The sequence below is a fragment of the Aethina tumida genome, chromosome 2 (assembly GCF_024364675.1).
Source record: "Aethina tumida isolate Nest 87 chromosome 2, icAetTumi1.1, whole genome shotgun sequence".
NCBI classification, from domain to species: domain Eukaryota; kingdom Metazoa; phylum Arthropoda; class Insecta; order Coleoptera; family Nitidulidae; genus Aethina; species Aethina tumida.
Genome location: NC_065436.1, coordinates 30,575,441 through 31,588,946, shown reverse-complemented (window position 1 = coordinate 31,588,946; position 1,013,506 = coordinate 30,575,441). Strand labels below are relative to the sequence as shown.

Genomic DNA, 1,013,506 nt, shown 5'->3' with positions numbered 1-1,013,506 from the left:
AAAGAGGCATATTCTGTTCATGTAATGCTCGTCCACACGTCACATAATTGACACTGCAGAAGTGAAATGAACTAGGGTACGAAAATCTGATTAACCCACCATACTCACCAAACCTTTCTCCAATTAATTATCACTAAAACAATTTTTTACACGAGAAATGGCTTAAAAATCAAAATCAAACAAAACACCTTTAAAGACTTCATCGCTTCCAGAATTATTTCTTGTTGGCAAAAATATATATCAGAATAAGAAGCAACTGGATTCTTATTCTGGTTAATAAAGTTTAGTTTAAGTTTAGATTTGTGCATTTTATTTTTAAAGTTGAAAAACCCAATAACTTTCTTGACAACCTAATATATTTCTGGTGGCGCAGCCACTTAATTCGACAGCGAAATCTGTGAAGCAATTACCGAAAACGATTACCGCAAAAAAACCGTTGCTAAATGGCTGTTGAACCACATCTGGCAATGCAATGTTCGGATTGAATATTAAAATCTACAATTGGAATTAAAATTCCAAGGTCCGATAGATGTTTATCGTGCACGTTATTAATGTGGCTTTACCAAATGCGTTGACTCTTCTGACCATTTTTTTTCCTCTGTGCTGGTTGTGAAATTAATCTTGTTGGTTTTGTGGATATACATCTGAGTCATGTATTGAAAAGTTGAACTTGTCCCTCCGATCGAGATACACCCGAAATGTATCAGGTTAATTAAATCTTCCATTGGCGGTCGAAGACTTTTCAGTTGCACAATTTTAGTATTTATAATAAATGCGAAATAAGTAATTTAATCTAATAATTTGAGCGCCATATGTTCGCCTAGAAATTAAATAACCATGGGAATTGAGTTAAACAACAAAAAATTCTCGAATAACTCCGTTGTAGCATCTAGAAAAAAAATTATTTTAAAAATAAATCGCAGTTTGGAACAGTCATTAATTTTATTCAAGGTAAAATGATACGACACAATCTGTGGAGCAATTGGACAATCAAAATTCTTAGTGTCAAATGTGCGGCTACTAATAACCAATTATAAAAACGAAATAAACATTTTCGTTGGTAAAATTACAAGTTGAATAAAGACAGAAATTAATGGTGAAGCCATAACAATGGTTATTTGATATTCCTCGCATCGAGATAGGGAAAATAATTTAACAAATGTGACAAGTCCTCTTATCTCAGATCGAGGGATTAATATTCCGCCCAAATAAAAATAATATTTATATTTACTTTTCTTTGAATTTTATAACTGGACAAGGCTCACGAAAGGCCGACGAGAACTCAACACCAACCTCCAAGAAATTACCTTAAAATAAAATCAATTTGACTGTGTACATTTAATATAAACATGTAATAAAATCATAACGAATAAATACGTAGGAAACTTATTTAATTTACTGGTTAATTACTTGAAATATTGGTTTGTAAATATGTTGGGTTGTTAGGCCTTAAATGTTTGTACAGAGGCCTCGTGGTAAGCAGGTAACTAAATGAACGAGATGACGCGATAACAATGGTCGAATCCCTCAATCTCAAACAGTGACAGTCAAAATATAATGATGGGCCCACGTACACGGTTATCGTCATATTTCATATTGTTTGGCAGCGCGTCTGCTTCCCTCTTAACTGATTCTGACGACCTGCAAGTGGACCTTCGTTATTTTCCTTTTTACTTGCTCTTAAACGCGTCATTCCTAAGCTTTGTCACATGGTGTTTCACGGATTTGAGTTGTTTGGACAGATTGTTTATTTTTTTCGTGTTAGTAGTTGGCAGACAAAATATTTTTTATTAGTTTATTGAATAGACTGTTTAGTCTAGAATTCGTAACAATAAATATAAAATACAGAAAAAAGTTACAAAATATGTCACTTAAATTACTTGAAAAATAAAATACTGCTAAAATACTAAATTGTTGTAGAAATATTCTAATAATATAAAAAAATAATAATACAAATTTGTATCTAACTGTTACATCTGCAATTAGATAATTTGAAAATATTTTTAAAAATTCTAGTAATGTAAAACACTAATAATACAAATTTGAAATTAATTCTTCTCCTAATTTAAGATAGAATTTACGAAAATAAATCGCATAAAATTTATATAAACAATTTTACATAAATATTAAAAAAATTGTGTGAAACATATGTATTTTAATTTTCAAATTAACTTTATGTAAAATTAAAAAATATGCGTTATTTTCCAAATTAATCTTATCAAAATTTTATTTTGTTTAGTAATTAGATTTTTTTAAAATATTCTAAAAATAACACAAATTTAAAATTAATTTTTATTGTATGCAATTGTATTTATAGACATAGAATTTACAAAAATAAATCGTTGGAAATGTATATAAACAATTTTACACAAATTCCAAAAAAAATATCTAGCATATTCAAATTATTATATAAAATTAAAATTCTGTATAAAATACATAAAATTAATTAAAAATGTACCTTAAAATTAACTACCAAATTATTTTTACAAAATTTTAATTTTATTAATTTGCAGTTTTGCAGTAATTTTTAAAATATATCTAAATATTCTAAATAATTAATAACACAGGTTTAAAAATAATTTTTCTAATAACATGTGATAGGAAAAAATGGAAGAATTTATGAAAATAAATCGTTGAAATATATGTTAATCTTCAAATTAATATTATATAAGACTAAAAAATAAAATATTCAATAAAATAACTAGTATAGAATTTTTATAAAAATTAAAATAGGAAATTTAAAAATAATTACTTTAATTAATTAATATCCCCCAAATTAATTTTATCAAAATTATATTTTGTTTATTAATTTGCAATAAGAAAATTATTAAAAATACATCTAATTATTCTAATAATGTAAAAAATTAATAATATAAATTTAAAATATAAAGAAATATCTTCTTAGGACATATGATGGAAATTAATTTTATCAACAAATTATGTAAAATTAAAAATTAAATACTCAATAAAATACCTAAAATTGTGTAGAATTTATCGTAAAAATTAATAGAACAGGAAATTAAATAAAAATTAAAATATATTTGTTAAAATCAACTTTCAAATTAATTTCAAATCAAAATTTTATATTATAAATAATTTTTACATAAAATTCAAATATTTGTTAAAATCAAATTTCAAATTAATTTCGAATCAAAATTTTATATTATCAATAATTTTTACATAAAATTTTATGTAAAATATTTAAATCAACAAATTAATATCATAAAAAATTAACAAAATAAACTATTCAATAAAATACCAAAAATTGTGTAGAATTTATAATAAAAATTAAATGAACAGGACATTCAACAAATTAATATTATGTAAAATTAATATATTTGTTAATATGGACTTAAAAAGTAATTTCAAATCAAAGTTTTATTTTATTTAACAATTTGCATATTTTAAAAATATATCCAAATATTTAAACATAAAAAATTAAAATTATAAATTTCAAATTTATTTTTCTCATAAGACATGATGGGAATTAAAATATTTATGAAAATTTAGTCGGTGATAATTTTTATAAAAAATTTCACATAAATATTAAAAAAAAATTGTATGTAAATTCAAATTAATATTATGTGTAAAATTAAAATATTCAATAAAATATGTAAAATTATGTAAAATTTATAATAGAAATTAAAGGAATAGGGAATATAATAATAATTAAAAAAAAATACGTTAAAATTAACTTCCAAATCATTTCTATCAAAATTTTCTTTTCTTTATTAATTTGCAGTAAGAAAATTTGTAAAAATGTGTCTAAATATTCTGATAATATAAAAAAATAATATAATAAATTTTAAATTTATTCTTCTCATAATGACGGAAATTACCGAATTGAGAATTTATATGAACAATTTTACAGAAGTATTAAAACATTTGTACAAAACATTTTAATACTCAAATTAATATTATGTAAAATTAAAAATATTAAATACTCAATTTAAAATACTTAAAATGGTGTAGAATTTATAATAATGAACTGGAAATTATAAAATAATTGAAAAAAGAAAATTTCCAAAAATTACAAATATATATTATATATTAATTTGCATTATGAAAATTACATGTACAGATTTCAAGAATTAATATACAATAATTAATAATACATTTTAAAATTAATTCCTTCTTATGGAGTTATAGAATTTGTGATAACATATATTAATAATGTTTATGTAAGATCTAAATTAATTTTCGCTTCAATGTTTTAAAATTCTGTTACAAACTCGACAACTTGCGATATGAAAATTCTGAAACACTTTCACAAATGCAGTAAACATGCTTATCATTAATATGTATATCTAAGATAAATTTCGAAATGTTTATTTTCATTACTGTAAATTAATTTTAAAATCTTCATTTTATGTTTATCCAGCAAAAAACAGCAAAGATAAATATCCATTAGGTGTTTTCTGTAATCCGTCTTTCTCATAGTCATCTTGTGCCGTGGGCCATGAATAATTCATTGGCAATTACTTATTAAAATAAATGTCATTTACTATTAAGGACGCAATAAAACCGTAATAAAAATGCACTTCCATAATGAACGACGTCGGAAAACAAATAGCGAAACAAAACGACGGGGGAACTGCCGGAGGGCGCTGGAATCTCAACTACGTGTCGGCCGACTAGTAAAAATCATTTTACGGCCAATGTTTCGGTTTTTTTGTTTTTGGACTCGTCCGTTCGTCTCTACGATCCCAACGAGCAACAAATGTTAATTGAATATTACTTATTGTTTGGTCTAGGCGGCCGCATTTCAGGCACTTAATTAGTGTTTGATAACGATGTCCTTTTCAACGTCGCACTTCCCCAACATAAATTTTTAATGAACACTCCTTTGAACGAAAAAAATGAAAAAGAACGACCCGTTCGAGAAGCGTCCGCAAAACAAGGCATAAAGCCCCGAGTCGAAATTAAGGGAATGATAAATATTTCGTCTCGCCAGAAGCTGAGCGCTGCTTACTTAGCATTCTAGGCATGCCTGCCACCATGTTTAGGTAATTTTATATTGTAATTAATTTTATACTCTGTTTGTGTATGCTGCAGAGTAAATCAGTGTCTGCGTATCGGGTTTCTACACACATTTCAGTTGTCCGATGCGTTCATAAGACAACACCTCCGTTTTACCGGTTTTTCGTGGGAGATTTTTGTTTTTGTTTTCGTATAAAATGTTTGCATTTCGGTTTGATGGGCACAGATTTTATATCCACTTACGGCCGAATATTAATTTATTACGTTACATTTCGTATTTTATGTAACAATGTAATTTGTTTGAATGGATTAAATGTTTATCGATGCACTTACGAGATGGACTTTCTAATGGTGATGATTATTAATGACAACTTAAGTACATATTAATGGCTAATTTTTCAAAATTAATCTTCTTATATGTTTGTTTTAATACCATTTTAATTTTTCAAGCGGTAAAAATAACCTTTTATAATACTTTACATATGTAGTTGTTTTATTGGATTTAACATAAGAGGATAACATTCCATTTTAATATTTTTATGTATAATAAAAAAAAAATCTATTATAAAAGTCTTTAAAAATAATTAAAAAACCGTTATAAATATTAATTTTATTAGTTACTTGTATGTTTATTAATAATACTGTTGTTTATTTATATTTGTTTTTTAGATTCATTATAAGCACAATGTTAACTAACCTATTTTAGTAAATTACTTTATAAAATAAATGACTTTATGTATATATTCAATTAACACAAATTTGTATGAAAGTTAATTTCTAAAATTAACCACATCGTTTCATTGGTAATAGTTTTAGTTGACTTATTAATATATTTATACAAAATCCTTTTTTTTTGTATTTTGGAATAACAATAAGTAATTATTACAGTTTAACTTTATAATATTTATTTTCTTATATTATTATCATTATAACTAAAGTAATTTTGCTGACAAAAATCAATTTTCTATAAATTAAATTAAATTTCTGTTGTTACTTGTATAAAAGTAATATATTAATAATATCCAATTTAATACTGACCAAATTAAACATTTATTTATAATAAATAAATGGACAAAAATATTTTAATAACTAATAATAAATAAATATAAACAAAGAACAGGAAAATTAAATAAAATAATTTATTAAAATACATTTTATTTATTAATTGGCAATAAGAAAATTTATAAAAATATATCTAAATATTCTAAATAAATTTCTAATATTATACAAAATTAATAAAATAAAGTTAAAATTAATTCTTGTAACATATGATAAAGGTTGTAAAATTTAAGAAATCGTTGAAAATGTATACAAAAAATTGCGTAAATATTAAAAAAAAATTGAAAATCTTTAAATTAAAATTATGTAAAATTGAGAAATAAAATACTTTGGACAAATAATTTTAATAATAAATAAATATATAAATATTTATGAAGGCTTAAAACTAGTTACCGGATGTAAATGACAATTTATCATGCTGAAAATCTAGCCTGTCCAATATATCCTGAAATAATCTATTGATGTAATCTTGGTATACCCAGAATTTTCAAAAAGGTTCTTAAAGTATGTATTATTTATTATCTAAAGTTCTTTGTATATTAAAGTTATCAATTTTACATAAAATATCCAGTTATTTGATATAGAATTATTTAATTTGTTTCTACTAGAAAGGGGAATATTTTCTAAATTATCCTTTAATGTAATCATGTCCGTGTTCTTATCAAAATTTCTTTAAATATTAAATGTAGAATATAAATGTTAGTTATTATAGAATTTAAAATTGTATAGAACATAAAATTTTGGGTCATTTAGCCATTTATCATTCATTAGAAAAAGTAACGGATACATTATTATTGTAATCGATGAATGAATAATGAATTTTAGTACTTGGGTACAGACGAATAATTATAAATATTTATTTTATGCAATATATTTAATAAAGAAATTAGCGACTCTATTTTACACTCGATTACGAAGAAAATTTGTGACAATGTACTTTTTAAATCATTTTTTATTTAAATAAACATATAAAAAATGCAATTTGAATACTAAAGTTAAAAATTTTCTATGTATAATAATTTTTAAATTATACAGTTAGTGTGCAAATTTATAAACGTAAGGAAGTAAAATATTTATGAAATAAAAAATTCAATTTGTATAAAATTTTTATAACTTATTTTAATTAAATATATCTATTTGTTTGTAAAAATTATATTTTATATTTATTTTAATAATAATATCAAGTTTTAAAATTTATGTTTGTGACATATTATATAAATATGACAATTTTTGTCATAAATTTCAACAAAAGACAATGGAATATTTGATTTCACTAAAAAAACTTTTGATAGTCATTAAAGAAATTAAATTTGTGACATATTTTTAGTTTTAAAAGATTTTTTATATATTTTTAATCAATTTTAATACATTCAACTTGGTAGCCTTTATAGAAATTTATATTAATTTTAATGAGAATATGAATTTTGATAATTTAAGTTTGTAACAATTTTTAATTTTAAAATATTTTTTATATATTTTTTGTCATCAATTACAATGCAGAAAACATATTTTATGAAAAACAATTGAATATTTGATATCACACAAAAATTGATAGCTATTAAAAAAAGTATATTATATATTTATTATAATTTTATAATAAATGTGATAATTTAAATATTTTTAATTTTACAATTTTTTTCTCATGAATCTTAATGCAAAATAATTTTTTTTTTCGCACAAAACTTGTTAAATAAAATTAAAAATTACGAAAATTTATTTAATATCATACGTATATATTTATAACCAAAATTAAATGGACAGAGAATTATAATTATTAAAAAATATACACTATAATCAATATTATATTTAAAAAAATCAATTATAGTTTAAAATTAAAAAGATTTTATATATAATTATCACCTAATTATTTTTATTATAATTTATTTTAATATCAATATCAGTCTTTAAATTTGTGCCCTATTTAGTTTTAAAAGATATATTTTTTCTTTGTAGATTTCAAAGTAAGATTTATTTTCAGACTTATTTCAGTATTTGTTTAAAATTTAAAAATAAAATTTATTTCTCAAGGTTAAATAAATTTAATATTACAAGATTTTATTTTAATTAACGTATGTCATCAATTCTTTACAATTAGAAAAATGTTAAACTTTCTCTCATTTAAGTTGAACTAAAAATTTTACTTTCTTAAATACTTTTCAGGCGACGTATCGTTGCGTGTCTCCCCAAACCGTTGATAACCGCAAATACTTATCTGCAAAATTTCAATATTTCCCCAGATAATTGAAAAATCCATTTAGCCCCCTCTGCAGAATGACCATCAGGTAACACGAAAATCTCATTAAAACCCATAACAAACGCGTTTACCTAGAAAAAGGCGAGCAAGTGCAGCGACACCCGACCATAAATTAATCCGGCAAAAGTGTCACCAAAAATGCCAAAAAGCCAAATTCGAAACCTAGAATAGCTTAAACTACCTGCCCGCCTCCTCGCCGCACCGCATCGCCGGCTCCCCCTGCCGTCCGCACTACAAACCGTACGCCACGCTCACCGAACCGTCAGTTCGTAACGAGACTCCGTGCGAGTGTGTTGCCCGAACTCGCCGACCGTCCGCGACCAACAACAAACATTATTTTTTCACATTTCAGTGCAGTGTTTTGCGACGAGTTCGTTCAGTTTAGTTGTGCGATTGGGTCCTTTACAGTTTGATCCATGTACGTGTGCCACATAACCAAGGATTACTGCGCCAGTGTGTAACCGTGATTCAGAAAAGGTAAATTTTCGTTCGGGATATTTGTAACAAGTATGCGTTATTTTTAAACGCGCGCGTAATTACGTCCATCGCCTCGAACAATTAATAAAAACACACTTAAAAACGGGGCCGTGTTGTTGTCAGTTCGGACTGGCGAAGTGGGCTTTTAAAAATACACGACATCAAAAGGAATCGGACAGTTTTTTGTGTTTTTATTGTCGACTGACGAAACGGCGACATGGTACCGATAATTCCTCGGTTTTAAATGTAATGTAAACAAGGCGATCTTTTCAGTGGGTGGGTTTTACATCAAACTGGGCTTAATGGCATTATTTTTGGACGATTCGTTGTTCCGATGTGTTACGAAAATTATTTAACGTTTTTGAGTCTGGATAGGACAGAAATGGAGCCAAGGCAAAAGAATTTAATTAAACCAGGATAGGAAGACTAGTAAAACATTTAAAATACGTACTTGAGTTTTTACATTATTATTAATTTTATTACTGTCAAAGTTGTCTTCAAATTTACAAGTTAGGACTAATTAATTCATCAAATTTTTTATGTAATTGATTGATTATTTATATTTTACACAATTTTGTATTTAGTAAAGAAAATGCCTCTGTACTGTAAACATCTTCACAGAAAAAATGACATTTGATAATTTAAACTTAAATTTATTAATATAGTAAATTTAATTTCTGATTTTAGCAGTAATACAGTAATAATTTTGCTATTTACAGTATAAACACATGTTTTAAATCATTATCATAGAAAGAAACACATAAAAATAACAAATTTTTACATTTTCGCAGTAAGAAATACATAAAAATAATAAAATTTTATGTTGTCACTGCAATTTATTATTATCAAAGTTACTGTGTAATAATTTCTTCAATGTGGTGCATGAATCAAAAATAATTATAATGTGTTCTCAAAAATAAATCATAAAATTTAAATTGTGATAACCATATCTCAGTAAAAAATATTTAATTTTGCCATTATCCCGTTTTAATCATGCATATTTTTTTAGGTTTCAATTTTACTACATTTATTCGTCATAATGGATAATTTGTGATTTTGGAAGTAATATACAATTTTGTAAATAATTTATTAAAGCAATTTCTCTCTAATTCTGTTATTTATAATATAAAAATATCATGTAAATAACAAAATTACTGCACTTTATTATTATCAAAGTTACGGTGTAATAAATTCTTCAATATTGTCTCAGTATAAAATATTATTTTTGCCATTATCTTGTTATAATTTTATTATATTTTTATTTACCACATTTATTCGTCATAATGCATCATTTATGATTTTATCAGTAATACACACTTTTATAAATAATTTATCACGGAAAATTCTCTCTACTTTTGCTATTTGTGCTATGAAATCATGTGTCAAACTGTATTCATAGAAGAAATCACATAAAAGTAACAAAATTTTAAATTTCTATTACATTTTATGATTAATAAAGTTACTGTGTAATAAAATCTTTAGCATTATACTTGAGTGAAAAAACAACTATAATATATTCTCAGTGATAAATAACAAAATTTAAATTGTGATAGCAATGACCCAGTAAAAATATTTAATATTTCTATTATTCAGTTTTAATTATGTATCTTTTCGTTTCAGTTTTACCACATTTATCAGTAATATACAATTTTATAAATGTTTATTAAGGAAATTTCTCTTTAATTGTACCATTTTATACCATAAAAACATGTTTTAAAGCGTATTCATAGAAGAAAAAACAGTAAAGTAACAAAATTTTACATTTCTATTACATTTTATTATTATTAGTTACTGTGTTACTTGATTCAAAAAATAACTATAATAATATACTCAGAATTAAATAACAAAATGTTAATTTTGTCCGGATTGTCGCAATAAAAAGTAATTAATACTGCCTATTACCTTTTAATTTTACCACATTTATTTGTTAAAATGGATCATTTGTAATTTAATCTGTAATAGACAATTTTATAAATAATTTATTAATGGAATTTATCTCTAATCATGTCATACTATAAAAACACGTTTTAAAGCGTACTCATGAAAGGAAAAACATAAAAATAATAAAATTTTGTATTACTACCACATTTTATTATTATTAAAGTTACTGTGAGATAAATATTATGTTTTCAAAAATAAATCATAGTGGTTTTTCGATAAATATTTAATATTGCAATTATAAAGTGTTAATTATTTATTTTTCAGGTTTTAGTATTATCGTATTTTTTCGTCACAAAGTACAATTTATTTTTTTATCAAGATTGCACATTTTTGTAAAGAATTTATTAAAGAAATGTGTCTCTAATTTTTGTATTTATTAATATTAACAAAATATACTGTTATTACGTTTACTATTTTATAATATAAATTTTTCAATATTACACTTGAATCAATAAACAACAGTAACACATTATCAAAAATAAATAATAAAATTTAAATGGGTATTTATACTAAAAAAAAGTTTTAAATTATTACTGGTAGATTCGATAATATGAAGTTAATATTAACAAAACTTATTATTACGCATGAATCAATAAACAAAAATAGTATGTTATCAAAAATAATTCATAAAATTTACATTGTGATAGCAGTCAGTCAGTCCAGTAAAAAATATTTATTACTGCGATTATGGTGCGTTAATTATGTATCATTTATTCGTCACAATTGGTCACTTATAATTTTAAAAGTACTACTAATTTATTCGATAAATTTTTATTTAATTCTGCCATTTCAAAGAAAGAAGAACATTTGATAATTTAAACTTGAAAATAGCATAATTAATTAATTAATTTTTAAATATTATCGTAAAATTTAAATTGCGATAGCTGTGGTTATATTTAATTATTTGATGTTTTATCAAATTTATTCGTCACAATATATAATTTTCTCTTTTAATAGACAAGAAAAATGTATTTGATTATTTTAGTTATTATATAAAGAATATCAAAATTATTGACGTTTGGACCGCCCAAATCGCAACAAAACAATAAAATCGACCTGTCAAATTCCAACGCGTACCGAATCGAATCCGTGCATCGAAGCAGTTCCGTACCAACGCCGCCGCATCTTCCTTCTAAACGTTTGCCGAACCCGTACACGGAGATAATCCATTAGATTATTAGACGGTTCAAAGTTCGACCCCGTACGGATTTATGTAAGAATCGCCACCGCCGTTTGTTGCGTGGACTGCGAAAATATACCTGGGTTCGGAAAGGTGCACTTGCCGATTGATTCGTTAATTAAGTGGACGGGTGATTGATGGGGATACGAACGGTGCAGTTTTGGGTGGTCGTAAATCGGAACGTCGCGTTTTTATCCGGCGAGTATGCGATGTTAACGATGATTGTTGCACGTTCGCGACATTGGTTTTTTTTTAATGGGCTTTTGTAACTGTTCACTTTACCTGCGTTCGGTAATAAATTGTTGAATATTGGTGTGGTTGTTATTATGTGCGGAATCGTAACTGGACCATTAAAATTTATGATTATTCTGCAGGTATTTGCTTGTATTTATCTTCTGCCAAGAAATTTGCCTTCCTGTAAAACGGCCGTATACTTTATAACGGTGCCATAAAGGATATTTTATAGATATCTAGAATGCAATTCAAAAGAAAGTTACTTTATGACAAACTTGGACAAGTTTTACCTATAATCCGGGGATGGAATAACATTTTATACATGCAATAAAATGCATGAACGGCAAAGATTTTTATGGCACCGACTCAACTTCAAATCGATTTGACAAAAAAACTTTTATTGCCTGGCTGTAATTTGTGATCATTGGAGTTGCTTGGGTGCACTCGAATTATTTCGTTTATTGATGGAATTGTGCCTTTGACCGGTCGAAATTTTTGAGGTCAATTGTCGGATATTTGACCTCAAGGACGTCAAATTAATGATGTATCGAAGAAAATTTTTACTGCTACTTCACAAATATTCAATGACCATCAGAAAATATATACAATGGTGGCCATAATTATAGTAACTTATTAAAAATATGAGCTTGAATTGGAAGTATCTATAATGTTTATTGTTGTGTCAACTAATCAATTTAATTCAATACAAACCAACATTTTTTCATATATATTTTTTTCAGAATATTCTATATTCTAAAGAATGTTTTGATTGGTTAATAAAATGAAGATTTCTTAGAGAAAAATTAATTGTAAATTTGAAAAATGCTGATTTTTGCGGTTTTTGCTTGAAATTTTTATGAAAAAATATATACTCTAAGCCTATTTTTTTATCAGAAATACAAAATAGCACAAATTGTCAATAACGTAATTTTTAATAATTTTTTGAAAATTTAACAATTTTTGTATCATAAAAAATCAAAATTCTGTTTTTAGGTGTGTTGATGAACTTGTTTTGGTCAATTGAAAAAAATCAAATTTGTTTTAAAGAAGTTCATCAAAAATAGAATACTTTCAAAAAGAAAAAGAAAAAAAAAAAAAAAGAAATGGAAACCATAAAACATATTTAAAGTGTTAATGTTAAATTAAATATCACAGATTTAATCATTAAAAATCCTTTTCAAAATTAAAGTTGCTATATTTATGTTCAGCAACATTTTACAGAATAAGACTATAGTAGTTTTTAAGATACTATGTGAAACAACAACAGTAAATTAAAATTATTTCAATAGTTCATATTAATTAAAAAAGATATGGCTAAAATATTTAACATTTTAAAAAGTTGATGTAATAATGACCATTTTACCAAGTAGATCTAAATAACTTGAGAAGTTTTAATATTTCTAATAATTGAAGAAATCTAGGAATTTGATGAAAATTGTTCATTGATCTTGTAAGGAAGGACATATTTGAACAGGAAACAACGAGTTTTCTGGCCCAACAAGAGTCGTCTTATACTTGAGACTTCCTCCTTAAATACCAGTTGTGCAGTTACATCGAATTGGTTCATTTGTTGACCGAGAGCCGATAATTCAGCGGCGGGATCCATTAAGAGTTTCATTGAAAACCAAAAACGCACATAAAGTCAGCGGTCGGCCGCTAGAAATTTATATATAAGGCCGTTATCGGATGTTGACTGTATGTGGTCCGCGACAAAAAAACCTGTACGGTGGACGGGATCAACGATAAATCTCTCCGCTCGAGTCGGATCGTCTCAGAAATGGCAAGGAATTACGGAACGGAGCTCCGCTAATAGAGAGGACACTGCGTTATGAATTATAGATGGTTCGTCCCAGTTGACGCATCTATTAGTGGCACTCGCCGATCTAAAAGGGGGCTAGAAATTTTCTTCGGTTGCCTCGGATAATTTTCCATTAGCTATCCCATTGACCGTGGATTTGCCAAAAGGAAAAAAAAACACAGGGAACATGTGGATTGAAGTATAGAAATCAGTGGGTGTGATTCATTGCTCTGGACCTAATAAATCATCGTCAGTGATACGATAAAAAACAGAGACGGAGAGAGAAATATCATTAAGCGAACGAGAGCCGACAAAGTTATCAGTGGCCGTGCATCATACGCAATTCGTGAGGCACAAGAACAGAAACCGGGCGGTTGGTTGGTAAAGAGAAGGAACGACCGACCATTTGAACCTGACCTTAAGGCACCGATAGACTAAGGGCATAATACGTTTGGTCCACTTTGCGCCGTTGGAAAGTTGGCGCAACAATTACGAGCCGTAATTTACAACGTAAAGGTGATTTATTTTAAACAAATGCGCAAACGGGATTAAAACAGACGTTAGATGTGACCATTTTCGGACGGGACTACTTTCTATCATTGTTCTTTACACACTCGATTGCACTGGTGGAATTGAGATGTTGCTGGCACGAGAAGATCAAGAAAGTTTCGTAACGGAACATCTGTTCGAAAATATCACAATCTTGGCTAGGATTTTTTGAGTTTTCGTGCAAAATTACGTTATCAGACAAGATTGACAATGCTCGTGAATGATTGATGGGCAGTTACATATCTGATAGATGTTTACTGATGGAGATAGTGAGGAAAACAAACGTATTTGCTTTCGAGTAGAAGCTAGATTTGTTTGCGGGACCCGATAACTTTTCCCGCATGTCCTTTTTATCACCAGTTCCATAATTCATGTTCTTAAAACAAGACAGGGACTCCCACTCCCATTTCCCATCGTCGTTCGCCGAGAGAGTTGATTATGAATACAATTTATTTATGATTTAGTGAGCAACTGCCGTGTTGCATATACATGGCCGTGCAATGCGGCACACATCCATAATGCAATATCGATAAATGGGTGTGGAATATTTATCTTCTTGCACATCGTTTAAATATATTAACCAGTGCTACAAGGTGTCCGTACATCATGCTGGGCAGATAATTCACGCAAAACGGACCGTGTCAAAACCGCTAAAACGAGTTGTCCGGCCAGTAATTTACTGTTTTGAGTGGTGCACGTCCCAACCATTTAATTGCGTGTGTGAGTGTCTGTCCATTTGATACGCCTAGTGCAAATTCACTTAACCGATTGGTGAATCACTGTCTCAAATTTCATTATCTGCAATTCAGTTTTGGTCTGGTATCAAAAATTGGAAGTTGAGGTGAATTTTTGTTTATTTGATTCTCCTTCATTGACTCCTTATTCCCAAAAATACAATGGTCTAAAGTATTAAAGTAGTAAAAATTGAAATACCGCAATAGTTCTTCCTCGATTTCCGTGAACTTTGATGTTGTAGACTTTAATTTTTAAAATTGGTTTTGCTACTGCAAAACTAGAGAAAATTTTGATGTGAATCACAAATTGGAAGTGAAAATTATGGTTTCCTTAGGTGTCTTTTTTCAAAAAATGAATGAACTGCAATAGTTCCTCATAGATTTCCATGAAATTTGATGTTACAGAATTTAATTCTTAAAATTGGGTTTGCTTCTGCAAAACTAGAGCAAATGTTGATGTGAGTCACAAATTGGAAGTAGAATTTTTGTTTTCTCTTTTCGCCACATTTAAATAAATTGAATAAACATTGACTAATTCCTGAAGTTTAACAAACTATTGCAAATATTGATTGATCGATTGAAGAAATGGAAGAAAATCAGCAATTCCTGAATGGTTCTCTAGTAGCTACTGCAAGTTTCATGTTGAAACAGTCCCGACATTGTTTTAATACAGTGCACCGAGCTGATATATCCGAATCCAAATAAACCGGTCCAATGAAAAATTGATGGGCGCAGATCTTTTATTTATACTGACAGACCATATACGTAGACGCTAAATAAATAATTAACTTGTCTGCAGCGTGGTTTATGAGGCCCGGATCTAATTTTAGAGCGTGTTAGAATTCACTCGGTTATGCCTCGTTTGTAATAAAAACGTTTCGTTTTTTTTTTTCACTCAGTTTGGCACAACCGAATTGTTTTATCGGTTTCGTCGATTGGGCATGATGGCACATCTGTTAGTTTGTGCACGGCCAATCCAATTTTTGGCAAATAACCGCGAACAGTCAGTCATGCAACACTGTTTGCTTTGATACGGCTGCGAGCGAGATAATTAAAACGCAATCTGTTCCCGTTAATTGGTGGGGGTCAAAAAACCTCTTGTCATCCCCAATATGGTCGATAACCAAATGGAATATTTAAGTTGTTGGGTGTGAAAACAAGAAACCAATCGTCTTTTAATGTTTATACAAATGGAGACACCGCATTGTCCTCTGTTATCTTAATTACCATGGTCTGGCGTCCATTCGATACTGGGGCCATATTAACATTAACTCATGAACGTTTTAAACGCATGCATCTGGATTTTAACTGGCGGCAGATCCGGATGTGTAACGTTAATCAACGTATTTAATTGCAAAACGAATGTCATCCTCACAGACAATACTCGTACATGATTGATCGATCATTACACTTGATTATTGAACCGCAAAAAAATCCTATCGATAAGTGAAACCGGTGTTCTATCCTCATCGACGTGTAGTGGTTGGAGTATGCATAATTCAAGATGGTAATTCCAGGTCAGCGATGTTGATAAGTCATCGATCACTTTGACGCCGTCTATTGAATACAAATATGCTAATGTTTTCGGGAAGATCGTCCGTGATTCGGTTAACGACATGCTAATGTCGAAATTCTCGGGTTTTGAGTGATTTATTTATAGTTTCCGGCTCGGTACTACACACTACGGCATTATAAATGGCAGCTCGTTCTTTTTTACTGCAGTGGCAAAGTTCAAGCTTGTTTGTACTTCCTTGAATGTTCCTGTAAAACACTAACAACCAGTTGTTTTTGAATTAAAACGCCCAAACTTAATAATAAATATGGACCAAACGCATAAATCTTGGTTGATGAAAGCGCTAATTGAAATAAAATAGGATCATTTAATGAAAACTGTGTTTTGATTGTTAATTAAGTCTGCCTGATTTGAATGGGTAAATTATACGGCCGGTGGACATGTATGGAGAGACTTGTTGTTTGGTACGCTTGCTTAATATTATACAGTTATATGCACAAGGCGCCAGCCAACATAATTATATTCAGTTAATATAATGGACGTGATTAGAATAAAAAAAAGTAGGCATAAACGCGATGGAAATAAAGAAATCAGTGGCCTTTTTTCCCTTCAACGCCATCCTTTTACGCCAAAAAGGTAAACAGTCAGTTGGGAGTTAACATGTGTTGGGCCCTAAGTGGTTATCACGTCAACTAGATGTTTACCTGTGTACGTTCCACCGGTTGTGTGAGGTCCGTAATTATGTTATTATCTTCAAAACCACGGCGTTCAACACAAGAAGTCGAATAACTGGACTCGGCTTCTAAATCATTACCATACGCTGTGCGGTGGAATTTCTCATCGTTCCATTGAATAAAACCTTATTAAACCGCCGAGATGGATTTAACGAATTGCGTAACTTGATTTCTCGATTTTCGTTCGACCGATGGAATTAAACCCGGTAAATTAAATGTCCATCACTCTCTCGGATAATGAGCAACTGCATCCGATACACAACGCATTGACATATCGATTTCGTGTGGCACAAAAGGGCAAACAATTTTATTCAACCGAAATGCTCGGTGTTCTGGGAAGCCGCACTTTTATATTTCATGTGGCTTGTTAAAAATTATTTATGGGACAAACGCGGCACTCACCGAAAGTCCTCATATAAAATTAAGCAATTCTGACGAACCAGTTTTTTTTACTTAGTTTTATAGTGTTGATGTTATCGTTTTTATTTCTGAGATAAGACAGATCGTACATGATTTATGTTCACTAATTATTTCTGTTTTATTGTTTCAGGTTCGTACCTACTGTTTTTTTGTGCCTTGTTTTCGTAAGTAACAATGTTCAATCTGCATAAATTGGCGTGGTTGTTAAATTTAATGTGAACCAAGGTCGGTTTAAATGGAAACGTTGTATTATGCCGATTAATTCGAGTATTGACATAAAATTGTCCGGCTTTTTGCGATTGCTCGTAAATAATCAATTAATCAAGCGGCGTTCAGTAATTAAATTCGCCATTATTTTCCGATTGCTTTATTTTCATAACTGTTAATGTATTAGTGAAAATGTTAATAAAATGCACTGATACAATTAATTCTAACTGTACGTAAAAATTGGCGGTTTGGATACGTTTTGTATCGTGTTAAATTTAATTTTCATTAGAGGTTTTCAGTGGCAATTACAATTTATTAATAATTTAACGTTTATATTACTTTATGGCTTCAAATTAAATTGATTTGAGATACCGATTTGTGGTATTTGAACGTGATTAAAATATTATACTTAATAATTCTTCGTTTCAATTTAATTATAATTTAATACTACATTTATATTCAAGGCTTGGTATTAAAATGATTACATATACTCAATTGTGTTTGTACGTGTTTAAGAATATTTATAATTAAATTCACTTAAGAATTCTTCGTTTTTTCAACTTACTAAATTATAATTTAATATCATATCTATATTCTTAGCATCACATTAAAATAATTACAGGTACCCAATTGTATTTGTACGTGTTTAAAAATATTTCTAAATAACTTCTCTTTGGAACTCTTCATATGTTTAACTACACTAAATTATAATTTAACATTACATTTATATCCATGGGTTTGTGTTTAAATGATTACAGGTACTGAATTGTGTCTGTGTGTGTTTAAAAATATTTCTAAATAAATTTACTTAACAATTTTTCGCGTCTTTATCTTACTAAATTGTAATTTAACATTAGATTTATATTCATAGCTTCGAATTAAAATGATAACATATGCTTAATTCAAGTACCCAATTGTGTCTGTATATGTTTAAAAATATTTTTAAATAAATTCACTTAGCAATCCTTCGTTTATTCAGCTTACTAATTAATTTAACATTACATTTATATTCATGGTTTCGTATTAAAATGATTACAGGTACTCGCTTGTGTTTGAACATGTTTAAAAATATTTCTAATTAAATTCACTTAACAATTCTTCGATTCTTGCTTAAATCATGGTGCGTGAGAGAGAGACCTTTTTCTTTTCTGGTGTTCCTTTCTGCCGCATGCGGTCGAACCTGCCTTCTCTTATTCAAATTAAATTTCTCGTTCTTTATACCGTCCGCCACACATGGTCCAGCTAACGATGTGTCAGGTCCACGTCAAATATCAAGTGGATGATGCGGCAAGACCTTCTTCTTTTAGCGGCGTGTTGTGAGTACAACCTGTTGTACGAATCAAAACACAATGCCCACTCACGTTCGGGAATTCGTGTCGAACGTTTTTCGAAGCAGACACTCTTCGTTTCGGGTACGTCATCGTCGGACGAGGAATTAAACATGCCGGTAAATGAATGCATAAATCTTCGTCATCTCCGATCGTGTGTGCAATAAAGTATCGTAGCGGGGCGCGACTGGTTTTTCTGTTTACATTTACATACATTTAATGTTGCGGGTCTGGATTAAGTTGATTGATGGAGATTGAATCGCACTCGATGCTGTAATTAATCGGTCACTTAAAAGGCCCCCAATACACGGTCGTAAATCATCAGTTTACCTTTTACTTCGAGTCCGGTAAAGAGATCGTTGGCTGCGCTGGACCGGGGGACAGTGTGCAGTTGTCGCGGCCGGAGTTTATGGTCGCCGATGGTAGACAGATAGTGCGGGGCCCGGTCGCGCAGCACGACTCCGGAGACAATATTGGTACACGTCGGAGACATTCCATTCCGTTTGGGTCCGTCTCCCTCTCTGTTTCTCTTTCTTCGATAATATATTAATAGACCGGGCACCGTGTAAAACGATACCCGTGAACTGTCAACCGTTCCTTATCGTCTTCTCCTACACGACACGACATCGATCCCATCTGGTAAATATTTGAAAAAATGTCGCCCGTCGAAACTGCACGATGGTATAAAGTAAAAGTGCACAACATGACCGAATCAAGGTCATGAATTCCCTCTTTTATCTAATTACTAAATCAAAAGTTGCATGACCTTTAATAGTATACAGGATTTTAGAACAATCCCTTTGTTGAGTTGAGATGTTCGTATTTACGTTGGAAAGTTCACATTGATTATAATTTGTTGATACAACACAAACTAAATTACAAGAAGCAGTCAAAACAACTCAATTTGTCAAAATTAGATTATAATAAAAATGAAAAAATATTAAGATCTTGTAACAGCTGTGTATTTGTTTAAAATTTATCTACATGTATGGAATAATTACAAACAAGGAATTATTTTCAAAATATTTGAAATACTTCATAATATAATATTATGGTCATTTTATCATCATGTGTAAATTAATAATAAATAAGGAATTATAATAAATTTCAAAATAGAGTAAATTAAACTTAGAATTAGAATAGTGTAAATTAAACTTCAATAATTAATTTTATGGTAATTTTCATTAATTAATTTCCAAAATCATAACACAAATTTAATATGATAAATATGTACATGTTACAAATAAGATAATAATAATTTTCAAAATATTTGAAATTCAGTAAATGTTTAGTAAAACCGATAATGTATAATACTGATATAATTCCAGTAAATAATATTATGGGAATTTAGTGAAAACTTGTGTATCTATGGTAAACAAAACAAACTACGATAAACCTAACGAGCACAAATATGTCACACATCCATAAAGCAGTGAAACTTAGGTGATAATTTCTACATTGTGGCACAAATACAGCCAATTGACCTGTTTACTCCAGAAATGACGTTGTTCAAACCAAAAACGACTGGGTAATCCAAAACAAACAGCGAACAGCCTCCCGAGTTACAAATGTTTGGCCGTGTTCAAGTTACACAAGAGCCAATATTTGATTTGTTAATTAGCGACTGGTTAAATATTAGGCGCTAATTATTTTGTGTGCCCCATTAATTCGAGCCGTTCTTTTTCATTTCAATTTAGTTCTAGTTACAAGAAAAAAATAGTGGTTTTAAAAATAAACGCCCGGGTATATTTGAAGGCAGTAAATTTTAGGTAATTTATCGCGTGTCTAGGTTCGGGTGTTTTATCGCCTTCGGGACGCACATTTTTTTCTTTTGGGGGGAACACTATAAAATTATTAAATTTTCGATAAACTACCCGTGACAGTTTCTTTGAACGGCGGTTTATTTTATTGGGTCGGCCATAAAATCTGGGGCCTTTTAGCCATATTTAAGTGGGTGCCTTTGAGACACCTAGAATTTCAAAACATCTGTTGACAGTGCACTTCTTTCATTAGCGACGGAGTTTTTATCGTGTTAATATGCGTTTTTATGGGCCGATAAACTGCGTGGTAAGATTTTAATCGTGGCCACGGAAAGTTCCTGGGCAGGTGCCTCCAGCTTCGGACGCATCGAAACGTTGGGAGTGTGTAATTTTGTTGTGGAACGGCTGCCGTATCATTTACAGGTTGCTCGTGGCAGGTAAACTAATATAGGGAGGCATAAAATGTCGGTAAATTATATGGGCTAACTGATTCCGAACGTTATGGGCACGGATTGAATAATTACGCCGATGTCCGCCACCTGGGACCGAAACGACTGCAAATCTCCCGTTTGATGAGGAATTTTATGTGTACAGGGCTTTAATCGATCGAATTCGGAATCTTTGCGCAACGCTCCGCGTATTTTGTATTAAGTTTCCGGCGGTTGGGTTATTTTAGTTTCGACTAAATTCCAACTTGAAATAGTATTACGGTTTTCGGGGAGTTTTAACGCCAATTATAAGTTTCCCAGATTCTCGACTCGGAACTATTCAAATTAAAACCATTAGTTGTACAGTTTTATGAATAAAACATTTTTTACTGAGCACCTGGCATTAAAACTATTCAATGCACACGTCCGATACTTGCACAACGTTCGAGTCAATTAGATAAAAATCATTGCACATAAATCCGCCAATAACCTTGTTTCAGCACATTAGCATGTTTCGATATGATTTTTTCCTTGCTAAGCAAAAACAATGCAATCGATCGACCGAACGGTGCCATTCACTGTCGCTAATGTCGGGTCACCTTAATGTGTCGAAGACTGATCTGAGACACGCCACACCCACTCACAGACACACACACACACGTTTAGACGGTATAGTTTACCGTGCAGCTTCGGTTGTGGTCCACCGTATCTGTCATCTGGTTGTGTGTTACCGGCTACAAAAAAAAAAGTAAAAACCGCCCACGATTTCTGCCCGGCGAGTCGGCTACCCTCCAGAGAAACGAGACACGACCGAGGCTCACATAAAAATTCCCTTGCGAACAATGCGTGCAACTGTGCTGAAAACAAACAAACGGTTGATTTTAAGTAAATGTAGTTTCTGTGTTTTTCGATTAATAACTTTGGTTAATGTAGTTTGTTTGGGCGCAGTAACCGCCGGGTGTTCAAGCAAATAATCGGTACTGATATTTTTCTTAAATTATGGTTTAGTAGTTGTTTTCAATTTACCACAAATATTTCTTGGAAACTTGCTTCTACATAAATATTTTTGTGGTTAATGTAATCTACGAAAACAACGAGCAGCTGTTCAATCAGTATGTAAAAGTGAAAAAGGTGGTTTTACAGAATCATTAACATGTTGCATATTTTATTACATCCGTACAAATTACCAGTTGATTACTTTGTATAGTTTTCGGGTGGTACCTTTAGTTTCCAGTTTTTTAATTATTTTTTAACACTTTCACACATGTTTCTTTATTAAAATTCTTTTAGAATTTTATATTTTTCTGTTATTATTTATTTTCGATTTGTTTAACATAATGTCACTATTTACGTTTTCAGGAAATCACACATTTAATTTATGTAAATTTGTCTAGAAATTTTTAATTTTTCTATTAATATTAGGTACCTAACTGTTATTTAAAGAATACTAAACTTACATTACTCAGGAAATAACTTCTCATTTCTCTGATTATATAATTATAATAAATAATTAAGTGAATAATTTAACAAGATTATTAATATTTATAATAATTATCTGTTGATAACTTGATGCTTTTTTAAGAATTCCTTATTTATCCAGTCTCTGTTAACTTCTGTTAACGTTTCACAAATATTTAATTCCTCATTTTCTTTCATAACGTAATTTACCAGTATTCAGAGACTCACATAAACCACATTTTTCTGTTTCCTTGATAGTACAGACAGAGAAGGAAAAAAATGGTATTACGAAATTATTAAAATTATTGAGTATATATTTTAGTTTTTTAGTTTTCAGGGATCCCACATTCTTATTTACAATTGTTTACTTATTTTTTGATAAAATTAATTTATAAAATGAATTACCTGATTATTATTTTATAAAATTTAATTGTTTTTAATTGATTTTTTAAATTATCTTATATTTTCTCGGTGAATCAAAATAAAAAAAATCTACATGGTCCACTTTATCATGTAAATTAATCCATAAAATTTAATTTTTCGTACATTATAAATCAGTTATTTAAAGGAATACCTTTCAATTTCAATTTCCTCCAAAATAATTCTCTTGAATATATATTTTATATTATTTAATTTAGTCCTGCTCCGTTGAAGAAAATACCTTTTCCCGTCTTGCACTCACAAAAATAGAATTGTCCATCCGTCTCGACGGCATAATTAAAAACAAAGGAACTAAAATTGATGTACCTTCACGTGTGTTGTGAAGGTGGGCCGTTTCGAAGCACCCGCTGCGTTGGAAAAGGCTCACCGTGGGACACGACAGACAGCATGGAGTTTGTATATTAACGTGACAATGACAGATATGCAATCGTACATCCGCCCGATTGCCATGTTTTATTTCTTGGCCGTTTAATGGGTGTTTATGCGGGCGATAAATGTCCGATACCTTGGTTCGATATTAGCGCGAATATGGATCGTTGGCACATAATTAAACAACAAATAGATGCGGCCGTGTAAACACGGCTGAGTGAACGTCTATTTTGGACGGCGCGATCCGTGCCCGTTTAGTCTGGACGAAAAAGAAGGAAGCTGCGACGTACAACACAACAAATCGAAATATTTACTGCCAAAGGAAATGATTATTTGTGTGTGCGTGCGTTGTTGGTGTTTGGCTACACATGTTTAATAGGGTTGGGATCTGTTTTGTATATTTTAAAACTCTCTAATGACCTGACATTTGGTTTTGTGGCTGGATTATTTATTCAATCATACAGTTAACATTGTCATTAATGTTTTTATTCGTTGCCGGACGAAAATAGATGGGGGAATTTACGACTGTTTTATGATTCTCCCAGTTTTGCTTTATGATTTGGTTTTATGACTTGCGATTGAAATCCCTTCCTGTTACAACCTTAAATTTTCCATTAAATATTACAAAGCTGGGCTTGTGTAAATACAAGTTGACGGTGTCAATCATCATTATCACATCGGGACCAATTCATAAATGTATCGGTTCCCAGTAAATTAAAATTGAATGCCGGCAAATTGTCGGTAAGTGCCTGAGCAAATTTATCACCTGTATACTAAAACATTGAAACAACATCGATTCCCACCGACTACCAGGAACAGTTAAAAAATGCTCGAAACTGTGTGGTTTTTCAATGAATATTGTCAGAATCGTTTATGAGATGATTAATGGACTACAAGACCGGAATATTTGCAACATTATAACATACAGGTTCTGTAGCTCATAAATTACTCAACTCATTTGAATATACAACACTCATTATGTTTTATGCCACAATAAGTTATTAGTTTAGCCAGCTCTTGGAATTTTTGACGACGTCCTTAAATTTTTATTTATTCGAATGGTTATAGCCACATTTTTATGGGTTATACATATTAAAAATCGTCGTATGAATAGTTATCGTGCGGCCTCCAGAACGGGGCATGTTTCAAGTGTCGACGGACACGCAAATACAAAATTTATGCCTTTGTTACACCTCCAGAATCAATTTTAATGCTCGCGATATCGCTTAATTAACCGCGAAATGGAATGTCACAAGAACCGGCAATTAAGAAATTATCCTATTATAAATAATAAATACCGGAGCGTATATAAATATAATGCATTTCAGTTTGTCTTTGCCTTGTAGCTAATCAACAAACTCCGGTTCGCAACCGGTCATAATGTGATAATTTATACGGCACGTAATTGAAAACCGGTCGAAAATGTTTTACGGATTGCGGACGAAAACTTTCGCTTTTTTGAACGCGTATTAATCACGGCATCTCGGTGGTTTATGGGGAATTCCCTGCTCCCCTAACTGGGTCACAACCCCCCGATCAATTTTTGTTGTGTCCGCCGGTTTTCTGTGACGTTTTTCCTAATTAATTCCCGGGAATGGTTTATTCGCTGCCTTGGTTAATTTAATTAACCTTGCGTTATAGTTATCTTGTGTCCAGCATCTTAGAGACTGCAGGAGTTTAGCGCTGCTTGTTAATGAATTCTCATATCTGATTGCACCAACTAGTCTTAAACACATGCAAAAAAGCGGGACATTCAGTTCATTACCGAGACAATCTGGTTTTATTGGTTGCTTGGAAAATGGTTTTATTTAAATGTCGGATCAATCGCACCGTAATTATCGTCGACGATTCCCTCCCTCGTGCTGAAATTATGCGACTGTCATTTTAACATACACATACAAGAACATAAAATATAGTTTTGCAGGTTTTTATGAGCCCACAAATCTTGCCAGCATGATTATAATACCCCGGAGGATAATGCCTTATACATATTGAATAAATATTTATTTAAATTAGACACAGAGCACACAAGAAAAGAACCAGCGTAGACCTTGAGCCCGGATTTACATGAGAGCAAGAGGCGAGAGCCTAAACCCGGTAGGACAGACAGAGACACCGACGAAAGGTGAGAGACACAATAGGAGAGCTGGTGCACCGACTTCGTGGAAGAGCTCGCGAGTGTTGTGCTGTCTTCGTCGTTTTTTTTTTCCTACCGCAGTCTCCCCATGTTTATACAACACCTAAGTCCAATTAAGATATTGAATTAGATAAGAGGGAACTAACTAGTACAACAATATTTTTTCGATGTCAGTAACGAGCGTCGTCGTCTTTTTAATATGAACGTGGCAGTTTACAGCAATTAAACGAGAATGGGTTTGTTTAGTATGAACTGTTATCTCTTCGGGGTTATTTATTTAAATTAGACGGGCTATCGCCACGACTCGTTTTATTCTATTAATTAAAATAAGCTCGCATTCTTGGGAGTTGTACGGTTTTAATTATTTTATTTTCGACAACTCTAATCAGGTCCTGTTTCTGTCAACTGGGTGTTATTGATGGGCGGAATGTAGCTACATTCTTGGAAAACAGAATAATTAATTAATCACAATTAATTAAACGGCGATAAACGAGTTATGCATGTTTTGATCGCACCAATGTCTTATTGCATCTGCACTGATTATAGTCATTGTTTGTTTGCGGATGTAGACCTCATTATCGCACCTAAATGTAAAATCAATACGACGGGAGAAGTGAATGAACATGAACAGCAGATAATACAACACATTGGCGTACGATTAAAATCACATTTTACGGTAAGATTTGGTTGGCCAGCCTCAATTACCCTCATTAGAGTCAAATCGACCGTGGTTTTGTCCCACAACACCGACATATTCCTCGGTCTTGCCACAAAGCCTTGCAACAATGGCTGTTTATAAAACTGAACGATTTTAATGTACACTTATTTAAACATGAAAGAAGAGCTGCGTCATCCTATTTGATTTTAAACGAGGCGCTTTCAACATCTCGCTTAAATAATAGTTGTTCAGAAGAATTTCTTCTGGAAGCAACAATTACCTGTGCTAACGACCAGACGCAATTGAGTAATTTCAGCAACGCAACGACTTTCAGCCGGTAATTTTCAATCTTGACTTATTGTGTTTCACAATATTTATACCTCGTCGCTTTGTGCCATTAAATAAAAACTCAAACGGGATTTAAATCTCGTAATTTATTAAAAATATATTTTAGTTACGGGGCAACGAATGAATATTATTTGACTGGTGCTGTAAAACAGGATTTAATCGCGCATGAAAGGCGGTAAAATTGTTTAAAGCAACGCTACAAAAGGTCACCTCATTAGTGTCTTTTTAGCGCTTTCATTCAATTCATTTGAAACTTTATTCTTTTTCCGTACCACTCTTTTCCACATTAACAAATGAAAGGCTTTGATGTTGATGGCATATACTGTTTGTCCTTTAAATTTCAATTCGTTGCATGCCGGCACAGTTTTGTAAACTTACAGTAAATGAGTCTGCCGGCTCAAAAGGATGTAATTTATAGTATTTGCCCCCCCGCTTTTTCAAATGGGCACTGGGTCGTAATAAATTTCTACCGAAGTAACACGTTTATTGCTGCTTTTACCGCGTTTTTATTTAAATAACTCATTAAATAACGAACCAAAAAGGAACAAACATGAGAGCTACCATTCTTAAATACATATTACGTATTTTCTGAGCATTAGTCCAAAATTATTACACGTACAAAACTGTGAACAAATAAAAATTAGGCTCCCGCCTTGAGTATTTACGGCGACACTACCGAAACTTCTTTTTTTGGCTGCCCATCTAAAATGGGAAATTGAAGCCATCACCAGTTACTCCCAATATTTCCATATTGCTGTCTGGGTAATTCCAGCCTGGAACATGGACAACTTGAGAACAGATATGCTTGCCCGATTTAGTGGCTCACTTGATCTTAGGAACGAGCTTCTGGCCGGATTCATATCATTTTTAAGTATCAGGAACATGATCAAAAAACAAGGTGACGGTGTCGGCACCAAGGCTGACAAATTGGAAAAGCTCAAGATCAGAATCGGCATCTTCAGTGTTCTCTACACTGTCCCTGCTACTCTCAACCATTAAGTCACGTATAACAGGTGACCGAAGTGGCCCATCCCCAGGAAGGCTTAAGACCTTGTTGAGCAGCTATGGCATCATTTGAGTGACCGCCATCTGGAGATCCTGCCATTATGATAAGGACACCTACAGATTCTTTTAATCACGTATAAAAGATGGCAAAAGTGTTTAAAAGTCAGCTCATTCTGTCTTAGCACTTTCATTCAATTCATTTGAAACTCCACAATGCAAATGAAAAGCTTTGATGTTGACAGCATATACTGTTTGTTCTTTAAATTTTAATTCGTTGCATGTCGGCATAGTTTTGTAAACTTACCATACAGTAAGTCTACCGGTTCAAAAGGATGAAATTTATAGTATTTGCCCCCCGGTTTTCCAAATGGGCACTGGGTCGTAATAAATATCTACCGAAGTAACACGTTTATTGCTCCGTTTCCCATATTTTTATTTAAATAACTCATTAAATAACAGCCCCGGAACATACGGCAACAAAAAGGAACATCCATGAGAACTACCATTCTTAAATACATATTACTTATTTACTGAACATTCAAACAAAACTATTACACGTACAAAACTGTGAACAAATAAAAATTGGGCTCCCGCCTTGAATGATTTACTGTGCCCAACTATTTCGGCGACACCCTCGAAATTTCGGTGCATGAGAAGTGTCCCAACTGTTCGCTTATCGTGGGGCGTCGGAGCAAACGAGTTCCTCGCACATATGCTAAATATCCGCACTGCCGTCCGTGAGTATTGGGTTACATTTTAAGAATCGAAGCAAAAACCGTGCACTAATTGCGATGGGGGAGCGGGCGACGGAGACGCACGCGTGACGTCAGCGCTTTGATCTATTAGCGGACCCCAGTATCGGGGCGGATGTCAATTAGGTTGAAATTTATTCGGGGGGAATATCGGGATTCGCCCGTGTTACTCATTTTTCCAATCGCACCGCGCACCCTGCTCCGAAACCTGCGACAACAAGGTTCATAATTCGTTTATTCACGCACAATGTCCTTAGAAAAACAAACAATGTCTAGGCAACAATTGACCTAGGCCGTAAAATCATTGTCACGAAACACCTCCATTATTGAAATTCGGACAAAGGAAAACAGGAAACCGTTTTGTGCGTGCCCAAAAACGGTTTTGCACCACCGTGCGGTCGGCACATCTCAAAGTGCATTGAAATGCAGTTACGGCGTGTCGCAGTGTGTTCAGTTTTCTGGGGTCGTCTGAAGAATCTCGTAATTCTCCGGCTGGGGTTGATGTATAGTGGGACCGTACGTGATTTGACAGTTTGCCCGTGGGGTAGGCGAATTTCTCCCCCGACTACACACATTTCGCACGTCCTCTAAAAGGTTTTAATGACTCATTAAACAATTTCATGGCGGTTTATTTTTATAACCGAAACATTAAATTACTAAACACACATCAGGCACACGTCTCACACACACAGAAATTTTGCAGTAGTTACAACATATTCTTCCTCCAATTATACTTTATAATCAAAACTGGTAACGGGGAGCATGCAATGCGAAGCAGGAACTTCACCGTTTCTAAACTGTCCAAAGGAGTCACGTACATCGTTAAATACGTGTCTTGTATGTCACGTGTGCACGTATTACCTCTGTTCACTCTCCCATAGTCATAGTCGACGAACGGATACAACAACTATTCTAAATATAATTTCGTCGAACGAATTTTAACACCCGGTCCAATTGATGATGAAGATTGACTGTTTAAATTGTTCCCTATTTGTACTAATGACTTGTTTTTGTTACAGGTTACCACTGCTCGAATGAGAACGTCGCCATCGATCTGTACGATGATGTCTTGACGAAGGACGAAGGAGTTGATCAATTCTCGAGTTCAACAAAAATATTGAATGTGTGACCAGTGTGCATAAAAAACTGACAATATGAAAACCACGGGACCCGCTCTCCTGGTTGTTCTAAGTGCGTTTTTGAGCGTGTGCTCGTCCGCGGGCGTGATATCGCACGACACCTTCGAACCCGAAGCAAAATGCGAAGAAATCACCATACCCATGTGCCTGAACATCGGCTACAACCAGACCCGCATGCCCAACGAGCTGAACCACGAATCGCAAGAGGAGGCCGGCCTGGAAGTCCACCAGTTCTGGCCCCTCGTCGAGATAAACTGCTCTAAAGATTTGAAATTTTTCCTGTGTTCAATGTACGCCCCCATCTGTCTGGCCGACTACACGAAACCGCTGCCGCCGTGTCGAGACCTATGTAGGAGAGCGAGAGAAGGCTGCGAGCCCATAATGACCCAGTACGGCTTCAAGTGGCCCGATCGCATGGAGTGCGACCAATTTCCGATACAGGGCGCCTCCCCAGAAGCCCTGTGCATGGACCAGAACCCCAGCACAAGTTCAGCCACGCAAAAGCCGCCAGTCGCTCCGAAGAAATCGCCCAGACCGTGCAAGCCCGGTTCAAAAAACTGCACAAGTCCCCACGGAGACGGAAGAAAGGGCGGAAGAGAGTGCAAGTGCCAATGCAGTCCGCCCCTGATCTCCTTGGGGAGAGGAAGCAGCGGCACCATGATGGGCGGAATGTCACCGATGGCGAACAGAAGCGTGGCCGGCGTCGCAAACTGTGCGTACCCTTGCAAGGAGAAGTTCTTCAACGCGGACGAGAAGGAGTTCGCGGCGGTGTGGATCACCCTGTGGTCGGGCCTATGCGCGGCTTCAACTTTAATGACACTCACCACCTTCTTCATCGAAACAGAACGTTTCAAATATCCTGAGAGGCCGATCGTCTTCCTCTCGGCCTGCTACTTTTTTGTGTCGGTTGGATATTTGTTCAGGGTGATTCTTGGACACGAGGAAATTGCTTGTGAGGGCGAAATGATACGTTACTCGTCGTCTGGGTTCCAGTGGTGCATGGTGGTGTTTCTGCTCGTATACTTCTTTGGAATGGCCTCGTCAATTTGGTGGGTCGTCCTTTCATTGACGTGGTTTTTGGCAGCCGGTCTAAAATGGGGAAATGAAGCCATCACCAGTTACTCACAGTATTTCCATATTGCTGCTTGGGTGATTCCGGCCTTGAAGACTCTGGCTGTGGTATTATCGGGGGCAGTTGATGGTGATCCAGTCTCCGGCATCTGCTACGTGGGCAACATGAACATGGACAACTTGAGAACGTATGTGCTTGCGCCATTGGTGGCCTACTTGATCCTAGGAACAAGCTTCCTTCTGGCTGGATTCGTATCATTGTTCAGAATCAGGAACGTAATCAAGAAACAAGGAGGTGCTGGTGCCGGAACCAAGGCTGACAAACTAGAAAAACTCATGATCAGAATCGGCATCTTTAGTGTTCTCTACACTGTTCCTGCTACCATCGTCATCGGCTGTCACGTATACGAGAACTCGTTCCACGAGGAGTGGCTAAAATCCCTGGCTTGCTCTTGCCACAACCCCAGCATGTCGCCTAAAAGCAGACCATTGTACTCTGTCTTGATGCTCAAATACTTCATGGCCTTGGCCGTGGGAATCACTTCCGGCGTCTGGATTTGGTCCGGCAAAACTTTGGACTCGTGGCGTCGACTCTGGGGCCGGTTGTTCCACCGTCAAGACTTCTCTGGAGCAAACGCAGTCCTAATTAAAAACCGACCGGGAAAACCACCGCCACCCCAATACTTGGTATCCGTGCCTCCGGGCAGCGCTTCGCTTCTCGGACCTACCGGCAGCGTGGCATCGGCCAGCCAACACCACTTGCACCACCACGTACTTAAACAACCTCCATTAAGTCACGTATGACAGGCGGCCGAAGGGGCCACTCCCGTCGTAGTAGCCCATCCCCAGCAAGGTTCAGGACCCTCGTTGAGCAACTATGGCCCCATTTGAGTGACCGCCGTCTGGGGACCCTGTCATCACCAGGTCACCGCTCTCTAGTCGACTATAAAACGCAGGAAACAGTGCCATATGATAAGGACACTCTCAGATTCCTTTTATTTTTTATTATTGTTGTTTTTTGATTGTTTCGTCCCCCATCGTATCCCCCACCCCCACACACCTCCTAGTTTTGATAGCTCTCCTTGTACAGACGGAACTATGTTAGTTAGTAAACCTCTTTGTGTATTTATTTATTATTGTTCGAAACAAGTGTATAAAATGTGATTGTTGGACTGATTTTTTACATACTCATGTGGAAAAAACAAATTTTTATGAGGACTATGGACAAAAGCTATTTAAATCGACTATTCTGACAACTTTTTGTTACAAAATTTGTTCACGAACCACTGACTAAAAACATTTTAAATGGGACTACGTGCGAGTCTTGCATTTGAAAATGTTTTACGGCACGAACTCTGGAGGTATTATCCATGGTCCTTGGATTCATGTATATGCGGTCCGGACTCAAAATTAAGGACCGGACGTTGAAAGATGACGAGCACTTCTTGTCCGTATTGTATTAACAAGTATAATATTGTACAGTACTAAAATGAGATGCAGTTTTCAGTTACAAAATGACGACTGACAGTAATGGATTTAAAATAAATGTCTATTTCGATCCTCTAAGGTCTTATGTAAACAATGGATCAGGCCGCACGTCTCCGTGTGATATATTGAGGTAAAAAACAGACGGAATTATTCGGCCGAGATTCCTTCTCATTTGTTACGTTGTCACGATGCCTTAAAATGCCGTTTAAAATTTAACGCAAGGCGGACGGTGTGTTTGTCATATTACAAAGTGAGAAAAAAATACGTAATTAAATATAATTATTAATGTAAAAATGTATTTCTAGTACGGTTGCGTTGCAAAGTAGCATGCGAAGAAGCGAGGAGAAATTATCCATTATAGATTACAAAAAATAGTAACGTTTATATAAAATGCCATAATTCGTGCCATACAGGAGTGGTTAGTAGGGACCATCGTATGAAAATTACATATGTTCTTTGCCTGGGACTTTGCACAGTTTGCATGATGTGTGATCCTTGTAAAATAATATATTCTTGTAGTTTTCGATTAGTAATTAGGTTTTTATATAAATCTATTGACTCTCAATAATCTTTTTTGTACTTATATCTGTCTATTTAATCGAAGTTTTTGTATATAAATAAAACTGCAGCCACATTGAGATCAAATCAAGATCAAAATATAATGTCTGCTCGTAAGTGTAATATGTACTACTAATTGATTATGGACATTAATCCTTATGGGTTAAACTGAAATAAGTGATGATTTGTATCCAGATTATAGCTTTATTAAATATAATATAGTGTAGAACATATCAGATTTTATAAAGAAAAAAACTAATATATTCGCACACAAACACAATTTCAACTCCTCACATAATTATTGTAATTAGTTTTAATAACAATTTTGTCAGGAGTTGTGTACTTTTTTTTGTTAACTTTCGGTTTTGTTGGATATATTTTGTCACAAATTATGTTTTTAAACTAATGTGAATATTTCGTTGAATGAAATAAAAACTGAACGACTGAGCACAATTATTTTGTATATTTTTTCTATAAATTGTACAGCATATTATTTGTAATTGCGTGTATAGTAGTCCATAGTTATTGTAATTGTCTGTATGCTTCAAAATGTATACGATTTTGATTATATTTTATTGTTTAAATTAATTTGTATTTTATTTTCTCCCATTTCCCAAATGTACGGAAAACTATAGTGTATTCACGTAAGTAAACAATAGTCATACGCTACCCATATTATTTAAGATGAAATGAAATCAATAATCATTGATATTATTTATCGTAATTTTAAATAAATAATAATTTAAATAAATGTAACCGGAATAGCACGATACTCTTTATATCTGAAAGCTACACATTGGCATAATTTAAGTAGATGTCAACACGAGCCAACTCTTCTGAACTGACCAATAAGAAACTTGTTGACCATTAGTTACCTGAGGTCAAGTGCCAAGCTAAATTTGTTTATGTTACTTCGTACTTAGTTTGAATTGAGTATAGTTCCACGAACTTACTGATAATTTCTTGAGTATAATTGAAAAGATTTAATAGACTTAAAACACCTGGACAGGGCAAATGGTCAAAACTACCTGAAAAGTTTCTCTTTTCCCTTTGTCAATCTGTCAACCCTACCATCAATACAAAGTTGAACAGGTAAGTAAATTTTTTATCAATACAACTAAAGAAAATGCAAAATTAGTTACGGTCATTTCGGCTTCCTTAAACAATTAAAACCGTTTGACAAAGTCGTCTTTCAAAATTTTAATGTCAATTACCGTAACATAAATGGATGAGAATGATCCAATTGCAGTACGATTAAACACCCTAAAGGAACTAATTAAAAAAGAACTAGAAGCAGCTGCTATAAAAACCGCAGATAAACCGTCCACTTCAAAGGAGTCTCCTGAGACCAAAAAGGAACTTACCGCCGAATCTTCCGCTTCAGATTCCAAATTCAAAAGATGGAAGCTCAAAAGAGGAGGCACATCTCAGGAATAATGCTAATAAATTAGAAAAAACAGGCAACGTACGACAGTTGTTGTCACTTTGACATTTATTATCTAAATTTAAAATGTGATGGGTTAAGTTTAAAATGGAAGAAGAACCCTCGGGATATTCCAATGTGTTGGATGAATTAATCGACGTTATTTCCAATGAACTCCAAAAGACTCCATCTCAAAGTTTTCCCATTGAAGGACAGTCAAAAGTACCATCTAAAACTTCTGTTGCAAGTAACTCCAAAAGCGAGGCCAATGAAGACCAAGAAGAAAGATCAAACATAATCAGACAGTTTGAAATAAAACCTCCCGATGAAACTAAACCAGGAATTACGTATGTCGTAATAATAACAAACTCAAATAGCAATTCAAGCATGGCCTTTACCGACAGTAGCGTTTCTTCTGATCTTTCTTCTGAATAATAAATGTTTTAACAGTTGCTTGTCATTTATTACATTGTTAATTAAGAATAGATGTGGAACGAAACATTACTTAATTGAATACGTGACCAATCGAAAAGGAAGTTCACTTAAAATGACGCGTTGAATTTTAAAGTGATGTATCAATTGTAATCGGTTTTCGCACGACCAACCCTTCCCAAATTTCGCCTCCATCCGCCAATTTAGCGTGAAGTGCCCTAAGCGTTTCCTGCAAATAATAATGTCTCCATTAACACCATATCAAAGTGTTATTCAATATGAGTTGCGACACTTGAGATGGTTCCTCCTTAGTTCCAGTTTAATAAAACTGCCATGACTCATCCACGAGTACGAACGGATGCCATCAAACAGTACAAATCAGACCAACCGTTTCCATTAAACGAAATTCGTTACATTGCACCTATTTATAGAAATTTTATTGGTTTTACTGGGAAACACGAACGTCGAAGAATTGTAAAATAATCGGCCGCGTACACGTGTTTGCCCGAAGTAAAATTTTAAGTGAGCACCAGAAAACCAATAAAATCCATAATGAATCGATCGATGTGCATGTGCGAAAAAACAGTGGAATGGGACAATGCGTGTGCCCGGCCTTTAGTCACGTAATATATGGACTGCGGTCTGTTGTGAACCTATTAAAGTTTTGTAATGTAAATTATGGCGGATGGAGTTGGAAATGGTAAAAGTATGGTGCAGTGACCAGTTCTTGGAGAAACACTAACTCGAACTCGACAATTTTGTATGTTTTTTTTTTTTCTGTTACATTAAGTCCAGAATATATAATTCAACCATTGATATTTGTTAAAAATGAAAATGAAATTATAATATATTTAAGTTTTCTAATGTAAATGTGACAAAAGAAGTTGGAAATGGCAAAAATATAGAGAAACATTTGGACTAACTTTGGTTTTGTTTTTTAGTGTTACTTTAATTTTAAGGATTAAAGTAAAATTCAACCAGTGACATTTGTGAAAAAATGAAAATATGATAATATTCTGAGTTTTGTATTGCAAATTGTGGCAGTTGGAGTTTGAAATTATAAATGTACAAGTGACCAGTTCTTAGAAAAACACCAAAACGAATTCAGCAACTTTGTGTGTTTTTTCTGTTACATTAATAAAAAAGATTATATGAAATTCAATCAGTGATATTTGTTGAAAAAAAATGGAGAAAAATTTCTCAAGTTTTTTTTTTTCTTCTACGTTAGGTCCAAAGATTATAATTAAAGTTCAACAATTTATATTTGTTAAAAATATGGAAATATAATACATTTAAGTTTTAAAATCTAAATATGGCGTTGAAGTTAGAAATGGAAAAATTTGAAAAAAACATTTGGACTAACTCTAGTTTTATTTTTTCAATTACATTAATTTCAGAGATTATAGTATAATTCAACCAGTAATATTCGTGTAAAATATGAAAACATGATGGAAATAAGTTGTACAAAGTTTTATTTATAATGGAAATAATGGCAGTTGGAATTTATAAAAAGTAAATTAAAAAAGCAGTGATCTGTTCATAGAGAAACACAAACACGAACTTAACAATTTTGTATGTTTTTTTCTGTTGCTTTAAGTCTAAACGTTATACTGAAATTTAGCCATTATTTTCTGTTAAAAATATGTATGTAAATATTTTTTAATGTAAATATGGAAGATAAAGTTAGAAATGGAATATATATGAAGAAACATTTAATTTAATTCAAGTTTTGTATGTTCTTTTCTTCTACGTTAGGTCCAAACATTATAATTAAAATTTAATAATTGATTTTTGTTAACAATATGGAAATATGGTACGTAACTATGGTAGTAAGTAAGTTTTGTAATATAAATGTGGCAGATAAATTTGAAAATACAAAATACTTTGACTAATTCAACAGTTTTATAGGTTTGTGTTTTCCTGTTACGATAAGTTCAGATATTATATTATAACATGTGGCATTTTATTAAAAATATAAAAATATGATATACTAAATTTTATAATGTAAATGTGACGAAAGAAGTTGTCGTTAGAAATTGAACAAGTAGGGTGCAGTGTTCAATACTTGAAGAAACAATAAAATGAACTTAACAATGTTATATAAAGTACAAAGTACTTCAAGGTAAGAGAAGGTAAGTTATTAGCCAATATTATTTTGACTATTAATGTACAAAAATATTATAACAACATTACCGTGAATATAAAGAAAAGCCAGCCAATTTAAACATTTACCATATGCACAAGATATGATCAATTTGCTTAAGCAAACGACAAGCGAAGTTCTTGATTGACCGTCAATAAAACCACAACGTTGTGTGCCATTGTGGTGTTTGAATTGATAATGAACACCGATTACCATAATGGTCATTGAAATGGACACTTGAATAAAATTCGAGTGCATTCATTATCGCGGTTCTACAAATCATTTGATCATCGCCCACAAAATGTTTATATTATTATATTCTAATGCAAATTATTTTAACGTGAACATAAAAATAAATCGTGTGTCCATAAAAGTATTAATTTATTTATCTGTTTTGATGTGTTTTGAGTACGTTAAGATGTCGAACGTCTGTAAATATATTTAGTCACTAAAATCAGAGGTTATCAATTAATTTCACAGAATTAACACTTATCGCTGGTTAATTATAATTTCTTGTAAATTATTACATGTTTATGTTATAAATTAACTACATTTCACCATGCTTTCGAATATAATACGATAAGGACAATGGGTCTTTGTTGACGACCCTTTTGTTATCACTGATAATTTTGCTTCACTCATGTGGCAACAAATAGGATACGGTTTGAACATCATAATCAGTTTGCAATTTTTCGAACTTTTTTCACAAAATTTCGGCTTTTCCGTAAACAAATTGAATATCAGCGTTTTGTCAACGGCAAATTTTAATTAAATCACGTATTAAAATAGCGAAAAAAGTACATATTTTCCAACCAGCTACTCGAAACAATTTTGAAATATTTCAAAGTGCCAATTCAACTATAACATCCGCAATTAGGCCGTTAAACCTTTGTGCACAGAAATTGCATATAAATCAATTTTACGCGGAACTGTAATTATGTTTGCAGAAGAGGAATTAAATCGGATTACAATTTCCGTTCCTTCCCGCATTTGTTTGTTTAATGCGCCGCTTCGATTTGATTCTTCTTAACTGAAACGTCGAGGGCGTCTCAAAATAATTCCGCCATATTTTGTGCACACGTTATCTGATCGTGTACCAGATTGACCCGACTGTCTAGATCCCGGCTGAAATTTATTCCAGTTTATACATCATGTTATCCCCGAGGGTTATTAATCTGCGTCGAGGAACGGGGTAGGATCCGTATCGGTAGCGGGAATCCAATTCAAAACAGATCATCCATCGACAGTGTTGGGGTATATCCATCAACATTCGCCGAGTGCGACCCCGCTGATAATGTTTCCCTGCGGTTGACTTCCGCCATTACGATATTAGATTCCTTCATAATTCTATAAAATGGCCCAGAAACCGACAATGGACCGGCCGTTTTTGCCGTTCGATCGCGCCACCGAAATGACCGGCATCGCAGAAAAATCAGATCACGTTTTTGGGTCGAGTCGGGAATTCTTTTGAAATTGCTTTTTAGTGATTTTTCTAACCGATTCAACACGCATTAATTCCTAGAGTATCTTTCATTGATTTCTATCAGTTAGTTGTGTAGAAATTGTTTTGTACAATCGTGTATCATAAATAGATATTGAAGATTTTATCATCAGACACAGTCAATTAGACTATATTCGTTTAATTAATTAAAAAGTACTTGCAAAAGTGAAATGAAAATACTAGTCATGGGTATTATCGTTTACAATCTATAGATAGATATATTTGATAATTGCCAACCATCAGAATTATTCAATACCTGTAACATAACTACTTCTTTTTATTACTATCGTGACTATTTTTTTTATTACTAATTGTGACTACGAAATTTTGAATTTAATTTAAATATAACTGTTCGAGGGAATTTATTTAACAGTTGAAGTACACTATTGCTCATATGTACATCAACAAACTAAAAAAACAATCACAAAATAACGATTCTTTTTAATTTAAATTAATTTTATAATTATTAAGTGTCTAAACATTTCGTACCTCCCTTTATATACGAATATCTTTATTTTCATAGTTTTTATATAACTTTTTATTTTGAACAGGGTTCATAAGTGAAGTAACCAAACTGTATATTCAATGCAGTGATTTTAAAATTTATTTCTGTGTCGGACGTCATTCCTTAAAGCTAAAAATGCCTAAAGGTGTGTATTTATTGATACAAATTAAACAACAAATTGTATAGAAGATTTAAATTTAAACAAATCAATCATATCGAGGACAACTTTCAATTTTAACAGTAGGAATACGCAGGAAGGAGTTCCCAAATGAGGTAGGAAACGGTTGTGGACAGGAAAATAAAAATGCCCCTTTATCACGGGTATATACCAAAAAATAAATGAAGTCAATGTATCGGTGAATACCAGAAAAAGAAGACTAAAAGAAGTTGGTTAATGAATTAATGAAAGTTATAATTCCAAGTATACTAGACCTCTTGTGAAACATGGTGGAGGAGGAGTTATGGTTTAGGGATGTTTTTCTGGTTTTGCCATGGACTCGCTGGTTAAGATAGACGGGATAATGAATCATTTTGTTTATCTTGACGTTTTTGAGAATCATCTATTTGCCGAAAAATATGAATTTAAAGAAAACCTTCCAGCACAATGACGATCCGAAACACGTCTAAAGTTAGTTAAAGAATGGCTCGCTTCTCAAGGAGTACATGTCTTGGCCAGGACAAAGTCCACAGATCAATCCAATTGAAAACCTTTGGGATGAAATTGGTCGGAAAATTCATGCAAAAGTTCAATCAAAATCAATCAAAAAAGTTGTTTAGGTGTTGTTAAAGGATGGATATGTTGCTAGATACTAAATAAAGGAAAGCTAAATGTACGGAAGGTTGTTTAATTTTATAGTTGCTCTACTTTTGACCCTAATTTTTTTTTTCAAATATTAATAAATACCTAATTAAACCCACTAATAAACAATTATATTACCTTATTGTTGTTATCAAACATATTTCATAACTGACAATAATGTGAATATTTAAACGTACACTTTTATTAAGGCAAAGAAAATTTCTAAAGGTGCTCTACATATGAGCGATAGTTTATTTATGAAAATTTCCTAATTATTCGATAGTAACAATTAATTAATAATATTAATTTAATATTGTTGTTTTATATACTATTATAAAAAGTATTATATTCGTATTTTATAAAATGTTAGATATATTTTTTGTATAGAGCTGCACATAAATATAGCAACTTTATTTTTGAAAAGGATTTTTATTGATTAAATCTGTGTTTACAATTTATCATTAACACTTTGTATAAATATGCTTTTTATTTACGTCACATAGACTTGACCTTCTTACGACAAATCTATATTTCTTCACGCTTCTTGAACTGTTGTGATTTCATTTAAATTTGTGACTGAGATTTGAGATTTTTATATCGAATTATATACGTAATCCCCCATGTTTTCTTTAAGATTAATGTGTAATTCCTTTAATCTATGGAAGCAAGTTATTGTTTAATGTATCCATGTATATAAATCAGTCTATACCAGAAGAATTGAAGCATACCCATAGCATAATCGAACCAACACCATGTTTATGGTTATAACACACTTTTTGTGTATTGTTTTTATAAATTAAATTTAATCTCGTCACCATAATTGGTCCAGCAAATGTAATTCTAAGCAAGCCAAAATTGGGAATTCATATTTTTAGTAGTAACAACAGTTTTTCTTGTAAGTTTTGGGACACGATCTAGTAACTGTCTTCTTACACTCCTTGAACTAATTTCAGTCCTATTAATTTCAGTTTCTCAGTTTCTCAAACTCAAATTTCACCGTAGCTACCACTTGGACAGGTTCTCTAAATTTATTAATAATACAGGAAATGAGTGATTTATTTTGCCATAAACTTCATCTCTTCTTCTTTTCTCTTGGTTTTGATAATGCTAAATTATAGTTTTTCTTACTGTTTCACTTCGACCAATGATTAAATAATTATAATAAACAAAATACTGCCAGTAAATAATAGATTTAAATCCACAGAAAGTAATAAAAGGTCACAAACTAAAAAGTTACTATATTTTTGTCAATTAAAATATAAAAAGGTACCCAATATTTTAAAGAATAAAATTAGATTGTTGAATAGTAGACACAACAATAATAGGAAAAACAATTAAAAGAATTGGATGCTATCAATTCAAGTAGTACAGCTTATATTTTTAATATATTTATATATATATATCGAATTACTTTGGAGTTTGCACCTTTTCGAATTATTCGATAGTAACTGAAATAGTATTTAATTTGTTGAATACTACTAAACTGAAATAAAATTAACATAAATATATAGATACTATCGAACAGTTCGTTTGATAATTTCATAATTTCATAATCAACGAATAAAACTTTATTTGAATATTAAAAATATTTTTTTACAAATAATTTCATTGGATAGTTTGGTGAATTTATGTATTAATTATTCACTATTTCATACGATTAGTTGAATATATTTCAATCAATGCAATTATCTAAGTATTATTTAATTAATAGTTTATGATATAAACAAATTGTTTAATTTTAACCAATAAATTTATGAAAAGTCATATATATTGAAATTAATTAAATTATTCAAATAAAATGTTGATAGTTGGCTGTATCCATTTAGGAATTATTTGACAGTTCCATAATAAAAAAGAGCCACAGTTTTGGTTTTATATTTGGTGGATGCGCAAGTTTGAATGCGTACCTATAAATTGAAGAAATCCTTTCAGACAGCCACTTCGTTTCGTGTTTACAAGTTCATAAAGCACTCGCTCTTGATTGTGAATATACGATCCTGGCCATAAACTACTTCCACCGTAACAAATGGCCTGTAATGGTTCATCGTGCGTCCCCCCAAAAAACACGATTTACAAAGATACCAGCGCATTGCATGCACCCATATATCAATTGTGCGGCCAGTTTTATGTCTTAACTTATGATAATTTATACCCTGATCCTATGTTAACCCGAGGATCTAGGTACATAAGTTATTCCAGTTTGTGCCAATACACTAATCCTAAACACATAGATCACGTTCGAAGACAAAGACAAAGTTGGCAATAATATTGATTGGTCGGGCCTGGCCGTTTGGGAGGTTGGTAATATGTTAATTCCGGCGTCAAGTGACGCAATGATAAGTTTCGCAGTTATGACGCGTCATCAATCATCCGCTCTAATTACAACCTGTCGCAACGTTCATCAGAGACATGCAATTAAGGCTCGGGTGCAATGCCTCCCACAGTTTCGCGTTTGTCCGTTCACGCTTACCCTTGTAAAACCTCCTATCAATTTTCCCGTTTCCGATACGCCGCCTCGACGAAGAATATTAATGAAAATTGTTTAAAATTTTTGTGTCCCGAAGGCGAAACCGTACAAGTTTAATTAATGAGTTGTTGAAGTTGGCACGTCGAGATTTGGACCCTTGTGCGAATATGCCCGTGCCGGTCAGTCAAGTTTGAAAAGTCGTCGTGGGGCTTCCCAACTTCGCACCCTTTGGCGGGTTCGCACGCAACGCTTCCTACCCCGTAATCCGATACGCCTTCGCCGCCCTCCGAATGAAAATTCGTGCGGAAAACTTGTCTTGCCCAGTTTTATCGGGGCCGTACCTTCAAAGCAACATATTGTTCACTGTCTGGTTCTCTGGTCTGGTTTTAATTAAGATATCGTCGCGATAAACTGCGCAGACTGCTACGTGCGAAATTTCGTTGTAAATAATAAATTTACAAGACTTCAAAGATGTATAAGAATCGTTTTCAGCTGTCCGGGATTATTGCAGTCGGTTGATCAGTGTGAATGGTAAAGGGTGAACGAAATGTCAAACAGATACACAATGCATTCAATTCACCGGTAATAAAGTGAGATTAAACCGACCTTTGTCTGTGCCATGTGAACAGGCCACGACGCTACAAATATTCAATTCCTACGAGTGAAACTCTCTAGGTATTTACTAGATATTTCTGAAGAGAACTTTATGACATAGAAAGGGTGTGGCACAATTTTGATTGATTAACGAATGTTGTGTGAGCACTAGAGCCGCCGTTTCTTTTATCGGTTCATTTTCTTTATAGAAAATGAAATTTTGTTTTATTTTATTAAAGTATAATGGCTTAGAAGGTATTTTGTGAGGTAATTTTATTATAATTTCTATTGAATCGAAAATGATGATTGTGTACCACTTCAATAAAGGAACTCAAACATGACATGACAGATTTTTTAATCAAGCTGTATATAATCAACTATAAAAATTATTTTTGTCAAAAATAACCTTGGTTAATAAAGATGTTCAATTAAATTAATCACTTTGTTAAAGTTGCCTTTCTTAGTAGTTTAAGTTGGTGTCCAATAAAAATAAATCCGAATGAGTGTCTAATATAAAAATAGTAATGAAAAATTATGATAACACCCCGTCATGTTAATTTGGGTCGATATTAAGCCGGCTGTCTTAATTTATAAACCGTAGATCAGTCGGTGGATTGAATTTCCAAAAGGGTTCCCACTGGTAATATCCGCACATGATGGATGTATGAAAATGCAGGATATACGAGACGGGCTGTTACAGTTTTAGCATTACACATTTGACATCTGGTTAGTAAAATTCGAATTTTAATAGGTGTTGTGTGACTGGCAACCAAAGTAGTGGCAGATGATTCCTTATCAAAATATTAAGCAATTATTGCGTCTTAATTTACATTTTACAAATGATTAAAAATTTATTACAATTTAACATAATATAATGTAATTGTAAGACAAAAACTAAGAACATTAATAGGATGTTAACACAATACAAGGTGACAGACCTAACTTATTTATTAGAAGTTTATGGAAAATGGAAAAAAATATTGATTTTAAATTTTTATAGCAACTATAACTTGACTTAAATTACTAAATTACTTTTTTAATTTGTTTTAAACAAACTTTCGTTAAAATGAAATTAACTTCGTTATTTTCAATGACACACTCCGTATATTTTTGGATTTTTAAATTGTTATGTAATTGTAAACAAAAGCATCAAGAAATTTGATTAATTAATCAATTATTTAATATATTTTTAACAAGATTTACGTATTCATTTAATTTATTCATTAGAAATTAATGAAAAAATAAAAATTTATTTTTATAACTATATATACTTTATACTAATTTGTTTTGAACAAATTTGGTTTTCTGGTTTCACTAAAAGTGACATCAATTTTATTATTAATAAATCATATTTTACATTTTACAAATGGCATAATGTGATTGTGAAAAAAGTTTATGGAAGATCGAAAAATTATTGATTTTAAATTTTTAAAACATTTATAACTTTACTTAAACTAATTTTTATTTAAACAAAATTTCGTAAAAGTGATCATCAACTTCGCTGTTTTCAATGGTACACCTCGTACATTTTTGGATTTTTAAATTCTACATGTAATTGTAGATAAAAGGGCTATACCATGTTCTATATATAAACTCAATAATTTTTACGTTATTAATTTTTTTTCCAAAAATTTTAACAGATTAATATTCTAATTAAATTGTTTGATGGTGGAAAGTTAATTTTTAGCACAATAATTCAAAAAATATTAAGTTTAGATTTAAATTGTTAAAATAAAAAATATACAACATGTTTCATTAAAAATAACAAATTTAATGTCACTAGCAGCGAAACCGGAAATGAAATTTTGTTGAAAATAAATTAAAAAACTAATTTAAATCAATTATATAATAATAATAATATATAATTACTAAAAATTTAGAACCAATCTCTTGTTGCAATTGTAAAGTTGGCTTTGTTTCAAATGTGATGGGTACATGTATAACTGTCAACTTTGACGGTTATTTAATAGTTATATTGTTAGAACGCACAAATAAGAGACTAATCTAAATTAATGAATAAGTATCAATTAAGACAAAAACTTTGACAGTTGAACCTTGAGTTTGAAAACGGAGCATTCTTTGTCAATAAGCAACTCTTCTGCAATTAAAACCTTTTGTGAAAGGAATAGGCCCTTTCAAAGTGACATGTGTGTATCCAAACACACTGTATTTACATATATACGTTAGGTGTACGTTCAGATTCTAAACAATATCGATTGGAGGACCCAAAGTCAATTAAATTGGCGAAGTAACTTCGTTACTGTCATTTTCCAGACTCCTATGTAGCCACCCTTTCATCCACTTTATTGCCGGAGCACTCCCTTTATTGGTTCCGCCACATGAAAGCAAAATATCCATTTTACACTTTGGCAAAGTGCCACCTGGAAACCTAAAAAAATGTTACTGACCTCTGGTTTTATATAATATTCGATTTAAAGTAGTAAATATACAAAACATATTTTTATATTAATAAATTATTTTATTGAATCAAAATTGCAATGGTTTGTTTGATTTAGTTATTAGACTGATAAAACTGAGCTGTGTAAATATGTTAGTAATATATGTTTACAATTAACGTAAACATGTTGAAACTTTCCAGGACTAATTAATCTTTGATTTTATTATCACCTTATCGTAATACCTTGCTACTACATTGATTTTTTTTATCATAACTCCGACACAAAGTAGTACTTATTTGTTCTATGGCTCTGACATCATGTAAAACATAGTTCTAAAGACCCGCCTTTGATAATTTTTGATAGACATTGATACATATCTTATTAAATTAATTAAAAATAGCATCAAGAAATTTGATTAATTAATCAATTTTTATTTAACGTATTTTTAGCAAGATTCAAAAATGACTCATCTAATTTATTCGTTAGAAATTAATGGAAAATGGAAAATGGATTGATTTTGAAATTGTTATAGTCGTTATAACTGGCCTTGAACTACTTTATTCCAATTTGTTTTGAAGAAAATTACTTTTTTGGTTTCACCAGAAACAACATCAACTTATTTTCAATGGAATCTATTGGGTTTAAGTATAGGATATAGAATAGTCATTTTATTTACAATTATATGTAGAATTTAAAAATTCAGAAATATACAGGGGACTTTAAATTTGTTATTTTCAACAAAACACTATATATTTTTTGTATTTTTAAATTCTATATGTAATGCAAAAAAATGGCTATACTCCTATAACTAATATCAACAGTTTTTGAGTTATTATGCTAAAAATTAACGTTTTAGCATCAAAATTGGACGCTTTATAGACAATTTAATTATAATATCAATCTGTCAAACTTTTAGGAACAAAATTACTCAAAAACTAGTGAGTTTAGGTTTAGAATGTAGTATAGCTATTTTATTTACAATTATATGATTAAAATTAACGATCCAGCATCAAAATTGGGGGCTTCACAGACAATCTAGTTAGAATATCAATGTCAAAATTTTAGAAAAATAATTAATAAATAGAATATAGTATGGCCATTTTATTTACAATTATATGTAGAATTTAAAAAACTTAAAAATATACGGCATGTTTCATTGACAATAATAATGTTGATACATTTCCGACGAAACTATAAATGAAATTTTGTTCAAAATAATTTAGAAAAGTAGTCCAAGTAAAGTTATAAATGTTCAATCAATGGTTTTTTCCATTCTCCGAAAACTAATGAATAATTTAGGTGAGGCACCCTGTAGAACGGTCCTACGTTTGTAAAAAAATATTTTTTTAACCATAACCGGTTACGACAATGATTATAGTTATGAAATAAGGATTACGAGTGCAAATAGGATTAGCCGAGCCGTATTGTTATGCAGATCAAAAGGACCGCGGTTCTGTGTGTAATTATGAAAGCCTCCCCTGAAACACATTACGAAATTGATTCAGTTGCTTGCTGATTATGAGATATTAGTTATTAGATTAAATTTTCAATTTAAAACACCCCAACAAACTGTGCAAACAGTTCCGCATCAATTTTTAAAATGAATACACACATTGATCATTACGGAGAGAAGAGAATCACCACCGAATGACTGTTGCTAGTTTTTCCTATTGCAGGACAAAATTGAGCGAAATAATTGATTTCCGAAGCCATAATCACACCTCATTGAACTCCCCATTATGGGCTTCACTTTTATTGAGACATACTATAGTACAATATGGTATGGTACAATTGTACATTGTATGAGTCCAGCATCTGTCAATTTTCATTAACTACCGGACGAATACATATCCTCGAATGCGTTTCCAATTACGCACAGTGGACACGACGAAAACAAATCGATAATCAAATTCACTTACGTCGGGAAAAGTTTCCCTTTTAATAAAAACATCGGCAAAAACGAAAGGAAAGCAGATGACAATTTCCGAACACGTATTTGATTGTTATTCAAACCACTTATCCACGGGGACTTACAATTATAGTGGTGGTGCGTTAACATTAAAAGATATGTCAACCCCCTGTATTTAATGTGGGACACGAATTTGAGCGCGGGGGGCTACCCCCTTTCAATCGGCTCTTGTTCGTGCTCTCTTTATCCAGGCGGCAGCTGCTGTAACAATTAGCACGCGACAGGAACCTCACTTGCGTATTTTTATTATGTCGACCACTTATTATCTTTTGTGTTAGAGCGCGGGGGGACAATGTGCACAATTAAAATTATATGTGCGGCCGAACAATTTGCGGCACTCCTTGGAAATCGTGGAAAAATTGATTATTGATGTGCGATGTGATTTTGTAATGCCAGGTCTACCTACACTACCTATTTCGATATCATCGTGAACAAACAATATAGTTCTCTTGTGGCCGGCAATCACAGATGTTTACTTACATTTTTTCAACGTGTTCGATAAAGTTTACAAAGTTATCTTTTAATATACGACTGTTATTCCATTGAGAATTGTCAACAAATCAAATAACACACGATGATGGATCGTTCATCGCACAATAATACTCATTGTTTATCTTATGTAGTGTATTCAGAAGTACAGAAGCTGGATAAATATTTGTCAACATGTAAATTGGCCTTGTGCGTTAATCACGGTGTCACCGTGCAAATTTATTCGCCCCATTGAGACATAAAAACGTAATTTTTACCAATAATGAATAAAAAAATAAAAACAACATTCCACTGATAATAAAAAGAGACCAAAAAAGTTAATGAAGTCCCAACCAGGGAATTAAACAAAGAGTGTAATATGACAAACATTTTCGGTATTTCGTGTTCGTGTCCGAAGAATGTAATATACCAGGATGGTCAACATTAATGTTCTCATCAATTTAATTACTTTCAGAGTGCCAATATCGAATGCGGACATGTTTGGTTTGCAACACGAGAATATTTAGTTTACATCGAGGTCTGTGGCAATACATGGAGCACTCGATAAATTTTTATACGAGATTGGGTCTCGAGTTTCGTTGCCGTTATAATAAATTGTTGTTAGGAATATTACGTTCAGACACATCTCACGAAGAGTTATGGCTTCTTGAATTTCACATGATAAATGAGACTTGAGTTATATCGAGAAATCATGCGAAATTACCTTGATTTATATAAATTGGTTTGGTAAACTTGATTAAGGTGAAACGTCGTATAAGAAATATACTTATCACAACTAGGTTGTGATGAAAAAAATTTTTTGAGTTGTTTTAATTTCCTGGTAGAAAAACTCTTAAGTAAATTTTCATCGAAACTAAGGAATTCGATTAGGCGTCTAGCAGTAGCAAATTGGTGTAATTAGCTGTAGCGGGGATCGCTTATGAACCCAAATGAGAGACATTCAAGACTTCGTCGGAAGTAAGGAAGTTTCGTAAATTGCGTTAGGGCAACTTTTGACACCGGAAAACAAATTGCCGTGTAGTTTGGCTTGCTTTCCCGACCTGACGATTGGGAAAACTGCAAGACACACCGATATTCGAAGTATCCATGCTATTCCAAATTTGTTTCCGAGGGAGAAGGCAGAAGGTCAAACGTCGTTTTACCTTCTACTCCTGATTTATTCAAATGGTAGCAAAAAATAAGAATAAAATCAATATATACCAAATTAATGAAAAATAGAATGTTGTATTCCCAACAAATGTATGCCGATATCTGCATTCCCTCAGGATAGAGCCGCTGCTATTCCTGTTATCTTGCATATTCTTTGTAGAATGTGAAAATATCATACGTGGAGTTTATAGTCAAACAATTTCACACAAACATTAAGTGCACAAAACCATTACATGTATAACTGGAACAAGTAAAATATAAATTAATCTTCACAGAGAATCTTATGGAGTGATCTGTAAACAAACAAAATGTAATGCAGTCAGATAGTAAATATGAATTTGATTGATTGATACTAAATAAATACTTTTGGCGCGTCTCACAGTGCGTCACACATTAATAGAAACCGTTTTCGTGTTTGCATGAAATGGTAAAAAAATCGTGGAAATCCTGAAGCGGGCGTTATCGGCACGTTCCGCTTTGGTATCCGACTATTCTGTTTGTTCCGGGATAAAACGATCACGAACAAATGGTTGTGATTAGCTTAAATAATACGGGCCTAGACAGACATTCCGTGATTTCACATATACTATTGTACGTTTCGTTTGAAAACGTTTTTAGATAACACTTCTTCACAATCACTTCAAATAAGTGAACACATTGATGTGTTTGTATGATACAATCGTTGTGTGAAATGACATAAACGGTGGGTGTGTTAGATGATGTTCAAATTGAACAAACACCTTAGGTTAAATAAAATCATTTGAAAAACAAGTAACAGTAAATGTACAGTGATGACCAGAGAAATACCACACATTACTATTTAATGTTATTTAGGAAATGCACACCTTTAATTAAATGTAATCAAGGTTAGGTTAGTTTAATATATTTTATACTTTAAATAAAATAATTAAACTATATTTTTTCTAAATCAAATCAAAATATTTTCTTCTTAAACTAAATCTTATATAAAATAAATGTGTAACGTGACTGCTCACAAAAATGGAATGGATACATTTAAAAAATATACAATACTATATTGAATTGGATACCGGTATCTATAATATTTATTGTTTTTTTTTGTTATTATTGTGTCTACTATACAATTGGTCAACGTAACTTTATCCTTTAAAAAATTGAGTACTTTTTTGTTTTTCAATAAAAAATTAGAGACACTTCATTTTATTGCCTTTCTTTGCCCTCCGTGAATTTAAATAGATTTTTTACTAGAAGTCTTTTGCTTATATAATTATTTAATCATTGGTCGAAGTGAAACTGTGACAAACATTATAATTCAGTGTTACCGAGACTAACAAAAACAATCGTTTCCTTTAATATTAATAATTTTAGAAAAACTGGCCAAGTGGTAGCAACGAAAAAATTTGTTTGAGTTAAAAAAATCAATGCCTGGATAATTCGAATATCAAAAATACGATCCAACCTTATCGTCAAAAAGCCTTCCTGGAGGAAATGTGAGTTACTGATATTAGTTCAAAAACTGTGACAAGATGGTTAATAGACTCCAGTCCTACAAGAAAAAACCTGGTAAAAGTTCAATTTTGATTTGCTTTTTTTTAATGATGAGTCTAAATTTAATTTATAAGAAAATAATGGTTCTGTTTATGTTAAACCTTCCCACATGGACAAAATTACACAACAAATTTGTCATATACACAGTGAGGTATGATGGCGGTTCTAAAAATGATGTTCAAAATAGTGATTTATCTTGCTCGTTCCAATATTTAGACATCAACCCTATAGAAACCTTGAAGTATCACGTTTATAACCAAATTCGACATATTTTACAAATTTAAATGAACTCATCAAAGCAAATGAAGAAGCTTAAAGGAATATATATTCGGAAAATGGCCCAAGAGACAAAATTATAAAATAAAAAAGATATTATACAAAGTGTTAATGACTTTCTAAATTGAAAATTTAATTTTAAATTTGTGCTACTTCTCTGGCCAATGTAATTATCTTATCAACATTATGTGTCATTATGTCTTTAATTTATGTTGTATTTTGATTTAATAAATCTTAACATGAGTATTAAAGATAAATACAAACTAATAATTTTCAATATTCGCTTGGTTATTTATTGTTCATAAAAAATAAACTAAGCAATAGTGATACCAAGACATTGCATTCAAGGAACTAAAGGTTATCTACTGCCACAATAATGCAAGATTTATTAAGTTTTTTATTATTGAAACTATTCCATTGATAATTAAAAACGATGTGCAGAGTTTACTGATATGGTAAATTTAATATAAAAAATATTATCAGTGTTTTATGACACATATAATACTAACAAAACAATCTCAATTTTTTCCTTCACACAAACATAAGAAATTTATTGGAAAGCCGTATATTTTATATTAAATGGTTACCTTATTATAGGCAACCAGAAGACGCATAAATTATTGTTTCAAACACAGAATATTGGCAGCACTGTTTAGTTTGTTTAGCGGCTTTGGCGTTGTTGAGTGCGTTGCTAAAACGCAATTTACACCTCTTATTTAAACATTTCCGGCACGCCAGTTACGTAGTTTACTTTATAAACGTGCAAGATACAAATTTTACTTCTATAGAGAAGTAAAAATCAAAGTAAGCATCGAATACGTCGTAATAACGTTTAACCTAACCTCAACTTTACCGCCTTTCAGATGGATATCCGACCAAACAACACGATCTACATCAACAATCTCAACGAAAAAGTGAAAAAGGAGGAGCTGAAGAAGTCCCTCTATGCAATCTTTTCACAGTTCGGCCAAATTCTCGATATTGTTGCGCTGAAAACGTTGAAAATGAGGGGGCAAGCCTTCGTCATATTCAAGGAGATTCAGAGTTCGACCAACGCTTTGAGATCGATGCAAGGTTTTCCGTTCTATGATAAACCGATGGTAAGATTACTAACGTTAATAAACCGCATAAGTTTAATAAAAAAAATCTTGTGCATTGCACCAGGCACATATATAACATGTCCGTTTGCAGAGAATCCAATATGCAAAACAGGATTCAGATGTAATTTCCAAGATGAAGGGTACATTCCAAGAGCGACCTAAAAAGATTAGGCCTCCGCCTTCGAAGGACGACGATGCACCCAAAAAGAAAAAGAAGAACAAGGACCCCAACAGAATTCCTGGTGGCAACAATGCTGAGCAACCACCCAACCAAATTTTGTTCCTTACTAACTTACCTGATGAGACTAGTGAAATGATGTTGTCCATGTTGTTCAACCAGTAAGTTTCAAACAAATAATTGAATTTGGATGGATTTTAAATTGTTGATTTTAGGTTCCCTGGTTTCAAAGAAGTTCGTTTGGTTCCTAACAGGCATGATATTGCTTTTGTAGAGTTTGAGAATGAAACGCAGTCTGCTGTTGCAAAGGAATCTTTGCAAGGATTTAAAATTACACCAACTCATGCCATGAAAGTATCATTTGCTAAGAAGTAATTTAAATTTAGTTTTAATTTTGTATTAAAAGTATGGACTATGTATTATAAAGGAATAATAATAAAATGTGTTTTATTATATACCTGATTGATAATTTAAGTTGCATTCAAATATTTTAAATAATTTTTTAAAATTGTATCTGTAGTTTAAAATTAACACAACAGGTGGTGTCCTTTGCCGTAAAGTTCTCTAGACATTCATAGCACCAACATTTGTAGTAAAAACAATAGATGGCACTTAGTCACCCAAATATTTTGAAAATTGTTGTCAAAGAACTGTCATTCCATCTGTCATTACTTTATATTGATGTGTTAACAAAAATAAATTGGAAAAATGGATATTTCAGCTATTGAAGACGAGCTCGTCGACGAAGATAATCAAGAAATGTTTATCAATTTCCCTCCTGAAGTTCAAAAAGCTATAGAAGAGGTATAACTATCCACATAACAAAAATCCTTTACCAAATAAATTATTTTAGGTATTACCAAGTAAAGATCCATTAGACGAGCCCGATTTCAATAGTATAGATTATATCAATTCGCTCTTTCCCACTGAGCAATCTTTGTCTAACATTGATGAAGTGGTAGTCCGAATGGAAAATAAAATTAGTGGAATTGACACAGAGATCAGCACTGTAGTTAGAGGACAAATAGATGCCAGCAAAGACGGCCGTCAAGCCCTTGATGAAGCGCAAAGAGTAATCAAACAATTATTTGTTCATATTAAAGAAATCAAAGAACGTGCTGAGAAGTCAGAAGAAATGGTAATACAATCCAATTGCATATTTTAAAACAATAAATTCATAGTTCTTTATAGGTTAGAGAGATAACAAGGGATATAAAACAACTAGACTGTGCAAAAAGAAACCTCACACTGGCAATAACCACATTGAACCACCTGCACATGTTGGTGGGTGGGGTGGACACACTCAAAAACTTGACTCAAAAAAGACTGTATGGAGAGATTGCGTTACCACTGCAGGCCATAAGTGAAGTAATGACCCACTTTGAGAACTACTCAGACATTCCACAAATCAAAAGTCTAAGTGATCAAGTCAAGTCCATACATGTGGAGCTGGCACAACAAATTACCCATGACTTCAAAGAAGCTTTTTCCAATAACAAACAGATCATTCCAAATAAACAGTTGGGCCAAGCTTGCCTGGTTGTTTCCATTTTAGAACCCAAGGTCAAAAGAGATTTACTGAAGTGGTTTGTCAATTTGCAGTTGCAGGAATACAACCATCTGTTCCAAGAGACTGAAGACACAGCCTGGTTGGATAAAATTGATAAGAGGTATGCCTGGATCAAAAGGCATCTCCTGGAGTTTGAGGATAGATTAGGTAAGAAAAACAGAATAAAACAAAATAAAATAACTAAATAACAAAATTTATTTAAGGTACCATGTTTCCACAGAACTGGGAGGTGTCAGAGAGAATAGCTGTACAGTTCTGCCATAACACCAGAGAAGAACTGGCTAAATTGATGGCAAAAAGAAAGAATGAAATTGATGTTAAATTATTGTTGTTTGCCATACAAAAAACGGCGGCCTTTGAAAACCTTTTAGCCAGAAGATTTACAGGTGTGACAATAACTGAAGGTCAAGAAAGTAAGCCCAAAATTGAAAGTAGTAAAGAACTGACTAATGCTAGTATTAATGATATTGAAGACACGCCATTTCATAATATTATAGGACAATGTTTTATACCTCATTTAGATATTTATATTGAAAGTGTGGATAGGAATCTAGCAGATCTAATAGAAAGGTAATAATTAAAACATTAGTAAACAAAATGGAAAAATATTTTTGAATTGGTTTAGGTTTGTTCTGGATGAGAAGCAGTCACAACCCACAGAGGCAACAGACACCCAAGCAGCCATTTTACCAAGCTGTCCAGACTTATTTGTTTTTTATAAGAAGAGTATGATTCAATGCACTCAATTTGACAGAGGCCAATCAATTCTAAACCTCACAAAGACATTCCAGAAGTACTTACACGAGTATTCCGACAAGTTATTGTTGAATAATTTGCCGAAAATCGAATCGCAAACTTTAGGAAGTAGCGTTCAAAATTTAACCAGAGATTTCCAAAAGATTTCAACCTCTGGCTTGATACAAAACTTCTCATCTCTGTTAAAAGAAGGGGAAATTATAAGGTTTACCAAGGATGAACAGGCAAGGGTGTGTTGCATTTTAACCACTGCTGAGTATTGTTTGGAGACTACTCAACAGCTTGGAGAGAAACTGAAGGAAAAAATCGAACCCTCATTAGCTGATCAGGTTGATTTGTCAAAAGAACAGGACAATTTCCACAAGTATATTTTAGTGTATTACTTTCAAATCTGATTAATAAATATGTTTTCTTTCAGAGTTATTTCAAATTGTATTCAAATATTAGTTCAAGATCTGGAGAATGCCTGTGAACCAGCTCTTACAGCAATGAGCAAGGTAACAAGGCATTATAAAACAATAACAATTAACATTAAAATGTTTTGCATTACAGATACAATGGCAAAATGTGGACACAGTAGGTGATCAAAGTCCTTACATAACAGCAATAACAGGTCACCTAAAAAGCACAGTCCCAACAATCAGGGACAACTTGGCACATTCGCGCAAGTATTTCACTCAGTTTTGCGTAAAATTCGTAAATTCATTCATACCTAAATTCATACAAAGCATCTATAAATGCAAACCAATTAACACAGAAGGTGCGGAACAGTTGTTGCTGGACACGCACATGCTTAAAACTGTTTTGTTGAATTTACCTTCGATAGCATCGTCGATTAATAGACAGGCGCCAGCCACTTACACGAAAGTCGTCACCAAAGGCATGACCAAGGCTGAAATGATCTTGAAAGTGGTGATGACGCCGATTTCGCCTCCGTCCTCGTTTGTGGATCAGTATAAAAAACTTTTACCGGACTGCCAAGTCACCGAATTTACTAAAATACTGGAGATGAAGAGCGTCAAAAGGCAGGAGCAGGCCGCACTTTTGGATATTTTTAAGTCGTTTCAGAATCGAACGTAAATTATTAACTAACAAATATTTATTGTTTCTACTTAATTTTTATATTCTTGAATTAGTTTAAAAGTAAAATATTTAATTATTTTATTGATTGTTGAAGGTTGTGATCGTTTTCGATTATTGATGGAATTATTCACTTAACCGATTTGTGCAATTTTTTCATATTTAATGACAAGTTCGTATTTATTATTACATGGTTTATTAAATGCATATTTATTATCTATTGTTTTATTTTATTAAATCGAAACAACAATGAGACAAAATTTTTACTACACTTCGAATTTATTAAAACAACATATTTACAAAAATATATACAAAACAAAATTGCTAGACATTAGAAGCTGCACCTTACACAACACCTTTTCTTCACCTTTCTTCTGGGCAGAAGTCTACCAAGAGGTTTATGCCTAAGAATAGAATAATTTACTTTAACAACGTGAATTACGTTAAAAAATGTTAGTTTCCAAAAACAGAGTTGTTAAAGTATAACCCAATTTTAGAATATATAAAATAGTCCAATTTCTATAAAATATTACAAAATTTAATAAATTGATTTTTACTACAAACAGTCTTAGAAAAATTAATAAATAAAACAGTATTTAAATTGATACTATTTTCACAAATAGAACTTGGTTGACCTAAGGGAATTGACTGATTAAATATTGAAATACTGCTATTTAAATCACATGGCGCTATTATTTATGTAAATTGTGGGTGCACAGCTCATGGACAAAAACCAAATAAACTTTTGGTTCTAATACTTCCCAAGTTGATTCCTATTTCATGAAAAACTCTGAACTTTTATTAATTATTTTTAAAAATTAACCGTGTGTATTAAACATATTAATACTAAATTCATGAAACAAGAAACAAATTAATAACTACTTGAAATTAAAAATTAAGCCATCTAAATAATACAATAAAAGATTGAACATTTGTCCACGAGCCACGCTGTGTACGGTCGAGACCGGTCACTCGAGACAGCCCCGTCGGATGCACGGACAGCCCACCATCTCCAGGCACCGTCTGAGCCGCGCTCTGTATTAATCGTCGTCTATAACGAACCCTGTGCGCGCCTGCTGCGCATGTTGGTTTCTCTGCAGGATGTTCAGGCACTGCGTCAGGCAATGCAACGTGGCAGCTGAGGTGGCCTTTAGCAAAAGCAAATTCTGGTCGAGGTAGTACTTGTTGCCTGACGAGTCGATCGAACGGCACAGCGCCAGATCGCTCTGCTCCGCCTGCTGAAGCTGCGCCCTAGCACAACCCAGTGCGTCCATCACGGCCAGATGCTCGCGAGGCGGGAGCGGAGGGCTATTGGCACTTATTGTCTGCAAAAAAATGTTTTGTTAAATATAATATTTAAGACGTATTAAGATAATAACTGGGGTATTGAGATTTGGATATTTATTTTTCCAATTGATAAGATAACTCGACCGAAGTCGACCTTAAACCAAAACAGAAAACGCCAAATATAAAATCAAGCACCTTGTGATAAAATACCTTGGTATGTGACTCGGCAACTGCCCTCAAACCATTGACCCACTCCTGCCTGGCCCTAGCATCAGCAGCCCTCAGCTTCAGCATGTGCCCCAGCGCACAATTCACGGTGAAGGTCTTCGAGTCCTCCTCGCTGGGACATATCACGGCGCCGGCCAGATGCACTGAACCCCTCGGCACGTTGCCCTCCGGTTTCTCACCCTCACCGCATAGATAGTAGTGGAGCAGCCCCGCATTTCCGTCCACTCTGAAGTAACGATACTGCCAGCCTTTCATGACATTGGTGTACTTGTACAGTTGTCCAGCGATTTGCCTCTGTTTCGTGTGCAAATCCATCACCGACTGCAATAATACAATGCTAAGCAAATAGAGATGATCGTGTGGTTTGTTTACATAAAGGCGTTGCCAGTGATGTGATAATTGTGTGAGCGATTACTGAGCGATTTGGGATGTGTTAGGCGTGAATCAATTTACGAAAACGTTACCGATTTTCGTATTTCTAACCTCAACAAGCTTATTGTGAGTCATTGACTGTCAAAGTACACTTGAACTTGTCAAATATTTTTGTTGACCTGCTTGACAACCAATCAAAATTGTACTAAAGCACACCTTGGCCTACATACTTACGATGTTGCAATAAATGCAGTTGCATAGTTTTAAATATAATAAAACTTTGTATGTTTGTTTATTTATTAATTTAATATAAATTTTAAATATGGGGATAAATAAGTTTCATTATAATCTGTTATTTGGGTTGCATATCTTTAGTGTCCATGTGTAAATTTCTATAATCGATATATATAATTTTTGTATGTATTGGATAGATGGCATATAAATACTTTTAAGCGAATTAAAAATTTTTCTTTGAGTATTGTACTTCCCCTACATTACTCTTTGATCATTTATATTCAATATTTTATTATTTTATAAATTTCATAAATGATTTTTATATCATTAATAGATTTTAACAAATATTTCTTTAGAATTAAATAAATGTTTCAAAATATTATAATTTTATAATTTCAGAATTATTGTAAATATGCATTACGATAAAATAAATATCTTAAATGAGTATATATAAATCGATGCACAATGTATGGTGATAATTATGTAAATTTTATTTTTAAATTATGCAGATTTTTGTTAAACCCTCTTGTAGGCAATAAAATCACTTACTAGAAACTGAGACTATTTATTTACATGAAAAATAATAGACCAGCAGTAAATTATCAGCTTTCTCTAGGCGTTTGGACCACCTAATACGTTGCCGAATTTAGATGACAGATATTCATATTAATAAAAAATGTGGTAGTACCTTGGGGCAACACAACACAAGAAATCGCCTATTGACCGGTCATAAACTAGAAGATGGTGTGTATCCCGACACGTTTGTTATAAATTATGACACTAAGAGGTTCATATACTTCAACCGTTAATAAAAAATCAAATTTTATGGCGTTTTCGAAGAAATGCATTTTTATACTCCTCTGTATGAACTTTTCAAGTTACAGGAATCGACATTAATTACGTAAAATGATGTAATGAGATTGAAAAATGTTAGGAGTTCTATAACTCACACGCACTCCGTGTCCCAGGTGGTACCATTTCCAGTGATTTACCGCACATTCGAAAACTAGTAAAAGTACACGTGCGGGCATCATACGTGCTCGGAACGTTCCGGGCCGTATATTACCGATTGGACATATAGGAGTGTCGATATTTAAAAAGCACATAACTCAAAAATCCACCTTCGGGCACCACGAAACGGTCCCTTTCCGGATTAATGGAACGTTTCGCTCGACGTAATGGAGTTAAATTGATTCTCAGTTTGAAACGTGTTAATGGCCGGTGATGCTAGATCAACATAAATAACATTCACGACAAGTGTTTCATTATTACGGTTGTTATATTTGCATATTGTTTTAAACGTTTAAAGTGGCCAATTTGCGAAATTATCAAAGTAAAACACAATTTGTGATGGTAAAAAGGTGCATTGCACAACCATAATTAAGTAAATTGTGAAAAATCCCGTTCCAGGCGTAGTACCATCGACGTACCGGCCAAACCCACCTAATCACAACGCAATCATCCTCATCGAAATCGCATCACCTCGACAACAAACCAACATTGCACAACAGTCCTTCGAATCCTGCACCTGCCGCTGTACCACAAGTGCAACAGGTGACCACACCCATCCCGCCTCCAATAGGCCAAACGCTGTGGCGGTACCGCCCGGACCAATCGTCTGGATGGCGGGGCGTCGCTCGAACTGCTGGCAGCGGTACCATCGGCTGTCGAGTAGCGCCGCGCGGCGGTACACGCGGGCATCTTCTTCAGAGCGACGGCACAGGTGCAAGGATGCTGATCAGTGTTAACCTGTGCGCTCGGCCGCGATGACTCCGGTGTGGCTTGGGTGCTGCGTTCGTGGAATATGACGAGGCGCGCGGTCCAGCGTCGAGACACCGCCGGTTGAACTGTTGTGGTTGTTGTTCGAAAGATTTTGAGATAATTTTTTAATTGAATTGTCCCGCCCGATTTGTACTTGAGGGTTGCTTTTTATATTTATTTTACTTCTTACTGGTTGGTTTTTCGGGACGAGAGGCAATTCTATGGATTATGACGCCGTGGCCAGTAATGTCATTGTAGGTAAAATGTTTTGTTTATGTGTGGTGAGAATGTGACAATAAAAATGTCTTAAATCATTTTTTTATTGCTGATGCCTGTTTTAATGCTTCACTCAAGAATAGTACTCAATTTTTAATATAAATCTTTTTTTGATATTTTAATTATTATTAATTATTAATTAATATTAATATTTAATATTTATGGAATTTGACTGATTTGGAGATAATTGACTTTCATGTAAATATGTGTATGTAATTCTGTATGTAGTTTTATCAACGGCACATCTTTGTAAAGATATTTAAAATTTTAATATTCTGGAGATGACAACAGTCGATTAGGCGACGAACCTGTTTTTGTTTTGAAGTGTTATAAACATGACAAAACTGTATATTATGTATGATTTAATAAAATAATATTAAAATTTATACAAATTCTGAATCATTTTTTAATATAATTAATTTATTGATTTTTCTAATTAGACATATACTGACAGAAACTTTCATTCATATCATACTATATAGCCTTGTCTAAATATGAGGTTATTAATAAAATACTTAAATAAATTAATCGAAGGTTTATTTGTTAAAAAAATATTATTTATTATTAAAAAAATAATAATAAAATTATTCGCCAGATGACAATAAAATTAATCATGTTTGAAATTGATTTTCATAGAACCACAATGTCGGAACCAATTGTTTAAAATTAAGTCTTTGTCAGTGGTTCAATTTTGAATGATTCACGTCACGTACTTGTTAATTTAAATTATTAATACCGATGTGATTTATACACCTACAATACTTGTATATTAAATTAATTTAACACATGTTAAAAATACAGTTGTAAATTTTACTATAATTAATTTTTTAATTACAATTACAAAAACCTTTTCGCATAAAAAACATAAACAAATAAAACATAAATTGTGAAGGTTGGCACAAGCTTTAAGGACGAACCGAATTATTTTTATGGCATAGTTAAATATCAAATTTACTATTTCGAATTAGAATAGTGTGGAGACACCGATTTCACATGACCATGTTTTATGTGCATTTCTGATGGCAAATTTATTGTCATTGTGAACTCATTTCGGTGCATTATTTTTGTTTTACGACGTGATATTAAAATGCTTGTTTTTATACTCCTAGCTGTATTAATATCTGATAAATGTCAGGCGTATTGGAATATAATAAATATGTATCATTAATAATTCGCATAAAAAACAATAAATATAGATGTTCTCATAAATAAATCTTTTTTATAAATAATCTGTAACAAACATTTAATTTTAATACACAACAAACGCCATAAATGTTATATTAAATAAGGTTTATATAGTTAATATAGTTTAAAATCACACGATTTATTGCCAAGTTTACGAGATGTCCATTAAATTTTATTTAATATTTTTCTGGAATAATAAACCTGTTGCTAAACTATCTAAATATGTTCTGGTATAAAATATTTATGATTTTTATTGACAATTACCTACAATATAAAAATAATAATTAATATTTTTATATTTTATGCACATAATTGTTGAAATAATTATTTCCATCTATAATAAATATCAAAAGTATAATTTTTAAATTTATTGTTATTAGTTTTTATGCGTTAATAATTAATAGGAATAGGAATAAAAATGGCGAAAACGAATTAAAAGGTGGGAGGCATAAAATTAAATAAAAGTGAATGTTCCATACATTCGTTTAATATTTAATAATTAATAATTTATGAATATAAATTTAATAAATGTTGTAAATAATTTTAAAAAATTGTAAATTATGTATCTATGCAAAGCAGATGCAGGAATGCATAATTTAAATTAGTTTTAACGTCCGATTAAAAAGTTGGCAGATTTTATCAGTTCAATGCCAATACGAATGTGGCAACAATATCTAATTATGAAACCGGCCAATGAGAAGAAAATACGAGATGAATAAATAATTCATTTGTTATTGCACATAAAAGAATCAGAACAAATCGTTTTAAAAGTATTAGCATAAAGCTACCCATAGTAAGCAGTAATGGTTTCACAGTAAACACGAATTTATTAATTTCCCAATGATACACGGGCGAACATAAAACGACGACACACGGCCGTTATTTATTTGCCGCATTGAAAACGCGGAACTCGGTCCCTTGTTTGCCATTATGGGATTTTTAAATGCGACTTAAAAATCCGTGATTTTATGGTAATTACATCCACGGTGGAATAAACACTGTTAAGACATTTATAATCGATGCCCGTTCGCATGAAATACGGCCAGGTGGACGTTTAATGCCGACGAGAATTACCATTAATTTCTTTTCTAATGCTCATCGACACTAAACTTGCACACGCATCCAGTTTATTTATATTCGGCTTAAACAATATTAATATCGAGGCGTTTCAATGATGCGAAATGGGGGAGGAGAGGACGAAAATTTGTCCCCTTTCGGGTCCGAACGGACAATTACGTGCGTCGTAAATTATCTTAAATTACGTCCAACAATATTTTATTGTCAATTACATTGCAATATTACAACCGAATGAGTACAAGTTAATGGCCAATAAAATTAAACAACGTCGACCCACGAAATATTCTAGCAGCCAACTTACAAATTAATTTGAAAAAGAACCGACTGAAACTGACTGGTTTTATAATTAGGGAATTAATCAACGCAGACGATGACACGGATTATTATCTGAATGATTTGATTTGTATGGGCCGGGAAAAATGGAATATAATGGGAATTAATTAATTGTTCGGCGGAACGAATTCTAATTGCAGGTTTTGGTGGGAATTTTCACAGTTTTTTTTAATTTAACAATTTGGTGATATTGTTGAACTTTGATAAGCAGAATAATGACTATTTAGGAAAGAAGTTCTAATTATTAAGACTTAATGTTGTCAAATGAACTGAAAAATAAATTTGAATTTAAATGCCATATGGTGAATATAGTGGGCCATCTCAGAAACCATAAATCGAATAATTGTTGAAAAATAAATTTTTATAAAAATGACTGAAAAAACTTGGTTTCTAATATAGTCGCCAGGGGGCTCAAAATTACTAATTTAAGAGAGTAATGAATTTTTCTTTCTAATTTACTAATTAAATGTAATTTTAAGACATGTGATCTTGGAAACATTTGCCATATTTTTATAATATTTTTATTGTATCTCTTAAAACAAAGTGATAGTTAAACGTTAAATATTAGAAAAGATGAAACTCAATATCTCACTATGACTGAACTGAAGGTTTTAGTGAGAATTTTCACAATTTTTTTTGCTGTAACTATTTGGTAACACTGTTGGTGTTGATGTGAAGTGATAAGTCGAATAATAAAGTGCCGGAAAAACAGTTCTACTTATTAAGATTTCCAGTTATCAAATAAACTAAAAAATAACTTTGAATGTACCAAATGATGAAGATGTTGGGTCATCTTAGGAATCACAAATTGAATAATTGTATAAACAAATATTATTAAATAAAATGCCTCCGAAAAAACTTTGCTTCTAAGATGGTCACTAGAGGGCTTAAAACTATTGATTTAAGACATCTGATTATTTATTTTGAGAACATTTGGCATATTTTTTTTATGTTCCTTTTTACTGAATCTCTTCAAATAAAGTGTTGGTAACACGTTAAATAATGGAAAAGATAAAACTCAATATGGCTGAACGGAAGAATGTGAACATTTTCAGTTTTTTTTTTTAATTTAAATATTTGATAATATTGTTGAAGTTGATGTGAAGTGATGACTCGAATAATGTTTTGTCAAAAAACAATGAACTAAAAAATAATTTTGAATGTAAGTGAAAATTTTTTGGAGATGATGGATCATCTCAGAAATCACAAATTAAATAGTTATAGAAACAAATATAAAATAAATTATATTCAAAAAAAAAATTTGTTTCCAAGATGGTCGCTAGGGGGCTAAACTACTGATTTTTCTCTCTAATTTTCCAACTAAATGTTATTTTAAAACATCTGATTATTTATCTTTATCTATTATTGAATTTAGTGCCAAAATCAAAACAATTATCAAAACATTCGAGTTATCGAATATGGACTGTATTTGCGGCGCATACGCCATAAACTTAAAAACCAGTTGTACTTACCTCACTCATAATTGAAAATTGACTCTTCAAAGTACACCTAAAATAAAATGTGTGATGTATTAATTGTCAAACGTCGACAGCAACAAAATACAATAATTTACTGTCATTAATTATTCTGCCAATCGTTTATTTTCATAAAATTTTGGTGGTAACATTTGAATAAATTCGGTAATAAAATGTCGGCGTCCAAAGACGACACTTTCATCGTCTAGAAAGCAATAAAAGTGCGGCCGGATCCGTATCGGTAAAAGTGCGGTGGATCCGCGGATCGCACCGGTCGCACTTGGCGAACCGTACGGCCGGGGCCATTTCACATGTAGTCGCCTCCGGAGTGATGCGTTCCATCCGTTTTCAGTCACACATGCCGCCGCTGCCGCTGCTGCTTCTATTTACGTCGACCGGTGTCTGAAACGGCCTATTGATTATGCTACTAATACGTCTTAAAAAGTTTGCATATATGGCCGCGGAATTCATTATTATGCGCAATGGTTCGCATTATTCACTTCCAATCATAGGTAAAATGGCTGTGTGTCAGTTTTCGAAATGGTCGCGGATCAAGGGACGGCGCCTTAAACAAACGAAAATTCGCTCACAGCACTGGTTTTAATTAGACGATCGCATAGTTGAGCGTGTCGAACGGATAAATCGCTCTTTTAGAAATCATCCTCATCGTCGGCTGTCTGGCAAAATTGATGAGTTCTTCGGCCCCGCTGCAACAGTGAAAACGAATTATATCACTGCGATTTAATTAACACATAAACTACTTAGTTAACAAATTATTTTTTTATACAAATTTTGACAAAACATTGAGGATTTGCTTTCACAATTATGCTGAAATTTGGTAGAAATATTTTCAAAATTTTAGTGTCTTTGAATATTACATTTTATGAGTAAAAATATGACAAAAAAATTATGGCAGGTTGAAATTCTTAATTGTATATATATTTTTTTAATTTAATAACTAGAAATTAATACTAATTAGTTGTAATTTTGAAATAATGTTACAAAAAATTAATTTCAATTTTCGATGTTCTTATGGAATTAATTCAATTATAACAGTTTTTTTTTAGATTTTACTGAATATTAAAAGTTGAAGATGAAAATCTCTATAAATGAATATTACATTTTATTACAATTAAATAATTGTTACTTTTCACAAAATATTAGAAAAAATTATAAATGACATGAAATATTCTAAAGAATGAATTATTTTCTTCAATTGGATATTTAGAAACTAATAGTTCAATTAATTTTTCAAATAATTGTTAATTGTGAAAAAATTTTGTGAAAAAATTAATTGAAATTTCCTATTATATATAAATTATGATTTTATTGGAAAGACTTACTTTTCCATAATTGTATACAATTGTTTTTATTGGTAACTAAATAATTGTTAATTTTGCTGAAATGATGATTTTCAATTTATTTAAATTTTCCATTGTATGAATATATAACTTAACTGGAAATTTGGAAATATAGTATTTCAAAATTATAATTTACTGCATAAGTAGGAACCTATTTTTTCTATAATTGAATACAATTGTATTTATTAGTGTCTAAATCATTTGTTAATTTTAGTGAAATTTAGTATTTCAAATTAATTAACTTTTCTATTGAATAAATATGTTTTCCTCAACTGGAAATTTCGAAACCAATATTTCCATTAATTCTTTAAATAATTGTTTTTTCTGAAAAAATATGAAAAATTATCTGAAATTTTTTAGTTTCAAAATTATACCTTTACTGAAAAAGTTAAAAAATCATTTTTCCAAAATTGAATAGAATTATTTTTATAGGTGTCTAAATCATTTATTAATTTTGGTAAAGTATTACAAATTTTTTAAATGTATATGTTATTGTATGAATACATTTTCCTCAATTGTAAATTTAGAAACTAATATTTCCATTAATTTTTTAAATAATTAATTTTGAAAAAATATTATGAAAAAATTAACTCAAATTTTTTATTTTCAAAATTCTACTGAAAAATTTTTCCACAATTAAATACAATTATTTTTATATGAGTCTAAATCATTTGTCAATTTTGGTATTCCAAATTATTTAAATTTTCCATTATATGAAAATATTTTCCTCAAGTGGAAATTTGGAAACTAATATTTCCATTAATTCTTTAAATAATTGTTAATTATGACAAAATATTTTGAAAAAATTAATAGAAATTTTCTATTTTCAAAATTATACTTTTACTGAAAAAGTTGGAAAATCATTTTTTCACAATTGAATACAATTATTTTTGTAGCTATCTAAATCATTTGTTAATTTTGGTAAAATATTACAAAGCATTCCAAATTATTTAAATTTTCTGTTGTTTGAATATTTTTTTCCTCAATTGGAAATTTGGAAACTAACATTTCCATTAATTCTTTAAATAATTTTGAAAAAATATTATGAAAAATTTGACAGAAATTTTCTATTTTCAAAATTATAATTTTTCTGAAATATATTATTTCACAATTGATTACAATTATTTTTATAGGTATCTAAATCATTTGTTAATTTGGATAAAATATTTCAAAGTATTCCAAATTATTTAAATTTTCTATTGTGTGATGTATTTTATCAATTGGAAATTTGGAATACTTCCACTAATTCATTAAATAATTGTTAATTCTAAAAAAATAACTGAAATTTCTAATTTCAAAAAATTTTAAAGGAAGTAAGTTATTTAATTAATTGATTAATATTTCTATTTCCATCACATGGACATTTAAAAATTAGTATTTTTATTAATTTTTTAAATAAATTTAATTTATTTTTGAAAAAGTATTATGAAAGAATTAATTTAATTTTTCAATTTTCAATTATAATTTTACAACTGAATATGAATGTTTTTATTAGTGTGTAAGAAATTGTTGATTTGATAAAACATTACAAAAAAAATTAATAATTTTTCATTGTTTGTGTATATTAATGATAAATTTAGTAAAATACAATAGTTGAAATTTGAACACATTTATTTTTATTAGTGTACATTAATTTCTTATTAATTTTTCTTTTATAAAAAAGTTTAATAATTATTGTTTTTGAGAAATTTGTTTAAATGATTTTAACAATTAAATTGTCAACACCAATTACCTAATTAATATAAGAATAATTTAAATTAAACTATTGAATTTTAAATTAAATTGTCAACACCAATTTTTACTATATAAGTAATTATTTTGTTACTTATTGTTCTAATTGCTAAAACTTGTAAAAAACACAAGTTTTTTATATAAGGGCATGTTCGTTGAATAAAGCTCTAGTAAGTCTTGAACATAGCATAATATTTTCACGGTCGGTATAGCGTTCCTAGTTGATCGTCGTTCATAGGTTCTTCCCCATCCGTCATGTCCGTCCGTCTATCTATCCGTCTTCGTGGGAATACATTGACCCGCGACGTTTTTATTCGGTACTGCCGACGCTGCGCTGTACCGTACGGCACACTCACTCCGCACATACACAAATTGCACACATAACATATTTCCATTTGAATGTAACGTGCAAAACGGGCCACAAATAACGCCGGACACGTTCGCCGCTTAGATAGGACTCATTACACGGAACTTTAAGTCGCTGCCACGGCCGCTGTGGAAACGATGCTCCGCCGATGATAAGATAAGCGACGGTGTTAATTGGAAATATTTTACTAATAAATCTTTTCGACCGGTCATCGCGCAGAAATCACCGCTTTATTATGCCGAGCCATATCGCGGCTTTATCGGGCCTAATTAAAATTGCGGGGACCGCTTTTTACGCATCAATCTTAAATTAAATGGCATTATTTTGTTCACAATGTTGCTCGTGCTACTTAAACGGGGATTTGCAAGTGCTTAGTTAGGATTTAGTGCGTTTACGTTTAATTAGATTATATCAGTGTTAATCTTGGAGGCACTAAACAGCTGATTTATGGCAGTTTCTGAGCGGTTATTTTTTATCTAAATTTTTTTATTTTTATATGGTACGTTCAATTTGTGAAATTGTTCTTAGCAGTGATTGATTAATTTTTTTACTTGTCTGAGAATCTGACAAAACTAGAATTTAAATTTAATAAAAGAAACAAAAGGCCAATTGTTTTAATGTTTAATATTAATAAATCTAATTGAATATTTATAAAAACGTAGTAATGTCTATTCTGAATAATAATAACAACAATTCTCTTTATTTAATTTAATGATTTTTTTGCAGTAATTGATTATTTTTTTATTTGTGTGAGAATCTTACAAAAGCAAAATTTAAATTTAATGAAAGAAAGAACAATTTTTTAATGTTAATATTAATAATTCTGATTGAATATTTATAAAATGAAGTAGTAATTATAAAACCATAATTTAAATTTATTAAAATAAAAGAAGAAAAAGTCATTATTTTTTAATTTATATATGTTGTGAATAATAATAACAACAATTGTTTTTATTTAATATAATGATTATTTTGCCTCTTTTATATGAAATCTTTTATTTAGTGTGATTAATTTTTTTACTTGTCTGAGTATTTAAATTTAATGTAAGAAACAAAAGGACAATAAACTATAAAAAGTAGTAATGTCTATTCTGAATAATAATTACATCAATTATCTTTATAATGATTTCTAATGATTTTTTATTTAATATGACGATTTTTTTATCCAATTTTTTTATTCAGTGTGGTATGTCCAATTTTAGGAATTGTTCTTAAAGACAGCTAATTTATTGTAACTGGGAAATTTTTCTACCTTTTATTTGTTTTATTCAGTATGGTGGGCATACCATACTGAATAAATTTCTAAAATTGTCCTAAAAAAAGCTAATTTATAGGAGTTACTGAGTAATTTTTCTACTTGTCTGAGAATCTTACAAAACCAGAATTTTAATGTAATAAAATAAAGGAAAGTAGAATATTTTTAATGTTTAATATTAATAAATTTGATTGCATATTTATCAAAAAAGTGGTAGTACCTATTTTGAATAATAAACACCTATTGTCTTTATTAAATTTATTTATTGTTTTATTAATTATTAGTATGGGATGTGAAAGTAAAGAGTAAGTAAGAGTACATTTTATTCTTTAATAATTTTATTTAACCTGATTGGATATTTATAAAAAAATCTATTATGAAATTATAATAATAATAAAAATTCATATTTTAATAATTTTACAGAAATAAGAAAACTGTATTTTTATATGACTGAATACAATATATTTTAAATTAAATCTTTCTAAAAAATTGATTTTCTTTTACTTTTATTCAGAAAATTTCATCTAAAAATATTGAAAAATCATTTTCTACAACTAAATAATTAACAACTTGTATATATAGTTACAAATTTTTACACAAAATTAATTCCATGGACAAATATATTTATTTTTTTACAGATCCTTATTTTGTTATATTTTATGAAATCTTTCAAAAAAATACCAAAATATTTATATTTTATAAGAAATTGTAATTTTAAGTATGTATTTTATCTCAGTTATTTTAATTATTAATTAATTATACTAAATATCTTAATAGCTAGAAATTAATTAGATACTTATTGATTGATGATTTTTAATAAAATATATCGTAAAAATATGAAATACTCTCATATTTCACTCTGATATTTACCAACTAAATGAGTTTAAGTAAACGGCACTGAAGTATGGCAAATCGAAAAACAAATCGTCTACAAAATCTGAATGAATCGTGATTTTTACGATCGATCAGGCGTAGAATAACAGTACCGGTAGTGTCTGTGTGTGTGTGTGTGTGTGTTATCACGGCCCCGACAATAAATTTTAATGCCCCCTATATAAAAACGAGTCTTATTTCCCCGTTTCGTTCGCAATTTATCTAGTTTCTATTACCATATCGGTGACCGCCTTGTATCGTTAATAAAACGGCTACACGTCTTCCCGGCGTACATTTGTTAAACGAAAAAAAAAAAATGTTTCAACTTCTTCAGTCCGTCCGGCTTGATTAATAATGGGGCTCGCGTTCACCAATAATAAAACGTTTGTACCGATCATTTTTGCTAGTAGTGGCTTGCGAAATTATTCAAATTTATTTGTGCAATTAGACGTGTTTGATTATATAATTGAATGCTGAAATCTGAGTACTTAATAGAAGTGTAGTCTTGAATAAGCAGATGATAAATTAAAACAAGGATGCGCATAATGAAACACAAGATTCCTTTAATAAGGCTTTATAAATCTGTGTCTATCGCATAATTTATCTAACTGATTATGTTGACAATGGAGAGATTTAATCTGTTAAGCGATCGTGCTTAAAGCCTTTATTTAAATGATTTTATTCACACATTTTTAGCTGCTGCCTTTAACTGTATATGGTATTTATATTTATTTTTTTATTGAGGTGTGGCATGACTTATAGTTAATCTTTGTTCAAATCGAATTTCTCTAAACGTTTCCTAATTATGGATCGTCCATATTTCACACGTCCGTGTTGGCTGGTTAATAAATCTTTGTGGAGTGGAGGAAAGTGCATTCTTTCGCGTTATGTTATTTTTTTAAACAATTATGGCCTTGTCAAGTTGTCACGTGATTGTGGTGGTATTGTCATTCAAATTTTGGCCACAATTAGTCACGACACAATGTGCCCGGGACTTTCTTCACATACTAAAATAAGGATTGCCTTATTTCGTTTATTGTGTGCGTATGGAAATCTCAATTTACATAAAGAGATTAAACCACAATCGGAATCCGTTATGATTATTAGTCAACGCATGTATGAGACACCAGATTTTTGGAACTGATATCGAAGATTAATACACCTCAAAAAATTAGACCAGTAGTTCACCCAAATTTGCCTACTAGTGGTACCGAGAAAAACCTTGTTTGTCCACACATTAGTGAGTGAACAATTTTAAGAAAACGGCCTTCGAACGTTTAGACTCCGCATAATAATTAAATTTGTGGCTAAGTATTTGTATCTTCAATCAAATACGGATCACGTAGTCACAAGGCCGGCGAATTAGAGCGGTCTATTTTCGAACTGGATCACTGTAATAAGTGCAGCAATTTCTTTTAGCACCTTTACCGTGAATTAGCACCTACACGACCGGATCATCCGTCAATAATGGCTAATTAACGTCGTTTAAACGCGGAGGTCATCGCGAAAACCTTGCCCAATTACAGGGCGAAAATCACGTTGCACGACGCACATGCCACGTAAATTGACGAGGGGGTAAAAATGTCGGGTCAATGTATTCCCACGAGTTGTGTGTCCCGAGTCCGGGCGAGGCGAGTGAGCTATGACAATGCCCGGACCGCCGCTCAATGGTAATCGATGACTGTGCGTGAACGCTTTCATACGGCGACACTTAATTAAAACGCGATCGATCCGTGGATCTAGATGAATGGACCAGTTTTCACAGATTAACGCGCACCGTTCGAATCCCATTCGGGCGGGTTTTCACGGTCGGAAACTGTCGTTTCCCCGCACAAATGGGGAAAGAACGTCGCATTGTACGCGGGTACTGTAGAAAAAAATGCAGTCCACGTTGGAACGGTCACCGGTTTATTGTGTAGATATCGGATTCCGATCGAGTCGATTCTTAAATCTGCTACAATTGTCCGAGCACGGCCAGATAAATAACGTATCTGGAAGTCGAATCTTGCCCACGTATTTACCAGTCACCAGAACGATAGACATATCTCTGCGGGTATGTGCGAGCAATGCGCAATGCCAGGACGAACGCACATATACGTACTGAAACCCAGACCCGCAGTTATGCCAGGAATGAATCATAATGCCTACTGGATTTGAGCAAATTACTGGGGAACGTCACATCACCGATGGCTATAAATATGTCCCAGTGATAGGTGTATTTATGACTGGATGAAAGTGTTATGGCATTTGTTAAGAGGAAAATGAGGCTCTTTCACACTTTCTGTATGGGGTTTACTGATGTCATTCTGTCAAGATTAAGATGACAGTTACAAACGTGGTTTATGCTACTGGAATGGTTATATACACGTAACAACATACTATGTTCTCTAATGATTTCCTTTTAGTTGCTCTGGAAAGATATCAAAAATGGATTTATCCTATTTTTATTGAATTACATTTAAGAAATCATTTAAAGCAAAATATATACATAAATAAATATAATTTTAAAAGAAATTAAGTAAAATAAAAATTATTTATTGATTATTTAATTAATTGGTTAATATTTTAATAAACACATAGTTAAAATTTTTAAAATTATAAATTTTAAATTACCTTACCAAATTATCCAATAACTTAATACAACATAACTTAATATAACTTAACTTATCATACTCTGACTTAACTTAAGCTTATTTAATTGCACTACACATAAAATAATATAACCTAAACTACAAAAGGAGTTTTAAAATAATTTTTAATATTCAAATTAAAATAATTTTTATAAAAATCAGTTACTTTGAAAACAATATATATTTTTCTAGTTTTTTTTTTTTATTTAATTTTGTTGTCCTGGTTAAAGATCTAATAAATGTTATACATTTAAACTTGCAAATTAAATTTGAATTTAATAACTTAACCCAATATAACCTAATCTATTTAAGTTAACGAACTCACCAAAAAGATTTTCGATATTTCTAATGTTTTCTTCCTGTTGCTATTAAAAAATGACAAATTAATGTATTCATTATTTTTCTGTAGGTCTCATTCTTATTTATACTGACTAGAGTAAAATTATTTTATAAAAAAATAAATATAACCTAGAAAAAATTTAAGATAAAAAAATTAATTAATTGGTTGTGTTTAATTTTTAAGATTTCAAATACAAATTACCTAACCTTAGAATAATTTAACTTAATCATCTTAACTTAATCTAATGTAATTTGGCTTAACATAAATTTACATAATTTAGCTGAAACTAAAATAGTATAATAATTTTTGTTACATAAATTTAAGATGTATTTTTTTTATTGAATTGATTTTTTAAATAAAAACCCTCTATCTAAGTATAATAAGTGACAAAAAAATTAATATGTTTGGATTATTTTTATTAAGTTCGAATTATCTTCCAAAAATTGAAGATAATAAAAATTAGTTGTTTAATTTTTATTTAATTTGTTTAGGTTTTAATAAACACTTTCAATTTAAGTAGAACTTTAAACTTAAATTGCTAAATTTATAATAATCCAACCCAACATAACCTAATACAATTTGACTTAACCTAACACGACTTGGACTTAACCTAAGCTTACTTAATCTAAAATAATCTAACTCAACTCACACAAATAATTTTTTGAAGGGATTAAGTAACAAATCCTGGTATAAAAATATTTTTTAACATTTATTTAGTTGGTTCAAATATTAATAAATAATCAAATTAAAAAGTTTATATTGAATAGGATATTTTTTAAATAAAAAACTTCCACTAATATTATAACAATCCAACTCAACATAATCTAATACAATTTGACTTAACCTAACATAACATTGGTTTAACTTATGATTATTTAACCTAAAATAGTGTAACTTAACTCACACAGATAATTTTAAAATAATTATAGATATTTCTATTAATTTTTTTGAACAGATTAAATAATATACCCTGTAATAAAAATATGTTTAACATTTATTTAGATGATTCAAATATTAACAAATTATCAAATTAAAATAGTTAATACTGAATATTATAGATTATAGGATATTTTTTAAATAAAAACCTTCTACATAAAATTCTCTAAAATTAGTCGAAACTAAAATAATGTACAAAAGAAAATTTAAAACAAAAGAAAATTTAAAATAATGTTATAAATTCAAATTTAAAGGATTTTTATTGAATACGTTTACAAATCTGTTCTTGTAGAGTTTCAATTATTTTCCTTGTAATATTTTTTTCTTATTTACTCCGAAAAAATAAGTGACAAAAAAGATGATTTGTCTAAATTATTTTTAATGTCTTTTCTTACTGCACAATTCAATTAAAATCATAATGTAAAAATTTAAGAATTTGTTCTTGAATGTATATTTAATATGTTTAGGTTTTAATAAATGTTTGGCAAAAGTATTTAAAAATTATTACCTAACCTTATAATAATTTAACATAACATATCCTAATACAATTTGACTTAAACTTACATGACCTTGATTTGAGAAATTCTTACTTAATCTAAAATAATTTATAATAATTTAATTTAAAAATTTTTTCAATAATTTTAGATATTTGAAATTTTTAATTAATTTTAAAAAATTTGGTTAACAATTTTAATATCACACTTAAACAAACAGTAATAGTAATAAAAAATTTTAGTTTATTTTATATTAATTTTCTTAAATTAATAAAGCCCCCTACAAAAAAAAATAAATTTATGAAAGGTTTTAAAAAACATGAGAAGAAAGTTTATTTTAATTTCTCTTCTTTTCAATACATTTAGTATATTACTAAATAAGAAACGGTGTACATTAAAACAATTTTTTAATAAACCTAGTCTATAAAAAATTATTTGTTAATTATGAAGTCCGTGACTTCACCTAACCTTATAATAATCCAACACAACATAACCTAATACAATTTGACTTAAACTTACATAACCTTGATTTGAGGAACTCTTACTTAATCTAAAATAATTTATAATAATTTAATTTAAGAAATTTTAAAATAATTTTAGATATTAGAATTTTTTAATTAATTTTAAAAAAATTGGTTAACAATATTAATGTCACACTTAAATAAACAGTAATAGTAATAAAAAATATTAGTTCATTATATGTTAATTTACTTAAATTAATAAAGCCCCCTACCAAAAAAAAAAAAAACAAATTTATGAAAAGTTTTAAAAAACATGAGAAGAAATTTTAATTTCTCTTCTTGTCAATACATCCAGTATATTATTAAATGAGAATCGGTGTACATTAAAACAATTTTATAATAAACCTAATCTATAGAAAATTATTTGTTCATTATTAAGTCCGTCACTTCACCTAACCTTATAATAATTTAATACAACATAACCTAATACAATTTGACTTAAACTTACATAACCTTGATTTGAGAAAATCTTACTTAATCTGAAATAATTTATGAACATTTAATTTAAGAAATTTTAAAATAATTTTAGATATTAGAATTTTTTAATTAATTTTAAAAAAATTGGTTAACAATATTAATGTCACACTTAAATAAACAGTAATAGTAATAAAAAATATTAGTTCATTATATGTTAATTTACTTAAATTAATAAAGCCCCCTACCAAAAAAAAAAAAAAAAAACAAATTTATGAAAAGTTTTAAAAAAACATGAGAAGAAAGTTTATTTTAATTTCTCTTCTTGTCAATACATCCAGTATATTATTAAATGAGAATCGGTGTACATTAAAACACTTTTATAATAAACCTAATCTATAGAAAATTATTTGTTCATTATTAAGTCCGTCACTTCACCTAACCTTATAATAATTTAATACAACATAACCTAATACAATTTGACTTAAACTTACATAACCTTGATTTGAGAAAATCTTACTTAATCTGAAATAATTTATGAAAATTTAATTTAAGAAATTTTAAAATAATTTTAGATATTAGAATTTTTTAATTAATTTTAAAAAATTTGGTTAACAATTTTAATAACACACTTAAATAAACAGTAATACTAATAAAAAATATTAGTTCATTATATATTAATTTACTTAAATTAATAGAGCCCCTACCTAAAAAAACACAAATTTATGAAAAATTTTAAAAAACATGAGAAGAAAGTTTATTTTAATTTCTCTTCTTGTCAATACCTTCCGTATATTACTAAATAAGAAACGGTGTACATTAAAACAATTTTATAATAAACCTAATCTATAAAAAATTATTTGTTAATTATTAAGTCTGTGATTTCTTTATTAAATGATTAGTAAATACATTTAAAACTACAAATAAACATCCTTATTCAATTATTTAACTTTTGTAGAACTTAACCTAAAGTAGTATTAAAAAATCCTTAAATATTGGTAATACCTGCATAAAACATATTTTTGATGTAACAATACTCCAGATACAAGCCCAACAAAATCAAAGCAAACAGAATATGACATACGGATAGCAAATAAATGCGGTAACATTTTATCAGGATTATTTTCAGTCGGACAAACAAGTGCCGTAATTGGGCATCGGTAAATCAGTGTGACTGAACGGTGAACGTGTCTCGCAAAAAACCATCTAAATCCGCAATTTATTAGGGTGAAACCAGATAGATGTTGTGTGTCTGCGCGAAGTTGAAATAAATTCGCGCAATTACGGGCATATATCAGTGGGAATTGCGCGATTTGTCCCAATCCGCGCGACGTTGTGACGTTTCGTTAAAACGCTCAGCTATGGCCTTATAATATTACCGGGGCGTTTAGTGTGTTTGCGATAAATTTATTCGCGTATTCGCTTTTGCGTCTGACGAGTCGTCCGCTTGCTTGCCAATTTTTTTCCGGTTACACACGGCGATTTATCAAAACGCGTTCCCCCCTCGAAGCGATTCGTACGTAATAAGAAAATTATTACTTAATATCGTTTAATTTATGTCCGCAATATTTTAATGGGGTTTATGGAGTTATTTATGCGGCATTTTAAGCGAATAAACGTGCAATTTGCTCGCGCATTAGGAAGGTGTATTATTTAATTGAATTTATTTCGCGCCCGTCGACGCCATTTCAAATGCCGCTGACAGGAGTGGACGACATGTGTAAACTGTGCGATTTAATTACGCGAATGTTTTTTAATTGACTTAAATTGAACGGAACGGGCAGTTAGCGGAAAATTCATGCCTACATAATCGGTAACTGCATAACCGCCGTCCATGTAGGTGGTTTCTATAGTTTCGTCGGTCTAAATTGAATTATGACATGCCTGCTGTTTGTATGTTTTACTAAAATTACTTAACACCTTAATAACGAATATAACGTTATTTGGTCTGTTAGTTGTTTTACTTCCTGTTTTATTTTTGTGTACGTTGCCCTGATATTCCCGTGATGTATAACACGATACTCCTACGACCTACGATTAACAGAACGTAAAAAGAAATTTTACGAGTTTTTGTTAGGTGAAAAAGTTAAGTTCTGGGACAACAAATAGTTTTAATTGCATCGTTTTGGGCAATGATATTTTTCAGTAACATTTGATAATTTAATCGTTATTTTCGAGTGTTTGTTTACTGAACAACTAAAGAGAGTCAAACTCCATTATCGTCATTTAATATTTTTACTATTTCATTTGAAAAATCTCTTATTAAACGTTCAAGAAGACTTATTTTGATAAGGTCTCACTCTCAACAAACGTTAAATTTTGGTTTCAATAATCCAAGTCAGGGATTTTGGTCTTTCCAACGCAGAAGGTTTCGGAAATCCAAATATTTTCGAAGATGAGAAATTATAGCCTTTTTAGGACAAAAACTGAGCTTAAATGTCTCATTATGGTTTATGACACTCATTATGGGTTATGATATTTATTCCCAAAAACCACAATTCGCCTTTGTTTTGTTGTATTCGACTGTTTATTTAACTATGGAAATGAAGAGAAGCATTATTGGTTATTAAATTTCTCAACAAACATTGAAAGAGGTTTATGATGATAAGGCCTCACCCTAAGTAAACGTTAAATTTTGGTTTCAATAGCCCAAGATAGGAATTTTGGTCTTTCCGATACAGAAGGTTCAGGAAAACCAACATCTTTGAGGATGAGAAATTAGAGTCTTTTTTGAATAAAAATGAAAAACTAAACAAACGTTAAATTTTTATTTCAATAGTTCAGTAATTTTGTTCTTTCTCGATAAAGGGAAATACAAAATCTGAGGAACTATAGACTTCATTGAATGGAAGCTCTGCTTAAATACTCAAAAGAATTGTTTTGGCTACTAAACAGTTTTGTTTAAGTTTGGTTTGAATGCGAAGCTTTCTGATTTAACTTCCAACAAAAGCTAGAGCAGAAAAATGCTTTGTCAATTGAGTATCAAGAGGAATAAGGAAGGTTAAAATAAATTTAGGACGAGTTTTGTCTCTAAAAGGTAGTAAAAACTTATAACTTCTGAAGACAAGTACTTAATTAATGTATATAATAATTTAATAACAGGAGTATATGCATTATTTAAACCAGAAAGTAATCAGAACTTAGATTAACACCTAATATACAGTGTGTCAGAGTAATAACGTTTCAAGAGGTAAAATGGGCATTAATTTGTTGAATTTTGGAATAATTTTTGAAGGTCTTGAGGAGTCTTGCCTAATAAAAAGCTAACGTATATCAAAAAGTTAATTGATACAGCCCAATTTATAAGCAAAAATATTGTTTTATTGAACAAGATATAAAAACATTTTCTACTTTATTTAAATAATAATTAAATTATTTTATTATTGATCTATTTTTTATCTGTTTATTTTATTCGGTACACATCATTATTTAAATTTAATCCTTTAATAATTTAAGAGTAATAGCTGCTTCAGCATTATGCCCCAGTCACTCCATAGACATCACCAGGTTTAAATTTTGAAATTTGAAAGGACAAAAAATATATCAATAATAAAATTATAAAAATAAAAATTTTATTTTTTGTAGTTAATACCACAATACAAACAAGTAAAAAATAAACAAGTTAAAAAACGAATATATGGTTTTTCTTATAAAACTGTCTGTTTACGACCAAATTGATTTTAATATACGTTAGTATATACAAATTAATCTCCCAAAGTTTACTTCAAAATTCACACTGTATATGAAAATGAACCTATCATTTATATAGGGTATTTTTTGTTAAGATGTTGGAGATATTGGGAATTAAAATTAAATGATAAAATATCAGATCACCTGAAAAACTTCAACAAAGCTGTCAGTCATCTTAACAACAGAAAACAACAATGACTTGCCTGTCTAAAATAATTATTAATAGTACAAGACAAATAAAATCCCAACTTTTTATATCACATAGTCGAAAAGGGCCAACAAGAAAGAATATAATTACAAAGGTAAATGCACAATTTTCAAATTTACAATTTTTGAACCTGGACTAACTTGTGTATGGAATTAACAAAATATTAATAGTTAGTTTAAGTTAATCATAAAAATAAAATTCAACGAGACTGTATTAACGGAAATGAAAGAACTAAATTTTATTATCAATATTTTCAAAAACGTAGATAGGTTTTGAAAATGTGTAATTATTTTTTATTTATTTTTTGTGTAAAACATGTTACATATTAATTAAAATTATACAGGGAATTTCAAAATTGATTTCACAAAATTAACCACATAATCTTAACCTCAAAATAGGCCCATTCGACCTATATGCTTCCTAAGGATCTTCCAGTTTCTGTAATGCTCTTAGTAACTGATCTCACAAAATTCTAAATCAATTTTAATCTTTTAATATTTGTGTACAGGGTGTTTGAATTAAACATATTTTTTATTACAATATTTGATCTCCTACAATTTATAAGGTGAAACTTCAACAAAGAGACCATTTTTAGGCAAAAACTTTTAAAATGTCATATTGTCATGTCAAAGTTAAAATAAATTTACATGTAAAATAATGTAATACAATTTTTAAATCATTTCAAACCTATTTTGTTAGATTTAAAAAGTTATGTAACTGTACAAAATTTCTTTGTTATACCTTCATTACTTTCCGAGATATATCATGACAACTAGTAACCGACCTTAGAAGGCCTGTATCTCTCTTAGGAAGCATATTGGTATATAAGTAAATTGGCCTATTTTGAAGTCAAAAATATTTGGTTACTTTTTGTGCACTTAATTTAGGCATAGCTCTGATAAACGTACATAGATGATTTGTATTGCAAATTTAAGACCGCATTCAGCAACTATTGACGAATGATACAAAAAAACAAAAAATGAAAAAAAAAACACCTTCAATTTATTCATTCAAATTTATTTTGAGAAATACGCTATTATTTAATAGATTAACAAGTTTGATGTCCAAAAAATACATCTCGATATAAAGTTCGAGATAATTATTCGATAATTTGATATTTTTAATAAAAATCATATATCTACGTCGACTGTTCCCAATTTCCAAAACATATTCTACAGTTACAAATGCAACATTTATATTCAAATATTTGACAAAAATCCGATAAAATGTGAGATAAATTAAACCGAAATGTTACAGTCACAAATTTGTGCATTTCGTATTTTAAATTCGATAAAATCAAAACATAAAAGAGCGGTATTACGAAAGGAAACTTTATGGTGTTAAAATTCTTCGATTATAATAAACCTTCTTAACGATTTTATCTAATAAAATATTAAAAATTTTTGTTGCAGATGAACCAACTGTGCAAGGTCTGCGGCGAGCCGGCTGCGGGCTTCCATTTCGGAGCGTTCACATGCGAAGGATGCAAGGTACGGATAATTTGATTAGCTATTACTTTATTAAAGGAACAAAACTTAAAAAATTATTTTAACTTAACTCATTAAACGTCAGGAGTCAGTGGCCCGTTCGGTGTTTTTATGTTCGTCGTTTGATTTGAATAAATCGGTCATAACTTGCGACCGGCGTAGCAATATAAGTTTTATGTTATATTTATTTATGTGACATTTTCCGAAATTCGTTTAATCTACATTTCTAATCCGATATATCACCGAATTAATATGCCGGCCCGTAAAACCTTCGTTTCGTATTTAAAATAGATTATACGGTGTCGATACATATTCGAATAAATTTAGATCAAGATTCGCTTGTAAGGATGACCATAAAATGAATATTTATACACAATAAATTCGTTTTTTTATTGTCCATTATGCGCGGTTTTTGTTGGGTGACATTTCTGATTTCATTCATCATCGCCGTGATATAGTTCCACACGTCCAGCGTTTCAGGTGGACGGTGAATCAAAAGTTAACGGAATAAATTTGAATATTTACGTAAAGGTTACATGTGTTACAATCAAAACGAATTTATTTCCTGATACACACTTAAAAATCATTTTACAGTTATTCACAGTTATTGATTCGTGGAAAATTTTACTCGACGTCGCTAAAAGCCATGCTAAAATTAAAAAAAAAATGAGATGCAACTTGTCCACGTTAATCACCATTAAGCAAATGCAAATTTGTATCGTGTCATTTAAAACAAATGTTCCAGTTACGATCGGTTTCCTTTTTAAACGCCAAAGACTAATGGACCAATAAAAAAGCAATTTTTGTTAATGCATCCACTTTGCTACGCCATACATCAATTCACATTTCGAAAATGACTTCTCACACTAGACAATTTAATATTTATGCTAAACCGTTCGGTTTATAAGATCGCATGCATCAAGTTGATAGAAGTACACACGTATATGGTACGTAACAGCAATATAATTATCTCCCATGGTCTCGTAAACCATATCTCCAACGCGATGAGTTGGTGCTTGCACGTGCTCTCGAAAGATAGCGTAAATTATTTATGTATATTGGTTCGTGGCCGTTTTTAGTGGCTTGTAGGTGGATGCATTGATTTCGCATACGTAATTTAAGACGCGAATATTGAAATACGGAGGATGTGCTGCGAAATAATAAAGAAAAAAACAAACATATCGAACAACTGTTATTTGAATTATGACCTATTGATTTTGTATGATTTAAGAGAGTTTGAGCGAAATAAACAATAGCAATCCTGTTGAATTTCTTATAAGATACGGACTCTTTTAAACCATTCTTAATTGTTTTGTCGTATTTCTTGTAAGATATGTAGATTTGAAATATAATTTTTATTGGCCTGTTTTTAAAATTGATACTATTTTACCCAATTTAAAATGATTTTTTTTCATATTATTCATAAGATATGGATGTTTAGGTAAACAATAATATTTCTACATATTTGTCCTTGATATGGACTCTTTTAAATAATTTTTTATTGTTTTTGACATATTTTTTTAAGATATGTAGATTTGAAGTGAATTGGAATAATTAATAACATTTTTACTGGTTTGTTTTTGCAATGGACAGTTTTTAAACATTTTAATATGTTTTTTCTGTTCCTATTATTCATAAGACATGGAAGTTTGGGATAAAACGAAGTAAACAATAATATTTCTACACACTTGTCCTTGGTATGGACTCTTTTAAACTATTTTTAATTGTTTTTGTCATAATTTTTGTAAGATATGTAGACTTGAAGTAAATTGGAATAATTAAAAACATTTTTACTGCTTTGTTTTTAAAATTGACATTTTTAACTATTTTAAAAAGTTTTCTTGTTCTATTTCTCATAAAACATAGAAATTTGGGATAAAACGATGTAAACAATAATATTTCTACATACTTGTTCTTGGAATAGACTCTTTTAAACTATTTTTAATTGATTTTGTCATAATTTTTGTAAGATATGTAGATTTTAAGTAAACTGGGAAAGTTAATAACATTTTTACTGTCTTGTTTTTAAAATTGACATTTTTAACTATTTTAAAATGTTTTCTTGTTCTGTTTCTCATAAAACATGGAAATTTGGGAAAAAACGAAGTAAACAACAATATTTCCACTTACTTGTCCTTAGTATGAACTTGTTTAAACAATTTTTATTTTTTTGTCATAATTTTTATAAGACATAGAAGTTTGATTGAAACGAAGTGACAAAAATATTTCTATACACTTGTCCTTGGTATGTAAACCATTTTTAAATTACTGTTATATTTCTTGTAAGATATGCAGATTTGAGCTAAACTAAAATAATGAATAACATTACTAACGACTTGTTTTTAAAATTAACTCTTACACCATATTTAACATTTGTACTGATTTGTTTTGGAAATTCACCTAACAATTTTTAAATATTTTTTTGTCATGTTTCTTATAAGGCATGTAGATTTAACTCTTTAGAAACAATGTCTTGTAAATTATCATTAGTAAATAAAATTGGTTGAATCTTTGGTAATCTGGCCCCCGTGACATAATATTTTTGAAACCATATCCCGATTCGGTAATAATAATCCTCTTAGACATCAAAATTTCACATTGTATTCATATCGATGCCATTTACATACGTGCCAGATGTAAGCAGGATTTTATTAGATATGTAAATTGACCGAATACAGATCAAAAGTTTTACTGGGAACTATTTTGCAATAGATCCATATCCTAATTAGGAAAGTTTTTATGTTCATTTAAACTATTTCGGTATGTAAATGGTCGCGATGGCACCGGTAAGTTATGGAGGTGTCGTTTTTGAAATTCGAATAAAATTATGTTAGATCCATATCACTCGAACAGGCAGCCGCAAATTTTGAATAAATTAATACAAATCGTTATCATTATCTTTAATAATTGGTTTGATGTATACACTCGTAAAATCGGTATCAAAATTCTCCGTTTAATTTGTGGATGATAATGATGGATCGGATTAGTCGGTCACAACCGATCTCCGGACTTTTTGAAATACTAATTTATTGTCGGTGTAAACAGGAGGAATTTTAAGAATTGGAAAAAAATACACACGTGTTGATTAACATATATGAATGAAATACGAAACGTGAAGAATTTCTACGCATTTATATTATTAGACTTTTTAATTATCTTATCATGTTTGGCGACGAATTCCTGCGGACCACATGAAAAATCACGATTACCACTTAATGGTAACCCATTTGTTGGGGAACGTTCGTTTACGAACAGCTGAGGAACGTGATATGTTTAAAATTTTTGTCTTTTGGTCGATGACTGTTAACCGTAATAATACATATTACTGTTAATGATATAATTGATCGATAACGACTTCGCATATTAAATTGTGGCGTTTACGATAATAACAATAATTATCGGAGCTGCGTTTATGTGTTTTTACGTTTTGACGGAATTACTCTACGACCGAAGGTTATTTTCTTAAATTATTCTTTTTTACGTGTTCAGTGGACAACCGTTTGTTTATTTACGTTCTATTTAAAGTAAATTACAGGCTTAAAAGTAGTACCCCGAAATCTGATTTACTTTATTACTTTAATGGTACCAAAAATTGATCGAAAACAATTTTAATTTAAACACTAAAAAGTACCCAAGAGATAGTTTTTCGTTGTGTGAATGAATGGTTAGAAATTAATTGTATAAACACGGGTTCATTAAATCGGATTTAATTCCACCGCATTGCAATAATCCCGCTGGCGTTTCTTGGCAAACAACGAAACAAATCGAGCATGTTGAAGTCAACTCAAATACTGAATAAGGCATTGGGTTCTCCGATCTAAGATATACATTCATCTTGGCTACCGATCGGGGCATTCAATAAACAGCTATCTGCGGTTAGTATCTATAAAAGTCAATATTAATTACGTTTAACACACTGATCGATATATTTGTCATGCCGATCAAAATCAATCAGCATGTTAATAACTCGCTATCGATTACGGCGATCGGCTACTAATCTGATTCGACGAAACGGCTCGTTAGCTTATTAATTACTGTGTTTATGCTGGATTATGATCTTTGTGGCTCGAGAACCGGACGCTTTTTTTGTACCGAGTCGATGTCTATCGTCGATACACATGTTACACACCGTTCAATTAATGTCAATTATGTTATTTCGTTTAATTTTAACGCGGTTGAGTCGTTTTCGTTTGTTGTGTGGTAATTTTTTTTTATACATAAACCAGGCGCAGTTGCTGTTAAATAGATAGAGAGGGAATATCAAGCTCCTTCGTATTAATTTAATTAGCGTTGAGTAAATGGTGGAGAGCAAAGTTGAAAGACATGAAATCATAATAATCCGGATTCATTTGATCTGGTCTCGTATAAACGGGCAACTCGCGCATATCACCGTCATTATCATAAGTAAATTGTGCGGGACCAATTTATTTGCATGTGGAAAAACGCGCCAGCAATATCGTAAATAACCGGTGTAAAGTACATAATAAACAGTGATATTGATCGTGCACTCTTACTTTTCCTAATTTAAATCAACGATCTACATGTAGTTTGATTTAAGTGGTCTCCACTCCCATAGAGTGCCTACGATCCTCTTTGCAGCGACATATCATACATAACTATTGTGCACTGTGGGAAAAATTATTATGGTTTAGGATATCAAATATTTGTATTATATTCCATATTTTTTTAATAAAGAAGTTGAATTCATTATGGGTATTGAGTAAAAGCAACTATAATTTTAAAGAATGAAATTCAAAATTGTCCAGTATATATAAATTTTCTTAAATTTTACATTTTTAAAATTATAAAAAAAGTAATAACTAATTACTTAAAAACTAAAATAATTAAAAATTTAAAAAATGAAATTTGAATATGTCCAATATATTAAATGAAGGGCTAAAATTTATAATCGATTTAAATTTTCCAAAAATTCAGATTTTTCAAAATTATGCAAACATTAAAAATTAATTAGTTTAAAACTAAAAATAAACTGAATTAATTTTAAGAAAAAAATTCAGAAATGTTCAAAATATTGGACGAAAAGCTAAAGTTAAAACATGTAATATTTAAATTTTCTTAAGATTCAGATTTTTAAAATTATAAAAAAATTAATAATTAATTAATTAAAAACTGAAAATGAACTAAAGTAACTAAAAATTTAAATAGTTCAGAAATGTCCAATAGATTTAGATATTTCGAAATTATAAACAAAAATTAATTAGTTAAAAAAATAAATAGAATTTGAATTAATTGGAAATTCGAAGAATTCGAAAAGTTAAATAATATATTTTTTATTTAAATTGTCTTAAGATTCAAATTTTTAAAATTAAAAAAAGAATAATTAATTAATTAAACTAAATATAAACTACAATAACCAATAAAAGAAATGTCCAATATATACAAAGTAATTAAAAATTTGAGAATAGAGTTCTGAAATGTAAAAAATATATCAAACGAAGAGCTAAAGTTTTAGTCGACTTAAATTTTCCTAAGATTTAGATATTTCGAAGTTATACAAAAAATAAAAATTAATTAGTTAAAATTATAAAAAAGGTTAATTAATTAAAAACTAAAAATAAACTAAAATAATTAAAAAATAATATTCAGAAATATCCAATATATTAAAGGAAGAGCTGAAGTTTAATCGATTTAAAATTTCCTAATATATAAATGTATATATTACAGATTAAAAATTAATTAGTCAAAAAATATAACGAATCTGAATTAATTAGAAATTCGAAGAAAAAAATATTCAGGAATATCTAATAAATTGGACGAAAAGTTGAATAAAATATTTCTTATTTAAATTTTCTTAAAATTATAAAAATAATGAATAATTAATTAATTAAACTAAATATAAACTAAAACATTAAAGAATGAAATTCAGAAATGTTCAATAGATTAAAGGAAGAGGTGAAATTTTAATTGATTCAAATTTTCCTAAGATATAAATGTTTCAAAATTATATAAAAATTAATTAGTCAAAAAATAAATTGGAAATTCGAAGAAAAAAATTCAGAAATGTCCAAAATGGACGAAAATCTAAAGTTAAAATATATAATATTTAAATTTTCTTAAGATTTAAATTTTTAAAATTATACAAAAAATAAAAATTAAATTAAGTCAAAAAATAAAGAGAATCTGAATTAATTAGAAATTCAAAGAAAAAAAATTAGAAAGATTCAATATATTGAACCAAAAATTCATGTTAATATATATATATATATATATATATATATATATATATATATATATTTGAATTTTCTTAAGATTCAGGTTTTTTAAAATTATAAATATTGAGTAATGTCCAACATATTAAATAAAAAGCTAAAGTTTAATTGATTTAAGTTTTCTTAAGATTTAGTTTTCTTTAATTATGCAAATGTTATTAACTAAAATATCTGAAATAACTATAAATTCAAAGAAAGAAATTCGAAAATGTCTAATATATTAGACGAAAAACTTGAAATTAAATCTAATCCATACATCCTAAATATTTGAACTATACGAATATTAAAAGTTAATTATTTATGAAGTTGTTTTTTGCCGTAACATCAGTTTTACCAACGGTGCGAGCGCCTAAGCTGAGCAACTAAATCTAAGAGATCGTCGACTAATACACAGGTACACCCACAGTGTGGTGGTATGGCACACAAGAAAGCCTGAGAAATGGGTTACCAGATCATCTCAAACGTTTTAAAAAACATTCCGAGATTGATGCCGCCTCACTTCGAACGTCCCAAACGCCACGGAAAAACCGAGCAAAATCTCGAATTTATAATTACAGCCGAATTAGTCGAGAACCTGTTCTGGTGTTCGTATTAATTTTCTGAAGCACAATGAAGACGATTCGTCCGACGTTACGAAACGGTTTGCATAACCGATAAGAAATTGTTGGTAATTCGTCGGCTTGTTGTTCGGTACTTTTCAACCGACAATTTTTTTTTATGATTAATCACGTCGATGATTTGTGAATTCGAATTCCACACGGTTTGAATAATGTCCAGTGTGTGTCTAACATTAGTAAATGCAGAATTTGAAAGGTCACGATTGCTGCATCGAAAAATTAACACGTGTGTTACCATTAATAATAATAATATGAAAAAAATCTAAGACACTTTCTACACACCTTTTCTCTCATCGGTTTAACCGATGCTCTGAATTAGCACTTAACTAATGTTACAGAACGAAACGGGTTTGTTGTTGATACATATTAACACTTAATTTTATCAATTATTATGTTAATGGCCTGTCATTTCATAAGATCCAATCAGTTTTTGTGTGGTGGGTCATACGGTGGAACAGATTTATTTCTGTTTACAATAAAAGTTATGACTTTATGACAGGATCTTATGCATAAAGGGCTGAATTAATCAGAAATCGCTGACGTTATCAGATCTCCTTCATATCTGTGTTAATGTCTTGTGAAATTTGTTTAATTTGATGGATTGTGTTGTTAAAGATTTAACACTTTTTTATTATGGAAATTACCTGTCATTTTGATATACTGAAAAACAAACAAATTTAGTTTCATGTTAATTTATTAATGTTATTTAATCGGGAACGCACAAATTTATTCAGAAATGTGCGTTCTGGTGTTCCAATTTATTATTAACTTGATGATAATCTAGAATAGGTTCTTTTGAAAAACTCTTTGACAGGATTTTGGAAGGCAACGATTAATATCACATCATATTAGTCACTCTAACTGTTCATGTAAAAAAAGGTATAGATCAAAGGTCTCTGTTTCTTTTGATGCTAATTTTAGTGACTTCGTTAAGCCAAATTGAAGTTATATCATCTTCCCCTGTTAAGATGAAAATCATTCAGACATATCGAGGAGTTAAGTAACTTATGGCTTCTCTGTCTGAAGGATATGTTTGCGAGACTTGAAAGAGTTGAGGACGTTCTGATTTATACGACAGTTAATGCTCAAATTACAATTGGATTCATTTTTATGTTCATTAGTAATAATCCTTTCAAATTCTTCAGTAATGCTGAAATGCATTTCAATAATATAATTATAAATGCACTCTGGTATGTCCTGGAGGAAGAGAAAGGGAATGAATAATGACGTGTATCATCGGTCCAGAAACCTAGTGTAGATTTGGGTATTAAAATGAATTCAAGGAAGTTATGTACCCTCATTTTTACACTCTTTATTTCTAGACTTTTCATCTATTGATAAGTCTGTTGAGGTTGCAATATCTACAGTTCTTCTTTGTGAATCAGGAGTAATGTAAAGGATTGTATTCAATCGTGTTGGTGCATGAGCATGGCCACTAATCAACATCTTCTAGCTAAACTTACCATCGATGTGGCACCTTAAAAAAAATAATAATTGATTTTTTAATGTCATTGGTGATCGATTGGTAGTTCCTCAAAAATGACCGACGACCTCCACCATTTGTCCACTCTTCATTCTTACTTGTTTATTCATTTGATAAGTGGAATTTTGTTCTGACAAGTAATATCAATCAATCTTTTAATTATTTATTTATTTATAGTTTAACAATAAGTGTATTTTATATATTTAGAACACAAGATTGTACTTAAGTAACATTTTTTAAATAGTAACTAATTAAAATGAACCTATAAAATCTAATAATTAGACAAAGTACCCACTTAAGAATAACCTCCAACATACGCTGCCGTTGCGCCATTATGTTTTATTGCTTTGTATCACGCGTCTCCAACTAACAAACAAAAAAAACAGTTTAATTAATTTAATTGAATTAATTTCAGTTGGAATAATGAAATAAATTAAAACGAACCTACGAATGAGCGGCCTGTTATGGGCCCTCAAAGGACGGCCCACGATGTAAACCGTTCACGTAGTGGACATAAAGAGGTTTTTCAGTTATTTTTTCCGTACGGCCTGTCGACATTGATTTCATTATGGCAATTATTCAAATATTTCCATTAAACCCAATTATAATTAAAGTTTTTCACATTTCACGTTGTGTACCTACCCGTGGCTTGTTGCTCGTTAAAAGTGTAAAGGAAAGAGGTTGGCAGGAAACCGGTCCTGATAAAATAAAACGGTCTCGTGCCGAGACTATATCGGCTCAAACTACTCTTATCTACTATTTTGTACAAACGAGATTAAAAAAACTTGTAACATTAACTTTAAATTGACTAAAAGTATCGGTGTTTCAATCTTTAATGTCACATAAATTAGGCAGGAGAATGTTTATTGATTAAAATCGAGGTGAGAAATATTCCTTTCGTCGTATATTTTTTTTAATCAAAATTATATATGGACGGGTCTTTCTAATTTATATGCCACACTGCAATGGGATTAAAATTACATTCCTAAATTTTCATTATTACTTAAAAACAGTTAGGCCGTAGCAGCTCAATACCGGTGAATCATAACTTATCCTTATGGTTTCCAATAAAAATAAACATAAGTGACCTTTCACATAATTGCATGTCCATGCAAACTGTCTACCTACATATGTTATACATTGTTTGATCTATTTTTCAAAGCTTTAATAGGTACGTCAAGTTAGAATGTACGCTTGCACAATACTGATTCTGTTATGTGCATATATTACTGCCATAATACATACCGGATTTTCTATCACGGAAGAATTTAAAAGTCCAACAGTTTAATAAAAAAACAATAAATTGTTTGAAGATTTCTTAATGTCAATTTTTATATTATAACTTGTGACAGTTTATCTGTGATTTATTAAGCTAAAAATAGATAAAATACTATAATGATTATGAGGAAATATTGGAGTAGAATATTAAATAGGCCATAATTTAAAGCTGTAAAATAAAAGAATAAATTATTAACATGGCTGATAAGAAATTTAAATTTAGATGTATATATTTTATTTATAAATATTAATTTTGACACAGTTTTTAAATCCCATTAAATATACAATTCAGATTTATTGATTCAAATTTATGTTAAATATAAATAACTAAAGCTCAGTTTGAAACAGTAAAATGAAATAAATCCATTATTTTACTTATTAGATATATTTATAGGAAATTTAGGACTCCCAATTTTTTAGAAAGCAGAGACCTATGATTTTATATTTATTGCAAACAATTTTATAATTAATAAAATCACAATCAAAAGTAACATTGATGATGGATAACGTTGAGATTGGTAAAACTGGAAGTACAGTACTCAAGCTTTTAACTTAAGAAAGATTTTGAAGACGTTTGATCAAGAGAAGTCCAATCGATGATTGCAACTGTCTACTCTTCAACTTCTTGATGGAAACAAAAAATAATGTGTCGCAGTTAAAGTGTCAAAATGTTAAATGGGAAGTTCTAACTCATCCTCGATATAGTCCAGATATTTCGCTATGCGGCTATTTTCTTATTTTTGCCACATTCCTATTTTTTATGTAATAAACTGTTTACTTCTGAAGAGAAGGTCAATCTTTTCTTCAGTTCCAAGAAGATAAACCAGAGGAGGTAATGAAGTTGTTGAAGATGGACAACGTTAAGGTCTTAATCAAAGGTCTACTATTCAAAGACGAGCTTCTTTAGTCGATAGAAATGACGATCTACTCCTTCAAGGCAACAAAAAATCATATGTTGCAATTAATGTCTCAAAGGAACTTTCAAGATGTTAAATAGGAAGTACTACCTCACCCGCTATATAGTTCACATATTTGACTATATCATTATTATATATTTTTGCTACTTTCCAATATCCGTAACAAATGGTTTACTTCTGAAGTGGAGGTCAATCTTTTCTTCAGTTTTAAGAAGATAAACCCGAAGAGGTAATGAAGTTATTGAAGATGTACAACATCAAAGTCATTCTGAAACCTGTACCAACAATGGACAATATAAAAGATGATCGTTTCTTTAATAACAGTAAAGACAAATCATTCTTCAGTTTTAAGAAGAAGTGATAAGGTCATGTTTTTTAAAGTTAAGCATTAAAAACATAAACTATTTTTTCCCGTGCTCAATATAAACTTAAGAACTAATGAGATACTTGATAAGAATTAAAATACTTCAAATATTCATAGCATAATTAAGATATTTTTATCAATGTTTTGTAATTAATAAATACGGTTGAAATTTATAATTAATTCTCTGATAAGCATTAAAATATTACTAAAACATTTCCAACTATTCCTAAAGCAACTTATAATGAAAACAAACAACCACAACATAATCTTTTTTATTGTCAATGGTTAAACCCGATTCAATAAATTCCATATAGAGGCAATAAAACACTGTCCCACAAATAATTCACACGAAATACCAAAAATACCACAATAATAAAACGTTAAAATTCCCATGTTATCCATGTCTCCTTCATTAGTTCAAATATAAATCATTTTAATAGATTAATATAATTAAACCAGCACCATAGTAATTAATTACAAAATCAGACTCACACAAGGTGGATCCTTTGCATTCGACAACATTTTCTCCTTAACTGTTCCAGGTTTGAATCTCTCGGTCCCGTTAATCGGGCGATAACGAACATTTCGTTATAATATACAACCATAAAACAACCATAAATTCGATCGGACCACGTAAACCAGTTCTGTCTAAAAACGGACTCATCGATATATCACACGGATTATGCACGTCGCATTTGAATAAAACAAGATGCGGCCATCGTAAAATGGAACGGAGGGGACATCGAAAAAACAGGAACGCCGTTTAATGCCTCCTTTCACTGATAAACCGACTTTTTTCGCAACGGCAAAAACACATCTAACCTAACAGTGTATTTCGGCCAATTTGTTTTGCTTAGACCACCCATACGGTTCCGATTTTGGGTACCCCGTTTTTTTCCTCGTCGAAATTGTGGTACTATTCGGGCGCCGGCTTAATCCCCGCTTAATAAATGTCCGGTACGATTTTTAGCGGCGTCCGGACTTAAATCATTTTCAGCGTGGAATAATGGCCGAAGCAATAAACCCCGGTAACCGGATACCAATGGTAACAATATACTGCGCAAGGAACGTTTAATTTGTCATAGATGCCACGGTATCATGTTTATGGCCACCCATGAATTAAAATCGGTCATAAACATTTTTAATGATAAACATAAAAACACCTATTTATGTAATCGCTGGAATTTTATTGTGTCTCAGATGTTACAGTTTTAAATAATGCACGTGCTTTCGTAATTTTATTCCGGTCGATAAATGTCAATTTTTATGGTTGATGACGACGAATATTGGTTTATGGTCAAAGAATGCGAACATAAAACGGTGTTATTTGATAGGCTTGCGACACGTGTGTGTTTTTATTGCCGTTTTAGGTGACCGGATCGATTTTGATAACATCTGATCCAGATCAACTCGATAATTAATTGTCGCCTCTTTTGCAACGGACAACAACAAAAAAGTAATTCCATCGTTCACCAGTTCGAGGTTGACGCAACCGTAGAAAAATACGTTTGAGGACATGATGTCGACGAGAGAGAATAGAGATGAGTAATGGCAATAAAACCAAGGCAAATTTTTACCCGACCTCAACAGGATCATGTTGTTTGATGTAATAAGTAATTATTCAATATATATTATCTGTTTGTATGCAAATTTCGCCTGGGTTGCACAACATTCGCAATTAAATATATTACGTTCGTGGCTTGTGCTTTTGCTTTCATGGATTGTCTTGTCTGTTCAAGTGTACTTTATTTAAATGCCGACCCATCTCGTCGACGGGGAAGACGTTATGAAATGAATAATATATATTAATTAAGCCGTTTTTTCGCTGGTCGCGAATAATTGTTATTGTTGTTATTAACCGTACCATCAAACATAGACATACACAATCAATGCAATTAATACAAGGAAGATGGGCAACAGTCTACTCTTCAAAGACGAACATCTTTAGTCAATAGGAATAATGATCTGCTTAAACAACAAAGGGTTGGAGCTTGTAAATCTGTAGGTACAGTAACATACTATACTCCCCAGTTTTTAACTTTCAGAAAGACGGGTTTCTTTAGCCAATACTGATTCTTCACAGTAAAAAGACTTAAAAGAAGTTTCAAAAAGTCCGGATATTGGATTATGTGATTTTTTATTTTTTCCTTTCCAATTTTTTACATAATAAACGATTTACTTCTGAAGGGGATGTCAATCTTTTCTTCAGTTCCAAGGAGAAGGAGAAAAAGGAGAATCAAAAGTGGCAATGAATGCATTGAAGACGACAACGTTAGAATTTTGAAACATGTACATTTTGATTACCTACTAAGGAGTCAAATTATGAACGTAACTACCTACTATTCAAAGACGAGCTTCTTTAGTCACTAGAAATGACGATTTATTCCTTGAAGGCAACAAAAAATCATATGTTGCAATTAAAGTTTCAAAAGAAGCTTCAAGATGTTAAATACCTCGCCAAATATCTTTCATAATAAGTGATGCTTCTAAAGTGGAGGACAATCTTTTCTTTATATCCAATAAGAAGAAGAATTAAAAAAAGCAATCAATGCATTGAAAGTGGATAATGTCAAGGTCGTTCTGAAACCTATGTCAAGGGTTGAAAGTGGTAAAACTGGAAGAACTGTACTCAACGACTTAGCCTAAGAAATATTTTGATGGCTCTATGTTGAAGTGCTCTACTTCTTGTAAGTTTTTTGAAAAACAGGAATACAAGTTTCTTTAGCCGATACATGATCTGCTCTTCAAGTCAGCAATTTCACATATCACAGTAAAATCTCAAAGGGAACATAAAAGTTCTTGTTTATCTACCGTAGTCTATATACTTATTTTTGTCACTTTAAATGATTTACTTTTGAAGAAGTTTACCATTTCTTCAGTTTCATTAAAAAGTGATGAAATGATGTTATTTTAAAGTTAATCATTAAAAACATAAATTATTTTTTCCAGTACTCAATATAATATGGTAAGAATTAATGAGGTATTTGATGAGAATTAAAATACTTCAAATATTCATATTTATTTTTGTCACTTTAAACGATTTACTTTTGAAGTAGTTAACCATTTCTTCAGTTTCAATAAGAAGTGATGAAATGATGTTATTTTAAAGTTAATCATTAAAAACATAAATTATTTTTTCCGGTGCTCAATATAATATGGTAAGAATTAATGAGGTGTTTGATGAGAATTAAAATACTTCAAATATTTATAACATAACTAAGATATTTTTTATCTAAGTTTTATACATAATAAATAAGGTTGAAATTTATAATTAAATCCCTGTCAAGTACTAAAATATTACTAAAATATTTGCAACTATTCCTAAAGCATCTTCATTCTCATCAACCATATAATCCAGATATTTATTTTTGTCACTTTTGAAAATCTTACGAATAAAACCATTTATTTCTGAAGTCATCCTTTTCTTCAGTTTCAAGAAGAAGTGATCAGATGATGTGATTGATAAAGTGCAACATTAAAGATATAAATTATTTTTTCAGGTATCCAATGCACTTCTATGAGAATTAATAAATTACTTGACAGAAAAAATACTCCAATTATTCATCTCTTCGACAGAGAAAACGTTATGAAATGAATAATACATATAATTAAGCCGTTTTTTCACTGGTCGCGAATAATTGTTATTGTTGTTATTAACGGTACCATCGGACATAAACATTCCCGTCGGAAATTGATGGTGGTACAATTATCGCTGGCAGGAAAATGACACTGTTCGTTCCAATTGATCCTTTAAGACAATGATAGTAAAGAACTAGTCTTGTAACTCGATTAGCAACAGCATTCGCTATGTTTTGCGCTAACGTGCTCTAATTGTAACGATTAAAGCCCAACCAACGGTCTCGGCAAAAAAAACTCGTACAGTGCGCTCATGGAATGAGGTAGTTAATTTTGAGACGCGTGAAATATCTCATTTTTGTAAGCAGATTAAAATAATCGATACGTTGATGGAACATTAGCAAAACCCATCTGAAGACGGATGCATGGTCAGTAGAACTGACACGGTTAAATCCCGATTGGTCATGTCTGTTTACCTTATTATTATGCTTGCTGTGAAAACAGTTCCTTAATTTAACGCAAACTCAATTTGACATGAACATTTTTAATAATAAATGCGTAGTTTTTAGATTTTAGACGAGGTGCTGTAAGTTCTAGCGACTTCCGACACAACGAAACCGTTAAATTTCATTAATTTGCGGTGATTAGGCGTTGCTAATTATATTTGGATAGAGAACAGGCTAATTGCTAGATTTGTTAATGGGCAAAAAATTAATTAATCAAGTGTCTGAATGGATATACATTTACTTTGCTCGATTAATGATACAGTTCATCAATATTGTAATCGAATAAGACCAAGACCGTCTAGGAAATTAGAAAGTTATTTTATTGGACTACACTTTGAAAATGGTGATTTTCTCGATTAAATGTCAGGCACAGAACAATTGCATTTATGTTTATTTTTATACAATTTGTAGTTAGTTATTAATTCAATTTGTAGTTGAACAAAAATCTTAACTTATGGCTTATTCCAAACTTATAATTAAATTTGTCAATGTTGGTATTAAAATAAATTACTAATGGATGATTAAAAAACATAATCATCCTAAAAATTGACTCATTTTGGGAAGTTTCTACTAAAAATCATGAGTATTTTTTGAGATTTCTCTGTTTTCTTTTGTATTCTTCTGTCATTTATTGATCTGTGTTTAATTTAAATTATAAAAAACTTAACTTTTACAGAATTTTTTAATATAAAATTTAAATAAATAAATAGATATTAATAATGTTTATATAAATAAACTTTATTAATATCTATTTATAAATTAAATTTAAAAAGTTAGTTATGTATTTATATACAGTTATGTACGTAACTAACTTTTTAAAATATCTTTATCTATATATCTACATATTTGGCTTATTCTTATTTCTGAAAATGTATATAAAATTCACCTATTTTTTTGGTAAAAATTAAAATTAGTTGAGTGTATATGGATTAAAACAGGCAAATACCCGATATTTACCCAAACTTATTTTATATACTCAAAAAAGTGTGGATTGGGTATTAAACTAAAACAGTAAAACATTGGATAGCTAAAATTTAAGCGTTTATTCTAGGATTCTCTCGTTTTCTTCAGTCATATTGATCTTTGTCTTACTCTAAATTTTATTTACCAGACATATTGTCATTATTACTTATATGAGTGATGGCAGTGCAATAGAGTCAATAAGTCTCCCACCATGGGACACACTTCTACTGTCTCTGTCCTGGATGATGTCTCTCTCTAAATTCAGACGGGTTAAATGCTTTTCCTACTGTATATCTACTGTGTGGATGGATTAAAAGTGGCAAATTACCGGTATTTACTCAAACTCAAAAAGTGTTGATTGGGTACTAACATAAAATAATAAATAAAATACTTTTTGGGTAAATATTACTGAAAACCAAGTATTTGTTTTGGGATTCCCCTTTTTTAACAGGAACATTACATAACAGTAGGTGGTTATTTTAAATATTCATTGTTTTCAGTTATTTTAATATTTATATTATAATAACATTATTAATTAGTTAATTAAAGTTAATTTTTAGACAGTTAAACAACAGGAGAAAAGATAGGATTTAAATAATTTTAATAAATAATTCATTATAGATAGATATAAATACATAATTGGCTCTTTAACATATCTACTCGTCATCATATTCTGCTAATAGTGGAGTATTTTACTAGGTACATTGTCATCGCTGTTTGTGACATTGATAAGATAAGAATAGATGGTTGTTTTAAATATTCATAAGAACCAATTATTTTTTATAATACATTTTAAAATATCTACATCATATTTCTAGCGTACTATTAATTGTTTGATAATTTTTTATAATCCCATCACTAATTTAAGTAATTAATTGTAGATGTATATAAAATGTTTTCAATTTCTCTTCATCTTCAGTATTCTGGTAAATTCCCAACCTTTTCTTTGCCATGTACATGGTACGTATGTATGTACCTGGGATATTTTAGAATTGCCAAAAACGTAAACTCCAAACACGCGTACAAAAATAAGAGTCAATTAGGGACAATGCCGTTTTGTGTGGACCGGACATTTTTCGCATCCTTCAGCCGTTGCGACCGAGCAAACGACCGGCACCTGCTGTACGACCTTATACCGCGACACAATGGTCGGACAAAATTAAAACTATTTGAACGCGAAACTATAACAGCGGCCGTTGTGCGCGGACGCGCCGTCATATGGTTAATGAAATAAAATTTTTACGCGTCCCGTGAAATTATAAAGACACCTGTTCATCAACAACAATGCGCGTTCGCAATACGTATAATTAGCGTCTGAGCTTTTGTCTTATAAATCGGCTCCCATTTAGCCGTACCCGATACACACACCGGAATAATAACCAGACACACAAAAACGACAAGTGGTCATTATTAAATTATTAGTGGATCGCATTGTCTTCATTTATGCACTTCGGGTTTTGCTGTTGGGGATCGACGTCGTGTAATGTTAAGTGTTTTCGCGTCGTAGGGAAAAAACGTCGTTAGTTGCGATCTTCTGTATGGAATAATGGCATAATTAAACGAGATGGAAATGGATGTGGTTAACGTGGATGTTGCGAAATTGCTTGTTATTAGTTACAGATGGTTGCAAACTACAATTTATGCCCGTACATATGTTTATCCGTAATATGATTTAGGAGGCATCAAAAGAAATGTTTCAAATTTCGTTACATAAATCGATAAGTGCATTTAAAAGTAGGATACACTAATCTCAGCTTAAACAAAACTTTATTAATGGAAATTTGAGTCGAATCATTTTGATTTTTAATGCATTTCTTGTATAGGAAATTGTCGAAATATTTGAAAAAGTGTCAATCAGTTGGCGAAAAGTTTGGTGAGTATGGCGGACTTCTGTAGTTGTGCGACGTGATGGAGAGCATCATTATAAAGAAGAATTGGCCCATTTCTGTTGACCAGTGACGGGTACAATACGCTGCAATTCCTGCTGCGTTTCGTCGATTTGTTGACAGTCCTTCACCACCGTAATTATTTCACTAGGATTCAAGAAACTGTACTGAATTACATCAGCAGCAGGCCATCAAACAATAACCATAACCTTCGTTTGTTGCAATTTTGTTTTTGGAAAGTGTTGGAAAACCTGGTAGCAGTCCAACTATTGTGCTGAACGTCGCCGATTATCGTTTAGTATCCACTTTTCATTATAAGTCACAATCTGATCGAGGAACAGCTCGTTCATGTTAAGTAAAAGAAGACTAGAGAACACTTCTTAACGGAGGTTTTGGTGATTTTCGCTTAATTTCAGAGAATTTCCAGTCTATTTTAAGTGATTAAAAATGGAGTTTACTTTACGTCTAATTCAGCTGCAAGCTCTCGAGCAGTGAAATGAGAATTGGTTTAAACTACACCCTCAACGTTGTCGTTGTCAACGTTAAATGGCCGGCCAAATGATCACAGTCATCATCTTTAAAGCTTTCTTCAGCCTTGCTTGAAGAGTAGGAAAAAAATTGTACGAATTTGCTTATTATCCATATATTATTCAAAAACCCTAAATAAATGCCCAAATGATTTCAAATAAAAACGAGTCCACACGTTTAGATAGAGCGAAACCCATTAAAAATTTGACCCGATATTCACCATTAAGAAACCAAATGACAAAAAACGTAATAACTTTCTTGACAACTTAACATTATCGGTGCGGCATTTTAGATAGTGGTAGACTGAAAGCGTAGCTGTTATCAATTTATTGCGCAATGTTTAATATGTAAGCCGGCCTAGTGCTAAAACTAGCACTTTATGACACCATGGGAACCGCAGTAAAAGTTATCCGGCCGTTGCCGTTCGACTTTTACTTCGATTTACTTTTCTCCCCCTTTCGCAGCGGCTCGGAGTCATCGCGAATAAATAAAATTTAATAAACGGCGTACGCGTCGACTTTTATTGCCGGAACAATTGCCTTTAATTACTGTCGGAAAAAGTTATATCGGGGCTGCCGAGGGGGGAAAAATGCGAGTTCGTTCGCTTTCTGCGACAAGATTCTTGCGGCGGATCAGACACAGCTCGTACACACATTGCGTTTTCCTTTTCGAGAAATTTATTATGCATTTAGTCGTGATTAATGCACCTTTTAGCATTTTTTTATAGCGCACAGTGTGTGAGTGAAATGCTGAAAATACGGTGACTTCTTTACGTGACAGCTCCATAAATCCGAAAGTGATGCGTTTAGGGCTAGATAACCAATTTATTCGGTTGATTTAGATGTGATTCGATGCACCGGAAATTACATCTGATTAACCGGCGTTGATTGACAAGAACGAATCCGGATTATAAAGGAAGAAAAAAACAGTTTGTGTAATGTTTTAAAATAGCCATCTAACGTGTACAGTTACGGAACGTAAAAATCGCGATGTATTAATGAGAAAAACGTCTAATTAGCAGTTTATGGCACGACATAAAATGTCACAAAATTTATGCCAGCCATACATTAAAACCGTCTAAAACTACCTGTAATATCGCATCTGGCGAAACGCTAAATAACAGATATAATAAAAGATTAATATGAATCCATAATTAGCCGGTTTAGTTTTTATACATAAAACCGTGTGAATAGAAAGTACTTGTAACCGACGGTGTTAAAGTAAGTGTGTATTCGCTTCGTGTATGTTCCTGTGTAAATGTTAATTTGTCGTCTTGCTTGTAATTTATTTTATAATGTGACACGTACACCGTTCAATATTTACAAACCGAGATACCGGCTTTTATTGCAAACGCACAACGGCCGTAAACTTTTATTATTACTATTATTAAAGTGGTATTTATTGTAATCAATGACACAATGTTTATTGAACAACAGCGGCCAAGTGTATATCTAATTTTAATAGGCAATTCACTTTGGAAAAATCGAGTTAAATTCACGGTACTGCTTTCAGTATCGCAGTCGTAGAATATTTTATAAAATGAATGAAGCTATTATGTGGGTTGTTTATGGGATAGGTTATCTTGTCCTGGCCATAATTTCAAATGTATGGGTTCAAGAGTACCAATAAACACTACAAATTATAAAAAATATATAAAAATAAACTAATTCCTGATGCAAAAGTAGATATATAAAGTGCTAATAAAATGATTGTAGCTTCAATAGCAGAAGAGTTAGAGGCCGTTAATGTTGATCAATGCGTCTTTGAACAATGTCCAGTGGGTAATGGTAACTATGGACTTTGTTTATAAATGTGTGATTTCTTGAATTTATTTCTATCAAGGTACTTGTCAACAGTTAATAGTCAGTACAAAATTCCAACAATAAAATCTTAAATAATAGACAATGGTGAAGAGTATGTTGACAATTGTAAATTCACCCCAAAAATTTTCACATTTGAAAACGAAGCTTACTTTACCATTGCTCAATGCATATTACCCAAATTGGTACTGAAGCTAAAAAGCTTCAAATTGAACCATACATATCCAAACACCTTGTATTTCCATATACGTTAGGTGTGTATATTCAGATTCTAAACAATATCAATTGGGCCACATGTTTTTTTAAGCTAATTAATCTTTGATTTTACTAAATATGTTGGCAGTTGAACATTAATCACAAAAAATTTCACATTTGAAAACAAAGTCTACTTTAGCATTGCCCTCAGGACAATGTTCAAAGACGCATTTCTATTTGTCAACTTAAATTGCCTCTAGCTATTGAAACTACAAAACTTTCATTAACCCTACGCGTTTTTAGAAGTAAAAAAATTCAGATTATTGAATCAAATATTTGCAATTTTATGTGGTCAATATTTAAATTTATTTTACTTATTTCATATTTAACATACATAAAAATAAATAACATTCCTTTTTTGTTAAATTTTTATTTCCAAAAAAGGCATTTAGAATTTTAGGTTCATTCCAAATTTATCTAATCTATAAAATCTATAAAATCTATAAAATCTATAAAATCTATAAAATCTATAAAATCTATAAAATCTATAAAATCTATAAAATCTATAAAATCTATAAAATCTATAAAATCTATAAAATCTATAAAATCTATAAAATCTATAAAATCTATAAAATCTATAAAATCTATAAAATCTATAAAATCTATAAAATCTATAAAATCTATAAAATCTATAAAATCTATAAAATCTATAAAATCTATAAAATCTATAAAATCTATAAAATCTATAAAATCTATAAAATCTATAAAATCTATCAAATCTATCAAATCTATAAAATCTATAAAATCTATAAAATCTATAAAATCTATAAAATCTATAAAATCTATAAAATTTATAAAATCTATAAAATCTATAAAATCTATAAAATCTATAAAATCTATAAAATCTATAAAATCTATAAAATCTATAAAATCTATAAAATCTATAAAATCTATAAAATCTATAAAATCTATAAAATCTATAAAATCTATAAAATCTATAAAATCTATAAAATCTATAAAATCATGCCTTAGTTATTTAACCATTTGCTCAAGAATTTGGACCAGATGTCTTTCTTGAAGATGACAATGCCCAACCTCGTACGAGACATAAATTTGACAGAATGTAAATCTATCTTTGAAGACTGTTCTACCTATGTGCTCAATTGTATTACAGTCAGGTGAATGCGGGGGGCACTATATCCGAATAATGTCCTGATTTTGCACTCTACACCACCATCCTCAGAACTTGGAGAAGCTTATGATGCAAGCCATGGATGAACCAGCCATGGAAAAATGTAGCTGTTAATGTACTGTTTTTTTAAATTAAATTATATTTGTTTTATTATAATAAATTCCCAAGTAATTTGGTGATATTATATTTTTTACTGATTTAAAAGTTTTATTGTTGGCGCTATCGTTTAATTTAGGAGGATATTACACTGTTCATTAAAATTAAATTTGATAATATAATTGTTGCTATTTATATCCTGATATTTGGAAGTAGTGCATAATAATTAAAGGTCTAAACACATAAAATTAACTTAACCTACTTATCTAAATATAACTTTCAAAAATAAAATTTTTGAAAGCCACAAACACACACTTGTCACTCTTTCTTCATCAAATAACTCATATAAATTGACAGGCGATACTAATTAGAATTAACAGTACATCGTGTACATGATTTTTCCTTGCATAATTCGTGTGAAAAGGTTCCACTCATGTCGAGATTGTCTTTGTGCCGATCGATTGTATCCATTACTGCCACAATAAAACACATGACGAACGAAAGAGAAATTTATCACAATGAGTAAATTAACGTGACAACGAATAATCAATTGGCGGAGATGTGCGGAGCCTTTCGTCGTGGAAAGTTCAATGGGAATCAAATCTAATTAACGCGTTTGATCAATTGCGATATTATTGTTCGTCGGCACAAATCATCGTCGGTTACGTTTTTATCGGACCTGGTTAAACCATAAATATCTATATTAACGGGCTGTTTATCATGGTTATGTTATGAGTTATGGTCAATTTATCAAAAGTCGATAAATCAAACTTTAATATTGAACAGTTGGGGAAAAAATTGCACATGCCTTGGACCTCGATATTATAACCCAAAATCAGATGTCGTTTTAATGATCCATAAATATTTATTTAAAGCCCGCATCTCGCATATGCTACAGATGATGGGTAACTTGCAGTTAATTAAGTGAGTCAGCTAATTATTAGCCAGTAGCCATTAAGTAGGTAATTAATTAATTTAACTGCCTGATTTTATTGCAAAAATAACTACAATATATAACTGAAGCGAACTGGGCCGTATATCACTGGGTAATGTGTTTTTTTTCCGAAACTGTAGATGCTAAATTTATGGCTGAATAAAATGTGGCCTTAACAAATTGCAACTATTTACAGCTAAACGAAACTTGCCGTAAAAATCCATTAAACGGTTGAAAATTGGCTTTTAATAACGTCATTAATAGGCGTAAAAATGATGACAACTGACACACTAATTTGACTTTGTGTATTAACAATATCCGATGAGAAAGGTTGTCTTTGTAAAACGGTTAAATTAAGCGTCGATAATTTGAAACTTGCATAAGTTAAATATGATTGACCAATTAGATTAATAAGTTGATTTAAATTAATTTGCAGGCGCCCAATGGTCATCTGTTCCAATAATTTAATTCAGCAATAATTGATCTCCAAAGATCATGAATATTCATTACGCCATATGCGACGAACGAGATATTCATAATTGGCGTTTTTTACATTTTTTTATTAAACCGCCATTAATGACAATAATTTAGAGTAATCAGTTCAGATTTATTAAATGACCTGAAGAAAATTAACGAAGCAACTCAAAATTATTTAATGGATGGTTCGAATATTTTCATATTTAAATTCCCAAGGTGCCGCATATATGTTGGTTCTTTTCCATCAGTTAAAAAATTAAAATAAAGTAATAAATGAAGGATCAATTAACTGTCCATTTTTTGGCTTTCAATCAAACCACTCGGTCTTGCAAAAAAGTGATGAGTCGCCATTCATCAATTTTTGCAATTCTAAAATACATAAGTTACAAAACAAAAGCTCTTTATAAAGCACAAATCATCACGACGGTGAAAAAAGTGGTAATCACGAAAACGAAACGGTTACCCATTAATAACCCCATTCGTCTTCGAACCCAATAAACGATCGCACACGTTTCTCGCACAATGCGCCAACTCCACAAAGACAAATTATATTAATGTCATGTTCATTGAATTCGCGGTCAGGTATGCAAATGCGAGCGATTCATCAATGCTGAGCTGGGATGGGAGGAGGCTGCTGGCGCAGCTTCGCACGTATTTACTTCCAATACGTGGCGCAAAACGGTTCTGCATCATCATTTGTAACAATGTTTTTAATGTTGAAGGCGCGCTTATAACATCCGGAAATCGTGGATCGTTTTAATATCAACAATTCGGTTTTTTTTTGCATGCGGCCACGGTATTTATTAAACGCGAACACTGAGATCGTGATATACATATGTATGCGGATGGTCGAGGATATATGGGAGCTGGTTTTATGATCTATTGCCGGGGAAGAAGTGAAACAATTCTGAATAGAGGTGGAATCGTTCGTGATTGCTGGCCAATTACGTGGTAAACAAAAAGTTTCTTTGGATTGCTGAGTCTCTTGATGCTGGAATGAATTCATCACGCTTCCAGTAGACATAAAATGTTTCTGGTTTTCTTTTTGAGCTCCCATTTTAAACCAGGAAATGAATCAAAAAAAGAATATAAAATTTCAAACTGGAGATAAGGTAATATAATGAAATGAAGTATCTTTATCCACCTACTTTTTTCTTCAACTTTACTTTCAGTTGGAGAAGTCATGTGAACGAAATATTTAACACTATTTTTTACTGTTAATTCCTCTGTCAGATTGTTAATTTAACCTTTTTCCTTATTTTTAACTACAGTTGTGTTCTCAAATTGTGGATGCAATTCCTTGATTTTCTTAATGTACAATTTACCTTTGTCTGCTGACATGTTACCCATAATGCAAAGCTGTCTGTCCTTTATTTTCTTTTAGATTTATATCCACTCCAATGGACAATAACAGTTCCAAAACTGTTGCATTACCACTGTTTATTGACCACTGAAGAAGTGACAACTTTTTCCATTCAATTTGCTAATATACTCATTGCTGAGTGTCTTAAGATATGCTCTTGTCTACTTAATGTTCCCTTTTTCAGTGTTGTCTTTAAAGGTATTTTATAAAGTGGTCACCCTTACCCAAGTTTCCTTGTTTTCAATTGCAGTTGTGTTCTCAAATTGTGGATTCAGTTCCTTGATTTTTCTAATGTACATTTTTTTTAACTTCGTCTGCTGGCATGCCACCCATAATGTCAGGATGCCTGGTCATTTTTTGTTTCAGATTTATATCCACATCATCGAACAATAACAGTTCCAAAATTGATGCTTTACCAATGAAGTGACAACCGTCTTCATCCAATTTGCTAATGTGCCCAATACTGAGTGCCTTAAGATATACTCTTGTTTAGTCAATGTTGCCTTCTTCAGTGTTGTCTTTAAAGGTTCCTTGATTTTCTTAATGTACAAATTTTTATCTTCGTCTGTTGACATGTTACCCATAATGCAAGACTGTCTGTCCCTTATTCCCACAGTCTGTTGACCAATGAAGAAGTGACAACCTTTTCCATCCAATTTGCTAATATGCTCATTGCTGAGTGTCTTAAGATATGCTCTTGTTAATGTTGCCTTTTTCAGTGTTCTCTTTAAAGGTTTTTTATAAAGTAGTCACCCTTACCCAAGTTTCCTTGTTTTTAACTATTTAACAACAGTTGTGTTCTCAAATTGTGGATTCAGTTCCTTGATTTTCCTAATGTACATTTTTTTAACTTCGTCTGCTAGTATGCCACCCATAATGTCAGGATGTCTGGTTATTTTTTTTTCAGATTTATATCCATATCATTGAACAATAACAGTTCCAAAACTGATGCTTTACCAATGAAGTGACAACCTTCTTTATCCAATTTGCTAATGTGCCCAATAATGAGTACCTTAAGATATGCTCTTGTCTAGTCAATGTTGGCTTCTTCAGTGTAGTCTTTAAAGGTTCCTTGATTTTCTAAATGTATAATTTTTTATCTTTGTCTGTTGACATCTAACCCATAATGCAAGGCTGTCTGTCCCTTATTCCCACTGTCTGTTGACCACTGAAGAGGTGATAACCTTTTTCATCCAATTTGCTAATATACTCATTGCTGAGTGTCTTAAGATATGCTATTGTCTAGTCAATGTTGGCTTTTTCAATGTTGTCTTTAAACGTTTTTTATAAAGTAGTCACTCTTATCCAAGTTTCCTTGTTTTTAACTATTTAACTACAGTTGTGTTCTCAAATTGTGGATTCAGTTCCTTGATTTTTCTAATGTACATTTTTTTTAAATTCGTCTGCTGGCATGCCTCCCATAATGTCAGGATGTCTGGTCATTTTTTTCTTTCAAATTTGTATCCACATCATTGAACAATAACAGTTCCAAAACTGATGCTTTACCAATAAAGTGACAACTTTCTTCATCCAATTTGCTAATGTGCCCAATACTGAGTGCCTTAAGATATACTCTTGTTTAGTCAATGTTGCCTTCTTCAGTGTTGTCTTTAAAGGTTCCTTGATTTTCTTAATGTACAATTTTTTATCTTCGTCTGTTGACATCTTATCCATAATGCAAGGCTGTCTGTCCTTTATTGTTTCAGATTTACATCCACTCTAGTGGACAATTAACAGTTCCAAAACTGTTGCATTACTACTGCCTTCTGACCAATGAAGAAGTGGCAAACCTTCATCCAATTTGTTAATATGCTCAAATCTTAGTTCTCAAGATATCAAGTAGTCTTCTTTAATGTGGCCTGTGACGTTTCCAAAGTGTTGTTTTCAAAGTTTTTTTAGAAATGTGGACACTTTTACTCACCTCCTTGTTTTAAACTGTGTTAAGATGTGTCTTCAAAACGTGGATCCTTCCTAACGCACATTTTTTTAATTTCTTCTGTCACCCAGGCTATTTTTGGATTTTGACGTGTTGCATTTGCCCTCTGAGACTTGCTTGTAAAAACCATAGGGTGTTAATAAAGTAGTGCCCATTATTGAAACAAAGGTTTTAAGATATCGACACATTATTGAAAGTGGACAGGGACATTCGTGCAGAAAGTTGTGCGCCGAAGACCGGAAGCCACATTAGATCGTACCGTCGTGTAAAAGTTTGCTAAACCGTCACCGGGCGTGTACGGTCGTGTTTTCGAGAGCGTTGTTCGCCGGAATAGTTGGGTCGGGTAAGTGCACAGAACACAAACACGACAAATGTATGATGTATCCGCGGCCGTTTCAGCTTCACGACCGTTCGACAGCCGAGTCCTTGCACTTGCACATTTCGGAACGGTCGATCGTGAATTTATTACACATGCAACGCCGGACCATTAATCATGCACGTTGTAACGGTCCCCCGTGTAATTTATGTTAGCGGGCATTAGGGCCTATTCGCTCCAACAATCACACACAATGTTACATCTGGTTTTAACAAATATAGATTAATGATTTATTAATCCACGTAATATCGAAAGGTTAAAGTGTAATCGCATTTCATTGACTCCGCGTTCAGGCGCGAGGGCATTTCACATGGTACTCCGGGATGGAATTCCGCTTGCTCGCTCTCAGCTAGCGCCTTTTCACACTGCTATTGCATCTTAATTATATTAAATCGTGATCCACACATACATTTCTTTGCCGTCCTACTCACCCATCTGCGCTTATCAAAGCGATCATGACGGTTTCGGATTATTAGAAGGAAACGGTTAAATTGGACAACGTAGGTGATGTTGTGGGGCATAAATCCGTGCAAAGAATCGACGCAACAATGCGAAAAGCCAATAAATACAAGCAGGCAAGAAGCAATTGAATAGTGTTCACGCAGTGTAACAAACGATTTCATAATCGGCCGGGTATGTGTGTGTGCGTCTCTAAATGCGATTCCCCGTTGCCTTTTTTGTTTTTCTTGACAAATTGCGGTCGGTTATCCTTCCCTGTGCGGTACGAGCGAACGACTGCACACTGCCTATATTTATACAATGCCCATATCCACCGAGATGCACCAGCACCAACAGCCACTTGCCAACGGCTTTCACTGGACATAAAGGACTAATTAAATTAACATTCCTGGAAAGTTTACAAGCTTATTAGGGAGCCTTTTTTCACGGTTTTATGTTAAATTCATTAATTGGATTGTCAAGTCAGGAAGAAATATGTTTTTCTCTCTATTTATAGTGTGTGTTTGTTCCAAACAAAAAGGCTGGCGCCAAATACTTGTTTTTATTGGAGTTGTGACTAACATTTTGAATGACATTGCCATAGTCAATATTAACACTTGTCCCGATTTATTGTCTTTAACCATTTATAAATATCATTAGAATGCACCTTTGTTAAGGTTTAATAGTTACTTAGGATATGTCTTTAAATCAGAAATCATGTCCATTATTTTCGTAATAAAGTAAGAGTGTAACAATTTTTAGATTAGGCTACAGATGGAAGTCAAATGTTTTTTACAATATTTGATTTGTAGTCTTTCTCTTCCGAATAATAAAGCTGGCATCAAAAACTTGTTTTCTTGAAGTTATGACAAACATGTTGAATTACTTTGCCACAACCAACACTTGTTCCAATTTATTTTCTTCAACTATTCACAAATATCAAGAGAATGTAGTAGATTTGTTAAGATTTAATAATTATTTAGTTAACATAGAATATTTTAATCTTACTATGAGAAATTATGTTCATTATCCTTTTATAAATTCAAAAAGTAAAAGTGAACAAATACCAAACTGGGCTATAGAAAGTATATAAATAAATTTTTATAAATATATATATATATATATATATATATATATATATATATATATAGTGTTCCCCTTCCAAATAAAAAAGTTGGAACCAAAAACTTTGTTGTCACAAACATTTTGCACGATTTTGTCATAACCACTACACTTGTTCCGATTTATTGACTTTAACTATTCACAAATATCAAAAGAATGTAGTAGCTATTAGCTATAGCTATTATCGCTTTATAACTTCAAAAAGTTAAAGTATAACAACGTCTAAACTGGGCTATAGAAAATATATAATGTTTAAAAAAATCATTTGTAGTGTTCTCCTTTCAAACAAAAAAACTGGAACAAAAACTTGTTTTTCCAGAAGTTGTGACAAATATTTTGAGTAATTTTGCCATAACCAAATCTACACTTGTTCCAATTTATTGTCTTTAACTATTCACAAATATCAAAAGAATGTGCTTTGTTAAGTTATTTAGTTAGAATATTTCTGATCGTACTTTCAGAAATTAGGTCCATTATCGTTTTATAATTCAAAATGTGTCAAACTTCCAAATAGGACTATGGAAAATATATAAATAAATTTTAACAAACAATATTTATAGTGTTCTTCTTCAAAACAAAAAAGGTGGAACCAAAAATTTATATTTCTTGGAGGTCCAATTTATTGTCTCCAACTATTCACATATATCAAGAGAATATAACTTTGTTAAGATTTAATAGTTATTTAGTTAGAATATCTCAGATCTTACTATCAGAAATTACGTTCATTATCGATTTCTTCAACTTTTTTTCTTGGAGTTGCAACAAATATTTTGAACGACTTTGCCATAACCAATATCTACACTTGTTCCAATTTATTGTCTTTAACTATTCACAAATATCAAAAGAATGTGCTTTGTTAAGTTATTTAGTTAGAATATTTCTGATCGTACTTTCAGAAATTAGGTCCATTATCGTTTTATAACTTCATAATGTGTCAAACTTCCAAATAGGACTATGGAAAATATATAAATAAATTTCATCAAACAATATTTATAGTATTCTTCTTCAAAACAAAAAAGGTGAAACCAAAAATTTATTTTTCTTGGAGATCCAATTTATTGTCTCCAACTATTCACATATATCAAGAGAATATAACTTTGTTAAGATTTAATAGTTATTTAGTTAGAATATCTCAGATCTTACTATCAAAAATTAGGTTCATTATCGATTTCTTCAACTTCAAAATGTAAAAGTGTACAAATTTCTATAAAAAATCATTTATAGTGTTACCCTCCCAGGCAAAAAAGCTGTAACCAAAAGCTTGTTTTTCGTGGAGTTGCAACAAACATTTTGAACGACTTTGCCATAACCAATATCTACAGTTGTTCCAATTTATTGTCTTTAACTATTCACAAATATCAAAAGAATGTGCTTTGTTAAGTTATTTAGTTAGAATATTTCTGATCGTACTTTCAGAAATTAGGTCCCTTATCGTTTTATAACTTCAAAATGTGTCAAACTTCCAAATAGGACTATGGAAAATATATAAATAAATTTCGACAAACAATATTTATAGTGTTCTTCTTCAAAACAAAAAAGATGGAACCAAAAATATATTTTTCTTGGAGGTCCAATTTATTGTCTCCAACTATTCACATATATCAAGAGAATATAACTTTGTTAAGATTTAATAGTTATTTAGTTAGAATATCTCAGATCTTACAATCAGAAATTAGATTCATTATTGATTTCCTCAACTTCAAAAAGTGATAGTGTACAAATTTCTATAAAAAATAATTTATAGTGTTACCCTTCCAGACAAAAAAGCTGGAACCAAAAGCTTGTTTTTCTTGGAATTGAAACAAACAAGCTTTTGAACGACTTTGCCATAACCGATATCTACACTTGTTCCAATTTGTAGTCTTTAACTATTCATAAATACATAAGAACTTTGTGAAGGTTTAATAGTTACTTAAATGAATATGTTTTAAAATCAGAAATATTGTCCATTAATGTTCTGTAACATCATAAAGTAAAACTTTTAGGCTATAGATAATACCAAAATTGATATAATGTTAATTAAACCACTTGTTCTGCCTTGATACTTAATTAAAAAAAGTGATGTTATTAAATTAAATGTGAATGGCTGGAAGAAATGTGGCCATTATCGAAAATCCACATCCAGTATGGACATAAATTATGACGGTTGAGGTCGAGCCGTTCGTTTTTAGTAGATGTTGGCTGGAACATTTAATGTCGCTTGTAGCTTACCGTGAACGCTATGAATGTCGGCTCGACCGGTGAATTGTGTCCGTAGATAATTGTTGTAGTTGGACGGGAACGCAGGCAAAACTCAGATTATCTTAATATACTAAGCTTTTAGCTTTCAATGTTATGATTCATAAAGCGAATGCACAACCATTGTACAACGCTGAACGTCCCGGCTTTATTCCTGCGCTACGTATGTATGTACAACCGTCATTTTCTCTGAAATTATTATCATACGATTTACATTTCCATTTATTAATGATGTTTATTCTTGTGGGTGGTTTCATTCTTGTATAATGGCCGCAGACCGATAAATTATTATTTTGCCAAGCGACCGTTTAAGCTATTAATTTATGGAAATTATACCGTGATTAATTAACATTTTCTATTACTGTCCAATACCATTAATTAAGTTACATCACGAAAAATATCTTTGTTAGAAATTGAGACGTCGCACATGCTTTCCTATAAATAAATTATGAACTTGAATTATTGCATTTTTAATTGCGACGACCCCAGGCTTCCTGGTTTTACACCAAAAAAAAAAACTTAGTGGGTCGTGTGTAATACACGGCGAATCTATGGTAAAATTGTATAAAACAACGTTGAAAAACCGCTGACAAACAAAGTAATTGAGCTCTCGATTCCACAACAGCGGAATAGCACAGAAACTAATCACAATTACCATTTCTTGTAGCACCATTGGACTCGGGATGAAAGCCAGCCGACACTCGAGATAAATAAGCTTTTATTTTAGATATTACACCGAAACAAACTCAATTAGTAATTAATACGGTTAGCTCCGAGCTAAACGAGAATAAGGTCGAATGTGATCACGATCATGGTAATTTTAGGGGAATGTTCAACAATATGAGAACATTAACACTCACTAATTATCTTTTGAATGCTGCGTTTTTATTTTATTAATAATTTGATTGTACCAGGGAAAATGAATAAATCACATATGACGTAGTCAAATAAATTAATGAAGTTCGAATAAATATGTAAATTAAGATATTTACAGTTATTGCAGCAACAAAAATTTATATTCATAATGTCAGTAAATCAATAAAATATTAATATAGTTATATATTAGTCTCTGATTCGAATTCTTTGATGTAAAATTTTATAATTCAAAAGAATTTCCTAGATTAAAATAAAATATTGCCCATTTAGAAATATTTCAGCGACAGCAGTTAAATTAGTCAAAATTTTTACATAAACATTCACCGCCACATTATTTAATCACGACTACCGTAAATCACCAATAGGAAGACACTAAATCAAAAAATACCACCAAAAATATTTCCCATTAAAACACATCAGTAACATCCATAACGTTTCTGAGAAAATGATGTATTATAATTACAAGCGCCACGTAAATTAATGCCATCTCATATTTAACAGTTGTTTACATGTTCCGAGATAAGATAGCGTTATATTTTTTTTGTATTTCGTAATTGTGACCCACAATCCTGTCAATCAACGTGCCCATTCGACGGCTGGAAGGTCACAGGGCACCTCCTTAGCCAACTTCCCCTATTTAATAACTGTTATTATAAAATAATTTTCAATATATTAAATTAATTTATCAAAGTCCATAATTGCATTGCTGTCATAAATCCGGTACTGTGCAACCGATGCTGCGCGTGAAAGGCACAAAACGCAAGGAACAAACATTGAAACGGGTTTTGAAATATGTAAATCGGAATATGCTGATGAATTACACGGTAGTATTGAAATTTGATTTAATATGTGCTGAACTTGTATATTAATTTTTAATGGTGTTATTTATTACTTGATTATGCGCACAATAAAACCAATCGGGTGGAATATTGATCGGCTAGTTATAATCCGTTAGAAAGGATGTCTATTGTGGCATAAATCAATTTTTTTTTCTTATTAAATTAGGAAATGTGTTGGAAGAAGCGTTGATTTTGTACTTTCACAAAATAAATACGAAATTATCGTGCCAATTAATTGAACTACCAAACAATATTATTACCTTATATGGTGGCAGATAATTTGTATTAAAAAAATTGGTTACATATGTATCTATAATGTTATTAAAATTTATTATATCTATAATATCTAAAAATTTTTAAAATTTTACTCCATAAATTCAATAAAAATTCTACAAGTAATTCTATCAATTTTATAAATAATTTTATAAGTTTAATAAATAATTATGTAAATTCTACGTTCTTCCACAAAGTTTTTAAAATCTATTATATCTATAAAATCTGTAAATATCGAAAACTCCATAAATTCTATAAATTCTATAAATTCTATAAATTCTATAAATTCTATAAATTCTATAAATTCTATAAATTCTATAAATTCTCTAAATTCTATAAATTCTATAAATTCTATAAATTCTATAAATTCTATAAATTCTATAAATTCTATAAATTTTATAAATTCTATAAATTCTATAAATTCTATAAATTCTATAAATTCTATAAATTCTATAAATTCTATAAATTCTATAAATTCTATAAATTCTATAAATTCTATAAATTCTATAAATTCTATAAATTCTATAAATTCTATAAATTCTATAAATTCTATAAATTCTATAAATTCTATAAATTCTATAAATTCTATAAATTCTATAAATTCTATAAATTCTATAAATTCTATAAATTCTATAAATTCTATAAATTCTATAAATTCTATAAATTCTATAAATTCTATAAATTCTATAAATTCTATAAATTCTATAAATTCTATAAATTCTATAAATTCTATAAATTCTATAAATTCTATAAATTCTATAAATTCTATAAATTCTATAAATTCTATAAATTCTATAAATTCTATAAATTCTATAAATTCTATAAATTCTATAAATTCTATAAATTCTATAAATTCTATAAATTCTATAAATTCTATAAATTCTATAAATTCTATAAATTCTATAAATTCTATAAATTCTATAAATTCTATAAATTCTATAAATTCTATAAATTCTATAAATTCTATAAATTCTATAAATTCTATAAATTCTATAAATTCTATAAATTCTATAAATTCTATAAATTCTATAAATTCTATAAATTCTATAAATTCTATAAATTATATAAATTCTATAAATTCTATAAATTCTACAAATTCTATTAATTCTATTAATTCTATAAATTCTATAAATTCTATAAATTCTATAAATTCTATAAATTCTATAAATTCTATAAATTCTATAAATTCTATAAATTCTATAAATTCTATAAATTCTATAAATTCTATAAATTCTATAAATTCTATAAATTCTATAAATTCTATAAATTCTATAAATTCTATAAGTTCTATAAATTCAATAAATTCAATAAATTCAATAAATTCTATAAATTTTATAAATTTTAACAGTTCTATAAATTTTAAAAAGAATTCGATAAGTTCTGAAAACAGTTATATAAATTTTATAAATAATTCTATAAATTCTATAAATAATTATATAAATTTTATAATTAAATAGAAATCTATGAAATCTATGAAATCTATGAAATCTATGAAATCTATGAAATCTATGAAATCTATGAAATCTATGAAATCTATGAAATCTATGAAATCTATGAAATCTATGAAATCTATGAAATCTATGAAATCTATGAAATCTATGAAATCTATGAAATATATGAAATCTATGAAATCTATGAAATCTATGAAATCTATGAAATCTATGAAATCTATGAAATCTATGAAATCTATGAAATCTATGAAATCTACGAAATCTATGAAATGTATGAAAACTATGAATTATCAATGGAAAAAATTGATTTTGTCGTAAATGGGATAATCAAAGAAGTCAAATACATTAGATGATTCAAGTGGTTATGTTAATTACCAATAAAAATATTGTCTTAACTGTTGGATTAATTACAGACAAAATGGATACAATGCATCTACCGTACGGCGAGTTGTGAGCGTCATGTTTTCTTTCTCCGCGGTTCGCCGTTAGAAAATGATTAATGACTCGTTGGAATTAAGCATTTAATTTTTAATTTACTTTTGTTTCACCACTAATAGATATATTTTGTGAAACCTCTCCACTGGTAAGCCACAATAATTACAGGTTCGGTGCGTGTTTTCTAATAGGTCGCATTTAGTTTTAATGTTTTAATTAGTGTGTACACATTGGACCGATAATTACTGGAATTTTCGGCGATGTAACGCTCAAAAGGTTACGGATTAATTGCGTGAGAGTGTATCATTACACCATATAAGAGATGGAGTATCAACAAGTCATTAGATACTGACAATGAGTCCACTCGTGTGTTTTAGGCTAATTATAATTGAATTAGAGTGTTGGTAAATTGCACGTGAACCAGGGCCAAAATTCCTTACGTCATCGGTCCCGAACTTTTAACATGCAATTATTTTAAAATAATTATCAAAATTTGTCCTCCTCGAAAAAAATAAGACCGTTTAACACGAAGATTGTGTCATGTTTTAGTGAACCCAATTTTTACAGAGAAACAGACATTTTCACGCAAATAAAGTGGATTTGTTCACCACACTTAGAATTTCACGCCTGGTTTAAACACCATCTCTAAAAGTTTATAGGTTTACATTCGTTTGCACTGATCCATCATTTTTAATCAACATTCTTTATCCGGTTAATTAAAAATTGCCCACGTTTTCCCCACAACAACGCCATAACACGTTTTTAGCTATGCGAATTATGAATTTAAGCGTCACAAAGAGCAGCTAATTGAATTTCTACATCATTAAATAAACATAATGAATATAGGTGTTTGATTTTTGCGTGTCAGAACACCCAGGAAAGTTTATTAATTACCATAACAAAATTAATTGCGTACAGACTTTTGCATAAGTAAGCAATCGACTCGTTTATGAGTATTTTACGTATTGTAGATGTATGAGGGTGATAGTTCGTGAAACTGGATACGTGGAAGAAAGTGGATTTAAATAAACGTATTAGATGTGCGGCCTTTGACCCGTCATTGAAATTAAACACGCCAAATTCAATTGGCATTCAAATGGTTCTTATCGAGATTTACATAAACTCATATCTGATTAGCGAATAGTGAAAACATAATTTTATTTAATTTTTATTGGTTTTGTTAATAAAATAAAGTATCTACTTCATAAGGATGTTGGTTTGAAACTGGTTTAAATGAATTTACAAATCTGGTGAATGCGCCAATCTACTTGATTTTGAAAAATTAACAATTGTTTAAAATCTATAAAAATTAAGGATATTAGTTATATTGAAGATAAATACATAAAAACGTTTTTATAACTTATGTTGAAAATTATATTAAATAGTTAAATATTAAAAAAAAATATATTGTAAAAATTTGATGGTCAAGTCAAATGACAAAATTCATAAAATTATAATTTTAATCTGTTTATAAAATTTTTGAACTTTGTAAAATAGTTGAAACTAGTTGAAATAAAAAATGCAAAATATTTAAAACATTTAAATGTTCTATAAAATGTATAAAATCTATAAAATAGATAAAATAGATAAAATCTATAAAATCTATAAAATCTATAAAATCTATAAAATCTATAAAATCTATAAAATCTATAAAATCTATAAAATCTATAAAATCTATAAAATCTATAAAATCTATAAAATCTATAAAATCTATAAAATCTATAAAATCTATAAAATCTATAAAATCTATAAAATCTATAAAATCTATAAAATCTATAAAATCTATAAAATCTATAAAATCTATAAAATCTATAAAATCTATAAAATCTATAAAATCTATAAAATCTATAAAATCTATAAAATCTATAAAATCTATAAAATCTATAAAATCTATAAAATCTATAAAATCTATAAAATCTATAAAATCTATAAAATCTATAAAATCTATAAAATCTATAAAATCTATAAAATCTATAAAATCTATAAAATCTATAAAATCTATAAAATCTATAAAATCTATAAAATCTATAAAATCTATAAAATCTATAAAATCTATAAAATCTATAAAATCTATAAAATCTATAAAATCTATAAAATCTATAAAATCTATAAAATCTATAAAATCTATAAAATCTATAAAATCTATAAAATCTATAAAATCTATAAAATCTATAAAATCTCTAAAATCTCTAAAATCTATAAAATCTATAAAATCTATAAAATCTATAAAATCTATAAAATCTATAAAATCTATAAAATCTATAAAATCTATAAAATCTATAAAATCTATAAAATCTATAAAATCTATAAAATCTATAAAATCTATAAAATCTATAAAATCTATAAAATCTATAAAATCTATAAAATCTATAAAATCTATAAAATCTATAAAATCTATAAAATCATCTATAAAATCTATAAAATCTATAAAATCTATAAAATCTATAAAATCTATAAAATCTATAAAATCTATAAAATGTATAAAATCTATAAAATAGATAAAATCTATAAAATCTATATTATAGATAATCTCATCTATAAACCTATGGAATCTATAAGATCATATATAAAAACAATGAACTCTGTGTAATCTATAAAATCTACAATATATAAAAAATATATGGAATCTGTAATTTTGTTTAGAAAATGTATAATGTTAATAAAATTCTTATCGCAAAGAGCTTGAGCCGAAGAATTATTCAGTTTTTGTTGCATAGCATGAAGAACACTATGGTCATAAAAATGTCAATTTCGTAATGCAATTCTTGACCAGTATTTCCGGTATTTGTTTATCTTCTTTTATGCGTCTCATTGGACCAAATAAAACTGTATAAGCCCCAGTCATAACAAAATAAAATGGCAAAACGACAGTGGAGAGAAAAAAGCCTCGATAGAAATAGCGTATTTTATGGACAGGAATCCCTGTTAGAGGACCTGTGCGAGCTGCGCGGTTCGATAGCGGTACCGTACGGTTCGGTTTGGTTCCCACGACCCCGACAGAGATGCCACCATACGGCGTCCAGCGGTTCTGACAAGGCTCTCCGCTCTCCATCCACCACACACTTTCATTTCCATCTGATCGATAATCACTCAACTGTTTCTGTGTATGTGTGTGTGTGTGTCTATTAACATATTATGTACGCGTCGACACATTTGTGGCCACCATCCTCATTTTCCACGACAATGTGCATCAGCACAAATTAATATAATAATGATTGTGCACAATTTTAAGACGACCAGACGAAAGCACGAGGAGGAAGAGGCTGAGGATTGACGATTCGGCTTAATTTCCCCGTTAGGATTGTGCAAGCGGTTTGAAAAACGGCCGCATTTCCATCCGAGTGCCGGCGAGATCGGTGCTGAGATATTTTGCGAACATTTGTAATCGTGACAGCGGACAACATTGTTTTCAAAGCCGGGATTTGTATCTGCATAAATTTAAATCGAATTGATTAAGCAAGTGCGAAAAAGAACACTACCAACTATGTATGTATAATTAAATTTCCAACGTGGCAATTAATACGTGAGGAGTGGTCATAAATTAATAAGAATTAAATTTACTTATTGCCGTATACTTAACGTAATCGTTTAATTATTGTAATGTTTTAATTGCCGGTACATGTTGTTGGAACGTTTTAATGGTCATCATTACGTTCTACAAAGTTTCAGATCATATTACCGATCACATGGGACGTTTTTCACGGCGAAACCGCGATAAATTTTCAATCGCTCGCGGATACCGCTGATAAAAGACCGGCGAACTGGCTTTCTTAAATAAAAACATCGATCGGAGATCATCAGCAATTACAACGAAATAGGATACGTGTGGGCATTTAAGGTGATTTAATAACCATGTTAAAATATGTAAATGTACTAAACGTGTGGCTGATTTATCTATATCTGGGGATGTAGTCGGTGCTTTATGTCGAAATTATACGTCCTATCCGAAATTTGAATAATCATGTAATTAAGAATTAAACCAAATCGATATTTGGCTCCTACCCAGACACCATTTTTATCTGAAATGTTAAGATAAGCAAGCGTCCAGGACAATTCGAACCATTAACCTGATTTGACCGAAATTATTGACCAAGGGATTAGAAACTTTAATTATCTTAATGATGCTGGTGTCCATTTAAATGTTTCAACCATAAAATAGATAAGGATTCGTTTTAATTGGCTGAAATTTTATACCATTACGATTATGCACTGCTAATTTTATCTTGGCCAAATGCCAGACTGATCGCATTAATTTAAATCCCGTCTACTGTTCGTCTAAAAAAATAACACGTCCAGTTCCAAATCGAAAGTACCGAGGTACATATAAAAAAACTGAATTGCGAATTAAATTATTAATAAGAGAACACATAGAAAACACGTTTCAAAAACAAGTTTAGAATGTCGTACATCTATTTACCATTTGTTAAAGTGAAACATCCTTGTTTGCGCTTTTGTGTCAATCTTCTTTGAAATACTAATTGGATGTAATATATTTTATTACGTCACATCAAGACTAATGTTTCCGTTTCATCTTTTTCCATGCGGCGAATCAATTTTCGATTTTTGCTGCTCCATTATAAATTCATTACTGGACCAATTTCAATTAAATTTTAATTTGATTTTTTTATTAATTCGTTTTCTGGCCGACATTTAAGTGAGCACATTGTGATTGTGTAAATAAGTTTGCCTTTTTTTCATTATTTGCGTTTCACTGTACGGATAATTAGATTTATATCATTAGAAGAATAATGTGTAGGAGATTATTTGTTAAATTTTTTTTTCGAGAAATGTTGCTATATTGGATGGAGAAAGCTTGATAATTTGATATTCTTTATTTGTGGCTATTATGGGTTTTTTGTTGTTTTCAATTAGCGTCAAGTAAAACATGTGAATTAAATTAATCTTCTCTAAGAAAGTCCTCTCTTATGTAATTTTTTAAATATATAAATTGTCAACATGTTTTATTTATTTAATGATAGTTTTTATGTTTGACAATTATATATGATATTTGTATATTAGAATGGTATTTTTTAAAATGTCACAATTATTTAAGTCAATAAAATAATTATTGTTTCTTATTTTGTCAGAAACTATGTAAATTAAACTATTTGGCGAAGAAGACTTTCTATTTCAGGTTTTGTTCTCAAATGACTGCTGATATCTACACATAATTAAAAATTCTCATTTTAAATCTAATGGTTTTAATATATGTGAAAATTTATTCAATTTAAAAATATTCTATATTAAAAACATTAATATGAAAAATAATTATTTTTTTTTTGTTAAGACATATTCTCTATTTTGGGTTTTAATTTTAACTGTCTTTTCTTATATAAAGATATGAATTTACGTCTAATTCTATTAAAAATTTTTATGTTTTAAATATTTTTTTAATATCTGTGAAATTTTGTTCAATTATAAAAAATATACATGTTAAAAAAATTAGAATAATAAAAAATATTTAAATTTTTTGTTGAATATTCTGTTCTTTAGGTTTTATTCTTAACTGACTGTTAATGTCACTTTATGAAAAAAAATCTGAATTTACATCTAATTGTTTTAAAAATTTTCATATTTTAAATATTATTTTAATATCTGTGAAAGTTTGTTCAATTATAAAAAATATACAAGCTAAAAACATAAAATAATGAAACATATTAATTTTTTGGTTGAAAAATATTCCCTATTTTAGGTTTTGCTTTTAACTATCTGTGTCTTTTAAGAAAAACATATGAATTTACATCTAATTATTTTAAAAATGTTCATATTTAAAATATTATTTTAATATCTGTGAAATTTTGTTCAATTAAAAAATATATAGATGTTAAAAACATATAAAATAATGAAAAATAATTAAATTTTTTGTTGAAAAATATTCTCTTCTTTAGGTTTTACTCTTAACTGACCGTTGATGTCACCTTATGAGAAAAATATTCTAAATTTATATATAACTGTTTTAAAAATTTTCATTTTTTAAATATTATTTTTATATCTACGAAATTTTGTTAAATTATAAAAAATATACATGCTAAAAACATATAAAATAATGAAAAATATTAATTTTTTTGTTGAAAAATATTTCCTATTTTAGGTTTACTTTTAACTATCTGTTTCTTATAAGAAAAAAAATGAATTTACATCTAATAATTTTAAAAATTTTCATATTTTAAATATTATTTTAATATCTGTAAAATTTTGTTCAATAATAAAAAATATACATACAGAATAATGAAAAATAATTAAATTTTTTCTTAAAAAATATTCTTTTCTTTAGGTTTTACTCTTAACTGACTATTGATATCACCTTATGAGAAAAAAATTCTGAATTTAAATTTAATTGTTTTAAAAATTTTCATGTTTTAAATATTATTTTAATATCTGTGAAATTTTGTTCAATTATAAAAATATACATACTGAATAATGAAAAATAATTAAATTTTTTCTTAAAAAATATTCTCTTCTTTAGGTTTTACTCTCAACTGACCATTGATGTCACCTTATGAGAAAAAAAATTGTTTTAAAAATTTTCATGTTTTAAATATTATTTTAATATCTGTGAGAATTTGTTCAATTATAAAAAATATACATATAGAATAATGAAAAATAATTAAATTTTTTCTTAAAAAATGTTCTCTAATTTTAGATTTTACTCTTAACTGTATGTTGATGTCTCCTTATAAGAAAACACTTCTGAATTTACATCTAGTTGTTTTAAAATTTTCATTTTTTTTAATATTATTTTACTCTCTAAAAAATTTTGTCAAAATATAAAAAAATTTACATATTAAAAACATATTAAAGAATATTTAATACGTTACTCCAGCTAGTTTACTTTTCTTTTTTAAATTTATCCTATTTCAATATTTGAGAAATATGTCCAATCATAAATTTATTTTATAAAAATGATTATTAAAGTCATACAATAACTCTAATTAATAAAAACAAAGTGGCTGACAAAAGGGTAGATCGTAATTGTGGCAATTATGATTGATTCAGGAAAATTACCAAGACAAAACAAAGAGATTGTTTATTTTCTTCATGGCAACGTCTTTTAAATATTCAACGAGTGTTTATTTTTTAATGGCGCGCCACAGCATTATTCAATCAATTTACAAAGACCCCAATAAAAAATATCGTTAGCGTGTAAGATAGCCGCACATAAAAAATTGTTATTAACCAGACTCAATATAAAGGTTTCTCTAATGACGTGAAGATTTTATCGCTCCTGTTCACTATTATACGCGCTATTTACATTTGCCTGAATGGTACCACTTTTTATTCGAGCACAATTACCGAACCGACTCCGCGGATTTAATAAACATTTTCTTTATTATTTTTACTGCGGAGTGGCGTCTTTAAATATACACTTTAAAGGTATGACAAGGAGAGGTATAAATACAGTCCCTCATTAAAACTAAGTACAAGGATATTATTTCTTAATGAGGTGGAACGCCGCAAACAATGACAACTTGATATTCCTCGTGCTTTATGCTCGACAATTTCCATTAACATATTAATGCCGTACCGCGATATGTTTTGTGGGTGTTACGATTAGAATTAATTGATTATTTTCATTTTAATGCGAACACGACACAACTGACAGGTGACATTCTCTCAAGGAACCGATGATTCACCAATTAAGACGCGTTCACCATCAAATCAAACAAATTAACCAAAACAGGGGGGGTAATATTCAACACGAAAATGAGCTAATTGCTGGTTTTTTCGTTCGTGCCATATAGGTCCCGTAATTAATAAAAAATCGCTTAATTTTTGGCACGCAATCCCATTTTCTCCGCCTTGATGGCATGAGATATGTTAAAAGTGCTGGTTTCACCGCGGTCGCCAATTACGTGCGTTTAATTTAATGGGAATTTTCGCAGTCCGAAATTAATAAAATATGTGGAAGCACGGAGGTCTTATTTCGGTGGAAAGGGCACCCAGACACGCGAACACCAAGTATAATTCAACCATTTTATTGGAGCATTGGGTTACGGGCAATTAAAAGTGACACTTCTTAACTACAAGGCCAATTTACAAAGTTGGACTAAGATTAATGTTGCAAAACATTACCACCATGTAATTTTCCAGATAAGAAATCTTCCTTTGATAAATCGAGTACCGTTTAAAAAATATTGGTCATAAAATAGATTTATACATTCTAATTTAAATCCACTCGAGTTTGCCATCAAAAACATATTACATTATTTTTTTGTTGTAACTGTTGAAGACATTAATTATCTAAATTCACCACAAACACATGTTAATGATCAAGTAACGCTCCAATTTGACAGCTTCCAATCTCTAAAGACATAAAATTTGCTTAGTAAAGGCATTAAGTGGGTATTTTATTTTAATGTTGTAATTTTACTAAATTACAGCCAATTTATATAAATCTCCTCTTATTATACATCTGTCACCTTGAAATCAGACCCAAATGATCCAAAACACCACACATGCAGATTGTCCATAAATCGCAGTAATTATAAAATCAAATGAGATTTTTTCAACAGAAAACGTTTAAAATGTAAATAATTATGAAAAGGAATTTGTGATAAATAAATACATAAAAAGCAATTAACTGGATTCTCCTAATGAATAAAATAGCCATTTATATTCAATTTGCATATTGGCTCAGTACTTAATCACAAATATGTAAATTCTATACTAATAATGTGTCGTCTGGTACCGCCTAAGGGATGTCACTTTTCTATGTAAGCTTGTTGCCCCGTCCACTAATACGTGTTTATCACCCACACCTTGCGCAAAGCTCCAGGAGATAACGATATTTATTACTACATGTCCGTCATCCAAATATTCCAAATTGATTCGAGAGAGTCTGTGATTGCCCAATGATGTCACCACCCACAAATAAAATAGGTCCAGTTTCATGTTTTTGTTTTCTATTCAATATTCATCAATATTGATTACTCATCAATATCCAACAAAATTCTTGCTATCCATGTTTTCACCAAGATCAACACTAAAATTTTGGTTTAATCATCTATCATAACCTCATAATTTCCAATATTTTGAGATTGGCCAATTTAACATCAAACTGCTTTGCCTAATTACTACATGTGCCTCATCTATATATTTCAAATTGATTCGAGAGATGATTGCCCAATGCCCAATCACCCATAAGTAATTTAGATTCAATTTTATATTTTGTTTTTTACTTGATGATTACCCTTCAATATATAACAAGATTCTTTCACCAAAACCAACATTGAAATATTTTGTGAACTTCGAATATTCTGTGATTGGCCAATTTGATATCCAACTGCTTTGCGTAATTACCATTAATTCGCCAACAATTCACATGATTGTCCGAACTTATTCATGTGTCAATTCGAAGAACCGTCATCGGATTATACATGGTTTACGCCTGTCAAACGTCCGTAATAACGGCTAATTATTTAGGCATTATTACGGATGAATATCAACGAGATGATAGCTCTACTTTCTCTATTTTTAACCTGTCAGCTCGTAAGTCTAATGATCCACCGCCCATTCAAATAAAATTGACTTTGACAACGGGTAATTAATACACGTTGCGTTCGTGTGTTCGCATGGCTTTTTTTTGACCATCATCGACAATGGCTCGCACGCTTCCACCAGCCCATCATCATATTTACGTCAAACCCTACTTTCCCACTTAAAATTTATCTCAAATGGAAAATACGAATAGTTTATTTAAAACAGACGATACGATCAAAAACATTTCCGAGCTAACGGTACACCGGTACAATGTGAGATGACAAACAGCCATAACCTCCATTTTCCGGGCCCACGTACTGAAAACACACCTTCCGCCATGAGCACGGACGTACGGACACTGATTGACGAAAGAAATAATCGGCGATGTTAACAAGCCCGAATGGCGCGAACACAAACGGCGAAGACTCCAACGTTCGATATCTCGCGCAAAAATGCAAATATCTCAAATGAGTCGACCCGAGAGATTGACCTCTGGGTTCCTCTAAGATCGTCCACCTGTCTTCTATGCTATATATGAACGCACAGTTGCAACAACATGAACAAAATTATCCACTTTGTTTCTAAATATTTTACTCGTTTTTCCTTCTGTATAATTTATTTGGAAACTGTTAGGAGAAGGCTTGTTGGAGATTGGAGGAAGGAAGAGTTAATGTTCGTATTGATGGCTTAAGTATGTTAAATTCGATGTTATTCCACGGTGCGGTGAATGGATGCTTGTGTGAGTGTGCTATTGAGATGCGCTCGGAAATGCCATTAGACGAGAACGAAATCTGGGTTATGCACAGAAACGGACTAATGCGTTTGTTTCGTGAACTATGAGATATACCGGTTTTCGAGAGATGTGTTTATACGAAATTGCCACATAAATTGAATTAAATAACTTTATAGCTTGCCACGATTACACGGAATGAGCTCGGTGAATTGCTGATCTACGATTGTGTGTGGGGAATCAGTAATTTTTATCTGTAATTATTCTTGAGAAACGTTATTAGCTTTGGTCGCAACCCAAGGCACACTTTCCCAATTAAAAATCCAATCTAATAACGTACAAAACGGATGCAATACCAATAGCTTTTTATTTTTGTTGCAGTCATTCTTCGGCCGGACCTACAACAACATCAGCTCGATCTCCGAGTGCAAGAACAACGGAGAATGCGTCATAAACAAGAAGAACAGAACGGCATGCAAAGCCTGCCGCCTCCGCAAGTGCCTGCTGGTCGGCATGTCCAAGAGCGGTTCGCGCTACGGTCGCAGATCGAACTGGTTCAAAATCCACTGCCTCCTCCAGGAGCAGCAGCAACAGGCTGGCGCCAATCTGGCCGCCGCCGCCAATCTACTCCGACCCCATCCCTATCTCAGCCCCCTGTTCAGGAACCCGCCGCCCATAACGCCGGCCCGCGACACCAGAAGCTCCGAGTCGGACAGCGGAGCATCGTCCGCCGATCCGGAGGACGACGTCAGATCGACCAGCGCCTTGAGTTACGTAAAGCCGTCGCAGTCCCCGGCAAGTGATCGTGACTATTTTTCCGCGAGTTCATTCAAAAAACTGCCGTCGTCGCCGGCCAGCGACACCGAATGCATCGCCAGAAGGAAGGCGTCGTCGCTCAACCATGCGGCTTCCGTGTCGCCGGCATCGCTGCCCTCCGTGTCTCCTAGCAGTGTAGTTCCTAAGTGGTTCCCTCCTCTACAAGGCATCGGCGACCCGTCGGCCTGGAGGGATGTATGGCTGAAGGGGGCGCCCACGATAGCCGCACCGGCGCCCGACCAGGACCAGCCGATCGATCTGTCGGTCAGGCCGCAGACCAGTGCGTGTCCGAAGGACGAGTCCGAAAGTGACCAAGAACTGAGCATAGACGTGGGGGTGGAGGAGCCTGTTAAAACTCTGCCTCTCGACTTGACTCTGGACAGACAGACGGCCGATGTTACTAACGGATAAAATTGTAGTTCATTTTAGTAGTACTGCGGAGTTGGTGCGTTGTTGGATACAGTAGTTGCTCAATGGGGAGGTTTCTGTTGATAATCTGTGTGTTTGTGTGGAAATTTTTGAAGGAATGGACTATTTTGCTTTGTATCCAGCGGCCTTGAAAATTTTGCACAGCAATACTTATTTCTGTACTGAATAAAACTGGATAAACTTTAAAATTATAAATTCTAAAATTTTTGTTATGAAATATTTTATAATTGTAAATGTACATAAGTAAAAAACTAAAAAAAAAAACAACTGTAAATATTTATTTTGTCCAGTAATTCGACGTACAAGTAGTTACGAATTAATACAAAAGGGCCAGTTTATAACAATAATTTATTGATAATTGCAATTTTATTTAAATTAGAACCATTAAAACCATATTGACCCAAGATTTTAGCACGTTAATTAGCACGCAAGGAAAATACGTCTATTATCAGATGAGTTATAAATAATAAAACGTGGAATTTGATCTACCGCCAGTGCCATTTAATTAAAATATCTTTTAAACATTCCTAATAAATTAAAAATCAAGTAATTAATGTTACACAAGAGATTTACTCCAGTTTATCACTAAGAGGATTTAAAACAATGTTTGTTAATTGAAGAAATTCTCTTGCGTTCTCAAATTTCATTAACCATTAAATATTATATTGTAGTAAGACAAAGTTCCAGTAAAACCATGGTCAGTATAACTATCGATGTAAATTCGAAACAATTAGAAATGTAAGTACCTGAAACTGAAGGTTGTAAATCGAAATTTATATCTGAATATAGCAAACGCGAGATATTATTGTGAATAATAATTTTATTTATTGATGTATTTATATGTTAAAGGTCAGTTATGGGTTAGATATGCATTGCATATATTTTCTGTACATTCTATTTATGTTATAGTTAAAATGTATAAATGCCAGAATATTTTTTATATAAAACAATTGTGTATCAAATGTATGCGGCCAGTAATGAAGTGCCTTATGTTATATATTTTATATTGTGCTTTAAATAAAAAAATGTTTTGTTTTTATCCTGGTCGTTTTATTTATTGTGTTTGATGCGAGGCGGTCGGATGGACGTTGTCAAAAATACGTGAGACCTAGGCCGGGTTGGGGATCGCGTGAGACGTTGTGGAGATGTGTTCGCGATACGCGGTACATGTGAGCATGGAGGGCGTGGGCGTGCGACAACTGTACCGCCGCCTCGGAACCGAGAACCACCCAAGGCGCACCGGACACGCAATCGCGCCGCGATGAACATAAACAAACACTACACAGCCACCACCGATGATTCCCTTTTTTTATGCACTTCATTTTTCACACACCATATTTATAAGCCTCGATTTTGAACCCAAAGGAAAAAGTTTAGAAGTTTTCACCACTTTGACGATAATTTTTATAGATGGAAGTGGTACTTACTCAATTGTACGTTCAATAAATAAACATATCCAATTAAGGAAAGAAGCGCCATAAATTAGCGAACAATAAAGGAAGAATCTTCTTGATTTTGTTGTTCCAGAAAAGATTAAATTTACCTTCGAGATTTATTATTAAAAATTAAATGCAAAACTTTGACTTTTTTAGATTTTTAATGTAGTTCCCATACATAAAGAAGCAAATGATATATTAAAAGGTTCAAGGTTTTTTCTTTTAATTTTAACCTTTTACCCACTAGATTCATGACTAAAAATTAAATCTAAAATCTTCATTTTACTGATGGAGATTTTTTGAAGTAGTGCCTAGACATAAAGAGACTATGAAATCGATAATATTGAACACAAATTAAAGTAACTTTTATGATGTAGAAAAAAAATCACGTTGACGAATTGTACTTTTTATAGATAGATCGGAGGGTACTCAATTGTGTGTACAATAAATAAAATTATCTAATTAAGGAAAGAAGTACCTTAAAATGGTGAACAATAAATTTCCTAAAAACACTAAAATTCTTCGCCACAATTACTTCACTATGACAAATTTTTCATACTCTCGACTTGAACCCAAAGGAAAAATCTTCTTCAATTTATTGATACATTAATTTTAACCTTTTACCTTCTAGATTTATTATTAAAAATTAAATGGAAAACTTTCACTTTTTTTAGATTCTTTGAAGTGGTACCCATACATAAAGAGGCAAATGAATGAGATAAAAAGGTTCCAGGTTTTTTCTTCTCTTAATTTTAATCTTTTACCCACTAAATTTATAATTAAAAATTAAATCTAAAGTATTCATTTTACTAATGAAGATTTGTTGATGTAGTCCCCAGACATAAAGAGGCAGATGGTCCTGTGAAATTCATAATATTGAACACAAATTAAAGTAACTTTTATAATGTATAAAAAAAATCACTTTGACGAACTGCAATTTGTATAGATAAATGGAAATGGTACTCAATTGTGTGTACAATAAATAAAAATATCTAATTAAGGAAAGAAGCACCTTAAAATGGTGAACAATAAATTTTCTAAAAACACTAAAATTCCTTACCACAATTACTTCAGTTTTCACTATTACAAATTTTTCATACTCCTCGACTTGAATCCAAAAGAAAATTCTATTTCACTTTATTGTTACAGAAAAGGTTAATTTTATCTTTTACCTTCTAGATTTATTATTAAAAATTAAATGGAAAACCTTCACTTTTTTAGATTTTTTGAAGAGGTACCTATACAAAAGGGGGCAAGTGATTGAAATAAGAAAGTTCAAAGTTTTTTCTTTTCTTAATTTTAACCTTTTATCCACTTGATTTATAATTAAAAATTAAATATAAAATCTTCATTTTACTGATGGAGATTTTTCGATGTAGCACCCAGTCAAAAAGAGGCAAATGATCCTGTGAAATCCATAATATTGAACACTAATTAAAGTAACTTTTATAATGTAGAAAAAAAATCACCTTGACGAACTGTAATTTGTATAAATAAATAGAAGTGGTACTCATTTGTGTGTACAATAAATAAAAATATCTAATTAAGGAAAGAAGTACCATAAATTGGTGAATAAAAAATTTCATAATTTAGAATTTTTAAAGCTGTAACCAGACATAAAAGGGAAAATAAAGGAAATAAAAGGGTTCAAAGTTTCTTCTCTTAATTTTAACCTTTTACCCACTAAATTTATAATTAACAATTAAATCTAAAATCTTCATCTTATTGATAGAGAGTAGTACTCTGATATAAAAGGATACATGATCCGGTGAAGTCCACAATATTGAACACAAATTAAACTTTTATAACGTAAAAGTAAAAAATCATTTTGAAGAACCATATTTTTTATAGACAGATGGAAGTGGTACTCAATTGTGTGCACAATAAATAAAAATATCCTATTAAGGAAAGAAGCGCCATAAACTGTTGAACAATAAATTTCCTAAAAACACTAAAAATCTTCGCCACAATTACTTTAATCTTCACAATGACCATTAAAAAAAGCACCGCCAATAAAATAACGACACAATTAATACCGATTAATAAAAAGCGAATGTCTCTGTTAATTTGTCTCGTGAGTTATTATCGGGGAAAACGCTGCCTGTCAGAGTATAAAAACGGAGAGTGCATTGAGAGAAACTGGTACTCTTTTTGCCGGTTATAATGAGAGCGGTGAGCCCTACCACATAACATATATATATATATTTCTTGGTTTAGAGGATGCCGCTACAACTGGATTTCTGTGTGTGTGTGCACCGCATTCGCTCTAATATATTACCGCATTCATAAACCAATAAGAGATAATTATTCGGACGTATTTTATACCGGTGACAAGTTTTATTGAGATTTTGAATTGAATTTTATTCCGCCGTCGTATCGGGTGGGATTTATAACGATTTTTAGAAAGCGCACTGCATAAAAAATACAACGCAAGAGATAATATCTGATTTACATATGGTAAATTGAATCGACCGATTGTGATTTTAATTTAACTCGGGTTATGTCAGGTGTCCTTAAATATCAGGAATAATTCGTCTAGTTTATGTATTTGCAAATCGAAATGTTAATGTATTCGAGCGTTATTAATAATCTTATGTAAAAGCCGAAATATTTAATTAAATAATACTTATCGCTTATTTAATAGCCGTATAAATTTTATTAATTGTACAATAAAAACACAGTTGATTTAGGCTGTTCAATAATTTATGTCGTCGTACTTTCTATTCAAACGTTTATTGTTCAATACTTGGATGGTGATCAATAAATTATAGGTTTAGCATTAAATTATTTAAAATTATCTATTTCTGACGTACGGTACTCCTTTGTGAAACTCTACCGTATTGGATTGACCCGAGGTTTGTCTTTTGGTTTTGGTGACGAAACAAGGCTAGGCCACCTGATCAAATTAATTGATCTGGTCGTTGTAATTTCGTGTGTTGTGTAATTTACCGGGTGGTCCAAAAACTGACGTTCTGACAATGTAAATCAGAATTTAATGGGCTCCTTCAAGCGTCCATAATATATTACAGCGGATTTAAAAAGTGAAGCATGAAGTGACAATTCTGTTATTAATTACAAGGTACATAACCCAGTTTACAATGCATGCATAAAACATCGAGCTACGAGATTATTATCGCATGCAGATAATCGCATAATCTTGATAAACTGTTTTTAGAAACGCATGAACAATAACGTAAATATTACACTACCGTCATTCGTAAACGTTAAAGTTCACCGCGATCCTTTGTCGTTCGTAATTGTCACGCATAGAGGACGGAAAATTGCGTGAAAATCTCCCATTGAAACTACTTAGTCCCTAGTGCCTTATTCATGCCAGTCCGGCATCCTCCTCATCGGCCGATGCTAATTAAAACCTGCAAAACACCCGGCATCCGCCGTGAAACATGCAAACCCCGTCGTTTTTTTCCCTATTCGCCCGTCGCCGTCTCGCTCTACGTTGGAATTCAACGGTGCCATAGCGTCGAATTCCGTCTTTGATCTATTGGCAGGATTTCCCCCGATGAAACGAGAAAAATAAGGTGGAACGGGTAAGGTAGTGGATGGGACACGGACGATTTGGGACAAAAACGGAGTAACATGGATGTTTGGCACTAGACCACCTCCGTGATCCGACAAGCTAACTGACGTTAATGTCCCCAGATGCCTTTCTGTAGACCCGGCACGTCAGAAATCTGCTTACACATGAGTCCGACCACGTGCTATGAATTATTTAATTGGTCGCATGACAATTCCACTCGGCTCCACGCCACACTTCACTTAACTCTATTTTTATTCTTCTAAAATGCTACAAACAGTGCTCATCCTTACGATGAGTTTGGGTTATAAGTTAAAATCAAAAAATTAGTAGTACCAGGTGGACATTATGACATTAATTGTTTGTTAAGTATCTTAAGTCATCTTCGTGTATGTTATGTCGCATTCTTTGCTGGAGACGGTTAAGCACTTACTAAACAAGAAAATTGGTACCTCCTCACAACTTTGTCTTTAAATGTGAGTGTTTGCAGTGCCAAGCAATGGAAGAATAAAGGAAGAAAATCGGTGGAGTTCGCCAGCTCCGTCGAAGCACCAGTAAAGCAAATGCTGAAAAAAATTCCCAGCAGAAAAAGCCTGACATCATATTATTATGTACCGGACCTTTTTATCGTAAATATATTCCCCGGTAGCTGTTAGTAACTATGTCCGTTTCGTTACGTTCTAATGGTGCAGATAGAAAATGCATTGTACGGGACGTTTCTTCGGCGAAATGAAGAAATGCGTGAATGGGAAGATTATAGGAAATATACGACCGATGACCATAACGTATATCTATATCCCAGTTGGATAATAAACAACTCCGGGTTTTCAATGGTCGAATGAATATTTAAGCAACGTTCATTTAGTTTATTAATTTAAATTGGACGAGCGCGCACGTCATAACGAGTGCGGATTGGTTTGTATCAAATAAAAATATGTTAATTTGGGGTTATTAATAATTTTTTTGTTTTAACGAGCTACTGATTATAAATTATTGTCGTTTTTTTTCTAAACACGCAAGGTTAATAGTACTACATTGTCGATTATGTGCGTTATTAATCTACAGATTTATAGACTATTTTTATAATCTAGTTAATATGAATTTTTTAGCAATAAATTTTAATTATTACCTACTAATTATTGTGACAAACATATTAAACTTTAAACACTGCGTAACATTAAAGATGTTAATTGTATTTATTTTATGTATATTTTTGAAGAATTTTGATTTTATGACTTCATTTAAAAATTTGTAATATGTTTTAGAAGTCATTTTTTAAAAATATTTTTGTTATTCCAAAATATATTTTTATTTAATTAATATTTATGTAATTATTTATTTAAATTGATTCGACCTTTACAAATGTTATAATAAAATATATGTTTTATTAAGCTTTAATCTTTTAATTACTCACTGTAACTGTAACGTTTCTAATATTTGTTTTATATCGTTTTTACTGAATTATAATTATAAAATTTTGAATATATTTATTTTTTACAATTTTTTAAATAATTTTTATTTTGTGAATTTATCTAAAAACTTGCAATTTTCTGTCAATATTATAAGTTTTATTGAAAAATAATATTTTAATTACTTACTGTAATAGTTTTTATATTTAGGAGTTAGTTGTGTGTTTCAAATCAAATGATTTTTGTTTTTTATATAATTATAGATTTATTTATTTTTTTTACATTTTTGAACAATTCTATATTTTTTGAATTTATGTAAAAATCGACAATTTCCTTTAGGAGTTTTTTTTTTAAATTTTATTCTTATACTGAAATATATTTATAGTTCAATATATGATTATATATGATGATAAATGATTATTTGAGTAGACTATATTTTTTTTACATTTTTGATGTATTTTAATTTTGTGAATTTATCTAAAAATTGACAATATTCTTTTACATTTTTGATGAATTTTAATTTGACGAATTTATGTAAAAATTAACAATTTCCTTTAGAAGTTAATTTTTAAAATTCTTTTGTGATCCTGAAATATATTTATATTTAATCAATATACACCATATATTTAAATGATTGTTTGAATAGACTTTAGTTACTATTTGTTTTGATTTTTTTTAGAAGTTTTTTAAATTCTTTTCTTGTTCTAAAATACATTCATATTTAATTAATTATTGTTTTAAAAAACTTTGTTTTTTTATATTTTTTATTAATTTTATTTTTTGAATTTACGTAGAAATTGACAATTTCATTTATGAGTTAATTTTTAAAATTATTTCGTTCCTTCTGAAATATATTTAAATGATTATATGAATAGACTTTATTTACTTTTTTACATTTTTGATGATGATTTTGTGAAATTATCTAAAAATTGACAATTTCTTTTAGAAATTAATTTTTAAAATTTTTTATATTTTATCAATATGAATTTAAATGATCAATTGAATAAACTTGATATTTAGAGATGTTTTCATCAAATACAGCAACCTTTTAAATATTAAGGAGTAGTTCATAAATATGCCTATTGTTTTTAATTAATTATAATTATTGATGTTAAATATATTTATTTTTTACATTTTTGAGGAATTTTCATTTTGTTAATTAACTTTTTTAAACACTTTCTTTCGTATCCGTAAATAAATTAGATTTATTTATATTGATTTTATTGCTACAGAAAATTTAATGAAATCATAGTTTTATTGAAATGTAATGTTTTAATTTTCTTTAGGTGTTATTTAAGTAATTCATAATTCCTTTTGTTTTATGTTAATATTTATGTTTTTAATTTTCTGGAGTTACTGTAGTATTATTACTATTAAATCCATTTATTATTTAATTAGGACTTTTAATTTTATGGATAAACCGAAAAATCTCCAATCTTCCTTAGTAGTTATTTTTCAAGATATATTTGTTATATTAAAATATATCTGTTTTGAATCAATATTTATTCAGCTCATAATTTAAATTTTGATGAATGTCACGGTATTTAATATTTACGTAATTCACAACATACGCATTTAGTGAAGTTTCAGAGCAGACAATAAAAGTAACAAAATGTACTTAATTACTTCGATATTAAATGATGCTACGAAATTACGGCTAATTTTCAGTTAAATTAAACCATAATATAATGAGTGAATAAATTTATTTATGCAGTGGTTTTCCGCGATGTTTTATTGAAATCGTAGGCAGATTGAAAGAATGAGAAGAAGCGTCGTGGCACATTATCCGTAATAAATTCAATGCCCCTTTAACTGTACACGCACGTTATTGAAGCGGTCAATGGTATTGAAGCTGGTTTATTTATTATCGTCATGCAATTATTTTCACGTCATTCACCGTAGAAATTTTGCATAAATCTCTATGTGAACTTGTGCAATTCAACGCCGCGCGGAGCCCATTTAGAAGCAGCAGCGAAAAATCTAAATTTCAAAGAGAAACCTCCTTATCGACTTGGTCGCATCCTATAAAACTGCATAGTATTTAAACAACAAGTCTATAGCAGGTACTTATTTATTGGTAGTGATTTTCTTGACAGCGACTGATAGATAAGAGATATCTGAGAGTGCGGCATCGGCCAAAGGAGGCCGGAGAGACAGGCGAACGTTCACCGACGACGCTCCGTGTGCTGTTGGCGGGTTCTCCTGTCCGCTGCCCCTGCGTCGTCCTACCACCGGACGCTTCCTGCTAACCGGGAGCACCGACAACTTAGCAGGAACACGGGCATTGTGATCAACGTGATTTGCCGCCGTTTCGATACACTTTACGCGGTGCCGCCGTTTCACGCACGTCTCGTTTGCATTCCGAGCGGATCTGGGTGCCTTCGGTATTCCTTCAACACAACGGCGGACGGGTCCGCTCAATTTTAATTGTGCCGTCGAGGTTTTCTTGGCTTAACAACCAAAAAGTTGGTGGAGTGTAAATTATAATTTGCCCAAGGATGGAGCTTATTTTATTGTCGTTCTTTCACTTTTGGTGGTTTCACCATCGCAACTGAATTCAATGAATTATTAATTGCAATAAGACGGTAAAAAATGTCGCATCCACATTTAATGGCATCTGTCGTATGTGTCGACTTTTTTGCACGTGTTTCTCGAAACCATTCAGGTACGACACAGAAAAGAACAAGCACTTTTATTAGTTGACAGTGGCTTTAAATCCAGACAAAAGTCGTATTCTTTGAATACTAATCGATTTTTTAAGTGCGCTTTTTTCCAAAGTCGAATTCCTGTAATGGAGAGCAGTGCTGTACGCGTTCATTGAGAGTCATTTGCAACCTCTCCTATATATCACTTGACTAGTTTTAATGGTAATGTAATTGATTTCAGCTATAAATGCACCATAAACAATCGATCTGACCATAAAAAATGAAGCAATTAATTATAATTGAAATGATCATTCAAATTTTTACAGGCGCAGAAAGTGACTTTCATAAGACACTTTTGCATCACCATCCGCGGTTCCCTCCATTTTCCAATAATCAGTAAATCAGTCACGTACACTAATTGCGATTTAACATAAATAAAGTTATTAGTGATTTCATTAAAAATATCTGCTCCATTCCATTTATTAATGATAGTGTTTGATTTAAGCACTGTATGAAAAAAAGGCAAACGCCATGACTTGGAGTAATGTGCTTCGCCACGAATAATAATTAAGGAAGAACTGTTGAATAATTTAATGAATATCTGTGGATGTGGCAACATAATTACCACACCAACCTGAATTATATACGAAGTAATGTAATGTACAAGAGTATAAATAATTTCTGTTTCACATTAGAACGTTGTTATTTTCTAAAGCTAATGATAAATTTCTATAAAAGATGGATCTTTTGATTACCGTATGTCACTTACTTTTAATCCGTACAAACCCATCTGATAAATTATAGCATGAGCATAATATGTATTTGGTAATATGGAATTATGTGAATCTAATTTATTTCGATATGTGGCAACTACAGAAATTTATTTGCCGATAATTAATGTTATTCACATACACATTTTAATAAATTTGTATAAACCAGATATTTAACATACTTTCTTGGTCAGAACATAATAATTATTAATGCCCAAAAAATTTATATGAATCTACGATAATCATTTTTCACCAAATTCCGCCCACGCTCACGGACGATGGCCGAATAGAGATAACAAGGTACAGGAAATAATCAAGTGTGGCAATCGAAATTATGTCTGAATTTAAATAATCGATCGTAATCAACAAGCAGATGACCATAGAAGAGCCATTGCAATAAATAAAATGTCACCTCTTAAATTTCATGAAAAAAAATTCAGTAAATGTCACGGGCTCAGAGATACGTAGGACTAAACGACTGATCTAAATTCAATCCATAACATTATAATGGAAAGCGGACGACGATGATGGTAATAAATTTGCGAAGATTGTTGTGCAACAATCGACGACCGGCATGATTAAATACTTCAGGAAATTGTTATTAACATAAACATTAAGTCATTGATATATATCACATTAATGGTGTGCACTATGCTACAAAAAAATGTGTTCTCAATCAAAGTCAAACAAAAAATCGTTACAGGAAGATATCATTTAGTTTAATATTGGTTTTCTTATGATAAAAACCAGTTGCTCAATTTGTTTTTGTCTGGGTGGTATTTTTATTGACAAACTTGGACATGGACTGAGTTACTGCGAATATTGTATATATTCAATATAGTCAGTATATTGACAAACTTCACTATATTCACTATCCTCACTGTCTTCTCAATTTCAATTTGTTAAAATGGTAATTTTAAATAATTAAGTACAATTCACTTCAAGAATGTAACAAGTCAGAAATTAGGAGGAAACTAATTCTTTGTAGAACGATTTTTTAATTTGTATTTTTCAACTGGTTATAATGATAATATTAGATAATAAGGAAAAGTTAACTTCAAAATTCCGACAAGACAAAAACTAGGAAGAAGCTATTTATTTGTAGAACGATTTTTTAATTTATATTCTTCGATTGATTACAATAATGATAAAAATAGAAATTAACAACAATCCTCTTTAAGAATTTAGCAAACAAAAAACTAAAAAAAAGCTACTTCTCTGTATAACATATTTTTAATTTGTATTCTTTGACTTATTACAATGATAACTATAGATAATTAAGTACAATTAACTACAATTAACTTTAAGAATGTACTAAGCCAACTACTTATCTGCACAAAAAATTTTTAATTTGTATCCATCGACTTATTACAATGATATTTTTAAATAATAAGTATATATAATTCACTTCAAGAATGTAGGAAGCCAAAAACTAGGAAGATGTTTCTCTGTAAAATCACTTTTTAATTTGTATTCTTTGATTGATTACAATGATGTATTTTCACTATATTCACTATCTTCTCTAAATTCACTAATATCACTATATTCACTATATTCACTATATTCACTATATTCACTATATTCACTATATTCACTATATTCACTATATTCACTATTTTCACTATATTCACTATATTCACTATATTCACTGTATTCACTGTATTCACTGTATTCACTATATTCACTATATTCACTATATTCACTATATTCACTATATTCACTATATTCACTATATTCACTATATTCACTATATTCACTATATTCACTAAATTCACTATATTTACTACAGTCACTATCTTCATTATCTTCACTATATTCACTATCTTCACTACATTCACTATCTTCTGTATATTCTGTAATTCTGTTCGAGATATTGCTTGGACGGAAAGCAACTTTGTATATTTAGAGGCAGTCTCACATATACAATTTTTAAACTGCCTTTGAATTGAGTAAATAATGGTATTGTGTTTTTCGCTAATGTGCAACAAATTGATTGACTGGTGGCGGTTTTCTTGTGTTCCATACCTTTCATTCAAATGCACCTGGTAGCAGCATCTAACTGTTAATCGCACCAAGTAAAAATCGTGGCACCCGTCACAAAGGCCGCTAAGCGAAAATCATTTAAATTAATTGTAGTTACGAGCACAATCGGACGCTAAAATTAATTTTAATTAGCTCGCCCAACAAAACGGGCATTGTGCAAAATAAAATATAAACTCTTAGTTAGAAATAAATTTGCCACGGACAAAAAGTCAATTGTGGGACAGGATGAGAATAATATATTGACATTAATTACTGTGGCGATTTCCGTATCGGGCCATTATATCATGTACTGCTGGCAGGAACGGTGTCCGTAATAAATATCGTGGCATGTGCCCGTGTGCACCGAACACAATTGTGTGGCTGCGTTTAGTTTTCTTGGTGTTCCGTTCGGTTTGTCTGCAATTAAAAATCGCCCCAGTAATTTAAGTGTCACGAGCGCATTGTGACTCTACGGCCAGCCTGAAATGCTGCGGTAATTTAACTGTAGCACATCTTCGATGTTACCATTTGCGGGTTTGACTTTCTAAAGGTAATTACCGACCACCGGATTTCTATACGTTTGAAACTGATGCGACGATTCGATCAATTGTGAGATTCTATATAAGATTCAATGGGGGAAAAAAGTTAATCACGTCCGTGATCAAACGTTGACAAAAAACTTCCTTTCTAGTTACTTTGATTAACGGCCAAAACCAAATTTGCCAGTTAAAAACTAAATTGTGTATATTAATAATGGGCAACAAGGTACTTGAAAGAATGAGAACCGTGTTATTGAAAAGAATCGAACACGATGACAGGCGTTAAACCTCTTATCTGACAATATCGTACACGATTGTACTCCAGCAACAATATAATTCAGCGTTTTTTTACGCAATAACGTAATTAAGTGTGAACAATCACTATTTGCTTTTGTTATTAGCACTTTCCAAATAATGTGATATGATCTGGAAATAAATAAAGCTTATTTATAATTTAAATCGACGGCCACGCCTCCAGTCACGATCAACATATAAACCGAACAACATCTAATTAATCATAAGCGAACAGAAAAAAAAAGTTCGAAGATAGCAAATATATTTAGATTAATCGGTAATTAATTAACTAGGAAACAGTCGAATAAAGTGTTTCAAGTGTGAGAACTGAAAACGGAGGAAGAAATACCAAGGCTGGTGCCGTGGTAATGGGGCAGCTGCAATTAGAGTTGTGAATGTCATTCGGCATAGAGCTGATCCAAATCGTGACCACGGCCAGGAACAAAATGTTAACTTGGGAAATCGTTAATGACAATCGACCACTTATGCACCGTACAATTGTGTTTCTTGGGCACTCACGTGAAATGCTACACGCGTCAAAAATACCACCACTAAACGTCTTTCACCTTAAGTATGTAATAAGCCGAAAACTAGGAAGAAGCTATTTCTTTGTGGAACGATTTTTTATTTGTATTCTTCGGTTGATTACAATAATAATAATAATAGATATTAACTACAATTCCCTTCAAGAATGTAGCAAGCAAAAAACCAGAAAGCTGCTTCTCTGTATAACACATTTTTAATTTGCATTCTTCAACTTGTTACAATGATAATTTTAGATAATTAAGTACAATTTACTTCAAGAATGTAAACAAGTCAAAAATTATGAAAAAACTATTTCTTTGTAGAATGATTTTTTAATTTGTATTTTTCAACTGGTTACAATGATATTAGATAATTGAGTAAAGTTCACTTTAAGAATGCGGCAAGATAAAAACTAGGAAGAAGTTATATCTTTGTAGAACGATTTTTTAATTTATATTCTTCGATTCAACAATTCTCTTCAAGAATGTAACAAGCAAAAAACTAGAAAGATGCTACTTCTCTGTACAACACATTTTTAATTTGTATTCGTCTACTTATTACAATGATAACTTTAGATAATTAAGTACAATTAACTTTAAAAATGTAGCAAGCCAACTACTTATCTGCACAAAAATCTTTTAATTTGTATTCTTCGACTTATTACAATGATAATTTTAGATAATTAAGTATATGTAATTCACTTCAAGAATGATGGAAGAAGTTGTTTCTCTATAGAACCACTTTTTAATTTGTATTCTTTGATTGATTACAATGATGTACTTTCATTATATTCACTATCTTTTCCAAATTCACTATATTCACTATATTCACTATACTCACTATATTCACAACATTCACTATTTTCACTATATTCACTATATTCAATTTAATCACTATATTCACTATATTCACTATATTCACTATATTCACTATATTCACTATATTCACTATATTCACTATACTCACTATATTCATTATTTCCTTGTACAACATTTTTTTAATTTGTATTCTTCTACTGATTACATTAATTTTAGATAATTAAGTAGAGTTCACTTCAAGAATGTATCAAGTTAAGAACTAGGAAGAAGCTAATTTTTGGTAGAACGATTTTTTAATTTGAATTTTTCGATTGATTATAATGATAATATTAGATAATTAAGTACAATACATTTCAAGAATGTAGCAAGCTAAATATTAGAAAGAAGATCTTCGACTCAATGATAATTTTAGATAACTCACTGATTGTAATGATAATATGAGGCTAGTTGTTACCTTAAGAGTGTAGTCAAACTGGGAACTAGCTACTTCTCTGTACAATTATATTTTAATATGTATTCTTCAAAGATAATTTTGAATAATTAAATATAACTGTAAATTTTGCATAACAGTCCGGTTGACAGTAATAAGAAACTAGTTGGTAACAATATATCACCACCAACATAGATGATAATTTATTGTCGACAATAATTATGGTTCAATGGGAGTATTGCCTTCGCTGAAAATTAAATTAAAAAACAAACCGCCTCCGCGAATCACCAAAAACCCCATAAAAGTTAAACGCCACTAAACACCTCATTAATTCATTGCCAACGATTTTTATTAATTGCTGCAGTTCTTTTTTTGTTTTTTTCCAAAAAACCATAAAACAACAAATCAATTAATTAAATCGAAAATTGATTGCACTGCATCGCCGGCGATGGCGTTTTTTTCTGCATTTTTGTGCATTGTAATTCGTACATTAACATTTCGAGAACCTCCCAATTAATGTAACCGAAATCTCAATTCCGTCCCACGTAAGATATGTCACCGTCATAATTAGTCGCACATAAAAAACACGACGATTTCAAGCTCCGGGCCGTCGTTTAAAAATCGAAAGCAGCTGATAAATGTGCAAATTTATTTAATGCAAATTCATGTAAATGCACGTATTAATTAGTACACGTCATGGATTTATCTTATTGGTCCGTTGAAGTAGTTAATTAAACAAATTGAGTTAATGCGATAATGTGACCGGTAAAAATGGTTTGCGTTCCTCGGTTTCCTGATGTCCGTTTCGATGTTGGACACTATTTGCATTTCGTTCTGCAATTTCTAGAACCGTGTTGTTACTTTTTTGGTGCGATTTTTTTTATGTAATTTAAAGCTATTAGGAACATTCTAATTTAATTATTAGTTACCATTATCTTACTTCATATCGATACAAATGAAAAAAGTGCTGACATTGCCGGTGACGACAAGTTTTATTATTCTAACGAACCCAATCCACTTGATTCAAAGATTGTTGAAGCGAACCTTGATGTCAGCCTTGGATTATGTAACGCGTATTATGCACCCTGCACTTAAGTACCAATATCAGTTACACCGAAACAATAAAACAACAAAAACTGGGCCTATTCAAGCCCCCCCAAACGAGCAACGAAATAAAGACAAAGTCAATTGCTTCTGGTCCAGTTTAGCCGCTCTCTTCCTGCCTACTCGCAGCCATTGTGGATGGCAGTACAATTGTAAATTGGATTTTTTCTACATCGTAAAAATTATCGCCTTGACCGATATGGATTATATAACGACCGTACTTTTACTCTTATTCACGATTTTCGTGGTGGAATCCTGACAGCCTGTTATTTTTAACCTTACTTTTTATGGCTCGACGTGCGCTACGATTTGATAATGGACAATTTGCATTGCCGACATTAAATTAATTGTTCAGCAGTGTACCTTTAAATGTTAAGCAATTCTTTTTAACATCCATACTTTGTATCGACGTTTTTAAATAGCACCGTTAATGTGTTCATGCAACCATTTTTTGTCGCACCACGACGGTAAAGTTCATTACGAATTAATTCATGTGAGATGCGTGAACGTTTTTCAATTAAAAAAAAAATGTACGCAATTAATATTTATGAAGCCACTAAATTCAAATCATATAATACTTAGTTGCATGGGAATATTTAATGCGGCGATAAATTAAAAAGGTCCTGTGCCCGGTTAATTATCGGCCACGGGAAAAATCATTTCATGTCTCTAATCAAGGTAAATCGCGGTCTTTTTGTGCGTATTGAATATCCCCGAGACATTTTTTTTGCGTTTGAACGCAACTCGTCAATTATTTATCGACCGCCGACATGCACCTCAATATTTCATCCGCCTTCCAATAAAGTTGTCGCCTTGGAAATTTACTTGTGCAATTTCGATCGTCGATCGGCCGCACTTAATTATAAAATAATCTGGTGCAATTATTGCAGAACATCTGGGCCGGCGTAAATCATCGAAACAAACGCCTCATCAGTATTTAAGTTTTGAGATGGCCCGAAGCCAAATCAATATTTCAACGCTTGTATTTGGCAACATTAAGAACCTGATCGACCGATAAATCAATCATGTCGCCGCGAATTTTTGTGCCCGGTCCGCCAAACAAATTTGTCCACTCGAGTGCTTCAACCAGCTGGTGTCTGAAGAGTTTGTCAAGATGTCGAGTCGCTGGTACTTGCTGGTGCACATTTAAGAGTACCACAACTTGACAATCATCTAAAATGATCAAAAAACAAAAACATATGTAAGAGAAGAAGAAAAATGACGTTTCAGGTGTTGCTGGCTCATCACGATCGGACACTTTGCCTGTTGACTGTGGGCGATAATCTAATGTGAAGCAGAAAACGGAACGGACTAAATGGTGAGGGCCACGGGCAATACGTCAATTTGTCAAACGGAATTATGAATGTTGCTAATCAGACGCTTCATTAATTTCAAGCGTCCACACGGACACCACGTTCTCATGGACCTTTGCCACGAGCTTCGCGCCTCCATTTCACGCCTTTCTTTTCTTTTTGGTGTCAGGTGAGAGAAAAAAAAAATGGTCACTACAAACGAAATTTTCCGTTTGACTCTTTCGGGGAGTAATTAAGATTTATTTACTCCGTCCAGGATGCTTAACGGTTTTATCCGTGCATAACAAAAACATCGTTCAATAAATAGCTACGCATGTATGGTATAATAAAAGGATGTTTATAACGCACCGAAGGTGTTATGTCTTATTATAAATATTGCTTTATCGTCGTTAACCAAGCATGGCATTTTAGTTGCTGAGTATTTAATTTTTTCTAATGCTCCGAAAGTAATTAAGTGTTAAACGTTATTTTAATAAAATAGGTAATCCATCATATTGTTCAATAAATTCGAAAGCTTGTAAAAAATTGACCGCCAGCTCGATGCAACCGTATATGGCAAGGCATTTACGCGTAAATTTTACAAATGCTTTTCATATTTACACAGCACTTAGTATGGTAACATAATTAATAGCAAATGTGTATATAAAATACGTCTTCATTTGTAATAAATAATGACCAATTCCTAAGCTGTCAGTAAACGTCACCATTAAACCAATCAATCAATCAAAAACCAACACCGAAGAATTTCTACATTTACAGATTTATTAAAATTTGTGGCCGCCCACCATCTTTTTCGACGTTATGAAGATGTAACGAATTTTTTTAACCGAATATTTATTCATGTTTGTATTACCATTAAATTTGAATTACCATGCAAGCATCATTCCAGGTTGTTGCTTTCAATGAGATACAGATTACCAGCTGTTCATGTTGCTGCTTTCTGTTGCTGGCTAATTAAACAACACATTTTTGATTTTTTATATGTGCAACAATATGACTTCTTTCAGTGAAATGATAATTCTGTTCATGCAAGATGTTTTATTTTTCATTAAAATATTTGTGATTTAAATATATTTCAACAATAATTCACCACAAGAATGTAGCAAGCCAAAAAGTTGGAATAAACTATTTCTCTGTACGACTTTTTAATTTGTATTTTTCGATTGATTACTATGATAATAATAGATAATTAACTATATTAATATTATACAATATATAACTATATAATAACTATATTAAAACATATTTTGTATGACTTCTATGAAAAGTATCTATATTATTAGTTTTAATTTTGATTTGAAGAATTCCCTGAATGAAATTGCAGGAGCTTTCACGAAACAGAACGAGTAATAGTTATAAAGCAGTTAACTAGTCTCCACCGACAGAAAATCAACCAGTATCCAACACCAGAGAGCTACCAGAGGTATAAGAGAAAAATTTAAACCCAAGTCCATTACATCTCATAAGTGCCATCAATAATTAGGTTAAATATGAAGAGATGATTCTAGATTTTACTAACACATACATACGAAATTAATTATAAAAATAAAAGACTTGACATTTACTATTTTCTATATCTCACTATCTCATTAAATTTCAACAATTATTTTTTGTTTTATAGAAATATATTAATAAAAAAAATGTTCACAATAATAGGAGATATTCTAGATTAAAAAATACTTTAAAAATATATAAAAAATTAGTAGTTATACTTATATTTTGATAATTAAAGTAATTATATTATTCTTATTCTAGAAAATAAGTATAAAAAAACAAATATTAACAGTAAAACAAAATATTCTAGATTTTGCTGGTATAAAAATATGAAAAAATATATATACGTACGTATAAATATATGAATTTTGGGTACACAGTATCTACTCTAAATATTTTTTGGTAATTAGAAAAAATGTTTCATTGTAGAAAAATTCAAATTAAAATAAAAAATATGATTCGCATTAAAATAAAAAATACAAGGTGAAAATATAATTTGGTTAATGAAAAAAATATATTTTTTTTGTTAGTAAAAAAATACATATATACATACAAAATTTAAAAGTTAAAAAATATTCAAAAAGAAAAGATAAAATTATGAATTTTGTTAGTTACCAATAGAACTGTATTATTTCTATTTTAGTAGAATCTGAATTAAAATAAAATATATGCAGTAAATAATATCATATTAAAAGAAATTATAAGACAAAAAATAATTTGGTTGATGTAAAAAATGTATAAGTCATGTGAATTGTTAAAATAATATTAATTTACTATTATTGTTTTATGCTATTTTCTAAAATCTACTATATTTTTACTCTATTAAATGTTACATATATTTATATTATATTTTTCTGAATTGAGCTGATCATAAATATAGCAACTTTAATTTTAAAAGGAATTTTAATGATTAAATGTGTTATTTAATTTAACATTAAATCTTGGTGTGATATCCTTTTTGTTTTATAGTTGCCTATCTCCGTGACATAAACTCAACCATTTTCCAAATATACAAGTCTATATTCCATCAAGCTTCTTGAGTGACTGGGACGAGTTCATTAAAATTTGTAAAATTTTTTAGTCGATTTTGGTTGTAAACGTGTTTTCTATAGGGTTGATGTCAGGAAATTAGGACGGACAAGATGAAGCATCGATGGTTCAGTCTTTTAACCAATCCGTCACAATTTTGGAGTTCACATTTTTAGTAGAAACCGGGATTTTTCTTGTAGATCTGAGGACAAACGAACTACCATTCACTAACCATCTTCTGACAGTTCTTGACCTAACTTAACCTAAATTTTAGTTGAGGATAAGATTGAATTGTTTTTTGACATTCGAATTATTCAGTTATTGATCTTTTCAAGTTTTTTCGTAGCAACCACTTGGCCAGTTTCTTTAAATTTAAATAATATGGGAAATTAATTTTTCTCTTACTTTGATCAATGATTAAATAATTATAATAAGCATAATATCGCTAGTAAATAATCGATTTAAATCCGCTGTAATAAAGGGCTATATAGTAAAAATTTGCTTAATTTTGTCCATTGAAAAATTAAAAAAGTACACAATTTTTTAAAAAATAAAATTATATTGACCAGTTGCAAGACACAGCAATAACAGAAAAAATATTAAACTTTATAGGTACTGGCATCCAATTCAAGTAGTAGAGCTTATATTATTAATATATTGTAATAAATTTCTATAATGTATACTTAAGAAAAATATTACAAGTATGTAAGTGAATTAAAATCTTGATTATACAGTTGTAATATGCAGGAGAAGAAGTTTATTACTACGACCAATAATATAGCTGTAATGCTGATCAATACAACCATAAACTAAACGGGCATAATTTCGCAAATTGTCTAAATTACCTTATATTAATATATTAATGTGGCCATAATAATAGTTATTAAGATTCCAACTTATTTGTATTTATATTAATAAATGTCTAATTAGCGTGATTTATCTGATGTATGTTAAATATAATGTTTCCTTTAACAACTAATTTAGAATAATAAATTTCTCTTGCATAAATTTGACTCGCGACAGTTCTAGTTTTAAAACTATTCATGTCGGTTATATAAAAAAATAACAAGTATGTTTAGGACAATTAAGAATAAAACAAATTACTTTGCAAGTCTCGTAATATTTTTGCAAAAGAGTAAGTGGTTCCGCTTGGATTCCAACCGGGGACGTGCTGTGTGTAAAACAGACGTGACACCACGAAACTCACTGATGATACAATTTTTGATAGTTAGCATTAGAATCTAGTTTGATATCATTTAAATTTTATGAGAATATTATAAAAATGTGATTCCATCAGTGATGAAATAAAGGGTTCTGTGGATAAAGCTATTTAATCCAGTTTACTGAAGGTTCTGATTGGATGTTATTTAAATTTTAAAGAAAATACCATAAAAATATGGTTCCGCCCGGGATCGAACCGGGGACCTTCTGCGTGTAAAGCAGACGTGATAACCGCTACACTACGGAACCTATTAATAATATTATTTTGTGTAAATCGCGTCCGGTTCTAACTAGATTTTTTTTAAATTTTAACAACAATACCATAAAAATGTGGTTCCGCCCGGGATCGAACCGGGGACCTTCTGCGTGTGAAGCAGACGTGATAACCGCTACACTACGGAACCCTTTAATAATATTAGTTTGTGCAAGTCACTTCCGGGTCAAGTTGAATTTTATTTAAATTTTAAAAATAATACCCTAAAAATATGGTTCCGCCCGGGATCGAACCGGGGGCCTTCTGCGTGTAAAGCAGACGTGATAACCGCTACACTACGGAACCACCTGTTGAAAAAACCGAACGTAAATTCGGAACAACATTTAATCGACCCAGAATTGAACCAGCGAAAGTGCTTTTACTCCAGTTAACCGCCCAAAAACCCAATCAACCGACCGCACCCACTCATTAACCTTCGAACGGTTCCAACTTGTATCTAGGCCGGCGGATTCGTAAAATTCCCTCTTCCGCACGCCGTCTTGCGGCCGGAGCGGCGCCGTAAAATTTGAGTTATTCCCGTTTAAGGCGTGCGGTTCGCGGTCATTCCGCACATTCGTCTTGTCTCCGTGCATAAATAAAGGGTAACCGCCTGCAAAAAGATTCAAAACAATCTGGCTCAGTTATAACGGACGATTTCGAAAATGTTTCGTTGTTATCCGAGGCCGGGGCGTGCATACCTCAATGTTCGATGTTTATTAAAATTCCGGCAAATTCGTTCGTTATCCGGGGGATTTATTGCGGGGCCCGCGGTCCGGCTGGAAATTCGTGCAATCCGATGGGTTTTCAATCTTGATTGAGAAGTGGCGGTTTTTTTCGCGGGCACGACTAATTAAAAATAAATGCAATGTACATGTTAACTACACCGGTCGCGGCGGGAAAAGCAGCAGTTCTTGCACGGCCACTTGAATATTGTTAACAGTTTAAAGCATAATGAGCTTTTTTCGCGTTGACTGTTGTTTGGTCGTGTGTTGCAGGTATCCTTTTGTACAACCATATGTTAAACACTGTGGTTTCCTGCAAAATAAAAGTCGCAGTTTACAGTTCGCAGAAAACATTAATTAAACGAACACTATTTGTTAAGCCAACCGAAGAGGCGATTTCATATTGTTTTTTTTTTCAATCGTGCATACGTAATAACAGCCTTGATGTTACATATTATTTTATTGATCGCCGATTATGCTGCAGGAATCGGTCCATTGTCAGACTTAAATTGCAAGCTACCGCAAAAACTTCAATAATCAATTAGTCGATCTTCCACAACTAATATTATGCAACACATTAAAATAATAACTGTTATTATCTTGTTGTTTCCTTGAATTAGCCACTAAAAATTAAATAATACCGATGTACACACAAAAGCAATTAACACCAACTAATTGTGAATACATCGGCTTCACAACGTTCAAAATGGTTCCGTCAAAAATGATGAATTGCCTGATAATGAGTGGTTTTTGTTTAAAACAAACGTTTACCAAAACACAACCATATTTGCATTTTAGATTATTATATACGTCGACCGTCTGAAATGTTCTATTAATTAGTTGATGGATGATATTCATTAGGAATATTGATCACAACAGGTGTTCCGATCTTTCGAGATGAATCCGAGAAAAATTTTCATAAACTCGGTTATTGTACAATGCTATGGGAAGATTGCACATTCAATATTGCCGTGGTGATTAATTATTCTTTTACAAACGTTTGATCTATATCAATTACAAGGAATTATTCAAATTATCCGATCGGTTTTGTAATATATCCTTTGGCATTGTTCATTTTTCATTTTCTAAGCTAATTAAGTTATAAAATCCAAATTGACGTCTGGTAAAAATGTAATTAGTGTATGCAAACGTTTTGTGTACGAAACTAATGACCTTTGGTGGGCGTAACGTCGATGGTATGTTAACCGAATTGGACCATAACATGTAGTTTTGGTTAATTATTGGAAGTTAATCCAATGTCGTACGTTAAAAATTAATTAATTTAAAAAAAATACATTTTTTACACTAGTGATTGGATTAGTTAATTAAGGAATAATTTAGTCGGTTTTTAAATAACCTGAGTAATTAAGTTATGTGATACGACCACTGACTAAAGAATTACCCCTCAATTGACACAAAATAGTGGATACAAAGTAACTTAAATAAACAGTAGTTATTTGGTCAACGTATAGTATCCAATTGATTTAGTCAGTTGATTGCTTATTCAAATCGACTAAGAAATAAATAATTTGTCAGTTTTTAAAATAATATGAGTATTGGTTTATGTGATGCAACCAGTGACTAACGACTAGTTCAATCAATTGGCAGAAATCAGTCGATTAAAAATAACTTAAATGAATATTAGTTGTTTTGATCAATGTCTAGTACCCAATTGATTCAGTCACTTGATTAGTCAGTTATTCAAATCAGTAGTTGATAATGATGGAACTAGTTGACTAAGAAATAACCAATTAGTCGGTTTTTAAATAACCTTAGTATAAGGTTATGTGATTGACTAACGACTAAGCACTCAACTGACAGAAATCAGTTAATGAAAATTAACTTATATAAACATTTGTCGTTTTGATCAATGTGTAATATTCAATTGATTTCAGTCAGTTGATTAGTAAGTTATTCAAATTAGTCATTAATAGTGACGCAATTAGTCGATTAAGAAATAAATATGACTAACGACTAGTTCACTCAATTGACTGAAATCTGTCGATGAAAAATAACTTAAACGTTAGTTGTTTTGATCAATGTCTAGTTTTCAATTGATTCAGTAAGTTATTCAAATCAGTAGTTAATAATGATGAGACTAGTTGACTAAGAAATAACCAATTAGTCGGATTTAAAATAACTTGAATAATTGTGTTATGTGATAATACTAATGACAAAACGACAAACCACTCTAATATTTCAAATTAGTCGATATAAAACAACTTAAATAAACATTAGTCGTTTTGATCAATGTCTATTTTTCAATTGATTCCAGTCAGTTATTAGTCGATTTTTAAATTAACTTGAGTAATTGGGTTATGTGATGCGACTGACGTCTAACTACTCAATTGATAAAAATCAATCGATGAAAGGTAACTTAAATAAACCTTATTGGTTTTGATCAGTGTCTAGTATCCATATTAGTACTCATATTCAAATAAGTAGTTTGTGGAATCGTCAGAAATTGAAAAAGTTGGTTATTCCCAACTGTTGTTATCACACTTTCCATTTTCTAAAAAAACTAGGATAAAACAGTACATAAAAATATAAATCTCTCCACAAATAATAACTGTCGCATTCAATTTAAAATAAAAAAACGTTAAATATTTGATATTCCGTAAAAATATTCAAATTTAATCCAATAATTTCCATAATTTAATAATACAATTGCTTAATGGTAACAGAACGGAAACAATTTATATATTTTATTGATATAAATGCCAGAAACAATTTTATCATTGTCACGTAAACTATTAATTCAGGTTTAGCACGAGGACAATAAATATTGAAAAATAAATTTATATACGTCAAATTTCTACTAAGGTCACACTATGATGCTACGAAAAAAAAACAGTTAACAGGTGAATATTTTAATATTACAGTTTTCTCAAAACATCTCAAATAAATCATAAGTTTCGTTGGCAAAAAAAAACTACAAACAAAACAAGTGTGTATCATCTGCCCACGTAAACTTGAGAGGACCCGAATAAAAATACGGTGACGTCTACGTCCATGGCCGAAGGAATTTGTAAAAAATTAATTTAAATTACGTGAATAGACAGGATACAGCAAGGTCTGAACACAATAGAATAGCGATGGGTTTGAAATGTAATTGGAGCATGAAGATGTCGCTTGTGTTTTTTATTTCTGCGTTGCACAATCGACCAGTAATTGATATAATTATTCATGACCATCCAACCCATTTTGTACGACTGCATGGGCAGGCACATTTCAAAGGTCTCGAGCCGTAATTTTTGTTGTACGCGCACATTTTTTTGAACTCGATTCGAAATATGATGGCAATAAACGTTGTGGTGCGACTAGAAAAACTATTATGCGGAGAAAACGGCTCAATTTAAATAAAGCTGCCGATATTTTGTTCGCCAGTATCAACCTCACTTGTACAGTTGTTGCTTCTTATCGGATTGTGTTTAAGTAATACGTTTTCTGTAATAGTCCGGTGGTGTTCTCCTGTGGTAATGGTAACTACTGTTCGAAAATATGGACCCGTTTGTCGCCGATATTGCCTCTCAGACCAGATTTTAAGTGGCATTAACTTTTAGTAAACATATCGTTAAGAGGACCGTCTCTTTATGGCTGTTGGTTCAATGAAACACTTCCAGTGCCGGTACCAACATTAAGATTATCTTATTTAGTGTGTGGAAAACTATTTACATGGTGGTAGTACGATTAATAGATTTTTATTCTATACAGAGAATGAACTGTACAAGTCAGAAAGCTTAATTATCTTATTCAATCGGGTGCGTTCTAAAAACACATCGTAAACCGCAAATTGTCTAATTTCGGTAATTAACTCACAAATTTACTAATTATGAAAGTAATTATATGTTGACTTCTTAATGATAATGCATGTGCTTTTTTATTGCCCGACAAAAATGTATTAGTCTTATGTAAGACGTAATTTACAGCGTGCCACAGCATCGTTCTTATTATATTTAATTTAGTTTAATGTAGACTCTACGTCAAAAATATGGCTAATTATGCATGGATTAAGTGGTTTTTTGAGCGTGCATAAAAATGCAAAAGAAGCAATTATACCAAAGGGGAAACTTGTGTAATTATTCACCTACTTTTTATGAATTTTTTCGGAGAGATGTGCACCGTTTTTTTTTTCTTCCGCATGAAGGTCAAAAATGAAGATGAACAGTCATGCCGGTTTTATTTTGATGTGAATTCTCTAGAACTACAAAATTTATTTATATTTCCGCTGTTGTACAAGTCAGTACTACAAAGCATAAATTGGAATTTCAACATTATTATTTACAGCAATAAACTACTTATTTTCTAAGCTGCTGTCTAAAGAAATGAAGACTTTTCAAATAAAACATTTTTTGATTGTACCACCTTTAAAGATTTCCCGTAAAAATTTAATGTCGTTTGATCAATTGAAAGAATAGTTGTCTAAAGTTTGTTTGTTTTATAGGTACCGAAAGGACCAAACACTAAATTTATTTATATGCTGCTGTTGTACCAAAAAGTACTACAAAGTATAAAATGGAATTAAAAATTCCTATTTCTAGCAATACACTTTTTTATTTCCTAATATACTAAGTGCTTTCCTAAGAAATGAAATAAAACATTTTTTGATTGTACCACCTATATATGATTATTTTGTTGAAATGGTTCTTTACAGTTTTCCAGAAAAAAATTAATGGCATTTGATCAATTGAAAGCGAAGTTATTTGTTTTATGGGTATCAAAATGATTAAAGTACTAAATTTGTTTATTTAAACTTTCCTAATTAGAGCTATGAACTTTTTTATTTCCTAAGATACTTTGAAATCAACATTTTTTGATTGTACCACCTATATACGATAATTATTTTGAAATGTTTAAGTTTGTTTATTTTATAGGTACCGCAAACTTTAAAACTATTAAATTTATTTATATTTCAGCTGTTGTAGAATTAAGTAGTACAAAGTGTAAAATGGAATGAAAAATTCCTATTTCCCGCAATGAACTTTTTTAATTTCCTTAGAGACTAGACGGTTTCTAAAGAACCTATACATGATTATTACGTTGAAAAGGTACATCATCTAATATTCTTCAGTAAAAATTAGTCCTCACACATAATATGAAAGAGAATTCTATACTTTTTTGGTCTCCTTAATGATTTTCTTTGAATATTGAATTCTTGTACCGATTAAACAAACACACTCTGCTTTCAGCGAACCAAATGTTTTTACATAATATAGCAAAAAGTGGTACCATTTCACAACACGTCCTATTTTGAAGGTCCTGTTTACTTTGAAACGTGAATTATCAGAAGTGACCCAAAAATTAAAACAGTTAGGTTAAAATTTTTCGAACCGTTGTCTTAATAACCTCACAAATCGACGATTATTGGTGGGTCGGTCGCCTGCTATCTTGAACGGTGTTGCAGCTATTTGTTTTTATCATGTTCAGTGCGTGTTTTATATTTTTATTATTATAATTTATGCTAAAACACATACAAAATACACACAATGTCCCCAATAAAAAATGTGATTTACGATCGCGAGTGGGTGGGACCGGTGACTTTCGTCGTGACAGTACGCAACGAAACAAAACTAGTCCGCATTTAAGTACGTAATTGCCGTTGAGTTACTTACGGTTAACTGTGTGAAGGATGGGGATTTATGTAATTGATTTTTAATTTGATTTATTGACGATTAAAGCTCACTTAGCATTTAAATAATCGTGAGGAAAGTGTATTGGGACGATCTTGAACGGGTTTCGTAAAATTCCGCTGGCACATAAAAAAATTAAAATAAAACTGAATCTTGAATGAAAACCCAAGTGAACTGATGTTAAACTGTTCATTAAACGTTATGAACATTACAAATTTTCATTTAAGATGTAATAGTCGGGCCGTAATTGGTAATTAACTTTTCCCGTTTTTTCCAATACCGACCTGCCGGACAACTTAATAAAAACTACGCACTTACTAATTCAAAATAATTGAAAACAAACAAAAACAATGTAGTCTACATCTTAATAGCTTAGAAAATGAACGTGAGAAGTTGCTCTTAACCGTCGTGAGTTAATATATGGGTAATCTAGGATTGTTTTATTTATTTATGATTTATGGTGATTTGGTGCTATATTCTTAGGGAATTTTAATACACATTACGCAAAAACTTAGCTCATCATCATCCGTTCTGCATACCTGACACGTTATTAACGATTTAATCTATGACATAGGCAAAAAGACAAACGTTCTTACATTTTTACTTGGAGATCGAATTTAGTAAAAAATTTTTTGTAGAGCACAAACGTAGTTTGATTTTCAATAATAGTCATTCATGACGATCATGTCTGGGTAATTTTTGGTCATTTTTGTACCTACAAAACAAACGAACTTTGGATACAAAAATTCTACGCTCAAGATCTGTAAATAATGTACTATTTCAACATAATAATCATATATAGGTAGTATCGCCAGAAAATTCTAAAAGTCTTCATTACTTAGGAACACACCTTGTATCTATACATATAAATAAAATTTGAGTGTCTGTTTGTAATATTTAAATAACCGTTTTTTACTACATGCATATGAATATAAATACGGTACATACACCAAAATAACATTTTTTACAATTTTTGTCTGTCTGTCTGTTTGTTTCGGCTAATCTCTGAAATGGCTGAACCGATTTTGACGGGACTTTTAATGACAGGTAGCTGATGTAATAAGGAGTAACTTAGACTACTTTTATTTTAGAAAAATTTTTTTATTTTAAAAAAATAATGTTGCAATGTCCAAGTACTGTCCAGTACCACGCGCAGCTCACGCGCATGTTACCACTGGGCCGTCACGTCGGGCGCCTCCCGGACGAAGTTGCGAATACACCTGGTTAATCATAAAATTGATTTAACTTAAAAAGAATTGTTCTTTTAATAAAATGGTTATGTCTTTTAGTTATTTCTTACGTTTTTAGTAATTTGTTGGGAAACTAGGAAAAATTAGAATTAATGATTTTTCAAGAAATTAATATTAGTAAAAAAATAAAAATCCATAGTTATTAAAGTGAAACTATGTATTTAATCAGTATGAATTTAATCGTATGGATTTTACCTATAGATTTTAATTCTATGGAAATTGATCGTATGGATTTTGATCATATGGAATTTGATCGTATGGAAAATGATCATATGGATTTTGATCGTACGGATTTTCATCGGATGGAAAATGATCGTACGGATTTTAATCGTATGGAATTTGATCGTATGGTATTAGGCCACTTTACGTTTTTAGTAATTTCTCACGTTTTTAATGAATTTTTGAGATTTTAGTAGTTTTTTACGTTTTTAGTAAACTTTTACGTTTTTCGTATCATCGTTATATTTATATATATTTCTTTAAAACTACTACTCGTAATTGTAGCAATTAATGCACCCAAGATATTAGTATTTACTACTCATACGGGAAATTTTCTTCGAAACTAAATTGTTCGAGAGGACCGAAATTTCTTTCAATCTTGCTTTCACAATTCAGAAATTTAGTTCACAATAATTTTCACATGAAATTTTTATAATTAAAAATTATTTGGTTGTAGAAATGTATTAAACGGCTTGTTACAAATAAAAATCTGAAAATAGCAATATTTTAAAATCATTTTATGCTTTGTAGTACTGATTAGTACCACAGCAGGAATATAAATAATATATATGTAGTTATGGAGAATTTGTACCAAAACAAAACCAACGAAAGAAAGAAAATGCTGCAGATCTCTTCGGAATAATTCATAAGTCTGAAGTGACACTATGTTTGTTTAATAGGTACAAAAGTGTCCAAAAATTGTGATTGTTAGTTATTTTTTAACAAATATACTATAAATTTTACCGAGTTACCAAAAAGTACTTTAGAATCCAACAAGATTAAGATTAAAGAAACAAAATGTATCCTTTATAATACCGTATAAAATAAATACCATTGGAATCGTAAAAACAAATTAACATCACCAGTTATTTTGAAGGAAGTTAGTTTTCTTCCCCTTTAATTTCCTTAATGATATTTATTATATGAAGAATTCTTATCAATTTTTAATCATTTCTACCTACAAATGAAACAAATTTAGACACAATAAATCCTTTTTCAGTTGACCAAATATTATGAAATTTTTATTAAAGATCAGTAGAGGATAAATTTCAATAAAATAATCATATATAGATGGTACCATCCGAAAGTCCTTTATTCCAAACATGGAAATATAAATTTGTAGTACGACCGCAGGGATTTAAATAAATTTAGTAGCTTGGTCAAACAAACATTCTTTAGACAATAACTTCTCTTTCAATTGACCAACTTAAACCCAATAATGACTCTTCATTTTTAGTTTTTACCTTCATACGGAATAAAAAAGCATATTTCTATGTAAAAATTCACAAAAAGTAAGTGAACAATTAATTATACAACATGGTTTAATTGCTTCTTTTTCATTATTACGCACTTTAAAAAAAACACTTAATCCATGTTGAATTTTGAGCAGTTGTTAGTTATTTTGGAACCCATAAACAAAAAAAAAATTAGTCACTAAATTTTTACTGGAAAACTGTATAGAATGTACCATTTGAACATAATAATTATATAAGGGAGTACCATAGGAAAAAGTCTTATTACACAATCCTTCATTTCTTAGAAAATCAAAAAGTTTATTACTGAAAATAATAATGCCTTAGAGCGGAGATGTGAATAAAATTAGTAGAGAAGTAAAAAATGGTTTTAATCTTCTTCGTGTCTTTCATTTCAAAGAATTTGTTATAACAGCCACAATAACTTGGAGGTCGAATTTAGTAAAAATCCTACGTGGGGGTTTTGCAGTGCTTTAATCGCATTTATCGTATGATTTACAATAATGGTCATTAATGACCGATTTTGCCAAGTATGAATCTAAACTGCTGAGCTATCGTGACATTTGTGTGCCTTATTATTTATTACCTATTTCTTTACGACTGTGTTATTGAGAATACATAACTCTCTGGGTATTGTTCGCATTTTTCAACATGATCCATTTCTATTCGTCGTTGTGACGTCTCAAAGGTCACTGAAAAACTGCACAAACGCTTTTCAACATGCAACATGATTTTGAGGTGAAGGACGTGCTTGCGTACCCCAACAAAAAGTAATAGATAGACAATAAACAAATATTTATAGCTTCCAATTAAGATGGACGCATCTCGACATAAAAGCATCGGATGGAAAGTTGAAATCGAAGGCAGTCAGAGTCAGTCGGTCATGATGAAGATTTATTTCCCGCTCGCAAATCATACTGCACAGTAGTAAATTATCGTGGTTGGAGAGCAGTGAGCAGAATGGGCAGGAGAGACGTATATAATTTAATAAATGTTAAAATAATAGTGTAATATCTCAGGCACATAAATTGTCCGGTGTGACGCACACTTAATAATCCATCTAATTGGAAATGGCTACTGCAATGTGCGAACGCGCTACACAACGCCCGGGGTGATTCGATAATAGATTATTCTCTGGCACGGAATCGACCACATGGATTTCCAATACGGGGGCCATGCCGAAACAACTAAAAACCCCTCTAAACTCTAAAATAAATTAAAAACAAGTTTCTAGGTATCAAAAATTTATTTAATTACGGATCAGGTACAACGCATTTCATCATTTATATTTTTCCGCTGGTGTCCCTGTTCCTGTACGGGATGCCCTGACGTTTCATCTCCCGCACTATGGAGTTGGGTAGTGCGCCGGACACCGAAATGGCGTACATGCCGGGAACGAAGGTGGCGACCCTCTGCCACTTGGCCACCCAGCTACCCTCGGGGTTCATGCAGGCGATCATGCCGTCGAAGTTTTTGCTCGTACAGTCCATGACGTTGTCCGAGTTGTGTTTCATGCGAAGAAAGTCGCAGTTGTCGCAGCCGTCGTTCTCGAACTGGTCGAAAGACTTGATCAGAGAACAACCCAAACAAGCACGGAGACCGCGCAGGTCCTTCGGGATGTTTTGATAACTCATGTTGGTTTTATTCGGCGCACGACACTAACGAAGCAGCAGATGGTTGGTTACTGAGGGTAAAGTTGTTCGGCATGCATTTATTTGGTGGGGTGGCTTGGCGTCAGGTAGGGAGATTTTGACCTACACCTAATTTTAGGGTACCGACTCGGTACTAATCCATATTTGATTTAATTAATCTATTCCGCTAATGTATTTTTATTCCGATATGTTTCGATATTATTTTTATATGCTTTTAAAAAATTAAAATCATTTGATTCTGAATGTTAAGAAGAATTATTAAATATTTCGTATATTCTTTTTATTGTAGATTACTTTTAAAATGTTAAAAAATATTAATTAATTAATAAATTAATAAATAAATAAAATATTTAATAAAAATTTCTTATTTTTTTGACAAATTTTACTTTTTGACTAGACATTTTTATGTTAATAGTTAGTTAAATAATTATACATGAATGCATTAGAAACAGGAAAAACATAGTGTTAAAATAGAATATCAGAATGGAAGAAAGCAATAACCACTAAAAACGATCATTTTTTGTCAACGTTCTAGAAATAAATTCTTGTCTTAAAAGTAAAATGAAACATACATGAAACTATACAAAAGTTTAATTTTAATATACACCACTTCTTTAAAATTCGACGTATTACCTAAAAAATTAAAGAATAACAAAAATAATTAATATCTGGAGAATTTGCTTTTACATATTGAAGTAAATTTTTATGTAAAAAATATCCTATTTAACATATTGATGCTTCCTTTGAGTCTCCTACATTTTACAAAAAAATTCGTTCCACGAGAGAAAAATTTTGAGTACTTGGAACTGTAGAAAGGATCAGTGTCAACACTAATTTCTTTTTAGACTAAAGTAAATTTTTATGTAAAAATTAAACAATGGCAAAAATAAAAATAATATTTGAACTATATGGTGTATAAAGGAGTATATCCTGTTTAACATATTGAAGCTTCCTTTGAGCCTCTAACATTCTCGAAATGAATTCGTTCCACGAGAGAAAAATTTTGAGTACTTGGAACTGTAGAAAAGATCAATCTCAACACTAATATCTTTTAAGAATAGAGTAAATTTTTATGTAAAAATTAAACAATTATAAAAATAAATAATATTTGAACCATATGGTGTATAAAAGAGTACATCCTAATTAACATATTAAAGCTTCCTTTGAGTCTCTAACGTTCTATAATAGTATTTTACACTACAAGGGAAGAAAGTTTGAGATTCCTGCCCTGCGTGCCATCTATCTTTTAAGAATAGAGTAAATTTTTATGTAAAAATTAAACAATTATAAAAATAAATAATATTTGAACCATATGGTGTATAAAAGAGTACATCCTAATTAACATATTAAAGCTTCCTTTGAGTCTCTAACGTTCTATAAATAAATTAGTGCCACGAAAGAAAATTTTTGAGTACTTGGAGCTGTAGAATAGATCAATCTCAACACTAAACTCTCTTTAGAATAAAGAAAATTTTCATGTAAAAATTAAACAATGACAAAAATAAATAATATCTGAACTATATAGCCGATGAAAAAGTACATCCCATGCGTTGAAAGAAAAATATTGGGTTCTTGGAACTGAATAAAAAATAGATCTTAACATTGGAATTCATTGGAATTAAGAACTTTGAAGTTTCCTTTGAGTCTACAATGCAATATGTGGTCTTATATTGTCATGAAGTAACAGAACATCATTTCTATTGACTGAAGGAGTTTTTCATGAACATGAAAATTTTGTGAGCTTTGCTAGCATTCCTCAAAATATTTCTTGGGTTAAGACTGAAATATATCGTTAGATGGGCGGGACTTTGAAATCAAGAAACTTTTATAACATAATTCACTGATCATTTTTTCCGCAAGCTTTCACAATTTTGAGTTCATAAAGCAAATGTAATGCAGAAAAAAGGCATAGTCAGTTCAAATTTAAATTTCAATAATATTAATCATTTAAACTGACATTCAAATTTATTCAAATAAATCCTGAAATAAAATTGTAAATTACTTTTTCCGGTACCTAATCCAATATTTATGCAAATAACTTTGCGAATTCACTTTCAAAAAAATATATACATCAAAACGTAAGCAAATATATGTATCTAATTTCAATTCCTTTATTCCCAGACCGCGAATAACAAACGACCACAATAAATTTGCATCCAGGAAACGCACAATTATCAGCAAGCATCGGACAAATTAATTGGCGAGTGGCCGATCGATCGCGGATCGTCAATAAATCGTCCGGTAGCAGAATAGAGAAGATGGAGACGGGCATGGAAAAGGTAGACCCAGCCGATGCGAAGAAGAGAAGTGAAGAAACGCTTGGTACGGAGGAAGAACGGCCACGACGGACACATTGAATGCAGATTTATATCCCGGGGGCGCAGCGCCGACCAAAGGCACAAACCATAACTGTTATATTTTGCTTCTGTGTTTGTTCAATGAATATTTAAGCGGAACGGGTTTTTAACCAAAACCGATATTAATGCTTTATATCCGTATGAGTGTGCAAGTCCGATTTATTGCGGTTAGACCGGGCAGATTTATACCGGCAATTGTGAACAGTAATAGGAGACTCCTTGTATGATAATATTATTATTGTTGCTCTCGGTGCTGTTGTTTATCCCCGGTGATTTATTGCGCATGCCAATGTACGGCGCATCTATCGGGAATTGTTCGTCATAAATTTTGAATAGAATTCACCGAGATAAAACTACCATGCATTCTTTCCCCGCTTATTTGTGGTTTAATTTAAATGGCGTCAGCTACTTTTCTTATAATTCGACGTCCACAATTAGTTTGATGAATGAACATTTAAATTAATTGGTAATTCTTTCTACAGAAAATTCAGGACATTTAAATTAAATTTATCTATGTAGATAGAAAAATTGGTATCCAAGTGATCAAACTGTAGACAATTATACATTTTTTAATTTAATTAACTTGAATTCTTCTTAGAATTGTCACAATTATACTGACCCAATGTTGTCTAATCTATTATATATACATCATTCAATCTATAGTTTACGTCGTTGTGTTGTTCTACACATGAATTAAATAAATATATAAAATATAAATAGTAGTTGTTTATTGATATTACACAGGTACATTGTAATAAATTATTCCTTTCCTGAAGTTCTTTGTCTATTGTACTCTTCCATCTCAGCATCCAAATCTTCCTCAGTAACAGCCTTATTTTTCCTAACTTCATTTTTGGAAACATTGACTCTCCTTTTTTCAAAAGACTGCTCCTTTTCCTTATTGTTTCCCCAGTTTCTGAGGAATCTGGGTGCGTTATCGTTCCTCTCCCCAACCAACTCAAGCCTCATGGGTCGTCCATCCAATAGAACGCCATTGTATTGTCTTACTGCTCTGGTAGCTGCGTCTCTGTTGAAAAATACTACTTCTCCAGTACCCACTGACTTTCCGTTTTGGTTATAATGAATGGTCCAACGTTTTATATCTCCAAACTCAATAAATAGTTCTTGCAGATCCACATTGGTCACACCGGGATGTAGATTCGACACTAACATCTTGAAGCCGTCTGAGTTTCTTTGGAAAACGTTCGGTCTTTGGATCCGGTTGTTGGAAGCTTCAGGAAAACTTTTTTTCTGATGAGTGCGTCTGTTATAAGCTCCATTCTCAGATGTGGTGCTTAGCGATTTTGTTTCGAAATTGTTACGTGGTCTACTGTTTTGTTTGTACGGGTGACTCCTCCTCTGCTTGCGGTTTATGTTGCGATTCTCGCATAATGGTTTGCCTGACTTAATGATTTCGTCCAAAGACATGTTTATCTTGTTATCTGCCATTTTATTGATTTGTGGAGATTGTTGGAATTAGAGAATATAAATTATGATATTATATAATATCAATTTATGTTGTATGTTTTGAAATGGTACAAACTGAGAAGAAATATTTCGTATACATATAGTGTGTATTAGGTAAATTATATGACCTGTATATTAAGTACCTGCGAATATTATTAGGTAAGTAAAATTATACAACTATTAAACGAAAGTATAACACCATATCTATTAATCCCAACCACAGTAAATTAGTTGGAAAGATTAGTTTTATTGTCCCCTATCAATTACCATCAATACATCAATCTGCGTCATAAAATGATGAGGATACCGCTAACTTTCTTCGGCAAATTTAAATTAATATCGTCGTTTCGTAATTTTTTTTCTGTTTCACACAGTGTTTTATAATACAGTGTAATTTAACCGTACTCCAGTTTATGATATTGTCTTCGACTAAACTACTTGAAAGCATAATTGAGGATACTTTAAAGGAAACCAGTTATTATTGTCTAGCAAAAACACATATTAGATCACGAACAACGCGAACCTTCACGTGAGATTCACACGTTTTAATATGCCACAACTACGTCAAAAAAGTGGAAGATCAAAGATTTAAATGTAATCAACGGGTTAAATGTATGACCATGCGTGAACGAGAGTAGTACATATATGTGCACATAAATACATTTTAAATAACAGGAAACAATATACCGTTACTAGTTTCAAAAACGACGGGAAAATTGCCCCATCGTAATGTTCATAACGTGAAATTCGGTGTGAAAATTTCACTCTCTAATGTACTCTTAATCCTAAACGTATCGATCATTCCCCAATTGTTGTTGGTTAACTCAATTTTCATTATATTATTCACAAAAAACTTTGTTGACTATTGTTACAGTAACTTTTAAAATGTTAAATATTTTAGCCGTAACTCTTTTATTTCATGTCAACTGTTGAAATAATATTAATTTATTGTTATAGAAACATTGTATCTTTTATGATTTATATTTTTGGTCCATCTTCATGGCATAGACTATACCACTTTTTCAATTATACAAGAAGGCCATATTCCTGCAAGCTTAGTGAATTTAGTTTATTTGTCTAGATTTTAGACTATTTTTTTTTAACTTGCGACACTTAAAATTGGTTCCTTTGCTCTCCAAAGATGAGCTCTTAATTTTAATAGAAAGGTCTTCCTCATCTAAGTTTTCCATTTTTCCTTTAGTCCCATATAGCCAAATCCGTATCTCCCCATTACTTAATCGTACAGAAAATTTCTATTTACATTTCTTATAGAAATTGAATGTTCTACAATAATGGTATACTACAATTTTTTCATAACTTTTACCGTTCAAAAGATACAGGAGGTCAAAGTTTAAAGCATTTAACTAAAGTTTCTTTCTGACTTCTACATTTTATAACTCGTAGATAAGTAAATATTTAAGTAAATGCATAATTTTTGTAGGAAATTAGACGCTGTACACAAATTTTGAAAATATTCATAAAAATTTGAATTTAATTTGACAGTTGTTGTGTCTTCTTATGTTTAATTACAACCAAATAATTAATGTGTAATATGAACAAAGAAATAAGTATGCATTGGGATTCGAATCTTCTAAATAGTTAGATTAACCACAAAACACCTTTTTTGTAGAGTATTAGAAGTAAAAAAGAATTGTTAAATTCTTCAAACATTTACCACCGTTATCTTCTAAAAAGTAAGAGTTATAAAAAAATTAGATACCTTTTTCGCAGAGCATTCAATTTCCTACAGGAATAGAAAGTTTCTGAACGATAAAAAAAATGACGATATATGGATTTTGCCATATGGAACTAAAGTAAAAATGGAAAAAGAATTGTTAAATTCTTCAAATTTTGACCTCCGAAACGGTAGGATTCCTTTTTTGTAGAGCATTCAATTTCCTACAGGAACTTCAACTTAAGAAAAAATGAAAATCTAAAATGAGGAGGACTTTCTGATTAAAAATAAAAACTCATATTTGGAGAACATTTTTTAAAGGTGCCTAAAAATCAATTTTTTAGTCGAAAGATCAATCGATTCGCCTTCGCTAAACGAATTGTAGCATCCTATAGCATAATTGAACCACTAACAGGTTCCACTGGGGGTAACAAACATATTGTGTTGTTTTGTTCCCTATAGCATAAATTAGCTCATTAAGAATTACTCGTGCCCTTTGTTCTGTCCAGTGTAATGTCAGTTAAAATTGACATTTATAATAAAAACAAAGGTTTTTCTTGTAGGTCTAGGATCAAACCCGCTAATCATCTTCTCACAGTTTTTGAATTAATTTCAGTTCCAATACCCTTGGAGTTGGCTTTAATTTCATTTTAAGACAAGATTGTATTATTTTATGACATTCGAATTATCCAGTTATTGATTTTCTTTCAAGTTTTTTAAACTCTAATATTTTTTTTAGTTTTTCTTTTATCAATGATTAAATAATTATAATAAGCAAAAGACCCCTAGTAAATAATTGATTTAAACTCACGAAGATCAGTAGAAGGCCATAAAGTAAAGTAAAGCAAAAAATTATGATTTTTAAGAGCAAAATTTTATTGACCAGTCGTATAGTAGACAGAATATTCATTATTTCCCATATTTGGGATAAAAAACCGTCTATGATTAAGATTTCACAAGGAAATTGTGGTTTAAAAAAAATACAAATGAAGATATGGCGCGCACGAAGTGGTAGGATTCCGTGTTAAATATCCCGGTGAATAATACGTTTTTGCGGAGGTGGACGATCTCACGAAACAATATCGCGATCTCGATCGTACCGTACGTATCACTTTGAACATCAATGATGACCGAGATCAAAGCATCGACCAGTGCATCTCGGTCTACAATATTACCGGCGCCGACATTGTTATTATTCCCACTCGGGGAAAATGCCCGATTATTACTTTTTTTTACAGACCTCCCTCGTGGGCGAACCGCCGTTAAAATCGTGCGAAAAAAATATCGACTTTGATTCGCTAAATTCACCGGCGACGGAACGACGCGGTAAAATCGCAAAATGGAAATGTTGCGTCAGGATATTTACATTTATAATTACCAACCAGATATAATATTCTAATAAATCTGTTAATGAAATGTGAAACATCGGACTTTCATTCCTGTTTCAAAGATATGCGAGGCATGTTGTCATTATTAAATACTAGAAAAAAATAATAATAAGAAACAGCAGCGTTTGTCATCGGCAATAAATAACATTACTATAAAACATATTGTCTCAAGATAAATATAAATAAGACACAACCGGTTAGATCAAAAGGAAACGCGTACGGATTTTTTTGTTAGTAATTTATAAACTGCTCTAACCTAGAAAGTCCGTCCGCATGAAAAACATCTTCGAGCATGTCATGCTCCTTTATAAAAGGGTCATTAAAAATCGAATACCTCCAGTCATAATACACCCGTAACGTTTGAATGAAATAATCGTTAATCTGTCAAATCTCCGGCAGTTTTACCATGTAGAAATGCCCGTATTTTTCTTGTCGCGCGCCCAACATAGACAATCGTGTAATTTGTATGTGTAACACTGTGACGGTACAGCGGCAGTTAATCTATTTTCTGCATTTCGCCGGTCGAAAGAAACTATTTCACACTCGCCTAGAGAATTGATACAGCTGTAGCTGGATGCTCATTCCGAGAATAGCGATACGTGTCCGCAATGTGCTATGTTCAGATCGATGCTCGTGCAAAACATGAGCCAAATATTACCATTCTTGGTCAATCGAACGCAGGATATGACCGTTTCCATTTCCTCGACGGAACAATTTCCTAAAATCGTCGGTTTGTCGTGCTGAATTCTTTCTTTGCACAACAATAACATGCAAACGCACTTTGCATTGTTATATGGAGAAGAAGAATGTATCCAGATAACTCAGGCTACTTAAATATGTAGATAAAGAAGAGAAAAATAATAATTAGTACCCATTCAAAGAATTGGTTGGTTTAATTAAATGGCATCGTTGTATCTTGCAGCTTTTTCCCGTCTATTCGTACCTGCCTTCTTAAAGGTGTGACGTCGTTGTGTTGTTCTACACACGAATTAAATAAATTATATAAATGGTAGTTGTTTATTGATTATACACAGCTACATTGTAATAACTATTCCTTTCCTGATAAAGTTCTTTGCCTATTGTACTCTTCCATCTCAGCATCCAAATCTTCCTCAGTAACAGCCTTATTTTTCCTAACTTCATTTTTGGGACCATTGACTCTCCTTTTTTCAAAAGATTGCTCCTTTTCCTTATTGTTTCCCCAGTTTCTGAGAAATCTGGGTGCGTTATCATTCCTCTCCCCAACCAACTCAAGCCTCATGGGTCGTCCATCCAAAGGAACGCCATTGTATTGTCTCACAGCTCTGGTAGCTGCGTCTCTGTTGAAAAATACTACTTCTCCAGTACCCACGGACTTTCCGTTTTGGTTATAATGAATGGACCAACGTTTTAAATCTCCAAACTCAATAAACAGTTCTTGCAGATCCATATTGGTCACACTGGGATGTAGATTCGACACTAACATCTTGAAGCCGTCTGAGTTTCTTTGGAAAACGTTCGGTCTTTGTATCCGGTTAGAAGTTTCAGGAAAACTCTTTCTCTGATGGATGCGTCTGTTATAACCTCCATTCTCAGATGTGGTGCTTTGCGGTTTTGTTTGAAAATTGTTTCGGGATCTATTGTTTTGTTTGTACGGGTGACTCCTCCTCTGGTTGCGGTTTCTGTTGCGATTCTCGGCTAATGGCTTGCTTGACTTAATAATTTCGTCCAAAGACATGTTTATCTTGTTATCTGCCATTTTATTGATATGTGGAAGTTGTTGATATTGGGGAATTTAAATGATGATATTTGTTATCAGTTTTGATATGTTTTGGTACGAATTAAGAAATATTTCGTGTACATATATTACGTCTAGGTAAATAATATGAACCTAGTAAGTACCTGGACGATTATTTGATAAGTAAAATTATACAATTATTAAACAATAATCATTAACATTATCTATTAATCGCAACCACAGTAAATTAATTTAAGTAACCTATGCATTCTTATTTGTGGTTTAATTTAAATGGAATCATTCGATTTTTTTTATAATTGGCGTCATTATCTTTGTTTGCTTTAACTCTTTGTTGTAATGTTTACTTCTAAATTATTCTCAGTGACGATTTTGATTTTGACTTTATCATTCAAACGGAGGATATTACAGTTTCAATTTCTTCAAAAGTTTCCTAAAATCTGTAATTTATTCTGCTGAATCTTTTTTTACACAACATTAACCTTCCAACGTACCTTGTATTGACTATTACTTAAATCTTAAATTGAACGACTGTCTTCAGACTCACTTAAATTTCAGCAAGCAGTCATAAAAAATAAATAATAAATGCCTTCTTTGAGAAACAGTGATTTAAATCATTTATTATCAAACTGTAAACTTTTCCCAAGCTCACATTTTGAAATTTCAACGGATAGTGCCTATTCGAAGAAACAGAGATTTGAATCATTTATTTCTTAAACGCAAGGCTACAATAGTTCCTTTTCCTTCCAAATTAGTTGTTTAATTTAAATGGCATCATTACAATTCTTCTTAAACTTGACCGACATTTGACTCCAACTCTCCAGACTATTTAAAAATTTTTCTAAAATCTATAATTTATTGTGTTGAATTCTTTACACACAATAATTTGCCACGTGTTGAGTATGAGTTAAATTGGAAGAATGTCGTCAGGCTTCCTCTTCAATTTCAACAAGAAATTACGAAAAAAATAATAAATAATGCGTGCCTATTCAAAGAAGCAGTGATTTAAACTGTTTATTTATCAAACTGTAGCCTGCTTCTCACACTGTTTAAGGTTGCATACAAATATGGGTGTAAAATTAATTTAAAAATCACGACAAGCGTAAAAGGAAACCGCTACCAGTGAATTACAGATTGATATATTCATTTGTTGTGTTAAAGGAAGAAGGATTTATAAAATCAAAGTTGAATACAATTTGAAACGAGTTTGGTTCGGTGCTACTGTAATTTGTGTGATGGATTAATGATCACTCCCGATACGTTTATGCGCGTCTATTGTTCGCCTTTTGCCGTACTTACATCGCATGCTCTTTGTAAATTTGACACCTCTACGTCACCGCGTCGAACATGGTGAACAAAATGGAGATGTCTTTGGACGATATCATCCGATATTCGAAGAAACCGGGCTCGGGCGGCAAGTATTACAGGAGCCTCAAGCCCCAATATGCCAGACGGCCGGGTAAGAGAGATCCGTCGTTTTCCTTTCCGTACAAGTCACGTCAGGGAAAAGTCACAAAGGCGCCCTACTCAAACGTGCAAAATTTCGACAAGAAATACCAGATTCCCGGATGGAAAACCGCCTCATTAAACGTGGCTCCGGTTGGGGGTGAGGCTAAAATATCCATTTCCAACCTTCACCACGCCGTCAGCGATTTGGATATGAAGGAGTTGTTCACCGAGTTCGGGGACTTGAAGAGTTGGGCCGTGCACTACGATCAGTTCGGTAAGTCCCTTGGAACGGCGGAGGTTATTTTTTACAACAAGGATGAAGCTACCAAGGCCATGAAACATTACAACGGAGTACCACTGGACGGACGTCCGATGAAAATTGAAATGATTTCCGTGGACGTGTCCAAAAGAGACGGTAAACCCAAAGTTCAGGAAAATTCCAACAGCGAGTGGAGAAATTTGCCACCGGAACCCTGGAGGGGCCAACGTAGAATTGGGGGTAGAAAGCGAATTTCCGTGGAGGATTTGGATGCCGAAATGGATGCTTATAATAACCTCAGGAAGAGTAAATTAACATAATATGTAAATTTATCTTCTTATTATGTTTAATAAACTGAATTACTGAAAACAAATGTCTTTAATTTAAATAATCCTTTATTAATTATACGATTAATTAAGGTAAGTACAAGTTTTATTCTGTCAAATTGTTAAATGTCAAATAAATCCATTTTTATATACATACCGCAAAAATTATTTACGTGAAAGTCAGTTATACAATTCTTAGAAGTAAAGCAAACACATGTGCGTTATTTATGATGTAGAAATAAAGTTTTTTTCATAAGAAAATTAAAACAAATTGCATTGTGCAAATAACAAATCTTCCTTGAACAATTACATCAAATGTTACCGATAAACCGATCGATCAATTGTCTGCGATTTATAAAACCAGTATCGGTTGGCAGCGACAATAAAATATTTGTTTCCTGCTTGCGTTGCGTCGCAATGATTCTGTGTTATGCGTACGTCAACGATCCGTCAATTTGTGGTCGGATATTTGTCAGAACTAAACGCACAGTGACATGAAGCCTCGTCAAACCGAAAATATGTTAATGCCGTCCGACATATATGCCAATAATGCCAGTAATATGCAGAATGCATATCATATAGTTATTATAACGAACCCATCCATTTCACAAGTACCAACCCAACAGACATGTAGAATGAATATGAAGCAGCAGTACAGCAATATTTAAACGTATCATCTCGATTTGGACAATGTCGTTAAACACACGATAATCTTGATAGCGGTCGTTTGTGAACAAACGGCCGATAAAACGACTAACCCAGATTAAATTTAGATAGGAAGCACGAAAAATCTGCATGCTTCAGTTTCCCACGCAAGTGTACCATTCTCTTACGTGGAACGATGGTAAGATATTTATTTTCGACATTTCTGCAAAATTCACTTCACATATTAAAATTGTGTGGTATATGTTGTTAGTGAAGTAAAATCCTGTAATATTTCTACAGAAACTCTGTTATTTAACAAAGTATTATTTATTATAAAATCTAAGAGTAAATAAAAAAATAGTAAATTAAGATATTATATGTCAGTAGTATATATTTTAATATAATTATTAAAGAAGTGACCAAAATAGGATCCCTGTGGTACCTCAGAAGAGACCAAGTAGAATTCTGATTCCAATATAACTGACACATTTTTCTAGCTCGCTTAAAACTCTCACTGTTGAGAACTATTGAAAAACAATTTGAACAATTGAATACAAATTCCAATTGATTGTCTCTTGAAATTCCACAATTCTTTCAACTTTATTTCTCTTCTTTTCTTCCTTTCTTCGACCAATGCTAGTTTGATAGATTTCTTAGAATTTATTAGTTACTTAAAAGTAAAAGTCTCGGAATTAATTTGAGTCGTAGGGATTAGTCAAATTTTATATGTCCAAATAAATTTAGGGATTAAATATAATAGTAATACCAGTAGTAATTTTGTAATTGCTATCTCACTTTCTTCTTAAAACCTTTTGTGTTATTTCCTGTTATTTAAATTTTATTTTGGGAAAGGTAATGTTATGATCCATTCAGTTGCTGCTTCATTTTAATAAGTTATTAGGTTTTGCTACAATTAAGTTAATTGTTACTTTTTTAATTAATTATGAAAAATAGTTTAGTATGTTTTTTATTTTACTTTAATTGATTTTTCAGCTTAGGATTGCGTCAAACTTTTATAAGGAAATTTGTTTGGATTGATAATAATAATTTAATTAAATAAAACATTTATTTATCCAACATTCTTATTACTGAACAAAAACTTAATATAAAGAAAATAGATATAAATTATATAAATTGTAAACGTACAAATGAATTGAAAATCAGTAATTACTCCAACAAACAAAACAAGAAAACAATTACTTATCAGTGAAAGAACAAATTTTATTAAAATTTTTACACCCTTAGCTTATGCCTACTATTGTAACGAGGAGCTGAAAAATTAATCAGTTAAGGCACTACCACCACCACCACCACAAAAATTCTACTACAGCAACTACTACACAAATTTAAATTATTTCTTGCACATCAGTGTTTCAGTATCTCAATTTGTAGTTGTAGATCTTCAGAGACAGAATTGACTGAAGAAAAAATCTTGAAATAATCAATATTTATATTAAAGAAAAGTATCCTTGTGCCACTTCCGAATGTGTCAATTAAAATTTCGACTTAAATTTAATGTAACTAATCTGTTGTTTTCATTCACTGGAAATGGAATTTCGGGTACTTTGGACATTATTAATATTATTACTAGATAGTTTCAAGGCAGGTGGTGTTCCCATGTTCCTTTTTATATTCATTCCGACTCCTTAATTTGCACCATATTCTTTCTAAGTTCCGTATTTTAGACATTATTTACTACAATAGAGGTTGGTTCCACAACATTATTCATAAGAATATATTTGATACTTACTAAAGATGTCGGAATCATTTTGATTAGTTACGATTGGTTAAATTTTGTAATTTACTAATTCTCATCTCAGTGTTTTCTCAAAACCTTTTGTGCCACGTTGGTTAGTTCACAATGAAATGACAGATTATATAAATATGTACGCGCACAGCGTCTTACGCGCTTGTGCAAAATGTAACAAGCGTTTGGTGTAAAAACTTATTTGCACCACATTTACAAACTTGTTTAGTTTTATAATATTTATTAGAAATAATAGAAAAACCATTATAAATTAATTGCTCCTGAGAAGAAGTAATCTAATTTCAACCTCATTTATATTTCTGGAATGAAGTCTTTTCATTTTTTCTTCTACTAATTTTAGGAATCCAGGAGAGGCTCCTGCAAAATTGGTGCACGTGGCATCAGATGGTTTGATCTAAAAATATCAAAACCATGGGAGGTGCGACAATTGTGGACGCCATGATGTATTCTGAAGTAAGTATCACTCTTTTTACTCGTTTTTATTTATAAGAATTAATCTGGGGCTTACTAATAACGTCGCAATTAATTTAATTAGATCCGGTTAGTTAAATTTTATAATTTCCTTGCTTCCATCTTAGTTTCCTCTCAAAACCTTTGGTGCCACTTGGTTTAACTCACAAAAAAATGACAGATTAAATATTTTGTTCTACATTTATATGACAAACTTTTTTAATAACAATTAAAAGAATCGTGATTTGAACATCATCGAGTTTCAGAAGATAACATAATTTTTGTACCACCTTCTTGTTATATTAAGTTCAATACTTTGAGTGTCTGTCAAATCCAAAAATCTTTTTTAGAACAATCAATTATTTCGCAAAGTCCAACGAATAAAACGAAATTTCTAGAACATCAATTGTTCAAGTTGTCAGTCAGATGTCAAAGTGACACGAACCAAATCGGTCCTCTGAAGATACTAGCCACTCGTGCTAGCGAAACGTTGGAAATAATTCCAACAAACGTCGACCAATAGACCCGAACAATTATAGACATAAATTTTTCTGTTTTCAATTTTCCAAAAAGTAGTTTTTTAGTGTATAACAGTTTTGTTACAAAAAAATGTTACTAAATATTTTTTTTATATTAGAAGCCATATTTTTCCATCCATCTATTATCACAATTAAATTGTGCCAAAAGCTGTTTCCTTAGTTTTTTAAACATATAATTAAAATATTTATGAACCAATGCTCGGCGTCCTGACAATTTATAAACTGACCTTGAAACATTTGCCTAACACTTGATTTACTTTTTATGTGTTTGTAAATTACAATTACTTTAGTAGAAGAAGATATACGTGGATTTTTACTTTCATTCAGATTGATGCCCGTTTTATCATATATTTATTACATTTTTAGTCTAGGTCTGTGCAATATAAATTTTATAGTTACATCGTAAATTAAATTGATTAAATAATTAAATTAATTAAATATATTTAAAATTTGTTATAGTTAATTCATGAATATAAAAGACATTAAATTAAATAATTGTTTTGAATTGACTAGGTTTCGTTGCAATTACATGTTTAATAAAATTCATCCCAGAAGATGTTAAATAGAATTTCTAACAATTATTGTTGTTGACTAGTGAAGTAATATTTATTTGAAAATTATATTATAATTTACACTATAATTATTTAAAAAATAGTACATTAAAATTAATTTTAGGCAATATTATAAAATAATCAAATTATTCTCCAATGGAATTTAAATTAAATTGCTCTTGGAGTAGAAGCTCCAGGATTTTAATTTTTCAACTTCACAGAACTTTTCTCATTTTTTCTTCCATTAATTTCAGGAATCCATTGAAGCATCCGGCTTTAATCGAGATAATAGAATTATCAGAATTGTGATCATCAAGGTTCGCATCCGTAGAATCATCAGAATCTGAACTAGAACTAGAATAGGCGCTGGGAATTCTGCTTGTTTAGCTCCTGCGTTCGAACCCGGTTGTGTGAGCTTCACCTGTGTCACTCCTATGATTCGAGTTGACTATTAGCCCTTGCGACATTAATGCGGTTGGCTGTACTTCGCACTCTAAAGGAGGTGCTAACATATCTCTGGTATGCATGATACATCATGAAAAAAATACGTTATTGTGGACTTTTAGAAATCTTGCCATAAATAATATTTGCTTACCCAAGGGTCTTCTGATATTTTTATTATTATTTTTATCATCGTCGATCAAAATGGGTCGAACGTATGGTGCTTCGATCGATTTTATCCTACGTGGTTTATTTGTAAAATAAAGTTACAGAAGCATATTGGTTGTAGTCTGTAGTGAAAACGTGGGGCACGTCATCTGATAATCTATCCCTAATACAAGGATGTGTTTAATATTCATTGCGAATGGTACGTTCGCAGTATTTACACCAAAATTTGTTTTCCGACATTTTGTACATTGCTAGGGTGGTCTTTTTTTATATACTTCTAATATTATTATAATTATTTGATCATTATCGATCAGAAGGTCGAACGTATGGTGCTTCAGAAGAATTTAAGCTGAATCCTGATCCAGCAGATAATCCCACCTTATGTGATTTATCAGTAAAAAATATAAATAGTTACTTATTGATATATGATAAAAATGTATATTATGCTTACAAGTCACAGAGACATATTGGTTTTCATCAATTGGGAACACATATGGAAAGTTATTTAGTAAACTATTCCTAATGAAAGGATGCTTTTTATATTCTTCTAACATTATTGTGATGATTTAGATCATCATTATAAATTGTATGAGAAAAATGCATATTATGCTTACAAGTCACAGAGACATATTGGTTTTCATCAATTGTAAACATATATGGAAAGTTTTTTAGTAATCTATTCCTAATGAGGGATGGTTTTTATATTCTTCTTATAACATTATTATCATGATTTAAATCATCATCGATCAAAATAGGTATATATGATGGTTCGGAGAACTTTAAGCTGTATCCTGATCCAGTAAATAATATCCGTCTTAGTAAATTATCAACAAAAATTATAAATTGTTGACAAAAATGTATACTATGCTTACAAGTAACAGATATAAATAAAATAAAATGTTCTTCGAAAAGTTGCTTTACTTTTTTCCACCTAATTTCTTTTGTCACGGCTTTATTTGTACATAATTTGTAAGTATATTAGAACAATCTCTGAAGACCAATTTTGATGGGGTCTATTGTAAAAGTTATTGTTATATTTATTAGAAATAATAGAAAAACTATCATAAATTGTACAATAATTTAGAATAAATAATACATATAATATAGATTAGATATTGGGATTCATTCGAATTAATTTTAGATAATATTGTAAAATATATCCAAAGGCAATCTAAATTAATTGGGGAAGAAGCTTCATTAATTTAATTATCGATCAATGTTAGAAATCCATTTACAACACCCCACTATAATCGCTATGCTGCCTTTACATTTTTACCATTATTATTTTTATTCAAATTGATGTTCATTTCATTGCTGCATTTTTCTCTTTTTTCTGTTTTTAATCTAGGCCTGCATAATATAAATGTCATAGTTACATCATAAATCAAATTTCTGGTTTTATTAACCTGTAAGTATAAAACAAATTAAGTTAAAATAAGGTGCTCATCGTATTTATTTCTGTAAACAGAGTTCTTCTAATGTTACAGAATTGTAAAGAAATTCTATAATATTATATAATGAAAGGATGGTCATCATTAATATATTGATTAACCAAAATTCGACCCTTGAGACACCCCAAGAGGGGTGTAAGTAGAATGTAACTTTTTCTAGCTCACTAATATATGTAGCGAACAATCATTTTAGGATCAAATGAAAAACTCCTTTATTTAGTTTTGCAATTTATTGGAAATGTATAATATATTTATATTCATTAATTCATTCATTTTTATTTGGATTCTGGAGAAGAAGCTTCATCATCATAATTTCATATTTGTAGGTACTTGTCTAGAATATTGGGTGAGGTTCATGAAGAAGATGTTTAGTTTGTGTCTGTTGAATCAGTATCATATCCATCGGACTCCGATGAATCGACTCGATGTGGTTGTTGTACAGCCCTCGCGATATTGATACGGTTCGCCGTACGTGGCACCCTTGACTTGAAAAATTGTTCAAACCCTGGAGGAGGTGCTATACTTGAGGTACGCGCGATATATCCTAAAAAATACCCTACTGTAGACATTTAAAACTCTTGCCATAACTATATTTACTTACCCCAGGGTCTTGGGAAATTTTTATCGTTATTTATATCATCTTCTATTAAAATCGGTCGAACGTATGGTGGTGATTCGATCGATTTTATGCTAGCCGGTTTATCTATAAAAATAATTGCAAAATGTTAGTTAAATGATAAATATGTATATATTTTACTTACAAGTCACCGAAACATATTGATGTTCATCTATTGTGAATACATATGGTAAGTTGTCAAACAATCTATTTCTAATACAAGGATGTTTTTTATAGTCATTTCGAATGGAACGTTCACAATATCTACACAAAAATCTTATTTCCGATACTTTTGACATTGCCAGATAGTAACAAAACAGGTGATATTCTCAACAGATTTGGTGCAATTACGAAGTTGGCTGATTCTCTGTTCGCTGCGAAGTTTTGTTTGATTTTCTAGGTAATAGTTTACCTGTTACTCAATAAGGAGTATTTCAATATTAAGTTCCCAAATATATCTAGGTAGTGAGATATTCGTGCTTAATACTTTGTGTCAATTTTATAACTTCCTAAATGTTATGTGCCTTGAAATCCGTTACAATTTCATCTTCTTTATTAATATTATTCGAATTAATCATAAATAATTATTGTCTCTTGTTAGTTTATTTGTCTACATTGTTACTGTCAAATTGCATATAGATAAAAAGTTGTTTAAGCCTGACAAAAATTAATATAAGTCGTGTCTGATACTTTTACCTTAAGTCTCTGCAATTAAACATTTTAGTTTAAGAAACATGTTAGATCCTCGCCTCGAGCGACATCAGTGTTATTTTTTTGTGAGAAACCTATTTGTAACACTTATATTAAGTAATAGGTTTTAATTTATCATCTTTTATATGCAATGTTCCAAATGAAACTGTTCATTTAACATCATTTAATCCGACCGAGTATCAAACTATAATTACTAAGACGACGTATTTTTCTAACACAGCCGTTCCTTCTTCGCCATTAATAGCATTATAATTATTTTTTAATTTGCGTGTCAAGGAAAATTTCTGGTGCAAAAATAACGTGTTACCAGTGTGCGAAGTGAAGAAAGTTCACTCAGAAAATAAGATCGATGCCACTGAAATTAATCCAGTTTCAGCGTTGTGGCAAAGAAGCGGCCGCTCGTAAATATCATGCAACGGCCTGGGCAAAAAAATCAATATTTATGTCGCTTATTGTATATAAAGATTATTGCCACAATTACCGGCCATCAGATCATTCGTTAATTGTAAATAATTGGCCGTTGAGCCATTGAAACAACTTTATTCAGTTGCGGTAATTAATATATTTCGAGTGGTTTATGCGGTCTAAATTGACGTTGTAAAACGTTTATTTATTGTCTGGGGTTCGCGAAGAACTGGTGCAATAACATAATTCAGCACTTTCTCGCGGCCATCATCAACAAATTGATCCACTGTTTCCCATCTTCGAACGGTCCATACTTTGACTTATCTATCGATGGAACCAATTTGGCACGAAAGAATTATTCTGTTAATTTTTTATCTTCTTTCAGCAGCAGTTTCATCAGCAAATTGACCCATTGCTTTCCGTGTTCGAACGGTCCATCCTTCGACTCGTCTATCGACACAACGAACCAATCTGGCACGAACGACTTATTCGGTCTATTTTTTCCGCCGTCTTTCAGCGGCAGTTTCGCAAATTTCCGTTTCAGATTAATTTCAGATAAGGAGCGGTCTGGTAAAAAAGGGGCACTAATTTATGTGCATGAATCGGTAACCGACAATGTGAGGTAAGTAAAAACAACCAGCGGCACGTTGCCGCAACTGAAATGAGCCTTGTGCACGTGCACATCATCTAGTACAACTTGTTTTTTCATCAGCCAACCGCTTTCTGTGACACATTAAAATCTGTGTTTGTGCAACTGAAACTGAAAAAGACCGAAAACGTATGAATTGATGATAATTAGTGGTGGCGAACCTGTTGTGGATCATTTTGAAGACTGACAAATCCTGCTTACTCATTGTCGGACTTAATAAATTGCAATGATAAATCCTTATATTAATATCGCATATAATTGTGCCTTTCACAAGGATTTGTTGTAGTAGTTTATTGCAAAAGATGGATCATTTGAACGCCGGTAGCGAAATAAAGCAATAACATTGATCTATCTGCATTGTGGTTGCGGCACAATCTAAATAATTATATCAATTAATGCGAATACGCCGAGAAAACGTTATTAACATGCTCGTAAATCAGGAAAGAGCGTTATTAAATATAATAATAAAATATAACAAATTTGTATTCCGTACGTGGATATTATATGACCTCTATTAATAATATGTGTGTATGGAAATGAAAACAATTGCAAAATATGGACCGTACTTCGAAAATTTATCAATAATATCAATTATTCATTTTTACATGTTAATTATTATCAACTCAATTAAAAATTATAATGTCAATATTTGAAAATTCAAAAGAATGACCTTTAAACGTCAAATAATTTGAAAATATTTGACAATATTTTAAATATTTTTTAGTAAACTTATGTTAGACTAATTTTCATTATTAACAAAGTAGCAAAGGAAAGAAATACAAATAATTAATTTGGGAAATACCCCAAATAAACTAAAAATGATTCGATGAAGAAGTACGGATCTGCGTCAAGGCTCTTCTTCAACTAACCATAAATTCTATAAATACACTTGCTTTCATTTGCAACAATTTATTACATTAATACTTGACATATTGTGCAAAATATTATGCAAAATGAATTTTTATTAATGCGTCTTTAAAATCATAATCATAAACTGTTGGAATACATAATGAGGTGTAAAACTGCAGTAACTACATTATAATTTCTGTTTGTGCCAACGTACATTACGCTGTCAATTATTTTTGTCCCTTTGTTTATTAATAGCTCCCCACCAGTAATATTGTCATAGTTTTTATTGGACGAGTCTCAGTCCAGGAGATTGTGGACCATAGCAAAAATAAAGGCCAAGGATCGATGTACGATATTTATAACCAACTAAATAATTTTTTTTTGGCTTATATAAATCCAAAGCTTTTTTAGAGCATTCAAATATTTCTCAAATATTTTTCCATATATATATTTCTGTAGGCAACGCACAATTTTCTAAAAAATAGCCTTTAGTACTTTGACTATTTGTGTACTTCCATCCATTATTATCGTTATTGGATTAGGGTTAAATCCTTAGTTTTATAATAATTTATTTAAAATATTTATTAGCCAATATTCGGTGTCCTGACAATTTATAAATAGACCTTATAAACATTATAATAATAATATTTTTAAAATGTGTCGACTTAATTACATTAAAAGAAAAATTTCAACCAAGAAAAATGTGCTTAAAAGTTGATTGGCAAGAACTTGTTGATGATTCTCAGTTCATATAATAGCAAAGACAATTAGAAGAAGATTTACAACAATATCTTTTTTATTTTATTCAAATGTCCATTTCATCGCTGCATATGTAGCTATGCATTTTTTGTCTAAATTTCTGTAATTTAATTTATATATATATATAAGGCATTAAATTAAAATAAGTATCTAAACATATTTGTTGGAGAAGTTCTAATTTCAACATCATGTCTATTTCAGTAAGGCAATCTTCTCGTCTTTTTGGATTAGAAATCCATTTACATCATTCTGCTGTAATCCCGATGTTGTCTCAATATTTACACTTCTACCAGAATTAGAATAAATATTGTGAAGAAATCCATTTATATGTTAGTTTATAATGGATTGTAAATAATTAATGATTGGAAGTAAAAGATAGATCCAATACATGACCACTCCAAGTAAAATTTCGACTTTAATATAACTGATTTTTTTTCAATTCGCTAATATGTAGTGTACCATCCTTATTGGGGACAATTGAAAAACTCTGTTATTTATTATAATGTATATAATTTATAAAAATAGTAATTAATTAATTTGTTCCTGGAGAAAAAGCTCCATGATTTTAATTTCAATTTCATATCTATTTCTGTCTTCTCACCTTTCTTTCAACTAATTTCAGGAATTCATTTTCAGCGTCCACCTGTAATCGCAAAGCTGCCTCAACAACACTACCAGAATTAGAAGTATTAGTAGAAGAATCATTTTCTGTTGCTGCTGATTCAACATATTCAGATGTTATTGTTGAATAGAATGAGTAACAGATGAGATTTGGTTCGTATTTGTAGAATCAACTACAAAAACATCGGACTTAGAACCAGAACTTGGCGCTTGAAATGTTGACTCAACATAATTAGAAGTTTTATTGGAATTTTCTGAATTGTGATGTCATCATTCATCAACAAAATCATCTTCTGTTGCATCTGAATCAACAGATTCATTTGCGTTGTTAATTTTTATTAGTGAGATTTTAAAATCACAATTAAACTGAGGAAATACGTAGTGAGGAGTAAAACTGCAGTAACTACATTATAATTTTTGTTCGTATTTTTGTCCCTTTATTTATTAATAACCTCCGCTAGTTATATCATATTTTTAATGGCCTACTTACAGACCAGAAGTCTGTGGAACATCGCAAAAAAAGGCCAAGGAACGACGTTAAAAACAAACCATAAGTCTCCGCGTTCGTTATTGAGTCTGTCCAGCGGCCAGTCGTAAAATTCAATTATACCCATCGATTAGCATTTTTACGCCGTTGCTCGATATTCGTCCAACAACAGTATGCGGCCGCTTTTGACTCGCCGCACCAAGGATATGATCTACGGCTCTCTGTATTCCCATCAGGGATGTCCGACCGAATATAGAGAGAGAAGCGGCACCGGCAACAACTCCGAACTAGATGATAGGAAACGACAAACGGTTGGACCGCTCTGAATGGAAATACCGCTTTTGCTTTTGCACCGTCTTTTCCTCTCTACGTACATCGCCACACGGTGTTGCATAATCCGACACCGGGATTTGAATTGGCTTCGAGGAAAATCGTACAGCGCACCACTTCCTTATCAAAACGGCGTTATTGCTCCTGGTCACTTGGTTTATTGCGCATTGTCTCCATTTATCACCATTTTACTGTTCGTGCGACGGGCATTAAGCTTTTTCGAGCCCGGCACGTTCCTGATGGCCGTTTTTTGAACTTCCTCTCTTTGATCTCATTTCGTTGGACGGCGATGAAAGAATTATAAGAGGAAACTATATACTATTTTCTATATATATACATTAATAAAAATAAGAACATTACTATTGTTTGCCTTACCTTTATTAATATCTTTAACTTTACTCCTAAATAGTAGTCCTCATTGGCAAAATAGTCAGAGTTTGACACGTTCTTTCCTTTGATATTATTTTATTTCATGAAGAAAATATATAGAACAAAAGTATTTATATTACCTTTATTAAACTTCTTTATTTTGATTTATTTTATTTGATGAAGATCAGAGATTAATAGAAAAAAATATATAATACCTTTAAATATTCTTAAACAATGAAAGAATGTTTCTATGTCTATATTTTACCTTATTATAATATTTTAAAGTACTACTCAGGAGTGGTTCTCCTCATTATCAAAATAGTAACCTGGCACGTTTTCAAATCAATTTATTAACCTTCTTTCCTTTGATATTAATTTATTTCATGAAGATAGAAGAACATTTACTATTATTATCTCAACATTATACAATCTGAGACTTTAAGTCAATTTATTGCACTCCTTTTTCTAATATTAATTTCATGATACATAATAACACATCGTTCAATAAGTCCCGAGACAAACACTAAAATCATTTTTATTCATCAATATAATCTCCTTTTAGAGGGATGCAATCGTTCCTACGTATCTATACCATGTTTATAAAAGGATTTATCCTATGCTTCAAAATAGGATTCAGTTTCGGCAATGACCTCCTCATTCGAGCCAATTATTTTTTCCTGGAGCATTTTTTTGAAATCAGCAAAGAGCCAGTAGTCGCTGGGGACTGAATCTGGCGAATACGGGGGGTGGGGATTAAAATCAAAGCCCAACTCTTTCAATTTTGCCTTTGTTTTCATGGACTTGTGGCTTGCTATTTTGTTCCACTGAAAGCAATCGCGGCACCCACTTGGAAAAAACCTTTTTCATGCTCAATTTTTCAGGAAGGATTGGAAATACGCTTCCAGATGATAATCTGTGTCATTTCTGCAATCTCACGGACCTTCACTTGCGATTTTTCATTATGATTTTTAACATTTCACTCACATTTTCCGGTGTAACTGCTTCCAATGGCCTACCCGAACGTTCCGCATTGTTTGTGTCTGTACGAGCACGTTTAAACTCAGCATACCACCGACAAATCGTTGGTTTGGATGGAGAGGAGAAACTCACTTTTCTCCATTTTTCAAACAAATTACAAAATGACTTTACTCTAACCTCGATAACTCTGCTGTTTGTGGCCGATCGACATGAAATTTTTACACGTTTCACGTAAAGGTTCGTACTCTAGGAAAACGTGGCCAGTTTGGTACTACTAGAACCATTTCTGGGTTAGTCTCGGGACATATTGAACGATGTATATATATATATATATATATATATATATATATATATATATATAAATAGTGACATATAATAGAAGAAAAACATTTATCATTGTTTATGTTTGAATTTGTTCTAGATTAATTTTGGTAATTTTAAATAAATTTGTTTATTTTTTGCTTTTATTTTTTTTTGGTTGTATCCCGTTATTGGATGACATTGAAAAAAATCATTATTTGCCATTTTAAACGAGTGAATAAAAAAAGTCGTTCGAATGCGAAAGATTAGTGTTTCTAAATCCATATTTTTTTATTTGATTGCAGCTAAGTACAACTGGGTACGAATGTGTTGACCATGTACGTAATAAATCGATCATTTGTAATCGCGTAATCCCCAATGATTTTTTCAAACATAGTGACGAGGTTTAACGTAAATTTCAATGCGATTGTATTAGCGTTTTGAACGGAGCAAACCTACCGCAATAATATTAAATGTGAGCGACTTTTATCGATTAACATTTACCGTATACGGACTGCGTGTAATCTCATTAAGCGAATTACCTCTGAATAAAGTGCACACATTCGGCTATGTAACACATCTGCTAAAAACTCGTTTGCATACGCGAAGATCCGCTGATCCACCGTCCAAGGTTGCTCATCCACCGTCTCATCTCGATTTAATATGCTGGACAGAAACCGTAATATAATTTATATAGAGCTTCTCCGGCAAACCTTGACATTTCTAAATGGCAATTAATACTGGAAGAATGTTGGGAAATATATTAAAAAATTGTGCCGGCAAACGAGCAAGAAATGAATGGCCAGCACGTGGATTGTAACTCATCGCCGTCGGACTGTTTTTTTTAATGAATCGAGAGAATGTGTCGCATTATGCAAAACTGGTCCGATGATATCATTCGCGGGACCGTGATTAACGGCTGGGACTGTAAACAAATCGAGGACCTTCGAAATGGGACGAGCGAATTTTGAGGTACAATTAAAAACGTACGGACAACGAATAAGTAAACGATAATGAGAAGCAGCGTGCGGAGAAGAGAAAAGAGCCGGCTGAATGCACGAAGTCTTTGCGAGGTGGTTCTGGCGTGGTGACGGTTGTCGGTATTCAGTGTTCTGCCGTATTTGGACGCCGGACTCGGTTTCATTGGCAATGGGTTGTTTTTGTCACATAATCTCAGTTCTTGACAAATACTTAAATCCCTATTGGATTTACCTTAGACATGTTTTATTTAATTAATGAGGTATCGGCTTCTATTTACCGACGTCACGTATATTCATTGATATTTAAATGACCGTGGCTGCGTTTCAACTGAAACTGAAACACGCTCCATGCACCGCTGTCGTCTGATCGCTGACTCCTGTACGGGCTTAAGATGCTGACTGCGCGTCGGAGTCGGTGCCAGGAATTTCGCACCGGGCTCTAACCACACTGGTTTACAGCCATTTTGCCTTTCATATCTCAGTCACACATAATTTTTTTTATAGAATTTTTGAATGTTTATTTTTATTTTTCGGGGTTGCTCCGACATTTTTGAGTGTAATTCGACATCCAAATGTCCGATTTGTATAAACAAGCATTCAAATTAGAGATAAATGAACATTCTACAACTTTTATTTATATTGTTTTGAGATTGGTCGAGTAGTTCAAATGTCAGTGGTTTTAATAACTTGATGAAGTTGGTGGTCGGTATAAGACCCAATATCTACTATACTAATTAAACTAGGAAATTTCGTATGGTAAAAGATAAAATAGGATCAGGACAGTTTTATAATGTCTACCGGTAGGTGGACAAGAAGCTAGTTATTAAAAAGGTGACGGCGTGCATCGAAGAAGAAATATTGAATGAAATCGGTATAATGAAGAAGCTGCGACATCGGAACATTATCTTTGGATAATGTTAAATAGTGACCAAGTACATGGAGTATGGAGATTTAAAACAATACTTACGAAGTAGTTTTTGCCCAAAAATTTGTTTTATATATGTTTTCAAATTGCCGACGGAATGGACTATTTATCCTCGAGGAATATTGTACACAGAGACTTGGCAGCACGTAATCTTTTAGTCGATGAGGATCTTGTTATTAAAAATAGTGATTTTGGACTATCTAGACATCAATTTCGATTATTTTTTCGATTTTGTTTTAATGAATGTTTGGCATTTTCAGAAAAATCACAACGTTCAATTAGTAGCAAAATGGAAGGCATTCAAAGCTTTGGACGACGACGAAATCACATGCAAATGTGTGGTCATTTTCACAAAAGGAATTGGTCCTTATCCTAAATACCACGATCTTTATCAATTAAACAAAAAATAGGTTTCGATTATCGAATGGAATAATCTGACGAAATGCCGAAAATATTTATAAGAAATGCTAACTTTATTGGAATAAACATCCAGTGGAGAGGCCTACGTTTGGAAGTTGTTTTTCGAAGACTACAATTGTTGTGACCGACACTCAGTGAGTATTTGTGATACATAAAGAGGCAAAGAGACCTTGGTGTGGTCCTGGGGCTCAGTACTACTCCACAAACCAGTGGCAGTGGAAAGCTAACAGATCCAACTGCAATTCCAATCCATATTCCCAGGAAGATCTCCGATCTTCCTCGATTGGTCTTGTTCCTTCCGGACCCAGTTGACAGGGAGCTGGCATCTTTGCGTCTTCTGGTTCAGTTAACTCATGTATGCCTCGCATATGGGTTTAGTCACACTTAAAATTTTGGAAACATTTTCGAAAAATGTTATATTCACTATATTCACTATATTTGATATATTCACCATATTCTCCATATTCTCCATATTCACTATATTCACTATATTCACTATATTCGCTATATTCGCTATATTCGCTATATTCGCTATATTCGCTATATTCGCTATATTCACTATATTCACTATATTCACTATATTCGCTATATTCGCTATATTCGCTATATTCGCTATATTCATTGCATGAAAATAGATTAAAAAAATATAAATATTTTAAAAATAGTTAATTTAAATTGCTTAAATAAAAGGAAGAAAAACATAAAAATACCTAAATTTTTATAACTTGGCTGATTGAACATGAAAATGACACTTAAAATTATTTATATTGAAAATATTTTTGAAAAATAAATTTTTATTTTTAATTTCTTGATCTTAAGATTTAATTGGCTGATTTGGCTAAACAAGCATTCAAATTAAATATAAATAAACATTTTACTTTTACATTTATTATAATAATAATATTTAATAAAATTATAAGGTTGATTTTTCAGGTAAAAATTGATACTTAAAATTCACATATCTTACTGGGAGTAATAGAAATAGCAAACTTAAGTACACTTCAAATGCGTTACTTGCAGATGACATGTTTAGAAAAAAAAAATTAAAAATAAATTTGATTTGTTTAAATAAAAGGAAGAAAACATAAAAGATTTAATTTTGGTATACCATTGTAAAATTAATATCTTCGCAATTTGTAGTTCAATATTCATTTACAGTAGCAAATTTTTTTCGTAAATGTGTCCTATTCACGTAAAAAATCAAAGCGGACTTAATCTTAAGGTTTCTATTAATTTTAGGAGGATGATAAGAATTGTTAGCGATCAAATTTTGCCCGAAAACTGATTTCATCAGTTTATAAAAGTCGCTGGGTCTGAATTGCTGAATAACACAACCATATAAATAAAAGTTGTAGAATGTATTTTTTTTTAATTTAAGTGCTTGATTAGTTAAATCGGTCAATTAGATCTCAAGTTATACTCAGGAGTGTTGAGGTAACTCCGAAATTTAAAAAAAAAAATGACAAATTATGTATTTTACAGTGATAAAGCTTGACTTTTTTCTCCCTTTCATTGAAACAATTGAACTTAGATTTTGAAATTGGTATAATAAAATAGTAATATAAAAAATTCTGGCTCCCTTTTTGTCTATTATTGCTCCCTCAATCAGTTTCATGTATGAGATACCAAATGTAGTCTCTCATCATGGTTGTATCTCGTCACTTACGTCGCTCAATTTTTAGTGTTATTTATTCAGTTTAATTTATTATTATTAAATTAATTAATTATACTCAATTTGGTAAATGTTAAAACATATAAGGGATTCTTCACAGAAGTTATAATTTGGAGCTGAAACTCAACGTATTTTTATTTGCGAAGCTGGTTTCGTTGGTAAATTACACGAGTTTCGTATGCACCGGTCACTTATTATCGACGTGATCTACAGCGATGCAAGTTCGCCTTCTAACATTATATACGCTCACTCAAACCCAAAGTGAAATAATGTAAACTTTATCTGGCGAGGAATTTCAAATTAAAAACCCTCATAGCTCTGTAATTTACAAGGAACTCGTAACCGGACACCGCGTGAATAAAACACACGTAGATGTGTGTAGATCCTGCGCAGATATTTAAACTAATGAGACTACACGTAATTATTTTTCTGGCGTACTGCCAGGCCTATGAAAGTGGAAATTTATGTACGAAAATGATGGTTTCATTGTTTATATACATATACGTATACATTTGCATAATTTTATTCAACGCTCTTGGAAAAAAACCCGCGGACGAACCTCAATTCCAACGTTTGTTAGTTAACGGACGAGAAATCGGTTTTGTGCAACGCTGAAAGCGAGAGTCGATAAAAATGTTTTGAAGTAATGTATCCGAGAGTTTTTAATTCGAAACGGATCGTGTATGTACGGAATAATTCACGGATTAGTCACTGGAACTATTCCAATTAAAATATTATCACGTTTAAAAAATTAAATGCACATTCACAAATCGACTGACTTTTCATTGTTCATCGCAACGCTGAGATCACGTTGCCGAGATACTTTCGCACATTTACATGTGAAACTTGTTATTACTTTTTTTTAATACTGGGTACTCAATTCTACTTATTGAAAGTAATGGTTTATAGATTGGAAAAAAATATCTGCTTTTTATCTTACACACTTAGGCACGCTAAACCTTAAACGTTTTTGGAATTGGTCCCAGATTTTGTAAGATATTCCGTAAAATGATTTCTAAGATGTTTTTACGTTTATAATTTCTTGTGGTGTAATCTTATAGTCTTAAATAAGAATATGTTATAATAATGTAAGACAAAAACTATTTCCAAAGAAGCCCTCAAGAGTGGGTTCAAATTAATATTAAAAAGTGTTCATAAACACTCACTCAATCATGTTTTCCATTGAGATTGTCAAAAAACCCTACAAGAACATGTTAGTTTTAAAAATCTTTGGACCAACGTGGAAGGCGAAAAGGCGAAAAGATGAGATCATCAGATGAGTCGTTCCAAATTAATATGGTTTTTGGAGATAACAGATAAGGTACAATAAAATATATAATCCTTTGGTTATTTATATATTATATTTCTTTTTTTTTGGCAAGTAATTATTGAACATATCAAAATTTTAATTCAGTGATATTTGAACCACCGTAAATGTCGAGATTAATAAGCCATGAGGAACATTAGAGTTTTCACAGTTTTTGTAATCTCAATTAGCAATTAGTTTTATAGTGGTGTTAATTTATATTCTTAAAAAAGAACCTATTAATTTGAAACCAAGGACTATTTTTGGAACATTACTTCTTCCACTGTTCTTATAAAGTTTTTTCCAACTAAAATGTTCTTGTGGTACATTTTATAGTCTTAAATAAGGACATATATGTAAGTTTTTTAGAAGATACTAGTTTTACAAATAACGTAGAAGACAAAAACTATTTTCCAATGAGTACGTCAAGAGTGGTTTCAAATTAATATTAACTAGTGTTCATAAACACTTATATTACAGAATGTTCTTCGTTGATGTTCTTAAAAAGTACCACAAGAACAGTTAGTTTTAAAAATCTTTGGACCAACGTTTCTACGTCTTCTGGCGCAGAGATAAGATAACCAGATGAGTCATTCCAAATTAATATGGTTTTTGGAGATAACAGACAAGATACAATTAAATGCTATATCTTTTTGTTCTTAATATATTTTTGGCAAGTTATTATTGAATAATCAATATCAAAATATTGATGTTATTTTAAACAATTGTAATTATCGTGGTTTATAATCCATGAGTTTTCACAGTTTTTGTAATCTCAATTTGCAATTAGTTTTATTGTAGCGCTAATTCATAATCTTAAAAGAAAACCTGTTAATTTGAGGTCAGTAAGAATTAGTGGGACCGGAAAGTAATGTAATAAGTCTTTATTTTTAATAAATAATCACCCTTTTTATCAACAACCTTTTTCCCATCTAGTGAACTAATTTTCAATCTTGGATCGATAAAAATCAATTGGTTTTTGAGTAAAGTATCATCATAATTTTTAATTTTTTCGCCACTAAGAAAATGTTGTAAGGAACGGAATAAATGGAAATCCCAGGGTGCAATTTTTCCAGTGTTCTTGCACAGACTAGTCTTACATTGTCGTGCTGCAGAATGACGCCTTTTCTGTTGACAATCGCCGGATATTTTTCGAGTAAAGATTGCTTCACTCGATCTGATTGTTCACAATTAAAGCCTTCATAAACAACTTGGTCAGGATTCAGCACTACAAAATGAACAATTCTGTGAATAGTCCATCAAACACGCAGCCGATACGGCTTCGCAGTATTTCGTAGTGATTCATTTGAAAAGAGTTGATGCTTTTGGGTTTTGGATTAATATATGGGACCCATTTTTCGTCTCCAATGATCAAATGATCAAAAAACGGTTATATATGGCGCTGTTGAAGCAATAGGTTGTATGTGATGTATCGGTTGGTTTTGTTCTCTTCGGAAATATTATAACGTTATGGCTTGGGATTCCTTTTCTTAGCATGGTATGGGACTATTACAGAAAAATATTGATAACATGGACCATTTCATGTGCAGAGATATCATGAGAGATATAATAAAATCAGTTGTCAACCATAATTGACCTGTTTAATGAATTTTTATCGTTGTTAATGATATGAAGCATGCGTCCAGTTGTTCCAAATTGGTTAAAAAATAATCCTGATGAAGTTCTTGATTGGCCACCATAAAGTCCGGATCTAAATCCAATTGAAAACACAAAAAACCATCAAATTCAAACGAACGTTGCCCATATCTTGCGGAAACTATGCCTCACCCGTTTACTGGCGGTTATAACGAATAAAGGATACCCAACAAAATATTAACAATTAAAATTGTATAATAAATATTTTTAAAATGTGTTATTTTTGTGGTCAGCCACATTTTGTCTAAGTTTTAATTTCAGCAGAAATTATTCGATTTAGATATAAAATAATTGTAGAAATAATAAAGTGTAATTACTACTGACTATTAATTAATATTGAATAGTAATTTCTCTGACTATCATAAATTCATCATTTACAGAATGGTGCTAGAGTTTTGAAACTTCACGTCATTTACCACAGAGATTAAAGTAAACCAGAAACCAGGCAAACCTACAATTGTGAAATAGTTGTGCAAATGCGTAAGACCCCATAAATTGCACCTGCAACATCTCGTATACACATGTACCGGAATTAATAGAGCTGTATCTTAACGCATTAAAATAACATCATAATATTGAAGTTAACGTTTGCCGGTAATGGAAAACATTATTTACTTGTCCACTTATTAAAACTATTTGCTGAATATAACGCAAGAAACAATATAAATACCCTAATAAGATTTTATTTTATGGCGTATTGCAACTTGCGTGTTAATAGATATTAAACAAAACACATTACTAGTTATGGGAAGCCGCTTTAAACTTGCCGTTGCATCTTTATTTCTTTGATGTAGTGAGATAATTATTCTGAATGGATGTGTGTGCGCGCTTTTTTTTCTTTTCATCCAGCTCCCGCAACCGATATCTCTAAATAGTTTCGCTTACGTAACTCGCGGCGAATAACAATATCTCCTGAAAATATAATAACTCGCCGGTCATATTCATAAGGAAGGCATTAATTGGACATTGTTTCCTAGGACTGGATGAAGAAAAATACTATTTTACGTTTTACGAGTGCAGTAAAAACCGAATCGTTTGTAATTGCCGGTGGAAGGTGCTTATTTCGAATAATAAAATAAGTATTACCGACGCACAAATAATGTCTAATTTCTCCTTTACTGTCTATTGTTGCGAACTACACGAAATTGCCAAGCGGTTTCAATTATACGAATACGTGTTAGAAACCCGTGCTTTGTCATTACCGAATAAGGATGCCAGTGGCGTAGTTGGGATATTGAGGAAAAAAATACTAACTGGAACTTTGAATACCGGTTGCACCTTTTTCAGTCGGAACATGCGATTACAGTATTTATTTAAATGATTACTTTAGACAAAGCGAAAAACAATATTTATCTTCAGTTTTACTTGGAAGTGCTTACATTCTTCACTTATTGGCGGAATACATAAAATCATTCGAAAAGGATTTTACAGTTATGGAGATCCATCAACTTTTTGTCATAGGGAAATGTGGTTAAAATGTAGTAAAAATCTCCAAGAGATATTATATATGAACTCTTGGTATAGAGTGTTACAAATTGGTTGTCTAATTATAGAATATCCAAACCAGATAAAGAAAAATTGACTTAACTATCAAGAGGTCAACGTAAGAAAAAGGAATATGATAGACTTTGAAAAAATGTAATAACTTGTTTAGTTAAAATACTTACCCAAGAAAATACTTTAAAATTTCAAAATAATAATGTACAAATATTTAATTATAAATAGAAACCGTAATTTATTTTTTTAAAATGTACAAAATATATTATATTATATATATAATAATTCTATAAAACTTAATTGTCTTAATTTTATACGGAACTACTAATGAAATTTCAAAACAGTCTTAATTTGGCACAATAGTGACTAGGAAGTTTTACGACTAACTTAATCTTATACGGAACCTCTTCAAAAGATTGTAAACTATCTTAATTTATTATAAAATTGGTTGAAAAACTTCACAACTTATAATTCTTTATTTAATTTTATACAGAAATACTAATGAAATTTCAAAACAGTTTTAATTCGGTACAATACTGGCTAGGAAGTTTTACAACTAACTTATTCTATTCAAAAGTTTGTTAACTATCTTAATTTAATATAAAATTGGTTGAAAAGTTTTACAACTTATAATTCTATTAAAATTTGGATTAAAAGCTTTATAACTGTCTTAATTTTAATCAGAACTACTCATTAAGTTTCAAAACTTAATTTGGTACAATATTCACTAGAAAGTTTTACTTTACAACTTCTTCAAAAGTTTCTAAACGGTCTTAATTTGGTATAAAACTGGCTAAAAAGCTTCACAGCTCATAATTTTATAGATATCTAGATTAGAAGCTTTATTACTGTTTTAATTTTGTACAAAACTATTTATGAAGTTTCAAAACAGTCTTAATTTGGTTCAATATTGGCTAGAAAGTTTTACAACTCTCTTAATCTTATATAGAAACTCTTAAAAAGTTTCTAACTGTTTAGTAGTTCAGTAGTAAGCTTTTCAGTCAGTTTTATTCCAAATTAAAACAGTTTAGAAACTTTTTAAGAGTTTCTATATAAGATTAAGAGAGTTGTAAAACGTTCTAGTCAATATTGTACCAAATTAAGACTGTTTTGAAACTTCATAAATAGTTTTGTACAAAATTAAAACAGTAATAAAGCTTCTAATCTAGATATCTGAAAAAATTATGAGCTGTGAAGCTTTTCAGCTAGTTTTTTTCCAAATTAAGACCGTTTAGAAACTTCTGGAGAAGTTGTGTAAATGTTTAAGATAGTTGTAAAACTTCCTAGCGAGTATTGTATCAAATTGAGTAGTAGTTCTGTATAAAATTAAGATAGTTATAAAGGCTCCAATACAGATTTTTATAGAATTATGAGTTGTGAAGCTTTTAATCCAATTTTATACCAAATAAATACCAATAAAGCAATTTAGAATTTTTTTAAAGAGATTCTTCATATGATTAAGATAGTTGTGAAACTTCGTATCCCGTATTGTACCAAATTGAATTAGTTGTTAAAGTTACTAGTCAGTTTGGTACCAAATTAAGACAGTTCTTGTACTTGAAAAGTAGTATAAGTGATACAATTGTTTAATTCTGTATAATATTTAGTTAGTAAAAAATATTTTTTCGAGTTTGAAACCATGGTATAAAATGTCAACATTCAGATAGTGACCTAACGCATAAGCTCTTAGAATTAGTTTAATTTTCAGTGCTAGTAAGAGGTAAGTACAAGTTCAAGCTTGCTTTTTACAGTATATTCATTAACAACACCAGTCATTTATACACTTTTAATTATACTTCAACAAACACTAAATTGATTGTGAAAACGAATGAGTTAAGTCTAACAAATAATCAACAGCAGGGATTTTTAGTTTCGCATATATCTTCTTCCACGATTTCAAAACCTAATTAATTTCCTTTTTCGCAATGCTGTATCTAGAATAAATAAGTGATGAATAAAGTCAACAGCGGTTGTCGTAAATTGCGGTTTTGCCCTGGAAAACACATTATGATACTTTTGCGATGAAATGAATCAATTACCTTCAGTATTACCAAACTGGCCGATTCTCAATAAAATTAATATTTATTCCTTGTAGTCTCACATAATGGTACGATCAATTTAAATCCATCGGTTCGTTCACAATCGGTTTCTCAACTTCATATTCATACAAGTGCAACATTATAACCATATAAAACTCGATTTGCGGCTTGATAAGGAAATTATTCCTTTCTACTTTTAATTGCGCTTTTTCCACGCGAATAAACTTAAATAAGCACATTAATAAACTATGGTCAATTTACAAACAATGATAGGAATCACTGCTGGCAATCGATCAGTCCACAAACAATCACACAATCACTCCACTTGCTATTTATCGCTTTTATTGGGTTTCGATTTAAATTCGTCGTCGCCCTAACGGTACCACCAACAGGTTACTCGAATAGAGGCATCAATTTAATGTGCTCCATCAAAAAATGTCTTCGACACTTAAACCATATTAGTCGAAATTGTTATGGTCGCATAATTCGTTTTTGCACGCACCAACTAGGAAATAGAGGATTCGAATTTGTCCCGGACAATTTAACGATTTCACGACATCCATAATCATCACCTGTAAGTGACATTCCCATCCAAAATAATCGTTAATTCGTAATAAAGTTCGCGTCCAATAACACCTAAACGGGTCTGGTCGTTTTTTTGCCCCCCCTAATAACAATCGTGCGTTATGGACAAGCGACAAGTGAACAGCTCGAAAGTTTATAAACAAAACTTTCCGCGTCCACTTCCTGGTCGCTAAACTACTCTTAACACCTGTTTCGTAATCCGTATTAGTACCATCGTCTTTTTCACTCGGCAAAAATGACACGAGATGATCTAGTTCAGGCTACCAATAATGGCTTTAGTGTAAATTGTTGCACACTTCGGCATTCGCGATAGCGTCGTAAATGGTTTTTTTCGCGATTGCATCTCATACCGATCGGTATTAAATTCTATGAGCTCGGTTTATGCGTTCCGAGAACGCTTCTGCAGGCCTGGCTCGCAATTAGCCACTGCCCGGTTTTTTTTTAGCGGGTTTTCAGCGGCTTTCATCCAACTGTTTTATTATGTAATCCAATTAATTATTTTAAATATCAATATCGGCGTTTGTACGGGTTTAATAACACGTTTCCTTGCTTTTGTGCCAGGTTGAAAAAGTTTTGGTACTACGAACAGTTCTTGTGGAGCACTTGAGGACACTTTCGACATTCGTTCGCTCTTTAGAAACAAGACGTTCGCCGGAGATAGACTCGGAGTGTTACATAACAACACTGTTAAGGCCGTCGGTGTTCCTTTACAGGTGGATACCGTCGTGGACCACACATCGTACCGATCACAAGACCATCGTACGAAAGCAGACATGACCAAATATTTAACTGCCCCAGAATGTCGACAAAAACGGTCGTTGAAGACATGTACCGATTCTAAATTTCTATTTAAGTGTGATTTACGCAGAACCTGGACCTTTGCTTGTAAACTGAATTTGTAAGGTCGGTACGATTTGAAATCGTTCACCGAATGTTCGTTTTGGGTTTATTTACATCTGCGGTTCACCAAAGTTTCTGGAAGATATTATTTATTCTTGGTTCATGATTTATTTGTATAAATTTTTATATTATATTTTAACTGGTTTGTATTAAGTTGTATGTAAATAACTTTTTTTGTATTGTATGGATATCACATTCTTCAAACATTAAAACTAAAATAAACACAGTCAAGTGAAAAGGGAATACCTAAATATTTTTAAATAATTGTAATAAAGCCTAAAAAACTAATGTGAATTAATAAAAACAAGTGTTTAAATATTTATTATAATTATTTTTTTTTAATAAAAAACTAATATCCAGTTTATATTATTATTCTATAAAAGGTGCATATATTTTTGTGAATTGAGCCGGACATAAATATAGCAACTAATTTTGAAAACAATTTTTTTATTGGTTAAATCTCTGTTATTTAATTTTACAGTAACATTTTCTACTATATTCTTTTTTTTTTTGGTTTAGAATACACCATTTTTGAAATATATCACCAGTTTACATTCTCTCAAACTTCTTAAATTGCTGTGATGAGTTCATTTAAATTTGTAAGATTTGTGAGTCGTAATTTTTACATTTTTAGTAAAAACGAGGGATTTTCTTATAGATCTGGGGCCAAACGAATTTCTTTCCGCAGTTTTTTTAATTTTAGCAAGTCCTATTTGCTTCAGGCTTTAATTTCAGTTAACGTTCGAATTATCCAGTTATTGATTTCGTAGGTACCACTTGGCCACTTTGTTTTTTAATAATATCACAAAGTAAAAAATTGCCATAATCGAGAGTCTTCAGACCAAAGACCACAGATGTCCTTCGTCTTCATGACAATGCAAGCTACCTCATCCACTATATAGTCCAGATATTTCTCCATTCCTCATTTATTTAAGAATTTAACGGTTTTATTTTGAAGATCTCAAAACTGAGGTTGATTTTTTCTACAGCTCCAGTATTCATGGGATGTGGAAGGTTGAATATAATGACTGTAAATGAATATAAAAAATATAACAATTTTAATTTTTAATCGCATTTTTCACACTATCAGTTAATTATGTGTGCTTTTTTAGATAACACCTTATCGCGAGACCAGTGTAAAATGATTAAATATTCTCAACTTGGATGTTATCGTTACACAAGCTATTGAAAACTAATATGTTTATATGCAATGGGAAATTGTTGTTGTAAGTTTTATATTTGTTTAGATTACATAAACACACACTATCACCTACCATGTTTTAGCAAAACCGCCAGAAAGTATACACAAAAATAAAACATATTTGTCTAGATACAAGATTAAATTAAATAAAACAGCATCCACAAAAATTGAACACGAGGAGTAAGGTAATAAAAACATTGAGTCACAATTATATTACATGACAAATAATTTTAGATGGTACCACGGAAATATATCCAGAAAAACCGCCTTAAATCTACTGAAAAACGAGGAAATTGGTACGTTTCTAGTACGAAAATCAAAAGGGGCGTATATTATTACGTTCAAGGGTACTGACCGTTACATAAACATCAAAATTGGTTTAAACGAAAACGGCCTGTATTTCTTAGAGCCAGACGTGTGTTTTAAAACCATCGGGGAGGTTGTGGAACATTACAAGGACAAAATTGGCTTGGAGCATCCGTACTTAAATTCAAACGATTCACAGAGCATGGCTTCGTTACATTATCTGGACGACGAAGGCAAAATGCACGTCATAAAGAGGAAATTTGATGTTAATGACGCTCATTTAGGACATGTTGAATTGAATTATACTAAAAATGCTTAATATACCGTGTATATTATCAAATAAATATTTTAGTCTAGAGCTTAGTAAATATTTTATTAAAGATTACAACAAACAATTTTTTTATCAATTACAATATAATATATATTTTAGTTTGTGATTTTTTATAAATGTCGGACAAAAGAGCAGAAATGCGATAAGATAACATTTATACTATTCCCGGCTTTGTCAGTTCACTGTGCGATTCTGATACGTTTACATCCGTTCGCCATCATGGGGAACTGTTTCAGTTATGATAGTATTAATATCAAAGCAATGGGTAAGTTGTTACATCTTAATCTTAAAGAAAAAAATACTAATATTCAGTTGTTATACCGTTAAGTCAGCAGACAACAACAATTTGGCGAATTTACGAAAACGTTTTAAACACTTTAAATTTGTGTTTAGTATTTTTTTAAATATTCCCTTTTATAATTTTCCTTAAACCTTCATTTGGCAAAGTATAACAGTAAAAACACTTTTCATTCGATATCACTACTTTCCTTATGTTATCTATTATTCCGGAAGTTCCTTAGATTAATATTAACATTTTGTAACCTCTATTTTAAGGGACAAAAATGATTGCCAAAAGTGGTTTCAACCGTCCAGACTGTATAACTATTAATAAAAACGACGTGTTGGAAATAATTGAGGGGGGTGAGACCGACGAATTTTTGCTGGTTAAGAATAATACGACGGGAGAAAAGGGCTACGCCCCCAGACTTCTACTGGTTTACGAAATGAGTCTCGAAAGTGAAGAGTAATAGATTTCACTTCAGTCGCTTGTTGTGGTTAATCAATATTTTTTAGCTGGTATTACGGAGCAATTTCGAGGGCCGAGGTGACATCACAATATTTAACCGAATCTGTGAAGGATGGCACATTTTTAATAAGGAAAACCAATAAAAATTATCCTTATGCGTTATCGGTGAAAACAACGATAGATGGGCAATGTGTAGTTAAACATTATAGAATTTTTAATAACGAGAACCATGAGTTTTATATTTCGCCGGAGGCACCTTTCACCACTTTGGCGGATTTAGTAGAAAAATACACATGTAAGTATGGCAAAACTTTAAGATATCAATATCAAATATTTATAAACATTGTGTACTTACAGATAACGATTATAATATTTGTTGCAAGCTGACGGAGCCCTGTCACAAAGCAATGAGACCCAATGTATATTCCTTAAGTCCTCTATACTCATTAAACTGGGAAATTCCTCGTGCTGAAGTGGAGATTGGCGATAAAATAGGGTCAGGACAGTTTTCCAATGTATACACCGGAACGTGGAAGGACAAGAAAGTAGCTATTAAAAAAGTGACAGCTTGCACCGAAGAAGAAATATTAAACGAAATCGGAATAATGAAGAAGCTGCGACATCGGAACATAGCGGTTATCTTTGGATATTGTCAGACGGAGCCCAAACTAATAGTGACCGAGTACATGGAGTACGGTGATTTAAAACAATACTTACAGAAAACGCAGTTGTTGCTCAAAGATTTGATTTATATATGTTTTCAAATTGCCGACGGAATGGACTATTTGTCCTCGAGGAATATTGTACACAGAGACTTGGCAGCACGTAATCTTTTAGTCGGTGAGGATCTTGTTATTAAAATTAGTGATTTTGGACTATCTAGGCAACAGAATGAACGGGGAGTTTATATTATTGTAAGATCATTTTCGATTATTTTTATAGTTTTGTTTTAATGAATGTTTGGCTTTTACAGAAGAATCAAAACGTCAAATTAGCAGCCAAATGGATGGCACCCGAAGCTTTGGACGACGACGAAATCACGTCTAAATCGGATGTGTGGTCATATGGAATAGTGTTAGTAGAAGTTTTTACAAAAGGAGTTGATCCTTACCCTAAATACCACGATCTTTATCAATTAAAGAAAAAAATAGATTTCGGTTATCGAATGGAAAGACCTGACGAAATGCCTAAAAATATTTACAAAAAATGCCTGCTTTGTTGGAATACAGACCCATTGGAGAGGCCTACGTTTGCAAGTTTAAAGTCCTTTTTCGAAGACTACAATTGCTAAGACGTAACTGACATTCAGTGAGTATTGTGATACATAAAGTGACATTCTTTTGTTAGTGGTAGAAGTGAATAAGACTTGTTTACAGCCATTTTGCCTTTCATATCCCACTAAGATTGCCCTATACATTTTGGCTCATTGAACATAAAAAACACACTTATTTATTATCCATCGGGCAGTACCGCTCCACAAGCCAGTGGTGGCGGGAAGCCAACGGATCAACTGCAAGCCCGTCTGCAAGCTTGTTCTTCCGGGAACCAGTTGACAGGGGGCTGGCATCTTTGTCAGTCCCGTCTTCTGGTTCAACTTCACCTGTATATGTATATATACGCCCTTTTCCCCATATGTGCTTGCACATATGGTTCCCGATTGGTCATGATCTCGGGATCGGCACCCTTACACTTTCCCCTCTCTGTCCCAAAAAAAAAAACTTATTTATTTTGGAAATATTTTTGAAAAAATGAATTTATATTCTTAATTTTTGGAGTAGATTTTGGACATTTTTGAGTAGATCTTGAGATTTAATTTAAGAGTTATGTTAAGTCCACTTCAAATACGTTACTTGTAAATGACATATTTAAAAAATAAATCACTGAATATGAAAAATAAATTTCAACTGTTTAAATGAAAGGAATAAAACATAAAAATGTCTGAATTTTGGTACACCACTCTAAACTTTATAACTTCACAATTTATAGTGTGATTTTCGTAAATATGTCATATTCACGTAAAAAATTCAAAACTGACTTAATTTTGTGCTTTTTATTACTTTCAACACGATGATAAGAAATTTCGGCATAAATTTTGACTGAAAACCGACTTCTTCAATTTATTGAAGTCGCTTGAGTCTGAACTGTTTGTGCAATAACAAAACTATATAAATAAAAGTTGTAGAATGATCTTTAATTTGAGGTTTTGGTTAATCAAGTCGGTTAATTAGATCTTGAGTTATACTATATATAGGAGTGTTAAAGCAACTCCGAAATTGACAAAAATTAATTGTTGGAAAAGTGTAATTTAAAAAATCAGAAAAAGATATAAAAGACAGTAATTTTTCCCAATTTGAAAACTAATGTAATCTTTGATGTATATATGTAATTAAACTTATTTTAACATATATTGTTTGATTTTCACCCCACATCAATAATGAATAACAAGTCAGTACCTCTGTAGGTTATTTGAGATAATTTCGTAAAAGAACCGTGTCATTAAAATATTTTTCGTGGCCGATAAAAGGCGATATCCATAAGTCGCGTCCGTATCAGTATCGGGCATTCATCCGGACATCAAGATAATCGTGCGGCAACCGGGCTCCGTAACAAGGGAAAAAACCTTCTGAGATAGTGGAAGCAGCACGGCTGCCAACAGACTGTTATCTAAACCGCGAGAAATTTTTTACTAGTGCACACCTAGACGGTCCATGAGGTAATGAGTCAATTACGGAATCCCATCAGATAAGAGAATGCGCCCCACAACACCACTTTATAATTACCGGGCGCTCTACTGTTTACCATGTACTGTTTGTTGTTTGTTGGCTCTCTGTGCCCTGATACCCATATCCAAGCACAATTTACATAAACACGATCCACCAGATTCGCTATCGCTGCACACAACGCTCCATGTATGTCTCTATTACCGATACACTTCGTTAAACATTACTTTGCACCAGATAGCTGCGTCGTGATACACTTTTTTCCGCCGCCGTGTCGCTTTATCTCCGACGGCAACATCAATTTCTCATCGCGGAAACATTATTCCGGCGCAAACGAGACGATTAAATATTAAAATTTAAAAAGTATAAATTCAATATTCCAGGAAACCGGTCAAAAATCCGGACAATAAAATACACGTTGCGAAACTGGATGCACTCGAATCGGCGGCGGTTCCGAGAAAACGACAAAGAATAAGTCGGTCCGAACGGTCGAGATGGAACGCGAAAAATTAACGGAATGTATTACATTTTAGTTTATAATCCAAATGTTGATCTGAGTCGGGACCGGGCTTATTTACGGCCCAGGTAAATAACGTACAATATCGGAGCGAACGTCCCCGTTGCATTCTCGATAAATTATCGCGGATGTTCCAAATGTTTCGCGTCGGATTGCTTAACTGTTTCAGATTTCGCATCGCTGTACGGCAGGACGACAATTTTATCGTCGACGTTTTTAAGAAAATTTTACTAAACACAATTAATACGAGATTAACATTTGTTTATTAAATTTAAGTGAATCTTTTAATTTTAATCTAAATTAAATTAATTAATGTAATATTAGAATGTCACCCAGAAGACATTCAGATAATTTCATAAATTTTGGTATGCCTCTTAAAATAAGAAATGATTAAAATCGGAGAAGGTATTGTCGGTGTTTGTTATTTTTTCTACATATCTTTAAGGTATTCTCAAACAAGCGTGTACTTAATTTCATTTAGTAAGTTATACTAAACGTTTAACCAGTCTAGAGTACGAAGAAGAAATAATTTTGGCCAATTAAGCGAGTTCTGATAGAGGTAGGATAGTGAACAGAAATATATTGTAAAACCATGTTGGCAGTTATGGAGTGAAAAGGGCAGAAGTGGTAGGGCAAGTGGTTTCGGAAAACCCAGAGTTACTCTAGAGCCACAATACCGCCGTCTGAGATCATTGGCCCTAAGGGAGTTCAACGCGGATAATTGCTGATGAATTTTTTGCCGATGAAGGTAGGTTGTTACTCGATCTGGGTATGAGATCTTTTGGCCTACGGATTTATCGCCCTTTTTTCGACTTATTTCTACCATCAAATCATAGGCGACAACGTAGTGACTGATTTATGGAACGTCAACAGTGGATGAGGTGGTTAGTGAGTGGTTGTGGTTAGTGATGAATCATGCTTTTACTTGACCACCCAAATCTTCAGGCTTTTCCTTAAATAAACATGTGTAGGATATAATGGGGCGACGCTTAAGGAATTTACAGTACCCTCCACGGTTTCTTAATAGACTAAGACATCAAATCCAGTTCGTGTGGTATGAGATACCACAAGAAAATATCTATAATCTGATTACATCTCATTAGAAGAAGAGGTCCGACCCGTTACAAGCTTCTGACAATTTATGCTTTAAGATTTTTGTTTAATTTTTAATCAATTATTCTTCTGTAATAGGTTAATACTTTTCTAAAAAAATAGAATAAAACAAAGATATCTATGTGTTGTGTCTTTTTACACAATATATTTTCGTTACTTAGATTCTTAATGATTCAATATTCATTCACCGGTATGAATAAGTTTGTTTCTCGTTGACAAAAATGTACCGACTCCATTGGTCATTATTAGTTTTGAGTTGTGTTCATTTTATTTTTGAGGTTGACAAACGCAGCAACTTTCTTGGCAAAGTTTATCAGAAAGTGAGTTATTTACCTGCGCATCCACCAAATTAATTAAAAAAAAATTAAAATGACACCTTTATGAATATAAATTCTTGAAGGCATAAAATTTGATAAAACCTACATGAAAAAATTAAAAAATATACTTTATTTGTAACTAAATATAGAAGTAAATAAGTATTAGTGTAAGAAAAAATTAATAAAAAAAATTAAATTGACTAAACAGAATCAACCCTCGCATTCGCCATTTTTCCAAAACTTTTCTCCATTGATTTGTTGTCCATAGAGGTGAAGACAAAGACGTGAATAACACTGAAGATGAGGAAGACGCATCATTCCTATAATAAAGCAATAATTTGAATGCTAATAACTTACAGTACTTCGGTATAATTGACCAGTTGGAATCTGCAATGAACAGATAGTCGGACCTTCTGGTCTATAACTCTATCAGTGCGATAACAAATAGGCATAAATCTCGGTATCGTAAAATCCGTTGCAAATTTCCCCGATACCGCGAACCGTGCACCTTCCACATGTAAATATTAAGCAGAATTACAAAGTAAAGAGTCGCCGTTGTTTTATGGACAAAAAGCGGCAAAGATATTTGTAGAACAAGCGGATTCGTTTTTACGAAACGCCAGCCAGTACTAAAAGTGAAATATGATCAATTTCCCGTGGTCGTATGTGTGTTTTACCGGTTTCGTGCGTTTGTGTGTGCGCGGGAGATGCACCGAATGGTACATCTTTACGCGCGTTGACTTTCTAATGTGGAAATTTATAAGTCTTTTAGCTGCGACGCGACGTAGTGTGCGCTACGCATATTTTAAATTCCTGCTTTGATCGGCAAACACCAATAAACTTTCTATACATGTATTGAAGATTCTTTCTTCGACTTCTTATTGTGCCACATTAAATCCTAATGAATGTTTTTGGGACAATCAGACAAGTTCTTATATGGGGGGCTGCCAGCGATCCGCACTCGGGTTATAGATTGCCGTTTTAGACGTCCTCCGCTTTTTTTTTATTCGACACAAACACATTCGTTATTTAAACTCATTATTAATCACGGCTTTTACTTACCGACAACTGAGTACCAGTTGTACTTAGAAATTTTACAAACACAATTTTTAATTTGGAGTGAAAAAAACTCGCCTGTTGCTGTTTATTTTGTTCTAAATTTTTCTGAATAAAACTAAAAATTAATATAAAAATAATAAAATAAAATAAAATAGAATAAAATAGAAAAAAAAATAAATAAATAAATAAAATGAGACATAAGAATGGTAGAGAAATGCTTTCTTTAACTTCAAATACAGAAAGCACCCTTAATATGGATAATATTAAAACAAAGACCAAATTATTTTTTTTTGTCTAATATTATCTATTATTTTATTTTAATTTATATACTTTAATTTGTATAATTTTTTATTTAATTTAAGTAGTATAAAATAAAATATTATATTATAAATATAAGCTAGAAAAAAAAATAAAATAAAATATAATAAGAGAAAATAAAATAAAATAAGACAATATAACACAAATAATATATTATAAATTAAAAAAAAAAATGAAGAAAAAATAGAATGAAATAAAATCAAATAAGATAAAACTAAATAAAAGTAAAATATTATAGAATAATATGCAGTTCATTGTAGATATATTATTGTATTTTATTTTTGTTTAAGTTATATAAAATAAGAAAAACAAAGTAAAAATAAAACAATATAAAAATATAATTCAGTGAAATTTCAAATAAAATAAAATTAATTTTAAACACAATAAAATAAAATATATTAAGAGAAGTATAAGATAAAATAAAAAATAAGATAAAATACAAAATGTTAAATAATATAGATAAGATAAAAGAATATAAAATTAAATTAAATTAAATACAATAGAATAAATTATATTAAAGTAAGTTAAAATAAAATGTAATAATATAAAATAAAATATTAAAGTACAATTCACTGACAATAAAATAAAATTAAAGTAATTTGAATAAATATAATACAATAAAATAAAATAAATAAATCTTGAGAGTATAGTAAAATAAAAATTAAATTAAAGTAATAAACATAAATTAATAAAGAAAAATAAATTGAAAAAGATAAAATAAATTAAAAACAAAAAATATTTAATAAAAAATAAAATTAAATTGAATAAAAATATAAAATAAAATATATAAATAAATGAAAATTTAAAATAAAAATAATTCAATGGAAATAAAATAACAATAAAATTAACTTGATGTTAATAATGTAATAAAAAACAAAATAATTTAAAATATAATACAATAAAATAGAATAAATATAGAAATAAAAAAAGAAGTTCTTTTTTAATTCTAAATACAGGCGCCAGTGCGAATATGGATGATCAATTTTAAAATAATTTTTAATATAAGTAAAAATAAAATAATATAAAAATATAATTCAGTAAGAATGCAAATAAAATAAAATTAATTTTAAATACAATAAAATAAAATATATTAAGAGAATATAAAATAAAATAGAACAAAATAAATTAGAATAAGATAAAATAAAAAATTATAAATAGAATAAGATAAGATAAAATAATATAAAATAAAATACAATTAAAATTAAATTTAATAAAATTAAATAGAATATAATAAAATAATTTAAAGTAAGTTAAAATAAATTGTAATAATATAAAATAAGTAAAATAAGTAGAATAACATAGGATAAAATAAAATGAAGTAAGAAAAAACGAAATAAATGTAAATTAATATGAAATAAAATACGAGTACAATTCACTGACAATAAAATAAAAATAAAGTAATTTGAATAAATATAATACAATAAAATAAAATAAGTAAATCTAGTATAGTAAAATAAATATTAAATTAAATTAAATAAATAAATAAATAAAGTAAATATATAAATAAATGAAAATTTAAAATAAAAAATAATTCAATGAAAATAAAATAACGATAAAATTAACTTAATGTTAATAATGTAAAATAATTTAAAATAAAATATAATACAATAAAATGGAATAAATATAAAAATATCAAAGAAGTTCTTTTTTAATTCTAAATGCAGTCGCCAGTGCGAAGATGGATGATTAATTTTAAAATAATTTTTAATATACATATTTTTTTGAATATTTTATACATTTACCTTTGGACGTATAAAGAAAAAGATCACTTTAAAAATAAATAAAAAGTGTCAAATACCATTAGACAGTTAAACGTATCGAAAGCGTCCTTTTAGTGCGTCCAGAACTTAATGTCCGATATAAAGAATACGAGCATTACACAATTAAATTTATAGTCCACACATTATGGATAAAAGCACTTACGAATTATTTATGCCCCGACATTACCTGATGCGTTCCAACATTAAAAAAAGCAACGTGTAAGCCACGGGCAGTAAAATTTAATGCTTCAAATTTATTGCATAGCACCTAATAAAGTACGCCCCGGCGACGGGCCACATTAAAGGTCATGGTCTATATTTCGATTCTGGAACACGAAACAAGAAATTGCCGGTCCTCATCAGCAACGGCGGAGCGTATGCGTGTCCTGTGTATGTGTGTGTATCTGAATTCGTCCCGACAAAGTCTGATTCGTTACACTTTTCGTCGGTCCAATGCCGAAATGCATCGCGTATTGATTGCCTCGGGCCACGAACGTGAATTCTGTTGCTTCATTTTTTTTTCTGTGTGGTTATTAGGTGAAATATAACACCCGAAATCGATTAGAAATGAACGGAATGTGACAGGGCAATAATCTTGATTTATAAATGTAATGGATAAATTTCGTTCTATTGTGAAATAATGATTTTTATTAAAACATCACGTTTATACGCGAGATTAGAAACAAGACATTGGGCATATGGAACATGTTTTGTTGTAGTGAAAGTTGTAATTTTAACTTTTGACTCTGAATACTTGGCCTGGAAAAATATTTTTTTTTTTAATAATTTAATAATTTATCCAGTTTTTTAAAAATTTATAAGTAATAAACATATTTTCTTTTCAATTTTCTAACAGAATTTTTAAAAATTTTTATAATATATAATTTAATAATTTTTAATAGATAAAATTTAAAAATTAATAATTAAATAAAAAAATATTTTTTTATATTTTCATTATTTCAAAAATATTTTTTAAATTTATGTAATCTTTAACAATTATTTTTTAAGCTTTAGTAATATTTAATTTATTTATTTTATTTTATTTATTACTTCACGATTTCTCGATTTAATTATTGATTATTTCATATATTTTACCTTTTTTTATTTTCATTGTCCAACAAAATTTTAAAAAATTCTTTTTTTTTTATTTTTCACACATTTTACACAAAATATAATTGAATACAATAATATAAAATATATTGATATAATTTTAATATAATAAGTTTAAAAATAATAATTAAGATATTTCTTATTTTTGAGATATTTAAAATATTTTAAAAATTTACTTAATTCTTTAACATGTTTTTTATTTTAGTAGTATTAAATTTATTTTTAATTATTTTGATTACCTTACGATTTCTTGACTTGAATTTTCTGATTATTTCATATTTTTTTCCTTTTGCTATTTACATTTTCCAACTAAATTAAAAAAATCTTATTTCATTTTCACAAAAAAAAATATTATATATATTTTAATAATTTTTAAAAGAATATTTTTTAAAAATAATAATTATATAAAAAAATATTTTTTATTTTTGAGATATTTATTATTTCAAAAATATTTAAAAAATTTAAACTATATATTTTTTTAAATTTTATTAATATTTATTATATTTTTAATTATTTTACTTTTTCTTAAGACAAATTAAGAATTATATGATTATCTCATATTTTTATTTTTCTTTTTTTCATTTTCCAACAATTTTTTTTTTAATCTTTTTCACACGTTTTACATAAAAAATTTAAAATTTATATTTCAATAATTTGTAAAAAATTAATTTTAAAAAATAACAATTATATAAAAAGATATTTCTTATTTTCGAGATATTTTTTATTTCAAAAATATTTTTAAAATTTACATAATTCTTTAACATTTTTATTTTATTTTAGTAGTACTTAATTTATTTTTAATTATTTTTATTACAAATTTCTCAATTTAATTAACAATATTGTGATTAACACATATTTTTTACCTCTTCTTATTTTCATTTTCCTACAAAAATTAAAAATATTTTTCTTCTTTTCTACATAAAAAATTTAATTAGAATTTTATTTTTATCATTTTTAATAAATATTGTACAAACATATTTTCTTATTTTCGAGATATTCATAATTTTAAAAATATTTTTTATTATTATACAATTTTAGTGATTTTTTACAAATTTATTTTATTTGCATTTTTTTATTTATTTCATGAATTTTAGAAAGACAATTTTGTATGTTAGAACATTTTTTATTTTTTATTTTATTAGAATAATAAAAATATTATTTTATCATTTTTTGAAAATACAATTTTTTATACAATTATTTAATTATATGTTAATAATATTATACTCATTTTATTAGACTTAAATATTAAGTAAAGCTACTTTATTTTTTTACCTTCTCATTTATTAGAAATTATATGTCAAAAATTAAATATATATTTTTATACAGTTTTATTTTGTGCCTTAAAACTATTTATCAAATTTTTATTATTTAAATATATTTTGAGAATTTTAGTAATATTTTTCAATTTTTTTTTTATTTATTTTCACAAATTTTTATAGTAACAATTCATATAATAATATTGAAAAAAATCATTAATAAAAAATAATGATAATTATCAAAATTTTTATTAATTTATTACATTATTTATAAAAATTGTTAATTATAAAGAATAAAAGAATATTCATATTTTTATTTTTTTACAATGTTAGATACAAGAAACATTTTCTAAGTTTGTTAAATTTTTAATTTTCGTTCAATGAATTTTAAATATATACATTTTTTATAATATTTTTAATGAGTATGAGTATAAAACAAGAATATTGATTGTTAGTAAATTCAAGCTTACGAATATATTAAAATACAGAAACATGTCCTCGGTGGTACGAATTTATTAGTCCAACAGCGGGTATGATGCATGTTATGAGAAGAACCGTGCGTCCCCGCGGTGTTATTGGTACAAACAAAAACCATAACTGTAACGTTTTATGGATTTCCTGTTGAGCTGTCCAGTTCGATATTTTCATGTACGATTAGGCGAACATGAACTTCTACGATAATCCAAAGCCGATCCAGTTCGTCGATAACCATGAACAATGTTTGTCACTGGTCATTTCTAACTTTATGCATTGCACACGGTTATTTTATTATATGTGGATTTCTTTGGCGAGCTTTTAACGGCACGGTATGGCAGTGAAAGTCAATTTCAGCCAGTGCTTTATCGGTATGATTTATCGATATTCATGCGAGATGCACCTGAGGTACATTATGCGAGTAAATTGGCGGTACTTTAACCGGGAGCTGGCTCAACTCCATATTGTCACTTGGCAAATAGAAATCGACAATGGTACATAACAAATAATCGCTTTGGGCTAACTCTGCATCACTGTACCATTAGCGACTCGTAACAATTATATTTTATTATATTATCCTTTGTATAATAAATAAGTACTGTCGTTTAGTGACGTCTTCATTTCCTTGTTTTGTAATTCGGCCATTTTAACTCTTTAACAATATCCTGGAGCCCATTTACGAACAGATTCTAGTGGCACCTGAAGCAAATTTAATAATATTTTTATGAAATAATACAACTAAAAATCCGGTGAAATCATTCTTTCACTCAGTGATATGTCCAGAGGTCACACAAAAACACGTTGTCCGGCTACTTTACAGCGACATGCGTTTTACTTAGTCACATCCTTTTCACGTTCAAATATTGACTCAGTAAATGAATGTGAACTGATTTAGTGAGAGACTCATATAACGGGCGATAATTTTAGCCGTAATTTAAATAAATATTTGCCTCCGGAGTAATATAACCATAACAAAAACTCAAGTGCCCTCGAACGCTCCGAGTTGACAGTTAATTGAAATGAAAATGGTATTCGGTATTTGCTCATCAATTAGCGGGGCGATTTAAAGTAGTTTGTGGGCTAAATTATATTCGGTAACGTTCCGGTCATCGTCTAGTTTCAATATATGGACCTTCGTATTCGCGGAGCTAAATAAATGTTGAGTCGGCTGTGACGATTAAGCTAATAAAGGTGAAGAGTTCCAGTGGAGAGCTGGTACATGCATTAACAAAGGTGTGGATTCGAGTAGTCGAGTTTGGCCGCCTTTCTTTTCAAAACCACTTGTCCCAAAATTTAATTTGTTTTTTATTGCTGTGTTTGACTAGCTTTTTCATATTTCAATAGAATTGTCGCAGAGAATTTGCCTTAGTATCAACAGACTGATATAAATTTAAAACAGGTAAGATGCAGTAAGATGGAAAGAAGTTTGAATATAAAAAATATAACTATATAAAAAATCACAGAGAAACATAAATTGTATAAAAGGAACACCTAAAACGTGTCTGACAGCAAACACGAGATTGGCAACAAGGCCTTATTTAAAACTGAAGATATACAAATAAAATTTTCTGACATATATTAAAAAAAATATTCTTTTAGATTTGAAAATTAACATCCTAATGGTATTATTTATCGTAATTTTAAATAATTATAATAATAATTTAAATTTAAAAAATTTCGTAACCGGAATGACACGTTATGCCTGAAAGATACTCTGAAAAAAATTAAGTATGAAGTAGCTATAAACACGGGGCAATCCTTCTGCACTGGCCAATAGGAAATATGTTATTTACGATCACGTGTTTATTTATGTTTATTTAGTTAAATTTGTATGTTACTCCGAATTTAGTTTGAATGGAGTATAGATTTGGGAGCAGTTAGAACACGTTCAATAATTAAAAATATCTAAATAAAGTTTCTTCATATATAAATTTCAAAAATTGTTTTGAATTGGGGTTGAATTACGTATGCATTATTCTAAAATACATGCCTACAATTCAATGTAACAAAGTAATGTAAATTTTTATAGCTACATAAGTTCTGGGGGTTCTGCTTTTTTTCACCCCCTTATTTACGCCACGAAATACTTTTTTAAAACTATTAAGTATTCTCTCAATTTGGAAGAAAAAAGATACTCTTGATTAATTTTGGATAACACAAGAGTTTTTGAGATATTTCAATTAGAATGTTTGAAGAAAATTAAAATAAATATTAAATCTGTAATATCTCAAAAACGGCTGTAATAACCAAAATTCAAGAGCATCTTTGTTCTTCTAAATTATGCAAAGAATATAAAAAGTTTAATAGTTTTAAAAAATCTTCAGTTGCGTAGAAAATAGGTCGAGAAAAAGAGGAAAATTGCCCAGCAATTATTTTACTGTATTATTATGAATAAAGTTTACTATATTGAATTATTGGTATCTATTTTAAGATAATTCATACGAATTTAAACACTACTGCATCAAAAATTACGGAAATTTAAAAAATATATATATTTTTTATATATAATAGAATATCTATATATACTCCATTCAAACTAGATAAAAATTTTGGTCCCCTTTTTTAGAAATACCGTGTTTACTTTGTTCGTTGTTCATTTCAATAATTAAAATTTTGTAATAAAATAATTCTGCTAACTAAAATCTCTAATAGATACTTTTTAGATTTTTATGAGCAGTGCTATCAAAAAAATAGATTTACATCAGGATACAAATGAAAGTAGAAGTTTGTTCAGCAGAAAATAATTAATACAAATTGAGTAACAGAAAATAGGGTTATTTAGGGAGGCTGAAGTGGGCCGCGCCTAGATCATTTGTCGCTACCACACTTTAGAAATCGTTTCTAATTCGATTGTGCAAGGCACTGTAAAATATGTCCGTATGAAATTCAAGAGAATTGTACAATAAGTTTTATTTGCACAATTACACCTGTGCACGTACATTTTATTATCTTAATTAAAATTTCCAATGTGATATGAAGTCATACGTTTGGTTTTTCATCAGGTATATAACAAAAGTTTAATTATTTACCATTTATGCACAGCAAATTTATTATGTCTTCTTTATGATTTCCATTAGTTGGACTTCCTTATTGCACACGAATAAAAGCGCGGCGTATTGGGAATCGCAGCGGCCGAAAGGTCAGGGCGAACAATAAAATCGAACATTTTTACATGTGATTATTACCTAATAACACCGCATAAATATAGTATTTACTTAATAACCTTGTTCGTCGATGTTTTTATTCTGCACAACGTACACATCACCGCGAGATTATCGTCTGTCGGTGAGCGCTACGTGTTCACGTTTCTATCTCCATATCGGCCAAAGCGTGATATCTATAACACAACCCAAATAATTGCCGTAATAGCTCTCATTCTCCACTCGCCACTTTGCGTCTGCCTTTTTGTACCCGGTCCGTGTGAACAAATGCGAAATCGCCACGAAATATTAAGTTGTTAAGAAAATTATTTGTGTTATCCAATCTTAAAAATAAAATGCACGAAACTCAGCTTAAGTTAAACTTTATTCATAGAAATAAGAACAATTATGTAAGCTTATTTATTTAGGCGGTATAGAACTCCGGAGTTCTGGAAGTGACAATGTTATTGAAGGAGTTTTAGATGTCATTTTGATTTTTAAAGCATTTCTCATGTAGGAAGTTGTCGGAATGTTTGAAAAAGTGATAATCAATAGGCGAAAGGTTTGGTGAGTATGGTGGATGAAGCAGGCTTTCGTGCACCAGTTCGTTCAACTTCTACAGTGTCAGTTGTGCGACATGTAGGCGAGCATTATTATTCTGAAGAATTTGCCCTTTTCTATTGACCAATGCCGGGCACATACTCAGTTCAATTGGTCATTGTCAACATCAGATAGTCGGCCGCTGTGCTCACCATCGTCAAGGCTCTCGTCCCTGCCGCGTAATTTTTGGAACCACCATCGTGCTGTACGTTTGTTAGTGGTTCCTGAGCCAAATGTTAATATCGCGAGTAGATTCTGTCCCTTTTTGGCCTTGCTTGAAAGGGAACAAGATTTTCTTTCTTATCTATACTTTAATTCAAAACCTTAAATACATGGTCAAATATTAACAAATAAAAATGAGCTTACAGGTTTAGACAGAGCAAAACAAGTGCTGCAAACTGTATATCATCTCATATCAACGTTTTAAAAATAATTCTCTTAACAATCTAATAGGCACTGAAAACATCAAATTGACCCATTACAAAAGTCGGTTACAGTCGTCAACTTGATAAAACCGATGTCTGTTCATCGCCAATGATGGACGCGGAACGGAGATCTGATAAGACGATAAAAAATGCGTTTCGTGTTTGTCCCGGATATCTAATTTATCCGATTGTCTTCTAAACCGCTGGCGAAGAACCGAAGAACGGCCTGAACACAACCGCTAATGTTCGCCGCAATCCGTGAACGGGTCCAGTGTCATCTATTTCACTGTCGAAATTAGTCAGTGTCAGGCTTGTTGCATTAGCACCTCGGTTATGTTTTATTTAAGGCACGCGTGGGCTTGTTCGGAACGAATTACAATTATGTTATCACTAGTCACACTAATTGCCATCGTTGTTTTTTGGCCAGCATTCAAAAAGTGCTCAATGAAAAATGGTATATTATTTTTCAATAACCCAGCAGGAATGTTTTCAAAGCACTTCATTTGATCCATAGTAAGATTGCACCGGCAATATTCCGCGGAGGTTCATATGTAGACCTGCGGGGTCTTATCTGATCGAAAATAACCAATAATTAAGTGCAACTAAGTTGTAACTAGTGAATAACAGCTACATAAATATCGTGCTTATTAAATTAAATATAATACTGCATCATTATATTGTGGAAATTTTATGTGCAGTGCCCGTGTATTACTCGCCCACGCCACGCATAGCATCGTGGAAATAGCATTTGAAAAACCGTTTGATGGGCCAGATAAAATGTTTACCGTGCAATAAACTAACTAACAACTCGTCCCATGAGCTTGATATTAATTGAATTGCATTTCTTCTGATTATGGACACACATCGTTGCAGGAACTCTACGTCTTTCATCTTATCAATATTCTGCGTTGGTGTGTGAATTACTATTATGCCAATTGTCAATCTCCGGCCGGTTTTCTTTTCAAATTCCACCAGGTACTTATTTAAATTTCAATGGCGAATCTTCATTAGCTCTTCCACCATAGATTCATTATTGTAATTCAGTAATAATAATGCAAATCAAAAGAGAAACACTTGAAAAACAATAATATCAAAAAATTCAAAATCACAGAATCCAACAGCAGCATATATACATATATACTAGAGTGGGCCACAAAAAAATACAACATACAAACTTCTGATACTGAAAAATTGGTTCTTAAAAGATGAGATCTTAATTTAAATAGGAAGATTTCTATTTTTTCATTTCTTGTGGCAAAATGCATATCTCCCCATTACTTGATGGTACAGAAATTTTTTTTTTTAAATTTCTTGTAGACAATTGAATGCTCTACAAAAAAGGTATCTTACATTTTTTCATAACACTCACTGTTTAGAAGATATCGGAGGTCAAAATTTGATGAATTTAACAGAAATTTCTTTTTTACTTCTATTTTATAAAAAGATCTTTTGTGACTAATCGATTACCATTTAGAAGATATTTGCATTCGAATCCCAATGCGTACTGATATTAATAGTTTTTTGAGTATTTTAAATTTATCTATTTAAATGATGAATGATGAAAATATTCATAAAAATTTAAATTTATTTAGACAGAATATCAGTTACGTTTTGTTTCGGAATATATTTCTTTCTAATCATTTTTTTAATTTTTTTTTCCACAAAATTTATATTTTAATATTTTTTGTTTGGAGGAATTTGACAATTTAGTTTAAAATGTTGGTGATTCTATTGTTCATAACTTGTTAGACTGGCGCCATCTGTGTTTTTATTTTTGATTTCTGTTTCCTCATATTTCTCTCTCTTTCTTAAAATATATATCTAATGATATTTATTGTATAAAAAATTTAATTTTTCTGAAATACATAATGAATTATCTTAGAATTCATGACTTAAATGGGTAAATTTCAAATATTAAAAAACTATATAAAATCAGTACTCATTGGGATTCGAATGCAAATATCTTCGTAATGGTTGAAGTAATCGAGAGACCTTTTTGTAGAACCTTTAATTTCCTACAAAAATATATGTTGCGAATTTTATAATATTTATTTGTCACGAGATATAAAATTTATTATTATTACCTCCAATATCTTCTAAACAAAGTGTTTAAAATTGTAAGATACCTTTTTTGAAGAGCATTTAATTTCCTACAAGAAATAGAACAGAAGAAAAAATGGAAAACTGAGATGAGGAAGACTTTTTCATTAAAATTAAGAGCTCATATTTGGAGAGCATTACAAAAGGAAATAAATGATTATTTATCTATAATCAACCTATGTCACAGATTCATCTACATTGAATTACCTAACTCAAAACAAAAATAAATATAATTAATTTAAACAAAACTTCATAAGGAATAAAACTAATTAATTTAAACAAAAGTCATTTAAAATACAATTAAAAAGCAAACACTTACAATTAATTAATGAATTTGCTAAACAGTTCGTTCTAGAGCTGTGACAGTAAAATATTCTATGAGATCCTAAAGCTGCTTAAGAAGCATAAAAATTTAACACTTCCAACACAGGACAATCAATTTGATAAATGTCAAATAAATATATATGTTACACTTGTGAAGAAACGTATACTCAAATTCATTTAGAAGAACTTGGTAGTTATTGCTCTGGATTGGATATTTCTTATGCTTACGAAAATACAAATACTTCAGAAATCGTGTCTGATTTCAATTCTATGACTATGAAGCATATACAGTGGAGACCAAACAACAGTACAGTATTTCAATTTGGAGTGGACAAAGTTAGTAAAAAGTAAACATGTTAGTTCTAAGTCATCAAAAGATTTAGTATTTCTAATTACAAATACAAGAGTCTTTATTGAACTCAAAATACATAAAAAATGACAATTTTAGATTAAAAAGTACACAATTAGTTGTGAATTAAATGAATAATTAAATAAAATTGGTGTTGATTTTTTAATGTAACTTGTTCCTTGTCATTTAAAAACATATATAAACATAAAAAAATACTTGTCTGAAAAAAATCAATATGGGACAACAATCTTGCCAGTTAGATATTTTATCATATAATTCTTAAGTCTTAAATTTGAACCTTGCAGCACACCTGATGGAGGAGTAACTGACTGGACAAGTACGAAGCAAAAAGACTTCTGAGATCATCGGAGAAGCCAAAATGATCAAGTTTGTTAATACAATCGAATGAAGCGAGTACTAAATTAACGGTGTTTGGGAGTGACCCCAGATAAATCATAATAGTGGTACGCGGTCTCGTTTCGGTGTATATTTTGTCACGGCTCCGAGTGTGGCTGAAGTAGCACCGTCGCAGGATTCCCACGATCGGATGCGAGCGTCCCACAGGGCGACACGGCACACACACAAGTTAGGCAGGCCACATATACGCGCGCTATGGGCACGGTGCCCGTACCGTACACTTTCACCCGTTTGACCCGGTCCCAGACACTCCCACTTCACTTATGTGTGGCACCTGCACAAGCACGACGACATTTATCAAAAATCACAACCGAACATTTCTTCTATACATCAAATTGTATGGTTACTGATTCGTACGGTACTACTAGGCCGACGTAAAAGTTGCGGCAAAAAAAAAGAGACTTCAGACATTTATTGCGAATATATAATTCAGATGGTGCTGGCAAGTAGAGTGCTAGCTTAGATTACAAAGTAAACCTGTACAGGTGAAAGGTCGTAAGATGGAGTCTCTCGAAGGTTAGCGGCACCTTTAATCTTATCTACATTAAGGTTTTTATCTCCGTTCCTCACTTTACTTCTTCACGTTTATTATTTCAGTTTAGTTTCAGACCGTGTTCCATTGTCACAATTATATTAGCGTTCTCTATGGTCGTTAAGCACTAATTGTGTTGCTTCACATTTTATGCATAACTTAACGTGCCGACAATGTTTCCTCTTGCACAGCTTTCAATAAATGGAACAACAAAAAGACAGTTCTGTTAATGCTACAAGTGTAGAACAGATAAACGTGAAAAGGGAATGAAATATATCGGGCAATGGACAAGATCGAGCAGCCACTATCACGACGTTGACTCTCGAACATCACGATTAGGCTTTTTATTATTTTAACATATGTCATGAACCATTTTTACATCATGCAGAACATGCGGTTTTACTTATAAGCTACACCAATAAACATCGTGCTACCGCATGATTTTCTCCGGTCATACTACCGGTCTTGCCACCCGTATGACCCAGCCGCTTTTTCGACAAATTAATCCAATCTAAAACGTAAATAACACATTTTTCACAAATTGGAAATCGTGCACGACTACCGGAGTTGCCCTGGATTAGGTCGGTGAATGTAATAACAGACCGGAGCGGAATTTTTTGATTAATGTCGGTTCACTGCTACCGGATCATTATAGGCTTGATTACGAGAAATTATTTGCGATTAGCCGAAGATTATTTGCATAAAATCAATGCTCGTGAAATAATAATTCTGCGCAATAAATCCTTTCGGCCGGCAATATCTCGGGAGATTGGCTACGCCACTCCACGACTGCCGGCAATCATCCAGATTAAATTACTCCACATTCCACCCACGTTAAAATATTTCAATAAATATTGAAAGCGCTCGATTAATTGTTATTGGATACCATATGGCATTGGATATTACGTGTAAAAAAACGGAAAGATCAGTTGATCGTATATCAAATCGTTAGTTACAATGATGTGCGTTGCAGTCTACATTTCGAGTAATTTATTCCATGTCACAACCAGTATCTCACACTATGTGAACGATATCCCATTTATCATAGCCAGGCAATCACTCAAGTTTCACAGTCCATCACTTTTCATACCGGCTACATAAATCACCAACCACGGGGAACAAATTGTCATTATCATAGGCTTGTTTTTTTCGGTACCAAAAGGTTAAGCGTAAGCTCAATAATAACGTGATCAAAACATTCTATTATAACAGGTTGAACATGTTTTTGATGAAATTGCCAATAACGCCAATAACCACGGCGTCTAATAGTTTCAGAGAAAGTTGTTAATTACACTTTCTTACTGTAACAGGAATCCCAAATCTAACAGTCGCACAATGGTTCATCCGTTTGTTGAAAGCAAAAAACTAATAATAAACAATGACCGTACCTATATCCGTACATCGTGTATCAATCACAAACAATCAGCGATTCGTTATTAAAATAATGAATATTTTTGAGCCCACCTAGGAGATGGATACATCGGATTATGCATTGTCATAGTGATCGTGCATTGTTTTCGCACATGCTTCATTTCCCCGGTCTTTCACACGCTCCATCATCGCTCGGCAAGTGTAAATATAGGAGGGTCTACTTCAGACAGCTCAATGATGCACTTCACGATGCCACTCTCCGGTCCTCCTTTTCGATTTTTGTCTATTCGTGGTCCGTGACCTTCGAGGACCTTGTTACACTTTAATTTCGTGTGGTGTCCCATTCTAGGAACGTTGACGTTTAGATGATTGCACTCGAGTGAATAGTCTTTTAAACTTCCTCTTCTTGAATGTACCGGAGTTGAATTTGATTGTTTTGGCTGGGCCCCGTTTAATCCACTTAACCGATTATCTAAAATGCGAGCCCACGTACAATAAAAATCAGATTAACGTAGACAATGGCGAAAGAAATGGTCCCAACAATGGAGTCATAATCTAATTTATTTAAAGCAGCATTGCCGAATAGGAAAGTGTCGTAGTGAGAGAGCATTGTCTCCCTAATCTCCTCAATAACCGCGGCATGAATAAAACATCTGTAAAATCGTAACATGGCAATAAATTTATCTCGGACACGATCGGCACATCTCTGAAATCTAATCGGTATTGTTTTCTCACACCTTCCAACAACTGTATCACCTACAGGTGTGACTCACGATGGGATTGCCGGCAGAGGGCGCCGCCTGTCCCGCTCATTATACTTACATTATATTTAAATTAAATTAGACATGATTTATTCCCAGACAAAACATTTACGTGGGTTAACCGTGGTAACTGGCTATTGTAACCGATATACCGGGATACTAGTAGGCCAGATAATTGTACCTCGATTAATTATGTGAGCGGGACTCGTGAAAAATGCCAGGATTGCACTACTGTGATGACTAATACGCCGCGCAATTCGTCATACGATGAAACAACAGCGGTTTCCTCACCATCAATTCAAGGAGAGATTAAAGGAACTCTTCTCCTGTCGTTAGTTTTGGTTCCAAGTTAAAATGAGTCTAAATATGATGATTTAACTCAATCCCTGATATTTAAGCTGAATTTAGTTAATATTATATATTGGATTTAAATTTGGCCAGGTTATGATGACTTGATTTAATTGATCATGGTCAAATACAGACTCTCAAATTTCCTTAGTTAAGTTTAATTAAATTTAGTCAAAAGATATTACATTTAAGTGGGGCTGGTCTAAAACACTTTAATCCAACTCATCATAGTTCACTTCTTAATGCAGACTTTCAAACTCTCTTAACAAGCTTCTGAAGAAAACAATCAATTTAAGTGAAATTTGGTTAACATATATTTGATTTAAAATGTGTCAAGTTTTAACGATTTAATTTAATTAAAGTCAAATACTTGATACAGACTCTCAAATTCTGTTAAGAATCTTCAGAATAATCAAGAAATTTAATTAAATTTAGTATATATTAGACTTAAGTGGGTCTGGACTAAAACACTTTAATCCAATTGATCACAGTCCATTTCTTAATACAGATTGTTAAATTACCTCAACAAGGTTCTGGGGATAACAATTTATTTAAGCCAAATTTGGTTAACATATATTTGATTTGAATTCTCTTACGAATCTTATAAAGAAAACAATAAGTTTAATTAAATTTAGTCAAAAGATATTAGATTTAAGGGGGACGGGACTAAAACATTTTGATTCAACTGTTTATAGTCCATTTCTTAATATAGACTGTCAAATTCTCTTAACAAGTTTCTCTATAAAATAATCAATTTAAGTGAAATTTGGTTAACATATATTTGATTAAAAATATGTCAAGTTTTAACGATTTAATTTAATTAAAGTCAAATAGTTGATAAAGATTCTCAAATTTCCTTAGGAATTTTCAGAATAAAACATGAAGCTTAATTAGATTTAGTCAAAATATATTAGACTTAAATGGGACTGGACTAAAATACTTTAAACCAACTTTAAACCATTTATTTCTTAATACAGACTGTCAAATTCTCTTAATAAGCTTCTGTAGAAAAGAATCAATTTAAACAAATTTGGTTAATGATATTTGATTTAAACTGTGACAGGGAATAACGATTTAATTTAATTAATCAAAATCAAATATTTGAGACGAACTCCCAATTGATATTAGATATAAATAAGTGGAACTGAACTAAAACACTTGAATACAACCGTTCATAGTCCACTTCTTAATACAGTTTATCAAATTCTCTTAACAAGCTTCTGGAGAAAACAATTTATTTAAGCAAAATTTGGTTAACATATTTGGTTTAAATTGTGTCATTATACGATTTAATTTAATTGATCGTAGTCAAATACTTGATACAAACTTTGAAATTCTTTTAGGAATCTTCTGAAGAAAACAATAAGTTTAACTAAATTTAGTCAAAAGATATTAGATTTAAGTGGGAATGGACTAAAATACTTTAATCCAACTGATTATAGTCCATTTCTTAATACAGACTGACCAATTTTCTTAACAAACTTCTGTAGAAAACAATCAATTTAAGCAAAATTTGGTTAACATATATTGATTTAAATTGTGTCAGGTTTTAACGATACAGACTCTCAAATTCTTTTAACAATTTTCATAATAAAACATTAATTAAATTTTGTCAAAAGATACTAGACTTAAGTGGGACTGGACTAAAACACTTTAATCCAACTGATCATTTCTTAATACAGACTGTCTTAACAAGCTTCTGGAGAAAACAATTCAATTGGGGCCAGATTAGGATGATTTGATAACAGATCGTAGTCACACCCGTAAAGCAGATAACATATTTTCAGAAAAAGTACATTACAATTTTATTCTACTATACTTTCTAAAGGATGCCACCTACAATAATTAGCATAATTTATTAAAAATGTGACATTCTATCCATAATAAGAAAAATATTAACAAAGTAATTTAAAAAAAATCTAAGACGATTGAGAAACGGGTCCGTAGAACCAGCGCTACACGTTATTGATTACGGCGGGCAATAAATTTAGTTACTTTCGTAAACTAATTTAAATAACAAAACGATTTCGTTCCCGTAATAACATGTGTAAATGACATGCATCTCTCTTTACATGGATAATTTAAATAAATATCGTATAAAACAATCTCGTAACAGAATTATACAAGGGAATAATGTGGCGTTCCACATCCAGCCTATATATCAACCCAGATTTCTCTAAGTTTTTCAAAGTTTTTGCATTAATTTTAATCGTTTTACAAACAGATCGTTGCGTTTCAACGAACTGTAACCAAGACGGGAGTTTTATGTGAGGCAAGAACTTGATACGGAGATATAAGTTAGTCATGAAGGAGGAAACGGGCGAAAGGAAAATCGCATGCCTGTGGCATCTAGAGTCTAGGTGGTTTACAGCCGTCCAATATAGTTTATTTCTGTTAATAGGAAGAAGCAAACGGGCAGGCAGCAGCCAGTATTGCTTAGTGAACAAAGTATTTCTTTATCAGTAGTCGTTGTGTGTGTGTGTGTTGCATTCGCCATCAGTTAGAAATGAGATATATTCCATTGCGTTTCCGCAATCTTCTTGATATTTATCAAGCCAAACAAACTGCGTACGCTCATGTAGATTGCTGTTGTCCGTGTACCGTCTTAAATTGTCAATAAAGAAAATCTTTTTAATCTCGTGCCCGTTACATTCTGCGAGTTGGCCTGCCGCGACCATCGAATAGCGATGGGTAACTATATCTTTATTTATAACTCACGAAGCGGGAATCTAACAATCTGATTGCGGAATATCTTAAGTAATATACAGAGCGTTCGGTCCTTTGCATTGACAACCCGATTCTATCGGGTCTTCCCTCTGATTATTCCTTTAAGTATTAAGGTTTGTTAGGTCATGGACCAAATGCATCGTTGTTATTACTTGTTGTTGTTACGTTGTTATTACTGTACCATCACCTCACATGAATACGTTAAAAATTTGACTGAATACTCATCACTTAGAGACCAAATAAATTCAATAACATTCTTGACAATCTAATAATTAATTTAACTAAAATAAAACACGTGTGGACAATTTGGGGGGCACGCCACTGTATATGGTTTACCTGTCCTCGAGCGAGGAGGAATCCAAGGTCGACAGAAGATGAAATATTGTTAATTTGTAGTAATTATTTTTGGATTTATGTCACAGGTATTTGGACCAACCACTCCGGATGATATACGGACCTGGACAGTGGACGGACACTAACATAAAACGAAAATTCATATGGCTCACGCAGCAGGAAGCCGAAAAACTGGAGACGCAGCGAGTAGTTGTGCAGTAGGTGATTTCTGAAAGTTCGCCGTCGGATCCACATTTTATAATTGGGTCTGGTTTTATGGATAATATTACGTGTCTCACGGATAAGACACACAAACTAAATAATAAAAAAAACAACAAACTATCGGAACGATTAAGCAAGGAGACATCGGTCTGGCCCAATAAAGTTCAGCGGATTGATTTTTGCGAAACCGAAAGAAATGCAGTACCATCGGCACATTAGAAATTCTAGCGAAAAACACCGAGTTATTTGGTGCTAAATAACTTTTTATTAAACGCGGTTCGAGACGTACTGCCTGGTTTATGGTTTCAACATGCCCGTCGTTTGAACAAGACTCTTTAATTGTATGTTTTATTTATTTGTGCTTAGAAAACGTGTGTGGTCCGTGCATGCCGACGTCTCAAATAAAAAATTACGACACCTAATATAATTCTGCGAGACGTTTTTGCCCGTTCTGCCGGCCGGGAATTTTAATTGGGGACAAATTTGATTTAATCTAATTCCACAAATTGGATAAATACTACTAAGACGTCAAGAAAGTTATTGCGTTCTTCAACGTTACAAATAAAATGAGCAAATCTCAGCTTAAGGAAAGCATTATTAATCAAAATAAAAACTATTTGAGTAGTTATACAGGTGGAATAGAAGGTTCTGAAAACGGCGAAGTTGTTGAAGAAATTTCAGGCATCATTTTAATTTTTAAAAGTAGGAAATGTTTGAAAATGTGATAATCAGTTGGCGAAAGTTCTGGTGAGTATGGCGTACTTTCGTACCCCAATTCGTTCAACTTCTGTAGTGTCAGTTGACGTGTGGGCGTGCATTGTCATGATGAAGAATATGCCCCTTTTTGTTGACCATTGCTGGGCACAAATGCTGAAATTTCTATTGCTTTTAGTCGACTTGTTGACAGTAATTCACCGCAATTGTTTCACCAGGATTCAGGAAGTTTTAATGGATCACACAGTTAGCAGACCATAACCTTTTTTTGGTGCAATTTTGTTTTTGAAAAGTGCTTGGAGCCTGGTTACAGCCTGGTTAACATCGACGATTGTTGTATAGTATCCACTTTTCATCACCAGTCACATCTAGTCACGATGGGTAAAAGAAAACTAAATAAGACTTCATAACGGCGACCATTTATTGAGCCTTTTGTCATTCCAATCTGATATACGTGGTTGCAAATAGTAATATATATTATGTCTACTTTAGAAGCAAGCTCTCGAATAGTGAACCATGAATTGGTTTCAAATAAGATCCTCAATTAGTCGTTATAAGCATCAGATAGCCGGTCGATACACTCATCATCTTCAAGGCTCTCGATCCCCCTAAAGAATCTAAAAAATCCAAAGAAATAATCTAAAGAATCTAAAGAATCTAAAGAATCTAAAGAATCTAAAGAGTCTAAAGAATCTAAAGAATCTAAAGAATCTAAAGAATCTAAAGAATCTAAAGAATCTAAAGAATCTAAAGAATCTAAAGAATCTAAAGAATCTAAAGAATCTAAAGAATCTAAAGAATCTAAAGAATCTAAAGAATCTAAAGAATCTAAAGAATCTAAAGAATCTAAAGAATCTAAAGAATCTAAAGAATCTAAAGAATCTAAAGAATCTAAAGAATCTAAAGAATCTAAAGAATCTAAAGAATCTAAAGAATCTAAAGAATCTAAAGAATCTAAAGAATCTAAAGAATCTAAAGAATCTAAAGAATCTAAAGAATCTAAAAAATCTAAAGAATCTAAAGAATCTAAAGAATCTAAAGAATCTAAAGAATCTAAAGAATCTAAAAAATCTAAAAAATCTAAAGAATCTAAAGAATCTAAAGAATCTAAAAAATCTAAAGAATCTAAAGAATTTAAAGAATCTAAAGAATCTAAAGAATCTAAAGAATCTAAAGAATCTAAAGAATCTAAAGAATCTAGAGAATCAAGAGAATCTAAAGAAGACCATTATCTTGTACTTCGTTAGTGGTTCCTGGACCAAACTCATCAAGCTCATTCGGTCGTAATCTTGCTTGAAGTGAAACAAGAAAACCCTAGGAATTTGTTTGTTATCCATATTTTATTTAAAGCTCTGACTAAATGTCCACGGTTAGATAGAGTGAAAGACGTACTTTAATCACCTCACATCACCATATTAGAAATTTGACCGAATCCATCACTAAAAAAGTTAATGATAAAAAATACAACAACGTTGTTGATAATCTAATACTGTGAACGTAGTAAACGTTATTGTGTCGCTAATAACCGGTATAACCGTAATGGAGGTACGAAACTTGGAGAAATCCATGAGGATAAATCAGGATTGCAGAACGAGCGCGAAGGCGTCTTTGTTAAGTTAAAGGTGGAACGTAAACCATGTTCGTTTGAATAAATTAAAAAATAAAATACTTAATAGCCGACATATCGAAGACTATAATCAAACACAGAACCTCATTTGTAAAACAGCAGTTTTGAATCGCAATTTTTCATGTATTTCCAATTGTGACAACAAACATAATCGATCCATAAATTAACGGTGATATATGTCCCAGTCAATAAAATCGCAATAAAATGAAACTTTCTAGTTCGTGTGGAATCCATAGTAAATTTAACAGATACCGATATTTTATCAATTAATATTGGGTGCGGTAAAGGTTGGAGGTCATTATAGGCTTAGATACATCTTCACTATAAATTTCAATAACTGTATTCATTAGCGTTCCATAAAATTTTATTTGTGCGGAAGAATAATTATCGGGAACATCGCTTTATAAATATTAATTTGAATTTTTTCTGTGACCTCCACGTTTTATGCCGTCCCAAGCGGTACGTGCGCACACGATTATTCTTTCATGAATTACAAATAACCGCTTTTAATTGAAGATCGCACCAAAATGAATAAAATTGCGTTGCTCAAAACGGACTAGGGGAAGGTTACACCGTTACCATCGTTAACCCTCACAGATTAATTAGTCCATGGCTAGTTTATTCATTTGAAGTAATTAAAAGAAGTTCATTAGTATTAATTAGACTGATTTACTATGTGTGGTAAGGGTATAAAATACTCATTCAACATGGTTCAATATTAACTAACTTAGTGTTTACTCAATAAGTGTATATTTTTAGGTAGATTTTTTAAGAGTGATCAACAAGATTGACCGTCAATTCTTAACAAATTGAACTTCTATTATCTTTTTATTCAAGTGAGTGAGAACAATATGTCAACAACAATGAATTTAAGTCAAAATAGTATTTGGCATTCTCCGGAGTGCCACAAGGTACCAATTTTGAATCACTTATTATCACTATTTACATTTAGTATTTTATCTACTTAATGGAATATATAGTGATGGTCAAAGAAATTTGACAATTTGTAAGACATTTCATAAAGGATGGAAGTCAAATTTTTCTCAATCAATATATAAAAAATATATATATTTCAATATTTTATATATTTTGTTGTTATTGTTTCTGTCTCATACATCTTAAAAAAGACGGAGATATTACTTAAGCCTGACTTAACAAGACAAACATATTTCAATTATTCAAATATAATTAAATTTTGTGGCAATATTTAATAATAATTAATAGTAAAAATTTGTTTTTAATAGAATTTATAATATTTTTATTCATTTCCAGTGGGAACTGATAATCCAGAGATAATTTAGAAAATAATTAACAAGAAAACTCAAGGTACAAATGTTGCTGACATCTCTAAAAATTTAAAATGCTCAGGAAGAATGGATTACAATATTATTAACAAATAAGAAATAACACACTCATTTGAAAATACAATAAGAAAGAAGAAGCACTGAAGTTTGCCCAAAAATGTATTAATTATCCTCCAGAATTTTGGTGAAAGGTACTTTAGAGTGATGACTCCAAAAACGTTATGGGTAAATTATTGATAAAATGGACCGTTTCATGTATATAAATATCATGAGAGATGTAATGGAACCATTTTCAACGATAATTTATCAATTTCATGGATTTTTTAATATCCGAAGCACGTGTCCAGGATGATTTTGTATAAAATAATCGATTGGCCAGCGAAAAATTCTGACCTAAATCCAATTGAAAACATATGGAAAGAGATGGAGTCCCGATTAAAACACCAAAAAAGAGTCGTGGAAATTAATTTTAAACGACTATTACCAATATCTTGTTGAATCAATGCCTCGATGTTTATAGGTGGCTATAACAAACAAGGGGTACCCAATAAAATATTAACAATTTTTTTGTATATGTATAAATTATACAACAAATATATATTTTTTAAATGTGTGCTATTTATGTAAGTAACTACATTCAGTATTTATTTTGATTAAGATTTAATTTATATTGATTTGAGCAGAAAATGATGTATAGAAAGAATATAGTGTAATTATTTTAAATAAAATATAAAATATTTTGATTGCATTTAATTAGTGTCGATTAGAATATGATCTATTGGCAAATAAATGTTTATTATTATTTATTATTATTATTATAAAACGTGCTTCAAGCAGATACATTAATTTACTTCTTTTAAAAACATATAAATTTATTTCCATATTTATGTTATTAAAATCACTTAGTTATGTCATCATCTCAGTTGTGTGTTTTCACTGATTTTATTAACATTTAGATCCTTGTCAATAGATAACATGGTTTTTCTCTTAAAAGACTGTAAGAAGTATTTTTACGATTTCCGTGGGGTGACAGCACGTTTTTGACAAGTCGTCCCATAAGGAATTTCAGACACTAAAAAATGGAAATTTATTGGTACGTATTTTATGACGGACACTCTTAGAAATACATTTTAAATTAATAGGATTTTATAATCGTCATAAAATTTTAATTTTCCTATAAATCACAGAAACCGAGCCATATTTAATGCTATCTTCCCATCATATTTGGACGACCGTAATTCAGAGAAACTTTACTGCCGCTTTTTATGTAACAAAATTGATAATAAAACAACGGGGCACCTCAAATATGTAACATTCACTGATGGAAACACCGCTACGTCAAGTTTTCAATTCTGCTTTTTTTTTCGTTATTTTACAATTACCACGCCTCGCCGACGAATCCGCAAGTTGTCCAAATATGACACGTTTTATATCCGGAGATAAAACGGTCTGTAACTGTTTTCCTGGATGGCAGGGCAATAAATCTGCCCCCGGTCGGTTTGGAATGTTTTAATCGAATGATTGTATGCATTTCAAGCGCAAAAAGTGAAACAGCGATCTTAATTACTCTAGAGACGGACGAGAAGAAAACAATTACCGCAATCGGTCGAAATAGCGAAATAATTGGTCGATAAATATGCAAACGAAATGTTCTAATTAGGCAAATCTGAGCAAGGGATTTACCACAAATAATTGCCGCAACCTCAATTAAAATAATTTAAATTGTGGATCGGTCCTGTGGGAAATTATTTCGCCGAGAGGTACAGGCCTCGGATGTGTGTTTGTTGGTGAAGACGACACGTTAAATATATTGCAGATTTCATTCTAATACAATTAAAATTCCAGCTAGTTTTAAATAGAAAGCTGGGATGTTTGGGAGATATACAATTATTGCAGTAATAACTTATGATAGCACTCGATGAGAGAACGGAGGAGACGTGTTTTATTCGCTAAATGATATACGATACGCGGGAAACCTAAGGAGAATGTTCAGTGGTACGAAAACATTTATTAGTGCATTGTTCTCTAATCCAATATTAAATCCATTTAGTTTCACCAAGCCATAAATCATTTTAATATGGAAATTTGTTTGATTGGAAAAATCAAAATACTTTCTTTTTCAATTTTGCCAACTCATATTTGCAAAGATAAATACAATTACCATTATATGAATTACTGATAATTATGACTGTATTATATATTTTTTTTGAGATAGTCGAAATATTAAACCAATAAAAGATATAATATCAATATAAGTCAAATATAAACATGGAGAACGATCAAACATATTTAACAAGACATAAAGACTATTTCATGGAACTAAAACATTAATTAGCTCTTTGTTCCTTAATTCAGTATTAAATACAATTGGTTTCACCAAACCATTATTCATTTTAATATGGAAATTTGTATGACTGAAAAAATGAAAATCCTTTTTTTAGTTTTACCATGTAACCTTTCTAAAATTACACATGATTTACTGATAATTCTGAAATGAACAGTTTTCTTAACACCAAATCAAATATATATTTTTTAAGGAAAAAAAGTAAACCAATAAAAGACATGTCATTAACAACTGAATATCAATATATATGTCAAAGAAAAACATGGAGAACGACCAAACCTGAAGAATGTTTCATGGAACGAAAACATTAATTAACATACGTTAGTGCGTTGTTTGGTTTCACCAAACCAAATTTAATTTTAATATAAAAATATGTTTGATTGAAGAAATATAAATCCTTTTTCTGGTTTTCGAAGTAACCTTTATAAAGATAAATATATTTTTCCATAATTTATTGAGAATTCTAATATGAACTATTTTCTTGGTAATAAATAAAGAATATATTTTTAAGATGGTCAAAAGAGACAACCAATAAAAGACATGACATTAACAAGTCAACATCAATATTTATGTCAAAGAAAAACATGGAGTACGATCAAACATATTTAATAAAACTTGAAGAATGTCTTATGGAATGAAAATATTAATTAGGGCATTGAACAGTTTTTTTAACACCAAATCAAATATATATTTTTTAAGGATAAAAAAGTAAACCAAGAAAAGACATGTCATTAACAACTAAATATCAATATTTATGTCAAAGAAAAACATGGAGAACGACCAAATCTGATGAATGTTTTATGGGCCGAAAACATTACTATATGTTAGTGCGTTGTTTAGTTTCATCAAACCAAAATTAATTTTAATATAAAAATGTGTTAAATTGAAGAAATATAAATTCTTTTTTTGGTTTTCTAAGCAACCTTTCTAAAAATAAATATCTTTTTTCCATAATTTACTGAGAATTCTAATATGAACAATTTTCTTGGAAGTAAATCAAGAATTTATTTTTAAGAGAGTCAAAAGAGACAACCAATAAAAGATATGACATTAACAAGTCAACATCAATATTTATGTTAAAGAAAAACATGGAGAATGATCAATCATATTTAATAAAACTTGAAGAATGTTTCATGGAACGAAAACATTAATTGGTGCATTGAACAGTTTTCTTAACACCAAATCAAATATATATTTTAAGGAGAAAAAAGTAAACCAATAAAAGATATGTCATTAACAACTGAATATCAATATTTATGTCAAAGAAAAGCATGGAGAACGACCAAACCTGAAGAATGTTTCATGGAACGAAAACATTAATTAACATATGTTAGTGCATTGTTTGGTTTCACCAAACCAAAATTAATTTTAATATAAAAATGTGTTGGATTGAAGAAATATAGACCTTTCTAAAGATAAATATTTTTTTCCATAATATATTGAGAATTCTAATATGAACAATTTTCTTGGTACTAAATCAAGAATATATTTTTTAAGATGGTCAAAAGAGACAACTAATAACATGTCATTAACAAGTCAACATCAATATTTATGTCAAAGAAAAACGTGGAGAAAGATCAAACATATTTAATAATGGAACGAAAACATTAATTAGTGCATTTTGCCCTAATCCAATATTAAATCCAATTGTTGAAAACAAACCATAATTTTGATATGAAAATTTATTTGATTGAAGAAATAGAAATCCTTGTTTTGGTTTTAACGTTCTAAAAATGAATATTTTTTTCCATGATAATTCTAACATTATTTTAGGATGGACAAAAGAGTCAACCAATAAAAGACATGTCATTAACAAGTTAATATCAATATTTATGTCAAAGAACAACATGAAAAAGGGTCAAACATATTTATCAAAACTTGAAGAATATTTCATGGAACGAAAACATAATTAGCGTATTGTTCCCTCATCCAATTGGTTTCAGCAAACCATAATTAATTTTAATATGAAAATATGTTGAACTGAAAAATTGAAATTTTTTAAATTTTGCCAAGCAACCTCTCTAAAGATAAATTTTATTTGACATAATTTATTGATATTTCTAAATTGAACAGTTTTCTTGGTACTTTTTATTTATTTTTTAAGATGGACAAAAGAGTAAATCAAAAAAAGATTTTATTGACAATTAAATATCAATATTTAAGTCAAGGAGAAGAATCAAATATATTTAGCAAAACTTGAAACTCGTTCCATGGAACAAAAACATAATTAGTGCATTGTTTTTTAATCCACATTTTAAACACTTTGATATTAGCAACTCATAAATTATTTTAATATGCAAATTTATCTGATTAAAAAATAGAAAAATCTTTCTTTTTCAATTTTGCCAGCCAACCTTTTGTAAACTATAAATATTTATCTTCATATGAATTGCCAGAACGGGCTGTTTTCTTGGTACAACCACAAACATTTTATTTTTTCATGTACATAAAAGATGGGCAAAGGAGTAAACCAGTAAAAAACAAGTAATTCATCGCCATTAACAGTCGAATATCAATATTTAAGCCGAAGATAAACATGGACAACGACCAAACATGTTTAGCGAGGCTGCATAAAAGATTAATAATCATTATTATGTCAAAGTTGCGGCCGTATATGCTGGTGGTCAGTAAATTTACTAGTCTATGGGCTTTTCGTAACTGTTGTTATAATATATATCGGCTGGACGGTTATGGAAAACACAATAATGTACGCGCACCAGTTGCTCGTTTTTGGACCGCTCCGGAACGACTCTTAACACGACACAGGTGTTCGTTGTTGCGGCCGCATCTCCTCTTATTTGCCTATACGTGGGAATTGCTGAATTAGCATCGCAAATCGGCCGTCATTACTCCTGCCACTTCCCAGTTGCGAATTTCCATCCACAGATCTAATTTATTGTAATTTTATTTCTATTCAATTGCACGCCATTTGTTCGTCCCAATAACGTTGTCGCGCTTACGTTTCTTAAGCCATCAATCTGTCTTTCAACGATGCTTAATGTGTGATTAATTTGGTTACTTATGACTGTATCAAAATGGGCTTCAAATGTGTTAAATTTAATAAAGAAAACTTCTCGTATCTCTGAACTCATGAATCCATCTTCCAACTAAGGTTGAGGTGATTGAACTGAAACAATTTTGTTAGTCCTTTTAGAAGACGAGTTAGAGATTTTTCAGGATTAGATCAAAATTTTACAATAGAATTGCAAATTGTTTCAAACCAAAGTTCTTATCTATTAAAAATATTAATAGAAGCCAGAACTAGTTCAATCTACAATGAACTAAGTTGACCATTAATCCATCTTTCATCCATGCCAAATGGAAGATCAATTTGGTTACTTTTAACTTTGGCAAATAAAAGAAAAATGTTAAATTTGATAACTAATCATCTTTTTCAGCTGATCAAGTAATCTCCTTATGAAGGTTGTGGGGAAATTAATTTCTTTCCTTCCTTCTTTAGTTTTCTGAAACAATTTTGTTAGACTTACTATTTCCAGTAAGATTTTCCATAATAATTTAGTGTATTTTTTAAAAAATAAGTTGTTTCAAACAAAGTATTCTTGAACATTCTTCAACTTGGACCAACAATTCCTTGTTTCACCAATCAATCGTTCAACGATGCCTAATGTTTGATTAATTCAGTTACCTTCTCCACTACTTTTGATTATATTGAAAAATTTTGTTAATATTTTAAGAAGAAGTTTGGAGAGAGATTTGACATCACAATTTAGTCCCAATGTTCTAAAAGAATTGCAATTTGTTTCAAACCAAGGTTTTTATCTAATACAAATTGACTGAAGCCGGAATTAGCAAAAATATCTGATCATTCTCCAATGTAATGTGGTGGGGGTATTAATTCATATCACATCGATGCTTAATGTGAGATGAATTTGTTTACTAGACTTGATTAAAATCAATAACTTTTCATTTTATTTGATTCGTCAATTCATCTTCTAACAAAGGTTATGATGAAATTATTTTCTTCATCTTATTTGATTATCTGAAATAATCCTGTTAGACCTTCAAGTAGATGTTTCGAGTAAGATTTACCATAATAATTTGATACAAATTTTCCAAAAGGATTAAAATTATTTAATGCAATTCTTCAATTTGATCTTAATGATGCTTAATGTGTCATCAGTTACTTTTATTATCAGCAAACTGGACTTCAAAAATGTTAATATTAATAAGAAAACACTTAACTCGTCAAACCATATATCAATGAATCTTTTGGTGAAATCAATTTCTTGCCATTTACTTTGGTTATCTGAAACAGTTTTGTTACACCTTTAAGAAGTTGTTTCTCGCCACATTTTCCATAGTAATTTAGTCCAAATATTCCAAACGAATCGCAAATCGTTTCAAACCGTGACAACTAACTAATAAAAATTGTTTATAGCAAGAAGAAGAACTATTTAAAATATCTGAACATCCTGCAATTTGGTCTAACAGTTCCTCCGTCATAAAACAACTAGAAACAATGTAACGCCGCGGTGGTATATCAACTAACCTGTTAATTTTTCATAATTTACCTCAAAAATAGTAGTTACCAAGAATTTATGCCAGCCAATTATCCTTACCGTTGTTCTATGTGCAAATTTCATGGTCTTGACGTTTTGCGTACCGTACGAGCGAAACCATGTAGGTATTATAACAACGTGCAAATTGATTTATCAGCTGAAAAGAAAGCCCTGACTCGAGGCATTCCATATATTTCCTTCTCGGATGTTTTCCCATAACGTTCGGATTGCGCGAGTTTTTGTCTTCATTTGCATCACTTTAATTTAAATGCAAATACCTGGTGCTCATTTACAAGCGCAAAAATGACACTGAGCACCTCATGCTAATATGTCAATTATAAATACTTTACGGTGGGTCCTTAGCATTTATGCACATTTCAAAGGTACATCCCTGTTTATGGTTTCACCTATTCATTGTTCCAGGAAAATGCATAAGTAGGTGCTAACGGTACCACCATAAATTTCAACGATGACTTTCGGAACAAGGAATTATTTTTTGTAAAGACTTAAGTGGGGATTTTCGAAGGAGTAAAAAATGGTGATAATCAATTAGAGCGATTAGTACTACATAATATGATTTATGCGGTTAATCTCGTTCGAGCAGCGATTATAGACATGTCGTGCGTATAAAATGTTTAAGTAGGTGATGAATTTGTAGACTTGTGTTAATAATAAAGCATCGGACGGTTTCCCACAGGCATAAATCACGAAAAAAGAAACCCACTTAGTAAAATACCTCTGTGCGTGTACATAGTAAAACCAAATAATTATGGAAATGTGAGCGAATAAATCAAGCTAATCTAATGATTGATCACAGTTATATCAGTTGTACGTGGGCGCTAAATGTATTTTCATCTTTGCCAAGTTTTTTTTTATATATTCCCGTGGCGGGACACAGAGGAGAGACACAGAATAACGGAATTAGAGAGGTGTACAGTGTGAATCTGACTCGAGGCAATTAGTCAGAAACATAAACGTGACACTATGAACTCCGACACACACACACTCTGTGGCCCGGTTGGAAAAAAATTGATATAAATTGCTTTATATGCGGCAAAGACGTTATGGTGTTAGTTATCTCGTTGAGTCGATATTTTTGCTCGCATAGAAGTACATTAACGTGTTTTCGTCCAATGTAAAAATCACCAACATGTGTGAGAGGTGTGATCTTTATGCTCTTTGGATAACTATGATTAATACCGGGATAGCAGATAACGCAGTTTAGTGAAATATGTAGGTGTCAACTTAACGCGTTTCTTTTACCGGGGAAATGAATGGAGCGGGCTCACATCGTTTGTACCGCTCCTCTCACGATTTTGATTAAATAATTCTCTTAATCTGTCACCTGACTAATGCCTACATTGTAATTTCAATTGATGGAAACGTTTATGCCACAAGCGATTCTACTTATTCAATGCCAACAATGTTGGACTTTGCTTTTTAACGTCGACCAAAAAACATTTCGCAGTATGACGTACCACAAGTACTGAATGCGATCATTCGTCACATCAATTTCATCTCGTCACTCTCTTACTTTAATTGTTTTCCCTATTAAAGTCTCCAATACTTGCATTAAATTTAAAAAATTAATTGATCGTACTTGACCCGTTTAAGTAATTACACATAATGACACACGAAATATCCGGAATCATAAATATAAACAGCCACTTAATTTTTTTAAAGCGAGCCTCTTACAGACATAATTAAACCATAAAATTCAAACACCTTATTAAGGTGATATCTCCAATCTTCACAGTTCTGATTTATTTTCGCGGATCGTGTAAAATATCGAATCGGATATCTTACATAAATTTTACACTACAGGGATGAACTTGTAAAAATCTTTAATATTATGTTACTTTTAATTATTATTTTTTTCAAATAATTACTATATATTCTACAAGTAAGTCTAAAGTAAAAATTTTGGAATAGGCCATTTTCTGGTGGTACCACCAGTGGAGCTTTTGATGTGGCTATGTTTGTATCATTTGTTCAGAACTAATTAAAAGTTGGTCACAATTCAACCTGTAAAAGAGGTAGAAAAAAATAAAAGTTTTACCATATTGAGCTAAAACTCAAAAAATCTTTGAGATTCAAAAGTGAATACAATGTTGAGTAAAAAGGACTTGGCATGTAGTATTACCCATATATAACTATCACGTAAAAGTGGTACTTCCATTATCAATTTCTAGTCAAGATTTTCATGACATTTGGTTTGTTGATCACAATCTTTTCGAGAGATAGAAAAGAAAGGGCTTCCTTTGCAATATTGTGACTGGATGCGAAATGTGAGACCCAAAATATCTCTTTTGAGATTCAAAAGTGAAGACACAGTTGAGAACTTTTGGTATAGGGTACCACCCATATGTGACTATTACACACACTCCCATTAACTATTTCCAGTCAGAATTTAGTTTTCTTCTGAAGTAGCCCATTGATCTAAAAATGACGAAAAGTTGGTTTCAATTTAATCTTTTGAAGAGAGAAGATACTGTTAAGTAAAAAGGACTTTTGGAATAGGATACCACCCATATATAACTATCACATAAAATAGTATTCTAATTATCGATTTTTAGTCAAAACCATAATTTTACAAAGAAAATTTTCTTTTTTCAGTACTCCATTCCCAAAGATCCCAATATCAAGAAATGGTTTCAACGCCAAATTGCATGTGGGTGGTACCAAGAAATACCCTACTCCAGAAACAATATTTGAAGCCCAAATGAATATTGTTTTAAGAGGACAATTCTGTTATACTGATGCACCAGTCCGTCTCTGCGCTCTCATTGTACTCCTTAATAAAAATCGTTCCAGAAGTACGCATTAAGCTCGAAAAAATAAATCAGCAAAACGGCCGATACATATGTTATTAACATGTAATAACTCTTGTGCAAAACTGCACTAACAACTTACCGAGCTCCAATTAAGAAATAAATTAGGACCGATCGTATTTATCACACGCATACGATTAAAAAAAATATCCAGCTCGGAAATTGGACCGAGTCGCAGATAAATTACGCGCCCGAATTCGTTATTATACTTTCAAGAGATGATTGAGATCGTCGGGGCTTGTCGCGCATTTCTCAAGTTGCATCATGTTCATTTTTTACGAGTTGTTTACACTCCCGAACGAAATTTCGTTTATTGTTTTTCTGCTTATTTGGCCGAGACTAGATTTTTTATTATCCCCGATCCCACAATCCCACGTAACGCCAGTAATTAGCTTACACACAAACCTTCCAGTTGGTACCAATTAGTGTTTAAATTTCACCTAGCACAAGACATCGTTGTGGAACGGAGCGCGGAAGAACAACGGACAATCGAACGAAAACGAAGATCATGAATAGGGAAGAACCGATAAATATTTGGAACGTGTGCATTGTTAGTAGATGAGATGGGGAACGAATGGGTCACGGGTCGCGAGAACTCAGTGACCTGAAGCAAACACCATCAACACCTTCTTCCAGTCCCATACATAACACACCGTCCGCATTATGCGCTCCGTTCTGTTTTACATCTGCATCTATCATACAAATGAAGACGCCAACAATGTTGTTCCACCAGGGAAGGACAGGAGACGGACGGGAACGGGGCAATCTTAACTTAAAATATCACTAGCAAGACAAACTACAAATTGCCATTACCATTTCCACCCGTGTTTGTCAGTTTTTGTTAATAAAAACAATAGACAAGGGTCATGGGCGGTACTAATTAATTCAATAACAAAATTAATCTTTAGAATTACCCTTCATAAATCGGGTACTTTTGTTTGGTTTTTAAGTTTCTTCTTTGCTCCTGGTAACAGGCAACTAATGCTACACACCTGTTTATTCTTTGCCTATACACCTGTGGCATCCACTGGTTATTCCCGGAGAGATATTACAGCAATTAATTTATTAGAACGAAAATTATCAAATGCTAATAAATAAAAACTAATTTGTGAAGGTTGTTTAATGCCGGACCATTACCTTCAATTATTCTCATTTCTTTCCGAGTCGAATAAACGGTCTTTTGTAGTCTTTGAGGTCAAATGTCAATATTGTCTAACAGTTTTGTAACTTGTTACAATACACGTACAAATATTTTACGTGTCGGCCGTTTTTTATGTTAATTAGATGGACACACTTAACCTTTTTAAATTATGAATAAATTACTTCTTCCAATTGTACTAAATTAAACACAAATTGTTATTATATTATAAATTAGTGGTTTTAATTCAGTAGGTAATTGTGTTTCTTTCATAAAGTGTAATATATCAGTAATTACTCAACAATTATCGTACATTGCACATTTCCATATAAGCTGCAAGAAGCACTTAAACAATTTGAATATCCATAAAGGTCATACTTCTTATATGCAGTCCATCGTCATCATTTCTATTATTTCAATATATTGCGACTTCGACGTATAAATTAATCTCCATTGATTTATTGCATATTTCATCATAAACTATAACTAAAATGTTTTGTAATAACAACTGTCAAAAATATAATGTATATTTTGGTATTACATGTGGTTTTTATTAAATTTAAAAGTTTCCAAAATTAATAAAATTATTCCTTAATTAATTTCGTGGTTGTTAATAGTTTTCAGAGTATAAAAAATTGTGTAGTTTTCCATATATCAGCACTTAAAATGTGATATTTCATAACAAATACTTGTAAAGGTGGTACTGTTGTATGGCAACAGTCTTGTGACCCAGAACTGCATCGCTAAATGGGTATTATCATTAATACTTCAAGTCGTGGCCAATAAATCAGTTATAGGAAATTGTTAAGAATAATAAAAGACGCCATTATTGCTTGTTAATAGACTATAATGAAATTGTCGTGTTAACTACTCGCAATACAGTACTAATCACGTGGCAATATTGTTGAAGAGCCATGGGAACTGCCGAATCGCCACATAATTTTCAAAAGCCATCAGTTATAATTGCGAAAATGTTAATGTGCAAAAATTGATTACCACTGCATAAGTTAAAGTAGTCGACATCATCCCTTTAATGGAGTTCCGATCGCCTGCATGTTTATCGATTTAATTAAATTAATTGAATTTGTAAATGGTTTGCGAAAGCCGTTACGTACTAAGTACATTGTTAAAAGTTTAGGTCGACATTGCGTAATAAACACCATATTAGTAACGTACAATTTCAAAATTTTAACCTTTTACAAATTAGCCGTCCTTTGTGGAATCCATCGGACTAATAAAAATCCACATCTAACCCAAATTAAAACCCATTGTCATCACATTTGAACAACACAACATTAACGAATGGTCGTTAATTGAAAGAAAACCGATAAGCCGTACGAACAATTGATTAATCGCATTTAATAACACGGCATTAAACATAAATTAAAACGAAAAGTGAGTTACGAAAGCCATCCTTCAATCGAGTCTGTTTTATATGGTCAATGCGCACAAATACAAACAATTTAAAGTAATAATTACGTTCGACCATAAATTTTTATACTGAAGGCATCCCATCCCGAGTGCGTATGCTGTGTGGTCCACCGTTTCAGTCCGGAGTTGGATCTAAGCAAACAGTAGTAATCTCGTAGAATTATGTGGTTTCCTTCTGGCCGCTTTTTCTTTCGTTCACTTCCTTTGCCGGCGTCCGCACGACGGTCTCGTTACCTGCCATTATGCGACGGGAATTGGGGTGGGACGATTTTGTGGTTCGCCGTAACGTATCTAATGTTGGGATTGATGTCACGATTGGGAGGATACATAAAATCTTTATGGCAAAAATGAGAAGTCGAAAGATCCAAAAAAGCTGAATGTGTGCAATAAGGTTCGCGGTTGCAACATCTGTAATTAATGGAATTGTTAATTGAAATCTGCTATAAAGAGCCATAAATAAAATTAGTGTTAGGTACCTGGTAGTTATTAATAAATCACATTCGATTGGATTTTTACGTCTTTCCTTTTAAATAAAACTTCTGTTAAGGTTAAATTATATTTATATAGAGGCGAAATGAAATGGGAAACTATAGTTAATGTTTAGGTGTCATAAAACAAATAAGTAAAAGCGTTGCCAATTTACACAAAAACCGGTGCGAAATTTTATGACCAATTCAGAGAAAATCAAATCCGAACTTTCATGAAAGTCCATGAAATCCACACATGCCGTAATAAAAACTCTAATGGACAGAATTATTGGTTACATTTATGAGCCATGTTTCTAATGTTCCGTACCATTTTTGCATAACACCTCCCCCCTCATAACCATTTAAAAAACTAGTGTCAATGCAAATACGCTTATGTAATATTAGACCATCAAATGACTAACACATTAATAAAACAATTATGCTAATTTCATATTATAATTGTTATTCTTGGGCATAAATTATGTAACATCAATTAATAGCTGTAAAATTTATTATTAAGTAAACTAGTTGCTCAATAAATAAATCAGTTAATGCGCTAGGACGTAACGATTGCACATTGCTATTTGCGCAGGCTTATGGCTGTTGGAAATAAAAACGAGTGTTGGCTACGATATTACCATGTGGGTGGTGGGTCGTCAGGACTATTTCCAATATCGATTATTATCATTGATATCCAAGAGGCATCGGATGCTAAAACGTCCGAACGATCGGCCACGACAGCCTCAATCATCCATCAAATGACTCCGAAGGGTTAAACGTTCAAGGTTCAAAGTTCCCTATAATTTTTATTGTATTGTCGTTTTTTGTTTTATAACATTTTTTATTAAATATTTAAAAGGAATAATTTTGTTTCTTCTTCTAATTTTTGTACATCACATAACTTGCTTCTAAGTAATTGTAACGTTAGAATTTATCTCTTTTAAGTAATAAGATCTTTATAAAAAAAATTAATGATATATAAATGTAATGTTCATAACCATTCCAAAATGGCATTTCAATCATTTTTCTGACTATAATATAAAATAAGAAGACCAAGAATCAGCTAAAAGACATATGGGTACAAACTTGGATTTTGATGTCACATGATTTTACATATTTAACAAAATTAATTAGCAATTTGGTTGAACACAATTTGAAACCCTTTAACACCATGAGTTTTCTGTGATTTGAACCATATTAAATTCTTTACGATGAGTATACTAAGTACCGAAGGGGATATCTCAAATAAAAAAGGTATTGTATTAAAAAAATAACATGTTCCAGGCACAACTAAAATATGTATTTGTAGGAATTTTGAAAACCATAGGAAGATGATAAGACAAAAATTTTTCTATATTTTTTAATAAAAATTTATAAGGAAAGATTGAGCTTCTTCTTCTAATTTTTATAATAAACATTCACATCATTTACTTCCAAGTAATTGTAACGTAAGGATTTAATCACACTTCAGTAATAAGATCGGCCACGATAGCCTCAATCATCCATCAAATGATTCCGAAGGGTTAAGTGTCCAAGGTATTGTATTGTTTTTGTTTTAGAATATTTCTTATTAAATAATTAAAAGGAATAATTTTACTTTTTCTTTTAATTTTTATACTTCTAAACAATCACATCACTCGCTTCTAATTATTTGCAACGTAAGAATTTATCTCCCTTCAGTAATCAGATTTCTACAAAAAAATGACTGTAGAAGATCCGATACCTGGTACTAATTCTTATTATTTAAATAGTAAATAAACTGTAATGTCATAACCATTGCAAAATCACATTTCAGTCATCACATTTCTCAAACCATGATATAAACTAAGAAGACCAAGAATCAGCTAAAATACATACGAGTATGGGTACAAATTTGGATTATGATGTGACTTTAATGTTCTATAATATTTTTATGATTTTACATATTTAACAAAACTGATTGGCAATTTGGTGGAAGACAATTTGAAACCATATTAAATTCTTTACAATGAGTGTACTGAATACCGAAGGAGAAATCTCAAACAAAAAAGGTAGTATTGTATTAAAAATAATATGTGCCAGGCACAACTAAAACGTGTATTCGTAGGAATTTTGAAAATCATAGAATGATTATTATTTATATATTTTTAAAAATAATTAAATTCCTCATCTAACTTCTCCGAAAGTTTAAACGTTCAAGTTTCTCGTAATTTTTATTTTGTCGTTAATTTTTGTTATACAGCAACAACAACAGCAACAAGTAGATTATTGTAAAGGGTGTAAATTGCATCGGTATCTCGAAACAAGATCACAGTACCGGTGCGACCATCAATCAGGCACCGATATGATTTAGTGTCGTGTCGTTTAAGAGTCACATTTGCAAATTGGCCGTGCGCATTTAAATACCGGTGACACGGGATCGCTTTGTAAATCCAGCCTAATACTTTTATCGGCAGACCAATATATCAGGCGTGGTGCGGTCGCAGGAAACTCGCAGCCTAACCGAGCTTTAGTGTAACATGTTGGTATTATCATGTTCGGTGTCCGCAGTGTCCTCCAGCGGGATAAGTGGGTGTAAAATAATATCCCGGTATGCTGTCATGTCCTCCACCACGAACAATCTGATAGATGGCTATTTAGGTGCTCGGTCGTGATTTAGATTTCGCACCCATCACAACCATACTATATATACACTGTATTCTTTCACAAAGGGAACGTTGTCCTGCAAAACACCTTGTTGTGGAAGAACTAGCGGAAAGGTTAATGGATACCTGCCAAGGCGCTGGACAAGAACGGTTCATTGGCATGGGTAAAAATTGGAAATTGAGGATGAAGGCCAAAGCTTCGTTCAAATAGTATTTCACCAGGTCAGATAAACATAATTTATTGTAGTTTTTATGAGAAAACTTTTACCACAACACAAACCAATCATCGAAAAATACACACCTTAATCAGACATCGGAGATGGAACGATTAAATCAACAGCATAATCAGAAAGCACGCGTCACAAAAAACCAATGTAAATCATCGATTCCACTGGCTGTTATAAAATTAATTAAAATCGAGGCGGGCAATTAATAAACATAGCTGTTCTTAATTATTTAGTACCGTTGTCGTGCCTAGTGCCCGATTCCGAACCGCCGGGGCACACAGGAATAATCATGTTTATCGTGTAGGGGCGGGCCAATCGACATTGGGCGGATTTCACTAATTTATTGTCTTAATCTTGATTAATAAATTTACTGACACGCAATCAGATGCTCGCGATATTGTTGCGGGCGGTGGGGCGAAATCAGATGCAGTTCCTATTAATTTTTACTTCTCGGAGCACACTTAGATGTGGTTCATGCGTAATTGATTAGCCGGAAAAACTGAACAATGAGCTCATTAACTAAACTGACAAAATTCACAAGCTCTTTTTTCTACTAAGCACTAGTGGCGAAGGAATGTTAACAACCCCCGTAGCGGGCTGAAAGTCGACCGGTTCGTACGTACGGGAATGGGTTAATCAGACGAGATGTTTCAATTAAGCGGTTCCGTGGAATGTGTAATGAATGGATCGTTATGAATTTGTGATAAATTGAGCTGACGATCCAAATTAGGCCGCCGGTAATTCGATATGAAACGGAGTAGCAGAAAAGTGCGCTCGTATTCCGGTCCGTTTGGTATTGTTTGCCATATACAGGCAGGATTCATCATCAGGCTCTCGGACGGTGCGACCAACGCACCAAGGGCAACTTTCTACGAAAATGGCCTCCCATTGCTCTTCAAAGTATAAATTCCATAATTAGCGTCTAACAGGTCCCATATTTTACCAAAAACAAAGCATTCTGATAAGATTTTACTTCGGTACCACCTCTTACCTATCATTTAGTCCAGTTTTCAATAAATATATTTTTTTATAAATAATTGTTAGCTGAGTATAACAAGAAGAGAATAAATTAAAAACAAGCTATTTATAATTTCCTTATTATTTTAATTTTATCGATGAACTTCTGGTGTTGGGCATCCCAACGTGCGGTCGAGGATGTCGTGCGCTACTGGGTGGCATCCTCCGTAATAACACCAAATTATCTTCTCTAATATCGACCATTCGTACTAATAACCCTGGCTAAATGGAACGAATTATCGAGCAACTTTACTAGTTTGGCTTCCCTGTCATTTCGCCGAGCTGTCCATCTCCATTTCAGGGATTAATGGAGTTAATAAGGGGCAAATGCGCATCTCGTAATGGTTCGATCGGATGTTATGAAACAGGTGGTCGGTGGTCTTTTCTTTCACCACCCCAACATCACGAACGATTCTTTAATTATGTTGTTCAATCCATGTGATTGGATAATTTTTATACTTTAGAGAAAGATTGTTTGGAAATTACCAAAATAAAAAAATGGGACATATGTCGTGATGACTTTTTTTGGAAACCACAGGAGGATGGTAAAACAACAGTTATCTATATTTATTATTAAAGTTTATAAGAGAAGTTTTTGGTTCTTCTAATAACTGTAAGAAATTAATCTCTTCTGAGTAATAAGATCTTAAAAAAATAACTTTGTAACAATGTAAATTTTTTAAAGGTTCAATCAATATGACATCAGATTATCAACAAGTTTTGTCAAAAGTTATACTATGATCATAATCCAAATTCCTACCCAAACATCTTTTGGTGGAGTCTGAACTATATCCTTTTCAATACGTTACTACTTTTTTGTTTGGGTATTTCTTCTCGTCAACATAAAAAAAATTATGTTTCTCGTCCCAGAGGTCACAATAAATGTTTTGAGACATAAGTTAAAATTTGTTTTCCACCTGATTATCAACCAGTTTTATTCAAATATCATACACATTTTTCAGAACCTTAAGTTGTCATACAAATTTCCATCCATATATCTTTTAATACATTACAGCTTTTTTGTTTGTGATTTCTTCTTTCGTACTCAGTACACCTCAACTTAAATTAATTAATATGATTCACAGAAGTCACAGAAGAAAATATATTTCAAGATATAATGTTGAAGAATTACAAATTCTCTTATATTAGATTACCAACCAGTTTTGTTAAATGTTATATCATAAAAATTTTAGGGAACCTTAAATTATCATCATAATCCAAATTAATAACCATACATTTTTTTGTTGTCCTGGTCTGTATTATTTTAAATACGTTATTGCTTTTTTATTTAAGATTTTGTACTTTATGTACTTTTTTATTAAAGTCTAGGAAATATTTTCTTCTTCTTCCCATTTTTATACTTCTAAACATTTACGTCTTTTGCTTCTCAGTAACTGTATCATAAGAGTTTAATTCCCCTCAGTAATAAGATCTTTACAAAAAAAAAAAATACTTTGTAACAATGTAGACTTTTTAAAGGTTCGATCAATGTTAGGCATCAGATTATCAACAAGTTTTGTCGAAAGTTATACCATGAATATTTTACAAAACCTTAAAGTGTTATCATAATCCAAATTCTTACCCAAACATCTTTTGATGGAGTCTGAACTATATCTTTTCCAATAAACTACTTTTTGTATGGGTATTTCTTTTCGTCAACGTAAAAAAAATTATATTTCACGTCCCAGAGAACACAAGAGATGTTTTGAGACATGAGTTAAAATTTCTTTTCCACCAGATTATCAACCAGTTTTGTCAAATATCATACACATTTTTTAGAACCTTAAGGGTCATCATAATCCAAATTTCTATACATACATTTTTTGGTGGAGTCAGAATTATATTCTTTTCAGTATATTACAGCTTTTTTGTTTGGGATTTCTTCTTTTGTACACAGTCACAGAAGCTACAAAATATATTTCAAGATATGATGTTGAAGAATTACAAATTGTTTTCCATCAGATTACCAACCAATTTTGTTAAATATTATATAATAAAAATTTTAGGGAACCTTAAATTGTCATCATAATCCAAATTAATAACCATACATTTTTTGATTATCCTGGATTATATTATTTTCAATACGTTATTGCTTTTTTGTTTAAGATTACGTACTTTATCTACTTTTTTATTAAAGAGTAGGAAATATTTTGCTTCTTCTTCCCATTTTTATACTTCTAAACATTTATATCTTTTTCTTCTAAGTAACTGTATCGTAAGAGTTTAATCTCTCCTCAGTAATAAGACCTTTACAAAAAAAAAATACTTTGTAACAATGTAGACACTTTTAATGGCTCGAACAATATGTACAACATCCGTGTTATGATTCGATACGTTGGACTGCGTCCGAGATGATCAAGACAGCCCCCGGGGGGTAGAGATTTCCGCGTGCCCGGAATGAAGGCATTCAGTATTGATCATCGTTAAATTTAACCCGAGACCTCGTCGGGATCGGCGCGAGAACAATATCTCACTTATACGTATGCCCCGTCCACCACGAACCGTCCGTTCGTCCGTCTCGCCATTCTTCACAGCCTCGCACTCCATCACCTGGGCCGCCGCGTTTGTCTTGCTGCTTTTCTAATGTTGGGTGATTTATCATTTTTACAGGTTTCGACTTTTGCCACGATGGGTGACTAATTTTATGGAATAATGAGTTGGCTTATTAAGGAGTCCTTTCATCGCGTAGCCTTTCGAATAAATCTCGCACCTGATGTTTTCGAAATTAGGAGGGAAACAAAAATATGTGGGGCATATCGAGAAAACGCGTTCGACCCACTTTCGATTAACGAGTACGGTCCGATCGCTGAATCCCGAGTGCACAATTAGGCAAGACCGTACGGAAACAAGGCGGTTTAATTGAATTTAATCGATCCATAACAAATGAGAAAAATAATTGCCGTTGACGTTTTATCGATGTCGTGCATAAGCCGATTTTAATTGAGCGACGTCGACCCGATATTTATGGCCTGAAAATCGCGATTTATTGCAATCGAAAAGTCGCTCGCATTTTTCGTCCGATATGTATATCAGTTGGATGCACACTGGGACGTTTATATGGGTCCGTGCGCTTCCCATGACCCCATCACTCAATCAGATAATCGAATTTGAGGCAGAAACAAGCCGTATATTTATAAGACAATGCCACCCGGCGGTCGTGACTGAAACGTATCAAACATCTACGGGATGACACGCTGAATCCTGCTAGATGTGTAACAATCCACTTACCGTGCCAATAATGCCGTTGCGGATTTTTCAACGGGTCATACCGACTTGCTGGTCTGTTTTTTAATTCGGTACACGCCCAGTACACACGTTTAGCGGGGCCCGAGATAATGGATACATGGGGAATGTGGGGTGCAGCGATAACTGAAAGTTTCGGGTCATTCGAAGGGAAAACGTGGACGTCGGAATGCGGACTTATCATTATAAATAATAAATAAACTATAATGTTTCATAACCATTGCGAAACAACCTATCAATCACCATGTTTCTTTAATTGTTGTATAAAATAAGAAGACCCAAACTCAGTTAAAAAATATATGGGTGGAAAATTAGATTGTGATAACATTTTCAATTTTTGTAAAATTTATATGACAACTCTGTGATAATATAGTGCAAAACAAATTTTAACTTTACTCCTCTAGGACGTGAAACATATTAAAATCTTTACGTTGAAGAGAAGAAATTCCAAACAAAAAAACAGTAATGTATTGAAAAAACTCAACCAAATGAGATATGGGTAGGAATTTAGATTATGATGACAATTTAAGGTTCCCTAAAATCTTTTTGATATAATATTTAACAAAACAGGTTGATAATCTGATGGAAGACAATCTGTAACTTTTTAACGTCATTTTAAGATATGATGTCAATTTACATTGACGTGTACTGAGTACGAGAAAAGATATCATAAACGAAAAAGCTGTAATGTATTGAAAAGGATACAGTAAAGAATACAGCGTATAATCCACCAAAAGATGTATGAATGAGAATTTGGATTATGACCTGAAGAACCTTAAGGTTCTGTAAATTTGAATGATACAATATTTGACAAGACTGGTTGATAATCTGGTCGAAAACAATGTTTAACTCAAGTCTTAATGAAATGGCACTTTAAGGTTCTGAAAAATGTATATGTCTTCTGTGATTTGAGCCACATTAAATTCATTACATTGGCGAGGTCTATGGGACTATGCACGAAAAAAAATGTAGAACAAAAAAGCAGTAATGCATTGAAAGGGATATATTCCAGACTCAATTAAAGATGTATGAATTTGGATTATGATAACATTTTAAAATTCTGTATGATTTTTATGATACAATATTTGATAAAACTAGTTATTAATTTGATAGAAGACAATCTGCAACTCTTCAACATAATATCTTAAAATATTTTAAAATATCTTAAAATACATCATGTGTCTTCTGAAATTTGAGCCACATTATACATTGGCGAGGACTAAGTACGAAAGAAGAAATCCCAAACAAAAAAGCAATAATGTATTGAAAAGGATATATCCAAATACAAATAAAGATGTAAGAATTTGGATTATGATGATACTTCTGTAAAATGTTTATATTTGATAAAACTGGTTATTAATTTGATGGAAGACAAGCTGTAACTTTTCAACACCACATCTTAAAATATATCTTGTCTTTTGTGATTTAAACCACATTAAACTCTTTACATCGATGAGAATTAAATATGAAAGAAGAAATCCCAAACAAAAAAGCAATAATTTATTGAGAAGGATATGTCCAGACTTAATTAAAGGTGGATTATGATGACATCCTTAGGTTCTGAAAAATTTTTATTATATCATATTTTATATTGTCATGTCTTAAAACACTTCTTGTGTCCTCTGTGCCTTGAACCATATTAAATTCTTTACACTGACATGTACCAAATACCAAAGAAGAAATCCCAAACAAAAAAGCAGTAACATATTGAAAAGGATATGGTCCGCATTGGCATCGAATCGAACAAGAGCCGATGATCAATGTTTGGGCGGTGCGAGAGTCTGTGCCCGTTTGATTATTCTACACTGATACCCGAAGAAAACATACACGAACGATATACAGGTACAATATTTCAATTTACGCCCTGTTATCTAGATCAAAATGCGCTCACGACCCGGTCCGGCTATCATGCGAACCGATGAATGGAATGTTTGCTTAATGTACAATGGGCTCCTTATTTAACCGACTCTATAAAACGCTTTTCGATCGGCCTCAACACCCAGGGCAGTGAATGCAGGAAACGCGAAAATATCCTTCTCCTACTCCGACCACTTTTTTTTAGAACAACGTTTCAATTATGATTTAATGATTTTAATGTGGTACATTGTTTAATGGAATTTTTACCTTATAGAAGTTCTAACTATACATTTGAATATTAGTATCTCGCATTCCTTGTCCTTTTCTCTCCACACCAGTTTACCTTTTAAATTTATATTTTCTCTTTGCTCTTTTAAGACATTGCGGTATTAAGGCAAAATACTGGTACGTAAATCATGCAACCCATAAGAAATATCAACATCTTATTAACGGATCAGTTCATTGATAAATAAAAATGTAAATATAAGTCGTGTACTGATGTTGTACATTTAATAATTGCCCACCTGTAATGGAATATTAGATGAGTATTAATAACCACCCTGTGCGAGAACAGATTCATTGCGTGAAGCCTGAACAAAATGGTCTAAGTGCCAGACTCGCCGACCCACAATTCATCTTGGCACAATCACGAAGTGTGCTTCGCTGAGAGCGACGCTGTGCGCCTATGGATATCAAATTATTGCATTGAATAATATCTGATATCATAATTTGATTAAATGTGAGATATACTGCCGAGCTATAATTGCATTGCTAATTGAACGCTTAAATTATGTATCGGCCAACTTACGTGCATTACAAATGATGGCAATATTTTACCGCGATTAGACGTGGGCATTAAACACTTTTATGAGCCACACTGGCTCTGATATACGACGCGAAATATCGATAATTTCATTTCCAACGAAACGAGAAAGTTTTGCTGTAATCGGTACGACCCGGTGTTAATCGTTCTCTTAATGTACATCCACGGTACTAAAAACACAATGTACGAACCTCAAATTGTGACATTGCGGCCGACTAAAGTTAACCTGGACACATAACTTCATGTTTATTCGCATCGAATGTGCTCGTATTTGGTTTGTCAGTCGTCAGAATTATGTTATTACGTCCGCCGTAAAAATCAAGATTTTTTGCTTGTTGGTCGGTCCGACCCGGTGGATAATTCTAAACCGCAATGCGCTGGAGGTCTAACAAACCGCAGAAATCACTAAAATCCCCTTTTGAGACTGGAAAAAATCGGATGCGGATTCAGGGAGGTCCGGATGATTATCGAAATAATTGACGGTACGTTGCAATCGGAGAGCCAACGTGATCTATTCAATTTTTAATCCACTTCGAGTTTTCAAAAGTGTTTTTTTCCAGCTCGCCGTAATGCGTTTTCGTCCCGCACAAATCAATTACGGACTTTTAATTAAATCGGCTGGATTGCCATAAAGAACCATAACGTGCCAAACCAACGTCTGGTTATATCAAATCAAATTTATTTGCAGACAATACCTTTTGTATTTAAGAGACCGATTTGCGGTGGTGCCTGCCATTAATTATCTTAATGGCAATAAAGAATTGCAATTGCAATAAAACGGTCGATGAAACGGTCTTAAAACTTCTGGCGATCCGCCGATGATGGTACCATTTGCAGAACGACAATCGCACGAGGATTACTTGTATTTTACGATGCCTTTGTCATGGTACTAAGCTAAAATGGTGTAAAATTGGGAAAGAACACAATGTTCCTGAAATTATTCGGTAGCTATTGTCAGATGGTTTTACCAATTTAAAACTAATAATTGTTTTGTAAATCCTAAATCCTATTGAAACAACAACAAACGAAACCTCTCAAACACAATAGCAGATTGGAACATTAGAATAAATTCAGCTAATTCGAAGACTTTTCAGCACGTCTGGTATGAAATTGTCCAATTTTCAATTGTCTAATAAATTTTTAGAAAATAAATTTTGTGTAATTGGGGCAATAAGTTGGAATTTATTGACAAATAATTGAAACATATGACCTATTATTCATTTAAATATTTTTCTTGTTTTCATTTGAAGCAAAAATACAAGTTCTCAATATCTCCTGAAGTCACTGATAAAATTCAGTTCCAATCTAGTCTGAACTGCTGTAGTACATACATGATAATTTATTGTCCAAGTTTGAGACCTTCAATTGCTACCTATAATACAGAAATTTACCAATTTATTGTCCAATATTTAATTGGCTAATAAATTTATGGAAGGTAGAAGTTTAATTTTTCAATAAATAACATTCCATTTACATTTTAATTATTATGATATTATCCAATACTACCAACTTATAAACAAAATTTGTTTACAAATATATACAAGTTACATACACTTAGATAATATAACTTAATTCACTAATTACTGCTAATAAATTGGACATTTATTGTCCGACGAATTTAGAGACCTTCAATTGATGTAATATAGAAATTGACCAATTTATTGTCCTTATTTACTTGACTAATAAATTTCAGAAAGATATAATCTACTCTGAACTTATAATAGTTGTAATACACAATCGCCAATTTATTGTCGAATTTTGAGAGCTTTAATTGATACGTTTAATACAGAAAGTCACAAATTTATAATCCAATATTTAATTGGTTAATAAATTTATGAAAGGTAGAAGTTTTATTTCTCAATAACTTTCCAATTACTTTTTTGTTATTTTTGACCTAAAATTAACAACTTATAAACAAAATTTGTTCACAAATATATACAGGTTACATACAGTACCAAAAGAGATTGATCCATCTGAATATTGAGAGAGACATCACGTACGATCGAGACAGTAAGTCTTCCACTACAGGGCTGACTTGTGCTGTCTTTGTCGAGCATAACGTCTCTCTCTAGATTTAGACGGATCAAACAATTTTCCTACTGTATATTTAGGTAACATAATCTATATGATAAGTTTAATTTACAAATTGCTTGATAAAAATTTTCCAGTGTTCATTTCTTACAAACGCTTGACATAAATTCTCAATATTTTATGAAGTCAATTAAAAAAATTCAGGTCCAATCTAGTCTGAAATACATGTAATACACACACATTAATTTATTGTCCAATTTAGAGACCTTCAATTGACCAACTTATTGTCCATATTTTTTAGATGACTAATAAATTTCTGAAAGATAGAATCTAGTTTGAACTTTTAATAGCTATAGTACACGATCGTGTCAATTCATTGTCAAATTTTGAGACCTTCAATTAATATGTGTAAAACAAAAATTGGCCAATTGATTGTTCAATATTTAAATGGTTAATACATTTCTGAGAGATATAAGTTTATTTTCTCTCTACAAAGTTATAAAAAAAGTTTGTTGACAAACATACAAGGACTGTTTCGTGGTATAAAAACCTTTTTAAACAAAATAACAATCCATTTTAAATACTGGCCACAAGCGGGACAGGAACGAACAAAACCTCTCAAACACAATAGCCGACATTCATTGGAATAAATTCAGCTAATTCGAAGATTTTCTCACCACGCATAGTATGAAATAAACAGATGACAAGCAAATTATATCACACAACGCAACTTGAGGTCCGGTTCCACACAATGGTGTTCATTGTGCGTCGAAAATGCTCATGTTCAATTTTCAATCATTTCATTCCGCTGCCTATTCACTCTGGTAATTTGTAATTTGTAAATCACACTGGATCTAATTCAGTTTTCAGAGTCGCTACGTGTGTGGCTCGAGATCCCACAATTAGCCGTTGTTACATATATTTTAGCACTATCACGTCCAAGCCACACCTCAATCAATGGTATCGTTTCACAATCGGCGTTTTCGGGGATGGATTTACCGGCACAGTTTGCTTTTTGTATTAACCAATGAAGGATAATCAGTTAGTCCACATCCAATCTTCTTAATGTTGCATTGGAAAAGGGGGACCACAAATGTGCAAGGCCACAAAACAAATCAAATAAATAATATAAACAAATTAATTCATCACCGGTGTAAAATCCATATGCAATAAAAATTAGCACCAGCTTATGTAAATAGTGGACGCAGTGACATAAACCGATCCATAAATCATTTCAAATTCAAACATGTGTTAATGACGAGTCAGTTAAAGGTACAATGTAAATTGTTGGCATTCGACTTTACATAATATAACAATTTAGTTAAAACGGTGTGTAATATGACACCGGATTTGGCTAAAAACGTCGAGCGTTACCGATGATACGTATCTCACTCCTCATCTTCTGATAGACACGTTTGAATTATGTATAAACGCGCGTGCAATAAAAATGAGTAAGATGTCTTTATTATTTGTCATCTCTATTCAATGCAAATTACTTTCATTTTTTATTTAATGTAAGTCATCTATATTTAAAATGTTAATGACTTTGGGGTTACCGTGGAATACCAAATGGGACATTATTCATGCTCCATTTATAATTTGAATAATTTTTGTAAATTCATGATAAACCGGGTATCGAATACAAATCCTTCTCATTACTCTCAAGGAAGCAAGCAACCAAACTGAATATTTTATCACAAAAAACACAGTCGATAAACACATCAAAACGAGTCACAAAGGGAAATGCTCGGCGTCTTCATTTATCATCTCCAAAAATACGATCCATTGTTCAAGAGCTCACCTCATTTAAAAAACAAACCCATGAAGAAGACCACATCCGCATGTTCCCAAAAACACACCGTACCTACTGTTTCGAATTCCAACAAATATCAATCAAACCTGTCAAAAAAGTAACAACCCAAGGTGAGCAGTTAAGATTAACATTTTCGTTTTCAGTCCGTTTGATATAAAACGGTAACTGAATTTATCTTGTGTAAGAGGAACACATCTGAATTAATTTAGGCGTTTATAAACGTTAAATCAAACAAGGGCACGGTGTAATCAATCATTTTAATGTACGAGGCAATCACAACATCCAATTTAGAAAATGTAACGAGCTTTTTTCGATCTCATTTTGTGACCAGCTGTTTCGGACAGCTAAAAACAAAATTTACCCAAAAATTCTGATTAATTTTTTGGCTGAGCTTTGATTAATTTATAGAAATTGACTTAGTGACACCTCGTGGATTTTCCCAGCCTCCAGAGAGAAAGTAGTTCAAAGGTAAAGCACACGGAGCTTTACTAATATTACAGTGATTCATGTCAAATAGCACATTAGCGGTTAACAATGAACTAATAAGCATTTATTATTATGTTCAGAGATTGGCGCTAATGTACCATATTAGACTAGACACGATGTATACTTATTTTATTAAAACCTAAGCGATTTATCATGAATTGAATATCAACTAGATAATTTAGGATATATGCCTCAATTATTATACTTTATTATCGAACAGTGAGGCAATCTGCAAGCATTGAGGTACGTCTTCTTTCGGCTGATATGTTGCACGTTTTAATGTCCATTCATGATCACTGCAAGCGATTCGTCAGTGTTAAATAACAGGGAACATGGAAAAAATGTTTATTAGCCAAGTGTGTGAATGGGACTTGTGACCTATTCGTTTAGATATTTTTCCTGTGCTTATTTGTTGAACATGCTTGACACAACTTCTCAATATTTTATGAAATCATTCATAATTTTTAGTTCTAACAGTTTGAACTTGTAAACACATCAATTTGTTGTCCAATTTCGAGATCCTCTGTGATACATATAGTACAGAAATAAGCCATTTAATTGTTCAATATACAAGTTTAATTTCTCACCAATTGTTTGCTTGACAGAGACAGCAGAAATTAGTCTCGTAATGGAAGACTTGCTGTCTCTATCGTATGTGATTTAATTGATAAATGTAATTCACAAATTGCTGCTATTAAATTGGACATTTATCGTCTGACGAATGAAACTTGTAACCTATTCGTTTATATATTTTTCCTGTGTTCATTTATTGCAAATACTCGACACAAGTTCTCAATATTTTATGAAGTCACTCGAAAAATTCAGCTCCAATCAAGACTGAACATGTATTAGCTGTGGTACATACGCACCAATTTATTGTCCAATTTTAAGTCCTTCAATTGATTTATGTCCAATATTTAAAAAACTAATAAATTTCTGAAAGATGGAAATTTCTCACTAATTTTCTAATAAAGTTTTAGTTATTTTTGATATTATCCAATACTACCAACTTATAAACAAAGTTTATTCACAAACATATTCAGGTTGCAAATACTTTGGAATAACCTAAACGATAAATGTACAATCAATTGTACAATCAATTGAGCAATATGTTGTGTTGTGTAAAACAATTAAAAATTTTTAAACTATAAAGACAAAACAAGTTTGAACAAAAATCGTTATTAAAAAAATAGAAAAGGATCTACATACTTTTTTTGTCTCTTATTACCAAACGACCGTTTTACTACACCTTTCAATTAATATTTAGTATTATGGCATAAAGTCGAAATTTAACTGCACACGTTATCTTTAAGTACTGTAAATCACCTCCTAAATGATTTACGAGCACACCGATATTTCTGATATTAATTATTGTTATTAACGGCAAAATTATCGTTTCGTGTAATATAAACTTCACACTTAAAATTTTTTTAAAATGCGCTCGCTTTATTATAATTGCAGTGTAATTAACGTATTTTGTGTTGTTGAGCGAAATTAATGGCGCAAAGATCAAACACCGATCGTGATATTCGAGAACGGTTTCATAAAATGCAAGGAATCTATACATATATATATATATATATATAAAGTTTCAGTGTCTTTCATCACATCATTAACATTTAACTGAAAATCTATGAGTATTGCTTCGATTGGCGGATATTTGATATTCCGTTGAGTGTTTGTTGAAATGTAATTGCTTCGTATGTTTATAATGTGTTTAAGTATTGATTAATGTTGCTGTTGTTGAAGTTATATAAAGAGGTCAATCGATACGATTAACGTTCGGTGTGTCTCAGTTTATTTGTTCAAAAAATGCACAAGAATCGTGAATAGATGCATAAATCAGATGTGGGATCACTGTGATGATGTAGTGGAACGACGGTAGCTCTTTGATACGCTATGTCTCATGCTCACAATAAGACAAAGTAGCCACATTAAACAATAACAAGAAAACGATGGAACAATGGAAAGACGACAATTGTCGTCGCATACATTAACGTATCGGCTCGCCATTACGTCTATATAAATGCGTTATAAATAATCGTTGCACTCCCACTCGTGTGCGGCAATTCAATTTCAGCATCGAATAAATAATAAAATAGACTACATACTTCATAAATATGGAACGGTTATGGTAATTTTATATGCTGTAATTAATAACCACCCTCACAACGGAGATGAATATTCCCACAAGGCACAATCCATGCATGGATAAAATATGTTTGGACTTACAACACCTGGTTCTCAACCGGCATTTAGATCGTAGTCGTGTTGAAAGCGTTCATTTCCATAAGGCAGGTTTTCCAAAAAATAAAATTGCCCCAAATACGTCACGTCGCCTAGCCTCGTGACGGTTTCGAATTTAGTGCGCTCATCTTTCCTGTCAACCCCGGCAAAGACGTCCACCCACAACCGTGCTGCGGTGTGTGGGACACCGCGGGAGCGTTAAAACAAACGGACGACGTCACTCAATCGGGGAGTGTTTTGAAAAATTTCACCTGGTTTATGAGCACCGAGCACGAATAGAGTCATTATGACCATATCGGAATTCGTCCCTTCCAAAACCATCAGTTTTGCCGTTGACACGAAAGCGAATTATGTGGTTAAGTCTTCGGGTAATTTGGCAATTTTTGTTTCATTCCAAGGATGCAACAAGGCCGACAATTGTTATGTAAATTTGTGGAGGAAGCCACAAAAAAACCCCATTGTTCTTCCGAAACTCCTCCACATTCCGAAACTGAAATTAATCTAATAATTGCATTGCCCAATTCGCCGAATCACTTTGATTGACAAGAATAATTACATTTGATTTACTTGAACCATTCGGCTGCCAATTAGGTAAATTACGCCGCCTCGGCCATTTATACAGTGGGGGCCAGGGAAACAGCACATTTTATAATATATTTCATAAACTGATTTAATTCAAAAATTTGTCCAATATGTAACGTATTATACAATTCTATATTTTGTTTTTTTTTTTTGTTTTTTTGGTACTCTTATTAGTTTGATTTGGAATAGCACATTCAAATGTATTTACGTGTTGTGGTACTGTTTAACAATATTTTTAATAGTAAGAATTTATTCTTTGTAGAATTTATATTATTATATTTCAGAAGAAACAAACATTGCAGAGAAAAGGAAAGTAATAATTAACATGAAAAATCAGAGTCTAAATATTGATGACGTCCCAAAAAATTTAAAATGCTCCTGAAGAATAATTTACAATGTTATTAAAAAATAAGAAATAACACACTCATTTAAAAATATAATAAGAAAGACGACAAATTGGAAGAATCAGTAAACGAAATCCTTTCTTGGCTTCTAGGCAAATAAAAAATAAATTAATTGATTCATACAATATCAGTGAATTTAGTAGAACAGTTTGTCCTTGACTGAATGAACAAAACTTGTAAAGATGTATTTCTGTGAAGAAACCATGTCAGAAAAGAATATTCGGATAGGACTGAAGTTTGCCCAAAAATATATTAATTATCCTCCAGAATTTTGGTGAAATGGTGGTGAAGTTTTGGGAGATTCATCCAAGGACAATAGTATAGGATCAGATAGTAAACAAAGCGTTTATCATTGTGGAGGAAAAGTCATGGGTTGGAGTTCCTTTTTTTGTCATGGTGTTGTACCATTACAGAAAATTATTGATAAAATTGACCATTTTATGTATAGAGGTATAATGAGAAATGTAAAGTAATTGTCAACATTAATAAACCAGTTACATAAATTTTTATGCATGACAATGATACGAAGCAAAATTATTTAAAAGATAATCATGTTGAAGTTCTCGATTAGCCGGTGTAATATCCGGATCTAACTTCAATTGAAAACATATGGAACGACATGAAACCTCTATTAAAATACCAAAAAAACATCAAATTTGGATAAATTATGGTCATTAATTGAAGAGTCGTGAAATTTAATTTCAAACGACCGGTGCCCATATCTCATGGAATCTAAGCCTCGTTGTTTCCAGGCGGTTGTAACGAACAAAGCGTTCCCAACAAAATATTAAAAATGTTATAAGTGGTGTACTTTTGCACCATCTTTTGTAATATTTAGCTTAAATCGGACTTACATGTATTTAACATTTAACAGTTATAACGTTCTGTGTATGTATTTTATTTAATAAGTCTTGATAACTCAATTTTTTGTGGTAAATCATGGTTCAAGTCATCAAAATTCGTCTGTAATTGCATGAAAGAATAATGTAATTATTTTAAATAAAATATAAAACATTTCGATTGCATTTAATTCAAGGTGTGTATTATTTCTTTGGTCAATGTACTTATTAAATAACACACACTGACTGCGAAGAAATTGAAGGAACACGATTAAGAAAGTTCATATTTTGAGAAAAGATTGAAGAAGAATTTTCAGTATGATTTATTGTTGTTCACTTTTATTTTCCAAACTGAATCGTGTAACGGAAACAAAGATGCCTAGAAAGAAGGAGTCTTGCCTTGCGTTGTTACGGGTAGAAAATTAGCGATGCTCATTCCTTTCACCATGAATAATGAGAGATCTAAGACACATTCGTTGTTATACATGGTAATATGGTACGGGCACTATAATTACAAAACTGTAACATTCACGCTTCATATAGATCATTTCCACTGATATTGATATATTGCCCGGTCAGGACTATGTATTTTAAATTAATTATTTTTCAACTTACGTACTAAATTACCGACGAGTGAAATAAATTGATTTACGACGGGACGCCGGCCGAGCATTAGTTATCGTTCTTAAATTTAGAGCAACATGTTTATTAGGAGCAAAATCACAGAACGTACAAATAATTACGTGTAATAAATCATCGGAAAACATTCGTAAACTAATTTGGATTTAATTGATTCAGTTTCCTGGGAATGTTTCAATAATTACCATTATTATGCAACCGAAACCGTTTTCTTGTCACGTTCGTGATATTCGCGAAAAAAAAAAACAAAACGAAGCACCGACGACCATAAACAGCGTGAAGCAAATCACCTCGGTGCTTCCACTCAGGAAGCGGCACCAACTCCCGTGGCATGTTGGCGATGCGAAAATTGCACTTTATCAATTAATCGAAGGGCACCCGGGAGTGGAGTGGAGTATCGAAACGGAATCGCCATAGTAGGCAGGATGTTTGGAGGGCCATGTTTTACACGTCGGGATGTGTGGCGGCAAACCGACGATTCGACCTGTGGGAATGCTAATCGGCACTGTTAACATCAAGACCCATCCACGGATCGACATTACCCCACACGATTAATTACCGGCCGGAGATCGTTTACATACTCCTTAACTACTTTTCAGCTTGTTGCAGCTCTACATTTACCTACTTAATGGGTCTATACGTTACTTTTTACTCGCTCCTATTCACTCTTTTGTCCGCATTTTATAGTATTTTAATCTTTATTGTACACTTACTGAACTATTTTATTGGTGCTGGCATACTGGTTTTATTGTACCTACGAGCTATGATAAAAATACCGGTATTAATGAATTCTACAATTAAATTGCTTTAAATCAACTGATGTGCTATGAATTTTAAGGTATTTATTGCGCTCACATTAGATTAACTTTTATTTTTATTACCCAGTGTTGCAATCGTTTACGTTTTTTACAAATCAATTAACATCACAACTCTAATGACAACGTGCGCCGATTCACATCAATAAAATATTATTAGTTTGTCATTTTTCTTATTTAGTTTCTTAGTGATGAATATTCGGTCAAATTTGATTTGTGTTGATGTGAGGTGATGTACAGTTTCGCTCGTGTAGACGTGTAGTTGTTTTTATTTGAAATCAATTGGCCAGCTTTGCTGAGCAAGCTGAGCTTTGAATAAAGTATGGATAAAAAACAAATCTGTACAATTTCCTTGTTCCACTTCAAGCAAAGCCAAAAAGCTGAGTCTGCTCGTCACATCATCGATGGGTTTAGTCCAGGGACCATTAACAAACGATACACAACGGTGGTCCCAAAAATTCTGCGGCGGGGACAAAAGCCTTGAAGATGATGTACACAGCGACCAGCCATCTGATGTTGACAACGACCAATTGAGGGTCTTAGTAGAAACCAATTTGCGTTCCACTGGTCGAGGGCTTCCTGCTGAATTCCTAAAACAGATTGGAAAGACAAAAATGGTCGACAAAAGGGTTCCGCAGGAATTGAATGGAAATCACAAAAACCGTTGTTATAAAGTGTCGTCTAATCTTCATCTACTCATCAGGAACGACTTGTTTCTCGATTGGATTGTGACTGGTGATGAAAAGTGAACTACAACCAGGCACCCAAACATTTTCCAAAAAGGAAATTGTACCAAGAAAAGGTTGGTAGTTCTCTGTCGGTGCGATAGATTACAGCTTCCTGAATCCTGGTGTAACAATTGCAGCGGTAAAGTACTGCCAGCAAATCGACGAAATGCACTAGAAATTGCAACTTATGTGCCTCGCATTGGTTTACAGAAAGGGACAAATTCTTCTTCATGACAATGCTCGCCCACACGTCACACCACTGACCCTGCAGAAGTTGAACGAACTGGGGTACGAAAGTCTACCTCATCCGCTATACTTATCAGACCTTTCGCCAACTGATTATCACTTTTTCAATTGTTGCGACAATTGCCTACACGAAAAATGCTTAAAAATCAAAATTATGCACAAAACGCCTAAGGCAACTTCGTCGCTTCCAGAACTCCGGAGTATATATTGTATAATTCAGCCTGTTTTTCATTGACAAAAATGTATTCAAATTGTTCTTGTTTCTATCAATAAGGTTTTGTTTAAACTTGTGCATTTTATTTTTAAGATTGAAAAACACTTTCTTGGCAACCTAATATTATATCTCCTCAATGCTCTTAAATTGTTATTAACGTTAGTAATTCCATCCATACCCACATACTTGAATTAACGATCATTAAAATTATTAATACCCACAGTACATCGTTTGCATGAAAAACTGTTGGTACTCTCAGTATAACAGTAGTTTGAAACAGTCGAAGCTGCATTGTGTAAATATCTTTATCAAACAGCTTGAAGTACCTAAGGCTAATTGCAATTTTAACGCGAAATATCCCGTGAAAGCTTTAATCACAGGCCAAGAAGTGTATTTGTTGTCTGATAAATTTACAGAAATTATTCATAATACGGTTACACTGATTTTCTAAGCATGTGCATGATTTGTTGTTCCAAAGATCACTTAACCTTTATCACGTACGTCTTAATCCTCGCACGTTAATCGAAAACTAACATGGTATCTTTGATGAGCCAAATCACCGTTAGTTTCACTCAATTTGAGCATATTGAAGCACAGTTTATACAATGTTTGTTGATCTGATGAATCAAACTTAATTGGAATAAAACGCATTTTTGCACAATGTACAATTAAAATAAATAATCAACGACAATTATATCAATTAGCCGTGTCGGTTTCCGGCAGGCGTGCGCAATTTTATGAGGAATTATGCGATCGACACGTTCTTAAATTAATATTTATGTGCGGTATGATATTAAGGCAATTAAACTGACTGGGTCTGGCAGGACGAAAGCATTGAACAATGAACGTAATTGTTCATGAGAACATTCATTCCCATTGAACTAAACGGGGCAGGTATCGTGCCTCATTCTTCTCCCGTAAATTTATGGGATTTATGTGCACGGGCGGATGGAAATATACCACCAGGACCGTATCAAAATGTTCCGAAGGTTCCGTTTAAATTTCAGAAGCTTGAAAAATGGCTAAACAATAATTTTCCACCTTATGCCGTCGAAAAAGTAAAGTGTTTGCTGGTCATTCAGCTAAGTTCATACATAATAAAACAAATTTACGGAGCGTAATACAAAAAATAAAACTTAAATGGCAATTAAAGGCAATTATAATCCACAATGAAATACAGAATTTGTTTTGGTGTGGGCAAGTCCGGTCCATTGTGGGACAGAACCGAAATGGGCAGGAACAGAGAGTATAGATTGGTCGCGATAACCCCAGCTCCTCTATAATTAAAGTTTATCTAATGTTTATTTTTCGTTACTAATGCTCCGGTGGGCAGTTATTAATTATTATATTGTTAGTGGCGCGAACTCACGTTGCAGTGATTTATAATCCACCGAGGATTGCACAAGGGAATTAGATCATTTTAAACAGTTGAACGTAAGGAAACGATGAAAATTTTGTCGTGGTATTAATATGACGCATCCTGCCTTCGTTCATTGTATTCTATTTCCAGCTAACGATGCCGTAAATTGAATTTCGAATTCCCACACAGTCCGATTCTTGACCGGTTTCGTCCATACACGAGATGAATTGATTTATACCTGTCATTCTCCGCGACTTTTTTTCTAAAAGCGTCCGGGAAAGCGTGATCCGAGCTTCACGTGTCTCGTACCGTACCATTTCTGACAGTAAGTAAACAGAATTATATTAAAGTGTAACGGAACTCGGACTTGTTTACTTCCAACTCTAATCGTTCCCGAGATTGTGAGGCCAATAAAAATTGTGTGAGTTATTAATCGCCAGAACAAAAGCAATGATGATATGAGTAGACGAATCCCACACACACCATCTCGACTTCCTTCCGTCGGGGGATCGAAGGTCACATGGTACGGGCCTTGCACATCACATGCATCAAACAATACGATTACATCCACCCATCTTCGACCTACATAAAACACGGTACCACCCGATCATCTCGTCTACGTGTGTGTGTGTGCAACGAGATGTTGCTACATCGAGGATGTTGCATCCACGTGATTCATCGCCGTGGCAAAGGCAGACCGAGTCCAATCGGGAAATTATGAAAACAGATTCAAATGATATTCCAACGCCGGCGTCCCAATTTGGCGTTGTTCATTCTGAATCAGAAAACAAAAAATTGGTTGCCAAGAGTTGAAGATGTGGCAGAAATGGATCAGTGTGTTTTAATTTATCTCGGTCTGGCATTTGATTTGATTCTCTCACGTTCCAGTTGTTGGCACGCAAACGGCACGACTCCGCGCTCCTCCTAATGTGCAGGTACCTGCACCTAACGAAACCCGCGCGCGGTACTCAATAACACCGTCGGTGCCATACTCGCCGCTAATCCCAATTATGATACAATAATATCTGCTCGGTACCATCGCGTTTACAAATCGAAATTGATTGTTGCTGCAGCGTCTAACTGTAACCCGTCGGGTTTTTTACGCATTTATGCCGGACGGTGCCCTTGTTCGAGTGATTGGCTGTGAAAATAATGCACCTTCTACAACACTAGGTGTTCGGATATTATTTTATTGCCCACGTAACGTTTTAGCCACGCATGAAAAACATTAGTGTTTCTTTAATGCAGCCTTGACAGTTGCAAGAGGCAGGGATAAAAATCTATTGATGACAAAACTGTAAATATAAGAACCGCGGAAAAAAACCCACAGTTGATGGCAAGACAATGGAATCATTACATTATTTTAAAATAAACACACCGACGATATTATTCTCCGCGTGTACTGAAAGATCCTTCACATTTGCTAATTGAAAACTATATCCAAATAGCATATATAATATTGCGAAATGCAAAATCAAAACGTGAAACTATTCACGATGTAATAATATAAATTACCGCGATGAAGTAAATAATTTGTTGTATCTGATAACCTCAACAATATATGAATGGAACAAGCGAAATTGTGCTGTGTTGGTGATACGTTGATTGAAAAAATCCGCACACACTGTTACCGGAGAGATATTGCAAAATGCACCGGCAATACACTACTGGTAAACGTACGAACGTGTATCGGTTGCGTGCTCGTAAACTTCCACGAGAATTTAATATACTGTCACTTAAAAATGTTCGATTTATTGTTTTATGTAACTTCTCCTTACTTGGACATAAAATTAATTGATACGCAATATTAATATCGGCGGCGTTTTGGTTCTCACCGCTGATTTCTCATCGATAATGGCGATCTGAAAGTGCGAATGTGTCATTTGTAAGTACTAGGAAATCGGTGCTGCTGATAACTGGCTAAAAATTCATGCAGTTGATCAAGACGTTAAAGGTGGTCAATTAAAGACATTACTGGAGGGAAGATATTACTCTTATATCTCACCTGAAAGTACAAATGCATCATTCGTAAGTGCTAGAACATTAGTACTATTGATCTAAATCTAAAGCATGTAAAAAATGGATGCAATTCATAAAAATGTTAATAATGGCCAAGGCCAGGCCACTTATGAACTAAAAGAGTAAATGTATCAATTATAAAAACCAGTACTAGTAATTGTTAAAAATGAAAGTATTTGATGAATTGACTCATAACTTTCAAATCATATAGAAAAATCATACAGTTAATCAAGTTGAAGTTAAAGTTGACTAAGTAAAGACATTGCCGGTAACACCTTATGTATTTTACCTGGAAGTATAAATGTGTCACTGTAAGTATGAAAACATCAGTACTACAGGTAACTTGCTAAAATAAATATTGTATGAATGTATTAAAACAAGAAAATCAAGAATGGATGTAATTCATCGAAACGTTAAAAACGATCAAGGGAAGGCTGTGTCTGATCTGAAAGTGTAATTGTATTAATGATAAGTACCATAGTATCAGCACTAAATGCTAAAAAGGAGAATAACTTATTAATCTATTTAAGACTTCCAAATAATGTGGAATAATCATGCAGTTTCAAGACATTAAAATTAACCAAGTACATTGCCCGAAAGAAGAGTTAACTCTTGTATCTGATTTGAAAGTGCAGAAGTGTCACTTATAAATACTAGGACATCAGTACTACAGATAACTTGTTAAAATGAATATTGTAAAAAAAAATCATACAAGAATGGATGTAATTCATCAAAACGCTAAAAATGATCAATAGAAGGTTGTATCTGACCTGAAAGTGTAATTGTATTAATGATAAGTACCAGAGTATCAGCACTAAATGCTAAAAAAGAGAATAATTTATTAATCTATTTGAAACTTCCAAATGATGTAGAATAATCATATAGTTTCAAGACATTAAAATTGACCAAGTACATTGCCCGAAAGAAGAGTTAACTTTTGTATCTGATTTGAAAGTGCAGAAGTGTCACTTATAAATACTAGGACATCAGTACTACAGATAACTTGTTAAAATAAATATTGTATGAATGTATTAAAACAAAAAAATCATGCAAGAATGGATGTAATTCATCAAAACGCTAAAAATGATCAATAGAAGGCTGTATCGGACCTGAAAGTGTAATTGTATTAATGATAAGTACCAGAGTATCAGCACTAAATGCTAAAAAAGAGAATAATTTATTAATCTATTTGAAACTTCCAAATGATGTAGAATAATCATGTAGTTTCAAGACATTAAAATTGACCAAGTACATTGCCCGAAAGAAGAGTTAACTTTTGTATCTGATTTAAAAGTGCAGAAGTGTCACTTATTAATACTAGGACATCAGTACTACAGATAACTTGCTAAAATAAATATTGTATGAATGTATTAAAACAAGAAAATCGTGCAAGAATGGATGTAATTCATCAAAACGCTAAAAACAATCAAGGGAAGGCTGTCTCTGATCTGAAAGTGTAATTGTATTAATGATAAGTACCAGAGTATCAGCATTAAATGCTAAAAAAGAGAATAATTTATTAATCTATTTGAAACTTCCAAATGATGTAGAATAATCATGCAGTTTAAAGATATTAAAATTGACCAAGTACATTGTCAGAAAGAGGAGTTAACTTTTGTATCTGATTTGATAAGTGTCACTTATAAATACTAGGACATCAGTACTACAGATAATTTGCTAAAATTAATATTGTATAAATGTATTAATACAATAAAATCGTGTAAAAATGGATGCAATTCATCAAAACGTCAAAGACGACCAAGGGAAGGAAGAAGAATCCACTTAAAACTTCCAAATTTTATAGAAAAATCATGCAGTTGTTCAAAACATTAAATATGGCCAAGTAAAGACATTGTTGGAAATAAGCGTTAACTTTTGTATCTGATATGAAAGTGCTAAAGTGTCACTTGTAAGTACTAGGACATCAGTACTACTGATAATAAATATTGTATGTTTTAAAATAATAAAATCATGTAAAATTTATCAAAACGTCAAAGACGATCAAGGGGAGCCTGTATTTGATCTGAAAGTGTAAACGTATTAATGATAAGTTCTGGAGTATCAGCACTAAATACTAAAAAAGAGAAAAAATTATGAATCCACTTATAACTACCAAATTATGTAGAAAAATTATGCAGATGTTCAAAATATGGTCAAGTAAAGACATTGCCAGAAATAAAACTTAACTTTTGTATCTGATCTGAAACTACAAAAGTGTCACTTGTAAGTTCTAGGTACTACTAAGTGTAAATGTATTAATGATAAGTGTCAGCACTAAATGCTAAAAAAGAGAATAATTTATGAATTCACTGTAAACTTCCAAATTATGTAGAAAAATCATGCAGTTGATCAAGACATGGCCTTGACTTGAGACTCCCGGAAAGAAAAGTTAACTTTTGTATCTATGACAATATCAAAGGTTGACAATATCAAAGGTTATAAATAAAAGAACGTTTTATGAATGCATTTAAAACTTTCAAATTAATCAAGACCTTAAAAGTGACTTAGCATTGCAGGAGAGAGATATAACTTTTGTAATATGTCACTTATAATGTAAGTACTGATAACTTGATGAAAATAGATTATTGTAAAAATGCACTGAAATCTTTCAAAACTAATGAAAAATCCACGCATGTTGATCAAGACGTTAAAGATGGCCAAGTGAAGGCATAGCAGGAGGGAAGATATCACGTTTTGTATCGCGGAACGTTATAAATGGCGGTAAAGAGCTCTAATTATTACTTACAAGATCGCCAGGTTAAAATGAATAATAGGCGATTGATTGATGAACAGCTGAGTACTTAGGAAAACTTGTGCCGAAGGGCTTTAAACATTAAATTATGCCAACCACTCATTATATAGCGTTTAGAGATTTAAATGTAAGTACGCTATAATTAAAGGCTTGTGGGTCCATTCGTTTCTAGATTTCGTTCAATTCGCAGTGATTAACCGGAGTTAATAAGTAGCTCTTTAACGGATTATGATTTATGGCGATCATTTAAATTGTCCACTCTTTATTACTCACACAGATGATTACGATTCAGGGATTGTGGACGTTTTAAAGGTTATCTGAAAAAAAATTACACTGTTGCTATTGTAAGGCAAATATGTGATTAATTACAAAACAAATCAGACGTTGATGAGCAGATAGCCGGGTATTATTTTCAGTGACCACAAAGAACACCAGTAGGACTAAAATAGTCGGTTCGCGAGCAAAGTTGGTATGAGCGCCGTCGATCGTGCTGAATATCAATTAGACCGCGAATTCGATCGATCGGGTATGCAGATCAGCTCTGATCATTGTCTGCTACACTAACCTTGTATCCTAACGACCGGCCGAACATACTGATCGCACGTTTTAAATAATAACGCCATTCATTGGCGGCACTTTTGTACGGGCGCCTCCTCCAATTTTAACATATTGTTTTCAATTTCGCAAAGGAATCCGTGGACTGTTCGCGTCTTCGCTTCGCCCATTCATCGGCCACAAAAGACAAAAACGCGAGACGATCGGGAAAGAATGGTTCCGAGAAGGCGAATAGGTGCAATTACTTGCAGGCGTGTAATGCGCAAAGTTATTGTGGAACTGGATGTACGAAGAACGTACGTGGACATGAATAATGCCGCTGCATCGTAGCGTGTAATTAAAAAGAAAATAACGCATGGCGCTCTTCGACACGATCCTTGCCTTGCGAAGAATGAACGTCCCTTTTTTTCATGGAGCCAGCACCGAAAAAAATTCGGCAATTAGATCCACACAGCGAACGTACCGAGACGTGGCGGTATGCGTGGCACAATTTTATTCGTTTTGATGACTTTAAGAAAAGTGTGTATTCAATTTTTACAATCTACAGGCGCATGAAGTTATATCAGTTATGATATATTTCAACCTTAAAAATGAAAGGCCAACGAGACTCAAACTTATTTACATCAGTGGAATAGAACTTTGAGGATCTGGAGGCGACGAAGTCGCTAAAGGCGTTTTGTGCATCATTTTGATTTTTAAAGCATCGAGTAGGAAGTTGTCGAAATGTTTGAAAAAGTGATAATCAGTTGGAGAAAGGTCTGGTGAGTATTGTGGATGAGGCAGAGATTCCTACTCCAGTTCGTTCAACTTATGCAGTACCAGTTGTGCGACGTGTAGGTGAGCATTGCCAAGAAGAAGAATTTACCCTTTTCTGTTGACCAATACCAGACACATACGCTGTAATTTCTGGTGCATCTCGTCGACTTGTTAATGGTATTCTATCCTCGTAATTGTTTCATCAGGATTCAGGAAGCTGTAATGGATCTCATCGGCATCAGTCGACAAAACAGTAACATAACCTTCTTTTGGTGCAATTTCGTTTTTTGGAAACAGTTTGGGAGCCTTCATCGTCAATCACATTGAGAAACAGCTCATTTTCGATCTTTTTTGCCTTTTCCATATGTTTTTTGTTTTTTTATCATTAATCGCATGAACCACTTAAGGGTTATTAGCGCATATGTATATGTATATACAGTTTTACATTATATATGTGTCGTTTTCTGTTCTTTCTTCTCGAAATTGTTCACATTCAGTCAGGTGCAATATTTGTTCTATCTTCTTAATTAACGCTATCTTGAGAGGAGTCGCTATTAATGTCAGTTAATGTTTTTCCTTTTATTTGCCTATTTATTCTCTTTTTGTTTTTATTTTTCTGTTAGTTAGATGTGGGTATATTTGATTTAACATGTCCAGTAGGTATTCGGTGCTATTTGTATATTGTTTAGAACAGCTTAGGGGGTCCGTTGAACCTTTAACATTTTCAAGAAAATCTAGTATTTGCTTGTAATTTAAAATTATGAATTTTCCTTTATCTATAAAGGTTTTCGCAGGTTCAAGCATTTTCTCCAGTTGGCTTTCTCTCTTTGGCTTTTTATTTATTGTTTAGGGTTTAATAAATAGGATTTGAGGATCTTCATTGTTGTGAGGTGATTCATGAATAGAAGGAGTAAGTATTGAGTCATTTGATCTTTTTGATTTTGGTGCGTCTGTGGACATGTCTGTATTGGGTGAATTAGTGGCAGCTATTGGGGCTTCTTCAGCTTTACTATCTTTGGAGTTATTTGGGGAGATTTTTGATTTAATGTTTGCTGTTGGCTGATTTTCTGTTTCTGGTGCTGTAGTTTCCATTTGTGTGTTTGTATTCGGAATTGTCTGAGAGACATTTTTGGTGCATTGACTTGCGATGTGTCCAGGTTCTTTGCAATTGCGACACGACTGTGCATCAGTTGACAGTAATATTCTGTATGGTGTGTTCTCAAAAGAAATTAGAATTGATTCTGGAATATTGTTAGATCCTTCTGGTGCGATGAATACTTGCCTACGGAAGCTGAGTATGTGGTGATACTCGGGATTAGAGATATCGGCTCTTAAGCAGCTAAATGATGACAGTAGTTTAATTCCCATATTTTTTAATTCTCTTTCTAGTATGTTGTGTGGTATTGATGGACATACATTGGAGAGGACTAGCCTTTCAGAGGGCGTTATTAATCTTCTTCCTTGTAGAGTAGTATTGTTGACGATAATTGTTTGTATTTCATTTATGAATAGATCTACGGTTGCCTTGTTAGCAAGATACATACATATTCTGTCGTTTGACATGCGAGATGCGAATATGATATTTTTTGGTTGGATTTTGGATCCTAGTGCAACCACATAATCTTCTAGTTTAGAATTTTCCTGTGCATTGAATATGATTGCCTAATGTTGGGATGGATGGTTTGGTTTATTTTGTTGTGCAAAGTTTGAATAGGATGTTGTGGTAGGTGGATTGATTGTGGTGTTCATTTTGTTAATTTTGAATATTTTAAGGACTGGTCAAGGATCTGTGAGAGAGCAAGAACTTCCCACCTCCCGCGAAGTTCACGGTAGAATTTCTTGTCTAAGTTTTCCACTAAGTCCTTGATCCTCATTATTGTGTCTAACTATATCACTTACAAAATTTATTTCAATATGTTTTGGGTGGTTGGAAATTGTAGTATACGTTACGTCAATTTCAGCAGCAAACTCTCGAACAGTGGAGTGTCAATTGGTTTCAATTAAAGCCCTCAATTGGTCATTATCAACATCGGATGGTCGGCCTCTGCGTTCATCACCTTCACGGCTCTCATCCATACCGTGAAATTTTAGGAATCACCATCGTACTGTACGTTTGTTACCGCTTTCTTGGTTAAACGCATTGTTGATATCGCCAGCAGATTTTGTCACTTTATGCCTTCCTTGAACTGGAACAAGAAAATTGTAAAAATTTGCTACTTAATTAAACGTTATTTAAAGCCCTGAATCGGTAACTAAATGATTCCAAATAAAAACAAATTTACACGCCTAGATAGAGTGAAACACGTGCTTTAAAACAGAAATCAAATAACAAAAAAACAATAACTTTCTTGACAATCTAATGGTTTTCCATTTGGCTACGCTGTGGGAAAACGACCACATGCAAATGTTTAAATATAAATAATGAGGCGCGAAAGTAGGGTTACAATGATTAAAGTAAATAAATGGTAGGCTAAAGCATAATTGAACGCAACCAGACATTTCTTTTCGTTGTCGGATCAAATCCAAAGAACCGACAGACAAACCGTACTTCCTCCTCGTCTCCTTCACGTCTTCATAATACTTATAATTCCGAGCTCGAAACTGGGGTAGGCCAGATTCATGCTCACTTATCTCATTCGGAAACAGTAAAGTGATGTATTTATTTCTGTAACCTGAAACGGCGAGCGCTATTTTCGAGTTAAAATCTGCACGGTTTTCGTGCCTTGTCAAATTTCAAAATGGTGGCATAAACGTTCTCGGTCGTACGTCATTTCAGCCGTCCCACGGTCACGACGTCTCTATTCTTCGGTCTCGTTTACGAATCGATGCAAATCTGGACGTTTGACAACTGCAATTAAGACGTTTAATGGGGTCACAGTTGGCACCTCGAGATCTTCGGACAACAGTAAATCCAACAAGGTAAACGTCTTGTGGGATTTCCGCAGCACGGTAGCCGGAGCCGGTGATTTGGTCGAGTGTTTTCATTAATCCGCCGGTTTATCATCGTGTTTATGAATTTGTGACGGGCGAGTAACGTTAGAAAAATATTGCGGCGGCCCGGGGGCCCTCCCAAGAGTATGACAATGATCCAGCTACCGACGTGGACCTCGGGCGACGAGGAGCAAAACGGTAGCCGTGCCGTCGACCACAAAGACCGGATCGTATCGTCGACCAGAATCTCCAACCATTATTCGGTGATTCTACGAAAGTGGGCACTTTAGCCGGATGTTTATTTTGTGTGTTCCCAGTGTCTGTACCAATTTTAATGGTACACGTAGGAAAATATGTAAATTCGTTTTGGCCCGTAAAAAACTTATAAATTGAGATGCAGGAATAGCGGAACATTTAAAATTCCGATGTGGTATTACATATCAGAAATATGCAGGCGCATTTTTTTAGGCGTTGTAAAAATAAACAATAATCAATAACGCACACAGTCTGGCCGTGGCGCTGTATATGGAAGTGGAAAACAATTTATAACCGAGTTAAACGAACTTGTCTATAAATTTACATAGTTCATTTATAATAAAGCGTGTGCTCCTCTCCGATTCTTATTGTTGTCATACATGTATAAAGGAAAACCATATGGGAATTGAATGTTAATAAGTGCACTAGACATAAACGCAGTATGAATAATAATGTTGTGATCCCTCGTTGTTTGTCCATAACTGAAAAATATTTGTGCCGTTCGACAAATTGATATGAATTTATTATTCCTTGTTTAACGCAATTTTCTATGGTTCAATGCCAGGAACAAGGCACGGTGTTCCTTTCTAGTACCACCAACAGCAACATTCTCTTCTGGTGAAGACGGGAAAACGTCCATCGAAGAGTACATTTCTGAAAAGACGATCATAATTCACCGCAATCCCAGCCTGAATTTGTTAACACGACATAAACTTAATATATTCTAGACGCAGTCTGCACAAGAGACTAGGCGCGGTTTTACAAATTCAGGAGTTGTTTAGACAATACGTCCACAAATCACGCAAATGTTTCGCACCTGGAGGCAATAACTAAGCATAATTTAAAACACCGCAAGTTGCGACCCTACGAACGAATTTCTGTGAATCGACCATGTACCGTTGTACCAGATTTCGGGGGGCTGCCAAAACCGCCGATACCCCGATAACGATCGGTCTTCCTACCATTGTGACCGGGGTGTCGGCCGAAGATGCACACGGGCGATAACGTTTGACACACGGGAATATGTACATAATTTTGCGCTTTTATTTCACGGACACGGGCGTACAGTTCGTGGTGCCACAATGGCATAAGCTTAACAACCTATAAATTAGTCAAGTGCTTGTGAATGTTTTATTCAGAGTGCGGATGTGGCGTATTCGTGCATAACGACTCTCTAACAACAACCGGAGTCTCAGCTACTGCCCTAACATTTAGATATCGTTACTGATACTTCAAGATTTTTTCGTGATGTGCAAATCACTACACTAACACGCCGGTTGTACAATTCGTTCGAACATCGAGCAGCTGTAGACGATCTTATCGGACGCCTGCTGTCGATTTCAATTCAGAACTCTAACTTTGCCTCGATATAAACTCGCATTTTTTCTGTGGGTTTGTATAACAAATAATGAGATTCGTTTAGATAAAAATTGTCTCGTAAATTATCGGTATAAAAGCTTTCATGATTATGCTGAAGTACCCACAATAAAATTATTGTAAAAGTTAATGATCAAATTCAGTAGGACGTTTTCAGATTCCCTCAACAAATGGTATTCAAACTTCTAACACCTTTTATCTTAATTATTATAAATGCAAATGTTGGTAAAATAACTAAGTTGAAAAATGATAAACATTCTTGAAATAAATTGAAACCGCTAATTAGCCCAACAAACAAATTAATAGAACAATTACCCTGGTATACAAGGTTTTGAACTTGAGCAACCAAACAGTGTTTATAAGGTAAAATTGGGGCGTTGAATTCGAATCTTCTTTTTTATCAGGTAAAATATAAAATATTGTGTTCGTATATTTAAAAAAAAAAAAATAGTAAATTTATTGACAAATAGAGGAAATATCAAAGGTGAATGGCAGAGTATGAACATCTTTTGTATTTATTTGGGTCAGTTTCACGAATTAGAGTCCAGCAATAATCTCCCATCATACTTTTGTCCCAAAATCTTTGATAATTTCTTTCAACTTTCATTAAATTTTGATGATCATCATTCATTTTTGGAGGGAAAGTGCAAATGTAAATGCGAAAAATTCATTTCGTGCCCCTAATTCACAATAATTTTTCATTAATTTGTTTGTAGTAATCTTTTCTTTTCGTGTTTCCAAAAAAGTCATCTGCAATACAGATTAATTCTCCAATAAATATTGTGCAAAATAATCATCATTCAGTAACTTCCTGATTGAAGGACTAGCAAATATGTCTTCTGTATTTTTTCATACCAAATTTTAGGAAACGGAGTTAACAAATGTTTAAAAGCACCATCTTTATTCAAAGTTTTTGAAAAGACCTAGTTTTATATGTAGTGGTGGAAGTAGAACTGTTTTTTGTGTAAGTTTGAATTATACACACCCAAATTGCATAAAAGCCAACCTCCTTTTTTCCTGTGATATTTTTGTTAATTTGTAAACCAGTATTATTTATGTAACAAAAAAAAAACATTTTATTGAAGTTTTTAGATATTGTTTAAAGAAAAGAGTTTGATATCCATGTTAACTTGGTTTAATAGCTCTAAAATATAAATTTATGTCTACTATTCTAGTGATGAACAAAAAAGTTAAGCTCTAATAAACTGGATCAAACCTCCAAGTTTAAATAGGAAAGTTAATCCATTATAATATTCCTATATTCCAATAAAGGAAGATCAAACATGTATCTCAACACTAATTAACAATAATCTAATTTTATTCGCACAAAGCTGTAATAAAGTAATTTCAAAATATAATCCATGACAATTTCTCAAGAAAATCCAAAAGATTATGCATAACTAAATATTTCCATAATACGAATAATAAAAGTTTGTTTATCATCAAATAAAACTCCTTTGTAATAGAGTTGTGATGAAGAAAATAATTATACATAATGTAATTTAAAACAATGGGTTTAATTCTACGAGTAAAAGAACAAGTACTACATTTAGACACATTAATATTACAATTATTTCCTGCATACTAATCGTTTAGCATTTTAAATCCTCAATCAGAGAATTAATTAATGATAAGTCATTATTGAATAGAAGGAATAGAAGGGGTCGAAGATTGGATCCTTGTGGCACTCGGAGGATACCCACTAGAATTTCGACTTAAGTCGATTAAGATATGATAGTTGTTGAATAGTAGATTTGAGGGAACCAAGGAAGCCCTAATTTGGTGATTAGGTAGGAGGGCAATCCCATAGAATAATTTCGAAAATTTGAATAATACGTCGATTATTTTTATTTTGTAGACTCTTCTGTAGTTTTTGATGTTATCTGATGACTTCATATTGAAATAGAGCAATCTTCCACACTTTCATACACGAAACTGACCAAATTTTAAAATCAAATTAAATACAGTTGCATCATGTTCCAAACGTCGCTTTATCTGGTAGGCTTTTAACAACTTTTACAATAATAATAACATCAGTAAACTCTGGAAAATTGATGTGTGACGAATACCTATGTACATTCATTATATACCACACGGTGTATGAATTCACAATTACCCATAAAGTAAGATATAAACCTGAAGATACGCCTGAAATATTGCTTAGTTTAAAGAAAATTTGAAACGCATGTATTACCATTCTCATGTCAATTAAACAGCCATACAATTTCAAAATCATTCGTATAATACAAATCATACATTTCAAAGAAAATTCATAGAACGAAGCGACTAATAATAATACGAGCCTAATTAAATTGCCAACTAGAAGTAGCCTCATTATTCAACTGCGTTGAATAAGGGTTGTTAATTATATATTCTCCGGGTGCAATTATTGACTTAAAGTGGCAGTAAGACCGGTAAATTAACAGGAATGCCGTCATCACCTCCAATCAACAACAATCCGAATATCATTAATACATTTAATACAAATACTAAAAGCAAAAACTACAAAACCATTGCGAATAACTGTTCTAAAACAGCTTTCATAAATTCCTAATCAAAAAAACCGTGGATGCATAACAAACAGATCCTTCAGACGAGAATAGAATAAAAAAAAAATAGAAGAATGAAATCAATTGAAGATAACAATCAAGAAAATCAAGAGATAATTACTGGAGCTCTGATGTAAACTATATGAGGTAAAAACTCATCAATCATTATTTGCTTCCAATTCCTATTGTTTAATTTTTGGCCTGTGAGAAAAGTGTATCCAATACGGTTAGAATCGATGCACCATGTGGTGTGCTAATTTTATTGATTGAATATCGATTAATTTTTTACAAAACACGTTCGTTAGCTGCGAGTCATATAAAAAAAATCCATCACGGCATTCTAATTATTTATATGAGATTAATTTTATCCTTTATCGTATAATTCTGGTCGAAAATGATGCGAACCAAATTGGGAAAGTGAATTTTACACACACTCACACAACGAAATTAGATCAGATAATTTGACTATTTATCAAAAAAGAAAAAAACTAATATAATTATCCTAATTATGGGTATGGTCAATAAGAAATGGTTCATCCAAAAACTGGTTCAGGTTGTTCCCATGGCCATAAATAACTGATATGTGGTTATAGATGAACTTTTACTTAATGCGTGGATAATTTCATTAATAATGCACGCAATTGATTTATAAATTGGACGATCACAATGAAAAATCACCTGGGATCTTGATCATCGATTTAATTAGCGAAACTAATTTGCTGGCTCACTAAAAAAGACATCGGGCGAAAATTTTTAGTGATAAATTTCTCCAAGAAATGATTTATCTGATGTTGTACGCATAAAAGTCATAAAAAGCGTTTTTTCATTTAAACACAAAACGCATTAATATTCTGGTGAGTGTGAATCCCCTGTTTTCAGATTCAGTTAGGTCATTCCGAAGATGCTACCAGAACGTGTTTGAAATTTTCATCGCACTAATAAATTCTAGTTTCCGGTGAATCGGTGTTCGTATCCGGTGCTGTCTACACCAACTAAATTATAACAGGACGACGATAAATAAAAGGCGCCGTCCTTCCATGAAACACAAGAAACGGACTCGCTGGCCGTATTCGTGTGGGATTTCCAATCCACAATCTTCCAATCTTGGATGTGTGATTTCGGTATTGCAATGCCGCGGCTCATGCACACGCGATCCCGATAATTACACATAACCCAATAAATTTATTTCACACGGCCTACGAACAATTCTCGCCCGGCCGAAATGATAAATCGTTTCGGTCCAGTCGAATCTATCAAAACTGACATCTCAATCTCATTGCGTGTCTCCCAGTCATAACGTCATGTTCACGCACACGTTCCTCTCGTCCGTTTCCCCCGCCGCGCGTACAAAAAATTACATTGTTAAATTACGAACGTGATCACGATCCAGTTTTTCTAATATGTGTAACTAGAAAGGATTACAACCGGCGGATCCGTCCGCCACAGATAAATCTTCTTGGACTAGATTGCGTTTCCGACTGATGGAATTCAGATGGAAATTAATCATCTCCGTGTTGTGCCTTATTTATGTTTGCGAGTCGACGGAATGACAACCGCTTACAGCACGGCTTGTGCACACGGTTTTTGGAGATGCTAATCGGGGGGCCGAACAGAAAATTAGTGAAAATGAGATCAATCAAGCCACGTCAGATGCGCATTTAGATAAGTGGATTATCGTGGTTGGCCCGTTGTCAAAACACGCTCGACTTTTTATCTACCCATCATGTTTTGTCTTCGACGTCCGCGAGGACGGTCCGAAATGAAGAAGCGGTCGCGAAAAATGTGCAACAGTCGACCGCTTTTGCGACTATGATGTGTCCGTTTGGCACGGAACAGGTCCGTAATTGGCATTGGCAATTGGCGACGGTTATTGTGTAAGGTCACGGGTCGTGTGAACTGTCCCGTGCGGTGATTTGTCGCGCCGCGAACCCGAAGCGGCTCTCCGCACCGCCGGGACCGTCCCCGCGGCCTCACCTACACTAACGGTCGTAAATAATAATGCAATTGTGCATCTCTCTGGTCGGCCAGATATGCACTCTGCACCACTTCCACCATTTGTACCATTTACCTTCGTTATGTTCACTATCTACGCTATTATAGTCGTCGTCCTTAAATGTGAGTCGAAGACTGCAGCAACTACGGAAAATGAGAAATTTCATTTAATTGATAATTATTGTTAAATAAGAATTATTGGAAAGTAATGTGCTATGTACGAAAAGACTTCAGAAAGATGTTCGACAACTTTCCAATCGATGTAACTTCATATAATTGATATTGATATATCAATTACTAAAAAAGAAATATCTACCAAGAAAATGAAGGAAAAGAAGGACATTGAAGACCTTTTCTTAATCAAATGATGATAGCTTGAAAATAATTTTCTATAAAGTTGATAACTTCAGAAAAAGGTTAAAGAACTTCTTGTAACCGATATTGAAATTCCAAAAATTGGGAATTGCTAGAACAGGTTTTTTACCAAGACAATAAAGAAAAAATGATGATGAATAACTTTTTGAAGTGAAAACTTCTTTATCCGTGTGGGGCACTTTTTGGCAGGGAAAAATCTTATGGGTTCGCGTCACCGACATGCTCGTCCTTTTTTTGTTAATAAATTCAGACAAAAAAAATTATTGATTTGGCTAGAACCTCGGTTACTAGACCAACGAACTATGTGTCTGCCGTCGTTTTAAGAGGTGCCCGCAAACTAGATCTTAAGAATAAAATCCCGCAACTAGAGGGTGAGTTAGAGCTACATTTGAGAGTATTTTGAAAGCAGATAAAATTTTTAATCCAGTGGTTTCGTTAAAGGCATCCAGGTAAGCCAAAAATGAGTTTGACGCTAATATCTATTACTGTTTTGAAAGTGGAGGGATCATAGACGAGAATGCCGTCTGAAAGAAATTTCTATTTAGAAATATTCGAAATTTTGAGGATCATCTTTATTTCTGATGTAATTTCAAGAAAAAAATCAGCGCCCAATTCTCTTACCATCTGTTACCAACGCGCTCAATTTCAATTTTTTTTAGCCGCGTTGGTACTTTTTGGTAGGGAAACATTATGCGTTCGCGTCATTGACATGCTCATGACTGGCGCACGCGTAGTGTGCTGTGCGCCTTAGACACTTTTTGGATGGGTGAAATCTCGTGCGTTCGCGTCACCGACATGCTTATACCAGTATATCTGTAGCTATACAGTTGACGTATAATGCTGTGTATATCTTATAAGTGAAATGAATGGATTTAGTAAAAAAATTATTTAAATATGTCAAATGATCGAAGACTAGTACTACAAAACATAAAACGACAATTGATGCCGCTTTTACGTGATACTTAGATAAATTTGAATCAAACATTTTCATTTCTTATTTTAGTTATTTTAAGCCTATTGTATCTTTTTTAGAAGAAAATGAAATAATTGGAAGTACAAAAAGTCTAAGTATTGTTGAAATTAATGATGACAATGATGCAAACAATTGAAATAATGTTAAAAACTAAGTACATTGAAATTTAAGTAAATACAAATACTGTATACAAATAATATGATTGTATATTAATTGTTATTTCAATTATATTTATATTTTGTCATGATCTTGTACAGCCCGTAATATATTTAAATAATAAAAAAACATAAACATGCATAAAATTGTTGCTCAGAGTGTCAACAGATATGAAAACCAGATTGATCTTGATAAATTTAATTCAAAGATTATAAAATTTCAAATTTTAATACTAAAAGTTTTCACTTCTATCAGTAGTCTCTGTAACTGCAACTTTAAATTTTTTATGTAACTCCAAAGTGTTAGAAACATCAATAGTTAAAGAAGAATTTTCAAGAGAAAGGTCTACAGAAAGAGGATTAAAAATTTAGACTATACTGAAGTTATTTATAAGAAACTTATTTTACCAAGAAAGTGAAGGAAAAGGAGGATGAAGAAATTTTTTTAATCGATGTAACTATAAAACAACTGTTAAATACGATAATAACACATATAATTTTCTACAAAGGAAATAATTTCAGAAAGAGGATAAAAAACAAAAACTAGGAATTGCTAGAACAGACTTTTCTGCCAAGAAAATAAAGAAAAAGCAAGAGGATGAAGAACTTTTTCTATGTAACTCCAAAATAAGTGTTGGAGTGACAGTGCAAGATTTGACCACAGAAAGAGGATTTAGAACTCTATGATACTGAAGTTCAAAAAAGTGGACACTGTTAGAAGAGAATTATCTACCAAGAATGTGAAAGAAAAACAGGAGGATGAAGAACTTTCTTTAATCGATGTAACGTTAAAACAGTTAATCGATATTGAAAATCTAAAAAATGGAGATTGCTAGAACAGAACAAAAAAAAAATAAGAAAGAAAAAACAAAATGAATGATGTTTGATGCAATATCAAAATAAGGGTCGGAAACGACAATAATTAAAGAAGAATTTTCTATAAAAGAAATAACTTCAAGAAGAATATTAAGCTGTAGTCGATATTGAAGTTCTAGCAATAGGACGAATATGGAGAACATTTTTCATTCGATATAACTTCATAGCAGATGTTCGAAACTATAATAGAGAAGAGTTTTTTTACAAAAACTACAGAAAATAAACATATTGAAATACCAACAAATATAGATTATCATTAAATAATTTTCTACGAAGAAAATAGAAAAAAAAGAGGTCAATCAACTTCAATGTGTGTTAGAAAGAAAAGGCATGACATCAGGAGAAGGATGAAGAGCTTCTTCTGATCGATGTTGACGGTTTCAAAGAATATTTTAAAAGTATGAAAGAATCGATTGTGAGAAGGATAGCCTTAATAAAACAAAAAGTTGCGACATTTGGTGTGGCCGAGTCACGTTTAAGTTCACGAACATGCGTAATTTATTAATAATGATTAAGCGTTAGATGCAAGTGGATCGAATCCATGTAAAGTGCACCGTCGTGATAATTGAATGGCAAGGCGGAGATAGATGTGCGCGATTTGAGGCGGTGTGTTTTCTATCTGAGCTGGAAAATCGGGAGATGCTCTCACGCACCGAACATTGACTGGTTGAAAAAAAATTGTTATCGCGACCGTTTTCTGTAAAGCAGCATCGACTGCGACGACGACGAAAGGGACTTATTGCAAAATACGACCATTAGGCGCTGTTTCGCCAGCAACTTGTTGCCGATGTTATCGCACGTCGGGAATCGACGAACGTGACCTTGCAGTCCTCTTAACACCTCTCCGAATCTGTTCGCAGTCTGATTTGCCCGCGAAAAAATCAAACTATAGTTGGTTTGTGTCTTTTCACTGAAACGAACCGATGCTGATAAGCCGGGATCGGGCATATCGCCCGATTTACCGTTTCGCGGACTATCGAATTCAATTATACGGCCGGAGAGCTATATTAGGACGAATCGGGGAATTCTTCCTTAACATGGAGCTAAATTAGACTTGTCGTGGCGTAATGAGATGGAAACGAAAGTTTTAGATCTCAATAACAGTATTTAAGCGAAATCTCCAACTATATCGGCCATAACTCCGGACTAATGCTCGGTAAGGATATTCATTTAGTCGGGCTGCATCACAGCCATCAATTTTAACGAGTTCAGAGTTTGCAGGACTCGTGACTTTGCAGGGCGTTTTCCATACTATAATTAAGACGTTACCAGCCACAAATTGTTCGATGTTTAAGTCAATGAATTTTTATCACCATCCTCCTCTTCATTTCCTCCAGTTTATTACACTTTTGGCCGCACCAAGTGCCCCTAAAAGCAGCGATATTGGAAAAATACCAGAAAGCTTAGATGCAAAAATGTCCATAGATAATTGAAAATCGTGTGAGCCTCGCACAAGTTTGTTAAATGGTCCGTCGTGGAGTTATTTCCTCGTACGTTGCGCGTAACCACCTCTCTCATATGCGATAAATTATTTTCGAAGAGGACGCGAGTATTTCCTGAACCACAGTTCAATAAAGTCATAAATAACACTAATAAAGGATATAATTTTCAAAGCAATAACAATTATTAAACTGGATACTAATTAATAATTTCGCTAAATGAAACGACTATATATCGTCCAAGTGGTCCCCATAGCCGCACCAAACCGAACAACCAATCATGTGGTGAGACGTGATAATTACCGATTCCCAATACCAATAAATTATCAAGTACAAATATTGAACCGGACTCATGGGTGGGCAAGCAGTGTTCTCCAATTCCCTCGTGGATGTTATCGCGGTATCGTGGCCAACCCCCTGTTTGTTTAATGCCCCCCAACATGATCTACGACATGTACGGTTCAATTTTTTATTATTGTTTCCCTGCCCAATCGAGATGAATGCAACTGATTATTCTTTAGGTTGATCGATAAACGCCATCGGACCCACATCCTTTAGTTTTTAGTTATGGAATTATTTCTTTTTGTTTGACTGAAGCACAGTTTATGAAGACGTGTTGCCTCCTCCAATTAATAACTAAAACATGAAGTTTCCTTCATGTGAAGGATTAATTCATCAATGTGCACACAAAGGAAGCATCTTCAATAAATGTACAATAAAAATTGATATTCATTATCAATTTACAGAAGTGTTAGGAAACATTATGGCTTCATGTCATCTCTATTTCACAATATCTAGCCGGAACGTGGGCGTCAATAATTATCGAAACAACAACGAAAATAATTTTTCCCGTTTAACATAGAAAATATCGCCTAATAATAGTATCAGTATGCATGTATTCATTTGTACCGCTATTTAAAATTTGCAATTTGCGCCAGTGAAAATAAATAACGCTTCATCAGTTTATTAAAACGCTTTCATTAACCGTTCAGTTTAAAATATCAAACTAATGAGCAGTAAATTTAAATGGACAAAGCACCTTTAGCCACACTTGACTTGAGATTGTTATCTTGAATCCCATTGTTCTGGCATTGCTGCCATCCACCGACAATTTACTTATTTTATGCTTAATTAGAGTCCTTTAATTTTAAACCGTTTTATCATTGAATTGCCCACTGATGAAATGCACCTTCATTCAGGACGCATTTGCAAGTCGTTGTAATTTATTTTCAGTTTATAGAAAATTACATTTGAAATCAGGTGCGATGACACACCGAGTCCATGTCCATTCTTACACTCCGTCAGACGCATTCTCTAATCGGGTATTATTCTCGTCTTCTGTTCAACGCAAACGGGTTTTAATTAAATCCAATTTAGCCACCAAAAGAATTGGCATTATTATACTTATCAATACCTCACACCACATTGGTTTATAAAGGAAGTTCAATCACTGACCATAAATAATCAATAAAAGTGATGAAGGATGAGGCAGAAAGAGGATTCTGAAATTACGAATTGATAAGATAAAACGAGATGGAAGGGTGGAACCCAAAACAAACAATAAAATAATTAAAAAGATGAATGGACATACGAATTGAGAAGATGTAATGAGTTGGGAGGTCTAAACCCAAAACCAAAATGTAACAAGCTAGTTAAGCCATTTTATAGAATCTTCACAATGAAAATATTAAAATTCCTTACCAGTATTATAAACAATAAAAAATCACTGATTAGGTTATCATTTTTAAAATGTGAAAGAAGACACGAAAATAGTATTCTAGAGAAGATGGAAGGGTAAAACCCAAAACAATGAAGTGATTTATTATCAATGTTACAATCAATAAAAAATCATTTATTATCATGTTTTCAATGAAAGAGATGAAGGAAGAAACAGAAGGAAAGATTTTGGAAATAAGAATGTAAGAAGCTACTTAGGTCACGTTACAGAATGTTCACAAAGTAAATATTAGTATTTCTGAGCAGTATTACAACCATTCTATAAAAGATGATTCTCATATTTTCAATGAAAGAGCTAAAGGACGAGACTTAAAGGAGAATCTGGAAATACGTATTGAGAAGATATAATAAGATGGAAGGGCAAAACCCAAAACTATGAATGGAAGAAGCTACTTAATTCATGTTACAGGATTTCCACAAAGTAATTAGTGTTGTAGCATTCATCTTCAATATTACAATCAATAAAAAGTCACTTATTATCATGTTTTTAATGAAAGAGATGAAGAAAGAAACAGGTAGAAGATTCTAGAAATACGAATTGAGAAGATATAATGAGATGGAAGGGTTGAATCCAAAACAAAATACGAAATAATCTACTTAAGTCATGTTACAAAATATTGACGATGTAAAAATTACTGATCCTTATCACCATTACAATAAATGGGAAATTACTGATTATCATGTTCTCAATGTCAGAGTTGAAGGAAGAGACAAAAACGGATTCTTGTAATATGAATTTAGAAGATATAACTAAGTGGAGAGGCGAAACCCGAAACAAAGGACGGAATAATCTACTTAATTCATGTTACAGGATCTTTACAAAGTAAATATTAGCGTCCCTCATCAGTATTACAATCAATAAAAAAATCGCCATAACATCCTTGGTTACAATTCCTGTTTAACTGCTTTACATAGACCATAATTTATTAATAAGACTTTTAGTATGGATCTCACGCATCGTCCGGAGAATAACCAAACCAAATCGATGTATGTCCCCGTGTGTTATGATTTCGATGGGCATATTTGGGAGTCGGTGCGTTTCTTAATTCAGATCACAGTACGAGTTGTTAATTTCGACCTCGCATTACAATTGTTTCGGATCGGAATTACGTCAGATGGCTCGTTTAATGTGGAGTGACTCCACGAAGACGGGCTCGAACGATGTGCCGGGCACGTGTGATCAACAGGATTTCCTCAGTCCAAAGATACGGTTTGACGCATTGTGCATGTGAACAACGACGAGAAAAAATTGTATGGGTTTATGGTAAAATTTTGTTTTGTAATGGCATTGAATGGGTTGTATAAAACGCAAGGCGAACATAGGCTTAATTACGGGATTTAATTGCTTTATTCCATACGTGCTAAAATGTATTGAGCAAATTTCACGACGATAAATCAATCGATGGAAAATAATAAATTAATTAATTGAAATGTTAATTAGCGAGCCATGTTATTATGTCAATTTATGACATCGACCCGTTGCTTGTTGTGCTATTATATTGAAACTAATGTGTGTAAGTAATGGTAATAACGGACCGGCAAAGGGAAAATATGCAAAAGGTGAAATGTGCCATGCTCATCTTCGATATTGCCATTGGCGCTCTTAAACGTGATAAGGAAATTAACCAACTTGTAACATATATCCATAAGAGGAATTAGAAAATTAAAATTATAAACAATTTTCTGTCCACTTTAATTTAAAACTTTATCCATTACTTTTTATGTGCCCAACCGGATTTAATTAATCATCTTGTACTTGACCATAAAATTAGTCGGGTTGTGAAACACAATATTTTTAACAGCATCCATTCGTCTGGCGTTCGATGGACGTTATTAATCTCATTAAATGTGGAATTCGACTTCTTCTTTTCAGTAACATTAAAAGCTTAAATCCGTGATTTATATGGGTTCTCGAACAACGGCAAGCCTGAACAATTGGCGATGCTAACGGAAACCATAAAATATTTATTGTTTTGACTTGTAGGCGACAAACTCCTGTAAAATTTACTAAATCATAATTATTCCGCAACAAATTGGCATTCTAATGTGTATTGTACGTGAGATTCATTTATAATTGCCTACATTATACCCAGTATATCACACTTTATGCATGCCATTAAAATAAATCTTGGCGTGGTGATGGTTTGTTATAGGTCTGAAACAGTTTTAAGTCATAATAATAAATATTTATGTATCAGCGTGCGCGGCACATGTAAATTATTAGATTTTATATTAAAAATCAGCGGGGAATGTGTCTTCTAAAATAATGCATCACTCGCTGCTTCTTCTCCTCTTCAGGCCTGACAACAAAACCAAATGGAACTCAAACTACTTGCCGCGTATGCAAATTAATTTAATTTACTGGTGTGCACGCCATAATACCGAGATTACTTTTTATGCTTAATTATTTATTAACCGATTTTTATGGTGCGACGTACGAAACACGTATTTTGACTGATCACGTTTTAAATTTAAGTAATAGGTTTAAGAATTAAATGGGCGTGAGCGCTGTTTAATGTATTATTATCGTGAAGTGAAACGTTAGGAAACGGTTTAATTAAAATAAAGAAACCACATATAAATACATTTTCGCATACGTTTCAGTTTATTGAGTCATCCTCAGGTGCGATACATTTTCTAGACAATTAATCCAGATAAATAATAGGGGGGTCGTGGTTAATAAATACTAGGTAGTACCATTGCGATCTTCGCTGAGGTTATCCAGCTTGTGCATCATAGCATTGTTGTTATTTAGCAATATTGTTTACTATAAATTACATAGTACATTGTATGTGAGTGCACGTATCTCTTTTATCATGACCAATTAAATGTTTGTACAATGTTATGTTATAAAATAATTAATTGTACCTTTCACCTAGACTTTCATTTATAGACTTTTTTGTTGGATATCGCGCGCATCCCATCGATATTATTACGGAGCAAAAGCCATCTCCCAAGTTTTACCTAATTTATGGGTGCACGCCGATAATTACTATTAAAACAACTACGTTTAAGCTCAAATAACATGCAATTAACTTTACTGGAGCAATAGTTCACTACGTTGGTGGTATTTTTTTAAGGCACATACGCTTAATAGATTATTAGTCCACTGTAATATGTTACATGATCCTTTGCCTATTATGGATTTCACTCATTTCTGGGTTATGTCCAGTCGTGATTTTCTTTCAATTATCTCTCGCCGTTCAGCAATAATTTGTAATTTGAGAATACCAGTTTTTGTTCATTACAAGATTCTGTACATTAAAATAACTTAAAAAATAATTTATGTGATTGATGATTCTTGAAATTTCAGTGTGCTGAAAAAACAAAAAAAAAAATATAATTCTTCCTATTATTGCCTATTAGAGATTTAACTTGGGTTATGTTCAGACCTGACTTTCTTTCAATTATCAATTTGTTATTTAATATATTAATTATTATTTTTCTGCATTTTAATTGTTGTCTGACATTTTAAAATTATAGTTAACTGTTTAAAAAAATGCCTATTTTAAAGCTAAAAATAATTTTGGTGATTGTTCATATTTGAAATTTTAGTGTTCTGTACAAAAAAAATATACATATGGATCTAACTCAGATTTTTTTTCAATTATCCCTCATGTCATTAAACAATTCGTCATTTGAGTATCCTAGTATTTGTCCATTAAAACACCTTCAGATCATATTAATTTTTATTTTTCTATCATTTTAATTTTATAGAACACTGTTTAAAAAATTCACATTTTGTTTGTACATTAAAATATGTTAAAAATAATTTTAATGATTGATCATTTTTGAAATTTTAGTATGCTGCACAAAAAATAAATATAATTCTGCCTATTATGGATTTAACTTATTCTTGAGTTCTCCCATTTATCTCCCAGGTCAGCACAATTTATTGAGTATTTCTGTATTTGTTCATTAAAAGAACTTAAAAACATATTAATTATTATTTTTCTGAATTTTAATTGTTGTCTGACATTTAAAAATATAGTAAATTGTTTAAAAAAATTCACATATTGTTTGTACATTAAAAATAAATTAAAAATAATTCTGGTGATTGGTCATTTTTGAAATTTTCGTATGCTGTACAAAAGATAAAAATAAATCTGCCTATTATAGATTTAACTTATTCTTGAGTTATGTTCAGACCAGATATTGTTCCAATTATCTCTCAGGTCAGCAAAAAATTCGTCATTTGAGTATTCTTTCATTTGACCATTAAAATACCTTCAATTTTAATTTTATAACATTAAAAAAATCACATTTTCTTTGTACGTTAAAATATGTTAAAAAATAATTTTGGTGATTGATCATTTTTGAAATGCTGTACAAAAAATAAATATAATTTTGCCTATTATTGTCTATTATGAATTTAACTTATTCTTAAGTTGTGTCCAGACCTTATATTCTTTCAACTAACTCTCAGGTCAACAAACAATTCGTCATTTGAGGATCTCTGTATTTTTTTCATTTATTCAATTATATCTGTCCAGTCAGCAAAAATTTGTTCTTTAAGAATCTCAGTTTTTAACTATTAGAAGATCTTAAAAATACACTATGTCTTTTTAAAATTAGGGTAAACTGTATAAAAACCTACTTTCTTTTGTATATTATAAAGTATCTTAAAGATAATTTTGCTGCGTAATAATTTTTTTCCATTTTAATTATCTTATGTCTCTTTAAAATTTCAGTATACTGTCCAAAAAAAAAAAAAAATGATAAATAAATAAAATTTCGTCTATTATGGCCTATTATGTCCAGTTGTGATTTTCTTTCAGTTCCATTAGGAGACCTTAAAAACACATTAATTGGATATTTTCTTAATTTAATTGCTGTATATCATTTTAATGTTAGAATAAACTGTATAAAAAAATTCACATCTTTTTGTACATTAAAACATCTTAAGAAATAATTTTGATGATTAACGATTTTTTTATATTTTAATTGTCGTATGTCGTTTTATAATTTCATCATGCTATCCAAAAAAAGAAAAATATATAAATAAAATTTTTGAGTGATGAGAACACTTGGCTATAAGTGACGAGGTTCTTAGAAAAATTAAAACATCCTACTGGCGATTAAAAAAAGAAAGCTGCATCGATTCGCGGAGGCATTGTGTAAATTGGGTCCAGTTAAGCAGTTTGCAAATTTATGGCATAAAAGTATTCAATATCAGCGAAAATAATTATAGACGCGCGTGAAATTTCACTCTCGGCATAATAACGGCACGGGCAGAAATTAAATATAATTATTAAAATATAATATAATAAAAACAATTTATACGATCGAGACATCAGCCGTTATTAAAGCCATTTCCAAACCAATTTGTCTGAAACTTGATTCAATTACGGGGCTGGAAATTAGTGCGCAAAAAACGTCGACCGACCGACCGAACGACGATCTGCATAATTAAATATTGCCCCACTTCGGACACCACGGACCCGAATGCCTGCCGGTAATTAAGTCAATGCGGACAACAAAAAGTCCAGCCGCAGACCTGCGACGAGTTTTTCGGCACAACTCCAATTATGATTCCGTATCGATATCAATGGGATATTCGGTCACGGATCCTCTCTTTATGCGGACGAAGCAAAAAAAAGTCCCTTCATCTTTATTCATTCATCGGCCGGTGCCCAAAACACGGACGTCGCGAGGCATTTTTGCAATTTTTCTTCGGAACGTATCCTCCATTATCCAACCGGGAGTTTTTGTCGACCAGTTACTGGACCTTCGGTCGTAGGACCGTGTTTTTTTCACCGGCCACAACATCGCATCGCGTTATTGACCTTATCGGCGTGAATATGATGAATGGTCCGGTCCGGTCGGAGGGTGTGAGATGCAGAAACCACCTGTTGCGCGTCCATCCATCAGCGCCAGTCTCACTCGGGGCCCCGGCCATAATCACGGTTATCGGCGTAAAGAATGCGATGCCGTCCGTACTCCTAATCTTCCACCCGAGCCTTTATTGTTTATTCAAATCGGTGCCCTTTTTCTCTCATTTCGGTCCGACGGTACGGTACTAATTGGCCATGGACCGGACAGAATGCGAGTGGGAGTGAGAAAGCTGCGAACAATATCGGTTCGGGGGAGGTGATAATTGTGCGTGCGACCGTCGAATAAATAAAATGGGCCGTAATTCAGTTGGACGGCCACGTATGCTAATAACTCATGATGAGGCTTATTTTCGCGATGGACCACATGCGACGCGCATATTGCCATACTAGCGCTAAAACGGTCGATATATCAGTGCGGACGGAGACTGCGAGAAATCTCGTCCTACACCTACGGGACAACGCATCAGCCTTTATTGTGTCCGTAAATTGCCTCGAATAAATTACTTTACAATTATCCGCACTGATATGAACGATTATCGCGAGTGGAGTTTCTGTTATTATCGTTCGATTTATTGATTAGCTGGTACCATACGGCGACACCCGTCTTTGTATGGGAATTTTATTTTTCTACTCGAGGAATTCAATTTATTCAAATTTACTGTTTACTTGCACAGTACTTGGTTTAAAATATTTCTGTTAAAGTATGCAGTTTTCTATAAATCTTTGGTAGGACTATAGAGAAGGCAATTTTTAGAAACTATTTTGCCGTGGAGCAATATCCGAGATACATTTCAAAGTATTCTGAATTTTTGGAAGACGACTTTCAGGTGATACCATACATATATATTTAAATTTAATAATATTTCCCGTTTGTTCCATAGGTACAAAAATAACCAAAAATGCGCAAAATTATCATTATATTGAACAAAGAGGAGAAAATTTTCATTTATAAGATTCTAGACATTATATAATCTAACCTGAAAGATTCCTAGATCATATTGAAAATGTCACTATTCATCACCAACTACAATGTAGTATACAAGAAAATGTTTCTCCTTTTTAATTTTTTAAATGATAATTGTAGAACCGATCATTATCTGCACGATCAAAATCCATACGATTAAAATCCATACGATCAAAACCCATACGATCAAAATCCATACGATCATTTTCCATATGATTCAAATCCATACGATCATTTTCCATACGATCATTTTCCATATGATTCAAATCCATACGATCATTTTCCATACGATCATTTTCCATATGATTCAAATCCATACGATCAATTTCCATACAATTAAATTCATACTGATTAAATTGCATAGTTTTACTTTAATAACTTTATACATTTTTATTTTTTTACTAATACTAATTTCCTGAAAAATCATTAAAAAAGTAAAAATAAATAATTCTAATTCTTCCTGTATTTTACTCCTTATTATGTCAGCTACCTGCCAAGAAAAGTCTCGTCAAAATCGGTCCAGCCATTTCATAGATTAGCCGGAACAAACAGACAGACAGAGAGACAAATTGTAAAAAATGTTATTTTGGTGTATGTACCGTATTTATATTCATATGCATGTAGTAAAAAACGGTTATTTAAATATTAAAAACAAACACTTAAATTTTATTTATATGTATAGATGTAGAGACTCCAATCAAAATGTAAAGGAAGTTATTCTGATTTTTATCTTTCTAAATAATATCTGTAGAAATATTTAGTTTTAATCAATTTTTTTTTTGTGTACATTCCAATGTAATCAACATTTTCGGAATAAAGTATTTATTCGTGGTACCACAAAGTTATATTCCAAAAGTCTTATTTACTTTAAATTTACAAGTATTTTACTCACTTTAAAATACCAAAGCCAACTAAACCACTTCTTTTGGTGTTTCTTTATCAAATCACTTTAATTTTTGAGGAAAGTCAAAATAATAGTTAAATAAACTCTATAATAAATAACACAAATTTGTATTATAAATTCTTATAAATTAAACAATTAAACAAAATAGACCAATTACGAAACACACGAGTCTTGATAAATTGGCCTTTAACATGTGAATGTCCGATTTTAATTTATAGCATGGGAAACGTGAGTTTTAATTATGACCAGGAATTAATTAAAGTTAGATTAAGCACATTGAATGTTGGCTGAACTGTCTTCACTTACACATTGTTGCTGTTAAACAGTCTCACGTGTATAATTATTTTTTAGAAAAGTCAGCTGCCTTGTCAAATTTATTGAGAACCGTTTCAGGAGTATCCGCGGGAAGTCCTTGAAATGTGATTATCCGTCTTTTAAAATTAGATCAAATGAATGATGATATTCTATTGTGCAATAAAAAATGAGAGATGCCAGTCCGAAGGAGGTAAAAACGCAAACCACAATGCCGTTGATTGATTGTATTTTTAAGACATATTTAAATTCGACGATTCGTCATGAGTAATTTGAAACGTTCAGTCAATAACACCATTGAATAAATTAAAGACGCATCAATATAAAAAAAAAACGGGATAAAATCCAATCTGTATCTGTACGTTTGAGATTCTGTTCTCATAAGTCATCTGATGGACTGTTCAATATGCGATATTATTTTAGGCTTTAACGTTTCTATTAGCCTCGGAAAATTGAGGAGAGATAAGTGTGCTTTTATTTAAAATGCAGTAGCCAGAGGTGGATTTAATTCTGTTGATAATAGGATACATAAAAGATGGACTGATACAAATAGTGATAATCCATGACTGGGCACTGCCAGTCTGGCTCGGCCGTGGACGCAGTGAAAAGGGACGCCTCAGATTAAATTAATAATTGAGTAATTTCCGAGACACATCATTAGGCGAATTATTAGAATTAAGCGTGTGTAAATTATAATGGTTTAATTGAAATAATGAGCGCCTCCCGAGCGGTTTATCTCGAGGCGAAATCGATAAATAGTTTAGGAGAGTGACTTTAAATTTTCCACGTTCGATTCAATCTGGTTCAGATTCCATTCGACGGCGGGCGCGGTTGATCATTACACATGTTTTAATTTCGTATCCCACCAAATACCGTCGGATTCGACGTACTTATTACTTTAATTTGAATTCGCCTTCAAATTGCCACGGTTACGCGTTTAAATGGACCCCCAAATTGGTACTCTCGCTCGCACTCACCGCATGACGGTGGTACTGTTACTGGACCGACCGATACCAATATTTAATTAACGAAAATATAATTACCGCAAAAAAATCGTTTCACTACTGGTTGGCATCTTTTTACACATGCCCTGTGGTTAATCTGGTCTATGTGTGTTTAATGAACCAATTTGGTAGCTGTTTTAGGTAATTATTACATTCCGGATTGTTGATGTGCTCTTTTTGTTGTATGAAGTGTAGGTATTTTCGATTGTAATTCCAATAATAAAACCACATCTGTCGCCTTAATTGTATATATTTGTAACAAAGACTGCACAGAAAGTCTTCATTTGCTTTAGATCAATCCAACTGTGAAACGATACCATATACATTTTTTTTTTTTTTCATTTTATTTGTTATTTTTTTGTATGTAAACTAATTAATAAAATATTGTAAATTTAATTTATTTATTAATTAATTTAATTTTATGTAATTTAATTTCAAGAATTTAAAAAGAGTAAAATTATTACAATAATCCAGTCAATTCCGTCCAGTTTTTATGACTAGAACAAATGATTCATAATCGACTGTTTAATTATGGTGGTACTAACAAGAAAATCATTAAAAAACTTAAAAATATTTAATCCGAAGACTTCTAAGGGAAAGAAATTATACCATTATACCATGTCATTCATCATAATAACTCCTCAAATAAATAAAATTTGTCAGTTTTTTTTAATCAAAACTATATAATTAATAAATGATAAAATTGGTTTATTAATTAATTAATTTTATTTTACAAAATTCTTATACAATTAATGTTAATTCCTAGAGTTTAAATAGGGAAAAATTGTTACAATAAATGTCACTTTTCATCCAGTTTTTATGACTAAAACAAATGTTTAAATGATTGTTTAATTATCGTGGTACTAGCAATAAAAGGAGAGAAAAGAAGTAATACTAAGAGAGACCCATCATAATAACTCCTTAAATAAACAAAATTTCTCAGTTTTGTAATCTAAACTATATAATTAATAAATTATTATGAATTTGGTTTATTAATTAGTTAATTTTATTTTAGAATATTCTTATATAATTTATGTTAATTCCTAGTTTAAATGGGGAAAATTGTTACAATAAATACTTCTTTCCATCCAATTTTTATGACTAAAACATATTAATAATCGATTTTTTAATTATAGTGTTCTAACATGAAAAGCGTTATAAAATTCAAAAATATCATTTAATCTATCATAATAACTCCTTAAATAAACAGAATTTATTAGTTTTGTAATGTAAATTAAATAATTAATAGATTATTAAAAATTTAGTTTATTAATTAACTAATATTATTTAACAAAATTCTTATGCAATTTATGTTTCTTCCTAGAGTATACGAAGGAAAAAATATTATTAATTATTTTTATGGCTAAAATTAATAATCGATTGTTTAATTGGTACTAACAGGAAAATCATTAAAATATCCAAAAATATTATTTAATGTGAAGAGTTTTAAGGGGAAAGGATTATACCAAGTGACATTCATTGCAATAACTTCATGAATAAACATAATTTAATAGTTTTTCTAAATATAAATTAAATAATTAATGAAATATTATAAATTTAATTCATTAATTAATTTTCTTTTACAACATTCTTATTCAATTTACGTTACTTCTTAGAATTTAAAGGGGAAAAAGATTATTATAATATAAGCTTCTACTCATTCAATCACTAAAACAAATAATTAATATCCTATTGTTTAATTACTTGGTAATAAAAGGAAAATCATTTAAACATTCCAATTTAATCTGAAGGATATTAAGAAGGAACATTTATTAAACTCCTTAAATAATCAGAATTGGTGTTTTTGTTTCTAAATTTAAGTAATTAATAAAATATTATAAATTAAGTGAAAAAATTCTCATGCAATTTACGTTACTTCTTAGAGTTTAAAAGTGGCAATAAGTGTTTCTTTGCTGTCAGTTTTTATCAATAAAATATTTAATTAATAGCCAATTGTTTAATTATAATAGTACTACCAGGAAAAACATCATAAAGAATCAAAAATATCGTTTAACCCGTAGAGTTCCAAAGGGAAGAGATTATACCAAGGGACATTTATCATAATAACTCCTTAAATAAACAGAAACCATTTTAGAAAGTTATTTATTGGATGCGTAATCAGCGTAACTGGACGGTATTAGCATATTCTTATCTGGACTCACGCGGCGAGCAAAATTAACACATGATAAATGCCTCCTCCAACTTCACAATGTCCACAGCGTCGTAGCTTAAAATTTTATCTGTCCACTCCCAATAATCAAAAATGTTAAATGTTAAATTTCATCGTCATTGAATTCCTCTCGGCATTATTTAAATAAGTTATTGTTATTGATGGTACCGGATTGGCAAGGGAAAACTACCGGATTTTGTTGGAAGAATTCAAAATTATTCACTAAATTTAAAAAAATAATAAGTAATTTTAGAACAAAATATTTTGATAATATAATAAAATAAATGGGGAGTAGTAGTTTTGTGGTGCTGCCACTGAAGATTCACCTGCACTTAACACCTACATAGCGGGAGGAATTGGAGTCGAGTCGCATTATAAATGTTTAATTGTTAATTAGAATACATTCAACATCTCTCGTGGTTGTTTTAACACTGCCGGTGATTTATCGTCGGTCTTATTAGGGATTTATTAAAATTCTAATTTGATTTACGAGTCTACAGCCAATATATCATTATTAAGAGACGGCTAAACGCGGCCATTAAAATAACGCTGCACTTGCACACAGTACGACCATTTTTCCCGTGTTACCGTATGGCTTATGGTCTACGAAATTAATATTTGAATCGATGAGGAAGGATTACGAACAAAGGACTAATTAAAGCGTTAAATAAGCAGCGAAAACGTGCAGATTGTGGAGTGCAACCTGCGCCTTCCGTGCTCAATCAACGGACAAATGAATTCCTGTCACACTTAAATTTTAATCAAGTTGATTTAAGCGAAATTTATTGTCGGGAATGATAGTCGCGCATTATTCTCCGTATCGTTTTATCCATCTTGGCGAGCCTGGAGCCACGGTGACCGGCGCATGAAGAAGAACGACAGAACAAGTATGCAGCCAATGAATAGGGTGCTTTATGGCTCCTAAATTCAATGACCTAACACAAACTTCTCCGCGTGTCAAAGAGCCAATGCGCAACGATTTATTTACGTTTAATCCCGTGATTAATGCCCCCGAGATACCGATCGCAATGCCTTCCTTGACAAATTAGCTTTGATATGTCTAATGAAGATAAGATCGGACGAGGAAGTCTATATTAAATCATAAAGCATGCCATTTATCAAATTCGCCTTTTTTTTAATTGAGCCATCACACCACCAACAACCTTTGTTTACCCTCGTTTTTGAAATAAATGGATAAGTTATGAACTGTACTTTGGTGTTGGTACTAGGTTATCAAAAAAGTTATTGTGTTTTTTAACCTTTAAAATAAAATGCACAAATCTCAGCTTAAACTAAGTTATTAATACAAATAACAATCATTTAAATCAATAAATTTTTGCCAATAGGAAACAAGCTTATTTATAGCGGTGGAATGAAACTTTGGAAGCGACGAAGTCCTTGAAGGCGATTGGTGCACCATTTTTAAAGCATTTCTCTTGTAGGAAGTCGAAAGGTTTAGTGAGTATGGTTGATGAGGCCGACTTTTGTACTCCATTTCGTTCATCTTCTGCAGTGTCAATTGTGCAGAAGAATTTGATGATAGTACTTTTCCGCTATAATTGTTTCACCAGTATTCAGGAAACTGTAATGTACCAGACCACCAAACAGTAACAATAACATTCTTTTGGCGCAACTTCGTTTTTGAAAAGGGTTTTAGGATCCTGGTTGATGTCCAACCATTGTTCTGAACATCGCCAATTGTCGTATAGTATCCTCTTCTCATCATCACTCACAATCCAAATGAGAAACAGTTCATTCACGATGCACAGAAGAAGACTAGAAGTACTTCATAACGGCGGTTTATGTGATTTTCGTTTAATTCTTGCGTCATCTATTTATCGAGATTTTTGGTCTTTTCAATCCTTTTAGGTTGTTGGAAAAGATAGAATACGTTATTGGTTTCAACTAAGACTTAATTGGTCGTTGTTATCAGTTTACACTTTTAAATAGATTTATTATAAAACTGAAGATCACCTCACATCAAGACATTAAAAATTTGAGCGAATATTCATCACTAAGAACGAAATAACAAAAAACGCAACTTAACATAATGAGCACAGCTCACTCAAGATATTAATAAGTTATGTATAACAAAGAATGGACCTAGAATTAAATGTCAGTATTAAATAGAAATTGAATTTGTATTTTCCCACAGCGCAGCCAATAAACAAATGTGGGTGTGTACTGGACGTCTTATTAAACAACGAAAAACTGCGGAAAGTTATTACAATTTACCCAACGTTGATTTATACGTTTTAATTAATTTTCGCCAACATTAGTCGACGAAATAAAACGCATTTTTCCACCAGCAATCCCATTATGTCGCAAATCGTCTAATTTATTCGTGTATGATTATGATAAATGGACGGTCATTAAACCGTACAATGGTCTTAAAATAATCAATTCATTTCGATGGAATACCATTAAAAGTCCATTACACCCGCGCATATAATAATACACGACGGACACAATGGAAATGCTCTTGTTTATATGAGGCCATAAAATGCTAGACACTCGTTATTTACATCCACGAGGAAAGAATGGCAAAACGGACGGACGAACAAAGGAAGAGATTTTTCAATATTCGTCCATCTAAAATTGATGGAAAACATTAAAAATGAATGGAGTGGGTTTAATGTCCATGAAAAATTGGTCTAGATTGCTGGAAACCATGAATAACAAGTTAATTTGGGAACAGTCATCGGTAATTATAAAGTAGAACTAATTTGATTTAGTTCGAGCAAAGGTACCGCTGTTATCAGTCTCCGGTGTTTATGGCGGTCATTTGTCCGAACCCAATAGTAATGGAAATTTAATTAGAAGCCTTTTAAATCACGACCGGAACTTTTTTTTAACATATTATGACGTAATAAGAAGATTCCCATTTTTTCTGAGCCAATGGAAGTTTAGATTTGGAATTAGTCACTTTTTGTAACTAAGTTTCGAATGTACAACTTTGTTTTATTCTAATGTGTTTTATGAGCAATTATTGTAACGCTCGTTATTTATGGAAAAGCGCAGTAAATCTATAAAACGAGTTTTTTATGCGTTTTGAACGAGTAGGAATTTATTGAATATTCCAAATGGGTGACGTATTGATGTCTTAACTTCAACGAATTCCTGGAAACGTTTCTGTTTCAAGAATTAAATTATATTCCTGTTTCGTGGTAAAGTAATGGAATTAAATTAATTCAAGTTGTGTAGTACATAAATAATCGGAAATTCTGGGACATAAAAAATCCATTCATTCATTTGTACAAGTGTTTCTTAAGAGGTTCATTATTTTATTTAAATTTTATTCGTTCAAGTACTTTATTATGTTGTGTAACGCCAGATATCAGAAATATTCTGTAGTACTATATAAAGATGTCTATGTTACAAAGTTTAAAATGTAAAAAGTAATTGTCAGCAATTATTTTGTGATGTCTTATAAATCTGGGATTAAAACAAATCAACCTTGAGATGAAAGTAATTTTTCTATTTAATATTATTTAATAACTTTCTTTATACTTGATTATTCTGTGTAATACCTAAGATCAGAAATATACTCTAGTACTATATTGAGAATGTCTACACTAGTTTAAGAAGTAAAAAGTAATTGTCAGTAATAATTTTGTGATATTCTACATATCTCAGATTATAATAAATCAAGCATTGAAGGAAAGTAGTTTTTTCTTTTAATATTTTTAATTATATTTTGTTATTTTTATTTTGTGATATTCTTTAAATCTCTTAAAACAAATCAAGCGTGGAATAAAAGTAGTTTTTCTTTTTAATATTATTTAATAATCTTCTCAACTTCTTTATACTTTATTATTCTGTATAATATCTAAGATCAGAAATATACTCTAGTACTATATTAAGGATATCTAGGATAGTTTAAGAAATAAAAAATTATTGTCAGCAATAATTTTGTGACATTCTACAAATCTCAGATTACAACAAATCAAGCATGGAATGAAAGTAGTTTTTCCTTTTAATATTATTTAATAATCTTCTCAACTTCTTTATACTTTATTATTCTGTATAATATCTAAGATCAGAAATATACTCTAGTATTATATTAAGGATATCTAGGATAGTTTAAGAAATAAAAAATAATTGTCAGCAATAATTTTGTGATGTTCTACAAATCTCAGATTACAACAAATCAAGCATGGAATGAAAGTAGTTTTTTCTTTTAATATTATTTAATAACTTTATCAATTTCTTTATACTTTGTTATTGTGAGTAATGTCTAAGACCAGAAATATACTCCAGTACTATATTAAGGATGTCTAAGCTGGTTTAAGAGGTAAAAAGTAATTGTCAGTAATAATTTTGTGATTTTTTATAAATATCTTAAAACAAATCAAGCATGGAATGAAAGTAGTTTTTCCTTTTAATATTATTTAATAATCTTCTCAACTTCTTTATACTTTATTATACTGTGTAATATCTAAGATCAGAAATATACTATAGTACTATATTAGGGATATCTAAGATAGTTTAAGAAGTAAAAAATAATTGTCAGCAATAATTTTGTGATGTTCTACAAATCTCAGATTACAACAAATCAAGCATGGAATGAAAGTAGTTTTTTATTTTAATATTATTTAATAACTTTCTCAATTTCTTTATACTTTGTTATTGTGAGTAATGTCTAAGACTAGAAATATACTCCAGTACTATATTAAGAATGTCTAAGCTATTTTAAGAGGTAAAAAGTAATTGTCAGTAATAATTTTGTGATATTCTATAAATATCTTAAAACAAATCAAGTATGGAATGAAAGCAGTTTTTTCTTTTAATATTATTTTATATATGTGTTATATTTAAGATCAGAAATATACTATAATACTATATTAAGGATGTCTATGCAAGTTAAAATAAAAGTAATTGTCAACAACTACTTTGTAACATTCTAAAAATTAGTTTATTTTAATAACTTTTTGAATTTCTTTATAAATTATTATATTGTATAATTCAAAAGAAATAAACTTCTTCTTAAGTAAGAAATAATTGTCAGCAATTTTTGAAGTTCTTTATAAATACACATCTAACATGGAGTGGAGGTAGTTTTCTATTTAATATTATTTAATAATAATTCTTAATTTCTTTATTGCATTTAAGCAGTAATATTTGTCAAATAAATTTTACTTTAATTAAAAGTGATTCTCAGCTTCTGAACATCTCCTTCATTTTCAACAGGATTAAAACCGAATGGAAAAAGTGAAAAAGCACCCGACAAACTAGAGACTTTGTAATTGCAATTAAAATTCCGTGTTGTCGTTGCACCAGTGAATGAATCATCAAACAGTCCGGTGCATTGTTTTTGTGTGTTCAAAAGGCCAATCAGGTAGCGCCCCGGACACATAGGATCTGTAGCGTCCGGTCGCGCTTGTAGTGCTATAGCCGTTGCATACGATATGTCCGATCGATCCCCGATTGAATTTCAATTCCCTCAAACGCGCCTGCGGAGCTCACAATTTTTTCAGAAATATTTTTACTCACGTTTCCAACACGCGGATGTTGCCGTTTCGGCTATTGCCGACCCACCTACACCTCGTTAAACGGTCGTCTCATCTTACGTAGGTGATAAAATTAGATCAGACTCCGTATAAGTTTCGACTTAATTACAAGGCAGTTTTTATGTAAATGCCCGCCGGACATATTTGCATCACCAAATTGTTCTTTTGTTTTTCTAACAAGTTGTTTAGATAAATAATTTATCACGCCAGAAGTTTAAGGCTGAATGATTAATGTTGCCGGTTACTAAACACTCTTGTTTTCGATTTTTTACGGCTTTTTTAAAGGACACCGCGACAATCATGCGATTGCACAATAATCAAATTCCTAATATTTTTGGCTTTGTTTGAAAAAAAAGCAACACAATTATGTTTGGGAGTAAAAGTAAAGGCGCAATAAATCTTGAAAGCATGGCCCGAAGTAACAATATTAATGACAGTAACATGCCATCAATTATGAAAATAGATTAATCTTGTAGGCGGTTTTTCCTAATTTTACGGTTCTTTAACTGTACTGCAACTTGACTGAATTTAAGCAGAATCACCGGCAATTTACTTAATGACCGCACCATTCATATTTATTATATATTATATATAAAAAAATAGTGGAACACTATATTTAAGCAACAGTCTCTATTGAGTCACTAATTAAATAAACGGCAAGGTTAATTAAACAGCGCTCTGCCAGTACCAAATCTATTTGTCCACGCATTCAATCACATTCCCACACAAAACAGATTAATTCGTCCAAATACATTAAATAAGAATTGTAACATCAATTTGTACCGAAATTAGCCGTCTAAGGACCAGATGTTGGACATGGAAGTCTGTTACAGTAAATTTTTAAATTAGCTCACATTTTTTTGTGAGGTACCCACGATATAATCTAAAGCTGATATACATTTTTTCTTTAATGAGTTACGATTTTTCTTATTCCGCGAACGTAATTAGAGTGAAATTGTAACGTTATGTTATGACAATAACGGTGAAAAATAGATATCTCATCCATATGGCTCACAAAGATTCGGCTATATTTTTTTTTAATTAAATTAACAATGGTTTATTCGCCCGGGAATGTACCGATTTAATTTGTGATCGCGAGATGTTTTCGATCTTGTCATCATCGGTAATAAACCTCGACTTTGGTCTGTAAAAAACTGCACATGTTAGAAAAAAGTTTAATCTTTTGTAATGTAATAATGTGTTGTTTTTTTTTTCTAATACTAAATTTAATATTTAACTAATTAATGATTATTAAAGTTTTTATTTAGTAATTGTGATAATTACATTGTGCATTTTTATATATTGTTACGAAAAAATGGGAGCAAAATAAAATAACGTTTATTCAATAAAATAATCACCATTATAATTAAACATTAAAGTCTAATTAATTTAATATAAAATTGAAATTATTTAAAAAACTGGTATAAAAATATAAAATAATGTTCAAGGATTTCAAAAAATATATTTAAAAACAAAAAAAAAATAAATATAATAAAAATTGTAAACAGTACAAAAATATTAAAAAGATCCGTAAAAGAGAATAAATTAATTAATCTCTTATAATAATAATTTATTATTAATTACTATTTATAAATAAAAAACTCAAAAGAATCCTATAATTAAAACAAAAATGTATAAAAATACCCATTTAAAAAAATAGAAAAATAAGAATTTACATAAATAATTATAGTATTAAACATATTTAAAAATCAAGAACAAACGTAAATAAAATCATAAATTTCTCAAAAATTAATTAAAGAGATTGTAAAATTTAAGAATATTTGTAAAATTTAATGAAAAGAGTATAGTTAGATAATTAAAAATATAAATGATATGTAAAATATAAAATATTAAAATTTTTCAAAAATAATTAACTAATCTAATTTAAATTTTGTGAAAAATAAGAAATATAATTTAAAACATTATTTGACAACAGAAATCTTTAATATATTACAAATAATATAAGAATATTAAAAAATTAAAGTAAATTAATTAATCTATTATTATTATTATTATCATTATAAAACTAAAAAATACAAGGAATATATATATTTTATTTTTCTATATCTATATCTATCTATATATATATATATATATAGAGAGAGAGAGAGAAAGAAAAACTATTACATATAGAAAAATAAAAAAAAAAAAAACGAATTTACATAAATAAATACAGAATCCAAAATATTTATAAATAAAAAAGAATGCAGTTATATTAAATTTTAAATAAAATAAAAAATATATAATAATTTCACAAAAAAAAAATCAATAAAATATAATTAAAAATGCAAAATATAATGGTATAAAAACAAATACTTAAGAAATTTAAAAAATATAAGAAACATAATTTCAAAAATAGTTAACCACAAGAAACTGTAATATATAGTCACAAATCACATAAAATTATTATTATTATTAATCTATTCTAAGAAATATAAGAAAAAAATTACATAAATAAATATAAAATCTAAAACTTTTCAAAAATTTAATTAATCTAATTTAAATTTTATGTAAAATATTAAATTCAATTATTATAAAAAAGATAAAAAACTAATATAAAATATAAAATATGTTGGAATTGATAAATATATCAGAAATATCACTTAAAAATAGAATTAACATCAAAAAACTATAAATAATATAAAAATAAAGATTATAAATAATTAAATATTTTAATTTTTTTAAATATTTAAAATATTTAAAAAAATTAAAGTAATATTAATAAACATACAAAAAATAAAAAATATGTTTAAAAAGAAACCAAAATGTTTCTTGGATTAAGACTCTTCATAATTTTTTCAACCCCCCTTAATTTATGTAAAATTCTTTTGTTCAACTTTTTGGTGAAGTCTCTCTAATGATTGATTCAACGGACCTTGTTCATTTGCAATGCATTCATTGCCACTTTTAAACCGATAAAAGCAAAATCGTTCAGCATCTTCTCCTAAAGCATTGCGCACGCTTCTGTTGATTTAAACCTACTTATTTTTGAATTACGAATTATAGCACTTGAAACACCATTTTCAAATTAAAAATATAAAAAATAAATAGATTAGTTGGAAAGAACATAAATATGTTTTTAAATAATATATACAGTTTAGTAAATGTTAAAATATACTAAATTTATTCAAATAAATCATGAACCAAAGACGTAATTACTCTGACCAGTACCTAATATTAAGAGCATTTTAAGAATTTTCTAATCCCATTGTTTAGACTAGTTATTAATTCCTTTTAAAATGGAACTAAAAGTGGTTGTAAAGATTACAATAAAACTAAAATGTTTGTGTAATAAACATCTAAAAGGTTACTTTTAACATAGTCCCATCGCAGACATAAATTTATGACAGCTGAAGAAATAACGCCGGAATCCCACGCGTGAAACCCAGAATAACACAGTGACAATATCACAGTTTAAACCATTGTACTTCCTGTCTATAAACAATGAATTCAATGGAGCGGTTCGGTGTGTTTGTGGCCGCAATTATCGGCCACATTAACACCCAACCCGCCTAATATATGCTTCCAGTATTGAGATACACAAAGCCCAACGTTATAATTTCGCCCTACGTTTTTGTGAATGAAAAAAGACAAAAAAAAAATGGCGTCCAACACACACAAGTTTCGAACATAATTAGTTTCGCGGGCCCCATTGTTGGCCCACGCGATTCATAATTTCGTCGTTAATTCGACGCATTTTTAATTAGGATGGACGCATTGGTGTTTCACCTACTTGAATCGGATTAAACCACGGCGGGGTGTGGGGAGTTTTGCTTCGGGAACACACCGGTGACAGTAACATATCTATAAAGAAAATTGCGAGGTTGAACGCAATCGAGGCACCGAACACAATAATTACACGTTGCGTGCACCGTGCAATTTCGGGGCAAATTTCGCCCCCTTTATTAAATTACCGGTTGAAAGTCATACGCCCGGTTTCCAGTGGGCCAAGCGTTTGATTTTTTTTTATTTACTTTTGTTTTTGTTTCTCTGGTTTGGCCGCGTGTTAAAAATTCGGCACCGGTGTGAGGTCTTTTTTATAAATTACCCGCGATACATTAATCAATTCGCGTCCCGGCCTTAAATCATGCCCGTGCAAAAGTTTTCTCCATATGCGGCGAACGAATTTCGGGGCCCCTAAAATGGCTTTAAAATGATCCACATCTTAAGCGGCTTTTTGTTAATTCGTTCTTTTTTTTCGTTTTCGTTTTCGTTTTGTTTTCTTTTTATTTATTTATTATTTTCGGGCCCGGCTCTCGCAACGCCGTGGCCGCTTTTGTCTTCGTTTTACGGCGAAAATTGGACCAGTTGTGTCAGACGACGGCGTTTTTGTCGGCCTGAATATTTCGGATGCAGCACTCCTTTTCGGACAGTCATTCGCGGTGCATTAATAAAACATAATTGCTTATTAATTTAATAGGTGACAAATTGACGGGGAGGCCTTTTTATGGTATTGTTCGGAATTGCTGGGATTACGCGCGATGTGGTCCAGATTTTATCGTGGACTTTCTTTCTGTCGGACACCGGTTTGGCACAATCGGGGGGGACCTCTTCACATTTTCGTGTACTGGAACCCTGACATATGAGAGTTGGACGTTTAAGCAAACATTATATAAGACGACAAAAAGACCATTCGTAAACAGACTCTTGTTTCTTTGTCCTGGGGAATTACTGGAAATGCTTGTTAAAAAATTGAAAATGGGATTTCCAAGGTCTTTAAAAAACACACAATAACACTTAATTCATTTCAACGAGATACTTGTTTCGTTTGCAATAATTGGCTTATTTAATAAAGTAATATTTGCTTAATCTAAAAAAGCAGATGATCAATTTGTGTACATTTACATATATTGTTCATGGTTAACCACAATAAACGAACTGATAATTTATGGGTGAATAAATAATCGTTTGGCAAACTTAATTAACAATTTTTTTATAGCAAAAGATTCGATTATAAATAGATTTTAGGAGGTGCTTTAACAGTTTATATTTAAATTTAACATCTTAGTCGAAAATGGACCGCACACTCCAACATTAAAGACAAGAATGAACCGCGCAACTCGAGCGTACGGTACGAGTCGTACCTACACACAGAGGCTCGAGGAGTCGACGCCGGAGTCATGTGCAGGATGTCGTGGGAACCAGGTGGGATATGTCAAAGAAATTTTGTAAATGAGAATAAGTAATAAAATAGACTAAATCGCTTATATTACTCCCTCGCTAACTGAACAATTCAAATTAATTATAATCAAGTACAGTTTGTAGTAAATCCATAATTTTAGAGTAGAATGGAGAAATTTAATAAATGGTACCAAATTTCTAGTAAGATATATTAGAGAACATATATATTCACAACCACAACCATACCAGGAAGATAAATTTAGTAAAGAGTTTTAAATTTGTGGCTGTGTGAAAGTCAAATAAAATTAGTAAAGAGAATAAGTAATAAAATGGATTAAAGTACTTAACATTATATTACTCACTGATTAAATATACCATCAAATATTCAAAATCTTGTTATTTCTGTATAATTAAATACACCTAGAAACCTAGAACCTCCCATGTCAGGAAGAGAAATTAAACAAATAGTACCAAATTTCTATTCAGGTATGTCAATGAATATATAAATTCACAACCTTCCAAATCAGGAGGATAAATTTAATAAATAGTACCAAATTTGTGGTAGGATACGTGAAATAACGTTAGTAAATGAGAATAAGTGAACAACGATTAAAGTACTTATTGTATATTATTCACACGTTAAACCAATAACTCAAATAACCAAATCAATCGTCAAGTAATAAATTAGTTATTTCTTGTTATATTTAATTAGATACAATTTCCAGTAAATTCATAACTTTCCATTTCAGGTGAAGAAATTTACTAAATGGTACCAAATTTCTGAATGGGTGCGTCAAATAAAAATTAGTAAACAAGACTTAGTAATAAAATGGTTACTAAAGCATATTTCACTCGTTAAATGAACACCTCAGTAACCAAATTAGTTGTCTCTTATTATTTTTGTTTATTTAGATATAATTTCCAGTAAATATATATTCTTCAAAATCAGCAGGAGAAATTTACTAAATGGTATCAAATTTCTGAATTGATACGTCAAATAAAAATTAGTAATTAAATAAGTTGCCTCTTGTTATTTTTTCATAATTAGATATAATTTCCAGAAAAGCCAAATCATGAGAATTTTACTAAATGATACCAAATTTCTGAATAGATACGTCAAATAAAAATTAGTAAAAAAGAATTAGTAATAAAATGAACTAAAGTGTCTTTCACACATTAAATTTACAACCTAAGTACCCAATTTGTTGTATCTTGTTATTTTTATATTAAATACAATTTCCAGTAAGTCCATAACCTTTCAAATCATGAGGAGAAATTTATTAAATGGTACCAAATTTCTCAATGGATGCGTCAAAATAAAATTAGTTAATGAGAATAAGTTATAAAATGGACTAAAGTATGTTTCATTCGTTAAATGAACAACCCAAGTAATTATTGTTATTTTTATATAATTAGATATAATTTCCAGTAAATCCATAATCTTCCAAATCAGGAAAAATTTACTAAATGATACCAAATTTCTGAATGTATACGTCAAATAAAAATTAGTAAAAAAGAATTAGTAATAAAATGGACTAAAGTAAATTTCACTCGTTAAATAAACATCCCAAGTAATTAAACTAGTTTTCTTTTGTTATTTTAATATAATTAGTTATATTTTCCAGTAAATCCATAACCTTTTAAATTAGGAGAAATTTACTAAGTAGAACCAAATTTCTGGATGGATATGTCAAAATAAAGTTAGTAAACGAGAACTAGTAATAAAATGGACTAAAGTATACTTCAGTCGTTAAACGGACAACCAAAGTAACCAAATATAATATACTTATATTATTCACTATTTAGATGAACAATTCAAGTAATTTAATCAACTGTCTTATTATTTTTAAATAAATAAATGCACTTGTAAATTCATAATTGAGAAACGTTTTTTTAATAGTTTTTAAAAAATAACACAATAAAGTAATAAAATATTTATGTTGGTGTAATAATAGCAATTACTGTGTGTACATATTTGTTGAGTCGATAAAGAATTAATTTACTAGTTAATTAATCCAATTACGATGCTTATTTTCAAAAATATTACATTTAATTGATCCAAAAGCCTAAATATAAAAATTAATTTAAGTTCCTAAGAATGAATGGTTTAGTAATCAGGTGTCACGTATCGTTATTTTACAATTCGAAGCTGTCATATCGTATAGCACAGCTCTATTAACAATGTGGTGCCAACAATCCAGCACATTTCGCAAAAATCCAACGACACCCACATATTTGATTATTATGTATAATAATAAAACGATTAGGAGAAGATTGAATGACCGTGATAAGTTCGAGTGCAACCATTGTTGGTTAGTACTTAACCAATTAATAAACGCCTTATTTCTGTCCACGATTCCATAATAGCATTTTGTAATTCAAATTTTATTAAAAATTCAAACAATGAATAGGCATTTTGTGTTTTGCAACGGAGATGACTCACTTATTCGAGATTGTGTTCGAGTTATTAACAAATTAAACGGAAATCAGTTGCAATAGGAAGAATAATTATAATTATCGTTGATCACTTTACGTGGGTGATTTAAATTAGTTTTTGCGTTGTCGGATCCGACGAATTAATTTGTTCGTTCGTTTTTAACTAGCCGTAAAAAATAATAATAAAATAATGCTCGAAGGCGTGGGTTGATTATTAAAATAAAAAGGCAATATCGCACGCATAGAGTGGTTGGACTGTTGGCCGGGGCAATCGGCGTCGGTGATCTGATCTAGATATGGAATAATTGCCGGTAAAACAACGGGCCTTCGCGAGAGGCACGAGGGTGATGCGGCAAGAATAATGGGGCCCCGGACGTAATTTTTGAGTAGAAAGCAGAATGCGACGGAGGCGGCGGAGGCGGAGGAGACGAACGTGGAAAATTCACACGATGATCGGTCGGCGCCTGTGATCCGCGCGTTATCGCGCCACAAAATCTGGCGGTCCGTGATCGAACTGAGAGAGGTACCCCTTTCGACCCCGCGCGATTAGCCCGATACCGATCTATGTGGATCGATAAAGAACACTCTTCTCGCGAGTACCGTACCTCTGGAGGAGATGCGAGATTTTTGAGATTGCCATCGCACGAACAGAAACACGATATTGTTCCGCCTGCCTAAATGCCACCTTCACACTTTCCGATGCCCTCACGTCGCGATACCATTTCGTCCGCACCGTTCTAATTAACTAAACCCGTTGCCGCGGCGTGACTTTGCTTTTTTACGCAATTTTAACTGACTCATCCGAAAAACACAATAAATATGAATGTAGGGAACATCGTTGAAGTTTTTTGCAGTTACTCAACAAGCGAGGATTGTTAAAAATATGGTTAATCAGGATTTACTTACTAATAACTTCATCATTCTCACAAATTTATCCTGCCCACTTATTTTTGATTTGTTCTTTTTTAATTCATTTTCTATTATATTTATTATATTTATTATTATTTATCTCACCAGAAATTTGATATTTATTAAAATTCTTCTCCTGATTTAGAAAGTTAAGGATTCATTAGAAACTGAATCTATTATAATTGTACAAATATAACAAGAGATAATTGATTTGATTATTTGAGTTTTTCATTAGATGAATAATATAAGTACTTTAATCCTTTTTATTACTTATTTTCATTTACTAACTTACTTTGCCGTATCTAATTAAAAATTTCGTACTATTTATTAAATTTATACTCCTAATTTGGAAGGTTTATATAATAGATTTACTATAAATCATATTTAATTATACAAAAACAACAAGAGTATGATTTGATTACTTGAGTTGTTTATTAAATGCGTGAATAATATAAGTACTTTTAGTAGTCCATTTTATTACTTAATTTTGTTTACTAATTTTCTTTGACAAGTCTTGTCAAAAATTTGAAACTATTTAATAAAATTTTTTTAATTTTATTGAATAGGGGAATTAGATAAGGACTTTAATCCTTTTTATAACTTATTTTCATTTACTAATTTTCTTTGACGTATCCAATTAAAAATTTGGTACCCTTATTAAATTTATACTCCGAATTACTAATTTTCCTTGACAAATCTAATCAAACATTTTATATTTATTAAAATTCTTTAATTTTATTAAATAAGTGAATAATATAAGTACTTTTATCCATTTCATTACTCGTTTTCATTTACTAATTTTTATTGAAGTATCAATTAGAAATTTGATATTATTTTTTAAATTCATACTCCTGATTTGGAAGGTTATAAATTTTCTTCAAACCGTATTTAATTATACAAAAACATGAAGAGACAATTGATTTGGTATCTCGAGTTGTTCTTTAAATGAGTGAATAATATAAGAACTTTAGTCCATTTTATTACTTATTTTCACTTACTAATTTTCTTTGACAAATCTTATCAAACATTTTACAATATTTATTAAAATTCTTTAATTTTATTAAATGAGTGATAAATATAAGTACTTTTATTCATTTCATTACTCGTTTTCATTTACCAATTTTTATTAAAGTATCAATTAGAAATTTAATAATATTTTTTAAATTCATATTCCTGATTTGGAAGGTCATAGACTTACTGCAAACCATATTATACAAAAACATGAAGAGACAATTGATTTGGTATCTCGAGTTGTTCATTAAATGAGTGAATAATATAAGTATTTTAGTCCATATTATTGTTTATTTTCACTTACTAATCAAACATTCTATAATATTTATTAAAATTCTTTAATTTTATTAAATGAGTGAATAATATAAGTACTTTTATCCATTTTATTACTCGTTTTCATTTACTATTTTTTATAGAAGTATCAATTAGAAATTTGATATTATTTTTTTAATTTATACTCCTGATTTGGAAGGTTATAAATTTACTACAAAACGTATTTAATGGTACAAAAACATGAAGAGACAGTTGATTTGGTATCTCGAGTTGTTCATTAAATGAGTATTTTAGTCCATTTTATTATTTATTTTCAGTTACTAATTTTCTTTAACAAATATTATCAAACATTTTATAATATTTATTAAAATTCTTTAATTTTATTAATTGAGTGAATAATATAAGTACTTTTATCCATTTTATTACTCGTTTATATTTACTAATTTTTATTGAAGTATCAATTAGAATTGAAATTATTATTTTTTAAATTCATACTCCTGATTTGGAAAGTTATAAATTTACTACAAACCGTATTTAATTAATTTTTTCCTCTCAACTTGGATAATATTAAAACGCAATTCCAAAATTGGATAGACATATAGTTTATACAAATTTTAGTGAATTATTCTCAGCAATTCAAGAACCTTGCAGGAATATTTGAAACTTTATCGAGAGAGATATAAGATATTAATGTTAAATTAATCTAAATATTACTTATTATACAATAAAAACTGCTTCAAAATTAAATTTGCCATGTCTAATTAAATTCAGAAAAATCTGTGTAATATTTATAGAAAAAAAAAAGATATTACTTTTTAGAATATTAAACAACATTAGTAAATTAATAATATTTTAACAGTTCACATTAAATAAAATAGTTTTAAAAAGTTGCCATAATAACCACAACTGTATGTATATTACAGATATTTCAAAACAAATCAAAAACTTTTGTTTACCGAATTATACAGGTCACAATATTATTAACTTTGATGGCTTAATTTTAATGTATTTTATTGTAACGTGATTTGCTTTGACTTCTGAAATCTCACCAATTAATTTATTTGGCAACCGCCTTACGAATCACTCGATTCAAATTGTTTTAATAAAGTCCAACAAATAATTATAGCTCTGTAACAAAAAGTATATTAAATGCGCAGTTAATTGCTGGTACAACGGGAGAAAAAATCTGTGATTTATATTGTACAAAGTTTAAAGAATTAATTTTTTGGTTACTGACAACATACATTTATAAGACCATTCACCGTGGTACCACAGAAAAATCATTTGAACTGGTGCTGACATAAATGTTACAACAAATACACAAACATTATTATTAAGCAATGTAGTAGCTTTTGGATGATAGCATTCATTGAAAAGGTGGGCGTCATAACTTTCAACCGGCTAAATACACTTACGCCAAAGTATAACTGTGCCCGACTTAACTACCATATAATTAAAGTTTGTCTACTCAAAAAAAATATATTGACAAGAAACCACAAAAGATTTTGAAACACATTCATGCGCTGTGTAAATAAAAAATGCGGGCACAATGAGAATTTATAACAAAATGTATTTATTTTTACGATTGAGCAAGACGGTTATACATTTGATGGCACAAAGCTTCTTTGTTTTACCGACATCACTTCTGGTTATGAAACCCGCCAACAACATAAGGGTAATTGTCGCATTATACGAAATCAGTTGTTTTATTTTAAACTACACAACGACTCGTAATGATACGTTTAATTCGTTCCCACCGTATTGACGGCTTTGTCGGACTTCAGTGAGTGAGAGTACCACTTGCAAAAGTCCTAACTTTCTAGTCTCAAGATAACTATTATTTACACTAGTCTTTTGATTTAAATATGCTGGTACAGATCGCAGACACCATTTTCTCCGTCCGGCATTTTTCTTAACACAAATCCGTGAACTTCATGTCTTCACGGCTCTTAAAACGGCATGACGTTCCATTGTTGGACCTCGTTGTTTTACGACCATAACTCGCCTAATGTTGGCACCAAATTTGACGTAATAATTAAGAGTGACCGAGTAATATCACGCTAGATAAGAACAAGGGAAGATGAACGTTCGCGATACTCGGAAACGACCAAATGGAGCTTGAGACTGGACAAGATTTTATTGCGAGACCATTAGACACGCGCCGACATTCCATTTTAAAACGTTCACGAATCGCGAATAACTTAAATAAATCATGACCATTGCGGGCAAGTCGTTAAATCTTCCCAAAGTCCACTTTTATATGTACCATATGAATTGGTAATAACCATAGATGCAATAATATTTAGTATAGAGGCAAGGTATGAGGCAAAAAAAATAATGGTGTGAGAAACTGATGTGCACAACAAGAAAATGATTGCAATTTAATGGGAGCAAAAAAGCGTAATAAAAAGGTGTCTGAAGGACGTTTTCCAATATTATTATTAAAAATAATTATACGGTCACACCCAATCCAATTTAGATCAATTATTAAATTAAAATAATTACAGGCCGTGGAATCCTTTTGAATCAATCAAGTCGTCGATTTGCTGATAATAGTGTTTCGTCCATCTAATTTAATTATTTCATTATGACGGATTTAGATTTAATTATTGCCTGGCAATCTGATAAAGTCCATCAAGTGCATTAGTGAACCACATTTGCTTAATGGGACAGTTTACTTTTCAAAACTTTCATTATCTAAACCCGTGCATTTATGTCTTGTAAAAAGTGTGTGTGCTAATTAAATAAATGAAAAAAAAAACTTAATCATGGTGTGATCTATTTTTGGGTGTTATGGCTTAACATTCTATTAATCTAGTTATTGAGGTTTAATTACAAATCGTGATTGTGTTCAGGCATCAAACAACAACAGAAAATAATTCAAAGCCCTCGGGCGTCGTAACAAATTTACATATTCCACGAACTCTGGCACATGAATAGATTCTTAATAGCTAGATACTTTTTAAACGTAAATACAACGATGATTTTGAAATCCACATTAAATGCACCTTTCATCAACTGATCTAATTTGATCTGATGAGAAACTTTATGGTTGTCTGTTTCAATTATGGTTCTGGTATAAAAATCAATTTTGTTAAAACACACCACATAAAATGTAGATGCGTGAAATTAATTAAAATCTTCGTGTATCTGTGATATTAACTCAACGACAATAAAAATGTTGAAATTCACAATAGTGAAATTACTGATTCTCATATAATTCGCAATGTAGGTTTATTACACGAAGCTAGGTACTTTTTAAACATAAATACGAAGATGATTTTGAAATCTATATTAAATGCACCTTTCATCAGTTGGTCTAGTTTGATCTGATGAGACAGTCTGCTCCAATTATATGTTATATCTCTAGTAACAAAATCAATTTTGTTAAAATACTCCACTCTAATATATAGATGTGAGAAATTGATTAATACTTTCGTGTGCCAAAGGTAATAACAGAACAAGGATAAAAACTACGAAATTCGTAATGGTGAAATCATTGATTATCACACAATTCACAATACAGATTTATTACATCAAGTTAATTACTTTTTAAACGTAAATAAAACGATAATTTTGAAATACATATTAACTGCACCTTTCATCAATTTATTTAATTTGATCTGATGAGACGCTTTAAGATTGTCTCTAGTACTAAAGACAGTTTGGTTAAAACACTCCATATAAAGTAGAGATGTCAGAAATTAATTAATATGTTCTTATACCAATGATAATAACTGAACGATGATAAAATGACAAAATTCATAATAGCTAAATCATTGATTCTCATACAATTTATAGTATAGGTTTAATACACCCTAGCTAGCTACTATTTAAACGCAAATACAAGGAAAATATTTATCATATCATATCATATTTGAAATCCATGCTAACTGCATATTTCATCAACTGGTTTAATTTGATCTGATGAGACGCTTTAAGGCTCCAATTATGCGCTACTAGTATAAAAATCAATTTTGCTAAATCATTCCATATAAAATATAGATGTAATAAATTAATTAATATTTTCGTGACAATATATTCAGTGACAATAATTGAACGACGAAATTTATAATGGTGAAATCTTTGACTTTCATACAATTTTCATTGCAGATTGATTCCACAAAATTAGGTAAATTTGAAACGTATATACAACGATGAAATTGAAATCAATAGTAAATTGATTGATTGATATATTTTGATCAGATGAGAAGCTGTAAGATTGTCTGCTTTAATTATGCACCTCTGATACAAATATCAACTTTGTTAAAACACGCCTCATAAAATGCAGATGTGTGAAATTAATTAATGTCTTCGTACACCTATGATAATAATTCACCGACGATAAAAACGTCGAAATTCATAATGGTGAAATCATTGATTCTCATACAATTCACGGTGTAGATTTATTACACCAATTCATATTGAATTGAATGATTTGAATTCTTCTGGACAATAAAGGATGATTGAGCAGAGAAAAAACTGCGCCGGTTAACCTTTCACACCGAACACGCATTCGCACACAATTGCTTTTGTAAAGTTTCATGTGCTGAAAATCTTATCGATTTAACATTCAGATATGGGACAAAATATTGTTGTAGTGCTTGTATGTCGATTTTCTATGGTCGTTGTACCGACCATTGTTATTACCGACTAATACAAGTCGCCCCGGGGTCCCAAAACCGATTTCGCCGATCAATATCGTTTTGTAGTATTTGTAAAAACACACGCACACCTTTTATATTCCAATCAGAACGGCCGTAAATAAAGGAGAATGTCCCTTTGGAATCGGCCGATGAATCTCGGATGGACACATCCATCCGTCCGGTACGATATTCAAGTTGCATACGATATCAGTCGCCGAAGATATTACAATGAAATTTCGATGCATCCTGTGGCAGTTAATAAGAGAATAAAGAATAAACCGAGGGCGACGCATAACGCACGTCTGGCTACCGCTTCGCTACGGCTCACGCATAATGATACCGCATTTTATTACCGTCCGTCCCGAAGTCTGGGTGCAGGTTCGACAGGAAATTATCCCGGTGCCGAAATCGACGGTCGCGGCAATAAAGGTTCCGTGGCGTATCGTTGAAGTCTGTTGTCCTCGCGGTTCGCGCATTACCTGGGAATTTTAATGGGAAATAATGTGTTATTAAATTAAAGCACGAGAACAGCCACGGCTATTGTTTTCTTATTTATGGCAGGCACTCGACTGACCTCGTCTAATAGACGACATCCATTATATAGATTATGCCTTGTTCAGATTGTTACATAAAACATGATCGCTTTAAACTTGATTATACTTCATATTCTCGGAGATTATGGAATACGGCGGACACACGATACGTTTATTACTTTACCAATTATCCGAGTAACACTATCCACAATGTTCTCCAAACACCGGCTTCATTAAGGGGTCACGTCCCGTCACGAGTCAAAAATAACTCGTTTTGACTGTGTTTGTTTTTTAAGGTCACATTATTGTTTTCTACATGATTATTATTATTATGAAAATACAAATAATATTGATTTGACAATTATATAGCAGTTATAACTCGACTTTTCAGATTTACTATGCATAAAATTTCATTTCCGGCTTAGCCGAAAGTAACATAAACTTGAAACAGTCTGTATATTTTTGAATTTTTAAATTCCATATGTAATTGCAAATAAAATGAATTTATCTAAACCTAATAGTTTATGAGTTATATTATTTTTTTTTTTTGACAAATTGATGGTCTAACTAATGTCTGTAAAGCCACCAATTTCGATACTGGAAAGTTTAAATTAACGCACCACACCAATTATAAATGATTATTAATATTTTTTGAAAACGGGGAAAAATAGACGTATGCACTCTTTGCATATTTATTTAAAAATAGGTTTTTATTTATAATCGTTACAAAAAAAATTGATATTTATAAAAAATACAAATTTGAACTTACTATGGGGTATTTTCACCTCTACTACGTATGATAACCCCACATACTCTTTCATACTCAAAATCTGGGTTTACATTTCATTTTGGTCCGAATTCCTGCAAATTTCGTCTATGTTTTTCAGACGGTTAAGATGGTCCCTTAAACGTCTACCACGAATGTTCCAGATATGTTCTATTGGATTAAGATCTGGACTGCGAGCTGTCAGCAAGATAATTTCGGACAACATGTGCTGTATGTGGTCGTGCATTATCCTGCATTAGTAAAAAATTTGGACCTACAAAAGGGACATATGAAACGACATGTTCTTCTAGAATGTCGAAAATATGACGCTCAGCATTAAGGTTCCCATTATTTATTACCACTAAGTCGGTACGTGCTATTAAAGAAATGCACCTCCACACCATAATTGTGCCCCCACCAAATAAGGTGGTATTTGCGAAGTTACATTGAGCATATCTTTCATTTGATTGTCGAATCACACTAACGTGTCTATTGCATGTTTTCAGGCAAAATCTACCACTTTTATGTTTTCTAACTGAGACAGCAAACTTCTTCTAGTCACAAAGTCTTAAAAATCGATCTTGAGCAGGAGATGTAGTACGATTTCTACAGTTGTAACATACAGGAAATGGATGTGTGGGATACACTAAAAGATTCGGCTATTCTGCTCCAATCTTCTTCTACTAAAACAACAGCTTGGGCACACTAATAATGAGTTAAACTTATTGACATTTAGCTAAAATTAAAAGGAAAATGGGGATGATAAAGGAGTTCTAACGAAACGGCGCACTGCGGCGATAATTTAACCTGTTGTACTAATTTACCAGAATCGGGATATTTCAAATAACAAACAAAACTAAACATTATGTAAAAACGTTTACATACTGTTTAAAGTCACATACGGGGGTGTGTCGAAGTTAATACAAACAATGTACTATTTACTTAAATATAAATATTTATTTACAACATTTATAGGAGGTGCGTAAATTTCTTGTATACAATTTTTTTAATATAGAAACAAATGAAAAAATATTTATGTCTAATGATTATTAACCCCTTAAGTGAAATATGTTCAGAATAGTATAGATAATATTAATTCATAAAAAATGTCTTTTTATCTGATGAAAATATTCTTTCAAGTTTATCTTAACTAATTTTTAATTTTATAAACATAGTTCAAAAATGTTCTAATTAAAAAGTTACATGTTAAAATAAATTATAAGAGTAAGATTCGTCAAATAATTTTTCTAACGGAATCGTACCATAAAAAAAAACATAGTTGTCATTTAAATTTAGCTTCGATAGCTCTTCTGTTAAAATTAACATATTCCATTTATTTACTTAACATATTCTTCAGAAAAAACCTGCTAATATAATTTTTTATTGGAAGACCAAGTTTTACGACATCTCGGTTGAAGAATTATCAAACCATGCGAGTATTAAGATCCATTAAGTAGACAGTGGTACACGAGCAAAATGTTATAAAATGTTCCCATTCAAAGAACCAGAAGGTAATTAGAGGACGGAACATTTTGAGCAATAACAATTTGTTGCGCCTAACAAAATGTAAAAATCATTTAAAATTCCTGCGCCAGGACCGCGGCCTTAAATAACACGACGGCGCAATAAATAATCCGGTATCAGTGGTGTACTCGTATGTGTGTTAGTTAGAGGAGGCGATAAAAAAGGTGAAGAACCACCTGCCCGCCGCACTGGGTAAAAAGGCCCCCACAAAAGGTCAGGACGATCGTGTTAGTCTCCGGGGCCGGTTTGGTGGACTTTTACGAAAATAAATAGCTCTAGTTTATGAAGACACATTTAAAACGCAATAAAACACGGCACCGGGGTCGCGAGTATGAGCGCGGAGGCAAACCAATAAAAAGTGGTATTCTTTCGGATCTACCAGGTCGTCTTGTCCGTGGCAGAGTAATCAGTATTTATCGCCCCCGTAATTCTCTGTTATTCTGGTAACGACGCCCATAATGTGTGCACATGAACGTGTGTGGTCACCGTGCTGGCCACATCTCGACAATCATCTACATTATCGTACGATTTGAACACTAAAGGCGACCAAACGTACATGCATGCTCGCTCATACAAATGAGCATCATGCCAACGGATAAATGTTCATCTTCTCTGTTCTCTACCGTTCTTACAGCGACAGCATGTTGGAGTTTTTCACTGAATTTATTTACCATTAGTTTCTAGGTCTTTGGGTCTTCCGTCCAAACCGTCCAAACGTCATTTGAATTATTTCTGTGGGAGAGAAAATTTTACTTTAATTAACCCCCTTTTCTGTTCTGTACATATTTATAAAAAATCAATTTATTTTAATTTAATTTAGTTATAAAAATAGCAGGACATCCTTATCCTCCACATGTTCTGACCACAAAGTCTCAACACTCAGCACAATTCCATTGAATTGCATTCACCAAAAATTGAATGAAACCGCTGAGTTACTATACCCACATAAATAGTTATTATCTAGTTGATGAATAATATTTTGATATAATTATTAAAGCAACAAATGCGGCTAGTATTATTTAATTTTTACAGTTCGTATTTGGAAACAATGTTAAATGTGTATGGACCACAATGTGTGTATATGTTATATTGATAGACGATATTGAATTTTTTTAACGGTTAGACCACTTTACAATCGTAACAGTATTGTATCCATAGAAAATGATGCCTCAATTAACATATCAGATTATATAATTAATATATATCATCGGTATAATGTGTACTCGAAGTCTTTGATATGATTTTATCTGAGCACAATAATTATGTAAATTCATCTACACGATCACCTATAAGAGATCACATAATAATAATATAATTATTTATAATTTTTTTCTTCTTTTTTATAGTAAAATAATCACAAATTGCCGACATTAGTAATTTATATTAATAGAGTAAATATAAAAAATTTTAAAAATATTTCAATTTTTAATTTTTATTAAAATATGAATGTACCCACTTAATTTAAGGGGTTACATAATTTTAAGACAATCGTGTATATATGAATATTTCTTGTTTGTTTCCATAATAAACAAATTGTATAATTAAAATTAATCAAGTATAAACTGACATACTGCAAATTTAAAATAATATTTTAATAGGACGATACAAGATATTTGTTTTTTATTAATTATCTTTATAGAGAATGTAGAAAAAAAAATAAAAAAGCATATTTTAAAAAGAAAAGATTAAAAAATATATATATTTTGAAAATATTTCGATATTTAATTAGTATTTATATTAAGATTTATTATTTATTTATTATAGAATAGATTATAAAAAAAACTAACAAAAATATATAGCAGATTGTTTAATGTTAATTTTAATATTTTTGTCAGAATTCAGTACAATTCCACTAAAATAATGTTTTTATGTGAGAAACGCACTCATATAATTTATATTACAAACACTATTAAATAACATGAAATTTTTAAAACATTATTTGAACTGCACAATATTCTTGACATTCAATTGAACTAATATTATCTACGACATTCACCCCTTGAGGGGTTTCTTAATTTTAAGATAATCTTAATTATATAAATATTTTTTCCTTTTTATTTATAGTAAAAAATCACATATATAAAAATATAAAAGATTATTTAAATAAGACGATAAAAAATAAACAAAAAATAGATTTTTTAAAGTAATTATTAAGAAAATAAAGGGGACATATTAATATTGGGGTTAATTTTAATAGAACAGATATGGAAGCTAAATCTATAAATAATTTAATTAGTACTAGTGTAATATTTTTTCGTTTGTTTCTATACTGTAAGTAGTATACTTAAAAACAAATAAGAGAATTTTTAAAGGAATTGTTAAGAAAATATTAATTTTAACATAAGAATTATCTAATAATAGTTTATTATTATTTTTATAAATATTCTGTAGAATTCCACTAATAATTTATGTGAGGACACACCTTCAAACTTAAAAGAATATTTTTTTATTTTTTTTTTTGTTTGAAATTTTTATATTTTATTAGAACTTTTTTCCTAATATTAGTAATGTTCCGTTTTAAAAATGTAAAATATATTTTATGTTGGCAATTATCTGTTAAAATTAATATATTACTACCTACCTAGTTTCTTTCTTTCTTCAACTGAGGTGTCATAACACATGTTTTTTAAATAAAAAAATATAGTAGTTAATATTAATATAATCATTAATAATTTTCTCCGTTGTTTTTATAGTAAAATAATGTATAAAATGCCACTGGAAAATTAAAAATTAATCGATACAAACCTGAAAACATAAAAGAATATTTATTTACATCAGACTATAAAGAGATATTTATTAATTTAATATTATCTTTAGAGAAAATATAAAAAAGAATAAAAAACGATTTTTATTAAAATATAAATGAACATTCATATTTAAGATTAACCTTAAGGGTCATATATTTTCCTCAGTATAATGTGTGATTGAATAATTAAAAATTAATCCAGTAAAAGCTGACATACTAAAAAACAAAAGAATGTTTAAATAAGACAACAAATAAAAATAAACAATATATATTGATTTTAAGGAATTATTACGAAAATAAACGGGAAACATTATATTTTTTATACTTTACTAGAAATGCACAACTTTTTTCCTAATATATTCAAGTAATCCTTGTATTAAAAATGTAAAATATTTTTTAAATCGACATTCAATCAGCTTTTATAATTAATATGTTACTGCCTAGCTACTTTCCTTCTTATTTAACTGAGGTGTCATAAAACTATAAAAAAATTATATATTATTATATATAAATAATACTTGATTAAGTAAATAAATGAGATATGCTAATTTTAATAGAAGAGTTACCAAAGTTAAATCCGTAAATAATTTAAATGAAAAACAAACATATTTTTTATTTTTTTTTACAGAATTTACAGAAACTACCACACCGTTAGAATATTTTTTATGCGAGAACTGTATTTTTAACATTTATTTAGACAATAGATAAGTAATTACCTATTAAACCAAAAATTATAAATCACTCCGCAATAGATAAAACAAAGTGTTCCACGAAGCTTGAACTCTACCGTTTCCATCTTTGTAAACTAAACCGTTTTTACGAGGAGATAATGAGCCACTTGGCATTGTTCCCGGTGCAAAAGTATCTTAAACACCCCGGAATTTATGCATGTTCTTATTACATTAATAACAGCGTTTAATATCGTAAAGTCGGTTCTTTGCGTGGAATGTTCATTTACGCCGAAGTGTGAGCATAAACCTGCGGGTTTAATGGTTTTATTAAATACGCGGACGCCTTTGACCGCGTCGTAAATTTTCGTTTTGTTTGCACGGCCATAATGTACCCAATTAATGGGTGCTGATATTGGAGTAGAAAATTTTTATTCGGGTGCTTTACTGCCTCCCGGGACCCAGCCGGGCGGTTTTATTTTTTGTTCTTTATGCGGTCCGCGAATCAGACTCACGTCCCGCCGTTTTATATACCGTAATTAATGGCAAATCGTATTACTTTATAGTACCATTTTACATATACATGTGTAACCACCGCATGGGATATGGGCAGTTCGTTTATTGCCGTGAAATATTGGATTAACCCGGTCTTCAATGCGACTCGTACCATAACTTCTTGTTAATTATACTAGTTTACAGTCATTTTGAAACTGTGGTGTAAGAGGTATTTTTTTTTTTTTAATTTTAGCTTACTATGAACGAAAATGAAAAAATTTACTAACACAAATTAAGTCATAGGGCTGTTACTAGTGCTTCAGGGTGAATTTAGTAGGCATTGTTGTTTTCTGTGCCTCTGGGATAGTACAGCAATATGAAGCCATGATAAAGTAAAATAGTGGTCTCCAAGAGATCAAATTATTCCAGGTCCAGATAATGTAAAAAATATACATACAAGCAATTTTATATGGAATCACCTAGTAATGACGAGAAACGGTGTTTATTTTAAAATAAAAAGCTTTTTATCCAACCAATTTTATTAAAAAAAACTACAGATAAAATCATTAAAACAAGGTTTATATAAAACAAAAAACAAAAATGTGAATTTCTCAGAAAATAAATTTTACTGTAAATTAGATTTTAAGAAAAAATAAAATGTTTTTGCTAATCTAATAATCAGTCTTCCCTCCCTTAGGAGCAATGCAAGCAGGAATTCGACGAAGTTGTTCTGTGTTGTCAGTTATATTTTGTTCAGTTCTACTTCTAACGTTACCTCATAAGTACTCAAGGGGATTACATTCCTCCTTTATATTTGGGGCAGCATGAAGCCTAGCTTGTCTCCCATGACTTCTTAAAACACGAATCCGCTGATCGATTGATTGTAGACAATTCTGGTTTCATCCGAAATACTATTTTGCGTTGGTAGTTGTGGAATCCTTAAGTATTTTTTTCTAAATAATTTTCGAGCACGAAGTCTTTTTCTAACAGTTTCTACAGAAAAAGCAACACCTGTATTTTGAGCAAGTTGCATTTGAAGCTTCAGATGGGATGTAGCGACATTTATTTTTGCTATGTGAGTCCTGACCTTGTGTAGTGGCTCTTCTACGACTTCTCCTGGGCCTTTTTTTGGGGTTCTCAATTTCAGAAAAGCTGGTTCTGAGAGAGCAATAATTCTTCCCCACTTCTGATAACTCCACATAAGACATTTTAAATAAAATTTGCGAAAATAAATAAGTTCACTCACTACCACTATACATGGGAACAGAGAAATTGACACTAGAGGAGCAAATCTTACCATGTATTTTTTATGAAAAACAATTCTTTCTTATGGATACCAGGTGATTCCATATAAGTTTGGTTGTGCTTATCTCTCGTTGATCTCAAAAAAATGTTACTTCTATTTTATATCAAGCTTGGGTTGGATCATTACTTAAAGAGGAACAGGCATTTAAATATATCAAACATTTTTTTCCTAAAGTGTGTGATATTCAGTTTAAAGACCACAAATTTGAAAAATATTAAAGGATGAGAAATTTGATAAAAAATTAAGCTATGTGGAATTGGAGGAAAATGGAAAATTAAAAAGAAAATGGGAATGAAAATGAGTTCTAAGGAAAAGGTGCTGCAGCACCAGAATCAGTATATTTCAAATGACAAAAAAACAAAACATCTTGTAAAAACAATGAACAATGAACTTTTATTTAAATAGAAAAAATTATTTCCAAAATTATAGGTGGTGCGTTAATTTCTTGGAGCAGTATACAGTAAGAAAAGCGTTTGACCCGTCTGAATTTAGAGAGAGACATCATGCATGGCAGAGACAGTAGAAGTCTCCCGTGGTGGGAGACTTACTGTCTCTATTGCACATGATGTCTCTTTCTGGATTCAGATGGATCAAACTCTTTTTGTACTGTATATTAAGTCTGTTGTTGTAAATAAAATCTGTTACTTTTGAATTTTAATTCTTGATTTGAAAATGAAATTAAAATCTATAGGTAATAGAAAGTTTTTGAACATAAATTCGTAATTTGGATACTTCAAACCCTCTTAGATCTGATATAACATTAGTCACAATTTTTTTCTTCCTGTTTGTTTAGAAGTGTTATCGTGCCCAACGAAAGCCACTTATTATTCCACCTGAAACCTGAAAGATGGTAACCTAAATGTAACAGTGGAATACGGACGGTACAAACAATTATTTAGCCATTTGACATTTTCCACGTTTCCACACGCACAACTGGTTCCAAATTAGCTCCAGCACCACAAAATCCCAACAATATGCAAGGGAACTACAGTTAACCCGTAAGATATTAAATTTAATTGAAGTCACTCCCGAATACAAAGCCGTTGGACGATAATCGTGTAGACGGATTATTCATTGAGGTCTAATTGGTCAGAAACATATAATTAAATCACTTTTCAAATCGTCGTCGTTTTTCAAAGTTATCCCGTCCACCTTTGTACCCGGGTAATTATTTTCATTGTGGACGGTGAACATGCTGATTATAAGTCAGCTAATTTGGCGTCCAAGTCCGCATTACTTAAGCGACTTTAACCTTAAACGCAAAATAATTTCATCGGGCAAATGGAATTAAACTGTAATGCCACCTTACAAAATATTGTGACTTTACACAATTAACACTCTAATTGCAACACCACCTTTGTGTATCAAACAGTTGCCAGGCTTACAACCGAATAATCAATTTGTTATTCAAATTATCAAATATAATACGTTTAATATTTATATGTAAATACGTTTCAACGCCTCTGTTGTTTGTAATGTACAGTAGTCGCATATCATTACATATGATTAGGCCTTTTAAAACTGTGATTGTAACTGTTGTTTTTTATGAAAAACTGTAACACACACACCCGTTGTATTTTAGACCAGGAATCCCGTCGGAATCGAATGGAGAACAATGAGAAGACGAACGATGTACCTAAATGGCAGGATTTTAAAATATGACAGTCGAACAAAAGATTTCAATTAAGTCGTTCCTCGTGCATCTTCTCTCTGTAACCGAATCCGCATTGTTTTACGATGAGAAGTGCTTTCAGTTGGGTTAAAAAAAAACGAGATTAACACCTACGTGCCACATAAAACGAAATTTCGAGCAAATATAGAACCGATGGCTGCCGGGCCATTGAACGGAGATAAAAAAATCATCGTGAGATCCGTGAAATGCCCACGTACGATACAGAAATAATATAATAAAAAATAAAATATAAAATGTGGCGGAGATGGAAAATTCGACCGAGGTGGACACACGTTCCGGCGTAATCGATGCGTCCGCGACCTCCGCTCTCCCGTATCAAATTGGCTGACCCTTGACTAGCCACACGTACCCGAGCACGATTCCATCGCACCGCCATGTCACTCGCCGAACGTGACAACGAACCTCACGTGTGTGACTGTCATTACTGCCCATTTACCAACCCCCCAATCATAAATCCGGTCTCGCTGAAACTGAAACTGTAAAAATGTGCAAAGTGCCCAAGGTGGACGATGAATCTTGGTGGAATGTATGCAAGGATAATGCACTTGAAAATTTATGAAGACAATACAATTCCATCTAAATAATAAATGATAAAGCTAAATATATAAGGTAAATATTACCAATTAAGTAGATACAAAGAAATGATTAATAATTTAATTAATGCCAATTTTATAATTCTAAATTACAACATCATAATTTCTTTTTTACAAGATATTGAAATTGAAAAAACTATAAGAATAAAAATTTTCCTCAAGAAATTGTCAAAACTAAATATTTCTTACAAAATTGCAAAAAATATTAAATTTGGTAAGATTTCTGATAAAATTTTTAAATATAAAATTTAAGTTCTTTCAAGATCAGATAATAGGAATAATTGTTACAATATTTAAAAAATTATCATAAAAGTTCTTACAAAACACTAAAATTGAAAACACTATTAGAATTCAACATTTCTAATAAGATTTGAAAACTTTCCCTCTCAAATAATCTAAACTAAATATTACTTAAAAAATTTCAAAAATAATACAAATTTAATCGTAAAATTATATAAACATATCATCATTTATTTACCAGGTATGAAAATTTTTAAAAAATGATGATGAGAATAAAAAAATTAATAATTCCTTTAAAAGATGTATAAAATTTTAAAAAATAAGACCTTAAAAAGAATTATTTAATTATAAGGTATATTTAAAAATTAATAATAAATAAAAGTATACATATCTATAGTTGTTCGGCTTTATTGGTCGACGTTTATTGGAATTATTTTCTAAAAGTATACCTATAAATCTTTTAAAATATTCATTTAAAACTAAACAAGATCTGATAATTCGTACAAAATGAAAACGACAATAATAAAATAGTTGCAATAAAGAGTATCAAAAATGTTCAAAAATAAAGTTTCTACAAGATTTTTAAAAACTACTAAAATATTAATAATAATGATGACATGATATGATATATATTCATAAATAAAATTATATTTATAAATCTTAAAAAATTTTAAAATGTTGACTGTAAAATAATATAAAATATTATTATAAATTAAAGCTATTTAAAATATGTGAAAATTCTTACAAAATGATGATGGCAATAAAAAATAAAAAAAAAATACTAAAATTTTAATAATAATTATTTCATGCTTTGAAAAGTATCCATAAATAAAATTATATCAATAAATTTTATAAAATTTTAAAATGTTGACTAAAATAATATAAAATATCATTATAATGATTGATAAATGATGAAATAAAAAATAAATAATTGATTTAAAGAGTATAACAAATTTTCAAAAATAAATTTTCTACAGTATCTTAAAAAATACTGAAATATTAATAATAATCATTACATGATTTGAAAAATATCCACAAATAAAATTATATCTATAAATGTAATGTAAAATATCATTATTATCAATTAAAACTATTTAAAATATGTAAAAATTCTTACAAAGTGATGATAGTAAATAGTTGTTTTAAAAAATATCAAAAATTTTCAAAAATAAAGTTTCTATAAGATTTTGAGACGGTACTAAAATATTAATAATTATTATTACATAATTTGAAAAGTATCATAAATAAAATTACATTTATAAATCTCACAAAATTTTAAAATGTTGACTGTACAATAATATAAAATATCAATATCAGTTAAAACTATTTAAAATATGTGAAAATTCTTATAAACTGATGATGACAAAAAAAATAAGTAGTTCCTTTAAGTATCAATAATTTTCAAAAATACAAGATTAATAATAATAAAATATTAATACATAATAATTATTACAAGATTCGAAAAGTATCAATAAATAAAAGTATATACATAAATCTTACAAAATTTTAAAATATTGACTAAAAATTGATATAAAATATCATTATCATTTAAAAGTATTTACAATATGTGATAATTGTTACAAAATGATGATGACATTAAAAAATAAAGCTAATCTAAAAATTTCAAAAATAAAATTTTTACAAGATTTGAAAAATATTAAAAATTTATTACTAATTATTACAATATTTGAAAATTATCAAAAAATAAAAATAAGTAAATAAAATAATTTTTGAAATATCAGAAATAATAAAAATTTAACTGTAAAATGATATGAAATATCATTATCATTTAAAGCTATTTACAAGATGTGACAATTCTTATAAAAGATGATGACAAAAAGTTAGTTATAACTTTAGATTATCAAAAAGTTCCTAAGAGATCTGAAAAAAAAATACTAAGAATTTAATATCAATATAATATTTGAAAATTTTCAACAAAATAAAAATCGTATACAATTCTTAAATGTTATAAATGTATAACTATAAAATGATTTAGAAATACATTGTTATATATATATATATATATATATATATATATATATATATATATATATATATATTATAAAATCATGTTTACACTAAAAAATCTTTAAAATGTTTAAAAAAATTTCAAAAATAAAGTTTTTTACAAGAACTGAAAAGAGTTCTAAAATATTAATAATAATTATTACAATATTAGAAAAGTATTAATAAATAAAAGTTTAAACCATGTAAACATTTTGTAGAAAATCTTATTGTTTCTTAACTTTGATAAAAATTGTAAAAATGGTTTTTATTTCTAAAAAGTTAAAAAATAGAAAAATCATATTATATTCAAAAAATAAAAAATTCCCAGGCATTCGCATACTTTAATTAATAATTAATAAATTATTTTTTTTTATAATAAATAGATATCTATACAATTTTCAATATTAACATATTTAAGTCGTTATCATCATCTCATTTATTATATGCATTTTTTTATTTAACAATAAATGGATAAATAAGACTTTTGAATCGCATATTAGATATTGAAATAGCAAGAATGCAAAACAAACAACAGTAAAGTTCATTGAATCTGTTGCAAGTGCAAACAGTGAGTGGTAGAAAGGTGTGTTTAATAAAGATGTGGTGCTAACAAAAAAATTGACTACAAAGTACCTAGACATTCGCGATGCATAAATTTTCTTCCTCTGTGAACCAGATCCATCATATTCCACCTAAGCGGTGATTAACACATAATTACACGGAGTATTATACTACCTCCATGTGTCCCAGGCTTTCAGCCAGATGTGCCACCATTAGTCATGACAAGGAATCACCATATATTTCCTAGAATTTCATAATAAATACGAACAAATACTTCTCTAGGAAGCCGGATCGAAACCAGTGAATGATTGGAAGGGAAAATTTGGAGGAGCATTAAATAGCAGGGCAGGGAGATGTAGTTCAGTTTGGTGGTCGAGAAGAGTTGCAGATTGCAGTCGGTAGCGTGGGCCCCGTTTTACTCGTGTTGTCCTTATTTGTCAGAATACAATGGAACACCTCCGGAACAATTTAACATTATGCTGATATTATGAACTATTTGTGAGTCATGAATTAAAATATTACCGTCCAGCTGACAGTGTTCGCATAATATCCTACCGTTCACCTCCTGTTATCATCAAGTGTTCAATCTTACGCCTCCAACATCAATTCCTGGGCTGGGATCAAACGTTTATTTATATATAAATATATTTTTTTTACTGCCAGCGACCACAAATTCCTGCAGCAGATCAAACAATCGACCACATGAATCATGAGCCGACACGGTAATAACTTAATAGCGTCTCATTTGACATTGTGGTAGTGACACATATTCCGTGGTAACATAATACCTGGGAGAACTGAAATTTACATTCGCGCACTTTATAATTTATAACAGCGTTTGAATGAAAGTGGCAGCCCGGGAGTATCACAAAGACCACACCTCGCGTATATTAAAATATTAAAGGACGGTTGCAGAAAAATCGCGGACAAATGCTAAGTGCACGTTACCAGAGTGATTAATTGGCGTTTGGGGTTTTGGTAAAAATTAAGAAATATGTATTAATTGTATGCTAATGTCGTGAAATTGCCTGAACTATGCGCATTGAATCGCCTGCCAGTAGAGCATATTAAATATTTATAAGGTGTTATGTGTATTAACGTTGCTCTTTTGCATATCTTCTTGTCTATGCTAAAACAAATGGGAATGTTTGTTGAAAACACCATGACTAACCGATTTATATAGAATATCGTCCAGTACGTCCAGAAATTAAATCACGTCGTTACGATGCGACGCATTTTTGCGGTCGATGAATATTTTCGTTGGAATAAAATAGCACTCATTACCATTTAATTAATGTTAATTAGGAAATGCGAACCTCTAAATAAATGCAAACAATATAATATTATCGACAACTGAAATTAAAGACAACCTGGAGGAGTGTGAGAAGGTGGTTTGTGTATAGGGCTTCGTTTAACCCTAGACCTACAAGAAAAAACTTGATTTCTTCTAAAAAAGGGAATGTCCAATTTTGACTTGCTTAGGATCACATTCACTGGACCACATACTAAAATTTTAGTATCGTTTATTGTATTTGAAAAGTATGAATAAAATAAAATTATACCTATAAATACAAAAAATTTTAAATGTCAAAACTTATAAATGTGTAACTGTAAAACAATGTGGAAATCTCATCGTCATTCAAAATTATTTACAAGATGTAACAATTCTAAAAAGTTCCTACAAGGTCTGAGAAAGTACTAAAATATTAATACTTATTATTACAATATTTGAAAAGTATTAATAAATAAATAATTTCTTACAAAAGTTCTGTACATTTTCAAGGAAATCTTGTTTATTCTTAACTTTGATAAAAATAACAAATTATTATTATTAAAATGTAAAGTAAAATAGAGATTTGTTGTACCTATATTATATAAATATAAATATATGTTGTATGTGTATATAAATATAAAAATGGTCATATAAATAGGCCACAATGATAAGACAAAACTGATATTATATGAAATGTCAATGTTAAATTAAATAACACAGATTTAAGATCATTAAATTAAAATCCATTTCAAAATTAAAGTTGTTACCTTTATGTCCAGCTGCATTCAGAAAAATATATCTAACATTTTATACGATAAGAATATATATAGTTTTTATAACACTGTATAAAACTACAATAGTAAATTAATATTATTTTAATAGTTCCCATTAAACAAAAGAGTTGTGGCTAAAATAATGTTTTACAAAGTTGCTATTTAAATTACCACCATTGTATATATTTAAGGTTAATTAGGAAATGAACATCTAATTAAAAATCATTCAAAATATTTTATTTAAAATAATACACTATTGTTTCTACAGTCATTTATTTTATAACTAAATCAAAATAATTCCTACCATAACCATTAAATCTTAAACAAAATAAATGTTCAAAAAATTTGTTAATATTTTATTGAGTATGATTTATGTGTTATAAACGCCTCTAAACGACAACATATTGGATCATTAACATGTATACAAACCCATATAACTGAGAAATTAATAATCCTATTTTATTGAACGTAGATTCATTATTCCAAAGAAGCCAGAATTCTGGAGAATAATTAATATATTTTTGTGTTTTAGTCTTGTTTGAATATTCATTTTTGATACCAATGGTTTCCTTAATTAATTTGTTTGAAGTTAAGCTGGAAGTTTTGTTCATTCTGTTGACATCTGATTGTTCTACTAGGCACACTGATGATTAATTTATTATTTGCCTAGAAGACAAAAAAGGACTTGGTTTACTGATTCTTCTAATTGCTCTGTCTATAAAAGTAGTTGTTTTTTGTTAGGACGTTTTCTTATTGTATTTTCAAATGTGTTGTTTCATATTTGTTAGTAACACTGTAAACCATTTTTTAAGCATTTTAAGCTTATAGTAACGTCAGCAATATTTAAACCTTGAATTTTCATATTAATTCTTATTTCCCTTTTCTCTAGGGTCAAATATTTCTTGCTTCGCATCTTCGACGTTATCAAGATGTGTGATAAAAAATATCTTACAAGATATTTAATTCTCTAGTGTCAAATATCTCTTGCGTCCCATCTTCGACGTTATCAAGATGTGTGACAAAAAATATCTTACAAGATATTTAATTTTTTTGTACTCTGGGCACCACCGTACATCTAATTAAGAACGTTTTACTTTAAAAATGCAAGTGCTCGAAACGTTAAACAAAACCTTAGTGTAACGTGCGATGTTGAGACGGTCATAAATACCCGCTTCGAACTATGTCATCATAGGTAGTCGAAGTAGTACAAGCTTTATTGGCAAATACATTGTCACACTACGTTACGAACATTAATAATAAATAAATCTTACAAATTCCTTTTATGCAACGGCAATGGAAATATAAATATATTTTACCTTAAAACAAGCATGTTTATAATAATTTATCTTATTAAATTATTTGACGGTGGGTACAAATTTACGACCGCATCTACAAGTTTCACTTCACGTTTTAAAATTTTTTTTCACATAAATAAATATATATATATATGCACACACACACGGCACACATTGTAACATAACGCTTACGTAACTTTAGGAGATGCTCATCATGTTCATTTAAATATTCCGCAAGAAGTATAACATAAAATATTACGGACAATTTCGCATAAATCTGAATTCAATACCAGTGATAACTTAATTGGACACAATTACAACATATTTATGTAAATATTACGATATTATTGAGTTTAACGTTAATCGGCGGTTAATAAATAATTTCTGAGGTTTTTCCCGTTTCACGTCTAGCCTAGTATTGAAGTCTACTCTGTGATTAAAAAGAATGTTAATGATTGAATTCTTGAACGATGAAAAATAGTAAATAATGGGATCATGATTTTCTTCTTCGAAACAATTTCCCCCCACACAGGGGGGTAATTGTGTTTTTTATCATAAAATATATATCGAATTCTCCAACAATGTTGTAACTTCATTTCCATATAACCCAAACACTATACTGTATAAATGTTAGATTTATTTAAAACTATTAAGTTTTTTATAAAACTTTAAAACCTCCCTGATCAAATTATCAAAATTTAACATTACACTATTTAAAATGTCGAAAATAATGAATATTAAAATTTAAAATAATGTAAATATATCACTATACTTCTTACAAGTTCTGAAAAGGATACCTAAATATTAATATATAATATTATATTAATAAATAAAATATGAATATCCATAAATCTCGTTTCATTAGAAAATATTTATTATAAATATTGAAAATTTAAAAGAAAATCTCATTGTTACTTAAATTGTATTTTATTGTAAATATATATAAAAATTCAGTGGTTTCAATCACCAAATTGTAATAAGATCATGATTTTCTAATTCGAATCAATTACCATACTACTCACACTAATTCCGGTCGGCACAACTATATTTTTTCACCATAAAATATATTTCAAATTCCCCAACAATATCATAACTTCAAATATCCCATACACAGTAGTTGTGTAGTTGTTAAAATTCAATTTTTTTGATAAGATTTTTAACCTTCCCCTTTCAAATTATCTAAATTTAATATTACTTACATGATTTTAAATGTCAAAAATAATGAAAATTCAACTTTAAAATGATGTAAAAATATTGCCATCATTAAAACTATTTATATATATATTTATGTTCCTACAAAATCTTAAACCTAAATATTATTAATAATTATTATAATATTTGAAAATATCTATAAATAAAATATGTATACTCCATAAATTTCGTTTTATTAGAAAATATTTAAAAAAAATATTGAAAATTTTTATAAAAATCTTCGTAACTTCATTTCCAAATATTCCATGTGTATAATTGACAGATTTACATAAAACTATTAAAATTGAATTTTTCTGATGATGGAGATTTTAAAACCTCCATCTACAAATTATCTAAATTTAATATTACTTACATTATTTTAAATGGTAAAAATAACGAAAATTCAACTTTAAAATGATTTAAAAATATTGCTATCATTAAAACTATTTAAAAGATGACAACATTCTTCTTAAAAAGTTATGATAACAAAAAATGAATAGTTTCATTAAAAGGTAGTATGTTTGTAATGTTTCTCCAAGATCTGAAAGGAGTACCTAAATATTAATAACAATTATTATAATATTTGAAAAGCATATATAAATAAAATATGTATATCCATATATCTCGCTGTATTAGAAAATATTTATCAAAAATATTGAACATTTTTAAGAAAATCTTGTTGATACTTAAATTACTAAAAAAGTATTTATTGCAAATATGTATTAAAATTCCTATTTACCAAATTATTTAAAAAAATAGAATTTTCCGTTTGTCGTCTAACCCACTATTGAAGTCTCCTCGTGTAAAAGGCCGAGTTTAACGAGAATGTTAATGATTAAATTCTTATGCGATACTTACATGATTTTAAAAGTCAAAAATAATGAAAATTAAACTTCAAATGATGTAAAAATATTGCCATCATTAAAACAATTTATAAGATAACAAAAAATTAATAAAAAATATTATAATTTACAAAATTAATGTTCCTAAGATCTGAAAGGATAATAATAACAATTATTATAAAAAATTTCTATAAAAAAATATAAAATAAATGATATAATATATTTATCAACAATATTGAAAAATTATAAGAAAATCTTATTATTTATTAAATTATAAGTGTTTAATGTGATTTCTGCAATCACGTTGTTTAAAAATACGGAAATTTTCTGATCTTGTCTATCCTAGCATTGAAGTCTCCTCGAGTAAAATTCAAACGCCGAGTTTAACGAGAATGTTAATGATTAAATTCTTGTACGATGGAAAATAGTAAATAATGGGATCAACATTTTCTTCTTCGAAACAATTACGCCCCACACGAATTCCGGTCAGCACAATTGTAATTTTTTCACCATAAAATATATTTCAAATTCCCCAACAATGTCGTAACTTCATTTCCAAATAACCCGAACACAATAGTTGTGTATAATTGATATATTTACCTTAAATAAAAACAATGCCTGTTTAGAGCCCACATTTCATTGTTTCTAACCGGGCTAATTGTGAGCACAATAAATCAAACCCTTCGTCCGTCTTCGAGGTGAAATGGAAAGTACTACGTGAAATAAAAAAAAAAAATTGGCGACGATGAATCGAGTGTTGGTGTGGTGTCAGGGAGAGACTTTGAAATTTGACGGACCCAATTATGTCGGTACCATTGAAACAAACGAAAACAAAAAATAGATTACTAATTACGATAGAGTGATGGACAAGGTAAATTTTGTGCGCCTTCGTTTAATCATCTCGATTGTCTTTTGTGTTTCGGTTTTGAATATGCAACTTACCAAAGGCGACCGTTGACAGCGGTTAATTTCGCCTCATTATTCGAGTGACAAGTTAATTTCAAAGATAACTAAGCATCGTTTAGCAAAACAATGGAACTAAACAGTACCTTCACTTGTGACATATAAGTAAAATAATTGTAAAAATGGTTTATTATTTAATGGGCAACAGCTTTTCTCATGCGACAATAGGGACGCTTAAAACAATACGGCTGAAATTAAAACTTTGTGAACAAATAACAATGCAATGCCATTCCGTGCGAGTGACATATCTATGTGCATTCAAATATTTGTGTCGCATATTTGATATGTCAAATTAACTTAAAGTTCATTCAGTCATGGAATAACAATTTAAAAAAATAAGAACGTTCTTTCTTAAAAAATTTAAGAACACAAAAATAAAATTGATTCAATAAAAAAGCAAAAATTGTGTGGTTATAGTTTATTTTTAGTTCATTCAGTCATGAAATAATAATTACGAACTTTTTTTAACTAAAATCAGGGTGAATATTATGTTATGAATCATTTCTTGTTTACTAGGAAAGATTGTGCAAATCATACTTATATGATCATACTTGTATGATTTGCACAATCTTTATCTTGTGAAATAAATTATACCGATAAGAATCTAACAAATGTTTAAAAAACATAATAAAAAAATAAAAAAAAACTAAATGGGCAAAAAATCTTAAATTAGAATTGTTACAAAAAATCATAGTGAGTAATAAGTTCTAAAACTCAAATACTAAATGAGTAACTAAAACCATATAAACCTTAAAAAATAAATTAACTTGCTAAATGTACAAAAGATTATCTATCTATAAAAAATAAATGCTGTATCTTCATACACAACAAAATTAAAAATGGTGCCTTGGTACCTACTTCTTGTTTTAATCACGTTTACACACTATTATTATTAATACTTGCTATTTTCATACTGCTCAAAATTGAAAACGGTACTTTGAGAGTTTCCATTGCTTACTCTAACTGAGATTTCAAATGTTGTCAAAGTTTTATTTTCTCATACATCTCAAAATTGAAAATGATACTTTAGGAGTACTTTATCTAATTAAATTTAGGTAGCACATACTTCTCATCTTAATTAAGATTTCAGACTCTAACTTTGAGTTGGAAAGAATGAATTAAATTTTAATTTTCAAAAATATTTAATAATTTTCATGTGGTGCTTTGAGGGTACCATCTATATTAATAATACTTTAGGAGTATATCTTAATTAAGATTTCAAACATTATGAAAACTATATAATTTGTGTAAAAAAATTGAAAATGGTACTTTGGAAGTACCTAATCATTCAAAGTTTTATGTTCTCATATAGCTCAAGATGAAAATGGTACTTTAGGAGTGTTTTATATTAATTATTAATTAATTATTTATATTAATTAATTTTATATTAATTATTTATATTAATTAATTAAGTTTTATATTAATAATAATTTTGGTAGTCCTGACCAAATATTTCACAAAAAAAAAGAAAATAAAGAAAAAATTAACAAAGATTAAGAAAATTTTTAAAAAGAAATTATTAATAGTCAAAAAATATAAAAAATAAATAAATAAATAACAGAGAGGATTATGCCATGACTCATTGATTGTTTATTAATATCGTGTATTGTTCAACGTATTGACAAATGTTTTAGGGTCAGTTGCCTCGTCTAATTGTGATTTTCTTAACCGTTTCAAAAAAAAAACGAAGACACTCTTATAGGTTAGACTTCACACTTGACTCGTCTTGCGATCAAGATTGTGTAAAGTAAAATATTACAATCAGCCGGCCTAATAGGTATAATTTGATTTGTACAAAGCACACAATACACTGTGTTCCACATATGAATTATATTACATAAGCCGAGTGCAACGCGGAGACAAAAACAATGTTTAGCGAATGATAATAAACTCCAATGGCGTGCCTTAATTGTCCTGTTGTTTTGTCCGATTCCATTGCCCAATGGTTAATTCGATGGAATTAGTTCAAGGGAATAAAAAATTATAATATAATATGACGAATAGGTTTTTGAGAGACTGAAGTAAACGTGTCATTATCGTGGGAAATGCGGGGAACTGTACCATTGAATGTTTTTGGCACAATTGTATTGTTTCACATGTTTGTCGCACAACAATGCGGTGAGCAAATCCAGCATCCTCTCGAATTTCCAACCCTTAAACCAAAACTAGCCCGTGCCAGTTCACCTCGCAAAAGCGTAACAAGCACGATCACGCCACTGGGATTCGCGGAGTGTGGATGGAGTAATTGACATGGGAATCGCGGTGTTCCCATTCCGGGTGGAATCAGATCAAAGGGGACCTTGGACTGCTTAGAAGAAGTAACCATGCGTCGCCGTGCAACGGCTGCCTTGCCAACTAAACTAACACAATTAGGCATTCAATTGTTGTTGCATTCGTACACCCGTACCCGTTTCGCGGCGATGCGGTTCATGTACGTTTTAATTGTCGTCGGACGACGATTGGGACACAACCTAACGTTGTTGCACTTGGTGGTTTGCTCAATTGGGTTTTAGTCAATTGCGATTGGAACACTTAATAGTCACGCATTTTTAAATGATATTTTATTAGTAACTTTCCAAGTTCTGTATCAGTGTTAATTTAAGAGTACAAAGTACTACTTCTTCAAATTTTCATACAGGTTAAAATTGGAAACAGTACTTTGGTGATATTTAGTGTTAATTAAGATTTCTCACCTCACCAAATTTCTATATTCTGGTACACCTCAAAAACACTTTAGGAGTACTTCATTCAAGTTCTCTATTAATGCTAATTTAGGAATAATCACTTATCATTTTAATCATGATTATAAACTTTATCAATGTTGTATATTTTCATACAGTTTAAAATTGAAAACGGTACTTTGGTGGTACCTATTTTTTACCTTAATCAAGATCTCCGTTCTCATCAAAAGTTCTATATTCTTATACACCTCAAAATTGATAATGATACTTTAAGAGTTCTTCATCCAAGTTCTTTATTAATGCTAATTTAGGAGTAATTACTTATTATTTTATTCAAGATTATAGACTTTATCAAAGTGGTATATTTTCATACAGTTTAAAATTGGAAATGGTACGACGGGAGTACCTATTCAATGCCTTAAACTAAATTTCTGTCTTAAGCTAATTTCTATAGTCTTAAACACCTCAAAATTGAAAATGATACTTTAGGAGGACTTCATCCAAATTCTTTATTAATGCTAATTTAGTAGTAATTACTTATCATCCTAATTAAGATTACAAATTTTATCTAATTTGCATATTTTCATATAATTTAAAATTGAAAATGGTGCTTTGGTAGTACCTACTTTTTGTTTTAATCAAGATTTCTGTCTTCAACAAAAGTTCTATATTATTATAAACCTGAAACGATTCTTTAGGAGTACTTCTTCCAAGTTCTTTATTAATGCGAATTTATAATTACTTATCATCTTAATTAAGATTAGAAACTTTATCAAAGTAACATATTTTTATATAATTTAAAATTGGAAATGGTACTTTGGTGGTACCTACTTCTTGTCATAAACTACCAGATTTCTGTCTTCACCAAAAGTTCTATATTCTTATAAACCTCAAAATTGAAAACGATATTTTAGGAGTACTTCATCCAAGATTTCTATTAATGCTAATTTAGGAGTAATTACTTATCATTTTAATCAAAATTATAGGCTTTGTCAAAGTTGTATATTTTCATACAGTTTAAAATTGGAAATGGTACGTTGGGAGTACCTATTTCATGCCTTAATCAAGATCTCTGTCCTAAGCTAATTTCTATAGTCTTAAACACCTCAAAACTGAAAATGATACTTTAGAAGGACTTCATCCAACTTCTTTATTAATGCTAATTTAGTAGTAATTACTTATCATCCTAATTAAGATTACAAACTTCATCAAATTTGCATATTTTCATATAATTTAAAATTGAAAATGGTGCTTTGGTGGTACCTACTTTTTGTTTTAATCAAGATTTCTGTCTTCACAAGAGTTCTATATTCTTATAAACCTCAAAATTGAAAACGATTCTTTAGGAGTACTTCTTCCAAGTTCTTTATTAATACTAATTTATGAGTAATTACGTATCATCTTAATTAAAATTAGAAACTTTATCAAAGTTACATATTTTCATATAATTTAAAATTGGAAATGGTGCTTTGGTGGTACCTACTTTTTGTCATAAACTGTCAGATTTCTATCATCACCAAATGTTCTATATTCTTATAAACCTCAAAATTGAAAACGATATTTTAGGAGTACTTCATCCAAGTTTTTTATTAATGCCAATTTAGGAGTAATTACTTATAATTTTAATTATAGACTTTATCAAAATCTTGGGGCACAGTACCACTCCACAAGCCAGTGGTAGTGGGAAGCTAACGGATCTAACTGCAAGTCCAATTCATACCTAGGAAGATCTCGGATCTTTCTCAGATTGGACTTGTTCTTCCGAACCCAGTTGACAGGGGGCTGGCATCTTTGTCAGTCCCACGTCTTCTGGTTCAGTAAACCCGTATATGCGTATAGCCCTGTTTCCCCATATGTGAATACGTATGAGAAACATTTTGGTCATGATCTCCGGATCGGTATCCGGAGAGGGGTTTTTACATTTTCCCCTCTCTGTTCCAACAAACAAAAAAAAACTTTATCAAAGTTGTATATTTTCATACAGTTTAAAATTGGAAATAGTACGTTGGTACCTATTTCATACCTTAATCAAGATCTCAGTCCTAAGCTAGTTTCTATAGTCTTAATCTTAAACTTTATCAACATATTTTCATATAATTTAAAATTGGAAATGGTACTTTGATGGTATCTGCTTTTTATCATAAACTGCCAAATTTCTGACATCACCAAAAGTTCTATATTCTTATAAACCTCAAAATTGAAAACGATTCTTTAGGAGTTCCATTCTTGCGTACAACTTTATTCAATCAAAAGTGAATGACTGAATGGATATGCTGCAAGTAATTGCATGTGTTTTGCCCTGGTATACGGTACTCGCAATAAGGAAGCGTTTGATGATTTCCACGATAGTGGTCTTTTGTTGGAAAGGGGTAGAATATCAATGAGAGTTTTGCAACGATTTCAGATCTATGTTACACGCTGGTCAATTTTATGGCTCTGAAAACCGTGATACTGTACAACTAAATATGCACATACAGATAGCCGCAATTCTTTTCGTTGCCGTTCACTTTAAACCGTTCAACATTTTTCAAAATGGATCACAACAATCGAATTATCTAGTTTCGGAAGACAATCGTCGAGTCCTTGACTGAGAAAACTAATTACCCGGCAACGGTTAGAGATCAATCATGGCAATTATTGAGCATTGACATTTTTGCGGTACGTGAAAATCAAACAGTCGTGCAGAAACCATATGCCCGTCCGTCGTATATCTAAATCAGAATAATAGAACGAGATAATGATTCGCGATGATTGCACGTTGATTGAGTGGTTTTTCAAAAGGAGAGTGCCTTTGTAGTCGCATTGTTAAAGTGTATTTATTGGTTATTGAAATGAGTCCAGCGACTGATTGAAACTGCTATGTGATTTACATAACTGTCTTTTCCATCGAGAATAATGGTAATTAAATCTACAAGAAAATTGATATTGGCCGTGATTGATTTGTTGTTTGAGTAGGACGATCATTAGCGTTTTTAATTTCTTCCATTATTCACCCATTTTTCGCTGTTTGTTCCGCGTGTTTAGTCCAACTATTGTCTGTTTAAGTGTGTGTGAACTAATTTAAGCAAAAATTTCGTAATTTACCTCAATAATTTTATTTATATGACAATGAAGATCCTTGGGTGGTCACACTCGACGAATCGTAAAACACGATATTTTGCTATTTAACAATTCACATGAACTCAGCACTATTTATTTAATATTACATAATAAATTGGAATTTGAAACAGGTCGTTAAGTTATTTCGATCACAGTACAATGTGATTTGAATTTTAGTTCGTCTATTAAATGCCCGGTGTCCATGCTAATGTATTGTCAGAACAGTCAATGTTGATTGATCAATTTATTTATGCTAAATACAATGTATCTCGGCGGAGAATAGAATCATGATCTAAATACAATGCATTTAAGACCAATATTGACAGTGTATCATTCTTTGAATAGGAAGGTTATGCAATGTTAAAAACTTGACTTGGTTATTCCGCTGATGTTTCCTGGAGTTTAAATAATGGTTGAACTTGGCTTAATAATAATATTGTACTCGTAACAGTTAACACATTTTGATCAAGTATTATTAACAGTTTATTAAACACAAGGTGTTTCTAATACAGGTGATCAAAATTTGGGAGTGGTCAGAACATGTTCAATAATGAGGAAAGACTAAATTAAATTATTTTTTTCTAAAAAAAAAAACAACCTCAAGTTTAAATTTCAATAATTCTTTTTTCTCGCATTTATATAATATGCTAACAATTCCAAAATTTAATAATTATTATTTAAAAATAAAACTCAACGTACATACTTAATAAAAACTTGGTAATATAAAAATACTGTTTTTTATATAGAATTTAATTTGTTATTTAAAAATTAAAATCTTTCCAAATCTTAATAATAAAAAGTTGTGTATTTATAATACAATGAAAAATTAATTTTAAAAGCCAATAAAACATACAGTAATATTTTTTCTAGAATTTAATATTTATTATTTAAAAATAAAATTTTTATAATAAAAGACAGTATAATCTAAAATTAATATCAGAAATTGTTGTATTCTGTTTATATATATATATATATATATATATATATATATATATATATATATATATATATATATATATATATATATATATATTATAATAGAATATATATATTATAATAGAATATATATATATATATATATATATATATATTATAATAGAATGAAAAATTATTAATTTTAAAAGCCAATAAAACTCACATTTATATTTTTTATAGAATTTAATATTTATTATTTAAAAATTAAAATTATTTTAAACTTTAATAATAAAAAACTGTTTAATCTAAAATTTATGTCACAATTTTTTTGTAGAAATAATTAATAATTATTTAAAAATAAAATTTATCCTATAGGAAAAATATATTTTAATAAAAAAAAACTAATGTCACAAATTGATGAAATATACTTAATGTTTTTTTTTTTTTAATTTAATAATTATTATGTAAAAATAAAAGTAATCCTAAATTTCAATAATAAAAAACTGTTTAATCTAAAAATAATATCAGATATTGACAAAATATATTGAATATTCTGTTTTTTATTTAGAAATATGTTAAATTATAATCTAAAAAATGTTAGAAATTGATAAAATATATTGAATATTATGTTTTATAGAATTTAATATTTTTATTTATAAATTAATATTATTTATAAAAAATATTAATAATTCATTACATAAATTGCATATTTTTTTTTGTTCTAGAATTTAATATTCATTATTTAATAATAAAATTTATCCTACATTTTAATAATAAAAAACTGATGTAATATATTTTTTAGAATTTAATCAGAAATGGATTAATTTTAAATGCCAATAAAACACACATTAATATTTTTTCTAGAATTTAGGTTTTCTAACTGAACACGTAATGAAAAAAATAACATAATGTGTATTTTCAAGCTGTGGCAAAAAATAGAACTTTATTAATACGTGTGGTAATTTTACTGCACTTGATGTTAAAATAAGTTCCTGAACCTCAAATGTCAAGAATTAATTAAACATTTTTACACTTCTTGGTAATGATTCATAAAATTTAGAAGGTTAATTGGTAAAATAGAAATTTAGCGTCGGGATTATTGGAATGTGAAAATATTAATAATTACGACTGTATTCTATATTTATTTTTAAATTACCAATAAAATTGATTTCCATAAAACCGCTACTTATTGTTAGTGCAATTAATATTTTACTGCACATGAAATATTTTCTCATAACAAAGTTTGTTTATGTCAAAACTTTCCTATAAACGATGCTCATCCTCATTTAAAAATAATTATCGCGTATTTTTTTTAAAGAAGTTCAACATAAATTAAATATTTTAGGAGATTTAATAATTAAAAAACTCCATTTGGAACGTGTGAATAATACATTTTATTGAAGGTTAACTGTATAAGCTTATTACAGTGTTTAGAACCTTGTAAAGTAATTTTTACATAAATAGAAATGTCTTAAAACCAGCTTTGTTTAAATGTTTTAATTACAAGTCAAGATTGATCCAATAATTTCCGATGTACATTTTATTTGCATCGCTTATCCCAGCACCGTATAATTACGCGAGTCTAGGTACGTTACCTTATTAGTACCAGATCGACAATTCATCATTAACGAATTTTGACAGGATAATAACTATTTTCGTAATAGATTTTTATTGCAGTCGTCAAGTTTTTAGAACGGTTTTTGTAGTTTCACACGCCGTTTAGACCGTCAAAAACGCTTGTCAATACGTTTTGTTCGTTTATGAAAGTAAAGTAACCGCCACGGACTGACTCACATTAATTGTGAACTTCACCTTAAATTTTTCCTTTTAATTTTTCGGTCTAACGTTGTATAATCCGTTTTAAATATCCTCGGATTTAGTACAAATTAAAACAGGGTCACGTTTCGATAAATTGATGGGCATACTTTATTGTGAGGCCTTTTTACCGGAAGTGTTTGTGAAATGTGAACTTACGAAACTTGGACGTGCATGGGAATGTTTCTTCTTTTATTTTGTTATGATGATCATCAACTTCGGCGCAGTTAAATGTTAATAATGCACTAATGACAAAAACAACCAAAAACGTGTTGATGGAGGTCAGTTTCACGTATGCAAATGCGCCATATTTAATTATCTATACGAGTTGTTTATTTATCTGTTAGATAATTCTAAAAATATTTTCTACGATTTGTAATAGACTCACTATGCCAGTTTTTATCTAAGTGCATTAGTAGCGCATTGTGTCAGAACTAATTATATGCGATACAAAAAATATCTGTAAGTACACTTCGAAAATATATACAAAGGATTAAAGGTCAGTTTCGAGCGTGAAACACACGTTTTTCGAAGTTTCACTCATTGTTAGTCATGAGTGATACCCGGAATTATCGTAATGGTCATGAGTAAGTAATTAATATTATGTCGCTCATCATTTTTTTTTATAAATCTTTGGACCTTGGATTATTAATTATCCATCAAGAAATCATTTCCAAATTTAGCTTAAATAAAGGTCGATCAATGATAAATGTGAGTGAATTTACTATTTACTACATGTCAAAATGGGTTAATTTTAAAAGTCAATAAAAAGCATTTTAATGTTCAATGCAAAAAATAAATTATAAATATTTAAACACTTTTTTGTAATAGAAAATTTAACTCGAAACTGTGAGTTATTCTAATCGTATCATGAACAAAAAAGAAATATTGTAATTTATTTAAAAGGTTATAGAATGTATAACAGAAATTTAAAAAAGTATTATTTACCTTTATAAACACTGACAAATTGAACGTTCTGTATTTCGATCATTTGGAATTCTTTTTTTAAAGTTCAACATTTATCTGTAATCTAATAATACAACGTAAATTGAATTTGAAATAATATCAGATATTAATAATTTATCTAAAAATATCAAACATTATTGAAATATATTGATTATTTTATATTTTTTAATTGAATTTAATATTTATTATTTAAAAATTAAAATTATGCCAAATTTATGAATGAAAAATGGATTACTTTTTTGAGAACTTAATATTTTATTTTATTTATAAATATAAATATTTATAAATTAAAATTAAGCAAAGTCTTAGTAATAAAAAACTGTGGAATGTAAAAAACGTCAAAAATTTATGAAATATTAATAATCTTAATTTTTTAGAATTCAATATTTATTATTTAAAAAAATAAAATTATCCTATTTTTTTATTAAAAAGCTGTATAATCCAAAAAAATAAATCAGAAATTAATAATATATGTATAACTTGTTTTAAAATTTAAAATTATCCTAAATTTTAATAATAAAAAACTGTGTAATCTAAAATATAATATCAGAAATTAATGAGATATATTGATTATTTTTTATTTATAATTTATATTTATTATTTAAAAATTAAAATTATGTCAAATATTAATAATTAAAAAGCAATAATGAAAATTGGATTAGTTTTAGAATCCACTAAGGACATAATTATCCTATTTTTTCACTAAAAAGCTGTGTGATCTAAAAAATAATATCCGAAATTAATGAAATATGTACTTTGTTTTTTCTAGGAATTTTAGATATTTGTAATTTGAAAATTAAAATTATCTCAAATTTTAAAAATTATGAGGCACTGAATAATAGATTAGTTTTAGAAGCTAATCAAAAACATTATTAATATTATTTTTAGAAGTTTACATTTGTTATTTAAAATTTCAAATTAACCTAAGTCTTAAAAATAAAAAACTGTGTAATCTAAAAAATAATAGCAGAAATTAATGAAATATGTTATGTATATTTTGTATATTTTTTTCCAAAATTTAATATTTATTTATTTTATTCATAAATTTTAAATTATCCCAAATCTTAATAATAAATAAACTATGTATTATAAAAAATATAAAAAATTAAATAAACATATTGAATAATCTGTTTTTTTTTGAAGAATTTAATATTTATTGGTTGAAAAATAAAAATTGTCCTAAATTTTAATAATACAAAAAATGACGTCAGAATTTTTTTAAATATGTCCAATATTTTGTATTTTTTTAGTTAATATTATCCTGAATCTTAATAATAAAAAACTATGTAATCTAAAAAATAATAGTTTAAATTAATGAGATTATATAGTTCATTTTCATTCTAGAATTAAATATGTAAATTAAAATTCCTAAATCTTAACTGTGTAATCTAAAAATTAATATTAGAAATGGATAAAATATATTGAATATTTTATTTTTTTTCTAGAAGTAACTTATTATTTATAAATTAAAATTATCCTCAATCTCAATTATATAAGCCGTATAATGTAATATAAAAATTTATATTATTGTCCGAGATTATAAAACAATTATTCAGAAATATGGAATTAAAATCTTATTAAAAATAAATAAATAAAAAATATTAATAATTTATTTAGAAAATAGTGTCCCAAATTAATGATTATTTTGAATTTTTATTATTTAAATCCCAACATTAATTTTTATTATTATTATACTTTATAATAAATATTAGAATTATTCTGAATCTCTTTAACACAAAACACAAATTAATTTGAACAATAGATTAACTTTTTTTCTAAAATTTAATATTCATTATTCAAAACTTAAAATTATCCTAAATCTTAATAATAAAAAATTGTATAATGCAATGCAATATGAATTTTATCTTTACTAACTAAAACATTCATATATATATATATATATATATATATATATATATATATATATATATATATGAATATATATATATATATATATATATGAATATATATATATATATATATGAATGAATGTTTTAGTTAGTAAAGTATTATTTAAATCCCAACATTAATTATTATTATTAAAAAATATTATTTTTAGTTACTGTTATATTATTATTATAGAGAATGTTTTACTATCATTATATTAAAGTAATTTTGTAATCTTATCAGAAATAATAATCTTCTATTCTACATAGTAACATACTTCTCTGTCATAACTAGCGAATAGAAAATCTTAATAATGAATGAAGTAATATTGAAACATTTAATAATTAAAATCTACAAAAACAATTTATAAAATGATTTCCGAAGAAATCGATTAAAGAGACCGGGACGGAGTCGCGTGAGCGGATCAGAAAATCCATTCCAATAATTGCCGATCCGATCCCGGTGCCCCGGCATCAATTAGCATATTATCAGCGGCAGCATTAGAGCACATAATGACTTATTTACTTAAAGCGGCCACGTCCGCGCTCTTATTTTGAAATCACGGGCAAGGTCGCCGCGGTCCGTGATTATAAAACAATCAAACCGACGTGGCCGATTCCGTGGCGGAGCGAAATTATAACATTGTACACGGTGCAGAGTTACATAACACAGACATTATGCCGATCTGCAGGAAACGGATCAAGGCCGGCACCGGGCCGGGGTTTTGTGAGAAATTTTTAAGGATACGAACGCTTAACGGGATTACGGGGCTCCATTGTTTCGACGGCTCCGCACAACTGTTTCGGCCCGATGAGATGTTATGGTTTTTTGAACATAACAGACACAAACGGATCGTTCCGGCGGATTCGCGTACTTGAGATCAGCCACGGTGGATATGGGCATCCTCTTTTGCAACACCCTTCGATCGCTTCCATTCAGATTGCCATCGAGAAGAAGAAGCATTTTTGTTCATTGATCGATTCATTCGGGGCCCGATAACTGGAATTATGAAAACAAATTTAGTTCGTGCAATTTATATTTAAAACCGTAGAAGATGAAACGCAATCGGTAATCTACATAATAAAACGCAACACATGTAATCCTGAACAATGCACGCCGTGTAAACAACTACAATATGACAGACTAATTTGTGATAATCTGCAAGCAAGCATGTGCGGAATTAGTTTTGTAATTTCAAATGTAAACGATTATAAATAATGTGAGACGAACACGAGTACGCTTGACTGAGGAATTTACATCTGTAAATTTTGATTTAATTAGTTTTAGCAAGCCGATTCATTGCTTGCAACAAGTACTCCATTGTTGGGAATTACAACAATCTACAAATATAATTGAAATAATGTAACCTTGTGTAATGTACAATAAAACTAACGTGTGCATCATTAGATATGCCTGTTTCTTTTTAGATGTAATAAAAGCTCATCGGATGATTATCTAATACTAAATCACGTTTCAAGCCTCTCTTTCATCTCACAATCACGATAACAGAAACTGCAACGTTTACAAAAAAATAAAAAACAACACTTGCAGTTATGGCGTTAAATCAGGATAATTTGTGGCAAGGCTGATTTGCAGGAAGGCGACCGTTTCCGCGACGGTTATTCGGCGGGCATTTAAACTCGCACTTTTACTTTCACATTTAATCTGGGTCAGAACCAGTTGCTCTAATTTTTCCCCTAAAATTAATAACAACTGGTTCCGTAGTGTAGCGGTTATCACGTCTGCTTTACACGCAGAAGGCCCCCGGTTCGATCCCGGGCGGAACCATACTTTTATGGTATTCTCTTTAAAATTTAAATAAAATCCAACTAGAACCGGACGTGGCTTGCACCAAATGGTATTATCAACTGGTTCCGTAGTGTAGCGGTTATCACGTCTGCTTTACACGCAGAAGGCCCCCGGTTCGATCCCGGGCGGAACCATACTTTTATGGTATTCTCTTTAAAATTTAAATAATATTCAACTAGAACCGGACGCGACTTGCACCAAATGGTATTATCAACGGGTTCCGTAGTGTAGCGGTTATCACGTCTGCTTTACACGCAGAAGGCCCCCGGTTCGATCCCGGGCGGAACCATACTTTTATGGTATTCTCTTTAAATTTGGAATAAAATCCAACTGGAACCGGACGCGGCTTGCACAAAATGATATTATCAACGGGTTCCGTAGTGTAGCGGTTATCACGTCTGCTTTACACGCAGAAGGCCCCCGGTTCGATCCCGGGCGGAACCATACTTTTATGGTATTCTCTTTAAATTTGGAATAAAATCCAACTAGAACCGGACGCGGCTTGCACCAAATGGTATTATCAACTGGTTCCGTAGTGTAGCGGTTATCACGTCTGCTTTACACGCAGAAGGCCCCCGGTTCGATCCCGGGCGGAACCATACTTTTATGGTATCCTCTTTAAAATTTGAATAAAATCCAACTAAAACCGGACGCGGCTTGCACAAAATAGTATTATCAATGGGTTCCGTAGTGTAGCGGTTATCACGTCTGCTTTACACGCAGAAGGCCCCCGGTTCGATCCCGGGCGGAACCATACTTTTATGGTATTCTCTTTAAAATCTAAATAAAATCCAACTAGAACCGGACGCGGCTTGCACCAAATGGTATTATCAGTGGGTTCCGTAGTGTAGCGGTTATCACGTCTGCTTTACACGCAGAAGGCCCCCGGTTCGATCCCGGGCGGAACCATACTTTTATGGTCTTCTCTTTAAATTTAAATAAAATTCAACTAGAACCGAACGCGGCTTGCACCAAATGATATTATCAACGGGTTCCGTAGTGTAGCGGTTATCACGTCTGCTTTACACGCAGAAGGCCCCCGGTTCGATCCCGGGCGGAACCATACTTTTATGGTATTCTCTTTAAAATTTAAATAATATTCAACTAGAACCGGACGCGGCTTGCACCAAATGGTATTATCAACGGGTTCCGTAGTGTAGCGGTTATCACGTCTGCTTTACACGCAGAAGGCCCCCGGTTCGATCCCGGGCGGAACCATACTTTTATGGTATTCTCTTTAAAATTTAAATAAAATTCAACTAGAACCGAACGCGGCTTGCACCAAATGGTATTATCAACGGGTTCCGTAGTGTAGCGGTTATCACGTCTGCTTTACACGCAGAAGGCCCCCGGTTCGATCCCGGGCGGAACCATACTTTTATGGTATTCTCTTTAAAATTTGAATAAAATCCAACTAAAACCGGACGCGGCTTGCACAAAATAGTATTATCAATGGGTTCCGTAGTGTAGCGGTTATCACGTCTGCTTTACACGCAGAAGGCCCCCGGTTCGATCCCGGGCGGAACCATACTTTTATGGTATTCTCTTTAAAATCTAAATAAAATCCAACTAGAACCGGACGCGGCTTGCACCAAATGGTATTATCAGTGGGTTCCGTAGTGTAGCGGTTATCACGTCTGCTTTACACGCAGAAGGCCCCCGGTTCGATCCCGGGTGGAACCATACTTTTATGGTCTTCTCTTTAAAATTTGAATAAAATCCAACTGTAACCGGACGCGACTTGCACAAAATAGTATTATCAATGGGTTCCGTAGTGTAGCGGTTATCACGTCTGCTTTACACGCAGAAGGCCCCCGGTTCGATCCCGGGCGGAACCATACTTTTATGGTATTCTCTTTAAAATTTAAATAAAATTCAACTAGAACCGGACGCGGCTAGTACAAAGTTGTATTATCAATGGGTTCCGTAGTGTAGATGTTATCACGTCAGCTTTACACTTTATGATATGCTCTTTAAAATTTAGATGAGATCCAACTAGAACCTGTAAATAGTATAATCAATGTGTTCCGTAGTGTGAAGACCGGACGTGTGCTTTACAATCCAATCTCCTCGATTGAACTCAGAAAAGAACGAAACATAACTCCTTAAAATTTAAATAACATCACTTCCAATTAGAACCTCTTGTTAACTGTATACTTTTATGATATTCTCTTTAAAATTTAAACAAGAGCCAACTAAAACATTTCAATTAGAATCATCTAGACTGGACCCAGAAGGGAGCGAACCATAACTCCTTAAAATTTAAATTAACATCACATGAAACTAGAACCTATTGATGACTGTATAAATTAGTGTTATCAATGAATTTCATGTTGTGTTATTTAAAATGCACAGTGTAAGATACTGAAGGCAAACGTAAATAAGATTCTAATTTTAACTTTACAAAAATACACCATAACTGCATTACAACGTCTTTCCAGAAAAAAAAACGCCTTAATTGAATTTCTGGAAAAGATAATGACGGTTCACTGTGTGCAGTGAGTCACAAAATACATATACGACACAAGTAAAGTAAATCACTAAAAATTCATGTACTTAACCGCACTTTAATTGATAGTTTACCTCAATGAAAAAATATAAAAGGTAAAACAATCAGTGGAGTGCAAACAAACCGATTATATAAACCGACTTTTAAATGTCGGTATTGATACGTTATACGGTAATTACCATTGGGTACATCCTGTTATAGTTTTCTTAAATGACTAATAATTTGAACGCGGTATAATTTAATTCGTCCTTCAGAAGTCGTGTTTCTAAATCATCTCTATTTTAATGTTCTTGTTTATTCTCTCAGACACCTACAATTTTTAAACAGCACACATGATGTAATTGTTCGCCGATTCCCGATAATTAAGTAATTACGTGCAACACTTCCGCGTATCCCGTTTTAATTAATCAAAACCGGGGATGATCGAATTATGGTTGCACACGCCACTGACGGTGGCGTTAATTGATTTTGACACGGTCCGTTTTGATATCCCAGACACGCGTTTGCCATTTGCATCATCGGCTTACAAGCTAATTGTACTTTACATATCCAACGCTTTAACTTTTTACACCGTTCTGTTTGAACTACATGTTTTATGCAAAACTAACAGCGATAAAATAAAAGAAATGATCGCGAAACTATTACAGTATCAAGGCTGCGGTAGTATGTTGTTCAACAGTTAATTATAATGCCTGGCGTCAGTTCGTAGTGAGATTCTCTCGGAATTGGAAAATACCTTATTAATAATAATTTGTCGGGTACCACTCGAGGCGAAGACCAGATCGAATGCGTCAAACAATTAAAAGCGGCCATTAAAGCGGGACAATCATTAATAAGTACGAAACTGCATGCGCACAATGATTGATGTCTTCTTTAACAATGGTTTTTCTAATAGTGTACAAAAAGAGCCGATTAATCAACGTTAAAAAGATTTAGTTTCTAAGGTCAGCTAAATGATGTTCCTCTTGGTCTGGAGTGTGTGAATTGAATACGGTATTTACCGAACCTTGAATGGAACGCGAGTAGTCTACCATTCAATGAGTCAAAATTTCCGATGTTACTTTTTTTCCCCCTGATCGTAATTATTGATAATCTTTAAAATGTCAAAAAAAATCCAATTTTATATAATTTGTGATATTATTAAATTATCTTTACGATAAAACGATATTTTTGTTAAATATCAAGACATTCAATAATTTATTTACATTTTCTGTAAAAATATTGACTAATATTTAATATTGTCAAATCGAATAAACTCTTAAATACATTACATTCATTACTGTCATTAAAATTGTTGTTACTTGCCTAAAAAGTATCTCCTGAAAATTTCATGACAACACGTTGAACATTTTTATTTCAATATTTCAAATGGAAGCATAATTAAATTTGTTATCACGTTAAACATATCGCGAAAAAATTAAATTTTCCAAAAATATATAACTTGTAATTCAATTAAATTATTTTTAACCCAGAAATTTTTGTACAATTTTTTATATCAAATGGAAACCATAATAATTAAATTTGCCTTCAAAATGCAAAGAAAAAAGAAAAACAAATCTCCCAAAAAAATATGTCTATAAATATAAAATATAATAATAAATAATTTTTAAATTAATTAATTATTTATTTTTGATAAATTTTGAGATATTTAATATTAACAACTAAAATAAATAAAATAAAGTATCAATTCAATTGACAAGTGAATATATTGACATCTGAAATAAATTATAAAAAAAACATTAACATAGCAAAATTTTCGCTACACATCTCAAAAAACTATTTCTTCAAAATAAAGCTATCCAAAAATATAAAATTTGAGATATAATTAAATTATCTTATCTAAAATTTAGTAATATTATTGACAAATTACGTGATATTTAATTTTGTCTTCTCAAATAAAGTAAATTTGTTTCATTAAAATTTTTGTTACTTACTTAAAAAAATATTTCCTTAAGGTTTTGAGATACGTGAAATGTTTTATTTCAAATGTAAACCATAATTAAAAATATATCTTTACCCAAGAAATTATTGATAAAATTTTTTGTTTCAAATGGAAATTATAGTTAAATTTGCTTTGAAAATGTCAAAAAACAAAGCTTTCCAAAAAACTACAGTTTATGATAATATTAAATGTCCCGAAATTTACCAAAAATATCATTATATCTTGTTAAAGTTAATTTAGTTATATGTCATCTAAAATAAACCATAAGAACATACATGTTATAAAAATGGCTGATACCTTAAAAAATATTATTTTTTTATTTCAGATGAAAACCATAATTAAATTTGTCTCAAAAGTATCAAAAAAAGTTTTCATAAAAACATAATTTATCTTAAGTTAAGTTATAACGATATTTTTGGTAAATTTTGATATATTTTTAATATCGAACCAATATTTACAGCTATTTTTATTTCAAATAGAAAATCATAATTGAAATTACCGTTGTAAAGTATGGAAAAAAAAAATCTGTCCAACAATATATAATTAAATTACATATATCTAAGACTTAACAATATTTTTTATAAATTACATGATATTTAATAGTATTAACTAAAATACATTATAAAATGCTCCATATATGCCATTAAAATTGTAGGCACAAAAATATCTTCTTACTATTTCAAGGCAATATGTATGTAATAATTTTGTCAACTAAAATAGATTATAAAAACCCCATATGTGGCTTAGTTAAAAAAAATATCTTCTGAATATTTCAGGATATATGTACAATTTTTTTATTTTTAGGAAGGAAACAAGGCCTTTCAAAAAAAAAAAAAAAATACAATTTGTGATATTAAATCATATTGATCTAAGATATAATGATATTTTTCACCCTGAAATAATCGGTAATGAATTGATATTAATTTATTTACAAGGTCGCATGTTGTTAAAAGGAGAAGGATGAGAAGAAAGTTACGTCACGTGCTCGAAAGCGATGGAACAAAAGGGCGATTATCGAATAGAAACTTGTGTCGCTGCCAACGAACACACCTCGGTAATAATTGGATTTTATTTGCCAAACAATCAATTTAGTAATTAAAAAGCACTTCTGGATTTGAACAGTCGGCTGTTCGAGTGTGCCCACTTTCGTTTCACCATCGATTCACTACACATCATTTATAAAATTCATCTGACAGGTGAATAACAATTTGGTAAACTCATGTGGCTACCACAATGGGCTAATAAAAATACGTGTAATTATAATAATAATTTAAGACAATAGTGCTAATACGGGGAAAAAGTGGCACATCGTCTGAATCGGTGAATGTTGAAGTGGACGGATCGGACGATTGATGCAAGTGCCGGGGCGAATGATCCTAATTTCGCGTTGTGCAACGAAATGATACATCAAATGAATAATTGCTTTCGCGCGATTGAATTTTAACGTGAGAATATGGAAAATCCAACCGGGCAACAACGATCACCCACACCACGACTCATTTCCAATACGATCGATCGCAAGGAAACAATTACAAAACCCAGATAAGACCACGAACAGATAAATTGAATGCAGAGAAACATCAAGTCTATCTTTAGCTATGTACCGAGGTGTTAATATGCAATAATTCTCTATAATTTCTATTATTGCGGACAGTTTCACACAAAGATAGCGGCCGTGAGGCTGACAAAGATCGTGGGATCCTTTAATTGCATTTATCTCGCTAACTAATTGCGAATGATAAAAAAAAAAATTAATACGTGCGGATTGTGTGCTGCACTTTTATTGCGTTTTTAAAATCGATCCCGCGAAATAGGTGGGCGAAAGACTGATTGGATACGGTTACAATCGACATTTTTTTTTAATTGAGAATCATCATTTTATGGTCAGTTTCACTCTTTAAATGGATGTTTCCTATAAATTTTTCATTCAATTTAAAACAGCATACTTGCTGTAATTGCACGTAAACGCTTATCGGCATTGTAACGAAAATTTTTGAGGTTGTATTCACTTTTGTTTTTCGCTCCTCCACCAAAATTTCAAAAAGAAATATTTGGAAATTTTTTAATTATGTATTATTAAATTTTATATAGAATATAAGAAAAAAATATATACAATATTTTGAAATATTTAATTGTGTTAATCAAGTTAAAATATAAAAAACAATAGATATGCCACTGAAATTTTTGCTAGTTACCTACAAAATATATCCTAAAAAATTTTAAAATAATGAATGATAAAATGTCAAAAAAATCTACTTTTCTAAACAAATATAGTTTGTAATATAATTAATTAAATTATCTTTATCTATGAAAAATATATTTTTCGAGATATTGTCATCTGAAACTGACTATAAAAAATATACATACTGCTAAAATTGTTGATACTTTAAAAAATATAATAAAATGTCAAAAAATCATTCTTTACAAAAACGATATTTTTAGTAAATTTCGAAATATTAAATATTGTCATTTGAAATATACTATAAAAAACATTCATACTACTAAAATAAACTTAGCAAAAAAATAGAAAATGGAAATCATTTTATGTGACAAAAATATTTTCATAAATATGTAATTTGTTATATAATTAAATTATCATAAGTTAAGATATATGGATTGATAAATTTTGAGATATTTATTATTCTCATTTAAAATAATCTACAAATACATGGTGTTAAACTAATTTTTTCTTATCTCAAAAAAAATATTCCTTAAAATTTGGAAATAATATTTGCAACATTTTTACTTAAAATAGAAAACTAATATTAAAAATGCGTTTGAAATAAAAATAAAGTTTTTCATAAGAATATAATTTATGATATAAATAAATTGAATTAAGTTAAGATATAACAATATTTTTTACTAATTTAAAGATATTTAATATTGTCATCTAAGATAAACTATAAAAAAATGTCGTGATAATATTGAAACTTTTTTATTCCTAATTCCATAATTGAATTTACTTTTAATGTGTCATTAAAATAAGAAAGATTTTCATAAATATATAATTTATGATACAAATAAATTATCTTAAGTTAAGATATAACAAACAGATTTTGGGTAAATTTTGAGATATTTACTATTGCCAACTAAAATAAACTATAAATAACATTATACATAGTATTAAAATTGTTGTTTATTTCAAAAAAGAATTTTAAGGATATTTTTAATAAATTTCAATATATTTAATATTTTTATCTAAAACTAAAAAGGAGTATATATGGCATCAAAATTGTAGCTGCTTATCTAAAAATGAACAATCTTTAAAAATTGGAATAGGTAATATGTGCAATTTTAATATTTCGTAAGGAAACTAAAATTTAATTTTCCCTTACGGTATCTAAAAACAATAAAGCTTTCCAAAAATAAATAATTACCTTTAGCCAAGATACAACGACATTTTTGGTAAATTTCGAGATATTGTTGCCTTTTATTCTCTTCTTATATTAATGTAGAAAGCTTTAAGCGTTTATAAAAAACTGTAATAAATAAAAAATTTTTATAATAAAATCTGCCAAATACTGAAGTTCTGAACATTAAAATCAGTTTCTCTATTCTCTATTTCTACAACATTTTAGAATGCAAATCCAATTATTCATATTTGGATTTCTTAAAAATCAACATCTGTTATTATAATTTAATTTTGCAGAATGGCGTTCTGCAAAATTTATTAATGAAACAGACTAAGAAATTTATTAAGTGCGTCGGGGTCAAATCTATTAATTAGTTATAGCGAGATACCACGAGCGAGTGAGTTTTCGATGATAAATGGGAAAGTCTTAGATAAAATAATGTTGTTCGGTCAACTCAATTAATTACTCATTTTTGCATAATGTCTTCAAGAATTTAATGCTAACCAGTCGACGTTATTTTAGGTCACAACTATTCTATTTGAAAACATTGAATATTTACATAACACACAATATGTTAATCAACGAAATTAAATCAGAAACATTTATTTGGAATTACGAACTACAAAATTCCGATAAATTATAAACGTAACCAATAATAAAATCGTGTTTACAGTTATTTGTTGTACGAAATTGAACTATCCTTCGCATCCGACAAACCGACAATTATTTTTACTTAGTCCTTTCACTTAATCCGATTTTAATTTAAGCGTGTTTTATGGTTGTTTTTGCTATAAACGCTATTTGTAATTCTGGACGTGGCTTATTGTTAATGAGGTGTTTTTCAATTGCTAGAGACGGTAATTGTTTCCACTGTGTTATCGGGTAAAAAAGTGCCAAAGCACGGATGTTTCTCATAGAACGGAGTAATCAACCTAACCGTGAAAGTGCCAGCCTTGGTCCAATTACGCTTCTTCCACCTGTATAATAACATCCGAGATTTTATCTTTTGAACAGTAACAAATGCTTGTTTACCCTGGACAATGCATCCTTTTATTTGTATTTTTAGCTGAAGTAATTTTAATCTAGTTATCAATACCTATGAACAACCTTTGTTGCATCCGTCAAAGAAACTAACGAAACGCACAACTAAATAGTATAATTTTTTCATGTTTCTAGAAAATAACAATACGAATATGCTCGGATATTGTTGCACGCCAATTTTGCGCTTAGCCTCGATCCGTTACCAACGTAATCGGTTTATTTCCTGGGAACATTTCAGTTTGAACATGTGACACGTTCGTATGTACAAAGTTGTAGGCGCATTATTAAATTATTACGGTAAATCTTTCGAATGCAACATAACGCGTGATGTTGGTTTTAAATCGGCTCAATTAAAATTAAAACATCAATCATGCAACCAACTTTAATTAGCCAATTGTTGACGCTGACAATTTCGATTCAGTACAGTTTTTCGGATTATGATTTGTCCTCTTGATGTGTTTATTGATGGAACGATGCTGGGTTAAGTAGTTTTATTTATTTATTTATTTGTTAAAACGTAGCATCGACCACTAGTGTTACTGGCTGATGGATTATTTATATTTGGGTGTATAACTCTCTATCTTTTATGAAGGAAATATTGCATGTATTTCAACAATCAAAATTTCAACAAACATAATATCAAAATTGGACACAAATATTCATATGATATTACTGATTAAATCAAAACAATTTAAAAATATTTTTAAATCTATTTGATCTAGGGAACTCAAACTATCCACACACAAAAATTCTTCAGGTTTTTTAGAACTCCTTTTAACTTTTATTTTCAAGTGAAGAAGATTTTAGTTCAAGAGGTGAGTCTAAATTTCTTTTGCTAATTTGGTTTAGTTTGCTCTGTCTTGAGAGAAGTTGACTATTTTGCAAGACTCTATACTCTATTCAAACTAGGTACGAACTAACATAAACACCTTTAGTTGCGTGATAAGCACGTGATCACTGAAAAATTTCAAAAATTTAAAATATAATTAGAATATAAGTTAAGATATAACGGTATTGTTGGTAAATTTTGAGATATTTATTATTACCGTTTCAAATAAAATGTAAAAACGTTATATAAGCTAATATTTGCGACTTCAATATAAGAGAAAATCATAATTCAATTTACCTTTGACATATCGAAAAAAATAAAGCTTTCCAAAAATATATAATATAAATATATTTAATTACAAGGATATTTTTAATAAATTTCAATATATTTAATATTTTTATCTAAAACTAAAAAGGAGTATATATGGCATCAAAATTGTTGCTGCTTATCTAAAAATGAACAATCTTTAAAAATTGGAATAGGTAATATGTGCAATTTTAATTGTCGGAAGGAAACTAAAATTTAATTTTCCGTTACGGTATCGAAAAACAATAAAGCTTTCCAAAAATAAACAATTATCTTTAGCCAAGATACAACGATATTTTTGGTAAATTTAGAGATATTGTTGGCTTTTATTCTCTTCTTATATTAATGTAAAAAAAATTCTGTAGAAAGCTTCAAGCCTTTATAAAAAACTGTAATAAATAAAAAAGTTTGTATAGTAAAATCTGCTAAATACTGAAGTTCTGAACATTAAAATCAGTTTCTCTATTCTCTGTTTTTACAACATTGAGCTACAATTTTGATTTATTGTTCCTAAAGGTTTGTTAGTACTAAAGATTTTATTTCAAGAGGTGAGTCTAAATTTCTTTTGCTAATTTGGTTTAGTTTGCTCTGTCTTGAGAGAAGTTGACTATTTTGCAAGTCTCTATACTCTATTCAAACTAATAAGCATGTGATCACAGGTAAGTGAGATAACATCTGTCTTATTGATCTGATCGCAATGGCTCCTGTTGATATATACTTCATATTTAAATTTTGCCTGGGTAGCATTCAGGCGTAACAAGTATTGTGTGGTTCAGAGTACATATTTATTTAATGTATTGTTGTTATTTTTATTTAAAAGAGTGATAAATAATACTAATTATAATATTTATTTGTATGCTAAATTAGTCCAAAAGAAGATTAGATTATGTGTATGTGTAGTTGAGGTATAGTTGGATATTTTTATTACATTATACATACATTTGTACAGCAATAATGTCTCCTTAGGTGAAGCACATAAATTAAATAAATTATCGGCTTATTATCAACTCATTTTTACTATCTAAAACTAAAATCAACGTCTAATTTTAATGGACAATTTCGACTAGACACAGAGCTTTCTCTGTCGTAAATACCGAAAACACCATTACATAAATCTTGAACTTTTCGCAGCGGCTTATAAATCAACGACGATATTTGTTTATACAATTATAAAAATAATGAACCTGTTTGAGCGGTGCTCATCAATTCGCGTTTAACCCGGAATCAAACCGACTTGTTTCGGTCGGAAAGGTCAGTTTCAAACACAATTCGACCTTATTCGCAAACGTAAATTCGAATGCAATGCAAAATTAATTAAATCACGGACAAATCACTACTCAATATCGTCACGAACGCAAATAAGGTTATTTATTTCTCATATTCCAGCAAACAAAAACAACACACGTTAAGGCGGAAGGTTAAAAATATGTATATAAAGAGCACAGGTCGCCATAGATAATGTCATATTTTTAATTTATAGGATTTTATTTCGTGAAACAGACTAATCGTCGACGGGTTTGGCGAAATTTAGAGAAAGCCCCCCAAAACCCACGCCGTCCGTAATTTAAACGGAATTGTGACATAATCATCTGTGTACCGAAAATTTTTGTTTAATTAATCAACTCATTCATTTTATGTAAATGAGTTTAGCATGAGTAGCGTCCCGCTTAAGGTATGCTGTTAATTCGCCTATTAATTGCCTGATGATTATCTTTATCCAGAAAAGTTCATTCAGATTTACCAAAATTACGGCTTTTTATGATGTGTATAAATATAAAAAAAATGCGTGGCAGAATTGCGACATAGCGAAGTTAATGAGTTTACGCCGGTTATTGTTAATATTAGAGACAATGCCCAGACACAGTAAAATTTTATTTAAACACATCGTGGCACCACCAGATTAGAAACACCAGTCTTTGTCGATAAGTAATTTTAATTTGAGCCACAGACAAACGCACAACTTTATGACGCAATAAATCGGATGCGACTTTTTGTTAAAAAATATCGCGCCGATGACAACAAAGAGACTTCAATTACCGATTATAGTTAATTTAAAGAACATTAATGGCCAAACTGTTAAATCAAAATGGCGAACATATTCTAATGAACTTTTTTAATGCGGCAAGTTTAACTTACAATACATCCTCGGAGTCAATCGATTTTTTAGCTTGAAATGATTTTGTCCTTATATGTTAATTATGGGTTGTATAATTAGAAATAATTACAATTATATTAGGAAGAAATATTACTCTAATCGTTTTCTTGGACGAGATTAATAAATATGTATATGGTCAAATGTTTTTCATTACTTTTCATAAAATAAATTTTTTAATTTGCTTTTAACTCTCTTGACCTTTGATATAATTGAAGTAACATGTGCAATTGACATATGATAAATGTAGCGTTTTTTTTAAACAATAACTGTGGTTCAAGTCTTAAGACAATAAGGTTGTTACAAGAAATAGTTCGTTAATCTTTGTATTTCTTTTTTATTTGCTGATGAGCTGGCAGATTGTAAAATACATTACAATTAATTTTCAGGGATTGGGACTAATTTATTAGTACGGCACAATTTTTAATTGGGTAATTTTCATTGAAATCTCAACATGTAACGTACATAATGAACAAATAAATTTAGAGGTCGTGTTTACTTATGGTCAATAATTCTTAATGGGTCTCATCCAATTTAACTTAAAATTAGATTATTTACCTTGAATTCAATTAATTTTATAACACCATATAAATTACTGCAATGTCACGTACTATTTTTTTAACAAGAAAAAATGGTTTAAAAAATCTTAAAACAATCTTATAATTGTGAATATTTAAAATAATTACTATTACAACAATATTTAATAATAAGTAATAATATATATTTGATAAAAAACGCATATTCCAAAAAATTAATAATTTCAAATATGATTGTAATAATTAATTAATACTGTTATCAATTAACTATTAATAAATTCGAAAAATATAGAATGTTTAACCACTTTAAGAAAATTATAGAAAAATTTATGATTTTTTCCTAAAAATTTAAATATTAAAATTTATATAATTAAATAATATGAAGAAATTTTATGATTTTTAAATTCAAAAATATGTTAAGATGTATCATATAAAGTTATTGAAAATTAAACTTAAAAGAAAAAATTTTTTTGTAAATTAAATTTATAAAGATGTTTTGGAAAATATAAATTATTTGAGAAAAAAAATATTCATAAAATTTGCTAAATAAATTATAAAAATTCTTTATGACTTTTTTCTTTAGTTTAAACATTAATTCAAGAATATTTTAAAATGTAATATTTCATAATTTTAAACATTTAAAATTAATGTGAAAATCATAACCATTAAAATACAATATATTAAAGAGAAATATTAATTAATTTAACAATTTAACAATTTCAAAAACAATTTATTTCAATTTCTAAAGAAGCTAAAGTACTGGAAATTAAAAAAATTTTATCTACTAAAAAACTAAAATGATAAAAAAATTGTTAAATAAAAAAAATTTACTTTTCATTAATTTAACATTTAATATTAATGAGAAAATAATATAATATAAATAATAACTAATTTGACTTCCTCAAAAATTTATTATTTCAAAAAAAAAAAAAAATGAGTAAAAAAATAATTCAGTTCAAAAGGTTTTAGATCTGGAAATTATAAAATGTTAATTATTCGGAGTATTCGGAATAATGTGTTAATTTCATTACATAATCTAAATCATTTAAAACGAATGTAAGAAATATAATAAAATATTATACTTTAAAATCATAGAATATTCAATATTTTAATATTTGAAAAAATTCAAGAAATATTTTATTTCATGATTTTAAACATTTAAAATCAATGTGAAATATATAAATAATACTTTTTTATATAACTTATGAAATTTCAATAAATATGAATTTAATAAAAACAATAATTATTTTAAAATTTGAGAAAAAAATAAACACATTGTTTAAAAATTATATAAGTGGTTGATATGATTTAAATATTTAAGTATCAATTTTCATTTCATAATTATAAACATTTAAAATTAATATAAAATAATAAATAACACATTTTTTAATATAAATTTACTAAATTTCAATAAATATAAATTTAATAAAAGAATTATAATAAAAAAATATGTTTATATTTTTTTTCCTTGTAAGTAAGGGAATTCAATATTACATATACACAAGATGTTAAAAATATTTGTTTCAGTTCTAAAAAAAATTTGTTTTCTGGAAATTAAAAAATATTAATAATTTTAATAATAAATTTGTTAAATAAGTTATGTAAAATATTTATGAATCAATTTATAATTTCAAAATTAATGATATACAAATATAATAATACATTTTATTTAATATAATTTACATTATTTTCATTTGTGAATCTTAATTTTACATGTTTTTAAGAGCTTAACCTAAAGTATTAATTGTTTAAATTAATTATTCAATTACTTGGAATAGTCTGACATTTTCCGGATACTTAAAAAAAAATTACTTTCTCAAGTTTCTGTTGAATCAGTTCATCAACAACTTCACATTTCACTTCGCACCGTTCCCGGAGCGCAATCCATTTGACACAATCGGCAATTCCGCCGACACTGCAAAGCGTTAGAAACAGATCAATTGCAACGGTTTTATGATAATCAGTCGAGATCGGACCGATCGCTGAAAGTGTGAGAATTGATTTCCTAAGTGGGTATCCAGACCGCAGCGATCTGAAATTGTGCACGCAGCCGATCGGGCTAAATACACGCTGAATGCGAATAATTTCGCAAATTATATAACAATAACGTAGTTTTAAGTCGCCGTTAGATGGGATTATCGTGTGAGAGTCGGACGCAGTTCAGAGATAATTACGTTCCCTTTTGATTTGACCGCAAGAGGAACGTGCTCGTTTCTACTCCTTCTACTTCCAATCCGATACCACCGGAGTATTGTTTGTACAGTCGCGGCGGTTTTCCGAGTGGATCTCGTTGAATTTACGAGTTTTTCCAGCTGAGACGTTCATGTTCGATATAAATTATTACATTAACATTAGGACGTTTCGAGTCGATACGAAACAAGTTTCTAATGTTCGTTGTGGGTCTTCGATAAATCGGCGATTATCGGTTATAAAAGTGATTTAATTATGAAAATAACGTTGCCATCATTGGGCATTAATGCCCAATAAAATTGGAGGGTGCCGTCACATGGATATGTCTTACGGTCGTAATATATGGTATTATGGGAAACAATACGATAAATTACAATATCTAATCGTTTTATATCGATATTTATTCTCGTTCGGGCATTTTTGATTCTGAGCTCTTTCATGTAAAGCCATGGAAGTATAATAAAATTAAAATAGTGTCACCATTTACAAATACGTTTATAGGAGTTTAATATCCAATAACCCGTTGTGTCGTCGAATTTATTATAATTAATAGGCAATAAAACGATGCTATGGTAAAGAGATATAATTTATGTGATTTTACAGTTTTACTATTTCTCTAATGGACGAAATAAAATGCGTGGACGCCATTTCTATTTCAACACAAGGATTCCATTAATTAATACAATATCATTTGAGAATCAAGGTTTTATTTAAATGCTTTATTAATTTTAATAACTTTAATATCTAATGGTTTTATGTGAATTTTAAATCATCATTAATATTGATGAAAAAAAATTCACTTTTTTTCTTTGAGAAAATGTGTAACAATTTTGAAACATTTTGGGCCATTTTGGATGTTTCTTTCTTTGAAATTATTTTAACAAAAAAATAAATATCTTGGTAATTTTATTTTAGAAAGTTCAATTAAACATTACTAATCTAAAGAAATTCTAATTCTTGATTTCTTTAGATTTAGATAGAAAATAATATTTCAGATCCATATTTAAAATTAATTATATTTCGTTGAAAATATCTTAAATCTAGTGCTAAATTTATTGGCAATTTTGTTTTAATCAAACATAAACCTTTATCAATTTAAATCTTAGATTTCTTTTGTTGGAAAATAATCCTCATAAAAAATTAAGATATAGAATCATTTTGTTACATTTTACATCCTTCCATTTTTAAAAATATTAATATTTCATTGAAAGTATCTTAAAATTAGTGTTAAATTTCTTGCAAATTTTGTTTAAAAGGGTTCAATTAAACATCATTCATAAGATTTAATTAATTCTGATTTTCATTTGTGTATTATCAGAAATTTATAAAAAATTTAGGACATTTTAGATCCTTTGATGTTTAAAATTAATAATATTTCATTGAAAAATATTAATTAATGATTAATCAAAAAAAAATTAATTATTTTTTTTAATTAAGATATTAATTTTTATAAGAAATTTATGTCAAAACTATTAATATTAATATTTTAATTAATATATTAAAAAACATCATATAATTTGCTTTAAAATTAATTAAAAAGTAATCAGAGGAAAATTTTAAATCTTTTTTTTTGTGAGAAAATAAGCTTTAAGATTATTCATAATTTAAAAATATGTTATTGAAAACGACATACACATTATGTAAGTACTGTTTCAAATGGTTCAAATAAACATTAATCAATATTGATCAAAATTATTCAAGAATTCGTACAAACGATAATTTTCAAAAACAACAAATTAATAAATGTTCTACTACAACAATAAAGACTTAAATAACTACCGTTGGTTTAATATGGAATGCCTTATATAAACAGTTTTTATTGTGTTAGAGACAAAATTACTAATTAAAGAATACATTACAGTTGACCATATTTCTATAAATCCTACTTATAATTATTAAAGTGTTTAATAATTGAATTTATGTTCCGTAAATAAATAAAATATGAATGTGAAACGGGTTCTCCTAGTTGCTTCCAGCTGTATTTGGACTTTTCGAAATTACTAATAAATTTGTCGATGAAACGTTTACAACATGACTAATAAACATATCATAATTATCTGAGATTAAAAAAAAGACTAGTGGCGATTGGTCGTGGAAAAATTTTCATATCAGCAAATTAAAAAAAAAGGCAATAAAGCTAACTATTCAATTAACGGTCACATTTACTCCCACCAATCACACAGAAACATTTAATAATTCAATTTATGTCCTGTCAAGTTATAAAATATTAATATGTGGACCACTGCCATAACATACGACACTGTTCCAGACCCGATCTGTGGGTACAAAAAAGATAAGAATACCATAGATTTCAAAATATAAGTTATTGTCTAAGTGCCCCGTATTTATAGTACGACCGCGAGGCATTTGAAGTATGCGATTAAATTTAATTTAATTAACGTGGTCCCTTTAAAAACGGACGACGACGATATCCACGAGGGAAACCCCGCGGTGCACGGTCAAACACACTCAGATATCATTTACAGATAAGTGTCTCCTACTCGCATATTTATAATTTAGGCACTTTTTCCCAACTTTATGTCCCCACACATCCACTATATTAGATGGGATTATTCCCTTTATCGACCGGTGCTACTACCAATTAGAAGCAGATGCACCGCACAAAAATTAACATAAATCACAACCATAATCATATTTTTCTACCATCCGGCTCTTAAATTCCATCACTGCATTGTCCGAGGTGTGACACTTGTTTTACTGTTCACAATTTTCATCTGCTAATGGACAAAATGATTCAATGATTTAGAAAGTTTAGGAAAACTATTAAACTAAAAGTGGATGTGTGAATATTTCCATTTCATTATTCACAGCCGTTTTACAAAAATGTGTTTTAAATGTAATTACGCTATTATTAACCAGTGCAAATGTGTAATAACTAAACTCAGTTAAAGTCGTAAAGTTACAGTTCTCTAATAATAACAACACTTTATACTGCTCGTCTCTTAATTGTGATTGTGTTCTCTCAAAATGGCAGTGGCAAAACGATTTTAGATCATTACTCTGGCCATAGTTGATGGTTTAAATAAAAAAAACATTATTATGTGTACGTTAACGTCACACAAATTGACGAAGAAAAAACGTCCGGATCGGCGGTGCGAGCCTTAAAATGAAATTTCTACAGGAACTTCACACACACACACAGACAATTTACTTTCATCTTGATTGATGTACAATACGCATATTATCGTCGGAGTGTTCGCAGCACCGATTGTTAGGATTTAAATGACACCAATCCACAAATAGGAATAAATCGGATGAGATGTTGCGGCAATTATTTGTGAAACGTAACTGTAAATTGGGTTGATGGTGCAGTCACAACGTGGTCGAGAGGTTGAAGGGAAGCTGTGCGCTCTCCTACGCGTGCTGAATGAAACACAAAAAGGATAAAAATAAAAGTATGGAATAAAGCAATCAAGATACAATCGCATTCGATTAATAATTCATTAAACTTAATTACTAGTTAGATATCTAATTCAGATCAGCGTTTTTATAACATTAAATTAAAACGAAAGGTCAGGTCAATAAAAATCAAAATTTCATTGCTCAATGGTATAAAAATACGATACACATATCCAAAGACGAAGCCAGCTCATTAATAACTAATTCTCCATTGTATAAAATTACCATTATCATAATGTGACACCATTAGTGTACTCGAAAATCAAATGCTGGGTGTTGTATTAATTATAGATATAATGGACTGATCTGTTCCGCTATCGCTATCACTAAACGTTCATTTACATGCCTATCGGTGATGACGACCATCACCAATGCCTCTAAGACCACCATAGAAAAGTTGAATATGCATTTTATTTTAAAAAAATATTTTGATTTTTTACAAACATCTATTATTTTGCTATTGTTCATTATTGTTTAATAGTAATATATAATAGTCAAAATCTGGGAGCAGTTAGAACACGTACAATAATGAAGAAAATCTCCTGAAAGCTTCTCCTGAAAAAGTACAGTCTATCAACTTTTTATATTATTTTCATAATTTTATAGATATTTCAGTTTTAATTTTGAAGAAAATTTAAGTGAACATTAAATCTGAAATATCTCAAAAATAACTGTGATAATATGAAAGAAGGGATCAAAACTGAGGTTGATCCTGTCTTCAGTTCCAACAACCCAATTTTTTTTTTCGTGGCTTAAATTTATTTGTAAAATGTTGGCAAAAAATTATTTATATTTTTTTTAAAGAAAATCATTTGAAAGTTAATTTAAAAAATAGAAAAAACAAATTAAAAAACACCCACAATTTTTTAATTTTTATTTATTGAACTTTAAAATTAAGCAATTATAAATTCACTAATAAAAATACATAAATAATGATACGATGGCCAAGATCTTGAATTTTAGAAACCTTAAATTTTGGTTAACATAAATTAATTCATAAACAATAAATAAATCGACTTAGAAGATATACCAGTGAAAGAATGCCAGTACCAGAACAGTTAATATAGCTATGTAGATAAAATCTTACGGCTCTTATAATATTTTATATATTGTCCCCAGACATAATAAATAAAGGAATATAATTTACCGATAATATCAGATAAACAAATTTACATAGGAAGCAGAAAATTATAATTTTCAGAGTGAAAACTATCCGGACTCATGATGGCTAATTAAAATTAATTAGCGTCCATTAACGTTCTAATGCATAAATCACATCTATAAGTTAATATGTATTTAAATGTTTTACAACTTATTAAAACTTGTTGATAGAGATATAAATAATGGACATTGAAAATATTTTGCAATCGTGTAGGTAAAACGTTTTCAGCGTTTGAATTTCACTGCATAAAATGTAACAGGATAACATGGTAAAAATTCCAGGCATTGTTTCGAAGATATATTTTCGATCGGATCAGTCCGTAACCAACACCAAAAGTTATAATTTAACATGGAGAATATTGACCTTATCTAGTCGGGTTTTAGTTATTGAGGCGCCAACATATTAAATAAGTTAAACGATAAGATAAAAATGAAGGAACTATGTAATTCTAGAAGTAATAATATTTTACAGGACTGGTTTTATATTTTATTGTCCGCTTTTCGAGCGTACCCATATTGAAACGTTGAAATTACAAATTTATTGACTGCGTTACCCATTTCTCAATTTCTATGATTGTAACGAAAATCGATCGAGCCGTTAAACCTTCGGAGTTATGTAATTTCTATTTATACTGATTTTTATCTTTTATGAAATATTCGATATGATATTTCGTAGGAGGTATACGAATAAAACCATTTCTCATGTTGTTTCTTAAATTAGTTTATGAACAATTTCAGTATTTAAGGAAGAAATTGAAGACATTACTACAAATTTTTCTATATTATTTCTGATAATACAGTATTTATAAATAATATTATTTGGAAGCCTGGAAACGTGAGTAAAATTTGTATTGTTTTAAAATTTGATTGCATTATTTTTTATCGGAATTTAAATATTATTCTATTTTTATTTCTTTTATACACATAATCTAAATTTTTACACATTATTTTTAATGCAGCTTCAGTGTTTATTAATATTTATAATATTAATACAAACAATTCTCCAAGACATTTTTTTCTATTGTTTAAATCAGTTCCTGAATAATTTCAATATTTTGGAAATAGTTAAAAAAATTTTTATATATTTTATGATTTTTCATCGTTATTAATTATTTTAAAGATTTGAAATTTAATTAAATTTGTTTATATTTTTTTTTTTAAATAATTTATTTCTATTTCAAAATTTAGTTGTATTTAATTAAGAATTAATAAATAAAAATTAAAATTTTTTTTAAGATGTAATAAAAAATAAATAATTATGCAAGACCAAGATTTTTATCTTTTATAAAATATTCTATATAAAATTTCGTAAGAGGTATACACTTGAAACAAGCCGCCTTTTCAGATTTGTTTCAATCAGTTCCTGAATAATATCAATGCTTTCGAAATAACTGAAAGTCTAAATAAGTAGTAAAAAGTGCGATCCCGCCACTCTAATTACAATTTACGACACATCAACGGTATTAAGTGGACAAGAACATTATCAAACAAAATTAGGAATTAAAAAAATGACGAGTCTTCGAAACGCTCAGAACTGGAATAATCTTGTAGCCGATTTAGATGCAAACGGCCGAAAATGTCGTCAACGATCCTAATTTATTTTATTGAGGGGTCGACTTTACACAAAACACCTGCTATCTCAAAAATATATCATCACATTAGTCTTCAAGCTCAGCATTATGCTCCCATATCGTTTTAATAGATTACAACCGACCTGAGACATAGATACGTGTGGGTTCGGGTGGATTCCTAAAAACGAGATACACACGCGAAGTAGACGTAAATGGATGGGACGCAACAACAGAAACGGATTTGTGTTTTATTCCCTTTGGCATGATTAATTTTCGACGACCGCAACACCCGATTAACGGACCCATTCTCAAGTTTTATTAACTCTTTGACATTTTTTTTCTTTCAATTTATTTTAAACGAAAATTGAGTGTGTTTCGTGTGTTCCGTAAAGACCACACAGCCTTACCTTAAAATAATTAACGTAATACAAGTATGTAGCACTAATAAGTGTGCACGCATGACAAGACATATATATATATATGTATAACTTTCTAATTTTAAGATGAGCTCATAAATGTCTTTCGTGTGCTATTTAATGTACGTCGTACAGTATTTTTAACATTGTCGTGCCCTTCGTTCGTATAGGCATTCAGGCATTCTCGAAAGGTTAACGAAAAATTGCCTACATTGTTCTACGAATCGCTTCCAACATGATTTACATAATATAAATCACATGTGCAGTATGTGCACTATATCTTCTATGTTATTAAAGTAAATGTCACTCTGAGGCAACTATGTAAGAGCTCTGAGAAAGAAAAAACACCTACAGTCAGTCTCAACTGTAACTACAGTTTGTACATAATAAAATGAGTGTACTAAAAAATTATAGAACAATGAGAATTTAGAAATTGAAAAAAATCATAAAATATAAAGAAAAAATTTTAAAAGATTAAAATTTAAAATATTAATAAATCCCAGACTAAACAATTTATATATTTTGACATGTTAATGAATTTTTAAAAATTCAAAACAAATGATGTGCTTGCTAATCATATATTTAAACCCTAAATGTAGGTTTGTTTAAGTTATTTTATGATATTGGTTGGTGTGAACATTAATCTTAGTAATAAATAAATTATAAAATTTATTTATATACTATATTTATTTTTATTGACGATTAATTAATTGACATCTAATTGACAACAAATTTAATTTATAATATTATAAACATGCAAAAACCAACGTAATAATAAAAAAATATTCAATAAAATTATATATGTGTAAAATTAAAATAAACAATGTAGAATAATAAAAAATAAACAATATTTTTATTGATTGAGAACTGAATATTTCTGAAACTAGAAAAGGTATTAAAAATAAAAATAATTAATAAAGTATAAATCTTAAGAATGTTAAAAGACTGAAATCAACACATTATTGGAGTTTAGAAAACAATAGAATGTATAATTAATTTATATATCAATATAAATATATCTTAAATTTATATTAAAATAAAATTTCGAGAGATTCATTTCATTTATATTAAATGTGTTTATTTGTTATTCATTTATTAAAAAATGTAGAATATGTTAATTTTCTTTAGTTTATTTGTTATTTATTTAATAAAAATGGCAAATATTTAACCTATTTTTTATTGATTGGCATTTGAAAGTTTCAGAATATAGAAAATACGATTTATTAAAATTAAAAATATTTTAAGAATATTAAAAGATTTACAAAATATCATAAAAATTAACGTATTACTGGAATTTTGAAAGGCAAAGTAATTTACGGATATTAATAAAAAAAGTTATATTCAATCTTTCAGCAGGTTAATTTTCCTTGGATTAAATTAAATTATATTATTTCCTGTTTATATAATAAAAATGTAGAATATTTATTTTATTGATAAACAATCGAAAGTTTCAGAAGATAAAAAAACTATTTATTAAAATTAAAAGTATAAAAGTATATAAATTTAAAGATATTTTAAAAAAATTAAAAATCTTACGAAACATTAAAAAACCTAAAAATTATATAATAATATATATTTGAAAAAAAAAACAAAATATTTAAGGAATATTAATTACAAAAACACAATAGTAATTTTTGGGAATTAAATTATTTGACTTGTATTTAAAGTATTTAGTTTATTTAGAAACAATTGAAACTTTTGGAATATAAAAAAGACTCTTTATTAATATTAAGAATATAAAAGTATATATTTTAATGAGAATGTTAAAATATATGTAAAACTTTATTGGACTTTTAAATAAAAAAATAAATAGAATGTATAATAAATTGAAATAATGCATCAAATTTATATTACAATTTATAGACTTTAAGGATGGTAAAAATCAAAGCACAATTTTTTAATTAAAAAAATCATAAAATAATAAGTAAAATCAATATTTCTATATGTTAAATTTAATTAGTTTAAATTAGTTTTTTATTTGTTAGTTATTATTGGAAAGAACTAGTATAATTAAAACACTTTTATTTATTTAATAAAACCTTTAGAATACAAATACTATTTTTTTATTGATCGAAATTAAAAAGCATTTATTTTAAAACAACTAAAGAATGTATAAAGATTTACGAAGCACCATTAAAAAATAAAAAATATTAATTTAAGAAAGAACAATAAAATTAATTTTTTCTAGGTTAATTTTCTCTATATTAAATTAGATTATTTTATTTATTAATTATTTTAATAAAAAATAGGACAATTGAACCATATTTATATTTATTCAAGAATATTAGTATATTTAGAAAAAAATAAAGGTTAATGGAAACCATAATAAAGCTAAAAGCCAATATTTAAAAAATGACTATTTCATAACAGTAAACAGTAAATTAAAGCAATTTAATCGCAATTTAAAATTAACCACATGTGTGTTTTAAAAATTTATGTCAATCGCAAATGGTCGATGGTTAATATTTTCACACGCCGCCAAAAATTTTATGGCCAATCATGATTGCGGTGACCATTAAGTGCCACTTAATAAACGCAATAAAAATTCGATTGTCCGATTATATTTTATAAAGACATTTGTTCCACATAATTACAAAAAAATGGCGATTTTTATCAACCCGAACAGATTTGATGTCGATACGATGGATGTAAAATACGTATTTAATATGTAAATACCCTCAGGGTGGAGCTTTCATTTTGCCGCCAATTTCACGCATATTGTTTTTTCGCCATCGTGAATTTCGACCGTACAAATCGACATCACGTACCAGATACATAAATTTAGAGGACACATTTTTGTCGCGCAAAACTTTGTCGTGAACCCGTTGACATTTTCCTTTCGGTATCATCCTCGATTTTATTTCTACGGAATTCAAATTTCACCTTAATAACATCGAATTTTAGTCATCGCGGCAATTTAAAGTGGATTAAAGTCGTGGCGGTCCGCAGTTAAAAAAACATTCCAATTGGATTGGTGATTTTGAAAGAAATTAAGATAAATTTCTCGCATTTGCATATACAAGCGATAACGGCGGACGATGGCTTTTCAGGTGGATGTGTATCAAAATATAAGAAACAATTTGTTCACAAATTGAATTTCTTAACAGTCGTCTTCGAGACGGAGTAAATTATTTTTATAGGCGATTATAAATAACGAAAACATTGTCACGCGTCTTAGTTTCCACAAAGCATCATCGGAATTTATTAATATTGGTCTTCGGTTCTCACCGACGAAGTTACACGCCTCATCTACATTTTTAGTCAGATTATCCAGTATTTTAATTTATGTTATTGTCGGTTCATTTTTTATACAATTCGTCGGTTAGCAATTTGGGCTATTATGGTTGGGTTACTTCATTTTCGGTAGTGCTCTTTATGGTAATTTTATTAGACTGTTAAGAGGTGAATATTCGGTCAAAATATAGTTTTGAAGTACGTGTTTTGCTCTGTCTAAATGTCTAAACTTGTTTTTGAGGTAATTTTATTTATTTTTGGTTATAAAAAATCGAAAAAACAAAATTTTTTTCAAAATATTCTACACTTCAGCGCATTTAAGAATATGTTTTGATCTAGTAAAAAAAATAAGATTTCTTGAAATTTCTTCTTGACAAATATGAAAAATAGCACATTCCCAAAAAAATATCGATAACGTAATTTTTCATTTATTAATTAATTAATTTTTGAAAATCAAAAAATCTATATTTTTTTATTATTTTTATTAAATTTTCTATTTTTAGTCGTGATGAAGAACTTGTCTTAGTCAAAAAAATCAAAATTTCTGAGAGAAAAATTAGTTGAAAATTGGCTGATTTTTGAAATTTTTCCATGAAATTTTTATGAAAAAATATTTTTACACTTCTTTTTCAGAAACAAAAATATAATATTTTCAAAAAAAAAAAAACAAGAAATAAAAAACTAACCTAACCTATTTTTTCAGAAAGTTCATCAAAATAGAACATCTTCAAAAAAAAATGTTATTTTACAATTTTTTATGAATTTTTGAAAATTTTGTAATTTAAAAAAAAAATAAAATTGGCAATTATAAAGACTGCCGATAGAATTAAAACTTTTTATATTAAAATTTGAAATTTCATAATATTTGAATTAAAATTATCAAATAAAATATATTACGGGCTGTACAAGATCATGACAAATATAAATACAATTCAATTGAAATATCAACTAATATACAATCATATTATTTATGGATAGTATTTGTATTTACTTAAATTTCAATGTACTTGATTTTTAACATTATTTTAATTGTTTGCATCATTGTTATCAATAATTTCAACAATACTTAGACTTTTTGTACTTTCAATTATTTCATTTTGTTTTAAAAGAGTTACAATAGGCTTATGGTAACTAAAGTAAGAATGAAAATGTTTGATTCAAATTTATCTAAGTATCACGTAAAAACGGCATCGATTTTCGATCATTGGATATGACCATTCAAATAATAAAATAAATAAAAACATTATTTCAACAATGTACAGTATATAAACATTGAACCTTTCACTAAATCCATTCATTTTCACTTATAAGATGTACACAGCACTATACGTCAGCTGTATAGCTACAGATATACTGGTATAAGCATGTCGGTGACGTAAACGCATGAGATTTCACCCATCCAACTGCGCGTGCGCCAGTCATGAGCATGTCGGTGACGCGAACCCATAGGATTTTCCCCTACCAAAAAGTGCCGAACGCGGCTAAAGAAGTTTTCCCTTCAAAAATATTTATATATTTCATGATTCTCATGTTTTAAATACACTAATTATTTTATTATTAATCTTCAATAAATTACTCAAAATTTTATTGAAGAAAAAGTTTTTTCAGAATGTCATCAAAAATAGAATATCACCCCTAAAAGTAAAACATATAAAAAATATGAAAAATATTGTTTTTTTGATTTTTTATTATATAGATATAATTTTCAAAAATTCTTAAAAAAGTTGAAAAATTTCGTTATCGACAATTCTTTTTTTTTTTCTAAATGTGCTATTTGAAAAATATAAAAATTTCAAGCGAAAATCATTTTTTCAAATTTAAAATTAATTTTTCTCAAAGAAGTCTTATTATTACTCAATCGAAATATATGAATAAATGTTGGTTTTTCAATTTTTTATAGCCAAAAACTTTTTGAAAAAAAAATAGGTATATGATAGAAAAAACGGCAAAGATTGGCATTTTTTAAAATTTAAAATTAATTTTTCTCTAACAAAATCGTTTATGGCTGAAACTAGGTAGAGCCGTGATTCTAATTGGCCCTTTGTATAAAGTGCAATATGCCTTAAAATCAAAATGACACCCAAAATGCCTCCATCGACCTTGTCGCTTCCAGATCTCCAGAGCTATATTCCTCCGGAATAAATCAGCTTGTTCCCCGTTAGCAAAAATACCAAGTTGTTCCTATTTCGATTAATAAAGTTTTGCTTGAACTAAGATTTGTACATTTTATTTTTGAGACTGAAAAACTATTGACACCCTAATATCAAACCAAAGTCCTTATCGATTCAACCAATATGAAACGCCTTAAATTTAAACAGCACGCGATTTTTCGGTACAAATTGATCGGTTTGCGAATATTTAATTTGCGTGTCGCTTTAAAAATTCACCTTTTGTACGCGTCGAGGTTTTACACGCGTTCGCAATCAATGCGAAATTAATTTCGTTTGTGGCTCGGCGCTGCGAAACGTGTTTCGCGTATGTGTGTGTGTGATATGACAGACCGAGACAGTGCAACACTTAAAATAAATAATGGGCCTGCTATTTTCAACATGGCAAGTGGAATTCCATCGGAATCTGACGCGTAAATATTTTCGCACCTGAACGGTTTAATGATTATATTCCTGTTGCATATCTGCGGTTACCACCTGAAATTTGTTAAATTTCTACGGTTCTGTAATTAGAGAGGATACTCGCGCAAAGTCGGTTGTTGTTTATGTTTGTGCACAGTTATGAGAGTTATTGCTTTCATGTTTCACATGGATTTTCGATCTTTTAAAGATTTGTGAAATAGTACTTTCTAAATACCTTAAAGAACTCTCAACTATTTAAAGGAATTGTCAAAAAATTTAATTGTAATTTATTTTCCCGCAATCTAATGATAATAAAGAATAAAAGATTAGTTAATTAAAGGAATTTTAGGAATAGAAGAACTTAACAAATCATATTAAAATATAAAAATAAGCAGATAAAAAATAAAAATATTTAAAAAAGTTGAAAAAAAACAATTGACTTTTTCTTTACAACGAAAATCCCATACTGCACAAAATATAAAAGTAACATAAATTTTAAACTAAGAAAAAAGATAAAAAACAAAAGAAAAAATACATTATTTTTTTTCCAAATATAATAATTTTAGAAATGTAAAAAATTAACAAAACAAATTAAAATATAGAATAGCACATAAAAAAGGAGAAATATTTTTAAAAAGTTGAAAAAAAAAGATAATCAGAACAACTGACTTTTTAACTTTAGAAAGAATATCAAAGTCAAAAATATAAAGATAATATACTTTACAAAAATCTAATCAATATAAGTATGTTTTAAAGAAATAAAATTAAGAAAAATCTAAACAACATAAGTATATTTCAAAGAAATAAAATTAAGAAAAAGTATAAAAAACAATAGAAAATATGTATTACTGTTTTTCAAATCTGATAATTTTCATCTTTCCAAAGAAACTTAAATACAAAGGAATTAAAAACTCTTTAATGATTACAATGAACTATTAAATACTGTAATAAATTTTTAAAAGAGTTTTGGGAATTTAAGAAATTGATAAAACTAATTAAAATACAGAATATGCACATAAAAAGGAGAAATATTTTAAAAAATTGAAAAATGGATAATAAGAATAATTGAATTTTAACTTTACAAAGAATATCAAAGTCAAAAATATAAAAATACTTTATTTATAAAATATCTAAACAACATGAGTATATTTCAAAGAAATAAAACTAATAAAAGGTATAAAAATAAAAAAAAAAAACAAAAATATGTATTACCCTTTTCCAAATATGACAATTTTCATATTTTTAGAGGATCTTAAATACAAAGGAATAAAAAACTCTTTAATGATTTCAAAGAATTAGTAAATACTCTAATAAGAATTTAAGAAATTAATAAAACAAATTAAAGTATAGAATAAGTACATAAAAAGGAGAAATATTTTAAAAAATTGAAAAGTGATAATCGCAATAATTAAATTTTAACCTTACAAAGAATATCAAAGTCAAAAATATAAAAATATTGCATTGTACAAAAAATCTTAACTACATAAATATGTTTCAAAGAAATAAAACTAAGAAAAAATATAAAAAATAAAAGAAAATATGTATCTCTTTTCCAAATCTGATAATTTTTATCTTTGTAAAGTATATAAAATACAAAAGAACAAAAAACTCTTTAATAATTTCAAAGAATTACTAAATACTAATAATTTTTAAGGGAATTTAAGAAAATCTAACAAAATAAATTAAAATATGTTGTCAAATATAAAAATTCCGTACTCTACATAAAATATAAATAACTTAAATAGGTTTTAAAGAAATTTTAAAAATAAAAAAGTAAAAAAACAAAAGAAAAAATATAGATTATTTTTACTTTTTTGTTTTACAAAGATTACCAAATTTAAAAATATAGAAATTCTGTATAATACAAATCAATCCATATAATCTAATTTTGTTCCAAAGGAATTTTGAGATTAATAAAATTATAAAGGCAGTAAGAAATTATTGAATTACTTTTAAAAAATAAACTAAGAATTTCTAATTCTGTAAATAATTTTAAATACAAAAAATTAAAATTATCTAAATGAAATTTTAGATATTTAAATTTAATTTTAAATACATTTATATAGAAGAAACTCAACATGAAGATCTAAAAAATTGATCTATTATGAAAATGAAAGTCAACTTTAACAACTTGTTAAAGGAATCTATAAAATATGAAGAATATTTTACATTAAAATTAAAATAAATTCTAATCTAATAAATCTAAAAACCCATAATTACAATTGTTTTTCTCATCTCTAAAGCTCATAAACTTCATTTTACAACCATGGGAATTTATTTAGTCGAGGAATTTCAAAAAAATGTAATTTTTCTCACGTCACAATTTATTACAGAGCCAATGTGGAACTATTCGTAATTCCTCCCGATAGTAAAGCCTTGATGATATTCTTAATCTCAGCCAAATGATATATTAACCGGGACAATTGCTCGGACTCCCTCTCTCTTTCTCATAAAGGCGAAGATATGGATGGAATTTTACAAGGGCAATATGTAAGGATCGAGATGCGTATCTGCGCCAATAAATAAAATGTTTACCTAAAACAAACGCAGGAACATCGTCCATTAGGGCCGTACAAAGTGGTTTAAACACGGGACCGATAGGTATCGGGCGACGAGTTACGATCCACTTCCATCATAATTCAGATGCGCTGCCGTTCATTCTCCGCACGACGTACTCAAGGGTTGCATTTCGGACGTGGTTGTTACACGATTCCGTTTAGTTTATCTACGTGTGTCCGCGTGGCACTCGATGCCCATTTTGATGGCGGACACTTTTCGCCCGGGCCCACCCAACTAGCGACGCGGCATCACCTGCGAACCTTTTGCGTAAATGGATCTCTTTGTCCTCGCCACGGCACACATCTGATTAGATCCTCCGTGTCTAGAGCGTCCGTGTTTATGTGTGAGCGTTTGTTGCACACATCACACACATCGTGCGGGTCTTCTACAGATTAATGTGTTCAAAACTGAAAAGTAACAGCACAACAAGTAAATAAAATGAGAGTTTTAGTAAGTAGGTGAGCAAAGGGTTTATTGCAGGAAATAAAACGTTTACGGTAGAAGCGAGTTATAAAGTTTTTATTGTAATATTTAGCTCGGTGTGTTTGATTCGATGACATCACTCGTAAAACTACACTTAATTAGTTTTCATGTGTTGAAATTGTGTATTTGATTACCTCCACGACTTTCTTTATAATTAAACAAAGCGGTTATTGTTCCATAAAGTCTAGTATCAAGAAATGTTTTCATTTATGGGCAATTCTAACTTGATTATTATGTTTAATGACTTACCTACCTGTGGTGGGCAATCATAATTTTTCACCACACCGAATAAAAAGTCAAAGTTCAATATCTGACTTACATTAATGTAGAGTACTGTTAAAAGTAAGTATTATTTTATTATAAAGATACCTAATAAATATATTTATATTAACTGTTATGGTAAAACATTAATTATGTAAAATACTGAAATACATCAAAGATTAGATCTAAAAAATTAGTAACAATAACACTAAAAGTCAACTTTATTACAAATTATATAAAAAATATTCAAAATTAAATAACCTTTATAATAGTGTATAAATTAAAAAACAAACAAAATTAAGTAGTTACAACCTAGAAAACCTTTCCAAAAATAATTCATACAATAATGGAAAGCAAAACAACTTCAGGAACCAGAAAAATAATTTTTCAGTATTAACAAAATTTAAATAATGAATAATATATTTCATTAGAAAATCTATATTATAATAAAATTAGAAAGATCAAAACTTATGAAAAAAGTGAAAACTGTACTAAATTATTAAAAATTGGAATGTTACAATCTCAAAAATGTTTTCAAAAATTATTTTATTCAATAATCTAAACCAAACCAATTTGAGAACCAATAAAATTTTTTTTGAGAATATTAGTAAAATATATTAATAAATAAATAATAAATTTAAAAAATTTGTGATATGATGAAAAAATCAATTCTATAATAAAATAAAAAATACCAAAATTCCAAAATACAAAACTAAAAGAAAAATTTTAAAAGTAAATTTAAGTCAGGATTTTGTTTTAAATTAAAAAATTAATTTATATTTGATTAAAAAGTAAAAAAAATATATATATTATACTAAAATATAAAAATATAAAATATAACATTTAAATAAGTTATTATATTTTTGACAAAATAATAAGCCAAAAATTAGTACAAAATTTAAAAAAATTAGATTCTTGTAATTTGAAAAATTATTATTTAATTTTATTCAGTAAAAAAACTTGAAAACCAAAAAATTTGATTTACTTTAAGGATAGTAGTAAAATATATTAAAATAATTTAAAAATTGAAATAATCTGTGATAGGAGAAAAAAATTCTAAAATAAAAGAAAAATTTTAATATTATAAAAAAATTATTGTTAGAATCTGGAAATATTTGAAAATTAATTCGTATATTATTACAAAATAAATATTATGATAGAATAAAAAATAATATAGAATTCTGTGAATTGGAAAAAAATTGTAAATTAAATTGTACCGAAAATGCAAATTCAAAAATACAGAACAGAAAGGAGAAATTTTAAAAATAAAATAAAAAAGTCAAAATTTCGTGTTAAATATCTTCTACAATCTGAAAAATTTTAAAAATGAATTTATATTTCATAAAAAAGTAAATAAATTTCATTATTGCAATAAAAAATACCAAAATTTATTAACAATTCTAAAATATAGATTTAAATAAGGCATTTTATTTTTTTAAAGAAATAAAAATTAATATTATATTTTAAAAATTGGACTTATATTTATTTACCGAAATATGCTAAGAAAAAATAAATAAATTAAAATATCGAAACAAAATGAAATGAAATGAAAAAATATGTAGGTTGGTGTGAAAGGTGGTAATAGTTGCGGTTTAAGGGTAGGAACTTCGGACCACCCTCACTGCACCAGATTTTATCTGTATCAAACCTAATTTTGTATTAGCGTGACTCTGATTTATTGCATCCAAATAACACCCCTTCGGTTTATCTATCTATTTAACAAATGCAATTTAGTGGGTGGCCCAATAAAATAGAAGACTCGGACGCAAAAATAGTATTGACATCGTCCCACTCGCCCCCTAATTAATAGAGTAAATCCGATGTTCATTGGATCCGCAGCAATCGATAATGGCGAAAGCAATAAACGATAAGTGTTCTTCCACCGTCCGGCGCAAACATTTAAGAACAGAGGTGTGGATCCGAAGGATAATGAATGTGGGTTTTAAGTTTGTTAACACGTCTGTTTTGCATGGATTTAATCGTTGCGGAGGCTGCAACTTACAACTTTTTGTCTACCGCACCGCGATGCTGAACCGCGTGTGTGTAACGCACACACACACATACGAGCCATGTGTGCTTCATTAACCAGTTACAAACAACCAACTCCTCGGCTATTTTTGATAAGCACCACGTGATAAGATCACCGCGACCGTCGTCTCATCACCATACCACTGTTCTTCGATTTATAATTGCCGTACGGTACATTAAATGTTTTATAAGCTTGTAAGTCGCTTCCTTGTATGACTGCCGTCTAATTTTTAGTCAGGGCCGTGACAGAAATGTTATTTACTTTTCTACCTCATACATAACATAATAACAATAAAGTCACAATTTTCAATATACAAACAGTAAATGACAACATTAAATCTAGAGAATTTAAAATGTACTGTTAATTTATGAATCCATATAACTACTAATTTTCTACTGTTTCACAAGAAACATGTCTAATATCTAATCAAAGTTCTTTGTATAACAGATGACCAATTTTTGCTTATATCCATGGCAGAAATCTTATTTATTTTTCCACCTCACAAGTAACTTAAAAACTTACAAATTCAGATAATTACTTACTTTCCATTGTTTTACAAAAAACATTAATAAAATCTAATCAAATTTCTGTATGACTGGTGTCTAATTTTGCTCATGTTCGTGGCAGAAAATTTATTTATTTTACAATCTGATACGTAACAATTGTGTATAATAAAATTAAAAATTGTATATAATAAAATTAAATCTGGAGAATTTTAAATATACGGTTGACTTACTTTTCTAGGCAATTACTGATTTTCCATATTTAATATATAATTCTATAATCAATAAAATATATGTTTTCCATTGTTTATTAAATATTTTACAAGCTTATATGACGCTTACTGTATGACTGATGTCTAATTTTTCGTCATATTTAAGACAGAAAACTTATATGTATTTTTCCACCTTATATGAAACATACTACAACCATCAGTACCCCAACTATATATGGTAAAATTAAGTCTGAAGAATGTTAAATATACTGTTGACTTACAAATTCAAATAATTACTTAGTTTTTCATTGTTTTACAAGAAATATGTGTAAAATCTAATCAAATTTCTATAATCACTAAAAAACATGTTCTCCACTGTTTATTAAATATTTTACAAGTTTGTATGACACTTCCTGTATAACTGGTGGCTTATTTTTGGTCATGTGCGTAGTAGAAAACCCAATCGCAATAATCAATGCCCAAAATGTATATAACAAAATTAAATTTGAAGAATATAAAAAAAAATATTGTTCATTTATAAGTTTAGATTGTTATTGAAATTCCATTGATCTACAAGAAATATATCTATTCTAATTTTCATAGTCAATAAAAAAATATGTTCCTCACGGTACATTAAATGTTTATAAGCTTGTACGACGCTTCCTTGTAAGACAGCCGTCTAATTTTTAGTCATGGCCATGGCAGAAAACTTTATTATGCTTTTCTAGATTTTTATATCTATCATTACACCGGTCTTTGTTTCAATGTAATCAAGGCTGTTACAAGGTAATTTTTCTTCTTTTAGCTTGTTTAAACTTTTACAGTTTGGAAGACCGAATGTTTTAGATTTTTTTTAAGTAGACCAATGACAAGTGAAATAAAGTGATACACCACTAAATCATAATAATGCACTTTGTCTTAAAGAAGATACAGTACTTTTCTAGGAACGTGCGCTTAATTAAAATAAATCTCTTCATATTACACGTATTTAGTTTCATAAAATATGTATGTGTAGCATCTAGAACACGGAATTCGTGCTGGCCACATGTCTTCGGCTCGAACAGCACTTAAATTAGGTTGGTTTTTTAGTTGGCCGATGCCACTTTACAACTCAATAGGAAATATGAATAGATAAATGTCATTACACGTACATATTTTCGTTGTGTTATATGGCCAATTTAATTCGATAATAAAATACCGAGTACAAATAGTTTCAACGGGATCAATTATAATTTAATGATGTGGACAATAACATTTGGTGCATGCCACGAATAACTAATTTATAATGGGAAATAATGATCTTAATAAATAATGATATATGGTCCGATATCAGCCTTTATATGCTAACTGAATATCTGTGTGTTTTATGATCGTCGCTTTAATGCAAATTTTATGATCACCGTTTAATGTAATGCTGTGAAAAAAATGGACAACCTAAAGGATGTCTTGTGCATGGGAAGGTCGAATATTGGTTGGTAATTTTTTCAAGAAATCAAACAGGAATTTACACGTACGTATAATCCTCAGAAACAATCGGAATATGAATAGGAGTATTGGCTTTGGGCTATTAATATGACTCAATTTTCAAACAATAACACAATAAAAAGCAAAAAACACAAATCTACTTTATGATCGAATGACGTAACGAATTGATAATAGCTATTCGATTTAATTCCGCGATGTTCACATTAGATAAACAAATGTGATAAGTGGTTTTACATAAATAATATGTTATTTATTACTATTGGATCATCTCTAGAAAAAGATGTACACCGTTGTGTTCAAAACAAGAATTTTTTTATTAGTTGTAGGAGTGAATGTTTTAACTTTCAGTAATTTATGTATCGCATTAATAAAACGTTCAGTTGTGGCCGTAAATTGATGAAAAATGCTTTGATCTAGATCTAAATTTTGAAGTTACACCATTCTTGTGGATCTGAAGAACCGTTTTATTTAAATTATTACAAAAAATTTTAAATATTTACACGTGAAGGAATGCGAGAAATAGATTAAATCACAATTTATGATAGATTTCTGCGACCAGACAAGAATTCGTTTATAATTTCAAATGAGGATTATAAAATGTGAAAGCATTTCACAAGTAAACTGAAATATCAATTAATATGTGTAGTCATCGGGACAAAATCTCAATAAATTATCCGGTAATGGAGTCAACTTTATTGGTTTACACTGAACTAGTTACTAACGAACCCAATAAACGTCCAATATATACAATTTATTGAATCTACTGATCCGAAAATAAAAAAGATGTTGGTACTGCATTTCCATAATTTAAAAGTAACACGCTAAATTGATGTTACACAATATAAAATAATTAGTGGCTCGAAAATATCCCATTTTAACTGTATCCATTTATATTCAGATGTTGTCTTTATAAAATTTACATTTACAAATAAATTATTCGACTTTTTCATCAAATTCCTTAACGTTTTTCCATTTATCAGTTTTGACTGTGCTTGAAAAAATTAGATAATGACAAAAGTAAATAATAGACCCATGGATAAAATTTCGGACTGTTTGGAGAAGAATGTACAACTTCCCATTTAACATTTTTGTAGTTCCTTTGAATATCTAACTCGACATGTTATCCTGGGTCGTCAGAAAGACGTAAATCACTTTTTTATTAATTAAATAAGTTCATCTTTCAGTAAGTTTTTCATGAACTTGTTCAGCAGACAATTGTTGGTACTGGATTTCCATAATTTGAAAGATACTCTCTAAATTGAAGTTACACAACATAAAATAGTATTCAGATGTTGTCTTCGTAAAATTTACATTTACAAATAAATTATTCGACTTTTTCAACAAATATTCTCATTTTTTCGGTCTATCAACTTTGACTTCTTTTAAAAAAATTAAACAATGGCAAAAGTAAATAATATCTGAAGGAGTAGGTAGAACTTCCCATGTAACATTTTTATAGTTCCTTTGAGTATCTAACACGACGTATTATCCTTTGTCGTCAGGAAGAAATAAAACGCTTTTTCTATTGATTAAAGAAGCTCATCTTTCAGTAAGTATTTTATGAACTTGTTGAGTAGACAATTATTGGTACTGGATTTCCATAATTGGAAAGTAACACGCCAAACTGATGTTACACAATATAAAATAATTAGTGGCTCGAAAATATCCTATTTTATCTGTATCCATTTGTATTCATATATTGTCTTTATAAAATTTACATTTACAAATAAATTATTCGACTTTTTCATCAAATTCCTTAACGTTTTTCCATTTATCAGTTTCGACTGTGCTTGAAAAAATTAGATAATGACAAAAGTAAATAATAGACCCATGGATAAAATTTCGGACTGTTTGGAGAAGAATGTACAACTTTCCATTAAACATTTTTGTAGTTCCTTTGAATATCTAACTCGACATGTTAACCTGTGTCGTCAGGAAGATATATCAATCACTTTTTCTATTGATTAAATAAGTTCATTTTTCAGTAACTTTTTCATGAACTTAGTCAGTAGACAATTGTTGGTACTGGATTTCCATAATTTAAAAGATACTCTCTAAATTGACGTTACACGACATAAAATAATTAATAGCACGAAAATATCTCATTTTAACTGTATCCATTTGTATTCAGATGTTGTCTTCGTAAAATTTACATTTACAAATGAATTATTCGACTTGTTCAACAAATTTTCTCAATATTTCGGTCTATGAGCATTGACTTCTTTTAAAAAAATTAAACAATGACAAAAGTAAATAATATCTGGAGGAGTAGGTAGAACTTCCCTTGTAACATTTTTATAATTTCATTGAATATCTAACACGACGTAATATCCTGTGTCGTCAGGAAGAACTAAAACGCTTTTTCTATTGATTAAAGAAGTTCATCTTTCAGTAAGTATTTTATGAACTTGTTCAGTAGACAATTATTGGTACTGGATTTCCATAATTGGAAAGTAACACGCCAAACTGATGTTACAGAATATAAAATAATTGGATGGATCGAAAATATGCCATTTTAACTGTATCTATTTGTATTCAGATATTGTCTTTATAAAATTTACATTTACAAATAAATTATTCGACTTTTTCAACAAATTTTCTCACTTTTTTGGTCTATCAGCTATGACTTCTCTTAAAAAATTGGACAATGACAAAAGTAAATAATATCTGGAGGAGTAGGTAGAACTTCCCTTGTAACATTTTTATAATTTCATTGAATATCTAACACGACGTATTATCCTGTGTCGTCAGGAAGAACTAAAACGCTTTTTCTATTGATTAAAGAAGTTCATCTTTCAGTAAGTATTTTATGAACTTGTTCAGTAGACAATTATTGGTACTGGATTTCCATAATTGGAAAGTAACACGCCAAACTGATGTTACAGAATATAAAATAATTGGATGGATCGAAAATATGCCATTTTAACTGTATCTATTTGTATTCAGATATTGTCTTTATAAAATTTATATTTACAAATAAATTATTCGACTTTTTCAACAAATTTTCTCACTTTTTTGGTCTATCAGCTATGACTTCTCTTAAAAAATTGGACAATGACAAAAGTAAATAATATCTGGAGGAGTAGGTAGAACTTCTCATGTAACATTTTGATAGTTCCTTTGAGTATCTAACACGACGTATTATCCTGTGTCGTCAGGAAGAAGTAAAACGCTTTTTCTATTGATTAAAGAAGTTCATCTTTCAGTAAGTATTTTATGAACTTGTTCAGTATACAATTATTGGTGCTGGATTTCCATAATTGGAAAGTAACACGCCAAACTAATGTACACAATATAAAATAATTAGTGGATCGAAAACATCCCATTTTAACTGTATCCATTTGTATTCAGATGTTGTCACTGTAAAATTTACATTTACAAATAAATTATTCGGCTTTTTCATCAAATTCCCTCACGTTTTTCCGTCGATCGGCGTTTCAGGATTGATTTCCGAACCGGCGTCGTTCGCTTAGATTATCGATAGCCCGGAATGGCGTTCAAAAACGTATAACGGACACAACGACACCGAGAATTCCGCGCAATTTCATCTCGGCGGCGCTAAATCGGTCCACGTTGCACCATTGTGCATCCATTGGCGAGCAATTAACTCAAACAAATGGAGACGGAGCGGCGGCATTTAATCCCGGCAACCGTTCCGATCATCATGACCGCAAATGAAAACCCTGTGCGTTGACGATCGAACCGATCGAACGGAACACATGTCGTCGACACACGGGACCCCGGAATCTTGATAAGCAATAAAACGATCCGGGCATAGATGCGTTGTTTCGTTGTTCCCGCTCACATTTTCCACGCGTTTATCGGCGCCGCTAATCTCGAAAACGCACCGTTTCGAAACGTCGGTAATGTTTCCTCCGTCCCGGTCATTATCGGACCATTGTGCTATTCGTGTGAGTGTGTGTGCGGAGAACCTCTCTCTCACTCTTTCGTCCTGCCGTTCCATAAGCGATCGGCGTCGTAGATAACTTCCCGGTATTCCCATTTGTTTTGCTTCGCCGTTTACACGGGCCTTCATTAAGGCCGGCACGATGCCCGGACGCAGTTTCCATCGGCCCCTATCATATTTATGACGGTCGAAATCATTAATATCTAAATTGTGTTTTTATTCAATAAAATATATTTTTCCTACTCCTAACCAAAAACATAAAAATCCAAAATATCAACATCAATATATGTGACAAAAATTGATTTTAAGGAAAAAAAAGTAATTACTGATTTGCCATTGAAGGTACATCAGGTGCCTAAAAAACTACAATTTATTACCAACATTCTACAAATAAATTTATTTTATGAGAAAAAATCTTATGTTCTTGGGACTAAATAAACAAACAACCTCACATTTGACCTCTTCTTCAGAACTTAGCTTTTTATAAGAAATTATACAATGACAAAATTAGATAATAGATATACGGAGAAATATATGGTCTCTATGGTCCAATTTAACATAATGAAGCTTTCTTTGGGTCTTTTTTCATGAATTCATTGAGTAATTTTTTCATGAACTTGTTCAGTAGACAGTGGTATTGATTATTTGGCCTTTTGATAGAAAGTTAATATCTAAAATATAATTCGTTGTCATCATAATGTTTCTTGGATTAAGACAATTCTCAGTATTGTTCCATCAAGTTTACTATTATCTGCACTAATGGGAATTGTTGTATTTAAATTCATTCATTCAACAATAGGATCAATAAAAGAGAAATAGTAATAGTCACTTAATTTATGAAGAATCCATTTACCCAACTTGATGATGAAATTTATTTCATCCTCTTTCTTATAGATAAATCATCGCTGTTTAATTACTGACCTATTTCTAAACTTGTTATAGGAAAATTCTGAACGGGGTATTGCTTAATTTTTTTGTTTGTACAGGTTTTAGGACGATTTTTACCTTGTCATCTTCAATACATTCATTGTCACATTTCATCAAGCAAATTTTCACGAATTATGTATGGCATTTGAATACACTATTACTATTTTGAAAGAGAATATGTTTAATTAACAAGAATAAAATAAAATACAAAAAATTATACAATTAAATTTTGAACCAAAAACATAAATTACTTTTTCTGATTCATGTCATTATAAAAATGTTCTTTTCTCTAATGTCTAACGTAATATAATGTATATCAAGTATCAATAATCTAATTCTAAATTGTACATGACAAAAGAATTTAAATATTGATTAATTTTCATAATTTTTGAATAATTTATAAAATTACAACAAAAAAATATCTGAGATTCATAAAAAATGCAAATCTTCACAGAAATCATATGATCAATGTTCATTGGAGAAACTGTATTAATTTAGCTAATCAATCAAGCTAAATATGGCTTTTAAAATATAAGTCTATAATAAATAATTAAAAAAACCTTAAAAATTTCACCAATGATAATATATCTAAATTTTTATGTTATTTAACAAATTTCTTTAAAAATTTTTATAGAGTGTCCTAAAATTGTTTATTTCCTTAATAAAAAAAAATTCTCTACTTTTCATTAAAATAGAAAAATTACCGAATAATGATAGGTTAAATTTCAAAATTTAAATATGTAGATGTCAATATGTTACGTACCAACCCTTCCAAACTGACCAATAAGAAACATGTTATTCAACAATTACACGCCACTAATTTTGTTTATTTTATTCCGGAAAGTGAGATGTACACACGACATACTAACCCTTATCATAAGTACAAAATTAATTAACCTAAATCATTGATAGGTTTTCATTATTTTTCATTAATATATAAAATAATGTCTAAAATTGTTTATGTTCATAATTAATAAAAAATATTTTCTCCACCTTCTAACAAAAATAAATTTAATATTATGGATAGTGTGATACATAAAAATGTTTAAAATACAATGTAGGAAAAAGAGTAAATGGTATAGTTAAAAAAATTAAAACAAAATAAAAAAATAAATAAATAATAATAAATAAAATATAAAATAATAGTTAATTTTTATTATTTCCTATTAATTTATAAAATCTATGTCCATAATTATTTATTTCTATAATCAATACAAATATTTTCTCAGCCTTTTATTAAAAATGAAAATATTTAACGAATAATTTTTTCTAAGCATTAACATTAAATTAATTTATCTTCATTCCAAAGTGACTTATATTATGAATAGTGTAATATATTCCCTGTTAACGTTTGCCAATAAATTATTTTAATTGTTGCATTACATTGACAACCGCATTGATGAGGTTGTAGTGTTGAACCACTTTATACAACTAACTCATTTGTCTAAATTACATAAACGCCATTCAAAAACCATTTATTAGAAATTGTCATTTATTATTCAACAATATAACAATACAATTTGTTACGACGTCAATTAACCGACATTAGATATTTATTGTAAGATATTGAGATAATGCATAATTTCATTTGGTCTGGTATAAATTATCTTCGTAGTTCCATAACAGTAAAACGGCACTAATGATCCTTCTTCGTCATAACACACTTTTTACAAACCGAAATGAGACAACAACGAAATTAAATATAAAATAGAAACCGATGTTGATTAATTTAATAATTGGTACGCAGCGTGTACCGATACAATTCACCTCGTCCGATATTTATAACTTGTTGTACGTCTTCGAGACCTATGAGAATGGGACGATAGGGAATGAGAACGGTGAAATATGCATCCGCGTAAAATATGTGAGCGGTACACGCATGTAACTATATAGAACCTAAATTGAAGCTTCACATAATAATTTCCCGAGCCGTAAAGACATAAGGTCTGCACAAGCCGTGCGTAAATCACCGCACGTAATTGTGTTTCGTACGATGCGAATTTCTAAAATTGTCTTCGTAGTGTGAAAAACGATTTTCCCGTGGCCGTGTTCACTTTTTTTTTTGTCACTCGCGGGTGGAAACGATTTCGCACCGCATAAATAATAAAGCGGCGTCCGACATTAGCATATTACGATTAACACTTGGGGAAGAGAAACCGCTTCGGCAAACATAAAGTTTATCGTTACGGCTCTAGCGGGTAATTAACATCGAAATGTGCTAAATAAAAATGATCGCCTCGATTTTTACTTATCGAGGACTTACGTACAGTTAGATTGTGCAATTGATAGTAAAACACACCTAATAAGCTAATTTAAGATGAACAGTAATAAACATCTACTGAAATGCCACCAGGGACTATATTGATGTTTACGTTGAACAAATAAATACCAGGTGCTAAAACGTTTTAGCGCTCCGCCAGGAGGACTATAAATTTTATTGCGCTAGATTTTGATAGACGCGAACCTATTTGCATCCTCACCGTGCACGATTTTAATATATTGCAAACGGAAAATGGCCTTTTCGATGCAGAGACCCGATCGTCAGACCGAACGTTTCGACTTTAGCGCCGTGACTAAGGCGAAAAGTGACGAATAATTCCGCCGGAATCCGGAAGTTTAATGATAAAGTCCATTTTTAAATTGTGCATTGAGGTGATGATAGAAAAAGTCACTTTTAATTTTAATAAAAATAGTTTAATTTTCCCGTTTTATCAACATTCATTAGTTCCGAAGAATAATTAAATGAAAGTTTTGCCACCCTTTTGATTGTTTTGCCTTTTGAATGTATCTCAAGATATAATTGACCGATTTGGCTAATCAAACATTCAAATTAAAGATAAATTCTACAATTTTGCGCTGAACGGAAATCTCAACGCTCAACGCTATGCGAACGGAGATTTTGATGATGGATGAGAAGGGAAACGTTGATGTCCGGTCCAAATTACTGAATATTCAATTTTAGATTGATTTATAATTTTGTTTAACTTGTTGAGAGAAATTGTTGCTGATTAGATTGGAATGTTTGTAAAAAACATTTAAAAAGTTAAAACACACGTCTACTTCAGTCTCAGATGACATTTACAAAAAATATAAGCTACTTGCAAATAGTGGTAGATTAAAATTCAACTTCTTGACGATTTAGGGTTTTTTCTTTCTTTAATTGAAACAATTAAAATTAAATCTACCTTTGACATATTATTATTCCCTTAATCTATTCCTTGTGTAAGAATAGATGATTCTCATGCCTAATAGTTTTCATGTGTTAGTGAAAATTTTCAAAGATTCTTCACTCACATAGTTGGCCAGAACATATAGTTTGGACTTTTATGGTTACCAAGAAAATTGTTTACAATAAGTTTAAACGAATTCCAAACTGCATCTTCTACAGGTACCAAAATTGCTTTAAATTTTTCGTTTTTATCAATGTTTCAACCTCAGGCCCTGCGCAGATACCTTCTTTGATGATTTCGTATAAAAGATGAGCGAAAATAGATAAATAATAAACAAATACCTCACACCCTTTATACAGCTTTTTATTGCATTTTTTATTATTATTTTTTTTCGATGAATTTGGGAGATGTGAATGAAGATCAAGGGAAACGTTTTCGTCAACAAAATGAAAATATGGAGCGACGATATCCTGATTTTTAGGATGTCCATGTTGGAAGATGAGTTTTTCTTTCGAGAAACTAATAACCAAATTACAAAATTAGACAAAAAAAAGCTAGAAGATGTAATTTTAATTGAAGAAAAAGACGTTAAAAGGCTAAATTTTGGTCTATGACAGTAAAATTCATAACTTAATTTATACGATTCTGATTTTCAGTAGCTTAATTTCTTCGTAAGTGTCACCTTCAGGTATAAAAATCAAAGTGGACTTAATTGTGACTTTGACATCGACTTTTGCCCGAAAACCCGATTTTATCAAGTTATTAAAATGGCTGGTAACCAAACTACTGGAGAAATCTCAAAGCTAGATGAATAAAAGGTCTAGAATGTTCATTTATCTTTAATTTGAGGGCTTGTTTAACTAAATCGTGTCAAATAGATTAAAATTTAAGAGGCAAAAAAATTCAAAATGTTTGAAAATGTGAAAAAGTTTCCATAAAAAAATAAGTGTGATTTCTAAGAAATTTGTTATGGAATATAATGGCAGTTTTTTGTAATTTGTAAACTAGTGTTATAAATTAAGCACCGTAACTAACGTCAATTTTTGCAGCTAATTATATTTTCAAGCTCATATATTACGTTATCAAAACAAAAAAAAAACAAGTTTAATTCGAACTGTTATAATAATTTATTACGAAACCTCATAATAAATATATCAACACAGACTTCCATAATATGATTTGCATTAATATATGAATATTACATATATTAAATAAACAAAAAATTAATAATTTATAACACGTTAACAATTAACAATAAAAAAGTATGGCGAATACAACAAAACCGGGCTGTAAAGTGACTCAAGGATAATAACGTCATAAAATTGGGTCTGAGGGTTATTTACGCACAATACAGTTCGGATTATTTGCACCATTGTTGTGGTAATGGTCCTTAAGCAGTTTCGGGAATTTCCCATTTGAATATTTACGCCCCCTTAGAATACCGGGTACGGTTTTTGGGGGGGGGGGCGGTACCGTTAGATAGGGTTTACGGACAAGTCAATTTTCGATAATGAAGTTCACGGAAGATGCGGATGTTACAGTTCGCGGTAAGTTAATCGTTTCGAGAGAAGCTGAGTGCTTTGAAATTTATGGTCCCGATTTTGGGACGTTAAAGATGAGTTAATGACACGGGTTTTTTATATTTTAATATGGTTATAAACTGTTCCGAATTTATGATTCATATGGTCGTTTACCTAAAGTAAGAGCGGACCATTTTTAGAATCCAGATCTAGATAACAATCGCACGGTGGTAAAAATTTTAAAACAACACTACGACATTAATAAATAATTAAAGAAGCCGGACTAGTAACTGTTTTATTATACAATTGGAGTTGTAAAATCGGTTGGAGACACATTTAAAAAACATTTTTAGGTAGATAAATCTACGTGACGAGGTCCTCTGTCCGTGCTTTTATTAAATCCTCACCACTGTGTGGGGTTGTGTCTGTGCCCGAGCCCGATTATAAAATTGGGCCATTACCGTAGATTTGACCGCAACAATGGGAACGTTAATACATTTAGGCATTACTGTTTATTGCCAGTTTCCAGCAGGTATTTTATATGCCCAATAAATTTGTTTTAATACTTTCGACTCGAGTTTTTGTTAATAGCCACCACATCGTGCATATAATGTAACTAGTTTTATGTTGGCAATAATTCCGGATTATAAAATCATGGAGGCATTGCCATTAGCGTCTTCTTTAATTTTAAACGAGTGTTCTACGGTTAGCTCTTAATTACAATTGCGTTACGTTTAATATAACGAAAGAGGTTTTAGATTAAGAGTCTTTTTACGGCGATTTGTAATTTATTATTTTAATCAACGAGATGGGCAAGAACCACAATAGAAACAACAGCTTCGCACATTTAATGGCCAATAAAGAAAATACGTTCGGTCGATTGACCTTAAAACCTCAAAATTGGAACAAATATTAAAAATATTAAGTTGTTACAACAATAAGAAAAAAGTCTCGTTGCAATATGCATGTAATTATTTATTTGCTACTGTTGTACAAAAAATGTGTTAAGAACTGTTGATTTCTCTAAGCGACAAATGTTTTCACATTTCACATATGTTATTATACGTCATATTTATTCAGTCAAGTCACAATCATCAACAACAAAATTAAATCTAGGGGTCTAAAATCATCCCCTTTGTTATAAATTCGCTGATTTTCAAGATATATGTCAAAACTATTTATTTCTCTAAGAGATTAAAAATGTTTCCCCACTATATTCATTATCATTATATCAACGAGATGGACAAAATTCACATAAAAACACATTTAATGGACATTGAAGAATACATTTAATTAACCTTAGAACCCCAAAATTGGAAACAATTCTAAAATTATTAAGTTATCACAAGAAACATGAAATATTCCAGCGAATTTGTTTGTAAGATAATTGTTATCACTAATTCACTACTGATGTATAAGAAATATATTAAAAATAATTGATTTCTTTAAAAAATAAAAATAATAATATGTCACAATCATGGGTATCTAAATTGTAGATTACAAAATTCGATCTAGAAAAACTAAAAGCCCTTTTTATAAATTTACTGATTTAACACCACAACAGAAACAAAAGCTTCACACATTTAATTGGCAAATAAACATTAATATTAGCTCCTTAAAATTGGAACTATTTCTATATCAAAAATTATTGATTTCTCTAAACGATAAAAAATATTTTTCCACTTCATATATTACATAACAACCCATCCAAAAATTATCCAAGTCATAATGATCGGTATCTAAATTGTAGATAACAAAATTGTACCTAGAAAATCTAAGAAAAAAAATCTTATTTTATAAATTTACTGATTTACTGAACACCATAACAGAAACAAAAGCTTCACATATTTAATGGGCAATAAAGTATATGTTAATTTGATTAACCTTAGCTCCTTAAAACTGGAATTAATTCTAGAAATATCTCAAGAAATACTGATTTCTTTACGTTAAAAATGTTTTCCCATCTCATTCATTACATACCAACCCATATTATATTTACGATCATTTGCAACTTATTATGTTAATCAATGAAATGGGCAAGAACCACAGAAGAAACAAGGATTTCATACATTTAATGGTCAATAAAGAATACGTTCGTTCGAGAACCTCAAAATTGGATATAATTCTAAATATATTAATTTATTTGAAGGAAAATGAAAAAATACAGATAATTTACTATTGAAGTGTAAGATATATATCAGAAATTTTATTCTAGTGACAATTATTGGTATCTAAATTGTAGGTAATAAAATGAAATCTAGAAAATCTAAAATCAAATTTTTATGAATTTAATGATTTAACATCACAACAGAAAATAAGCTTCACACATCTAATGGCCTATAAAGAAAACGTTCATTTGATTAACCTTAGCTTGTTAAAATTGAATCCAATTCTAGAAATATGTCAAGAAATACTGACATCTCTAAAAAATTAAAAATATTTTGCAACCTCATTCACTACATACCAACCCATATCATATTTACGACCATTTGGAACTTATTATGTTAAATAATGAAATGGGCAAGAAGCACAGAAGAAACGAGAAATTCATACATTTAATGGCCAATAAAGAACACATTCGTTCAATTAACCTTAGAACCTGAAAACTGAAACCAACTCTAAAAATATCAAATAGTTACAAGGAAACTGAAAAAATCAAGATAATTTATTGCAGAATGTTTTAAATACTAATTCCCTTGTGATAATAAAAAAATATATAATTTTCTTTACTCGATAAACAACATTTTCCCTCTCTATCAACCAACCCATGTCTTTTTTATCCAAATCACAACAGTCAACATCCAAATTGAATAAATTGTAAATGTAATAAATCTAAAGGATTTTTTAAAAAATTTACTAGCTTGCAAGAAGTATAATTTTTCCTACAGATTAAAATTATTTTACCATCTCATCTATTATAAATCAGCCCATGTTACATGTAACAGTGATTTGCAACTTATTTTAATCAACGTGATGGACATGAACCATAAGAGAAAACAGCTTCACACGGTGTCAATGGGCAATAATGACTGACTTTAAAGCTTCATAATTGTAACAAAATCTAAAATAATTGTAGTTGTTGAGGTGCATTTTGTATATTGCACCAACTCCAGCTGCATCTTGTAGAAAGTTCGTCGTTAAACGAACACTTTTTCCAATATGTCAAAGGATTACGACCAAAAAGAAAAATCCAGCTGATTTGTTGCAAGATGCATGTGGGGATCTCCTGTTGATGTTGGCCCTCGGGCGGCAACAGCAATCTGGGAGTGCACACACACACACTAATCGATCATAATTGAAAAGTTATAATGGAAAATATGACGAATTGCATTACGTTTATTATCGCGTTAAAGCGTGTTGTGAATATTGTTGGATTTATGCCGGTGATATTTGCACAAAGAATGATAAATTTGACGTAAATAGACGGCTAATAGGTGTTACACGTCCCGATAGATCCAGCCTCCGACTATGAGAATTATGTAAATCCATCGGTTAATCGCTTTAAGGTTTTAGCGCAGCACCAAGGAATTGTTTTTTTTTATTCATCGACACTGACAACGTGTAAGCCACAAGTTCGGTAGTCAATTTCCCCAGCGTACAATCTGTAATAAATTACTAACCGTTAACTAAGAGTTAAGAACCCGCAAATCCTTTAATTTTAGACACACCTAAAATGGATAAAAAAAATGGTCAAACTCGAGTTGATTTGTGCAATTAACATAACGTCAATAACCATTGTAAAAATGTGAGTGCGTCAAACGGCGAGTACTCGACAAAGCGTTATATGTTCTGCGGGTTTTCAATTAAATTGGGTTAATGAAAGTGTTTGTAGCCGTCAATTGAAGTAGAATGGCGTTATTTGTTGGGTATTGTGTGTAAAATGGACGTCGAGAAATAAATTCGAGCCGTTTTATATTATGGCCGGTCCGCATTTAACCTCCGGTACAATGCACTATCAATTCCGTTTGGTTTTTTTGACATTAATTTATTCAAAAACATCAATCAGTTGTCAGGGCCGGAGTTTTGTTCGAAAATAAAAGAGAGTGCGGACGAACGATTGGTCCGGTATGGATTGGAAAATTATTCTGCCAGCGTGTGTTACGGGAATGCCGAGACCGAGGTGTCGAACCGCAGGTGACAAATGTCTCATGCCACTTCTAAAACTCGCAACTAATAATTCTAAGTTTTCTTTTGTCGGATTTTTTTTTATAAAAAAATGTTTTCTATTTGTTCCGTTTCAAAAATATTTTCTAATTCGATGTAAATTTTCAAATTTTTTCATATTTTCGTTAAACTTTGTGGATTTACATCAATTTACATGAAATTTTGTGTTAATGAATTAAATATTAATATAATAGTTTTTTTTTATTGTATTGATATAAATTTTACGTCATTATTATTATATTTATAATTTATTTGTTGTGATGAGATTCATTCATTCAAGATACTCTTATTTTAAGTAATCGAATAATTTCTGAATTTTTATTTTTTCACACATTATTTCATAAAAAAGGAATATAAAAGATTTCATTCTTTTTAAAAATTTAATACTAATATAGAAATAAATTATAATAATATAAATATAGAAATAAATTATAAAAAAAGAAATATTCTTATACTACGTAAAGTCATAATTTATTAAACATTTCTTGATATATTTTAGTACTTTAATAGAAGAATTTTTAGTTTAATAAAATATTAAAATAAAAATTAAAAAAAAATATTAATTAATTGTACCATAGAATAATTTTTATACAATGAATAATGAAAATAAATTATAAATAATAAAATCTTATAATTCATAAAGTCATAATTTATTTAAATTTCTTAATAAAATTTGGTACTTTATTAAAAAAATTTTTTTAGTCATATATATTTAATAAAAATGAAAAATAAAAATTAGATTACGCTTCAGACTAAGAACTTTGATATAAATAAAAAAATTGTAAATATGTAAAATTAATCTCACAATTGTTTTTTATGCAAGAAATAATTTTATACTCTTAAATTTTTTTAATTTCTAAAAATTCGATAACTTATTGAATTCTAGGAAATATAATTTATGATTATAAAATATTTTTATATCGTGTTTAAATAAGAAAATAAATAATAAAAAATATTCTTTTAATACATAGTCACAATTTATTAAAAATTTCTTGATATATTTTAGTACTTAGAATTTTTCGGTCATATTTAATAAAAAATGAAAAAAAAAGAAAATTTTATTCTTACCCCAACTTTGTTAAAAAAAATAGCAAATATGTAATCTTTACACTTTTCTTAAACTCACAAAAGTTTTTTTTATACAAGTTAAATATGATTTAATATAGCTTAATTTTAAAATTAATAATCTTTTCTTTTTAATTCTGAGAAATAAAATTTATAATTGTAAAATTATTTTTATACAGTGTTTAAATAAATAAATAGATTATAAAAAATATTCTTTTAATACATAAAGTCAAACTTTATTAAAATATTCTCTATATATTTTAGTGCTTCCTTAAGATAATTTTTGATTCATATAAATTTAATAGAAAATGAAAATAAACATTAAATTTTTTAACTTTAAGACTACCCCAACTTTGCTACGAAATAAAAAATAATTTAATGCAATATTTTTTCCACAAAATTTGTTTTAGGATTCTAAAATATTTGTTAAGAGTGTGTAAATAAAAAAATAAATTACAAAAAATATCCTTTTAATGCATAAAGTTACAGAAATTTGTTTTTATATATTTTAGTTCTTTCTTAAAAGAATTTTAGTAATATATATTTAATATAAAATGAAAAAAAAGTTGTTGTTTAATTTCTTAAAATTTATTAATTTTAAAAAATTTGACTTTTTAATATCTTTTTTTTTAAATTCTGAAAAATATAATTTATAATAGAATAATAATTTGGATTTAAATAAATAAATAAATTATAAAGATATTTTTAACCATAATTTATTAAAATTTTTTCTAAATATATTTTAGCATAATAATTTTTAATTATATATATTTAAAAGAAAATTAGATTTATTACCCTTAATACTACCCCAACTTTCCTATAAATAAAAAAATAATTTAGTACAAATTTTTTTGTGACAAATATATTTCATGATTCTAGAATATTTTTTATACTATTTATAAATAAGAAAATAAAATTTAAAAAATATATAGAACCCAATAAAATTTTCTTAAAAAAAATATTGAAATTAACAATATCATAAAAGAAACGATATTGAAAAATTTATTCACATTTTTGTAGATATTTTTATATAAATTGTAAACCGTGTCCTAATTACAAAATTTACACCTTAAAAACAAATTTAATATGTTATCAAACACCAACAGCATTAATAAATACATAATATTTTTTGTCCCAAAAAATTCCTTAACCTTTGACCTAAATTGAAAAATCTAATAATCTGTCTAATATAATTCTGTCTTTATTTAAAAGTAGCCTCCAGTTGTTTTCCAAATAAGCAACATTAAAATCATATTGACTACTACACAGAATTAATTCGCCTTATAAACTGTAATTTGATATGTTTAGAAATGTTTATCTGTCAATTTTATCGATTTTACGCATCGTGAATAATTATCAGGAATTTAAGACATTAAAAAATTCGTCGTCTACTTAACATTTACATGTATATCTATGTCCCAAATTTAAATCGTTGTCGCTTACAATACAACATAATTTCCATGGTATATTTTATCTGAGATCCCATAATTTATCTATCTTAAACCAACATATCAAAAACGTCCATAGAAGATTTCCGTGTATTCCGTTTATAATCCGGTGATTTATATAAAAAACCGGCGATATAAATAACTGTTTCATTTTATAGGAATATTTCAAAACAACAAAAAAATGAGAGGACATACTCGAGCCACACATCTATATATATAAAAAAGAATCTAACACAGCCATTTAAATAATCCCCGAAAGAGAATTCTTCTTCGAAAAATACCTTAATAAAGATACAATTACCACAGTTTATCATTTCAGAATCGGTCGCGACGATCATTAATTTCGTTTGGGAGCGCGAGCTTTTGTATAAATAACTTGTTAGATAAAAATCTAGCGAGCGAATGTGACCCATCGTGGTCATGTGGGGAGAGGAGAAGGACTCCGTGTGTTGACTCTATCTGACTAACGGCCCTGCGGTGTCCCGCAGAGTTCGGGCCTGGGATCTTAACCAACACGTGGTGCCCGACACGTCACGCCGTTGCCAACTTCCATCCACCACTGTTTTATCAGTTGCGAAAACTGTTTCTAAATGGGTACCTCCCAAAATTATTCGGAGGGCGGTTTTAAACCAATCTTGGGTATTGTTGGAAGGATGATGGTTACTTATCTTCTTTTTTAGTTACCATCTTCCATCCAAAAGTGGGAAAAACTTCTAACTAAGAAAGGTTCCTTAAGAAATATTAAAGTTCAGTTTGGCAACAGTGCCGAATTCACATATGCATAAGTTTATGGGAACCCGCAACTACAATATGTGTCCTCCCTTTAACGGAATGGGTTTTAGTCGTTTGTCAAACGTATCGATCATTGACGCGGCTGTTTTCCCATTACCAACGTAATTACGAAGGAGGGACCTGCTGATCGATCGGATATTAAATCTCGATTTACCGATAAATAATCGCCGATTTAATATGTGAATGTGAACATTTCACAAAGAGGAGAAAACGTTCGATAATTGTCGGGGATGATGCGTCGAGTATCAAACAATTCAGGTCTTTAAAAGGATGATTTACATTTGAAAGTAACAAAAAAGTCAATCACAATTTGCCTGGTTGATAATAGAAGCAAAGCATAACATTTGTGACAATGGATCGATAATTGGATCGTGATTGGCATTAAAACGGGAGCCCCCATCCACGCCACCAATTATACATTTGAGCACAAACACACAAGTGCGACAATACTGAAATTAATTAACAGACAACGCCCAAACAATAAAAGACCCTAATTATCGTTGCCCAACGTGATTGGTGTCGGGCAATGAAAATTTATCGACTTTCATTTCCACTCCTAATAACAATTACGACAAACCTCTCATCAATAAGACTTGACACGGTAAACACACAAAGAGCTCGATTCGAAATGTTAACGAATTTTTAATACGAAAATAACAGTTCGGCCTGAAATGACATCTTAGTTAATGCCGCATACGAAACTTCACTTCGCTTCTATTATGGTGTACATCATTGTTAATGTCCGTGTGCGTGTGTATGAAATATCCTGCCGTTGATTGCAATGATTGGACGCGGGTGATTTACCCGGACTCATGAATGAAACGTCAAATATCTGGAGAAATGCGATTTCCAAACGACATGATAATCTGTCGGTGGTTTTCACCGTTCTTCGAAACAACGACAGGGAATAATTGATAAAACAATTACGGGATTGACTCGGGTCCGTTACCTCAATCAATGTCTCGTCACCGAGATGTATTGTATTGGGTTGTCAGCAAAGTTATTGCGTTTTTCAACCTGTTTACATAAAATTTTATTAATGGAAATGAGAAACATTTGAGTCGATACATTTTTGCCAATGAGAAACAGCTCTGAAGTTCTGGAAGCAACGAAGTCGTTGAAGGTGTTTTCGATTTTTAAAGCATTTCTTGTGTAGGAAGTTGGCGAAAGGTTTGGTGAATATGGTGGATGAGACAGACTTTCATACCTCAGTTCAGACGAGCATTATTATGAAGAAGAATTTGCTCCTTTCTGTTGACCAATACCAGACACATATGCTGCAATTTCTGGAACATTTCGTCGATTTGTTAACAGTGCTTTACCGCCGTAATTGTTTCACCAGGACTCAGGAATGGTGCAATTTCATTTTTGGAAAGTGTTTGGGAGCCTGGAAGCAGCCTAACTATTAAGCTGATTATCGCCGATTGTCGTATAATATCCAGTTTTCATCACCAGTCACAATCCAATCAATAAATAGCTAGTCCACAATGTGTAAAATAAGACTAGAAGACACTTCATAACAGTGCTTTCGTGATTTTCATTAAATTAGTGCGGCACCCAGTTGTCGACATTTTTGGTCATTCCAATCAGTTTTAGGTGGTTGGAAATGGTAATACGTCTAATTAAGCAGCAAACTCAACTAAGGTCCACAATTGATTTATTATACATACATTTAAAGCCCAGAATAAATGATCAAATGATGTCAAATAAAAATGAGTTTACACGTTTAGATAGAGCTATATACATGGTTTAAAACAGTTCATCACATATCAACACATTAAAAGTTTGACCAAATATCCATTACTAAGAAACCAAACAACTGAAGACACAATAACATTCCTGACAATCTAATACTAGAAACCGAAAAGAAATAAATCTGACACGTTCGGTAGCACATCGGTAGGTATGCCCCTAGGACGATTTACATCCGAAAATGTGTAACATTAAAACACAGCACATAAATTCGGATTACAGATTCGTTCGAACGATAAAAGGCCCATATATTCGTTATAATAAATGGTGACTTTTTTAGTCCGTTACAGTTTCGTTGCATTGTTGTGAGGCAGAAATGTTGGGTGCCACGCTGAGTGGGTGTGAGAAACGAACCACCTGACCCGCACTTGTCATCAATAACCCGGACTAACCTGCGACACTGACATCAATGACTCTAGATCATCCCGAGGGCTCTCCTCCTTTGCTCTTGTTTATTATTTATATTGCGTGGCTGAATCGACCAGTTTTTTTTTTTTTTTATAAAATTCAGCTACCTCCATGGTGGTGTTTCACCGTTTTTATTATGTCGCCGTGGAAATTATTTCTAGAGTCATTGTCGGGTTGGAGACAGGTAGACGACGAACTAAACGTTCACATCCACCACCCAGATTTCGAATTGAACAGGTGCCGATGCGTTTTACGTTTTACGAGAAAATTGTGTGGCTGACGATTTTCCGTTAATTTGTCGACAGGCCGGTTTACGATTTAAGTAAATGTTTTGATTGTTCCGTGAGTTATGGCCGCGATTGATGAATAGCTTGGCCGGTTAATGGACACCAAAGCCCCGAGCTTGTAGTTTAAGTGACCGGCTGATCACTTATTGGGTTTCTAAGCATGCTCGAACAGATTTATGGCATCGAAGCCGTTTGGGAAATATGACTTCGATGGTTTAACCTCTAGAAAATTGCGGCCAGTTTCAGCTACTGGAACAAAGTGCTGTAAATCATGGTGCGAAAGGGGGTTTGGACGCATGAAAATAGAATCATCATGACTTGTCGGTGCGGATTTATTTATGACGCTTTTCGTATTCTAATTTTTGGTTTGCTGGATGATTATTTCTCATACGATGCACAAAGGATTATTGCTTCCTTGATTTATGACCGGGTCGGGTCACTGACTTTATTGTCAGCCATTAAACTACCGTACATAGATTTCGCAAAATAATATCTTTATAATATTTTAATGATTCAATGGAATTTTAACGCAAGTAATAATGGCATGTCATAAATGTATTAGAAAATGCCTTGAATTGAATTTTAATTTGTGACTTTACTTACATGAATATTTAAATTTGACCACAGGTACCTAAAGTCAGTCAGTTTCTAAAATCAGCATAAATTTGTATAATTTTCAATGCGTGGAAAATCTACTTTAATAGGTTAGATTAATACTTTTTGAAGTCGATTTTAAACTATTTTGAAAGCAAAAACATGTTTTGTATATGTAAATATGTACTAAGAATATTCAAATCTTTCAACTATGTTGTTTCATAGTGTTAAAATTGAATTATATAAATAATTTAGTTTACTTATCTTATATGTGTGAATTTAGTCAACAAATTATTCAATTTAATAAATTTATGTCTAAAATCAATTCAAAATCAACATTTCACTTCTCATCCATCGTCGAAATCTCCATTCACAAAATACACAAATTGAAAAAACTATGATTTTTGCACTTTTGAGCAATAAATTTTTAATTTTCGAAGTTGTTGCAATATGTTTGATCATAAGACTAATTTACAAATTTTTAAATAATTTACTACCTTTTATATTCCACTATAAATTATAAATTTTGACACACTAAACTAACTGAATTATTGTTTTTTTAGTATTCGGAGTTGCTCTGGAAAAATTTTGGCTTTTTTTGTCTATTGACAAATCAACTGTATATATATATATATATATATATATATATATATATATATATATATATATATATATATATATATGACCGATTTGGTTAAATAAGCATGGTCCAGTACTAAGTCCAGTAAGCTGCTGAAAATAAAAATCGAGCAATAAATTATGAAGTAATGAATTTTATAGTGGAAGACCAAAATTCAGCTTTTTGATGATTTTTACTTATTTTCTCCTTTTTTTTTTTTTGAAACAATTGAAATTCAATTTACCTTTGTTACAATAAAATTATATTAGAAATAATTCTGGCTTCTTTTTTCTCTATTATTATCTATTATTGGTCCCGTAATTAATTTTTCATATGACAAATCAAATGTAAAATGTCATTATGACTGTATCCCAAAATCCATGTTGTAACTTCATAACTTCATAATTTGTCGTTCGATTTATATTTTCAGTAGTTTATTTTTTTCGTAAAAAAATCAAAGTGGGTTTAATTTGAATGATTATTTAGACAAATCAGTTCATTAGTTCCCGAGTTACACTCAAAAATATCGGTGTAATTCCAAAAATTGAAAATAAAAAAGTCAAAAATTCAATTGAATATAATCAACATTTCACTTCTTATCCATCATCGAAATCTCCATTCACAAATTACACAAACCGAAATAATCTATATATATGACCGATTTCGTTAAATAAGCATTTAAATTAAAGAAAAACATTATACAACTTATATTTATATAGTTTTGAGATTGGTCCAGTAATTCAGATGTAAGTGATTTTAATAATTTGATAAAGTCGTTTTTTTGGGTAAAAATTGATGCTGGAAATTTACTTATCGTGATGGGAATAGCAGAAATAACAAATGTAGTTCATGTTTAATTTTTTTATGTGAAGGTTTTTTTAAAAAAAATAAGCTGAGCTGCTGAAAATGAAAATCAAGCGACAAATTATGAAGTAATGAATTTTATAGTGGTAGACCAAAATTCAGCTTTTTGGTGATTTTTACTTATTTTCTCCTTTTTATTGAAACAATTCAAATTGAATTTACCTTTGTCACAATAAAATTATATTAGAAAATATTCTGGCTTCTTTTTAGTCTATTACTAATCCCATAATCAGTTTACCATATGAGAAATCAAATGTAAAATGTCATTATGGCTGTATGCTAAAATCCATATTGTAACTTCATAACTTCATAATTTGTCGTTCGATTTATATTTTCAGTAGTTTATTTTTTCCGTAAAAAAATCAAAGTGGGTTTAATTTGAATGATTGTTTAGTCAAAACAGTTAATTAGTTTCCGAGTTATACTCAAAAATGTCGGTGCAACTCCAAAAATTGAAAATAAAAATGTCAAAAATTCATTTTTCGAAAACACTTACATAAAAAAAGCAATTATGAGGGATTTCGTGATTATTGGGCCAAAATTTATAAAAAAAAATCATTGGGATATGAAAGGCTCTAAACCAATGACATCTAATACAGAATAGATGCATCTTTTAGCTTTTTCAATGATTTATAAGCATTATTCCAACTCAAACAATAACAATTTCTCTCGATAAGTTAAACGAAATCATCAATCTAAAATTGAATATCTGACATTATAAATCCGATAGTTTGGACTGGACATCAACGTTTCCCTTCTCGTCCATCATCGATATCACCGTTCGCATAACTCAACGTTGAGATTTCCGTTCTGCGTCCGAGTGCAAAACGGCCATGGCGCGTTATCTGTTTGTGAGAAACGTCAATGGAAGGAAAGCTGAAAGCTGCTCAAACGGTGGTGGCTTTATCGCACTGAATTTTCTACTTAAATTACTGTTAGTGCCGAGTTTGTTCATTCTTATCGGCTCAGTAGGAGCTGCCTGGGACTGCGTGCAACCCATAAACTTCTGTCCTAATGCACAAAACACACACACACATGTAGTGCTGGTACGACTGATATTTCAGTCAGGTGTTCACCGGTGGTATGTTTCGAGTACCCAACGTCTGATTTACTGCTTCCAGATTAATTATTGATTTATATAATACATGAAAGTTTACTGCTCGTACTAAATTTGATTGCTGATAGCGAGGCAGGGAAGATTTTGCTGGATGTTACGTCGTCGGGTGACCGAACCAGTTCGATGGTTTCGCCGTTTTCTTATGAGTTTGAAGATGTTAAAATTGCCGTAAGATTTATTGCGAAAACACAATTCGCGCATAATTCTTGAGGTAGCGGGGTCATTTAAGAAAGTCGATCGGTATCAGTGCTTAACAAAGCGTCTTGTATTTATGTTGCGGTTTAAAAATTTATTGTAACATTTCTATGGAAGATCTCCGCATAGAATCTGACCCGAGCGCATATTTTCGTCAGGTAAAAACGAATAAATTATTAAGTATTTCAATTCTTTCAAATATATAGTGACAGGACTGGTGTGACAATATATTGTGGAGATGTTATCGCAAAGTAAACAATACTTTGTGAGCTGGTATTCTTCTGTATTGTGCTTTTTGGCGAGTTTATAAACATATCTCTCGATGAAAAATTGCCGGTGCCCGGCATATCAACCTCTACACGATTATTTGTCATGTCCACGCCGTAAAAATTCGCCAGCGACTTCAACACTGACCAAATCTTGTTTTTGTCTTGAATGTGGCAGATGTGATTTCCTACTTGATTGCCGCAACGATTCAACACCCATAAGATAATCTTCTAAATGGGGTTGCCACAAAAAAGTGTCCCTCGAGACGTCCCATAAAAATTAAGTTAATCCCCGGGCCATTACCATAATTCGAAAGTCAGCGATAATATGTATAAAGACATCGGTAATGATACCCTCATTAATCTGATGACTCGAGATGACCTGGACCGATGGAATTAATGACGGAAAATTGCTCTTGTTCGTAAACGGGGCCCGGGTCTTAATCCGTTCGAGAAAACAACGCAGCAGGAGAACGGTAGCAAAAGTTAATCCTCCGCCTAATACTCTCATTGTTGTCGTCCGAATGTCCACGCTCTGTCAACGTCAACGACCACAATTGTGGATAACCGCCTCACTTACTCTTTTCCTTTTTTCTCCTATTCGGGCCTGTTATGACTGATTTTGACGTGCACAGCACGAGACCAGAACCGTTCACGTCGTTCTTGCTGGCTTAGCTACGGCGTGTTTTAGGAAACACAGTCAGGTATCTTCTCGTGTTTGCCATTATTGGAGATTAAAGTGCTAATTGTCAGACAATCCCATTATTATTAACAGGAGTTTTGCCAGCATCTCATCAATATCGAATTAAATAAATAAAAGACTAAATATTTTATGAAGTAAAAGTTTGGGCAAAACACACCTAGGCTAGAAAAAACTAGAAAAAGTGAATGTGACGGAATTTTCTCCGACTGCATGGTGTTTTTAATCACGTACCACTCGTATTCGGTTATCTGAATCAATTAGCGAACAAAGCGAGATTATCAGTAAAAGCATCGAATCCGTTTGATGTAGTCCAGTCAGAATTTGTAAACTTCTCCGAGTGTCATCTAAAAAATGTAATTTATATGCTAAACCGGGCCCGTTTGCCAGTCGTGAGATACCATTAAAATATATTAGTTTTATTTATTGGTCCCGTATCGTACCTTAATTAAATTAATTTCTCAGAATGATGATGTGAATAATGTATCTGGTTCACATCGCATCAAAGGCGGTGGCCGCCGCCGGAATTATTTCTATTATTTTGGAAATCCTAAGACCCCGAACAATTAAACGCTCGCATCAGATTCACTTTTGGATGGAAGCATTTTTATTGCTCGATGTGAGAATGAGGCGAGATTTTAAGAAATTCCTCATATGTAATTTGACATTCTAGATAAATGGCGTTGTGGTGTCGGTCAGGTGGACCGAAGGCATTTCGTGATACGTTTTCTGTTACGGACTGGGCAGCGAGATGCCTTTGTCTTGTACCGGCAAAGTCCCGAACCGAACATGTCCACTCCTAATCTAATCGGTGAGTTATGAACGCCGATTTTGTCAACATCCAAAGGTCAGCGCGTTCGCCTTTCAATCTACCCACAATTTCTCTTTTGGCTCATCTAATTCATCCGATGTCTATTCACATCTTATCGGGATACCTCTTAATGTGTTTTGTTGTTCGGGCCGTTTTGCTCATAATTCTTGTCGCTGGATGTCCGTGTTTTGATCATCGATCGATTCCCTTTTCCTTTTATCTTGTCTGTGGATGTTGTAACTCTAATTTGTTCGGCGATGGGGATACCAAATTAAATGGCGGTTAAAGTCGGGCTTTTCTGTAATAACGCCCACTAAAAAGCATTTTCTCATTTTATATGTGTGCTTGTGTTGTTCGACAGAAGATAAAATACGAATAAACATAAAGTTTACAAATATAAATGTTGCAACAGACGACTTATTGGTCATAGATGAAACAAAACATCTCCATTGTTTAGAAGGACTTTAAATTTGGTAACCTTAGTTTACAAATTGAAAATAAATTTCTGTCCTTTATACCCCATTATGATTTGTTTATAAATTTTGACACAAAAGTTAACGATTAAAGATTGAATTATTTTTCAATATTCGGAGTTTCCCTCTTACTTTATTTTGTGTAACTCGAGTTCTGATTGACCAACTTGACTAAACAAGCATTCAAATTAAATAGAAATGAACATTCTACAACTGATAGTTATATAACTTTAAGACTGATCCAGTACTTCGGATCGCAACAATTTTAATATTTTGATATATATTTGATTTGAAGTCGGTAAAAACTGATCCTGAATACAAATCGTACTAGAAGTAATAAACATTACAAAGTTAAGTGAATATTTTATTTAAAGATGAAGATAAAATGAAAAAAATAAGCTACTGAAAGTAAAAATCGAACGACAAATTATGAATTTTACAGTGCTAAACAGACATTCAGCTATTTGACGATTTTTATAATTTTTAATCCTTTTTATTGAAATAATTTAGATTAAAAAGGAGTTTTAATATCAATTTTTTCAATAAGATGAAGAATGATAAATTATGAAGTTATGAATTTTACTCTACTAGTTGAAAATTCAGCTGTTTGACGATTTTTACTATTTTTACCCCTTTTATTGAAATAATTTAGATTAATGAAAGTAGATTTAATATCAATTATTTCAATAAGAGGTAGAATGACAAATTATGAAGTTATGAATTTTATAATGTTAAACAGAAATTCAACTAATTGACGATTTGTATTATTTTTACTCCTTTTTATTGAAATAATTTAGATTAAAAAGGAGTTTTAATATAAATTTTTTCAATAAGATGAAGAATGATAAATTATGAATTTTACAGTGCCAGATGAAAATTCAGCTTTTTGATGATTTTTACTATTTTTACCCCTTTTATTGAAATAATTTAGATTAAAGAATATAATATATAATATTAAGTGTTTCAATAAGAATGGCAAATTATGAAGTTATGAATTTTACATTGCTAAACAGATATTCAGCTATTTGACGATTTTTATTAACATGAAGTTATGAATTTTACTCTGCTAAACAAAAATTTAGGTATTTGACGATTTTTACTATTTTAACCCCTTTTATTAAAGTAATTTTCATTAAATAAGGTAGATTTAATATTAATTGTTTCAAAAGAGTAAACCTACCTTACTTAATTTCAATTGTTTCAATAAAAGGAAGAAAAAACGAAAAATCGTCAAAAAGCTGAAAGCTAAAATTCTTAACCTCATAATTGGTGGTTTGATTTTTATTTTCAATAGCTTATAAGTGTTATCCTCACGTAAATCTACCAGGATATGTGAATTTTCAGCATAGACTTTTGTCTGAAAAACCAACGTTAATAAAATCGATGACATCTGAACTACTGGACAAATCTTGTTTAGCAAAATCGATCAATTAGATCTTGAGTTATACTCAAAACTGTGGCACTTACTTCGAAACTTAAAATAAAAAAATAAATTGATTTTTTGAAAATGATTCTATTATAAAAACTTTAATATAGTCAAGTCAAAATGGATGATGTAAACCAGTATAATTATTTAGGTAAACAATATTCATATACTTCAATTGACCTACCTGTTCAAAGTAAATATTGAAGAAAGCATTCCTTTTGTACGTGTCCCCTTAAAAAGACATCCAATACCTCTACAAACATTGAAAGTGATCTGTTTTATTATGTAAATAAATTGAGCACCTAAAATGTGAAACACGATACGCCCAGTCAAAATATAATAATGGCCAGGATCATATGCCCATATTCTTTATGTCACACATTCAACAATTATAAATATAAGTTGTGAGACGCATCATCTTCACCTACAATATCTTTTGGACACTTTGTAACAGAATATTGAATCGAAGAAAAACTTGTGTTTTCAATACTGGATAGTACCACAGCGAATCTGTCTTGAAAACATGAATTTTGTTTATGAAAGAAGTGGAGTGACCGGCGAGAATAAAAAAATCGTCGGGCATCTTTTGGACACTTTGTAACATTATATCGAATCGAAGAAAAAACACGTGTTTTCAGTACTGGTCAGTACCAGAGTGAATCTGTCTTGAAAACATGAATTTTGTTTATGAAAGAAGTAGAGTGGCCGGCGAGAATTGAAAAATCGTCGGGCATCTTTTGGACACTTTGTAACAGAAAATCGAATCGAAGAAAAAACCAGTGTTTTCAGTATTGGTTAGTACCAGAGCGAATCTGTCTTGAAAACATGAATTTTGTTTGTAAAAGAAGTGGAGTGGACGACGAGAGTAGAAAAATCGTCGGGCCACATTCCACCGTCCAAGAAAAATAAACACCACCTAGACCGTTCCCGGGACCGGGCCCCGAAAAAAAATCCGAAATTCATGCGTTATTGTGGCCGAGATATGCGACCGAGGTGGTCGAAAGAAGTGCAGAACAAACAAATATCATCTAGTGAATGTTGTAGTGTTGTCTTTTTTATTGGGGTCCGGACTGGTGTGCGGTATGTCCTAACGAACACCTGAGATATGTGTCACGATTTCTTTTACGCTTATTATCATTCAGGACGTCGTCACATTTATTGGCCGTCTTACAGTAAATTAGACTAATTGTGACAAGTTTTTTGCCAACGTCCAGACCGCTGAATACATGAATTCCCAATCTAATACATAATGGAACTATTTGCTTTTTCTGATTTATTAACTGAGAATTGGAGTTTTTGCACGTCCGTTCGGCGTGTTTCGCAAAACCATGACATGTGTTTAGGGTGTTTTGTCTTGAATACCAATCGCCATCACGATCTGCCGAAACTCGAACGGAAAAAACTGAAGCCGGCCCAAAAATTACATGAATAGATTCCGGACAAAAGGATGGAGGGCCGTGGTCTAATTTCGGTGAGAATAAACGTGTACCACACCATAAATTACCGGAGCGGGTAATGAAGATGTCATAATTCAAATTTTATTCACGGCGGGGCGACGACGATCCGAGGGTTAAACAGATGCGGATTAAGGGCACGGAAAAATGTTTGTGCCCACGTTAATTATGTCACCGGGATCCTCTTCCTTCTCTCTCAAGTGTTGCATTGTCTTCGAGATTTATGGTGTTTTGTGGTAATTGCCTCTATTATGGGATCAACTATTTATTTTTTTTACTGGTCTCCATCTGGCCTGAGAACGATTATTGGGAGTATTAGAAAATGGTGCTGGTTTAATTTGGGGATTCATTAATATTAAAATGTTTAAAAGCGTTCATAATGTAACTGTAAAAACGGTGAGATGAGCGATACGGATTCGTAATAGATGCGGTTATAGAACTCACGCGATTTTAATACAGCTATTTGTATTCCAACTTTTAAGAGTCAATATCAATAAAAATGCTATAAAACAAAACAAATCTGAATATTTGATATGTATCTGGTTCAGAATCACTTTTTGCGTATTAGAAATCAAACTTTTGAAATGGTTTAATTGCTTTGAGACGGTTCGTTGATATTTTAAAATGTTTTATATTTTTGTAGTGACGTTCGATCCTTATGGGTATTCATGATCTCGTTTATGTATCCGCAACACATTAAAAACGGTTTTAGCGATTTGGGATAATTGGGTGTAAAATCTAATTGTGTTGTGGGAAAATTGCTTTCTGTTATGTTTAAAATTTTATTTCATTACCATAAGATGTTGTTTACGATTTTTTTAGTAAAAGTTTATACTTTTCGCATATCTTCGTACTTTTACGATCGTTTTAATATTATGTATTTTACGATAATCAACTCTAATCATAACTATAATTAAATTTAAAAAATTAAAATAAAATAAATTTAATTTTGTCGCATTTTCTAAATTTGTTTTCTTTTTATGTCCTCAGTTTTTATCTTAAATGTCTGACCATAATTATTTTATCTACGTAACTCGATTACTATTTGTTTTGTTGTAATATTGCAATTATTTTATTTTTCTATGTAAGATTAGTTTCAAAATGGAATTATTCTTTTAACCTAAATGTGTGTTATAGATGATTAAAATCATAAAAAATAATTACAGTTGAACTTTGATAATTCGAATTATATTGGTTCGCAATAGTGTGAGAACTACGAGTAGTTTTTATCTGATAACTGTACCTTGCTAACTCATATGTCTTCGAACAAAATATTTTGAACTAAATTCGATAAGTCAAATTTTTGGATAAACTACGTATTTCGAAAGATTTTGGTGATATTACAATGTTAATATTATTTTAATTTATTTAACACACGTCTGTAGCAAAAGTTATATTTACTGTAAATTAATGTCTAAACTGAGTTATTCTAATTTATTGCTTATATATATTATAAGACTATTTACAGTCCTTAAAGGTTTCAATAAATTTTGTTGAAAAACATTATCAACTATATCTACGGAACAAAACAGTTTCTCAAAAACCATCAAATGTCAAAATATTCATTCATTCAAACTCCCAAAATGTTTAAAATCATTCCATTTTATAAGTATATAATCTCAATTATTTTATAATACAAATTGATTTAAGTTTATCCAAAGAAATAAATTAATTAAATGTTTGAAAATTGTATTATTTCTTTACAAAATTAATTATTGAATCATATTTTACAATTTAAAATAGTTATTCGAAAATTTCTGGATAATTGTTTTAAGATGTTATTTTTTTTTAATACTTTAATTTTGAAAAACTTCACTAAATAATGTTTAAATTATGTATTTTTATTACTTTCTTTAAGAATTAATATTTTTCAAGACCTAATCAGTTAGTAGATATGATTGACAACCTCTATTTTGTGATTGCTCGTCATGATAAGTCATTTTTTCCTGGTAAGTCATAGTTCGACTATACTAAAATCTTTATTTAATATAAATTAATTTCTAAATAGTTTTGCCATTTAAAACTGGATAATTTTAATTTTTGTCTCATATTTATTAAATATTATTTACATTTCTTAAAGATTTTAATACATTTTGTTGAAAATTATTATCGTCTGTATCTATGGAACAAAACAGTTTTTCAAAAACAATCAAAATATTTATAAAATGACCTCCGAAATTTTTGCCCTATATTTTATATATTCCAAAGTTTTTAAAATCATTCCATTATAAGTATGTAACCCTAATTATTTTATAACAATTAATTTAAGTTTATCCAAAGAAATAAATTAATTAAACTTTTGAAAATTGTATTACTTCTTTACAAAATTAATTATTGAATCATATTTTACGATTAAAAATAGTTATTCAAAACACTGATTAAATTTCTGGATAATTGTTTTAAGATTTTATTTTTTTTATTACTTTAATTTTGAAAAACTACCCTAAATAATGTTTAAATTATGTATTTTTATTACTTTCTTTAAGAATTAATATTTTTCAAGTCCTAATCAGTTAGTAGTTTCTGAAATATGATTGACAACCTCTATTTTGTGATTACTCGTCATGATAAGTCATTTTTTCCTGGTAAGTCATAGTTCGACTTTAGTAAAATCTTTATTTACTATAAATTAATTTCTAAATAGTTTTGCCATTAAAAACTGGGTAATTTTAATTTTTGTTAAATATTAATTACTTTTCTTAAAGATTTTAATAAATTTTGTTGAAAATTTTTATCGTCTGTATCTATGGAACAAAACAGTTTTTCAAAAACAATCATATGTCAAAATATTTATAAAATGACCTCCGAAATTTTTGCCCTATATTTTATATATTCCAAAGTTTTTAAAATCATTCCATTATAAGTATATAACCCTAATTATTTTATAACAATTAATTTAAGTTTATCCAAAGAAATAAATTTCTGAATAATTGTTTTAAGATTTTATTTTTTTTAATACTTTAATTTTGAAAAACTACCCTAAATAATGTTTAAATTATGTATTTTTATTACTTTCTTTAAGAATTAATATTTTTCAAGTCCTAATCAGTTAGTAGTTTCTGAAATATGATTGACAACCTCTATTTTGTGATTACTCGTCATGATAAGTCATTTTTTCCTGGTAAGTCATAGTTCGACTTTAGTAAAATCTTTATTTACTATAAATTAATTTCTAAATAGTTTTGCCATTAAAAACTGGGTAATTTTAATTTTTGTTAAATATTAATTACTTTTCTTAAAGATTTTAATAAATTTTGTTGAAAATTTTTATCGTCTGTATCTATGGAACAAAAATTTTTCAAAAACAATCGAATGTCAAAATATTCATTACCGGAATTTTTTACCTATATATTATAATTTCTCTGTAAAGATGGTCTAGATGATTTTTTCAAAACTGTACTTTTAATTTTTGTCTTATATTTAAGAAACACTATTTACAGTACTTAAAGATTATAATAAAATTAAAAAACATTAACATTAACTTTTTCTGTGGAACATTGCTCAATGTTTATAAAATGCTGAAATACATATTTCTTTTTTGAAGACTGTTTTTGAAAAGGACACTTTCTGATAAAAACAAGGTATTAATGTTTTCTAACAATAAATCTTAGAAGAGGAGTAAAATGAGGTCCGCATAAACATCCGACCGTTGAAGATGAGCAATGGACAATCGGAGGGATCAAGCACAGTGTGCACCCAGAGAGCGAAATAGAGGAAGACGGAGCGAGCGAGTCGGATGCGTGGCTTATCGGTACGGGTTCGCGACCGACGGAGACGACACCAACGGCCCCGTGCACCGGACCCGATGATGAGGAGAAGAACAGAAGTGTACGGTATGGGTCTATGACCGGAATGGCAGCGCAGCACCGAGCCGAGCACCTGACACCCACAGCCAGTGCCTCTACTCGCAGGCATTTATATCCGATAAAACAATATTTTATTGCGAATAATTGCAATTATAAAGCAGGCTTGATGTGTAAACATTACGGGCCGGTGCCGGTTCGGTTCGTGCTCTCTCTCATGCCCGGGTTCCGTGTGTTCCGTCTCGCGACTGAGCCAATTGCCGGCCTGTCGCACGTAATTTATTTAATTATCTGTTAATATGCGGATTTTTGAACGGACGGGTGGTATGCACACGCACACACTGGCACACATGCCTTCAAATCCGCGGATGTGGATCTGTGGATGATGGTACTCCGCGTGGTACCGATAGATGTTACATCTAACTAAATCTGGATTAAAATTACAAACATGTCAAATATTTTCAATATTTTGACTTCACAAATTATTAATGGATTAATAAATATAACAGATTTTATTTTAGATTGTAGTTTTTTATAAACTTCAATAATATACATATACTAAAGATATAAAATTTATTGATTTTTATATAGACATTTTAAAAGCAATATATTTAAAAAACTTTTCATTAAAAAAAAATAGTTAAATATTTTTAAGATTCATCAAAAAATTCTATAAATTATAAGAATAATTCCAAGTTCATCACAAATTCTTAATTATAAAAAATTCCTTGTACAAAATTCCCTATTCCATAAGAAATAAATTGTTTTCAATGTAAAAACATTGAAATATTAAAAATGTATTCAGAAACTAATCTTTAGAAACAAACCACATTTATTTTTTATGAATATCATTAGAAAGAATTTTAAAAAATTTTTGAACAATATTCCTTATTTTATAAAAAATATTTAAAAATGTTTTCAATGTAGGAACATATTGTAAAAGGCCATTTTATATAATTTTAAAAATGTATACAAATATCTATAAATTATAAGGATTTATCCAAAATTAGTCCAAATTTATAAAAAATTTAAATACAAACTACAATTATTTTTTAATGAAGATCATTAGTTTAAATTTAAAAATAATATAAATAATTTAAAATAATAATAAAAAAATATGTTTTCAGTGTAGAAACATATTGTAAAAGTCCATTTTATAAAATTTTAAAAATTTATACAAATATATTTAAATTATAAAAAATATCTCAAATTTATAAAAAATATTTTTTAACAAAAAACCACAATTATGCTTTAATGAATATTACTAGAATGAATTTTTAAAAATCTTTGAATAAAATTCCCTATTTTATTAAAAATATTTAAAAATGTTTTCAATGTAGGAACATATTGTAAAAGGTCATTTTATATAATTTTAAAAGTTTATACAAATATCTATAAATTATAAGAATTATCCCAATATTATCTCAAATTTATAGAACATAATTTTTAAAAACAAACGACTATTATTTTTTAATGAATATCATCAAAATAAATTATAAAAAATCTTTGAACAAGTTCCCTATTTTATAAGAAATATTTAAAAATGATGTCAATGTAGAAACATATTTTAAAAGGACGACATTTTATATAATTTTAAAAATGTATGCAAATATTTATAAAACATAAGAATTATCCCAGAATTAGCTAAAATTTATAGAAAATAATTTTTAAAAACAAATGACAATTATTTTTTAATGAGTTTCATCAGTATTAATCATAAAAAATCTTTTAACAAAATTCCCTATTTTAAAAGAAATATTTAAAAATGTTTTCAATGTAGGAACATATTGTAAAAGGCCATTTTATATAATATTAAAATTAATACAAATATCTAAAAATTATAAGAATTATTCCAAAATTACCTCAAATTTATAAAAAATAATCTTTAAAAATAAACCACAATTATTTTTAATGAATATCATGAAATAAATTATAAAAAATCTTTTAACAAAATTCCCTATTTTATAAGAAATATTTAAAAATGTAGAAACATATTTTAAAAGGACATTTTATATAATCTTAAAAAATGATACAAAAATTTATAATCTGAAAATTTGTAAAATTCAAAAATATATGTTTATATAAAACAAATTATTATAAACTAATTAAAATATTACAAATTATTATTATTATTATTATTATTATTATTATTATTATTACATTCTCAATAAATATTAATAGTATAAAATATTTAAAATAGGTTCAAAATAAAAATATTTTCTTTGTATGTCTTTACAGATAAATAATTTTTATTTCACAATCCATAAAAAATCGATAAATTATAAGAATGACAAAAATTGAACAAAAAAATTATATATTTTATATATACATTTTTTAAAAAAATATCATTAGTCCCAATTTTACAGAATTGAAAAGAAATTTTTAAAAGAAATATTTAAAACCATTTCAATATTAAAGCATGCTCTAAAAAGACTTAAAAAAAAAGTTTTCGTTGGTGAACTCCCAAGTGTATCCAAACAGAGTATTGTGCTACATAAATTGACAGTGTTTAATTTAACATTTAAGCGGATCCAGATCATTAATAATCTTTAGCAGGGCCATTGAGTCCGTCTTTTCTAATACTTCCGGTAACAAAGGCCCGTAGTATCGTTAGGCTTGCAGTCACATGGTTCCTTTGGCAAAAGGCAAAGGCAGGGCCAAACAAAGAATCATCCATTTACGCGCTATCTGTTTGCCTAACCGCACGATAATTAATCATCCGGTTGCATATCATCCTATTTAACAAGATGCCTGTTAGTCTCCGCGCTTAGGATTCACACATCCACAAAAAGGGTCCAAAAAACTACGTCGCTCCTTGTCGATCTTCATACGCGTACTCAATACTTTTCACCTGGTGGTCTCACTCTGTTTTATTCCGTGTTATTATTTTTTATTCTTATTCCGACGTGCTACCTTTTGCCGCCGGATTATAATTAATCAATTTCCATCGAAAAAGAGGCTTTGTTAAATCTCTCGTCCTTTATAAAAAAGAACTTGCCCGGTCACATAATATTTTCAAATTTCTGTCGATCGCCGTTTATCAATTAGTACCACCAGACGAACTAACGGTACAAGTGTAATATCCACTGAATTCGTCCCGAACACCAATCACCACCATAAACCGTACATTGTACGACAAGAAGTGCGTCATATACCATCAGCGCATTTTACGCATGACGCTTTACATAATCAACACGTTACAGCACAATAAATATAAATTCAAACTGTTTCTACCTAATAAAATTAAGCGTGCGGCAGCGAAATGTCGAGGGAAATTAGATTCATAAAACCGCTGATAGAAAAATGAACGGAGCAACGCGTACGGAATATAACATTCGAACGCGGATCTTTCATCCTTCATCCCGACACTGTCGAGATTTATAACTCGTGTACTTTATAATCTTACGCAATGATATCGATTCCAATCGATAAACTTATTAAAATGTAAATTATCCGTGCTTGTACGCCATCATCGTAAATTTGCATCCTGTCGGTTTAGTTTAATTAAGATTGATGTCCTGACAATCGAACAAACAAATTTCGAATTTGCCCCGGGACCGGTGGAATTCTCACCCCGTTTTGTGCCAGTTTAGTGGCGGCAAAACATTTAAATATCATTTGATTTCCATGAACCCATTAATATTTATGTGCCCAATAAATCATAATTAAAGTTCAAACTGCGACGTATCATCTGCAGTTACATAAAATGCTGTATCAGTTCATTAATTATAAGCTCCGTAAGAAGAAGGGGTTACAGCCGGTGGTATTTTTCAGGGTATACAATCTATTGAACTTATGGCTTGGTATTTATGAATAGTGTAATTTATACTGGAATTAAAATATTTTAATTGCCATTTACATACTAATTATATTAACGTGCCATGCACGATTGGATAAAGTCTGTTAATTGCCTTGCACGGATCCGAGTAAAACGCTTGTTTTATTTAAATATCGGATCGACTAATTTTCATAAACATTATTTGCACGTTTCGTAAATAACACAATGGCACAAGTTACGTAGTCGCCGGTGGAGAAGAAATATAAAAGAGGGAGACGTTCACATGCAATCAGTGGGACATATGCAACGGAGTATTTCGTGTCACTATTAGACGAACCCAATCATATTGATTAATGATATTCGCAAATCTTGACTGGATCTCACATGGCATGCAGCCGCAATTCAAAAAGGCAATCTCACTGGTGCGTTTTGAGTTGCGATTCAAAAGGGCATTCATGCCACCAATCACGGCCAAATACGTCCTGTTTGTTTTGGGCTTGAGACCGAATCGAAAAACCCACACAGCATTCGTGTGTTTAGGGATTAAAACGGAACGGTGCTGAACATGTGAATTAATACGGTGATATTTTAACACATATTAATTTATTAAAATAAGCAATGGTCATAATTAAATTTACCTTTGTTGAATAAGATGATTGAAAATAATTCTACAATTTAATTTAATATTTAAAGTGTTTTTTTTATTAAAACCGTCCCAAAATTCAGTATTAAATAATAAAAATATATATTAAATAATGATATAATTTAATTTAATATTTAAATTGTCTTTTTTATTAAAACAGTTCCAAAATTCAGTAAGTAAAAGAAAGTTAATTAACTAGTTGGTCATAGAAGTCTAAAAGGAATGAACAATATTTTTTGAATATTTGAATTGTAGATATAATTACAAAAATTTTTAAATTATTAACAAATCCATTAAAAATGGAATTTATTTATAATTCAAGATTAATTTAAATTAATTTTATTCATATAATATAAAAAAATTTTACATTAAAATAATGGTATAATTTAATTTAATATTTAAATTGTTTTTTTTTATTAAAACAGTTCCAAAATTCAGTAAATAAAAGAAAATTAATTAACTAGTTGATTATGAAAGCTTAAAAGGAGTAAACAATATTGTTTTAATTGTAGATAAAAATATAAAAAATGTGGAAATTATTAACAAATCTGTTAAAAATGGAATTTATTTATAATTCAAGATTATATAAATTAATTTTATTCAAATAATATAGTAGTATATTTCTTTAAAATAATTGTATAAATTATACAGTAAATAATTTAATATATAAATTGTATTTTTTATTAAAACACTTTCGAAATAAATATAATAAGAATAATTAACTGTAAACAATATTTTTCAAATATTTTAATATAATATAATATATAATATATAACTATATTGAAAATTTATATTCAAATAATATAGAAGTATTTTACATTAAAATAATGGTATAATTATAACAGTTCCAAAATTTTGCAAATAAAAGAAAGTTAATTAACTAGTTGATTATAAAAGTCTAATTACAAAAAATTTAGAAATTATTAACAAATCCAGCAAAAATAAAATTTACACTATCCAGTTAAATCTTAGAAGACAAATTATCAGTTACTAACCTAATACAATACCTAAAAAATATTCAAATTTATAATAAGATATAAACTATATATTGATTCTATTAATAATAAAAAATATATAGAAGTATCTTATATTAAAATAATGATATAATTTAATTTAATATGTAAATTGCATTTTTATTAAAAACATTTTCAAAATTCAATAAATTAATTAACTAATTGATTGTAAAATTATAAAGGAAGTGAACAATATTTTTAGAATACGAATTATAGTTAAAATTACATAAGTTGTAGAAATTATTAACAATTCCATTAAAAATGAAATTTATTTATAATTCAAGATTATATATAGGTAAATTATATTCATATAAAAATATTTTATGTTAAATTAATCGTATTATTTAATTTGGTATTTAAATTTTACTGAAGTGAAAACTTCTTTAGCCGCGTTGGGCACTCTTATGGGTTCGCGTCACCGACATGCTTATACCAGTATTTCTGTAGCTATACAGCTGATGTATAGTGCTGTGTATATCTTATAAGTGAAATTGAATAAATTTAGTGAAAAGTTCAATGTTTATATACCGTGCATTGTTGAAATAGTGTTTTTGTTTGATTATTATTTAAATGGCCATCTCCAATGATCGAAAATTCAGTACTACAAAATATAAAACGACAATCGATGCCTAGATAATCTTGAATCAAACATTTTCAATTTACTATAGTTACCATAAACCTATTGCATCTTTTTTTTAATAAATGAAAGTACAAACAGTCTAAGTATTGTTGGAATTAATGATGACAATGATGCAAACAATTAAAATAATGTTAACAATCAAGTACATTAAAATTGAAGTAAATACAAATACTATCCATAAATAATATGATTGTATATTAATTGTATATTAAAATAGTTTAAAAATTCAGTAAATATAAAAAAATTAATTAACTAATTTTTTTTTATGAAAATCTATTGGGAGTCTAATTATTAATAAATCCACTACAAAAGGCATTTATTTATAATTCAAGATTATATAAGCAAATTATATTCAAATAATATAGAAATGTTTTACATTATACATAATGGTATAAAATAATTTAATATTTAAATTGTATTTTTTATTAAAAGGTTCCAAAATTACTAAATCAAAAAATTAATTACACCTGTATGCAGTGAAGAACTTTTTTTCAATATTTTAATTTTTTTTATAAATAAAATATTAATAAAATATTAAATAGATAAAATTATTATATACAAAAACTGTTAAAAATGAAATTTAGCTACAATAAAATAATTTAAATTTTTATAATAATTTTAAACATTACTAAATTTACTGAAAATAATATTTTAATTATAATTATTGTTGAAAATTTGGTGTTTGAATGGTTAAAATTTTCTAATTTTCATCCGGATTCATACCTGTAGAATAATTTAATGAATAATTTTGTATCTATTTTAAAAATTATTTTATCTAATCTTATTTAAAAAAAGTTTCAAAAAGTTAAAAATATTCAAATTAATAAAATAATAAGCATCAAATAATAATTTAAAGCAGTTGATATTAGTAAATATGATGATTTGATAGAATAATAAGAAGACTAAGTAAAATATTAATTTAAACACTCAAAAAGAGAACAATTAAAAATAACAATCTCAATAGAGTGAAAATAAATTAAAGATATTGTCATTAACTTGAACTTTATTTATAAAATATATATTAATATTATCTTTTTATTAAGAGAAATTACTTATTCAAAATTCTTAAAAAATTTTCAAAAATTATTTAATAATTAAGAAATATATTCGTTAAATTATTCAAATTAAGTTTTAGTTTAGATAGTAGTAGTATTTTAGTATATATCTGTCTAAATATTTAAAAAATATTTTTCTATTTTTTTTAAATGTTTTGTGTAAATGTATCTTTTAAAATGTTCAATAACCAGATAAATATAAACAATTTTAAAACTTTGAGACATATTTGTATAAATTTTTAAAAATTCCAATATCAAATGAGAATCCGGATCATGTAAACATTATCTCACGGCCTGTCATGTCCGTTTCACACTGCATATGCTAATTTGATTATACGATACAAGTGATATCGGCTTAAAGCAATGCACGCAACATTAACTAATCATTTGTAATGTGCATATATAGAACAGAACCGAACACAGCACAGAACACACTTTCCTTATGCCGAGCTCATAATTAAACGTTTTCTTATGTCACAACAAGAGCTCAAACATGTTAGACAACTTAACGAGCATGCAATTAGCAAGTTAATGAGATAATCAGCGGATGGTTGATGGATGGACGGATTTTTGTGGCTGTCACTGGCCCGGGCCACCCCAATACCCCAGTTTTCTTTTACAAGATCAACCAGGTAAAATCGTTCGGGGGTCGATATCGTTTCGATTTCAATTGCCGTTCGAACGGCTGCTGTGTTTTTTATGACGAACGAAAACTATTTATGTGTCAAAGATATTAATGGTGTATGGTAATGTAACCCTTTGTTGGGGATGGAAATGCGAAAATAATATACCGTGCACATGTGAATTCTTCTTGAAGAGGCTGTGAAAAATTACACGACGCCTGGATTGGACCGAACGACGACGAGATTCACTCTCCTCAACATTGTTTCGTTTAATAGAATCGATAGAGGTGGGGGGACCATAAAAAACCGGCTACAAATTTGCATAATGATTTAACAATTATTTTACTAATTAAGTTTTATTGCACTGCGAAGAATCCCATCGCTGGATTGTGCAATACTTGAGCGTATGAAACGAGTACGCCTATGGGGTTATACGTGAGAGGTGTGAAATCATTTTACTTACTTGTGTATAAAACTTACGAACATCCTTGATGTAGTACCCATTTAGATTTATGACTTTATAAAATAACTGTAATCCATATTAATCATTGAAGATGAACAACAAGGTTGTATTTTAACACCTGTCATTTAGACGTTAATTATTCACGGACCTTATACTTTTATTATGGTTAATTGCTGACGGATAATTGGTTATTTTTAGACCTCCACAATACCGACCGTCTTTAAATATTTACCCAATTAAACTATTCCGTTTTATGCGCAGTTTTGTTTTCTCGATTAGAAATTGAATTTGCCTCTGATTGTAGCTCATTATTTCCTTTAACCACTTAATTAGCTCACCAGAGGACAGTTTGTCTTAATTACAAAATCTTTTATTAATTCATTTGAATATTGATCAGATTGGCCTACAGTCACCATAGAACGTATTTAATTATTGCCCTCTCTGATTGCCAATCACATTTCCAATTTACCATCGGAAAAACAATTTATCCGTCTCCCCGAGCAAAAAAGCAACTAATCTCCCAACCACCAATGATCACCAGGACTAATGTCGACCAGTTTCCTTTCACCATCCAACAGGAATTAATACTTCTAAGTGTTGAGAGGCGGAAGATTGTTTTGATGTAAATCCCGCGTAGCAATTTATTTAAACGACACTGAAAAGTAATGTTTATCTCGGGATAATTTGTTATTAGATGCCGTGTTTATACGGCCTACCTTATAAGCTATCGGCAATTGCTCTCACTAATGGTACTTTACTAATTGACAACTGTGTTAACATGGTTATTTCGACCGCACGGCGTCAATCCAACCTCGAGGCTTAGTCCATTTCAGTATGTATTTTTCGTTCTTGGACCGATTAAATTTTCAGTTATCTCAGTGATTAATTGGACACCTTAAGTTCGTTTGTTCTATCAATTATTTTACATTGATAACTTTATATCTAAAATATATTATAGATTGAAAAATCAATAAGAAAAACATTAACATAAGATATATTATTCTAAAATCTAAAAACAGTAATTTTTCGATGTATTATTCTTATATAATATAGTAATATATATAAAATATTTTATTTATTTTTAAAAACTGTGTCATCTAATTATTTGTCTTTATAGAATTAGTTAACAAAATAAAGTTTAAAGAACATTCCAAGCAATTTTATTTAAAACAATGGAAATCTAAGTGAAGTAAATAATAAATAAAAAATATAAAAAAATGTTTATTAATCCACAAAAACTTATTGTACTATGTTTTTGTTTTTAATATTATTATTAATATGACTAAATTGACTATTTTGTTAGAAAAATATTTTTGTAAGTAATCTTTAATTAAATATTAAAATACTAATATTAAATAACTCCATTAAAATTAATGGATACACAAAAACTAATATATATATATATATATATATATATATATATATATATATTGTTGAGTTTTTTTTAAAAAAATCATAAATTAAAATCAAATAGAATATAATAACAAACAAAATAATCTTATATATGTATAAGAAAATTAGTAATTACAAGAGCATATAAAATATGTGTAAATTGGATTTTAACTAAATCACGAAATAAATTAAAAAATTTATTCAGTTTATTAAAATATTTTTAATAATTTTAAAAATACTAAATTTAATTACACCACAAAAATTAATAAATCCACAAACAAATAATGTTTATTAATTAATTATTTGAATAATGTTTGTATGTAAAATACATATTACATAAAAAATTAATGAATCAAAATTAGTAAGAGAAAAACTTCTTAATAAATCCACAAAAGTAATATTATTATATTATTATTTTAATTACTATTATTATATTATATTGTAATTAATATGTAGTTTCTAATATACCTAAATTAATATATATATATATATATATATATATATATATATATATATATTGTTGAGTTTTTTTTAAAAAAATCATAAATTAAAATCAAATAGAATATAATAACAAACAAAATAATCTTATATATGTATAAGAAAATTAGTAATTACAAGAGCATATAAAATATGTGTAAATTGGATTTTAACTAAATCACGAAATAAATTAAAAAATTTATTCAGTTTATTAAAATATTTTTAATAATTTTAAAAATACTAAATTTAATTACACCACAAAAATTAATAAATCCACAAACAAATAATGTTTATTAATTAATTATTTGAATAATGTTTGTATGTAAAATACATATTACATAAAAAATTAATGAATCAAAATTAGTAAGAGAAAAACTTCTTAATAAATCCACAAAAGTAATATTATTATATTATTATTTTAATTACTATTATTATATTATATTGTAATTAATATGTAGTTTCTAATATACCTAAATTGAATAAAACAATTAAAATTGTTGTTGAACATTTTATTAATAAAGATAAAATTTTTAAAATTAAATAGAATATTCTTTAATTTTCTAAATAATTTTAAAATTGTTTAAAATATGTATTACATAAAAAAAAGCAAAAAATAGGAAAAATTAATTACACTAACATATAACATATAATGTCTTAAAAATACTTAAAATTGAATATTATTAATTTAACGCACGTAAGACCAATTAAAAAATTTTCTTATTTAATTTTTTGATCATAAATAATACTTAAAAATTAATCAATTTAATAACAACAATTTAATATTAATATCTGAAAAACTGTGAAATTTTTTGTTTATTAATTATGAATAATATTATATAAAATGTTATTTTTTTAATTAAAAGAGACGAGACAACGGTACAAAAACCGATTAACTCACTATAAATAATCATTTTCTGGATTTTCAAGATTTATATCTTATATCACTAAAATTTAAAATATTTTTATTATTTATACAGGTGAAATAAAACAAGATATAATAAAAAAAATCTTTATTCAATAACTTTTAAGTAGTATGAGTGTTTCTGGAAAATATAGAAATGTATCTTAATTAACACGAATTTTTTTTCTACATATAAATCACTTGAATCTCGATATTATTGTATAATTCCTTCTCAATCCTCTATTGAGTGCAAAATCGAACAATGGACCATTATCAAAGCGAACAGTAAACAAACACAAACTTCATTGACGTATAAATAGGTCGTTCCACATAACAAAAACACCTTTTCTCGAGAGGGCCAATTTTTTGGCGCCCTATCCTTAAGTGTCACCAGAAACACTTAACCCCCCCGGATTGTTTCTGGCGTCGTTTTGCTCCGTTGCAGTTTGCGTTTTGTTACACAATCCGACGGTACTGGGTCGAATAATTAATCACTTGCCATGGAACAACAAAACGGTGCGGTTTCGATCGTGACAAATAGTATGTCTGAGACGTGTCAACTGGCCCATTCAGGCCGGAGAAGACGGGGCCTGCTCTATAAAAAGAGAAAAAAATTCTTTAAAAAACCATTGTAAATTGTCGCACTGCGATTTGACACGTCCCCTTTGTGCGGGACGTCGAGTACTATCCCGTTTACCGGTACGAATATTGTCATTGTCTTTGAGTGTTGTATCAGGTAACGTCAAGCGTGCTATTATTCATAATATAATGACAGGAGGACTGGTATTTTAGCAGCATTCGTTATGCTAAACTGTATCAAGGACCTTGTCATTAATAATGTTGTAAGGCAAAGGGTTTGTTCCGTTTGTTTGACTTTGCACCACATTTAATACACTCTTCTATTTTTATAGAGTATGTGATCTTTTTGTTCTTTCAAATAAATTTTAATTTAATATTAGGGACAAGAAAAAGTAACTTTTTGATTTTTTAATAAAAGTTCCTGTATATATATATATATATATATATATATATATATACAGTATATATATATATATATATATATATATATATATATATACAGTATTGACCATAATTACAGGAACTCTTCTATTTTTATAGAGTATGTTGCTGTTATTGACATAGGCATAGATGAACCTTTTGTTCCTTCAAATAAAGTAATTTTTTGATTTTTTAATAAAAGTTCCTGTATATATATGTTATACAGTATTGGCCATAATTACAGGAACTTACTAAAATATATTAAAAATATGAGTTGAACTACTTGAATTGGATTGTTGTGTCCACTGGTGAATCTAATTTTATTTTTTAAAATATTGTCTACTTTTTTATTTTTTAATGGACAAAATCATGGCAACTTTTTACTTTATGGTATTTTATTACTCTCTGTGAATTTAAATTAATTATTAGAGGTCTCTGCTTATTATAATTATGTAATCATCAGTCAAACTGAAACTGGAAGAAAAATTATAATTCCGCGTTACTAAGACTGTGACAAACAAGAAGAGATGATTAAGAGTTTATTATTAAAAAAATTAGAGAAAGTGGCCAAATTGCTCTTAAGAAAAAATTTGTTTGAGTTTGAGAAGCTTGAAAAAAATCGATAACTGAATAATTTGAATGTCAAAAGACAATCTAAACTTATCGTCAACTGAAATTAAAGCCAACCTGAAAAAATGAAAGGTTACAAGAAAAATTCTGGTTTCTACTAAAAGTTCAATTTTGACTTTAGGATCACATTCACTGGACAGTGACGTGTCTTAATTTAATTTATAAGTAAATGATGATTGTGCTTATGCTAAACCTCTTACTGGGATAAAGAAATACAAAAAGTTTTTATACTCACAGTGAAACACGGTGGCGGTTGAATTATGCTATGGGGATGCTTGAAATTCTTTAGGCGTAGAGCCCTTTATACTTATTTATTTACAGGGATATATTAAACAACAATTTGCTTCCATATATTAAAAAAAATGATTCTCTTAATGTGTTTCAATATGAAAACCATCCCAAACACAAATTCAAATTTCTGACAGATTGTTAAAGGACCAAAGCATTGATGTTTCGTTTTGTCCGTTCCAATCTCCAGATATCAACCCTATCGAAAACATGGAGAATCACATTTATAACCAAATTTGACATAAAAATTTTACAAATTTAAAAGAACTCAGCAATTCAAGAACCTTGAAGGATGCCACAGAAATGGACCAAAAATATAAAACAAAAATGATATTAAACAAAGTGTTAATGTTAAAAAATTAAAAATCTATTAAATTAAAATTGGTATATTTATATTCAACATAATTCAGAAAAATATATGTAACATTTTCTATAATAAGAACATAGTTTTTATAATACTGTATTAAACAACAATTGTGAAATGAACATTATTTTAACAGTTCATATTAAATAAATGAATTGTGGCTAAAATATTAAATATTTTAAAAAGTTGATTTAATAATGACCAGTACTATATGTATCAAATGTATGAAATCATTCAAATATTTTTAATACATAAATAGATTATTGCCATCACAATTATTAAAATAAATTAAATGCTTAATTTAAAAGTTGTTACTCATTATTAAATTAAAAAAAAAAAGTGAAAAATGTCTAAGTGTGTTTAATAGTTACAAATGGCATTTTTAGGCAATTATACATTCATTATTCGTAAATAAATCATTTTTCTGACTATTAGCAAAGTAAACAAGGGATTAATTCTTCAAGAATATTCATTAAAACGTCGAATGGAAGCACAATGCAATTAATAATTGTTGCGACAAAACACGAAGGTCTCCTCCGTTTTATGCAAATCCGTAATTCCGTAAAAAATGTAATACGATTTATTCAAATCCGATACGTAATACAATTACAACCTTGACCTTAACAAACATTTATTTGGAACAAACAAATAAATTAATAGATTTTATTTTTAATTGTCGGAATTGCAACATCCCAACGCTTGCCCCTGAATTAATTTATCCGCGAACCGCAAAAAGCGGATTCGATTACGAGACGATATATTTTATTAATAATAATAGGCCATGTTCGTCTAGATCCTTATCTCTAGACATCGTTTAGGAAACTAGTGTTTTAAATATTCATAAATCTGGAACCGCTAGTCGGGCACACACCGATAATTGCATAATTATAATATTAAAAACACAATAAACATTAGCAAAACGCCAAAAAGTTACTAATGTGCCAGCCATAAATATTTATAATCATTACTCCCACTAAATCCAAGGTTGTCTATAATTTGTTCAGCGTCGATTTGCACACGCGAAAAAAACTGGAATACCATGAGATGTTGGGGCATCATCTTAAACTCATAAATTAGCAATTCATGCAGCTTTGTTTCTTCGACGCGCGTATTTGCAAAAGCATTTTTTTCCATGCAGTTATTTAATTATGTAAGTTATGGCTGGCGCCTCGGGTAATTCACTGGCCGTAAAAAAAGTTTTAATCTGCGTTTATTGATTTTTGTCACTTTCTCCGCGTATGCAATTTTTACTTTCTATCGTCCTTTATAAACGGATAATTCGCTGTAATTGGAAACTAGAAATATATTTTTTTTTTGATGTAACCTACCCACCAACGAAATTTTAGTTTTATTGCCACAATAAATTAAATGTTAAATGTAAATATTAACAATATATTTATGGTTATCAAAGTAAATGTAATTTTAAGTGTGTCCAATTTAATTTAAGAACAATTATTGAGCTTATTAACATGAAGGTTACTTTTTAAGACAATGACTGACTAATTTATATTTAAATTGTTTTCAAAATAATCCTTGATTTCTTTGTATGCATTTTTTAGTTACATTAATTAGGTTAATTATCACAAACGTTTGTTCTTAAGAAGTAAAATTAAATTTAATTTTATATGTATAATATAATTTAATATTAATTTTCTATATTGTTTAAATAATCAACAATTTTTTACCTACGTTATGCAAGCAAATCATTCACACGAGAAATAATTCCTGAAAGAAATAGTTACCATTGGACAATAACAAAATAAATTAATAAAAGTAATTACATGGAAAAATATATGAAGTACATGGTGGATGAGGGAGAACTTTCCATTTAAGCTTTAAGAAGCTTCTTTGAGGTACCTAACGTGACATGTGGTTTTAGCAGAAGCTAGTCTGCTAGTAAGTTTATCATGAAATTGATCAATTTGTGAGGGACAGTTGTATTAATGGTTTAACCTCTTGACAGCTAGGTCAATATGTCCTTCCTTGTCTATCATCATACAGGCATGAAAATCTTTTTTAGGTTAAGACTTTAATTAAGAAGTGTTCCAGCACATTTACCAGCTGTAACCTTTTTTCCAAACTGATAAAAGTCTCATTTGGATTGAGTGGAATCCATTAGTTAAACTTTTTGATGAAATTAATTGCATGAAGCTTTTTTCTAGTTGCATTTTAAGGACTGATCTATTTCCAATTATATTGAACAGTAATTTTAGACAGGATGTTGCTGAATTTCTTCATAAGTATAGGACCTTGTGAGAATTTGTAACTTACAGAATCTCCTTCAAACTAATTTTTAAACTCATAAAGCGAATTTCAATGAATTGTTCAACTTGAAGTGTAAAAAGGAAGAAAGAAAAAGCAGCATGCTTAGAAAGAACAAAAATAACTTTTTTCTAGTCGCCTTTTAAAAACTGATTTATTTCCATTATTTATTGCATTTCTTCATAACCACAGGATTCAGTATGACCTTCAGTTGTTCATCTTCATTGCATTCATTGCCATTTTTAAACTGAAGAAACCAAAATTGTGATAATTCATCTTTCACAGCATCTTCTCCAAACTAATTTTTGAACGAATTATTCGACCTTTTTTAAGTCAAAAAGGGAAGAAATAAGTATTCATGAACCAAAAACGTAAATTACTTTTTTTGGTAATCAATAATATTACTATTATCAACTCTTTACATAGTACCAAAATGAATTTACAACTCTCAGGTGCTCAGAAAAATTGACGAGTCTAATTTCTAGCCATAAAAATATTTATTTACTCACGACTATTAATGTAATTTTTAGAATAAACAAATGCCAGTCAGCCAGCAACGGCAATTGCAAAACAACAACAATAAAAATTGTCAATTTATTTTATAGAACGGAAATCGAAAGTTTTAAATATTGTATCATCGGTTATAAAAATAACCCAGAGCGGTAAAGATTCCCAAACGGTCATCAGTTCCTAAAAATAAAAGCGAAAATTTTCACTCGAAAGCAATAATACAGCAATAAAAACGTCTCGTACACAAAACACAACAGGAAATAATTACAATATGTTTTTTTTATGCACCCTGCAAAATGTCAGGGTGTCGTTGAATTATGGTGTCATGAATAAAAATTAAGAACCCGGTACAAACAAAGACGACACACCAGAAACATACCCTCCACGTAGGTAATGTTTATTGAGTCCTTCAGGCTCGACTGGTCGCACTTAATGAAATTTATCATGTGTTGCTTAATGCGATTGTCCTAAGGCGACGGCAAAGTCATCCGGGTCCGAAGAAATTACCGGGGGTAAGGTACGGCAGCCCTTTAGATCTAGTTCAGTGGTGAAGGGACGCGTTGAGGTCGGGTGATATATTGGCATTCGCCGGTCTCTGTGCCATTCAGATCGGTACAGAAAAACTCGACAAAGGACGAGATGAGCACGCATTGACTCCTATATCTACTTATATAGATTTATGCGCTGTTAATGCTATTGTAAACCATCGAACAGCCTTTGTGTTTATATTGGATACTGACAATATTAACTGTTCGGGATGTAATTTATGTGGAGTTTTGATTAGGCATTTTCAACGGGATAGTCACCAGAGTGGAAATTAACAAATATTGACGGGCATCTGCTATCTGTTTGCGGACCACTTCAGTTGGTCACAACCATTCACTGCCAATTATTCACGGCTTATCGATTTCCGTTTAATAAATTCGATGGAACGGCGTTTATCATTGTCACAACAACGCACTACTCATAACTGTGTCGAAAATGATGGTTTGTTGGTCACGTTTTTGATTGTTGACTTGTTTTCTTCGCCTAATGTTTAATTATTAGGTTGTCAGGAAAGTTATTGTGTTTTTCAACCTCAAAAATGAAATGCATAAATCTCGGCTTAAATAAAACTTAAGAACCATTTGGATCGATGCATTTTTTCCAACGAAAAACAAGCTTATTTATACTGGTGGAATGGAACTCTAGGGTTCTGAAAGCGACAAAGTCGAATTGTTTGAAAAAGTGGTAATCAGTTGTCGAAAGATTTGCTCAGTATGGCGAATGAAGCAGATTTTCGTATCCCAGTTCTACCCAGTTGTTATGAAGAAGAATTTGCCCCTTTCTGTTGACCGATGTTCATCGTGCTATACATTTCTTAATGGTTCTTGTGCCAAACGCATCGTTGATATCCCAGGCTTACTCGGTAGCTTTTGGGCCATGTTTGAAGTGGAACAAGAAAATTATACGAATTTAACTCTTATTCATACTTTATTCAAAGCCCTGAATAAATGGCCATATGATTTAAAATAAAAGTGAATTTACGAGTTTAGGTAGAGTGGAACAATTACTGTAAAACTCTATATCACCTCACACCAACTCAAACTAATCTAATAGAAGGATGATTAAAAATCTAAAGTGGTTAAAAGGCAACAAGGCAGGTTAGTTTTGTTGCACACAGTAGTCAATAAACTAGATAAGATAGCACATTTACCTGAATCTGTATCGACGGTGAATACCTCATTAAGAGAATCCCTTACGTAACATACGAAAATAATTAAACAGTACCGATACTCAATTCATTAAATTTACATATAGCAGTAGAAGAATGTGGCTGACTTAACAATGGACCAACATTCCATTAATTAATAAGTGTATCATTATCCGTTTTGATTTAATAAATGGCTCAGCCAACTGTTGGAACATTAAAACTGCTCCACAATCGTCTGTGTGTGATTTTTTTTCAAATTATAACAGTTGATTCCTACCGTATTGATCGTGCATCATTAATATCAAAGGTAATTAAACAATGACACCGCTAATGAATCGATATTGTCGATTTTATCTTTTGATACGCTACCGTATCACGGACAAGCGGTCCAGACAAGAGGATTTAAATTAACCGAAGGAAATTTATTACCTCGGGTCTGGCTGCAGCTGATTTAAAACGGAGCAAATGAACTATGCGACTTCTATTGTTTGAATTTTGCTATTGACTAATAAACATCAACAAAAACCTCTTGCAATGTGCGTCCCATCCATCGGTCAATGTCCACTCCACTTTATTGTGTCCAAATAGTTCACGGTAATTCGTCCGAAAGTCATAATAGGCTTTATTCGTTTTAAACTATTTACAAAATACTTGGGACGGTGCTAATCGATTTTTTAAGACGCTTTAATGCAAGTACCCAGGTAGGACCAGAAACGGACGCTCCAGTTTACTTCGAGAAGGACCAAACAATACGGCTGCTAATAATCGAAACGTATCACGGCAATAAACAATCCGGCGTGAGCGGTAGACGCTTTAGTAACAAATGTGGCCTAATTGAGACCATAATTCACGGACATTAATATTCATAAACGCTCTATTCAGACTCCTCGGCGCTGATAAATGCGGACCAGTCGCTTTTAATGCACCCCAACGCAAACAAACTAATCCGATTCGGACGCGTTGCGATTTATTGTACTCGCTCTTCGTGCGACTTTATTTTCATTTCAAAGTGCCACGTTTGTTATACTAGTTTGCAGTTTGAAAACCGTTTTGTGACTTTTATATCTATGATTTTATTACTCGAGATCTAATGGACCAGTTTGGCTAAACAAGCCTTCATATTAATGATAAATAAACAGTCTTCAACTTTTATCTTGACTTAACGATATGCACAGGTTTTTCTGTCAAAAATCTGTGCATATCATCGCGAAACTAGTGACCAGAAAAAAATCCAAGTGTGAATGTAGAAAATAAATTTTCAATAACATGTGCACATTCTTCAGTAAAAAAATAAAACTACTACAGCTGACGAAAGTATTTTTTCTATTTTTTAATTTCAGGCAAAGGAGCCGTCCTTTGCGTATGAAATCCAACATTTTTTTAAAGAATTTTTTGACAAGTCGCCATTTGGATTTTTTTCCAATTAATTTGGGCGACGTGAATGGAAACGTTTTCATTAACAAATGACATGAAGCGACGGTATCAGGGTTTTGGAATACTGCCATGATGAAGGATTACATTTAGCTCATATGAGAAACAAATTACGGAACAATAATAGACAAAAAATATTATTATTAATGCAATTTTATTATACCAAAGATAAATTTGTTTCAATAAAAGGGAGAGAAAACATAAAAATTATCAAAAAGTTTATTTAATTTTGATCTACCACTGAAAAATTTGTAACTTCATAATTTGTCACTCAATTTTCATTTTATGTAACTTTTTTTTTGTAAATGTTATAAAAAAATTCAAAATGGACTTAACATTGTGATTTATATTACATCCAGTACGATAAGTGAATTTTCAGCATCGATTTTTGCCTGAAAAATTGATATCTGAACTACTGGACCAATCTCAAAAGTCTACAACAAAAAAAAGCCACAATTTTATAATACCAAAGGTAGATTTAATTTCAACTGCTTCAATAAAAGGGAGAAAAAGCGTAAAAATCGTTATAAAGCTATATTTTTGGACTACCACTGTATAATTCATAACTTCATAATATGACTTACCTAAAAATGTCACCTTCAAGAAAAAAAAACAAACTGAACTCAGCACGATATGTGAATTTTCACACAGATTTTTGCCAGAAAAACCTACATCTTCAAGTTATAAAAATTGCTGATATCTGAACTACTGAAACAATCTCAAAACTCTGAAAATAAAAGTTGTAGAATGTTCTTTTATCTTTAATTTGAATGCTTCTTTAGTCAAATTGGTCACTTAGATCTCGAGTTATATTCAAAAATGTCGAAGCTACTCCGAAAATTGGAAATAATATATTTAAAAATGTGTACATGATTTTCATATTTAGAGAGCCAAAATTTAAAAGAAAGTGAGATGTAACAGGCAAATTTACTGTAAATTTAAGGTACGTGAATGTTTTTTATTGGTGAAAATCGATGATTTCAATGCGACCGACTGCGTAAAGTGCACACGTAGCACACAGTCCCAATTAAAAGAATCCCAAGATCGTTATCTGCATTATATCAGTGCACACAATGAACAATACATCACGATATTTTACAAACAAATAAGACGAGTTATAAATATAATATAATTAACCTTGGATTTCCATAAAATGAGCTAACACAAAGTATCATCCGCTGTTTAAGAATCAGATCTTTTACTTCTTCCATTATCTCTATCTAGCCTTGTAACATTTGTTCCGATACGTCTCTAATCAATAATCTATAAAATAAATATAATTAACATATTGTTGCTCGCACAACAACAACAGCCGTAATGTTAGAGTTCAAACAAACAATATTCCCCACGCCGAATCATTTTGATCCAAATTCCACAGAAAAAATAAATAAATAAATAAATACGTTACGCTCAACTGAGTCACAGCAGCTGATTTAATTGTGGTTTTGACGGTTTGTTCATCAATGAGTGGTCATGATCCAGGATTACGGATACGACTCTTCCTCCTGAGCAACGGCAGAAAAAAAAAAACAAATCGGATAGATCATTTGTTACACCTTCTCTTGGATGGATAATGATGCAAACACGGCCGATGATATCATTAGTGCACGTCCTCAGAAAAACTTGATTTCTGTTTCTTAGTTTATTAATTCAATTTTATGGTAAAAAGTGGCCATGAAATTACATTTGTATCGCATCAGATCGATACTTTGTTATCGGCCGGTTCAAGAAGATTTTCGGGAAAAAAAGTCTAATCCATCGTAGATCATCGCTTTTACTTTCGAACCGTGTTGCGAAACCGGTGGGGTTTTTGTGGTTAATGGAATTGCATTTACGAGAATAAAATAGGGGGCACATAAATAATATCACCAAAGTTAATTAATGTTGAATAACATTAAAGTTCAAAATGCTAAAAGCTATTGCACTTAGGTCTTGTAATTAACACGTTTTAATTATTCTATGTATAAACACATTTCATTAGTTGGTTTTTACCACATGTTATATAAATATCAGTTCTGTTTTCACGGAAATTAAACTGCGGAAAATATTATAAAATATTAAATTTTATTTAAATTGATTTTTTGTCTTATTTTCATGAGTATATAGTTTTTAAATTAACCTTGAAATTAACAATTATATCAGCAGAAACTAATTGAATTTATTTTGAAATTAAAAATAATATGTTTAACTAACAATAAAGTGATGCATCCTGTAATGCATTTACAAATAGTAAAAACGATCTGCTGTAAAACCATAATGCCAAAGCACAAACCAGATGTAAAAAATTTAAATAAATGACATTATTATACAAGTAAAAACTAATTGAGTTTATTTTTGTATTAACAAAAACTCCATAGTGTGTACATAGATAATTGCACTTTGTTGAAAAGTAAATAAATGACATTAATTTATTAATAAACCTAAAACCTACCTTATGCAATGATTACACTAATTTACTATCATTTTGCGACTGTGGTATAAGAGCCTGTTTTTTGATGAAAATGGTAAAAATTTCCTAACACAAAAAATTTTAGAGTTATGATATTTTTTAACAAAAATAATTAAATTTAAATTAAATGTCATAGAACTGTTACTATGGCTTTAGGGTGGATTTACTAAGTATTGCTTTTTTCTGTGTCTTTAAATCAGTAGAGCAAAACAAAGCCATTACAAAGGAAAAGAGTTGCTTCAAAGAGATCAATTTATTCCAGGCCAAGTTAACGTTTCTTAGCTCCATTACATATCAAGTTTAGACTGATGAAGTATTTTATTAAAACATTAATGAAGGTGATGCATTTAAATAAATTAAATAAAAATTTCCTAAACTATGCAATGCTAAGCTTAATGAAGGAATATTTGTTGGATCACAAATTCGAAAAATACTAAAGGATGAAAAATTTGATTTGAAAATTAAGCGATGTTGAATTGGAGGTATTTTTAAAGAATTGTTTCAGAATGTTTCGTAAACAAATAAGTGGAAAACTACTAAAATTAATTAATTAATCCACTGTTACACTGAAAGGATTTTCTCGAGAAATGTTGGCCTATTCGTCTTGAATTACTACAATATCTGAATTCTTTGGCCAATTAAATCTTTGCACATTTGCTTCTTTTAAGGCATTTTGGATATTTCTTGTGTCCATCCATTATAGTCCATACAAATGAAATTTTCTCCCAGTTGTCTTATGGGTTGAATAATTAATCTGTTAATGAATGTGGTATATGAATTAGTGCAGTCCGTTGACCATGTATAATACCACCCCAATACATTTCAGTCTCTCCCTGAAATGGGACTACTTTTCTAGGATAAGCCAGCAGTGCAGCACGTCCCGGTTCCAAACCCTCAGACGTCGGCTGTCACTCGTCAAATCAAATCCGGACACTGCTGGAAAAAGGATGTTTCTCCACTGCGATAAAAGTAAAGTTATGTGTTCTTGAGCCTATTCTAGACAGGTCAAGTCAAGGTACTCTTAATTGTCGTCAGGATCTTAAATTAGCATTAGTAAGCCGCCGTCGGGTTGTAGGTACAGAAATCAGTCTATCGTAGGTTCTGCTAAACTGTGTTCTTACAGCTGGAACAGTAACGTTATATCTGCGTCGTACAAAATTGTCTATGTAATGATTCTCCCCTGTATTTGTTACTCTTGGACGTCCACCACCTGGTCTTTTATACATTGATTTCAAGACATTTTTAGACAAGTAGATACTGCTGATCAATGCTGTGTTAAAAATTTAAAAGAAAATTAACCATACCATAACTCAAAATCTATACGTGGTGGAAAGTTTTCGAACTGTCTCTTCGTATTTGTTGAGTAGTGTAATAAATGTGGTTGTACTTATAGAAAACATCGTTATAAAACCACAATGCTAATTAACACATATGTAATCCAGATGAAAAAGTGCCCCCCTCAAGTGGCATTAAGTCCAGGATATAAATTTGTAAAAGGATACGATATTGATATGCACTTAAACTTTCAAACATAATAAATAACGCAGAAAACAGATTTAATTAGTATAATTACACATCCGGATATAATATAAAATGCAAACCATGCGGCAAATAACCATTATGCATATATCGTATAAGTTGGATTCAATTATTGGATGTTTAGATGGTCAGATAAAGTAAGAGTGATAGAATTTACATTACGGATAGAAAAATCCCATTCCAATTACCAGTTTTATTTATTTATTTCGCCGGTAATTGCTGTAATTTCAGTTCATTTGTAATGAAAATGTAACTCCAGTGCCGTGTACCAACACAATTTATTTATAATTAAACGTGTTAACGTTCAGTTTTGTTTTCTAATTGACTGCGATTTAATTATGAAATTAACTTTTAAACCTTTCTCTCGCACCGATAATCTCCTTTGGAATGACATAAAAAAAACCGATTTATTTGACGGCCCCTAATGACGATCTTATTAAAAATTAGAAAACAATTTATTACCAAACCATCAGTTGTAACAGTTTGAACAAGGTATTTAGGTTTTTTTTTTCTGTAGATAAAAATTTTAAATGCGTAATTATTATTACGCAATAAATTGCCGGAAAAAGAAAAACTTCATTGTTTCAAGGCTTAATGGGGACCGAAAAAGCGGTTTCTGACAACAATTTTAACTAGTCCAAATGGTTAAAAATCTTAAATTGGCATAAATGTGCGCCATATGTCGGTAATAATGTCGATTTCTCAACATTTATTATTGTGCCGTATTAATATCGTGTATGTTCCTAATACCATTAATTAATTCATTAAGTTTTCTTAAACCCGCAATTAAAAATCCATCATCGCAGTTATAAATAATATTCATCTATGGGATTGTGTTATACTTACAATTAGTAATGAAACTGATTTATATTTCACAGTCACGATTTAAATATTATTAGTATGCATTTTTTTGAAGACAGGTGAGTAGCGTGAGATACATTTACATCGATTCTGAAAGAAGTCGTGAATGGAATGAACTATGATTCATAGTCGACGATTCCGATTCTTAATAAGCGTTATTCATTGGGACACTCGATTCCATGATCTCAACAATCTATTTTAATTATGGGTAAGTGGTTGTTAAATAAATCATGAGGCGGCTTATTAAACGAATTTAAAAATTTTAAATTATCTTAACATTTTTATTGCACGTTTCGTGTAAAACGTTTATCTTGATTTATATTTTACACCTGGTAAACAATTTAAATTTTATTTAATTATCTTCTGTATTTTTTTTAATTTGTTTACTAACAATCTGTTTTGTTTTCTTAATTACAGGTACTTCATAAAATTTTATAGTTTAGAAACTTCAGACTATTTAAACGTAGGGTTAAAGAACACTTGTTATAATAATTTGAAACAAATTTAAAAAAGGCTTTTTTGTAAGTCATAGATAGTCATAAATATTTCTTATCCATATAATTGAAATATTGACAAAATTTGGAATTTGTCTAAAAGATTAAGATCAAACGAAACTAAATTTTAAATTTTTAATTAAAAAGAACCGTTTAGATTGTTTAGAAACGTACGAAATTTAAAATTATATATAATGTTTAATGAAAACTTTAACTTAATATCCTTAGACGTATCTACTTTTCGAAATTAGATAAAAAAATAAAGTTTTACTTTATTTTACTATTTATAATTTAAAAAAAATAAAATTGAATTAATTAACCTTTTAATTTATTAGAAGATTTTTTATAATTTTACAAAAAGGAATTAAAATTTTAATTTCTTAAAATTTCAAGATTATTTTATTTTTCTTCCTTTTTTATTTTAGAATTAATATTTTAGGTAAAAATTAAATTAAGAATAAAAAAAATAAAGTTTTTATTTTTTTTAGAATTTTTACATTTTTATCTTTTAACTAATGTTATTTTATTTTTATCTAAATTCTAATGAATTTAGATAAAAATAAAATTTAAAAAGAGAAAAAAATTTAATCAAATTTAGTACTTCTTATAATTTTTTCAAATTTTTAATATTTTTAAATTTTAAAATTTGAAAAAGGAAAATGCTTTTCATATGTTTATATATTGTCAAGAGTTTTATATAATAATAATAAAAATAAAATTAAACTTTGAATTTATTAGAATTTTTATATTTGTTAAAATGTTAAATAAAAGAGTAAAATTAACTTGAACTTCATTAGAATTTTCAGATTTCTTATAATTAATTCATTTAAAAGTTTTAATAATTTTTAATTTTAAAATTTAAAAAAAAAAAAATATTAATTTATTTAATTTTAAGATTTCCGATATAATTTTTTAAATAGTTTTCAATGGATTTAAAATTATAATTTAACAGTAATTATATAAAATTAAAAAATTTAAACCAAATAATTAAACCTCTAATTTATTAGAATTTCAAATATCTTAAAATTTTCTTTAGTTTTTTAACATTTTTCAACGATTTGTATATTAAGATTATAAGAAGAATATTAGAATACCAATTATATATGTATATGATTTTTAATACTTTTAAATATTAAATTAAAAAAAAATATCTTTTATAATTTTAAGATTTCTTAAATTTTTAATATTTTTCAAATTTTTAATAATTTTAAAATTTTAATTTTAGATAAAATTAAATAAAATTATATAAAAAATTAAACTTTTAATTTATTAATAATTTTAAATTTCTTGTAATTTACTTTAAATTTTCTTATCGTTTTCAAACTAAATTAAAAGTGAAGACATATCTATTAATTAAAATCTTCATTTTATTTAGAAATATCTTGTTTTATAAAAAAAACATTTTCCATGTGTATTTTAAATTTTAATACCAAAAATTGAAATATTAATTAGAATTTTTTATATTTTTCTTCAAATTTTTTATGTTTTCCAACGGTTTTAAAATTAAAACTAATAAATTAAATTAAATAATTTGGGAAAATAATTAAAATTGCAGAAATATTCTTAAAAATAATCAATTATATACAATAGCAATTTGTATATAATAAAACAAAAAATAATTGATAATTGCCTGCTTTACAAAATCTATTATTTGAATAATAATTATTATATTAATTATTTTAATAAAATTTGAGAGAGAAAAACGACTTTATATTATATAAAAATTAGTCAAATCAGTCAATTTGTATATTACGTACTAAAGTTTCCATGTTCAAATTTATAAAAATTTCCATTTTACACAACCCATAATAAACTTTTAAAATTATTCAATCAACTATTAGTTACCATTACTATAATAAACACTGATTGAAGTAAATGTGGTCCAGCAAAGCGTATCATCCTGTTACATTAACTAATTTCACAGAAGACAAGATGCCGTGTGTAATTATTTATAAATTACAAAGTATTATAGATGAATTCGAATCGCCCAAATATCACATTCCCACGCGATTTTCATAATCACGGCAAAACGGAACGGTACGTCTTCGAGGAGATTAGAAACGAGAAGTTGAAAAAAAAGAACCAACGAGAACCGACACAAAAGTGAGTAGTTTTTCAGCGCACGGCCGAGATCGAAAGTAAGTAGCGTCGATTGTGACCTTTGTTTCGGTCGACCTTGTCTTAATTGTTATAATCAATGTGGATCATCTCTTTGGCATGGAAACAATCGCATGTTAACGGATGGCGTGCAACCTGCATCCTTCATCCTGCATCGGACGATTCATTCAGCTGATCGTTAGAATAGTTAATTCTTGCGTTAGAACGTCGTTATACCCCGTTTCGATCTCCGGCCGATCGTTAACTCTCACTTCAGTCCATCTTAATTTATTCGAGATCGATTCGAATAATGCGACATTAACATTTTAAAGAGATCGACGCGCAAAGGTTAAGAGCTTCATCAAAACAAACGGCGGCACCATCATTGCACCGGCCGTCTTCCTTTTTCTGCCGAACCAAGAACGTTGTTCCAACCGGTCGAAGTTGGCAAGGACGATTCGGATATAACTCCAAAACGGCGTCTTCCTTGAAAAATTTGCCCGGCAATGAAAGAGTCTTTGTCGTGAGGAGGTATTCCCGTGTGTGGTTTATTAAACTAACACATGACAGATGTGCCACGATCTGGACCGCCTTTTCACGCGTTTACAATGTGACCGTTTCATTCGTTCTTCTTTTTTTTTTAACGGTGCGACAACCATATCGAATTTGACAGTCACATTCCGTCGTGGCGTGTTCAAATATTTGTATTGGGTGTCAATTTTGTTAGGCCAAACATGATCTATTCAATTGGTGTTGTGTAAAAGGTGATCTTATCGTGGATGTGATGAAACTACACCTCGGAAATGTTCATACGGATCTACGAGGTTTAAAAGTGTTATTGTATCACAGTTAACTCACAATCAGTATCCATTCTAATCTATATATGACACTGGTTTACACATTTTGACTTATCATATATATATAATTTTTCTCTAAATTTTTAGGGTAATTATGATTTACTATGTTGTTACTCAAAACAACGTCCAGAATTAATGGTAAGCTCGATTCAGATAAATAATATTTCGTTTAAATGATGAATAAATTATGGATGATACAACGGTACCTAATTTGTTTCAATTGAATAAAAAACTAAGTTACAGCTGTAGAAAGTTAATATTTCATGAAACTAATGATGATTTTGAGTCACTTTCGCTATTTGAGTAATTGTTTTCAACAACAAATAATTTCTCATTCTCAATTTGATGAAAAAAGATTAATTAAAATTTAATACAAATGAATGAAACATAACAAAATATCTAATTTTAATTTTCAGATTCAAACAGGACAATTGAAATTATTTTTTTTTTCTTCAATTATTTATTTTTTCTCCAAAAATGAACAAGGTGAAATGTTTCAGCAATGCATTACCGAAATAAAAAGATTTCAAAGCTTCAAATTCGAAGCTCTTTAGAAGTTTTACATTTACAAGTTTAGATCAAATGGATAAAACTCAGAAATATTCCTTCCTTTTCTAAAATTTTTACAATTACATTTTAAGTTTTAATTTTGAATATTTGAATCGAAAAATCCGTAAATTATCTAGATACTTCTTATATGAAAAAAACATTTTCATATTCTTCTTCAAATTTTTAATCAGTTTTAAAATCATAATTTTAGATAAAACAAATATTATTCAAGTTTAATTCAAATCGAAACTTTTTGCCTTTAAAATTCATATATTCTAAAATGTATTATATAATATTTTTTGAAGAAATATATTATTTAAAAATTATTAAAATTAATTACATTAAAAAAAACAGAGAAATAAGATTAATTTTGATTTGCTTTTATATCTAAAAAATCCTAATCTAAATATCCGTTCATTCTTCTTTCTTTCACAACTCTTCCTCCTCTTCTATAATTGCATTTTAAATTTTAATACCAATTGTATAAAATTAAGAAAAAAAAAAACATATAATTTCTAAAATAACATAATTTTTTTCAAAATATCAAATCTATAAATTTGTTAATTGGAAATGTGTATTTGTATCCTAAAAAAAATATAATTTATTAGTTACATTTTGCAATTTAAAAACTAAAAACGAAAAAACAAAAAGAAAAATAAATTTGTCAAAATTTTAATATTTTTCTACAGTTTTAGTTAAATCAAAGTAGAATTCAAGTTAGTTATGAATGTGTATAGTCTTTAATTTTCTTTTTTCTAATGTCATATTTTAAGAAAGAGAAAAAAAAAAATTAAAAATTACTGAAATAAATCAAATTTCAATTAATTCTCATTCATTCAACAAATATACACATTAAAATATTCCATTTCGATTTCCAAGTTCAAACAAGACAATTCAGATTCATTCGTTAATCCCCTTTATTTGTTTTTAAAAAGTATATGAATCAGAGAGATGGAAAAGATGAAAGATTTCAGCAACATATAAATGAAATATTAAAGCTCCAGAGAAAATGTATACTTTGGAACTTATACTGGAATTATCTGTTGTTAAATGCCAAATGGCAAAAGTGACTGGAAATGGTGAAATATAATTGTCTTCAACTGTAATTCAACTATTTTTTTTTTTTTTTTTGTTCAAAACAGATTATACGCTATTAGATACATAATTTACTCACCCCTCCAACGAAATATGTTAAAACTCTACTAGGCTTGCCCTTAATTCCAGAAACGTCTTTAGGTAAAATAGTTACGGGAGAACACAAAATAGATTTGAAATTGAAAAAAAAAATTAATATGATTTTTGTATTCAATACATTCAAATTATACTAAAAATATGTTAAAGAAAGTATCTATATTTTTAGTATAATAATTATATTCAATAAAACTGATTTAATTATAAAAATCCTTCGTATTTAAAATGTCAAAAATATTAGCCATTATAATTTAAAATTAACCAATAATAAATAATAGCGGACTGTCCTATCGACTATAAGTTATAGGTTTTAGTTAGTATTTAACCAATTCGTAAATGTCATTTGTCGAAATGTGTAAAATAAATGTACGGTAATCCGTTTCGCAGGAAAAATTGTTGACGCCCCTAAGGCAATGTAAAGTTAAAAATAATAAATAAAATTTATCAGTGTGATTTGTATACGGTTGTTTTCGTAAATATACAGGAATATGTAAATAAACGGACACGAGTAAAATCATTCAGAATCGGTCAAACGGTGCGATAATGATATGGATGTATCGGAATATGGAAATTGAATTTAGTAATAAAAGTTAAATTATTACCATTCGTGTTTGGGTGGTCCAGATATTTGATCCGTTTAATCTTAAATGCTCGAGGACATTTAGATAAGCTTTATTTTTATTGCCCAAGCATTCATTCTTCACCGATATGAACCACAATCCTCACTAACTTTTCTTTTTTTTGAGTTAAATCCTAATTATTTTCGTCCACGGCTTCACCTTACATAAAACGTCGTCGACTGGCGTGAATAGAAAGTACGACTTAAAACGCTTCCAATGTAATAAATAAACTATTAAAGAAGCACCAAGATGAAGCGGCAAAGAAAAATAGTAACGAGTTTCCGTTAGTGATCTTTATTGTCCAATTAATATCTGAAAGATCAATAAAGAAATTAAACAATCAACTAAACATTTTATTTATAGGCCAATTAGCGATAATAAATAATTTAATTCCGCGGTGATTCACGCGAAACAATTTGTTTCGAGTTGTAAACTTAATAACCCCGCGTGTATGTAAATTGCGACCGCAAACTGACCGTTCCGTACATCAAATTCATCCCGGATCTGGTTTATAATATTTCGCAACGTCTGCGAAATGTGGAGTAAAACCAAGGGCTTGATTATACCGCAGGTGTTTTAATTGTATCCTGGTCGGGCCATTCAATTAATTCATTCTCGGTATTGTTGCTAATGGCTTCGTTTTCGAACGCCACTTTTCTCCGTATCCTTTATCGGGTCAACGTTATTTTTGGCTGACCGAAAAGGATCACAGAATGTTGGTCTCGTGCACACCGAATGAACGTTCACGAGCCACAATCATCGATGGTCACTGAGCCGAGATCGACGACCAAAGAAAGACGGGTAAATAGAGGAGACAACAATCGTTGTAGTAATGGAGGCAGGATTTCACGCTCAATGTGCAGGCTTTTCAAGTGAGCCGCCTTCGGAGCCGCATTATTCTATTCATTAACACTTAAAGGTTTACAACAGAAACGCGATCACTACCTGTGTGTTTAGTGCCGTTTCTCTGTACACGGCGGCAAAACCCGTCACAAAACGCGTGTCGGCGTATTCATAAATAGTTATTTTCAAACATAACGCACACACACACACACATCTGTCCGTAATTGCCGGACTAAACGATCCCGTTTTGCTTGGCCGTTGTTTGGCCACCGAAAGCCGATTTTCCGCTGGACGGGAGTCGCTGGAAATTGACGTCGAAGGTGCTCGGGAGTACCAGCCATCGTGTCGGCTTTTGTTGGTCTTAAATCATCCGAAAGTTAATTCTTCTTTTGAAGTGGGAAAGGAAGCAATTAAATGATCTTTAAATTAAAGCAACATTAGTTCAAGAGGAAATAAACAATAAGTTGACTGACAAAAGGAAAATTTTCCAATAAATTTAACACATCTAAAATTATATTAATTAATTAATTAATAAAATTCTTAAAAAAAATAATATTTTCTATACAAAATACCATATGGTAAAAATAAAATAATAAATAATAATCTTTAAAATAAATATTCAAGAATAATAATAGAAGAGATATTAAATTATAAAAATGATTAAAGCAAAATTTTTATTTATTTTTTAATTATTATTTTGAAAAGATTTAATTAAATATAAACAAAACTACACTATATAATTCAATAAAATACAACTGTATACATATATAAGTATCTAGTTTTTTCAAAAATTGTGTGGTACCTGAAAATAAATTATTACAAATCAAAAAATTAAAATAATAAAAAGATATTCTAAAGAGATTCTCATATGGCAAAAAAATGCAAAAATAAAATAATAAACTTCCAATTTATAATATTAATAAAAACTATTTAAAAAAAATGGTGAAATAAATGTAGAAAATAAAATTTGACACAAAAACATTCAGTTTAAAACTTAAATAAATAACAAACTTAAATTTTTACAAAGATAACAAAAAACCCGAAAAATTACAAATAGAAACTGTTAAAAATTTGTTATAAAATATATATTTAAATTTAAAAAATTAAAATAATTTAAAATTAAAAAAATAATTAAATTACAATATAAAAAAAATAATAATTCAAAATTAAACATTTAACAATAACAAATATAAAAAAATTAAATTATCAAAAATAAAAATAATAAATATTTAATTGAAATTAAAAATAAAAATTTAATTTAAAATTAAAAAAAAAAAATAAAATATTTAAAGAAAGAAATAAATATATAAAATAATTTAATTTAAATTTAAAAAAAAAAAAATAAATATTTAATTTAAAATTAAAAAATTAATAAAATGTTTAATTTATTTAGTAAAAATTAAATATTTTTTCTATTATATATAATAATTATATTATTATATAAAAAAATAAATATTTAATATAAACTTTTAAAAAAATAAAATGTTTAATTTAAATTAAAAAAACACAAATATTTACAAAATATTTTATAAAATTTGTAGAATCTTCGAAGGAGAAATTCAAAATAGATATTTGATAGAATAATATAGAATAATATAGAAAATATAATTAATATTTTTATTATATGATATATAATTAGGAAATAGAATTGGAAAATCCAACAAAACAAAAAATATAAAAGTGGTAGAACTGAAAAATAATAGAACATAATAAAATATAAATAGAGATAAAAATAATCAGTTCCAAGACCTGCCTGAAAAATACCAAAAACCGATGGAATAGGAAATTGTTAGATTTTCAAAAGAAGAATTGAAAATATGTGTACATTTAGTAAAATAAGGAATAGAAAGATCAGAGATATAAATTAAAATTAAAAAATAAATAATTATATTATATATAATAGCTTTATAAATCAAAACAAATAAAAATTCCTAAAAATCAAAAAATATAGAAAAAATACGAATTCATCAAAAAATAAAATAAAGTATTATACAATAGGATAAATAGAGGTAAAATAATTGGTTCAAAATTACATTAAAAAAGAAAATAACCAAAAAAAAATATAAGAAATAGGAAAGATACAAAATTTCAAAATAATACATATTTAATTTTAAATTAAAAAATTAATAAAATGTTTAATTTAATTAGAAAAAAATATAATTTAAACAAAATAAATATTTAATATAAACTTTAAAAAAAAAATGTTTAAATTAAAAAATAGTAAAAAACTTAAGAAATTTACAATATTTATAAAATATTTTATAAAATTTGTATTTGTAGGATAAATAGAGGTAAAATAATTGGTTCAAAATTTCATTAAAAATGAAAATGACCAAAAAAATATAAGAAATAGAAAATTTTCAAAATTTAAAAATAATACATATTTAATTTAAAATTAAAAATTAATAAAATGTATAATTTAATTAGAAAAAAATATAATTTAAGAAAATTAAATATTTAATATACTTTAAGAATAATTAATGTTATGTTTGAATTAAAAAATAATAAAGAACTTAAGAAATTTACAATATTTACAAAATATTTTATAAAATTTGTATTTGTAGGATAAATAGGTAAAATTTCATTAAAAATCAAAATGACCAAAAAAATATAAGAAATATGAAACTTACAAAATAAATAAATAAATTTAAACAATTTTAACAAAGAATATATTCAAAATCTTGTGCAACTTTTTAAAAATACGATAATATAGAAGAATACAAATTTAAACCAATCCTAAGCTTTCCAAAACTCAATGAATTTAAAATTCTGTGTAAACTTAGAAATCATCATAAAACAACAACAAAAAATAAAGAAACTAAAGAAACAAATATAATAGAATAGTGTAATATAAAATAGATGTGTTTAAAAAGCAAAACAGCTTATTTTAATATTCATACTTACGTCTCGAAACCAAATTTGGCAACTGAAAATAATTAAAAGTTTCGCCACAGTCACACGATATAAAGTATAAGTTGTATTAGTGATAGTGATAAATGGATAATTAGTAATGCGATAATGATGTGAACGAAAGCAATAAATGAAACAAATTCGTCGAACAATAATGCCTATTCATGGGTGTAATTTTAATTTAATTGTGCAATAACGTGCGTTAACCCGCAAAAGAATGGTACAAGTGTTTCGCCTTTTGTCTAGATAATGTGCAGAAAATATTACGTTCCAAATCGATAACCGTGTGCACCGTGATTCACACAAACGACAAACCCACCAACGAATAATAGAACTTTCGTAAATGCTTTTCACGCCGGTCCGAATCAAATCCGTACGTCTAATTTAAAAGTTATAAAATGTTGCGTACGTTTTTATGGCGGCTACAACGGCGGAATGAAATTTACGTATTTTCCCACACCCAAAAACCGAAAACGTAATTCCCATCTATAAAATAAAATAAACCGTCGTAGATCACACGCATAATTACCGGTGAAATAAAGAAGTTCATTCAGTTTTACGACCGATGTGCGCTATTGGTCAAGAAACTGAAAATAATTGAGGTGAAGGTGAGGTAATTATATTAAATTGTTGTTGTGTGTTGAAAGTGAGCAATCGCACACGACTCATTACAGTAACCGTGCATCCCTAATGTCGGTCTGTACGAAACACGACATTCGCAGGGGGACGAGCCACTTCAAATCACATTTTAATTACTTCATTCGTTCAAATAACTTAATTTGTGTGGACGAGTTCCTGTAACACATCAACTGAGGTTTCGTAACTCAAACAACAATGATCCGAATTAGTTTGGATTTGTTTAAATATTATTACTGGAGCGTTGTTCATACATCCTGAGATGTGAGCCAGAATCGTGAGATTGTTAAATATTTGTGCACATTTAATGGTCAGCACTTTTTTTTTACATTTCGTAAGTGCTACATTTCATCAAAGTTGATCCAAAGATCTATTTAAAAATAAAAGTTTCAGGGATTTGTTTACTCGTGGACTTTTGCGAAATTCACACCTGTCGTGGAATTTCGTAAGCACGAACGCGAAAAGTTCTGTGAAAACTGTCGTGGTCGGTGGACTGTCAATATTTGTCGATATCAAGGATGGTTTGCGTTCGGCGGCTGCGACCCAAGACTCTGCTCTATTTGAACGATATAACTCACCAAAATGGTTTTGTCAACAGTTTTTAATGTCATGTTAATTTGAAATGAGGACGTTCGTTGTTTAAATGCCTGCGCTCTGTCATCGCCGACAAAACACCGGCACATCGGATGGTTTTACGAATTAGCGAAACACTAATTAGTTGATTTTCTTTTGCCGACACAGGACACCTCGGTATGGACGAGGGATCTTAGTTTCTATTGCCTAAAAATGCAATCAACATTCAGATCACAGCCAGTTATTAATTAGTGGGTTAGCTTTGTTGTAACAATTAGGTTGGTGTGCAGTATTTATTTAAAATAAGTACGATTCTTACTCCATTTATTTATTCACGACTGCGTCAAACTTACGGGTAGTTTTTCCAATTAGCGAGACGCTAATTAAACTATTTTTTAACGCATTCTCACAAGAACTGACAAGTCAATCACAATTTACTTAGTAATTGACATACCTAATTTTCTTGGAAGAAAACACAAAAATTATATTATAAAATATTTGGATTTTGAACATATTAAGGGTGGGTTTATCGATGTCAGATGAAATTTAATGTTAAACAAAATACAGTTAAAGTTTATTAATAGCTAAATTTCGTTAACTGGTACTAAATTTAAAGATAAATAAATGTTACAGTTACCAAATTATCTGTCAGTTCTACATTTCCACATTCCGAATAACTGACAGTGAGAGATACCTAAAAGTTACTTATCAGATATATCTTAACTACCACACAAAATTTAATAGAAGGTTAAACTCTATCAATATCTATCTAGTCAATGTTTATCAAATATTTAAATTTCGATAACTGGAACTAATTTTAACTGTAAGTTAAATGCTCTGTCACCGAATTGTCTGAAGTTATACATTTCGGATAACTGACGGTTACTTGTCTGACACATTTAACTATCTTAACTAGCAGATCAATTTTAACTGACGGTTAACATATTTAAATTACCGGTTACCTAATTATATTAATTGCAGGTTATGTAATATAACGTCAACCTGTACAACATTTTGTTTGAGTGTCTAAGGTGTGTGGTTATTATGTACATTAGACTGTTTCAAAAAAATCAACTAATTTTTTTTTCTTATTTATATTGAAAATCTTGTTGGAAATGGTAAAAAAAATACTGTGAAAGCTACAGCTCCTAATAATAATATCAAGAGGCGCCGCATCGTAAATTTTAATTTCCCGTTTAAATAACACGGGAACGGTGTCCTCTTGGAATTTGAAATTTTTTAACTCTCGTTAGAGATAATATTTTAAAATGATCGAAACAGATTTTTATAGAAAATTTAACGCCCTACAAAAAATATTTCTTACAGTTTTTTGATATATTCATTTTTTCAAAAGTTATTTAGTATTAAAGTTGAATTGATTTAAAATTTTGACGTTTTTCTCATTTTCTGACGCAACCATCAACTTTATGGGAAAATTTTATATAGCATTTTTTGTAGAGAATTCAATTTTCTATAATTTATCTCCGAAAAAGTTTTTGATATTGTTTACAGATCATAAGTTACCTGCTAAAAACTAAAAATTTTATTAAATAAATGTTATTTTATTGCTTAAAATTAAGCATTTTATTTAAATAAATAGATTTTTACTAAAAAAATTGATTGTTTATTATAATCAAAGTAATATCGTTACACTAACAGACTTTTACTACAATTTGGCATATTTTTTCTGTATTCACATATAACTAGCAATAAGTAATTGCTCTCCATTTTTCGTGAAACACTTATTGCCAAATTGTAGTAAAAGTCTGTTAGTGTAACGATATATGCTTAATTTTAAGCAGTAAAATAACATCTATTTAAAAAAATTTTTAGTTTTCTGCAAATAACTTATGAACTGTAAAAAATATCGGAGGTAAATTATAGGAAATTGAATTCTCTACAAAAAATGTCATATAAAATTTTCCTATAAAGTTGATGGTTGCGTCAGAAAATGAGGAAAATGTCAAAATTTTAAATCACTTTAATGTTAAACAACTTTTGGAAAAATGAATATATCACAAAACTGTGAGAGACATTTTTTGTAGAGCGTTTTTCTATAAAAATCTGTTTTGATTATTTTGAAATATTATATCTAACGAGAGTTAAAAAATTTCAAAATCCATGAGAACACCGTTCTCGTGTTATTTAAATGGCAAATTAAAATTTACGATGCGGCACCTCTTAATATTAATATTAAGAAGTTTTACAATATTTTTTTTACCATTTCCAACAAGATTTTCGACATAAATAAGAAAAAAAATTTGTCGATTTTTTTGAAACAGTCTAATGTACATACAGGGAAATCAAATTTCACTAATAAGATGAATCCGCCCAGATTGCCCAATTATAATTATAGACAAAATTATGTTGAAAAATAATATTAACTTAACTGACATTTAATAAGAAAATCTTACTTATCCGATAACCGATAAAGAATTTTAGATTTGTTAGTTTCTTTGGATTGCGGACAATATTTGAATTTATAAAATCCTTAATCGTTCAATCGAAAAGTCCAGTTACGATGAAGACGAAGTTCCTCCTTGACTTCGATATTGAGTGCCGTCGTCTCCACAATTTCTTGGAACGAGCCGCAATCAAAAACAACACATGACATCATTTAGTTTCGTCTCGTTAAGTGGTGGCAGTAATTTCTTCTGTAATTGGCAAATTGACTGATGATTTTTACCCGGTTGCCATCTCATAAATCCGTAGCTGGATGTCAGGTTTGATAATTACATCTGGTAATTTCCCATGTTACATAAAAATTGTGACGACTGATGCAAATGAAAGTAATAAATAATGGTTTACGATGTGGTCATAGTGTCAAGCCGTGCCCATCTTTTGCCATAGGCCAAATGCGTATAATGTTTTCCCTCCATCCAAAAATTCCTAATCAGTTTTCCCCGTTCGCTGCGACCGTGCAAAACTTAACGTAAATGCACAGACTTGACGGTGACGGTTGTTGTAATTTTAAAATAATTGCGAAACTATAAAATAGAATTAGTTTTATTTTTATGTTGTTTTTTTTTACTGTACGTCAAAACCATAATCCACACACTGCGAATAAATGAAACTGTGACACACTTACCTGCGGTGCACAAAAGAAACGCTGATTATTTATATTTAATTAATTTTTCTCTAATGGCCAATCGATATTAATTTGAATAGGAATTGAAGCGGATAAAGTAAATAAACAAACACTAATTAGACATTAGAATTGCAAATTAGTTAGAAAAGAAAAGCATTGCCTAACAATGAAAAGAATTTATGACCGACCCCAGCGAAATATTAATTAATATTTTAATATTTCTATATAAATAGAAAAGAAACAATTTAATTGAATATAAAATTAACATATCATAAGTCTGGTTTATGTAAATTGCTACTGCATAATATCTGATAAAAATGCCACGCTTCACGGAAACATTCCCGAATTCGTCTGCGAGATGCTGTGTTGGTGTGAACATTTTTGTGGCGGTTATAAAACAAATGCAGATTTTACCATTTATTTTATGTGTGCACAGATAAACCGGGACAAGGATAAATTTGAAGAGCATTATTATTTATATACGCCTGAGCTATTTTACCTATATTATACGTTAATGTTTTACACTTGCTGTATGGGCAGACAAAATATAATGAGATATTGTTTTATTAGTTTTTTTATTAACTATAAAATGGACTTCCCTTTAAACATAAGAAAATGAGGTTTACAGAAATGACACCATAAATTTACTAACAGAGACTAATAAGAATTTTGTAATTTGTTTCGAGTACCTGAGAATATATGTTTTAGATAAGGGGATTAATTAATATATTTAACAGTTTTTTAAGAAAATTAAATTAAATGTTTTTACAATGTTCAAAAATGTAACTGTTATGAATTAAAATATATAAATAAAAAATACAATAAATTATCACTTTAAAATAATATTAAGAGTTCCTGAGAATATTTCTTTTATATAAAGATACTGATAAATGTATTTAACGAATAGTTTGTTTCAAAATTAAATTTGTATCATGTCCATAAACTGTTAAACAACATAAATAAAAAATACAATATTTTATTACATTTTTACATTACTATAATTTTTATGTCGTTTAAGGAATATTATATCTTCCTGAGTTCCATAGAATATTTCTTTTATATAAAGGGACTGTTTGTGCCACATCAAAAAATGTAAATGTAAATAAATAAAAAAAATACAATATTTTATATTTTTAAACTATTATAAATTTTTACGTTGTTTGAAGAATATCATATCTTTCTAAGTTTATGAAAATATTTGCTTTATATAAAAAAATTAAATAATATTTAATAAATTTAACAAATAGTTTGAAAATTAAATTTGTACAATATTCAAAAATGCGACTGTTACAAGTAAATAAAATAAATAAAAAGTACAATATTTTATTATATTATTATACTACCATAAATTTTTATGTCATTTAAAGAATATTATATCCTCCTTAGTTCCTGAGAATATTATTTTTATGTGAAGATATGAATTAATATATTTAACGAATAGTTTGTAACAAAATTAAGTTTGTACTATGTCCATAAATGTAACTGTTACGAGTTAAACAATATAAATAAAAAACACAATTTTTTATTACATTTTTATGTTGTTTAAGGGATATTATATCTTTCTGGGTTCCAGGAAGAAACTGATTATTATATTTAACGAATAGTTTGTAGAAAAATTAAGTTTGTACCTTATCTAGAAATGTAAATGTTACATATAAACAATATAAATAGAAAAATACAATATTCTATTACATTTTTAAACTATTATAAATTTTTACGTCGTTTAAAGAATATTATATCTTTATTAATATTAATTAATATATTTAACAAATAGTTTGTAGGAAAATTAAGGACTATTGTACAGTCCTGGGTTCCAAAAATATTTCTTATATAAAGAGTATAATAGTTTGTAGTAAAATTAAGTTTAAGCCATATACAAAAATGTAAATGTTACGAATTAATCAATATAAATAAAAAAATACAATATTCTATTATATTTTTAAACTATGATAAATTTTTACGTCGTTTAAAAAATATTATATCTTCTTGAATTCCTGAGAATATTTCTTTTATATAAAGAGACTAATTAATGTATTTAACGAATAGTTTGTAGACAAATTAAGTTTGTACCATATCTAAAAATGCAAATGTTACAAGTTAAACAATATAAATAAAAAATTCAATATTTTTACGCTACCATAAATTTTTACGCCCTTTAAAGAATATCTTTCTGGGTTCCTGAGAATATTATTTTTATATAAAAATATTAATTAATATAATTAACGAATAGTCTGTTACAAAATTAAGTTTGTACCATGTCCATAAATGTTACTGTTATGAGTTGAACAAAATAAATAAAAAATACAATATTTTATTACATTTTTACACTACTATAATTTTTTATGTCGTTTAAGAAATCTTATATATCCCTGAATTTTTGGGAAGATATAATTTATATAAAGGGATTAATTAATATAATGAATAGTTTGTACAATCTCCAATAATGTAACTGTTACGAGTTAAATAAAATAAATAAAAAAATTATTACATTTTTACACTTCTGTTATGTTTTCGTCATTTTAATAATTTTATATATTTCTCAGTTCCTGAGAATATTTGTTTTATATAAAGGTATTAATAAATATATATGTATAACTAATAGTTTGTAGGAAAATTAAATCTGTTTATTGTCCAAAAATGTAACTGTTACGAGTTAAATAATATAAATAAAAAATACAATATTTTATTACATTTTTATACTACTATAATTTTTTACGTCGTTTAAAGAATATTATATCTCGTTTATGTTTTTTTTTTTCACTTCATTGACATAGCTTTAAGTATATTTTACCATTTTAGCTGTAATTGCAATTTATTATCATCACTTTATTTATGAAAATAATAAAATTTTATAAAATCATTCCAAAGTTATCCAAATTAAGCAAAAAATATATTAATAAGTAATATATATTTAATATTTTTATTGGAAATAAAATTCAAACAATAGACGATTTGTGTTCATTTGAATCGGAGAATACATTAAAAATAATGCATTTCTATACGGTTAATTTAAATCCAAAAACGTGCCCAAATATAGGTGCCATTGATATGGTAATTTAAATGCTTATTAGATTTAAATAGCTTTTATTTAAGTTTTATTATTATGGCCAGGTTTTAAAACATTTTATTCATATTGACACACTTATTTCATTGAACTTAATAAGAGTGAGTTAAATTATTTCGAAAGGTTGTAATAAAATTAAAATAATTCGTTGGGCATGGATCAATATTTCAAATATCGATTGATTGTGACAGTTTAATAAGTTTGTCGATTACCGATTTATTGCAGTTGTCAGATATTACCATTAGCATAGGTCGTTAAAGAAATAATATCAAGCGGCGATTCTTGTTGTTACATTCGTATTGGGCAGTGGCGATTGAGCAGACCACAGGAGAGCAGTTCAAACAAATTACGAACGTACCTTATTAAATTAGCTGATATCTCATATTTTGTACCCTGGGAAACGACCATAAGCATCCTTGAACAACACCTATTTAACGACTAACAATATAATTGTTATAATGATTTGTTTTTTTTATTCTAAATTAGTACTACGTAACTGTGAAATGGCCACACAGAAACACATTAACCATTATGTTGGTAAACGTCTTACCGGAGTGCTTTAGAGTACACTCGAGGTATAACTTGTTGTTGTACAACCTACATGCACTTATATTTGCTTACTTGATGGAATACTTGATAAATCTGCCCGACCGTTCAATGCCTCTACCACCCTCAACACGCTAACACAACACCGGCTCCATTTATTTATGCTCGCGTGTTCCTTCCACTTCCAATCTGGCATCTCGCATCTCCGCTCTCCACCAGTTTTTCCAAAAATTATTCTCGAAAAACATAATCAGTTGTTGCAATCGCTGCATTGATTGAAATATCATGATTTGACTAGCGATTGACACCTGCTAAAAGTGTTGACCTTTTTAACATCGGTATCGGACCAAATGGATACTTTCTCTGAGCCGAAGAGTAATGGAAAAAAATGTGGATATTAGAAAATGAACGTATATCTGACATTTGACTGTAGATAGCAATCTAAAAACGGCGAATGTTATTATTTGTCGGATTGAATGCACATTTTTTTTTCTACGTACAAAGTTATTCAATTCGGCGATGTATGGATGCCGTTAGTTGGTCCATCCATATTTGACGCAATTAGTGAAAATCACGAATTGATTCGAAATTACTCGTTCTCATTCTAACGCCTCAAGCGTGTACGGCCAATATGGGAACATGTGACGATACAGTTAAACAGAAAATTTTATGCAATTAAACGTAACCAGATGTTACGTAGGTAATTTAATCTGGTAAGTTGCACATTAGAAATAACCAATTTAAATTATTTTATATGATGATTGTTCACAATCTAATTTGTGTTTACACTAAATATATAAACACTTTTAAATAGGCACAAATAAATTAAGTACATGTGAAATTTCCAACAATAATTGAACGGTAATGTCAGTGTTGAACAGATTTTAAGATAATTATTTGTTTGTAATAAATTGTACTGAAAAAAAAATAAATCTAAACTTGTAATTTATTCAATTTACTGGACTGACTGAATAATCAGTACATATTTATATTGTATATTGTTGCATCGTATTTCTAGCATTAATGTCAAGTATTTTAATTGATTTAGCGTATTTTGATGAGACTCCGACCTGAAACCTTGAAGACGATTCCTCTTTCACCAGCGTTTGCTAGAAAAATTGGTGTATGAGTAATTTACGTATAAATATGTATTGTTCATTATTCTCATTGTGTTGATTTTTCGAATAACGCAACTTAACTTAAGTAACAATCGGGGGGTATTATCTGATGTTTGATCGTATTTAAACGGCACAAAAAAAAAACGCTGATGATTTTGTTATTCCAACATTTATGATTGATTTTATTGTCATGATTAATTTTAAAGGTGGTTTGGCAATGCAGGATGGATGTTTTAATAAATCGATTTTGTTGAAATGTGAAGAAAATATTAAGGTTGGATTTGTAAATAATTTATAATTTATTACCAAAGAGTTTTAATTGTTGTTGAACTTAAGCTTTGTGGGAATTATTTCTAATGTTCAAATGAACGTTTAATAATAATGATGTTTTCGTTAGTTTTTAGTAATCGTCTTGAGAGAATTATAAAAAATTGGTCATCCGTAATGTATTTTTAAGATTTTTCAATTTTACCTTATATACTTGATTATAATAATTATGAAATTGGTATTGAATATTAATTTATTTTTAAAGGAAACATTCATGAATTTATTGACATGTTTTATAAACTTTCACTACGTAAACTAAAAGTAACTTACAGAGAATAAACAAATCGGATTAACAAAATAATATAATATTATTTTACTTAATTAACAGTTAAATGAGCGGCATTTACAAGACTTTTTTTAAATAAATAAAAGTTTAGATTTTTTAAAACTTTATTTTATTGTTTGTTTATTTTAATTATCTTATGTATTTTATTTGTTTTATTCATTCATTTTATTCATTTTAATCACTTTTTTTATTTTATTATTTTATTCATTTTATTAATTTGATTACTTTTATTTATTCATTTTATTCACTTTATTTTTTTTATTCGTTTTCTTTTTTATATTTAATTTTATTCATTTTATTCATTTAATTCATTTTATTCATTTTATTCATTTTATTCGTTTTATTCATTTTCTTCACCTTAATTATTTAATTTATTATTTTATTAATTATATTCATTTTGTTCATTTTATTCACTTTAATCATTTTAATAATATTAGTTTTATTCATTTTATTCATTCATTTTATTTATTTCGTTCATATTATTCATTTATTTAATTTTATTCATTTTTTTCATTTTATTAATTTTATTAATTTTATTAATTTTATTAATTTTATTAATTTTATTAATTTTATTAATTTTATTAATTTTATTAATTTTATTAATTTTATTAATTTTATTAATTTTATTAATTTTATTAATTTTATTAATTTTATTAATTTTATTAATTTTATTAATTTTATTAATTTTATTAATTTTATTAATTTTATTAATTTTATTAATTCTATTAATTTTATTAATTTTATTTATTTTATTCATTCTATTCATTCCATTCACTTTAATCATTCTAATAATATTAGTTTTATTCATTTTATTTTATTCATTCATTTTATTTATTTCATTAATTTTATTCATATTATTCATTTGATAATTTTATTCATTCTATTAATTTTATTCATTTTGTTCATTTTTATTCATTTTATTCATTTTATTCATTTTATTCATTTTATCATTTTATTCATTTTATTTTATTCATTTTATTTATTTTATTCATTTTATTTATTTTATTAATTTTATTCATATTATTCATTTGATTAATTTTATTCATTTTTTTCATTTTATTCATTTTATTTTTGTTATTCATTTTATTTATTCTACATATTTCATTTATTTTACTCAATTAGTTCATTTTATTCATTTATTTATTTTATTAATTTCATTTTATTTAATTTTTTTATTTAATTTTATTTTGACCATTTCATCTAATATCGACAATTTCAAATTTATGTAAATTTGAGAGCTTTCCATTTACAGAAAATAAACACATCAAAAATATGTTTTTACAACTGAACACAGTAATAATGGTTATAAATTATGTATGCATTTCACATTTTGTGTTTAATGATTTTCTATTATAGTAAACGTCTTTAAAATTTTCACAGATCTCAAATACACAATTTAAACTTTTACAATAATCAACATCACACGACACACAATTTCTGGGCCAAACAGAAATGTTTCAATTAACGTCAAAAACGGTTTTATTAACCTAAATTGATGGAACAGTAATTTATGAACCGCATAAATATTAAAAGTAGTTGTGCAATTCAGCGTGTGTGTGTACATGTGTATGACAAATTGAGCACCTGCTAACCAAGTGGAAATTGTCCGTCAAAGAATCACGGTACGCGCCCACGCCGTAACACAACGAAAGCAATATTTTCTTAAACCAATGTCGCGAGAGCGACGGCCAATATTTGTACAGAATTAAAAAACTATTGACTCTTTTATTCCACGTTTGGGACGTATATTTCCTAACTACCAGTCTAACTAGTTATTTGCAACGTATAAAACATCTCATCTCCGACACGACAAGTGTACACGTTTTATACGTCTGGGTGTGGAAACTCGTAAAAACGATTTTCTATTGGTTTGCCTCCAATGCATCCAACAATTATGTGTTACATTGTCGGTTTATCATCTCTTGTCTCAGATTTCGATTTTACGCAGCATCCATGCGTCCCGCAATTGCGACTGATCCACCAGAACACCGTTTTATGTGTGGCCAGGATATGTTATTGCTGAGTATTACCCTTTTTTCGACAGTCACCATAAACGTTTAATTGTACAACAGAACAATAGCTACAACTAAATTTCCGCGATTGAATCTATTAAATTGTTAAAAAAGTTAGGTTTTCGTTAATTGGTTTCTTTGGTGTGGAATATTCGGTCAAGTTTTTGATGTGTTGAAATGTTTTGCTCCATCTAAAGGTGTAAACTCATTATATAAAATCATTTGGCCATTTATTCAGAGCTTTAAATTATGGATAAATTGGTACCGCCGTTATGAAGCGAAGTCTCCTTTTACGCATCGTGAACGAACTGTTTTTCGATTGGATTGTGAGTGATATAGAAAAATGAGTACTATACTGCAATCGACACAATGATGGACTGCAACAGGATCCCAAATACTTTCCATTGCATCAAGAAGAGGTATGGTTACTGTTTGGTGATTTGCTGTTGGAGGGATCCATCACATCTTCCTGAATCCTGGTGAAACAATTACGGCGGTGAAGTACTATCAAAGGGGCAAATTCTTCCTCATGAAAATGCTCATCCAGGCGTCGTACAACTGACGGGAGTGGGAGTTGAACGAACAATCAAAATGCCTTCAATGACTTTGTTACTTCCGGAACCCCGGAGTTCTACTCCACTGGTACAAATAAGCTTGTTCCTCATTGGTTTCAAATGGTTCTTATTTAGATTAACAATGTTTTGTTTAAACTGAGAATAGTACATTTTATTTTTAAGGACGAAAAACGCAATAACTTTCTTAACAGCCTAATAAAACAGTTTCACATGGCAAAACCGTATAATGTTGTTTGTGCACGTCGTACGAGTGGTAGAGGAGGAAATATGAAGAGACAGTCCGCGGTACGGGAGCAGATACATGCACGATGCTACACTTTAATTAAAACACAAACGATATTCTGGATGTTAATGTTCTTCATCAATTGCTGTCAACTATAAATACTGTGGCGTTTCTATTATATGCAAATAAATGTTGTTCAAATTGTAACGAATGGCCCAACAATATCCATACGTTATGGTTCATGTTACTCTTACATTTGAATCGTTACATTTCTGCTATGAGAATATTATTTAGCTGTCCGGCTTTAGCCGGTTAACTTACTTTCTTATTGTAAATTCAGTTGGGGGGGCTGTCATTTTCAATAACTAATGACATCACGTCTAATAATATAAGGAGAAGTTAATCTGAAACTGTTTATCTAATCGATGACTGCGTTATTGAAAATGTTTGCATACGTAAATATAATGAAAGACACACATAATAGTCCCTTATTCATTAAAATTCCAATGGGATGATTTAATGGCCGGGACTTATTTTACAACTGGCTCTTCTTGCGCGATGCAAAACACACTTCAGCTACTTCCTTATTTTCTCGGCACACTACAAAAGATAAGCAATACAATTTACTCACTAATGAATGTGTGCCTGACGAACAATTCCATAACTTTGTTGAAAAATAACATCGTAGTCTGTTTTAATGTGGCTCCTCCTTTTGTAATTAAGGAATTTTAATAAAAATAGTTTTAATGATTGGGCCACACTTGTCCCGGATTATTAAATGGTTGTGCAACCAAATGAGCGCTTGTTAATTATACAAGCGAATTAAATGAAATAATTTAAAAGATAATGAAAGCCTCCATGAACTATTAATTAAACAATGGACGCCTTCAATATTTTTTATACTGTTTTGGTAAGTACCCACAATTGTTTGTAATTTTATGGAACGAGTAAGTGCATTTAAAGGTCGCAAATTTGCCACCTAGTAATTAATTATAATTTATTTAAAATCGGCTAACAAAAAATTAGTCGTTTCAAACGCAAATTACACATTTCACAGTTTGAAATTGATGTCATTTAAACGAGTGAAATGCAAAAATTGGCCGCATCTAATCGATTAACTTACATTTTCGTTTCTCTCAACCTTCGTTTCCCGAGCATTAAAATCAAATTAAATAACAATAAATTCGATTTTTTGACTAATTGATCTGGCAACATCAGTTGATTGGAGCACCGATTGTAACCTTACGGCTGTAATAAATTAATAAAATTATGAAAGACAATGAAACAAAGAACCGGCCAAGTAAATTAACACCACTCACTAACAGTAAAGTGATTTTCTGATCCGTCTCGTTTACAAAACTATATCATTACCCAGTAACCATCCCTCGAATTAACATTCTCCAAGAGTTTCGCAAATTGGATTTCAACATAGCAATTGCCATTGAAATCGTAATAAGATCAAATTCAATTGCGTTCGATCACAATTGTGGCGTAGGGGTCAGTCGGTTGTAAGTGATTTGCAATATTTTTGGAATCACGTTGGCGGACGGTTCCGTTTAGATTGCGGTGAACCAGTTTTGTTATCCACCTTTTGCTTCGATTGCTTTCTTGTTTATTCGGTCGTATTTTTATCTTTTATTGGATGCAGGTTAAGAGGTAAGAATGTATCCTCTTAATGGTTCCATTTTGATTTTTATTTTTCAAAAACATTATTCTAAAAATCTTGAATTATTTAGTAATTTTAAATATTTTGCCTTTTCTTTACGAGGTGTCATTTTGAGCTTTATAAATTAAAGTTTACTTAAAAGTGAAGAGAAAAAAGAACTCGGTTAACATATAAACATAATTATTACTATTATTTAACTTTATTTAACTCATGTGCTCTCTAAATTATACTTTTTTAAAAATTGAGGAGTAGAAAGATTTTAGAAGATATTAGTTAATTTTAAAGACTGACTTTTCTTCATTTTAACAATTTGTGTCGGTTCTTTATATGATATCATTTTAAACATTTTAAATTATGCTTTACTAAAAATTCAGGAATGGAAAGATTTTTGAATAAATCAGTTTTTTAAGATTTCTTAATTATGTTTTACTAAAAATTGAGGAGTAAAAATATTATTAAAGATGTTAGTTAATTTTATAGACAGACTTTTCTTCATTTTAACACTATGTGTCTGTTCTTTATATGATGTCACTTTAAGCATTCTAAATTATGCTTTACAAAAAATTCAGGAATGGAAAGATTTTTGAATAAATCAGTTTTTTAAGATTTCTTAATTATGTTTTACTAAAAATTGAGGAATAAAAATATTATTAAAGATGTTAGTTAATTTTAAAGACAGACTTTTCTTCATTTTAACACTATGCGTCTGTTCTTTATATGATGTCACTTTAAGCATTCTAAATTATGTTTTATTAAAAATTCAGGAATGGACAGATTTTTGGATGACGTCAGTCAACTTTAAAACCCTAAAATGTTTCGTCATTTTTGCTTTTTCTTTATATGATGTTATTTTAAGCTTTCTCAGTCATGTTTCACTAAAAATTGGGTAGTTGAAAGATTTTTAGAAGATATTTCTTTATTTTAACTTTCATGCTTTCTCTTTATATGATGTCATTTTAAGATTCTATATTATGTTTTACTAAAAATTCTGAAGTGGAAAGATTTTTAGAAAAGATCAGTCAACTTTAAAACTCTAAAATGTTTTTTTATTTTATTGGAAATGCTTGTTTACATGATGTCATTTTAAACTTTCGAAATTATGTTTTGCTAAACATTGAGAATTAGAAAGATTTTTGGATGAAATTAATTTACTTTAAAGCTTTAAACTGTTTCTTCATTTAACTCTTTTGCTTCTTATTTATATGATGTCATTTTAAGATTTCAAAGTTATGTTTTACTAAAAACTGAGGAGTAAAAATATTATTGAATATGTTAGTTAATTTTAAAAACTGAATTTTTCTTCATTTTAACTATTTGTGTCTATTCTTTATATGATGTTATTGTAAGCATTCTAAATTATGATTTACTAAAAATTGGAAGATATTGTTAACTTTAAAGCCCTAAAATGTTCCTTCATTTTTACTTTTACTTTATATGATGTCATTTTAAGCTTTCTGAATTATGTTTTACTAAAAATTGAGTAGTTGAAAGAGTTTTGAAAGATATTAATTAAAGTTAAAACCCTAAACTGCTTCTTCATTTTAATGGTAATGCTTCTTTACATGATGTCATTTTAAACTTTCGAAATTATGTTTTACTAAACATTTAGACTTAGAAAGATTTTTGTATAAAATTAATTTGCTTTAAAGCTTAAACGTTTTTCCATTTAACTTTTGTGGTTCTTATTTATATGATGTCATTTTAAGATTTCGAAATCATGTTTTACTAAAAACTGAGGAGTAGAAATATTTTTGATGAGATCAGTTTTTTTAAATTTCTTAATTATGTTTTACTAAAAATTATTGACTAAAAATATTATTGAAGATGTTAGTTAATTTTAAAGACTGAATTTTTGTTTATTTTAACAATTTGTGTCTATTCTTTATATAATATCACTGTAAGCATTTTAAATTATGTTTTACTAAAAATTGGAAGATATTAGTTAACTTTAAAGCTCTAAAATGTTTTTTCATTTTTTCTTTTTCTTTATATGACGTCATTCTAAGCTTTCTGAGTTATGTTTTACTAAAAATTGATTGGTTGAAAAAGTTTTGGAATATATTAATTAACTTTAAAAACCTAAACTATTTCTTTATTTTAATGGTAATGCTTCTTTACATGTCATTTTAAACTCTCGAAATTATGTTTTACTAAACATTTAGAATTAGTAAGATTTTTGAATGAAATTAATTTGCTTTAAAGCTTTAAACGTTTCTTCATTTAACTCTTGTGCTTTTTATGATGTCATTATAAGATTTAGAAATTATGTTTTACTAAAAACTGAGGAGTAGAAAGATTTTTGAAGAGTGAACTTTTCTTCATTTTAACAATTTTGTCACTTCTTTATTTAACTAGAGATTTAAAAAAAAATCTAATAACATTAAATTCTTGTACTTTGTTTTAACCCGAATGCTTTTTCTTTGTGTTTTTAAACTTTCATATACTAAAAATTGAGAATTATAAAGATTTTTGGAAGAAATTAGTTAAATTTAAAGCACTAAACTGTTTTTTCATTGAAATCCTTTGCTTAAGCTTTCTAATTTATTTTACTTACATTGAGAAATATAAAGATTTCCAAATTGTTAATTTCTTTATCTGATTTGCCTCTTTTTTATATGATTTTATGCTTTCCAGATTATATTTTACTAAAAATTGGTACAGATGAGTTAACAAGTTAACTCTTAACTTGTATTCAGCTTCTTTTCCTTGAGCTGTTTTATCTATTGTGTGCTTCATTTTATGTATTTTAATATCTTTTTAAAGAATCTACTAAAAACTATGTAGAAAGATTTGTAGAAGAGATTAGATATCATTAAAACTTTGTACGCTCGTTATTTTATTATATTGCTTCTAGCTGCTTTAAATTATCATTCCTTTGAGCAACAACTTGTCAATAAATTTAAGTTTACAAAACAACAGTTTCGGAATAAATTTCAAGTGTTACAATCGACATTTATTAATTCCAAATGAAAACGCAAAAACCATCTGATAAATACGCAATAGCATCGTAGCTGTATAAACCGGAGATGATGATAGCTGAAAATCCGTGCGAGTGTGTCGCAGTCGCACGTGTTGAAATCACGCCCGACGCCACGGGACGCTGTCCGCTATTGGTCGCCGGTGCGCGTCACGTGTGCGATAAATTCACCTGCCGCCGCCGACGACGGTGGTACCCGCCTCCCTCTCCCCTGTCACCCGCCGGCTCCAATTTGCGAACCGCACTGCGCAATCACGGATACGCGTCCAATAACACATTTCTCACATCTAGGCACTTAATCGATTCCGTTCCATCTTTGTGCGATTGCAGCTATTGCGAAATTTCGCGATGACGCCGTACCATCATCTGATTCGTCGGCGACGTCTAACAAAGTTGTCCAGAATGGAATTAATTTGGTGGTGGACGAAATACTGGATGTAGCTTCTTCCAGTTTCATCAACAAGTCAAACAAAATGAGTTCCAAACTACTAATGGGACCAAACCCTTTAGGAAATAAACTATAGTGACAAAAGACACTTTCTTACACTTAAATTTGTTGTTGTGTAAGATGCCATCCGCGTAAAAAGCAATAAAACAAGTTTATGACACCTGACAGAAACACCTTAAAAAGCCAACAGCCACTATTAACCTTCAAACAGCTGGAGGAAGGATCGAAAGGCAACATCCAAAAATCGAAATTTTCCTTTTCATATTAAGGACGACGGCGTAAGGATGAGCCGGGAATATAACCAGGCACGGTGTATGGTGTGTACGCGGCCCGTTCGGCTCTTGACTCTCGCTGACCTCTTGCACTCTCTCACATTACCATAGGCAGAGCGCTGCTGGACCAGACAATTAGACACGGCTTCGGTGCACGTGTAACACACTCACCCCATTTGGGCAACTTGTGCGACACGTACCCACTATTCGTCCACAATTAAAACACTTATACGTATAATTACAGCTTAGTTTTATGTATCTGCCCACGCGTTCTCTTCATTCTTTCTATCATTCCTCTTTCTTGCTTTCCCTCTTTTGCCCCCTTGCTGGTTTTTCTTTTTTTATTTTTTTGTTCGTTTTGTGGAGTGCATCACATGTATAGCCTTATTTATGCCCATTAATAAATGCGTGCAGGCATTTCTGGAGCTGGGGCGCATTGTTTGGCGGATTTTTATTTTTCGGGCCGGCGAACGCCGCCAGTCACGTGGGGGAGGAGTTAGCCGCGATCGTGACTAATCCAGCAATTAAGTTTGTATTAAAATTAAATTATTAGTATCCGATACTGTTTTCTTTCATTCAAACATCTAGTCCGATTTGCCCATTGTCTCGGTAATTGTGGGAAAATGCCCCGATCTCGGTTTTCTTACCATTATGTATTACATTCGACCATTACTGTATTTAATTTGTTTAATTGGAAGGTTATCATTTTTGTACGTGTTCAGTTTTACTTTTAATGACCATTCTCGGAAATAATTGAAACAACATAAAAATTGATTTAATACGTTGTACACTTTGATATCACATTTGTCATACCTATTTTAGGCTGTTTCTACTTTTTGTATCAATGAGTAGAGGACAATTCAAGTTATCAACTAATGTAACGTGAATTTGCACTTAATACATGATGCAAAAAATATTTAATAGTATTGAAAAACCATCGTATGTTGAGCAAGGTGCGTAAATTATAAAGGATTTATATGGTCAATTATTACTGACGTGTTTACCACGCATTATGGAACGTTATCTCGCCCATCTTTGAAATTTTTGATGCGTCTAATGGATCAATTAAATTGGGCGTCGAACTATTAGTGTGTACATGCCCAAATTATATTGAACCTAATGATTTTTAATGAAATAATTAGATGTATTAGGTTATCCAGAAAGTTATTGCGTTTTTCCATCTTAAAAATAAAATGCACATATCTCAGCTTAAACAATGAGCCAAACATTGAGAATTAGAAAGATTTTTGGATGAACTTAATTTACTTTAAAGCTTTATGCTTTGCTTCTGTTTCTTCATTTAACTCTTTTGCTTCTTATTTATATGATATCATTTCAAGATTTCGTTATGTTTTACTAGAAACTGAGGAGTAGAAAGATTTTTGAAGATATTAGTTAATTTTAAAGAATTTGAAAGAGTGTTTCTTCATTTTAACAATTTTGCGTCTTCTTTATATGATGTTATTCTAGATTTCTAAATCATGTTTTAATAAAATATAAAAACTAGAGAGATTTTTCAAAAAATCTAAGAGAAATTGTTGTACTTTGTTTTAACTCTTATGCTTTTTCTTTGTGGTTTTAAACTTTCATTTACTAAAAATTGAAAATTATAAAGATTTTTGGAAGAAACGTTAATTTTAAAGCACTAAACTGTTTCTTCATTGAAATCTTTTGGTTAAGCTTTCTAATTTATTTTACTAAACATTGAGAAGTACAAAGATTTTTGGAAGTCCCAAATTGTTTCTTTCCTTTTTCTGATTAATTATATTTTTAATTTTTAATTTTTAATAAAATAATTAGATGCATTAGGTTCCCAAAACAGTTATTGTATTTATCTATGTTAAAAATAGATTGCACATATCTCTGCTTTAACAAAACTTCATCGATGAAAGCGTTTTGAGCATAATTTTGATTTTTAACGCATTTCTCGTGTAGGAAGTTGTCGAAATGTTTGAAAAAGTGATACTCAGTTGGCGAAAGATTTGTTGAGTATAGCAGATGAAGTAGACTTTCGTACCCCAGTTCGTCGAGCTTTTACACTGACAGTTGTGCTACGTATGGACGAGCATTGTCATGAAGGAGAACTTGACCCTTTCTGTTGACCAATGCCGGACTCATACATTGCAATTTTTGGTGTATTTCGTCGATTTATTGACAGTACTTCATCGCCAGTTGTATTCACTTTTCATCACCAGTTACAATCCAATCGAGAAACAGCGAATTCTCGATGCGTCGTAAATGAAGACTAGACGACACTTCACAACGGCGTTTTGTGTGATTTTCGTACAATTTCTGCAGGCCTCATTTGCGAGCTTTTTGGTCTTTCCAATCTGTTTCAGGTGTTTGGAAATTCAACAGCAAGCACTCGAACAGTGTAACGCACAATGGATTCAACTAAGGTCCTCAATTGTTCGTTGTCAACTTCTCCGTCTCGTAATTTTTTGGATCCACCATCGTACTGTATGTTTGTTAGTGGTTCCTGGGCCAAAGGCATCGTTGATGTCACTACCAAATTTAGTCGTTTTTTGGCCTTACTTGAAGTGAAACAAAAAAATTGTAAGAATATGCTTGTCATCCAATATTTATTCAAAGCCCTGAATAAATACCCGAATGATTTCAAATAAAAAGGAGTTGACTGGTTTAAATAGGGTGAAACACGTGCTTTAAAACTGTACATCACCTCATATCACATTAAATATTTGAGAAAGCAAATAACAAGTTTCTTGGCAATCTAATATAAGAAAATATCAATTATAATTAGGCAACATAATTGAATTAATTAATCAAAATGCCGAACTTATTGTTAGGTACGGTTATACAAACTAGCAAATTAACGATGGCTTAATAAATTATGCATGTTTTTCGCATCGCTTTTATCCGTATTATTTAATGAGTACTAAGCATTACTTTGTATTTTATTGCTAATTTACTCCGATTTTATTGATTTTGGTATGTTGTAAAGGCATAATAATCTGTCGTTATTGTGATAAAGTTCAAATTTTATATCTGATTATCGGCCAATTTCCATCATTAATAGTTTCAATTAAAATTTTATCAACCGCCTCATTTTTACTATCCTTTTTAATCGTAAATCTTGTCGCATGTATCTATGGAATTTTGTAATTAAGTGTGCGCGTTTTATTGTGGTTACGAAAAAAAACGAGAAAACACCGAGATAGCCATCAAACGATTTGAAGTGGCTAAATACGGTGGTCGCGAAACTACGAATCGCCAGTGTTAGTAGCACCTCCGGCAATAAATTCGTCCGGCTAATTATAGTAATTCAGTGCTTATAAAAATTTTCAAAAGTACAATTCGAAATCAGCTTAATAACTAAATATATCGGGGCATTAAAGTTAATCGGGCGATTTGAATCGGGCTCCAAATAAAATTTAAAAACATGTTGGCGAATTTAATGTGCAATAATGGTCCACGTAATCTTGTGATACACGTTTATGGTGGTTATTACTAACGCTATAATATGCACGCGCTAAGCAATAAATGTGTATTTAGCCGAATGTATGGCCATTTCAGGTTACATTGCCGGACCCGAAAGACCCACCGCGAAAATTACTCAATAAAATAGTCGAGGATCCTTCACGCCGTCCATCGGAACGTTTGATTAAGACATTATTAAATCACCATAAAAATTATACACCTTTTTTTATTAATAAAAAACATTATTTGTAAGTTAAAAGTTGTTAATATTTTGAATAATAATTATATAATATAAAAAAAATTAAAATTAAATTAATTTGTAAATAATTTATTTTTATAAAAAAAAATAATCTATAGTCGATCTTCATTGTTTTTATACGTAAAAGTTATAAAAATTTAAATATAAATTAGTCATCGAATACTGTGAAAAAAAAATTAGACTGGACGAACGGTGGGAAGATATTTAGTTACTCAACTTCAATTATTTAACAATTTGTTCATCAAAATTTAGGCAGTAACTAACATTTTTTTTAAAATTTGTTATTAATAGTGAGGTGACTCGTATCGTATCAAATTTCTTGAGATTGAGTTACTTGGCACGAATAATTAAAACCAATCCTAATTGATGTTAGTATTTTTTTATTATCATATGTAGCAATGTCAAAGTGCAGTCCTCATATCCATTAATTAAAGCTATATATGTATATATAGTGGTACCTCGATATACGAGGGGACTAATATACGAGTGTTTTGAGATACGAGGAATCGTGTGCAGTGTCAACAGTTTCTCCCACCTCAGAATAGATCTCAGTCTGTGTGTTTATTTCTCTTGTTTTCGAAGCATTTTTGATAAGATGGGTTCGCGTTTTTTGCTTTTTGTGCATTTACAAAACAGTATCACATTTATTTTTATAACCATGGGTCCGAAGAAGAAGATTATGTTTATTGAATCAAAGCGTAAAATCATAGAAAAACATGAGCAAGGTATGCGAATAATTGACTTGGCGTAGCACATCAATGATATATACTGTGCTTAAACAGAAGGACTTGATAAAGGGTACAACGCCAGCTAATTGCTTTGAGATACGAGCAATTTGACAAACGAGCAAGGTTACGGAACGAATTAAACTCGTATGTCGAGGTACCACTGTATACAAGTAAATTTGAAAAATATTGTCATAAAATGGTACAGTTGTGGAGAATCTGAGAGTACTCCTCTATTTCTAGTCCTGTTTTCTGAAGGTCCCTGAAAAAACAGGACTAAAAACTTTTCATATTCTTTTAATGGTCGAAGAAATACCTCAGATTACATTTAAGTTTGTATTTGTATTTTTATTTGTGTATTTGTATGTTTATGCATCATTCGTGTGTGATTTATGCGTGATTCGTGCATGATTTGTACGTGATTGATTATGAAAATATCAGAAAAAACTGTTTTTTAAATTAGATAAATCTAAATTTTTATACAAATTTTTGTCGTTAATATTTTAATTTCTAATTAAACGTAAACTATTTACAGATTTATAGACCCAAGATTATGAAAATATAAAAAAAAATTGAAATTTGATAATTCTAATTGTTTTTGTCGATAATATTTTGATTGCTAATTAAATGTAAACTATTTGTAGATTTGTCCATGATTCGTGAATGATTTGTGCGTTACTGATGAGTGATTGGTGCATGATTTATACGTTATCGATGCCCATTGGTATATTTAGATCCAAGGTTACAAAAATATAAAAAAAATAATATTGTTGTTAATAATTTCTAATTAAATATAAACTATTTATAGGTTTGTGCATGATTCGTGAATGTTGATTGGTGCATAAATTGTCCGTGATTTGTGCGTGATAGGCCCGTGACTGCTGCGTGACCTGTGCGTGATTGATGCGTGATTTGTACGTGATCTATACGCATTTGTACATTTAGACACAAGATTAAGAAAATATCAGAAAAAAAAATTTGATAATTCTAAATTTCTATTCAAATTTTTGTCGTTAATATTTTAATTTGTAATTCAGTATAAACTATTTATAGGTTTCAGCATGATTCGTGAATATTTGTCCGTGTTTGGTGCATGATTTGTGCGTGATTTGTACGTGATAAGTGCGTGACTGATTCGTGATATGTTCATTTGCGCATTTATACATTTAGACACAAACTTATGAAAATATCAGAAAATTTTTATTGAAATTTGATAATTCTTATTTTTGATCGTTAATATTTTAATAGTAAGTGATCGATGCGTGTTTGGTAGGTACATGATTAGTGCGTTAATTGCTTTAAAGTTCTGTTCATTGTATCTCTTAAGCTTATTTACTATATAAAATCTTCTTTTAAAATATTTAAATCATATTTTACTTTAGTATTTTGAATTGTTTCATCTCTTGTTTCCTTTAAATATTATTTTAAGAGCTTGTTAATAACTGATGAGTAAAAATATATTTTCATGTGTGTGTGTGAGTAGTATTATTTCAGAACATTAATTCCTATGTTAAAATAATGTAATTCAGGTTTATTTTTTCTCCTTTTTTTCTTTCTCTTTGATTTTTTATATAAAATAGGAAAAAGAGAAATGAATTGTATCAAAGGCATTCAATTAACAGTTAATTTAAGGACCTTTAAAAATAATTCGTCCTTCATAAAATGGTATCGACTCGATAAATAAATACAATTAATTTTGTTGTAACATTGAAAAGCAAATTATATAAAATTATTTTAAGGAGTTTTTGAATTATTTCGTCCTTCACAAAATTATATCAACACAATAAACAAACACGAATGCTTTAAGATTTATGATACATAAAATTTTAATAAAATTTTAAAATAACAACAAAAATTTACCTAATAAATAGTTACTGATAATGTAAAAATTAATTTAATTAAATTTTCATTTACATAAACATAATATTTTATTAGTAATACAAACTGACGTAAATAAAAAATCAGAATTTCTTTTTTATGTACATATTTACAAGTACTAGTTTTATGTATTTTATAAATAATTCGTCCTTCATAAAACTGTATTGACATAATCAATAAAAATAAAATTTATAGTAACAAAGTATGCAATTATTCAATTAAATAGTAGTTTATTTACAAACAAAAAAGAAAGATTTCATTAATAAAATATTCTTGTATCGTTTAACCATAAATGTGTTTTATTACGTAAAATTGGAAACAGAAAAATAATTTTCATTAAGTATCAAAGAATATAATAATAATGACATCATCCAAAAAATAGCAATGTAATAAAAAATTATTCAAAAAAAAAAAAAAATATATATATATATATATATATATATATATATATATATATATATATATAATATTATATTGAATATAAAATAAAAAATATAGTTCTAATTTCATAATCAAATAGTTTTAAGTATATCGTCTTTAAAACCATGAAACCTAAAAATACGAATTGTTCTGATAATTTTCTAGCAAAAAAAAAATTGTGATTGTGTAGCATCATAAATTTAAATTAAACGAGTGTCTTACTCAACAAATATTTCCACCTCTTCAAAGATACCCGAGATAAGAGACCATATTCGAAAATCAATTACATTGTGATCCAGTTCTACAAGTGTAAGTGGAGAGATCCAGCAACGGATACACCGGTAAAGTTGTAGGCGTCGTGATTATTTGTGTCCCGCGTATCAAGTTTATTCATTACAAAACAAGACAAAAAAAAAATAACAACAACAACATACACACATATTAGCCAACTTTATTATTATAATTTAGGCACAGCAAGATACCGGAGACTAAAAGAAACGGTGTAAAATTTCACATCGAAATTTATCAGTATCAGCATTCCTGTGTCGAGGGCGTACCCGGTCTTAGAGTCGTGACGATCCAAATAATTAATTTTCTATTAAAATTAAATTAATATTTCCAAGCTGCCCGCGCACCGGCTCGCTCGTAACTCCGCGTGAGAAAAGTGCCCCAGTTTTTTTCTCTCTTTTTATTCGAACGAACATAAACGCCGAACGCGCTTTTTCAATAGAAACGGTGATCCTAATCTACGACTATAACATAACACTGTGGGTTTTCTCGTCTGTAAATCATTAATTAATTTATACGATTAGGCAAATACACACTGGACCACAATGGGAATACTTGGCCCGCAAATTAGATTAGGTGAAATTGGATCTCTGACCTTTTCATTCATTTATTGGACAGCTAATCTATTTAATAGAATACAATGGTATTGTAATAAAAAAAGCTATAAAAAATATTGAATTTTATTAATTCATTGATAAAATAATAAAGTATATTAAGATATATAAAATTGTTATAGCTATTATAAATTCTCATTGAAATAAATAAATATTAGGTATACCAAAAGGTCTTATTGTAAGAAGTACTAAAATGGAAATTAAAAATATTAAGCAATAGTTAAAAAATATTTTAAAATTATTATTATTTAATTAGAATTAATTAAAAACTTTTAAACTATAAAACACACGAGTGAAAGACAAATATGCATATTTAAAACAATAAAATAAGTGACATCTTGAATATCATGAAATTATATTTAAAAAACTTATAATTATTTTTGTAATATTTTGGTATTTTTAAATATTTATTAATATATTTTGATACAGAAATTTATGAATATATGAATGATTTACTTAATTATAGTATTTTTATTTTTATATAATATGGTATATTTTTATTGAAATTATTATTTTTTATATTTTTCAATTTTAAAATTTTTATGATTTCGTACTATAGTTTTAATTAATTTTTAATATTCTCTTAAATTAATTTAATTAAGAGAATATTAATAATTAATTAATTATTAATATTCTCTTAAAATATTTTAAAAATTTTTCATTATTTTCTAATATGAAATATAAAAATGTATTTATTTGTTTAATTATAATATTTAAAATTTTACTTTAGTAATTTATTGTATTTATTATTTTTGAAGTAATATGTACTTTAAACTGTTGTAATAAACAATTTTCGTGTAAAAACCGCATAAATTAATTTTATATAAGAAAATTAATCTTTTATTAAATGACAACTAGAGTTGACATGATGCGAAGGGACCCTTAGTCTTTAAGATAATTTGTAATAATAATTGCATGTTTTTTTATAATTACCAAAATATTTTAAAAATTTGTCATTATTTTCCAATATTTTAGACACTTTTCAACAATTTCATTTATATATTCTATATAAGTCTAATGTACGAATGAATAAATAACCGTATTTAAATATATAATTTATTTTAGTAATTTATTTTATTTATGTAATATTTATGTTTTTAATAATTAATTTTTAATTTATTTTTCAACCTATATTTTTAATATTCATATATTTTGAAAAATTATGTGTGAATGTTTAATCGTAATATTCTTGAATTTTATTTTGTGGTTCACACATTATTAATAATTTTTCAAAATATTTAAAATTATTTTATAATATTTTGGTATTTCCGAACATTTTAATTAACAATATTAATTAATATATTTTGAAACAGGAATTTATGAAGGTTTTTATTTAATTATAGTATTTTTTATATTTATTTTTGTAAATTTTAGTATTAATTTAATAGATATTTTTATACAATATTGTATTTTTTAAATTTAAATATTTTTTTAACATTTTTCAATTTAAATTCAATTGTAATTTTAACATTTTAATATTAATAAATTTCGAAATAGGGATTTATGAATGTATAAATTATTTACTTATTAACAAAATATAAAAATACAGGTTGAAAAATAAAAATATTATGAATATGTGAATGATTTACTTATTTATAGTATTTTTATTTTTATATAATATGGTATATTTTTATTGAAATTATTATTTTTTTATATTTTTCAATTTTAAATTTTTTGTGATTTCATACTATAGTTTTAATCTTATTAATATTCTCTTAAAATATTTTAAAAATTTGTCATTATTTTCTAATATTGAATATAAAAATGTATTTATTTGTTTAATTATAATATTTAAAATTTTACTTTAGTAATTTATTGTATTTAGTATTTTTGAAGTAATGTATACTTTAAACTGTTGCAATAAACAATTTTCGTGTAGAAACCACATAAATTAGTTTTATATAAGAAAATTACTCTTTAATTAAATGACAACTAGAGTTGACATGAAGTAAAGGGTCTCCGAGTCCTTAAGATGCGTCCACGGATTATTAAAATTTGAATAATAATTGCATATTTAAATTTCGCATGTTTAAAACGTCTATAAATTTAAATAACTGAAAATTATTAAGAAACTTTTATGCGTATTTTTCTTTAATTAACAATACAAATTGAAAAATAAAATAAGATATGTACTTATAAAATCAGATATAGTAAATTAAAAAAGCCAATTACTGCGTTACTTTATTTAGTCTAGAAACATTTAATATTCAATTTAAAAATCAATTACAATAGAAAATTGTAAAAGCGCAATGTGTGCACGTAAGTATGTTAATAAATTTTGAGTACGTATTTAAAAATTTACGATTTATTTAATAAAAATCTTTGTTCCTATTGAAAATGTATGTTACCATACACGCACAGAGTTCGACAAAATATAATTGGACGTTTCGTAATGACAAACAATCTAGTTTAACAAATGTTACAAGTTAATAAAAATACAAAGTTGGATTTAAATGTAAACGTTAATAATCGTGGTCATAATTCAGAACATAAAACCAGATAATTAGGTGCTTAGCGGAATAAAAATTGTTTTAGTTAAAAAAAAACACATGACTGCATCATCTGAAATTATAAAAATATCCTATTAACATTTGAACAGTATAATTATACATTAAGTAAGAAGAGAAGTAAATTAAAATAATTAAAATCTTTAAATTCATTTGGTTATAATTAGCAAGGACATTATTCACGTTCTTATTATTAAATATTACCAAAAATAGGACGAAATGACTATAATTTACATTAGTACAGGTTAATTATTGTGGAATAATTTTGATTTATTAAACGCAAACGGCACGGATTTATGTGTGAAGAAATGCGTGGGCGAAGAGGAAAGTCGACTTGAGCGACGCCAACAACAACAAGTGGACGAAACCGAATCGGACGCGGTGATTCCGTCTTCGGGTCCTTCTAACTGTGTAAGTATTACACTCCAACTTCTTTTTAAACGACACCGTGATATATGAAATTAAACAATGCAGGATCAGATTAGAACAAGGAGTGTTTGAAAAATTAACATGTCCATTTATAATACGGAACGGGCGAACGGCTATATCTCTATTATTGCATTTAATGCGGTTTCCCAACCGAATGCCGATGTTTCACAACATTTTATTGGAATTTCTTGTCATTTTATTGTAATCAAAACTGACTAATTTCTATTTTAAAAAATTACATTGTTATGGCAATAACTGGAAAATTAATAACGTGTAATAACCTAATTTATTACAAATTTAACAACACATTCTTCCTAATTAAATAAGATTTTTAATATTTTTATTTAAAATATATTAAGATTATATTTTAATTTTGTACTTTGTGAAAATTAATTTATATTTTACGGACTTCTATAACCATTAAGAAAATATTACAATATTAATTTGTTACCTTTACATATTTTTTTAATTTATCAATAATTTTATTCGCAAGATATTTATAAATCTAATTATATTATTATTATTTGTAAGTTTCAACATTATTTTAAATCTATGATTTTTATAATTTTACATTTTTAATTTATACTTTTTGACTAAATTATTATTGGAACACGTTTTTTTTATCTTTCAATCTGTCTTTTCATTATTTTAAATATATATATTATTGTATTTTCTTATATATCTTTTTCATTTTTTTTTTAAATTTTAATATGTTTATGATTTCATTCTATATGTTTAACATGTTTTTTATAATTTTATCCAAATATTTTTAAAAGTTTTATTAATATTTTTTAACTATATTAATTAAATTTTATTTTTGAAATTTTTAGTATTTATTTAATTAGTTATTATTATTTCATCAAGTTTTATTTTTTTATATATATATTCTATATATTTTTTTAATATTTTTATTTTTCAACCTGTATTTTTATACTTAAATAACTTAATAAATAAATAATCCCTATTTCGAAATATATTAATTAATACTAAAATATATAATTTTTAAAATATTCTGAAAATAATGTTAATTGAATTTTAAAATGTAATATTATATAAAAAATAAACATAAAAAGAGTTATCTATTAACTATTAAATTAATACTAAAATTTACAAAAATAAATATAAAAAATACTATAATTAAGTAAATACATTCATAAATTCCTGTTTCAAAATATATTAATTAATATTAAAAAATACCAAAATATTATAAAATAATTACAAATATTTAAAATATTTTGAAAAATTATTAATAATATGTGAACCACAAAATAATATTTAAGAATACTACAATTAAACAAATACATTCACACATAATTTTTCAAAATATATGAATATTAAAAATATATTTAAAATCTCAAAAATATAGGTTGAAAAATGAATTACAAATTAAATATTAAAAACATAACAATTTTATAAAACATTACAAAAATACAATAAATTAGTAAAATAAATTATATATTTAAATACGGTTATTTATTCATTCGTACATTAGACTTTCAAAATATATAAATGAATATTAAAAATTGTTAAAAAATGTCAAAAATATTGGAAAATAATGACAAATTATTGGGAATTTGGTAATTATTATAACAAAAAACATGCAATTATTATTCAAATTATCTTAAGGACTCAGAGGCCCTTCGCATCATGTCAACTGTGGTTGACATTTAATTAAACAGTAATTTTCCTATAGAATACTAATTTATGTGGTTCCTACACGATAATTCATCCATTAAACAGTCAAAAATTGTTTATTGCAACAGTTTAATATGCATATGACTACAAAAACAATTATGAAATTATTGACCCGAGGCATCATCATCGGTTAATTTTTCTAGTCTACAACGAAAAAACACACACTTTTATAAATATCAATACATATGTTAATGACAACATATTTCCTTGAACGCAGCAATAAATTAGTCAAAATAACACACCATTTTAACGTACCGTGTCATTATTTTAATGTATTTTTTATAACCAAATCAGGAAATATGTTGCACATCACACCCACGCCGCTCTAACAAATTGTACACCACTTGAAAAATTATAATTAATGTTATTAAGATTTTATTGCCGCGGTAATTGTTTTGCGCGGACGTTAAACAATTTTTTTTTTATTTTCAGTCCCACTTTTGACGAATTTATGGTTACATTTTAATGGGTCGTATTATTTTGATTAATTCGAACGTTTTATATCATTCGGCGACGTGGCAACGGTGCATCTGTTCCGAGTCAATTTAGCGGTGATTTTAAAACGAATAAACACACATATTTCTTTGCGATTACTTTGGGACATTGTATACGATTCGAACGTGTGAGAGAGTTTAACCAACACATTCCTCAAATGAACGGATGAAATTCTCACGACACAAATATATGAGTTTTGCCCATGTTGAGTTGTAGGAGAGTATTCAAAACAGTAGAACACCCATGTCATTCATGGAAGCCATAACTCGTTGCATTTTTTCGCTATATATAAATCTTACTTAATCCGCGTGCACATTTATATTAATTAATGTGTGAATATTGCTCCTTCACGTAGGTGTTAAATGCATAACAGATAAACGTGCAACGTTTCCTGATCTAACCGGGTGAGTAATCGTTCGACGATTTAATATTCATGCTCTATATAATTAACCGTGTAATTCGCCATTCGCACGTCAAACAATGCGTTTTTTATATCCATTAACCCAGGGACATACCTACTCTTGTTAATCTAATTCAATTTGTCATCGGTCAGGGTCGGAACCGTGTGAGAAAAAAAAATTGAGCATAACTAACATACTTTCGTTTAATCCTTAAATTGGATGTTTGGATGTGGAGTTGTGTACATTTTCGTAAAGGTTCAAGAAATGGTAAAGATAATTATAAAAGATTCCCAGTATTAAATGTCAGCTGCGTTTAATACACAATCTTCAAATAATCACTGTATTTTTATTGTGGTTAATTTCAGCCTAAGCTTATTATGGTTAATTTTCTGTGTATTATTAGTTTCATGCTTGAACAGTAAATTACTGCTTTAATCTGGATAATATTCGCTACTGCATTCTAAAAATGGGTAAATTGAAGTTAATGAATTATAAATATTATTATTTTGTGTAATTTTGTGAAACCGAAAGTATACAGTAAAATTTATAATTCAATTAAGTTTGACTTCTTGTTTCTTATTGAAACAATCGAATTTTGATGCAGTTGAAATAAGATATCTAAGCTGAAAAAACTTGTATTAAATTATATAAATAGTTTCCAATTAATTTCAAATTTTATTTAATTTTTACGCCAATTAAAAAAAATGAACACTTAAGATAAACTTTTGATAATGGTAATAAAAAATAATTGGATTATAAACATTTTAAAATGAAATAAAAGCCATAATTTAACGAAATTAAAATGTTACTAGTTGCTCAACTTTGCATATAATATCAATATATTATTTAAATACATTTTATTACAATATTTTTTTGATTTATCACCATTTTATAACACGATTATTGAAATAAATAACTTTGAAAATATTAAATATTATGTACATATCTGGTAACAAAAAATTATATTAATTTAGATTGGAAAAATTAACATATGCATATGAACAAAGTATGTAAAAAATACAAAGAGCTTGTTTATTTAAAATACATATAAATCTAAATTAATCTAACAATCTAAAATAATAAAAAGCTTGTAAAAGAACAATGCAAAATTAATAAGGATGTTAAAAATATAAAATGTCAATAATATAAAAAATTAATAACACAGATTATCTGAAAAAAAAAAAAAAATATGAATATATAAAATAATTCAAAAAATAAATTAAATTTATTTTAAATAGAAAAATAAAAAAAAATCTTAATTTTATTAATATTAATGAATAAATATATTTATTAAAAATATTTGGAAATATAAAGACTTTGAAATCGAACATAAGTAACGAAAAATAATTAATTATAAGTATACACAAAAATTTACGGGATTTAAAGGATATTCGTTTCAAAAATGTAATTACTTATCAATTTTTTAATAATATATTACATAATTATTATAGAATTTTATATAAAAATAAAATAAAATAATAAATAAAATAAAATAAAATAAAAATAAAATTTAAGAAGAAAAGAAGATAATTAATTTCAAATATACTAAAAATAATTAAAAAATATTTTATAGAAAATAAAAAATATGAATAATAAAAAAATATAAAATCTAAGAAATCTAATCTAATTTCTAAAAAATATGAAAAAGAAAATAAATTAAAAACGTCATTATATATGAAAAATAAAAAGCTGATGAAAATTTAAAATAAAATTTAAAGAATTAAAAACATATAAAAAATATTAAAAAGAATTTCAGGTAAAAGAAATTAAAAATAAAATAAAGAAAAAGATTTAGAAATTCTAAAAAATGTAGGTAACGAATATAATTAAAATGTAAAATTTTTCAAAAATAATAATATAATATAATATTGACTATTATTATTATGTAAAAAACAAAAAAAAAATATAAAATAATGTTTAAAGAATTAAAAAAAATAGTAGAAAAGTGGAAAATAATGTAATTACATTCTAAAAAAATATAATTCAAAAGTTCCAAATATAATTATAACACTATTCTTAATTTTACATAAAATAAAAAAGAAGAAAAAGTAGAAAATATGAATTTACATAAACATACATGACATAAATAATTAAAATATCCAAAGATGAAAAATAAGAAAGGAATAAATACTCTAAAAGAAATCTGATATTCTAAAAAAATTTTTAAATAAAAACGTAATAATTTTCAATGAAGAATGAAAAGGATAATGAAAATAAATTTATCTAGAAAATAGAAAATATAAAATTTAAAAGTAAAATTAACGAATTGGGAAAAATGATGATACAAAACAAACAACAATTTAAAATATATCAATGACTATGCAAAAAATTAGAACATTTAATAATATTCAAATTGTTTCAAATAATAAATATTCTTAACTCATAAAAAATTAATGAAGATTAAAAATTTAATATGAAGAATATAAACATTTCAGGAATTCCCATTATTATATCTAAAAATTAAAAAATTAATTAAACCAATAAATACACACAAAAAAAAATTAAAAAGATAAAATTCAAAAAATTAGCAAACGAAACTATGAAATTAAAATATTAGTAGGAATTTAAAAAAATATAAAAATATATAGTAATATATCTAAAGAAATAATCTAAACAATTTAAAATAAAGTACTTAAACAAGTCAATTTTATCTTATTAGTTAAAAAATGAAAAGTAATGAGTTAAAAATAACCAAAACAATATAATATAATTTTGGTTGCCTAAATAGTACGAAATTATCTTAAATTATACATGTAAAATACATCTAAAAATGACAAATATTGTAAACAAATTATAGAATGTAAAAATTTTTAAATACTCTTCTATTTTTAGAATCCACTTAGATGTGGAAGAAAGTAAATAAACACAAGTGGCATGTTTTCGCTCACTCAATACGTAATTTAATTAATAAAGTGCAAAAACAAAAGATTCAGTTAATCTGGATCATAGGTAATAACGAAAAAACGATACACAAAACAAGTAAATCGAACGATGTATTACAGAAATCACAAAGCCATTAAACAACGGTCGTTGCGGTTGCGTGTCACGTCTGAACAGAAGCCGACACTGCACCGGAGCCCCGACAGCACGCGTCTTCTAACGTAATATTATTTAGTTCAATGTCGGCCAATTCATTTTGTTTCATTTTTTTTTTTTATTTTAAATGTGGGAACACAATTAAAAGTGAAAACAATACACTTTGTTTTGCTACCGTAATTGTGATTTCGTTTTCGTTCGTACCGCCGAGGCAGGCGCAACAATTCGCCATTCACGGGTCACCACATTTTTCCACATCGTCTTGCTCTTGTTACTTTTGACGTTGTTGTCGTTGTTTTTTTTTTTTCTTCACTTACGATTTTCTTTCGTGCACCGTTTCGTTGATCAATGTTCAGTGAACTGATCGATCTGTCGCAACGTGAAATGGTTGCGTTGAGAAATTGCTGCTGATAAAATGTCGATAATAAGGTGAATTCGTTTTCGTTTAATTAAATTTTCTTGTTCGTAATTTTTTTAGTAATTATTAAACTGACGCGTTTTTAAGTAACAGGTGTACATAATTTACTCTTACACTAAACGTAACACTATTTAACTAATTGCGTTAATCGATGCCTTATGTTAAAAATTAGAACTGATAAATTGACGTTATTAGTTTTCATGACATTTTAAATTCATTATATTTTATCATTTTTAAATTGCATTAATCTTTTACAATATTATATTCCTTTTAGACCTTTTAAAACTTTTTACATATGTTATATTTTTTTAATTCATTTTTTATTTTTATATAAACTTTTTTATTGTTTTATGTAATAGTATTTTTTTTATTTTCCACAAAATTTATACATGTTTTAATTTTTAGTATCTTAATTAAATCATTGAGAATATTTGGATCCTAATTATATTTGCTAATTTATTATTATTTTTTTAATTTCTTGAATTATCTTATATTTGTATAACAATTTTTAATTTTTTTATACAATAATTTTTCTATTATATTTTTGAAAAAATATTAGGTTTTTATTTTAGATTTTAATTATAATAAAATTTTTCCTTTTTAAATTATAATTAAAGCTTTTAAATTTCTTAAACATTATTTTACTTTTTTATATATATTTTTTATTTTTTATATAATGAATTTATATTTTTCTTCTTAAACGTTATTTTATATTATATATCCAATTTTTATACACTTTTTAATATTTAATTTACATTTTAGAAGAATTTTAGGCTGGTTATATTTGTCAATTCATGTAAATCTTCTAAAAAATATGAATAATAAAAAAATATATAAAATCTAAGAAATCGATCATATCTAAAAATTATAAAAAATTCAAAGAATCTGTAGAAAAACATTTTAAAAGAATGAATCACTAAAAGAAATAAAATTTAAAAACGTCATTATATATAAAAAATAAAAAACTGATAACAATTTAAAATAATGTTTAAGGAATTAAAAATATGTAAACAATATTAAAAATTATTTAAACTAAAAAAAAATAATAAGATTTACGAATTCTAAAAAATATAATTGATATAACTATATACAAAATAATAATCAGTGCTTAAACGTTATTTTATTTATATATCGAATACTTTATATACTTTTTAATATTTAATTTTAGAAAAATTTTAAGCTGGTTATATTTGTCAATTCATATATTAAGATGTTTTTAATATTTTTATATTCCTTAAACATATATTATATATCAACTTTTTTATAATATAATTTTTAGTATCTAAATTACATTTTTGAAAAATTTTGGACAAATTATATTTGTTTATTCAGTTATATCTATATATAATTTTTTTCATTTTTTTTATAACTTTTTGTATCTAAATAATATTTTTGAACAATTTTGAACTAATTAAATTTGTTAATTCATTTATTAACATTTATTTTAAGATTTTTATATTCTTTCAACATTATTTTATATTCATATATAATTTTATTTATTTTTTATATATTAAATTTAATTAGTATCTAAAAGTTTTCAAAAATAATTAAGATGCTGTTAAATTTAATATATAAAAAATAAACAAATATAATATTATTTATTTTTAATTGATTTAATTGAATATAAAATAATGTTGAGAGAATATAAAAATCTTAAAATAAATGAATTAACAAATATAATTGTTCAAAAATATTATTTACTTACTTACTTAATTCATTTATTAAGATTTTTATATTTAATATATTTTTTAATTTCTTTGACATTGTTTTTATTTACCAATTTTTTAACTTTTTAATTAATTTTAATTTTATTTTATTTATATAATGATTATGATCTAATTATATTATTTCCTTTATATATTATTTTTAATATTCCTTAAATATTAATTTATTTCTTTTATATATTTTTGTAAAAATTTATAATTTTTTTTACAATTAAATTTTTTTAGAAATTTACATTCTGATATAAATGTTAAATTAATTTTATAAAACCTTTTAATCTAATTATATTATTTATTTCATAAATAATATTTAATATTATACATAATAATAATATTTTATATTTTTCAAAAAAATTGTACATGTTTCTAATTTTTAATATTTTATTTACATTTTTGAAAAAATTTAGACTCTAATTATATTTGTGTCATTTTTTAAACTATATTTTTTAAAATTATTGGATCTATTTACGTTCTTGCCTTCTTAATTTATGTTTTTCCCAAAATTTATACAAATATTTGTATATTTTTCTAATCTATTTTTAATTGATTTATGTTCATTAACTTTTTAAATAATTTTTAGAATTCTTAATCTAATTACATTCTATATTTTACATTCTTACATTTTTTCGTTAAACATTTTACTCAAAATTTATACATATGTTCTTAAATTTTACACTATATTTGAAATATTTATAGTATTTATTTTTCTAATATTTCTTTATATTCCTCATATTTTTATAATAATAATGTATATTACACAATATATTGACTGTGGGTTTATTAATTATATGTATTCTTCGACATTAATTTTTTAGCGTAATTACCAGAAAACATCATCAATATTGTTAAACAGAATTGAAGGTTTCTTAACACAATTGTTTATCAACATTTATTTTGTTACGTTTCATAATTATTTATCATTTAAAGCCGTTGCCCAACGCTTATTGCAAAGAGAGAATATTGGTTAATTGAAATTGATAAAAAATTATCTAACCATGCGTACGAGTATTATGAAAGTTGCGATTCGGATTTATATGTGTTATTCTAATGAACAATTAATTATTGGTCCCAGCATGCGATACTTTATGTACCTTTAAAAAGATTTATTCACATAATTGTTAGTACCGGGTTACGAAACACACCAGCCGTGAAACAAAAAGAGCCGTACATAATTATTTAAAAATATTTTAACGGTCCGATATTTATCCGTTTGGCACTTAATTTGAATAAATTTTATTAAATTGGCCAATCCGATTAGGCGAGAATTAAAAATAACCCGTGTTTATGAAATAGATAATGCACGGGTCTAACATTATAAAATATTAATTTATTACCGTTTGTTTTTAACGCGAATAAATTAAAACATGCATATGTATTTTTCATAGTTTATGATTAAAATGGAATGCCGTCCGCAAATAATAAAGCAATAAATTTCGTGTTCTACGGTATCACACAAGACATTACCTTTAAACGACTTCCGCGAGGAACCGATCTTGGAGCATTTTTCCGATTTAATTGTTATTTATGCTGGGTGCACCGGCGATTAATTAAATCGTAAGTTATGTAAAACGGCAATAATTAAATTCAATTGTTGCGTGCGTGATCTTTAAAGGATTGTCTGGATTAAAGAAAATGTTATAAAAACAAGTTTACAATTATTGTTTACATTAGAATATACAATTATTGCTGAAATACACATGGGATTAATTTATTTATTATGAAAACAGAACATAAAAAACCATTAATTACTGTCGCTTATTGACAATACCAATTTGAAATATTTATCTTCAAGTGTCGCTTCAACTCTTCTGGTATCTATAGAATAGATTCCTTTTGTTTTAGACAAAAAATCGAATTATCAAGTCTACGAATTATTAAGTAAAAATTATTTTCACCCCGGACTGAACCAATTTGCTTCGAGTTATCAAAGTCTGACTGTAATTTACTAAAGTACTAGACATTTTTCCTAATTAATAAAGAAATTAAAAACCAACTTATGTTGTAGTTAGTAGTTACAAATTGCACAATTACACAATAATTATAAATGATGATTTTTATATTTGAAATTTTAGTCACGAAAACGTGTTGAATTTGATGTTTAACAAAACATATCACTAAAACATTTTAAAATTATTAAACAAATTTAAATTTCCAAATTAAAAATAATAATAAGATCTAATGGGCATTTAAATTTTATTTTTAGTTCCACTGTTAATTGCTGAAAATAAAGCTTATATTTAAATAAAATTTAAATTTTATTTTATTTTAGTATTTCCTTTGATCAACTTTTAAAAAATTAAGAATAAGATAAAATACTAAAGTATTCTAAAAATAATAAAATTAACATAAATCCCTCAAAGTATTATAATATAAATATATAATGTAAACACATATGTATGTAAATAACATTTAAAATAAACAAAAACAAATTAGAAAAAGAAATAATAAATAAAATTTGAAGTTAACCAAAAATAAAAAAATAGATTATTTAATAATTAATATTAATATAAAAATTTGAAGAATATAAATATCTAAAAAATATAAAATTACTATTAATTACTAAATTATTCTAAAAAATTAAAAATAAATGATTGAAGATATAAATATAACAAATGTCATATAATTTAATGTCAAAACATTTATTATAGTAGTAGTATATGTAAATAGTTAACTTTTAAAACTATAGAAAAAAGAATAAACAAGTAATGAATAAATTTGAAAAAGTTAATCAAAGGGAATAAAATAATTCATTATATAATAGTTAATATTCTATGAATTTAAAAATATAAAGAATATAAAATATCTAAAAAATATATTTAAAAAAGTAAAAGAAAAATAATATACAAAAAATAACAATAACATTTTAAAAATGAATAAAATATAAATAAATGACGAATATATAAATAATTTAAATTTAATTTCTAAAAAATGTAATTATATTATACGAACTTTAAAATTTTTGTTAATAATTTATTGGTATTTGGTAGTATATTTATGCATGCACTAAAATTACACTATTTAAGTGAATAAATAATTTATTGACATATTTAAATTCATTTATGAAAGAATATTCAATCAGCAATTTTTTCATTTTATTTTTAAATAATCACAAATTTACAGAAATTATACAACCTACTTAATTTTACACTTTTTAAATAATTAATTTATTGACATTTTTACTGTTTTAAGTGAATTCAGTCAGAAATTTTTATATTTAATTTTTAATTCATAGAAATTATAAAATTATGTATTTAATTATTAATATAAGTAATTTTACACTATTTTAGTTCATTTATGAGGAAATATTCAGTCAACAATTTTTTCATTTAATTTTTAAATTATAACAAATTCACTGAAATTGTAAAACTATAATACTTAATTTTGCACTGTTAATTGATTAATTAATTAGTATTTTTATTGTTTTAAGAGAATTCAGTCAGCAATTTCTTTATTAAATTTTTAAATTATATAAATTTCACAGAAATTATAAAATTGTGTATATAATTATTAATTTTAGTATTTTTTTTATCAATCTATGTTTTTAGTACATATATGAGAGAATATTCAGTCAGCAATTTTCTATATAATTATAATATATAATAATCATAACAAATTCTCAAAAATATAAAACTATTGTATATGTATTTTTAGTTGTCTTTCTGACAAATATTCAGTCACCAATTTTTTTAATTTAATTTTTAAATAATATTAAAAAGTCACAGAAATTGCCAAATTTTTTTTGTAACTTCTGAAAAATCTGTTTAAAAGCTATAAATAGTATAAATAATAAAATGAAGTTTAAAAAAATAGATGAATAAAAACATGATATTATAAAAATTTATATTTAAGTAAATATGAATATATAGTTTAAATAAAAAAATGATTTTACCAATCAAATATTTTTTTGAAAAATAAAATTTTTATAGTTTAATAACATTAAATATTGATCATTTCAAATACCTGAAACATATTTAAATTTAAAGTTTTTTTTCCGTTTGTTGTATACAAGTGTTAATAGACAAACAAAAATAAAATAAAAAGTAAATTACACTTTCTTCGTTTTATAAAAAATAAATTAAATATTAAAATAAACATTATTAAGAAAAATTGAATTATTTGGCCGTTTAATTAAATTTAAGTGTTATTAAACGCCTGTGACAATCTCACATTAAAAATAATTTAATAATTTAAGAATTCATTACAGAGCATTAAGTACACGTAAAATAGTTGAAAAATAAATGTGTGCAAACTGCGAAAATGTAAAACACACAAACCAATTTTCCACTTAACGTAGCACAATACACTTGACCTGTATTTGCTGCACTGAGGAATAAATTTTTAGCGCACACTTTCGGTTTCAAAACAGACGAGCATGTTTCCGGCGAGTTAAGTTGTTAAATTACGTGAAATAATATTTATGTAAACATGTGTAATGCAATAATTACAATCCGGGAATCGTATATATATATTTTTTTATTGAGTGTGTATGCACTGTTAATAATTTGTACGTAAATGCATTTCGGTATAAAAAACAACCAATTAAATTCGGCTGCGCGTGCCGAAAATTGTAGGCAAATTTCAGCGACTTAAACGACCGATTAGGTGGTCACAATGACTGGTCAGAAACGAACTTAATTTATAGTCCCAATAAGTGGGTATAATGGGTATTATTCTAAAACGAACACATACAAATATATATAAACACTCAAAAGACTTTTTGAAATATGTACATCTTTGTCATATTCTTATTCTTGTAACACTAAAAGTATATAAAATCTACTCAAATTTCTGGATGGGTAAATAAAATTAGTAAATATACAGTATTTTCTCAAACCTATTTGAGGTTTAAAAAGGATAAATACTCAGTTGCTTTATTTTTTTAATTTATATTTTAAACTAATAAATATTAATATATCAATACATAATTGTCTTTAAAATATCTATGTATGATGAATATTCCTAAATTTTTGGTAAGTATCGTGTCCACACCCAAAATTTTATTTACCAGATATACTGATTGCATCACTGTCTGCACAGTTGAAAATATGCAGACCAATTCTTTACAATTTTACACTTATTACTTGAATAATTTATGATTTTTTACTTTATTTATGAGATAATAAACTGTCAACAACTTTTTTAATTTAATTTTTTGTAATAATATGATTCATAATAATAAAAAATCACACAAAATTATATATGTACTTAATTTTACACTTTTTTATTGAATATTTATTATTTTTTTTTTTCTTCTTTTATGAAAGAATATTACCATAATCAGTCAGCAGTTTTACCTTTACTTTTCAAATCACCTTATAAAAATTCAGAGAAATTCCAATATTTCATATACAGTAAATTATTCACTTTTAAATTAAACAATTGATCCCAAATTGATGAGAGGAATATACTGTCAGTCACTAATTCGTAAATCATATTAATTCACAGGAATTAAAAAATTAAGAGTGTAATTAAATTTTATACTTTTTAATTTATTATTAATTTGTTAATATTTATTAATTAATGTTCGAGAAAATATAAAGTCAGCATTTTTTTATTTAATTTTTTAATTATATAAAATTATATATGTACTTAATAATTTTACACTTTTTTTATCTTTTTTAGTTATTAAATTTTCAAATTATATAAATTGACAGAAATTGGAATAAATAAATAAATAAATTATACATTTTTTAATTAAATAATTTATTGATATCCTTTTGTTCATTTATGAGATAATTTGAGCAATTTATTATATGTAATTTTTAAATTAAAATAATTATAATATTTTATAGAAATTATAATATTATGTAATTATATGTATTTTTTTATATATATATACAAAATCAATAATTTATTGGAATTTTTAATCGTTTAGTAAATTAGATAATAAAAATTCACAAAAATTAAAAAAATTAAGTATGCATTTAATTTTACACTTTTTTCACTGAATATTGTATTGAAATTTTTTATTCCTTTAATGAAAGAATATTCTATCAGCAATTTTTATTTTATTTAATTTTCAAATAGTATTATAAAAATTGCATAATCCTCATTTTTTTTTACTGAATACTAATTGAATAATTTAATGGTATCTTATAGTCTATTTATGGGTGAATATTCAGTCAGCACTTTTTCCTCGATTTTTTTAAAAATCACATGAAAATTCACGGAAATTACAAAATTAATTAATTAGTAATTAATTTAACAGTTTTTAATTGAATAATTTATCGATGTTTTATTTAGGAGAGAATATTCAGTCAGCAGTTTTTTTTCCCTTTAATTTTCAAAAGAATATTAAAATAATTGTTAAATTTCATTATTTTTACAATTTCTAATTAATTATAATAAAATATTCAGTCAATAAATTTCTATTTTTATACATGGCCAAATTTTATTTATACCCTCAAAAAAATGAATATTCAGTTCCGTATTTAAATTAACTTTTAAACTGACATATAAATATTAATATATAAATACATAATTTTGAGCATTCCCAATTTTTTGGTAAACGTCGGGCACCCACTCAAAATTTTATTCACCGGACACATCGCCATCACTCTCTGCAACAATTGTAAATATGCAAAGACCGTTCTCACGTGCAGCGTTTCCCTCGCGTCGCGGCATTAAAATAGTAAATAATAAAAAAAAAAAAATACGTTGTCGAGGATGAAATTAAACGAAAGGTTATTAATACGTCGGAACGGAGAGACAAAAGGGACAGTAAAAAAAAAGGGGGAGTCGGAGTCGTGGATGTCGCTGCGGTGCGAGACAGTGTCACACACACTCACACACACATACGCACGCTCAAAAAAGTGTAGCAAATTTGTTTACGGCACTAAACGAAAAGTCCTTTTAAATTACACTTTGTAATTAATACGGCGCCAGTGCCGCGTAATTTTTCATCCCGTCCCGTATATTTATCGTTTGCGGCGCTCATCGCTGGCGCTTTTTACGATTCATTTTCGGACACACTGCAACAAACACTAGACGCAGCTACGTCGTCGAAATTACCATACGCATCCCATATTATTAAACGGGGAAGGTTAATAATAAAAATAAAAAAAACGAAACTGTAATTACTCTTTAACTATGCATAAGTAAGTTTTTATTATGATTGAAATCATAAGCGCGGATATTGTTTCGGACGATTTTTGTGGGATGATGTGTTTTTTATTTTTACGGCCCCAACAACGGCCACCACCGCAAAACGGTTTTCGGTGAATGAGCTGGATAGAACGAAAATGGGGGCGTCGTAAATCGGTGGGGTCCGGTCGTAATGATGGTGCGGTTGTTTTTCTTAAGATCCGGCACATCCTGAATAAAAGTTTTATTGGTGCAATTATTGGTACACTTCTTAGGTGGCTAAAACGTTTTAAGTGTAGACCAGTTTTCTTTTAGAAATCCGCCAGTTTATTGACCAGGCCATTGTACGACGTCTTGTTTTGCCTCCTTTATTGTGTTATACATTTTATTTGAATTAGTCTAAATAAAATTACTGTTTTGTGTTCGGGCATTGTTTGAATAAATTATTGCAAAATTTCCCTTTTTGTTGCTCTTTTTTATTGTAGCACTTCCGCTTTGTAAATTTCGAAGTGGTACCATTTTTTGCATTTATTGATGGTCAGTCAGTAAACTTATCAAAATTATTATATTGTACTAATAAGACATTGACCCACCAAAATATTGTATCATGACTTCAATAATATAAAGTTTACTTTGATAGAATAATTAATTAATTTTATTAGTAACTACAAAACAACAGTAATTAAATATTTAGCAACTTTTTCCTTTAATTTTCAATTCATATTATAAAAATTCGCAGAAATTGCAAAATTATGTGTGCACTAAATTTTTAGTTCACTTATGAGAGAATATTCAGTCAGTAACAATTTTATTAATTGAATAATTTATTGGTATTTTTAGTTCATTTATTACAGAAAATTCAGTCAGCGATATTTTTATTTGAATAATTTATAAATATTTTAGTTTATTTATTAGTCAGCAATATTTTTAATTGAATAATTTATTAGGACTTTTTGCTTCATTTATGAATTAATATTCTCTCATCAATTGACAGACACTGTCAAATTTTTTAATTTATAATTTATAGATATTTTTTAATTCATCTGTTAGAGAATATTCAGTCAGCAATATATTTAATTGAATAATTTATTGACACTTTTTTGTTCATTAGTGAAAGAATATTCAGCAGTTTTTTCTTTTAGTTTTAAATCAAATTATGAAAATTCACATTAATTGGATAATTATTAGTTAATAAGAAAATAGTCAGCAACTCTTACCATTCTTTGCATTCATTAATAATTAGTACTTTGGCAAATTATAATCAAATATATATTGTACTAATAAGACATTGACACGCCAGAAAATTGTGTCATGACTTCAATGATATAAACTTTATAACACTGATAGAAGAGTTAAATCATTTTATTAGTAACTACAAGACAACAGTTTAATTAATTATTTAGCAACTTTCTCAAAACCTTAACATCACTTTTTACCATTAATTTTCATTGTTGGCAATGAAATAAAATAAAAAAAATATATAAACTTGATTGGTGAGAACTTTTACTAATTTATTTTGTAATCGTTTCTTCATACAATAAAAAATAATTCTTACAATAAATGTATTATAAAAAGTATGCGATATTAATAATAATAATTAATTAAATTTACTGTATTCGCAAATGTTGTGCAAATACATACGAAAACCAATAAATTTTCGAAAACTTTCTAAATTAATTGAAACTTAAGGTGTTAAGTAAAAAGCCTCCAAATTCATATAAAATTTTAGATTAAAGTTGTAACTAGAATATTTAACATCTTAAGTATAAATTGATAGATAATTACACCTACAGATCAATTTATTTACGTTGTGAGAACTGAAAATGAGTAACATTTAAAATTTAAATGCTAACGCTTAAAATATGAAAATATTTAACACAACGGTTTCAAACACGCGTTAAAAAAATAATTATCTGTTTACAACAGGAATACAAACAACGACTAATTAAAGTTTGGCAAATTATCATACAAAGTTCGTATTAGTGAAATTTTAATTGTTTTTTATGACGTGTAAATATAAAATTAGTTTTTTAATTAAAGTACTAAGTTTGATAGATAGGTCACAACGCGTTCGTCTAATTATCTAATTTCTGACCGCACTTTAACCACGTGCAGATCTGAACCAATCAACTAAAACCGTAATTAAATGAATAAATTTGTTTGTGTTTATAAATTTGTCATGCTAATAATTTTTGAGATTAAAGTGTTTCTGCGAAATATTAAATACGTTTGTGTAACTTCCTTGAAATAAACTAATAAAATGTATTTTTGTGTTTGAAAAAATGCAACATTTAGAACCAGAGAATAATTATATTTAATGTTTCTTTTAGTTATTATTTAATGTCAGCAATTTTTTCCTTTACTTTTACACTAATTAAAGGATTTATTAATATTTTTGGTTAATTAATAGGAGGATGGCCAGTCAGCATTTTTCTTTTCATTAATTTTCAAAACATTATAAAATTTCACGGAACTTGCAAGATTACTCATGCAGTATATTGTACACATTTTATTTGAATAGTTTATTGTTATTTTTAAGCCCATTTATGAGAGAATATTCAGTAACTTTTCTTACATATTACGTATTACTTTTATTAATTCGTATTACAAAAATTCACAGAAATTGAACTGAAATTGAATAATTTTGGATTTTTTAGTTAAGGAAATATTAATGTTATTAGTATTTTTTAGTTCATTTATGAAAGAATATTCAATCAGCAATTTCTTTTTTTATTAATTTTCAAATTGCAATACAAAAATTTTCAGAAATTACAAAATTAAGTTTCCACATAATTTTACACTTTTCAATTAAATGATTTACTGATATTTTTTAGTTCATTTATAAGAGTATATTCTGTCAGCAGTTTTTTCTTTAATTTTCTCTTCTCACTAAAAAAGTTAAGAAAAGTTACAAAATTATATGTGCACTAATTTTTATAGAGTTTAATTGAATAATTTATTGGTATATTTTAGTTCATTTATGAAAGAATATTCAATCAGCAATTTCTTTTTTTATCGATTTTCAAATCGCAATTCAATAATTTACAGAAATTACAAAATTAAGTTTCCACAGAATTTTACATTTTTCAATCGAATGATTTACTGGTATTTTATAGTTCATTTACGATAGAATATTCAATCAGCAGTTTTTTCTTTAATTTTCTATTCACACTAAAAAATTAAGAAAAATTATAAAATTTTATATGAACTAACCTTTACACAGTTTTAATGAACAATTTATTGGTATTTTTTAGTTCAATTATGAGAGAATATTTAGTCAGCAGATTGTTTTCTTTAATTTTAAAATCATATTATAAAGTAAATTATAAGAAAATATTAAGTCAGCAGTTATAAAAATTCATGAAAATTAAAATTATTTAATATAATAATTATATATATATATGTGTGTAATAAATATAATTATATGTACTAAATTTTATAATTTTTAATTGAATAATTAATTGAAATTTTATAGTTTAGTTATGAGAGTATATCCAGTTATCAATACTTATAACTGAATAATTTATTGTTACTTTTATATTTTTTAATTGAATAATTTAATATTTTTAGTTCATTTATGAGAGAATATTTAATCATTTAAATTCCAAATCATATTATAGAAACTAATAAAAATTATAAAGTTATGTATTTATTTATTTTTATAATACATAATAAAAGTTCATAGAAATGTGCTGAAATTTTTAGTTCATTTATGAGAGAATTACATTATAAAAATTCACGAAAATTAAAAAATTATGTGTGGGCTAAATTTTACAAATTTTAATTGAATAATATTGGAATTTTATAGTTCATTTATGAGAGAATATTCGGTTATCAATATTTATAATTGAATAATTTATTGGAACATTTATTTTATCTTTTTTAATTGAATATTTTAATATTTTTTACTTTATTTATGAGGGCATATTCAATCAGCAATATTTTTAATTGAGTAATTAGTTTGTACTTTTTGGTACATATATGAAACACTAAATTTTATACTTATTTAGAGTTAATTATTTACATTTGTCAGATCTTTTAACGGTTCAATTTGTTGGAATTTTTTAGTTAATAAGGATATTTTCTTACTCTTTTATATTTTTTCTTGAGTCACTGGTTTTTACCTTTTGATTTTCAAATCATATATTTATAAAAATACAAGAAAAAGCAAAATTATGAATAAATTTATTATATTTAGTTACATTTCTAAATGTAAATCATAAGAAACTTTTCAGTCAGCAGTTTTTTCTTTAATTTTCAGGTTTTAAAATTAGATTAATTTACATTTTTTATTAAAATATTTATTCCCACGTATTTAATAGTTAATTTTTCAGTCAGCAACTATTTCGTTCATGTTTCAGATCACAATATTTGAAAAATTTATGAAAACTGAAAATATTGTTGTCAATTTTCAGTTTATAAAAGAACCTTCCAGTTACCAGTTTTTTCTTTGAATTTTCAAATTAGATTTAATTTTATATTATGTAATTGATTTTTTTGTCGACTTATAAGAAAATCTTAAATACGTACTTGCCCATTTCACTTACAATCGACAACTGACAAAGTCAGAGGCAAAAAATGAATAATTACTAAGTGCAGTCATGGAATAAAAATGAAATAAATAATTGAAAATCCGCAGCAAGACATTCGTCGATAAGTCGATCGATCGACGGTGACACTGGCAAATCAAAACGCGAACTAGGGGAGCAGCGGGCGCATAATTTTTATCCCGCGTACTCGTGGGCATCCGTGCACAGTCTACCCCCACCCCGGTCGAAATCACACCAATGACTTGAAAGTTATAACGTAAAAACGGAGACGCTTGTCCGTATGCCACTAATTCAAACATCAATAATCCACCCCACCCGGAGCCTGGCCCCACCACCGTACCGCGGGTGTCTTCAACGGGCGACCAAGATCCATCCGAAATGCCCCCACCCGAATCGAACATCCGAACATCGGAGGTGTTTCTCCGTTCATTCTGCGATCGATGCTCACCACATCAACAACAACAACAACAACAACGACATCGCAACCCAACTCGATGAGCTCGCGCACGTTTCTCGATTTGCCGACGCTCAGCTGACACGGAGAATCGACGACGCACGACGCCGGACGCCCCGTGTGTTAAGTGACTTGTCAAACATCGTAGTGCAGATTTCCAAATTAACACCAGTGAAAGTGCCATCCGTCAACGACATCATCGTCATCATCATGATTGTTTGTCGCATTTACAAGTGATTATTTTTATTATTTGCCCGGAACGTGAAACTGGAATACAACACTTGACGATTTGTGATTTTATTTAATTTGTTTGTGGATACTCAATTGTTTGTGATAAACGGCCGCCAAGTGACCGATCTTCCTTGATTGTCACAGCGAATTTTCAAGGTACGTTCAAGCACTTTTAGTTTTTAAACGGTTTCGATCAAATGACTGCAACGATCGATCAGACGACGAACCTTTACTCACACTCAAATTTGTACAACAATTAATCTGGTTAATTGTTATGTGGATTGTTTGAAAATAACTGATCAATTATTATTATTTTTCACAGAAGTAGCTTAAAAAATTTTAATTAATTAATTTTACGTTTTAAAAATTGTTAATCTAATCAACAGAATTCATAATTTTATGATGATTCATATAAATTTTATAATTGGGCCACTCGAAACCATTTATTTAAAAAATAGCCTCATAAATCACAAAAATTAATAAAAAACACAACTGTAATTTATTATCACATTTAAACTATAAATAAATTTAATTGAATATTAACATAATTATATATGAACCCAATAAACAAAAATTGATTTTTCAATATTAACTTTAAGCAACAAATGATTTACTTGTATTATAACATATAATTTATAATAATTTGGCGGTAAAGTCATAAAAATATTATAGATAAGTTACAGTTGGTTTTATTCTTGTCCTGCGGTGTACACTTTAATAAAAAATAAGAAGACGAACCCAACAGTCAAAAATTCATTTTTTAATTTATTATTTTTTATATAAAATATTAATTATTACAGGTTGTAAGTTAAATCAACACTAATTATCCCAAAATTTAATTTCTGATTTTTTTCTTTTTCTTGTAAACTTTAATGGAGGATTAAAAGAGAAACTCAAAATACAAACATTAATTCATATCTTTAAAGATATTATAATAATTAAGGAGTAAAACTAAAATCACAAAAAAAATATTAAAATGTTATGAAAACATTTTTGCTGGTTTAGTTGTTGTCCTATGTTGTAGACTTTAATGTGGGGTTAGGAGAAGAACCTGATGGCTAAAAAATACTTTTTTAATTGCAATTTTAAATGTTCATTTTATTATGTTTATTATAAACTATAATGAGGCGAATTCATACTGAAGAAACTACAAAATAATGTATAAGAATTTGAAAAAATTGAAGAAATGTTTTGTTAGTTTTGTTCTATATTAATACCATAGACTTTAACAGAGAGTTAGAAGGCGAGTTAATTATTTTTATAATAAAATATTAAACTACAAATTTGATATAATTATGTTATTGAATTGATAAATAGAAGACATTTTTGCTAGTAGCTTGTAGACTTTATTAGAGGGTTATAACTAGAACCCAATACTGAATAGAATATTCATTCTTAGTTTAAATATTAATTAAATTATTTTTATTGTAGTTTTTAAAATATATTTTATATATTAAACCAATATTTTGACTTAGAGTGGCAAATTTCCACAAATAAACTACAAAGAACTTAGTTTTTTCTATTTTATAACATAGATTTTAATAGAGAATTAGAAAATAAGTTAATCATTTTTTTCTGTTGAATTTATTTTATAATTGAGTATTAAATTATATTGTTAAATAAACAATAAAATTAATCATAAAAATTTTAAAGTTCCTTTGTTTTTTCTACTTTACAACATAGGGTTAGAAAACGAACCCAATAGTCAAAAATTCAATTTTTTAATACTAAGTATAAATTACCTTTAATATTACAAAATTGATAAATTGAAGTTTGTTTTGACCTTTTTCTACCTCGTAAACTTTATTACAGGGTTTTAACTAGAACCCAAAACACAATAGAACATTAATTCTTATTTTAAATATCTATTAAATTATTCTTATTATAGGTACTAAACAGTCATGTATAGGTTAAAACATTATTTTGACTTAGAGTAGCAAATAAATAAACTATAAAATAAATCATAAGAAATTCAAGTTTTCTTAGATTTTTCTACTTCATAACATGGATTTTAATAGAGAGTTAGAATACGAACCCAATAGTCAAAAACTAATTTTTTAATTTATTCTTTAAATATCTAGTTCATTATTAATATAAAGTATTAAACTACTTATTAAATAAATTAAAGCAAATTTTTTATCCATCTTCTACACAACAAAAAAAAAATAATTATTTATTTAAATAATAATAATACTTATATAAGAAAATATTAATCAATATTTTTGTTGATATTAATATCCAATAAATAAACTAATAAATTATTGTTCACAAGAATATTAATGAAGTGGGAAAATTTTTGGCAGTTTTGTTTTTAATAATTGTTTAAAATTCTATTTTTGTTCAACCTTCAAAACTTAATCACAAAATTAATTGCCCCAAACTAACAATAGCTTGTAATTTGAAAAAAAAACAATTAATGCACATTTAGCTATTTTCGTCGGAAATCGGTAGTAGCAATGTTTCCTATTTAATAAAAAAAAAATGACGTTCCGTCCAGAACAACGAGACGTCTATCAGAAAACTAATAGGTTCATTATCGGTCTGACATGTCCGACGTCCGAGGATCAATTTAAAAGAGTTAACTTTTGATGGGTATATTACGAAAGATTAATATCTGGCTCGAGAGAGGAACTAATCCGGCAATTAAGCCATAAAACCGAATTGCCTTTGAATGCACGGGATTTTGTGGTGCTGAGGTAATTTCATGGAGTTTACTTGCTACTTAACTGGACCCTAGGTGGTAACCCTTTCTTCCCCGTTAATCGCCGTCGTCGCTCGTTTAACTCGCAACGACTTTAGGTACACCCTTTGGCCGTTTAATCCGACTTTTAACCTGACTTAAGGCAATAATTTTAATTGCCCGGTGAATGAAAATCGTTTTTCCCCAATGTTGTTCGTGGAATATTGTGTGTGTGTGTTGGGCGTGCCCCGTTAACACGGCAAAGATCCTGAACACTGTGGGAATCTTTCGTTTTTACTTTCTAGATTGTCTGTTTATTTATTCGATATCGCCTCGAGAGCGGCTCGCACACGAGAAATCAGAACGTGGCTAATTTTTTCGAAGTGCTAATGCACAAAACAAATTTTACCTTCGTATCGGTAACACACTTTTTTTGGGCCGTCCTAAAATAATCGTTTATTTGGAGCGTGCGACGCAACAAATCAATTAACGTGGAGCGGGTGTAACATCAAAGGTCGCCGAGACGTTTTAATAAAATTGTTTTGCGTACAAGTGTATCGTAAATTTACTATTTAATTAGATCGACAAATAAACTCCATTAAACGCTGCTTATATTGTTGACTTAATGTGGACGATACAAAAATTATAATAATTAAAGTTAAACGTTGAATAATTGGTGGCATGCGGAGGACGACCTTACGACAAATTTCAACGAGTAAAAAAAACTTAAATTAAACAATAAAATACCAAAATTCCGCTATAAAACCGGGTTTTACGACACCAATTAAGACTCTAAATCTAACACCGAAGAACGAATATGGCACCATAAAACCCTCGAATCAGATAAGCCCCATTAATTAATCGATCTTCATTGTGAACGCGTCTCCGATCATTCGTTTTTGCCTTCCTGACAGCCAGTCGATTGTTGAACGAAGCTCGATAGGTAGCTTAAAATAATAAAAGACAATTCAATATTATTCAGTAGCTTTGTCAATATTTTCATAACGTACAGCATAAATTTAATGTACAATGGGTGCATGCCCGTTATCCAAACAAACGAAGACTCGATGGTGATTCTGTATCGACCGGACTGAACACACACGTAAAGTACCAACTCCAGTACCCGGTGCGCCATCTATGTTCACGACGGCGAAGCGCCGGGACGAGTCGACTCCGTTCCTTAAATTTCAATTTATTTTTTTTTTTTTTTTTGAAAGAAAGTCACCCCCGGGGAAAATACATCGCGGTTGCCTTATAAAACGAATTAATTAAAGAAAAATCCTAATCGGTCCGCGCCAGTTCGAGGAATGTCACCTGAACTGGCGGATTAATCCATAAAAATTGGTGCAGGTTGACATAATTATACGTAGGAATGAGTCTGCGGTATGTGGCGGTTTACATAGTTAAAATAATTGTGGTTTTCGCTAATCGCATTAAAGAGTTATAATTATGGTTAGGATTTCAGCCTCGTACCGCCGTATCGGATATTGTGTTGCATTTTTTAACATTTCCAACGCAATTAATTAAACATAAACGTCGATTAAACAAATTAGGAACGGGTCCGGTTGGTCTAATCGATTAGCAATGATTTTTTCGTCGGTCCAGGCGGAATTAAAACATCACATAAATAAGGCGGACCAGATATTTTGAATAGCTGATGTAAAACCGAAATGCAAATTCGATTTTTTTTTTCTTTCGTATTTTTTAACGTCCCAAATTGTGTTTTATGAATAATTATACGAATGGTGAAACTCATCTCGGCAAATTTTTTGATATATGGCAACAGAAACTGGTTTTATTGGGTATAATCGCGAATAAATAGCCGATTAGGTGAATCCTCGGCAAAATGGAACAAGTTTATATAATTAAAACTGGTAATTTAACGGGCAAGAAGAAAATACCGCATGCATAATTAAATGCTTATAATTGTTTTAGATGTTAAGATATAGATTGACATTTGGAAAATGTCAGCAATACGCTGCGAACACGAAATATTATCACGATTGAAATCGTTTCTTTTCCACTTTGGAAATCCGACGGTAATTACCGGCGATTACGGCGCGAAATTTATTTTCGATATCGACCCGCGCAATAAAATAAACACTTTTTGACAACCATCTCATAAACTCTCGTTCAAATACGTACTAATAAATGTGAATGTGTGGCGATTAAACCTGATTATTTCTGATATTTATTATTTTACCAAATGCCCATTTATACTTTGCCATTAGTAAGATAGAAAAGGAAAATAATTAAAATATAATAGATAATAATTGTTCCAATAATTGTCATTAAATATAATGATTCAAACTTATTTTCTCTAATATTTTATAAATTTTAATTATATTCGTTAAATTAATATTTATTTTTCTCAAAATTAATAAATTATATTTTTTGTAATTTTATTTTTAAGATAAATAAATTATTTTTCACATTTTTTATCACATAGAACAAGCAAATATTTAAATTATTGCTCATTATAATACTGTATAATATTTAATTTTACATTTTACTTATAATATTCATTAAATATCTATAAAATTTAGTAACAAAACAACGTCAAAAAATACAATTTACTCTTTGTCATTAACAAAATATCAGAAAAAGAGGATAATTAAAATATGGAATCGCACAATTGATTATATTTTAATAATTATTAAAGCAGGAGTCATAAAATATCTTGATTAAAAATGATTATTTATCATATTTATAAATTATAATTATAATTATCAAAATAAAATTAATTTCTGTCAAGGTAATAAATTATATTTTATCGTAATTTTAAGAGAAATAAATTATATTTTGGTAATTATATTGTTTTTTCCAAATTATATTACCTAGAACAAGCATATATTTAAATTATTGCTCATTATAATATTGTAAAACATGTAATTTTACATTTCACTAATAAAATTCATTAAAAATCTATAAAAACGTCAGTCAATTTACTCTTTAGTAGTAACATACAAGACTAGAAACAAAGAATAGCTGAAAAGCAGTTATCGTGGTATGTGATGATTAAACTTCTTATATTATTTCTGTTATTTATATTATAATTGTTAAATTAAGGTGTAGTTCTCAAAATACCTTTTACTGTAAATTTAAGATTTAAGAGACTTAACTTATATTCTCAAAATTATATCATTTTTTTACATTTTTTAGTCTAAAACAGACAAGTATTTATATTATTGTTCATTATAACATTGTAAAACATATAATTTTATATTTCACTGTCAAAATTCATTAAAAATCTATAAAACAAAAGTCAAAAAATATACGAAAAGTCAGTTTACACTTTGCCATTAGAAAAAGGAGAAGTCCTTTATAATTATTTTAATTTCTACGTATTTTATTGCTTAAAAGAAATAAATATTTAGATTATTGTTCATTATAATGTTTTAAAACATTTATTTTTACACTTTAATGACAAAAATCTACAAATATAATAAAAAGACAACTTCAAAAATCAATTTAAGGAAAGTTAATTTACACGTACCCAATAGTGAAAGAATAATTAAAATATAGATTTGTACCTATACTAAAATTACATTTTAACAATTATTTTAAAATATAAACTGATTATTTGTTATAGACATCATAATTATAATTGTCAAAATAAGTTTCACTTTTCTTAAAATAATATAATTTTTACATATTTTATTACTTAAAACAAACAAATAATTCAAATTATTGCTCATTATAATATTGTAAAACATGTAATTTAACACTTTACTGATAAAAGTCATTAAAAATCTATAAAAATAGTAACAAAGGCAACGTGAGAAATTATTTTACAAAAAGTTAATTTACACTTTACCATTTGAAGAAGAAAAGAAATAGACGGTAATTAAAATATGGTTTAAACGTGATTATTTCTGATAATTATAAATTATAACTGTAATCGCCAAAATAAAAATTACATCTCTTAAAACATTAAATCACATTTTCTTGTAATTTTATTACTTAGAACAGACAAAAATTAAATTATTGCTCATTAAAATATAGTAAAACATGTAATTTTACACATTACCGATAACATACATTAAAGCCCAACCGAAAAAAGGGGACTAGTAATAAAAAAAATTAAGGCACGGAACGGACACGTAATTCCGTGTCCGGATCGGGCAGGCCGAATCGCCCGTCGACGCCGCGGCCGGCGAAAGAACAAAGAGATCCGGATCTGGGCACTATCGGGTGTGGAATGATTGATGGGCCGGCGAAACGGGCACTAAACGGTGCGGTACCAACGCGCGCTCGTGAAGCCTCAATTCAACACCTTCGACGTTTCGATCGGAACCGCGATTAACGCCAAACCACTTCGCCGCCACTCTCCGTGGCACTTATTATGTGGTAGGTGGTAACCAATACCCATCTGGGTTGTGGATCCTCTTTTTTTTTTCTTACATCTTCGAGCCTTATCTTTATTACTCGCGGAGCGGTGGACGAAAATCGGAAATTCGTTACGCCGTTTTAGCGGGGCGGCGGCGTCGGCGGCCCGATCGCGGCACCGGGCGTTCATCGGCCGTTATCGCCGGCCCCAATCGTGGAAATGCTGGCGTTTTACGTTTTTCTCTTTTTAAGGTTTTACGATCGATCGATCGACGAACACGATCGCTTTTAGTTGAGGTAAAAAATGCACGGGGGGATTCTAACACACACACACTCGTGCCATATCTATCCTTGAAGTGAGGCTCCTTTGTGATGGACGACCCTTTCATTAAAATCACAATTGCATACAATCACACTGTCCGGCTTGAAAAGCAAAAAAAATAAATACGGTTTCATTAAATATCGCTTTGTTCGCTGTAATTAAGTCGGTAGGTACGATATAAAATGTACGCAACCAATAAATAAAGTTATTTCGATGCCATTAAAAACAAGGATGTATTTTGTAATTAATGTTAAGTTTTTTTCATTAAAACATAGTTAAATGTAAGACTGTTTTGCATCGACATGTTGTAGTCTTTAGCAAAAATTAAACGATACAAATATTTTATTATTATTGTTTTGATTATTTATAAAGATGATTGTATTAATTGAATAAACAACACGCCTTTAACACATAATTAACAATTAAGATAAATTTTAAGTGGCATACACACGAATTTACATTTATTTAAGTTGACTGGTAATTATCGTCGACAGATGTTAACTTTGAATACGTGTTTATTTATGCCGGACAAAATTAATGATTTTTTTGTATAATAAATTCCTTTTTCCAATTAGATAAAATAACTGTTTTCGATGAGGCAAAAGTAGAAATAACCATTATCGTGTGTGTACTGTAATTTAATTCAAAAGCTTTTAAATAACAGAGATTTACTGTTCTCAAATTAAAAAAATATATGTTCATTGTGCGCATGAGCAGAAGCAGTTTGACATTTGTGTAGGTAAAGTAGATACCAAACTCTGCTCTTGTGTTTGAATGTTTCACAGCGGAGGAAAATATTTAAGACAACATAAATTTAGTACAGAACAGCAGAGGAGAGAGAAATTACAGCAAAGCTTTTCGGCAGGTAAAAGCAATAGATCCAGTAATCAAATTAAAAAATATATGTATATATATTGGTGGGTCAAAAAAGTAGATATCTACTTTACCCAGACAAACGTCAAGTTCCTATGCTTCTTCTGCTCATGCGTACTAGGCACTTCGAGCTATCATTCATTGGAGACGATTCGAGTGTGATATTAATTTGGTGCGTGAGTAGATCCTTATCAAATTCGAACTTTTGACGTGATAAAAACATCGGGCTGTCATCGACGTTCAATTGATCCGTCCCGGATCATTATACGGCGAACGGGCGTCGATGAAAAATAAAATGTCGTTGAATAATGGCAGGGAAAGAAAAATGATCTATTTGTTTGTCCGTCAATGTGTATCCCGTACGCATCAGACACATGTTGTTGCGTTCTCGGTCCATTATTTAGTTAGTTTATTGTTGGACGGATCGACGTGATAAACGCTTTTCATCAAACTAGCAATTTAAAGTGATTTATTAAACAAGCGCATTGTGACGGACGTGATCCGCAAATAAAAAAAAATTATATCAACGCCGAATATAAGGAGGTATAATTGACATTTCTTTGTCTGGGATTTTTTTCTATTTGCAAGTGTATCGGGGCCAACAATGCGATCGGTTTATGAAAGCGTTGTTAAACTTCGATTATTTGAAAGCTTTTGAATTAAATTACAGTTTACACGCACATACACACATGGTAATGGGGATTTCTTTATTTTTTACCTTGTTGGAAACAGTTATTTTATCTTTTAATAATTTTACATTTTACATTTGAAAATATAATTTGGTTTTCATTGGCATTGCTCACAACAATAAACAATTCTGTAACAAGTTTAAAATGTATATACGAACTGAACAAAAATCTGAAAAGTTAGATTTCTACTTTACCCATACAAATGTCAAACTTGTATGGTTTCACTGTCTTTAAAGGGCATACGCGCCAAATATTTTAAAATAGCTTTATTAATTTTTCAACACTGTTAGACATTTGTTTAATCAGACAACATTAAATTTTTCTTCTAAAAACAAATTATGTACACTTCAGCTCAGCACAGAGATCAAATTTCAGATGTGTTAAGTTAGATTTCTGCTTTACCCACACATATGTCAAACTTTTGGAGTTTCATTGATACAAAATTTAACTAATTTTAAAATTATTCCATATTTCTTCACGGTTGTGAGACATATAAATATCAATTTTTAATTTGGTAACTTTAAATTGTCTCTCACAAAGTAAACTGAAAATCTCTCTAAACTAAACCTTATTAAAATTTGACATTTATGTAGGTAAATTAGAGACCTAACCCAAGAACGGTTTCCAAATTTAAAAACAGCCACAGAAAACCTCGTACAATCCTGAACTAGAACGTATTAATTTAGTGAGTCCAATGTGACACGAATTTTCAGCATTTTGAGTCAGCTTTATGAATAATTTATGCGGAAACGGTGTATAATTACTCGAAAAACTGCCCTCAATCCGTCCATCTTTGCGAAATTTATCGACCATTTTTATGGCGATTGCCATTGTTTAAGACGATACGTTGTCAACGCACGCAATTTATTGCATGTCAGAGGCGGTTTGGGTTAGTTTCTATAAATAAATAAATCACCGCGACGAGTTTCGGTCGTTTCGATTCATGAATAAAAAATGTCACGTGGTCATATTTTGTTTTATGCCCGAGTATTTCGTTTGGGGCCTTGTATAATGCAACGATATTATTGAGATTGTCTGGTGTAATTACGAATGGTACTGTCAAGTATGGTTTATTGTTTGTTAGGAATCAGTAACGGCTCATTGCATTCCGAGTTTTATTTCCCATACCCTTTAAAGAGAGGAGGATAAAAGTGTCGAGTTATCTGATTTAGAATATACCATATTGGGTTATGTCAAAAACCTAATTGCTCAATGGCCACGACGGCCGGTGCATGCAAAGGCTAATTATTTAAGCAGATAATTTTAATTCGCCGTTAGGCAAGAATTAAATGTGTCCACATGCGTGTAAATTTTGTAGACCCGACAAAGTAGTTGGGTCACAGGAACAAACGATTTTAAAACAATTGTTTTCACTTTCCTTGAGTCTATTTTATATATCATTTAACTAAATGCAGATTTCAAAACTGATAAGGTACTTATTTATTGTACCCATTGCACAAGTGCAGCCAACCATTATCTTTGTGCAATACATTGTCTACAAAATTACTATATTATTGTAAATAAATACCAGCTAATCCTTCGCAAACACGCCCGGCGACGAACGTTGCCGAAACCGAAACGCGAAGCCGCACATTGTAACGTACGAATTTGTAACATTGTAACCATCCGCCGCCGTCGTAAGGAAACGAGAAAAAGCACGATGGGACCACCTGGGCCCCGTGACACGGGGTCAAAAAAAAAATAATGGAGTTGAGAAGACAAAGCGTATAAGTGTAAAAGAAGTGCAAGAATGTTTTATGGGTTTTTCGTTAGCGTCGCACACACAGTGTGTCCTCCGATGCGGCGCACTTGCACCGGGCCGTAAAACGCAAGAATGCGAGTTCATGTTCGGGGAATTTACGGTCGGCATTGTTCTGCTCCTCTTTATGCACTCCATTACATTATAAATTCGAGTCGCGGCCCGATGTCGCTGATGCGCCACTGACATACCGAACCCGCCACCCCGAGTCAAAATCGAAATTCCTCCGGGTTATCGGCTGCGTTTCCAGTCGAAGATGGAAGTTGCTCCAGCGGGCGGTTGGTTGAAATGTCCACCAAATGCGGTTATGTTAATCTTTCGAATCAGGGAATCACGTACATTTTTTGAGAAGTGCTGAGTACTTTTTTACCATAAATATGCAATATTACACGTGTGTACATTATAAGTAAACTTGTTTTACTGTACTTCTACTTCTTTTTAAAATATGCTGAGTACTTTTTAACCATAAATATACAACATTACATTAATATATGCAATAATTATCTTTATACTTATCTCCAAAAAATATTGAGTGCATTTTATCTTTAAGTACTTCTCCTTAAAAAGATAATAAAGAAGTTTTATCGGTGAGTTTTACTATACCTACTTATATATTTTTTTAAATATGCTGAGTACTTTTTAACCATAAATATACAATATTATTAGTATGTTACAAGCAATATTTAAATCTTTATACTCATCTAAAAAAAAAAACAAATATTGAGTAAATTTTAATCATAAGTACGTTTTAAGTAAGTTTTGCTGTGGTTATGCATCTCTAAAATGCTGAATATAATTCTCACTGCTCCCTTACCTTCTCAGTCGCCTCCACCCACATATGTTACAGTTTCCACGTAATATCCATAACCGTCTCATGAAATTCCGTTTTTTAATGCCTCTTTTAACACAATAGCGGCATTTTGATTAATGGTGCTGCCAATCCGACACACGCATTGTATTAAGCCGATTCAGAGAAAAAGCACAGTCACTTTAAAGGTGTCGACCGAAAAGATTACGCCCTAATTTGTCGTCAATCTCACGGATGGCATGTTTGCCGTTTTTTATTTAACGCCCCTCGAAGCTTATTTCAAAAATTTGTCCGAAAATTATCGCAAGTCATCTCGTTATTATGTTACCTAAGTTCGACATCTGGTTTTCATCCCTAACATCGTCTAATCCTCCCGCTTTTCTCCGGCGTTCATCGTAATTACCTGCATATTAACCTTGTCCTCAAAATTTTAAAACTATTTTTTATGGGCAGCCTTAAAACGTCGGCCTCGCGATCCGCCAGTTTTGTAAGCTTCCCGTTCCGGACCTGAAAATCTAAAGACGCAGAACTAACAAAATCCAGCGACAATAAATTATCCAAATCCCAATTAACATACCGATATTAAAAATCGATTTGAAACGGTAAACCTCGAAAACATGCATAATTTAATGGCACCCAAGTCACTTGTGTAATTCATTGGATATTTTTTTTTCTCTGCCTCGTGTTTTGCGTACCTTTGTTTTTATCTGGCTCCATTAAACATTAATACAATAGTCGGATATATCGTTACGTCAATCTTCATTTAAGAATTTTTAATTACATTGTCTTATTCAAGGATAGTCTAGATTTTTTTAATACGCTTTACAGATCATATCTGAGCCGTCGTTGTTAAACACACTGCAATTTTTATTGTTTCCATTTCTTAATAATTAAAATTAATTATCGCCGTTTTTAGCAATACGCACGTAACTTTTGAGGTGTTTAAGCACTCGAAATTGTGAATTAGATGGCCAAGATAGGCTCCTAAGATAATTAACTTCGAAACCGGTTCGTCTAAACACCCGAGAAATTGTTAGGATTCATATTTTAACAGGAGACATGTCCCACACCGTGTACCGCGTACATTAAAACAGCATTTCCATTACAAGTTAAGTCGGTTGATTAACAAAAACGCCATAAAGCTACCTATAATATGTGTGAAACTAATCTCCGTACTCTCCAATCCAGGTCACGACCTCTTGTGTGACCTCAATAGACCCATAAAGATCGTTATTTCAAACACATCTACACGACCTAAAAACTAACGAAAAGAGAGAAAAAAAACCCACCAAATTGCCCGGCACCGTCTAATTGTCCGAAATTAATTTTTCGGATGTAATAAGGTTAGGTGTTTGTGGTGCACATGTTGCTTTTATTTAATAAATTGATTGTTCAATTGTTGCGTTAATTTTGCAGATGAACCAGACGTGCAAAGTGTGCGGCGAACCAGCGGCGGGTTTCCATTTCGGAGCCTTCACGTGCGAAGGATGCAAGGTAATTAAAACATTTCGTATTTTAATAACACACAACGCAAACACACATTCGACATCGTTTATCGAACGTTGGGAAACTTTCATTTACATACTTTTATGCATCGCGTTTATACATGCATCACATAAACAAAGATTACATTGTTAAGTGTTACTGTAAATATATCTGCGAGTTTCATTCTTTGGACAGTTAAACTTTTCGATTTCACCCATAAAAACCGAAGCGGGAGTGTTAATTACCCAAACTTAATTAAAAGTTTCCCCTTTAATTCGTTAGACATTTAAACGTTTTTTTTTTTTTTTTTGTTTAGTGTCGTAAATCGACCTTTCCGTTAGATCGAAGCCAGAAATGAAAATTGGAAAAAACTTATCCGGTTCAATAATTCCGAAGCTTTTTTGCAAGACCTTATATTGAAACAGTTTAGTAACAATCGAGCGTATTCATTAACCTGTTTTCTTGTTACAAGACGTATCAACCATGTTAAAAAATAACTACAGTAATCCATTAATGAATACTATAAAATTTCGATTGCTTTTCCTCTATCGCAGGTTATGCAACGCGACACGCAACGCACTGCACTTCGAATATCTAATGAAGACACATCTTTTTATGTACAAAGTACATACAGTGTGACCTCATAAAATTTGTATTTTAGTATAAAAAGTAGTATTTATGGATAAAATCAACTTTTTTTGGCCTACTGGATAATTTTTTTGGTGTGTAAATTGAAGAAACCATCAACAAATTTTTTACAGCAAATCTATCTACACCACTGGATTAAGTACCCCCTTAAATGAATTTATACCAAATTTTACAAAAAAATTATACATACTCATAATTCTATGGGAAACTTAAAAGTCCTATCCTTCTTATACATTTATTTTTTTGAAGGCCACCCTCATAAAATTTGTTTTTTTTATCCGATTTTTTTTCAATTGTAGAGCATTAAAATTAATTAAAAAAATTTCGCTCTCAAATTGGCGGTACTGTATTTAAACTTGGACCAGACATTGCAACTGGACTTAAATTAAGAAAGTCCAAAGACAAATAAGTTTCTAGCAATTGACAAAAGTATTACAGGTTCACTGATTGTGGACTACTGTCCCTAATTTGCACCTATCACGGTCTTCCCACTAAATCATCCTCCTTTTAATTAACACTTTCTCTTTCCCCAATACGTTGCCCGCAGTTAGCGAGAACCTTCGATCAATTAGTGCTTGCAATTAAACCTTCACATTAAATAAATTGGCAAGAATTCGTTGCCCCCGTAGAATAAAAACAAACAATTGACAATAGACGGCTGTAGAGCGTGTAATGTGGCCGAGTTTTCATGCCAGACCGATTCGGAAATCGAAAATTATGACGTAACTGTGTCGCCGTTGGACAGGACGACGAAGGTAAATCGTATCGTCACGCAACTACGTGCAACAATGGCGCCATGTCGCGACATCCGATGCTCTAGAGCAACTAGAGCGTGTCCGTGTAGCTTCTTCATCCTTTCGAACCTTTTGCGAGCCCTTTCGCGGTGTTTTATTGTTAAGAGTTTTGAGGAAACGATCCGGAATCGGTATCATTGTCTAGGTTAGCAGCAGCCGGGCAAACGAAACCGCAAGTGTCCCAATGCGTTGTAGGTGTAAGCAGGCATTGTTTTGCCGCGTGTGACCGATTTGCATAACGGCAGCCCTCCCGATTTGAATATAATTGCATGCAATTAGTCGCCGATTACACAGTTGGCCAGTGGAGCGATCGGAGCGGGAAAGTGTTAAAAGTGTTGCACGCCGTCTGCGTGCCGTTCTTGTCCCGCTTACGTCACCGTCCGGGCCTCCGATTTCCGACACACTGAACTGTTTGGGCACTCGACCCCAAACGCTCCTCTCCGACCACTGTGACGTAACGTCGTTGTTGTTTACATCTTAATGGAATATTAATTTTTCCTTTTTGTTTCAGTCCTTCTTCGGAAGATCCTACAACAACTTGAGTTCGATCTCCGAGTGCAAGAACAACGGGGAGTGCGTGATCAACAAGAAGAACAGAACGGCCTGCAAGGCCTGTCGGCTGCGAAAGTGCCTGCTTGTAGGGATGTCGAAGAGCGGGTCCAGATACGGCAGACGGTCCAACTGGTTCAAGATCCACTGCTTGCTCCAGGAACAGCAACAGCAACAGCAGCAACAGCAGGCGGGCCAAACGATAATGAGTCCGGGTCTGAAGCAACCGCCGCAGAAGATGCCGTCGCCCCATCACCCGCCACTGGGCCCTCTGGGTCTCCTAGGTGCCCAGCCATTCCCGCCGCAACTCCTGCACCTGCCCAAAACGAAGGAGGAGCTGATGCTTCTGGGACTGGACGACTACAAGCACTCGGCGTCGCCGTCGGTCAGCTCGCCCGAATCGCACAACTCCGATTCGTCCGTGGAAGTGAGCGACGCACGTCGTCTGCCCCTGTTTCCCGGCCTGTTGCCACCCACGTTCCTGCCGCCCTCCGGTCTCCTGTTCCCGACCGGCTACCCGCCTCTCTATCCCGGCCTGCTGCAGCCGGCCAATAACAACAACAGACTCATGCGCAACCACAACCCGGGCGTCGAGGCGTTCAACAAGAGGGTGTTCTTGGACGCCGTGCTGCAGTCGCAGCGATCGCCCACGCCGGAGGAGATCGAGAGTCCGGTACCGGCCGCGGCCGCCTCGCCCATCCAGGACGACCCCATCGACTTGAGCATGAAGACGTTGAGCGAGCGGGGCTCGTCGCCGGCGCAGAGCGAGCGGTCGGGGTCCATTGCGACGGAAAGGGGCGCCGGCAGCGACGCGGACGAGGAGAGCGACTGCTGCGACTCGGACAGGGAGCACGAGCTGAACAGGATCAAGATCGCGAGGCCGACACCCCTCGATCTTACCACCAAAGTCTAGTGATAAAAACGTACATAATTTTCTAATTGATTGATATTTATGGCCGCGTCGTACTGAACGAACGGACGCCGGCGGTACGGGACCGTACCTGACGTGTGCTGCGTGACTTTGGATGTTCGCCCATCCGATCGGGTTTATGTTACACATCACGAAAACACAAAGCGACCGACCAAACAATCGGTTGTGCTTATATCACGCCACCTGAATCCTCGTCCGCCCTGTCAAATGTGCGAGATGGATTTTTTTTAATTGATACATAAAGGAGGAATTCGAATCGGACTTAATTGTCGGGCATTGTCTCAAAGAGCGAAGATCTAGATCGACGTCCGTCGTGGGAAACTTGATTATATGGTATTGAACGGAGCGGGGCCCCGTTGACAGCCTCGCACATCTTCTCTTTTCATCGGCACTCAACCGCCCGACCAGGAACAATGCGGCATTAATGCGCAACACTTAATCAACATCGCCTCGGCTTGACCTCATCGCACATGCCACTTTTCCCACAATAAAAAAATGTGTGGACGGACGGAAAAGTCCTTTCCAAATCCGAATGCCGTATGGGTGGCCCCGGTCGCGGCGTCATCACGCACGTAGCTGCGATGCGAACGCACATTATGGAGGATGTTGAATGCGCCGTAAATCCGATCGCATTAACGGCCCGCCCTTAACCGGCGCTTTGTCCTGCATATTAAAAACGGAATAATAACGTCACGTTACCAATAAAATATGATAGTTTAGTATGTAAGGAACGAGCACACAGCAGGTACACCACCGTTCGTAAAACTTTACTGTCTGCCCATCAAATTGTGCGGCTTGTTTTCACTTTCGCAGCACACTAAAATCGTTAGAGTGAACACTGAACGTTGTATAAAAGCAATTTTATTGTACATAGTATTTAAATTAAATTAATTTGTATAGAAATTCTAGTGATATGTTGTCAGAGCTGCTCCATTTCAAATTGTGAATACACTTGGCCAGTATGTTTGTATTCGTTTTATCGAACAAATTTTAGTTTTATTGTTTCCGTTTTTTTTTCCTTGTACATATTGTATGTAGATTATTTTTGAGCAGTGCAATGTTAGATGTTGTTTTAATTTATTTACAATTATTTTCCGGATTCTCTCCGGAATTTTACTTTTAGAGATAATTGTTATGTTTCTAATAATATATTGAAACCGATCCAGTTTCAAATGGGCCAATTCTATTGGGCATTTTTTATATACAAATTGTAAATGTATTTTTATTATATATATGTTGTTAATGAATATGTTTTGTTTGAATGTATCTGATAGCAATCCTGTCTGATTTCTGGGGACAAGGGCCAGTTATGTATGTGAGAATGTGTGTAGATACAATGAGCGTTTCTGTAAGGTACATGTTGCATTAAAACAAAAAAATAAAATCATTTTCTCTTCTGAATTATATTTTTACTTGTTTTATTTACAAATACATATAAATAATCCACAATTATTCCAGATATTTTTAAATTCATACAGTTAAAGTTAAATATAAAAAGTTAAAACAAAAAAAAATAACACTACATTTAAATAAAAAAATAATTAATTTTAATTAAAATAGAAAAATCAAAAATTTAATTAAAATAATGAATTGAAATTTTTATTTTTACATGAAATTTAAAAATATAATAATAAAATATTAAAATAAAAAGATTAAAATTTTTATTTTGAAATTGAAAAATAATAATAAATAAAACAATAAATTGAAGTAAACAGGACATTCTCATTTTTTAATAATAACAAAAATAAATAAATATTTTTAATATTAACAAAAATAAATAAATAAATTAAAATATTAAAATAATATTTTTTTATTAAATTTGTAAAATTACAAAAATAAAACAATAAATAAAAAATTTGTTTAATTAAATTTGAAAAGCTAAATAGAAAGAAAAAAGATAATTGAAATAATTATAAATTATAATATATAATTATTATAAATTATATTATAAAAATTAAAAATATAAATATGTATTTTTTTAATAAAAAAATTAATAAGTTATATTAGAAATAATAACAATGAAAAATTAAAATATTTATTTTTTAATTAAATTTATTTAAAGTAAACTTTAAGTAATTAAAATAATAAATTAATATAAAATAAATATTTTTATTCTTTAAATTTGAAAAAAAAAAACAAAAATAAATGATTAAAATTAAAATAAAAAAATATATTCAAATTTTTAATTAAATTTGAAAAAATGACATAAAAAATAAATCCATAATTTAAAATAAAAATTGAAAAGAAAACAAAAATAAATGATAAAATTAAAATTAAAATAAAAAAATATATTCAAATTTTTAATTAAGTTTGAAAAAAAAAACAAAATAAATCCATAATTTGAAATGAAATAAATATAAATATTTTTAATTAAATTTGAAAAATAAAATTCAGAAAAAGAATTAAAATAAATTAAGAATTTAAAAAATATATTATTTTTTTATCAGATTAAATTCAAAAATTAAAATAAGTATGTGAAATTTAAAATAGTTTAAAAAATAATTACAAAGAATAAAATATTATATATAATTAATATTATATATAAAATTAAATAAACAATATTTAAAATTAAAACATATCAAAATTTAAGTTAAATAAATAAGTGATTCAAAATTTAATAAAAATAATTTAAAAAATAAAACAATGAATTAAAATAAAAAATAATTTTTTATTAAAAAAAAAAAATAATAATAAAATATAATATTTCAAATAAAATAAATAATAATAAAATAAATTTGAAAAATAAAATTAAAAAGAGGATCAATAAAAAATGTTTCGTTTTTATTAAATTTTTAACAAATTTAAAAAATAAATTATTTTTAATAAAATAAATAAAAAATTATAAATTACATAAAATAATTTGAGAGGGTGATATAAACATAAAATAAAAAATGTAATTGTATCAAGGTATTCCGCGCATTCGCCACTTTTATAAAATTGAATTTTAAAAAATATATAATAAGGTTTATTAAAAACCTAAAACATTAAAAGATTTCCTTATCAATAAGATTAATAAAACAAATGTTCTTTTAAATTTACATTGATTAAACCGTTACAAAACAAATATTTGACAAAAATAGACATAGAACATTTTTTTAGAATAAATTATAAACGGTATTATTTAAGACATAATAATTCATAATAAAAAAAATTACAGTTTTCAAGTTTTGTGACAGGAGTGTAATTTTTAAATGTTATCCTAATGAATATTTCATAAGAATTGTGTGTATAATAATTAGAAATATGTACAATTTAAAATCCTCAAATCATTTAATTAATACTAAACAAAAATGTGAATTGATTGTGTTGATAACTGTAGAAAAAACCTGCACACCCACAATCTAAAAATAGCGTGATATATTGGAGTTCCCATTTTATCTATTCTGAAAACGATAAATAAATGATAATGAGCATTTTTGAAAATCTACATATGCAAATTTATAATATTTTCAGTGTTCTGCGAATCTCTCTAAATATATGCCGATATCACTTATTTATATCTCAAATATTTCTAATAATTCTATATATGGAATTTTGGGAAAGATGGCTAACTTATTATTCAACATTTTTTACGAATAAGAAAAAAACAAACAAATCATTTAATTCAAGAAGGCAAACAAACACATAACAATTATGCAAATTAGTTTTCAATTAAATTGCAAAATACACATGATACAATTAAAATGAATTACAAACATCTCGTGCACATCAAGTGTAAATAAAAGTGTTGCACAATTCGGTTATTAATATTTCACCACAGCGTTTAGAGGAGATTAAAACAATAAGAAAGACCGATAAAAAAATATAACGGATTTGAATATGCATGTAATTCAAGGTAACCAGTTGTCTTCGTTTAAACGCAAATCTAAACAGACAATTTCAAAATATTCTAATATACATGCATTTATTCTACATAATCCACAATAATTATCGCATGACATGTTGTAATTATGCCAATGCTAATTATACAAGGGCGATTTTATCTATTGGCGTTAATTCATTAATATGGTTAATTAGGTTAATATGAATGAATTATGTGAATTTAATCAGATTCGCTTCTAGTACAGCGTTCTGTTTGAAATTTAATTGCAATCAAAAACTTACAATTTACAATTATTCAATGTAACGAAGTCACAATATTAAATTGCATTCGAGTACATGGTGGCAATACCTGCGGATATCGGTTCGAAATCTGCATGGTGGCATACCAGGCTAAATTTTATGAGATTTGCATATTAATGATTCCACATTCAAAGCTGTGGAACTGTAATGCGCCACTAAATAATCATATTTTTATTGTCGGTCCTGACGCTCAACATTACCCCGCAAATCGCCGATCATTCCATTATACAGGCAGTTTGTTTTAATTAATTGCGTCCCGCTAATTTATTTTGATTGTTCGTACGTATTTTTTTAACCACGTTCGATCGCTCAATGTTTAATATTTTACGGGACGGTTGCGGGTTTCTTTATTTCGAAACTCGGTGAACGGTCGAATTAAATATTTTTTGGGTTATGAAAATTGCCGCCGCCGAATTAACGTTGCCGTTTTATGTTTTATCGTTGCGCCGTTTATGCACCGTTACAATATGCTCTTGGTGTTATAAAATCAAATAAAACATAAAATTTAAACTTTTAATGACCTTAAGTGAACATAAATATCAGAGATATGCTTTATTTATTTATATATATATATTCCCATTAGAAATTCTGTCGTTTTAATTAACAGACTAGAAATGAATATAATTTTTTATAGAATCTCATGGTTAATATAGCAATAATATTATATTATTACATCTTAATAAATTATTTACATGAAACACTATACACATACAAGTGTATGGTATACAATGTAGTTATATGTAATATAAAAAGTTACTAAAAAAATTGGTAAATTATAAATTATACATATATTTTTAAAAAATATCTGTTTGTAACAAATTGACAACAAAAATGATATTGTACAACATTAAATTAAAAACACCCTTTTCAAAATTGAAGTTGCATATACTGTTTTTAACAAAAATGCAACATTTAGAATTTGTTGAGCAATTTTAATGACATTTTCAGAATAAGTATAACATAGTAACATATACAAATGACACAATGATAAAATGGCAATTGATTAGAATCGCAGCTCCACCTATTTTTGGCTATAAAAAATTGAAAAAAACGACATTTTTTCATTTCGAAATACAATATTTAAATCTGGAAACATTGCAGGTCATAGGAATATCACTACGTCGGCTTCTTGAAGGAACCGTCTTATGATTCTCGCCCATAGGCAAAAGCAAAATATATCACACCACCTGATGCCATTTTTGTATCCAGTTAACTCGTCCATTATACATACCATCACAATCGAACTCGATGAAGACGGGTTAGAGGTAGACACAAAAATAGCTGATATGAACGGAGACTCAAATGCATGATACGCCATTAGAACGACATTATGCGACCTATAACTTCCATCAAAGTCTTTCCTACATGTTGTGGATAACCTGTCTCTGAGAGCTAACAAGTGCCGTTCTTTTCGTTCTGTGGTGCTTCTGGGACGTCCAAATCCGGGTTGTCGCTGATGACGGCATCTTCAGACCATCTAAACACCTTTGATATATCATAGCCTACGCAATGGGCTATATCCCCTAATTATAGTCAAGCATCCCTCGTATCAATTCATTCAAAGTCACTTAACTAACGAATATGCTCACGTTGACGAATTCTGAGCATTTTTACTTAACACTCAACAGTGCAAGAAGCAAAAATTCTATATATTCGGTGAAAAAAGCAGGTATAGACATGTATTGATAAAAGAAGTGTTGTTGTTAACATTTTAATCGTTGATAATTATTAATCTTGGTTCTACCCATCTTCAATAATAAAAAATCGAAAAATTGTGAGTATGTTTTGATCGAGTAAATAAATAATATTTCTTAAGGAAAATAAATTTTTAATTTGGAAATGCCGATTTTTGCGGTGTGAGCTTGAAATTTTTATGAACAATTTTTTTATACTATATACCCATTTTTTTCAAAAAGTTATACAAAAGTACCACAAATATCAAAAGGGAAAACAAAAAGTTTTGTCGATTCAGAACTTTTCAGTTTTTTATAAAAATTTAACAATTTTTATTAAATTGAGGTTTCACGCTTCAAATCATAAAAAATCAAAAAATCAGTATTTGATTTAATTTGTCGTAATCTATTGAAAAAATCAAAATTTCTTAGAAAAAAATTAATTTTAAATTTGAACAATACTCTGATTTTCCTTGAAATTTTTATGCATTTTTTTATACTATATATCTATTTTTTTCAGAAACTCATCAAAAATAGAATATTTTAAAAAAAATATATATATAATAATTTTTAAATTCTTTATGAATTTTTGAAAATTTTCTAATTTTTATATAATTTATAGGTTAGATTTCTGTTTCTTATTATAATTGTTATTCTGGATAAATATTCTGAAAAAAATAGGTTAGGTTTCTATTTCTTTTTTTTTTGAAAATTAACGAAGACGAATTCTTCAACACATCTAAAAATGAAACATTAAAAAAATGTATAAAAACAATTAATTTTTTTACTTTTTATGATACAAAAAATTAAATTTTCAAAAATTCATACAAAATTGAAAGATTACGTTATATACAATTTTTTATTTTTTATTTTTTTGAAAATGTGTGAACTTTTTGAAAGAAAACAGGCATATTTGTTAGTTAAAATTCAACCAAACACTTCAAAAATGATCATTTTTTCAAATTTAAAATTATTTTTTCTTTACGAAATCTTTTTACATGATAGAAACATAGAAATGTCGTTTTTCAGTTTTTTATATCCAAAAATAGGTGAAACCGTGGTTCTAAAGAATTATCTAATCGTTTGTATATCTTACTTAATTGTACTTACTCTGAAAATTTTATTAAAATTGTCCAAATTTCCAAATGTTACATTTTTATTAAAACCAGTGTACATGTGTCCAGGTCAATTCAGAAAAATATATGTAACAATTTATGGAATAAGAATATATTTGCTTTTATAATACTTAATTATAATAATTAAAAAAAAAAAACAAGAATTATGGCTAAAATATACAACATTTTTAAAAGTTGCTATAGAATATAAATAAATAGAAAACAGTAAAATATAAAATAATTTTTATTTTATTTAAAATAATCACACAATATTTTTTCTTTATTTTGTACATAATTCAAAAAAAATTTGAATTTATATTATTCCTAAAATTGTTTATATTTTCTTGGGTACCCTTTGTTTGTTATAACATATTTGATACCTAGTTCAAAATGTGAACTATAAAAGTTACATAAAATATACACAATAGCCAACTGGACAATTTAACTAAATTGTGTAAAACAAATGTTTAATTTAATGTATTATGTAACCAAAATGTTGATAAGAAACTAATTCAATCAAAAATTTTTACTTATCCTACTTGAACAGATAAGATTTATTTTTTATCAAAAAAAATCAATATTTACGATCACTTACTTAATTGTACTTACTCTGAAAATTTTATTAAAATTGTCCAAATTTCCAAATGTTACATTTTTATTAAAACCAGTGTACATGTGTCCAGGTCAATTCAGAAAAATATATGTAACAATTTATGGAATAAGAATATATTTGCTTTTATAATACTTAATTATAATAATTAAAAAAAAAACAAGAATTATGGCTAAAATATACAACATTTTTAAAAGTTGCTATAGAATATAAATAAATAGAAAACAGTAAAATATAAAATAATTTTTATTTTATTTAAAATAATCACACAATATTTTTTCTATATTTTGTACATAATTCAAAAAAATTTGAATTTATATTATTCCTAAAATTGTTTATATTTTCTTGGGTACCCTTTGTTTGTTATAACATATTTGATACCTAGTTCAAAATGTGAACTATAAAAGTTACATAAAATATACACAATAGCCAACTGGACAATTTAACTAAATTGTGTAAAACAAATGTTTAATTTAATGTATTATGTAACCAAAATGTTGATAAGAAACTACTTCAATCAAAAATTTTTACTTATCCTACTTGAACAGATAAGATTTATTTTTTATCAAAAAAAATCAATATTTACGATCACTTTATTGTAATTTAAGTATAACATTGTATTTTCTTCATAAATCACAGTATTCGGGAACACTTACATCTTACGTGTATGTATTAACATTTCATAGAATAAAAATTAAATAAATATTGTTCCTAGATATTCTTACATAATGTAAAAAAATTTGAAGAATCCACCACATATGAATAAGATACATCATAAACCATAACAAATATCGTCGTCCCAAGATCGTAAGTCGTCCCCAACCCTGGAAAACCAGATTTTTACGCATTCTCATATTAATCTAGAATTAAAAATAAAACATAACACGTCGTGGTGCCGGCCGTGTCATCATTAAGTCCCGATTTTAGTAGCCAAGCTCAGCCGTGTTCATAGGCCACAATAATAAAATGGTCCATATCAGATGAACGCCATGAAATAATTAAAAACGGGAGGTAGTTTAAAGTTAGGTAGGCAGACGGAATGAGTAGACTTTGTCAGCGTGAGCAGATGATACTATTAAATAAAAATATTTTATGCGTCTACACCGGTAATATTATATTTAATTAAATTATGACGCTGCTTTCTGATCTTATCTGTGCATTCCACGTCCGAATATATACTTTTTAAATGTTTCTAAAATGGTACTATATTACGGCGTTAAAAAATATTTTCCCATACATACCGGCCGCTACTATTTCACATACATTTTCCTTGAGATGTGCTGTACCATTTTAGTTTTAATTAGTGACATAAATGTCGTCTTATAACGTCTGAATTGTCATGTAGATATTATGTATTTTGTAAATATTTATATATAACATAATTTACTTTACTAGTATTCATTTTTAGAAGTCGTTTCTACGTTCTATTTATACCTCAACACTGCTCTAGGCCATCGTTTAATATTAAGAAACCATTAACATAAATTTTTAAAAAATTATTATTATTATTATTATTATTATTATTATTATTATTATTATAGTCATAACTCTTTTATTTAATATGAACTGTTAAAATAATATTAATATACTATATTCTTATATTGGGTTGTTCGGAAAGTAATTTCGTTTTTTCGCGACAGAGGATTTAATTGTATTTTTTTGCACCCAACTTCACACTTAAGCCGTATAATTTTTATATGCTCATATAGCAAGGCTTGTGTGTGAAAAATTCCAATTAATTCTACGCAGTAGTTTTTGGTTGGTGCCCTTTTAAATATGGATATCTTACTGTTTTACTACAGAAAGTGTAAATATGCTGTTCAAGCCAGAAAGAAATTGACCGATGTGTATAAAGAAGGTGTGTTGACAGTACGCCAGTGCCACAACTGGTTCGCTAAATTTCGATCCGGCAATTTTGATGTCAAAGATGTACCACGTTCAGGAAGGCCGGTTGAAGCTGATAAAGACGCGATAAAGGCATTAGTTGATGCGAACTGGCGAATAACAAGACGTGAGATCGGATTGAAGTTAAATTTATCAAATTCAACAGTTTATGACTACTTGAAAGGCCTGGGATTATCCTCGAAGCTCGATGTACGGGTTCCCCATGTTTTCACAGAGAGAAATCTGTGTCGCCACATTGACTTCTGCGATTCGCTTCTCAAACGTCACGATCCGTTTTTGAAGCGCATCATCACTGGGGACAGAAAATGGGTTGTATGCAACAACGTCAAACGCAAGAGGTCATGGAGCAAAAAAGATGAACCGGCTCAAACCATTTCCAAAGTCGATTTTTTGGTGGGATTTTAAAGGAATCGTTTTTTTTTGAGCTTTTACCGGATAAGACAACGATTAATTCGGAAGTCTACTGTCATCAGCTGCACATACTAAATAATGCACTTCAACAGACAAGACCAGAACTAATCAACAGGAAAGGTCTAGTGTTTCATTAAGACAATGCGAGACCACACAAGTTTGGTCACTCGCCAAAAGCTTTTACAGCTTGAATAGGATACAACGCCACACTCACCATATTCTCCAGACCTGGCACCATCGGATTATTATTTGTTTCGGTCACTCCAAAATTTTTTAGACGGTAAAACCTTCACCTCAAATGAGGTCAAAAACCACCTCGATCAGGTTTTTGCCAGCAAAGACCAAAAATTTATGAGCGTGGAATTATGGTACTACCAGAAAGATGGTATAAGGTTTTGGTCCAAGACGGCTAATATATAATTTAATAAAGTATTTGTTTATTATACGAAAACTGTCTTTCATTTCCACAAAAAAAAAAACGAAATTACTTTCAGAACAAACCAATATATTCTTCTATATTTTATATTCCAGAAAATGTTACATATATTTTTCTGTATTGAACTGGACATAAATATAGCAATTTTAATTGTGAAAGGGATGTTTAATTATTAAATCCTTTTTATTTTATAATTTTGAGCCACCTCCTAAGCATAGAGTCGACAATTTTCCAAATGTGTAGTATGACCCTGTAAGATTTTTAACATAAGCATAACCATAATTTTTTTATAAACTGAGTATAGACTCATTACTAAAATCTACACATCTGTGTGTTCTGTGGTCCAGTGAAACAAGCCAAAATTGAACTCGAACCCCTATCCACTATCCATCTTCTTACAGTTCTAAAACTAATTTCAGTTTGGCTTTAATTTCAGTTGACGATAATATTAGATTGTTCTTTGACATTCGAATTATCTAAAGAAATGTTTCCGTAGCTACCTCTTAGCCAGTTTCTCTACAATTTTTTATAATAAAGTTGCTATACTTTTGCCCATTAAAAAATAAAAAATACATATTTATTTAAAAAATAAAATTAGATTACATTAGTTGCATAATAGGCACATCCAATTCAAGTAGCACAGCTTATATTTTTAATATATTTTACTATGTTGTCACTACTGTATATTCTTATCTATGCCTGAACAAACAGAATTTAATTAAAAAATACCTGCACTTATGGAAGAGTAGTATGTTCAAGTAGTTATATGACATATCGACACGTATCGTATATATGGACTTACATCGTTACACCATTTTAAACTGTAATACATACTTAAACTTTCTACTCTAAAACTAGAGATAGTTTGATTTTTAATTTTTTTTATATTGTTACTTATCTCTCCTAGTTATCAGTTACTCATTAGAAACAGACTCGTCGAACATTTAAAGGATAGTTTTTTTAAATCAGTTCTAATTCAATTTACACATCGTAGTGATAACATGAAATCTCTCGCAGGAGTCCTTGCACTTGCAATTGTCATCAGCCAATCACATGCAAAAAACGACAAACAGACCCCGGTCACTAAATGTAAGTTATCTCATTTACTCATCCGATTGACGACGAGAAAATTATACATAATAATTAAAATTTAGGTCCTGAGGGAGTACTCCCCGATCTGGTGTACGTAGGCAACGTCGGAGACGAACCCTGTACAGAATCACCATGCCCGATCAATCCATCTAAGGCAATCGAACTTAAAATGAATTTCACGGCTCGTAAGTGCACATAAAACGTCAGAATATTACTGCAACAATCAAAATTTCAGCCTATCTCATGGAAGACCCGTACATGCAAGTTTACGTTTCACTCATACACATGGACTATCCTTTTATTAACCACGATGCCTGTTCGATGATAACGAATACTGTATGCCCTCCAGTTGCAAACGAAGACATAGAGTTTCATTTTCAGATGTCCCTTCCTTCACGTTTGCCTTCTGTAAGTAAACATTTTGATTTTTAACTTGTGGTGCTAAACGTGTATTATTTTAGGTCAGTGTTGACCTGCAGTTTTACCTTCAACCAGATCAGAAGAGTAACACGAAGGCTGTCTGTTTTGGAATAACTGTGATGATTGTTAATTAAGCAATAAATGATTGATGACATGTGATTTGTTAATCTTCATTCCTCACATTTCTTATCAGTAATTGTTTTCTATTTTAGTACACCTAATCATTGTCATCAATATGAAACATTTCTAGTACAGACTAGATACATAGATTGGTTATGCAACATTCATGTCATAATTAACACACTATAGGCGGGCAGCAAAATAGTCCAAACTAAGTTGTTGAATGGTAACAAAAAATAAGAGATATTTCTTTCAGTTCCGTATGTAAACCAATAGAGTAAAATTATCTCACCCCGCTTTTGAAGAAAGTACATTCAAAAAGGTGAAAATTACCCGACCAGCTAACAATCAACAGTTTTCGAGACGGGTATTTTTACCCGACCCGCTTATAGTGTGTTAAAATCATACTAATAAAAAATTGATTTTCAATTATGTGCTCATATCACTTATTCTTCTCAATACTATTTGTAGGTACTTACTACAATAACAAAATGATAATATGCACCCCCATTTTGTATTTACATTATCATAATTAAGTAACAATTTTCTATTGAGATTCCCATTTTTATTAAAAAAATCATACAAAATAATACATAAATTAACAATATAAATAACATAAATACAAAACCTAATTAAGTAATAAACCATTAGTAACCACAGTTACCCAAACATCACGACAGGTACGATATTGGCATTAAAGCAAACTGCAACTTCTTCCCCGGATAAAATATTAAAGGATAACGTGAGAGGTATCTAAAAACAGCATAAATAATTTCACATTGCGATGAAAATTCCTCAAAAACTCACCAATGGAAAAGACAGAAGATGAGCCGTGTATTTGTACTCGATGTACTCTTGAGGCATCAGTGGACAAAACGTGTTCAAAACTCCGTTGCATCCATTCGTCTCGTTTGTTGTTAATGTGAAATTAACGTCCATTACCGAATTAAACACGTACACGTAAGGTGTTACCGTTTCCAAATACAAAGCTGAAGAAAATTCATTATTATAATGTGGTTTATTTATTTCTACAAATTTACTTACGAGTTGTAAACTTCATTGTCATATGTATGTCCCCATTGCAATTGACGTAACATGGTGGTTCTGTGCAGTTGTCAATTTGTACTTCAACAGGCAAATTACCTCTTGGACCTGGACAAGCACTCGTTAACGTAAGGGCCACCAGTTACAAGCATTTGATTACTTACATTCGGTGATGGATGTTGCGCCGTGGCAAACAAAAATTACAGCGGCAAGAGCCAGACAGTAAGAAAACATCTTTTTTGATTGTTCAAAGCAAGTTATGAGAAGTGGTCACTGCGATTCATATTTATATTGTCGCGGTGAAGCACTCGAGATAATTTTTGTACTCTGGCTTGTTGCATTAATGCTATTTTTTTATTTATATGTTAGTGCATGTGTACTTTGTCGTTACACTTTGCTAAGACTAAGGAAAGAAAGGGTACTAAAAGACCAATTTGGGAATATTTATTTATTGAACACCAATGTAAAAAGGAGGAATTATATTTTTTTATTTGTGTTAGTACGTTTGCACTTGTTACAAACTTTAACATTTTTTATATCGTTTTCTGTTGGACTTTTATAAAATTTTTTTAAGAAATCGACTTATTTAGAAATGCATATCTGGTTAAAAAATATCGGATAAGTTATGAAACACCCTGTATATTAAATTTAATTTTTAAACTGTAATTTCGAAGTTAATGCAGAATGGTCTAATTATGTTTTTGATATTTATGTGTTGGTGCATGCGTACTTTGTTATTATAAATTTCAAAAACGAAGGAAGGTAAAAAATATTTAATTCCAGAAATATTTATTTATTAAATATATTGAAATAAGAAATATTTTTCTAGGTCCTTAAAGAGCTAATTTGCTTCTAACATTAAATGCAAACTTTGTAAATTTGGAGTTTATGTATAATGAATAAGATATTTTTTTATTTATGTGCACCTTCACATTTTATGTTATAACAGTTTCTAAGTTGAAGGTAAGAAATATTTTTGTAAAATTTTAAAAAACGTATATTCATAATTATAAATTCAAATTTTAAACTACAATTCCAATATTTTTATGAAATTGTCGAATATATATTCTTTTTATTTATGTTTTTTAAGATGAAAGTAAGAAATTTATTTTGTATCGATTTAATAAATCAATATGACGGAATATTTATATATATAATTTTATTTTAATTATGTGTTATGTGCCTTTTACGTTTCAACGCTTTTCTAAAACAAAGGTAAAAAATGTATAAATTTAATAAACCATTTTTCTAGGAATATGGTCGAGTTATTTTTTTTTATTTATGAATTAGTATGTTTGCCCATTTTTCTAAGTCGAAGGTGAAACATAGTCTAAGAATATTCTGTATTAAATACAAATTCAATATTTCATAATAATAATTTATACTGCTGCGCATTCATCAAATCGAAATATATTTCTAGAATTAAAAAAGAACTGTTCTAGCAATAGAAATATTTACATTTCAATTTCAATTTATGCAATATAGTCGAAATATAATTTTTGTGTTAATGTGTTAGTACATATGCACTGTTATCTACAATTGTTGTCACGCTAAAGTCTTATGTTCTGATTTTTATATTGGTGCATATGTACTTTCATCAAGCTGATCTCTAAGTACTTTTTGTATTTATTTTGTTGATTTAAAAATTTAAATATTTAATTTATATGAAATTTAGTCTAAATAATTATTCACATATGTAACATAATTTTTTAAAACTAAATAAATACAAAATATATTAATTACAGTAAAAAAACTACAAAACAACAAAAAATATTTACATATTTTCGTTATCATTATAATAAATCATCCTTGATATAATGTTTTTGTTTTTATCTCCAATAAATCTACTTATCTAGGTTTAATATAGCACATTATATTTGTTTAATTAAATTAAATCTTAGATATAGATCAAGAAATATTTTAGTAAATAATACAGCTTTATTTGAAAAATAATTTGCTAAAAATAAAAAAAGCCTTAACCTTAACATTAAAAAATTGTATAACAACAATAGATATTTCCATTATCAAGAGAAATCATCCTTGAAATAATTGAGTAATGTTTGTGTTTATATATCAAATTAAACTTATCTAGGTTTAAAATAAACACGAGATTATAGTTATTTAATCAAATTGATCCTGAGATACCAATCAAGAAAAATCTTAGTACATAGTGCAGCTTATTAAAAATAAAAAACAAGTCAAAGCAAAATGTTTATTAATAAAATGAATTCAATAATTAATGAACTAATTTGAAGATATAACAAAACAGACAACTTCCAAATTTTGGAGTACAACATGCATTCTGATTCAGATATAAGAAGAAAACAATATACCATAAACGTGACCTGCAATAATAAATAAATAGGAGTAAATAACACGTTTATATAATCACGATAGAGCTAGTTTGTGTTACAAATCGAAATACAACAATAAAATAGCTAATTCAAATATACACAGATTTATTGTGTAAAGTCACGTCCACAAGAGTAAAAAGAGTATCGAAAATATAATCAGAGACGTAATCTAAAAACAGTTCTAACGTAGTTCTATATAATTAATAATAAATATATTATAAAAAGATACAAAGTGGGTTTCAGTAGATTTAATCACAATTTATTTATATATAAAAACTTGTAAATTTATAGAATGTCCACACAAAATTTTTAAGTGAATGTTGCTTGTGACAGATTTCTACCAGTGTGGACGCGGCTTGGTATATACTTAATAATTTAAATAAATCTTTTTTACAGACGATTTAATTAAAAGGCACTTAAAAAATAAAAAGATATATAGGATTACATCTGTACAAACAATCACTTTTCACTGGTCAAATTGAAGAGTCTATAATTTTACAATCAGTCACAATAATTTACACTAAACATTCATGAATTGCCGTCTCCAAATTTGAAAGTTGTCGGAACCGCCTGTTGTGTGAACATGTATCCTAAAACAAAAAAAGGTCAATCAATAGGTTATTGATTCATATTTAAATATATTTATATTTCTACTAAAGGAAGATGGACAACGTCAAGATCGTCCTGAAACTTGTACCAACGATAAAATTGATCAATATTCTGTGCAAATAAGCCAGTAAACTACAAAACGTGGGGCAAATGGACTTCACATAGAGCAGAGATCATCATACAGCAAGTTTTTAAAATGTTAAATAATATGGCCCTATCTATTTTATTTAATGTGAACTGTTAAAATAATGTTAATTTACTATTGTTGCTTTATGTTGTGTTTATAAAAGCCTATATTCTCATTACATAAAATGTCTCCAGATTTTTCTCACTTTTTATGTAATAAAAGGTTTGACCTTGAAGAGGTCAAAACTGATCTTCTCTTCAGTTCCAAGAACTGTTCCCAAATCATGAATTTACTTGTATATCATTTGTAAAAAAATATTGGTTTTGATGTCAAATAAAAGTTAATTTAAAAAAATATTTTAAGTTAAATGTTAAAAACGTAAAATTCTTTTTGGTACTTCATATAAATATATAATAAAACATATTCTATAAATAAAATAGTACTAACCACCCTGTTGTTGAATTCGTTTGCTCTCCTTGGCAGCAGCCCTCTGGTCAGCCAATACAACAATTTCACCCAATGACTTGACCTGTGCCTCATTCAAGTTGGAAGTAAGCGCCTTGTACCACTCAGGCTCTGATGTTTGGATGTGTTGCATCACATGCTTGAATGCAAGGTACTCATCAACGTCGCAGTCTTCGTCGTCTAAAGGCGTCGTATAGGCCTCGAGCACCGTCTCTTCACTCGGATCGTACTCCGAATCCGAGTCGTCGGACGCGTCAGCGTCGATGTCGTTGAATGCAGCACTCACCGGCATCGCGCTGTTCTGCGTCTGATTGACCGCGCGCCGCGACAAAGCTTCTAGGTAGTCCTGACCCTGGTCGTCGATTTCGTCCTCATCGGAGCTAAGTAGATCACCGGCGGCGCCCAGGTCGTCGCCCCCATCAGATTCGTCGGTTTCCTCTTCCTCCGCCGCCTCCAGCGCTTTCGCTGCGTACGCACGCTTCAAGCCTTCGAACAACAATATCAAACTAGGCACAACCTTTGGCGCCATCTCAATTAGGGCCGCAGGTTTTGTCGGCATGGTGATCAAAGTGCAAAGACCCAACACGCAGAGCTTCCTGTCGTGCACGCCTAGGAAACAGTCGGCGTCGTGCAGCCACTGCTTGATGAAATGATTCGTGAAGTCGGGCATCTTCTCCATTACGGAGAAGAGCAGCTTCGGATCGTAGTAGAGAGCTGCGATCAACACTTGCAGGCACATCGTGCGTAACTCGCTTGTATTCACTTTGCGGAGCAATCGACTGGCAGCCAATTCCACCAGCATTGGCGCCGCCTGATCGATCTTGTTTTTGCATTGCAGCAGCACGATTTCCAACAGTTTAGCAGCATGAGACTCTGGGTCTTCGCCGCAGTCCTTGCTCAACACCTCTTTGGCCATATTGTATATTGCCAATAGTCGTTGTTCAACTGACAAGAACGCTTCAGTATCCACCGTTATGTAATTGTGAAGTGCGGGCATCATATCCGTGAAATGATCCAGACCGTTCTTCATAAAGACCTTTAACAAATATATTACATTTAATCGAAATTAATTTAATTAATACTATTGACATTACTTGATATAACAGCTCAAAAACTTTCCACATGTCTGGTGAAATGGACTTGCTAGTCAGGTCATAAATGAGCTCCAGCACTTCCTCGTAGAACTCCTGTATTTCGTTCTGAAGCACGTGAGCGATGACCTGCAATACAATGGGCTCCAGCACTCGAATCACCTCCGGCTGCTCATCCATCACCGTTAGCACCGTTTCGATGGTGTTCAGCAGACCCATCGCAGTGATCGCCTTCTCGTCGGATCCCTCGTCGGTGTCCAACACCTGTAAAATCAACATAAGTTTGTATACCACTGCCTTCAAAAGTTCAACGGACCTGTACGAATGTGGTGGCGAGGTGCTGGCAAATCTCTACGGCGATCGGGGCCAGCTGCTGAGTGAAAACGCAGACCAACTTCTGCATGACGCCGGTGACGTCCTCGTTTTCCGTTTCACGAATGATGGTCAGCAACTCGAGGGCGACTTCTTTGACTTGGGGCTCAATGTATTTGTGACAACGTTCTTGGTAGTTGAGCAACGATTGAAGCGCGATGGCAGCTTCCACCTTCACCGGCAACTCCTTGTCGTATCTGAGCGCGTGCACGGTGAGGTTGATGGCGTCCAGCAGCACGTTCTCCTGCTTGAAGGGGAACTCGGCGAAGTAATGCAGCACCCAGCAGGCGCGAGCACGCATGTGCCCACGTTCGCTCTGGAACTCGGGAAATACGTACTTAGTGAAGAGCTGATCCAATTGATCCTTGTAGAGTTTTTTCTTTAATAGGATGTCGGCCAGTGAGCCGACCATGTGGAGAGCGCCGTCCTTCTGCGGCGGCTCAGTAGCCGGATTGGTTAGGACTTGAGTGAGGAATATCATGGTCTTTTGCAACATCTCCTTGCGCTTGCGGCAAGCCGAGTGAAGCAGTGTCTGGGCGGCCGACACTGGGGACACGAAGTCCTCGAAAACATCTGGAAACAAGAGGTGTTAATTTGGAGAACGGAGGCCGACCTCACAATCAGCCTTTAAAGTGACTTTTAATGAGTGCATAACTAGATAAAGCTTTCATTAGCTTTCCATAATGTCAAAGAGGATTTTTTTATTGAAGATTATTATATTATTATATACGAAAAATATCTCAACTGTTTCAAATAATGTCTGTATATTATAGGTAATAATTTTGTTCTAATAATTATTATAAGCACAACCAACAACTAAAAAGTAAATATGGTACTAGAATTGTATTTTATCACCTAAATACAGATTTGTAATATCTGTTTCATAGAAATATCGATTTTTTGTAAAAAATACTGAATAGTTTATCAGACACATTAAATAAACTGCTCAATTACTCATCCAAAAGTAGCATTGAACAAAGAATAAAAATGCCTTTTAAATGAGGTGTCCCCAGACCACATATATCATTTAAATAAAATAATTGAGTGTCAATGTCAATGATTATGGCAAAATTTAGATGGACTGAAAACATTTTACATGGCTTTTAGCCACAGTTAACACACTATAAGCGGGTCGGGTAAAAATACCCGTCTCGAAAACTGTTGATTGTTAGCTGGTCGGGTAATTTTTACCTTTTTGAATGTACTTTCTTCAAAAGCGGGGTGAAATAATTTTACTCTATTGGTTTACATACGGAATTGGAAGAATTATCTCTTATTTTTTGTTATCATTCAACAACTTAGTTTGGACTATTTTGCTGCCCGCCTATAGTGTGTTAATATCGTGAGGTCCATTTAAAAGTTATCAGGGGGGAATATTTTATGACCGCAATCCAGGAAATATATATGTATAATGTATATATTTAACTTAAAATTTTAATTCGTAACGTTAGTCAATAGACTTTTCTGGTATAAATCTTGTTTAGAAATTCCAAACATTTATGTTTATTTTATTTTACAAATCTAATATTTGCATAATATTTGGCTGGAGATTGAGTTGGATATTTATTATCATTTTGTATTTCTTTAAATAATATCTTGTTTCATTCAATACATCTTATACTAATAATGTTAAAAAATGTGGAAAAATGAAATCTTTCTTTTAATTTGATAAAGGGATTACTGCTGTATTTCTTTCTTATATTACCTATAAGTGTATTAAATGTAAAATCTGCCAGAGTATAGTGTAAATTATTTTCATAAATTCCGCAAAAAATATATGTATAATGTATATATTTAAAAAACTTTATTGTCTTAAAAGTTGTGAGTTAATAGAGGATTCTCAGTTCCAGTTGTTGTTCAGTTCAGTTGTTTAATTTATTGTATAATTCTAATATTTGAATAATACAGGTTGCGTTTGCAATTTAATATCATTTTTTTGTAATAATTATATAATTATTACTTTTTTGATATTTCAATACTAACTACCCCCTGATTCCAATCTATTTATATTACTCAACAAAATGAATATTTTATAGATGTTTTAAATTTAGTAAACGACCGAATTCGTCACATCAACTTTAAAACTGCTTAGACGCACTTTTCGACATCATGAAACCAATTCAAAGTTACTCCAATTTCAAAGCCAGCTTTAAAAATGATCATGAAAAAGGCCGCCATTAAATTAACGTAAGCATTATTCCGTAAAAATTTGCAAATGTATTTTCTAGAGATGAACCTTGTAATGTAGCATACACACCAAACTTGACGCGTATATACTCGTATGGGTCGACCGTCCACAATTCGTGATCCTCGGCGGAGTAGCTCATCAGTGGGAACAGCACATCTTGTACGATGTGCGGCATGTGTGGTTTCAAAATCCTCCATGTGTGCGCGTGAGAGACCGCCTGGTTTAAATAATTCAGCGTCTGCTGTAGGACGCGAGGCGGCGTCCATTGACCGCCTCTGTACGCGTCCAACAGACGGAGCAGCACTTCAAGCAGTCCGCCGCTGAACGTCACCAGATACCATTCGGCGAATTCGTTGTACTCCTTAGTCACGTGGCCAGGCGATCCGTAACGCTCGAACATACGGAACACGATGTGCAGCGCCCACTTTTTGCATTTCCACCATGACAGTTCAGGTCTCTCGTCTTCATCGGGCTGCAGGGCCGCCGGAGGAACGCCACGCTCCACAACCTATCGATTCGTGTTATTCACATGTGCACTTATTTGTTAATGTTACACACAACGTACCTGTCTGCATATCTCCATCCATTGTGCAAAAGTTTCTTTGTTGATTAAATCCATGGGGAGGATGTACTGAGTGAGGGCGAAATAAACCTTAAGGCCCTCCTTCTGGAGCAGTACGGACTGCTCCGAAGGATCAGGCAGTAGCCGTATTTCGAGCTGGTACAGCTGAGGCAGGAGTAAATTCATTGCCTCATGTAAAGGACCTCTCTCGTCGGCCTTCTTGTATTCAAAATTCTTGACCAACTGATACAGGCACAGTAACGCACCGTGCCAGCCCGACGGCTCCGGGTTTGATAAATATACACTGATCTAGAATGTTAAAAATGCAAAATAGGTCAAATTTTCCTTGTTCATTTGCACAATAAATTAAATAAACATTAACACAGTCTTGAATAATTCAGTAAAACTGTAAAAACTATATTTTGACTAAGAATTTAATAAAATTGTTCAGGAGTTTCCATTACTATTTAGAAGTACTCAATTTTTTGCTTCCAAGTTTTAAAAACGTATTCAAATGACTTGTATAAAATATAACTAATTAGTGACAACATGACTTGTAAATATAAAATTCAATGTGAAATAATTAACCTCAAAGATTCCCAATATCTGATAGTTAACAAGAACTGAATATAACTCCAATTATCAGGCATGCCAAATAATCAAAATTGTTTACACTTACCTTATCAACAATTTGTGTCCATCTACCAGGGAAATCATGCTTGACCATATTATTAACACAAGTGCAAAGTTGAGTCCTTATCAGATCAGGAGCATGCACTACAGCATCAACAATCTGCTCCCTAATAAGGGCTCTGTCTTGTTCATGGAGTGCAAACACTTGCGCCTCCCCAGGCTCCGGTTCTCTGTCTTGCCAGCTCTGTGATATCAGATTTTTTAAGTAGATTGCACCTGCTTGTCTCACAGGCATGTCACATTCACCCATCATGATGATTTGGAGAAGGCTCGGGGCGAATCCGATGATTTTGTGTATCTGCCAAAGAGAAATTGACCGTATTTATAATTAGATTAAAGGGGTGACAAGGCGTGTGGGGCAGTGCCGGGATCGAATTCAATCGCCTTACGGCTCGGCGTGACGCAACGTACGCGTTGAGTGTGTTAAAAAATAGTCAACGTAAAAAATGTTGCGGCACGGACATAAAGGAATGGATTTGGTGAGGTGGTGAGGCATGCGGCGGGTCGAGCACATGTTTTTCAAACCTTGTCCAACTCAGCCTCGGCCTGTTGTCGTTGACTGGGATCGATGGTCGCCCTGAGCAGTTCTATCAGCTTCCGGATTTCCATTTTGTGTCTGTTCTGCGGCACCTCACTTGCACTATTCTTGAGGAGAAACTTTTCCGCCGAGAATCGCTATTCTCTCTGACGGTCGTGGTTGACAGAGATTGATCACGTGACCAAGGCCAACCTAAAACATGTCAAGCTGGCCAACCACAATAATTTTGTTATGGATGAAATATCATTTGTTATTCGTGGCTTTTGAGTTGTTAAAAAATTCTGTGGAAATAAACGAATACATAAAAGTGACAACCATAATTTAATTATCCAATATTCAAAATGCAACAAGTATTATTACAACTATTACAGAAAAAACTCACCATTTAATTCTCTATTAAGGCAACACACTCGAATAATGATATAAATATATAATTTTAATATTTACAATTAACTTTATAACACAAATATTCAAAATGCAACAAGTATTATTACAACTATTACAGAAAAAACTCACTATTTAATTCTCTATTAAGGCAACACACTCGAATAATGGTATAAATATATAATTTTAATATTTACTATTAAATTTATAACATAATAAAATAGATTTAAAAAATAACATTAATCGTATCTATAACATTTTTTCTCTATGGACTGTCAAACCTTTTCTAACCTCTCTTTTCTTTGACAACTCTTCAACAATTCCACACGTGCGGTTTGTTGATTAATCACAGTTGAAACGAGTGGAATTATGGAAGACCAGTTCACAAAAATTGTAGAGCATGTCTTCAACAACTGGACTGGTTTAAAATTGGCAGTAGAGCACAGTATGGGAGGACCCAACAGCAAACAGGTATTTTGTTTTGAATTACACCTGTAACTTTATTAAATCGTTACTTTTAGACTGCCACAGATTGTCTGAATTACATGGTGCAATATTGTTTGTATGAGCCAAATGTACAGGTCGAAGATATACAAGAAGCACTTGAGGATATTATGGACGAAGAATTTGATACTGTTTGTGAGGATGGATCTCCCAGAGGTAAATACACAATATTACAAGTTATACCACTTTATAACTATTTATATTTTCAGAAATTGCACATGTTTTATTTAAGTTTTTGGAATTATTAAAACAAGGAAATACTGAACAATTTGAAGCAGAGTTTCAAAGTCTCCCCAGTTCAAACCAAGCATGGATTCATTCACAGTCTGCACCTCCACCACCTGTAAGCTTTTACAATTTGTGCAATTCCAAAATATTGAATGAATATTTTTAGGTGTCAAATACAGTTTACTTCCCAGAAGAAAAGGCTGGGCCGAGCACTGATGTACCAATGGAGGAGGATTCTGAATGGACAGAAGTAAGGACACGAAGGAAAAGGTGATAAGACACCTTACAAATGACATATTGTTATTAATTTAAGAATTTTAAATATAAGACTTTAAATGTGAAACAGAGCTTTATTCAACATAACAAATGAACAAAAATCAATTAACTAACAATTTCTGGTGTAACTGTAACTTCATATCTTCTTCCTTCTCTAGTAATAGACATTCTCAATGATTTGCTTTTGTCTGCCTGAAGTAAACCATATACATCTTCAGCTCCGAGAACTGGTTTTCCATCTATGTGTGTAACAATGTCACCAGGCTTTAATCCTCCACTGCATTAATAAAAGATTAAACATATAAAAGAGTTCATTGTGGTAGAAATTTTTACAAACCTATGAGCTGGTGATCCGATAATGACCTTCCAAACAAGCACCCCACTTTGCACATCACTTGGCACCAAGTGGTTCCTCTGATGCAATTCATATAGTATTTGAGGAGTTAAAGTTAACATTGTGATTCCCATGTATAATTTCTTCAAGTCATTTGGATTTCTAGGCCCTTTAGCTTGTTTCACAAACTGTTTTACATAATCTATGGGTATTGCAAATGAAATTCCGGCGGTGACTTTCATGCTGTTCACTCCAATTGCTTCGCCGTCGAGATTTACCAAAGGACCGCCAGAATTGCCGAAAGTAATGGCAGCATCCGTCTGTATGTAAACCATGTCTTTTCCAAATAATCCAAGTTCAGATGATGCCCTTTCTGTGGAGCTAACCTTTGAACAAATGATTTTAATATTAAATGTATTAAAAACATACAAACTTAACTTACCACTCCACACGTGACGGTATTACTTAAAGCAAGTGGGCTACCAATGGCCACAACAAACTCTCCAGACTTCAATTCAGAAGAGTTACCTAAAAAGTATCAAACATTTTAAAATATTCAACAAACATGTTAAATCTAATTACCCAATTTCATGATGGGTAGATTTTTGGCAGGAATTCTGACTAAAGCAAGATCACTTTTCATGTCCACATCTTCGACAACACCAATATAAGTTTGTCCATTCATCAAACGAACTTCAACTTTAGTGTTGGGCTTGTTGGTAATAACATGAGCATTGGTCAAAATCAAGCCATCCTCCTTTATGATAAATCCCGAGCCGTTTGAAATAGTTGTTGGTTTGCCAGTGAAAAAGTCTGTCCTTCGTGTATCCTTAATTTCAATGTAAACAACTGATGGGGCAGACGTTTCGACCACGTCCGCTATGAAATTGAACTGTTTCCTTCTTCCGGTTAATTGGGAAACACCAAAGGGACTGGCGGCTGTCACATTCGGCACTATTTCAAATTCAGATTTAAAGTATTTGTATGCAAGGTAGCCTCCGGATGCCAACAGGAGGTACTTAACATGTCTCGACTTCTTGGGGACTTCATGCTTTATTAGAGATGGCTTGTTGCTGTAATTCTTGGCTAGTGTGACAGGACTTATTCGATGTTTCAACAGGAAATTTTCAAAAAATGTTTTTCTAACCAAAGTCATGTTAAAAAGCACAGAACTTAGAAAAAATAGATGGACCAGTGCACGTTTCAGTGCCATCTATGGGATATAATAAAATATAAAAAATGTTATATAAAAAATTAGATAGATATTTGTAATTATTTATTTAATATAATTAAAAAAATTTAATTTGACTTAAAAATTTAGGGATGTTTAAAAAAAAATTTGAAATACTACAAATGTTTATTTTCTACAATGGATAAAAATTGTAACATTAATCTTTAACTTTTATTAGTTTCTTATTCTATTTTAAATTTATAAATACTATATGAACTTGAAGGTAGAAGAAATATTGGTCATAACTTTTGTTTCACTTTATTAATTTTAATAATAATGATAATATAAATCTTCATTTTGAACAGATAATTAACCCAAAAACAAGAAATAATAATACACAGGAAGTTATAAGCTTAACTTCGACACAATTATATTAATATTATGAAAGCACAAGTCATATAAACTAGATGCTTAAGTAAATAACATATATGGGAACAAGAAGTGTAAATTTTTGGTCAAAAATGATAGCTAAATCTTTAATTATACTATAAATCGAATACAATTTGGTGTTTAGAGTACTTTACAAAAATATTGCCTGCATTATCTATACGTTTTTAATGTTCTAGAACCAACATATGAGACTAATTTTATCAAAAAGATTTGTGTTCTCAGCAAAGAAATGTTTGGAAAGATAGTTTTTGTAATGAACAGTGTTATAATTTCTATTAAAAAGTAGTATAATGCAGTGATAATCAAAGAAGGATTACTGCTTAATGTTAACTGAATATATATGTGGGACCTTAAATTTAAAAAAAAAATCTAAATTGTTAATAATACTGGAAACGATTGATTATTTAGCTATAAACTATTAGCCATCTTGTCTTGGTTCTCTCAGTCTTAAGACCTCATTAATATAATTAATTATAATTTTTCTTACAATTTTACTTAGACCAATGATTAAATAATTATAATAAGCAAAAGTAAATAATTGATTTAAATTCACAGAAAGCAATGAAAGACCTTAAAGTAAAAAGCTGCTATTTATTTCAATGAAAAATAATTTTAAATTTTTTTAAAGAATTAAATTAAATTAGATCGACCTAGTTGCATTGTAGGTTCAACAATAACAGAAAAAGTAAAAAACAATAAACGTTGTTGGCATTCAATTCAGGTGGTACAGCTCATTTTTATAATATATTTTAATAAGTAATATTATAAGTAAACATTTGAATTGATGACAAAAAAACTACAGAAATTTTTTTTTTTATATTGACAATAAAATTTGAATTCAATCCTTTTATGATTAATTTTTTTATTCTATTTTTTTGATCAATTCTAAATTTAATCTCACAATTAAATTATCAACTCCAAATTTAAATTTTTTTTAAAATGATGATTTGATCATTATTTGATTTAAAAAGTCTCAACAATAAAGAAAAAATAATCCGTTTATTTCCCTAAAATTACTTGTGATCGATCTCGAATGCTTGAAGAAAAATTCACAAACAAGAATGAGAAAAAGCATCCGAATTATAAAAATATATTTCGAGTGGGAGACCGACTTTCTGGTGGGAGATTGCTCCCATAGCGTCGGCTCATTTCGACGCTAGGCGTCCATTCAAGAGTCCGTGTAGTGATTTTAATTTACCAATTAAGATTATATCCAACATAAATTTCGGTAAGTCGATCAAGCCGCACTGACTTGAACTCAAGCCGAATTAATAACAATTTTTCGTGTGTTTGTGATTTCCTCACTCCATAAATAAACCAAGCGGAACAGTTTAAAAATACCCACTGGCCTGAAATGTTAAACACTTTCTTCCCACATTGTTGCTTTTTACCATTTGCGCATTCTTCGCCGCTGCCAGTGACTCGGCCGCCCGGCTCGTCCGCATCCGTCCGATCGAAACGAAATGCGGAACGACAACTTCCGGATTTCCATCCACCGCGATTCCATACAAGTGTGTGCATTTGAAATAGGATAACCTATAATTTATTTCAACCCGGGCCACGCGATTCGGCTAATAATAGTTTTTAGAGCAAGTTACCGCATCTATCTTTACACTCCTTTTCGTTCTTTCTGTGCCGTTTATTTCGGTGGCCGGTTTATACACGCACGGATAGAACGAAGGTCGAATCGTACTCCTGGTATCCGATTCCTGGTCCCTGTGTATACGATAACTCCGGTTTTATCTGATTATTTATAGACCGCAGCCAAAAGGATTAAATACCGGTGTTTTGGAGACTGGATCGTTTTGGTGCTGTAAAATAGTCTGTTTACAAACTCATGATTTATGTGTTTAGGCTTGTTGAAACCTAATTGTAACTTAATTTAATTGTAATCAAATTTTATGCTTTTGCATCTTTTTGATTAAAAAAACCTTTTCAGCTATTTTTAAACTAAAAGGAAGAAAATTGGATTGTTTACAAAATGAGAATTTATGTGTTTGGACCATGAAAACTAAATGTATCTAAATTTAATGAATCAAAGTTCAATTTTGAGCCTCTTTTATAGTTTTAGTTTATATTTAAACTAAAAAGAAGAAAATTATTAGTTTTATTGGAAAATTAAAATAATAAAGATATAAGTATAAAAGAGGGATGTAACTAAATGAAATAAAGATCAATAAATGGAAACGGTTAAAAACCTTAGATCATACAGTATTTCGCCTAAGATCTGCAGTTTGTACCTCTTTTAAGATTTTGGTTTATATTTGAACCAAAAGTAAGGAAACTATTAGTTTTATTGGAAATTTTAAATAATAATGTAATAATTATAAAAGTGATAATTTTATAACTAAATTTAATTCAAAAGATCACCAACTAGAAAGTGTTAGAAATTTTAGATCATAGTATTACATCTAAAGATTGCATTAAAATTAACAATTTTGTTCTTATTTATATTTTAACTAAAAGGAAAAAAATTATTAGTTTTATTGGAAAATTAAAATAATAAAGTAATCAGTATAAAACAGGGATGTAACTAAATTCAAAGGATCAAAAGATCAATAAATAGAAAGGGTTAACAACCTTAGATCATACAATATGAATCTTAAATCTCCAATAAAATCTCACAATTTTGAAATTCATTTAAGGTTTTAGTTTATATTTGAACTAAAAGAAAGAAAACCATTAGTTTGATTGGGAAATTAAAATAATATAGTAATAAGTAAATTCAAAGGTTTAGATAAAGCCTGCAATAAAATTTTGAACTTCTTTAAAGGCTTTATTTTATATCTAAACTAAAAAGAAGAAAATTATTACTTTTGCTGAAAAAATAAAATAATAAACTCTTAAAGAATAAAACAGGGATGTAACTAAATTAAATGAATCAAAAGATCAATAAATGAAAAAGGTTAAAAACCTTAAATCATACATTATTTCACCTAAGGCCTGCAATAAAATCTTACAATTTTGATCCTTTTAAGGTTTTGGTTTATATTTGAAACAAAAATAAGAAATCTATTAATTTTATTGGAAAATTCAAATAATAAAGTAATAAGTACAAAATAGGGATGTAACAAAATTCATAGATCAAGAGATCAGTAAATGGAAAGGGTTAAAAACCTTAGTTCAAATCATATTACGCCTAAAGTCTACAATAAAATTTCAATCTCAATTTTGAACTTCTTTTAATGTTTTAGTCTATATTTGAATCAAAAGAAAGAAAACGGTTAGCTTAATTGGAAAATTAAAATAATATAGTATTAAGTATAATAAAAATAATTTTACACTGCCTAAATAAATGCAAAAACACGTGGATAAATTAAAACATATTATTGCCAATAAATATAAGACTGGTCATTAAATTCCACAAAATAAATAAGAATATATTTTTACTCTATTGCTCATCTTAAAAATTAACTCACAGCCCATAAAAAACAGACATTTCCCAATATGTTTCACTCACGTTATTAATGTAGACAAAAATAAACCTGGACAAAGAATTAAAACATGCCTTGATTACAATCCCGACGCATCGCGGATGTTTTCAGCGTGAAATTTCCAAATACATATTTTATTTTTAGCCATATAGCGCATCCAGCTTTGTTTTTCGTATCTTATAGAGTCAGTGAATTGTATACGTTGTGAAAATAAATGGGGTATTATAAATAGGCTAATATGAAGCACATAAATCAGTTATATTAACTGGGACATTCCTTAGGTAAGACACAACTATGCAGAAATTAATTTTAAATGCACATCAGGTGTACTTTGGTAAAATGTATAAATTTGGCACCAAACATTATGAATGTGAAAGTATTGTAGTCGATTACCAATAATCTATTAATACTTAATTTGTAGCCGTAGATGTTTCAGAGTATGAATAAATTAAATTATTATTAAGGTTTGTAATAAAAATAGACTTAGTAATTAGTGCAAAGTTTGCACAGTGGTGTACTATTTCTGCCAACTTATTTAGTATAATAGGTCAAGATATGTTATGTCGGTCCATTTGCTGGTAAATGTTCAAGGTTTCAACCAGTCGTTAAAACGCTGCAGAAGGTACAATAAATAATAGTTTAATTTTAGTTTCTTTGCTAAGAAGTGTGTGTGTGTGACACAAATGGCGGATGCGCCAGCTATACAACTTGTAAAATTTGTTTTATTATTCCTTTCTTCATTTTCCACAGATAGCATAAACACATTAAAATGTCTTCAAGAACAATATTAAGCAGACCACGTACTCGCGTCTACGATGCCAACTACAACATCGGCGAAAGCTACTACAAATCGGCCATCGACCGTTTGGACAGAAAATATTCGGGCAGGCCACTGACACCGCCTCGCGAACGCGAACCCTCTAGTCTAGCCGCTGACATTGCCGAACGTCACGCCGCCGCTTTCGCCGATGAAGACATCTCCGCCTCCAGAAGACGCGCCGACAAACTCATCAACGAAGACAACATCTTCGACTCGCGCAGCGGACGCATCGGACGTCGACCCTTCGATGATGACAACGACGTAGATGATGAGGTTTGTTACTTATGATTATTGACTTTGTTCGTAGTAATTGATGTTTTTTCAGACTTCAGTGGCACTAAGGAGGATCAGGGCCAACAAAAAGGTGTCGATAATAGACGACTTGGATCTAGAGAGTACCTCCAACAACTTGAAGACCTACCGCATGCTGGATAGGTCCGAGAAGATCCTCAATTCCGTAGGCATTAACGAGAATTCCAGACGTGCGTTGGACGAGGAAGTGTCATTCAAACGTCGTTCACTGGCCGAATCTAAGGATAACGAAGTTGGAACTACGTTGGAGAAATGGACTCCCATCGCACCAGTTGTTGAGGAGAGAAACAGTGCCGCCGCCATCAGGGCCAGACAGGCTAAGGAAAGACTGGCGGATCTGGAAGACGAAATGTCTGCCATGAACGAGAAACAGGCGGCAAGGGAACGCAGAGTCGCCAGACTCAAGGCTTTGGTCGCCGAGACTGAAATGGATGAAGTTGCTGACGTGGCGGAATCGTCGATCAGCGTGAGGAAGGAAAGAAAGTCTGTTAGATTTTAATAGTTTAATTAAAAATTGGGTTTCATAATTAGTTGGAGTTTTTTGCAACTCGTATTGTTACTTTTCATACTATTCGCATTTCTATGTATTCTGCTTCAACCTAATGTATATATGTACTATAATCCTAAATAAATTTATTTAGATTGAACTGTATTTTATTAATATTCACACTATAATGTATTACAAAGATATAACAAAATCATTTTTATAAAAAGAATAACCATTTTTCTTTAGAATGTAGAAGAAAATTTCATCATAGCATCCCTTTTCACATCATCATTAACTATTAAGAACATATACAAAATATAAACTTTTATATAACCATTCATGTATATGGATTTCTGTATTTTAATGGTCATTTTTCACAAAATGTACAATATAAAAGAAAGTAGTTATAGCTTTCCTTTTCACATCATCATTAATTATCTAGAAAATAAAATTCTTCAGCATATGACTGATTCAAGTGAAATATAAGAAAGAAATTACAAAAATTGTAGTCTAAATTTCACTTAAAATAAATACACATTATACTCTTATATAACCAGTTATTTTTAAGAATTTCTGTATTTTAATTACAGTAAGTTACTATTTTAAAATTAAAATTGTACAGAAAAATACAATTCAAAAACATTAGTACACCCATATTTCCACTAGATGGCCACAATATAAAAAAATTCAAACTAAAATTATGAGTATTACTAGTTGCAATATTTGAATAGCAAACGAACGTACGCATATTTATTTTTGTATAGTTAATTTCCCTGTCTTGTTTTGAAATTGAAAATGTAGAATTTATTTTTTCATGCACTTGATTGTGATGTTAAATTATAATTAAAACGATATTTATAGAACAATACAAGCTTTGTGTGAAGGTCAAAAAATAGGTAAAAAGAAAAAGACTGCCAAGTATAATGTGCAAGACACTTTGTCATTTATTCAATTCAGCTATCATCCCAATTAATTTTATTTAAACGTTTGATAAATGGGATTCAAACATTTATTTTAGTGTAATAAATCTAACAATAAATTCATAAATTTCTTATTTTTACTTCTGTAAGCTTACAGTAAAAATATGGAAATAAATTTGTCATTTTTTAAGTAAATAGTTTAAACGTAAAAAGTGTTATGAGTGATTTACTTTTGCAAAAATCGTCAAATTTTGATAAAACATGTCAATGAATTATATAAAATTAAAATAGAGGGAATTGTGATTTTTTTTCATATTGGCCAATTTAATAAAATAATTTATAATCGTTGGTTTCTAATGTGATTATTTATAATCACATCATATATTTATACATTTTTAAATTAAAAAAATACAATAAGAGTGTGTAATCAAATTTGACATATTGATGAAGTTGGCCTTATTATATAATGTATATTATATCATTTTAATTTTTATAATATAGAATTTGTTAAAAATGAAATTTCTTGTTTTTGAACGCACATAAATGTTAAACCAATAAAATATGAGTGGGTGTTTAAAATCGACAAATTGATGGATTATTGAGCTTATTATTCGACTGATGGGTAAAAATTAACATTACTAAATACTAATCAATTCGTCTTACATTCATTATGTAAATTTTATAAATTAAGTTTAGTGTATTAGTATGAGTTATAATTTTCTCTAGATGTAGATTTGTTGAGTAATAGCCTTATTATTCTACATCTGACTGAGGATCAAGAATATTGCCACAATAGTATTTTAACAACAAGGAGAAATATTCTATCTAACTTTAAGGCAAGACTTTATTGGTTATTTGACTTGTTTTATAAGATTATTTTAATTTTTTTGAGGGAAATTAAAATCAAATTTGACTAATTGATGGAGTATTGTCATTATTCGACTGGTGGGTAATATATTAAATAATCAAGTTATATATGTATCTTTTATACTGTCATTTTAATTTTTTTGACATGGAAGATGTAAAACTTTTTGTTGTTGAAATCATATAAATATTCAAACAATAAAATAACAACTGAAGTTTTTAATCAAATTTGATAGTTTGATGCAGTATTGCTTTTTATTAATAAATATACATAATAAATGTACATTTATTATGTATATTGTATAAATTAAGTTTGGTTTATAACAACAAAGAAAAATATTAGATATAGTGTAGCCTATAAGCCTATTGTATCTATTTAGCACAAAATGAAATAATTGAAAGTACAAAAAGTCTAAGTATTATTGAAATTAATGATGACTATGATGATGATGAAAGTACAAAAAGTCTAAGTATTGTTGAAATTAATGATGACAATGATCCAAATAATTAAAATAATGTTGAAAATCAAGTGCACTGAAATTTATGTAAATACATAACACTGTCCATAAATAATACGATTGTAAATTAATTAAAATTGTATTTATATTTTGTCATGATTTTCTACAGCCCGTAATATATTTGAATAATAAAAAACGATATAAACATACATATAATTGTTACTCGGAGTGTCAATTTAATTTAAACATCATGTTTGAAGTTTTCACTTCTATTGGCGGTCTCTATAACTGCCATAACAACAAGAAAAAAGAATCTTATCAAATTTAAATAAAGAGTTTCTTGATAGTCCATTTATACAGTAGGAAAAGCGTTTAACCCGTCTGAATTTAGAGAGAGACAGTAGAAGTCTATCCCATGGAGGGAGACTTCATATCTCTATTGCACATGATGTCTCTTTCAGGATTCGAATAGTTCAAACACTTTTTGTACTGTATAGTAACTTTAATATGTATGATATGAAATACATAAAGTTACACCAATAAAATATCAATAGAAGTTTATAATCAAATTTGACACATTGTTGTAGTATTGATATTATTATTTGACTGATTGGTAAAGAATTACCAAATGTAAAATTAACTAAAATATTTATTAATATAGATTTATTTATTTATGTAAATTAAATTTAATATATTAATTACGAGATTTAGTTTTCATGGAGATCTATTGAGTAATAGCCTTATTATTCAACCTATGAGTCAAGAATAGTATGATTAATAATATTAATATTATTTTAATACATGGAGAGATATTCTAACCAACTTTAAGCAAAGATTTTATTGGTAATAAGACCTGTTTTATAATGTCATTTTATTTTTATTTTTTTTTTTTTTGATATTGAATATGATTGAATATGTAAACTTTCTTGTATTTGAAAGAAGATAAATATTATACCAGTAGAATACCAGAGGAAGTTTAAAAGCAAATTACATTAATTGATGGAATATTGCCCTTATTATTCTAGTGCACTGGTGGGTAAAGAAGAATATTATTATTATTATTATTATTATTATTATTATTACTATTATTTTATGTAAATTAAATTTCATATATTATTTATGAGAAAATTTTACTTTTTATGTAGATCTATTGAGTATTATCATTTAATAATATTATTATTAATAATAACCATAAGAAATATTAATTAACTTAAAAAAATAATATAATTTAATTTTTATTATATGGAATGTGTTCTTTTAATATTGAATGCATATAAATACTAAATTTTATTATATTATTGTTAACAACAAAAAGAAAAATTTTAGTGGCATTTTATGGATGTTTTCATAGGCAGCTTCACGTATTTTATGATGTGTTATAATAACTGTTACTTATGCATGAAGTAATTAAATATACATTAAAAATAATATTCGTATTGTTCTCCAGAATGCCAGGCGAGGCACTATTTATGTTAGCGGACAGTGCACGACACAAATAACCCTCCTGCCAAGATTAAAACTCGGACTGCCAATCATTGCACTAATTGCCGTATTGACATTAAGATCGGAATTGAGCACGTAACAGGGCCCCGTGTCGGAAAACAATGAGAAAGCGCGACAGCCGATGGCGTCGTGACGCGAAACCGCCAATACACGTTACCGCACAATACGTTGCGATATAAATAAAGCGAAAACTTTTGAGCAAAATGCGAATTCGGCGCGAGGTCGAAGGGTTAAGGTGGGTTTCCTGAAGGATAAATAAAGAATGGCTGTGCGCCCGTTCGCGTAGGGGGGGATAGGTTCGTGTCGTCGGCGAGCTTAAGCTTAAGTTAACGGGTTCCGCGGTCAGATCATTAAAGCTCCTGTTTAACAACGTCTTCGGCCCCATCGAATAAGCCAACGAGCAACAAGTGAGTCCGGGTGTTCGGTTCAGTGTTGTGTGTGTATTTTGTGTTGTGTTATTTCTTATGAATATACTCATTTTTTCAAATTTTAACATAAATAAAGAAATATTAATTTTTATAATTTCATAAAAAATTATACCAGAACTAGGAATTTATTTTTGCGGCATAGGAAATTTCAAATATTATTTTTATCTGATAATCACCATAATTTAATAGAACTTGTTTTGCTTTTAATCATGATTAGGAAATTAGGAGAACATTTTCACTTTATTTTCAAAACAATATAAATTATTTTAATTGTTCAATTTAGTTAATTTTATACAAATTTTTATTCATAAATTTTCTAAAACAAAAAAAAAAAATTAATGAATTTCCAACTTAGATAATTAACAATGGCGGATGACGACAACGCGGACTGGTTCACCCAAGACGACGAACCTGCAGCGGAGGCCGAAGCTGCGCCTGCAGCGGCAGCTGCAACTGGTGGTGGTGGCGGAGAAGCCGCCGCTGGCGGTGAAGAGGCTGCTGCTGGAGGAGCACCCGCTGAAGAAAAGGTAGAAGAAGTAGAACATGAAGAGTACTTAGATCCGGACAAGCTCCTACTCTTTAGACATTGGATAAGGTATGATAATAAATATATGATTGTGTTTTTTCAATAATATGTCCTCTGTAATCAATTTATTTATAAATTTTATTTTTTATTTTAAATAACATTTGGTTAAATAATTTTTGCTCACTAAACCCAACAACTTACAGTGGACAAATTATATAAAAAAATCCCCTTTTTATACTCTTAACACTTGACTTTAATAATGGTTTTAAGTAATATATAAAAAAGTGACAATTCTGATAAATCAGTTTGTCTTTTTCAATAGTACTTTATTTTTTTATTTAAGGAAATATGTTGACCAAAATCAGTAAATTACAGTGGGCAAATTATATACAAAAAATCCTCTTTTTATACTCTTTGTACTTGACTTAAATAATGGTATTAAATAATATATAAATTATCTTTGTGTTATTTCAACAGTAAGTTTGAAAGCACATATTAAACTAATAAAAGACTATAATATTCTATATTTTATATTAATGCACATTTATTTAGTAAATTAAGTTTGTTTTATTAGTTATGAAATAATATTTTATTTTTAATGTAGATTTATTGAGTAATAGCCTCATTATTCAACATACCAGTAAAGAATGGCAAAATTAATTAATTCTTTAATAATAAAATTATTATGTATTATGTAAGAAGAAAGAATTTTTATTTAAAATAAATAGCTGTTTTAGTTAAATTATTTTTGTTCACCAAAATCAATAAATTGACAAATTGGCAAATTATACCGAAAATTACTCTCTTCACACCCTTTTCACTTGAATTTTTGAATGGTATTAAGTAATATATAAAATAATGTGGCAATTCTAAAAATATGTTTGTGTTTAACAGTATGTTTCAAAGCACAATATTAAATCAATAAAAAAACAATGAAGGTATATAATCAAATTTGACAAATTAATAAAGCATTGGTATTATTTTTCGCAAATAGGTAAAGAATAGTATTACTAGAAGCATTAATGCACATTTATTTAGTAAATTATGTAAATTAAATATAGTTTATTAGTTATGAAATAATAATTTATTTTTAATGTAGATCTATTGAGTAATAACCTCATTACTTAACTAGTAAAAAATGACAAAATTAAATAATTAATTCTTCAGCACTAAAATTATGAATTATTATGTAAGAAGAAAATAAATAAATAGCTGTTTTAGTTCAATTATTTTTAGCAACAAAAAACAAATTATATCAAAAATTTCTGTTTTTATACTCTTTTCATTTGACTTAAATAATGTTATAAGTAATATACAAAATAATATGATAATTCTAACAAATCTATTTGTGCTATTTCAAGAGTATCTTTAAAACCACAATCAAATTTGACAGATTAATGAAGTAGAATTACAGATAGGTAAAGAATAACATTATTAGATAAAACTAGGTAAAATATTTATCTTTTATAAATGTACATTTCGTAACTTTAGTTTATTAGTTATAATATTTTACTTTTGATGTAATTCTATTGAGTAATACCTTCATTATTTAGCATACCAGTAAAGAATAGCAAAATTAATCATTCAATTTAAGGAGAAATATTCTATCCAACAACAAATATTTTATTGGTATAAAAAAATAGCTGCTTAAACCATTATTTAAGTAATATATAAAATAATTCGACAATTCTGTTTATGTTGTTTCAACACCTTTGTACCCTTTGTACTTAATTTGATTTTTTTAAATTTATATACATTAAATATATACTAAAACAAGTAAATTATTACAGTGGACCATTACATTCAAAAATTCTCTTTTTACACTCATTACACTTGATATAAACAATTTCATTAAATAATAAAAAAAATTATGAACCATATAATTTTATCTTGGAACTCTCATTATTATTATTTTTTTGAGATTTTTGGGATAGTGGAAGTGAATAAAATTCTTGATATACCAATATTCTTTATCATTTATTTTCGAAGACCATTATCACGAAAAATTGAAAATTCTAAGATAAAATTATAACATATCATGTATTTTTGAAAACATTTATCTCAAAACATTCAAAATTCTAGTATAATAATAAAAATCAAATTATCCCAAAAAGTAAGAATTACAATATAATATATTAAGCGTAAACAATATTTGAATTTTATAAAAAAAACTTCCTACGAGTTAGATAAGTATATTTTGACTTATGGAATGCCATAGATACAATCTTTTATTGTTTAACCATTGTACTGTGGTAAAAAATAGAGTGGTTCTAGTGATTTATTACTACTTAATTTTAATTTTTTGGCAACGATTTGGTCAACGTTTAATAGAATGTCAAACTGCCGGACAAGATAATTGATGTGGTTTGTCTGCATCACAACAAAAAATATCCGGTAGGACGGTGGTTATGTATTTTTAATTTTCCCAACGTCAGATTCCTCGTAAATTAGTTTTAAATCGAAGAATTTGGTGGAACTTCAACGGAAGATAAATCACCGTTGTCGAAATTTTTCTCGATGACCGTCAAACGAAAGATGTGAGTGAATTATTGGAACATCTGCATTCGAGTCAATGCCAGGATATTTTGTATGAAGCGACAGGATGAAGTAAATTTACTTCGTGGATTACTTAACGGATACACAGAGCAGATATTTTCGAAAGAACGTTGTAAAATAAAGCTGAATTAGACGGAATTTCTTTTACTCAATATTTTTCAACTCGATCCGTTTTATAAAATGATTAATATAATTTAACAGAATGTTGGCAAAAGTCAACGATATTTATCCGTGAAAATGAACGATAAGGACAGTTGAGTCTAGTTGATTTTCCACTCCAGTTATTGTTTACGCATTGGCCAACCGGCGGCAAGTTAAATCGGACATGAAATCCCATACGCACTCCCCGCAACACCTTTTGAAGTCCGTTAGACCATGCGATTTATTAAAACCGACAGCGTTGCACGGGATCGCGGATTTGACAAATTGCCCCGCCGCTCTCGGATACATCTGTCGACGACAATTAAATCGGGACAATGAAGGGAACAAATGCCAATGTAACAAAACGAGAAAATAGCATATTTACATAATGTCCCAGGTATCCAACCACTCACCAACGCTTATTTTTAGACAGTTTTCTGCCGCGTCTAATACTAAAGTCGAGTCATGTCGGGCTTGTGCAATCAGCCACTGAAAATTTTTGCACTCACTCAAAATGCCGATTTATCTCTCCGAAACTAGATCAACGATAAATTAAAAAAAAATAAACAAAAAGTACCAGAAATTTTTGAAAATCCTTTTTTGGCTTCGCCCCTACTCAGCATCCGGATTCGTGGCGGTATATTAAAATCACCCAAATATTTTCCTGACCGATAAACATTTCATCGTGTCCTGTAATATAAATAAATTAAACGTAAATTTATAGGACACCACTTCGTAAATCTCATTTTCAGGTATTTTGCGTTAGCTCATTAAAAAAATATCTGCGCCGCACGTATTTTATTTTAATTGTTGTAAATATTTGGCCGGGGCTAATTTTAAACGTTTTTTATGGACGCTAATGAGTGGGCCAAAATAGAAATTTCGATTACACGCCAATTACTTGTAACGATTTTGATTAACCAGTGGTTTTTATATAATTTTTGTAAAAAAGGTAAGTAGTTAAAAATTTAAATTGTCGCTTGAGCTTTTTAATAAATTGGCTATCGCTTTTAGTTATTTTAATTTTTTAAGTTGTAGCATTGTAATTTAAAATTTTTACGAACATTCTTTGGCACTGTTAATTCGTACATTATGTTTTTAAGTGACTAAGACGTATTATTTATATTTTTTGGCAAATTAGCCACCTTATAATTCATCAAATGGCGGCCGCATCAGCCAAAAGAAATCAAGAGTTTAGTTATTCACGTTAATAAATGGACCTATCTAGATGTTTGTGTAAATAATATTATAAACATTGTTCTGTTTAATATAAATAAAACAAATAAATTAGCAATTATATTAATGGACATCCACATTTACACATACGCAGCCCTTATCCACTAATCAAATACCTTCCACCGCAAATAAAACCTGTTGCTTATGAGCTTTAAGTATATTTTTGTTTGCAGACCGAAATTCCTTCAGTACAAGTACCTGTACGACTACAGACAAAACTACTACAACGACGTGATCGATTATCTGGACAAACGTGCCCACGGCATCAAAAGGGAAATACCACACGCCCAAACCTGGGCGGAAAGAACTGTGAGAACGTTGAAGAGCAGTCAAAACGCCGAAGAGTTCAGGAGGAAGCTGAAAGAGGACAGGAGTTTGGTGGAGAGGAGCAGATCGAGCGGTCAGCTGTTCCGCATCTGTTGCAAGGACTCCATCAACAGGAGATACTCAAAACTGTTATACTGAACGAGGCAGCACAAGTTCATAGCGACAAAAGACATGTATTATTTCCATCATTGCCAGATAGTTTAGTGAATGTAATGATATGTTGTTATTGTGACAAATATGTATTATCTTTTATCAATAAATTTAATTTTTAACGATGTGTTATTTACTGTTTTAAAACGAATTTGGACTTTACAATTCCTAGACAAAATACAGAGATATATAAAACAAAACTATAAAAGTAAAATCTGAATTGTACCTACAGTAGTGAGCATAAATACATGAACTATAAATACCCCAAATGTTTATTGTTTCTTCTATTACTGTTGTGTCAATTGGTCAAATTGGTAACATTTTACTTTATCACAAGAATAATTATAATTCAGCATTATCAAGACATAGTGAAACAAGAACAGATGGCTAAGACTTAAATAAGGGCTAAGGGTTAAAGTTCTAGAAAATATTGGAAGAAAATCGATAACTGGATAATTCGAATGTCAAAAAACAATCGAATCTTATCGTCAACTGAAATTAAAGCCAATCTGGACGAAACTGAACTTGCTGAAGTTAGCTCAAGGACTGTGAGAAGATGGATACTGAATGGGGGTGTGTGTGACCTCAGACCTACAAGAAAAATCCTATTTTCTATTAAAATTCGAATGCACAATTTTGACTTCACATCACTGGATCACAGAATAGGGGAGACGAGCAGTTTTGAGTGGCAAGTCTAAATTTAATTTATAAAAATATAATGGTTCTGTTTATGTTAAACATTCTACAGAGACGAAACTAGACTAAAAATTTGTTATACCTCAGTGAAATATAGTGGCGGTTCAATTATTCTATGGAGATTCTTCTGACGTAGGCTTCCTTAAACTGCAATTTAAATAATAATTTGCTTCTATATACTGACGAAATGATGCTCTTAATACATGTGTTTCAACATGAAAACGTCGTCGTTGTTCGTCCCAATCTTCAGACATCAACCCTATAGAAAATATGGGGGATGACGTTTATAAACCAAATTCACATCAATTGAAGAAACTTGAAGGAATATAGACTTGTATATTCGATGTAGTCCATATCACGAAGATAAGCCAAAATTATAAAACAAAAAGGATAGTATACAAGTGTTAAATTAAATTACACAGATTTAATCATTAAAAGTTCCTTTCAAAATTAAAGTTGCTATATTTACCTCTTTATACAGAAAAATATATATATCATTTTATAGAATTTGCTGTAAAACAAGAAGATTTATGACTAAAATAATTCACATTTTAAAAATTGCTATAATAATGACCACTATTGTAAGTGTGTTATCTTATCTTATCTATCTTTCTAAAATATTTTCCAGTTTAATCCGGTTCTATCTTCATTTGTGTATAAGATATTCCATTTTTTCATTTTTTTGACAAATGAAGAGAGTAACTAAAATGTCTGTCTTATTAACATTTATAATGTTGATATCCTTCTTTATACATATGTTAACTAAAAGAGAGATTACAAAAAATATGAAAAAATATTCATTTTGTTTTAATTTCATGTTGTTAATTTGTCAAATTTTGTTAAAAATATCCAAAATAGTAAATTATTCTATTTTCATATGAATATGCTTCAACACTCCAATAGAAAATAATATTCTATCACAAAATCCTTTTAAAATAAACGATTTATCAGTATTTGATGCAGTAAAAATATTAATTTCAGTTATATTTACATATCAATAAAAAATAAAATGGTGGGACGAATGGTTTTGAATCATTCCCTTTAAAAAAAGAAAGTTAATGATATATAAAATAGGAAAATGTTAAGCGAAAAGATCAAACACCCTGGAACACTATTAATAGCTCTAGACACTTTTGTTAATGAGGTATAATTCGAAAATGTAATATTTATAAATTTACTTCAAAGTCCTAACTGCTACTACTAATTAATAACACAACACTCAATGATTATTTTTTAGTATTGTACAAATTTCTAATGAATAAATTAGGTGAATCACCCTGTATATCTTAATTAGCATCATAAAAATTCATACAAATAAATTTTAAACATTGTTAATTACTGTAGTCCGTTAATTTTAATGAAAATTAATGTATAAAAAGAGAGATATAAATTAAATTTAATGGCCAATTAAAATGTTTTATTAAAAGCAATTACTCCAAAAATAGTCCTCACGTTTGAAGTATTGAATGTACAATGTATTACGGGATGTTTCCAGTAAACATACAAAATCCATTCAGTCGTTAAATATACGCTGGCATATTATCGTTTGTGAAATCATTAAAATGCTTTCGAGAGGGAATCTGTATTGCACGTGCCAAAAAACATATAAATTCGGTAACCCTAAATGAATCGAGGTGGCTTCATTTAACATAACTAGTATTAAAAAATATTACGCACATCGAAACTATTTCGCATAAGTGGCCACGTTTCAAAACGTGCGTTTTGCAAACCGTAATTAATTACCCGTTATAAAACTTACCGACTGCGTAGCCGTTCCGACAGCAATTTGGCCGGGCTTAAATTAAAAACACGTTGGGTAAGATGATAATGAATTCTTGGCTATTGTATGGAGCTATTGTTATAATTTTGCGGCTTGGCGAAATTACGGCGTCCACGTGTGACATTAATAGACCTCCCGAGAATAACGTTTCAACGACTTGAAAAATTAATACATTTTACTTACTTTTTTCAGACCCAAAGCGTCCGAATACAGATACCTGAGCAACTACCGCAAGTATTACTATGACGACATACTGGAAGTGTTGGACATGAGGAGAAGGGGCATCAGGAGCAAGATACCGAAAGCTCAGTCGTGGGCCGAGAGGATTTTGAGGGCCGAAAAGGATCCGCTATTCAAGATCCAGAAGTTCGATAGGTTTTTGGAGGACGTCAAACTCGTGACCAGGTCGGAAATCAGTGGATACTTCCACAGCTACTATTCCAAGGAAACTTTCAACAAACGCTGCTCCAGATTGGTTTACTGAACTTACGTTATTTACATTGTAATAAAATAGTGGAAGGAAGCAGGGTATTTTAATTGATGGTGGGGTAAGATTGGGAGACAGTTCTAATCATTTTTATGGTTATCCACTAAACGGGATTTTTAGTCGAATCTGAGATGATTCCATGTGTTAAAAATTTTCAGACAGGTAGCTGACACGAATGTACTGAACACATCCAATTAAATCGAAATGAAGTGCAGAACGAGATTTACAAATTATGTCTTTTATATTTTTGAAGAGAAAACTTCTTTAGTCGCGTTGGACACTTTTTGGTAGGGGAAAATCTTATGGGTTCGGGTCACCGACATGCTCGTCCTTCTTTTGTTAATTCAGACAAAAAAAAGTTGTTGATTTGGCTGGTAACCTCGGTTACTAGACCAACAGACTATGTGTCTGCCGGCGTTTCAAGAGGTACCCGAGAACTAGACTAAAATCCCGGATCTAGAGGGTGAGTTACAGCTGGACATTTGAAAGCATTTTGAAATCAGGTAAAATTTTTCTAATGACGGGTTGTACATATTTTGGTTCCAATTACAATCGAAGGAGGGATGTTTATTAAGCAAAAGTAAAACATACTTGTTTTTCATACCGTCAACAAAAGTGTGTAAACTGAAAATTAGCCTCCCTAACAAATAATAATAGATTTAATGAATTTTTAGAAGTGAAAACTTCTTTAGCCGCGTTGGGAACTTTTTGGTAGGAAAATATTATGCGTTCGCGTCATTGACATACTCATGACTGTCGCACGCGCAGTATGCTGTGCGCATTAGATACTTTTTGGATCAGTGAAATCTCGTGCGATCGCGTCACCGACATGCTTATACCAGTATATCTATAGCTATACAGTTGACGTATAGTGCTGTTTATATCTTATAAGTGAAATTGAATGCATTTAGTGAAAAATTTATTTAAATATGTCCAATGATCGAAAACTTAGAACTACAAAACATAAAGGACAATCGATGTCGCTTTTACGCGATACTTATATAAACTTGAATCAAACATTTTCATCTCTTACTTTAGTTACCATAAGCCTATTGTATCTTTTTTAGAACAAAATGGAATAATTGAATGTACAAAAAGTCTAAGTATTGTTGAAATTCATGATGACAATGATGCAAACAATTAAAATAATGTTAAAAATCAAGTTCATTGAAACTTAAATAAATACAAATACTATTCATAAATATGATTGTATATTAATTGTTAGTTTAATTGAATTGTATTTATATTTCACCATGCACAGCCCGTAATATATTTAAATAATAAAAAAACCATATGAACATGCATAAAATTGTTGCTCGGAGTGTCAATAGATGTGAAAACCAATTGAACCAATAATTGTAACAAATTATTCTTTAGAAACTATGAGTGGGTGAGCGTACACAATCCGCTGTTGGATGACAGATGCGACCCCAGCATCACTATCGGAACTCAATAATAAGATAATAAAATGAATGAGAGAGAGAGATCAATCAAAAACCACAAGACACCACCTAAACTGCAACCAACTCAAACACTATTTCAGATTGGTTTACTGACTTAATTTATATTATTATTATAAAATAGTGGAATGAACTAGGATGTTTTAATTGATGGTAGGGTAGGAAAGGTTGAATAAAACATATTTAGTTTGATTAATGCATCAGCAATTTTATTTTGATATTACATGAAGTAGACAAGTAGTATCGATAATCAAAACCAGATACGCGCAAGACTTGGGAAGATCATAGATATAATGTTGATGTTATCAGTTGTTCTTGCACTTGTTTTGTGCGATGGCCGGCGAACGGCCCGCATTTGTATGTTTTCGAACTCGACTAGAAAACTATACCTACTCACAATTCATAGTTAGGCCTTGGTACTAACGTTATGTTCTCTTCAAAAATGTCTAACCGTTACTTTTGTAATATCCGTGTTGTTATAATTAAGTATAATTTTATTTATTGAGTAAAACTAGGTCAAGTCAGCCAATCGACAGTTCTGATCATTTTTATGGTTATCCACTAAACGGGATTTTTAGACGAATCTGAGATGATCCCATGTCTAAAAATTGTCTTTTTTTGTTTCACATATAACAGCGGACGGGGAATTAAAAAATGATCAGATAAGTAGTCGACACGAATGTACTGAACACATCCAATTAAGTCGAAATGAAGTGCAGAACGAGATGTACAAATTATGTTTTTTATATTTTTGAAGTTTTCGTAAGAACGAGGCAGGTGAGAGCGAATTGCGTGGACCGACGGCGAAATTTCCTTTCTTAAATACGTAGAAACGGTGGTCTAAAATCATCCGAGAACTACCTATAAAATGCTACGCTACGTTCACCGTTGGCCACGAACATTTCGGTAAAAAGCACCAAGATATATATAATTGTAACATTGGAACATTACAATAAAATAGACCATCTACATTCAACTTCATCAAAATTACATAAAAACTTTTCAAAACAGTAACATTCAATCGATATATTCGAATAATCAGAGTTGGAGAATAAGAATAATAGTATTATATATAAGTTCGTCAGGTTTAAATTTCAACGAGCAAACTTCAATTCAAACTATCGCAATTGTCATATCGAAATAAAGCAACAAAAACGGTGATGTATATACAAAAACTTAAAATTAAACAAAACTAAAATGCCTACTTGCTTTTTACACAATACTATAAATTAGTTGCGTCAATTTATTCACAGATCACAATTGCACCATGTTAGTTTTTAGGATACTTAAGTGGCAGAAACATACCGTACAAATTGAGGATTAAACACTAAGAACCAACATTTAAATGCAATGCAGCACTAACTCATAAAATTATCGATAATTTGAGCAGAATTGGGGACAACAATAACTGTGGGAACGAATTTTATGGGATGGTGCCTGCACAGTTTGAATTGAAGGGTAATTCTGCCTATGAGAATTTACTCAAAAATCTTGCTTAATAATTATTTATTCTAAATTAAATTAGGATTAAATATGTTACTCTAGAAACTATGCGAGGGTGAGCGTAAACAATCCGCGGTTGGACAACAGATGCGGCCCCAGCATCACAATCGAAACCCAATAATAACGAAACAAAACAAATCAATAAGGTAAAAATTAAAAGAACTCAACCGGGACGTCTGAGCAATACCTCGCGATCACACATGAGTGGTTGATACACAACATAAGATGAAGTAGTCTCTGAGGCTTCGGGCTGGTCCTCGGCCCTCCGATGTCCCGTGGCATACCGCCACATCGTCGAACCAGATGATATGTACGAATGAGAGAGAGAGAGAGATCCAATCAAAAACCACAAGACACCGCTGAAACTGGAACCAGCCCACTCTTCACAACTACCGAACAGGGATAGTCTTTGTCGGGATGTTGGGGGGTAAACTGGGACTACTGGGCCTGGGGATCGCACTGCAACAGCCGGACAATGGACGGGTCGCTCTTGGCGCCCTCGATGAACTCCTCCAAACTGAGTTTGCCGTCTTTGTTGCGGTCCATCTGTCGAAAGATTTTGTCGGTGCGTTTCTCCGGCGTGCTCTCGTCCTCCGGCATTTTCATCACCGAACCAACCATTTTGTATATCGCCTGCAACAAATCGATTTTAAACTCGCACAAAATCCGGCGACAAAACAGCTAACCGTGACGATTTCCAGCATTTCCTGACGGGATATGTACCCGTTACCGTCTAAGTCGTACATACTGAACGCCCACTTGAGCTTCTGCTCGAGCTTGCCCCTGGAGGTGACGGACAGTGCGCAGAGGAACTCCCGGAAATCGATGGTACCGTCGCCGTTGGCGTCGAACGTGCGGAACACATGTTCGGCGAATTTACTAGCATCGCCGTAAGGGAAAAAGTTCCCGTAGATCTTCTTGAACTCCTCCACCGACAAATGTCCGCTAGGACAGTCCTTCAAGAAGCCCTTGTACCATTCCTGGATCTCCGCATCTGAAAAACAATTTGGAGAATGGTTAAACGTTTAAGTGCCTCACTCAAAGTGTAAGATGCCATTTCGTATCACACTACGCTTCGTCTTTCATTTGCAATTTAGGACGAAACTTTAATTTCACGTTCTTTTAGCCTGTCTGGAAATTTAATAAGCTGAAAAGTGCGCTATCTCCGTATAAAAAAAGCGAAATTAAAAGGCTCCTTGGCCGCGTGCAATTTTAAAAGCAGGAAGCCGCCAAGGAAAATTGCCGTGGCGCAAGTTATCAAATTGAATTGCAAATTGCTTAATATTAAGATGGAGTTGTCGCATATTTCAGAAGCGAGATTATCCACATCTGAAGTAAACGGAGCGTGATATACGAAAGTACAATAAATTTGAAATTTATCAATTTCAGTTACGCAAGCTACTGTTATTTATAAAAACCAAAACACAAAAGAATAATGCATTCTAAAGAAACGCCTCTCAATTCGTAGACATTTATAAATAGAATCTAAATAAAGCCATTATTCCCACACTAAAAATGCGTTCGCAATAAAATGTCACCGACAATACTTCCAGACAAACGTAATCAAATGCAATTAAGACTAATTAACTACAAATTGCACTCGAAATATATGCATAGTCAATAATGGATGTGCTCACCTGAAAATTCTGTGTTTTGTTTGAGATCCTCTAGTACTTCGGGCTTGAGCTTGCTGTTCTGCTTCCCCATGACTAGAATCAGTCAGCCTCACCGTCAGCTTAGTGCCGCTCCCTGCGCTCACAAAAAGGTCACAGGCTGCTTTAAAAACATTAAAAAAAATCACACCCAGGCACGCTACAGGCACACGTGAAAAACAAACAAGACAGCAACTAAATTATAACCGGTGGAAATGTTTAAAAACTATCTGGGGAAGTGGGTTAATTATAATTGTAATTAAAATTAGTCGTATATTGTGTGGGAGGTTTGAATCACGATCTAAAATAGTTAACATACTGCGGGGATGTTTGGAAGATCAAAAAGTATTGCTTAAGTGTAATTGTTTTGAATGTGCAATTATCAATTTTTTATTATATTTTCGATATTTATAAAAATAATAAAAAAAAACAGTAAAAAAATCATAAAATCGTTCACTTAAAGAGAAATAGATACTTGGAAGCAATATTTCTTTTTTCTGTTTTCGACTTTTAAAAATATTTATATTAGTCACAGAAAAAGTCTAGAAATTTAATTAAAGTAATTTTTTCCAATATTCCATTTTTAAAAAATTGTATGGAAATTTTTTCCAAAAAAGTTTTCTTAATTAAAAAATACAAAAAAGTTAAAAATCATTCACTTAAATTAAAATTGGTTATAAAAATAATATTTTTAAAAATTCCCAATTTTTAACATGGAAAAAAAACTAGAACTTTTGTAAATTGTAAAAAATGGAAAAACTATTAAAATTGAATACGTCAACACAATTTTTTCTAATTCACGACTTTTATAAAATTGTAAGAAAATTTTTGACAAAAAAATTGTTATTTACAAAAATTTTGATAAGAATGTAAAAATCATTAATCTAAAATAAAATTATTACATGTAAGTCAGTATATTTATTTTTACAATTTTTGGCTTTTAAAAAACTATAAAAACAAACTTAAAAAATTGTAAAATTATTTAGTAAAAATAATGTTGATAACACGCAGCAATTAATTATTAAATTTTGACAAAAATTATCAAGAAAAAAAAAACTAAACTTTTGTAAACAATAAAAAATTACAACAAAATTAAAAAATATTTACATAAATTAAATTACGTAAACAGAATATATGTCTTCAATTTTTCGATATTTAAAAACAATAAAAATATATCCAACTAAAAAAGTTTTGAAAATTATGAAAAAAATACAAAACTTAAAAATAGTAAATAGTTCCAAATTTTGATATTTAAGAGATATAAAAGACTATACTTTTAGTTAATTATAAATAACAAAAAATTTAAAAATAATTCACTTAAATTGAAATTAGTTACATAGGTAATATATTTTTTCCCTCATTTTTCGACATTTAAAAGGTACAAAATTTGTCAAAATAATTAAAAATTGATTTCATGAATAATTTTTTTTAAATTTTAGTATTTAAAAAAAATATAAATATTTATCGAAAATAAAAACAATACATTTTGTTAATTATAAAAAAATACAAAAAAAATTAAAAATCATTCACTTAAATTGAAACTGGTTACATAAGTAAAATATTATTTTTTTGTCAAAGAAATTTTGTAAATTAATTAAAAATACAAAAATAGCCATAAAAAATGGAAAAAATAATTGAGAATTTCACGAAGAAAATAATTTTTCTTAAATTTCGTAATTTAAAAAATTACATTAAAATTAGTTGCAAAACAGTATATTATATTAATTAATTGAAAAAATTGATTGAACACATTGATTCTCTTTTTTTTTCATTTTCAATTTTTAGAAATTAAAAAAATATTTTAATTATCATATTTAAGTTACCCATGTGTTTTCAAATTTTTAAAACATTTAAATTATAATTTTTTTATTGAATAAACATACTACAAATTAACAAAGAAATTATTTTTTGACGTTTCAACTTTGATTAAACAAATATAAAATGTTGAACACCAATAAGCTCCCAGTGACGTCGAATTTGAATTTAGCACAGTTAAAACAACCAAACATAATCCAATCATACAGTGAAATCAGAAAAACAACTTCGCCAAATATGTATATCATTTAATTGTCCTAATATTTAGTGATAAAAATCCAAAGATTATCTGATCTGCCATCAATAAATAGTGATATTAGTTCACCCTAAAGGATCTGCTTCTGGCCAATTTCAGTATATTTACCACTTTTCTCTACAATACTAATAAATACAACCAGCGAAAACACCTCGAATTAAATCGGCGTTGTCAAAACCGTAGTCGTACCGGAATATTTACACGCCTCCAAGAAGTTACGACCTAAAGAACACATTTCTATTTGATTATATGCATGTGAAGCTTGTTTTGTTTTATGTCTTTAGGTCAATAGTTCGTGGCACATTATGTATATTATAAAAGTACAGAGTTGAAAGCGTATTGACACAGATGCGAAGTAGTAAAAATAATATACAAAATGCAACTGGCGATTTTGAGTTTATTTCACATGCCGAGACAACGAGGAGCTTTCCGCCGGCGTCCGTCAAAAATCCACGCGTTCCAGACAACTTGACCTGGAAGGCGTGAATTTTTTTACAAAAATCTTAATTTTAATAACATCTAGAATACAGCATAATATATCTTACAATATGTGCAAGTAGAAAAATATGAATAGACAATCCACTTAAAACACCTGACAAATACATATAATGGAGTGATGTATCACATCTCTGTTACCAAAATGCCAAATTTCAATGCGGTACGAAAACGAAAATAATGTTAATAGCGGGGGAGTTCTCTTACCCTTTCCAGAATCTGAAGCGGGTAGGATACAACAGCGTATGGCTTGGCGCGATTTCGACGAAAAGGTGGATAATTTGTTCACGGCTAAAATGTATCGATCCTGGAACGAAAACGAATCGCCCCCCCTTTTACAAATGCTTATTAATCTTTGCAGGTTAACATTTAGAAAACGGCAACGGGAGCTCCATAATGCCGTGACTAAAAATGGATAAATGTGCGAATATTTATATTATAATAGAGTAGGGTATGTAAAAAATGTTCTATTTATTTTTATTTTCCATTTGAACGACACGAAAAGTCGACCCGAGTTGCGTTCCGAACAGGAAAACAGACCGGAGTCGGGCGCCATAAAAATTATGAATAATCGCGTTTTGATTTATACTTGTGGAGTTTGTGCTCATTCCCCACATATCGAAACAAACGCCAGATCGTCTGCGATAAGTCGGCGAATTCGTGCGGCCCGATCGTAGGAATAAGAAATCAAAACCGTCGGCCTTATTCATTTCAGTTATGGTAAAGAATCTGAAACCTCTCCACGTTGTCCCGCAGCAAAATTAACCGATAACCGATATGTGTCTTGTTCCCTAATTCAACGTGATCCCACCGTAACTGGAGAGTTGAAAATTGTCATCCGCTTTTAAATTCGAATATAATAAGTAGGTGATTTCTAGTGAAGAAGTTGATGATATGCTTAAAATGTAAAATACATTCATATTTTCTTTAAACGACATCTAAAAAATTGTTGTAAGTAAATGCTTTATGCGACAGTCTGTACAACACCCATAATAGGGCAACCGAAGACACCATCGACCGTCACACAAAAATAGAATTACCGACTTAATTAACTACATCAACTTTTCAGTCCGCCGATTAAGCCTACAAATAGCCGTTAATCGCGTTCAATCAAGACGACCGAAACGTAATTCTAGTACGATCGATGGTCCTTCCGTCGCTTACAATATATCCATCCACTGGATGAAAAAACGCTTGATACCAATTTGTTATCTAAGCTATAATTCTCGCTAAATATTTTTTTAATAATAGCCCGGGGATCGTACAGGCAGGTCCCTCCCTACATCAATCGACGATGCCCGGTCATCTTTATCACGGATTAAAAATACTGCACAGGCCATTGTTGCAACTCTCTTTGTTCGGACTCTAGTTTCATTGAAAAGATCGCCGTTGTGCGACGAGGAATGTTTTTTTTTTAAACCTATCTAATTAATAATGTATTTACTAGCTAAATGTACTTGGAAGGGATCGCGCGCAGAAATTAACTTGCTCTGTTTAATTGACATTTTAGTTGCCATTTGGTTATCAGCAAAGATCCTACAAAGCACTCATTACTACGACTGATTTGCTTTGGACGGATGTTGGAAATTCCTGTGTTTCAAACGTTAACATCCAATTTTAGTAATTATATGTGGTTTGTTTATTATTTTGTTTGAACAATTGTACTCGGTACTTTGTATTTAGATGAGTTAACCAAACGGCCGATTTTTAATAGCAGTACTTTTCCGCTCTATCTTAACGATTACATGTTTAATCCCCATTTTCCTTGGTCTCTTATACAATAATGATTGTATCCATTAATTGTTCCGTTTATTTTTATTAAGTAGTTTGTTTTTACCCATTTGTAAATTTATCAAAATCACTACGTAATCTAATAATTACTTTTTTGTGCATGGTTAACTAAATTTATCAAAAATTATTTTCTGTATTAAAAAGGCAATGATCACTCCTTAAAATTATGTTTATCATAAGCAAATGTACCCATCGAAACGACAGTGTTCCAATCTTAATTTAAAATTGTGTCTATCAACAAGTTTGATTGTGCTATTTAGTTTTTCAAATAATACACTCTACATAAAAGCAGAAATTCATTTTTATCCTTATTGTCTTTTATATAATAAATCTCTCTAATCGAAACTTAGTTGTGACTTTAAAGTAGATTGTATCGTAAACTTGTGCAATTACATTTTGTTATTATTATATTAATATTTCAGGGAACCGTATAGAAAGGTGTGTTCACTTCAAACCATCCTATACATTGTCTAGATCATTTATAATATTAAAAAACGACATCTATTTACATTTAAGTTTTATGATGAATCTGTGACGCTTATAAAAATGGGAATAACGGTCGCACAGAATCAACCAGTCAATTCTATGCGACCATCATTGTTTCAACGCATGAGTATTATCCAGGTGTGCGAAAAGGCCGTTTTTAATCCGCAATAAGAACAATTTTACACACTTTTGAATAGGCTTAATGAGAAGCAATGGCACGTCTAGCCTCACCAACAATAAATAAAAACAAAACAGACAACATAAAATTCAATCTAAATTAAGAGTTCATCGATGTTGATACGCGACCTGCGGCTCTGGAATCAATCCTTGGATGGTTCGATAATGCAAAAAAAGATGGATGAGTGATGTACCCGTGTGCGAGAGATTGAATTTCTTATTTAGCTTGGTCATCCAATAAACACAAAGTCTTTTTAAAGGTGGGCGCGGGAGACCGATTAGACGCATTAAGGGGCGAGCATCTTGGACAGTTCCTCGTCCTGCAGACAGCCCTTGAGGAACTCGTCCTGTGTGAGCTGGCCGTCGTTGTTCTCGTCCATTTTGGCGAAGATGTTCTTCGCACGGTCCTCCGCAGAATCCGCCGGCCTGTTCGACGAACACGCTCCCAGCATGTCGTAAATCGCCTAGAAACAAATGCACGTCACTTGTTTATTGATTTGTGTTTGACAAAGTTAAATGTTTACCACAATCTGGTATGTACATGATTTATAATAATAATTTTTTGCGGTATGGTGAATTTAAACAACATATTATAATACGGTATTTTACATTAAACAAATTAAAATGGGTGGATCGGAACGTTAAATAATGTAGTAAAGTACAATTTATGCGGAGTTTCTATTTATACAATTTTACTGAAAAACAATGTACAGGCTTTGCCTATTGATTATTGGAATAGTAAACAATAAAATATTAATTCAATTCTTTTTTATTATATTTTTTTTATTTGTAAAACACCTGAAATATGTGATTAAAATATATTAATCATTCAGGAACGTACCTGGACAATTTTGGTCATCTCCTGTATGTCAATAACACCGTTACCGTCAACGTCGTACATACGGAAGGCCCATTTCAATTTCTCCTCTGGTGTGCCGCTCGACGTTACATCGATCGCCAGCAGGAACTCCTACGAACGTAAACACAAAAACTATTGAATTTTTAAAAAATTTCCTCCGGGTTCGTCGCAAAACCAAACCGAGTCCCTCTTTTGTTCCGTTTCAGCTTTCAGTTGGGCGATTTTATATATTAAAACGATAATTAGTTGGGTATCAGGCACTTTATTCAACAGTTTTGTAAATAATTGTCCGGCAAGTCAGCCTTATAATAAATCACCAACTTGATTAAAATCTCTTTTATTGCTTGTTTTCTTTTAACCATAATTCTTATCTGAAATTGAAAATCGTAATATTCAAAGCACATTTCATTAAATAACCTTACCCTTCGGGTAAATAATTACATTCCGGTAAATGTATTCAAGTAAATTACGAAGCAAATTTCTAAATTGAGCATTACCTCGCTCAAAGGTCCGCAAATTCCTTTAAGGGCCGACAGATAAAGCTACGCATACAAATTTAACGTCTTTTTACGTTTAATTTATGCATGGAAGGACTCGCGTCATTTACTTTATTTTTTGAGCAAAAAATTTAGCTGTCGTGTCATGAAATATTAATTGTTACAGTATGAAAGGTCACTTAATGAAGAACTTTAATATATTCACCAATACTGCGAGTTTATCTTGATTAAAATGATAACGATGAAATGTTGAAGTGCTAATCTAAAACACTAGTTCAAAGCTTTATTAAAAATAATTAATTTTATCTATAATATTAACTTTTTCATTAATTATACCAAATTTATGTAGAAGACCTTGTGTAATAAATATAATTTTTGAGTAAAAAATTTAGTGGTCGCACACTCGTATCACGAAATTAATTAATAGTTACAATTGAAGTTTTAAAGGTTACCAAATAAATTAATCAATTTAATAAAATTGTAAACACGAATTTCTTAATCTTAATTAAAATGCTAAATTGCCATTCTAAAATTCAGATTTAACCATTTATTGAAATTGATTAATTTTACCCACAATATTAATTTTATCATTAAACTTTCTAAAATTGTATTCAAGGGCAAAAATATTAATGTTTAAAAGATTTACTAATGATAATTTTATTAAAGTCATCAATAAAAAATTGTGATAATCAGTTTATACCGATTGTGAATTGACAATCTAAAATGAAAGTTCAAAGCATACATTATAAAATTTTAAATTTTATCTACGACATTAACTTTATTATTAAACTTATCCCAATTGTATCATTAGCGTAAATATTTTAGTAAAAATTTTGGTGCTTGTAAAGAAGTATTCGTATAATAAAATAATAAATATTAAAGTTCATCTAATGAATTTTTAATATATTCACCAATATAAAATTGTAAGCACCAGTTTAACTTGATTAAAACAATAAAAATAGAAATTTGCCAATTTAAAATGGTAGTTCAATAAATTTATTAAAATACTATTAATTTTATCTATATACTGCCTTTATCATTAAACTTCAAAACTGTGTGGAAGGACTTTTATAATTAAGAAATATTTTAACAAAAACTATAGTGGTTGCAAAACACTCGATTCACCTTAATGAATAATTTTAATATATTTACCAATATAAAATTGAGATTAAAATAATAATAATGGAATACTGAATTATCAATCTAAAATGCAAGTTCAAAGCATTAATTAAAAGTTATTAATTTTAACTAAAATATTAATTTCATCATTAAATTTTCTTAAATTGTGTGGAAGGATTTTTATAACTAACGTAAATTTTTTAGCAAAAACTTGCAAAGCACTAATATATACACAATTATATAAAATTGTCGCTTCTAATTTGTCTTGATTAAAATCATTATATTATTATTATATGCTGAATTGTCAGTCTAAAATTATAATTAATAGTATTATTTAAAAATTATTAATTTTATCTACAATATTTGGAAAGTTTAATTCCAAAATTGTGTGGAAAGACTATTATAATTAATGTAAATATTTGAGCACACATTAGTGGTTGTAAAATACTATTTGTGTTATGAAATATTAAATACTAAAGTTTAAAAGATCACCCAATAAATTCACCAATATAAAATTGTCATCACCAGTTTGTCCTGATTAAAATGTAAGTTTAAAGCACTTATTAAAAAAAATTATGTGTAATCTCTTCCTTAAACTGACTAGAATTGCACGGAAAGACACGTGTCGGGTAAGGTGATCGACCAAGATAATTCGTGTCGTTGAATATTAATAGTTAAAAATGATATTATCTTTCATTAATACTATCAGAATTTAGTCAGTGAACATTATCAATATTGAAACTAAACAATGATTAATTAAAAACCATCGAAAACGTTAATACTGAATTCCAACGACGAATTTTAAAAATACGACAAGAGCATCGATAAAATTCGCCAAATAAATATCCGGATAAAATTTGCATGGAACTGACTGTAAGCCGCTCATAAATTTTTATTTTCCTTTCATCCTGAGGAGTGTGCAGCTCGACTGCTCCGCACAAAAGACCTGAACCTGTCGGCGTTATCTGAAGTGTATTTGAACAGGCCCCCCGTCACCGCAGTACAAAGGAGTGTACACACGAGAAGGGGACAACTGGGACACAAAACGATGTCCGCATCCATACCGACTACGGACTATTAAATTACAAAACCTAAATTCCCATTTTTTCAACAATACTTGACGACCGGACAGATATTTTAATGAAGGGTCATCTCAACATCTACTCGTCCACTTAGAAAAACTCAAAGGATAATGATTTCAACATTATCGTGGGGCACACACAAAGAATCTTTTCCATTTTTTCCATCCGAAAGAGAGATCTAATTTGTATGCTTAGCTTTGTCCCAATTTAAATGCGGGCCCCTAAAAGAACTTAAACGGACCTTTGAGTTCGCCTTCCAACATTTTTATTCGCTGAAAACACTCGAAACGAATTACGTTACTTACGTTACATAGACATTACGATAGTTACAGACGTTAAATAATCTTATCGCAAATATGCTCGTGCAATCGAAAGTCCCAAGCGGTTCGGTTAAAAAAATTGGCCAGCCTTAATGCAAGTAACCCAATTACGGGCACGATTGCAATTTAGATTGCTGTAACAATATTAAACAGAAATAATGCGGGTGTTAACACGCGAGGGGGTATTTTCTTGACGTGGCACACTTTTAGAGAAAATTGCACGCCATCACCTAATAACACATACACATAAATAAAAACATAATTTTTCTTTTTTTTTTTCGACGTTCGTTCGAACGCGATCTAACAAATTCATGAGTAGGCGCGCGACCCTTATCGATTTTAATTAAACTGAAAAATTGATTCTCTAATTAAACACATAGTATTTCGTAACGTGAGGTTTTCGTCTTTCATTTTTACGTTTATAAGGGCCCCTCGCTTGGCCTCGGCGGTTAATTGAAATTTCGATGTTCGAAGTTGATTAATTAATTTAAATTGCGGATCACGAAAACCGGACGATAATGAATTTGTGTAATTGCGCCTCATACGAAAACAAGCCGTATAAAATAGAGATAATTTCTGCCAGTTAACAAACACAATTTTCCACCGAATATTGATTGGCTCAGTTTTTCTGTTTACTGGCTGGCAATCAGATCAAGAGTGTACGAGTCGAGTGTCTGGCTACTTGTATATAAGTATAGATAGTCAATATAAAAAATCAATCAATAAAACGTGATAAAATGTATTCTTATAAAGATATCGCAGTTTGGAAATGTGACGTAAATTTAAAACTACTTTATCTTATTTCCGAATCATAAAATTGTATTTTAGATCTGTGGAAACAATACTGAAAATATGAAATAGTCCGGAACGTAAGCCTTTCGCTTATCCTGCGACAGTATGGAGGAATTGCGTGTTTTATTTTTTCCCCCGATCATCGAAAATTTGACTATTTGTATTGGAAGTATATAAAATGTTTCTGAAAGGTTCCGTTACGTGCCAGGGAAATTCCAATTATTAACAATCAATCATTTTCTCTAACCTTACTAAAAAGTGCCAAACTATTAATTAATCAACCACAAAAAATCAAATATTTACATATAATTCAATAAAAACCACGAAAATTGTGATATTCTGTTTAATATTTGTTTTCGTATTGCTCGTTAAAATTAACTAATTAAATTTTGGTCGAATGTGTCAACTTTTCAACTACAATTAATTATATGTATTTGTAATATTATCGTTTTACACAAGAGAACAGAAATTGAAAACGGCGCGGCAAATTAATCATTTTGTTGGTGTTAATTAAATTTAAAAGGTCCCATGGAATTTTCAGTCATAATTACATAAAGTGGCGACAGAAATTAGAGAATATTGATTGCTGCTTCAATTTAACTACAAATGGGTCATTCCATGATAAACCATTTTGAAATATTTATTTTCTACAATATTTTGAAAGTAACACTTTTTTCTTAATAAATGTATTTGTCAAATTCCATCTGTGATGTTAAATAGCATTTTTATATTATTATTTGTATATAAATTATTTTTAAAAATATTTTTCGACATTTTATGAAAAAAAATATCTGAAGACAATTTTTTAACATTTTACAATATAACATTAAGAAACAAATATTTTTTTTTAACCAGTTGAGATTGAGATTTTTTAAAATATTTTACTAAATTAAAATATTGTATAATCTGAAGGAAAAATTAAAAAATATATTAAAAATATATTTTTTTCCGCTCTATCAAAAATTTCTTATTCGTATTTTAGAAAAAATATAAACAAAATTATCAAATTATTTAACAAAATTAAAAAAATCTAAATCAAATATTTTTTTCAAAACTTTTAATACGAAAGAATTTATTCTTAAAGATTAAACAGATATTTTTGAAGTTTTTAAGAATTGTATTAAGTAAATTAAAATATTGTGAATAAATTGAAATACTATATAATGTATAATAATGTATTGATTAAAATATTGTGAAATTATGAGAGAAAAACTATAATAATTTTTAATGAAGCGAAATTTTTCAAAAATATAAGAAGAAATCAAATGCAATTTTTAAATTTAATTATTTTTAAATATATTGATATTATATGATTATATTTGTTACCCCTTATAAAAAAACAAAAATTAATTTTGTAAAAAAAATGACACCAACGTTTTCTTATTTATTTAATCACTTAGAAAAAATATGCACAAAAATAAATTTTCAAAACTTTTAATAAAACAAAAAATTAATAAAACATTAAAAAAAGAATATTTTAATTATTGTAAAATATTTTTCAAATAAATTTCTTAAATTTTTTGATGAAGAGAGCCCATTCCAATCCCCTAAAAGTGACTCTTATACCATTACTTTTCACAAATAGGTCGTCTTACATATAAAATACCATCACTACCAACCAAATTATCACTCCAGATTTCCAATTATTTAAAGCCCAATGTAAATGGGACCTGACAAACTTAAGTGTGGCTCGTCTGTTCTTCTTTCCTTCTTGGTCTTTCAGTTTTAGTTTTTTCTTTCACATTACCAAATCTTGAAAATTGTTGTAAAATGTGCGTTACAATCGATTTATTTAGACTCAAACCTCAAGTGGTATGATTTTTCTCTCACCAGGTTAGAAGAACGATGCAATTCGCAATTTTAATTCGTAAGACAATTGGTATAAATTATAATTTGTAGGGGAAAAACTAAAAGAAAAAAATTTTTAAAATATTAATTTTTAAAATATTATTAATTTTTAAAATATTATTAATTTTTAAAATATTATTAATTTTTAAAATATTTTTTATTTATTTTGGAACATAAATGTAAAATAAAAAATAAATAAATTTAGATATCTTTCTAGATAGATAAGATATTTGTATAAATATTAAAATTGTGATTTAGTCTATTTTCATACTGACTGCATACAACTGTAAGCAATATTTTCCTTTTTTATTTTTGTACTCGGTTTGGAAATGAATGGATAGTGATAGAAACGAAGAGTGAGCGTCACTCACCTTGAAATCAATATAGCCGTTTTTGTCCATGTCGAAGGTTCTAAATACGTGATCACAGAATTCTTCGGCGTTGCCGGATGGGAAGAACATCTTGTACATGTCTACGAATTTGGCGGGCGTCAGTCGACCATTTGGACAGTCTTGCTGTAATGCAAAATTAAAAAAAAATCAAACATGTGTACATTAAACTCAACGCAAATAAATTAACTAAAAAAAAAGTTACATGTGGTGAAAATTGATGGTGGACTTTGATATATCGATAATAATAAATTATCGCTGTGCGGGAGCGGAGATTTATTTGCACAAGCCCAAAATCAACAATCCTACATGGTATTAGTGCGTCGCATTTATTAGCAAAATATCAATATTGTGCTCAACCTTATAACAATTCATTAAGCCCCACAATGTGCACACACCGATTATATGTTTTTTCGTAAATTGCTTGGAGCCTTTCATTCTTCATGAAAGGGTTGATTAAGGCATCACAATCATCTGTCTGGTTTGTTTACCGATCAAACTACGTAACTAATTAAATAATGAACGGAGTCTGGTTCTTTTTTGAACTAGGCCCAGACTCGCGCAAAACAAATCGAAAGTGGAACAACAAAGATACAGTGACCTTTAACGAGCCGTCAAAATAAAAAAGTTCGACCCTCGCGCATATCGATTATTGTCAAACCGTTCCAATTGTTCGTCGTTGTTTCAATAAAAGTATTGGATCGCGGTTTATTTATGTTCATAAAGCGCATAAAGCTTATTTACACACGGTCTAAAGACTGGATAAACAGGTATAATATATTAAATGTAAATATTTTACGAATGTGTTTATGACTCAATTCGGTCATATAGATCGGTTGTACACATGTGTATCTTACGTGTGAATGTTCTTGCAGGTTTATTTCAAAACGTAAACTAAAACAAGCTTATTATATCTTATTCAATGAGCGAATTGTTGAAAATTATTAACTGTACACTGTTCTTAGAGCTGGGATGTATATAATTCATTAAGAAAAACTAGTAAAAATAAAAAATTTATTACTAAATTAATACAAAAAATTTTAACGGAATTTTAAATTGTGGCGGATTCGCCAGGTTTGATAACCAATTTATTAAAATATACTGATTGATATTTATGATTTAATAGTGAAAGGTATTATAATATGTAAAAAAAGATTTATCTAAATTATTAATTTAGTTTGTTTTATATTATTAATATAGAATACTGATAATAATTATGATACTAATTTCATGTAAAAAATTTAAGAATTATCTAAATAATTTTTATCTTATTCGATTTCCAACTTTATAAAATGTCCTTACAATAAGTAAAATTTATTATTTGTATATATAAAAAGTTAATAATTATCTGGATAATAATAAAACGATCTGTCATTAAAGTGTTAATAATAATTTAATAAAATAATTTTCATTTATAACTTTATTTTTTAAAAGATTAAGTTTATAATAATATTATTGTTGATTTTTGATAATAGTTTGTATTTTTATTAACTTGATTATAATATTAAATAAAAAAAATTGTAGAATTGTTTAAATTATTTTTATTTTATACTTTTTTAATTGTGTAAAATCTCTTTACATTTAGTAAAATATTTGTTTTATAATAATTTTATTTATCTGGATAATAATCAAATGGTATATCCTTAAAGTATTTACATTTCACATTAGAAGTATGATTCTTAATTTATCTTTCATGTTGTTAATTATTGAATATGATAATTAGGGGTGATTAATTAATAAAATATTCAATTATTGTCCGTATGCATTACTTTATTTTTAATGGATTAAATTTATATTATTATTATCGTTGATTTATGATAACAGTTTGTTTTTATTAGTGAAACTGATATAACATTTAATAAAAAAATTTGAAGAATAGTCAAAATTATTTTTTTATTGTACCTTTTTCAACTGTATAGAATCTCTTTATAGTAAGAAAACATTTATTTTAAATATATGTCAAAAATTGTTATTCATCTGGAAAATATTCTGTTACTTTATTTTCTAATAGATTAAATTTATAAAATCATTATTGTTGATTTTTGATAACAGTTTAGTTAAACTGAATAATTATCTAAATTATTTTTATTTTATAACTTTTTCAATTGTGTAAAATCTTTATATTAAGAAAAATATTTGATTAAATATATCAAAAATTTTATATATTAATTCTATTTATATAATATATCTGAATAATAATAAAACGATCCGGTCATTAAACGTTCTATATTTCTGATTAGAAGAGTATTCCTTATTTTATTTTTCATATTGTTAATTATTGCGTATAATAATTAGAGACGATTATTTATTTGAATACTAATAAAACGACCTATCAAGGTTCAACAATATATTTGTTATTAGAATATTTTTTTATCTTTCATATTATTAATTATTGAGTATCCTCTTAGAGCTGGAATTTAAATAATTCATTAAAAAATACTAACAGAAATAAGAAATTTATTATTAAAATTAATATAAAAATTTTTAACTGTAAATTATTAAAATGGAATCTTAAATTTATTAAAATATACTGATTAATATTAATGATTTAATAATGAAAGGTATTATAATTTGTAAAATAATAAAGAATTATCTAACCTTATTAATTTAGCTTAGTTTATATTCTTATTATTATAGAATTTTGATAATAATCATAGATACTGATTTTATATAATAAAAAAATTTAAGAATTATCTAATTATTTTTATCTTACTCGTTTTCCAACTATGTAAAATTTTCTTACAATAAGTAAAATATATGTTTTGCATAAACAAAAAATTAATAACTATTTGAATAATAATAAAACGACTTGTCATTAAAGGTTCATACATTTCTGTTAAGAATTAAAAAAAGTAATTAATTATTTTCCATTTGTATTACTTTTATAATATAATAATATAAGAAACATACTTCTTTTGAATATATCATAAAATAATATTTATTTGCATTATCAATTCTATATAATAATATTTAATATAAATATCAAATTTTAAGGATCTCAGTTTTTAATAAAGAATCTTCATTAATGGCAAAATTTTATCTAATTAAAGGGTAACTATTTCACTGTTTTAATTAGCTGAAACGCATTTCACAGAATTATTCAATGTAAAAAATTTACTAATGAAATCAAAACAAAGTGCCATTTACCGAAGAAAATGAACATTAATAGTAACTAAAATAGAAACACTCGTAGTTGCAATTTGAAACAATTAACCGTTTACTAATTTCGCTAAAAGCACAACGAACTCACCAAAGTAATATAATTACAAAAGCTATCAATTAAACACGATTTCCCGTTGAGGAATTACACCGGTGCGACAAAAAGACCAAAATCAAACGAAACACAATTAGATAAGTAAGAAACGGGGTCGCGACACTGTCGAATTCGAAACTATCGTTGCATTCAATTATCCGGGTCGACCCCATTGCCCTGATAAGGGTAAGTTTTAGGAAATTGGATTGTTGAATTTAGTCAGGGAAATCGGCGGAGTGTATCAAAGCTTTGACCCATTTTGTCAGGATACGATTTATCTCGGTAATTCGTCTGTCGGAGACGGACGAAATTGATTGCGACCGTAATTCATTGGGGCCGCCACTGCTTTTAGCAGGTGTGCCAACCGTAAATTATGGTCGCGCCAGGTATAATTTCGTAACTGTATTCGTTCGGGGGATTCACTCGTCGACTCCATTATAAAGTGATAATGTTGTCATTGATTATGAATTAGCTGGTGGACTTTCGGTTGTCGCTCGTTCACATCACGCCGACCTGATAACACAATTACTAACAGATTATTGTTTGTTTAATGGATGGCACACATAAACAAATCTGGGAACATGAATTTTCGGATAAACATTTTGATTAACTGCTTCACATAACTAATTTAAAACAAACGATGCCATCACTCAATAATTTAGTTCTCGCAACAGCTTCAAAGTATACAAAATTGCTTCTTGGAAATACTGATCTCATAAATTTTATTTTGATGAAATGTGAAATTCCTTCGTGTTAATACTCATCATTTTTTATAATTAATCACGTAAATAAAACAGTGAGTGTTTGTGTAAAACCATAAACTTTTCCCAAACAGTGTACTTGATTATTCAAGACAAATAGAGTGATAAAACTTCTAAGTTAATAGTTGCATGTTCAAATATAATTAAGTTTTACTATAAATGTATCTTAACATGAATATAGGACATGACAAATTTAAATCGTTAAGTTCTTTTAAAAAATTTATGAATGCCAAGTTTATAGCTTATGAACTGTAATAACTACGTTTCGTTAATGTGCAAATAAAATACCCTGTTATTAAGCTCTCAAAATAACCCACCTTTATAATTTATTTGAACATTACGTTTTAAAGTTTTTCCCTTTAATCCTAGGATAACGTATTATTAATAAAACAACATGGAAACATGAGTGGTTTTGATTGAAAGCTCGAAAGCAAGAAAACCCGACGTTTTAAAACAAAAAGCTCCAACATTGCAGTGTTCGCGTGACAGACGCCAGTAAAAACCCTTCCTGCATGTACATAAAATACTTTAAATATTCATAAAATAACTTAACAATCAATTGGGAGCAAAGCGTGCGACTTGACGTTCTCGATTTTAATTAAATTCAAGCGATACAACGTCGCAAACACTCGACGAACTAATTCGGCGCTGAAAATTCCAGTTTCATAAAATTCAGTCGAAACGGTCAGACAACTGAATAAAACTCGTAAATAAAGTGGACAGATGGCGACGACATGCCGATTGTGAGTTTGCCATTGCATTCACTTTTTATCGGGCATCTCCACGGAACGATGATTGATGTCGGAACTTTCAAGTGCATTTATCATTTCGGAATTGCATCCATTGATGGGAGTGCATTTAACGCTCTTCACAACCCGAGCGCTTCAAACTAAAACTTTCAAGTTGCACAAATCCGTAATTGGGGTGCAATGAAAAACTATTTCTATTTAAATTAACAGAATTATTTTTTATGAATATAACTAAAGATGTGACAGAATAAAAACTAGCATCTTTCTAATGAATCATCAAATAATCAGAATCAGAAACTATTTCAAAACATCAAATTCAAAAATTTTTACAATTAGATAAATTCTTAATGCCAACAAGGCGCAGAACTTTTGTGATTCAGTTTTATACTTAACTGATTATGAAAACTAAGTTGAATATTGGAAATTATCAGATATTTTTTATATTTATTTATAAGACAAATAGGAACTTTAAAATCTTTAAAATATTTTAATTAATTTTTCTCATTTTTTAAACATAAAAAATAATATACAAGATCCCTGTCAGTACAAAATGTTCTCAGACATATTTTGTTATAAAACTTGTTATATACCCATTTTAAGAAGGGTTCAAAAGAGAAATTATTTATTTTAATAAACCATATTTTAATAGATTTTTCTCGTTATTTAAATGTTTAAAGTAATTTAGAAGATCCCATTTCATTTTTTAATCATTACACTTTTATTAACCAAAAGATATTTTTTTAGAAAAATATAATTTTTAATTATGTTACAGACTTACTAATATGCATTATATTGTTATGAAAATTGGTATTGAGGAGAGTCCAATAGAGAACTTATTTATTTTAATAAAAAATGTTTTAATAGACTTTTCTCGTTATTAAAATGTAAAAAATAATATAGAAGATTCCTGTTAGTAAGAGATATTCTCAGATACTGCTTGTTATTTATTCGAAAATAATTTAATTTATTATTCTAGTCAAAATAAAATTTTTTGATTGAGAATCACCCTGTACATCACCAGCGACCTTGGGTAGCTTACTGTACGAAATTTAGTCATGTTTTAGTCTCGCTTGATCCTAACATCGACTTGCAGGTGAGTTTTTACTGCTCTTATTTTCTTTATTTCTGTTATTGTTAATAGCAAATTGTTTTAATAAGTAGGTGATTTTTATTATTGCAAAATCATGTAATTCAATTTTGGTTTCTATATTTCACAACATACAAATAATTTTTTATTTTTTATTGATGAATAGTTCAAGACAAAAACCTCAAAATTTGTTTTTATATATATATTTAATATAAATTTTATAGTTAAAGAGGAAAATAATTATGAGATTAATATTTTCAGTATCAATTAGTAGTGAATTTTTAAACAAAAACTAAAGTAAAACATGTTACTGGAACATATGAATACAATTTATTGATGACTCAATTATGTTCAAATCAATTTTCTAAATCGATAAGCCCACAAAATTTGATTAAACCAGCCACTAACATTCCTCAAAACAAATTCCAGGACCACATCCCCCGGTAACAAGACCACATCGCCCCGAAATAAGCCCACAACGTGCCAAATTGTTTCGTTATCCCATTCAAATCGCCAAACGTACACAAGATGACTATGAACGTAGTAAATTTCAGACAGGTCTACAAATTCGAATGCATTAGGTGTTTAGAATTCGTAGATCCGCCGTTCCTGACGTGCTTCAATAATCACATGTTCTGCAGCGACTGCTTCGTCCACCAGTGTCCGGCATGCGGCGGACACAAAAATAAGTACGGCCACATGCAGTTGTGCGAAATGTACGACAATATGCTGTTGCCGTGCGTCAACTACCGTAGAGGTTGCCGTTACACCGGCCGGAGTAAAGACATCTATCATCACAAGAAGCAGTGCCAGTTAAACATGGACTACTGCCCCTTCAGCATGTCCGATCGGATGCAATGCAAGTGGAATGGACCGCACTTCAAGCTCCAGCCCCATTTGGAAAAATCACACGACATGATGTACGATCATTCAGATTTCGCCATCCTCGAGGGATTCAGCGAGAAGCCGTTCTGGCGGGAGCCCCTGCAAGTCGACGGGCAAATATTTCTGGCATGTTTCAGCAAGGAGGAAAGCGGATTTCTGGTCGGAGTCTATGCGATACGCCCGACCCAAAGAATAACGCATCAATACAAAATCGTCATCAGCGACGACAACAAGACCAAATCCGTGATTGTAAATGGGGAGGTGGAGTGGTTTAAGAGCCCCAACAAGTTCATATTAGATACATTTAACTGTGTCGATCTTTGTAACCGTACTATCGACGGTTTTCGAGGCCCCCGAGGGTTAAGATATTATGTTAGAGTTGAAAAAAAATATGATATGCGAAAGTATTGTTAAATACTTGTGTGTTTTAATGTGCCGCTATTTTAATTGCTTTTAATTATTGTTAAATTAAAGACGACCAATAAACCTTGTGATTTTAAAACGTATTCGTTTCATTTTTGTTATAAATTTCCACGTTTGTTGTGTTCTGGAGTAATATTTCACAGGACCGAAATTACAAGCGTCGGACTGACACCACATGCATCACGGCCAAGTGACGAGAAATTCATTTAACGGCGAAAAGCGTCGGGACGCGAAACCCGATTAGTTCCACGCCCAGTCTCATGCCGTACCGACTCCTTTAATTTGATTGAACTTAATTAAACAGCCAACAAAATATTCCAACGTTTAAAACGTTGAGTCTAATAAATCTGTTAAGAGCGCTTAAAAATAAGATAAGACGGCAGAAGTAACATTTCGCAAATTAAAACTAACGTCGGTGCGACACCCGCAATGAATATAAATTCCGCAGAGGGCGAGCCTACTGGAAATTTTAAGGTAAATTAAATTTGGGGGGCCGTAAACGTTCGTCTAGGCCCCTGGGAGGCCGCTTACGACAATTTGGGACGCTCTCGTGTCCATTACGTTAGTTTTTTAATCACCTAATTACCGCCGGGCAAACAACGAATTCCTGCGTTCGTGAACCGGGAAATTATCACGTTTTGTTTAATTAAAAAAATATGATAATGAAACAAGGAACAAAAATGAATGACAGCAAGAACGTAACGAACGCCGAAACAATTCCAATATCCCGTATATTTATCCCGGTGCCCGGGAATTTTTCAGCGGAGACGGTTTCACCGCACGTCCCACTCCCTGTGGCAATCATGGCCCGGTAATTAAGCGTCTTTTGATCCGGGCATCGTCGTTGCCACCGTCGCGAACTAACGCGATTAGCGGCACGGAAAGACGGCGCCTCTCGGAAAAATCGCGTTCGTCAGGCTCCTTTGGGAGTTTTCCGGAGTGCCATCTTATGTTTCTATTAACTATTTGTATTGGGTTACTCAAAAACAATGTTTCTTTTAGACTACATTTTTTGATATAATTATATCAATAAGTTAGTAACAAAATACAACAAATTAACGTTATCAATTTTTATAAAACTTAAATAATTAATTTGTAAAAGATAAAAAACGTTTCTGTTAACTTCCTGCATTGGAGCGTTATTTTATTTATAGTCTGATTAGTCTTATCAATTCTTCAAAATAGATTTGTTGTTTCTAATAACTAATATATGTAATAATTATATTCATATGTACATAAAAAATAACCAACTGATGTAATCCTTTCTTTAAAGGTGAAATAATTAATTCGTAAATTAGTTTGTTACTCAAGAATAATGTCAAATTTCTGTTACAAATATATTGATACATCGAAAAAAATATAACATTTAAGACAGAAATCATTAATTTGTAAAAGAATAATAAATATTCATTGTCGTTTCCATAATCTTCTTGTATTGAATTATTCATGAATAATGTTTTTTATAGTATAAATTTTGACATAATTATATTGATAAGAGTTCAACGAATGAAAATATATTAACTAATTCGTAAAAAAATAATAAATATTTGCTGTTGTTTCCAAAAAAATTCTGCATTGGGTTAATCCACAATAATGTTTTAATATAGTCCAATTATTGTTATTGATCAGTATACATCAAAAAATTATAACAATTTGATGTTATCAAGTCAGAAAGTATAATAAACATTTGTGCAGTTTGAACGAACTTCCTGTATTCAATTATTCTATAATAATGGTTTAATATAGTCCAATTTTTGTTGTAATAATATTGATGAGTTCATCGAATAAAATATAACAAACTGATCAATTCTTTAAAAGTGAAATAATTAATTAATTCTTAAAAAAAATAAGAAATATTTGCTGTTGATTCCAAAAACTTCTTGATAGTGATTTCGTTTTGAGTAACTCCCTGTATTGGCCTACTCAAGAATGTTTTTATAAAAGAAAAATTGATATTATCATTTACATATGACTGAAATAGTTAATTTTGTAATCAATTAATTCATAATTAATGCAAACAGTTGGGCAGAAAAGTTCGTAGGCTATCAAAGAAAAAATCTTTTTTTTGATAGAATTTGTTCTGATGAAACAGGAATTTCTTCTTCTTCAAATGGGGCCGTTTTTCCGCGATTTCGTCCTTCAAACGCTCTAATAAATAACGCCACGTAATAGCCGCTGTTTATGGTTTTTCCCTTTTTAAGACAGTCAATGAATATTATACCATGCGCATCCCAAAATACTGATGCCATAACCTTGCTGTCCAACACGTTCCTTTGATATCTTTAGGGTCTCAGCTATCTCAGTCAACTTCACTTTACGGTTATCCGAAATTATTTTGTGGACTTTTTTGATGTTTTCGTCGGTAACACCCTCTTTGGGGCGTCCACTGCGTGCATCGTCCTCGGTGCTCATTTCGCCTCGTTTAAACATAGTAAACCACTTTTCAACGGTTAATTTTCCTGGTGTAAAGTCCGAATAATATTTATAAAGCCAAGCCTTGGCTTGATTTTCGCCAAAATGCACATGAACACACGAAATTCCTTTTTATCCAACTAACAAAAGTTGCTTCACTCAAAATGCTATAACTCACAAACTAATAGTACGACAGCTGTCAAATTTATATACGTGTCTTTTGAAGGTTGGGGTTAACTGAAAATCTTATAGATTTAATATTAGTAGCGCCATTTATGTGTCAGCCTACGAACTTTTCAGCCCACCTGTTATTTTTATTAACTTCCAATATTGGGTTACTCAAAAAAATATTTTTTATGATTTATTGTCATAATATACATCGGAATAATGTTTATCAAAGTTAACGTTAACAATACCATAAAATTGAATAATTAATTTGGAGAATAGTAAGAAATAAACCTTTAAATTAAGTTCTAACATAGTTGTAACTGTGGCCGGAAGGACTCGTAAATTTCAGATTTAATTTCGTATAATAGGACGTGGTTTATGCGAACAATTAGAGGAAACAACATTGTTACTCAGCCAGATTAAGATTTTGGCCAGAAGTATTACTACTACTGTTTAGGGACCATTAATCAGAATTAAAAGCCACAAGAGGATTTACCTCTTCTACAAACTAGAACTTCCTAGGTTTGATAATCTGTTTATTACTAATTAAATCACAATTTAAATAACTCTATGATAACAGTTTAATTAAAATATGGTGTCTGTTTAAGTTGATAATAGGACTAAAGTTACTAGCCCAATCCCAACTTCAAGAAACCGTAATTTCCTGTTAAACACCTAATGAATTGACCTATTGTCCAATTAATTAAATTCGTCAGTAGGTAATAAGTGAATTTTCGTTGGCGCACCAGATCGAATTAATTCGGCAACGGGTTCCGTAAATCACGTGCGCCATTAATGAGCGGGCATAATGGTCTACGATGCGATATCGTTAATCCTCCGACGATATGTTTGAAGTTCCGAACTGCCATTTAAAAGCGACGAAGCCGACCTAATAATTCCGCGGAAAACTTATTTCATAACGAGTGTGCCGTAATTGCGCGGCGAGCGCTGAATACGAATTGCATTATAAAGTGAGTTTAATATCCGTTTATAATTAACTGTCTATATGTGTCAAGAATTCGTTTAGCATATTGCGTGACGTCTCTTAACTCGGACAAACATACATGAGTGTTCTACTGGTATTTTTTTCTTTGCATTCTTTAAATTAAAAATGCATTAAATTAATTTGAGGTTTCAATTTGTGCGTTTAACAACCGTAGGATTGGACTGAATTACGTCGTTATTTTTGTTGTCATATGTCACAATGGTTTTATGACGATCAACACGTAATGTAATATTTAACAATACATTACATTAACGTATTAATAAAAAATAAAACAATTTGAATAAGAGTATATTGTTGTTTTATTGAAGGATACACAATATTGAGAATCGTTCCCATGTCAAGGTTTAGCTTTAAGTTTCTATCGTAAATTACCCTGGATATTAATAGCATTTCATGGCTTCCCGTTTTTAATAAACCCCACTAATCATATAAAATTTATTTACTGAATGCAATCAAAATGAGATTTGCTGAAATCTTAGCACGCAATATTATAATTTTTAGGCACAAAGTTATGGAAAAAAAAGAGTGATTCAAAACGATATTAACGAAGAGATTAATTGCTGCACAATACTTTTGTGTTGAAAAATATTATGTTGATTATTGAATATTTTACATGATTAAACCTATTTCAATTTTTCACACTTTTTTATTTATAATTATCGGGATTTCTATACAACACAATAAGAAAAGAATAGTTTACCTCCAAACTTTTGGATTGCACAGCTCATTTCAAACTACTATGCTGAGCAGACTGTCAAAACTGTTGTCATTGTTTGCGCATAATATATATCGTATCGTATGTTTATATAAAGTTATAAATAAACTTCTTACCTTGAATAACCTATTTACTAAATACAATCAAAATAAAATATGTTGAATTCGTAGTAACCAACATTTTAGGGAACAAAATTGAAAGAAGTTAACATGTTTTTGTGTTGAAAATAAAACATTTATTATTGATTATATTCAACAATTACATTTATTTTAGTAAAACGATATTAATGAAGAAGTTAACTTGTTTTAAAAATAAAACATTTATTATTGAATATAATACGATTAGACTAATTTTAGCAAACAAGAATAATCTTTCTCCAAATTTTTGGATTGCTCTGTATATGCAGATATATATCATGATGTTTATATCAAAATAAATATAAAAATTCGTGTTATGTATTGACATTACAACTTTAAAGGCAGTCAAGCAAGAACATTATGTGGTTCAAAATTTATTTATTTAATATAATCAAAATATTTGTTGAATTCTTACCAACCAACACTTTGGGCTACGAAATTGTGAGAAAAAAACAGAAAGCAAAACGATATTAATGAAAGTTAATTTGAAAATAAAACGTTTATTATTGAATATTTTCTTCGATTAGACTAATTTTAGCATTAAACACATTTTTTTTATTATAATCAGAAGATTTTCTATTCAAAACAATAAAACAAGAATAATCTTACTCCAAATTTTTTGATTGCGCAATTTATTTATTGTATATTTTGTTGTGTAGTTGTAGTTGTCTGCGCAAGATACATTTATATCAAAATAAATATAGAAATTTGTGTTATGTGTTAACAAAACAACTTTAAAGAGGACTTTAATATTTATTACATCAAATTATTCACAGAAACAAAATGCAGTCAGGCAAGAACATGATGTGGTTCAAAATTTATTTAGCAATCAACATTTGCCACGAAATTATGAGGAAAAGACAGAAGAGCAAAACGATATTAATGAAGAAGTTCCTCCACATAATATTTTGCTGCGCAGACTGTTCAAATATTGTAATTCTGCGCAAGACATTTTATATCAAAATAAATATAAAAGTTCGTGTTATATATCGACTTTAAAAAGGATTTGTAGGATTTTAATATTTAATTGATTTAATCAATCACAGAAATAAAAGGCAAGTATTTGGTGTGGTTTAAAATTTAATAAAAAAAGTTTTTAGTGTTGAAAATATATATATTACAATATAATTTAATTATAATTTCTATACAAATCTACGTGGTTTATTTTATATTATGATGCGCAGACTGCTAAAACATTGTCATTGTCTGAGCACGATATACACAGTAATATTTATATTAAGATAAATATCAAAATTCGTATTAGGTGTCGAGTTACCAACTTTACATAATTAATTACAAAAATAAAATGCATTTGGATAAAACATAGTGTAACAAAAATTTTCTAATAAATCCTTAAATTTATTTTCGTTTAGGAATCTCATGATGATTACAATGGTAAAGAAAACTTTCAGAAAATGTGAAAATTGCAGTAACTAAAATGGGACCTCAGGATAAGCCCGATGGTGACTTGTCACTGTCACGAATTATAAAACAAAGTAAAAAGATAAAAATATTTATTATTTTTGCTTCTGTTACATGAAGTTATTTTTATGTTACTTAGATACAAAAATTTGTATTCAGTGTTTTTATCAATAAATAACAATTATTATACTGATCCTTTGTGTAACTTATTCAAATTTATTTTCTAATATTCATGATATTTACGGTTCCTAATTTATAGATTTTTTTATATTTATCTATATTTAAATTTAAATATGACCGAATAGCTTCGTTAAAAATCATGTTATTTACATTTGACTATTAAAAACTAAGCAATATTCCTTTGCAGGAAGGTTTTGTTAACCAGTGCACACTTTTACCAATTAGAAAAAAATCTGGAACATCCATATAGAGATTAAACGTTCCCAATTTTCTAATTCACACGCGTGACATTTGTCGTTGGCATTTGCCTCGTGTTTTTTGTGCCTCCTTTATGATACACGACGTATCGAGTGTGCCTTATTAGTGCATCGATCGTTGGATAATTAAAACTGATCTAGAAACGCGGCACCAGGTCGACCGGTGTTTGTGCAGAAATGGAAAGGCGATGAAAATATTGAGTGTGCCACAGTGCCATAGGACTGAAAACGCGTGCGGGTAGTAAATCATGTTTTAATTGGTGTCGCACTGGACGCAGCCGTCGTTTTCGAGTTTATCTGGGCCACCCGTTGACTGTTACTAGATTTACGAGCCGGTCGCATCAACGCGCGCTATCAAAAGTCTTTTCATCGAATTATGAATGCATTGCTAATTTGAAAAGTTTACGGGCAATTAAAATCAGGTAAACATGTTAAGGTTGGCTACTCAATTAAATTTATATGATTCAAGGCTAATAAAACTCACGATTGGAAATATAATTTACTAGACAAACGCATAGAAAAATAACTTACCTTAAATCCTTTGTACCATTCTTTTATCGTGCTCTCATCGTAGCGAGTGTGTGATTTTAAAAAGTCCATGTCTTCTTTTGACAGCTTGTCTTTGCTGCCGAAGCAACCCATTTTGCTTCGCACAGCCCTTCACCTGAAAATAATCAAAAAAATACTCTAATTATTTATTTCTATTTTGTCACTTTTAGATTTATTGTACAAAGATTAATAAAATATGTGTATATTGAAATTATTTATGGTAACATTTTGATCATTCTAATAAAATTTATATTTTAAAAAAATAGTTGACCTCGTTTAAAAATAATTTTTATTATACAATAAATAAATGTTTCCTTTAGAATCTAAAAGTTTTGTATTTGCATTTGCCAAAAAATTTAAAACTAACCACTATAATTTATTTATTTTTCATATAAGTAAAATAAAACTACTTTTAGTATACATTTCTAGAAACAATTTTTATTGTGTTCAGTCTATATTGTCTAAAATATAAAATATAATCAATATATTCAATATAACAAAAGTTCATTGAAATATGAATATATTAATTTTAATTTTCAGTCAATAAATAATTTTGAAATGTAAAATAATTTTGAATTCTGAAAAAATTATAAAAAATTAAAAATAAATAAATAAATTTACATAAATTAATAATATATAACAAAATTTATAACTATTATTTTTTCATTTTCAGTTAGTAAATACTTTATAAATAATTACTTAAAAACCAAAAAATACTTTCTGAATTCAGAAGTATATTATAAAAAAACTAATTTTTCTGAGAATTACCTAAATATATTTAATTGTTTTAGGTAAATTAAAAAAAAAAACAATTTTTTTTTTTTTTTCATTCTCACTACCAAATAGGCAATTTCATATTTTAAGTAAATAACAGAAGAAAATGCAAAAAAGATTAATAGAATTATAAAACAATTTTGTCATTTTTTTAAAAATACTCATATTTTTCAATTAATAATTAATTCTAGTAATTTCCTTTTCTGAAAATTTTCCATAAATATTTATATTCTTTTAGATAAATTAAAAATATAACAAAATTTGTAACTATTTTTTTTTTATTATTTTCAGTTACTAAATAGGTAATTTTTGATTCTATATAAACACTAATTATTAATAATTAGTTAATTTCAAAAGTCATAGAATACTTAAATTCTGAAGTAAAAAATAAAAGAAATATTTAAAAAACGTCATTTTGTGAAAACTTAAACTGTGGAGTAAATAATAAATATAAAAAAATATATAAAAAAGTCCTTTTGTAAGAATTATATATAAATTTTTTACATAAATTAAAATATAACAAAATTTATAACTAATTTTTTTCATTTTCAATTGCTAAATAAGCAATTTTAGAATTTCTACATAAAATACTTAAATAAAGCATTAATGATTAGTTAATTTCAAAATATATCAAAAGTAAATAAAAAAATATATAAAAAACGTCCTTGTCTGAGAATTTTCTAAAAATATTTATATTTTTTTAGATAAATTAAAATATCACAAAAATGTATAACTATTATTTTTTCATTTTCAATTATTATTCAACTTTAGATTGTACTTAAATAATTAAAAAAAACAGAGAATTTTCTTATATGTAAATTTTCTAAAAATAATTATATTTCTCAATTGATAATTAATTAATTTCGAAACTTATGTAAAACATTCTAAACTAATTTCCTAAAAAAAATAAAAAAATATAGAAGAACGTCTTTATCTGAGAATTTTCTAAAAATATAAATATTTATATTTTTTCAGATTATTTTTTTAGAGAACTTGAAATGCTATATATAATACTTAAATAAAATAAATTAATTTTTAATGCATTTCAATGTTCGTATTTATTTTAATTAATCGTGCTTCAAACATTTGAACAATTCCAAACTTTCAACTAATTTAAGTTCCTATTGAACATTGTAAATAATACAAATATTCTGGCAAAACTGCGGAAAATTAAATGTACCGCCCAAATAAATCCGTCGAGAAAACTTCGTGCCTGAAAAATTCACCGCCATACTTCGGAATTGGAAAAGTTCGTAATTTAAAAAACCGCTTCCGGCCACCACTTCTGCTATCAGTCGGAGTTAAATTGGAATAAATTTTTAAAGTACAAATCTTCGCGTATAGGGCTACCTAACTGGATTTAATCTGACCGACAATTAAAACCGTTTCCTTGTTAAAAACTTCTTAAACACTCCGATTATAATAATCCGATCCGCAATGAATTTTGAAATTTTACTGATACAATAGATAAGTTAGAAGTTCGACCTTAAAACGACAAAATACCATGTCCATCCTGGCGGGAACATAATTAAACTCGGATTAACGACGTAAGCGATAATCAAGCGAGGGAATTCGACATGACCGCACAGACTTATGCTAATTGCCTGCAAATAAATGTTCCCGACTCCCGGGTTGGGTTTATTCGCAATTTGTCTTAATGCCTCCCGCTATATTTAGATTACAGGAGCACAATATTAACAGGCCATAAAATTACCATCCTACTTTGTATGGTTTATTACGACTTTGTGGCAGACGTTTGCTATTCTCGGAAGCGATTCGTTTAGGGGATGAAGGCAGTCCGAATCTCCGCGTTTTATTTTTTTTTGAAGGGGATCGATGTCACGAGCGGATGTCATGTCTAGAGCCAGTTTAAAATCTTGAATTATTTATAAATCCATCCACGACAATCTGTCCGATGTCGTCGTAGTGAATGGCTCCGGTTCGATTGATCCGATATTCGAAACCGCCACGATATTTGATCCGAGCTTTGTGTCCGTAATTATTGTTGTGCATATGCCGCTATTAAACGCGAGAGATAATTATAATTAAAGCTCTTTGGATAACTGTTGCATAGTGTTCACCATAATTGAGTGGGCACGTAATTTCACAGAGTGAAAAACAATTTTTCAGCGAATAATTCACGGTCTATAAACAACAAAAGCTCCACATTTCATATCAAACTGTTCGGTTTGTTTGTGTAACCATTATTTTTTCTGTTCAGACTAAAAAATGTGTAATTTAAAGCTGCATTGCATAAGCGTGCTTTAATTTAAGTAACTTACACGCTTTTTTACCAGAAAATTATACACACTTGTGACATACGTGTTTATCCAGATTTATTGGCCTTACATAAAAGTCTGTTTTATAATTTTTTTGTGCAAATATTTATGAAATAAGTTATGTATTTTAAACGAAATGTGCGAGATTCGGTGATTGCTGATATACTCAGCGTGAAACGTTGGATTAAAATTAGAATCGAGCCAAGAAAACGACTGATTTATGGTAGAATATGGTATTTTTGTTCAACAAAATTCCTAAACGAAATACATATACAAATAATGACAGTGATGACTGTATTTCTAATTTATTTTTTATCAAGAATAAAATAGTATTAGAAACTAAACTAAACTAAAGTTTTTTAAAATGCGTATTTTTAAAAATATTTTTCTTGACACAAATAATTATCCTAAACTAAAATCTCATATTTGAGAAAAAAAGGAGTTTGAAAATGAATATAAATAATATATTAAAATTATAATAATACAAACATTTATCGAGTTAGAAACTATAGATTAGCAAACACTAATAAAGAAAGAAAATTTTTTCTTGAATGTTTTATAAATATTTTGTAAAATATAAAATTCCTTGAGACAAAAAATAATCGAAAAAAATAGTAAACTTAGAAAGTGAATTTTTAAGTTTTCTTAAAATTATTGAGTCAAATTATTATCGAAAAATAATTACAAATTCTCACATATGACAATAAAAAAACTAGAAATGAATAAAACTTTACCAATAACAATTTATTGAACTGAATTTATTGAATTCATTATATTTAATTAACAAACATAATGAATGTTTTTGGATAACTAGTATAATATGAAAAAATATGTTTTCTGGATATATTATTGAAAAATAACTCTCACATTTGACAATAAGAAAACTAGAACTTTCATTACAATTATTACGAATAATAATTTTTTGAATTACATCATTAAGGAAAAAATGTTTTTGAATAAATATGAAAAGTATTACTATATTTTAAATTTTTTTGAATTCTTTAGACAAATAATTATAAAAAACTATATTTGTCAATAAGAAAACTAGTAAGTGAATAATTTATCATAACTTAAATTGTAAATTGACACTAGAATAATATGCAAAAATATGTGATATATGATATGATAATATTTAAATATTTATGCAACTATTTAAGGTTTTTTAAAAATTCTCGAGACAAATTATTATCGAAATAACATAACTACAAACTTTTACATTTAACAATAAGAAAACTAAAAGTGAATAAAACTTTAAAATTTTTAAAATTCTTTAGACATGAATTATCCTAAAATAATGAATCAATAAAACTTTTAAAGATATTAATTAATCGAATTAATAATATTTAATTAACAAACACAAAAAATGCTTTCGGACGTGACTGAGTTAATATTAATTTAATTTATAAAAATAATTAATATTACAGTAAAAAAAATTAAAATTTAAATAAATTGATTTTAACACAATAATGATAATAATGTTCAGAAGTGGCATAAATATTCATGTGTGACCATAAAAATAGAACAACTTTTATACGACTCATCAAACTCCAATTCAAATAATGTAACGTCTTGATATAACATTCAAGAACAAATACTCAAGAGACCAGAATCAATTTAATTTTATCACCACCCAATAAATTCTTCCATTCAACAGTTACAGAAAATAAAAAACCCACTTCAAACATTGTATACCGGATCGATCTACATAAATTCTAAAACATAGTTACATTAAATAAAAAAGTTCAGTGTGTCACATGAGAAAAACCATTATCTGTATTTACGACCCATAAACACACCAATAAATCATACTCGTCACATACATCACGAAAATCGAAACCACCCCCATCGAATGCGAAGCACAAGTAAAAAGGACGAACGGAAAATCTGTTGCGTAATCGGTAGATTTATATTTTAGCAAAACGTCCCGCTTTACATTTTCGAATGGCACTCATTGAATTCACCGAACCACAAATGGATGTTCTTTCTTGCCGCCGCTTTTTGTTTCGAACGCACAAAAGAACGAACCGCTAAAAGGAACGAAGACGAAAAAAACACATTTGCGAATGGAATTTCCAGTAGCGTATTGTAAAAATGTCAAACGACTTTCCCTCGAACAAAAAGATGAAAGACAAGTTGCCCTAACAAGTGTCAATTTAAATGCATGGACGTTACGATTACGTCCGCTACACTAATTCACCCCCAATTAGGAAAATCTACATCTAAACGAGACGAATTAAAGTTTCACACGTCCACTCGGAATAAATCGATGCAAAATTCATGGAATCGCGTCACACACGCGTCTTCGCTCGAACGTAGTCGATCCGCAAACATCCCCCATCCATTAAGATGTAAACGACACGTAATTTCGGAAAATCCTCCGGGGTCGGACCTACGACTGTACTGGCGATGTAAACATGGGGCTTGAACATCAGAGAAATGCGATCGGATCTGATGCGCCACCGATCAACCCTTGTGACGATGTGGAGAATGATCCGATGTCGGAAGTTTTATTTACGATTTCGTCGGACAGCTTTTATACATTCTCAAAGTTGAAACATTTGATTTAGAAATTAAATTGTAAAAAATATTTTTCACAAATACAAGTAAATATAATACTTATTATCCATTCATTATTTATAATTAAAAAAGAAAAAAATGAAAAAAAAAATGGGAAAATTTATAAAAAAAAATTTCATAAAAAAATGATTTTCTGAAAAACACTGGAATTATTTAAAAAAAATGTTGTTTTTGACATTTTTCGAAAACACTAATTAAATTTTAACGAATTAAATTAATTTCATTTATAACAACTTATTTCTCAAAAAATATTAGAAGTATTATTATACGAATGAAATGGATTTTTAATTAAAAAAGTAATAAAATTAATTTTGGTTCATAATTTACTTCTAGAAAAATATTAAAATTATTTAAAAGATGCTATTTTTTAATATAACAAACTTAAACTATTTAAAACATACTATGTTAATTTTTCGACGAAAATAATTTTATTAAACCATAAAATTAACTTGAAATTAGAATTTAGTTTGTGGTTTATTAAATTAAATATTGAAAATTTAATTAAAAAATGGTTGAAATACAAGTTAAAGAGTTTTATCATTTACTAAGATATTTTTTAATTAAAACAAATCAAGAAGATATTTGAAGAATACAAATATATTTATAAAATTTCAGTTTCAGCTTGTTAATATTAATTTTAAAACAAAATAGAAAATAAAATAAATCAATTTTAAAATTAAAAAATAAAAATTAAATTAAATTAGAAATTTTTAATTAAAAAATTAAAACAAAAATAAAAAAGTGATATTTTACTTCTCGAAATGTATCAAATTTAAACAATAGATTTATTTTTAAATTAAAGTGTTTCGAAAATTATTAAAAAGTATTATTAAGAAAGATATTAAAAAAATAAAAAAATCACCTTGAAATTTGAATAAAAATTTCTGTACATATTTTATTTCTGGAAAATTGTCAAAATAATAATAAAATAAAGAAAAAAATAATTCTTTAAAAAATTTAAACATTATTTTTTATGATAAAATTAATTTTTTTATTAAAAAATAAAAAATATATATAAATAAAAATTTTTATTCATAAATCAAATTTAGATATATCTTATGATTTGTTAATGTAACTAACTTTTTTTAATTAAAAAAATAAATGTAAGGAGAGATTTGAAATGAAAAATATTTATAAAATAAAATTTCATTATTTTTTAATTAATGCAAGTACAAAATAAATCCTTTTCACAGAATTAAGTTTAATAAGATTAATTTTAAAACAATAATGAAACCATTCCGGTTTTTCGTCGCATAAAGTGATTAAAAAATGCTAATTTTTAAAATATGCATATTTTAAAAAGCTGCAGCTCAAAAGTCGAATTCAATTGAAAAAAGAGAATTAATTTAAAATTAAAATATAGGTGGGTGGAAATCTACACAAATATGTATATAAAATAAATAAACTTGGATTAAATATAAAGTAAAAGAAAAACTTCATTTTATTATTTAAAATAATATTTCCTATAATTTTCTAACAATCAAATGTACGGCATAATAAACATAAAATAAAAATAATGATGATGGAATCTTTCCCCTCCCAATAATTACAATTTGGACTTAATCAAATTAATAATAATTTTGAATGTGCTTTTTTATTATATACAATTAAAAACGATTTAAATGAAATTATTCATAAAACGACTCAATTTAAAGAAAAACGCGTTTGAAAGCTTAATAAGTTAATAATTCCTGTCATTAACGTTGGTGGAAAAACAAAATTAGAGTCAGATCAAAAAGTTGTGATAAAAATGTCGTTAATCTATAAACATGTAATTTAAAAAAGTGTAAATTAATTTTGTTTTAATGCCCGCTTTATTGACTAGAAATGAATAATTATGTTACACCAGTGTTCGAAACACTCACTTAATTATACAGTATTTAGTAACACTGTAACGCATGGTTCTTGTAAACATTTACAAATGAGCAATGAACGCATCTAAATTTAGATGCTAATATTGTATACAAATTCCATAAAATAACAGTCACAAATCGAAAAAATAAGTACAGCTTTCGTTCCTAAAATACTAACAGTTCTAAACTATTTTGTAGGTACATTATGTTAACCAAATTCCTCACGTGATAGGATTAAAAAGTCAGTTAATAAAACAAAAGCCACCGCACAATAAAGTACGTAATAAAAAAGCACATCGCATTTGCTATTTTTACTTCTTATTATCCAATCCATTTTCCCGGAGAAATAAAAGTAGAGGACGCACGATAAAAGATTCGATCATGCTAAATCAACAAGGTAACAAAACAGGAATTTCCATCGTAAATCGTTTCGAATTAATTGGCCGGACGGAACGTATTTCTTTACGGGCGCAATAAATTTTCATTGGCGCATAAACCCAGATTTGCGGATCTTATTTAAATTATCGCCGTTGAAGCGGCGATAAAATCAAAATACACACCCCCTGATCGTCAATCGATCCGCCATACAAATGTTCGTCGGTAAACAATTAAAGTCGCCGAAACGGGGGAGTTTAAATGGAGATGACGGCGAAAAATCCCAAATCAATTTCGTGAGAGATTAGTCCGGCTTTTTCGTGTTTAAAGAACCGTTTCCTACCGCAGTTGCGGCTTTCGGAAAAGTATCGAAATTGCATTGTAGTCGTATGTGTTTTACGCTGAACAATGAGCAGGGATTTATTAAAAGTAAACTTTGGCGTACAATAAAATTTTGAATACCAATTGCGGGTTGAGCACACGTTTTGTACCCATCGAAAAGGTAAATAACGAGGTGTTTTTGATGTATTGTTTCGAATGAAAATTATGGAGCGTGGGGCTAGTTTAATTAAATTTACACGCAGGAATTTAATTCGAGCCGAAATGGGACAGGGTTTATTATTATTTAGTCACATAAATTACGCAGAAGGGTTATTAAAACACTGCAGTCAAATTTGATAATTAAAAATTTATTAAAATGCCTAGAAATAATAATAATTATAACGTTTTAAATATTATATGTTTAAATATTATTATTGAACTGCATTAAAATAAAAATTGTTACTAAAACATTGCAGTTAATTTTAGTAATTAAAAACATTTATTCAAAAATAACAATATATTATATATTTTAAATATTTTATTATTGAGTTGCATTTAAATAAAAATTGATGAATTAAAAATTTTTATGTTATAATAAAATTTGTTTATACGATTTAAAATAAAATATGCATTATTTTATTATTCAATTAATGTTTGTACTTGTTAAATACACATAAAAATGCTGGTTTTATGGAAATGTGCCTTTTGTATCACTCTCTATAAAACAAAAATTAATTTTGGAAAAAAAAACTTGAAATTTAAAATTACAGTGATACACAAAAAACACCATTATTGTCCTGCCTTTAAATAAAAATGGTTATTAGAATGCTTAAAAATATCAATAATTATAAACTTTAAATATTATATATTCAAAATATTTTATTACTGTTATATTTACGTTAAAATAAAATTTGTTTATATGATTTAAAATAAAATATGCATTATTTTATCTTAATCTCAATTCATGCTTGTACTGAAATATTTTAAATTGTAAAATACACATAAATATTTGTTTTTTTTTTTTTGGAAATATGCCTTTTTTGTTGCTACTCACTGTCTTTAGTAATTTTGGAAAAAAAATTATTCAAAATTGCTAACAAATTATATGTTAGTGGAGTATATACAAAATACTCTATTATTGTACTGCATTTAAATAAAAATGATAATTAAAATATTACAATCAATTTGATAATTAAAAATTTTATAAAAATGCTCAAAAATAACTAATTACAAACTTTTAATATATATTTAAAATATTTTATTATTGAGTGGCATTTAAATAAAAATTGTTAAATTGAAAAGTTTTTGGTTAAAATAAAATTTGTTTATATCATTTAAAATGATATATGCCATGCTTTATCTTCATTTTAATTCATGTTTATATTTGTTAAAGAGTAATATTTTAAATTATAAAATACACATATGTTGTATGTTGTTTTATGAAAATATGCCTTTACCCAAAAATAACAATTAAAACTTTTAATACTATATATTTAAAATAATGGTTGATCTGAAAAGTTTTAACTTGATAAAATAAAATTTCTTTATATGATTTTAAAATGAAATAAATACTCAATGTTCTATCTTCAATTCAATTCTATTATACTTATTAATTAGTAATATTTTAAATTGTAAAATAGATATAAAAATGCATGTTTTATGGAAATATCTCTTTTGTGTTGCCAATCACTGTCTAGAAAACTATTTTGAACTCATTAAAAATTGCTAACAAATTATAATGGAAGTTTTTATGACTGTCAAATAAAACTACTTATTTAAATAATTGGTTCCAATTTACATAAATTAAAATATTTACATATTTTTTAATGAACCATTTATTCAATTTTTTATATAATTTTGGACATTTAGATATTTTTAATGAGCTATTTAATCAAATTTATTTTTATGTCATTAAATAATAAAATAAAATATACCCTTTTTTTGTTATTTTTTTTTATAAAATTGAATGAAAGTTTTCTTTAACTGTTTAAAAACGAGTTTATTTATTTAGCTTAATTAAAATGAGAGTATAACAAAACTTGTTTAAAAAAGAGAAGCAACTGCTATGAACAAATGGTAAACAGAAAAACCTCTCTTTCAGATGATTTAATCAACACCACATTTGTTTCATCTTCATTACGGTGCGTCGTTCTATTGACTTTATTTCAACGGTTCCGTCTCACCATCATTTTCAGTCGACTGCAAAACGTTTTCCAGACGGTCTTTATATTTATTTCCCTTGTTTGCGGCTCAGATCCCGATGACTCGTGCCACTTGTGGTCGCACCTTTTGAACAACGAGACAACTTTCTTTTAAACGCTCTCTCGTCGGGTATGTTCTTTGATTTTAACAATCGACATCGGAAGCTTAAATTTGTATGTAACAAACTCTATAAAACACATTAAATTATTTTAAAAATTCCATTCAACCTAATATCTAAAATTTATAACTGATTTTCCCCCATTAAAATCATTAAAATTCTACAGAAATACCTTTGACAAATGCCACATTTTTATATTTATTGAACCGTCAATTCAAAAATCCCTTTCATTTTCCTTTGGTATCAGTTATTCCCTTCGCTTTGTCCCTTGCTCCCCAATTCCCAGTGTCCGGAACGGTAACCGACATTGATGGGGCTTATTTCGGATTTTGCATTAAAGAATAATACCGTTGTTCCACAGTGAATTCCAGTACCATGCATCGATCGAACCTAAATAATCTCCTCGCCCGTTACGATTCCATTTTATTGCCCGTTCCGTCCCAGTTTTCCACCGTACGATCCCTGCGGAATGCAACCTCGTATTTATTTGAGTTGCTGATGAAAAATCACCGACGAAAATTGGCCTGTGCACGGATTTTATTCCCAACGTAACGTATTGATTTACCATAATAATGAATTTAATTGGTGATGAAACGTTAATGTTTTGCGTCGGTCGTCGTGTATTAATATTAAAACCTTTCAATACTAACAGAAAATCAGGTCCTTTAAAATGCAACGCGGCTCAGCTTTAAAGAGCTCTCTCATTTTCGACGCCATCGACTTTCATATACCCATGAATAATTTATCCGCCATAATATATTGTTCGATGCATGGCACAATGCGAAATTTGAATATAAATAATTCACGAGGTGTCAGGAGTAACGCAACGTCGGTAACGTAAGGTTCTGGCACACACACACACACACACACAAACATAAATACAGTGGAGTCGATAAATTTTCAACGGAGAAATCATTAGGGTGTGAAATGAAGGGCTGACGGCGATGGCTTTTCCAAAGACCGAATTTATCGTGGACCCCAAGGATCCATGATCACGGTTCGGTCTGTGCAATTTGTCCCGAATCCGCGCTCCACTACACTTTTTTTCTATTTGAACTCGAGAAATTGAACACACAACGCTTTTAGATTTTCCATGCAGTTTGGAGGCGGGCATCCGGCCAAGTTTTATGTGCTGTTAAAATCGCTGCTTAAATGATTTGCACCGATATCGGTTCGAGTAATTGCCAATTACTAATTGGGTAATTATGTTTGACAAATTGCCACGCTTGTTCTAAAAACACAATGTATAATGGCACTTTGTGTCACACAGTTTTAATTTGAAGCCAATAGGAACATCCATACTTTTGGTGATAAAATATGATTAATTATCACTTATTAAGTGTATAAACCTACAATTTTTAATTTTTAAATAATAAGCACTGGTATTGATTTGACTAGGTGCTAATTACTAATTAGTTAATTATATTTGTTCTAAACACACCTTGTGTTACATTGTTTAAATTGTCCAAGATCTATATCGTTAGTAATAAAATATGAGTAATTATGGGTTCCAAGCATATTAATAATGAATACATTTGATTTAGTGGAAATTTCACAGTAATAATAATAACGATTTATTTAAAAATTATTTTTAGGCCTAAAAATCATTAATTTAACGGTAATTAAAGGTATTAAAACTGACTAATTCAAATGAAAATAATAAAAATACTAATATAAAATTTTATTTTTTATAATTCAAGGATCTTTATTTCCTTACATAACTTATTTAAAAAACATTTTTCTACTTATAATTTTCATCAAAATAAAATAAATAATTTCAATTGTTTGCACAATAAAACTTTGTGCCACATAGTTTAATTTGTCCAGAGTAATTAATTATTCAGAGATATTAATAACAAATATGATTTACTGGAATTTCAGTGACAATATTAACGATAACGAAAATTGTTTTCAATTTATTGTAAGGCATAAAATTAATTTTTATATTAAAGGGAATTTATAGAAAATTGGTAATAAAAATAAAGATAATAAAACCACTAACTAGAATTAAAATTATCTTTTGTTTTTTATTATTTTCAAATTTAACACACCAAAAAAAAAAGAAATTTAATTACTTTGAATACTAACTAAATTCATTAAATTCATTGGTGTTATAAATTATTTACGAGGATATTGCTTAGAATTATTACCAATTACAAATTAGATAATTAGATTTGACAAATTACCACGTTCGTTACAAACAATTATGTCGTATGGTTTAAATTATTAGGGGTTTCAGAGATATTACTGTTAAATATGATTTAATGTAAAAATTCCGTAATAATAGTATTAAAACACAAAATCAAATATCTTTAATTACATTATACACCTACTAATTAAATTCATTAAATAAATACACATGTTCAATAAATTTTTTGAAATCTATGTTTTTGCTCATAACTTTTCTAATTTTAAGTGTAATTCATTTTTTTAAGAAACCAATATTATAAAATAAAGAAATAAATTATCTCTAATTACTATGAATACTTAACTAAATAAATCCAATAAACAAATACACATATTCAACAATTTTTTTGTAATCTATGTAATATTTAAAATGAAACGGAAAATAGGAGAATTTTATATCAATCAATACCCCCGTTTTTTTCTTAATATTTATGGGAGTTAAACAAAATTATGTAGTAAAACACATTAATATTTTTTCTAATGTAATGTTATGTAGTTCATTTTATAAGTAAAAATAATATTATAAAATAAAAAATCAAGAAATACACATATTTAATAAATGGTTGTAATCCATGTTTTACTAATATTATTTAAAATAAAACGAAAAATAGTAAAATAATCAAATATATTTTATGAAAAAATCCAAATTTTTTAATTTATTATTAGATTGGCCAATTTCAGCAGGCTTCCCTAATATTTATGGGAGAAAATTATGTAGTAAAACACATTTTAAATATACAGTTGTGAAATTAATTTTTTTTATGTAAAATAATACTTTTCATCGTCAAAGGCAGATCTAATCTTAGTTTATAATTTTCTTAAATTTTCAATGTTATTTTAAAATCTTAAATCTAAATATAATGTTTGCAACAACTGAATAATATATTAATTATACACATACTTCTGAAAAACAGGAAATTTAATTGGTTTATACCTTTAGAAATATTGTAAAAAACTGTACAAAAATAAATTCACCAGACAAAATTTTAAATTTAACAAATGTTCAATCATCAAATGAGATAAAACAAAACATTTTACAACCCCGATTCAATTTTTATTTACATCACCTCCGGGAAGCCCGACCTGAATTTTCTTATTCGGCTTAAAATATCCGAGATAAATTGCATTATCATGTCCCTCACACAGTTCTAATGTTCCGTGTGTCTATTATTAAAAGCATTAAAAGCAGGAAAGCGGACAAGAGGAAATAATTCCGTGTGACGCAGCGAAAAGGGTTGTTTGAAAGGGGACGTTGCGCTAAACAAATATGTGACAATTAGAGTTAAAAGCCTGGGTTCGAATCTAATTGAGTGATTCCATATTAAATTTAAGTAATTTCTGCGTCGGTTCATATCAAACGAACACTTGTTTTATATATATTAATAGATTGTTTAATTTCCCCGTGTTTTATTAGCGAATCGACTTTGTTACTCGGCCAGAAAATTCGCTTCATAACAAATCATCGCTCGTACTTCATAAATTAATACAATTTAATAGTTCTGTCCCACCAAATTTAATTTTACGCAAACAATTTTTGAACGAATGTTGATAAAACAATTACCGGTCCCTCGAATTATTTTCGGTAGTTCTAAATTTAATGCTATTCTGAAATTTAACGTTTAAACGTTTATTACGTGTAATGCGAAAAGAACGACTTTCTTAAACGTACAGTCAAATGTGAGCCCCGATCGATTCAACAAAATAGCTTTTCATATTAATACGAAATTTATATTTAGAATATCAATACGATGGAGGTTGTTAATAGGAGAGGAAATTTGATTTGATATATATCCATGACGCATTATAAATGGGAAGAGGCGGAATTGTATAAAAAAAATTAATTAGTTAAATATAAAACACATTTATTTTTATCGTGGCCGATTTAAAAATGTTTCAGTTTATTTATCCAACCACCAAGTTGTAATTTGTGGATTTTTGACCGCCGAAAACGGATCAAAAAAGGAATCACTTAAGGCCGATAAGCATGTGTTTAACCGAGCTGAAATAATCGGTTCAGACGTCAAATTTACAGTTTTTAAATTGCCTCGTCATGGAAATGTCAGGAGACCTGAAAATGTCAATAAGTGGCCGGTAACGGCGCTTTCGTCAGGATAAAATAATAATAATAATGTGTTGTGTCACGCAGCTTTTAAGGTGTAAGATTCCGTAGTACTTTTAGTCGACGTAATTTTCAGGTGTCAAGGACTACGTTATACAAATACAAGGATAATACTAAAACAAACAACTAGTTAATAAATCTAAATATGTATAAAGGGATATTTTTAATATTAATATTATTATTAATATTTTTTTCTTCGATCGCGATTCACGTGTTTTTTCAGGCCACCATAATAAATCTATTTTCGTTCGAAATAATGGCGATTTTGTTTGAGAGAAATATAAATGTCAAGAACGCTTTAAATTCACACAATTTCTAATCGTTCATATTAAAAATAACTCCCGGTAATCAAGCGGGAGTAGACCCATGCCAAATTTCGAAATGGATACTTTCATGTTGTGTTTTCTAAACGGCGAATTTACTTTATAAAAACGCATTGAAACCAGAAATTCATTTTCAACGTCTACACACACAATCGTTGCATGTCTGGCCACAATATTATTTCAGAATGGCCTGTTTTTATAATTTATACTGAAATAGCCAGGCTAGTTGATTGTTGTGTGTCAGTAAATTTCATAAATTACAGAATACATGCTCGACGTTTTGAATGTTTTGAGGGATGTTGCGATAAAAGGTTTATGAACCGGACTTAACACGACAAATCGGCCGCTTTTTTCAAAGCATTCACACACAACTAAATTAGATTTTGATGCACGTCAACAGCCGATGACGGTTTAATGAAATACAATCGAACATAAGTCGAACTTCGATAACTCGAAGCAAATTGGTTGGGAATGAAATCTAGGGTAAATTTAAGAATAATTTTTACTTGATAACTCGAACTCATTTAATCGAATATCTTGACAATTCGAACTAAAAGTAGAGCAACTAAAAAATTAAACAACCTTCTCTGGAAGTTGGAAGGTCCACTTTAAACTCATGTTATCTTCAGTAAATGGAAGCAATGGAAAATCATATCCAGAATGTCACGGTAAACGAAACGCTCTATTACCCTGTCTATTTTAATCAGGGGGTCCATGCCAAGCCTAGAAAAACATCCTCAAACCATAACGCCTCCTCCACCATGCTTCACAGTAGGTCTAGTGTACCGAGGATTATACCTTTCATTAAGTGGTCTTCTCAACTATGAAATGCCATCAAATTTGAATAATTGGAACCAGCTTTCATCGGAAAACAAAATGTTCCCATTGCCCATCTGTCCAGTTTGCATGTTCTCTTGAAAAAAGTAGACTCGCTACTCTATTTGCAGAAATAAAGAACTTTTTTGCTGTTTTTCTACCATAGAGTCCAGTTTCTTTTAGTCTTTATTTTACAGGATGCGCTGATAAAATAGTCGCGAAAAGTAAGCATTTTTATTGTCCTGTCCACGGCTTCGTTAGTCTTGGGTTTTTTTTATCACTTTTGGGAACTTCTTCCAGTGAATTCCTTCTGTTAAAACTGAGAATCCTCCTCGAAATGATGGATTCGTCTAAGTCGACTGCAATTTTACCCTGTTTTTTACCATTTTACCAACGTTTCAATAATTTGTTGTTTAATTTGTATCGATAAATGAACACTTCTAGGCATTTTTAGCTTTAGGGAACGATGTCGAACACTGAATAAAATCAACTGTATTGAATACACAGTTTGGTTGCGTTACTTGTAAACCCTACTTGAAATAGAAAGTTATATAAAAACTATGTAAATAAGAATATCTGTACATAAAGGGTGATATTTAGACACTTAATAATTATAAAATTAATTTAAAATAAAAAAAATCGTTCTTTTAATAAAATGATTGTTTTTTTTTTTTTTTTAATTTGTTGCTCTACATATGAGCGATAGTGTATGATAAATACACATTTATATCTTTCTATGTATGTATTTTATTTAATAAGTTATCTTGACAACTCGAATTTTTCTTGTGGCAAATTATGGTTCAAGTTATCGAAATTCGACTCTATTGAATTTCAAAAAGCCATTACTAACGACAACCAATTTAAACATAAAAAATGTGAATCCATGATAAAACAATTTCACAATTGGGAATTTTTGTGCGTCTGCCAGAACATGTTGCAGGCGTAAAACAAGGAAACATGGAAACCAACGTAAATCCCTCAGTTCTCCCAAAATTATTATTCGCCTCGACATCTCTTAAATCCTGGCATAAAACCAGGGATCATTAATTATGTAAACAAGCACCGAAGCAAAGGAAACAGAACGGACCGCAAATGTTGAAACTTTTCGAAAGGAAAAACCTCACGGTATTGGGGGTTTTTCAATTAAAACCAACTGATGAAAGACCCGAGACGACGACGTCCACCGTTCACGATAAATTTAGTTCGTAATAAATTTAAGGTTGGACCCCCCCAAAATTAGAAAACGGCCAACACTAAAAGATCGTGTAAATCAAATTTTGACGTCATTAGATACGAAAAACAGTCTATAATGGTTTAATCACGCAAATATAAACATTTGAGCCCGTGCAAATAAATAAACTAATTAACCGATTTTTATTTTAAGAACTAATCGTATGTGGTTTACTAAAAATATTTGAATGGCCGTTCGGCGGCACGTTCCTCACTTTTTCGTGGGACCAATTTAAAAGTGTAAGTAGCTCTTTGAATCTTGTCACGTATAACTTAAACTACATTGCTTTGACAATGACCTTAAATAGTCTAAAACGTAATAGGAGTTAATAAATAACCCCCGGCATACCAATTGATTCATTCGTATTCCATATCGAAGCACTGACTCATCGCAGAATTGCAAAAATTTTCTGAAAAACACCAAAACGGGTTCGATGGAAATGTCCAATATTACCACACTGATTTCATGTTGAATGATAATTAATTGTGGCCGTCATTGAATCGCTGAAATTTAATAAAATTCTTTTCAATTTGTTCGCTTTCGGCAACTTCCATTCGAATTAATTTGCGTTGATGAACGGATTGTCGGTTTATTAAATATTAATTTGCACTGGAAATGTCAATGTTTAATTCCAATGGAAAATGTGGGATTAATACTGACTGATTTTTCTTTTTTTTTTTTTTGTTTCAAACTTCGTTTGCAGGATATATAATTTAATTAACAAGAAATTTCAGATGTATTGTCAACTTAAGAAAAATATATTTATACAGCAAAGAACCTGAACATTATTTATTATGTTAGTTATTAGACTTTTTTAACAATCTATTGTAGAAAAATTGTATATTTTCTTATCGAATCAGATAAGTTTAATCCATTCCATTTCCAACGGAATAATACTGATTGTATTATATGTTTTTTTGTATCGTTTAGTTTCCCTTTTTTACATATTTTATATGAAATTTAATTAAACAAAAAGCATTTATATAAAAACCATTATTATAAATCTACGACTTTTAATGTAAAACGCATAATTTGCACAAATTTACATAAACGAATGTCACAAAAATTTCAATATAATAATTAAATATTCATAGCAATAAAAATTTAAAAATTAAAATGAATGTAGATATTTATTATAAAATATTTATAAAACACTATAATAAGTTTTATAATTACCTGGAAAATTATTTATCACCTATGAGGAATTTACGTAAACGTTCATTATTCAACATTTATTTTACAATAAGAGAATTAATTTTAATATTTCATTTTATGGTACATTGCCCATAATTCTCGTATACATAAAATAATTAGTACAATTAAAAGCCATTGCAATTTGTGTATAATAACAAACCATGTGTTCAATATTCCAATCCAACGCAAAATTAATAAACGAGGTAATTAACTATATGTTATTATTAATGTAGGTAACCATACATATAATTTCCTACAATAAAACATTTATTTATAAACAAGCTCACATCCCATTAATGTGCAATTAGAACGTACTCAAATCCAAATTATGCATTTAATAAGTACCGTTTCAGTTTCAGTACCACATTTCCTGAATCGGTAACAACCGTTTTAAATACACAAATTGTAATAACAATTTGTTAATAAAGTTTCCTTACCAACTACAAGAAAATGCACGAGTTGTTTTTGTTTTGTCGGGACCAGTCCGTTGGACGGGCACGTCACAAACACCACCGAACCGTCCACAACAAACCAATTGAAAAAAATCAACCGACCGTCACGTCACAAAAATCCAGCCTCCACTTCACCACACGCAGGACATGACAGGCGCTCCGTGCAAGAGATCCACCGCCGCCGCCACAGCAGCAGGAGTCGACGACGTCGGGTAAGCGGTAGCAGCAGCAGCAGGAATTGACTGGCTGGTGAGTGTATCAGATAGTGTGGAGGTGTGGGAACGAGGCGCGCCGGACTAACGCTTTCCTGCGACTGGTCCTGCGACGGTGGAACGCTTCGAGATCAATATTGGCAACGGGCCGTGCGCCGTGTCGCGAGCTCGGTGCTTCCGCCGCCGCCTCCTCCAGAGCACCGGACCGCCGCCTCCGACCGCCCGAACGGGAAACGGAGGACGGAATGGACAGGTCATGGAGCTGGTACCACCGTTTACGACCTTCCGCCTTGATTTTCAATTGTCCGTACAAACTGTTGTACAACTTGGCTTTTTATGTTGCCGATAAAATAAGTTACTTTAAGCTGTTGAACTTTTTAAACTGTTCCAACTTTTTAAATTTTTAACATGGCGTTTTCAGTATATGAGATTTCATAAAATAATTAGTTATGTTAAATTGAAAACAGATATAACAAAATCAAAAGCAATTTTTTTTTATTTTTCAATGACAACCCTCCGATAAAAAAAAATCTAATTTTTTCTAATATAAATATTATTAATTGAATGCAAATTGGAAGAAATACTTCATACATATTTTTATCCTTAAAGTATATTTTTGAAGTAACACTAAAAATACTAAATCATATTCTATATCTAAATTAACTAATAATTATTCACAAATTAAGTTCGATTGTTTTTGTTTAAAAGAATTTTCGGTTGTTTTCCAAACTTAAGAAATATTTATATTATTATTTTTTAGTTTATTCGACATTTTTTTAAAAACTCTATTCCACTTTATTTTCTTATCAAATTAGATAATTTTTATAATTTTATCGATTACTTTCCTTAGTTTATTGGACTATTTCCAATAGAAACATGGTTTCGTTACATGATTAATATATTAAATTAATAAATTATCAATATTATAGAAAAATTCTATATTTTTAGTTTTATAGTCAAATTCACAATTTTTACTATTTTTTCGTCTATTTTTTTAATAGAAAATCTCTTACTTTTATTTTTTTTAGTATTTGAACTACATTTAAAAATTTCTAGAAACCTGTTTTTGTTTTACATCTTAAATATTTTTAACAAACTATAGTTTAATAATAATTATTATAAAATAAAAATAACTATTTAATATTTCTTTTACAATAAAAAGTTGTGTTGTTACATTTTTAATATTTTTTACCAACCTACAAATTAACAATATTTATTATAAAATATAAATTACTAATTAATTTTTATCATTCTTCTTTTAAGCTACTTTCAATAATCAATTCTAGAAAAAAAAAATATATATTTTATAGTTTACTTTTTTGTCAAATAGGACCATTTTTACTATACTTTCGTCTATTTTTTAAATAATAGTACTATATTTATAAATTTCTAAAAACCTGTTTTGTTACATATTTAATATTTTTAACAAGCTATAATTATTATAAAATAAAAATTACAAATTAATAAATTTTTACTATTCTTCTTTTGAACCACCTACAAAGATTTATACTATAAAAAATGTATATTTTTAGTTTATTTTCTTGTCGAATTAATGTCGTTAATATTAATTCGACTAATTTTTATTTATTTATTAGACATTTTTTAAAGGATTTTAAAATAAAATCCTGTTTTTGTTACTGTTAATTATTACAAAATAAACACTTAACTAATTAGACATTTTTAACACTGTTTTAACTGTTGTATTATTGTATATTTTAATATTTTTTAACAGAAATAGAAATGATATTTATTCTTAATACAATACTCATAATTAATTTTTACTATTCTTTTTTAACTATTTAAAAAATTTAAATTATTTTTACTTTATGAATCATATTATGATAACATCAATTTTTAAGAAATTACTCCTATGATGATTTGACTACTTTCACAAACTTATTAAAAATATATAACATTTGCTTACTTGTAACAGATTGCGAATTTATTAAAAAATATTATTGTACTATATAAAAATTTTGATAGATACGTTATTGAAAATATTTATTATCACTAACAAAAGCCACAAAACACTTTAATTAACAGACCCAGAGACAACAAATACATATTTTGAAAATATGTTCAATTATCTATCAAAGTTGTCCCTGTTGTAAATTTCCTTTGATTTTGTTCCTCACTAATTACAGATTATTCCCCCTAAGTAATACATTAGCTATTATTATGTAACTATAATTTAATTATAATTATTATAAAACAAAAATTACTAATTAATTTTTACTTTTATTTCCTGTACCACCTTCAAAGATATTATAATATTATTCTAGAAAAAGTGTATATTTTTAGTACAGTTTCTTGTCGAGTTTGATAAGAGTTACTATTTATTCGATTACTTTTTTAGTTTATTTTTTTATTTACTTTTTAAGAATTTTACAATAAGACCTGTTTTTGATACATTTTTAATATTTTATGTAATAAAATTTACTAATCAAATTATACTATTCATTTTTTGAACCCCTTTCCAAAATTTATTCTAAAAAAATAGTATATTTTTATTTTATTTTCTTACGAAATTAACCATTTTTTACTATTTTTTAATAAAAATCTCCTTTTTAACTTTAAATATTTGTACTACATTTAAAAATTTGTAGAAACCTTCTTAAAAATTACTAATTAATTAGACATTGTTTGAACAGTTTATTCAAGTTGGCAAAATATAATAATAATAATTTTGTTTGATACGTTTTTGAAAATATTTATTATCGCCAACAAAAACCACAAAACACTTCAATTAAACCTTAAAGATAAAAACAAAAGTTCTTAAATAATAAACTAATAAACGATATACGGGACAACAAATACAAAGTAAACATATTTTGAAAGGATGTTTAATTATCTATCAAAGTTGTCCCTCTTGTAAATATCCTTTGATTATGTTCCTCACTAGTTATAAATTATTCCCCCTACGTAGTACAAGGTTTCCATTAGCTACTATTATTTAACTTTAAATTGCCCCCGCAAATATGCTTGCAACAATCTCGCGTTCGCGTCCTCTGTTCTGCTAGTTAACAAGTTCGAAAGTTTGCGGGAAAATCACGTTCAACAGATCTTATCACACATGAACACCCCATTCGCATTTTTTCAACAATCGAATTGCTTAATTAAAATTTGAATCGTCGACCCGAAGGCAAATGGAAACGAAAACTTCGTCGTAAATCTTATGGCACGCCATAAGCGGGACGTGTATGATACACACATATATACATACGGATGTCGGAAGATGTACCCGATATCTATTTGTATCGCCGGAACGAAATGAACCGATAAATTGGCCTGATTAAAGGGTGGTCGCGGAATCCCAAACCCCTCCCGGTGGCTGGAGGATCGATCGGCGCTGATGCCGACGTGTTATAACACCTACCTACACTACGGATGGGTTGCTTTGCATAAAAGTGTATGAACAGGTGGTCAGCCTTGTGTAAATCGCCGCCGCTGTCGCCGCCATCCTCGCACATATGCACCCGGAAAAGTGGCACGGCTACATTTTTATTTTATTTTCGGCGGCAATCGCTGTTTAATGGAAGGATTTGGACGGAAAATTGTGCAAAATCGTGCATGAATAAGGAAACTGTTGTACACAAACGTAGCACAAAGTTTATATTAAAGTTTTTTATTATTTCAACTCATATAATCACACTTCAGACAAATTTATATTTTTTGTTCGTTTTATATTTTATTTGAGCCGTGCTTTTAAATAACATTTTCATTCTTATTTTAAATTACAGAAGTAAAATTAACAATTTACAAATTTGATTTTATTAAAAAAATGTACAGAGTAATAATAATAATAATTTCTATAAAAAACTTATAGTAATTGAAACAAAGAAATAAATAATTTCAAATATTTAAATTAGTCACGTATTTTAACATTTTCATTTTATTTAAAATGAATGAAGTAATTTTGTTTGTTTGGGTTAATTTAATAAAAGGTATTATTAATAATTTTTTGTAAATAAAAAATTAAACAAAAATAATAATTAAAAATAAATAAATATTATTTCATATAACAATATACGTATTTAATAAAGTACAGAAAATACATATATAACATAAAGAACTGCAAATTGTTCAATAAAATAAATCTTATAAAAAATAAGAATTTAGTCTTTTTTAAATTGTATTATAAGCAACTTCTTTCAGTCTGCAAAAAATGCGTAGATAAATATAATTTTTATAAAAAAATTGAGAAGAAGAAAAATTAAAGAAACGTTTGCATGGGTTAATTAAAAAAAAGTTATTATTAATAAATTTTTGTGAATAATAATATAATGAAAATTAAATAAAAGGAAAAATTAAAATTAGTAGTATTTAATAGAGTACAGAAATTATTAACTAAAAATTGTTCATTAAATTGTATTATATTACAATACAATAATAATGTTTTAGTCTCTTGTTTTCAAAATACGCATAGATAACTTTTATAAAAAACCTTGTATTTATTGAAACATAGAAATAAATAATGTTACATATAATTAGTCATCTATTCAAATAATAATTAACAATTCTAAAAAAGGTATTTTTAATATTTTTTTGTAAATAATAAGTTAAATAAAAGGAATAATTAATAAATAAACATTATTTTATATAATAATATGTGTTTAAAGCAAAGAAAATATTTGTATATTTATAGAAAATTGACAATTCAATAAAATAAACCTTCTTGGATAAAAATATTAATTTAGTCTACATTAAATTGTATTCTAAACAATTTTTTTCGGTCTATAACAATTATAATTAAAAAAATATTTATTGAATAATGCACATTTTCAGTTCATTTAAAATTAAAGATAAAACAACAGTAATTTATGTTGGTTAATTAAAAATATATATAAATTTATTAGTAAATACAATATTAATTAATAAGAATCACTGAAAATAAATAAATATTTTCTTTTCTATAATATTCTATGTATTTACTAAAGAGTAACAAATATTTTGTTGTATGATCAAAAAACAAACAAAATATTCAATGAAATTTAAATTGTTTTTTTATTTCTTAACAAATATTTTAAGTTTGTTTAATGTATATTTAAACGCATTTTGATAAGAAACAATATTTTCTTTAAAATTAATTCTTATTAAAGAAATATTCTAAATACAATATAAAATTTTAATTGAAATTTTACAAAAATGAAAAAAAAAGAATCATAAAATTAATTATTTTATTAAGTATAATTTTATTAATTCCACAAAACTATAAAATATATAATTTTCTGTACCAAAATTTATTAAAAATTTAATGTGAAGTTTTTTTTCAAATATACATTATTTTAATTATTTTTTATGACATTACTATGGAAATTTATGTAACATACATATCTTCTCACAAAATTAAATTATAAAATAATAGAATAGAAATATTCTTAATATAAAAAATTACTGCCACATAGCTATTTAAGACTCCATAAATACAAATGTATAATTTGTTCTTGGATCAATACTCTGAGCTTATCTTGGATCAAACAAGAATATCTCAATCATAAAACGAATAGTAAAATGTAATATTGCATGTTTTATGACAAATCGATTTAAGTAACTATTATTAAATAAGAATGTGATTATTAACTACCAAGAAATATAAAATATCACAACTACATGAACATTCACCACACATTACAAAAATTCAATAAAATCCAGCAATGCAGAACGATAACACATTGGTCATTAATTCAAATTGAAATGACAGAGCGTGTCACCTGAAATAATAAAAAAAAAACGCACGCGAATATAAAAATTAATCTCTAAATTGGACCAAGTTAATTGGCCTGCATCAGGCTGAAATTCAATTTCACTAATTCCACTCCCACCACATATAATTACTGACGCACCACCAGTGAACGATTTACTGGGAACGTGATTGGCAAACCGGACGAAAATTGGTTTGCCACAATGTTGATTTTCAGTTTAATTCTATGATATTTAATAAATTTTAAATTTTCAGTTTGCCTGACCTGAGGCGTTATTAATTATGTCGTCATTAAAAGGAATTCTTAAAATTTGAGCACAAAGCAAAACTAAAATTTAATCAGAAGCTAATTAAAAATTATGTTCGCTCGTTCAGTTGCCTTTTCGCATTCACTGAACAATCCCGACTAAAATATTAGTTATAATAGCATGCAATGAATTATCTGAACGGCACTAATTGGAGCTGGAATTTCTGTCGTCGTCAATATTACAAAGCCACTTACAACGATAAATATGCATTTTTTAGATAGGGAAAATATGTACTCGACTCAAGAATTCGACTAATTCGTTTTGTGCGTAGATAATGTCGTTACGCACAGACAGACACACTGGCGAAGATTTTCATTAAAACTTCGATTTGCATTTTAATTCGTGGAAGCTTCGAAGTCGGCCGTCGCAAATCCGGTTGTTTAAATATGATTCAAGAAATTAATGCGTATAAATGTTTCGAGTTGCGGCAGGAATATTTTCCACTTGGAAGAAATCTTCGAGCGGGCGAATCTATTTAGAATGTAGAATGGCGGCTTAATTTTAACGGCGTCTGGAATATTTCATCCCCCGGCCGCCGTTTTATGGATGCATTAGGGTCACGGAAAAAGCACACGAGAGATTTTAACGTAAGTGCGTAAAAGTTAGTTTTTGGTTAGATTTAAACACGAAAATAACAACTTTTCACAAATTAATGAACTAACGTCAGTTTTAAAAGTTAATTTTAGAGATTCACTGTAAGAAATGGGGTATTTATTTAACGAGTGCAAAAACTTCTCCAACGATGTATATAAAAAGTGATATTGTCCAGATATTTTATATCAGTAATATACTTTGTGAAACTCTAAAGTAAAGTATTTAAAATGAATTTTTAATATAAAAATTACATTTTTTATAAAATAATGAATCATGGTCTGTTCTAGAAAATAATATATATGGTATGCAAAAATTTTAGAGAACCAGTCTGAAAAAACAGGACATTTAAATGTAACGTAAATATTAATGAAAATCCATTAAAAATATTAAATTAAAAATTGTAATGTAGGTATATAAAGGTTGAATATATTTAAAATGAGTTTTTATTATCAAAATTTCAGTTTTTTATAAAATAATAAACCATTATCAATTCTAGAAAATAATATGTTTGTATAATTTTCGAGAACCTATCTGAAAAAACAGGCCATTTAAATCTAAGGTAAGTTTTAATAAAAATTCAATTAAAATATGGTTTTTAATACCAATATTACACCTTTTATAAAATAATGAACCATGGTTTCATGGTTTTCATAATTTTAGCGAATAAGACATTAAAATCTAAAGTAAAATTTCATTTAAAATATTAGATTGAAAACTAAGTATGTAAAGTTGAAGGTATTTAATATAAGTTTTTAATATGAAAGTTATATTTTTATAAAATAATGAAACATTGGTAGTTCTTGAAAATATTATATATACACAATTTCAGAGAATCAGTCAGAAAAAAAAGTTGAAGGTAATTAATTTAAGTTTTTAATATAAAAATTTTTATAAAATAATGAACTATAATCAGTTCTGGATAATACTTATATGTACAATTTTAAAGAACCAGTCTGAAAAAACAGGATATATATATATATATGTTTTAAGTAAGTGTTAATAAAAATTCATTTAAAATATTAGATTTAAAATTATAAAGTAAGTATGTTGAAGGTATTTAAAATAAGTTTTAATGAAAAAAATTACATTTTTATGTAAAATAATGTCCTATGGTCTATTCTAGAAAATATTTATATGTACAATTTCACAGAACCAGTCTAAAAAGGAAATCTAAAGTAAGTGGTAACAAACATTCATTTAAAATATTAGATTAAAAATTGTAAAGTAATTATGTAAAAGTTTAAACTATTTAAAGTAAGTTTTTAATATGAAAATTACAATATTTTATAAAATAACGAAGCGTTGTCAGTCCTAGAATATAATATGAATGTACAATTTTAGATAACCAATCTGAAAAATAGGGTATAAAAAAATCTTTCAACAAAACCTACAAAAAGTGATTTAGTTAGTTTTTTTCATCAGAAAGAAAAAAAGGTGATTTAATATAGCCCATTTTTTCCAATAATATAATTAATAAAAGAAAGTGTTAATGGTCGCCACCTAAAAATAAAGACCCATTTAAAATATCGATTCAAACAAGTTGATCACGCTCCCAACATAAAACTGCGTCCGTCACAACAATTCCCAACGCTACTCAATCCATTTCTCCACACTTAGGCTTATTAAAAGCTGCGCGTCAAACAAAATCCGGCCCGATCAATGACACATTTTCCTTCACCAAAAAAAAACTGCCCTGACTGATTAATAAAATTGACGGCCACCCCGAAATGATAAAAGTCGCGAATCGGGACGCTCCCGCTGTTTCGATTATTATGGTTCCAGTTGCCGAGGGATTAAATTAGCCGCCGATCACTAACACGGCCGTAATTTGAGTAGTTCCTTGTTTATTTGTTGGCTGAAACTACCACACCCTCGGAACGTTTACTAAAATGTTTATTGCCCATAAATTTTGCCCCTGATATACCTACCCGCAAGTTGTTTCGAGAAATTCCGTTTTAAGACAACGACCGTAGCAAAAGCAATTTATGCAGATGATCGGGTAATTGGATTTATCAATTGAACGACTGTGTTTCCGGAATCGACGCCGGAACGTCGTTTTGGCGTTTTGTTTGATAATTTCATTTTCCTTAATTTATCGGTGAAGCCGAATCGTAATTCGTTGTATTTGAAAAGCAGTGTGTTGGGGAAATAGATTTATTGTTATGAGCTGAAATGAACTTGTTAATGTCTCCTTATTTTATCGGAAACTTCCAGGTTTGTTCCTGCTTGCAGATTAATTCTGTGAAATTTTATATATTTTTAATTTTATATTTGTAACCTGATTCGCCAGGTTATTAGTTCTGCGATTTTTAAAATGAATTCCTAAGATGTGGCAAAAGTAATTTATGCACATCATCGGGTAATTGTATGATCAGGTTGACGTATTGTCTGATAATTTTATTTACGTGTCTAATTTATCACCGAAATCGCTGTGTCAGTTTTTTTTGTTCTGGAATTCTTAAGATAAAGGTGATCATGTAATTGGATTTATCAACTGAACGCCGGGGATTCCCGAAAAATTTTGTGCTCAATTTATGGCCGAAATCATATCATAATTTATTATGCATGTAAAGCAGTCTACTGGGGAAACTAAATTTAATGTTATACGCTAAAATAAAGTCCTTTAAATCTCATATTTATGGAAAACATCTCAATTTATTCCAGATTCCAGATCACTTCTACGAAATTAAATACAGTGGATTTAATTCAAATTTTGTCCAGTCAGTATAAAAAATATATGTCAATATTTTGTACATTTTGCATTTTTTTAACGCATCAAACATATTTGGCACTATTTAACAATATTCTTAAATAGTAAGAATTTATTCTTAGTAGGAGTATGTTATTGAATAAATTCAGTATCAGTGGAAAAAAAGGAATATTTCACACCAGAGAAAAGGGAAATGATAATTAAACGAAACATCAAGATCTGAATATTGCTGACAATGACAAAAACAGATGCACCCGAAAAATGGTCTACAATGCTTATTAACAAATATAAATGAATCCCTCTCTTGTCTTCTAGTGAAAAGAAATCATTGATATCAAAAAATATTATTTAAATTATTAAATAATCAAACAAGACTAAATATATTATATTATATTAATTCTTCCAGAATTTTGACAAGGGCTACGTTGGAACGGTAAATTCATGTTCAATTGAAAAGACGCAGATATAAACAATAAGTTCACCATCCTCCCAATGAAAGTTTGGACTCCAGATTCACTATAAAAATTTTAAGACGGTGGAAGAAAAGTTTCGGTTCAGGGTTTCTTTTCTTAGGATGATATAGAACCATTATAAAAAATTATTGGTTCTTATATAGAGACATCATAAGAGAAGTAATGACATTTGACAACGATAATTTACCAGTTACCTGAATATTTTTTTTATACATGATAATCATACGAAGCACGCATCCAAAATTGTTCAAAATTGATTAAAAATTATCATGTTAAAATTTTTGATTGGTCAGTATCAAATCCGGATTTAAATGCATTTGCAAATAACAACTTTAAACGTGTAACATGAAGGTTTCTAAAATCGATGCTGGAACGTCGTTTCGACCTTTTGTCTGATGATTTTTCTACTGCCTAATATATCACCGTATTTTGTTGTTTGTGTAAAGCAGTTTAGAAGAAAAACTAAATTTATTGTTACGGTTAAGAATGAACTCCTTAATCTCTTTTATTTTATGGAAAACATCCAAGTTTATTCCTGTTTTTCGTATTAACTTGCCGAAACGATAGTTGTAAACCTTCAGTTTGTGTTTAGGGGTGTAAAATTTTTATTTCGTTTAAAATTTAATAGTTTGCGCCCGTCACAGGTGTTTATAATCGTGGCAAGGTAAGTATCCATGGCTTTATGGGTGGCGCAACTCTGAATCCTAATTAAGGGATTGCTGAAGCGGTTCTAATTAGGCGAAACGCCATTTTATTTGTGAAAACGCCGGATAATCGTGGTTTATATTCGAAATGATCGCGTTCTTTGTTCCACACTCCGGTGGGAATTTGCTTTTGCAGACGTTCCGACTTGTGACAAAGGTGGGTGATTAGGACGGATTGGCGTTACGTTTTCAACATTTCACCCGGATTAATCAAAGGCCTTTTCACGTAAAAACGTTGCTCTCGCTAAAAAAAACCCGGCAAATATAAAACAGACGAGATGGAATATCGGCAACGGCGAAGCGGTGCGTCGTCAAACAAAATTATGCGAAATTTACACCTCGGCAAGTCAACGGCCGAGATAAATTTTAAGGCATTATTCACGCTCTCCATTCCCATTCAGATCTGCTCTGATATCCAGACCGGGGATAACGGCGAACAATTCATCATGCATCGTTTGCCCCGTCCCATTCTAACGTCACGGAAACGTCCCACAGGAATTGCCGCCCCTCCTTCGAAATATTATGCCAACGAAAATATTATGGCGTTTCGGAACGATTCAATTAAAAGTTGCGAAATATCTTGCATAAATACGACGACGCGTATTAAAATGAACCTTCCCGGCCGGAACGATTATTCATTCGTTAACCGGGTCATAATGACCATATCATATAATCTTATCTATGAGTTTATGGATTTATGGTCATTAAGGCAGACCTTGCTCGTAACGTTCGTGGTAAATATAAACCGGGGGTGCTGATACCGACGTTCTTGAATATACCACCCCGAAAGAATTTATCATGAATATGTATAACTTTTTTAAAAAGTGACCTTAACGATTTGTTTTTAAAAATAATTCAGGGTTTAAAGACTATCCTCACCTTCGCATGGATTTTCCCCGTCATGGCGATCGTAACCAAATCTGAAAATAAAATAAGAGTAATTTATTAATACAATTAATATTTACGTTACATTTTAACAATAGTTGTTGAGAGGAAAATGTGAAAAATTAAATATTACATATAAAATTATTCAAATAAATGTACATCAATTATAATAAAACAAATTCGTATCAAGAAATAACAATTTTCACACGTAATAACAAAAATATTGAATAATGATAAATATATGTGTCGTATAATTATATAATATATATTAAAATTCATGTAAAATATAAATTCTGAATTAATCTAACCTTATTTAAATTTATACTTCATATAATCATTACTATGTTAAACATGAGGAAACTGTAAAAAATACGTGTTATTTAAATTTACGAAACATTTTACATTTAAAATAATTTAGAGATTTAATTCAAAATTTCACTTACAATAATAAGTAATAGAATTACTTATTCAAAAATGGTGAATGCGCAATAAAGTTATTTAAATAAATACATTCAATTTCTTTGGTATTATTGTAAATTAAATTAATTATTCAAACATTGGAAAAAATAAAACTTTATTTGAAAAACTTAAAACTTAAGCTTAAAAAATTAAAAATTACCATTAAATGAAATAAAAATAATGTTTAATTAACATTTATAATATTTGAAATATTAAGCTTAACAAACTAAAAATAACCATCTAAATAACGAAAAATAAAATATTTAATAAAAACTAATAATATTTGAAATACTAGATTTAAAAAATCAAAAATAGTTTAATTAAAAAATATATAAATTTTTCAATTTAAATTTAAAATATATAAGCTTAAAAAAATAAATATAAACAATTTAAAAAAACATAATTTTATATTATTTGAAATATTATTATATTATTAAAGAATTAAAAAGAAGCAATTTAATTAAAAAAAAAATATTTAAATTTATTTATAATATTTGAAAAATTAAGCTTACACAATTAATATAATAAACAAATAAAATATTTAATTTAATTTATGATTTTTGAAATAAACAATTAAAAATAACCTTAAAAAATTAAAAATAACTATTTAAATTTAAAAAAACTTAAAATGTTTTATAAAAATTTAAAATATACGAAATATTAAACTTAAAAACTCAAATAAAAGCAATTTGATTAAAAAAAACTGTTGAATTTAAATTTGTATTGGAAATATTAATTAAAATATGATATATTATGACCATTTTAATTAAAATGTTTGTGATATTTAATTTATTATGCTTATAAAAACAATTTAATTAAAACATTAAAATAAAGAATTTAATTTTTTTATTTTAAGAATTACCTTAAAAAATTAAATATTTAATATATATATATATATATATTTTAAAAATATGGCGAATGCTTAAAAGTTAAATTCACATTTTACCTTAACTATGTCCTGTAGCTTTTAATTCGAGTTCAATTTTTTTTATTAATCCATACTATTTTACTAGATTAATATGATAAAGTATCATCTAATCTAAAAATAAAATACTAAGTAATTACTTGCGTGATTAATTTGAAAAAAGCTGAGGAAAATTATTGTTGTCATTTTGGGCCGTTAACCATGTTATACCTAAATATCTTTTAATTGATTTCATCATTTCGTTAAAAATCACAGTGCCCACAAATTTTTTACAAAATTTAAAAATGGGACAGTTAATTTGCCTTTATTTTTTTATTCCGTTAATCTTTCATTTGTCAGTTGAGATATCAATTAATAAATAAATTTCATAAACCACATCACCCACTAATATTCCAAATACATTCCAACAGAAACTGCTTTCGCATACCTAAACAAATATAAGCTAACTTCTTTAAAATCAATTAAGTAAAGCACACTATCCAGTACATTACAATCGGAAAATATACCACAAACGCTCTTCGTTCAAATATTTAACGGCCTGAATAAACAGATTTTCTATTTACTTCGAAATTCGCCCTTTGCTGATCCCTTTCTACATCTTCTTCCGATAGTAGTTATGCCTCCGCACTAAAATCCAATTGTACAACAAAAACAACCGCCTTGATTCTACAAATATTTTTACACTATAAAAATCCTCAAATACTTTAATTCACCCTTTTAACCAATTTTAAAATGCAGTAGTTCACTATCTACATTCAAATATTTAACATGAATAAACAGATTTACTATTGACATTGAGATTCGCTCATCCATTTTTATGTTTACCAGTCAGTCATTACTCCTACATAACGTAGTCTAATTTACAATGGTCATTCATTTATTTTTTATATCACTAGTTCCACAGTTACGTTATTGAGAGAGATTTTGAGTGCCAGTCCTCCCACATATAATTTAACCCACTCGTATCCTACATCGATTTTCACTTTAATGATTGCGCATTCGCCATTTTTAACAAAAAGTAATAAAAAGTTACGTTTGTAACAGTCAATTAACCACGTCAATTCGATTTACTCCGGGACGAAGTCGAATCTATGCAGAATAAATATGGTGGAAAAAAAAGTAGTTCGCTTCGATCGTTCATCAATGTCACTTGTTACCGACACAAGACACATTTTCATTACGACTCGGCGTCGCCTAAAATTTGTAGAATCAACTTTTTTCCGACGTAATTACATGGACTACGTGACACGCCAATAAATGCGAAAGATTGATTGATTCGCATTAGTGTCTTGCACTTTTAAAGGCACTGGCGTCAGGTAACGTGGTAGTGGGCCATATCTCAAAAACTGCTAATCCAATAGGTATAGAAATAAAGGTAGGTGATTATTAAAAGTAGCATTAAAAAAGCTTGGAAAATATTTTTTAATTTTCAAGATAGTCATCAAGGATTATCTGAAATTTTTCTTTCTAATTCACATTATTTGATTGTATATTAATTGTTTATTATAATCTTTTTAATTCTTCTATAAAAGCTAAAGTTGGACTAACGCCTTAAATACTGGAAAAGATAAATCTGGAGATCAATTTGGCTGAAAAGAAGTCGGTAAATTTAATATCAAAAGAAAAAGTGTTTTTATTGTTCAACATTTTACGAAGATTTTATGTCTGTTTAAATGTGCCTCTAGATATACTAATTAGACCTACAAGGAATTTCTTTGATATAATTTCTACATTTTACAAATATTATATAACCTTTCTACATCAGTTGGAATGGTATATATATATATATATATATATATATATATATATATATATATATATATATATATATATATATATATATATATATATATATATATATATACCATTCCATCGTTATTTTAGTTTACTCTTCTACACATTAATTGTCAATAAATTCCTTATTTCAAGAAACACCATAAAATTTTCACACCATTCGATATAGTTTTATTTTATCTTGGTATGTTACATAACAAAAATAAGCAATAAAAATTAAAACATATTTAAAATAAATTTAAAATAAAATTTTCCCCCCTGCAAATATACATTTTGGTTCCGGGGTATGATACAATATATCAATAGAGCAATTCTTGGCCGAATAAAAATTAATACGTATAAATTAATCTCCCTGAAAATGTTCACGCAAAACTTCAACAATATCACAAAAATTAACAACAACAAATTAAAATAATTATATTTAAAATAAATTTAAAAATATTTTTTGTGGTATCCCTGAAAAAATTCATTTTAACTCCAGGGTATATTACAATATATATTAGAATTCTACGACGAAAAATAAATTAACATGTATAATCCAACATCCCTGAATACAAAACTTCTACAATATCACAAAAATTAATAACAATAAATTAAAATAATTATATTATTTATTCAAACACTGCAGAAAAAAAAACTATAATTTTAAAATATTTGAAAAACTTAAAACTTAGGCTTGGAAAATTAAAAATCACCATTAAATTAAAAAAAAAAAATATGTTCAGTTAACATTTATAATATTTGAAATATTAAGCTTAAAAAACTAAAAATAAAATATTTTATTAAAATTAATAATATTTGAAAAATTCAAAATAATTTAATTAAAAAATATATAAATTTAAATTTAAAATATATAATTTATTAACCATAAAAAAAAATAAATATAAACAATTTAAACAAATTAAATAAAATAAAAAATTTAATTTTATATTATTTGAAATATTAGTTTAGAAAATTAAAAAAAAGCAATTTAATTTAAAAAAAATATATATATTTAAATTTATTTATAATATTTGAAAAATTAAGCTTAAACAATTAATTTAATAAAAAAATAAAATATTTAATTTAAATTTAAAATTTTGAAAATATTAAGCTTCAACAATTAAAAATAACCATTTAAATTTAAAAAACTTAAAATGTTTAATAAAAATTTAGAATTTAAATTTATATTTTAAATATTACCTTAAAAAATTAAAAATAACCAATTTATTTCCATATTTTAAAAATATGGCGAATGTTTCCAAGTTAAATTCACATTTTACCTTAACTATATCCTGTAGCAACAATAAATTAAAATAATTATACTTAAAATAAATTTAAAAAATATATATTTTCACATTTTTGTGACAGAAAATATCACTTTATATTATAGTTGTAACAAAAAATTCAGATTGATATCTTTTATGTTCTCATGAACCTCTATTGAATCTGTTAAATGAATTACCCTGTATAATATAAAGAAAAGAAAACTGATTCATTTGATACTAAATTTATCGATTTTCGTTGAACAAAGTTGAAGTTACGAAGTATTAAACGTTTAATGCATTTTCACCAATTTAAGAGTTATAATAAAAATATTTTAATAAAAAATATGATCTAGAAAGATTTCCCAGCTTCTATTCATAAAAGCATTTATTGATTGCATATTTGTTTCTATATTCTGGATATGAACAATAGAAATACTATTTGCCCACCTGGTATTAATAGGATAAACATTTCTACGGTTAATAAATTCCAATCCAATGCAAATGATTCCATTCCCCGGGCAATCGGACATGAATTTAGACCCACGACCAGAAACTGCCGTCGAGAGGCGAGAGGAAATTCAGGTTTAATTAGAATAACTTGTAGCGAAACTTCCAAATTGCAATTAGAGCCAAATTAACTTGTACGGAACAAAGTTATTTAAGCACGGGCATAACAAAAGGTAACTTAAAATGGTGAAAAATTGCAGTTTCCAAGCAGTAAACCCAAGCCTGGCTGATGACCGGCATTAAATCACGTCGGCAAGATGAATCCGCGAAGAAAATATGAAAGCTTTATTCCGGCAGGCGATGTCAACGTACAAATTGAACAATATTATATATCGCAGATATTTTTATTTAAACTAAAACCGTGACGAGAAAACCCCGTAGCAAATAAAGTGTGACTGTTGTAATTCAACTACCCGAAACGATAAAACCTCCCGGGTCTCCGTCCGAATCAATTTTTGATCCAGTCACATAAAAGCGATAAATCGGCCGGCTGCCGGGATGATGCGACATCAGCAGCTGGAAAGATGATCCGTCCTGTGGCACGTCCCTCGCAATTCCGCGATGTCTTTGTTGATCCCGTCGCTGCGATCGAGATAGGCCGACGGCGCAAACTTTCCACTATTTTCACCTAATCAAACACATCCGCACGAACTCGTTGGGCTGGAAACTTTCCCAACCCCCGCCAAAACTTGTTCCGAATTCGGTTATCTGATGGAAGGAAACGTCTTACGTAGGAATTCAGGATAATTGTTTTAGGATGGTTACATTTTTTGGCAACTTTGTATAATAGATACCGACAAAAGCTAAGGATAACGGAGTTTATGACGGTCCATAAAATTTTATTATTAAGGCCAAACAAACAATAAACACAAAGACATAAACCACATTCAGCAGAAAAGTGGGACAATGGTAATTTCATTAAGTCACAGAGAAAAAAGACTGTTTAAAGAATGTTCCATGTGATGAAAATCGATGGTAAAAACACTGGTTGACAGGTTGCTTGGTTGCTGAATACTGATGGAGCACTATTTGCGGAAAACAATACATCCATCTACCTGACATGTGGTCACGAGTCAACTTGTTTTCTTGGCTTGGTACCACCGAGACAGTTTAGACAAGAAGAATTTCTAATAAAATAACGCCATTGTCCGTAATTCCTTCATAAATTCAATAGTTTTTTTATTCCATTCCGCCGTCAATTATTACTGCCAGGAATATTAAAAAAATTCCTAGTAAAATATATCGTTTACTTACGCATGGGGGACGAATTCATTTATTATATTTAATGTCATGATCAAAATGAAACGGAAATCCCATTACGTTAAAATTCCATTGTCATTCCTCGTCAACAATATTAACTTAAATAATGAACATAAAGTAGACAAACAAAAATTACAAAAAACCTGCAAATACCTTACTAAATTTACTCCCGACGACAGTTCTCAGAAATTTTCTGTTTAAAATATTCTACTTGGTATTTTAAAATGCAGCATTATTTCTATAATTTAATTAAAAGCTTTCTAATAACAAATTTGCAAAAATATTGTAACAAATTCTTTAAGTATTTATTAATTTATCAATTAATAATGCCTCTCAAAATATTAATTAGGTTAAACTGGCACATTTTTTGTTATAACCTTGAGTTAAAGGCAACACTGCAATAATATAACACTAAATATAAACTGATTTAAATTAAAAATCATTGTTTTTTAAATAAATTAAATAACAATTGATTTAAGTTAAAAATGATTTATTTATTCCTATTTGTAAAATTTTATCAAATTTTAATAAAATATGTAATATTTGTGACATAAATTATTGTTCACTAAAAGAACTTATTTCGACTATTTGCTTATTTCTTAGTTAGATTTAAGGAAAAATTATACATTAACATATCTAAATATTTTGCTACTTATTTTTATTTTTTTAGTTTTGTTCTGTAATTGGATTTTTTTCTGTTGGGCAAATAAAGAATTATTATTATTATTATTATTATTAAACATTGAAAAAATAATAAATTATAAATATTATTTAAATTAAATTAATTTGTTATATAATTAAAAAAAAATAAAATATTAAATATAAATTGATTAAAATAAAACTTATTGTTTTATTTGAATTAAAAATAAAAATAAAGAAATAAAATTTAAATAAATTATAAATTGAATTTTATTAAAACTAATTATTTTATTTGATTTAAATTAAAACAAACAGTTAAATATTAAATGTAAATTGTTTTATTTAATTAAAAATTGAAAAAGTTATTAAATATAAAATAATTTAAGTTAGATATAATTGTCATATTTAAATTAAAATTAAAAAACAATTAAATATTAAATATATTTTGATTTAAATTAAAAATAATTGTTTTATTTAATTTAAAATTATTATATGAACATGGAATTAATTGTGAACAAACTAATTTTGTCATTTATTTTTGTAAAAAACAATGGGACTCATTTACATAAACAATATCGAAAGAATGATGAAACTAAACTAACTTCAACTATATTAAGATTTTTTGACTTTTGAAATTTTAAATTATCATAAAATAATTAATTATATAAGTAATTTAATTAATATCAACTTAAATTAAGTTTTAATAATTAATAAAATTTGTGTAATAATTTATTTAAGCACACAAGATATTTGTCAAAAAATTTGAAATAAAATATGAAAACTAAAAAAGAAGAATAATACTGAAATGTTTTCAAAAATCCAATATTTACCCCTTCTCCTCGCCAAAAAAAAAACAATTGTAAGAAAAACAGTTGAATGTCACCACCCATTAAAAAATGCACAGCTTACTTAGGAGCCCGAATTATTTCATTCTTCTCTAACTCTCATAAATATGTATCTCTTTCTTACACTCTTTCAGGGTCAAATACAAAATTCGAATTTTGAATTGAATAGAATCGGACAAAGAAAATTTGATCGACAATGAACAAATAATATATAAAAACTATTGTTTATAAATCTACGAATTTAGGATTTACAACAGAGTAAAATAAATAAATTTAAATTAAATATATAAATATAATAAAATAATTAAATATAATAAAAAAATGTCAACAGTGATAAACGTAGTATTTAGTATGAAATTAATTGTAAAAAATATTGAACTTAACAAAGCACCTCCCACAAAAATAGCTTTAGTCTCTACAACTAAACATTTTCGCCTAATTCATAATTTTCAAAATTTCAATTTTAATTTTATTTACTGAACTTATAATCGAATTAAGATTAAAATCGATATATTGTAAATTTACAATTCCAAATCATTCTTCAAATGTTAAAAATGTTCTCGGTTAAAATCACCCAAATAAGTATAAGGTGTAAAATATAATGCGATAATAAAAACCATGAAAACTATCAAGAAACAGCAACTGTTGACACATGTACATAGGTAATTTGCAAATCCACAGCCAACTATAAAATTTTGTGTTTTCAAAACTTTGTACTTTAATTTATTATTATCGATTTATTTTAAAATTTTGACATTCAAAACATTTAATTAAAATTAATTAATACAAATTCAATTTGTGCGTTGGGACAACAATACTTGTTAAAAATACACTCGGTCAACGCCAATCAAATAGAATACAGTTAGTTCATTGCGATGCGACTTGAAAACAATTCTCGGTACCCCTATCCAATTTGCAAATCCACAGCCAACTATAAGAATATAAGAGCACAAATTTGTAATTTTTAATTTATTTATTTCAATTAAGAACGCCGATATTCAGCTAATAAACCACCATTTCCAAAATTAACTTATTTGCATTAACTTTCAAATATGTTTAGTTAAAATTAATTTAATTTTTTTTAATTATATTATTAAATTAGACATCAGTCCGAATCGCCGCCATGACAAATTCATAGCCAGCTATAGAAATATGTGGTCAAAAATTTGTAATTTTTGTTGTACCTATTATAATTATATTTATATATTTAAGTTTAAATAATAAAAAAGTGTTGTTTAATACAATATTTTAAATATCAATGTGCTTTAAAAAGAAATTAATTCATGAACTAACTTAATAAACGGTCTCAATCAAACATACCTGCTATTCTGATAAATTTTTGTATACACGTGTGGGAAACTCTCAAAACAATCAACCACAACGGATTTTAGACAGTGAACACGACACAAAAATCAACAAAAACCGGCGAAGAATTGCAGACACTTCGAAATTTATTCGCCAAAGCCAACCAAAAAAAACGCAGGTGATTGCGATAGGACTTGAAAGCAATACTCAGTACCCCTATCTAATTTATAAATCCATGGCCAACTATAAAAATATGTGATTGTAAATTTGCAATTTTTATTTTATTTATTTGAATTAAAAACATTGCTATTTAAATAATAAACCATCATTCACCAAATTCATTTATTTGCATTAACTTTTAAATATGTTATTTAAAATTAATTTAATTTTTTAAATTCTATTATTAAATTATATATCTGCGTCCCAGTTGCCGCCATAACAAATTCATAGTCAACTATAAAAATACGCAGTTAAAAATTTAAAATATTTATTTTGGTTCAAGTTATATTTACACAATCGATAAAAAACGATAAAAAAGTGTATGTTGTTTAATACATTAATAGCAACATCCATGTGTCTCAAAATGCTCAAACTCTAATAATCAGTTCTAATAAAACGTACCTAAAATTCTGATTAATTTTTAGTAAATCTGCGTTGAAATCACAAACATCACTCACAGAAACCATAAAGGACATTTGTACAACACTGCAGAAATATCTGTGAACACCGGTAAAGGAACAACGACACTTCAAATTTCGTTAAAAATGAGCTTGGCAACAGAGCAACCAATCAGAATCAATCAAAGTTAGGATTCTTGGAAACGATGCACGGTGCACCTGGGTAATTTGCATATCCATAGCCAACTATAAGAATTTGAGATTTTAAACTTGCAATATTTTAATTATTTCTATGATTAAGTATAAAACTACAAGACTTTAATTGTTAATAGTTATAATCTCACTTTGACCCAAAACTCAAAATAGTCTCAATGAAATTTTCATCAAATTTAGACTTAAAATCATACACATCGGTCAAAAAATACGTAGGCCACCACACGGCACATTTACAAAATACATGTGTGAAAATTGTTGATAAACAAGGTAAAACCGCAGACTCGTCGTGTTCCCATCGGAATCCGTTAAATATGTATTAATTCACTTGCTAACCGTTGACCAGGATAAATGTTGTGATTACTCCAAACCATAGTCGGTTGACTTATTTAATTTTCTTTTATTGTCATTTTTAAATATACTAAGATAATATTGTTTTACACAGGATGGAATGATAGAAGTGAGGTCAAAGGAAATGATTTCTATTTAAGTTTAATTTGTTTAGATCCGAATATTAATTTATTTTTTTGTAATAGAATATTACATAGTAATATTTCTTATTAGACAGTTATGTGTTATAAGGACTGATCATTAATTGTCAAAAAATGATTAGTTTTCAAATAAATTTCTTGTTAGGAAAATGAAATAAGAAATTTTGTTATCACTGATCTCTATTTATCAGAGAATTAATATAAAATCTTGCAAATTTCATGTCATAAACCTCAAATAATACTTATATTAAAAAAAGATTATCAACAAATATTGCTTAAAAAGATTGATTTGAATAGAAATTATTTAATAAAATATTAAATTTTATAGACCATTATTAATTTTATTATTACTAATCACTGCTGGTCAGAGAACCAATCTTTGTCTTGTAAATTTCTTATTCGAAAGAAAGCCCACAAAATCTTTTTATACAAAGATTTTAATATTAATGTTAAAAAACTCTATTCAGCAAATTTTACTTTAAAAATTGCTTAAAATAATATTTAATAAAACATTAAATTTAATCATATGCAAGTTAAAACAACACAAATTTTAAATTTATTATTACTTAATATTGTCCGTCAGAAAATTATTAAGTCTCTAGCATAATTGTTGTTAAAAATGGTTTAAAAAATAAAACACGGAATTACTAGGCAAATATAATTTTTATGAGGAGACATCATATTGTTTTAAAATTATTTGTTTTTTAGAAAATATCTTGTTGGAAAGATGAAATAAGAGAAATTTTATATTAAATTTTATTGACCATTATTAATTTTATTATAAATTATCAGTGCTTCAGAGAATTAATATTTGTCTTGTAAATTTCTTATTAGAAAGGTCACACAATATTTTTTAAAACAAAATAACATAATTCAAGAAGTAAAAAAATCTTAATATTTATGTCAAAAAACTCTATTCAACAAATTTTATCCAAAAAGATTAATTAAAAAAATATTTAATAAAACATTAAATTTAATCATATGTCAAGTTTAAAAATAACGAGTTTTACTAGGCAAGTATAAATTTTATGAGGATGATCATTAGTTGTTGGAAAATTATTTGTTTTCTAGCAAATATTTTGTTATAAATATGAAATTCCCTTATTTCATTCATTTTATAACAAATTTTATAGGCCATTATTAACTTTATTATCACTTGTCACTGCTTGGCAGAAAATTAATAAAAAGTCTGGCAAATTTCTTGTTAAATAGACTACATAATTTTTTTTATGAAAAAATAAAATAATTCAAGAAGTAAAAAGATCTTAATTCTTATGTTAAATAACTGTTTTCACAAATTTTACTCAAAAATTTTGGTCTAAATGGAAGTTGTTTAATAAAATTTTAAATTTGATCATTTGTATCCCAACAAGTACTAACTTTTGAAGGGAAATTGATTAGATTCCAATATTTTTGTGCCTCATATTATTCGGGTTATGTTCACTCGAATAACATTCAAGATATCATGCTCGACTTGAACTTGAAAGAAATATTTTAAATTTATTTTTACTTAAGATTGCCTGTCAGAAAATTATTAATTATCTAGGATGATTTTAAAAATTTGAATTAAAAAAATAATACAAGAAATTTACTAGACAAGTATGAATTTTATGAAGATGATCATTAGTTGTTAGAAAATTAATTATTTTATAGCAAATATTTTGTTAGAAATTTGAAGTAAGGGAAATTTTATATGCCATTATTAATTTTATTATCACTGTTCACCGCTGGCCAGAGAATTAATAGGAAATCAGACAAATTTCTTGTTAGAAAGCTCATACAGTATTTTATTATAAAAAATTATCATATTTCAAGAAGTAAAAAGATCTTAATTCATGAGTTAAATAATCGTTTTCAACAAATTTTGCTCAAAAATATTGGTTTAAACGGAAGTTGTTCAATAAAATTTTAAATGTAATCATTTATAACTCCATGATTACTAATTTTTGAAGAAAAATTGATTTTGTGTACCATATTATTTGGATTATATTCACTCGAATAATATTAAGATATTATGCCCGACTTGAACCGGGCGAGGAATTTCAATGAACCCAGCAGGAATCGGGCAACAAGTCATCAACAAATTGAAATTTTAGTAAAACCACAACTAACGAACAAGTTTACCGGGTTGCATACGGCACTATTGGCGCACAATGCCGTATAAGATCATTGTTAAGTTTTCCCCATCTTTATCTGCATTGTCACGGAATCGAACGCGAGGACAAAACATTTGTAAATTGTTGAAATGAAAACGGCGAGCAGGGATTTCATAATGCCCGCCGACAATGCACGGTATATAAACTGGGAGACACAAAGTTATAATTAGATATAATCTGGAAGCGTTCAAACAGACGCTGGAACAGCATTTTATCGAACACGTTTGAAATATGGCCGAACACAATGGTTTTGCCGGGGCTGATAGCATTTCCACGGACGGGTCCCACTTTTAACCGATCCACCGCAATTGATGGGCTCTTTATGTACCAACAAAAGGGAAACGACGCTCTTTCGATCACACGTCCACAAGATTATTGTCTACCCTCTTCCTTTTATCAGATTCGACTTCCAACGTTTGAAGGATTTAGATTTTCTCCGTTTGTGTAGGCTAAACAAATCATTATTGTACGGGGTATCCCAAAATGATTGACTTTGTCCGATATAATGGAAAAACTGCAATTGTCTCAAATTTTTCATAATTCATATCTGGTTTGTTTGAAAAACTGGAAATTAACAGAAAAATATTTTTTCTTTTTCATAAAAAGTAGAATTCTGTAAAATTAACGAGTATTCAAAGCTTGAAACTTTTAAAAATTTGTTATTAGTTTACTCTAAAATTCTAAATTAGTTAAAGCCCAAAATTTTTACTATTGGGCCGAAATTAGTCCATAAATAATCCGAAATTTCAATACTAAAAACACTTCGGAATCGACAGAATTGACCGTTTAATGTCAATGAGAAAAGAGAAAGTACATAGAAAAATTAAAATTTATTATTTTTTTAGCTACTTTTTTTTCATTTGACCATTCATGAGTCCATAAAGAGCTCGAAATTCGTGCATGTACAAATTTTTGACTCGATAGACCCAACCCTTGTAACTCTGTGTGAGCTACATCCCTCAATTTAAAAATAAAAAAGGGTATTTTTCGAGCACAAAATTTTTAATGTTGGGTCGAAATTAGCCCAAAAATAGCTCGAAATTCCCATGTAATTGTAATGCCGTTTTGACGAAGTACGGCAGTTTTTCTCGCCTAAATATATCATTTAATGCTTAATTTAATATACATTAATTATATAATATTACATATTTTAAAAATTAAAGTATATCTTCATAGAAAAATATTAAAATATTTAAAGTAACTTAAAAATTTTTAGTAAATTATAATTTTAATTTGATTTGATTAATTAATACTTAATTTAATACTAACTTTTATGTTATATATTTTAGTAATTAATATATAAAGAAATTAAAATGTAAAAATTAATTGACCAAATTTCTAAATATAAAAAATATTAATATAGTTAAAGTACTTTGTATGTTACTTTTTTAATAAATTCTTATTTAATTTAATAATTTAATTAATACCCAATTTAATACTAAATTTGATGTAACAATAATTATATTATATTACATTTTTTTAATAATAATAATAATAATATAATAAATTGAAATTTCAAAATTAACTGAATTTTAAAATACAAAAAATATTAATATAGTTAAAGTAATTTAATATATTGCATTTTTAATAAAGTATTAGTTTAATTTAATTTACTACATTTGATGAATTATTAATTATATTATTTTAAATATTTTATTAAATTTTTAAATAAACTGTTACCTTAATTTAATTAATACTAAATTTGATGTAACATTAATTATATAATATATTTTATTATATACAATAAGTTAAATGAGTGAATTTCAAAAGAAGTAAAAATATTAATATTATATATAGATTAATTATTTTAATTTAATACCATTAATTAATAAAATTATTAGATTATATTATTTGTTTTAATAAATGACAAAGGTCTGAATATTAGATTTTTGATTTTTGGAAAATATTTCAATACGGTGCAGTGAGTGTCACTTTAGTTTCATCTTATATTTTGTATTTTGTTAATTATTAATATTTAATTTGAGATAAGATTAAATATATTATATTAATTAATAGTAAAAAACCAATATTAATTTCAAAATTACGTAAACGTAATTAACGTAAATATAGTAACTTAATTTTTTGTATTTTTTAATAAATTATTCTCCACCCGATATCACCAAATTCACACCCTATACAAGACTTATTTGGTAAATCTTGTGGATTTTATACAAATGATATTATGAATGATGGTAAACAGAGTAAGTGAAATTATTTTAAATAATGTTTCACAATATCTTCGGAATTTGACAAGTTGACGTAGACATGAATCAAAATAAAAAACATACTGCGGAAAATTCCAAGCATTTTTCTTAGAAATATATTGTTTATTATATCTACCCATAGTTTTTTACTAGTTCTAATAGTCAGAGTACATATAAAAACTAACAAAATGTGTCGAGCAACAAGAGTTTATAAAAGTCGCATTGTTTATTTTCAAATGGTCCTAGTTGAATTCCTACTACTAAATATACTAATGACTCCACATAATTAAAAATACACACAATAATAATTTGGCAAAAGTCCCCTCGAAAATAAATCTGCATGTGAACGTCGTTAATGAGCCAAAAAATCAATTCAGCGACCAGGCAACTTCTTGTTTTATTCGGTCGCATGCTAAAATCCCAGATTTCCAGGTGCATACGAAAAAACAATTTTTCGTTCGTTAAATAAAACAACCGGTCACATCGTGTTTTCTAAACGAGCAATGCAGTAAATTTTATTTTAATTATTCATTGATTGGTTTGTGACGTTACTGCTGATATATCTAAATAGGTAATAAAATTAAAAAACTCAGCTATTACAACGGAATAATATTTTAATTTTTATGTATACAGAGGGTGGTTCAACTTAGTCATTAGAGATTTATGGTGAACTGATCCAGATGTCAATCTGAAATTTTAGTTATAACTAATTGTACCAAAAATTATAGAATGATATCTCTTTTTATTCTCTATTCTTTATATATTTCTAATAAATTGTCAAGTGAATAACCCTGTATAAAGAGTAGAAGAGAAAAGTTCAGCTTACATTTACAGTCACAAAACAATTGATCATTCAGTTTTAACATGCTATAAATCATTATAAATAGATCTACTCTAAATAAATTTGATGTTAATTTTAATCAGCGTTAATTAGGAATGGTCAAATGATTCTGCTTTTAAATTTCTTCTTTGTAAATTTAATATGCAATAGGGCCACATTTTACACGGAATTCAAGAATGTAGAAATATTTATAGAGTTCAATTAAAAAAAAAAACAAAGTTAATATCATTTCTGACTAAATCAGAAGTTGCAGCATATTGAAAATATTTTAGAAAAATAATATTATTCTACCCCTGTCATTAAAATTATAAAATGATAATCTCATTTAATTCGCTATTCTATATTCTTCATAAACCTCTAATAAATCATTCAGGTGAGCACCTCTGTATATTCAGCTTACTTACTACTATTATAGTTACAAAACCATTGATCATTCAATTTTAACATGCTATAAATCATTATAAATAGATTTATTCTAAACAAATCTAATTGTTGAACATCGATAATTGGGAATTCTCAAACCATTCTGCTTTTAAATTTCTTCTCTCTAAATTTAATGTGCCATGAGTCCACATAGAATTCAAGAATGTAAAAATATTTATAAGGTTCCATTAAGAAAAATAAACAATGTTAATGTCATTTATGACTGAATTAGAAGTTATAGCACATTGAAAATATTTTAGAAAAATAATAACGTTACTCTACACCTGTCACTAAAATATAGAATAATAACCTCATTTAATTCTCTATCCAATATTCTTCATAAACCTCTAATAAGTCGGTCAAGTGAATAACTCTGTATATTCAGTAAGTTCAACTTACATTTAAAGTCACAAAACAATTGATCATTCAGTTTTAACATGCTATAAATCATTATAAATAGATCTACTCTAAATACATTTGATGTTAGTGTTAATCAGCGTTAACTGGGAATGCTGAAATGATTCTACTTTTAAATTTCTTGTTTCTAAATTTAATATGCAATAGGGCCACATTTTACACGGAATTCAAAAATGTAGAAATATTTATATAGTTCAATTAAAAAAACAAAGTAAATATCATTTCTAACTGAATCAGAAGAATCACATTGAAAATATTTTATAAAAATAATATTCTACCCGTGTCATTAAAATTATAAGATGATAATCTCATTTAATTCGCTATTCTATATTCTTCATAAACCTCTAATAAATCAGTCAGGTGAATAACACTGTAAATTCAGGTTACTTTTATATTATAGTTAGAAAACCATTGATCATTCAATTTTAACATGCTATAAATCATTATAAATAAATTTATTCTAAACAAATCGATTTTATTGTTGGACAGCGATAATTGGGAATTCTCAAACCATTCTGCTTTTAAATTTCTTCTTTCTAAATTTAATGTGCAATGGGTCCACATAGAATTCAAGAATGTAAAAATGTTTATAAGGTTCCATTAAGAAAAAGAAACAATGTTAATGTCATTTATGACTGAATCAGAAGTTAAAGCACATTGAAAATATTTTAGAAAAATAATAACGTTACTCTACACCTGTCACTAAAATATAGAATAATAACCTCATTTAATTCTCTATCCAATATTCTTCATAAACCTCTAATAAGTCGGTCAAGTGAATAACTCTGTATATTCAGTAAGTTCAACTTACATTTAAAATCACAAAACAATTGATCATTCAGTTTTAACATGCTATAAATCATTATAAATAGATCTACTCTAAATAAATTTGATGTTAATGTTAATCAGCGTTAATTGGGAATGTTGAAATGATTCTACTTTTAAATTTCTTGTTTCAAAATTTAATATGCAATAGGGCCACATTTTACACGGAATTCAAGAATATAGAAATATTTATAGAGTTCAATAAAAAAAACAAAGTAAATATCATTTCTGACTGAATCAGAAGTTACAGCATTGAAAATATTTTAGAAAAATAATATTATTCTACTCATGTGATTAAATTAGTAAGTAAGTAAATTCAGCTTACTTTTATATTATAGTTACAAGACTATTGATCATTCAATTTTAACATGCTATAAATCATTATAAATAGATTTATTCTAAACAAATCTGATTTTATTGTTGGACAGTGATAATTGGGAATTCACAAACCATTCTGCTTTTAAATTTCTTCTTTCTAAATTTAATGTGCAATGAATCCACATAGACTTCAAGAATGTAAAAATATTTATAAGATTCCATTAAAAAAAAAACAATATTAATGTCATTTAGGACTGAAAAAGAAGTTATAACACACTGAAAATATTTTGGAAAAATAACATTACTCTACACCTGTCACTAAAATATTGAATAATAATCTCATTTAATTCATTTAATATTCTTCATAAACCTCTAATAAGTCGGTCAAGTGAATAACTCTGTATATTCAGTAAGTTCAACTTACATTTATAGTCACAAAACAATTGATCATTCAGTTTTAACATGCTATAAATCTTTATAAATAGATCTACTCTAAATAAATTTCATGTTAATGTTATTCAACGTTAACTGAGAATGCTCAAATGATTCTGCTTTTACATTTCTTCTTTCTAAATTTAATATGCAATAGGGCCACATTTTACACGGAATTCAACAGAACAGGAATATTTATAGAGTTCAGTTAAAAAAAAAACAAAGTTAATATCATTTCTGACTGAATCACAAGTTACAGCATTGAAAATATTTTAGGAAAATAATATTATTTTATCCCTGTCATTAAAACTATAAAATGATAATCTCAATTAATTTGCTATTCTATATTCTTTATAAACCTCTAATAAATCAGCCAGGTGAATAACTCTGTATATTCAATAAGTTCAACTTACATTTATAGTCACAAAACAATTGATCATTCAGTTTTAACATGCTATAAGTCATTATAAATAGATTTATTCTAAACAAATCTGTTTTTATTGTTAAACAGCGTTAATTGGGAATTCTCAAACGATTCTGCACATTCCTACATTTTACACAGAATTCAAAAATGTAGGAATATTTATAGTGTTCAATTAAAAAAAGGTTCAACTGAATCAGAAGTGCAGTATATTGAAAAATTCTAGAAAAATCATATTATTCTACACCTGTCACTAAAATTATAAAATGGTAATCTCAATTAAATCTCTATTTTATATTCTTCATAAACCTCTAATAAGTCGGTCAAAACAATTTCCCACTCAGTTTTAACATACTATAAATCATTATTAATAGATCTATTCTAAACTAATTTGATGTTATTGTTAATTTACAATGCACGACAATTCTGCTTTTAAATTTCTTCCTTCTGCACAATAAAAAACTCATTTAATATTATGAATATTGTATGTCCCATCAATTTTATAGGCTTCAACACGTCAAAAAAGGAACTGAAAATTGACCTTTAGAAACCGATCAAAGTTACGACCCAAATAAAGTAAATGTAGGACCCAGAGACCCGTACACAACAGGTCCGACAGGGACTCGTATCGAACCCGGCCGAATAAAATATTAGCCCGGCTCGAAATCGCCCCCGACAACCGAATAACATTCAAGAAAAATGGAAATAAAACAATGCCTGATTAATAAGTTCCGAGTTTGGCGAATCGTTTCGCTGCATGTGAAACGGATACCGGCCACGCCATATCGATTGGTAAACGATAAGTGCGCATTTTAGAGTGAAACAAAAGAAAAAAAACGGGTTCGAGTTGTATCAACCACGTTTTACGGGGTCGTTCGGTTCATTTTTTTCGCCTCGTTCTTAATATAATTCGCTGCGATACCGAACAGGAAAACAAAACCGCGAGCCGATAGTCGATAATGACGTCAGTACATTTTAAAATTCTGCAACGATACGACAACGGTTCGCCTTCAATATTAATCGCCGTTAATCGCACCAATGCAAATTTCCATCCGCCCCTACAATGCCCGACAAAACAAAAAAAATTGTTTCTCGAGTTCAAAATCCGTTTGTCCAAAGCGGATGTTTTTATATTTATTTTATTGATTAAATTTAATTTCGTATTTATTCGGGTTAAACTGAATCAATAATAATAATAATAATATAGAATAATTTATCTAAAATTATTAATTATTAACTATATAGAATAAATTTTATTTAAAACTAATTGTTATAGTTTATTTAAATACTTTTTCATTTTCATTTTAAATGAGAAATGTTTAACTTTTGTGTTGAATATCACCAAAAAATGTGTCAATTATTCAAAAATTTTTTTAAAAGACAAATTTTATTTAAAATAATCAATCATGGTTTATTTAAATATTTTATCATCATATTTAAAATTAAAAATATTTAATATTTAATTAAATTTCGAGTATCACCAAAAATATCTCAAGTATTTATTAACTTTTCTGAAAGAGACATTTCATTTAATTATTATTTGTTATAATTTTATTTAAATATTTCATCGTTTATTTAAAATATAAAATATATTTTTATGTGTTGAATGTCACTAAGAAACATAACAGTTATTAAATACATGTTTTTGAAAGCCACATTTTATCTAACAATTAATAATGCCTCACTATTATTTGTAATAATTTTATTTAAAATAATTAATCATGCTTTTTTTAAGTCTTGAATATCACCAAAAAATATATTAATTGTTTCATTCAATTTTTTTTTTGAGAGGCACATTAATGCCTCACAATTATTTATTATAATTTTATTTAAAATATTAAATAATTTTTTATCGTTTATTTAAAATAAGAAATATTTCATTTTTAAGTCTTGAATATTGCAAAAAATATGTTATATATGAATTATTTAATCCATTTTTTTAAAGGCACATTTTATTTAATAATTATTAATGCCTCACAATTATTTATCAAAATTTTATTTATAATATTAAATCATGGTTTAACAACTTTTTATCGTTTAATTCAAATAAAACATATTTTAATTATTTGATTAATTTATTTTATTATTTTCCATAATTTTATTTAAATAATTTTACGTTGTTTTTTTAAATATTTTTTCCAATATAAAAATTTATAATTTTTAAAATTCCTTTGTACGAATAATTAAAACACTAGAATTTCAAAATTTTGTTTGTCAGTATATTATAAAGCCATAAATCGATTAAAGGACCGAAAACCACCACCGCCCTCTAACGATACCCGTGCGATTTTTCTGCCTTGCCGACCGAGGGGAGGTCGCAAAAAAAATTAAAAAACTACTGCAACACCTGATACATACGGCACGGCATAAATTATTTATAAATAAATACAGAGCAACGCACGGGCACAGTTTCGGTCGTTGATGAGCCGGGACACGTACAAACAAACGCCAAACTTACCAAAATAAACGTCGACTTCCTTGTTGTTAAAGGCCATTATTTTCGTTGTTTCCGGTCACTTCGAAACGACGTCTCACAGAATCTTACAACCTAACAACCTATGCTACGGTTTACACGTAAAAAATCCTAAAGGTGGTTTCAAAATAATCGAGAAACCATAGAAACAATATACAGCTGCAAATTACTTAACCTATATTTCTCTGACATTTCTAAATTGACACTTGCACATATCTAGATTTACATGAAGCTATACAACAAACACACAACTTAAGCCTAGAGCAGATCCTAAACGGCGTTTCTAAACCTAAACATACAACCTGTATTTGATTGGTAAATATCGTATTAGAACAATTTAAATGTCAAATGAAAAAAGACGAAAGCAAGCACACGCTTTTGCACCACGCACGTAGACAAAACCGCAATCGAACCGAACTCACATGCTACGACGGCAAATAAATAAAAATCAACTTGGTATTAGGACTTCGTCCGGGCCAGCATTGAATTGTTTTCGTCCAAATTATAGCAATTACCCGACAATCGCCATGTTTTCGCCAGTCGACCGCGCATGCGCGTCCCCAACCAAAATTCGCAATTGTTTACGGCGATTCCGCCAAAATTGAAATCGCACCGCGTCCCACGAACGAATCGAATCGAACGCGCGTTCGATCACCGGTGTACCCGTCGGTCGAGCCGTCGATTCTCTGCGGCGGCGATACTTGTGAAAATCAACGAAAATCATTCGCTGGCGACCGGCCGATCGCTCTTGGCAGCCGCCACACAATTTGGCACGCGTTCCCAAGGATCGGCGGTCCGTAAATTATGTTCGCTGCAGTATTATGTTCGTTCCGTACGAGATTTTTTTGCAGGGGTAAATATGACCCGAATTGATTTCATTGTTGTTGCCAAATCGGCCATGCGTGAATTTTTTCGTATTCGCAATACGAATAATGTCGTCATGGTGTTCGGTTAAAGCTGGCAAATATGTTGTGTAACTTGCTGCGGATATGGCATTGTTTATTTACGAATTGAAATGAAATAAACAGCAGACGAGTTTTAATACAGTTTGTTAAACTGGCAATAGATGGCACTGTGTTTTATTACATATATTAAAACATTACAACTATTCTATTAAAGCATATTATAATTTTAATTTATTAATCATAGTAAATTAATATATTAATATGAATAAAACTCTTTATAACTGTATAAATAATATATTATTGTTATAGTCATAGTTTATAATAAATAAATTAAAAATTATTATTTGATCTAAGAACAAAATAAATTTAGAAAAATTTTATTTATATATTTCATTCATTCATTTTTATATATTTATTCGAATATTTCAAGAGCAGTTACAGAAAAATTTAACTTAGTGCTTAGTGGTTATTGTCGCAAATCACATTTTTTCCTATATTCCTATGTTTATGGTTAGGTTAATAATTGTAAATAATAACACATTGCGTAACAGTATAAATAATTATATTTAAAATATAACCATAAAAAGATAATATATTTATATTATATTATAGTTTAAACATTAATATTTGATGTAATAACAAAATAAATTTATATACATTCTAAATTCTATTTTGTTTTAGTAAAACATTAGTTATAAATCTAATAATTGAATATAGAAGTTTCCTTTGAAACATATAGAAAAGTATTTTTTTGTATTAGTATTTTAGGTGAAATATATTTTAATTATTATTATTTTAATTTATTAAACATTTTAAATAATAATACACTCCATAATTATATAAATATTATACTATCGTTATAGTATAATATTATTAAATATCTTAATAATTGATAATTTACTTGAAAATTACTAATTGTCACATTTTTACCCTAAATAAAAATAAACGAATGAAATAAAAATAAAGTAAATTACTATTTTTTCTTCCAATTGTTGTCAAATCACTTTTTCTAATTATTTAAACTCAAATATATTTTGTTTAACTACATGTTTTCTACCACAGTTCAAACAATTGCTAATAGTCACAATTTTCTCTAAATAAAAATAAATGAATGAAACAATTTGAACGAAATATAAAATAAATTATTATTTTTCTTTCAAATTGAATGAAAAATAAAGTAAATTATTATATTTCCTTCAAATTTGTGTCAATTCACTTTTCCTAATTATTAAAACACGTTGTTTCAATAGAAAAATTGAAAATCGGTTAAAAATACACGGGGGCACATGTAATTACACAAAACTCTGTTTTGGCGAAACACCCCCTGCATTGTGTCGCATCACAAAACCAATTAGTCTGTTATCGACTCGTGTGTCGATCGGGCGATAGGTCCGGTGGGTTGCTTGCTTGTACCCCTTATTAATCCGATGGTGTGATTCGATTTAATCCAGATCTTGCGATTAATTAGTGGTGTGTTTAGTGCCCTAATGGATAAACTGAATTTACTACGAACTTCCAAAGTATACATTAAATTTTATATTGACTATCCCATTTAAACAATCATTTATTTCAATTGCATTAAAGTAAATTTAAGTTATTCCAATTTTTTATTTTATTTGTTAAAACAATACTACATAAAATAATTAATTAAAAATTATAAATTGTGATTTTAAAACCATTTATTTTTTTTTAATCGATATTTAAAATCAGTACAGTTAAATTTAAAAATTCTATAAATAATTTATTAGTCTTTATAATGAAAACAAATATACCTCCTGTTTTCTTCTATTGTTTGGAACATACTCAAGTTTCTGTATTTATGGTCAGTATTAAATATTTTGAATTTAGTCTTATTCGTTATAATTAAAATAAGTGTAAATTATTTCAGGATAGTAAATTTAAGTTCTAAAAATATTAATGATCAATTACATAAATAACTAAATCTTAAATTCCAAAAACTATTGTATCTTTTATGCCTTGAAACATTTAATTTTTAAATTGTTAAGACTTTGTACATTTCAGTTTTAACCACCATATAAATGGAAGTAACTGGTTAACTTTTACGTCTTAAATTATTTAATATTTAAAAATATGTAATTGTTTTTCTTTCAGTTTAATATAAACCAACTTATTTGCCAAACTACTGCTAACAAATTCTCTCTTTACCATATTACTGGACAACAAATTCACTTTATATTCTTTATAGTTTTGGCCAACAATTTCTTTATCTTTATTCATCATGTTCTTGGCTAATAAAATCCCTATTTTGTCGTCTTTAAAGTGGCCAAGAATAAGGTTTTCACAAAAATTTCATAAAGTATATTGACTAATTTCCATTTTTACAAAGGATTATGTTTGCAAATAAATATTTAAAATAAATAGATTGTATTTTTGTATAGTGTGTACCGAGTATTACTTATTCACATATTTCAGAATAGTTAACAATAAATTAGTAATAATTGTACATGTAATATTTGTTTAAAATAAATCAAACTAGAAAACATAATACATATTATTACTCGTATAAAAATTAAAATATATCACAAAAATGCATATCAAAGTAGGCATACAACAAACGAATATAACAAAAAATGTAAAGTAAAAAAATGGTGAAAAATATTTAAGAAAAGTCAAGAGAAGATTAGACTTTTATTAAATAAAGAATCACTTTATTAATTATGTGGAAATAGCCTTTGAACATAAATCGATTTAGATTAAAAAGAACAACCAAACAACGACAGTCCCCCGTATACTCAATTCATTACCAACGTAACCATGGTGATGTTCCAGTTATAATGTTGACAGTACTGTCAAACGTGCATTGTAGCGGTTGAGTTGCCGAAGCTTCCAAATTCGCCAAAAGTTTGCATTTTAAAAATCCCAAGCGCTCATCCAGTGACTTTAGTGTGTGAATTCGAGTGACCCAGATCGCGAAGCCGCAAAAATGGCAATGAATTCGTCCCAAGTCAAACAACAACAAAATAACATGGCCGGTAGCGGTAGCGGTTGGCCGCGACGCAACAGCCAAAATTCGTCGACTGCCACCGCTCCCACCTCCACATTCGAGACCAAGTTCCCAGTTCCATCGGCGATAAACAGAATCATCAATCTGTAAGTCAAAACAAAGTCATTTTAAGTCGTCACCGTCACACAATAACTTAACGGCAGGTACCCGCTCACAAACTACATCTTCGGCACGAAGGAGAACCTGTTCGAGAAGGATCCCAGCGTACCGGCACGTTTCCAGAGAATGAGAGACGAATTTGATCGAATAGGTCAAAGGAGGAGTGTTGAAGGTGTGCTCTTGGTGCACGAACATGGTCTACCCCATGTGCTACTGCTGCAGCTCGGCACCACGTTCTTCAAGTTGCCCGGCGGTGAGTTGAACCCGGGCGAAGACGAGGTAGAAGGTCTGAAAAGACTACTGACAGAGGTATGTTGTTCGTTTATAGTGCATGCAATTACATGAAGATTGTTGTTTACATTTGTAACTGGCAATAAGAAGATTGTTTTGTCCTGAGGGATTGTAAGAAGTTTAGAAGATATTTTTTAACAGTGTTTTTGTACATTTTATATTATTGTATGATGAAGGCTGATTTATTTGTTAAAAAAAAAACTGTTGTGTAGATTAAGCTTTTTGCCATGGATTATTACTATAAAATTATCTGAGCTGGTTATAGTGTTCACCAAAATATGTATCAATTCTTGTAATGTTTATGTCAATTTGTTTACTACTAAAACAAGAATTTTTTTAAATCATTCATTTTTTGTGTATCATGAATTTAAAATAAGAATTATATGTGTTTTAAAAACTTAGAAAAATACTGGATATATTTATTTCAAATTTAACATGTTGATGAAAATGTTATGAGACCTTTTGACGTATTTTAATGAATACTACTACCAGTGAAAACGAATCTTTACAATTCATCTCTGTATTTATAAACTTATTGTGATGAAAAAGAATGTTTTCTTAAAATCTGTTATTAGTAATTAAAAGAGTTTTAAGAGCAATGTTTACTTAATACTGTAAAACAGCATGTACAACATTTGTAAGACGTTTTACAGTAATAAGAGGATAAATTATTAAGAAAAATGTGTAATTTATAAATGTGATGAATAATTTATTGGAACAATTTTAAGTACTGAAACTGAACATCTGTAATAAAAAAATGCAATGAAAGATTGTTTACCATGTATATAGGAATGTATCTTTTACAAATTCATCAGTGTACCATGTTTTGAATAATTTTTTTAACAAATATCAATAATCTACAAATTAAATAAATATAATCTATTAAAATGACTTTTTTTGTGGTGTAAATGCGGTTTTTTGGTAATATATTGTTCACCATATCAGCTAAGAAATATAATCTTTATTCATGTTTGCTTTGGATCAATCTTTATCATGTCACAAATCATAATTATCATTTGTATGCGTACTATTCCGAGCATTTCACAAATCAATTTTTTTGACAGTTTTGAACCTTTTTATTTTCGTTTTGTTTTTTCACTATTTTATTTTCATTACAAAAGAATCAAAACTGTTTATGAAATTATAAATATTTAAAAATTGATTAATATACGTTATTCCATTGTACAATAAGAGTAATAGACAGAATTTAATTTAACTGATTTAATTTCTCGAAAAACGTTTTATGTTGTAAAATTCAAAATTTGTAGATCTGTATAACGCCTGAGGTTTGTCATCCAAATAAGTCATGTATATAATTAAGTGAAACAGCTTATTCTATTTAATCTGAGTCTTCAACTATAATAAAATAATAATTGTATATATCATCATTAAAATTTTCGTATGTCATAAAAGTAACCAGTTAAATGTACTGGTTTTATTTGGTACTGTTAAAAACAAATTCTGTCTTAATAATATTGCTTTACTAATATATTAATGTCTTAACTGAAGTTACCCATCATAAGGTGCCACGTTTTTATTTTTAATAGTACTAAATAAATGTATTTCCTAAAGAATTAACTCATAATTTGTATTATAAAACTTGAAATAAATATTAAAAGAGGCCAATATTCATTTTGTTATTAGATTTAGCTAACGCCTCATTCAATTATAATTATTTCTAACAATCCAAAATGTACCTATAATTGTTCAGCACTTGTAGAAACATGTACTCATTAATATTTTTTCTGTTACGCATTAACAAAATTTACGAATCGTGCGTGCTGTCGAGAGGATGTTGCTGTACTTTTCATGGCGAGTTGTTGCAGACACTTGGCAGATTGGACGGCGTGAAGCAAGACTGGCTCGTGGAAGACATCATCGGAAACTGGTGGAGGCCGAACTTCGAACCGCCACAGTACCCATACATCCCACCACACATAACTAAGCCTAAAGAACACAAAAGGCTATTTCTTGTACAACTTCAAGAGAAGGGTATTGTATAAAATAACACACACTATGTTAACGTTTAAGAAGAAGAATGTACTATATTTTTTATTTGTATATTTTTAGCTGGTTTTGTTGTCATTTTTATTTTTTGTGTTGATGGCTTGTCCGCGCCTCTAGCACCACCGCCGGTGGAGCAGCCGGCGTTCGTGCTATTGGCGTAACGTTGGATTGTACTAGTAAACAGTTTTTTAGGTATTGCGGAAACTATTTGTGTATACACCTTGTAAATACACGCGGTTTAGCTACTTTGGTTCTTCTGGCTTTCGTTGACGATTGAGCCCTTCCTTGTAGACCCTAAAGTACATACATTAAAAACTGAAGAATCAAAGTGTTAAGAGAATTTCCGACTGAACGAACAAGCTCTAAAATCATGTAGAATTTTTGATCACGCACATGTACATAAAATTATTATAAAACTCGCGTTCTTATGCATGCCTAATTTTGTTGGGGAATCTGTATATTCCACAACAAAAACAATATATTGATCTTGTTACTATACTATCAGATAAAAACTATATTTGAGGACATGTGACAGTCTTTATTGTTTTTCTTAATGATATATTTTTTATCTGCATCTAATACGTATATATCAAAATTTCCTTATCAAGTTACTAAATTAAATCTATTTTTTAATGTATTGGATCTGCGCTACAATAAGAACATGTCTAGTAATAAATTTAATAAATTCATGAAATAACGTAGAGGGTAAATTTGTTGGTAGTTTTTTAATAACATTTTTGTGAATTTATTACATTTTAATATCTGTTGTTTCTTAAATAATGTTATTTAAAATACGTATTATATTCGATTCATTACAATTACATTAATATTCAATTTAATTTACTTACACATATATTTTGAATAACATTATTCCTCCTCTTTGTAACTTTTCACATAAAGGACAAGTTAGATGCCCAAGACACATTATCTTTGATTAAAGACAAACTGAAGTTTTCATTGTGCCTTGGGACTACATTTAAGAAACTTTCCAGTATGCTAATTTACTGTAATAATTGTAATCAGCAAATTTCTGACAAGTGGTTGCTAATTTTAAAACTTTGTACAAGATTGTCTCTAATAGCATATTACTGGAAAGGCACCTCTGTATACACAGTTTCAAAATCTCGTATTTTTTATTTTAGGACCTTCATAACAACTATTATTTAATTAGTAGTATAAGCGAGAATATTTCATTGTACAAGCAGTTTTGTTTATTTCCAATTTAAACGCGCAATTTGTACAATGAAACAGACCGTAAAGTGATTCTAACTCTATGATTTTTGCAGCCCTGTTTGCCGTACCTAAAAACTACAAGCTAGTTGCCGCCCCACTGTTTGAGCTTTATGATAATTCCCAGGGTTATGGACCAATAATATCATCATTACCGCAAGCATTGTGCAGGTAACTAATCGTACTTATGTCAGATGTTTTTTTTCTGTTATTAAAGTATTTAAATACGTTTTTTGACTGTTATCTTTTGTTACAGATTCCAATTCATCTATATGTAATTATGGTGATCTCGGTTTATTTTATTTATTTCATCAGAAGTAAGTGAAGTCTTTTAAGATTCAAAATAGATTTTAACTTCATTTGTTTCAGGTGTCAACATTGATGTCTCAAACGTCAATTCAAATAAGACAGATTTTACTTTCTTTTGTAAAGTAAACTAAATTAAGCAATGAATGAAGGAGCACCTCACGATTTTTTGACATGATTTGTGTATATTGTAATTTTGTGCTCTTCTCTTATATTGATTTAGTGTTTCACATTAAGTGAATGTATGTATTTATAGCCGTTTTGTATGGAATGTAGAATATGTAAGTTAAAAAATTAATACTTATGTAATGTACAAATAAATTTTATTAAGAGAAAATTTACTTAATTTAATCAATTCGTTTTTCACTACTTAAACCACACTTTTTAAATTATTAAATTAGTTTAAAATTTATAAAAAATGTGTTGTAATGAATACAATGTCAATTTTAATTTTCCCGCCCTCTCCCTTCGACTTGAGACTTGAAGCGCCACATCCATTCGATGACGTATTGTACAATGTAAACATTATAAAGAAATTTAAGGTTATTAAGAACCTTTCTCTTGAACAATATTTATATTTTTCACTATTTATACATAAAATGGCCAACAATAAAGAGAAAGACTACAGCTGTATGCATGAGGTATGTTTATATTAATTTTATTATATAAATTGCAATAACCTATGAATTTTAGATTGCAAAGGCTGAAGAGACTGTGAAACAAACTTATGCCAGAGTGGCAGGTCTAGAAAAACAATTACATGATACAGACATGCCAGAGGAGAAGAAAAAAATGATAAGACAAGAACTTGAGGAAGTTAGAAAATTACTGGCCACCAATGAAAGTCAATTGGCTCATTTGAGAACACACAATAGGAAATCATTTTTGTTTATAGTTTGTTTGCTGTTTATTTGCTTTACCTTGTATGTACTTTATGTGCTGCTCTTTGGGCCTGATGTTAACAATTAAAAAAATTGAATGAAAACAGTATTTCCTAAACATTCCAAGCTGCCAAACTTATGTACTTATTTTAATATTTATTGAGCATTAAACATTAACAATTTGTAATTTTTTAATAAAACAAATCCAATGATTCCAAAACTTTTATTTATTGGAAAAATATTTAAACCTTAATATTATGTCAGGGAGATTTTCCACAAGAAAAATAAAACATACTTCTCATCTTCACAAAAAAAAAATTCAATACATTCTTCACTTAACCCCTAAAATAATTGACTGAAATTATCGACGCGGTCCTCTTCCAGCCCTTCCTCTACCCCTAGGTCCACCTCTTCCACGGCCTCTACCCCTGCCTCTGTTTGCACCACGAGCAGAATCCTTCTTCTTGGCCTTGGCCTTTGGTGTGTCGTCTATCAGCAGCGTTTCCAAAGGTAAACTGTCTGGCAGGATGAAATACCGGACGTTGTTGCCCCTAACAGTCAGAGAGTCCAAGTTCACCGGGTTTCTATTTTTGGGTGTCAGTTTTACTGCTTTCAGGTGCGTGTTCATCGCAACATCAACGCCGGTGATTGTACCGTGGATTTGTGTGCCGTTTTTAAGTTCCATCGTCACCGTTTCATGGCTCAATTTCATTAGGAACCTAAAAAACAAAGGGTTTGAGGTTAGATTTTTGGCGGGTGGATTTAATACAGATTTAATCATAAAATAGTGACTGAAAGTCGTTTAGTTTTTTAATTGCTGAGATTACTTACCTGACGAGTTTCATTTTGTGTCTGGTTTATAAAAATTACAAAAAATACCGGCAAAGTAAACGTATAAAATGCGTTTTGTTGAGGACGCTAACTAGCGACATCCAGCGGCGATTTTTCCTGTTTATTATAAAATTAAATGAAAATTAAATTACAGTAACGGAAGCCAAAAATTATTTAAAATATTAATCATATTTTTTAAAAAATACAGTTTGCACATACAGTTAAATCTGCGTTGCGTTGCGTGGACGAATATACAAAATAAATATATTCATTTTAATGTGTATACAAGGGTTCATGATAAAGTTCCAGACGACTTACTAGAATTAATACTATATTTTCAACTTGATTTTTTAATAGGTACTCATTTATCATTTCAATCTTTAAACACACATATCAAATATACATTTGTAAATTTTTAATTCTTTTTTAATGTTATAATTTCACTGTCTATTAATTTTGTTAATAAAATAAATAATAATAAATAAATGAATGAAATATAAGAGTAATAATCTGTGTACATTTTGTATAAATTGTATATATAATCATACAGTCATATTAAGTGTCTTCTTCTTCATTGTTGTAAACATAAATATATGGATGTTTTTCCACAAGAATTATATCGTTCTCTAACTGCTTTAATGCGCTCTCTAATTTAACTTTCCGATTTATTTTAGGAATAGTATCCGTTAAAATCGGAAGTCCTTGATATGCTATTTGTAACTCCTCCCAATTAGTCTTCAAACCCTTAAAAATTAAATATTTTTATACCAATTTTTGAAGTTTTAACAATGAAGTTACCTGAAGCAAAGCCTCCCTCTGGTCACTAGTGATGTAGGTACACAAAGGCTGCTTGATGGACACCGCTTCTTTTTCTCTGAGTCTTTTTTCTTCCACATGAGATTTCAGTTTGACCAAATAGTGTGGAACCTGAGCAAATTCCTTTCCCTTTTTAAAGTACCTCAAAGGTTTCACGTCTCCCAATGGGTGGACCACAACCCGCAGATTCGGTTCCTTACTTTTCATCATTTTTACGTTTTGAATATTTTTCGAAACGAAATTCACATGTTTCTTCGGCTTCGATTTAGGAAGTACAGGTGGGATGGGGGGTTTCTTTTGTACCAGAGGAACCCTCTTTTCTAAATTAAGACAAATGGGTTTGGTTTGATTTCCGGTACCTTTCTTAAGGAAGTTCGCCGGATCTGGCGGTTCTATAAACGGTGGTCCCATTGTGGAGTTGGGTTGTTTGCATTCAGATTTTTTAATAAGATCCATGTATCTTTTGGTGAGATGTAAACCCCGTTTAAGTGGCTCCCGTTCATTTTTTCCTTCATCCTTTTTCTTTGGGAACTGTTCTTCGTTCTTGTTGATGTTGAATATGTTCTCGTCGTGGTGGGTTATTACAACCAAGGACATTTTAACTGCACTTTTTTGAAATCCTGACAAATACTGACTGAAATATGAAAACAATGCTTATTATCGATCAAATGTTTCCTTAGCAACTGATAAATAACCTTAAGAATAAGTGTTTTTGAAAACTTTTTCTTATTCTATAAAAAATATTTAACTTTCATGTTTTATTAATATAAAATATTTTTTACAAAATTATTATTATTATTATCATTATTATTTTAGTTGTTCATATAAAAATAATAGTTTAATAACAATTTTATTACAAAACTAGTTATATAGAAATATTCAAATTTTGAAAAATCAAGTTACATTTTAAGAAACTTCTAATGTTATTTAATGTTCTTTAACAATAATGTTATTCCCTTTTGACGTTTATGTTTTGTGTGTATGTTTGTTTTTCATGTTTTTTTTTTCTTTCTAAGTTAACAATTCAGAATTTTCATCAACATATTTTTGTTTAATAACTTCAAAAAGGACCTTTTTTAAATCCATGTAAAGGTAGACAACCCAGCTAACTAGACAGAAATTTTGGACGTAAACATTGAATCTAACCTCAACAGTCAACGAAAAAGATTTTAATCCTAAACCCGACTATTTAATGTAACATCACGATGGAACTACAACTTCTGGATCACAAAAAGCTGCCCACCAAATTGGTAGTGAACTTCGCATGCGATATATCGAAGGACGACCGTTTTTACATAATTGCCGAGACCGGTGTGTACATAATCGAATTAAAAGGTAAACCGTTCAATTCCTTTCCCAGTTTGTCGACCAGAAACGACTTCTTTAAAGCCACTGATTATCTTCCTTGTGAAAATCTGGACATCGATTTGAACGCTTTCCTGTTGAACTTATCCAGAACAGAATTGTATGAGACTGTGTGCCGGTTAGAGTTGTCTTCCAATTTAGAGACACTGTTTGGCTCATTAAACTCCGCAATTGTGAGCACAGTAACGAAGGCTGAGTGGTCCCCAGTTGGTTTGGTTGAAGGTGAGAAATGTGCATTGGCTGTCCTCACCAACACCTACAGTTTGGAAATTTATGTTAAAAATGTTAATGAAAGTGAAGTGACTGAGTATCAGTGTGTGGTAAATGTAACAAAGGAAATCATTGAATATGTTAAACCTTCTTGGAGCTGTGCAAATAAATTGACTGCCACTTTGAGACTGAAAGAGCTGGAGAAAAGAGCTGAGTCTGTGTCTGCATCAGGTAAATAATTTATACTCATTTATGCACTTAATTTAGTATTTCCACTTAATATTTTTATAATATTTTCACTTAATATTTTAGTGTGTTGTTGGAGTTCAATGTTCTCACAGGATGATAAACAGTTTTGCTGCTTGTTTGTTGGTCACCTAAATGGATTCATAACTGCTGTAAGAATAGGCAAAATTAATAAATACAAAATCGAGAAACCTTTTATACAAGTTATCGGACGATTCCAGACAAATTTAAGTCGTATTACAGCCCTGCACTGGCTACAAACCAAATCATTAGGTATGAGAATTGCTTAATTTTTATTTCAATCTATAAAAAACTGATTTAGGTGGAGAACTAACTATAGGAGATGTACATGGAAAAGTACATGTTTTGAAAGTAGAAGGCTTAAATAAGGAGAATATTGTGTTTGATGATGAACAGCCGGTTTGGCAAGAGACTGATAATATTGCAGTGGATAAAATTTTAGTATATGAACATGAAAACAACACATTTTTGATAATTGTTAAAGGCGCATTTGTTATAATCAATGCTATCAATGATTCTGGTTTAATTTTTGATAGGAAAGCTGTACATGTAGCCCACTTTTACGTCACAGGTAAATATTAATAAAAAAACGAGTACTATTTAATTAAATTATTGTAAATTCTTTAGGTGTTTATTACTTTGGAAATGGTGAACTTCAAGTTCTGTCGTTCACGGGACTTTTTAAAAGGTTAAAGGTCATTGTTAGATACAATAAAATTCACGTGGAAGAGAAAATAGCTCATGTGCCAGTGGATTTTGTTAGGCAAAGGACACACGGTTTCGTTGCCTCTGCTAATAACGTTTTATATGGATTTGTTACTACTTCCTGCAGGAACAGGGACATTGCCAAGAAAAGCTTCCATGTGAACTTGTATGTATTTTATAACACTGAAGTTGATCCATTCAAATATTTATGGGAAAAATCGGAATCTTTAAAAAATTGTTGGGACTGTTTTGAAGCTTTAAGGTAAACTCATCCACATTATTATTAATCAATTATTATATATATACATATATAATTTTTAGATTAATAAGCTTCAAAGAAAAGAAATTTCCTTGGTCCAGTTTAGAAACTAACCTAAACTATGACAAACTAAATTTACATCAATTAAAAATCCTTAGAGTCATATCTAAAATATCAGAAACAGTCTACAACTCCATACCATTTGTAGAAGAGTACAAAATCAAACCATATGTTATTTTACATTATTTAGTAGACATAAAGTTGGCGATACACAGGATTAATAAACTCCTAACGTTACGTAATAATGGACAACAATTAAGTAAATTCCAAATGCAGAGTATTGATGTTCAGAACATGTTTCTTAAAGAAATGGTTGTGCAAGACGTTTTGGCGAAAGCTAACGTTGGTGTTAACTTTATTGACGAAATTTACAAAATTATAATCCTGGCCAATGAATTGAAATATCCAGGGATGCCTCAGTGTCACTGGTGTGGACAAAATATCCTTTTAATACGTTTTATTCCTATATATTTTGTTAAAGCTTTTTTATTGTTTCCTTAACTTTTCACAAGAATTATAGGGCCAACATGTGTTCCACCACATGCAGACAGTAGGTGCTCAATATCTATGATGCCTATATACATGGTTCCAGGATATAAATGTCCATTTTGCAAAAGTCTAGTTCACAAAGAAATGGAAAATGAATTAGAAGACCTCTTCTGTGTTTACTGTGATGTACCTTTAGAAAAACGTTTTGTATCGGTAGAGAACGCTAATGACATTGATGTCAATATGGAACACAACACGGAAAGTGAAAATGTGACGTCCGACTGTTTTGGTGATTGTTTACAAGAAGATTCCATTGAGGAAGTGGTTGGAGATGGCTGTTCAGATATTGTATTGCTCAGTGACAGTGAGGATGGTGACAGTGATTTGAGGGTCGTATATGACAACATGCAAAAATTAGGATTAACTGATACAGATGAATAAATATTATATAAAATATATAGTCGTTTAATTTCACACACCAAATCAAATAATTATGACATATAATTTATTTAATTAAACGTTATATTATACATAAATATAATTTAATAACACAGATATTACAACAATAATACAATAAATATGCATATTGAAGATAGGTCCTAAGGTTGAAATTCTATTCTGGTCAAGGTAGTGGCCAGGGCAATCCTGAAAAATCTACAGGACCTCCCAATCCGGCGTCAGCCTCCAAAAGACTCATCAACACCGCCATCGCAGCCTCATCATTTCCATCCATCGTTGGACCGTTATTTGGTGAATCACGAACTGCATCTTCTATCATTTCTATAATTCCTTCATCTGAGTTTCCCCCTAAAATGAAGTAAAGATTTTTTATCAAATTATATGATTTTATTGGTTTTATTACCTGGGTCTGTAGCCACACTGGATAGAGGAACATTGTTTCTCACATGGTTGAATGTTTGCTGCTGCTGAGGATATTCCTGGACAGGTACAGTCTGCTGCTCACACTGAGCACTTGTTGTAATTTGTGACTGAAAATACATAACATTTATCAATATTAAATAATAAAATAACTTATATGTAGTATTACTTCTGTACTGGGCATTGGTAGTGATGATTCTGGGTCGGGATCCGGACTGTTGCTTGAAGAAGACTCACCACCACGTCTTTGGGAGTCAACTACTTGTTCCGCTATTTGCCGACCAATTTTACTGGCTTCTATATGTGTCTTAATTAGCCTCTGCATATCTTTATTTGCTAAAATTGTTTTAGTTAAATACATCACCTTTGTCAATTAATTTGAGGTATTTACTTTGTGCGAAGAAATCAAAGTTTTCCTGAAATCCTTCGTTCCTTCCGGCAGTACTTTCCACCGTCCTAAAGTCACTTAAAACTAAATTGTTCTTAGAGATCAAATATTCGACTTCTTTGGTCCAAGGATTCTTAAATGCCTTCCATTCGCTTTGTAAGCTAACAAACCCGCCATCCTTAGTCCGAAATCTGTAGACTCCAGTCGTTACCCTGTCTGTGCTCTGCAATGCTATTTTATGACAGTCGGCTATTGCATGTATGTCGTCGTGATGGTAATACTCATACATGCTAGATCCCAAAAGCTCCTGCGGTAAGAATCCTAAAACCAGGGTAGCTCTACAAAACAAATAAAACTCTTCTCATTTCCTCCTGGGCACCTAAAATTGTCTTACCTTTGATCCACGAAGAGGAATTTCCCATCAAGCGCGTGCCTAGAAATAAATTGTATCGGCCTAACGTTAGATCTGTTCTGTGTGGCAGCCGCGACGGTAGAAATGTGCGGCAGTATCCTCCCTATCGCCACCAAACAGGACAAATTGCATGAGTCGCCGTCCCCATCCTCCTGTTCCTCCAGACCCATCTTAGCCGGAGTCCAGGACTTCAGATAACCCGTACATTGTATTACCGTGAATTTTTTGTCTGCCAAAAAACTGAATTCAGAATTTGGTAAAAGTAATAGGCAGAAAGCGTTTAACCTGCATTGTGTTGCTTCTTACGTCTATGAGAGCCGGTGGTTGTGTCGGCTTCCTCTTTGATCTGCGACGACAGTTTGCACTTCATTCGGCAGAAGAACGAACGTCTAGCACCCGGACAAAGCCGGGAACCACTTTGAGGAACGTCGGTTTTTACTGGCAACATTGCTAAAACAAGTTTCGTTCACACACTATGTTGATGGTATTTGACGACATACTTTTGGCATCGATCAGTCTTTCTCTTGGGTTGAGATCAGCGGAGGAAAGCTGCTCCTTGACTTTGGCCACGTCTTTGGGGTGGATTATGTCGAAAAGGCTCTGTCCCAGAAGGTCGCCCTACATTTTTATTAATATTAATTAAAAACGCTTTTTTATTATTTATTTTACTTGCCTGAGAAAAATTTAAAACCTTCGAGACCGATTCGGAAACATACAAAATCCTACCCCTATCACAGCCTACGACAAATAGGAACCCGTCGGCGGCCTGCAACAAGAGAGTGAAAAAACAGCAATTACATCACGCCATTGAATTAATTTATAATCAGATTACCGTTAGTTTACTATTAATATTAATCTGAAATGCAAATCAAGTACTTTCACTACAAGATATTTGTGTCAGTGGAAATTGCAATTAATTTATGTACGATGCGATCTGCTAGTTTAGTATGGCGGCTCAATGGTCTAGGGGTATGATTCTCGCTTTGGGTGCGAGAGGTCCCGGGTTCAAATCCCGGTTGAGCCCAACTTTTTACATTCTTAATAAAAAATATCACAAGAAAAAGTACATCTGTTTTTTCATAAAAAATTGCTGTCAGTTCTTGAAATAAGATACAGTTTTTAGATAGTACCGTGAATGGGTGTGCACCATTGCACTGGGTGCAATAGGCGTGTTACAATTATTTATTAAAATTAGAACATAAACAATCTACACTGTGTGTTGTAGTCCAAGCCTATAAAGAGTATATTCCGGTTCTACAAGGTAATACTGATCAAAAAAACATTGTATAATAATAAACTGAAGAATTTTATTTCATTAATTTTAGAATATCTATACTAAGAATTACAGCAGTGCTATATTTTTGCTATAACGCTTTTATTTAAAACAATATTAATTTACTATTGTTATAACAGTTATAAAACTACTTTTTTCTTATTTTATAAAATGTTCATACATACATTCTAAACTAAGCTGGACATAAATATACCAACTCTAATTTTGGAAGGAATTTTTATGATTAAATATATGTTATTTAAATTGACATTTGTATAATATTATATCTTTTTATTTTATAATTTTTGGCCCATCTCTGTGGCATAGACTCGATCATTTTCCGAATATACGACTAGTGTATATTCTTTCAAGCTTGTAAACCTTTTATATCGAATTTGGTTATAAACGTGATCCTCTATGTTTTCTATGGAGTTAAAGTCTGGGAATTAAGCCGGGCAGGACAAAACATTGATGCTTGAGTCTTTTAACTTGTTGTTTTCATGTTGAAATGTATTTATTAAGATCATCATTTCTTCAATATACAAAAGCAAATTGTTGTTTAATATATCCCTGTACGTAAATTAGTCTATCCCAGAACGATTGCATCCCTTTAGAATAAATGAACGGCCACCATGTTTAACACACTATAGGCGGGTAGCAAAGTCCAAACTAAGTTGTTGAATGATAACAAAAAATAAGAGATAATTCTTTCAGTTCCGTATGTAAACCAATAGAGTAAAATTATCTCACCCCGCTTTTAAAGTGAGTACATTCAAAAAGGTAAAAATTACCCGACCCGCTTATTATGTGTTAACTGTAGGTATAACAAACTTTTTAGATGGTTTTGAACCTGTGCGACGTTTAACATAAGTCCAAGTCCATCATTTTTATAAACTAAATTTAGAGTCGTCACCATAAAATATTCGTTTCCACTGTTCTGTAATCCAATGTATGTGTTCCTAAGCAAGTCAAAATTGGACTTTTTAGTAGAAACTAACATCCACTACTAGAACTAATTTCAGCAATTCCCATTTCCTTCAGGTTGGCTTTTAAATTTCAGTTGACGATAAGAATGGATTACTTTTTGACATTCGAATTATCCAGTTGTCGATTTTCTTTGAAGTCTTTCGAACTCAGACAAATTTAATTAATTAGCCAGTTTCTTTAAATATTTTAATAATGCTGGAATATTGACTTATTTAGCAGTAAACTGTTAGCTATCTCTTCTTGTTTCTCTCGGTCTTGGTAACACGGAATTATAATTTTTCTTTTCCATTCGGCCAATGATTATAAAAAGCAAATAATCGATTTCAATTCACAGAAAACAATGAAATACCACATAATAAAAAAAAATAATAAACATTATAGGTGCTGCCTTTTACTTTATATAATAAAAACTTTCTCACCTGAAGGATGAGACACTTCAACTCCTGATCTGATAAAAACGATGGTTTGTAGTGCCCTTCAGTGTAGGAATGAACTGCACCCCGTATGGTTTTCAGATGTTGCACCGCCATCCTTAAAACCGTCAACTTGTCCAGTTTCCTCGACATGGCATGACACATTGGTACCATCGCCGACAATTCCGTAATGTACGTGTTCATCTTGTCCCTCCTCCTTTTTTCTATCTCACTGTGATTCTGTCTAATTGTAAATCATAGAACAATGATGTCACGATTCATTACACACGTAAAATTAAATAGATACAGAAACTAAAAATAGTTTGAAAATAATCCTCTTTTGTACGGATTCTGATTCCATAAATACATAGAAATAAAATAGGGTGGTGTTGTGTCTAACTGGTTAAATAACACATGCAGCAATACATACAAGTCACAACATAACATTATCGAGTAATTTCATAATAATTGAATAATAACGGTAACACATTCCCATTATCTGAAGGCTTTAACCTTCCTGATCTCAAGCCGAGATGCAGTTTATGCTGCTCCCACCTGATATGCGACAAACCGTCCGCGAAAAGAAAATTAATTGCAATTTTACTTTCATATACGCATACTTAATTATTCGTTTATGTTTTTTACCTGTAATAATTATATAACATAAATTATGACAAATATCAACCAATAAATAAATTAAATCTTTTATTAATAAATTCATTTGTGTAAAACCCCAATTACAAACTAATAATCACTTTGAACAAGGTTGCAGTTACAAATTACAACTCATTTTTTGAAAGAAAACTGTTCGAGTCAAAAAAATTGTCTTGCGGTTAATTTCCAGTCGGCCCAACACCGAGTTACCGTCCATCGAGCAATAACAGCTAATAATATGCGAACCGGTAGGCGTGATAGCAAAAATGCATTCGTGACATTTTAATGCTGGCCTAGAAAATGTAACTTTTACGGTAAACACGAATCCTGGCCACCTTGAACTCCCGCTTTAGCGGGGCTTCTTTAATTGTTACGTCAGAGCGAGGATTACCGACGATCGGCAAACTCCTGATATAATGCGATTACCGTCGATCTTCGCGTTTTTGCGTAGCGAATTTACAAAACGGAATAACGGCACCGGTTGCATCGTAAACGTTGCTTATTTATCGTCGGCCGATTGACTTTTACTCGTGCGTCGATCAAGGATTTCTGTATTTGGAAAATTTTCGCCTTCTCTTCGCTACGCACCGAGTTTACATTCTTCGGTTGAAATGGACGAATGTGGGTACTCACTTTTTGTTTTCGTCGGTGGTTTTGACGGATTTCGAGTCGTCCCCGTTGTCTTCGTCCATGTCGCTGGTGTCACTAAAAAAAACAATAAAATATTCTAACATATCGTCAATTTCATGTTCAATAGTGTGCCACGAAAAACCAGATATTGATTAGAGTGAAAATATTTAAAATAAATTCTTGCAGAAAAAATGTTGTGAGATTAAAAGTATAAGTGTAAAGGATAATTTAGAATTATTTAATCTTCCTTGGATAAAACTGTAGCGAACAATTCCTTAAAACATAGATTCTAATTTGGTGTTGTCTCAAATCTAATTGAAACATTAAACATAGATTGCAGTAAAAATTTTAAAAATAAATTCATGCAGAAAAATATTTATTATATCCAAATTGTGAAATTAAAATATAAGGATAATTTACAAACTTTTTAGTCTTGCATAGATAAAACAATTTGGTTACAAGTTGTCCAAAAGCTAATTAAAATACAGTAAACACAATTTGCATGTGAAAATATCAAAAATGAATTTATTCAGAAAAAAAATTATTATAACCAAATGATAAGGTTAAAATATGGCAATAATTGTGAAATTTTTTAACCTTTTATAGATATAGTTGCAGTGAACAATGTCTAAAAACATAAATCCCAATTTGGTAACAAGTTGTTAAAATCTAATTAAAACACAGTAAATACAGTTCGCTGTAAAAGTTTTTAAAAATAAATTTATTCAGAAAAAAATGTATTATATCCAAAATATGAGCTTAAAGTATGAGAATAACTTTTAATTTTTTTAACCTTACATAGATAAAAGTGCAGTGAACAATCTCTAAAAACATAAATCCCCATTTGGTAATAAGTTGCTCAAAATCTAAGTAAACACAATTTTCAAAAAAATATTAAAAATGAATTTATTCAGAAAAAAAATTATTATATCCAAATGATAAGGTTAAAGTATGAGGATAACTTTATAATTTTTTAACCTTACATAGATATAGTTGCAATGTACAATGCCTAAAAACATAAATCCCAATTTGGTAACAAGGTGTCCAAAATCTAATTAAAATACAATAAACATAATTTGCAGTATAAATATTAAAAATGAATTTATTCAGAAAAAAATTATTATATCCAAATTATAAGGTTAAAGTATAAGGATAATTTTGTAATTTTTTAACCTTACATAGATAAAATTGCAGTGAACAATCCCTAAAAACATAAATCCCAATTTGGTAACAAGTTGCTCAAAATCTAATTAAAGCTCAGTAAACACAAATTGCAGTAAAAGTTTTAAAAATAAATTTATTCAGAAAAAAATCTATTATATCCAAAATATGAGCTTAAAGTATGAGGATAACTTTGAATTTTTTCAACCTTACATAGATAAAAGTGCAGTGAACAATGCCTAAAAACATAAGTCCCAATTCGGTAACAATTTGCCCAAAATTTAATTGAAAGACAGTAAACACAAATTTCAGGAAACGTTTTAAAAATAAATTCATTCTGAAAAAAATATTATATCCAAATTATGAGGTTAAACTATGAGGATAATTTTGCCTAAAATCTAATTAAAATAAAGACTGCAGTAAACATTTTAAAAATATATTGTACCTATATAATTGTCCAAGCTGTCCCAAATGTAATAAAAGCACAGTACAGATTGCAGTAAACGTTTTAAAAATAAAATTATGCAGAAAAATTTTATTATATTCAAATTATGAGGTAAATATGTTAAGATATTTAATAATAATAAAAAATAATAATTTTTTAATCTATAGATTACATAGATAAAATTGTGAATTTCTTACAAGTTAGATTCCAACTGTGAAACAAGTTGCCCCAAATCTAATTAAAACAAAATTGTTTGTTTACCCAATCACCCCAATCCCCAATTAAAAATCATAACTAACATAGTGATCCCAATTGCTTGTGTGACGTTACATACGTGTTTACCATCGAAGTTTGAATAAAACACAATAATCGAACTCAATTACTTTGGGGAAGCCCCAAAAGTGATTCTTGCCAGTCCCAAGACGCCGTGCGAATCAAAGATCTAAGATGCTAAATGTTCTGGGTGGTAACGGTGTTTGATTAGCTAACGGGTTTAATTAAACTTATTCTAAGACGGTGGCGTGTTCTAAAGGTCACTACTACGATTTCTTTAAACTTCTTCGACAAATGGCACAAACAATTAACTTTGCCCATTGTTTTCGGCGTCGTGACGCCAGCAATTGTTTTGTTACTCGACGCAGCATTGAAGTTACCCGATTAAAAAGAAAAGTTCGAGAATAATGGGACAATGGGCCAATTTATTTGTCACTTACTTGTAGGAAGCCTTGCGTTTCCTCGAAGGGTTGTGGGTGCTGTCCACCTGTTGCATATCCACCAGGCTGGCGTTCGACGAATTCTGGGTACTTTGGTAGCTCATGCTGTTCTGGCACGGGCTTCTGCAACAAGAACATTTCGTGTTTGCATTGTTCATTGCCAAGTAAATCAGGATTTAAATGAATTAAAAACAACTACATTAAGTAAACTAACAAAATACAGTAACACAAGAAAGGTTTTATTAAAATTGAGAATTGACTTACTCCACCATCCCCGTGAGCTCGAAGTAGGTGGGCTGATAATGCTGGGGATGTATGTTCTGCTGCACCATGACTGGCTTAAGTTCCTCGATGCTGATGAAATCGCGGTCGTCGTCGGGCACCTGAAGGAGTCGCGAATACGGTATGTCCTGCACCGAGAAATTCCTCGCCACCATCCTGCCGCACAACAGTCCATCCACGATTTAAACTCGGGGAAGTCAAACGTGTCGCGCTCGGTTTGCTGAGGAAACTGGCGCGAATGTGAGAGGCAAATGTTGTTTACAGCTTCTCCTGCTCGCTTATATTTGCTCAATTTTAGCGGGAGTTTTTCGCAGTGAACGCATGCTCCTGCTGGACTATTGTCCTGCAGGATATGCTACATTTTTAGCACACTTTATTCGATTTACGCTCACTTCTATTGTTTAAAAAAGTTAAATACCTATAACAATATAATATAAATTGTTATGTTATATATATTATGTATAAATTAGTGTGATCAAATATCTATTCTAAAAATAAATTTACAGAATAAAACATGCTCAACAATGGAGACCCAGGTGGCCTAAATATTTCTTTTTTAATAAGATTATCGATTCTCCAGGCAAATATTCATATAATTACGTAAGCAACGAATAAAATACAAAATAACATCGACTCCTCACAAGAGTAGTGTTACATGGGGATTTTAATTGAAAATGACCACGTTGGTGTGACCCGATGATTGGTGTAACACGATATGTGCACCTGAGATTGGGATTCCTTTTCAGGCCCGAAACGACGCAGTAGCGGACAGATTTTCCAGAAGAACCGTTTGGCAAATATATTTTCCAAGAAATTAGTTAAATCATTACACGGGAAACAAATATTCCACGTTAATTAACCCCTATTACGCAATTATTGGGGAGGCAACATATTAACATTCGATGAAATTGTATGCGTATGTTTATTCCAGGTAAAATGGCTTTATTAAACGTCCATCTCTGTGTCCATAAACTAAAATCGTTCGCAAAAAAACACGACATTTCTTGCTCATTCAATGATCAAACAGGGACCAACAGTATCAAAAACATACATAATCCCCTGTTAATTATATGTGTACAAACGGCAGCTTATATTTTTAATCATTTCAAATGCGCATAACGGCATAAATGCTGATTATTTTTCAGTGCCGTTAATTAGCAGTAGAGTAGACTGCTGGGAATTTTATAATTTTAAAATTGATTTATTAAAAATGATACATTATTTTAACTATTTGTTGTTGTTGTTCCTAGTAACGGATTGATCTTGATAAACAACGAAAATTACACAAAACTAACATTCGTGTATTTCCTTAATCACTTATTAATTACCAGTTGTTAATGTGAATAGGCTCATACGCACACCGTGATGTGTAAACCGACAATTAAAATGAAAAGTGAATATTAATCGATTCAATCAACCTGTAATATTAGTTATTCTGAACCTGAACATCAAGAAACCAACAATCTTTGATATTCGATAATCAAGGATGTTTTATTTTTAGCGAAAAAATGACCTAACAATTACACAAAACATGAGTCAATTAAATTATTTATTTAACTAAATAAAACCTATTCAACTACTACACATAATCCAATATTGTGCATTTTTTTTTCAATTAACGAATGCTTGTGACAGGCCGTTTCGACTAAATATAAATGTTATGACGGGGCCATCATTTGCATTTCTTTGCAGGTATGAATAGGGGATAAATGTCATTTACACGTTCCTTTACGGCCGATTAAATACGAAACTGATACACAATTAATACTTGTTTATGTAACATGCTATAGATTTTATTCAACAAAGATTGTACTTTACTGGAAAATGATACTTCTCGAAAAAATAGAACAAATTGTTATAACTAGTATAGGATATTTCATAATATTATAAAATTAGTTCTGATTGGAACAAAACACTGCACTGACTTCTCAGATGTCGAAGATAACAAGGAGTTCATTGAGAAATGTATAATTATTGAGACTGTTTCATTAGTTGTTTTTTGTGTCGTTCAAAGCTCATTATTTCACTTATTAAGGAACTTGCACTTTTTTCTGTATGTTTTCATTTATGTCATTCGAAAGAATAAAAAGGTGTAAGAGTGTTGAATATTTTTCCTGGAAAATTATTATTTTGTTCGTTTCACTTATCATAAGTAAATAGATGTAATACACTAAAAAGTAACGGTACTTTTCATTTATTTTAATTAATTTTAAATTTAAATATCCGGATTTTGATTATATAAACAATTATTATATTAACTGATTATTATTAAAATTATATTTTTATATGTGATTGTTATTAGATTTTAATTATCTCTGTGATTTAGAAATGTGTAATAATTATGAAAATGAGCCTGAAAGAACGGCTTAAATTTTAAAGGCAATTAGCAATAAATTTATTGACAATTTATGTTCAAAATTTGAATAAAAATTATTTTAATGAATGCTTTAGTAAGTTATTATTAATTTTATAAAAGTCAATTATTTTGGTTAGATCAATTTAATTATTAATAATTATTTAAATAAATATATTTTAAACTCTCCCATTTGGCATAGAATATTCCATACATACAGTAGTGGTCATAATATAGCAACATTTTAAAATGTTAAATACTTCAGCCATAACTCTTTTTTTAATGTAAATTGTTAAAAACATATTAATATACTACTGTTGTTATGTGAAGTAATATAAAAACTAATATATTCTTATTCTATAAAATTTTACATATATTTCTTTAAATTGTGTTGGACATAAACATAGCAACATTAATTTTGAAAACGTTTTTTAATGTTAATCTATGAGATTTAATGTAACACTACATGTAATATCCTTTTTAATTAATAATTTTAGACCATCTCTACGGCACAGATTCGACCATTTTCCAAATACACGACCCGTGTATATTCCTTCAAACTTTTTGAATTGCTGTGGTGAGTTTATTTAAATTTGTAAAATTTTTGTGTTGAATTTGGTTACAAACATTATCCCCTATGTCTTTTGACTAACTCGTCATAATTTTTTTTGAGATCGTTTTCATTTACATTTCATTAATATATGAAAGCAAATTGTTGTTTAATACCTTTTTGTACATAAATCAGTCTAAAGGAGCCTATGCCAGAAGAATATAAGCATCCCCATAACATAAATGAACAACATCTTTCATTGAGGGTGAACAAACTTGTTGTGTGTATGTTGTATGTATCAGCGGAATCATCAATTTTTATAAATTAAGCTAAGACTCGTCACTAAAAACTATTCGTCCCACTGTTCTATAGTCCATTAAATGTGATTTTAAGTAAGTCAAAATTGAACTTACTTTTCTAGTAAAAATTAGTGTTTTTTAGCAAATCCCATTTTCTTAAGGTTGGCTTTAATTTCAACTAATGATAAGACTGGATTGTTTTTTGACATTAACATTCGAATTATTCATTCATTAATTTTAATATGAGAAATTATTGACTAATTTTGACATAAACTTTTGTTTCCATCGACTTTGGTAACGCTTAATTATAATTTTTATTTCATTTTCACTGAAACACTACTGATTGCATAGTAGACACAAGAATAACAAAAAAAAACAATAAACGTTGGGTATTGTCACCCAATTCAAGTAGTAATTAATAATTAATATATTTTAATAAGTTGCTATAATTATGGCCACTACAGTAAATTGTTTTTAAAATTTTGAGTTGTATTTACTTATCTACCTAGGATTTCTTTAATACTAAGGTTTAAATTTAGAAATTATATAGCCAACCTAATTTAATTTAATGATTATATATTTAATCTGTGTTAATACCTAAAATATAGTATATATACTACAGAAATCCAAAGAATTGCTAAATAAACAACCATACTACTCTCTGAGACATATACAACCACTCCTACATGTGGAAATATTAGAAAAATACAAATGTTTAGAATAATACAGTTTTATTGAATAAGCAATATTTTAATTAACTGCCACAAATCAATCTTAACAATAATAGACGTCTCCATAACGACGAAACAACTGCGTCGCAAGTTACCCAGTGCTACCAACGAAACAACCATTGGCAAGACTGACATTTTGACACCTTCGAGGAGCCCAAAATTTTCCTCAGTTTCGTTGCCACCGTTTTATACATTGTGCAATTCGTTAATTGTTTGTAACTAATAGTATGGAAGTGGTGTAAGTATAAACATTCCATCCACCCACCATAAACAGATATGCATTGTACGTTTTCAAACGTTTCTAGAACCAATGACAAAGCCTCCGAGAGAACAGCGAGCCCTGTCGGAAGTCCCGTTCGGAAGAAGCCCAAGAAGGAGCACAAACACAAACACAAAAAGCATAGCAATGAGAAAACCGAAAAGCCCAAGAAGCACAAGAAACATAAGAAACACAAACACAAGTCCAAAGATGCTGACGAAAAGACGACGCCGAGCAGCGAAAAAAATGATCGTTACACGCCCGAACTGTCGCCTAAACGTAAAACGGCGAACGGCGACATAACCAAGGAGAAAAACGGTAAAGAAACCGTCGATCCTGATGTTGTAGTGAATGAGGTTAGCAAGGGTTTGACTAACAATGCACAGCCCTTGGAAGTTATTTCTTCAGAGAGTGAAGATGTTCCTGAGGCTGATTGTGACAGTGATGCAATTGATGTTAATGTTATCGAGGCTGATATGGACTTGGAGGAGTTGATGAAGCAGAAGGAACTGTTGCAGGCACAGTTGATGAATGCTGAAATTGAGGTTTCTCCCAGTCCAACTCCCAGTAAAAAGAATGGCAAGCCAGCTGAGGAGGTCATACTTTTGGACTCTGATGAGGATTCCAAGTGTAAGGTTTCAAGGAGTAAAAAGGAAACAGTTAAAGAAAGGAAAGTGGTGATTAAGGAGAGGTCAAGGGATGACAAAGAAAAGCACAGGGATTCATATAACAAGGAATTGGACAAGTATTCCAGGGAGAGGGAAAGGGACAGGTATAGCCATAACAGACATGCCAAAGTGGTAGATAGGTATGAGAGAGAGCGGGAAAGGGAAAGAGAGAGGGACAGGGACAGATCAAGATCCAGAAATGACAGGGATTTTTACAATAAAAGGTATGAAAGGGAGAGATCCATGGATAAGTACAGATCCAGAGACAGGTCAAGGGATAGAAGATTAGATAGAGACAGGGACACAATCAGGAGAGATGATAGGGATTATGATAGGAACAGACATAGATCATGCAGGCACAGATCTAAGGAAAAGGATCACAGGAACAGGGAAGTCAGGTCTAAACATGAGAAGCATGACAAGTTCAAGGATTCACTGAGTGAAGGTATGAAAAACAAAGTGGAAAGTGAGAGTGATGGGGACATGGACATTGATCTCAATGAGGATGAGGAAGATGAAGAAGCAATTATTGAAAAGAGAAGAAAGGAGAGGGAGGAACTTTTAAAGGTATGGTTTTTTTGTTTTACCCAATCACCATTACTTCACTGCAGATCATTTTCACATTCTCATACAAATAAAAGTAAGTAAGCCAATTTACTATAAGTTTAAACTTTTACAGAGATTGGGAGCTACAAGTGAAGATTCAAACACCAACATATCAATGCCCTCGCCCAAAGACAATCAGTCAGAAGATGAAGTTAAAATAGTGGAGCCAGATCCTGAGCCAGAAGTTATTGAAGAAAAATCGGATAACATAGAACAATCACTGACGCCACCATTACTGCCAAACATGAAAATAGTAGAACCAGAGAAAAAGGAGGAAGTTAAAGCAAAGAGGAATGATTGGGACATGTTTGCTGATCAAGATAGCTTTAAAACTAACACAAATGTAAGTACACCATTAGTTATTAATTGAATAGTAATTAATATATTTTATGTTTAGTCCCCCAGTACAATTATAACCAAAGGAAGTGGTGCCGAAAATCCCGCACTGACTGACAATTGGGATGATGCAGAAGGCTACTACAGAGTCCGAATAGGAGAAGTTCTTGACACAAGATACATGGTTTATGGTTACACAGGCCAGGGTGTGTTCAGTAATGTAATAAGAGCAAGGGATCAGGCACGGGGCAATCAAGATGTGGCTGTTAAAATTATCAGAAACAACGAAATTATGTAAGTCTAAAATATTGTTTTGAACTAAAACATATCTTTATTTTATTATTTATTTAGGCACAAGACGGGTTTAAAAGAACTGGAAATCCTGAAAAAACTGAACGACGCAGATCCTGAGGACAAACTGCATTGTCTCAGATTAATCCGTCACTTTTTCCATAAGCAACATCTGTGCATGGTTTTTGAGCCGTTGGCGATGAATCTACGTGAAGTCCTGAAGAAATACGGCAAGGACGTCGGATTACATATCAAAGCTGTCAGAAGCTACACCCAGCAGCTACTGCTTGCGTTGAAGCTGCTGAAGAAGACGGGTATCCTCCACGCAGGTAAAACCTTCATGAAACAATCCATTGCAATAATACTATAATGCATTTGCTTTCAGATATAAAACCGGATAACATATTGGTAAATGAGAGTAAGCTGGTGTTGAAGCTGTGCGATTTCGGCTCAGCATCGGTAATCAATGAGAACGACATTACTCCGTACTTGGTATCTAGATTTTATCGTGCCCCTGAAATTATTTTAGGCATTCCGTACGAGTTTGGCATCGATATGTGGTCAGCCGCCTGTACAATCTACGAACTGTACACCGGCAGAATCATGTTCTCAGGGAAGTCCAACAATCAGATGCTCAAGTTTTTCATGGATGTGAAGGGCAAGTTCCCCAACAAGGTTATCAGAAAGGGCGCGTTCAAAGATCAGCACTTCGACAGCAACTGCAACTTCCTGTATCACGAAATCGACAAGGTCACTGAAAGGGTGAGTAGCCCCAAATTTGTGTTTGGTACAATTTGAATTAACACGTTGTGTGATGTGTTTCAGGAAAAGGTCGTCGTGATGACGGTGGTAAAGGTGACCAGAGACCTGCAATCGGAATTGGTGGCCGGCCAGGCGCTGCCGCAGGATCAGCTGCGTAAAGTGTCCCAATTGAAGGACCTGTTGGAAAAAGCGCTGGCGATCGATCCCGCTAAGCGGATCAGTTTGAACAACGCGCTCACCCATCCGTTTATACAGGACAAGATCTGAGCGCTTGTGTCTCTAGTTTTGTGAGGTAAACGCAAACAAGGACAAAAAAAACTCAAGAGTTGTTTAGATCATTTTATTCCAAATGCGTTCATATAGCCGTGCCGTTTATATTAACGTGTTGATTTTATTTATGTATATAAGACCGAAATGTATTGAGATAATTAAATTTGTGGCATATTTATAAATGAATTGAAATAAACTTATTACGTACACGTGTCGTTCTTTCGGCATCTCCGCTTGTTGGAGATTTTAGTAACAATACCCGCACTTGTCCTACAGGATTGGTATTTACAGTAGATTAATTTTTGTTACAGAACAAAATGGTCAACAGGATGAAATACTCAGGCGTCTAATCAGAAAGAGTACAGGTAGTGTTTGTGTTGATTGGGAGCATTTTTTCAGGACTTCATTCCATTCGTAAGTGATTTTTTAATATGAAATTAGTTTCGAATTATTTTCTAGTAAGATGATGTTATGATTAATTGATTAAAAACTGTGTTGATCATAATATCTAAATTTAAAACATATTTGAAATACGGATAGGGCAAAACGTTTCAAAAAATGTTCCCAATCATTTCTAAAATATCTGCAAGATCGCTCGGTGTACTAAATGTTAATTTCGTTTGTTTTTGCAGCCTGTCAATAAAAGAGGAAAACACAGTTCGATGGATTTTCCAAATGTAAAGAATATCCATAAAGAGGATAAGTAGTCATAAGTGAAAACAAAACAGCTCTCATTAATATGCAATTTATTTATTTCTAGTTTTATAACATTGGAATACCTGAGTTTTAATTTGGTCTAATATATTTAAAATAATCTAATATTAATTTAAAGGTAAGTACATAGAATCACAACATGTTCCAGTTAAGTGGCAATAAAAACTAATAAAGAAATACTGACTTCTATATCCCCATCCATAAATAAATTAAGTAAACGCCATTTAAGTACACTAGTAACAACAACCAATAACAAAATTACACTATTCACTTATACCCAACAGGAAGATCTAGTACTGACTGACTCGACATTATATTAGATTAATAATATACCAAAGTACTTGGTATGCCTGTATAAATTAGTTGACTCTTATTAATCCCTTGGCAAGGGATAAAACTGGGCCAATCTGTTGCTCAATTGTTCAGCAAGTTGACTGGTACTAGCGACCAGCACACGACGAGACAGTCTGTCGATTTCTCCGCCTGCTGGATCCAATACTACACCGCCGGCCTCGCGTACGATGCATTCACCTGCTGCTATGTCCCATATGTGAATACCATATTCGAAATAGGCATCGGCGGCTCCGCACGCCACCATTGCCATATCCAATGCTGCCGATCCCAAGGCTCTTAATCTATTTGAAAATTACACAATTTTATGAATTAAGTCATTGTTTGATAAGTTTAATATTTTGAAATAATATTAGTTTAGCATGTGTAGTTCTACAAACTTGTTTATATTGATGAAAAGAAAAACATGGATCAAATGATATGTTTTGAAACTTGAATCTTTATAAAAATTAATATTATTATTAAATGCACATGTATAATGTTTGTGATAACATTTGCAACTGCAATTTTAAATATAGATATGTTAAGTAATACAATTTCCTACATGACGCATAATAATTAGATTAAAACCAAAGGAAATGAATTTGTTTCCTAATAACATATCATCATCACAGAATTAATCACTACTTAAGATAAAAAACAATCCACTTACATATAAAATATGTTGATTGTATAACAGTGATTATATTTTTGCAAAACAAGTAGATTTATGTAAAAGTAACGTGATATACTTTATCATTACCAGAAATAATCTTTCAGTATACATTGGAATATTTACTTTAACAAAAAAGTGCGTGAGTAGGCAAATTTACACAAAATTTCCGACTAATAGTTAATAAATTATTTACCCATGAACAGAAGGCATTAGTGACTGTTGATTCTCCAACACAACCTTCATTTTCTCTGGATCTCTGCTGGTTCCAAACTCCATCATGACCAAAGCCTCAGACAGGCTGGACTTGTCAGAAACAGAAATTTTCCTACCATTCAAATAAGCCCCTGAGCCCCTTTTGGCAGTGAACAGTTGATCCAACATTGGATTGTAAATGATGCCAATTTCAGGCACCTGGTTAATGAGCAATGCAATTGAAATGCACGAGTGTGGAAAGCTGTGAACGAAATTCATGGTCCCGTCCACTGGGTCTATTACCCAAGTCGGAGCGTCCGTTAAGGCGCATTGAGCCCCGTCGGCGACGGATTCCTCGCCGATAAACTTGTGGTCGGGAAATGCGGTTGACAAGCCCTTGATTAATAGTTTTTCAACTTGCTGGTCGGTTTCCGTGACCAAATCGATCTCGCATGATTTTACTTCGACGGTTTTGGCTTGGGAAATTCTCTCGTTAATAAGCTAAAAATATATTGCTTCTGTTTATTTACATTTCAAGTTGACGTCCTTACCTTTCCCGCTGATTGGACGAGCTGTAGCACGGTTTCATAGAAAATATCGACGTCGCTTGATTGCTTCTGTATTGGAGGCATTTTTTGAAAATTATCAAACTCTGTCGGATAGACAGGCTGCTTGTGTGACTACAGAAGATAAACTGGGCCAGTGTTGCCACTAGTCGGCAATAAATAGCAGCAGGAACGTCAAGGTCGACAGTATTGATTGTTATATGAAAAAAATCAATATTCATGCTTCAATACTTGTTACACATTTGGAAATCAAAATAAAATCAAATTTTTGAAAATAATTTATTAAAATTGTGATTTGTGTGTCACCAAACATAACAAAAATATAAACTTTTAGGTACACAGAGTTGTCTAAATGCACATTGTGCAAATCACTAAACACCTAATTTAGTTGCACAGTAAATGATGAGACCACTGCATAAGTATATGGATATCACGTCCATAAACTGTTTAATTTGCCACTATGTCTTTGGTGCTTTTTGGTGAAGTTGCTCTTGTTTATCATTTGCTATTCTCTGGTGGTTTTCTTTCTTGGTTAGTTCCTAGAAGGTCTTTCTCTACCTCATGGAAATCTATGTTATGTTCTTTCATAGCTTTCTGAAAATACAAACACGTAATTAACTTTCACTATTGATTTAACTTGAATTATTTATTGTTTTATCAGGATATTTGAGGTAAACACGTCGATACAAACAAATTTTATTATGTAAGGAAATTACATAAAACGTTTAATATTTATTTTCAACTTACTTTTACACACTGTTGATAGACTTTAAACATTGGGGCACACATCGAGTCATTTGTGTTTCCTTTTAAAAAATGTTCTGAAAACCAAGTATTAAAACAAGCATCATATTCCTTTTTCAAGTCGTTACATGCTTCCCCGATGCTGTTCATTATTTTTAACTATTCAATTTAATAATTACGATTTTGTGATTAATTTAACTTGAAATTAACCAAAACTTTTAAATTTTGACATACGTGTTCTCATACGAAGGGTTAACCTAAAATTACGGAGTACAGAATTCTGTCATCGTATGAAACTAGTTTTATCACCATGAGCAACCCACTTTACACCTCCCTAATAGTACAGAGTTCGTCACCAAATAACTATCTGTAGTTTGTGTAGGGTATTCGATGTTTTGCGCTTACTGTTAGAACATTTTTTAAATAAAAAAGAAAATAAACAATTAAAAATTAATAATATTTATTAATATAAATATACAAAACAAATTATTTCATTTTCTTTAACTTCAATAAATGATTTCTCAACGCGATTTGTTTATCCTTAAAACTCCTCTTAACTTTCCCTTTTGCCTTGTGCCTGATCATCTGGAAGTTTTTGTTCTTCTTCTTTTCCCTATTTGTTTTAGAGCAATGTTCATTCATTCTTCCATCTTTGTATCCAAACTTTTCTCTGTCAACCTGACCACTTTTCACACTCTCTATTCTGGTTTGTTTGTCGTGTTTACGTTTTTTGTAAATGTTTTCAATATCGCTAAGTTTAACCAGGTCAGATCTTTGCAAACTTTCCTCTTCAACTTTACGTTTTAAGCCCTTACTGGTACTCTTAACTTGCTTCCTCACATTTGCCATGTCTATTCTCTTAAAATCTTCATCTGTTAACAATCTTTCTAAAGTTACTTTATGTGCCAACTCCTTTTTTTCTTTTAGTTTGTGGTTTGCCTTCAGTATTTTCCTTTCCTTTTTTTCTTCATCTACACTTTCCTTTGTGGTGTCTCCTTCACCTTCTTCTTCATCTTCATCCTCTTCATCCAGTTCCTCATCTGAACCTTCCTCTCCATCATCTGCTCCCACTTCATCATCTGAGTGCTGAATGTCAATCCACTGTTCATCATCTGAGCCCGACTCAGAATCAATTTCAACATCCTTTTTGTCCTCACTCAGCAGAACCTCTGCGCCAGGAACGTAATCCTTGGCATCAACTTTGCCATAAGTGATCTCTTCAATTTCCTCAGTTGCTTCAGTAGGACGTCCTCTGTCCTTCTTATGCAACAGATCTGGTCGCGTCTGTCTAAACAACTGAATTAAAGATCTAGCTGCCATCATCACAGCCCTGTCCTTGTACGTCTTATATTGCGCCAAATCCCGCAACAGATCTTCGTCGATTGCCAACGGACACCTGAGACATATTTCCCTCACGGCGTTCAAACCTATGGCCATCACATCCGAGGAATTTCGTTCAGTTATGAAATTATTAGCCAAAGTTTTAAGAATTGGTTCTATCACATCCGGCGGTACCAGGTCATGACTGGCCTGGGCGGCGAACTGAAGAATTCTCGTGACTTCCCTCTGATGTGGCTGCATGAAGCGCTGAATGTAGGGGTAAAAGTTGAAGACGAAGAGGCTGTGCAAACCGATTAAGCGAGATATAACGTCCAGCGTCATTAGTTTTACTTCAAATCTCTTGTTTGTTGCCTCCAATTGTTTGAAGAGCTTTTCAGCCATGCCTAGTAAAACATTTTTATGAGTAATTAATAAGTAATTTAGTATTTCATTAAATTACCTTGTGGGTCGTGTATTAAATGCAATGCAGAAAAATTAAATGTTTCTCCTTTTGCCCTTTTTTTATATTGTTTTGCCGCCAGTTTCTTGACTTTATTCAGTTGCTTTTCTCTTTTCCTAGTCTTCTTATTCACCCTGGTAGCCATTGCAGCTTCTTTAACATCAATATCCTCTTCTGAATCTGAGTCATCCGAGTTTTTCTCATCTTCATCTTTACCTAAGAAAAATTTTAATGATGCAACCATCACCTGAAATAATCAAACTGTTGAAAAGCTCAATTTGCAGATTAACAACAACAAATACCTTTGTGATTTTTGAGAAACAGCCACTAGCAATTACATTAACAGTTTTGGCATCATTCCACACATTCTTCTTGTAGAGCTCAATCATAATGTCAACAGACATTTTTGCAGCTCTTGTGTTTGTATCTTTTAACATTGTGAACATGAAGTTCTGTAGAGTTGTATTGAGCTTAGCATTCTTATGTTTTGCATTCAAATTTTTAATGTCAGTGATAATGTGTGTTTCCAAAAACGTCCTCAAAGCTTTGTCTTGACACCTCAATAATTTAAAAAACAACTCTAGAAGATCTGTAGGTGCCAAAAGGTTTTTGTTCCTCAATAAAATCAAAGCTTTACAAAATGTCATTCGCATTGAGTTGTCCAAAACTGTATTATGCCTTTCCAGCAAGTCAATTAATTGTTGCGGAAACGTAGACAATTCCTGCGGATAGCATTGTGCCACTTGTGCCATAAACATAACCAAATCATCGAGCGTTTTGTTGGGTTGATCCGGCGAAAGTTGAAACACTTCAAGTGTGTTTTGAAAATGTTGATATTGCTGCTGAAATTCCTCATGATACGACGCTGCGTCACGTTTGATCAAGTTCTGCAGTTGTGGCAGATTTTCTGGCAACTGATTGTTCTGTTTTCGTACCATGTTCACTGTTATTCACCAACGTCCATCCAAATCACAAACTCATGGATACTGATTGTCAAATTACACGTGTTTACAGGTTATGTTTATTTTTTGAAGAGTGAATGTAGATGCGGATCAATTTAATCCGGTTATACAATTCCGGAACAGCAGATAATTTCATGGTAGTTAAGAAAGGAAGAAAATTTAAAAATTTTGAAATGTAGAGTGAAAATTAATAATAGGAAAACAAATATTTGATATCTCTGATATTATTGAAATAAACATTTTTATGAAAGTGGTAATTTTTAAGTAGAGCAGGTTTTGAATTTTCATCAAGTGTTTTTGGTTTAATTATTTTAGAAATTATAAACAATTTAAATAAAATCATATACAGAGAATTATAAATGAATATTTGAACACTAGTTAAACAATTTTTTAACCACTATGAAAGAAAATTATAGTATAGATATGGAAACAATAGTCACGAAAGCCTCAATCTTTAAATTATCTGTTTTACAAAAATGAAGAATTTTGATTTATAGAAAATAACATATAAAATAGATTAACGTTTCTTTCCATAATATAAGAGAATTTCTATTATTTTACTTGATATTTTTAAAAATTAGGCTGTATCTATGCAAAAAGATCATGGAATGTAAACTAGGATATAAAAAATAATGGACTTATTGAAAATCACAACCTTGTCGAGAAATTTTGAAAGCAATGTTTCGCTTCGATTTGCGCGCAACCAATCGTCCAATTATCGTCGCCGGCGAATGACTAGGCATCGACGAACGTTCCATCAAAGTCACAGCCACGTGATGAACGATTGACCTTCCCAATTAATTCAAATAAATATTTTTTATTCATTAATGAAACAGTTTACAGATAGTTAATTGAGACGGTCGGCCGTTGTGGTGTTGGTGTTGAGTCGGTTCAACAGTGATTTCTTGAAACGAAGAAAAGATGTCGATCATCGTGACCCAAGACCGGGACGAGGTTATAACCAAGTTGACGCAGCTACTGGCCCACACCGCCAATGAGAGCATCCAGAAAAACGGCGCGTTTTATCTCGGTGTATCAGGTAATTTTATCCCATTTTTAATTGGAGTCGGGAATGTAACTAATTAACAATGTTGTCAAGTCGGACTAACTGGCTCAACAGGTGTTACGAGCTTGAATTTACTCCAAAAATTATTTATTATTTATTACCAAAATGATTTGTATTTACATAGTTATGTAGTATTAGCTGTTGAAACGTTTTTATCTTATCTTTTTTGCAATTACAAAATGGAAACTTACTAAGCGCTAATTTAAATCCTTATGCAAAATTGGTTTAAATCTGCATAATGTTTTTTAAACATATTTGAAAAAAAAAATATTACAAAAACTAATTCGTGTTTTTACAATCAATTCAGGCGGTTCGGTGGCGTCTTTCCTGACCCTCGGTCTGCCGAAAATAACGACCGACTTCGAAAAATGGAAGATATTCTTCTGCGACGAGCGCATGGTACCGATAGAAAACCCGGACTCCACCTTCGGCTTCTACAAAAAGCACCTCATAGGTGCCGGCAACATCGAACTGAAGGAGTCCAATTTCGTCCAGGTCATACAAGGTGTAACCCGTAAGTACGTCCATGTCCAGCAATAAATTATCAAAGCCAGACTATTACATAAGATTTCAACTGCCAAGGCAATTATTTTAATGCGCCGCTAATTGATATAAATTAAAGAGTTCGACACCAGTTTGGCATTGGTATTTGGTTTACGAGCCCCACGCATGCCGCGTAAATAGGCCAAATTAACTTTCAGCCGAAGAAGCGGCCGATGATTATGCGCAGAAAATTGCTGAGTGTTTTCCCAACGCGACGCCCAAATTCGACATGCTCTTGCTGGGCATGGGGCCGGACGGTCACACCTGTTCCTTGTTCCCCGGACATCCGTTGACGGAAGAAAAGGACAAGTTGGTGGCTGCCATCGTGGACTCGCCTAAGCCGCCCCCGGAGAGGGTCACGTTGACTTTCAAAGTCATCAACAACGCCCGGAACTGCGTGTTCGCGATGTGCGGGAAGGAAAAGGCGGATATGGTGAAAGTACGTGGCTACGTTTAATGTTGTGCAGTTTAGTAATTTGTTGGTTGTTGCAGAGAATTTTGGTTGACAAAGAGGACTTACCGTCCACAAGAGTTAAACCAGTAGGAGGCAACTTGTACTGGATCGTCGACAAAGACGCTGGACAATATTTGTAGACGAAAAAATATTTTGTTACAATTAAAACTTTTTTTGTAGACTTACTTTTTACTTTACCTCTATGGTATATACTTATGGTGGGATATAAATAAAACACACGCATAGTATCATAGATTTCATTTTAACATTTTTTATATAAATACAGTTATAGTATAATAAATACCAATTATTAAAATATTAAGTACATCACATTCTTCATTTTCATAGATTTTCATTAATAAATATGTGTTCAGAGCGTTTGACCAAAACCACCACTTGGAAGATTCTATAACGAATTTATTCCAACTTTGCGAGAGCACTCTGAACACGCTGTGTCATTATAAAGATGCGGTCTTTGGTTGGAATACGGAATTTAAACACCAACGAGATATATAGTGTAAATTAGTTTAAAATGTTACATTCCTAACGTATGTATATTTTCATTCACAAGCGTCAGAAACAGATTTGAGTAATTTTAAGGTATTTAAAGCCTATCGAGAAGAGAAGAACTTTATCAACATGTTTCTGTACAAATAAATAAATTAGCTAAGCAACTTTAAATTGCTAGAGATATCGCCGTCCCCCACGGGAGCTGGGACATTCCCGATTGGAAATTTAATTTAAAATATATGAAACACCTAAAAATGCCCAGGCATCACGTCATATTCACGCCGAGTAGTCGGCTGGAATATTCGTAGACCACGTAGCTGATGCTGACCGCTGGCATCACTTTTATAAAATTTGGCGTTATTCCCCTATACAGACCCAGAACTCCTTCCTTTTCGATTATAGCCTTGAACGTCCCGCTCATTGTCACCGTCGACGGGTCTATTGTTGGATGAATTACTGAAACAACACAACAGTTGAAACCTCCATCATTGACACACATTATAGTAATATTTACCTTGAGCTTGCAATCTCGTCCGCACTAGCGCCAGCGGATACGAACACATCTGACCCAAAGTACTGGAGGCGGAACCACACGCGAGCAGCATCCAGAAGCTGGGTTGTTCGTCGTGCGTGTGCGTCTTAAAGTACTTCTTCTTCAGCGTCTCGTATACCGCCAGGTCTATGCCTGCGTATGGGATAATTCCCAGGATGTTAGGCACGTAACCCCGGTAGAAGCTGCGCACCCCCTCGCCCACGTAAATTTTATACGCTGCGTCGGCTATGCTTTTGTACTGGCCAGTCTTTCTCAGCGCTAACCTATAAAATCACAACACTATTACCCAATTCTGTGCATCAATGGATGACTACGTACCTGGTTTTTAGGACTTCCAAGGGGTAAATGGCAGTTTGACTGACGCCACCGGCAACAGCACCGGCGCAGAACCTTTCATAAATGCTAAGCGTATGCTTGGAGTCGCCTTTGATGAGGCGTTTGACTTGCTCGTAAGCGGCAAATTTGATGGCGGATTCCGGGGCGATTTTAAGCACGTTGATCCCATTGCCACGCCACAAACCACTTACACCACCTTCCTTCACCATGTACTTGAAACAGTCACTGATTTTTTGTTTGCTTGGTTGTACCTAAATAAATAAACAAGCGTTAGATGTTTGGTTTTATACGAAAATAACTCGGGCGTACCTGGAGGAACACTTTTAGTCTGTCTAATGGAGCCGTACAAGTTCTGGAAACGGCACCAGCAATACCGCCAGCTGCGAGATGTCTCCACCACATGCCCGTCTGCATTTCATTTTGTGTGAAGTCATCGGGTACGTTCATGTCCTCCCCGATGTCGAGGTACTGTAAAATAAATCACAAGTTAAAGATTGATAAAATTAAATTATGGCTTTGGCACTTTAAAAATGTACAGAAAAATGTGCATTTTTTCGGTAAATTGCTCCGCTACTCCTCCACGACTGAAGGTTAAATTCGTATCGTACTACGTAAAGCAAATAAAGATTATATGATACAATGGTAGTCGTTAATTAACAGCAGCCGTTATTAATGCTAAATAATAAAAATATTCTGGGCAAAACGTGAGTCAACACTAGTAATCTATGACGCTACAATTTAACCAGCCACGTGCTTGAAAAATTGTGATTGTAACATTATTGAACGTTGAACATCTATTCCATTAAGATGCGTGAGATAAAATTGTCGGTACCTCCAGTAGCCAGAAGCTGAATGCGAGGAAAGCATGCCGCTCTTTGGAGACGACCAAGACCAACAGGGGAGTCATCCTGGCCCAATTTGGAATCCGAGTGTCGATTCGTCAAAGGTTCGTGTGCCGTTTTTGCAGCTGATTCAGTTTTTGATGAGAAACACTCGGACACATTCTATTCTGGTTCACGCAGAACGCGACTGGTTTCACTTTTGCGAAATTCAGTTATCTAATGTAGTAGAAAAATTGTAGATTGTTTAATCGCGGGTTATCGGCCAGGGTTCGATATTCATTGTGTACTTTGGGATCGACGCGTGGACAATTCCACACTTGGGCAAAACGACTTTGTTTATGTATTGTTTGTTGGTGGTGGAAAATATTACTTGGAATGTTTTCGGTGTTATTTTTGACTACAATGGTTAGGTTTATTGACACAGAAGATAATGGGAGAAATACTTGATCTAAAAATATGCTATTATGTGGCAACTCATAAACTTGCTAATTCTAATTCGTAAAAATATTGTTGGATGAACTTTAAACGGTTATTTATAGTTTTTCGTATCTATTTAATTTTTGTCACCACGAAACGGATCAATTCGCACATCTGTAACCTAATCGATTATCTTAACATTATGTAAATACATTTTTGCCCAATATTACGATCGAAAACTGGCTTCCAATCTGTAATGAGTTAGAGTAAAATAGAACTAAACACACCTTAAAGGATTTTGAAGTGGTCATATCGTACTGATGGACCCTGTGAGCCTCCATCGTTTCAGCTAAACCTGTCACTTTCTTGTAAATCGCCATTCGACTAAATCCCAATACAATGGGACGACATAAGAACAAGATTTAAGTTGTGTTGGAAGCTTGTTGAGGTACACTTAGAATTTTTTCTTGGATCACCTGTATACCAGTGTATATCAAAACCAATCAATGGCATCGATCAACGCGGACATGAAGAAGTGATTTGAAGCAGACAATTTTGACAACTTGGACAAAAAGTCAGTTACTTATTGACAACTGATAAATGCAAAAACACTAGTTTGGAGAGAATATATGGGGATTTATTTTTACATTTTTGGGGTAATTAAACGTCGTTAATAGTTGTTGATTTATGAGGTTACTGGTCTCGAAAATGAACAGCTGATTGACAGGAATTATATACCGTTAGAAAGGTGTAAATAGGTTTAAAAAAACTTGAGTTACAGATGATGGAAGTCCAAAATTCATTTTCTTTCTTTTCCTAAGAACAAATAATGTGAATATTAGAAATTTTAAATTTTTAATTGATATTTTGGTCAATCACAAATATTTTTGGCTCTTACAAGTTAAAGTAAGATTGATGAAAAATTCATAGATTTAGTAGTAAAGTTTTTTCTTCTTCCTATAATTAATTTTAAATTCTTTACGATTTTCAGGCTTTTACAGATCAAGTTAAAATTGATTAAAAAGTCAGAGTTTTAATAGTAATATTTAATTAAAAGTGGAGAAGTATACTTTATTGGAAACATTTCATGCTTTTACAGATCAAGATAAAATTGAACTGAATTGATTTAACTAGAAGATTTATCTTCTTCCTATCATTATTTTTTAATTTTTTGTTTCATTTTGTTTTGTAAGAGCTTGAAATATTTGTAATTTAACTGGAAAACTATAGTTTGTTGGAAACATTTCGGGATCTTACAGACCAAGATAAAATTCATGACTTCAGAAATTTAATAACAAATGTAACTAGAAGTTGTCTCTTTTTCCTACCATTATTATTATTTTTTTATTCAATTTTGATATGCTATAGCTTGAAGTATCTGTAATTTAACTGGAAAACTATAGTTTGTTGGAAGCATTTCAGGTTCTTACAAACAAGATAAAATTGATGAGAAATTCAAGTATTTTAAAGTAAATTTAACAAGATTTTTTTTCTAACATAACTTTTTAATTTTTTTTATTCGTTTTTATTTGATAGACCTTAATTTAACTGTGTTTTACTGGAGAAAATTATTCCAATGACAAAATTGGTTGAAAATTGTAAATAATTGCATGGAATTTGAACTTTCATCAACTGTAATTTAGCTCTTTTCCATCTAATTGAACTGAATTGAGCACCATTGAATGAGTAATTTAAACTCCTTTTAATGAAGTATAAATCATTTACTCTAGACACTAATTCAAGTAAAATGATAAGTGCAATTTACTACCATATTACCAATAAAATATGAGAAAAAATATCCAAATATTTTAAAATTCAAAGTGCAAACCAGCCGATAAAAATCGACCTCAACGAAAAACGAAATCGTTGACCAAATGCAGGAAAAGCGGGCCGGCCCGAACATTCTAGACCTGCATCTCCCAATTCCAAGGTCTGACCCGGCCGACTGGATGACGTCAGCGAATCCGTGACGCAACACAGAATTCCCCGAGCGGCTCGCGAGATTTCGTACACACTCTGCAACTTGGGGGACTTAACTTCAATCAGCAAAAGGTCCACAGTCGGATCGCCGTCGATGTCCATGGTGCGCTGCTGAATCGACACTACTGAAGGCACACTCCCCGCAGGACGGATCAGCGTGCGACGATTTTTTAGAGAGAGTTGCCAAAAAATTTTGCATTGTGTAACGGGAAGTGTGCAACCAAGGCTGATGACTTCCCCGTATTGGCTTTGGGGTCATGCGGAAGAATAGTTTTTGGGCGCCACATTTCCGGGTCCGGGTTCATGATGTAAATTTCAGAATGCAGGAAGATATTTTTCAATTGTATCGAACGGTGGAGCAAAATAAAATGAACCCTGACATTCCTGAGTAATGGAACAATAACTTTATAGCCATGTTTTGATTTAGTCTGGATTATATTGTCTTTGGGATTAAATCTGGCGTTATTTTATCGCCTCTACTGCAATAATCTATTGTTGGCAAATGCCAGGTGCATGCTTAATTAAATTAGTGAATGGCAGTGCGCTCGTCTGTTACAAAAATAGCAAGGCCTTTCCCAGGTTGCCATTCGAAAATTCCACAAATTGGTGCATGTGTAAAAGTCTTCATTTGTTACAAAATTTGTACTTAACATTGACACCAATGCACGTGAATTTGATTTCGAAAATCGGCTACGATTGCTAAATTGGCATTGAACTTTACCTAGAAAATACCTGTGACAATGCGTAACTTGTATGATCATTCTAATTGTTTCAACAAGTAGAGAAATTTAAAGGAGGTTTCACTTTCACCGCTACTGTGGTCAAATTACGATTTTTGAATCATCAAAAGGTTTGTGTAAGCCTTGGTGATAAGATTAAAGTGCTTGGGAATGACTTTTAACTGGCAAGTTTATATGTAATGACTATTCACAATCTAAAACATGATAGCGTAGTTTGGAGATTTATTAAATTAAAGATAAACTTTAAAATAAGTCACTGGATAAATTTGTTGTAAAATTTATTTACTTTCAAACAATTTCATAGTTAATGATCAATTGTTAGTTAGTCATAATATTTGTTATTCCGTCCTCGAATTAAATCTCTTTTTCCTAATTTGTACAGTTAAACAGCGTGGGCACCATTACCTTTAATTAAAAATCACTGCACAACAAAAATTGCACTTCCTACTACAAAAAAAATTCATACTGAAAGTGCATAGTAATGTCTGACCACAATAATTGTACAATTAATTAGGTTTAACGAGAAGTCGCTTAATAAAAAACAATTTGCATCAAATCACAGGACTTTGATCACTTTTAATAAAACAAAATTGTCAATTCAAATTCTTAGAAACCGTATCTACTAATCTTATCGACGAAGATAAGGTTGCACACTGAACTCAGTGGTGATGCCCCTTTGAAATCCCATATTAAATATCCAAAGGAAACCAGACCCACACACGTGTGTGACTCACACACATTCCGCAAGCATTAATCGAAAAATCCGCCAGACAACCTACCCTGGCCAACAACTGGTGGAGTATCCATACGAAATCCTCCAGCACGTCAGGGATGACGCCGAGCTCCTGTTCGTACATCTTCACACCGTCTATTAACTATTAAACTAATCAGTCTTTGACAAGACACTATCACAGTTCTTAGAGATTCACCGCCACAGACCACCAACGAGGAAAAGTCCGCGAACTTTCACTCCTCGCTTTTCCAGCTAACCAACGCAACACCTGGATGCCAACGAAACCACTCTGTGGTGACTGCGGCGCGCCGGCGATCCGCACCGATTTTATTAGACGCTGATAAGTGGCGTGGCGTGGAGGTGGCAGCGGCTTTCAGCTCGTGGACGCGCCGGCACCGAACGTTACGAGATCTTCGGAAGAGGCTTTTGGCCCTGCGTTAATTGCATTAACGCCTAATATCTAATCGCACTTGCCTCGATATTTTTACCGTTTTTTTTGTTGTTATTGTGGTGACGTTTTAGCGATTAGGTGAAATTTGGCGATAAATATATAACAAGTGCTAATAGGCTGAGACATTCAGTTTCAATGGAGAATGATATGGGGAACACAACCTACATTCAGTTTTAAAAACTCAAGTTTGTTAGTAATTTTTGTGAATAATTCAATAATTTGTGAAAAATATTAATAATTTAATTTATATTAAACTTTTTATAACAGTAAAAAACCTAAAGCGTTTTAACATGTATCAAATAGAAAACAATTAAGTTAAATGAAATAGTACCAGAATACCTTCAAAAACGATAACAATATAAGTTAAGAATTTAATTTAGTACCTCATATTTCCTCCCCTGTTTCGTAATAAAGCATTTAAACTCCTGTGCCTCTTATTAGGTTATCAATAAATTCATGAAATTTCTTAAATTATGCCATTCTTTAACTGCGGCCTGTTAGTAGGTCTGGAGTACTCATGGGAGGAATTAAACGGTGCCGACTTAATCAATATACATAATCCCATACATGTTCAGTGGGGCTCATATCCGGGGTTAGTGGTGGCCACACCATTCTTTCCATTTCTTCTTATTTAGTAAAGTCCCGAACCGCTTGGGTCGACATTATCATCCATAAATACGAAATTGAATTATAAAGTCTAAGTAAATTTGTCCGGTTATTGTAACAGGAACATGTACCCAAAGCAATTCTTCGAACAGCCTGTTTTGGCTGGCATTTGTTACCCCTGGACGTCCGATTCGAGTGTGTGTGTTTGATGAATATTGAATAATTTGCTAATGTAACAAACAGTCCTCGTGAAGAAAGATTATTCGTAAACCAGCTTAATTAGTTACTGGATACCTTAGCATTTGAAATTGGGTACATTAATGGAGACTAATTGGTTAAACTATTCGGTATTATTGGTCTAGAAACTTCTAAATTGTCCCCTTCAAGGATCCACACTGAGTGAATTTAAGTGTGGTAATTGTGTTACAAAATTTTATTCATCTAGCCGTAATTGAATCAATCAATGAACATTAATTTGAATTAGTTTTTCGACACTGATATGAAGTAATCACACAACAGTAAATAAATAATGATTGTTTTCCCACATCAGTGAATTCCATTGTTTTCGTTTAATAACAATTATTTATCTGTTTATGACAGTAAAGTAAACAATTTATTAATTTCTATGACTTACAAAGAAAAATCAGGATTGTATTACGAATCAATTTAAAACAACATGTTTATTGGTTCATTCCAGTTTCAACCTGATAACAGTCATTAATTTAATTGTTAAATCACCAACAACTGCAGGTGGTCTTTGGATTTTCCACTATCACAGTAACTGGAATCATTTGTGAATACTCAGAAGCAATCATAATCATGTCTTGAAAATTAATTTCAATTCGACGATAACAAAAGTTGTGATTATACGAACAAAATTCACTTGGTCATTCAAATGAATCATGCCCATCAACTGATTTCTTAAAAAACCTAGAGGAGGGTCAAAAGAGTTCATCAACGAATTAAAAAACATTTGTCTGAATTCAACACACTCCTTATCAGTCTTTAACTTCTAAATACAAAACTTAAACCACATAAAAAATGTAAATAAATAACAAATATGCGCAATCCGCATAAATATACAAATAAAACTAAACAATTCTTTATGGTTATTTAACCAGATGATAAAAAATGACGAAACCTAGGATTCAACGCTGGACTTCGTTCTTCACGGAACCCTGCATCGATAAACCTCATGACACCGTTTCAAAACTAATCAAAAGTATACAAGACTTTAATGTAATAACTGATGACATTTTTATCAACAATTGTCAATCATTGACCGAAACCCCAGCGGCATAAACAACTAGATTGGTGAGACCAAAGTCGTTACGATAGAGTCTTGTTTATTGATCAATTGTCTTTAATAGTCCATTTTCTGGACACTTTGAATTGTCTGGAAAAAGTGTTTGGTACCATGTGAATCTTCCTCAATTGTCCGTATCCTGTGATGCATCCGTTAATTTATTCGGATAGGTCTGGATCCTAATTATCAGTATCCAGTGTCTGGTCGAGATGCTGGGAATTTGCCGGCTATTTATATATTGGAAATCTATTTTTGTATACTTTCGCTCCTCATTTGTCAATAAAACGTCACACGCATGTTTTTGCACCTTTATAGAAGATCAATCGATTAACTAACTGATGGTGATGATGTTAATTGAAGTGGCAATAACTTAAGTAAATACTATTCTGTGAAGTTATTTCTGATGGGACTATTTTTGTTAATATACTTATTAGGTAACAAAAATATTTTGAGCCTGTGCCAAAAGGAAATATAAAAAAAAGGAAAACCTTGTTCCAAATTAAACGTAGTGTTTGTGTTTATATATTTTAAATCGTATTATAAAATTGGTGATGCAATTGGCAAAGCTAAATTCATCACCCCATTTGTGATGAAAGTAATTAATTTAGAAACCTAAGAACACTGATTTTAAAATGGAATAATAAAATCAATACAAATGCATAAATATTTGATGATAATTGAATATAAATGACTTAATATTATCAATTTAAATTATTGTATTTGTACTTCCTCAGTAGCTAATTAACAAATCCAATTTTTGTTTATAAATGATAGTCTAGAAAGTATGTATCGGTTGGGAAAGGAAAACAAAACATACATATTAATTATAATTTAATTACTGGCCCATTTAAATTATTATTCCCAAATTTATTTATTTATTTTACTTTCTATCAGTTGACGAAAAAATCCTTGAGTTTTCTCTTGTTGGCACGTGTAAAGTTATTATTATCACTCAAAGCAGGAACGAATTAAAGCTCTGTCGATCGTCATCCTTTTCACAAACAAAAAACAACAATATTTTTCCCCGCCACAATAAAAACAAGACATTGTTCCTTAATAGCATAACAACACTTGCATTAATGAACATGATCACCGACAATTGGGTGCGACCGTGGTGACGAGCCCCCGAAAATTTCAAATCGTTAATTTCCCCCTCGACCTTCGACCTCGGCCCAACACGTGGTTACATTCGGGTTTGTAATCGCGCAAATTGAGGGAATATCAAGGTCGGCGTTTTTGCGTCTGGTGAACCGGGATCCTACGATTTTGCGAATCGCCATGGCACACGATAAAAGGTTACCAGGGTTATCTGTTGGCCTGTGCTAGGTTTTTGGGGGGGAGATAATGAGGCAAGTGCCCTAAGGTTGACATCATAGTTATGCAGTTGACAAAACCGGATTTGTTTGGATGGGACTATCTATAACTTTTTGCAGGTTGTTTATTGATGAATTGGTGGCAACAGAATTGAGCAACAATCAATCATGTCTAATGCCATACAATAAAATTATGAAAGTGAAAATTGTATCAGATTACAGCTTCAAAAATGATTATATTTTTAATTTTATTACCATTTTGCCTGACCTTAAAATGAGGTTATCTGAATGCAATTTAAAAGTGTGGACTCAATTAATGTCTAAACATTAATAGAAATTAAAAAAGCATAATTCTAGTTAATTTTTAAATTAAAATAAGAAGAATTTGTGAGTTCTAGAATATCTTTTTAAATTAAAAACTAATTAACAAAAATATTAATAGTAGATACCACATAATTTAATAAAATACTTATGGAGAATTTTAAAATATGTTTTCGGCCGACCATTAAAATTTTCAGATGTTAATGATATAAGTGCCCTGCGGTTGACATCATCAGTATCCATTTGCCAAAACCAAATTAGTTTGGATGTGGCTATCTATAATTTTTTACAGGTTATTTATTGATGAATTTAGTGGCAATAAAAATGAGGAAGAATCGATCATATCTAATGGGATACAATAAAATTATGAAATTGTATTAGATTACATTTTCAAAAATGGTTGTATTTTTAGTTTATAACCATTTGCCTGACCTTAAATTAATGTTATCTAAATGCACTTTATATACATGCGTCAACATTTAACTAATGGCTAAAATTTAAATTTTAAATTTAAAATTAAAAGAACATTCATTTTTAAATTGAAGTGACAAGAAACTGAATTCTTCACCCACCATATTTAGCAGAAGTTTATGGAGAATGGAATAACTATTAACGTGAAATTTTTATAGTAATTATAACATGACTTAAACTATCTCTCTAATTTATTTTAAACGAAAGATTTAGATTTTTAAATTCTATATGTAATTACAGATAAAATGGCTATACTATGTGGTTTACCTAAACCGAATAGTTAAATGCCATCCATGGCACGGTACTAACAGTACACATAAGCATTATTTTACATTTTTGGTAAAATCTCTAATAATATTCATTTTATCTATAGAGAACGCTTATACTAATAAAACATTTCTTAGTATTCAAATTAATTATATATGGTGTTCTACAGAAAATAACAGTTATTGATGTTTTAAGATATACAAAATTAAACGTAAATAACAAACACCCTGTATAAAAATTTGGAGGTATTAATAATGGATTCTTATAGAATAGTGTTTGATTAACACATATGCCAAAAATTAATTTTCCAGCATCAAAATTGGTTACTCTACAGACCTATTAGTTAGACCATCAATCTATCAAATTTTTTTAAAAATAATTAATAATTTAAAAACTAGTCAGATTAGGTGTAGGATATAGTACAGCCATTTTATTTACAATTACGTGTAGAATTTAAAAATCCAAAAATATACAGGGTGTTATTTTAAAAATAACGAAATTGTTGTTCAAAGTAGTTAGAATGGTAGTCCAAAATGAGTTGTAATTTCCATAAAAGTCACAAATTAAAACATTTTCCCGTTCTCGCTAAACCTCAATGAATAAATTAGATGAATTTCACTGTAGATGACAAATAAATGTTATAATTTGTCTTGTTCTGTATGAAAACCACTTGACACAACATATGGCCTCATGTTTATTTGTCAAATTAATCGACACAGTGTAATAAATTACATGCGTGATCTGCATGCATTATTTAATTTACAATCCCCAACCAGCATCACCACCATCACCTTACGCAAGTGCTTCTGATCGAAACAATGTTATCTAACAACTAACAGAATATAGTATCTTTTTTGTAACATTTTGCAGCTATTTTTGACAATAAGAGGCCGACAATAATTATTTTTTGCTGCTATGCTGTTTGGCATTGATTTTAATCTGAGCAATTGATTGATATCTATCTATCTTATCAAGGATCCCGCTGCATATTATATTAATTTACTGTTTACACACCAATATTGAATAATCACGTTGCTAATGAATGTTAAAACATTATCTGAGAAACCCATAAAACTGCAGGACGAGTCAACAATACCTCGAGACTTGTGACGAGACCAAATCAAATATTTACCAAAACATTTATACCTCTGACGTTCGTGGAGAGTAGTAAATTCTAAACTTCCTTCTAAGATATGGCAAAATTATAATGCAAACTCACCGTAGAATGTCTCCAGTAAGTAATAAGGTCCTGAATGTTGCTGCTGGGGGCCAACAAGAGAAAGTCTCTCCATTCATCGTAGCTTATATTCAAACTACCGTCCTGGTCCATTCTAAACAGGAATAAAATATTATAAAAATGAATAAATAAATGTAATACGATTTGGTGTGTTTTAGGGGATAAAACCATTATTATTATTATGCTATGTTTGATGGATTTAATATACGTGAGGTTTGTTAGCATCTTTCTTTCATCATCAAAAGTTAAATATTTTAGGGCATTGAACACGAAATTAAAATTGCTCACAAGACGATATGAACACATACTACTCGTTCTACTTATTGAAAAACTATTACCTAAACATGTAGAAATAAATCCGATGATTTTCGTATTAATGGTTCATACTGAAATAACAAAAACCAAGTAGAAAAGACAAGAAAATAAATGCCGGCATGCAAAACGTGGCTTCTATTTTTGGTCTGTGTGTAATTGTCGCGTCACACACATTAAAAATAACTAATAACGTAAAATCTGTGTGTGGTTTCTTTATTTGCATACATAACAAAAGCGTTAAAAATCCTATTTTTATGCTAAAAATTTTGGTGCACTTGGTTCAGCTCACCTTTGTAAAAGATTCGTTGCTTCACTTCGGTCCAGTGGAATGCCAAGGTCGCTAAATGCTCTGATCAGTTCTTCCAAGTCAATTTTTCCTACAAAAGATATACATTATTAATTTTCGTTAATTTTTTTTATTTTATATCTTGTATTAAACAATAAAAGAGGGAATCATCCAAAAAGAGTTTTCAATCCTCCATGAGCCTCTAGAGAAACTAAATTGAACACAATAAAATATCATTTTTTTTAATTTACTTATTTATAAATAATTTCAGTTTCAACACCAAATGACCATACTGTACAATTAAGGGAAGTTTAATAATAACCACTAAACTAAATAGGACACTGAAATGTACAAATCAGTTGTTTTTTTTTATACTTTATTTATCTATACAAAAATATTGAAATCTTAACCCAATTTGTTTATTTTGCCACTACAGTGAAGAAGATATCAAGATGCAAACTTTACCAACTTCAGTGAGGTTTATTTGGCCATCCAGTACAATTAAAGATGACCATTAATAAAATTACCACCATAAAAACTAAAGTGGATTCAATGAAGTACATTTTTTTAGAATATGTCTCTGAGCATTTACGTATATTTATTGATTTCTTATGTGTCTATTGAAAATAGTTTGATTGTACCAATTGATCAAACCGAATCGATCCGGTTAGGTCAAATTGGATTGAGTAATCCACTTATGAGCCATAAAGTAAAGCAACCTTTCAATTTTTCATGTCAATCCACGTGTCACGTGCAACATAAACGAATCGCCGGCAAAAAATATCCAATAACGCTAGTGCCATTATCCCATATGAATCAGCTGAATAACTGATACGATAATATGATCACGCGATTGATTTTGGAGACCTCAAAACATAAATACGTTCAATTAAATGACGAAATACCAAGGCATTTTCTAGTGCGTGGTATTTTTCTCAAATTAAACTTTATTTCTGTACATATCAAATCACGTGCAGTATGAATATAAATACCGCGGCGAATAATCGACGGCAACCTTCGATACGGCTGGGATTTTGCTGATTTTTTGCCGGGCGCGTGTTTATTTTTATGGGAAAGATACTGGACTGGACGTTGGCCAAATCCGGTCGTTGGCTACTTTGCGGGAATTCCGACCGGTTCGTACCGGATTTCATGTAAATTATCCCACACCATTTCCCGGCGAATTAATGAAATGCAATGTCACAGAAACAGTCAAGGTCTTTCCAATTAATAGTTAAACACTATTACACAAGTTCTTGCATAAAATATGCGAATGAAATTATCCTCGCCGCCTTATCTTTATGCTGACTGGCTTCCTTTGTTTATTTAAACGTGCATTCAAATCTTTATTTGGTCTACAATCATTAACCTCATTCATTTTTTGGGGTAACGTCTTACCATCTCGGTTCCGGTCCAAATGGGAGAAATGCAGTCGGAGATTTTTCTCGTGCTCCCTCACGTAGTAGATGAAATCCGCAAGGGACAATTCACCACTTTTCGTTTGCGTACTCTTGAAGAATTTCTGAAACAACGTTCATTGTTATAAATCGTGCAAATATGCTTTTATGCGAAACGTTCTTGTGCAAGTTCGGTTTGGGCAACATGTTTTTCTACGATATTGCAAAGTGGCGTGTGTGACGTTAACTTGAGATTTTTACCGTTGATGAAACGCAATATCCATCGTCGAAGCAAATTTTCATTGTACTCCAACACCTTGCTTTGTGCAAACTGGAATCTAAAGCGGGAAAATTGACGATGTGGGCCTAAAAATAGAGTCTGTGTGTAAACAACGACTCGTCTCCATTTGGGTAATTAAACAGTTCCCAAATGAGTGAGGAAATGGTCCCATCAATATAAAATTAATGATTTTTTCCTGGACAGTAATTTTAAGGTGTGTGATCACTTAGATGATTAAATATTAAATTTGTAATTAAATAATAATTATTGATTAATTGATTTGTTTTTTTTTTTAATGTCAACTATGTCAACAATGATACGCATAATTTTTTCACTTAATATTGTTATTTATTTATATACTGTAGTGGCCATAATTGTAGGAATTTATTAAAATATACAGTGTCTAGGAAACACCCAGGAAAATCGAGTTAAATTAGAAAATAATTTAACTTATAAATTATATCACACGTATTAATACAAAAAGAAATGTTCTTTTTTATTATTTATCGTATTTCTGGGTACCCGTTAAACGGTTCAATTTATCTTGTGTTTTTGACCCAATATTTATCAAATTTTTATAAAAATAGTTTTATTATTACGGAAAGTTACCTTCTAAGTGACAAACAAAAAATAAGAGCAATTGGAATGATAGAGGGTTGAACATCATAATCTCCAGACATCAATCCTATAGGAAACATGGGAGACAAAAATTTAAATGACTCATCACAGCAATTCAAGAAGCTTGAAGAAATGTAGATTTATCGTATATTCAGAAAATGCCACAGAGATGGCTCAAAATTATAAAACTAGAAGGATATTATATCAAGTGTTAATGTTAAATTAAATAACACAGATTTAATCGTTAAAAATACTTTTCAAGATTAAAAATCCTATATTTATGTCCAGCTCAATTCAGTAACATTTTATATAATAGGAATATAGTAGTTTTAATAATACTGTATAAAAAAACAATACTAAATTAATATTATTTTATCCATTCACATATTTGACTTAAATATTTAATATTTTAAAAAGTTTCTATAATAATGACCAACACTGTAAAACTCCATAACTAACCTCACCAGACCTAACCTAACCTAACAAAATTTTGATTAAGATTTTATTAAATAACATTTATTCAATAAATCTTTTCGGAAAAAATGAGTAAAAGGTGAATTTTCAACTCAAGAACTATATTTTAAAACAGATTTCAATATTTTTAATTGTTAAAATATCTTAGGGTGATCATTTAAAAAATATTTATAATATATTAGTTATAGGAGGCTGTTCAAAAATGCAACGTTGTTGCTACGGAATGTTAGAAAAGAGGGCTGTTAAAACAAATGATTATTGTTTTCACCATAGTAACAATTTTAGTATAAATTCACCAACATTCGATTAAAATCATCTAGAACATCACACCAGGTCTCAGCTACAACATCAGTAGCTGCCTCCCAATGTAAGTAACATTAACATTTTCCTAATTAGAATTATTCCGGTTGTTAAATACTTAATAGTCTAAGTACTCATGTCAATTGAATTTTAATATTGAACAGCGAAGTACTTGAACACGCCGTAAACTGTTTCGAGATAGTGACGGGAACTCCATCATGTGAAAATCAATGAATCAGGGTCAAGTTTTCCAAGGTTGTTGGTCGTACGGAAATCCAACTTTCCCCAGTATCTAAATATTATGCAGCACAAACGGGAGTGATTAAAGCAAATATGCACGCCAATTCGCGTCGAAATTATCACGGGTTTTATATTATTTCAAGTCGGTACGTGGAGCCCTGCTCACGTCATCTGAATTCAGTCAGGCCAATATCTAATCCGTTCGCATAATTTACGATTAGAAACCGTTGTTCTATCGAAAGTCGCTGACCTTCGCCGAGTTCACACACTGAAGAACCGAGATCGGGCCGCTTCCGGGGCCCCAACGAAATCTCAAATCCTGAACAATCCCAAACTCAAACACAAGATAATGACAATCGTATCACATTAATATGTTAGTTAAACAGAAACATGCGACATCGTGGCGGGTGCTAATTACGTTACCAATAGTGAACCTAAAGATAATGACACACCTCGGCGTATCCGTGATGTACCCCGTGCTCCTTGAGCGCCTGGGACAGGTCGGTGATGTCGATTTTACCGTTGCCATCCCGGTCTAGAGTGGTGAACAGTCTGCCCAGACGTTCCTCGTCCTCCTGGGGTAGTTCGTGGAGATAATGCGGCGGGTGGTTGAGCATCGGCTCAACATCGCTGGTGCGGTTCGGCATCTCGCGGACCACTTGTGATTATACGCTGACGTCGTACATCGGAAAGGCGGTTTTTGTGTGAAGAAATTTCGACGGGAACTTTATACCGCAATGCGACTTTATACGGGGCCAGGCTATTTGACAGATGGTAAGGCGGTCAGAAGACACGTGGCGGCATCTACTAGTGGGTAGGGGGCCACCAAGTAGGTCGCTGTGTGCGGGAAATAAAAAGTCTGATTTCTTCTTAATTAAGGCATTTATTTGAGAAAAATTAGTGTTTCAAATTTTATTTATTATTTATTTCCTAACCATGTTCTTAATAAATAAAACTTTTCTAATCATAAAATTGACAACAGTTTATTAAAAACTTTCAAAATCATTTATTTCCCCTAGATGACCCCCTTAACCAAATCCTCGAAATTATACTAAATATTAATATAATTTTTATGCTAAATACAGCCTCATTTTAAGCTCTCCTTAGTGAAATATGTTTTTGTTTGTATATGTAGTTTCGGTTCAACTTTATTTGATGAGACCATAATATTCAAACGCAAAGTCTCTTTGCTTCAGAATTAAACTACAAAAAAGCTTTTGTGGTTGTCATCTAAGGAAGTATCTTTACCTAATGATATATTGTATATTCTTTATATTCTAGCACAAAATTATACTATAATTATTAATTTTTATACTATAAAACATGTAGTGTAGTGTAGTATATAGTATATAATATATTTACAATATATACTATTTTATTACAGGTTTCATTTGTTGATTTCTGTACCCTGTTTTTGTGTACGTAGTTTTGGTCTAATTTAATTTGATGAGCCATAATATTTAGAACTGAGTATTTCGCCGAGGGTGACACTTTTGTTGTACAAAGGTAACGACATGATAATCCTGGCATGACGACTTATCATTAAACGACAGCGACAACACTAATTCATCTAACATTAACAATTCTCAAAGACAATTTATTAAAATATTGTGATATGCAATGAGCGCCAATCTCCAATTCAAATTTTTCTTAAATCCTATTTACGGCGTGCCCATTTCATACTGAAGACATGATGCGTTAGTATTGATCAAATTAATTTGTCAGTAAAAGTTTCAAAAGTTTCGAGTTTATTGGGGAATGCATCAGTTTCTAAATAAATAAAAATAAAATAAAAAAAAATAAATTGATGTTATGATCAACAAAATTATTGTGACATGTGCTACATACAAGTGAATTCCTTGGAAGATGCAATGGATCTATTTGTATGTAGCACATATCACAATAACTATGTTAGTCAAAGCATAACATAATTCCTTCAGTGAAACTTCTGAAATCTTCAATGAGTATGTTGAATGGTTGGGATTCTCTATATATATTTGATTTGGACAATAACCGTCACATTAAACATGTTCTCAAAATCTGTGAAGACGTTATCCCTTTTCTTATAGCATAACATATTGACCAATTCAAATTATTCGTCAATAAAAGTTCCGAGTTTATTGGGGAATGAATCAGTTTCTAAAGAAAAACTGGTGTTCTGATTAACCACGTAATTGTGATGTGTGCTACCTACAACCTACAAGTGAATTCAATAAAATATTCAATAGATCTATTTGTATGTAGCACATATCACAATAGTTCCTTTACTGAAACTTCTGAATTCTTCAATCAATTAACAGAATAGATGGAATATGCTGCGCATTCCTCATCATAAATTACATAGTTGCTTATTTAGCTTTCTGACTATCAACCTAGACCTCCTGATGGATCACTCATGGCCGATTGATTGATCAATCACTTTTGGGTCAACTCGAGACGTTATCTTTGACTCATGATTTCTGTTGATCAGCACTTTTGTAATTTTTTCTTTATTTTGTAGCCCAATGTTATCAATGGGTTTTAATAACTCAATGATAACAGTGGGATGCAATATAAAGAAAACATTAGAAAAAGTGACAATCAATTAGTGTTAAAACAGGATTAAAAGGTAACATTTTATGACAATCAAATGGTTACTAATTCGACGGTCTTTCTCTGCATTGCTGTATATGCTGCGATTAATTATAAAATTCTTATGTAACCAAGAGTTCATACTACTCATATTGATTGACCTTTGAATTACATAGAAGTTTATTTCCCTATCCCTTATTTTAAATGTTATTCTGAAACACACATTATAAATGATTCAAATTTTTTAAAGACTGTATTGAATATTTGTATAAATGTGTACATTAACTAACACAATTTGTTTTTAAGGTAACCATTTCAAAAAATCGTACAGAACTTACTGTAAATAAATTCAAATTTACCGCAAATAGTTTACAAAATTGTATTTTTGTATGGAAAGCTCAATATTTAACACTATAGTGCAACGGGTATTTTAAACAAATCCGTTTACCAAACAATACTGAACAAACAGTAAAACAAACAACGCAAAGTTGGCAGCGCGAACCTAAGAAACTCAAAATACCTATGTCAAGTCACAGGGAATTTCTGTTTTTTTATGTTCTCCCCAATTTCTAAATTTAAAAGCAAAACCAGTTAACGGTCATCATTGTGACAATTGCGTTATAATCGTTTACTACTAGTGTCACTCACATCGAAGTACTTGGGTGAATTTTGTATATTATGGACTTATCCGATTACATTAAGTTAAAATTGAACATACTCAAACAGCCGCTGAAGACCGAATTCAAACAAAAATCATTGGAGACCAGAATCGACGAGTTCAAAAACATTCGTCGTGAAAACAGAACGAATCTTATGTTTGATAAACGAAAAATCGTCAACATGTCCCCGTATCAGACGCCGGATGCCAAAAATGGGCGCAAATCTGTTGCGAACAGCGAAGTTGTCGTAAACAAGAGATTGGAGATGTTGCAGAAATGGAGGGAAGAGAAGGCGAAAAAAACAGCGGAGGTAAACAAAAAACTTTTCCTATCGCTTAAGTCGCAATAGAATTACTGACCTAAGTCGAAGTTTTTGTTGTAGGGTGTTTAATTAGGCATAATTAAAATAATCATAAAATAATGGATCATATACTGTCTAATAGTACAAGTTCTAATAGTTTAAAAGTTGGGAGTTTGTTGTGTATGAAAGGTCCTCCAATTCTATTGTGTCAATTAGATTTTATCTAATAGTATATGAATAAAATATTTGCACATTTAAATTGAGGGACAATTTATTAGTAATAGTAAATAGGGTAGTTTTTAGTGGTTTTCCAACTAACAACAATTTTTAGATTCCTAAAAATAATATTAAAGGTGAAGATCCCCCCTAAAGTCTCTTGTAAGTTTTAAGAAAGGGGAACATTTCCAAAAAGAGGGTGCAAGGGTCTGACTCTATTGTTCTTAAATGATGATTTTTTGTTAAGTTACTACCTGGGCTTCTGTAGTGGTGAAAAATTGAAATACCAGTTTATTAACAACAGTTGAATATTTTTAATAATTCGTATATTGTTTGTTACAGGCAAGAAGTAAAGTCAAGCCCATCTTCAAGGTGTGTCATGTTGAAACCAAACTCAGTTTGACTGATTTTGATAAGTTAAATGAGGTTAAAGGAAAACCTTTACAATCAAAATTTGCTCCAACTAATCACCAATTCAAACCACCATCTAATATTAAACCAATCCAACTGAATGGAAGTGTAACCAGTAAATCTGGAATCGGACAGAAAAGAGTGAGCCAAAGGAGTTTGTCAAATTCTCGAGTAGTTAGTAATACTACAGGCAATTTAAGTAGGTTGTCTTCTCGGTCCGCAGAAAATTTATCTTCGGTTAATCGAAAAATATTACCCGTTAAAGGCAGACCTCCAGTTACAAATCCAAAAGCAACAGCCGCAAACGTTAAATCCAATAAGCCGTTGGCAGCTACAGCAAAAATAACTGAAACCAAGAAAAGTGTTAAAGATAACTTACGGGAGGCGAAACAGCCGAAATCGAAGACTGTAAGCCCCAACAAAAAGTTGAAGACGACGACCACTCAGTCGACCGGCCGAGGTCGAGGACGGCCACCCTCGAAAACAAAAGATTCACCCACAGCTAAACGTACGGAGTCACAAGAATCGTTAGCCGACAAAACGGATGACACTAACAAATCCAACGCCACTCCGCAGAAAAAAAATAGAGGTCGACCGAAGAAAGTCAAGCTGGAGTCGACAGAAGAGGTACCCTCGTCGCCCAAACGACTGCGGGGTAGACCTTCGAAGGGCGTCGCGTTCAAGACTCCGGTTAAAACGCCTAACAAGTCAGGCGCGAGGACTTCAGCGAGGCAAAAGACTCCGTTCAAAGTCAACGGATGGAACGTGGAGTATAACGGTGAAAGTTCTGAGGAAGCTGACGAGGCGGATAAGTCGCAAGACGTAACAGTTGTGGACATAAAGTCTTTAACTGATGAGGACTTCTGTACACCAGATAAGGACAAAGGTAGTTTGTTATGCAACATGTTATTATGGTATTTTACACGTTATGTCTAGGTCCCCGGGATTCGCCGCCCATGTACATCAGTCCATTTGTAACCGTTTCCAGGGGTAAAGAAAGCGCTAGGAAAGAATATCATGTCAGAAATTCACCCAGAGCCGCTGCGGCATCGCCCAGTTTTCTCAAAAAGGATGTGGACAATCTTAGTAGTCCAAAGGCAGGAGCAGAATATTTCTCAAAGAAATTGCAGGACGAAATCAACCGGATAGAAGGTAACATACGTTATAATTATCGTAAGAAATTGTTTATTTATAACTTTCTCTTAGGCATGTGCAATGAATGGGACTCATATAGGAAAGGGGATGATGTACCAACTGAGGCTCAAGACATGATCGACGTGGCTATCGGCCAATCGAAACTGCTCATCTCCAAAAAATTCCAACAATTCCGCGGACTGATCGAAGAATGCAGATCTCAAAATTTCGAAGCGAAAACTGTCACGTGCTTGGATTTGCACGGATTTTGGGATATGATGTACATACAGGTGGAAGATCTGGATAAAAGGTTCCAAAACCTGCAAAAACTTAGAGATAATAATTGGGAGGAGGTTTTGCCGGTGAAGCCAAAATCGCCGGCGAAGAAAGCGAGGGGCAGGCCCCCGTCGAAGAGGGCAGCAAGCTCTCGCTTGAAAGAAATGATCAAAGCTGCAAGAGAGAAGAAACTTAATACTGCCACTACGGAAGAACAGCTCAGTGAGAAGACGTTTGATGGGGGATACTTCTCTGTGCAGTCTCCAATAAAAGAAACTGTCTTGCCAAATTCATCAAAACGCCGGAGCTTGAGAATGTCCGTGCTGGCAAATGAGGCGCGGAGGAAAATCAGTTCTCCGGGATTGACAATGATGAAAGTAAGCCACTCTATTAAGACTGGCGATGGTCTGACACCAGGGAAAAGTATTCTTAAAATTGATGGCGTAAAATCTGCTAAAAAGTCTGTACTCTTCAGAGATGACATTGAAGGCGCAAGGAAAGAAAGTATTTCCAAAACTGTATTATTCCCAAGTGATGATGACACTGATGAGAATGATCAAAATGAGGATAATATGGTACCCACGCGTAGGAGTTCAAAGAGACTGACAATGATATAATTTATTAGGTGTTGTATTTATGTGATTATTAGTTATTTATATTTTATAGAATTGATTTTGTTTTGTATTTAAGCTTAATAATAAATAAATAAAATATATCCTCTTTGTGATTGTATTTCATTGTAGAAACATTACCAGGCAATAAATTGAATTTAATAAAAAGGAACATGTTGACATCAACAGTCTCATAAAATTAACAGTATTTACGAGTAAAATCACTAGAGTATAAAATTTGATTAGACTATTTGAATTTTAAAATTCGATAAACCATAAATTTATGATCCTATTCTTCCCATTTGTTATTTATGGCACATCCTCTAGGAAAACCCATCACCCATATACAAATTCATACGTCTTGTAATGGTCCGTTTAACTACTCCAGTCCGGCCTTTGCAAATGATTTATTTAGAGGATGCTGGATTTTACTTAATCAAGGAGTAAATCTCTTTAATGTGTCGTTGAGGATCTGTTTATCAGAGAGTCGATAGCACCAGGCGAAAGGAAGACCGTATTTCTAAACCCGTATTACCCCAAAGAATGATCATTTATTATGTTATATTTATAACATTATTTGTTTTTATAGAATTGATTTTGTTTTGTATTATAAGTCTAGTGAAAATAAATTATATCCTCTTTAAAATGTTGTTCATTGCTGAAATATGGCCGAGTAATAAATGTATGTAATTCAATAAAAAAGAACATGTTGTAATAAGCACAATCTCATAAAACTAACAGTATGTCCGTTACACTATTTACGAGTAAATTCATTCTCGACCATAAAATTTGATTACACCATTTGCATTTTAAAATTCAATAAGCCATCATAAATTCAATATCCTTATTTGAAATTTTATTTTGCATTCTTTAAATCTCCTTTATTTACTTTCGAATTCATGGCACATCTTCTAGGAAAACCCATCACCCATTTTAAAATCCATACGTCTTTTAATCGTCCATTTACACTAATACAGTCCGGCTTTCGCAACTGATTGATTTAGAGGATGCCGGATTTGGCCTTCTAATCAAGGAGTAAATCCCGTTAATATAAGGTGTAGTTGAGTCCGTTTATCAGACAGACTCGATTGCATCGAAGGTCTTCAGAGACCATCAATTTGACATCTTCGAATTTCGAATTAGGCTAGGGAAATTAATTTACCAATCGCCAATTTAATGTGCGCTTTGATGTCTTGGAATTGCAGTGGTGTTTATACACGCTTAAACAAATTATAGGAAAACAGCTAAAACTATTCATATTATACATATTAGTTTTTATGAGAAAACAGTAAATAAAATGATTAATTGAAATGTTATTTTACTCCTAAAAGCAGTCACATTCCGATAAAATAATCACGCATTAAAGATGGTAAGTATATGTTTTAATGGATTATTGAGCGGTCCAAAAGTATATCGAAACTTTGATAATCACTTCGAAGGTACATGCCAGAGGTTTGATTGATTGGCTTATTTATGTCGCCCAGCCAAACTTATTTTGTATTTCAACTTCGAGCCGAACAATGCTAAATAAAATATGTCCCAAGTTTAATCAAATTATTTCAGGCATCGTCGATCTGGCTTGTAGTAAAATTAGTTTTGAACTTAAATACGTTTTGGCGGTGTTGATTATTTGCTGCGAAACTTAAATTGAGAATTACGACTACTAGTTTTATAACTGGAGTCTTTTATAATTTACAACACTCGTATAATAAACTTCCATAACATTGATTGATCGACCCTTTACAGCTGGTTCTGGTAATACCAGAGCTTCGTTTTAGTAAAAAGTGACGAACCGAGAGTTCGAGAGTGCCGCATTAAAATAGTTGGACCGAGTTCTTAGATAGGATTCGGCATTCACACGAAATACTTCCGTCGACCTCCATTGATTGTGGCGCCTGGTGTGAGAATATGTCCATTTTCAGCCGAAAATTCCGATTTGACCCATCGATAAGGAATGAAAATCTATTGAAAAATTTCTCAACGGATTCCGTATAATGTGGACAAATTATGTTGATACACGAATGGAAAATGATACGTCTAAGCAACTTGATTATCTGCGTGTACAATGACGTCGTAATGATTTTTGACGTAGCTAACTTTATAAATATTAATGATTGGGTTATTCAGTCCTAGAATTATCTCTTATTCGCCCCCGCATTTATTCCCATTGACTAACTCGGAAGTTATTGAAAATTTATAGACTCAATTAATACTGAAATAAAATGGCAAAATAATAAATTTATTATTGCACGAGTTTCACAAAATTATTAATGCATTATAACACATCGTGGCCTTATTATTAATGTCATGTTTTATTATCAACTTTATGAGAAATATTTAGCAGATTTTTACAATTACAGGATTAATAAAGATTTGCACTTTAATGTGCTTCTCTCTCATGTTGCTATTGTGTGATTTACAATACAAAGATGAGCCCATTTTCATTAAAATCTTACATGAAAATTAATTTTATTCTCCTACTGCGTAGAACTACGACTCCATCTTACTTTGAGTAATATGAAATTAATACTCCATTCTTTAAATTAAAAGCTCGCATTTTGGTTAAGTTGTACGTTGAAAGAAATAAACCTCATATTTTTTGGCGTTTTTATTTTTCTTAAATGTATTAAACTATAGCAAAAAAGTCAGACGACTTGAAATCGATAAAAGCATTTTATGTCCATTTCTCTTTTATAAAATTGTTACTGGATCCATTTAATTTTATATTCTCAGTATGGTTTTTGTATTTTTACATTAAATCTATACTTTTTTATTTTGATCTATAAAATCGCTTTGTTTTGTCGGGTCTAGCAAATTTGCGTTTGAATCAGTCTCGCCGGTCCGATTCTTGGTTATTTCACTTTTAAATCAGCAATATAATATCCAAAAGTAATCTAAGAATGCCAAAAGCTACGAACTTATATTGCGACTGTAATTCACGTTATCTAATACGGAGAAGGCATTTGAAGCTAAAATTTCAGTCCTTTATATTTCAATGAAATGTTTTTTATCTTAAGTCAAAGAATTGTTGTGAGAAAATATCCAGTTGCAGTTTTATATTTTGAACCAGTGATGATCATTATTGCGACCTTTTAAAGTGTTAAATATTTTAGCCATAACTCTTTTATTTAATGGGAATGGTTTAAATAATATTAATGTACTATTGTTGATCTAATAATTAATGGTGAAGTTCGTGTTATTTAATCTAACAATAACACTTTGTATGACATCAATTTTGTTTAATAATTATGGCCTATCTTCGTGGTATAGACTTGACCGTTTTCCAAATATATGACAAGTTTATCTTCTCACAGTCCTTGAATTAATTCCAACAAGCACATTTTCTCCTGGTTGGCTTTAATTTAAATTGATGTTGAGACTGGATTGTTTGTTAACGAATTATCTAAATAAAATAAATACAATAAAATAAACTTTATTATGTAAAAAACTTGGTAATGAGCAAAATAAATAAATAGCTATATAGAAAAATAATTGGTCTATACAATTTCAAGCTTCTTTTGAATGTCTTGGTCTATTCTTTCGTTTTCGAAAGGAAGCAGGAAACTTTCTATTGATTAAAGAGGTCCGTCTTAAGCTGATATTTAATAAGTAACTGCTCACAGATGAATCAAGTTTATGAACTTTATTAATTTGTGAGAATCAGATAGCTACATAAATCATCTGACCTTTTGGATCGTGGTCATATCATAAAATTCCATACATAGTCTTATCAAAACCTTCCTTGGGTTAATAGTTTTTTAAGTACTGTTCGATTGGGTTTTCCAGCTTCAACCCATTGACTAGACTGGCGGGCATTGCAGTAATTATTTCAAATTTGGCCCCAAATACCAATACTATCAATAAGACTCATTTGCATTGCGTGCAAGCTGAGAATGGACAATCGTTAAACACCTAATTTTAACTTCACTTGTGGAATCTATTATATTTATCCAAGCTTTTTATTAAATCCGGACATGAAGACTGGTGATCATACTAGGCGATTTGGTCAGGGTAGAAATCGTGTTCCTGTTCAAGATCATTTTTTGAGACTTAACTTTGAGACAACTATTTGTGATTACAAGAAGTTTAAAGTTTCAGTTAGAAAACGCAGGGTGGGTTCGAATAAGTATTGAAACTATTAGACAACGACTTAGGGAAGATATATTGAAACCCCGTGTTCCTGCTCGATGCCTAATCTTAAGCGTGGATCATCGTAGAACCCGGCTAAATTTTGCTAGAGAGCAAATCACATGCGTAGAAGCGGATTGAGAACGAGTTCTGTTTACAGAACACATATGCGATAGACGCGATGGTGTGTTTCGACCCCCAAATGAAAGATATGCTCAATATAACTCCGTAAATACCACCTCATTTGGTGAGTCCAATTATGGTGTGAGGAGACATTGGGAACCTTAATGGTGAGCGTTACATTTTAGACATACTAGAGAACATGTTGTGCCATATGCCTCTTTTATAGGTCCAGATACAGGATAGTGAACGACAAGATATAGTCCATGTTGTCCGAAATGATCTTGCTGGGGTTGGGATTAATGTTATGGCCTGGCCAGCTCACAGTCCAGACTTTATCTCATCACAACACATCAGAAACATTCTTGGGAGACGTTTAGAGAAGGGATTTCTAACCGTCCGAATAACTTAGAAGATGTGGAGCATATACTGAATTTTGGGAGAATTTGGACTAAAATGAAATTCGAACTACTGTTTTTTAGAAAAACAATATTTTTTAAGATTTTTTGTAACAATTAAAAATAAAAACCTTTTTTTTAAATAAATATATAGTGTATACGTTCATTTTTCTCGTTTTCAGAAATATTAACAATAATCAATTATTACACGGGATATTACTAATTTCCGGATCTCTTTGTCGTTGTTCATCTTTAATGGACTTTTGTCACTTTTAAACACACTAACTAACATTAACAGCATTTTCTCCAAACGCATTGGGGAAACGATATGCTTTTACTGAATAAACTATTTTTAAATCAAAAAATGTTTTAAAAGAAAAATAATAGCACAGTTGGACAGAACATAAAAAAGCTACAGTTTAATACAAAAATATTAAAATATAATATAAAAATTTATTCTAATAAATTAGGAACCAATAACGTAAATTATGTCATCCGGTACTTAACATTGAACATTTAATTAAACTGTATAAAATGTAGTTTTAATAACCCAAAAATAAATCTTTCGGACCACAACCAATTTATGTGGCAGCAAGAAAAGAAACCGCCCTATTCATCCACTTACCCCAAGAACATGGAGCGGTCACGGTTCGATTGCGCCGTCCGGCGTCTGCTAATTAACATCCGTATAATTGCCGTTCGCGAACTAGGTGGATAGGTCATGTACGACGGATCGCGTCCAACGTGTTCGACGAGAGCGTCGACGCGCAAACCGCGCCGGACGCCGATGCCACGCGTCCGTCGACATCCGCGGAAGAAAGACGTCGGCCGTCGCGACGTCACCTACCCAACCAGCACGTCGGTGGCGCGAAACGGCGCGCGTTTCAGTGCACGCGAACACTCGTGTGGTCCATCGTTCGTCTGATCTCGCAGGAGGCTCCACGTTATTTTCAGGTAAGAAACGTCCAATAAAAAGAAACAAATATTAGAATTTATCCAAGGATAATGTTTATTTATCGCAGATGCAAAGTGTCGTAGTCGTAAATATTGGACGGAAGGTGGAAAATTTACGGCCGCATAAAGTGTAGGAACTTTTAAGTATTGTACTGTGTGAATCGCGATTGCTTCCATAAATTTATTAGTGTTGGCACGTTTGTGTTATCTGATGGGAGTACTGCGGCTTTAAAAGTAAAATAACTAGGAATTTACGATGCGACAAAATTGATTCTAACTTAACTGTGTCCAAGACGTCATTAAACTTTACGAGAGAATAAACTTAAATTACATTTGCGTATTTGACTCTGGAGCAAACTTTTTAAGGACAACAGAAAGCACACCACTTAATATCCTACAAATATAAATATGTTGAAAGTATAATATTTAATAATAATCAGAAAAGAAGACATAAATCTTTAGTCATAAACCTAACATATAAAACACAGGTTTATATTCTATAAAATTTATCAAATCTGTTGGTTAAAAGAGACGTAAGACATAAAATAGGTATACACATATATTTTAAGAGTTTATTATTGCCTTAAAAGATTTAAGTTAGAAGATTAGCTTTTAAATACCCCAATCTAAAAAGAATGCAAAAAAATATATAAAATAATAGCCTTCCATGATTGTTAGTAATTAAACACAAGTCCATTCCTTGAAAAGTCTTAAAGCACTTTGTAATAATTTTTAATCCTACTCCAGATACATACGAAATGACTTCAAGTTTTCCAATTAAAAAGTGGTAACAACCCAGTTCAGTACGGGGTTATAGGGTTAGTAGGCTAGGAGAGGGAGTGCACTATTAATTATTAAAACATGGAACAGCCAATCGAAGTTTCCAATCTCTAAAAATAAAACCGTAATCATTTTGTGTTAAACGTGGTTATAGAAAGTTGTGTAGGTGTATTAGCATTAATTTTTAAACTGGCCAATTTATTCGATTTTGTTACCAGGCATTAATAAAAAATACATGGGCAAATATGAACATTATATTTATTCGAAAACAATCAATATGAAACGTAAGTGGAACTAAAATGAAATTAAATCAATAATCTTGAAATAACTTGAGACAAAATCTTATATCAGAGACAGTAAAAGGATCCTTTTGAGAATGTTTAAGGATTCGAAGTTTTTTTGTGAATTCCGTGTAAAGAAGATAAAAGAATTTTTCACAGGAGCGTAAAGTTTCTCAACTTTTTATTTTGTTTATTGATTATTAGAAATATTTATATTTAAATCGAAACGTTTCAATAAATTAATGTGCCTGTAATGTATATATTTACATTAGTCTACATTAAATAATTACAGTAATTATATAAAATTAGCACGTATAGTATTAGCCATAATTATAGCAACTTATTAAATTGTATTAAAAATTAAATTGGATTCCAGTGAGTGTATCTATTATACAACTAGTCAATCTAATTTTATTTTTTAAAAACTTGTGAACTTTTTTATTTTTTTAATTTATAGTAACATTCTACTTTATGGTTTTTCATTGCACTCTATGAATTTAAATCGATTATTTATTAGCAGTCTTTTACTTACTATAATTATTTAATCATTGGTGGAAGTGAAACTGTAAGAAAAATTATAATAAGAGAATACGGCTAAATAAGTCAATCGTTTCCAGTATTATAAAAGATTTAGAGAAACTAACCATGTGATAGCTACAAAAAAATGTGTCTGAGTTCGAAAAACTTGAAAGAAAATCGATAACTAGATAATTTCCAATCTTATCGTCTTCTGAAATTAGAACCATCCTGGAGGAAATGGTTGCTGAAATTAGATCAAGGACTAAGGTCTGTGAATGGGGATTCGTTTGACCTCAGACCTACAAGAAAAACCATGGTAAGAATCTGAAATTCCAATTGTGATTTGCTTAGAATCACATTCACTAAAGCACAGAGCAATGGACAAGAGTAGCTTTTACAGAGGTTATTTATAAAAATATGGCCAACAATTTGCTCTCATATATTGAAGAAATGTCGAAATGTGTTTCAACATGAAAACGATCCTAAATACAAAATCAGAATTGTTATAGATTGGTTAAAGGACCAAAGCATCGATGTTTTGAATAGCCCGTCCTAATCTCAAGATATAAACACTACAGAAAATCTGGGGAACCACGTTTAGAACTAAATATGACATACAAATTTAAATAAACTCATCACAGCAATTTAAGAATGTTGAAGAAATATAAACTTGTCGTATATTCGGAAAATTGTCCAGTTTATGGTACGGAGATAGACCAAAATTATAAAACAAAAATAGATTTATAGAAAGTAAATAACTAGTTTAATAATCAAATTTGAAGTTGTTGAACATTTTAAAAAGTTGCTATAATAATGACCACCACTGTATATTGTAATTGACAATTTATGATTTTTACTGACTCTTCTTGTTGATATTCCAGCAATGTTCACCCCCATCGCCATCAATTGAAAACCGTTGTAGTTGTCAGTGTGTTCGTGATGTTCCCAAACTCGAAAATCAAAACCGTCGAACCGACAATTAGAGGTGGTGCTTGAGTCGCGGTGATATTCGTGGGGGAATTACCTGGTGATATTTCGATACCGAGCACTTAGGGACGGGCCCGTTCGGTGGGCGCTTGCATCCTGGAGGAGGCGCCATCAGAGGAGGACGGCAGAATGGCTTTATTGGGCAAAGAGAAGGAGATGGACACCGTCACTCCGTTGCCACTACCGCCCCGGTATCGGTTCAGGGATCTCATTTTGGGCGACTACGCATTCAACGACGACGGCGAAAGGTAATGGAAAAATGTTTTTTATTTTTATGTTCTTTTATGCAGCCATTTATCGGGGCATAATGGAAACAAACGTACCAATTTAGCAAACAAAGACCCGTAATTATGTACATGTGTGGGTCCATCCAAATATTGACGTACACGTATAACTTACATGGTACAACCTACATAAATTTTCGATCGATTTAAGTATCAAAGAGGCATTGCACACGACGTGGAAATAACCGTTAGGATGCCTGTCACAGACATATTTTATATCTGATTTGGAATGTCAGAATTAAATGTTAATTTCAAACATTGAGTATGGAGATGAAGGTAATCAACGAAAATAATCAATTTTCATATGAAATAAAAACTTACTAAGTATATTTTACTGTCTGGAACAATTTATTGAATAAAAATATAGAAATTGTTAACGATATTAAAATTCTTTTTTATTTACATGATATATCTTGATAATTAAATCTTGAGAATTTTATATATTTTTCTGTATCTGAAAATTTTTTTTAATAATAATTTATGACATTTTCAGTATAATTTCAATATTTAACAATTTCTTCCTTTTAATCTAAGAATAAGAAATATTTTTACTTTTTAAAATCTCTCAATGTTTCAACTGGGATAAATCATTGAATAAAAATATCGAAACTGTTGTAATAATAAAATTTGTAGTCTGACATTTTCAAAATATCATTTATAGTTTTTCATAATCTGTTGACAATTTCTAACATTAAAATAAAAAAAAAGCACTGCAAAATGAAGTTTTCTTTTTTTAACATTTTTTATCATTCTTAAATAAATTTTTATAATTTTAAAATTTTTAAATTATTACGCAATTTTTAATATTTTACAAATTTTTAAGGAGATTAAGAATAAATCTAAGAATAGGAAATTTTTTCAGTTTTAATTTTTTTTTTCGACAGAAACAAATTCATTGAATGAAAATATTGAATTTGTTGTCATATTAAACTTTGACTTTTAGAATATTATTTATAAATTTTCTTTATTTTTTTTTATTATGTAATTTTAGATATTTTCGACAGAAACAATTCATTGAATAAAAATATCAAAATTGTTTTAATATTTTTCCTATTTTTAACTTTTTTTATCATACTTAACAAATAAATTTTGACAATTTTACATTTTTCTCATTATGTAAAATTAAAAAAAAAACTCTTTGGTTCTTTAACTTTTTATTTAATTTAATAATTGCTTAATAGCAATTTTCAACATTTTACAACTTTAGAACATTAAGTTTTCCAGTTTACGAAATAATAAGAAACTTGTTTACATTCACTATTTTTTTCACATTAAGTGATTTGTTTGGAACAATTCATTGAATAAAAAAATCGAAATTGTTGTAATATTAAAATTTGTAGGTACAGAAATGTTCAAAATATTATTTATAAATTTTCAATATATTTTTACAATTATTTCAAATTTTTAAATTTTTCATAATACTTTTTCATAGCGTTAATTTTTCTGCTTTACTTTCATTCTAGAAATAAAAAACATATTTATAATAATTTCAAATATTTTTTCATTCAATGAATATTTAAATCTAGATTTTATTTAATATTATAGTATACAAGCTGTTTATTACACTTCTATAACCAACAAAATTTTAATTATAAAAATTTCATGTGAAAATTATTGTGAAATAAATTTCTTGTGAAAGCAAAATTGGAAAAAATTTCGGTACTCTCGAACAATTTCTCGTATGAGTAGAAATACTAATGAGTCATACTTTTGAAATTTCTTAGGTGCATTACAATTACGAGTGCAGAAAGAAATATACACTAAAAACGTAAAAAACTACTAAAATCTCAAAAATTCATTGAAAGTGGGAAATTACTAAAAACGTAAAGTGACCATACGATTATTTTCCATACGATGAAAATCCGTACGATCAAAATCCATACGATTATTTTCCATACCGATCATTTTCCATACGACCATTTTCCATAATGATCATTTTCCATAACGATCAAAATCCATATGATCATTTTTTTTTTAATTTAAATTAATATTATGGTTAACCAGCTGTGCCCGCGACTTCGTTCAGGAGGCGTCAGACGTGACGGCCCAGTGGTGGCATGCGCGTGGTACTGGACAGTACTTGGATATTGCAACATTACTTTATTTTGCTAAAGTAAAAGAATTTTTCTAAAATAAGCCTAAGTTACTCCTTATTACATCAGCTACCTGCCAATAAAAGTCCCGTCAAAATCGGTCCAGTCATTTCAGAGATTAGTGAGAACAGACAGTGAGTCAAAGAGACAAAAATTGTAAAAAATGTTGTACCGTATTTATATTCAGTAGTAGTAGTAAAAGACGGTTATTTCAATATTACAAACAGACACTCCAATTTTATTCATATGAATAGACGTACAGATAATATTCATGAATTTTAAAATTTTGTTTACTATTTGATTAATTTAATTATGAATAAATAATAAAAGTTAAATATCAAAAAATATTTATTTATTTATAATAATATAAATATTATTATCATTATTGTTGTCGAAAATGAAGACGTTTTGATGTAACAACTTCAATTAAATACCTGATTAATTAATAGATTCCATTAATCTTAGCAACCCACTATATTGAACTCATTAATTATGTCTGTGAATTGTAATTTATGCTATTGCAAACGGCATTTAATTACATAAATTACAAAGTATAATTTTGACCCTCTGCTTTATTGTCAAATAAAAATAAACGGTATTATTTTAGAAACATAGTTATTCCCCCCACATGCATGCCGTTAATTATAAATCGACTTAGTTTCAAAATTTTAAACGACACTCAAATATTCCCTCGTACAGTTGGTATTGAGTTTCTGTGTCTCAAGGATGAAATATACGCAAAAGGAAAATTGGACTTTCCACGAAGATAAAAATCTGACATCTGTTCTTGAGGATCGTCTTACGTCTTTCACATTTAAAAGAAATACTTGGAAGTCTGTCCCTGACACATTCGGTAATTAAATGTAAAAAAAATGTACCTTGAATTAATAACACACTTATATTTTCGCAGGAGAAACACAAAACTCCTGCGTCCGTTAAATTGAGGGGCAAATTAAAAACGTTGCACTTGGGAACGTTTAATAAGCCGTTTGTACAATTTTAAAATTCAATTCCACAATTGGATCCGGGAATTGAACAAATTAACATTCCGGTATCATCAAAGCGGAAACGGGAATTTTAAGCCGGTTTCGTTTTTAAGTTGCCGCTCCAATTTGCATAAGTTCGGGACTGGGGGAATTATGAGAATTACTGGCGCACAATGTGACCCATAAATTGGACCGTTTGCATAATAGTTACTTTTATGAAACACGGAAAACTTCATAACAAATTTTGGACTTCTTTATACCGAAACATGCTTAATTCCGGAGTTCTCGCAGATTGATTATTAACCGTAGTTGCCACGAGTTACAATCACAATTATCCGGTCCAGGCCGCAATGAGCTTTTCGGGGTGGTTGGGTAATTGCCCAGATTTTGCGGTAATAACCAAGATAAATTGTGTAGAACCAAAAACCAGACATGTATAAAATTAAAACATCTTTTTCATTTTAATAAACACCGATGTGTCGGAGTTACAAAGAAAAGGTTTTAGAAACAAAAAACACCTTCGTTGGAACATAGTAATATAAATTTATATGTGGAGTTATATTAATAACGTTCACAAATTTATAAGAAGCAACGTTGTTGGTAAATATTTTAAGGACAGGATTATCTTGCTAAGTTTATCATACGCCGAATTTTTATTTTAATAAGTAAAGCTCACCAACTTTTAACACAAAATAAAAAATCTCATTAATTAGGTTAAAGTCTAAACAATATTGTGAATTTATGAAAAGTGGGTTGAAATTACCCAGTATAATAAAATTTTATGACATTTTTTACTTCAAATAAAACACCAATCATAAAGCATTAACTCTGTTAATAAATAAATAATTCGATTAAACCCAGTGACATAAAATAACATACGAACATCCAGAAGCCAGATTTCATTGATTTTTTGGTGTATAATTTGGTGTAAGGCAAAAATATTGAATATATTGGTCAGTATTAATTTTTTTAAAACTAATAATGAACTGGCCTTTTCAATGATCCAGACACTCATTGACTCATATTGGCACTGACTTAATGAGGTAGTCAATTTCATCTTGGGGTAACACACACCATGCCACTTCTACTTGATGCCAAAATCTTCTAGCTATGACGTTCCATAGGTGTTTGATAGGGATATTAATGGCGAAGGCCATAAATTTACTTGGGAATGTGGGAGACATACCAAAGTAACCCTCACAACACACAGTGTTAGGTTATTACCATGAGCAGTGGCATCCATACCATAATTCCAACTGTTCGATGTATCAATTCCTCCATAAAAAATTTTGAATTTTCGACGGTGACTTTTGCATCAGGTCATCATACATGGCCCACCTAAATCAGGACTCATCGCTCAAGATGAGTTCATTTCATTCCATATGTTAAAGCTGTTATTCCCTACATCATTCTCATCTTTGAAAAAAAGTTGTGTACAAATACTTTTCCAAACTAACCTTCAAAATTACCTTAGGTTTGGTTAGATTACTACCATAAACACTCATACCATAATTTCACCTAGGCCGTAAAACCCAGGTATACGTAACAAAGGGTCAATTGCGGGTCAAAAAATTTACTCCTATCGATTATATAATAAAAATTTCATATTTTTGGAAACACTTCTTGAGAAAATTTGAGATTGACTAAATTAAATAAACTTAGTTTTTGTAAATTATTATCACAGGTAGTCATAAATTAAATAAAATAGCCCTATTTATAAAAACTAATAAAAATGTATAAAATTAGAAAAAAAATTCTATTTTTCTCTCATCTGTTATGAACTAAAATTAATCCTATTGACATAAACTAAGATATTTATGATTTTATTAATATATAGCAGAGGTGGCCAACCTGAGGCTCTTTAGAGGATTATTTGTGGCTCTCGATAAATGTACCCTCGTTCCCTTTTCATTCCAGAATTATCAAGAGATCTACACAAATGTATCAAAGTCCAGAATTTTCTTTAACACGAGCTTCATCACAAATCAGAGCAATTACAATACTATATATATATATATAGTATTGTAATTGCTCTTCATTGTCAAATTGCCAAATTGTAGTAAAAGTCTGTTAGTGTATATATATACTACTTTGATTATGATAAACAATCATTTTTTTTAGTAAAAATTTATTTATTTAAATTAAATGCTTAATTTTAAGCAGTAAAATATAATTTATTTAATAAAATTTTTAGTTTTCAGCAGGTAACTTATGATCTGTAAAAAATCTCTAAAACTTTTTCAGATATAAATTATAGGAAATTGAATTCTCTACAAAAAATGTCATATAAAATTTTCTCATAAAGTTGATGGTTGCGTCAGAAAATGAGAAAAATGTCAAAATTTTAAATCAATCCAACTTTAATGTTAAATAACTTTTGAAAAAATGAATATATCAAAAAACTGTAAGAGACATTTTTTGTAGAGCGTTAAATTTTCTATAAAAATCTGTTTTGGTCATTTTGAAATATTATCTTTAACGAAAGTTAAAAAATTTCAAAATCCAAGAGAACACCGTTCCCGTCTTATTTAAATAGGAAATTAAAATTTACGATTTTTTTACCATTTCCAACAAGATTTTCGATATAAATAAGAAAAAAACAACTTTGTCGATTTTTTTGAAACAGTCTAATATATATTGTTAAATTATTTTATATTTATTTATAATTATTTTATATATATTTAATAAAATTTATATATTTTAAATTTTGGTTTATATTTAGTTCTTTTATTTCATCTATAAATATCAAATATAAATGCACAAAATGTATTATATATAATACAATGTAAATTTATAAATAATAATTTTATAATAATATAATTATACTACTACTCAAAAATTTTTAAATTTACAGAAGTGTTCTACAATTATTGCGTTGAGATGGTCACACAAAATTGTTACTTGGGGATAATTTATGCGAGCCCGCTTGTTCAGGTCGCAAACGAAACTCGACCTTAGGGTGGTAATGCCATTCTGCAGCCGACTATACTTTCTATAAAAAATTTTTAATTTTGACTCATATCCGGCTCATATATTATTTCGGGACTCATCGACGACTTCATTCTATTCCACATCCTAAAGCTGTCATGCTCTATACTATTCTCATCTTTGAAAAAAAGTATACCAAAAAAATTCTTCCACAAACAACCCTCAAAATGTAATTTTCGTATTTGCGTGTTCTATTTTCTGTGTCACTGAGTACCTTTATTTATCCTTTGATTAAGCAAAGTTAAATGTAAATCTGATACATTTACATTCTACCAATCTAAGAAAAAATATCTTGTTATTTTTAATGAAAACGACTACGGAAAAAAAAACAACGTGGTCTCCATAGTATAAGTTTGATCGGACGAATACTCTCAAACAAATTTAATTGGCAAAAAACGCAAACGAAACGTATTCTATCTTGAAGTTCTGGAAAATCCAATATAAAGTTGGTGTGGTGATAGTGAAAGCCGGATCTAAATTATTTTTCGCGCCACAATTCACTTAAATCAACTTAAAACTGGAATAAGTTCCACTCCAGGCAAAATCGTGAGATTGAATAAATTTATTCGTCCTGATATGTATTTTCGCAGAGGGTTTTAAATCCAAATAATGCGGATTGGTTTAAAGTTTCACGTTTTAACAGTGTAGTGTAACAAGTTATTTAAGTAAGTGAATTTTCTAAGAGAATATTTTGCTGGTTAGCTTTTTGAATTATTAGTGAACCAATTGCAATCGAACTTCTTCGGGCTGAAACGGACAGCAGAAAACAGATTATGTTTTGACCTCTGATGTACACAATTCGGGTCATCAAATATTTAGTTCAAGTAGTTACTAACAATTGGATTAACCGGAATAAGGGTCTTGTTCCAGCCGGATTTCACACACGATCACTAAGACCATCGTACAAACCATCGATCTGAATAAAAAAGTGTTACGCATATTAGGCCGGATCATTATTGTAATCCAATCGATATCGTGCGTATTAAGTGGGGTTGATTTCATCCACATTTAAATGTATTTCGTGTGTTAACATGTACGTGAATCGATTGGCAAAATATACTTCTAATCTAAAAATTTTAGTTGGGACCTTATCGTTTCGTGGCGGCACGAGAAGTAACGATTATCATCTTATGCACTCGTTCATAAGTCTTGTTTATCTTAATACAATATGGAGATGTGCATCTGCTTGAATATGCAATGTTCACAATCATTCGAATGCGTTTCAATTCATTCAATAATTGAATTGAATGCAAATTAGTTGTAGCCAATGCTGCCTCATTGGATAAACATGAATTCTATTAATATTAGTTGAACTATTAACTATATACTATATATTTTTATAATGTAATGCAAATCATAATTTTCAACAGGAATAAATTAAATAATTTAAATAACAAATCCAGTTAATTTAAATTTTAAATTTTCCCTTTATAATATAATTAATTTTTAATAAAAATATTTATTTAAATGTTCGAAAAAAGATTAGAAATAAGTTTATTATTATTAAATTTTATATTAAATTAAAAAATAATATAAAATAAATATAAATATTTGCTTTATTTTTAGACTTAAACTAAATATTTAACAAATTTTTAAATTATAAGTATTAGGTAATATGTAAAATTGACAATAGCAAAATGTAATTAAAATAAAAGTTTAAGTGTTTAAACCAAAAAAATAATATCTGTTAAAAATAATTTTACTTAACAATTACTTAATTGAATTATTAATTTAATGAATAAATTTTTAAGAAAAAATATGTAAAGGAATTAATTATTGTAGCATTAATACAAATAAGTACCTCTTACTCTATTAATAGTTTTTAAAATGAATAATAAAATGGCAACATATTTTTTAACAAAAAATTATTTCATAGAAAATTAAAAAAAAAATAATGATAATATTGTTTATTAATTAATTTTAAATAAAATAAAATTATTTTTTTAATTTAAATCAAATTCAATTAAATATTCTATTGAGTGTTTCTTTTTTCCGAATTTAAAATTTAATATATTAAATACTTTTTTAATTTAAATTAAATGTTTTTTAATTTAAATTTATATTAAATATTTTATTGTTTTCTTGTTTTTAATTTTAAATTAAATATATTAATTATTTTTAAATTATTTTCAATTAATCAATTTTTTAATTTGAATTAAATATTTTTTTTTAATTTAATCAAATAGTCTTTTATCTCCTTTAACATTAAAAATATAGTAAAATTGTAACTTTTCATTTAAAAATATAAAAGTCATTTAAACTGTTTAAACCAAAAAACTAAAAACTAAAACTGTTAAAAAATCATGTTATTTAACAATTACTTTCTTTGAATATTTTAATCAAAATTTTTAATAAAATAAATTATGATTATAATAAATAAAATATCAATTAGATTGTCATATTTAATAATAATGTTTTCAATTTAAATTAAATATTTTATTGTTTTTCTTATTTTAAATTGAACATTAATCCTTTTTTAATTGAAATCAATATAAATTAAATATATTTTTTTCTAATTATATACAGTAATTTATTTTTAATATAAATCAGTTTCAATTAATTTTGTTTTTTAATTTAAAAAACGATAATAATAATTGGTTGGAATAAAATATTTGTCAAATTGTGATATTGGACAATTATTATATTCATAAAAAATTCGAGTTATCGAAGTTCGACTGTATGTGTTTATGTTTTTTAGATTTATAAATAAAATATTTTTAAAAATTTAAAAAAAAAATCCAAATTACTGTCAAATTTCATATTAAATTAAAAAATAATACAAATAAATAAAATTAAATATTTATCAATAGATCATATTTAAATTGTAGTGATAGATAAAATGTATAATTGACAATAATGAAATATAACTACACTAAAATGTATGGTCTAATTTTAAATTAACATATATAAATTTAGTATTCGTCAAATATTAAAGTAAACTTACGGACAACAAACGAGAAGCTATAAAGTTTTTACACAAAAAAAAGTTTAAATATTATTTTGTTTCGCAATTTTCTAACATTAATTTTGTAATTCAAAGTTTTAATTAATTTTTAATTGATTTCAAATCCGTTTTTCCTTCAAAGCAAACCTAAACTTTCCCCACTTTAATATACAAACCTGATTTTGTTTGGCATCAACAGTGATTCTGCACAAGACAGATAACACTTACATAATCTCGCTTGACTGCTCGAATGAGAAGGGTTGAACCTAATCTTTATTTCAAGCTGGCAGAACATATTTTACATCATTATCGACGACAATGAAATTTATAGGGAAAATAAAATTGTTCCAGGTAACGTATTATTTGGAGAGCCTGACTGCAAGCACTCTCGTTCCTGTGAGGGGTATCGATGATCATGGCTGTAAATTTTTATGGATAAATTTTCAGGCGCACGAAAGAACACGCTAGGATTGTATGTTGCATAGCTTCACCAGTAAAATTTACATGTGTTTGAATTAATGTTTCCATTGTTTGTATGTTTGCACATTGTATGGAAGTGAGTGGAAGTCAATAAAATATTGTTTTGTGAATCTGGCTCTCCGCTTTTATTATTTGGAACTGAAATGGAGGAAATATCTGTAACTGTATGGATTACAATCAAGCCACGCAGAAATAGTCAAACAAAGATAATTTCAGGGAATATTCAGAAAGGAAATTAAATTGTGGGGTGGGTAAATTAATTTTGGCAAATTTCCCTAGAATCAATTAACGATAATATAATCTCTTGCAAACCTCGTAAATATTTGATATCCAACAGACACAAACACCATCAAACGCTCTTTTATCCATTCCTTAATAATTTTATGACGAGGACAAAACATACTTTCGATATTGCTTTTCGACAATTATAATCTTAATAAACTGATTACTTTAAACTTCACGAGGCCGCTCGAAAATCATTAAGGGAGGACTAATCAGGCATTTTAACTTGTAATTGATGTTGGAGTTAAATCTTGCTCTGTTGAAGTGTTTAATGCGAAGGACGATTCAAGGACCTCGTTCAAATTACAATGTAAATTTAAATAAAGGGACAATTTAGGCCACTCCTACTTTTTAAAACTGAAGATTTTAACTTAATTGCTCAATGAAATAAATTTAGTTAAAAATAATAATAAATTATAAAATAACTAAATATAAAAGAACACATTGTATAATATATTTTGACCTAATATTCAACAACTTTTTATAAAAGGACTTTTATTTTTTTGGAAAGTCACCATCTAAGTAACAAACAAAAATTAAGACCAATTGGGATGATAGAGGATGTATCCTCTCAATTGAGGTCCTGATGATTGGAGCCGTATTCTCTTTTCTTATGAGTCAAGATTTTGCTACCACCCAGATTCTGGCAGGTTATGTATCTGGAGAGACGGCACGACTAAACATGCTCCTGAGGTGGTGAATTCTGGAGGAGATTTATTGATGTTTTGAGGAGGAATTAATACTGGCTGAAGAACCGAACTTTTTTTAATGAAATATCTTGGTAGCAATTACAACAATATCCTTGAAATACATTTATATTTAATTTTTTGTTGACAACTGTATATGTTGACCACTTGCACTCCTGATTGATTTTACTCATAAGAAACCAACAGTTCTCCCCATCATTGCTGGATCTCATCTGTCTTGATATCATTGCTCCATTGTTAAGATGTCTTGGTGTAATCATATTCCATTTTTTCCCATATTTTGACAGATATGTGTCATCCCATTTTGCAGTTTTTCGTAGTTTTCTATTTCTTTCTTTCAATTCCTTTAAAACATCTCCCCGCAGCCATTGCTAAATTTTTGATCAAATTTTTCAACCTTTGATATTTTTCAAATTCGTGGTTCAATAAATATCCTCTCTTTAAATTTATCTTGGCTTAGTTTAAACTATTTAATGATCTCCATCTTTTTCTAATTGATCTCTCTGAGACTCTTTTATTTTGTAATGGTTCTACTGTCCCAAAGACACAGAAAAATCCATCTTGAAACCCTGGTAAAAGCCTTAACTCAAAAAACAGTAGCAAGCTATTGAACAGTGAAGCACGAATTGGTGTGCTGTGCTCATCTTCAAGGCTCTCGTCCCCGCCGTGGATATTTGGAACGTTTGTTAGTGTTTCCTGGACCAAATACATAGTTGATGTCTCGAGGAGATTCGGTGTCCTGAGTAAATAGCCAACTGATTTCATATAAAAACAAGTTTACACGTTTAGGTAAAGCGAAACACATTCTTTAAAACTCTATATCACCTATCACCTTCTATTAAAACATTGTATCTAATATTCATTACAAAAGAAACTAAATAACAAAGAACGTCATAGCTTAATTAATTAATTAAGTAAGTAGTAATGTTACAATACTTTTGACTTTGTTTTTTTTTAAGTACGCAACTCTTTTGTTAAGAATTGTTTTAGATAACTTCTGATTTTGCAACTAGTTCAAAAGTGCTACTTACTTCCTTAATTTTCTAAAAACTTTCTAAGCATCCACCGCTCAAGTTCACTAATGGACTTCCAAAAGGTTTCTGCTCCAGAAAATAGTAATTGCGTTTCAATTAACCGTGCCGGAGTGTTTTCTGAATAATTTAACAAAATCAATTCGGTTATGATGAACATAATGCGAATGCTGTGTTTGGTGATGATTAGTTGTTTATTAAAATTAATGGCGTGTGTATCAGTGTTTTCGCAATAAATTAAACGTGATGTATCAGATTTTTGTTACGTTCATGTTTTCCAGACAACAAAACGATTCCGCACACTACACAAATCGATAGTACATACAATCAACTCCGGAGTATCAAAAATGACGAGACAAAGATAAATGAATTAGAGAGATTGGACGTTACGGAGACGCGTCAATTTTTGTAAATGTTATCGTGAGAATAGTATCGGTATTGGTTTTAGCAGTTTCATCTTGTTACGCCATAACACGATTTAAAACTTCTAAATGAAAAGTTTAGCAAAAATACAAAATACCATTAAATCACAAGGGAGTGAAATAATAAGAAGATTTTGTTCCGGCATGTCGACCGAATAAGAGGAAGTGAACGTTGCCTTAAAAGGACGTCATTACCGCGACGGAAAGACAAATACGGCTGGAAAAATAAGCGATCTAACGACTTTATAAACTCCGAAAACAACGACATAGACTCCGGGCACTTTCGGGCCGGAATATCCTGATGAAAAAGTTCACTGTACGAATTAGGGCCGGTTTCGTTGTCTTGACGGATCACTTCGAGTCATTCTGACGAATGGATCTCTCCGGTGTTCACATTTATTTTAATATTTTATTTCTAACCCCTTAAAACAATGTGCAATCACATCACATTGAAATCCGGTTAAATTCATATCCAACAAATCGATTGATAGTAATGCCCCGGTAAATATAAAATGCAATTAGGTTAATGATCGCGAAATTAAATTACAGAGGGTACAAAAGGTCCGTGTGATTTTAATTAACGTTGCGTAATAACCAATTTATTAGATTTTAAGTAACTATTAGCTTCGGTAATTACATTATTAATAGATTTCAGATAACCTGAAATGGAACCACACTTTTTGTGTGATTCCAATCGATTTGCATTTGGACAATTTACGGAATTAATATTCGTCGCTTTCTGAGAATCTTGTTAACGAGTATGTCAAAATTATCGGTTTAATGAATTTCCGATGAAATCAATACGATGAATCATTTCTTTCATTTATTGTTTGCTCATACCGAATTATTTGTTGTAAAAACAATAGTTAACAACGAACTAAAATAAATTGTTCATATGTAGAGCAAGTTTAGAAAATCTCATTTGTCTTGATAAATATCCATATTAATGTCAGTTGTGCAGTGTGTTTGATAATAACAATACGGCAATTAGTTAGGTATTTATTAATATTTGAAAAAATTCAAAAGTCAAAAGTAGAGCAACTATAAAATAAAATGATAATAATGAATAAATTAATCATTGATTCGTTTAAGCAATGATCTAATGAGAGTTAATGTTGTCCTGAGATATCTGATGATCCGTGCCACTATTTGACGCTGTAGTTTTGGTGACCTTTGATATGTACTCTGCCATCATATATGTCTCAACAAAATTGGGATATATCACTGAATCTTCTCATCTTAAAAAGTACTAAAACTCCCATAAACAATTTTCAAACTTTATTTTTGTATTTGTATGTTCTATTTTCTACTTCATCGACATATTTTTTAAATTTAAAAATACCAATGTGTTGGAATTTGAAAATTTTTATAAACCAAAAACGCCTTTGTGGGGACATGAAACTACTCTAATTCAACAAAATATTTTTTATATTCAAATATTGTTATATTTTTTACTTCAAATTAAACACCAGCGATAAAACGTCAACTCTGTTAATAAATAAATAATCCAATTAAATCCAGTGATACAAAAAATAAAACATGAACCAAGTGTCAGATTTAATTGATTTTTGTTGTACAATTTGGGGTAATATAGAGAGTACTAAATGATTAAAAATTCAGATAAAAACGTTTAATACACTGATCATAATAATGAATTAGACATTCACGATGATCAAGACACTCATTGAACTAATGAAGTAGTCACTTTCCTCAGAAGGTAAGGTTCATGGAACCTCTACATGATGCTGATCTGCCAGTCTTTGTAGACTGGACTGAATTTTGATGTCTTATGTTTATGATGTCACACGTGCTCAAGGAGATAAGTCCGGGGATGTTACTGCCCAAGTTAATAAATTTATATGAAAAAGTTAGAAACACTCCAAAATAACCCTCGATATATGAAGTTAGACATTTTCTTGTTAGAACACTGAATTTTGAAGAGTCCTGAGGTCTTAGTACTCAAAGCGACATCATTTCGACATCACACCCAAAGATTGTGGTTCTATATTCCACTCCAATTTTTGACATCGATTTTGCAATGTGAAAGAAAGTACAAACTGATGATTCTTTTGTTTTCTCATAGACGAAGGTATACACCAAAATTTATTTATTAATGATGGATTTTTGTGTACTATTTTCTATAACACTGAAAATATTTTGTGATAATTATTGAATATTTAATTAATAAGTTAAAATATTAATTTTCATGATAGGTCACACTATGCATTTCTATAAAAATACAACATTATAATAACGATAATATTAAATGAAAAACTAAAATCATAAAATAATGAATCAAAATAAGTCACAATATGAAATTTTACAAAATTACAGTAGGAAAATAACAATAATATTAAATCAAAAAATAAAATTATAAAATAATAAATCATTTCCATACAAATTTACAATATACAATTTTTTCAAGAACAAACTCTGAAATGAACAAATAAATCACTAAGTGATTCACCTAACTTGTTCAGTAGAAATTTATGGAGAAGAGAAAAAATATTGATGTGAAAATTGAAACCATTATAATTTGACTTAAACTAGTTTTCTTATTAATTTGAACAAAATTTTCATTCTGGTTTAGATTTTTAAATTCTATATATAATTACAAATGAAATAACTATACTATGTCCTATTCCTAAACCCAATAGTTTTTGAATTATTAATTTTCAATAACAAAGTTACTGATGTTTTAAGATGCACAAAGTTATAGGTAAATAACGAACACCCTGTACAAAATTTGAGAGTACTAATAACGGTTCCTTATAGCACGATCCTTGATTAACGTGTATGCCAAACGTTTCGGCATTAAAATTTATGGCTCTACAGACATTTCAGTTAGACCACCAATTGTCAAAATTTTTGGACAAAAATTATTAACTCAAAAACTAATAAGTTGTGAATAGGACACTATATAGAGATTTTATTTGCAATTATGTGTAGAATTTAAAAATCCAAAAATATATGATCCAATGAAACAATGATCCCACTTAAATAAAATTTTGTTCAAAACAAATTAGTCAAGCAGTTCAGTTGAAGTTTTAATTGATCTAAAAATTTAAACTCAATAAATTTTTCGGTTCTTCATAGAGACCTAAAAAATAATTCACGTGATACATAACAAATATGTGGAGAGTATTTTTTTTGTAAGTGAATGAGGCTGAAACTATTTGACGGCATTTCTTCATAAAGACATACAAAATAATTCAGGTGGTATATAATAAATATGTGGAGAGTATTTTTTTTTTGTCAGTGAATCATGCTGAAACTATTTAACGGCATTTGATAAGATTTTGCATATATATTATTTATATCCCAAGTCAACATTTAGGATACTTTTTATAAGGAAATATTTATATTAAAAACAAAAAATATTTTTAATATATATTTAATTATCAAACTCAATTACTATCAACGATTGGAGACATCTGTCATTGAGTAGTAAAATTTCGTTACATACGTTTCATTCCGTTCCATGAAAAAAAAAAAAACATAAAACAAAGCAATCCCAAAAAGTGAAATATTCAGAAAATAATGAACATCAGCATCCATGGGTAACTGCAATAATTATCGTCCAGGCAATGAATCCAAACGAAATTCCTGCACTGCATCGCTCCCTGCGCTCGTAAAATGCCAAACAAAACGAATTTCAGCGACGTAAAAAGCACCGACGAGAACAACCAGTTAATAAATTAAATTGAAAACATGTACGTATTTGATTTTTAAAATTAAAAACGAATATAACCACTTTATTACCGAATTGTTTTCACGTGAAAACAACAATGGCAACAACAACAAAAAAAACATAATGGAATGGACTGAATGGTAATGGAGAATACGTTCGTCAGTGGCATACAATTTGTTGACAGTTATAAATTCGCTTTTTGCATTCCGCAGTTAACAACGGGGTTTAAAATTAATTTTGTGTTCAACTGTATGCGAGGAACGTGGATTTTCCCAGGAATCTGTTTCTTTGGTCACGAAATATTAATTCGGCTTCCCGTTTCCTCCAGGATGCGTTTTCGGGGGTGTTTCATTAATTGAAAATATTGTTGAAATTCAGAGAATGACGATTTAAGTCATTTTTCATATAATGGGACGTTAAGATGAATGGAGACTTAAATATGAACCTGAAGACCTAAATCAACAGTTTTGTAAATATTGTTTGTAGGACCTTTTTGCGGTGTAACAACGGACCTTTTTATGATAATGGTGGGTTAAATTTATTACAAGGTCTATACAAATTTATTCTGAAACTATATATTACTTCTATTAGAAAAGGTTTATTGTAATATTGACATAACCCTTACCCAATAAAGTAGTAAACGCTTTGTGTACCACAAATTATTGTTAATTTAGTAATTGTATTTTACTGTTCTATGTATTATTAAATACTATTGTCTACTGGCATAAAAATATTAAAATACTAGTAACTAACGTGTGTTTTGGATCGTTGTTGTCCTAGAAAGTCTATTTTAAACTCAAGTTATCTTTGGTAAATGGAAGTACATGATTTTCCAGAATGTCATGTTAAACAAGACGATCCATTATCCTGTCTGTGTTTACCAGCGGGCCCATGCCAAACCCAGTAAAATATCCCTCCACCATGCTTTACAGTAGGTCTAGTCTGCTTGAGATTATACTTTTCAGTAATTGGACTTCTCACCCATCAAAAGCCATCAGATTTGAATAATTTGAACCGACTTTCATCGAAAAATAAAATTGTTTTCCATTGCCCATTGGGTATTCCTTCTGTTAAAATTAGAAATCGTCTTCGAAATGATCGATTTGTTTAAATTTAAATCGACTGCAATTTTATTTTGCTTTTCACCATTTCGGAACATTTCTACAATTTGTTGTTCAATCTATAAATGGACAACTCTATGCATTTATGTCGGACACAAAAATAAATTATATAATGAACTGTATTGAATATACAGTATGGTTGCTTTACCTTGTATCATGGTCGAAATAAAAAGTTTCATAAAAATTATGTAAATAAAGATATTCGTATATAAAGATATATAGATATGCAATGATTAGACACTTAATAATTATAAAATTAATTTAATTTAAAAACAACATTTTTTTAATAAAATGATTTTTGAATTTGTTGGTCTACATGTGAGATCTAGTGTCTCTTTCATCTATTTCTTGATTTGAAGCTTAATAATACATTAAATAAATAATTTAGTAGAAAATTAAAATTACCGATGTATTCTCTAACTTAAAATCTATATGTGGTGGAAAGTTTCAGAATTTTCGAATTCGTAATTAGAATACTTTAAAACCTCCGTTGACCTATTTGTTGAGTAGTGTTCATTTTTAGTGTCCTGTATTTAAGCTTATCTTCAAGATTGTTTGTTTGCCTAGTCTAGTTGTCTTTCCCTACTACCCATATAAAAAAGTATATTTCGTATATTTAAATTGTAGAACTATATGATTATAATTTTAAGATCTAAGTAAAATCACAAATGTTCTTAACAAAAGCAAATTTTCGCAATAAAGGAAATATGTTTTTGTTCGAAACTACTCCTGAAGAAATTCTAAAGGTCGTAAAAAATCTATAACCTAAGGAATCCAAAGATATTTATGTGTTAAATTCAAAAGTACTCAAGGCAGTTGTAGGCAAAAACATTTTTGTATTGTGCGATGTAATAAATGCTTGTTTCAATCAAGGAAGCTTTCCAAGTGAATTAAAATTAGTAAAGATAATACCAATTTACAAAAAAAATAACGTTGATATATGTAATAAATCTGTATACTCCCTCTCCTATAGAAGGTATTTCATTTTATAAATCATCACCAGCATGGCTTTTTACAAAATACATCTACTGTAACTGCAATAATGAGTTTACTGGACAAAGTAACAGAAGCTTTTGGAGAAAATGAAGAAGTAATATTATTTTGTCTAGATCTCAGCGATTGTGTAAACCATTTAATTTTGCTGCAGAAGCTTGAGTATTATGGATTAAGGGGACATATATCAAAATTATTTCGTCCTTATCTGATTCACAGATATCAGATTTTAACCTGGAATGATTCCTTATCAGAACAGAAAAGGATAACCATGGGAGTTACTCAAGGATCAGTTCTAGGATCTGTCTTGTTTATTTTATTCACAAATGACATGGCTTTAAATATTGAATCCTATTCATGCTGCGTATATGCAGACGACATAACATTAATCAACAAGGGTTATTCAAGGGAGTTGCTTTTAGAAAGATTCGAAATAAATCTCTATCAGGCTGAAGATTGGTATAGAAGTAATAGTTTAAGGCTGAATACAGAAAAAACCCAAAATATTTTCCTCTCCAAAAGACTCCTGAGACCATACAGATTTTAGGATTTACCCTGGACAGTTCCATGTCATGGATTCAGCATATAAATAATTTAGCAAGTAGGTTATCAAGTTCTGTTTATTGCATACGAAGAATAAGGGAAATAATGGATGAAAATACAGCAAGGGTGACATACTTTTCCTTGTTTCACAGTATTGCTACATATGGCACTATTATGTGGGGTGCTTCACCAAATATAAATAAAATTATTATACAACAAAGAAGAGCTTTAAGAGCAACAGCAAAAATAAGCCAAACAACCAGCTGCAGATCTTATTTTAAACTATATAAAATACTTACAATACCAGCCTAATATATCTTGTCTCTGTCAAGTGCAAATAAATGAAAAAAGTTTATTAAGACATCAAGATGTACATAATTATGACACATGATGCAGGGAGAATCTGGTTTTGCCACAACTTCGACTACAATCAAGTCAGTTGTCCTATAGATATGAAAATGTGTAACTAACCCCCAGCAGAATATAAAGCAAAGGATGTCACAGATTTTAAAACGGATATGAAGGCCATTTTAACTGAAAATATCTTTTACTCCATTCAGGAAATGTTTAATTTTGATTTTTACTAGTTTATAAAAATGTGTTAACGTAAAGGTATATTTTTGGGTGATTGAGTTTAGCATATTATATTTTGGTATTGTATTTAGTATTAGTTTTACTGTATTTATTCTGGTAGTTACCTATTTATGTGCTTCTTATTTATATCTGTATATAGTTTTTTTAGGAATATTTTGTACTGACTTACCTTGTAAGTTTTGAAGGTGAATAAATATTATTATTATTAATATTATTAAAATTATAAAATTGTTTCTCAGCGTTACAAAAATAGTAAAAAAATTCATCATATCATATTCATGTTGGTCGGTGTTACCCATAATCCTTTGAAAAAACTATTTTTACATTATTGCTCCATTTCATTTATATTGATGATCCTTATCTTGCTAAGTGGACGTTTAAATTGGAAACATAAACTCATATCCTTCCTTCAATTCTTTTAAGTTTTGTCACGTGCGTTAATTACGTGTCATATTGTCCCACTTTTATTATGTTTCACACTAATTAAAAAAAATTGTGAATGACGCATTATTTTGTTTACATTAATAAACGATATCCGTTCTGTTCGTGTATTGGACACGAATTCGCACTACATGCAAGTTTACCGGTTTATTAATTGACCAGCCCTGTTGGGCTCTATTTTTTTTTGTTAATTTTTAATTAAACACGCTCCCCCTGCGCGACACTCCGCGTGTCAGCGTTTCTCCAAACTAGAACGCGACTAAATAATGTTCCTCCAATATCTAATATCAAAGTGTCAACTTTGGGAAGTGGAAGAGTTCCGTCTCAGAAATGTTGTCATTTCATTTATTTGATGCGTATTTTTGCACGCACGGCATATATTTAAAATTCATATCAAAGAGCACGTTAAATTTGAGTGTGAATCAACAGTGACGTAACAATTTTTGATCACGAAGTAGATCACAGACTAATATTTTTATTATATTTTAAAAATATTATTACTACTGACATGGGAAAACATACATGTACGTGCTTGAGGCTTAAATTTTTTTCTGATAAGATACCTGAGATATGTTTATTTTATTGACAAGCGTGTCTGGAATATCTGGAGTATAAATATGTCTAAACTTCTCCCCCGGAACACTTATCAATTCAACCGTTCACATTTCAGTAGAGGCGAATATGAAAAATTTCAATTATTCAAATTTATCACGAAGGATTGAATGAACAAAATAATATTATTATTTTTTTATTGTTTAAAATATATACTGCTAAAAACCCAACACCTGGATGTAATTGACTTATTCCAATATTTTTTAAAATATTAATCAAAATAATAATTAATCAAAAAATTAAACAAAAATCTAAAGTGTCAGAAACTAACAATAGGTCGAACACCCTCTTTGATTGAGACACTCATTGACGCAACGTGGCGTCGATGTAATAAGATTATCGACATTTTCTTGTACTATCTCATCCCAGGCGAACTGAATCTGACGTCTTAGTTCATTAAGAGTACGTCGAGAGCGCTGAAAATGTGTCATATTCCACACATGTTCAATTGGGGAAAGATCTGGAGATCGGGGTGGCCAAGGTCAAGTAAATTTACGTGAGAGGCTTCTAGAAAATTTAATATATTCCTGGCATTATGTGGACGGGCATTATCTTCCTGACAAGTTAGTCCGAGATTTCTTCTTATGTAAGGAAGAAAGAAGATAAGGCTCCAAAACATCATCCACATAACGCCTCTATTGAAAACTAAAGATGACCTACTTATTACTTAGTACTTATTGTAGTACTCAGTATTATAAAAGAAAATCTACTAAATAATATTAAATTGATTATTTAAAAACTGATTAGACAATTTTATATAACGAAACGAAAAAAACTATTATTTAAGTACAATTCGTTATACAATAATTCTCTTCAACTGATGTATATCAAATTATCATCAATCATGACAATAATAATTCAAACGTTGCAAATTAAAACACACTGGAAGTCCTTAATCCTTAAAATATCTCATAGTTTTTTTTTTTTATTTTATAATTACGTATTATGAAAAAATAAACTAAAAATATATCAAATTTTTCAAAACTCTTTCTTGTTTATTGAAAAGATACATTGAACATGAAATTTAATGGTAAAACTGAAAACTTGTTTGTTCTTTCTTGAAGCTGGCAAACAGCTTTGTTCATTGTCGAATTGTTTTTTAAAAATTATTCAATAAATTTAAAAATATTTTTATAATTTAGTAAATTTTTATTGAGTTTTCTCAGCATCTCTCTCAGCTCAGCACTTAAAAAATATAGTATAAATAAATTCAATATTTTCCTTTTTTATAAACAAGTTTAAATAAGTGGGCAGTATTTGAGTAATAATTAATAGTACTATAAACAATAATCTACCAAGTATTGTTGTAATGTATTGTTTTTTAAAATGAACGATTTTTAAACAAAAATTCAGTTAATAATAGAAAGATTAACAATACTAAATAACAAGAAAGAAACTTAAAGGGATGTTTAAAGCTATTAGAGCGTTATGTATACAATAGAACAAATAAATTAGATAATTAACAATCCTATTAATCGTAATGAAAAAAGTTTCACGGACTCGAAATTAATTTTACTGAGAATCCTATTTTATTTAATAGAAACGAGGATTTTAACTGTTTATGAAGACTTCCTCCCACACAATTTTCATTTTATTTTATTGTTTGTCGAAATTTAATCACTTATTCGATTCATTAAAGTTACGAAATAATTTCAATTATTAATGCAGTAAATCCTTGAAATTAATTGACATAAAAGATACGAATCATCAAATTATATTTTTCCAAGTCGGCTCACAACGTTTTCAATTATCCCGTTCTCACGAGAGCACCGGACGTCGAAAAACGAAAAAACAGCCCTTGAACGTAAAATATATCAATTGATCAAGTTCGTTTTTGATGAATCTTTCAACCAACAAATGTAGAATGTCAAGGTTTTTATATGTGGGAGTTTAAATACTGTAATTACATTAAACCTCAAGAAAATTATTATACACCCACACCGTACAATAGGTACAATTTGTTGTTTGGTGCATATTTGTACGATATAAGAGAAAATGTTTCAAAACCGTAATTGATAGAGTTAATTAAAGAAAATTCGGGACGACGACTCAATTTCGTGTGCATCCGAAAAGGAGCAAAACAAACGGATATCGAATATCCATTATATTTTTAAATAAGTAACTCATGCGGTGGATCAATAAGTCTCCGAGACCGCTTATAAATAAAATGTCAATTTCGAATGGTTAAGCGAATTTCAAAAATTTATATCGACTCCGTTTATCGACGTGACTGCATAAAACGTCAAATTTGTGATATGTCGACTGCGAAATGAATTATAGAACGATGCTTTTAATCTTAAACGAGTAGAGAAGTTGTTGTAAATAAATTGTTAATTTTTCTTATTGGAATAAATAGTTTTGTACAATATCTATTCAGAATTAAAATTAACAATTTTTTTAAAAATCAATTGAAATATTCTTCTTCTTTTTCTTTTAAATATCTTTTATAATTTTAAATTATATATTAAAAATTGTTTGTCATTAAATTTCATGTTAATTATTTTTATGTAGTTTTTCAGTAAACCAGGGAGAGAGTTTTGAAAAATTTGACACATTTTCAGTTTTCATTATATTAGACAAATTTGATTACAAAGATATTACGAACTTCCTCTTATAACAGATATTATTTTACTTTTTTAATATTACATAATACCTAGATATAAAATAAATAAAAATAAACTGCGAGGTGTTTTATTAAGTTATTTCAGTGTTGTATCTTTATTCCTTTGCAAGTTAATAATGATAATTGGATATACGTCAATTCAAATGTCTCAAATTAAAATTAATTTAATTTGTGTATGTGCAATTCAAGTTTTAATAAAAATATTTTTTATCAATTCACGATAATTATATTTAATTTTAATAATCCATTTTTATAAATAATGAGTTCTCGCATTTTTATTTGACATTTATCTAAAAAATTCGTACTTTTTTGTTAAATTTTTTCTCTTAAAAATTCTAATAAGCTATGAGCATATTTATGAGTTAATTTTGAGGATATTAATAAAAAATATTATGCTTTCCATAATATTGTAAATATTTGTCCCATCAAGAAAAAAATACATGAATCTGATAATTAATGATTTTAATTTTTTTTTTTTAAATTTCAATTATGAGCAAGAAAAATACTTTTGAGAAAAATAATAAAAAATATTAAAAATCTTTTTTTTAAAATGAATAATTATAATATTATAATATTATAATATTGTATAATATTATAATTATTCGTTTTAAAAAAGTCTGTTTACAAAAAAAGTGAATATGATTCACACAATTATTTGTTTTACAAATTTTTATAAAATATTTTAAATAATGTAATTTGGATAAATTCAGAAAATAAAAAAAGATATAATAATTAGATTTTTTTATTTTATGTTATTTTTCCTTTGTATTTAAATAATAGTTTTATATAATTTTTATTTATTATAAAAAATTGTCAAAACAATGTTTAAATAATCAGTTGATATTATTTATTACTAAGTTTAATATAATTTTATTCTATCAATTAAAAATAGATAGTAAACATCTGAATAATTTATTTTCTTTATTTGTATTTGCTAATTCGACTTAAATAACTCTTATAATATTTATTGAATACAAACATTTGATTTTTAGTTTTTCTATTATAATGGACATAATTACCTGAAATTTGATTTAAGTGGTATAGTAGACGCCCTGTATAATTGAACTGAAAATACTCCGGTTAGTTCGCATTGAAATTTATTTCAAAAATTACAATTACTATTAAAAATGTAATTAAAATATGTATAAAACACATATTTATTTATTTTTCATATTAAAAATTTGTAAAAAACTGTAACAGCAGTAATTTAAAAATTTTTAATTACAAATTGTTTCATTCTTTTTTACAATCTTGAACGATTTGTAAGTAGAGAGTAGAGAAAATTTTGTGTTTTAATAACATCAATTTTTTAATTAAAAAAATAATTAAAGTAAAAAGATAAATATGTAAAATAAAATAAGTATAATTTTTATTAGATTAAAACAATTTGAATATATTATTATATTAACGTTAATAATAAAACAGCTTTACAGCAACAACTCGTTTTATTTTCTTTTACATACCCTTTCTCAACCAATTACTTCAACAATTTACTGTGCATTAAAAATAATCATGTTATGTTCATTATTCCATCCCTCGAAAATCAAACGCCCTGTATAATTGAACTGAAAATACTCCGGTTATTTCGCATTGAAATTTATTACAAAAATTACAATTACTATTAAAAATGTAATTAAAATATGTATAAAACATATATTTATTTATTTTTCATATTAAAAATTTGTAAAAAACTGTAAAACATAAAAATATTAATTCACCACACCCAATATGCAGCTGTTACTATAATAGAAATTATATTTTTGTTATATATTAATAGTATTAATATAATTTATGCCTAGATATTTATATCCCCATCAGATTCTTGTGTAAATAAATATTTTTTTATTTTTCAAATTAAATATTTTATATATATTTTTATAATTTAAATAAAAATGTTTTCTTTTTAATTTAAATTAAAAAATTGATTTTGGTTCATAAATTTCGAGATTATTAATATTGTTGTTATTATTTATATTTTTAATTGCTAATAAATATTTGACATTTATCTAAAAAATTCTTACACTTGTCCAGTTTTCTTCTCTTAAATGGTGAACTAAATGGTGAATTATCTGAAACATATGATATATTTTATAGTAATCATAAAACAACAATATTTTAAGGTTTATAATTATGAGCATATTTTTAGTTTAAAAGATCTTAATAATAATAATAAGCTCTATGTTTTTCATAATATTGAAAATTTTGTTTTAAAATATTTTAAAACCGCCAAGCTGTGACCAAGATAAAAAATTTTGAGAAATTAATATAAAATAATAATAAGTTTCATGCTTTTTATGATATTGTAAATTTTGTTAAATTTTTTTTTTTTTTCTACCAAACATAGTGAACAAGAATCTATCAATTATTTGTTTTAAAAACTATTTTTTACAGGAAAAAAATATGAATATTATTCTTCCAATTACTGCTTCCAATCTTTTAATAATGTTTTTCCATTATATTCTCCTGAAATTTGATTTAATTGAACTGAAAGATTTAAAAAACGAGATTAAAATTACTATTAAAAAATATATATAAAACCATTTTATTTCTCATTAATAATCAGTAAAAAAATGTAAAACATAAAAATAATAATTTACCACACTCAATGTGCAGCTGTTGCTATAATAAAAATTATATTTTTAATATATATTAATGGTATGAATATATTACTATAAAATAATATAATTTATGTTTAGATGTTTATGTCCCCATCAGATTTTTGTGTAATGCGGATTCCATTAGCACAGACTACCGCTTAAAACTACCTAATAGCCTCTGTAACAAGAAGTAACAATCATCCCAATAGGGTTGTCCATTTTCGTCTCAGGTGGCGCATTTAGAGTGAAATTTATGGTGGATTTACACGAACTGCATTTGTTAGACTTTGGCACGATAGAGGAAAACGTAAAAGAAAATCCACCGCATTCACATACTATTTGCGGTCCACGTTTTATGAATAACTCAAATAGAAGTATGATAAGTAGTGCGCCAAATGTTCGATATCGATTGATCTCGTTACCATTATTTGAGGTTCCATTTTTAGAATTCGAATTTTTAAATTAACGTCTATTTTAGTCGTCGGGGTCTGACAATAAAACTTTAATGCTAATTCGTCTGAAAGACAGTTTTTTTGAAACCCATTAAAATTTAGTTTAACATTACTACGGACTGGTGAGTGAACTGACTAACGATTACAATTAAACATAATAGTGATTTAACGAGCCACCGTAACTTGTTTCATTTTGTAACGAGCCGTAAATTCACCAAATTGTTTGATTTATTGCAACTGCAACCCCCACTTGTTCCCAGGTACAAATTAAAATTAACATTAATTAGTTGTCGTTTTTCTGACTTTCACAAGGTAATTTTTTATCGGCCAGTGTTCGTAGCAAAAATAAGACAAATGAAGTGTCGGAGCAAACAGTACATATCGATTGTTCCCTTTACCTACATTCATTGTTTGTATGTTTTGATGTTCAATTAATATTTATATTTTTGTTTCGGCATGTTTGAACACTTAATAATCCAATATTACCACCTATACAACATTATTTATTCAAAACAATCAACCAATTACACTTTACTACCAACATTAAATAATAAATTGGTGTTCATGCATCAAATTTATATAAAAGACGTGTGTGCGAACACGACATTAAAAAGTATTAGTAGTAGTAGTAGGAAAAACATTATTCGAATGGAGCTCCGAGCTTGCAATATAGGTCAGTGAACATTGAAGATGATATTCCGACGTGGTGGCGAATCGATCAGGTATTGTATTGTGTCTGGCTTATAAGCTTTCGCTCCGACGCTGCTTTTCACATAAAAGACCGCGTCTATCACTCGCCCAGTCTGTGTCGAAACACATCGATTTATTTTTACATCTTTCTCTTCTTACGTTTCAGGATGATCCTTGATTTTTTATTCAGTTGTTATTTACTCCAACTTAATTAAACATAATTTTAATTATTTTAACGTTGTTTATTCTAGAAAAAAAAAACATGCGTTAATTAATATTTGGAAAAAAACGTTTTCATCCTAAAAATACAGAAATTTAATTTGTTTGATGATTGTGACAATATGATACAGAAAAAAAAACGAAGAAAAACCACAATAACTCGTTTAAGTCACTGACTTTATCATTCGCTTATTTGAATATAATTTCAATGAATTGATTTTCGTTTTGTCAAATATTCTACAAACTTCAAGTTTTCCAAAAAATTTAAATTTAATATTTTAATTTCTTCTTAATTTAAATTAAATATTTTAATTTAATTTAAATTTCTTATTAATTTAAATTGAATTTGATGATTGTGACAATATGATACAGAAAAAAAAACGAAGAAAAACCACAATAACTCGTTTAAGTCACTGACTTTATCATTCGCTTATTTGAATATAATTTCAATGAATTGATTTTCGTTTTGTCAAATATTCTACAAACTTCAAGTTTTCCAAAAAATTTAAATTTAATATTTTAATTTCTTCTTAATTTAAATTAAATATTTTAATTTAATTTAAATTTCTTATTAATTTAAATTAAATATTTTTTTTTAACTAAATATTTTATTTTTAATTTAATTTAAATATTTTAATTTTTCTTTAATTTAAATTAAATATTTTATGATTTTGTTCATTTTAAGTTAAATATTTTATTTTTTTAGATTAAATTAAATACGTACTTATTTTTTTTTTCATTAAATTAAATATTTTAGATTTAAATTAAATATTTGAATTTGATTGATAAATTTCGAGATTATTATTATTGTCAGTAAAACTTGGGGGCCGTAAGGGATATTTTAATTTATTTATATTAAAAAAAAAAACAAATTATAGATTAATTGTGACATAATTGGAAAATTTCAAATAATTAATCAATGGATGAGATACATCAATATAATTAAAAATACTAGAAAATTCCTTTAAATTACATTATTTATAAATTATAATATGAAAAGTCGAGTTTTATAAAATATAGTATATAATTTGTGATAAATTAAATTATCTTTATTTAACAAGATATAATATTATCTTCTTAATATTTTATTTTTTTTTAAATTGAATTAATTATTTTTTATTTTTCAAATTTTAAAATGTTTTATTTATTTAATTTAAATTAAATATATATATTTTAATTTGTTTTTACATTAAATTTAAATATTTTACAATTTTTTAATTTTAAACTATTTTTTTATTTAAATTAAATATTTTAATTTAATTTAAAAATTTGAAATTTCGAGATTATTAATATTATTGTCACTTATTAATATATATATATATATATATATATATATATATATATATATATATATATTAAGTCCTAAAAAATTGTAACAGCAGTAATTTAAAATTTTTTAATACGTTACTCGATTATATGACCATACTTTTAATGACATGATTTGTAATAAATATATTATAATTCTATAAAAAATGTCATATTTGAACGTTTTTAAAAAAATAAGTTTTGTAGTGCCGATTTTTTTCATCTAGTGAAAACACCCTTAAAATAGAAAATCAACTATGTTGGGACACCTTATGTAGTACACTACTAATTATTTGATTACACAGCAGAAACAGATTTAAATACAATAATAAAATAATTAATAAATATTAAAATTTATATATTCTTATTACGTTTATGATAAATACTATTACAAATTGTTTCATTCTTTTTTACAATCTTCAACGATTTGTAAGTAGAGAGTAGAGAAAATTTTGTGTTTTAATAACATCAATTTTTTAATTAAAAAAATAATTTAAGTAAAAAGATAAATATGTAAAATAAAATAAGTATATTTTTCATTGTCTGTGAAATATATTAGATTAAAACAATTTGAATATATTATTATATTAACGTTAAAAACTAGCCTATAAGTAATATACATTTATATATATATATATATATATATATATATATATATATATATATATATATATATATATATATATATATATATAAATAAATTTTTTATAATAATTAAAATATTTTGTATTCTAAGTTTGTAAAACAGGTCAGACTGGAGAAATGTTTCATTATTAAATTGTAAACGTTACAATAAAACAGCTTTACAGCGACAACTCGTTTTATTTTCTTTTACATACCCTTTCTCAACCAATTACTTCAACAATTTACTGTGCATTAAAAATAATCATGTTACGTTCATTATTCTATCAGCGGAACGCGGCCTGAAATTTCTTCACAATCAGGAATTAATCCCTCGAAAATCAGACGCGTTCAAAAATCGATGCAATTTACATTTTAATCGCAAAACAAACGTCGCAAAATAAATGCGAAAAAATCCACCGTGAAGCTTTTAGATAACAAAGAACATGTTGAAGGAGGTCGCAAACGTTGAACGACACTCGAGGAAGTTGAACGAGATGCGACACACTCGCATTCACTGAACCACGGACGGAGGGATGTTATTAGTCGAATGTGAAGCTCGTTAACGAAACCCCATCGCCACGGAGTCTCACGCAGTGAATTTGTTTAGGCCGTACGGCGTCAGGCGTTTTGGTATTGATTCGATCGGAGTTAATTAAATAGAATTTGTCGCGTAATTTTGATTCTAATCGACGCAATCGATATATTTACTCGGGACGAATGACAAAAGGTAACGGCCATTTTGGTTCCTGAATGAATTTTTGATGTTGATCTTATTATTTCTATTAGTTTCTACTGCAAATAAAATAAAATAAAACACAGGATTATGTGTTTATTTCAAAAATTAATTATACATATTAATTAATTAATAATTAATACAGGTTTTATGTTGAATCAATATAAGGATGTGTCCATTTGTCTCTTGTGCCTACTAACACCTTTCACATTTACAAGACAAAAATAAGGAGCAATCATTATAGTGGTTTCATAGTTTTCTTCACATTGTTTTTTGGTCTCAACCTCTTGTTGAATATAGATTAGGATATACCCATCTAGATCGGGATATATACATTTGTAACTACCGGTTATTGAACCTATATGTATAGGTCTTATTACTGAATCTTGATCAGAGTGTGTCCATTTTAGTCTATTGTTCCTATTAACACTTTTGATACATACAAGCTAAAATGTCAATGGTTACTTTTCAGAAGGGGGAAAAGGTTTTATTGCTAGGTCTAGATTAGAATATATCTATTTGCGATTATTGGCTATTGTTTCTTTGATATTTCTAATTCAAAGATAGCAGAAATTGAAATTGTGTGGGTACCTCCAAATTGTTCGTACTGAATGATAAAGTAGTTATTTCTTGAGAATGTGGTAAAGGTCTTATTACTGAATCTAGATCAGGATATGTCCAGTTTTCTCTATTGTTCATTTTAACACATTTGATATTTACGAGCTAAAAATAGCTTTATTTGCCATAGACGTAGAACAGCAATTTTAATTTTGATTTTTGTATTTGCCCAGGGTTATCTTGTTTTCTTGTTGGGCTTCTTCTGAGATAATGGCCTTTTTGGCTGAAACAAACTATTTTATTTTTTTGTTGAATTTCATACAGTTTTTAATTTCTTGTAGAATTGGATCTTTTCTATACAGTTGCTTTATACCCATAATTGAGCTTAGTGAATATGTTACTATTAATGTTTTGCTCATTGTTTCGTTGTTATTTATGCATTGTATTCCCTTTAATAAGGCGTATAGCTCCGCGGTGTATATAGAGGCGTCAGGTGAGAGCTTAAAAAGATGTTGGAATCTCTACAAATAAATGCGGCGCTTACGCCTCATGGAGTCTTTGATGCATCAGTGTATATATGGGTGTAATTACTATATTTGACTGTGATAGACTTAAACTCGTTTATTATCCTTTGATGATTGTTTTCATTTTTGTCCCATTTTGTTCCCGATTATCAAAAGTGGTTGCATATTTGTTGGTTGTTTAAAATTTTGTGGTAGTTCTTTCAAATATCTCATCTTTGTACTTAGGTATTCTCTTTCCAAAGGTGGGGCTAAGTCTTAGTTTGTTGACAAAAGTTTTGTGGAATCTTGTGGTAGTTGCTGTTGTAGAATTTGTGTGGTCTTTCGCTGATGTAACTGTAACAACATATTTAAGGGATGGTATTTGTCTTCTTAATTTGAGTGGTGGTTCGTTGGCTTCACTAAGAATACTCTCGATAGGACTTGTATAAAGAGACTCTGATATATGTGTAGTAGGCTTTGTTTATCGGTACTCCAGTTATTTTTACTTTAGCACCTCAAGACATTAATTCCTTGTTGAGTCACTTTTCTTAACGATTTAACGTGTTTTTTCCATTTCATTTTGTTGTCAAAAACAACTCCAAGGAATTTGATGTTTCAACTAATTCAATGTTAGATCCATTAAAGTGTTAAATTTAATTGGTGTTGGGTATTTTTCCTATTGAAAAGGATGGCCTTTGTTTTTTCTGGACAAAAATTAAGTCCAGTTTGTCTTGACCAGTGTTCGAGATGGCGGATGGATGTTTGAATATTAGTACTTATGGAATGGATGTTGACAGCTCTTGCATATATAACCAGGTCACCTGCGAATAGTCTGACTTTAGTTGGAAATTCTATATCAATATTAAGAATAAGGTTAAACTTATGACAGATCCTTGTGGTGTCCCACTTTGTTGATTTCTTTTCTCTGAGATATGTCCGTTGGCTTTGACACGAAAGGTTCTTTGGTTGAGAAAATTTTTCAGCAGGTTTCCATTGTAGTTCCATTTTTGTAATTTTTTAATGATTAGATGTTTCCACACTGTGTCATAGGCTCTTTTTATGTCAAAGAATAATATTATCGGCTATTGTTTCTTTGATATTTCTAATTCAAAGATAGCAGAAATTGAAATTGTGTGGTTATCTCCAAATTGTTCGTACTGGTTTTTTCAGAATGTGGTAAAGGTCTTATTACTAGGTCTAGATTAGAATATATCTATTCGTTATTATAGGCTATTTTTCCTTTAATATTTCTTATTCAAAGATAGTAATTGAAATTGTGTGGTTACCTTCAAATTATAGATATTGAATGATGGAATTGTATCACTTGAAAATGCAGTGTATAGGCCTTATTACTGAATCTGTATCAGGATACGTACAAGCCAAAAATAGTAGTCAATGTAATGTTTCATATTATGGCAAAGGTCTTTTTATTAAGTCTAGATTAAATCATGCCCACTTGAATCTGTTGTTCCTATTAAGGTGTCAGTAATTTTGTGACAAAAATTGGGTGAGTTCCATGGTTTCCTTCTAATTGTTGAGAGTGAACGATAGAATGAGAGAAAAAATGTATTTCAGCATTAAAAGATATGTTTACTTCATTTCTTTTTTCTTTTTTCAGAACCAAATTAATTTAGTCTGTATCACAAAAACTATAGTTGATAAAAGAAATCTGATGCCATTTTTATAATAACATATTTTAGATATCTTAACATAAATTAGTCCTTTATTTTCTGGTATCAAAGAAAAATAAATATTGACGATCTGTGAAATTTATACTAAAGTCAGTTAATTTTTATTTTAAAAACTGGAACTGGTAATGGAAATCTAATGTTCAAATATCCTAAATAAAAAATACTATTGTTGGCCTGTGTAATTTATACAAACGTCAACCCGAATTATTTCACGTGTAAACTCCCTCGAAACAGGAATTGAAAAGGTTTCCCTTTTTTCGTGGCTATAATTTTCATATCTTAGCAACCGCATTAAGCACTACTTATCAAAATGAAAAGCGATTCCGGTCACGTATTTTTCTGGTGTCCAGCTTATACGAATTACATATCTAAATTTAGTTTCGGCACAGACTCGGATTTAAAGTTAGCATTTTGGGGGGTTGTTGCGAGTGTGTATAGTGGGACTGAAACTTCGATTAAAACAGTTACTGGTTCGGCTTGCCGCAAACCGTCGTTTCTTGTTTTGCCGGCTGGAAATGAACGCGGGAATTACGACGACTCGTATGGATTTAAATTTATGTGTGCCGTTGCCACTAAAATCGAGCGAATGCAAAATACTCCAATTAACAAATTTCCATGGAGTAATTAAACAAAATTAATGTAAATTAACCGGACAATTATGTTAATAACACGTCCTGAATTGGGGACACGTATGGGTGAAGTTGAAAATATGATTAACTAAAAATTGAAACGTTCATTAAAAATTATCTAACACATTTTTAGTAAAAAATATAATATTCACATATTCACTAAATACATAATTACTATTTATATGTACTTTTTTGAATGAATAATAATAATAATAATAATAATAATATATTAAAATTATATGTAATAATAATAAGTCAAGAAATAGAATTAATATGTTACAATTAATTTCTTAATAAAACAATTGTTAAACATATTTATATTTAACAAGTATAAATTTATATGATAATATTAATTATAAATAAACAAATTTAGTTCTGTATTGTGTGCTTAAGAAGTTCGTTTCGAAAATGGTAATTCAAATAAACATTTTCAACCTAATATCGAGCAAATAACGCAAAATACTCCGATTACCGAGTTTCAAACGAGTAATTGAACACAATTTATGTAAATTAGCCGAACAATTATGTTAATATCACGTTCTGATTTAGTTGAGTATCTACTTGCAGATGAGACGTGAATGATTTTAATTCCAAAGCACTTACTAGAATGCTTATGTCCTAATAAAATTTAATTATGTTAAAATTTTAAATGGCATAAATGATTGTCATTAATTGTTCTAGAATGATAAATTAAAATATGATGTGCCTTTTTACTGGTTACAGGCAATTAGACAAAGTACATGTAATTTAAAAAATGCACTTTTGTCGTTTAAAAATACATACATTAAAACTATCATTAGAATAATTATTCCAAACATTAATATATACGTTTTTAATTTTCGGTTTGTATAAAATATTATTTCTTTATGCGTTTATTATAATAAATTTACATATTTTTATTGAGTTTGTAACATTTTTTGGCTTCAAAGAAATTCTTTATTTCAAATGTTATAAAAAAGTAGCCTTGTAAGTATTTTACTGTATTTTTTCAATACCATTTCGTCAGAAATAATTTACTGTCTGTTAAATATTATCATTATTTGTATTTTTGAATTAAAAAAATTATAATAAAAAATATTATAAAATATTAAATATAAATATTTAATTCTATTCAATTTAAATAATATTTAATTTAAATTAAAATGTTTTATTTAAATAATAATTTAAATTAATTCGAAATAAAAAGAAATAATAAAATACATAATTTTTAATTTTTTTATTTAAATTAAAAAAAATTAAATATTTAATTCAAATTAAGAAAAAAATATATATTTATTTCAAATAAATAAATAAAATATTTGTTTTAGAATATAAAATAATAATAATATTAAAATTTTTTATTTAAATAAAAATTAATGAACAAATTAGTTAATTTAAAACTAAAAAATGAGAAAATATTTAATTTTAAATTAAAAAAAATTAAATAATTAATTAAAAAAAATAAAAATAAAATGAATAAATTATTTAATTTAAAACTAAAAAATGAGAAAATATTTAATTTTAAATTAAAAAAAATTAAATACTTAATTTAAAAAAAAAAATAAAATGTATTATTTAAAATTTTTTATTTAAAAAAAAAATAAATATTTAATTCAAATTAATTAAAACATTAAATAAACAGATTAAAAAAATAATAAAATATTTAATTTGACATTAAAAGAAATAATATAACATATAAATTTAAAATTTTTATATAAATTAAAAAAAAAAAACTTAAATATCTACTTCAAATTAAGAAAAATGAATAAATTATTTAATTTGAAACTAAAAAAATGATAAAATATTTAATTTCAAATTAAAAAATAATAATATTAAAAATAAAAATTTAAAATATTTAATTTCAAATTAAAAAAATAATAAAATATTTAATTTAAATTTAAATATTTTAAATAAAAATTAAATTAAGAAATTATAAAATGTATTATAAAAATTTAAATCAAAAAAATATGTACCTAATTAAATTAAAAAAAAATAAATTATTTAATTTAAAACTAAAAAATGAGAAAATATTTAATTTTAAATTAAAAAATTAAACACTTAATTTAAATAAAAAAAAAATAAAATGTATACTTTTAAATTTTTTTATTTAAATTAAAAAAATAAATAAATATTTAATTTAAATTAATTAAAATATTAAATAAACAGATAGAGAAATAATTAAATATTTAATGTGACATTAAAAGAAATAATATATAAATTTAATTTTTTTATATAAATTAAAAAAAACTTAAATATCTAATTCAAATTAAAAAAAAAAAATAAATAAATATTTATAAAAAAAAAATAAATGAATAAATTATTTAATTAGAAACTAAAAAAATGATAAAATATTTAATTTCAAACTAAATAAAATAATAAAATTAAAAATAAAAAAATCTAATTAAAATAAAACAAATAATTATAAAATAGTATATTTAAATAAAAAAATTTAATATAATGTAAAAATAAAATAAAATATTTAATTAAAAAATAAATAAAATAAAACATTTAATTTAAATTTAGAAATAATTTTATATATATTATATTATATAAACACAGACACAAATGATTAACTTTTTTCATTCATTTATGATATTTTATTACAAATAATTTTCTTTCTGTTAAAAGTTATAAAGAATAATGTAAACTAGTTAATGGAAAATAAAATTTAATAAAACAAGTATAATTCAGCAATAAAAGAACAAATAAATTAAAATTTTTGTAGCATTTGTGAAGCTTATTAAATTTACAGAAAGTTTTTATTGAGTTTCAAATGATGTAAAAAAGTATCACTAACTCATACTTTTTCAAATTATTTTACACCGTTTTGACTATAATATTGTTTGTTAGAAATATATTTTTTCTATTAAACACTGAATAAATAATAATTATTTAAAATAAATATTTGAAAATTTACAAAATGATATATAAATATACAAAAAGAATAAAAATGTTATATGTGTAAACACCATGTAATAAAATATTAAATAAATAACAAATTTGTATATTTTGTGAAATATGTTAGGCTGAAAAAACTAACTCAAATACATTAAAAATATTATATGTAAACAATACTAAATGAAAGATTAAATAAACAATATTTTGTATACGGTTTTATTGGGGTTGCTGAATTGAAGGAAAGTTTTTATTATTAGATTATCAATATTGTACACATTAAAAAAAACTGTTTTGACGTTTAAAAATAGAAACACATAAATTATCTATTAGTTTATTTTAGGTTTCCCCCACATACTAATATGTAGTCAAATTTCTGTATTCCTTTATTGACAAACGAACCAGAAAACACTTGTTGTCTTCAAAGAGTGCAATAAACCAATCGATTTCGAGTTAAACTGTAGAGTTATCACGTTATCAAAAGAACGATGGCATTGAGTGTAGTGTGGCCGCATAGTAAACACTTTGGCGAACGTTGCTGCGCATTCTAAAAATAATCGCATCATTATGCCATATTGGGGAACATATTAACTGCATGCACGCAATCTTGAGCTGTGCAATTCAGGGTAGATAAGGTGGTTCACCCTTTCCATATATGGCGTTTGTTCGGGAAAAGGAAACGTTTGCCGGTTGCTAGTTTTCTTTCAATTACTTTAATCCACTCGTACTCGCTTTGTCTGAGCGCTTCCTTCATTCGGGACCATTGTGGAAAATCGATGTTGATGTGTGTTACGAAGGACTTTTAGTCAACTACTTATTACCCCTATATTGGTGTCATATATATTTAATCAAGGAACTTCGGAGTATAAATCGGAAAAGGGATTATATTGAATCTATATCTTGATGATTGAATTGATTTATGTAATTTCAAAGTAAGTATATGTTATAATTTAAATCATACTGTCCCAAAGTATTGCAAACATGACCGAATTCTTAAGAGAGAATTTGTGATCAATAACTCTAAATGGAATTAGGAATAAATTTCTAATACGAATTTTGAGGCACTGGAAACATTCCTATTTAAACATTTTCTTATATTTGGAAACAGGAAATAATCACTTTGTGCTAAATCAGATGACTATGGTGAATGTTGAAGTAATACAAATATAAGTTGATTTTTGCTTGCTGAAAACTTTCACATCTAAATGAGCTTTTGAAATGTTTTCTACCTGAAATGCATTCAGTTTCAGCAATTTACTGTACTTTTACAATCTGGACATTTATCACCACAATTTTCCAATCATTTCTAAATACGTCATTTGAACCACATCGTATATGGAGTCTGACATTTGGCTGCTGGATATATTATTTCCATGAATTTCCATGTATTATTTCCATTAATTTATAAAATAAATATTTTAGCACTTCTTAATATTCAATTTTTTTCTTTAGAGAAATTTTACAGTTTCTCACTTTTTAAATAATAGATGCACAGTTGATAACTAGAACAACATTTTGGACTCATAACATATAAAATCTTATAAAATCGATACGATCATCTAATTTTTATCTCTATTCTGTGTTATTTTGTTACCTAAGATCTAGTGAGAAATAAAAAAGTTATAAGCGATTTATTTATTAGTTAGATAAATTTCCTGAAACTATTCAGATTTTATTACTAAAAATTTGTATATTATTTACACAACACAGTTTTAGTATCTCGTGTACTTCTTATTAAGGGTGAGAGATTTTTTTAGTATTTCACTATATTTATTTCTTTTTAATCAATATCCCTTTGAGGATAAATTGGAGAAAGATTTACTTTAAATCTATATCCTTTAAAGGTATTAATTTATGTAATCCAATACAAGAGGATAAACTTAAAATATAGTCTCACAGTATTGCGTAAATACATTCTGGAGAGAGATTTTGTGAATAATCGGAAATGGAATTACTAAAAAACTTTTCATACTAATTTTGAGGTAGATAAATTTAATAATTACTAATAACTAAGAAAAACAAATTATTAATAAGGAAATATTATTAAGAATATTTATTTTTATTTTAAATAATATAGAGTAATTAATATTGATTCAATATTTAATATATTCATATATCTTAATAATAAATAATTATTAAAAAAATATTATTATATATTAAATCTTGGATACCTTAAGAATTTAAATAAGAATAATGATTAATAATTGAGAAAATCAAATTTTTAAAACGGAAATATTATCAAGAATATTTATTTTTATTTTAAATAATAATCACATAGTAATTAATTTAATTTCATATTTTTTATATTTAAGTATTATATTTTATTAATTTATATAGTAAATTTATATTTTTTATATTTACATTAAATAAATTCAATGAATTATTCACAATAAAAAAAGATCAGTAATTTTAATGACAGATTATTTTACTAATTTAAATAACAATTTCATTTCCAAGTTGTATAAAGTCCAAAATCACTTTATTTAAGTCATTTTATAAAGTTTGCTTGCAATAGATTGATGGTTATTCCTATGCCCGACTCAAAGGCATTGCAATCGAAGCTTAGTTCTTTTATTTATCGTTAATTACAATATTATTTATATGCATATTTATTTTTAAATAGGATCAATTTTTGATATCTGAATTGAAGTGTAATTTTATTTTCTGTTCAGAACTACATTGACTAAAATCCGGTGAGCAGTAAGAGTTATGAGCGATGCATTCAATGATTAGATAGATTGTTCCACAAAACACGTCACTCAATACTTACACAACATAATACAGTTTTAATATCTCGTTTACTTAATAAGAGTGAAAGTATTTATTAATACTTCAGCGCATTTCTTTTTAATCAATATATTTTTGAGAATAAATTAAAGAGAGATTTACATTGAATGCGTATCCTTTCAATGACTGAATTAATTTATGTAATCTCAAGACAGGAGGATTAAATTAAAATATAATGTCTCTCAGTATTGCAAACATAAATGAATTCTCAGGAGAGAGGGTTTACGAATCAATAACCATAAATGGAATTACTAACAAACTTTTAATACCAATTTTGAGGCACGTAAATTGAAACTGGAAACGCATCGTATAAATTATTTCCACCACGTTTATTAACAAAGAAGTAAATTTTTCTTATAAAATTATTAATTTGGCAATAAATTCACCACGTGATACAAAGGCAAATAGTCCTAATTGAAATTCGAATCACGTACTCGCGATTTTTGTCCAGATAAACGAAGCTTGAGGATATGATGTTGACGGATTACGTTATACCAGATAAGTCTAACGAAGGGGTTGTTTGAAAAGGATCTGTGAATATTTTTTGTGCAGGTACTACACAATTTGCAATACGTTAAATATTAATAGGACTGTTTTGTAACACCCCCGCACATAAATTATGCGGAAGCCGACTGAAATTGTGCAAGTAAAACTTCGTGTTCGCTTAAAATTATAATTACGTTAACTTTATTTATTTATTGTACCACATTTAAATACCCGCAATAAATGCTAGACTAGCGTGCAACATATTTTATCCCCCTTACACCCCTTCTTGCCCAGGATCAGGTCCTTCTTGCATTTGTCGGACGGCCGGCACGAGTTATGGGTCTGATAGCAGTTCAGGTCGCCGGTGTCTGTAACAAAGAAAAAGTATGCGAAACGTGAATTCACCTCGTTATGTAAATGTGCCAGATGAAATTACAGTTCGGACAACAGACGGCCCCCAAACTTTTCTGGGTCGGACACGCGGATTCGAGTTCCTCGCTCAGGTTTTTGGTCGGGCATTCGTCCGCCGTCAGACAATAGCCCCCTTTTGACGCGCAGACTTCCTCTCTGTAGAAATTGGACTCTGGAAAAATATGGAATAATTTTATGAAAAGGCGGACATTTTATCTTTTCCTTCAGTCACATTCCTTATTCGTTTTTATACACGTTTTTATAGCGACAATTTTTTTATTGTTACTTCACAAAAATGCTTGTTATTGATAAGGATAAGTAAACATTAAAAATGAGAAATTGATTTTTTATAGAAGTACATATATATATTGATATCAAATTTATTTATTAATAAAGATAATAAATTTTAATGGACAATAATAAATTTAATTTAGTCTGGTAATTGATTCTATTCATGAATAAATAATAATTAATTAATTTTATTAAAAATTCAAACAAATTCTTGTCTACTTTTTTATTAAATTATTTACTATATACAATAATCAATAATTTTTAAATACATAGAAATAATAAAATCAAGCAAGATAAAAGATAATATCATATTTTTATATATAAAATAAATAATTATCAATAACTTAATGAAAATAAAAAAAGATATAATTGCTATTAAAATTTCAAATCCTATTTCCCTCTTTAATAAATAAGTTAGTTTATCATCTGTATATTCATATGTATATGTAATCAAACATTTTTAAATGGATCACATATGTTAGTATTAATAGAAAAAATAATTTACATTTTATTAATTTTTTATTCTAAATAAGGGATAATAAATATTAATATTATTATTATATAAATTATTATTATTATATTTTTTCAATTTAATTAACAATTCCATATCCTTTATGTTTAAATCTATTAATAAGAGACTCTTATAAATTAATAAATATTAAGTTATATGAAGAGAAAGATAAAGAAGGAGAGAAAAACGAAATATTTAAAAGAAAATATTATCAAAAATATGTATTTTTATTTTAATTAATAAGGAACTCCTATAAATTAATAAATATTTTCATAATTTTACTTTTAAATTTTTTAATAATAAATAATTGAGAAAATCAAATTATTAATTGAGAAATATTATCAAGATTTTCATTTAATTAATAATATTATCACGTATTTCATACGATAATTTAATATCTTATATTTTATTTACTTTTTTATTAATAAGAAATATAATCAAGCATTCAAACTTATTTGAATATTTAACTATACTAAAAATAAATAAATAATGGGGAAAACAAATTATTAAAAGAAAAAATCCCAGAACACATATTTTTAATTTAAATAAAAAAAACCAGTTAATTTTTTTTACTTTCAGTTATTGACAATATAAAAAATCAATAATTTTTTAAATATATAGGCAATAGTAATAAAATTACACTAGAAACATTACATTTAAATGTGTATAATTGAAATAAACAAATTATTAAAACAGGATTAAATATAATAAATGTGAAATTATTTATTTTTTCAATTGTGACTAATTGACTAAAATCAACATATTATTTAAATTAATAAATGTTAAATATATTAACAATACAAATTTATTCTTTTCAATTTTTTTTGCATTCAATTATTCGTTGCATACAGAAATCAATAATTTTGAAACACATAGACAGTAATAATAAAATCACGCAGGATTTGAATAAAAATTTCTTCATATTTAATTAATATTTTCATATTTTACATTTAAATATTTTATTGTTAAATAATTGAGAAAAACGAGTGAATTAATTATAATAATTTTTAAATACATAAATAAATTTAAAAAAAAAACTCTTTGAATTTGGATAACAACAACAAATTATTAAAATAATAATAATTATTATTAAATCTATTAAATTTAATAATAATAATAATGATAATAATAAAAAAAATGTTTTCCCAATTAATTAATCATTATATTTATATTTAAGCTTCAAACTTATTGTTACATATTTTTTTTTGTATTTACGGTTACACGATGTAAAACCATATTTTCAAAAACGTACATAGAAATAATAAATTCACACAGTAAAAGGTAAAAATACTTTCTATTTAATTAATATTTTCATATTTATACATTTAAATGTAAATAATTGTGAAGGAATATATGAATAAAATATATTGGCAAGAATATATATTTTTAAATTAAATAAAAAAAAAATAAATTCTTAAATACATAGTTGTAATAAATTCAGGTATTATTAAGGTAAAAATATTAATTAGTAATTCCATATTTTTTGTGAAAGTCTAACAATAAAATATTCCTATAATTAAACATTCAAAGAAATTGTTGTCTGGAAAATAAATTAATCATAGTATTGTTGCTTCAAAGTTTATTAAAATTATTACGAATATAATAATGAAATACACAACTATGTAATAAAAAAAAATAGTTGCTGTCTAGCACGAAAAAATCTTGATTTTAGATAACGCATGATTACTGCGCACTAGTTAATTGCTTACAATAATTATAATAATAGAGCCTTTAAAATTCCATTTTGAAGCATGCGGTAAAACATAATTATGTACTGTACAGGTACCTGGGTAATTTGTGTTGTTTTAATTATCAGGTCATAAAAAGAATGTTTAGATAAGGTTAAACAATAATAATCATTTTTTATTATCGTCATTTTTTTCTTATTTATTATACTATATTAAATTTATTGATACTTTAATGCTGAACGTATCTAAAAATACAGAACTTCAGAATAATATTTTATTCATAAATCACAGACCAAATTTATACATATAAAAAAATTGACATTCAATGTCGTCGTGTCTCGTGTTATCGATACGATTCAACAACAATAACAAAACACGTTTTGAATAGTTAATTGGCTTTTACTTTCCAAATCGAAAGTAAAAGTTATACACGGTTACGAAATACCGAATTATTTTTAACAACAATTTATTTAACATTTCACGATTTTTATTGTCGGCGTTTTATCAACATTTTTTCCGTACATTCCCGACGACGTAAATAATTCAAGAAATGTTGAGTGCGTTCCACTTCGGAAAGCTCACATGCAAACAAACCAGCATGGAAATGAACTACTAAACAATTCCGTCCTGCAACGTTTAAACGTGTATCATATTTTTTAGCCGCACGTAAAAAACAACGTCAATGTTCCATTTAAATTCGGCTTCCAGGGTTTTCAAGAGGGAAATTGAGCCGAATGAAGTGTTTGAGGTGTTATTTACTTGGATAAAATAAAAGATTCCACTTCAATTTACACTAGTTTATGGATGGTAAATAATAATGAGTAATAATTATTAAGAATTCATGTTTTCTTTCAGTCTTTCGAACAGTAGAGCAACACAAAACCATTACAAATACAAAGAGTGGCTTCTGAAAGATTTATTTATTCCAGGCCATACTAACGTGAAGAATATACCTCTCGTTGGATCAGTAAAAAAAACTTTGTTAAAGCATTAGATAAAGTGGAGGATGCATTTAAATACCTTAAACAAAATTTTTCCTAAACTAAGCGATGCTAAGTTGGACCACAAATTCTAAAAATATTAAAAGATGAGAAATTTAATAAAAAACTAAATCGATGGTGAATTGGGTACATGGAAGTATTTTAAAAGTATTGTTTTTGAGTTTTTAGTAAACTCAAAAACAATACTTACGAAAATCTTTTAGAAGAATTACTTGAGAACTAAAGCAAAATGTGCTGTCACATGTATCTCAAAATTCATTTCTTGCACTCCCATTTAAATTTTTTCCAGCAAGGAGAAGGTTTCACCAGGACATCTTAACAGAGGAGCAAAACAGATGGGATCTAGCAATGATGGAGAATTACTGCTGATTTCTTATGAGAGAAAGCGACAAGGGAAAGTCGGAGTTGTCCACAAAAAGTATAAATGTACTTTAAGTCCATTTTTGTAATTAAAATCCGTTATTCTTGATTTGAACATTAATCATAATTTATATAAAAAATTAGAAATTAAAATAACTAAAGTCTATAACTCCAAATCTATATTTGGTATTTGTTGAGTATATTATCTCTTTCATTTTTTTTACTGTCAATACTAACGATATTAAATTTTCTCGTATTTACTTTGGACTTTTTGTACTTCAATCGTCATTGCCTTTATTGGTCGACATAAAATTGCCTTTGGACATTAACAACAGTGGTATACATGCAACGAGACTTAATTTCCAGCAAAGCAAAGCCGGGCTATAATTCAAAACGCTAAACCACGATATTACCGAAGAACTTTTACGTGACACGAAAAATCTCGTATTGCCCGAAAATGAATTATGTTACACTCCACTAACCGTACTTGTAAAATAAAAATGAACCCGAAACGTGACCGGAAGAGTAACTAAATCGGTGATTAATCTAATTACGTTTATATCTCACCCAATTCGGAGGAAGCGACGAGCACTAAGGCGGCGAAACAGAACAGCACTCGCACCATTTTAACGCCGAACTATGCAAAAAACCGTTGCCGCAACTAATATTTATACAAACATGCAAATAAGACAGAGATTATGAACATGAATATGTGTGTCTGTGTGTGCGGTTTATGTGCTTTTATCAAAGCGGAACGTTGTACATGTGAAAGTCTTCTATTATCAATGTTGGACACATTTAATTGCGCCTTGTTATCTACACATTTGGTGCTGCATTAATTGAATTTGGTCGCGTTTCTACTGGGGCCGCAATCGCCTGGTCCGTCGTCCTTCATAAGAATCTTTACGCGAACACTACGTTGTCAAGTTTCGATCTGATTGTGGGAATGAACGTTTCGGAGATGAAGCGAAGTAATTAAGTGAACGAACCGCCACAATAATATGCGCCAAAGGAAAATAAATCTAGGATAATAAATATTAATTTAAAAAATACTGTACTGGATGTAATTAAATTACATCGTCAACGTTAAAGGGTAGATTCAGACCCACAAATTAATAAATACATTTTGTTAAAAAAAGTTCAATAAAACGTTTCTCTTAACCTTTAACTTGTCAAAATTTTTTCATAATTTATTTAGTTTTTTCATTAAAAATGGACCTACAATTTGGAAAAATATGAAGATTATAGTTGAAGTACTTTATGGGTGAAATCCAAACATGAATTAAATGAATGTAATAATACTTTTGTTAAGCTTAGCAACAAGGCTTGTTGTGCCTTTTATGAAATTGTCCAGGAAATCCCGTCCCGTTTAAAACATATATTGAGACATTTATAAGTCATAGTATGAAAAATTATTCAATGATTATGAATTCATACCATTTGTATAGTGGGACTTTTTACGTATTAGTCTCTTGGTAATTTACTATAAAAATAAAACAGTGTACATATTCCACATGATTCATTATATTTGCTATGCAATACAATGCTAACATAAATATTTTATACTTTGAAACAAATAATTTGAAAGTAGAGTAACATTTAAAATAAAAAGTAAATAAAAATTATAAAATATAGAAAAATATGTATGATAAAAAGTGGAACACAATTAATGAAACAAAAAATCTTGGCAGCAAGGCTTGATGTGCGTTTTCATGAAATTGTCCAGATTAAAAGCAAGTATTATATCCATTTAAGGTAAATTGATCAATCACATCATTTACGTAGTTCGACATTTAAGTATTAATTTCTTAGTAATTTACCATAAATATAAAACAGTTTTTAAATTCCAGCTAATCCATTATGATACTCTGAAGTGTTGTCATTATTTTTTTATACTTTCAAACGTGTCAATTTGGAACAAAAAATTTTTAAATAAACAGCTGATAAAAATTTACTATAAGATATGGACAAATATTATACTATTAAAATATGTATGATAAAAAATGGAACACAAAATGCATATAATTTAAAAAATATACTGAATGTCTTTAAATTACACCTACAACCTTCAAGGGTAGATTCAGAGAAAGGAATTAATACTTGAAAAAGTTCAATCTTTAATTTGTTAAATATTTTTCATAATTTATTCAAAGTTTTTTAATGTTTATGTGAATTAAAAAAGAAGTACTCTATAATGAAAATAGAACCATAATTTTGTAAATGAATGTAAAAATCTTGGCAACAAACTTCATATGGATTTTCATATAATTGTCCAAGAAATGCCATCCCGTTAAAAACATATATTGTGACATTTATGAGTCATATTATTAAAATTTGTGTTGCGGAACTTTTTACGTATTAGTGTCTTCTTGGTAATTTATTTTAAAAATAAAACTGTGTACATATTCCAACCAATCCATCATATTCGTTCTACAATGCAATGCAAACACAAATATTTTATACTTCTAACCAAATATTTTTTTAAAGGAACAACAATTTTTAAAATAAAAAGTTTAAAGAAAAATTGTTGATATGATGATGATGAATGATTAAAAGAGGAACACAATTACAGGAATAAAAGTAATAATATTTTTGTTAATTTTGACAACAAGGCACATATTATTATATTTTTCCAATTTAATTAACAATTCCATATTTTTTTTTGTTTCCTATTATTAAGAGACACCTATAAATTAATTAATATTAATTAATAATTTAGAAAAACTATTTAAAGTTATAGAATATATATTTTAATTTTAAATAATTAACAATAAATTGTTTTCAATCATGCACAAAGTAATTTCTAAATACATAGAATCACATATTGTTTTACTAATTTGATTAATAATTACCTAGTTTTTTTATACTTCTAAGTCTATTAATAAGGGAAATTAAGTAATATTATAATAATTTTGCTTTTAAATATCTTAAAATTTAATAATTGACAAAAACAAATGATTAAATGAGATATGGAAATAAATGGAATAACAATTATTAAAACAAAAAATTGAAAGAAACATTAAAATATTATGATATTATTATGAAAAGTTGAATTACTGGAATAAATGTAATAATACTTTTGTTAATCTTGGCAAAAAGGTTTGATGTGCATGTTCATGAAACTGTCCAGGTTAAAAGCAAATAAGGCAAATTGATCAATCACATCATTTACGTTGTCCAATATTTAGTATTAATTTCTTAGTAATTTACCTTTTATTTTTTTTGAATTCCAACTGATCAATTATGTTTCTTTGAACAATGAAGTGTTAACATAATTTTTTGTACTTCAAAACGGAACGAGTCAAAATTTGCTACAAAAAATGGAAAAATATGTATAATAAAAAGTAGAACATAATTTTTAGAATGTAAAGAAAAGTAAAATAATTTTGTTAATCTTGGCAACAATGCCCAATGTGCATATTCATCAAAGTTGTTCAGGAAATCCCATCCCATTAATAACATGTATTATTGTGACATTTATGAGCCTCATTATGTCAAATTGATCAATAATTATTGTGAACTTATATCATTAATATTGTGGGACTTTTTAAGTTTTAGTTTCTTGATAATTTACTATAAAAATAAAACGGTGTCCATTTTCCACATAATCCATTACGTTAGTCGAGTGATGCAATGCAAACATACATATTTTATAGTTTGAAACGGGTCAATTTATCTAAGTGGAGCAAATTTTTTTTAAAAATATGGAAAAGTGGAATGTCAATTTTTCTGAGGGCAGTAAAAACATTTAAAATAAAAAAAGATAAAAAATTGCTATAAAATATGAAAATTATGGTTATCAATATATGTATGATAATAATTGGTACACAATATTTGGAATTAAAATAAAAATGCTCCTGTTAAACTTGACAACAAGGCTGTGGATGTGCATGAAATTGTTTAGAAAATTCCATTTCGTTAGAAACAACATAATTATTTATTTATTTATATTATGTCAAATTTATCAGTGATTATTACTAACCTATACCAATGTTGTGGGAATCCTATTCATATAAAATTAAAACTATGTTCATGTTCCACAATCTCTCGGGCAGTCCCGCTCCACAAGCCAGTGGTGGCGGGAGGCCGACGGATCAACTGCAAGCCCAATCCTCACCCAGGGAGGTTCTAGGACCTTCCTCAGATTGGGCTTGTTCTTCCGGGAACCAGTTGACAGGGGGCTGGCATCTTTGTCAGTCCCGTCTTCTGGTTCAACTTCACCCGTGTATGTATATACACGCCCTTTCCCCCATATGTGCTAGCACATATGGTTTCCAATTGGTTATGATCTCCGGATCGGTGCCCGGAGGGGGGTTTACACTTTCCCCTCTCTGTCCCCAGAAAAAAAAAAAAAAAAAAAAAAAAAAAAAAAAAAAAAAATGTTCCACCTAATCCATTCCGTTCATCGAATGATGCATTGGAATAAATATTTTATGCATCGAAACAGGTTAATTTTTTTAAGTGGAGCAACATAAAAAGTAAATAGAAAAATTGCTATAAATATGGAAAAATTATGATTAATAAAAGTCGAGCTATAAAAGCGACCATTTTTTGAATGAAAATAAAATTATGTTTGTTGATCTGACAACAACGCCTGATATACTTACTCATGAAATTGTCCTGATTAAAAATATGTATTACATCCATTTATGACAAATTAATCATTCATATCATTTATGTCATCCGACATTTTAAGTATTAATTTCTTAGTAATTTACCATAAAAATAAAACAGTTTTAAAATTTCAACTAATCAATGATGTCATGAAGTATTTTGAAGTACTTCAATTATGCAAAGAGGAAGTAAATTTTAATTAGGAGTTTACAGTAAAATTTTAAAGATAGTATCTAAATACTGTTTGATAAAGAGCAAAAACATTTTTATTTATATATATTTTAATAATAAAATGATTACAATGTAAATATAAATACAAATTTCATTATTTGTTTAGTGTGGAACAAGAATTTAAAGTAAATAATACTCTTTGATGAAACATTTTATTGCGGCAACAATGTTTAATACGCATGAAATTGTCCAGGAAATTCCCTTGGTTCAAAACATGTATTATTACATATCCATTTACGACAAATGATCAATATTTAATGTTTACCCGTATCACATATGACGTCCGACTTTTAAGTAGCAATCTCTTGGTAATTCACCATGAAAATGTTTTAAAACTCCAGTTAAACGTAATGAACGTTATATACGCTTATCACAAAACGAAATACACATAAAATACATTTTTAACAGAATATACAATGGTGGTTATAAAATTAAGAGAAATAAAATAGCGAGCATAAAAGATGCATTTTATAATTTAGTTTTTAATATTTAATATTTAAGATAGATGCTTTAATTTTGTCCGATACTGTATATTCTTTCAAGTTCCTTGAGTTGATGAATTTTAAATTTGAAAACTTTTTATGTCAAATTTGATTATACTAAACACTTCTCACAGTCTTATTCCTCTAGGTTGACTTTAATTTTGGCTGACGATAAGGTAGGATTGTTTGAGACATACAAATTCTTCACTTGGTGAGATTCTCTGAATTTTTTAATAATACTGATATCGATTGACCTATTTAACTCTCAGCCATCTCTTCATGTTTATCTCTGAACAAATAATTTGCAGAGGGCAATAAAAGACCATAAAGTACGAAATTGCATTAAATTTATCCATTGAAAAACAAATAAATTTTTAAAGTATAAAATTAGATTGCACAGTTGCATAGTAGACAAAACAATACATATAATATATACAGTTGCTATAAGTATGGCCACCACTATAATTAATGTTGTTCAAAAAGGAATAAAAAATGTAATTTTCACATTATAAATTATAAATACCATTTGATAAAAAGTAAAATTATTTTTGTTAATTATGTTAACAATTGTTCATGAATTTATTCTAAATATCCCAACTGTTGAAAATACATATTAATGACAATTTAATGCACATAAATTGATCATATCAGTTATGCTGTCGGACTTTTTACATACCAATTATCCAACATTTTATCAAAAAACCAAAACCCCACCAACCCATAAAATTCACCTCGTCCACCGTTTCCAAATTAAGAATGATAGCCAGATTTTCTAATCAGCATAAAAAACCGAGGACTCGTATAATTAATAGACTAAATCCCGACGTTCCGAAGGGAATTGATTTTGTTTGGGAGAAACTTCAAGAGCACCTCCGTAACAAAGACACATGTGTCGCAAACTATGCTCGTCCCCGTTCGACGCGACAGTTCTTTTTCATTTAATTAGAGTTTTCAAACGAAGGACATTAGTGTATTTCATCCGGAGGAGGACCTTGCATTTGTCGGGGGTTTTTCCGCACTGGCACAATAAAATTTTCATGCGAAGCTGTAGGCGACGCGTTTGTTCAACACGTCTTGGATATTTATTATGTATGTGCCGTCTTACCTCTTGTGTGGGAGTCCTTAAAATTATTTCGATGATATTCAACGTGAATCATCCACTTCATGTGAGCCCAGTTAATGCCGTGGACGAACAGAATGGCGAAACGTGCTAAAAAATAATTTCCTTGTTTCGTTCAGTCGGTGCTAAAACAATGGAAATGGCATACATAAAATATTTGCATACGTCTGGCCGGTTTACACAATCAGTTCTTGATTCGAACATCAGAATTTACTTTGTTACTGGATTTTGTTTAACGTTGGCTAATTGACTTGTTTGGTTAATTGTGCCACGTGGATGAACGGTACAATGAAACGTGCCGAAAGGTCAGTAATTACGGCATTTTGCAAATAAACTCCAACATTGAACAATCCGTTGAAATGTCACTCAGTGGTGTAACAATTTTATAACGCTTGGTCACAATGGGGGTTGATTTTACGAGTTTAGCGGAACTCCCATTCAAGGTTGTGTTGCCAACAAATTTAAAGTTTGAGACATGAAACTTGGGAGTAAATGGGCGTGGAGTTGCTTCTTTTGAATTTAATGAACAGAACACGTTGCAATATTGCAAAAGTTCTTTGTCTCTTGGAACGATTTCGGTTATCGTTGTGGTACAACAAACTCTTTTAACCGGAGTTAACGCTTTATTGTCTACTTGGTAATTGTAAACGAAACTTTAAATCCGTCTCATAACCAGACCAGAAGGGAATTTCCTAGCCGGTAATCTTGTAAAACCTTGCATAACTACAACCAAGGTTCACCCGACGACACATCAGAAGTTCTGCTGAATACCACCCTTAATTTCAAATAACACTAGTTCACCGATTGGGAAAAAAATGCCCCTTATGTACATAAGTACCACTACTATCGCTCATATGTATAGCAATAAATTAAAAAACAATCATTTTATTTCGAGCAGACTTCAAACAGTTTATTTTGTAATTTATTTCTGTATCCGACATTGGCTAAGAATGCCTATAGGTGTCCATTTATCGATAAAAATTAAAGAACAAATTGTAGAAAAGTTCCGGAATGATGAAAATCAGAGTAAAATAACAGTCGATTTAAATTTAAACAAATTTAACAGAAGGAACACACTTGAAAAGTGGTAGAAAACGGAAGACTAACAAAACCGTGGACAAGAAAATAAAGATGCTTGCTATTCGCGACCCTTTTATCAGCGCAACCCCCAAAAATAAAAAAAACTTAAAGTTGGCAGTTATAGAGAGTTAGTATTTAAATTAGAAATTTCATAATGTTTGAATTAAATTAATCAACTTCAATCTGGTTTTCACATCTACTGATACTCCGATCCACAATTTTATGCATGTTTATATGGTTTTTATTATTTAAATATATTACGAACTGTACAAGATCATGATAAAATATATATACAATTCAATTGAAATAACAATTAATATACAATCATATTATTTATGGATAGTATTTGTATTTACTTAATTTCAATATACTTTTTAACATTATTTTAATTCTTTGCACCATTGTCATCATTAATTTCAACAATACTTTTTGTACTTTCAATTATTTCATTTTGTTCTAAAAAAGATGCAATAGGTAACTAAAGTAAGAAATGAAAATGTTTGATTCAAAGTATCGCGTAAAAGTGGCATCGATTGTCGTTTTATGTTTTGCAGTACTGAGTTTTCGATCATTGGACATATTTAACATACGTCAACTGTATAGCTACAAATATACTGGTATAAGTATGTTGGTGACGCGAACGCACGAGATTTCACCCATCCAAAAAGTGTTTAAGGCGCACAGCACACTGCGCGTGCGTATGTTAATGACACGAACGTATAATATTTTCCTGCCAAAAAGTGCGCAACGCGGTTAAAGATATTTTCACTTCTAAAAATACATTAAATCTTTTATTATCTGTTAGGAAAGGCTACACACTTTTAACGGTATAAAAAAATAAGTATATTTTACTTTTGCTTAATAAACATATATATATATATATATATATATATATATATATATATATATATATATATGTTTATTAATATATATATATATATATATATATATATATATATATATATATATGTATATGTATATGTATATATACGAAATTGAGCGCGTTGGTAAGAGATGGTAAGAGTATTGGGCGCTGATTTTTTCCTTGTAAGTACATCAGAAATAAAGATATATAGAAATTTCTTTCAGATGGCATTCTCCTCTATGAACCCAGCGGCATACATAGTTTGTTGGTCTAGAAACCCTGGTTACCAGCCAAATCAACAACTATTTTCTTTTGTCTGAATTTATTAACAAAAGAGCATGTCGGTGACGCGAACCTACAATATTTTCCCCTACCAAAAAGTGCCCGACGCGGCTAAAGAAGTTTTCACTTCAAAAATAAATGAAGTCAGTGTTGGTGACTACCATACATAAAACGAAGACTGAAATAATCTGGTCTCTATGATAGATAATCAACAAAGAAACCCTTCATTTCTGTAAAAAACAGAGAAGCGAGTCAGTCAGTGATTAAATAATTGTAATAAGTAATTAAGTAATTTATTAGTGTTACATACAAATAGTTTTCACACGACAGACAATTGGATACAGTTAAAATTCAGATTACAATGTATAAAACGAATTAAAAAAATTAAAACTAGATTAAAATCCAATCATTAAAATTGTTACAAAAATATTCTCTATTGAGTAAAAACACTTATTCAACTTACAACACTAGTAGTCTTGACAGTCAGACACCTAATTGAAGACGGTAATTTATTATAAAATTTTATTCCAAAAAAATTGTGTGTCGATCGTGACCGAGACAGTCTTAGTCTCGGTAAGTCAAGATTCTCAGTTGACCAAATGCCTAACCATGTGTTTGATAACTTTGCCTGCATTGAAGTACAAGTCGAAGACATCTAAAAATATATATTGCAGAAAGGCAAAGTAAGAATACGCAAGCCAACAAAACAATGTTTTCAATCTTCCCCATAAGCAAGCCACCCAACACTCTCATCGCACGTCGCTGGAGTCGAATCAAATTGGACGTTCCCGATGAGTGTCTCCAAGAAAGAACCACGTAGGAGACATGAGAATTGACCAGTGCATAATAGGAAGACTTCAAAACCGACTGAGACAACGACAGGGCCAAATATCTCAGCAGCTTTATATTCTTACAGAGTTTACCAGCAACCGATTCCACATGCTTATCCCATTGCAGAGAGGAGTCCAAAGAAATACCCTGAAATGTGTTATGAACAGAGATCTGGGTCAGTTTATTTGTGTTTAAACTAAGGCTTAAACGCGTGATTTAAATGTTACTGGCTAGAACTTACCACATCCCCAGGTGATGATTCTAATCCCAAAGAGATATCATCCGAGAACAGAGTAACGTCCAACTCATTTAAGAACATAGGGAGGTCGTTTTTAAACATCAAAAATAGTAGCGGTCCGAGGATCGATCCCTGAGGAACTTCATTGGATATCCTTTTTTCGTTAGACTTTCTGTTGTTGCTACGAACTCTTTGGACACGATTGCTCAGATAACATACTAAGAGTTTAGTGATTTTGGGATCAAAACTGTAGTTAAATAATTTTCGCAACAAAATCGCATGTGATACGCAAGAAAAAGCCTTTCTTAGGTCCAAAAATGAACCGCAGTAATAGCCTTTGTTTTCAAAAGCCTCAATAACATTAGCAACAATATTAAATATTGCATCAGATGTTGACAACCCCAACAACAATAACGAAATCCGAACTGATTTGAGCAAAAAATGTTATTTCTATCAAGGAAATTCAAAATTTGTCCCAACAAAAGTTTTTAGAAGATCTTTGAAGAAATGGGCAAAATAGAAATGGGGGTGTAATTATTTATGTCATGGTGGTCATCTTTTTTATGCACTGGAATTACCAACACTGATTTTATACATTTTGGAAATAGACTATCCCTAATATAGGAACAACATCTAATTTTTAATAGATAAAATGACTTTAATATTTAGTCCATAAATATCGTGAGCATTTATATTTTTAACGTGCCTATTATGTCTCTTACCTCAACAAATGTAACTTCTCTAAATCTGAAAAAGACATACTAGCGGTCTTTTTCAGATTTAATCGATTTAAATTCACTAAGAGCAATGAAAGACCGTAAAGTAAAAAGTTAATATAATTTTATCCACTGAAAACTAAAAAATACACAATCTTTAAAAAAAAAAATAAAATTTGATTGATCAGTTGCATAGAAAAGACAACAGTAACAAAAACATTGTATGTCAAGTATGTACTGGCAAATACAAGTAGTACGGCTCATATTTTTAATATATTTTAATAACATACAATAATTATGGCCGCTACTATATATGGACTGGACCAATCTCAAAATTACATTAATAATAGTTGTAGGTTGTTAATTTAGTTTTAATTTTAATGCTCATTTAGCTAAATCAGTCAATTAAATTTTGAGTAAAACTCAAAAATGTCGGTGCAAATTGAAAATAAACAATTAAAAAATAAACAATAAAAAAAAATATTTTCCTAAAAATCTATGATTTTCGTCTAGTGGGATGTGATAAGCAAAATGGCGGCAAACCAACACGATTATTCAATTTTCATCCACCACACAGTCACCCTTCATTCAAGACTCCCAAACTTTGACACATCCGAAAACATTTGCGGAGACATCTCCACATAATTTAAACAATGACTAAACATCAGACCGTGATGAAATTAAGTTTAAAGTGCTCATGCACATTACCCAACGAAAATTTAAATGAGAAACACTCAGACACTAATTAAATTCAAAAATGACAGAATATTTACATCAACTAACACGGTGTATGGAAATTTCAACGTGATTCAACATAATTTCATCTTCCTTTTGTAACCAAAGTTTATGAAAGCCGTTCTCCAGACAATAAAATTTCGAAAGGGAAAGGCAGGGAAGGGAATCTATTTACAAATTGTCACATTTTCGATTTTCCGATAAAAGCCAAACATAAACGGATCTTTCAGCATGTTTATTACTCTGTCGTTCGTTTCTAGAATCTTGCTTTCCACAATAATATCTTGTGTGTGTAGTAGTTGAAATGTATTGCATTTATTTCAAGCATTTTTCAGATACAATCAACCCTACTTACGGTACATGTTTTATTTAAACTACGTAATAAAGCACCCCAGGCACTTATTTATGTATATACGATGCAAATAAGGTAACCACCCCCTCCCACGTTATGAAAATATGTCCAAATTAGTCTTTTTACGTTCTAACTATTGTTATTTACTTAGTTGGTTATCTCAATTTTAGATTTAGCCCCATTTTTATTGTACGTTTTAATTATTCAACAATATGTTAATAGTTGTTTTTCCTAATTATTAATGCCGATATGAATTTTAACGAACATGCAATTAGTTTAATGTATTCAAAAGAATACTGAAATTAGTGTGTGTTGATTAGGTTTCAAAATGTTTACGCCTTGAATTCTTACTTTTAATAAACAATTAATGTGAGTTTCAGGAGCACAATAGGTTTAATTATATTCGAATATAAGGTGCCATAATTGTAAAGCCCGGAATTTAATTAATTGTGTAATTTTGGAACGTTACCATCCATATCCGTGTAATAGACATGTGTGTCGTTTATTTTTTTCCTAACAACTTGATTTAAATTTAAAAACTATTCAAAACCTCCTTTGTTTGGTTAATTGTGTAAAATGAATATGTTAATTGTCACAGCTTAACGTCCACCTTTGTTCATCCTTGAATTTCCATATATTTAGAATGATTTATTTACGTTTAATAATGCGGTAACTTTTGTAGATTACTTTTAATTGTTATTCCCGTAATTACATTTTTCAATGAATATAATATAAATTCAATTCCCGTTTTCAACATAAAATAAATAAGTTTAAAAATACCTTTCGCCGTGAATTAATGCAGTATTTCGAATAAAGAGCTTTTCAATCAAAATGTAGATGAAAAGCCATTGTTAAATGACTCCCACTTCCCATATTTCAAACGAAGGAAAAGTATTACGTGTCAAGAAATTTCAAATACAGAAAAACACATCAAATAAAACGTTTCTCTTCGCACTTTTATTTTCGCAAAACGCGTTTAAAGTTGCACTAAAATTCAGTAATTTATCTGAACGTGAGTTGATTAATGGACCTGTTACATCTAAGGAATGATTTCCTTTTTGCTAACACACAAAAGTAATTCAAATACGTCTGTTAAATTAAATCAGACGAAACACTGCACCTGTACAAATTCCACTTTATAATTTCAATTAGAAACCCGTTTAAAAGGTTTAATTGTTCGCCGTGCATAAATTTTAGAGAGATAATAATATTTCTTTAAAGTGGTAAAACGAAGGCATTTATTACTTTACAAGGGTCTTGTTTATATAACAGGGCGGGGAGGAGTGTAATTAGAATTTTAATTTAAAATCGCCGAGTACAAGATGTTACTAATGAATTATTACCATTCTTTTGTGGTTTTTAATTTCCCCCTCGTTCAATAGTATTTAAATTGTTTTCTTGTTGTTATGAGAAATGCTTTCTAAAGAGCAAAACAAATTACTAAATATGAAATTAGATTTTCACGTTATTAGTTGGAAACCGGTATAAAACAAGATATGTATAACAAAATTTTCTTTAGTACGGCTTTATAAATGGGTTTACTAAATGAAATTTACAATTACGAAATGGAAGAATAAAAATAAACTCAGTTTCAAAAGAAAAATGATGAATTTACTTTCCTAAATTTAATTCAAACTGCGTAAATGTATACTTTTAACTGTTCTGGAGAAAAAAAAATAAAACGCAACAATAATATCAAAAAATTCCACACATATCACAATACTTGAATTAACTAATGAAATTTGTTTACTAATGATCTTTCTTCATGAAGAAGGTTTGTCAAATAGGCAATTTGCTCAAAAATTGAACATCAACGTTGAAATATACCCATGTTCATCAAAATTGACTTTTACCTCAAAGGTCGAATATTCTTTTTTCTGATGAAAGGAGGAAAGAATTAATGAGTAATTTGAATGGTAGTCTTGAAAGAAGCTCATAGCAACAACTTCTTGTTACTAGTGAAGTGATTTCATATATGGGGGGAGGTTTTATGGTTGATTCCTGTCACAATGACAAATTTGCATAGATCTTATATATAAACTACTGTACAACCAATACAAGATGAGGTGTGACTCAATTTCGTATTTATGGAGGAAAATGCTTACCAACATCGAATCGAGTGACCACCATTTTTCCCGTATATGAACCCAATTGAGCATGTATGACTGCTGATCCAGACTAATCGAGCGCCATTTAAATCCTCCCATGAGTGTTACAGACATACTCAAAGCTCTGGTTGAAAAATGAAATAATATCCCTCAAGAATTTATTAATTTATTTATTTTTGATAATAAAGTTTGTTGATGATGAAGGTACTTTACTACTATTTCTTTTTAGCTTATATAATCTCTATTGAGTAAATGTTAAAACACTTTAAGTGTTCTTTACAGATGTGAAGGTAGTCTAATAATAGATACAATATAATAACAATACATTTTTATTAATTCTAAATTAAAAATTGAAACCGAGTGAATAAAACATTGAACACAACACTAAATAATTTTTTATATAGGTACAAAATACAAAACTCCTGTATGAATTGCAGCCACAAAGGCGGAAAATTTCAGCATTATTTTTAATTATAAAATGCATTCTCCTGGAAATGTTGTAATAAACAGCACATTCCCATTAATAAAATTACAATTGCACACAGATGTGCAGTTTCCAAAGAAAATTGAACTTGACCTTAAATTTGTTTTCCATCCCGACGCAAATGAAAAACTATGGTCACACTTAATTACACCTTTGGTGGCAATTACAGAATATTCGGCCGTAAAGGTTTTATTTATGAAAATGTACAAATACAAACATTTGGTTTATAAATAAAGTTGTTTACTTTCGATTCAATTATGTACTGAAAAAACAAAGGGTAATTTTGGTTTTGGTAATTAACAAGTTGTATTTTATTACACGTGGTGTTTTTAAAATACTTGGTGAAAATTTGGGAACAGGTAGTACACGTTTTTTGAATTTATATTATACTTGAAAAATTGTTTTTATGTCATATTTCAATTCAATGTAATTAACTTTTTCTATATTGATACAGTAGCCTAGATTCTAGGAGGTTCCCCTCCTTTTCTCGTCCAGTTCAGACTTCGCCAATTTCACTAAACGCATTTTCAATTTTTTGATGTAATTGTTCTATGTTATTGACTGGCAGAGTATTTGACCTAACACTGTAAAATCTAATAGATTAAGGTCTGGTGACCTTGGATACCAATTTATAGGAAGATCATTCCCACGGTTAAATTATTGATTTGAAAAAGTTTCGGAGAACCAATGACAACATAGCTGACTAAAAGTATAAAAGTACTGTCTTGAATATGCCAAAGACCACGTCTTCTGTCCAGTAAGGCATCTTTGAGGAACTCTTAAAATGGTCTCTAGAAACTGAAAGTATAGTTCTCTAGTCAAATTACCAAAACGAAAAGCATAGATTACTAGTTTATTTCCTGTTCCATTTATTTAAAATGATTGTTGGTAGTGCATAATTTTTTTGTATTAGGATTTTCGTCAGCTGAAATGTGTTCGTGAAAACACCATTTCTGGAGAAAGTTGCCTCATCAGAGAAAACTATTTTTGATAAGAATGTCTGATCGTGTTCATGACAGGCTCAGAGCCATTGACAAAATTACAATCTTAACGATAGATCTCCTCCTAAATGAGCTGGGGTTATCGATAATGGTAAGGATATGGCTGTTGCTCTTTTACAGTTCACCAAACTTCCGAATGAGATACGTTAGTTTGTTGTGACAAACGTCTTGTACTAATAGTTGGATTTACGTCAACTAAATGCGAGATATTTTATTCATTTGCAACTGTTCTAACTGTTCTTGGTCTTTCTTTATCTGTAATATTCGTTCGTAAGGTGTGTTTTACATAAACGTTGTTCAGTGGAGAGAAAGGTTTATAATTAGGCAAGTTTCTTTTAAGAAATTTTTCTGTGTATTGTCTTACAGCAAGTAGATCTTCGAATTTTTAAAATTTTCCCCTTTTCGTTACAAAAAAATAGACCGTTTCCATGATATTCGATCAGATTTAATAGCATATCAATCTATTCAGAATTTGTGTACATAATTTTAGTGCTATCTACTTGTTACAAATACAAACACAAACAAATAATAATACAAACATAAATAGAGTCTGAGAATATTTTATCATATTACAACAACTTGTTTTTGTATTTTATGGAAACTACTTCAACTTAAGCAATATTAAAACTGAAATATCTGGTAGCAGCTATTGGCATAGAAAATAGGACAAAAAAGGGGAAACCCCCAGAATATATGTTACTGTATTTTAGTGAGACTTCACATATCAAATTTAAAATCCATTGAACCAAAAAAAAACGAAAAAAAAAAAACTTAGCAAAAAAAAATTATTTAGATTTCCTATATTATTGGACTTGTTCCCAAATATTGACCACATATTTTATAAACACCTTGTATACAGTATAAAATATATATAACAATTAGATTGAAGGAGGTTCTTAAGTATGCACCCAACAAAATTATGTATCTCCGCATCTCGGCTGTTCAGATGCGTATTCATTATTCAGTTCCGGCGTGAACTCACATTCTGAAATCAATTCCGTTGCGGCATCGGGATAATTCATTAAACAAGTAATTATATGCACAGCCAGCGTTTGTTCGCATATTAATTGTTCCGGACTATAATTTTCGTCACTTTGTCCATTGACTTATTGTTAGTGTCAATGAAATAATTTTAGATTATAAACGTCACAATACATAATTTAAAATTGTCCACCGCCCAATCGATAAGCTCTTATAGCTACGTCATGTGGAGCCTCAAAACCAGGTGCTCAAACAAATAATTCACCGTTCCATAAAAACCAATGTCGTTGGGTTAGGTTAGGGTGGATCGACCCAGTTTTTTATGCCGTCCGATGGAAGGTGTTCCTCTAAATAATTCAGACATAATTTAGTTTCCAACGTGTTCCAACCAACTGTGGAATAAACTAATCGTCTAATCAAACGGGGAACGTACACCTCACATCTATGACGCAACCTGTTCTAAAAACGGACCATTGTCGTCTATACCTGATTCAGGTCATCCTTAGTTCTATTTTCGGGGATGCTTTTTCTCAAGAATCGTTTTCGCGCCCTCAGTTTCCACATGGATTAATCGTAAATAATCAATTCGATTTGTGACCGGCGACTGTATCGTAAAAAATTATTCAGCTTGATAAATCGAATGGAACAGGCGGCGTTTAATGAAACGTTCGGATGAAATGCGGTCTACAATTCAAATTCGCCGTTTTAATTTTAGCGTCGTTCAAGTGAATAAATCACCTGTTCGATAATTACGGGGGGTCGCAACCTCGGGGGAAATTAAAATGCTTATTATATTTCCGTTTTGCACGAATTTACTGCTGCTTGGATATTTCGAAATCGAATCAATTAAATGTGGCGCGGTTGGTGGGAATGTTTATAAGCTGCCGCTTGTACGATTTAATAACAGGGGGCGCACGACTGACAAGTTTCAAGGTATTTCTAATGCGGAATGCTGGTTTGGAATGTTGACGCTAGATAGCACTTGCATTCATTATGAATTATCCTTGTAAAAAGTACAGTAGTGGTCATTATTATAGGAACTTATATATATTTTATTGGACTAGTAAAATAATATTAGTTTACTATTACTGTTTTATGCAATATTATAAAAAGTATATTGTATGTATATTGTATTGTATATGTATTTTCTGTAAAATAATAAATAAAATGTTACATACAAATAATATATCAACTTGGTATAAAATAAAGTTCAGTGGTACACTGATTTTCTATGAAGTTTACTACTTTATTTATGGTACATATAAAAAACTTGGAGGTGCCGGGTATCGATCCCGGTACCTCTCGCATGCTAAGCGAGCGCTCTACCATCTGAGCTACACCCCCGTTATTTATATTATATTTTAGATTGTATATAATCACAACCTCTTTTATAAGTATCCTGAATCAATAAATATAAACAAAATATTGACAATTTAATAACATCAATATCTTTATCAAACCAATAAATTAGCAATGCTCTTAATAGTAATAATTTATTCTTAGTACGGTTTATTTACAAGCTGTTAATAACACCTAACCAAAAAATTTTTAACTAAAAAATTTCATGTGAAAATTATTGTGAAATAAATTTCTTGTGAAAGCAAAATTGGAGAAATTTCGGTCCTCTCAAACAATTTAGTTTTGAAGAAAATTTCCCGTATGAAATTTCTTGGTGCATGAATTGTTACAATTACGAGTGGTAGCCTTAAAGAAATATATATATATATATATATATATATATATATATATATATATATATATATATATATATATATATATATTATATATTATATACTATAATAATATATAATAATATATTAGATACTATAATAATAATTAATATATAAAATATGTATAACAGTAATTTCCATACGATCAAAATCCATACGATCATTTTCCATAACGATCAAAGTCCATATGATCCTTTCCCATGCGTTCATTTTCCATACGATCAAAATCCATACGTTCATTTTCCATAACGATCAAAATCCATACGATCATTTTCCATACGATTAAAATCTATCATGTAGTAAAAAATGGTTATTTCATATTACATTATTTATTATTATTATATAGTGGTATATACATATTCCTAATCAAAATTAAATACTATATTATTTCTCTGTGAATATGCATATTATTTTCTAAAATAGACAAGGGAAAAATACATTTGTAATATTTTCTTTAGTTTGGCCGATTTACCTTAAGACCACTTTATCTTATGACCTAATGAATGAATTTCCTCATCTTTATATACGTGAATATAAGTGAATAGTGATATAGTGAGACAGTGAATGTAGAGAATGTAGTGAATGAGTGAATATAGTGAATATAGTGAATATAGTGAATATAGTGAATACAGTGAATATAGTGAATATAGTGAATATAGTGAATACAGTGAATATAGTGAAATATTGAATATAGTGAGTATAGTGTATATAGTGAAGATAGTGAATATAGTGAATATAGTGAATATAGTGAATATAGTGAATATAGTGAATATAGTGAATATAGTGAATATAGTGAATATAGTGAATATAGTGAATATAGTGAATATAGTGAATATAGTGAATATAGTGAATGTAGTGAATATAGTGAATATAGTGAATATAGTGAAGATAATGAATATAGTGAAGATATATTCATAGAGCCAGAGAAGAAAATAAGCAGTTAAGATTTAGTGCTACTTTCGTTTGAAAAATTCTTAACGCTACCTAATGCGTATTATGTACAAGGAGAACAAGTCTTAAACACGGTTGATAAAATCAAAAAAGAGCAATTAATATTTTAGTAACCTTGAAATAATTAAATTATAAGTATGATTAAGCTGGTTTTCCTGCAACCTGAAATCTAATACTCGACAATTTACGATTCATTAATATAGTATATTACCAATAAACGTAAATTTACTAACACATTAAACCATTTACAACCTAAAATAATTAAAGCGTATTCCTAATTGATCACCTGATCAAATTTAAGGGGCATTTTATTTCTGTAATATATTTCGTGGCTTGCGGATCAATAAATAGTAAAATTACGTAAAATATTTGATGATTTGATACTTTTTATTAAAAAAATTTTTAAATCTCTTTGTTTGCAATACTGATGATGACAATAATCATTATCACAATGGTTTTTTTGAAGCTGATAAAAATTCATCAAGTAATGGAAAGGACCAATTGAACTAAGTACTTTTCTGTAATGCAGGTTTTCCGTTTTAAGAAAAGTACTCTTCTTGGGAATTGTCTGGAAACTATTTAAGTGAATTTTATAGACGACTGGGACGTTTTAGTTTTATTTCCCTTTATTCTCAGACGTTTTTTAATGCACTTATAAACGAAGGTTGTCCTTATTAAAAACATTTAATCACACTAATTTATTTATTATTTATCTTCTATGTTTCAGGTAAGCCTACACATGCAAAGTCGGTAAGTTTAATTAATATCCGGTTCTCAGATGGGAAAAGTAGGAAAGAATTTTTCATGTATCGTAAATTTGACAATATTTAATATGCGTCCTGAATGCCGTAAAACCCGTGCTGTAAACGCCTTGTAATTTATAGATATGGATGCACGAATACACTTTGACGAGCTACAAAGCCTTATGGATTAAACATATGTGAATGGGGGCACATAAAATAGAGATGTCCACGGTAATTAGTTTGAATTGCAAATACAATGTGCCTTTGCTCGTGCCTCGAATCTATATATTAAGCAAACGTCTTCCTTAATCCATACACGTTAAGATACTTTTCATGTTCGATGCAAAAAAACAACCGGAGCCCGGGCTTAATTCACTTCATCACCTGATGTCCCATTTTTCAATTTAATCCGTACACAAAGGTGTTTTTTAGGGGGCCTTAATTTGGTTTTTTCTATTTACGATATCGAATCCGGGCAAAAAGTAGGGAAATCGCATTAAAAGTTTGCCACACGATTTCATTCGAGGGGTAGGGGGTTGACTTCCAGAAAGTCACTTGAAATTACCAAGTTAAATTGTATGAAGACGGGCCATGTATATGGGTGGAAGTTTAATGAAAATTTTCATCATTCGGAGTATTTAATAAAGGATTTATATACATTTTACAGTTCATTTGGGTCGACGGCGCTTGGAGGATGTCCAATTTTTATTCTTCGTTTCGGACGGTGTGTTGAAAAAGTTACTGTTGAATTTCAGCTGACTTATTGGACAAGCTGATTGTCCAGGACCAGAATTATATTTATTTTAGCTCGTAACCTACTTGGAATAAAAACTTTCTCCGCAACTTATTGCTAGTTATAATAATATTTTGAGTTGCATTGGATTATTAATGTTATGGTATAAACATACAGATAAATTACTCCTTAACATGGTAACTCATACTGAATTTGTTTACCAACCTTATCAAAATAGTAAGGACAAACTATTGATTGTTTGTTTGCATGTTCTGGACAGTTACCTTCAACTTCTAAAATGCTTATAATTCGGAAATATAGTACAATAAAAATATAATCCAAATTTTAGGTTATTAAATCCTACAAATGTGTTAAAGATTATATCACAAAAAACTGTAATTCATCATATGTTGTTTTATTATATATTATACGGTTTCAAAATGAAAAAACAACGAAATTTTAAAATTTACATATTGTTCACATATTACAATAAATTACTACCAATTTAATCGATACTGATAATATCAATATCAATAAATAAATAATTACATGTACTACTTTATGATACATTTGTGTGAATGTCAGATAATACTGTGACTATTTGAATAATTGAAAACTTCAAAGCATCTGCAATCACTATTGATTAGACTGCTCACATATGTTTATCTAGTGAAATGAATAATATATTTCCTTACTAAGTATTATTTATTTATTTACAATGTAACTTTAATTATAATATTTTTAAGCTAATAGTATATAATTTATTTATTTCCATAATGATTACTTTATCCATTATTTATAAACAAAACAATTTGTTTTATCGAATTACTATTAAAATTCCATCAAAATTAGGATTTATGTGAATAATTTAATGATTCACACCAACTCCTTTGAATTCTTAATAAGCAAAAGGGTTCTTGAAATGAAAAGCATAATAATACTAACTAAAGGAATAATATTAATAATAAAACAAAGAAACAAATGAGACATTTTAAGAAAGGCTTAATTAGGTTATTTATTATTATTTATTAATAAAACAATTCATAGTATCGAATTTCTATTCAAATTCCATCAAAATATGGAATTATTTAAATTATTTAATTCCTCTTAAGACAATAGATAAAACGACCTTAAAAGTAAAAACTTAATAATATAATAAAAATAATTAATTTACTTTATGATAATAAAACATAAAGAAATAAGGGGAGGTTTTAATAAAGCCTTAATTTGATTATTTATTTATTTATTTACAAATAAATGAGACAATTAGTTATACCGAAATTTGGTTAAAACTTCAGCTTCATCAAAATTTGAAATAATTTAAGTAATTTAATGATTAACATCTTATTATTAGGTCTTGACAGATAAAATGTCTAATTTGCATATTTATTTATTATTATTTATTAATGAAACTTTTTACTATTTCGAATTTCTATTCAAGTTCCATCAAAATTTGGAATTATTTAAATAAATTAAAGGATCACACTAAATTTCTTTCAAATCTTTACAGGGAAAATGTCTTTAAAATTAACAATACAGAGCCTTTATTTATTATTTATTAATAAAATTTTTATTATTTCGAATTTCTATTCAAATTTCATCAAAATTTGAAATAATTTGAATAAATTAATGGATCATAATAAATTCGTTTTAAGCACTAATAGACAGAACATTCTTATAATTAAATTCATAGTAATATAAACAAAATAAAGCAAATTTATTCTATTATGGTAAAACATATGATTCAAAGGAGAAGTTTTAATAACTCCTTAATTTGGTTATTTATTTATTATTATTTACAAATGAGGTAAAATTAATTTTATCGAATTTCTTTTAAAACTCCATTAAAGTTTGGAATAAATTGAATAATTTAGTGGTTCTCTCATCCCAACAGACAAAGCTTTCTTAAAATTAAAAATAAATAAAACAAATTTGCTTTAATAATAAAGCATGACAAACACAGGAGAATTTTTAACGCCTTAATTTGGTTATTTATTATTATTTCTAAATAAAACTAACTAGCTTTATCGAATTTTTATATATATATTTCAAAATTTGACCCATAACAGACAATTTGTCTAAGTTATAAATTTAATAATACTAATAAAAAAACCAACAAATTTAATTTAACGATAAAACATAGAAATCAAAAGGAATGTCTTAGAAACTCTTAATTTAATTATTAATTTTTTATAAATAAAACAATTAGTTTTATCGAACTTCTATTAAAACTCTATCAAAATGGGGAATGATCTGAATAATTTAAAGTTTACTCCAAAATTCTTCTTGAGTCTTAATTGACAAAATGTCCTTCAAATAAAAAATTAATAATATTAACTAAATAAAGCAAATTCAATACAACATAAAAATAATAGGAATTGGTTATTTTTTATTACTTTATTTATAATTATCGAATATATATAAAAATCATCAAAATTTAAAATGATTTGTATAATTCACACGAAATTTCAACCTAATAAAGCAAATTTACTTTAATGTTAAATGAAAAAGTTGCACAACATGGTGGCAACAAGTTACGATTGTCCTTAAGCGATTTCGTCCTCGTTTTAATCCCATGCAAGGTAATGGCTGCTACAGATACAGGACAAACTAAGTTATCCTGTGCAAACAATCTCGCTGCGACAAAATTACCATGTTACTCCCATTCGTTCAGCAACGACATCACGTCCAGTATTAAAATGCAACGAGTAAATATTACATTTGTTAATCAAACTATGCGGCATGTTAAATAGTGATTTGCAGATTAGGTGTCCCTTGTGGTAACACGGTGTAAATAAATACTAGGACAAGCGAATTACAGGGATCAAGCTCTAAAATCCCCTTGAGGTCGTCCTTTGCAGGACGCCGTTAACTATTGCGGTGTATAATCTGTTGACTTTGCTATGATTTAAGGACTGTAATGTGATTAAAATATACTGCGCTGTGATATTTAAATTTGGAAACAAAATAAAATTACATTGGGTAAGCGTTTCATACAATTTTTGTTGTTTTGTTTATCAACGAGCTGTTCTGTAGACAGTTCTATTTATTTGAACGATCGTGTGCAAAATTCGCGGCTTTAAAATTTTTCCAACGGAGCATTTTTGCCTTTAAACCAATAAAATTTACATTAACGCTTTGTAAATTCAATTTAACGCTTTGTAAATTTAAATTGGAATGAATATGTGTACCACAATAAATTACCATCCAGGATTATTGGATTTTTGTGTCTAAATAATTGATACAATGATGAATTAAATCAAACAAAATAATTTATCGTTCGAAAAATGAACGCATTTTTATTAAATGAAAAATAATTATCGGTTATAATAAATATATTAATTTTACTCCTGTTGAATTATTAATATACTAACATGTATTAAATTACATAAATTATAAATATATCAGTACAATTTTATGTTTTTTTATTCGTATAAATTTACAAATTAAATTTACAGTAATTTTTGTAACAAACATAAATAACTGCGGAATTGTTTTCCAGTTGGTTTCATTATAGTTTTTTTAAAAAGAAAAATACTATTGATGGATTGACAAATGGGTGGAAGCCTCGACATCCATTAATTCTCATTTGTTTGTACCTACTATTCAGCAACACTATTTTTATCCAGTTTTAAAATTAAAATTCATCAATGTATTTTTACTACATTTACTGAAAATAGAATAATCAATATTCGCTTATTGAATTTCTATTCAATATAAAGATTAGATTATTGTGTAGACATTTTTTATGTAATTTGAGGCAAACAAACCCATTAACTCTTTCAATAATCGTTCAAATGACTAATAATAACATATATTGGTGGAATGGGTTTATGTCAGATCAGATTTGTTTAGTTAATAATATTTTATCAATTTCTATTAACCTAATTGTACTCAAACATTTTAATAGAATATATTAATTTTTAATTTTAGAAATTAAGAAGACACTGGGAATATTTGTAACATAAAATTTTGTTTCTGTAATATAAAGATATATATTTCTGGTTTTCAATATTTAAAATATTTAATTAAATTAATGCATCTGTCTCAGTTTAAGTTGTCATATTTAACACAAGCCAGCCAGAAATTTGTGATGCTTTTGTACAAATTCTAATTTTGTAAATAGGCAATTATACACATACAATGCTGAAAACCCCAAAATGTGGACAGTTAGTGTCAAGGTTGTACGATTAGCTTCAGGCCACACCAAACATCAAATTAGTGTTATCCAAATAACTGTACATGTACGACATGTACAATGACATTAATATAATTTTAGATTTAATTAAATCATGATTCAAAATTTTAGTTCTTCAATTATTTATTTTTTTCCTAAACTTAATATAAATAAGTTTAATTAATTTATTATTAAATTATTAATTTAAAAATGTATTTCTATCATTTGAAAAAATGCATTATACTTATATATATAAGCATAAATATAAAAATTTTTTTTTGTGCAAATTGTTTTATTTTTCCCGATGTAATTAATATGATGTGTCTTAAAATGTTTTAATAAAATATTGAACGTAGAAGTAATATTTTAAAATTCAAAGAATACGTTTATTTTGCAACTACAAATATTGGATATGTTGACGATGTTAGTTTTTCTTGTATCCATATATTCATATTAAAATAAATATAACATTCAACAAAAAAATTTAATTTCCATTTTAAACTGATAAAAATGGAAAGTTTTAATTAAATTTAAAAACTTAAAATAGTTTTTTAATATTTGAAAAATACATATAGTAAATAAAAGTGCAAATATAGATTTTTGTAAATTATTTTTAGTTTTTATAGTATTTATTATCCAAATGATTTTATATAATATTATTAAATTTTAATTCAACATTTTTTTCGTGTTTGATTACGAAGCTAATAATAAATAAGTAATTTTGCTCTTTATTTAATTTGTTGAATACCTTAATTGAATATTGATTAAAAAATGATATTCCAATATTTGATTTTAAAAGTACAAATATTGGATATTGGTAGACTATTTTCGTATTTCTTTTATCCACAGATTCATACTTAAAATGTAACAGTAAACAAAAAATAATTTATTTTTCATTTTGAGTCCATGAGAAATATTTTAGTTACATTTTAATATGTTATTATTATTATTAATAATAATATTTGAAAAATACATACATTATACGAAAGTATAAATATAGATGAATTATTGACTTAAGTTTTTCTTTTATTTTCATCCATATATTTTTACATATATATAGTAACAGAAATTTCCTAATATTAAAAGAAAATAATTTAATAAAAAATATAAAAATTTAAAATATGGCGAATGCATCATTTTATATAGGGTTAAATTTAGGAGTAAAATTGAAATTTATTTAAAAAATTTTCTCAACCTTAATTTCAAACAATTTTAACTTAATTTAAAATATGTTTCATGATTTATTTCATATACTTCAGACAAATGTGTATTTTATATGTTCTAATACATATTTAAATTTAGTGTTTGTTTAATCGTATATATATATATATATATATATATATATATATATATATATATACATACGACAAGAGCGTCTCATTAAATGAGACATATTAAATTTTAATAGGTTATTATTATAGATATTTAAATATACATACATTATATGAAAGTATAACAAATTTTAGTCTTTTAATTTTAGTTTAGTAATTTATATTTTTGTCCAGATATTTAATTCAAAATATAATAAAAATAAGTTAAAATTATTTTTTGTTTTTAATTTTTCTTATATTTTTATCTATATATTTTTTCATAATATATATAAATTTAGGTTCAAAATTTTTTGTCTTTGTTTTTTTGTCATGTATTTAATACAAAATATGATACAAATAAGTTAAAATTATTTACTGTTTAGTTAATTTATTGAATGTCAGAGTACTTAAATTTTTGAAATAAAAATTGTATTCTAATATTTGAAGGACACAGTATATTTTAAAAATAAAAATAGTGAATTTTTTGTAAACTCTTTCTCTTGAACTTTTATCCATGTATTCATACTTAACAAAAAATGTGAGATTAACAAAATGTAAAAAAGGTTTTAATGAAATTTAAAAATTTAAAATAGTTTTCTAATATTTGAAAAATTCATATAGCATATAAAAGTGAAAATAAATATAGATTGTTTAAATGCATATAGTATATAAAAGTGTAAATATTCATTGCTGTAAAGTGTTTTAAGCTTTTCTTCGGGTTTTTAACTATTAAAGCAAAAAATATCATAAATAAATAAAAATAGTTTATTTTTCACTTGATTTGGTGAAACACAGAAAACATTATAATGATTAAAATTAATGCAAAATTTAAATGTAATTTTTTTGTAATTTTAGGTTTTTTTGTACTTTTTATCCATATAAATATTATCTCAGTAGAAAAAGTAGAGATGACTTATAAAATATGTTTTGAAAAATTTTAAATATTATGACTATATACCGTATTTAAAAGTAACTTACAAATTATTCTAATTTTTTTATTGTATTTTAATGGACATATTTATTTAAGTAAATAACTTATAAAATACAAAAATAATACAAAAAAAAAACAAAAATAATTTTCCTATATATTAAAAAAGCAAAATATGTATGAATATAAAATAATAAAATGTAATAATTATAGATTAATGATAAAATTTAAAATTTAATTAAGAAGAAACATATCAATTCAGTTAAAATTAAAATTCCACTACTAGTTTACGAGTAAGTTGTTCCAGCTAATTGGTCGAATTCGAAGCCCACTTCAAAACTATAATAGACATCGACTGTACAGGTGTTAAACGACCGCACCGACACGATCATCGCAACCACCCGATTATTAGCCGCGGGTCGAATTGCATCGCGTCGAAAAGCCGTCTCGTCCCGACGCGTCCGGCCTTTTCCTGGTGTACCGTTCCGCATGTTGTTGGAAGCCGCATTCGCACGCCTTCCCCATGCGGATCGATGCACGGGGGTATCGTCGGTCTGTGTGTTGGCGCATTCCGCCAGTCCTCGTTCTCCCAACCGCCCGGCTCGGTCACGACGGCCCTCCACGACCACCGAATATCGATGACATAACCTTCCGCCGCACGACGGTCCCCCATTCAGTCGCATAGTGCGTTAATTGTGAGACGACGGTCCCCAAAAAAATAATAATAATAAGAAAAAAAGAAAAAAGTGATTGTATTTTGGAACGTGACCCGGACTTCTTTCGCGCTTTCCTCTAACTGTATCTAAGTAACTAACTCTTGTCTCTGCTCTGCTTCGCTTTTGCTGCTGCCGCTGCCGCTCATGCTTCCTTTTTCTTTCATTTCGCATCTTGTTTACGTACCACACATGCATACCACCCACACATGATTTTTTCATTCAATTTTTACGGAATTGCGTGCAATGACTGTATTTAGATGTGCTGATTTCGCCATTATCATTAATCAATACACTTTTAAATTATCTTTTTTTCTATTAACTTTTATATTTTATGTTAATGAATAATTCTTACTTTTTTTATCCAAATGTTTTTATTTAATTAGACTCCATTTTTTACTGAAATTAATAAATGTGGTTTAATTAAATGGAAACTAGGGATAGAGCATGAATTTGGATAACACATATTTCACAAATTTGACATTTTATGTGGCAAAAAAGTAATTGTACAACCTTGACACTAACAGTCCAACATTTTGATCATTTCAGCGTTAAATGTCTGAATAAATCAATCACATTTACAGCTTAAATCTGAACAAAAGTAACAAAAGTAACAAATATCTAATCTAATTTAATAAAAATATCTTCTTAGCTCATCTAATCTGTTTCATGGAATTTATTTTTTATAATTAACTTAGTAATTTTTGCAAAATGTCTTATTGCTAAGTGTTATATAAAATGTGAAAGAAAAACAAAACAAAATTTAATTTTAATTTAAGATGCAAAAACGTAAATTTTATTGAAAAATAGCATTGAATGTGCCAGTTTATATTAAGTGGAGAAAGAAACAAAGAGAAACATTTTAATAAAAACATTATTATTATTATTTTTAATTTGCAAGTTTGAATTGAGCTTTGTGTTTTTCATATATTGTTGAACATTTTCTTTTCTATTATCATTATTATTATTATTATTATTATTATTATTATTATTATTATTATTATTATTATAATTATTAAAATAATTTTTTATTAAATTCGGATTTATTTAAAAGACAACTTTTTCTACTTAATTTAAACAATTTTAATTTCATTTAACATATGTTTCATGATTTATTCATGTACAAAATATATATATGAAATATTACTTGAGATTTGAATAAATAAAAGTGACATAATTTTTTTAATATAAGAAGTAAAAACAAAAATTTAATGAAAAATATCACTTTTTAAAATATGGCGGATGCGTCAGTTTATATTGAGTTTTGTCTTTCTTTTATTGATTGTCGAATATCTCTTGTTTATTTAAGCGATATTGATTTATAAAAATTTAACAATTGTCTAATTAAATTTAGAACCAAAATTCAAGTTTATTTAAGGAATAATCTTCTCAACTTAATTTAAACAATTTTAGTTTAATTTAACATATGTTTCAAGATTTATTCATGTACTTTAGCAAAATGTATATATTAAATATTACTTGAGATTTGAAGAAATAAAAGTAACATAATTTTTTTAATATAAGAAGTAAAAACAAAAATTTAATAAAAAATATCACATTTTAAAATATGGCGAATGCACCAGTTTATATTGAGTGTAGCCTTTTTTTCATTGGTAGTCGAATATCTCTTGTTTATTTAAGCAATATTGATTTATAACATTTTGAGAATTATCTAATTAAATTGAGAAACAAAATTCAAGTTTATTTAAAAGACAATTTTCTCAACTTAATTTTAAACAATTTTATATATATTATAAATTTTAGAAAAAAATTTTCATTTCAAAAAACAAACGACAGCAAATATTTCTTCATAGAAAAGCAAAAACAAAAATTTTAGTGAAAATATTATTGGTTACTGAATAATTGTTTATTTAAATAATATTAGACTAGATAATTTTATTTAATTTAAAAATATAATAAAATATCAAAATGTGAGCTTCTAAGCTTGATTAGGGTTTGACAGTCGAACTAATCTACCCAATTTAGTTACCATTAACAATAAATCGATAATTCTAGTTTACTTTTGGAAATATGCCTGAAAATATGTTTAAAATTAATCCGATTTTTCAAAAGGTCAACTATTATATCAATAAAACATTAAATAAAGACCAAAAGTGACTTTAATGTCGCTAGAAATAAGAAGTAACAATTCTATTTGTTTTGCTGCATCACAACATAACTTAAGGAATTCAATCCGTTCTCCATTAAAAAAATTACTTTTTCTTTTTCTAACTTTTAAAGAATCTTCACGGCATTGCCATCTTTATCTGCTGTTATTAAATCCCTCTAGTGTTTAGAAAATATTTCTTGAGACTCATAAAATAGTTCTTAAAGCTGCATATAAAGAGAAACTTTTAAAGTAAGTAGTACTTTTATTACAAATTATTCTACTTCTACGAATGAAATTATGTAAATTATAAAATTAATTAATTTTATTTTATTTATTTAAATCAATACAATTTAATATAGAATGTATATAGAAAGTATATTTTAAATAAACGAGAATATAATTCGGTAATTAAGTGTTTAAATCCGGGGACAAATTAAATTAAAACACAAGTAAAACCACACACTCGTTTACATAGAGGGGAATTATTAAAATCAGAGTCTATTTTAAATATTATCTGAAATCTGAACAAATAAAATAGTAACCGAATCTTCTTAATAAATTTAATAAAAAATATCAACATTTAAAATATGGCGAATGCACAAGTTTATATTGGGTTGTTTTTTATTGGTTGTTGAACATTTATTGTTTATTTCAACATTATTTATTTTTTAAAAATGTCCAATTAAATTTAGAGGCAAAATAAGATAGATATTTATTTTTTCTTAACCTAATATAAACTATTTAGTTTAATTTAACATATTTTCAATATATATATATATAATATATATATATATATATATATATATATATATATATATATATATATATATATACATACATACGATTAAACAAACACTAAATTTAAATATGTATTAGAACATATAAAATACACATTTGTCTGAAGTATATGAAATAAATCATGAAACATATTTTAAATTAAGTTAAAATTGTTTGAAATTAAGGTTGAGAAAATTTTTTAAATAAATTTCAATTTTACTCCTAAATTTAATTAGATAATTCTCATATTTTTAGAAATCAGTATCGCTTAAATAAATAAAAGATATTCGACAAGTAATGAAAAAAGGTAACACTCTATATAAAATGATGCATTCGCCATATTTTAAATTTTTATATTTTTTATTAAATTATTTTCTTTTAATATTAGGAAATTTCTGTATCTATATATATGTAAAAATATATGGATGAAAATATAAGAAAAACTTAAGTCAATAATTCATCTATATTTATACTTTCGTATAATGTATGTATTTTTCAAATATTATTATTAATAATAATAATAACATATTAAAATATAACTAAAATATTTCTCATGGACTCAATCTACCCAATTTAGTTACCATTAACAATAAATCGATAATTCTAGTTCTCTTTTGGAAATGTGCCAGAAAATATGTTTAAAAATAATCCGATTTTTCATAAGGTCAACTACTATATCAATAAAACATTAAATAAAGACCAAAGGTGACTTTAATAACGCTAGAAATAGGAAGTAAACAACAATTCTATATGTTTTGCTGCATCACAACATAACTTAAGGAATTCAATCCGTTCTCCATTAAGAAAATTACTTTTTCTTTTTCTAGCTTTTAAAGAATCTTCACGGCATTGCCATCATTATCTGCTTTGTTATTAAATCCTTCTAGTGTTTAGAAATTATTTCTTGGGAGTCATAAAATAATTCTTAAAGCTGCACATAAAGAGAAACTTTTAAAGTAAGTGGTATTTTTATGACAAATTATTCTACTTCGAATGAAATTATGTGAAATATAAAGTTAATTAATTTTATTTTATTTATTTACGTCAATACAATTTAATATAAAATGGTACTTTTGAGTATACAAAGAATATTTTAAATAAACAAGAATATAATTCGATAATTACGTGTTTAAATCCGGAGACAAATTAAATTAAAACACAAGTAAGACCGCACACTCGTTTATATAGAGGTGAATTATTAAAACCAGAGTAATTCCGTTTATCATTTTCACTGCAGCATCCGAGATAATGTTAAACAACTGATGATAAATTGCTTTACTCCGTCGTAAAACTGCTCCAGTGCAGTTATACTCTTCAACCTTAAGCAACGTTGACATGTTTCTAAAGAAATTCACGATCCACTTGATGGATTTTTTAAAAATTCCCCACGGATCTCAGTCAATGTTATTGCAGGAATCGTTCTTCCGAACGTTTGTATTGGCATTTCTGTGTTCCCTCACTTTCGTTCCGGTTTTCCTTTGTTTCTCGGAGAAATTCAAATTACGGTAGGAATTAGTTGGTCTTAAAAATCTTAGTGTTGAATTTACGACGTTGCACGTACATTTAATTAATTTCCTGTCTATAAATTACGCGCGCAAATCCATTACGTACACTTATTAATTATTACTTTACTTCGAGGAAACTTATTAATAATTTCCTACAGGAATGGTTGTTTGCACAAGGTGAATTCACTTAGTATGCGTACAATTTGTAATCAGTTTATGTCAACCGGAAAAAAAGATGAAAAGTACCCCATTTCCCTGCGTAGAAAATTAAATTATATTAACCTCACTAATATCACCTAAAAAGAAATATCAACCGTCCCACCATTCTACCGTTTCACAAGTATCTGCGTCTCAGAATATCATTCTCGACGGAATAAGAAACGCCTCAGTCTGACACGTTAATAACTAGGGACAAAATGGAAATGTTATTCAGATGAAGTTCTGTGTAAATTTTAGAATTCGCGTAATTTATGTCAGTCTTTTGCTTGTCAAACGCGGTAAAATTAAGCGATTATGACGGTAATTAATGCGCCAGTTCCCGAAGTAATCTACAGTGTTGATGTAATCTTCTAATTAGTGTTTGAAGATATTAAATACGACTTTTTGGGACTGCTTTTCTTAATGTGCGTCTGAAGTTGATGATTCAATGAGGAATTCTTAAGCTAATGTTTTGAATTCGAAAAATGCGTTATCGAATAATCATTAAGCTGAAGTTTGGTATAATGAAAAAAGTTGCTGCTGAAGGAATTTATCGATCCTGAAAATGACTTTATTAAGGGGCAACAGTAATTATAAGGAATTGATCATTTTTTGTTATTACTATTGATTTTCTATTCACATATTAAAAATATACCAAAAAATTAATATTTTATATATTATTTACATATTCTTTATACTTTGGAATAATAATATATTTCTATTTTGAATAAATATATAAAACGTCTAAAATTACAATTAAACATAATTAAATTAAAAAAAAATTAAATGAAAATTTTTTCATAAAGATTTGAACAGAAGAATTTCAGCTCTGAGTTACTGAATACGACATTTTTTAACTTATAAAATATAAAATTAAATTATCCTGTCTTTTTTAATGAACTGAAAAGTTAATCCTTTGAATTAGAAAAAAATATTATCATTAATCATCAAGCTGATGTTTAGTGTAATGAAAAAAGTTGCTGCTAAAAGAATGTATCGATCCTGAAAATGAATTTAAGAGTCAGTTGTAATCTTGACGAATTGATCACTTTGTTTTTGATTAATACGGAAATATTTTGTTTTTTTATATATTAAGAAAGTACAGAAAACATAAAATATTTTGTGTATTTTTTACAAATTAAAAGATTTATGCAATTTTATTATTTTCAATAATTTATTTTGTATCCTGAAAATGAATTTTTTAAGAAACTATTGTAATTTTGAGGAATTTGAGGAATCACTTTTTTTAATTACTTTAAAAATATTTTTATTTTTTATATATTAAAAATATACAGAAAAAATAAAATATTTTATGTATTTAAAAGATTTATACATTGAAATATTAATATAACTTTGTTTTGAATAAATGTTTAAAATTTCTAACATTAAAATTTAAAAACATAATTGAATTAAAAATAATTATTTGAAGGAGTAAAATATTTTTTAATGAAAAAAAAATTTTTCATACAGTTTTCAACAGAAAAATTTCCACGGTGAATTACTAAATATGAAATTTTTTAACATAAATAAAATATTAAATTAAATTATAATGCTTTTTTAACAATTTTAAAGATTAAAGATAATATTTAACTGCTTTATTATAAATTAATTATTTAACGTTCTTGTTTAACCATAATAATACCTATTTTTTAAAAAATATAAATTATAATTTTACCCCATTGTGACTCTATTAATAATTTACGGTAACATACAATTATTTTACATGTGAACAACGAAAACTGAGGACTACAACCCTGAAAACTAAATATTGCAAAATTTTATTTATCCGTTGAAAGTTTAATTCAATTCAAAATTTCCTTGTTAAATCCAATTACATGTATATGGAACTGAAATTTATGCCACCATTATAAAATTTTACACCGATTCATTTACAGCTTCCGATTAAATTGGATGAAATTTAAACATTCATAAAATAGAAATCAATTTTTATGAGTTGCCCATTATTATTATTAATACGCCATTGTCATTAAAGCATGAACAATACAATTTTCCTGATCCTTTATCAGGCATTACAAAACCATTACCCCTCCAAAAAAAAAACTTTACTTTGATTGAAACGCTTCATCCCGCCGAACGAAGCACACGCCGAAAGCCTTTCCAAGTTGTATTTTTCCTAATGGATTTTGCCTATTTTGCACTTTCCAATTTTCAGCCAGACGAGTCTCGACGCCGAAACTTTAGACGCTCTATATTGACGTATTCATTGGACTTTTGTGCTACCTGCTTATTTTCCAGCGGTGTTACATTTTAGTAATTTATAAATAATAATAATAATAATAAATAATACACAAGTTGTGTGAATTAAAATTAAGTGTTTGTGTGGATAAAAATTGTGAACTGTGTGAAACCTGTCAATACGTGTAAATTCACTTTGGCTCAATGTAAGTATATTTAATATTTTTAATTTAATGGTAAACTGGAAGACGAAATGTTTGTATCTATTGAAAGTTAATCAATTTACATATTGTGGTAATGAACGTTGCAACTCATTTATATTTTATACCTTAATCAATTTAGTTATGAACATAATTATCTATTGTAATCATCATTGTAAAACAAAAAATAGTCTGATAAATCTAAACTTGAGCTTTTAGTTTATGGGCAATTAAATAAATACCTCGTATTATAAATTTATTCTACATAAAAGTTTATTGACGACATTTTATGAGCACTAAAACACTGAACAAAACTGAATAAGACAGGTTCTAGTAAATAAATCCCACGTCAACTACAACGACTGAATTTGATTTATACACAAGGTGTGTCTATGCCAACGAGAATTTGATTACGCCTTTCTAGTGCAAACACTCACCAAAAACAGACCCTGTCATTTAATTCGTTATTTTTGTTACGAACGAAGGAACGAAATGGCAAAAGAAGCCAAAGTAGATTAGTGTTGAATCAACCCCAACAAGTCATTATTTTCGAACTGAAAAAATGGTGTTTGTGTTTCAATTTCTGATAACAATGACACTACAAACGTTCACATGTGTTTGGTAAATGCATTGCACTAAAACGAGTAAAACATTTATAGATATCGGTGCTCTAGTTAAAACTCCGGAAGGAATACAACTATAAAACCTAGGAACTTATATCGACAACATAAATTTTACTGTGTATATGGATTTGCGTTTCAAGGCGAAGTATTTTCAATTTGGCAGTCGATTCTGAAGTTCAATACCGAAATGAAATGATGAATTTCATCGTCTCATTTCTAGTTAAATATTCCACACTTCGACTTATTCAACTTATTCACGTAAAGGATTAAGTGAATGAATAATTTATGAATCTGTTTTGACAATTGGCAAAATTAAATAGACCCAATTTGTAAAACAGAAACTTCGTAGACAAGAATTCGTATTAATAATTCCTTTAATCTAACTTTTGACAACCATAATTTTTTGCAAAGCATTAAATCCGAAAACCAATTTAATTTAATCACGTTTTCCATTTTTCCATGATCGATTTGTTCGAAAAATACAAGCCCCGTAAGCCGTAATGACATTTATGATAGCACGATACTTTCGTGTGATATACGGTTAAAGGTTACAAACCTACGTACTGAAAATTCGATATCTGCAGAAATAAAACCTGTAATCGTATCCGGGGATGGGAACATTATATGGCCCAATAAGGTCTAATAATATCTTATCATTCCGTATTTCTTTGAGATCTTATCGCACTATAAAAAGTCATGAAGAACATTGTTGCTTCAACCAACCCATCTTTATCAACTGGAAAACAAAGCCTAAAACAAAAAAGGGTATTGTATAAAATTACGAAGCACAACTTAGCAGTTTATCACACTGAAAGTGGACTAGATAAGAAAAAATCAGTAGCACAAACGTGTGGGAAATGTATACAGCGAAACACGAAGAATGCCACAACGAAACAAAAATTAACTAGTCCATCACGAACAACTTTAGACAAATCTCAAGTATAACTGATGCTCGTTGTGTTTATTAGAAGGGTTAAACTAATTAGGGAGTGGTAAATAAATGACTTGTTCAAATTTTCACATGAGGCACAGTTGTGATAAAGCTTAAAAAGTAAAAGTTACAAATGTCCCGAACAAACTTTCTAAGCACGTACATATGTTACTCTTATCATTTGTTTAATAAATCTTTTGGAAATGCCTCATAAATGTAAGCCCAAAATTAAATAATTTTCAAAAAACTTTGAGAATCAAGTCATTTTCTGACTAAACAAATTAATTTTACAAATTTTAATATTATTATGAGGGTTACTGAGATTTATATATATAAATATATATATATATATATATATATATATATATACATTATTTTTTTCAAATTTTCAATATATATATATATATATATATATATATATATATATATATATATATATATATATATATATATTTAATATATTTTACATATTTTTTATATTTTATCTAGTTTAAATATTTTATATTTTATTTTATTTATTTTAAGTATTTTATTAATTTTAAATTTTTTTACTATTATTTTTTTAATTTATTTGTTTAATTTAAAGAAAATAAAAAATAAAGTCACTTAATTTTGAATTTGACAAATATAAATAGTTAATAAAAAATCTGAAAACCACAGAAATTTTAAATCATATTATAGGAATAAAAGTAATCTTAAATACTACAAATATTTAGACCCATAAGATTCTTTCATAGGTTTATTTAATTTAAAACATTTTCATTAAAAAATAGTCATTTCAATTTGCCTCTTAAATAAAAATGGTACTAAAAATTGAAATTCACTGAAATAAAAATCTTAAATCAGATTCAGACAAACATTACCCTGTGGGCTTTTTATTGCATCTAATAATATTTTTTGCTGGGTTTTATACTTAAGCTTGACATAAAATTTCATATTTGCTTAAGGCCCACAATTTAACAAAGGCACTAGTTATTTCAGACAACTTGAAACTAATTTGTCTCCATCAAACCAATTAATCGAGTAAACCTCCTTCTAGTCGCGTTGCATCAAATTGAATTTATCTAATCTCGACTCGAATAACGGTTAGTGTGACTTTAAACAAAAGCTGCAACACAATGGTGCACTCCGAAATGCCAAAGCTCAACACAACAATAGGTCACATTAAAGAGGATTCGCAAGAATTCAGCAGGGCAGTCATGTACGAAGATTGTTGTGGGGGCGAACGGTGTCACAACAAAACGTAGAATAATTGAATCAATCCGCAAAAAGTCAAACTAATTTCTGTAGCGGGTCAGATTTTTTTTGTGCCCCTGTACGTCGTGGAGTTTAAACAGGAAGTTAGATTGTTGGTTTGAATATATTATATTATATAATTTCAGCTAAAACAAACACACTCGCTTGCCATAAACGTAACTTTCATAATTTTCAGAGGACGCAGCGTCTGAAACGTGCGAACTTTACCTGAGACGCACTCTGTTTTAATCAACATTATTTGAGCTGTTATACTTTTGACGCCACACCATCAAAAATTTATTCCAGACAATTTACTATTCCTTGAACTGTAATAAAGTAACACTCTAACCACATTTAATGTTATCACATATTTCATCATCGATTTACCCTGAAAATATGCTCAACTGTGACACAGTAGACGTTTTATGATAACCCGATATATCCACATGAAATATGGTAAAAGCGCCCAAAACTACCTACTGAACTTTAGTATCTCCGTATATAAAAACCTTTAAATCGTATCGAACCAAACGAAAACATTCCGTCTTGTATTGGTATTAATATTTTCCAATCCATTTTCCTTCGGTAGATTCCTTTGTGATTTTATCGCCGGCCACGTACAAAAATCGTAGATTTGATGATGTCGAACAAAAAACTTATCCGACAAAAGGTGGGGCTCGACTAAGTAATAAAAATGTATGGCACATGTTCACAAAATAAAGTATAATTGAAGTTTAATTAGACGACGTCGAAATATGGCACGGTGTGCGAAGCTGAATATAAAATTGTGAGACAAGATGTGACTTGGAACGAGTTCCACTTAAATTTTCCGACGATTCAAGCAAAATCACCGGGAGTTTCACGTGAAGTTTAATCGAAACCGCCGTCGATTTAGCATAATTGATTTCCTTAATTAATTTTATTGTATTCGAAAAGCCGGCTGTAAAAACCGATTATTGTCGAATTTTAAATTAATCGTATGCATCAAACGATGACCCATTTGCGATTGGAACTATTAAATCCGTGTATAATTTCGTGTATGCAAATTTTCCAATTAAAATACAAATTAAACACATTTTTAAACAATCATTGATCCGGAAATAAAGAGAATAAAAGTGGGAGGTGCGTTGAAATTTGAATTACAGAAAATTCATAAATTTATATGAAGGAAATTACATATTTGTGTTAAATGTGTGGGATGAAATTTCAATCTGGACAATTTATCAGTAGATATCTGTCTCAGGAATTATTTCGCTCAATTTCGAACGATATTGTGGAAAATTACAAAATACTTTCAACGATATTGCCTCCATGTTTTTAATGGGATTTAAGATCAGAACTGAAAAAATCAAATAAAACTAGTAAATAACCCAGCAATAAATTGACACAATAAAAGTCGAAGAAATATTGCCATTGATTTAAAAAAAAAAATTAAGGTAATATCAATTTGTAATCTAACCTTAGATGCTTTTAAGGGTACAATTAAAATTTATTTCGGTGTATTTTGTCTCTTATTTGTATTATTTTTTCGGTTTGGTTACGACGAATGATTTCTATCCATTGTATGACTAGTCGTTAATCCTTAATCGTATCAGGTTATATTAAAAACCAATTAATCGGTCATTTCTTGATTAACTAATCCTATTACTGCTGACAACTGACTTGAATAACTGACTGTTCAGACTACTGAAATCAACTATATACTAAAGACTTGACAATACGATTATTTTTTTTATTTAAGTTACTTTTCATATGACTATTATTACTAGTCGGTTTTCATACACAACTGCATCCATAGCAGTAAGAAATTAGTCAGGTTTCTTATTTCTATCAATTATATGGTTAGTTGTTAACCATTATTCGCATCTTTTAATTGAATTATTCAGGTTATTTTAAAATCTGACTAATAGGTTAATTCTTTGTTGACTAATTACATTATTGCTGACGACTGACTTGAATAACTAACTGTTCAGATCACTGAAATCATTTGGATACTCGAGACATAACAACACGACTAATTTTTATTTAAATTACTTTTCATACGACTATTTTCAATCGTCAATAAAATAGTCGATTTTCATACATCATTTGCATCTTTAACAGTAAGAAATTAATCGCAAGTCACCTTATTTAAAAACATCAACTAATAGGCTTGGTTACGACGAATTATTTCAGTCCATTATATGGCTAATCGTTAACCATTATTCGTAACTTTTAATCGAATTTTTCAGGTTATTTTAAAAACCGACTAATAGGTTAATTCTTTGTCAACTAATTACATTATTGCTGACGACCGACTTGAATAACTAACTGTTCAGACCACTAAAATCATTTGGATACTCGAGTCATTACAATACGACTAATTTTTATTTAAGTTACTTTTCATACGACTATTTTAAATTGCCAATCAAATAGTCGGTTTTCATACATCATTTGCATCCTTAACAGTACGAAATTAGTCGCAAGTCACTTTATTTAAAAACATCAACTAACAGGTTACGATGAATTATTTCAGTCCATTATAAGGTTAATTGTTAACCATTATTCATATCTTTTAATCGAATTTTTCAGGTTATTTTAAAAATCGACTAATATATTAATTCTTTGTCGACTAATTATATTATTGCAGAGGACTGACTTGAATAATTAACTGTTCAGACCACTGAAATCATTTGGATACTCGAGACATAACAATACGACTAACTTTTATTTAAATTACTTTTCATACGTCTATTTTCAATCGTGAATCAAATAGTCGGTTTTCGTACATCATTTGCGTCTTTAACAGTAAGAAATTAGTAGCAAGTCACCTTATTTAAAAACATCAACTAATTGGCTTGGTTACGACGAATTATTTCAGTCCATTAATATGGTTAATTTTTAACTATTATTCGTATCCTTTAATCGAATTTTTTAGGTTATTTTAAAAACCGACTAATAGGATAATTCTTAATTGACTAATTACATTATTGCTGACGACTGACTTGAATAACTAACTGTTCAGACCACTGAAATCATTTGGATACTCGAAATATAACAATACGACTAACTTTTATTTAAGTTACTTTTCATACGACTATTTTCAATCGTGAATAAAATAGTCGGTTTTCATACATCATTTGCATCCTTAACAGTAAGATATTAGTCGCAAGTCACCTTATTTAAAAACATCAACTAATAGGTTTGGTTACGACGAATTATTTCAGTCCATTAATATGGTTAATTGTATCTTTTAATCGAATTTTTTAGGTTATTTTAAAAACTGAGTAATAGGTTAATTCTTTGTCGACTAATTACATTATTGCTGATGACTGACTTGAATAACTAACTGTTCAGACCACAGGAATCATTTGGATACTCGAGACATAACAATACGACTAACTTTTATTTAAGTTACTTTTCATACGACTATTTTCAATCGTGAATCAAATAGTCGGTTTTCATACATCATTTGCATCCTTAACAGTAAGATATTAGTCGCAAGGCACCTTATTTAAAAACATCAACTAATTTGTTGACTAATCTCATTACTGCTGACGACTATTTTCAATACTCAATCAAATAGTCGGATTTCATACATCAGTAGCAGTAAGAAATTAGTCGGTTATTTAGAAAACCCGACTAATAGGTTCGGTTACGACGAATGAGTTCTATCAATTATATGGTTGGTTGTATTTTTTAATCGAATTTTTCAGGTTATTTTAAAAACAGACTATTAGGTCAATTCTTAGTCAATTCTTAATTTATTTGTTAGTCAACTAATCCAATCACGACTCATAATGACTAACACATTTTTAATTGAAATGTCGGAAACCAACCATTATAGAAATAAATTATTTAGAGCGACACTCAATTTAGGTATGTAAATTTCGCCCATATTTTCCGGTATCAAAATCTCATTTACACCGAGATAATTCCAGACAAAACAGTGCGTAAAATAAGCCTAAAATAGGCGATCCTTTTGAAACATCCCAACGGTTTGGTTGCCGTTGTTCCCGGAATGTCGGATGCTCATGGGAATTATCTTTGCGGTCCGTTCAATTCCAAGGAGCCGGAATAATATTTTGTTTGTTGTCCTAGTTTTGTTATGCAGGGCCAGTCCGATGTTTCCGGTACGATTTCAGCGTTTTGCGGCCGTTCAGTTTTAATTAACGTTGAGGGGGGACTAGTCGAATTCGAATTGTTGGAAATGTTTACGAAACCTGAATTTTCACCTAGATTTGCACGCAGGAATAAAAGATTAATTGTTAAAATAATTCCTATATTTAATTTACAATAATGGTGAAGTTAAACAATGGAATGTGTCGCATTTATAGAATGGCACACAATTATACGTTATACTCGAGTAATCTATTAAATCTCATGAATACATTTCATTTTAATAAACTAGCACGAGGATTTGCTGTAACTGTTGGAGTAGAACTTTCTATAAATCCTATTATTAAAGGTTAAAGTTCGACCATTTCAATTTTCAACCTAAATTCTTTCAATTATTCATTCATTTTGGGTCCTGACTGCTCAAGAGCCCATTTTTAGTTCGTTGTTATTGTTCGTTTCCGTTGATGCTTTTATAAAAACAACATGAATTTAGTACAGACCCATTAAACAGTTGCCGATGTTGAATTACCTCTCAATCTAACTTTCTAGGATCAAGCTGAGGTAAATTTGTGAGCTCACAATTAACAAACTTGGGACCTTATCTTAATTGGAAACGAATTTTTTACTACCAATCCAATAAAAAAAGATCTAAACTAATAGTTAACAGGAGTTAAAAGAAAGGGTATTTTATGCAAAGTAGTTCGTATATCTATGTATGTCAAAGGCGGAGAATTAAATAACTCAAGAGAATGGACGGTTTTTTCCGCTGAGTAAAAGTATGTTGTCGTTGTACAAAAAGAAGTTTTAGGTCTCTGTCTGAATATAAAGTGGCGTACTGAATGTCCTTAGAAATTCCTAACTGAATTTCGACTTTGTAAAAGTCAAATTGTCAAGTCGTGTAAAGGAAAACGAAACGTAAGGTTTTTCTCGTAATTTTTTAGGGAATTAAAAAGTTTTCCTTATCAACCTGAGACTAACTAAATGCTTTTCGCAAGTTAATTATTCATTCATTTGCAACCAATTAACTTCTTTTTAAAGCAGCTCTATACATCTGTATTTTACTCCGTTGAATGATAATGATAATGGAAAGTATTTTAAATGTTTGTACATTTTATAAAGAATAATTAAAAGCCAACTGTCCCTTATTGTGTCATCTTCCATGTAAAATAGAAGTAAAACAATAAGACAAATTTATTAACCCTATCACATCTAAACAGTAACCTAATTAGAATTACCATCTTTATTAACGTCTATAAGTGTAATCCAAAGGGAAAATAAATAGAGCACATATAATCTCCTGAAAGAATTATCATCGTTATTGATAAAAAGGTGTAATCCTAAAAGAAAATAAATAAAGCACATGTAATCTCCTCAGGCCCTCTTGTTGATTTTTCCTAATCTAATTAGATTATTCAGTACCAATATTTTGGAGGTAGTTAGCTTTCCCTCATTGTGTCACCTCTTCATTCACCAAATAAAATTGAAGGAAAACAATGAGGCACAATAATCGCTTTGTAAATAATTGAACTGAAAAATGTATCAACTCTATCACATTTCACATAGTAACCTAATTAGGTAAATGACATATTTTTAATATATTAGTATTGATGTGATTTGAAAGAATTATCATCGTCATTGATGTCTATAAAAAAGGTGAATCCAAATAGAAGATAAACAGAGCACATGTAATTTCCTGAATATCACTTTTCGGCGTATCTTAATCTAATTAGATTATTCAGTACCAATATTTTAGGGATAGTTAGCTTTTCGTCATTGTGACACCTCCTTATCCACCAAGTATAATTGAAGAAATACAAGCATTATAATCGCCTTGTAAATAATTTACAAATTTATCAACTCTCTCACATTTTAAATAGTAACCTAAATAGGTAAATAATGTATTAATTCATTTATAAATAAGTATACATGTATTTTGAAAGAATTATCATCGTTATTTATAAAAAGGTGTAATCCAAAAAGAAAATAAAGCACATGTAATCTCCTCAGTACCTCTTGTTAATTTTTCCTAATCTAATTAGATTATTCCGTAACAATATTTTGGAGGTAGTTAGCGTTCCCTCATTGTGTCACCTCATTCATCAAATAAAATTGAAGGAAAACAATGAGGCACTATAATCGTTTTGTAAATAATTGAACTGGAAAATATATCAACTCTAACATATTTCAAATAGTAATCTAATTAGGTAAATAATGTATTTTTTTAATATATAAAGAAGTATTGGTGTGATTTGAAAGAATTATCATCGTCATCATCTATAAAAAACGTGTAATTTAAATAGAAAATAAACAGAGCACATGTAATCTCCTGAATATCTCTTTTTAAGGTATCTTAATCTTATTAGATTATTCAGTACCAATATTTTGGTACCATGTAAAATTGAAGAAAAATAACCCATTTTAAATAGCAACCTAGTTAAATAAATATTGTATTAATTAATTTATAAATAAGTACTCATGTACTTTGAACAAATTATTCAAGTTGCTGTCGTCTGGAAAAAGGTGTAATCCATATTAAAAATAAACAGAACATATGTAATCTCCTGAGTAATTCTTCTTGATTTATTCAAATCTAATTTTATTATTCAGCACCAATATTTTGGAGGTATTTCTTTCTCTGAAAAACTAATAGTTAAAATGAATAAGCTAAGGTTTTTTATTTCAATTAAAAAATGTTCCTTATCAACCTGAGATTAATTAAATACTTTTCACAAGTTAATTATTAATTCTTTTACAACCAATTAACTTCTTTTACATTTTCACTCCTTTGAAATTTTTGCTCCGTTAAATGGTAATAATAATAGGAAGTCGTTTAAATGTTTGTACATTTTATAAAGAGTAATTAAAACGTTCCTTTATAAATGGAAGGGACATTTTAACAAACTTCATTAAGTCTGCTTTAACAAAGAGCACTTGAGTGTGTTCGCAATTAACACAATTCGAATAAAATACCAATGTTTAACTTTGTCAACTGCGTTCAACAAAATCCCTTGGAAAAACGTCGAAATGGTGCAAAGTATAAAAATCGAAGGCATCGAAGTGGGGCTGAATGACTAAGTAAACAAGGGGGATAATATTGACTCTGAACTTTCGAGTGGCAAATAAGAACTTTAACGTCCAGATTTTTACGTACGATTTATATATTGCGTGTCCATTTTTCTCCGTTACACCTTTCAGAAGTTACCTGAATGCTTCGCCATTATCATAAATAACATAAACACGATTTCGGAACGGGCATGGAATATCAAGAATTACAGTCTCATCCCAACACCGATTTTATTGCTCTTGACTGTTTTTATGTCTGTTTTAAATTAGGACGAATAGGGCTGGCATAAATCTCGTGGTAAATCGGAAGTTTTCCAAACCATTTCAGCATATAATCATCATTTTATATTATAGAGTTACGTGTTATCAAAAACTAGTACACTGGTTTTTAAAGTTTATGTGTACTGGATTTAGTTGACATAATTTCGGGAATCTATTAGGAAAAAAAAGCCAAGGCTAATTAGAAGGCATATCCAAAACATTGGGAGTTAATGTGTGACTTTTTCTGCAAAACAGTGCTAAGTATTCAAGTATTATCGCCGAATTCCCCACGTTTTCAACACCCATAAAAAAGCATGTAATCCGGATAAAAACATATAAAAAGAGCATATGTAATCTACCAGGTAATTCTCCTTGGGTTATCCTAATCTAATTTGATGGTTTCAGACCAATATTTCGCAGGTAATTAGCTTTCCCTCTTTGTGCCACCTTCTCATTCACTATGTATAATGAAGCGAAACAATGAGGCACTATAATCGACCTGAAAATAATTAGATTCACAAACTTATCAACCCTATCATCCACTTAGATACACAAAGTATTAATTAATTTACATATAATTATTCAAATTAAGAATACTAGACGCCCAAAAAACGTGTAATCCAGAGAAAAAAATATACAGAATGTATAAAAACTCGTGAATAATTCTTCTTGACTTATTTCGTTATCATCATCCTCCATGTAAACTAAAAGAAAAATAATGAGACAATAATTGAACTGACAAAATTTACAACCGTATCCTATCTTATTTTAAATAGTGACCTAGTTAAATAAATAATGTATTAAGTAATTTATAAATAAGTATTCCTTTTTAGGATGAATTATCTACGTTATTAACGTTTATAAAAAAGTGTAATCCAAATAGAAAATAAATATGTAATCTACTGTACTGTAATAGTATATAATAATAGTAAAGTGAACTTACAAATTTTATTTAAAATGCTTTATGTAGGGTTATCAGAAGTCCAGAGGGGAAGAATTATTGCTCTGTCGGTAGGGGTCACACAGGGGGTACTTTCGAAAACTTTTTCAAAGTTTCTGGAGTTGGGAACCTTAAAAAATAGGTCCAGGAGAAGTCGTGGAAGAGCCACCATAAATGGTGAGGACCGTTTTCTAATCACGTAGCAGAAATCCCACAACATCTCATCCCGAACTTCAAAAGCAACGTGTGTAAGCTATAGTCTTTGGGAGAAACTGTTAGGGAAAGACGCTCTCTAAAATTATTTAGCAGAAGACACTTAAATATTCCACAACTATCAACGCAAAATACAGTTGGCTGCATAAGTTGCTCATTGGAGCATGAAAACTAGACATGATTGGCGAAATGTATTATTTTTGGTTGAGACTAGAATTGGCCAATCAGTCGAGCGGCGGATCCATGTTTTAAGAAGAAGGAAGTGAAATGTTTTCAAGTGAATTTATGATTGGTGAAAAAACTACTTTGATTCCTTTTAGACAATCACTAACCGGTCAAAAGTAGGTGATTCTATATAATTTAGGTTGTGTGTATATAGAGCATATGTAGTCCACTGGGAAATTTTTCTTCATTTATCCTTATCTAATTTCATAGCTCAAAGCCTCTATAATCAACACAAAAATGAAACCGAGAAATTAATTAACCCTATCTATCACATTTTAAAACAACCCACACAGATATAATGTATTAATTAATTTACAAAAGAATTATTAACAAATTAAAAAGTTATCACCGAACGTGTCTCTAATTGGATCGGTCATGCTAAAAAATGGATTTTTTCACCCGACCTTGGTAGGCGACGAAATTTAATTAAATTTTTATTTAACAAAAAAAAAACCGCCAAACTCCAGCAATTATATGATATGACGGAATTAATTCCATGCAAAGGACCCCGAATATCAAACAAAATGATCCCCGTTTCTCGGGCACTCCGATGAAAAACAAAATGAATATTTTATGCCCGTATCGGGGAAAACTCCTCGTTTCCCTTGTCAGAATTTCGCCTCGGTTTACATTGTTGCATCGACGAAAAATTGATTCAACACGGCGTGAAAACGTAACTTTTGTCGGGGACTGGTGAATTTAATTTTACACATAAATATTTTTCAATTTTAAGTTTGTTTGTATCCAGCTTAAACTTGCGATTGTTATCGTTGTGTGCACACGGAAGTGTTGTAACTTCACGGCTCTGTAAATGGGTAAAGACGCACATGACATGCACAAACCCAATTAATTTTCTTTGGCCCATAAATGTAGTAAAGTAAATGTAGTAATGAATGTTAAATATAACATAATTAAGTAGTAAATAGAAATAAGACACGTAGTAAAAGTAAAAACCATCTAATGTATTTTAAAAGAAATGTTATAGTAGATTGCCGAGAAAGTTATTGTGTTTTTTGATATTTAAGTTCTTAGTTATGAATATTCAAATTTTAATGTGTTGATGTGAGGTGATATAAAAAATTTTAAATCACTTGTTTCGCTTTTTCTAAGCGTGTAAATTCATTTTATAAGTCAATGCATAATCATTGGGCTGCAATCAGACTTCCAAACACTTTCCAAAAAGGAAATTGCACCAAAAGAAGATTATGGTTGCTGTTTGGTGGTCGGCTGCAAGTGGTTTCCATTAAAGCTTCCTGAATCCTAGTGAAACAATTATGACAGTAAAGTACTATGTACAAATCGTCCCTTAATTAACACTGCAGAAGTAGATGAACTGGGCTACAAGAGTCTGCTTCATCTGTCACACTCACCAAGCATTTAGCCAATTGAAACGGTTCTTATTTGTATTAATGAAGTTATGTTTAAAATAAGATTTGTGCATCGTATTTGTGAGGTTGTAAATCACAATACCTTTCTTGGCAAATATTAATGAATTGTTATTTAAAACCTTTCAATGGAATACCAACAACTAACACTTGAACAAAGAATTTAATTAAAATGATTGACATAATTTACTTGACTTCATAAATATTCTAGAGCATAAAATCTAATTGAATAAAGAAAATGTTTGATATAACAAGGATATTTATTATTGGATAGCTTAGCCATAATACACAACGTTAGTTTTGGTCAATGATCACAGAAGAGATTATGAAGCCTTTGTAATTTGGTTTTAATTAGAAAAGAATTTGCAAAAAAACAACAAAACAGGCTGCAAGCTACCGTCTATCTTGTACAACAAAGGAGAGGCAAATTGGCCGCTCCCTTTGAAATATTCAAATTATCAGGCCACCTCGGATTGGTTGTTCTATTTTAGAAAATATTGACTGGGAATTTTAAACAACATGGCGAACACATTCAAATTTCTTTCGGTTTCAAATCATCGATGGAAACATGTTCGGAACCGCAACATTTGTTGAACACCAACGGACCCAAATTGTAATTAACGTAATGAAGTGGTTGTCTAGGGCTTTGCAATTAAATTGTTTATAGTCTGATTTGTTTTAATTGAATAATTTCGTTTCGATTTTCGGGTCTCGTGCTTGAGTACACATTTTATAACCTGCACTAAAAAAATATTGGATGTCGGCAAATTTATTTATTACGTCTTACCATACTCGAATTTAGAATTTAAATTGAAACTGAAGGAATAAGGTTTCGTCTTGGAAGATTGCGGATATTGAATAATTCAATTGTATGTGCAAACAAACTTGTGACTCATATATTGGATTTTTCTTGAATATCGTTTCAAATTGCGCCGAGAACTCACATGGTATATTTCCCAGCAGTTTTAAGCTCTGACTATTGGGAATGACATTAAAATGAATATTTACTTTTTTCGTATTTCCGACAAAATTTTTGTTTGCAGACTAATCCACTGGATTAAATTCTGGTCACAGGTTCGAGTTTATTTTAATTCAGCTGACAAATGAATAGCCGGATTATATTAATTATGTGAAGTACGAGCTTTATTAATTTTTCATGGCGAATTGGTTCCGATAAATCGGATTAAACTGATATAATTTAACCATATTTTACAAATAATTTAGTGTATTAACGTAAAAGTGCTAAAAGGGCAATTCCAACAAAATTTATTTTCGCAATTCATGTGGAGCAAAGAGAATTTAGCCCCAGGATATTTTCTGTACACTTTTGATGTAACCTTTAAATGTGCCATATTTGTTTTTAATATTCTGTATTTATTTTCCATCACGTTTGTTGGGTAAAAGCAGAAATAAACAATTAAAATTCACTGCATCAATTTCATTTAACACCATGTTACGCATATACAGGGTGACTCACATAACTTATTCATTAGAAGTTTATGGAAAAAATATTGATATAAAACCTCTATAGTAATTGTAACTTTTCTATATTTCATAATATAGAGAATCTACTATGAATACGTTATAAAATAAAAAAAATATATTTTGTATTTGAAAATTATAAAAAAAGTAGAAAAATTAATAATTATTCTAGATAATCTTATTTCAAACTTTTTTCAAATAATTTTTAGAATTATTAATAATTATACCTAACGAAAGAAAACTCTACTTATACGAGGAGACACGACTTTTTCAAAGTCTTCCAAATTTCTTTTTATCTGTTAACAGTTTAGAGATTTTGCCCAAACCAAACGATCTATTTACAAATAACATCAAAAGAATCAGTCTTCTTTTACCCATATTCTATATTTTATAACTTTTTAACCTTCAGCTATTAGGGAGACTAATATGACTACTCTATAGATATAGAAGACTACCCTTCAAAACACTTAAAGAAATATTCGATTTATTTACATATAACATCAAAAGATATAGTCTTCTTTTACCCATATTCAATATTTTATAACCTTTTTAGATTCAACCATTAAGAAGTTCTTCTTAACTTCTAATAGCTTATCAATATCTCGAATATTTTATAAAAATGAATGAATGAAAGTCATCTAGAAATGCATTATGTGGTTCAAAAATTTCAAGAAAAGGAGTATATGAGTTCTTCAAAGTTCATTTTTAATCTACTATATATACTATAACCTTTAACAAATTATTCAATTTTCTTTCAAGAAACGATTTATATACAAAATAACCGAGATTGTTATTCAATTGTACGGTAAACTAAAATATGGCTCGAAGTTCAAGTGGCGACATTTGACCGAGACAGATTTTACTACCTCGGCATCTAATTTACGGTGGGGGCGATGATTTCCAACCCCCACGACGGCATCCGGATCGTCATAACTCGCGGTAATGGCCCAGATAACGACACTCATCCCAAGAAACCGGTTGTACTGCGAAATTAGCAAATATATAAATTATATACGCCGTCGACGCCGCTGCTTTTTAATTATCTCGCCACTGTTTCTACAATGCTAACGCGTAACGAGCTGAATTCGCAGACTGAGGAATCAAGGGGGCTTTTATTATGCTCCAAGTTCAATTGATAAAAACTGCACAGCGGAGTTTTCTTTATTATTAGACGTGACAACTATGTTTAATCACTGAAACATTTAGAAAGTCTTGGTGAGCCGTTTAAGTTTATTAACAATTAAACTTTAAAACACTATTATATTTCAATTCACTGAACTATGTAAATGCCTACTTTATAAATAATACAGTTTTGTTCTACGTTGAGTCATTAAAACAATTTATGAGAAAGAGTCGAGTGGAACAATTTACTTATAAACGATATAAGCGAGTTGAGCTTTACGTTTATAAAGCGAATATTAGCAATTAACTCTAACGTTCAAGTTTAATGGGAGGAGAGATTATATGTCGTTGTTCGTAAACGGTTTTGGCAATAAAATAATATGTTTAACTTCACAATTATTATAATATTTTATGTGTGTAATAAACGTTACTACAACAATTTTCTTACATTAAATATACTGATGGTATTCAAAGAGATAAACAAAGAAATCTTCCAGTTCACTGTTAAAAATTGACCATATAAACATGCAAGAACGAAGAGACTGGCGTTTGTAGCACAAAAACCAGATGCGCGACGGCTAGACCCGGCCGTCAGCCAGGAGGCTCCGACACCGTCGTCCACGCCGTCCACCACGTCCACCACGATCCAAGGTTCGAGCTCGAGCGGTTCTGAGGGGCCCACTACCGTGGCACCCCGGACCGGCAGCCTGGCGAGCCGCCGCAGTTCGAGGGCCAGCGGCCGCCCCTTCTGGACCTACGAGATGCTGCCGAACAACGACCAGTCGCCGCCCGTCTCCAAGATGCGGGTCAACTTTCCGCCGGAGATGCGCGACCGCAGGCCCAGCAGGAGCGTCATGATGCCCAGACGGCATCGCAGCATGAGCGCCTGGAGCGACATCAGCAGGTCCAGTTGGAGGCTCGATGAAAGGTAGGAGATTAACTATTCTCCCGAACTGTAATCAATTCAGTTGGTAATTTAGGCAATAAATAATCCAGTTATGATTCGATTAAACGCAGTGTCGAACTGGTCGCATATTATCTAGGTACGTTCCCGTGTTTAAATAATGTTCGGGATGAAGACAAACACTTCTTCGCATCCACACGACCTGAATAATGTTATCGGTACCTAGTAAAAAGGTGCGCCGTGGTGAATACGTAAAAGTGGGCTCCTGCGAACACGCAACTTTAAAAATAACTGGGACTTGAATTCCGGATTACACGTACGATCTGATAAGGAGATTCCGTTTCCATTTAGTGAAAATATATATAGTTAGTTGACCTTGATCTTTTCCAATTATTTTGTGTCCAACATATTGATTTTTCTTCAATGTAGTTTTAGTTCTCTTAAAAATTGCATGGTGTATTTCCCAAAACATTTAAGAATAGTCTATTGGAAATGAAAATTATTCTTAAATATTCATCTTTTCTAATTATTTTGGATCTCATCTAATGGATTTTTATAGAATAGTTTCAACTTTCCTTCAAAATTTATATGGTATATTTTTCAAATGATAAAGAATTTTGAATGGGGTGTAATTAAAATGATTTAATTTATTGAAAATGTACCAATGTGAATCAAAGAGTTTACCTTGATCTTTTTTAAATTTATTTTGTGTCCCATATATTGAATATTTCTAGAATATTACTTGAACTTCTTCTAAACCATCACATTATTATTTTCTAATAGTTTTAAAAATTGTCAATGAGAAGTGAGTATTAAAATAAATCATTTCATTTATTGAAAATACACCAGGACTACAAAGAGTTAATATTCATCTTTACCAATTATTTTCAACCTCATATATTGGATTTTTCTTGAATAATAGATTTAACTTCCTTTCAAAATTTATTTGGTATATTTTGTAGCTGATTTAAGAATTTTCAATGGGGAGTGACAATTAAAATAATTCATTTAATTCATTGAAAATATACCAAACTGATATTAAAAGTTGATCTTGATCTTTTCCAATTATATTTCGTCCCACATATTGGATAGAATATCACCTCAACTTCTTCTAAACCATCACATGGTTTATATTTTCTAACATTTTTAAAAATTGTCAATGCGGAGTCATATTAAAATGAATCATTTCATTTATTGGAAATGAACCAAAAGACTACAATAAATTAATATTAATCTCTTCCAATTATTTTGGATCTCATATGTTGGACTTTTCTTAAATAATAGCTTTAACTTACCTTTAAAATTTATATGGTACATTTTTAGTTTGTTTTAAGAATTTTAGATGGGGTGCGACAATTAAATGATTTATTTCATTTAATGAAAATGTACCAAAATGATACAGAATTAAACTTTCAGTTTTTTTCTTCAATCAGCTTAGTCGAAGACCACAAAAAAGTGTGAATAGAGCCAAAGCGGAGATTTGTGACATGTCGATAAAAGTTTTACTGCTGGAAGGAGACGGTATAAACAAGGAGAAAATCTCACGTCCATATTAATCCAGCGGCAGGAGCAGACGGGATTTTGCTACTTTACGCTGACAGGCTAAACTGAGAACTGAAAATCACCCGCGGGATCGATCACTTCCAACCACCTTTTGATTTACCCCTAACAGTACAACGGCGGGCATATTTTTACACAACACAAAAAGTTAAATAACTGTCATGTTTTGAAAGGCTTTCTCGCGAATTTCACTGCGTAATGGACTCGATGTTTCAGCGAACGCACGAGCCATAAAAACCAGCCGCACGCATAAAAGAACAGGCCGTAATTTTCGTTGGACATGCCGCTGCGGAACTCAAAGAGAAAGCTTTGCCTCACCCGAGGGACGCAATTTATAAGCGACATTATTGTGAAAAAACGGCGTGGTTTTTCCAAACAGTTATATGCTTTTTTTTGTTTACTTTTTACTATTACAGAAGGTCAGTACAAAAGTTCAGCGACGAACATTTTAGAGTTGAATATAAGAATACTTTTTAAAATTCATTTTTAATTTAAATGTATGTATGCGAATTATTCGGTTTTCCTTTACAGATACAGACATCTGTTGATAAAAGCTCATACTATAAACTTTATGGAAGGACGTCGCGACGCGTCGAGGCGCCCCACTTTCCAACCTCGATTTATTATTACAGTTTGCTATTTCTTCTTCGTAGAGTTTCAAAATGAGACGGGAATATCCACCCTTTACAAATTTACAATCTTTATTCATTCAATAGTGGAACTAATAATGTTGCCAAAGAAAAATGCTTCATGCCAAATCCATGTTCATTAAGGGATTGTTATCCCGCAGGCGTGTGTAATCGGCACAATAATGGAATTTAAATTATTCAATACAAAAGCACACACCGCAAGCTTTTACGTGACTCTCCGTCAAACTCCGTAAATTGCAAAGTTCTCGAGATAAAGTGGGCTCAGCTCAACCACTCCGGTCACGTGTGGCGGCCGACAAGTTCCAAAAGAAGTTTTATTAAAAAATTAGGACAGGATCGAAATTGCGATGAGTTCAATGGAGCAACCAAACAATAATTAAGATGTTTTAATGAAAAAGGTATAAATATTACAAAGGCACAAACAACTTTAAAGGCAATTGACTCATGTCTGATACATAAATACATACAAAATGCAATAGCAACGATATAGCAAAGTTATACTAGTTCCTAATTCTATTAATATTCATATAAAAATAAAATATAGTGGATTTGTTATAAAAATTCAATTCACAATTATACATCCATTAAAAATTTAATTAAAAAAATAAAATAAAAATACGGCCCAAACATTATAAAGACAAAAATACATGACATTGAAGCAATCGACACTAAAGATGAATATATGAACCACAACGCATCTACAGAATATCCAATAAACCTCGTAGACCGTACTAAAACATTGAATTCAAATATAAGCATAACCTCTCATAAAACATACCCCTCCATGTTTAGTAGTAGTGGTTCTAGTTTTCTTAATTTCATAGGCAACTTTCGACAGTTCAAAGCCTTTTCCATTCCACATATCATATTCAGGATAAGCCTGATGAGATTCTTGTGTGCCAGTCCCATTTGGATTCTTACGATTGTCTTGTCGATCTAGATAACGCTCGAAAAGTTGCTTATGAGACAAACCATCGCTGTTAGACGTGGAAGGTTCATGCCCATGAAATACAGCTTTAAGCATCTGATCGTATATAAATTGTGGCGTCTCGGTGATGTCCTGTGTATAACTTGTTTCGTCATGAGCAGGTTGCACATTTGTACCTTGTTGATGGGTGTTCAAAACCTGCACGGAGTTCTGCACCGGCAAACTGGGACTCAACGAAGCTGGCGTAGAATATTCGCTCGAACCTGATGAAAGTGTAGGACTCAACGGAGGCAGGAAGTTGTGGCCCAGGACTTCTTTATTCTGGCCGATTTGAGCAGGTCGATTTCTGAAAATATAAATCTTGAATAACTTCAAGAACGAACGACGGAAATTGCACTTACGGAGAATGGGTTCTATGTTTTATGACCCAATAGGATATTGGGGCTCTTTCAGCTGAAAACACACCATATTGTTCTGTGAGTTTAAAAAAATGTATCAATTTACTAACCTAATTCCTTTAATATATATAGAGCTTCTTCCTCGGTGTACAAACAAATTGTGACGAACAATTCGTAAACTAAAACGTGTATTACTCTATTCATATCCATCCTACGTTGCACAAAATTATAGATTCCATTATGAGAAACTTGGAACGGGAAACAACACATCAAGTCGTACTTTAAATATAATAAATGGTTATATAAATAACGATAATATTTTGTCAGAAAACTTACTACCATTATTTGATTGTTTTCTGGTGGGGAATTGACCATTGTTGGGGAGTTGAATACTGTCACGGCGTTATTTATTGATGGAGACTGATTTAAATTATTCCCTGTTAGTGGACTATCGAAAATAAGTGTTTGTTGAGGCCTGAAATAGTGTGTGGGCAATAACAGATTAAAAACACAACATAAAAAGGACCTACTTTAGTTCTTTAATCATAGTTTCGGTTGGCCACATGACTCCCACATGTAATTTCTTCTCCTTGTCTATACATTTATATAATAATTAATTAAAACTACTGACTTGTCACCATAGCACTAACCTTGTAAATGAATGAAGAGTTCTTCAGCGTCTTGTCTGCCCAAAAATTCGACTAGAGCTTCATTACCTCCAATAGCCAACTTCTTCACTTTGGTTGCCTGCGCAAAACATTTAAGCAAACCAATTACGTTATCCACATTAACTCTATCCGGAAATATCAAAAGTAGATGTTTGACCTAAAAAAATAGTTTAAATAAGAAAACAAACCGTAATCAAAGCTACAAAACCTCATCGTGGCCAACGGGAATGGCCCAATCTATAAAAAAGTTCGTCCCGAACAGATTTATATGGGGGAAATGCATTTTCCGGACGTCAGACGCATGTCTGTGACTGTCGAATTGGATGATAACATTCTGAAGCAGGTTCATAGGCTGTGTGACGATGTGCTTGAAGCTGAACTGCTTCTTGACTTCCGCTTCGATTTCATCGAGGGCATATAAACCCGGCAAGTTGCTGATGGTCAGTTTGTCGTTGTCGGTCGAAATTTTTACGGTGACGACGTTCGTCAAGAATCGTTGTCCGTTCAATAGGCAGATGGCCCTTTTGGCTTCGGCAGGATCGACGTACGATACGTAGGCGTAACCACGGTTGTATCCGCTGTACTCTGTTAGTAGTCGAACCTTAAAATTTAAAGAAAATACAGATTGAAAGCTTGTGAAAAGTAAGATTTGATGTTGTAGTGAAATTATATGGGAGTGTTTGTAATTTTAGTATATTTCAGGTTACCTGTCAAAAATAATAACAATCATTGGCTACTGCTACTATAACTTGATTTAATGAGTTTGTTACTCTATTAATCTTGATATAATATAGCTTCTTAATAGCATAGTAATTGAGTAATGAGGAACTTCCAAATCTAATCTAAATTTAACAAAGAACCGTAACGTCCCGTAATCAAATTATATCAAAGTTTCTTTTTACTAATATTACATCAATTTTAATGGTAATATAATCATAAAATATATGTCTTATTTCATTAACAATGAAATCATCTTTTTGAATAGAAATCACTAAAATCAAGATTTTTTTAATACGATTCACAATATATTATTTTAAAAATATAGAAAAAACTACGATTTTGTGAAAAACAGTTTCTAAATGCATATAATTAAATTTTACATTAAAAATATTAATTAGTAATTATTATTACAATCAGATGATAAATTATTAATATTTAAAATTTAAATTTTTTAAAATATAAAATATGAATTATTAATATTTAGATTTTTAAAATTTAAAATTTAAATTTTTAATATTTAAATTTTTAAAATTTAAAATTTAATTTTTTAATATTTAAAATTTTAAAATATACAATTTAAATTTAAATATATAAAATTTAAATATGTAAAACTTAAAATTTAAATTTTTTAATATTTAAATTTTTAAAATTTAAAATTTAAATTTTTAAAATTTAAAATTTAAATTTTTAAAATTTAAAATTTAAATTTCAAAATTAATTAAATGTTTAAAATTTAATATTTAAATTTTTAAAATTAAAATTTTTAATATTCAAATTTTTAAAATATAAAATTAATTAAAAAATGTTAAATGTTAAATGAAGATTTTAAAGTAAAAATTTAGACAAAAAAATCAAATTCCAGATATACCCACATACAAAAAAATTGCCGTTGTTACCTCTCAGTTACTTTTTTCATATATTAAGGCGTTATTATTTCAATTTTGTTTTTTTCGGATTCTTTCTAAAAAATACAAAAACGGTAAAATATCTAAGGTAGTATAATCCTGAATTTTAAACAAAAACTAATTCAGTATCTACAGAAAATTAAGAACAAAATATATGAAAAATAGACAGTTTTTTTATGAAAATAATTCTAATTTTATATATTAATTAATTATAAATTATTATTAGTCAGATGGAGTTTAAAAAAATATTACATAAACAGAATATTAAAGCAAAAATACAACAAATTGTTTTTGCTCTCCGTTTTTATTTTTCATTTTTATTTTTTTTTAATTTCTTTTATGAGGTTTGTTTTCGATAAAGTTGCAGAATCCGCTACTCTAAAGAATATTTTCTAGCGCATGCGTCGTGAGGCGCTAGTTTAGCGCTTCTTGAACAATTTGCAGTGCAGTGATGTCACTTTGCAACGGTCAAAGTTATCGAATTATTCTTTGTGGTTGAATTATTGTTAATATTGCGTATTATACTTTTTATTTTTTTGGTAAGTATATTATTTTTTCTAATTTGATGATTATTGCTCATTAATTAAAATATTATACTTTACAGATTATATACTAGTGGCGTTTTTAAAAACAATATATTATCCCTATTCTTCTGGTAATTACATTCTTAATTTATTGGTATGCTCATTTAATATACTTCATAGTTCATTCTCATTTTTAAAATATTATACTTTTATTCCTTTAGTAAGAGATCATTTTTAATTTGTTGGCAGTCATTTTTTAAGTTATCTTACTTTATAGATTATTTGTGTGATGTATTATTATTTTTTTTGGTAAAATCAAAATTCCCGTTGTAAATTTACCTAATTATTTAATTAAGAACTTTTAATTAGATAGTTAAACTACCAAAGAAATATAGAGTAAATAAAAAATGATTATACTAATTAATAAAGTGATTAGCCGAATTTATCTTTTTTAGAATTCAACCGCATAACTGATATAAGCCATACATGAAAAACAAAATAAATTAAATTAAAATGAAAACTGGCAACTATGCTGTCTAAAATCTCCAAAACATGATTTCAAATCAAGTTGACGCATGCGCTAAAAGTATTCCTTAGAGTCGCGGATTCTGCAGTATTACCTTTTTGGTAGTTTTTTTTTTTCTTGAAGTTTAAAAGGAATTAAAAAAAATATTGTTTTAATTTTTTTTAATTCTACAAAATAAATCTTGAATGAATTGCGAATCTTAAACAAACACCGACTCAATATTCACAAAAAATTATGGTCAAAATATATAAAAAAACTTTTTTTTCAATAAAAATAGCTTTTATTTCTTTTATTTAATTAAATATGTACTGTAATTGCATATAGAGTTAAATTTACAATTCTATATTCATAAACGTTCAAAAATTAAAAAAAAAATGATTTTTAAAATTGTAAGGACATACTTTGTACAAATATTCCTTAAATATTTCAAATGTACATAAATTTTATATTTACAAAAAATGCTAATTAATAATTATATTGATTTAAAATATGAAGATAATTTTAAAGCAAAAGTACAGATATACCCACCACAATATTCTCGTTGCTCTTCAGTGACATATGTAAGACGTTAGACATTTTCACTTGAACTGTCACTAAGATGAATTTTATGTGTATGAGGGAACCGAGAGTACAAGTAACTAAATGTGTACGAACGAGACAGATAAATATATGCCAAGTGCGTTATTAATTTTAAGGAAAACGTCGATGCTCCCATAAAACTAATTAGTTAAGGATTTTTAACTACTATTTTAGCAACACCCATAAACTTCATCAGTACTCTTTTAGCTAATTGCGGCAATTTTTTATTTAATGTTATTTCTCTATACCCTTCTCGTACACAACTTTGGCGGCAAATTTGACATATCGCATAAATTATCTGGCACAAACTAACCTAGAACCCGGTTTCAAGTAGACAAAAAACACTCAAAAAACAGCACAAACCAGCAACTCACCTGATAAACGGTGCCGCACGACTCCACAAAGTAGAACAGATCTTGGATGGTGCAGCTTTTCGGCAAGCCTTTGATGTAAATTTCGGTGTTCTTGCCAGGATGCGGATGGTCCCTCTTTTTGACGATCAACTGTCCGTGATGCTGATAAATCACGTAGTTCTGCGGATCGGGACAGCTGTGGCCCAGGCCGAAGATGTCGATCACGGAAGACATTTCCCAACCGACGTCGTGGACGAAATGAACGAAAAAATAAGCATCACCACAGCGCAGTGGTGCAGTTCGGGTGGCGTGAACCTGATCTGCCCACCATTGGCATCATGCAGTTGCGATTGGCAACGTTGTTTCTTGGAATCAACGGAAATTGTGGCGTAAATAGTTTTTTGCATCTATTAACCATGATTCTCAGAAAATGATGTTTATTATTCTATATACAGGGCGGCCCATTTGAAATGAAAATACGCACGTAACTTTTTTTTCTCACTCGTTTTTAATGAGTGACCGCTAACAACATTGACATTATAACACTCTTATAATAAAAAAATGAAAAAAATTAGATTTCATTAAACATTATATATTAATTAGCCAGTACAAAATTAAAAATCACATTCTTTTAATGAATTTATTTTTTTTTTTTTGTTAACTAAAAATATGATTTCGAGGATATACTACTTGTGAGGACTAATATATAATAAACTATCGCTCATAGAGCAACAAATTAAAAAAACAATCATTTTCTTAAAAGAACATACACTGGTAGGAGTTCCCAAAAGCGGTATAAAACGCAATACTAACAGAGCCGTGGACAGGAAAAATAACAATGTATGATGTTAACAACTCTTTTATCAACGCATCCCGCATAAATCAAGAAATAAGCGAAGTCAGTATGTCGGTGAGTACCATAAAACGAATACTAAAAGAAGCTGGTCTCTATGGTAGAAAATCATCAAAGAAACCCTCCATTTCTGCAAATAATTGAGCAGTGAGACTACTTTTTGCTAGAGAATATATGAAATGGACAGATGGGCAGTGGAAATTTTGTTTTCCGATGTTAGTCGGTTCTAATTAATCAAATCTGATGGAATTTCATAGGTGAGAAGAGTAATTAATGAAAGGTATAAGTATATGAGACCTACTATGAAGCATGGTTGAAATCCGAAATTTAAGGAGGACTTTCCAGCAAGATAACCATCCCAAAAAGTCGTCTAAGTTAGTTAAAGAATAGGTCGCTTCTCAAGGAGCACGTCTAATGTCTTGGCCAGCACAAAGTACAGACGTCAATCCAATTGAAAACCTATGGGATGAAATTGATCGGACTATCAAATTTGAATCAACTCAATTGAAATTCAATATCAGTGGAAAGAAATATCGATTATACTGAAAACTTAATGAAATCAATGAAAAAAGGTATGTAGAAGTTATTAAAAATAAAGGAAGGCCAAATGTACGTAAGGTTGTTTTATTTTATTATTGCTCTACTGTTGACCCTTGAATTTTTGTCGAATATTAATAGATATCTAACTAAACCCTCTAATAAATAATTATATTGCCGTATTGTTGTTATGATCAGATAATTTCTAATAAATAAAAGTAGCTTTTATTCATTAAAATCAAATATATCAAATTTTAAATTAATTTATTAAATAAGAAAAATCAAATAAAAACTATTTTGGGAACGAACTATAATCATTGTTATATTAAAATAATAAAAAATATGTCCGTAAACTAAAATGTTTAAATTTAAATTTGTCCGTTTCCAACCACAAACGTTGATAATAGGTTCATACAAAAAGTTTTAATAAAACACTTTTTATACAATTTATTAAATAAAAAATAAATGCGGAATATAAAAATTGGAATAAAATATTTTAACATATTTTATTCCAATTGAACATAACATTACAAATAGACAAAATTATTAGATTAGAAATTATTTTCAAAAAAGACAACTTAAAGAACTAATTGTATCTAGTAAAATAGCCCACTACATATAAAAATTAGTAAGATGCAACCAATAGCTTATTCATGAAAAGAATAAAACCATCTAAATTATTTAAATAAAAAAATGATTGCAATATATCATAAAAATTTATAAAAACAGCTTATCAAATGAACACAAACTAGTATACTGTTATACCAAATAAAATATACTGATCGAAAAGCATTTGATATGTTTAAATTTTGAGAGACATTGTGCACGTCAAAGAGAGTAAGTCTGCAAGTTTGCCTCGTAGTGGAAGACTTTTACTGTCTTTGTCATGCATGCTGCCTCTTTCAAATACTTTTAGATCTCTATAAGAACAAATGAAGAATAGGCTAACAAATATTTGATGTTGATATAGCCGAGATATTTACAAAAATCTAAAATAGAATAAAATTTTACTTAAACAGCCAAAAGATACAATAAAAATAAACGACATAAAAAAAAATTCACGCAAAACCAATGTTAATAAAAAACAAATAGTCTATAAAATATTAAAAAAGAAACATAGGAAGGACAAGTATACAGACAATGTCTTAATAAAGAACATAATATAAAGTGATAAACAAATGTCTTAAAAAACAAAAAATTTCACAAAAATCTAGATTAAGGATAAAATTTTACTTGTATATAAAAAAGTTAAACTAAAATCTAATCACAGAAATAGTGAAAAAAGCTCTTTGTATAATACAATATGTTAAATACAAAAAGATCAAAAAAACATTGTAACTAAAAAACACAATTATCTATAAAAGCTTAAAAGGAACATAGGGAGGACAAGTATACAGTCATGTCTAAAGAACATAATAAAGCAGATTTTTATAAAAATTGAAATAAAGGATAAAATTTCACTTGTACATAAAAACTAAAATCTAAAATTTACAAGTTAACTAATAATGATAAAACAAGCACAAAAAAATTCTTGAAAAAAAAACACTTTGTTTAATACGATTAAACACCAGTATAGTCATGTCTTAATAAAGGGTATAAGTATAAAGTGATCCAAAGACATATCTAAACAAACATCTTAACAGAATGTGTACTGGTGGTACATTTCTTCGTAGTTATTCAGTTAAATCTCAATAGGTAGAAAACCATTAAATTTTTTAACCAACTTTTCGTATTTTATATTGAAATATATAAACAGTAATATATTAACAATAATCGTATCAATCGTCAGAAAACATACTAGTACGTGACCTGAATACAGTGTGTTAATAAATAAAGATTTTTACAAAATTCTAAATTAAGGATGAAATCTCATTTGTTCATAAAAAAGTTTGAACTAAATCTAATTTGCAGCCTTAAAAAATTAATAATGATGTGACAAGCATAAAAACCATTCAGATTTATTGAAAAAAAACACTTTATATTTAATACAATATATTAAAAATAAAAAACAAAACACAAATAAACTATTCAAAAAAATTTCATGCAAAATATTATAACTAAAAACACATAAAATATCTATAAAAGAATAAAAACATAGACAGACAGGAACAAGTATACAGTCATGCCTAATTACTTCATTATTGTATAAGTATAAAGTGATTAAAAAGTTAAATGACAAAAATCTTCATAAAAGGAGAGATTTTCACATCTAAATAAAGGATAAGTAACATCAATATTACCATCTGAAACAAAAGAAATCGTTAGTGTAGAGACATTTAAATAGTTTTGATTTTTTTACAGAACACCTCAAATACATACCTTGTTAAATATGTTAAATTTCATTAATAAGACTTCCCAGGGCGTGCTGTAACAAAAACAAAACCATCAGATTTATTAAACCTACACAAGTCAAGTATAAATTACCGCATTTAACTGTTCTTCGAAAAATTTCTGTTGCTCATCAATAAGTTCCTTTAATTCATCCACCAGTCTTCGTGGCTGACATTCGTGACTCCAATACCATACGGGGCGTCCGCGCGTACTAAATTGTACTTGTGATCCTTGTGCTGAACGTTTGATTGGTGTCGACGTTACCATCGTGTTGTAATTTGACGTGAGTAAATTGCCGGCAACGTTAGAGCTGGTGCCCGGATGTGTGCTGACTATCGTAGCCTGGGAGAGATTTGAAAGATCCTCAGTTATATCGCTGTTTACACTGTCGTACATCAAAGGAGCGGGAGGCGTCAAAATTGGCATATTGTACTTGCCCAATATGGGCGGACTGGCTCCATTCATCTTTTCGTAGATGGATGACCTGTTGGGCGACAAGGTCTCGACCTTCACATTATTGTGGAAATCGTTATAGTGAAAAGGAATGCTTGTATTCTTTAGAGCACTTTGGTCAGGTGATTGGGTGCTGTTTGGCTCGTCAGATGAAATGAGACTGTGGGTGGGAGAATCCCATTTGGATGGGATAAAGAATCCACGTCCTCTTCTGTGATAGGACCACGGCGAAGAGGATTGGGTGGGCGTTGCTGGCCTTCCAAAGGTGACTTTTTGTCTGCAAATATTGCACATGTTGACATATTGTTCACGTTTATACAAAAAGTGATACTTACATCAACTGCTTACGATATTCCGGACTTGTATGGGCGGTTGATGGTTTCGCCCAGGTAACCTCAACATCATCATCACTAAAGAATTCTAAAAACGAATAAGACTGAAACTAGTTCTTAGGAATTACAAGTAAGATGTTCTTACCGGTTAGCTCTTTAAACAACTCCTCCGCGTCTTCTCTGTTGTTCAAGTGGATGAAGGCGTAGTTTTTGAATTTGTAAATTTTCTGTATGTTACTCACAGGGTAAACGTTATTGATCATTTGCTTTAGAACATACTGTGGCATGTCCGCCGGCAGGTTTCGAAGGTACAGCTTCTTTACCTGAAAAACATGTTGGATAAGTTTCAGAGGTTTGAAAAGTTTCATGCCCCCTCCCTAAGCGGGCCGCCATTTAAGGCCACGCCCACGAAAAATCTAGAATTACTTCTCCCACCAACAACCAGTACTAGCGGTTCAAGATGGCGGTACTCGACTTACCGATTTCATGGTTTTATCGTCTACTTCGGGATAGGGAACTGACCAATCTACGACTATCTTACGTCCATTTATGTTCAGCGTACTATTGTACTTGGCTCGGAAATAGGCTGCCTGCTCATGCGTTCTAAACTCGACGAACACGTATCCGCGGTTTTGCAGTCTGTCCGTATAAGATCTGAAATAAATTTGTAAACAATATAATTTCACTGAAACTTCTTCATTCTTACATTTTTTTATATTACCAATTTTCTAAATAAATTCTAAGCAACATCTTACCTATACATAATAATGTCTACTATACATTTGCATCCAGCTTTCAACAGCTCTCTCCATATTTCATCTTTGGTAAGTTCAACTGGGATGTTGCCCAAAAAAATTCTTCTGTTGTTGAACGACATCGAAATTTTTAAGTAAGCAGCTAAAAATTAAAAATGTGTTTTAAAAACAATTTCTATAAGATAAGACACATTGAAATTACGTAAATTATGAGTTAAAATTAAGTGAAATATAATGAATGTGGTTACGTAAAAAATTGTACCACAGATATAAAAATACATAAAAGACCAGTTTGATTTTTACCCACTACAAATTTATGACATGTTTCATCTCTTTTTCCAGGTATAATCTGACCCTTGATATTTGAAAACGAACGAACACGTATTCAATCGACAAACGGGATATGTCTAGTTTTTGAAGTAATACTTTAAAATAAATTATTTGGCACTTTAGAACCCAATTGGTTCCAGAATGAGGACCAATTTAGATCGAGATGACTGTTAAAAAGTTTGCTGCTGCTAACGAAAATTCAAATAGTTCTCCACATTCTAATGTAACAACTGAATGGAACTTGAAATTTTATTAACTTGTACACAGTTGATTTTCATTCGATGGTATTTATTTCAGTACCGTTGGGCGCCTAATTGAATTACTGCTCGTCTCTTTTGAGATTAGTCCTTAAGTATAGACTCTAGTTTAAGTAAAATCATAATTTTAAGATAGATTTATAATTGTTAATTGGTAAAAATGTAAAAAAATAGTTTTTGTGGTTAGACTACTCAAATTATCCTGGTCTTCTTTAGATTTCGTGTTTTATGCATTGGATATATTTAACTTCGTTTTGATTTTTAATATTAGTTTATATCGAAAATATATAAACTTTCGTTTTTAAGATAAATTTGGGTGAGAAGGTTCTGTGATATAACATTTAACCCAAATAGCAAAATTTAAGGGCCTCCTTAAATGGGTATATGCTAAATTTCATAAATAGAATATTCATAATTCTCTGGAAAATTTATTTTTTTGAGTAGTTCAATAATATTAACTGTCAAAAATATACAAATAATCTTATTTTTCAGGAATATTGAAATGTCATACAAATACTATACTTAAATACTTTAAAACTCAAATTTTTGGCAAATTCATTATAAAATTAATAAATTATGTGGTTGGAGGAAACATGAAGTTTGAGTATTAAAAGTATACATAAATTAATGCTTTTAAAACACAAATTTTCCTAAATGCATTGTAAAGTTAATGAATTGTATGTTATGAGGAAATATATAATATAATAAATGCCATTTAATTGAACGGTAGAGTGAAGAAAACATAAAATTTGGGTATTAAGTTTTAGTATAAGTAAAGCATTATTAAGTATAATAATATAATAATATACATAATTTAATACTTTTGAAATTCAAATTTTGTAAAATTAATGAATTATGTGTGGATATTATAATAAATTCAGTGAAGTGAACGGTGATTTTGAGGAAACAAATATAATTTGGGTATTAAGAGTCTTAGTAGAAGTATAGTATTATATGTATAATTGTTAGATTATTCTCAAATTATAAATTCATAAAAAGAATATGATTTTTAATATTTCCACAGAATTATGAATATGTATAATTTTTTATGAAATTTTGTATATACTATTGTATAATCTAGTGGTTAGATTTTCTATAAAAAATTTTCTTAAATTTTCATGGTTTTGGTTTTGGGCCAAAAAACGTATTTTATCAGTAATTTATATGCTTTACAATAGAAAAAGTTTGTCCAAATGGAGCAAAAAATACGAGTACTGAATGGATCTGAAATTTCACTTATTCTAATTATTTGCACCTTTAAACGAAACATTAATGAATTTATATTTAATTTAAAAAAATCCAAGAACAGACATGTCAAAAATTGAAAAATTGAACTCTTAAGGAACATAAATGTAATTTTTTTTAAATTAACTTGAAATGTTCAATAAAAAAAATCAGATCAGTTTTGCAATAACTTTAAAAAAACGAGTGTGAGTTTAAAAGATTTCATATTTTAACAGTGGAGACAGTTATACATCGAAATTTCAGCGAAATCCAATTATTCGGCATGGAATGCCCCCATTTAGAGATGGGAGCCTCTTTGTGCCTTTCATTTCGACAAACAATAAGATTATTCTTACCTTGATTCTCCCGGAACGGAACCTGCTGCAGTTTCAGCGCCTCCGATGCCGCTTGTGGGTTCATGTAGGTCACATAGCAGAAACCCCTGTTCCGATTGAAATTGGGATGCATCATCAGTCTGATTTCGTACAGCACGTCCACCGACTCGAAGAACTTCGCCACCTCCATGATGGTGGCGTCGGCCGGCAGCTGTTTGACGAAGATCTCGCAATTTTCCTTTGGCACGAAACCCTTTCGTTTGGCTGCCGATTGAAGCGTGTATTGGTAATAATGTTTTTCGACGTAGTACTCCATTTGTAACCGACACGCGACCTAAACGATGTCCGAATGTTGGCGCGGTTACGAAGTGTTTGCAATTTATACGAGGCCGGCGGGCAAGAGGGAGGGACGAGCGAGGAACCGTCGGGCTTTCAAAGAGTACCGACACGAGTAGGTGAAGCCATTTCATGGAATTTGTTTACTAAGATTCGTACACAGAATTTTTCCCTCTAATTATTTGATAGTAAATAAGATAATTATTTTGAGTTGCAGGACACTGTATTAGTTAAAGTGAAATATACAAATATCTTTAGCAACAATTAATAAGCAAAATAAAACAATAATTGAAAATAATTATAATTTTATTTTTATTATTAATTTAAACAAAATAATGTTTAGTTATTTGTAATTATAATTATATTACAGTGTACTATAAAAAAGGTTTTCTACATATTTTTGATATTTCAACTTTAATAAATTATGTATTTTAACATTTATAAAAAATAATAATAATTTATTTATTATTTGAAATTTAATATTATCTATAAAAAGTAGACAAGGAGGATCCGTTAAAATATATATTTGATTCTTAAATAAATGTATGGGTCCTGTATAATAATCTAAAACGCAAAAAGCAGTGGTTCTCTCCAAATGAATCATCACGAAGTACTGCGAAGCCAGGTTTACATCCCATAAAACGCTTATGAGTGTTTGGTGATGTATTCGTGGAATTGTTCACTTTGAAGTCCTGAAGCCTGGACAAACTTTTAATACAGAGCTTTATGGAGTAAACCAATCTTTAGTATCCGGCCACAGAAAAGACCACACGTGCAAGGCAAACACTGAAAAAAATTAATGAAATGTTGTTGGAGGTACTGCCACACCCGAAATTACACTCTCGAATTTCTATTTATTCCGATTTCTACAACATTTCTTAGTGACAAAAAATTAAAAAATTTTGATTATAAAAACCGATTGATTTTTATCGGTCCGGCATGGAAAATTTTTTTATAATACATACACAATAATATGTAAATGTATTCGTTTAATTTTAATATATGAAATAAAAGTGAATTTATCCAAAAAAACATATAAATTTGTATTAGAATTGTTTTGAAATTGCATAAAAAATAAAAAAGAATCAAATTTTTGATTTTTCTGTTTAATTTATGTTTAATAAAATGTTCAAAACTATAAAAAATAATAAGTTGTTAAAATCTTAAAAATGAAAGACAGTGTTTTATTGTAATTAATTATTATGCTGGTTTAGGAATTAATTTCATTTTAAGACAACAATATGTGATTTTAAATACAGTTCAAATTAAATATTATCGATTTTATTATATCATACTTCTTAAACTACTTGCGTCCCAATACAAATTAACCCGGGTTTTTCAATGCTCAATTAGTAATAATAATAATAATTTATTTAATTTACTGCATTGTATAATTTTACATCTAAAGATTTGAATTAAAATATATTTATACCATTTCTAGCATTTGATTCTTTAATTTCCATAAAAAATAAAGTTCAAATTATTTATTAGAATTAGATATGTCATTTCTTTAGATCGTTTATAAATAAGGGTTTTTAAACCCTAAAAATAACTTTTTTAATGTATAACATTTTTCATAAATTATACTGAAAATAATGTGTGTATATTGAAACATACAAAAAAACTAATTTTAAGATATTCACACCATCTGACGTTTAATTTAATTATTCTCTCAACATGAGGAAATTTTAATCATTAAAACAATATTAAAATAATTATTAAAATAATATTTTTATGAAATTATTTGGTATAGTTGGCTGCAGAGTGGCATTACCACTTTCCAAACAAAATGCTTTGCGACCCACTCTCGCTAAGCCCCGCCCAGAACCCCAAAAAATGTAGATCGTAAAACTCAGGTATACGTAACAAATGGTCAAGTGTAACAGGTCAAAAAATTTACTCCTTAGTTATTTAAGAAAAAGGAGAAATTACACAAAGTAGTTTATTACTAATAATATTAAACAAAAGTAAAATAAAACAAAATAGTACTACTAGGTGACTAAATGCTAGGATTAAAACTAACTCTACATATATGTAATATTCAATATATTATTATCGCAAATACAAATAAATATAAAAACTGTAAAAAGAATTGGACAAATATGATAACTAAAACCGACAGAATACGAATAAGCTTAAATAAAATCTCGTCATTATTATATCGAACAGAAAATTTCTATTTATATTTCTTGTAGAAAATTGAATGCTTTACAAAAAGAGAAAAATAAAGTTTTTTATTTGTAAATAAATCCGTTCAAAAATATTAAATCACGATAATATTTTGTAATAAGAACAAAATAATGAAAAGAAATGAAAATATTGAATAAAAGGAAATATATTCCAAAACAAAAGATGCGACATAACTTATAAACTGTTACTATGTCTAAATAAACTCAAATTTTTAAGAATATGTTCAAAATTTATGACTTAAATGGATAAATTTAAAATATTTATTAAAATACTATTAAAATCAGTACATATCGGGATTCGATAGTTATCGATTAACTAACCACAGGAGACTTGTTTTTTGAAACGTTTAATTTCCTACGAAAATTATGTTGGGTATTTTATAATATTTACTTATCTAGGAGTTATAAAAGTTAGTGGTAAAAACAAATTTTTTTCTTAAATTTGTAAGATTTTGACAACCGATATCTTCTAAACGTTAAGGGCTATGAGCAATTTTAAATTTTCTGTACGATAGCGAGATATGGATTTTGCGAGAAGGATCTTCTTATTAAAATTAAAAGCTCATCTTTGGAGTGCCTACGAACCAATTTTTCAGTATCAGAAGTTAAAAAACAAAAATAATTGATTGCCTATGTAGTCGAGTCGGAAGGGTACTTTTAAAGAAGTTGATCGGTTCAATTTTTTATTATTCATAGTTTGTGTAACCATAGAAAATGGTTTCCAAAATTAAGTTGCGTGTGAATTTTGTTTAACTCTTTAAAATAAAATATTGTATATATTATAATATTATCTATTTATATTAAACATATAATGCATTCTTAACTAATTGAATATAATATAGGCCTTTCAGTTAATTATTGTATTTTAATATGTTAATGGTCCTGCCGATTATGAAACATTTGATGGACACACAACTAATAGTGTTTTTTATTTATATTGTTGTCCCAGTTATTTTATTTATGATACATACGTATTATTTTTTATACAATGTACCCCAGTTCCCTTTTCATTCAGAATTATTAAAAGAAGTAAAATAAATGTGTTTAATATTTAATACTTAAATTCAATAAACATATTTTGTACTTTTGTTTTCAATAAATATAATTTCTGTAAACAAATTTTTTTAATCCCTTTCTTGCATGTCTTTTAAATACTCTGGGTCGTGGAACATTTCAAATTTTAAAAAATGGCTCGAACTATCAAAGATCTATTAAAGACATCTGAACTAAATTGTTATTATTATTATTATTATTATTATTATTATTATTATTATTATTATTGAATTAATGTATTAATAAATTAAATATAAATTCTGGAATTTTTCACTTATTTATCATATGTTCTATTTCTTTTATAATAGAAATAAATTTATAAAATGTTACTTTATTAAAACAGTCAAATAATTTTATTTTATCATATTATTTGGTTAAAATTAAGTTAAAGTTTTTGTTTAATATCTAATTTAAACACAACATTTGTATTTAATCAATATATTTTTTTAATTTTAACATTTGAAATCAGTTCAATTAAATAAACTCTTAATAATTCCGTAAATAAAAAAATTACGTAAATTTGAAAAAGTATATAAAAGAAATTTTCTGTTTTGGTTTTCATTGACCTGAACTAAATTGTTATTATTAATAATATTGAAACTGTCGTGCTGTGGAATTAATAGTCTATACCAAATTTATTCTAAAAAATACTAATGTTTAACATTTAACATAAATTTATAAATAATCATTTTATAATTTATTAATTATACTTCTACTCAAAAAATTTTAAATTTACAGAAATGTTCTACAATTATTGCATTAAGATAGTCACACAAAATTACTTATTAAAATACAAATAAATGTAAAATATGTAATAATAAAAAATAAAATTAAATTTAATTTTGTCAAAAATAAACCTATAAGTTACAAATTTCATGCAAAAATAGGTTTTTAATTAGAGAATTACGAACTACAGTGTTTTTAAGACTATATAAAATAGTCCACAATGTTGTAAATTGAAACGTCTTAAATTACATATTTCGTAACTGGTTTGTGGAAGTATTCTGAATGTTAATGAATTTTTTTCGTTGAGTAACAAACACATTTCAATGGAAAGTAATAAATCATTATCTTTAGGACTCCTAAAGGTGTCACGAAACGGGGAAATTTCAAAAATAAAGAAATAAACACTACAGTATTGTGTGTACACCCCGTTTTTATTTATGACCTGTGACCCTATTTCAATAACATTTAATCCACTACCTAAAAAAATATTTGTTTGATAGTTTAAACAAATATTTTTCACGAATATTCAACAAACATGAATATTTAATGAGAATTGCAGTAATATTTCATTTCTATTACATACGTAATTAAAAAACATAGAAGTATATTTTTGTGTGTTCAAAAAATTAAAATAAAAGTGTCCTCGAATTCGTCATTTTCAACATTGGAAGTGGAATGAAAATATAACAATGTTATAACAGGAACTAAATTTTTGTAAAATACGAAGATTGTATTAATAATAAGGATATAGAATGTCAGATTAATAACTTGTTAGTTAGCAGATAATATTAATAAAATATTATTAGAAACAACAGTTCAAAATAAATCCAAATTGTATATTTTACATGTTTATCGACAAAATTTTATAAAAGAGAATGAAAATGTACTTTTATTATCTGCCACTCTTATTTTATTTAATTAATTAATATTGTCTACTATAACTAACAAGAAATTAGTCTAGCACTATTTTACTTAATAAAAAATATGTTTAAATTTAAAATCCAAAATTAATACTATTGTATAAATATTATAAAAATGCTCTATTATTTATTACCATTCACTTTGATTGATTATATATTAACAATAATGATTATTAACTAGTAGTAGTAGAAGAAAATATTTCGTTCGACAAATTCTATTTTAAAGTTATTTTTTAAAAATACGCTTATCCTTCGGTTTAAATTTTTATGATCTACCCCAAATTGGTATTCATTCCTATTTTTCCTATACCTGTTTGCTAATTACTGCTTTTTAGGGTACTGTGCGGAGCTTACGATGGTGGTTCGTATAAGATTTTATTTGCCAAATGGTAATGCCATTTTGACAGTCAGATTTTTTTTAATTAAAATAATTCGTAAGTATATAAAAATACTATACTCTTTTTATTTATTTTATTGTGCTATTCTTAATTGAATACGGATATTTTTCTTCAAATTTTGTAAAAATTGGTGTTACACATTTATTCTTAAATAGATATTGGTTAACAAAATGTTATACAAAATATATTAAAATAAAATACTACTATTATTTTTCAAGTTTATCAGCAGTCTTAATTATCAAATATTAAACTACATTAATAGAAAAAAGAATGCAAAAACAGAATAAATCCTAATCTTTAAAGTTCTTAATTGAAATACACGTATACATACCTGTATACTTATTAAAGAAACCAGGTAATAAATAGAAAAAGTTACCAGTAGAAACACATTAGTAAAAAACATTACTTAATTATAAAATGTTGAATTACATTTGTAGAAAAAAGAATGCAAACACAGAATAACACCTAATAAAAAATAAAATATTAATATTAGTGGACAGACGAAGCATTTATCTTCAAATTTTGTGAAAATTTGTGCTATACATTTTTACTTTATTAGGTATAAATTTAAAAAATGTTATGCAGAAATTGTTAAAACAAAATACTACAGTTAATAATCAAGAAGTTTGTTAGCATTACATAGACTTAATTATAAAATGTTGAACTACATTTATAGAAAAAAGAATGCAAAGACGGAATAAAACCTAATCATTAAACATTCTTAATTGAAATAGACATATCTGTATAATTATCCAAGAAACCTTGTAATAAATAAAAAGTTACCAGAAGAAACACAAAAAATATTAATATTAGTGTTTATCTCCAAATTTTGTGAATATTGGTGGTATATATTTAAACTTAATTAGGTATAGGTTTAACAAAATATTAAATACAAAATACTACAGTTAATTATGAAGAAGTTTATTAGTACAACACAGTCTTAATTATATAATGTTGAACTACATTAAATAAAGAATGAAAGACAGAATAAATCCTAATAGTTAAAGGTTCCTAATTAAAATAGACATATCTTCATAATTATCAAAGAAACTAGCTAATAAATAGAAAGTTACCAGAAGAAACACAATCAGTATTTGAAACAGTTTTTTATATTAAAATAAACTGTAACTGTATAGGAAAAAACTGCAGTTCCTCCGCAAGGTTCTGTTATTCTCAGTGGCTCAGTTTGCCTCAGAAACTTGATGCAGAACTGAAGTAGTTCAGCAGTTAATAGCCGTATCTTGTACGAATTTGGTAATCTTCCTAGGCGCGTTAGCTCCAGTTGATTGTTCCAATTTTCTGCAATCTAGATTTAATGATCTACGTGGATAAGGTGGCACAGTAAATGGTTTCGCATTTACTTGATCAATGTTCCTGCGACGATTCAAAAGCGCGAGTCTAAAAAAAATTATTAGTTTTTCGTAGTTTGATTCGACTCGTTCTACTAACTCATCTGTATGGTCCGGTAACTTGACCTTCTGCATCTTCGGGAGAGCCCATTCAACCTGAACTTTATTGCCTTCTATTCTAAAACCTAATAAAAATTTTAATTATTATTGTTTTTTCTTAATAAATTATGAAATTACCTTGTAATTGGTTGAAAGCTTTGCGGGCCGCCTTCCTTTTGACGAAATAGACGTAGGCATGATTTTGGTTTATATTTTTGTAAACGTTTTGAACGTGCACGTGCTGCAACCTTTTTTTAATCGCCCTCTTCAAATCCCTATCCGAAAATTCCAACGGGATGTTCCGCATATACAGGGTACGCATCTAAAATGTATTTTAAAACGTTAAAAAATGAACACAACATAGAAAAAATTAATTGTTACGTTGGTCGGCTGATCAACGCCGCATCGAGGAGGGCTGGTTTCAGCCCAGTCCACCTGCAGTCCTTGATCTAAGAGCGTTAGATTGTTCCACACCAATGAGTGGCGAGCGATGGTGGCCTGGCGGTGGCTGCTGAACTCCACGAAGCCGTAGCCTCGATTGAGGTTATAGTCGCGACGACTGGGCAGCACTGACACCCGCTGGATGCCCTCCAAATATATGTTCAACAGATTTTTGACGTCCTCCTCCGTCACATTCGGATCTAGACCGTCTGTGAATCGAAAAAAACGATTCGATTTGGACAATGGTGACGTCACTTGTTTTAATAGGTAATACTCACTCAAGTACAAAGTGCGATTGTCCACGGACTTCTCCACGACGATTTTTACGCCGTCCTCGAGCTCCAAGCTGTCCAGCTTCCGGATCGCCCGGTCGGCGTTGTGCATCTCGAAGTACGTGGCGAAAGCGAATCCCCTCGACCTGAACTGCGAGTCGGTCATCATGCGGAACTCGTAGAGGCGACCCAGCCTCTCGAACAGCGGCACCAGCTGGTCCTCCATCACGTTCTTACCCAGCTTGCCGATGTAGATCTCGGAGCCGCGTTGGGGCCGCGGCACCTTGATGGCGGCCGGGTGCGTGTAGATCCTCTGGCCTTTGACATGCTCGAAGCGGTAGCCCCTATATTCGCACAGGAAGGACACGATGTCCAACAGATCCTGGTGCTGTACTATACGAGTGCGGTTCATGATGGTTGCAACACGTGTGCCGGCGAGTCGACCACTTGTTTGAGGCGCGGGAAACGAATGAGCTGATAACGGAAAGCTCGCGTGTTGTTGGTACGACTGATTGTGCACTGGACGGTAAATGATTACAGAGAAATGTTTCAAATCACAATAAAGTAATGTCGAACTAACTTATGTCATTTATCAATTTGATTGCCAAATAAAAATTGCATGGAGATGTAAAATTATTATCTGACTCAATACCCGGAAACGGACGAGTTGCGAAAACTTTTACCAACTTCATAAAATTTATTAATTTTACTTTTTTTCGCAATCCTTAGTCGACGGTTCTAATATTAGTAATTAATTCTCATTATTATACATTAATAATATAAATTATATTTACTAAAATTTATTTGTAATTTTTATTCATAGCTAATTGTTTTAACACGTAAAAATGGATTGATATTCGTTGACCCAAAGGTACAGTGGTTGCCATAAAAATAGCACAAAATTTGAAATAAAACATTCTGTAAAATATTAATTAATATTATACTAAAATTTATTAATAGTTTTTAACCGTAACTAATTGTTTGAGAATAAAAAGATTGATATTCATTGTCTCAAAGTACGGAGATTGCCATAGTAATAGCTCAAAATTTACAATCAAAATTTTGTAAGATATTTTATAAAAGAATTTAATTCATATTTAGTCCAGTCTATATGAAAAATATATTTCAAAGTTCTATACAATTTTTGTTGCCTTTATACATAAAAATTATTTTATGAACCGGAATCGTAATACTTATTCTAATACGAATTTATTAATATTAATAAATTACTGACATTTATTAATATTTTTTAATTAGTGCTGATTGTTTTGGAAATCACGTTAAATGGATATTTTGTTTTTTTATTGCTATTGTAACGAAAATATTGTGTACTGTATTTTTATAAAAAAAGACACAGAATCTGGTCAATAATTTTTTTTTTAATTTAACATTATTTTATTTACTATTCAGTCATCAGTCATTAATATTATTAAACATTCAATGAATGAATTGATTCAAAATACATTGGTTGTCATAAAATAGCACAAACTTTAAAATTATATATTTTATAAAAGGAGTTAATTAATTGAAAATGTAACAATTTAATAATACAAATTATAATTACTGAAATTTATTAATATTTTTAATGATAGCTAACTGTTCATTTTAAATATTTTGTTTTTTATTGTGATTGTAACGAAAATATATAAACACATTATAAAATTATTGATTTTTACTGATTCATTACAGTGGTAGACATAGAAATGACACAAAATTTAAAATTAAAAATTGTATAAGATATTTTATGAAAGGATTTAACTCAAATTTAGTTCAGTCATTACGAGAAATATATTTATTTAAATATTCTGTACGATTTTTGTTTTTTTTATACATTTAAAAACGTTTTGGTTGGCTAAATAAATATATTTACGTTTTGTAGTACTATTTATCAATACCATTAAATGTAAGAATTTATTCTTAGTAGTATTTCTAAATATTGCTGACGTAGTTGAAAATGTATGATCACATTTATTGCACATAAACAACTCTTAATTTAGACGATGTTACGACTGTTTCAGAACACAACGTTCTTTTATTTTATTAAAACTGCTGAGATGAAATATGAACGTAGATTTAGTGGATATTTTGATACACTTGTCATAATAGACTAATACAATGGTTACGTTATATTCAATTTAATCACCGCCTCGGTTTCAATATTTACAAACCATATTTTATCATAAGGTATTTAATGATTGTAGAATATATTTTAAAATACACAAGTGCATTATAGAAGTGGATAATTTGAATTATTCTAAGAATGTGAATACCAATGACATTATACTGCAACAAATATATTATTGTTAATTAATTACACGGCATAAACCACTGGTTAAAAAAATAAAATAAAAAACAGATTTCAAAAAGTACATTTTATTTTTAAATTAGGTACTCTATAATTAAATATAAATATATGAGTATATGAGAAAAATTCCAGCTTACTATTACAGTTTTATGTAAAAGTCACTTGTTAACGTGGTAGTTCTAAAAAGTTAAATAAAAATGATTTATGAAAATATTACATTTCATATACATATAATTTTGTAGAAGTATAAATATCAACTTAATAAAAATAAACTAATCTAAAGAATAAAAAATCATAATGTTAAAAGATTAATTTTTAAATAATTTAAAGGTGTACATCAAATTTTTCAATTTCAGTTTACGAAAAATGATTATGAATACAAAATGGCACATGTAACGCATTCCTAAATTATTATGCCTACAATTATAAGAAATAGAAATTCTATTGCGACAGCCCCCTATTATTCTTCATTCATGTGGAGGTTTTCCAAACCAGAGATGCAAGTTTCTACACTATCATTATTCGTGATGTCGATTATTTTCTCAGTTCCTGACTTTTCGATTTCATTCTCGTAATCTTCTTCTTTTTCTTGACGTTGTCGGCGCAACTTTTTCTGTCTGAAAATTAAAAATATACAACACTACCCCCTTAAAAAATGTAGTTACTTACTTGGATTTTCCTTTGGTCATCCTTTTAGGCATTCTAATTCTACCATATTTTGGAGGAATTGACCAGTGAACTTCTATCGGTTTTCCATGCCATGTGAAATCTACAAAGTATTATAAAATATTAAATTAAAATTATATTAAATTTCTCATAAAAGTGATCATTTTACCATGTAATTGGCCATAGGCATATTCGGCAGTTCTTCTATCATTAAAATGGACAAAGGCGTAACTTCCGAGCTTTTTTACCTTGACATCGACTACCAGAATATTTTGAATAACTGATTTCAACGCCTTACCCGTGCAATATGTGGGTAAACCCTTTAGATATAACACTTTTACCTGGAACATAAAAATGAATAAACTTTTGCCTCATTGGTTTTAAAAAGTTAATTTCAACCATTTTAGTCAATTATAATGGTAAGCTTTGGTTTTATTTTAACAAGACCGGGAATTATTAAAACATTTAGAGAAACTGACCAAGTGATAGTCACGAAAAAAATAGTCTATAATTTAGTAAAGTAAATAGGAAATTCTTGTGAAATTCTTCAAACTAACCTTTTTTGTAGAGCGTTCAATTTCCTACTAAAAGTCATTTTTTATACGATCAAGTAATGACGAGATATGGATTTTGACAGAAGAAAAAATGGGAAACTCGAGGTGAGGAGGACTTTCCTATTAAAATTATCAAAGGTACCAATTTTTCAGTGCCGGTCCATTTTTTTGTCCCATCCTAATTGTATAGTTAGTAACACAATAGTTTTTTGAAATATTTTTTTCCAAAAAATTTAACAGACATGCTCTAGATAAAATGTCTGTAAAGCTATTAAGTTTGATGATGGAAAATTAATTTTTGGCATACATTTTAAACAAGGTCTTATCTTTTAACGAACTATTATTAACACTTCAAAATTTTATACGAGGTGTTTAATTTTGAGCATCTTAAAACATCAATTTATTAGTTTCATTGGAACACCATGTATGTTTTAGCACAATTAAATTGGATATTAAAAAATTTATTGATTCATATAAGGGTTCCGTATATATAAAATGATATTTTTTTAACATAGATTTTGCTATTAATTTTATTATTAAACATGGAAAAATGAAATGAAAAGCTTTGTTAATACTTATTTTTGTTTTTACGTTATATATAATTACATGTAGAGTTAAAAAACAAGCATTTGATAAAAAATTTAATAAAGTATGGAATTTTATTAGATAAAAATCTTTATGAAGTTTAAATTTGATATACCATTAACGGTTTTATAGTAAAACAATTTTATTATTATAAAACTATATTTAATAGAATGACCTCTTTAAGGTTATTTTAAAGAAAAATACAAAGTTAATAAAAAAAAGGGAACTTATTACTATAATAATAAAATCGTCTACGAACATAAAACTATGAAAACTACGCAGTTGATCAGAACAGGTAAACTACTTTTGACTTACCTCCGCCATTACGTTGGGATCGACAATGGGTAAGGGCTCCGCCCAGTCGATGTACAGCTGCCTGCCGAACGCCCGCAGGTTGTTCGGGGCGAAGTCTCTGCGTGCCAAGAACGCCAATCGGTGATTCTCGAACTCCACGAAGCAATAGCCCTTGTTCTCTTCCTGGCGTTCCGGATTCGGGTACATGATTATGTCCTTGATGCCCAACACCAGCGGGTTCAGCAGGTCGTAGACGTCGCTGCGTCTCGCCGTACGCGGCAGATTGCCCACGTACAGTCTACAGTTGTCGATGGAGTGTTGCACGCAGAGGCGGACGTTCGGCCTTAAGTTGTAGTTGTTGAACCGTTCGACCGCCCGTTTGGCCGACTTGTAGTTGAAATAGGTGGCGAACGCGAAACCGCGTCCCTGATCGTTGAAGTCGATCATCATGCGGAACTGGTACAGCGGTCCGGCCGCCTCGAACATCGGTATCAGTTCGTTCTCGAACACGTTCTTGCTCAATCGGCCGATGTAGACCTCGCAGCCCTTCGGCGGCGGATCGAAGCCCATGGACGGGGGCGGCGAGCAGATCCGCTGCCCGTTCAACTGCACCATGGTCCAGCCTTTGGCCTCGCATATCTCCTGGACGCTGGGCATGAGGTCTTTGTACACCTTGGACATGGTCGGCGCGAGTTCCTCGTATAACTGGTTGATGTCCATATTGGTGGTTGATCGTAGGTACTTCTTCGAACGCAACTGGCCGTTGACAACAACGGTGCAATAAAATGCTTATTAACGACCGTTGCGGTTCACTTGTTTCTATTGGTGGGAGAAAGCGGGTACGGTTGTCATTGGTGCAGAGTTGATGATTGCAGTGTTGCATGTGCATCGTTGCCCGGGTTTCAGACGGTGCACTCTTTTTTTAAGTTACATAAATATTTGTAAGTGAAAGTGATAATAATATTTAATTTAAAAATTTGTAGAAAGAAACGGCCAATAAATTTCTGAGATATATCAAATATATATATATATATATATATATATATATATATATATATATATATATATCAGTTTAATCACTAAACTTTAATAAAACACTTTTTAATATTTTTTCTTTAATATGTAAATTCATATTTATGTACATTTATTTACATTTTTAAATATGGCATTGACATTGAAGTTCTAAATATATAAAGTGATTCACTTAATTCATTCATTAGAAGTTTGTGGAAAATATAATGGATATTGATCTGAATTTGTTAATTATTCCCAAATGGTTATGTATACAATTATAAAAAATAGAAATGGTAATACACTAGTATAGTCTCCTGGTAATCTTAATTCGTGTGGAGGCTTTCCATAGTATAATAATTATCCATCTGGAAAAAGAAAAATGAGCGTTATTTTTACATTGTTAGTAACATTTCTGTTAATATTAATTTTATATATAGGAAAGGTTTTGTAAAATTTAATTTAATAATAATAAATAATAACTTTATTGATGATTTAAGATGCACAAAATTAAACTTATAAAATTTATGAGAATTTATGATGACTTCTTATAGGATGATCCTTGTTGGAAATTACTTTTCTAATTAATTTTGAAAAAAAAGTATTCCAGTTTTGCCCTAAGTTACATCAGTTATGTTAACATATTTTTAATAGAATACTCTGTACATTTATGGTTTTTAAATTTTACTTGTAAATGTAAATAACACCAGGTGTAATATATCTAAATCCAATAATTTTTGAATTCATTTTTTCCAAAAAAATTGACAGGTTGAAAATCTCTTTTTTGCATAAACGCTAACTGAGGAACATCCTATAAAGGACGATTATTAGCACTCCTAGACTTTAAACGCGGTAGGATGGTTCTTGCTTAACGTGTATAGCAAGAATGAATTTTTCAGCATCAAAATTAATGGTTCTACAGACATTTTAGTTAGACCATCAATCTGTCAAAATTTTTAGAACAAAATTATTAACTCAAAAACGGGTAGAGGTGTAGGTCATGGTCTAGCCGTTTTATTTGCAATTATAAGTTCAAAAAATCCTGATATAATTTTCGACGTAACCGTAAATGAGATTTTGTTCAAAATAAACTAAAAAAGTAGTTTTCAAACCAACTTATTGTAAAAATATACGTATGAAAGTACATTTTCATTAAAAGTCGACGAAGATAATCATTTCGTTCTCAGACCTTCAAAAAAAATAGTACAATATATGAAAAAAATTACCGAATCCTTAAAATTATCTATTTAGAAATAAATAAATATTGGAGGTTAATGTATATTATTAGTGCATTTGTATTGAAGATCCAGGGGACTGAAGAGAGTAATCTAAACTGGTGTAACATATAAAATGGTTCAAATTAAAATGTTTACAATATATACATATTTATCCAAAAATAGATATATATATATATATATATATATATATATATTAATATATATATATATATATATATATATATATATAAATATATATATATATAAAATAGATATATATATATATATATATATATATATATATATATAGTAGTAAGTATTCTAAAAATAAACTACTTTTTTTAAAATAAAAATGTATCCCAAAAATTAAATAAAATATACTAAAAACAACGTCTGCGGAGACGAACCGCATGCTAAACGCAGCAAAACCAAATGATCCCCTCCAGTCAGTTCGGCCCGCCCACATAATTACAGGTATATCTTTCCTTTTTGTTTACAAAGGGGTATTGATGTTCCGTCTCAATATGCGAGTAGACACGTTCATCATTTTTGATACGGTATGTAAATTCGTAGTATTACATCAAATAGAAAAATTCTAAAGAATCTCCAGTGTTAGATATGTAATTGGAGTACCGACATATATACTTTAAAAATTTAAAGAACACACTCCATCAAAAAAAAAGAAAATGAAATAAAATAATAATAATTCTCTTTCTTAATATTTGAATTAAAAAATATTTTGGGCCCTTACAATTAAGTACATTGGGAATTCTCCAACAGAACTAAAATTGATTAATTTTATTTATATATTTAAATCATTTTATATATTCTTATTCACTTGTACTTGTTTATAATAAAATTTTGTATTTTAGTGCCACACTTCAGGAACATACTTTTTATTATTAGGACAACCATGTGGAAAATGAAGTAAGGGTATATTTCTGAAATTATTATGAAGTTATGACGTGGGCCAAATAAATAGACAAATAAAATAATAGATCTATAATAAATTTTTAAGCAAAACTCATCAGAAGATCATTCCAAAATTTGAAAAATTAATGCCCACTTCACTGTTACATTTATCCTGGGACATACTATATACGTATTCTTTTATAAATTTCTAAAATTAACACTTTTAAGTCAGAATACATTAAATAACTATGCATAATAATCCGACCCTTATAATTAATATAAATTATTATTTCAGAATTATTTTTCTATTTGTCAAATCAAGGATCCTTTTTTATGTCATTAAATGTAAATAGTTCATAAAAACTGAACATTATAATAGTAGTAACAATTTATTTAGAGATAAAAAAGTAATAATAAAACAATGTATCTGTTTATTAATGTCTTCAGACACTTTTTCTGTATTACTTCCATGTCATAACAGCTAAAAAATGTGTACAAAAAGTTTTTGTAAAATAAAAAAAAACATTAAAACTTTTGTATCAAAGTGCAGTTTGACAATAAGACTAGTGGTGGCAGCACGTTGCAGTAACCGAAGTCAGCGTTTCAAATATCGATCCTGCTAAACAGGACACTGCAATATTTTTATATCCTGCGCAACTGCTTATTGGAACCTCTGCTAGATGGCAATTCGTTCGTCTTCAACTGAATCTTCGGAAATAAACTCACGTAAATTGTTTTATATTTGTGTTACATTATCAACGTTATTAACAATTTTATTAGGCACGGACTATAATTTTATTGTAAGTACTTAATATTTCAGACAAATTGAAAATTTTATTCCAAATATTTAATTAATTTAATAAATAATTCTTTTTTAATATAAAAAGAATAACCAATTAATGACAGTTATAAAACACTTACACGTGCCCCTAAGAAAGTGGAAGTATTGAAAGAGGGTGGAACGAGAAATAACATTGTGTACGTTTCTACTTATATCCCGTCTAATTGGGTTGACTGGAGTGTAACTTCTACATTTGTATGTTAAGAACAATTCGCATTTGTTCTTGTTATACCTTTTCCTTGAACGCATTTCGAATAGATGATGAAAACAGGACTGTATTCTGCACGATTTTTCTTACAATCTAAACACATCCTTCCATCATACATCATACTCACAGTAATCAGAAATTGGCACCTAAGAACTTTTTTAAATCAGACTCGGGCAAGAGATAGATGACAGCTAATAAAACTTATAAAGGGTAAAGTGGGTAACGTAAATTACCATTAGTCGTGCCTTTCCAAGATTTACTTTTGGCGTACGGCTTTAAAGAAAAATGATCGATGAGGTGCAAACAGGAAAAAGGGTGTCTGAGTCGACGGTGCCGTCATGCATGTAACAGCCGATAAAATTATTAAACGGGCCACTGGTTCGATTTGAACTCCACTTCGGTGGGAAATACTCGTGAAATCTGGTCACTGTTGGGATTTTCACATGGTAATAAAATTTTGAAATCTATTTCCAACTATCCAAATAATAATTCATAAGCTGTCGTCTGTTAATCACGAGTTGAATTCTAATTATTAATTTATGCTTTATATCTTCTATATTTAGTTCAGCGCAAATTCATCAAATCAGAATATTTCGAATGTTTGACCCACTAATTAACAATCTTATCAAATCAACGCAGACACAATTACCATAAACCAATAAGCCATCAATTCCAGATGTAGAACCGATAAGACAAACACGGTGTAAAGCAAGATTGAGAGTCCCGGCACGGTTTTGCTTCCCGGAGTTTATGGAGCCTGTGGACGATCGTAAATTTATCGGTCACATTAAATAAATCCTGGTTCCTACTATACCTGTGTTGCAGTGTTTGGCACGATGTTTCTAATTGAGATGATGTCAATGTGTCTTGAAAGGAATGAAAATCTAATCTTATGAGGTGGGGGGTCAAATACTACACGGAGTACAAATTAATGAATTTGTTCAGTTTGACAAGTGTTTCAAAGTTAATACAAACAATGTATTAAGGGATGTTGCTGTTAACATTGTTTATTTTTTGATATTATTATTATTTTCATGTGTTGTCCTGTATATGGATGTATGTATGACTATTGGACGATAAAGATTTATTATTATTATAATTAATTTGTGTCTTTACATTAAATTAAATTTAAAATTAAACGGCTTTAAATGACTGTAATGTAAGTATGATAAAGATATTCGTTGTTCCAATCTGGAGTCCTCGTCATTCAGAAATAATTATACCCATTAAACAACTGTATAAGAAACAAATAGCAATTTTCTCCGAAAAATATATGAACCGTCGTTTGTCGTTGCCGCAATCTCATTTCAGAAGTTTAGCTAATCCTGTTATTATTCTGTTAAGTTTGTAAATAGCCGGTCTTCAGAGTGGAACTGGAGAAACTTTCCTGTCAAACTTTTATAGAGACGTACTCTCCAGCTGTAGATAAGAGTCTGGTAATTAATTTTGTTTCGGCTACATCTAAAAATAAATTTAACCAATGACAAATACAATTCACTCAAGAATAACAATTAAATTCTGGAAATGATATGGCTAATTACAAACCATCATTCATAGTATTGTTTAGACATAAATTAAACTCTCGACTCCCATCACAACTGCATAACGCATTGAAGAATAATTTGTGTTCGAATTACCCGTGTAATTAATGACACTCGAATCACCAGATCGAATTGCACGTGAACTCAAATCAAAATCCACCCCTTTCAATTATCGAAGTCAATTTTAATGGGCAAAAGAACACGATTTTCAAGTGAACATTCCTGTAACAATTTTTTGTTACACACCAAGTAATATAAATTCAGTGTTCAATTGATTGATGGTGAGATGTGGCGCCGAAATGTCGTTAAAACTCGATTCGACTTTTAATTAGCGGAGGGGCCTAGGCCTCATTGTTTTCTGGTTACGGGGCCGTTTCTTGTTGATGAGAACGCACTAATTAATGCACACCGGTCGGAAAATTGTTCCAATCTGAACGGATGCGAGCTGCCAGACAATGAACTATTATTAATCAGATTCGTCGAAGGTGTGCGCCCAAAAGCCTGAAGAATCGGCCCGGGTTATTAAGTTTTATTGCACGTGTCACGATTGTTATTTTGATAAATTCGGAGACCCATGTCTTATTGATTGTCTCTTCCAGCTGGGTAACCGTGTTTACGTCGGAAGGTTTGCGGCGTACGTGTGGAAAAATGTGGCCCGTGGGTTAATAAAAATAAAAGGAATCGAGAGGGAATTCGGTGAAATTCTGATTTTCCTTCGAACGTGGCTTTGTTAGATTTTACCACTAATCCACACATATATATCTGACGGTCATGGAATGAGGGATAAACTGAAATTTGATATTGTTCCAACAAAATAAAATCTTATAAGTGCTAATTCTTGTGCTCTCCCTAATGGAAAATTAGCCTTAATAATTAAAAAGAATTTTTAATGGACGAAATGGAAGTTTAAAAACTTTTTCAACTCGTTTCCGACCCAATAATTTTAAAACGATTTATATAATATTAATCGAAATCTTATTTATTTCAGGTGAGAGACCAATTCCGTATTAATTCCACGGATGATTTTCAAAGTAAGTAAACGAGAATCGGAAATCGCGTTTGAAAGGGATTCGGGGATCAGTTGAAATTAATTCCTATAAAATAGTTTTCCTTGTTTGTTTTGGCGCAGTTCTTTTACAAACAAGCCCTTTTGCAGGCTAAACTAAAATGATCAAAAGGTATTCGGGCGCAGCGTCTAAAAACGTCATACAAGTTATTATTATTCAGATTTCATAAAATCTCTTCTACGTGTCTTTGTGGAAGACATAAGCGAAGAGATGAGATCGCTTTGACTCAAAGCAAATTTTGATGTCATCGATATTTTTTAAGGTTCGATAAAACCACAAAAATTTATATATATTTCGGTTACTTTAACTTATTAGATTGCCAAGTTATTGTGTTTTTTGTTGATTTGTTTTTTAGCCAATATACGGTCAAATATTTATTGTTGATGTGAGGTGATGTACTGTTTTAAAGTACGTGTGTCCTTCCTCTTAACGTGTAAACTTGGTATTTACAAGAATGAATTGTTTTTCATGATAAAATATTCGTAAATTAGTCGTAAATAAAAAGCGAATGTTTGTTTGTTAGAAAAATGTAAATACATGGTAAGATTTGTTCCTGCAGTGTCAATTTTACTATTATTTTCACAAATTTTATTCAAAATACCTTATGTGGAGTTATTCCAAGTCCAGAGAAGAAGAATTATTGCTCTCTCAGAATAAGGCATGACAAAATATTTGGCAACACAGAACATCTTATACTTTAGAATAATGAGGAAATGTTCCCCAAGAGGACATCAATAATTTAATAAAAAACTATGTCACGTCGAAGTCGTTCTTGCATAGCAGTTAGAGATCGTTCGTGGTCCACAGTTCTAGAATTTAATACTGAATTAAACGAAACGTGTACTACCATTCCCAATCACCTGAAACAAATTGGATAAACCAAAAAGCTAGACAAATCGGTGCCGCATGAAATGAATAAAATCACAAAAACCGCCGTTGTGAAGTGTCGTTTAGTCCTCTTTTACGCATCGTGAACGGGATGTCTCTCGATTGGATTGTGTCTAGTGATGAAAAGTGGAAAATATATGACATTTTCCAAAAATGAAATTGCGTCGAAAGAAGGTTTATGGTTACTCTTTGGTGGTCAGCTTCTTGAATTCTGATAAAACAATTAAAGTGGTGAAATAGCGTCAACAAATAGATGAAATGAACGAGAAATTGAAGCATATGTATGTACATGTGAGGTACCTCACATTGGTCAATAGAAAGGGTCATTTTCTTCTCTATGACACTGCAGAAGTTGAACGAACTGGAATACGAAAGTCTGTCTCATCTGCCATGCTCACCAAACCTTTTGCCAACTAATTATCACTTTTTCAAACATTTCGACAACTTCCTAAACGAGAAATGCTTTAAACATCAAAACGCCTTCAACGACTTCGTTGCTTCCAGAACCCCGGACAACATAATATTACATATAAATATAACTTTTAATATATTACAGAAACCATTGTTATTCAGCCCTAATTTCTAATTATGAAGTGATGGATTTCAAACGAATTAAACAACCTCTCACCTAATCCTGTTAGTCAGAGTTTCCATTAAATGTTTAACGTTGCACAAATTTACCTAAAGTGGGACGCTTAAATTGTCATAAAACTGAATTAGGATATTTTTGACACGTTTCATGCTGAAACAATCGTATTAATTCCAAAATAATATTAGTTGATGCCCTAATCAAATTAAGAGCCCTTGTTTAATTAGTTTGCATTAACAGAATATGAAATTCATGATTTGGACTCGAATAAATACAGTTCATTCTAATTTAATTGGGGATGAAATATTAAATTCACTTAAATTTGAATGATGAATGAAATAAATAAATGTAGGTGTTGTGAAGAATTTACAACAGCATAAATTAAATCTTACCGTGTTATGAGAACGATGGATCAACCTACTCCGACATTTCTGTAGCTAATAAATGTGTAACAACATACTTAATAATCATACTAAAAGGAATTTCGACCATTTTTAATTATAAAAAGGCTTCAAATGTACCTCTCTCAAGTATCTGAAGGACCACAAAAGAAACGGGAACCATTCAACGATATGTGCACGCTTTAATAAATATATAATTAAATTTTCTTCTTGTATTAAATCGCAATTCGTAGCGAGCTTATATTAAATCTCAGATGCACGTGTCTAATCTAATTGAAGTTACGCCGCAACATCCCGTTGCCAATATTGGCCTACAGGAAATTAGAATAATCCGAAATGAAAGCGTTGGTAAATATTGTGGCACTTGCTCACTTTATTAGCGGTGTTTGCAACGGGAAAGTTATCGAAATACTTTTAGCGTTTCACGTCTTTTAGGATTATGTCCCTTTTAATGGGAGCTTTAGTCTTTGTTTATTATTATTAACGCGTTCTTGTGCCGTGTTTTCGTTAATAATCAATCGAAGAATGTTGGTATATACATTTTAGTATATTAATAATTAGTAATTTCTATTAGAATGTGTTTGTCTACAGATTTATTTATTAATTTCTGGTACGTATAAGTGGTATTTATTTTGTAATTTCACAGTTTTATGATATGAGTATGTGAGGTGGTAATAAAATTTTTATTGAACGTTGTAAAATGGTATATATCATATTTATTAATATTTTTATATTAAATAAATTTTAGATTATAAAAAGTTATGTAGAATTTTTTGTATTATTAATGATGGATGTGGAGTCTCTAAAACCTATTGTTTTCTGAAAAATATAATTTATTGTCCTGCATATGATTTTCACTTTTATTTCAATAAATATTTGATTTAACTCAAATTAGTTTAGCGCAAAAAGTAAATTAAATTAAATTAAACTATTTTGGAACAAATAATTGTATTTTCTAATCCTATATATTTATAATATCTGATATATGTTCGTAATTTTTAATATTAATTCTGAAAAATTCGCAAATTTTATTACGTATAGAAGAAACCATCGTAAAAATACTTTTATGGTTTTAAAATATTGTTGTCGGTAAAATGCCACATTTTTTATTTATAATAATTTTAAAGAAATTGAATATTTTAAATTTGAAAAATATTGAAAAAATATTCAATATTCTTGTTTTTTGTATTCGTTGTTGTCGAAATATTTTCAACAAATGTTATATTTTGATAACTTTAACAATGTTATATTAATTTCAACGATTTAAAAAAAATGTGATTTATCTCCCTTACAGATTTTTATTTTTTTTTATGAAAATTTATGATAATTTTTAAAGATGTCTTTAAAAATGTCAAAATACGAATAGATCTAATTTTATATGTTTTTGTCTTTTATGTCTGTCGAAATTATGGTTAAAAATGTGATGATATTTGCCTTAAAAATGTAAAATTGTCATTTTGATAAACTTAAAGTATATAAAATTTAAATTAAACATTTAAATTTTTTACTAACTTCATAGAAATTTTTTATGATTATTAAAGATTGCCTTTAAAAATTTCAAATTATGAAAATTTTTGAAAATATATATAATTTATATATTTTTGTCTTTTGTGTCTGTCTAAATTATGCCAACAAATATTCTCTTAAAAATGTAAAATTGGCATTTAAAATTTGTTTACAAACTTTCATTTTTTCATAAATATTTTTTAAGAATTTTTAAAATTGCCTTTAGAAATTTCAAATTATGAAAATTTTTGAAAATATAACATATATATTATTGTCTTAAAAATGTAAAAGTGTCATTTTGATGAATTTAAAGTATCTAAAGTTTTTAAGATTTTAAATTTTTTTACAAACTTTCATATTTTCATAGATATTTTTTATGAATATTAAACACAAAAACTTCAAATTATGAAAATTTTTGAAACTATAAATAATTTCATATATTTTGATCTTTTGTGTCTGCCTAAATTATGCCAAAAAATATTGTCTTGTCAATATTGTAAAATTGGTATATTTTCGTAGATATTTTTAATGAATTTTAAAGGCGCCTTTAAAAATGTTAAATTATGAAAATATTTGAAAATATATGTAATATATATTTTTTTCTTTTAGGTTTGTCGAAATTATGTCAAAGAATATTGTCTTAAAAATGTAAAATTAGCATTTTGATGATTTGATGTCTGTCGAAATAATATAAAAAATGTGATATTTTGATCATATTTGCTTAAAAATGAAAATTGAAGATTATTAAAGATGCGAAACATTTTATATTTTCATTTTTCCTACAAACTGTTATTTTTTTATGGATATTTTTTATGAATTTTGAAGGAGATTTTAAAAATGTCAAATTTTGAAAATTATTTGAAAAAATGTCTAATTAAACGTGTCTCTTGAAATTATTTCAAAATGACATATTTTAATGATATTTACCTTAAAAATATAACAGACTTTTTGGTGAATTTTTAAGGATATAAAAGAAATTTACATTCTTAACATTTGTTCCAAAATATATAATATAAAATTGAGATTATTTTTTAAGGATATTGCATTTAAAAGTGTCAAATTTTATAATATTTTGGAAAAATATCTACTTTTAAATATTTTTATTTTTTGTTTCTGTCGAAATTATTGCAGATAGTGTGATATTTTGATGATATTTGTGATACAATTTGTATCATTTTTTAATAATAAAAAATAGTTTTTTATTGTATTTGCACTATTATTCATTAAACTCTAGAAAAAATGTTAAATGGACAATTTGCATTTTTTATTAAAATTTACATACTTTATCATAAATAATTTTACTATACATTTTAACAACGATAAAATAAAAATGTATACAAAATTATTATTTATTAACGTCTAGGCGTCAAGTATTGTTAAGATCTTCACGTTCCCTCCCGTCTCCCATCACTTCCGATTACCGTCGGTCGTGCGCCACCAAGAGACGAACGACAAAGACGATCGCGCGGAGTCAAGATTGGCACCTGGACGCACGTGCTCTCCGCCGTCGCCTGCGAGGTGGGGGTGTACCGGCGCGCCTCCGTCTGCGTGGCGTCGCGACGTCCTCGGGCCGCTGCACTGTCCGCATACACCGGCGTCGTGTGCGCACGTGGTGGACCGCTTGACGATCTCGTTACGCGCTGCCCAAAACTTGGGGAAGTCGTCCACGTAGCGGGACGACCGCCACTTTTTTTTATTTCATTTTCGGATGGGCCGGTGCGTCGCGTTATTTCGGTGCGTTGGTACTGTCGGTGCGACGTCAGGATGAGCCGGCCGTGGGTCGCGTTGGCATAGGTCAGTGACTGGGGTGCGTTGCATGCAAGCCTGTGCACTAGGTAGAATAAATGTCGGCGGTTGCCTTGTTTTGGTGTTCCGATGTTTCCGGCGTCTTCGACACCTAAAACCACACATACACACGACCAGGTAATTGATACAGAACCTTCTTCTCTTTTTATAGGAGATGTTTAATAATGTTTTTTTTTAATCACTAAATAAAAAAATATTGAGCAAATACATTAATTAATTTGTTCGTAAACAAATGACAATTCCCCAAGCAATGTTTCCATCTATAAGTAAATTTATTATGAGATTATTGATTGATTTGAATATTGATCTTTGATTTTCTAAATTTAGTTGTCCGCTTCCACAATGGGAGAGAGAAAATGAGATCACGACGAACATTTTACGAATATTCCAAAAATACGCATCCTGTACTGAAAATTAGATTTGCCTTACAAAGAGGTCATACGGAACGTCATTAACTAAGTAATATTTGTATTTTACTGTTTGCATTAAAATTACCCCGTGCATAAAACATGAACATGAAAAATTATACGCCACTTAGTAATTACAAATTGTTTATTTAATAAACCTCAAGTACAATTAACTAATAAATTACGTTTCTGACAATTTTAAATGCACCTTATAATAAATTTATAAAGTTTTTAATTGGAAAAAGTTTAGCTTAAGTAAATAACACAAAACGAATAAAATAATATATCCGCACGAATTTGAAAGTGTCTCGTTAACTAGAAACGATTCGAACTGTGTATGTAAATTCCCGTATCAAATAGAATAGTGGTATTAAGATTTCTCTCACTTCCATTGACTTCAATACAAAATTACTGGCACTGTTTAAAACTCTTGGTTCGCAGTTGCATATAAATCGAGTATTTTACCATGAACTGAACATCCAAACTCCGTTCTTGATATAATTACTGCAGCTGTGCATTATCTATTGCACTCTCAGAAGTCGGAACACATGAATATTTATGAAAATGCGTCCTTTAATTTTGCAAATTTGAATTATTAAAGACAAAACTGTTGAGGTTGACTTGATTGAAATTTTATTTTTCTCCATTTTTTTAACTATATTCAAAAATTGTCTAAGTTTAAATTTATTTGCTTTTGTGTTTGTTGAAATTATTCAAAAAAAAAAATGTGCACATTTTGAAGAATTGAAGATAAAATTTTTGAGACTTTCTTACAAATCAAATTTTGAAAATTAAAAAAAATGTTTAATTTTAAATGCTTGTATCTTTTGTTATTTAAAATTATTTAAAAAAATTTGATATTTTGATGAAATTGGTTAAAAATAAAAAATTGACATCTTTAAAACTTTTAGAGATTTCTAGTTTTCATTTTTTATGAATTTTAAAGATGTCTTTTCATTTCAGTTTTGAATTTTTTGTGTCTATCGAAATTGTTCCAAAAATATTATATTTGGGTAGTTTGGGTAATAGTATAGTAAAAGTATAGTAAAGTAGTTTGAGGAATTTTAAAGAAGTAAAACTTTCGTAATTTACAATTTACTTACAGATTTTCATATTTTCACAGATATTAGTTAATTTGTTTTTAAAAAACTTGTCAAATTTTGAAGAAATGTTTAATTTAGAATGTGTTTATTTGTTGTTCTGTCGAAATTATTCCAAAAAATGTGATTGATTTTTTAATGAAACAAGTAAAACTCTTTTAATTTACTTACGAATTTTTATTTTTTTCTGAATTTTGGAGATTTTAGACAAAATGTTTAATTTTAACTGCTGTCAAAATTATTTAAAATGAACATTTACATTTTGAAGACTTTTAAAGATTTCTAATTTTCTTACATTTTTCTATATTCTATTTTATAAAATGACTAATTATAAATTATTTTGTCTGTAGTGTCCATCGGAATTATTTAAAAAAATGTGAGATTTGTTTAAAAATATTAACATTGACTTTTTGATGAATTTTAAAGAAGTAAAACTTGAAATTTACAATTCCCATTAAAGTCTGAAAATTTTTTATTCTGAGAATCAGTAAAATATCTCGTTTCTGGTTTATCAATTTTTCTGGAAAACTGTTAAAAAAAAGCCGTTAAACTAATTATATTATGTATAAAAGTTATTTTCATAAAAAAATTAATAAGAAACATTATGTTCAAAGCCTCGATAACGACGAAAGCATAGGTTACGTTTTAATCCGCCTTTAAAGAGTTGTTTCAGCATCCTGAAAAAATGTACAAAAAGTATTAAATATACATCCTATGAAATTACACGACTTGATGGCAAAGCAAAGTAGGTTTTTTGTCAATACCTCATTGACGTGTCAAATCAATAAAAGCTGCAATTTTGCCATTAGTCTTTTAAGGTCAGACCGGCAAAAAGTTGTCCTTTATATTTTTTTTAGCCTTAACCTGCCCCAAATGGCTATACTTTTTATCAAACACTATATTTATTACGTTTGTTAATTAACTGAAATCGATGAAGCCCAATAAAATTTTCACACCCCTCTTTGGATGACAGGTAAAGCATTCACAGGATTAATCTTTTGAAATTATCAAAATTTCCTCACACCTACCTTGATGTTAATCATAGGTAGGTGAAGTAATTCAATTATTTGCTTAATTTTTATATACTTATGAATTAATGTAAAGCTAATCTAAAATATTGAATGTCAGGTAAAATAAATACTGTATAAAACTGCAAATCAAAATCTTTCTCTCAAAAACAACTTCACCAAGCACTTTAACAAGACTAAATATAAACGTGTCGCAAATTTCTCAACCTGATATTAGTTGGAACCGCAAATTGTCAAATATGGGAAGTAAGATGAATCTTTATGATTTCCTAGCTAATCCTTGCGATGATTTGAAAGTTGTACCAACAGCGCTTAACAAAGTACCGAGATCTGCCCCAATCAACGTTAATTTTTGTCAACTGGCCGAGGACGTTGCTATAGGACAAAAGGTTGCTTTGAGGCGTTATAAAACTTTAATGAAAGAAGCAGCTTTAAGACAACAGGCTGCTTTGGAGTTACAAGCAGTTATAGATCAACAAGTAGCTTTAAGACAACAAGAAGGTATAGACCAACAAGCAGCTTTAAGACAACAAGCTTTAGTTGAACTAGAAGCTGCTATAGACCAACAAGCAGTTTTAAGACAACAAGCTGCAGTTGATCAACAAGCAACTGTATATCAACAAGTTTCTTCAGTGCAAGGTTTCCGACAGGAACACCTTTCATATAATCACGCGGAGTCTCAATCATATACTCCTCAAGAGTATCTTGAAGTACATGAACAACCGAGGATGGCTCTTGAAGTACATGAACAGCCGAGGATGGCTCTTGAAGTACATGAACAGCCGAGGATGGCTCTTGAAGTACATGAACAGCCAAGGATGGCTCTTGAAGTACATGAACAGCCAAGGATGGCTCTTGAAGTACATGAACAGCCGAGGATGGCTCTTGAAGTACATGAACAACCGAGGATGGCTCTTGAAGTACATGAACAACCGAGGATGGCTCTTGAAGTACATGAACAGCCAAGGATGGCTCTTGAAGTACATGAACAGCCAAGGATGGCTCTTGAAGTACATGAACAGCCAAGGATGGCTCTTGAAGTACATGAACAGCCAAGGATGGCTCTTGAAGTACATGAACAGCCAAGGATGGCTCTTGAAGTACATGAACAGCCAAGGATGGCTCTTGAAGTACATGAACAGCCGAGGATGGCTCTTGAAGTACATGAACAGCCGAGGATGGCTCTTGAAGTACATGAACAGCCGAGGATGGCTCTTGAAGTACATGAACAACCGAGGATGGCTCTTGAAGTACATGAACAACCGAGGATGGCTCTTGAAGTACATGAACAACCGAGGATGGCTCTTGAAGTACAGGAACAGCCGAGGATGGCTCTTGAAGTACAGGAACGACCGAGGTTGGCTCTCCAACAGCATCAGCCACATATGGCGCATCCCATAGTTATAAATTATGATGCGCAACTTTTGCAGCAATATCCACAGTTGTCTCAGCAACGAGTAGATGCGCAACAACAATTTACAATTCAAGTGCACGTCCTTCCTTTAGACGAGACAGAAAACTGTGAACAAGTGGCGCCACAACAAAAGAAATTCTCCTGTCAATTTTGCGGCAAACGCTTTGACAGAATGTGTCATAGAACACAGCATATCAACGCCGCCCACGATGAAACCAGAATATTCAGATGCAATGTGTGTGGCAAAAGGTTCAACAATCAAGAGAAGTTGAACGTCCATGTTATGAAGCACACCAGCGTTAAGCCATATCAGTGCAGTTTGTGCTCCAAGTCGTATACAGTAAAGTGCGACTTGAATAAGCACATTATTTCTGTCCACAATCACCAATTTCCTTCGAAGTGCGATTTCTGTCAAAAAGGATTTGTCAGAAAGGATCACTTGGCCAAACACCTTGAGGGGTGTAAATTGAGACCGCATTCACCACCCAGTACGTCATTCAGGGGGTAATTACACTGGATAAGCCGGTGTCCGTATTGTATTTTTGAAATCAAAAAAGTGTTACTAAAATGAAATTTACGTTTAAAATTAAATTAAAAGGAATTAATTAATAAAATTGATTTGATATTTGCTCTTACATATTTGTTTTTATTCATAATTGTCTATTAAGGTCAATGAAAAGGAGTATTTTTCAGTATTTTTTGGTACAGCACAAAGTAAAAAAGTTTTATATAGTGGTAAAGAATTGGCGCATTAGTGAAATTTTTGAATTGAATTTTTTTTCAATTTATGAGTAGACCTCTCTGTGTAATATATAAATTTTTTTATAAACAAAAATAATGAAAAATTTAAGTTTCTTTTAAGGGTTAATTACAATTTTAATGGGATATAAAAATTCATAACTATATAAACAAAATAAATAGATAAAATCTAATTCATAAAATTCACATTAATGAATTATTTAATTGTTTTTGAACAAAATTAAATCAGTCAATTTCAATTACAGTGGCAACTACCACAACTGTGCTTTCTCTAGATTTTTATAGAATCAATTGAAAACAGCTAATTGACTCAATTATTTCAAAGCAAATAAGCTCGAATTTCAAACAATACACTTAATGAGGGCGGATTGAATTACATTTTTAATAGCGTCTAATGAGAACAAATTAAAAAAAAATACATGTGGCTAAGTGTTTCTTTGGTGTAATTAAAACTAGGTGTAACTAAGCATAGTCTTACTTTTATATTATATAAATAGTAAAACTAAGTATTTTCTATACCGTTTAATAAAGAAACATCTAAAAGCAACTTAAATCGATTTACTAAGTACTTATACTTAAGTCGTAACGTTCTCTTTTAAGATCTCGTTAACTCATAATTTATATAAACGAATTATGAAATAAATTTTTATTCGTTTTGAACGTTGAGAACATTTAGAAGGAAAACGTCACAGTGGAAAATTTTTTAGGACATTATAATAGAAGCAAACGCATTTTTTGTCTGTTGACTCTTAATTATTAATACCGTTTAATCGATAGCCGTCATTTTTACTCAGCCTAAGTGAGATCAATAAGCGTCGAATTCACACAACCAACAGATTAAAATTGTTATATACTGTTAATTAATTCGTTCGACTCGACTGCAACTTCATCTAATCTCCAAGGACCTGACCTTTCGAAAGTTTAATCGAATGTTAGCGTTTTATGTTATGTTCGGATATCGAATAACTAAATATTAAACCGTTTTTATGCTGGTGGTGATTGTTATTTTTAATATTTTGCGTAACCGACAGAGTTAATAAATTAGTTATTAAACCCGGATTATATAATTTTATTGGGTCGCCTTTAATTAAGTCGAGTGCCTTTAAAAACCGGTCCTGGGATTTGCTTATTTTTGCGTCCTATAATTTTTTTTCAATTCCATCAATTCGATGTAAAATAAAGCGGTGAATAACTTCGTTACGCTTTGGCGACAGTAAATTTCCTTATTCAGCGTACTTCGATCGCATGCCGTTCCGGAGTCTTCTTTGACATTGCACCACAATTTGTACATAAACAACCCCAACCGCTATTAACAGCAATCACAAAGTCATCGAAATGCGTCCGTATTGATTTTGTCCACAATTATTTTTGTTCCGCTTGGATATAACTGGATTTTTGACGTAGCTTTCCGAAGGTTATTTATTATGTATAATAAAGATCATTTTTATATATTACTTTCTATTATATATAAACGTAATTTGCTCTGAATGATTTATGTTAAGCTTCTGCTTCTGCTCTGTTAGACATGTCAATAATAAATTAGGTTATTTTTTGATGAACTAGTTAAAAAATGGGAAAAACTTATTTTTTCGCAACAAAATGACTGTACATCAAATTTAACTAAAAATATTATTTTCTGTTTTAAATCACGTCTGAAGTAAAATGTATTAGATAAAATGTTAAATAGAGTAAAGAATATTTGTTATTTTTTTATAATTAGTTGTCACTCACAAATTTTTAAGTACAAACCATTTATTTATTAAGCCGTTATCGCAAATTTCCATTAAACATATGTGCTGAATACAAATTCGATGTGATTTTACGTCAAACTGTGAAATTACTACAAAATTTGTTTTCATGATTTAAGGGAGTATTTTTTTATATATGTTTGTTTTTACTGATAATTAATTTGGTCATATAATTTAAGCACAAAAAATACATTATGCAAAATTATGCTGGATTTACTGATAAAAAATGAAATAATTTATTTTAATTTACACTACTAGTTTACCGTAGTTTTATAGGGTGATTCGTCCAACTTTTTCATTAGAAGTTTCTGGAGAACGGAAAAAAGTATTGATTTGAAATTTTTATAGCAACTATATCTTGACTTGAATTGAATAATCTATTTTGGGCAAAATTTCATTCCCTGTTTTGCCGGATGTGACATCAACTTTGTTATTTTCAATGAAACAATCTGTATATTTTTGGATTTTTAAAATAACTAATAATTTGGTTATATTCCGTTCCCGTTCTCTATAAGTTCTAATAAATAAGTTGCGTGTTGTCTCTAAAAGGGCCACTTTAATTTGTTGTGATGAGTCTGAATGAAAAAAAATAATAATAATAATAATCAGCAACATAAAAAATAACAACAATTGTCAAAAATTCTGCCTAATAACAATTTTGTGGTTGTCATAAAACAATAATATTATAGCTATTGGGAGTACCAGAAAAAACAAATAATGAATTTATAAAGAAAGCTCCTAGCTTTTAATAAAAAGTTTCAAACGATTTTTCAAAATTTTAATTTATAAAAATGATATAGTATACATTCTTTGAGTGATAGAGAAAATAATGGCCTGCATAAATAAAAAAGATACACATGATACAATGTATATATTTTTTATAAAAAAGTACAAAACAATTTTTCCAATTGTTTATTTATAAAAACGAAATATTAGACATCAAGTGGGTGATAGAGAAAATAATGGTATGAATAAATTAAAAGATTACAACAAGCCTTTCGTCTTAAATAAGTCATAGAGTATGTGATATTCGTTTTTGTTTATAAAAAAGCATTAAAAGCATTATTTTCATTTATGTAGTGAGGCATTTTGTTATGTAAATATTGACATCGACCCGTGATACCTATTTTTGTAAAAATATCGATTTTTAGCAATTTTCTTTGAAACACATTAAATGAATCGCTCGTTATACTCACCGGATTTGAACCAGAAAAATAACATTGAATGGATCACAAAATACCTTTTAAATAAGTATAACAAAAATAGTTGACGGTGCCCACCCATATTTTACAGGGGTGTTTGTTACTTGTCAACTTTATGCTAAAACATTTTATGTGGTTTTTGCTTGAATATTTGTGCTGTTCGAAAGTTAAAACAGGGGAAAGTTTATAAATTATATATTTTTCTCAACGAATTTTAATAAAATTAAATATAATTTTGGGATTATCGAACAACATTTTTTTCTTTTATCAACAAATGAAAATATGATGATTTTTTCATAATTAATGTCAAGCTATAATTAGCTGTTTATAAAATATATTTTTGTTTATAAAAAACAAAAAAACAACATTTTTTCATATATTTTTCATAGTTTTTGTTAATTTTAAATTCGAAAAAATGTTGATTTTTGCGTGTTTTGCTTGAAATTTGTTAAAAAAATTTGATATACTATATGCTTATTTTTTTCAAAAAGTTTATTAAAAATTGCACATTTTCAAGGAAAAAAAATGTCGATAATTGTAATTTTTTTCATCAAAAATAGAATATTTTCAAAAAACAAAAAAAAAAAAAATCAATAACCTAATTTTTTAATTTTTTATGAAATGAAATGTTAGACAAAAAATTATTTTCAATTTAAGAAATACTGATTTTTTTCGCAAATTTGTAAAAAAATTAACAATAATAAGATTTTCAAATATTTATATAATAACAAAAACTTAAGAATTTTTTTAAATAAAGATCATTATAATCGAAAAATTTATAAATAGAAAAAAACTTGTGCCAACGGACTTCTTGTAAACTTTGAGTAAATTCGGTCAATAATAAATATAACTTGAAAATATAACGGAATATTAAAAATTTTTTTTAATCGAAATTTATAATATTTTAAAAAGTATTAAAAAAACATGAGAAATCATGAAATAAAATATACATATTTTTTTATTAAATTTAATAAAAATTATTAAAAATTCATAAAATATTAAAAAAATACATTATTGACAATTTTTTTTAATATTCTGTTTTGATGAACTTTTCCAACTGTTTATTTATAAAAACGTATGTTAGACATCATTTGGATGATAGAGAAAACAATGGTATGCATAAATTAAAAGATTACAACAATCCTTTCATCTTAAATAAGTCACAGAGTATGTGATATTCGTTTTTGTTTATTAAAAAGAATTAAAAGCATTATTTTCATTTATGTAGTGAGGCTTTTTGTTATATAAATATTGACTCGTGATTACCTATTTTTGTAGAAATATCGATTTTTAGTAGTACACAATGGATAGTTTCTTTGAAACAGATTAAATGAATCGCTCGTTAACTACTCACGGCATTTGAACCAGCAAAATAACATTGAATGGACCAGAAAAAATACCTTTTAAATAAGTAACATAAGACCATTGTTACAGTTTTAAAAAATAGCTGACGGTGCCCATTTTTTCATATATTTTGTTTTAATTTTAAATTCGAAAAAATGTTGATTTTTTCGTGTTTTGCTTGAAATTTGTATGAAAAAATTTGATTGTACTATATCCTCATTTTTTTCAAAAAGTTTATTAAAAATTGCACATTTTCAAGGAAAAAGAAATTGTCGATAATTGTAATTTTTCAATTTTTTATGATTTTTTTGATAAATTTCTGATTTTTGAGGTTTTTCCTTGAAATTTTTTTTATACTGTGTACCTATTATTTTTCATCAAAAATAGAATATTTTCAAAAAAAAATCACTAATAAAGTAATTTTTCATTTTTTATGAAATTTTTAATTTGAAAAATACTGATTTTTTTCGCCAATTTGTATTTTAACAATAATAATATTTTCAAATATTTATATAATAACAAAAACAAAGTTTTTTTTTTAAATAAACAAGATCATTATATTCGAAAATATTATGAGTAAAAAAAAAACTTGCGCCAACGGGACTTCTTGTAAACTTTCAGTAAATTCAGACGGTAATAGATATAACTTGAAAATATAATCGAATATTAAAAATTTGAATTTTTTTAATCGAAATATATAGTATTAAAAAAATAACATGAGAAATCATGAAATAAAAAATAAATATTTTTTTATTAGGTTAAAAAATAAGTATGTAGTATAAAAAAATCAGGATAATTTCACGAAATTTTGATTATTTCAATACCTCAATTTAATTAAAATTGATACATTTTCAAAAAATTATAAAAACAATTAAAAAATCACGTTATCAAATCAAAACAAACATTGTACTGTATAGAAAAAATAGGTCAAATTTAGTATCCCAATTCAAGCCATTTGAATAATGTATAAATCCTTTAGATGTAGCCGAGTATCGATCTAGAGCCCAATTAAATATTTACCATCCCCTTACCTGTACCTGTCCGTGAGATCATTGATCCCTCCTGCACATCATACATTTCAAGTTCGCCGGACCACTTCCACTTCTCGTCCGGACTCTTTGAAAACCACGCGAAATTACAATTTAAATTATACCTGGCCGTAATCCCGCGGGTTTCGCATTCGGGTTACACTTTTACCCGCGCAATTAAACTCGACGCGGCATTGCTGTTTTATTTACGACCGCGCCGGCTATATCCGTTGAACTTTACAAGACGTACAATTTACGGACGTGGACGTGAACCGTCGCGGGGCTTTATGGAATCTTAATTCGTTGTTACCGGGAACGTTAATCGTGCCACGGCCCCTCCGTCAAAGACCGTATTCTCCATTCCAGGACGTTTGAGGAATGCAAGTACCCTTTAATAAAATCCGCCACGAGAAATAATGAAGTGGTCAGTTATATTTGTTATATATATTTTTTTTGTTTAATGCTGAACTCTGGAGTGGGACGAATTATACTAGTTTACAAACTGGGGGAAAAAATCTGCCTTTTATATCCAATGATTATTTGTGATTTTCTATAAATTTTGACAAACTAAACCAGAAAGTTACACTTTTTTATTGAAGTATATTCGAATTACCGAATTTTTTTCAGTATCTGGAGTTGTTCCGATATTTTTTATTATAACTTAAAATATAATTGGCTGATTTGGCTAAACAAGCATTCAAATTAAAGATAAATGATCATTCTACCACTTTTATTTATATAGTTTTGAGATCAGTTTAGTAGTTCAGATGCCAACTATTTTAATAACTTGATAAAATCTGATAAAAATCGATTCTGTAAATTCACATATCGTACTGGAAGTTAAATTCACATTGAATGTTTTACATGAACATTAGACTTTTAAGAAAAAAAAATATGAATTTTACAATGGTAGATCAAAATTTAACTTTTTGACAATTTTTACGTTTTTTTCTTCATTTTATCGAAACAATTCAATACACCAAACAACTTATTATAAAAAATTGTGGCTTTTTTTTGTCTATTATTGCTACCCCAAAATTCGTGGTATGTCTTTCATTCGTTGCGTTAATTCCCCGTGTTCAACATTTATGTTGCTCAAATTGGCCCAAATTTTAGATTAAATAAATAATTACCTCTAATTGGATCAATTTATGTTTAAGATTTAATTGTTCTTTTAATTTTAAATCAAATAATAGAATTATTTTTAAAATAATGCAATTTATATTTATTATTTAAATGATTTTTTTTTTTAATTTTAAATAAAATAAAATCATTATATTTTATTATTTTTTAATATTAACTCGAGTGAAATAATTATTTCTGTAATAAATCAATTTATATTTAATATTTAATTATTTCTATAATTTTAAATCAAATAAAACAATTATTTTTAAAATAATGCAATTTATATTTATTATTTAAATGATTTTTTTTTAATTTTAAATAAAATAAAATCATTATATTTTATTATTTTTTAATATTAACTCGAGTGAAATAATTATTTCTGTAATAAATCAATTTATATTTAATATTTAATTATTTCTATAATTTTAAATCAAATAAAATAATTATTTTTAATTTAAATCAATTTATATTTAATATTTATTTGTTTTTTTTAACAAAAAATGAATTTATATTCAATATTTATTGGTTCTTTTTAATTTTAAATTAGATAAAACAACTATTTTTAAATTAAATCAATTTATATTCACTATTTGTTTTTTTAACTTTAAATCAAATAGAACAATTATTTCTAATTTAAATAAATTTATAATTAACATTTACTTGTTTACTGAATTTTAATAAAATAAACAATCATTAAAATAAATCAACTTATATTTAATATTATTCGTACAGATACAGTATTAATAATAGGAAAAAAAAGAAGCCAGAATTTTTTATAATACAATTTTTTTTAAATTTAATGCAAATTTAATTTTAACTGTTTCAATAAAAGGAATGAAGAACGTAAAAATCGTTAAAAAGCCGTAAATCTTTGTAATTTATTATTCATGTTTTATTTTCAGTAGCTTATTATTAAAAAAAATTCAAAGTAGGTTTAACTTTGGGATTTCTCTTACTCCCATCACGATATTCGAATTTCTGCCCGATTTTATTAAGGTATTATAATAACTACTAAATTAAAACTATAAATTGTAGAATATATTTTTAATTTGAACGTATTTTAAAGAAAATTGGCCAATTAGTTCTCTAGTTATATCAAAAAATGTCGAAGTAATTCCGAAAATTTTAAATAAAAAGTTCAAATATTCATTTTTTGAAAATTTAATTTAGATTTTTGCGTTTAGTGAACTAAAATTTACAGGAAAATCATAATGTATTAGTATTAGATCTTGTATTAGAGAAATTGTTAGAACAATTAAATGGTCCGTTTCTCTCACCGACTAAGAGGTATTAAAGAAAGATAAGTTACTGAGGACTATTGGAGTTTAGAGACCGTCATTATGGTGTAGTTACATGGCAAAGTACAATATACTGACTAATTGCTGTGTCGATAATATACGACCATATCAGGTTTTTTGGTCTCCACAATTAGTCCAGTACATCGGCATAAAAAATTGGAATTGTGCCCTGATTGAATGAATTGGGATGATGAATGGAAAGGAGAAAAACCCGAGAAGAAACACATAATTCAATATTTTCTATAGGACGACACATAGCTCAGTCAGTGGTGATAATGATTTGGGAATCTATTTATTGTGGAAACAGATGTTTAAACAGCGTACTGCGAAAGCACATCGGTATGTAGAGGAAGTTTAAGATACTTAGCCTTATTAACAAGGCACTCCAGATGTCCAGTTACAGCATGATAAGACTAGTTTGTGTTACCTTTTAAAGAAGTTTGACTAACTAATCTTATCAGGCCACCAGAGATCATGGAACAGTTGAGGCACAAAATTTGAGTAACATGGAATTCTTCGCCTCAGGAACAAATTAACAGCTCGTTCCGAGGTACATCTACGCACTGTCGATCAAATTGCATGTTATATAATTCCCATAGAGCTTAATTTTTAATTAAATACTATTTTAGTTGCTGTTAACACGTACACCAAACATGCATAATATAATTTATAATTAATATACTTGAAACTAACCCCTCCGATTTCAATAAATTCTTAGATTACGTTCACGTGCTCTTTCGAAACACCTAGAAACAACTTAGAATCCATCCATAGTGATTGAGGCGAGTGTTTCGCCAACGTGCTCCCCGCTTAATAAGAAGGCATTCATGATTGATGCCATTCAAGTTGTTCACGTTTCCCGTACGAACGATGCAGATCGAGAACAATATTGAAACATATTGGATCTGCGCCCATTTATCAGGACCGGCGTCCTGTCAATCGATGCCAAATAATCGTGCGGATAAATTCTGAGGGCAAACGTAAATTTTCATTTACCTGATTTCCGCAGATCGATCGGTTTTTGATCCGGATCTCGTAGCTAGGAAAGTTCCCTTGTAACTCGGTTTCCGTGGCCGTTAATTAATTAATGAGTTACTGTTTATTTGCAACACACGGACACAAACATTGTTTTGTTTGTTTGTTTTTCGTCGTTGGGCTGTGAAAGAAATTTTCTTTCACGTTTACATCTTCGTTGAATGAACTGAATCAACAATGATATTTGCCGTTACGTTGACTATGAATAATTGAGTCATTCGAACTAATTACAGTCTATTAGATCGTTAACATTTCCATCGCTTGTTGTAGATACAGCATCGAGTTCTCGTTAAATTATCCTGTGGGCAGAAATTGCTTCGGTTCACCACTTGTATTTCGTAAATGCGGAAGGTTGACATTGAGGCGATTAAATCGATTGTTAGAAAAAAAAAGTTATTGAAATGAACGCAGATCAATAATTCAACATATGTAAATGATCGAAAATGAAATATTAAAACGAATAAACTGAGACAAATTGTTCAGTTTTATTTTTATATAAAATTCTGTCCTACATTAATTTTTAAACAAATGCGTGCCATATATTGTTTTGTTTATCTAAGTATGTAAATACTGAATTCATTTTGTTGTTTCTGTTAAATTGGCTTCGTGAAAAACAACAAAACATTTTGTCCTATTTCATAAATATTTGAACATTGTGGTTAATTTTATAACGTTTAAACAAATTTTCCTAATTTTGCAACTTTTAAAATTAAACTGAACTGCACGATTTAAAATTGTAGACAAAAGAGATTTGCAGTCCGCTGAACTTTCTAACGTTGAGTAGTGACATTTTCATTATAGCTAGTAACTTTGAGCCTCTGGCATATGATACGTCGACTTATTTTTATTGGTCATCATATTAACCGGATAAAAGAAATTTATCAGTACTAGACTATTGCAGAGGCATAAAACTGGAAGTTTTCTTATTAAAGTTTGTTAAACCCTGTTTATATGAAATAAATAATTAATAAATAATCTAATTAAAAAAGAAACTGATATTTAATGAAAATTTTAAAAATAATAAAATATAAAATTTGCCGATTTTAAAGGCATAAAACTGAAAGTTGTCTTATTCAAGATTGTCAAACATTTTTTATAAACTAAATAATTAATAAATAATTTAAAAATTAAAAAAAATATCTATTATTTAATAAACAAAAATTGATAGTATTATATTTAAAATTTACTGATTCTCAGACAATCATAATGACATAAAATTGACAGTTCTCTTATTAATGTTTATTAAACCCTATTTATACAAATTAACTAATTAATAAATAATTTAATATTTAATAAATAAAAAATTATAGTAAAAACAAAGTTCTCACATAAATGTGACGAAAATCTGTATAAAAAAATCTGTATATATAAACTAAATAATTAATAAACAATTTAATAATTAAAAAATAATGAAAACATCGAAATTTGCTAGTTCTCAGTGAACTGAAATGGCATAAAGTTGACAACTTTCTTATTAAAGTTATTTAAACTCAGCATAAAGGAACTAAATAATTAATAAATATTTTAATAATTGAAAGTATATACTATTTAATAAATAAAAATTAATAGTATATGATAAAATTTACTGATTTTCGGACAATTATAAAGATATAAAATTGTTAATTTTTTATTAATGTTTGTTAAATTCTGACAAAACAAACTAAATAATTAAAAATAATAGAAAAAAAAAATAAATTTACTAGTTCTCAGACAATTGAAGTGGCATAAAATTGACAATTTTTTATTAATGTTTTTAAACCCAGTATAAAGGAACTAAATAATTAATAAATATTTTAATAATTAAAAGTATTTAATATTTAATAAATAAAAATTAATAGTATATGATAAAATTTATTGATTCTTGGTCAATTATAAAGATATAAAATTGATACTTTTTATTAATGTTTATGAAATTCTGTCTAAACAAACTAAATAATTAATAAATAATTTAATGATTAAAAAATAATAAAAAAAAAAAATAAAATTTACTAGTTCTCAGACAATTGAAATGGCATAAATTGGAAATTTTTTTTATTAAAGTTTTTTTAAACCCAATACAAAGGAACTAAATAATTAATATTTTAATAATAATAAAATATGTATAAAATCTAATATTTAATAAATAAAAAATAATAGTATATTATAAATTTTTCTGATTCTCTGATAATTATAAAGGTATAAAATTAATACAAAATTTATTTCATTATTTGAGGGTACGTTTTATATATTTTTATTGATTCTTATCATTATCTCCGTCATGAAACTTAATCACATAAGATGTGTTAGTTTTAAAAAACAAAATTAAAACTACAAATTTCATTCATGATTCAGACAATTGAAAACGGATAAATTTGAAAATTTTTTTATTAAAGTTTTTTTAAACCCAATATAAAGGACCTAAATAATTAATAAATATTTTAAGAATAAAAATTGTCTAATATTTTTAAATAAAAAATAATAGTATATTATAAATTTTTCCGATTCTCTTATAATTATAAAGGTATAAAATTGTTAGTTTTTTATTAAGGTTTATTAAACTCTCTCTAACGAACTAAATAATTAATAAATAATTTAATAATTAAAAAATAATAATATAATTTTCTGATTCTCTGACAATTATAAAGGTATAAAATTGTTAGTTTTTTATTAATATTTATTAAACCCTGTCAAACAAACTAAATAATTAATAAATAATTTAATAATTAAAAAATAATAATATAATTTTCTGATTCTCTAACAATTATAAAGGTATAAAATTGTTAGTTTTTTATTAATATTTATTAAACCCTGTCAAACAAACTAAATAATTAATAAATAATTTAATAATTAAAAAATAATATCAAAAAAATATAATTGACCAGTTCTTAGACAATTGAAATGTTATAAAATTGATAATTTTTGTGTTTTAAAGTCAGTGTAAAGAAACTAAATGATTAATAAATATTTTAATAATTAAAAGTATTTAATATTTAATAAATAAAAATTAATAGTATATAATTACAATTATAAAGGTATAAAATTGATAGTTTTTTATTGGTGTTTATTAAATTTGATACATCTGATATACACGAATTAAATATTTCAATAATTAAAAATAATTTAATATCTAATAAAAAAATTGATAGTATATAACTAAATTTATTGATTATTAACAATTGTAATAACATAAAATTGTCAATTCTTTTATTGCTTCTTTTATGAGTTTATTTTTATAGTTATACAAACTAAATAATTAATAAGTAATTTAACAATAAAAAATAATAGACTCTAATAAAATTGTCCAATTCTGAGAATAATGCAAAAGTATAAAAAATAAATAAAACAATACATACATTAATTAAAATATTATATTATTTTTTTTAAATAATTATTTAATGGTTAATAAAAAATTTAATGTTATTTTTAGAATGTAATGGACATTTTAATTGAGAAAACTGATAAAAATTAAATATTCAATTGAAAAATTTTAGCACACAAATGGAAATTTAACTATTCATTATGTTAATCATACTAATAATAATTAATATAAAGGAATAATTGATTATTAAAATTAACAATAATTAAATCATTATTACGTGATTGAAAATTCCATAAAGAACCTTTCTCCCACTTAGAATAATAATATCAATAAAAAGCTGATTTTTTGTAAATAATTAACGAGAGAAAAAACGTAAATCGATAGTAGCATGTTGATTGTTAGTCTAACCTTTGTTGGTCTACATTTTGGAAAGTAATCGGATTTCCTGACGATTAACAAAATCAATACACACCTTGGACCATAAATAACCCGACAATAAACAATGAAATTTAGTAGACGACTTGTACAAACAACGCGGTCTGTCGCAGGCGGTGAAAATGATAACGCTGACATTTCGTTTACCTCGCGGATTCGATCGAGAAAACACGCCGAATTAAGAAAACACGATAATTAATTCGTGTAATTGATACCACTGTTTTCGTTGGAATTGCCGACATGTGAACAAATAAATGCAGTTCATCTGCCAACACATAAAACCTGACAAATTCCATTTACAAATATTTATTCGTTCGGGTTATTGTGTCTGCTTTTCGAACTGTTTTACATAAAGCCAGATCCGCTGTTTTATCTCACGTCCAATACAACAACTCACCGAACTGTCAAATTATTTGTAATTTGTATAATTACAATCGACATCCAGCGTAAATTCTGTGTTGGGTCGTGTTGTCAGTATATTTTAGCCGTAGAAATTTTCAAGTGCTTCTTTCACCTGAAAATCCGACACGCAATTAATTTAACACTGTATTTGCGAGTGTTCTTCTGGGATCTAATTAGTTTTGCACGGCTTGTTTCGTGCGACTTTCTTACTTCAACAACTTCAACAGAATGTAAGTGAGTCGGTGTCGGTTTTGCATTCGTACTAATTCGAACATTCGAAACATAACAGGTCCGGAAGGGAATTTATACATTTTGACGTGGAATATGTGCACGCATTTATTTATTTATTAAGCCGTTATCGCAAATTTCCATTAAAAATGTGTGCTGAATACAAAATTCGATGTGCTTTCACGTCAAACTGTGTAAAATTACTACAAAATTTATCTTTATTATTTGGGGGTGTGTTTTATTTATTTTTATTGGTTCTTATCATTATCTCTGTCATGTAACTTAATCACAGAAGATGTGCTTGTTTTAAAAAACAAAATTATGCTGGTCTGATAAAAAATAAAAAATAATTTATTTTAATTAAATACAAATTTTTCTAAGGTTTTATACAGGGTGATTCATTATTAGTGGTTTATGGAGAATGGAAAAAGGTACTTTTATTTGAATAAAATATTTGTATAAAATTTAATTTCCGCATTCACCGTCGTTAGTTTTAATGGAACATTGTATATTTTTGGATTTTTATATATACATATACAATAACCAATTACCATTCTATAAGGTTCCATTTTTACTACTTCCAAATTTTATGTAGGGCGTTCGTTATTTAAGTTTAAGTTTGTACCTTTTAAAACATTAATAACTTTGTTATTTTCAGTGGAACACCATGTATGTTTTACTATAGTTAAATTGATTATTAACAAATTTTCGATTGGTTGGCTATTCCTATATATAAAATGAATATTGACAGAGATTTAAAGTAAAATATAAAAATAATAGTAATTTTCTAATGTGTATTAATTATTATTTAATTTAAAAATTTAAAAATATAAAATATTTTTTATAAGTACTGTTATCAGTGCACCTAGAAAAATGAGAGTTAATTTTAGATTTTTGATAAAATCTCTGTCAATATTCATTTTATGTATAGAAAATGCTTAAATCAATCAGAAAGATATTAATAATCAATAGAACTATGGTAAAATATACATGGTGTTTCACTGAAAATAATAAAGTTATTGATGTTTTAAGAGGCACAAACTTAAACGTAAATAACGAACACCCTGTATATAATTTGGAAGTACTAATAATGATTTCTTATAGAGTGATCCTTGATTAATGTGTATGTCAAAAATAAGGTCTTCAGTATTAAAACTGGTGGCTTAACAGACATTTTAGCCAGACCATCAATTTGTCAAAATTTTTAGAAAAAAATTTATAATTCAATTGGATTTAGGTATAGGACATGCTACAACTATTTTATTTGTAATTATATGTATATTTTAAAAGTCCAAAAATATACAAAAAATAACAAAGTCACTTTAGGGGAAACAGGAAATGAAATTTTGCTTAAAATAAATGAGAAAAGTTTTTCAAGTCAAGTTATAATTGTTATAAGAATTTCAATTTAATACCTTTTCCCGTTCTCTATAAACTTCTAATGAATATGTTGGCTCACTCTGTATATAGCGTGTCAGCTCTAAAGTGGACTATTAGGTCTGAAATGTTAAATAAAATTTCTCATAGATATTCAATTTTGTCTCTTATAATGAAAAAAACTGAAAATGTCTCAGATTTTTTGGTATTCATTTTTGAATATATTTTTTGGGTAGGAAATAGAATTTGGTACAATGTTATCAAAAGCTTCGTGCTTTTTAAAATTTTTATTACTTTTTCAAAACTTTTGGTATTGTTGATAACTCTTAACTATAAAATATGTTGTTATGAGAAGGTTTAATTTCTAAATTACTTAGAATCACAATCAAATTATTATGAAAATTGTTTTTATATTATTATTAATTGTCTCATATTTGTTAATTTAAAAGGTATAAAGTAATAAAGTTAATAAAAAACATAAAACACTTCAAGATTCATATTATTGTCATTAAACAATAATATATAGTTAAGAGCTATTGACAGTTTCACAAATTTTGAGAAAACAAATTAAAAACAAATAAATTTATAAAGAAAGTTTCTTGCTTTTAATAATATAGTAAATTTTACTGAATTTTTCTACCAAAAAATAAATTGTTGAAAACTAAATATAAAACATCGTTAAATTCGAGTATGTATGAAAAATAAAAAAGAATTTTTTGAAACTTTGTATATATTTTGTATAAGCTAAAAACAAGTTATGAAAAATTTGACACGTTTCGAGTCGTTCCATTACAATGGGAAAGTTGATTTATCTATTAGAATTTGATCACTTTTAGGATGTTTAGGCTCCAACAGTTCTAATAACAAAAACTCAACAAATTGGACTTTTTATAACAACACATTTTGTGTATATATTTTGCTATTTATCTTTTACACCACATTCTAACAATAGTGAAAGAGTCAGTGTACAAAAATTGCGAGAGATTAATTATTTACATTAGATTTAATGGAGAGGTTCCTGATTTTCTTTTCAGTGGTTCTTAAGCCGCAAAAATTTCGTGGGGAAAACTTGACACATAATTAATTTTCGTTGCGAACGTTACATGTGTAAATAATAAAGTGTATCAAACATTAATTTGCAGTTAGTATCGTCTTAACGTTTGTAGTAAAGACGGCGACAATAAATAATAATAGTTAATCAATAGATATATTAATAAATTATGTTTCAATTCGGTTCAAGGCGACACGTACTTTTTTTATTTTCAAGGATAATTTGCAGGCTCAGACACGCGCCCCCATCAAGTCGGAAAGGACACAACCATAACTCACTACAAGTTCCTCGTTTGTTTTATCGATTTAACAACTTTTCAGGAATATTTATTGTCATATGGTCCACAAAAGTTCTCATCTATGATTAATACAAATGACAAAAGGAAGCGCCATTTCCGTATTGATTTATCAATGCATGTTAACAATCGAAGTCATTTGTTGACGTAAATTGGTAACTTGAAAACGTCCGTACGAGATTGGTTTGCAATTGTACGCATCAGCTGTACACATCGCCGACACTGATTTAGGTGTAACTTGGCAAACATCCGCAGGAATATGTCATTAGTACTGCAATCGTCCTAATGGATAATTACCTTACATTACGCCCCCACATTTGATAACTCATAGAGAACAACGGGCAACAAATTACGGTGTGTGTGTGTTTGTGTTCGCCTTTCAGAAAATGAAGGTGGCCCAGACACATCAGTCAACTGAAATATTTGGTGTAATTTTAATAAAACATCGTGCAGGCCGACGCTAAAGTTTCTTTCAAAAGCCGACGGGGGCGATAATAAAATTTCTTGCGCACAATTTAGTTGGCCCAAATATGTGATGTGACTGTAATGATGTCCCGGATAGACTCGACGCGATACTGGCAAATTGATTTTTCCACAAAAATATCTGGGTTTGTCTTGGGATTACGCCTGTTGTTTGGACAGAAACCTATATTGAAAAGTGCCCGATTAGCATTAGTCACAAGTCTAGACATTATCAGAATCGGCTTATCTTAAAAGGTTCGTCCTTCGTGTGTATTTACTGTTGTGTGTTATAAGGGTTATCCCTGTAATGAATTAAATTTCATTAAGATAGTTTTCCCACTTATATAAAATACTTTCAAACTTATTCAAGTTTTACATATAGATACATTTATTTGGCCAATCAATTTCTTGAGAAAAAATCAGTAACTCCTAAATACAACAAAAAATTCAAAAAAGAAAAAACCAGACAACCGTTAATATTATATTAAATTAATTAATAATAATTTACTGTTGTTGTTTTATACAGTATTATAAAAACTACTATATTCTTATTCTATAAAATGTTACATATATTTTTCTGAATTGAACTAGACACAAATATATCAACATTAATTTTGAAGTTTTTTTAATGTTGGGCAAGACAAAACATCGATGCTTTAGTATTTTAATCAATCAGTCAATTATGGCTTTGTGTTTTGAATCGTTTTCATGTTGAAACACATTTATTAAAAACATTATTAGTAATTGTTTAAAATCACGGCTCCAACTATTATCAGCAATAAAAAATCACAAATCAGCTATCGACAAATTTTTTTCCCAAAATATTCTTCGTTTCAACGCATTACAGAGTATGTTTTGATTGAGTAAAAAAAATAATATTTTAAGAGAAAAAATTGCTTATCTTTTTCTTGAAAAGTTCATTAAAAATAATATATTTCAAAAAATTTAATAACTTTTATTGAACTGAGGTCCACGTTTTATATAATAAAAAAGCTAAAAATTTTTAGAATTTAGATACTATCAAAAATATTTGATATAAATAGAAATACAACTAACGCCAACGGATATCTCGGATAACTTTGAATGAATTTAGTTGATAATAAATAAGTTTATCTGTTGATGGAGGAAAAATTTCAAAAATCAGTATTGTTCAAATTTTCTCTAAGAAATTTTTTCAAGTCAAATTCTTTATAACGTCTAAAAATAGAACATTTAAAAAATATTTGAAAAATATTGATTTTTTCAAAAATAAAAAACTCTTCTTGTTTTTCTCCGACCTGATAACATTGAATTATAATTTTTTTTACAGTTTCCCATCCACCAATGATTAAATAATTATAATAAGCACTAATAAATAATCCATTTAAATTCACAGAGACCGTAAAGTAAGTTATTATTTTGCCAACTGAAAAATTAAAGAGTGCGCAATTTTTAAAAAACAATATTAGAATGACCAATTAAAAGAATACATTTTTAATAAATTTTAATAAATTAAAATTAAGTAGATAATACAACGATTTCCTTGATTAACCATATTTTTTTTTAATTTTATTTTAATGAAGAATATAATCATTAAATTATAAAGTTAAATTCAAAAAAGAAATACATAAAATATAAATTTCATCAAAACTTAATTAAATAATGACTATAAATAAATTTAATGTCAAAAACATACAAAATCAAAATATTTAAAACTAATTCTGAATTTTATAAAATAAATTTAATCAGATAATAAAATAATAAAATTACATTGTACATGAAATATAAAAACAAAAGGCATATTTTAAATAGTAAACTAAATTTAATTAATGCTTGTGATTGATATTATTTTGATTTGATATTATTAAATTATTTAATTTTATTTAATTAAATTAATTATGAGTTAATAAAATGCTGTTGTATATGTAGTTTGTTTTTCTAAATTTTAGTTTAAACTAAAATAGGGGTCATGATAATTAAAATTTTAATACATTCCAACTTTTAAACTAATTTAAATTTTTTATGATGGACTTTTAATTTTTATTTGTCCTGCTGAAAATTAAGGATTTAATTAATAATTATTCCCAATCTGTGATGAAATTTTTATTAAACGTTTTAAATCTCAGTATACGAGTTGAATTAATTAACAATTAATTAATTTTTTATTAAATTTAAATACCAAAGAGAAAATACAAGGAGTAACATAAAAGTCATATAATCAAGAATATTCCATTCAATATTGTTGTTTTTTAAATATGGATTATCAACATAATTTAATTATAAGGTCCTCAATTAGTTAATTAGTATTTAAGTAACAATCGATACAAAAAGTACAATAAACATTTGTGCCTTAGATTAGACTAAGTAAATAATCCAAATATTGTTTTTAAAATTACTCTAAAATTATTGTTTTTTTTATTTTTATTTGATATATTACATCTTCAATTGAGAATTGGAACTGATATATTTATTAAGACTTTTAATTAGTAAATATTATGTAATTAAAATCTGCGACTGTTATTATTTCTAAAAACTATTTGATGCAATAATTTTGTATTTAATTAACATTCTTTTTAAAATTTAGTTACACACATATATGAAGTTTGTTTATATAAATCAAATAATTTAAATGAAACAGTGATTACGCTAATTAAAATTTTATTACATTCAAACCTTGAATCATAATCAACATGGTCTTCAATTACTTAATATATATAGAATATAAAGGTGTAAAATAATTATTTGTATTATTTTATATTTTATTTGAAAATGCATCAAAATCTGTACATTATTTAAGGTCCTCAATCGCTTCATAAACGTATTTAAGAAATATTCGATATAAAATATAAAAGGAAATAACAAAATTACAATAAAATATTTTTTTTTTGTTTTTAATACGAAATATATAAAATATAATTTTTTTAAAATCATTTACGCTTATTAAAATGTATATACAAAATAATTCTCAAACTCAACTAATTTAAATTTTTAAAAATGACTCCTAATTTTTATTTGTCCTACAGAAAATTTAATTAATAATTATTCAAGAAATGTAAAGGAATTTTTATTAAGCGCTTTAATTCGCTATATACAAATTGAACTAATCAACGATTAATTAATTTTTTATTAATAAACTCAATTGCCAAAGTAGAAAATTCAAGAAATAAAACGAAAGACATAAAATCAAGAACATTCCATTCCATATCGATTAACTTAAAATATGGATAACCAATAGCACTTAATTACAAGGTCCGTAATTACTTATTAAACGTATTTACCGCCAGCTAACTTAACTATTATCATTAATAACTTAAACCAGTCCCCGTAGGTTTCTTTAACTGGCCATTGTTCCCATCCGATTAAAAATTTAATATTCATTACACACCTTATTCATTTTTCCACTGTGCATTAATAAATTACAACCTCGGCAACTCTCGAATTCAACCCCGAGGATGCGAAGATCATCGGTTCGACTATCATGTAATGCCCTTGAATAATTTATGCCCGAAGTTCACCTTCTTGGCCTTTTGTTCGATTAAGGGGTGGATGGACTGGCCCGAGGAAACACTTTAGAAAGTGGTAACATCAATTTCGGAGAGTTTTGCCAATGATAACATTCCGATGTTTTACTATCGCGGATGCCGGAAACATTTGTGCTAATTAAAAAAGGTGAACATCGTAATGTAAAGGTTGAAACGTGACAATTGTTTCCATATCTATAGTTGTTCAAGCCGAGCTTCTTTAATATTCGTCACCTGAACGTGCCGAAGAACTCATTCTTTCGCTTAATGACTCAGATAAATCGTTTTCGGAAACAAACTTCCACGAAATAAAGACACCGGAATTGTCCGGAATGAAATTAGCCACGGCCGGAAGGAAACGGGGAGTGGAAAAAGAGGAAGACGTTATCCTGTCCGCGTCTAAACTTAAATCAATTCGGTGATCCTTTCAAGGAAGTAGTCCGTTCGGAATTAATTACTATCCAGCTACGAAAGTAATAAGTCAGTTTATTGGCGGCAAATTGGGTAGTGAACTTCCTCGGTCCCGGTTTGTAGTTTTGGCAGTTCCAAATTTACACTTAAAATTCGACAGTTCCATGAAAAAATTGAATTCTCAATTGACAAAAACGACAAGCTTTGATACACGGGTTTAGGTTCAAACTTGATTAAAATCCATTTGCACTTTTCAGCAATGTTCCGCGAGGCTTTTACTTAAATTAGCGCATTGAGTGCATCAACGTTCAGTGCCATATTGGAGGCTGTATTGAATTTTGTATCAATTATGTAGAAGATGCTCATTTTTAGTCAAAGGCACATGTTACAAATTTTAGTATTGTCGGCTTGAAATTTTATTACGCGAGTACGTTTTACACTTCATTTATCATATTTTTAGCTTGACAACGTTTGGGCTAATTTTTTATAGATAATTATTTAATTGGCATACGACGTGTGTCCACAATAATCCATCATTCGAGTTAAATTGAGTCTTGAGTGTGTTATGACGTGCCTGTCAGCTCACTACATCGTTATCTCCACCCTCATTTGCGTTTTTTAATTGAAAATTTAACGACGCAATAAAATTAATAACCCGCATTTATGGTAGTTAGTGCATCAGTAAAAATTTCTGACACGAACGATCGATGTGTTTGAAAAGCACTTAAGTGATTTTAGTCAGGGGTCGAAAATGCAAACAGTAAATACAAATCCGGCTTGATTCGGGCCAATTTCCAATCAATGATTTTAAAATCTCACGGCTCAGTTTTCCAATTTCGGTGTCGTTAACACCCTCTTTGTTTGGCGTTTATTTCGGGAAAATGGAAACAAGAGCCACCTTTCGTAACACATTGAAATGGTTTCAAGTTATAGGAAACGTGTCGTAATTAAATTATGAATGTGTTAATTAATTTTGATGATTCCGATCGATAAATGGATGGTTTATATGTAGGTAACTGTATCTAGATAACTCTGTTAACTCTTCGGAAGTTAAGTCTTGCGGAAATCATAATATCGAATTTCAAATTGAAAACTATTGATTGATTATTTTATATAATCAATGGTGAATGTTATTTATTAAGTACTGGGTATGTAATTTTAACTGTTTTTGGGTCAAAAATATTAAAACGCAGCAATAAATGTAAACAATTTTATTTTTACCACAATTTTAATCAAAAGAAGTACAGTATTTCAAAAATTAACGCACCATACTAATAATAATTGATCATTATTAATATTTTCTGAAAACGAAAAAAACGTATATTCTTTGTATATTTATTTAAAAATAGGTTTTTATAATTTTTATAAAAAATCTTGTTAAAGTTTTTTAAATTAAAAAATAACAAAATTTAATGAAAATTGAACTTGATGTGGGGTATTTTCACCTTTATTATGAATGACAGCCTCTCATCTTTTGTGCATACTCAAAATCTGGGTTCGAAATTCATTTTGGTCTAAATTCTCCTAAATTTTGAGTAGAAGACGCTCCGGACCCTCTACGTTATTCGGACGGTTAGGATGGTCCCTTAAACGTCTTCCAAGAATGCATATGGCACATGTTCTTCGAGAATGTCCAAAATGTAATGCTCGGCATTAAGGTTCCCACCAAGTCTGTACGTACTGTCCCCACACCATAATTGGGACCCCTCCAAGTCGTTGAATAGTTTCAATATTTATTCGAACCCTTTCTACGTTTTTTAACTGAGTCTGAAAAATTCTTTTAGTCACAAACCGTCATTTCAAAGTTAAAAATCCAGGAGTTGTAGCACGATTTCTACCTTGACCTGGTCTCCTTGTATGGTTACCAGACTCCATGGAAGTAAGGGATACACCAAATCTTCCGGCTACTCTTGGGCCTACTCATCGCGAGTTATATTTCTAGATTGCTGTTGCATATTGACAATTAGCGAAAATTAAAAAGCAAATGGGGATGACGAAAACAGCAACAATTCGCTATTACCAGAGATGTGGTTTTATGTGCTGGTTATAACGACTGGACAAATTTACATAATACGATCTATTGTACAACCAATGCGAGAAGAGATGGGTCTTTATTTCGTATTTATGGACGGAAATACTCATCCACATCGAACCCCAGACGTCCGGGACGTTCTTAGAGAAGGGGAAATTGAGAGAACGGAGTGGCCTCCACTTATCCCGGATATGAATCCAATTGATCATGTACGAGATTACTTATACAAATTATTTTGCCGCCATTTAACACTTCCCATGAATATTTTAGGCCTACAATAGGTTACAGTTGAAAGGTGTACCATAGGTTACAGTATGAGGTACTAAATTAAATTAACTTATACTATCATTTTTGATAATGAAAATAGTGTATGATGAAGGTGTTCTACTACTATTTGTTTTTAACTTAATTAGTCTCTATTTGATAAATGTTAAAACAAAAGTTGAAAGTGATCTAATAATAGACATAATATTTTTGTTAATTTTAATCTAAATTACAGCGTAGTACAAAATTTTCGAAACCGAATATATTACAATATTTCTGCTTTATAATATATTCAATTGAAAAAATAGCCAGTTTAATACTTGACAAGTATAAATATTTGATATCAATATTTTCAATAAAGTTTATTGTTTCAGTATGTATGTATAATTATGTCAACAATTAGTTGATCATTCAGTGAAAATCCTGAATACTCAATAAATATTCATGTGAAAATTTTATAAATATTTGTTTTTCAATCGAACATAAATTTGTATAAAATTTATTAACCAGAAACACATCATAATAAAATTAATCAAATGTTCCTGAAAATTAATTTGAAACACACACGTGACGACTGCAATTAAACACTAGAAAACTAGAATTTAATAAAACATAAAATGGTATCCGTAATGTTGCAGAGAAAACACGTGCGAAAATCGATTACATTTCTGTCAAACATATATTTCCTCATTGTAAAATCGACCTGATTTAGTGAAACGTGCAAATTAATGCGAACTAATTTCGAAGCCGCTTCAAAACTGCTAACTAGATTCGAAATAAAATATTCGTACGTGTTCCAGTGGTCTCAGAAAACTCCCCGGAAAATAAGCTTATTCAAATGCACAGGCACATGTTTTTTTTTTTAACTAACGTTCTTGTGAAATAAATTAGGGGTAAGTACGTATAATTTAATTTTGCAGCATGTCTTATCGTTTGAAATCGGCGATAGCTTGTACTCATTCTCGTTTTCCAGACTTCAGTATGAACAAACACTAACCGGAGAACTCCGGGAAGACAATAAACAAACCAGCTTAACGACGTGGACCAATTAACAGGAGCAGGAGGAAAAGTGCATAATTAAACCGCCTCACTCCACTCATATGCCATTCGAGAATTTTGATTTGCCAAAAGGTATTCCAGTCTGAGACGTACAAAAAAAAAATGTGTCGGTGTTTCGGTGTTGCCTAAAAATTAACCTCGACCTCTCTCTAGTGTGAGATGTGTAAGTAGAAATGGTTTCACATCATCACAATTTTCCGCATAGCTTTAAATTATAGTTCTCATTAATTTGATTTTAATAATCAAATTGATGGAGCTGGACGGAATGATTTTGCATGTAGTTCATCGTATGCTTTGTTTGATTCGTCTGCTACATATTTCATTAATTTAAGTTATATATGCAGTAATACATTAAAATAGTTCTAATTCCAGTTAATAACTACCCTATTTAAATATAATATTATACACAGTAGAAATGTTTGTTAGTTTGACTGATAATCATCATGTGGCACGAACAATTGTTTAATAAAATTATCAATATATGGTTTTCATTTTTATACTTCAAGTCGAAAATGTTTAATTTTGATATATTCATTATGATGACTGACCTTAGGAAGAAACATTTTTTGAGTAAAATATGTAAATATTAGACCTCAATTTTTTCCGACGTCTGAAAAATCTGACAAACAAGATGAAATATTAACCATTTTGTGAAAAGTTTTTACATCCAAAATTTTTGGCATCTTCAAATGAGATGCTTATTTCATCTCATTTCTAATTTTTATTAAAAATGTTTTTATGACCTTATTTGTATTAGGCTGTCCAATATTGCATGGTTGTCAATGAAAGTGTAGCTATGCACAAACTTAATACCCAGTATTATTGTTAAAGATTATAACATATGTACCACAAAAAATGACTTAATAGGAGTACCATGGTTAAGTACTTATCATACAGCACTGCTTCACACAATAGTTTTTTTGTAAAACTTATTTTTCAATCCCAACGTTTCTTTGCCTGAATTTATTTAGTTACTAAATTCAGACAAAAGAAAAGAGTTGATTTGGCTGGTAATCACGGTTACTAGACCAACAAACTATGTGTCTGCCGGCGTTTCAAGAGGTACCCGAAAAGTATATCTTAACGTTAAAATCTCGGAAGTAGGAGTTGAGTTTCAGAGAATGAATGATGATACTTGTTTAACTCCATACTTTGGAAGCTGCAGATTTGAGCGCATTTTGAAATCAGGTAATTTTTTACTAATGCAATGGTTTCATTAAAATCCTACAGGTAAGTCGGAAATAAGTTTGACGTTATTACTATTTTGAAAATGGAGGTATCATAGAGGAGAATGCTGCCTGAAAGGAATCTCTATATACAAATATTCGAAATTTTCAGGATCATCTTTATTTCTGATGTACCACGTCTGCCCCATAGTGGTAGACTTACTGTCTCTATATATACATGCTCATTACTGCTGAAATTGAAGGATTTAGTGAAAAATGTATTAACATAAATATGTCCAATGATCGAAAACTCATATAATTATCTCATATAAACTCAGTACTACAAAATATAAAACAAGAATCGATGCCGTTTTTACGCGATAGTTAGATAAATTTGAATCAAACATTTTCATTTCTTACTTATTTGCCGTAAGTCTATTGTATATTTTTTAGTACAAAGTTAAATAATTGAAAGTACAAAAAACCTAAATATTAATTAATTAAATTAATGATGATATTGGTACAAACAATTAAAATAATGTTATAATAATAATAAAAATCAGGTATATTGAAATTTAAGTAAATACAAATACTATCCTTAAATAATATGATTGTATATTAATTGTTATTTCAATTGAGTTGTATTTATATTTTGTAATGATCTTGTACAGCCCGTAATATATTTGAATAATAAAAAATCATAAGTTTTCACTTCTATCGACAGTCTCTATAACTATAACTACAATTTTTTTTTCATTTTCTCTAAAATATATGACTGCTTCAACCCTTCAAAATTTGTATTCATTTCATCAATGACCTCCTCAGAGTTCCGCAGAACTATTTTTTTTTATATTTGAAAATATGTTGAATGTGAAAGGAAGTTTATAATTTTCTAATATGGTGACATTTTAAATACTAGTAGTACCATATCTGACCTAGGCTGGGTACTTATCATACAGTACCATCGTATTATTCCCAGTCACACATTACGTTTTTTTTTCAATCAAATCAACTTTATTTGTATTTGTGATGGCCAAACGAAAAAGTCGACTTCCAATCTCTATTCGAAAAAGCAATTCCCGCGTAATAACTGACACAAAAACGTAACAAAATGCAGGGAAAACCGCGCGCCCCGCCCGTCATACAATAAAAACCATTGAAAATTCTATTATTCTCCGACGAACGCGTTTTCGAGGTAAAAACGTTAAAATGTTTAGCTAAACAAACAAAACCGTTTCCGCTTTCGGCTTTATGAATTCCCGCGGGAAGCGGGAACGTTACTCGGATGGGCTCCATGAAAATATTCCTACGTAATAGACACACACACGAAGGCGTTATTCATCATTTTGATGAATACCGACTTCTTGACGGAAGCGTTCGGTCAGATTAAGGTTATTTATTGAGACGGTTTTGCCATGTTTATCACGACCTTTCAGACAAGTGACATGTTACAAATATTCCTAATAGTTTTTTTTTTTTTTTTTTTTTTTTAACGCATTGATGTCTGCCACAGCCTGGGACCTTTATTGGGCGAGTGGATTAAAATATACATGTAATCTCTTACCGAGACAATTTCTCTTAAAATTTGTATGTTGTTGACATCAAATTGGAGGTGAATTTTTTTTTATTTACACTTTATGTGTCTCTGCGGGTTGCTAAATGTCCCGAAGTTGTGCTTTAAGAATACGAGTATATACATGGCCTAAAAATGAATTTATCATTTTTCTACGTCCAAAATTCTTATAGGAGGACTGATTAAAATTATATATTTATAAATCGTCGTTTTCATTGGAGAAAAGTCAAAAATTATATTTCATTACACTACTTGCATTGAAAATATCATTTTAATATTTTAATACTCAATAATATATCGATTGCAACCATAAATTTCTTATTACAATAAGTATTAAATATTTTCAAAAATTAATTAACTTAACTGAAGTGTACAAAAAATAAATAAAACATTTTGTTAGAAATTTTACATATTTATTTCTTATCAAACATTAAAATTGTGCAAATCTTACAGAACATATAATTTATTCAAATAAATCAATTTTCCCTAGACTACATAAATATTGAAAATCACATCATGATACCGGTCCAATTAGTCATCACGGTTCGAGTTTTGATTCGAATAAATATGCAATGACCAGACCCATTTCTAGATTAGTGTGTCAGTGTTCTGCCATATTTATCATGACTTTTCAGGCAAGTGACAGTGAAATATTTCTAATATTTTTCACCATGTTAATGTGTCTACAGTCTGCAATATTTAGTGATGGCTGCATTAAAATATACATGTAATATTCTTCTAAGATAGTTGTTAACATAAAATTGAAGGTGAAATATTTAGTAAAAATCCTTTATTCATCTTTTATGTTACTCTGGGGATTGTAAAACGTCCTGTAATTGTGTAGTAAGAAAATATCCACGGTTTGTATACCATTTTTATAAATTCAGTTGTTGGAAGACTGATTAAAATATTATATTTACAAATAATTTCCCTGTCATCCATTCAATGAATTTTGAGGAATTTCTGCGTCCAGTGATTATAAAGGGATAAATTGCTAATATTTTTTAGATAAAATCTTGATGCGAGGAAATATATATGGGCAAAAAATTAATTTATCATTTTTATAAACTTAAATTTAATAGAGAATTAATTAAAGTAATATATTTATATTATATAGCAAAAGTCCATTGGCTTTAATATTTTATATTTTATTATATTCCAATATGATTTGTTTGAAAAAAATTTGTTCTGAGAGTATATTAACGGTTTAAATATGAATTTATAATTTTTATAAATTATTGGAGAGCTTATTAAAATAATACATTTATAAATAGTCATCTTCACTGAAGAAAAAACAAATTCCTTTGAAATTAATTTATTCCATTTTATTATTTCTCATTACTCTATTTATAATTTATTGTATAATCTTGTAATATTCATTTTAATGTTTCAGTTTATACTTTGATTGCAATCATGTCTAATTTCCCTGTTAACTGTTCAATGTATTTTAATAATTCTCCCGTTCCACTAATTACATTTGAGTAATAAATTAGAAAAGCTAATATTTTATTGAAAAAATTTTGTTCAGAGTAATAATGCATAAAATGAATTTATTAAATTTATAAATTAAAAATTGTTGGGGGAGTAATGAAAATAATAAATTCATAAATCGTCGTTTCATATCATATGAGAAAAAACTAATTCCTTTGAAGTTAATTTATTCCATTTTATATTTTATTATATTTCATTTCTCTATTCATAATTTATTGTATAATCTCGTAATATTCATTTTAAAATTTCATTATGTACTTTAAACAATATTGATTGCAATCACTCATGATTCTGTTATTAACATAAGTTTTATAATTAAGTAGATGTTTTGTAAATATAAGTGTATTTCAATAGAGTTAATATTTTGAAATTCGAACAGAATATTTGGCAGTAAATTCGATAAATCGAAATTTTAAAGTGAATTTATAATTTCCCTCTTAACCATTCGGTCTTAAAATGAATTTATCATTTTTGTAAATTCAAAATTGTTAGAATCGTCATTCTTATTGGAGAAACAACAAAATTGTATTGGATTAATTTATTTCATTTTATATTTTATTATATTTCATTGTCTTATTTGCAATTTATTGTACAATATCGCAATATTTCATTTTAATATTTTAACATTACTATAAACAATATTGATTGCTATTAATCATAATTCTATTGTTAGCACAAGTTTTATATTTAAGTAGATGTTTTCTAAATACAACCATATATCAATAACCTGAATGTATTAATAATTCCGACAGAATATTTGGCATTACATTCGATAAATCAAATTTTGGGGGAATTCCTAATTTTCCTGTCATCCATTCAATTAACTTTGATTTTCTGTAACCAGAGCATGTATTTAAGGGATAAATTATATTGATCAATATATATTTTCTTAATATTGATGCGAGGAAATATGCACGGTCAAAAAAATAAGTTATCAGTTCTATAAATTAAATAATAAATTTTTTATTTTATTATACTCCATTGCCCTGTTTGTGATTTATTGTACAATTTTGTAGCATTTCATTTTAATATTTCATTATGTACCTTAAATACTATTGATTGCAATCAGTCATAACTTTATTATATTTAAGTAGACATTTTGTAAATAAATAAATTTCAATAATAAGAAATTTCAATATGTTTTGATAATTTCAACAGAATATTTGGCACAAATTTTGAAAAATTCTCTATTCAGTGGATTTTGATGACTATTTGCGTCCAGTAACTGTATTTAAGTAATAAATTAGAATAACTAATAGTTATAAATATTTTATAAAATATAAAAAAATTAACATATTAAAATTTATCGATTTTATAGAATAGTCGTAGTAATCTCTATATTTGCTGACGTAGAAAATATTTGTAGAAAGATAAAATGTAGAAGATAGATCAAATAATATCAAATCAAATAGTGTCTTTTCCAATGATTTACGTGTTACCACCACTTTATTTCAAGATGTGCAGACGAAAATTGTAGTATGTGACAAATGTTCTCAACATAAATATTAAAAATGCCTAATAAATTAGAAAAAAATATTGATTTTGAAGACAGTGATGGTAAGTTCAGTAGCGATCATCTTTCCTCCCACGTATCTTTCAAAGCTTCTTTTTTCTATACCTATTCATTTAATAATTTCGGATATAATTTATATAAATTAATAAATGATTCTTCTATTATTTACCTAATTAATTTTCTCAAAGTCATTTTACAGAAATTAATTAACAATTATCAAAAAAAAAAAAAAGAAATTAATTGTAATTTTATAACATTAACCTGATTGCAATTTTTTCTAAAACCTTACAAACCGTGCACCTTATGCAAATAAATAATAAATCAATTACCCGTAAACTACATAAATAATGAAAATCATATCCAGGATACCGGTCCAATTAGCCATCACGATCCGAGTTTAATTCGAATAAATATGCAATGACTAGACCCATTTCTAGATTAGTGTGTCAGTGTTTTGTCACTCATACCGACCGACGTCAAATTCGCAACAGAAGTAAAAGTGATACGATAGCACGAACTTTGCGTGTGTGCCGTTTTGATATTTGGCCAAAGGTAGATCGGATGTTCGGACGTGTTCTTAGGGAACTTACTTTTCTCGGTATGTTTTTCTATTTCGACTCACCGAATTAAAATTGTATTAAATGAAAAATTGAATAAAAATATTTTAGCATTTATTGCGATGTTTATGAAAATAAAATGTTTCAAATATTCTTTTGATTTCATTTATTTTTATATACGTTAGCTTTAACGGAACAAAAATGTTTGTTTTATAAAACTTTATTAATTTTATTTTCACAACGGAGTAGAACTGTACAAAACATATTAGATCAAAAAATATAAATACAAACTGAAAATACTGAGAAATGTGAATTTCCTCTCCTTAGTTTTAAGGCATGGTTCGTCTTCTCAGTAAAAGGTAAAAGCACTCATCTATTCTATTTATTAATATAATTTAATCAGCACGACTAATATAGAATAATTAACCAAAAATGGTAAATGGCACTTTGGCATGATACGCTTTTACCACGTTCCTAATTTAATAATTTAATTACGACAGTAATTAGTCGAAAATCATTTCTACTACGATAATCTACTGCAAAAGTTATTAAATTTACAATGCATTAATACAAACGAGCAAAATTGGTTTTATCGCAATAAATGAAAACGAAGGGATTAACCTGATCTGATAGAGGATTATAAAAAATCAGCTATTAAGATCGGTCCGCCGTAAAATGCAAGTATAAAATTTATATCGCAATAAAAACGGATACGGGCGCGTGGATTATAAAATTCGGTCGATGATCGTAAAATTGAGTGATTATAAGTCAGTTATTAATTGGGAAAATTGAAGGAAATTTTATTGCGTCATGATACTTTTTACCTAAATCATTTTGTAGTCGTTCATTTTTTTTCTAGTAGTGAGTGGTCGAAGTTTTACAGACCATAAAATATCTGAGGTGTTCTTGAACTTTCTAGAATGTTTTGATGTAAAATTATGTCATTGATTTATATACTTACCTGGCTAATCCATATCAATGAAAACAAAGCCCTCCTGTAAAAACAAATTCCAGTAATCCTTTCAATACGGAATGGCCCGGTCCCTTTACTTGTTAGGATAAAGATTTGTCTTTTGAGTATTAAAATTATTCAAACGTGTAAGAAATCTTAAAAGTCGATGCTTTAGAAACTTTTTAAAATATACTTTATTCATATGCGTCGCACAATATTGCCCTTTATCATATATTTATTTCAGTTTTATGAATTATATTAACTCAGAGTTTAATATAAGTTTTTCGATGATAGTTATGTCTGCATAATATGAGTTAAATTTTGCAAATATCTCTTTACAGAATACGAAAAGTTTTGACGGAAATTACTTTTAAGTTCGCATACCTCAGAAATGTCTTTCACAAGTTTTACAAATATTAAATTCGACGTTTGGATGGAACATGCAAAAACCTGTCATACTTCCGATCGGATAAAAGTACAAGGGAATTCGTCTAATTTTAAACATCGATTTTTCTGTCCAAATTCTTATTTTAAGAAGGAAAATTTTGTTATTCTCCACAATATTTGTTTGTCGCTTGTTCGGATGATTGCTTAAATTGAATTTTCGTAGCCAGTCGATTAATTCGTGCTGTTTATTGAAAATTTAAGTGCAAAAGTGAATTTCAATAGGAGGTAGTTATTCAGTGTATACTGTTGAGTACTTATTATTATAATTTTTTGTAGTCTTCAAGTTTAAATTAAAATTCTAATAAATTTAATTTTCACAAAAATATACATAAATTGAGTCTTTTATGTTTATTTTTTGTACATTTAATATAATATATACAATAAATCTAATAAATATGAAAAGATATAGATAAGCAGAGTTTAGTTCATGAGAATTAATATTAAATTGAGTCTTTCATGTTTATTTATTTGTAGTTTTGAGTTTAAAATATACAGCACGAAAAGAGTTTTATCCATCTGAATCCTGAAAGAGACATCATCTACGAGAGAGACAGTCTCCCACTATGGGACAAAGTTCTACTGTCTCTGTCGTGCATGATGTCTCTGTTTAAATTCAGACGCGTCAAACGCTTTTCCTACTGTACATTTTATTTATAAAATAATGAAACTTAAAAATTTAATATTTATAGAAAGAAAAATACTACTTTTATATAAACATGAAAAGATAAGCGGAGTTTAGTTCATGAGAATTTACATTAATATAGGTCTTTTTTGTCTGTTTTTTATAGTTTTTGGGATTAAAATATATATAAATATAATATTTATAGAGAGAAAATTCTACTTTTATATAAATGTGTAAAAATGAGCAGAGTTTAATAATAATATTTTACATAAACATAAGTCTAATAAAATTTTATTTTAATAGGAAGAAAAATTCTATTTTTAGATAAATATAAGTGCTTTATATAAATATGTAGATTTTGGTTTATGAGAATTTATTTTAAATTAAATCTTTTATATTTATTTTTTGTTGAGTTTAGGTTTAAACTACATATTTATAAATTTAATTATATAAAATAATAAATCTAATAGATTAAATTTTTATAAAAAGAAAAATTTACATTTATATAAAGATAAACAGAATTTAGTTAATGAGAATTTACATTAAATAAAGTATACTTTTTATAATTATAGTAAATAATAAGATTCATAAATTTATTAAAATAATAATGATCCATCCAATCAGCAGCATCTGACATCAAGATTACCCATCATTTAAGACGTCCCAAACAGATTCGTAATTAAATCCGAATCGTGTCAGCAAAGATCAAACACACCGTTTACGGTAAACCAGAACGTCGGATCGTTTTGAATAACCGGATTTACTATTGCCAGTCAATTTACATATGAATATGGCGCCAACAAATCTCGTTATCTCGTACCGCCTGATAAATACGATGCGAACAATGTCCGGCTGATGGTTAATGGATTTAATTACTTAAGTGTTGAATCAACTGGAACGTGCAGATTTTTCACCGATTCATCAAATCTGGTATTGTAATGGGGGACGGATTAAGTTCTAGTTTAGATCGACGGGACGTGAAGGATGCAGTCGACCGTAAACACGGCAAAACTTCCCAATACAGTTTTTTTTTTATGCACCCTCGACTTCTCGAGTGTGCTTGCGCTTGGCATTACGGCATCCGTTTGCTTTGAAAAGTTGCTGCTGCAATCACCGGAACACATCCCATTCACCGATGCCACGGAACTGAACTACTGATTTAAATGAAAAAAAAAAAAAAATGTATTAACATCAGTTTACGAGTAATTATAATTAAGGCAGCTCCCCGATAATGATCGTTAGTTAATCGAGTCCTGCGATACAAACTGGTAAAACACGGAGAGCCGATCGTTCTAATTAAATTTAAATCAGACCAGTAATGAAGTCATTAATTACGGCTATGGAAGAAAATGAAAACGTGCCTGGAATACTTCAATAGTATAATTTATTGATAGTTGCACGTACCCATTGTTTAGTGGCATTTCCTAACAATCAACTGATTGAATTTCAATTAATATTGCAACGCCGTATGATTGAACTTTATATATTAAATCGCGGTTCCAATTACGGGAAAAGGTGTTTATTAGAGCACAAAATTCGTTCTATTAACCGCCAACAATAACCGAATCTGGACACACACAATTTTCCATCATATTTGTTATTTAAGTTTCCACTTCGTCCTGCACAACAAGGATCTACCTTCATAAATAACAAAATACAACATAGGCAAAAAAATGCAAATTTAAATGTTTGAGAAGCGCGTGTGAGGCGTTTGAAATCTATTGTGCCCGATGTATCCCGGGAGATGTGGAGGATACGAAGATTACTGTGTGATTTTCTTTGGGATTATTATGAAAATTGTTATGGGACGGACGAGGAGTCGAGCCAATTTCGATGATGTGAAGTATTGTTCGTGTTACGATGATATTCGAGTGGCCTTTTGACCCTTCGCGAAAGAATGGATGACGCTTTCGAGAGTGGATGTATTATGTGATACCGGTGTAATTTTGAATAAAAGGAGGATGACACTTGAAGATGAGGAAGTAATGTTGTAGTGTCGACGTTTGGGGGGTCATTAGAGGAAATCATTGGTTTGGACACGAGATTTTCAGAAAATGAACTACTTATACTATATCTTTATTTTCGTTATAGTGAACAATAATTGATAATAAATATAAATTGAGTTCAATCATAAATCTAATAAATTTAATTTAGAAGAAAGAAAAATACTTCTTTTATGTAAAAAGTAAAGATAAATATAGTTTAGTTCATGAGAATTTACATTAAATTAATATTTATAATTATTTCTTGTAGTTTTTGGGTTTAAAATATATGCATATATTTTTAATTATTTAAGATAATAAATCTAATACATTTAATTTTCACAAAAAGATAAACAGTTTGTGTTTATTTAAACTTAATTTAGAAGAAAGAAAAATACTTCTTTTATATAAAAAGTAAAAAGTAATATAATTATTTCTTGTAATTTTTGGGTTTAAAATATATGCATATATTTTTAATTATTTAAGATAATAAATCTAAGAATTTTAATTTTCATACAAAAAAAATTATACAGATATGAATTCCTGAGAATTTACACTATATTTAAAATAAACACCTTTTTTATTTTTTTAAAATAGTAAATCTAATAAATTTAATTTAGAAGAAAGAAAAATACTTCTTATATATATATATAAAAAGTAAAGATAAATATAGTTTAGTTCATGATAATTTACATTAAATTAATATTTATAATTATTTCTTGTAGTCTTTGGGTTTAAAATATATGCATATATTTTCAATTATTTAAGATAATAAATCTAATACATTTAATATTCATAGAAAGATAAATAGTTTATATCTGGAGAATTACATTAAATTCATCTTTATTGTTTATTTTTTGTAGTCTGTGTGATTAAAATATATGTACATATTTTTAATTAAATAAAATAATAAATCTAAGAATTTTAATTTTCATAGAAAGAAAAATGTTTATATAAAGAAATAAAGACACACATATAGAGTCTGGTTCATCAGAATTTGCATTACATTGTTTAGTTTAAAATATATGTATATATTTATAATTACAGAAAATAATAAATCAAATAAATTTAATATTCACAGAATGAAAAATTCTACTTTTACGTAAATATATAAAGATATATAGTTTAATTCATGAGAATTTACATTAAATTGAGTCTTTATGTTTACTTTTTGTGGTTTTTGGTTTTAAAATATATGTATATATTTTTAATTATGTAAAATAATAAATATAATAAATTTAATATTTATGGAAAGAAAAATACTTCTTTTATATAAATATGAAAAGCTAAGATAAGTTTAGTTCATGAGAATTTACATTAAATTAAGTCTTTTATTTTCATTTTATTTGTGAAATTAATTTAATTTATATAGTAAATCTTTTATATTTGTTTTTTGTAGTCTTTGAATTTAAAATATATGTATATATTTTTAATTATTTAAAATAATAAGTCTAATAAATTTAATTTTTTACCATTCTGTTTTTATATAATCTTTATACCTATAAAGACATACAAAGTTTAGTTTATCAGAATTTACATTAAATTGAGTATTTTATGTTAATTTTTTTAAAATTTGAGTTGAAAATATATGTACATATTTATAATTATCATTTTTTTGTGGTATTCAATCTTTAAAATAAAACATTTTGCTTAATGTAAAACAAGAAAATTTACTTTCAATGAGGTTTTTATATTTATTGACATTATCTTTAAAGGATATAAATAAATTTATATAATCGTGAACAATTTTTTTATTTCTTATTGTCAAGCCATAAAAATCCACATTTTGTATACACTTATATTTTACTGTAGACCGATATTGCCATTGTAATGTAAATATTTGTTTTTATCGATTATTTGTTTTTGTGCCGCATCCATTGAGAGATTTTACAAATACAAAATGTTACAAAAATGATTTATGTTTATTGAGATCCCATAAATTTGTCTACCATAAATAAAAAAATATCCTAAATAAACGATTGAGTTCAATTCGTCCAAAAACATCGATATTCACATTGGAAACCATAAATAATAAGTTAATAAAAGGAACCATTATCCGCACAATAAACGAATCCTCAACCCATTGTCAGAACAAACCACAGCCCCTCGGAGAGTCATAGACGCATAAACGGAGAACTGCATACGGGCCAAACCTGAAGAGTCCACTTTAGTGACGTGTTCGAGTCCCGGACTGCCGGAGTCGGCTAACAAGCACCCTCACACCATCGAACAGGCTCCGGGGAGATAAAACGAGTCTGCATATGCGATGAAACAGCCGTTCGACACGTGAAACCGCCACGGGGCTCGTTTCTTTCGATCTGTCTCGACCTCTTTGTGCCGCCTAATTGAGACGACCCCGTTCGATTCTTGTGTTTTTCACGGAACCGTCGGGGAAAACAACCCCAACATACGAGGGATTGTTGCACGTAATTAACTCGGTGTTTGTAACTTTATCCGAAAACGGTTCACTGATGCTTGGGGGGCGAAACCAAATAAGATTTCCATCACATAATTACCAGTATCTTGGATTCAACGGGGGTAATTTAAAACAACAACAATAATGTGTAAATCTTACACCTACCAATAAATTTTGTTTTAGCCACGTTGGGATTTGAAAGTTCTTTTGAAACCGTTAAAGTTACTGACTATAAAGTTTCCGGTTGAATCCCTCTATTTAAATCGCTGCTTTGAAATTATACCGACCGGGACATTTTATTTTCAGATGTGGAGAACATTGATCCAACCCCCCAAAATTATACTCATTATAGAGAGACCCTCCCCAAGTAAACATTTTATCGAATCAAAACGTGCGGTTAGTTCTCTTCGATTATTCGGCTTTATTCGTTTTAAATTAAAATTTACCACACGACCGTAATTCATTTTGTGCGGTTTGATTTTCGGGAGGAGGTGGTGTGCTGTTTAATCTGGCCGATTTTATTGTAATCCGCACAAAATTGGGGAACCCGTCGTTGTGTTCTGGCGATTCGGTTTATCATATTATACTGTCAACAGCGGTCTTCAAAGTAGTGCGAACATTAGAGAAAGGAAACGTCGTTGATTACAGTTATGCTATTTTGGTACAAAGCAAATACCACAACGTATTTTCAGTAACACCAGCACACATAAGCGAAATAATTATGCTCATTATTAGGTAGTAAATGCACATAGTATAACATATTTGGTGCAATCCTCAGGGAATAATTGGGTTCCATTTTAACCTGGCACAATGTCAAAGTTAGTTTCAATCAAGATTTAATCTGGGAAACTTGAATTACTGGAAATTGCAAGTTTGATCATTAAAACGTTTAATTAGTTTAATTTTTACTATAAAATTTATAAAAATAAAGATACCAGAGAGCTACATTTGCCAATATCCTTGCCTAGTTTAATTACTAATTTAAACAAAATTGTTTTAAATGTAAAATTTTTTATAAAATAGCTAATAGTTTAGTTATTTTATAAGTTATCCGGCTAACTTATAAGCTAAGCAAATTTATACATATATAACCGAAAGCTATACAAATTTATAAACCCTTTCAATGAAGTGAGAATAATGTTTATACTAAAAACAAATAATTTTTGTAATTATTATCAGAATTTAAGCAATACATTTTAATAGTTTATAAACTATTAAATTACAGCTAGTATATAAACTATAAAAGTTTTTGGTTAATTTGATTACCATAAATATCATATAATTAAAATACAAATATAATTATTTAATTTTTAATAACAAACGGAGAATATAAAATAAATTTCTTCGAGATATATTGACATTTTTATTATAATTTTTGGTATTTTAAAATCACTATTACTAAATGTAGTTTATAAACTATTCAAGTCAGTTTTGCTAATGTGGAAAACGTAATTTTTGATATTTTAAAATAAACAGTACTTTACGTAGTTTATAGACTATTAAACAATATGAATTTTATAAATTTCTAAACTATAAATTTCTGATTAATCTGATAATCAATTAGAGTTTTGCTAATGTAAAAAGTCTAATTTTTGGGTTTTTAAAATGAATAATACAATAGCTTATAAATTATTAAACTACACCTAGTTTATAAACTACTAAACTTTATCTATTTTATAAATTACTTGTTGTTAACTTGTTTACTCAAAATTGATATTATTAAGATGCAAATATAATATTTTTTAATTTTAATTAACAGGATATAAAAATAATTTTCAGTCAGGTACATTGACACATTTTATTATATTTTTTGATTTTTTAAAATAACCAAAACTTAAACTATAGCTACTTTATAAATTACTATATTCAATATTTTCAATGTGAAAAGCGTAATTTTTAGTATTTTAAAATAACCAATATTTAGTTAGTTTATAAACTACTAAACTGTACCTACTTAAAATGAATTTCTTCAGGATACATAGACATTTTTATTATAATTTTCGGTATTTTATTACTTTAGTTAGTTTATAAAGAAAATAAACAAACTATTGCTACTTTATAAACCCTATTTTTCTATAAATTATTAATTTTAAGTTTCACAAGCACAATATTTAGTATTAAAAAATACTGTTTAATTTATAAACTCTTAAACTACAACTAGTTTATAAACTATTAAACTATAACTTTTTTATAAACTACTAACTTATAGTTTCTGGTTAATTTGTTTAATATAACGTATATTTTTAATACAAAATTTTTCAGTTAAATAATTATATTTTTTGACATAAGCATCAACTAACTTTATTACAGTGACCAGGAATTGTAGTTAGTTAATTTTTTTAAATTAAAATTATCTATCTATTTTAGATTTCTCAACATATCTAATGTTTCTACTATTTTATAAACTAGTCTGAACATTAACTGTGTATGTAAAACATATATTTGAAATTTTTCATTTAAATAATTCACAGTTTACTTAATTACATAAACTTTCATGTAATTTTAGTGTATGTATATTTAGGACTAAAAATGGTTTCACTGGAATCTGGAAAGGGACTACAAAATATCTTGACAAATATTTATGTCAGAATTAAATGGATAGTTGTTTATAGATATACAAATTTGTAAACATATTATAATTATAAATGAAAACCATATATTGATTGAGATATTAATGATACACAACATTGTCTGAATTTATTTAATTTAATATTAGCCTTAATCCTCTATATATAATCTACGATTACTTACTTCTATGTATTTCTTTCAATATAATTCCAACTTTGAAAAACATGCACATTATTCATAAAATTAATTAATTTAGAAATAATTCTTTCATTATTTAATTATGTTTTTTATAGTTTTTTTATAAAAATATTAATTTATTTGTTAGTCCCCTTATCTTTTAATGTGTTATAATTTTGTTTGTACCCTCCTAAAGGATCAAAAAGGTTTTGAAGTTTAGGAAATAGTGTCTAACATCGATTGCATGATTAATAAATTTCCTTTGCACCAATTAATAGTAATAATTATCTCAGTTATGTACAATACCACAATAATTTATTGTTCATTTTGCACCCATCTAACTGCATGACGCTTGACATAGTACAATCCATTTGCCACGCATCCCGCATCGTGTAATTAGAAATTGGTTATCGCCCAGTCGGGATAATATTTAATTCCATCACATTAGTCATACTACCGTGTAAATGACTCAACAATATTTTTCAATAAATATTGTCTCGACCCCCGATACGGCAACGAAACCAACCACATAAATTTCTTGAACGTTCGTCGGTTATTCCGTAGAATGTCTATGTACTTCTTCCGGCTGCACAACCTGCGGCGAGCCGAGGAGGACAAGAAGAAGAAGCGTGCCGCCCAGCAGCAGCGCCAGAGGCGGAAGGCGCGCACCTACTCGCAACGGTACACGAACGCGGCGCTGACTCTGGCGCCCAGCCGTCTGTTCGAGCGGCCGCCCCTCACGCCCTCCGACAGCCTGGACGAGGTGGCCTTGCAGATTCCCAGGTGCTCTCCATATGTAAATATAAAACGATAATAAGTTTTGTCTCTTGTTTTTGTGAACGAAGAGGTTTTGTTGATATTAGTCACATGTACTGGTAATTCACCTAAATGACATGGAAAATACGGCACATACAGCCAGTGGTCCAATTTTAACAAAATGTGGTAGGAATCTGGTCTATATGAAAACAGAAACTGATTTGATTTAGACCCCCTTTGCTGCTTTATCTGAGAACCTTTAAAAATTTCCAGATTTATCATCGATTGATCACAAGTGACAGCATAGAAAGGAAGGAGAATTCAAGTAGAGATGGCATGGAATGAAATTGACTACCTCTATTAAATCAAAGGTATTTCCAGGACAAGTCAATGAGTATTTAAGTTACGATGAAGATTCAACTCATTATTAGTATAAAAAACATACTGATCAATATATTCAATATTTTTGTCTTAATTTTTAATCATTTTCTATTTCTCTACCTTGCCTCAAATTACCTTTCAAAAATAAATGAATTATAACCATTGGTTCTGTGTTCTATCTTCTATGTCTGACTGGTGAGTTTACTTTTAGTTTTACAGACACTTGATTATCTTGATATCTTGTTTGGAGGTCATTATCACCCAATAAACCTCTCACTCCACATTATTCAATGTTTGTGAACTATAACATTCTTTCGTAACTTGGTTAATTATACTATATGCATATTAACTTAATATTGGTGCTCGTGTCACATATTCTACAATGTGTCATGTGTGATGAAGATAATTTAAATTCGTCCATCACGTCAGTTAATCAATGCCAATTATGATAGAGGAATGTTCCGGCGGTAAATTACTGCGACAACAAAATCCGGTTGTACCTTATTGCAAATCATGAGAGTAACTTAAATTGGCAGGAAGTTTATGTAACTAGAGTACGCTTGGATATTTAATACGGCTGTTCTTTCGGAGTTTTTGTCTTTGTCTTTTACGTTTAGTTATTTTGTGCTTAAAGCCTTCAACTGGATTGTTTGGAATTAAACGGAAGCGAATTTGATTTATTATTTAATAAGCGTCTTAATAATACGAAGAGTCAGGAGAAAATAAACATTTATAAGAGCCGAGCAAAGTGGCAAAATGAAACTTTTAAATTATCTGTAAGCGTCCAAAAGAGTAACTAAGCTTAATCGAATCAACTGTTACTGGATAAATGTTAACATCAATTATTAAATTTAAATTTTATGTTTGATTAATGCTTAAATCGGCGAACATAGTCGCGCCATCTGTGATGTAATAGCCGAACATCTGAACATAATATACAGAAATCTGCGGGTAATTCGAGCACGTGCCCGCGAATTTTATGCCTGTTCAATATCGTGCACTTAATTAATGCGTCGCATTTTACAGCCGCGTATTAATTTCAATAACGCTGTTTACAATCGTTTTTGTTCGATGGGTTGTAAAATCGCTCTGGGAGGAGAGCGAAACGGATCGGGTTACGACTTCAACAACTTCCTTTCGTGGAGTGCGTGCGTAAACTTTCCCGTTTTGAACCGAACAAAAGTGTAAAAAAACCCATTTCCTAGTGCCCAAATCTAATTGCGATGCGAAATGAATAAATGACGATTCTCGTGTAAATCCCGCCTTTGCGAAACGAAACGAGGATGAATGAATGGAGTTCAGTTCGGCGCTTTGTTTGTTTGCCGTTTAAGAGTTAAATGTTGACATAACACAAAATTGCACTTCGCAATCAGCCCCGAGACATTTCCACTCGTTTACGCCGTTGAAAAATTGCCGGCTTAACAGTTCGGATTTACTTTTTTGGCACGACCTTTTTTGCATAATGAAATCCCCCTTTTCATAACGCTGAAATTTAAACTGTGCCAATTGGAATTTGTTGAGTTTGTTTGTAGTACGTTTTATACGGTTTTATATAGATCATAAAGGGTGACACATAAATATTGATTAGAATATTTACGTTCTAAAATTAGTCCTTTGAGTATCAAAATATTCCGGAAATGAGTCCCATTGTTCACGTTCAGTATAGTAAATATATCTATAATTCACGTTATCTATCATCTTAAACGGGAAAAAGCGTGTTGTTTTGTCATTTGAGTACGGCTTACCCTTGGTTTATTTGAGAAAGATCGTTAAAATAATTATGGGTATTTAAGCAATCTAAGTTACATAAAAACAGCAATATTAGAATTTAACAAAAAGTATTAAATATAATACAAGTAATAATTGTTTTCTACATACTTTGGGGTAACTAAATATGTTTAAGAAAATTAATAACAAATACATTAACATTTTAGTTTACTACTTGAAAGTCTTTTTTTCGTTTTTTTTTTTGAAGTGAAAACTTTTTGGTAGGGGAAATAACTACGGGTTCGCGTCACCGACATGCTCATGACTGGCGCACGCGCAGTGATGTGTGCGCCTTAGACACTTTTTGGATGGGTGAAATCTCGTTCGTTCGCATCACCGACATGTGTATATCTTATAAGTGAAATTGAATGGATTTAGTGAAAAATTCACTGTTTATATACTGTGCATTGTTGAAATAGTATTTTTGTTTAATTATTATTTGAATGGCCATTTCTAATAATTGAAAACTCAGTACTACAAAATATAAAACGACAAACGATGCCGTTTTTACGCGATACTTGAATTTGAATCAAACATTTTCATTTCTTAGTTTAGTTATCATAAGCCTATTGTATCTTTTTTAGAACCCAATGAAATAATTGAAAGTACGAAAAGTCTAAGTATTGTTGAAAATAATGATGACAATGATGCAAACAATTAAAACAATGTTAAAAATAAACCATATTGAAATTTAAGTAAATACAAATACTATCCATAAATAATATGATTGTATATTAATTGTTATTGAGTGTCAATAGATAATTTTAATTCAAACATTATGAAATTTCAAATTTTAATACTAAAAGTTTTTATTTCTATCGGCAGTCTCTATAACTGCCAACTTTAATTTTTTTTAATTATCTGATTCTTCCTTTGGTAATTTTGTTCCTTAATGTGTTTATTTAATATCAATATTGAGTGGGTTGAAAATATAAATACAGTCTTATTCGAACTATGGTTTTCCATAAAAAATTCGACTTATCAAGAGAATTTGATTTATCATGTGAATAATCTAAATATTACAAGAGATACTGCTTATCAAAATAACATTTTGAAACCTATAAAATATGTGATACATAATACAATCAATATTATTATTGTGTAGAGTTTTTATTTTAATGTAAGAAAGTCAGTTATTTGCGTTTGATGAAAACAGCGAAATATAAGCATTACTATTGTCTTTAAGACATTTAATGGTAAAATGTAGTTCCATTTAGAATTTGGGATGTTGTAGTCATGTAAACACCATAAAGTAAATTGTAGGAGTTTACGGCATTATACTATTCAATCGATAGTTGATCTGAGAATTGTTGCCAATAGGGAATGCCGTTCGAGTATAAGACAGGTATCAACGGAAAGGAAAAACTTTGAGGAGTTTACTTGAAGCAAGGTAAATTCGACTTATCGAAGGTGGTCCCAAATATTTAGTTGAAGTTATTAAGACTCTTAAGTAAAAATTGCACATAATTTTCACCAACCAATTTGCGTCTATAGAACAGTAATTATTGAATGGGTTGAAAATATAAATATTATAACTTCATTACAATAAAGCAAATATAAAATATTCATACAATAATTTTTCAATTTGAGTGAATTAGGAATCATTATTATAATGTAAAATCCACAGTAGGTGTTTTAATGTCATAAAATCTACCACCGGAAAACTGTTTCGATGTGACAAATTTTTTTTTTTATTTTCCGATTTGCCCACTCCAATTACGTTTCCTTCAGAGGACTAGCGACTTTCCGAAAAATTAAATTATGTTCACAAAATTATTCGCTTGTTAGATGTTTATTGTTACAGACAGTTTTCGTATTCTTATACAGGCCATGATCTAAATTTACGGGAAATAGTGATTTATCACTTCACCCACTTCATGTAGCGTATTTTTCAGACGAATTTCAGACAATTTGTTTAATGTATGTGGTGATAATAGTTGTGAATTTTATTAATTAATACTGCAAATGTATTTAAGAATTGTCTATACATTTTGTCCAGAAGTTAAAGTAGCAGACACAAAAAACTCATTATATTTTGGTTTTTAAATTATTTTATTATTTCTTTAAAACACACAAAGTCGTTAAATAAAAAAAATATTTAATATTAATTACAAGTATATATAAAGAGTAAATAGAAAATATAAATATTTAAATAGTATTAATAAATGTAAAATATTTTTAGTATTATATTTCAATTTAAGAGAATTAGGAACAATATCATCATTTAAATATATTAGTGAATGTAATCCTTTAATGTAACTTAATACAATTGTTAGTTTGCCGTGCCAGAAATTCGATTGCATCCCCAATTAATTAATCAAAATTCCAACCATTTGAGCGAATGAACGTGTTAATTAAAACATTATTTATATGTAAAATCCGAAATAGGTGTTAATTGTCATAAAATCGAATGCCAGGAAAAAATATGTGTCGACTCTGGATTTTTTACATTTTCCTCCGATTCAACCAGGTTTGTTTGAGAGGATTATCGATTTTCCGAAAAATTAAATTATAATCCGAAAATTGTTCACTTGTTAGATGTTTATAGTTGAATGTAGCATTTATTTTTATTTAGGTCATGGTCTAATTTTTCGAGAAATAGTGATTTATCACTAATCCCGATGAATTTCAGGCAATTTGTATAACGTATGTGGGGATAATTATTGAGAATTTTATGAATTGTTATTGTTAAATAAGTTTTTTATTATTTAGCTCTTTAATGCAATTAGTCCTTTTATCCTGTAATTAAAGTAGCTGGCACTAAATCTTAATCGTTCATTATTACGTTTGATTTGTTCATTTATCTTATTCTTTCATTAGAATTCACAAATGTTGTTCCTTAACGAGTTAATCTAATATTAATTACAAGAATATAGAGAGAAAACTGAGAATATGAATATTGTAACATCCACAAACATCAACACAATTAATAATTATAAAATATTCATGGCATTGTATTTTAATTTAAGTGAATTAGAAACAATATAATGATATAAATATAGTGATGATTATGATCCCTTTACAAAACCGTTCACTAAAACAATTGTTAATTACCAATACCAGAAATTCGACTGCATCCACAATTAATTAATCAAAACGTAAACCAGCGAATGAACGTGTTAATTAAATCATTATTTAAATGTAAATTCCGATGTAGGCGTTTGTTATCATAGAACGTTCTGGCGGGAAATAAAGACGGTGTTTGTTTTTATTTAGGTTGTGATCTAATACTTTGGGAAATAGTGATTTATCACTTAGTCCACTTCATGAACAGTATTTTTCAGATATCTTTAGTTGCGACAAAGTCTTCTGAATTTTATAAACGGAGCTAGCCAACCTGCTGCTCTTTGAAGGATTATTTGTGACTCTCGATAAATGTACCCGAGTTCCCTTTTCATTCCGGAATATTTAAATTCAATATACATATTTTGTACTTTTATTTATGTTTTCAATAAATATAATTTCTGTAAACAATTTTTGTCAATACCTTTTTTGCATGCCTTTTAAATACGTATTTAATTGCGGCTTGCGAAATATTTCAAATTTTGAAAATGGCTTGGACTATCAAGGAGCTTGGCATTACTATTTTAATTTAGTATTTGAGTAGATCCATAAATGATTATTTAAATGTAAAACTCGAAGTAAGTGTTTTCATAAAATTCGTTGTCTAAAAAAAAAATAGCTTTGACGGCCGATTTTTTTATTTTCCGATTTGCCAGTTTCAGTCAGGATTGTTTAAGAGGTCGAAAAAATAAATTATGTTACAAAACATAATCCCTTGTTGGATGTTTATCGTTAAAGAAGTTTTTCGTTTTTATTTAAGTCAGGATTTAATTTTTTGAGAAATAGTAATTTATCACTTTCTCCACTTCATGAAAGTATTTTTCAGATATCATTAATTTGGACGAATTTCAGGCACTTTGTTTAATATATGTGGGGATGGTTCTTGTGAATTTTATTCCTTTTATACAAAAGTAGCTGAGATTAAACCTTAATCGTTCATCATTATATTTAGTTTGTTTATTCATCTCATTCTTCCTTTAGAACCCACAATTTTCGTTCTTTAATGGGTTTATTTAACATTAGTTACAACAATATATAGGGAATATGTTGAAAATATAAATATTTAAACAGAATTTAAATTCAATACAATTAATATTCATAGTATTTTATTCAATTTAAGCGAATAATATCATTATTTAAATATATTACTGATTATGATCCTTTAATGTAACCGTTTACTAAAACAACTGTAGTTCTCAATGTCAGAAGAAGCTGGCATTAAACCTTGATCGTTCATCATTATATTTGGTTTGTTCATTTATCTCATTCTTCTTTTAGGACTCACAAATTTCGTTCCTTGATAGATTTATTTAACATTAATTGCAAGAATATAGAAAGTAGGTTGAAAATATAAATATTTAAACTGTATTTAAAATCAATACAATTAATAAACTTGAAATATTTATAGTATTATATTTCAATTTAAGCGAATTATGATTAATATGATCATTGTAATATATTGCTGATTTAATCCTTTAATTTTACTAAAACAAATGTTAGTTCCCAGTATCAGAAATTCGATTGCATCCTCAATTAATTAATCAAAACTGTAACCTATTTAAATATAAAATTCAAAATAGGTATTTGTTGTAATAAAATCCGCTGCCTGAAAAAATTCCGTTTTTACACAGGATTTTTCATTTTCTGATTTGCCCCATCCAATCAAGTTCTTTTGAGAGAACTAGCGATTAAATTACATTCCTAAATTTATTCGCCTGTTAGATGTTTATTGTTAAAGATGGTGCTTGTTTTTTATCTAAGTCGTGATTTAATTTTTCGGAAAATAGTGATTTACCTGTACGCCCCCTTCATGTAACGTAGTTTTCAGATACCATTAATTTCGATGAATTTCAGGCAATTTGTTTAATTTATGTGGGGATAGTCTTTGTAAATTTTATGAATTATTAACTAAATATCTTTAAGAAAATTATTAGCATATACATTAATATTTTTATTTAGTAGAATATGTCCTTTTATCTGGAAGTAACTGGCATTAATCTTGATCGTTCATCATTATATTTGGTTTGTTCTTCCTTCAGGACTCAAAATTTTCGTTCCTTAATTGGTTTATTAGTTACAAGAATATATAGAGAATAAGTTAAAAATATATACAGAATTTAAATTCAATACAATTAATAAACATGAAATATTCATAGTATTGTATCAATTTAAGCGAATTATGAATAATAACATCATTTAAATATATTTCTGATTTTGATACTTTAATGTAACCGTTTACTAAAACAATTGTTAGTTCCGAGTATCAGGAATTTGAATGCATCCCTAATTAATTAATCGAAACTGTAACCAGTTGAGCGAATGAACGTGCTAATTAAATCATTATTTAAATGTAAAATCTAAAGTAGGTGTTTTTGCCATAATATTTACTGTATGAAAAAAAAAAAACTGTTCCACCCTGTATTTTCCTATTTGCCCGTTCCATACAGGATTGTTTAAGAGGACAAGTGACTTTCCCAAAAATTAAATTATGTTTCAAAACATAATCCCTTGTTGAATGTTTATCGTTAAAGAAGGTTTTCATTTATATTTTGGTCAGGATCTATTTTTTTGAGAAATAGCAATTTATCACTTCGTTCATATTATGTAAGGTATCTTTCAGATATTATTAATTTCGACGAATTTTAGGCACTTTGTTTAATATGTATGTGGGGATAATTAGCAATAAGCACTTTAATAGAATTAGTTCTTTTATTCAGAACATAAAATAGCTGGGAATAAACCTTATCCGTTCATCATTATGTTTTGGTTTGTGCATTTATCTCATTCTTCATCTAGGACTCACAATTTTTATTCCTTAAAGAGTTCATTTAATATTAATTATTGGAATATATAGAGAGTAGATTGACAATATAAATATTTAAACAACATTTAAATTATAATTTAAGCGAATTTTGGACAATATTATCATTCAATTATATTACTAATTGTGATCCTTTAATGTAACCTTCACTAGAACAATTGTTAGTTCCGAGTATCAGGAATTTGAATGCACCCCCAATTAATTAATCGAAACTATAACCAGTTGAGAGAATGAACGTGCTAATTAAATCGTTATTTAAATGTGAAATCTGAAGTAGGTGTTTTTGCCATAATATTTACTGTATGAAAAAAAAAAAAAAAAAATACTGTTCGACTCTGTATTTTTTCATTTTTCGATTTGCCCGTTCCATACAGGATTGTTTAAGAGGACTAGTGACTTTCCCAAAAATTAAATTATGTTTCAAAACATAATCCCTTGTTGGATGTATATCGTCAAAGAAGGTTTTCGTTTATATTTTGGTCAGGATCTAATTTTTTGAGAAATAGCAATTTATCACTTCGTTCATTTCATGTAAGGTATTTTTCAGATATCATTAATTTCGACGAATTTCAATATATATTACCATTTTTACTTAGCACTTTAATAGAATTATTTCCTTTATTCAGAACATATAATAGCTGGGATTAAACCTTAATCGTTCATCTTTATATTTGATTTGTGCATTTATCTCATTCTTCATCTAAAACCCACAATTTTTATTCCTTAATGAGTTCATTTAATATTAATTATTAGAATATATAGAGAGTAGGTCGACAATATAAATATTTAAACAACATTTAAATTATAATTTAAGCGAATTATGAACAATATTATCATTCAATTATATTACTGATTGTGATCCTTTAACTTACTAGAACAATTGTTAGTTCCCAGTACCAGGAATTCGACTGCATCCCCAATTAATTAATCAAAACTGCAATCAATTGAGCATATGAAAGTACTAATTACATCATTATTTATGATGAATGTAAAAATAGGTGTTTGTTGTCATAAAATCCGCTGCCAGAATAAATTACGCTCCGACGCCCGATTTTTTTCATTTTCCGATTTGTCCGATCCAATCAGGTTTGTTTGACAGGACTTTTCCGAAAAAATTAAATTACATTCCGAAAATTATTCGCTTGTTAGATGTTTATTGTTAAAGACGGTGTTTGGTTTTTATTTAGGTCGTGATCTAATTTTTCGGGAAATAGTGATTTGTCACTCGCCCCCATTCATGTACTGTATTTTTCCGATATCATTAGTTCCGACGAATTTCAAGCAATTTGTTTAATGTATGTGGGGAGAATTCTGGTGAATTTTATGAATGGATATTGTTCGACCGGATAATGTATTAGTTCAAGAACATTGCCGGGTTACGGATTCTATTCGTTAATGTAAATATCCCGTAGAAAAAATAACATGCAATATTTTATTGAATATTTATTAAGTTTTTATGTGTCTGGTTGAAAATAAATTATTGATTTTATAGTTAATGCTCAACCGTTTTTTTCCCAAAAAGTTTTTTGCCGTTAAAAGGGTTGTTTTCAATAAATAATGAAGAATAAGAAAAGTGAGGCATAGAAAATGAACTGTAAACAAAGAGTTTTAATTGAAAATTCGTTTCCACTGCACATTTTTCGTATTTTATGAATGTTAAACAAAGAATAGTAAAAAAAAAAATGATAGAAAAATATTCGGATGGCGCACATTGTCTGGGGTGCGTGTGGCCTCTGGAAGAAGGGGAGGGGCGTCGGTGTACGTGTACTCTCAGGTGGTGGCGGCGGCGGTGGCGGCGACCGCGTACTCGACGTCGTCTCCTGCAGTGGCGTGTGGCCTTCCGTACCAGCAACTCCGGCGTGGCGCGCCGAAGACCCGGTCCGGCGCTCGAACCGCGAGACGGCTACCGACGTTCCCGCGCCTTCGCAAAATACGAATTTTCGAATTGGCGCCCCGACGAAAAATGATCCGGACCTATGGTGCTGTGCTTCTGTTGGGGTGCTACGGTTCTCAATTATGGTACTAGGACGCAGAAGATGGGCTCGTCCAGCAGATACTCGTCCTACAATTGCCTTACCAGTTGGGACAGTTACGATAAGATTCCGAGGTAACGCTTTAAAAAAAAAAAAATATGCGGGAGTTGTGTGTGCATTTCTGGGGCCCTGGAAAATAAATTATTCAGAATGTTTCGATGTATCGGTTAGGCGTTATTCTCTTACCGAAGATCAAATTCTTAAATGTCAAAGATGATTTTTCTGAAGTAACAGTAATAATTTAACATCAAGGTATACTATTAACATACTATTTAACATTAAATATTTAATTGTTACGTCTGATATATAAAAAAGACAGATACACAAGAAATATAATTTGTATAATTAAAATAAATTAGATTAAATTTTGAAGAAATATTTTCAGAAGAAACAGTGGTAGGTGGTTCAGTTATTAATTGATTATTATGAGATTGCAATAAAGTAGTATAAAGTTTATCTTCATCAACATTAAATATTTAATTATTACATTTGACATTTCAAAATTACAGAACTTGAAATATGAAATCAATACTAAAAATAAATTGAATACAATTTTTATAAATAATTTTTCTTAAATAACAGTAGTAAACTGTTTACTATTTACTTGATTAATATGGGGTTGAATAAATTCATATATTTGAATATTAAAAAAAATATATAAAAGAATAAATATACCTCTCTCAACTTCAATAAACATTTAATTATTACTTTTCATACTTAAATTATGGTTTATTCATTACTTAATACTTAAAAATAATAATTTAATAAATGTTAAAGATTTAATTATCACTTTTGACATTGTTAGATGCGCCAAAAATATAAAATAAGTACTAAAATAAATTAAATGTTAAAATATCAGTAACAGTAATACATTGTTTACAATTTACTTAGTTAATATGGGATTGAATTTAATATAAAAAAATTAGTATATCCCTCTTAACTTTAAATATTTCATTATTACTTTTCATATTTTAAAAAAAGGCGGATGCGCGATATAAATATATTAATAAAATTAAAATAATTAAGATTATGTTTTAAAACAGGATTTTTCTGAAGTAACACTAAGAAATGGTTTACTTATTACTACTTTAATAATATAGTTTAATTTATGTAAAAATAGTATAAAGAATATTTCTATGAACACAAAAATATTTAATTATAAATTGATTAATTAATATAAAAGATCGAGTAAGAACAATAAATTGTATATTTTTTAATATTACTCTCTCAATTTTAAATATTTAATGAATAATTAATTAAAACAAATAAAATTAAGTTTTTAAAGAAAGATTTTTCTGAAGTTGCAATAATAAATTATTTATTTATTACTTGGTTAATATTTAATTATTACTTTTGACATTTAAAAATGATAAGTGTATCTGAAATATAAAATATATTAGATAAAATGTCGAAAGATAATTTTTCAGACGTAACAATTTTAAATTTACTTTTTACTTGGTTAATATAGGGTAGAACTTAATATAAAAATATGTCACTCTCAACATTAAATATTACCTTTCACATTTAAAAAAGGCGAATGTGCTTAAAATATAAAATGGGTAATTAAAATAATTTACATTAAATTTTGAAGGAAGGTTTTTCTGACGTAAGAATAATAAATTGTTTACTTTTTACTTAGTGAATATGATGTAGTATTTAATATGAATGCATAAATCTACTAAATTTTAAAAAAAATAATAAATGATTTATTTGAATTACTTGATTAATGAGGTATAAATTTAATATAAACATAAATAAACTTCTCTCAATGTTTAATTACTGCTTTTAATGTACAAAAATGGCGAATGCATATGAAATATGGAATAAATATATATATATAAACTGATTTTTCTGAAATGTTTTCATCTTTGTTAAAATGAGGTTGGATATAATATAAAGGTATAATTACATCCAACATCTAATACTTAATGATTACTTTCCACTTTTAAAACTGCCGGATGAACTTGGGAAATGGGTAATAAAAATTCGCTTAACTGTTAAAGGATAATTTTTCTAAATTAATTAAATTAACAAATTAATATGGGGTTGAATTTTATAGTAGTATAAGTATACCTTCACCAACATTAAATATTTAATTATTACCTTTCATATTTGAAAAAATGGCGGATGCGAAGAAATATAAAATGGGTGATAAAAATAAATTATACTGGTTATTATGACAATAATTTACATTACTTGTACAATAAAAATGTTAAATATTAAATATAATATTCTCAGTTTATGACTATTATTGATTATGTAAAAATGTACCATAAATATAAATAGGGCTAATAAAAGTTGATCAAACTATCGCAATAAATTAGGATAGTTATGCTTGTAGTCATTAATTTGAGTAAATGAGTTAAATGGAACTATTAACAATTCTTATTTAATACAAAAATACCACATTAAATATTTAATTATTACCTTTCACATTTGAAAAATGGCGAATGCGACCTTTTAATTTAAGGAATAATCAATAATATAATAAAAATATTACAAATTTGATTGAAGGGTTTTTCTAAATAAATTTTATAGTTGTTTCTAAAAATTAATAAAAAGTAATGAACAAACAATTAATTATTCACTAGTAAAATCAACATATCTCTTATATCATTAAATATTTTAATCTTCATGATTATTGATTGCATTCGAAAGATGTTTCTTAAATATTTCATGAGTCACATCAAAAAATTAAGTAAATAGATAATACTCTTTTTTAGATGTGGGCTTATGGTCTAATAAGAAATTAATTGGTAGTTAGTTAGGTATCTTAAGATTAAAAGAGCAATTTTTGTCATGTATTAATTAACGAATCCATTCTACAAAATCGATTACTAGTATGATTAAATTTTAAATGCGGTGGGTTATTATATTTTGTAATCAATTACGTACTGCATCAAATTGGAAAATGTATAATTAATTGGTGGTTAACTGTGATTATACTTCTTAACCAAATTTAATTAAAAAATACATACATCAGAGTATCGATTTAATGTTATGTTGATAAAATATTTTAAATTATTTCAAATTTATATAATACAGACATGAAACAATCTAATAATTTATTAAATTATTTTGTTACTAATTAAGGCAAAATATTGAATTACGTTTGTCTCATATAGAAATAAACAGGTTCGGTTCAATAAATAAATGTATACATGTATAAATAATAAGTTCATGTTAATTTTTTATATTTATTTAAATCATATTCAGTTAAGGCAAACTATCAAATTAAATAAACTATTTTTGGTACATTGTCTATTTAGACAATGTAACAATTTAACGATTAAAGTTTATACTCATCGAACACACATTTCAGAAAAGTTTATAGTGACAAAAAATTTATAATTCAAGCAGTAAAAGTTTTCGAAACAGCCATAAATATTATATTTTATAGACGCCAAACGTAACTTACGCATCAAATATTACTTAAATAATGTTAATACACAAGTTTTTTTGACACCTTTAGAAATAATAATTCAACCCATTAAAATTATCCAGACACCAAGTAATTACCTTAATCCAATTAACAAATTCTTTGTTAAGAATTCGGATTATTTATGTTATAAATGCGTGCTTTCTATAAAATAAAAAAAATGAGTAATTGCCAACGTAACATGTGTTTCCGTCTAGTGAGGAAAGCTTGATTCCGTGACCTGATTTCAACGTTTTAATTATGATAAATTCATAAGTCAACAAAGGGACTGCGTCAGTTTTTTAAAATTAAATAAAACAGTCGACCCAGTTTTAACGTTTAAATGATGACATTGAGTTCCCGTACATTTCCGTTCTCGGTTTGTTTGTTTAAAGAAAATCAGGTGGAGGATTTATTATCCCCTGATAACAAGATAAATTGCCGCCGGATTTTGCACGAATTTATTAAAATTTTATTTTAACTGAATTAACGCGGTACGAAATAATTCATATCCACTTGCATCGTTTTAAAATGGTAATGTACGTTTCCTTCTGGTTATTTATGTCTAAAGAGAAGTCACGAATGCATTATTATCCCATCGTAAGTTAATAAATCCGTCTTTAGTTCCGCAACGCACAATAGATTATGTGTGGCTTTTGAACTGGCACGCAATTTCTGTTCGATGTTAATAATTTATTTCGGGACCGAAACTCTTAACGCATCGAATTAAAATGGCTAACGAAGAACAATATTATATACATTTGTGGGGAATTTAGGGAGAAAACTGTTTTAAATGGTATTTCATTAACTGTTTTGTGGTGTGTTAATTGTCCATAATTAATAATAATTTTTTACATATTTCAAGTTAATGTTAATGTTTAATGTTATATTATTTAAAGTTTCATAATGACACATTTTTATCATTTGTTTTCATTAAACATTATTATTAATAATAATCATAATTTTCATGAATTAATAAAATCATCAATTTAATTTTTATTAATTTATTTTATTAAAAGTAATAATTATCAAATATTTTTTTATTTATATTTTATAATAAGCAAATTTTTTTAGAGATTATATATATAATAATTAATAATAACCATAATTTAAAATTTTCTGAGGTATTAAATATTTGACATATTTAATAATGAAATATAATCATTTAATTTCAATTTTATTAACATTTAATTATCAAAAATTTTTGATTTATAATTTGTAATATGTATGTTTTTTTAATTTTATAAATTTGATACAATTATTAAAAATTATTATTATTAATAATAATTATAATGTATAATTTTGATGAATTAATAAAATTTTAGAAATTATATATTTGATGACTGAATCGAATATAATCTTTTAATGTTTATTAATTTATTTCAATTTTATTAATTTTATGGACATTTAATCAAAAAGAATAATTATCAAACCTTTTTTATTTGTAATTTATAATAGGTATATATTTTTAGAAATTATATATAACCATTGAAAATTATTATTATTAATAATTATAATTTATAATTTTCATGGATTAATAATATAAGAGAAATCAAATATTTGATGACTGAAATCGAATATAATCATTTAATTTTTATTAAATAATTTCAATTTTATTAATTTTATACACATTTTATCAAAAATAATAATTATCAAAACTATGAATTAATAAAATATGAGAAATTAAATATGTGGTGACTGAAATCCATGATAAACCATTTGATTTTCATTAATTTATTATAATTTTATTAACTTTTAAATAAAAATAATAATTATCAAAAATTTTATATTTTTAATATATAATAAGCAAATTGTTTTATAAATTCATTCATTCATCATTCACAATTATAATTCATTAAACTCATTAATTTTTAGAAAATTGAACGAAAGTTTCACCAATTCTGTCATTTAATTAAATAAAAAAATTAACTTAAATAGTAATCTATAGTTATGTTTGTTTGAATTTCGTTTATTTGAACAGTGACTATTTAGTGACCGATATCGAATTCCGAACAAATCGTTTAATGTCCACCAAATCCACCCCCAACTCTGTTTTGTAACGCCGCATTGTCCAAACCTTCAGCTGTCAATATCTAGTTTTCAGTGGATTACGCCAAAAAACCCGTCTACAAACTTGACTCCGTACGTTGTAAATACGCGTGGACGATCAATAATTTCCATTTTCTACGTAACTCATTAATTTCGAATAATCAAACTGGAAAATGCGTCCGTTCTTCGTCATATTCGTCAAACAGCAAAATGCTACCTGCTCAAACTTCTGAATGGTCTGATAAATTGGCGTCTTAAGCTAAGTTTAAAACGGTCTAATTTTATTATGAATACACTCTAACCCTTGGTCGGTAACTTTAACTTGAAACTTCGGATGGTTGCTGGGGTTAATGAAAGACGCGGCTGAGTTTACACACTCTGGAAATTTGGCCAGAAGCCTCTTGCGCAAATTTAATCTCATTTATACAGAATTGTGCTTTAATTAAACATAATATGGACTGTTTATCAAACAAATATATAATAAAAACGAAACGTAAATTGTTGAATTACCCCTTAAGAATCAATCAAAATTTGATCAGACATGGAATCCGTAGATAAAGTTGTGTATACGTTCATCTCAAGTAATTTTGCATCGATGCATTCATGAGAAAAGGCTATTAAGTTTGGCTACCATGTATTTTGAAATTTCCTCGTAAAAATTTATTCCGTTTTGCGACATTTCCGTGACATTTACCGAAGATCTGTGTGACATGTCCGTGCATATTGTAACGTTCGTGAATCAAATGTCCTTTTTTTTGCGACCGTCCGGGGATTTCATCCCGAGGTCCCGGCCAACACATTTAACTTTTCCAATAAATTCCGAAAGTGTATTGCTGGTCTCGCAAATTTCCAACTTGCAATTGTTTCGTACGTGCTAATTATTAGAGTGTCAAGAAAGTTGTTGCGTTTCTTGGTGATGAATATTCGATCAAATTTTTAATACTTTGATGTGTGGTAATATATAATTTATTCAGAATAAAGGTAGATAAGAAGCAGATTCGTATGATTTTCTTGTACCGCTTGAAGCAAATTCAAAAACGACGGAATCAGTACATAACAACAACGAAGAGTTTGATAATGGTTCCAAAAATTCCATGGTGAGTGTAAGAGCCAAGGCTGATGAGCTCAACGTCCGGTCGTCTGATATTACCAACGACTAATTGGGGGTCTTAGGTGAAACAAATTTGCTCTCTACTGATCGAGAGCTTGTTGCTGAATTCGATGTAAGACATACCACATAAATCTGATTGGAAAAATTAAAAAGCTCAACAAAGGAATGTCGCTCAAATTGAACGAAAACCACAAAAACTATAGTTATGGAGTGTCTTCTAGTCTTGTTTTACTCATCGTGAACGAACTTTTTCTCGATTGAATTCTGACTGGTGATGAAAAGTGGATACTATACGACATTTGGCGATGTTCAGAACAATGGTGGGACTGCAACCAGACTCCCAAACACTTTCCAAAAACGAAATTATACCAAAACAAGGTTATGGTTACTGTATGGTATTCTGTTGCCGGTGTGTAATTAAAATGGTGAAGTACGTCGACAAATCAACGAAATGCGCCAGAAATTAACACATCGTTCAATAAGTCCCGAGACTAACCCAGAAATGGTCCTAGTAATACCAAACTGGACACGTTTCTCTAGAGTACGAACCTTTACATGAAACGTGTAAAAATTTCACGTCGATCGGACCACAAACAGCAGAGTTGTAATTTGTTTGAAAAATGGAGAAAAGTGAGTTTCGCGTGTTGATAAAACATTGTTTTTTAATGGGTAAAAACACCGTAGAAGCCCAGCAATAGCTTGAAAAACATTACCCGGACTCCTCTCCATCCAAACCAACGATTTTTCGGTAGTATGCTGAGTTTAAACGTGGTCGTACGGACACAAACAATGCGGAACGTTTGGATAGGCCATTGGAAGCCGTTACATCGGAAAGTGTGAGTGAAGTGTTAAAAATCATAATGAAAAATCGCAAAGTGAAGGTCCGTGAGATTGCAGAAATGACACAGATATCATCTGGAAGCGTATTTACAATCATTCATGAAAAATTGAGCTTGAAAAAGGTTTTTTCCAAGTGGGTGCCGCGATTGCTTTCAGTGAAACAAAACAGCAAGCCACAAGTACATGAAAACAAAGGCAAAATTGAACGAATTGGGCTTTGATTTGTTTCCCCACCCCAGTATTCGCCAGATTTAGCCCCCAGCGACTACTGGCTCTTTGCTGATCTCAAAAAAATGCTCCAGGGAAAAAAAACTGGCTCGAATGAGGAGGTCATTGCCGAAACTGAATCCTATTTTGAGGCAAAGGATAAATCATTTTATAAACATGGTATAGAAATGTTGGAAAGGCGTTGCAACGATTGTATCACTCTAAAAGGAGATTATATGGATGAATAAAAATGATTTTTGAAAAAAAAAAAAATGTTGTTTTCGTTGTTAGTCTCGGGACTTATTGAACGATGTGTTACGTCGTATGTGTATTGACACATTTTGATTAATAAAGTTTTATTTAACCTGAGTTCTGTGCATTTAATTTTTAAGACTGGCTTTCTTGTCCTCCTCAAGTGAAGTTATTTGCGCCGTTAATGATGGAAGAAAGAAATTAGTTTTTCGTCGGGGAACATTATTTATATGACTTTGTTTTCGGTGCGGACTAATCAATTGTATGACATCATACCGCATCCGACAAGTGAAAAAAAAACAGCCACGGATCGATAGCGTTATTAAATAAATGGAAATTACGAAATTTTCATGCGTAGACGATGAAAAATCGATTTGTTAGAGGCCTAATATAAAATTATGCGTCTTCATTAACGTTGGCTGATAGGTTTGGTTAATCGTATTTTTGCGGTGCAACCTTTTATTATTAACTGCGTAATTTTTCACTAATTACTCTCTTGTTATCTATACATTATTTACATCATTAATGGGTTGGAAGCATAATGAGATAAATTATTAAATACTAATGAGTATTGTTACGCAGTTAGAGAATTAATTAATCATCGTAAACGAGCAAGTGAATTATCAACACATGCGAAAAATTAATTTTGTCGCACAACTAAAGATTCCGTTCTCCGTGTGTGTGTTAGATTGTGGCAGTTCGATCCTGAACAATGAAAATGTGGAATCCTATCTAAATTTCGGTTTAATGCGACCCGAAAGGGTGGACTCAACTGTAATATCAGCGAATTTCTCTAATATGGTATTTGAAAGGGACAAACATTTTGTGACGAATGTAACCTGAAACCTACGGACAAAAACAAACATGCTGTTTTCGTGAACAGTTTGCCATAATTATTGGTAAATCAATTTAAATTTGAATGAGGTTGTCCAACAATGCATGTTTGCTGTTTGAAAATTATTTTGCGAATTTTTGTAATTTGATTTTGTTTTACATTAGCTATTTTTGCATGAGCAAATTTAGGTAAAATTCCGTAATTTACAGGGTTTTTTTTAACCTGAAGCTAGGTACTCTACAAATAAAATACTCACAATCAACATTTCATTATTCAGTGATCTCACCTCCCTCCGCCTCTCAACTGTATCTGTAGGTATATTCAAATTTTATGGCTAAAAATACAGAGGATTTTATTCGTGAAAAAGACCTTGATGTGTAAGAAGTTTTCACTTATTAACAAACAAAAATAATAAACTGAATAATTGTTATTTACAATGAAAATATGGTAATGGGGATACATCTGCAAATTTCAAATCATAATAATCCGTTAAAATAATCGTATGTAGAATATTAAAACTAATAAAATTAAATTATTAAAATAATATATTAATAATAATTAATATTCATAATTTGTATTATACATAAATAATTAATTTAAAATTTATTCAATTAATTTGAGATTTTTTCTGTCAAATAAGTATTATGATTATACAATATTTAATGAAATGATATGTTGAAAACAAACAATAATTTTAAAAGAATATATTAAATAAATTATGGAATTTAATTAATTTTTTACAATGAAAACAATATTTAAATAAATATTAAATCTAAAATGTATATCTTAAATGAATTATAATAAATACAAAAACAGAAAATATACAAATATTACTTCTACTTCAGACTATTTAAATAAGTTTTTATTGTAACAAATTACGTCGATTTTGTCAGTAGTAGAATTTGAAAAAAAATGTTTTGCGTAAATCCTGCCTATTTTTATCTACATTTATAGGTCACTACATTACAAAAAAGAAAACTTTTTGCATCAGAAGTTTAACTAAAGTTTTCTAGTTTTATATTACAACTCGTAATCAAAATTTAATCATTTTCTTCCCCTTAAGTGATGTAGGTGGCAACTTAATAGTCTTAAATAGAAACCGCTACTTTTTAGTTGCAGATTTGGACTTTTTTGTGAATAAAAAAATACCTAGGCTTTAATTTTTTTTAATGGTTCCCTTATAAATAAATATTCTCGTGTTTAAATCTTGTTTAAAGGTTGTAAACCATTTTTCTAAATAAATCTTTTTGGAAATTGTTTTTAAAATAAAATTAATATTTTAAATCTCATTGTTGTTTATAAATATACCTGCACTATAGCTCATATGTACAGCAACTTTAGAAACTAATTTAACTAACTAATTTATTTTCATAAAAATGTATGCTTAAATATCCATATTATTGTTAGTTACTATAACTAGTGGGTTTAGTTAGGTATTTATTAATATTTGAAAAAAATTCAAGAGTGAACAATTTATCAACTATAAAATAAATCACGTACCATACGTACATTTACCCTTTCTTTATTCCGTAACATATCCATAAACTTCTAAACATCTTATTTTTTATTGATTTCAGTAGCTTTTCAATATAATCGTTCGATATTTCTTTCCACTGATTTTAAACTTTTTGAGAGTCATTTTGCATGAATTTTCTGATCAATTTCATGTCAAAAATTATCAATTGAAGGTTTGGGTTTTGTTCTGGCCAAGACATTACACGTACTTCTTCAGAAGTGAGATAATCTTTAACTAACGTAAACGTGTTTTTCGGACCATTATCGTGTTGGAAGTTTCATCTTAAAATCATGGTATCTTCGGCAAATGGAAGAAACGATCTATTAACCTGTTTATTTTAATCAGGGGGCTGATGCCAAACCCAGAAAAACATCCCCAAACCATACCCTCTTCCCAACCATGCTTCACAAAAGTTCTAGTGTAGTTGGATTATACATTCCATAAATTGGTCTTCCCACCCATGATGTGTCAGCAGATCTGAATAATTGAAACCGACTCGAAAAAACAAAATTGTTTTCCATTGCCAGTTAACATGTTCTCTTGCAAAAAGTAGTCTCGCTGTTCTATTTTTTTGCAGGAATGAAGGGCTCCTTTGCTGATTTCCTACCATAGAGACCAGTTTCTTCGTTTTGTGATACCTACCAACACAGTGATCTTTGTTTATCTCTTTATTTAAGCGGGATGAGCTGATAAGGGGTCACAAACACCAAGCATATTCATTTTCTTGTCCACGGCTTGCGTTTTCTACCACTTGGGAACTCCTTTTAGTATATCCCTTGTGTTAAAATCAGAAATAGTCCCCAAGATAATCGATTTGTTTAAATTTAAGTCGACTCCAATTTTACTCCTGCTTTTCACCATTCCAGAACTTTTCTACAATTTGTTATTTAATTTGTATGGGCACCTCTAGACATATATAGCTGTAAGGAACGGCATCGATTGCAGAAATAAATTATAAAATGAACTGTACTGACTGTATGGTTTGGTTGTTTTACTGATGGACCCTGCTCGAAATAAAAATTTATATAAAAACAATGTATTTAAAGATATCCGTATATAAAGGGAGATCATGTTTAGACACTTAATTATAAAATTAATTTAAGCGATAGTGTAGGTATTTCTTTTTTGTTACGGGAACTTTCTTACATGGATTAAATTGTTAACTTTGAATACAGCTATGAATTTCTACTACAAGCTGTAGTGAATTTACCACATTCTATAAAAATAAATAAGTATATAAATTTGTCCCGGTTTGTAATAATTTTATTACTATGCCTGTGAACATGTTATTAGGTTAAAAAAAATTCGTCTGATACTTGAAACTCTTTTAATAAAAACTCAACCGCTTTTCACATGTATTCTTACAACCTACTACGTGAGACGCATTTCTAAATTATGTAGGTATTTCAAAATTAGGCATGTTGGGTTTTTACTTGAATAACTCCTACCTTTCATATTCAATACTTTTTCTTCATATTAAAATTACTTGGAAATCCTTGTACCATTTCTAAATACAGAAACAGTTCCATTGTTACTTCAGGCTAATATTACCGGGACACCATTTCATTTTATATTCAAATAAAACTGTAATATGGCATCCGGTAATAATAATTTAACACACATTTCCGGTCATAATCGTCCGCGTTTATGGACAACGACTGAAACGGAGGAATTTAAATGTAAAGTCTTTTTCAGTGATTAATAGTTTTAGCGTGAGTAAAATACATTTGGGGAAGTGTCCGCGAAAATTGGGGCAACGGTCGTCTGGCCGATAATGGACCTGATATCTGTACAATGGATGGATTTGTCTCTTTGAAAAAAAAAAAAAAATACTACGGTGATCGATAGTTTTCTGAATAGTCACGTTTCGTCGGACAATAGTAGGTTTTCGAGTGTGGAAACAGTTGATTATTACAGGAGTGAGGAAATTTTTTTGAAAGGATGTTTTCCATGTTTGTCACACTCAACTGTACCTTATAAAACATGGTTGGTTATAAAATCGAAGTGTCTATGTAAAATTATCACAGTGTTTTATTGCATTTTATATAAAATGTTATGTGAATTCATTTTAACAGCCTGTTGTAGAAAATATTATTTTTGTATTTGCTATTTTAAATTTTATTGTGCTTTGTTTAAAACTCAGACCTTTTAGTTTTAAAAATTGTTTTCGTTGTAAAAAGTTAATAAAATCATTTGTATAGAATATTTATTGTGAATGTTAAATAATAATAAATTACTTTATAAATTAAATTTCAATATTTATTTTTAATATCTCACATGCGATTATTTTGACTAAATTATTATATAATTATATAATTAATTTAAACTCAAGAATTTTTTGTAATGTGTACGAATGTACACTGTTCCAAGAAATATTATAATAATTGATTATTATTAATATTTTATGAAAACATACATTTTTATATATTTATGTAAAAATAAGTTTTTATTTATAATTGTTACAAAAAAAAATCTTGAAAAATATTTTTTTTCTATAAAAAAAAAATTAACAAAATTTGGTGTTTAAAAAAAATTAAAATTTGAACTAAATTTGAGTATTTCCACCTCTACTATGAGTGACAACCACACATCTTCTGTTTATACACGTAGAAGACGCTCCACATACTCTAAGTTATTTGGACGGTTAGGATGGTCCCTTAAACGTTTTTCAACAATGTCCCAGATATATTTTATTGGGTTAAGTTCTGGACTGTGAGCTGGCCAGGCCATAGCATTAATCCCAAAGTCAGCAAAACAATTTCGGATAACATGGATTGTATGTAATCGTGCATTAGTAAAAAATTTGGACCCATAAAAGGGGCATTTAGCACGACATGCATTTCTAAAATGTCTAAAATGTAACGCTCAGCATTAAGGTTCCCATTATTTATCACCATCAAGTTAAAGGAATGTCTCCCCACACCATAATTGTGCCCCCCACCAAATAAGGAGGTATTTACGATGTTTACACAAACCGTTATCTCAAAGTTAAAAGTCTCTAAAAATTAATTTGAGCAGGAATTATTGCACGTTTTCTATCCTAATCTTATTACCAATCTCTTTACTTAAATACAAAAGTTTATTTACAAAATTATAGTTGGTGCGTTCATTTCTTGAAACAGGATATAATGAACTATCTAATAACATAAACCTTTATTATCATTTACAAAAATTTAAGAGTGAAATTACTTATTTCTTTTTTATAATGTGATAAATTCACTACCAGCATGTAATAGAAATTCGTAACTGTAGTCAAAGTTAACATTACTATTTATTAACATAATTTAATCCATGTAAGAACATTGCCGTCTGTTTCGAAATTACAGCCGAGAAAATATACGAGTTTCTAAACGATTTACGATAGAATATTACGAGATCGCGTCTGAAATACGTTTTGTTCCTGCGGGAATTCGAGGACTACAACTCTAAAACTTCCTGCTTAAATTTATCTGATACGCCAATAATAATTTTTAATAATCCATCATTTTACTTACTTGTGCCTGTTATAAATTTGTTGAGAAAAGTTTGATGGTTTGGACCCTCGTACGATAAAAAAGGCCTACAAGAGTTTGCCAGTGTGGATTCGTATTTAATTCGAATAAATTTTACTAGTACGTTCTGAACGTTTTACGATGCCCCACCGAAAGTTTTGCCATTTTTGAAACCCTCCACGAGAAACGCAACAATAAAAGCAGATAATAGAAAATGTACGTAAGTGCATTTATCCGTTTATTCCATAACCGTTTTGAGTGCAGAATGAAAAGAGCAACCGACCTTCGAGCTTCACTAGCCGTAATTTACTCACAAAGGATTAATGAACACGAATTGAATAATCAACTGGCTGCACAAAAGAAGGCTTAACATTTCGCCCCGTCCGTTTCTGTGGCTTAAAAGCTTCGTTCCGCATACCATCTATTTAGCAATATTAATGGACCCCGTATCAGTCGTACAAACAAAATAACGACGTGTGTTGCATAGGAATATTATTTAATACCCACACACAATACAACTTGTGAGGTGTAATCGAAGATTTCGATGTTGACTCGAAAAAAGGAGAAAATACGCATCGCATCCGTGGAACAAATACATAAAATAAAAAACAAATGTGAAGAAAAGCGCATAAAAGGACCATAACAGTCTGATCTTATTACACGCAGAGTGTAACTACCATCATCTGGTTGGTTTGTTTGTTACTTGGCAAATACATCGAGAACTGCGGGCGTGACCAGAATTTATACTTTTAACGTCGTTCCAACGGCCATTCCGGACGTCTCCTTGTTTTCTTAACGTTGTCTTTGTAAATCTTCCGTAATTTCTCCGTTGGCGCTTTCACGAGGTGAATTATGTTTCTGGGTTTTCATCGTGTTGTTGTTGGGTGCATTAAAAATTTGTGAATGGTGCAAGCAACATGGGTTAAGTAAATTACATTTGATTTACAGGCAAAATTTGAAAGTTTCCTTTTACATTATTTATTTATTTATTTACTAATTTTTTTGTTATTGAATAATGGCAAATTATTAATTTTTCGTGTATCATTTTATTTAATGTGGTCTCCAGAATAAACTGCTGGTCCAATTGAGATAAATTATATATTTTAATAAGATAAATAAAATATGTATCCAATGGTACCTAATATGTTTCGATTGGAACAGAAATCGTTAAGTTACAACTTCAGGAAGTTCATATTTCATGCAATTTTTGACGATATTAAGTCACACTCGTCATCTGAATAATTTAATAAATATTTCTAATATTTCAATTTGTGTTTTTTTTTATTAAATTACAAACATTTCAAGTCCTGATAGACTAAAATCGGACACATAAGGAAAATGTTATGATATAAAAGAAATAAACGAATATTTGAATTTACTGTCGAACTACGTAAAGAGCTTTGAGTTGAACTTTTACGTACATTTTCTATTGGTTGAATATTCTCAAATAAGAAATCAGTGATCGTCTGCCATCATTTGGTCGACCTTTAAACTTTGTTATTTTCTTTCAATTTCAATCTTGTGTTGGTGAAACTTTTCACTTTGTTTATCGTTTTGTTTAACTAGATTTATTGGGAAGAAAAAGAAATTATTGAAGAAAAAATAAATCTTAATTGTTTTATTTGAATTTGGAAATTGGAACTAAATATTTTAGTAGGAATATGTCTTAGAATCAATGAAAATTAATTGAAACATGAGGCATTTGCCGAATTGATCGCCTAACTAAAATATCTGTAAAGCCATTAATTTTCAACAATTCATTTTTGACGTACACATTAACTAAGAACCATCCCTAAGGAGTCATTATTAATATTGACAAATTATACAGGATGTTTCTTATTTACGAATAAGTTTGTGAAGCTTAAAACATTAATAATTTATTAATTAATATTTTATTAACATTGATCAATTAAATAATCTCTGTTAATACTCATTTTATGTATAGAGAATACTTAAACCACTGTAAAGTTTTTTAATATTTAATCTAATTATGCTAAAACATACGTGGTTGTCCATTAAAAATAACGTTTTAATATGGACAATCAATTTGTGAGCACTAATGATGATTCTTTATAGGATAGTCCTTGGTTAACGTGTATGTCAAAAATAACTTTTAACCATCACAATTGGTTACTTCACAGATACTTAAACCATCAATATGCCAAAATTTTGGGGAAAAAAATAACTCAAAATCTTTTGGGTTTAAGTATAGGACATACGGTCCGCGTCAGATCTGCAGTTACATCCATTTTATTTGAAATTATATGTAGAATTTTAAAATCTATAAATACACAAAGTGTTCCATTGAAAATAACAAAGTTATAGATATTTTAACATACATAAAATTAAACATAAATAACGAACAGCCCATATACAATAGGAAAAGCGTTTGACCCGTCTGAATTTAGTGTCCCATGGTGGGAGTCTCTTTTTGTACTGTATATGTTGGGGTCACTAATAATGATTCCTTATGAGATAGTTATTGATTAACGTAATTAAATGTGCCAAAAATGAATTTTCAAACGTCAAAATTTATTGTTTTACAGATATTTTAATCAAACCATTAATCTGTCAAAATTTTTGAAAAAAAAATAGTCTCAAACATTAGCTTTCATTAGGTTCAGTCTGTCCCATGGTGGGAGTCTTTTTTTGTACTGTATATGTTGGGGTCACTAATAATGATTCCTTATGAGATAGTTATTGATTAACGTAATTAAATGTGCCAAAAATGAATTTTCAAACGTCAAAATTTATTGTTTTACAGATATTTTAATCAGACCATTAATCTGTCAAAATTTTTGAAAAAAAAAATAGTCTCAAACATTAGGTTTCATTAGGTTCATCATCTTGGTTTCTTTTTTCTATCTTAGAATTTTTATTTTTGGACTACGTAAAAATCCTAATTTCATGAAATTTGAAGTCTTATTACTTGTTATTACATAGTTATTTTTCTTCTGTTAGATACGAATTATGTACAGGTAAACAGGTAATTTAATTTTCTTTCTAACGAATGATATTCATCTCAATAGAGCTTGTCGTTAGTTCTGGAGACAGGTTTAAGTAGAATAAAAAAACAAAACACAAATTTGCCATTATCTAGGTGATTTACCTTAATGAAAAAAAATAATATGATTTTCGTGTTCAGAGCACAACATAAAATAATCCCTAATAAAGTTTCTTCATTACAAACAATAAGTTAATTATCTATATGCTCAAATAATCATTATTAAGAGACTAAATAATTTATAAAAGCTAGTGACTGAAAATGCACATTATAAAATATTCATATGAGCTCATTTACAAGAGTAGTCTCACAAATGAACGCAAATAATTTAAACCACCAATTGTTGTCAGAACGGTACATAAATTCCAAACTAATGCCGTACAGTACAAATTTGGGTAAGGAAATCAATTCAAAATTACTCAGACTTTATTAGCAATCTTAGACTCCGTACACATTGTAATTAAATAACGTACGTTCGAGAAGATTGATGATTCGCATCACATGTAGACCATTAATCCCACCGTGTCGAGTGAAAAATTGCGGGACAATTATTAATCAATGTTAAAATTTGAAACGGACGTTTTTTTTTTTGTGGTCCCGCCGATTTAATTTCGACTCACTTCGAAAAACTTAATTGATACACAAAATTGAAAATTATGGACCACTGTCAAGAGCAGCTGGCAGTTTCGAATTAATTACGCCCGACCGCACCATTTTTATCACTGATTGACTGGTAAACATATTTTAACCTCCCGGCCACGGGTGCATCACCATCAAAATTTCGTTCGCGGTATTAAAAATAATTATTAACTCCGGTCGGACACGTCGGCTGACGTTTTAATACTGGAGCAGTGTCGAAAGGATTGCCCAATTAACCCACGCCATGATTACATTTAATGTACACTTTTACGGGAGATGTTGGGTTTTTGCTCTGGTTTTAAATAATTTAAATGCTAGACAATTTAAAATGCATGGGATACATAATTGATCGACGTTTTAAAGGATTGATGTGCTAAAACTGACGTTATCGGTGCTGGCACAAAACCCATTTGTTCGACTGTGGTTTGATGTATTGCGACATTCGACTGTAAAATGCTATAAATCTCATTCGGGCAATTAATACGGGGAAAACCAGGAATTTACTTATTAGCTCTGAAGTTTCCCTTTACTACTTCCGGGAAAGGAATTCCTTAGCACGATTTTGTTTACCAATTATTCAATTATAAGCGAATTGTACAGGTGACAAGTTGTCAGCGATGTACGCCTATTAACAAATCATATTGTTCAACGCTGATTTAATTTCGTCTATTGATCGACGAAATTGAAAATAATGGACGAATGTCCGGTTCAACTGACAGTTTTAAATTCGGCGAATGCGTTTTTTCCCTAATTCCGTTATCGGTGTTTATGCGCTGCAATTTGTGTTCAATAAAAGCGATATATTGATATGGTTTTAACTGCAGTTTAAGCTAAAATAATTTTAGCCGTTTCGAGCAGTTTAGTGACTGTTTAATTGAACTGGAAACAGTCATTGTTTCGGACGCGTATTAAAAATCATCTACAAATATTCATAGACTGAATATGTATTTTTATGGTTTATGGAAAACGTTTTTAATTCAGATTTAATTACTACGTCGGGTTTGAATGGATGGTTGCATAAAAATAACCTGGTTGACAGATACAATTAAATAAAGGCACTTTCAAATGTATAGAATTAATTTTGATATGTCCGACTCTTTCTAAAAAATTTATGAAATCTGATATTTAACAGAACTTATTTATTTGATCTTATATAACAAAAATTTCATAATATTATTGTTAAAAGCTTTTTTTTATTTTAAATTCAATTATATAATGTAAATTTCCTGCTATTATATCCTAATTGAAAATTTAATATTAACTAAACTAATATTATTATAAGAAATAAACCATAAAATTTATATAAATAAAAGATCAAAATTCAAGTTATTTAAATTCCACTTTCCACCATGATATATTTAAGTAAATTTTATTTATTTTTGTAAATTTTGATAAGTAAATTTAAAATATGGATTTATTTTTTAATATAATTAAGATCATATAATATTTCTATAATTATTAATTTATTAGAATTAATTTTAGCAAATAAAGATGATTTAAAAATTTTAATTTTTTAGTAAACCGAATAACCTTTTTACCAAATTACCTAATGACCCAATAGATAATAATTAAATAATTAATATGAAATAAGGCCATAAAATTTATATAAATATATATATATAAGCTTTTCAAATTCCACTTGTCCAATGTTCCACTACAATGTTACCTGACAGAGGTCTCTGACTATCACTTAATTTTAGTTATTATTAGTAAAAAACAGCATAATGTCACTTTTGTACAAATGGTGTCTTATATAATTGTTTTGTGCCATAACAAAGAAATTTAGTTACGTTAATAAACAAATGAGAAAACCGATATTTTCATTCATACACAACACCACTAAAATCGATATATTTGAGTAAAATTTATTTATTTTTGTAAATTTTGATAAGTAAATTTAAAATATGGATATATTTTTTTAATATATCCATATGATATTTTTATAATTATTCATTTAATAGAATTAATTTTAGCAAATAAAGGTGATTTACAATTTATATAAAAACTAAACAAAATTTTACGTTTTTTAATTTTTTAGTAAACAGAATTACCTTGTATTCAAGTTACCAAATTATCTAATGACCGTATTACCTAATGACTTGATTACCTTGTGACCAAACTGATTTGTGACAAATTACTTAATGATCGAATTATCTTGTGACCAAATTATCTAATGACCGAATAACCTTATGACCAAATTACTAAATGACTCAATTACATTATGACTAAATTACCATATGACTAGGTTTAGAAACGTCCTCAGGATGTACTTGTACCATTTGATAATATATTGAAAAATGTATAATTTGTAGAATAAATATAAATTTTATATAATATTCTCTACCTAGAATTTTATAAAGCTGTATTCAATCTTCTAGACGTAATAAAAAATCCACTTTTTTGTGTGAACAACAAAAATTTCAAAATAAATATGTTTCTTTTTTATTATTTCTTGTAGAAAGCTCTTAGAAGCTCTTTCATTTATTTTAAAGGCAAATTTCAGTATGTAATAAAAATCTTCCTACTATTATTTCCTAATTGAAAGGAGATAATTTGTGGATTTTTGTATGTTGAAAACAAAATCCATATTCACTAAAATAGCAAAATTTTGTGAAATTTATCAATGGTCAACATAAATTAATAATACTTTAATCAAATAACGTATTTTATACTTTTTACTTTATAAAAAAGCAATATTAAATATTTCAAATTTTTTGTGATAATTATACCTGTGAAAAAAGCAACGTAAAACATTTTTCATTTGCCTGAAGAGGAGCATTTAAAAAAATCAACTAATAATAAAGTTATAAAACCGTCATTCAAAAGGAAAACTGTACTCGGTTCACATTTGCATTTCAAAAACATCCATGCGGATAAGTAACCGCATCCAGAAAGAGGCGGATGAAATCGTGGATGAAAAAATTCTCATCGGTATGACCTGAGAGACGTCGAGAGACGCATGTGAAATCGGATTCCCACAAGATCGATGCTTGCGGAACATAAAACAAACATGTTAAAATTTAAAACTCCTGTCGAACGTCTCTAATATTAATATAAAGAAAAAACTGCGCACTGGTTTAGCAAATGGAAAATAAGATTGGGGGGCCCGGTGCTGGAAATGAAGACATAAAATAAAGGGTATCGTTTAATGTACGAATCGATACGAGGCCACAAATTCCATAAACATATTTATCGTTGTACGAAATACGGGCTTAAGTAGAACATTAGCTTTCGAAAACGGTCTCCCGAAATATATAACAAGTTTGGCCGGTCCCGCGGCGGGTTTCTCATCAATACCGTATAGGATTTCGCTTATAAAGTTATAAAACTTTGTTATAGCATTTACCGAACGTCAGTCTGGGAGTTGAACCGAAACTTTCTGGTGCTAATTCGTTTATATCTTTTTGTTGCAGGGTTCGAGTCGAATACTACGTCAATGAAAATACCTTTAAGGAACGACTGCAGTTGTACTTCATCAAAAATCAAAGATCTAGTAAGTATTAGTATAATCGTTATATCGTCTCAAACAGATAGAGGATTGTTTGTAAGACATGTGGAAGTGGTAAATGTAAAATTTGCCCGGAATCTCCTTTGATCTTTTTCTTTGTACACACATTGACACCCACATAAAATGTTCGTAGTAACGTTATAGTAAAGTTATACAAAAGACTTTGAAATGATCCAACGTTTTGTTCGTAACTCGTTATTGGATAAACCAACTGAACTAAACCGGGGTAGAATTTTAACGACCTGCAAAATTGTGTTTGCATTAAACAATTCAATTTTCTCTTCGGAAAACTTTCCGGTGCTCAATTAAGATTTAATAATATTCGAGCGCGAAAGTCGATACCTTTAGATTTCAACAAAATTCGTTTTATTTTCAGTCAATCGATGATTAAACTTCGATTTTTTTTTTTGCGAAATTCTGATTTGTGCTTTTCGTATCATAGTAAAAGTAATTAAATTGTCAACTTTCAATGGCAAAGCTGCTGTTTTCAATATCCCACCGAGTTCCAATTACATGAAGATGAATGACTATCCGGTCATCCTTTGTAAGCGGACCGAAGAACCTACTCGAATACGATCTTGACCGTCACATGTGATTTAATTAAGTTTAAAGCATTTTATAAAAAAATCCAACAATTGTTTTGTCGACAATACTAACAAATTATTTTAAAGTAAAATATTTTTTTGTTGGTACTTATTTTTGCCGCTATTAATTATTTATTTAGTGCAATTTGTTATTAAAACTAATTGGATCAATCAACGTAACTATGTCACTATGTTTCTTCCCTTTCATTTTGGGGGTAGTGCAGCATAAATTCACTATAATTTACCTCAATTTCCCGCAAATAAACTACATTTCCGGTTAATCCGGTCAATCCAATCGATAGTTGTGTACTTACATTAACCCGGAATTTCTCTCTTGTTGCAGGTCTTAGGATACGAATAGCAAATTTATTTTTTAAGCTGCTGACATGCATTTTGTACATAATACGTGTGATTACGGACCTCGATCCCACTTATGCAGCATGGTAAGTGAATTTTTATATTTTTCCCTACAATTTAATATGAATGGCTTGCACGAGTTCGTGTTTATAAAAATTGTTTTGTTAATATGGATTCTAATATCCGTATTGTCGGCGTGTTCGTATTTTTTTTTAATAAATGACCTCATTTGAAAAATATGTTTTTATAATTTCAGTCTTAATTATTACATCCATGAAAGCGATGTGAATTCTTTTGAAATCAAAAATTGTATGTGAGCACTTCTCACATTTATTCAATATGAAACACGTAACTCATCTCCAATTACAATTTTGCTTCCTACACGAATTTCAATCTTCCAAATGCAATTGATCATATTTTTTTTAAAGGTCAGAAGTATTATCACATCTATTTCATTTTTTCGTTATTTTTTAAAATAAAAGTCTGTCATTTTAAATCTAATTCACTATTCACTATTAAATCTAATTCGTTAATCTAACTTCTGGTGTCCTGGTGACACTAGTTTACAAACTGAAAAAAATAAATTATATACCGTTATACCTAAAAAATTCACAATAAATTTTTGTAATATTTTTTTTAATTTCCGGAGTTGCTCTGAAATTTTTTAATATAACTCGAGATCTAATTAAACGATTTGGTTAAACAAGCATTCAAATTAAAGATAAATAAATATGTTATGACTTTCATTTTAATAAATTTTAGCTTGGTCCAACAGTTCAGTTAACAGCGATTTTAATAACTTAATAACATTCTGTTGTTATGAAAAAATGATGCGGAAAATACATATCGTGCAGGAAGTTATAGAAATCACAAATCAAAGTTTGTTTAGACAAATCGGTCAATTATATCTCGAGTTATACTCCAAAATATCATTGCAACTTCAACAAATTTTCAAGAAACCATTTTTGAAAATAATTCTATAAAAAATATTAAGCGTGGGATATAAAAGATTAAACAGCTGTAAATTAGTGTAATTTGAATGAAATATTTCTCGGAACTCTAGGGGAATCCCAAATTCCGTTGTCAACCGTAACTTAATAACTTCCTTTGATCAGTCATTGCATTTAAGTGACAATTTAGAATAACTAATCTCCTTTTGAAGAAATCTTTTAAAGGACTTTGAAAGGAAAACGAAAAATAAAATAAAATTATGTCATTTCAGTGTCTGTAACGACTGATGTAAAAAGGGCATGGATCAAAGAAAACTCTTTCTTTTGATTCTAAGTTTATCGACTTGTCGTCAGTCAAATTGATGTTAAACATTTTTTAATGTTTAACATGTCACCACAACTTTATTTTAAGAGATTCGGTTATTTTCTTAGATCACGTTCTTAATTTTGTCTTTTTTCAAACATTAAAACTGAAATATCTCAAAAACGGCTGTAATAATTAAAATTAATCAAGAGTATCAATTTGTATGAATTGTGCAAAGAATGCGAAAAGCTTAATGGCTTTAAATATTCTTCATGGTTAAGTAATTTTTGAAAACCGAAAATAAGATTAAAATAAACCATGAAAAAAACATTTATTTAGATTTTCTTCATTATTGGACGTATTAAACATTCTCATATTTTAAAAAATATTAAATGGCGTAGAAAAACAGATTTTTCTGATAAACTAATGAACTTAGACCCCCAGGGTCCCTTTCTTTGTGTTTTTCACCTATTTTAGAAACACCTTGTACAATCAAATGTATTAAGTACATATCTAATTGGTACATTAAAAAGAAAAATTAAATTTTCTGTTGTCAGTAGTGTTAAATCTCTTAAGGGCCCTTATAGGAACTTTTTCTTTCCCTTCTTCTCTGGGGTATTTTTATTAATAATATTTTTTATAGTTTTTAAGATATCGAAGCTCAACAGTATTTATAAAAGAGTTTTTTTAATATTTGTTTAATCTGCTGAAAATGATGTGTGTTTTAAATAAACTTTATTAAAGGTCATTTGGTACTCACTTAATGAGTTCATAAACTGTTTTGTGGCTTATACACAAACTATTTATTCTGAAGCTTAAATGTTGTAATATGTGCAACATAATATAAGTTCTGACAGCAGACGCTTATGTGTGATGAGCTACACAAATTGTCATTATGTGGAACTGCACCGTTATTAATTCGAATGAAATTAAACTGAAGCACCTGATTTATTACTAAATATATTAAAATAATTTTATCTACAATTATTTTTCATTGAGTTAGTTAATTTTATAATAATTCATTTCATGGTAATCATTATAAAATCGAAATTGGGCAATAAATAATATGTACCAACCTAAAATGCACCAATTAGACAATAATTTATGTGAAACAACAATTTGTTTAGCGTATTTACTCACACAAATAATTCAACACAATTCACAATTCAGTAAATTACGATGGATTTCAGAATGCATTTTTGGTTTACAGTTATGGATGCACGCCGGGAAACAAAACCGAATACATCATATCAGCCAACTTGACAGAAGAAAAATTTCAAGAAAACCCGATAATCAATTGGGATGCGATTCTGTGGGTGAACCGCCCCCTCGAACTTTGGATCGTGCAGGTCATCCTGGCCATAATCAGCCTCACCGAGGCTCTCTTACTAGCTTATCTCGGATACAAGGTAAACGAATAAAAACAATTTTAATATCTCCAACTCCAAATCGTCGGGTATCCCGCCAAGCAATCCGTTCCAGGATTGCGTTAACGTCGTGCAATATAAAATAAACCTTATTCCCGCATCGTAAGAATTGCGTTCAACCGTCCCGCTGTTTCGAGTTCGAAGAACTCCTCGCAAAAATTTAATCTCCAGACGGAACGCAAATATCAACGGGAACGTAAATATCGCAGCCGGGGATGCAATGGAGAGGATTTGTTTGTATTGTGTAGTTGGGGATGGGTTTTGTATTTTTTTTACGACCCCGGTTTATGTGCATAATTCAACAAATTCGGTTACAATTGTGTCATGAAGCTTGCTTGACATACGATTTCCATTTAGTCGGGGTTATGGTGTACGGGTTTAATATCGTAATTAATGCTTTATTCGCGTATCTGGGGCTGTTATTACTGGGTTGTGTTAAAATTTAATGAAAATTATACACAATTGTAAAAATTGAAGCAACAATTCCGCCGTTTTATAAGTGCGTTTTATCAAAATTGTTCGTTGCATCGGACGAATTCAAATGTCCTTTAAAAAATTTCCATAAACTTCATAGCATGGAACTAAAAGAGCGTCAACAGGTGTATCGATTGACTAGCACTGCTGCTTGCGCCGTTTGTCTTCAGTCATTGTTATTTACTATGTGGCCCACTATCAACGAAGTAGTAGAAAAATAATCAATAATCCCCTCAAATAGTAGTAACCTACTTTCAGACACCGGCAACAACAAATTAACGACATGGAAACTCCCCAAATCAACCTATACTGAAGCTCAGTTTCAAAAGTATTGCACCACCCTGTAAATGACCAATTTACTTTAATTAAATTTTATTCAAACAGTACCTTTGAAGTTTTTGGGTCAAAGAATTAAAAAGCCAAAAGTGTAAACAATTATATGCTAATCTCAATTTTAATCAAAAGAAGCATTTAACTGTGTAACAATAAACATTTAATGAAGTTCAAAAATCATAAAAATGTCCGGATTATCCATTAACTAATGAAACACGTTTACGAATAATCTTTCACGAGGAAGGTTTGTCACATTATGGTTACGAGGATTATTCAACGGTGCAATGAAAGGAGTTCTGAAGAAGTTAGACAATACAGGTATACAGTCCAAATAATTATGAGAACTAGGTGGATAACTAATAGCATTCTGAGAAGTCATTATCAGGTTACATAGTAACAGTAATATGAAGGATTGTTGCTAGTTGATTAAGGCCTAAAAATCTTTCAGGCTATTACTTAGACATAGGACATCAAAGATAGAATGGTTCACCAAAATAGTCTTTAGCCTCGATGGTTAATTGTCCTTTTTTTAAACGAAAAGAGGATAGGTCTTTTTGCTTCGTACTTTTCCAATAGTAAACAATAAGTAGCATTTAATAATTTAGTTCTCCTCAACTTATTCCTCTTTCAGGCGTGCCACAAAGTTCAAATTTCGAACTTCCTCTATTTCTACTGTTCATTAATGACTTTAAATTTCGAAGCTATTTTTCACTGATGATACGAAATATTCATATCATCTTCGGTGAGCCAAAAAAATCGGAAAAGTCCTCCTCAGTTATCCATTCTTTCTTCATTTCCCTGTGGCAAAATCCATATTTCGTCATTACTTGAACGTACAAAAAATGTCTATTGACATTTTTTGTAGGAAATTGAACACTCGATAAAAAAAGTAACTTACAATTTTTTCATAACTTTTGCCCTTTACAAGATATCGGAGGTCAAAATTTGAAGAATTTAATAAAAATTTCTTTGTTGTTTATAAATTTTATCGTAGATAATTAAATTTTATAAAATACTCAACATATATTTTTGTAGGAAATTAAATGCTAAATTAATTAAATACTCTAATCACTTAGAAGATATTCGCATCCGTTTAATTATGAATAGATAATGAATTCAGATAATTCATTATCTATTTAAGAAAAAAAAATGTTTTTTTATTTAAGAAATATCATTAAAAATTAATAATAATGAAGTAAGTAAATATATTAAAACACACCTCTTAATTATTTGGTTACATTTATATACAAAAAGAGACAACTCAGGAGCTTCAAAAACTATGTATGCAATGTAGAAAAGTAACGAGAAACACAGATATGAAAAAAGAGGTTACCAAAAAGGTGGTTACCAACTAAACTAAATTAAAAATATTCAATTTTAAATTTTGTGGAAAGATAATTGAGTCACATTTTAAATACACTCGTTGAAAAATATTAAATAACGATATTAAATTATGAAAAGAAAATATTGTTAAGAAATTGATTACTTCGAAATAAAAGATAACTAAATTAGATACTGTTATTCTGTCAAAATAAACTCAATTTTTTGTGAATATTTTCAAAATTCATGACTAAATTTAAAATATTTATTATGTTAAATAACTATTAAAATCAGTACACATGGGATTCGAATGCGAATATTTTCTAAACGTTTAGAGTAATCGATTAATCACAGGGGACCTTTTTTGTAGAGCGTTTAATTTCCTACAAAAATATGTATTGGGCATTTTATAATGTTTACTTACCTATGATTAATAAAATTTGGAAGTTAAATTTTTCAAATTTTGACCTCCTACCTCCTAAATAGTAAGAGAAAAAATTGTAAGGAATCTTTCTTGTAGAGCATTTAATTTTCTACAAAAAATGTAAATAGAAATTTTCTATATGATCAAATAATGGCGAGATATGGATTTTGCCATATGGAACTGAAGAAAAAAAGGAAAACTGAGATGAGGAGAATTGATTAGAAAGTATTTTGAAACAAAAGAAAAAGCACAATTTAAATATCTATTAAAATAAACCAATATGAATATGCGACCTATTAAAATTATCTCTTGAAAAATTATTATTAAGGTTTTTGAAATTTGTTGATGTTATATATATATATATATATATATATATATATATATATATATATATATATATATATATAGAATATATTTTACTACTATTTCTTTGTAACTTATTATTCTCAATTTAATAATCTTAAAGCATTTTTATCATGCTTTATTATGAGTTATTTACTGATGTGGAATAATAGGTAGTACAAAAACAACAATTTTTTATTATATTACAAAATCAAATTACAGCGTACTGCAAGACTTTCGAAACCGAGAAAACCTTAAAAAAGAGAAAAAGAAAACTTCTGTGTAGCCCCGCACATTTTATGTACCCGCACACTAATACCTACTTTAAAATAAAGCCCGTATTAAATTCAGGTAAAGCCAAGCGAGAAATTGCCGGTATAACATGATCGATTGACCTCTGATCCGTGTCCGTATCTTCCTTCTAAATTGACGGACATCTGTACACGTCGATCCCGTCCTTTTAACAAACGACGGATCCGACACAACAACGCACGTCGCGACGCCCCGCATACACCTTTCATAAATTACATTTGCGTTGTTGTTCGGGGGCGGCCGGCCGTCCTTGATCTTTGCCACAATTCGAACGTGATCAATTTCAATATCGCACGATTTACATCGTCGAAAAACATCGCCGATGGAACCTGATCTGGTTCTTCGGTAATCGCATTTGTGAGCCACCAGAAATATAATTTGTTTGTACGCGATGTGAAACTATGTGGGAAGAGAAAATGCGGAGACACTTCATTTGGGCGGTGAGTGGTCGGCCGGGGCTTTTGTTTCGAGGATAAGATGAGATCATTAAGGTGGGATGCGTGTGTGGCTTCCGCCGACATCCGGGCCTCTTTATTAAATAATCTTTCGATGGAGCATCGTTTTGTCTCTCTTACTGTACTCCGTCCTGATTTTAGGGCTCCCGCTAATGGAACGGCTCGGCGGGACAAGTGGCTTTTTTTCTGTTTCGGAGTTGTTGCTTCTGAAGCGTCTACCGATATTAATGTTGTTACGGGAACACGACGGACGAACTCGTCTTCAAGTCTTATTTCGCAAACTTTAACCTTTTCGCGTTGCATTTCAAAATAATTATAATCTACATACGCTCTCCATTTATATTAAACCGCATCGCGGGGATGAATTATTCATCCGGGAAACTCGCCGCCGCATCCGCAGACGAAACCGTATCAAGTGCAGAGATGTATCGTTCATTCGTGCGTTTTATTTTCCAGGGTAACATATGGCAACAGCTGCTGTCATTTCACTTCATCTTAGAAATAATGAATACAATTCCGTTTACGTTAACAGTAAGTATGACTCAGGCGCCTTTTTGACTGTTTTTATTAATTCAATGGATGTTTGTTCTGTTACAGCTTTTTTACCCTCCATTGAGGAACGTGTTCATCCCCGTATTTCTAAATTGTTGGTTAGCGAAGCATTCATTAGAAAATATGTTCGTAAGTATCTTAGGAAAACCACATAATATACTGGTTTAGGGGGCCATTTTGCCTTTCATGTCCCACTATGATTTTTATTTTTGAAGTTGAAGTTGCATCGACATTTTTGTGTATAACTCGAGATCTAATTCACCGATTTGGCTCTATTCTTCCAATAATCTGCTTGTATGAGAAATCTAATGTGATCTGCCATCATGGCTTTATCACAAAAACTGTGATCAAATTGTATTACAGATTCTGTTTTCTGCATTAGTACGAAGCTAATTGGAGTATTGCAGTATTGTCTGGAATTTCATTTATACTTGCCATCAAATTAGCCTGGAATCTATTCAACGAAGACACCTTAAGTACTTCAGCTTTGGTAAGAACACCGATCACTATCTATTACTGCAAGAACTTATTGCTAGCAACAAGAGAACGTATCTTGTCAATATACTACATGGCAAAATTGATTGTTCTTGTGTACTAGCCAATATTGGATTTAACGTGCCAAGACTTAATTCAAGAAGCAGCGTTTCTCTCACCAAACCAAGAGACAGAACCAATGTTGTACTAAAAAGCCCAGTTTCTCAAATGTACACAAATGCTAACAAACATTGCAATATATACATCAGCCGAAAAAAATAAAATAATTAAAATCTATGAATGAAGTAGAAAAAGTGATATTAAAAAACACATGCTCACTACTTCATAATTCTTCAGCAAATCGTCAACGATATCATTATAGTTTAGGCTTTTATGGTTGCCAAGAAAATTGTCAACAAGCTTCAACAAATTCCACGCTGCAGCTTCAACAGATCAAGTGCGTGAAAAATCCCTGAAAATGGATCTCAAGTCAACAAATGCTTCACCATCTTTGTTTTGTTTTCTAACTAATTTTTTGATGAATTAGCACTTGGATTTTTTCTCGTCGATTTGGGCGATATAAGTGACGAATACTGAGAAGTGTTTAACCAATAAATGAAAGGCAAGGAGCGACTGTATAACTGGTTTTGGGATATAGCCATGATGGGAGTTCACATTCGGTTTTCCATTTGAAAAATTGATTACGGTAATAATAATAGATAAAAAAAGAAACCGGAATTATTTATGGTACAGTTTTATTATACCAAAGGTAGATTTAATTTCAATTGTTTCAACAAAAATGAGAAGAAACCTAACCAAAAACCAAATTTATAATTTCATAATTTATCGTTCGATTTTCATTTTTAGTAGTGTATTTTTTTCATAAAACTTCCAGCACGATTTATGAGTATCGATTTTTGCCTGAAAAATAAACTTTATCATATTATTAAAATCGCAGACATCTGAACTATTGGACTAATCTCAAAATTATATAAATGAACGTTGTGGAATGTTCATTTACCTTTAATTTGAATGCTTATGTAGCCAAATTGGTCAATTAAATTTCGAGTTATAGTCAAAAATGTCGAAACAACTTCGAAAATTGAAACAAGAAAACAAAAATTCATTGTTTCAATGTAAAACAAATAGAACCAAAATTTATAGGAAGAGTGGGATATAAAGGGTAGATATTTTTCAAATTGTAAACTAGTAAACTATAAACGAGTATTGAAAGTGTATCTGCAGAAACATTTACATATTAATGTCAACTAGTTTTATACCCACAGACATACATTAAGGCACTAAATCCACGGATTAATTGGAAACACGGACCCGTCCTCTTATTTATGGCTCCATTCGGAATGCCGAAAGGAATTTTACTACTGTCAGGATTAATTGAATTCAACTTTCGGTGCACAGCTAATTGGTACACGGACCCATCAAATCTGCACATTATCAATCTTAACGGATCTTAATAATGCAACGAGGTTGCGAAATAAAGTCCGGATTAAATTTCTTTTGACCCAGATCCGATGTTTTATGTTGCGGTAACAAAGGTGCATGGTTTTGCTTTATTTTCCAACCTTTGTACTGTTAACTGGAACCGAGTCGTAAGCTTTGCACTGATGCTAAGAGACTTTAATCTTAAAGTTAACGGGAGAAAGAAAAAACTTTATGCATGGCGTATTTGTTTAAAGTTCAAGCGTTATTAAGCGTTTGCGTTTTTAAGTAGCTATTTATGGAAAAAAGGGGATTTAGTGCCTTTGCATCATTCAACTTTCAATCACCAATGCATGTTTTGCGGTCCCAATTGATGGGGCTTAAAATTTACGCGGACACAAAGCACCTGCTTAATGAAAACATAATTACACTTTCCCACGCGTTTCATCTTCGTTTACTTGCGAGAAAATTTATTCACGCTTCATTAAATTTAGTCGAGTTATTGGGACTTTTTCCTGTCACATCAAATATATACCTAAGAAATACTAATAAGGGTTTAATTTTTTACAGAACGATTTACACCGGGCAATGCAAAAGTCTCAGTCCGCATTGTCGCAGCAGCTCACCATTTTGTCTGCAACACTAGTGTGTCTGGTGTTTACAAGGTAAACAAAAACAGGATCCTTGTTGTACTTTGTTGTTGTTTCAGCAGTTCGGTCTTTGGTTACCAAGAACTTACGTGCCCCGACCGAACCCGTGTGTACGTTGGATAAAACCAACAACAAAACGTAGGCGGGGAACTAACCGAATTATTATAATTATCTGGCCACAATCGCGCGACCAGATAAAAACACACATTTTAATTACACGGTAACAATTACTTAAATGAACGCAAAGTAATTAAAAAATGGACCGTTCCATTAAAATTCGCAGTTGCAATTTTCGCAGATCTCGGTCGCGGATAATCGCTGAATGGAAACGTCCCCGGAATAATCCGGTCGTCGGGCTGCAGGTACGTCCGGAAGATAACGAAATTGTTCCGCGTTTGTTTATATTTATTTGCCGTTCCGGCAACGGAATTTATCGGGTCGTAATTGAATGGAGGCGACATGTTTGCGACGTTCATTAGTGTGCTGGTCTTAATTATTGAATTTAAAAGAAAATGACGGATTTATTTTATAGTCGAATCGTAGTTAATTTTCACTCAAATATTTTTCGTGATTAATTTGATGTGTTTATTAAACCAATATGGCACAATTTCTTTTCACAAAATATAAATTTTAGTAAAAACTTAATGAATTAAATCTTTTTAATTATATAAATGTGTTTTAATTGTGTATCAGTCACACCAACATCTGATTTCCTTCTTTTTCACTGGATTTTAATTTAGGTTTGTGTTAACCTTCAATAATAGTGTTGATTATTATTTTTATAATATTGATACAATTAATATGTGGCTTAATAAACAACTCAAACGGGTCATAAAAAATAATAAATTGAAATAATTTGAAATAAAATCCAGTTAAGAAGAAAGAAATCAATTGTTATTATAACTGATACATGAATAAATCTTATTCGTATAATTTATAAATAATAAATAAATTTTCAATTTATTAATTAAGAAATTTGTAATTAATAATACATTAATAACATAGTCACTTTGCGATTATGGTGTAAGAGGGTGATTTTTTACCAATTGTAGGTCGCTAAAACCCAAAATGATGGTAAAAACGTCCAAGTGAGATTTTTGGATTGTTTTTTTAGCAAAAATAATTATTTTCAAATTAAAAGTCATAGGGTTGTTACTAAAGTTTCAGTGGATATTTACTAACCATTACTGTTTTCTGTGTCTTTGGGACAGTAGAGTAACACAAAGCCATTACAAAGTAAAAGAGTAGCCTCCCCTCAACCATCAATTTATTACAGGCCAAGCTAACGTGAAAAATATACCTCTTATTGAACTCATAAATGTTCTATTACCTCCATTACATATGAAGCTTGGATTGATTGAAAAATTGTTAAAGCATTAGATACGGGGAGAAATACACTATTTAAAGAAATTAACTCGCCACACCAATAATAATAATAATAATTAATATATTACACAAAATTTGTGTTTTCAAAAATAAAAATTTCAGCTTAATGTTTCCACCTCTATAACGAATGATAGTCTCACATACACAATTTCTGGGTTCGAATTTCATTTAGGTCAAAATTCCCCAAATTTCGAGTAGTAGACGCCTCACATCCTCTAAGTTATTCGAAAATGGTGTGGTCCCTTAAATGTCTTCCAAGAGTATACCAGTTATGGTCTATTGGTATAAGGTCTGATGTGGTCGAGCATTATCCTGTATTACTAAAAAATTTGGATCTACAGGAGCACATGGCACGACATGCTCTTCTAGAATGTCCAAAATGTAACTCTCAGCCTTAAGTTTCCCATTATTTATTACCATAGTTACAGTTATAGTTATAGTTTACACACGTCAGACAGTTGGATACATTTAAAATTCGGGTCACAATGTATAAAACTAATTATCTTAAAACTAGGTTGCAATCCAATCATTAAAATTATAAAAAAATATGTCTTTATTGAGTAAAAACACGTATTCAACTAATAATCCCTTACAACACTAGCAAATTTCTCGACAATCAGACACTTAACTGAAGAAAATTTTATTTCAAAAAAAATTGAGACAGTCTTAGTCTCGGTAAGTCAAGATTTTCAGTCCTAATGTCGTGGTCATGGATCGATCCACGTGTCTGATAACTTAGCTTGCATTCGTGTACAAATCGAAGAGACCTAAAAATGTATAGACTTGGCAAAGTTTGCAATCTTCTCCATAAGCAAGTCCATGAGTGTCCCCAAAAAAGAACCGCGTAGGAGAAATGAGAATTGACCAGTGCATAATAAGCAAACCTCAAAACAGACTAAGACAGCGAGACAAATATCTCAGCAGGTATATATTCCTACAGAGTTACCATCAACTGATTCCACATGTTTATACCAAAGCGGTGACGAGTCCAAGGTATCACCTGGAAATGTGTTATGAGCAAAGACTAAGTCAATTTCTCAGAGTTAAGAGTAAACAGTATGTTGACCGTTTTACTATCATTTAAATGATATTAAACCAACGCTTAGAGTAATATAAATTATACTATCTAAAACTTACCCCATCCCTAACTGATGATGTTTCTAATCCCAAAGGGATATCATCCGCGAATAGAATAACATGCAACTCAATTAAGAACATGTGAAGGTTGTTATTAAAAACCAAAAATAGTAGCAGTTCAAGGACCGATCCCTGAGGAATTCCGTTGGATATCCTTATTTTATTAAACGTTTCATCGCTGCAACGAACTTTTTGGACACGATTGCTCAGTTAAGATCCTAAGAGCTTAGTGGTTTTGGGATGAAAACCATATTAAAATAATGTACGCAACAAAATCTTATATGATACGCAATCAAAGGCTTTACTTAAGTCCAAAAAAGAAGCATAGTAATAGGCTTTATTTTCAAAAGCCTCAATAACAACAGCATCAAATGTTGACATCCCCTTAAGAAATCTTGATTTGAGCAAAAAACATTATTTCTATCAAGGTAATTATATAATAATTATTAAGTCTGTAAATATACTATTTATAATGTTAAGGTTAATTAACTTTGTAAGAGAACCAACTATCTGATTTTTTAGATTTAATGACTTTAATTCATCCTTTAGTCCTGAGCACATGTTTAGACACATTTTAAAAGTCATATACAATGTTTCAAAGTTAATATAACAGTGTATATACGTGGTTAAGATTTCGCATTTCATCATCAAAATACTTTACATTTGTTGAGTAGTGTAATTAAAACAAATATTTTATGTAAAGAAATTTTATCGATTAATAAACTTAAAAGTATGTAATAATTTTTTGAGAGTAACTCTCAATTGTCAAACAATTTTGATAACAATCAAGAAAGATATTAGATACTAATATGACTGGTACGTCTCGCAATTAAATTATGTATTCGAATTTCGCGATTATAGTCGACAAACTCCCCGCGACGCTAACGAAATTGGTCGCGAACGCTCGCAACTCCCCCGGAAAGTTGAAACAACGAAAACGAATTTTGCAAGAACAAACACAATTATTATTCATTCGGCGGAAGTGTAACTAGCAAATTGGGACCCGATAGAAAGGCGCACTTAAGGCTATTAAAAGTATACGGTGGCGGCGAGGGGGCAGCAGACGTGGAAACGGCACGGCATTACTGCAGAGTGATAATTCAAATTGTAACCGGATGCGACAACGACGCCGTTCTTCAGATGGAGCGGCGAAACGGACGCTGGCTTAATTTCCACAAAGAACTGCCTTTAATTTGAAAGTCATTAGGGGAAATAGGATCATAATTGGGACATTTATGCGACCGGTTCATTTACCTCTTAACCGAGATCTCCGACACTCGAGGCGAAAGAATGGAAGTAAGAGGATCCGGCACGGCTGAACGATATTTAAATTGGGAGTTTATACTAATCCGTCGCGTTTAATTCTTCGCGGCTATAATCGGTGAGCTTTATAAATAAAATTGTCCGCATTGCGTTCGAATGCCTACTGCGTGCGGAAGAGTTGCGGCCGTCATAACGAAATGTTTAAAGTTTAATCGATAGATATAATCGAGGCAGTGACAACGAAAACGATCCGGCAATTATCGCCGCATGATTTGTTTATTAATAGAACAGCGTAGACATAAAGTAGATGTTAATCACGAAAATTAAATAATTGAGGAAAATTGCGCTTGACCCTTGTTGGCAACATGTCAGACATGTATAAATGTGAAAAACAATTACAGTAAAACTGTAAAACTGCATGATACTGACGTCAGATGTTACAGTCCTCACCCACGTCTATTTATAGCACAACTCTAGAGGGACACACGCCCCTTTATACTAAAATAACCCTGAGAAATAAACTTAATTAATCATCGATTTTGGTGTCTGCTGTTTTGCACTTTTGACGTGGTCATGACACTTTTCAAATGGCTAAAAACCAATTATTTGTTTAACGTAAATTGAGATTTTCGATTCAAGTGAATGGTAAAAAGTGTTTCGTTTGCTCAGACGGCGAAATAATTCAGCGACAGCCCAATATAACTAAAGTCGTCCGGAGTAAAATTCACGTCACGTGCATAAAATATTTGTCGCCGAGTAAACTTGTTTACACACAAAGATTTCCTTGATACGGCCATTAAATAAATCCGGCGTTTGATAATTTTCTTATAAATTAAACAATTAAGACCAGCGCACTAATGAACGTCGTAAACAGACCGCCCACCTTCAATTACGACCCGATAATTAACGACGACGGAATGGCAAATAAATATAAACATACACGGGATAATTTCGTTTGTTCCGAATCCGATTTGGATTTCAATTCGAATTGTTGGGGGGTTAACTTTCAATCAATTATTTTTTAGGATCTGTTTATTAAACCACAATAAAAATGAAAACGTTACTTAATATTTCTTTACAATAGAATATATGATTTGTTGTAATAATAAAGTGTAATTATGAATAATTTTTTATTTTTTGTAATAAATGTGAATTTTAAATCTTTATAATTATACGAATAAGCTTTATTCGTGTACCAGTTACACTTTCATCTGATATCCTTCTTTTTCACTGGACAATTGTTCCTTTTTTATGGCGTATTTCAGGAGTGTTAAAGCACAATCACAAAAAATTATTAATTTTTTTAGATATGCTATACACTATCACTCATATGTAGTACAACAAATTAAAAAGCATAATCATTTTATTAAAAGAACGATTTTTTTTAATTTAAATTAATTTTATAATTATTAAGTGTCTAAACATTTCGTTCCTCCCTTTATATATGAATATCTTTATTTACATAGTTTTTTATAACGTTTAATTTCTAACACGTAATCGTATATTCAATACAGTTGATTTTATAATTTATTTCCATGTCCGACATCTTTCCTTACAGCTAAAGATGCCTAGAGGTGTCCATTTATCGATACAAATTAAACAACACATTGTAGGAAAGTTCCAGAGTCGTAAAAATCAGGGTAAAATGCCAGTTGATTTAAATTTAATCAAATCGATCATTTCGAGGACGATTTCCAAATTTAACAGAAAGAATACACTGGAAAATGTTTCCAAATGTGGAGGAAAACACAAGACTAACGGTGTCGTAGACAAGAAAATAAAATGTTTGTTGTTCACGACCCTTTTATGAGCACATCAAGACAATCACTGGACTATTTACTGCTCATTGCTAATCCTTCAGTCTGTTAATATTATTCCAAATGAAATAGTTTTTACTAAGGCACATACGGAAAAGTTCCACTATATCTGGAGGGAATCTTTCTAATATCCTGTTTAAGGACTCATTGACTGGAACTTAAGTGAATATTTAGACCATACAGTATATACCAATCGGTATCTACCATACATAAACTACCTAACCACCATCCTAGACAAAAACAAGAGGTTATCAAAACACTAACCGAACGATCCAAAAGGATATGTGTCAAACACCACCTCGCTAAAGAACAAGAACACTTAGAAAAAACACTACAGGCCAACGGATACAAAAGCTTAGAAATGAGCCCCTCATACTAATAACAAAGATCCACCTAGTGAGCCCACGATTGGTAAAGCATTTCTCCCATATATTACCGGTAGCATCCGATTACCGATAAAACATAACATCCATACTGTCTTTATACTAACAAGGAAGATTCAACACAGTCTCAGATCTGCCAAAGAGAGGAGAGACCATCAAACATCTTCAGGAATATACCGCATATCATGCTCTTGCGGGAAAGTACATATCGGTACTACAAAACATTTAATAGGGATTAGGATTAAGGAACACAAACAAAACTACAAACTAGGACAGTCAGACAAGTTTGCTATAGCTGAACATGTCTGACTGTTAAATGAAAATCATAAGATAAAATTCCAAGATACACAATTCCTTGCCTCGAAAATTGAATATCACAAAAGAATTATTAGGGAAGCAATTGAAATCCATAAACATGGAAACAACTTCAACAGAAAATAATACGCATTGAAACTTGTCAATCAGATGTCAAAGTGATACGAACCAAATCAGACCTCTGAAGATGCTAGCCACTTGTGCTAGCGAAACGTCAGGAAATAATTCCACCAAACGTAGACCTATAAAGCCGAACAAATATACATATGGAATTTTGTTTTCCGATGAAAGTTGGTTCCAATTATTGAAATCTGCTAGCATTTAATAGGTGAGAAGACCAATTAATGAATGGTGTAATCTCATGTACACTAGATCTACTGTGAATCATGGTGCAAGAGACATTATAGTTTGGGGATATTTTTCTAGATATGGTATGGGTCCGCTGGTTAAGATGGACGAGATAATGGACGTTTCCTTTATCGTGACATTCTGAAAAATCGTGTGCTTCCATCACATGAGTTTAAGATGGACCTTCCAGTTCGATAACGATCCGAAACACTCGTATAAGTTAGTTAAAGAATGGTTCATTTCTCTCGGAATATGTGAAATATCTTGGCCAGCACTAAGGCCAAACCTAAATCCAATTGAAAACCTTGTTCAAAATAAATGGACAGAGATATCGGAATATTATATTGAAAAAAGGTGTTTAGAAGTTATTACAGATAATGAATATGCACTAGATACTAAATAAAGCAAGGCTAAATTTACGTAAGGTTGTTTTATTTTATAGTTGTTCCACTTTTGACCATTTTTTTCCCTAATATTAATAAATACCTAACTAAACTCACTAATAAACCATTATATTGTCGTATTGTTGTTATCAAACATACAGCGTAACTGAAATTTAAAAGTACATTTTTATTAAGACAATTGAAAATTTATAAAGTTGCTCTACATGTGATCGATAGTAAATAATTTCTTGTAATTAATGCTGCATAATTATAAATCTCTTCAGAATCATTTCCTTGTAAAAATAATGAATTTATAATCTTCATAATTATACGAATGAGGTTTATTCGTGCTGCTTTCTTTCATGCTGTCGCAAAATAAATTACTAAAATCTAATTTTTCCCTTAATTAATTTACTTTCGTAGATTCAAAGCGGGTTTCATAAACGCTGCTTTTTACTCTTAAAAAAAACTGCGAATCATTAGTCAACATTTTGTGCATGTCAAACAAAAATGTTCAACCATAAACAGAATGAAGGCGAACCTGAAACAGCCATTTTTCAGGTTTTGCTTAAAATATTTTAATTAATATGCAAGGAGGTAATTAAATAAAACATTTCCGTCACGTTTTTTCTTATACATCCATTAACTCGATACGGTTTTTCGTAGAGATACAATAAATCTGATTGCATATGTCAATATTAATCTCGCACCGAATCAATTTTCTGGTATGTTTGCTAACCATCCGGGCCGCCGAAAATCCGGTTTATTTAACGCTCTTCCCGAACGATTTCCTATGCGATTTCCAGTTTCACCGCAGTGGAAAACAATTATGTTCCAGGCACATATTTTCTCCTTATAATTACTTTGCCAAAGGTCGTGTGTGTGTGTGGTGTCAACAACATCATTAGTCTTAATAAAACATTAAAAACATTCAACGCGGCGTTCCCAACTAATACCGTTTTGGCATGCAATATTTCCTGTCTTGAACAACGGATCAAATTAAACTGACAACCGCCCCCAAAATTGTATCGTAAACTTTCGCATTGTTGTATTTTGTTCCTAATTATAAGTTTTTGATGGTGTTTTCAGCGTGTGCGGCATTCAACACTTCCAAAGGGCGGGCCATCGACATCTGAACCTCTTCCAAGCCACGTACTACGTGGTGGTCACCTTCTCAACGGTGGGTTACGGCGATTTCGTGCCGGACATTTGGCCGTCGCAGCTCTACATGGTGATCATGATATGCGTCGCCTTGATCGTTCTGCCGACACAGGTACAAACTCCCCGGTACCACTTAGCTCCCCGTACTACCCCCAGAATTTTAGTTTGAGCAGTTGGCGTTCACGTGGATGGAACGGCAGAAGCTGGGCGGCTCCTACTCGTCGCACCGAGCTCAATCGGAGAAACACGTGGTGGTGTGCAGCACGACGCTGCACGCCGACACCATCATGGACTTCCTGAACGAGTTCTACGCCCACCCCCTACTCCAGGACTATTACGTGGTGCTGCTGTCGCCCATGGAGCTGGACACGACCATGCGGATGATCCTACAAGTGCCTATCTGGGCCCAGCGGGTGATCTACATCCAGGGCTCGTGTCTGAAGGACGGCGACTTGGCCAGGGCCAGGATGAACGAAGCCGAGGCCTGTTTCATTTTGGCCGCCAGGAATTACGCCGACAAAACTGCAGCGGTAAGCCTGATCAATTTACGTACAGCCTTTGTGGGTGTTTAAATCAACTTTTGTGCCGCTAAAAATGCGATGGGTATCGGGAGAATTTACCTCTTTCAATTATTTGCGTCGCGTGGAACTTATCTGAGTAATTAACAGGCGGTGTAACAAATACACGATTTTTTTTATCGTCGCGACGTTATAATAAATTTTTCAGTGGCAATAAAAGTATAGTTGCCTGGGCTTCATAAATCATTTCATGGGTCTTGATCAAAATTTAATCAGTGTACCACGAAATGTGTCCGATTAACTATTAACGCAAATATGTAATAAATAAAATACGTGTACGTGTCGCCGTCATAATTGATTAATATTACAGCACACACAGGAAATTCATTTATTTATTAAATAAATATGTTTTAAATGTACAATAAAGAACAAAAATATACTGAATTTTGCATGGAGATTAAAAAGCTATTACGTAATAAAGATATTCATAAAAACAATTTTGTGAAAAGAAGAACAAACTATAGCAGATAAATTTAATAAATATTTTATTGAGAGTTTTAAACATACACAAAATAGTATAGATAGAAATAAAGATAAATATTTTAGAAAATGACACTGAACTTATGATAAACTGAATATAGTGAAGGATGTATTATATTTGAAGTGTGTAAATTTTAGATATTAATAATAATTAATTTTGTATTGCTCAACAGGCGCACATCCATCCACAGAACAAAAATTAATAGACAAATACATGAAAAACGATAATTTCAAAAAATAAAACAATGTTAATGCAACTTCACAGAATCAACAGCATATATACATATACAAATGTATATATACATCTTACAAAAAGAAATAAATGGTTATTCATCCCTAGCCTAAGCCATATCACATACTTATATACCACGGGTGGCCAAGCTCCTTCATAGTCCGAGCCATTTTTCAAAATTTCAAATGTTTTACGAGCCGCAATTAAATACGTATATAATAGGTATATATTATATTAATATAATGTAATGCGCATCCACCAATTTTTTAACGTTTGTTTAAATAATACTTTTTATTAAATTAATTTTGAAAATTAATAATGTTTGTTTTCCCTTTTGTTAATTGTCTATATTTTAATATGTTACGTTGAAACTAATGAACCTTTTATTGTGTTATTAAATACTATGTTAAGTCCATTCCATTCCTCTTAAATAATCGACGCGTCTCCCACTTCTATTGTTGACTGCGATGGGAATGCACGAAAATAATTTGCAGAAATAAAATGCTCTGTTTTTCTAATTTCAAAATTTTGATATATTTGTATATACATTATTACTCATATGTAAAGGAGTGTAATAATGTATATTTTCATTTATCTTGATAAAAGTGTTCTTTTAAATATCCATATTATTGTCAGTTATGCAGTATGTTGATAACAACACAACAATATAATTGCTTATTGGTGAGTTTAGTTAGGTATTTATTAATATTTGAAAAAAAAATTCAAAGGTTAAAAGTAGAGCAACTATAAAATAAAACAAGCTTACGTACTCTTCTAACTCTTACTATATTAAGATCCACCATTTTTTAGATTTGTTTAAATAATTATTTTTTATTAAATTAAATTTGAAAATTATTAATATTTGTTCTCCCTTTTGTTAAATGTTTATATTTTAAGATCTCTCTTTGTCACTATCAGTTTATTTTAATATATTTAATTAGATAATTAGAAAGAAACAATGGATTTTTCTAAGTTAAAGGTGGCAGAACCTATAATGACAATGCTAGAAAAAAGCTACTTCTACTTTCTTCTACTAGTACAGGGGTGCTATTACTAGTTGTTCTATTCTACTAGTACAGGGGTGGTCAAACTCCTTGATAATCCGAGCCATTTTTCAAAATTTCAAATTTTTCGCAAGCCACAATTAAATACGTATTTAAAAGATGTGCAAAAAAGGTATTAAAAAAATTGTTATTATTGAAAAAATTGTTATTATTGAAATTATATTTATTGAAATCATATAAATAAAAGTACAAAATATGTCTATTGAATTTAAATATTAAAAATTAATTAAAACATATTTATTTCGCTTCTCTTGATAATTCTGGAATGAAAAGGGAATTCAGGTACATTTATCGAGAGCCACAAATAATCCTTCAAAGAGCTGCACGTGGCTCGCGAGCCGCAATTTGGCCACCTCTGTTATATAAGTACATTCAATTACCTAACTCCAAAAGAAATAAAAAATAATTAATTTAAACAATACTTCGTAAGGAAAAAAATTAATTAATTCAAACAAAAGTATTATTAACTTCTTTTAATATTGCCTTAGTAGTAGAGAGATGTAAACTAGCGATTTTGCCGAACAGTGCGTTATAGATGACTGTAAAATGTTGTATATGATATTGAAGCTGCTCAAGGAACGTGTAACTTTAGAACTTTCAACAGAACAGAGTAGTCGAACTGATAATTGGCTAATTTGTGTAAGAATATCAAATATTCTTCGCTTATAAAGAGACAGTAAAATACATTTAGAAGAACTTGGTAATCATAGCTCTGGGGTTTTCGTAAATTTAAAATTGTTATTTTGAATGTATGTGACTAATGGTTCGGTGAAAGAAATTAATAAAATTGTATTAGAATATTTCGTGGATTTCAGAATATTTGAAACCTGAGACAAAACATTTTTGTTACAAACATTGAATATGATTGGCTTTAGTTTGAAAATTATTCAACACACTTATATCAAAAAATTAAATTTAAAAACTGTGTAAACGATACATTTTAGTCAGATCATCTATTCAAAATTTTTTATTTTTAAATATAAATTAAATATTTTAATAATTTTTAATTTTGAATTAAATATTTTTAAATATTAATTAATATTATTTTTTTAGAATTTAAATTAGATATTTTATTTTTTTTTTTAATTATAAATTAATATTATTATAATATTTTATTATTATTTAAATAGATAATTTTAATTTCTAATAAATGTATATAATTTATAAATTTTATTTATTTTAATTTTTTTCGAAGTTCAGAAATTTCATCAAATGTGTTCCCTTTTCAAAGGTATTTCAAATGAAGATTTACGTTAGGCAATTGAATGTATATATTGTACAATATGTGACATACATAATGATGTTGATTATATGTCTGAAACTGGAAATCAGGAGTTATCTGTATTTTAAACGGATCTATGATAATAGTTTATGTTGTAGGTAAACTTCATAAAATATTAATGTTTTAAAAGATTATAATATGTTTTAAAAACAATTTCCAAAAGATTTATTTATTTAGGAGAACGGCTACAAGTTTCAAACATTAAAATTTAAACACGAGAATATAACCAATAGTCCTCACTTTGATTATGGTGCTTCTATAGTGATTCAGATGATTTAACTATTTGTTCTATCAATTATATCAATATCAGAAAGTACAAAATAAATGCATGAGGATAATATTGAAAGCCAATAAATATAGTCTAATAAAAGATATGTTGTAAGTCTTAACTTTTTAAATATTAAACAAATAATTATTCTTAAACATTTCGAAATTATTTATAAAATTAAAAACCGAATTACTCCATCATATTTATATAGAAAAGTACAACGTATTATTAGAAGAAAATAGGATTTTATGTTAAATCTCAATATTTAAACAAAAGTATATATATATATATATATATATATATTTAACTAGCATTTAAATTTTTAATTTTCGCTAACGTTACTTAATGGCCTCGATTGTTTTTTCCTCTTAATTGTCCGCATAGAATTAAGGCAATTAAAGGGGAATAATTTGGAAGTATTCTTGCGGCCCGGCCGGCGTTGGTAATCTCAAAATTTAATTCGATCTGGTCCCGACTGAGATTGAATTATGGGCCCGGTCCACGATCCTAATTAAACATTCAGACAGTATCCGTCAATATGGAAACAGGTATGTGATACAGAAGGGTGTTTTAGCCAATCATCGCAGTCGCATGTATCTATAATTTGCTCAATATGTACCTTAATAATCCGTAATTTTCCTTTGATAATGTTCTAATTGAATTCGCATTTGATAATGGTCCGTATTTACTTAGAAATCGAGACCCTTTATAAATAAAAGGTGCGTGTTAACAGTCTCTGTTGTTCCTTAGGGAGTTTGCTCATTGTTACTATGGATTCTAAGCCAACTATTATTTCTGGGATCAATGAATTAAACACACCTATTATGGGTGTACTTGACGTTATATATAAAACGGTATTTTTCATTGATCTATTGTAAACCAAATACAACACAGAGGCCTTCATTATCATATTCAAATAAACGGTGAATAATGAAGTCCAAAGTAAACAGCAGGAATTCACTCCCCGTCTCATTGATTTATTAAATGTTTAATTCCATTGTTAGAATTTCAAATTTTAATTACGTTTTTAAATTTTCAATTTCGACAAACAAAATTATTGGAACAGTTTTATTTGCCGTTGAAAATTTAAAGAGGGCGACAATTGAATTTCAGGGGGATACGGGGATGAAAGCTTTTCAGCACAATATCCTTCCTATAATATTAATAATTGGGAGTGGGTTTCCTTATACAGGAATATACAAATGCCAAATGAAAAACCGTTTTGAGAAAATTGGGTCATCATTTTCCACATATTAAATTTCCACCACAAGAAATATATTTATTGAATTGAAAAAATCGTGTGTATTTCGCGAACGTGTTTAACACAAAGAAATAAAATCAATGAATCGAACTTTTGTTGAATTTTTTTGTTTAATTGAAAATAAAATTTTAAATTTCATAAATATTTTTTATATTTTTTCCTTTGCTTAAAATTTATTATTTAATTAAATAAAAAAATGTATTTTAGAATTTTTTATTTTTTAATATAAATTAAATATTTTAATTCTTTTAATATGAATTAAATATTATTATTTTTTAAATTAAATATATTTAAATAGCTATGTTTATTAGTTTAGTTTTATTAGTTTCATATTAATTAAATAATTTTATTTTTTAAATTTAAATTATGAATTTAAATTTAGATATTTTATTTCATTTTTTTTATTTTAAATTAAATATTTTATTGTTATTATTATATATCAGAGGTGACCAAACTGCGGTTCGCATGTCACATGCGGCTCTTTGAGGGATTATTTGTGGCTCCTGATAAATATACCCCAGTTCCATTTTCATTCCAGAATTATGAAGAGAAGTAAAATAAATGTGTTTAATTTTTAATATTTAAATTCAATACACATATTTTGTACTTTTATTTATGTTTTCAATAAATATAATTTCTGTAAACAAATTTTTTTAATACCTTTTTTACATAGCTTTTAAATACTGCGGCTCGCGAAATATTTCAAATTTTAAATTATTCATTTTAATTTTTAAGCTTAATATTTTAAACTTAAATTAAATATTCTGATTTATTAAGTTTGAATTAAATATTTTATTTATTTATTTTTTATATAAATGATCATTTTAATTTTTTTAGCTACATATTTTATATTATATTTTTTTATTTAAATACTTAATTTAGCCTTATATTTCAAATATTATATGTTTAAATTAAATATTTTAATTCTTTTTAATTTAAATTTTATATTTTATTTTTTATTTTAAATTAAATATGTTTGTCCGTTTCGTTCACCTTTACATAAATGATAGTGTGAAATATGTTCGAGAGTGTAGTATGTAATTAAATATTTTGATATTTTTTAATTTTGAATTAAATATTTTTAAATAGTTATGTTTAATAGTTAGCGTAATATTTAACATATATTAAATTATTTATTTTTTTAGAATTTAAATTAAATATTATATTTTATTTTTTTAATTATAAATTAATATTATCATAATATTTTATTATTATTTAAATAGATAATTTTAATTTTTTTAGTTTTTAATTTCTAATAAATATATATAAATATTTTATTAATTTTATTTATTTTTAATTTTTAAGCTTATTATTTTGATTATTTTATTAATTTATATAAAATAGATCATTTTAATTTTTTTAGCTACATATTTTATATTATATATATATTATTTTAAATAGTTAATTTAATTCTTTATATCTCTATTATTTCAAATATTACATATTTAAATTAAATATTTTAATTTCATTGAATTTAAATTATATATTTTATTTTATTTTTTATTTTAAATTAAATATTTTATTAGTATTATATATTATTTTTAGTTTTTAAGCTTAATATTTTGAATATTAATATATTTTTTCTTATTTAAATAGTTACATTAAATCTTTATATCTTCATATTTCAAATATTAAATATTTAAATTAAATATTTTTATGTTCTAGAATTTAGATATTTTATTTTTTTATTTTAAATCAAATATTTTATTAATAATAATAATTTAAATCATTATTAATATTGAAATTGAAAATTATAATTATTTTAAATTTACAGAAAATAAATTAGAAAATTAGTCAAATTATAAGTGCTTAAAATCAATACGGTTTTCGGTTGTTAGGTGGATCACTTTGTACGCAGTTTGTCAGCAATCTTTAGTATAAATTGAACTAAATATAAATATTTAATAATTAGTCAACTAAATGTGAAAGTCTTATGTGATAACGGCTAATTTAAGTAATGGAAATTAGATTTATAAAAAAAAATCCTTTTAGATTATACTTTACTTCATTACTTCTAACTAAAAATTTTGTAGACCCTTAAACATATTAAAAATTTTGCCAGTATAATAAAGACGATATACAAGTACTGTCAACTATATTATTAATCTTTTTTTATTTGAAAAAATTTAATAAATTTTATTTCTTCCCTTTAGGACGAACACACGATATTAAGGTCGTGGGCGGTGAAGGACTTCGCGCCGAGCGTCGCCCAGTACGTGCAGATCTTCAGGCCGGAGAACAAGCTGCACGTCAAATTCGCCGAGTTCGTGGTCTGCGAGGACGAGTTCAAGTATGCACTTCTGGCCAACAACTGCACGTGTCCGGGGGCGTCCACGCTCGTCACCCTCCTACTTCACACGTCACGTGGACAGTATGTAAATTGTTCATGATACATTTATAAATTTAATAGGTCAAGGGATGGTCATTTATATATAATTTTAGTGCTTTGACATAGAAACGCACTTTTTAATTGCAACTTTTCATAAAACTATGAACTTTAAACACATAAAACGGTAAAAATTCATAATGAGGTGAGAAAGTTCCGACGTAATTGCCTCCTAAGGGGTTGAGAGACTGTTTGTAACGTTTTTAATTAACGTAATTATTAATATGTTTACGACGACATGTGTTGAAATACATACAAGAAAACTTAAAAACTCAATTTAAGACCCGTCAAACCGGAACACCATTCATTCTTCCAAGGGCAGGAAGCACTTCCTGCTGAAACCTCGCGCGTGACTTGCTTGTCAACCACCTCCGCTTCACACCTGAAAATCTCCTGTATACTCACCTTACATGTACATGTACAAGGAATTTTATTTCTGAAGCGTACAATACATATATTTTTCAATCTTAAAATGTGACGTCGATTTTTTTGTTGCAGGGAAGGTCAGCAGTCGCAGGAGGAATGGCACAGGCTTTACGGTCGGTGTTCGGGCAACGAAATCTATCACATTGTCCTGGGGGATAGCCGATTCTTCGGCGAATACGAGGGCAAGAGCTTCACCTACGCCAGCTTTCACTCGCACAGAAAGTAGGTAAATTGACGGTGGATCGACTCCATCAATCCTACCGAAATACCGTTCCTCCCACACGACGCGTTTATAATAAAAATTTTATTGCCCCGTCACGAAAGATACCGGACTGAAACGTATAAATTATGATATAAATTCCTGAAAGGTCGAATTTAATTATACTTATCAATAAGCCAATGCGTCGAAACGTATTTGTATCGATTGTTATTTTCTTTTCGTGTTTTGGCCGCGTAAGCTTCTTAGAAGCCCACTGGGAATCAGGATGCTTGTTCATTAATTCATCCCTTAAGTGACTGATAGTCCGAACCCTTAATTATGTTATGGAGAATTGAAAAATATTGATATTTAATATACAATTATAAATTTAAATTATTTTTATCTTTTTAGATTATTATTTCAATTAAATATTTTAAAGTTTTTAATTATAATTTTTATTTTTTTTTTTTATATTTAAATTATTATTTTGAACTATATTATCAATATTATAAATTAAAATATGTTCTTTTTATAATATAAATTAAATATTATTTTTAACTTAAAATTAATTTTTTAATTTTATAAAGTTAATATTATTAATATTATAAATTAAATTTTTTTATTTAAATTAAATATACCCTTCCTTTAATTTATATTATATATTTTATTTTATTTTTAATTCTAAATTAAAATTTTTATTTTTTTTTTTTTCAATTTAAATGAAACAATTCAATTTATATTATATTTTATATATTTTTAGTTTATGTTAATAATAAAAAAAATTTAAATATCATAAAATATTTCTTTTTTATATTTTAAATTAAATATTTTATTTATTTTTTTTTTTTTTAATTTAAATTTTTTATCCTTAGTATTTTAATATTTTACAATTTCAATTTAAATGAAACAATTCAATTTATATTATATTTTATATATTTTTAGTTTATGTTAATAATAAAAAAAATTTAAATATCATAAAATATTTCTTTTTTATATTTTAAATTAAATATTTTATTTATTTTTTTTTTTTAATTTAAATTTTTTATCCTTAGTATTTTAATATTTTACAATTTAAATTAAATATTTCAATTTTTTTTAATTTTTAATTAATAATTTTATTTCTTTTTTTTTAATTCAAATTAAGCTCTAATTTTTAATTTCAAATAGTATAAATTTAATTTTGATATTACAATTTTCTTAAATTTAAATTAATTAATTTTAATATTTTCAAATTTTAAATAAAATATCTTAATGAATATTAGTTTATTTCTTTTAATCCCAATATTTCAAATATTATAATGATAAATATAAAATTTGAATTAAATATTGTAATTTCTTCAAATTGAAAATATTTTAATTTTTTTTTTTAATTTTAAATTAAATTTTCGGTATCTTTTATATTTAAATTATTATTTTTATTTTTTAAGCTTAACATTTCAAATATTATAAATTAAAATTAAATATTACTTTTTTATTTTATATTATATATTTTATTCTATTATTATTTTAATTTAAATTATTATTTTTAATATTTTAACCTTAATATTTCAAATATTTTAATTTTTTACAATTTAAATCAAATATTCTATTTTTTTTATAATTTTAAATTATTCTTATTTTTTTATTATTTATTTAAATAGTTTTTTAAATTTCTTCTTTCTAAATCAAAGTATTTTTTAAATTTAAATTCTTTTGAATTTTTTAATTTTAATAATTTAAACATTATAAAATTTAAATCTAATTTAAAATAAAAATTATATATTTTAATTTTTTTAGTTTTATGTTTCAAATATTATAAATTTAGATTTATATAGAATATATTTTTTTAATTTTTAATTAAATATTTTATTTTTTAATTCAAATTTAAATCTATTTTTTATTTTTTAAGGTTTATATTTCAAATATTATAAATTTAAATTTAATATTATAATTTGAATTAAATATTTTAATTTTTTCAAATTTTTTTAATAAATATTTTTTATAGCTTTTAATTTATTCAGCTTAATATTTTAAATATTAAAATTAATTTGAATTAAGAATTGTAATTTCTTTAAATTCAAAATAAATATTTTTTTATTTTAAATTAAATGTTTAATATTTTTTATATTAACATTTTAAATATTATAAAATGATTTTTAAAATTTTAAATTAAATATTGTATATATAAACTTTTAATTTTTTAAAAATATATATTAATTATAATGTTAACAAATTAATTTAATTTAATAACAAACAATCGAAAATAAATTAATAAATATACATGACAACAGATTAAGTTCATTAAAATTTATCCCAGCGTGACGTTTATTATAAATCTAAATTTAAATTACCTTTTTAATTAGTTAATTGGCTGAAATTTCACATAGTTAACAAAATTAATTTATTTAATACAAATGGAGATTAAAAATCTGTCAAATCTGCCACTACCGACGAATAATTTATTTAAATTAATTTTCAAGTATTAAAACAATTATTTAGTGTAAATTGTTTTAAATGTGTAATATGTGCTTTGTATAAAATTTCATGTTATTACGTCATACACGTATTTTTCTTGTTATCACTGACCTTTTTCCACATTTCCTCGACATGAGTACTGGGAACACTGAACGTGAAATATCTTGATGTCTGAATTCCCGACGTTTTACGCGACACGGGCGATAAATTGGAAATTTTACGGTCGACAATAATTTTATATCAGCATGTTCCTTCTCTTTACTGCTTCCCGCAATGTCATGATTCACAATTGCGAAAATGTTGATTACCATTGAATATTGGCAATTAAAATTTTTGCTAGTTTCAGCGAATTCTACTAATAAATTGATGTTTATTGGCATTACTGCGGCCAGCCTTCAAAAAACTTTGGCAGTAACTGCACATATTGAATGATTTATTAATTTTTTCAAGTCATTCAATTGGAAAATTTTAGTTGTGCAAAATATTTAGTTATTTGGCTTTTAATTGGAAAAAAAATTAATTAGCAACATGAGGAAATCAAAGTGAAGTTGTAGATGACAAAAGAAGACTAATTAATAAAGTTTTAGGTGGTCATAACGGTAGTTAATTAAAATCAGAAACTTACAAATGCAAATAAAAGATATGTTGGCTACACAAAGCCTGACAAAAGTTTTACAGAAAAATCGCCTGACGGTTTTCGTTAAATAAGCAAAAAGTTTTAATATTTCATAAATTCTTTATTCCCTCATTGCTGTAACTCGATTTGAAGCGTTGAATTAAATTTAATTTCGGGAATAATGGAGTCGCATAAAAAATGTAAAAACTTTTAAACGAAACAATTTTTAGTTGTAAATAGGCACCGAACCTGAAAACCTTTTTAAAATAAAAAAAGTTTAATCAATGTGCTAATTTATTTTAAGATATGGAGTGGCCTTGGTGGGAGTGCGACCTGCAGAACTGCCGGAGTTCTACGAGGACACGATCCTCCTTAACCCGGGCCCAAGGCACATCATGAAGAAGAGCGACACCTGCTACTACATGAGCATCACCAAGGAGGAAAACTCGTCGTTCAGCGTGACCAACCAGCAGTCCGGGAACGGCGCCTCCTCCGAACCGGTGATCGTCACCCACGGCGGCCAAGAGAAAGAGGAAAAGCCGCCGCAGCCGGCACACAAAGAACACAAAGACGGTACCAGCCCCCCTCAGCTTATTCTGCAAGTTCCCACCTGTGTCAGTGAGTGTTGTTGCGCATGATTATTATTTTATTTCTTTCGTTTTTTCCGTTGGCAGTTTTGTTTTCGTTATGGCCCCCAGTTTTTCCGTTTCGGTTATCGCTGCAGTGGTTTGTTTTCAGTTTCAGGTCGGGCCGCAGTTGGCTGGGGTGAAGGTTTTCAATATTGGCGATAAGCTCAGTTAAAAAGTTTCGGTTTAATTTTATGACGACGCTCAAATATTTATTAGTTTTCGTTAGGTGGCAGTTGGAAACTTTCAGTCAAATGCGTTGGGATAATCCCATTATTTATACGGTTTTACAGTAAAATTACTAAATTTCAATTATTTGTTTTCATTATAAAATTTTGTGCGTTAACCTAATAAACGTTGACATAAAATCGTCTAGAGAAGATGAATGTTTGTTTGAATATTAAACTAGTTGTAACCACAACGGTCAACATGACAGTCCATGAATAACGTCACTAATTCGTTTTCATTATGGCAAATTAATATTTTATGCACTGAATGACATATTGTGGATATTTATGAATACTCCTTTACATTCAATTGCTAGTTTTGCATAACAAATACTAAAATTAATCTGTAGACAAAGTTTGATAAATTGGTAAATATTAAGTTGTCGAGAAAGCTATTGCGTTTTTAAACGTTAATAATAAAATGCATAAATCTCAGCTTAAATAAAACTTTATTAATTAAAATAAGATCCAAGTGAGTCTATACATTTTTGCCAATTAGGAACAAGCTTATTTATACCGGTAGAATGAAAGGCATTTCTTATATAGAAAGTTATCGAAATGTTTGAAAAAGTGATAATCAGTTGTCGAAAGTTTTGGTGAGTATGGCTGATGAGACAGTCTTTCGTATCTCAATTCGTTCAACTTCTGCAGTGTTAGTGGTGCGATCTGTGGGCGAGTATTGTCATACAAAAGAATTTGTCCCTTTCTGTTGGCCAATGCCAAACACATACGCTGCAGTTTCTGACAGTACTTCGCCATAATTGCTTCACCAGGATTTAGGAAGCTGTAATAGACAGGAAACAGGAAAATTATAGGAATTTGCTTCTCAACCCGTATTTTAATCAAAGCCCAATGATGAGTTCTTAATTTTAATAGGAAGGTCTTCCTTATCTCATTTTTTCATTTTTTCTTCAGTTCAATGTGGCAAAATCCATATGTCGTCATTACTTAACTGACAATACTGAAAATTTTCATAACTCTTACGGGTTTAAAATATATCCGAGGTCAAACTTAATTTAACAAAAATTTCTTTTCTACTAATACTACTATTAATTTTAAAACTCGTAGATAAATAAATATTATAAAATACTCAACATATATCTTTGTGCGAATATCTTCTAAATGGTTAGAGTAATCGATTAATCACAAAAGACTTTTTTTGTAGACCTTTTCATTTCCTGTAAAAAATGTAAATAGAAATTTTCTGTATATGGGACCGAAGAAAAAATTAAAACTGAGATGAGGAGAGCCTTCCTATTAAAATTAAAAGGGTATATTTGGAGAGCATTTTTTAAAGGTGTCTGGAAACCAATTTTTTAGTGTCGGAAGTAAAAAAAATGGTTGATTTTTTTAGTACAACCTGGAAATACATGTTATAAAACTGTGTATCGCTTCATATCGACACATTGAAAAGACAGCCGAATATTCATCAATAATAAACCAAATAATAAAAAACGCAATAACTTGCTTGACAGCCTAATAATAAGTGATTCAAATATAGCCAATGATAAATTAAGGGTTGATCCAAACGCAAACCTTTAAAGAAACTTAGAGGTCTCACCTTTACGATGTCATAAAATTAAATTATGTCGTCATTAAATCCCCTATTAAATATATTTTATTCCAGCCAATTAAACGGTGCTAGTTTTATTATTCCACCCTAATTGTCTATTTACTTTGGCAGCAACATGGCAGTTTAATGTTTACTGTTCTTATTATGTACTATTAAGTTTGTTGAGGTGAGTTTTTAAGCTGTGCTGTTTGAAATATATCACTATTTTGTTTTACACTAACTTTACATCAATAAATCTGATTCCTCGGTAGCTGGATATACGTGATTGTTGTTCAAAGCTCCAAAATTTAATTCGTTAATTTCAAGTTTCCCTGAAATCAGATTTGTGACGGCACACAAAACTTTTGCGTGCGGCAAAAGCGGCAGGATTCACGAAACAACGCTTCCAACATTCGTTGTGTTTATTCACCGCCGTAAGGACTTCTGTACTATGATCCGTACTGGCTTTCTGTGTTCAGAACAGCATACATCATTCGTCTCAAGTCTCACTTCATTCGAAATCGATTGAATTGTTCCGAAATGATGTGATTCTTGACCACACCTCACTGTATTATACTTAAACACGTTGACGGACCAAGGAAAGACAAAAACTAACGCAGTTTCCCTTAGCAACGTTCCCGGATTCCGGCGGAACGTTGAGCGACTCCCGACAGTGTCTCAAGGAGTCGTCGCCCGGCTCCATAACATTCGACGTGTCCATAACCGGAAACCACCTGGACATACCACGTGGCGACAATCCCAACCTCCTGAGTCCGGAGACGATAAACCAGAGGAGGAACTCCAGACGCCCCAGCATCCTCCCGGTGCCGGACATGTTCACCAGCAGCACCCTGAACATATCCCAAGACGCCGGCGACGAAGGGGACGAAAGCGACGACGAGCTGGACGACGACGTGCCCTGGAGGTCGCCCAGCGAGAAAATTGCGTAAGTTTTTAGTCGGACTTAGCGTTAGTTTAGACGGGAAACGATCGTCGGAGCACGAGAGAAAAATCACCGCAAATCGACAGGTGCAAGAACGGTGGCCTCAACGTTTCAACCTTATGTTTAATTGGCCGCAAAATCCCGCAATTTACGAGCCAATAATTCACCATGGTACGTGAAAGTATCACCGCAAAATCGCCAAGATTAACAACCCACCGGGAGCTACCGCACCGGAATTCCAAATGCGAATATTAAAATCGGCACACGGCACGACGACCGTTTCCACCACGGAATACAGGTGCATGCCAGTTTGTGTTTCCGGGTTGCGGGTGGTTTTTTCGCCCCGTTACATCCAAACGGACAGATTTACAGTCTATTGCTTAGTGCAGTTGTGACCGCTATAATTCTCTCTATTTGTTCTGTCCCTATATTTCACCCTTTTAACTATTTGACCCGCGTGTTTATATGTCTCTATATCTTTTACTCTGTCTGTCTGTGTTACTGGATCTATCCCATGACTATTGATTGGATGTAGGTAGAGCTTTTGGTTGTTTGATGACACCGACACGCTTGCAAACTCACAATTTTCAAAAAGTTCCACCAATGAACGTCTAGGTTAACACAGTTTCAGACTGGAGACTCATTCTTTGAACTCTTTGCCAAAATTGTGAGTTTGACCGTAGCTGGTAGCAGTTTTTGTCAGCACGGTGAGCACAATTTTAGCCCTGTCTCTTGATCACTCTGTCCGAACGTTGCACCCCTAGGTCCAGTCTTACTCTAGACGACTCTGGGGACAGCTCAGAACGGCTCGCATGGCATGACGAATGTATTAGGTAAGTCCACACCACCATTCTGATCAGATCGCTAGTTATCCTAACCCTTCGTTTCTCGCTGTTCTATAGTTTAGTTTAGGTACTGTCATCATCGGTTGCTTTCGAAGCACCTTTAACATTTACAGTTCAGTTTCGAAGGTCTTGCACCACCCTGTAAATGATGAATTTGCTTGTTTGAATTTAATTCAAGAAGTTTCTGTGTCAAAAAATTAAAACGCTGATTTTTCAAGAAATTAGTATTAGTAAAAAATAAAAATCCATAAAGTGAAACTATGTAATTTAATCAGTATGAATTTAATCGCATGGATTTTAATCCTATAGATTTTAATTGTATGGAACTTGATCATATGGATTTTGATCGTATGAAATTTGTTCCTATGGAAAATGATCATATGGAAAATGATCTTATGGATTTTGATCATATGGATTTTAATCGTGTGTAAAATGATTGTATGGATTTTAATCGTATGGAAAATGATCGTATGGATTTTAATCGTTTGGAAAATGATCGTACGGATTTTAATCGTTTGGAAAATGATCGTATGGAATTTGATCGTACGGAATTAAGTTAAGTTTTAATGAATGTTTGAGATTTTAATAGTTTTTTACGTTTTTAGTAAATTTGTATGATTTTCGTAATATCGTTATATATATATATATATATATATATATATATATATATATATATATATATATATAGTTCTTTAAGGTTACCACTCGTAATTGTAGCAATTAATGCACTCAAGAAAGAAAGTATGGCTCATTAATCTACTACGGGAAATTTTCTTCGAAACTAAATTGTTCGAGAGGACCGAAATTTCTTCCAATTTTGTTTTCACAAGAAATTTATTTCACAATAATTTTCACATGAAATTTTTATAATTAAAAATTTTTTGGTTATAGAAGTTTAATAAACAGCTTGTGTTTAATAAAGTTCAAAAATTCTAAAAATGCCGGAATATCCATTAATTAATGAAATACGTTTACGAATATTCTTTCTTTACGAGGAAAGTTTGTCACATAAGCAAATGGCTCAATGATTGGACATTCATCATAGTACGGTTACAAGGACCATTCCACGACGCAATGAAAAGAGTTCCGTAGAAACCAGACCCCGAAACGAACGTCCAAGGTTTGTAACACGTCCTAAATAGATATACAATCCAAATGGTTATGAGAAATAGGTGAATAATTGTTAGAAACCGTAGGAGTCATTATCAGGGTACATATCACCAACTCATTTCGAATGTAACCATCAAAAGACATATTGTTACTAATCGATTATGAGCTAGAAGACGTTTAAAAGTGTCTGGACTATTAGTAAGATACAGAACATCAAATTGTTCACAGAGTGAAAGATGCGTGATTAGCTTTTGCTAGTGAAATGGTAACATATGTAGGCAGAAGTGTCGTGTTTTGGGATGGAATCATGTTTCGAAGAAGCACTGTTTCGACACATCTTCCTATCACAATAACTGGACATCTTATAATTCGACCTATTGTACATCCGATACGAGAAGAGATAGTCCTGATTTTGATATTTATAGATGACAATATTCTCCCACATCGAATCCAAACTGTCGGAAATGTTCTTGGAGGAGATAGAATGGGAAGAATAGAGTACCCACCGCTCAGAAATAAATCTAATGTATGGAATTACTTATCCAGATAATATCTCACAAGAACTCTTTATTACAAAGCAAAGGAAATACGAGGAACTAAATTAAATTGTTGTCATATTTGATGTTCTCTGATGATGAAGGTATTGTACTACTATTTCTTTTTAACTTAATTATTCCCCACTTGGTAAATGCGCTGTAGAGTTATGAAGATATCTAGATAGGTATAATTTAATGAAAAATTTTTGTTAATTTTAAATCAAATCAAAAACGTGGTGCAAAACTTTTGAAACCGAGTGTATATTAAATAAAACGTTCGGTTGGTTACACATTATTGAATAAACATAACCTAACTTATTAGAAATTTTAAACAAATTTTGTATTAATATTACCCATAAGAATGTCAGATATTTTATAAAAATGTATAAAATAAACAATAATTTTAAATTAAAACCGACATTTAATTAACATTCATGTCCGAAATGTTAATTTTAATTGTCAAAATAAAAGAGTCTGGATAATAAAATATTTTTTATCATTCCAGCTAATTTTTAAACTTTTTAAATGTCCACCAAATAGTGTGCAACAGCCGGCGTAGTCTTCTTTTTTTATTTTTTGGCGCACCTCGCTCTGGTTCGACGCTTGGTCGTTAGTTCAAACCGCCGATGAGTCATAATCATTTTCGTGATTAAAAAAATTTACATAAATGCGTTAATGAAACGGCCCAATTCACGTATGGCACATAAATTGGCGAGATGATAAACCGTAAAATTGATGGTAAAAAACCGTCATAAAATCGTAGTTTTGGTTAACCTTACACCAGGTTAGTTTGTAATTACAATATTCGTATATAAGATTATCCGGTTAATGTTTCGAGTCATTAATCGGATGACGGCATTGGAAATCGGGTTTAGCATTTTACGAAATTACCGCCCGGGTTTGATATGAGCCGTTAACCGCATTAAGGCTTTGACTCTGAGCCTCGATTTGAACTAATGATATTGCGATAAGATCAATTCCCGTTCATAGCTGACATCTAGGGTAATACATTCGTGGTTTACGTGCCTTAAAAGGTTTGGCCTTTCCTCCGAAAAAAATATTAAGGGAAGACGACTTTTAAGCGCACAACTGTCGATTTTCTATTATGATAAGCTGCAGGTACCTTTTTAATTTTCATTATTTCTTCACTAATTAATACTTCTGGAGGCTTTGGTGATAACGGTCTTTGTAACTGATCCTTTCTAATCCCCTCGAAAATCTGGTGCATGTCTATGAGAACATAGCAACCAAATTAGAATAAATGTACTGATATAACCCTGATATGTTGTATATACTTGCCTGTTGAATGCTCTATACAAATAAATGTTTACTCTAACTGTACCAGTGTTTCCCCCAATGTACAAGTGTAGTAATGGACAAAATGGGCATTCAGTATTTAAATATTTTGTTTAAAATTACCGCCTCTTTACAAGTTACAACTATTTTTAAATTTAAATGTACAGGATGTATAAACTAAAAAATATAAGAAAAAATTTTAGAGTAGGTGATTAATTTATATGCCTGTGCGGTTAAAATTCGCTTCGCTTTGAGCCGTACACACGACCCCACTCATCCCCACCCGTTTCACTCACCGCGCACCTTTATAACGGATGATCGGTGTTCTGCGCAGCATCGTGAAGGGTTTTCCGCCGGTGTCGCCCTACATCGGCGTCAGCCCGACCCTCTGCTACCTGCTGAAAGAAAAGAAGCCGCTGTGCTGCTTGCAACTGGCGCAAGTTTGCGAGCATTGCAGCTACAGAAACGCCAGGGATTACCAGTGGCAGAACAAGACGATTATTTTGGCTGCCGATTATGCCAGCAACGGGATCTACAACTTTATTATTCCGTTGAGGGCACATTTCAGGTCCAAGACTAGTTTGAATCCGATTATCTTGTTGTTGGAGAGGAGGCCGGACATCGCCTTCTTGGATGCCATCTCGTATTTTCCTTTGGTGTACTGGATGTTGGGGTCGATAGATTGGTAAGTTGCAACATTACCCTATTAAAATCATGATTTACAACAGGTCGGGTCGGTTAAAGTAGATCTGAAATATACGACCCATAAACTTAACTTTTAACTGTTCACGTCTCGACGTTTACTATTGCTCTAGTCTTTATCAAAACAACCTAAATTTATGTAGTCACACTCCCATGCTCCTTGAAAAATTTCCGGATGCACGATGTAATAACGGTGATTTACGGTGGAATTATTTTGCAGCTTGGACGACCTACTTCGAGCGGGCATAACTTTGGCCGAAAATGTTGTCGTCGTAAACAAAGAATTGTCCAATTCCGCTGAGGAGGACTCGCTCTCGGATTGTAACACCATCGTCGCCGTTCAAACTATGTTCAAGTAAGTGGGTTTACGATTCACGGATTATTAACTTCCATTTGAGCCGTCTATGGAAATTAAACATGATTATCACAATGTTTCAGTTGTAGCAACGTCGGCGGCCTTAAGCCCGACAGTAAATGTGTTAAGGTGACGTCTTTCTTTGTGTTTCGATCCATTTGTCTCTTGAACGCGGTATAAAATATTATGTGGCCGCCCTTTCACTCTAATCACCCGACAAATGTATTGAGACAAATGATGCTCCGTGATAGAAATATATCTTTTTCCCGCCGACGAAATTGACTCGGACAGTGCCGAACTGAATGGGGCGCAATACTATTACGTGAAGAAACCTTAATTAATATAACTGAGAAACAAAAACAAACAGACGATTTATTGTTTTCAGATTCTTTCCGAGCATTAAGAGCATCACGGAGCTTTCTCAATCGTCGAACATGCGTTTCATGCAGTTTAGGGCTCACGACAAGTACGCTCTGCACCTCTCCAAAATGGAAAAGGTAAATTAATTATTTATTTTAGTGTCACAGTAGATTATTTTGGTCTCTGCATTTGTACCCTGTACAGGAGATATCTTGAGTTTGAAAAGCATGATAATGTATCCAAATTCTGTTGGGGAATGTGTTAAAGTGATATTTGTACAGTTAGAGAGTTGATTTAGTATTTATCCCCCAAATACACATTTACCCTGTTACCACATTATTGACTAAATCGTACGATAATATTTATTTTAATTATTTCAAATAGATTTCAAGTAAATTAAAAATAAAATATACCAATCTACACATATAGAGCAGGTAAATTACTTTTTATATTTTTAAATATACAGTAGTGGCCATAATTACAGCAACTTATTATTATTGTATTAAAAATATGGGCAGTACTACTACTTACAATATTTGTAATGTTTTTTTTCTGTTATTGTTGTGTCTATTATGAATCTGTTCAATTTTATTCTTTAAAAAATTGCGTATGGTCTTTTAATTCTCTCTGTGAATTTAACTCGGTGGTTTATTAACAGCCTTTTGTTTACTGTAATTATTTAATCATTGGTGTAAGAAAAATTGTAATTCAATGGTAGTAACATCGAGAGAAAAAAAAAAATACATGACTAAGAGCTATAAGGCTAAATAATTCATTCATCTTTTTCGGTATTTAAAAAATTCAGAAAAACTGACAAAGTAGTAATTCGAAATACTTGAAACAAAATCGATAACTAGAAAATTTGAATGTCAAAAAAGAATCCAAACTTATCGTCAAGTTAAATTAAAGCTAACCTGGAGGAAATGAAACTTGCTCAAATTAGTTCAGAGACTGGGAGAAGATGGTTACAGAGTGATGGAGTCGTTTGTCACAAAACCTATAAGAAAAAAGTTGGTTTTTGCTAAAAATGTGAAACTTCAATTTTGATTTACTTAGGACCACATTCACTGGACCACAGAACAGTGAGGATAAGTAGTATTTAGTAAGGAGTTTATTTAATTTATAAAATAATAATGGTTCTGCTTATGTTAAATATCCATCAGGGACAAAATTACACAAAAAAAATTGTTATACCCACTGTGAAACATGGTAGCGGTTCAATTAAGCTTTGTGGATTCCTCAATTTTCCTGGTGTGGCCCCTGATTTCATATATTGAAGAGATGATACTTTTAGTAAATGTGTTTCAATATTAAAACGGTTCCAAACCCAAATCCAAAATTGTGATGAATTGGTTAAAAGATCAAAGCATCGATACTTTGTCCTGCCCATCCCAATCCTATAAAAAACATGGGAGATCATTATAATCAAATTCGACATACAAATGTTTCAAATTTAAATGAGCATATAAATAAAAAGGTTATACAAAGAGTTAATGTTAAATTAAATAACACAGATCTAATCATTAAAGATACCTTTGAAACTTAAAGTTACTGTATTATATTCAGTTCTTTTCACAAAAATAAATAAATATTTTGGAGATTAAAAAATGTTTATAAAAGAGTATATATATTTTAACAGTTTACATTAAGTATAATAGTTTTGGCATTTTAAAATGCTGCTATAATCATGACCACTACTGTATATTTTAAAACAGATTTTCATTTATTATTAATGAATAGTTTTTGACACATCAACAAAATATGAATAATCTGAACCTGATTTAAAAATATAATATTATATAATTAGTAGCCTGCAAAATTACAAAAATAAAAATAACCAAGAACTTCAATAGATTTTAGTGTAGTGTAACTTTAGCCTGCATGACATAGTTTTTATCACATACATAACACATATTTCACATGAGAACCGTCACAAAGCATTTCGGAATTAGTAGAGACAAGATCAAAATTAGATAAGGCTACAATAGTTTGAATTAGAATTGAATTGACTCTTAAACTTTCCTCTTATAATACAATAACGCAAGAATTTGCTGGTGCATGAGTAACACAGATCAAATGATGTGAATTTAATGAAATTATGCAAATTCTTGCAGTCCGGACACATGCACAAAATGGCTAGAAGTAATTCTGAAACCTTCAATCAAATAATGGTAAGCTCATTTTAATAAAACCGAATACGCGTTTGGTTTTCTTTTCCATATTTTTATGTAGACGTACACGTTGTTTTTTTCTTTTCCATAGTAATACTAGTGGGATAATTTTGCTCTTGTCTTGAAATCTTTGTTTCATCATACAGGGTTTTCACAATACTAATTGATACCGTAACTCACTGAAGCACGTGTCCAAATTTAACATTGCTTGCTCAACCATTGTAATCGTTGTTTATCTGTTTCAAGCACTTCGTTGCAAAAACCCTGTATTTGGCTTCAATGTGCACCGTACACGCCATTTTTGCTGGTTTTTACTTCAATCTATCTCACCACTGTCTCAGTAATCGATGCTAAAATAATTCCACAACTAATCTTAAGACTTCCAGAAAGCCTTCCATGTACTTATGACCAGCAACTGCCCCCCTTTATTAATGACACGTTACGAAATTTTTACAGAGAGAGAAGGAACGCGGCTCCCACATCTCGTACATGTTCCGGCTGCCTTTCGCCGCCGGAAGTGTTTTCAGTGCCAGCATGTTGGACACGTTGCTGTACCAGGCGTTCGTCAAGGACTACGTGATAACCTTCGTCCGACTGTTATTGGGCGTCGATCAGGCACCCGGCTCCGGATTTCTGACCTCGGTAAAACCAATTTCAATTTAACAAAATTAAAAATTCTTTCAAAAGACAAATTTACATAACAAAGATGAGTCGACGAAAAATTTATTTGGCATTTAATTAGTTTCCGTTCCCGTCGTCTGCGACGCACAATAAAAATTAATCTAAAAACAAACAATGGACTCCCTCAGAAAATGATTTGTTTCAGATGCGGATAACGAAAGATGACATGTGGATAAGGACGTACGGTCGTTTGTACCAGAAGCTGTGTTCGACAACGTGCGAGATCCCCATCGGGATTTACAGGACTCAGGACACGTCGATTTCGGACTCTTCTCATGTGAGTATGAGCATCCCGTCGTCGAACTGGTCGAGCTGCGTACGTGTGCCCTCGGTGAGTACTGCCGATACAACCAATCAGTTTAATGGGGATTTTTTCTAAATTTATGTAGCACACACTTGGCTTATTAACTGGTTGTTTATCCCATTTCGCTTTCGATTAAGTCATTCGTATAAACAGTTTTTGATAAAATAGAAGTGGAAACGTATCTCAGATTTAATAGAGTAGTTCAAAGGCTCCTCATTAAAGCATTGTCGAGCTCTTAATGTATTAGTTAATGTTGAAAGAGAACAGTTCCGTCGCGAGTGGTTTCTGTTACGTTTACTTTAAGGGAAAATGCCCAAAAGCCAAAGCAATCTCCGATTGACAATTCATGATATTGATTTAAACGAAACTTGCCAGTAACTTTCCCTGTTAATAAACTAAGTGTTCCAGTTTAATGTGCCAACTGACTGTTAACTTTTAACCATATGTGTTTTAACCAAAGGAAATATGTTTAAGCTATTAAGCTTCCAGCAAAAACTCAATTGTGTCAACCGAAAGCACACGCACTTTCAACGTGACGAGCCAGAGCTTTTTCATAAAAATGATGGCATGTTGTAAGCTATGCGCATGAATCTTCTTGGAATGTTTTGTATCATTTAGTTTAACCATTTTTGATTTGTTTTATTGCATCCATTTTATACTTTTTATATTGATTTTCCTGAACAATTTAATAAACTCTTGTGTACAGCACACGTAAATCAAGAGTCGATGTGATTTCTCAGTGTCAAAATTTATTTGGTGTACTTTAATGGGAGTGTATCTTAAAATGATTTTGAATGTCTAACGAATAAAGTAAAAAACTCATTTTGGGACACTTCTCAGGACTTAAGATTTCATGTGTTTTATTCCGTTAAGTTTTTTCATCATAAATAAAACAAGAATATCTTACTATCAACGTCGACTTTTTCAGTAATATTTGCAAAATGTTCTCCATAAATCAATAAATAAACTTAATTACAACAGTAAGATATTTTTTGTTTGTTGAATGTGTTAAAACTAACTTAAGAGTAAATATGCCTGTGGTTGTCCTAAAAACGAGTAGTGCACGTACTATGCGGCTTCTATTTCCGTTAGCTTGACGAGGACTTGGGAGGCGACCGTGTAGGGGTAACTTATCGGCCTAAGGATAACACCAACTGCTTGGGATGTACTAACAGACGTAGTTCCATGGTGAGTTCTCTAACCAATCTCATTCCAGGGCTACAAAACTAATACTATTGTAATACATTCTTCCACCCAAAAATCATCAAAATTGTTTCATCATCCATATTTATATTATACAAAAGCATGTCACCCCTAACTAGATGACTTAGTCTATGCTAATTTGCTTGGCATACTTAAACAACAACTAAACATCCCCTATATCATTTTGTTGCACCTTCATTAAAAGGACTCTTTGGTTCAGTACTCGATAAACATGGCGGACGAAGCCAAGGACAACCACGAACAGCAAATTGAAAGGGCGGAAATCGCCAACCTGGTACGGTCAAGAATGGAGAGCTTGAACCTGCCAGCCATAGATTATAACGATGTGAGTGAGAAGAGAAACAGTCTCTCCTATGTGATCATCAATCCGAGCTGTGACTTAAAACTAGAAGAAGGTGATATTATGTAAGTAACATCTTAACTCAGGAGTGCAAAGATTAACTTTAAGGTTTACAGATATTTAGTGAGACCCAGTCCATTTTCGGCGCAAAAGACTTTCGAGAGGCATAACAGTAGGCGGAAGTCCAACATAAGTTTCTGCTCCCAGACGCTCCTACAGCAAATGGGCTCCAGCTCCCAAGCCGGAAGTAGGAGAGGCTCTGGTCTAGGTCTGTCTGGTTACCAATCACCACGACCTCCACCATTATCGACAACCAAATCAAACTCACTCTCTCTCCCAGATAGCCCCACAGTCGCCGGTTACCAAAGAGGCAGATCAAACTCTTTGAGGGTTATCGATGATATACTGTTAAGAAGATCGAATTCCCTGCGACAAGGACTGACCAACGTGGGCAACGCTAGGCGGAAAAGCAGTCTGGAAGACATTGGTCTCTCACACTTCTCCACCAACTACAACAACCCAATCAAGATCGCCCTCAACGGCAGCATCGGTCTAGAAGTAACTAAGTACATCCCAATTTTTTCTGTTGTCCTATGATTATGTTGTGCGTAGGTCACCCCACCGGAGGAGAACAGCCCGCCGGTGATATCAAGCAATACGGCTCTGGTGGTGAACCCATCCTTACCGCCGGTGGGCGTGCACACGGGAAGCACTTTGAGCCTCGCTCAAGCCGGACTTCTCAGTACGACGTCCCAGCCTCTCAACCTGGGAATAAACGTTCCCACCTCAGTGTACGGGGACGTGGCCACGTCGCAGCAAGTCACGGGGTTGCTTCCCCAAGCTCCCACGACTGATCCCCAACACTTACAGGTAGTTGTGCCTTCGTTAAACGTCGACGATTTGATGGTGTCGATCTATTTTCAGGGGACGATCGTATGATACAACCTTATGTGGGGGAGGAGAACGGGCAGCCTTAGGAATAAATGGCTCTGAATCTCCTCACTTCCACAGTAGCGCTCTGCGAGTAGTAATAGCCCGCAATATGGTCCACCAGCAAATTATTCAAAGTGTAACCGAAAAAAACCACCACACATTCACCCCGCCGAACAATGATTTTTCTAATTATTCGAATTTGTTGGCGGGATTGCATCGATTTGCACCTCGTTTGGATGGTTTTGAGCATTTTTCGTAATTATACCTGAGATAATAAGTCTAATTATATTGTCGGTAAGATTGCACACTTGAATCGAATCAATTTTAACTTTAATTACTCTTAATAAATAACAAATAATAATTGTTTATATAATTTAAATGTATCAGTCAGATAAGGATTGATACATGATGTTGTATAAATATTATTACTAATCTTTTCTCTTACACTTTGACACTTTTTCGGAGACCTGCTCCGGTAGCGTAAACTTAGCGCAGAGCTAGTTTTTTTCTACCAATATTTGGCCTTATAACTTTCTATCAGAACTCTAGACTGATACATTAATTCGTTTAAAACAATATATTATATAAATAAATAAATGAGGAGCCGATTGTGCGATCGGCCTAGCCAAATTTTCTGTAATAGTCCCCTAGAGAAACTGAACGGGATTTAGTTAGTTAATTGCAAATCGACCATTTATATAGATTTCTGATAATGTGAACGACTGTTGTTGAAACTTGATACACGATTCTTCGAAAATAATTGCACTTTATTTTCATATAAAATCAATATTTAATTTTAGATAAATCAACACAATACTTAAAAGTAAATATAGCACAATTTATATTCTAACTGAGGCAAAATTCTTTAAACACAGATTGCCACTATCGATAACAATAACAATATTCCATTAAACGATAAGAATCTTATCATGCTGTAATATATTACAAATTACATACTCCAAATACAGAACACATAAAAAATATAAAAATATTTTTAAGAATCTCTATTATTGTTTCAACTTCGGCTTCATAATCCTTAGCTGTCTAGCTCAATAGCCGTTAGTTTAGGTTTGTAAATATATAAAAAATATATATACAGTGACTAAGAAAACTGATCTAGACTGGTTTTAAAACCAATACTCGGAAATTCAAGCAACAGTCTTGGCCAGTCTTCTTGTGGAACACTTTGTTTGAATAAAAATGGAAATGTCTTAAAACAATTCTTCTTCCACGCTGGCCAAATGGCCTTTTTATCAGTATATTTGTTCAGGTACGTTGAATGAGGGATCAAATAATGTAGTTAGAAAACCTAATTGTTGGTAATTTAATTATTACATAGTTAGTTTAAATGTTGAGATGCCACAGTCTCAAGAACAATGGTACAACCGTACCAAAACTTTAAGTCCGGGCCAAGTTTTCAAGCAGAGATCACGTGGAACCAAAACGAAAATTAAATGTAAATAATTATTTTTAATTGGAGAGTATATTTGTATATTAATAAACTTGGTCCGCCTAATTCAGAAATGCACTTTGCAATAATTTCAGCTTTGTATTACTGATATGGATTTTAAAATAGTAATACGTCACAAATTGTACATTCATTCGTCAATTTCATATGTTCAGCTTGTGCAATCGCCGTTTATTCTGTTATTTCGTTCAAAGTTTGACCCTCCAGGTAAATAAAGTCTATTAGATGTTATAACTTGAAATTAATTCTATGTGAAGCGACGTTTTACTTAAAGAAATACTATTCAAACATATAATGTAATCAAAATGTATGAAATAACATATTTAAAACATGTTTCTTGCTTTGTTAGATTAGAAACAACCGTCCAAGCTATTATTGTACATATCTCTGTTAAGAACCGCCAAGGAAACTCTGAAAACTGTTGAAAACAACGAAATATGTTACAATTCCGAAATATATCTCATTCAACAGCAAAAATGAAATGTTAAGTATTTGGTGTCTAAAATTTCCAGATTTCCATCCAGATTTTTTTTGGCTGTTCGTCTTTGTAAGTAGTTACTCCAGAGCTGTACATTTTTAGATAAAGACTGCGTGTGGTCCAATATCCCTTGAAGATAGCTTCAGTACATATCTAAGAATAAGCGGAATATAAAATATATATATTTTTCTAGAGTGAATTATTGAGGATGTGAGTCGGTTGTTGAGTGATAATCAGCATATTTTTTGTAAAATTTATGATTATTGCTTGAGAACCTGTAAGACCAATAACGCTTTGGTACTATTGCTTTATTTAAGGACAGCGAGGAGACGCGCTCAGTACGAGCAAGAAGACGTCGAAACGTTGTTCCAATAAAATACTTTTTTATATAATTCTACTGAAATATATTGTAAATAGTTTGATTATTAGCCCTAAGTAAATGCTTACCTTGTAAAACTAGATAAATTGTAATATACCTAGTAATTAGCTTAATTCTACTAGCATTCAAATAAATTATTTAAGCAATTTGTTGGACAGTGTTTTCAAAATTTCTCCAACATGTTGCACTTTGCACGAAAAAAGTGAAATTTGACAGTGTGGAGGATTGTTATCGATTACGCTTAAAATTAATGTACAGTTAAAAGTAAATAGCACATTATATACATTGTATTTTCTATCTGTGTTTTATTTCGTAGTAATTTAAACCCATTTAAATAATCTCAAATTCCTGGTTATCTGGTACACCCATCAATGTACTAAAATTCGCTTATGAAACCTGATAAAATTCCAATTATTAATCCAAATAATATAATTATGATAAAACATCTTATCTGCTGTTCTATTTATTTAAAAAATATAATATACAAGTATTCATTTACAGCAACATTTATCAAACTTGAAATCACTTTACACGTCTCGGTACATTTTCCTCAAATTTCCTACAATTATTGCCAGCAGGTGTATAATTACAGACCACGTAAATCTTTCCCTTTTTCCTAGCAACACCGACCCCCAACTCCTTGGAGTTCTTCCAAATCACTTGGGTGAAGTGACCCGTGTCCTTACTAAATGCCGGTTTGTCAAAATCGTAGTCTTTGATCTCGTTGTACCAAGACGTCACGGCTTCTTCACCGGTCAACTCGGCTGTTGGATCGGTGCTGTCGAAGAGGAAGATATTTTCGCCCATTTTATCTGTGTTGCTATGCTCAAATACGTCGTTCTGCGCCATGTGCTCAGCATACTTTTGACTGTAGGTGTTGAGTTCTTCGCTCAGCTGCAACGGTGGCACACCATGTTGTGCTCTGTACTTGTTGTGCGCCTTCAGACAATTTTTGCGTTGATCTGTCAGACTGTAAGTTGGTGGTTTCTAAAAATGAACAATATATTTTGTTAATGTTAAAAAATAAACTAGTACTTACTAATTTGGGCTCGATTACTTTTCCTCCGGGAGCTAACACATTCTCAGAAAACTGTCCTTTGTAATTTCCTCTAGGGTTATAGTTACATACCACTACGTATTTGCCCTTTTCATAGGCAATACCCACACCTAATTCTGTCGTGTTCTTCCACACAACTTGTGTAAAATTACCAGTTTTAGGATTAAAAGTGGCATCTTCCCAATTATATTCCTTGATGTGCTTGTACCAATTCTCCACAGGTTCGTTTCCGTGTAAAACAAAATTGGGATTCGATGATTCACAATGGTAAATATTTTCTCCATATTCACATTTGCTGCTTTCGATTTTCTTTTCTCTGAGAAGGTATTCAGCCCAATTTTGACTGCGGGTACTTAGTTCTTTATTCAGTTTTAAAGGTGGAACATGATGTTTAGCTCTATAATCGTTGTGTGCTTTAAGACACGCTTCAATTTGACTCTCCTTGCTAACAGACGAAGGTGTAGGCTAAAAATAACATATACAGCTTACTTAATAAAATTGTACAGTCACTTACGTCTCTTTCATGGTGTCCACTTCCTGGAGGAAAAACATTTTTTGGATAATCTTTTTCAAAATTACCTGGCGGATCATACAAACAAGCCACCACGGTTTTTCCACCAACTTTAGCAATACCCACTCCAAGTTTTTTCGAGTTCTTCCAAACTAACTGAGTGAAATGTCCTGTTTTTTGACTAAAACCTGGCTGTTCAAATTTGTAATACTTGTTTCCGCTATACCAACTGTCTACAGCTTCATTGCCATTAATTACAAAGTTGGGATCGCTACTTTCGACTGCGAAAATATTTTCTCCGTATTTATCGGTTTGACTTCGGTTCGATCGTTTATTCGCGATAAAATCATCGGCCACCTTCTGACTTTTTTCGCACAAGTTTGGGCAAATTTCCAAATCTGGAACTCCGTGTTTTGCTCTATAAACATTGTGTGCTTTAAGGCATGCTTCAATTTGACTCCTTTTGTCCTTGTTGACACTGACATCCTTCAAACACAACAAAATTTTACATATTTCTTTAAAAGAATTAAAATTAAATTTACTTTGTTTGTGGTCTTTGGTCCGGGTTTGTTTGGTCTGCCCCCAACAGGTAGTACGTTGTCCATGAATTGCCCCACGTAATTTCCGGATGGAAAATAATTGCAAACCAGAATTATTCTACCTCCAGATCTGGCAATACCAACTCCTAGTTCTCTACTGTTCTTCCATACCAATTGAGTAAAGTGACCGGTCCCTTTGACAAACTGAGGATTATCAAAATCGAATCCGTCACTTTCGCTGTACCATTTGTCTACACCTTCTTTTCCGGAGATTTTGAAGTTTGGATTTTTACTTTGAAGACAAAAAATGTTTTCACCATATTCATTTGTATCGCTGTGTTCCAATGTGCCTTTGGATATTAGTTTGTCAGCCCAATTTTGACTGTATTTACAAAGTTCTTGATTCAATTTTAGCGGTTCTACGCCATGTTTTATTCTGTATACGTTATGAGCCTCCAAACATGCATTTATTTGACTAGATAAAGTTGATGGAGTTTCATGCTAAAATTATATATGAGAATACATTCAGGAGGAATTTACTACGCAACACTTACTGGTTTTGTATTTGTCGGTGGTGCAGAAGTGCCAGCAGGAAGTACGTTTTCTTGGAATTGTCCTTGGTAGTTACCAGGAGGGTAATAATTGCAAACTACATACGTTTTATTACCAGATTTCGCAATTCCCACTCCTAGTTCCTGACTGCCTGTCCATACAACTTGAGTAAAATGTCCGGTACCCATAGAGAATCCAGGCTTTTTGAAATCGTAACTCTCTATCTCATCGTACCAACTGTCCACTGCCTCTTGACCTCTCAATGTCCAATTTGGATCAGAGTTTTGAGAATAATATATATTCTCTCCATATTCATTGTTCTGACTATGCTCGAATTTGTTGTTCCGTGCCAAATGTTCAGCCCATTGTTGACTTAGAGCACTGATCTGTTGATTTAACTTCAAAGGTGAAGCACCGTGTTTTGCTCGGTAATTATTATGTGCCTCCAAACATGCATCTATTTGACTAGATAAAGTTGATGGAGTTTCATGCTAAAATTATATATGAGAGTATATTCAATTTGTATTTATTACACAATAATTACCGGTTTTGTCTTTGATGGTGCTGCTGATGGAGTTTCATGCTAAAATTATAAATGAGAATACATTCAGGGGGATTTTACTAGACAACACTTACTGGTTTTGTATTTGTCGGTGGTGCAGAAGTGCCAGCAGGAAGTACGTTTTCTTGGAATTGTCCTTGGTAGTTACCAGGAGGGTAATAATTGCAAACTACATACGTTTTATTACCAGATTTCGCAATTCCCACTCCTAGTTCCTGACTGCCTGTCCATACAACTTGAGTAAAATGTCCGGTACCCATAGAGAATCCAGGATTTTTGAAGTCGTAACTCTCTATCTCATCGTACCAACTGTCCACTGCCTCTTGACCTCTCAATGTCCAATTTGGATCAGAGTTTTGAGAATAATATATATTCTCTCCATATTCATTGTTCTGACTATGCTCGAATTTGTTGTTCCGTGCCAAATGTTCAGCCCATTGTTGACTTAGAGCACTGATCTGTTGATTTAACTTCAAAGGTGAAGCACCGTGTTTTGCTCGGTAATTATTATGTGCCTCCAAACATGCATCTATTTGACTAGATAAAGTTGATGGAGTTTCATGCTAAAATTATATATGAGAGTATATTCAATTTATATTTATTACACAATAATTACCGGTTTTGTCTTTGATGGTGCTGCTGATGGAGTTTCATGCTAAAATTATAAATGAGAATACATTCAGGAGGATTTTACTACACAACACTTACTGGTTTTGTATTTGTCGGTGGTGCAGAAGTGCCAGCAGGAAGTACGTTTTCTTGGAATTGTCCTTGGTAGTTACCAGGAGGGTAATAATTGCAAACTACATACGTTTTATTACCAGATTTTGCAATTCCCACTCCTAGTTCCTGACTGCCTGTCCATACAACTTGAGTAAAATGTCCGGTACCCATAGAGAATCCAGGATTTTTGAAGTCGTAACTCTCTATCTCATCGTACCAACTGTCCACTGCCTCTTGACCTCTCAATGTCCAATTTGGATCAGAATTTTGAGAATAATATATATTCTCTCCATATTCATTGTTCTGACTATGCTCGAATTTGTTGTTCCGTGCCAAATGTTCAGCCCATTGTTGACTTAGAGCACTGATCTGTTGATTTAACTTCAAAGGTGAAGCACCGTGTTTTGCTCGGTAATTATTATGTGCCTCCAAACATGCATCTATTTGACTAGATAAAGTTGATGGAGTTTCATGCTAAAATTATATATGAGAGTATATTCAATTTGTATTTATTACACAATAATTACCGGTTTTGTCTTTGATGGTGCTGCTGATGGAGTTTCATGCTAAAATTATAAATGAGAATACATTCAGGGGGATTTTACTAGACAACACTTACTGGTTTTGTATTTGTCGGTGGTGCAGAAGTGCCAGCAGGAAGTACGTTTTCTTGGAATTGTCCTTGGTAGTTACCAGGAGGGTAATAATTGCAAACTACATACGTTTTATTACCAGATTTCGCAATTCCCACTCCTAGTTCCTGACTGCCCGTCCATACAACTTGAGTAAAATGTCCGGTACCCATAGAGAATCCAGGATTTTTGAAGTCGTAACTCTCTATCTCATCGTACCAACTGTCCACTGCCTCATTACCTCTCAATGTCCAATTTGGATCAGAGTTTTGAAAAAAAAATATATTCTCTCCATATTCGCTGTTCTGGCTATGTTCGAATTTATTGTTTCGGGCCAAATATTCAGCCCATTGTTGACTGAAAGCACTGATTTGGTCGTTTAACTTTAAAGGTGGAGCACCGTGTTTTGCTCGGTAATTATTATGAGCCTTGAGACAATATTCTAACTGACTCATTGTTAATCGCGATCACAGGGAACTTTTTGAAACTCATTAAACACTTCGAGTGTGTTATAATAACGGAGTATATATACATAATTTGCTTATCTGTTTTATCAGAAATAAATAAATGATATCGTCTATACTGAGAAAAATCATCGTAGGGTACAAATGTACATTTTTTCTTAGTATCACTAGAATTTTATTCAATATCAATATATATATATATATATATATATATATATATATATATATATAATATAAAGATAAGAACATTCACTTCTTATTTAAATAGAAGTTACAATTTCCCCAAATTGTCTCATAATTTTTCCAAGCGAATAGTGGTTACAAACTAGTATATAACTTTGTCATATATCTCAGATATAACCACTACAAATTCCTTTGTATTCTTCCAAATAATTTGTACCTCCAGGACCTTTAATAAATTTAGCACTTTGGAAGTTGTACATTTTTATTTCATCACACCAAGCTTTAACGCAGGAAGTACATTTCGTTAGAATTGACCTTGGAAGTTACCTTTGCAAACTACATATATTTCACAATACCCAAGTTGTTGACTAACTCTCCGTACAACATTAGTAATATGGTATCTATAGAAAACCCAGATTTATTGATTTTGTGCTTATCTCATCATACCACCTGTCTACCGCTTCATGACCCTACATTGTAAAATTTTATCTCTATATTGTCTCTATATGCACTGTTTCGGCTATGTTCAAATTTGTTGCTCAGGGCCAAATGTTTTGCACATTGTTGAGTGAAAACACTGATTTATTCGTTTGACTTCGGGAATTGTTACGAGCATTGAAACATATATCTAACTGAGCCATTATTAATGAGCATCGCATAAAATTATTCAAATACCATCAATCAAGAAAAAAATATTAAAATAGACGTGTTTATATACCTGTACAATAAGCATATAACAACAATAAGATTTCATCTGTATTTAGAAAAATAAATCATCAATCACGGTATACTATTGAAAATCTTTTAGTTTAATTTAATACCTTTAATCACAATTTAATTAAAGTAATATAAATAATTTATTTTAAATAAGAGACGATAATGATATTATATAATAATAATTAGTATAAATAAACTTTCTCAGCTAATTTGATTCACCTAAAATACCAATTGTAAAAATATAAGTAGAATGGCTGGGTGTATTTGTAAGAACTCACTTACACAGTGAGTGTTTTCTACAAAATACTTTCTGGTTAAATATTTGTCGGTTGTGCAGAAGTATCAGCAGGAAGTACGTTTTCTTGGAATTGTCCTCGATAGTTACCAGGAGGGTAATAATTGCAAACATATGTTTTATTACCAGCTCTCGCGATACCAACTCCAAGTTCTTGACTACCTCTCCATACAACTTGAGTGAAATGTCCGGTATTCTTAGAAAACCCATATCTATTGAAATTGTAGCGATTTATCTCATCATACCAAGTGTCCACTGCTTCATGGCCCTTCAGTATACAATTTGGATTTGAGTTGGGAGTAATATAAATTTTCTCTATATCCACTTCTCCGACTATGTTGGATAATGTTGTTCCGGGCCAAATGTTCAGCCCATTGTTGACTGAGAGCACTGACTTCAAGGGTGGACCTCCATGTTTAGCTCGGTAATCGTTATGAGCTTTGAAACAATTTTCTAATTCGGACATTATTAATCAGGATCTCACAGAACAATTGAAATATCATGGATCAATACAAAAATATTAAAATAGACGTACTTATATACATGCCTAATAAGCTTATCTACCCCTAACAGAAAAAATAAATGAGATCATCTATAGTGAGAAAAATAAATCATCAAGGTATACTAATGAACGCAATTTTTTGCGAGTTACTTTATTACCTTTTATTATATTATTTCTATATTAAAATAATCTATTGTAAATAGAAGACAATAATGATTTTTATTTACTTTTTATTTGAAATATTCGGTACATTTTTCTCAAATTCTCCCTCAACATTTCCAGGTGGACGATAGTTGCACACTAGTATAAATTTGCCATTTTTCTGAGCTATCCCTATCCCCAGTTCTTTCGTATCTTTCCAAATAAGTTGTGTAAAATGTCCAGTTTCTTTCGTAAATTTAGGGTTTTTGAAATCGTACGATTTTATTTCATCGTACCAAGCCGTAACACCCTCCTTCCCCGTATACTGGTAATTTAAATCAGTGGTGTTGTAAACGTGCAAGTTTTCGCCGAATTTTTGCGTTACACTATGTTTAAATAATCCCTTCATCATCAAATGATCGGCCCATCTTTGACTGAACTTGCTGATTTTCGGATTAAATTTCAAAGGCGGACACCCGTGTTTGGCTCTAAACTCATTGTGCGTTTGAATACAATTCTTTATTTGTGGACTTAGTTTGGGACCAACCTGTTTCTTGACTACGGGTTTTGGTTCAGGTTCTGGCAGTAAAGCAGGAACATTATCTTTATACTTGTCTTTCACATTTCCTGGTGGTTTATAGTGACAAACAATAACTGTTGTTTTACCATCTTTGGCAATGCCCACTCCGAGATGTGTAGTGCTTTTCCATATTACTTGGGTAAAATTGGACGTTTTTGCATCACCTTGTGAACTTTTGAAATCGTATAATAATATTTGCTGGTACCACTTCTCCACTGCTTCAATGGCACTTAATTTGTAAGTAGGATCTGCATGTTCGTACTTGTAAATGTTTGTGCCATAACTACTCTTCTCTTTGCTTTCTGTTATAGTATTTCTTTTTAAGTATTCAATTGCAGAGCACTGACTGAATTCAGTTATGTCGTTGTCTAGTGTCAGTTTGGGTACACCATGTTTCGCACGATAGTAATTATGAGCTTTTAAGCAATTTTCTCTTTGTGCCTTTAAAACAGCAGCTTTTGATTTAGAAAGTGTCTAAAATGAATGGCTGATTACAAAATAAATAAGCTGTATCACTTACAGGGGAGTTTTCTGTATTGTCATAGAAAAAGTTTAGTATCCAGGGAACACATGGACACCACGAAGTCCATTCTTCGATTTCATCTAAATAACATTTATTTTTTTATAATATATTATCAGATACTTTCAATTTCCCACCTACTTTTGCTGATTTTGAAGTCATTGATTGACAGAACAAACAATATTTCTTATATACATTTCGTTTGTCAAAATTTCATCGTTGAGTAATTAAAATTCCTTTATATGCAATGAATTGTTTAATCTTAATATGTATTAGGATAATTTATATGTAAACAGATAATCACAAACCTAATATATATCATATCTATAAATTTAATTACCATAAATCAATATATTTATTTTAACTTTTATTGACTGTGTTTTACGAACTATTGTTTAGATATTTTAAAATTAAACCAAATGTTGGAACCAGATTAGCCTAAAACAATAAGATAACAATTTCAAATCATTTATTATTAAGGTTTGATCTTTCCTATTTCTTGTAGGACCAACTTCAAACAACTTGAATGAAAGTGATGCTTTTTAGTATAATTGAAGTAAAATTTAACCTTTGATAAAACCTCTTGGCGAAGATTTGTGATTGAAGTAGGTGGAGAACATCATAGCCTTTTTGTGTATTAGAATAGTTTGATTTAGAAAATGTATAAAATGAATAACTGATTATAAAATAAATAAACTCCTTTACAAGAGAGATTCAGTTATCATGAAGCACATTCTGTAATTTCATCTAAATAACATTTATTTTTTTAATAATATATTATCAGATATTTTTAATTTGCCACCTAGTCATTAATTAATATAATAAACAATTATTTTTATATATAGATTTCATTTGCCAAAATTTCAACGTTGAGAAATTAAAAATCCTTTTCTGAAATGAATTGTTTAATTTTAATATGTTTACATTCACCTATCTCTGATATTTTTTTGACAAATATTTAATTTTTCTTCAAGATTATTACTCTCATTTTCATGTAAACAGATAATTTTAAACCAAATAAGTATCATATATAGAAATTTAATTACCATAAATCAATAAGAGTTTTACGAGATATTGTTTAGCATATCTTAAGTTATTTCGTAAACCAAATGTTTTAACCAGCTTAGTAAATAAAACAATAACATAACAGTTTTAAATCGTTTATTATTAAGGAATATAACAGATTAACAATTTTAGGATCATCATATCTTTGGCATATTTCATGGAAGGGATACGTTTTAAAATACCTCATCTACAAAGTAGACACCATTATCATACGTTTCAGTCTATGTCAAGATTTCGGTTTTAGTACATTCTCAACAAATTTTCCCCCATATTTCCATTTTAATATGTTAACACTCACCTATCTCTGATATTCTTTTCGACAAATATTTCATTTTTCTTCAAGATTATTACTCCCATTTTCAAGTAAACAGATAATTACAAACCAAATATGTAACTCATGTCTATAAATTTAATTGCGGATTATTATTAATTATGAACTATTGTTTAGCATATTTTAAGGTATTTTGAAAGTAACCCAAAAGTTTGAAGCAGATTAGTAAATAAAACAATAGGAAAACAGTTTGAAATCGTTTATTATTAAGGAATATAACAGATTAACAAGTTTAGGATTATCATATCTTTGGCATACTTCATGGAACGGATACGTTTTAAAATAGCTCATCTACAAAGTAGACACTAATATCACACGTTTCAGTCTGTGTCAAGATTTCGGTTTTAGTACATTCTCAACAAATTTACCCCCTACATTTCCCCTAGGATTGTAATTCGTAACGCAATAAGTCTGACCTTTACCATTCTTCGCCACCCCAACTCCAATCTCCTTGGTACCCTTCCAAATGACCTGTGTAAAATGTAACGCCTTTTGGTTGATGCCTTCTTTAGAATAGTTGTTGTAAAATTTAACCTCGTTGTACCATTCTTTGATAAAATCTCTTGGCGAAGGCGTGTGACTGAAATCGGAGGAGAACATCATAGCTACGTTTTCACCATACTTGTTGTTAACGCGATGGGTTAAACTCGCTTTTTTCGCCAGTGTTTCGGCCCATTCCTGGGCGTATGCACAAATCTACATACAAAACGTTCAGACAAAACACTTGAATCAAATCAACATACAAACCTCGTGGTTCAGAACAACATCCGGTACGCCGTGCTTTCTTCGGTACTCATTGTGCACTTTCAATGCTTCAGCGCCAAAGTGCTCTAGATCGATTGATGTGTTTAAAGAAGACTTTGACTTGGCCATGTATCTTCTTTTGGCTACACCAACATTTGCGCGATATTCACCTCGGTAATTACCTGGTGGGTCGTAATTGGCCACCACGTATATGGTACCATCACTACTTTTAGCGACTCCAACACCTAAGAAACATGTCAGACTGGTGATTACGAAGGATTTTGACTTTGACAGGCATCATGAAAGATCACTTCCTCTAATGTTTTCTGCTAAAACTTATTTTAATTGAAAAATATATTTTGAACTTTTTTATAAATTATATGCCATTGTCTACAAATAAATTTTATAATGTGTATGTTATCTATAATTTTTCTATTTGGATTTAGCAAGGTTTAATTAATGATAACAATTTTTGGAAAATCAATATTAGTCATTTATGATTTAAGGAGAAAATGATTATTGGTATAAGTCCATTGAAGGTTTTTTCTATAATCATGCTTTGTTAATTTCTACGAAAAATCTAAGTCATGCAAATTTATCTACGTTTTACCTAATCTTCTAGTGTTCTTCCAAACAAGTTGAGTAAAATGCAATGAATGAAAGTTCATGGGCTCTCTACAAAAATCATAGAACTTTTCTTCCTCGTACCAAATATCAACGGGATTGTATCCCGTAATCGTATACTCTGGATCGGTGGACGAAATAACATAAATGTTTTCACCGTAGGTCATATCTGGATTGCTTTCCAGCATGTTGGTGCGAGCCAAGTTTTCTGCCCAGTTTTGACTGTGCGTGCAAAGATTTTCGTCCAGAATTAGAGGACAAGCTCCATGAAGACGCCTGTATACGTTATGGGCTTCCAGAAAGTCTTCTTTGAAGTTGCCTTCAAAGATAACGTATTATTCATATGTTGATTTTTATGGGAATGTTAGTAATGGAGGAAAATTATCACAGATGATGATCAGTGTATAACTTGATTTGTTGTCAATTACAATATTTTATTAATTTGCTTAATATAATTCACAAAATTTTACTAATTACACTAAAATTTTTAATAACACAAAACGATCACAAATTTAACAATATAATTTATAATTACCAATTGTAACAACAAAGTCTTTTCGAGGTCAAACAAAAACCAATCAATTCTAAACCATACACTCCAACAACATTACAACAAACAACAGATCCTTATGACTTATTTCTAAGACTGTCACACCTATTAACTACAATACAAAAATACAAAATACTCATTCAATCTTAATAAACCATAAGAATCGAGTCATAATTCCTTTAGTTAATCTGAGCATTATTCAGGATTCGAAATTTTAACACCTCCGTCCGTGGTTCTAATTCGGTTGATCTTCATTTTTTTCTTCAATACCGTTTTCAGTCTGTTCTTTTATCTCTGGTGATGATGTGCCTGTGTTCGGAACTAAAATTTTACGTTAGAAATGCTTTGCAGGCTACTTTTTTATAAATAGAAAGCGTTAAAAGTGTGTTTGTGGATGGTAGAAGAATGGATGAGTTCAATGAGTACATGCCAAAAAAAAAATACATACCCTCAGTTCCGTCCAGAGGAACGCCATTTTCTGATACGCTATCCTCTGAAGAATTATGACCATTTAGGGTGTTTTTAATGGGGGGAGGCACGTTGTTAATGTAATCACCAACAAAATTGCCTGCCGGCGAATAGTTAGCTACCACGTATATTGTGCTACAGTTTTTCGCTATTCCAACACCTGTAAGGGAAAAGAGTTACATACAATCGTAAACCTTAAGTTGATGTAACAGACCTAAAAATTCGCTGGTTCTCCAGACGACTTGAGTGAAGTGGCCTCCCTTTTTAAGGTTCTTAGGCTCTTTACCAAATGGGTAGTCCTTCATATCGTTGTACCAATGTATGACGGGTTCATCCCCCTTGATAACGAACTTTTGATTGCTGAGACGCACGCTGAAAAGATTTTCTCCGTAGTTGCTTTCCGGGCGGTGTTGGAGGATGTTCTTCTGAGCCAGATACTCCGCCCAGCTGTCGCTGTATTTGCAAAGTTTCCGGTCCAGTTTCAAGGGAGGCACGCCGTGAAGTCGTCGGAATTCGTTATGTTTGTTCAGAAAGTCGATTTCGAAGTTTTCGGCCGCCCCTTTTTTCGCGTTGTTCTTTATCGCCAACGCATTCATTTTGTTTTCTATGGCGTAGGTGTTGTTGTTGTCTGGACTTGCGGGCGTTGATGGTGGTGAGGGCAAAGGGGGTGGCACGCATTCCGCAAAGTTACCCACGTAATTGCCTGGTGGGTAGTAGTTGGTTACCACCACCACTCTGCCCTTAGACTTGGCGAAGCCGACGCCCAATTCTCGGGTCTTTTTCCAAATCACTTGGGAAAAGTGGCCGGTTTTTAGGTCCTCGGGTTCTTCGCCGAAGACGTGGTCTTTGATCTCGCTGTACCATTTTTCGACCACCTCTCTGGCGGAGACGCTGAAGTTGAGATTTTTGGACTCGCAGCTGAAGATATGTTCACCGTAGTCGGTGTTATTGCTTTGTTGAGGCACTGATCTTCGTATCAGGACGTCAGCCCATAATTGACTTATCCTGCAAATGTCTTTGTTCAGTTTCAGGGGTGGACAACCGTGCTTTTGGCGACATTCGTTGTGGACTTTTAAGCACTCCATCGTGAAACTCATCTTCGGATCTTTCTGAAGAATTAAAACAGTTAGTTTAGGTATCATAATGTGAGACGGAATTACCTTTTTCTCTGGGGTTCTTTTAGATTTGTCTAGAACGGCGTGTACTACTTCGGCGGGGCATTTTTCATCGCAGTTTTTCTTTTCAGTCGTCACTTTGTATTCGCTTCTTTGCCCCTTAAAAGTTTCGATTGTCTCCCTAGTAACCGTTTCCAATTTAGGTTCCTGAAACGAAAGAAATATAACATCATTGAGAATTTTAATAGGGGGTAGTGCTCTCAATGTAATTCAACTCTATTTAAGTCTATAAACTAGGTTTCGGGGGCAAGTCAGCAATGCGGGAAACGGGACGCTCCAGGAAAATATCAATAACTTATTTTCCAGTCGAACTGACTTATTTTAGGAGTCGAAATAAAATTTACGGTTTCTTAATAATGGAATAATTGTGGTCGCCTGTTCGACGGTGCATGCCGATACGGATGAATTCATTACAAATCGGTTATTTCGGTGTGTCATGAGTCAGGTCTATTGTGTCTTCAAACAAAGAGTCGACGGTTTTTTAATGGCTGATATTCTATCGAACAGAACTGTTTGAATGGGGCTTATCTAACACAAATATCGGTGAATCTTTTTTTAAATTTGATATCATTGGGCTTAAAATTGACAGACTTATTTGAAAATAGATAACATACAAATAAATCCACAGGAATTTTTATTGTATGTACATAATGGATTGGTGATTTCCACAAATATTTAACAATTTTATTACATCAATTTATTTTTATCATCAATTTTAAACCTTAATGAAACAAAAAATAATGACATACCGTTCCTTTACGAAGAATGGTCCTTTGATCCGTCTTCCTGACCATCACGATCCTGCTGGATCCATCGTGTCCGTGTGCCGTCTTCCTGAACCGGTGCAGGTTGGTGAGATTGTCCGGGAATTGAGGCCTCCGCCTGCACAAGGACATGATGGGTAAGTTGTCGTATATCTTAAGATCGATGTCGATGTAAACATTCTCGACACTCATTGTTTTTACTGTTCTAACAAAATGTGTTTTCTAAACGCGATTTTTGCCGTGTCCGCGTGCTTTACCGGCTAAGACTAATGGTGTTGCGTTTGTATCGTGTGCCTTTCCAATCTTTGTTCCATGTTGGTAGCCAAGTGTGGCGATTATCGTTATGCCTTCTGGACATTGTATTAGATACTTCTTTTGTAATTATGTCGGAGATGTTTTTTTATTTAAATTGGACGCGGGTTTATTGTTTGGACTAATTAACCAGGTATTGTGATTGAGGAAATCGTTAGATACTAATTATATTAGTTGGTTTACACGTCAATAATATTTTTATCCAAAGTAATTTTAGTTTTTCTTATAATTAATACATACTCGTATAATAATTCATTAACAGCGATTTCAACTTACTGAATTAATGAACTTTCATATCACTATCAACATTATCCATTTTAATGATTCATTAGTTTTATTTAGTTGTTCATACTTTTGATACCATCATTTTATTCAATCTTATCGATTAGTTGATATATTTATTTTCATCAATGATTCATTCCAATTAAACAAATTTAAATGTGATTAAGATATACAGTATCAGTGATGATTATTATAGCAAATTTTTAAAATGGTGACATTTACGACCATAACTATTTTATTTAATTAATTTAATATTTTCTTATTCTATAAAACCTCCGACGCATAGATTCGACTACTAATGAATGACATGCCTGTTTCTCCGGACTCCTCATGTATTCTGTAGGGTTGGTATCAGGATATTGCGTTGACCAAAGCACAACCCTGATGGTTTAAACTTTTAGCCAATCCGTCATAATTTTGGAATTGTGTTAGAGATTGTTGTAAACCTTTTTTCCATAGTCCTTAAACCAAATTTCCACCAGTTTGGGTTTAATTTGAGTTAACGATAAAAATGAATTTTTTCTTGACATTTGAATCTATTTATCGATTTTTTCAAGTTTTTTTGCTTATTTTTTTTTAAAAAGTTCATCAAAAATAGCATATTTACAAAATAAAAATTTCTCAATAACGTAATTTTTCAATTTATTATAAATTTTTGAAAATTTAATAATATTTATTAAATTGAGATTTTATGTGTTATATCATAAAAAACAAATATTATTATTATTTTAGGCGTGTTAAAGAACTTGTCTTGGTCAATTGAAAAACATCAAAATTTCGTGGAAAAATTAATTTTATATTTACGGTTTTTGCATTTTTTTATGTTATATGCCTATTTTTTTAAAAAAAAGGTCATCAAATTTATTATTATTTTCAAAATAAAAATTTGTCGATAACGTAGTTTTTCAGTTTTTTATAAATTTTTGAAAATTTAATAATTTTTATTCAATTGAAATTTCACGTTTTACATAATAAAAAATCAAAAAATCAAGTTTTTTCATATTTATGTACAATTTTTAGGTGTGATTAAAAAAAATTAATTTATACTAAAATTATTTTATACTGTATGTATATTATTTCCGAAAGCTCATCAAAAATAGAATATTTAAAAAAAATTGTCTATAAAGTAATTTTTTCAATTTTTTATGAATTTTATAATTTTTATTATTATTTTTATATTTTTTCATGATTTCTCATATTTTTATAAATACTTATTATTTTTTTTTTTTTGCTTTTTTTTGTTCATTAAAACAAATAGAATTTATTACTTAAATCTTGTTATAAAAAATAATATTTGTTTATTAATTGGTTGATGATATTGTTTATTTAAAAAAATATCTTTTATTAGCTGTTTTTATTCTTAAAATATTTACAAATTTGAAAAAAAAACAAATAGTTTGAATTAATAAATATATTCATTCAATTCAAAATTATTTGTTCTCTTATACATTTCATAAAAACTTCAAAAATTTCGTTACTGACATTTTTTTATTTTTTGAAAATATACTTTTGATGAACTTTCTGAAAAAAATAGGCATACAATATAATATATATCAAAAATCAGTATTGTTCAAAAGAAAACTTATTTTTTTTCTTGATCAAAACATATTCTTTAATGTACCAAAGAGTAGAATATTTTGAAAAAATATAGGGAAAAATGTTTTTTCTATTTTTTATAGTCAATAATAGGTGGATTCTAAACAATCATCAAATTTTCTTTTCACTTCATGAATAACAGACAAAAGTACAAAGAAAAACACTTCTATCAAAATAAATGTACTGTTAATTTAAAGGAAATTACACGTGGATTACGTGGGCGAGAACCTGAAAAATTGTCTGAAATTTCATTTCCATTCACACCCACCCAATTTTTCCCCTATTCGTGTGATAATTACATCCCCTACAAAATAACTCGAACGTAAACCCACGTACCCTTTATTAATCCTTAATAATCAAATTCCACTAATCAATAACAGTTCAATACCAAATTGATTATTTAAAATGTTAAAATTAAAAACAAATTAGTTATCAATGTAGATTATTCTATTTTCAAACATTTTGATAGTAACCAGACATCAGCAAAAACATTGATAACGTGGTGAAAGTAGAAAAAATTGATTTCACCACCCTTAAAGCACTTTCTAACGTCGCTCGACCGGTTTATTTTTAATTGACGTCGAGAATCGACCGTTGAATAACTGAAGATATTCGCCTAATTACGAACCATCTGATAAAAAAAATTACTGTTAAGTTTTGCGTGACAGTATTTAATACAACTCTCCCCTGCCATTTACGCTTGTTACTTTTTAGGTTAAACTATTGTATACAAATATAGTGGATTTACTATCGGTACTGTTTTAGTTATAATTAATACGTTCATTAAGTTGTGCGATGCTTAGTAATTAGGTTTGCTAACGTAAGCAAGGTTCTGTTATCAGTAATGTAAGTGGATTAAATAGGAATTAAGGTAATACTGTGTCACAGGCTTTTATTTTTAAAATGACGTTGTTAATTAAATGCTTGTTTGATGTAATAATGATGTAAAAAACAATAGCGTTTAAAATTAACCATTTATTGTTTGAAATTTTGATAAGTATTCTACATTTTACCTTGAATTATGCATATATGTATTGTTCTCAAGTTTTTTTTCTAAGAAAGTGTTAAATAATGTGGCATTTAATTAGTAGAATGTTGTGAAAATATGATTAAATGTAGGAAAAGTAAAAATTTATGACCTATAGATGATTATGGATATTTAAATGTGAAAAATATGCAAAGACTATTTGATTATAATGCACAAAATGTACAAAATCATGTTCACGCTATGCGATAACATATAAATAAAATTTAAATATATTTTTATTGTCCATTAAATCTTATCGATTATTAATAATTAAAATTTTATAACAGTATAAAATTTAATTTACAACTCGTAAATTTTATATACATTATTTTAAATTATACTTTAATTTCTAAGCAATCACTAATTGTATCAATTAAATTAGACTATTATCGATTAAATAATAAAAATTCCTTGTAATAATAAAATGTTATTACATTAAAACTGAAATATCTCAAAAACGGTTTTGTTGACCAAAATTACACAAGGACATTTTGTTTCTAAATTATGCAAAGAATATGAAAAGCTGAATAATTAAAAAAATCAGTGGCGTACAAAATAGGGCGAAAAAAAAGGGGGAATCCCCTAGAATCTACACTTTCGTATAATTATGGAAAAAATTTATTACATTGAATTGTAATAATACATACATACCAAATTTAAGCACCAAATGTTACGGAAATATGACAAAAAAATTGTTTGATTGATTTGCTGTATTTTCTTCAGTAATAGCAAAATTGAATTATTTTAATTAACTTTTGTAATAATTTTCAGCAGTAGTTTAAGTTTAGACTGTGGAACAAAATGTTAATATGTTAATAAAAATAATCTATAAAATGTTTCTAAGATTGCTAACCAAAATTTGAGTCCAATAATGAATTATTAATAAGAAATTGTTCATGATTCATCATGTTCTTGATTATTATTTAATAGCAATAGTAAATTGTTATTTTAATTAACATTTGAAATTTTTAACAAATGTTCCCAAAATCAACATCAGTTTTAGACTGTGGGACAAAATATGTTAATAAAAATCATCTATAAACTGTTTTTAAGATGTTGAGACCAATACTGAAGGAAATCTGAATTATTTTATTTATTCTGAAGAAAACACAACCCCTCGAATTTTAGAATCACCTTTTATTTTTATATTTAATTTGTCTGCTTGACGATTGTATTTATTTAAAAATCTCTAGTGTTTTGGTAGAGATAACAATAACAAATATTTTTTTTTTGGTTATCACAACTTTATTTACATTTACTTTTCTCAGTCGCCCTGTACATTCAACGTTGAACGCGTCACATCCACAACCTCATAAATAAAATCCATTCACCTCCGTCCAAACAAAATAAATAATTAACAACCATGCGACCCATTCCGCATCGCTTCAGCCGGCATCTCCACGTGATCGATAACAATAAAAACACCGGTTGTCCATCGAAAACCGGCCACGTGAAATCAAACCAAATGCACTCACCTCGGCGTGCTAGATGCTGACATCGCTCCGTACGGGACGCTATCGATCCAGGATGCCACTTGGGGTTGTCTTGCACACCGCACTAAAATGCACTGGGGTCGCGGACTTTTCAGGCGAGCGTCGACCGGATTTCAGTTCTACTAAGGGTTGTTTTCAGTCGACGTAACTGCGGAGCGGCGGCAAAAAACTGTCAGGCATGCGCTCACGTCACGGTTTTATACTGAGGGATGCTGGTTTATGGTTTTGCGAAATGGTTTCGCGTCCGTTTGATTGCTCCGTTATCTTGTTGCGATTGCTGAGAAATTTATTGATAAGTTGATACGTTATCGCAGTCGATGATGTACAAGGGCGGAAAATGCGGAAATGGCAGATGCATCAAATTGTTGAGTAGAGGAAAGAAACTGACTAACAATAAGTGCTGTCTGTTGATACTTTGTGATATGCACATGATTGTGGATATTTACATTTTAAATTAAGTGTCAAGTACACCATATCTTGCTGATAATGACATGTACAAGGCATTTCTAAAATAGGTTCTCACAAATTGCTAACCGACAATTTTAGAAACACTTTGTACATTATTTTTATTAACATATTATAATTTTGTCTAAAATTAATCTGGTTGGATTTAGGCAGTATCGGTTAAAAATTATTACAAAAGTTAATTAAAACAACAATTCAATGTTATATTAATTATTATTATTATTATCTTAATAACTAGTCAAAATTTGGGAGCAATATAGAAGAAAATTTAAACAATTTCTCCTAAAGAAAATGCATCCTCTCAAATTTAAATTTCAATAATTGTTGTTTATTTATATTTCCGTAATCTTTGGTTCAATCGTGTATATTTGATTCATAAGGACACAGTAACGTAGATTCTAGGGGGTGTTCCTATTTTAACGCCCTATTTATCTTACTACTGAATATCTTATAAAACCATGGAGGTTTTCATATTCTTTGCAAAATTTAGAATAAAACTAGTACTCTTCATTAAAATTGATTGTATAGTCTGCCCCTCCGTTATAACTACTTCTGAAGAGTAAAATGCTTATAAATAGTCTTAATTTTATCTTGCTAAACATATACATATAATATAAAGGATGTATTGAAGAATTTCTGTTGTTAAAAAAACATTCAAATTCAATTTTGTTTTAAACAGAATCTTTCGTTAGACTTATTTCAATAACCGTCTAATCGAGGAACCACTCAGTTGAATAACCGACTGTTCAGTCGACAGAAATCAATTTGATATTCGATACTGATCAATTTCAGTGTTCATTCGAATAGTGTGTCATAAGTCAAGTTATTTAAAAATAGCGAATAATTGTAATTTCCTCAGAATTAAACAATTTCATTATTGTCAAATGAGGGTCCAGTTTTTTTAAAAAACGACAATTGCAATGAATTCCATCACGTTAAATTTATTCACAATTCGATTCATTGATTTTTTATTTTTAGCCCCATATCAACAAGAAAAAGTGTGCCAGTAAATTGCTACATAAAATATTTTTCCTTTCGTTTAAATAATGAACAGTTTTGTGGCATCTGTTTGAAGTTTAATGAATACAGCAGATAGTGAATTTACTGAAAATGTTATCTTGACCAGAATATGTTAATGTTTTTGCGTCCTTGACAAATATCGCGTCGTTAACTCACGACACAATCCAACAATAAAATATATTGATTTAAATAAAAAATCCAGCTATATTATATTTTAGTTTTAATATTAATTTGAATCAATAATTTACGCCAGACATTATAAAACGTGTCTATGTTGTGAAATTGTTTCGTTACAATGTATTTATAAATATTATGCAGCATGCTATTTTTCTAGGAAAGTGATTGAATAATTAAAAAAAATGGATATTTTAAACCTTGATTTTAATCATTTACGTTAATTGCTGCTGCAGCCATTTCCATAATTGTGTGCTTACTTATAAAAACATAATTAATTATTTTATTTAGCCAAATGTAAGTAAAATTAAACCCCCCAAATATACAATTTAATTAATTGTTGCTTAATAATAAATTAATGAAATTTATCAAAATCAATCGATCAAATTTAGCTTATTGTTAGTCAGTTTAAGAAAACAAAATTTAGATGGATTAAAATAAAGGCGATGATTAGATTAAACTTATCTAACGCAGTGTGAGCTTACATTTTTGAAATTCACACAACCGATCAGATAATCCACCGCACTCACAAAAGCACAGACCAGAAAACTGACGCCCGCATTTTCCACCAAATAGGTAAATTTTGAACTGCGTCCGTGGCGCGGGCGTGTGGCCGATTGTGATAAGCACGGAATAAAAACTAACTAACTTCCAATGGGTACATAATATCCGTTGCAGAGGAAATATGCTTTTTTTATATACTCGACCTTCCGTTTCGTTAATACAATGCGATCACGTTTTGCCGGGCGCATCGACCATTAATGCAAATTTACGCTGCATATACGATTAGGGCCGTTTAGAAATGGAAAAGAGACAGTGTTTCGATAATTATGCACTTGGTGCATAACGTTAGGGTGTCGGTAAAAGGGCTACGTTTCAATTATGAAAATTGTGAGCTGAATGCATAATTTTCCATGGGTCAATGATTGGACACGTATGGCCGACACAAAGGTTGATTGTTTTTCTATTTATGTCTAAGTAATTTGCTGTATAATTAGCTTACGTAAGGCAGAAGAGTAAATTTAATTAGACGTAGTCATAAACTTTAACCTTGGTAGAAAAGCTGGAAAAGTAATTTATATTATGGGAGATTTTCTTATGACCATAACAGGTGTTACCCAAAATTTGGACATACCGAGGTTAAAGACTTCCTGTAGAAACTTTTATACTGTATTACATACAATAGTGGTCATTATTTTAACTTTTAACTTGTTAAATGTATAATATTCTTTTTGTTTTAAAATTTTGGCCCATCTCCATAGCATAGACATAGGATATCTCCGAATATATGACATATCTATCTAAAATTGTTATGTTGAATTTGGTCATCAACGTGAACCCCATGTTTTCTATCGGGTTGACACCTGGGGATTGGTCACATTTTTAGTAAAAATGGTTTTTCTTGTCTAGGTCTAGGGTCAAACGACCCCCATCTACTAACCATCTTCTCACAGTCTTTGAACTAATTCCAGCAAATCCCATTTGCTCCAGGTTGACTTAATTTCAGTTGACGACAAGATTGAATTATTTATTGATATTCGAAATATCCAGGTATCAAGTTTTTCGAATTAATACAAATTTTTGTAGCTACCACTCGGCCAATTTCTCTATATGGTTTAATACTAAAGAAAAGGACTGACTTTTTTAGCCATCTTCTTGCTTCTCTTGGTCTTGGCAATAATTATTAAATATTTATAATAAGCAAAAGATCGATTAGAAATCACATAATTTTGTCCACTGAAAAGTAAAAGTATGTAATTTTTTGAAAAATAAAATTAGGTTATTTGGGGATTTATGGGATTTTTAATATATTACTGTACACATATACATATTTCATCATATATTCTCTACAAAAATGTTCCTAAATCAAAATATAAAATGCATCATTGTGTCGTTGCATAATGCGCATCAAATTAGTCCATCAAAAAAACCGCTCCGTCTCCATTCTACACGAAACAACGTTGGGTAAATTGATCGGAAATCCGGCGTAAAACCGTGCCCATTATTAAAACCAAGTGCAAGGTTGTTGGAGTGGTATCAAGGCCACGGCCGGGCCTCCCTATTAAATTAATGCCAGACAGTCACGCACCTCCAACATCACCCCTTGAAACGCCACAATCAAGTCGCTGCTAATTTACATTTCGAGTCGTGCAAATCCGCATTTTTCTTAGCTATCCATACAATACGATGATGTAATGGTGTTTGGATTTAAATTATGAATTGCAATAAATCCTGGTTTATGTAAAGGTGTGCAATTGTAAATTGGCGTGTAATTAGTTTTGCTACTCGGAATAATACCGGGTGGTATCTGTATGATTGAATTGATTGCATCAATAATAAATATTTCTATAAATTGTTGAAGATTTAAAAGTTGTATTTAAATAATGTAAAGAAATTATTGTAATATTTTGCGTCTTACAGCTGCACAATCTTCCCAAGTTTGTTTGTTAAACATTTTTTACTCAAATATTTCTTAATAACATCGTAAACTTTACAGCACCAACACGCAGTAAATATTGTATGTAACAATTTCCCAAGTGTTTATGTTTGTACGTGACATCATATACAAACTATCGTGCGATAAATAAAATAGATTCTGGTCCGTGATTTAGTATCACCCCAAATCATTCTAAATCCCTCAGTCTGAGCGTTCCGTGAATCGATACAAAGATAAATATTAAAATGATTTATGCGCATGGAAGTCCAAAATATTTGTTTTTTTTTTATGGTAAGTTTCATCGATCCCACAGATCAAACAATGCCGAAGGACGAATACCTAATAAAATTTTGCATGCGGTAAACGTGATACTCACGGTTATTTTGAGGGTGCGTGTATTCATTTAATAAACTAAACTTTAGTGACACCAAAATTGTCTTGGTCAATTCCAACATGCAAACACTATTTTGTAACCATGTCTGTCTAAATTAAATATTTTCAAGTACATTGGACGACGCATTAAATTGGATCAGTAAGTGGCAATTGTTGAATAAATTGGCATTTAAAAAAAGATACAATCCACTATTATGTAGGATCTAGTTTCTGCAATTTAATGTGTTGTTACAATAAATTGACTACTTAATAAATTGCAAACGGTAAAATAAATATGAATAAAAAAAAAGAAATATTAGAGTTTTAATTAATTATTATACATGAAATATTTATAAATATTTTATTAAAGTAGTTGGATTTTTAGTACAATGTTCTTCCTCCAATTTTCTAAATTCATAAGCAGCCTTATTTCTCTCCTTTTTCAGACCCACTTTTTCATAAATATGTGCCTAAAAAGTAATATATAGAATTTACAAAATGACATGAGCAAATATCATTTACCTTTAAGTACAACATATCTTTCACTCTCGAATAAGCTTCTAATTTTTTAAATTCGTCCTTAACGCTATCCAAAAGCTCAATAGTTTCGTCATATGCTCTCTTATCTTCTCGATGACTGACCCGGTCATTATCGATAATGCGACATTTTAATAAAAGTAACGTAGCTCTAGCTCTATCGAATCTTCCACCATGGGCCAATATTTGAATCAGACATTTATCCAAAACTTTATTACATTGGTCATAGAACGCCATTATAAATAAAATATTTGCAATATGCAGTTGAATATAGGACGAGTAATAGTCAAGCCTGTATTGTCTTGTCAGGACCAAAGTGTTCTCCAGGATTGTTAAAATGCCAGGGGGAATATCTGGACAACTACTAGTGAATTGTATTTCCGCCAACAGAATTTTTGCCCTTATGTAATAATAGCTACATTTATCTTCCTCAGAGAACATATCCAAAAGATCATTGATGCATTTATGAGCCTCCTTAAAGTCCTCTTTATAATAGTACAACTCGGCCAATCTTAAATAACCCTCATACTTGTTGATCACCATGATTTTCTGAGCCGCACACTCCGCATCAAACCACTCTTCATGGTGCATGGCCCTGGTGAAAACGAACAGATTCTCGCTAAGCATCCACGTTAAACAATTCGGTTCATTGGGGTATCTCCGTTTAGCAAACTGCAGAATACTGTTCACTATATTATATTCACCTTCCAAAAGCATTTGGTTGGCGATGTTGCAAATTGCGAGACAAAAACCTTCACCGTAGAAAGAAGTCAATGATGGTTCACTGTCTATATTTAAATGGAGGAACAGTTGGCTCCACAAGGAGGACATTTCACTTTTACCGTAAAATTGCCATAGGGCTGATTTCATGGAATAATTGTTACAGATGAGATCTCGATGATTGTGTTGATAGTTTATTAGGTCACTTTTGGCCAGAACCTAAACAAAATTGACATTATTATTGCTATCAATTAAATTTTTTTACATCAAACCTCAAAGACTGCGTGGGGATTTCCGGCGTTTTCGGCGCTGAACTTGCCGAAAGTCTGTAAACCCAACGATTTCGTGTAGGTGAGATTCAACTCAAAACTTTTTTGGATGCAGTGACCAATGAGTTTATCCTTGTTGGAGTTCGTTAATCGCGTCAGCCATGATAGAGCCTGTTGCAGACACACATTATCATTTGCTTCTTGGGCGATTTTTATCGATTCTTTAAGAGAAGCCAGTGCTTCTTCTCTAAAAAACGCTAATTGATATAAATATTTAATAACATAAATGAGGGGGTTACTTGTGCCCAAAATTGTAGTGTAAAATCGCCAAATTTAGGGCTGCATATCTCTGGTTTTTGCTTTTTTCATCTGTGTGTTTTTCAAAAACAGTACCTTTGTCAAAACAATGGTATAAACTGTCAACAGCCCCACAGAATTCCTTAAGCCTTGCATAGTTTAAATACGAGAGGAAATGCTAAAAAAGAAATAATTTAAATAAAATAATTGAAACAAGGTGGTTCAAAACTTACAGCTTCTGCAAGTTCAGGATTGGACTGCAACAAATTGGAAATTCTCTTTTGCAGTTCTGCAGGTTTTAGGGCCTTCTCTTCATTTGCAGATAATAGGGCTGCTTGTGTGGCTATGAAAAGTTCTGCTTGTCTTCTGGACCACTGTTCTTGATACAAACACCAGCTATCTGGGTGTTCTGTTTTTTCTGATGTGTGTTCTTTGTCTGAGTTGCTCCATTTTTCATAGTACTTTTTAAATGCCAAATACACCCCTGTTACTTCGGAGAAAGTAAGATTATCAAAGCACACAATCAGTCTCCTCATAAAGTAACCAATTACACTGTTCTTAGCAATCATAGTCCTCAGTTTAATAAACTTTGGATCGGGCAGGAACTTTTCAGATAAAGTTTGGATGATTCTATTGAAATTATCAACAGTGTCAAGCATAAATCCTGTTCCATTTTTGTAAATATTGGTGAGGTGTTCATTAAATGTTTCCAATACTTCTGGTGGAATTTCATATTCCTGCAGGACATCATGCAGCTCCTCCAATGTTAGATCAGGTCTTTGTAATAATTTCAAACTTAAAACGGCAAAATCTCGCCGATATTTACAATGTATGGCTTTTTTCCGTAGTTCTTTAAATTCATCTGAAAATTTCGCTTTGTATACCGCTACTAAAATATTACAGTCTGTTACCTGTATCTCTGTAATTACAATAAACGTATATCAGTATGCCTAATGTTAATCTGTGGGGTGTTACTGGGGTAAATTGTGATTCTTTTGAATTCATTTTAACAATTTTAAAAAATCTGTTTAAAATTGTTAGGTTAATTTTTTATGGTATCTATAGGCGCAAGTTAAAACTAACTGAAATGGAAAATGAAAACATTAGTTAACATATTTCCATCTATTTTCTACTAGATGTCTCTGATGAAACACTTAATTGTCATATTAAATTTATTTCAATGAATTTTATTTCAAATAACACATAACATAAACAAATGTTTATATAACATAATGTTTTCAATTATTATCTGTATCTATTTTATCATAAATACTATTTAAGAATTATTATTATTACCTGCGGTTTCTATTGCTCATTTGACAACAAAATGTCAGATGTCACTATTAGTAAATCTAACCTCAAAATTGTGATCTAGTCGTTTAAAAACTTGATACAAAATGGTAAGGTTTATTTAAACTTTTACTAATTATTTAATCTAATTTTATCTTTTTAGCTATTTTACTCGTTCTTTAAGTCACTAGTCGGCAAGGACGTAGTGGTTGAACTAAAAAACGATTTGAGGTACTACGATAATATTAATTTTTTATTGTTTGTGTTTTAAAACTTTGTAATTTTTAGTATATGTGGGACGCTCCATTCTGTGGATCAATACCTCAACATAAAACTTTCCGACATAAGTGTAACAGATACAGAAAAATATCCACACATGGTAAGAATGTCCCTCAATTACATATCTCTTAACTAATTAATTTTTTTGGTGTAGTTGTCAGTGAAGAATTGTTTCATCAGAGGATCAGTTGTAAGATATGTTCAGTTGCCTGCTGATGAAGTGGACACACAACTTCTACAAGACACAGCCAGGAAAGAAGCTTCAGCCCCAACGAGATAACTAGACAAATTTTGATTTACAACCAATAATTTTAAGTTTATTAATATAATTCAAAATTGGAATAAAAACTTCATTTTTTGACCTCTTTAAATTCTTTGTATAACATCCTTGTAACAATATTTATATGAATAGCCAATTGTGCTGATGTCATTATTTATGGCAGTAACCGAATATCAGGGTTATGTATCTATTTTATTTCCTAGATTATTTTAATTCCTTAAATAAAAGTGTTTATAACAAATTATTTTTTTGTGTATCATGAAATAAAATACATTATTTGTTTTGTTATTTATTTAAAATATACATAATAAAATCTAGACAATATTAAATACTATATTTGGCATAAATATATCATCACAATCAATAATTCGACTCAGGAGATATCTATTAATTACTTAACATATATATTTACAAGTACGTTGATAATCCTATTAAGTATTAAACAAAGTCGAAATATATACACATAAATTTTCTTCTATACATAAAAATTGTAAAAAAATGCTTTAGGTACATCGATTTTCTGACTAATTGTAAATGACTTTTATATATTACAGAAAATAATAACAACAAAACATAAAAAAACAGCAATAAAATGACTAGAACTGATTTTGGTTTTAAGTTGTGTAAACCACCGATTATACACATAAAAAATCAATAAAGATGATTACTTAAATAGTATTTACACGGTCAATAAAATCAACAAGTGATTTACATTTAGACGAATCCCTTTTAAAAAGGTGGGAGTTATTGTTCCGTGCTAAAGTAAGAATTCTGCATGAGGTAGAGTTTGTCGATGGGATTCGCAATTGAACCGGACGACGGGGCGTTGTCATGCTGGTGAGAGTGAGACTGTAACTCCAGATTTTGAAGGGACAAAGTGTCCGACGTGCCTTCGTCCAAGTGGTCGAAATTCGTGCTGTCGTCCAGCGAAATGTCCGAACTGCAGAAGCTATCACCTGAATGAGCTGGATAATTGTCTGTAACAAAAAAATAACAACCATAAGACTTAGTATAATAAAAGAACAACTTTATACAGGTACACGCCAGTTATGAAATTCAATTTACTTGCTGGAGATGACATGTATGATTTCAATGAATAGAAACAGATCAGTTCAGTTCTTTTAGTAAGAAGAGTAAGCACAGATGGAAAAATTGTAAGAAGTGTCTATTTACCGTCTGGCGAGAACGGCATATTAGGATTGAGCGGCTGGCCACCTGACGGCGCCCCGAAGCTGCCCAGGCCCGCGTAGGGCGCACCGTGCTCGCTGACCGGCGACTCTTGCTTAATAACCCTATCATCCTTATCACCTTTGTCCTTGTCGCTCGGCGACTTTCCATCGTCCTGCTTCGCCTTACGCTGGATCTTCTTCATTTTCGCCCGCTGGTTCTGGAACCACACCTGCACCACTCGCACACTCAAACCCGTTTCCTTAGCCAGGGCTTCCCGGACCTTCCGACACGGCTTCGGACTCACTTCGAACGATGCCTTGAACTGTCTTCTTTGGGCTGACGTCAGGATTGTTCTTGGACGCTTTGGACCTCTTCGACCTAAAAGTTATTACAAAGTCCATCAGTATATATGTATTGAGTTATGTTGGGGGTGTTATTACCATCTCGTGGTCGACTGTTCTCATCCATCAAGTCGTCATCACCAGAGCCAGCTTGCTGCATAAGGTACATTTCCTTCTCGAAGTCACCTCGGCAGAACAGTTGTCCCGCCCTCAACACAAACTGTTCGCCCTTTTGCAAAGGCTGACAACACACCACACAGACAAAACAGGGTAGATGAAATACGTGTTGTTGAGCTCGCATCACCATCTCGTGGGGTAACAGTCTGTCTCCGCATCTTGAACACTTCACACCGAATATCCTGCAAAAAAAGAAACAACGAAAATGTTAACGATAGAATTAAATCAGCTTATTATTTATTTATTTCATGCCGACGGTTTAATTAAAGGGCACGGCGAATAGACGCTTTTTTTTTGGTGCCGTTTTATTTTGGGGAATATTCGGTGTTAAATGGCCGAGACCGTTTGGAGCCCGCGAAATGGTAATGAGGCAGTTGAGGCACGTTTTTCATCTGTTTCGAATGCGTAATGCGCGATAAAATTAACGATGTTTCGCCCTCTTCGAGTTTCTTTTGCTTGGTTTTTGATGGGGATCATGAATAGTCAGGAATATTCAAGTGAAAAATGGAAATGGTGTGATTAAGGAACGTTGTGAAGTGTATTTATTATAAATATATGCGTTGATGCTTTAGAAAATATGTGAATGTCTAATAATTGAAGCAATTCATTCGCGCCCTTAAATGAAACCAGCGCATTAGAGAAATGAAATATTATTTAATTAGTCCGAAAAATACCGCGAATGCCGCACCAAAATTCCCCACATTTCCGGCAAACTTTCCCCGTATTTATACATCTCCCAAGATCTCGCCCTCATGCCTCTGAAAAAGGAGAACCCCACCGAAGGCGTAACTGACTTAAAGAAACGGAACGATGCAGTCGGGGGCTCCCGAACAAAGCACCATGAATGGGTATTAAGGGTTTTATTGGATCCGCTCTGGCGCCTTTAAAAACTCATATCGCGGCCGTATGAAAGCGACTGCCGGCGGCAACGGAGCTAATAAAGAGGCCCGGGGGTAGAAGGGGGAGTTGTCGAAAAAAATGGTGGCGGGTGATGCAATAACGCACGATCGAGTTTATATAGAATTCCCGGCGAATTTTTAACAATGGAATCCATTTATTGTGGCATTCGAGTGATCCAGATCTCAACTAGGACTTTGGACTTTGGATTACTAAAATTGTTTTTCTTAGTGTTACGTCAACGATTGAAAATAGTACCTATCGTAGTCAGCCTTGCAGTACAGTTTGGTGTTGCGGGTGTAGCAGGAGTGATTGAGGACGAGGCCGCAGATGCAGCACGTGAGACAGTGCTCGTGCCAACTGGCGTCGCCCACCCTCATCAGGTAACGGTCGTGGATCTTCTGTCCGCACCCCTCGCACATCTCGTGCGTCTTCTCGCACTTGATCATGCCGACGCCGACGCCGACGCTGCCCAATCCGCCGCCGCCTCCGCCACCATCTAAAATTCAATCATAATATTATACATCACTTTGTTTTTTTTTTGTTAAACTACAGTTCTTTATGTTTTATTGGTTCGTTTTTATCTAGTTATTCTCTTTTTATAATTTATTTTCCTACAATCTAGGAGAAAATCTATTCTTAACGTTTTATTGAAATAAAAAAGTATTGAATTACGGTAAAATTTTTAAAAGAAATCATATTTGAACATTTGAAAACACTTTTAGTCCAAATAAAAACTGTTGTAATTAAATATAAAATCATAATAAATAATTTTCAGTATATATCATTTTCTAATGATTTTTCACTGTAATTAAAACTATGTAAATACATTAAAAATTGTTCTTTTCAAAATCTATAAGTAAAACAAAACTAAAAACAAAAATATAGTAATTATGATGATACTTACACCCATCGTATGTTTTCTCACATTTGATGATATTGCCATCTGTAACAAAGAAACGTCCTTTTAAAATTATTTAGTATGCTCTCAACCCCAAAAATCGAAAACAAAAATAAAAAAATGGGGTCCCAAAACCAACCCCGCAAACGCTAACAAAGAATAATACACAGTTCAGGTCTTAATGACACCGGTTCAATTTAATTAAAGACACCTGTTATGCAAATAAGGGCGTTATGTGATTAGAATGGCGCGGCATCAACTTGAATAATATGCAAATATTGGCGGGTAGGAATAGTATGTGTGGGAGTGTGCGTCTCACAAATATTTATGGTGATTATGGTGACGGTAATCCGCGGGCGGGATTATGAAGTACTGGCGGTGTCGGCGGTTTTATTGCCGATGAAAAATTGTTGCGCGAGCCGTAAATTTTCATAAACTATTCGTATTATACGGTTTTACGGTCGGTGAATTGTTCAACTGGTATGTGTTAGTGCATGTTTCTCTGCCACCGCCAACAAGAGTTTGAAATTTATTAAAATTACAGACGGACACGGTTTCATTTTTATTTATTGGCAGATATTATTATTTAGAAACTAGTGATAGAAATTTTGGAATGACACCAATTATGGAATAATTACTAAATGAATTCGTCATACTATACTATACTATCCCATACTGGACAAATATGGATATTTGTTGACACTCTTTTAGTTGATACCAAACCACCTTTGAGTCAAGAAAGAAATTAGGAGATTTGGCTTGATTTGACCATTCAATATCATCGCCGTCAGAACTTCTTTCATCACTTATCTGAGATAAATTTCACCTTTCATTTGATGCACCAGTCAGGGACTAGCTGGATAAAAAGACTATTCCATAACCATATTGGGCAAGATGGACGTTTTGTCTAGACATATCTTCAGTAAAAATATTATGGATAATGGGGAATGTTTATTTTGTTATGATATTTCACTTATTATAATATTTATATTCTCTTGAAAAGTAGTACCTAATCAAAAAAGAAGTTATTATTTTCCTGTTTTAAATGTAAAAACAAACAAGTTTTGCATCACATGTAAAGTGCGTTGTTTTGATAAAACTTCGAGAATAATTGGAGTGCGATACGCCCACACACGCACACGTTATTTTTCAATCTCTCGAGATAAAACACTCGACAACGCATCCGACCGTATTGACGTCAAGTCGGCAAGCCCGGACCGAAAGAGCGGCAACGGGAGGAGGAGGAGCAGGATTCCACGCTTGGTCGATACGCTCCCAAACACACACAAAAAAAAACACCGAAGAAGAAAGTAACCCTTGTTCGATAGACAATTACCTAGCGATTGTAATCGTTGTCCACTATATTTTATCCCCCCTTCGTTTATCCTTTTTATATTCCCGCATTAGCGTCAAGGATTAGTTGTAATCGAACCGACCGATTTCCATAAACCCGACCGTTCCATTATTGGGATAAAACTTGACAGAAAACCGTTTCGCTGTAGGACGGCCGACGTTCCCGGGTTTGTCGGATCAGTCATTAGGCCGTTTCCGGGTTCCGCGAGAACCTGGCCGAAGACACGGCTTTCTGCTGGGCCAATATTTGCACGTCGGGGGGGCGGCGTGATTCATTCGAGAGGAACCGAGTAATCGTGAATTAAGGCTGGTGCTTGGGGAAAAAGGGGGAGACGTTTGAACGCGTTTTCCTTGTGGGAACAAACGTTAATGAGAATCTACAGGAAGATGGCGAGCCCTGACGGTTAATGGAAGCGTACGGTAGGAAAAGGGAAATTGTGTTTTGAATTAAGAACATTTATTTATTGCATATGCGTGTTTGTGTTATATAAAAGGGGATTTTTTTTAATAGCAAAATCACTAACAACTTTCTTAAAAAATATTTCTTTATTGTAATAAGGAATAACGATTTTATAATTTAAAAAAAAAAGTTCAATCTAGGAGTTGTCCTAATGTTTCAATACTCTTTTATTCAACCACATAATTAGGCCGTTTATATTTTAAATTAAACCGTATTAGAATTCTAATTTTATCACTAATAGTAATCATCATCCTCAGAACTGACTGTGATTATAATAATGAAGTTAATAAAAAAATAACAGTATAATTACTATATGTTGCATTTAAATTGCAAATTGATATAAACTCTTGTTAAAATTTAAAGTATGATATTTTATAAAAATTCTCTCAAATTTAAAAGAAATATATATATATATATATATATATATATATATATATATATATATATATATATTTAATTATAATAATATATTAACATAATAACAAAATTAGAAGTTTTCTTCAAAATTACACGATTATAAAATAGTAAAATAAAAAATAATTATTTTTTTAACATCTAAAATCATTTTGTTAAAACAAAATTAAAAATGTAATAAATATTATAAAAATAAGATAAAATTTTTGTTATTGTTTTAAATTATTTTTTTATTCAAAATTACATGATTATAAAATAATAAAACATAAAATAAATAAATATGTTTTTATATATTTGAAATCATCATTTTGTTAAAATGTATATGTGTGTTATAACATATACAATTTTTTTTACAAAATAAAATAAAATTATTTAATTATTTAATATAAAATTACATGATTTTAAAAAAGAGTAAAAATAGTTGTTAATGTTAATTAAAATATTATAAATTTAAAAATGTCTTAATAAAATTACATTATTTAAAAATAAACAAAAATAAAAAATGAAATTTTTATTAATACGTATTCAAAACAAGATATTTTGTTAAAATTAAAACAAATTTAAAAGATTTTTACAAAAATTTTTATTAATATGTATTTAAAATATATTTTGTTAAAAATATAACAAATTTAAAAGATTATAGAAAATAACATGAATATAAAATAATAAAATATAGTAAGACATAACCTAACAAATTCTACAAAATAAAAAAAAAGTTTTCCGAAATAATATAAATATAAAATTAAAAGATACAATAAACGAAATTACCTAAATATAAAATATTAAAATATAAAATTAAGTAAAACATAAGTTAAAATTTTTGTTAATATTTAAAATATGATATTTTATTGAAAATATAACAAATTTAAAAGTATCTTTTTTCAGAAATTACGGGAATATAAAATAATAAAATATAAAAAAAATTAAATTAAATAATTAAATTACAAATTAAATGATTATTAAGTAATAAAATATAACGTAAAACTGTTACTAAAATTTAAAATATATTTTATTAAAAATTAAATGAATTTAAAAGTTTTTTTCTAAAATTACATGAATATAAAATAATAAAATGTAAAAATATGTAGTTTTTACAAATTAAACGATTTTTAAATAATGAAATATAACGTAAAACTGTTACTAAAATTTAAAATATGATATTTTATTACAAATTAAATGAATTTATAGGTTTTTTTTCCAAAATTCCATGAATATAAAATAATAAAATATAGAAAATGTTTATTTTACAAGTTACACGATTATTAAATAATTTAATGTAAAATAAAGTAAAACATAAGTTAAAATTGTTGTTAACATTTAAAATATGATAAAATATGAATTACAAATTACACGATTATTAAATAATTATATATAAAATAAAGTAAAATATATGTTAAAATTGTTGTTAATATATAAATTAGTATGTTTTATTTATATGAATCATGACAAATGCAAAAAAAAATATTACAACAGCAAATATATAAAAAAATATAATTTTTTTCTAATATAAAATATAATTATAAATATACGTATAATGTAAAAACAACATAAAATATACAATTTTTTTGAAAACATAAGAACGAACATAAAAAGCAAAAATTCTGCTTTTGCATTATTTATTATAAACTAAAACTAAATTAGATTTTATGCCTAAAAACTTTTCCTGGTTCAAAATAAATCTTTTTTCATTTCTTCTCTTATATTAAAATCAAATTATTTATTGATTATTTAACACTTATTTTATTTGACTAATTATTTTATTAAAATAATAAAAACAAAATCAAATTTAAAATGTTCATAATTAAGATATAACAACAAAATTATCAGAATTGAAATGTATTTGGGGCAACATAATTTTTATTAAATTTAAAACATAATAAATACAAAGATTACAAGAAATTTCAGATATTAATAAATTTGTTAATTCGTTATTATTACATGTGAAACAATTACTAAATAATTATTATTTATAAACATAAAAATAGGTATTAAAACGTAGAAATTTTGCTTTATAAACAATTAATCAATTTATAATGCAATTTTTGATTTAATTTTTAACAATGAAAAGGTAAATATATACTTATAAATAAACAATAATTTAATCAATCGATATATAATTGATATACTGAAGCTTTCTAAAACCTTTTAATTTCAGTTTTTATCATTTTTAATGCATCACATGTTTAACATAATTTAAACTACAATTACCATGTTATCTTTATTCTGTAATTCACCAAATTTGACTTTATAGAAAAATTATATATCCCAAAATTAAATCATTAAAAAAAATTAAACTTTTCGATCAGATAGGAACCCATTTTTGAAAATTATACGATCCAATTGGATATTGGACTATTACTATACTAAAGGCAACTCCATCTTAACATGTGTGAAAGATGCACACTCTTTATTCCAAACAAAGATCTTGTAACTAACCTGGACGTCCATTGCAATCCGGTCCCGGCATCGCGCTGTGCTCCGGCAGCATGGCCGGATTCAAGTTGATGTTCGGATAAAACTCCAACATGTTCCTCGTCAAAAATAAAAACAGTCCTCTCCACCAAGAAAAAAACCGAACCAAAATAATAAACCTCACCAACCTACTGTGAACGTGACCGTCGCGTAAACCGAACGTGTCGCGTGTCAGATCGCACCGTGCGTCCGTCCGTTTGTCTGTGTGTGTGCCGCACGTCGAACACGTCCGTCGCCGTACGATCGCGACTGTCGTTTCGTCCGTGCTAGACCGTCGCCGCCGTATCACCCGGGGGTTGAAGAGTTCCACCCCGCTGTCTCCGGAATCGCGGTGGAGGGGGCCGAAATTCGGTCGGCGCTTTTGTGCGCGCTCGCTCCGCCCCCACGTTCTCCGCTCCGCGATCGCGGGGTGGGCGTGACCGACGGGCGAAACGTCGCGCGTCCCGCCGTCGCGCACGCGCCCTCGCCGTTGCCCCACCCTGGCGGATTACCTATAGCGGAGCGCCGGCGAGGAGTTTATTTAAATTTTTCCGACGCGGGATTACCGTAGATGTGGTGATATCACTGACATAATTCCGTTTGGACACAAGGCGTTCGGTTCGGGTTTTATGCATTTACGTTTTGCCGATTTTATGGCGCGCACGACGGGATTTCGGTTGTACGGTGTAACGGGACCGATGGTTCGTTGGGTTATTGATGGATGAAGGTTTGCATCGGTTTTAATGATCCATTGTTCGTCGAGTTCACGGCCGGATGCAGGCATAAATGTCCGCGTTTATTTTCGTTTTAAAAATTTATAACCGACGACAATTTATTGCGCCATATTCATAACGGCGGGTTATAAACTCGAAATTATTTTATAAAAGTTTTTATTGCTTAGGAAAAACGAAAAAATAAACGGGCAGACTGTCGGGACATGAAATAAGACACAAAATCTTGATGTTTAATTTAATAAATTTATTTTATTAAGAACGTCCTAAGTTGTGGCAATGTTTGACTCTGAATCAACAAACCAAATGTGAAATAGCTTAAAAATACAATTACCCAAACAAATATAATAAAAAAATCTGAAAAAAATATTTACATATTTTTTATATTAGAAATTCATTTTGTTACAAAAATATACATACTCTGTAATTTTTAGTATAAGCTCTTTGCTAAATAACTTTCAGACTTATTTTTTGCACATATTAATATAATAGTTAAACTGAATATTGTTTGCAATTAATTTATAATTAATAATGTATCATTTACATTAAAATATATTTTAATAATTTTTATTAGTTTATTGATAAAAAGTGTAATAAAAAAAATAAATATATAATAATTACTCAATGAACATAAAAAATATGCTTAATTTTCTTGTCCAAAAATTATTATTATTCTAATTATTAAAAAAACTATTAAGTAGCATATTACTTATTTCTAATAAAACTGAGCTTAATAATTTTACAGCAATTTTAATCTATTTTGGAAAAGGTTTATAATTAAATAAATACTAATAATAATGTTTTCAAATAACTAAAGTTATAAATTACATCATTAATTATATAAATATGCTTTAAACAATTATTTTTTAATAATAATAATAATAAATAATATTAAAACACATGTAAATTATTGATTTAATTATATGTTTAATTAAGATAAACTTACATTAATGGAAAAATATGTTTTTATTTACAAAATAGACAAATTCTTATTTTAGTATTATCTTAATATTATATTATTAATAACTTATTAGAAGATATTTCCAATTTATAAATTATTTATAGATTAAGTATAAAGTTTTAATATTTGTATGTATAGATCATTCATAAAATACAATTTTTAATGTCAGAAGAAACATTTCAAATATTTACTATATGATATATAATTATATAAATATAAATGTAAAAATGTCAATTTATATGAATAGTAAATAAACAAAGTTGTGGCAATGTTTGATTTCAATAAACAAATAAAACATGAAAATGCTGAAAAATACAATTACTCTATCATATGTGATAAAAAATCTAAAAAATCTGTTTATTAAAAATTTTAAAATTTAAATTAAATTAATTTTATGTATTAATTTTTGGCAAACATATATCTACTTTATTTATAATGATTAAAATATGCTATTTGCTAAATAATTTCATACTTTTTTTATAAATTTTAATATCGTATTAAAACAGAATAATTTTGATTAATAATATATTATTTATATTAAAATATATATTTTTATTAATTTATAGATAATCAAAATGCGTAAAAAGGAAAATAAAAGTAAAATAATTACACAATAAAAATAAAATATTATTATTCCAGTTATTAAAAAAATATATTAATTGTTATTTAATTCGAATAAAAGTGAAAATTTAATTTAATTTAAAAATAATTTAAATCAATTTTGAGAAAAATAATTTTTTAAATGTAAATTGCCAAGAACTTTTAAAAGTTAAAATACTTTTTTGTTTTAACATCTAAAAAATTTCGTATTAAGAAATAAAATGAAATAAAGTATACTTTTTTATTAATTTTATTTTTATAGTATTAATACAATAGTATTAATTGTTGTTTATACTTAAATAAATACTTGAAACTTAAGTTGTCAAAAAGATTAAAACACATTTAAATTATTGATTTTATTGTATTTTTTATTAACTTATAACTAGAATGAAATTAATATAGAATCACATTTTTTTCTTAAAAAAAAAATTAAATTCAAAATATTCATTATTTTTCATATTTTAACATCTTAATATTCCGTTGTTAATATTTGAATTTAGAATTCTTATAAAATACAATTTTGAAACATTTGATATGATATATATAAGTATGTAAATACAGACGTACAATTATTACAATTATAATTTTGTATAAAATTTTATGTTACTTTAATGATAATATATCTGCATTGATTTATTTTTAATGTGTTAATTGTAAACTAAAACAAACTTATCAATTTGTATAAACCATCAATTTTTCAATATATCCTTAAAAAGAAACAACAAAAATCAAATGTTAATTAATTATTTCAGAATTATTAAGATACGTAGGTATATTTAAAATTTTGTATAATAATTATGGTAAAATTTCAATTTAGTTTTCTTTTGTATCAGAAAGTTAAAGTTTATGTTAATACAAAAATATATATATTTAATTTTATTAACTATTAAATAAAGTTTTTTTTCATTAAAAATAAGGACGTCTTTTTCTTTTCTTAACTTATTGTTGTTAGTAATAATAATTATTTATTCGAAATTTAATCTTTACGAAATACAATTTCTTACACTTAAACATGTGACAAAGAACCATTTTCAAACATTTTTATATAACATGTACATTTTAATTCGAACTAACAAGTGATAAATAAAAAATGTATATAAAAAATTAATTTCATTGTTTATTTTTTAAATAATTGAGTCAATGTTTAGTTCACAAGTACTTTAAATACAGTTTTTTCATAAATATTCTTCCAAATGCATAGGGTTTATAAAGATAACAAGTAATTATCTAAAATTAATTTTCAGATCTCCTGAGACTATCTAATTGCAAATTTAATTGGAATTTTTTAATGCAGAAATTAATATTCACTTGGAGCAATAATAATTTGCAAATTTTCGAAGTCAAAATTAAAAATTAATTATGTATACGGTAGCTTGCAAATATACTATTATTAAATCCGTTCGTTATTAGCCATTCGAGATTAAAAACTCCACGTTGGAGAATCCAATTTGGTATGTAATTTTGGCTCATTTGTGTTTTTCTTAATTCAATAATTTGTTAAGTTTTTAATGTTTCGTACAGTACAGTCTCTTCGGATCAACTAAGAATATATGTATAATAAATTTGATAATTAAAGGTATAAATCAATAATTGTAAGTGTGTGTACCTAGCAAATGAGATTTTTTGAGAAGATATTCGAAAATGTAGTTTATGTTTTAACATTTAACTAATCTATCATTTTTATTTCACAAACTAATCAGCACTATAATCAACAACTTTGTGTTAACATTCTACAAGCAAATTCATGTCAAAAGAAACAAAATCTGGATTCTTGGAGCTGAAGAATTGATAACCTCAGTATAATACCAAGTACACTAGACCTCCTATGAAACATAGTGGTGGAGAGGTTTGGAATGCGCCCGCTGGTTATGATAGAAGGGATAATGGATCGTTTCGTTTATCGTGATATTCTGGAGAATCATATGCTTCAATTTATCGAAGATAACATCAGTTTACGGCCTTCCAGCACGATAACAATCCGAAACACATGTCTAAGTTAATTAAAGAATGATTCGCTTCTTAAGGAGTACGTCTAATGTCTTGGCCAGTACAAAACCCTGACGTCAATCCTATTGAAAACCTTTAGGATAAAATTGATGGGAAAGTCCATGCAAAAAGCCTGCCAAATTTGAATGAGCTTTGCGAAGTTCACAATCAGTGGAAAGAAATATCGAATGATTATATTGAAAAGTTACTAAAATCAATGAAAAAAAGGTATTAAAAAGTTACTAAAAATAATGGATATGATAGTAGATACTAAATAAAGGAAGGCTAAACGTGTGTAGGGTTGTTTTTTTATAGTTGCCCTTGAATTTTTTTCAAATATTAATAAATACCTATCTAAACCCATTAATAAACAATTATATTGCCGTATGATTGTACTGACAATAATATAAATATTTAAAAGTACACTTTTATCAAGGCAAATGAAACTTTCTAAAGTTGCTCTACATATGAGCGATAGTGGATATAGTTGATGAAATAAAACAATCTATTTAGGTAAGTTTTTCAGAAACTTGAACTTCAGTTGGTTAGCAGTAGACAGTTGTATTGATCGTTTGACCTTTTTGCAGGTAGTCACCATATAGTCATGGATTAAAAGGTTTATAAGTCCTGCTCCATGTTTACTAGCTTCAACCTATTGGACAGACCTGCCAGAATTATCGTAGTTAATCCATTTTGTCTCATGTAACAATTCAATCAATAAAAAACTCATTTGCATTGCGTTTAAGGAGTGAATGGCAATTGACAATGGATAAATTTAGTTATTCTCACTTAATTTATGCGAAATCTATTTGTCCAGCTTTTTAATGCAATTCATTGTACGTGGCCTCTTTCTAATGACTCTGTGTGGCTCATTTCCAAACATGTTGTTCAGGATTTAGCTCAGGAAGTGCTTGAAGTTATTCATCTTCAAAGCATTAATTGCCAATTTTAAGGTAACGAAACCACTTATTGCATTTTCTCCAATCGCATTTTATTGTTGCTTTAAACTGATTTTTTAACACATTTTAGCAAATTTACAATATTTATACTACTGATTACTCAATTTTAATAAAAAAATATTTTAAATGTAGAAAAAAAATCAACATTTTAGTTAAAAAGAGTAAGTAAAGTCTTCATATACTTGAAAATTTTAATTAACTACAGATAAACAAATATACTTTACTCTCCCACCGATTCCAGATAAAACAAACCTTAAAAGAATTCCTTATTACCATTCAGAAACTACAAGAAAGCCAAACCTGCTTCGCATCGTCCGACCCCCGGCCATAAAACACCGTCTCCTCCAATTCAAGAAGACGAATAATCGTAACGAGGGAAATTGGAGGTCGGCAATGGGACGGTCCGGAGCAGGTGTTGTGTTTTGGGGGTCGGTTCCGGCGGAGGGGGGCCGCATAACAACACCTGTGCCGTAGATTCCTAGCAATGTTGGTCCATAGTTCACGCCCGACCCGACGAGATCCCGAACGGACGCGTCCCGGTCGTGGCCTTTTATTTCCGTTTCCGCTAATGGCACGCGGAGATCGTTCACGTGCCGGCACCCGAACTATGCACCTTCGAATAACTGCTACGGCTGTTTAACTTTCGGGGCGACGGCGATCGCCGCTGGTCGCAAACCGTTTGTTTTAATGTTCCTAACTGTCTTCTTGATCTCTTTACCTTGCACGAACTTTACTTAAGGGTGCAGACTGTTTTGAATATAATTTACAAGTTTTTTCTTTCGTTTAATAATAGTTTGGAATTTTTATTTTGCTGGGGGGAAGAAAACGTCACGATGCGAATTAGCATTTTCCTAAAATAAAGTCATGTTTCCTGTAACAGATGCTGATCTATCGGTCCCCCTCCCTGTTATTTTTGACGGGACCCCATTATCGGTGAAAAATTAATTTGACGCCTTGCAGGAGGAAATTCTTTGCCAGTGAAAAATTTTGCGAATTAACAATGCACGAGTAGATTTTTCAGGAGGGATCAAACTTCCTCAAGTCCCAATTCTTCTAATTAAATTTCTAATAGATGTTAATTAAACAACAATTATTATTCTAGTCTTAAAATAGTATAAAGTAAACACAATTATGATAAAAAATCCGCATTTTAATTTTTGATTAATCTTAAGAAAAAAACAAAATAAACAAATATTTTAAGTAAAATATGAGACTAATAAATAATTTAAAAAGTATAATTTAATTTCTTAAATAATTAAAAATCTATTTTTTGTTATAACAGATATTTAATTATATATTAAACAATAATTATTATTTTAAATTTTAGAATTGCTTGAATTAAACACAATTTGGATATTAATAAATAAATATTTTAAATAAAAGTGATATTAATAATTAATGAATAAATATATTATAATTTCTTAATAATTTTAAATAATATAAAATTTACAATTTGATTAATAATTTTTGTTATTATTTTATAATTGTACTTTTTTTAGAAATAAACAAAATCACAATCTTCAATAACTCTAATTAAAATTGTATCAAGTTGAATTAAAGATAATTTTGATAAAAAATAAATATTTTAAACAAAAGTGATAGTAATTAAAAAATATATTTTAATTTTTCCATTAATTTAAAATTTACCATTTATTTATAATAACTTTTTTTATTAATTTATATAGATATTTTCATAATTTGAAAAATTTTAAAAATAAACAAAAGAAATTAAGATTAATTAATAAATTAATTAATTAGAAAATACATTAAACAATAGAAACATATACATTGAAATTAATTGAATTAAACACAATTTTTATATTACTAAATAAATATTTTAAATAAAAGTGATAATAATAATTAATAAATAGATATATTTTAATTTTTTGATTAAATAATTTAAAATTTACCATTTATTTAATAACGATATTTATTTTTTGTAGATATTTTTATAATTTGAAATTTTTTTAGAAATATACAAAAGGAATTCAAATTCATAAACTTCAGTACCTAATTTCTCAGATTAATTAATTAATTAGAAAATACATAAAACAATAATATCATATATTTTGAAATTACTTGAATTAAACACAATTTTTACATTACTAAATAAATATTTTAAATAAAAGTGATAATAATAATTGGTAAAAAGACATATTTTAATTTTTTGATTAAATAAATTAAAATTTACCATTTATTTAATAACTATATTTATTTTTTGTAGATATTTTTATAATTTGAATTTTTTTATAAATATACAAAACGAATTCAAATTCATAAACTCCAGTATCTAATTTCTCACATTAATTAATTAATTAGAAAATACATTAAACAATAATATCATATATTTTGAAATTACTTGAATTAAACACAATTTTGATAAAACAATAATTAATAATAAAATATATTTTAATTTTTTTGTTTAATGTTAAGACAATAGGCTTATAATTTTTCTTTAATTAAATACATATTTTGAATAAAATTGATAATTAATAATTAAAAAAATATATATTTTAATTTTTATGTTAATTTTAAGACAATAAGCTTTTAAATAATTTAAAATTTGCCATTGATTTAATAACATTTTTATTAATTTATGTAAATATTTTCATAATATGAAAAATTTTTAGAAATGAACAAAAGGAATTGAATTTAAAAAACCCTGTACCTAATTAAAATTTTTAGATTAATTAATTAATTAATTAATTAATTAGGAAATAGTAATAGTAATAATTTTTAATTTAAAAAATGTTTAAATAATTAAAAATTTCTTTAGATCTAGATGTTTAAAATTATAATTATTTTTTTAGTTGTAGAATAATATAATTAAATTTTCGTTCTTATATACAATATATATATCTAATTTTATAAAATATCTTTAAATAATATTAAAAAATTCATATTTTTCTGTTATTTTGTTTAGATATTGTCGTATTTTCCTGCTTCTAATTAAATATCTAAAATAACTTCAATTTTATTTAAGAATAAATATAAAAATAATTTTTATAAAACGCATTAATTTATTTGTTCTTTGTTGATTAAACAGTTATTTGGATCAACAAAATGAAAATAAATATTTAGAAATCTTTAATAAATACAATAAATTTAAAAGATTATTAAATGAATATTATTTTATTTGATATGAGAATTATATTTTATTTATGTAGCCACAAAATTATTATTTAACTATGTTATGTGTATTATTACTAAAAATAAAAAATAAAGAAAAATAAATAGTTGGTATAAAGAAAAATCGATAGTTGGCATCATCCCCTTAACAGGAGTGGATGAATGGGGCCTCTCTTCGTTTCGTTCCCGTCATGAGCAAGACTCGCAGCGGCAAAACGTGCGGCCTTGATTAATGACGGGACTTAATTAAAAGTAAAATTAGAGTTACGTTTCCACGGCCGCATCCAACATTCGGCCCGTGTTACATACGGGCAACTTGTTTTGTTTCGACGGACGGGATAAATCTTTGGCAACTTGAAGGCGACTGTCTCATAAATGACGACGAACACCGAGAAAAATGTTTTATGGTGTAAATTAATTTTTGGTTACAGACGGCGTATCCAATACTATCATGCATAGGGCGTTCACAAATGATTGGGAGTTAGGCTTAATAATAATACGCTTTTTACTCATTCAATTTATATCCATAAATAAATGTTTGTTCTCATAAGAGTTATTTAATTCAATACTTCAATACTATAACTAGTATCTTCAAAATCTGTTATTGCATCTTATTATTTATTAGTTTATAAACAATTATAAATTTTTCTTTCATTTATATTTTCAAAAAAGCTTTCAACTATTGTTCATGTCTTGTTTGGACAGCGTTTGACATTGTCTCTTTTAGTTTTTTGACATTTAATTGATCTCTATAAATGTACAAAAAAAGTAACAGCTTCTATCAATGACTGTATTGCCATAGTATTCTTCTAAAAAGTGTTCAGGCGTTCTAGCAGTGTGGACTAGAATGTTATCATTTGTAGTGGGTATGCAAGAAAATTGTCGTCAGATTATACTAAAAATTGATATAAATTTAATTAAACTGGATATAGAATAATGTTATTACTTTTATTAATTACAAAATTATCAATTAGATTCTTTTAAATAGCCACCAGTAATGACGATGAAGCATCAACATTGTTAACAATCACTATATTAGTTTTTCTAGTTCCATCATTTTTAGTATATGTACAAATAAAAGTAATTAAATTCACTCTATTGATGTAAAATAATTTAAATTCCATTGCTGGTATAATAAATTATTGGAAAAATAAAGAGTTAGTTTTAAAATTGTTTTCCATATTTAATTAAGTAGGTTAATTTATTTTAGTCATTTTATTTAAATTCCTAAATGAAAATGTTTATAAATTTAACTAATTTTGACTTTTAACTAAATATTATTTCATGATGAAATAAAATTGAAAATATTACAAATATTTCACTAAGTAATTAAAAATCAGATATAATATGTGTAAGCATAACGCATTTCTGGTTTATATTAATTTTTATTAATAATTTTTTATCAGCTCTTGAATCTTTTAAAATAAATTTGAATGGATTATTTTATTTTTAATTGAATCCGTTACCATTTATTGTGTAAAAGTAAAAAATTAGTTAAAATTTAGAACAATGTCTGTTTACAAGATATTCTTCAAAAGCTTCCAACTTTATTATATATATAATATTATTATATACATATAATAAAATTTTTGTAACTGATTTTCTTATAAATTTTTTCTAGCCTTCGAATATTTTGTAATAATCTATAATAACCAATTTTGTTAAAATAGAGAGTAAGACAATTTGAATAAACCAATTTTTTCTAAATGTTCTTCATACTTCTAGTAAAACTTGATAATTATTAATTTTATTAGAATAAAATGGGTCAAATTTTAAGCAAATCTTCTGAACTTGTTCTTAAAAAAAATTCTAATCACAAATTTTGTTTGATTAAAAACCGACACAAATATAAAATGTTTTAAAGATATTCCAAAACATTAAAATTTTTAGAAAAATAACTTCTAATTATGAAAGGAATAGAACAAAAGACCTTGTTTCTGATAAAATTTTCTAATATCTAATTTTATCAGAATAAAGGGTGATGAAATTTTAATAATTAAAATTCTTGAAGACTTTTTTGAAACTATCAAACTCTTTGAACATTTCATCTTGTGATGAAATTCAGAAATTTCTGATTTTGTTAGAATAAAGTGAGTCAACTTTTGAATAAGTAGATTTTCTGTAACTCTTCTTAAAATCTTCATTTGAAATTTTATAATTACAATTTTTTTTTTTTTTTATAAAATAGTAACAAAATTTTTATTAAGCGTTTTGATGTTACAAAAAATCTTCAAACTGGTAAAATCTTCTGTAGTTGTTCTTAAAAAAATTTCTAATCACAAATTTTGTTTGATTAAAAAGTGACACAAAAATAAAATGTTTTGAAGATGTTCCAAAACCTTCAAATTTTTAGAACAATAACCTAATTTCTAATTATGAATGGATTAGAACTTTCAAACTCTTTGAACATTCCATCTTGTGAAATTCTGAAATTTCTGATTTTGTTAGAATAAAGTGAGTCAACTTTTGAATAAGTAGATCTTCTGTAACTCTTCTTAAAATCTTGAATTGAAATTTTATAATTACAATTTTTTTAGATAAAATTTAAACAAACGTTTTGATGTTCAAATTTCATGTAAAACACTCTTATTTCTAGTTTTGAATAAACAATGAAAATAATTGTAAAAAAGAACTTTATGGAGATGTTCTTGAAGTCTTGAATCTTCTGTTAAAATTGTGAGTGAGAAAATTTTAAGAACCGAATCTTTTGAACATTTTTTTCAATCATTCAAGCTTCTGCAGATATTATCTAATAACTAATTTTATTAAACCAAACAGTGACAAAATTTGAATAAAAGAACCTTCTTATTTTTAAATCATTCAATCTTGTGATGAAATATTCAAATTTCTAATTTTATTAGAATAAAAAGGGGCAAGTTTAAGGTTAAGTGAATCTTTTGTAACTGTTCTTAAAGTCTTCAAGTAAAATTTTCTAATTACAATCAAACGTTTTGAAGATGTTAAAAAAACCTTCAAATTTCTGGTAAAATACTTTTATTTCTAGTTTTGAATAAACATTGAAAATAATTGAAAAAAAGAACTTTATGTTGATATTCTTGAAGTCTTGAATCTTCTGCTAAAATTCTCTTACAGTGAGAAAATTTTACTAAACGAATCTTTTAAAGATATTTTTCAATTATACAAGCTTCTGGTAAATTTTATTAAACTAAATTATTTCTAATTTCTAGTTTTGTTAAAATAAAATGGTACAAATTATAAACAAATGAATCTTCAATAGATGTTCATAAGACTTCGAATTTCTAATGAATTTCTATAATATTTAATTTTATTTCTATAAAATTTATATTATTAGTATGTGAGAAAACTTTACCAACTTGATTAATAAAGTCCCTAGATATGATATTCAAATTTTTTAAATAGTGTCAAAAAATGAACCAAAGTTTCATTTCTATTTTTCTTGAATAAAATTTTGAAATATTTGAGGGAAAGAACTGTTTCGATGAAACTTTTTAATTTTTTAAATTTTAACTGAGTTAGAAAAGTTTTTTTATACATAACATTCCTAAAACCTTCAATCTTCTGGTAAAATTCTCTGACTAATAAATATTAAAATATTATATAGAATATTTTTTTTTCTGAACAAAAATAAAACTGAGTCAGATAAAAGACTTCGGATTTGATTAAACGATAAATAGAAGCTTTTGTTAACACCCGGCAGTGCCGTCACCTAAATCCCCCAGCCTCCACGACAACAACCTTGCATAAAAACCTGTGCCAGCAGCGGCCCGAATCGATTTTCGTAGCGCGGTCACATCTCCAAACAGAAAACCGATGGATTTATCCGAAATACGTTTCCATAAAACCGTGCGTGAAATGCGAACGGACACCGCGACGCCAATCGACGCGCGAGGGGACGTTCCCGCACGTAATGAGGGGCAAGCAGGCGACGTCGAGCCTGCACAAACAGGTGACTGTCCTTTTTGTCCTGCGACAAATTGCTGATTTGACTCGCGTCAGCCCCCGAAACGCAACTTCGGCGCCGTGACTAACCGGGCACAGCTGCGAGTTGTGGCACCCCCAATATGGTGACACTCCGTTCTTATGACACGGTCTTTGTGCAATTTTCCACGGACGTCAATGGGATCGGTTCTAGATCAGAGATGTCCCGTCGAGTGGATTATTTTAATCCGGTTTTCAGGAATTGTAGTCCGGAATCTGATCTATGTAGGTGTCCGATTTTCCGCTTTGTTGTCTTGGATATGTTTTGATTTCATGTGACGTCGGAGTATTAATCAAACACCTGACGCTGCAGGATAACAATACATATAATCAAACACTGGGCAAAATTAACAGCGAATGGTACAAGCTGTTTTCACAATAATGCTGATTGTCACTGGAAATGAGCTTCTAAAGCAGACCTAAAAAAACAAAATTGTTAATTAGAAAGTTAAGATATATTTATTAAATTAGTAAATCCAACTTATCTTGATTGTAATTATTGTAATTAAAATTTTTAATAAACATTTTTATTAACTTGCATCTGTTATCTAATGTATTAAAACAACTGATATTCTTAAAACTTAAATTTTGTTAACATTCTCATACACATAAACCATTGTAGATGTTCTTAATCCGTTCAAACTTTTATTGAAATTTTCTAATTATTTTTGTTAAAATAAAACGGAATGAATTGTGGATAAGTGAACCTTATGTGGATATTATTGATCCCTTCAAACCTTTTGTAAAATATTCTAATTTTTAACTTCGATATAATGAAATGAGAAAAAATTTGGGCAGATTAACCTCACGTAGATGTTTTTAAAAATTTTCAAACTTCTCTAATTTCTAATTTTATTAGAATAAAAAGTAACAATATTTAGTCACAAGAACCTTCCGTGTATTTTCTTAACTCAAACATTTGGTAAATTTTTCTAATTTTTAATTTTGTTAGAATGAAATGGGATAAATTCTGGATAAGTCAACTTTTTGTGGATATTCTTGAACTCTTGAAACCACTAATCAAACATTCCAATTTTTAAATCTGGAAAAATGAATCTTCTGTGATGTTGTTAAAAACTTAAAATTTCTAATTTTTAATTTTGTTAGAATGATATCGGATAAATTCTGTATAAGTGAACCTTCTGCAGATATTTTTAATCCCTGCAAATCTTTTATAAAATATTCTAATTTTTAAATTTGTTAGAAAGAAATGGAATAAATTATGGATAAATGAACCTTTTGGATATTTTTGACCTCTTCAAACCATTAATAAAATATTCTAATATTTAATTTTGTTAAAATGAAATGGGACAAAATCTGGAAAAATAAAACTTCTGTAGATGAAGAATTTCAAACATTAATATTTAATTTTGTTAGAACAGAAAGTGACAAATGAACCGTCTTGAAACATTATCAAAATTCTTTTCTTGAAACTTTTCATGAAGATTTATCAAAACTTTTAAACTTCTGGTAATTCTCTAATTTTATTTAAAACAAGCTGTTTATTACACTTCTATAACCAAAAAATTTTTAATTATAAAAATTTCATGTGAAAATTATTGTGAAATAAATTTCTTGTGAAAGCAAAATTGGAAGAAATTTCGGTCCTCTCGAACAATTTAGTTTCGAAGAAAATTTCTCGTATGAATAGTAAATACTAGTAAGCCATACTTTCGAAATTTCTTGGGTGCATTAATTGCTACAATTACGAGAGATAGCCTTAAAGAAATATATGTACATATATTTCATTAAGGCTACCACTCTTACATACAGTATATATATAAATATAACGATGTTAGGAAAAACATAAAAATTTACTAAAAACGTAAAAAACTACTAAAATCTCAAAAAACGTGAGAAATTACTAAAAACGTAAAGTGACCTAATTCCATACGATCAAATTCCATACGATCATTTTCCGTACGATCATTTTCCATACTATTAAAATCCATACGATTAAAATCCATACAATCATTTTCCATATTATTAAAATCTATACGATCATTTTTCATTCGATCAAAATCCACACTATCAAAATCCATATGATCATTTTCCATAGGATCAAATTCCATACGATCAATTTCCATACAATTAAAAACTATAGGATAAAATCCATACGATTAAATTTATATTTATTTTTTTACTATACTAATTTCCTGAAATCATTAAAAAAAGTAAAAATAAATAATTCTAATTCTTTCCGGATTCATAAAAAATTACTAAAAATGTAAGAAATAACTAAAAGACATAATCATTTTATTAAAAGAACAATAGAAAGGCAATACTTTGGACAAATGAAAAGTCTGTGCATGTTCTTGCAACGTTAATATTTTTGATGAACTTTTCACATTTTTAATTTTATTAGTATAAAATCTTCTGGTAAAATTCTTTAATTTTTAGTTTTGTATAACAGAAAGTAATAATATTGATTTGTCATCTGTGGATATCCTTAAGCCCTTTAAATTTTTGATGAAATTATCTATTTATAATTTTGTTAGAATAAATTAATTGAATTATTCTTTCATATTTAATTTAGTATTAGAATGAAATGTGACAAAATTAGAACAAATGTTACAGATGTCTTTGAAATGTTCATATTTTTATGGATATTCTCTAAATATTATTATAATATTGAATAAAGAGGGAAAAAATTTGATCTGTTGACTTTCAGTTAGTAATTATGTGCAATAATAAAATCAAATTAGAATAAAGGATGAGTTAATGAATTTCCAATTATAACAAGTTTTTTACATTTTTCAGTAATTTATTGCCAATAGACAGATTTGCAAGAATGAAAAAAAAAACTTCCGTTCGCCAGTAAAACTGCATAAATTAGTATTAAAGAGTCATCATATCACTGTTGGCAGAACCATTGAAAAACACACACTCGTACACAGACATTCGATTCGAAATTAGCCATGAGGCCAGACAATGGCAATCATCTGCTTAACTCGCTCGCGTACAAACAACCCGGAGAACTAAATGGGGAGGCCCTCATATTTTGCCGTTTGTGTTTACCCCTTGAAAACGTTCAAGTGGCACGTTGCATCAACCCATCCCCATCGGTGCCAAAACTGAGGCACAGATGATCGGGATTGGGTAATTGAAGCGGACTCGAGTGTCCTAATATTCTTACCTATGCGGTCTTTTAAAAAACTGAACGACGTCGCGCAGCGTGATACGACCACGCGGGACGCAAAAAAGAATATTTAAAGCTAAGCAGTGACGTACGAAGCTTTCCGTGTTTCACCTTTAAATATTTGATTGTCGGATTAGATTTCTTTGTGACGAATATTGGTGCAATATGTATCTTTGAATATAGTACGGATAAAAACCAAATTCGTATAATTTTCTTGTTCCACTTCAAGGAATGCCATAAAGCGCAGCAACTTTGCGTTTGGCCCCGGAACCATTAAGAAACATACAGCACGATGGTGATTTCAAAAATTCCGTGGAGGGGACAAGAGTCTTGAAGATGGTGAGCACAGCGGTCGCCCACCTGATATTGACAACGACTAATTAAGAGTCTTAATTGAAACCAATTCACGTTCCACTGTTCCGAGAGCTTGCTGCTGAATTAGACGTAACATAAACTACAATTTCCAACTATCTAAACAAATTAGAGGGACTAAAAAGCTCGACAAATGGGTACCACACGAATTGAACGAAAATCAAAAAAACTTTAGTCTTGTTTCTCGATTGGATTGTGACTGGTTCATCCCATTGGTTGCGGTGTAACCAGGTTCCCAAACACTTTTCGAAAACGAAGTAGCACCAAAAGAAGGTTATGGTTACTGTTTGATGGTCTGCTGCCGATGTGATTCATTACAGCTTCCTGAATTTTGATAAAATAATTATGGCGGTGAAGTACTGTCAACAAATCGACGAAAACCACCAGAAAATGCAGCGTATGTGCCTGGCATTGGTAAACAGAAAAGAGTAAATTTTCTCAACTGACACCGCTGAAGTTGAACGAACTGGAGAATGAAAATCTGCCTGGTTCGCCATATTCACCAAACCTCTCGCCATTTTTCAAACATTTCGATAACTTCCTACACGAGAAACACTTTATTTGTCAAAATGATGCCTAAAACGCCTTCAGCAACTTCCATAACCCCAGAGTTCTATTTCACTGATATAAAAAAACTTGTATCTTATTGGCAAAAATCTATTATATTGTACCGATTAATAAAGTTTTGTTGATAATTGTTTAAAATCACACTCCATCTATTTTCAACAATAAGAAATCGAAAATTTAACTTATTGGCAATTTTTTTTAAATATTTTACTCTTCGGTGCATTAAGTATGTTTTGATCGAAAAAAAAATTAATATTTCTTAGAAAGAAATTAATTTTATATTTGAATAATGTCGACTTTTGCGATAACGTAATTGTTCTATTTTTTATAAATTTTTGAAAATTTAACAATTTTTATTAAATTGATGTCACATTTTATATGATAAAAAATCAAAAAATCAATATTTTTTATACATTGTTGTCTTGATCAGTTGAAAAAAAAATTCTTAGAGAATAATTAATTTTAAATTTGAGCAATACTGATTTTTGACGTTTTCCCTTCCAATTGTTATCAAAAATTTTTTTTTACATTTCCTACTATTTTTTTTTTCAGGAACAAAGAAGTTATAAACTGAACGAAGACATTTTAATTAAAATCACATGAAGGGCAGATATTTAAATATTCTTAACTAAATCTTTATTATTCCTATATAAATTTTGTATTATTACAAACAGGTGCGAAGGAAACCAATAAAGTAGAAATTATATTTTAAAATGCTGACAAAACTTGAATTCTAAAAAAGTCCAAATTTAAATGTATTATGTTTATTTAAATAATGAATAAAAAATTATGAATATACAATGCTTCAGACTTAATAGTCTGAAATTGTATGAAGAGTAAATTCTAAAAATAATTGAAATTGAAACGTCTTAAAATCAAAAAATCAATATTTTTTATATATTGTTTTAAAATGTTCTATTTTTAAGCGTGATGAAGAACTTGTCTTGATCAATTGAAAAAAAAACTTTCCGAGAGAATTAATTTTAAATTTGAACAATACGGATTATTGACGTTTTCCCTTCCAATTGTTATCAAAAATAAATTTTTACACTTCATACTATTTTTTTTTAGAAAACTCATCGGAAAATAAAAATTTTTCAAAAAATAAAAAAATAGAAACTTAACCTAACCTAATCTTTAATCACTTTTTAAAAAATGGAATATTAAAAAAATTGTCAATAACGTAATTTTTTATGAATTTTTGAAAATCTTCCGTTTTGTATTACTATCATCAGATGAAGTTATATTTATTATCGACTGAATTTACACGAAGTTTACGAGATATCCATTAACACCAGTTGTTTTTTCTATTTATGTAACATATTTTTGTAATTGTATGACCTTGTTTATTTAAAAAAGTTTAATATTAGAAAGTCTTATTATTGTTAAAATATTTACAAATTTGAAAAAAATAAAAAAATAAAAAACAGTATTTATTAAATTTAAAAATAATTTTTCCCCAAGATTTCATTTCTTAAAAAATTGAAAAATTACGTTACTGACATTTTTTTTGTTGGTTTTTTTGAAAATATTCTATTTTTGACGAACTTTCTGAAAATAATAGGCATACAATATAAACAAAAAAATGTTTATAAAAATTTCAAGGAGAAACCTCAGCAACAACTGTTTTTCTCTAAAATTTCATTTTTTAAAAAATTGGAAAATTGACTATTTTTTTAGGTTATGTTAGGTTAGGTTAGGTTAGGTTTGGTTAGGTTAGGTTACGTTAGGTTAGATTACATTTCTATTTCTTTTTCTTTTCTGAATTTTTTTATAAAATTTTCAAGGACACCCCAAAAATCAATATAGTTCAAATTTAAAATAAATTTTTCTTTAAAAATTTTGGTTTCTTTCAATTATTCGTAATCACTCCTAAAATAGAACATATATGAAAAAATATTGACTTATAATTTTGTACGAAATAAAAATTGTTAAAAATTCAAAAATTGATAAAAAATTTAAAAATTACTTTATCGAGAATTAGTTTTTTTTTGCTTTAATGAACTTTTTGAAAACATTTAATATAAAAAATGTTTTTCATAAAAATTTCAAGCAGAAACCGCAAACAGTATTTTTTCAAATTTAAAATTAAATTTTTCCTAATAAACCTTATTTTTTTTAACAAAACATATTCTTTAATGCGATGCTATTCTAAACAATTACCATAAATAAACAACAAGTTTATTTGTTTTACTATCTTGTTTATGCTGTTTAATCGCTGTATAAACCCAAACGTAATTTCTGCATAAGCACTACGGTTAAAGCTAACGAACGGCACTGGCGTAATGTGTTCATGTGCTCTCTCATCAATGCGAAGCCGGGTTCTGTTATGTATGTCTCTGTTGTGGCTTCCATAACAATGCCGACATTACATTTGCATGACATGATCCAAAGACGAGACTGTTGAGTTTTCTCTCATGCAGAAAGTCGATTTTATATTATTCCTTCCCATTCGGAAATCCGATTGACAATATTTTATTTTAAATGGGGGGCCAACGTCCGGTTTCCATTATTTTTTCAACATCCAAAGGCAATATACGGTAAAGGGGACGGTTTCAATTAATCGTGCCCTCACTTTGAATATTTTTTTTCACTCGGATGCCGTTCGGAATTGAAGCTTTGTTAACATTTTTCAGATGCCAGTTAATAAATGCGACCTTATTAAATGCGATGCCGTTTCCTCGAATTACAAGACGAGAAGAAAAAAATAAATATATAATAGCGATTTCGCCCTCTCGCATTTTAATAAAGAATAAACACGCTAAAACAATGCCGTCAAGTAAGTGAGCGTCCCCTTTGTTCCGTGCGAGTTTAAAAAAATTTAATTTAGCTCCACCTTGCCGGGGCAACACTAATAAAACATGTCATTTATTTGATTGTGTATTGTCTCACTGACGTAGACACGGGGCGAAGATATCGGCGGCCTGCTTATTGAAATCTGAAGCGTTCGGTGTATCACAAAGCACGAGGCGGATGAATCAATTGCCATGGCGATCTCAAGGACCGAACGTTTCCAGTTCTTGCTCCCGGGACGCTTTTTCTACTCCAAGTTAATTATTATTACCATTTTTTTTTTATTAAAAAGTCCGATTTAAACGTTTCGGATGGAGGAATTGGTTGTTGAACGTCAGGGATTCAGTGAGCCATAATATTTTACAAAGAGTAAATATTTTTTTAATTTTCTTTAATAATTTGCTTGATTAAGATTTGTGTAAATTTCATTTAACAGAAATAACGTCAATTTATAAAATAAAACCGTTTTAATCCAATAAAAAATTCATATATTGCTTCAGACATTTCTGTGAAGAACAGAAGAGATATATGGAACCTAATAAAAAAATTAAAATTGGCAGTTATAGAGACTGCCGATAGAAGAAAAAACTTAGAACTTTGAATTAAAATTATCAACGTCAATCTGGTTTTCACATCTATTGACATTCCGAGTAACAATTATATGCATGTTTGTATGGTTTTTTATTATTCGAATATATTACGGGCTGTACAAGATCATGACAAAATATAAATACAATTCAATTGAAATAACTATTAATATACAATCATATTATTTATGGATAGTATTTGTATTCACTTAAATTTCAATGTACTTGATTTTTAACATTATTTTAATTGTTGGCATCATTGTCATCATTAATTTCAACAATACTTAGACTTTTTGTAGTTTCAGTTATTTCATTTTGATCTAAAAAAAATATAAGAGGCTTATGGTAACTAAGAAATGAAAATGTTTGATTCAAATCGCGTAAAAGCGGCATATTTTGTATTACTGATTTTTCGATCATTGGACACGGCCATTCAAATAATAATAAAAAACATTATTTCAACAATACACAGTATATAAACTTTTCACTAAATCCATTCAACTTCACTTATAAGATATACACATCACTATACGTCAGTTGTACAGAAATACAGGTATAAGCATGTCGGTGACGCGAACGTACGAGATTTTACCCATCCAAAATTGTCTAAGGCGCACGGCACACTGCGTGTACGCCAGTCATGAGCATGTCGGTGACGCGAACCTATAAGATTTTCCCTTACCAAAAAATGCCCAACGCGTCTAAAGAAGTTTTTAGTTCAAAAAGTTATAAACTAAAAGAAGAAATTTATTTTACTTAAAATTGTGTGAATCATAGATTTTTAAATAATCTTGCTTAATTATTTATTATTTCCATGTAAATATAAATAACGACAATTTATTTAAAATAAAATATTTGTTTGGTTGCAGTGAAGTAATAAAAAGTTATAAACTGAAGTAGAAATTTTATTTTAAAATTCTGACAAAAACTTAAATTCTAAAAAGGTCCAAATTTAAACTTCTTTTTTATCAAAAGTGATTTTTGATAACTTTATTTAACTATGTTTCAGAGTTCTTGTAAGTCGTGAATTATATGAAGAATAGAAAAAGTATATAAAACTTAATAAAAAACTAAAAGAAGATATTTTACTTAAAATTACATGAAGGACAGATATTTAAATATTCTTAACTAAATTTTTATTATTTGTATATAAACAGAAGGTACGTAGAAACCCAATAAAGTAGAAATTTTATTTTAAATTGGTGACGAAACTTTAATTCTAAAAATGTCCAAATTTAAATGTATTATGTCTATTTAAATAAAGAATTATGACTATACAATGCTTTAGACTTAATATAAGTTATGAAATTGTATGAAGAGTAAATTCTAAAAATAATTGAAATTAAAAAGTCTTAGTTATCAAAACTAATTTTTGACAAATTTATTTAAATACTGAATAAAAAAAGTATGGACATACAATGCTTTGAACTTTATACGAATACTAAGAAATTTATAAAAAAGTCATATAAAATTAATTTACAATATTTAAATTGAAAGGAAAAAAATAAATCAAAGAGGATATATTCACTCTTATTAACATATCTTTTCATTGCCCCGACAACGGGATATTTATAAGCCAACATTTTAAAATTCTGGCAAAACTAAAATTTAAATTCTAAAAAAATCCAAATTTATCAAAAGTGATTTTTGATAAGTTTATTTAACTATGTTTCAGACTTCTTGTAAGTCGTGAATTATATGAAGAGTAGAAAAAGTATAAAACTTAACAAAAAACTAAAAGATATTTTATTTAAAATTACATGAAGCACAGGTATTTAAATATTCTTGATTAAAGTTTATATTATTTTCATGTTGGCTTACATTTCAAAATTCTGGCAAAACTTAAATTCTAAAAAAGTCCAAATTTAAATTCCTTATATATCAAAAGTGTATTGTGATAAGTTAGTATTTAGTTAGTATAAGTATTTAACTGTGTTTCAGACTTCTTGTAAGTCGTGAATTATACGAAGAGTAGAAAAAGTATATAAAACTTAACAAAAAACTAAAAGAAGATATTTTCACGAAAATTACATGAAGGACAGATATTTAAATATTCTTGATTAAAATGTATATTATTTTCATCTAAACGGAAATAACGTGAAGTTATTTAAGTAGTAAAACTAAAAAACTTTTGTTTAGTGGTAGTAACCAAATAAAAAGTTCTAAAAAAGTCCAATTTTAAATGTCTTTTATATCAAAACTGATTTTTGATCTTAATTAAATAATGAATAAAGAATTATAGGCCTTACAGTGCTTTATTTTTTATTTAAGTTATAAAATTTTATAAATAGATATATAAATCTTAACAAAGAAGTTGTAAACTAAAAGAAGATATTTTAATTAAAATCACATGAAGGACAGATATTTAAATATTCTTAACTAAAATAAAGAATTATGACACAATGCTTTAGACTTAAAATAAGTCATAAATTGTATGAAAAGTAAATTCTAAAAATAATTATAACGTCTTGGTTATCAAAACTAATTTTTGACAAATTTGTTTAAATAATGAATAAAAAAGTATGGACATACAATGCTTTGAACTTTATACGAATAAATGATACTAAAAATACTAAGAAGTTTATAAAAAAGTCATAAAAAATTGATTTACAATATTTAAATTAAAAGGAAAAAAATAAATCAAAGAGGATATATTCACTCTTATTAACATATCTTTTCATTGGCCCGACAACGGGATGTTTATAAGCCAACACGACCGGGTTGGCAATTAAACATGGACGGATTTAAATTGTCAATTGAACGTGGGCGACACGCGTGCCGTCACGTGTCCAAATCAACGGACTGAACAGTTCACGAACTCTTTTTAGATCGGTCGACGGATCAAACGGGATCAAACGGAGGCTGAGAACGATGAATGGTTGTGCCACCCGCTGATCGGGATTTTTACTATTTTACCTTTGAGATAAGGGCATTTAAATTGAATGGACAACTGCAAATGGAAAAAAAATATGAAATTGAGCAGTTGAATAAAATGTGAATACTCTAAATGTGAGTGCGGTTAATTAAACATGACATAATTTAACTTATTTCATGAATAAAACATATCAAAAGTTTGTTCAACCACTTCACCTTTCTGACAGTACAAGAGGGGGTCGAGTTTCAATCTCGACATGTGTTGAGCAAAATTGATTTCTTAATGTTCCAATATTGACATAAATTTAAATTAATTTGAATATTTGCATTCGGTCCGATCAAATCGGTTACTTTTATTAAAACGTCTTTAAAACAATAAGGCCCTTTTTAAATATGGTAATCGGAAAGTTTTAATTTTTAAAATTAAAATCTTAGGCAATCTTTCATTAATTTTTTTTGCAGAATTTACATTATATCTTTGAATTTCAAATGCCAGAAAAGTGAACAACCCACTTTGACTATTTTACAGTCACCGCGATTTGAATTAATCTTTTTGGCATCTTCGTATTTCTGCTGCATCTAATTAATGTTTGATGAGCTTTTGTTTTTTTATATGAGATTGGAATTTGGCATATTGCAACTATAAAACGGACTCAAATATTTCAATCCACTAAAATACGTTTTGCTCCCAGATAGGAAAAAATGTAATAAATATTCCATTTGTGTTTCGTGCTCAAGAAGTAAAATAAAGTAATAATTCAATAGCACCATATCCAGAGCAGAGGCAAGCGTACCCGTGTTCACCATGTTCCCTATTATTTCATTACATCTATTTGTGCTCCCGTATATTTGTACATATGCATTTGTACGGGCCGCGATGAATGTGTGTACTCGTAGAAAAGCAATTTAAAATTTAATTTCGACGCAGTTTCGAAAAAAGTCTCATACCTGCAGAACAGGAGAACTGCAATAATAAAACACGAAAAACATTTATTTCATTACTTCTGACGTGTTATTGAATTTTAGATAGTTAAACGGAATTTTATTGCCGTCCTGGAGCAAAAGCACTTCATTTATCCCCCAACACGGTTTATTTATACCTATATCACATTTCCTGTTTACGTACATATGCATGGATGAATTTTAAATTAATAGTTCGTATAAAGAACAAATACGTTCAGTGACAGAAGGATCCAGTGGTCAAATTTTATCAATTTTTGGTGCGAGTCCATATGAGAACAAGAAATAATTAAATTTTAAAGGTTGTTTGTGGAAAAAGTTCAGAAATCATCTCATTTTTCGTGTGTTTAAAGGATTTTAATAGAGAAAGAATTATTGACTTCAAAACAGGACATTTGTTTGTGGAAATTAGATGAATCGGAATCGAAGCACTCTTTGTAACTAATGAAGACGTGGAAAGGAGATTCATAAAGATGTCGTGTGATCAAAGAACGTCAAGACAGTTCTATAACATTCATTCAGATTTAACCAATGGTTTACAGAAGAAGGAAGACTTCTTACTATGGAAAGTGTTTACCATAGAAATATTTTGTACTCCTATGGTAAACATTAGCTTAGGCTTTTTTTACATTGCTACATCGTAATCAAATCATCAAAGATTGTTTGTGGAAATTGTCAATTAGATGACCCGGAATCGGAGCACTCTCTGAAACCGTCGGAGACCATGACCTGAAGAAAATAAATTCATAGAGATGTCGAGCTACCAAAGAACGTAGAC

The 1,013,506-nt window shown here is 29.8% G+C and overlaps 47 protein-coding genes, 4 long non-coding RNA genes and 17 other non-coding genes across 86 annotated transcripts; 38 read left to right on the top strand and 30 right to left on the bottom strand.

Moving 5' to 3' along the window:
* Positions 1-8,563: 8,563 nt before the first annotated feature.
* Positions 8,564-33,608, top strand: LOC109601341 (frizzled-2). Its single transcript, XM_020017580.2, has 2 exons — positions 8,564-8,770; positions 29,784-33,608. Exon 2 carries the CDS (start codon positions 29,919-29,921, stop codon positions 31,776-31,778), a length of 1,860 nt encoding a protein of 619 aa, XP_019873139.1. The 5' UTR covers positions 8,564-8,770; positions 29,784-29,918; the 3' UTR covers positions 31,779-33,608.
* Positions 33,609-33,901: 293 nt separating this feature from the next.
* LOC126264656 (uncharacterized) lies at positions 33,902-34,895 on the top strand. Its single transcript, XR_007547320.1, has 2 exons — positions 33,902-34,112; positions 34,270-34,895. It is a non-coding gene; the product is annotated as an uncharacterized LOC126264656 (long non-coding RNA).
* A 16,449-nt stretch (positions 34,896-51,344) lies between these two features.
* LOC109601339 (U1 small nuclear ribonucleoprotein A) lies at positions 51,345-52,412 on the top strand. The gene is made up of 4 exons (XM_020017578.2): positions 51,345-51,497; positions 51,557-51,793; positions 51,885-52,132; positions 52,187-52,412. Exons 2-4 carry the CDS (start codon positions 51,557-51,559, stop codon positions 52,344-52,346), a joined length of 645 nt encoding a protein of 214 aa, XP_019873137.1. The 5' UTR covers positions 51,345-51,497; the 3' UTR covers positions 52,347-52,412.
* A 231-nt stretch (positions 52,413-52,643) lies between these two features.
* Positions 52,644-55,593, top strand: LOC109601336 (vacuolar protein sorting-associated protein 53 homolog). The gene is made up of 7 exons (XM_020017570.2): positions 52,644-52,775; positions 52,825-53,109; positions 53,163-53,688; positions 53,745-54,111; positions 54,167-54,661; positions 54,716-54,794; positions 54,850-55,593. The coding sequence occupies exons 1-7, from the start codon at positions 52,680-52,682 to the stop codon at positions 55,375-55,377; spliced, it is 2,376 nt and encodes a 791-aa protein (XP_019873129.1). The 5' UTR covers positions 52,644-52,679; the 3' UTR covers positions 55,378-55,593.
* Positions 55,594-55,633: 40 nt separating this feature from the next.
* On the bottom strand, positions 55,634-63,626 carry LOC109601338 (oxysterol-binding protein-related protein 11). Of its 3 annotated transcripts, none has more exons than XM_049963352.1 (4): positions 63,603-63,626; positions 56,875-57,213; positions 56,440-56,702; positions 55,634-55,781 (listed from the first exon to the last, which is right to left on the bottom strand). In XM_049963352.1, exons 1-4 carry the CDS (start codon positions 63,609-63,611, stop codon positions 55,709-55,711), a joined length of 684 nt encoding a protein of 227 aa, XP_049819309.1. In that variant the 5' UTR covers positions 63,612-63,626; the 3' UTR covers positions 55,634-55,708. The 3 variants fall into 3 exon arrangements, with proteins under 3 accessions (XP_049819309.1, XP_019873134.1, XP_019873135.1); XM_020017575.2 differs by lacking the exon at positions 63,603-63,626 and adding an exon at positions 57,376-57,515; XM_020017576.2 differs by lacking the exon at positions 63,603-63,626 and adding an exon at positions 57,265-57,369.
* On the top strand, positions 59,266-126,813 carry LOC109601337 (protein embryonic gonad-like). 3 transcript variants are annotated; one of them, XM_020017572.2, is made up of 3 exons: positions 59,266-59,513; positions 79,838-79,915; positions 124,913-126,813. In XM_020017572.2, exons 1-3 carry the CDS (start codon positions 59,481-59,483, stop codon positions 125,756-125,758), a joined length of 957 nt encoding a protein of 318 aa, XP_019873131.1. In that variant the 5' UTR covers positions 59,266-59,480; the 3' UTR covers positions 125,759-126,813. The 3 variants fall into 3 exon arrangements, with proteins under 3 accessions (XP_019873131.1, XP_019873132.1, XP_019873130.1); XM_020017573.2 differs by having other exon boundaries at positions 59,266-59,517; XM_020017571.2 differs by lacking the exon at positions 59,266-59,513 and adding an exon at positions 78,376-78,519.
* A 19,723-nt stretch (positions 126,814-146,536) lies between these two features.
* On the bottom strand, positions 146,537-146,609 carry Trnav-uac (transfer RNA valine (anticodon UAC)). The gene has a single exon. It is a non-coding gene; the product is annotated as a tRNA-Val (tRNA).
* An 82-nt stretch (positions 146,610-146,691) lies between these two features.
* Positions 146,692-146,764, bottom strand: Trnav-cac (transfer RNA valine (anticodon CAC)). Its single transcript has one exon. It is a non-coding gene; the product is annotated as a tRNA-Val (tRNA).
* Positions 146,765-146,846: 82 nt separating this feature from the next.
* Positions 146,847-146,919, bottom strand: Trnav-uac (transfer RNA valine (anticodon UAC)). Its single transcript has one exon. It is a non-coding gene; the product is annotated as a tRNA-Val (tRNA).
* A 10,017-nt stretch (positions 146,920-156,936) lies between these two features.
* LOC109601340 (transcription elongation factor SPT4-like) lies at positions 156,937-157,331 on the bottom strand. Its single transcript, XM_020017579.2, has one exon. It carries the CDS (start codon positions 157,319-157,321, stop codon positions 156,971-156,973), a length of 351 nt encoding a protein of 116 aa, XP_019873138.1. The 5' UTR covers positions 157,322-157,331; the 3' UTR covers positions 156,937-156,970.
* A 3,099-nt stretch (positions 157,332-160,430) lies between these two features.
* On the bottom strand, positions 160,431-161,058 carry LOC109601332 (uncharacterized). The gene has a single exon (XM_020017567.2). It carries the CDS (start codon positions 160,867-160,869, stop codon positions 160,456-160,458), a length of 414 nt encoding a protein of 137 aa, XP_019873126.2. The 5' UTR covers positions 160,870-161,058; the 3' UTR covers positions 160,431-160,455.
* A 4,216-nt stretch (positions 161,059-165,274) lies between these two features.
* Positions 165,275-165,943, bottom strand: LOC109601333 (aly/REF export factor 2-like). The gene has a single exon (XM_020017568.2). It carries the CDS (start codon positions 165,941-165,943, stop codon positions 165,275-165,277), a length of 669 nt encoding a protein of 222 aa, XP_019873127.1.
* A 1,365-nt stretch (positions 165,944-167,308) lies between these two features.
* Positions 167,309-167,989, top strand: LOC109601334 (THO complex subunit 4-like). Its single transcript, XM_020017569.1, has one exon. The coding sequence runs from the start codon at positions 167,309-167,311 to the stop codon at positions 167,987-167,989; it is 681 nt and encodes a 226-aa protein (XP_019873128.1).
* A 6,359-nt stretch (positions 167,990-174,348) lies between these two features.
* Positions 174,349-194,927, top strand: LOC109604701 (uncharacterized). Its single transcript, XM_049963354.1, has 5 exons — positions 174,349-174,536; positions 194,175-194,288; positions 194,347-194,443; positions 194,498-194,610; positions 194,671-194,927. Exons 2-5 carry the CDS (start codon positions 194,273-194,275, stop codon positions 194,886-194,888), a joined length of 444 nt encoding a protein of 147 aa, XP_049819311.1. The 5' UTR covers positions 174,349-174,536; positions 194,175-194,272; the 3' UTR covers positions 194,889-194,927.
* Positions 194,928-195,098: 171 nt separating this feature from the next.
* On the top strand, positions 195,099-197,102 carry LOC109604702 (tyrosine-protein kinase SRK3). Its single transcript, XM_020021237.2, has 5 exons — positions 195,099-195,165; positions 195,456-195,645; positions 195,696-195,943; positions 196,006-196,562; positions 196,622-197,102. The coding sequence occupies exons 1-5, from the start codon at positions 195,120-195,122 to the stop codon at positions 196,937-196,939; spliced, it is 1,359 nt and encodes a 452-aa protein (XP_019876796.1). The 5' UTR covers positions 195,099-195,119; the 3' UTR covers positions 196,940-197,102.
* A 145,792-nt stretch (positions 197,103-342,894) lies between these two features.
* Trnav-uac (transfer RNA valine (anticodon UAC)) lies at positions 342,895-342,967 on the top strand. Its single transcript has one exon. It is a non-coding gene; the product is annotated as a tRNA-Val (tRNA).
* Positions 342,968-343,049: 82 nt separating this feature from the next.
* On the top strand, positions 343,050-343,122 carry Trnav-uac (transfer RNA valine (anticodon UAC)). The gene has a single exon. It is a non-coding gene; the product is annotated as a tRNA-Val (tRNA).
* An 82-nt stretch (positions 343,123-343,204) lies between these two features.
* Positions 343,205-343,277, top strand: Trnav-uac (transfer RNA valine (anticodon UAC)). The gene has a single exon. It is a non-coding gene; the product is annotated as a tRNA-Val (tRNA).
* An 82-nt stretch (positions 343,278-343,359) lies between these two features.
* Positions 343,360-343,432, top strand: Trnav-uac (transfer RNA valine (anticodon UAC)). Its single transcript has one exon. It is a non-coding gene; the product is annotated as a tRNA-Val (tRNA).
* An 82-nt stretch (positions 343,433-343,514) lies between these two features.
* On the top strand, positions 343,515-343,587 carry Trnav-uac (transfer RNA valine (anticodon UAC)). Its single transcript has one exon. It is a non-coding gene; the product is annotated as a tRNA-Val (tRNA).
* Positions 343,588-343,669: 82 nt separating this feature from the next.
* Trnav-uac (transfer RNA valine (anticodon UAC)) lies at positions 343,670-343,742 on the top strand. Its single transcript has one exon. It is a non-coding gene; the product is annotated as a tRNA-Val (tRNA).
* Positions 343,743-343,824: 82 nt separating this feature from the next.
* Positions 343,825-343,897, top strand: Trnav-uac (transfer RNA valine (anticodon UAC)). The gene has a single exon. It is a non-coding gene; the product is annotated as a tRNA-Val (tRNA).
* An 81-nt stretch (positions 343,898-343,978) lies between these two features.
* Positions 343,979-344,051, top strand: Trnav-uac (transfer RNA valine (anticodon UAC)). Its single transcript has one exon. It is a non-coding gene; the product is annotated as a tRNA-Val (tRNA).
* An 82-nt stretch (positions 344,052-344,133) lies between these two features.
* On the top strand, positions 344,134-344,206 carry Trnav-uac (transfer RNA valine (anticodon UAC)). The gene has a single exon. It is a non-coding gene; the product is annotated as a tRNA-Val (tRNA).
* Positions 344,207-344,288: 82 nt separating this feature from the next.
* On the top strand, positions 344,289-344,361 carry Trnav-uac (transfer RNA valine (anticodon UAC)). Its single transcript has one exon. It is a non-coding gene; the product is annotated as a tRNA-Val (tRNA).
* Positions 344,362-344,443: 82 nt separating this feature from the next.
* On the top strand, positions 344,444-344,516 carry Trnav-uac (transfer RNA valine (anticodon UAC)). Its single transcript has one exon. It is a non-coding gene; the product is annotated as a tRNA-Val (tRNA).
* An 82-nt stretch (positions 344,517-344,598) lies between these two features.
* On the top strand, positions 344,599-344,671 carry Trnav-aac (transfer RNA valine (anticodon AAC)). The gene has a single exon. It is a non-coding gene; the product is annotated as a tRNA-Val (tRNA).
* Positions 344,672-344,753: 82 nt separating this feature from the next.
* Trnav-uac (transfer RNA valine (anticodon UAC)) lies at positions 344,754-344,826 on the top strand. The gene has a single exon. It is a non-coding gene; the product is annotated as a tRNA-Val (tRNA).
* A 145,937-nt stretch (positions 344,827-490,763) lies between these two features.
* On the top strand, positions 490,764-508,810 carry LOC109601993 (knirps-related protein). The gene is made up of 3 exons (XM_020018298.2): positions 490,764-491,693; positions 504,414-504,491; positions 506,436-508,810. The coding sequence occupies exons 2-3, from the start codon at positions 504,414-504,416 to the stop codon at positions 507,384-507,386; spliced, it is 1,029 nt and encodes a 342-aa protein (XP_019873857.2). The 5' UTR covers positions 490,764-491,693; the 3' UTR covers positions 507,387-508,810.
* A 9,804-nt stretch (positions 508,811-518,614) lies between these two features.
* Positions 518,615-519,342, top strand: LOC109601991 (uncharacterized). The gene is made up of 4 exons (XM_020018297.2): positions 518,615-518,765; positions 518,831-518,953; positions 519,004-519,176; positions 519,230-519,342. Exons 1-4 carry the CDS (start codon positions 518,678-518,680, stop codon positions 519,320-519,322), a joined length of 477 nt encoding a protein of 158 aa, XP_019873856.1. The 5' UTR covers positions 518,615-518,677; the 3' UTR covers positions 519,323-519,342.
* Positions 519,343-519,857: 515 nt separating this feature from the next.
* On the bottom strand, positions 519,858-520,595 carry LOC109601990 (uncharacterized). The gene is made up of 4 exons (XM_020018296.2): positions 520,517-520,595; positions 520,353-520,460; positions 520,116-520,297; positions 519,858-520,061 (listed from the first exon to the last, which is right to left on the bottom strand). Exons 1-4 carry the CDS (start codon positions 520,584-520,586, stop codon positions 519,969-519,971), a joined length of 453 nt encoding a protein of 150 aa, XP_019873855.1. The 5' UTR covers positions 520,587-520,595; the 3' UTR covers positions 519,858-519,968.
* A 1,955-nt stretch (positions 520,596-522,550) lies between these two features.
* LOC109601996 (importin-7) lies at positions 522,551-529,529 on the bottom strand. Of its 2 annotated transcripts, none has more exons than XM_049963912.1 (8): positions 529,339-529,529; positions 528,800-529,111; positions 528,124-528,429; positions 527,628-528,066; positions 525,321-525,943; positions 525,002-525,262; positions 523,890-524,943; positions 522,551-523,296 (listed from the first exon to the last, which is right to left on the bottom strand). In XM_049963912.1, exons 1-8 carry the CDS (start codon positions 529,420-529,422, stop codon positions 523,235-523,237), a joined length of 3,141 nt encoding a protein of 1,046 aa, XP_049819869.1. In that variant the 5' UTR covers positions 529,423-529,529; the 3' UTR covers positions 522,551-523,234. The 2 variants fall into 2 exon arrangements, with proteins under 2 accessions (XP_049819869.1, XP_019873861.2); XM_020018302.2 differs by having other exon boundaries at positions 525,315-525,943; positions 529,339-529,528.
* Positions 529,530-530,020: 491 nt separating this feature from the next.
* On the top strand, positions 530,021-530,810 carry LOC109605818 (pre-rRNA-processing protein TSR2 homolog). Its single transcript, XM_020022414.2, has 4 exons — positions 530,021-530,206; positions 530,257-530,395; positions 530,449-530,582; positions 530,634-530,810. The coding sequence occupies exons 1-4, from the start codon at positions 530,105-530,107 to the stop codon at positions 530,739-530,741; spliced, it is 483 nt and encodes a 160-aa protein (XP_019877973.1). The 5' UTR covers positions 530,021-530,104; the 3' UTR covers positions 530,742-530,810.
* Positions 530,798-532,263, bottom strand: LOC109605817 (serine protease HTRA2, mitochondrial). Its single transcript, XM_020022413.2, has 4 exons — positions 531,660-532,263; positions 531,520-531,605; positions 531,081-531,463; positions 530,798-531,020 (listed from the first exon to the last, which is right to left on the bottom strand). Exons 1-4 carry the CDS (start codon positions 532,231-532,233, stop codon positions 530,849-530,851), a joined length of 1,215 nt encoding a protein of 404 aa, XP_019877972.1. The 5' UTR covers positions 532,234-532,263; the 3' UTR covers positions 530,798-530,848.
* Positions 532,264-533,819: 1,556 nt separating this feature from the next.
* Positions 533,820-537,911, top strand: LOC109605820 (uncharacterized). Of its 3 annotated transcripts, none has more exons than XM_020022417.2 (3): positions 533,820-533,926; positions 536,883-537,225; positions 537,278-537,911. In XM_020022417.2, exons 2-3 carry the CDS (start codon positions 536,902-536,904, stop codon positions 537,761-537,763), a joined length of 810 nt encoding a protein of 269 aa, XP_019877976.1. In that variant the 5' UTR covers positions 533,820-533,926; positions 536,883-536,901; the 3' UTR covers positions 537,764-537,911. The 3 variants fall into 3 exon arrangements, with proteins under 3 accessions (XP_019877976.1, XP_019877977.1, XP_049818614.1); XM_020022418.2 differs by lacking the exon at positions 533,820-533,926 and adding an exon at positions 534,096-534,209; XM_049962657.1 differs by lacking the exon at positions 533,820-533,926 and adding an exon at positions 536,390-536,413.
* A 3,807-nt stretch (positions 537,912-541,718) lies between these two features.
* LOC109605819 (flightin) lies at positions 541,719-549,859 on the top strand. Of its 2 annotated transcripts, none has more exons than XM_020022416.2 (3): positions 541,719-541,903; positions 542,280-542,519; positions 546,557-546,980. In XM_020022416.2, the coding sequence occupies exons 2-3, from the start codon at positions 542,290-542,292 to the stop codon at positions 546,846-546,848; spliced, it is 522 nt and encodes a 173-aa protein (XP_019877975.2). In that variant the 5' UTR covers positions 541,719-541,903; positions 542,280-542,289; the 3' UTR covers positions 546,849-546,980. The 2 variants fall into 2 exon arrangements, with proteins under 2 accessions (XP_019877975.2, XP_019877974.2); XM_020022415.2 differs by lacking the exon at positions 546,557-546,980 and adding an exon at positions 549,529-549,859 and having other exon boundaries at positions 541,732-541,903.
* Positions 549,860-551,465: 1,606 nt separating this feature from the next.
* LOC109605816 (neurocalcin homolog) lies at positions 551,466-632,269 on the bottom strand. 3 transcript variants are annotated; one of them, XM_049963474.1, is made up of 4 exons: positions 632,011-632,269; positions 554,424-554,562; positions 553,473-553,780; positions 551,466-553,419 (listed from the first exon to the last, which is right to left on the bottom strand). In XM_049963474.1, the coding sequence occupies exons 2-4, from the start codon at positions 554,491-554,493 to the stop codon at positions 553,225-553,227; spliced, it is 573 nt and encodes a 190-aa protein (XP_049819431.1). In that variant the 5' UTR covers positions 554,494-554,562; positions 632,011-632,269; the 3' UTR covers positions 551,466-553,224. The 3 variants fall into 3 exon arrangements, with proteins under 3 accessions (XP_049819431.1, XP_049819432.1, XP_049819430.1); XM_049963475.1 differs by having other exon boundaries at positions 554,424-554,559; XM_049963473.1 differs by having other exon boundaries at positions 554,424-554,535; positions 632,011-632,267.
* On the bottom strand, positions 556,485-632,004 carry LOC109605823 (neuronal calcium sensor 2). Of its 2 annotated transcripts, XM_049963477.1 has the most exons (6): positions 631,574-632,004; positions 610,771-610,811; positions 580,351-580,483; positions 566,347-566,490; positions 560,300-560,428; positions 556,485-559,922 (listed from the first exon to the last, which is right to left on the bottom strand). In XM_049963477.1, the coding sequence occupies exons 3-6, from the start codon at positions 580,459-580,461 to the stop codon at positions 559,746-559,748; spliced, it is 561 nt and encodes a 186-aa protein (XP_049819434.1). In that variant the 5' UTR covers positions 580,462-580,483; positions 610,771-610,811; positions 631,574-632,004; the 3' UTR covers positions 556,485-559,745. The 2 variants fall into 2 exon arrangements, with proteins under 2 accessions (XP_049819434.1, XP_049819433.1); XM_049963476.1 differs by lacking the exons at positions 610,771-610,811; positions 631,574-632,004 and adding an exon at positions 599,175-599,498.
* LOC109601960 (uncharacterized) lies at positions 572,114-573,601 on the top strand. Its single transcript, XM_020018266.2, has 2 exons — positions 572,114-572,220; positions 572,644-573,601. Exon 2 carries the CDS (start codon positions 572,743-572,745, stop codon positions 573,511-573,513), a length of 771 nt encoding a protein of 256 aa, XP_019873825.1. The 5' UTR covers positions 572,114-572,220; positions 572,644-572,742; the 3' UTR covers positions 573,514-573,601.
* Positions 632,270-635,201: 2,932 nt separating the features above from the next.
* LOC109601955 (cleavage and polyadenylation specificity factor subunit 5) lies at positions 635,202-639,792 on the top strand. The gene is made up of 6 exons (XM_020018261.2): positions 635,202-635,604; positions 635,662-635,926; positions 637,735-637,900; positions 639,202-639,316; positions 639,402-639,462; positions 639,515-639,792. Exons 1-5 carry the CDS (start codon positions 635,438-635,440, stop codon positions 639,421-639,423), a joined length of 735 nt encoding a protein of 244 aa, XP_019873820.1. The 5' UTR covers positions 635,202-635,437; the 3' UTR covers positions 639,424-639,462; positions 639,515-639,792.
* A 148-nt stretch (positions 639,793-639,940) lies between these two features.
* LOC109601959 (uncharacterized) lies at positions 639,941-640,552 on the top strand. Its single transcript, XM_020018265.2, has 2 exons — positions 639,941-640,092; positions 640,145-640,552. The coding sequence occupies exons 1-2, from the start codon at positions 640,051-640,053 to the stop codon at positions 640,418-640,420; spliced, it is 318 nt and encodes a 105-aa protein (XP_019873824.1). The 5' UTR covers positions 639,941-640,050; the 3' UTR covers positions 640,421-640,552.
* On the bottom strand, positions 640,542-641,299 carry LOC109601958 (probable small nuclear ribonucleoprotein Sm D1). Its single transcript, XM_020018264.2, has 2 exons — positions 641,164-641,299; positions 640,542-641,051 (listed from the first exon to the last, which is right to left on the bottom strand). The coding sequence occupies exons 1-2, from the start codon at positions 641,175-641,177 to the stop codon at positions 640,694-640,696; spliced, it is 372 nt and encodes a 123-aa protein (XP_019873823.2). The 5' UTR covers positions 641,178-641,299; the 3' UTR covers positions 640,542-640,693.
* Positions 641,300-641,481: 182 nt separating this feature from the next.
* Positions 641,482-642,625, bottom strand: LOC109601961 (enkurin). Its single transcript, XM_020018267.2, has 2 exons — positions 641,962-642,625; positions 641,482-641,907 (listed from the first exon to the last, which is right to left on the bottom strand). The coding sequence occupies exons 1-2, from the start codon at positions 642,574-642,576 to the stop codon at positions 641,719-641,721; spliced, it is 804 nt and encodes a 267-aa protein (XP_019873826.1). The 5' UTR covers positions 642,577-642,625; the 3' UTR covers positions 641,482-641,718.
* Positions 642,626-643,172: 547 nt separating this feature from the next.
* Positions 643,173-645,789, top strand: LOC109601952 (uncharacterized; the record flags this gene model as incomplete). The annotated part of the gene is made up of 6 exons (XM_049963310.1): positions 643,173-643,785; positions 643,867-644,073; positions 644,123-644,392; positions 644,449-644,788; positions 644,848-645,285; positions 645,358-645,789. Coding segments are annotated over 6 exons (2,286 nt in total), but the record flags the coding sequence as incomplete, so codon positions are not given.
* Positions 645,790-645,817: 28 nt separating this feature from the next.
* On the bottom strand, positions 645,818-653,810 carry LOC109601956 (protein cycle). The gene is made up of 12 exons (XM_020018262.2): positions 653,554-653,810; positions 653,290-653,412; positions 650,974-651,045; positions 649,693-649,930; positions 647,687-647,779; positions 647,514-647,631; positions 647,299-647,463; positions 646,996-647,242; positions 646,605-646,939; positions 646,383-646,549; positions 646,197-646,323; positions 645,818-646,141 (listed from the first exon to the last, which is right to left on the bottom strand). The coding sequence occupies exons 1-12, from the start codon at positions 653,724-653,726 to the stop codon at positions 645,957-645,959; spliced, it is 2,043 nt and encodes a 680-aa protein (XP_019873821.1). The 5' UTR covers positions 653,727-653,810; the 3' UTR covers positions 645,818-645,956.
* Positions 647,966-648,037, top strand: Trnap-ugg (transfer RNA proline (anticodon UGG)). Its single transcript has one exon. It is a non-coding gene; the product is annotated as a tRNA-Pro (tRNA).
* A 3,816-nt stretch (positions 653,811-657,626) lies between the features above and the next one.
* Positions 657,627-661,467, top strand: LOC109601966 (uncharacterized). Of its 4 annotated transcripts, none has more exons than XR_007547173.1 (9): positions 657,627-657,742; positions 657,810-658,998; positions 659,111-659,380; positions 659,435-659,667; positions 659,725-659,993; positions 660,050-660,426; positions 660,490-660,718; positions 661,008-661,110; positions 661,329-661,467. XR_007547173.1 is itself a non-coding variant. In XM_020018274.2 (7 exons), exons 1-7 carry the CDS (start codon positions 657,732-657,734, stop codon positions 660,691-660,693), a joined length of 2,553 nt encoding a protein of 850 aa, XP_019873833.2. In that variant the 5' UTR covers positions 657,627-657,731; the 3' UTR covers positions 660,694-660,905. The 4 variants fall into 4 exon arrangements, 1 of the variants encoding a protein (XP_019873833.2); XR_007547172.1 differs by having other exon boundaries at positions 661,008-661,061; positions 661,329-661,465; XR_007547174.1 differs by lacking the exons at positions 661,008-661,110; positions 661,329-661,467 and having other exon boundaries at positions 660,050-660,123; positions 660,194-660,426; positions 660,490-660,626.
* On the bottom strand, positions 661,426-663,316 carry LOC109601967 (inositol monophosphatase 1). The gene is made up of 3 exons (XM_020018276.2): positions 663,160-663,316; positions 662,610-663,109; positions 661,426-662,045 (listed from the first exon to the last, which is right to left on the bottom strand). Exons 1-3 carry the CDS (start codon positions 663,238-663,240, stop codon positions 661,784-661,786), a joined length of 843 nt encoding a protein of 280 aa, XP_019873835.1. The 5' UTR covers positions 663,241-663,316; the 3' UTR covers positions 661,426-661,783.
* Positions 663,317-663,437: 121 nt separating this feature from the next.
* LOC109601963 (TP53-regulated inhibitor of apoptosis 1) lies at positions 663,438-664,186 on the bottom strand. Its single transcript, XM_020018268.2, has 2 exons — positions 663,922-664,186; positions 663,438-663,768 (listed from the first exon to the last, which is right to left on the bottom strand). Exons 1-2 carry the CDS (start codon positions 664,066-664,068, stop codon positions 663,673-663,675), a joined length of 243 nt encoding a protein of 80 aa, XP_019873827.1. The 5' UTR covers positions 664,069-664,186; the 3' UTR covers positions 663,438-663,672.
* A 175-nt stretch (positions 664,187-664,361) lies between these two features.
* On the bottom strand, positions 664,362-666,771 carry LOC109601957 (protein SDA1 homolog). The gene is made up of 3 exons (XM_020018263.2): positions 666,001-666,771; positions 665,699-665,945; positions 664,362-665,642 (listed from the first exon to the last, which is right to left on the bottom strand). Exons 1-3 carry the CDS (start codon positions 666,634-666,636, stop codon positions 664,405-664,407), a joined length of 2,121 nt encoding a protein of 706 aa, XP_019873822.1. The 5' UTR covers positions 666,637-666,771; the 3' UTR covers positions 664,362-664,404.
* Positions 666,772-667,390: 619 nt separating this feature from the next.
* On the top strand, positions 667,391-668,904 carry LOC109601953 (6-phosphogluconolactonase). The gene is made up of 4 exons (XM_049963809.1): positions 667,391-667,699; positions 668,034-668,240; positions 668,428-668,708; positions 668,762-668,904. Exons 1-4 carry the CDS (start codon positions 667,582-667,584, stop codon positions 668,861-668,863), a joined length of 708 nt encoding a protein of 235 aa, XP_049819766.1. The 5' UTR covers positions 667,391-667,581; the 3' UTR covers positions 668,864-668,904.
* Positions 668,905-668,966: 62 nt separating this feature from the next.
* On the bottom strand, positions 668,967-685,495 carry LOC109601964 (calcium-binding mitochondrial carrier protein SCaMC-2). Of its 4 annotated transcripts, XM_049963808.1 has the most exons (8): positions 685,169-685,495; positions 682,806-682,929; positions 681,411-681,498; positions 680,789-680,900; positions 670,432-670,590; positions 670,105-670,373; positions 669,748-670,049; positions 668,967-669,689 (listed from the first exon to the last, which is right to left on the bottom strand). In XM_049963808.1, the coding sequence occupies exons 1-8, from the start codon at positions 685,361-685,363 to the stop codon at positions 669,499-669,501; spliced, it is 1,440 nt and encodes a 479-aa protein (XP_049819765.1). In that variant the 5' UTR covers positions 685,364-685,495; the 3' UTR covers positions 668,967-669,498. The 4 variants fall into 4 exon arrangements, with proteins under 4 accessions (XP_049819765.1, XP_019873829.1, XP_019873828.1 ...); XM_020018270.2 differs by lacking the exons at positions 680,789-680,900; positions 681,411-681,498; positions 682,806-682,929; positions 685,169-685,495 and adding an exon at positions 674,881-675,121; XM_020018269.2 differs by lacking the exons at positions 680,789-680,900; positions 681,411-681,498; positions 682,806-682,929; positions 685,169-685,495 and adding an exon at positions 671,669-671,985.
* On the top strand, positions 685,361-686,495 carry LOC126264718 (uncharacterized). The gene is made up of 2 exons (XR_007547378.1): positions 685,361-685,490; positions 686,101-686,495. It is a non-coding gene; the product is annotated as an uncharacterized LOC126264718 (long non-coding RNA).
* A 994-nt stretch (positions 686,496-687,489) lies between these two features.
* On the top strand, positions 687,490-691,008 carry LOC109601954 (disks large-associated protein 5). Its single transcript, XM_049963807.1, has 4 exons — positions 687,490-688,256; positions 688,806-689,760; positions 689,811-690,026; positions 690,081-691,008. The coding sequence occupies exons 1-4, from the start codon at positions 687,966-687,968 to the stop codon at positions 690,899-690,901; spliced, it is 2,283 nt and encodes a 760-aa protein (XP_049819764.1). The 5' UTR covers positions 687,490-687,965; the 3' UTR covers positions 690,902-691,008.
* Positions 691,009-696,386: 5,378 nt separating this feature from the next.
* On the top strand, positions 696,387-954,692 carry LOC109602171 (potassium channel subfamily T member 2). Its single transcript, XM_049962408.1, has 26 exons — positions 696,387-696,495; positions 698,957-699,310; positions 907,936-908,015; positions 908,958-909,057; positions 911,436-911,634; positions 915,769-915,843; positions 915,910-915,993; positions 918,349-918,443; positions 926,550-926,733; positions 926,786-927,151; positions 933,940-934,157; positions 934,671-934,820; positions 938,172-938,485; positions 940,903-941,218; positions 941,980-942,048; positions 945,337-945,687; positions 945,925-946,059; positions 946,445-946,556; positions 948,534-948,590; positions 949,047-949,232; positions 949,417-949,602; positions 950,668-950,763; positions 950,984-951,204; positions 951,256-951,697; positions 951,752-952,009; positions 952,064-954,692. Exons 2-26 carry the CDS (start codon positions 699,192-699,194, stop codon positions 952,076-952,078), a joined length of 4,428 nt encoding a protein of 1,475 aa, XP_049818365.1. The 5' UTR covers positions 696,387-696,495; positions 698,957-699,191; the 3' UTR covers positions 952,079-954,692.
* On the bottom strand, positions 738,219-743,107 carry LOC109605110 (U-scoloptoxin(19)-Sm1a). Its single transcript, XM_020021679.2, has 3 exons — positions 742,875-743,107; positions 738,482-738,628; positions 738,219-738,413 (listed from the first exon to the last, which is right to left on the bottom strand). Exons 1-3 carry the CDS (start codon positions 742,930-742,932, stop codon positions 738,289-738,291), a joined length of 330 nt encoding a protein of 109 aa, XP_019877238.1. The 5' UTR covers positions 742,933-743,107; the 3' UTR covers positions 738,219-738,288.
* Positions 795,958-801,478, bottom strand: LOC109606104 (uncharacterized). 2 transcript variants are annotated; one of them, XM_049962410.1, is made up of 9 exons: positions 801,014-801,478; positions 797,594-797,986; positions 797,368-797,542; positions 797,248-797,311; positions 797,057-797,192; positions 796,828-796,996; positions 796,721-796,772; positions 796,170-796,665; positions 795,958-796,122 (listed from the first exon to the last, which is right to left on the bottom strand). In XM_049962410.1, the coding sequence occupies exons 1-9, from the start codon at positions 801,224-801,226 to the stop codon at positions 796,090-796,092; spliced, it is 1,731 nt and encodes a 576-aa protein (XP_049818367.1). In that variant the 5' UTR covers positions 801,227-801,478; the 3' UTR covers positions 795,958-796,089. The 2 variants fall into 2 exon arrangements, with proteins under 2 accessions (XP_049818367.1, XP_049818366.1); XM_049962409.1 differs by having other exon boundaries at positions 797,054-797,192; positions 801,014-801,477.
* On the bottom strand, positions 804,560-805,022 carry LOC126264442 (uncharacterized). Its single transcript, XR_007547155.1, has 3 exons — positions 804,807-805,022; positions 804,702-804,747; positions 804,560-804,625 (listed from the first exon to the last, which is right to left on the bottom strand). It is a non-coding gene; the product is annotated as an uncharacterized LOC126264442 (long non-coding RNA).
* On the bottom strand, positions 815,156-816,701 carry LOC126264440 (RNA-binding protein 47-like). The gene is made up of 5 exons (XM_049962411.1): positions 816,189-816,701; positions 815,851-816,119; positions 815,608-815,791; positions 815,471-815,555; positions 815,156-815,419 (listed from the first exon to the last, which is right to left on the bottom strand). The coding sequence occupies exons 1-5, from the start codon at positions 816,592-816,594 to the stop codon at positions 815,242-815,244; spliced, it is 1,122 nt and encodes a 373-aa protein (XP_049818368.1). The 5' UTR covers positions 816,595-816,701; the 3' UTR covers positions 815,156-815,241.
* On the bottom strand, positions 818,786-821,385 carry LOC109602172 (APOBEC1 complementation factor). The gene is made up of 4 exons (XM_020018499.2): positions 820,608-821,385; positions 819,323-819,494; positions 819,157-819,256; positions 818,786-819,104 (listed from the first exon to the last, which is right to left on the bottom strand). Exons 1-4 carry the CDS (start codon positions 821,304-821,306, stop codon positions 818,948-818,950), a joined length of 1,128 nt encoding a protein of 375 aa, XP_019874058.2. The 5' UTR covers positions 821,307-821,385; the 3' UTR covers positions 818,786-818,947.
* LOC126264441 (uncharacterized) lies at positions 832,296-877,142 on the top strand. Its single transcript, XR_007547154.1, has 3 exons — positions 832,296-832,690; positions 860,790-861,038; positions 876,904-877,142. It is a non-coding gene; the product is annotated as an uncharacterized LOC126264441 (long non-coding RNA).
* Positions 954,693-954,842: 150 nt separating the features above from the next.
* Positions 954,843-959,428, bottom strand: LOC109606629 (uncharacterized). The gene is made up of 11 exons (XM_049963309.1): positions 958,961-959,428; positions 958,869-958,907; positions 958,327-958,815; positions 958,235-958,273; positions 957,693-958,181; positions 957,601-957,639; positions 957,059-957,547; positions 956,508-957,005; positions 955,969-956,451; positions 955,437-955,919; positions 954,843-955,384 (listed from the first exon to the last, which is right to left on the bottom strand). The coding sequence occupies exons 1-11, from the start codon at positions 959,426-959,428 to the stop codon at positions 954,920-954,922; spliced, it is 3,981 nt and encodes a 1,326-aa protein (XP_049819266.1). The 3' UTR covers positions 954,843-954,919.
* Positions 959,429-960,651: 1,223 nt separating this feature from the next.
* On the bottom strand, positions 960,652-961,098 carry LOC126264639 (Golgi-associated plant pathogenesis-related protein 1-like). The gene has a single exon (XM_049963308.1). The coding sequence runs from the start codon at positions 961,096-961,098 to the stop codon at positions 960,652-960,654; it is 447 nt and encodes a 148-aa protein (XP_049819265.1).
* Positions 961,099-961,347: 249 nt separating this feature from the next.
* LOC109605164 (uncharacterized) lies at positions 961,348-963,772 on the bottom strand. Its single transcript, XM_020021735.2, has 4 exons — positions 963,739-963,772; positions 962,517-962,561; positions 962,376-962,458; positions 961,348-962,329 (listed from the first exon to the last, which is right to left on the bottom strand). Exons 1-4 carry the CDS (start codon positions 963,770-963,772, stop codon positions 961,358-961,360), a joined length of 1,134 nt encoding a protein of 377 aa, XP_019877294.1. The 3' UTR covers positions 961,348-961,357.
* Positions 963,773-963,955: 183 nt separating this feature from the next.
* Positions 963,956-975,078, bottom strand: LOC109605168 (uncharacterized). The gene is made up of 9 exons (XM_049962878.1): positions 974,951-975,078; positions 972,789-973,083; positions 968,082-968,214; positions 967,318-967,479; positions 966,372-967,266; positions 966,138-966,317; positions 965,126-965,458; positions 964,519-964,760; positions 963,956-964,467 (listed from the first exon to the last, which is right to left on the bottom strand). The coding sequence occupies exons 2-9, from the start codon at positions 972,809-972,811 to the stop codon at positions 964,102-964,104; spliced, it is 2,334 nt and encodes a 777-aa protein (XP_049818835.1). The 5' UTR covers positions 972,812-973,083; positions 974,951-975,078; the 3' UTR covers positions 963,956-964,101.
* Positions 975,079-977,579: 2,501 nt separating this feature from the next.
* On the bottom strand, positions 977,580-980,143 carry LOC109605165 (anaphase-promoting complex subunit 5). The gene is made up of 6 exons (XM_020021736.2): positions 980,009-980,143; positions 979,331-979,959; positions 979,100-979,275; positions 978,804-979,047; positions 977,797-978,750; positions 977,580-977,744 (listed from the first exon to the last, which is right to left on the bottom strand). The coding sequence occupies exons 1-6, from the start codon at positions 980,100-980,102 to the stop codon at positions 977,625-977,627; spliced, it is 2,217 nt and encodes a 738-aa protein (XP_019877295.2). The 5' UTR covers positions 980,103-980,143; the 3' UTR covers positions 977,580-977,624.
* A 223-nt stretch (positions 980,144-980,366) lies between these two features.
* Positions 980,367-981,031, top strand: LOC109605166 (U6 snRNA-associated Sm-like protein LSm2). Its single transcript, XM_020021737.2, has 4 exons — positions 980,367-980,497; positions 980,551-980,618; positions 980,676-980,766; positions 980,821-981,031. The coding sequence occupies exons 1-4, from the start codon at positions 980,495-980,497 to the stop codon at positions 980,944-980,946; spliced, it is 288 nt and encodes a 95-aa protein (XP_019877296.1). The 5' UTR covers positions 980,367-980,494; the 3' UTR covers positions 980,947-981,031.
* A 129-nt stretch (positions 981,032-981,160) lies between these two features.
* LOC109605167 (LIM homeobox transcription factor 1-beta) lies at positions 981,161-989,357 on the bottom strand. Its single transcript, XM_049962803.1, has 6 exons — positions 989,096-989,357; positions 984,439-984,495; positions 983,790-984,030; positions 982,557-982,816; positions 982,255-982,494; positions 981,161-981,923 (listed from the first exon to the last, which is right to left on the bottom strand). Exons 1-6 carry the CDS (start codon positions 989,184-989,186, stop codon positions 981,691-981,693), a joined length of 1,122 nt encoding a protein of 373 aa, XP_049818760.1. The 5' UTR covers positions 989,187-989,357; the 3' UTR covers positions 981,161-981,690.
* Between the last annotated feature and the right edge of the window lie 24,149 nt (positions 989,358-1,013,506).

Bases quoted from the DNA above. Each gene is read 5' to 3' on its own strand.
- LOC109602171 (XM_049962408.1), top strand. From the start codon at position 699,192: ATGGCTTTATTGGGCAAAGAGAAGGAGATGGACACCGTCACTCCGTTG. The intron at 915,994-918,348 runs GTAAGTATCTTA...AATTTTTTACAG, and splicing joins ATTCATTAGAAAATATGTTC to AACGATTTACACCGGGCAAT. The intron at 938,486-940,902 runs GTGAGTGTTGTT...AGTTTCCCTTAG, and splicing joins GCAAGTTCCCACCTGTGTCA to CAACGTTCCCGGATTCCGGC.
- LOC109601955 (XM_020018261.2), top strand. From the start codon at position 635,438: ATGGCAATGAATTCGTCCCAAGTCAAACAACAACAAAATAACATGGCC. The intron at 635,605-635,661 runs GTAAGTCAAAAC...ACTTAACGGCAG, and splicing joins ATAAACAGAATCATCAATCT to GTACCCGCTCACAAACTACA. The intron at 635,927-637,734 runs GTATGTTGTTCG...GAGTTGTTGCAG, and splicing joins TGAAAAGACTACTGACAGAG to ACACTTGGCAGATTGGACGG.
- LOC109605819 (XM_020022415.2), top strand. From the start codon at position 542,290: ATGGCGGATGACGACAACGCGGACTGGTTCACCCAAGACGACGAACCT. The intron at 542,520-549,528 runs GTATGATAATAA...TACTTTTTTCAG, and splicing joins CTCTTTAGACATTGGATAAG to ACCCAAAGCGTCCGAATACA.
- LOC109605823 (XM_049963477.1), bottom strand. From the start codon at position 580,461: ATGGGTTGCTTCGGCAGCAAAGACAAGCTGTCAAAAGAAGACATGGAC. The intron at 566,491-580,350 runs GTAAGTTATTTT...TTTGCATTACAG, and splicing joins AATGGTACAAAGGATTTAAG to CAAGACTGTCCAAATGGTCG. The intron at 559,923-560,299 runs GTACGTTCCTGA...ATTTGTTTCTAG, and splicing joins AGATGACCAAAATTGTCCAG to GCGATTTACGACATGCTGGG.
- LOC109601334 (XM_020017569.1), top strand. From the start codon at position 167,309: ATGGTGAACAAAATGGAGATGTCTTTGGACGATATCATCCGATATTCG.
- LOC109601341 (XM_020017580.2), top strand. From the start codon at position 29,919: ATGAAAACCACGGGACCCGCTCTCCTGGTTGTTCTAAGTGCGTTTTTG.
- LOC109605110 (XM_020021679.2), bottom strand. From the start codon at position 742,932: ATGGTGCGAGTGCTGTTCTGTTTCGCCGCCTTAGTGCTCGTCGCTTCC. The intron at 738,629-742,874 runs GTGAGATATAAA...ATATTTTTCCAG, and splicing joins CGTCGCTTCCTCCGAATTGG to AGTCCAATTTCTACAGAGAG. The intron at 738,414-738,481 runs GTAATTTCATCT...TCTTTGTTACAG, and splicing joins GGCCGTCTGTTGTCCGAACT to ACACCGGCGACCTGAACTGC.
- LOC109605818 (XM_020022414.2), top strand. From the start codon at position 530,105: ATGGAAGACCAGTTCACAAAAATTGTAGAGCATGTCTTCAACAACTGG. The intron at 530,207-530,256 runs GTATTTTGTTTT...CGTTACTTTTAG, and splicing joins GAGGACCCAACAGCAAACAG to ACTGCCACAGATTGTCTGAA. The intron at 530,583-530,633 runs GTAAGCTTTTAC...GAATATTTTTAG, and splicing joins AGTCTGCACCTCCACCACCT to GTGTCAAATACAGTTTACTT.
- LOC109601953 (XM_049963809.1), top strand. From the start codon at position 667,582: ATGTCGATCATCGTGACCCAAGACCGGGACGAGGTTATAACCAAGTTG. The intron at 668,241-668,427 runs GTAAGTACGTCC...ATTAACTTTCAG, and splicing joins GGTCATACAAGGTGTAACCC to CCGAAGAAGCGGCCGATGAT. The intron at 668,709-668,761 runs GTACGTGGCTAC...TGGTTGTTGCAG, and splicing joins AAAAGGCGGATATGGTGAAA to AGAATTTTGGTTGACAAAGA.
- LOC109601340 (XM_020017579.2), bottom strand. From the start codon at position 157,321: ATGAGTTATCAAAACATCCCGAAGGACCTGCGCGGTCTCCGTGCTTGT.
- LOC109601333 (XM_020017568.2), bottom strand. From the start codon at position 165,943: ATGTCTTTGGACGAAATTATTAAGTCAAGCAAGCCATTAGCCGAGAAT.
- LOC109604701 (XM_049963354.1), top strand. The intron at 194,444-194,497 runs GTAAGGTAATAA...AAATAATTTTAG, and splicing joins ACAAAAATTGAACACGAGGA to ATGGTACCACGGAAATATAT. The intron at 194,611-194,670 runs GTACTGACCGTT...TGTATTTCTTAG, and splicing joins GTATATTATTACGTTCAAGG to AGCCAGACGTGTGTTTTAAA.
- LOC109602172 (XM_020018499.2), bottom strand. From the start codon at position 821,306: ATGGACATCAACCAGTTATACGAGGAACTCGCGCCGACCATGTCCAAG. The intron at 819,495-820,607 runs GTAAGTCAAAAG...TTTATGTTCCAG, and splicing joins ATCCCAACGTAATGGCGGAG to GTAAAAGTGTTATATCTAAA. The intron at 819,257-819,322 runs GTAAAATGATCA...AATACTTTGTAG, and splicing joins TGCCTATGGCCAATTACATG to ATTTCACATGGCATGGAAAA.
- LOC109605820 (XM_020022417.2), top strand. From the start codon at position 536,902: ATGTCTTCAAGAACAATATTAAGCAGACCACGTACTCGCGTCTACGAT. The intron at 537,226-537,277 runs GTTTGTTACTTA...ATGTTTTTTCAG, and splicing joins ACAACGACGTAGATGATGAG to ACTTCAGTGGCACTAAGGAG.
- LOC109601961 (XM_020018267.2), bottom strand. From the start codon at position 642,576: ATGTCCTTGGTTGTAATAACCCACCACGACGAGAACATATTCAACATC. The intron at 641,908-641,961 runs GTAACTTCATTG...TTAATTTTTAAG, and splicing joins AGAGGGAGGCTTTGCTTCAG to GGTTTGAAGACTAATTGGGA.
- LOC109605817 (XM_020022413.2), bottom strand. From the start codon at position 532,233: ATGACTTTGGTTAGAAAAACATTTTTTGAAAATTTCCTGTTGAAACAT. The intron at 531,606-531,659 runs GTAATTAGATTT...GATACTTTTTAG, and splicing joins TCTACCCATCATGAAATTGG to GTAACTCTTCTGAATTGAAG. The intron at 531,464-531,519 runs GTAAGTTAAGTT...ATTTGTTCAAAG, and splicing joins ATACCGTCACGTGTGGAGTG to GTTAGCTCCACAGAAAGGGC.
- LOC109605816 (XM_049963474.1), bottom strand. From the start codon at position 554,493: ATGGGGAAGCAGAACAGCAAGCTCAAGCCCGAAGTACTAGAGGATCTC. The intron at 553,781-554,423 runs GTGAGCACATCC...ATTGTTTTTCAG, and splicing joins ACAAAACACAGAATTTTCAG to ATGCGGAGATCCAGGAATGG. The intron at 553,420-553,472 runs GTTAGCTGTTTT...GATTTGTTGCAG, and splicing joins AAATGCTGGAAATCGTCACG to GCGATATACAAAATGGTTGG.
- LOC109601954 (XM_049963807.1), top strand. From the start codon at position 687,966: ATGGACTTATCCGATTACATTAAGTTAAAATTGAACATACTCAAACAG. The intron at 689,761-689,810 runs GTAGTTTGTTAT...CGTTATGTCTAG, and splicing joins TACACCAGATAAGGACAAAG to GTCCCCGGGATTCGCCGCCC. The intron at 690,027-690,080 runs GTAACATACGTT...ACTTTCTCTTAG, and splicing joins CGAAATCAACCGGATAGAAG to GCATGTGCAATGAATGGGAC.
- LOC109601956 (XM_020018262.2), bottom strand. From the start codon at position 653,726: ATGGTGGCGAGGAATTTCTCGGTGCAGGACATACCGTATTCGCGACTC. The intron at 646,550-646,604 runs GTAAATACCTCA...AAACAATTTTAG, and splicing joins CTTTGATTTCTTCGCACAAA to CAAATAAAGATATGCAGAGG. The intron at 646,142-646,196 runs GTAATAAAACCA...ACTTCATTTTAG, and splicing joins CAGTGTGGCTACAGACCCAG to GGGGAAACTCAGATGAAGGA.
- LOC109601957 (XM_020018263.2), bottom strand. From the start codon at position 666,636: ATGGTACGAAAACAGAACAATCAGTTGCCAGAAAATCTGCCACAACTG. The intron at 665,946-666,000 runs GTATTTGTTGTT...TGATTATTTCAG, and splicing joins GTTTCTCAAAAATCACAAAG to GTGATGGTTGCATCATTAAA. The intron at 665,643-665,698 runs GTAATTTAATGA...ATGTTTTACTAG, and splicing joins TTTAATACACGACCCACAAG to GCATGGCTGAAAAGCTCTTC.
- LOC109605165 (XM_020021736.2), bottom strand. From the start codon at position 980,102: ATGAATTCAAAAGAATCACAATTTACCCCAGTAACACCCCACAGATTA. The intron at 979,960-980,008 runs GTAACAGACTGT...CGAAATTTTCAG, and splicing joins TTGTAATTACAGAGATACAG to ATGAATTTAAAGAACTACGG. The intron at 979,048-979,099 runs GTAACCCCCTCA...AGCGTTTTTTAG, and splicing joins CACTACAATTTTGGGCACAA to AGAAGAAGCACTGGCTTCTC.
- LOC109601960 (XM_020018266.2), top strand. From the start codon at position 572,743: ATGACTATGAACGTAGTAAATTTCAGACAGGTCTACAAATTCGAATGC.
- LOC109601990 (XM_020018296.2), bottom strand. From the start codon at position 520,586: ATGTTTTCTTACTGTCTGGCTCTTGCCGCTGTAATTTTTGTTTGCCAC. The intron at 520,298-520,352 runs GTAAGTAAATTT...AATTTTCTTCAG, and splicing joins GACAATGAAGTTTACAACTC to CTTTGTATTTGGAAACGGTA. The intron at 520,062-520,115 runs GTGAGTTTTTGA...TGCTGTTTTTAG, and splicing joins ATCTTCTGTCTTTTCCATTG to ATACCTCTCACGTTATCCTT.
- LOC109606104 (XM_049962409.1), bottom strand. From the start codon at position 801,226: ATGTCTTCCGTGATCGACATCTTCGGCCTGGGCCACAGCTGTCCCGAT. The intron at 797,987-801,013 runs GTGAGTTGCTGG...TTAAATTTTAAG, and splicing joins CGTGCGGCACCGTTTATCAG to GTTCGACTACTAACAGAGTA. The intron at 796,123-796,169 runs GTATGTTTTATG...TCAATGTTTTAG, and splicing joins CTACTACTAAACATGGAGGG to TACGGTCTACGAGGTTTATT.
- LOC109601963 (XM_020018268.2), bottom strand. From the start codon at position 664,068: ATGAACAGCATCGGGGAAGCATGTAACGACTTGAAAAAGGAATATGAT. The intron at 663,769-663,921 runs GTAAGTTGAAAA...TTGTATTTTCAG, and splicing joins TCTATCAACAGTGTGTAAAA to AAAGCTATGAAAGAACATAA.
- LOC109601959 (XM_020018265.2), top strand. From the start codon at position 640,051: ATGGCCAACAATAAAGAGAAAGACTACAGCTGTATGCATGAG. The intron at 640,093-640,144 runs GTATGTTTATAT...TATGAATTTTAG, and splicing joins ACTACAGCTGTATGCATGAG to ATTGCAAAGGCTGAAGAGAC.
- LOC109601966 (XM_020018274.2), top strand. The intron at 658,999-659,110 runs GTATGGTTTTTT...AAACTTTTACAG, and splicing joins AGAGGGAGGAACTTTTAAAG to AGATTGGGAGCTACAAGTGA. The intron at 659,994-660,049 runs GTAAAACCTTCA...ATTTGCTTTCAG, and splicing joins GACGGGTATCCTCCACGCAG to ATATAAAACCGGATAACATA.
- LOC109601991 (XM_020018297.2), top strand. From the start codon at position 518,678: ATGAAATCTCTCGCAGGAGTCCTTGCACTTGCAATTGTCATCAGCCAA. The intron at 518,766-518,830 runs GTAAGTTATCTC...ATTAAAATTTAG, and splicing joins ACAGACCCCGGTCACTAAAT to GTCCTGAGGGAGTACTCCCC. The intron at 519,177-519,229 runs GTAAGTAAACAT...GTATTATTTTAG, and splicing joins TTCCTTCACGTTTGCCTTCT to GTCAGTGTTGACCTGCAGTT.
- LOC109601967 (XM_020018276.2), bottom strand. From the start codon at position 663,240: ATGCCTCCAATACAGAAGCAATCAAGCGACGTCGATATTTTCTATGAA. The intron at 663,110-663,159 runs GTAAGGACGTCA...ATATATTTTTAG, and splicing joins TCGTCCAATCAGCGGGAAAG to CTTATTAACGAGAGAATTTC. The intron at 662,046-662,609 runs GTAAATAATTTA...ATTTTCAAATAG, and splicing joins CTAATGCCTTCTGTTCATGG to ATTAAGAGCCTTGGGATCGG.
- LOC126264440 (XM_049962411.1), bottom strand. From the start codon at position 816,594: ATGAACCGCACTCGTATAGTACAGCACCAGGATCTGTTGGACATCGTG. The intron at 816,120-816,188 runs GTGAGTATTACC...TTCGATTCACAG, and splicing joins CAATCGCACTTTGTACTTGA to ACGGTCTAGATCCGAATGTG. The intron at 815,556-815,607 runs GTAATTTCATAA...AATTTTTATTAG, and splicing joins AGCTTTCAACCAATTACAAG to GTTTTAGAATAGAAGGCAAT.
- LOC109601337 (XM_020017571.2), top strand. From the start codon at position 78,412: ATGACTTGCCTGTCTAAAATAATTATTAATAGTACAAGACAAATAAAA. The intron at 78,520-79,837 runs GTAAATGCACAA...TTTTTGTTGCAG, and splicing joins GAAAGAATATAATTACAAAG to ATGAACCAACTGTGCAAGGT. The intron at 79,916-124,912 runs GTACGGATAATT...TTTTTGTTGCAG, and splicing joins TCACATGCGAAGGATGCAAG to TCATTCTTCGGCCGGACCTA.
- LOC109601964 (XM_049963808.1), bottom strand. From the start codon at position 685,363: ATGCCGAACCGCACCAGCGATGTTGAGCCGATGCTCAACCACCCGCCG. The intron at 680,901-681,410 runs GTGAGCTGAACC...ATTCCTGTTTAG, and splicing joins GCAACGAATCTTTTACAAAG to AATGGACCAGGACGGTAGTT. The intron at 670,591-680,788 runs GTGAGTTTGCAT...TTTATTTTACAG, and splicing joins CTTACTGGAGACATTCTACG to TACCTCGACATCGGGGAGGA.
- LOC109605168 (XM_049962878.1), bottom strand. From the start codon at position 972,811: ATGTCAGCATCTAGCACGCCGAG. The intron at 968,215-972,788 runs GTGAGTGCATTT...GTCCTTGTGCAG, and splicing joins TCAGCATCTAGCACGCCGAG to GCGGAGGCCTCAATTCCCGG. The intron at 964,761-965,125 runs GTAAAACGTAGA...CATGTTTCTTAG, and splicing joins GAAGAACACTAGAAGATTAG to GTGTTGGAGTCGCTAAAAGT.
- LOC126264639 (XM_049963308.1), bottom strand. From the start codon at position 961,098: ATGTCCGAATTAGAAAATTGTTTCAAAGCTCATAACGATTACCGAGCT.
- LOC109606629 (XM_049963309.1), bottom strand. From the start codon at position 959,428: ATGAGTCAGTTAGAATATTGTCTCAAGGCTCATAATAATTACCGAGCA. The intron at 958,908-958,960 runs GTAAGTGTTGTC...TTATAATTTTAG, and splicing joins CACCGACAAATACAAAACCA to CATGAAACTCCATCAGCAGC. The intron at 957,640-957,692 runs GTAAGTGTTGTC...TTATAATTTTAG, and splicing joins CACCGACAAATACAAAACCA to CATGAAACTCCATCAGCAGC.
- LOC109605167 (XM_049962803.1), bottom strand. From the start codon at position 989,186: ATGTTGGAGTTTTATCCGAACATCAACTTGAATCCGGCCATGCTGCCG. The intron at 982,817-983,789 runs GTACTATTTTCA...CTTTTTTTGCAG, and splicing joins TGCAAGGCTGACTACGATAG to GATATTCGGTGTGAAGTGTT. The intron at 982,495-982,556 runs GTAATAACACCC...AATAACTTTTAG, and splicing joins GAACAGTCGACCACGAGATG to GTCGAAGAGGTCCAAAGCGT.
- LOC109601996 (XM_020018302.2), bottom strand. From the start codon at position 529,422: ATGGAAATCCGGAAGCTGATAGAACTGCTCAGGGCGACCATCGATCCC. The intron at 525,263-525,314 runs GTCCGTTGAACT...TTGATTTTACAG, and splicing joins TCGCCACCACATTCGTACAG to GTGTTGGACACCGACGAGGG. The intron at 524,944-525,001 runs GTAATGTCAATA...TATTTGTTAAAG, and splicing joins TTTTTGAGCTGTTATATCAA to GTCTTTATGAAGAACGGTCT.
- LOC109601336 (XM_020017570.2), top strand. From the start codon at position 52,680: ATGGATATTTCAGCTATTGAAGACGAGCTCGTCGACGAAGATAATCAA. The intron at 54,112-54,166 runs GTAATAATTAAA...GAATTGGTTTAG, and splicing joins CTAGCAGATCTAATAGAAAG to GTTTGTTCTGGATGAGAAGC. The intron at 54,795-54,849 runs GTAACAAGGCAT...TTTGCATTACAG, and splicing joins CTCTTACAGCAATGAGCAAG to ATACAATGGCAAAATGTGGA.
- LOC109601332 (XM_020017567.2), bottom strand. From the start codon at position 160,869: ATGTTAGTGTCGAATCTACATCCCGGTGTGACCAATGTGGATCTGCAA.
- LOC109604702 (XM_020021237.2), top strand. From the start codon at position 195,120: ATGGGGAACTGTTTCAGTTATGATAGTATTAATATCAAAGCAATGG. The intron at 195,166-195,455 runs GTAAGTTGTTAC...CTCTATTTTAAG, and splicing joins TATTAATATCAAAGCAATGG to GGACAAAAATGATTGCCAAA. The intron at 195,646-195,695 runs GTAATAGATTTC...AATATTTTTTAG, and splicing joins ATGAGTCTCGAAAGTGAAGA to CTGGTATTACGGAGCAATTT.
- LOC109601338 (XM_020017575.2), bottom strand. From the start codon at position 57,399: ATGACTCACAATAAGCTTGTTGAG. The intron at 57,214-57,375 runs GTTAGAAATACG...GTATTATTGCAG, and splicing joins CTCACAATAAGCTTGTTGAG to TCGGTGATGGATTTGCACAC. The intron at 55,782-56,439 runs GTTCGTTATAGA...TTCTATTCTTAG, and splicing joins GCGCAGCAGGCGCGCACAGG to GCATAAACCTCTTGGTAGAC.
- LOC109601339 (XM_020017578.2), top strand. From the start codon at position 51,557: ATGGATATCCGACCAAACAACACGATCTACATCAACAATCTCAACGAA. The intron at 51,794-51,884 runs GTAAGATTACTA...GTCCGTTTGCAG, and splicing joins CGTTCTATGATAAACCGATG to AGAATCCAATATGCAAAACA. The intron at 52,133-52,186 runs GTAAGTTTCAAA...TGTTGATTTTAG, and splicing joins TTGTCCATGTTGTTCAACCA to GTTCCCTGGTTTCAAAGAAG.
- LOC109605166 (XM_020021737.2), top strand. The intron at 980,619-980,675 runs GTACTACGATAA...TGTAATTTTTAG, and splicing joins GAACTAAAAAACGATTTGAG to TATATGTGGGACGCTCCATT. The intron at 980,767-980,820 runs GTAAGAATGTCC...TTTTTGGTGTAG, and splicing joins CAGAAAAATATCCACACATG to TTGTCAGTGAAGAATTGTTT.
- LOC109601993 (XM_020018298.2), top strand. From the start codon at position 504,414: ATGAACCAGACGTGCAAAGTGTGCGGCGAACCAGCGGCGGGTTTCCAT. The intron at 504,492-506,435 runs GTAATTAAAACA...TTTTTGTTTCAG, and splicing joins TCACGTGCGAAGGATGCAAG to TCCTTCTTCGGAAGATCCTA.
- LOC109605164 (XM_020021735.2), bottom strand. From the start codon at position 963,772: ATGAAATATTTGTCGAAAAGAATATCAGAGATAG. The intron at 962,562-963,738 runs GTGAGTGTTAAC...AATGTATATAAG, and splicing joins GAAAAGAATATCAGAGATAG to AAATATTGTTTGTTCTGTCA. The intron at 962,459-962,516 runs GTAGGTGGGAAA...AATGTTATTTAG, and splicing joins TGACTTCAAAATCAGCAAAA to ATGAAATCGAAGAATGGACT.